General features: G+C 40.3%; 13 protein-coding genes, 2 long non-coding RNA genes and 1 other non-coding gene across 36 annotated transcripts; 12 read left to right on the top strand and 4 right to left on the bottom strand.

Moving 5' to 3' along the window:
- Positions 1-15381: 15381 nt before the first annotated feature.
- On the bottom strand, positions 15382-68101 carry GRHL2 (grainyhead like transcription factor 2). Its single transcript, XM_050708785.1, has 16 exons — positions 67999-68101; positions 64775-64968; positions 61751-61818; positions 59834-60218; positions 55901-55953; positions 52879-53032; positions 50193-50304; positions 44706-44800; positions 36007-36165; positions 30336-30423; positions 30110-30249; positions 27862-27893; positions 26384-26478; positions 21694-21779; positions 16270-16334; positions 15382-15496 (listed from the first exon to the last, which is right to left on the bottom strand). The coding sequence occupies exons 1-16, from the start codon at positions 68099-68101 to the stop codon at positions 15382-15384; spliced, it is 1944 nt and encodes a 647-aa protein (XP_050564742.1).
- Positions 68102-115958: 47857 nt separating this feature from the next.
- TRNAM-CAU (transfer RNA methionine (anticodon CAU)) lies at positions 115959-116030 on the top strand. Its single transcript has one exon. It is a non-coding gene; the product is annotated as a tRNA-Met (tRNA).
- A 46702-nt stretch (positions 116031-162732) lies between these two features.
- On the top strand, positions 162733-167785 carry ZNF706 (zinc finger protein 706). 2 transcript variants are annotated; one of them, XM_035546405.2, is made up of 4 exons: positions 162733-162878; positions 165363-165499; positions 166683-166790; positions 167462-167785. In XM_035546405.2, exons 2-3 carry the CDS (start codon positions 165365-165367, stop codon positions 166776-166778), a joined length of 231 nt encoding a protein of 76 aa, XP_035402298.1. In that variant the 5' UTR covers positions 162733-162878; positions 165363-165364; the 3' UTR covers positions 166779-166790; positions 167462-167785. The 2 variants fall into 2 exon arrangements, with proteins under 2 accessions (XP_035402298.1, XP_035402299.1); XM_035546406.2 differs by lacking the exon at positions 162733-162878 and adding an exon at positions 164562-164988.
- Positions 167786-234574: 66789 nt separating this feature from the next.
- On the top strand, positions 234575-260303 carry YWHAZ (tyrosine 3-monooxygenase/tryptophan 5-monooxygenase activation protein zeta). Its single transcript, XM_035546402.2, has 6 exons — positions 234575-234702; positions 236388-236693; positions 251909-252032; positions 255709-255872; positions 255961-256056; positions 259260-260303. The coding sequence occupies exons 2-6, from the start codon at positions 236400-236402 to the stop codon at positions 259317-259319; spliced, it is 738 nt and encodes a 245-aa protein (XP_035402295.1). The 5' UTR covers positions 234575-234702; positions 236388-236399; the 3' UTR covers positions 259320-260303.
- LOC126913201 (uncharacterized) lies at positions 246614-249688 on the top strand. The gene is made up of 4 exons (XR_007707892.1): positions 246614-246823; positions 246951-247084; positions 248642-248727; positions 249546-249688. It is a non-coding gene; the product is annotated as an uncharacterized LOC126913201 (long non-coding RNA).
- Positions 260304-285906: 25603 nt separating the features above from the next.
- PABPC1 (poly(A) binding protein cytoplasmic 1) lies at positions 285907-301543 on the top strand. 2 transcript variants are annotated; one of them, XM_035546401.2, is made up of 15 exons: positions 285907-286655; positions 291425-291618; positions 291727-291842; positions 293642-293772; positions 295041-295135; positions 296096-296233; positions 296321-296416; positions 296881-297153; positions 297319-297412; positions 297588-297698; positions 298516-298670; positions 299123-299207; positions 299383-299513; positions 299799-299894; positions 301098-301543. In XM_035546401.2, exons 1-14 carry the CDS (start codon positions 286463-286465, stop codon positions 299889-299891), a joined length of 1905 nt encoding a protein of 634 aa, XP_035402294.1. In that variant the 5' UTR covers positions 285907-286462; the 3' UTR covers positions 299892-299894; positions 301098-301543. The 2 variants fall into 2 exon arrangements, with proteins under 2 accessions (XP_035402294.1, XP_035402292.1); XM_035546399.1 differs by having other exon boundaries at positions 293642-293781.
- Positions 301544-308271: 6728 nt separating this feature from the next.
- Positions 308272-339257, top strand: SNX31 (sorting nexin 31). The gene is made up of 14 exons (XM_050709097.1): positions 308272-308337; positions 308416-308490; positions 314105-314219; positions 315253-315317; positions 323442-323552; positions 328836-328926; positions 330509-330596; positions 332156-332225; positions 332763-332855; positions 333499-333702; positions 334212-334292; positions 335294-335371; positions 336366-336425; positions 339162-339257. The coding sequence occupies exons 1-14, from the start codon at positions 308272-308274 to the stop codon at positions 339255-339257; spliced, it is 1293 nt and encodes a 430-aa protein (XP_050565054.1).
- Positions 339258-340105: 848 nt separating this feature from the next.
- Positions 340106-359169, top strand: ANKRD46 (ankyrin repeat domain 46). Of its 3 annotated transcripts, none has more exons than XM_035546392.2 (5): positions 340117-340213; positions 340922-341032; positions 351235-351577; positions 352858-353016; positions 357117-359169. In XM_035546392.2, the coding sequence occupies exons 3-5, from the start codon at positions 351267-351269 to the stop codon at positions 357331-357333; spliced, it is 687 nt and encodes a 228-aa protein (XP_035402285.1). In that variant the 5' UTR covers positions 340117-340213; positions 340922-341032; positions 351235-351266; the 3' UTR covers positions 357334-359169. The 3 variants fall into 3 exon arrangements, with proteins under 3 accessions (XP_035402284.1, XP_035402285.1, XP_035402283.1); XM_035546390.2 differs by lacking the exon at positions 340922-341032 and adding an exon at positions 342495-342764 and having other exon boundaries at positions 340191-340213; XM_035546391.2 differs by lacking the exon at positions 340922-341032 and having other exon boundaries at positions 340106-340213.
- Positions 359170-419938: 60769 nt separating this feature from the next.
- RNF19A (ring finger protein 19A, RBR E3 ubiquitin protein ligase) lies at positions 419939-478583 on the top strand. Of its 13 annotated transcripts, XM_050709090.1 has the most exons (15): positions 419997-420145; positions 422797-422957; positions 438327-441060; positions 442687-443674; positions 444245-444895; positions 455830-455949; positions 458738-459499; positions 464851-465059; positions 467063-467207; positions 467761-467923; positions 472193-472307; positions 473412-473573; positions 474577-474790; positions 475797-475940; positions 476323-478583. In XM_050709090.1, exons 7-15 carry the CDS (start codon positions 458904-458906, stop codon positions 477011-477013), a joined length of 2439 nt encoding a protein of 812 aa, XP_050565047.1. In that variant the 5' UTR covers positions 419997-420145; positions 422797-422957; positions 438327-441060; positions 442687-443674; positions 444245-444895; positions 455830-455949; positions 458738-458903; the 3' UTR covers positions 477014-478583. The 13 variants fall into 13 exon arrangements, with proteins under 13 accessions (XP_035402276.1, XP_050565047.1, XP_035402274.1 ...); XM_035546381.2 differs by lacking the exons at positions 438327-441060; positions 455830-455949 and having other exon boundaries at positions 444245-444369; positions 444618-444895; XM_035546385.2 differs by lacking the exons at positions 419997-420145; positions 438327-441060; positions 455830-455949 and adding an exon at positions 420337-420473 and having other exon boundaries at positions 444245-444369; positions 444618-444895.
- A 6779-nt stretch (positions 478584-485362) lies between these two features.
- Positions 485363-528379, bottom strand: SPAG1 (sperm associated antigen 1). Of its 3 annotated transcripts, none has more exons than XM_035546376.2 (19): positions 528299-528379; positions 526684-526825; positions 525977-526136; positions 521989-522114; positions 517052-517119; positions 515775-515893; positions 515191-515296; positions 514287-514417; positions 513514-513620; positions 510366-510528; positions 505279-505641; positions 504802-504901; positions 501211-501363; positions 496568-496743; positions 493385-493526; positions 492345-492471; positions 489008-489172; positions 486707-487084; positions 485363-486585 (listed from the first exon to the last, which is right to left on the bottom strand). In XM_035546376.2, the coding sequence occupies exons 2-19, from the start codon at positions 526821-526823 to the stop codon at positions 486454-486456; spliced, it is 2856 nt and encodes a 951-aa protein (XP_035402269.1). In that variant the 5' UTR covers positions 526824-526825; positions 528299-528379; the 3' UTR covers positions 485363-486453. The 3 variants fall into 3 exon arrangements, with proteins under 3 accessions (XP_035402269.1, XP_035402268.1, XP_035402270.1); XM_035546375.2 differs by lacking the exon at positions 528299-528379 and adding an exon at positions 527924-528086; XM_035546377.2 differs by lacking the exons at positions 526684-526825; positions 528299-528379 and having other exon boundaries at positions 517052-517147; positions 525977-526122.
- Positions 528380-528974: 595 nt separating this feature from the next.
- Positions 528975-533261, bottom strand: POLR2K (RNA polymerase II, I and III subunit K). 2 transcript variants are annotated; one of them, XM_035546373.2, is made up of 5 exons: positions 533166-533261; positions 533000-533048; positions 531330-531393; positions 530492-530584; positions 528975-530040 (listed from the first exon to the last, which is right to left on the bottom strand). In XM_035546373.2, the coding sequence occupies exons 3-5, from the start codon at positions 531388-531390 to the stop codon at positions 530018-530020; spliced, it is 177 nt and encodes a 58-aa protein (XP_035402266.1). In that variant the 5' UTR covers positions 531391-531393; positions 533000-533048; positions 533166-533261; the 3' UTR covers positions 528975-530017. The 2 variants fall into 2 exon arrangements, with proteins under 2 accessions (XP_035402266.1, XP_035402267.1); XM_035546374.2 differs by having other exon boundaries at positions 531555-533048; positions 533166-533206.
- Positions 533262-540840: 7579 nt separating this feature from the next.
- FBXO43 (F-box protein 43) lies at positions 540841-544703 on the top strand. The gene is made up of 4 exons (XM_035546130.2): positions 540841-542306; positions 543214-543316; positions 544181-544363; positions 544455-544703. The coding sequence occupies exons 1-4, from the start codon at positions 540841-540843 to the stop codon at positions 544701-544703; spliced, it is 2001 nt and encodes a 666-aa protein (XP_035402023.2).
- Positions 544704-557014: 12311 nt separating this feature from the next.
- On the top strand, positions 557015-619395 carry RGS22 (regulator of G protein signaling 22). Its single transcript, XM_050708784.1, has 25 exons — positions 557015-557068; positions 560337-560399; positions 568610-568831; positions 573767-573852; positions 577185-577350; positions 577697-577868; positions 580818-581496; positions 582022-582183; positions 583167-583338; positions 584969-585108; positions 585647-585752; positions 587641-587766; positions 589338-589439; positions 595318-595512; positions 599183-599275; positions 599770-599936; positions 603034-603196; positions 603848-604006; positions 605844-605906; positions 607988-608149; positions 611091-611270; positions 612799-612957; positions 616686-616793; positions 618527-618629; positions 619199-619395. Exons 1-25 carry the CDS (start codon positions 557015-557017, stop codon positions 619393-619395), a joined length of 3999 nt encoding a protein of 1332 aa, XP_050564741.1.
- Positions 619396-624788: 5393 nt separating this feature from the next.
- LOC118247936 (uncharacterized) lies at positions 624789-630884 on the top strand. Its single transcript, XR_004778621.2, has 3 exons — positions 624789-625013; positions 629268-629451; positions 630701-630884. It is a non-coding gene; the product is annotated as an uncharacterized LOC118247936 (long non-coding RNA).
- Positions 630885-633678: 2794 nt separating this feature from the next.
- Positions 633679-639399, top strand: LOC118247935 (cytochrome c oxidase subunit 6C). 2 transcript variants are annotated; one of them, XM_035546371.1, is made up of 4 exons: positions 633679-633812; positions 634568-634695; positions 636348-636486; positions 639273-639399. In XM_035546371.1, exons 2-3 carry the CDS (start codon positions 634582-634584, stop codon positions 636465-636467), a joined length of 234 nt encoding a protein of 77 aa, XP_035402264.1. In that variant the 5' UTR covers positions 633679-633812; positions 634568-634581; the 3' UTR covers positions 636468-636486; positions 639273-639399. The 2 variants fall into 2 exon arrangements, with proteins under 2 accessions (XP_035402264.1, XP_035402265.1); XM_035546372.1 differs by lacking the exon at positions 633679-633812 and adding an exon at positions 633949-634068.
- A 135-nt stretch (positions 639400-639534) lies between these two features.
- On the bottom strand, positions 639535-1115991 carry VPS13B (vacuolar protein sorting 13 homolog B). The gene is made up of 62 exons (XM_035546369.2): positions 1115781-1115991; positions 1114627-1114804; positions 1109383-1109526; positions 1071674-1071797; positions 1065751-1065918; positions 1064533-1064714; positions 1061154-1061328; positions 1047216-1047484; positions 1044737-1044832; positions 1044266-1044388; positions 1040970-1041107; positions 1039516-1039603; positions 1035344-1035535; positions 1034497-1034666; positions 1030168-1030362; positions 1028570-1028694; positions 1011179-1011363; positions 967251-967385; positions 966188-966361; positions 910254-910363; positions 896832-896979; positions 885353-885480; positions 877675-877909; positions 868956-869176; positions 864292-864498; positions 849922-850093; positions 848772-848886; positions 847220-847286; positions 844397-844802; positions 839215-839326; positions 813173-813376; positions 802152-802278; positions 800988-801131; positions 764357-765059; positions 754970-755107; positions 743119-743526; positions 730800-730999; positions 728582-728789; positions 728064-728248; positions 709707-709903; positions 701754-701935; positions 699633-699982; positions 693214-693375; positions 683759-683914; positions 682156-682419; positions 681924-682007; positions 681581-681756; positions 680907-681077; positions 679120-679321; positions 678249-678437; positions 677700-677846; positions 676320-676603; positions 672683-672810; positions 671870-672069; positions 669139-669257; positions 667113-667936; positions 662361-662537; positions 661284-661454; positions 654361-654537; positions 651796-651898; positions 650899-651148; positions 639535-644407 (listed from the first exon to the last, which is right to left on the bottom strand). The coding sequence occupies exons 2-62, from the start codon at positions 1114771-1114773 to the stop codon at positions 644162-644164; spliced, it is 12027 nt and encodes a 4008-aa protein (XP_035402262.1). The 5' UTR covers positions 1114774-1114804; positions 1115781-1115991; the 3' UTR covers positions 639535-644161.
- Positions 1115992-1137150: the final 21159 nt, after the last annotated feature.

Here is a 1137150-nt window from a genome sequence, read left to right as displayed (position 1 = left end):
ACAGAAAGCCAACTGATGATTTATTCCTGTGAAATTAATTAAAATCCTGAGCCGAGGTGTGTGGGGGAAAGTGAGAAAGCAGGAGAGGCCCGAGCACAGACACGAACAGCGTGCAATACTTAGTGCTCTCAGCTGTTACAAGCATCACAGGCAAATTTTGCACAGATTCTTCCCGTCAGTGGAAATGTCGCTCAGCTATTTCTCCCTAACCTGCCCTGCTGCAGGAGAACCCTGTCCCCATCACCCTGCGTGAGTTCAAAGCCATGTTTCTCCTCCAGTGCTTGGGGTTGCTGTTGGCATGCTCGCACCTCCATCCAGATACAGGACGGAGCACTCGGTCCCCTGCCTGCCTGCTCCGCGTGCCCCACCACTGCCGCTGCCACCGCAGAGCTAAGTGGTGCTGGAGGAACCCCAAGGGACACAAAACACCTCAGCGCAGCCTCCAGGTCAGAAGCAGCCCTGTAAAAGCTGGCACTTACTTGGGATGAACGTGAAAACTTCCTGTGGTCCCATCTTCTTTTTGCTGCTGTGAAAGCAGTGGCGGGTGACTGAGACTTTTAAAGCGTTGCCTTTTATTTAAGCATCTGCATTCCACCTCTTTTTAGTTTTACAAGGCATTTCTGGCCCAGCACCTAACTTCAGCTTGTTTTTGCTCGGTAGATTCGGGGTTTCACGTGTTAATGCTGTCCAACATGTGTTTGAAAACACAACCTGCGACGTGACCCCAGGCCAGCAGAGATGTAATTCTTTCCACAGCTCATGAGATCTGGAAGAATAAGAGTTGTCCTCCAGCTGCAGAGGACATAGCTGCAGATAAAAGTATTGTATAAACATTTACAGAGTGAAGTAAGGTTACTCTTTTACCTGACTACCGCTGACGATTGGTGTTGTTTTAAATTATTAACTATCCTTTTCTTTCTCTGCCTCTGCGTGTACTTTGAAAGTGAGCCCTAGCTGAATTGGTTATGGGAGCATCTGCAGACCTCAGAGCAGCAAAAGTGAAGCACTGAATGCTGTATTGTGTTTTTCTGCTTTGCTACCATTAACATTTGCAGTCATTGCTGCCCTCATAAACCTTTTGAAAACAAAATGACTGACCTATCCGCTATAAAATTACGCAGCAAGTTAGATACTTTCAAGAGATCAATTAGAAATATTTCCGTACAGGAAGGCTGGCAGACAGTACATGCTATTGCAAGTCACCTCTCAATTTTGTAGATACATCCTCTAATAATACTTGCTGGTGGAAAAGGTAACCTTCACTCAAGTATTATCCAGATGAATTAATGAGCATATCCAGCATGCAGACTTGATCCACATAGCTTGTGAAATTCTGGGCCAGAAGATGCCAAGTGATGTCTGTGGCTTGTGCTCTTTGCAGTCTTTGTTTTACAATGCTTTGGGAAGGGAAACAGGAGCACAACCCTTGTAAAAGCAGCGTGTGAGCACTTACAGCTTGAGAGGGGCAAAAAAAGATCTATGTTTCGACGTTATTTGGAGCCCTGTGAGTTCGCAGCAGTGAATGTTCCTGAGATAATGGGGCTGTGCTGTTCCTCTTAGGAGCTTTTAGGATTTTTACCTTATTGCTGTGGCATTTTGTCCTTTGTTGTTCTCTGCTAGAAAGCATGACCTCTGCATTTTCAGGACACTGCTGCTTAAAACACTAAGCCAGAAGTGTGTAAATTCTGTGGCTGGAAGTGGTCTGTGTGCAGCAGCAGTACCTGGGGTCCCCAAGTTTAATAACCACCCCCGTGAGCTGAGCCCCAGGGATGTCCAGCGTGCACCTCCCCGCTGGTGGAAAACATGCAATAATGGAGCTTAGCTTACTTTTCTGGCACTGCAGGCTGCGCTAAGCCGCATTACCTTGCACCTGCTGGGGGCTGAAAGCACCCGCCCGGACAGAAACCCAGGCTCGGCTGACTCATGGAAACTGGGTGAGCTGTGGTAGCTGGTGCTGAGTTCTAATCCATGGCCTAAGACGAGACGAGAACATGGACGTGGCCGTGAGCGGGGGGACACGGTGACAAATGGCAGGTCCCCGGGGACACGCAGCTGTGGGAGGGAGCCCCCTGCACCGCAATGAGCGCAGCTGTCCCCGCTGTTATAAAACTCTGTCTTGTTTTTTTTAGCAACACCGGTGAAGATGCAGAATCATAGCAATACGGTCAGGATAGAGGAAGCAGCCTCCAAACGGGTTTGCTTTTGGAGCCTGGTGCAGGGACACAAAGCAAAACGAGCTGAGGAGGGCTGGGCGAGACCTGTCCCGAGCACCCAGCACACCAGCTCCTCCTTTTGTCTTTCTCATGGTGCTCCCTCGGTTTCATGTGGCCAGGGGGTCTCTGGGGTCCTTGGTGTGAGACCAGTGGAGAAGAACATCTTATCTGCCCCTTGCACAAATATTCGGATGCGTTCATTGCTGTCGTGCTGAGTGTGATCTCATGTAGGAGTTTGGAAGTGGGGGAAGTCGGTTTCCTTGGTACCACGGGCAGAGCCGACCGTGCTTTGAGACATGGAGGAACTTGGCAAGAAGCAGGTAGCTGAGCAGGACTCCTAGCAGAGTTTTTGATTTGTGCACCGGGCAGATAAGACACGAAGCAGTGACGTGCCAGACCCACAGAACGATGTAAGACTAGCACAGAAATGGCATCTCCTAACCGGGCAGCTCTGCTCTGCGCATCCAGGCAGAGGATTGCTGGCAAAGTGCTCTTTAAAATACCTTTAGCATGAACGTGTAGCTGCAGAAGCAGCTCTGCTCTTCCTTGCATAGCAGCAGCAGAGCTGTTCACCATGCCCCAGTTCAGAAATGCCATATGCTCCCCTGGGGAGCTGCTGGTTCGACTTCCAAGTGTAGCTGTGGGCAAAGCTTTGCCTGCAGAAGATTTCCTCCTGGTCTGCCACGAAGGCTCCACTTGACTCTCAGAGCCGAGTTGCCATTTGGCAGGCTGGTGAAGGTGAAAAGAACAGCTGTTTTAAGCACAAGGAGGAAAAAAGGGGCAGGGTTGGTAAATCAGCAGGGAAGGCAGTGACACTAGAAATGGGGACCATCATCGGAGAGGTTGTTAGACCCTTTTGGCATTGTAGAGCAATTGGTTGGATGTGAACATCCTTGTCCCTTGCAGAAACCATCTCTGGCTGCTCTGAGTGTCTCAGCAGCATTCCTTGTTCCAGTCTGGCTTTTGCTGCTGTTGGTTTCAAATGTCCATGTGAGCTGATCACTGTTTCAGGGATGGGGATTTTCACAGGATGAGAGAAAAAGGTTTTCAGATATATTCCCCATATCTTACCAGGAAACAGCCAGAAAGGCCAGATGTGAGAGGTTTCTGGGAATGCACAGACTTGGTTTCCTCATTGCTCCCACAGGTCATCTTATTTTATTAAGTATAGCTGGGATTAAGATATCACCTGTAAAATGCTGGCTAATGCACAACAAGCAAGGCAAAAAAGAGCTTGGGTTGTGGCGAATGGAGTGAAAGGACAAGAGGAATGAAAAACAGTGAGACACATTGCTGCCTTCAGACCAGGGTCTGAATCCCCGCGGCGAAGCTCCCCGCTAGCAATTACAGAACAGCTCCATTTCATCCTTCCAGCCTGTGGGACCTCTGGGGCTGTGTTGCCCTGGGTCACTACCTGCTAAAGCTGGGGACTTGGGGTTCGAAGATGGTCATCTGAAGCACACGGTGGCCATCCTCTCTGCTCTGTTCGCTTGCTCCACAGCTGAGAGATGTCTTAGATCTTCCCCTCTTGCCCTGACCTGATACCAAAGATGTTCTCACCCTCCCAGGGCTCAGGGTGCTGGGCTCTCCAAGGCTTTGCTCCCCTCCCATCCCTACCCTCTCCCTGTGAACAAATAAAAAACACAGGCCTGTGACATCTGGAGGAGCCAGGCTGGACGCACGTAGGTGGAACAGCTTCTGATTTGGTTCCCAGCCCTTGGCCCTCCTGCGTGTACCTTGCCAGCCCCCCCATTTATTTACTGTTATTAGGCAGTGGCAGTATTAAGCATTCCAGGAACATGCCAAATCCCTGGAAAAATGTGTTTTTCATTATTACGCGTGTGTTTGTTGACGCACTGCAGACTGAACCCAACCGGTGACTGCTCTCCGCTCCTGTGGCTTATCCCATGGAGACCTGATTTCTTCCAGGCAGGAACAGTGTCTTCCTATTCAGCATGATGCTGCCTGGAGCATCCTGGTGCTGTGGTCCAAGAGATAATTTTGGCAAAATGGAGTGATGTCGGGCGGAAACTCTTCCTGCTGCCCGTCAAAGGCACGTGTCAAGGGTGCGGCCTCTGGTTCTCTCCTCCCGGGGGACAGGGGTTTCAGCAGTATTCAGGGCTGGCCTCACGTTCCCTCCCCTGAACAGGGTGGTGGTGATTAGTAAACCCACCTGAGAAAATCCTCTTAAATTCTAATCGCAGGTTGTGCTGTTAATTGGCTGTACTCGAAGGGGAGATTAATGGATCCTACATGGCTGTTTGGGAGAGAACTCAGAGCTCCTTGCCACCAGCACCTTTTCATTTCCTGTCATTAGCTTATCCCCATTTCCAGGGCAACCAAATAGTTTTTTATTAGTATCTGAAAGAAAACAAAAGAAAACAAAACCACCACGACAACCAAAAAAACAGAGTTTCAATTTGATAAGGACCTGAGGAAGCTTACTGAAGACATTGTGCTGTGTTAGCCATTTGAATGTCCTACAGGATCATGTTTCTTTGGCATTTTCTGTTTGATTTCCTCATTCATGGTTTAGTTGTGTTCTTGATTTATTTGTTTTAGATCCTCTCAGATTCAGTCCTGCACGTCGTGTAGCTCATATGCTAGGAAAAGTCTCAATGAACCCAAGAGCAGATCTGCCAGAGCAATTATGAGTGAGGTGGGCTCGCTGTGCCTAGAAAAAATGAAGTGCTTAAGCAGGTTAGGGATTATTTCTGTCTGCATATTTCCTGTAAGGAGACAGAGTTGCATTTCAATATCCTTACTTCTTCCACTTGCTCACTTCAATTCCATCCACGCAGTCCTGTAGTTTATATTTGCGCATTCAGTGCTATTTTGCTCTTGAACCCAAGGTGACCTATAGGAGCATCTTCTGACAGAAGCATTTCATATCTCTGATTTATAAATATTGCCCAGTAGGTGACATAATACGTGCAAAACTATGTAGTTATAGACTTGTTTGTGTGAATTTGGGCAAAAACTTCTGATGCTGTGGAGGCTAACAAATTGAAATAACCCATGGCCAAAAGCTGAACGGATCCAGGGGTCCATTCCCTTTGAAGTCCATGACCATTCCACAGAGAGCTTTCTCATCATTGCTCCCCAGGCTGTCTCTACGTCGCAGCGTAAAGTAGAGGAACCAAATCTAATTTTAAATAAGCTACCATGGGCAGACTAAATGCAGCAGCATGGAGTTCAGCATATTCTGTGTCTTGGCAAAATGAGATACCTCTCTAGACGAATGCTTTGTAAGCAAACCTACATATTCTAAGAAAGACTTTTGCAACTCAGAAAGGAGAGGGACAACTACGAATTACATGAATTTGGTCTGCATAGTTTTCTTATGGCTGTCTCGAATTGTTAGTGTCCTTTCGTGTGGTTGCCTATAGCTATTGTGATGTGTTAATTTTTCTCCCCACTTCTGTTGTGATCTCCTATGGTGATTTTCTGAGTCTCCAGCCAGTTCTCACCAGGCAGAACCCGCCCGAGAGGACATCCGGAGGGGCTTTGCCTTCAGAAAGGCTGCGGGTAGCTCTCAGGATCTGTCTCTGTGCTGTTGCATGCTGTAGGAACACGTACCCGCAGTGACGTGCGAAACCCACCCTGCACAAGGAGAGCGGATGACCAAGTCACAAGAGGGGACAGAGCTCGGCGGAGGGCTGTGTATGTGTTTTGTGCCCCTCAGCACGCGCACCGTTCCCCTGCTATTAACTCCCAGCTAGGACCTTCCTCGAATTCTTAGTGTTGGAGTCAAGTTTTCTTATGCTGATAATGTATTTGTATTATGCAACTCAGAGAAAAAAAAAAGAAAAAAAAAAAAAAAGGTTATCTCTCTCTGACCGTCCTCTCCTCTTGAGAAGCTCTTCTCTTCTGTACATATGATATGCAGAATGTATGGAAGTCTTACCAGCGTCAGTTTGCATTTTTAAGACTGTACTAATTAATGTGTGATACTATTGTGTTTTCGTAGTGGCATCTTTGATGTACGATGTAAAAACTATTTAAAACGATTTTTTTTTGTTCTTGTTCGGCTTTTAGAGCTTGCACCGAGGACTGCATGTTCACTAGGATCAGCCTTTCCAAGGGCTGTCGTAGCTGCACACAGGCGCCGTTGTTTGACATGGAGTGTAGTGCCCGCCTTCTCATTTCAATAGGGGTCAGTTCTGAGAGGAAACTAATTCTTCCCCCAAAGTCTGTTCTTCTGTCGTGCTCTCTCTCTCAGACTCAAGCATCCAGATCACACGCTTTGGCCAGCCCTGCCACCATGGGCTGCAGCCGGGCCGACGTGAGACCCCCTGGTTTATTTGCCACTTCTGGCTGTATTGGGACAAATGTACTGGGTTCACGTTTTAAGACACTTTGCACAGGACAAAAGCGTTGGGCCCATGTTTTAAGACACTTTGCACAAGTGACTTGAAAAATATTTAACTAAAATTGAAACATAATGACACATTAGCCAAGAAGGAAATATTAGCCTGGGCTGCAAGTGTAGGGTCAGAATCCTATTGGGGTGTTTAATGTAGTAAGAATTTGGGGTCAGTCCCTAAGGGATGGGACCATCTTGGGGGGCTCAGATCTTCATTTCTGGTCAGGCATGGTGGGGGCAGAGGAGCTTTCACCCAGCCTTTCAGGCAGGGCTGCCTCAGCGGACTGACTCTGAGAGAGATGCTTCTCCCATCCTGGGCCAAAAGGCAAGACATGCTGCAGCTTACCAATTTTTTTTTCATACAAATATTTTTTTTCTTTTTAAAGGAGAAAGCAGTTCAGCCTGCACCTGACAAAATGACTGACTTCAAAAGCATGTTTTTCCTTGTTATATAGACACTCACAAAACAGCATTGTGTGGTTAAAAAGGCGCATTTGTGATAGTTTCTTTTTCAGTGCCAAAATATATAAGCAGTATTGTTTGAAGGGAAATAAGAATTTTTTTACTGTATTGTTATTACTGTTGAACAAATATTGTTTTTAAATGTTAGATTTTGAAGAATTTTGTATTGTAAACTGTTTTGTGACATGGTGCTTTTTCATACTGGAATTACTGATTGCACCTAAATATGAATTATTTTGTTTTCTTATATAAATATGTAACCTTGAACAATCTTGATGAAAACCAATGTATGGTGGATACCGAAGGTTCACACGAATTCCCCTACTGAAATCCCCTAAATGTTCTTTCCTACTAATAAATATCCTGCTGCAGCCAGTTTCGTAGCATGTGCTGTTACTCCTCACACCCCGAGCTTTCTGCAGCCCGCAGCCGCAGCCCCCAGCCCGCTCATGGCCGGGGTAAGGGGACAGCCACCGGGCTGTGCCCAGCTAAGCCAATTTCGAGGGCTTAGCAAGGATTTAAGCCGTGCATGGGCGCTGCGTTGGCACGTTGTAGCAGGCAGGACCGCAGGCTCCGGAGGGGGCTGTCTCCTGCTCCTATTGCAGCCCCGGGCATCTCCTTTAAGCTCTTCAAATTTTTACCTGGGTTAAATTTGGAGATGGGATTAGCACCAGGATGCTAAAAGTAGTTTAAATCCCGTTGGAAGGTAACTGAGACCAGAGCCTGATTCCTCCTGAGAGTCATAAAACCCAGCCTATTTGTGGCACATGTTGCACCCCAGGAATACCGTCTCACCATCTCAGGGAGGAAAGACGAGGGCCCCGAGACCCTGTGGCTTACCTGCTTATGAGCCCTGAATCTGGCCCTGTCTAGGAGGCTGAGAACTCACAGAGAGCTGACAACTTGGGAATGTGCTGAAAAACCCTGCTATGCCTGTTGAGTCCCACAAAGATTCAGTCAAAACCTCCAGGAGGGGTGTTTGGTTGCCCTCCCCTAGGAGAGGGTCAGCTTTTCCTAAAGATCTGGCAAGCCAAACTGCTGACCCTCATTCAGCTACACCAGAAATGTGCTGGCCTTTGGAAAGGCTGAAGGTGCAGCAGCTCCCATCCACTTAAAAACACTTCTTGCTTCTCCACAGCCTCCGCAGGCAGAGCACTTCTAAGCACTCGGCTTCTAAAGCATTCGCTTTCCGAGAGCCACTCAGTAAAATGACTTCCGATAAAACATCATTAAATGTCTATCGCAGACAGCACCCAGGAAATGTGATTACTGTGAAAAGCCCCACACGGTGTGTGTCATATCTAAAAAATACGGTCCTGTACACATTTTCATTTCTGACGGAGCTCAAGTACTGACTGCAGGGGGCTGGTGGGGAGCAGGGGCTGTGCTGGGGATCAGAGCAGCCATGGGAGGGGATGGGTTTCTGCACTTCCTGGTGCATCTGGAAAAAAAAAAAAAAAAAAAAAACTCTTTTGCTCTTGTTTAGTCAGGCAGGCTCTCCAAGCTGCAGAGCGACGAGTTCCTCACTGCCCTACTGTATGATCAACAAACAGATGACAAATGCTTTTCAAAATGCTCAAAAAACACCAAGCAGCCAGGGAAAGCTCTTATTTTAGATCTGTGGTGGCTGTGGAAAGGCTCTTTGAGCTGGATACAGGTGGACGTTTTGCTCTGGTGGGTTGGGGATGGGTGGGAGACCTTGGCTCTGGTTCCAACTCCCCACTGGCGAAGCCATTTCAGGTGAATTTACTTCTTCCACCATTGCCTGGACATTTTCTCTGCCTCAAGGAAGAGAGGAGATGTCAGGGGTTGGCTTTCACACAGCAGCTCATCCCACATGAGACTTGCCCTCGGCAGGAGGGTATCAGCTCTGAACTTCCCCACCCCACAGCACAAAGGGCAGCCCCATCACTGCTTTCCCTGCTCATGTGTTCTCACCTCCTGGGCTCTTGTTTGTCAAAAGACAAAATCAAATAGTGGGGAACAAAATGGTCAAAGTGTTTTACTGCAAGAGGCACGGCCTGGCATGCTTCAGAGCTTGGGGCTGATAGGGCCTGGTGGGAGCAGGTGGGGAGGCGAGGATCTCATCCATGGTGCCCTTGAGCTTGTGTTTCCATTGGGTTCCCAGGACACTGCAATGCATTAGGAGATCAGGACACTTGGGGAAGTGCTCCCCAGCCGCCTGACAATGGAAAAGAGCTCCACCAGGCCAGGCCCACCCAGGCTTGGGCCCCAGCTTCACACTGTTTACTGAGGTGATGACAGTGTCAGAGATGTGCAGGCTGAGGCCTGGCCTGCCTACGTGCTCCAACAGGAGAAAGGCAGCAGTTCTCCTTTGCCTCCAGTTAATTGTCCTCTGTTCCCCTCCCCTGACTGTAAGAGTCCAGTTTTCTAAGCAGGACTGGGCTTGTGATGAAGGTTTCTTCAACTTGGTGGCATGAATACAGGCCACAAAGACCGGCCATTAAAGGAAGCAGGTACCTGTATCTTCTGGTTGCACCTTGATGCCAACTATGGGTGCTCAAAACCCCTGCAGACATGGAGAAGCCTGTAAAGGAGAGGTGCCCTGAGGGCACCAGGCATGCTCAAGCCCAGCCTCTCCTTTTTCTAGACTTGCTGTAGCCTTCCAGGGAGGAAGGACCTACCCTAAATCCTCTCACTTCAGCTCTTCTCCCAGTTACTGTGACTGAAGAGACAGATCTGGTGGATCAAGACAAGAGAGAGAGATCCTCTCTCTCTCACCCACTTGCTCAGTAACATGTGAGATCAGCCTTAGTTTCCTCCTCCACTTGAGAGTTTTTGCATTTGAATAACTCAGATAAACATGACAATCTTCCTGCCCAAACATTCTTCCAGTTCTTCCCTCTAAGGCTGGACTGCTTCACAATGATAATTAAACATTTGGTGGAAAAGTGGTGAGGGAGAAAGGAACGTGTGAGCTTAGGGAATGGGAGACTGAAATGTTAGTGTAAAACAGATTAATTTTCTTCCCCCTTCCTATTCATCACAGACAGCCACTGAATTGTATTTCCTATGTTAGGATACCTCAGCCAAGTCTTTTTTGTTATGGATTGACAATCTGGGGTAAAGAAAGGGAGAGAGAGACAGGATGATTAATAAACTCACATCATTATTGCTAATGGAAAACCAACTTTAACCTGTCTGTTCCATATTCTGCTGGGACTAAAATCAGCCCAAATTTCTGCCCTTGCCAGACACTGCTCACTTCTGGGTCCTGAGAGCCTCTGGACCACCGCCACACCACTGCTCTTACACCACATACAGAGGCCACTTTTGTCACCAGCAGGCACTACCTAAAATGTAAAAGCTGTAAATGTAAATATATTTTTTTATATACATTTACCAAAAAAAAAAAAAAGTTTTTGTGATTATTTTTGTTCACTTACTGTCTTTGTTTTCTTGGTAGCATGAATTTCCATTTTCTTCTTTTTGGAAAGTTTCCTGGGCTCAGAAAAAGGAACTCAATCCCCATTTTGCAGCAACACACACCAGAGCAACAGAAATATTATCTCATACATAGGAATATTTATTTTTGTCCTTCTTAAAAATGTACAAAAAATAAAATAACTGTATTTACAGTTTATCAAACCCCTCTCCCAGTTGCAACACTATTAAGTTACATGAGCTATTTTCTTAATATAAAAGCACACTATTTATACATAAAGTTTCTTTTTTTTTTGCCAGAGAGGGCTTGTCACAATCTTTGGCACAAACACTCTTGTTTGTATCTTGTCTCAATTCATAGGAAATGGAAGAGCATATAAACATTTTGTAAGCTTTACATTTAAAAGCCATAAAATACTCCTTTCCAGTTCCACATCGATCAATATACAGCAACTCTGACAGCTGGAGAGTTTAGTTTTTACTAGTTGTTGAATTAATTTACATTTAAACCATCCATAGACTGAAAGAGGAAAATATACAAGAAAGATACTTGATCTCTGAATTCCATTGACCAAAGACTTCATGAGAGAAGACACACAGGGAAAAGAAAAGAAAAGAAAGGAAAAGAAAAGAGAAGAGAAGAGAAGAGAAGAGAAGAGAAGAGAAGAGAAGAGAAGAGAAGAGAAGAGAAGAGAAGAGAAGAGAAGAGAAGAGAAGGAAAAGGAAAGGAAAGAGAAGGAAAGGAAAGAGAAGGAAAGGAAAGAGAAGGAAAGGAAAGGAAAGAGAAGGAAAGGAAAGGAAAGGAAAGGAAAGGAAAGGAAAGGAAAGGAAAGGAAAGGAAAGGAAAGGAAAGGAAAGGAAAGGAAAGGAAAGGAAAGGAAAGGAAAGGAAAGGAAAGGAAAGGAAAGGAAAGGAAAGGAAAGGAAAGGAAAGGAAAGGAAAGGAAAGGAAAGGAAAGGAAAGGAAAAAAGAAAAGAGAAGCTATTTTCTTTGTAGTTAGCATTTGGTAAAATCCTCCAAAATATTCTGATGAGGGTATCACCATACACCAACAAAGCTTCACTGAAAGGATGCACTTTATTTTGGATATATAAGCACCTGACTGTGTAGAAGGCAACTAAAGGTTGAGGTTTGGGTTTGCATAATAAACCATCAAATGGACAGTCATAGTGCCAAATCTGTGGCAGGAACAGAAATTAAAGCTTAGAAGACTGCTCTGCCTTTTGCATCTCTCTGTGAGCATCTTTCAAAACTAACACGTGCAGACATGACATGGCTCTCACTCTTCATATGGAAAAAGAGCTGAGCAGCAAGCCACCCTTGAGGTTACACTAACTAAGGTTCAAGACTGCTGTCTTGAAGAAGGAAAGGAAATGAGAGTTTTGTTCCTTTGAAAAAAAAAAAAAAACAACCGTCGCAGAGCCACAAAGAGACAAAAGGAGGACACAGATACTTCTGTCCCCTGCTGAACCATAGCCAAATCTTACTTCCATTTAACTCATAATATTTAGAAGATACAGTGCTAATCAATCTTTTTCATGAAACAAAAGCAACATGTACATTTAAACAATATATATGTAAGAACTTTGTACTCCTCGTGACCTTTGAATCAAGCAGGGCATAAAGCAGGCCCCTGCTTCAGAAGTTTGCATTACTAATACTGCCCTTCCCCATCGCCTTGACATCCTGACTTTGACCAACCAGCCCTCAGAGGTGGTGAACCCCAAGAGCTTGTAGCTTGCTGTGACCAGCACCCCAAGAGCTTGTAGCTTGCTGTGACCAGCACCCAGGGTTCAGTGCTCCTCCAGCATGTAGCTACAAGCGAGCTGTAGCTCGCGATGCTGTAGCTACAAGCGAGCTGTACAAGCGATGCTCTAGCTACAAGCGAGCGGGTGCCAGGTGATGTGCTCTTTGTAATGTCTTTGGTGCTCGTGATGCATCTAGCAGTTGTTTTAAAATACTCTATCATGGTAAGTCTTACTCTTCTTCCTCAGCCCTGCTACCTTGAGTGAGACTGCAAGATGAAAATAAAGGCAGGAGGATCAGCTCTCTTGCTACTGACCAGCAATTTGTACAGTTACAGATATATTTAGACAAGCTTTCAGTTAATCTTGGAAATAACTTTCCTTCCCTGGTCCTGCCTGACCTAAAGCTCCTAAAATGGCATTGGAAAGGCAGCTCAGCTCCTTAAGCCCCAGTATTTCCTGGAACGTTGCAGCTCTTGCTGATCCTTTACTGTTCCTCAGTGCAAGATGCTGCAGCAACCAGCAGGTCCTAGCTCAGCTTACAAAAGAAGAAAGATCCACCTCTGTGTAAGACAAGAATGAAATACTAACCTGAGTGCTGGTGCTGCCAGGACAGCCCTGCCCTGCTCTGTGAACCCCAAACTCTCGTAACGCAGCACACCACAACCCACCCCAGTCCCAGGTGCCACAGGCATGCCTATAAGTGAGACTTTTTGGATGGCAGCTTCATTAGGGGCAGAGCCAGGGCTCAAATCCTACATACACTCACTCCTATGTTTAGCTTGCAGCTTCTGCTGGGACATCATGACCAGCTGAGAGATCTGAGTTAAACTCCTTAGGATCCCAACACCACCAGGTAACAGAGCAATACAAGAACCAACAGCACTGCTCACAAGCCCTGTGTGCCGGCCCCAGTTCACAATGCCACCTGCTAAAACTGTCCTAATTTTCTTTGGGAAAAAAAGCTATCTGGGCTAAGTCAGCATAGAGTTTTTATCTGAGCCTGAGGCAAGAAGAAACAAACCAAATCTCCCTAAAATCCCTTGTATTCCCAGGATGTCTGCTCTTAAGCAAGTAGCGAGAGCATCTTTGCTGGAGTATTTATTTGTAAAAAGACAATGGAATTACTACACAGCTTGGCACAATGAGGAAGAAAAGCACAAACCAAATGAACAGAGAAGGCAAGAGGAAGGCAGAGAGAACAGGCTTTGCTTTGCAGACGTACCTGGATTCTGGTTATGCTAACTCTGACACTAACAGCCTGGCGCTTCCACAGGTTCTGGTCCCACAGAACCTTTTACAGGTACCAGACATTTCCATTTGAAGAATGGATTTTAATGGGATGCTATTGCTAATGAAGTTAGGAAACTGTGCTAGAGCTTGCAGGACAATTCATGCAAAAATGTGACCAAAAGAGACTGGTCAGCTATTCCAACTCCTCTGCTTGGATGTAAATAGCTCCACACAACTCAAACCACCAGAGAATGAGCTCTGCTAAACTAGGCAGTGTTTCTTTACATCATTAACCAGCCAATGAAAAAAAAAAAACTGCGACTAAATGAAAAACAGACTTTAAAAGGAAAAAAGTAAGGAAACAAAGACTACATATAGGAAAGGCCCCACATTTCTGTCGGTCTCATGGGATCCTTGTACAGTGCATGGGGAAAGAAATGCTTGCAACTGAAACCCCCAGGACTGTATGCTGTGTGAGGAGCTCTCTGAGACAGTCAAAGGAGCTGGAAAGGAGAGAGACAGGTGCCAGGTTTGGATGCACTGGGGACATTCAAGCCTTGGATCCCTTTTCTGATATGATCAGCCTGCAGCCTTTCTCTCTCACACAATTCCTGAGGCAGAGGTGGAATTTGATGGCATGACCTTGTAGCTCAGCCTGGGCTCAGATCCAGCCTTTATGAGAGAGATCTATCTCCACACCTCAGCTGTGGGCCACTCTCGGTCTCCACCACCAAAATTGTTCCAGTTTCCATAAAAAGCCCAGGTTTCTACCTCATCCAGCTGTCCTAGGAATCAAAACAGAATTATTCAATGGAGATACAAGAGCAAGTTCCTTTAAGAAGATTTTGAAGTCCTGTTTCTGACAGTCTAGAGGAATGCTTTAAGGAGCAGGCTGTTGGGGAAAGCACCTTTCCCTCCACAGGTTTGAGATGGGCCCATTCTGAGAGCCCCCACTTCACCAGCAGAACAAGCAGAAGTCCCTTCTGTACCTCTAGGCACACCAGGCAGCAGACACATGGGTACCTCTAGGATTTTGTGGCAGCTGGATGGGGCCCTCAGTTACCTACAACCTGGGCACCTAAATTGGGCCCCACTGTGACAGAGCACTCCAAACACTGCAGCGCCGTTTGCTCCAATATTTCAGTATAAAACTGGGTGGGCAGGGGTGGAGTGCTTGAATGCAGACACAGTCATCAACTTCTCAGCACACACTCCTTAACAGATCGCAGAAATCTAATCTTCTAGGAAAGATTCTGTTAAACCCTAAACCCGATACATACAAAAACAGAGTGGCAGTAAATGCCCACATACGGTAGTTAAAATATATTATTGCATATTATAAACATTATATACAAGGTTAAAATGGTTTCTTTACCATTTACTTACAAGTGACATTTGTAGCTGAATGCCTTACTTACAAGTCCTCATTGCTACGTGCTGAGAACTACCAGAGGTATTTGGCAAGACTATACACTAGAGAGAGATATGGATCAGTCTGAGCAAGTGAACTCTTGTCAGCCACTTTCCCCATCTTTAGCACTTAACCTTTTTTTTTAGCAATGGTGGAGTGAACTCTGTTAAAGTGATTTATCCCAGTTTTCTGAAACTGGACCAGCATGGTTCCTTAACGTGTTTTAGAATGAGTTTATCCACATTAAAGCGTGGATTAAAATGCTGCATTTCACATTTGCAGTGGATCACCTGGTTACAAATCTGGGGGCTGGTAACTGCTTGTGCACTGGAGAATGGGGAACAATAAATAAGGGACCAGGTTAACGAGTGGCCTTGTGCTTGACAAACCCAAGTCTATATGCAGTGGGTGTGCAGAATGGACAATGTTTGCAAACCAGTCTTGTAACAGTTTCTCTGATCAATGTCTGTCAAGTTCCTGGGGAATCTTCTGCTTTCCAAGGAGAATGAAATGCTGTGGTTCCTTACAAAAGGGCTCTGCCTGAGGCTAGATCTCAGTCAGCGTGATCTTGAAGCCTTCAACCATGCTCTCCATGTGCAGGATGAACGTGTCCTCATTGGAGTAGTGCTCAATAATGTTGTCATCCATGTTTACCAGGATACTGGTGACAAAGGCAAAAATCAGTATTTTTACACACCAGAAGAGCAAAAGGGAAAGCCATGCCCTCCACCCCATGCACACGCTTCGCTAACCTCACAGTGATGCAGGAAGAGCCTCCAGAACATGCCAGTACAGGGACAAGAGGGAGAATCAGCTCTGAGACCCGCCCCACAGCCCCTTATAGCCTTTGGATTAGAGGCTGCTACTTGTGGAAGTAGTTACGAGGTACGAGACGTAAGAAAGTTAAAATGGAGAGATTCAGATTTATGATAAGGAGCAGCAGCCTAGCTATTCTAAAACCATAGCTGTGATGCTCATGACTAAATTTACTCATCTGAAACCCCTGCAGCAAGCGCAGCTCTCCCTTGTGCTTGCCTGCCTGTCAGACTGGGGCAGTGCCTCACTTCGTCCCAGTGCTGCAAAGAAATTCCACGCTGCAATCACAGCAAAGGTTGTGCCTCTCCCACACTACTCCCCACAATGTTATTAAGTGTATTGCCTACAAAACAGATCCAACATGTATTCAACTACATTTTCCAAACATAAATTCTGCTCCTTCATGGTAAGCCTATGAATTCTGGTCAGACACAGGCTGGATGTTTCCTCCACTGACACCCCTTGCTGTCTCCATAAACAGTAAGATTTTAGGGTTGTAGGCATGTATCCTAAAAGTGTTCATACTGTCCAGCATAATGATACCCCATGCATGGCTGGGATCCCTGAATACTTCTAAAGAATCCTGCCACAGTTCCTAGTTAGTGTTAGTTTACTTACCCCTTTTTGCTCTTCTTATAAAGTTTTGCAATCTTTTCAACTGGCAGCCCGTATTTCTCAGAGATCTGAAATCAGAACAAAAGAAATATCATTAAAGACTAATGAGGAATAGGATGTCATCACCTCTCTCTTTACATAAGGCATTAAAACACTATCTCTGCAAACTTCAACAGGATAGCTATACGGAAAGGTCTCTCACAACCACACTATAGCTTAATTTAAGGACGATTTGGAGAGGAATAATCCTAAAAATCTTGATTAAAAAAATACTACCTTTCCATCCAGAAACTTGGAGACTGTAATTTCCATAGGTGTGAGTCATCAAAACTGCTTCAGCATCTCCTACTGCTCCACTTGAGGAGTCAACACTCTTCCCAGGTTTGGATTCTACCCAGGAATTTCAATCTGATCAGCATCCTTTCTGCCTCTTCTTGTTCTGATTTTTTAGACTCATGAAAGCAAAGGATCCTTACCCCAGGTAGAAGACAGATGAGTACCAACACAACAGGACCTGATGGATTGATGGTTCAACAGAAAAACTGCACAATTCTATTTCTCAATGGCATTTCAATATCTGTTAAGCTAACAAGATCCTTCATCTGCTAAACTAACAGGATCCTTCATGGTACTTCTTTTGTCTGAAAAGTATCTTCAAGTTACCTTTTCCTATGAGAGGGCTACAGCCATGCTACACACAGGATTAGGAAGCTTCTGTATTCGTGGGGAGATCAGCTTAGTCACCGGGGTAGTAAAATGAAGACAATACTTGGCTCACGTCTGAATATATAGATAACAAGACGAGATGCCTCAGACAAGTCTGTTAACAAGGTAAAGGACTTCTAAAATCAATCCCTTGACATCCACTCAAATGATAAAGCAGAAAATAGAGGAAAACGTTTGAAGGGAGAACTTAGCTGACAAACTACCAGCACCAACAAGCACTTCACTGGAATGCTTTGGTATTGACTTCTTTGGTATTTGGTATTGACTTATTTGTATGTCCATTCTGCAATAAACCCGTGGTGTGTTCATGGAGCTCATGCCCCTTAGCCCTCAGTCTGAGACAAGTTTCTTTTCCAAATTATGACTCTTCTTTGAAGGAACGGGTCTCACCACTCATACTTTAGAAGAGGATTTTCCCAAGAAGCAAAATAATTATGGAAAGAAAGATTATTTCTTTTTGTCAGTGATTGATGTGCTGTGGTAATCTACTGCTAAACAAAGTAAACTTCCCGCTCTTCCCAAGTGAAATGAGGTTGCAGCTAAATAGCTGACTCTTATCTTCTGCATTAGAGAAATGAAATACACAATTAAAAATCCTTAAAGACTGCCAAACATCAGTCACTGTAAAATCCTTTCTTTGTGTTTGTGCTCAAAGTGCTCAGACTTCTGTTGAGAAAAAGTCATATTTTTGAAAAGTAAATTAAAGCAGTCATGATGAAACAGAAAATGAAAAGCAAGTGATGGATAAAACTCAGCACCAAGGACAGATTCAAATAGCCACAGGTTGAACCTCAAGCATGGCTTCCATCCAGAGAGCTGAGGAGCTCTATGCACGGGGTGGAAGTGCATCCTACAAGGAAGTTCCAATGACATACTCCAGAGTTCAAGGTTTTGCTCCAAACAAGGCAGAACAAGGGTGACTGGACCCCAGGATTTGCCTTGTAGGTGTAGGACACCCTAAATTATTCCAGCTATTCTTTTGCACAGATGGGACCGGCTGCCCCCCAGCCTTCATGAACAACTAACACAGTCTATGCACCGAAATCCAAGGGTGGATCTATGGGAAGGATCCCCATTAGAAGAAACCACCTACCTCTGGCCAGAAGCACCGTGTGGGTACCCACACCTTGCCCCTCAGCCTGCACTTCTCTCCTAGATGCTACCACGTCCCCAAGTCTCCTTTCCTTCAGTGCCTCATCCTGTGCTGCCCACAGAGGGCAGCTGCCCAACCTGAGGCCAGTGACTCCTCTGGGGCAGGCAGGTGCTAGAGTATTCAGCAAATCTTTTCCGTCTTAGAGAAGTTTCCGCAGAAACTGCCATGTTTTCCTCTTCTTTCTTACCTTCTAGCTTTGCTTACCAAAGTCTGAGTAGAACGATATCAGGTATGCAAACTGGTACTGGATTTTTGTATCTGTGGCTTTGTTGTACACCTAATTTTAAGCTTTCATGTAAAGCAGTAATAAAAATGGCTCCATCATGCTGTTGAAGAAAATCCTTTGTAATAGTATCAGGAAAACTGCAACCTGAAACTGCTGAAAACATCACAACTACTGTGTGAACATGAGGAAATGCTGGAGCTCCTTCTCTGGGGTGTTACCTCTGAAGCCTAGTGATCCTGTAAAGATGAGTGCTGAAGACACTTTTCGCTGACTCCACACAAATAAACAAGCACGGAGAAACAGTCCTGTGCCAAGGAGGTTTAACAGCAGCTAATATACAGCGTTCTGCACATTCCAGCATAAAACTTTCCTAAGATATTTGGGATACCTAACACTCACACATAGCAAATGTTGCTCAAAGTGGTTTGGGACTCTGGGACACCACTTCCTACACAAGCTATGGGAGGTAGAGCTGAGAAAGTCCTGCTTGTCACACTGCCTATGACAGGTGTGGGGTTTATATAACATGTAGGGATTAGTGAGGTTTGGGAAAGACTTCCAGCTGACTGAATAAGCACATTTCTCAGGAACCCCTAAGGATTCAACCAATTATACTAAATGGCGAGCTGTGGAAGCAAGGCTCCAAGTGGGGGTATGGGCGAGCCTCCTACTCACAGGCTCAGAAAACGAGTCTCCAGTGCAAATGTGCTAAGTCCTGCTGCAGAATCTGAGAAAGCAGACAGCTGGCATCTGCTAGGGCATCTCACTTAACACCCTCCTCTGAAACAGCTTTGATGCCAACTCGGGGAAAAACGCTGCTGGCCAGCCTCCATATAAAACAGGATTTCTCACCTGATCCCAAGCATGATATAATACAGTAATGAAAGATATCTTTATTTAAAGTATTTTCCTTTTGTCATATCCATTTTCCAATTCCCTGAGTAGAGAATTCTCTTCTTCCCTTAGGATGCCTGAGCCCATGAGACAGCCTTCAGAGTGGCACTGCTCCCCCCTGGCATGACAAGCCTGTCTGTAGCACACATCTGATTGCACAAGCCACCAGAAACGCTTTCCCTGCTGGAGTCAGGAAGACAGAAAGGGCTGGTCGAAGCATGTATAAAAACATCTCTGCCAACTTACTTCTATGGAGTGGTCTGGTATATTGCCCTGCCTTGGTTGGAAGGACACATAGACATGTATAAACTTAACAAACTGGTCTAAGTAAGTTCTGTTGAACTCAAGTTTTTAATTACAGAAAGACATTGGGAGATGCTTGAGTTTCCCAGATTAGATCACAGTTTCAATAAATATTTGATTCTGCACAGTGTAAGACTGTGGCACCTTCTGAGATGCACAGAGTTAACCTCACTTCAGGTAAGTCTGAGAGCAGGATTTGGAGCTGGTCAGTCACCACTTATGTGTGATGTTTTGTGATGGGCACAGTTTTTACTTGATCGAAATGAACTACTGCAGGATGCAAATATCTTTTAAAAAAAAAAAAAGCACACACATTTGCATCACTTTTTGAACTCTAACAAACCTCTGCAACCTGGGCCTCCAGAGATATAGCAGAAGAAAGAAATCACAGACGGAATCTGATTGTTCTTATGGAAAGTGGGTATATGAGACAATAAAATAAACATAGTATCTGAGAAAACAGTGTCATTAACCATGGAAAACTAGGAGAAAGATATAGACCAGGAAAAGTGATAAACAAACAAACAAAAAATGTGTTTAATATGCAAATAGAGAAGGAGGGTATGATTCAGGATCATTGGTGTTGCCTTTCAGAACTGGGGATCTATAAAATTCAGAGCCTTGGTTTCTATGATCTTTGTACTGAGCTTAGAACTGAGCATTTAGGATGTGTGCAATTTCCAAATTATATTATTTGCTGTAAAGACTGTAGAGAGAGTATTTAAAATTATGCAGTTTGACAGCTTTTTGGCATTCACTTCTCCATTATATCCTACCAAAGAGAATTAAAATTTTCTGAATGTGTTCCTTTCAGCGATCTGGGACGTTTTACAACAGATCAGATTTCTCTGATGCTGAAAACAAGCCACTGAGTCAGCAGCTGTGCTGAGAGAGGTATGTAGAAACCTGTGCTGAAGGAGTTATGCAGAAAACTTCTGGACCAGCTTTATTTTTATGTTACGCAGTAGCTGGAGAACAGGCATGGAGAGGCACTGAACACTGAAAATAGAATATTAATGTTAGCTTGAAGGGTTATGGAAGAATTATAACTGACTTTTAACTCCACACAAAGCCAAGATAAAATTATGTTTATCATGAATCAGATTGCAGCCTCTTCAAGTGAAGCCTAGCTTTTATTGTACATAAGTGTTCTGCCTAACAACTGGCCTGCAGTCACAGCTAACTTTACTTTCTGCTTCTGGCCAAATAGCTCTGCTGCAATCTAAGTGTTTGATACATACAACAAGCCATTGATAACTTTATGAGAGCATGGCTACATATACTTCTAGCACTCAGATGAGCTCTCTGGAGACGCTTTGATCCTTTCCCATCTCCTCTCCTACATGTGGCCAAGGCTGGAAATCAGCTCAGTGTCCTACAGCTCAGGCTCACGCTAGTCCCCTCCACCTAAGTAATGAGACACACGTTCGCTTCTTCACTCTTCACTCACTAAATTTCACATATCTACTAGCCATCAGCTCATACGAATAGGATTAAATGTGAAAATATCTGCTTACAGTTACAGATAACAGGTAACAAGTGAAAACTCAAGTCAAAGAAGGAGCAAAGAGGCAGGCCTGAGTAGGTCACTCTGGAGTGAGGGCTGGAGAAAGCATTTGAGACAGGAGGTATGAATGAGCTGCCTGCATTGCCTCGTGAACTGCCCCACGTATGCTGAGAAAGCAATTGCACAAAAGCCGTATGAAATTCACATGGAAACTCTGCATCCTTGGGCCTCATGTTTAAAAGCTGGCTGTGAACACACCAATGAGCATTGCAGGAAGAGATTCAACAGGCTCTGAACCATCGGTTCAGAAAGAAGTGTTTCAGAAAGTGGGTCCTTTATCTCGCTGCTTCCTTGGCACTGGTTAATTACTGCCATTCCTCAAGGGTCAGGTCTCCAGTAAGTCAGCTCTGCAAGTCTATTTTATCTCAGCAACCTGCTGACAGCACTCAGTTCAGAACACGCCAACATTTCAGAGGTGTGCTCCAGAAAACCCTTATGAAATACTTTAAATATATTTGAGAGTAACTTCGTCTCTGTTTTATATCTCAGCAATACGTTTCAAGTCTCAAGATTTTCTTACCAAAGAAGATAAACAACGTGAGGACATTGGATACTTACCGCTTCCATTAGCCCCTTTACTGTGGGTGATTTCAGCATCAAAGCATCAAACACCTCATCCGTCTCCTTCCTCACATACAAAAGCACTGAAACAGAAAAAAAGTCAAGCTTGGAGCAGGTCCAGTCAATCGAACAGATGAAACACCCCATGCTGAGTAGAAAAACAAATATTAATCCATGACAGATAAAATGGAGCGCTGAAGCTGGTTTTCACTTTCAAAAAAAATCTCATATCAGCAGTGATGGAAGACACACCGTGGTTGCTTTGAAAGTACACAAAGAAAATCCAGTCTATTTAATTTAATGTGAGAAATCTATATCTTAAGGAATTTAAACCTCCATTTACTTAAATAAGAGAAGCTCCATGAAAAAAAAAATATATATATATAGCTGGGGTTCTATACCTGGGTCTTGGCTTGCACCTCTCCAGACTTCATCCCAAAGACTGGGAAAGACATTCAGAAAAGGCAAAATTACATGGCAAGAGCAAAGCAGGAAGGTACAAAAAGGGTTACTTGTAGCTAAGCCTCTGACACAAAAGGCAACGAAAAGGATAAGAAATGGTAATCTCTGACAGAGACTTACTGATTACACGGCAAAAGCAAAGCAGACACACTCAAAGTGAATAAACATGAATACTGGAGAAGTGGTTTAGGTGTAATTTCACATTACTCAGGTAAAGTAGCAGGTTAAATAAGCTGCTGTGAAATTGATTTTTCCTGAATAAACTGCCTTTTCAACTAGCAGTACTGTATGTTAGGTACACGTGCACTGTTAGGTATGTCTGTGTGACAAACTGCACTGGTATCATTTGATCGTGATCATTTTTGACGTGGCATCATTTGATGCCACGATGGAAAAAAAGTAAGTTTGAAACTGATCGTCCTTAGAGTCCAAAGGAGATCTTCATTGGGTGATTTAATTTCACAGTAGATGACTTGTGGATGGAATTTTTCATAAAGAAGCAATTGTTTGGAAGCTAATTCTCAGTTTAAGACTGCAGCAGGCCCACTGCACTGAATTGTAGCTTCTTTGCCCGTGTTTTCAAATGACTGAAAAAAGGTTTAAAACTTGGCTGGCCAGATCAGTCTCCTGTCTTGGTCTACAAAACCAGGCATTGGGGACAACGGTGGGGTTTTTGGGTCTTTAATTTAGAAGTATTGACCACAAAATTGGCTCTGCATGCCTGTGGTGACATCCTGTTTCCTACATTTTGGCAAATCTTTGGAAACTGCCTGGAAGCGTCCTTCTTAAGTTAACAACAGACTTAAAAGCTGAGATAACAGTCAGAATATACAGGAACAAAAAACCCACAGCAGTAGTTAAAACTTGATTGGTTTTGATATGCTTCCTTGCATCAGCAAGCACTCACTCAAGGTGCTAATTTTACCTGTACTGACATTTTTATTAATTCAATAATTCTTTTCTTGCAGCTAGAAGGCTGTCCTGTAACTCCCAGCTTTCCAAACACTGGAGCCATCTGCCAGCCTTAATAATTACAAACGTATCTGAAAGGAGAAGTCCCTCAGTCCGAGGTTAAAGCTGGGGACGTTACACAATCCGAGTGCGGAGCTTTAAATCTCTCTGTTGTGTTTGGCATGTCAGGCAATGTTATGTTGAATGAAGGATCCATTACAAGGATAACGGGCAACTTGAATCACTGGTACACGCACAGAGAGCCAGGATTAGTAAGCATATAAGGGTTGCTGTTTTTTTCTTTCCCCGTGACAGGTGTGAAAATCCCAGCTTTGATTCACTAGGGCGCTTCTCCAGAAATGCCTCCTGGTGACAGCGACGCCTTCAGAAGTCCCTGTCCCATCCCTGCCCTTGTGCTCTGTTATTCTGGCCTGGTGTGAATCCTCCCGCAGGCAAACTATCTCGAAGAGCAGATGCAAGTGAAAAAATAACCCTTGTTTTCTGAGTTCTTCAGACTAACCAGGTCCATGCTCCAGGTGCTAAGGCAGCCCACAGACCTTTGTGCTGGCACAAGAGCAGGGAGAAGGTGTGCAGTGAGGGCTCGACCTGGCTCAGCAGTGCTGCCACCGAACCTCAAGCCCAAGGGAAGCAGAGCTGGTAGCTGTGACCAAGCTTTCCTTTTCTACATTTGGACTTTTCACTGATGGCCCAGGCACAAATTCTTCAGCTAACAGAGCCACAGGGTGAATTCTGTGCTCCACGGGGATGGTTCACAAAACTCTAGTTCTTATGAATCCAAAATTCTTGAGAACAGTTTAACCTAACTCTCCGAAGAGACAAAAGCTAGAGCAAAACATTATTTTCTTCAGGCTGAGAACTACAGGACTGGAAATCTCCCTGATCTGTAACAGGGTTGCTGGATTTATAATTCATGGAAAACTCCCACTGAAGTCTGAGAGGTGAAGTGACTTGAAAAATGTTAGTGAGAACACAGAAAATGGCCACGAGCCCAGCCGAGTTACTAGCCACGCAGCACAGCTGGTGCAGATTAACATACTTCACATTTCTGTGTTCGGCACTTGTACCTCCCTTAGAGGCCAAGGAGATGAAAGAAATTCAGAAAGATGCAGCTACCTGTGTGAGAATATGAACCTCGTTTGACTGGTGATTTGCAAACCCTTTCAGATCCCTACTCTCGTGAAGGGAGATTATTCTTCCCGCAATACTTCTGTTTCCACTGGAGAGCATTACAATTAGCTCCAGCAGGCAGAGGTGAAACTACACGCTGTCACTTCAGCTCTTTGGCTGGGCTTGGACCCCTCACTGGGTGCTACCTACCTGCATTGCTCTGATAATGAGCCACCTTGGGATTACGTTGCCTTATATGCGTATTTCCTCATATAAAACCTGCTCTTTCCCAAATATTACAGCCCCATCTATACCTGCTCTCACGTTATTGATTCTGATGTACCAAATAAATCTGGGAGAAAGAAATCTAGTACAGATAAGCCTGGGAAAAACAGCAGAAGATTTTAATACCCAGTGACTCCTGTGGCAAAGACAGGCTTGTCAAGTGGGTAGGTTCAAATGGAGCTGTGCTCCATCAGCACAATCCCAGATGTACGGTTCCTGATGGCAGGAAGTTCACCAGAGCAAAGGCTACGCTGGAAGAGGCTTGGCCTCCAGCCAACACAGCCCAAGTTGCGAGAAACACTGAGCAGGAAGAGAGCATCCTCCAGTTTCTCCGACTCCGCGCCTCTCCTGGATTTAATTATTTAACATAGTTTTGTCACCAGTTGAAAAACATTTTTTTCTTTCAAACCTTCCCCTCAAAATGGTTGAAATTCCTGGATGATATTAAAACAACTAACCACAGTAAAGGACAGGAATAATCAAAGCAAATCAGTATCTCCCTGTGGGAAACTCTCCAGGCTTCCAGCTGGGAAACCCAGGTGAAACTGCAGCAAAAGACAGATCTTTATGTAGCCCCTGTGGCTATCCACTTCTGCGTGATGGATTGATAATGTGAATTTGGTCAAGGCCTTGAGTCAAACAGATACGATCCTGTGGTCAGTGCTGACCTCAACATTACTAACTGAAGACTTAATTAAAGGAAGAATACGTTTACATTTATTCTACAGAGATACCAATCTCCATCCCGTAGTCTTGTATGCTTCCCCTGGTTCAAGCACACCATCCTCACCCACAGAGAAAATTCAGGTTTATGGAAAGTGTTCCGAACAAGCCCAAATGAGTCTGACATAGTGGCATAGATAAGAACAGCTGAGCTCACTTCTACACATTGTTGCCTTGTTGTCTCACAAACTAATGGGTGAGCCTCAAAACATGTGTGAGTTTGAGTCCCATGGCTTGGTCCCACCCCTGGTTTCTCCAATAAGCTTACAGGACAGAACTCAGGAGACTGGAGGAACAGCAAATATTCTCCAGAGTGCCCAACTGTGGCAGTGTGGTGCGTTATCACATATGTAGCTCTGCATTGTGTCTGTACACAAAGCATATTTTGTGGACAAAACCACCATATGCTCATCCTTACCTTCATGCAAATTTGACAGCTCTGCCTAAACCACTGCTTGAATGTTACTCAAGTTAACCTGCACTGAACTGGAAAATAGGAGCTGGACTTCTGTTTCAGCGCATATGAAATGCGACTGTGGCAGTACTCTCTAAAGGCAGTAAAAAAACAATTAAAGGACATAAACAATTCAGCTGGGTCAGCTGGAGGATGTCTCTCCATGCGTTAATTTTCTAATTGGGTAGGTAAGTTCTGAGGTTTTATTCAGGCTAATCTCACTCTGCAGTGAGTACAAGCATGAGCTTGCCTGTGTAATGTCTCTGTATTTGACCCCGTGCATCTTGCATATTTGTTTGTGATCCCAGCCAGAACAGAAAAGAGGAGCAAAAGTTAAAAATAAACAACCACAGCTTCGCTACTAGAACATTTATGAACTATGCAGCTTGGCCAAGGACCAAGAAACTTTCTAGCTTTTTTGCATTTCATACACACTTGTGTCCTAATCCCTTCTTGAGACAGTACCCAGTTCTTCTTCATTTTTATTTTCTGCTTTTATTATTATTACTAGCATTTGCTAAAATGCCTCCTTGTATACCGGCAGGTGTGATGGTATCTTCTCCCACCTGCCCCATATTTGCACCAGCATCAAACAACTGACTTGGTCTGAGCCAAACAAGTTCTTCTCTGCTTGAGGGCAGAAGTCACAGAGCATTAGTAGTAACCAGCTACTAGAACTGTTACCTCTTTTCAGGCCTTCTTCTTTCATTTGTTTCAGAGGGGATGGACCAAACTCCTCCTCCACGGGCCGGAACATCCTCTTGACCAGCACACTGCTACTAGAAAACACACAACAGGGGCCACGTCACGGTAAAAAATGTGCTCCCAACAGAGAAAGGACAACAGCAGCACTTATGACTCACTTTGTACTCTGGCAAAAACTCCACTAGCCACTCAAGTAACGACCAGAAACTGCACAGATTTAGCTTTTGATGCTTATCTGAATTCTCCAAGCCTCTCAAGTTGCCTGGACTGACTGGCTGGGACAGGTGACAGGAAAATATACTCCGATGTTGCATACTATTTGGAAAACACCAAAGGCTCTTAACTGCTTAAATATTTAGGCAAGGGAAGTTGGGGGAAAGAAGCAAATAAGAAAGGAGGTGAAGCCGTATTTACACATTGGTTCACCTCCTCTTTTGGGTCAACGAGACAGCCTCAAAAAACACTGAACACATTTCTAAAATCCAAGGCCACACAACCCAGCGAGTTTCAAAAGGACTAACATGTGGGGCCAGATCCAGCCCAAAGCTCTACACAATGGCCCTGAGTAACCGAGTGTCTCCTTTTAGTCTTGGAGGAGAGAGCTGAGGCCAGCGTGGTTGGTGCAATTCCACCGTGAGCCTTATGAAGAACATCAGCTTCATAAAAGAAACAAAAAATGTCTCATGTTTTGAAGTCGATGTTAGCTGCTGGTGCTCAGCCACCGCCTACCACAGGCCACCTTTTGCAGGCGTACATGAGCTCAGTTTGTGGGTGGTCACTTGGGATTCAAACACCTTACAAACGTAAAGAGGTTTCACACATCACAATTAATATTGGCTGAACTTCAGCCAACCACTCTAAAGCCCTTATTTCGTGACCTCTCTTAACTATTCTAGGGACTTTCTGCAATTCTCCAGTGCCTCCAAAGCCAGACAGTGGGTGCTCCCATTTCCAGCCTTCCCCTCTTCCCAAGACCTCCCATTGTCTCCGTATCTCCTAAGGTACTGGGGCATTTTCTCTGCATTTCCTATATTTGTCACATGCACACGTTTGCTGTGAAACAGCCTCCAGGAACAAGGCAAATTTCAGTGCTTCACTAAAGAATTCATTTTTTTAAGATGATTTGAAAACTCTGATATAAAATACACTTTATTATCAAGTATATTGTCCTGACCCTGTGTTGAACCTTATGGCTCTTCAAACCATTTTACTTGAAAAAGAAATAAAAGAAATAAGTATAAAAAGAAGCCAGTTCACATGAAGGAAAAGAAAGATACCATAAAATAAAACCTTCCTGCTACCAGTTCCACGTATTATTCACCTACCATTAGTGATGGGAGAACATAAGGGAAAGGAGAGAAAGGGGACCAGTTTTATCTGATTTCAAGTCTTTATGCCTGCTTTCTATGAGTTCGAACTGCTAACCACAAAAAAATGTGAAACAATAAATGTCTTACCCTTCTCTCTCATCATCTGTATTATAGTAAACCTAAAATGAAAGAAAAACAGAATTATTCCCAAAACTCAGACACCTGCTTAACAGAATAACTTCAAATGGGAGAAAAAACAAGTGGTTTGCGGTTTTTAACCTGTTAAAAATCCTTCTCCTTCTATAAAAAACAAACATCTCTACTTCTAATTTTGATCTGGATAAAGTGCAGCTTGGAAAAACTGCTGTTGAATATCATCTAGTGGAAATATATCAAAGTATTTTGACAGACATTGTCCTCTCCTCTGTTTTGTATGATTTTCCAATTATTTTACAATTCTCTAAATCAGATCACTCCTACCTAAATTATCCTTAATACAATTTAAGCCACAACACTCGCAGGAGTTTTGTAGGTATTTAATACTGTCTGAAAATCTAATTAAACGATGAGGACCAATATTAAACCACAGGCCTAATGGAAAAGCAATTGCTAATGGTACAGATGATATTTCTTGCACAGGCTGCAGGCAGGAGCAGAAGCCCAGATCACTGCTTTGTGTAAATCAGTTTAGCTCACATTCACTGGGACCAGGCTCACAACAGCAGGAAATGTGGCTAACGGCAGCAGCAGAGGTATAAAATCACAGTCCATTGCCAAAGGCTTTACACAACAGGCAGCCAAATTCCTTTACGAGATGCCTGCACTGCGGTTCCAGAGCAACAAGCACACCAGGGCTTCAGCTGCTGAGCGTGCACGGCGTGAAGGCACGGCACTGGAGTCTGCTGGGGTAGAGGGAGGGACCCCAGACAGGTTCCCAGTGCTCGCTCTGGCAAGATGCAGCACACATCTGGCTGGCACTGGGAGCTTTGACTTCTGAGCGTTACAACTAATATAGCTCAGAGGTGTGTGTAAAGTTGAATTCTACAGTATCTGAAATTGATTTTTAGTCCAGGAGCTGAAAGTGGCTACAAAACACCATCATAATAAACCATTCTTACATCAATTGATACACACCACAATTTAAAAAGTTCCAGATAGCAAAAATGCTGATACTGCAACCTGGGCAGCAGTAAAAGAGAGGGCCGAACATTGCCTAAGAGCTAGAAAAACTGGGGTATCTTCAGCTAGTTTAGAAAATTACTTACAGGGTTACATGTACTGAGGAATGCTTCCACCTTCTCCTGTTTTGAGACAAATCCTCATTCTGATTTGAAAGCCATGAGGACAGAAGGTACCCAGCACTGATATGCAAGTGGGCGTCTTTCCAATTTTGGAGAGTAAGTCAGTGACAGCTGTGATTGCAATGTCTGCACTCTTTGTGCTTTGCTCTACCACAGTCCTCACGGCTTTAAAATAAATGACGATTCCAACTCAGTGTAATTTCATCTTCATTACTTTAATATTTTGCAGCAAGATGCATGTAAAATTTCATCGTCTACAATTCGTCTTTATAAACACACGCGGAAAGGTCTCATTCCAGTCCCTGAGAGCCTAATAAATAACAGGCTCATATTCAAAAAATTGTCAGAGCTGACCCTATAGTTCAGGTTTGCAATTTACCACCATGCAATAAGTAGGTCTTTAAAAAGTCAGCTCAGCAGAGACTTCCTCATACTTAGGGTGATAATGAGTCCATGACACAGACACAGACACAGACACTTCAGCACTAAGCCAATCCTGAACATTAGCATTAGTATGATAGATTTTTACTTCCTATACTATCCTGTAGAGTGCAAATATTTTCTTCTAAAGAATTACCAGGTCTCTAGGTAGTGCCTACAGAAAACGGGCAATGGTATTTGGTGAGCCTACTCTTGACTTCTTTATACGAGGAGCTTGGTCTTTGTTTTCAGCCATCACAGTGAGGGAGACCTCTTTTACCACAAGGTGGCACTTCACCTCATCAAGCCATATAGCACATTCAAAAAAAAAAATCAACAACCAAAGACTCAAGTCACAAAACAACCTATTTCAAAATTCCTGACTGCTTGTTCCACTCTTTCTTACTAGCTAAAGAATGACAAAACCACAACAAACACAAAATAGTCTGTTACTAATGAAGTATAAACTCCCCCTTTTTGCACCCAGAAATCAGAAAGGCATTTGTCTCTTGCAAGCTCTTTGCTAAGTGACTCACCAAGAACTGCATTTACCAAAAATGAGAGCTGAAACAAGCAGCCACCAGTAACAGTGCTTTGTTTTTGTGAAACCTGCCTCAGAGCACATGCAGCTGGACAGCAGGTGGGCACCTGCTCGTCTCATTATCATTTCCTACCTGTCCAGTTCTTTGTAGGTTTCCAAAATGAACATCTGGTATGAAGAGAACTGGCTGGGAATCCAGGTCAGTCATTGTTTTGAAGAAGGTGATATCACTCTTCTTTTGCAGAGGGAGTGCACTCAGCTTCCCTTCAGCTGCTAGGAGGATCACAAAGCAACGTGGTTATGAGAGGGGACACGTTAAGGGTGACTTAGTCCAAACCAGGGAGGCCCGTCTTACTCACAGTTATTACACGAGGTTTGGGATGCCTGGCCTTTGCCTTTCTTCCTGTTCTGCTTCCTCTCTTCATCTCGGATTTTCCTTTCTGCTCCCTGATGCAAAAAAAAGACAACCACAGATATTAGCCTAAGAGGAATCACTGCAAGCATCATCCCCTGCAATGTAGCTGAAACTACAGCTACAGGCACATCAGAAATGCCAAAACAGAGACCGGTTATCCCATCACAGCTGAATTCCACCAGGTTGTTGGGGAATGTGGAAGGCCAGCCAGCTCCGTATCAAGCATCTGTCTCCCAAACTTGTGCTGGCACACCCAGCAGCCCCCAGGGCTTGTGCCAGTAAGAGGAATAAACCCGTGTGCATCACTGCAGCTGGCTTGGAGATGGGACTGATGGCTTGGGCACCGTGTGGGTCTAGAGCTGGCCTGTCGCTGTCACAGCCAGCACGAAGGGCATCCTGAACCCAGCACCTCAGTGCACGATGGAGGGCTCAGTCCAAATACTTTGTGTGTGTACTGACGTAAAGCACCTGCAGGATTGCTGTCATCTTAGATCACGTCTATGTTAAGCTCTTCCCTGAACTCCCAACCACCCACCTTGTTTAGGGGCAGGATAGCTCCACTCCGGATAGCTTTGTAAAGGCCTTTGAGGTGTGCCAGTGGAAGAACTCTACTCCAACAGCTTGTTTGCAGTGCAAAGGCTCATACAGAAACATGCAGGCATTTCAAACAGGGAAAAAAGCCCTGGAGAAACTGGAAGGCAGTGCAGCACTACCCTATTAGGCCCTAGGAACTCCTGGGAAGTTGCAGGCTTCTGTTATGTAAATACACTCTCAATAAGTTTAGAAAATAAAAGTTGTTATTGACATAAAAAGCAGCAACACCTCCTTTGAAGTACTCCTAATTTACTTTATAAATATGAATACAGTCATCTTGTGAAGTGTATTAAAGATCCATATGCTCCCAGACAGTCAGCATGCAAAATTAGAGATCTTTTGCAAATTAAAATTAGAAGTTTCTGTAAAAGAAAGTGGAAGGAGGGGAAAGGCGGGAGCCAAAAATATTCACTCAGGAAGGAAAAATTCACACAAGAGCCAATGAACAAAGCTTGAAAAGAAGGCAAGAAAAGATTTGCTCATGGCTGTTATCTATCAATGGCTTTCCAGAGGCTGGAGGAGGTGGAGTAAGAAACATCTTTTAAAAAAATATGAGGATATCTACCAGAAACATTGCCTTCAGATCCAGGCTCCAGCCAGTGCTCACGGACCTCAGCCACAAGTGCTTCATCAACTCCAAGAGATTCAGAGCTGTGCCCTTAACAATATTGTTTTTAAGGGTTTCTGTTCTTTAACAAAGGGAAAACCATGCCCTGCTGCCCGTGTCCTGAGGAAGGCTGACCACAGGCCTACCTTTCGGTTTTGCAGCTCTGACTGCTCACAGGGGCTAGGATAGGTTTGAAAGCAGTTGTGCACATGGTAGCAAGTGGGAGTTTCCTCTCAGAAGAGCAGAAGCTGAGGAGGCTTTAGCTTTTAACACACAATAAGGAATATATGCTTTGTAGATTTTCTTTGATTGTCTCTGTAACTACGACCCCAAGAAAGCTTGACAGCTTTGTCACTAGTCCCCTGGGACATGGGCAGTGTGAGCGGGGCAGCTGTTCCCACCTGCCAGCACTCAGCTGTGCCACAGCCACTTCAGAAAGGCCAATAATTTGAAGCAGGTTGTAGATGAAGCCCATTAACACAAACGGAAAGGTTCTCATTAAAAATGACACAGTACAGGGGCCACCCAAGCCTGCGTGACGTATCTCATTGCTACAGGTGCAGAGACAAGGGACCACACCAGGATTTTTGCATACCAGCATTTCTCCTGGACCATTTTCACAGCTGAGTCATATCTAATAAACCAGAGCTTGCATATCAGGACAGAAGAAATAATCCTCTCTTAGGGGACTATAAATTAGGCTCTGACCAGTCAAATAACAAAATGAGTTTTTCATTTTTCACCGATATCTGGACTCTGTATGAATTCAGACAGTACCTCCGCTGCCAACCAATAGCAAAACCCCTCTTACGAATTTCATCTGATTCAAAAGATATTTTTTTCCTAGTCTTCAACTCATCTAAGACTATGTCTTGCAAGATGTTAAGCGCTCTGGCTCCAGCCCAGTGAAGTCCTTACCATCACAAGAACCACTCCCATCACCACTATGAAGCTCATGTGTGCACCTCCTTCTAGATTAAGGCCAAAGTGTTCCCCGTCGGGTAGGACAGGCCCACAGACTTCAGCTGTCTTCCCTCTCTAGCTGAAGACCTACAGGTAATTAGAATTGCACTGTGCCCTTTAACAATCCATTTACTCTACCGCTATCCAAACTGGAGACAAGATGGCAGGCACTGCATGTACTCAGAACAACATGTACTTTGGAGTAAGGAAAACAGGATTGATTTATTTTATTTTGGAACAATATTACGGTATTTGGCCAGACAAATGCTTCTGCTTCTTTTTAGCAAGGCTAATCACATAGAGAAAATCAGAATGTCTCTGAATTCCTAGTTCCTTCATACACGGTGGCTAAAGCATCTTGCAATATATAAATATAAATAGGCCTGCTGGCAAGTTTCCCTGACAACCTACTTAAAGAATAAAAATTATATTCCCTTATCATAATGTAGCATAAGAGATCTGCACATGACAAAAAGATAGCAAGAGCAGAGAGAATTGGCACTGAGAAAACAAGATGTGCACTCTAACAGCTGCTTTGAAGACTGTCTACTGGAAAATAAACATGGGCAAAAGATTGGAGAATGAATGGGGAGCAAACAAATGATTACAACCTTCGCAGCCCTTATCTCCATACATCTATGTTACATAAAGCACACATTGGATCCGAGTCTGTGTTGCTCCCTAGTTTATATGTAACAGAATACTAAACTTCAGTAAGTGCTCAAGTAAATACTAAGTTATACATAATATGTGCCACTTAGCTAAATGCAGCTTTATTTCTTCAGAGATACTCTTTCCACAATGTGTATGCTGTGTTTCAGCTGAAGGACATAATTTATTAGCAAATGTTTTTCTTAAAAACTAGACACGTTTACCTGTGAATTAACTAGGTTAATGTATAAACACATCTACTGGTCCTAAAGAGGCACCATGGCTGCAGACAGACCATTTATAAGGACACTATCAGGAACAGAAACATTTTCTCTTCCACGTTTCAAACTAAGATACATTTCAGCACTTAGGTGGGAGGAATTTACTGTGTAGCTCCCCTAATCCAGATAATTGTAATAAATTAGGCACTTTTCTCATCAGCTTCTGTTTATGGTTGTCAGATGGGGGCATAACGATGCAATTCATCCTTCTAAAATGTATAAAATGATTATATGTTTGCTGCTTTTTAAAATGGCCCCATAATACTTTTTTTTTTAATTAATCATGACAAAGAGTTGGGTAAAAATTGTCTTGGCTTCGTTGCCTTTAGCAAACAGGCAGTAAATCCTGCCATTGTCACTAGAGGGCGAGGAACAGTCTTGGAGGAGAAACAGAGCCAGGGACCCACCATTACCAGCACCGCATCAACCAGTGCCAGGACTTATTTTGGTGTCTTGGAAAAGATGACCATGTCCAGCCCCACCACCTACCTCCTGCCGAGTGCAATGTGGGGATGATTTCTGCACGGTTCCTGTGCAGAAAGAAACACAACTGCCATGCTGTGCTGGCAGTCAAGCTTTGATTCTCCAATCGTTTATTTACTTATAAAAGCACAGTGACTAACTGATGTCCGTACAGGTACACCAGCACCAAGTGAGGGCTGGATCAGGCCTCAGACTCTCTCCAAGTGCCAATGAGCACAAATTGTCAGTGAATTGACCTAGATACTTTTCATTCTTTTTCATTCGTTTAATTCATCTTCAGCCCTGCATTAAGTTAAAAAGCTGTGTGTGTGTATGCATGTATACATTTATATTATACAGATATATTTCCCATTATCAATACCCTGGAGCCCTCCAGTTCCCGCTTTCAATATAGTTTTGATATGCATAACGCTTTAACTACCCCTGTGATCTCTTCTTCTACTTTGAGACAGTTTTGATTAAAAGTCTTAGCATTCATTTCCTGCTTCCTCGTCTGGATGTTTGAAGTACCAATTAAGCCAACAGATGCAATGAACATGTATTATTCAAAATCTCCACCAGTTGTGGCTACAGGTCACCCTTGATGAGTTTGTGTTCTGAGTTTCCTTCCTTTTTTTTTCTTTTAATAATTCAAATTTTTCTAATTGCTTTTCAAAAACAGGTAGATGAAAATGACTTGTTACTTTGATATTTATGGAGCTTTTAACATCCACCTGTAGCCTCAAATCTCTAAATATTTGACATTCAAAGTTACAATTTGAAGCATAACACTTTGACTACAAGAAGACCTTGGTGCATACATTTACATTCATTACTTTCAGAGTTTTTGCTCCAGCAATACAACTGACTGATTAGCCCTCAAGATCTTGTTGTCAAGACAGCAACAAGGGAACTAACTGAAAAAGGGGAAGGAACAACAGCACAGAGACCAGGAACAGCTGAACTCTTGCCCTTTCCATTAAAAAGTTAATGCTACGTCTTGCCTGGGGCATGGCCTTTTGCCTTTCTGTTCCCATCTGTAAGATGGGAAGACTAATTTAGATAAATTTCCAAGTCACTTAAATAGATGCAGGCTCCTGAATCCCTGAACCTTGACTAGAATCCAGGCACCAACCCTCCCTGGAAGATCTTTCCCAGCAGGGATAAAGTCCATTGGCTGCCAGGTGTTAAACACAAATGAATCATGGTCATGCTACACATCTAAGAATCATCACAGAGATAACATTTCTGAGCAACTGTTTCTACCTGGTGATCCATACAGCTGACCATGACATTGTCGGACTCATTAAAGCAGGATCTACGCTCTGATGATGAAAATTACAGCCCACATTGATTTCCACAAAGGAGTGAGGAAAACCATTGCAAAGAATAAAATTATGCAGAAGAAGTGAGCAAAAATCAAAAGTTACTGAATCACAAAATGGGACTGGTTAACATATTTTTGCAGTTGCCTTTTAATAAGAAAGCCCCAGCAACAGGTTAAGTTTCACCGAAGCTCCGCAAATAACTGTAATCAAACAGAAAAGAAACCGTTAGCTGTATCATTGGGACTCATTTGTTTTTCTAGTGTATAGTAAAAGACAGATTAGCAGACTTTTAAGGAAAGGTGCCTTTGCCATCAGAGACCTCTCCACAAAGTTTGTGTGTTACCTATCCTGGCTGTTATAGACAGAAGGGATAAAACCATCAGACTGGCACTCGCAGGAACCTCTGGTCAGTACTTTCCAAGCAGAGATCTTTACCTTCGTGCATTCTGCGACTATTTTGATGTTCCTGTGCCGTGACCTACAACATGCTGTCTTTACACAGTCCATCTATATTGCTCGCAAGCCAAGGAATAAGGGCCAAAGAGGCTGCAAAGCAGTAAAATAATTGGGTGATAACCTGCCAGATTCACAACAGAGCTGGATCAGATTCTATCGTGAAACATATAAATTGTTTGGGAAAAAAAAGTAAGTAGGTCTAAATACAGCAATAATAATAAACTGTCAACCAAGGTGTCTCCTCTACCCAGGATAATTGTGCTTTCCACTTACCTTATCACAAAAAACCTTGATCTGGCAGTAGGCTCGGTGGATGGGTTTATTGCTGCGGTTGTTGTAGCTGTACGTATCTATCTGAATCATCAAAGGAAGCCCCTTTACTCCTTTTTGCGAGGAGAAGTCTGTGCTCAAGCAATTCACGGTGATGAAAATCTATGTGACAGAGAGATTACTTTAAAAATGTGGTGCAAACAACTATTAAACTTCTGGAAACTCATGACAACAAATGGGGAAATAAAAGCAGAGATCTCCCCAAAATATTTTAATTCAGTTAGTTATCTCCATTCTGACATTTCACACATTCCACACACTCCACTTCTCTCCTAAATCCAGCAAAGATGCTTCCATGTTGGGAAGGAGGACAGACTTTTAAGATGTGTATCAATGCATTACCTTGGATCAGGAGATCGCATTTGATGTGAATCACCTGATTATCCCAACTTACCATGCTTTGGTTCACAGCAGAGAGCCAGAATGCATAAACTGGATTCTTTCTGGAAGAGTCAGAGCAGATGTGTCCCAGGAGCACACCTCACATGCTCCAGCTGCTAACAGTTGCTCAGTCCGTGGGAACTGACTAAAGATAATCTCAGATAAAACCTCCAAAACATGTCTCACGTGGAAGTAAGGTCTTTAGCCCTGACTTGTTCCACCCTACAAACCTGCTCCGTATGTTTGTACTATTTGTTAATACAGACATAGCCAGATAACCCTGCGCTGTCCTTTCCAGCCATCTTTTGGTCTGGCTTGTTCTTCTGACATCTCATTACTCAAATTCAGTGTGGCCAAGCCGAAGTCCTTCCCCTTTTTTCACATATTCTCTCTGCACTGTCATCAGCAGCACTCCATCCCCCAACCTATCAACAGATATCCCTGACCTCACTCTAAGGGTCCTTCCCAGTCTCTCTTCATTTTCCAACTTGCATCTCACCCTGTCTGTCAAACAGGGAAGAAATTTCTCAAATATTTCTGAAGCTTCTGCCCACCTTTGCCATGCCCTCGGTTCCTGGCAACCCTTGCTCATCTTTTCTTCAGAAACCTGTCTCATGCTTTCCTTCTACACACACGAATGCCTGCAGAAAACCAGCAGTCACCTCCTGTTTTCTACCCACCATCCGTACTATGGGACAAGGACTTGTTCGTACAGCACCTGGCAGAAGGGTCTCCCACCACCAAGTCTATTTTGGTGCAAAGAAAGCTGTTACCATGATCTGAATTATCACTAGGACCTTTTCAGTCAGGACAGTGTGCATGGAACATGAGATGATGCTGTATTAAAAATGCAATTGTTTTTTGCAGCGAGGATTCGTGCTTCACATAGGAATTTTTGCCGGTTGTGTATTAACCTGGTTCTACTTTTCACTTTTTCTTGGTTTAAAAAAATGCACACAAAAATAAAACAAGCACTGTGAACTAAGAAAAAGGTCAGAAAAAACTACCAGTGAGTACTGTCTGAGCCCTGCCGACCTGCAGCCTGCTCCAGCAGGATGAGCACTGTAAGGCTGAGCTCTGCAGGGACTCCCAAATACCACTGATGCACACCTCACTGATGCACATCTCACAGGGCAGATCTGAGGCCATCAGGCCCCTGGGATCTGGGAAGATTCAGGAATGAAGAAAGCCCTCCCCCGCAATCCACAAACGGGGCTAAAACCCAATACAAATGAATAGAGCGCAAACACCCCTAAGAGAAAGGCGAGCTCAGAATAAAGGTCTCCGGTGCAGCTAGTAGGGGGATACTTTACCCTAATGGCAGAAGTTACATTGCAGTCAGTTTTTTTTACGATGGAGCCAGAGCAGCTTATTTGCCTGACCGAGCTAATGGCACCTCCGCATTTCTGCTCCTGATTGTATCGCAGAGCTGCATTTACAAATGAAATGGTTGAACTTTAACTGCGGGCAGAGGAGGAAGGCGGGGAAGGGCCCTAGGTGAAACTCTGATTTTGAAACTGATAGTGTTATTTCTGTTTCAAATTACAACTTGGTCTCCTTCAGATCCAAAGGTAAGTGTGGATACGGGTGCACATGCCTTTGAAATATGATGGCCTGAATTTTCGTTTGCCTTAAGACTCCTTTACGGTGTCAGCGCAGTGCTTTAAAGTATGTGTGGCAGTGCTTTAAAGTATGTGTGAACACAGAGCAGTGGAATGAAGTCTGGCACAAAACAACCCGGTCTCGCTGTGCTTTAGCTCATCCTTCTGCATAGGGATTTTCCAGCTGTATGTTAAAATGTGAGAGGGGATGTCTAGGCTCTGCATCGCCCCAGTGGTCTGTGCACCCACCACCCCTGCTGCACACTTGCACAAAAAGTTAAAAAAAAAAAGACTGTCCCGCCTTCATCGACCACATCCTCTCTCTATCATCTCTTCCACTGCCTCCAGACACACGGAGCACAGTAGGAGCGACTGGGGAAGACAGACTTTATGGTTTCAAGAGTCCCCATACAGTAATAACAGATTACTCAGCATGAATAATAGATTGATGCTGTGAGATTCAATATCCTAGTCCTGACACCGTAATACATCAGGATCCCTCTGAGGAGCAATGACTGTACATTCATGCGTATGAAGTGTACGATCCTTTCTGTCATATCATTTGTGCCTCACAGAGAGACAGATCGATTCAAATTAACACACGTCATTTTTTGGGGAAGAATTTTCTCCCTCCGCTGTCTTCTACTAGCTCTTCTTCGAAGCACAGCACTGACTGGATTTGGAGAAGGTGGGGGGGGGGGGGGGGGCAGGGTGCAGAGGGAAGGGGAGGAGGGCTTAAGTTGTGTTACTTGAGTTGACTTTCAGGTTTTTTACTGAAGATTTGCACCGGGGACCCGGGGGGACCATTGTCTCTGCCCCTGCCCTGCCCAGAAGCAGCCACCATGCCAGCTGCCCGCCCAGTGCGGCCTACGCTGCCCTCCCCTCCCCGTCCCCTGCAGCCCCTGCCTGCAGCACAGGCCCTCGGTGCCACAGGCAGCAAAGCAGCCTCACAGGCACCTGGGGAAACATAAATCCCACGCAGCCTCACTGGGAAGACACATGGGTTTAAGAGCCTTCTTCCTCTGGCCTCTTGTACAGCAGGGCTACGTGGCTAGTAAACATAGAGTTAAGTAAAACTGACAGCAGCAGAAGTAGATATCACCATTTTTTTTTTCCCCAGGGCCCCATCTACACTTGACTTAGAACTATTTTAATGGATGTGACTACGGCTGTACCTGAATTCATTTACACACTTTTTTTTTTCCTGCACAAACTGGATTTTAGCAATGTTTTGCTATCAGGAACAAGTTCGGGTTGTCGTTATAGTGATGCCTTTTTTTACAATGTCAGCATATCTCAGATTAGAGCAATTAATGATAGAGCTCCACCCATCTAGTCTCTAGCTCGGGCATGCCATTGGCAATGAAAAACTCATTTGGAGAAACATTTGGTGCCTGAGAAAGTTTCAGCGGTGGCCTAAGATAACGACAACGTCTCTGGTTGTTACAGAGCATGTCTAGAAGAAGCACCTTCTCTTTCGGGGAAGGCACTCCTCTGGTGTAGCTGTTATTATGTGAATTGCTGGCTGTTTGTTAAACACTGCAGCATAATTAGCGACGTACAAGACACCAGCACAGTAACCTGCCTAAAGAGAGAGCAAGGCTCCAAAATGCATTTCCCCTTTTATCATTTAATCCAGCCAACACGACTCCTGCTGTGGTCTCCCAGCTTATGCACTTTAAAGGTCTACAGTTATGAAACCTCTAATGTAAGCCTTTTATTACTATTTACATTTCTGGCTCCCATCGACTCAGAAAGAGCCATGGGCAGAAAGGAGGGAAGAGTGTGTTATAACACAGAATCAGAAACTTAAGGCCCTTAATTTTTCTACTCAATGCTGGCAATACACAGAAACTGTGCCTGGGTGACTGGTCTTTCCAAAGTCCTAATAGCCCTGTTTTAAAAGGGTTCATCCCTCCAGACTGTAACAACAAGGAGTTAAATGACTCGTCTCTTTAATAACTCACATCAATCCCATCATTCCTCCCATACACAAAAAGTGTGGTTTTATAGTTTCTCCTGCCAGCCGTTACCTTATAAATTCCATACAAAGGTAAGACCTTTGTTTTATTTCAATACAAATGTCTCTAGCAAATGTTTACACTACTCTTTTGAAGCTTCCTCAACCCACACCACACCCCGGCAACTACATAAAAATGCCATTTGCCTTGAATCCCAGATGCATACTTACTGAACCATTTGTATACACTGAAATTTCAACATTATTTGCAATCACAGCTTAACTCTTCTTTAATATATAGAGATGTTTGCATGTGTGCATATATATATATATAAAAGATACATATGCACGTATACACACAGATATGGCTTATTAAAGCAGCTGCCAAGTATAATACTACATAATTGCTGGCACTAATTCCCCAAAATAAAGTACTTTTCCTCCAACCTTTAAATTTTGAGAGTAGAGAAAATATTAATTTCCTCCCTAATGAAATGAAATTTGATGTAACTAAAGAAGGAAATGAATAATTAAGAACAAAATAAAGCTTATACTATTCAAAACTCATCCTACATATCCCTATCAATGTTAAAGAAATACGGATTATCACAATTAAAATCACTGCTAGAGACCGTGCTGTTTAATCAGCTTCATTTTACAACTGTGCCCACTGGAATCACAGCTCACTTTGGCCCACGATGTCTAAGAACCTAATCCTGCAAATCACTCACTCATTGAAAACACAGCTTATTACTGTATGCTCTATGCCAAAACTCATTAAATAACTGGAAAGGTTCCCAGGGGCTTCAGCATGCTTTGGATTAAAGATCTACATTTCAGTTAAATATAGTAGGACAATGATTGCACGCAAGTATACACAACAACTGCACAGCACACAACTACTGTACACACCAAAAAGCATGTGCCAGCACCCACATGAATAGCATATCTGCCAACATGCCTCTTTGCTGCATGTCCAAGTTGCATGGCTTTGCAGAAATCAGTAATTTCTTGCCATCACTGAAATGTATGTCTGCCCACTTCGAGGTGGCAGTTTTCTTCACTGAATGGTTCACTGAAGTCACAACTTAGAATTAAGGTTGAAAAGCGCTGCCCATAAAAATATACAAATAAGCCTTGTTTGCTTGTAACCTTGTTTCAAAGGTTACATCATCCTAGCCATTTTAAATTAGCAAAGTATTAATCATAGAGAAGGCATATCTCAAAGAGGTGGTATGATTTATTACAAAAATATCCTCATTTCACCAAGAGTTATTCTGCTTCTTAATTACCTTCCTTGCAAACTGAATTCTGCCAGCAATAAGACTGCAAGCAGGCAGAGGTATGTCTATCAAAAAAAAAAGAAGCTGATCTCTCTGTTCAAAAGCTTCCACTAAAACTTTGTCAGGCAGCCAGATACTGCAGCAAAATCTTCAGTAGGGCAGCAGCAAGGCAACCAACTTCCATTTAGCATATCATAAAAAGACTTTAAAAAGATGGTTAAAAAGTCAGCCAGTTCTTGTTAATTGTTATTTGTTTCCTCACCTTCCTTTAAAGCATTCTTTTAAAAATACCAAATGTGGTATTCAGGTTCAACCAAAGGGAACCAACAAATCACCGTGCCCATAAATGCTGCGTATTTATATATAGAAGTAAATACGGGAGTGAAATGAAGATGGACCATACAAAAAGTGTTCTGCACTTCCTACCACTGCTTCCTTATTGCTCAGTATTTTTGTCTCAAAGAAGAGTTTGACGTGGCTGTAGACCCTTCCCTTCCCTTCCCAGTACCCCAGATCTGAACCACAAGCCCCAGGGTAACCTCTAGGCCACGGCCCCAGCAGACAACCATGTCATCCTAGAAAAAGGTCTCTGCTCCCCCAAAAGGGCCCAAATCTCCTCTCCTGGAAGACAAAGGGAACTGTTGTCACTGACTTCTGGTACACTTGAGGAAACATTAATGGAGTGACTTGTGTGCTGTTTCCCCCAGTCCCCGAACAGCAATGGAGGTATTATTCCACAATTCAACAAGTGCCGTAAAAGATCTCCTCTTTCCTTCCAGCTCCTTTCAGAAGACAAGGGCACAAGGAGCTGGAAGCAACACCCTAGCTCCCTCCATGGTCCTGAGGTGACAGAGACACCTCTGTCTGTATACTTTGAACACTCATTTCTTTCACACAAGATCCAGCTGGGATGCTGCCTTACAAAACTTCAGCAGAATGACTGCTAACGGGCGGCTTCTGGGTGTCGCACTCGGGCTGTCATACCCAATCCTGCAGGGCTCCCAGGAGGAAGGTACGGCTCAGCTCGAGTGTGGGAGGAGAAAAAATCTGGATTTGAACCAAGTGCCCTCCAGGTGGAGTATGCAAGTGAGAAATCCGATGCTGGAGATAAGTCTTCCTGGATGCAGGATTTAGTCTCCCGAGGGAGACGGGGATATTTGGTTAGGTGAGGTCTGTTTCTCCTGTTTGATTTTTAAAGATCGCTCCCCTGTGCGGTTCCAAGGCCTGGTCTGTTGGTTTGTTTTTTTTTTTAATTTCTTCCCAGGCCAGTAGAGCGCTTCATCACATAACGTCTCAGAGGCCCTGGCAAGAACTGCTCTGTGCCGCTTTTGTCTGACTCAGAAGAGAAAGGTCTTTGTGCCTGTGAGGTTAGTTTTAATCTTGAAATTGTGGTGAAAAGGGAAAACAACACTGAGCAGAAACAATGGAGCCAGTTTAAAGATCGTCGCTCAAAATGCTTAAGAAAGGAGAGTCTGTAATTAGGGCTTGAAAATCTTCATCTCTCTCGGATGAGGTAATTGCTGGAGAAAAAACTGCCTTCAGTGACGTGACTCTGAGTCCACAGCTTTCAAACACCGCAGGGGGATCCTATGGGAATCCCCACACTGCGTGCAACTGGTTATTTTATTAAAGCCTCCAACAAGATCAAGCATGTGTGTACGTGTACATGTGGCGGGGGGGGGGGGGGGGGGGGGGGAGTCTTCAGCGCAGGGTGACAAGCTTACCAGTACAACCTGATTTATGCTTGATAGCCCAATACCAAATAACGTTATGAATCCTCTTACTTTTATCAATACATTTGCAGTCCACGGTCCTAAAAGATCAGATATCTGATAACAACCCCCCAAAATAAATAAAGATAAGCCAATACACATTTTAATCACTGCTTCCTGCAGAAATACAAGTGACTCTCTTAAGTTTCACTCCTGACAATTTTTTTTTACTCCAGCAACAATAAGTCATTGTTTAAAAATCTTCCTGTGCTATATTTCTGGTGGTCATAGTGAAAGCTATTTCCTTAGGGTTTCGGCAACCAAGGAGGGAGCAATGTGAATGGTGCAAGATTAGAATAAAATGGCTGACACTGTCCACCTGGATATGACTTTCTTGCTCCTAGATCAACATGCTCTGTTGTTAGATCTGGTGGCTGGAAATGCAAGTGGCATCCCACTGCCAGCCTGGCAATGGGATGGATAGTGGGAGGAAGATCACCAAGGGGAGGAAGAGATGGCACTACCATGCATGCCCTGGCCATCTTAGTGCTTCTGTGAAGGCCCTTGTGAAAGTCCATCATGTTGGAGATCCCAAATGAATTGCCACATATGGTTAATGTGCATAATGGCCACGTGCACACAACAGTCATCTGTTGTGACTGCAGGGGACAACATACTGCTGTATTTTGAAATGGAATCACATAGTAGGGGATATCCTATTTGAGATATCCTTAGCCTTCCTTGAATGTTGGGCATTTTGTATTCAACATGACAACAGTATCAGGAGTTTGTTCTGCTGGACAGTGTTGGCTGTTTGTTACTTCCAAGTCCCTGAAAGTCCCGTATTACCCCCACTCATTTTACACGGACTAATTTCCCTTGCTGTTTGCTTTCTGGTGGCAAACTTGTTCTTATAGTTACCTGCAGCTTTTCATTTCTCCTGCACGAGGTCCATGCAGCTAAAACACTCTGCTACTCTTTTGATGCCTCTATCTATAAGGCACTTCTTAAGGTGCTCTGATGTCCTGATTTATAGGTTCACTACAGCAGTCACAGCCCTGAATGTAAAACCTCATGTCTGAGGGTATTTGACCATTTAAAAGTAAAATTTAAACAAAACAAAACAAACAAACAAAAAACCACACACATCAGTCCTCAAAAATAGGCTTATTTCCCCTTGCAAGGACAGTCTGTGTAACACTATAAAAAAATGGCACAAACACAAGGAAAGACAGTCTGCCTTACAGAATATTGATTACTGGAGATGTTGAAAGTGTAGAAAGGAAGATGCTAATTTAGAGAATGGGAAAATGTACCTTGTGTTTGACACTGACTTAGCAAGTAGGAAAAATAACTTTTAATTTTTCTCAGGCTGGGAACATTTTAAATGGGCAATCACTGAGAAGCCACTAGTAAGAAACTATGCTCTGAGACCCCCACAGGTTTTCTCGGAACTAGATCTACGTTTATTTGACAGTGACACAGATGTGACCGCAACATCATCCTGACACCTCTAACATACCATCTTGGCTTTTCTGGATGGCCAGAATCCCTGGTGCCAGAGAAGGACCACAGATTTGAGGAGACAGAGCTCTCTCACCTCTACCTACCCTTCTTATTATTTGGTTAATAGGAGAGAAGTGGAACAGTGACTGAGGATGGATGGTACTTATAAAGTGACACCATCTGCATGGCTTTTCCTCACCTTTGCCTCCTCATTGACATCCCAAGTAAAGGACACAGCATTGAACGCGATTTCTTCGATATTCCCAATGGTGTTAAAACTCTCCTTGTAATCAGCTGTAAGAAACAACAAAGAATCTCATGAAAAAGTTTTGAACTTTCTCTTTTACATTTTGTAGTACAACTGCGGAATTGCCCGTTGCTTTTTCAGCTGGGCTTTCTAATGCATCAGAACTACCTATTGTATTGTAGATGCCAAGTTTTTAGTAAGCTTAATTGCAAAGAGGTAATATACTGCAACTTGAGTTCATGTCTAGTACATTCCTACCTAATGTTCTTGCAAAATACTGCTTGCTTTCAAAAAAGGAATCACTGTGACTGTACTGGAAAAGAGCTCATTAGCTTGGCCAAGGAATGGCCAAAATTGGAAAATTAACTAAAAGCCATTTAAACATTTAAAAAGAATGTTTAAAGCTTGACATAAGTAAATGACATTACGGTAAAGCTAAAGAAGCTCTCTAACAGGCTAGCAGTTATCATTGGAGGAAATAATCAGCAGGGTACATTTCTCGCCCAATGGTTTCAACTTTCCCAAGAACTACTGCACTGGGGTTGGACCTCTATTTTAAAAAATAAAAATAATTAAAACACAGAGATCCTTTCTCCAAAGTGTATACGATACTAAAATAGAAAACAAAAAATGTAAACAATTTTTAAATTGTCTGAATACAAAATCAGCACCCTCTTCTCACGTACTTCTCATGTACAGTTGATGTGGTATTACCAAATAATTAAAAATACAGAAGGAATCAAAAGCAAGAGGGAGGAAGTCTGAATTTCAAAGATGATGAAAGCATTAAAACAACAACAGCAACAAAAACATTAAGAGGAGAAAACCACGTAAGGAAGACAATTTGCGGCTCTTTATAATCGAAAAACAAGGCAGGCCCACTTGTGCACTGCCTTTGCCAGCCAGATTAACACTCTTTGTTCTCTTTGATGACAGATTAAGAGAAAGACCCTGTTTATAAGGAGGTAATATCTGCTTGATTAAAGGAACTTCCATATTCTTCAAGAAAATGCATCAGCTTTCTCTGGGCCCTACACATTTCCTTAGCATCCGTTGAGGACTGCAGTTGGACTCGGTGCCAAAGGACTGAAGATACTTAATGCTGCAATCTCTGTCATTTCAACTTTTGTCCTAATCTGTGCTTCAGAAACACTGTGATTCTTAGCTTTGTATTCAGTTTTAGTAGCTTTGTATTCAGTTATAGAAAGAGTATGTTTTTGTATTCTAAAAATGAGCGAATCAAATGGTTTTGATATGCACTTCCTTTGCCCTTCTAAAAATAAACTATTGGTCTCTAAAAATAATTTATAGGCAATAACTGCTTTAAAAGCACTTATAACAAAAACACTCTTGCAAGAATGATTTAGCATGAGAGATGTAAAGCTAGTACACTTTCTCTCATCTGAAGTGCAGGGACGGTGGCATTTCATCGAGCAAGTGAAGCCGTGTTCCCGGGATACCTGAGTGACTTGGGCTACGTTAGGAATCCACCGTTCTGACCGCAGGCACGGTACAAGACATTTGGTGATGCAGCAGGTGAACACGGTGTTTGGGAGGGCTGGTGGGCTTTTCATTCCCACCATGAACTCAGATCCCCTCTCTAACTGAAGTCATTGGCTTCACTATCTAAATTCAGTGTGGGAATGCAAATGAGAGGAATTAGAAGACACATAAGTAGTTTAATATGCATGTGCACACATCCACCCACCCCTTAAATTTATGATTCACCAGAAAGTGCCTCCTGTAACTGACTGCTGCATATGGGCGTGCTGTGTAGGTGCACTTTGGAAAGACATGAACAAGATGTCTTGTAAAGACACGTGTTTTCTTCTCATAAAAGGCTGTCAGAACCTAGCATCCCACCAACCCTTCCATTCCCTTCCCCCAAGACATGCCCCTGCTTCCTTAATTGCCGTACACAAATCTCCTGGATTGTGTATGTGACGTGCTGCTGGAAAGCAGGATTCCATTCCATTCCCTTCGATTTACACATTATTAAAGAGAGATGCTTTGTAGATTAAACAAGCATTTACATCCAAGGATATTTGAAAGTTGTTAGTGGGACTATTATTTTTCCTCTTCTGCTGCTGTGAGTTACCAGAAATAGAAAATTGGGGTTCTTTGGTATGCAAGAAAAACAGCTCTACAGGAAGTATTTCCTAGTTTGTTGGGTAAGCTCCATATTAAATAATGGCAAATTTGAACATTAGGTGCTAATCATTTTATTGCATTACATACCATTGTAGTAGGTTTTTTATTGAGCAGAAAATAATACAAACTTTCCTAGAAAATACATGAGTAAAACTTTGGAGCACAGATAACTCCAATCTAAAGCTTCCATACACACTCTTTATGTTCATGTTTGAAGCTGCTCCAGTATCTGTCAATTTATGGTACTGATTCTGAAAAATCAATATTTGCTGTAATCCAATATTGTATTCTTAATTCGATTTTATTTAAAAATAAAAAACTAGTGACCCAGTATCACAGCACAACAGTGTGGAGAAGTCAGCAATATTTCTCATTTCTGCTGGTATCAAAGTGCCTCCTTCACAAAAATCTATAGCTGCAAAAAGCCAAAATTCAATAGAACATCTTTCCTTCTTGCTTAATAAGCATCAAGTGTCCATGCACAAAGGACTTACGTACATTTAAGCATATGTTTACCTTATTGACATCAGTGCATCTTCAGATCCAGTACCAAATCTAACCCATTCAACCACCATTCCAACCAGAAAGTGCATCAGCCGGTACGCAAAACAAATTACAGCAGTGACCCCTGCACGTTCAGAGTGAGGGATTATGGCACTCTGTTTCCTCTGATCTCCAGAATATAGCTGCAGAAGGCAGACAGACAGACCTGTGCGACCGAGGAAGCAACACAAGCAGTGGGGTTATTCCTATCTGAGGACTGAATAGCTAGGACTCCAGAACTACCATACCTCAAATTCATTTGATCCTTTGTCTGCTAAGGACCAAGTCATGTCCTAGAATAAAAGCGTATCCATAAACAATTAAAAAGGATCCACAGATGTTAAACATGTGCTACAATCATTAACTTAAAATAATACTAATATTGCAAAGTTTGTGGAACAGGTTGTACATGCTTATGGCTATTCACAAATAGTTTTAAGGGAGCCTAACACATACTTAACCTTCTATATACTCTTCCTAGTGAGGGTGAGATCCCAAAGAACTACCAGAAGATATTGCCAGACCACCCCCTGAAGATGGGACAGGTCTGATACACACCCCCACACTTAGCAAGCCTCTCCCACTGCCTGCTTAAATGGTTCCCCTGGGAGTATCCTGGCATTTGCTATCTCACCCACGGACACCCAATTCTCCCTGCTAACTACAGGGGGTGTGGACATTCAGTCCTTCACAGGAGCTCTTCAAGCATCTTGCGCTGAATTCTTTACCTAGAGGGAAATAACGTTCATAGAATCACACGGTGATTTAGGTTGGGAGGGTCCCTGCTCAGAGCAGAGCCAAATTCCAATGTGGATGAAGTTGCTCAGTTAGATCATCCTATGAGAAAACCGGAAGATTTTGCTAAACGCAGCCTGATGCTTATATGGGAAATGCAGTCGGAGCCATTCTGCCCCAATAAACCCAATACCCACAATCCAAATGAAAGGCAATGTGCTTCAAAAAAAAAATGTACTTGGTAAGAGCTAAGGCCATATTTCAGCTGTTCTCAAAACACTACCACTGAGCAACATCCAGGCCTTTCATCTAAAAATTCAGTCCTCTTACAACTCTTAAGTCTGACTGGGAGTGCTCTATCAGTAACTCTTACTACTCTACACTGTGTTCATGTGTGCAGTCCAAATAAAGAATACAAGCCACAGTGCCTCAAAAGTGAGCACAGACTTGCTCCATCTCAAATTAATGGAAACAAAAAAGACAATCATGTTAACAAAGGTGAATACGCACAGCACAAAGGTGTTCACAAAGGTGAATGCACAGCATTTGGTTTGCAGAGCACTGCTTTACAGCACACGTTTTAAGCTGAGTTGTTGGGTAAGGGACTGACGTGTGCTGTACACCATGGGTGAGCCTCTGATGCAAGGAGAGTCGGAGGGTGTTGGCACAGCAATAGAAGGAGCTCCACAGCACATACCTTCGGAGGCATGAGTACTGCAAGCTTGCAGGGACTAGAACAAAAACAGGCAGCCTTCAAAAACAGCTGTGACACGACATACTTGCTCTTTTAATGTGTCATGATAGGAGTCATCTGGCCTGGGTTTTACTGCCTTAACTACCCCGTAGAACAAACATAAATAAATAAATAAATAAATAAACAGAAGTTGGGGAACAGACAGAACCATGATGCTAAAACAAGAGGTAGTGAGGAGATGCAGGAAGAGCTGACCCATGACTTTGACCTAACACACTGGATTTGTGCCAACTTCAGTGCAGACTACAGCATTCAAAAGCCAAAAGGCACAGTATGAGTAGGGCCACTTTGGGATTGCTTCCCAGTGCTATCGTTCAGTCACCCCTGAATTCTTGCAGTGCTCTCCTTGGTGCTATCTCCGAGTCACCCTGATCCCACCACCACCACCCCCGCCCCCTCTCATTCCTACCATTCAATGGTTTGGTTCCCTCAGGCGGTGAAAACAAGATAGACTTTGTCTGCTTTGGTCTAGCCGTCTCCTTTGACTGGGATCGGCTGCAGATGGCTGCTGTGTAAACTGCACGTGGGAGGGGAGAAGTGCTTGATGTCTAGACACTCCCACAGATTTCAACTGCAGGCTCCTTGGCAGCAGGTACGTGTTCTCTCCCTCTGCTCAAATCTCCCAAGCATGTGGATAGGGCAGTTGTGACTGAAATGGGCTTGTAAATACCTTAGGTGGGATGACAGTAAACAGGTCTCTCAGGATAGCACACCAGAGCTCAGGGTTTCTCCCTTGCTTCTCCCTGAAACCTACAAGACTCAAAAAATGAGAGGCGAAGGAGTCCTGGGAGCTCATTTGCTGTCACCATCATGATGGCACCTCAACTCTCAGGCTGAGCTTACACAATACTGGGGCTCTTGCAGCACCACAGCCCCAAAACACTCACATCTTCCTGGTCTGGAAGGTCTCTCTGACTAGCTAACGTAACTGTTACGTGGGCTCTGACTGGGTCAAAGAACAGATCCACCTTTGAGAAGCAAAAGGAAACAGACAGTCCCGAGGAGGCACAGACATAGATTTCCCAGCAGCAGAAGAGGCAACGCTAACAAATACATGTGCAAGTAGAAGATTTTCTCTGTGACTACTGAGGACCATTCCTTCTGCATGGTTTCCTTCCTGCTTCATAGACCGTATATGCAACACATACATGCAAGCCATGCACACATTGCCAATACATCCCACTGCATCCTTGTGCAAGGTGCCAGAACTTTCCACACACTCTGCCATCTTCTCCAAAACATCTTCTCATACTTACCAATGTCAAGGACTCTCTGCTTTGCTGTGTGTTGCCGAGAGTGCCAGTATTTCCAATATTTCAGCTGCTCATCTCTGTTCTTATCCTCACTAAAAACAACCATGACCACGCTCTAAGAAAATCAACAGCAGAAGGTGCATTAGTTAGTAGGTAGTTAATAGGCAAAAACACAAAAGTTAAACTCTCCCATATGCCTCTAATGCTGATCCAATCACTGCCCTCCCACAGCACTTGGATTGTAAAAGGTTGTTTTTTATTCCAACCCAATACTGCAATGCACTGGAAATTTCACAGGAGAAATGCAGTTTTAAAATAACGGTCATGTTGTTACGAAGCTCAGGCTTCCCAGGTAAAGGTAGGACATTTTCAAAGCGCAGTTCAGTCGTGCATGGGTTACTGGTGACAATGCTGTGGAGGAACAAGAACTTCAGAGGGAAGTCTCACTGGGTAGCTTCGTGCTTTAGGGAGTTAAGAGGAGAAGCCAATTTGTGTGGATAACTTAAATAAAAATGTGTCCTTACAAAAAATGTAGTAGGTAAGTTGCTGCAACTACCAAAAACTCACACATTTTTATTCCATAAAATATAAGTATTTGAGCACAATTAATGAGTGGTGGCAAAGTTGCTGCTTTTCTATATCTTCTTCCATGAATATATAGCTTTAGCATGTAGTCCAAATACCCTTCTTAGGAACGGGGCTCTTGCATGCATGCATTCAATGATAAATTCAGTATGAATATTTACTGAGTTTCACTGAGCTTTTCAGTTCAAGTTCTGGATTCCCCTCATTTAAACTGTGTGTTTCAAAGGAAACAGATTGAAATTTTATGCAAAACTTCACATGAGTAATGGAGGCTTTTTCACAGAATCCCCCTGCTGTAGTCAAGCAGAATGAAAAAAAATACAAAACAGTGAAAGAATGCTCATGCTAGGTGACCTGCACAGAAAAGAAATCATGGAGAATTAAAAAATTCACTTTTGAACATCCTCTTTTGCTTCCATTCTTCCTTTAGCCCCGAGTCACCAAGCTCATAAAAAACACTAACAATCTCTTTCATAAGCAAGGAACTAGATCACAACTGATTCAAGACCTATGTCCCTAAGCATAATCACCACTGTAAGCCTTCACGTGCTCTGTGACCTTCCCTTTTGCCTACCAAATGTCATCATTGCATCTTCTATGTCTAGCTACTGTGTTGGGCAAAAGGCAGTACATGTCATGGGGGAGCTGTGAGCTACGCACGTGCACACTGGCTGGCCAGCAGGTGTGTGCTAGCTGCTCAGCTCATACACTCAGCAGGACTGGCAGCTCAGATTGTAGCTTTTCCATCAAGGGCAGCATTCATTTGGGACTTTTTCCTCCAGGAAGTGTTTACATGGAACTTGTAGAGGTGTAATACCTTCAAAACCTCTTGCCCCTCTGTCAGGTCTGAATGAAATTGGCAGTAAATTCATCACTTGCTTGGGTGGGCGCCTGGCAAACACAACGCAATTGTGAAAAGTCATGTGGGATTTCATGATTTTCTTTAAACCATACATCCACTAGAAGAAATGGTCTCATCTCTGCTTTAAAATTTCCATCTCTTCAGCTGCCACGGCTTCAAAACTCACGTGGCTATGCAGTGAATCAGACTTATGAGGACTGATTTTCAGCCAGATCAGTGAGCTCCCGATTCCTTTTCAGCTGTACAAGTACTAGAGCTGGCACTACAAAGGGTGGTTGTCAGGTGCAGAGACTTTTCACCAGCAGGGAGGTCTTACATCAGCTTCAGCCAACAGTGAAACTCCGTCATCAACCTCATGTTCTTCGGAAACCACGGCATAAATTAACCCCTGTTCAGGTTTACAAATCCTTGCCTCTCTTTAGGAAGAGCATCTCTAAAGTTCATTTATGACAGAAGGTTTTCGTCTGCTTCACTGCTGACATTGATTTTCATTGGTTTGCGCGACTAGATTCACAACATTTTGAAGGTACTTCATTTATTCCGATGGAAACACTTTTGCAACCTCATACATATGCAGCCCTTTCAGCTTCAAGGTGAACTTGGCGGGGCAGCGACTCTGAGGCTCACTGTCCATTCCAAGGTTACGGGATTAGGATTCGCTTACTCCAAAACACTACCAGGGAAATCAGGAGGCCTGCTCGCCAGGCAGAAGTTGCTGAGCACCCAGCTCCAGTTCTACTTTCAGAATCTAAGATGCAAATCATCCATTTTGGTATACTAGGTGAATATCGAGTGAAATCTCACATTTACACAGTGTAACTGTTTTAAAATTGATGTCAGGATGGCGTTCAGTTCTTCACATTTTATCTGAAATTCTCTGGAGAGCACCTGCTGAAGTGCACAAGATGGACTTACATAGACGTAGCAGTTTTCCTATTTTATTTTTTTTTAATCAGGGCAATGATAAGTTCACCAATATCGAGAGCAGTATCTGTGCAATTATTATTCTGTCAAATCATAAACTAAGGCAGATACATATGTAATTAACTTGTAACTCATTGATTAACCCCAACATACTTGAAACCACCAGCAATATCACTCTCCCACCTCTATACTATGTATAAGAGTAAGCTTTTTCTGTCCTCTCCCACAAGAAAAAAAATAAATATAAAAAACCAACCAACCACAACTACATTTATCTGAAGCGCTCCATTCCCATCTAGGAAAGAAGTTGGACTATACCCTGACTTTGCTGATCGGATGCCGGAAACATTTGTTGTCACCCGTCTCGCTCAGGGTAATGGCGTAGAACTGTCCTTTGTTTAAATAGGTCATGGGCCCCTCCCCTTGCTTTTGACGCAGGGATTTGGTAGCTTCTAGTGTATACTGAAAAGTGCTGTTGAAAAGACAGGGAAAGAAACACCAAGAAAATCCACATCACTTTCTCCTTTTCTCTTTGTTTCCATGCATTGCATGTTTCATACGGTACATACACATGACATAAGGCATAGGAAGCAAATAATAAAATAAATAGAATTCCAGGAAAAGGACACACAGGTACTGAAAATGCAATTTTCTTTTTTCAAGTTCATCAGATCTGGCGATTGAGCATAAAACTATCTGTCCTGTGAGTCTCTTGGATCAAAGGCCACAGCTTTACTTTCTCTGAAAAGAACCACCAAAAGAACAAGGCTACATACCCCACAGTGAGTGTCAAGTGCTAGGAAGGAACACAGCACAATTTACAGTATTACAAGGAAATCATCTACCTCCACAGACATTTAAACTTAGTAGTGCCACAGAAAAAAGAACTCAGGAAGAACAGAACAAAACTTGCTGCAAAAGATGCACACGGAGCACAGAAAGTCCAGCTGCTACTCTCAGCACAGGGCAGAGAAGCAACACAAACAGGAGGGACGGGAAGTTCATTCCCTTGCAGACAACATGCAATCAAGGGTTTTACAAGTCTTCTCAAAATTATTTGGAAGAAAACAATTAGATTTAGTTGGGTTCTGCAATTAAGCAACCTCCCTTGGAAAAAGATAAGAATTCGAGAAAAGGGGAGGGCTTGCCCTTGTGCTGGAAGTGAGGTTTTAGAAAAGACCCTCCTTCACAGGAGATCTTTTTGCTTTTAGGAGCTGGTCGCAAGCTATGAAAAGTTTAAAGCCCGATTAGCAAGTGAACTGTTAGCTGAACACAATTCCCACAGAGCCTCTTCCAGCCGCCTCCTCCAATGATGAGCTTGAATGATAATCCAATAAAAACCATGCCCGCAGCTCCTCACATTCTCTTAAATGGAAAATAATGTTAACCTTGCAGAATAAATCTTGTCTTCAAACTGCATTTGGCCACATCAGGAACGTGGCCAATTCTTTTTTAATGCAACAAGGCACTTGCAGGATGTCCCCACAAACTGAGGACATGGGAGAAGCATTTTCATACAGGTCCTAATTCAGCACCGTATATAAATGGTGCTGGAGTTGAACCAAAAAGATGAATATGTTGGTCTAAAATAAGTGCAACCTTAACTTTCCAGTTCAAACAAATACTTTGGATCATCATAACACTGCCATAGCAATATGGAAAAAAGGGAAAGAGAAAACATTTTTAACTGTCCAATGGGGGGGGAAAAAGCATTAAAATGCATGAATAATAATAATATTTTTTAAATATGCACTAGAAGAGAGGGTGGAACTAAAAATGCCCTGGTCCACTCTTTCTGTCCAAAGGAAGAAGTTTCAGACAGTTTATCATTAACTTAAAATGAAGGCAATTTCTAAGAGCTTCTAAAAGCTTAACCTAGTTTATAAATGGAAATGTTGTGTGCTTTTCAGAAAGACTTCACAGAACGTAAAGCCCAGACATGCTGCACCTGGCCAGTTTTGCTGTCTCTGTGCAGTACCACTTGGGAAGTTTCTTCTTGTTCCCAGCTGGCAATTGGAGTACACACTGTAGCAGGAGGACTGCTATTACCCTTAAAACTTAGTTCAGTCACTCAGATGATTATAATGCTATTCTGAATCTCACCGTGGATACTAAAGCCCCGCGTAGTTAAGGGATCTTATATCAGCTCTTCAATTACTTTCACATTCACCACTTGTTCTTTTTCAATCCAAACCTTTCATTTCTGAGCACTTACCACTTCCACACTACTCCCAGGAAAGACATATTTTGCTTTCCTTAGTGTAGATTTGGAGGTTACCTTCTAAAGTGGACCTGGGTCACAGCACAAAAGACTTAATGTCTGAGAACTGTTTAATAAGGCCACTGCTTCAAAATCCAATTTTTTAAATATCCAGTGTAAGTGAGCGCTCTTTGTTAAAGACCCGCTTGATATGTACTGCCTGTATAACAACTCAGTTGTGAACTCAATGAAGTTAATGATTGTTTTAATATTGCTCAGAAAAAAAAGACCAGGCTGTAAGAAACCTCCAGTACAGAAGCAGTCATATGCCTACTCCAGGAAAAAAAAATGCAGGCATGTTCCTGTTTCTAAAATGAGAGTCATCTCTTGGATATAAACAACTATTCACAAGATTAAAACTAAGCATCAGCTTATAAATTTTACTGATAGCAATCTTCGGTAGTTAAATGACTATGCTTTGTTTGCCCATTCTGTGCATGCATTTTTCCGTGCTTAGCAGAGAGGGTAGTATTTCTTTCAAATTTCAGTTTTTAAATTATTTTCAAAAATCCTCAAAATCCTATTTTTTTTGCATGATTTGTAATGAATGTTTTACTTATATTGTTTTGTAGGTAAACATGAAGTATGACGAAAAGCAGTATAAAAAGACAGAGGGTTTCCCAGAAAGCCTACAAGGAGTATCTAGGAAAAGCAGAAGGAAAAAAATAAAGACAGAAATTTCATAAGGTGAGTCAGTTCAGCCATCCTGAACATCTGGGCTGTGCATCCTGCTGTCCTGAGAGATGGGAAAGATCTTCCATGACTCAGCTGTCAAAGCTCTGCCATGTTACCTGGGGGGGCTTCTCTTAACAGCTTTAATCTCACATAACTCCAGGGGGTCAAGAGGAGTTACAACCCAAAGCAGTGCTGAGGAAACGCAACAGATGAAGATACAAACCGATCAGATTTGAAAGCTAACACACAGAGGAGGATAAGGGGAGAGCAATGCTGGTCAGTGTCAAGTGAGGCCTGCAGGTGCCCTGGGGTGACAAGAGGGAGGGTGGGAAGCGGGCACAGGAGCCTCTCCTAGATCCATTCTTATGTGATGCCAGCCAAAACATTTCAAAGTTTATGCCATACCTTGTTTGTTCGTAAATATATTCCTCAGCCCCCACTGACACACTGCGATACTTCTGAAAAATAAAAACAATAATTATGTATAGTTTGATACAAACAAAATTAAAATACCAATAACAGCAAAATTGTGTTTAGTTAAGGACGCTTCAGAAGAAACCATCAGCCATTTAAAACTGAAATCCCTAAAAACCAAGGTGGAGTGTCTATGGTCTTTACACTGGAATTGATAGAGATAGTTCATTTATACCAAGCTTTTAGCTTTTCATAACCTAAGTGCTACAGAAACGTAGCTGAAAAACACCTCATGCCTTATTGTTCTCCCTGCCTGCACATTAACCTATTCTAAAGCAAGCCTGTGAATGCACACCCCATCTCAAAGACAAGCAGACTTTTAAAAGAAATCCCAGTTTTCCTACAGACTTCACAGTGGTTTGGTTTTGTTTTGCTTTTTTTTATTTAAAATTATGTGCGTGGACGGAGGTCCTTACAGCCTACAGTGAAATGTTGATAAAACTTACTATATGCCTACTTTGAATAGGTGTGGTGATGCTGGCTAAGGCTTTGATCAAGGGTCTGAAGCACCTCTCCTCTGAGGAGAGCTGGGACTGCTCAGCCTGGAGAAGAGGAGGCCCAGGGGGATCTCATCACTGTCTGTAAATCCCTGAGGGGAGAGTGCGGGGAGGACAGAGCCGGGCTGTGTGCAGTGGTGCCCAGTGCCAGGACAGGAGGCCCTGGGCACAAACTGGCCCCCAGGAGGCTCCCCCTGAGCACCAGGAGCACTTCTGTGCTGTGCGGGTGACGGAGCCCTGGCACAGGCTGCCCAGAGGCTGTGGGGTCTCCTCCTTGGAGCCCTTCAGAAGCCGCCTGGACGTGGTGCTGGGCACCCTGCTCTGGGTGTCCCTGCTTGGGCATGGGTGGCACCGGGTGGCTCCAGAGGGCCCTGCTGGCCTCAGGCACCCAGGGAGTCTATGATAGTATTCCACTTTCAATATACCATTCTGTTTGAGTGAAATGCACACTTTACTATATGCACACTTTACTAGATGAAATAAGACCTAGAGTCACTCTTCACAAAGTGAAAACACACCTATCAAAGCTATCAAAAATTATATCAAGAGGTGAAATTCTCAAAAATGAAGTCTTTTTGCAAGGATTTTTACTCTGCCTGCCTGAGCATACAAGCCCATTTGTACTTTATTATGTAAGCCTTGCATTTTCTTCTTTGCTTGTCTTTTGCCTGAAACACAATTTTAGTGATTCTCATTCACTAATGGATCATTACATTTAATCTCCAGTGTTTCTTTTGTGATCACCACTCATCAACAAAAAGCTGTTTCGTTTCCAGAAGCATCAAGTCAAGTCATTTTTAAACAGTTTTTAATTTTACCTTATGAGCAACTGTGCCACAATAAATACCCAGTAAGATACTAGTGAGGTGCAAAGGTAATGTGTACCAGTTAGGAGTATTTCCTGAAGATCAAAACTCAAGGATTAATGCGCATCAGAACAGGTAAGCTAAATACTGCAAGAGATCTATGGGGTCTCGTGGGAGGTATTCCTGTCCACAGCAGGGAGGTTGGAATTAGATTATCTTTAAGGTCCCTTCCAACCCAAACCATTCTGTGATTGTATGGTTACAGTGAAGATGGTCCCATGTTAGCATGCAGGTCCCATTTTACATGATGGCCACTGTTTTCAAAAACATTCCATTTACTTACCTATCCTTGAAAATTTTGTCCTATATTATAAAGGACTCATAAATTAATCACAGCTAAATAAGAAAACAGATGAGATGAGAAAGGTATGTTTACATTCCTAAAATTGTATCAAAAGAACACAACACAGATTGACTGAGGCATCCACTACCACAGGGATCTATAAAAACTCGGCGCTCCTTCAGTATAACAGAACTGAGTCACTCAATAAACATCTTAAAACTATTTCTAAATATTGCAGTATTTAGAAATTTATATTTACATTTAAATACTACAGTATTTAGAAATACTAAATTTCTAAATTTACTGTAGCCAAACCCAGCGATTGTAACTAAATGAACAGGAAAACTAGTAAGAACAACTATATTCTTACTTTAAATACTAATTTGACATAAGTTTCTCTCATGTTATGTCTGGACACTTTACTTTATGCTCTCCCCGTGCCTGCTTCATACCACTGCCCCTTCCAACAGCACGTGGCTGGAGAAGCCAACACACTATGGCTAGGTGAGAGCATATCCCAGGATTTAGGTGGTTGAGAGCAAGTGAAGGGACAGGCTAAGTGTTTCTGCAGCAAGGTGGTAAAACTTGCTGCTCCCCTGGGTCATATACATGAGAACATTTTGGGCTGGGAGGCTGCTAACAGCAGCGCTCAGCTCACCTACATTTCAAGCAGCTACAGATGAGGACCTAGTTAAAGCTCAGTCTGCCTGTACAGAGGTGAGGTGAAGACAGAGAGGAGAGAATGCCACCTGAAAATTCATTCAACACACTTTTGCGATTAAGTTTGAACTGCCTTTTTCTCCACAGGCTGCAGAGAAAGCCTAGATGGCAAGTATCGTACTGCTTTAAAAGATAATCAACAATTTTAAAAAACACTTGACAAAATATTACTGATACCATAACACAGAGTTTGGGATGCAAGGAAAGACAATAGATGTAAGTTCCCTTTTTACCCACCAGGTCAAACAACTTTGCACTTTAGACAGCACTTTGAGCAGCACAGACTGTCTGTGCAGGTAACTTCCAGCAGCAGGTCCCCTAACGAACCAGCATGGTGGAACCGCTCAGCTGCAGCTCCCCAGGGAAAGCCATGTGTACATTATTAGCAGACTTCCACAGAAAGTCATTGATGAGTGTCAGTGGTCAAACCACAACAATGAGCAACAATGAAAAATAGCTGAAATACTGTGATTTGATAATGCACAACTGTGTTTCTAATCCCAGATTTGATTTTCCTGATTTTGCAATGGCAAGCTAGAATTCCCTCATTAATTAGTCATTTAGTTGACCTAGAAACGTTTCTGTATCTTAAAATGGATTTCACCTTCAGACGTCTTGATCTACGATGCCTGCATGGAGACAATTTACTTTTCTACCATACACATACAAAAACACACAACAAATTTCTCATACATTCAATAAGAGCAACTTATCCTTAATGTGGCTTGTCTTGTGCTTTTGTTTGTTACTTGTACAATTTCACTGAAGAGGAGGAAAAGGAGGAGAAAATCCGAGGAGAGCTTTACCACCTAATATGTCTAATTGCCTGCAGAGGTACTGTCAGCCTTAAATAATTTTTACCTTTCTACAGTTCCCACTTGTTTGCATCATTTTGCTACAGGCAAAAGCAGCCAGAAGGTACTTCTTTCCCTGCCTGTTAACTTCTCCATTCCCCTCCAGTCAATTCATTGTACTAGTTTTGCTCACTTGCCTATGTTGCAGAGCAGAGCCTGGTGCAACAGACAGCTTCTGAATAAATTAGGCTTATCTAGCAGCACAGACTGACACTGCTCATTTGCATTTTCAGGAGAAACATCGAGAATTTCCCAGTTACAAATGGCTGCTGTTTCTTACTGCTATGAATAGGTCTGAAGGCAGATCTAGTTAATGGACAACAGATCTTTCAGAATGGCAGCTATCCTCTACTTGCTTCAATATCCCTGAAGACAAAAGATCACTATCTGTTACTGTCCGAGTTTGCAATAAACAAATTTTAAAATGCTTTCTGAAACACTTCATGATGTTCCCCTCTACGGAGAGCACAGACAGACAGGAACATGACAAGGAGATGAGTTTGTTGAAACTAGCGTTACTGTTTTTCTAATGGCTCTCATGGACAGCTCAAATCTCCTTATCTTGTTTACAAGCTCAAATCTCCTTATCTTGTTTACAGCTTTTTATTGAGTTCTTAGATGCTAATTTGAGATGAAAAACTTACTTCTGTTCCTCCGTCCTTGAAGGTGTCACTGTACGTACTGTCAGGAGTACTGCGCTGGTCATCTTTGAGATAATTTGTGTGGGGAGCAATGTTGGACACTTCGTATGGCTCAAAGATAACCCCTCGGTGCTCCTCATTTTCTCCTCTTGCATAGTGTGCTTGTGGGGTCATAAAAACAGGGGTGAACTCCTCTGCTTTTACCACAGTCACTCCAGTCCCTGTAATTGGCGTCGAGCTGCCAGACACATTTGTGTTGTATTCCCTTTTGGATGGCTCCAGCGGATCTTGGTTCAAGGAAAGGTTAACGGGCACCGTCTTCAGGACTTGCACGCGGTTCTCTCCCCCGCTCAAATTGCTCTGAGCTTCCGTGGTATTGAGACAATTTCTGTGAGACAAAACAAAAAAACGTTATGGACTGTCCTGATAAAGTAAATCTCCTTCTCAGATAGCTTAATGGTCTTAGATGGTAGGGAAGGAGATTTGTGCACTTTCAACCCCGATAAGCCATTGCCATAACAAGTAGTACATTAACAAATACTAGGCACACGACATTGCGAGGCAAGCAGAGAGGTCCCAAACTCTTTAACGGCTTGGGAAAGACAATTGGTAGGACTTGTTATGATAAAATTCTGCATATCTGGGGTTATTTTTGTCTCGGCTTATAATTTGGATGCAAAGTCAATCCACCGGTGCAACAACCTTTAGGCACAAAGTAAGCATAAAGAGTAACACAAGGTATGAATCACTAACAGTAAATAATTTGCATGTGAAATAGGAGGAACAGCAAAATTCGTGTGCTGACATATGCTCTTTCAGGCTGTTGACGGGCTGCTACTGCCCATGTAACTCTGGTACCAATGCTCCTCTGAAAGAACAAGCTCAGGAATCCCATTGTATCAGGGTAGATCAGTAACAAGATCGTGGCTGCAAGGTAACCCCCAGCAGCATTCCCACGTCTCTACCTGCGGTTGCTGTTGAAAACAATCAGATTGTTCATAGTAGCTGCACTGACATTAAATTGTTAACCTATAAACCTTTTAGTAGGTTTCTGCTTTGTCTTCAGCCCAGGAGATCTGTTCTGACATCAGGGTTCCTCTCGCTTGGCTTTCCACTGAAAGCCAGTTTTGTCGATCACACTCGACTTTGGAATTTCTTTGGAGTTAGCAGATGTAAAGCTGGCCCTCAAAACACTTTCATATTCTGTTCTGAAACAGTGACTTTCTACCTACTACCTATTTAAACTTTCACACAACACAGCTAGTAAACACCACAGAGGGCAGTCCTGAATTAGCTACATTGAAATAAACCTCAGGTAGCTTCTCTCCACTACAATTTTTCATGAAGATAGCTTCCTAAATGCAAAAACTTTGTTCTTTCTCCTTAACTACACACTTTCTCTGGTGCACGAGCCTTAATGAAGGCAGGAATCTGCTTCCTCTGACTCATCAAGTAACTTTTAGACTACTGAGGGGGGCTGAAATCTGAGATGAGTAACAAAAGCTTTCCAATGGAATAATTTTAACAGTTATTTGCATATGGGTAGACATAAAGTTATGTTAAATAAAACTATATAAATCAGGCTACTGAGTCCAAGTTACTCAGCCTTTGCCTTAAAAAAAAGAAAGAAAAGCAGTCAATAGCCAACTATCAATATAATCTGATTTTACTAATCTCAGCAGCAGCAAAAGAACAAAACAAAACACAAACCTTGAAACTTTCTGCTACTTTGCAAGTTGCACTTTTAATAATCCTATTTTTTAATAAATTAAAAGGGAGCAAACTTTGCTTCCTCAAACACTCTTCATTCTTTTATCTTTTGGAAGAAAACCATAAACCCTCAGGCTATCATAGCTTCTTCAGTTCCCAACCGATCAACACTGTTAGTATCTGGGTGTATGATTTTGAATAATACTGTACCTTTTATCTTGGTCTTCTTGATTATCATTCACTTTGTTAACAGACAACAGCCTTTTATCTCTGGGAACCTGAGAACAACATCAGGCATGGGGTCAGGTAAATGCAACTGTCAGGTATTTGCAACTTCAGATTGCTCTACTGTAAACAGCTAGAAAAATGTAAACGTATCAGTTTTGTCTAATTCACAGATGCCAGGAGCTCTGTTTCTATGGGAGACTGTGAACAGGGAGATAATTTTCAAAGGGAAAAAACGTAGAGATTGTGCTTTTTCTTAGTTCTTGGGCACACAAATCAGGAGCAAAGCTCTCTTCGACATGTCTTTATCTTTGGAATATCAAGCTAGGTCTAGGTTTGACAAAATCTAAGCTTATATTCCCAAACTCTCAGACACGGACACTTCTCACTGGATAACAAACGATGAAAATAAAGACATGATCCTTTGATGAGCTCTGCATGGAGACCCTTTTAGCTCAGAGGAAGCAGGGTTTTCAATTAAACCCCAAGAGCCAGCTGCACAGTCCTCCCACTACAGAGCAGTCAGGAGAATGCAGAACTCATACCAGGGGAAGTCTGCGGATCCTTCTCTTCACCAGCATGGGGAGAGGTCAGGGCACCCTTGTATGTCATCAGAGAACACTGACTTCTGCTTTGCTGAGTGCACTGGCAGCCACGAGATGTAAAAATGAAGTCAAATCTGACCCCAGTGGACTCAAAATTGACACCAAAAGTGACTTACAGATTTGCCTTCCCACATACTGGCTTCCTGACGCCAGCATAGAAATGAAATCACCAAGGGCAAAGTTGGTGCCGTGACTGTGTTTTTCTTTTGTTGCTGAACCAGTAATTTTGGATCTAACACTTCTACTCTGTTTTTTTACAAGAGAAGGTATACCCACTTCAACACAGCAGCTAACTCAGGATTAAAGAGCAAGAATAGACCTAAGGACAGGCTGAAGTCTTGCCTCTTATCTTTAAATACTTTATAAAAAGATCAGGAAAGCATACAAATTTAAAGAGAAAAACAATACTACGGTGCACTACAGTAGCCAAGGTTAACGTCAGTTATATCTGCAAGACAGCAGCAGAGTCCAAGAGTGCTAGCCAGAGCCTTTCCTGCTCTTAGGGACATCCTCTCTCCTTGTTAAGTGTCCTGCTGGTTAACAAAGCCCTTTCATGTATTTTAGAAGTGGGTTCCAAGCCACAGCTCACACACGTTGATTCCCATGTTAAGATCACATATTTATCCTTGAACGAAGGTCTGTGTTTAGGTAAATATAAAGGAGAAGGAAAAAAAAAGAGTTATATTCAACTAATTCCTATTGACTGGAAAAAGCCCTTCAAAAAATTACCAGGCACATCAGAACAAATGAGCCAGATGATAAATAAGGACAATTGTGTTGGGCAAAGTGTTGTGCACTGGAAGTCCTCCTCTGTACTTCCAGACTACAGCACAGAGCTAAAGTTAGGTTTTAACTTCCTCTTTGAGAGCATCAACAAGAATGATCCTTTTCTCCCACTTTAAGACAGAAGTAATTATTGAATGCTGGAAATGGCTTTGAGATTAACACAGTTTATTCCATCTGAACCCTTGAGTCCTTGCAACTGTCTGGAACGAGGAACAGATATGTTTACTGGAACACAGTTATGGGAAGGGAATAGGCTGTTCTCTGTTTTTATAAAAAAAATCCAGCAGATTAATGAACTGCTAGATACCAGGGTATTGCTAAGACAGAAGCCAACACTCCAGATGGTCATACACATCCCGAATTTTATGAAATTAACTTCAGACTCTGGCATTGTGGTAACTCTGCGAAGCAGAGAACAAGATCTCTCCTCATTCTCATTGGGGAAAGTCCTTCTCTACTGACAGCAACACACAAAAGAATGGGACATCTCTTGAAATATTATCAGTAGAGAAATAAAACAATATTTAATCATAAGGTTGGTATATGGCATCTTGCCTACAAACCCTTTTTCCTGAACACTCATTTAATGATTGTAGCAAAGACTAGGAAAAGAAGCCCATTCTCTAAAAGCATTTATACTAATAAATGCCAGCAGCAGAGGTTTTTCATTTTTAACTTCCATTTCCACCTCCTTATGAATTAAGAGGGGAGCTGGCATTGTTCTACCGGCTTTCAAAGATCATCTTTCCAATTCAAGCTGAGGTGGCTTCAGGAGCACTGAGGTAGTTTAAGGAAAAAGGAACAATTTCATATTTTAGTGTTTGGTAGGCAACACAGATTCTGTTTCCAGAGTACAAAGAGGTGAGCCTAGGTTTCAGAGTGAAATTTCTACGCCCTGTAGGGCTCTCCTCCAGTTTCAGCAGAAGCCCTGTTTCAACTATGAAATATATGAAAAAGAAATGCGGTATCAAAATGGTAGGTAAAGCCCTGGGCATAAAACTAGATACAAACTGAAATTGTATGTCAGTGCCTCCCCTGTAAATTGAATTAGATCTGTGTCCAGCTCCATTTCTGTCCTCCACCTCTTGATTATACTGCAAACTTCCAGTGCAAGGGCTAGACCTCACTGTGAGTTTGTACACAGCCTACCGCAATCTTTGTACAAATAAAAATAACATGGGAAACTGTCAGATGAGAGAGACTGCAGCCAAAGAACAAACTAAAACATATGGAATGAAGCAAAATGTAGACAAACCTACAGATGGACAAGGTCTCCCCTTTTCCACTTATTAAGGAATATTGCAAGTAGAGGAGCACAAATAAAAAGGGGGCTTATTCATCCAAAGTTTTCCCTAGGTAAGAGGAAGAATGCAATGCTGAAAAGGAAATAACGCTTGCACATTGATATGAGAATTTTGATTTTGTTTTTTGTTTTCCTTCCAGAACTAAATACATCAAAACAGACGCAGATAGGCTTCCTAAAACAGAAAGGATGCTTGATGCAAGTACCAGAGAGAAAACAAGACATAGTCACTCCTGTCTTTGAAAAATGGCTCTTTGGATGCCTGATTGGGCCCCGGCCAGTGCAGCAGGGCGGAATAATGATGCAGTTACCTACTTTATAATAGTCATACAACAGGCCAAGAGCAGCAGCACTGTCCTCATCACCATTTATGCTCATCATAGCCTTGGTAGCTGCTGTTAGGGGATTCTCCAAATACGACTTCCAGGCTTCATCCTCGCTGGTGTACGCTCGTCTGGTGTTGAATGAAGTGTCATTTGGCACTAAGGCCACAAGTCGCTTGTTACTGCATAGACAGGAAGAATAAAATTGTGATCCAGCAGGAATTATTTTATTTGTAATTCACAAGGCATGTTAAAGAACATCACATAGCTATATGAAAGTCATATGATTACATCAAGCATCTCTGTAATAAAGTCTGTGACATATTTATCAGTATTAGACATCTTCAGAACTTAACCAAAAAATTATGTGCGTAGATCTTATAATTCAAATGTATTTTTACTAATACAGTTAGATCTATTAAAATATTTTTAAAATATTTGTAAAAAAAAATGAAGCAACAATACAAGAACAACTTTGCACCAATATTTTTGCCAGATGTACACTTGATCGGGGAAAAATACATTTATCTAAGGTCAGTTACAATAAGAAGACATGAATGGAAAAAAAAATGCAATGCTAGTCTAGTGTTCACCTAAACTGAGTCTAGTTCTGTATTTAGTAACTGGGTACATCCTATAATTGAGCTATTCTCTGCTTTTGGAATGCAATTTGTCAGCAACTTCAGACAGGTTGTTAATAGCAAAGATATGAGCAATGGGTCCAGCGCATGGAGCACAAGAAGTTAACATATTTGGGCTCAGTTCCCACTTTATCACTGACCACATGTAGTTACAGAGCCATGGCAAATATACACAAGACCATTAGTAGGTGGGATTTGCAGTGGAGCGGTTTCCGCCAGCCCAGAAGTGGTACAAACTGACCATGCCAGTGGATATCACGAGAGGTTACTTGCCACAGATGTGGCTGAAATTTCCAGTATAATGGAAACATAGATCAAGATAGTAGCACCTGCTTTTGTAAAATGTTTAATAATCGCAAGGATAAAAGAGCTAGGGAAAGAAAAAAAAAAAAGAAGTAGCATTCCTATTACACAAGATAGCAGGAAAACAGAGTAGGCAGGGAAACAGTTGGAGAGAGGTGTTGTGCTTACTGCACGTTGCAAGAACACTGGCAAGATTTATGGCTCAGGTTACAAGGATCCTGATGAAACTTTTAACATGTTACGCTGTACAAATCCCAAAGCTGCAAAGACTACGGAATGACTGAACACACTGCCTTCACTGGCGAGACTAGCCACACTATTCGTCGTGACTTTTGTAAGACATTTCGTGCTATCTCCACATAGAAACTGTTTTTCAGTCTCCTCTTTATGCTCTCCCGTCCTACAGGGCGCCAGCACGACAAACTTGGGCTGTTGCAAGGAATTGTCATCCAAAAACCACACAGCCGAGGTGCCTGCTCAGTAAGGGCCCAGCTGAATCCACAGCCTGGACTGTGCATGTCCTCTCAGCCACGGGATGGGAATGTCTATAGGATTGAGCCCGCAGCATACGGACTTCACACTGAAGCCAAATGCTTTCTCTGGCCTTTGAGGAAGAGGAGGGGGTGGGGTTGAGATTATCATCTCTTTGGTACAAGAGCACTGTTTACAGGTTTCTTTATTTAATGAAAAACAAAATCATCTACGTGGAACATGGAGTACAAGTTTTGTGAACTCTGTGGGGGAAGAGAGCATTTCGTAGCTTCACAAAATACACCCAACAATTTCAGTTCAGGTTATGTCTTCCTTTCATCTAAAATACTTGGATTTTTGGAAGTTTCCCTTCTTTCCTGAGGGCCTTTCTTTCTGCCTGGCCTTTTGCTGCCTCTTCCAAAGATTTTTGCCACCTCTTCCAAGGATTTCTGCCCTCCTTGTATTCACATTTGTGTTGTTGCAGGTTTGTTAGAACAAACAAAAGCTGAAGCACGAATTAGGAACCCAGGGAAAGACAGAGAGAACTGCTAGGCCTGCTTTCCTTTTCAATACTTTATTGTTAGCGACTCAAATCAGATTTGCAGCGGCCCCATTGTTTGTGCCAGGGGTGGCTGAGGGCCTGCTCCCGTCCTGGAATAGCCAATCCTCTCTGCCTCGGAGCTCATTTTCCATGCAAGGATTCTCCTTTCCTCAACAAAGCTCCCCTTCAGCTACACCGCCGGCATTTCAGGGCGGGCAGCAGCCCGGTGTGGCGCACAAAACTCCTCGCCTTCCTGGAGCAATCTTAGCTTACTGTCGAGAGCTGTCCTTTGTTAGGCCGCGCTCTCACATCCATGTGAGAGTCATAACTGATTTATGAGGGCTACAGGCAGACAGCGAGATGCCCTTTAAAAACACCTCTCACTAGACGTGCTGTGCTCGTCTGCAGAAATGCTGGAGAGGAGGAGCCCGCCCGGCCTACCTTAACGGGGAAGGCAGTCCTAAAGTGATAAAAAGGTAGTGCTGGCCCTCAGAGGTGTCGTGTGTGATCGTGCTGGGAAGAGTTAAGGTAAAGGAGAAACGCTTCCAGCACAACCAGGCCGCAAGTGAACAGTGGGGATGGCTGGGAAGCCACAGGTGCACGGACCCAGAGCCTCCCCAACATCTCCTCAGAGCGTGTTTGCACTAAAACCCCAGTTTTCATGTTTAAAAATTAAATAATCTCCTCTGGCCAGAGACGGTCTGCAGCATAATCAACCGCCACACTCGTTGTGTTTACTCTGCAAACAGCCCGAAACAATAGCACTAAGAAAAATAAAAAACTTCCTCTTCCAACCCCCCCGCCCTCCCCCCCCCACACCCTGTAATCAGCTCTGTGGGAGGTTAATGGTCAGGCCTAATTATCATGATTTAACATAGTCAATCATTTCAAAGATTATACCCAAAGCAGTCAGCCAAAACAACTGTGCTGGCTTTAAGAAAACTCCTCTATTAATTAAGGTCGTTTGGGTGGGACAGAGGGTGTTCCTTGGGAACTGAGGCCGCTGTGGGCACACGCGTCCCCTCTCCTTGTCCTGAGCCTCAACGTCAGGGAAATGTGACAGAGGGGCAGTGGCTCCAGAAAGATCAAGCCCACCCTAAGCAAAGGAGACAAATGTTTTACATTTTTTAATATCTCCTTCAATGGGGATAGCAAGGCCAGCAATAGCAGCAGATACCCCATCTAGACCCAGGTGCATCTTCTAAAAGAGCCCAAAGCTTCAGCACAAGCCAGGTGATGGAGAACAGGCCCAACCCTTACTGTGCCCGCTGCTGATGGGGCTAGCCCACTGCTCATCCTCATCTTCCTCCTCCTCCTTGCCGCATTTGGGACGTGCGCTAACCTTCAAAGCCAGGAGAGGCATGCCTACACACGCCGAGATCACGCCACTACTGTACGGTGTAGATACAGCTTAACAAGTGGGGATACTCGGCAGGGAAAAGCTGCAGGTTTCCTTTCAAGCTATCCGATGAACTCCTAATGAATGCCAAATATTTTTCCTCTTGTTTTACGTTAAACAGTAGTAGGTGGTTATGTGTCTTAGTTTATAGGTATGTAAGGATGAAGGCACTTTCTGAGGCATGGTCTAGCTTAGGGGCTAGATTCCCTGACACCTGAATGTTTATATCAAGACCAGACTTTACATGGCCTTTATTTTACAAAATCTTTTTTCCCCGAACTATTTAGTAGAGATTTTCTTGTTTGTACCAGCCTTGCACAATTTGTGTGCTTTGCTCCTAAGAGGAGTATCTACGATTTCCAGATTGATACCGGTGATTTCTGCGTCTGGTAAACTGATGCTGTTGAATTTAAGAAAAAGTATTACTGAATTTTATAAAACCAGATACTACAAAGGTAGTGTATAAATAGAGATGTCCACAACTGTACTCACTGTTTCATTTTAGTTCCTGTAGTAAAGCATCACAGGTGGGACAGGACTCAACCATCTCAATGTCAATAAATGAAGTGAATGGAAAGGGCTGGCCTTTCGAGTCCTTCAGATCTGAGATAATGAACTTTCACCAGCCAGCACTTCGGGCTACAAAATCCTACTGTGGACAAATTCTCACGCAACTTGATGCAATTTGTGAACTAACTTGCACAGAACCATAAATGTCCATTAAGGCATTCACAAAAAGTGGTGAAAGAAGGAAGCTTTGGGATCAGAGTTTGCTTTTCATCGAGAAGAGATTTCCTGCCTTTGAGTCTCTCTGCCCATTGAGGTGTTCATGAGATTTCCACTGGATTTGAGAAGTTCATGCAGCCTCTTAAATTTGCGACCGAATTCAAAGTATGCAGATGCAGCTGTGCTGCAGAGGGTACAACCCGCTGATTCAACATGAACCATAAAATATCCTGAAACACCCAAAAATAGAAACCCCATTGATCCTGGCTGGAATAAGAACAGGTTTGATGTATCCCTCTCTCCCTTCCCACTACTAACTGCTGGTGCAAAAAGAGCCGGGGGTGTGGAGACAAAAATACCTTTAACTCGAGTGCATGGATGGACCCAGACACAATATGCCTGGAGGAACTGTGCAAGCAGTCACCCTGCTCTCCTCTACCATATGCTCAGCATTGCATGCTGTTCCAGCTGGTGTTTGTGGGGAACAAAGTCTATTCCTGCGTGCCCCCAACTTTTCCCTTGCCCAGGAAGTTCACCCCAGAAACACAGAGCAGACTTGCCAAGCTGGGCACCCAGCCCAGGCATTTCTGGGGATCTGACTGCCTGTTAGGACATTGCATTTGTTCTTTTAACAAATTTTGAAGGAAAAAAAATAATAAAGTAAGAATTGAAGTGCTCCATTGCATGTCCTTACAGGCTTCTTCATCCCCTCCCTGTGCAGGCGAGGTGCTGGACAGGAACTCACCAGGTATAACGTGCAGGGCAGTAAGGGAGTGGGAGGAAGCCCAGTTTGCAGGTTTTGGCCCAGGCCTGAGCCTGCCTGGTTCTTACGCCTGTGAGACCAGAGCAGCAGGCACATATGTGCAGCACCTCTTCAAATGGTTGCGAGACCAGAGCAGAAACACGAGGCTTTGGTCCACACAACTGTTATAAAGCACACACATTTTAGCACCAATCAAGTAACTGGAAAAGGCAAGACAGACTCACGTCGTGCTGGCTCCCTGCCCAGCACGTCAAGGCCATGGGATATTTATCACAAACTCACTTTTTGTTGGCTGATAAGAAAGCACACAGGGCAACTGTCTCCAATCCAGAAACCCTGGGAGAAACGCAAGTTCCACGAGACACTAGCCAAAGGGATTCTGCTTGCATCCTCGGTTTCCAATCCTTTCAATGTCCAGCTCAGAGACCTGGCTGCAGGATGCTGTGACCCAGGGTGCTACAGGAAGAAAACCTGTCTGCTTAGCTTTCCTCCTGTGCAAAGAAGTAGACAACTTCAACAGCACCTGTGTTTCGTTGGCTATGACAAAAGGGACAGGAACATGCTCCAGCCACAGCCAAGTGCTGGAAAAGGCTCCCACTTCAGTTGTGACACAGCTAAGGAGGGCAGTGTGATCAGTCACTGGTAAGTGTTTCAATAGCTCTAAAGCCCTTTGTAAGTTTAGTTTACACTTGCACAACTCTCGGGGCAGCTATGAGGCTGCTATAAAGCAGATTTACAACAGATGTTCATACAATCTGTCTTACAACTGATGTACGTACATATGAATCCACGGGCACGGATTTAAGTACCATTTAAAAATCAGCTAAAGGACAGATCCTATAGAAGTTGGATGAGTTAAACTTCAGATCACAGACCATAAATTTCTCTTTGTGCTCGTTATAGAAGGAAGTGTAAATCCTAGCCCTAATTCTTCTAGTGCTGGAAAGTGAGATCCAATGGTTAGCCCCAATTTACTACCCTCAGCGTACTGTTCTTCCTAGACATGAAGTTAAAAAAAGTACACTGTTGTCTCACTGCAAGTTTTATTTAGTTTTTAAAAAAAAAGCTTTGACTCCTCAGGATTTATTGCCAAAGTTATAATTAAAAAGTCAGCAACAATTTTTGTTTCAATTAAGACAGTTGTGTTCTGTTAAAACGCCAAAGGAACGTGAATGCTTAATGAACAGGAAAATTATGGCCCATGCATCTTGGTATTTTTATCTTTCACAGCCGACAATCACATCTTCCCCAGAAGCATGAACAGGTCTCCAAAATGCACTTAGCCCAATCCAGTGGGCATATAAATACACAAATGACTTGGGAGTGAAGGAAAAATTAAAGCATTTAGACCACCAGGAAAGCAGAAGATATGATGTCCTCTGGCCCAGCCAGCTGCCCATACCAAGGAAAAAATTCCCATTAAAGAGGCCGAGTAATTTTGCCTACTAATGAATGCAGGTTTGGGACTCTCGCAATTTTGGGGCAATTATGCTTTTTGAGTGCAAGACAAATCCAAACAAGATCAAACACGTTAAATGATTAAAAGAAATTATTCTACCTTTACAAAACACTCCGAGAGGAAGTAAAATACATTGAGAGCACAAACGGAATGGCAAAACAGACTAGTTCAACATTTACATGTGTACTAGAAGTTTTATTTGTTTTTACTCAGACCCAAAATAACTTAACCATGTAATAGTGATTAACAAGATTAAAATAAATCGGTGATTCATTAACATTGACAAAAATATTATTAAGCATGTCAAAGTGGAGGTACAAAAAAAGAGCTGCGCAACAAAGACTAGCAAGTGCCTACTGAGGACTCTCACAAGCAGGCAATTACTCATCTCCAGACAGACTTTATACCTGTGATTTCAGAGACTGTTTTGTTTGACTCTTACTTAAATATTATTTCTACCAGACAATCATTTTTATTACTGCACTAAGCCTGTTGCTTTTTTTTTTTTTAAAGCCAAGCAGAGAACACTCAAAAAAAAGGCAGGTTTCAGCATATTGGTAGAAGAAACAGTGACATCTCAAAAAACGAAGACTCTCTGGAGCTCACGACCTTACAGCTAACGGAGTTGCTCCAAACTAGCAGTTACTGAGCAGCTTCAGATCAGGCCATGCTCTGGTTTGCTCAAAAGTGTACTTTCCAGCATGCACAGCACCCAAAGTTGTTTTAGCTGCCTTGAAGCGGCAGCAGTAGGCTTTAAAATTAAAAACAGGTCATGACAAAGCTTCCTCGGCCTGCCGCAGGTTAACCTGCCCGCTGACCCCGCAGCCCTGGCTCATTCATTACTCCCGTGCGGGTTAATGGGAGTGGAATCGGTGCTGCACTAATAGCAGATTGCTGGGTTTTCAGAATACAAAATGTTTTACACAGGCAGAAGGAAAGCATGTATTCCAGGACTGAGCAATCCTGGGAGTCAAGATTACCCACAATATCAAAGAAAAAAAACATAAAACCAAAAGCATACTTTACAGATCAACTAAAATATAGAAATATGAAAGATGCCATTATCTCAAACTATTAGGAAAATTACCAAATCCATGGATATGTGTAATCTTCAAGGTTGAAGACGTTTTTAACTTACAGGTATGTTGCAATATTTGACTTCTTCACAGTTCATACGCACTTAATGTGGTTTCATTGGTTACATATTTCATAAGCAACAGCTCTCTTCTTTACAAAGTTAGTGCTATTAAAGAACAGGACAGTGTCCCCATATACTAGGGCATCTGAACTAATTAGTCCTTTTCTTTCAATTAGCTACTGCTGTCCCAATCACTGATTAGAAAGCTAATGAAGATTCATCCCATGATGAATTCCTAATCAGCATTTAAAAATGCTACTTTGTGTGCATGTGTGAAATTAAAAAAAAAAAAAAAAAAAAAGGCAACTTAATGGGCTGCTCCATAATCAAAGAAGAAAGTACTTATGGTAACTATCATGGTCTGCACTGGATTAATACCTGTGAAACTTTTTGACAAAAAAAATGTCAGTCAGTATAATAATATCGTTTCCCCTTCATGTGTCCCTGCAAAACAAGCGTGATGTCTTTACCGTTCCTTCACAAGGAGGAGTTTATGTGATCACTGCAAGCAGGTAAGTGACCTGGGAAAAAACCCTCCCTCCTGCTCTGCTTTGATCTTCGGTCTGGCCTCACCACTAGAGACACACCGGTGTTACAGCAAGACGTAACCATTTCATACCCTTACTCCACTCAGTTAAGCTTGCTGTTGCAAGTTCTGTGAGGTTCTGCATGCTGACTTTCCACCTTCCTTGTACAGAGATGGACATTTTCTGGAGAATATGGACATTTTTTCTGGAGAAAGTTTGACATCTGAGAAGTACAAGCACTAAACACCTCTAATTCCCGTTGCTCCATTCATTCCTGGATGAGTAACACTGGAAAACTCATCTCAATGGACTGTCTATCCAGACCCTCAGCAGTGGAAAAATAAATAAATAAATAGCACAGCAGTCTGCAACGTAATTGCCATTCCCTGTCAGTTGGTGGGAACAGGTTTGGCCCTCAAAGAAAGAATTAAGTATAATTCACAGAATCACACTGTAAACCATAAATGCCCTTTTGCTGTTGCTGTACTGGACGCTTAAGCTAAATCTTATGAAGGCAGCAACTACACGAAATACGAAACCAGGGCCAAATTACCCTGTGAAGAGTCCAAGATGGACTTCAGCCACAAGCAAGCTGGATGGGAACATGCCTCCGCTGACACACAGGAGCAGGTCTGAACCCATTCCCACATCCAGGCTTGCTCTCCCCTCAGTTATTTACCCACACGGACGTGCTGGGTGCCCTCCTTAATGTGGTCAGCCTGAGCATGCCCCAGCCCCGTCTGCCCGGTGTCCTCAGCCGCTCTCATGCGTACGGAGGTGGCTGGAGCCTGCCCGGCCGAGCTGGAGCTCCCCGTCACGCTGCTGGCCGGCCAGAGCCACGGGGATCAGCTCGGGCCTGCCACCGGGCCCATCCCTCACACAACTTCAGCCCCAGCCCGTGTGGGACTTGTGACTTACACACCAGCACGAGTGTGGGGACAGTTGTGTCACGTCCCAGGAGGCAGGCCGCGGTGGTGGTACAGTTGCTGCTCCTCCTTCATGGGGCTGGTGGCAATGTCTAACGCCTCGTTAAGACTCACAAGTATTGAGGTCACCAATTAGCTTTACTAGCCATGAATCTGGAGTTGTGTGGTGATAAGTTATTTCTATAGACTACAGTAAGAGCAGCTTTCCAGCCTACGTCTTTGGATGGCGTGATGAACCCAGGCTGAGGAAAAATGGATGCCAAAAATAACCTCCAAGGGGAGGCCAGGTTACGCTCAGCCCCACACTCCTCTTACCCAGTTCTCCAGAGGCACAAACAGTTCTATTGACACAACTGAGGGGGTGGAAGGGAGGCAGGAACAAGTGGCCACAGCCTGCTGAGGTTGGTACTACCTCTGAAAAATGCATGCGAAATCATGTCTTATCTCTTCTGGCTGATAGGAGCTCGGGGAAGAAAGCAGGCAAGACCCAACTTAAGCACAAAAACTAAAGGCAAAGACAGGGAGATATGCACAGTGTCTTAGGGATAATCTCCCCTTCCAAGCTCCTCACTTAGCATAAGAATCAAAGGACTTCATCTTTAGCGTTTTCACCTCACCGGCCACCTTCCTTCCTCGCTTAAAGGTGATGGCGCAGGTAGCACCCAAAGCAGCCCCTCCGTGCTTCCAACACCCCCCCTGCTGCTTACTTGTCTGCATCAGCACTTTGCTAGCACAAGTCCCTCAAAAACATGTCCAATGACACTGACAAATTAACTGACCTCGAAAATAATGAGCTTCCCTACCCAGTCCTGCCTGTAGGGAAGGTTTGTTTTTAAGTAAAAGGAAGACCACGTGGGGGAGAATAATTTTGTACTCCTCAGATTAGGTTTTCATTGGATATAATTAGAGCCTTAAAAAAAAAAAAAAAAGCCTTCCCATGCAACCCCCTAGTCTAATTTCTCATTCCATCTTTTCTGAAAAGAAATGTATTTGTCTTCTCACATTACACTTGTGTATACAGAGCCCAGGGGATTTACTTTTGACTTCCTTTTCAAACTCTTACCTACCCCCTCTGGATTTTCTAAACACCTCCGACCAGAAGCGGATCACAGGCGTACCTGCAGCAGGGGAATTACTACTACTTGAGGGTACTACGTGCTCTGCAGTGCTCTCTTCTCCCTCAGTGGTAACACCAGCAGCACCACACAGAGCAGGGACAAAGGGCATTAATTCCCCGGTCTCTGCAGCTTACCCCTATGCCATACGGTGAAAGGAAGGATGGTCCCATGGCTTAGTAGCATCCAAAACCCAGAGGAGAAGAACTTTTGCCCAAGTTCTTATAGTCTTACGTAGAATATAGGTTTCCAGCTGCACTATTTTTCTACTTCAAAGCTGGCCGTGGTACAAAGTTGCTCACTTCCCCCCCAAATTCCCCTCTCGCTCCCAGTAACTGTGCTTGGTGTGCCGTGGCCCTTATGAGCCATAGGGCAGGCATGCCTGGTCGGGGAGCACCTCGCGGGCCCCTTTCTCTTTCTGGTGTAGCTTTTGGATGCGCTCATTGAAGGCTGCTTGCCCCTCGGGTCTTTCAGAGTTAACCTGGTTCCCCTCCCAGCTCAATGACTGCTCTTTCGGCTGCTCCTCCCCGCCTCGCCAGCATCCCTCGGGGCTCTCTCCTCATTCCCTTCCTCGCACTTAAATCACGGGCCGATGGCGCTTATCGGGCCTCCTGAGGCACTGGTGCCCATTCCCACAGAGATGGGAACAAAGCGAGGGCTGGGAGCTCAGCTCCTGCCACAATCGCCTTCATTTCACAGACGGCACTTATCAGGCCTCCCGTGGCACTGGTTCCTGTTCCCATTGCCACAAAGATGGGAACAAAGTGAGGGTTGGGAGCTCAACTCCTACCACAATCACTTATTTCACATTAGTAGCTACCACTGTCGGATGAGGTTTGAGAAGGCCAGGAGTCATATTTATTTTTTTAAATCTTTCTCCTCCAAAAGATTCTCCTCCCTTCATGGAGAATCTTCATGGAGTGCCCCTACCAGGCCACTCAACCCTGGCATTTTCTCTTGCCAGATAACCTCCTTCTTGACAGGCGGGTTGTCACCAAGCCTCTCTGTCCTTCTCCCAGGTCACCATCCCAGGCGGCAGGGCAGGCTCCTCCTCTCCACCTCCTTCTCCACAAAGGCCCTTGGGGAGCACAAGGGTGCCGGCTCCCGGCCCAGCAGAGGGGCGACGCCACCTCCCCGGCTCGGGGGGCTGCACGAAGCGGCCAGCCCCGCCGTCCCCCCGCAGCCTGCCCTCCATCTTCCTCGCCCCGCTGCCGCCCCGCAGCCCGGGCACCCAAAATGGCCCTGGCGGCCCCGCTGGGCGGGCTGCGGCCGCATTCCTGCGCCTGCTGCCAGGCCGCCTCCCTGGACGCTGCCTTCCCCCACACACCCCAACGGGGCGTGAAAAAAAATATATATATATATATATATATGGGAAAAAAAGTGAATTTGGGCATTTTCCGCACCGAGCGCTGCACGAACGCGAGGGCGGCCGGGGGAAGGAGGCGGCTGCCCGTAGCTCCGTGTCGCCGTGTGCCGGGCTCGGCGCTTTTTGGTAGCCCCGACGGGAGGAAGGAGAAGAAGAGGAGGAAGAGGAGGAGGAGGACGACGAGGAGGAGGAAGGTCGCGGCGAAGCAGGGCCGCGGGGCCTTCCCCACGCCGTCGGGGCGGCCCGGGGGGGCGCTCGCAGCTCGAGGCGGGAGGTGGGGAAGCCCAAAAAGTGAAAAAAAAAAATACAAGAAGTAAAGGAATAAAGCCCGAAGGGCCGCCCCGGGGTGGGGGGGGTGGGGGGCAGCCGGCCGCGGCTCGCTGCCGGCCCGTGCCTGCGGCGGGGCAGGAGGGCACGGGGCGGCCGCGGCGAGCGGCGGGGCGCAGCGTGCCTGCTGCCATCACTTACTTGTCCGTCTCTTGTGACATGTTTGATCCAATGAACTCGCTCCCCTTTTCCTCGGTCTCCCCGGTGGAACTGGACTTTCAGGTCTGTGCAGGTAAAGGCGTGTGCGGCGTGTGAACGCACCGGGACGGCAGAACCAGAGCTACTGGTAATTCTGCTTTTTTTTTTTTTGCCTTTTTTTTTTTTTTTTTTTCAGGTTGCTTTGCTCCCCCCCTAGCCTGGCCCGGCTCGGCCCGGCTGGGCTGGGCTGGCAGCCGAGGCAGGACCGGCGGAGCGAGCGCGCCCCCCCCCCCTCCACCTCCGCCCCCCCCCCCCCGCCGCCGCCGCCTCCCCCGCGCAGGTGGCGAGCGGCCGGGCTGGGCGCGCGCAGGTAACTTGGCCGAGCGGCGCCGGGCTGCGGGGCTAAAGGCGCGGGGCCGGGGGGGCGAGCCGCGAGCTGATTGGGCGGGGCGGCCGGGCAGGTGCGCTGCCATTGGCGGAGGCGCGCACAGGTAAAGGTGCCGCCGCGCGCCAGGTAGCGCGCCTCGCGCCGCCGGGCAGCCGCTGAGGGGAGAGGGAGGGAGGGAGGGAAGATGGCGGCGCTGAGGCGGCGGGCGGGAGGGTGGCCGTTGGAGGGGCGAGGCGGCCGTCGGGGCTCCCTCACGAGGCTCCCTCACGAGGCAGCCGCCCCCGCCCCGCCGCCTCACGCGGCGCTGGGGCTCGCAGCGCCTCCCCGCCGCCGCCGTCGGGGGACGGCTCGGTGTTGGGTTGTCGTTTGTTTTGTTTTGTTTTTTTTTGGACGTGGAGCTTAGGTTGGGGCCGGGTGGGTTGGATGTTGGGGGGCGTGGGAGTGCGGAGGGCGTGTCGTGGAGGGGAGTGGTGCTGTGAGGATCTGAGAGCTGGGGGCTGCGGGACTTGAGGGGTCTGCTTTGTCAGCCTGCAGAGAAGAGGAAAGTCAGCCTGGAGAGAAGAGGAAAGCCAGAACGAGGTGTTCTGCACAGCGGTTGGAGAGGACCCGGCCGTCAAACTGACGGTCACCCACCCTCCTGTGCACCTTGCCTGGAGGGCTCGGTGCTGCCCTAGGACCAGGGTGTGCAGGCAGCAGCTTTCACCCGCTGGGGAAAGGAGAGGATGAGGGCCTTGAACCCAAGGGGTCATTTAGAGAAGAGGGAGTAGAAAGGTAGCAGAGAGACTTCCATCTGCTCTCACCTGCTCTCAGTCTCCATTCCTCCACTGGAGGAAGGTCAGGACCCTACTCATTCTTCCTGCTACCGCACTTAACCCCGTTTGTTCCTTGAGACACCTTCCTGTCCTAGGCATACCAACTTTATCTCTGCTGTGTATAGAGAAAGTAGACCAATATATTCACAACAAAGTTAACTTGCTGAATGATGCAAAGCCATGCGATTTATATTGTCCTAAGAGAAGGATTTTCTACCTTTGATTTCACCTGATGGGAATGTACTAGGAGGGATATTCACAGCAATAAGTACCTATATAACCAAACCTGTAGTTCTGCATGTGTGTCTCTAACCGTGCAGTATTGCATTCTAGGGCCCTGATCTTATTCTGTCACCTACTGCTGCGGCTGAAATCAAGCTTGACTTTCTGAAGTCTTTGATGTTACAGGATCACAATCAGGCACAAATAACTGTTACTGTGTCTCTGGCCTTATCTGTATTCACAGTAAATAACCAAATTAAGCCAGTTCAGAAGAGATCAGTTTAAGTCAGCTTAAGCGTAGCACCGTGAAGGTTTCCATCGTATTTTTAACTAAACAGAATTAGAAAAATACTTCAGCTAGATTAATGACACTTTGATTGAGCACAAGATATTAGTTAGCCTTTCTCTTCCTCCATTCATCAGTCACCGGAAAGAAACATTATCATGCAATCTGTGGATCCAATCAAAAGTTGCTAATGTGGCCTGAATTTTGAATAGCAAATACTGGTTTTAAACTTTTCAGTCTGTAGGCCGTTATTCATAACAATGTTTGCATAAATTGCTTTGTATAACACATTTTGGGGAAGCCGTGAGGCTTCATAAAACAAAGAAGAGAAACAGAGTAATTTATTCATTACAAATAAAGCAGTCGTTCTGAATACAGAATTACTATGTAGTCTTAAAACAAGTTGAGCCTCTGAGGCACATCAGTGTGAGATACTGAGAGTTGCTCTAGAGAAGTAGGGGGAATGCTATAACAGTTTAAGTTAATGAAACCTCCCTGCTAAATGCAGAAATGATAACATTTCTTTCACAAATATTTGTTATGCTGAAAGAAGCCTGAAAAGGTTACCTATTTGAGCACTGTCAATAGGATTAACCCCAACTCAGGTATCCGCTTTCTCTTTTTTAATGTTTTAACTATGAGAAGCATCTGGAAGTGGATTATTTTTATTTTTTTTTCTGTATGAAATGTATAGCAAAAATGGGGGGAAGATCAGTGATGAGCACTTTTGAAAATACCAACCTCCCCAGGTAGAAATGCTGCTGATGTGTGATTTTACAGGAAAGAAAACGGCATTTGATGCTATCTGCAGTCTTGGACCAAACCCAGACTGTAACTCAAACTGAAATGGAGTTTGTTGTTCTAGTACTGGGTCAACTACAAAACCGTCTTTAGCAGCCCTCCCTCAGGAGAAGTTCTCGTAGAACGAGGTAGTCAGGAGGCTGAGCTCTGCTGCTCACCACCTGCAGAAGTTTTCCAAGGTCAAAGGTAGGGACAGAGTGGAAAATGCAGCAAGCAACGCTTGGCTGAGGCTGTTGGAGATGACAACTGTTATTTAGCTGGGACTTGCTTAGATGGAAAAATAGACCCTGAAAATTATTTTAACCAGGTTGCAGGCATTGGGCTCATCATTTTCTGGGCGAGCCTTGTGCTTCAGGCTGCAGACTGGAATCAAATTGTGAGCGCCGGAGTCCACCTCTGGCCGAGCAGGTCAAACAAGTCCTGCCTAATCCAGCCTGATGCTCATTCTTCACGAGTTACAAGATTATTATAAACTAATCTGTTAGTCACTGAAAAATCATCTAATGTTATTTCTGGCCAGACCAGTCTTGCTTCCCGTAGAATAAAGGCTGCGTAGAGCAAAAATAAAACGGTTGTGCAATGCATTATTGAACATATAGGACCCATCTTTGGAGTGTTCAGCAACAACCTAAAATAGTAGATCGCTGTTTTTCGTGCTGTTTGCTTCTTTGCACAGCAACTGCTAGGTTTTTTGTGGCATTGTTCTAAGGATTCAGTGTAGAATTCAACTGTCTACAGCTTTACCTCATGTTTACATTATTTGCTCCGTAGCATCAACGTTGTTTGGACTTGCCAGCACCCGGCAAAGGAAATGGAGTGTACAAATAAGGCTTAACTAGGCTTACTAATTGCACAAAGCAACTGAAATATCTTTCAGAAAACTATTAGAAGTCTCTGTGATAGAAGACGTTAGGGAGGTATTTATGTCAAAACAGTGCTGTAAAGTAGTTCGGTGAGAGCTGAGATGTTTGAAAACAAGGGTTTTCAGTAGGCAACGATTACCACGTATTTTTATTTATATATTTCTGTGTCGCTGATGGCTGTTGATACAAAATGCACTCTGGCACAGTAAGTTCAAAGACAACCACCTACCTACGAATTCTGTGATACGTTTACTGTTAGTCCTTCCCATAGCCTTTCCTTTGTAGTCGTCTTCTGTGTGAAATTATATTTATTGGGATTTGCACAGACCTTGATCTTCAGCTGACTTCAATAAAGCCATCACATACATCAAAATAAATGGATTTTAGCCCTCCTGGACCCCAAATGGATTGCTACTATGCTCTAATAATGAATTATGTTACACTATTAACTTTTAAGAAAGCACTACTAAGTAACCAAGATCCTAATAACCGTTCGCTTTTAATGTTTCACAATAAAACTGTGAAAGTGCTATCAGGATACTGTGATTAGTGGCAAGTACGTGCTGCCAGGAAACTGCCAGTTGTGCTCCCCACACAGGTCAGCTGAGATCCCTGGAGCGACCTGGAGTTTCCAGATGCCTCCCTCCACATGGCGTGTGGCAGCAGCGCTTCAGCAGCACAGAGGACCGTGGAATATCAAGCATTTCCTGGCCACAAGGCAGGGCGTGGAGCTTTTTTTTTTTTTGTGGCATTTTCTATTTGAAATGCCGATTTGCATTTCTTTCAGAGCACTCAAAGCAACCTGGAAACCTGTAAGAAAAAAGGATGGGGGTTATTTATTTTTGGTTTGCTCATTATGAGTGTAGAGTTCGTGATTCTGAAAGATGTCAGAGTTGTAACGTTAATATCCATTATATCTGCAGCTCCGATCTTAGGTGATGTGGTTTCAACTTAAAAGAGGAAAAATCACTTTTAGTGATGCAAATAGCTCAGAGCCTGGCAATCCTTTCGGGATTGAGACACTGAGATAGCTAAGAAGGCAGCTAAGTCTGACACTAGATTGGAATATTAGGTTCATACTTGATTAATAGATGTTAAAGTACCAATCCATTTCATAAAGATTACTCACAGTTTTGGAACCGATTCAGTAGAATTTAATACACACGGATAACTTTTCTGCAGATGCTTTGATCTCTCTGATAGTATTTTTTTAGTGATTCACCCAAGCATTTTGAAACAAGGGGAAAATACAGTTAGGTCACCTAATGACTGTAATTTTGCTTTTAGTGAAAAACTGTAGTGTGAAAAAGAATAAGAAAGCATCCCTGAAAGACAACTTAATGTGCTGTGGGATCCGGGACTCTGGAAATACCTTAATTAAACTGAAATTAAAGTTGCGTGATGTCATTATGGGCCAGAGCTGGAGAACCCAAATAACCTGATCTCTCTATTAAGAGTGCATCTCTCTGAGGGTTTGTCCAGCATCCCCTGTTAAGCAACAACACCTTTGCAGCATCATAGAACAAATTAGCAAATCCATGGGCACATTTTGAGTAATCCTTAAATTCAGCTATTTTGGAGTAGAGGTGAGATAATGCTAGTTCACTTAGGTTGTGAATAGAATTTCAGAAGAAATTTGTTTTAATACCTATGTATCCTTTTGTTTAATTACTGGGACACTCATTTGTTGTGTTTTTTGTTGTTTTTGTTTTTAGTCCTCAGTAGTGCTAGTTTCTAAACCAACATTTTTTTTTTCCCAAAATTAAAGTGGTATGGTCTGCAGTGGGCGGTGGACTGGGACTGGAGGGCTCTCACTGGGGACTGGGAATGGCAGAGAATGCCTTGGCCACTGAGGCTCCCGCTCTCAGCTCTCATCAGTCAGTTCTTGAATCATTATGATTTACTGAGCATCACTCGAAAGGAATCTGAAATAGGTTTTCACATGTTGATCACTTCCCTGGGAGCTTCGTATGTCTCTGCATCAGCTGAGAGTTTTAAAAAAAATGCAGAAGCTCCACAGGTCTGACAGCGCACCGCAAGAAGAAGCATTCTAAAAGCGATGAAGTCTCTTTTTGCTCTGACACCATGTCTTAAAATAGGTGCAAGTGTTCCAGCAGGCACACGGTGAAGGATGGCATATAAACAACTGATTGTTTACTTTTCCCACACTCGAGTAAATTCACTCCAGAGAATCCACCGAAACACTTTTCAATCGGAGCAGTAGGAGTTGGGCAACAAAGCTTCGGATTCACGCAGAATCGATGCGTTTTCTTCCTCCAAATAAGTCAATGCTGTAATCAAATAGCACGGCACTTACGGAATCACAGCAAACGGAAAAAAGCTGCTTTCAGGGCTTGCTGAGGAGGAGGTGGGGCTGATAGCCCCCAGGCAGTTGCTCAGTTATCCTTGTGGCTGCCCTCAGGAGCAGGCAAATGTTATTCTACTTGAAGGGCAGAGGATAAAGGGAATTGTCTGGTGGCACAAAAGGAACCAGTGTCGGAGCCAAGAGATCTCTGCTGTGCCTTGTTCTGTGGAAAGGTCACGAGACCGTGTGTCTCTGCGCTTCTGTTTAAGCTTTGTCAGCCCTGTCTTGGTGCCTTTACAGGCAGGTGTAGCGGTGTCTCTTTCTAGTATTTGTTGTTGTTCCCTTTTGAAATGGAGGAGTACTTCAGAAAAAAGCACTCCAACCGACCTTGTTCATAAATATAAAGGCCGTATATAACATCACTCCGTCAGCCTTTTGGGGCAGTGTAGAATCAGAGCTTGCTGACATAACCCTTGGCCTTTCCTTTTGCCTGGGCTTGGCTCTTCAGTGCTCAGGAGCTTCAGGACCATTTAGTCCGGGGCTTGGGGAAGACCCCATTTCTAGCTCCCCTGCAACCGCGGACTCAGCCCGTCCTATCGGGCTCACCATCTCAGCGATACCGTGTTTATACAATGCACATGCCCTGCGTGCGCCTACAAGCCCGCTTTATCTCAGCTCACTCTCTGCTGTGAAAGTAGATTTTTGCTGTTCCTCTGCCGCTGGGAGGACGTCGCTGACAGCCCGGGACACGCGGTGACAGCCCTGCCTCGTCCTGCCACAGCCAGGCCCAGGAATCGGGCTCGCAGGGCGTCTCCGTGGCTGCTGGCTCCAAGTTCCTTTGCGCCTCGTTTTCCTTCTGCAGTATCGCTGTTACCCATGTGCATTATTGCACTGCCCAATCCAGTACTGATTTTTTCGTTGTTTATTTTTTTTAGCGCAGATTGGAGTTACGAGGTAGTCCCAGCTCCTTCAGCCGTGTCCCGTGGCTGTGGTGCGTGCTGCTTTATACCCTTACCTTTGTTTCTCTGAGCCCCTTGTTTGAGAGAAGGATCAGACAAAACATCCGTGTTTTCTCAGTTCATTCAGGATGCAGAAACTTCTTGCCGTGCCGTGCCCTAGGCACTGTGTGTAACCAGGAGTTGCGCTGCACATTTTGCTTCCTTTATTCCAGCACAATAAACTGATTTACAACATCTGTGGTTTTTCTTTGCATTTTCCTTTCTTTTCCCTTTTCCCAAGTCGGTGGAAATCTTAGCTCCTTCCTAAGCAAAGTGAAAGTATTCGGCAGTGAAGAAGTTTTATGTGGCTTCAGCCACAGGGATGCTGAGTATTTGCTTGCCTCTATTTGACTAGAAAACAGAGTGCCTGGTGATGGCTGTTTGTTTATACGGAGTGTTTGGGTGTGAGGGGGAAAGCAGGCACATTTACATTTCTTTACTGCTTTTTTTCTCCAGCTCCCACACATGAGCAATAGCCCTGCAGGGTAGGGTGGGGGTGAGATATGTGTGTTGTTCTTTATTTCACTGTAAACTTTGCTCTGAGTGCTAGGACTTCTCGGGGGAAGATAAACCCTCTTTTACCATCCGTGGGGGTATAAATCACTCCTAATTAACACCATGGTTAAGCTGCCTGGGGTGGGAGGCGAAATCGTATAGCTTGGCTGTGTCATTCCAGAGTGAACGAGGTGCAGGAGGACACAAAAGCTTAGGAAACCTGTACAAGAGGGAAGCCAAACTGACACCCTGCAGTCCCCTAGCCCCGAGCAAAGACTGTTTTGCTATCATGAAGTTGCTCAAGCTCTCACCGCCCAGGTACCCACTGCCAGAGTCAGTTCCTGACCCGTGGAGGTTTCAGAGGAGGTGCACAAGGCAGACACGCGGAGGTAGGTGCAGCACCTCTCCGTTTTATATGTGAGGTTTTTGAGCAACTGACTTGCCAAAGGTTATGTGGGGAATCTCTGCAGAGCCAGGAATTTATTACCCCTTGCCCAGATCTCCGGCTGCTGCCAGAAGCAGACAAGTAGTTTGCTGAATGCTTCAGCCCAACTCCTGGAAAGTACTCCTGCATTCCCACTGAAACCAGTGAGTTCCCCACTATGGAACACATTTATTTTTAAGCTCTACAGGCAGGGGTTGCATGTTTTGACAAACTAGCACTGGAGCATTGAGTGCCTTGTAGATTCTTAGCCCCTGAAACACCGTCATGACTAACTGCTCTTTAAAGCTGCCACCTCACCGCAGCCCTCCGTGGGCTCCGAGGCAGTGCCCGAGTGCAAGATGCCTTTCTTGGTCTAGCCTTGCCCTATTTTAGCTTAAATCACCTGCAGAGATGACAGTAGAGTTTAAGGGGGGAGAACAATTCCGAATGAATTGTGCTCACAAAATAGACAAGCCACGTTTGTAATGTAGGATTTTAGACCCAGATGCCTTCGTCTTGTCTTATCAGAGCCGATTGGTTTAGCTCCTGTGCAGCGTAGGTTGTAGTTAAATATTGCACCGATAACTCTAAACTGGCATCGGTATTTACGCAGGACAACTGATGATGCAGTGTCGTAGCTGGCTTCAAGGACAGCTCTCGCCTTGGAACTCCTCGAGTGGAGTCCATCCTCACCAGGGTTTTATAACTCGTGATAAAATCTTTCTCAGTATTATTTGTCTCCTGTATGAAGTGCAGGTGGTGAGCACTGAGCTTGGCACCACAACACGGTGGAGCAGGAAGTAATCCCCTAGCGGGGATTTCCCTGATAGCCCCAAGGTCACTGCAATGAGCAGGCAGCAACTTGGGGAAAAGCAGCCTTTTTCAGGACGTCCCATCACCCTGGCTCTCCTGGGACCTTGTCTGTAAGAGGTGAGGTGTGAGAATGGCTTGATAACAGCATACTTCAACCCTTCATCTTGCAATGAAGTTGAACAGAGCACATTTTTGTGAGGGTCCTGACAGATAAAAGCATTTGAGTCACCATGGGTTGGCTTAGCCCACTGGAAAAATACGTGGCTGCCCAGAAGAGTTTTCCCTCCTTACTCTAGGTCATGCATTTCTGCCCTCTTGTGTCACAGCAGCAGCCTTGCTCTTTCCTCTTCCAGAAAACTGTTTTGTTTCTGATTTTAGTAGAACTAGTTTTCAGGCAGGTGAACAGGCTGGTTTGACCCCATAAAACTCCACTGCCAAACTGTGGGAGTGCTGGACACAACACGAGGAAGGGGATGGGGGTTGTAGGGCAGGCCCACCTCTTTTGGCAGTAAGTCAGTTTTAGTTTTGAGTTAAAGCAATTGAGAAAGTGCATGAGAAGCAGTCTTTTCTATTTGAGATGAATAAAAGCCTTCCAGGTGTAAGCAAGGGGAATTAATTAGAGCATTTGCCAGGCCCAGTTCTTCTCCTGGAGTCTCACACGTGGCTGGCTCACGTGATATCTCTTGGCTTCACAGAGACGGCATCACCAGCAGCTCTGCAGCATCTGTTTCATGAGCCTCTCAGCCTCCTCCAGCAGCTGGAGTAGTGGTGGATGTCTGCAAGTGCAAGACAACCTCACAGCATCAGCATCACGGTAGTCACAGTGAAGCTACTGAGTTCATGGAAGTCCATGGGAGAGTGCAGCTATCTGGTCAAGAAGGTGTTTTCTAAGTCATGGGTGAAATGGCCAACTTTCCTTTGACAGGTGTGTGTATGGAAGGTGTTGTGCCTGGTTTTCAGACAGTACTATGAAAAATGTCAGTCATTCTAAGTTGTCCTTTGCACTGCATCACCCTTCTTTGCTTTGGAAGTGATTTCACATCTGGCTAGCGCTCAAATTCTGTTAGCTGCAGACAGTAGGTGCCTGGGGTTAAATTAGATGCTTTGGCCCTCTAAACCCAGCCTGGCAAGCTGTGGGGCAGGGAGGGGGGATTTCCCCTCTGTGCTGCTCCTTCTGGGTTCCAGAGCTTCCAGGGAGAGGGGAAGGGAGACGAAGGATATCTGAAAATCTTCAGTGTAAACAAGGCCAATTATACAGACATCAATTACCCCAGTGTAAACAACCAATCGCACTATAATGGAGAGAGCCTTTTGAGCCTGGGGAGAGAGCTTTGAAGTGCCTCTGCTCAGAGATTTCCTGTTAATGCAGGGAATTGCACCAGCAGCAGCCCTCGGCTGCGCTGAGTGCAGGTTGGTGGGCTGGGAGGTGGTGGATGTCCTCCATGCAACAAAACAGCAGTTAAAATTCCAGCAGCAATGGGGCAGTGGCAACCTGGCCATGTGCTTGCCCCCATCACCCAACACATATGAATGGTGGCGGTGTGAAGGAAAGGGATTTTGGGGTACATAAATGCGTAGTCCTTTGTGTCCAGGAACTGCTTGGCCTGCACTTCACTGACTGGTCATACACCCAGTAGGTCTGTAGCCTCCTCTGACTTTAGGTCTCTCTAAGTGCCTGGTGTGATTTTCTCCCTCAAAACATACTGCTTGTTCAGGCCTGACTGTGTGGCAGATGGAGTCCTCTTAAGCATCTCTATTTTTGGTGAGCTGTGGATCAGGCCCCACAGGCCTGCAGGTGAATCCTGCAGCCTGTGTAACGCCAAGGGCTGCAGCAGGCTCCCTGGCCCTGGTCTCCAGTTCTAGGAGAGGAGTCGAACACAAGGATTTCTTTGCAGGCTCTTCTCCCCATGCCACATGCCTGCTCCTCCCTTAAAATTCCCCTAAGATTTGCTGTGTACAGCCCCTGTCCAGCCTGAGATCGAGGTGCAGGCCTTGCCCCCCTATCCATGCAGTCTCCTCCTGCTAGACATCACATACCAGGACAGGAGTTTCCCACATGTTTCCCCTAGATGTGCAAAAGTGAATTCCAGTTTTGTAGCAGTGCCTGCCTGATTCTTGCGTTTTCCGTGGAAGAATACCAGTAAAGTCATACCCAGGTTAACATTAAATGCGTCTGACTCTCAGCTGGGAAGAGGATTATGGCAATTTAGGCTAATAGCTGCCAAATAATAGACAGGCAGATACTCTTAAATTGGTTTAATTTATGTTGGCTGGCCCTGACAATTGGAAGAAAACATAAATATACACAAAGCTCGGGGTGTTACGATGCTAATTGAAAAGTCACCAAAGGAAGCCTTCATGGTGTGTGAGAACCTTGGTGCACGGGATTAGTGGCTAATTAGTGGCTAGGAGCTGGCGTGCACGCCTCCCAGCTGTCTCACACCGAGCACCTTGGCCCATGCAGTCAATTCTTGCCCTTGATACAAGCATTAAAGCCAGGGCTGTGGGCAGCAGGCAGCGTGGAGATGGAAAGATATAAATCGTGTCAGCACCGTAGCAGGCTCTCCTAACAAACACACAAGCATTTGCTGCGTCCTGAGCCACAGCAAACGTACAGGCATTTGAGACCTGAGCTCGTTTTTTTTTTTTTTTTTTTTTCTCTTTTTATCAAGTGCACAAACCTTGTTATCTTACTTTCTGCCTCTTTCATGTCAGGTTTGCAGCAGACGACAGAACACGCTCCAGAGGCCCTAAGCCTCAAACCCTGCTCCAGACTCCAAAGTGAACGCACACAGGCAGCGGCAGCCCCTTCTTTGCATTGTGTTGTAGAACCATGACATTTAAAAAACATTTCATCTGCCTGTCAGTGCCTCAGTATTTCTTTCTCAAGCTTTTTGCTGGTATAAGAATCAGTGATTTTTTAATTAATACCCTCATGTTATATGAATCCAAGAGCTTGGCATCTAGAAAACGGAGACATACAAAATGGTAGGAACTGGTGTCATTGATGCATCACTGACACCACTGAACTAATCAGGTCTTGTTTAATTAGGAGCACATCTATTTTGCCCAATTGTTTTCCATTTATATGTGGGAATCCCTCATATATTTTTTCATTTTAGAAGGCCGTTTTGTAACTCTGAAGAGTTACATGTTTTCTTCGTGTCCCCACGTTTAGTTTTTCAAACCTGAAACAAGTGCAAACACAGCTTTAAACTGTTACACACCCTCTCAATTAAATTAACCAATATTAAACCTCACAAAGGCATCAAGTAGCAATACCAGCAAGTTTCACTTGCGATCATTAGAGAAGCTGGAAAGCTTTCTTTCCATGTTACCAGCTCTCTGAGTAATGCAGTTTTGCGCAAGCTGGAGCCAGAAGTGGGATAAAATAAGGAGCCTGTGCTCATGGGCAGTGTCCTGTGGTGGGTGAGCTGGTGGTTGTGGAGTCAGCTTTTTGGGCAATCAGCAGGTGGGCATTTGTCATCTGGTTTCCTCAACCCTCCAGAGAACCAACCCTCTTCTCCAGCTGCTGAGAAAAAGCTGAATCACCTGTGATATCCCCAGTAAGAGCTGATTACAAAGAGGATGTCCTTCTTATAGCAGCTATGTTGTTGTAAAAGTGATGATATGGGAAGAGGTAAGGTTTGCAGCCAGAGCTAGTATCTTATTTGATCACTTACATGGTTGGGAAAAGTTAACAGACTTTCAGGTGTAGTTCTTCAACAGACCTGAAAGAGAAACCTCGAACTTTGAGCTATTCTGGCCCCCCCTCAAAAATCCTGTTGGGAGAATAGACACGACAGCCCCAGACAGCCAGCTCTGCCGTGGATAAAACCAGCTGCCAGGGCAGCTCCAAGAACCCAGGTGCTCCAGGAATCTTAACAGCCTGTGTGGAGCAACAGATTCCTGGAACCTTCAGTAAATGTTTGTCAAAATGGGAATGAGAGAGACATGGAAAATCAACATTTTCTGGCCACGTTATTTCCAACTGGTTTTAAGAGGGTATTAGTAATACAGCTTTTCACACAATCGCTTTTAAACAGGCATGCTTTGTATCAGTCATCTTTTAAAATACCTTCCCTTTTAAGCAAAGTACCTATGGGTACCATTAGTGATGGTTTCAGGTGCTACTGGACAGTAGTACTGAGACACCGAGTGGAAGCTGGTCAGTGCGGTGACTGATGCAGAGTGGGAAGTCGGTGACAGCACAGCAGGCTGAAAGATACTCCAGGCTGGAGCCTGGCAAGGAGCTAGGAGCATGTAAGACCTCTGTTTAATCTCACTGTGAGTCGAAAAGACGGGGGAATCCCAAATCAATGAGCTGAACAGAGCTCGCAAAGGGACCTCCATTTGTTTGAGCAGCATTTGGGGGGAATCTTAAGAGGATTCTCCCCCAGGGCAGGGACTTCTCTTTTGTGTTTGTTCCTCCTATAAAGAAACTTAGTGAACTCTTCCACCACCTGCCACTCACGGTCCTCAACAGGCAGGTCTGGAAAGGCCTGGCAACCTCCTGGAGACCATTGCGTCTTTCATCACCTTGCAGGACATCCTATCTCTTACACTGTTTTCTTTACAACAGAGAGAAGAAAAAGAAGGAAGGAACTACAGAGAAGAAAGTGCAGAAGAGTTTCTAATTCCTGTAGGAATCTGTGCCTGACACATTGGGTCTGCAGGAGCCCAAAGCTCTGCTCAGCCCCATGAAACCTGGTTGCTTAAGTGCCAGGATCCCTTCTGAGTAAATCCCTCACCATTTAGAGAAGGTGCTGGACTGAGTTGTGCAAGTACATCTGTTCTCAGGTCAGTCAATAAAAAAATTATATATATATATGTAATATATATATAAGTTTAAAGCATTAGCCTGTTCCAAAAAAAGTATGCCAAACCTCAGTCTGAAGCTTCTGTTGAATTGAAAAATAGATATTTAAATGCTTTTTCAAATAAGATTTTTTTTATATAGCTTTATAAATGGGAGTTATGAATAAAGCCCAATTAATTTTCCAGTGGTCCAACAACTGGTTTCACTGGGTCACTTCCAAAATAAAATTCACCTGTAGTCTGAGGTGACACCTGGGAGATCCACAGAAGTCTGGTTTAACTGGGGTAAAGCTGAGGTGAGAGACGGGTCAAAATCAGGCTCACCATGTAGGCTATCCACAGCCCTTGTGGAGAGAGATTACCATCGTGCTGGGGAGATCATGTTTCTGTTATGACCAAAACCAACTGGTTTATGCCATTTACTCTCCCCTCTTTGTTTATTAGGGTGTCTCTGACAGCTGGGGGACTCATCGTGACACAGGGTGAGCTGTGGTGAGGCTGAATCGTGGTACTGAAGGAGAAGTGTCATCGGGTCGTGCCACACGCCATGAGGATGTGTGGGGACCATGGCCCAGGGCACAGAGAGCTTAAAGCCCAACCTTGTAGGATGGAGGGTCACAGAAAAGTTGGGACTTAATTTTTAATGTGATTTATAGCTGTATTTTTGGGGCAGAATTCACTTTTTATTTTTGCATTTAGATGTAGAAGCATACAAAATATTTCAGATGTTACCATAAGAGCAAGCAGCCTTTCTGTGAGTGCTTCTGCAGGGGAAAGTCTGTTCTGTGAAATTAGCCAGGGGGACCGAACTTTGTGGTGGTGGAGCAGCTTGGTCTGAGCCTTTTTTCCCCAGGAAAATTGATAAAGTTAAATCCTGCCATCTTTACAGGCTCTCTGGGCAACAGCAACAGGCTGCTGCCTCTGCCTGTGCGCAGAGAGCCTCCCGCTACGCGAGCTGATCCTGCCACGCTCGGCAGAGCAAGTCTGAACTGGGCGAAATGAGCAGGAAATGCCAGTTTCCAGCCCTCCCACGTGGCCCCGGGCTACTTTGCACACTAACTTTTCCAGCCTCTGGAGTTTTTACAGATTAATCCCTCACCGTCCCCACACCGATTTTGGATCGGTGCGGCGCTGCTGCTCGTGTGATTTTGGAGACGTTTGCTGCACCGTGTTTATTGGTCTGCCTGCTCCTCTCTCCCCTTTTTGGTAATCCTTCGCTCTCCTGCAGGTATCAACACGTACAGGAAAGCTTCGTCACAACAAATAATAGCCAAACACGCCACTTTTTTTTTTTTTTCCATCCATCTAAAATACCATCGTGCTTTCAGATCAGTCCCGGCGAAAACCGTCGGTGGGGCTGCAAAGAGGTGAAAGGTTTGCGAGTGTAGGATTTTGTGGAAATATATACTTGTTTGGACTTGGCCCAAGAGCTTCGTTTACCCGCTTGACAGGTAACAATTAGCGAGCAATAGCTCTGCTGGCTGGAATGCAGCTGCAAGGGCCAGCAGGCGCTGGGTTACCGGGTGGGCAGGTGTGGGTGCAGCGCCCAGATAGGTATGTGCATGCACAGCATTCCTGGGAATCAGCTTTCCCCTAAAGATGCAGCAATGACTGCAGGGCACAAAAGGGCTGGGCTTAGCCCGGGCTCAAAGACGGTGAGCTGTTTGCAAGGTAAAGGAGTAAAGTAAACAGCGGGAGAGAAGACAAGCTGAGGAAAAGGCTGAGAAGCAGCTGCCCCCTTTTTTTTTTTTTTTCCATCGAGAGGAGAGTTTTGATTCTTTCTCAAAAAATGAGAATGGGAGATAAAAAAGGAGGGAAAAGATGAGATAGGGTAGAGCTGATTTGAGGAAAAGTGCATGTCTGTCTAAAAGTTACACTACCAGGTGGCCAGCATGGCTCAGGTGCTGCCGAAGGATTGATCTGCAAGGGTTTCGTGCACTGCTCCCCAGCACTGGCACAATGGCTTATAGCAGACCTGAGAAGCTCACTTGGCATGGTATAAATGTGAAATGGGGAAACCATGCATCAGTTGGCTTAGAAACACTTAAACAGCTTATGTGCTCAGCCCTCAGCTCTGCCCTTAGCATGAATCCAGGCGCTGATGAGTTTATCGAATAAAAGCACTTTGTGAAAAACAGCCCCGTCTCCAGCTCCTGCCAGCACCCTGCATCAGCCCCTCCGATAGTCCAGTCCCCAGAGGGAACCCGTGGGATAACTTATGTGGACTGTCAGGGAATTTGCAGGTGTTTTTAAAATGGTTGATATTTCTTCCTCACGGCAAGTAACCTTCTGTTTTAGGAACAAAATCATTTGCTGATTCTTTTCATATTTTGTTTTCATATTTTTGTTCCCCTTTGTGAACAGGCTTTTGCATTTGTGCATTTTCACTTGCATGTTTCATGCTTGACAAGCAAGCTATTGTGTGACTGGAGAAGCCACATCCTCTTTCCTGCTCTCTATAGTTTCACCTGTAGACTTAGAATAGTGCGTCCCATCTTCTTAACCACGAGAGACAAATGATAAGTACTGCTAGTTATGTACACATACGTCATTATAAATCTCTATTTATTCATAAATCTCTGTTTATTCATATCATACCGTAATTCACTGTAACCTTATTTCACTAAAATGACAAAGTATTTTTTTATTAGTTTTAATAAAAATAATGTATTTTTTATTTATAAATGTCTTCCCTGGCTGAAAGGACTTGATTCTTGGTCTACTGATTGATGTCATTCGAGGAAGAAGAAGTCCAAGCACAATTAGAGGCGATTTTCCTTGATCTTAAAGGACTCAGCATTACTTTGAGCCATAAAACACTATTTGTACACTGTTATTTACTCTGATCTTCATTAAGAGGGAGTCTCTTTGCTCAACAGTGTATGGGCTAATATGTGGTCATTAACCCTGATGACTAGCTGACCCTATAGCGAGGTCTGTACTGCTCCTCACAAGCTCCAAGCAGGCTACAAGCAGCCACCATAGGAGCATGGAGACATCTGTGCTCTGTGGACCAACGCTCTGCCCTAAGGCCAATTCCCTCGCCCTTGCCACCACCCCGGTGGTGGGGCTGGATGGAGAAGCTGCAGGGACCTGCCAGTGGGCAGAGCTGGTGGCATCCCCACTCTGCTCCCAGCCCCTGAAATCCCCTCACTGGGCAGAGATGGGAAGGGGGCAATGTCAAAAGAGGAGTATGGAGTAAAGACCATCCAACCACGTAAGCACATAGCAATAACGTAAGTGAAGAGTTTGAACTCCACCATTTGAACTCCTGTACACTTTTGACCTCCATAATGTTATGGGTTTTTTTGTTTGTTTGTTTTTAGAATAGAACAGAAGTTGGGAGGGACCTACCAAAGATCATCAAGTCCAACTGCCTGACCACTTCAGGCCTAACCAAAAGTTAAAGCATGTTATTAAGGGCATCATCCAAATGCCTCTTGAACACTGGCAGGCACGGGGCATCAACCACTTCTCTAGGAGGCCTGTCCCAGTGTTTGACCACCCTCACGGTAAAGAAACTTCTCCTAATGTCCAGTCTCAGCCTCCCCTGCTCTCTCATCACTTCCCAGGGAGCAGAGGCCGGCACCTCGCTCTGTGCTTCCCCTCCTCAGGAGGCTGCAGAGAGCTGTGAGGTCGCCTCTCAGCCTCCTCATCTCCAGACCAGACAGCCCAGTGTCTGTTTCAGCCTCTTAAGGTTTCCCGTCACCTCCTCATCAGATAGGAGGACAGGATCTGCATGCTGTGTTGGAGCCCCGAGGCTCTCCAGACCAGTTACACCAGCGGTGTAACAGTGCTCTCTGCTTCTTACATTCCTGGCATTGCTTTTGCCCAGCCGCACGCAGGAGCAACACTTTCATCATGGTCTTCACGGTGGCGATCACGCTGCCTTGCCATGGCAGAAGATGAATGAAAAGCTCTACCAGCAGCAGCCTTCTGAGAGTTTTCCTTCACCCTCCACTTCCGTAAACGCTTTCTGTGAGCAGAAGGGATTTAATCTTTCCATTCGGTTGCTGCTGCTTTCTGCTATATCAGCACGGCCGCCAGAGCCGTTGTAAACATTTAGAGTGGCGTCAATGAAAGGTGACTCAGGAACAAACGTGATATGAGGAATTTGGAAAGGCTGGAAGAATAGCCAGTGTACCAAACGCTTTTCTAAATGGACACTGAAGGGATGAAGCTATGGAAGAGATGGTTTGGGAGGCACCTTCCCACTGCAGCTGTGCAGTCACAGTGAGTAAATGTCCCTTTGGGAGTGCACAGTGTTTTGAAGGGACATCGTGCCACCAGTGAACGAAGCTTACCGTGACTGACCACTGCTAATTAAAAAGCAGGATGACTCCACCTGCTATTTGGGTTCTGCACAGAAGGCTGGCACTACTTTGGGGTGAATACAGGGACTCCGGAGTAGATGACGAGGGCTCTGTTGCTCAGTGGTAACTACCAATAAAGAGTCCACCAGATAAAGCGAATCATAAATGGCATTTTAAATAGTCTCTCACCCCAGGAAAGCAAATTCTAGAAGAGCAGTGTGGAAAAAGGATCGACCCAAAGGAATTCACCGCCACAGGTCATTCGCCAGCAGCACCACACTGCGTCAGGAGGAACAGAAAACACATGACCCGGCTCCGTGAAGTGTTTGTGGAGCTTTTGTCACTATAGTACCGAGTCACCAAACACAGAGAGGTCCCTCCCATGGCTCGTAACCGAACACGCAGTGGCTGTTGCTGGTTTTTGCAGTCCTTCTCAGTCTGCCCGGTGTGTGAGAGCTGAACGGGGCAATGCCGGGCACGTACGGGCCTCTCCCTCCTCACAGCACGCTGCCAACAGTTCAGTGCTCCCAGCAGCTCTTTAGGAGCTTTCCTGGGCGGCTGAATAGAGCAGGTGGCTTCACACAACCCTAGGTCTGACTGCCACAGGTGTCACCCACTGCTGCCTGGGTAAGGACACACAAAACTCTCCACGCCGTACACCTTGGGTTGAGCTGTCCTTCTCCAGACTTCACCTGTTTAGAAGCTTTCTGAAATATTTATTGATCTGAGGCTTACGGATTAAGAAATTTTTAGCCAGAATGTTTCTGCTGCATGTGACAGTAAGAACAGATAAAAAATACAATACTTTGTCCAATTCTGTCCTCATGTTTACAGACATGAACTCTGTTTCCTACCTTCTCCTGGAGCCGGATTGCCCAGAGGTCTCAACATTACTGAAGGGAAATACGCCACCAGGAGCTGTGTCTCTGCAGGATGACACTTCCCAGATGTAAGCTAGACCATGAATGCTATTTCAGATGGTAGAACTAGACATTTTGGGTGGGACAACAAGAAGCTGGAGAAGTAGAATAACTGCTGTACTGCTGCAAAAAGGCTTCTCCAGCCAGAGGAGGTGCACTGAGAGGAGAGGCTGCAAGGAGCTATTCCTCGAGGAGGTAACCAGCAGGAAGAAAACAGAACAATTAAAACTGAAGGGCAGTGTTAGCGCAAGGACAATAGGGAGCAAAGTAACTTTAACATATTCTGGGTGGTACAGAAAGGATGGCATCCTAGCAGGGGAGAAGCAAGTTACAGGGAGGGGTCCCCAGGAGGAGCAGGGCAAGGAGCGTGTTGGGGGCTCGGGGGTGCAGCTCGGTGGGGAGCCCCCACGGGGCTCGTGAGCCCTTCCAGACCACTTGCTGGGGTAACTTCTGTGTTGGCATCTCCTAACTTTGGAGTTATCAAGACTTCAGGGCACTTGGGGAGTACCATACGGGGTCTTCTGCAGCATTTATTGTTCTATTTCATTGAATAGGGTGACGCTCACATAGGCTTAATTATGTACTTGCAGTTGTAGTAGAAAAAGAGAAACAGAAAAAAAAAAAAAAAAGCTATCTATATTTAACAAAACACCAGTGATTCAGTCCTGACATACAGAACTTGGCTCACCCAAGACTGGTTGGGACAAAGCAAACAGTGCATTGTTTGACTGCAGCCCAGCTATTGATGGCAAGGCTTTGTGGAAAATAAACCACAGCTCTGTGGATTCCTTCCCTGCCAGGGATAACAAAGGTTATGAAGGATGAGAAGCATCCCCTGGATAGTCACTGAAGCACAGTCTCTCCTTCAGGCTGGGGAAAGATCAGCATGAGGGAGTAATGCCTTCCTGAGCAATATGTTGTGATGGAGGAACTGAGATTGTAAAGGATTTGTTACTTCAAGTGACATGCATAATTTATTAAATCTTTTCAATTCTGAGGAATAAAGAGCAAACACGAGTCCCCACACCCATGCAAACACACAGATAGGTTCTTGTGCAACTCCACCCCCTGTGGCTGCTTTTTGCCAACTTCCGCGATGACTTAATTTAAACTAAATCCCAGGACAGACGCACTCAGGAACACTTCGGTGTAACCTCAGCCCGAGCTTCCTTTTAAAGCGGCAGGTCCCTGGGTCTTTCGAAGGCAGGTGTGCTCGTTAGCATCACACCTCGCCAATGAGACCCATCTCATTTTGAAACGTGCCTAAATCTTGATAACAGCTGTGCTACTTGGGACTGCTGTTGGTGCTACCTTGCAAGAGTAAAGTGAAGGTTTTGGGGATTAGCACTGTCCCCAGTACTCTATTTGGCAAACAGCGCTGGATGGGAGCTACGAGGAAAAAAACCTTCCTCCCATCAGGAGACTTTGTTGTTCTCATAAAACAATGGGCTAAGTCATTTTCCTCCTATTACTTCAGCTTCTGACTTTATAAAGAGAGGACAATTACCATCATTTGCTACATAAAAAGACGTACAGGGAAGTTTAATACAGAACTGTCTTTGAGAGCAAACACCAGATGCTACAGACTTTCAGAAGTACAGATTTGTTAATGAAAAGGCTCCCTTCATCCTTGTCACAAAGGAAAAAATAAATTGTGTGTGTATTTTTTAGACAATCTCACCACTCCACTCTTGGAATATCATACTGAAATACAGCCTAAGACTATGCTTCAAATATTAAGCTAAAAGACACAAATATATTAATGTAAAAGATGCAAAGGTGGACCTGACCCAAGAACTAGGGATATGGGCTTGGTCTATTCCTAGGCTACTGAAGCTGTGATTGCTGAAGAAACAGCACAGTTCAGCACAACTCAGCTTGAGCTGGCAGCCGGAGATCTACGTGACCCTGTCCAGAAGTCTGTTTGTCCCTGTCCCAGCCCATCCTTAGAGCTGGGAGAGGAGCAATAAGGCAGTGTGGTGTGAAGGAAGGCTCTCGGGACATTAAGGTGGATTGTAGTAAGCCACTAGCAGCATAGCGGTGTCCCTATCAGGAAGGAGGGGTGAACTTCTTGCTGCTTTGCTATTGGAGCCAGCAGGAAAAAAGAAATCACTAAGTGCTTTGGGTAATATTCAGTGCTTCTGTCAACACCACCCAAATTACCAGAGTACTTACCGGAGAGACAAACCTTGGGAAATCACGTCAAATGTGTAGCAACCAGTGATCTCATGGTTTTTCTTATTTGAGCAGCGCAGGATGAAAGCCTCCTACAAAGCCTGAGCAGACACCTGACATGTCCCAGCCTGTTTCCTTCAATGGCTAAACGAAATCGTGGCAGACATTGAAATAAAATCTCGCTCTGTGTGTGCAATTGCATCTGAAACTACAGCAGGGCATGGCCGGCCCTATGGGCAGCCTGCACAAGCAGAGGCGATATTTGAGGTCGCCTGCAGCTCTTTGGGGAGAAGTTTAATCTGGTCTCGGAGTGTCTCATTGCAATCACTTGAAGGAGGACACTTGCCCAGGACCTCTGGTATTTGAGGATGAGTGGTTTTGCACAGGTTAGCTTTCTCAGGAGATGGCAAATACTTTGAGGAGGAAAATCGGTGGTTCTTTACGGAACCTTGTTCTCAAAATCCTCCCGAGCCTCCTCTGTCACACACCAACTCCAATGCCTACAGCCAGACGGGCTGCAGAGGACAGTTATGTGAGCAGGAGCACTGGGAAGCACACCAGGAGCATCCGCTGTCACCAGGCACCCACACAACACGCGGTACAGGACTATCAGGTTTGCTTTCCACTCCGAAGCCGATGGTAACGTGATGCTGGTTAACATCTCCGTAGTACACTCCTCCCCTTCCTCTGGTGCTGCTGTGTAAATCAAGCCTCAGGACCTACAAACTAATGAACACGCTAACCTATCTCAACTGCATCTGTCCCTAATATCCCATTAAAAGTCTCGTGGTCTTCATAAATGCACTCTGCGAAAGGCAGAATGAAGCAGAGTCAAATGGAAATTTACCTTTCCCCTTTCCAATAAACGTCCCGCTGAGAGATAAAATAAGCTACAACGGACACTTCCAAATATTTTATCTTTCCCCGCACAATCACAGGCTGGATTTTTTTTAAGGAATGTTTTTATTTCAGTATGAAAAAAAAATCCCATTAGGTTTTAATTCACATTCTCATGATTCAAACGTCCTTAGTAAAATGTTGACTCTTTTCAGACAGGTTTTGTAAATAATTTGGAACTAAATCTTTCCAACCTGTCTTTCCTTTCCCCCAGGAGCCCAGCCTGAACACCAGGGCACCCCGGAGGAAAGGACTTCTATGTAGCAAGTTGCAATTTTATGATGGTGTAAAACAACAAAAAAAAAAGCCCTGAACAATTAATGTTATACCTGACACTTATTTACGAGTGCACAGAAGCAATCTGAAAGCTGTAAAATCTGTCACCAGCCTCGTTTAATCTCTCCCTGTGAAAGACATTGGTACTTGTCACTTTTATTACCGGCAGCGCAGCGACTGGGTATTTTAGAGCTTGTTAAGTAAGTTGGGTCGGATCCACAGGCAGTGTAAATCAAACTCCTGTCCTTGCTCCAACATATCTGTGGTCAGGGATTGCTCTGCGGAGCCATTGCACAACCGGTGCCGCCCCAGGGGGTCTTACATCAGGTGCAGCCTCAGTGAGCCGCAGAAAGGCCGGGATCCGGCCCCATGGGCCTTTTGGCTCTGCTTGGGGCTGGGTCCCAGCCCCACCTCGCTCTCCTGGAGCCTCTGCTGAAGCCCCTTGGTCCAGCCCTATCCCCTCACAGCCCCAGTGCCACGTTCAGGAGCGTGGAAATGGCAGCTCTGAACAGATTCATTTTTTGGGGAACGTCAGGGTGAGACCAAGGGCTGGAACGCTTTTCTCCCCACTGGGAAGGGGAGGAGGAGCCGGTTTTTGGCAGCGGGCTGCGTTAGCACAACACTTCGGGATGAGTAAATAGCTCAAGGTAAAAGGGTGGTGAAGATCTGAGTAGAGTTGCTGTCAACCGAGAAAAAGCACTCATTGCAGACTTCTCCCACAGCTGTGGAAGGTGCCTGCATCCCAGCTCCGTCCAGCTCCCGGCCCCGTGACGTGGGAGTGACGAGGACGTGACGCTCAGACGCCGGGCTCGAGCCTTATCTCCCACAGAGCAATAAAAGCCGCCTCGTGAGACGTTATAAAAAGCACCTCTCGGCTCTTTCCCAGGTTTTAGTCTCTCTGCCCGTATCATCCTTGCCCTCGAAAGGCTTTCTGCCGGTGGGGTCGCACCGCTCGGAGCTGCCTCTCAGCAGGTCCCAGCCTGGGCTGAGCTTGCTGGTGGTGCCGCAGGGAGAGCTTGGAGTTGAGGTGGGTCTCACCCACCCACACACCAACAGGGAACACCCAGAGCCTTAAATCTGCTGCCAGGTGATGCTGGGGTACCCTAGGAGATGCCCTGCACTACTGCCCGCACTGGCCATCACCCTTGAGATGCCCGTCCCTGGCTTGGCAGCAGCTACATTTACCCTTTGGCCTGGGCTGTGCCCATGGGCCCCCACTGTAAGCACGTTTCACAGAGTGGTTAAGGCTGGAAGGGACCTCTGGAGGTCACCTGGTCCCAAATGGTGTCCTCCATATATCCATCGCAGTTCTCCTGTGCAATGTGCCTCCCACCGAGCTTCTTGCTTCATCTGTCTCCACAAATCTGCAAATCCCCACTGAGGGAACCTCGGCTTGCAGCAGGCTGAGCAGGCTTGTTTTCAGCTTTCTCTTGAACAGCAACGTCACAGGTGGCAGCTCCTGCTGTGGCGGTGCCATCTCATCACGAAGTCGGAGCAGTATCTGACTCTGCATCTTCCCTCACGGCTTTTATCGTTCAGGTCTCACTTTCCCAGCAGCTGAGGGATGAGTGGCACCAGCAGCTACATGCCTGAGCTTCGGGTCATCGTTCTGCGGCTGCTTATCAGCCGTGATGCATCAAACAGCTGTGCCTGATTAATGCGGACGCTGTACACAAGGCCTCCTCTTCAGCTGCAGTGCTCTTCAGCCATGCTGAACGTGTGAATTCGTGAGTGATGCTTGTGTGAATAATCACCAAGATCAGCTAGATCTTTTTTCCAGCTGGCTCGCCCACATCTGCCTCTGCCTTCGCTCCAGGAGCCTCTATTCCCCTTGTTCCCAACCTGAGCTCCACCACTTGGCTTTCCTGTATTTTAAGTGTGTATTTCAAGTCACTGCCTTCTCCAGTGCTCCTGTACGAGGGTTGTGAGAAATGCCACTGGCATTTATCTCACGTTTTTCAGTCCTGAAGTTACTTTCACATGTCCTTTTTTTTACATACTTTTCCTCCCTTTCATACACTCCTACCTGGTCTTGATGGCCCAGAGCACGCTGACTTTCTGTGTTGGATTTGCTTGGAAATACACCAACGTAGTGCTGGCCTTTGCCGTCTGGAGGCTCCTTCCCCAGCCTCTTCCACGTCCTCTGTGCCCGAGGTTCAGACAAGGCGCTGGTTGTTAGCGGTGTGCAGGGAGGGCTGGCCTCTGTTTGCACAGCAGCTTTTGGCAAGGGGACAGGGAGCTTACAGCCGCTGCCAGATAGCGCAGGCCTCCAACAATAAAAGCACGCTGCTTTTGTCACCTCTGGACTCTGCACCGAAGAAGATGGCTTCGGCTGCAGCACACAACGTGGTGGCTACCGAACTTCTGCGGGATCCACCCAGGCCCCGGGCCGGAGCTGCAGCCCGTGGAGAGGAGCCCACGCAGGAGCAGGGGGTCTGGGGGGAGCTGCCGCCCATGGGGGACCCGTGCTGGAGCAGTTTGCTCCTGGGGGATGGACCCCGTGGTAGGGACCCGTGTGGGAGCAGTTCTTGAAGAGCTGCTGCCTGTGGGCAGCCCCCGCAGGCTCAGTTTGGGAAGGACGGCATCCCGTGGGAGGGACCCCACGGGAAGCAGGGGCAGAGAGCAGTGGAGACGAAGCATTAGGGACTGACCACAGCCCCCGTTTCCCGTTCCCCTGCACCCCTCGAGAGGGAGGAGGTGGAAGAGGGTGGATGGGGGGAAGGTGGTTTTGGTTTGCTTTTAGTTCTCACTGCTCTAGTCTCTTACTAGTAGGCAATAAATTTCATGAATCTCCCTATGCTGAGTCTGTTTTGCCCCTGACAGTAATTGCTGCGTGATCTCCCTGTCCTTATCTCAATCCATGACCTTTTATTTTTCCACCATTTTCTCCCGCTGTCCTTTTGAGGACAGAGAGCAGAAGAGTGACGTGATGGAGCAGAGATACCCACGGGTGTGAAATCACAACGTCCTGGTGTGCAGAGTGTGAGGCCTCCATGGGTGCCTGCAATGCCACAAGCGATGGAGCAGCCTCTGGTGAGTGCTGGAGGCAGGCACTGCTGCTCCCCTCTCCCCACAGCCCTGGCTTCTCAGCCTCTTTCTCGCCCTTGCTCTGCACCACAGGCCGTGCTTTCCCAGGAAGCAGCCCCACAGCACGGAGTGTGTCAGAGCTTCTCTGGAAATCCTTCTGCATTGCTCCATGCCCCTGTGATTGCTCAGGCCCCCTCCCTCCACTGCTCACAGGCGTTTTTGCTTCTGCCCCGTCCCGCTTGCCAATTTCCTTCCCTATTATGCAGAGTGGGATCTCACGTGCTGCAGCACGGCTCCCGCTCCCTCTCACCCCCCAGGAGATCTCTGCCGTTCCTCAGCTCCCCTGCAAGCAGCAGCAGACCCGCAGGAGCCACAGCTTCCCACACCTCTGCCCCACCGCTCCCTGCTGGGCATCTCCCCCCCTACCTGCTCTGCTATTGCCATGGCCGTGGCAGCCCCACTCTCGCTCCTGTTTGCCTCCATAGCACTCGGTCTTCTTGTTTCCCCCCCTGATATTTTGCGCCAAAGGACTTCAGTTTGGTACAAGACCCTGGTGCACCGACTCCTGCTCAGGCCCTCTCACACCCCCAGCTCTCACCCACGGCTGCTGATAATTTCTCCCAGGCTTCCACTGTTTTAAGCTGAAACTGGGAGTCTGCCTCAAATATTAATTCAAGACATTGCCAACGCTGATGGAGAGGTTCAGCCACATCCAAGAGGAGGCGAGGGATGGGTGCTGCCGTGCCTGAGTCTGCGAGGAGCACTGGGTTGTAGCACCTTCCCCTTGAGCACCTCTCATGTGGCTGCTGCAGGTGGTACCAGCCATGTCCCTTCCCTGGGAAAATCCACCAAAACCAAAACCCAGCCAGTTTACAAACCTTCTAAAAGCATCCCCCATCTGCACAGCAAACCTGATCTCCTATGGGGTTTGTGGTGTTGAGGACTGATTTGGCTTCCAGGAACAAATAAGTGCCAGCTGGAGGCTTTTTTTGTGTGTGTGTGGCAGGGACATTTGAAAACCACTGCCCCAGGTATGTCCCTCTGGTGAGTGATAAATTGCAAGCTCGTGTGGCCACTTTTCCCATAGTTTGGGAATTTATTGCATCTCTTTCCTCTCTCTGCTCCCTTATTTCTGTGAAATGAATAGGGAATTAATAAGTGTGGCATCTGAAGGAGGCAGCCAGTGGCTTCCAGACACACACACATCCTCATACATATGTGAACCCTTGTGCATGACTGCAGAAGCCTTTTCTCTTTTAGAAAACAAGACTTCTGAGGAGCAGCTGAGGAAACTGGTTGTTTAGTCTGGAGAAGACGAGGCTGAAGGTCGACCTCATCGCTCTCTACAACTACCTGAAAGGAGGATGCAGCAAAGTGTCAGACTCTTTTCTGTGGCAAGTGATAAGATGCAAGGAAACAGTCTCAAGTTGCATGGGGGAGGTTAATTGGATATTAGTAAGAATTTCTTCACAGAGAGGGTAGTCAAGCATTGGAACGGGCTGCCCAGGGAAGTGGTGGAGTCCCCGTTGCTGGAGATAGTTAAGAGACTAAAGGGGACCTACAAAAAAGCTGGGGAGGGGCTGTTTGCCAGGCAGCATAGTGATAGGGCAAGGGGGAATGGCTTTAAATTAAAAAAAAAAATAATGTAGACTGAAATTAGATATAAGGAAGAAATGCCATTGGACACGGCACTAAGGGACATGGGTGATGGGACTTGGTAGGTCAGGTTGATGGTTTGACTTGATGATCTCAAAGGTCTTCCCCAACCTAGATGATTCTACAATTCTTAGAAATCTGGATTCACAGCAAGGATAGCCTGTGGTTTTGGCCAGCATCAGATGTTTGTCTGAGAAGCCAAACCCTGAGATGCTTGGACAGGGTGGCAGGACATCACCCAAGGAAAACAGGGATGGTTTTAACATCTACCTTAAAAAATAAATAAAATAAAATAAAGTAAAATAAATAAATTATTCTTCAAAGACTACAAAGTACATACTCAGAAGTAAGGCCATGGGGAAGAGATCTGGCTCATTGTGGCAGGCTGTGATGGCAGAGGCATCTTCGCCGGGCCCCATCTCAGACCAAGTTCAGAGCAGGGCGTAAGTAGGGAGTTACAAATCAAGCATGGGGCTGCAGAAGGGGAACAGGGAGCTATCCGATGGCCGTGCGCAGGCATCCTCTGCTCTTCCACTGGCTGCAGCTAGGGGATATAGAGTCATCACTGAAAAGGGACCCTTCATGCCTGTGAGAGAAGCAGGGGAAGCTCACCTCCACTGCCACCTAAATTTGGGCAGCAGGTGAGATAATAATGAGGAAAATCCTTTTTCCTACCATGCTGATAGTCTCATGCATAGCAGAAAAGGGCCTTCTGCCTGCAGAGGCTGTGCTTCCCAATGAGCCTTCACCCAGCCCTGGTGCAAAGAAGACAGCTTTCATCTCTTTCAGAACAGCAATGCCGCAGAGGCCAACCAAAGCAGTCTTTGCAGCAGGAAGCTGCTGCTCAGCAGCAGTCAGATTCAGACGTATTTTGATCATTGAGCTCCTGCAGGACCCGTTACAAAGAATAATCATGGTTTGGCACGAAAGGGAGTGCACAGATGGGGGCACAAGCTGCAGTTTGCAGGTACAAAAGGAGATGGCTTTGTCCTCAGCTGTTGCCTGCTGCCTGTTCGGGGTTCATGGCTATGCCCTGTAGGCCCTGCTCCAGAATTCCAGGTTTCTTAGCCCAGAAAAACAAAATGTCTGGCAAAAGCAAGGAGAAAAGCAAAGGCTGACAAAGCATTTTCAAGGAGGTCTTGGTTACTTCAGTCTCACAAGTGCTATGCGGAAGAACCTCAGTGGGCTTTGTGCATGTCTAGCCACACCAACGTGCTGCTCTCACTGAGCCTCTGCGGCTGCCAGGGCTGGAGCAGGTGCCTGTGTCAACTGCTTTCCTGCTTAAAACAACAATAATTTTGGTCCAGAGGGGGAAAGGACCAGTCACTGTCAGCAGCTGGTAGGTCTCCAAGACCCGGAACCAAGATACGCCAGGAAATGATCATGCAAATCTCATTAAAATGTGTCCATCCTCTTTCTGCGTGAGTTAAAAAGCCCCGGTGCTCCCTACCAGAGCAACAAGTGTCAAAGCTGACTGCGTTGGGCTAAACCACGAGCTGATCTCAACACAGCCCGTTGAGAAACAGGGCCAAACACTTCGGGATTTTCTCTCGGCCAACCTCTAATTGCAGGGTCTAGCAATCGTCAGCAGCTGAGAGCTGAGGTGTGGATCAAGCAACAGCTTAAGCAAGTGAGCATGGCAAAACAAAACAAAACAAAACAAACAAAAAAACCAACAGCAACAGAATCACAAAGGGGCATTATTTTTCTGAAGAATGAATCCAAGCTTCTTACTGCGCAACAGGGCTAGGCGCTTGGAGAGGTGGCCTTGCAGGTGCTCACTCTCCACAGAGGGCGTTGCTCGGACGTAGCAAGACGCACAAGGCTTTCAGTCTGAGCCAAGATCACTTCTAGAGCCTGGCCTCTGCATCTGGTTTGTGTTTAGCCGTTGCTGCCTTCATTCAAGGGTGCAAGCACGGGGAACTTGGGCAAGCAGCGCCTGCTAATGTGCTTCACCTTTAGAAGGCAGCGGAGCAATAACGTGCTTGAGTCACAGCTGAACACACTCGATGGGGCAGACGCTGATGTACTCCACTAAATTTAGATCAGCCTGGATCATCTGAAAAAGAAAGCAGAAAAAAAAAAAAAAAGGAAGGAGGACAGAGGAGGCATTTTCTTTGAAGATGTTAAAGAGTAATCAGAGAGAAATGATAAGGGCAAAGAAAATATTAACACTTTGCATCTCTGGCTGCAAGAGAACAGATATTTTCTTAACCAATAATCTGATTGCTGAGAGCAGATGATGAAGAATTAAGAAACCAGGAGATAAGATCAGGAATAGTTAATATATAGCTTGGGATCCATAAAAGCAGTAAAAACGAAAGACCACATGCAGGCATGCTGAAGGAAATGGGAAAAGAAATTAGAGACGCTTTAGCAAACCTTTTCAGAAGTTCAAGAGAAACCTCTTAGGATGGAAAACATAACAAAAAGCAATTGCTGAGGGAAAGCAGCCTGAGGGCAAGTCAAGGCTATGTCTAGTCAGCTTGAAATCCATTGCTGGAAAGTCTAAAAGCTCTCCAAAAGATCAGTTTGGAGAAATGCATAGAAGAGCACGGCCTTCCCAGGCACCCTCCCTAATTTGCTTGAATTCACAGAGACTGCTGCTGGCAGAGCACAACAAAGTAGTGGCACACAGCAGGAATTTCTCAAACAATGCCTGCCTTGAAAATAATTTTTAAAAAGAGAAATTGGAAGAAGTATGTGACTAAAAACCAAATGACCTACACAGGAAGAGGAAAAACACACTGAGATGTATTTGTCATGATTGTCCTTGCTGTTTCAATCACAGAATCACAGCATCACAGAATGGTTTGGGTTGGAAGGGACCTTAAAGCCCACCGAGTTCCACCCCCCTGCCATGGGCAGGGACACCTCCCACCAGACCAGGTTGCCCAAACCTCCAGCCCCGAGGCTTCTCCAATCCCTGGACAAGTTACATGGCAAATCCAAGTGTCATCACGGGGGTTTTGTAAAGCAGTTTTAAGTTACGTTAAACATTATAACAATGCATATGATATTACAAAGACGCACATCCAGCCCTTTGTCATATGCAAAACCATTACGCTGGCTCTGCTTGTTGGATTTAGCTAAATGTGGAAACAAACTTGCATGGTCTTTGCCTGGATGACAGGAGGGTTGGCACAACGGGGATTGCAAGAGTCATGCAGCTGCAGTATCATTAAAGAAAATGAAGCAATAAGTTTGCATTGTTTGAATTAAGTAGATGTGATTTATTAACTAATGAAAATAAATTCAGAAGATTCTGGTCACATAAATATATACAAATAAAGATAAAGGTAACCTAGAAATCAAAGCCTAAGACACAAATTTTTAAAAACATTTTAATTTGGTAAAATATTTAGCTAGGTGATATTGTTTCGGCATTTTGGTCTCAGCTCCCCCACCAGGATCAGCACTCAAGAAATGACATAAAGTTGATATATCTTTAATTCCTACTGTTTTATTTCCTATGCTCTGTGTAATGGTTATTCTATTTAGCTTTAGCTCCCTTAAAATAAAGTGCTGCAACTCATATTCTTGGTATTCCTATAATGCTTTTTAACTTCTGCCTGTGCTAGCATTTCAAAAGTAGCTAACCATAGGGGAAGAAACTTCATGTAAATGTTGTAATTCCATCCATTTCATTAGACACCAGCATCTTATGAAACAGAGAGCACAATGACCTCATTTGCATGTCCTGCTAATGATGCTGTTGCACTGCAACGTCTAGAGAGCTGCTGTGCTTGCGGCTGGCCAGGCAGCTCTGCAGTTTGCTCAGGCAGGCTCCTGCTTTAAATATTAACTCTGACATGAAAGCTTTTGCTGGGACAGGTGAGAAAAGAAGACCATGAAGAGGAGGTATCAGCAGGTCCCACAAAATCACAGAGTCCTGGAGTGGCTGAGACTGGCAGGGCCCTCTGGAGCCACCCGGTGCCACCCGTGCCCGAGCAGGGACACCCAGAGCAGGGTGCCCAGCACCACGTCCAGGCGGCTTCTGAAGGGCTCCAAGGAGGAGACCCCACAGCCTCTGGGCAGCCTGTGCCAGGGCTCCGTCACCCGCACGGCACAGAAGTGCTCCGAAGAGTGCCGAGAACACCATCAGCCTTCTTAGCAGCCAGGGCACATCGCTGGCTCATGTTCAACTTGGTGCCCACCAGGACCCCCAGGTCCTTTTCTGCAGAGCTATTTCCCAGCTGGGTCGCAGCCTGGACATGAACCCAGTAACTCTGTGGGCACCTCACCGTTGTAGGAACACCAGGAGGAGCTGCAGTGGGAGACAGGACCCAAAGCTGCCATCTCAGGAGCCTCAGGGTGGCTGAGGAGTCTTCAAGGGATTTCACACTTCTGCTGCAACAGAGAGTGTTCAGAGTTCAGCACCGCATAAAATAGTGTAATGGCCTAGCAGCAGCATGTCACACAAGGCTTGGAGCAGTCCAAGCTTTGTAATTGTAGCACAGAGATACTGGGACATGGGGCAGGAAATGAGGGAACCCATAAAATGCTCCACCTCAAACCCTGAAGTCAGAGGTGAAAAACTGCAGACAGCCTCAGTCACGTAAGTGCAATGTTTACGAAGCTGGGTTGAACGATTTCCAGTATGAGGAACTACTGTGAGTTTTGCATGCAAGTAAGTTGGTGAGTAAAGGGAATCATGATGATGCCCATACTTACGCCTACATCTACATCATCTGTCATGTATTGACTATGCAGGAAGAAGGATTGACTTCTCAAGAGAAGCCAAAAAAAATAAAAAAGCAAACTCATCTAAATTATTCAGGGACACCATTGGAAAAGCCCTTTACAGTTTCATTACTTGCACAGCACACACAAGGACAAAACACAGCAAGCAAGCACTTCAGCATTGGCATCCTCTTATATTCCTCTTATATTCCTCTCTGCATGTATGGATCTAGGTAAGCTTTGGAGCTCACTGGGTACAGACTTGTGACCATCTCTTGCCATAGAGACCATGGAAACACCGAGGCTGTGGCTCTGGAGGCCCTTATGGGACAGAATCACAGAGTGAGCATTGCTGAGGCTGGTGGGCACCTCTGGGGATCATCCAGTCCCACCCCTGCTCAAGCAGGCTCAGCCAGCGCAGACTGCTGAGGACTGTGTCCAGCCAGGGCTTGAATATCTCCAAGGCTGGAGACTGCACAAACTATCTGGGCACACTGTGCTTGTGTTGAACCACCCATGCAGTAAAAAATGATTTTTCTCATTTGCAAACAAAATTTCCTTTATTTCAGTCTGTGCTCATTGTGTCTCATTTTTGTGCCACTCTAGCAGAAAACGCAAATATTTTGTAGAACATTTTGCCCATTTTGTTTGGCGTTTGTCACGAGCAGGGTACCAAGAGAAGACTTTATATCTAAGGCACACCTATGAAGAGACTGAAAATGCAGTGGGTCTTGCTGTCTTTCAGTCCTGCTGGTCTGAAGCCAAAGCAAGTCCAGCATCTCTGGGCAGGCACTGCAGAGGAACAGGTTTCTGAAATGCAGTTGGTTCCTGGCATAAACCAGCTTTCCCTGTAGGGCCATGCCACAAGTGGCCAGCACCGCTGCCAAGAGGCTCTGCAAAGCAGGATGCGTAGGGCAAGGGTTACTTTAGGTGCCAGCATCAGGCAGGAATGCTTCCCATGAAGAGGGAAGTGGTATGCCAACGTTTGTACTGCTGTTGTCAGAAACCACAGGAGCATTTTGTTGGTCCCAGCAGTGCATGGACTGGATTATCACAAAAAAAGTTCTTAAATCCTACTCATGGACTTGATGTCTGTGCAACAATCTCAGGTAAGCAGGTGATTTCCTTAGGTATAAACCCTAGGCAGATAAAGTGATTGCGGGAAAAGGATGTCTCATGCCAGTCTGGCTTATTTGTCCTCCAGTGTGTAAAAGGTTTGCAGCAGATAAGCAGAACTTCATACTGCTAATTACATCTGCAAGCTTTGCATTATTTTACCTGTATCACAGCATACAGCCAAGTGGGAGAACTTTGCTGTATAAATCCAGAATTACCTTCTATACACTGTGTAATTGAGAAAGCAGCTTCTTTGCATGGCTTTTTGCTTCATTGCAGCCAGGTTTCTTACCTAAACCTGAGGCATCCTGCAGAGAGAAGCCAGGTAGAGGATATCAGCGTCAAGCCAACAGACGACAATGAAGAGATGGTCTGTCAACTGCATTTGCGTGTGTCCAGTTTTTTCATGATTGGAAATCTCCTACATCTGGCAAAATATCAGAAGCCTCACAGGGTGCGTGTAGTTCCAGCCTGGCCTGTCTCTGTTAGAAGAACGTGTTGAAATAATGTCTAGAGGTCTGGCTGGGGGGCATTCTGAGGAGGTAGGTGTTATATCCTTATTGCTTTCTAGGTAAAAAGGGAGTGATCAAAGGCCTGGATTGGAACAGGCTCTTTTATAGAGAAATACAGATGCCAATCCCAATTTTGAAGTTTGCTGCCAAAGGGGATCTGGAAAGAGATTTCTGAAAGGAGCAAGTCAACGTTTTATGGACATCATCCACCTTCAAGACTGCTGAATCCTCCCTCCCACCTCTTAATCCAGAAGCAAGATGGCAAAGAAAGGAAAAGAGATTTATTCAGAAACGATGCGGAGACGTGGGGGTGCAGCACCTCCAGCATCACTCTCGGGACTGGGGCTACAACAACACCTCGGGGGAAAGGCCACACTCTGTGCCCACCTCAGCCCTCCTCCTTGGGCTATGGAAAACCACCAGTGATGGTGAGAGCTCTGCTCCATGCCAGAGCATCAGCACTTGCCCCCCATCCCTGCTTGCCAGCCTCTCAGGGAGGCTCAGCCCTGCCTGCGCTGCAGCCGCCCCGCATGGTCCCCAGGGCCATGGGGAGGCCCAGCTGCCAACGCAGGTCTCTGTGTGTGCTCCTCCCACAGTTCTGTTTTGCTGAAAGCACTCCTTAGTTTTCATTTTCAACTGTAAAGTAAGGGGTTCAAAGCCTCAGGGTTTCTCTCCCATGCTCTGTGCTTCTCCTCTCCTCCTCTCCCCTTTCCCTCCCCATCATGCCTCCCAGCTCCGTTCCCCCAGGGTGCAGCCTTTCCCCAAAACCCCTACATTCAAGCCCTGCAAATGATGCTGCCATCCCTGCATTTCTCCCCAAGCTGTCTCCAGTGCCCAGGCACCTAGGAAGGAAGACCTTTCTGCTAGATCCTCATCCAGCTGGGGCTTTACAGAGCGAAACTACAAACAGCAACTCTCAGACAGACCGTGGAGCCTGTAACTGCAGAAACAGTACAAGATATACGTGTTAATTTGTGGTTAAGGCCTATTTATCTGGAACGGCACTGGAGGGTGGCTTGGCCTTTCCTGTAGCGTAGCAGTTAGAACTGCCAGAAGTAAAAGGCATTAAAAGTTAATAAAAAAGTCTGAAACACACTCATTAAAATACTTGGAAAACTTCACAGTTTGGCTTCATACCACAGAGAGAGTATGCAACAACTTGACTGGGCTTGCCTGCCTCCCTAGCAGACTGTCTTGACTTAATACTTAAAAAAAAAATTACCTGGCGCCCAGTGCAGTGCTAAAAAGCCCCTGCCATGTCAGATGCTGTTGTAATTTGCCCTGGAAATGCATCTGAAGCAAAGGAATGTGTGAGCACAAGTCCAGAGCCCGAACAAGGGGAAATACTGATTGTTATACAGATCGGTGGATAAAGATGGTATTTTATTCACTTTAACTCCCAGCCCCAAGTTCCGTGGGCTGACAGCTCTCCCACCCTGCTCCTGCTCGCCTGGCCTCCGGACAGACTGGTGTTGTGGCTGCTCTCCCAGAGCAGCTCTTTGGGCACCACGGCATCGGGCGGCCTCTCTGGAGCCATTTCAAGGAAAATCCAGCCCTGTGTTTGACCTCATTCCTCTATTTACTCACCACACTAATTAGGCCAGGCGGAGGGAAGGCCAACAAGACAGGTAGGATGGACTATTTGCATAGCTGCGAGCGGTTTCTATCTGATGGAGTGGAGTGGATTGAACCCTGGGTGGATCGTGGGTCAAGAGGTTGTTTGAGTTTCACATTCGTGGACGTGCTCTCCACAGCCGGCGTGCTTGTTACACCGCCCCACAGTACTCGGTGTCGGCTGCAGGGTCACGAACTGAGGCCCGAACACCGAGCTGTCAGGGCAGCTCTGAAAATCGGGGGTCAGGATCGCCGTGGTTATGCATCCGTGCGGTGGTACCCCAAGGACAGGCCCTACGGTCGCGTAGTGAAGGCCGCCCACTGTCCGTCCCCGCAGTACGGGCTGCCTGAAAGCGTGAGCTTCGGTGGTGCCAGAGCCTCTGATTTATCAACAGCTGAAGCCCTCTTGGATCCTTTGTTTAGTTCTAGGGTGAAAATTAAGAGAGATATGAAGTGCCAGTTTAGGATTCTTGCCTAATCCCTGCTCCTCCTACCCCACCTACACTTACCCAGGACACAGAGCCTTTGGCTAATATTCCACTATTACTATCACATTTGGGATCATCCTGCAGAAAATCACATTCTCCTGCTTCGTTCAATACACAGTGGTTACCTGAGGACCAGGACATAGCAAATCATGAATTTTGCACTTATTACAGCTTCTGTTAGTGCAAGGTTGCCTTTGGCTTGGGGGACTGTTTCCTCATGTGATATCACTGAGATAAAGTCAGAGCCTCTCATTGCTCCTCCCCTTCTCTCATTGCTTATTCCTCCAGCAGTCCTGCAGCAGAACTAGCACATCTCCTCAGATTAAGGCAAATCCCAAACTCCAAGTACGTCTATTCATTTTCAACATATACGTTTCATACTTGCTCTAAATCCAGATAAATCACATCAATGAATCAAGTTACATTACTCTATCCGTGGCAGGCCCTCCTAAACTGAGACCTATTTTTAATTCCACAAATCTCTGTCAAAACTTATTTGCTGTTTTTGAAACAACACAGATGACAGAGCTTTCAGCTGAAGACAAAAGGTGAATGATCCTAGATTTGGATCATCTGTAGTTTATAGCCAGAACAGTGTGTGCTAAGCAGTTCTCTGAAATATGTAAAACTGAAATACTTAGTGAGTTTTGTACTAAAGCGTTTACTTATTATTTATTTCGAATACACCCTTGGAGTTGACTTTATGGACACATTTCCACAGTGCTCTTGCCCCCTCCAGTACTTGTCCTGCGAGGTGATGAGTTCTCTATCAGCTTCTCTTCCCTACATGAGCACTCAGACTAAGGTATAATATATGGAGCCTTATGGCTTTTTTTTTTTTTTTTTAATAAGGCTTACTTTACTGAGGAAGGCAACCAGATAGCATTTTTCCTTTTGTCTAGGCGATATTATGGGTCTATGTGCACATACCAGCTCTTTAGCAGTGGGTTGGTGTTCCCAGCCATTTTTCCTTCAGGATCCTGCTGCAGAAGATTTGAGCTCCATGTTCTACATGTTCCCCACCTTGGCAAATCCCAAAGCAGGGCTGTGAGGACACGCAGAGCAAGTTCAGAGCAGGCAGGCGGTGCAGGGATCACTGGGATCCACACAACACCACATGTAAGGAAGACAAGATTTCTAGCCTCCCCACCCATGTTTCCTCATCAGAATGCCTTCTGCTTGAACGGTGCTGAGCTGCCAGCACCTTGCTTAGTTTGGGTGACTGAACGAAACCAAAATCCCTGTGGAGGAAGCATCTCTCAGCATCCCTGGGTAGGAATGACTGCTTTTAGGGAGAAAAACTTTCTGGCAAAACCAAAAACAGCACGCAGCTCCTCCAGACCCCCTTGGCCTATCTCCTTTATTCACAGGAAGCTCCCTGAAAGACGTCTTGGTCGGTAAGGGCCACTGTTGAAGGGGTGGAAAGGAGCCCACACAGTGGAAGGTATGCACATGCCTTCCTTCTACAACTTCTCTATTATCAGTAAAGAACAAAGAAATCACAGATGTGTATCTGATGTGTTTACATGAAAGCTGCATTATTTACTGATGCTTTTAAGGTCATATTTTGCTTCAGTCAAGCAATGAAAAAAATGTGGAGAATATCTTGCAGCTAGTTAGCTAAACACATTTTTCTGCCTTTGGATTGGGCAAGACTGATACTCACAATAAACTTTATCTGGGGGACAGTTCAAGGAATCGTCAAGAGAGTCCAAAATCCAGTAACTCAAGGTCACCCATCCACTCAGGGGGTTCAGGCTGGCTGAACAGTGACCATAAATCATTACGTTTGACATTGACTCGGTGTCCTGTGTAAAGTGTGTGTGAGTCTGCACAGAGTTCCAGTGGGAGGAGATCGTATCACAGCAGCCATGCTCAGAAGCAATAACTGGTTGCTTCTATCAAGAGGCACAGACTCCACCGGGTATAGAAAAATAATTTTCCACTTAATCACTGGGAGTTTTAGTTGAAGCGTGCATATTCATAGGAGTGTATGTCGCCTAAGCCCATTTTGATGGATCTATAAATCCAAGAAATCGCTGTCTGCAGACACAATCAGCAAACAGCCCTGGTGCTCCTGCCCATCACACCACGTCCTAGGAGGGGGCATAACATGATGGCATTTCCTCTTGGCATCCTAATAACTTTCTGCAAGCTATGGGGGCACCATCATGATGGTATCCAAATACGCCCCAGTGACCTACCAAGACAAGGAATTTTACAATTGGGAAAGTGAAAGATGGGAAAATTGAATTGCCTAGGGCTTTTTGGCAATCTATGGTTCGGAAAAAAATATTGGGTCTCTTGAACAGAAGTTTAATGTCTTACACACTGAAGCACCCTTCCTACTAAACACACTCATAGGTGTAGTAGTTCAAGACCCCCACTTGCTTATTGAGGTGCCAAGAAATTACTTGTATGGTCAATTTTTTCCCACAATCAGCTCTGAAGTGTGTGGCCCTGGTGAGTGTGAGAGGCAGGGTACTACTTAAATGGATCTTTTTGATCCAGTGGTTGCCAAATACTGCTACTTGAGGCCCCTGGGGAAAAGTCAAGAGAAAAACCAGACAGTTCCTTTTAGTCCTTGAGAATGGGAAATTCAAAGTCATTTTGCATTGTCGTATCACCAGTTATGCTTCAAGACTGTCCATAACATTAAGCCTATGATGTAGCTTGAGCTAGAGCAAAGCCTATTGGCCACAACTTAAATAGCTCCCAAAATAGAAACCTCCTACAATAAATAAAACGAGAGCTGTTCATGCACCAAGACACGTGTGAGAGAGACTGCTTGTAAATATTCTCTGCAGTCTGCGTAGGAGTTGTGTGGAGGCAGCCCGAGGACCTCCAGCAGCAGAGAAAGGAGATACATGGACATTTATTCCACTGAGCTTCTGGGGAAAGGGGTTTTAATATGTGCTGGAAGAAACTGGGGATTTAAATTATCAACAGGACAAAGTTCACCAGGACAATATAAGTGCACATCTAAGGAAAAAGGCCTAAGATCTGCACTACTGCCTTGTACACTTCCTACCCCACCAGAAGAGTTTTAGTGATAAAGTGTCTCTCATCATACCTTTTCGCTCTTCACCTGGCATCTTTAAGCATTTCAGCTAAAATCTGGGAGGAAGGAGTCACAAATTTACTGTCTGTAGCAAATTTCCACTGGATGGAAATCTCCTTCCTAGTCGAGAGGCTCCATAAAGTACTGGAAAAATAATTAAGCCATGCAAACAACATCTTTGCCCAACCTGGGCAAATCCCAGCCTCGGCCAGGTAGCTGTTCTTACAGGGGCACAAGCGAGCTGTGCTGCACGCACACGCAGGTGGACACACGTGCACACCCAGATGCATGGGGGTGATAAGCGGTGCTGGTAGCACCTTCTGGTTACAGCCTGCTCCTCGTTTTCCTCAGCACAGCTCTCGCACAGCCCCGCACACATCTGCCTCTCGGGGCCGAAATGTTTCTGCGCTGCCTCAGGCTGTTTCACGTGCTTTTCTACATACCCGTGTTTTATACTGTTAGCCAAAAAAGTTCAAGCATTACCAATAAAGACAGTAGGAGCGGAAAAATGTTAGTTTACTCTATTTTTTCCAAAATTTGATAAAACGTGGGCGGATATTTTTTATGTGATTTATGGAAACACAACTTCTCCCCTTTCTTCTTTCTCCTTCCCACCAATACCCAACTCTGGAGTTTCCAATACTTTCCCAGAGACAGAAAACATGCACATTACTCTAGTTTTTTTTTTCTTTTTAATAGTTCAATAATTCCTTTTAACATTTTTTTTCCTTAAGTCATTCTAACGCCAATATCTAGGATAAAACATTTCAAATTAAAACCTGGATATTTGACAAGGGGTAGCTTAACCAAAAATAGCACTAGACTTTTCTCACAAAATGACTTAGTGACCAATACAAGGCCTATCTGTATTAGAAGCAGGATTGAAAATATGTAAGCAAACAGTTCAAATCTACTACACGAGTTTATTTTGTGTCCTTGTGTACTTGTGCCCACGACGCTAACTTCAAAGCAGACCTTCCAGGGTGGCAGCTCTGTTAGGAATGCAGAAAAGGGTACCCATCACGACCTTTCTCATCAGAAGTTTCCAACGATGACCCGGAAGGTCTGCGACTAACAAAAGCCTCCAGGGAAACACAGGAGTGGCTGCAATCTGATTGCAATTCTGGGGAAAGCCCGGGTCTGCCAGCGGTAGAATGACCCACCCTGTGAAGTTCCTTCTCATTTCCACCTCCCCCAGGTCAATCACTGCAGCTCTATTTTTCCAAGCTCCATATGAACTTCAAGAAGAAACCCCAGTCACGCTTAGTTTTGCAGCAGGCAGGATTTCCCCTGTCACAACAGCTCCTCCTACCCTAGTCTTATGATGCTGATTTCCATCACTTTCCTGCATCAACTGTACCCTGCTAGGAGCAAGCAGAGTGGCGCAGCGGAAGCGTGCTGGGCCCATAACCCAGAGGTCGATGGATCGAAACCATCCTCTGCTATAGGCTTTGGTTTTCCTGGCTCCTGCCGTGAGTTTTAGGGCTGAGAGAGCTGGGAAGGCTCCGGGGAGACCTTATCGCAGCCTTTCGATACTTAAAAGGGGCTTATAAAAAGGATGGAGAGGGATTCTTTACGCAGGCAGATAATGATAGGAAAAGGGGGGAATGGTCTTAAACTAAAAGAGAGGAGATTTAGATAAAACATTAGGAAGAAATTCTTCACTCAGAGGGCGGTGAGGCCCTGGCACAGGCTGCCCAGAGAAGCTGTGGATGCCCCATCCCTGGAGGTGCTCAAGGCCAGGCTGGATGGGGCTTTGGGCAACCTGGTCTGGTGGGAGGTGTCCCTGCCCATGGCAGGGGGGTGGAGCTGGGTGGGCTTTAAGGTCCCTTCCAACCCAAACCATTCAGTGATTCTATGATGCTATGATTTGTCTCTGGGGTGAACTGGAACTATGGGCCATTTTAGTAACACAAATTGCACTAATGTCCACAATTTAACTACAAAAATAACTTCACAGTGGTGTCTCCAGAAGATTATCCTTGAAACTGTAAAGTCCTGTAACACAGACATGTAAAATTAGTGTATCTATATTTGAAATCAGGCATCTTCTTCCCCACTCCCCGTTTTGGATATCTACACACACATATACATGTGTGTACACGTGTGTACACTGGTCAAAAGGTGACTTTATAAGCACCACTGTGAACATGTGTTAAGTATTGGTATGGCAAAATACATGGCACGTTCTTTCTATTTCTTCAATGCCCATTTTGCGGCTGGTATGGCACCCCAGTGAGTGCTGGGCCATTCTCGGTCTTGCATGTAGACACAGGTACACATGTGTATGTAACCAGGAAATAGCTCCGGCTGAAGACCGGGTAGGATTTATGAATCAGTGGCCACACAGCTCCCCCAGTGACTTTAAAGCGGGAGATGCATCATTTCTTCCTTGCCACTGTGACATTCCCAGTGACTTGGGTATCTCAGGAAGAGAGGAATATTTCTCAGATTTACTTGGGGTCAGCCATGAGATTTGTTTGTTTGAAGTCTCAAATGCTCAGTGACACATCTGATCGGAAATGCTAGCAACTTACAAAGAGACAGAGGGTGTATGGCAGGAAGAGACCTTTGTCTAAGCCCCGTCTTCAACTGCAAACACATAATACAAACTCACGCGAACAAATCAAGCTTCACTTGAAACATGTCAGGTTGCTTGCCCCCACACTTCTGTTAGAAAGCGATCTTATGGGGCTCCACACCTGATAACTTCCAGCCCTGATTTATCTGTGGCCAGCTCTGTCCTTTACTCTCAGTCTTACTTCACCTCCGTCCAGACTGCCAAATGCCCAGCCCCTTTGACGGGCAGCAATCCTATTCCCCTGCTAGCTGAAACAAGCCTGACACTTTTGACTCTCCTCTTACGGCACGGGCTTTTCCAGCCCCTGCTCATTCATGATTTCTTCTCTGCACCTTGAACAAACCCTTTGTGAATGCGGGTGATCACAGCCTTCCAGATGACACTTAGACGGGTGCTAACCCTGCCCTCTCCCTGTCGTTCGGTCTTTCTCGCTGTGCATGCTACAAACGCTTCCCGTGTGCTGGTGGCTCATAGTCATGCTGCGACTGACTAATGCAGCATGATGCAGCTCGCGCACCAGATCCGGAGCAGCACGCTCCCAGCCAGCCAGACGTCTTCTCCCCACGGGAAACAGACCTTTTGGTAGCAAACAGTGCCCAGGAACTGAACATCTCCCCCCTGGCACCAGCCAGCTCAGAGCCCATAGCCCCATTCGCATGCATTGAAGAAGGAACTGGCAGAAGGCAGTATCTTCTTGCTGTGCCTGGCTAGGGTTTCTGCCTCATTTCTTGGAGGGGAAGGAGCAAACAGCAGAAGCTGGGGATGTTCGTGTTCAGCTGTGGGGAAGAGGAGTGCTCTCAGGGCAACCTGTCCTCGTGCAAGGGGTGACATGGTGTGGTCAGCAAAGGCCCGAGCCACAGCTATTACTGTCACAACCTATTACTGTCACAACCTATTACTGTCACAACCTGTGATGAGAGGGGAGGGACAAAGGTGTCCCAAATCTTGGTTGCAGCTGAGTTTGAGCTGCCCTGGACAAGCAGGGCAAACCTTTCCCCTGGCAAACCTCTATTTCTAGCTGAGGAGCACCTAGCGCATGGCAGAACTTACTAGTTCTCAGGTCAAGTCCTGTTCTCTGCCCTACTGCATTTCACCTAATTTCTTTTACCTACCATTGCTCTTTGCTCAAGCCAACAAGCTTTCTGTGGGTAGCATCTCACGGGCCCCATTACTGACAATACCCAACACTGTGTCATCAGTTACTGCCACAGGCTCCTTCTGACGTCTTGTGCCACAGCTGGGAGCAAAACATTAAATAAGGTCCATTCCAAGTCCAGAGCCAGAGGAATTCCACCAGTAATTGCTCCTGGCATGTTTGTTCTCATTCCACCGTAATCCGTCACGATCTTCCTGTTTGTCAGTGCTTTCCTCACTTCAAAATTCCCATTTCTTATACATCTTCACTCTTCTGGTTTTATTTTAACCTCTTGGTGAAGAATGACTGCATTTGCCTTGTTGGCCAGGTTGGTTATCTTATAACGGAAAGGCACTTTGTTAATTTGGCATTATCTACCTTGAGCAAGTTCCTGTTGCATTTCATCCCGTTTCCAGTTATCTCCTGTCTCTTTCCTCCAGCATGGTTTTTATGTCCAGCTGATCCCCATGCCTAATGCATGAGCTGGAGGGGAAAAACGAGAAGAGCTGGTGCTCAGTTCCCCTCGGTACTTCACCGTGTGCCTGTGATGCTGCAGCCCCTGAAGTCGAAGCAGGCAGCCTACAGCAGAAGGCACAAAACAAGGAGTCAAATCCCGAGCTCCCCCATGGAGCTCTCCCATGGAGCAGGGACTGTGCATCCTTCCTGACAGAACCTGTTGCCTCTTGAAACTCAGAGCCCTTAGGGCTTAGTCAAATATCTTAGATAGAGATGAAACGCTAACAATTATTAAAAGACAATTTAAAGGATTATCTTTCCTCATGCTCCATAAGCCGTTCTCTATCTGGGCTCGGAGGACACGAACTCCTAGGCTGGAGAGCTCTTGATTAGGTGCACAACACAAAATTAACAACTTCCTCCGTACTGTTTGGCCGCCGTCCCAGAGAAGATATCGCTGCAGAAGAAGCGTTTATCTCCTCCACCAGAGCCCTCCTCCACAGCTGTGTCTCCGTTACAACCCTCGCAGCAGATCCCCGTTGCAGAGACGCCGTTCCTGGGGAGGGCAGGGCCGTGTGGATCCAGTTTGCTTTCCACACACGGCGTTTGGAAGAAGACAGCGTGGGAAAGTTCCTGTGCAAACCCCATGCCAAGCAAGAGCGTGCCTGCATGGCACGAGCGCTGGGTTTGCTGAGCGAGCAGGCTCTGCGTCGACTTGTTGGTGCTAAAAGCAAGGATGGTGCCTATTGATTAGGGCATGTAGGCAGACGAACAGCAGACAAGGAGCGGAGCTGAAGGACCCGCAACCTGCTGGGAGTGGCTCGCTTGTGAGAAAGCACCTGGTGGACGTACCAGCACGTAGCCAGCTCCGCACAGCAGCACAGCACCAGCGCAGCACATATCCCTGCTCTGCCCCTCAGGCCGGTGGGCACGTGTGATGCTCGAACTGCCAAGCCAGCAGGCGCCGGTGGTTAGCACACCGCCAGCTCCCCAGCGCTGCAGGAGCCCGGGGCTGGGCGCTTCCACCAGGGGTACAGCCCATTCCACCAAACCCAGCGTGCCCCACAACAGGGCAGTGGTGTGGGGGATATTCATCGTCATAAAATGTGCTGAACTGCTGCCCCCGTCTGCTCTGGCCTCTCCTCCCAGCCCCAGCCTGCCCACAAGGCTTGGCTGCCAGCCTGTTTCCATCTCCGGCAGCAGGAGAGGGAGCAGGAACTGCAGCAGGGAGGCTGTGGGGAGGTCCCAGGGCACAGTGTGAGATCTTTTATATCATGGACACATGAATGACTCTTTGGCTGTGTCTTCTTTACTTCAGGGAGCAGGCCTTGGTGTCCTGTATTAAGGATTTTGGTGAGCTGAAGATTCAGATCTTCACCCAAACCTTTGGGTCCTGTTACTCTGCACCCAGTTTGCCCCCTCTGAAAATGTGAGGGAGGCAGTAAAACCCTCAGTGTAAGGAGTCTTTTCTCACCTCTCCCCATCCTACTCCAAATCTCTACCAACATTAAAGAAGAGACAGCTATGCTACAAGAGGCAAAGAGGCTCATTCTGGAGAAAGAGGCTCTCAGAAAGAATTTAATAGACTGAAATGTGATATAAGAGAGCTAAGTGGGCATCACAGCTTCCCAGCAACTGGAACAGAAAAGCAGAGGACTGTGAAAGAGGAACAAGGGAGAAAAAAAATACTGTTTTGCCAAGGACATCCTACCCCAGCCTCCTTTGCACTGCACACCACCGCACGCAGGTGCCTGGGGAAGCACTGCTGGTGCAAAGCTTCCTGAGCAAACGGCCAAGGCGCTGAGCACTGCCTCAGGCATCTGCCCCTCGTGGCGTAACGTGGTCTGTGCCAGCTTCTCTGCCAGATTTTGTACGCACCTAGCTCTCCCACCAGCTGTTGACAAAGGAATTTGGAGACAAAAAATGACGAGCCTGCTTTCAAGCACCTCCTGGCTGCTGGTGGAGTCAGGTCCCCTCCACAAAACAGCCCCCCGGGAAGGGTGGTATCACGTCCTTTCACCCCTCATGTTGTATGTTTCTTAGTCTCAAGCCGCTGCACATTGTGTGGATTGCAATGACCTTCCCCAGGGGCACATGGTGGAACGGCATGGGTAAGTTAAGACCGGTTAGCCCTTCAAAACAACTCCACATGTATTTATCTGGCCGATGTTTCCTAAATTGACAGGACTTTCTATTAGTGCAAACCCTCTAACATTGGGTGAATTTCAACAATAACAAAAACAAATTAAAAGAACACATCTTTTTATGAGCTTGAATTTTACAAGTAGCGCAAAACAGAATAGAATCTTTGAGCACTTCTGATATTGGGTAATCTACAAACCTTTTATTTAGACAACCTAAAACATGTTGAGAAGAGAACATTTTCCTTCCTTGCTGTGAAATTAATGTACCGTCTCCCTCACAGCCAAGTGGTAAAGAAATATAAAAGTTATTTTGCCCAAATGCTGGTTTCTCTGTTGCACTTCGTTAAGTAAAGCCAATGCATCACTCATGGTGTTCTCTTCAGATAATGTCAAACAATAACGAGGCAGAACATGCAGACTTCAAAGAAGGCAGGACAATAATACTAGGAGAGCTCATAATAAACCAATTGTCTCTGGGTTTCTTTAACAACATTTATTTTTAAACAACGGCATTGAAATACATCTCAGTTTACCAGCTTTTAAATGAAACGGCTGAACAAACAGTCCCACAACTGTTGACATTTTGCCTATGACTTTTAGCAAAAGGACATAAAAATGCACTCATCTCCATGAAGATTCATCCCAAATATCTTGAAAGCTCCCTCAGTTCATTTCAATTTGTTCTAGTCCCTTGGCAATCAGGACTTAGTCATTCCATAAAACTGTGACTCCTAGATGCTAGATTGTTAAGATCTTGCCCCAGCAGACACCGCGTACAGTAGCAGGGGACAGTCCCGTTCTTCTCAACATTTTCACAGCTTGGCATTTCAGAGACAAAAAAGCTAGTTAAACAGCTAGTTAATATGCTGGGAATGACCTTGCAAAGAGAACAGAGCATGAGAATAAAGTTCTCATAAAACTCATATTTGTATGTCAGCTTGGGTAGACTGAAAAAGGACGGAAAAGAGCATAGAGCGTCCAAACTTCCAATTCAACTGCCTCTGGCTTTCTTGGCTCCCAGGCAGGCTGTCAAGCTGACTTCTAGTATAAGAAACCATTTTATGGCCAGATCTTACTTAGCTCTGTACTTTCCAAGAAGGCTGGTGTCTTGTGTTGGCCATACTGGATGCCAGACTCCAATCTATGGCCTTCGTCTCAGTGCTGATCCCCAGTCTCTGCTGACCACAAAAATAGGAATTTCTCCCAACACAGGATTTGGTGGCAAGGAAAAAAAAACATGTCTTAAGTTAAAAAGACAGAAAAATGGAATCTAGCATGTGGAAAACAAAGCCTCTGGAGAAGAAAATATGGCTGTGGACTGAGGCACATCACTGGACTCCTATCATTATTTGAGTACAGAACATGCCCTTCCCACAATATATCCCATCCCTGAGAACTTAATGCAGATGAAAACCTCAGAAACCAGATTCTCAGCTGGCATAAAATGGCAGAATTCATTAATTGAACCAGCTAGACCAGGAGCTGATTGAAAATCTCATCTGTGGTTCCTGCATATTGCACCTGCAATACTTCTTTTCCTACACCTTGCTGGATGAACTAGAATCCGTCTGACTGTCATTATGTAAAGAACATAACGGTGTTTTTTGTTTGTTTGTTTGTTTGTTTCCCTAGACATGTTTTTCTATCTGACCAAAGGGACATAGAAGAAAGAGGCAACAGGAGCCTCAGGAAATCAGCTAGTCCATCATCTTCGCCGCAGCAGGATTAGCTGTACTTATACTGTAGACCTATTCCATACCTTCAGAGCCCACAGACTGTGAATATTCCCAGGAGGCTTTTTTTTAATAACTGGGCAATTTTGTCCACAGAGCAAGACAAAAATCAGGGGAAATTTGAACCCCTGCAAGTGCACGACAGCTTTTGAAAGAGCTCCTTGCCAAGATCCTACCAGGACGCTAGAGTGAGATTGGGCTGGGGAATAGCAAGGAGACAAAACTGCAAAGACAGGGATGCACTAGCAGCACATTTGTACGTGTGTAAACAAGGGGAGTGCAGCCTCTGCCTGCTGGCATCAGTGATACTCTGGAAGCCTCAAAGAAGTGGAAGTTATCCTGTGTGATCAGGGCAAAGGATTACTTGGGTTCAGCTGATGACCATGGCCTGAAGACTGTACAGGGCTCTGAAGCTGCAGGCCCCTGTACCCTCTGCATGGGAGTTTAAAAATCTTTCTCTATTCCTGTGCATGCTGTAAGTTGTCTGTTACTCCAGCTATCACATACCCATCTCTTAGCTCTCTCCAGACCTTTTCTTTAAATGTGGCAATATGCTCCTGATGGATTCATTCAATGATTTATCAGGCATGAACTAGTCGGAAGAGTAAGACTGAGATTTGTGAAAGATCATTTCTCCAAGCAAAGCCCATGAAACTGAATGCAAAGAGTCCTCCAGGGAGAGTGTTTCTGTACAAAAGAAATTAATTGTCATTTTTCATGTGTTCCTCCGACTTTTTTCCCTTCGGCTCAGATACAGTTTGCATGCCTAAGCCAACACAAAGACACCAAACCAAGCGTTCTGACCATCCTACAGCACCCTCTCAGTAACACACCTACGGCTGAAAAACAGAATCCACTATGCCGACTGCACTGGTGACAGAGAAACAGTGACAAAAAAAAGTTCTTGCCATTAGAATCACCAGCCATATGCTCATTAATTTACTTTAAGTTCAGCAAATCGCCCTTCAATAACTTCTGGCTTAATCTAATCTTGTTTGCCTTTTAACACCCTATTAAAAGGATGCATACCACAATAACCATAATAAATCAACCAACTTGCAGCAGTACCAAACACATAAACACAACCACAGACCTGAATGGGAAATAACACCTGACAGGTTCTCAAGAAGATGATATTATCTGTCATTTCTGGTGGAGCCTCCTTATAACTTAAATTGGGGTAGAGCATGCATGGACTTGGGCATTGTCCCAACATATGCAAGGGAACAAGTCACAACCAAAATATTTCTTTTTTTTTTTTTGCTGGAGCAGCCACAGGGAGAAAGCATTGTTTGTCCATCACTGTTGTAAGGGCTTGGCAGATATTTCAGTGGGATTGTTGTCCTTCAGCATTTCCTCAGCCCAAAGCCTGACACAGCTGGTGAGGTGCAGCCTACTGAGGACCTGCATCTGGGTGTTTATGTGGGCATGTACACACTCCTGTGCGGAAGGGGAAGGCAAATAGTCAGAAAACAACATAATGTCCAAAGACATTCATTATTTTTTCCAGCAATTATGTGAAGTCTACACGTTTAATTACAATTAAATGAAACTAGCTCTACACCTTTGCCCCATGTCAGAAAAGAGAGTCAACAGCTGCCTTCATGGGATAGTGTCAGAGCAGACAAGGGCTTCCTGTTCTCCAAGGGCTCAGTTGGAAGCTGAAGATCTCAGCTGGGCCACCACTGTGTTCTACTTGGAAGGCAGCATATTCCTCTTTTGGTGCTACAGAAATATAATGAATATTACCATATCGGATCATAAAAAGCTTCAGGGCACAACTGGAGTGCTAGGCTCTTGCCCCTGCTGTGTGGCATTAATGCTCCTAGAGAGGCCCTGGCTCTGTACCACGGCCTTCATGGGAAGTCTGCGTGACAGGGTGGGGGCATGGGACCACCTTGAGAAGCCACCTTTGAACATCCACCACAGGAAAGTACATCCCCTAAAACGTGGGCACTGTAATGCTCGCAGCCATTACAGTGACTGACAGCATCAGAATTAGGTGGTCAGGCCCCTGGCAGGGTCAGCAGGTGGGTTGGGGTGTCTACAGAGGCGAGACAGTGCCCCTGTGCACTGAACAAGGACCACAAGGCACAGCCTGAGCTCCTAACCCTCTCTTTCCTGTACTTCTTCACCCTCCTGAAGTTCAAACAGCCTTCTAAGGGAGATGTTTTACTGAGCTGAGTACTACTTTCACCTGAACAGCTAAAGGAAAAGGCAGAGAGAACCATCCCCCTTTTACCTGATAATTTAGTGACTGGAGCACTCGCCCCCAAAATGGGAGACCACCTCTCAATTCCTCCTCCTCAGCGTGATCATAATCCAGGCTTTCCTCCACCCACCCACACATACCCTCAGGCTTTCTCTCTTCCTGCCTTCCTGTCTAAGCCCAGCTCTCCTCTTGACAGCCCTAGTCTTGGTGGTTAGAGAATATAAATGCTAATGAGAACTGTGGGTTTGAATGCCCTCGGGCTGAGCAGAGCGTTGGATCCAGGTGCTTCCCAATGCTAAACGAGAATGCCAACCATCCTGCTCATTTCCAGTGGCAAGCAGAAGTGTCACCCTTACGGGTCACATTCTCATGGCAGCAGCTGCAGTGCCTTGTGGAGAACTCAGAGCTAGTCATATGGGTAAAAACAGGGTGAAACCTGGTGGATTTTAGGGCTTTTTATGCTAGAAGTCTAGATTGTGAGGGAGTTTACATGTGCCTACTTTCTCAGTGCATTCCCTTCATTTCATAGGCAATATAGGTACTTTAGATTTTGGCTGTGCTGAAGAGAAGGTATTTTGGGTTGCTTTCTGGATCTAAGGCAGCTACATTTAACCAAAATCCAGTTTCAAGCACTCTGACTCTCACTGAAAGTTGCTTGTAAAACAGATACCCAAAAGCTTTATGTCACAATAGCAATAAAGTGTCTTGGTTTATTGGAATAGGAATTAGAAATGGAATTAAATGGAATTAAATGGAATTTTAAATGAACCCAAGCTAAACATGGGAAGACAAATATTGTAATTCTTCCACTGTGCTTCAAATTGTGTGTTTCATGCCCAGTTTTAAGCCTCGGAGCTTAGCTGTTATCCACTGCCCCAGGACAGTTCAACAAATCCCTTTTTCTAAAGGTGGTTCATATAACAAGGCAAATTTAGCCCTGGTATAATTCAGCTGCTTTCAATCCTAAGAGTTTATTTTGCTTGCTGTGTGTTCCCAGACTGGGAAAAGACTGATGAAACTATATTTAAAAAGTCTGTCTATGTGAAGGGAAGGGACAGCACCAGCACCTCTATGTTAAAGCCCAGGCATATCCACAAGCTCTGTGGGATATTTAGTGTATTGTGTCCTAAGGAACTGTGTCTCTCAAAGAATCTCCCAAGATTAAGGCTCAAAGCATACTGTGTGACCTTGGGAAAAGCACTTTCTCTGGCTATGTCTATAAGTATAAATGAAACCCTGCCAGGGGATGTTCCAGGGCATTGGAATTCAATCCTTTATAAACTGTTGACATAATCCTTGGTATTGGTTTTGCTGAAGCCAACTGGCAGCGTTGCTCAGGAGTTAGCACAACCCGAGGCCATTCCCAACAGACATGTAGACGGCAGCCACTCTGCTTTGGAGGGAAACACATGAACACAGGCTGCTCCATGCCAACAGAGGGCCTGGGCATGTTTTGTTGACTAGTATAAACCCATCCAATGCACCTAAAATGGGGATAATGCATCATTTCCCTTTTAAAGCGCTTTGTGACTTAAGGATGCAACTACCGTTATAAACCTTGTGGACACAATGACCACAGTGACTACAATACACGTATTGTAAAGTACGTGTAAGTATAGATGTCTTTCACATCTCAGAGTACAGAGTAACCAAATAGCTGCCAGAAAACACATCCTACAGGAAGCTCAAGCTCACACCTACAGGTAATGCTTGCCAACAAAAAAAAAAAAAATAGAAAAAGAAAAGGGAAAGGAGCAATGGGTCCCACAGGGGCAAGATTTATAATTTCCTGCTTTCTTCAAGTGCATGTGAAAAGATGTTCATGCATTGATGGGTTTGCAGTAGCAGAACTTACTCCATTCTCTCTTTCTCTTTTGATGGCAATATAGAAGTAAAAAACTACCTTACAAAAGGGCAGCTCTTGCACTAGCTATGTACAAAAAAAAAAAAAAAAAAAAAAGAGCAGATGCCTAGATGCATCATTGCTTTCAGTAATTATTAAATTAGATGGATTATTAGCTAGTAGGCTACATTTTTAAAGGTATTGTTTTGGCCAAGTTCCCCTGAAGACTCTTATGAATTGTCCAGCTCCAAACCTCTCTTCTGCTCGGTATTCCCAATGCTGCAACTGTTCTACAGCTTTTACAGACAGCTGTACTTTTCAGAAAAGCAGAAATACTCTGAAATTTAGCTACATGTTTGGTTACATCTGTCTCAGATGTTCACAGGACTCCAGACACACCTTCCTCACTTCTCAAATAGCATTGCTTTTTACTCACAGAGCTTGAATCTACACCCCGACTCAGCTCTTTTCATAGCTAAAGCTCTGCATCGGTTCATAAATGCATGGCCAGTTGGCACTAGCTCCTTCCTACAGTATATGATACTGGCCCTTCAGATTTCCCAAAGCAGAGTAACTCCTGCTTCATGCTATTCAAGGCCTGTTTTGTTCTGTTTTTAATCCTGCATCCAGCCACAGGCTTATTTCAGACCTGAAATAATGTGAGCAGGAATGATGCCACTTGGTACCATTCACGAGAGATTCAGCACCTGTAGGCTCAAGCTATGAGTCAAGAAAGGCAATTATGGAAAAGTAATTTATGCACAGAGCAAGAAGAGTAAGTGGTAGTACGTTGGAGTAGCATGATTATCTTATTCAGACAAAAGCCAGAAAGGTGAAGGTAGCAGCATTGTTCACTAGATACATGAGCAGGAGACAATGTAGGTATGCAAGCTAAGAACAACACAATTTTTATCCTTTTAAATATCATGGGGAAGAAAAACGTACCTTGTTTTTTCATGGAAGAAGGAGACAAGTGGTTCAAGTCACACTGCCTTCACAAACCATGAAGATTAAACTATATCACTTGCATTTAATAGTCGAAACTACTTCAACCAGCAGAAGGGGTGGTCTGGGGCGGCTGGACTTGAGGTGGCTGGCTCACTTCCATGCTGGGGAAGGCAGCCCAAGAGGAGCAGCTCCCACACACCTTCCTCCCTTCAGGACTGGCTTCAGCAACACACCACGGCCAGCTGGGCCTAGTGGCCTCGGTGGCTGCTGCTTCTAACTTGCTGAAGTAAGGACATAAGGCGTGAGGGGGAAGACTGACGAGGAGGAGGAGGAGGAAAGTGGCTTGCTGCAGGCAAGGGAGAAATATAAACAGGTGTCAAGGCTTCCAGCTCTGTGTAGGAGGCTTCCAGCTCTGTGTAGGAGGCTTCCAGCTCTGTGTAGGACACCATGGGCCGTGCTGCCCAGGGACATAAAGGACAACACCGGCCGCAAACGTGCTGCCCACCGCCATGAGGACAAAGCCAGCCGCCGGCGGGCAGCGCACGGCCGCCATCTCGCGGCTGCCAGCGCCGCACCGGCCCCGCCGCCGGCAAAATGGCCCCCGCGGCCTCCCGCCGGCACCCGCCGCGCGGGGGACCCTGAAGTAAATAACGAGCTGGTGAGGAGCTGAGGCTTAGGGTGCACAGGGGCTGAGCAAAGACAGGCAGAAAAGGCAGCTGGGGCAATGGAGTGAGAGAAAACGCAAAGATAAAGGGCGCAAAAGTGCTTCACGAGTATCTGTGCCACCCGCTTCCAGGGTGGGCTGAGAGCTGCATGGTGGGTTTCCTTCACTGGAGACAGACAAATGCTTTTTGCTTGCTTTTACAGCGATTGATATCTTCCTGGAAAGTTTAGCAAGGGGCTTGAACCAAATATATATATATATATATATATATATGAGGGAAAATTTCAAAAATATTCAGGAAACAATACATTTCATGAAGAAAGATGAAAAACTTTCTCCGTTGGTTTCATAAGAGGCAGGTATATTCTGATGTTACTTCAAAGCTTGTCAGGGTGTAGCGAAAGGGCTGCTCCACCCCATTTCCCTGTGTGTGCCAAACTTCGTTTCTTTGAAATTTCACATATCATTTGCCTGCCTCAGGTTGAATTTCATCTTGAAAAAAAAAAGAAATCCTAAAAATAGTTCAGTCAGGACCAGAAACAGTGATAAAACACTTGTTCTTGCCCACATGCAAATCATGTACAGTCATTTTGCACAAGCAAGAACACACAAATTTGTGCAACCTAGAGCGCCTCCACGCACTGAGGCATGAGTTTGGCATGGAGCCAGGGATGTAACTGTACCCCAAGCTATTAAAACATTAAAATCTGTAGCTAATGTTCTCAGCAGGGACTCTTTAGAACTTGGCAGCTAAACTCCTTGAAGATGCATTAAATTCCAGCATAGGACCACCATGGATTGAGGAGCTAATTTTGACTGCTACAGGCTGCTGTATTGTTGAACATCGGACCTGGTGTCAGAGCCACCTTGGCAGCCTACAATCAGTGCAGGGGACAGTGGGGTTGCTGGCAGCACTAACAAGGTGCAGGAAAAGCCACAGCAAAGATGGTTTGGAGACGCTGAGGGTGGAAGAGAAGGTCCAGCTTTGGCAACATAACCTATAGGATGCTCAGTCTGTCTGGAAAGGGAACAGCAGCTGCAAGATTCCCATAGATGAAACTTTGGAAGATCTGTACCCACTTTCCTCCTGAGCTTCGAGTGTGAGCCAAAGCCACTTGCATCTCTCCATGTGGTTTATGTGCTTAACTCCCTTCAATGATGGCTCTGAGAGCATGGCAACTCAGTGCCAACGTCTTAGAACTGTTACATGCTCTGCTAAAGCAAAGAACTGGGTATCATCAAGTAGATGATCCAGACCCATTCGTGACCCATACAGATGTAGATATGAGGCCATGTGGTAGGTTTCTTTCCCATTTGTTCTTTGAAAACCTGAACAGTTAATCAGCCACAGAAGTTAATGTTAAGGTCACAAAGCCAATAAACCACTCCAGAACACAGAAGATGACTGTGCAACTATCATTCCAACACCTCTTGTACATGTGCATTAAAATCCGTATATATCTGCAGCTTTCATTTGGGTGTGGAGGTTGGGTGGGGATTTTTGTAAAGGAGGAGGCTGCAGTACTCATAGCAGCATGCTGTGAAAGGCCAGGAGAGGCAGAAGGGCAGCATCTTGGGTCATGCTGGCTTGGACAACTGGCTTTTGTTCCTGGCTTTACAACACAGCTATGTCACCTACAGGAGAATGTTTTGCTGCCAGACTTCATTTTGGCAGTTTCTGATTTGGGGTGGACTTGGATTTTGCAGCCTGAACTGTATTCTGTTAATACTGCAACTCCCAGGGCAAAGGTCCAGCCCCAGGAGTGGGTCAGCAGAACTATTAGCAGTGTCATGACTTTAGTCACTGATAATAGCAGGAATGTTTAGGCTTTGTGCTGTGCTGTTCCAGAGTCCCTTCTGTTCCTCTGCCGTAAGCTTTCTGTGTCCTGCTGCATTACACTTACAAGCATGAACCCAGTGAAGCCAATACTCCAAATTACAAGTATGTTCACAGTCAGTCAGAAGAAAACAGTGCTTAACCCTGTGCAAAGGATCCAGTCCGTGTTGACAACTTTGTGAAGTGCCAGACTGTGCATCCTGTTAAAAGCTTCCATGGTTGGTGTCTCTGTGGTACATTCTGTATCGTGATGACAGAAGTCCTGGGCGTATGAAGGTCAGTGCTGTAGCAGTCAAAATGAAACCAGAGTGACAGAGCCAGGGAGTTTAGTATTGTTTGGTGATCGAGTATCAGGAACTCTGCATGCAGCCAGACCACAGTCCTGCCTTTCAATAGCTGGGCATGATGCTTTTTTTCACTGGCTTGGGAAGCTGGTATTCTCAGTGTACACGCACAGGGCAGATAGGTTTGCCATCTGAGATTTCAGATGTTTGCAGACCTAGGGTGTACATCAAGAATCCATCATTTTCTGCTGTTACATGCTTCTGCAAAATTAAAAACAAAAACCAAAAACAAACACACACAAAAACCCGCCACGGTAATCCACACAAAATTGGCTTTTATTTTGTTTGCAATGAGCTCTGCTACTGAGACATCTGTGTTTTGTCCTCGAGGACACTTGACTGCTATCAGGGAAGTCAACTTTCACCCACTGCAAGCACACAGCAATGTAAGTCTTAGAAATGGGGGGAAATCCATCCTGCTTCTTTTCCACCGAGAAATAAATCGGGCACCTGCAGGGATTTCCCTTTCTGGGTAGCAGAGCCTGCTTCTGCTGGAGCTGCAGCAGCTGAAGAACTTCCTCGCCTGCGCTGTCAGAGACCACCACCTGCTGGGGGGCTCGGCTCACTTCTGCCAGCGCTGCTGCTGCAGCCGCAGGCCCTCGCTTCCAGCCCTCCTCTTCTTAGGCTCAGTGCATTTGTATCCTAATCACACGATTTCTGTCTGTCTGCACAGCGAGCAATTCTCTGGGGCTAACAAGTATTCGGGTTGTAGTTGACAGCACACTGCTTTCCTGCGCCAAGTCGTGTTCTGCTGTCTCTAGCAAGAAGCAAGGAGACCGTAGCTGTTGCATCCATTTTTCCTTACTCCTCAAGCCATTAGCTTTGAGGACTTTTGACTAAACTTATATCAAAGGAATTCTTCCCTCACATTTATTTTTCCCTCTAGGTATTTCTGCTGCAGTTTTGGAGTTCCTTGGAGATGTCTGGGTATCTGACAGGATTACTGTATCTCTGGCAGGCAAACAGCTTATCTGGAAGGTCAGGAAAATGACTACTTCTAAATTCTGTGGTTTGTTTCAGTGTGTGCGGGGGGGAATACCAAGGCAACGAAAACGAGCTGCTTTTTGTCACTGGAAATCTTACAGGTTTGGGAAGTGAATAAGCTGTGTATTTCTGGGAGGCTGCCTTGTGCAGAGGGTTTTCAGTTAGTGTGAAGCTAGAGATGAGCAAACTGAAAACGACAGCAGAGCTCTGGAAAACCTCTGGAGTGGGTTCTCTGTGAGGGCCAGCAGGGTGGAGAGAAGACATAGCAGACAGTGGAAACATTCGCTTGTATAGGTTTGGCTTCTGGGAGTGATTTTCATTTGAACACAGCTCTGCTTCCAGCCTAGAGAGACAGCCCCCAAACCCAAGTTTTTAGTAAGCTGCAGGTTTTCCTTTATGTACAACCATGATGCACATGAAAGCACTACTCGGGGTTCAAGAACAGAGTGTTGGCCATGAGAAGGTAGTCCAAATACACTTCATGGGGCATGGAATTAAAAACTTACTAATCCTGTATCTAGAACAAACTAACGACTGAGAAAATGCTGTCAATTGACCAGTTTCCTTTCAAACAAGTCCATATGATCAAGTTACCATGGAGTTCTCACACCAAATCAGTAACGTGCTGTGAAGAGAACTCCCGAGAGTTCACATCTTCTCTATTCAATAGCAGAAGAAATCTCTCTGGGAGTGTCTGATGGGGAGACCATTTGCAATGTAGCCTGGGATTGGCTAGGAAATAGGGCTTGCAGGAGAAACTGCTGCTCCAGGAGGTCCCATAGGTCAGCTGTTCAAGCGGAGCGAGGCTTTCTCCTTTACTTGCTGTCTGCAATGAGATTCAGCAATGCTCATGTGTCAGCCAAAGCTTACAGAAAGGAAGGCCTGCAAGGATTTGACTGTCAGTTTGTGCTGATTTTGTGCTGATATTTTCTTGAACCCACAGGATTATAGTTTCTAATCAGCTGTAGCTTTTCCTGCATGCCAGCACATCTAGTGTTGGCTTTCTGCATCTCTGAGACCCACAGGTTATACGTTCTGGCAAAATAAACAACTTGTTACTCTTCTTTTTACAAAATGAATCAATAAATGACTGATGCTCCAGTGTCAGGCATTGCTGTGCAGTGCCTAGAAGACTGAATTGGTGGTATTGAGGAAATTTCACCTGTAGGACTCATTTCACCTTCTTCTGTTCCCACCTTTGGCTCTTCTGAGTGTAATATCTCCGGGGCAGGAGCTGACTTTTGCCTTGAATTCATCCTACATCCACAGCAAAGGGATCCCACTCCCCAGGCTTATACAAAAGGACTTCTGATTCCTGAACACACTTGAATAACTCCACAGGAACCTTCGAGCCTAGCTGGGGCAAGAGTGCCACATTACCAAACAGCTTCTGATTTGCTGGTGTGGCAAAATTCATCTTTTTTTGGTAAAATTTCAGCCTCAGCTGGCAGCCTAAACCAAAATAAGGCCAAAGCAGACCAGAAATTGTGACTGGAAATAAATGTTGGCAACTCCGAAATAAGTACTAATTCTGACCTCTGATTCTTAATAAAAGCGAAACGTTGAATTCTACTTCACTTCCCACCAGGACAGCTAGCAAGAATCAAAATGGTCCAAAACTCAGACTGGGGATGCGTGTGCGTAGATGGGAACCAGGTGATGAGCGATGTTCAGCTTATATCCCAGTGGGATGGAAGCGAGCCTTCAGACGGGGCTTCAGGGTACTGCTGCAATGTAAATCAGAACTAATTATATTCTGTCTTCACATCAAGTGATAAGCCATGGAAGCAACAAGTTTGAATTATGTCATTCTTGAGCACTGTGTGCTCCCTTTACTGCCCTGAAATTCACATTACTCCCTTTGGAAATTAGCATGCAGGTATTTCACAGTGCTCAGCTAACCATGCGTTTGTTAATTTCTCACATGTCATGTGAATGGCCTGCTCCCCATCTCCCTTTCTCCGCATTTGACAGCCACATGGGCTCTGCCAAAAAGACATCCAAGACAAACACTTCGCTCCAGGTGTAAGCTGCCCTGATTATAACTCCTGCATGCTGTTAACTGGCCTCAGTAAGTTTGGAAACCAGCATAAAACGCAGATTTCTCTGAACTGCCGAACTTTCCAGTTTCAACAGTGTGTTCTGTTTCTGGCAGGAAGTCTGGATGCGATGCCAAGTTGGTAGAAAATTCAATATCCCACTATAAAATGTTTATTGTTCAGCATATATCCAAGTGCACCTTTCTGTTGCTAAGTTAACATGATTAAAAAATCCTCCATCTGAACAAGAGCGGAGAATCAATCATCCAACTGCAGAGTTCAGTGAAATGACTTTCAATAAACAGTGCAAGCATGATGGAGTCGTTCCTGCAAGGGCTTCAGATCCAGAATGCTTCCCGCTACCTTCTGCAGGACTTCAGCATTTCCTGGTGTCTAGACCTGAACTTTTATTTAGTTCATCCTTTTAAATAATCACAGGGCCATTATGAAAACCTTGACGGGATTTGTTGTTTGTTTTTCAGTATAAACCAGTACAATACAGAGTTAGTTGGTCCTACCATAACACAGCAAGACCCTTACTAGTTCTTATATCACAACCATAGCAATAACTACGTGACAGATATCGGATTTCTTTTTATTCCCTCTCTGCAAATATACTCTTTAATAATTTGGAGAAATTATACAATTTGCATATGCATTTTTAAACCATGGGTATTGTATTTACATAATATTACTACAACTGTAGGGTTGCAAAAGATCAGCTTTACAAAAACACTATCTTCACTCATATTCCATAAAGACATGCTAAAACATCTCCATTAGGTAGTTTACAAACATGCAAAACTAGTGTACAATTATACTCCCTGATTAAATAATATTTTTATTCCATCAGCAAGAACCATGTGATCCTCCTTATATTAAAATAAACACATGCCTGTTTCTCTCCCACATGCAAAAATACTGTCTCTGGGGTAGAAACTAGAATAATTTTTAGCGAGACTTTACAAAAGCATCCTTGATTTCTGTTACCTATTAGTGCAAAAAGCCTTTATAGGAACTGTAAAGCAAGGAGACTTGGCGTTGCAAACTCCAGCAGGCTCACCCGGACTTTTCTACAAAGCTGCGATGCCTTGAAGGACAGGCTAGATCTCCATCAGCCACTGTGGCTCCCTCATGTCCTGGTATTTTATAATCTGGGGCCTTCAGGAGTTGCCACCTGCTGTTCTCAGGCCCTGCTGAAGAGCATTTGGTGGAGGAACAGATCCGTGCTGGCCGTAACCCGTGGCTGCATCTTGGTTATATCCCTGCCATCCCTCAGCCTCCACGCTGCTTGCGAGAGGTCACCAGTGACAGTGCATTTTGTCCCGCCACAGTCCTTTTTTATGCGTCTCAAACCTCCCATGGAGCACGGCACATTAAGCAGTCAGCTGAGCAAAGTAGGCCCAGGAGCGCAATAGAGCAGACTGCGGATGAAGGCAGCGAGCTGCCGGGAAAGCTGCGTGGGTGACCTTACACAGCACTTGTCCTTCCACGGCTGGCTGAGGCCAGCCTTGCTCTCGTGGGGACTGCTGCACTCCCTGCTGCACTCCCGCTCCTGGGGGCTGCTGCCAAGGTGCTGGAGTTCTGCCGCTGTAACTGATGAACTCGCTTAGGAACCTCGCCGTTAAGTTTAACATTTTGCAAAACAGCTAATTCCCAAATACATCGGTGAGGATGTCCAGCTGGCCTGGATGTACGAGACTTCACAGCGCACAGACTTTACGCAGCCAAAGGTTAATAAAGCTAGGGTACAAATTTAGAATCACATTAATCCTTAGAAAAGTTAGCCAGCTGATGTAATTTTCCACCAGATTAGCAACAGATGAATTACCAAGGGGCTGCTGCCTTGTCTGACATAAAACCTGCACCTGAGGAAAAGAAGAGGCCTTTACACATTGTAAGGATACCACAGAACATGCATTTTGGGAGCACCACTACCTCGTGGTTATCAGCCTAGACAACAAAGTAAAGTGCAGAATGCCCCTCGTGAGCACAAACTTAGAGCCAGCTAAAACACTTGCCCCAACAATCTTTGCTGAGTTCTCCAGAGCTGTAAGAATGATTGGTGAGTACAGAACATGGAAGTACACTGTGTGCATTTAGACTACCGCGTGCTTTTAGAAACCTCTTACAGTGTAATTGGTAGCTGGATACGGTCTTGTGTGACAATCCTTGGCACCGAGTCCATTTCCTTGGCACCAAACAGGCACTAATGCCTGTGCAAAAGCGCGTGTAGGTAGGTCGGTCCAGCTCCAAACAAGCAAAAAGCACTCTGCAAACAGGATGCTATTAAAACCAAAGGGGGCTTTGCTGCTGACTTTGACAGGCATAAAAGCAGATGCCACGTTTGAAAGAGTCACTCTGGTGAAAAGAAAGAGCTGTCCTAGCCTTCCTGCTGTCCACTCTGGGTAATTCATGTGTGTTTTTTAGCCTCTACCTAAGCCAAATGCTTTAATTGAACAGTTTTACCTTTATTCCCTGACATAAGTGCTTCTTCAGGTACTTTGCCAGGAGCTCCCCTGGAGTTTAATGTACCATCTTCAGCCTCAGATTGTCAGGACTCCTCAGTTCTCCTCCAAAGTCCATCAGTAAGAGAGGTCTATATATTTGTAAAATGTTATGGTGAAAGGTAAATGAAACAGTGGGCAGCGAAAGGTGGTCTTGCATGTAACGCTATCTCATTATCATGTTTCTCTTTTCAGAAGGAATCTGCAATAACTTGTAAATTCACACAGCCCTAAGGCAGAAAATACTTCTTTTCCCACTTCTGCTACACTAGAAAGGAAAGCTAGGGTGGCTGGCTGGAAATAAGATGGAGGCACAGGAGTGAACTGTAAGTGAAGTGGGAGAGAAACTCACAGCATTTGGTGTGCTCAGACTGAGAGAAGAAACAAAATCATCTCTATCAAGAGTTTTGAAGAACCGGCATGTAAAACTGCCATTCCAGGAACAGAGAGTTTAAAAATCTCTTAAGCTAGCAGTGCTCCTGTCTGACAGCAGAACAGTAGGCACCGTACCCATGCTTATTAAAAAGACAAAGATTATCTTGGCAGTCAAAGACTCATCAGTCTTTCTGCAATCATAGGCAATCTTTAGAACAAGTTCTGAAGAAAAGAATAATTAAGACCTGAAGGTAAGTAGAAAATGATGTAAGATAAAATGATTATGGCAAATTCACCTGGTATCTCTTGTTGGTTTTCCAGGCATAACTCATCTACCTGGACACTAAATTGGTGAGATAATTTCTTAAATCAGCTTGGTTTGATTGCTTTTGATCATACCGGCCTTGGAGTGTACAGGATAGCCTTAGGGCTGGATGTACAGGGTGGGTAAGGAGCCAGCACAAGTCAACGTTGACAAAGGATTGTTGAGTGGGAAGGAAATTAACATTGGAACTCCTCGAGATTTTGGGCCTGATCCTGTTAAAGATTTTCATTTCTTACTGTGGCACGTGCTAATGAAGTTTTGAAGTACTGGCAACATGGAAGAGGAGAGAAGTATGATGTTCTGCATGGCGCTGGTGACTAACGCAGTGAAGATAAGGTAGCGTTGTCTAGGGCAGAATGCAAGCTGTGTATGAGGGAAGAGCTGTTTTGATATCAAACATCAAAACCAAGCAGTTATCAAGGCATCTTAATCAGTAATGCAGAAAGAGAAGCACTTCTGGAAGGCTGTTCAATGTTACTATCTCAGACAATGCTCTGAAGTGGTTACCTGTGTGTGGTGTCTCTCTTCTGTAGCTTGAGGTAGCTCTGAAACATACTTGGTCAGCTAAAGTTATGTCAGAGCCATCCTAATCACAAGAAGAGTGCCTTCTCCAAAAAGGTCACCCACAGGTCCGAGAGGACTGCAGAAGGAAAGGACTGAGGGTAGTAGCTGATCATATCGTGACTATGATGAAAAAGGCCAATAGATAATGTATGTATCAGAAGAGATCTTGCTAGACAGAATATTGATGTACTCCCAGAGATCCTCAGTGTGCAGTTCGGGGGACCTGAACTCTAGAAAGAGGAACTTGGACTGCACCGTGTGCAGAAACAATTTTTTTTCACTGTTACTAAGACCCTTACAATGAGATGTTACTCTCTCCTCTGCATTTCTGGTTCAAGCTTCAGTCTCGTGCATACTCCAGCATGCTCTCAAAGTCAGCCTATCAAAGTAGTTTTCACTGTAAAGGTTATTTTCTATTAAGGGGTGTCTTGCTAAACTGCCAGTCTTGCCCAAGAAATGCTTACCAGTGGCTGATATCCAGGAACTCCTGTGCACAAGAGGCAGAATGTCAGGAAAATTCTGGCGCTTGGGCTAGATAAACAGCAAAGTGACAGACATTGGAAATACTCAGCAGGGAGTAAAGCGATATTTGTCTACGACAACATAAATGTAAGGGAGAGCTTCCTTTTCCACTTCAAGTCCATTTAGATTCTCCTATACCCTAACAGCCAGGAGATGCTTTACAAATAAGCCTGTGTTGGAGCTGAGTGAGTGAGTGATGCTTCTTGACTGGTTGCAAACATGCCAACTTGTGGCTGTCATTAGGAATCAGCCCCACATTGTTACAGGCTGGCTTCAGTGTGTGAGAGCTGCTTCATGCTGCACTGGCACTTTTACAGCATTCTCAGATGGAAATTTGCAAGTGCAAATTAAGTGTAGGGAAGAAAAGAAGCACATTAAAGATCTGCATTAAAGAACTGCAATTGGGCTCTTTACAGGAGCTTTTAAAGATCTTAATTTCAGTGGTACAGGTGGTGCCTGATGTTTGATAAAAATCAAATGCAAACAAATTAGTTGTGAATTCAAAGTGGTTGCCACAGACCGGGAAGTGAGGACTGTGCCCTTCCAGCAATACAATCCACTTGATCCTCTCTGCTGTTAGAGGGAATGTCATGGATTTGGAAAGATAAGGAAGATAAAGAAGATGGATCCAGACTCTTCTTGGTGACACCCAGTGAAAGGACAAGGCGTGAGCACAGACTGAAATAAAGGAAATTCCACTTAAGAAAAAGCATTTTAATGTGAGGGTGGCAGAGCACTGGCGCAGGTTGCCCAGCGAGGTTCTGGAGTCTCAGTCTTTGGAGAGGCTCAAAACCCAGCAGAGCAGGAACTAGAAATGATCTCCAGAGGTGCCTGCCAGCATTGGTTGTTCCGTGATTCTGTGAAAGACAATGAAATTCCTAAATGAGCCAGGTTTTTCTACAGGGTCAGGTGAGGCCATTGTACGCTTGACATGAAGTCCTTTTTGTTGGTTAAGGACAGTGTCTCAGGGTTTTGGGAAAAGGAAGCAGGTTTCTTTGTCTTATGCAGTGATTACCTCAGAATAAATCAGGTGGGTAGAAAATCTAGCAAGTCCAGTTTGGGGACTTTTCCTTCAGTAGAGTTTATTTTGTTTCAGCCCCTAAACTACAGATTAACTCGCCTTCAGATGAGTGAGACTACCTTCTGGGGTTGGAGTAGAGGCTCCTTCATCCTCAGTTCTGGTCTTCGTGATCCCTCCCTGCTCTGACTGTGTGGAGGAGCAGATGAATTAGATCTTCAGGGGAATACACAACAATTTTTTTATATTTTTTTTGTGAAAATCTCTTAGGGCATTGCTTTGCTATAGCTAGAACTGTTTGAGGACCAGGTTGCTCTGAAAGGGTGACTGGATAGGGTGCGTCAAAACAAGTCATTCAGTCTGCTGCTGTTTTCCCTTCACCCTGTCCCCCTGTTTCCATCACCATGGTGTCACTGGGCATGTGTGTCCTGCTACCTGTAGGATGAAAGTCAGGATGAGAAGGACACTTAAATGCTACTTACATCACATTTGAAGGTCTGACTATACAAAAACGAGAGGAAGCAACACAGCTCTGGACCGTGAGGCGATATAAAGTTTGGGGTCTTGAGTTTTCAAGTGTTGCCCTTGATGGGCTTGCTGTTGATGCCAGCAGTTTTCCTGGGTAAGTACTGGTGGCACAGTGACAGGGTGTGGGCTCTGAGTGCTAACAGAGGCCCAAAGTGGAGTTCCCAGAGTGCTTCTTTATCATCTCTGCTTCATCGTTTTCTGCACAGATACATAAAAGAATATTTTGCCTGTTACACTCTCGTGTGATTCACAGAAGCTCTCAGGTACACTCCCTCCCTGCCTCGCACAGCCCAGGCTCAGCTCTTACTCATGCAAGGAGGAGTGCCGGTGAAAAGCGTTGTCTGTCATCTTCAGATTCCCCTTTGTATAGCTGATGGCTTAATGAGTGCTGTGATAGTGCAGGTTGCTCAGAATTGCTGTTGGGGGCATTATGAGAATGCAGTGAACTTTGCAGTTTTCCTAGAAAGTAGGACAGGAGCGGAGAGGCAGCAGCGAGCAGTTCTGCAAGGCAGTAAGAGGTGTGAGACTCCTCTGCGGGGGCTCTTCCTTACTGACTCATCTGAGAGCTGTACTCCCACTTCCCACTTGAAAATGAACCTCTACCCCTCCCGTGACTGTAGCTGTCCCTAGCAGTGTTGGCGTCACCCCTGTGCTTCTTTCTCTCCCGAGCCTGTGTGGGTGGTGCCGGCTTTGCCCGTGAAAGCACTGGGGCATGCTCAGCCCTGCTCTTTTGTTCTGGTAGCGGTCACCATTCAATGCACGCTCTCATTTGGACCGTCAAAAATGTTTCCACCACAGCAAACAGAAGGATCGAGACTGCTGCCTAGGTGAGGTACTCCTCCTACCATACAGTAGCTAAAAAACAGCAGAGCCACTGGTTGAAAGTCTGCTTTGGAGAGCTAACAACTGCCTTGCTGTTTGTCGCCCTTTAAACCCCCAAGAGACAGCCTTTCATTACATGTGAAATAAATCAATCAAAAAATGGTGACAGGGGAACACGGATCAAACTGCCAGATGGAAGAAAAAAAAAAAAAAAAAACAACATTCAAGACTCCTTGACAATGATACCAAATGTGATTTAGACGGGAGCACGCTGACTCACAGGAAGGAGCTGTTTTTCTGCTGTCCTCCATGCAGGTGCACTGGTAGTGACAACATATGGCCACCCCAGGTGGGTGGCAGTTCTCTCAAACACTACGGGAAGGAATAAAAAGACGTGGAAATATGAATTCTTCTGCAATCAGTTACCTGGGTTAATTCAGTCCTTTACCCTTTTCTCAGGTGCATTCGTTCCATCGCCTTCCTCGGGAGTGGGACAAATGCAGTCTGGTTTTGTAGCTGTGAGGCAGGCCAAGCCCCCACGTGCCATGAAGTCTGGAGCTACCCAGGATTAATGCTTTGCGTCCTGAATGCTGCCTGCGGGCACATCACTTGCAGAAAATATCTTGGAGTACAGCTTCACCCCATGTAAGTCTGTCTTTGCTTGGAAAGTTCCTGAACGGTGCTTAGTCATGATGGATCGAACGCTGCGCGGAGATGAGAAGGTATCTCTGGAATTACAAATTCCTGCTTCTTAACCCAAGGGCTTTTGCTGGTAGACAGGATGGGCCTGCCAGGAGCTGGCAGTAGGACTCAACCCCCCGCTCCTGCACAAACAGGATGCGGCAGCAACACACCCAGCAAGAATGAACAACAGTTCACCTGAAAAAATGAGTCAACAGATCAGCATCTTGAGGACTGCAATTTCCTGTTCCCAGGACAACAGCGCTAAGCGAGGCTGAACACCGATGTTTTACTTTATTGTGGAAATGCAGCGTAGTCTGCAGCACCGAGGATGGAGTTGGGCTGAGTTCAACACCACAGATAGGGCTGATTTCATCAATGGCACCTTAATATCCATCTCAGCTGCTACTGCTGTCACTGCTGTTGCTTCACCCTGCCAGGGGTGTCACAGCCCTGTTCTTCACAGGCCGGTGTGGTGTCCTCAAAGGTGAGCCCCTTCCTGATATATCCACTGCAAGAGGCGGTGCTGCATGTGAAGAACAAGATCAGGGTTGAGATATCCAGCGTGAAAAATACCCAAGAACTCGTTGATAATTGGAGAGCTATTTCTGTCCCCAAATGCTCCATGGGTGTTTATTTTCTCTAAACTGTAAAAAAATCAAAGGCACGATGCTGAAGAAAACCTTGCTTGTTTTAGGCACTGGAGAAATTATGCTACAACAATTAGCCTTTATACAAAGCTTAATCCTTAAGCAGGGAGATTTGGATCTCTTTTTAACACTGCTTGACTTTTCCACAGGAGTTTTTTTTTATTTATAAGTGACTGTTCCTGCTCACACAGAAAACTTCTGTCTCTTCATCTGCTTCCCTGGAGACTTCTGAACTTGTCATCAACCTGCTCTCCCAGCCAGAGGAACACTTCCCCACTGCGCAATGAAAATTTATCAGCTTGTCCTTCAGCATGTCTCAACAACTCAGAGATTATTAACTCATCTTTCAAGTGATTAATACTCCTGGGTGTTTGAGAGGCATAACTCTAGTACTTGGGAGGTGCTTGGAGGCCCTGGAAAATAAGGCACGAGGGGAATGCAAAGTATGACACTTTGGGCTGAGACTCGCCCCGCTCTTGCCCAAGTCCCGTACCCACCACATTTGGTTCCCATTTTGGCTGGCATCTGCAGGCCCCACGGCACTAGAGCTGAACAGCCCTTTTAAATCTCCTTCCTTTCTAAGACAGTCCAGATCTGCAGATTCTCGAGGGAGTACATCTGAGCAGAAGCCATTTCGCTTAGCGCTGCCTAATTATAGCCATGTTGACAGCCAGAGTTGTAACTCCTCTGCTAAGAGATTTTTAGTATTCATCGGCAGGCTGCTCATTGGTGGCTGCAGAGTACCTGTCAGTCATGGTAATTACTAATTTGTTTTAACTTGCCTCGGAAGCATTCCTCGAATTTATGGCTGTGCTGTGAGTCGACACAGGCCTCGTTTTTCCATCTTTGCCTTGTACAGTGACAGGGGGATGGAGTAAATGCAGCACACACAGAAAGCCATCGTGGCTTGTCTCTGAGACAAGTGACGCGCTGAGAAAATGCCCACGTGGTTGTGCCACTGACAATGCCAGCAGCACCGTGCTATTACATCACCCCTGGGATTGCTCTTGTGGTGCTACCTGGGCTGTGAACACGCACACCGATAGGCACATGAATATATTTTGCCAGGAGAACTAGTCTGTCCTTGCACACATGGCTGAGGCAGCTAATGGGGCTGCAAGCATTCAAACGGGGCTAGGCCGAGCAGAAAAGAGAAGACAAAGGATAAAGACCACATTTCATGGCTAGCCAGGCATCTCTTGTTGTGTCCCTAAACTGACCCTGGCTGCCTGCAGGAAGCCAAGCTGATGCAGAGCGTTGTCGTGCCCTCAGTTCAGAGCCAGGATGTCCACGGCACTGCCTTGCTGGAATACCTTGGTGCCAGTGAAGAGCACCCAGCTCATTTACAACAGAGGGCAAGAGTAGCACCGACACAGCAGGTTGTGCTCTGAGAAAGGGCTAATCCCCTAATGTCCTAATCATAAAGCTGGCAATAAAACACACCCCCCTCCTCTCTGTCCCATAACACAAGGCAAGCGTAGATGATGCTTCACCCCAGGACTCCTCATGGCACATCCCTACGACGGAGTCCAACGGGACACCCCAACCAACCCTCTACCTGTGTGAAGCTTCCCAGCTTGGCCTGCAAAGCCCACGGTGTTTGCAGCCCTGAGCCGTGGCTGGCAGCCTGGCAAACACACCCAAACACATCCCAAATATGAGCGGCCCCAGTGCCGTGATCCTGCCCAGGTGAAGGGGCACCAGTCCTTTGCAGGACTACCTGAGCCGTAGAGACCAGTCCAAAAGCCCAAAGCAACTGAGCTGACAAAAAAATCTGAGTTTAGAAGAGGTTCAGTAACTGTGCCCTATTACAGATACGTGCACAACGATTTGGGGTAAGTATGGGAGCGGTAAGACGCTGGGTGTTCCCTGCAGGAGGCTGCTCCAGCAGCCCCGCTCTGGTTTCTGGTGCTGTTGTTTTAACTCACAGAGCTGTCACACAATCAGTTCTGCTGCTGGTCCTTGAATCCAGATAATCTCCCTTCCATCAAATAGAAATTTTAATTTGATGAACAGACTGATGTGGAAAATAAGACCTTTCCCAAGGTGAACCACTCAGTGGATATATTATTTATTGGTTTTCCTTTTTTTTTTTTTTCTTTTTCCAGGGGCAGACATGTCTATTCCATCAGGAAGGTTAAACAAGAAAATGTTTAAAAATTCATTTAAGTGCAAATGCAGTCCCTAGGACTGTGGCGATTCTTTCTCCTAACTACACATTAAAGAACAAGATGTGGCTGTATTGGAGGATAAATGATAGCTCGTCCGAGGCAGGACTGACAGCTTGTAGTTATCCACTGCTGGCTGAATGTGCAGTTAAATGGTCTCCAGTGCCTTCCTCAGGCTCCCTTGCCATCCATCTGCCCTCTTAAATCGGACTGTGCTTCCCTGTAAGCGTGGGGTGCCTCCGTCTGTCCCACCGGCAGCTAAGCTCATGCTCCTTGGAGGGACGTGATCTCACCTTGGTTTGCCCTTCCCTCTGCTCCAGTGTTTCAGAGGTGGCTTAAAACACAGCTGAGATCTCGTCCTGTCCGTGAAGAGGACACTCACAAGGGATGTGCTGGGTTACTTGAGGAGTCAGCGTTAGGCTGGGACCAGCGCCTGCAGCTGGCTTGAAGTGCTTCTGCCAGGGGCAAACACTGCCCACCTCATAGAATCACAGAATCACCTCCTCTTCTCTTCTCTTCTCTTCTCTTCTCTTCTCTTCTCTTCTCTTCTCTTCTCTTCTCTTCTCTTCTCTTCTCTTCTCTTCTCTTCTCTTCTCTTCTCTTCTCTTCTCTTCTCTTCTCTTCTCTTCTCTTCTCTTCTCTTCTCTTCTCTTCCCTTCCCTTCCCTTCTCTTCTCTTCTCTTCCCTTCCCTTCCCTTCCCTTCCCTTCCCTTCCCTTCCCTTCCCTTCCCTTCCCTTCCCTTCCCTTCCCTTCCCTTCCCTTCCCTTCCCTTCCCTTCCCTTCCCTTCCCTTCCCTTCCCTTCCCTTCCCTTCCCTTCCCTTCCCTTCCCTTCCCTTCCCTTCCCTTCCCTTCCCTTCCCTTCCCTTCCCTTCCCTTCCCGTCAATAGACCAATGCAGCTTAATTTTTTGCAGAGATTGATTAAGTAATAATTCCAACAAATGCAAGGGAAAAAAAAAACAACGATAGATTATGGCAAAGCAGAACAATTTAGTGAAAAATTAGCTCATCCGATTGGAAATAGTACATTATATGCACTAGTGAATCCTTCAGAGCTAGAAAAATGTGCGTGAATAATGTAAATAAGGACAGCGGTTTGTACTCATCTTTCCAGGAAAATCAGCCCTGACAGCTGGTTGGATTTGCCTCTTCTGGCTATTTGTGATGGTGACTTAAAAACTCTTCCTGACTGACTGTTCAGTCAAGTAAAAAGGAAGAATAAAGCCGTGTAGGCTCTTATATGTTCTGTTACAAGAACCGGCAGTGCCTGGTCCCAGCACAAGACACGGTTCCCTCGTACCAACCCAAGGCCATGCCCCTCTGCAGACTCCCATTCCTCAGCTCTGGCTGCCAACGCCGTTCTCTGATTTATGCTGTGCAGCACGCAGTCATTAACGCGCGTTGAGGAAGTTTAAATTCCACCATAATCAGGAGTAATCAGTAACACAGGATAAGATTAGTAAGTAAAAACTGCAGCCCCAGTGATAAAAATAGCCTGGCTGGAGCAGCGTGGAGCTGGAAGGCAGCAGAGCTCGGGGCTGCAGGAGCAGGACCTCGGAGCGCTCCCACACCTCCCCCCCACACATTTATAGCCTGCACAAGGAGCCAGCTGACACCCCATGCCGCACGAAACAGGGTTTCTGCACCAGAAGAAGGATTTTTCCGTAAGCTTTCTAGACCCCGCAAGGAAGGGCAGATCGGGGAGCGTTTGCACTGCGAGTGCAAGGAGGCTGGCGAGGCGGGGAAGATGCAGGGCCTCCAGTCCTTTCCCGTTGTTTCCAGTCCTTGCCTTGTTCCCCGTGTTTTTGACACTGCTTAACTTCTTAGTTAAGCAGCCTGGCCCGCTGTTTTTCCTCTCCCGCGACCCTGGCGACAGCGAGTAAGCGTAATGCCCACGATATACCCTTATTGCCATAGTAACTCAGCCGGGATTGCACGAGTAGATGCTGAAAGGGAAAGGCTGCCTGAGGAAGAAAGCAGCTCGCTGCTACCTGGGTGCATCGTCCCTGGCTGCACCAGGTGCTTCCTTTGAAGGCAGTGGGATTCCTCTGGCACGCAGTGAGAGCAAATTACAGCACGGGTCCAAGCCCGTGCTTGCAAGGCAGTTTTCCCAAAGGCTTCAACCATTTTGTGTCTAAATGAAAAATAACCTACCCCTTATTAGAAGGGGCTGGTTTTCAGCCAGGCTCTGCGCTCTCCCTCCACTTCCCCCATTTCCATCGAAGCGAGGATGTGGGGTGCTGCTCGAGCTGTCTCAAATCTCTGCATTGTATCCGAGGGGTGAGAGGGACACAGAGGAGCAGGACGAGGCTATTTTGAGAGTCACAGCCACCAGGTCACCGTGACAGCCCCGTTATGTAGCAGGCACAGGTGAATCCTTCCAGCTCCACCCTTCCCAGCAGCCTGGGACACCTGCCTTGATAAAGCAGGAAAAAAAACAGGACTAGCACTGACATCACCCTGTGGCTGGAGGTAGCAAAGTCCTGCCACGTGCCACACACCTGCCTTGATGCATAAAATCGTCTCAGGAGGCTTTTCATAACCTTCCCACCCAGTGGTTAACAGCTACAAGGGCCAGGCTCAGCTATGCAAAGTTACCTCTTAAAAATCGTGGGCTGACAAAGTCCCAGCGCCCAGAAAGTGCCCACAGTAGCAACCCCTTTGAGCAGAGATACTAAAATACTGCACCAGGAGGCCGGAAGCGGACACAAAATAATCCTGCTGCCTTCCTGCTGGGTCTTCCCGAGCTTTGCCAGCAGGGAGCAACGTCCGGCCCTGCTCCCATCACGCCTGGCTGCCTCGCTGCACGCGCCAGGACAGGCTGGGCGGGTGAAGCTGATGATGATGATGACGCTGGGGAGGAAGATCAGCTTGGCCAAAACCACCACCGTGGTGCTGCCTTTGTGATCAGATATTGCAGAGCAGGCAGTGAAAAGTAAGAGAAAGCTGAGAGAAATACGGCCTTTTTTTTTTTTTTTTTTTTTTTTGCCTTGAGCCTAAGCTGCAGGGAGGATATTTCTAATTGAAAGGGGAGTGAGTAAATTAACAAGCTGCTGCTTCTGTTATAGTAAAAAATTAATAGCAGTGTCATAAATGTCTCTGCATAGCCCAGGGGCAGCAGTGGGGAACTACTAGCATTTGACCTGCCCTGCCTTGTGCCTGTTTCTGGGTAGCAAGCGTGGGGCACCAAGCGGAGCATTGAAGCTCCAGGCTGACCCAACTCCATCCGACGAAGGAAGGCACAAAACTTTTAACTACAGGGAAGTCGCTGGGGGAAATTCCTTTATTCCCAAGGCTGACAGATAAATTGGAAAGATCTTGCTGCAAGCATTTGAGGTACCTGAGGTGGAGCTGGGCTCATGCCTCCATTCCCACTGGGGTCAGACACCAGCGGGTGCTGAGTGTGTCCAAACGCCTGTGCACCTGCCCTATTCTCTCAGCTGAATTCTTTTTGCAACTGGAAAAAAAATGAAAGGTGATACATGCCAGTCCCAAGCTTGCTTCTAAAGTACTAAAGGAAACAGAAAATGAGGTCAGAGACAATGCTACGGCTTTGTACGCGACAAACTGCACTTAAGAAAACAGACTGGAAATAGTCTAGGGCAGAGGAAAGATGAAAAGGAGAAGAAAGTGGAGATAAAGGTCAGTAGAGCGGCTAGAGCGTGTGCTAAGTGAGGGAGATGCTGCAGCTAATGGCGAGATGGCGGCAGGCAAAGAGATTAGAAAGTGAACGCCGAACTGGGAAGCCAGACGAAAAGCCAGAGAAGGCAGGTACCGAAGTGTGTGTGATCAGGGCAAAGAGGCCGGAGAGAGAAAGAAAGTGGGAACAGAAAGACTTTCTGAAAGGAGAAGACACGTCTGACGTGTACGCTGCCTGGGTCAAAGGAAAGCAAAAGGAGGCAGCAGCATTTCAGCCCTTCCTGCAGCAGGCGGCTTGCAGGCTCCGTCCCCAGCCAGCTCTGGGGAGCCACCATGAAATGCGGTGAAGTGGAGTGAGGCAGGCTGGAGCACGGCGGCACGGCACTGCCCTCCCAAGCACGGCACTCCCCAAGCCCGGATCAGCCCCTGGAGCCCAGGACACCCAGCGGTGGCTTCACCACCATCAGGGAGAGTGAAGGAGAGTGAAGGGAGCTTCAGCCTTGAAGGCCAAATATTTCGTAGTGGGCAAACCCCTGCAGAGCCCACCCTGCAGCCTTAGCTGGGTACTGGCACCGTGCACCGATGTGCCCAAACCTCCCAGCTACGTGCAGAAGCCCTCAGCCTTCGTCAGCTGAGTGATGAGCAGCCTGCTCGAGCACCCCTGAGAGCTAACCTCGCAGGAGCAGCAGCTCCTGATTACCCGGTAGCTAAGCTCCCAACATGAATATGCCGAATTAGTCGCATTTGCTTTTGTTTCCATTAGACAAATGTTTCTGTTTGTCTCATTACACCACAACACCCACAAAGCAGCCAAATAGCTTTTGCAAGCTGCTGTTTTGTTGCTTCACGCTGGTAAGGACTAGTTATACTAGTCTTAAGGAGTCAACCTGCATCCTTTCAGCTGTTATTATCTTGTCAAAGGGGAGCACTGGGGCCAGCCTCATGCTAGCTAGCTCTTGCCCTGTCTTGTTGCAGTCACTTGGCACCGTGGCTCTTTTTTTTTTTTTTTTTTTCCCAAGGATCCAGCTTGCATTTGCATAAGAACGTTAATGGAGCAATTTCAGAAATAAACGCCCAGCTTAACCCTGCTGTGCCCTTACGAAAACTCTCTGCTGTGAAGGCTTTTTGGCATTTCCCTTCTCTTCCCCTGGCTTACACAGATACACGAGGGAGAGCAAGCTCCTCCTTGTGCCTCAGCCTTTTGTGGCTTTGGCACGAGGAGGGACCCGCTCCCTCTGTCAGCTGCCACCCTGCAGCACGCATCTGACCCGTTTCCTCTTATCCCACCCTTCACACTCACTTGCTCTTCTGCTATGAGCAGTGGAGAAAGCTTGTGCTCTGTCAAGGTTAATGAGATATTTATGTTACGTTTGATCTCTCCATTTAAAGCTTAATTACTGCCCTAGAAAGCTCTGGTCCTCGGAAATCAGGAGCTTTGTGTGAGAGAAGGATGGAGCCCGCAGCTCTTTCACACTGCGCCATGTTAGGTCGTGTTATGAGGCAGCTCCCTCCTCCCTGAGTCAGTCAGCCGCGGGTATTCCTCCAGGCTTTCTGCTCCCTGCTCTCATCCTTCCCTGCTGCTCCCTGTCAAGCTTCTCTCCTCCCTCGCTCCTTGCCACCATGCGAGGACACCTGGCTGGGAGATCCTCCACCCCCTTGGGGACAGGTTTTCATCCAGTGAAGGCCCTTTCCCATTTGGCTGACCATCCCCCTACAGAGATGCTCTCCAGCTGCCTGCACGGCGTGCTGTCTGTCTGTCCGTCCCCCGGGCCGGGCGCCCACCTCCACGGGGTGTCCCCCCCGGCACAAAGCCGTGGGCTTAAAACAAAGGGAGAAGACCCAGAGAGAAGACCCGGAAACCCAAGAGGAGCAAAATTGGTCACTGAGTCCCACAGCTGCTCCTGCAGGGGCCAGCACCCCACTCTGCCACCCAGCAGTGACGTGGCCACATCATCTCTGTCCAAGCCAAGTGACGTGGCAGCGCCAAGCCCCGTGGTGCTGCACTGAGCTCATCTGAGCAAGCGGAACAAGCAGCACCACCAGGCAGCGTGCGCCGAACCTTCAGACCGCATCAGCAGAGCGCGTTACGCTGCGCTGCGCTAATTAGTCGCCTAAAGAGAAACAGCATCAGCATGGCTGAGCTCGCTCCGAATCAAGTCTCCCTGCGGGGACCCTGCTGCAGGCGCTGCACCAGCTCCCAGCTCTGCCCTCAGCTCCTCGCCTCGCTCTTCTGCCTTGCTGAGGCTGAGCACACCGGGCAGGCACCTTCTCGTGAGCCGAGGAGAGCAGTGGGGTGGCTCAGGCTGCCAGTGCCGAGATGCGTTGGGCAGGAAGCTGGATGCTCCTCTGGAAGCATTTCTCTCCTGGGCCACGCGATTTCTGGAGGAGGCAAGGGAAACGGGTCGCAGGGAGGTGTGAGCAGCGACTCCTCGGGTGTCAGCAGGGAATGTTTGCACTGGGACGTGTTTCTGGAGTCGGGATTGCATATGTTCTTCGAGCTTTATATAGTCATCGCTGTAAAGAGAGAAGTAGCCATATGTCTAATGCATTTTGAGATTTTAACAAATTCTTCACCCAGAAGTTGCTCTGAGTAATGAGGCCAGACCAATGTTTTTAGCATGACCCCTAAGTATATAAATATAAATGATCATATAATAATCAAAACACTAGGGCTCTGATTCAAGGCTCTTTCCAGCATACTCTGAAGTTAATGGAGCAGTTACAACCCATCAAATAGACATAAATATTACTGTGGGCAAGATAAAACATTCCTAAATGTAGCTGCACGCCTCATGCAGTCTCGCCACGTTTAAGAGGTGAGTGTCCTTCCTCAGCCAGTGCTACGTTGCAGTTATTCAAACGGGAAAAATACCCAACCCTCATACTTCAGTTTGGGATAACTTTGTGGAGGTAAATCCAAAGAAAATGCATAACGCGACTTGGTGAAACTTGATTTTTTAACATTTATTTTGACATAATGTATTGGTCGTTTAGCCCAAAATGTCGCAAAATTTACCTAAAGGTCAAGAAAAGAGCACGGCAGCCACTCTCTCCAGCATCACAGCAGGGGAAGAGAGCTCCCTGGCTCCCTGTACCTCTACCTGTTGCCCTCCCAGTGCAGGGCTCCTCTCTACTGCACGGCTGTGTTCAGTCTTACCAGAAGACCATCAGGTTATGACGCTCACATTTTCCTCCTGAAAACTGCTCCACTCTTGGAAAAAAGCCCTCAGTTTTTAATGCTTGTCTTAACTATATTTTGTCATGCTGTCCTGTTAGCAAGATTTCCTTGAGCCATATAGTTCTGAGCTTCTATCTGACAGCTGGTGCAAAACCCTACACCTTTAATGCAAAGAGAAACAAAAATCTTCCTTCTGAAGAAGGTGCTGGTGCTGAGGTCCAGTGGGGGTTTGGGGCTGAGCTTCCAGCCTGTGGGCACTGCGCAGAGGGAAGCTGGCGTCGTTTCCTCCAGCAGTGCTTGTGCTGTTCACTTTGCATTTCCGCTTTGGGCTGAGAGGTAAAATTATCTTTAAAAGAAGAAAGAGGGGGAGCTGGGATAACTCGTGAGCCCTTCACCTTGGAGTAAAGGGTCTGTGTCCACAAGCCTTTGGGTAGAAGCTTCTGCTTAGTTTCCCAGAATAAGATAGTCATGCTCTTCACATGTAACAAACTCATCCAAACAAAAAAAGAAATACACAACAAAAACAGCAACAAGAGAGGAGTCTCTAATCTTCCCTTACAAAAGGTTAAATCACTCCAGATGTCGTCACCGCCCAGAGAGGTGCCTCTGGTTACGACAGCCCTGACGCAGGGAGGGGAAACTCCTCTCGGAAGCGCCAGGACATGCCCAGCAGTGGCGATGCGTCATGTTTCCTGTTATCATGGGCTCTTTCCTTACGTGCGGTGGCAGAGCAGCGCATGCCATGCTGCGGGAGCATCCCTGCTGCTGGGGCTGCAGCCCGCGAGGCGGCGGGAGGAGGCGGGTGGCACTGGAGGCTCGGCTGCGCTGCTCCACGCTGCTCGCTGGGATTTCGATGAGGAAAGCAAAAGGAAAAGAGGCTGAAGAAGAGAAGCGTGCTTAGCTTCCTTGCAAAAACTTTCCTGAGGAGAAGAGGGCAAGCTATCAGGAAGGCTATTTATATTCATTAAAAATAATCAAGGGAATTGCAGAAAATAAAGTGCGTATGTTAGCTACTTTTTAGCACTACGTATTTCAAGAAGGTAAAGCAAATAATAGCATTGGCCAGGAATTATTTTAGGTCTCCTCGTGAAGTGATGTGTGCCAAGAAGATGCCCACGGGCAGCTCTTTTGCAATACAGATTGGCACTTCAACAAACCAGCTCCCTGCCATGCCCTCCCAACCTGTATGCTTTTTGAGCTGTTATAAATCTGGTGGGGCTCAGGTAAAAAAAAATGAGCTTGTTCAGCTCTTCTGTCTAATGCATATTAATATCCTGAAGGAAAGCAATACATTATTTATTCAGAAATCAGCAGTCATCCCTCGAGCTCCAGAGAACCTTCACTGGGTCCCAGTGAGGCTTCTGGAGAAATCCCACCATAAAATGTGGGCTTCCCTCTTCAGCATCCCCCACAACCTGGGGGGCAAAACCTGGGGGGTTGCTTCCTGGCAGAACTGTGCCTCAAGTCAAACAATCCTATATATATGCCAAGCTCCTGGGTGTCCCTTTGTTGGACTCCCAGCATGTCCTGCCTCTGCTGGCACTGTCTGCTGAAGGAAAGGAAGCTCATGCCAGCACCCAGTTTCATCCTATATCGCAAAGGACTTTCAAATTGCAGCTGCAAGATACTACTCTGCCCATTTTGACAGCTCTACAATATGACTTTGATATTAGTTCCTTGGAAAAAAAGGGTAAAAAACATAAAAACAGAAGAATAATCTTCATTCCCCCACTCGGCAGGGGAATAAAGGGTGACATGAGCTCAGCATTCCTCCAGCAGCAGAGAGACCCCCAACAAAAGACCCCATGTGCTGTGCAACCCAGCTGTGGCCCGAAGGAAGAGCTGTGGTTAGAGCTCACCCTGCTGCACCCGGCCACAACTTACAAAGTCTGAGGAAAATCAGTCTGTTTCTGTCTGCCCCTCATTCTGCACACCTGCTCTTCACGCCTTTCATCAGCTTAAATTTCCATATAGCTACCCCCTAACAAACTGATGCCACCTCCTCAGGGACTGGTGGTGCTTCTTGCAGATCCAGCGCAAGCATCGGGACCTCACCGCTGGGAAATGTTGCTGCTCTCATGCTCTCTGGGTAGAATCTTGGTTTGTTCTGCCTTTGGAAGCCGTTAAGTCTTTCCTAGTGGTGTTTTTTTATCACTACACAGCGCAGCACATTTATAGCACCACTGCATAATTAACAGTTGCTATCATTTGCTGATGACAGACATCTCCTCGTTTGTTTCTCTCATGCTGCAGTTTTGGGCTAATGCAGATATTGCCAGCAAAAGGATGACTGAAAGTTCATTGGCACCTGAGAGTTTCTTTGGATTTGGCACTCTTGGTTATAAAATAAGAAAAAGAAACCCTCTTACCACAAAATGTTAAAAAGAAGTTGAGCAGCAGAGATAGGAAAGCCATGTTTTTCCCATGGATTTATAGTTGGATTCTCTGGCACCCAGCAAGACACAAATTGCCACCAAAATGTGGGTGGGTGGGATGCAGTGCCTCTTCCATGCGGATTCTCTGGTGTCTGAGAGCAGCCTCAGCACAGCCTCCAGGCCAGGGGGACGTTGCTCTGTTCCTGGACAGCTGCCCCCGCTGGTTAACTGCTCCTGCAGATTTTGCCTGAAATCAGCCACTGAGCCCAAATTTCCTAGTGGGACAGACTGGCTGATTGTATAATCCTCATTTCCTTGGGAAAATGCTCTAGAAGAATACATGGTAGGACCGATTGTATGCACGCTGCTAACTACACCCTGAGTAAGCCAATTTACCTCGGCCAGTCTGGTCCTGCCAACAAAATATAACAGCTAATACAGAAGACATGCCAGTGAAGTAGCTCTGATAACATTGTGTGTGGAACAGAAAGGTTAAGATAAAGCTAATGGAAAGAATTTAAAGCCCAGCGAGATCTGAGGCCAAAGCGGAGCCCTGCACTCAGCCGAGCTCCTCCGTGTCTGCTGGCAGGGGCTCCCCCCCTGGGACAGACCGCCAGGGCCGATCGCAGGGTGCTACGCTCCTCCTGATGAGAAGGCCCTCGAAAATACAGTCATCATCTTAATTGCTGCCTCTGCCTGTTGGCAGCAGGAAAGAAATCAGAGCTACTTCTGAGCTAGTGAGATTGCACAGGCTGGGCCAAGGTACTGCAGAGGCAATGCCAGCGGATGTTGAGCTAGAAATAAATTGGACTTTATAGCTTGAATAGGTGCCAGTGAGCAAGCCTGATCTCCGAAACAACAGCTAACAGACCATGAAGAGAAGCTGGCAGGAAAATGCAGCGATCAGCTGTCGAGAGCTACGACACTTCCTGTGGATGAGGAGCTCGGGGCCAGGTACCGCATTCTTGTACCATGTGTGAGCTGCAAATGGACAACTGCACCTCTTTTAAGTTCACTTGTGGGCCCTCTGGAAAGAGTCAAACACAGGCAACAGCGTTCAGACCAGCAGAGGTGGGCTGGACTTCTCCCAGTATTTCTGTATAACACGTAAGACTTTGTTAAATGGAGAGCAGAGCCAGAGAGGAGCCGAGTACAGCTGTTGTCTGAGTGCTTGTCCCGCACCCGATGCTGGTGGAGCTGTGCACGTCAGTGCCCGTGAGGAATGCGGCCCACAGCATTACATGGGATTATCTCCTTTTCAGAAGCCTGGCGAGCAAATCAAAGTACAGAAATTCTTCGTCCCACCTTCCTTAGATGACAAGGAACAATGTTATTCATAGCTGACATTATCTTCCAGGATACTATGTCTGTCCTTATCCAGACTGGGGCTGGCTATGGCGTGTGTCCTTCAGTCACCGTTAGCCCCATCCAAAGCCGGTGCTTGAAAGGCAGAGGTGGAGACTTTATCAGAGAGCAGTGACCCCAAAGGGAGCTGGGTTTAACTTCTCCAGGTTCTGCCATGTCTCCAGTGAAGGCTTTTGTGACAGGCCGGAACTTGTTCGCTAACACCAGCCCTGCCCAGCCTGGTTTCAGCCCTTCCTTTGAAGAATATCAAATGTCTTTCATGGCTGTCGGATACTTTTCGAGGATTACGGGTGCCGTGCCGGATATCACTGCTGCGGCCTTTCTGTCACAGAGCAGTGGAACAGCTGTTTTCCCCCTTGGGGTCTGAGTAACGGGATCTTGAGGCCTTGTCTAGAAGCCACCTGATGCTTTTGGTCAGAACGGCCATTAGTGGGCTGTGCCAGGGCCAGCAACCTTAAATACAACATGCTGTCCCCTGAATCAGAAGCAGCACAAGAGCTGCTTTCTCCCTTGTGATCAAGCTGGTTCATTTCTGCCCCAGTAAATCCCACTTAAAACACTTCAGGATTCACTAACGCTAGGTGAGACACAACATGCAAGTATGCTTGTGGGTTTAATACCCTCTCGCCATCACACTTTGACCTAACCCCTAGAAATAATAAATATTTTGCACTGAGAAAGCTGTTGGTTGAAATGCTGACAGGTTTCCACAGCCACGACATGTCAGGGTCTCTGTGTGTCGTGCAGGCCGCAGCACATCTAACACTGCCGCCAAGATTTAGGAGTGCAGATGTCCCACCACAAGATGGCTGAGGGCAGGGGACCCAGCGTGCCTGGCAATGTGCCCTTCTCTGATTCCTCAGAGCTGTCATGTAATTCCCCCCAAATTCATGGAGAGTTGACCAAAGCCTTTTCTCTGCCCTGAGCTGAGCTAAGCACGAGGGTGGCTCCTTCCACCTCCTCCTGTTTCCCAAGACAAACATTTCCACCTTCTTTACAGCCGGGTGTGGTAGAAAGCCACCTCCAGTGCTGAGCCAGCACAGCCATGCGTTCTCTCCCTTATCATCCCTGTTTGCCCGAGCACCTTTCCTCCCCGAGCCAGGAGAGCTGCAGCCCCTCCAGCCACGCCAAGCACAAAGGTCATTTTCCAGGCCTAATTAACGGTGTTAAGAGCTGCAGTGCCTGTGAGGAGTGTGAGGCTCTATGCTGGTGCAGGGCTATGGGGTTGGAGCTGTGAGAAAGAAGGGATTTGAGCTTCAGAGCAGCTACTTCAGCTCGAGCCCTTCCACCAGCCTGCTTTCCACGCACAGCTGCTTCGAGGTACTGCTGGAGCAGTACTGGAAACAGCCTTTGGCTGTTTCTCTGTGGGAACTTTGCCTACGCGGGCATGTGGGAAGGGGCACCAAAAGGAGAAATTTGTGAAGATCTCCAGAACTTCTGGACACCCCATAAATCAGTCAGTGGCTCCAACAGGACTGCTGGACACCAGAGACATGGACCGACTGGCCACTATCTGGGGCAGGGCAAGTCTGCAGTGCCTGTCACCCAAGTCCCACATGTCCATGGCACAGTCAGAAAGCCAAGAGAAAAATGCAATTATCCTGTTTAAACCAACTAATGGGAACCATGGGAACAGCCTGGGATCTGACTACCTGGAATCGCAAAAAATAATTGTAAATGGGAGGCCATCCTTGGTGCCAGCCTTTGTACTAGAGTTGGTATCTGATCTTAGCAAAGCACTGCTCAATATTAGCTCAGGTTCTTTGGGTTATCAAACAGGGAGGTAAAAAAAATGATTTGATAATGATCTTATATATATGATGAAAAGATTTCTCACATGAAAAAACTCTTCATGGTATCAGAGAAGAACACAGTAGCAACAGGCCTGGGAGATTATTTCCCGTCTAAATTTATCTTGCTTAAAGGTGCACATTTTAAAATAGGGAGCAGCTGAAGTGTGCAAGGGCTTGGGCTGTGCTGGCAGCCCTTGGTGTGAGCTTTGTGCAGCTGGAGTTATTTGTTACTGTGGCTGCCAGACACAGGACAGTGTCAGCAAGAAGCTCGGACAGCTGGTTTGGAGAAGGGTACACCAGAGACGTGGGAGTAGGAAGACTTACGTGAAGGATGGCAGGGGCTGCAGTCTCGGTTTGGGGATGGGGAGAGTGCAGCAAGCAGGTGTTGAACTCGTATCTCTGTCTGAGCGCGGACAGGATCAGGCCCTTGTTTTCTAACCTGGTCCTTTTGCACATGGCAGCATTATAAAAAACACTTCCCTGCTGGGACTGACATGCAAGCCTCCAGCACCAGGTATTTCCACTTCAGTTCCTTATAATTATTTAGCCAAATTGCAAGAGCAAATTTTTGAATCAGCTTTAAAGACCAGCAGTCAGTTTAAGATGAGTCTTTATCATTATCATTTTTATTATTTTAATCACATACTTTAAATGAGAGCTTTAAATTGTTCTAGCCTTGTAAATACTAATATGCAAAGACTGTAGCTAATGCTACCTCATAACCAGCTCTTGCTTCTTTTCAGCTCTGGGACTGTCCTCTAAGTGTTATTCTGTCTTGCCTGACTGGAGATGTGCACGGAGGATTTTCACAGAAGCATAATTCATCCTCCTTGGATTTCTCATGCAGTTCCTAAGCAGAAGCCAGGCTAAAGTACAAAGTGAAATAGCAGCCCCTTGCCTGCATTGCTCAGACAGAAACCATATAGCAGGAAAAGGGATTTCCGTTCCTCCGTCCTGTGGCACTCTGAGTGTCTTAAGAGTAAACTTAAATCTACTGGGACACGACCGTGGGCTTCCTATATCCACGTGAGCTCAGCTGCAGTAACTGACAATCAGGAGGTATGTTCCACCTCACTGCCCTGCGAGCAATGTCTTCTGCCTCTATGTAGCTGCAGCCTTTTGGCATTGCTGGCTGCTTCTCATGTGTATTTTCTGTTCTGCTTCTGCATCCCGCACTGCTCTGCTGCCGCACTGTGTGCACTCGGGGATCTTTTGCAGAAAGCAGTGTGATCCAGTCAACTGGTGCAAACCACATCATTCCCCCGATTTCTCTTGCCAGGTCCCATTTATGCCCTAATGTTTGTGAGCTAGACCTTAGTATGTTCGGAGCCCTGTCAGCAGCTGGAAGGAAACACTGGCGATCAGAGCAACCCTCGCAGCCCCGTTTGTAGCAGGCTCTTTGGATTCCTGCCTTTAAGTCACACAGGGATTTCAGAGTGAGGGTAACGGGGCATCTGAAAAGGAAAAAGTTGAAATCCAGCAGATGTTTCTCACTGATCTCTTCCTGAAGCAGCGGACTGCTGAGGCTGAGCCAGCGCTGCAGACCTGGGAAAACCAGCAACGTGTGTGGTGCTTTTGGATGTCCCAGGCTGCTTTCTTTCCACAGGGCATGTTCAGCAGCTGTAGAGCCCATTCCTGTGCGCTGAGTCCTTGTGCTCATCCTAGGATGTGTCATTCTGGGATGTGTCCTTGGCATCTGCTTCCCTGCCAGCACCATTTCACATACTATTTGGCCAGCAGAAAGTGCTTCAAACGGCTTAGCAGTCCCAGAATGGCAACAAAATCTGCACGTGGATGACTGAAAGACAGATGGAGGGGCTGGCTGTGGATGAGAAGCACCGCTTCTGCAAGGTACAGTAAGCAGCTACCAAAATATTTGCTGGTACAAGGGTGGAGTCTTGCAGATGGGCTGCAGAAGGAAGCAAGCAGAACTGGCAGATGTTTTAAGCCTCAATGTAGAGGCCTCTCTGAGATGTGCAACCACTCAAGAGCACAGACAGAGGGACGTATTGCCCTCCTCGAGGCTAGAGACAAGTTGTGAACAAGGCTGGCATGTTTCTAAGAGGTTTTAATTACAATTGCTGCACATGTTTTAATATGCATGTGGCATAGTGCAAGGATTTTTCTCATTCTTCATACATATATTTAAATATATCCTCAGAGCAGGAGTGAAATCTTGGTATTTTTAATTTAAAATCTGCAGATAAATTGGTTTTCAAGATAAGGCGGGGACTTCAGCACATATGAGGCTCAAAAGCATGAATGGAGGGCACGTGCAAAAAGGAATGAATGCATGAGATTAATTTGTGTGCATTTAAAAATAGAAACTGTATGTAATGCTGTGCAAAGCTGAAATCTATTTTTAGCTGTTTACATAGAACGGAAGCATATGTTCTCAAGGTCTCCAGTTCGCCTATGTGGGTTGGTCAAAAAGTTGTGACACGCTGAGAAAGGCATTTGCGCCCTGTTTTTAGCAGAAGCCACATCCAAAAACATGAATTTAAAAGAGGAGAGACTGCAAAATACTTACAGGCCACAAGGCAATCTTTGCCCCACTCTCTCATATGCCTTGCCAACCTTTCAGCACCTGAATCTCCCAGCTTTTGACTGCCTCCCTCTCTGTCATTCTGCATGAGCCTTTTCCTCAAGCCCTCTCTTTTTTTGTCTCTCAGAGGATGTAGGCAGCTCCGTGTCACATCCTCCCGTGGACATTTTTTCCTCCTTCCAACAGAGAGGAGAGTTCACTGAAGAAACTTGTGGATCTGCATGCTGTGCACTACAAAATAGCTAGTTCTGCAGTGACATGCAGAAAGATGCATACCCTCACATGCCTTAAAACATTTCTTTCTACAGTGCGTATGTGTTGTGATTTGGTATCATCTCATGCAAGAGCAGAGCTAAATATTGAGTGAAACTGAAAGCCAAGTATGTAGTTTAAGAACTCACTCTTGTGTGTGTGTGCCACAACAGCAATATTGGGCAAGCCCATGAGATGCCAACATCCCAGCTGTGGAAAAGTAGCACATGACAGTAAGGGGCAACAGGGGGACAGGAGTCAATATTGTGACAGGCAGGCGTGAACAGGACGTATGAAAGCTGAAGCAGTGGTTGTGGAAAATGTTTTTACAGGGAAAAGAATGGTATACTAACACACAGAGGAGGGAGGAAGTAACAGTCCATAAGGCAGAGGAAGGGTAAATGAGCAGAATGCCACTGTCAGGCCCTTCAGCTACAGTAAGTACTGTTACATGATGGTTTATGTCAAACAATACTAACAGAGGAGGATTCCAGCCCGTCTGGAGCTCTGCCTACAACTGTCACCCTGCCCCTGAAATTCAGCAATATTGTCGCTGACCTATCACTGCACCAGCTTTGAATACCCTTCCAAAGGATATCGGCTTCAAAGTCTAAGCCTTACGACCTTTTGCTGCAGAGCTAATCTCTTCTTGTTTGTGTTCCTGTCAGCGTTGGTCTGCATCCACAAAATGCAGTGCGATCTCTATCACTTGCAGGCCCAGGGCATGTCCCCTTTCACTCATGAAGACGTGCAGACGTGCCATGGTGGGGCACCAAATAAAATCACTTGATAGCCACGCACACGATACTGGCATGTACACATCCCACACGTGAATAGCAAAGGGCAGCACTCAGCCGCCAGCCAGCGTTTGGCAGGTGAGGTGACGTTTGATCGATGCGACACCGGATCGATAGCAAGCACGCAAGAAAACAAGCAGGAAGAAGATGTGGTAAGGAATGCCGGTGGGAGGACCTGGCAGACGCTCGTGGGAGTTGATTCAGAAGGGAGATGCAGCCCCACCTGTTCTGCTGTGAGCAAACTTGCCCTGCACCGCAGCACTGCTGTACTCGACGTGGGTTTAATAACACATGTCGAAACGTCAGGTGGTTCGCAGCAGGGAATTGTGCTGGGGACGCCCGTCTCTCTGAAGGGAGATAGCCCACGCTGACTTACAACGAGAGCCAAGTGCCAGAGAGCTGCTGCTGAGCAGGATAGGGATTTTGGCCTCATGACAAAAATCACACCCCTGTGTGTGTGCCCAGGAAATGATGGGGGCCTAGAATTCAATGAGATGAGAAATAAGCCTGAGAGTAACTAACAGTCAAGACTGTTAAAAAATTATAATTAACAAATAATCTGCTGTACATCATTCCTCCCATTGTTCTTGGCCGTATCTGTAAATAAAATAAGACTGTACTAATAGATGTGGAATTTCTTATACTTCTACCCTATATAGCTCTTACCATCATCCTGTGAGCGACTACGGCCCTTCGCACTCAGTCCTTTTCAACCTGTTGTTCACCACATTGATGCTTGGCCTTGAATTAAAACCTTATTTCTGATAAATTGTGTCATCATCAAAAGATCCCTCTCTCTCTCTCTCTCTTTTTTTTTTTTTTTTAATATAGACTGTACTTAGGGGCTCCACAAGAGCTACAATGCCTTAACAATATCATTTGGAGCTATTTTCTATGTGTATGATGTCCCTACAGGTTGCAATGAATTCCAGCCTCTGAAACATTTTTGTATGGCTTGGCTTGGACATATTGGCAAGCTCCTTGCACTTGGTCTACCCTTAACTACTGAGAGGTATTATTGATTTTTACTCTATTTTAACACAGAATATTTGGTAACATCAGTAGTGCTCGAGAGTTGTTTATAATCAAATAAATAAACAAGAAGACAGAAAAAATACAATATATTTCTCGTAATTTGAAAATACAACATTTCCATTTAAAGCGTTATTGTATTTTTCATTTTAACGTCTATTTTTACTTTCATTCATATACTCTGGCTTGCTTTACCTCATATGGGAGCAACACAAAGCACAGGAAGTCCGTCAGCCAGATAAACTGCAATTACAACTGCCTCATTTTGACAGAGCTATGCAAAACATCCAGCACACAGGCCAGCTTCGCCTCCACCAGCTCACTGTATCCACCCTGCACCTTTCTGCTAGCCTGCATGTACATGTGCATGTAAATATCACCTTCAGTGTGATAAATCGCTTTCACGTAGTGAATAAAGTCTGAAAAATCATTTAGAGCAAAAGGGAAATTTTCTTTTTTATCTTCATAATAGAAATGTCAACTACGGGGACTCGTTTTCTTTTTTCACAATGGGTTCTGTTTCCTAATAGTCTCTTTGGAAGTGTCTAAGTTGCAAAATGATTTGGGCAATATAGGAACCGAAGCTGTGACCAGGGGCTACAGCAAAGGCAGCAGTAGACAAAGCAGCCAGAGGGATGACCGTGGTCCTCTGTCCTGCAAGATCTCTGTTCTACCGACAGCTGGAGAAGGTTGAGAGACAAGCCAGAGCTCAATGTGTGGTCAAGAAATCTGCTTTATTTGAAATTCTCATCCAGCCCAGTGCGTAGGAGTGACTCCGTATGGGGACACGACCCTTGAAAGCAGACTCCAGTAACACTGCTGAGGTCAGCAGCCTTCCCAGAACAGCATCAGCCAGGAGAGAAGCTATTTTTTCACTTCACAACCTTCTTTCTGATCAATGCAAAACCTCATTCTGAAAGCCACCTGCTTCCAAACACCAAACCCGAGCTGCCCATCTCCCCCCGCAGCCCCACAACCATGCACACGTGCACTTTCAAGGTTTTTTAGAGTTGCGCTTTCCAAAGGTTCAGAACCCACTGCCAAGACTATTCGAATGCAGTGTGGATTGTGGATATCATTGCTCAAGTACATGCAATTTCATTTTCAGCACTGTCACTTTAATGTGGAAGAAAATATTGAAAATGGGAATGTTGGGGAAAATATATTTATATATATATATATACTACATACATACATACATACATATATATATATATAAATCAGAGGCTTATAGTTTGACTGTGTTAGTTGTAGTCACATCCAGACCTACTTCCAGTGACTTAAGTGTCAGAATTTGCTATGCAGCTGCCCTGTAACTGCTGTCACGCTAGGGGCATGGCTCATAACAATGGCACCATTGTTGTTTTGAGGACTTTTTTGTAGCTTTTCTTCTCTCTCAGATGGGAAGGGAACGGTAAGAGTCATCTAGCCTGACCTGTAAAACGCCAACGCCTAGTAATTAGTTAAGGTAAGCGTGTTCCTGTTTGCTGTTTTGCCCCAGATGCAGGACTGTTTGGGGACCCCAGGTTTATTTCAAAGCCACAGCAGTGGCTCAAAGAGTGGCAGGATGTCACCCTGCTTCCCTTTCCCCTTTTCTGTGTGGGTGTGCGAGCTTGGAGGGCACACACATTCCTCTGGGATATGTGAGGACATCCGTCCCAAACCTCCGCTCCTTTACCAGGCCTGCTCCCCTCGCTGGGGGTCGGCCTCTTCTCACAGGTAACTAGTGACAGGACTAGAAGGAATGGCCTCAAGTTGTGCCTGGGGAGGTTCAGGTTGGAAATGAGGAGACATTTCTCCTCAGAAAGAGCAGTCAGGCACTGGGACGGGTTGCCCAGGGAGGTGGTGGAGTCACCGTCCCTGGGGGTGTTCGAGGAAAGGTTGGACGTGGTGCTTAGGGACACGGCTCAGTGGGTGACATTGGTGGCAGGGGGATGGTTGGGCCGCGTGATCTCGGAGGCCTTTTCCACCCCTAACGATGCCACGACCCTACGAAACCACCGCCCCCGCGCTCGCCGGGAGCTCCCCTGCGGCCCCCCCACCCCCCCCCCCCCTCGTTATGTAACGGCGGTGGCGCCGCCATTTGCCGCCGGGGCCGGGGCGGAGCCGTGCATGCGCTGTGCTCGCCCTCCTCCTTCCTCCTCCTTCCTCCTCCTCGCGGGCAGGCGGCGGCGGCGGCTGCAGCGGGGCCGCGCGGAGCCTTCTCCTGCCGCTCTGAGGCCGCGCTCCCAGGCCGGGTGAGGGGCGGCGGGCGGCGGGCGGGGGCCGGGCGCCGGGCGCCGGGCGGGCAGCGGGGGGCTCGGAGCGGCCACACGGACCCCGCCAGGCCCTGCCCGGGCCCGCGGCCTCCCCCTGCCGCCTCCGGGGAGCCGGGGGGGGAGCCGGGGCTGCCGGTACCGGGCTGAGGGTGCGGAGGGTGCCTCGCAGGGGGCTGAGCCCGCCGGGGGCGGCCCCGCCGTGTCCCCGCGTCCCCCGGTGTCCCCGCGGCCTGCTGGGCTTCCCCGCCTGGTGCCGGGGAGCGGCGCTTGTCTGCCCTGGGCCGCCGGAATGCGGGTTTGGGGCGTCGGTGGGCTCACTTGTGTCTCCTTTTACTCCCATAAACAAACTTTGGGGTGATTTTAGCACTCTCTTCACACGCTAATAACCCGACTGACCTTAATTTTCCACTAATCGAGTACTCGTTCTCTGCGTTTCAGCTGTATCAGTGTAATTCGCGGTGTCTAAACGCTCGATTTTTTTTTTTGCTCGCAGGCGCCGTGTGAAGGTTGATGTTTTTTAAGCAGATGTTCTCGGTTATGTTTTCTCGTTCGGGGCTTAACTAAGAACACTGCCCGCCCGCTGCACCCAAGGTCAGCGTGACTGAGCTGCTGCGGTGTGTTCGTTCAGCAGCCCTTTTCAAGGGCCGAAATACAAAGCAATATCAAAATGCTTCGTGAAAATTTGTGTCAGCAGCCTCTGACTCTTGAGAGATTGCTCTAATCCCAAGAAAATAGAACTGAACTGAAACCATGGCTCTTTATAACGTATGCGAAGCAATTGGCAATACCTCTTTTTTTTTTTTTTTTTTTTTTAATGGGGAGTCAGTGTTCTTGCCGAGCTGTGATGTACATAAACAGCGAGAGGCCCTGGCTGGGATGTTTCAGGGTAGCTGTAGGATCTGCTGGCTGTGAAACAGGCTGGTGGCTTCAGTTTAATGCCCTGTGCTGCAGCTCATGGGAGCTGTTGAATGTCACATGTATCTCTGCATTCTTGTTAGTACAATTGGTGTTTTCTTGTGTTCAGACAGATTTTGTTAGCCATACGAATAATCGCTGTGGAATTACTTGGGCTTTTACAGAAACGGCTGATGAAGGAGGAGGGAGCGCTGAAAATGTAGCCTAATGCTGCTGCCCAGGGCTGCGTGGTGGCGTGATACACCCTGAAAAAATGGGAGTGTGGCCTGAGAGGTGCCTGCCGGTGGCTGCGAGCTGGTTTGGGTCAGGGCTGTCCTTCTGCTCAGTGCTCGGCGCTGTGATGCTCCGTGTCTGGAAATCCACGCGGTGCTAGTGAATGCCCAGATGTAGGGAGTGTTTCAGAGAAACTTCACTTCTGTAATGGCAGTGAGGGCTTCTTGTGTGTGTTGACGGGAGCTCGGCCTCTGTTTGGACAGGCTGTTCTCCCTCCAGCCTGTGTCCTTGCTGGAAGGATTGCGTGACGGGCCGACTGTGTCCCCGCAGAGTGCTGCGTCGCTGGAAACGTGCAGCTTGTGTATGGGCAGTAACCAACCTGCCAGCCTGCGGGGAACACTAGACCTTAACTGGCTGTCCTCGAAACGGTGGACTCCAGTAGCTCTCCTGCGCTTGTGCAGTAAGCCTCGCGTCTCTGTGAGAGCCACGCAACTGGATTATGCGTGGGACGCGAGGGACTGTAAGAAAGATGATAGCTGGAAGTGGGCTGCTGGGTTATATAACCGCGTTCTGAATCCTGCCGTGTCGCTGCGCCCCAGTCCTGCCTGGGGTACAGGCTGAGTTGGGTGTCCTGGTGGGCTGCGCGCAGGTGGAGCCTTCCTGGTGTAGAACGTGCCGCTTTGCGGCTCCACCAAATGTGACTTCTCAACCTCATTTCTGTTTGTGGTGGACCTTCTCATGGCAGGTGGCAATAGCATTTGCTTCCTTTATGCTTGTGGGCTGTGTAGAATAGTGGCTTCCAGTGGACACAGCTTTACGCCTGTCTTTCCAAGAAATATGTATGCGTGCATATAAAATCAGCTGAAGATCGAAAAGGATGGCCACCTCTAAAAACAGCCTTGGATAAAGAGGGATGACACATCGTTCTTACCGCTCCTGATTCCAAAGCAGATCACAGCAGGTACACCAGAAGACAGTGATGCAGCTTGGGGAACATTTCTCATTTCCCTTTCTTGAAACCTGTTCCAAGTTCCAGAAATAAAGGTTGAGTCTCCATATATTGAAGATGTTTGTCAAAATTAAACCTGGAAGCTTTCCAGAGGAAGAAACTTTAGTATGGACTAAAAAACTGTTGCATCTTTTTAGATACAGAGACCATAGGATCTTCACAAAGTAAAGAGCCTAAACAGATGTCCGTTGTGTATGAATTATGGGAGTTGTAGGCCAGAGTGCATGGACAGCACGACTGCTTACATTCGTAGTCACAGCTTCTGAGTCGGCTAGCAGCGGTAGTTTCTCACACTTCTAGACTAAATGTCTTCTTTTTGTTTGTAGATATGGCTCGTGGACAGCAGAAGATTCAGTCGCAGCAGAAAAATGCCAAAAAGCAAGCTGAGCAAAAAAAGAAACAAGGACATGATCAGAAGGCTGCAGCCAAGGCTGCCTTGATATATACCTGCACTGTCTGTAGGGTAAGGGATACCGAAGGCAAAGTGTTATTGTGGGCAGGTCTGTCTCCGGGCCTAGAGCAGAACTTTTAGAAGATTATGCAGCGTAAACTGAAGCACTTTTAAGTGGCTCTCTAGTTTGTTACTGTAAGCATTTGTATCTGTTGTATTACTTGCTTACAGATCACTGAGCTGTATAGATAACTGAGATAGGAGAAATTGAGAGGTCACGTACTGATCTGGTTCAGGTAGTTAAGTTATCTCCCTGAATTGTGAGGGGCTGCGTGCACTTTCAGTATGCTGTAAATACTTCCTGATTAGCCTCCGGGTAGAAAGATCTTCTCTTTGTGATGAAATTGGCCTGCCCTAACATCACTGGTTATTGATGTTAATGTGCAGAGGGAAAGGTGGTATTGGATGCTGCCAAAAGCTTTAATGCAAGTTCAATATACAGTAACTTCTGTTAGAATAGAAGTCTTGATGAGAGAACAGAAATCTGAGCGCTGTTCAGATTATACTTTCCTTATGGGTGTTCTTCTGGAGCGTTCCAGTGTTGGAGCTGAAGCATAAACTTGCCATTTTCACTTAAACGGTGAATTTTAGAACAGATTTGTCACTGTTTGAGTCTTAATCAAGGTTCCAGATTAAGGGCTGCTCACTTAGGTATTTTTAGCCAGCTCCTCTTTTTGTGAAATGGGACTGTAGTAGCAATTACTTTGGGCAGTTGTTGCTTGCAAATATGTTGTAGCAATAGTCTGAGACTGCTTGTGCCAAGCAGAGGGTCAGACTGAGCAACGCAACTCCCTGGCCCCTTGATAAACAGTGAATAGCTTTCATAAAGATTTGATTTGGAGAAAGATCAGTGCTCACCTTTTAGCTGTTGGAAATAAGGAGGTGGGTTTTTTACCAAACTACCGTATGAAATGTAAGGTTTGCAGGCAGATTGCTAGTAAGAATAATAACTGCTGGTGAAGATGCCAAGACAGTATGATACTAGTACTTAAGTACCCCTCAGGAAACCTGAGGTTAAATATTCTCTCAATCTGCAGATAAATTAATGGTGCTCCTGTCTCTAGACAGTGTCACTGAAGAGATGTTTTGCTTCACATACACAAAAAAAAAAAAGAAAAACCTAGGGGGGAGCAGGTTTTGTAGTATCATCTAACTCTTGTACTGTGCATAAAGCTAAATGTCTCTCTTTAATCAGACACAAATGCCGGATCCCAAGACCTTCAAACAGCACTTTGAAAGCAAGCATCCTAAGACTCCACTTCCTCCAGAACTGGCTGATGTTCAGGCGTAAAGTTGTCTACAGGTCATTACCTTAATTTCTAAATCATTATCTGAGAAGGTATATTATGAACCATTTTTTTTGTTTGGTTGTCTTTTTTACCCCCACCAACTGGGACTTACAAGTTGCTTCATTTTCCTTGATATAAAAAGTCTATAACTGTAAGTTAAATTTAAACTCCTGAACTGTTGCATCAAGAAGAAAGCTAATACTTACATAGCTGAAGTGGTTGTGGCATTTCACTGTGTCCGGAGGGTGTTTTTGGAAGGTATTTACATTACTTGAAATGGTCATCCGTAGAGTCGTAGGAATACTTTGTTCATTAGTTACTGCTTTGAAATGTTAGCTTTTGCACTTTTTGCTTTGAACAAAGTATTTATAATAAATAGGATCTGTGGGTTACAAAACATGTAATGAAAGCAGAATTGTTTAGCATATTTCCAACAATTCAGCCGCCTTTGTTCCTGAAGCTATGCAAGTGAATGCAGATTTTTCTGCATTCAAATACAAAATGTAACCTCTGTGTTAACTCCAGAAGAGATTTCTCGACGGCCAGTTGTGAGGCTGTAACTGAAAGTGGTTATAATTAAAGGCTGAAATGAGGCAAAAAACAGTATTATGGCATTTCATTCACTCAAAGGTAAACAGCATTGTGTAATAGTTCAGCTTAACGGAGTTGTTCTTGTTTTTTGTAGGTGAAGTCATGGCACCTATTGACTCTTCTACTGTCAGACCTTACATAACAAACCTGCAGCTGCTTTTCTAAAACTGTTGATCAGCAAAAATGAAGGGGCTACAGAAACGTTCATATTTTTATGCTGTTCCCTCTTGGGCTTCACGCAAAGACAATTCTGTGTAAATGTACAGTTGTGCCCTCTTTGGAAATCCTGAAAAATCAGTCCATACTTGTTATAAAAAAAAAAAAATTTTTTACAATTGTAATTATATTGATGTTCATATTGTGTAAAATAACTCATTTAATAAAGTAGTACTTTGATTTTACAATATCACAGATTAAATGCCTGTAGAAGTTCTGTTTCAACTTTCTGCATTATCTGCCTTATAAAATAATAAAAGACAAAGTGGAATTTTCCCCATCCTGCCAAAACACGAGCAGTATCATTCCACTGAAAGTAATGTACATTACAGTAAACGAATCTTAAGTGAAGAGGGAAGCTGCTCAGATTCACTGTTTGATGTGCTGCCTGCTTGAGCTCAGTCACTAATGTTCAAGTTACAGACTCGAGAGGCACGGCGAGCTCCCTAGAAGCTGCAGGAGAATTGTGAGACTTCCTTCTACGCTTCTGTCCTGTGTATTGGAGTCTATACTACAAGCCATTTCAAAGGGGATTCTTGTACTGTGAGGGAGCTAGGTCCTTGGAATCTTGCACTGGAGAGACTCGTGGTAGGCTTGTGTTCCTTAATAGTCGGTAGGTGCCTGAGGAAGCTGAGAGGCGATAGAATTTAGTGTTTCTGGGGATGCTGGCTTGAAAAATGCTCACAGATATTAGTTAAAAGCAACTCTGCTCTGAGTTGAGAATTTGATTTGAGAAGCGTTTTGAAGATACTTGAGCAGTCAACTGCATGTGTTTCCCCCTCAAATGCATCTGGTTATTTCAGTAGCAGCTCTTCAGGAAATACATAAAATAGCCAGCCACTAATAACCCTTCTTCACAACCAGCTTAAAATAAGCCTGTTCGAAGAGAGCCAAAGTAACTGAAAGGTTATGGCTAGCTTAAGAAATTGCATGCGATTAAAGTTGCAGTGACAAGAAAAAGCTGGATAATAGCTCTGGCCAAAAACACTTGAGAAACTAACCGTGATTAGCCTTTAAATGTGCTGGGCTCAGTTCTAATCCCAGATGTATGGTGCAGAAGTAGTGAAAAAACATCTGAATTGTTCTAGAGGGTCTGCTGTACAAAATCCTGTCTTTGGTATTTGGAGGGGGCTTATTCAGAGCTTTTCTTGAGAGCTCCCAGTAAGAAGCAATGCTACAACTGCTGTGACTTTCTGTAGTTACAAGGGATGTAAAAATAAAAATTGTGGCGGTCCAAGTAACCCTTGCTGCGCAGCTGGACTGTACATTTGACCCTCAAATGGCTTCCTAAAGTCTAGGACCATAGTCTCAAAGACTCATTCACTTAAAAGAATGCACTTGGTATTTTATTATATAAAGTCAAAGCCTTCGTCCTCGTCCACTCTTTTGCTCTTTAATGAACTACTTCTGTGAGACTAGCTTCCTGTCCTCTTTGCTGTGACAGTATCTGTGTAAATACTTCCTTTGACATGAAGTTTCTCTGTATTATAGTCACTCCGGGATAACCTGTGTACCACTTAACTTTTATAGATGATGTTGTTCTCCTCTGCGAGTGATCCACTACTGCACTTGTACACCTGACATCAGAATGTAACCCTTCATTTATTTTTTCTTTGATGTTATCAATAACTATATCCTGACCAACTGGCTCCCACAAGGCAAGAAATCTGCTCTCAACCTTTGTGCTGTACGGGGGAGACGTACCTAACTGTTCTGATGCTGTAGTTTGTCTAAAATATGCTGAGTGCAAATGGATAAAGATGCTTCTGGCACTGACTGGTATTTGGTAATCTGGTTTTACTTTGGAAAATGTTCTGGGATGTATCCGTATGGCTTGGTCTTGAGGTGAAGTATCTGTTCTATTCCTTCAATTCAGATTGTGTAGCATTAAATAAAAATATTTTGTTTCTTAAACAATCTCTCTTTATGAGCGCTGAAGAGCTGGAAAGCTGCATCAGTAGTGGGATGGTGAAGTGAGAACTGTATTTTCAAACCTGTGACCTGTGTGATGCTCAATTGGAAAATACCCTATGAACTGCTGTTTGTAGGAGAAGGCAAGGGTGATCCTCAGTTCAGTAAGACCCCTAGGTGCAGTAGCTGCAGTCTCAAATACAGGAGCAAATGAAAGCTATCACTGAATTGTTACAAAGGCATCATGAGTGTAGTGGGAATGCTATACTAAACGGGGGCTTAGTTCTCATTTAGGATATCTGCGATATTCCTCGTACCTGGGAGGTCAGAGGAAGGACTAGCATCTCTCCTGATCTGAAGGATGTCACCCTGTTACCTGGCTAAAGACACAGTTGTGCATTGTGACGTGTCTGATTGAAGAGAATGAAAAAAACTAAAATGTAAAATGTCCTATTTCCGGTCTGCTTTTAAAAACAAGTATCGCTGCACTTAATGAAATTAATTTCCTAGCTGTGGACAGTCCTGGAGCTTGAAGCCATCCAGCTTTAAATGAAATAGAAAGTTTCCCATGTCCTGTTGAGAAAGATTCACCTTTGTGTAGGGACAGCATTTAGGTAAAGCATTCTTGTGTCATCAGTATGGGTATGGGTGCTTGTGGAACAACGTTAAAAAGGGATTTGGTGTTTTTAAAAGCCCATGTCTCTTCCGGGAGTATCTAAAATTGAATTTTAAGCGGGGCTCAGAATGTTTTGCAAAAAGTCTCACTTTATTCCCAGAAAGTAAGTCAGCGTGTGTTGTTAGATGAGGTCATCCCAGGGACTGCTGAGTAATCGATACGAACAGCCCTAGGATTTGTGTTGGCCGGATTTAGTAAAGCAGAGGTGCAGTAACTCGGTTATAGCCTCTTTCTAAGAGATTCTGGTTTCTTGCTATCAAAAAGCTGTGAAAAATCTGCAATGGATGTGGAAGGCGGTTGCAACGTAGCCTTAAGGAAACAGTTGGCTTTATGCAGTGCTCTCGAAATGTCCCTGGAGACCGTCCCTCTCGGTTATTTGTTCTAAAGCTGCAAACACTTCAGCTCAAGTAAAGCTAATGGCCAGGGGCTGTTTGCAAACCACATGGTAGTGAAGGAATTTGTAGCATTTCTGTAAACTGTATTGAACTGTTTTCCTATCTTGATAAAATGAGCTAACGGGTGGAATTTCTTTTGTCATCAGACACAAAATGGCTCGAGGTCTGTCTTGTTTCCCATTTCCACAGAAGCAAGTCGGGGAGTATCTGGCTTTGCTACAAGGGTGGTCTTCCCGAGGTCTGGCCGGTGAAGTCCATTAGTCCTACAGCACTCATAAACAGTGTAAAGGTCAGCTTGTATTTCTGCCTACTCATTCTACTGCATTTTGGGGCTTTTGATACATGTGTTTAGAACCTGACAGGTTTTGCAACGGATTTCAAATTCAGCCCCAAAACTCTGGTTTGGACATGCATACAGTACGTTATTTTCCATATCGTGCAGCACCATCAGAGCTGTTGCTGTAGTCCAGGCAGTGGAGAGGTGTGAAGTTGTCTGTGGAATTTTGCTATCAGTGTTTTGAAAACTATTTGGAAATTTTTAATGCATTGTTTACTGTCTTATGTTTTTTCATGTAGATAAGGTACGCTTGAGACTCCCTGAGGGAGCAGTGTTATCGTGGTAGCTTTCAAAGAAAGTTATTATAGGTTGGATATATATATTTTACAACTCTCTAATAACGCTCTTAACATGCTCTTAGCACTGGGGTTTCGGGGAATAGAGGTATTTGCCTTTGTCCCAACATTATTATCCAACACAAGTCCATTCAAGCAGTCTCAAGTTTTTCAGGAAATCCAGCACAGCTTTTCCTCTGAAAAATACTGTCCATGGCATGTGTAGAGCTAAGATCAATACAGCACTTGGATGGTACTGTAAAAATGTTTGTGTGTTCCCTGTTCTTAGCTGTTACTAAATTGCAAACTACACAAAACAATAGTAAATGCAGGAGAAGTAAGGGCTGAGGGAGGTCTCCAAAAGCTATCCAGGCCATCTCCTTGCTCGGAGATTGGGTGAGATCTGCCAAGACTATCACAATTCTTTCTCTTGTTCGTAATTACTTCCAACCAAAGGCATCCCCTGACCTTGTAAGCAGCGTGTTCCACTGCTGAACCTCTCAACTGGAGGGTTATCACAGCAACGGTTTATCCCAGCGAGTTAAGTCAATTACTTATTGTTCTTCCTGACAACAGATATGATGAATAGTGCCCTCAGCTGAACATTGCTATCATGTCCTCCTTGTGGTCTTCTCTTTTAAGTAAACCCAAGTAATTCAGTCACTCTTCATAGGTCACGACTTCTCAGCCTGGTGATTGCTTGTGCTCTCCTCTGTGTTGTCTCCAGTCTGGCTGTGTTCTTAACTCGTATTGTCCAAAATGTGACCCGAAGCGCTGGCAGAGGCTAACACAGAGTAGGTGGAACAGGCACATTCAGGGACTCGCATACAGTAGTTTTATCAGCACAAGCTGGAACTGTATTTGCCTCCTTCCACGAGCATCACATTGGGTCCAGCCTAATGATCTCTATTTTCTATTTAATTCATGCGTGCTTTCATTGGATCTCAGACCAATTTATCAAGATAGCAGTGTCCTAGTCCTGCCTCCTATACTGTTTGCAGCTCATCCAAGTATGGTTTCATGGGGAAATCTTGCAGCTGTTCTCTCTTGCTCGATAATCTGCATTGTTCATGGACGTGCTGGATGGGACAGATCCCACACAAAGCCCTGCAGTTCCCCCGTGAGTATCTTCCCAGGTTCCCAGGTGGTAATGACTGTTTGAGCGCGTTGTTTGCTGCTGTATTTCTCCTGGTGGGTGGTGTGGATGGGAGCTTGCTGTTTCACCTGGGAGGATTTCACACAAGGACAGTGTCACAGTCCTTTAGAGCCACACTGGGGCTTCGCATCCTGTGTGTCAGTGGTGCCAGGCCACTTTTCACACAGGGAGATGGATGTTATTGTAGTACAGCAGAGCTTTTTCCTGACAAATCCATGTTGCCTGGCGTTTGCTGAGTTATTTTCCCACATGCATTTACAAGCAGGATTTTATAAAAACTATTCTAGCGTTTTTCCAGGTTTAGCTGACTGACGGAGTCCCTTGTTTCTTTTTATACCCCTTGTGTTTATCCTGCAGCACTCCTGGACCCTCCTCTGTGCTCTGGGAGCTCTCAGAGAGGAACGCTAATGGTCCGCGCTCATGTGGGTGACTGCTGGAGTATCTTAGGTCAGATTAACCAGCTATTGCCAACTCGGATACCATCTAAATCCTCTAACTACTCTCAAGTTACTCTTTCCACTTTGTGTCGTGCTTTGTTTAGTCGTTAACTTCTTTGTGTGTGTGGACTTGAGTCAAAAGTGCTCTTTATTACTTATTGGTAAGCCTTATCTTTCATTTGATTTCCTTCCCTATCAAGTAATGTACCTAAGCTTAATTTTATCTTTTTATAGGTATTTACAGACTCTTTGTATCTCTCTCTTATAACCTTGGCTGTTTTCTTTTTTTCCACTCTGCCAGTGAAGCTGTTACCTTGCCCGCTTTAGAGCCACCTAAAAACCAGTCACCTGCCAGAATCCACGGAAACTAAAACACCCAGGTCTTTGAAAATACTTTTTTAGTGTCACGGGGACACTGATGTTCAGCCCTGCTTCCTGAGGGACAGCATGCAGACAAGGCCACGATTCGAGCTCAGCGCCCTGGGGTGGGCTCAGGCAATTCAAGCAGCAGGGCAATTTAGCCTTACTTTTTGGTGGTGGTGGCTTTTTGCACGTTTTCTCACTGCAAAGATATCAGAAGCTATTTATACTTCATTCTGATAAGTTCTGATAAGTCCCAAACGAGTCAGAGCTGTGAACTTTCTCATTAAAGTTTGAACTGTGCTCAGTGTTTGCTTAGCCTCACATCAGCTGTGGCTGCATGCCAGTAGGAGCACGGCAGCGGGGGAGAGATACAGCAGACCGGGCTGACCTCATAAATGTGCAATAGCTGCTAGGCTCTACCTAAAGCTGTACACTGCTAATTAGAGTAAATGATTGAACGACTTTTCACCAGACATCATTCTGATCTTTTCTTCCCCATTTTTCAAGATTGTTCCTAAGCTTTAATGGTTGCTACCTGTCCTTCCTTTTCACGTGGAGGCTTGTGCCATCCAGACCATCCTCAGTTCATCCTATTTATGTTCTTTACCTTCTGTTTAGTGGTAATGGGGCAATACCCAAGCCTTCTTTGCGTACAGTGTGGTGCTTTGCAAGATGAAAGTACACCTGAAAAACAAACGCGTACCAGTTACACTTCGTGCTCCCAGGCCAACAGGGTGGGCCTTCATTTTCAGCTTCTTCTTCCCGATGTGCCTTCAAGTTCCAGTAGCCATTACCTGATGATAACTTTAACTTTCTTTTGGTATATGTGTTTTCTTTAGCTGTAAATGGTTCCTGTGTATTTTGCAATAAAATCCTTGATTTATTTTGAAATACTGTGGGTCTTTTGAAGGGCAAGAAATGTTTGCTTCCAAACGAAAGAATAATTGAAGAAATATCATCTCAAAAAAAAAAAGTCTAAAATGTTTGTATGTGCTCTGCTGGTGTTAGGAATCTTCTAACAGTTGCTACCGACTTTCTGTTACAGCAACACTCAACACAATGGCACTTTCTGTTTTTGAGGAGGATGTGATTCAGATCTTGTGCCACAGGACTGTGTGCGCTACGAGAGCTGACCAGAATAATTGCCTGTGCAGTGAGTGGAACTCCTTCTTCTCTCCATGCAGGACCAGAGGGAAAAAATAATTTACATTTGTGACTAGATCCCAGTTGCTGATTTATTTTGTTTGTTTGTTTAGAACATAAGTTTAGATTGTGATTTACGAAAAATGCTCAACTCTTCCTAGATACGTTTCCTAAAGAACGTCTGCCGCTGCGGTTAGCTCTTACCAAATCAATGCTAAAAGACAACATTTCTCTTGAGATCTAAGAAATACTGTTTATTCAGGGCCATGTTAAGAAATAGCACACAGCTGCTTCTTGCTGCTGCAGTAAATCATTCAAATCATTGCTGTTATGCATCTGAAAGAAAGTGACACTGTTTGGGTCATAACTTTGCCACTAACTCATGAGGAAGACTTTTCAGCTTTTAGACTGCCTTCTAAATGGACGAAGCATGCCTCTATTTTTCTCAAGTAATAATTTCATTCTACATCACTGAAATTGATAGGAAGTTAGTTTTGTCCTTTGGTAAATATTCATGTGTTTGTGCAGAAATCTGCTAGTTTGAGCAGCTCTGTAAAATCTATAAATCAAGTTCAGTTCCTCTGACCTCTGTACCAAAAAGAAGCCACAATTACTGGGCATGTAGGAGATGCACTGCTCTAGCCTAGAAATCACGCACAGTACTGAATGCAAGGTAAGACAGGCTTCACAAACTGCAATTCATAAAGTCATCAGATGTTTTTGAGCTGCAGTCACTCAATCCTCAACATTTCTTCTGCCCTGCCCTGCTGTTTTATCGTAAGCCTTCTAATTGGAAAGGCTGTGTGGGCAACGTGACTCTGTGTGGACCTCACAGATGCTGGTGCCCCATAGACAGAGATTTGGAAACCGCTGTCCTGGACACTTGTGAAATTAATTGTCCCACTTGCTGTGAGGCTCCGGGCCTTTTCTCAGGACCCAGACATCTCCGTGTCACCCCCCTTTCCCCAGCTGGGGCGGTGAATGCGTAGGAGTGCAATCATGGAACAATGCAACTGTCCAGCATGAAGCTAATACTGGTTTGATTGCACCATCTATTTTTAGCTGGTAATGGCCTGACTTCACCTTTCATTGCTATGAAGGGGCAGGAGCAAGCTGGCATTTGTAGACGTGCTGTCCTCTGGAAGGGAGGCTCATGCAGTTACACTGGAGTCGTGCCTAGCTTCCCCTAGACCAGAACTTCTAAACCCCCTGGCTGAACACAGCCAAATTCAGCAGAAGGGGGGTATCTTAAGGGCAATTCTGTGCTGCGAGCTTTGTGAAAACTGGCAGATGGGTAGAGGGAATGCTCTCTATTTCATTACTAGGGAGGGTGGTCGGTTAGAGCTGCAAAATAACCTCCCACAATGCTGGGCACCAAACACTCGAGAAATGCCCAAACCACAAGACAAATTTCCATCAGTGCTTGCATCCAAGTCAGTGCCTGCACCAAACTTGCTCAGTGTCAGAGCTTTTGCCATGGTTCTGCGGGCAGCAGAGCTATATTACCTACCACTCACTGCCTGGGATGAGGCAGTCCTTCTGCTGCCTCCCTCATCTTCTGCTTCTGTCTTCTGCCTCCGTCTTCTGCCTCCCTCATCTTCTGCCTCCATCTCCTATTGCCTCCATCTTCTTCTGCCTCCCTCTTTCTTCTGCTCCTGGCTATGTTCCCTATCATCACCTGTGTCCCATGCTAGGTGTTTTTTGGGCACCGCCATGAGACGAGCCAAGTCAGCACTCCAACAGAAAATGATCCCACCAGCTTCTGCTGGCCAGGAGAGGTAAGTCAGCCCCAGGGACTCTGCCAAACCCCGGTGCAGGGGAAGCAGGATGAGCTTAGTGGGAGTGTGAGAGACAGGAGAGGAGGAGTCCTCCCTCTTCACCATGGCATGTGAACCACGGTCACAGGGGGCCAAATCCTATACTCAGTGTCCCTGTGCTGTATTTTGAGCTACTCAGGAGCATGTGTTAAGCTCAGAGAGCTTCCCAGGGAGCCTGTCTTTCTTTACAAGATCAGCAAAGAAAAAACAGCTTTTCCATGATAGTGCACTACACAAGGAAAGGAGGAGAGGAAGAGGTTAGATCCCAGCAAAAGGCTGCAAGAACAATTTACTCTGCATTTGCTTTCAGGAAGTGTTTGCTTTTGAACACTGGAAGCTGGCTCTGAATTGATTGATTGTTAATGATGGTCAAAGTCCATTTAAAGGCAATAAACTGACAATGTCTGGAGGAGATTGTGCTTTATATGGCACCTGTGGCAGATACTTTGCAATTACTGATGCACCATCTGTCTAACTAATGTGGGAATTAATGTGCTAACTCCTTGAGTGAGCTTTTTTCCCCTTCCATCCCTCCTTGCTGTGGGTCTGCCTATGCCAGGCCTCCACGTGCTGTGTTGATACTTACCCAGACACTCATCTCTCCACATACTCCTGAGCAGGCTTGTTTAGAGCTGGTGACTCAGGAAGGGAAAAAACTGGACGGAAATTTAAACAAAGCTGATGCTGAGACTTCATTGTCAGCAGGGATGTTTACGAGCTGATTTTGACCAGAATTTGACTCCAGCAGGCCATATGCTGTAGAGCTGGCAGGGAGAGAAAGGAAGTCCTTCCATTTCCAGTGAGCTCCAAGGGAGGAAGTGGACAGGAAAGCCCAACGAAGCAGTCACTGCTCAAGAGCAGACTAGAACAGAGGAATGGGAACATCGAAAAATACCACCAAAAAATAAAGGTCAGCTATGAACCCAAAGAGCGCCGCATCCCAGAATTTCTTTACAAATGGCTCTGGTTCTCAAGCAGTTACAAGCTCTACCAAGAGCTTGTTGCCTTGATTGCTAAATGTGATTACGACAAAATACTGAAATGTTATTCTAGCTGAAGGTTAGTCGTCCAGCTTCTTAAAACATGCAAAGCTGTTAATGTCCCCCTGGAGAGCAAACACAAGCAGACTAGCATTAGTGTGTAGAATTTAACTTAAAATCAAAATTCCTCATTACCGTGACTGGTCTGTCTCAAGGCACTCATCAAGCAATATGGTGGATTAGGACATATGCAAAGACATTAAACAAATAATCCCAATGGTTACCCGTGGTTAAATCTTTTAGTTACCAGATTTTGTGGTGTTAGACACGTCACATTTTTTTGAGGTAGGCATCTCTTGTTTTTGCTAATAAAATCCAACTATATTAAGAGTCTTTCCCAATCTGTGAATTCATATTGTTTAGAAACAATCCATCTTTTAATCCAGGAAGCTACATCCAAAACAATATTATTATTGGTATTAATTTTGTCTTCCACTGGCTACCATTTTCTAGTCTCCCCATTCTCCTGGTGGACTCTTCCTCATCCCCATCTCCAGCCAGCTTTCTAGGAGAGCCGTACAAGTCCTTCCTCTTCAAAACCATGATTCAGCTACCATTTTTGCTCCCAATAACTCCTCAATCTGCCTCTTTGCTGAGGAATAAATCTCAGGCCCTCTCTCTGCCATTTGCATGTGAATGTCTAGCCAAAAGCTGAAGCCCCATACAACTAAAAGAAGATGTACCTGCCTCTAGCATAAAGCATTCACGTGTACTGCCTGGCCCTGCTGATAGCTTAGAGCATGGCTATCCAGAGAGCTGCCCAGAAGATTGTTCTCCTAATCTGTTGCTTTCCTCTATTAGCCTCCTCTTTGTACTGCCCTAGACCTTGCTGCCTTCCTTCAGGCCCCTCCACAAAACTCTGCTTTGCTTCGGATGCATCCCACAAGTCATCAACGGCTGCCAGACTGCCGCTGCTGTCCTCCTGGTCACTATTCTCATGATTTTCTTGCACATCCCCATCTGGCTGTGCTCAGTCACCACCTTTTCAGCATCCACTGGTGTAGCTGGCTCCTCCTCCACACCCCTCCTTTGGCACTTCTCAAATACACACAGCCATAAAGTCCTTTTCCTTAGTTCACATTGGTAAGTTTTTCCCCTACAGGACAGCTATCTTGCTTTGCCAGAAGCTGTCACATCTGCTAGACGCAGCCCCGTGCCCTCTGCTGCTTGTTTGCTGTGCCATCTTCAGCACAGCTGTGGCCCAGGTTTTTTACTGCACCACGGATGTTCATCAGGCAAAGAATTGCCCCAGACAGGAGGGCTCAGAGCAGCCCCAACCCACTGTCCCCATGTTCAAACCACCACGGTACTGAGCACTGCTCCTTCCAAAATGAGAAGCCAAACAGCTCCTTAAAAAGCTTCAGTGTCTTCCACCGCTATCTATTTAACATAATTAGTGCTCAGGTCAAGGCTCACCACCTCACGCTTTACCCCAAGTGAACCTCGGGCTGCTAACCTCCTGAAGCTCTGCCTTACTGGATTTCCAGCATCTCCTGCCCAACCTGTTTGTTTCTGCTTCTTCCTTGGGCTTCAACTCATTTAGTTTTCAGTTAATGTCCTTCTGTCTGGAAAAAAAAAGCAAGTCTGGCGTGAAGGGAAATTAATCCCCAACCCGCCTTCCCTCCTCCTTGGCACAGTGCAAAATGAGGACAGGCGCTATCAAATCCCTACGAGGGAGGCCACATACCCAGCACAAGTGCCCAGCAAATCCAAGGAGCAGCACTGGCTGGGTCTGGCCCTTGGCTTCTGCCCATCAGGGTCACTCAGTTTTGAAACAGGGCCACGAGTAGTTGAAAATATAGCCTAGGTGCTGAGTCAGCTTCAGCTGGAGCAGGATTAGCCCCAAATGTCAAGCTTCCTTTGCAGGTGGCATCTCTTCCTGCACAGATACTTTCCCTTTAAAAAAAAAAAAAAAAAAAAAAAGAAAGACAAGCTGTTCATAATCACCATTTATAAAGCTTTATTTCCAATCTCAGTTTCTTGCCATTTCAGGCAGAAATACAGGAATACTCCTTCAGGAAGCTATGAGGGTATTCCCCTTCCATGCTGATTTAAATTAGCCCAACAATAACCGGTTCAGTAATTAAAACACCCACAAAAAATCGGAACAAAAAGCTTCCTATTTAAATCTGCGTTAAACCAATTCATCAGAGTGACACGATTAAAATCTTTGGGCCAAATCCTCCTTGTCCTCTTCATGTAAGCGGCGCTTTTGAGAGCAAAGGGATGAGTGAGAACAGCATTTAGGCTGTACATTAATAATGTATAGCCTTTGACTGGCAGGGAATGGGCAGGCAGAACAAATGAAAGCACCCTGGGGTAAGAGGAAGAAAGCTTCGGCTCTGCGCTGCAAACTGCACAGGCATAAAAGTACATTTTGTTCCCCTATGAAATAAGGAGATTTGGGATATAATGCTGTCTCCTTCTGCAGCCCTTCCATTTTCTCCTCGTGGCAAAGAGGATCAAACTGCCCACAGCCGTAATTGTTCCGTCCGGCTCTCACATGCCCGGGAGAATTAATCATGAGCTGCAAAATCTACTCCTCTTAGTTTCAAAGCAGCATCCTTTTCCTCTATAAACATCCACGAACCCTCAGTCCAAGCACACAGAAGACCCTGTCCTCGTGTCCCACCGCCGTGCCCCAAGAAGCTGCTGGTTTTACGGCTGCCGTGGCTCACTGCCGACATGGAGCCTCCATTTTCCACTTAGCTTCCTCTTGTTTGGAAGAGAACTTCTGTGTTTCTTTTAATTAACTCATTCAGGAACCAAACACCGACCGCTGCAGACAAGAGCTGTGATCACATATCCATGGTCCCAGCCTGCATGGCTGCAGGCTGTGTGAGCACATCCCGTGGTGGCACGGGGCTCCGCCATGGCCCCGGCCTTCGCAGCCTCCCCCGCAGCCTCCTGAGAGCTTCTTCTTGGTTTTGTGTCTGCCGGGGGCTGCTTTCATGTGGCTTGGATCTGCTGCTCCGCCTGCCCTGGGGGTTGTTTGTTACTTGTACACAAGGAGTTCTGGAAGGACCTTACCCAACGAATTCAGTAAGGTGAGGGAAACAAAGCAAATTCCAGGAAGAAATTACCTCAGATTTTGCACAGTGTAATAAGCCTGCACCCCTACCGTCCTTCCAGCCATTTGGTAGCGATTGCTGCAGTTAAAATGAATTCATAATGTTCTTGTCTAGCTTCTTCCAAGCAGCTCCTTCCTATTTGTTACTGGGCTGTTTCTCCAGACAATCTTTGTAATCTTATTGTACCTGGTGTTCTTTGTGTCTGTTTGTAATCTTATTGTACCTGGTGTTTTTGCTGTCTCCAGAGTCAAGCCAGAAACTCTTGTATTAGTGCTGAAGGTTGTCACAGGGAGCGTGAGCCATCTTTTTATTTCCAGATGTCAAATTAAGGCTTGGTAACAAACGAAGAGCTGCTAATCAGGGTCAGCACCTTGCCATTTCCTTGATCTCGAGCACCTAATTTCCACCGTGCTGCAATTCCTATGCTAAAATACAGATGGGGTTGGGGTTTCCACCACCACACAAGCATTGGGTGCTCCCTGAGAATTTGACTGATGTCCTTTGGCCTCCTCGAGGTGGCTTGGGGGGCTCTGGGGTCAAGGTGGGCTCAGGGGTGGGGGAAACATCTCCTCATGGGGCTCTGGCCCTGCATGGATTTTGGTAATTAGTTTAGAAAAGACTTGGCTTGTAGGAAGCTAATGTAAGTGAGAGCAGTCCCGCTCCTGCAGTCTGAATACTTCTAAGGCAGAACCCAACTCCCTGGTCTTCTTCTATAGGCAGATAAACTGTAGTTTAAAAACATGTTTAACTGATTAATTTTTAAATATCACATCTCTTCCTAAAGGTGTTTTTAAATGTCTTTTTAAGCCTCCTCAGCTTCCTGGCTGAGGCTTCTCCAAAGCTTCCGTGCCAGCAGAACTGCTGTTGAAGAGAAGTATGGGGATATTGCAGCTCTGTAACCCAAACCGTGGGCTGAAACCCAGAGCAGGTGACTCCAGCAAGCTCCCGGTGGCAGGCGTGTGCTTGAGCCACCCTCAGGACCACGCTGCCTGTAGCTTGGACCTCCAGGCTTGTCCTTGGGATACCTTGGACGGCCTCAGCCTCAGCTTGAGGACCCTGAGGCTGGTTTGGCTGAAGACCAGAAATGGCTGAGACAGGGTGAAGAAAGTGGAAAGGGGACAAAACAGTGGGGAGAATTGGGGCGGTAGAAGCCGCACCTCGATTACTGTGTTCAGCTTTGGGCCCTCACTACAAGAAGGACATCGAGGTGCTGGAGCATGTCCAGAGAAGGGCTACGAAGCTGGTGAAGGGCCTGGAGCCCAAGTCCTGTGAGGAGTGGCTGAGGGAGCTGGGGTTGTGCAGCATGGAGAAGAGGAGGCTCAGGAGAGACCTCATTGCTCTCTGCAGGTACCTGAAAGGAAGGTGTGGGGAGCTGGGGGTTGGCCTCTTCTCACAGGTAACTAGGGATAGGACTAGAGGGAATGGCCTCAAGTTGCACCAGGGGAGGTTTAGGTTGGAAATGAGGAGACATTTCTTCTCAGAAAGAGCAGCCAGGCATTGGGACGGGTTGCCCAGGGAGGTGGTGGAGTCACCGTCCCTGGGGGTGTTCAAGGAAAGGTTGGACGTGGTGCTTAGGGACATGGTTTAGTGGGTGATACTGGTGGTAGGGGGATGGTTGGACCAGATGATCTTGCAGGTCTCTTCCAACCTTAATGATCCTATGATTCCATGATTCTATGATATGAAACCCCATGGGGAGGTAGCGGTGCCAGATGCCCACAGTCAGGAAGTACTTACCACCCTAAATACAGCCTCTGGAAAATAGTTGTTGTGATACAGACCCTAATGACAGCCCCATGGCTGGCTGGTCCTCACCACGAAACTTATCAGTCAGGGTAGGTGCAGAGCCACCATTTGGGGACGGCGCTGGGCATCTTCCCTCGCTGGGGGGCTCGGCCACATAGCCATGGTGCGCCCACATGCAGCAGCACCTGCTGGCCCCCACCATGGTTAATGCCTGGTCCAGGCTTATGCCCACAGGGGATTTAAACCCAAAATGGAGAGCCTGATGGCTGTTACCCATTTTAACTGTTTTAGAGATCAGGACGATTGTGTCAGGGAAATTGGAAGCCTCTCTTTCTGCGGAGCCTTGGATAATGGATCACTAGCAATAATCCTCAGGCATAAAACAATTTTTCCAGCAAAAGGCTATTGCTGTTTTGTGATAGCTCCTTATGTATCACTCCACAGCAAAATAATCAGGTTTGGCCAACAGCTGTGAGACACTGTTTGCCCAAGTGCTTTAACAATCAAACAAGAAAGTCACAGAGGGTTGTGAGATGCTCAGAGGTGAGACTTCAGAAGTTCGCATTTGTGTGTTTGAAATTCTGAACTGCCCTGTACTTCCCAGACTGGCAGCCCCATAGTTGTGGGCCCACATGGCTGGTGTGCTCCAGCTAACAAGTAGTGAGGGCAACGAAGAGCGTGAGGCTTCCTCTGGCCGTGCAGATGGGACTTCTGTGTCCCTCATCTCTTTCCCAGCTCCTCAAGCAAAGCCTCGCATGGACACACGGCATTTTTAGAAAATGAGCTCCTGGGCACTACAGGGCCGTGGGGAGGCAGTGCCCGGTCCCATACAGTGACAGGGGCTGGGGACATCCTGCTGGCTGCGTGCAGAGGAGGTGGAGGCTGTCTGTGCTCCCCAGACACAGGGCAAGAGCAGGTGGATGCTGCACTCGCAGCTAATTCACCAGCTGGCTCCACTGAGATAGTTTGTTCCTGTTTTAATGTTTGCCTCCAGTGATGCTGGGTGTATCACGCTCTTGGAACATTCACTTTCAGGATGCTGAGATCTTTGTGCTCTTTACTACTAACCAAATCTAAATAAGTAGAGAGCTCCTCTTCTGGACCTCACAGTTCTAAGATTTGGCCAAATTCGCCTAATGTCCTGGCGCTGCAGTCAGCGGTGTTATGCTCGCTGGCATTTTGGCATCTTTTCCTGTGCTTCCTTCTTCCCCAGCTCCCTCCTCTGCTGAGGAAACCCTCATCACCCCATTCCCTCTGGGCAGGCTTTGCCTTTTCGCCCATAAGCTGTTCAAGCCCAGTTTTTCCTCTCTCCCTCACACAGATCCTGTGCCAGGGATGCTCCCCAAGCCACCCCCACCCCTCTCCTGCACAGTGCTGCCTATTTCCCTTTCTCTCTGTGCCTCAGGTGCACAGGAAATCCCCCTTAATTAGTGCGTGCCCAAATCCCTTCTCCTCTTCCTTCTGAAAATCATTGAGGACCTCACCTACCTTGCAAAGCACAGAGCCAAACCCTTGGGGCACAGCAAACATGGGATGCTGCCAGCAACCACGCGTTGATCCAGGCAGGGCTTTCCCACCCTGCCTTCCCTCCTCCCACCGCCCTCCCGTTTTGCAAGGCCCCATCACAGGATGTGGAAAAACGGCGTGTGAAGGAAACGGGCCTGGCACCCAGCAGCACGGCTCTGCAGACTGGTGACCTTGGTGCACGCCAACGTTTTGGAGACATGGACACCATTTGGGCTGGCATCCCAAAGTGTTCCCCACCTCAGTGGGGCTGGGGGTGTTGCACTGTGTGTTGTGAGATGCCTGCTGGAAGGCCATGGGATTTGGGGCATCGGCAGCAAATGTTCACATCCCATCAGTATTTCTGGGTCATGGCACTGGCGGAACAACCGGCCACATGTAATGCTGTGTGTTACTCAAAGACCAACAGAAATCCTCACTGGCTGGGTGGGTGTCCAGGTGAAATAGTTACGGGGAAGAAAAATCTTCACTTCAGAATAAATAGGGAAAAACTTGCACAAGTGCAAACAGAAGATAGGAAGCAGTCCTGTTGGCCAGCCATCATGGAGACGGGCTCCGCACAAGTCTGAGCTCTTGCCTGGTGCTGATGTGTATTATCTGCACGGGGATCCATCTGGGGCACAAATCCAGGCTGTGACGAACTTTCACATATTCCTGGGGGGCAGCAGCAGCTTAGCGCACGCTCCCTGCACAAGCAGAAGGAAACGCGGGTGCAGGCGAGAGGGCAGCAGCAGCTCGTCGCAGTCCCCATGGTTAGCTCTCAGCTGCAATGGCATGGGGCTGCTGTGGATACAGATGTTGGGACAGAGCATCCTTCACCTGCACAGCTGTGGGCACATCCACGCATGGGGATCGCTTGGAACACGATGTCCCTACCACAAAACCTCCCGGATCGCAGCAGGCAGGCAGAGCGGGGCGGCGTTGGCAGTGAACGGCTGCCAGAGGCGTGCTCCAGAAAAGCAGCTTCGTTCTCGTCGCGCCCTGCGCTCGGAGGAGCCCAGAACACCTCTTCACCATGTGTTCGGCAGCCTGGGTGTCGCTTCTGGAGGTTGCCAAGCTGGTAACCGCAGCAAAACCCAGATAACCCACGTCTGCCGGGCTGTGCTCCCAACCCAGGTGCTGCAGAGACGCTCGCTGTTCTCGTGCAGTTTATCGCAGGGGCTCTCCTCTATCCTCACATTTCTGCAGAGCAAACACCTGCTCTGTTCCCTCTCCCTTCTCCCTACCTACTGCATGTAATCCATGTTTTTTAAGGACTTCATTCTCATGCTGCCAAGGGTTGCAGTTGCTGTGGCGTGCTCCTGGTGACTCCTGGCTTGGGTTTTTGCACACATTAGAGGGGGGAAAATCGGGCTGAGGTTCTGTGGTGGCCCTCCCTGAAAGGGTTCCTTCCATCCTAATGGGATTTCTCTGGATGCTCTTCCCTAAGCAAGTGTGTTACCAAGGCAACAAGCTCTGCTGCCATCCCAAAATGTGGGGGACCCCAAAGGGCCACACTGACAGCTCCACCAGCACTAACGAGAACTCACTTATTAGCCTCAGATTCCCCCACAGGGGCATCCCTCTGTTTCACCACCTCCCTGATGTAAAGGTTAAACACCTGGGTGCACAAGTCCTGGGTTTTAGGTAGTGACTGGTGGGGAGAGCAGGGAGTAGTGCCCAAAACCTGCTGCTCCCCCCAAAACCCCAGCCCCCCCCCCCCCCGATAATGATAAAACATCACATTTTTTATAAGTCCTGGGGTCAGCCTGAGCCTGCGGTGCCATGCAGCACTTCCTGCAACAGGAGCAGCCTCGGAGCAGCCCGGAGCAATGCAACTGTGAAAGGGGAAGAAAGGAGAGGGCTCTGCGGAGCCGGAACAGCGAGAGAAGCCTCAACAGGAAAAATGATTCAGCTACACGCAGCTCCTTGTAATTACCCAAGTAACACTTGGCTGGGGTACCGGAGCTCACGTGCCTACCTCTGTGAAATGTGCCACAGGCATTTTATGGAAAGCTGCCAACATGAGGAGACTGAGCAAGCTCCACTGAGGTACAACAGGGCGTGCAAAAAATGACTTTAAAACCAGCAGAGCATCACCGAGCATCATCTCCTCATTTTCCTACTTGCTGAGCCATCCCAGGGAAGAAACGGTTCAAAACCTCGCAGAACGAGGCATGAAACCACTGCTGTGCTTCCACGTGGGGTTTTGTGGCTCTCCTTAGCTTTGGCTCTATGCACTACAGGTTTACATGGCTTTGTGTCACAGCTGCTGAGCAAGGAGGCTCCCACTGGAGCTGGGACTCCTTGAAATTCATCCCCTTGCTGGGACTCCTTGAAATTCATCCCCTTGCTGAAGCACCAGGACATCTTGCTCCTGGCTGCTCTTCCCCCCACTGCAAAGCCAGCACTGCTGGTGGGAGCACCTAGGGCCAGTGGAGACATGGTCTGGGGTCACCAGTGCCCTGAAAGGGCCATGAGGGCTGTGCATGGGGACATCACACCCCCCTGCCAAAAAATACAGTGGATCCCCAAGAGCTGCCAGGCTGCAGCATCCGCACCAGGGAAGCCACAGGCACGCTTGCTTGCTGCAAATGTCACCATAGAAACTCCTTCTCCAGGGCTGGAGATGCGCTCCCCGCGCTGTGCCGTGTGCCGCACACCTCCATGGGCTTCTCTGGCGTTGGTTGGGGCAGGGTTGTTTGGCAGGAAATACTCCAGGCTGATGCATCCCCTTGTGTATCTGAAATTGTGTGGAATCTGAAATGCTAAATCAACTAAATCATCTTAGAAGTGCAAGTGCTTGTGAAAGGAGGCAGAGGATAAGAGTCTGCCTGCTGCAGTGTTTCCAGGCTGTAATTATCAAAGAACCATGCAACGGTTTGAGGTGGAAAAGACCTTAAAGCCCACCCAGTTCCAGCCCCCCTGCCATGGGCAGGGACACCTCCCACCAGACCAGGCTGCCCAAAGCCCCATCCAGCCTGGCCTTGAGCACCTCCAGGGATGGGGCATCCACAGCTTCTCTGGGCAGCCTGTGCCAGGGCCTCACCGCCCTCTGAGTGAAGAATTTCTTCCAAATATCTAACCTAAATCTACTTTCTTTTAGCTTAAAACCATTCCCCCTTGCCCTATCCCTACCTACACCCCCTGACAGAGTCCCTCCCCAGCTTTCCTGTTCCCTTTAGGCACTGGAAGGCCGCTGCAAGGTCTGCCCGGGGCCTTCTCTTCTCCAGGCCGAACAACCCCAGCTCCCTCAGCCTGTCTGCATAGGAGAGGTGCTCCAGCCCTCTGGGCATCTCCATGGCCCTCCTCTGGACTCTCTCCAACAGGCCCATGTCCTTGTGCTGGGGGCCCCAGAGCAGAATGCAGGGCTCCAGGTGGGGTCTCACGAGAGCAGAGCAGAGGGGGACAATCACCTCCCTCGCCCTGCTGGCCATGCTGCTTTTGGTGCAGCCCAAGACACGGCTGGCTTTCTGGGCTGCAAGCACACACTTCTGGCTCATGTTGATCTTTTTGTCAGTCCCCCACCCCTCCCAGGTCCTTCTTCTCAGGGCTGCTCTCCATCCATTCTCCACCCAGCCTGTATTTGTGCTTGGGATTGCCCTGGCCCAGATGCAGGACCTTGCACTTGGCCTTGTTGAACCTCAGGAGGCTCACACAGGCCCACCTCTCAGGCCTGCCCAGGTCCCTCTGGCTGGCAGCCCTTCCCTCCTGCGTGTTGACCGCACCACACAGCTTGGTGTCATGGGCAATCTTGCTGAGGGTGCACTCGATCCCACTGAGGGATGAGAGGGGGAGTGCCCACCTCCTGCGTCTCAGCAATTTGCAGGGCCGAATTCCCATCCAGTCCTCGGGCAAATGCAGTGCCCTGCGCTTCCAAGATGGTCCCAGTTGCTGAAGTCAGTGTAATAAAAGTGCCTTGGCCTCTGAGTCACCAACCTACAGGCAAGAGACTGTGTAAAGTGAAGGAAAACAGGTGAAAATGAACACACTGGCTGCGTGGCGAAAGAAACCCAGGGAGCTTGCAGGGCAATAGCCCGTGTCAATTCCTCATTCTTATCCCCGGCTGCACTTACATGACAGCTTCAATGCAGCTACCACATGGCAGCCCTGACATGACCCTTTAATTCTGTCTCTCTCCATTTAATTACTTTTTTGATCTCTGGATCATTTCTGCTCTGAAGCCGTGGTTTCCATCCCTGCCCCTCCCACACCGCCTCTGCCTGCCCGCCGGTGCCATGTCTCCGCGCTGGAACCACACAGTGCAGCCACTGCCTCTGCCTCCCCATGGGAGACAGCATGGAAACACAAGTGTTCCGTTAAAAAATAAAGCAATAAGTAATAATAATAAGTTTGGGCCTCGCTCCAGTGCCCACTGTAGGTTTCAAGCATGGGGTCTAGCGTGGCCAGCATCCCTTGTGCTCGCCGTGTCCCCACATCCCTGCCAGCCTGGGGCAGGGGAGATGGATGGGGCTGGTTTCATTTCAATTCCTCGCAGTTCTGCTGCTTTCAGCTCTCCCCCCTTGGGCTGACAGAGCAGAAATTAAGCCGAGCTGGGCTTCATCCTCATCTGCCTTAGGCCACGGACCACGAGGCTTCCCAGGCTGTTCCCTGGGGATGTTTGGGAGCATCCACACCCCCAGAAGATACCACACCTGGCCCCCAATTTTCCCATGGGTTTCTGCCCCAGCAGAGCTGCCAAGGGAATGAGTTCCCTCTCTTCACGAGCCACACGGATGCTGAAGCATGGCACGTACCTCGTATTGCAAATACATGCATTTGTGGGCCCAGCCTCCCTCTCATCAGGTACTAATGAGGCTTTTGTATACAGCTACAGTGTCTCGCGTGGCAGATGGTGTTGGGTTAGATTTGGATCATTCCTCTTCTGCTGGTTTGTCTCTCAAATGTGCAAACTCGTGTGCTGCTTGCTTGGCTGTGCTTGTTGCAGGAACCCCACCAAGGACCCTTTCACAATAAACCTCCCTGGCTGTTGGCTGGGGGCTGCAGCTTTGTGTAAAATTCAGAGCGAGACCTTCTGATAGTCTTGAAAATAAATATTCAGCCCAACCGCTCCTTGACCGATGAGGTACTTGGACAATATTGATTTTCATTTCTGCCTAAATTAGACAGGCTTTTGTTGTACCTTGTAGCTCCTCGTCTGGAGATCGGTGCCAGGGGTAGGACACCAGCACCGTGCCCACCCAGGGACTGGGACATCCAGCGTGTGTCCTCTTCCCCTGCTGGCAAGCAGGGTATGGGTAAAGCACAAAAATGTAGGTCCTACAGAAACACACCATGATGAGGATGTGCACTAGGTGCAGGCTGGAAGATCTGGTTGCCTTCCAGACCAGCTTTGACTCTCAAAACTCTCTCTGGTTGCTACTGGTACTGACCTGGAGAAGGCATTAATCAGCCTCACAGACCTCATCCAGCAAAGTTGTCCCAGAGCTGCTGCACCTTGCAATTAATTAATTACTATTTGAGTAGTGGCAATACTCACAGGCATCAGTCTTGTAAACAGCACATATAAGTAGCATTTTCCCAATCAGGCAACTAATGAGGATATTTGAACTGTAAGCCCTGTTTCTTTGGGGCCTGTTGAAACCTTGCTGTGAACTGATGGGCACCCTTCAGGACCTGGGAGCCACTGCAGATGGGTCCTCCTCTGAAAGAGCTGGTTTTTTGGAAGCACATACTTATCCTTATATCTCTGATTCCTGGGAGAGCTAAGTGCCTCCAAAATGCTTTAAATGGGCTGTCCCTCGCCAGCCAGTTTCCCTGCCTGTGCCTCTGGTAATGATGTGCCTCGTACAAACACCAGCCTTGCCCCCAAGGCTCTCAGCACCCATCTCTGCTGAGCTGGCAGCGGTGGTGGCTGGTCTTCTGCAGGTCCTTGGGAAGCCGCAGCACCAGTCCATCAAAACCCGAGCCACCAAACTCCCTGCAGGTCATCATTACTCCGAGATGCTGGTGCCTGTGCTAGGTTTGAAGTGGGGACCCAAGTACTCCACACCAGAGGGTCACTTCTGATCTCCTGAGCTTTCCCTTCCCTTCCCTTCCCTTCCCTTCCCTTCCCTTCCCTTCCCTTCCCTTCCCTTCCCTTCCCTTCCCTTCCCTTCCCTTCCCTTCCCTTCCCTTCCCTTCCCTTCCCTTCCCTTCCCTTCCCTTCCCTTCCCTTCCCTTCCCTTCCCTTCCCTTCCCTTCCCTTCCCTTCCCTTCCCTTCCCCTCTCTCCATCCACATCTCTCTTAAAAGCCCCATTTCAGCTCCTGGCAGAGCAGCCCACAGGCATTTCAGCATCTTTTTGTTATCATTCATTCCAGGTTGCTCACTCCAAGAGGGAGGACGAACGTCTTCCGCATAAAAAGAGTCTGCTGCTTGGGTCATGTGCCTTGAAAGGCAACTCTTCTTCTGTGAAAAGGACTCAAAAATCATCTGAGACTGCTTGACTTTGATTGCCACTTTAAAAAAACAAGCAAATATGCCAATTTAAAATGAAAGTTTTCCTAAAGATGTTTAAAAAGCAGGCTGTAGCAAGGTACTGCACAAGGCAGCGCGCTCAGGTAGAGTCCTAACGCACAAAACCCTAAATTTCTTGGTATGAAGAACCTGCTGGCCCAAAACAGGCACTGGACCTTAATCCAAACTAGATCCGATTCACATGGCTGTGTTAGCCAGCCTGTGCGAGATCACAGATTAAATATATCTCATCTTGCTGCAAGCTCTACAGGAAAAAGTCAGGGGGCAATTTTCTCGACTCCTACACAGCTTAAGTCAGAAGGACTTGCACAGAATGCAGCTGACTTGCTCCAGCATAAGTAAAAACAACCTGGTATGGTCCCATGTCTTGAGCATCAGGCAATATTTTGATTTTTTTTTCTATCCACGGGGAAACTGAGGCACAGAGCTGGATACCTGGGGTATTTGCTCGGCAGCCCAGCTCCCCATCGGCACTGCCCCGAGGAAAAGGCTCCGTGCCCCAGCTCCCAGGGCACCTACAAACCACTGCCTGCTCTTCTCGTCCTTGCTGGTCCAGTGCAAGCTCTCCTGCTCCCCCAGTGCCATTCAGTGCCCTCCCCAGTGCATTTCCCTAAGGAAATCCCGTGACCCATGCGGCTCTGTTTCTCCCCATCAGCCTGCGTGCTCAGAGAAGCCTTTATTGCCTCACCTCTCACTGTACGACACGGGATTTAACTGCTGCCCATCCAAGCTGAACGAAGGTGCCCCGTACAACCACCGGCTTCAACCCCATGCAGGGTCGGCAACAGCGCGCTGCTGTGTGCAGGCGCAGACCAAAAGCAGAAGTCCTCACCCAGGCACTGTCAGGGCTTTCATCCCCGCAGGAATTTTGCCCAGGCATCTGCCAAAAGTCTCATTGATTGCACCCAGTAAATCTCCGCAAGTAATTCACATCGGGATGAACCTTAAATGGAAAGCAGGTAAAACTCGGGTGCTGAGACTGACGAGAAAATGGCATAGGGAAGGGAAATGCAAAAGAAGACAGAGAGTAATAAGTCTGGGCAGCTGTTTTCATGAGGAATCCCACATGCCTGTAACAAAGTGGTCTTCAGGTCATTGCCTGTTCATGTTTTAATAGAGCCTGAGGGGATCTGGAGGAGGTTTGTTTTCTCCCCCTGACCTACCTGGGGATGCAGACAAAATTTCTTCTCATTCAAACGATGATAAATAACTTCATCCCAGTGCAATTATGGAGAACTGTGCCTCTCCCTATGCCACAGCAAGGATAGCAGAATTTGTTACACAAGCCGTGGCTACTGAGCCAGACGCCCCAGGAATTAATCTTGCCAATGCCCTGGGAAGCCAGATTGTAGGAAGCTCACACCCAGTCTTGAGAGACCCACATAAGACTGCAAGCTGGAATTTTCTTATTTAGTTTCGCTGGTTTTAGGTCCATTGCTGCCAGTAGATTGCTTCTGCTTGCGACTGGCCACCATCCAGCTCGTCTGGGGCACTGTGCGTGAGGATGCAGGGCCATTAAAGGGAGATGGCTAATTACAGCTGGTCGTTAATGCCATGGCCTCCAAGCTATTTGTGTTAAACAGCTACTGAGTGCAAAAATTACCGCTCTGGGTATTAGAGGGCCATGAACGTCTCCAGCAGGAATCACCACGTAATTCAGAAGAGGTGGTTTTGAAGCAGCACAGCCAATCTAGGAGACTTAGAGCTTCTCGTCCTTCGAGGAGGAGCTTCTGAGTTACACCAGGCCTCTCTGAGGGAGCCTGTGCCCTTTTCAACACCTTCTCCTTTCTCTTGAGGCTCGTTTAAGGAAAATCAGTACGGGAAAACAACTTAACGGTTGCAAAAAATACCTTTAAGGTCAGTGTGAACAAACACAGGGGTGCCCATGGGGCAAATATTGGCTTGTATAAAAGCGACCTGCCCAGCATCCCTGCTGCTGATCAAGACTCTGTCCCTGGTTAATTATTTCTCCACCCTACCAGCACATAACGAGGACGTGTTTTGACCTAAGTGTCATTCTGTTTCTCTCCTACAGCTCGAAAGCAGTTGGGTCAATGGTCCAAGTGCTGCTGTCCATGTCTGACTGCGGAGCTGGGGGACAGGACGGGGCCCCTGAGGTGGCTGGGTGGCACGGAGTGGGAGCTAGTGCCCCAAAGCACAGCCTGGTGTCCACCCAGCACCACAGCTGGGGCTGCCCTGGGGCACAAGGAATAAAATCACTTCATTTTCCATTGGAAGCTAAGTTCCTACCTATCAGACACAGGGCTAGCAATGTTGCTACGCACACATATGCATAGATACATATATTTACCACCTTCTTTCCCTTTTTCCAGTGTGTGCAGCAAGGGAGAGCTGGACAGGACATGCATGGTTGACCTCCAGGCAAACTAACTTGAGCCCCTGAGGTGTTAACCACAGCTTGACAACTCTCTTGAGTTTAATTCCCTTTTTAATCCTATGTTGTCCCAATGGGTTTGCCAACGTGTCCTCTGACAGCTGCAAAACAGGAGGCTAAAGTTAGGGTTTATAAGGAAAAAAGGGTGGAGAAGCTTTTACAACTGGTGTGGCCATGCTGAATATTTCAACAATATTCAAACCGAGAAGTGGAGATTTCTTCTTTGTTTTATTTTAAAAAAGTAAAATGTTTTTCTTGCTAAACTACAGGCTGGACACAGTAACTCTATGCTCATTTTCTTTGAATATTCTTCTTTGCATGCAACAGTTCTGCAAAAGTAAATGCTTCCAATCTTCCTTCTCCCTCTCTGTGCCCCCATGACTCATCCAGGCAGGTATTTTCTAACCATCCTATGCAGCCTCCTAAGAGCTGATGTTCTTTCCAGGTACCAGCTGAAAAGTGTGACTGCTCAGAATAGAGCACAATTGCTACGGCAATACATCAGCATGGAATGAGTAATTCTGTGCTTTGCACAGCAGAGGTTGTTTTTCTAACAAGGGGAAAAAAAAAGTAGAAGAAGAAGAAGAAAAAAAGGAAAGGATCCTAAAGGCAGGATACCCTCACAGCAAGCTATAAATTCCTCCATTTAATCGACTCTTCAGATGGAGTCACAAGCAGTTCTTAGTTTTCAGTGCTCTGTGGTGGTAAAACAATAAATATCCCAAACTCCTGTGTTATTCTGCCTGCCCCTAACATCCCAGGAATATTATTGTAAGGAGATAGGTTCTTCCTGGGGAAAAATAAATAAATAAATAAATAAATAAATAAATAAATTTATATATATTATAAATCTTGAATTGCCATTTCCACATGGCAAAGACCTCATGTGAGGTCATCTCCTCCAGGGACCACACAGCTGAATGGCATAGAATAGGGAAGCCGTGACAGCCTGCAGCCCGGACTTGCTTGTCTTTGCTCAAATGGAAATAAAAATCACTACAAAGCCGTGAGGTTTCCTTGCATGGCAAATTCTGATGGTGAACAACCACCAGTGCCAAGGTCTCAGGCAAAGAGCTGGGCTTACACTTCTGATTTACGACAAGTGAGAGGAAAGCACGTGTACCATTTCCCTGCCCATGCTGTGCTGTCTTGCTCATTGTACTGCTTTAGTCAAATGGGGAAAGGGAAACTCTTCCTTTAGGGAATGGTTGTAAAGGCTCCACAAGTAGAGAAAATTACATCTCTTGTGTTCAGAATGAAGGAGATTTCCTCATAGCTTTTAAATTACAGTGTCTAAACCCTGCATTAGCGCTATCCCAGGATGTTCCCGATGCAGTAAAGGAAAGCTCTGCAGAAGGGCCAATCCTGCCCATTGAACCATCTCGGTGGAGCTCAGCACATTTGCCCTGGCGGTGCCTGGCAGCTGGATCCAGCCCATCCAGTTGGATCCCATCTAAAATGCTAGGCAACACTCCCCACCTCGCTCACCTCTCTGATGAACATCACTATTTTCTGGCAGGAATTATGGATCGTGCCCACATGCTCCAGGAGGGCTTGCTGCCCTGAGAGGATGCAGCAAAGTCCCTCCGGCCCCCTGGTGTGCCCCCTGGGGGAAAGGACAGCCAAGATCCTACAGAATCAATGTGGCCTCCAGGCTTGTTCCTGCCATGACCCAGCTGTGTGAGGATTTGGTCCCAAAAACCTTGCTGCTTTCCAGTTTAAAGAGCCAGAAGGGATTACGGCTGGCACTCACCAACTTTGTCATGTATCTCAGGAACCTCACGAGCAGAAAATCCAACTTCTGGCTCTGGATGAGCAGCCTGCAAGGCATCTTGACAAGGAAAGAGCTCCAGCCCTCTCATCATCTTCATGGCCCTCCTCTGGACTCACTCTACTAGGTCCATGTCCTTCTTGTGCTGGGGGCCTTTGTCTTCATCACTGAAGACAATCAGGTTGGCCAAGTATAGTAAATCCACACTGAGTGCTCCTGATTACCTTCTTCTCCTCTGTGTGTTTGGAAGTGGATCCCAAGAGGGTGAGCTCCATCACATTTCCAAGACTGACATAGAGTTCACTGTCCTATAGTTGCAAATCCTCTTTCTTGCCTCTCATGAAGAAGGGAGCAGTGTCAGCATTTCTTCCAATTGCAGGAGTACTACTGACCTCCCTACTGACCACCCTGATTTTCTGTGCAAAATACTCAACGGCCTCATGTATGGAGGTCTTGGAGCAGGCTTTGCCTGTGAAGGCCAGAACAACAACAAAAAAAAGGCATTGATGACTTGAGCCTTTTCTATATCATCCATCACTAGGTTATTCACCTCTTTCATCCAAAACAAAACAAACCAACCAACCAAACAAACAAAAACCCACTATTTTTTACCTGAACTTTTCTATGTTACTAGCATACTCCTTCTAATCCTTCAAGTCTCTTGCTAGTTTTACCTCCACGGAGGCTTTGGCCTTCCTGATTTTCTTCCCAAATCCCCAGGCAGTGCTTTTATACTCTTCATTTGCTCCCTGTCCTTGTTTCCTCTTGTTCTTTGCCTCCTTTTTGGCAGTTTGGTTCACTGAAAAGCTCCTTGCATAGGCATGCAGGCCTTCTCCTGACATTCCTGTTCTGGCTGCCTAACAGGACAGTTCACTCCTCAGCCCTCGGTTGTTTTTAGAAATTGGCTTCCTCTCCTGGGCATATTTTTCCCCTGTGGCATGTTCCAAGACAATTCTTTCCTGCGATTCCATAACCAAGCTGAAATCCTGGAGCACAGAGCCCTGACCCCGCTGCTTGCCTGCAGTCTCCACCCAGAGCCTGAGCACGGTCACCTCAGGATGAGGAGCATACCCCATGGTCTCAGCTGTGAGCTCCCACACCATTAACGAGATTTCTTTCCTATTACCACCACTCGTGGTGTTTAGATGCAGACCTGCATTAATGTTCTGCATCCCAGTGCTAAGAGAAGAGGCTCCTTTGTGGGCACTTCCCCTCACACACACACGTGGCTGTGTAACGCTTTACGTCACCAGCGTACCACATACAGCAGTCAGAGGCATAACTGCCACAAAATGGGAAAGGTCCTGGAGTGACTGGGCAAGAAAATGAACCATCATTACACAGGGTTTGAATAGAGGCAAGTAGTGCTTCAACAGTCCTCACCGTGGTCCCTGCAGGGAGTAGGGCCTGGGGACAGCAGCATTCCCGCTCACTCCACAGCCTGATGGGGAAATAAACCCCCAGCGTATTCTTTTTTCCACTTGATTTCTCTGCCCTAGGAGGCAGAAGCAGTTATGACACAATGCAGCCAGTTCTGCACCTTTTCTTTTGCTGCCTGCTCATCACATCCAGCCCTTGGGGACCTCATTCTGATGGTTTCTGCTATTGCAGGGCTCCTGCTGGCAGCTGCTGCTGAAGGCTGCTCTGGCTCAAAAGCCTGTGTGGCCTCCTCTGCCTGCTTTTTGAGTCATCCTGGCTCCCCTCACCCCAGCCTTCTCCTTGCAAAGCAGAGGGGAGCGGTGACTGTGGACAACCCATAGGGTTGCATCATCTTCCTTGTCTTCCCTTCCACCTGCCAGGGTAAATACGGGCAATTTTCTATTATGTAACCAGCTATACCAGGAACAAGAAATAAGCTGGATTTTACCTACACCAACTACATAACAGCTTGGCCACAGACTGCTCTCGCAGGTCTCCAGGAAGAGAGCTTTAGGTGATGCCCCGCTCCAAGAGGCAGCTCCTCTGCCTGGCCTGTGAGGTGCTGCTTCGGGAGACCCGGCCTGCCGTCAGACACCCAGCTCAGCAAGGCTGTGCAATCGATTGATCCAAACATCTACTGGCATCTTCTGAGGTAGGTGGCTAAACCTGAGGGGTTCAGCTGACAGCTGTGCACCCTGAAGACTAATAGCTGGGGACAGCACTTGTGGAAGCCCACAAGACTTCCCCACAGACTTCCACTGCAGCGTGAGTGGAAAGAGAGGCGAGGTGATGAGAGGTGTCAGGAAGACAGGCAGCCTTCTGCCTCCTGGGGAAAAGGTCTCCTCTGGGAGGATGGAATTGCTTAGGGCATGGGGAGGTGGCTTCTTGCTAGAAACCTTTCAAATGGCAGCAAGCAGGCTGACTCAAATGGCAGCAAGCAGGCTGAGTGCCTCAGGGCAGAAGAGTGCATGCTTGAGCACCAGGCACAGTCATGTCCACTTTTCTTCTCATGGCCATTAGACCAGTGAGTGCTTGATGTTGCATGTGAAATAGAAGAGTTTGGGCACTGAGCCTCCCTCTGCTAGAAGAGCCAATAGCCCAGTCAGGAAGGAATCTTTGTGGGGATTCAAATCTGCTCTGAAAGGGGCTTGCACCTTTATGGAAAGGGATTGGAGAGGTACTCCTTCCTTCTGAAAGTTGTGGGTGTCTTCTCTTTTCTAGGTTTTGGAAGAAAGGCACCCCCCAAAAAACTTCCTAGGCGTAGTTCAGGACCACCTACAGGCCAAAGACCTTTCCTAACAGGGTGTTGTGTTGTGGGGGTGGAGAGAGTCTAATGGACGGGAGGTGGGCTGGCCTCAGTGCCTGAGGCTGGTTCATCACGTGCCCCATGTACCTACATAAGTGTCACTCCAGATTCTGCAGAGCAGGAGAACCACAGAAAATAAAATGCATACTATAAGCCCTATTATTTGAGAGGCTGGCTTTTAAATTCATTTCACTGCTGGGTGAAGAAGCCATGTGGATTTACATGGCTTAATGCTGTACACGAGCAGGCACACATCGCACTTGGAATATGGAATAGTGCTCACTGAGTCAAAAACACAAGTTTAGACTTTGTTGGGTTGAATGCTACTCTCAGGCTTTCCTGGATGTAATTGTTGTTTGTGAGTGTTCTCAAACGCTTCAGAAAAAAAAAAAAGAAAAAAAAAGAAAAAAAAAATTTTATGCAGTGGGTTGTCTGCAAATGTTCATTTTGACAAGTTGCTGTCTGTTAGTGGTATTGGACTAGTCACACAGTGTATCTTATGTTCCCTAACTGGATGACAAGCTTGTAAAACAGAAGAATAGCAAATGACAGATACTAGCATGATTTCTGGTTATTTTTTATCGCTCCTGATTTGATGGGCACTGGAAGCTGCATGAATACCTTGAACAGGATATTAGGAATGAAGAGGTTATTGGAAAATATGCCAGCAGTGGCTAACCTTGTCAGAAAATGAAAGGCTTGGTGATCAATCAGGTAGCTTCCCTTCGTATAATTAGTATTCAATTGTTGGGCTGTACAAAGAAAGGGTTACAGGAAATAATGGATAGGACACAATAAGGTTTGATATGTGAAAGACTTGTCTAAAAACTCCTGGCACATTGTAGAAAAGGCTTCGCAGATGTTTCACACTTATTTTAAAACAGGAGAGAAAAGGGGGAAATATCCTCAAAGCTCACAACAACAGCCTAGCAGCCCAGAGGCCAATAATCTTCTCACCCTCTCAAATGTTCTCCATACCACTCTGTTTCCAATCTAATGAATTTAACACAGTTTCAGGCTAGAACAACAATCACACAGAAGCATCTTGTTCTCAGGAACTTCTACCTAACATGTACACAGCAAGCACCTGGTGGCCCAATTAATTCTTGCACAGAACTGCAGCAATTAACCATCTGATTACTGGATTACAGTTCAGTGCAAAACACCAGTCTAACAAACAAACGTATGCCATCCGTCAAGAAAACGAGTTATTTAAAATAACTACATGAGTACAAACAGCTCAGAATTTTAACTGCATTATTTTCTATTTCTAAATAAAAATGATTCTTAAAACTTTAATGTTTAGCTAAAAATGTCATAATTTGTTCCAAAGGGAAACTGTAACATGGGATATATGGCTTTGGTAGCATTCTTTAGCCACAAGAGAAGCCAAGAGATCAAGCACAGTGTTTTAGAAGATGGTAGGATATTTCTCTGCAGCATCATTCCTTGCAGTTGTTCCCCAGACTCGGTTCTTCTCTGCTCAGGAATTCATGTTGCAGCCCGCAGAATTCTGGACGGGGATTTTGAAGGTTAAACATGACCTTTAAGTCAATAGGAGAGCGTGTCCAGGTTGAGAAGAGCTACTTAAAAAGAAAATAAGCCTCCATAAGAGACTTCAGAGCATGGCATCAGCACAGAACCATGTGAGCCTCTGGTTGGTAACAGTTTGTCCAAAAGGTACAATGGTGTGCACAAGCCCTTATGAGCTATATGACAGTAATGAATTCAGCCTGCATTAGGGGATCAGAACAAGAAAACTACTACCATAGTTGAAAGGCAATATCCTGTTATCCACACAGAATAGGAAGCATTCTTCCTGTCATCCCTGCAAACAGGTTTCCAGGAATTTAGGCTTCATGCCTTTTGGTGGTTTGTGGGAGAAAAAGGCCGAGTCAGTACATCCACACATGTCAAAAAGGTATTCAGGTAAGTAAAGTTGTGACCATAGTAGCAAAGAGCTTTGAAGAACCTGAAGGTAGCTGAAGGGCAATACAAAGCATAGGAAATGCAATGTAGATAAATGAAAGAAAATGCTTGTTGAAAGGAAAAATCAGCACATGGCACGCACTGCAGAGACCTAAATGAACCCACTGAGTCCATAAAGACCAGTGGGAATGATGCTAGCTTTAGGCAGAGGCCAAGTAAGCAGCACATAGATGAAAAGAGTCTGCCTACAGGCAGAATGGGGTTCACATGTGTCTTCTGCCAGCCCCCAAACAAGCCTTGCTGAGTGTGGTGGGAGCCAAGATGAAGAAAGCACTGTGACCCCAGCATGAAGGCCACTGTCCCTCTGCTCAGTAGGTATCATCAGTTTAGAAGGGACTTATGAGGCCCCATTAAAGAGCAGGTGTCTCCTGTAAATGCTCTCAGTTTGACAAATGCTCCCATAGCCAGGTCTCAGAGAAGAACAGCAGCTTTCCAGCGCCAAACTCCAGTAGGCTAAGCAAAGCAAAGGGGTTCAAATTTGTACACAACTTGTGAACAGAAGTCCAACGCCGGGAAGAGGTTCCCCAAGGAACTATTTCAGCCTCAGTACTATCGAGAGACTCAAAACTCCTTAATCACTGTGCCAGCCACCCGGGTTTAAAGGCAGAATGACCCGTTTCTGATGGCAGGTAGCTGAGGCAGAATTCACCTAACCCCAGCCACCGAAAATCCGGGCAGCTGCCGTGTGCCAGCTGTCCCTGTCCCTGCCATCCGCGGGCAGATAGGCACTCTCACGGGTGACTCAGCACCTCCTCAGTGAGGTGTCTCGTGTGGGCGGGATGACTCAGCCTCGGGGTGGTCCTCCCCGCTGATGTTCACAGGATCCTGGATCATAGCATGAATTACATGCCTGCCTTTCAGACGGCTATGGGAAGCTAAGTGAATTCCTGTCTTACAAGACATGGCACTACTTTATCTGTTCTCTTCTCACTTATGACCTTGGACCTTCGGATAAATGTACAACCTTGCCTAGGGCTTAATGCGTTTGGCTAAGGCTTTTTGCGTGCAGGAAGCTAAAACTGTAAAATGGTTTTCACAATTTTAAACAATTTGTGTTTCAATTATATTACGTGACTTGCCCATTCTTTCATGTGGTGGGGGTACCATAAAGACCAGTATGAACATAAGGTTCGGATTTTGGCAGGTGACCACTTTGGCAGCACTACACTGACTACCATGTTCTAACCAGCAGTGCAGAACATTTTATCACTAACATGGTAAAATAAATGGGACATTAAACACAGAACATGTTGACATCCTGTTCCGTGCTTGCCATAGTCCTGTGAATCCACAGCATCGTCCACAGGTGTGTTGAGGAGGGGCTAATCAGAAAGTCTGTAGTCCTATATAAGACCTGATTATGTAAAGACCAACACTAAATAAATTAGAATAGCTTAATAAGTAGCCATAACTTAAGGATTTTTTTTTCTCCTGATATTAGAACAAAGGGAAAAGTCCTTGTCTTAGGTCAGGTGCAAAGAGAAAAATAGTAACTATCTGGAACATGCACCAGTTCCTCAGTGTGCCAGCGCTGCTGTCAGGCAGATGTCTCCTTTCTGCCTTTAGACTGACTGAGCTGCCTGCACAGGACACGGAGAACAAAAAGCAGGACTCAGAAAGAGCATTAGGATTTCCTTTTGGGGAAATCCAAGGATCTGCCAGTGGGCCATCTGGGATGCCACCTCCACTCTCTGATCTCTGTTAACACATTTCTGGATCAAAAGTGTAAAGTCCTCCTGAAGGCAAAAAAAAAAAAAAAAATTGCTTCGTCTTTTATGGAGCCAGGCCACAAGGACAGGATCCAAAAGCGTTGCTTTGCTTCCAGATGCACTTTTGTTGATCACTTCCCTAAGGGGATAAACATCTTCCTGTCTGTCAGACTGTGGTTATGTTAAATGCTTTAAAACCATGTCTCATAATGAACACCACCGAGAGCATCAGCTCTGTGCAGCAGATGGCTGCAGAAACGAGTGCCCTGAGAAATCCAGAGGAGTGTCCTGAGCTGTGCTTTTACATCATCTGCCTTCAGCTGAAGAGGAAAGCCCAATGCATCATTTTGACACCGAGGGTGCTACACCTTCGCCAGCACAATCCCCCAGCAGAGGTCTTGCTTTCTTGAGATTTAAAGTTCGGAATTGTGATTTCACTCCTTGCACATGGAGTAGCTATTTCACATCTGCAAGAATACCATTTGCACCTTTCATGACAAGCTTTTTTTGTTGGCACAGTTTGAAAGGACACCTTTCTGGGCATCTTGGAAATCTAAAGGAGTGGAGAAAACTGCCTGTCTTTCAGTGGAAGAACACAAAATGAGCACTGTACTTCAAACCTGGTTAATAATGCTCATGAAGGGCATGATTCCACCAATGTTAGTCATACTGAGTAGCTTCTTATTCTACAAGTAGCCTATTCATCTCACTTAGATTAGTCACAGCACAAGGAGAGCAGAATTGGACTCTGAATAATTTCAACTAATTTTCTGCTGAAAAAAAAATGTATTAATTAATATTTCCCATTTCACCAGCATTTGGCAAATATGTTTTAACTATGCATAAATATTACTCATTTTGTACATTTTCTTCCCATAAAACATATCTTGATGGTTTGTCAAGTTCCACTTAGCTTTTTAATACACTTTTTGTCTAGGCATAATTCACTGCATAAACTGAACAGAAGTGTCAGCCCCGAGCAGGCATAGCTTTACTCTGCCATTGGGGGTTGGAATTAGATGATTTTAAGGTCCCTTCCAACCCAAACCATTCTAAGATTTTATAATTCTACTATAGTTTAGAGTACTTGCAATTAGGGCCTCATTTCTCATGTACAGAATTAGGAGAATTACTTGACTGATCTAATGATACTACTAACATTTCTTTGTATGAGTTAGAATCACAGAATCACAGAATGGTTTGGGTTGGAAGGGACCTTAAAGACCACCCAGCTCCACCCCCCTGCCATGGGCAGGGACACCTCCCACCAGACCAGGTTGCCCAAAGCCCCATCCAGCCTGGCCTTGAGCACCTCCAGGGATGGGGCATCCACAGCTTCTCTGGGCAGCCTGTGCCAGGGCCTCACCGCCCTCTGAGTGAAGATTTTCTTCCTAATATCTAACCTAAATCTACTACTTTTAAGTTTAAAGCCATTCCCCCTTGCCCTATCACTCCACCCCCTGACCAAGAGTCCCTCCCCAGCTTTCCTGTAGCCCCCTTTAGGCACTGGAAGGCCGCTGTAAGGTCTGCCTGGGGCCTTCTCTTCTCCAGGCCGAACAACCCCAGCTCCCTCAGCCTGTCAAGGGGGAAGATGTCCCCTTCCAGTAAATATGGTGTTGGTAAATACATTGCAGAGCATCAATACATGTGTATTTCTACATATAGGTGAGGGGGATGTTGTGAAGAGTCTAAAGTGTATCTCATGTCACTAGGACCAGAGGTAATGACTTTGCTTCAACAGCTAACTGAAGGAAGAACGTGTACTTCTGGTAGAGGTGCTGCAGCTAGATGAAGTCCTTCGGTCAGGGGGTAGAAGGGCAGCAGACACTGGCCCCCAAAAGCGAGGGTGGAAGTTGTTCCTGAGTTCAGCCCTGGTGGTACCATGTGCAAGACAGGAGCTTCTAAGGGCTCAGTTTCTCTGTCAGTACTGATCATAACCAAGGGTGTAACCAGCTCAGTGAAAGGTTCAGCATAAGCTTCTAAAGGAAAATGGGGGGACATTCATCTACCAACAACAGCACCAGAGGGAACTGAAGAGGCCAGGGCATCCACGTGAGGTTTGGGATTGAGCTCCAGCCTGACAGAGACGTTCCTGAACTAGTTCTCAAGACAGTTGTTGTGGGACTTGATACCTCGGGGAAGGGGAAGGCACACTTTGCCTGATCTGCTGGGTGAATGCCAGTACTTGCTGGCAGTTAGACAGGTTTCTGTCACAAGTTATCTTTAGCTGATGAAAATTTCTGGCTAGCCTCTAAGGGAGGCTTCTGCAAGAGCCTCTGGAAACATCTGAACAACATGTTCCATCAGCTGACCCCTGTATCCACAGTGGTTTTAGGTGGCATTTGAAGAGGTCCAACTCTGTGCTCACGCCTAAGAGCTTGTCCTTAACATGCTACAAGCAAGCTATAAAGGTTAGGGGAAAATCTGAAAAAGGGAGCATCTGCATCTGGTTTCACTGGATGCTCAGACATTTCTCTGTTTTACTTCTCCTGTGGAAGTGATACCTGCCAGAAGTTTCACTCTGTTCACCCTTACACAATTTGCCAGTTCTATTCCCTGTGTAACTGCTCAGTCATTCCACATTCACACATACAGTCATTCCCTCCCATACAAGAAGCTGCTCCCTATGGGTCTGCATGAAAATTAAGGAAGAAGATCAAAAAGAACAAAGCAGACAGATGCCTCACTTCCATTAATTTCTCCGGGTATTAGAGACCAGGACCTTAGTCATTCTGAACAGAGTCAGCAAGAGGAAAAGTGTTACAAATGTAAAAGAGGTGCATTTGTTTCATGATGCTGCACTGCATTAAACAGATGACTTTACAAAAGCATGTCTTTTGGGAAAACAATGTTTGTCAGCATCCTTGAATACGGAAAATTTAAAATCTGTAAGCACGGAAGCTAAAGAGATGCTCAGACCTCTTCAGCCAGTCATCCAGGATGCAGTATTAATTTACTGGTCTACCAAAGCCTGAAATGCCATCCTTAATAGATAGGGAGTGATTTGCTAAAATTGGTGTTATTTGTCTCTGGGATTTATAGGGATAATGTCAAGATGAGATAGAATTAATACTTTATCCTATCATATCTCTTTTCTCTCTGAGCATTGGAAACACTTCACAAATAACTGTGATCCCTCACTGCATGGTACACTACCATCTCACAGGGATGGATGGAGGACCACTGTTGCTCTCCACGTTAGCAAATGCAATAGAGAAGAAACGAGAACAACCCTTCCTATGATTGCTTTGCTTCAGGAAAATTTATTTTAGAGCATTCCCTGTAAAATAATTAAAAATAAATGTTGCACAAAGACACTATTTTTCCTTATCGTAGAAACGATCTTCCCATGGGACCAATAATGGCACACTACAGCAGCAATACTGCCTTCTATAATCTCAAAAGCTGCATTTTCTAGTTGCTGACACTGAACAGCTGGTCTGATTTGTTTCTCGTAACAAAGACAGTATAAATTAAGTTGCCATGTGAATCAGGAATGAATCCCCCACACAAAAGATATGCAATACCTTTTATTTAGCTTTGAGCACTAGAAGTGTTCACAACACTGAAACCTACCAGTGAGGGAAAGACACATATTGTGCCACACCTTTGAAGAGCAAAGACATTCCTTTAGGCTTTGATTTTCAGAAGGGGTGAATCCATATAAAATATATACATAAAATATATTTCTATTTTTATAGCTTTAAAGAAAATATCTACAGTATAGCTGCATTTTTCTTCACCAGTTTAGGTCTTCTATCCTATTTGGTTTTCACACAAATGCAAGGATTAATGAATATCCAGTTAGCTGATGCATCCTAGGGAGCTGCATTTTATTTTAGTGACAGAACCTCAACAGATATCTCACTCACCTGTGAGCACACAGGTTCAAGACCGAAGATTTCTATATTTGCTCTTACAAGTACCACCTTGAAAAGACCTTGGTTTTGGCGGTGATTAGCTGGCATTTCTGAATGACCCAGTTCCCTCCTGAGGGATGATTCCTGAAATCACTTAATCCAAAAGCAGTGATCCTTACATCTTTAAAGCCACTTCGAAAAGAATACCACATTCAACATTGTGTTTATCTGGCCAGCTTTTCTGTGCCAGCTCAGAAATACCATACATTCAAGAGAAAGTTCATTTCTGGCATATCCAATCAAATAAGGGTTATGTGCCTGTTATGTGTGAAAAAACATCAAATAGCTTCAAAAAGTCCTGCCACCACTTTGTTCTTTGCCCATGTTTTGCTTTAGAAATATTGTCCTTTGCCCACCAGCAAGGGGAGGCAACAGGGGATCTCACAACGAGGACAAATCCAGCCTGGTTGGACCGCCTTCTCCTTTCTCTCCTTTGAGCAAAATCCTCTCTGAACCCATAGGAGGACAAGCCCTTTTCCTCAGATGCTTTGAGCATATCCCTGCATCGTTTCCTATTCTGGAACAGTGCCATCAAATTTCCCTTTCTGACTTCTTGGAAGAGCTTTCCCAGTGTGCAGCCCCCAGTGAGGGATGTGCTGGTGGGTGTATTTTGGGGGAAACCACACGAAAATGGTCTTTCCCACAGCCATAACCTTCTGCACCAGTGCCCCAGAACCCTGCAGGGTCCCAGGGAGCTTTCACAGTGGTGAAAATGCTCCCTAAATCCTGCTTATCTAGCAAGATTTGCAGAGAAGGAGCCCTCTGCCCCCTCATCTTGCACAGACGGTCTGACTCACTGGACTCAGGATTCCCATCTGGATGTCTCTGAGAGATGGGTCCAAGCCAAGGAGTTTGTCTATTCTTAGACCTATCTGTTATAAAGATAGTTTTCCCCATAAAGATCTACTTTCTTTCAGCCATCTCCGAGAACACCTGTCTCCAAGTGAAACACAGCAGCCGTAGCAGTGTGAATCCTGTTCCCTGCTCATTTTAATGAGGTGTTAATATCAGAGGCTGCTAGAGATTATATAAGTGCTAACATTGCTAAGCAAAACTGCGAAAGAAACAAAAATAAACGGAAGTCAAATAACGTGAACCCTGTCACCGTGCAGTGCCAGCTGCAGGGATGAGGACTGCACTTTGAGGCAGAAAAATGTTCCTGTGCCTCCCGTGCCCCAGAAGTGACACCACCTGCTTGCCAGATTTTCCAGCCAGCGCCTTTCCACTTTCTCCCATGTTGCCTGAGGACATGGCACGTCCTGGTTGACGTGATCCATAAAGCTATGCTGCTCTCCCCTTCCCTGCACCTCTCCTGCTTCTGCACTCCTAATTCCTGCAGGAGATGGGCACCTGGCAGCACAGAAGCAGCAAAGAGGGAAGCCAGAGGGGGCAGTGTATATTAAAAAACAACCACACCGCCTCTTAAGCGGTCTGGAAGAAGATTGTGCAATATCTGGCTTGTGCACCCATGTGATCTTATCACTGCGAGCCAGGGTTTTCAGAGGGAACTGAAAGGAGAGAAACACCCACTAGATTCTGCTTCAGATCATCTGAAAAGCTCAGCTGTTTTCCTTCAGCCTCTTCTCTTCATATTTTACATTTGCTCACCATGGTATTTCTCCCTGGGAGCTCATGGGAGGCCAGGCTCATCGCCAGGTCTGTTTGTACACAGTCCCAGGATAGGTTTGGGTTGCTAAGCCAGCTTCCCTGTGCCCTGGCCTATCCTGCATCTTGGAGCAGTGGTCTTTCAGCAAAAGGCTGGTGTGGCCGGGCAGGGTTAAGCAAGCACGGGGTGGGATGGCCAGCTGCCACCCTAACAGGGCTGGGGCTGCAGGAGGACCTTGAGAGGTGATGTTCTGCAGCTGCATGGGGTGCACAAGGTACGGAGATCGAAAGGCCTGGAGAGAAAGAGGAAGGAGAAATCTTCCTCACTAAATAGCTAAGACAAAGTAAAAATGAAAGTCTGTAAAAACGAGGGAAACCATAGCAAAAGATACCGGAGTGTTGGGTGGTTCCTGTGCTGCTCTTATGGCTAAGAACATTCAGGTTCGTTGAGTTTCTGGTCTCTTGGATCACCGTGACAAATACCTGAGCCTTTTCCTTTCCCACAGATATGCCTTGCAGCTTACTACACCTCCAGATGAGATCTCTGGTTGCAGCACTATGTGTCAGCCAGGATTATCCTATGGGGCTGATCACATCTGCCACCCACACACGCTTCCTGTGGAAACTATGGTCAGTCAAGGATGCAGAGACACAACAGTAACACAGGGAGCAGGAGGCTGGGGTGTTGGGACAGCAGCTCCAAAGCAACGTGCTGGATTCCTCTGTAGTCACTGGAGAAAAATCAGCACTTCTAGAACCTGATTCTTCTTGTCCTCGTGCAGATGTCTCCAGGAGATCAGGTAAAACTGCTTTTAAGTGCCTGCTTCTCTCTGACTACAGAGGGAGCCCAGCTGACTAACTGAGAGAAAAGAGACGTGGTAAGCACCAAAGCAGGGTGAAATTAATCCCATTGCATCTTAGAGATCAGGGCAATTTTACACAGGGGCTTTAGAGAGGGTAATTCTATATGGAGACAATTATATATGAGACACTTGTGGGTATAACTTTATACCAATGTGCATGAGAAAGTATCATCCTTAATATGATGTGAACAGTGCCCTTAATCCTACAATCAGATAGCTGTAACACCATATCCTTTTAGTACTCAAATCTGGGTGAAAACATCAGATTTCCCTTCAACAGTAACCAAGATAATGCCCAAGACTAGTCTGGGAGGAGGCTGACCCCAGCGCTGCAGCACCCCACATTGTCAGAGCATGTGACACTGGGCCCCATCTAGAAGTCACGCATGTGCCACAATTTCTTTCCTCCTTTCTAGCACAAACTGCCCTTGATTAGTCATCGACCTGGTTTAGAAGTTGCACTGCTACCACACAAGCTGCGGGTGAGTATTTAAATATAATAGGCTGCGATCATTTTAAAACTGGCCTAGATCTAAGCCCGCAGGGGGCTATAACTAATTTGATGGAAGCTGTAGCTTCTAAATAGAACTACCTGGGACCTCTCCAGAGTTCGGCTGTGGGCTTCGCTGTTCCAGCACCAAGCCTCAGCTGAGCTCCCCTGACCGCTCCGCAGCCCTTCATGACAAACCAAGGCCAACCTGGCTATAGCAGGGCTGAGTTTCCTGATGGGCATCCTTCCCCAAGGGAACTAGGAAGCTCATAATGGAAGGAGGGAATTATGGTTTTGACTCCAACACCATTGAAAGGCTGCCTTTTTGTACAGTTTTGAGTCAAAACCATATGCAGCTCCACGGTTTTGGCTGTGTTTTGCCTTGTTGTTTTTTTTCCAGCTAACTTCAATAGTCACTGATCCAAAAGGTAGGAGTAAGTAAAGTCACCGTATGTTTTAAACCTTCCATACTGGAATACCTTCTGCAATATGCAAGTCCTGTTTTTAATGTCATAAGTCCTTCCCACCTATCTTTTCAATTCTTTAGCTTTGACTAAGTACATCTGCAAACTCAGGACTAAATATCTGCCTTTTATCAGCAAGCACAACACTGACAAATAACTATGTATATCTGTAGTGAGTTTGTTTGCATTAGTAGATATTGCTTCCTTGCATTAGCTGGTATACCCGTAGCCTCTAGACCAGGAAATTACAGGTGCTGGCTCTGTATAAATATTGAACAAAATGTTGGCTGATGATGGATGGCACTTAGGTGCTACTTACCTGAAAGTGTCACCCTTCAGATGGTACCACAGCTGAGATTCCCTTGCCCATCCCTGATGTCTGCTGAAGTAGAAATCAGCCATTGCCCCAGGCTCTTTTTCAGATTCCATCTCCTTCAAAATTTCTCTCTTCCCTTTCCAAAAATGATTCTAATAGAAGCTTTGAGTGAGAGTGCTATGCTGATGTATTTGCCTTCAAAATCACTTTGCCGTTTCTGTATCATAGTGTAAATGCTATGAAACCATGATAAAAGGGACAGTACAGCGCGTGCTAGTAGTACTGATTTCTAGGATCATCTTTATTCACCGCAGACAATCATATGACATTCACTCTGAATCCAGTGCTATACAACTGAATAAATGTTCAAGTGTAGGTGAGGGTCACCTGTAAAAATGTAATAGATATCAGGTGCAACTTATTTGCTAACTATCTTTCTTGCATCAAATCAAAGCAAATGTTTCTAAAATCTTATTTTTTTATTTTATGCCGCCTCCACACCACCACAATCAGTATTGCTAAGTCTGCAATATTCGTCATGAACTCCACATTCCCCTAGATCCCAGTCATTAGAACTGTGTCATGCCCCTTCTTGTCTGGGGGGTAGGAGTAATGCTCAAATCTTGAACAAGCAGAGTCTTTCCCCCAGGATTGGAGAGCAGGAGGGACGTGGCTTGCTTTGCATGCAGACAGGGTTAATTTTTCCTTCTTCCTGCATTCTTTTGCACAGCCATCCCAAGGGAAGTGTCATATTACCTCACCTCTCATTCCTAGGTTTCTAAGTTGGACCTGGATTTGAATTTCCCTGGCATTAGAGGAGTTGCATTCAGTGTTCTGGTTTGGATCCATCTTAAAATGGTAGGTGGGACATTAACTTAAAGGGAGTTTGATTTGCTTATTCCAGATCCAGCCCATCTCACTTTTGACAAATCCTGGTGTCTAGTCTCCCCCTTTTTGTGCAGCTGTGGAAGATACTGGGACAAATCACTGCTTTAAAGAGGAAATAAAGTATTCCCTTCCCATGGGAGAATTTCTGAAGAGAGAAAGACAGGGTAGTTAGCACTGCAGCCTTGTCCTGGCTTGTCTACACATGAAAGTTATTCCAGAATAAGCTAGGGGTTGAATGTAAAGCAGGATAGGCATTCCACAACTGCTGCGTGTTGCTGAGATCTCAGCAGAAGCGAAGGGTCAAGGCATGCCGATTCATTGGGACTGCCCTGTGTCTTCTTTAGCTACGTTCAACAGAAAGAAACAGGCAAGGATTTTTGAGGACTTTTATGCAGGATAACAGACACAAAAGCAGAAGTAAACTATTTCAGACTACTCAGAATTAATTAAATACTTCTTATTTTCCTGAATTCATAAAACCAAAGCAATGAAATGTTTCCAGGACTTCTTTCCTTCCTGTCCTTGGTTCAGAATAGGATGAGACAAAAAAGGAGAAGAAAAGGCAACTTCCAACCATTTCATTCCTCCCTGGATCTCGCACCAAAAACATAGCTCCATTTTCCCTCCTCCACCCCACTCCTCTCTGCTGTCTGCTGCAGGGCATGGGTTGGGCAGCTGCGCTGATACAAACCCCACCTCACTGGCAATGGCTCCCTGCCTTTTTCCAGTGCCACATATGCCCTTTGCAGCAGTGGGCATTGGATCTGTTTGGAAAATACTGGTGGCAGTTAGACTGTCTGGACTGTGAGACCCTCACTAACATACCTAGTCTAATGATGATAAAACTCAAGTGTAGTGCTCTTTATCAGGCCCTTGGTTGCTTACTTTGGCTAAAACTCTTCTGTGTTAATGTCATTGTTCTGCATGGCATGGAAGCATCACGTGGAAGTGGCACGTGCTGGCATCATTAAACCAAAGCGGAAGGGGCAGAATGGGCCCTAGGTGCCGGGACCTTGAGGGGAAGAGCAGGTGGGTTCTTTACGGCCTCTGCATATTCCTGCTGTGCAGACATAAATCCAGCCTACCCACAGTAACGTGATGGATGTCGTATGGGTAGGTGGCTGCCATCATTTGGATTTGCCACTGCCTCTTGCTCGAGCGCTGCGGTTTTCCCCAGTTACCTCCTGCCCAGAACTTGCTAGGAAATTACGTGTACTTCCACAGGGAGAGGGCAACACTGGTAATACCTCACGGGACAGGTGAAAGGAGGAGGAACACGTCTCTCTGGTGCTTAAACTGATTTTCTTTGTGTGCCTGACGGCATTCTGAAAACAGCTGGTTTTACCCTAGGTAACTCCTATGGCGAGTTACAAAGGACAGGTCCTCCTACAGGCCAAGGCAGCTGCTTGGTGCCCTTCTCCTCCCAGAACCAGGACAGCCTGCAGTTCCCCCTTCTCCTCCTTCCCCTCCAGGTCACCACTCTGGTTGCTGGTCCAGCCCACCATGTCCTGGCACCCACCGGCCATGCCAGCCCCTCACGCTGCCCTAAGATGGCGGCGGGGCCCTGTCCTTCCCAAGGACTGGGGAAGCTTCTGGCAGCTGAGGAGATCACAACGGCAGCCAGAGCTGACAGCACCCCACCAGGCCTCACTCTTCCAGGCTGGCATTGTACTTCACAGCTCAGGTTGCCAATTAACCCAATTAATCAGCACCCTACTGAGGTGCTAATTAGGGCTCCCCAAGCCCTCCCCTGATAGCATGCTCTCCATTCCTGGGGGTGTCCCTGTGAGGGCAGTGATGTTTCCAGGCCGGTGTGGGTGAAAACCCTTGGTTTTGCCCAACTTCACAAATTACTGACTTTTGGCATTTACCTAATAAATAAAGATCCATGAGGTCTGTGGCTGCTCTGAACTGAGAGCTTTTTTTACTGCTCCTGCTGAAATGGAAAGTCAGTAAAGAAACAAAATGTGGGACCTGGGCATAATGGCAAAAGGCATTGTGCTTTACTTGGGGAGATAAAATGGTTTTTACTAAATTAAATGTAGGTAAAACTTGAAAGGTTTTTTTTTTTTGATGTGAAAAAAACTGAAGTTTCATTTTGAATGTGTTGGAATACAGTATTTTCAGAAAGGCAAAACTAATACAATCCAATGCATTCAGCATAGATTTAAATAGGTTTTTATCATCCTCACCCTGGCACCCACAACTTAGTGGACTCCAGACTCCCCAGTTGGCTCAAGTAGACAAATTCTATGCCCCCAGATTTAGGAAATAGGAAATTAGGAAATATTCCCCTGGATGTACTGCTTTGTCTTCCTTAGAATGTGATCAGAGGCTAATGAACAAATACTACTTTAGCAGTGGTTCTGACACTTTCTGTTTTTCTGAGAAGATGTAGTCCTAGGTTATGTCTTTATTGTGAAAATATATATATATATTTAATATAGACATAAAATTCAAGTTGAGACAGGCTTTCCTGCTGTTCTGCCACAAAGTGACTAATGAAGCAGGGCTTGGGTTCAATTTTTAGAGGGCCTTTGTAGAAAAGCACTTAAACATTATTCTGAGCTTCCGTGGTGAAATCTGGGAAATTGCATTGTATTACTTGGGCCTCACTGAGTGAAATATCTCCAATAATGAGCAATAAAGTAAAAAATGTATTCAAACAGGCACAACATCTTGGAGGGGGATGAAAGAAAAGCACAATAAATCACATCAATTTGGTAAATCTGAACAACAAACACTCCCCAACACCTTTCACTCAGTATGCTGGCAGTTGTCCTGATATGTTCTTCTTGCTGGGAGTGCTCTCTGCAGCTAGCAGCTCCTACTCTCTCCTCTCCCTGCTTTCCTAAGTACTTTCCCCCAGCTCACAGGAATGCAGCCATTGAATATGCTGATGTCTTACTCCTGTTTTCTGCAGGAAAAATATAGTTTTTTAGTCAAACGCATCAATTCAGTAGAGGTAAAGCTTCAAAAAAAGACATACGCACAGTGCTCCAGTAAAGAGTTACCATCTGCCTTCCCTTCTCCTCCTCCTCCTCACAGGAAGGAAGAAAGAAATTTCGCAGGGGTTTAGCTCTTCATTACCTGCTTGCTCTGACATTCATTCCCTGCAGGAATTTTCTTGCTACCCAGGCAGGATGAACACCCACAAAAATTGGCAAGGAGATGACTTTTAACTCATTTTCAAAAGCTGGCTCTATTTCAAGTAGACAGTGTCTCTCTTGTATCAAACCAGGAAGAATTTGGTTTTGCTTTTCTCTGAAAAATAGAAAAGGCAAATAGCTATCCTACTGGTTGCCTTGAATACTAACAGAGAAATATGATGTTTCAAGAATCAAAAGGAAGACAATTTTACCTGTCAAAACCTGAGGATGAAGCTCGATGTTCTCCTGATAACACCTTTTAGCTGAGCATCCTGGAAACCTAAGGCAGAGTTTGCTTTCTGCATAGTCTGCTCCCCTGCCACTTCTCTAGAGCCAGAGGCACTATTGCCTACAGCAGGGAACACTCAAATGTCAAATTCAGAGCTTGGCCATTGTGTCAGGAGAGAGCTGTTATTACTACACCAGTCATTAGCATGCAGTGTTACACATACGAATGATGTTTGTATGCTGGAAAAAGTTGAGTCTTGGTGCAGAAGCAAAAAAAGTAATTTTGCTGGGATAGTTTTCTAGATTGAGAAAAGTTAGACCAGCTGCCTCAGCCAAAATAAAATAAATAAATAAATAAATAAAAACAACAACGACACCTTCTTTAGCCAATGTACCTTGAGTAAAGGAATTCAATCTCTTGGCAGAACTGTAAAAAGCAATACAGGCAGGTTGACAAGGCTTGGGATAGACTTGACAGATGTCTGAGAGAAGAGAAACACTTCTTTCCGGAAAGAAAGAACTCTTGTAGAAGTGTGCCTACAGAGTTACTCAGCATAGGAAAATACATGTATTCTCCATATTAATCTCAACAAGTTTTAATTTATGTCAGTTTGGACACCAGCAAAAGTGTTATCCCTAACAGGCACAGGCTTGGAAAGGTGATTTCTGGACTTTGAGTTATAACTCAGCAGACGTGAATTTCTAAGGGCAGAGAGGTTCTGTGTTGGCATGTAGGAAGTGGTGTATTTTAGAGAAATCAACCCAGCTCTGCTTGAACCACATGGAAAAAGACGAGCTTGCTGTACAGTTCATATGTTGCAGATAGGGAATTTGTTTCTTTTGTATGGCCCCTGTTGCAAGCTCAGCAAGCAAAGCACTGTGAGGAACTAGCACCCAACAGAATTACATGACCGAGGCTTTTATTGCTTACTGGAAGTTTTCCACAGCCTGAAGAAACAGTTGCAGTCTATTGCATCAATAAGAGTGCAATTTACATTGGAAAGTAAGAATACAATGTTTATTCTGGGAAATTATTGACATAGCTTGATGCCACTTACTACCTTGAAGGTGAAGAGCAATATCACTACCTTGTAGTCATTAGCAATAATTAGGAACAGCTCATCAACCTTAATACCTCCTGTGGCAGACAGGGAAACTATGTCTGTAATCTCTGCTGTTTACAAGTGTAGAAAGCAAATAAAGTCCTGAATATTGGCAACAGTGGGATGGATGAAACTCTTATGTTGCCACAAATGTATGCTTTCCAATGCAGTACAGGAGTCAGTTACCTTCCACCACTTTGTCTTGATGAAGATTTCTTATAGGCCACACACGAGATTCTTACCTACCTTGGAAAATTATGTGCATCTTGCTAATCTTCACTTCAGGTTCAAGATGGATTCAAAAGTGGCTTCTCACTACTCCTGGTCTGGACATGGTCTAGCAGTGAGAAAAGACTTCTTTGCTTTCACTCACCTGTGAATGAAGGGTCTGACCCAAACTCCAGATCCAGACATTGTAAAAAATTGCATTTTGATGGCAGTTGAGAATCCATCTAAACCACAGAATTTGTGCTAATAGCTATACACACAAATTCCCTGCTGGCTGGAGAAACATTTTGTGCTAGCAAACGGAGACCTGTTGCTGATACAGTTAAACCATCTTTTTGAGAAATGGAAGCTATCTAACCAAAAGGCTCTTTTGCTCGTATATGTGGTGTCTGACTTGGCTGTGGGTTCCAGGAGGGGTGCCGGCAAATCCATGTCAGTGAGAATATTGATTGTTTTTCCTACTCCTGAGCCAGCGGGGCTCTGCCAGGAAAACGTGGTATTCAGGGCCTGCCTACCATGACTCCAGTCCACTTCCACTTCCCTCTGTGCATGCTTTACAATGAATGATGTGCGATACCTCACTTCAGGCAACTTACCAAGACTTCCCCACAGATCGCTGTAGCTGCTGAGAAAACCAGTATCCCTCAAATTAGACACCTACTTTAAAGAACAGTGTGCCTCGGTAACAGACATGATAAATGCTATGAGTAATGACAGATCCATGTGTTAGCAGTACCCTCTATCAGCCACCTACTGGCTCATTTCTTCTTTTGAAAGCGGCTTTTCTCCTCTGGTTATGTATGAAATGTATATTTCTTTTGTGAAGGTGGATGTCTCTGCAGAAGCAACGGGAGCAGAAGGCAGAAGCTCTTGAGCCCTGACTGCAGCTGTGAAACAGGCTTGGCGTTGATCATCAGGTTCCTTGCCTCAGTTTCCCCACTTGTCATTTGAATGATGTCTGTGTTGCAATCATGCTGCAAGGCGTAGCCAATATTTGCGCAGCGGTGCTTTGGAGGTGCCACGCATCAGATCATCCCAGGAGATACCACTATCATCAGTATATCAATTGTATCTACACAGGGAACAAAATCAGGCACAGATGCTAGCATAATGTTATGTATTTTGGTACAAAATGAAATAAAAATCTTGCCTTCTGTCCTCGGATTTCTTGTCAAACATTCATTGCTTCACATGCTGAAACAGTTAGGAATACAAAGCATATTTCTATCCTACTTTATTTTATTCTTTGAACAGAACTCCACATAAAAAAGTGAAGAACTGTGATTGAATCTTAATACAAAAAAAGGGCTTAAGTTACATTCTCCTGGGATCATCTGTAGCAAAGCATAATAAGTTTCTCAATATCTGACCTAATTATATCTGTCCTTCTAAGTTTTGTTTCCCATAAGAGCTAAATGTCTATGGTTAAAAATAGCATTTGAAACTCCTCCAAGTTCCAACAGAACTTTTTCAGCCTCTCTCAAATTTAATATCTATTTTTAATTTGTTTTAATTTTTCACCCAACTTTAAAAGTTACGATTTTGAGACTGGCATTCTGTTCTGTTATCCAGCTCCTAAAAATGTTTTGGTTAGATAAACTCAAGAGCTGGGAAAAAAAATAATTATATTACATGTGTTTATTTCATTGTGTTGGAGAAATACCGCCACTATTGGAGCACGTGACACAGAGACCTGGGGAAGGAAGGATGGCTCTGTGGTTGAAAAGAGATTGGCTCTGCTACGAGTGTGTCTTCTGGGTCACATTGAGGTCTCTGCCAGACAGTGCCGGGTGATTCTGCAATGGCTGTTGGCATTTTTTGCCCCCTCTGCTAGCAGTCACTGCCCCAGAGCGAGACTGACTGAAGGTAATAAAAGTTCAAGTTCCTGTGACCCACCTGTCCTGTGCAGAGCTCCCCATATCCATGCAAAAGCTGGCAAACTGTGCTAAAACTGGGATGGCAGGATCCTTCATACACTTCTCCTTCTGCTGGCCCTGTTATTAGGGGGTTGGCAGAGGGCTGGCACAGACCTGAGGCTGGGAACACCTGGTGTCTCGATCCACCCCGTGGGATTTTCAGAGATCCCAGTGGCCACTGAGAGCCTTTGTGCCTCAGTGTCCCAGCCGTAACCCACAGACAGCAGCACTTGCCCTGCTGACTAGGCGCTGCGAGGCTCAAGTCCTAACGTTAGCCAAGGGCGATGAAATGAGGTATAACGTGTTTAAGAAATTCAAGGGATTATTATAACCGGTCACGCTCCATTCCCAGCGAGGTTGACAATAAATAACATTTATACAGCGCACTTCATTGTGAAGAGGCCAGGAAGGAAGGGAGCCTGCAAGCAGAGATCCACGCACGATTTTGAAGTGGGAGATTCAAGCTCAGCCTTCCCTGTTAAAAGCCTTTTTTGGCTTGCAAGGATGTGGAAGGAAGGATCTGGAGATCAGACCGAGTGCTGGAGTCTCATCTGTAGGAGCCCTGCATCCATCTCTCTGGGCTGGCCATAAAGCCGCATCCCGGGGCTGTATAAATGGCACTGCGTGGCCACAGAAGCTGAGGGCTCGGCCCATGGGAGGTGGGTACAAGCTGAACCACAAATTCAGCTTATAATTGCCCAGACATTCTGCTTCGAGTGTCTGGGGGAACTTAAATGTCACAGCACACAAACGGGAATTGTTGGGAGAAATAGAGCAACGCGAGGCTCAAGGTGATTTCAAAGGCACGAGGGTCCGGTGTTTTCCCTAGTTTGTAATGCAGGTTCAAGGCCGGAGCAGCCTGCCAAAATTCCCCCGGAAAAAGGCGATTCCCTGAGCGAAGGACAGGGAGGACAAGGCAGCAGCTCCTCAGCAGCTCCTGTGGTGGGGAGGTCTGGTTTGGTGAGCTGGTGGCAGCACACTTTGGTGGTTGAACACTGGTTCACGGAGGACGCGTGCATTGAAATCCCTGTGTGCCGATCTGGGCCGAGTACTCCAGTTTCAGCGACCTTGCCTTAACCAAGAGGCTCTTCTGCATGTGCAAAACCTGATGGCAAGCTTGGCATCCTAATTTAGCAGAAACATCTGACTTTTCCCTAAAAACTCACAAGAGAGACTGTTCCATACCTTTGCCTTAGGACACCACGCTGCTGCAAGTCCCCACCGTCAGGTGTCACCTGTGGGGAATTCAGGGCAGAGCCACCTCGGGGCTCCTCGGGAGGCCTGGCAGCACTGAATATTGCTGTCTTGAGGACGAGGGGCCGGGGCTGGGTTGCTCCTGCCACAGGAAAGGGGAAGGAAGGGCAGCACTGCGACGGAAAACCAGGCTTGTTGCTGCTGCCTCTGCTGCAGAGATAGGAAGGGTGAAGACAGAAGTACTGGTGCGGGATGGGGCCCTCCCTTCACCCCACACAGCAACTGCTGCCGGGCTATCAGCACTCCTCCGCCAGCTCCTGCAGTGGCAAGACCCACGATGTTGCTGCAGCTGCTCGTTGGCCTGCCTGGCTTGGCTAAAAGAGACATCTTCCTCTTCCCGGTGGTGGGATCCCATGGCGTTCATCCCTGGAACAGGGGAACCACTGGGCAAAGGAGGGAAGAAAGCGAGACGGCAGAGAGGGGAGTTACTGACACGGGATGGCAGCTACTGTAGTTTGGGACTGGAGCATGGCAGTGGTACTCACTTGTAACACAAGGAGCATTGAACACGTGAATTAAACTCAATTAATTCACAGGTGAATTAAATGCAATGTGTTTCTGTTCCCTGTTTTCTAGCTGTTCTGCCCTGTGTAAGGCATTGAACTGTTGTGTTTTGTTTTTGTTTTTTTTGTCTACCCATCTCTTTTTTTGAAGAATAAGGTAGAAATTAAGGATCCCAGACACCTCTGAAAGTTTATATAGCCTCAATTTTGGAAAATGGCTCCTTTTCACTAAGAGGTTTTCTAATAAGAAGGTGGTTTGCGAGCACTAAGCACCTGACATTCTTTGATGATATACCACAGCTCTGCCACAACCACTTTGGGAAGCAATAGAAGGGAAAACTGCTGTTAGAGAAAAGCCAGTGTAGATCTGTCATGAAATAAAAGGCCTACAATTTCACCAACATTGGTCATCCCAGATTGGGAAACTGAGGAGAGGACGATTATTTTTTTCAGAAAATATTGGCATTTCCAAAAGCAGGACATTCTTGTGCGATAAGGCTGATTTGCAGCAATAGGTGCACACAAACATCCATTTGCTCCTTGCAGGAATGTCAGAGACTCATTTCTAAATTGGGCACTTGCACCTGCATGTGTAATATTCCAAACATAGTAAGCGCTTCTGACTGTTTTCCTACGTCTGATTTTAAAGATCTGTTCCTCGCAAGATTGAACTCATTACTTCCCAAATATCTTCTTAAATCCAGGTTTGCTTGTGATATTCATCCAGGACTTCTGCAGGATCAGTTCCGCTGTTATGTTTTCTGATGTTATTTGTTTTAATTGTTCCATAACAATTTTTCTGTCCTCCCTTTCATTTCTATCTGATCCTCCAGTAAACCTCTATAATCCTGATATGCTGTTTTCATAGTTTCTCCAACAATCTCTTTGAAGAGACCGGACGAGCTAGGCCATCCCTGAAGTGATGTAAAACATTTCCCCAATGTGGACATTATGTGTGCCAAGAAATTCCTGACTTAGTTTGAGCATTTCCATACTGCATTCATGTATGCCAGCAGCCGTCACAGGAGCAGCCTGTCCTCGCTAGAGACTGGTCGTTCCCAGAGAGGTTATTTTGCACCTATAGGTCACTGCATCTGCCTCTGCCAGTTCCAGTGAAGGGCTCTCCACCCCTCAAAAGAAAACATCCACCCCCAGCTATCACCTGCCGAAAGCCCATCATGACAGATCGTCTTCAGCATCCCACGAGACAATCAATTCAGATAGCTGCTCTTGGTTTATTTTTAAGGCTAAATACAGTCCAGATGCCTCTTTTCAAAGAATGTCATTCTTTTTTCTTTATTTTGGTATCTAGAGCAAGTTCTGATCACCAAGCAAGGCCAAAGCAAAGAAGCTTTAAGCAGAGAGGCACAGAAATAGGATCCTCTCCCATGACAATTTTTGGATTTCCAGCAGAGCTGCTCTTCGGTTGTTACAGCAGCCTTTACACAATCGCTGCTCCTCTGCTCCACCCTCTAGGGAGATCTCAACCACCTGAGCTCAGCACCCTGCCTCCCTCAAGCATAAAGGCTGTGCACAGAGCGAAGGGCTGGTGCTTTGCTGTGGGGACGGGGGAGAACCCAACAGAGCCCCCTCTCGGGTCAGCAGCCCTCCTCCTTTCCTCCTGAAGGGAGAGGAGAAGAGAGGGCATGCTGCAGTGGCATCTTGGTGTATAATCAAGGTGGAAAGCAGACCTGGAGGCCTTGCAGCTCGGCTGGGAGATGAGAGCCTGCCCACGGTGCCACTTGCAGCCTGCTGCCCCCTCTGCAGAAGAACAGGGGTCCTCTTGTTTCTAGCTGCTGCAGGCTTGCTGGTGGGAATGAGGATTTGTTCTCTTATCTCTGCGAGAGCGTTCAAGTACAGAAGTTAAAACCAGGCTTATCCTCTCTTTTCTTTACATAAAAGCTCCCACTCAAAGCAGACATGTTCTGAAATCTATTATCTTCTATATTGTTCATAGTGGGTCTAATTTTTCCCACATTGCTCAAAGCTCTATCCTCAGGTGACTGTTCTCTGAGCTTTTGCAGCTCCCCTTTACCTTTCAAATAAGATTTATCCATTAAAAAAATAATTCCAGTGCTTTTTGCAGCTATCATTTTGTCACATATGGATTTATTCAATAAATGCTTTTAATAGCAACATTTCTAGGCTTTGTTTGTCAAGAGCTGCCAGGCTTTTACAAGCCAGGGTTGGCACAGACGCTGAATTGCCTCTCTGTACCCAGGAGAGTTCCCTGCTGGTCATGACAGAGGTCCTGCACACACAACTAAATGAAAGGAAATTAAAAATATGAGTATCTACATAATTCACAGCCAGTAAATTGTGGCTAATATCAGGCTTCCAGCAACTTCTGGACCTCAGCAAAGCTTTTAATAAAAGCCGAGATGTGGGATTTTAATCAGCAATTTCAAGACCCACCCAAAGACCTAAAAGCCTAGCTTCCACACACGTACCAGGGGAGGGAACTACACAAAGGCCGTCAGCAAGAGCAAATTCAGTCCGTCCAAGGGCACTGGGAAACAACAGCTGACAGGACAGAAGAGAGAGGTCAAGACCAGTATGCCAAAAATTTTTCATTCCTGGGTCAGCCTGAAGTTAAGCAGCCTTGCTCCTGTCTATCTGCTGCCTGCTGTGGAGCAAGGAGGCTCCAGCATTTGTGTCTCGGTGTGTGTGGCACCCACCCGTGCAGGACTTCATGTGTGTCTCCCGAAGAACTGTAACAGAAGGTGGTTGTTGTAAAAGTCTTTTATTCTGTTTCCCCGATCCCTTGCTTTTTCTGCGTTCTTCAGATGTCTGCTGCTAAATCCTTGGCCCAAATTCTCCTCCTTGAAAGTGGCGCAGTGCTAAGTTTTGCTACAGCAAAATTGAAAGAGAAAAGAGAACGCATTGCCTAATACTCTTTTTTTGTTGTTTTCCAACAACCATAAACTCCTTTTGGTGCCTCTTTTGCTTTCCTTCAATGAAATGTTCAACACGTTCAGACATTAAGAGGACCTCTTTTTGCTCATTGTCTTCCATTCTCTCCATAGTCACCCACAGTCCCACAAGGATTTATTAATTAAATTCTCTCAGTACCCTGTTATCTCTCTCTGACTCTCTCTTCTGTGCTGCAGCTTGTGTACATTGTCGAGAGAAATCAGAGAGAGCAAAGAACCAAATAAAAAGATCCCTCCAGGAATACGGTGTTCGATTATACAAAGAAAACCCAGAGTTTAGATTGCTCATCCTTATTTCCCAGAGGATGCCTCGAATGTCTTTGTTCTTTGGCTTTTTTAAGAGAATTTCTTTTTTTCTGGTAAAGTCGTTCTACGTGTGAACTGCAGGACAGGCCTTTGGTCACATTTACCTGCCCTTCCATTACCAGTTGTTACATATCGCTCTTCCCCACGCTCTGCCTCCAACAAACAGCTTCAGGGCATTTTGCAGCACTCTCTCCCCGTGGCTTTGTGCCCGGCTCCAGGGTCTTCCACCAACTTAGGGTTTCGGGGCTGGGGGGGAGCCTGGCTTCACGCAAACAACACGGCAGGTTTTTCTCACAAGTGACAAAGCGTCATAAACGCATTGCTGCTGATAAAAAGTGGTGATGAGATCCCTGGAGAGGCCAGGAAAGGAATGAGCGTGGGGCCCAAGGTCCCCTCTCATCTCCCAAACCTGTTTTATGGACAAAGAACACCTTCTGCTCCCACAGTTGTCAGTCAAAGCCAGCTTCCTCAGGGCTAAAGTTACTATAAATAGCTAACCACATAACTCTTAAAAGCATAAATGAGAAGTACAGCAACATGTATAATTCACCAAGCATTTAAAGCTGTGAGTTCCCTGCCTCCTCGAAGCCCATAAATTTCCATCATTCACATGCATCGTGTTATGTGTGCACACGTATACATTTTTTGATATATACAGTATTTTGCTTTTGTCTAAACATATAGCTGGATAAAGGAGGGGGAAAATCCACCTACCCCCTCACGCTTTGTGCTGGGAACCTGATATTACCTCTAGTCTGCTGTCTTCCCAGCTGGCTGGATATTGTATTGTTTATGTTGGATCTTCTCCAAGATCAGCAGCATCATCTGTACAGTTTTAAACATCTAATCTTGCTAAATCTCTTTGTTTTGAGATCTGATTGTGCCTGATCTTCATTATTTTAATTGTTTAATGTATTATAATTAGGGCTTAATTAGATCTAACAGATCCCAATTCAGCCCTACGTATCCACATCCGTCTGCAAGCTGCAGGAAGCATGAGACAAAAAGGGTTGATCCCACGCTGGCTTTTCAGCCCAGAGATCAGTACTATTTTTTGCCACTGACTTATGTTTAACTGCAGGCAAGTCATCTATCTCTCTGCTTCTCCAAGGGACTCCAGCCTGCTGTGTTTATAGCCTAACTGGGTCCCGGTACAGGTTGACATCTCTCCACACAAGTGTTATGGCAATAACAATAACAACCCGCAGCCCATCCCGTATGCGGCTGCCGTCGAACTGGAGCAGGTTCCTGTTTATGCAGAGCACAGGAAGAAAAACTGCGAACATGGAGGCTTGTAAATATGCATGTTGTCTCGGCGTTAAACATGGAAACCTCCCTTTCCTCCCCACCCACCTCGTATCGAGTTCTGGCAAGATTTTGGTGCTTCCCCAGGACAGGCTCATGTAGACTGTTGCCTTCCACTTTCCGTGCGGGATGCAGCCCCGTCAGAGCCCTGCCAGAAGTCTCCTGAAGGCGCTGCTGCTGCCAGGGCCCCTGCACAATGTCCTCAGGTGTGGCCACAGCCAGCGGTGTATCCTCAGTCCTGCCTGCATCTGGGTGTCAGGGAAGGATCTCTCTTTGCCTGTTGTTACAAGCCAGATGTTTCTTCTGAAGATGAGCTGGGAGAAGAGCAAGCAATTGTCATGTTTTCCTTCCAAACTGTGAACCAAGTTTCCTATCTTCTCTTCCCCGTCACCTTAACTCAGCACTTCAGTGGAAAGAGCATTCACCCAGGACATGGAGACCCAAATTCGATTCAATTCATCTTAAAGAAGACAAACCCATTTCTTCAGGGGTTTCTTCATTTCTTGCTACCAGTTTCCACAAGGAAACCTTTAGCTCCTGCTAAAATGTCATATTTGTGCAAAAATGAACAGCAGAGCATTGATCCTGAGAGCAATCATGGCTGCTGGGCAGGGCTGCAACTGAGAGCCAGGAGACCTGGTTCTGCTCCGTGCCCCAAGGGCTGCTGCTGTGCCTTATCCAGTGATTGCTACTGGGTAAAATAAATAAGCTCAGTTACCTTTCTGAGGAGTATCAGGGCTCCCTAGCACCTTCCTTGCAGCAGTGAGCGGTATGGTGGAAAGCTGAGACCACCGTACAGATAATAAATCAAACCTTAATTCATCACAAAAACCAGATGGGAAGAAACAAAGAGATGCAGAAACCTGCTGTTTTCATTTCCACGGGAAAAACACACATTAATGCCCCCCACCCAACCTGCTAAGAGGCATTCCCTTCGGCATTGCAGCCAGCCAAATGCGCGAGGCTGCTCACTTGACATTAAGGAACATGTGCTCGAAGGAAGATGCAGCAGGTGTAGCGCTAGAGGAGCACAGGCACTCGGTCCAGGAAAAATGCCCCACGCACGTGTAAAACGGGTGGGCTGCAGGACGAGCACCCACCAGTTCTGCGCTTCTCCCGAGCACAGCTTCTGCAGTATCAGTGGTTCTGTGGACTCAGCAGCCAGCCTTCTCTGAAAATGTTTCAAAGAGATTAATTGAAGTCTCTCCCTTCAAAAAGCAAAGAAAAACAGCATCTTCCTTAGGAAGCTCAGTAAAAAACAAGCAGAAGCAAAAGCTTTCTAGCCAGCATGGAGATAGAATTTAAATTTTAAGGCTCTGGAAGGAAAAAAAAAAAAAAGTGCTTTCTTTATTTTTAAATCCCTTTGAACATTTACAGATCTGCAAACATATTCAGTTAGAACAACTGTAATCAAAAAAATACACAGCATCAGTTTGTAACCTAATTTGGGGATTCTTTTCGACTCCCCAGACATAACGCTAGCTCATTTTTTAGGTGGAGAAACGTTTTTATTTTGGTAATTTCTTCTCTGAAGAGAAGGTAGTTCGAAAATATGTGTGGGATGGATTCATAAATTCGAACTGCTTTGCAGGGCTGTTAGAACTGAAAAATAATAAGAAGAATAATTTGAGAATTTGCAGCGTTCGGGCCAGCAATCCTCACATCCAGCCTTTTCTGCCGAGCCGGTCCTGAGGGCTGAGCACAATTCCTCTGCTGGCTTGCTCTTTGTTACGCTGTCAGCAGAGCTGCTGAGCATTTCTGACTCAGGTGGGCAGAGCGCTTCACACCCCAGTAGCCATGACCACAGACTGGGAGGGACCCGGCAGCAGCTATTGTTGCCAAGGGAGAATTTGTCAGAGCAAGAAGCTCGCTGGGGAGTGCTGGGGAAGGGAGGAGCAGGCCAAAGTCACCAGCAAGGCTGCTCTGCGGGAGGAAGATCATGATGGGGGGGGGGGGGGGGGGGGATTTTTTGGTTGGTGCTAAAGCACCGAGGCATAGACAAAGGGTGCTTTAGTGCCGTCAATCTCCAAAGGAAAGCCTGGCAGAGCTCTCTGAACGTCCCCCTTGAGCTGCTGGGTCTTACGTACCTGTAGAGGTGATATGCTGGAGATGTAAAATGCTCTGTGAATGTAGGAGCGGTGCCAGGGACTGCAGAACATGCCTTGCAAACTCCCAAATCTCCCTGGGAGTGGCACACTGCACAAGTGCCAGTAGAGGCTTCTCAGTTGACAGCTGAGGTACAGGTATGACAGCCTAGCTTCTACCTGAGAATCAGAAGGGAAAGTCTTCCCTGAGTCATCCCTGCCTGTTTCAGGGGTAGGCCTGGTATTGCAGATCAAGTACACGTGCACAATAGCCTGAAACTTCCAGCAGAAAGCAAACTCTTAACCATGTTTGCTTCATCACCTGTATCTGTAGAGATACAGAGGGAGATGGAGAAAATAAGTGGTCTGGAGAGCTCCTTGTTTGGTGCTGAGTAGCTGTAGCGTACACAGCACTGACCTGTGGATTTAAGCGTGCTCCATGGAGCACAGGACATTTCAAGGACCTCTTGCCTGAACATCAGCCGTAGCTCTTCCAAATCTCCACCTTGTCTCATGATCTGCCTGTTAACCCCCCTGTGTGCCTCTGCTTTCCGGCAGTTGCAGGATGCAGTACAGATCTTTCCATTCTGTAAAACCACCTATGGATTTCACCTGTAGTTGTGATTTTTACTGCTTCTCTTTGTTCAGCCAAATTCTGAACATAGAAATGCTTCAGACTTCCCTTATTAACCTCCTTGATGTTTGTTTTCACAGCAGGTGGAACATTTTTTACACTAGGTTTTGGGGTTTAGATGTTTTCCATCAAATCTTGTCCCTCCACCTATCATTGCACGTTGGCAAAAAAATCCAGATTTTCCTTAGAAGAGCACCCAACCTCTCTGATTATGAGTTTTTATTTGGCATTGGTAAGGATCTCAATCCATGGCCTAGCAAGTCTTCCTTGTACACTGTTGTCTCTATGCAGCTTTTTGCATTTGCAGGCATGAGCTGTAACCAGCTACGGTGATATTTTTCTTGTGAGAGAAGAATGAGAGCTGATCAACTCACCTGTTGGTGAAGTTCGGAGGCATTCACAGCATTCAGAAATTCATGTACTGCTGTTACTGCTGCCTGCATGCTGCCTATCCTATCACAGAGATCATTTGGTTTCAGCTTAGTTGCACTCTTAATTAACCTAGCCAGAAGCCTAATAGAATGGCTGAAAACAAGTTTGAAAAAATAAATGTTTAACTGAGAAGTGAGACATTAACTATTTGGGAGATAATAGCATCCATAAACTTGTTAGTCTCCTTCAGCAATTTAACTTTCTTCTCATACAAAACTCGTTTTCAAGTTAAGTAATAAATAAATTTTAAAAAAGAGAGAGAGAGAATCCAGAAGTTAGGGGGAAAAAGAATAGCTGACCTGTGAGACCTCAGGCCTGGAGTTTTTTTCTTCAAAAATTTCTCCTCAAGGCTTAGGTTTCAAAGTCTGTGCTAGGTAAATGATGAGAAAGATTGGCTTGGTAACGCTGGCCATGGCCTGCATGTGACAGGGTGGGATCTCAGTCCCTTCTTCAGCCTGGGATTTTCTGTATGGCCGTGGGCAAATGATGCAGGTATTTGCCTGAGAGCTTTGTCCCTACAAAACCTTATCCTGCAGGACTGGGTGTAGATGTCGATTTGCTGCTGACCTTTAAACGACTGTAAAACTGTAACTTGGCCATACTGCAAGCACTCCCACTAATTTTATACTTCCTGAGGTTTATCTATTATGCAAAACCAGACGGGTTTCACAAGCTGGGACACTGTGCAGAAGAGCAGTTTCTATCACAGCACAGTGCTATGAGCGTATGTATTCTTTGTTTTGACACCAGCACAGTTGGGTCATCCTGTTCAGACAACTGACCAGAGAAGATCTACAAAAACTTTCTCTTCTAGATAAGGTACCCATCTTGAGGTAGAATCTGAGAGAAAAGACAAAAAGGAGGCAAGTAATTTGTTTCTCCAGTTAAGCTAATTTGTGAAATATACAACTCTCACACTGTTTTATAGAACATTAAAGACCCTGCAGCACATCCTTAAGCCTCCATACTGTACAGGAATATTCTAAAAACCTTGTGATGTAGGTTGGATATACTATTTGATTTGTGTGTACAGATATTTTTAAAAGCGTTTGCTTAGTTCTAGTTAGCTCCTTTTAAACTAGATTCACTAGTCCCACCACACAGGACTGGATCTTTAAAATGTTGGGTAGCTGGCAGGGGGCACAGTAAGAATCCACAAATATTTGGTGAGTGTACATACCAAAGCAGGAGATTCTCCAGTCAGGATGGAAAGGGGTCAGTACCAATTAGTTTCGTTACAGCTTTTGACATGAGCACATCCTAACAGCCTGGCTGAACTTTTTGGATGAAGAAAGAGCCATTAACTGGCTCCCGACAGGGTACACCTGAGACCTCATTACTAAATCAGACAAAATTTGTATGCCTGTTAAGTTACATGAATTGATACTGCGCCAGGAGAGCAAGGGGAATACAAAGATAGTAACACACTCCCATAATTCTGGGAGGAAAGCAGGTGTTCAGGGTGGAAAGAAGGAAGAAGAGGCAGGACAAGAGAGTCGAGTTGCTCTGCAAGAAATAAAACAAACGAAGTGGGGTTTGACTGATTGTTTTCACAGTCTTGTGTTGTCTCCTGAAATCTCCTTTGCCCTAATAACCTCAGGTTATCTTCTGAAACCCACCCTCTATGTAGGCCACATGCTATGCTCAATCAAAATCTTTGAGCATGCTCTGGCTGGCTGGCTGCTCTCAACTGCTATAAAAGGCTGGCTTCCACCTGCCTTTTCCATAGTGCAGGCGTTTAATTATGCTCCTTGTCCTCTGTACAGCTGCAGTTTTTCACAAACCTTATTTATCTTGAGATTTCATCTTTCAAATTCGGTTGAAATTGAGTCCCAAAGTTTTTAAGGGGAATTGCTGAATGTACAGAGAGATAAACAACACAATCCTATAAACTTTGTTTCAAAGGCAACCAGGCTAAAAAAATGCCAGTTTTTAATTTCTGATCCTGTTCGTGCCAAATGTTGTCTAACATTTCAGCAGCAATCTGTGGCCCTGAGAGCCTCTTTCAATATCCTATCAAGAATATAAAATAAATTGTGATAAATGTAGTCAGTATAAAACAAAATGAGTTGAAATTGGTTGCTGGGATGCAAAACTGAAGTTGACAAGCAGTTGAGAGGAAACTTGCAAGAAAATGCTTATTTTGTGTATTTCTTTGGGGCTTAGCAGCCTGGAGCTGTCAAGATGGTTTTGCACATGCTCAGCAGCAAAAACAAGGGAACTAAGAGATTTTACCAGTCGAAAATGCAAGTTCCTACAGCATTAAGCAAACCTTCAAGGTTAAAAATGCTATTAATGCCTATAACATGAATAAAGTTGCTTAAATACATATTTCGGGGCCCAAGTTTCCCTTGTAAAACTACATTCTGAATTTCCTTAGTAGCTTATTAGTTTCACCAAAGGTTTGTGAAAATCTAAATAAAATATATTAGTAAATTCTCCTTTATCCATACCTCTGTTGAACCACTCGGGTAACAGTAAGAGTTTATTGAGATGGACTTTTCTGCTCTAGAAATTGTGGTTGCTAAGACCACCTCATAAAATGATCTTTGAGGTACTGTATCGTTCCATTTTTAAGTATAATGACAAACAAATACAAAATTCAGTGTATTAGTAATTCCTTGGATTACCTTTTAAAAACCCAGGTTCAACAAATTACCCGTTGATCGTGGTTTCAGTGAGAGTTTGTATCTGTCATATACTAGCTATGCTACTTTGGTTTTGAGGTCCTTTGGAAATCCTCAGGCCATACCCTATGAAACTGGCAACTTACGTATTTACAAACTACGAGCACACCTTAGCATTTTTTCTGATGCCTTCAACTGTAGCAGCTGTTATATATTTCTAAAGAATGTAAATATAGTAAATAATTTATCGTTTTAAAAATATCAGACAAATTAGTTCAGAATAAACGCTTACAAGACAAGGAGGTCTGAAATTTAGTGACAGAACAGATATGAAACAAGACATTACAGAACCTTTTTCCTGACAATCAATGTTAAAATAACATTAGCTAGTAAGCTCAAATAAATAAAAAATAAGTCCAAAAATAAATCAAAGTAAGTATAATAGAATGATGTTAGTCTCAAGTCTGCTTCAAGACATCCTGTCTCTTCTGGTAACACTTTTTATGTATTATCTCGCTCACTCAAGAATGGTTACACATAAGGGAAATGAATACAAGTTAAGGAGAGTTCCAAGTTCCCAAATCCCCGTGGCTATTGTTTGCAAAAAGACAAGAACTGTTTTCACTTATAGACCAACCGAATTACTCAGGATTTAGTAATTCAGGGTGTAATTCAGGACTGTGTAGAGTACCAGGATAAGACGGATGCGCGGTGAATTTATCAGTGCTGTATTAACTTCACTTGAACTCATTGAACCTTCGGCCCTGGAGGACCCAGGTTCAGTCAGTGCTCTCAGCTGGTGGGGGGTGCTGACCACCTGAGCACATCTCAGGACAAAGCATGCCCATTTCAGCATCATCCATCTTGTCTCCTGTATGAAGAAAGGGAGAAGAAAACTTATCTGATACACTCATTCAATACGTCTTTGGAAGACACAAATACCTCAGCATTGGGCAATCGGTTAAGAATGAGAATATAATAAAATCACAAGACATAAACCATGTATATTCCACTTGCAGGCCTCTGTCTAGCCAAGTGTCTTTAAACACTCACGTTAAGTCTCCTTCTTGTGCTGATGGTTGGGGATATTTCATTTGATTTCTTCACAGTTCTGATAACTGCAGCAGCATCCCTAAAACACTCCTTAGCTGCTTCTCAAAATAGTCTGATTAATCAATCTTATTCGAGTGCTGAACTTTATTCTTCCGCATAGCTTTTTGGTTTGCATTTAATTTTGCAAAATGAAATCAGGTACAACACAGAAATAGGATGAATTTTCCATGGGAAAGTAATTATACCCAAAGCCATGCCAAGTTGCCTGTTCTGAAAATGAGCTTTCAGCAATTCAAGAATTTGCTCATTTTCTACTCAATACATAGGTGCTCAAATGTTGCAGACACATTCAAACACTAAAAGGAAAGAAATCAAATGAGATCCATCCATGGAGCTACATTTTATACACAACATCCAGACCTCTCAAGCTAACTCGCATCTAACTTGGTACTGAAATGTATCACAGACCTTTAAATACAGCCAGGTTCTGGTGTTCTCCGCCATGTCATACACTGAATGTCAGAAATAAAAGTTCTTTAGATTAAATTCAGCTTCTAATGACATCTGTGCAAACTTACAGTCTTTCATACCTTGCTGGAACTTTTCTAAACAAGGAAGAACAGCATTTAGCTTCCTTTCTCAGAAAGGTCAGTAGGAAGTAAAGAGCAGCGTCAATTTATCTTTGTCATTTGGCGACAAGTTCTGTGAAGGATGTTGCCATTTCACATCACTTTTTTTTTCAGAATCAAGGAATGTGCTAGCTTATAATTTACCTGCTCTATGTCATTTATTTGGTGGTATTCTGACATCCTTCTTGTATACACATCACTTATGTGACAAAATGTTTATAAATATATTTTGTAAATATTTTATTTTTGTGAGAATGACATTTGCCTTTTCCTGGCAGCAGAATCTCAGGATTCATCTTTCAGGACACTCGCAATCAGGCACTAACTCTCTCTAATATATGCATTTAAACCAGTCCATATCCAAAATCAGGATCCAGATATCAGGATATCCAGAATCAGGACTCGCTTTGATTCTTCAGTTAGATGTGTCATTTTTAATAAAAACGGACCATGGATGGAAAGGTGAGAAATTTAGAGAAGGTTCTCAGCACATCTTTGAGGAAGCAGAGAGAAAGAGCATTTAAGACCCAGCATCTCTAACTGCTTTCCATTCAGTGGCAGAAAATAGCAGCCTTATCCACAATTTATATTTTTTATCAGTGGCACCTGACACGGAGTCAGAATCTGACTCATTTTTGACCACTGTGAAAAAAAAAAAAAAGGAACAAAATGGAAAGTCTAAAATAAATCCTTCCTTCAGTAAAGTCTCTGTTTGGTCAATCTACAAGAATGTCCTGAGAACAAAGTGTGTCAGCTGATTCAAGACCCCAATCAGACTACACAAGAGAGGAAATATCTAGTCCACTAATGCTATCAGCAAAACTTGAAGTCTGACTTGTAAATCAGAGGTTGTGGCCAAGGAAAGACATGAAGGCAGCTAGGACAGAGTCCTTTAAATTTTAATGAAAGTTTTATTCCAGAAAGGTGGTAATACTCTGAAGATCTTGCTTTTGCTAAGTGGGGGGCAAGGAGCTCAAAGCCCTGCAGAAGCTCAAAAAGACTATGTAAGGATACTCGTACATACAACATAATAACCTGAGAATTGGTGCAGAAAAGTATGAAACAAATTCACAACAGCTAGGGTTTTGAGCAAGCATCATTCAGAAAATTGGCTCCTGACGGCAGGACACCACACGACAGAGCTGCCATCTCTTCTTTCTCCCCCCGTAGGCCATAGATTTGCCGAATCATCTCCTGGTCTCCAGAGAAATGCCCTTTGCTAGGCTGCCTTTCCTCATTTTCCTGTTCCCAGGAAAAAACAGGCAATCAGAACATGTCCATTTTCTAGCAGCAGCAGCAGCCGCCTCCTGGTTAGCACCAGGATCGAGCAACGCTCTGCCTCCCGGTTCCTCACAGCATTCACCGACCTTTAAGAGCTATTCCTACTGACTTCCTGGACTGCTTTCCCTGGCCTGTGTGAGGGTAACCTCCCCCAAAATTCCTGCTGTCCTCTTCCAGTGAGCGGATAACCCTCCCGTAACCACCCATCCACTTTCAGTCGGTTATGGTTAAGCGCAGGGGAGAATAACTAGCACTTAAAGGATAAACGATGAGAGGGAAGAAGAAAGAACTAAATGCTGTGCTCGAGGGAGAATAAAAGACATCTGGGGCCGTTTTCATTTTTTTCCCACTCCATTTCTTCCTCTCTCAAGAAGCAAGTGAAGTGAGAAGCACTGTAAATAAACACACATATATATACTTTTATATGCTAATGTGTCTAACTCTACAAATGAGTTTTTGCTCCTCGCTGTTGACAAGTATGCCTGACAGTCTGAGATAGTGAAAGTGCAAGTCATCGAACAAAAAGCCGTGGGGAAAGCAGCACAGAAAATGCATTTGAAGGAAAGGGAAACTGCTTAAAGCCTATCTTTTTAAGAGGCTGAGTTCCTTGGTCAAAGCTGCAGTAAGCAAGACAAAATATAACATTCCACACTGGGGGAAAAGTCCAGGAAATATAAGAATAGAAGACAGCAGGAGAGTATCTGTTCAGGAGACGGCATATGCAAAGGTGAGTAATGTCTAATTCCTTGGATCTGTTTCAAATGGCAGCGTTCATAAAATCCAGAGAAGTGGAAATGGTGTTTGGCAAAAATAGCTTACTTAAAGGAGAACGAGTGCAGAGTCTATTGACATATGGGGCTGTTAGCAAACAAAAACTATGGTTAGTGGCAATTAGGGTTGTTGCAGGAGACGTTCCATTCGCTCCAAAAACAGAAATAATGGAAAGAAGTGAATGGAAAGGCTGATGTTTTCCTTCCACAAACCTATTAACACTACCTACAATATTGCAGCCTACTTCACAAGTGGTTCCCCTGTGTTTCCTGGAGGTATCAAGAAGCGATGCATACCTGTGCTTCATCTAACACACACACTTCAGCGTGGATTTTTGTGCACTTGTAAGGATTATTCTATTTTCTCGTATCAGTTCATTTTTCACCACGTTACCACAAAACATTCAAGTACCTCTGAAAATGTATAGTCTATATTTGGGTAGCTGCCATTTCAATGAGACTTTTCTACAAAATAAAGGTTTAAAGCTTATGTTAAAAATGAACTCTGTAACATAACTTGAAGCAAGTTGCAGCAAATGCTGTGCCATCATACCATCTGTGTTCAAGTACAGCTCTCAAGCTCTCCTCCTATAGCTTCCTAAAGTGGAAAATAATGATAAAAAATAAAAACAGATAAGATGAAGAAGCATTGTGTATTGGAATACATTATGAACCTGAGCCTTACCGTGCTTGTTACAAAAATGAATTCCTCCGTATCTGCCTCCTGCAACAAAGTGTCACTGGGGAAATAAAAAAGGAAGGTTATGTTCTTCATCAGGTTTAAATTAAGCAACAGTGATCTTCTCACCTGACACAGCTAGCAAAGCCTGGTGAGCTTTGCTCTACCTGGTGTTGCCCGCCAGTCTCCATGCTCTGCTATTCTTAGCTCCTTTCTCAGGCATCCCAACAATATTCCACAGGCAAGTGAGTGAAACTCTTTAAATGTCGGAGTAAATGGAAGGCACTAGAAATGCTAAGAAAGAAAAAAAATGTAAAAAAAAAATCCCCAGTGTTAAATCAATGTCTAAGATATCAGTAGCTGCTGGACAAAACAAGGAGAAAAAGTCATGTTATGACAAACCTCAATATACATCTTAGGCCACGAGAAAGGGCAGTAACAGAGCCATAAGCCAGTACTATAGGTAAAATGTCACCGCTGAAAATGGAGCAGTTCTTTATATGATACAATTTTAAAGGTAAATGAAACAAAGCCCAGTTCTTAGGAAACCAATTTTGTCATGCAGAACTTGAAATAGAGTCTTTCTGATATTCAGTCAAAACACGGGATAATTGTTTGGAAGATTTAGAAATAAAATCCCCGTTCTGGCCACTTTATCATACTTCCAGTCTCCAGCCCCTTTGCCAATGCAGGGAGAAAGGAAGACGAGGAGCGTGCCAAGAAGCTCCCCCAGAAGTGCCTGGAAAAGACAGAGACGTGCGGGAAAGGCTGCGAGGCACAACACGGGAGGCGGTGAGCTCGCAGGAGAACCTGTTCACGCTGTTTTCCGTGGTACTGTCCCAGCCTAGCCCTGACCAGTTACTTGTCAAGAGCACAAACACACTCACAACTTCCTCTTGCTTTCCGAGAAGCGAGTACCTCGGTCCTCCTATGCTATTCCCACATGCTGCCCTACCAAGAGATTTTTACGGCTCTGTCCGCGTAAATACCCGTCCGTCCCGTGCTTTGGCTATTTCCACACGAGCTGTTTTTAATGATTCGTCGAGCAAGCGTTTGTGAGCCGAGCAGGAGTAGCTCGGAGAGCTGCTGCGGCTTGTTTTCCAGTCGCTGCTCCACAGCTGAGATACAGTAACCAGCCACGTGACGGCCGTGCAAGGTTTTTATGTTGGATCCCGCATTGCAAAGGAATAGGGTGGAGTGCTCGCTGGAATCTCCATAAATACGAGCGCCTGGAGCGAGTCCACGAGAGGGAATCTCCCTCTCCCAGCGGAGATGCTCCTGCTCCGTGACACTGCCAGCTTCGGTACAAATCCCGAGGAGAAAACCTCCCCGGCCCCTCTGTTGTCACCGACCATTTGCAGGGAACAGATCAGGTCGCTTTCTCCATCTTCCACTGACAGCGAGCAGATCACAGACCTCAGCATCCTGAAGCCGCTGCCTCGCTCAGGCCGGCGAGGCACCACGCTTGCGTCCAGGTGCCTCGGTGGCCTCCCGTCAGATGCCCCAGCCAGAAGTGAGGTCTTATTTCTGATGCTGCTCATCTCAAAGCCCAGAATCAAGCTCAGGAGAGCTCAGGACGCAGCGTGCTGAGACAGAGAACGAGGCAGCCAAGTGGATGCAGACCTGAACACCTTATTTTGTTTTGTTACACACACAAAAAGCGTTCCCAACATTTAGTGTTCCCATACTCCTCCCGCTCCTTCCCAGCACGTTCTCAGGACCCTCAGGCCCCTTCCCCAGGCAGAGCAGGGGCCGGACCCCGCCCGCCGAGGGTCTCTCTCGGGACCCCCTCAGCACTCCCGGGGCTCCCTGAGGGGGCCGGGGGTCCCGTGGAGCCCCTCAGCAGCTCCCCCCGGGGACCTGCCCCCGGCCATTTTGTGCCCCCACCGCCACCGTGAGGGAGCAGAAATGGGGGTGTTGTGCTTTGCGACAAATTTGGGGTTTTTACACTGATTTTCCACAGGGGGCAAAACACAAAAGGGCGGCGGAGATTGGGGCAGGGAGGGGGCGACACCCCGGCGGTGTCCCCGGGGCGGGCGGGCTTGGCGGAGTGACAGCGACCGGGGCTGAGGGGGCGGGACGCCGCCTCGCCTCCCCTCGCCTCGCCTCAGCCCGGCCCGGCCCTGAGGCGAGCACGGGGCCCCGCGGCGGGGCGAGGGGGGAAAGGGGACGGGGGCGTTATGGCGGTGTGTGAGGGGACGGGGCGGTAACGGCGGCGTGTGAGGGGCCGGAGGGGGGGGGGGCCGGGGGGGCCGGGGACGCGCGCCCCCGCCGCCGGGGCCTCCGCCCTGCGCGGCGCTGCCGGGGGAAGGGCGCGGGGCTCGTGCCCGCGCCTTGCCCGTTGCCATGGCGCCGCTTGACGTCACGGGCCGTGCGCCTGGCGGCGCGCTGATTGGCCGAGGCGCCCCGTGCGCGGCGCTGAGCTCGGGAGGGGAGGGGAGGGAGAGAGGCTGCAGCGCCGCGAGCCCCGCACAGTCCGCGCCGGCCGCCCGCCCCGACACACCGCTCCCGCCTCGCGCAGGTAACGGGGCCCCGCCCGCCCGCGCCCGCCCGAGCCCAGCGGGCACCGCCGAGCCCCCTCCGGGGCTGCGGGGGGTGGGAGGGGGTGGGGGGAGCCCGGCGGTCCCTTGGGGGGCGGGTGGGGCCGGCCCCGGGGGTGTCCTCACCCCCCCCCTCAACCCCCCCCCCCCCCGCCGTCCTCCCCCGGGCGGTAACGGCCGCTCCCCGCCTCACGGTGCCCCCCGGGCGGGGTGTGTGAGTGCGTGTCTGTGAGTGTGAGGGGGGGGCACCCCCTCCCCTTCTTCCTCCTCCTCCTCCTCCTCCTCCTCCTCCTGCGCGGCGCTGGGCTGGAGGCGCCCCGCAGTGGGCAGGGCTCCGGCGCCGAGCCGCCATGACAAAGGCGGCGGGGCGAGGCGCGGCGCTCGGTGCCCCCGCGGCCATCCTGAGGGGCCGCCCCCGGCCGCCATCTCGCGGAGCCCCTCTCCCTGTGCACCCCCCTTTTCTCTATATACCCCCCCCCCCCCCCCCCCCCCGGGGGGCAGCCTGAGGAGGGCGGGACCGCCCCCACCGCCACCCCCGGCCGGAGCCGCCTGTAAAATGGCTCCCGCAGCCGCCGCCGGGCTCCCCGCTAGGGGTTGTGCCCCCCCCCCCCCCCCCAGTGCCTGGGCTGAGCCCCGCGGGTTTTTTTTTTTTTTTTTCTGTCACGCGGGGTTATTGCGCGTGAGAAGCGAAATTGTTCGGATGGAGTGAGCTTTAAGCGGGGTACGTGCCGAAGCAGCCTGAATAAATGGGCTTTAAAGGGTGATGTAGACCAAAAACGGGCTGCCAGGGCTTCGGGAAGGACCCAGCCGAGGTATATGAAAGGTCGGGGGTGAGGAAGGATGGTTCTTCCCTCATGGACCGAAAAAAAAAAATAAAGGTAGCGGTTATCCCCGTGCAGCAGGGCTGGACTGGGGGAGTCCTCACGGGGTGCAGGTTGTGAAGCGTGTCCGCTACCTCCTGCCATCTAAAATACGGATGCTGAAGTAACTTATTAAACCCTAAAATTTCCTTTTGTCCCCAAAAAATGGGACCGCTCAGGCTGAGGGGTCAGGAGGTCTAGCATCTCGCCTTTCAGGAAAGGAGGTTAGCGTGGCTGAAATGAGCGCGGCTCCTCGAAATTTAGGTGTTTGGTGGGTTCTGACTTTGCAGCATCCAGTGTGGGATTGGATTTGCAGATCCATCTGCCAGTTCTTTCTGCACATAACCGTAAGATTTTGTTAAGGCACAGTTCATCTTAGCCTTTATTTTGTCTGTTCTCGTGGGGAAAAAAGCACTGTTGGCTGCTTTCTTTGTCAATTTTGTTGTATTCACAATTAGATGCAATTGATGCTGCAGCTTGAATGCACTCTTATGAGAGAGTGGCAAAGAACTGGGATCGTGTATTTGCATAAGATAGGAGGGATTTGCTTCCAGTTCACCTTTGGATGCTTTGTTTGCATTTTTTGAAGTAATCACTTCTACAAGTTAACAGCCTTTTAGGAGGAATCAATGACTGTAAGTTTTCAATCCCAGTGTGTGAGCACTTGCACGCCTTGCATTCTAGATTTCAGCCGGACCTCTTGCAATTCCAGGCTAATTAGAGAATGGCGGCTCTGCATGTGAAGCTAAAACGTCTTTTTCATGAAATCGGTGTCTGAATAATGCCTCACTATTTTTCCTCTTTAGAAACATATCAGCATGGATAAAAATGAGCTGGTGCAGAAGGCCAAACTGGCTGAGCAGGCTGAAAGATATGATGACATGGCAAGTTGCATGAAGTCTGTGACTGAGCAAGGAGCTGAGTTGTCCAACGAAGAGAGGAATCTTCTCTCTGTTGCCTATAAAAATGTTGTAGGAGCCCGTAGGTCATCTTGGAGAGTCGTCTCAAGTATTGAACAAAAGACGGAAGGCGCTGAGAAAAAACAGCAGATGGCTCGAGAATACAGAGAGAAAATTGAGACTGAGCTAAGAGACATCTGCAATGATGTGCTGGTGAGAAATAATGAAACTGTTGATCCATTTTTACTTACAGTTGCAGGGTAAATGGTGCTGGGTCTTGTAAGGCTGCTTCTATCTGTTCTTTCATTAAAGCTGTGGTGTCCTGTGCCATTTCTGAAGGACTGGTTTTAAAACTTGTCTTGCTCTTCTTTCCCTCTAATATATTGATTATTTATGTACAAATTAACATAGTTATCAATGCTAACGTGTCTGGAGACATGTTGAAACCTTACGGTAACTTTTCATAACTGTTACTTTATGTCTAATGTTTCTTGGAGGCTGAGGTAGATACGGGCTTGGTTTGGAGTCCTCTCTTCCAGCCCGCTCCCCTGCAGTACTCGTGTCCTGGATGGCTTTGATTCCTGTAACTTTAACGCGCTGCACTAGTTGTAAGAGGTAGTTCTTACTCGACGGAAATTGTGCCCCTCCCTGGGTAAGATGATGTAATGTTAGTTATGACTCAGCCATGCAGAAAACTGTCTGCAGGAAGAGGCAGTAGCAACCCTATGATACCTTCTTAAACTTCAGATTTTTAGAAGCAAACTGAAAGAGGGTTCAATTTAGGCATTTTCTGGGACTCGCAGTTGTGTTACAATGGGCACGTACCTACCAAGGAACGTTATGTTTGCCGTTACGAGGCTGGTTTATAAATCTGAACATCTTCCAAATGCTTATTCCACGTTGTCTCTTTTTTTTTTTTTTAACTGCATATGCCGGTAATGCTTCAGTGAGCACTTGAGCAATGGACGTCCACTTGGGGCTGATGTTGCTGTCGGCTGTAGAATTTCACCCTGGACTGTGGGCCCTGCTGGTGTGTCACCCCATATGTGACGGGGGATCACATACCTGGCAGTGACAGGATGACATGCGATCCGAGGGAAGCGGTCTGTAGCTGAGCATGTGCTCGAAGACCTGATGTCAAACTAAAATTAATGCCAGCGAGTAGCATAAACTTGGCTTGCCGTGTCGGATAGCGAAACGGCATGGGCGGTGATCGCTTCTAGAAGACTGGTTCTCCAAGGGTGTGTAAAAGTCGGCATGGAGAGCTCTGAGCCTTGGCTTCCAGCTTAGGCTGGCTTCCACGGTTATTGTAACACACCCAGTTTCATGCGCTTTGTTATTCTGTGCAGGGATAGCTCTTAAACTTCCACTGTGAAAATGGAAAAGCCAAGCTTGTGCATAGGAAAAAGCTGGTTTGCTGTTCCGTGTGTTAAGTGGCAGCTCATCAACTTAAGCCAGGAAAATAAGGATCTGAATCTGATCTAATTTTGTTATTTCTTTTTTATTATTATTATTAACTTACTTTATTAGCGGGGAAAGTCCTCGGGGGTGGATGCTTTCAGTTCAGAGCGATCTGAAGTTCTTTTTGTAAACTGCATGTGGGTTTAAGGATTAATTTTAATTAAGCCGTTGGGCTTAGAAACCCCTTTTTAGTAGAACTTACCAAAGTGTTTGCAATTAAGTTTCATTCTGATAATGGAAACCAGATTGAGGCAAAACTAGCCTGCTTTTATTGTGCATGCTAAATACGAGAAATAAAAAAAGTTTCTGAGGCTGCTGCAGCAACTAATGGATCAGGGAGGGGGAAACATGGGTGGGGAATCTTGTCTAAATCTTTTGATTCTCAAAATAGGCTTGAATTTCTCTTTGCTGTGCTTAATGAGAGATACGTAAATTATTCAAAAAATTATTATTCTCTGACATGTTACTACTTCTAGGCAGCTAATGTCTTGCTCGTTTTCAGTGTTGCCAATCTGGTTTTTCTTAATAGATTGAGGAAAAAGTATTGTCCAGATGGAACGATGCCTTAGACAGTGATTAACAGCAATAAAACTACTTCTTAGATTTCGGATTAAAAAGGAAAATGAAATCTTCTTGTATTCAAGTGACAGGACTTAAAAATGCTTTCAAATGGCACACACCGAATTTGACATTGATAATTATAGTGAAGGATTAGATTTATATCTTAAAATGTATTCTTGATTCTTTGTTCACATACGTTCTTACTCACCTAGTAACGCGACTGATTGCGTTGCTTTACTTGAAATCCACTTTGCTTTACCAGGGAAAAAGCTCTAATAACGTAATTATTTTTTATGAACAGGACTCTGCACAATGCCACGTGCAAAGGTAGAACTAGGATTTTTTTCTTAGATCCTCTGTAATTTTTGCACAGCCTGTAACTGTTCACAGAAATGAAAAATAATGCTTACCAAATCTCAATTGGTATGAAATGTGCAATTAACAGGGCCCGAAGTGTTAAATTTTCAGAGTTCTCAGTCACGAAGCTTATCCATTTTGGCTTAAAAAAAGAAGTTGGAAACTTGTTTGGATCTTTTATTAAGACTGTGAATCCATTTGAGCTGTTGTCTTCAATTGCCTACTGGGCTCTTAAGTAATATTTAATGCCCTGGAGTGTTATATCACAGCTGAGCGTGGAAGTGACCCGAGTCCTAACTTCTGTGTTGAAGGGAGGAAATTAAGAGAATGTTGAAGCAAAATGTAGCCAAAGCTGGCTCCTCTGAAGCTTCTTGCTCTGTTCCCTCGCTTGTTGGAATCAAATTAGTAGCGGGTTGGAAGGAACAGCCCTTCTAAGCCAGTAGGTGTGGAGTACGCCAAACTGTGACTGGGGTCTGTTGCCAGCTCTCCTATGAATTTATGGGCTGAATAAGAGTAATGCTGGGCTTTTCTTGGTTCGAAACTGCTAGTGATCGAGAGATAACAACATGAGCAGTGACGTGGGTCAGATCCAGACGTTTTTCTTCTTTGTACTGACCTCGCCACAGAAAAGCCAGCGTCTATGTCCTCGCCACTTCTGTATCTTCCCTTCCTTGATCTTTCCGCAGAGTGCTTTTACAGCTCTCTAAGCAGGTGAACTCATCCTTCTGCTTGCTGCAGCCTCGGCGTGCTGCTGCATGGAGAGAGACTTAAAATCTCTTCTTCCGGCACCAGTTCTGTCAGATATGTCCAGAGACATTCAGGCATGTTATAATCAACCCTAATTTTTAGTTCCTTTGGTGGCACCAATAAACTGCAAGTAGTTGTGACACATGATGCATGCTGCTAGTTATGTGCACTGTAACAATGAAGACTGATTTTCCAAACCCTTCAAGAATAATAATATAGTTGGGGGGGGGGGGGGGGGAAGACGTGGATGGGTAGTGTGTTGCCATACTCAAGCATCGTAAATGTACCTGAGTATTATAGAAAATTTCCAGCCTCAGAAATTTCATATTGATACAGGAAATTAAGCTGTTAAGTACTTTTCCTCATGTTAGCTAAGTGTGTGCTTCACATCCCGTTTCGCTTCCTGGGGTAGGAGGAGGGTCTGTCTGAAATAGCAGTATAATAATCTTTTATTTGTCGTTTCCATAATAAAAATAGATGTTACTCGAACAGGTGTGGATTTTCTTCAAAAAGCCCTTTTTTTAGGTAGAGGGAAACAGAACTGTAGCTGAAGTGGTTCCCATTAAATTCATAGTAAGATGAATTTTCCAGCTAATAAGGATTCTGAAATACAGAGAAGAATAGGTGGAGAGGTCTTTGCATAGCTAGCATCTGACATTTCTTACTGCTCGCGTGTTCTCTGGAGCGCTAAACTACTGCTAGCTTTCAGGCAGTCTCTGATGTGAGTTAAATGCAAACTGATAATTCAAAGCATGGGAATTGTTCTTCAGTTTACTGTGGAGGTAGCTCTAGACAGTTACTGTCTGATCTCTAGGCTGGCACGTATGGCAGCACAGCCCCTTGCATTTCCTCCGAAACATCTTGTGATTTTCTCACATCTGTCCCGTGCCCAGTCTTCTGGGTGACCTGTCTCCCCCTCCGGGTTCCCCCACAGTTACACCTTAAATGAATCTTTGCTCGCAGTGCACAAGCGCTCTGCTTTGCTGCTACTTTTCCCTTTGGGTTGTTCCTCTTGAGGTGTAGAGTGCTTCCTGAAGCCCTGGCTCCCATTCAGTGCTAGAGAGTTGCTGTTGCACATCGGTGCTACGCTGCATTCCCTTCCCTGCCAGAAAAAGGAAAGGTGCTGGCTTAAGGAAAAAGGTGCTGTTCAAGAATCAGATGAATTGCTTGCTTGCTTTTCCAGGTTTTATTTCTTCCTGACTTCGTGCTCAAAAGCATAAATGGGGCTCTTTGTGTACCTAGCTGGATTTCTTTGCATTCTGTAAAAAAGAAAAACATCCATAACAGTGGTTATTGTGAAAAGGGAAGGTGATGAAGTTAAATATCTCAGCCAAGTGACTTTAGGTTTGCAATTCTTCCGTATGTGTGTGGGGGGGGGAAGGTTTGAAATATCTGGAATCTTCCATAAGGGACTGGGGGAAGGTTTAGTAACCTGTCGTGGGCTGCAGTTCACTGGGGGCTGAGAGTGTAATTCCCTTCAGAATGCATCTAAATGGCTTCTTAACATACCACGGAATTAATGCCTGTTGCTGTCCTACTCACAAATTCCTCTGAGACTATTTTCTAGATGCCTGCAAACACCTAATAGGTTACTATTTCAACATCTATAAAACCTGTTTGTGTGCTAACTCCAAATGATAGGATCAGGAAACTTAGTCCTCCGTCCTATAAGAAGCTATGTGTACATATGGGGTGTTCTTAAAACCCAGCGCGTCTTCCTGACGGTCAGGACACAGCTAACCTATAAAGTGGTGGTAGGGAGCGGACAGCTGGATTGTTTGAGCCACAGTGACTGATTATCCTGTGCAGCCTTCAGATATTTTCATAGTGTAGATGCTAAAAAAAAAAAAAAAGTTCTGGCTGAAAATTTCCATGTTTAGTTCTCTGACTCCTCCAGACTTAAGTTTTTGGTTTTGACTCCACTTTTTTCTGCCTTTAAGATCTGTGCCCTTCATCAGATGTTTTTAGGAAGGAGAAAAAAAGGAAGAGGTAGTAGAAACTTCTGTCTGCAGAAAGCAGCTCTTTGAAGGAGGATGGCGAACTTCGAAATCTAGGAGTTGCATGCATCAAGTCTTTGTCTTGAAAAACTCGTTCCACGTCATTCTAAGCTGCCTTGGTTGAATAATTTAGGTTTGAAGGCAGGTCATTTAGTTCAACTTCACTCAAAACAGATACTGCGTGATCACATCATTTAGGGTCTTGTCCAATCAAATTTTGAATATCTCCAAGGATGGAGATTGAATGACTTCTCTGGACAGCCTGTTGTAAAATCTGTTACACTGTAAGTAACCATAAAATATATACATTTTTTTCTCCTTTTATACAGTCAGAACTTATGCTCCAGCTCGTTTGCTGTGTCTCTTTCTTTCGCCGTAGACCTTCGGGAATAGTCTGGTTCCATCTTCTCTAGTCAGCTGCACACAGCAGTAAGATCTGTTGCTTTTTTCCAGGCTGAGCAAACCCAGCTCTCAGCCTTTCCTCATATTTCATGTGCTCCTGCCCCGTAACTATGCTGGTGGCCTCCCCTGGGCTCGTTTCAGCATGTCCATGTGTTGGACTGTGGAGCCCAAACCTGGACGAGAAACTCTGGATATCATCTCCTGTTTTTAAACTTTGTGTTGAAAGATGGTAACTGGTAACATGCTAGGGGGTGTATGTGAAATAAGTCAGTACCTCTGGTTCAAAAATCATTTATTTGAATAAATTTTTGTATATTGCAGAGGAGAAAATAGCCAGGGTTTACGCCTTCCCAGGATGGTTATAATTAAAGCTTTTAATTATTCTCCAAGCCTAGCTTTTTCAGTGAAGTTTCAGCTGGTATAATTGTTCAAATATGTTGAAGGGAGGAGGCTGAGACTATTTGTATCAACCTCATGATTTCACTTTGCTAATCCTTTAATCACTTCCCTAGTTGTAGCTACACCCCTTCAGGTGTTTGTTTTTGTCCTTGTTTTCCTGCAGTGGCGAAAGCACTGCCTAAACTAGAGCAATTTCCTGTAAAAAAAAAAAAAAAAAAGTGTTAAAGCTTTTGAATCACAGAATTAAAACGTCATGGACAAGTTCAAATATTATTATTTTGATAATTTCAATTATTATCAGTTATACAAAACTAATGCTTTATTTATTCTACATTGTTCATGTAATTCTTTGTAAATGTGTGAAACTTCAGTTCATTTTTGAGGACTTTTTTGATTCCAGCATTTGTAAGTAATTTACTGATGGTTGGGCTGCGTGAACAAAGGTGAGACAGCACTTACTAATCTTAGCAAGAATTGCATCTATAATGTTGATAGATGTTTTTGGAGCACCCATTTATCATAAAGTTGGTCACGGTGCTCTGCATAAATGCAAGTGCGTATTTAAATATGCAGTTACCTGTGACACTTATATTAGTTATGCACACACGTGTCTATGTACATATATGCAGGTATCTGTATCCTCTTGAATTTGTTGGAAGTGCAGCAAGTCTTTACTATAACCAGTGGTCTGCTGTACTAATTTAAGGTCACATTAATGCTTAAGAATTGACTTTGATTTAAAAATAAAAATAAAATAACAACTGTACATAGGGTTTCTGCTGCTCAGGAGCATCCAGGTAACTTTCTTACTTGAAAGCAACCTTGAGTGTTTGCTTGCCTTATGTGCTTGGAAGTGGTACACAGTTTTAAGCAGCAAAATAAAAAACAAGTTGTTCGATTTTAGTCACTTAAGACAAATGCTCTCCTCCTTACTCCTTGCTGTTGAAGAAGCAAGAACTTGACACAAGCACTGCGACTCTGAAGCTGCTAGGTGTGCTCGTTTCACTGGTGCTCAGGAGGCTGCCAGTAGAAACACTGCCATGGTAAGATGCCTGCTGCTGCTGGGCCTGAGGAAGATGTAAGTAGTAGAAATACAACATCTAAAACATGAGCAGAGTTGGTGCATTATCTCTGCTCATCTGTAATAAGTAGATGCCAAGCTATCTCTGGTTTTATCTGGAAACTTCTGTCTTGTTACCATGCATCTGACAGAAATATGCTTTTCTGAAACCAGTTCTCAAACTCTTGTCTTTTTTTAGTTTGGTTTTCTTTTTTTTTCCTGTAGGCAGACAAAGCAGCTCCTGGATGTTAACCAGAGGTTGATCATCTCTTCAGGCAGTAGTTGACTACCATTTTGAAATAGTTTGTGAGAAAGCTTTGTGCTGTTAAATATGATGGAATAATGTTAAGATGATGATTACCTCTTGAACTTGTTTTTTAATGAATGTCAGTTCTTACATAGTTGCTTATTTTTTCTTGAAATCTGGCAGAAGATTGGCTGTGCCCCATCTAATGAAGAGTAATAGTAAGTCATGCAGCTGCTGAGATAAACAGTAAATTCTTTTTTGATCGGATTTAGTCCAGATCAAATAATTTAGCAGGCCTTTTTCCTGGTTGTTACTACCCTTTGTGGTTATGCAGGTAACAAAATATTTAGCAGCAGGGATCTAAGTTGCTCAGTCTCCAAACGATCAGCTCCTAGGGCAGAGTGGGCTTACATCTCTAAAATGACGTTTTTGCTAATATTAGCATCCTATGCTGTAATGAACTGCTAATAGACACGTTGTATAGTGCGGTACCCTTCACGTTGCAGATCTGCTCAGAGATCCCTAAATTGCTAGGGATAACTTGTTCTTTTGTTTCTTCTCAAGGATAAAAAGTGTTATGTCATGTTTCTGGGGGGTTTAATAGTATCTCTTCAGAAAGGAAAACTGGAAAAGCTCAAGACAGCTAGAATGTGTGCTCTGGTTTGGAGTACCGCCAGGACAGCTTGTCATGCAGACCTACCTGTCCAGCAGAAATTCTCATCCAACCCAATGGGTTTCAATTTTGTATTACCACAAGCTTTTCAGAAGGTATTCTGGTTTTGTTTGTTCTTTGTTTTCTAGGGAGTAATGATCTGTGCTCTTGGCACTGTGCTATTTTGTTGCAAGTCCACAACAGTCAAGAAATAAACTTGAGGTGGTGCCAAAAAAAGGCAGGGAGATGTTGCATATTGGCTTTGGTTCTCAGCAAAGACTGTTTTTGCGTATTAATGCTTATAGCAATGCCTCAACAAAAGAAAAATGAGAAAAATAATTAGGATTAAAGTGGCTTATTGGCTGCTGCCTTTTGTATGAATTTTCTCAAATTTGGTTACTAAACCGGAGAGGCATTTTTGCTTATGCATCACAATTCAGTTCCTTCACTGATGTGTTCTGTAGCATGCTTTGGTAGAAATCTGTAATGGTTGGCATGAACGAGTGAATAACTTCTGAATCCTCTCCGAGAGTATATCCTGATATTAAGCGTACCTGTTCCCTGCGCCACCAATACTAGCTGGGAGCAGAGAGGTAGAAGAAACGAGCTGGGGAGGGCAGGTCTGCAAGGAGAGCTACAGATCTGCCTGTGGAAGCGTGGTATGGAAGATGCTGCTCCCCGCTGCCTCAGTCCCCCTGCTTTTCTTTTCATACTGGGCGTTGTGTGGCTGTAAGAGCCAGATCTTCCCTCTGAACGCCCTCTAGGTGTGTTAGTGCATACACCTACTTCTTGCTTAGTGCCACGTCCCAGCGTATGCGTGAGCATGAGGGTCATTTTTTTTCTGGGTGTCCTACTTATTTCTCTCTTGTCTCCCTCTGGTTGCCCGTATGTGACACTGCTTTTGTTCTCTTTTCTACAGAAACATATTTAGACTGTTTTTAACAGCATCTTTTGCATAAGCTAAGAGTTCTTGCCAATCCTTGTCTGCTCTACAGGATTCCCTTTTCTCCAGTAGCCTTTTAGCTCTGTCAGTTATCCTCTTATTACTCAGGACTGTCTCCTTCATTTTCCCCCTTCTAGATCTTCACCAGATCAGCAGCTGCTTTGCTGTAACCAAGTGTACGTTTTTCCTGCTCTTACCAGTCCCGGGTGTCCCTGTGCTCGTTGCATCTCCCACTGTTGCACGAGCTCCAAGAGTCCTGCTCTTCCCTTTGTCCCAATGTCCCAAATCCTGCATTGCTCCCCTTCTCGGGCTCACTATTCTCACTCTGTCTTTCCTTGCCTCGCGTTTTTCAAACTGCTGCCTGTGTGGGCAGCCAGTTTGATGGGAAGAGGGGATAACTGGTAGTGAGGACAGGCAGCAGGCTTGTTTCCTTCTTCAGCAGCTGTTCTACCAGCCAGCTCCCCGGTGCAACAGCAGCCAGTGGTATTTGACAGGTCTTCTTGTATGCCTGTTCTGCTGAGCAAATGAGTAGGTGGAAATCTTGAGCTGACTTTAAGCAAGAGGCTTTGCTTTTGGCCAGAGTAAAAGGCTGACAGCAGAACTCGAAGCACCACTCTTGTGGCATTTTGTTGTTTTTCTTTTTCCCAAGAGAGTAGGAGGTCGCCAATGAGGCAGTAGTTGTAAATCCCCTTAAAAATCAAAATTCGTCATTTTCCTCCAACAATTCAGATTTCTGGAAATAAAACTTCCGCTGGCCACAGATGGCTTGTTTGAACCCTTTGTAGTGGGTACGCAGATCTGTGCAGGGTGGCTAACTGCACGTATCATTTCATAGCCTGTGCAACTTTCCTAGCTGGGGTGCTGACACAGACCACACATGCACAGAAAACCAAACGCTAGCCTTTTGTAGGAACAACAGGTATCGTGAACTTACCATACACGCGTGACTGACTTTAATTTTGGCATCAAAATAGAAGTATGTAGGGAGTAGGTTAGCCACGATGTTCTGCAGTTACTATTCTGGTTAGTTGGCTCTGCTCAGGACTAAGTTAGTGTAGTTCTTCCTTCCATGTGTGTACCTGATCAGAATGGATGTGTTAAGTGTTTGCCTGGATGCACCTGATACTTTACATCTGTAAAGTATTTCTACATCTGTAGAAATGAACAGTTGTTACCCTGGGAGTACTGGAACACAAGAGGAGCTTGGTACTCTCTGGGTTGCGCTTGGTAAGTGTATCAATACATCCCAAATACATCCCAAAGGCTAATTCGGGAGATTCAATGGGCTTCAGTCAATTGTAATTTTGTTGCTTGTTCAACCACAGTGCTTCAGCTCGAGGCTGCCCTCCTAACATCCTCCACATCTTTCCTCTTCCGCTACTCACCTTTCTTTGTAGACCACAAAGTAAAGAGCTGCCTGGATGGTGTGAAAGTGCAGCGTGGGCTTTTGATTCTACTTTGGAAACGGTGAACTCTTCAAATGATCCGAAGCTATCTGGTGGCCTTCTGAAAGAAAGGTAGACTTGAGCACCAATGCTTTTATAAGCTTTTTTTTTTTTAACTAAAGTAGATTAAGGCAAAAGTAACAATTCCTTATAGGCACGTATCTGCAGCTTCCTTGACGCAGAGTACTGTGCCTCTTAGGGTTATGTCGATTTAAAGGGAACTCGCACAAGTGCGTAGAATGTGGACAAGCAGCCTGCTGAAGGTTACCACACTTAGAAACCACATCTGGCTCAGGAAGTCCCTAGGCATCGGTGGAGGCCAACGGAAGCATGGTATTTTCATGGTTTTTTTTGTATGTTTTTCTAACGGAAGCCTCTTTAGGGCATTGTTGCGGGTGGGTTAGTGGACAGAATAGCCCTGTCTTCCAGGGCAATCACCCCTGTGTTCTTGTGGAAAACGCAGCACTCGTGTTGTGCTCCTGTAGAAAGATAATGGCACACTGCCTACATCAAGAAATGAGGCCGCTGTCCCTTAATAAGAAATGTCAAAGAAATAGGTTTTCAGGCTGAGCTTAAAGAAGACACGCTGTTTCTTTCATGCCTTCTGGGTGAATTTAAAAAAAGATAAAGTCCTTCCATATGTTCTTCAGCCCTGTGCCATATACCACAAATTGAGTGAATTAAAATTCAGCAAATTCTCCTGTGTAACTTATCTCCAAAAGTAGCAATAATGGCATAGCTATGTCAGATGGCTTTTGACACTGCTTGAAAACAAAAGACCTGCCATGTTAGTTCTGAGCAAAACCGATACCCTTTAAATTAGCTAATATTTTTCAATGTGTTCCTTTCAGGTTTTGCCTCTCTTAAGCTTGGTTCTTTTGTGCAGAAGCAATTTTTTTCCCTTTGATATTTCTAAAGGCTTTAACTCAACTATTTATCTTACTTGTAGTTAATTGCTGGTGTTTAAAATTTTTTATATATTACCTGCTCATTTACAATTATATTACTGTAGAATCAAGTGACTTTATTCTTATGACCTGTTTGTCAGGAGAGGAATATCTTGAGTAGAAAATTGAGCTGTTGTTGCAGTCCTCAAGTGCTTTAGGAATTATCTAAAGATTCCAGACAACACGTACTGAAACCGAGCCCTTATTAAAGGGAAATACATGCAGGGCTACAAGCAATGGAACAAAACTGAGGCATGGATTTTAACGCTCTTATGGTGGATTTGGGAATGGTCTTCTGGCCTGCACAAGTCATTTGCCAAAGATGTAAGCAAAGACTTTCAAAAGAAAGGTATTTTGAGGCTTCTTGTGAAAGGAAAAGACTACTCAAGTCGTCTTGGGTTGGCTTCCTGTCTTCAACTGAAGTTTTCACCACAACTTGACAAATTTAAGTCTGTATGCTTGCAGAAGGCAGACTTCTTGTAGAGAGCTTGCTTTTGTTTTTTGGTTGTTTTTTTTTCCAGACTGAATTACTACTGTGGTGCTTCCTTTGTACTCCTGAGTCTAACGCTTACCTTTAAGACTATCCTGCAAAACCACAGGAACAAGTCCATGGGGCCTTTCATCAAAATAGGCTCAAAATGCCTTGGGCTTGTGGTTAGCATTGCCATCTGTTGAATGTGGCCTGCTCTGGCTAAAGAACGTAATTAAAAAGGAACAGAATAAATCTTTCTCATTTAGTTTTCGATGCAAGCCAGAACTGAAGCTCGCTGGTAGAATAGTAAATTTGTGCTGATGCAGTCTGTTACATCCTTCGAGACAAAGACTTTCTCTGCTGCGTACTTACTGGGGGTGGGGGAATGTACCAAATTTGTGAGATTGCTTATCTGTGGTATGCGTGAGCATAGCTGGCATCTCTCGAGTCTGAATGCACTTTCTCTACCAGTCTGGAGGACCAACGTGTTATCTGCAACTGCGATTACTGCCAGCGGTGACGTGTTGGAGCCCGAGCTTTTCTTCACTAGCACATTTGTAAGACTCAATATTCAAATTTAATGCACGTATGTTTAAAAACAGACCGAAAAAAGTAAGTCTTCATTGAAAATCTCTTTGGAAAGACTGCTCGTGACTTTGCTATGAGAAGTATTTGAAGCACTTGTACAAGCTGTTACAGGTTTCTGCTGTACAGCACTCCGAGATGCTGCTGCATCTCTGTCCGCTTGACTACAATGCCATGGTTTGTTTCACAGCAGCTAAACGTTCCTGCTGTCAAATTAAAAGCTCTGGCAATTACAGCTTGGGGGGGGCAGAAGGGGGTGGATTTGGGAGAGAAATTGTCCCTACAAGATTCTCGTTCCAGCACTGTAATTAACTGCCCATGGAGGTGTAGTTAGTGCGTACTTCAATATACAAGTAATACTTTTTATATATAAAAAAAAAATCAAAAATGGGCAGAAATTTGACATGATAGCTAGAATACCTCGAATGAGCATGACAACTTAGCAACGTACTGTATAGCTGTAATGTACCCTTGCGGTATGGGCGTCCTTCCAACGTTTAGGTGTTGTGTGCATTGCAGTGATGTGGCTTACCTAACAAACTTCTTAATTAGGGATTAGCATACTGGTCCTGTCTTAGACTAACTTTTAGCACTTCGGTGCCCCATGTGGTGATCAGCACTACGCTGATAACCAACCATTGCCATGTACCTACCCTCTTCCTCCTTTACCGGTATATATTCAGAGTAGTTGAAGCATTGGTAGCACTGTTGAAACATTTCGTGAGAGGGGAGAGATCTCCTTCTTTCAGTAATCCTACAGACCGTCTCTTAGATGTCGATCCGCTTTCAGGTTTTGCTGTTACTGTTTATGAAGTACTCAGTAGAAATAAAATTCTCCCAAAGATGCGTGGCCTACCAGTCCTGTGTGGTGGTTGGAGAGAGAACTTTCACCCGGACCGGAGCGAGCTACCTGTGGAGTCAGAGACTCGTTGTGTAGGTTATGATGTATGAATAGCTATTCAAAGGGATTTTCTTAGCTCCTCTGACTTCCCAAGTCAGCTTGGGTTTAGAACCCTTTTCAGTGCACTCTTTACCCACCGTCCAAGCTTCTGTTGCCCTGCTAGGTTCTATCCAATTATGAAGACTTCATTAATTGGTAGTCTTCCCTCCTCGATGTCTGCTGGTGCAATCCACCCCTTCAGTTAGATGTTGGCAAACAACTTGACCTCATTTGGGGCCAAAGTGAAGTTCAGGTCTGGGACTTTAGCTGCTGCTGTGGGAGTGAGCAGAGCTGTACTTTAGTCAGCTTCCGATACGGGTGATGGATAACTTCTGTTTCTAGAATTGCTGCAAATATTTTGGTCTGGCTGCTTAATGGAGGGTACAGAAGGAGGGCAGCTCCCCGTGGTGCCAGGGGGTAGGTGCAGACTGACACACCTGGCTTAATTGCAGCCCTGCAGAGACAGCCTAATAAGCCTCGTTCTCAGCAGCTAGGAACCTTCACTTGTCATTGAAATCAGAGCTGCTTGGCACTGATGAACAATATCATAGCTGCGAATCCTGAAGTTCTGTGCTGGTGAGAGCAGAGCGTATAAGTAGCGACAGAGAGCCAAAGTGTGTGACCCACAAACCTGACAGCCTCCTGCTTCGTGCCAGCTGTGCTGGGGCAGCGGTGGCACCGAACCCTTCTCCTCACGTGGTGGTGGGACCTCCAGGTGGGTGCCTTGAGCAGGCAGCGCCTTGGCTCCCTGTTTGGCTCCAGAGAAATACTGCTGCTGCTGACTCGCTTGTCTTAGCTTGTTTTTTTTTTTTTGGCTTTTGGCTTGTTGCCAAAGGTTTCTCTCCTATCGTTCAGACAGGAAGCAAGGACACGCGGTATTTTTTGAGGTCTCCCTGCATGGTCTTGTTCTCTCTTGCTCTTTCTGTCAATGACAAAGTTTTCTGTAGCTTGGTGTCCGTGGATTTACTGACCACAGGTGCCTGTGTTGGGTTGCAGCACACTGGTTCCAGCTTACTGTAGTCCGGTTGACCCTGTCCCAAGAGCTCATCACGTAAGATACTCAGTAAACGTGCAGGTCTAGAGGAAAGTATTGTAAGGCAGCCATGGCTCTGGAAAGATGAGCTAAAAACAGTGAAGCGAAACTGAAATGTCATTCTTCTAATTTAAAGTGAAAAGCGACGCCCAAAAATTCTTACTGAGACCTCTTGTAAAAAAATTGTTTGCTATGTAGCCATAGCAAAGTTTATGTAACAGCTTCTGATTTCATTTTCAGTATTCAAGAGCACTTCTGCACTTTTTTTTTCTGGCTTTTAAATAACTGGCTTTTCTTTCAAAGTCTGACTTCAAGCACTCACTATCAAGAAGTTTGACAGGCTTGTACCTTAGTTTGACTAAATGTTTTGGAGCTAGTGATTTTTTTTTTTTCTTTTCATCATAATAGAACTCTTGCTAAATTACATGACTGCCTCAGCTGGGAACTTGCTATGTTAATTTAATAAGCAGCTAGAATAATCTAGAAAAACCTGGTCCTAACTGGCAGCCTACAGGGAGGATTTGGTGGGGTGACTTCAGAGAGCTACCCTTTGCTTTGGAAGGGATGGGAATACCTGTTAGGGCAGCACGTAGTCAAATAGCTGATCCCCCTCAGTGCTGCTCAGCTATAGACTTTCAGCTATTGAGAAATGCAGGGATCCAGGTTCACCTTGCAGTTTCTTTTGGGTTATTCCGGTGTACAGTTCTAGTTAATCGGAACTTTAAAAAAGCCTCATTAGCCTGCTGTAGTTCCTGTTGCCTGTTTATGTAAGATATTTGGGTCTCTGATTTAGCAGCTGATATTTTGAATCCTTTCATCACCTGTGGATGCAGACTTTCTTCCGTTGTGTATGCTCTGCCCATACTCTTTGGATTACCTTATTTTTGCCAAGGCCTACAGGAACCCTTCCTTTGCTTCTTCAAGATTCATCTGCTAAGCTACCACAGCCTTCTTTCGTGTTCTCCCCATGGAGCCACAGCATGGAGCGTTCCTTTTTGGTACCTAGAATTGTGATCCAGGACACATTCCCCTTAACTGACTATGCTATAGGACGGGAAGAAAACAGGCAAAAGTAAAGCTGTCTTGACTATGAGATAGATGGTGATGTAATTGAACTGTTGTTCAACGAGCTGTACGAGTATGCATGTTCACAACACTATGTTCTTTGTTTCTGTTTTAGTCTCTGTTGGAAAAGTTCTTGATCCCTAATGCTTCGCAAGCAGAAAGTAAAGTTTTCTATTTGAAAATGAAAGGCGACTACTACCGTTACTTGGCCGAGGTTGCTGCTGGAGATGACAAGAAAGGTATTGTACGGCAGCTTGTCACCACGTTTTGTCAGATTGGGTTGCTTTTGGGGAACAGTGACACCACTGTAGTTGTGGAATACTTGTGTTTGGGCTGTAAATTTCTTTAGTAATAAGCTTCCTGTTTTCTAAAGAAAAATCGTAGGTCTCTGGCTTTCAAATGAGTTATGAAGCTTTCTGTGTGCCTCCGCAGCTTGAAGCGGGGAACAGATGTTCAGTCACAAAGTCTGGAAATCAACTCCACTTACAGGCATCTACCTTATCATTGTCATATGGGTTTGTGCATCTTTTTCCTGGGTGTCTGAGTGTTGTTTTAACATCTTCACAGGGAGTCGGTCGGTCTGTAGCTTTTTGAAGTCTTTTTCATGCTAGCTCTGCATTTGCAAAAAAAATCTGCGTAGGTTCAGTGATCAAAGGCTGCAATAGACCTGAGAAGAACAGGATTAATGAACTAAATGGTACTGGTAGGTGAACTTGTTCTATAGCCATGATAGTTTAATCTCCAAATGGTTTTTAATTTCCTAAACTTGCTTATATCTTCACTTAAGCAGCTTGTGCTAATTGCAGGTAAGTTGCCTTCACCTAAGTGTGGTTAGTAAAGTTAAAATAAGGTACTTAACTACAGCAGTTAAGCCACCTAATATATTGTAGCATTATAACGTGTTAGCTCTGTGCAGCCGCCTTCAGTTCAAGAGGATACATTACGTTAGATGGAGCTTGTGAGCAGTGCTAAATGATTTCCTGGAGCCAGCTTAAGACTGGGACCAGGGACCAGAGCGCCCTTAAGAGCAGTGCTCTTCAGCACAGAGCCCGGTCTACAAGTTCTGCCAGGCTTGAGCTGTTTCCTTGCAGACTCAGTTTAATCTGTTACTCAGTCTGCGGAAGTATGGGTGCCTGCAGACGATCCGAATGCATGGACTTGGATCCCTTGGGGATTATTGGAGAGCCCTTGAGCTGTGCAATTGCTGGTCAGTAGAACCTCACCCTTGTGAAGGATTTACTAAATTCAGTGCAATTCAGATGTGTGAAGTCCTGGTTGCCTTACGCTGCTCTCAGCCCAGGAAGCCCTCTCAGGATGAGATGGGAAACTGTAGACATCTTTTTACATAGGTGCACAGAAACTAGGCTGAGCATGGTATAGAGGTGAAATGGAATAATTTTAAGGCAGTAGATGTCTGCTGTCGCCTTGCCTCATATCGGTTATATCCACATTACTTATGGTAGCCCAGTTTCCCCAGTATGCTGGATAATGGGGAGTTGAATAAAGCTACTGAGACTTAGTTAAGTAGGGCTTGATTTGACTTCTGATGCGTACTGCATGCAAACTGACCCAGCCTTGGTGACTGCAGAAGAATTGTACGTGTAACCAGTGGTCTGTACTGTCACAGCCCTGAAGTAACCATGTTCCGTTTAGTAATCTCTCATTTACAGACCTGGAAGGTATGATATTCTTCTCCGGTGAGGATTAAGTTGCAGGCTATAAAATTAGACTGTTAAAATCTCTGCTTAATGTGGTTTTAAAGTTCATTTTTAATCAACCCAGTCGCCTGGCTGAGCAGTTTTTAGTGGGTTTTGACTTACTAGATAAAGAAAACATATTGAAAACACACTGGCTCCTAGTTGCTATGGTTCCTAAACTTAAGATTTTTTTTTGTAGGTGTTTCATCTTGCAGGCTTTTCCTGTGTGCTGTCTGATGGGTAACATTGAAGAAGAGCAGCTGATAATTGTTTTTTTAAGAAATAATGGCTGTTCAGTTGAACAGTATTCTTTCAGCCTTTTGCAGAATAATGCAATATCAGTATAAAGCTCCAAATTCTAGGAACTGGTTTTTTGTTTTCATAAGTTATTGTATTGACCGGGGTTTCTTTTAGCTGTTTAGTGGACAGGAATGTCAAGCAGGTAACCTTACCCAACTGTTTTAGCCTTGAACTTTGGAGTTGTACAATGCTATCTGTCTGAGCAGAACAAGATTGAAAATCTTGCAGCCCTTTTATGCTGGATGACTGATATTAAAATAAATAGAATATATCTAATTCTGCTCTTAATTCCATGAATCAGTGCTCAAAAGGTAACCCTTATCAAATAAGGAAAAAAAAATACTTTTTTGAAGTAATTTATGATAAAGAAACAATGTTTAAAATAAGGCACCTTCATTTATTGAAGGTGTTTATTTTTCAAGGTACTTGTTCTGGCTTTCATAAACAGCACCATTTTCTAACTCTTTTTCCATTACGGAAGGAGTAAAACACATCCCACTATTTCTAAATTTAACTTCTTGTAAAACCAGTTCTTCTCAACTGTAGTGACTTGGTGATTTTTCCTGGTGATTTTCAAGGTGGTGTGGTGGTTGTCTGACTTTCCTGAAGCACTCCATTACTCCATTATTAGTAGTAAGTGAAGAGGGGACAGAGCCCTGAATATTTGTGCAGTGAGTGTCCTTCCTCTCCCACGCTGAAGAGGAACAATGCGATGCTTTAGTTTTGGGGAATTGATAAAGTTGAACCAATTGAGATTGCATAGGCATCCTGGATATTGGTGTTGAGTTATTTTCAGATTTTGAGTGCTACTGAGATGAATACTGATATTTTTGAGTCCTTAACCTCAAGATTGCTTTCTTCATTTTTGGATAGGTGACTGGCACTCTTGCAGAGATCGTGCTGGATGCATGAATCTAGGATGTGAATCCTTTCGCATCTGAATTGAATTCCTTCCTGCACACCTCTTTCTCAGCTGCTATTAACAATCTTTGAGAGTGTGGGGAACAACGGTGACTCTGTTCTCAGTGTCTCGCACTTTACCTCATGCAGTCATCAAGGGCATAGTCCAACTTGTAAACTGTGTTGGACCATGATCTCTGACTTGTGCAGGCATGGTCTGCTCGTAAGTTCAAGTGTATTCAGTGGGAATGGTGTCTGGAACTGTTCCATTTTAGCATACACTGTATAGTTCCATTTTTTCTTGCCTTTTTCCTGTAACTTACACAATTGAATAAAAAAAAAGTCTCTAAAAATTAATCTGTAAATTAATCTCTAAAAAAAGAAACAAGTAACTTTTGGCTGTTAGTTCAAAATATATAGGTATTAGAAGTTGTAAGTTAGGTTTTAAAAAAAAAAAAACCACTTACCTTATCCGCACTGGAGAGAGAGCTATGCTGTAAGCTATTGAAAATACCTATTTGACTCAGGCTTAGGTATGCCACTTTACCTTTGTCAAGCAGTTTGACTGTAAGAGAAAAGATGCAGCAAGATAGGCAAAGGTAATCAGGGCTTTTTGTGACTAAAATGTGGATCTCTTTGCAGTACTTATTGGAACTGTGGTATTACATCAAACCTGTGTGTAACTTTGTACCTTTTTCATTTAGGCGGCGGGTTTTATGTTTGTTAAGCACTGTAAAAGTGCTGTAAGCATTTGATTGTATTTGCGGGTAGTCACAGTGTGACAGGGAGATGTTCTAACCTATGATTTAGTGGCAACTTTTTTCTTTTACCCATTTAAAAATTTGATATAGTAGAATCTTTATAAAATAACTTGTTAAGTAAAGTGCTTATTCACAAGCATTGGCTCTTAACATACTTTGTTCATGCAACCATGAACACAGTTCTTATTGTATTTCTGAATACAGTATTTGAATTATTTACTTGTGTTTTCTTGTGTGTGTGGTTTTTTTCCCTAAAGGGATAGTGGAGCAATCACAACAGGCGTATCAAGAGGCTTTTGAAATCAGTAAAAAGGAGATGCAGCCAACACATCCCATCAGATTAGGTCTGGCTCTAAACTTCTCCGTGTTTTATTATGAGATTCTCAATTCCCCGGAGAAAGCCTGTTCCCTTGCAAAAACGGTAGGTCTGTGGGGGTGGAAAATCCCACTTCTATTATTTATGTAACCTTTTGTCACATGTCTAATGAAGCTTGTTTGTTTAACTGTAGGCTTTTGATGAAGCAATTGCTGAACTTGATACATTAAGTGAAGAGTCATACAAAGACAGCACACTAATAATGCAGTTACTGAGAGACAACTTGACAGTGAGTATCGTTACATTTTACATATTATTGGTAGTGGGGTTGGTCTTTACAACACTTAGAGTTGTCCTGTTCGTTCTTAACTGTGGAGCTGTTATTTACTTGCAGGCAAGCTTACATGATGTTTCTCAGCTACATCTTTTTCTCCTGCCTAATCTCTTGTGTCTACGGGTTAATTAACATAACACATTTTTCTAGCAGAAGACAGATTCACCAGGGTTTTGTTTTGTTAATTCAAGTAACTTCACATGTTTAAGTGATGTGGTATGGGGACTGTGACCAGTGACAATGCTTTCTTTTATTGTAACAGCATTAGAGAATAGTCACATTTGCTACCTCAAAACTTCCATCAAATTTCACATAGCTTGCTCTGTGTATTTGCATGCGTAAGGAGTAGACCCTTTGTGAAAACTGCAAACAAAGTTAGCAAGTCCATTTAAGGGCGGGTTGGGGGGGGTGTTTTTAATTTTGGTAAAGCTGAAATTGGAATCAATGCTAGCCAGGCTATTTCTGGGGAAGTCATAAAACAACCATATTAATTCCTTTTGACTTGGACTCTGCTGTAACCAAAATCTTCATGTGTGTGTGTGGTTTTTAACCTATTTTGAACTTTAAAACTGGCAAAGATAAACATCTAAATGAAACAGCAAATGTAAGCAAGCATACAATACTGTAATTAATGAGACAGTTCACAGTTTTCTTGTGAGGGAAAGGGAGAACTGCAAGCAAGAGCAGAAAAATAAGAAGCACCTTATGTTGCCAGATGTAACCCCTTGTTCACATGTTCAGTGCATCTGGAATTGGAGGCAGCAAAATAGCTGGACTTCTTTTAACATAACTACAAGCAAAGTTGTACAGTTGCATAAAATTGGAGCTGCCATACCTTCTATTTCTGTTTCTAGCACGTTATTTGCCTATTTCTTGGAACCTTTTCCATGAGAATGGCAATTTAATACTACTGGAAAATTACATGTGGTAGTTCCAGCTGTTGCTTACAAAACAAATGGCAGAGATGTCTCAACTTCTGTAATGGAGACAGATACAGGATTGGCCTCGCTTTCAGTGCGTGTGTGCGCTTGCTGTCCCTTGGGTGAGATTGCTCAAGAGCTGTCCTCTGAATGAGAGAGCTATTGAAACAGAAAATAGAAGCTGACTTTAATTGCTAGCTTTCCAGTGAAAATAATGTAAAGCTTGTCACAGCAGTTGGAAAGCATCTTGCTTCATACAAGAGCAAAAGTTGGACTCAGATACCGTAGTGAATGTATTATGAGAGTAGGGCCCTGATAGTTGATGTAAGGTTTCCATTATAAGGGAAAAAATTGTAGATTGCTGCAAGATTCCATGTCCCTGAATGGATGGATGTGTCTTGCCTTAAATGTTTAGTGTGACCCGTGTGAGTATTGCGCTCACAATGATTCCGTGTTTTTCCACAACTTCTTGAGGTAGAAAGTTAACTTCTGATATATGTGTGACTGATAAAGACTGCAATTAAAATCATAAATGTGAAAAGTTCTACTAGTTATGCAAGTCTCTTACACTCTTTTGGATGTAGGCTTTTAACAGGTTTAACAGGGATTCAGCATGCTGATCAATTTTATGCAGTAGCAGTTTCCTCAGCTGATGATTCTTTGTCTCGTCTGGCTGAAGAAGAGACTGTGTTCATTCTCAGGGGGGATTGAAGGTAGAGAAGTGTTCAGAGGACTGTTTAATATATCAGGTCAAAACTTGTTTTACTGGGCTGGGAGGTGGGGGGGGTGGAATCTTTCCCTATTTCCCTTCCCCTAAAGGTCCCCCAACAGATTATTTAAACTCTGCTTTCAATTGGTAGTCCTTCTTTTTATACCATCTAGGCTCTCTTTATTTAGTGAATAAAGGTATGTACATAACTCTAGATATTCTGGGGGTGAGGATTTAGGATAGAAGCACCCGATAAAGTTCTGATTAAAAGCCCTTTTTTTACTGACTGTTCCTTATAAATGTATGGAGTAGCACTGAAATGGAGAATAATGGCTTTGAATGTAGTGCAGGGGCTAGAAACAGTCTGGTATGTTGTTGTCTCCAGAATATTAACTTGTTGCTTAATGTCTTCAGCAAGGAATGTTTAGTGCAGATATGTCTTGAGAGTAAGAACGTATAGTCTTGCTTAAGTCTCTGTATTGTCCTGTACTTCTGGAAAGGGTAAAATGTTTCTGGTGTTGGATTTTTTTTTAGCATCACGTAGGACCTACAATTATTGGTAGATCCCAAAGCAATGCTAAAATGTGGGTGGACAAAGAATTAAGTTGTTCTCAGGTTTTACTACCTAATGCCGTAGAGCATGAAGGATTCAGTTAAGGCTGCTCTAAGTCCATGGAGAGAGATTACAAATCATATTGGGCTGGGAATAGTTCAGAAGCAGTCAGTGTGGAGAAGACCGTGCTTCACAAGATAATTTCTTTGCCCTGGGTGTTACCCTGGAACTGGTGCTTAGTTTCTTTAGTGGTACTTAATCTTGATATATGGCTCCTTAATGTGATTTTATGAAGCTGAAAATAGGTTTTGGTACATACAGCATGTTTAGCCTGATTTTTCTTCCCTCCTTCCACTGCCCTCCAAGTTTAGAAGCTCTGTGCCTACCCTTAAGCAAAATTTGGATCCATTAACCGAATAGAGCCAAGGGATAGCAATTTTAGTGAAATATCTTGGTTTAAAAAAATCTTTAGATGCCTGTTGTGAAGAAAAGGTAGCATTCACTCTGCCACTGGATGTGGAAAGACACCTTTACTGAAGCATTTTCCTTCAGAAATATGCATAAAGCTCACTTGAGGAGAAGGTACAAATCCATGCGAAACCAAGTGTTGTTAGTTCCTTATTCTCAAGCATCTGGTCTGTAGGTCTGACTCTGGCCTGCTTGTAGTCATGTTCTGGTGAGCCTTGTGAATACAAGATCTTGGTTTTGGCTGTTCATGAACTTCCTCATTAAAAGCAGCTTAGGGTTGGGTCACCTAGCACTAGATTTATATTTTGTTTTGTGTAGAAGCAATAGCCATTTACTTCTGCTTTCCTGCAAAGAGAAATATATTAAATGTGCTTTTTATCCCCCCGTGGTGCTTAGTATGACCTCCTACAATATTATTAGAAAGCGGGCTTCTCAAATAATGATTGATTGTTAGTTGTAAATATTAATAATCTTACCTTTTAGTTACTCCATTTTCTTTCCCAAACAGTTGTGGACATCGGATACCCAAGGAGATGAAGCTGAAGCAGGAGAAGGAGGGGAGAATTAACCAGCCTTCCAACTTCCGTCTGCCTCATTCTGAAATTTACACAGTAGACCATTTGTCATCCATGCTGTCCCACGAATAGTTTTTGTTTACGATTTGACAGGTTTATGTTACTTCTATTTGGATTTCTATATTTCCCATGTGGTTTTGTTTAATATTAGGGGAATAGAGCCAGTTAACATTTGGGGAACTTATCTGTTTTCATCTGAGGTGGCCAATATAGGGTTGTGAAATTTTTATACAAGTTTTACATGTTTGGCATAGTACTTTTGGTACATTGTGGCTTCCCACAAGGCCAGTGTTGAAACAGCTTTCTATGTCAAGCAAAGAAGACTGCTTGCATATTGGTCTGTCGCGGTGGAAAAAAGGGATAATTGGTTGCAGCCACAGGTGTAGTTAGCATGAGTACTCGAGCTGGAGCACACATGGCTGTGAACAAACTGATGTCCCACAGATCTTGCATGTCAAGTAAACATGTGAAATCTGTGGAATATACCAATCAAGTGTACATCTCTGATTGCAGCTGAAGTGTTCCTTAAGACAGTTTGATAACCCAGTCAGCTTTCTCTAGAGAAGGACAGAGAAACGGTTCACATTCCATTATTTGTAAAGTTACCTGCTGTTGCTTTCATTATTTTTGCTACACATTTTATTTGTATTTAAATGGTTTAAGCAACCTAAGAACAAATGTACAAGTAAAGATGCAGTAAAAATGAATTGCTTGATATCCATAATGACACTGTATATCGAGCACAGCAGTAAAACAAAAACCCATGTATTTAACTTTTTTAGGTTTTTTGCTTTTGTGATTTTTTTTGATACTTGCCTAACATGCATGTGCTGTAAAAATAGTTAACAGGGAAATAACTTGAGATGATGGCTAGCTTTGTTTAATGTCTTATGAAATTTTCATGAACAATCCAAGCATAACTGTTCAGAACATGTGTATTAAGTTGATGTAAGTGGAATAAAAGTTTTATGAATGGACTTTTCAACTACCTTTGTAGATTTCATGTGATCTCTTTCCACACTTAGAATAACAGGAGTATTATACATGAAGTCAATTTGGGAGCCTTTTATTAAGGAGAATATTAATACACACTTAAGGATATAGTTAATTTCATGGAAGCCAAGATTGGATGTTTCACATCTAATTTTTAGATTGCCCTAATTAATTTACAGCTTTTAGGTGGCTAGAGCTTTCTGACTCTTTCGCTGGTACTCTGGAGATGCTTTAATAAAACATATGGTCCCCAGATTTATGGCAAAATGCATGTGAAGCTGTTGAAGAGCTGACCTTTGGAACAAGTCTAGTCTATGAAAGCCCACAGCTTCCTTTCTGAGCTCTTCAAAGGAGAGCAGAGCAGGAGCCTCCATGGAATTCAGGCGTTTCAGATATTATGTTTCAGATATTATAACTCAGTTTATAGAAAGATTCCGTGGAACAATGATGCTCTTCCTTTCTTTGTTCCTGCTGAGGTCTAAACTGACAGTATTCACAGAACAGCTATGGCATTTGGGGATATTTAGCTTGAAACTGAAAAAACAGGGAAGTAGTCTGCTTTTCAAACCATGTCACATCTCTGCCAGGAGCTGAGATTATTGGAAAATAATTGACCTTTATGTTGATTACAGAAATACTTTACAATGGGAAGATTTTAATAAAGGGAACTTGATTGGTCTTTTTCTTGGTCAAGCTACATGTGTAAGCACAGTTATAAGTATTTTCTAGTTTTAGATACCTTTTATTTGGGTGGAAAGTTATCTCAGTGTCACCAGGTTAATCTTTTTACCTGGAAGAATAAGATGAACCAAGACACTGAAAGTGATCTCCATTGTCTTATCCTTCTGCACCTGTGGTTGGACTTGAGCAAGATAACAGGTCTGACTTTTTAGAAATTCTGTACAGGCTTTTTCTTTTGGGGGAGCAGGATTTAAAACATGAAGATCGTATTTAGAATACGGTACTCTCTTTCTAGAAAGAGCTAAGCCTCTTGTCCCAGAATTTAAATATATTGGTAGAAAAGGTGAGTAGAATAATTTCAAGCTTTTAAAAAGGTAGTTAGGGACACTAATAACCATTCCCAGAATGGTAAGTTGATAATCTGTTATAATAGGTAATAAAAATTAGAATTTCATGAAGAGCAGGAAGGAGGGAAGAATACAGAGGGTGAAGGTTAATGAGGCTTTATAGGGGTGAAATTAGTATATTCCCCAATTACCGCTGAAAAAAGTAACAATGGCTTCTTTAATATGTGAAAGCACTTGTCAAAAGGAAAAAGCAGTAATCAAGTACGTTGACAAAACAAAGGGCTGCATTCCAGTCTGGAAGCAAGGCAAGTTGGCAGACCACAACTAAAAATTCCTTTGGGGATGTTGGATCCACTTTTAGAAAGGAAGAACGATAGCTCGCTCTATAGCAAATGTGGGTTATGTTTCTTGGGAAGTCTTTAATGAAGATGTTGCTTGCTTCTTCTTACTAAAACCACTTACTGAGTTGCATGGTAAACTAATTATACTCTAAATGTTTAACTTTAAGCTATAAAAAAAAAATACTTGAAATTGCTGGTTTTTTTTTTTCTTAAACCTTTATCCAACTCTGAGTTAATAGGGTTCTGTAAAGTTACTCCATTTATCTGGAGAAATCAAGCTACTACTGAAAATTAAAAACCACACAAATAGGGACCAATGGAATATAGCATAAAAAATATTTTACTCCTGTGCCTTTAATCACTAAATAAGAAGGTGTCTTTGCATGGGAGGTCATTGGGATTTTATTTGTTTTTGGAAAGCCTTTTCTTACTATAGTATCTGAGCTCATCTTGGATATCACAAAAGTCTCACCCTGAACGTTCATTTTCTCCATTACCCCATTAGAGAGTGATCCACAGTCTTTGATCATGAAAATAATTTCCTGTGTGAATGAGGAGCCTCCTCTTATGACAAGTATATTTTCACATACTTTTCATCTTTGTTTGGACACTGAATATCTTCCTATAGTGGGGTGTTGCCTCAAACCCAGTGTGTATCTTGTTCCGAAATAGTCTGCTTTGGCGGAAAAGGCTGAGTGTGAATTCTTCAAGCCTTTGGTGCAGTACTAGCGCTGCACACATTTAAAACATAGCAAGCTATTTATACAGGAGCTGCATAGTGGTGCTTACAAACTATAGACCAGTTGGTGCAGGCTGAACAGGTAAAAGAACGCAGGAGGTTGGAGGTGTTCATACAGAACCGCCTGTTGCACAAAGGACAGCCAAGCATCCACCTGCTGTAGCGTGTTTCTGAAGGGAAGGACTTCTAGGATGATAACGTGGACATGCAGAAACTTTACCTGAGGAGAAAAGATGGAACTTCAAGATACTGCAGAAGCAATCTCTGATAGTCCGGTTAGCGCACCTACCTGTTACTCGTTGTGCCTCTTGCTCCCAGTCCTTTTGGATGGCAGGTAGCTAAATTAGCTACATCTTCTGTTGGTAAGAGCTCTGTGTGGCTGGCAGCGTGTGATTGGGTGTGCTTCCTTATTTCCAGTAATTTACACGTGAGCAAGACCCGGGCAGGCTGATATTTCCAGATTCTGAACAGAGGAGGCAAGGATGGCGCTATGGATAAGAAAATATTGGAAATCGAGATTTAGCTTCTATTCTCAACTCTTAAGATTTTTTTTTGGTAAGTTACTTTGCTTTCTTTAACAATGCAGTAAAAGTTGTTGGAAGATCTGAAGTCCCAGATTTCTGAAAACATTTACTCGAGATACCCTTTCAAAGAGAGAAAGTAGCAGCTGGTGACGTGATGTTGAAGTGCCTCAAAATTCACGTCAGGAGCCTGTTGAAAGCGAGAACTTTTCTAAACAGCTGTAGCCTTTGAGCCGTATTCAAAGGCCGTGCATTAATCTTGTGCATATCGTTGTGCATAATTTCTGCCCGCCCTACCCTTAGAATAATTAGTATTACCTGTCCGCTGGAGGAGCTGTTAGTTGTGGTGAGTAATACCCAATTATTGTACAGTAAAGGTTTGATTAGGTTTTTATTCTGCTTTAACGTAACCAACTTATTTGCCTTAAGGATTCTTTTCCTGTCCTCTCATAGCCTAGCCTGAAATAACAAAACAAAACACAAAAAAAAAGAATAATTTTAAGCCTGCCAAGTGCTAATTGCTATAAAAGCTATCTGCTTTTTAAGAAATTCAGAAACATTCATGGCAAAAGACAACTACAATGGGAAGCCAGAAAATGAAGCTCAGTTCTGTGGTCTTTACACGGTGCCCCACCATCCCCAAGCTCTGCTTTTGACAGATGAATGACAGAAAAGTCATTCTGGCTGGTGCAGGAGGGCTCGTGGATTGCAGGGTAAGGCTGTTGCTGGAGACGTTCACTCAGGAGTGGCTCTAGCAGCTACATTTTCCAGTGGGCTAACAGTTACCATCAGTGAAATTTGTACAGGGTAGAGTCATGTCAATCGTCCTGGTAACAAATGGCTTTTTTTTAAAAAACAGAAAGAAAATGGCAATTTCAGATTCTGTTCCTAGGCAAAGCATAGCAACAGCTGTGGCTTGGAAATAGAAGTTTCTGAGGGCTTCGGAAGTTCACTGTGTAAGTTGTGCGTTTCTGCTTGGCCTCTCTGGCACCCTTATTTTTGGAGCATCCGAGGTGACTGCAATGTGGAGGGCGGTTTTAGATGTGTCTGGAGAACCTCCTGGTAGAAGGATTCTGTAGACAAACAATTTTTAGGGAAACTTTCTACACCCGCCGCTCAGATAGTTAAGCTCTACTGGCAAATCCTCCAGACGTTGCCAGATTGCAGAGATGGAAGGTGGCCTCTCAAGGAAGCTGAAACACGCTGGGCCCCAAACTGAGCTACTAGCTGTAGATCTGGCATGCTGCATTGCAGACCCATTACTTTGTCATTCTTGACTTGGAGGAAGAGGACAAAAAAGAAACAAAAAACAGTTTCCAAGGACATGACTTCAAATATGTCATGCCCTGGAGTACGTGCCTGGGGCAAGAGGCTCTCCCAGGCATGTCTTCAAAACAGCTTGGAAAACATTCAAAGAAAACGTGTATTTTTTAACCATAGTCTACTTTTTTCCCTTCTTTGTCTTGTTTCTTTCTTACGGTAGGTGTTTCGTATGTTTTCTTTCTTACTAGAGATGTGGTTCCCCGAAGCAACTTAGTAAGTGATCTGTGTTGACCAACCATTTCTTGCCTGGCAGGAAACACTGGTTGTGGTGGGAGGAATTTTCTGTCTTACCGCCTGTTTCCTCCATGATCTTCCGCTTGCTTTTAATCCTGCTCCCTGGTGTAAGCTGTAAGGCAGTGCTTTAAAAGCTGGAGCATTTCATCAGGAATCTGCATAGCTGCGGTGACTAAAGCCATGTCTGTGTATTGGAAGCACTTGTTTTCAATGCAACTATTGCTGTAGATTGGAGGGCCACCTACGTAAAATCTAAGTGTCGTAGACCTGAACTCCCGTCACAGACCATTCCAGGCAGACTGGCCAGCGTGCACTGACCCCAGGGGACTTGTAACAGTTTGTCAATGTGTGTAAAAGTGCAAAGCCGAGTCACAAGCTGATGGGGACTGCAAGATGCTTAAAGAGGAAAGAATTATTTAAATATAAATTCTTATCATGGTAAAATATCCTCATTCATAGATGAAAGTCAAATTTAATTTCATTGGGTTATTTCTTTACATTCGATTGTAATGTTTAGAAAAGGTCTGATCCGGACTGAGGCTTTTCTCCTGAGCCACACACAGCAGGGAGGAGGACTGATCCCCAACCTAGTGCCACGGAATACTCTGCTTGTCCATTGCTCTGAGCAATTTTTAAGAGGCTCATTATAGTTTAACCTTCTGGGACAGGTTAGCTAAGCTGTTTTGCTGTTAATGCTAAGCTATTTAGCATCAGCACATTTAATTTCAACTCCCACTGCCAGAAGGAGCTGGAGAACCCTTCCAGGTCAGTAAGATTGTCTCTGGTGTGTCCACAAGTGGCATTTCATCAGTTACAATTTCTCTGACCGAAGACACTGATGTGCCATTGCCTCTGTTGGTTGCTTAATGTGTCCTGGGCTTCACAGAGAAAACACCAAACTTCAGCAAAACATCTGTATGCATGCTCTGAGACCAGCAGCGTTCCTGTACTTGGTTTCACAGTTCTGTTCAAAGTGGAGAGAAGTTCACTCCTTAGTGCTTGTAGCTGAGATTTCGCCCAGACTAGAAGATGTAAGGCATTGCAGTGCGAATCCAGACCGTTCACCTCCGATGTTCTCATCCTCCCGTGTGCCCATGAGCACATTTTTAAAGTACAGTGGTAGAAAGATTGATTTACTGTATTAAAGAACAGTTTCATGAAAAAGTACTATGTGTTTCTAGCTTCTCCAGTTTCAGCCATGAAGGGTGACGGGTTCTTATACCGAGAGTGAAAAACTACTTGGTTCCTGAGGCAAAGTGGTTATCTTTTAATAGCAGGAAAACAGAAGTGCAAGTCCATTACCTACAGCAGCGAACACGAGCAGTGAATGACTTCCTCCAAGGCAAAGCAGGCTGATGGTCAGTCTGCAGAGCTGGCGTAGCTTGAACTTGAGCCCTGACCTGCAGAGGCATAAGGATGTGTGATTAAAGAAGCCTAATTTTTGCATAGCAAATTTTGTGTGCTATTCGTCTCTTTCCAGTCTCTTTTATCAGGCTCAACATTAATTGTGTGCAAAATCCCCGACAAAATGGAAGGTGGCACAGCTGGGGCTAGAGAAATAGCTTACTTCTAAATATTAGATAAGCCTGTAGTGTTATATTTCTGGGATATAAAGAATAATTTTACAAGGAATGCAAACATACATTGGTGAGGTGACCAAAGAAAATTCTAATAACAAGACTGCAACAAAAGGAAGTAAGAAGATGCACTGAGATAGGGAAGTGAGGCAGCAAGAAGCTAACCTCAGAGCACGTAGAGGATTACACCACCCAACTTCCGAGCCAGCCAGCCCAGCACTTTGGAGAGGACGATGAGAGTAGTGCATTCAGGGAGACCCTTCCATTCTGTAGGACTATGGAGTGTTCACAAACTGTTCACATGTGGACTTCTTAAATGAGAATTTTTGGAAAGAATGCAACCTAGAATAATGGTCTGGACTTGTTCAAAAGGGCATCGTGTTCATTAAATGATTAAATGTGACCTTCAGAGAGAAGCAGCTAGACTTGTATCTTCGGGGAAGGGGGGATAAATTAAGAATTGCTACGTTAAACATACGTCAGGCCTATGTTACCTACAAAACTGTGGTGAGATTTTGGTTAAAATTTGGTTTTGGTTTTACTGCTAGCCCCACTGAAAACTCAGGCCCTAATGAAGGTCGTAAGGGAACCCGTGAAAGGACATCATCATCCGAGCGAAGATACAGAAGGCTGCACAGACAAGGGTTTTAAAGGAAGTGCCTAATTGATTTTGATTTTTCTTGAATGAAAAAAACCTGCCTGTGCCTGATGAGTGCTGGGGCATGTCAGCATAGGTTCAAGAGTCTCTCCTTTTCCTTTACTGCGGAACTCAAACTGATTATCCTGAGGGGTCGGTCGGCAAAGGAGGGTTCTGCTTCGGTGATTGCAACAATGATATAATACACACAAGAAATAATTCTTCCCTGCTCTTGAATCTGCAACATAAACAAGGCCCGAGATCTTGAGCATGCTTGGAAAGTAAAATTGAAATCAGACTTGGCATTTCCAATCGCAGTGCGTGTGAGCCCAGAGAGCATCCTGCATGCCAGCCACCCACCCACCCACACCCCAGCTGGAGGCGAGGGGCGAGTCGCTGCCTCCCAGGGCCACTGCCGGACCGACTGCCAGACAGACAGACTGCCTACGGGGGTCCTCGGGGTTCCCAAATGCACTGGGGAGAGAGGTGTGGAATTGGCCAGGAGAAAGTGAAAGGATTGATGAATTTTCAAGGAGGGAAAGGAAATAGCTCTGACAGTCGGGATGCAGTGGAGAGTCATTTTGTGGTGTGATAAACGTAAGTAACGATGGAAAAAAATGTCCAAAGAAGTTCTTTGTTAATATTTTGGTAGTACTTCATGTTCCAAACCCAAGGAAACGTGAAGGATGCCTTGCAGTCAAAACGGGCTTAATGCAAAATGAAAGTAAAGTGAAAGGCTAGAATTTATGTCTGTGTGAGCACTTGATGGTGGCAGAAAACACAAAATATATGCATGGAGGGACGGTGTTTTTTAATGGTCATAGTTAGGAAGTCTATAATGCGTTTGCAGCCTCGTCAGGCTGTGCCTTGTACTTCAGAAGATCCACAGTGATTTTTGAGTCAGCTCCTTCTTTATCCTGGTAATACCTTGAGATTGAAAAACAAGAGAAATTAAAAAGAAGTTGCTGTGCTGATTTCAGCCAAGAAGTTTTCTAAAGAAGAAACTTTATTCAGACAAAAAATAAATAAATCTGGGTTTTCTGTCTCTGAATATCAAGATTTTTTACCTTTTCCTTTTTCTTATCAAACAGATGAATCAGGATAGCCAATTACCAAATTGTCTGTTCACTTTTTTTTTTGGTACTACTGTACATAGGGTGTTTTGTTGCAAAATAAAGAGGGATCTCTTTCCCCAGAGAAGTTGAAGAGCTCAGTGTCTGTGCTGTACCTGATCTCCAAGCCGTGCTGGTTTCCTGTCTCCGTAAGCACGTGGACGGGGCAATATGGATGCCGAGCAACTCGTGCTGAACGTAGCCGTGCTCTAAGGGATGCATCCCCATCTGCGATTTGCTTCCCTGGAACACTGAACGAACAGGGTCAAAGCCACGAAATCTCCTCCAAAGCCATGAAATCTCCTCCCTGCAGTCTGATACAGCGGATGTCCCGTCATTTTCACAGCTCAACACAGTCATTGAAGCTTTGGAACATGAAAACCCTCCAAGGAGCAAGGCGGGTTCATTGCAGCCAAGCCAGTGCAGGCTGGTGATGGCAAAGTTCACCCATAAAAAAGAGAGTGAACGGGCTAGCTGCAACTGCACCATCTGTCATTGGTGCTCTCTAGGTTTTGTGGCATGATACTAGGAAATTTCCTTTTCTTGGAAGGATGGTCAGGAAGCCTAAACTCTTCTCCATCCCTAAAAGCTGCCCCCTGAAGATGAAAGCTGACACAGACTGGCAGAGAAATTCAGGGCGGCTGCGTACCGTGCTCCTGGTCCCGTTCCCGGGCTGAAGAACTTCAATCTGCAGGGCTGCCAGGGTGACTTCAATTCACGTAAGAGATCTTTCAATTGAAGTATTTGATTAAAACATTATTCAAACAAGGAACTTCACGATGTAATTTAGACCTTAGAGAAAATATTTTTGAGGCGATGCGGGCTGAATTGGAGCAGACTTCTTGCTACATACAATGTACTGAGCAAAAACTCCATCACACTCCCTAACAAGGTTCCTGGGACAAATTAAAGAATCAATTAAATATCTTTCAAGAGGAAATAAGATATCCAGGAGGAAAAAGCCAGATGACCTTTTCTTGATTAAAATGTCTGTTACAATCTAATGATACATTTTTCTTTTAGCCGTTAGCCCTACAGAACGGACTGTAATATTGGCTTTTGTGATATTAAATTCTCGTTAATTATGTCCTTTCTTTCACGTGGAATGTGCTGAGATTTCCAGCTGAGTCAGACTTAAACTCCTTATGCTAAAACTGTACGCAGCTGAGGATAAAACTCGATTTAAAAACAACAAAAAAAAAGAAAAAACAGATCAAGAAGCTGTCAGATACTATAAGGCAATTTCAGTGGCGTATTGCAGCAAGAAGTAAAATCTGCCTTTTAAAGGATGAAAATGTGGCTCATGTTGGTGGTGGAGAGCCGAGCGTTTCTCTAGTCAGTGAGTTGCTCCTGGGGAAGGTGCCTGACCCCACCAGGGATGCAGCTGAGGGAGCACCAAGCGAAGGGTTTCTGGCTTCAGAATTGCCAGAAGATGCAGAATTATCCAAGTGAAGAGGGAAATCCCTTAGGATTTGGTTGTGCTACTGATAATGGCAGCAAACGCTGGGCTGGGCTCTACAGAGGCGCACAAAGCACATGCCCTGGAGGGGCTTGAGCTCACAGCAGTTGCTCAGTCAATCTGCAGCATTCCCCCAAAGACCGTGTGTGGTTTTGGGGTTTGCATCTCTGCCCATCGCTGCCTGGCAGCTCCACCTGATGTACAGCCTCAGAGCTCGGTACCAGCGCCTCGTATAGCAGCTAGCCGCTGCTAAACCCTCCTGCAAAACCCTCCAGGTTTCTCTCGCTTCTGCACTTGTCTTTTGGGTAGGTAAACCCGTACCCCGCTTTGAACAAGCTCCTCTGGCAAAGAACCAACAAAAGCTAATTCCTTCCAAAGCCGCAATCTCTGCATAAACAGGGGAGCTGCGCAGGTAATAAACCCTTGATGTCTCGACCTGTCATAGGCGTGAAGCAGAGCACTAAAGCAAAATGGCGTGCAGAGCTGCTGGGAATGAGCATTCAAGCAGAATAAGTGTTCAGGAACCCTGCAAATGGGACCTGGGCACATTTTGGCCATCGTTGATTCCAAGCTGCCTGCAGCACCTTGATGTTATCTGCACGGAGTGGCGCACACCAGGACACTGACCTCGTCTTCACTGCCTGGCCAAGGAAAAGAGCCACAGTGCCCAAAGATGCCTGCCTCTCCGAGGACACCTCCTGCTCTGGGGAGATCAGCAGGGGCTTTCTGTTGCCTTTCAGAGAAAATGATCTGAGGCTCAACGAGGCAAAAGGCACGTGCGTCGTGGTGTGGTTTGCGCCAGAAGGAAAGATTCCCGGTTCCTTTGCAGGGAGCACTGGGCTATCCTAGGAGTCCTTTCGTGTGGTTTCACAGTCAGAAAACCGGTGCAGCCCCAAACCAAGCTGTATTCGCAGCTGGGTCGAGCCCCTGCTCATGGGGCCACCCAAACGCCAGTGCCAGCCCCAGGGACCAGCCTCTCCCGTGGCATCACAGGGGGCAGCGGGGTGCTGCAGAGGACCTGAGCCCACCGAGCCACCACCGAGCCACTCCTGCATGCAGCTAAAGTGATGCCGGGCTGAGGCCTGCCCTGGCTGCTTCGGTGCCAGATATAAATAGTCACCAAGCCTAAAAACGCTCATGAGTTTTTCAACATCTGAAAAGAAACTGGGTTAGGCAGTAATGCATCACTTCGTCTTCTTTTCCCTAAGGAGAGGGAAGGGGGAACTCTCTGTTTATAGCCGGTACGTGAAAGGTGCTTTCATCGAAGAATTTATCTCATCCTCATGCTGCGTTGTTATTTGACGGTAAACAACGTGCTGATGGGATCTCTTACCATTTGCCACACGGTTATGGGTTCAGCGGAGTGCTGCTGTAGCCATGGTGAGCTGAAGATACAAGCCAAGAGAGTTTCCTAGGGAGGTCCCGATAGGTTTTATCAGACCACGTTCAGATCATAAACACTGAGCACAGCACTTTTCAGTGTCTTTTCACTCCGGCATCCTGCCGTCTCGCTTCAAGGAGAGGGGCTGGGGACAGGGAGAGCAGGGAGTTAATTCCCTTTCCATTGCCCTGAGGTGTTTTCTCTTAGGACACCCCAAACCTTGTGGCACTGCCAGCGCCTGCCTGCAAGTGGAGGTGTTGCTGCTCGGCAGGATCACCCATGGCAACTAGAGGGAGGAAAGCTGTCTCTGGGGGTTCCTTAGGTTTCAGACTTTCTGATGTACATGTGCAGTAAGATTTAAAAAAATAAAAAATAAATCATTTTGCATCTGAATAAATCCTTTTGCGAAGAGCCCTGGTATCGCCAGCAGGTGGAGGGAGGTGATCCTTCCCTCTGCTCAGCAGTGGTGGGGACACATCTCCAGTCCTGTGTCCTATTCTGGGCTCCCCAGTACAAGAGGGACACGGACATACTGGAGAGAGTCCACCAAAGGGCCGTGAGGATGATGGAGGGCCTGGAGCACCCCTCCTGTGAGGGGAGGCTGAGAGCTGGGACTGCTCAGCCTGGAGAAGAGGAGGCCCAGGGGGATCTCATCACTGTCTGTAAATCCCTGAGGGGAGGGTGCAGGGAGGACGGAGCCGGGCTGTGTGCAGTGGTGCCCAGTGCCAGGACAGGAGGCCCTGGGCACAAACTGGCCCCCAGGAGGCTCCCCCTGAGCACCAGGAGCACTTCTGTGCTGTGCGGGTGACGGAGCCCTGGCACAGGCTGCCCAGAGGCTGTGGGGTCTCCTCCTTGGAGCCCTTCAGAAGCCGCCTGGACGTGGTGCTGGGCACCCTGCTCTGGGTGTCCCTGCTTGGGCACGGGTGGCACCGGGTGGCTCCAGAGGGCCCTGCCAGCAATGTGCCACTGCTAGCACAGGGCCTCGTGGTGCCAGCAGCGTCCACGCTGCCCTCTGCAGCTTCCCTGCAGCCAGCCAGCTCTCACGTCCTGCAAAATGCATTTTCATTCCTTGTTTCCCTGAGATCAGCCAAAAGGCTGCCACTGCCTCCGACGGCCTTCAGAGCAGCCCTGGAAATACGAGACTGGTGGACGGCTTGTTCCCTCCCAGCCTTCTGCCTTGCTTGGCTTTGGATGGCCTCCTTGTTTTGGATGGCCTCTTTATTGCACCCCAGTTAGCTCAAAACAAATGACGCAGATAAACAAATCAGACTCAGGTAAATCTCATTATTTCAGAGAAGCTGCTTAGAAAGTTCTCAGCCAGTATTTATCTGCAATAATTTACCGGACCTTGGTGCCTTGAAGCAGTGGCAGATCTGCAGCAAAGCAGACCCGCTCTGAACTCCCCCACATTTTCCTACTGGAAATTAAATCCAGAGTGCCTTTTGGGTGCTAGCGATAACCTAAACCACTGAAAAAGAGATTTTGGGATCACCTGAATTTGTCTGGTAGTGGCTTAAAACCGCACGGTTTGGGATGCGATGAGCGGTTTTCACAAAGACTCAGGCATGCATGGAGGTGGGGAAAGCCCTCCTGAACCCGGTGCAGCTCAGCAGGAAGCACCCTGAGCCCCAGCAGGGAGCTCAGGACCAGCTCAGCGCTGCTCCCAGCCTCCTGCTGGGACCTTCTCGGCCTGTGCCAGGGGCCCCGTGCAGGCCGGGTACCCTGGGGCAGCCTGCTGAGGGCTGCACGGGTGCCTGTGGCATCACGAGCCAGCTAATAACCGAGTAGTCTTACAAGGTAATTACGGGGTTATTTTTGCCCTCTGAAATCAAGTGCTACCTCGTAATTAAAAATAAAGAGAAGAGCAATCCTAATTATCAGGCCTTAATCACGGGTGCGCAAGGACAGTCCTCGCTCTCTGCTCCCTCCCACGCCTCCCCGTGAAGCCAGCGCAGCACCAGGGCTGCCCCCGTCCTCTGGCCGCCCCTGGGCCCCAGGGCAGGCTGGAGACGGTGTCACCGGCACGGCCACATGTGAGACCTCGGGGTGGACAAGATCCGAGGAACAAGAGGAACCTGCCTTTGAGCAGCCCTCAAACGCCAGTGCCTCCTGCAGCCTGACCTGCAGGCCGCTGCTGACACCCCATCCGCAGCCGCCTCAGCAGCTCACGCATTGCCACTTTAACATCAGAGACATAAATCACCCCACTTTTCACCTGCTCACGTCCTAATGGAAGACAGTTGTAGCCAGGGATCAATTTGTGCTTAAAACACGGCAGCAAATGCACTGTGCTCATCTTCCCGGCTCACTCGAGCCCGCTGTGCCGGGCAGGGCCAAGCAGGGCCAGGCAGGCTCCACCGGGGTCCAGGTGGCTTCTGCTGGGGACAGGAGGTCTTCAAAGTTCCTCAGAGCTCAAGGGTGCCCCTGAGTCCTGCTCCCAGCCCACTGAAAGCAGCGAGAGCCCCAGAGCCAGACCAGGCCGCTCAGGGCCTCGCTCGACTGAGTCTCACATCTCTGCTGGGATGGAGGTGTCCCCACACCCCTGTGCAGCCTTTTCCAGTGCTTGGACACCCACTCTGAGGGATTTCTCCTTGTGTCAGATCAGAACCCGTCTTCCCACAACATGTGCCCATTGCCTCTTCTCTTTTCTCCACGTACCTCTGAGGGCCACCTTCCGCCTGCCCTTCCAGGAGCCAGCAGGAAGATCCCATTTGGCCAGATTGAGCTCTCGTGGTCTGAGGAGCACCCACAGGGAATTTGGAGCCCATCCTTGGTTGGTTAGAGTTTGGGGAGAGTCAGACCTGTGATTTTATCTCATTCCAGGAGGTCTGGGGTGGGCAGAAGTCACTCAGTGCCTTCAAGCAAGGGGAGGATCCTGCAAGGAGCAAAGGACGTGCCCGGCCCACAGTGCCTGTCATGGAAGGACGAGGGACAGGGGTAAAGCACAAGAGATGTTCAGGACTGCCTCAGGAAAAGCTTCCCCAGGGCGAGGAGATGGGGACAGGTGTGGGGCTTGGAGCCAGGCAGGACATCCTGATGCGTTTCAGCACAGAACCCCCAGCAGCAGCCTGCGGACTGAGCGCTTGTCTTTAGGAGTACGACTGGGGGTCCTGCAGGGCTGCCTCTGCCACCACGCAGGCCGGATTGCTGAAAAACAGGAAACGAGGAATTAAAACTATGAGGTTTGGTGGTAAACCAGCTGAGAACGGGGCAGCAGCGAGGTAAGGCACATCCCAAAGGCAGCCCCGCGTGCCTGCTCACCCCGGCACCTCTCCCCAGAGCGGGACCAACACCCACAGAGCACTTGGGCTTCACCATCAGGAGCCTCAAAACCCTCTTCCCAGACCTCGTCCCACTCCGAGGCCTCTCGATGCTGTCCCCAGGGTATGGGGACAGGGGGACAGTGTCATGGGGAGGTGGCCGGAGGCTCCCGCGCGCGCTGTGGGGGAAGGAAGCGGTGGTTTCTGTCAGCGGCAGGGGGGGAAATCCAGCAAGGCGGCTGCTTCGTCAGGGCCTCAGCCCGCAGAGCCCACGTCACCTCGCTGAAACGGGAGCTCGTGTGCTGGGGAAGTTAACGTTTGATTTGGAGGGTTGTACAAGGTGCACTGGCATCCTCCTTTGTGCCAGGAGGGCCACAGGACGGTACCTTTAGCTTGAATCCAGCCCCTCACGTGAACATGGGTTAGGCTCGGGCCAAAGCAGTAGTTTTGAAGACGAAGGAAGAGAGGACTCCGGATCCACACAGCTTAAACGCCAGGGAAAACTGAGCCCATCCTGACACCTGCAGCCCTGGGATGTAGAGAAGCACAGACCAGCAGCAAATTTTGGACACAAACCAGATGCTTCCAGAAACATGTGTGATTTGTGAGACCCTGGCTTCTGGTCCAAGCCCACCTGTAATTTATAGCTCTGCTTTTCAGAAAAGAAGGTCAGTGTTTCCAGGCAGAGCTGGAACAACTTCAGGCTCCGCAACAGACTTCGTGCAACCACGGGCACACTTCCAGTGACCCTGTTTTTCAGAAGGGCTGCCCTCTCTCCTTGTCCTTCGTGGATGGTCTTCTGAGTATCTTTTAGCTCCTTGGTAGCATCTCTATAGCATCTCTATTCCTAAGACTTTGAATCCTAAGTTAGGACATAGAGCTCCTGCAAGAGCGTACTGCTGTGGTAAAGCCCCTGGGACTGCAGGGAGTGTTAATTAACTATAAAGCTCTTGGGCTAACCTTCTGTAAACGGCATCATACGGCTGTAATTCTCTGTTCAGCTCTCCAGGAATGCTGCTGATGAGAGAAGCTCATTCCCTTTCACTGGATTTTAGAGAAATGTTTCAATCCTTGCTGCTTCTAGAGAAACTAACGGCCAGACAGGAGTACCTGAGGGGGTGTCTGGGCTCTGCTGTGCAGTGCTCCGAGTACCCCAGTCCAGCACAATGATGCTGTGCCCCATATCAAGCACGTGAAGATTCATGCAGAAGTCAGCTCAAGTGACCAGCACCTTCTGGATCAGGCCACTGGGGGTGGCTCTTCAGAGTGACAAAGGGGTGAGCCATGGTCCGAGAGGTCAGTTCCCAGCCCACACGCTTCCTGCCTATACACTGGCTGTCACCGCCAGCATTTTAGGTTGTTTCAGTATGCGTCTCACTCTTATTTATAATAAAAAAATAAATGGGCTTCCTATTAGAGCACGGAAAGATGACAAAGCAAGAAAGATTTATGGTTTAAAAAAAAAACACAGCTTGCCCAGGAAAACAGCTCCCCTATTATCTCATCAACATGGCACAGAGAGCAGAGATTATAAATAGCAGCCGTGGTAATGCCTGGGAGTCGCACCGCGGCACCGCTGCCCCCGGCCACCTTTCCCTGGCTCCGTCCCCAAGTGACGCAGGCGGCAGGGAGGCAGCGGGGCGGAAAGTCCCCGCCAGCGCCCTGACCCCACGCTCGCAGGGGAGCAGCAGGCAGGCGTAGCTCCGACACTCGATCCCCGCTCAAAGCAGCTGGAGAACAAGGCTGTTTTGTTGGGAAATTCGGGGTTTTCTCGGTGCAAGTAGCTGAAAGGCACGGGGGGAAGAGCTGGGAGATGGGGACGGTAATTGGTTTTAATTGGGTACCCTGATATTTGAGATGACAGGGTATAATGCAGCCTTGGCTACGGCGATCCCTGTTCACAGGGGGGAGAAAGGCTTTGTGCCACTATGATGATATTGGACTAAAGAAAAGTGGGAGGAGAGCCAGGAGAGTGGGATGGTCCAACCCCCACGCTGGGAACCGGGGGCATCACTTATTCATTCCTAACGGGAGGGCTTCATTCGCTGTGCAACGGTGTTTGTGGAGAAGAGTGAAGGAAACAGCCTGTGCAGAATCCTGTTGCTTGTATATTTTATTAAAGATATTGGAGACGGATGTGTGTGAGCATTTCAGTGCATGCCCATCACAATACGAGGCAGACACGGGCTCCCAGCCTGTTTTTTGCTGAGCTGTTGCAAAGGTCTCCCACTTTTTTCTGAGTTTCAGACCAGCACACATCACGAGGGGTATGTGTGGCAGATCAGTCCCACCCGATGGCTCAGCTGATGGCAGTAATGTGGGAGCCTTGGCAATCTGCGACACCTCACCTTGTTCAGAGTCAGGCCAAGCTCAGCAGAAGACTAGGAACTTCCTAATTTAACCTGACTGATTGCTTCAGATTCTGCATCCCAGCCTAAGAGCTGCTGTAGCCCAGATGCTCGCTCCCTGCTCCCATAACCAAGGCAAATTTCCCCCGCCACCTGTCTGCGGGCTGCCTGCACAGGGCACGAGGACCTCATCTCGCTGGCTGAGTGAGAAGCACTTCCCCGGTGGTTTCTTTCCCCCGTGGCACCGCGGGGCACCGCGGCAGGGCATCCAGGCAGGGTTTGCTGGGCACAGAGTAACGAAAAGTCTTTGCTTCAGGGAAGGGAGCTGCACAACCGGTTGTGTGTTCCTGCCTTCTGTGGTTTCTCACCACAGAACCCCGCTTCCTGATTAACCACGCGATACGTGGAGGGGCCCCTGCTCCTTCCCTAGCAGCTGGAGTTAGGGTGCAAATCCTGGAGGTGAAACCGCTGCCTTTGTGGGGGCTCTGCAATAAGAACAAAGGTGGGGATGAAGTGCAAGGGGGGTGACAGGCTAGGATGACTAGAATGGGTACAGCATGAAGATAAATCCCTTTCCAAGATAACAAAAGACTGAAGACAAAGCCTTTCACCATGATGCTCCAGCCCCTAATAGCCACTGCTTGCCTTCAGTGGCAGAAGGCTGTATCTGTCACACAGAAGTGAAGGTGGGGCAAGCACATAGAATTAGGCAGAAAATAAGGACAGCAGACGGTCCCGTGGGTCAGTCTGTGTTGGGACGCTCGTGCCTTGAGATACTGATCTGTGCTCAGTCTGAGCAGCCAAGCTAGATATATATATATATATATAAAGATGAGGAGTGAGTTGCATTTATGCCAAACAGTTAAACCTGGTTTTGAAGGCGAGCGATGTGGCTGCAGTGGCAATGTTTGCAGGGACAGAGGTTGTTGTTATCCTCCCTTTCACTCCTGAGCTGAGCTGGTGCAGGAGCACGGGGTATGGGGACGGCTGCGTAACACCGCTGTGAGCCCCACGGGGCAATGCTGTTGGAAAAGACACGGAGAAGTTAAAGCTCACCCAGTCCTCCCCGTTCAGCCACAGCCCTCAGGCTTTGTGCTTTGCTAACATGATACGGGAGATGGTTTTGGATCTCTGTGCTCACTGTTTATTGCAGATCCCTTGGGAATCTGCCAGCGTGCCATACTCGTACCTGCTCATTCACGCCCATGTAGCGTGCACCACAGGCAAAAAGCACAGAAACATCAGCTACAGAGCTGGAAGGTGCAGCTGGATGAAACAGGCTTGTTCTTATGGAGAAAAAATACCTCACACACACACACAGAAACTAGTAGAAACCAGTCTATACCCATGTGCAAGCCAGATGCACGTGGCCATCAAAGCTCTGTTGGTTGTCTTTGTGTTTCTGCCTATCCAAATGGAAGTGCGTGTCTCCAAAGACTCACACTCATGTCCTCTGGAGTACCTGAGCACCTGAACTTTGCATTGTACAGAGGCACAGCCCAGGCGGGGTTGGGTTTGGTGGCAGATGCTCAGCACACACACCGGCCACCCCTCTGCACATGGACACCGCTGGCATGACAATGCCAACCTGTGCCTCTGGCAGTAGGGACTGTGATGGAAGGGTTTGCCTCAGAGAGGCTCCACATGCTCCCCAGGCTCTGCAAGCAAAGGGAGCATCACCACTTTTTTTAAAGCCCTTGCTAAGCCTGCAGTGCTGGGCTAGACGTAGTCCTCTCCTTGCTCCCCTTCTCTCTGTCCTCCTCCCACAAGAGGAGGTGTCTTACCCTATGCATTGGGACCTGCCCTTTGGGGCTGCAGGTGGCCACACTAGTTTGAGGATGTCCTAGGGGAGCAGGGGCCCTCTCAGCAGGGGGGAGAAGCTGTTGAGGGGCCAAGGACACATAAGGGTAAGTGCCCAGCATAGAGCATAGGCCCTCAGCCCAGACAGTGTGGTTATCTGGGTGGACAGGAGAGGTCCTGCTCCACCGCAGCCTAGCTTGCCCCTTCCTGCTCTATTTCTGAGCAGACTTGCACAAAACACATGGAGAAGGAAGCTGACCCAGCAAGAGGCAGCTCTGGGGGTCTTCAACAGACAAAACTGATGCCCTTACAAGACACACAAGTGTTTTGTGCAGTGCTGACAATGGGGCAGCAGTGGGAGCTGGATTCAGGTCTTCAGGAAGGCCACGGTGCTCACCCAGAGACCTGCCATGAAGTTTCAACAGCAGCTAGGCCCTGCCCTTTTGTCAGGACGTGTTAGATGCCAAATCCTGCCTCGGGCACCTCTTGGGGCTCTCACAGAAACTCCCCGTGCTCTGGAGGAGGATCTGCTCCCCATCTTTGACATCCTCTTCCCATCAGACCTCCTCTCAGTCCCAGGGCCCCATGTTTCCCTTGACACATCACAGAATCACAGAATCGTCTAGGTTGGAAGAGACCTCCAAGATCATCTAGTCCAACCTCTGTCCTAACACTAACAAGACCTCCACTAAACCATATCACTAAGGGCTACATCTAAACGTCTTTTAAAGACCTCCAGGGATGGCGACTCAACCACTTCCCTGGGCAGTCCATTCCAATGCCTAACAACCCTTTCAGTAAAGAAGTTCTTCCTAATATCCAACCTAAACCTCCCCTGGCACAACTTGAGCCCATTCCCCCTCGTCCTGTCACCAGGCATGTGGGAGAACAGACCAACCCCCACCTCTCTACAGCCTCCTTTAAGGTACCTATAGAGCATCTCTCTCTTCATCTCTCATCATCTCTCTCTTCAGCCCTTTCGCCAATACTTGGCTCTTTCACTTCTCTCCTTCTCTTCAACTCTGTCCCTTTCGGGTGAAACAGTGTGACCGAAGGATTAGTGCTAACGATTCCTGCAGAACTGCGCTGCAAAGGATGGACCTTCACAGGAGGCCATACAGCCAATTAACATGTTATCAAGGCTGGAGCAGTCTCCTTTTGTCCCTGGGCTGTGCACCCTGCTGCTTATCTTGTGTCAGCTCTGGCTCTGTGAGCAGATTTAGGTCACTAAAACATCCAAATTAACTCACTGCAAAAACAAAACCAAAACTCTAAAAAGGGAAGTAGTCAGGACTGCATGGTCTAACAAAGGGGAGAAAGCAGCAAGGACAAGAGAAAGCAGGAAAGAGGAATGGTCCTTCTCTTGGTGGCAGCAAGCCACCTGGGTACATTCAAGTGCTGGTGGCACCACAAATGGTCACTCAGTGCCCTCTAAAGGATGGCCGGGCAGGGCCACTTGTCTCCAAAAACACCACGTTTGGCCATGCTGCGTTCCCAACTGTAACGCAAATTGCATTGGAAGTTACAGACACCACAAAATGCACCTGAAGTTATGACACGTAACAACAGCAGTGGCCTACTGCCCACCTCTGACAGGGGAGAGCTTTATTATAAGGCAGTCATTAATTGCCAGTGTGATCCCTCTGAACTGAGAAAAAAGTCTGCTGTGGTAACATTGATGTAGGAAGGGAACAGGGTCAGCTTTGGCCGGAAAGCCCACGGCTTGCTATGGGCAAGCTGGCTAGCACCTTTCACGATGAGGGCCAGGGCCTGATGATACAATGAACTGAGCTATAGTGTCCTAAAACAGCATTAAAAGCGGTCTGTGGCATGAAGCATTCATTGTAAACACCTGGTGGTGGGTTGAATTGTGATGGTTTTACCTCATACTAGAAGGTTTTATGCAGGTTCTGTTATCATGTATCACGGGCAGGTTTTCATGGCACCTAGTCCAGCTACCTCAGAGACTTTGTCTTGTGTTCCTTCTTGCTCTCCACCTGCCTCTTTGTACCCAGTACCACCAGCTTCCCTCAAACTGAGAGACTTTTGATCCGGGAGACTTTGGGGACTACATGCTTGCCTCTGGGCACTTGCTGTACGCAGGCCTTCTGCCTCAGACCTCAGGTCCTGTGCCCAAGTCCTACCATAGATGTTTCTCTGGAGTGTCCTGTAACCGAAGCAATGGTTTCCAGTCACCCTGCAAAGGCAGGCCCAGCACAGAAGGTGCCGTGGCACTGGGAGAGGAGAGCCCAGCAGGCCGACCTTCATGATCCTGAGGTGCAGCAGCCCTGGGCTGCAGGAGGCACCACGCAGCCATGAACAGGGAGAGGCCAGTCCAGCATGGCCACCTTGTCCCTGCCCTGTGCTTCTCTGCCCTCTCCCTGGCTCAGTGTCACACAGATCTGTGAATCCAGGTCCAGTTTCACTCTGCCTTTTATTTTTCTTCTTTGTACTTCATCTTCAGTCCAGCCTTGCACTTCTCTTTGGCTCACCAACCGAACTGAGATCATTAGTTAGGGGCTGTGCTGGAGATCTGCAGGCTGACATTTCAGAGCCAGCAGGGTTTTGGCACCGGGTTGGAAGGTGCCAGGCTGGTGATTCAAAGCTGCAGGACTACATTAAAATGGTCGATGGGCCATGGACTGAGACCTGTGAGAAAAGTTTAGGGGGAAGCAGCATCCATGGAATAAGAAACACAAAATCATGTCCTGCACGTGGGCAATCTCATGTCACAGTGAACAGTTAAACGATTTTAACTGCAACTGGTCCTGTGAAGGCCCGTGTTTTCTCTTAGGCACCACACTCTCATGCAACAACCATAAACCTTTTGCAAAGAGAATATACACGCAAAATCCCCACAGCACAAAAGGGCCAGGATCCCATCATCCACACGATGCGCACATGGCCAAGCTATTGCAGCTTGCCCTGGAATAGGGAGAGACAGACTGGCACACGCTGGCACAAAGTCACTATCATGTATACATGCTAATTCAGCAATGCCCATCTGAAAAAAAGTTATCTGCTCACACCAGAACTCGTTCCAGCCTGACCCACTTCCTGATCTAGCTCTGCAAGACCATTATGAACAACTTCCACCACAGGCCCTGCAAGAGAGGCACAGCTTTGTCAGGAGAAAAGTAGTTGAAAGAAAAAAAATGACAGCATTACCACTGGGAATAGAATGAGAAGGAACTGCAAGAATGGGAATTTAAGTCAGACAGGAAAATCATTTTCGAGTTAAGGAGAGTAAAGCCCCTGAACTGACTCTCTTGGATATCACTGAATTGTCATCCTTTGAGGGTATCTATGAAAATGCCTATAAAACCTTGGTCAGGGGTGACACAGTGTCCTCACACTGGAGAGAACAGACTAGGACACTAACCAAACTTTCTTCCTGTCTATTTTTTTCCCCTACAATTCCATACTTTTAACAATCTGTCAGAATCTAGGTGTTTGTTTCTAGGTGAAGAGATGCCGTAGCAACTGATGAAGGGAACATGCCCAACAGTTAAGCAATTCTGATTCTAACTAGAAAAGGGCAGAAGGAGAAAGAAACACTAATCTCTTTTTTCCCAATACCTTAATTTGGTGGTTTCTAAGTGAGGGAGGTGGGTTGCATCCAGCAGAGGAGGACAGGGAAACAGAACAGAGGAGGTGGCTGTGAGGAGCTGGCTGTCAGGGATGGAGCAGCACAAAGCTGGCTGCCAGCAAAGGAAGGGCTGAGGGACAAAAAACATCAGGAGATGGTTCAACAGAGCAGCTGAGCCTGTCCCACAGGGCAGCCGGTGACAGCTGGGCATGGACACCCCCTGCTCCTGCTTCACACGGTGCCTCTCCTCCACAGAGCCTTCCCAGCACAGCTCTGTGTCCAGGCCCCTGTGTCTGTCAGTCCCTCCTTCCAACCCCAGTGATGTCTCCCAAGGCTCCTTCTGCAGGTGAGGCGTGAGAGACAGAGCACACTCCTAATGAGACACGAGGGGAAACATGCAGCGCTATTCCTGACCATACCCAGCTCAGAACCTTCCCATGCTCTCAGCTGCACTTTGCACTGGAGAAAACAATCCCAGTACACAAACCTGCTGTTTTGTTTGCTTCAGGTACATTATAAAGTAATTAACTGTTGCCTTTCCCCCATCATGACTGCCTGAGAATGACACTTCTTTCCCTCCTGCTCATTGCGAAAATGACTTCCCCTACACAAGTTCAGTAAAGGAAATGGACATACATTTCTTCATGAGTGGAGAACGCTTATTAAATAGCCCCTAAAATAAAAATGCAAAACTGGTTTTGCTCATGCCCAAGAAGATCCAAAATGTCCAGCTATGAGGTCTTTTATTATTTTTATTTTTTTTATTAAAGAAAATACTCAGAATTTGGGATAGGCTCTGCTCAAAAGATTACCCAGCACCGAAAAGCATATCTGGTCTAAGTAGGCTACAAAAAGCAAACAGCATTATCAGTGAGGCATTCAGTTTAAAGAAGCCGGCACTCCCCTTCAAAAGGTACATGTTCCTCCTTATCTTTTTGACACAGATCATCAAGGTTTTAGCTTTCACAATGCAGTTTTAGCATACGGCGTTGTACTGCAGCTAAACTGAGAAGGAAAACACGGAGATGTGAAAGAGATCCTGCAGTTCCTGAACTCGGCAACACAGCATGCTTATTCTGAACAATAAAATTTTCTTTTCTAAATCAAACATCAGCTGTGTTAATTTTAAAAAGTATCGATCTTCAATATTAGCACTTTTCAGATACGATTTAAAAATGCTTCCTGTGGCTACCTACAAAGCTGGATTTGCATCATTTCCAACAGTTTAGCCAATCCATCATATTTCAAAAAGTCATAATTCCTCGGCAACAGAGAGGAAATTTGCTGAAGTCTGAACACATTTCAGTAACTTCCCCACTTCCATGATAGTCTAGAATCAAAATAATCGCATTCACAAATCACAGTACCGTTGGCACAAAAATTAAAATCTTGTATCTGCCTAGAGCTTTAAGTTACAAAGGATCTCTATGCAACTTTGGTAGAACACTTTTGTTTAGAAAACACGTGTCCTGCTAATTTAAAATATTAATCAATTGCCCTTAGTGAAAAATACCGTGTAAACATTGCTCATTTTTCTATTTTCTAGTAATACTTCGCTAAAAGGAGGCAACGTGCCCATCAAGTAAGTATTTTTATCTGGATTGTGAAATAGTTCAAAGATGTATAATTAAATTATTACTCCTCATTCAATTCCTGTTTGGCTTAGATTCTCCGAAGCTGACAAAGGAAACGCTGAATTATGTCTTCCAGCTACATCCCAAGCCTGTGGTTTCAAAAAAAAAGCTGTTTCTGACAAGGAGGCCAACTCTAGGCTCAGCCATGCATGTTTAACACCTGCGATGGCAGGGCATACGCTGGGGCTGGGCAGTAAGCCCAGCTGATGAGACAAACGTGCTGCAGCAACTTCCACCCGCCATCACACGGAACTTGAGAGCAGCAGAGCTAAAATGGATCTTGGAGAGAGCCAGATGAGTACATCGCGTGGCGCCATCCAGGGCTCTCCTGCCAGGGTCCCCTTCTGACCCCGGCTCTCACCTGTGGCTCTGGGCTGCACTTTTGGGGGGCCATCAGCAGAACAGGGCATGCAAGCTCCCAAGTTTTCTATGAGACTGAATCCTAAGTGACTAGGAGAATTTACCAGCAAATTCTGCCAACAGGATCTAGGGCTTAATTTGAATCTTGTGCCTTGGCCACAAAACCATCCTTTCTTCTTGCCTAAAAGCACTTAGGCCACATCTTGAAAAGTAAGTTTAATGTATTTGTTGTAGGTGGAGGACAGGAAAATTTGTTTGGGCACCACCAGCTAACTATACCTACCTCCTACTGTGAATTTTTTTCCTCGTCTAAAGAACACCCAAACTGCCAGTTTAACACTTTATGACAGTATGGGGAAATGGAGGGGGAAGACAGCAAATTTTTCATTAGTGGTTACATCCTTGCTCCAAGCCAAAGCAAAAGGAGCGTAACCCATGAGGACAAGACCCAAAAAATGCATTATTTTGCTGAAAGAAGAAATGCTAGAAATGTTTAACGAGAAAGCTCCAGAGGTTTTAAATTATAATTTGAACTTTGCTGGATATCCACCTAAGGTCAAGAACACGTTTTTACTTCCCTGGTAGCATTACTATCAGAAAACTCTGAAGTTGTATGTTGTTAAAAGTCTAAGAGCAAAATCAGAGCCCACCTAAGAGCCCACCTCTGCTGAACAAAACTCATCCTGCTGTGTTTTTTTTAAGTGGGGCCAGGGAGAAGAAATGCCCTGCTGTGCTCTGGGCACTTTCTTGCTATCATCCAGGAGCACAAAGGACAGAAGCAGAGTGACCTAACTTACATGATGGAGCAAGAATACGCCTAGGAGAGAAGAAATGTATAAGAAAATGCTCAACTGCCAATGACAGGGAAGTGGGAAAGAAACAGTGGCATGCAAAGGGTTGATCTGTGGAAAGGAGATGTGCTGAAGAGCAAATCAGGGTAAGGAAGGAAGAGCAGAAATGAAACAGTGCATAGCACATCCTAGGGAGGGCATTATAAACTAGTACTTAAACTAGGTACCTTGATTATTTTGCCTAGAAGAAAAACAGAGTTTAAATTTGCAAAAGCACATCAAACTTTACTATAAGCCACTGCTGCCTCTGGCTGTTTGCTTTACACATCTGCCAACCCTTGCCATAACAGGGCCACCAGAAGAGGACACATTAGTTTGTCAGCTGCTTCGATGCAGTGCCAGTGCCTGAGTTCAAGACACCAGTGCGGGGCAGGGCGGGGGTGAAGCGAGACGTCCCGCTTTGCTGGGGAGCAGATAGGGAACTGCAGGTTCTGCTGTGGGCTCGGTGGCCTCCAAGGCAGCCGCTGGCACGGAGGGATCCCTCACACACGGCAGTGGTGAAATTCCTCACGTTCCTCCTCCTACGGCCCTGCCGACACCCGAGATGGCAAAAGTGGGTGATTGGAAAATAGATATGAAAGCGCAGACCTCCTTCTACTGAGACTATATTGAAAAAAAAAGCATAGAAGGGCAGTTATATTAAATATGGAACAGGTGTCATCTCCAAGACTTGTGCAGATGTGGTGTGTTTGTGTGCCCTGTGTTTGTACTTGTGTGTTCAGCAGCAACGAGGCACGCTTGACAACATCGTTTTGTGACGCTCAGAAACCACGTTTTATTAGCGAATAACCCAAATTCACACAGTTATAACTTTATTTCGGCAGGCGGCTCGGGAGCGGGGCTCCCCACACGCCCCAGCACCGCCGCCCCCCTCAGGCACCCGGCGCCCCCCCCAACAGCGCCCTGAGGCGCCGCCCCTCCCCCCCCCGCTCCCTGAGGCGCCTCCGCGGCCGTTACCAGGCCCCGCCCCCTAACTACGTCACACCGCCTCCAACGCCCCCCCCCGCAGGGCGGCGGAAGCAGCCCCCTCCGCGCATGCGCGGGGCCGCTTCCCTTTTTCCGGCCGGCGCGCCGCCTCTAAGCCCCGCCCCTCCCTCCCCCGCGCATGCTCCCGCCGCCCTGCCGGCCCCCACCCCCCAGCCGCGCACATGTGCTCCCCAGCCGGGCGCATGGCGCGCTGCCGCCGCGCTGCCCCCCTCCCACCGCCCCCGCTGACGTCACGCGGCGCACGCGCCCTCCCCCGCCGGCCCCTCCCCAACACGGGCGGCGGGCGCGTGAGCAGCACCCGCCTCCCCCCCTCTCCCGCCCGCCTCTCCCCCGCCCCCAACGCGGCGGCGCATGCGCGCTGCGCGCCGTCGGTGCGTGGCGCTTGCGGCGTTCGGTGGGGGCGGGTGGGGCGGGGCGGGTATATATAGAGCGCGGCCGGGGCGGCGGCCTCCCCCTTGTCCCCCGGCCGCCGTCGGTGCTGCGTGCGCAGTGCGTGTGCTCCGGACACCGGGACACGCCGGCCCCGCCGCCGCACCCCCTTTATTACTTAAAAAAAAAAAAAAAAAAAAAAAAAAATTAAAAAATTTTAAAAAAATCCTAAAAAAAAAAAATCCTAAAAAAAAAAATCCTTAAAAAAAAAAATCCTTTAAAAAAATTGCTTAAAAAACAATACTTAAAAATAACCCGTCCTTCCTTCTGCAACCGGCCGGTTTTTGATATAAATAAGCCCGGTGAAGCGAAGAACCTCCCCCCCCCTCCCCCGGACCCGCACCCGGACCCGGCGCAGCCGAGAGGAGACACGGAGCGAGCCCGAGCCCGCACCGCCGAGCCCCGCACCGCAGCCGTTAAGTTCCGAAGCCGCCGCCGCCTCCCCGGGCCCTGACGGAGCGCCGGGCCGCCGCGGCCTCCTCGCGTCGCCAGCGCCTTCCCCCCTTCTCCCCGCGCCGGGAGACGGCGGCAGGATGAACCCCAGCGCCCCCAGCTACCCCATGGCGTCCCTCTACGTGGGGGACCTGCACCCCGATGTGACCGAGGCCATGCTCTACGAGAAGTTCAGCCCCGCCGGGCCCATCCTCTCCATCCGCGTCTGCAGGGACATGATCACCCGCCGGTCGCTCGGCTACGCCTATGTCAACTTCCAGCAGCCCGCCGACGGTAAGCCAGGATTTTTATTATTATTTTAATTTTTTATATATATATTTATTTATTATTTATTTTAAGGGGGGACGGGGGTGGGGGGGGGGGTGCGGGGAGCCATTTTGCCCCCTCCCGCCGGTCCCGGTCGCCGCATCCATTTTCCGGCGGCGCGGGGTGGGGCCGGAGGCCGGTTTTAATGGGGGGGGGGGGAGACCCTAAAAATGTTTTGGGGACGCACACAGGGACACACACACGCAGACAGGGCTGGAGTTGGCGGCTGACATGCGGCCTGCCTCGTGGCGGCAAAGGCGGGGGGGGGGGGGGGAGGCGCTTCCGCGAAGCGGGGTGGAGGGGAGGAATTCGTCAAAAAAAGCACAAAAAAGGGCAAAAAGAGCCCTGGGGAGGCCCCCCGGAGGCTGCCCCGGCTCGGCGGCTCCTGGGGTGGAGGCGTGGGGGTGGCCGTGGCCCGGGTTGTTGGGGCCGAAAGAGGGGGGGGGGGGGAGGCTGGCTGGGAGGAAGCGCGGTGGTCATTAGCAGCTTGTAATAAGTCCGCAGGAGCTGGGTGTGTGTGTGTGTGAGCGTGATTCACAGGCACAAGGAGGAAGTAGGACGGCCCAGGATCATCGGGAGTCCATGGAAGGTCCACTCCAGGAGCAGGCCGAAGCACTGGGGCAGATTTGTCACGTGTAGGGAAGCGGGGGGAATTATTTGGGCCTCCTCTGGCTGCTCTTTGCCATATCCTGGCCCGGTTGTCTTCGCGCTACACCCTGACGTCTTGTTTGTGAAGTTGCTTTTTTTTTTTCTCTGAAACTTGTCTTACGCGTAATGCTCCCATTTCTCTAAAGTTACATCAGCAGAGAAACTTCCTGTGTAGTTCTCACTAAGTCTCTGCGAAGTTCGGCCAACCAGCTCGCTCCTCCGGAGGGTATTGCTGTAAAAGAACCAAATCTGACCGATTTTAAGTTTTGTGGAGACCAATTAAAAAAAAAAAAAATTGGTCAGCTAGATCATATTTGATTTCAAGTACAGTTAAGTAAACAGCTTTCCATTATAATGGGTTTATTTTCAAGCATATGAAAGAGATTTGAATTACAAACTTTTCAGGCAATTAGATTAACTGGCTTTCAGAGTTGGCTTTAGTATGTAACCATTATCAGATCGGACTTCTGGTGCACCAACGTTATCTGTGTGTGAGTAGTAAAAGTTACTGTCTCATCTCTTTAATAAGGCATTTCATTTGCTATCAGCTCTCTCACTTCAGAGAGCTTTTAATTTATTCAGACAGCATTTAGGACAAGAGAATTTAAATGCTTGCCTTAACATTCTTTCCTTTCAGTTGATAAAAAAAACAAACTACAGTACGGTTTACTCTCAAAAAGCAAAATAAGTGGTCAGCACAGTTCAGCACCGTGATATGATAATGTCAGGGCAGAAGCTGAAGGTGATTCAAATGCTTTTCCTCCTTAGTAATGACAACTCCGCGAGGGTTGGCCTTGCCTTTGTGGTTACCTAAACAACCTCTTCAACCCTATGCTTTGTGACTTAGTTTTGTAATTTGCCAAATGGGGGGGGGGGGGGGGGGATAAATAGAGCTTTTTCACCTGAGCAGCATTTGCATTCAGAGTTTGAGAATGTGCCTCTTAGGAAAATGCTATTACTCCAAACCTGTAAGTATTTTTCTGACTTGAGGGATGGAGGTGTCCATGTTTGACACCCAGTCCGGTTCAGCTACGAGTATTTCTCGTCTGTATCAAACAGGCATGGGGCACCTCACTGGAAGCACTTGTTTAAAATGCGTGTCGATGATACCGTGTGATCGTACTTTTGCAAGAATTCAATGTTCTTGGCAAATACCTAGAAAGTGTTCGCTGATCTTTTTTGACAGATCGCACTTTCCTGAAACCTTGAAACATTTTCTGGAACCTTGAAATAGCAGCTTTGAGGATAAATGGTTATTCCTGTAGTCGTGTTGGTTTCTTTTTAATTCCAAGCTAGCTGCCTTTTCTTGGTTTAGCCTAATTCTTACCTACATCTCAGACTATGCTCATTAAACAGCCAGTAACAACTAGCTGGGCTTTTGAAAAGGCCTTTGAAGGTGTGCTTCATGTTACCAGCTGCCTGTAAACCAGGGATCTCAAAGCTCTTCCGAAAAGTAATTAGGCCGGATGACACACGTGTGAGGTATGCTCACATTTCATAGCTGTGACTTCTTCTCGCAATTTGAGTCATTGTCCGGAGTAAAGCCCGAGCAATCTTGTTTAATCACTAAACTAGCCTTACCCTTGAGTAATCGGAAACTGCAGTTTTCCCTTCAGATTTTTTTCAGTGGCTGCATTTCCAGAGGTTTATTATCTCGTGGCTATTCCAGCGTAGGTTTAGCACCGAGTGTGTATTTTGTGCGAATTTGAAGTTGCTGCGAAAGTTGACCGGCCAGTTGCTCGTGACTAAAACGGGAACCAGTGACTCATTCAATAAAAGCTCCAGCAGAATCAGCAAAAGTATAGCCTGGGTAGGTGTGTCCTCTTGGTAACAAGGTAACTACTGAATTGAATTGTCCCCCTGCAAACCAGTCCAAGGGTTCCTATGGCAAGCAGCTGCAGTGTGATGAAAGTAAGCCAATTTTACTGCTTACAAAAATCTTCCTGAGTAGCAGCTTATACCTAGTATAAAGTATGTAAAGTATTCCGGTAATCTGTTAAAGTATATTGTGGTATGACTGTGGCGCCGGTTAAGCTGAAGTCTTCCTATTTCTTGTACTTCCACTCCACGGAAAAGATGAGGAGACTTTCCCTGCTGTCCTTGTCCTCATGGAGAAATTGTATCAGCCTAAGATACCTGCTCACTGCTCCTTCAGTTTGCAAAGGCTGGTGTGGAATCAGCCACTGGCACTGGCTTCAGATCAGACATTTGGGAAGCATGGCCATGAGCACATTCCTGAGGAGTTTCAGGATTATTCTAGAAGCAATTAGCATGAATTAGAAAAGCCTCTTTTTCTAGTAAAAGCAGGCCCTGTTGCTACTTCTGGAAATAATGAACTGTTTATTACTGGCACTTTTGCTGGTGCTGGCAGTAATAATTTTAATGACTTCCAGGGCAATCCCAAAGTGTTAGATGTTTCTACTGCAGCAAGCCTGATATCCACAACTCGTTGTTCTGTTTGGCCAGCAGGTTTTTTAGTAATTTGGTGTTCTAGTACTCTTTGTTTCTAATTACCAGTAACCAAAGCTGGCTCCTTCTCTCCTGCTTGATTTATACAGAAGTTTGTGAAAGCTTTGTTAACTTACACAAAAGATTGGCAGTGCTTCTATTTTTGTGGCTTCAGCTCTGAATCAGTTGTTGACTGTCGTGTGACTGTAGTAGTAGTTTCTGCAGATGATTTTTAACAAGAAAATGACTTTTACCTGTCTGTCTAGTTAACCTCTACAGATGTCTGTCTTCAAATTCATTTGTGATCTGAAAACACGGCAGTAAAGGAGATGACATGGTGTATTAGCTGAACGGAGGCCAACTGCACGTTTTCTTTGGCCATAATATCCAGCAGCATAGCCAAATACATAAGCAGCACTAAAAGGAGAATCAAAAAAAAAGAAGATTTTGGTTGGGTTCGGCAACGTGGTTGGCCTTTGGTCCTTCTGAGAAAGACAAATAAGTGACATGGTTACTGGCTTTAATACTAAATGGTTTCGCTCTTGTTAACGTCGTGTTGCCCTGCTGTATGCAGAGAGCAGTGAAATGAATTGGTACCGATGGCTGTGACCTCAGGTATTTACTGGGGCTTTTTTCAGTGTTCTTCCAGACAGACAGGAACAAAACTGGGAAGGAGCTAGTGTAGGGAGATCATGTCTGCTGTAATTTAGAGCTGTCTCTCTTTCTTGCTTAAGTATATTGTTGACTTAAAACATCATAGACACGTCTTGTTGCTTTGAAGAGACATGAAAACTGAGGACGTCTTGACACTTCCCTGTCTAAATATACTGAGGTCTTAAATTCAGGCTTTGAAAAGTTAGTTATGGAGTTCTACTGGAAAAACTGCTCCTCTGGAGTCACAAAACCTTACATTAGCTCGTTTTGCTGTTTTAATGCTTGTTCCTTCTTTTGTTCCTCCCTCATATGTATTTCATCATGAGCTTTTAATATACATTATTTGAGATTTTTAAAGTAAAGTACTATTTTTACTTCTCTTTGAACTGTCCCCGGCCTGGAAGTCCATTGCAGATCTTTATTTTTTTGTCCCTAAAGTGTTGCGTTGGAAAGCTGCTTGAACTGCACCTGGCTCAGTTGCAAAGCAGTTCTGTCAGTTCAGGGCTACTGCTGTCTTAGGAGTTGGTATGTAAATGTTTGCAGAAGTACTAGTATGGGCACAAGTTGTACCCCTAAAGCATTTTTTGATACAATATGGTCAGCTGCTCTTGTACAAATGTAAAAACCTTTCCTCCTGGGGAGTAGGTCATAATTGCCATCAGTTGATAGACTTTCTCCTGTCCGGGTACCATTTTTTCATGGTGGGGTACAATCACTTGGGCTACTGGGATTTCTACTGCTTATTCAGCTAACCCGTGCTCCTTCCTGTTTCTTCGGCACAGCTTTTGCTGAGGAGTTTTTGCTGGTTTTTACTTGCAGAAAAGAGGGGGGGTTATCTGCATTGGAAGTTTGGATTTGCGTCTTGGTGGTTATGATGCTAGACTTAAAATAGCTAAACATTTTTGAAGAAGGGTACTCAAAATGCTGGTTATGCACTTGCTAAAGCAACTTTAGTGTTTCCTAGTAACTCCATGATGTCTTTCCAGCTGAACGAGCTTTGGATACCATGAACTTTGATGTCATTAAAGGCAAACCAGTGCGCATCATGTGGTCTCAGCGCGATCCATCTCTACGCAAAAGCGGTGTAGGAAACATCTTCATCAAAAACTTGGACAAATCAATTGATAACAAAGCTTTGTATGACACATTTTCTGCTTTTGGAAACATCCTTTCTTGTAAGGTTAGTGCAAAGTTATGGGTACATTTAATGGTTTGGCATTTCGGGGCGGGGGGGAAATACATGCTGGAAACATTCCATGGCTATTACAGCAAAGTTTTTCTTTAATAGGTGGTATGTGATGAAAATGGATCCAAGGGTTATGGATTCGTACATTTTGAGACACAAGAAGCTGCAGAAAGAGCTATTGAAAAAATGAATGGTATGCTGCTTAATGACCGCAAAGTGTAAGTACATAAATACGGAGCTGTAGATCAACAGACTGAAACTCTAAAGTAGACATGGACTTAAAGCTTACCTAGAAAAGACAGGTTGTTCTAAATATTTCTAATTTAAAATGATTTAGAATTTCTGTGCCAGGAATACTACAGACTGTATTACCTACCTATTCTAAAGCCAGAATATGTTCAGAAAACTCTGCTAATGCACTTCAGGAAAGAAAAAAGTTGTGTTGTCTTAGAAGTCAGTGCTGTAATGAGGGTTTGGGAACTTCTCTCTTCTGATTTTACTGTTCTGAGATAAAGTACAACACTTACCAAAGTTGTGTGTTGGGTATGTCACTGTTTTTAAGTGAATCTTAGGGTGCTGAAGCTACTAAATCTTGAATAGTGGTCTGATTATACTGAATGTTCTTAATGTCTGTTAAGAGACATACCTGGGGAACAGGAGTAGAAAATAAAACTGATGAAAACAATGGTTTAAAAAGTAACTGTTCTGTACTATAGGGAAAAAACGATCTTTTGGCAATTGGTTAGTGATACCTAGGCTGGGCTGGGGGGGGTGAGTGTGCCTCACAGCTGTGCTTAAGGGATCATTATGGTATTTGGTATAGTTGCAAAAGAATAGCTCTGTAAATACTTCGGTGGCTTTGGAAAAAAGGATAACAGAAATCAGCATCAGCTTACCCTTGTGGATTATTTTTACATGGGTGGATCAAGCCATGCACAGGGAGAGCAAATCTTTTGAAACTTTTCCCTCTTGCTCTGTGCTTGGCTGGCATACTGTGGATGTTTTTACTTGGTTTGCTCTTTATATAACCTTTTTGAATCGGTAAAAATGTCAGCATATAGTCATAAACCACAGTATTTACATAAACTTTGTTTAATAAAATGCATCATAAAAGCTAGTTTTGCTTTGAATTTCTATTCAAGGTAGGTTTTTAAAAGTGAATTAAAATATTCTGCTCACTGTCAAAAACTGCTGAACACGTTGCTGAACAATATTGTTCTTATCCTTGGTTACTACGGATCTGGTAAAGTTGTCAGTACTGAAGAAAATGTTGAGCTACTGTGTGCTGCATTATTGAATTGGTTAGGTTTGGAACTATGAAAGTTCAGATGGTGATTAGGGAATAAAAGTCTGTAACCAGAAATCGGTGTATCTTGCACTCTTGTAACTTCTGTACTAGAGGAGTTCCTTGGATTGTAGGGTGTTCTGTTCAGCCTCTGTTCCTTCTCTGCCAGTGAGCTGACCTTTAGTGTTCCCAGCCAACTTGCAATGATATTTGACTACAGAGCAAGTTGCACTATTTATTTCTCCGTGCCTATTGAGAGAGGTGGGGGAAAACAAGGGTTTGCTTTGATGCAGGCTGGAAAGGTGTATAAGGGCATGCAGAAGGTTAGTTAAATAGCCCTTGCTTAAAAGCTAGGTTGGAGAATGGTAACTGTTTTAAGGCTGCCAAGCTTTTAGTATGACAGATTATGCTGGTATCTGGAATTTCAGTTTACTTAGTACTCTTTCCCATTGTCCGTGTGTCTCCTGATGTCAAAGGCTGCACAAGAGCAAACAATATTGCCAATAGTTCGAAAGTGTTTTTGTGCTAGTAATTGTGATAAGCACACTAATATAGAAAAGGATAGTAAAATTGTTTTTGATGGTTTTATTTTGAATATTTTACTTAAAGAATTTCATGCCTATAATGAATAATGAGACTGATTAAGAATAAAGCATGCCAGATGATTAAAGCAAGTCTGTCAAGGTGTTAAAATTTACTTTGATCTATCCTATTCTGTTCTTCTGCAACTAGATTTGTTGGAAGGTTTAAATCTCGTAAGGAACGCGAGGCAGAGCTTGGAGCCAGAGCAAAGGAATTCACCAATGTTTACATCAAGAATTTTGGAGAAGACATGGATGATGAGAGACTTAAGGAACTCTTTGGCAAGTTTGGTAATGTCTTATGCTTTGAGTTTATATAAACACCAGTGAACTTCAGCTCTTATAGCTGTATGGTGCTTTATAATAGGAGGAATCAAATGGCTGTCTGAAGTTTTTATTTTAAAAGTATGGAAAACTTAGTACTTCATTTTGAATTTGAAATTGTAATTATATCCACTAAAGAATTTTAAATGGCCATAATAGAATATATAATCCTCCTATCAGAACCGTTTGATAATTTAAAAATGTCTGGTCTTTTTAATGGGTTTTGCAAACTCTTTAAGCTGTAACTAGAAGTGTTTTCTGTTCTAGTACAGATTGATGTTGCAAGTTCTGTACAGGAAGCATGAGAAATGAGTTTCCTGTAGCTTTTTCACTTTGCAGACTTAGCTTTATTCAAGGTATCTCTGTTTTCATTACTTGGTTACATTGTGATGGTTTCCTTACTCTGAAATTATAAGGAGCTTTGCCATTGGCAAGCTGTTCGGTTCTGTCTTGACCCTCATTTATGCTCAGGGCAGAGTTATGGTAGGCATATGATGTATATGATGTGTCACCATTGAGTTAGGAAGTTAGTTCCTTTATCCAGTTAGATTCTTACATTGCTTTATAGGCTGTATCTGTTATCTTCAGCCTCATGGCTTTTTGTTGGATTTTCTCCTGTGCTTTGCTGTTCTCCAGTGGATATCGTGCAAACCAAGGCAGAGCCTTGTATGTGAGATATTGTATTGCAACAGTATAGCAGCATTCACAGGAAATTCCTTTCCACTGTTATGTTTGTGGATGAAATGGTAGCAAATTTTGCTCATGTCTCCCTCAATTGAGTCTGAACTACAACTTTCGAAGGTTCGAAAGAGCTGAGCTCTCACCAGGATGAAGAGGTGTGAAGCACAGGGCTAATAGAAGGCCCTCCTCTCCAGGTTTCAATACCTGTTTGAAAGGACAGAAGTACTAACACTTCTTAAACATCATGGGTTTTCTCCATTAAAATTACTTCACTTTGAAGTTAAATTCCTACCTCATTTTGGCTGAAAATGCAGTAGTTAAGAAATTCAGCATGGCAGACATCAGCCATAAAGGCTGTAGTTCAGCATAAGGGCAAATCAGCAATTTTGTATTAATGGATGGTGTTTACTAGATACTATCATTGGTGTAGGAGTCTTTTGTAGTATAAATGCAGAAACTAAATATTAAAACTTCTAAACAGTGTTCAAGACATGAGGAGAATATGCTCTGTATACACCACGTAAAGTATTTCATTCTCTTCTTAGGTCCTGCCTTAAGTGTGAAAGTTATGACTGATGAGAGTGGAAAATCCAAAGGCTTCGGCTTCGTTAGTTTTGAAAGACATGAAGATGCCCAAAAAGTAAGCTTTTGTACTTCATGTTAGGAATTCTGTAACCTGAGACTCAAATAATAAGTTTCATTGAGTGCTTTGGAATCTTGTGAATTCATTAAGGGCTTTTAATTGGTCAAGAACACTGCAAAAGCAGGTATCTTCCTAAATGACTGAACATAGCTGATATCACTTAAAATGCTTTCTTTTGAGGAAACGTCAGTTGATTTGAAGAGCCTATTAAGTTAAGGTACTCCAAGAAAGGCCCTGTTGTAGTTGGGCTTGAAGGTTTTGATGAGGTTTGGATTCCTTCATGCTGGGCAACATGCAAGCATAGTAAATTATTACATCCCTGCAAAACCCAGATGAATCATAGGATCCAATTTGGTTGCACAAAGCATTTGTGCAACTGCAAAGCAGAAAGGATGGAGGTTTTGAACTTCAGGACTGCAAAGTCAGCAGGAAAGCTATTAGTTTTATAGAGTACGTTTGGCATAGCTGTAAGAAAATAGCCTTGTGATTTCACTTTTACCTTGAAAAGTAACTATGGAACAAGAGTCCTATTAATTTGTGTGTATGTCTATAACATGCCAGTGTGCTGTATAATTTAATTCGTTGGCAGCTGTTGCTTTGATGCGTCAGTTTGCTGTGGCAGGAAGGACATAGCATTAGGAGAAAAAAGCAGCGCAGAGCAGATCAGGGCCAACAAATGAAGTTTGCTTTTCAAAAGGCATTTCTGTGATTTCTCAGTAGTGCGAGTGCACAAGCAAAAAGCTGGAACAAATCCTGTCTTAAATGTGCATTTTTCTCAGTCTTGCATACATTCATCAATGAATTGCTTCTCTCACAGCAGTCAGGATCACACATGGTGTGTTTCAAATAACTTAGAATACCAATGCCTCAGTAAATGTGATTTTTATATTTGAATTACTTTTTTATATGCGTGGAGAACACTGAAATATAAACCTAACCTCTCGTTTATTAATGAAGGCTGTAGATGAGATGAATGGGAAGGAGCTCAACGGGAAACAAATCTATGTTGGCCGGGCTCAGAAAAAAGTCGAAAGACAGACGGAGCTGAAGCGTAAATTTGAGCAAATGAAGCAGGACAGGATCACCAGATACCAGGTTTGCTTTTAATTCAAGAAGACTACCTTTATTTTTAGATTTATGCAAGTCATTTGCTTTTAAAAATAACTTTACTTTTTTTTTTAGGGTGTAAACCTTTACGTGAAAAATCTTGATGATGGCATTGATGATGAACGCCTTCGAAAAGAATTCTCCCCATTTGGTACAATCACTAGTGCAAAGGTAAAGTTTGTAGATTGCACTCCTTTTGTTGGTGAATGATGATCCTTCACTAAGGAAGAGCAATTTATTGCCTTGACTGACAGAAATGTGACCCAATCGCCTATCATTGCTACTGTTTTATATACAGGGGCTTCTGTTTTCTTGATTTTTGTACATCTCAGATTAAATACATCATGCTATTGTCCTTTCTTAAACTGCATATTGCTGCACATGAGTTCGAGAAAAATTACATCTGTCCATTGCAATGGTATGCTCAGGGTTACTTCAGTGAGATTTTCATCTGTATTCACTAAAGAAATAGCTTGTTCAGCAGTGGTACTCCTTTTTTTTTTTTTATAAATCCATTCAGTAAAACAAGCCTGTGGTGTCACTTGTATAGTAAGCTGAAAAAGGAAACCTGTGTAAGTTGAATAGGGATAGACGTAACATTCTCTTGTTTAAAAACTGTGCTTTGTACTTGGCAGGTCATGATGGAAGGTGGGCGCAGCAAAGGATTTGGGTTTGTATGCTTTTCATCACCAGAAGAAGCCACCAAAGCTGTCACAGAGATGAATGGTAGAATCGTGGCTACTAAACCATTATATGTAGCTCTAGCGCAGCGTAAAGAAGAGCGCCAAGCTCATCTCACCAACCAGTATATGCAGAGAATGGCAAGTGTAAGAGCAGTACCTAATCCTGTAATCAACCCCTACCAGCCAGCACCTCCTTCAGGTTACTTCATGGCAGCTATCCCACAGGTATGTATAGAGATAAGTAACTGAATGTTTTGTACCCTGTATAAAACTTGTTTAGATTTAAGAGTAAATAAGACAATTAGAATGTATTCATAGCAGAAAGGTGATGGACTGTTCAGTATGCCCTCAGAAGATAACAAAAGTACATGATGTTTTCACATTTGACAGACTCAGAACCGTGCTGCATACTATCCTACTAATCAACTTGCTCAACTTGCTAGACCTAGTCCTCGCTGGACTGCTCAGGGTGCCAGACCTCATCGTAAGTCACTTCTTTACTCTTCCAGCGGTTGTAGTAAACGCGATAGCCTTTACCTTCGAAATTTTACATGCATTTTCATGGTATTAGTGTCTTTGCCATGTTATGATATTCCTTCTATACTCTCCTCACCATGCAGTGTTTCAGTGTGTAATGTGAGATACCTTTCCTAAAACAGCATTCCAAAACATGCCTGGTGCTATCCGCCCAGCAGCGCCCAGACCACCATTTAGTACCATGAGACCGGCTTCTTCACAAGTTCCACGAGTCATGTCAACACAGCGTGTTGGTGAGTTTCACGTACAAAAACTTACACTTAAAACATAAAACCTTTTTTTAAATTTTGCTGGTTCAGAATCTCAAACATAAGATCAGTGTCATACGTGGTACTGCTGCTCTCCTTTTCCAGCTCTGACTAGATTGGTAAGCCAGTATCACCTTTTACTAGCTTCTTAAATTGTCCCAGCAAAGAGTGAAAATCAGACTCCAGATGTGGTCCTGTCTCTAGCAGTGAACAGTTCTTGCTTTATTGTCCATTTCAGTAGTATTGTATGAGAGTTTTTACCATTTCTAAATATCAGTGTGGCAATTTAATAAGTTGCATGTAAAAACGCTGAGATGATCCAATTTCAGCTCTTAACTATTTGTAATAGAATATTGTGAGCTGCTATCGTGCAGAATCTGCACATCACTGAATGAACCAGAACTGATTGTAATGGAGTCTTAACTGAGAACATATTAGGTGGTGTTTTTAGCTGTCTACTTCATGAGAGTATCCTTTTTTTAGGATGACTGTTGACAGTGTGTACGCTCAGGAAATCATGTCCTTTGAGGTTGGGATGAAACTACATCAGTACTCAACCAAAAGTGAATTGTTCCCTCACACATCTTCCTAGAGCATTAAAAAAAAAGTGACTGGAGAGTAACAACCAGTAGATTTCTAGATTTGAACCTTCAGATGGGACCAGTGATGTGACAATATGACTGAGATGAATCTGTAATGCAATACCTAAATTATGTATTTGGTTTTGGTTGTTTCAACTTTTGTACAGTGTATGCTAAATTAAATGTGGAACGGTTCATAAACAGAATTGTTATCTTTTCAGCTAATACATCAACACAAACAATGGGTCCACGTCCTGCAGCAGCAGCTACTGCAGCTACTCCTGCTGTACGCACAGTACCACAATACAAATATGCTGCAGGTGTTCGCAATCCTCAGCAGCATCTTAATACACAGCCACAGGTTGCTATGCAGCAGGTATGTAATTTTAGGAACTGGTCATGCTTTTGCTGGTTTTTTTGCAGATGAAAGGCAGGGGTGTTTATGATTAAGAGGTTCCTTTGTAAGAGTTTCCTTTGTTATTGTAGAATTGAGGCTCTGCATTATGGCACCAGCTTACAGCCTTGGGGCTTTGTGTATTTCAAGGTCACCTGGGATGGGATGGGACCTATGTTACTTCATATTTTCCAGTTGCTTGATACTTTAGCCTGAATTTTCCGTGTTTGCTCCACAGTGGAGTGGTTGACGCTAATCTCCAGCATCACTGAGCTCTAACCAACACTACTTGATTAAATTGACTTGATAGTCATTTTTTTTCCAGGTTTCTGACAGTGTAGGCATTGTTTGTGCTGAGTTATATAACAGCAGATACTTGAAGCTGCATATAATTATAACGTAGAATTTAATTTTGAAATGGTGTAATTTTGCAGCCTGCTGTCCATGTGCAAGGTCAGGAACCATTGACTGCTTCCATGTTGGCTTCTGCCCCACCGCAAGAACAAAAGCAGATGTTAGGTATGTACATGGTCTCTCTCCTGATGCCTTGTAGTGGAAGAACACTCTGAGTACTCCAAAATGCAGAATAAATGGTTTTAGGAGTAGAACAAAGAGGAAGTTGTTGCCCTTTTCCCTTGAATCTAAGCTGTGTTCATCAGATGAGATCTGTGACTCCTGGTAACTGTTTTTCTAGGTGAACGTCTATTTCCTCTTATTCAAAGCATGCACCCTACTCTGGCGGGTAAGATCACTGGTATGCTGTTGGAGATTGACAACTCTGAACTCCTTCACATGCTTGAGTCTCCTGAATCTCTTCGTTCGAAGGTGGGTGGGCCTTTGCCTCCTGCTAATTTCATAAGCAATTAAATCTACTGTGATTGAGCAGGCGTTTATGCTGGCATGGTGGAGTAGTGGCAGTGCAACATTGGCCCCAGGGTGACAAGTTAGAATATTCTGTTTTGGTGGGTGGCAGTGACGTATGTTAGCATGAACTGGAACTAATGTTATCCTTGTTAATGATACAGGTATTGTTTGTATGTATAATTTAAACCACTTCATAAACTTAGAAATAATTAAGCTTCCCTCTGTTAATTTTTTTTTACTTCCCAGGTTGATGAAGCTGTAGCCGTACTACAAGCCCACCAAGCTAAAGAGGCTGCTCAAAAGGCAGTTAATAACCCCACTGGGGTTCCAAGTGTTTAATAAGTAAGTTTTCTGAGGAATGCAGAATGCTTTATAGGGTGAGTAGGGCAATAGTCCCTAGTCCATGGCCTTACAAGCAATGTGATTCCAAGCTCGGTATCATTTGCAGCCACGGAAAGTAGAAGCCGCAGCCATGGTGGTAGGATAGTTTTGTGCTCTATGCTGTTGTCCAGTTCAACTCTTGGTTAGCAAATGCTACCAACACTTCATCGTGCGTATTTAACTGGAATTAGAGCATTGTTCCTACCAGCATATTTAGCTGGTACTACTTTTGGGCACGCCTGCAAAAGCGAGAAGTTCTGTCAAATGTTGCTGTTCATATTGTTAAACAGGAACTTAAACAAATTGTGGAGGAAGTAAGCGTAAATGATAGTAAGTCCTACTGTTCCTTACATGTTCCTTAATGGCAGTTAAAATATTGATTACTTTTTCTGAGTGGTTAATATCTTAATTTTGCATGACAAGAAGAGCCAAAAGGTGTTACCGTTACAGTTTCAAAAGTGGAAAAATGTTGTGGAGTTAGGGATAATGTAGGCGTCTATTCTCCATTCAGTCCCATTAGGTTTTGCCTGTATGTGAACTTTTCACATTCATAACTATCAGCTGAAAAGGCCTGCTTTTAAATTTGATCACTCAAAGTCTTCATTTTTCTTGGTCTCCTTCCTGCAGGCATGAAATGGTCTTTTGGAGGCAGGATGAGTCATGCTTTTTCCATGCTTTTTTCCTTTCTTTTTTGTTTGTGACACTTTCACACTGGAGATTAAAAAGTGTTGAATAGTTGTCTGGCCTAAACTAAGCTGCCCAAACTTTGAAAACATTACTCCTTGTGTTCTGTGATGTTTTAGTAATAGGAATTTGAAAATACTGTAATTGTTTGAGCTGTGGTATGCTGACCTTAGAGTAGAGGTCTCTGCTCTGCAATCAGGTTAGTTGCAGTAACAAAGTCTTGTGCCTAGCCCTTGTCCAAGGCTGGGCTGTGCAGAGTACTGTTTAGTTTTAGACTTCGTTCTATCTTGCAAATTATTACAGACTTGAGGTACTTAAATATCTCTAAAAAGTGCGGTATCTGTCTCTGTGATATCCTGCTCGTAAAGAACTTTGGTATGATCAATATTGTGAAAGTACAAAGTATTATCAGGCTTAGAGTTGCAGAAAGCAAGGTGCTGCTTTGATTTTAATACCTAACAGCATTGTTTTTGTTTACAGAAAGATCCGGGAACTACAATCTAGAACTTCGCTTCACCGAAGAAAAAAAAATCTAAACATGGAAAAACTATTAAATATTGAGAAAAACATTGCAAAATATAAAATAAATAAAAAAAGGAAAGGAAACTTCGAAGCTTATGTACAGAGCAATGCCGGGGCTAGTAAAACAAATGCTAGTCCTAGATTACTTATTGATTTAAAATTAAAAAAAAATAGTAAAATAAAAAATACAAATTAATGTTTTATAAACCCGGGGGAAAAAGAATTTTCAGCACAGTAAAAAAAAAAATTTAAAGCATTCCTTTCTTTAATTTTGTAATTCTTTACTGTGGAAAAGCTCAGAGTATCACCACTGTTTTAGTTGACAGTGAGAATTGATAGCTGAGCAAAGAAACGTAATTTGGATTATAAAATTCTTGGTTTAATAAAAATTCCTTAAACACTGATTTACTTGTCATGGTTTTTGTACAGTGTCTTCCTGATAAGGTAGTGTTTCAGAATATAGAGTTAGAATCCAACTTGAGTATGTTTTAGCAGTTTGGCAGATTAGCCTGTGTTTAGCCACCTGTTACTGGTAATATAAATTCAGGCTTTAAACAAAAAGAGCAGGTAGATCCACATCTGGGTTTAAAATCCTTCATAGCATGATGTCTGGGCTCTTGTCAGTGTCTAATTAGAAGTAGCCCTTGAAATATTGTACCTTGGTGGAAGGAAGAACCTCCATATAGGTCGCCTGCTGTTTCTTTGGAGTTAACACTGAACGTGGCAATAACTTCACTGTGGCTGAGATGGAGGCAGAGTAGTGCGGATACAGGTGAACGAACAAGGATTGTCTGCAGCAGTGTTGTAAGATTGTTATTGTGAAGGTACAAACACAAGGCTTCCTAGAACAATAAGGGTCAAGTGGCAATGTATTAAAGTGCATATTAACCAAAAGATAAACACAGCAAACGTCCTGTGGACAGGACTGCGTAATCCTGCCTTGAAATAGCTAATGTTGTATTCCTTAACACAAGTGAAAGGCTACTGGATAATTTTAGCTTTGCTATATTTTGATTTTTTCAAATATGGTGAACAAATCCATTGTCAAAGGCAACTTCAACAGCTAGCAAAAGATCTTTTCATTAACTTTCAGTACATTGAGCTTACCCAAAATTTGCTATTCTAGATGAAATTTGTGAATGGTGAAATAGTACTAGCAGCTCTACTGGCTCAGGGAATCTACTGTTTCTTGTAAAAGGTTATCAGCTTGTTTCATCCTTACAATTTTAAAAATAGAATGGAAGGGGGGGAGGTAGATTGGTCTCAATCTGATCTGTTGTATAATAGTGAAGAAAGAAATGTGTCTCCAGTTGGAGGCCAGTTGCTGATGGTGTCCCCCAGGGCTCAGCATTGGAGCCAGTTCTCTTCAATATCCTTACCATCATCTGGAGGGGATCGAGTGCACCCTCAGTAAGTTTGCAGATGACACCAAGTTGGGCATGAGTGTTGATCTGCCCGATGGTAGGAGGGCTCTGGATAGGCTGGATCAGTGGGCTGAGGCCAACTGTATGAGGTTCAGCAAGGCAGAGTGCCAGGTCCTGCACCTGGGGCACAACAACCCCATACGATGCTACAGGCTGGGGGGAAGAGTTGTTGGAAAGCTGCCTGGTAGAAAGGGACCTGGGGGTCGATATCCAGCTGAATATGAGCCAGCAGTGTGCTCAGATGGCCAAGAAGGCCAACAGCATCCTGGCTTGGATCAGAAATGGTGTGGCCAGCAGGACCTGCCTGGGAGGTGATCGTCCCCATGTAGTCTGCTTGGGTGAGACCACACCTCAAATACTGTGTTCAGTTTTGGGCCCCTCACTACAAGACGGACATCGAGGTCTTGGAGCGTGTCCAAAGAAGGACAAGAAAGCTGGTGAAGGGTCTAGAAAGCGAGTCCTACGAGGAGCGGCTGAGGTAATTGAGGTCCTTTAGCTTGGAGAAAAGGAGGCTCAGGGGAGACATTATACTCAAGGGAGACACTCTACAGTTCCCTTAAAGGAGGTTGTAGTGAGGTGGGGATTGGTCTCTTCTCCCAAGCACCAAGTGATAAGACCAGAGGAAATGGCCTCAAGTTGAACCAGGGGAGGTTTGGTTTCAATATTAGGAGAAATTTCTACACTGAGAGGGTTGTGAAGTATTGGAACAGGCTGCCCGGGGAAGTAGTCGTCACCATCCCTGGAGGCCGTCAGAAAACTTGTAGGGCTTAGTGACATGGTTTAATGGTGGACTTGCAGTGATAGGTTAAAGGTCGGACCAGATCTTCAAGATTTTTTCCAACCTAAGTGATTTGGTTATTCCATGATTCTCCACTCTGGCCTGATAGGAGCTACAGTTCAGCCTGTGTGCACCAAAAATGTCCAACTAAATAACCAAACATGGCAAAACTGAATAAAAATACTAGTTTGTGAGCTGCCTTTAACCTGATACAGGACCTTACTGAGGTCAAGAGTTTTGCAAGAAGTTAATTTTGTGATCAGCTACCTAGGGAGAAAGTAACGAAAGTCTTTGATAAACTTCTTTCACTGTGTATGTTAACAGATACGTTGAAGTTGTCCATCTACAGATGGGTTACCCTACAGCTGCTGCATTGCTTCCTTTCCCCTACCTTTAAGGCTATAGTTTCTGCAAACTTGCAGAATGAGAGGCATTTTCTACCCAGTTTTGGTGTTTACTAGTTCTGCAGAACTGATGAAGTGGGGGGGAGAAAGGAAGTAGCAAAGTTAGCATCTTTGCTTTAAAAAGATCTACCCAGGGAGGAGAGCATGATCCTTAAACACTGCAACCCACTGGGTTCCAGTGGTTGTATTTACAGGATATGATTTCTGCAGAGTCACAGAAGGAGTTAGTGAGTTATTTGCAGAATGCTATCTGAAGTCTGTTTTATGGGGGAGGAGGCCAGTGTTTTCTGAACCTATTGCTGTAATCTTAAAGCCCTACAGCATGCTTTCTGATGTCATTGTGTGCATCCCGTCCCCACACCCCAAAAAAATAAATTGAAAAATTAGACTTTATTTTTCCCCTAGTTCAGAGATCTTCAGAATTTGTGGGTTTTTTTTTTTCTGTTAAGTGAATTTGAGAAATAAACATAGCATAGAGAGGTGGTCTGGCATAAATGAATCCTTTACTTCCCACTTCACTAAAGGAGTGTTAAGGTAAGCTTGCACAATTGTTATGTTCACTCCTGTCCTGATGGAGGCAGATGGGGTTGCCCTTTAGTTTCCAGTCTTGCTGCAGTGTGGGACTGCAATTAAGAATTTTGAAATTGGTTGGTAAGTCCTACAAAGGAGGCAGTTCAAACAAGAAATGTGTATGATAAGAGGCTGAATGCACAACTTTGTGATGTCAATTATAAAAGCCATTAAAGCTTTGGAAATGGTTTTAAAAGTTAAAAATCCTTAGCACCATAATGTGTTGAAGAATTGCATGATGTCAAAAGGTAGACCTAGAAACCAAATTATTTGCAGGTGTTTAAGGGCCCTAGCAGGAAACTTAAGAGCCTGCCTCAGTTCTTGTTTCCCCAGATAAGAGATAATGTGACTTCAGTGAGCCTGCAGGAGTTAAACCAAGTTTTTTTTTTATTCTGTAAGAATGTGCAAATTATTTAACCTTTTGCATGTGGGGAAACAGAAAAAGGAGGAAAAAATGAATTCTTCCAGCTTTGCACCAGTCTTCTGTGGGTGTGTCAAGCATTAGTATCTGTACCAGCCTGAAATACTAGGTAGTTTCTGTAACAGAAGGAAATAGTGAGGCAATTCTGCTGAGGTTATGAAGACTTAAGGAAATGAAACCCTGTGTCTGTTAGGTTTTTCATCCCACTCTTGATTACATGGCAATTCCTCACTGTATATCACAGACATTTAATCGATGTCTTCTATTTGATCTACATTTTTTTTTTGGTCTTAGAGATAGCGAACTATGTTTTGTTAGCGTCTCTATCAATGTTTCATTAGAGTACTACTGTTAAATTTAAACAATTCACCACACAGAAAAGTCAATTTACTCGGCAGAGGTAGAATATTGTTGTTCCCTTGGGTTAAAGGCAGTCTAATTGGCAGTCACTTCCTTCTGCTATGCATTCCCTCATAGCATGTGTCAGAGGCTTATGCTGATCCTCTGCAGCCCTGCAACTGCTCAGCACTAAGCTGATTTTGCTGAATCCTCTGGTATTTCGTTCCTTCATTCCTTCTCCCTCTTCCATTCTCTAACCACAGCAAACACTTCAGAATTTAGCAGCGGCCAAAAGCCTGCTCTTGAAATGAATGGTGATTTGAATGAATGAATGCTGTATTCACCCTCAGCTCTCCCAAGTAGGCTATGTCTTTATGTGCAGCTAAATCCAAGGTTTGGTACAGAGGCAATTTGGATTGCACACATTGTCTTTGCTGCTCTAGAGAAGGCCAAGAAATTTGGATTTCATTGGGTGCTGGGGTACATGTCCTCCTAAGAGGACAAAGTGGTGGAAATCAAGATGTTCCTGTGTCAGGCAGTGTTAAAAGTGCCTGTTTGTATTGGTTATATGCTTGCTTTTGAAAAACTAAACAAGTGAGATCTTCAGTCCTTCTACTTACATGCACGTCCTTCTCAGGAGCATCGTTAATAATTTCTGCGGACAACAAACACAATGTGGAAAGAAGGTCACTTACTGTTTTGGACTAGGATTCCTAGCAAAAGGGCTTTCTGAATTCTTAGACGTGTTTCTGCTTCGAGTAACTTGGATAATTTGTGGGGTGAAGGGGGATGGTTTATTGCAGAGTTGTTGTCCAAACTGATGTGTTAAAGGGAGCCTGCAGAGAGTTCTGTCCTTAGGACCACAATTCACTGAGCTGTTGGAGGCATGGCACAAAGCTCTCCATCACCAGCAGTTCCGACCATGTTACTTGGGATTAAGCAGGAAGCTCCGTTTCTGTGAGTGATTTTTCCATTGGAGTTGCTGAAAATGCTTCAGGTCTTTGATGGAGTCTCAAAGGCAGCATGCTGACTTAAAAAGGATCTGCAACTCCAGAGCTAGCAAAGGGAGTCTGTCTAGACACAGGACCTCTCTGTTTTCATGTCAAGACTGAAGAAATCCTTCTACACATTACTCCCACTGGCTGGCAATTTTCATTTGGGATCCTGTCTCTTCTGAGCCCTGTATCTCACTGCCTCCCTTCTTCACAGTTTTTTCTTCATTTGATATGACAGAAGGAGGAACACACCAAAAAAAAAAAAATCAACAAAAAACCACAGATACAACTCCTCAACAAGGCAGGCAGAGGCCTCAGCATGCCAGCAGCATAACCACCATCACTTGGGAACGGGTCCATGCGCTACAAGTATGTGAAGAAAAGCTTTTAGTCCATCTTACCTTCTGTAGGATGTAGTTGATAATGACAGATGTTAGTTGTACCCAAATGAAAATGCAGCTGGCAGGGTTACAAGTCCTTAGGATGCAGCAGTGCATGCAATTTTGAAACAAATATTCTTGGCTACACAAAGACTACAAGGTACATGTATAGTCGAAGCACCCTTTCAAGGAGTAGGGCAACAAGAACAAAAGAAAGAATATTTTTCAAAAATAAAATAATTTGAAACATTTCTTAGATTTCTCACTTATTGAATTGGGATTGAATGTAATCATTAAGGAAAAAAAAGGAAGTGATAAGCTTGGCCAACATAATGGGCCTGTTGCACATTATGTACTAAGAGCAGCAGCCAAATAGTCTCCTGCTCCCCAGGTAACCTGCTAAAGAAACATCCCTAATCAAGTCACAGTCCAGCTGGCTCTAGCTGCCCAGAGATACACACTTTTTTGATAGCTCTGAGCATAGTTTAAAGTGTTCCATGTAATGTCTGAGCACTCAAAAAACAAAAGTGATGCCCTGGGAAGGTTAGCTGTTTGTGTCACACTGCATTGACAAGGACTGTGGGTTACACACAGTCTACGTTAAACCTGAAGCCAGTATCAAAAGTGGGCCCTAAACATATTGCATTGTCACACCTGTAAGGAGAAGCTTGTTTCATCCTCTCTCTTGCCTCTGTTAGAGAGATCTGCCACCAAAGGTATCTTGGTTTCCTCTCCTGTGGTTTTCCAGAGAGGAACCAGAGTCATGCAGATGAGAAAAAACCACCAACCTAGAATGACAGCAGAAGGGGAAAACTCCAGCCTATGGCCTGGTACATAAATCTTTCCTCTGTCTGCCTATACCTTACATTTTGCCATCCAACTCCTTACACAGCTACCTTACCTCCCAGGTGGAGATGTGGATTTCCAAAGTGACTTGGGATGTGAATGAGGATGCATGCAGGGAGAGGAAGGAAGACTCTGCCAGAGCTCCCCAGGGTGCAGGTGCCTCACCTCCAGGTCCAACGGGGCAGCTGTGACACTGGGATCTGCAAAGCCGGCTCTGTAAGAGGGCGGTTGCGTGGGTGCTCCAGAAGTTGTCAGACTGGTTATATTCGGCTGCACAGATGAAGGAGAAAAACAAATCGAGTTATCAAACATGTTACACAATGTTATTTGCCTTACTCTTCTCCATTTTCTCTAGAATTTCCACAGTTTGTTTTACTTTCTGAAAAATATGTACAAAACCTTGTTCCACTGGGAAGGGGTTTTCCTCAGGTCATCAAATGAATCATAGCCTTTCCAAAACTTTTTTTTTCCTCTTACAAAGAGCTTTTTGGTGAAACCAAAGTACTGTGTGCCAATTAGCAGGAGCAGGGTTTCAGCTGTGTTACCACCATGTTGATTAGCTCGTTTTGTGTCTCCAGGAGCACTGCTTGCGTAAGGCTACGAGTGCTTCCACTCACGCACAAAGTCCTGGCTGTGACAGTGTCTTTTCCTCAGTAGTAGCAGAAATTCGCAGAAGAGAAGTTAGGAAATAGGGCGAGTGAAACTTGCCTTTATCCTTAACGTAATTAGCGATAGACAAAACGTCCCAGGGCAGAGTTGAACCTGCTTCTAACCCTGTTACGCCTTTGGCCTCAGGTTTCCCGGCCCCATGATGGGCGTGGGCACAGCCCTCCCCATGAGCACTGCCCCACGCTCATTAACCTTTAATTTCACCCCAGCTTCACCCCTGGCCCTCCTGAGGCCCTGCTGGGTGGCACCAGCCCTGCTCCTCAGCTCATGCTCCCTCCCAAAGCCAAGCCAGGGCCTGCCCCAGCCATGAAGCTGCACTTCAGCATCCCCGCCACTGAGGAGCTGCGGGAGGGGCGAGGGGGCCGCTATGTGGTGGGCTTGGGGCCAGGGTGGGTGTGTAGGTGGATGGTGGGGGGCTTGGTCACGGCTCTGACAGCTCTGTGCTTGCAGCTCTACTCCCTGTTCCTGGAGGGCTTCCTGCTCGGCAAGGCTCGGTACCGCCAGCTGCACCACTGGGATGAGCAGGTGAGGGCTGGGATTCAGCCTCTTCCCCTCAGCCTCCTTCCCCTGACACCACTCCTCTGGAGAAAATGGCTGGGGAAATCCCAAGGGTGGGATCCTCTGGCTTGAAGTGCACCCGCACACCCCTTGGGGGTGGCCCTGTCCTGTGTAAGGGGGCCTGGGGCAGCCCTAGGAGCAGTGGGGGATGCTGTGTGGTCCCAGTGATTATTCCTGGGTGAGTCCGCATGACGATGTCTCTCTTTGCTGTTGTTTTGTTTCTTATCCCTTTGGCCTCAGTCCCTTTCCCCTCCATTTTCCCCCTGGTGTTGTTAGGAGGAGCAAAGAGCACGTGACGTTGAGCTCTTCAGTGGAAGCAGGCTGGCCAGCCAGCAGTCACTGTGCTAACCTGATCCCTCTAGCCTTTGCCAGCCCTTGGCAAAATCCTCCAAGTGCGATCCCTCCCACTCCTTCCACCAGCCTGGGTCCCCGCTGACATCCCCTCTGCGCAGCCTGAACTTAACCTCCACAGCCCTGCTTCTCTTAGCCCTGCTCCTGGCGCTGGGCTAAGTGGGTGCTCTTCTTTTTACCAGCCTCCAGTTTCAGTGACGGGACCTCCTGGGAGCAGCTCTGCCAGCCAGGGGGACCCGTCCACCTCTCCTAAATCTGTGTGCTGGCACACGCAGTTGTAGTGGCACCGCTGAAGTGTAGTCAAGAAGGGGTCAGGAGCAGGGCTACCCCTGGAAGCGATGTTTGCTGAAGCGTGCTCTCGTGTCCCAGCTCTGCAATTCTTTTCCCTATGGGAGCTCTGACAGTAATATTTTGCTTTGGTTAATGGAGCATTTCGGATAACATATCTCAAGTAATCAGCCAGCTTTTTGTTTGCTTTTTCTTTAAGACTTACTTACCATTTCTTGCTCGAGGTTTGAGCTTCATTAGTACTCTCAGCAAAATCTTTCCCTTCTCTTTGTCCCCTGTAACTGACAGTTTACCTTCATGATGGACTTTACAACTCATTAGCAAGTTTGTGTTTTTAATTTGTTCAGGCCTGCTGTTGGTAGCTGCCACACTTGGTCTTGGGGCTTAGCAGTACACTTCTGTCCCTTAATTGTCCTCCCTGTAGTTATGTGAGGCTGCTTGTTTACAGTTATTATGTCATTTTCTCCTTATTTTAATTGGAATATTCTCTTAAGGTAGAACAATAAGGACAAAGAGGACACCTTAAACTCCAGGACAGGGTAATTCAGCTTCCTGACCAGATCACACGTAGTGGCCACAAAGTCTCATGGAAGCAACAATTCTGTGGTGGATGCAGGGCACAAATTACAAATCAGCTTTCCTTGTGGACAGATTTTTTGTATGATTATACCTGACAGTATTGCTTGAACGTTTCTCTGGAAGGTTTGTCTCTGGCCTTTGTTGGATGTGCTGCTCTATTTGTTGCACCTCTGATCGCCTTCAGTGCAGTGATTTCTAAAGCTCTGCCATTTTACCTCTAGAAGCTCCTCTTCTAAACTGTGATGCAAAACCAGAAATAAATATATTTCTTTTTTCCTGATGCTGTGCCTTACCTGTCCCTTTTCTCTTGCTATGCCTTTGCCTCCCCTCTATCCCTTTATATATTGCGAGTGCTTGTTTGGCATTCCCATAACCCGTTCCTTGCTGCCTCCCAGGGCAGTTGCTCTCTACAAAAGGACTGCCTGAAGGGAGCAACTGTTCAGGAATCAGTAGTAGATGGCATAGCATAACAGCATGTACGAGGCCCTGCAAGCACTGCTGAACGGGGAGGTGCAGCCATGCAGAGTCTGGGCCACGTTTCCTTACCCTGAGGTGTCTTATTACCAAAGGGGATTCACAGCCCTAAGCAGAGTGCCCAAGGCGAGTGGTACACAGGAAGGTGCGAACAACCAGAAATGATATCCTAAAAGAGATCTTGCTTAGGAGTTGCTCAGGGTGGGCAGTCAGAACTGCTGAGGAGAGCAGTGCATTGCACTCAACTGAGGGTTGCCAGAAAACATCTGTCATGTGAGGATTTACTCCCTTGCCCATCCCATGGGAGCTGGGGCTTTGCGTTGGCTGTAAGTCATGGCTCTGCCTTCTCCCCTTCCTCCTCTTGTTTTAGGAGCTAGGGCTTTCAGTTGTGGGAAACCCAGGTGTCCCAAACTCCTCTGTCTGAACATTTAGGTGTTAAATGCTAGCAGTAGGAAGGAAAACAGGAGGGCCAGGCTCCCTTTGCCAGGACAAATGCCATACCTGTTAGGCAGCCTTCCCTATTGTTTGCTCTTGCTAAGCCAAGACCTGTGCAGCCGCTCTCTGCAAGTGACTGGGGGCAGCTTCAGCAGGAGTGGCAGCGTCAGGCACACCTGACATTAAGTACCTTTGAGAGCTTGACAGCTTCTGCATATATCCATGTATGTCTTTGGTTGTAACATGTTTTAATCATTTTTAATCTTAGAACGGTGTCTCCTTATTTTTCTTTTCTTTTTTTTTTTTTTTTTCTTCTATTTAATCAGGTAACTGAAAAGGCAATGCCCAGAGCCCTGCTCACTCTATATAATCCATCTGCGACAGTTTTACAGTTACAGTGTTGCTCTGTTTTCCTGGGTTAGCAGTTTCGTTTCTGGTGCTCTGTCTGACTTTGGCATCAGCACACCGATGATGGAGTGTGGTCCTGGGTGAAAGGACTCGTCTGTACAGCATAGGCAGAACCTGTCCCAAAAGCAAACTGATGGGATTTGACCAAGTAAGAGGTGATTAATTCAATTACACTTTCAAACTGATGATGCCTCCTGCTGAGGAGGAAATAATTTATTGCAGAAAGATGAAAAAGAAACAGCACCAACTGTAGCACGTGTCTTTACTCCCCTTTTTGGAGAGATTAGCTTTTAAAGTTGTCATACTTAGGGAAGCTGCTCTATCTGTGGCTCTTTGAGGTGGAAGTTGTGGAGGAAGAATAAATACTCCTCTACAAGGCTGGAGCATCCTACCTGGGCTCCCAGCACAGCAAAAACCAAGCTGCTTGTTGTAGTCCTGTGGGCATTCCTGCTCCTGGCTCTTGCCCTGTGGTGGGGAGCTGGCAGTGGGGCTGTGCCCAGCGCTGGGCAGCGAGGCAGGACTGCCTCAGCCTGCTGCTGTGCAGTGGTGGCAGGAGATGCACACAGTGCCTGCAAAGGAGCCACTTTGCCAGAGATACAGGGAGGCTGAAGAATGAGAGATCTCCCCCTGGACAGCCTGTGGGCAGGAGGACTTGGAAGTATGTGGCTGGTCGACTAGGTCCAGCTAAGAGACAGCTGCAGTGTGCAGGGCAACCTGGCACACGGGGCTGAGACGCGCGTCTTGTGTTGGGTGGCTTTAGGTTGGAGAAACAAACACAGAGACTTAAGGAAGAACGGTGTGAAGCAGATTTGGGGGAGGAGGACCTGACTCTGGCAGTGGCATTGGCCTGGCAGGGCAGCAATGCGCAGGCTGTTGGTGCCTGGCACCACCAGGTGTGGTGTTCTGTGCCTCAAGTTGTGCCAGGGGAGGTTCAGGTTGGAAATGAGGAGACATTTCTTCTCAGAAAGAGCAGTCAGGCACTGGGACGGGTTGCCCAGGGAGGTGGTGGAGTCACCGTCCCTGGGGGTGTTCAAGGAAAGGTTGGACGTGGTGCTTAGGGACACGGTTTAGTGGGTGACATTGGTGGTAGGGGGATGGTTGGACCAGGTGATCTTGGAGGTCTTTTCCAACCTTAATGATTCTGTGATTCTATGTTGGTGCTGGCTTGCATGTGAAATGTAGCCTGGGCTGTTGGGTCTGTGAAAACTTCAGAATTTAGGGTCGTGTTTCTGTAACTCCTTGACATATGAAAAAGTCTAATTGGCAGGGAGAAGCTTCTCTTCTCTGTAGCCCTGATCCTGAGGACACACAACTGTATTTCAAGAAATTTGCCAAGCAGCCAGCACGGAGATGATTTTTTTTTCTTTATTAAAAAAAAATATATAGGCCAGAGTCTCGGTTTGTGCAGACGGGTGATAACAGATAGTGCAGCTTTGCAGGGGAGGCATGGCCTGAACAGAGAGGGAGGAGAGAGGACGTCCTGGTAGTGATTGTGGCTCCAGCTCCTGGCAAATTTGCTCTAGCTCCTCACTTTGCCAGCCTGTAGAACAGAGATAATATTTTTCACTCCTGGGGGAAGATCACATACGTGAAGGACTTTGAAGATAAAAAGCACTCTATAGCAGCTATTACTGTTAGCTTTCCATAAAACCAAAGCATGTAGTGCTATCTAACTCTTTTGTGCTGTGTATCTTGGAGCAATTCACACGTATCTAGTAATCAAGAACTCAGAAACAGCAACGTGTTGCCAATGTAGGGAAAGTGGAGCTGTGAGGGTATGCCTGACTTCTCTTTCTATCTGACAAGTGGGAGAAGGTATTGCTAATTTTTGCACAAGTAAACATTTTTGTCTTCTCCAAGCTTCAGCTGCTGGAATCATGCAAAAGACTTGGGCAGCTGGGCCCGGAGGAAGAAGTCAGCTCACAGGATTTAGTGACACTGACTGCTGAGTTGAATACTGGTGCTGAAAATTTAATTAGTAGTAATGTCTCCACATGCTATAGGAGTGTCAGTTTACTGATCGGATGCCAGATGGTTTTGATTTAGGTGAAAGAAGGTTTCCAGACAGGCTAACTGATTTTTGTTGTGTTTAGTAATGTGTATATTGGGAAAGTAAGCAGAGCTTATTCTTGTCTTGAGATAATTTGCCTAAACAAAGTATTAGAAGTTTGAAGTAGCCTGCTCACCTATGGTACTGTCAGAGTGAAACTCAACATCCAGCAGAGTTTAGCATCACTTAACTTGAAGATGCAATAAACAGAAGTATGCTTGATGCAAACTTGCTGTCCCCTTTAAGACCACAGGTTGGAAAATGTCAGAGCAGAGACTTTATACTTTCAAGTGACCAACTACTTCCCAAACCTACGTTGGAAATGTCTTATGTTTTAGTACAATACTGTAATTGTGGTTTTGCAGTCCTTTCAGGTCTGTTTATAAATGAGGTAGGTTTGTACAGACATTATACTCTTATTAGCCAGCTAATGTAGCTGGAGGAAGAGTCCATCTTTCAAATAGTTTGTGTTTCTGAAAGATTCTCTGTTTCATTGACAATATTATGTGATCTCATGAAAGACAGCAAAATAATAAAAGCCCCTGAGGTGGCAGAAGTCACCAACTTTTTTTTTTTAATGAAGTTTTTAATCTGTAGTTCTGTGATAGGTTAAAGAGATCCTATATGGACTTATTGGAAAGAGAAGACCTCTGTAACCTTATTGTGTTTGCCAATGAGGTGTAGTAGACCTAGCTGATAAGGTTAATACAATGCTACTTTTCTGACTTGAAGCAGGAGCTCCAAAGGAAGTGGTAGGGCTAAAACCGAGACACCCATCAAAAGAGGCTGCTCTCTTGGGCTTGTCTTCTGTTGGCTGTTCGGGCAAAGGTTCCCATTTAGCCCTTGCAATGGGCCCTGAGGGCCACCAGGGAGGTGCTGAGCAGGTATCTGCACTAGCTCAGCATCACCTCCTGTCAAAACAACAGAGCATCAAAAGCTTCTTGGAAACTATGACCACCTTCACTGATGGAGAGTTTTCCTTTGGCTGTTTTGCAGCTGAGGCAGGTTTTTGGGAGCACTGTGCCTGCTTTCCCTCCAAAGTTTTACCTGGCGATGACCAAGTCGATGGCAGATGAGAGACGGTCTCAGCTGGAGCAGTACCTTCAGAACGGTAAGTCTGCCTGTAACAACCTGATCAGCTGCCACACAGGGCTGAAACCTCTGAGGATGCGTCCACAAACGTGACCGTAGGGTGCTTTACCTTCTACACTGAGCTGAGCAGGGACGTGCCTAAAAGGCAGGGGCTGAGTGTTGCAGCCTTGTCCTGTCCATTGATTCACCAGCATATCATATTTTTCCTCTTAATTTCTTCTTCAGCTTTCTCAAAATACAAAGGTGCAGCTTCACACACAGCTGGCACAGGGTCAGGTGTGATAACTCGTGCCTGGGAGGAAAAAGGGGAAGGCAAAAAAGAAGACAGGCCCTTGGACTGGTGGGAGTGTAACGTGGAACTGGGCTCTGAGTAAACCTCTTCCCTTCAAGGGCTGCCAGGCAGACATGATAATTATAACAAGATAAAAGAGTTTGTAGATAAATTCAATCTCAGGTGTAGCGAGCAGAGTTATAAACCAGGCCTGCAGGGTCACTGGAATGTAGCTTGTGAGTTTCATAGAGGCCAAGAGATTTAAAAAAAAAAATAAATAAATAAATAAATAAAACATACATTTTGACTACTCCCCCCCAAAAGGGTGTGTGGCAGGGGATGAGTTTAAAGTGGTTTTATAGCCTCTGGCATCAAATACTTTGTGTCAAGACTTCCAAAGCAAACTCAAGATTAGTCTGGAAAATCTTACTACCTGAAGAAGTGATTCTCTCTCTCAATCTCTCTCTCTGTCTTGTTTTCAATGGTTCCTTTTAGAGTTACTGACCATAAGTGAGAATGGAGTTGAGGCCAAGAACTTTAGTGTAGTCCCTCTTCAGGAGAACAGCACCATGTATATCTTGCACTGTTCATGACTTCACGTGATTTAACAACAGGCTCGTAAAGACAGCTGTGCAGAAACCAAAGAATGGATAAAGTAGCACTGACAGTTTAACCAGCAGTCATATTGTATACATCTAATTTTTTTCAGACAATGGCCATGTTTATTCTCTTTTGGCTAAGTTTGTTGTCCTCTTTTTCTCCTTTAACTCTTGTTTTTCAGTTACTTTGGATGCAAACATTACCAAGAGTGATGTCTTCATAAACTTTTTCCGAAAGCTACAGCTGGTAAGTTTTGAGTTCTTCAGCCAAAAAATTTGTTACATGAAAGAGTTGAAATGTTATCCTACCTCCTGAGTTAAAGGCTTCCTTTGCTATCTTCCTTTCCTTGCATTCTTAGCATATCAGTCTTGTAAAGCCACGAGTTCTGGTGACAGTGTGCTCTCTGTGAAGCCTAGGTGGCAATAATAGTAGCATTGCTATTGTTTTGTTCATGTACAAACTTGCTTCTCACATGGAAAGAGCTGTTTGCTTTGTTGTTACGTCCTGTGGCATATCTGATGAATCTTTTTTGCCTCTAAACAGTTCCCAGAAGAGTCTTTGTGAGAGCTCAATAGAGGGATTACATCCTCTCTTGGATTTTGCAACTGTAAATGCTTTTTGGTTGTGTCAGTACTTTGTGCTGATAAGTATATTGATGACTGCTGTGGAAATGTCAGGTTCTCTTATCTTGTAACTGTAGTGATGGGCATAGTCTGGTGTGTATTTGGGTTGCTGCAGCCCGGATGGCTTTTGAAATCTGCTTTAATTTGGCCCATGACATGTATGATTCTTTGGCAGGGATGGAGAGCTGGAGGAAAAGCATAGAAGGAGGGGAGAAGAGAGAATAATCATCAAGTTTTATGAGCATATGTACTCTCTGCTGTAGTGCTAGCTCTGTTGTAAATGTGTAATCAGAAATCAGTCGTGATTCCTTAGGGACTTTTAGGTGTGTTCACCTGGCTTTGCAAGTGGCCAGAAGCTCTGCCTGTGCTACCCAGACACAGCCAGACAGCTGATGAGTTCAGCTAGCACGGCGTGGAGCTGCAAGTAATGAGCATACTAAGAGAGAGGATATTTATCCTCTGCTCCATCCTGGCCTAGTGTGTTCTGCAAGGGATGGGCACACTGCAACTCCAGCAGCACTTGGAGGAAGAGGATGCTGCTTCAGTTTTCTAGGAAGTGTGTGGCACGCTGCTAGTGTCTCTGTACCCTTTCTTCCAGTGAGTTTTTGTGGAGGGGAAATTCTGAAGGACCAAATAATAGTTCTGTGTCTGAAGGCCTCTTGACTTCTATATGCAATTAAGGTGTGGAAGGAGAGTTCAGGAAAGCTGTAGAAAATGTTGTGGAGAAACATTCCTAACAAATTCTAGAAAGATTTTCCCTATGTACTTTGTAAATAAAAAGAAATAGTTTATTTACAGTCTCTTAAATTCAGATGTACCAAAGTGTTCAAGCCAGTGGATGAGAAGCCCCTTTCCCATTAAGAATTTCTTTCATGAGAAGCACTCTTCTTCAGTTCTGATCCAGTGCCTGTTATAGCCCGAAAGATAACTCCAAGCCATTACTGTTGAGTCTTAATTAGTCTTGATTAGACTGATAACAGGTCTGCTACAGAAAGTTAAATCTGTCAGGAATGCCTGCAATTTTCCCTCAAACAATGCCAATTGACTTTTTCTAACAAAGTTCTGGCAAGAATTAAGTTTTGAAAGTGCACATTTGCAGTGTCTAAAGATGGTTTTTGTCATGGCAGCATTGTGGATTTCTTTTAACATACCTTCATAAATAATGCTGTACATCCAGGTTTCTTTCTTTAATGCAGGCACTTCTGGTGAGGGGAGGCGACCCTTGATCAGGACGTGTGCAGGACTTATTTGACTTACAGTTATGTGCATGCTTATTAAGGCAAGTGATGATTGTGCTGCCAAAAGCCGTCAGTTATTTAGCAGATTTCAAGGTAGGCACTGAATTATACCTTAAATGTTAGTGCCAGGTCAGTACATTCTCGAGACATAAAATTAACCCAAATTTCTGTTCCGCAGTACAATGGGTTTTCATACAACGTCTCATACAACTCTCATACAACGTCTAAGCTTCCTGCTTGGCAAAGACAGTAGTTCTCCAGCTTTTTCAGTTTACAATTTCAGCTTATAATTGTCGTGCTTACACAAATTACTGCTTCATAATACAAATAGCAGCAGCGCTTTGTGTTCTTTCATTATGGCAAAGAACAAACTGCTAAGAGAGATCAAAAGATCAAATAACTTTGCGAAAGACGTGAGCGCATCCACTGTCATTAGCTGTGCACAGTGCCTTTAATTGGTGCAGCAGACGTTTGAATAAGTATTCATTTTGGCTATTAAGGAATCTCATTCAACAGGCTGGCTTCGTTGTGTGTGTGTTCCCGTAGCTACTAGTATATTAAGGGACTTGTGAAACATTTTATGGCAGAGTGACAAAGTTTCGGTAACAGTTTTGAAAGACGTGGAGTGATGTTTGTCTTTAAAGTACCTCTGCATTGTGCTTTCCTTCTCTGATGTTGAAGACGTGTAGGCAGCGCTTAGGAGTGAACGCAGTGAGAGTTTGTGTTGCTGCTACAGAGTGCTAAAACCAGGCAATCCCCTCAAACTTGCTCTTTTTGTTATATGACAAGAGGGATGATTAATCAATGATTCAATGAAACATCATGAACGTGATGAAACAGCAGGCTCCCTTTCCATCAGTGATGTGGGCTGGCTCTGGCTCTACCTGGAGCAAGTTAATGCACACTTGTACAAGCAGCCTGCCAGCTGATGTGGGAGAAGTGGCAGAGAGACCCCACTGCAGGTGATGAGGAGTGGGACTTGGTCCATGACTTCTCTGCCCCCGCAGCTATTTATTGAGCACAGGTCTGTCTGCAAGTAAAAACACTGCTGCTTTTATAATGCGAGGCTTCGGTTTAAATAGAATAAGAAGACTGATTTTTTTAGGCAAGATCTAGTCTAGCATACTGCTGACTTTTTTTCACCTTCACTTCTCTATTTCATTAGAGCTGTCCTCTCAGTCTGTTAGTGCTTGCAGAAGCTTCATTTTCTTGGCTTGTCTTAGCAGCATTTAGCTTCTAGGTGAAGCTGTTTGTATGCATATTTAGTCACTGACTAAAATACAAGATGCAAAGGGAAAAAAAAAAAAAAAAGCTGAACTTGAGGCCTTTTTGGTTTTTGCCCTGTGTTTTACTTCAGAATGGGGTTGTGAAGGGTGTGCCAAGACCCACAGAGTGGGAGTGCTGTGTGGGGACCACAGCTGACACAGTGCTGGAGGTGACATATCTGCATTGAGTATCATGCCAGCCTGCTGCATTCCCCTGACCACGTCTAGCAGGGCGAACTTTTCAAGCGGAGACAAGCCCATGCAGTTTAACCCTGCCTCCTAGGCCCTCGTTTTTGCTCAGCACCAGTTGTGTAGGTTGTCACAGTTTGCTCCTGATAGCACGCATGTTGTGGCTGTCTCACCAGCAGCCTCATCTCCTCGGGGGACCCTCATGGGACCGCGGGGCTCCTGGTGCTCGTGGAAGCAGCTTTGCATAATGGATGCTTTGCTCAAAACAAGCATCACCGAAAGATTAACCAGCACCACTGAGTAGTCCAGCTGAATAACCAGACTCATAATGTGCCACCCTTACCCCCTCCTCGTCTTGGCTCTGAAAACTTGGCCAGTGAGCAAGCCGGAGAGACAGATTCAGCATATATCCTGCTGCCTCCAGCCCCTAATGACAAAAGGCACAGTTCTTGCAGGAAGTCATTAACGTTAACAAGATGAGACCTTTGTGGCTGTGTCGCTTCCTGCTCTTTTTCATCAGGAGAAAGTATGAGCAGGTGTGTACATCACTATCAGCCTCGTTTTAATGCAGACCATCTCTATCCCTGAATGTAAACCGAGAGCACGATCTGTCTCTGTGTTGGACATCCGTGGATTAATGCGATATATTCGGGGTGCGGCTGGGAGTGCAGCCAGTCATTATGCATTTCTGAAAAACACTGAGACCTCTTTACCTGGTTTGATCACCTCTTCCAGTCTGTGCTGCTGGTAAGCAGCAGCCTTTAGCATGAACAAAAGTATTCAGGTGCTGCCAAAAACACAGATGGAAAGTTTCTGAGTACCTGAGCAAATACAGCCAAACAGTGTCTGATAACAGGCAAAGCAGTGTTCCTATGTGGTCCTTTATCAAAGGACTCCAACATAAGGCAGTTCTCCTTCCTGGGAGCAAGCATGAGGCCAGGGATTAAATACTTGAGGGAGATGTGGTGTGCATGCTGTTGGGAGTGTATGTAAAATGTAACCCAGAAATCTGCAGTTGTTACCAGGAGTCAAAGCTGTTCTGATCACGGGCTACATTTTCTTAGGTAGAGCCCCTGTCTCTGACCAGGCAGCCGCTGTTTCCTTGAGGGATTGTAATGCACTCACTGTTTGTGCACGCGGTGGGGGAATGCACACGTGTAACATATTCCTCTGTACTCACCCTCAGTAAGTCACAAATATATTTGGATTTGTGTGCGCACAAATAGAAGTCAGGCTGAGTATCTCCAATCTCAGTACTGCTCTAAAAATGTTATTCCTTATCAAATCATGCTGGGCTTCTTATTTATGAACTTCCATTTCAAAAGTGCAGCTGGCCAGAAATCTGAATTTCGTGTGGGAAGTCCCTGTACTTTCCAGTTTTTGCTGCATGCTGTGGTGAGGATGTCTCTAGCACAGAAAGTTCTGAAGAACTTTAATTCAAAGACGTCTGTTTTATTTTCGTTTCGATATTAAGATTCAATTCAGTCTCCTAACCTGCTGTTCTTTACAAAGATATTGTGCTTAAGAGCCTTCATTCATGCCCTTTCTCCTCCTATGGACCATGCTTCTTAGCTGAGCAGCAAAGCCCTTGAGACATTGAAGAGGGTTTGGCTTAGTGCTGACTTCTGTTAAAAGAGAATCATTTAACTTTGTTTTCTGGGGAGAAAACTAGGAGGAAAGTGTTGGTTTTTGGTTTTGTTTCCTGTGGGGAAACTATACAATAGGCATTTTTTTGCAAAACTTTTCTTTCCATCAAAACCAAACCCCAGAGAAAATCCCAAATCCCTGAGCAGCTCTGTATGATTTTGTATTACATTAATGATGGAGCTGTGCTTCAGCCTCCTGGGGTAGGCAAGTGGGGAGCAGGCAGCAGTTCAGGTGTCTCAGGAGATTTTACCACCGGTAACAGTGGCAGCAATAGGGGAAGATTTGAATAAGCAGTATTAAGGAATGCAAGAAAGTGTGCAATTCTCGTTACATGGCAAGTTTCCCGAATTTCAGGACCAAAAGTGTAGGAAATGTGGAGTACTACTGGACATGTACAGCTGCCAAAATACAAGAATTTTTCTTAGATGTTGGAGCCTGATGCAAGCAGATGGAAGTGAGAGCTGATGCTTTTTCTAAAACTAAAACAGCAGTTTGGGAGAAGATCTGAACCTTTCTGATTCACTGCTGCAAACTTCTTTCAAAAGTATTTTTCTGATCATTTTGGAAGTGGTTGTAACTGCCATGTGCCCTCCCTAAATGGATTGTCACTAATGCTGATAAGCACTCTTCCCTTCATATGTGCTTTAGACTTATTCTGGATTCTTTTATGTTGTTTTAGGGACATGTCTGTATTTGTCTTTCTTGATTTAATACTGTCTTCTGCCTTACAGATTGCACTGTTTCCTCCTTTTGTTTTTATGTAAGTTTTTGGTCTTAACAATACTTTGCTGATAAGGGGCTAAACACAAATATTTATAACACTGAACAATGTGCAGTGTTTCTGGCATGGGCAATTTTGCTTTCTGGGGTAAAACATATGATAAAGGAGGGAAAAATGCCCAAACTCAACAGTTTAAGATAATTCTTCTGATTTTCTGTGCTATAGACATGGTAAGAGAATATTATCAAAAGTTAAGAGATAAGGAAGTAGGGAATTTGTCCCTAGGACCATGAGATGAAGCTGTGCCTGTAGTTCAGTGTGCAGTCATACATGAGAAATTAAATCAGATGCAAAAGAAGACTGTGGAAACCACTAGCCTAAGTATTAAGCAGAAATCCTTAATGAGACTATTCTGGATGGAATTGAGATTTTCTTTTCTCTAATGAGTCGTTTATTGTAGATCCTCAAATTAATCTGCTTACCAATACGCTGCATGGTGTTCTTGGAGAATTCAAGCTGTTTGGAAGCAACTCAAAGTTTGGATCGTGCTTTTCTCCTGTCCCTTATCACTGCGGAGTAGTGAGGTGGCAAACAGGGTGGTGCAAGGTGTGACTCCCTCTCCGAGTGGCAGAAGGGTAAAGTGATGTTAGCCACTCTGACCATGGGCTGCCACAGTGGCCGAAGTGGCTTGTACCCAGGCTGTGAGAGCAGCAGTGGTGAGGATCTGGTAGAAGTAGATGCTTTAAGTCCGCTGTGTCCTCTGGGTTCCAACGTTAGCAGCCAGACCCACACCCAGAAGCGCATACTGCAGTGTATGGTGAGCCTTTGCTTTTGCCTTCATTTGTTTCTTCCAGTTTGAGGAAAATAGTTAATTCCTCAGGTAAGCAGAGGAGGTGACCACTGATGTGTGAGACTATTATATCTCCACAAAAGCAAAGTACTGCTTCTTTTAATTAAGAGGAATGACCAGTCCTGTTTCCTGGTAAGAAGGAAATTAGTTTGGGAATAAAGAGTAAATCTGAGTGGATCTTCAGAAGGACTTCCGATAGGGCATTGGCTAATGCCCTCAGAAGAAGTTCTCCTGTTTTTTAATGCATGCGAACAGATGCATATGCATCTGAAATACTGGGTGAGATACTGGGTGTTAGGAAAATCTGTGGAAAGTCTGTTTAAATAAGAATGTTTTGTTGTGTTTTTTTTTCAAGACTTTTTTTCTTCTTGACATATATCTTTTTACAAACTTTTGTTAACATATTCTTAACAGATGTTTGGAAGACAATACATTTTATTTGCATTTGATCTTATTTAAGAGTTATTTCAAGGTAACTTCTGTTTGCATTTGGCTTATTTAAGTTATTTCAAGGTAACTGAAGAATATGGTATTTCTGACCCAAAATAGTGATGAATCTGTGAAGTGAGTTGACTGGACGTTCTCCAGGGTACCCAAAGCGGGATGGATAACGGAGCACACAGCATAAATGCCAGTCCTGCCACCAGCTCCTGCTGACATGTCAGGGGTCAGGAGAGGCTGCTATGTACAGGCACCATGAAGCCTGCAGCAAGATACCAAGAGTATTTGACACCTAATAGCTCTCAGGGAGTTTTCTGTATCCTCCATCAGCTAGCAGAGGTGGATATGAGAAATTAAAATTTAATGTTGCGTGCAGTATGTGCAATTACAGTATTTTCCTCCACTTTGAATCTCAAGGGAAGTATTTCTCCTTGCTTAATAAAAATGCTCGAAGGGCCATTGTTGTCCTCTGATACAGGGCAGTCAACAGGAAAAGGAGCTGCAGCAATGAGTTTCTGCCACCTCATCCAGACACATCCCCAAGGGAATTCTCAAACTAGTGTCTCTCCTCTTGCAACAAGTAAGTCTGAGTTCTCATGCATAGCATGGCACGGGGCTTTCCGAGTTTGAGCTATGGAAAATCATCTAGAGAGCGGAGAACACACCATTCCCATGTGCTACCTCACCGTTAGAAATGTGTCTTACTTCTAATCCCACTGTGTCTACCGTTTGCTGACAGCCAATGGATCTGACTTGTTTTCCAGATTGAAAATCACGTTTTTCTTATGTCTAGACATAAGAAAGAACTCTGAGGTCGCTTATTTAGGTTGTGAGAAAACAGGCCTCATAGTGCTTTTAGGTTTCTTCTTTGCATCCTCTCCCCGTTTGTGGTGTTCTTGAACCCTGGGCTCTGGTACTGCAGAGTATTCCAGTGGCAGTGGTTCTGTTGTATTAGGATATCATAACCTCGTTAATCTCACTTGAGGTTTTCCTGTTTGCAGGTACAGGGCTGCATTTTTCCTTTTGGCAAGATTGAGGCTTTGAATATTCACATATAGCTGTTTATCCACCTCCCCTTCTTAGTCTCTCTGCTTCCTAGGATAGTGACTATATTGTTCCTACAGACACAGGCATGAAGTAACCCATGCTCAGCTTAACATCAAAATGAACCCTCCCTTGATTCTGCAATATCTTCCCACTGGCTATTCTTCATGATTGTTTTTTTTGTTTGTCATCTGCAAGCTCTAGCAGTAATTTCAGTCACTTATTGTTTAGTAAACAGTGATTTTAATTGCTAATTTTGCTGGAGTAAATAGAGAAATGGAGCATCAGCATCTTCAGAAGCACGCCAGCAATATGGGAAGCAATAAAACAATGTTCTGTTTCTACCTAACAGGCTACATTTAAGATCCAAACCCAGAGAGCATTTCTGGATGTTTACCTTGCTGATGGCAGCAATATTACTCTTGATATCCAGACATCAGACACTGCAGAAAGAATATTACAGGTAATGGGTTTCTAGAATCGTGTGGAAATTTTCCATTTGTGAGAAGTGGGCAAAAATGGAGATCATTTCAGTCAAGAAAGAGTAAAACTCCGTATCTGAGGAAATACAATAATACATTCTGTGGATTTTGAGGGTTCTGTTGTGCTGGGGGTGTTCCTGATTTTGCAGATGAGCACTGGTTCTTATGCTTGTTCATAAATATATCTCCCTAATGTTATGTTCCCTCTCTTTCTGTGGCATTTTGCTGTCAATTTAAAGTTTCCTTCATTTATGATAGAATCAGAAAATAATTTTTATTTTTCCTTTTGGGGGACACGGGGTGTTCAAGGAAAGGTTGGACCTGTTGCTTAGGGACATGGTTTAGTGGGTGATATTGGTAGTAGGGTGATGGTTGGACCAGATGATCTTGGAGGTCTCTTTCAACCTTAATGAAGGTTGAAAAAGAAAAAAGGGGCCCTCAGCCCACCCAACCCTCCCCCTTCCATGTGAGGGCATCTTCCAGGCCGCTCCCAACAGAGCTGCCTTTGGCCACGTGTGGGCCACTCCATCACAGAGCCTTGCTGAGGTCACAGTGGCCACCACTGCCCCGCCTTTGCTCTGGGCCCTATAAAACAGGACCCCTGCAGCTGGCCCACCATTTGCTGAGCTTCTAGGCCCTCTGACAGCCATCTTGTGTGGCAGGAAGAGGACTAGAAACAGCAAGGCGAGCGGCAGGCCTCCTCGGTCTGAGGACAGCTATGCAGTCCAAGGAAGCACCGAGAAGGAACACACCTAACGAGAAGAAGTGTCGTGGGCAGAGGGAAAGTGCCTGCAGCACAACTGACACCAGTGCTCGAAGGACCTCTGGTGCGCAGCCCACAGACACTTACAGGCGGTAACATTGGCAACGCAACGACGCAGGGAACAGGCCGGCCCCTCACACATGCAGCGACAGGGGGCCTGGGCCTAACCACTGGAACAACGGTGGCTTGGGGCAAAGGCAGGAGCGCCAGGCAGACAGCCACATGGAGCGGAGGCATGCCAATTGTCCAGAACACAGTGTGGGACCCAGCCATGGCCGTGAAACAGATGGCAACGTTGAACCCATGCATGGAAATCAACTGGACAGTGGCATGGGACCTCGGCGTGGAACTGGACGACCCCCTGGTTCTGCACCCTGGCCTGAAAACATCCCTGATGGAAGGCATCCCATTTGGGCAGTCCTGGGCAAGGACTGGCTTGTCCTTCTGCCAAACACTGTGGAGCCCATGGAGATGGATCCACCAGATGTGGAAGAACCAATGGAAGTGGATCCACCTCGGCCAGAGCAGACCTGGAACTACCGCGGCATGTCTTTGCTACCTGCCATCCGAGCGCTGAAACAGCGTCGCAGCAGTGCCCAGCGAGCTTCCTACTCATCGCTCAGGTTCCATCCCAAGCATTAGCTTGGAGCCACCAAACACCACGGACATTCTGCAGCCTCACCTGCAAGATGTCCCGGCAATAAAGAACTCCTGTTGCCGATTCTCAGGGGTTGTGTGAGTGCTTCTTTCCCATCCCCCAGCCCCTGTGCGAGAGGTGGCATCTCGTGCACAGAGCCTGGAGGAAGAGCACAAGAGAGGACCCAGCTTCCTTCGGGCTGCTGCGCTGGGGTGACAGGAGGAGTCCCCGAGGGTCACCACGCGCCTTTAACATTTGTGAAAATAGACTGAGGGGTGAAAATAGTAGTGTGTAAGCGATTATGGCTGGCTAATTTCTTATATTAGGAGCGAGTTCCTGTATCTGAGTAATTGGTAACGACTGACATGGAGAAGGCTGAGGTACTCAGCAACTTCTTTGCCTCTGTCTGCACTGCTACTTGGGCTTCCCAAGACTTTCGTTTCCCTAAACCCGTAGATAGAGGCTGGGGGAGCAAAGTCCCAGAATAATAATGACAGTAGTACTGCTACTAATAATGTGTACAAAACAAGTGATGCACAATGCAATTGCTCACCCCCCGCTGACTGATGCCCAACCTATCCCCGAGCAGCTGGTCCCGTCCCCACCCTCCCTGGCCAGCCCCCCCCATATTAATTGTTCCGCATGACACCATGTGGTATGGAATACCCCTTTGGCCAGATGGGGTCAGCTGTCCTGGGTCTGTCCCCTCCCATCTCCTCCTGCACCCCCAGCCTCCTTGCTGGCAGGGCAGTGTCAGAAGCTGAAAGGTCCTTGACTCAATGTAAGCACTACTCTTCAACAATTAAAACAATCAGGAGACATTTCTTCTCAGAAAGAGCAGTCAGGCATTGGGACAGGTTGTCCAGGGAAGTGGTGGAGTCACCGTCCCTGGGGGTGTTCAAGGAAAGGTTGGACGTGGTGCTTAGGGACATGGGTTAGTGGGTGACATTGGCGGTATGGTGATGGTTGGACCAGGTGATCTTGGAGGTCTTTTCCAACCTTAATGATTCTGTGATTTTGGCAGAGTTTAGGTGAGAGAGCTTGAACTCTGTAGTAAAAAGTGATGGCCTAGTCTTGGCTTAAGTCTTAAGTAGTACGCTGTTGTGAAAAGTTACCATGCAATTAGAAAGTCTTGGCTTTTCTGCATGCTTCTCCTTTACTTGTTCTGTGTCCCCTGACATTTACTTGTGAAACTGCGACTTCCTTTGCAATATTGGCACTATTCTAGCACTGTGGCTCTGGGATGTCTGTAACAGCTGTTGTGACCCATATAGTAAACAATTGCTAGTTAAATTGTGAAGCTAGTAGCAACCAAATGTTGTCGACACAACTGGCTGGCTTGTGCTTGAAAATTTCTGCTGGGTTTTCTGCCACATACCTGGAGAAGAGGAGCAACAGTGGTTCTGCACACTGTAAGTACGTGTGTATGTGTGCACGGGCAAGGTTGAAGCCTCATCCTTGGTTCCTCCCATTCCCTAATTGTAGCAGCAATAATCGCTGCCCTCCTCCTAGCTGCTACGTATTAGCCTGTCTGCAGAGCACACATCATCCGTGCATGGTTATCATGAGCTGGATAACGCAGGGTAACCTGTTGCTGTGTGAAGGCAGCTGGCTTTGTTCTGCCATGGGGTTTGCATCTCCCGGGGCAATGCTGGGACCGGTTCTTCCAGGGGAAGGGAAGTGTCAGAGCCGGCCTTAGACCCTGCAAGAGGAGACTTGCGGAGGCTGAGAGTCGGGTGGGAGATGCTGAAGGCAAAAAAGTGTTGGAGGCAGCAAGGAGATAGGAATTTTGATTTGGGAAAGAGGGAAGTTGGTGCTAATAGGGTGGAAGAAGTAAGGAGACATTTCAGGTAGGAAATTTGCATAAGGACCTTGAGTAAGGAAAGGATTTGCCAATACGCTTTAAAAACGCTAATAATTTGGGCTTGATAACCTTGTTAATTTTACAGTGGATCAAGGGAATTTCAAAGCCAGACAGCAACATTGTACATTGCTTTGTATATTGCATTTATAGAGGCTTAATGTTTTTGTAGTATTTTAAAGAAACAAATACGTTTGATACACTGCAGACACCATTTCTTCTCTGGTGGTCTTAAAGACAAGACAGGACTTTTAGGAAGTATTTAGGTTTCCTCACTGTAGATGTGCTTCTACATTCACTGTCCTTTTGCAGTGGAAGTAGATTTTGCAGCTGTCATTCCGCAGCATCGTTGGTCGTGCTCGGACCAACAAATACCAGACTATGCCTCGATCCAAGAAATGAAATAATTCAAAATCCTGCTGAATATAATATGCCTGACTTTCCTGGGAAATGCCATCTGGTTCAGTTAGAATTATGCAACTAAGGGGTCATATGTTGAAGTTTTGTGGCCAATTTCAAGTAATTTGTGGGGACTTCTTAGCACAGAGGCAGACAGAATAAAAGATGGTGCTGCTGATTGTTCACTTCTTTGTTTTTGTGTTTGAACTTCTGAAAGCTTCTTCCCATCCTGGTGATGAGTGTGAGGCAAACACGTTGTACGCTCTGCTGCCCTCTCCGGTAACAGCCCTGATATTAACAAGGATAAGGAAAACCTCAAATATGTTTCTTAATTTTAACTTGGAGCGATTCTTGTCAACCTATATTTAGTTTGTCTGCTTTTTCTGTGGACAAAAACATGTCTGCTTTCCAAACCAGCTGGTACAGCTGGGGGAAAACCCTTCTGAACTGCGGAGATAAGTGAATTTACAATGCTTTCAGTGTGACATGGAGCTGGAAATGTTTCAGGATTGGCACCTTATGGAAGAAGTCTGAAAACCAGTACCTCCACCTCATGTTCAGACAAAAGGAAGTCCAGCTTCTCTGAACAATGTATGACTCCCCTATCAAGTTGCACAATCTGCCAGATGAGCTACGACAGGAGTGTTCTCCGGGGTGGAGAGTTTTCTTGCTGTTCTCACACTCACTTTCCTGAGTGAGCTCAAAAGATTACAGATACTGCAGAACCTGGGAACGCTGTAATAGCACTGTGCTCTTTGAGGTTATGGCTGCTTTAACTAATGCTTTGGTGTTTTTTCAGGACCTAAAGCAAAACAAGATGATTGTCTGCCCCAGTCTGAACCAGCTTTTACGGTGCTCACCTCTGCCTGACTTTTCTGTCCCCATTATCCCATTGTGCAGCTGGTTCTGCAGATCGCTTCTAGGCTTTTTCATAGGTGCCACTTCTGTCCTTTTTCAAAACAAGATGTGGAGGGGACACATCAAGTTATGTAGCTATTACATGTCCAAATGTCAGGTTGGGTAAGATTTTTCCATCTTATGCGCTGTCAATAATGAAAGGTCAACAGAGCCCAAGTCTACTCTTGACAGAAGCCTTTGCACAGAAGTGCAGAAACCTGCAAGCATGCCTGTTGCTTTCAGAGAAGGGTTAGGTATTTCCTAGAAGTGCAATACTACAATTATAGTGCAACTCTACAGCTTGGAAAATATACAAATTGTTTAGAAATATTTATTTGTGATGCTCTTGAATATTGTTATTTGCACAGAGAATCCAATGATTACTGTACAAGAAGATTTGAGGATTTGATAGTAAAGATCTGGAGTAACAGGGCAGATGCCTTGCATTAGAGTACACTTAAATGTATGTCAGAGTACAAAATATTTTCAGTTTTACTACACTTTTACATTCCTTTGAAACTTATGAAACTCCTCAGAAACTCAAATACTGCAACGTGGGAAAGGTTCTACTTGCTTTCAAATGAGCAGTTAAATAGAACATAAGGGAAATTTTAAAAATTAAGTTACTTTAATAGGTACTGAACTGAACATCTCTTCGTTATTCATGCTAGTGGATAGCTAACATTCTGTCTTTTTTGTTTTTAAAGGTTATGTCATGCAAGATGGGGTTAGCAAGAGAATTAATAAAATACTTCACCTTCTTTTTCATTCAAGATCGTGATGATGGAGCCCTGTCTGGTAAGCTGCTGAGAGTACTTAACTTGGCCCTCCCTCCGATTTTTTGTTGGAGTGACTGATCCTGGAACCTCTGAACAGTCTACATGAGCCTCCTTAGGCTGAAAGACCCATCCTGTCTGACAAACCCCCTCAGGCTCGTTCCCTGGATGGCTCAGCTGCTACTTTCTGGGAAGAAGTGTGGAACAAAGTATGGCAGCAGAGAGGTGTGGTGCAGGGGAGAGACTCTCACATATGACTATCGTGCCCCTTGCTGTTTACAAGACATGTAGCAACTTTACCACATGGGAACTATTAGGTGTATCTTCTGGGTAGGCATTTAATCAGATGCTATACCTACATAAACCACTTTGTAATTCACAGATCACATGCTGAGTTTAACAATGGGACCGGAAACTCTTTTGTTATATTTATAAACAATGTCTGTGGCTTGCTTTCCTTTATACCATGACATGCTTCATTTCTTAACTAAGTTTAAATGCGATAGTAATGAGCAAGCTGTAAATCTGAATTGTGAGTCTCTTTATAGTCATAAAATGTGAGGGGTCTTTTATGTTCTCATTGGTCTGCTGATGTCCTTTTTCCCAAGTGGATGAGGCTGGATTCAGACCTGGGATTTGGATAGGCTGGGGCCAAACCAGGGATGTGAATCCTGTCTATGCTGTTGACTGGAGTGAAGCTGGGCATTGCAGCCACTCTGTGTGACCTTGACAAGTCACTTAGATTTTTCAGACTTCTCGTTGGCATAAATATGTTGATGCTCTTGTAAACCTTTTCAAGGCAAAGGTCCAGTAGTAAACTCAGGCTTACTCAGCGGGGTAGGCAGCTTACTGTCTGTGTCTATTTTATTTATCATTCCCACGTCCCCCTGTTCTCTCTGCCTGTGAAAGGACTTGCTGAGTGCAGAGAATCCCTGACTGTCACAGTCTCAAATGTGTCCAGATATAACACATTTTACATGCTGTTCTAGTGCAGCCACAGATGGATTTCTTTTTTCCTTGTATTGTGATATAATTAGATACACATGAGAACAGAAAAGATTTTTAATTGATTACATTTTTATGCATCTTTGATATTCTTCACAGTCGCATTAAGTCCAAAAGTAACCCACAGTCCACTGCCAAGAAATACCAAAACTCACGCTAAAAATCATGTTGAGATGTTCTGCTGAATTGTGGTATTTACAGGAAAGCAGTGACCCCTGAAAAGCTGCATTCTTTTCTTCCTTTACATTAGTTAAAGTGCTCTTCTCTGGTCTTCCATTCAAGAAAGATACCAGTCTTGGAAGCTTGCATCTACACATCTTTAAGTGCAGAAATATCTATCCTTCTTAGCTTTGTATAGAGAGAAGGATATTCTGTAAGAGAATTATCTGAGGGAGTATAGATACTCTGCAAGTAACAGAGCTACGTGAGTTTAGACTCAGCTAACTAACCTCTCACCTTATTTTAACACAGAATTTGTGCTTGTGAAGTGCTTCTCCAAAAGCACACTGCTAATCAGCACTAACTGAAATATGAGAATAGCTGGGATATTTCACTAGATTTCACAAAATATTTTTTCTTTTTGTTTTTCCTTTTCCCAGTGGTGAAAAAAGTGGCAGAATTTGAACTTCCTTATGTAAGTCTTCAGAGCATGAAAGAGTTGGACTGTAAGCTTGGGATCAGAAAGTGGTGAGCAAGAAGCTTAAGAGAAACTAGCAAGATGCATGGCAACTGCTATAAACAGAGTCAAAGGAAGAAATCCTTTGAATAACTTATTTACAAAGTCTTTACGTCTCAGCAACTTGTTGTATTCTGAGGCCGGTTTGGTATTGGGATTGACTGCTTTCTATGTCTCTGCATGTTTTTAATTTTATCACTACAGTATTCCTGAAGCATCTTTTGCTGCAGCAAGATATTTATTCTCCCACTTCCAGAATATAGATGAGAGGTGTTTTGTGGCTGCTCCACTCCTAATTCTTCTACCTGCATAATGCAGTGACCACAAATGGGTATATACACACAAAACAATATAAAAGAACTCTGAGTTCAGAGTTGCAAGCTGCAGCTCAGTTTGGGCAGAGATAGATTGCTGATTATCTAACACGTTCACTTCTACATGCTAATACACAAAACACCTGGAGCAATAGCTTTGAGCATTTATTTTGGTAAGCAGCCTGTGAGCAACAGAGCACTCTTCCCCCTTTGTTTGCTCACACCTCAGCTCAGTTGTGCTGACAGAATTGTGTGGGGAGGCATGCTGAACTAGACTGGGGAACTCACTGAAGATAAAAACAAGTTGCTGGACACTTATTTTTGTTTGTTTGTTTTCTTGTTGTTTGTTTTTTGCTGGCTTATATTTCAGCCTGGGTCAGACCTACAGCCTCACTAGCTGTGCAGCAAACAGCTGTGCTGGGTTGTGGGTGAGGATAAACCCTGGGGACAGGGAGTCTGGTGCCAAAGTCCTGCTTGTCAAAGGGTGCCCTGAAGGTGCAGCTAAGCAATTTAGCTGAACCAGTCTAATGGCTCATTGGTGTGGTTGTGGTCTGGTCTACTTCTCCATACAATGAAAAAGAAGAAAGCTAATAGCAGGCTTAGTGAGTTGAATTGTCTGCATCAGATGAATGCTTACAGCAAGGAGTGTGGTTGGGAGCAGGGGTGGAAGAAAGGGGTGTCTTTTGGTGGCAGTGAGCAAAGTTGCTTGGCTTGAAGCTATGTAGAAATCTGTTTTTTAATGCTTATAACTTGTCTGGTTTAAATCTACTGGGCTAGAGCTTGGCCTCTACAAAGCTTTCTCTGTTTCCTTATATGTGACCTTATAAATCACAGTTATACTACAGTTGGTACCAGAGCTAGTTGGCTCAAGGCTAGCTCTTGTACGTCAGCCCTACAGCAATGGTGGTAGATGCTCTGAGAACCTTGTCAATTTTTATGTAGGTAAGGCATGGGTTGTTCGAGCAAAAGGAGAAAAGGAGGAAGAAAGTTTTAGTTTAAAGTTGTAATTGTTAGGTTTGGTACCACTAAAATCAAAGTGGAAAGGTTGGATATCCAAACTAAAGGTCATTTCCATTTTACGACAACGTATAAATAATTAATAGAGTAACACTTCAAAACCAGGATTGTTTTCTATAACTTGGTAGGTAATGGTTGCTCTCTGGGCTGTGATCCCATCATATTTAGTTGAAAAATCTAAGGGTTATATTAAGAAACTTCATATTTTATTACCTTTTTTCCCCCTTGGCATGGAATAGGTATATGGATCCTTCTCTTGATGCGCTGCTGACAGATTGTAAAGCTTCAATGAATTTGCTATATATGCAGGTAAAACTGAAACCTCTTCAGAATTTTAAAAACTAACTTCTCCACGTTATTTTCTTCCTTTATACAACTTCCTGAAATGTTTGGTATAATTACATTAATATCAGATATGTTTATAAATGGTTTCTGGTCTACATTACCTTGTTACACTTCTCTAAGTGATAGGTATAGCTATTGATCTTTGTTATCAGACTCATGTACTAGAGGCACTATCTCATCTCTGTTTTTTGCATGGGAAAAGTATTGCACAAAAAGACACATAGGGATCTGTCCACTTTAGAGCCTCCGTGTATAGGCAGTCTTCCATTATATGACTTTTGAATTCTCAGATGTAGGTGTGTTGGGTTGTACTAGCTTTGGGAGTTATTTGTTCAGGAGGAAAGAACAGCGTAGTGTAAACTTGTCGCTTCTCTTTTTTTTTTTTAAGAGGGGGGGAAAAAGGTGGTTTTGATGTGTTTTTTCTTGTGTGTGTGAAAGGAAATACATTTTTGAATACATTTTTGCTGACTATTTTTGCTATTTAAAAAAATATATTTTAAGGCAATCCAGGAAGTTAAGAGGAATTGGGTTAAACCAACAGAAGGGCAGATGCAAGAGCTTGAATTTCTACGAAAAAATGCAAACAAAGCAAAGGTAAAATTTTATGTTTTTTAAAAGGTAATATGGTATTTTATGAACAATATAAACAGATCAAAGGGGTGGATTTCAAAGCGGTGATGTCAGAGGCTATGACTCTGAAAATACAGCAAGGTTTTGTGGACTGATTTGAGCTAGAGATCCAGGTCTCCTGGTCAGATACTGAGCTACCAAATAGAAAAGGAGGTTCCTATCTCTGGTAGCATTTTAAAATATCCCAAAAGAATGACTTGGATCCCAAGGGCTAGCAAGAATCTTGACCGTGAATCCTGTCTTCCTATGGCCAAAATAAGTCGCTAAGGTTGGGCGTAAGTTTAGGAAATGAAATGGAAATTCAGACTGCTGGGATAGCTGTTCACAGTATTTCCTACTGGTTAGTTTTACTTCTTCCCCTCAGCATGGTGGAGAAGCACTCCAAAGACCTGGCTAATCATACTGCATGGAGTAGGGGGAGTTGCTAAGGTCTACGAACTCTATTCTCTGAATCAAGCATGGACACTTTATGGTAAATCCGTGTCCACCCAGGAGAAAGAGAGGATTAGGAATCTGAAAGATAGGCTTCACAGCCCGCTTCTTTTCAAATCACTAGATTTCACATGCCTCTACAGCAAATAATTTTAGTTCTGTCTTTCTGCTGCAGTTCCTGGAGAAGATCCGAGACGTGCAGTTCTATGGATATGTACGGCTTGATCCTTGCATTTGTGACTATCCAGAAGTAGGCTGCTCAGCTGAAATCTATGCAGGAAATAATGAGATAAACTGTTGCATAAAATTGCCCACTAACCAAACCAAAGAGGTCAGCTTTAAAATCAACAGGTTGAGAAGTTGGCAGGTTACTTTTCTTGTAAGTACTTAAACTGAGTTTGTATCTAAATTCACTTTTGCTGTGTGAAAACTAAGGCTATCAGGCAATGGCAAGTCTGGGGAGGGAGATTGTTTTAAATCACCCCCATCTGCTAATATTCCTCTCCAAACCTATCCTAGAACAAACTCCCTTGTCAATCTTTACAGCAGTAAATGTATATAAATAATAATTTAAAACCATCTAGCCTTACTCTGTTTTCTTCCTTCCCTGGCATGCCTTATCGTAATTTTCCTACCCTTCTCCATTCTTATTGAAGGGGGAGCTGGCAGAGCATTTTGTGTGGGAGCAAAAGAACTGTTCTAACCAACTTTACGCTTGCAAAGGCTTCCCCTTCCTTCCTCCCACTTGCTTCCCCCCACGAGGAGAATTGTTCTGGTACAGATCTTCAGCCATTTTATTTATATACTGTATGAAATGAACCTGATTGACTAATTCTGATTTAAGGCTGAACACCTTTATGCTGTTTCTTGTGTTCAATGTTTTTCCAGGGTGAAGAAGACACTCTGGAGTTCAGATTTGAGTACAATGATTCAGGCACATGGGAGTGGATAATTTTGTACACAAAGCAGGTGAGTTCTCTTTCCTTTTAGGAAAGGATCAGAGTAAAACGTAATCTTACAGCCAAGGGGATCTTCAGAAGTGATTAGTCCATTTCTACCCAAGTGCAGCAGCTATGTTTTCAAGCAGGTTAGCCTTGGTACAGTTATCTGAGGCAAAGCATTTGATTTTCTAATATACGGGGAAGAGATTTATATAAATATTTTCCATGGTGAGAGAAATGTTGTCTAGCACTCAGCAGCAAGGCTGGGATGGAACACGGAGGTGCCATTTACTTACTGGACTCAATAAGTATCCAAAATCATTAGCTGGTCAGACCCACCTAAGGTCAAAGGCTCTCAACTTCCACAATAAATCCTGTTGTTCAAATATGCCTTAATAATACCGGTTAATAGAGGGTGTGAATATGTGACATCATAGTGCTTTCCTTACATATAAATAATCCTTAATTAGGTTTTTATAGCGTGCCACTCCTCCCTAATGTTATGTGGGATGAGCACATAGAGCTCAGGTCATGTTAGCTGTGCAAGATGCAACCCTGATCTAGTCTACAAACCACTGGTAAAGCCATCTGGTATAATCACCAAAGCTTTGATTTCTAAGCAGGGCTGAGTGCCTGTAAACTCCAGCTTGCCTCATTTGTTGAAGTGTTCTTGATGCTGATGGTCTACATTTGATTAAACTTCCTTAGGCTTTGGTGCAACTTGGCAGCCTTTAAGGTAGGAACCACAGACAGCTAGAGAGAATAACCTGCTTCACCAGTCACAGAAACTCTTATTGTGCTCTCTGAACAGTGCCTTGAAAGTCAGTCGTGCTGAGGCTGGACTTTAACCAACTGCGGCTAGTATCGTGCACGGAAAGGATGTTGAGCACAGAGTAAAACTAACTGAATTAGGAAAGTAATCGTTCTCCAGTTAGGGATGATAATTTCCAGGTGGAAGAGGAGTGAGTGGAAGTCAAGTACATCTTTTAACAGAAGAAATTGGAATGTTCTCTTGTATATCCTCTTCAGGCCTTCCTGCTCAGCAGCTGCTTGAAGAAAATGATATTGGAACAGATGATGAAAGAAACCAACAAAGTCCCAGAAATGGTGAGCGTGTGTGTGTAGGTGCCTGAATTTGTATTTAAAGTAAACAAAACTGCTACTGCTATCATTCTTTTAAATGTGCTAAGAAAAGTCCCATCGATGAAAAGGGTCTTGTATGTTCCAGCATTTCAGTACAGAATTACTTGACTGTACATCTCTGTTCTGTTTTACTGAAAATAGTATTTGTGCTGAATGTTAAAGGTGGTTTGTCACTGCAGTTTTAATAGTCTGTTTTGCATTCTTTGACTTTCATTCTTACTGCACACAATAAAGGACATTTCTGGCATAATTTCTTATGTTCTGCTGTACCCTGTTCTATCCATATCTGGGTTTCACTTCTTCACCACTTCATTTGCTTGCTCCATCTGTTGAAATGTTAGACCAATTTGAGATCTGACATTCACACAGAGATACTTTTTGGTTTAAAATAAAGTGTTAATAAAATAGGAGCGCAATCTCTAGCTAAAATACTTCTTCTGTCTTTTGTGTAGGCCTTATGGGTGAAAATATGTTTAGATATTTTATTAAATCTCTAGCATTAATAATGCCTTTTTTAACCTTGTGACATCTAAAGACTTTTAATGTTTGCTTTCTGAAAACTTGTGAGAAAACAAAGGAAAGAGAACTGACCTTCTAGAACCATGCTGATTAGTGAGCAGTGAGGTAATGAACATGTTTTTTCATAGCTTTAAACTATAGGTGAAGTAGAAGAAAAGACCAATCAATTTTGGAAAAGTTTTGATCTATTGCATTGTAAGTTTATTTGTAATGGAGGCTCAGTAAATAATGAATGTTCATCTTCATAATTAAAATCTTCAGCTGCTGATTATACTTGGGTAGCCTTGATTATGAACAGAATTATGAGAAAAGGGTAAATACGCCAGTTCATTTCCTACATTGTTTATACTGGGTTAAACTGCTGATTTATTCAACATACTTTGAGTACTTGGGGAGCATTTAAACTTATTGTAAAAGTTAAACTTTTTAATCTATTTAGGAGTCTGAAATGCTTGAATCCATGAAAAATAGTAAGAAATCCAGCATCCAACAGAAACAGGTTAGTGAGAAATTGTTTCCAAAATGTAAATACAGTGTGTCTTGCTTGCTAATGGTATTTAGCCCAATCTGTTTTTAATGGACAAGGAGACTCATAATGAATTTAATGGTAATGTCTTTGGGTAGGAAAAGGAGCTAAGCCTGAATTCTGGAGGAAACATCTGAATAAAAATTTTATTTTAGTTTGATGGATTTAGTGACAAATTGGTTCTTTTTTTTGCAAATGTTTCTGAATGAGGCATTTAAAGTTTACAGAAAGACAGAATGTACGACAGATCAGGTGTGTATACCCACATGCAGCTGTTGTAGTTTACAGACCTGTGCTTGGATTCAGCATTGGGATTGCCTACGCACTCATTTTTTTTCCATTAATTTGGGAGTTGTATTTGTTTGCAAAATTTGTTACATACCTGTATGTGTACATTCCTGTCACACAGAAGATGTAATTCCAAGTTGCATTGGCTGTAATCAATATTCATAGCTAATAGTTTCTGAAGAGCTAAATGGCCTTAACAAAAAAAGTTGAATTTTCTAAGTTATTTGTTAAGTATTAAACAATAAATAAATGGAAAGGGAATAATGTAAAGTAAATGAAAATATATACTTCTCTTACAGTGTATAATTAGCCAAGGAGGAAATAATTCTAAAAGAAAAAAAACAATCTAATCTGCATTCAGGAAAAAAAATTGTTGATATATATTTAGAAAAAGTATATTAAACTGCACAAAGCAAATCACCAACAAGTCTTTCATAAGCAAATCAACTAACTTGTGTGGTGGGTTTTCTTGCCCTTTTCTCTGAAGTGCTCTGTACTCACTGCTGGATTCTAGGTTAGGTGCGGCCCTCTGTATTCACAAATAAGTTGCAAATGATAATAAGGGAGACAATGTCTTCTGAGTAGACTTGCTGTACCTCTGAGGAAGACTGAAGGCTGTGCTTTAGTGGCCTCACTGGTACAATTTCAGATGCCGCAGGTGAAGCAAGGACTAAGTTGCACAGCACTCTGGGTTTGAGGCAATTGTTCTGACTTGGGCATACTTTAAAATAGCTCCTTGATTGCTAGCTTTTGGAGCAAGATGGACTGTGGTTGCACCTACTGATTTTTTTTTTTTTTTGTGAGAGCAGCCTTGGAAAGGGCAACATAAAGCAACTGAGCTAATCAGCCATCTTGCCTGTGCAGTGTCTAGCTATTGACATGATACTTGGCAAATTAAGAAAATTACAGCTAATAATTAATTAATAAATTGTTTGTTAAAGTCGAGGTATGGTGAGGAATAGCATGCCATACTATCACTGTTCAACGCAGTGTTTTATACAGTAAGCTTAAACGGGTTAAGTCTAAACAAACTAAGTTGTGTTATTAGACAATTAATATAAAATCTTAAACCATAGCTAGTTAACTTCACTGTGATCACAATATTAAGGTTCTTAGGGCTTCCCTTTCCTATTCCTCTCTGTCTGTGCAGTGTTCTTGGAAAATGTATTAAAATTGTATCTATGCACATTCTCATTTGGGAAAAAAATAACATCATTTCAGTTGGGTCTTTAAAATTTTCCTATTACTATTCCCAAGAGCCTTACAAATCTTTCTTCTGAGGTGACTGAAAGTTTAACTGACTGCTCTCCAAAGACTGTGAAAACACGCCAAATATTTTCTGCTGACTCATGGGAAGAAAAATTTAACTTTGGTTTTCTTTGTGATCCTGTAGCAGTATACTGTTGCTACTAGATCAGTGTAAGAGCCTGTAAATTCTTGTTCAAATAGATAATCTAGTGCAGCTGTAAGATTTAATAGGAAAATTAAGAACAATCTATTGAATCGAGATCAAAATGATTCAACTAGCATGCAACAGGAAGACTTTGCAGATAGTGAGGATGTGCTATGGAATGTCCCTGCATCTAGGCAAGCTTGCTGTTACATATTTTGAAAGTCTTGAAAAAGAGAGGTATGAAGTAATTAACTTTAAGGTATTAAGAAACTGAACCCAAATTTTCATAAATTCTCTGAACTCATTACAACATGGTTTGTGATAGATGCAGGGTGCTTCAGGGACATTTATTTTACATATATATCAAGGTACCTTGTTGCAAGAGGCAGAAGAAAAAAATCTGTGTCATAAATTCTCCTAGTAAAACAGTAAACTGCATCTACCTTCAGTGTAAGGATATAGATAGCCTGGTTGCACCTTACAAAAGCTGAGTGATGTGGTGTTAGGAAGCTTCAGACAGTTCACGGTAGGAAATGTAGAGAATTCTTAATAGATAATTTATTTCAGTGACAGCTTTGAGGAGGATGGAATATGATGCATCTATTCAGACTGCCTGTCTAAACTTTTAATTTGTGTAGGTGTCACTTATGCAGGTATTATGGTTAAAGTTAAGAATGTGTTATAACAGTAGTCTATCTAATTTACAAGGCCCAGTAGACAGTGAAAGTACCTGCACAAATGTCCCTACGGACAATTTAATGCCAAATAACACTGATATTTAACACTGATATTAGAACATTTGGACCTGCCATTCAATTTGCACCACGTTGCAATAAACCTTAAGAGCAGAAACAACTGTTCTTGTGCCCTGTTCCAGCAGAAAAATTCTGTTCACTCCAAAATACCAACATAGAGATCATTCATTGTACCTAGATATTATCATATCAGCTTTTCTAGCTTATGTTCATAGTTATCTCTAATTATTGAAATGTATACATTCTTTTAACTGTTTATTTGTTTTGCTGCAGGTAGTCCATTCGAGTTTTATATCAAGGAAAAGATTTTTGGTTAGGCCAAATGAAGAGGACTGTGTATTTGAGAAAATAAGAGAAGAGGACCTGTGACAACTTATTCTAAATACTGTCTATCAAAATGAAATATCTGGGAATAATAAACCCATTGCTGAAAGCTTGAAAAATATGGAAAAAAAAGTCTTCAGTGTCATTCTTTGCCTTTGCAGGGGTCTTTTCTATAGAATTTATAACTCTAGTGAAACATTCTTTACAGTTAGATGGGTGTTGTTACTCTACAAACATCTTGCATACATGCCTTTTTTTTTTTGTGGTTTATCTTTTTTTTCCAGACTGAAATTGCGGGGAAGAAAGGGAAGGAGTTGTTAGAAAATAATTCGAAAATGTTAAGATATTAGAGGAGAAAAAAAAGTATTAACCATATCGGTTTGTTTCTGTGAGCAGTGGTGTAATTAACGTGTGAAGGCTGAGCAGCCTGTTGCTGGAACAGGCCCGTGGTTCCTGCGATCATTCCTCAAGTATTTGTATATTCAACAGTGCCTCAGAAACTGAGTGTTGTGTACGGATGGGGCTGGTGTGAGCAGGCACATGAGGCAGCAGGATGAAGGCAGACACGGCGTTAGCCCCATCAGGCTGTTGGCTGCTGTGAGAAGGATGAAGTGCCCGAGCTGTGGTACTCAGTTCTTCTTACTGCCCTTGCTTTGAAAGGCAGCATCGGCTGAGAGAACAGGGACATGAAAATTAAAAATAAGTCCAGTTTTAATGTTCTTAGGAAAGTTGAATAACTTAAGCCCGTTCTTGACAGGAGCTCAGTGAAGAGCTCACTGAGGAGAAGACCCCCGGCACCGTCCCTCCTCCCTCCTGCCCCTCTCAGCCTCGTTTCAGGGTAGTCCCCGTCCCCCTGGCGGCACCCTCCGGCGGGGCAGAGCCCGGCCACCCCGTCACGGCCGCCATTTCCCGCTGCACCCCGGCGGCGGCCTCCGCCCGGCAGGGGCCGCCCGCGTCCCCTCCGCCGCCCCCGCTGCGTGCCGAGGAGCGGCCGGCGGCAGGTAGGTGGTGAGGCGGCTGCGGCGGGGCCTTGGGGGGGAGGGGGGCCGCGTCCGTCGGTCGGGCTGGCGGGGGACGAGCGGTGTCCGTCGGTCTGTCCGGGGCGGGATCCGCCGAGGTGGGCACCGGGCGGTGAGGAGGGGACCCTCGGTGGGAGGCGGGTGCCAAGGGAATGGAGGGGCTGGAGCACAGGGGCTGTGAGGGGCGGCTGAGGGAGCTGGGGTTGTGCAGTCTGGGGAAGAGGAGGCTCAGGGGAGACCTCATTGCTCTCTGCAGGTACCTGAAAGGAAGGTGTGGGGAGCTGGGGGTCGGCCTCTTCTCACAGATAACTAGTGATAGGACTAGAGGGAATGGCCTCAAGGTGCGCCAGGGGAGGTTCAGGTTGGAAATGAGGAGACATTTCTTCTCAGAAAGAGCAGTCAGGCACTGGGACGGGTTGCCCAGGGAGGTGGTGGAGTCACCGTCCCTGGGGGTGTTCAAGGAAAGGTTGGACGTGGTGCTTAGGGACACGGTTTAGTGGGTGACATTGGTGGTAGGGGGATGGTTGGGCCAGGTGATCTTTTCCAACCTTAAATGATCCTATGATAAATGAAATCAAAAGGTAACATATATCTGCCAGAAGTGTTTTTTGTTAGCTAGCCTCAGGTTGTCTTCGATGAATTATTGTTTTTAAGGGAAATTAAGTAGTTCTCTTTTTTTTTTTTTTCTAGACAGTAAAGTTTTTGATCAGCTGCTGCACAGGAAATTGTTATTGCCCTGAAAAGATAGGGATAACACCAGAATTAAAAAGTGGATGGGGAAGTAACTAGAGACAGATTGTGGTGAGTAACATTGAGAAGAAAACCATTGAGTCTGGGTATAAAAGGAGATTATAAAAGTAGTTATTTGAAGATCCATCTTGAGACCAGTCTTATTAAATACTTAATAAAGATGTTGATGTAACAATTAAAACTTACTGTTTAAATTTGGTAGTGATTAATGAGTTGGGAGGCACTGGCAATATAGAAGAGGGTAACAGTAGTACGTAGGAAAACTTGGATGATCCTAGGAACTACAGAATGAAAGAAGTCTAATACTAAAATAAAATGCAGTAATTTAAAGGACAAGGTTTTGCAGTTGCAAACTCATAAGCACACAATTTACAGAAAAATTATTATTTTAAAGCAACGCAAATCCAAAATATGTATTGGGTAGTTTCAAAATATGTGATTGCAGGAAAAAAAACGAATGCAGACCTGTGTTGAACTGGAAAAAGAAGTTACTATTATCTGTGAACAAAATGCTAGGAATGCTTCATACAACATTAAATGTTTTCATATGAACAGGTGAAGTGGAACAGGTGAAGATAAGCCTAGGACAGGTAGGAAAATGAAGAGTTTATAATGAAAGAAATATTTGGCCTCTTTATCTTTGCAGAACAGAGGCCTTTTTTGCTTTCTATTGAAACATCAAGGTAAACACGGTAAAGGGAATAGATTGAGCTTAAGAATGGTGTTGATACATGAATAATTTAATTAGATTTTAAGATGAATAACGTGAACATTTCTAGCCATTGGAGCACTGATGTTCAGGAGCATCCTTCCCAAAGATCAAGGAGGAGCAAGAACCCAACAAATATTTTAGCTGGAAAGTGACTGGTTTGTAAAAGTAATTGGTTTTGCTTGCTGTAGGAGGGGACTAAGCTTAGTATTCTCTGTAGACATTAGGTCTGTTTTTCATCTTTGTTTTGTTTGTAAAATAGTTTATTAACAAGAACTTGTTAAGTGTGGTTTTTAGAAGAAATATTTCTACTAATGTTTACACTCTGTCTAGTAGAATTGGTGACAGTCAGAAAGTGACACAGGCTAATTGCTCTCTTTTTGAGTTCTGAAGATGGTATTGGAGAGTAAGCTGAGATGAGTCAAAGCCTGAAGCATGGTATCTGCATCTACTTTCTTCCTTCCCGAGGAGCACTAGTTTGCCTCTGCAAGAGGGGACTCCAAAAATCAGTTTTGATCTGCACTTAGTAATAGATTTTCTCTCAGCAGGTTTTGGTATCCTACATTTAGAGTTGCCTCATCAGCAAGAGAGAGGGATTCCAAGTGATGCCTTAAGTTCCATATCCACCTGCTCCAGTGTCTAATCTGGTGCGGTTAATTGCTGAATACATGTGTCCCTGAAGTCCTCATCTGCAGCCAAGGAGCTGTGGTACCTAGTTATTCACAGAGTGAAATACTAGCGTCTGTTCCAAGGATTTGGGTATGTTGGAATTTTGAGGGCTGTTTTCTCTTTTCTTCCCATCAGCCTGTTGGTCATCTCCCCCGTGGTCTCACTTGTGCTCCGCTTCCAGATGTCAGTTAACGTGGACATAAAGCATTTCAGAGGGTGTTTGTCTATACACGTTTTGTGAAATACAGGATCCCTGATGCAGTCAGCTTTGTGTGGAGACCGTCCATAGCGTGCCATCAGTGTAGATGACCAGCTGACAAGCTTGCCGTGGGTGCACGTGCCTGTTACACCAAACTGCAGTTGTTGGTGCACCTATGTCAGATGTCACAAATACTGAATGCTCAGGTTTGCTTTACTGTTTAACAACGATACTAAGTATGTGGAATACTGAAAAGTTCAGGTTGGTTTTCATTTGCTTTACCATTTAAAGGTAATGTTTTCTAAGTAGGTGGGGAACAAGTTTTACTCTGATCTCATGCAGCACCTCATAGAAGCCATGTGTGTACTGTAGGGCTTAGTCATTTGAAATATTATCAACGGAGTAAAAGACAGAAATGCCACTTGGGAAAGTAGTGTAGCTGTATAATTAAAACCAGAATCTTAAGTGGAACAGAGCTGTAGAAACACCAGCTTTGCCACTCGACAAATTTCTCACATCTGGTTAACACAGCTACATCACTAGAATTTTATAAAGGAGTAAATCTTTTAATGTGCATTGATGGTATATTCCCCAGTGTGCTCAAGACCTTACAGCATCAGATCGGCGTAATGGGTGGGGATAGAGAAAGGGCAGCTGCAGGTTTCAGGAAAGACTTCTGGTTTATTGTTTTCCCAGGGATGGTCTAGAATGCTTGCCTTTCTTCTTCACCAGAGAAGTGCAGAGAGAGGTGTATACCTGTCCTTGCTGTGTCTTCATTTGTTAGGGGATGGTTTTGCCTGAGTGTGGACACGTTTTTAGAAGTTTGATCTGTTTATGGCTAGTCAGCTTCCGCCAAGGAGTACTCAGTAGCATTGTAGATGCAGGTGATAGGCTTTATATGTTACTGGGATTTTCAGGAAGCATTCAAAAAATTTTATCAGAAACTTTTAAGGATAGTAGTCACTTAGAGCACAAAAAGGGTCTCTTATATGCAGAAATAGTTGGGTTGAAAAATTAAAGAGAGGCAAAAATAAATCCCCAAACCAAGGAAGGGGGCAGAAGGGGGACACGTGAGCTTCAGTGTGCATAAAGGTAAGGTGATGTCTTGAGTAGAGTAATCTGAACTGTGTTTACATGGTGCTGAACTCATGACCGAAGTGGCAGCTGCCACTCAAGAAAAAGCTTCTTGGAGAAGCCTCTCCCCAAGAGGCTTCTCTGGTTGCCGCTGTTGAAAGCAGAGTGCTGGGTGGGCTGGATTTGGGTGGGCATTTTTATGAACTTAGGACCAGTCTTTTCAGTGGAAGAGTTTTAGTTCTACAGGATTACATTCTGGGTTCTGAACGGTTAGTATATACCCGAACAGCCTAGAAAAGGCAGTGAGCAACAAGGTGGTAGTGTTTGCTGATAACAGGAGCAGTAAAGATAAGGTCGACTGTGAAAAACTGTAGATGGACGCTGTAAAACCGACTAAGTAGACAATATCATAGCATAGGAAATTCAGTGCAGGTATGTAAAGCGATTCAAATAGGGTAAAAAGATTCCTGAGCCCTCTATGAATGAAATCGTGGGCTTTCAGTAATGAGCAATATTTTGTAGTTATGATAAATGGTTCCATAAAAATGTACCCATAGATAATGCAGTCAGAAAGGGAAATCAAATAGTAACTATTATTGGAAAACACGTAAAGAACAAAACCGAAAATCTTTTCATGTGATTGTGATAATCTGTGGTTCACCTCAAAACTGTGTGCAGTTCCCCCACCTCTGTCCCCCATCTCAGAAAGTACATAGTAAAAAATCATACTGTATTGATGGAGATCTAGAATAATTGGAACAAGTAAATATATCAGTTAACAATTTAGCTTTGATAAACTGGTTTCTTGGTTTACTGTGTGAACATGAAAATTTGGAGCAGAAATAACTGTATCCAGTAGCAGCAAGAGTTGCGTATCTGACAGCAACTTGGCTTGTCACCGGCATTAGTTGTTGATACAAAATTATAAGCTGTAATGAACAAGCAGCACAATATAGTACTTGAAAAGTAATGTCAAATAATCTGTTATATATAAATAACGTACAAAGTTAGGAGACTTCTGGTCTTTAAAATGACCCACCTCTGTTCACCATCCATTAAGATGGATTTGATGATGCATGCGTTACAACGGTCACGTCTGTCAAGGTCATATATTGCTAATATACACATTATAAGAAAAAAAATAAGAGAATACAGACTATATAATAATAAGTGGTTTAGTGGCAGCTTCTCGATTGTTAGTTTGCTTTGTTGCTGGAATAAAGCTGATTAAGCCGTGGCTTCTGGCAATTCCTGCTGGAGGAGGGAGGTTTCCCATTTTAGTGAACCTGTCAAACCTGCCATTATCAGAGTTACTGTTTGTCTGTGTAAGGACTAGACTTTTTTTTTTCCTTGTCATTAAACAGGCATAAATGCAGGAAAAAAACTTTATCTTCAGAACTCAAAGACATATCCTGAAGTCCTCATTTTACTAATACAGGATCAGTGCTTAAACAAAGATTGCTGTCTGTGTGACACAGGAACCACAGCTTTGGATTTCAGAATTCTTTTTTTATCAAGTTTTCAGGCCTTCCATCGTTTCTCTTCCATCTCTGTCTTCAGAAGCCACCTGGACGTGGTCCTGGGCAAGCAGCTCTGGGTGTTCCAGCCTGCGCAGGGGGGCTGACCAGATGGACTCCAGAGGTCCCTGCCAGCCTCAACTTTTCTGTGATTCTTTTGTTCCTTCTCAGGAAATTAGAAAACGCCATAAAATCTAGAAAAACTAGTCTGCGTGGGTCTAGGATTATCTTATCGTACCTTTTACTTCAGTTGAAGAGGAGTCTGCCAGTCCACATGGTGGCAGTATTCTCCTAGATAAAAATGGTGTACGTACATCTGCAGTTTGCAGCTAGCCCCTTGTTAACGGTGTCTTGTTGCTCGGTCAGAGCTGCCTTCTTTTCCAGAAGACTCTTTCAAGATCTGCAACAAATTTAAACTTCGGTCTGAGTGGAACAAATTCTCTCTAGTTTGCTTAAAAGAATTAAGAAAAGAAAAAATGCGATGAACTTAAGATATTCTTGATTGACATATGTTAGCACCCTACATGTTCCCAGCAAAACCAAAGAAGGGATTTGAATAACGGTTTTTGGAGAAGTTGGTAATTATGACCAATGTGAGGGATTCGGTAACTTCCTGTAAAAGCAGGTGTATCCACACTGACCACAACGATCAAGGAAATACTGAAGTTACTTTATTGATTCACCTGAGGTGGTTGTGGGGTATTAAAGTTATAGAACGTCTGTTTCTAACTACTGTGAGCTTCCTTTCTGCCTGAGTAGTTCTTTCACAGAAGATAAAAAATGAGCAAGGTTCAGAAATACTTAACTGTGCATTTGATAGAAGTGCACTGAAACATGTAATGCGATTGAATTGCCAGTGGAGTCCAGAAAGGAAAAGACATTTGTGAATCTGCTTGTCAATAAAGGTATTTGAAAAGAATGATCTCTTCCCCATCGCTCCCTTATTCCGTGTACATCGATACACAATGAATGTTCTGTGTTATCGAGGGAGACATTTTACAGCCCTGAATTGGCATTTGAGCTCCTGTTTATTCTTTAGCTTTTAGTGTTGACATAATGTACAATGATGAGCAAAGTTCTCGGGTTTTAATGCCATAATGTACTGATCTGTACAAAAGCAATAATTCTTTTATTTTTTTTCCATTGTTCTCTCGCATTACCACGTACCCTGGCTAGAAAGATAAAAAGGAGAGGTAGGTCTTAAGAGCCTGCTGTGATACCTTAAGTGTAGGAACTATTGAAAAAATAACTAAAGAAGGGAAAATGCTACAGAATACAGCTGCGTGTAAGGCAGGCATAACGCTGTACCGAACCTGCTCTCTGCTTTTTGCAGCAGATCCCTATTAGTGGAGAAATAAAACTCTAACCCACTTGGACTGAATAGCTGAAGATTTTTAGGAGAAGATACAGAGCTGTTGGTGGAGCTTGTTTAGGAAAGGCCACCGTTATCCACATCAAAAATGGTAATCAATCGGATGATTTTTTACTAAATACAATATTTATTCAGTTAAGTGACTTCTCTCTTAACTTGCGTATAAAAACAAGTGTGCAAGAAAGCTTACCAAGGATTTTCTCCCTCAGCCTACCCAGAAAAGAGAATAAGATTGTTGGGCTTACAGTTCATTAGGATACACAAGCTGTTCAGAGGATACTCGAGCAGGGTAGTGGGTTTTGTTGTTGTTAAATTACATCTTTTAAAAAATGTTACCGAGTATCCCCAAAGACAGTTAATGTTTGTGTAATTCTTAAGGTTGCTGTTCTGTTTGAGCGGAAACTTTGCCTTCAGAGAGTATGGGCTTACAGCTGAAGCAAAGCACTCAAGCTGGGCCCTTTCTCATTCATGCAAAAACGAGAGGAAGGTCCCAGCGAGCCACTGCCACTGGAGTACTCTAAAAATCTATTACAAAAAGAGGAAGCTGTCTGCCATCGGGGAGCTGGCAATGCAGGTTGCGTGCTGTGTTTAGCTGAGGCGGGGGGGGGGGGGGAGGTGGGTTTGGTCCCTGATTTTGTTTTAAGTTTCCATTTATTGTTAGTGGCAGTCCCTCTGGAGGTAACCTTACTGACGTTTGGGTTCTGGATGTGAACGTGTCTCTCAATATTGGGAAGTCTCGACTGTTGGGTGATCTGATGGCGTGCCATCGATCCGAAAACTGGATCAGTCAGTTTTGCTGAATGTTCTTGGAAATTCTGGCATTTTGCAGAGCTGGTAAATCATGGAGCAGTGACTGCGTGATGAGCTGCAGCTCATCAAGGCCATTAATATTTTTGTGGTGGAGAGACTCTGGTCCCGTTAGTGAATCTGTCTCATCAGCAATCTGGCTCCTTTTTCAGGAGCTCTCTGGTAACTGTTGAACTTAGTGAGAAGGCAGAGACAAAACCGTGCATTCACTGTAAAATAAAACCATCCACGGTTAGTGCAAATTTAGGGGCAGTTTAAGCAGTAACAAAACTTGCATCTAGCTCTAGGTTTGGAATTCTTCAAGATGACTCCTGGCTTTGGCTTCCACAGGTTTGAGCATGTTAGACAATGTGTGTATTACAGCTCTACATGGTAGACAGCTGACTTTTAATAGATAAAAGTGGATTATTATCACATAATCACTTAATACAAGCATTCCTTTTGAGAACAGGACAGTTTGATTTTCTCAGCCTGTACTGAACTGCACGTATCATTGAAGAAGAGGCTTACTGCAAAATGTCTAAAATTATTAACAAAATTATACTGTGCTCAATATCCATGTTGGGTAAATTAAGGGAAGATGTATTCTTATATTACGCTTTCGTAGCAGGAATTCGTCTTGCTTGGGAGAACATACTTGAATTTACTTTTTTCTCAAAGCTAATTTGCTGTCACAGTGACAAGTTATTAACAGTGAAACTTTTTTCTTTCTCTAAGAGCGCAATGTAAAAGATACGTGTTCAGAAGATAGCGCTGCGTTTTTAGGAGCAGTCCTTTATTGAACCAAATTAATTTAACTCCAGCAGTAGTAATTTGTAGGGCTATTCAGGACGCTCATTTTGCAATGCTTTAGTGTCTCGTTACCGAGTAATGTGAGGCCCTTTGTGACATTAGTGCTTAATGGGAGGTGTACCAGCTTCTGGGGCGATACAGACTTGTTTCTGCCTCACCTTCAGAAGCAATGAAAAGAGAATGGATGGGATGCCTTGGATTATTTTTTTCTAAATACACTTAATTGGATATTCATTGCAATAATAACGTTTTTATACGTATTGGGAATTTAAATGTAATCAGTTTGCTTATTCAGAAATTTCTAATTAGGTCGACTGTTGTAAATGTTTTTCTGAGTCTTGTTAGGAAATTTTGCAAAATCGGATTACATTTGAGGCAGGAATACGTTATTTGGGGACTGGCGTTTTAAAGATGGTTCATCTTCGTGTGCAGCTCATATCTGGCATATATTAGGTAGCCATGTGTAAAATAGAATCGTGTTTGTACAAAAACCTTTTTTAATCACAAAGCTAAATCAACCCAGATGGTACCGATTTCTTGTGAATGCGTTTTAGTCCGCAGTCTTCAAGCATTAAGAAGGAGGGATTTGTTGTTGTTGTTGTTTTATAATTCTTTCTTACAGTAAATTACTGAGGTTTTCCTTTAGGCTCCTGCACTTCGGTGATGAATTCTAGAACATTTCAGTGATGATAAATTCTGAATCGGAAATGTTTGCAGTTATACTTCATGATACCTGTTAGTCTTCGTGCTTCCTCTCCCGAGAAGACAACGTGGTGGAGGTTTGTTCTGCTGCTATTAGCTGATGTTTCGTCAGCGTTGTATGAGAAGTGACAGGAAATTCTGCCAGGCTTTACCAGGCCCACACATCTGGTACGAAAACATAAACATAAGTTTACATTTAACAGAGCATGCCATCAAGTTTCTCAAATAGCATGCTTTTTTTCCAGGATAATATTCTGCTGTTGATTTATGCTAGGCCTTTTTTTTTATTAAGCAGGATTAAGCACTCAAATACCACTTCATAAGCAAGCCGTGATCTTTTTATCAAGTACAAGGAAGGTTTTATGCTGTTACTGTGCTCGAGCGTTGGAGGTTTCTAAGTTATTTATGGTTTTGCTGCTTTAGGGAAGATTAAGTGCAGAATGTCAAGGTGTCAATCACATCATACAAAAGTGGGGCCTGATATTTTTCTCAGCAAGGAGTGGACTATCCGAGTTGAAGAAGCATTCTCATGTCATTTATGATTTGGGTAGAAAGTGGGTGAGAAAATTGAAACTGCTGTCAACTGGGAATCCTAGCTTTGCAACAGCCAAGGTTTTATAATATACTCGTTGAAAATACAGGTATGTTGTCCCATCTTTCTGTGTAGGATTGTAAGAAATCTGTGTGTCCGAAATAACACTAGGCTTGCATGAAATGTTTTGTGCCGTGTCAGTGAACTTTTGCTATTGGAGATGATCGTGGGAAAGGGTGCTTGGGCCAGTGATATACCATCACATGCTCAAAAACTTACAGCACAGGGGAATGGACTCTGTCTAAAATCATTCCTTATACAGATACCAGGACATGGAAGTTAATTCCCATCTCTTCTGTGTCCAAGATAGAAAAAAAAAAGTTGTGCATTCCTGCACAGGGAAGCTAAGCAGTGTTGATACATGTAGCAGAGTTTGTCCAGATAGGAAATACAAGCTATTAAAGTTTAAATATAAATTATTAACCCTGCCAGCCCCAAAACTGTTAATCAGACCAGTTGTATAAACGTGAAATGACTCCTGTAGGTGCTCTGATCTTGAATTTGATCTAAAACAAGGGGGAAGAGCTGTAAAATACAGACTTTATAAACTTTAAAAGAAAATAAAAGAGAGGTTTTAAATCGAATTCTTTGGCTACTGGCCATGTTTCCGTTCTCGTAGCTGAATGAGTGCGCTGGTGTGGAAGGAGACCTTATATAGATGAGAAAATGTAAATCTTCATATAGCGGCCTTAGAAGAGGCTCATATAGTTAGTCAGCACACTGCTGCACCCTTAACCCAAAATGCCAGCCTTGGTCAAGTGGGAGATCGTATTTCATGTGAAATTTCATTTTCAATTCAAAGGTTATCTAGTAAAATTGCTTTTCCTTCCTGTCTCTTGAACTGTGTGGTGGCTGTATGGAGATTTCTTCCAAGGATTTTCACTAGTTTATATTATTTTTTCCCCTCTCCTTAGAGGCAATGTGAAGCTTTGCTGTCCAGCCTCCTAGATGTTTTCATTTCTCTTACTGTTGCCTCGTGCACAATGTTACCATCCTCTTGCACAGTCATTCCTTTTTCTTTTCCTTATTGTTTTCAAGTCATCTTTTCTGTGTCCCATAAATCCACAGTGTCATCATACCCTCATTATTTGAATCATCCTTAAAATACTCTTCTGCAAAACGTAAGTCATGTTTCATAAAATGTCAATAAATCCATTCTGAAATGACATTCATCTTCCTGATACAGAAAAGGAATTAATCTTTTATGTAATATTAATCCAGAGAAACTGCATCTGTGCTTCTCCATGGTGGGGTTCCAGCTGAGCGCACGATAGCTCCGCTTGGCTTTGTCATTGTCCTCCTTGTACTCATTTTCAGTTTCCATTTTCTGGTGGACAGTTTCACATATTGTAGTCAGTTGTCCTTGGTCCCTGTTACCTACAAAACCTACTGACCAAACAAGAGTATCTATGGCTCTATAAAAATAATGCTCTGCAAAGAGTTGACAAATATTCTTGCAGAATAAAGGAATTAGTATTCATTTTGCCAAGCGTTTCCAGCAGCTGGTTGTACTGTGTATCAAAGCTCAGGTTCAGATGGTGGAAGTTCCACTGGAGGAGCTTTGTTTATAGCTAGTAACAATTGCAATTAGTGTCGCTATATCTGCTAATTGAATTGTTTGTAGTCTCCCAGTCTATGAAAGGTGGTTCGTCTGCCTTCTCTCAGTTCTGATCTACGGTGTTTTATATTTCAATATCGATTCTACTACTTGTGATCTCTTCCTAGGTGAAAGTTACTCACTTACCTGAGAAATCTTCCAAATGTGTGCTTTGTATTTATTTGCCTGGCTTCACCGACACTTTTCCCGCCTGTTCTTGCAGGTTTGTCATCTGCTCCAGAGAGAATCAGAACAATGTCCTACGTTTTCGTCAACGACTCTTCCCAGACAAACGTGCCACTGCTGCAGGCTTGCATTGATGGAGATTTTAACTATTCCAAACGCCTGCTGGAGAGTGGGTTTGACCCAAATATTCGTGACAGCCGGGGCCGAACTGGCCTGCACCTTGCTGCAGCCAGAGGAAATGTAGACATCTGTCAACTCTTGCACAAATTCGGTGCTGACCTACTAGCCACTGATTACCAAGGTAACACAGCCCTTCACCTGTGTGGGCATGTGGATACCATCCAGTTCCTAGTTTCTAACGGACTTAAAATTGATATTTGGTAAGTTGCTTTTCTCTTTTTTTTTTTTTTAACAGCATATATATTATATGTGTTCAGTTTCCAAAGCATTGTGTACAAAACTGCTGTTGCTGCGATACTATATGTAGTGCAATTCAATTTTTTAAGATATCTCTTAATAAAAACACAAAAAGGCAGGAAAACAATGAGAGGCCACTTCTGCTGGCCAAGTGCAGCAAGCAAAGCAAATAAAAATAGCAGCTGCTGGTGTGGGCTGCTGCGTCTAATTCTGACTCAGTGATGACATTGCTATCCTGGTTTGGCCAGACAGCCAGGTGTGGGTGGTTGGCACCAAAGAAGAAAATCACATTGACTGCTTGAAAAGAATTTTCTCCACCGCAGTTCTATTGTTTAAACTGTTGCACTGTATAAGACAAAGAAAATACAGTAGATGTGTACCAGTTCATTCCCATACCCCTTCGGTGACAATGCTTCCTTTCAGTGGTTTCCCCCTCCCTCAAAATGTGTGACTCAACCTTTCTTTCAAATATTGTTCTTTTAAATATTGTATTTTCTTTCCTTCTGGCTTCCAGCAGCTGTCAGATGCCTGTGCTCAGATGCAAGCTCTCAAGCTACAAAACAGCTAGCTGTTTCACTGCTCTAACTGAATTATTTTGTTTGTGGAACTTTCTGCATATTTACAGTGCATGCAAAAAAGTTTTTGAAACTTCAGAACTTTTGAGGTTTTTTTATCTGTTCCCTTCTCACTTGTCCCTCGTTAATGCTTTCAAGTCAGCAAAACTAGTCATTGGCAGACCAGATTCTTCATGGGCTGTGTTTTTTTTTTCTTGCTTCGAGCAACTCTGGTGAAAATCCGTAGTCTGAATGCAGCTCTGGTCCCAGTCAGTATTTAAAAGTAGCAGAGGGACCATCTGTATTTTATTTCATTTTTGCCTCGTGTCCTCATACCCACATGGAAAAAGGAGCTATGAAGAAACAGATTGCACAATTCCTTCTTGAAATCAAGCTTAATCTCCAACATTGCCATAAATCTACGCTTTTTGTTACAATACCCAGAGATTCCAATCAAATTAGAGTACTAGGAATTTTGATTTTATTTGGAGGAAAAGGAGTTGTGCTATTTCAAACCTAAATATACTGATATTCTTCTACAGTCAATTATGGTATAACTTTTATAGACGGGAATGACGGAAAATAGTTCTGGGTAGTAAATTTTACACTGTGTGTTATGTTGTCTTGTTACAAAATTCCTGTTTTAAGATTTTCTTTTCTTCTCGTGCCCATTTGTGGCATTACTTTAGCAATCACCAAGGTGCAACACCGCTTGTTCTTGCAAAACGAAGGGGTGTAAATAAAGATGTGATTAGGCTGCTGGAATCTTTAGAGGAGCAAGAGGTGAAGGGATTCAACAGAGGAGCTCACTCAAAGCTGGAAACGATGCAGACTGCTGAAAGTGAAAGGTATTTACAAAACAAAAAGCATTATTGGGGGAAATGATGTATGTGTATGATATATCTTTACTAATGTGCTTATTGCTCTTAGATTTTTATGATTCGGCTTGCTCGTTTGTTCCTCAGAGCAGGTAATACCAAATTTGACCTGGTATTATCAGACCAAATCGAAATTAGATCTTAGAAAGTGGAAAAATCTCTTTAGATAGGTCAAATGTAAGGGGAAGTAAAGGACTTTTTCTAATTGAAATTCTCATTTTATGGTGATTTTTTTTAAAAAATAACTCATTTTCTGTTACAGACACAAAAAATATATATATTCTACCATTTATCATGAACCCAAAGGGAAAATGGGATGAAGTGAGAAATGTTAACTGTTAAACTGTTAACAGTTTCAGGGAAAGTTTTTTTTTTAAGGGAAGTTACTAATGGATTAAGGGATTTAAGGGAAGGGATTTAAGGGAAGTTACTAATGGATTCCTAAAGGTCTGTTTGTGGAACTGGGCTAATTTAAAATTTTGACAAATGATACTGGCACAGAACGTAACATCTTAGTGATACTAAGAAGTGAGAGGAGGCTCCAGGGAGACCTCCGTGTGGCCTTTCAGTACTTAAAAGGGGGCTTTTTTAAAAGATGGAGAAAGACTTTTTACTCAAGTAGATAGTGATAGGACAAGGGGGAAGGGTTTTAAACTAAAAGAGGGGAGATTTAGATTAGATGTTAGGAGGAATTCCTCACTCAGCAGACGGTGAGGCCCTGGCACAGGCTGCCCAGAGAAGCTGTGGATGCCCCATCCCTGGAGGTGCTCAAGGCCAGGCTGGATGGGGCTTTGGGCAACCTGGTCTGGTGGGAGGTGTCCCTGCCCATGGCAGGGGGGTGGAACTGGGTGGGCTTTAAGGTCCCTTCCGACCCAAACCTTCCTGTGATTTGGATGAGACAGGGTGCCTTGCAAGTTTCAAAGGAGACTGATTCTCTCACAGAAACCCTTGAATTGCCGGTGAACATGACAGAACATGGGACTGAGATTAAACATGCAGCAGTACTTTCCAGTACTGCTTTTTTTTTCATATATTTGAAACAGGATAGCAACATTGCTTTGAATACTTGCTCTCGTACTGAATTTATTTAAATTTATGGTTTTTAATATTGTCTAGTAATGGTGATGAATTACAACTGCTGGGATTTTATATCAGAAAAGACAGGGAGTTCTGTCCTGTCAGTTTTGTTCCATTTGCGTCAAAACGTGCGTAGCCTTCACTGTAGGGGAAAATAAAGCTATCTGGACGGAGTTGTTATCTGAGTGGAGCAAACAGAAAAGATGAAACCAACAAAATTACGGAAGTCATGCAGAATACTCGCTGAGAGCAGAGTGGAAGTTCTTTCCCACTCATCAGGTCGCCCCACTCGTCAGAGAGACTGCTTTAAGCCCTGAAATACAAAATTTAATAATGTCAAAATGACGTTGGTGCAAAGTATTGGATGTTCTGCAGATTCTTCCTAACTTCCTAAATGTTACTGAAAGCCGTTTGTCACACGGAGTGCCACACAAATACGCATGGACCAAGGCTCAGCCACATTAAAATTACACTTTTTGATTCGATGGTGTCCCTTTAATGAACGTAGCTTCCTTTCTGTTATTTGACCTTCATAAATGTTACATTGTTTAGCTTGGCAAGGAAGTCAGCAATTCTCCTTGGGGAGAGGCACAGACATATAAACAGTGCACTACCCAGCTTGTTTGTGAACATGTTTAAAATGTCTGAAATATAATATATTTAGAATAACAAATAACAGATGCCTACAGCAGCAAAAGCAAGTGAGTTTGTGTGCTGTTTGCTCTGTAAATAAATAATGCCTTTGTAGCAGTTGCCTTTTCAGACCTCCACAGTTTCACTCCTCCCTCTTTGTATTTTTTTTTCCACGTTTTAGCTAAATTTTGTTAAGATGAATGACTTTTGTCCTCCCTCCCCAAGCTTTGCATTATATATGAACCCATGGAAAATAACAGTTACTCTTTCTGAAAACCATGAGCTTCACTTTTGAAGAACAGTGTCTGATTTAAGGTGTCTGCTTCTTATCTCATACGGTTGCTGCAGATCTGGAAGCAGAGCCCCAAGGTAGGTTCTCAAATGAAATTTCTTTTCTCTGCCAGGAGGCAGAGCTCTCCCCCTGTGGCCCAGCACAGGTGACCTGTCCCTCTGCACAACCCAGCGTGCCCGTGGCTGTGCCCACAGGTGCAGCCAAAGGTGAACTTCCACGTTATGTTGGGAACAGGAACATCCACCTGCACTGCGTGGCACAAACTCTTCTGTAGGATGCATTGCTGCGTTACCGTTTCTAAAGGAGATGTAATTCGTCATAAGGAAAAATGTCTTGAATACCATTGCCTTTAATTGGGTTGCTATATAAAATACCAAAGTGTTTTCTCTCTACTCTTTTCTATTTAATGAGCAAGCATGTGACCTTTTCACTTAAATCACATTTGCACCTTTATTTAACCTTTCTGTGGTTACGTATTAACTAGTTAGTACTTAATGAGTGAGTAGTGCTGTTTTCACCAGTGGCTGTCTTCTGTTGAAGCCTTTGTTTTGCTTGGGAAATCATAATGTGCAAGGAAGATGACTAAATCCTGCAGCTATGGACAAGCTAAAATAGCTTTACAGCAAAGTAAATATTTTAAAAGCAAAAAAGGCAAGCTGTTTAATAGGCAATTTCTGAAATTTTCTGCCCATGATGCTGCAATACTTCACTAAGCTATGGGAGTTCAGGCTAATTATTCATCTATGGCTGTACTTCCTAAGAAAAAAGACATAGCATGAAATTTTTCTGCAGTGTAAGCTTAGAAGAGAGATTCATAACTGAGACCTTTTTCTAACACTCATTTGTCAATTATTGTCACCAAAACCAACAGCATTTATGCAATTAGTTTTGTTTTGCAAAACTAATTTTGTTCTCCCTGTAATGTTTTCTTTTAATATTGCTGTAGGAGATAGCTAGGAATATGGTAACTGAAATCAGTTAAAAGGGGGGGAAAATGTTTTTCTTTTCTGCTTACCTTCTGCTTTGACATCAGCGGGTACGCAGGCAGTTTCACCATTTCCTTTGTGTGCTTGTCAGAGCATGGTCCTGTAAACACTTGTGTGTGCAGTCTCGCTCAAGCGAGAAGTAGTAGGGCTGTGCAGATGGCTAAAAATCTACATAACTGAAATCAAGTGATGAGAACATTTTCCTGTTCATACTGAGGTTTCTCATACACCAACAGAGAAATAGTTTCCTATTATAAACCCGTCGTGAAACCGGCAAAATGGAGAGGAGGATACAAGGAGCCAAGCGGTATTTGAGGCAACTTGCATTTTTTTCTAATGATGATTCATGGTCAATCTATCATTCTGATTTTTCTCACTTGAAAGTGAGAGTTTCAGTCCCTAATTTATAGTCTGATGATTTAAGGGGCCTGAAGGATTGAGAGTGGAATGTTAAGGCAGCAGAGCAGCTGCTGAGTGCCATGTGGCAAAAAAACTACAGCAACACTAGTTTAGCTCAACAATCAGAAAGTTTCTGATTTTTTATGTAACTGGATTGTTTTCTGTATTTTTAAGCTAGAGAAGAGGCCTCTAACAGAGAAATGCAGGAGAGTAATAAAGATCTCCACGTAGTTCAGAATCTAAATTATACCAGTCGTAGTTTCCATTTTGTTCAGCAGACTTTACTTTTAAATTGTAATTTGTTTTTATTAACGAGAGCTGTGCCCCTTGAGGTTTTGCCTTATGCCCCATTAAATTTCACAAAGCCGTGCTGAGCAGGTGTTATGCTGACTGACTTCTGAAGGCTCCTAGGTGGCAAGCCTGTGCGCTCAGAGCAGTCGTACAGATACAAGTACCTCTCTCCTAACACCAGTTAATAAAACATCCTTTCAATTAACTTCAGTTTAGAGATAGGAGTCTTTTCCTGATCTGCTTTGTCTTGATTTAGCCGAGGCAATGCTGTAAATCTGCAGGTGGGTTTAGTTTTTAATTTAGAGTGTTTCAGTTGCTCTGAGTAGGATTACTGTCATACTTAAAGGTGAATTCTTTTGCTCTGATGTATTTTTAACTTTAATCCTTTGTAGTGCAATGGAAAGCCATTCCCTCCTTAATCCAAACCTACAGCAAGGGGAAGGAGTTCTTTCCAGTTTCCGCACGACATGGCAAGAGTTTGTGGAAGACCTGGGCTTCTGGAGAGTGCTGCTCCTGATCATTGTCATTGCTCTGCTGTCTCTTGGAATAGCATACTACGTTAGTGGGGTGCTTCCTTTTGTAGAAAATCAGCCTGAACTGGTGCACTGAAGCAAATGAAAAGAAGCGCACTGCTCTTTTCCCTGTTGTCGTCTTATTTTGAACATCTTGGAATTTTTCTCTTGGTGCAGGCAGTGGCAGCTGTGCATACTGTTTTCCTTTTATACTTAGCATTAACCCCGTTGAAAGAGGAATTAATTCATTTCAAGTAAAACACTAAATTCTAAAGCATTCCTAACCTACCTCTGACTTATCTCAACTTGCAAGCAAGATGTAAAGGTAATCCTCTCTGTTGATAAAATACTATGATTAGAAAGGTCTTTCATAAGGCACATTAAATTCTTGAGCATGAAAAATGTAACCTAGCACAGAACCAAGTTTGATTTGTAATCCATATGAAGAGAGGTAAATCTCTTCTTGCATAATTTTGTGTGCTTCAGTTGAAAGAAAAATACTCTCTTAAAGGTCCCCTAGAAATTGGAATAAAATAACAATGCATTCTGATACATAGACAGTAATAAGCTCTATGTTCGTAGTTGTTTTAGTGCCTCCCCCTAGTTTCATATCTGCTCGTTTATAAAAAGAATGAGGAATAGTTCAAATCTTACTACATCTTTAATGTATAGATCACTCCTTTATTTATTAGGTTAGCCTAGTGTTTCTTCCCCAGATTAAATTGATGTTGTTAATATCTGTCTGGAGTAATTTTTGTAGAACAAAGCTGGTTGTAGTGCTTTGGAAGTAAAATTGTTTCAGCCTCTAGGGTGAAAATTTTGCCTTTTTGCTGGAATATTACTAAGCAAACCTTTATTTGTAAGGGTGGATAAAAAGTGATGTAGGTGTTCTGCTCTGTATATACCAATTCTGTAAGACCGTTGTCTTTGTGAAATATGTCATGAAGGATAACTCTTTTTCCTCCACAAGGACCACATTGAACCGTGCGATTCTATCATTTTCACATTTGTGGAAAGGGCTTGATTGACTAGAATTCCTTTCTAGAATTACTTTCTATTTCAATTGTTTTCAGACATCACTTACACATTTACAAAGTATTTTCTGAGTATGCAGAATAAAAATATTTAAAACGTTAATATTTAGGAATATTGTATGAAATGAGATCCTATCCCATTCTGTACTTAAGCTGTGAAATCCTTTATTTAACTTAGGGACATGTATCAGTTAAACACTCTTTTATGAAGGCTAGGATGGATGATAATACACAGTAGTTGTAGGTTTTTCAAAGAAAGCAGATTCTCTCCTTCCAGGCTGATCAGATATCTAACTCCCTTAGTTGCCATTGCTTTGAAAATCCTCCAAAATTTGAATTCTGCAAAACTAATGATTTTTTTTTTTTTTTTTTACCTAACAACTCCAAAGTTGTTGCTAAATAGTATCGAACATTTACAAAATTATAAATTGCAACAAGTTTTGCTAGAATTAATTACATCTCTCTGTTCTGCTACCATGTACATTTTTCTTTCTTGTGTATGGGTTTGACTGAAGAGGATTGTCGTCTTTGCGTTGGTGTGTGACAGGGGCTTCACTAACGTGGGCCCCATTCTAAATTGCATCTGAATAATTCTGCATCTCATTTCTTAAGCTAGACGTTAATGAAAAATACTTCCCTAGCAGCTGGAAAGCCTCTTAAAATAACAACAAAACAGAGCATACTCTTCTTCTGAATATTTCAATTACTGTACATATGCTTGTGAACAGAGAAATATAAACTCATGCCTAAAATACATTTACTTTTCTGGATAAGTACATTTCTGTTTATGATACTCTGTATCCTGAATAATTGCTGTCTTTCAATATGTATTGTCTGCATAATTTGTAATTGTATTCTCAGTATGGGTGAATGCCAGAAATAAATATATGTAGTAAATATGTTTGGGTTTATCATTACATTACATTGTAATCCTATTTTACTGAGGATTATATGATGGTTTGCATTGATAATAAGCATTTCAAAAGGAGGGAGGTTCTGCCCCAGAGAAATGGAAGCACACTATTGACCTAAATGAGGTTTTAGAGCACAGTTTCTTTAGATTTGCCTGCTTTATTTTCACTGTTGTTTTCGCACTGCTCTGTCTCTCTCTTATCTCAGATTTCAGGTATTGAACGTATCATCTAAAGGCCCCTTGAGATTTAAGACTACCTATGAGGGAGGGTGCAAAATAAAACCAAGAAAAGCAATCTTGATTGTAATGACTGCTACTCTCTGAAATACCAATGTGATAAACATCTGACTAAAAAAGAATATACCTCTGTATATACCTCTGTTATGGAAAAAAGGACAGCCATACCTTTTAATATGTCTATAACATTAACAACTTCCTTTTCAAAGGTTGATTCTAAAGAATGAATTTGCCTCCTGTACACTAGTTTTCAAAGAATACATTCTGTCTTTCTCACAGGAACAGAAAGAGGACCTTAACTTACTTCCTCTCAAAGTCGTCATAGGGAGTTTCACAGTTTCTGCATAACGACATGAATCAGTTTAGATTGTCTGCAGGTCAGTAAGATTTCCTTTATTATTGATTATTATATCTAGATACCTTGATCAAGGAACTCCATTTTGGTGGGCGCTTTCCAGATCCAAGACAGTTTCTTCGCTCAAGGTGTTCTCACGCTAAAACAGAAGAAGGAAGTGAGAGAGAAAACAATCATGGAGTGATTAAGTGATTTTTTTTACAGTGTCGTAAAGACAACTTGGTGAGCAAGATAAAGTAAACTGGAGTGCAGAAGGGAGGCAGTATGACTACACTGCAGTATTTCATACTAGACATGCTCTGGCACTATGAGGTATATCATCACGAAAAGCTCATATGAGAGGAGGAACATGGTTTCATTTTGAAGTATTGAAGCAGAAGACCTAAGAAGTTCCTGGGTCTGCAGCTGATCTGGAGTTTGAGTTTTGCATTGGTCAACTAATCTCTCAGCCCGTTTATCATTTCCTGAGTAAGGAGAAATGATCAACTCACCAGTGTATTGTAGAGGAGCTAGTTAGCTAGGTAGCTCTTTTTCTAACCAAAACATTTGTCAGAGAAATGCAAATTAAGTAATTTGGTCAGAAATTCAGTAACATCATTGTGTAATACTGTATATCTACAGAATTTCCAGGTCTAGCAGATATTTAAAATTAACATACATTTTAACATTAACCTTGAAATAAAGTCCAGTCAAGCATCTTAAAGGCTGTGATTGGATCTGCTTAGGTGCAATTGCCTCATGATACCCAAAGTTGACTTTTAACAGAACTGATTTCTTCCTCAGTTGACACACAAGGTAATTTCTGAGGCCAGTTGTTTCGGACATCATTCCTGTTTCTGAAGCCAGTTGTTTGCTAAATTGTCACTTGATTCGTATTTGTATTGGTGATTAAAATACGTTTTAAATGATCTGAGAATTCTTACGTTAGAATCCTTTTCCTTTGTTCTTTCTTTTCTTCCATTTCAACATTAGTCTTTGCTAATTGGTTACTTGGGAAACACTTTGTGAAATTCAGTAAGTGATCCATAATGTTGCAGAAATTTTCGCCAGTTGTTACTACATCTCTCATTCCTTATGTTGGGGCTTTCTAGAAGAATTCAAGCACTGCAGAGTTTAATAACCCCGAGTTCTCTGTAAACACGGTAAGTGCTGAAATACTCTTGAATCATAAATCTCAAAACTCTTAATATTATAAAAATTGTTTATGGTGACTGTAGAGATAATTCTGTACAAACACTTGCAGGTGGTATGATACATGTATTGTCTTAAATGTATTCAAGTATTTGAGCTGAATTAGTGTTTCCTGGCATCTTTTGTGCAGCTCTTACAAATGCTTCAAAGGACAGACACTTAAAATATACATTAGTGGGAAACAAATGCAACTTATTGGTAGTTCTTTACTGTTTGTTGCTGAGTGAAGTGTTCCCAGGGTCATGCTGCCAGTGAAATCCGAGATGAAAACTCAAAGTCTCAGATTGACAGTGAGATTAACTGGTGTGGTCTGTGCTCTTACGCAAAGCAGAACTGGTGCTCTGATGTTGCAGCTGAAGCAGTTTGTGTGCAGAACCCTGAAAAATCTCTCTACCGTCGGTATTCATAGTTTGTAAACCATTAAGCTAAGCATTAAACAACCATTATTTCCTAATGGCTGTGATGAGACAAATTTACTGTTCTTCGTTAGTGCCAAGGGTATTGGAAATCTATTGGAAATTGCCATAACTGAAAAGAAAAAAACAATTTCTGCTGAAGTCAAGGTATGAGCAAGTCACTCCTGTGTCTTCCAGTGATGTGTTCTTTCAGTTTGCAATTTTAAGCTGCCTTCTGGGTAAGGAAAAATGAATAGACGTTTAGAGCAGAATTTGCTGTGTGGCATGATTTGCAGAAAATAGGAGGGAAACGAATGCAATGAGCCAGGACAGCAGCAGGGGAGGCAGAGCAGGGTGATACCGTTATGAATCGCTGCTTAGAAGCCAATTCCAGCGCCTGTAAGAAGCGCGAGGAGGGAGCAGTAACAGCCTCTTAACAGGGAGAAGAATTTCACTGGCTTGGGATAGCACCGTTTTGTAGTCCTGCAACCCGAGCTGGCCTTTCTTGACTTTCAGTGTCTGTAACACTGCTATTTCAGACAACTGCATGTTTGAATGTGTGCCTGCATTAACAGCTGCTCGTGGGGAAGCCATGCTGGTTCCTCTTATAGAAGAATCCTTCTGCACATAGGTTATCAGAAGTTTAACCAACTGTGAACAGAAGCTCCTTGTAAAACACTATTTCTGCTCTATTAAATTATGATTATCTAAATATCAGAAGGCAAGAATGCAGATGAAGGATCGAGTATATGCAAAAATATCTCATTTTCTGTTGCCAAAGAAAAAAGAATAGGTAACATTCTCTTAACACAAAGCAAGAAGAAAATCATGGTTAATTTGTTATGACCTGTAGAAGGTGAAATTCTCATTAAGCCACCTTTCCTAGTAAGAGGAGTTTTTCAGGTAACATTATAACCTCTGGCAGGTAAGTTTTCTAGTCGAAAGGGTGACAGCCTTGCAGTGGTGTGAAGGTAGTGATGTTTAAAGACTGCTAAAAACGCTTAAATGTTAAACAGGCATGAAGTCAGTTGTACAGGCTTAATGAAGCATACACATTGAAACAAAACTAAATAATAAAGATAGCTGAATTCTGGGAGGATGTGTGAAATGCTGTGTGCTCTTCCCCATATCGTTGTCTCCTTGCAGGCTGAATGCTGGCCTTGTTTGTTTTGGTAGAGATACTGAAGTATGTAGACACCCATAGGTTTAAACTGGCAAGAACAGCTTCTGTAGTGGGCACAAATAATAATGAAGTATCTTACTAAAAATCACGTCAGCTTGTATGAGGACTACTCAATCCTGCCAGACGTGTTTTGTTACAGAACTGGAGGTTTTCCCATTTATGGTACTGGTTTGAGTCCTCGTGGCAGTTGATGAACACCAGTGGCTAACATGGGGCTTGAACTGAAGGCTGTTTTCAAAATCTTTAATTACAGTAGAAGTCCAGGCTTTTTTCTTTGTTTCAAAGTTCAAGGAACTTTTATTTAATCTAATGTTTACTAGAATTATAGCCTCAAATGTACTCAGATAATGAACATGTGTGTGTCCATACTCTGCACTCCTGTGCCAAAATGAGGTTTCAGAGTAGCAAGCGAGGCCTCCAGTGAGATCAGTTTGGAATAAGTCTAATTTAAGGAACTCTGGTTTTTGTCATTTCTCATCAGATTGCTGTTTAATCTACCATCAGCTCACTTTTTATTCATTGCACTGACTTACTAACCTATTTTCTTGGTCTCCACGTACAGTTTTGGGAAGTGTAGATCCTGTTACCTGCCTCACAAAGCGGTGCTTCACTGACCAAGCTCCATTAGTTTGACACTAAGTGAATCCTTCAGTTTTACAACGTTAGCTAATTCTCCTTGGTTTTTAGAGTTATGCTATCTGATTTACAGGGTGATCAATTCTTGCTGGTATGGTACGATTTGTTTAGTTAAGGACTCGGTTTGCTTGTCCAGATATTGTGTGAAATGCAATAATGGTTGAGGAACTGTTGGCGTTGGTTTTAACTGGTCCTCCAGAATGCCTCTGCGGATGGAGCAGACAGCCTGAGGTTTAAAAGGAGATCTGGCAATAAAGCTAGAGAGGTGTCTATTCCTTACATTTTCAGGCTTTCCAGGATCCTGAGAATAGCATTTGGAGTCACTCTGCCAGAAGGACGGTATCTTCATAGAAGATCTTGGGCTTTATATATGTTCTGAAATTCAAAGGTAGGAAGTTTAGAAAGCTCTTTTCTTCCTCCAGGCAACAAGCTGTGCTTCAGTAGAGCAGTCAGGAATAAGTTATGCCCATCCTTTACATGCATTTTTAAGCCAGAAAAACAATCTAACAACTAGTCAGTTTTAAGGCTTAGCTCAAGTCAAGGTACTAGGCCACAGACTTAGTTTCTCGCCTACACCCAGCTATCTCCAGCTTTGTTCCTGATGTGCTTTCCTGCCCCGTGCACTAGTGCTAGCATGCATCTGACCCCAGGGACCTGGCTCAGGAGCTGTGCCAGCCAGCCCTACCAGAAAGTTACTCCCACTCCCCCAGCATTCTTCCCAATTCTGCTCCTCCCCGTTGTTTCATCTCCTGCCCTCCACTCCATGCTTCTATTGTGTTTCACCTAGGCTTGAGATCACCCCATTTCTAATTTGCCAGGAATTTTGTTCATAAAACACATTTCCTCCCCATAACGTCTTGCCATCTCCGTTGCTTACAGTACTCTCTTCCATCTTATTTGAACCACGGTCCTCTACCAGGTGTCTCCATTTGTCTGTGCTGAACATTCTGTGGCGGGGAAGATTTCATATTTTGAAGAGTGGGTTATCGGTCGGCTCCAGTTCACCAGTTCACAGCTGGCAGTAGCACTCATGTTTTTCATTTACACTTTCCTGTAATAACGATGCAAGAAGCTAACCTTGCTGTATGAGCCTCGGTTTCAGTTTTACTTCCTTTCTCTGATGATATACTTGATTCTTTTGGTACCTTCACTAAATCAAACTAAGTCCTGTGGGCACTGGAACAAGCTCCCTGGGGTAGTGGTCACAGCACCAAGCCCACAAGAGTTAGAAGCATTTGGACAATGCTCTTAGACATTTAATTTTTAGGTATTCTTGTGTGGAGCCAGGAGTTGGACTCAATGATCCTTGTACCTTTCAACTCAAGATGTTCTGTTCTATTTAAGAAGCATTCTCCAAAAGTTTACTAACTTGCTCATGAGTTAATAATGGTATTGTAAACAAGAGAGAGAGATCTAGATGACGATATGCATACACCTTTCTCCTATGAGTACAGGTACCAAGAATAGAAACAAAACACCATTCAAGTTCTTGGTCAGGTTGATGGTTGGACGTGATGATCCTGAATGTCTTTTCCACCCTAAATGATTCTGTGCTTAGTTTTCAGCAGAAAATGTCTGAATTGTGACCTGTGGACAAGCTGAGCTTGCTTTAGGTCAGTGGATATGAGGGTTTAGTGTACCACCTACAAGGCTCTTTGGATAGTGGCACTGGATGGAGACTAGATCCTGCTCCATGGAAAAGAGTGTAGTAGCCTCTGAACTCTTCAGTCTACAGCAGCAGCACAGGTCACAAGAACAGCACACAGCCGTGCCCCAGGTTTACCACCTTTCCTCTGGCTGTGGCTCCACGTAGTTTTATGCTGGCCATGTAGAGGACTCTGCAATAGCCTTCTGGGGTGGACATACACCACTGGAGATACTCCCCTGCCGTTGCAAGACTTGTGACATAGCACAGAGTTGGTCTCCCAAGACCAAACCAGATGTTAAGAGATGGGATCCACGTGGTTCCCAGTTACTGGCAAGTGTCAGCTGGTAGAACCAATTGTTTTTTTACCATGGGTTATGAACACGCCTCAGCCTTTTCAGCAGTGCCCTGGCACTCTGCAGAGGAGACAAGGATGCAACCTGGTGAAGCAGCGGGGAGGGGAGGAGGTGGAGTCAGTGCTGTGCAGTCTGTTATCTCTGTATGGCAAGTCTGGGGTCACAAACCATATGTGAGAGCCAGTGGTGCACAAAACAGAGCGTATTTTCTTCATGAAGAAGTTGAATGTGAGTTTCTTCGCCTATTTGTTTTTTTTGGCTGGTTGGTTGGTCTTGTTTTTTTGTAGGCAAGCAAAAGTAGGATCTGAGGTTCAGTGCAACTTTGTGGCACGTGAAGGAAGAATGCTGAAAGTAATGGATCAGAAAGAGTAAGGGAAAAGAATCAGACAGATTAGCAACTTCCTTAGAAACTGCAGATATTTCTGAGCAAAACTGGGCAGACATGGACGTACTCCGGGCAAGAAGAACGGTTTTGGGGAAAATGTTGTCATTTTCATTCTTCCAGACACAGATATCTAAGTGTCGTTTTACCAGAGCTCTTGAAATGAGAAAAACATTCCCAGTTTTGTAACAAGAAGCATATGCAGAACTGGAGCTTTTCCTCTTGACTAAAACTGATAAGATTTTTATTGGGAAAGTTATTTGTAACATCATTTAAGATGTTTATTTGTACTGGGGCTTGGAAGTCTGTGTTTCTGAAATGCTGCTGTGTAGCACAAGTAGTGTCTGGTTCTGACTTGACGCACACAGTAAGTTTAGAATGTCAGGTTCTAAATTAAGTATCAGAATATGTGATTTCTGCATCTATTTTTTATATTTGGGTATTGGATCAGGCGCTTTTTCAGCTGCTTGACTTTACCCAAAGCCAAGTTCAAATAAGGCCATTCAGTTCTTTATTCTCTGCTTTCTGTTTTTTGCTTGCTGATAATTTTTTTGTCGCTTGAATCTCAGTCTCTCTCGATGCACAAGAAGGATTGTTGTCAGTACTTAAATTAGAATCTGCCAGCAATCCCAGGTTGGGATTTATTCCACAACTTAAGTTATGCAAGCATGAATTGGATACAGCCAGAGGAGGGTATGTGGAGCAGGCTGTTCGCAGCTTGAACTTCTCCGTGTGTTAGGGCCTCTGCAATCCCATCCTGGTTGTGCAGAGCATTGTGTCAGGTGGGACATCTCTCTTCTCTTCACCTAGAAAAGGAAATGGACTTTTTATGGCTGGAAACCCCTTACAGAATGGAAATGAACTCTTTATTCCCACTACAAAGCCGGATGCCAGGCAGTCTGGTTATAGTATTGTCATGTAATCAGCACTTTATTTCACACTCATCTTGGTTACTGTCTGACTCAAAAGGTCTTTGAAACTGGAGGGTCAGTTGTTCCATTTAATTTCCTCAGGTTTCTGAAAATATTTCACCTTTAATAGAAGTTAACATTTAAACTGATAATTTGTACATACAAATTGCTCCAAAACTGAGGAGCAGCCATATGTAACATAGAGGAGTAGCATAGAAATAGTCTCCCAGAAGGTGGAATAGCAGTATCACTGCTGATTTCTTACAGTCTTGTGTTTGCCAGGATCTGTATGAAAGAGAACAGCTCTGGATTCTATAAATTTTAAAGCTATCTTGCGATAAATCTCAATAAACTTCATTTGAAATCTCAGATATATTCAATTTTCTTTGTTCTGGCAATCTCACAACATAAAGCTGTTATGTCTGACTTGCAGTTTTGCTAAAAGCACTGTCAGCAATCCCCCTTGTGTTATTCTTGCACTCCTATTCTGGCTAACGTGCTGGTGAGTGTGACAGCTTAAATAGGTGATGGCTCGTGGTTTTTGAATGGCAGAAAACATTTGTTTCTTAGAATTAGTGCTTTATCTGTACCTTTTGTTCTTTAGATTCCTCTTGTCCCTTAAGAGTTTGCTGGAAATATGCATTCCACAGTGAGTCAGCATGGCCTGCTGGATGGAGCAGAAGGCAAATTTGGGAGTTATAAATCCAAGCAATTGCTTGCTGTGTGGCCTTAGAAAACTTACTTAACCTCTGCTTCCCCACCAATAAAATCAGCATAACTTATAAATCTTTGGGTGATGTTGTCATTAATATGTGTAAAGCTACGAAACTGGTAGCTTGCAGGCTTTTTTACGTGAATTGTGTTAATTGCACCCAATATGTGCTATGCATAATCTAATGACAAAGGAATGTATATTCTTTGATATGTCATTTATTAACCTAATTGTTGCTTCCTGTTCTTTCCTTGGCACCCTTAGGTGTGCATGAATTGCAGACATAAGCTTTAATCTGTCATCACTCACCAGCTGAGACTCCTGCACCAGTGCATGAAGTCCCGTTGGGTTTGGTGGCTGTGGGCAAGAGCAGCTGGTGCCCAGAGATGGTTGAGATTCAGTACCATGGTGAAGTACAGAAGACCTCCCTGTTTTCATTAAGATGTAATGGAAATGGAAGAAGACAAAAATACAGAAGCTGAGCTCCAGGTGTCTGGAGTTTCCTGACGTTTTTAAGAAACACATTCTTGAGGTCAGCGTCTCTGGCTTGGCTTCAGAGTAGGCAGAGTAGGAAGGATTATGACCAAGGCACTTCCCTTTCTTCTTTCTGGTGGATGTAGGGGCTCTCACATTTCCCTGCTGAGCAGGGAATCAGTTTTCATTCTGGAAACGAGTCTGGCAGCAACAGGATGTAAGAGCTACAGACTCAGAGCTTTGGAAAGTCTTCAGTGTCATTTCACCATTCCTAGCACATCATTTAACGACGGCACTTGATGGCCAGGTCCTAAATCCAGCACCCAGTCGCAGAAGTCAGGCCAGATGTTGCATATGTGTGTGCACGAAGCTAGGGGAGTGCTCTCCAGCCATGTCTTGGACGAGCTGTGGAGTTACTTTGCTTAGAGTGCTCCGATCCCACGGTTACTCAGACTTCCCCAGGGTGGTGATTAACTTTTAAAAGGGGGCTCCTTTCTTTACAGCAGCATTTCCAAGTCTTATTCTGCTCCCTGGATTGCCAGTCCAGGCACTCACCCAGGATCATGTCTCAAAGGTCTCATTCACCTCTCACATGGCCCTTGCCTGCACCTGGTCCTGTGCGATAGACGTTGGTGTCAAACATCCTCACAGCCATGGAGGAGGCAAGTAGTTTGTGGTTACCCAGAAAGAAGAGATCAGGAAACTTTGGGGAGGAGGGGAAGCAAAAGCAATTAAGAAACAACTCCCAAGACAGGAGGGAGGAAGAGTAAAGGGAACACAAAAGAGAAAAGGGAACACAAGGTCCCGATGGCAGGTAGTACTTGATGAGGCTTTATTTTGGCTGGACAAGTCCTCATTGTGTGGTGGTAAAATTATTAACATTTATGATTCGGGATGTCTGACTAAGAAATTTATCCTAACTGAAAGAACATTCCTTCCCACTAAAAGCAAACGTTCTGTGATTGTTAGGGAGATTGCCTTGATTTTGGTGGAGCTTTCCATGCAACATCAGAGACAAGTCTCACATGGAAACAGCCTAAAGAGTGTTCTCAGAGCTACAAGAGGTATAAGTAGCCAGTCTTTGAGCTCCTGCATAAGTTTTGTTGTTCCTGTTTTCTTTTGTGTTGTGCTTTATAAAATGTCCTTTTCCACAGATTTTATTGCACTGGCTTGGGGAAAGGTCAAGCGTGAACAACCGGGACATATCTCATCGAGTGTTTATGTCTTAGCCTCCACTGGCCCCATGGACCACTAAGTGATCTGTCACTTCTTGATTGTTAAATTTAAAAATAATAATTCTGATTTTAAAAAAAAAAATCTCTCTCTACAATCAAAGGCTCATCTTCATTTAGAGCAGTTGCGTCCTTTGCATTCCCTTACTTGGCTGCTTGCTCGTTTTTCATGAGGATAAACATAGAGTTTGAGGGAATTTCCCAGGTGGAAACTCCCTGTTCTTTATGAGAACGCTGTGTGCGATGGTAACTGTCTGCAACAGCCACTTCACTTTGCTTTCAGGCCAGTATCCTTTTTATTAGCTTCACTGTCTTTCTCGGGAGGAGGAAAAGGCAGAGAAGAGGATTACTGGCCCCTTACTAGTTGTCCAGATTCCAACCTCACTTTCCCCGCTGTAAATCCAGAGTAACTCCACTGAAGCAGTGCCATGACTCCAGCTTTTGGCTATGGAATTGCCACTCCTCATCGTCATGAGGCCCATCGTGCACCCAGACATCCGGCACAGATTGACGGTCTTGTCCAATAAACAAAACCGTTCCTTTCCAGCTGTATGAATTGTGGGCAATTCTCCAGCGATCCACAGTCCAGAAAAATATTTTTGGATATGAGCTGCTCATTAGTTCATCAGAGATATTTCCATGCTTTAGCTGGGCAGCTAGCTTAGAACAAGTAACTTATTCAGGGGGTTTTGTCTTTGCTGTTCCATGAATTTAAATATCTGGATATAATTAATGATAGGAACACAAAAGGCCAGGAATCCTGAATGACAGTTACTCTGAATGGGGAAGAGATTGGTAAACTTACATTGCTTAAATGCTGTCCCTGTCAGACTATAGCTTCTTAAAATCCCATTAAAAATGTAGATTCCTCCTCTAAAGACGAGATTAACTTTTTTTTTTTTATCACCAAATACTCTTCTAGGACTTTGTACAAGCTGTAAACCAACAAATTTCTGTGCAGTCGGAGATCACAAGCTCCAGCAGATTTTTATCAGAGCCACCCAGCTGCACAGTCCATGTTGAAGACAGACTCCTGTAATCTGCCAAAGCAAGGTTGTTGGGTTTGATTTTTTTATTTTTTTAATGAACCAGTTCTAAAATGAGGTATTTGCCTGCTTTTGCAAGCCTAGATGATGGAGATACTGCTTTGGTTGAACTACATTAATGAACAGACTGAGCCATTCCAAAAGCTCTTTCAGTTTAGGTCCGCTCAGCTCTCTGCAACTTCAAAATAAATTCAGGTTTTAGAAGGGGTGATTCTACAGTCTAATGATCGTGATCCTTTCCTAAGCAATTTTAAGAAAAATTGCCATAACAAGTGCAAGTCTACAGCCTGTTCCCTCAGCCCTTGCAGGTACAGGTACTGATGTGCTGGAATTCAGCAGCAGTGCTTGTGTTCGTAAAAATTGCCTGCAAAAGATGTGCAAGATCATTCTTAATGCACAGAACTTGGCTGCTTGGTGAGTCTGGCTAAATTAAATATTGATTAAAATGCTCTGCATGCAACACCTTTAGCTTTAAACACTGCATGTGTTTTCTTTATATTGCAAAAATTAAGGTGTCCCGGAGTTTTAATAAGGGGCTGCTTTAAGGACCAAGTCCTGGAAGCAGGAAAATTCTTCTGAGTAGCATGTTGGAAAGCAAATGAAGGTAAAGCCAGCTCTCCATAGGGCTGGGAGAGCAGGTTAGCCATCTCCGCAGAGTAGAAACCAGAAAGTCTTAAATGAACTAGACTAGATGCGTCTTTCCGTATTTACACAAAGTAGAAGGCCATATGACTCAGGGAAGGATTAATACTGCCTCACTGGGAACAATGAATTCAGATTCTTTGAAAAATAAAATAGAAATTCAATTCTGTAGTTCCCTCACCCCATTCTAACGGCACCCTGCCTCATGAGTTTGCAGTGACTGTCTCTGCTTTCTGTGCTTATCGATCATCTATATTACGCTGAAGGCCCTTCTGTGAGAAAATGATCTTATCCTGCAAAGTATACTTCATGGGTATTAAAAAGGGAAGTGATAAATTCTGTGGTGTTTGCTTAATTTACCTACCAGGTATCTTTTCTCCACCAAGCTAACAAGGAAGGACAAAGGCCAGCACAGGCTCTGTAAATCACAGAGTAGTTTCAGAAAGGCTGATGTGCATGAGATTATCATCACAAAAGTCTTCCAGAGACCTTGCAAGTACTGGGTTCTTGAGAGAAAATGGCTCCCATTCTAGCTAGTGGCAATAGGGTTTGAGGTTTGACCTTTTTTTTAAGAACTTCTCCTCCCATCTCCCTTTTTTAGGGATCTTTATAGTTACTGTGAAAACAAAGATGTAACAGGTATGAAGGGAGCTTTGTAACACTGAGACAGCAGGGTGTGTGAAAACAAGATTTTATGAGTAGACGGTATTCACGTGCGTGACTGTATGTTCAAGAGAAATACAAGTCAAAGAAAGGATGTAAACATGGATGTGAATAGACTAAACCTGGCTGGCATGTGCTGAGAAAGGAAGCAAGGAAAAAGGAAGTATAGCATGGAAAATCAGGGGCCAATTCTATCAAAGTCAGATTAGGCAAACAGGAAGCGAACAGACTCAGAGTTGATGGGGTTACTCCGGATTTAAATACCTGTTTAACTGACAGCAGTGCCCGGCCTTAAGCAGTGACTCCACACTTCTCTATGTTCTCCTAGTTCTTTCCTTCGTACAATGTCTCTCCAGCATTGTAACGTGTCTGATTCACCATTTCACAAAGGTACATCACCTGTAGCTTAGTGTTCCCCAGCTACGAGCCGGACCAGTTTGTGTCGGGCACAGCACAAGCGTCCTGTTCCTCCACAGCACGCAAACCTCGTTCAGACATCCCCGAGTGTTAATCACCACCGTACACTAGAGATGAGACTGGTGATGGCAAGGCTCAGTAATAATAACAGCTGTTGTGTATCTTTGATAGGAGGTGCACCAGGAAGTGAATTGTTTCCGGAGAGATACCAGCTGCCACTACAGGTGCCCGAGCCACAGTCTGCAGAAGGCAGCAAGGTATTTTCTGTAGAGAGCACTGGGACTAACAAGACATGACACTTTTCATGCTACACAGAATGAAAAGCACAGACCACAAAGCTGACCTTAGTGTCCCTCATTCTTTTAAAAGCATGCATATACAGCACTATGCTGTATGGACAATTTTCATTTTCTGCCCAAAAAGTTACTTTGATCCGTTTGTAGCATTAAATTTACAATCAACTTTGGGATTTCTTCTGATGTACGCCCTTCATTTTTGGTTTATATTTTTAAAGCATCACAAAAATGTTTGCAATAGTGTTAAATAATAGCCATCACTCACGCTATCCAGCCCTCAAGTACATGGCTTGCTATGAGGATTGTCATGACACAGTATGCCATGACTCTCTCAGGTCTTTCTGTCTCAATGGCAAAAGCAAGAAACTATTTTCCACCCCAAGATACACCCATTGGTACGTACTGCATAGCCATATTTTACAAAGCTTTCATTCTATGTGGCCTTTTATGATTAGCCACAAACCCATCATCCTTGAGTGCATTCTAGTAATGCCTCGGGCGCTGTGTCTAGTGTCTGTCCAGTAGGGTTTGTTCTCCCACTGTTGCCATGCAGCCACGCTTTACAATTGAGCTATTCAAAAAAAAAAAGGCTTTCTAGACAGTGTTTCCTGCTATTTTTTCCTCAAACTTCCCTTCCTCAGATAACGCCTGTCTTCATTCAGATAGCCAAAGCAACTTAGCAGGCTACTCAGTAGCTTCGACACTTGCAGTTGCTGTGTGGGAAGATACAGACTTTTTTGGCTCAAAATAGCTCTTCTGTGAACTTGTTTGCTGTTGCCTTTTCCTGCCTCCTAAGACCTCAAGTAGTTCCCTGAGTTGGGTTGTTGGAAAGCTGTCACTAAGCTCAGCAGAGCCTTCTCAATAAGTTTTCTTCAGTTTCTTTGCAAAAAGCATTCTCTTCAATTGCAATTTTTCCATCGCCCTCCCTCTGTCCAATTCAGTGTTAGGAATGAATCAGTCGTGAAATAAATTGATCATCTGTTCAAATCAAGTCTGGGGTTCCCCAGTTCAAGAAATTCATTGATAAACTAGAGCAAGTCCAGCAGAGGCTCACCAGGATGATGAGAGAGGCAGGCAGAGCTGGGTTTGTCTGGCTTTATTAAGAGCAGGCCAAGGTGAGATCTTTCTGCTCCCTACAACTTGCTAATGGGTGCCAGACTCTTCTGTCTGGTGCATGGTAGCATGAAAGGAATGGGCACAAACTGCAGCAAGGGGAATTCTGCTGAGGTGTTAAGAAGATAATTTTCAGTGTGAGCATAGTCATACCGCAGAACAGGCTGCCCAGAGAAGCTGTGTCCTTTCCATCCTACCAGGCATTCCCAACTTGAGAGGACTAGGTCCTGAGGCACCTGATCTCAGCTGGACACTCTAGGTGGAAGGAGGGACAAGACTACTTCCCAAGGTCTCTTCCAACCTAAAAGACCCTGATTCTAAGGGGAAGGGCTGCTACGGGGAGGGTCAGCCCCACTGGAAGCTATTGCTTCTCATATGAAACCCACTGGTTAAGGGGACGTAAAATGCTTCTCATGCCATCCCATGAAAACAGTTGAGATTTTAGAATTTTTGCATTCTTTTAGTAGGTCAACACCGAGGCCTTTCTAGGTTTTGTCTAGTTTTTTTCTAAAAGGACATGAGAAAAGATGAGCTGTTTGTCTGGTGATCAAGTATTAATTGAACCTGAGCTTGGAATTCTTTCATCTAAGAGTGGCCTGATCTTCAGACCAGAAAATGCTGGCCTCCCCCCACTTTCCCTGGCACAGTATATATTATCAGGAAACAAATAGCTCCAAAAAAAGGGAAAATAAGACATTTTTGTGGGGAAAATAATGTAGTTGGAATTGTCTGACCAGGTCTATGTGGTCCCCACGGTGCGGAACCACACAGCACATTTAGAACAAAAAGTAAAGAAAAAACTCACTCAAACTGCAACTGCTGTATTTGGGAAACAGAAGGAAGTTGTGAAGACAGACAGCTAGTTACTGGGGCTGGAAGCTGACTGGTATCTTGAGATTAACACCTCTGAAATGTGAAATACATCCCTAGGGAGATTATGATCGTAGATGCTAGAGCTTTGCTTTTGTGTCTCATGCAGTACTGATTGCATTTGATCTGACCAGTGACTTCCCACATTAAAAAGCAAGAAGACTTCAGGCTTTCAGCTCATGTGGTCTATCTTGTGACTGTGGTGCTTTAGTGTGTGGCAAGAGACACAGTGGTAACTACAATTCTGGAGCAGATTGTGAGCAACTAACAGGAACAAAATTATTTCAGTGATAAAAAAAACGTGGCTCTTATCTTCTTTGTATCATTCAAAGAGTGGAAAGGGGTGTAAATCTGTTATAAGTATCCCATGAAATCCTTGTTGGCTGGTTCTTCACCACCCCTTTTGCCAGTTACAGCTAAAAAATGCTCTCAGCTGCATAATGGTGCCTAGGACATCACCCTGTCAGCCAAGTCTGAAGAGGTGAACGTGGGTTAAAAAAAACTGGCCCTTGTCATTCTTACTGCCTCTCCTTCACTTGAATCCAGGCGGCATTCAGCTGAAAATTTAACATTTTATCTTTCCATTTTAATCTTTCATCGCAGTTGTGAGCTCACTGGGGCAGGTGTTGCCTCTGCCTGGGCGACCAGTGCCTGCCCCAGCAGGTTTTGGCCACTGCTGCCATCGAGTAACCCGGGCCACCAGACATCCAGGTGTGGGCACAGCTGTGCTGCGAATAATGGTGACAGCAAAATGGGAACAAAGAGGAAAAGGTATTTTTATGCTGCGAGTAATTACGGAGTATTTAGGGAGAACATGTGAAACAGCAAGAGCCACGCTACCTTGCTGTGTGTTAGCTTTCATTGTTAAGCTACGTTGTCTTGAACATTGCTAAGACTTTTTATCTAGTTCCCAAATTGCTTGGTGAATGCCAGAAAGGTTATGCTAAGTGGATTGGATGGTTGGAACCATTGCTTTCTCTAGTGACCAGCTGCAGAAAGAACTAGCACAGAACTGACAAAGTGCCTTCTACAAAATCTCCGGTGTTAAAATGTCACTGGAAGGAGAAATGGACTGACTTTATCTGGTTGGCATTTGGGTGAGGCCCAAGAAGGCTTGAAGCTGCCCCTTGCCATCACAGGGACATTTGGGAGTTTCCAAAGAGCCTCAGAGCACTTGGCTTCCCACAACCACCTTGATTTCCCAGGAAAAGATTTCCCAGGAAATCTTTAGCTGCGACGTATGTGTTGTCTTCATTCTGGTCCTGTTCAAGCACAGGTTAGAGACTGCAGGGCTGAAGCACAGAAGACACTGAAGCTGTGGCTCTGGATGTGGTGGCACGGCTCCTTACAGGCCTTCCTTGGGACTCCATCACATTTCTTCACTGCTCTTTGTTACTCTCCATGGCAGTGCAGCCATGTAACCCCACCAAACCCTCAGAGAAAGGGTTACTCTTAACACAGGGTTAAAAACACACCCTGCTGCACAGCCACCTTCAACCAAGGGAGAAAAAGCCTTCCTGGAGGTCCTCAGTAATGATCCCACTGCTCGAGACCCCTGCCTGGATCCCTGCTGTGACCTCAGGATCCCACTGCCCTCTCTGGTTTCTCATGTCCTGTCCCCAGCCATCAGTGCCGACACTTCGCCGTCCCCAGGGCATCCTTTCTTGGTGCTGAGAGGGGAGGACGTCCGTGCCAGGCTGCTAAAAACATCTTTCCTCAGAAAGCGCTTCACCACCTCCAAAGGCAGAACATATCTCCAGAAAAAAAAAACAACACTGCTTTCCTGAACAGGGCCACTGTATTCAAACCAGGCAAGGGAAGTGTTTAAATAGCTCTAGCAAAGCCTGTTTACTAAGCCTGTGAGCTCTCAGACCATGAGAGGGAGCCTTTAAAATGCTGTCCGTGTACAGGAAAGCCTTTTGCCTCCTGGAGTTCACCACTGGCCCCGTCCTGGCCATTTGGTGCTGGCAACCAGCAGGCTCCCATCCTTCACCCCTCAGCCCCTGCTGCCAGCTTAAAGCGACCGATGCTGGTGGCCGGCAGGGACGCAGCCGTCGGGTTTTGGAGCTGCTCTCACCTGTGTTTGCATTCCAAGTGCACAGCCTGCGGTCTCTGAAGGAGCCTGCTCCAGACCTGCCTGCCTCTGCCTACAACAGGTCACGTACCACCACAGGGGACTCAGACAAAGGGGTCTCCTTGGCTCTCTTACAGCTTTCCGTCCCCCCAGTCTCTGTGTTTCCTCTTAATAAACCATTAGGCTTCAAAAGAAATCGCATGTGAGAGGTTATACGCAGTTTAGGAGGTGCTAGTTGTTACACTGTAAGCCTTAATAAGTAGTTTTATCTCACTGTGATAAGACCGGTATTTCTGATAAACCCGTGGCGATGACACGGGAAGTCCCACAACAACAGTTATACAAGACCTGCCTGCAGCTCCAGCCAGGGTGACAAAGTGCCCGACGTTTGAGCAGCCAGCTCTGCCGCTGCGATGTCTGTCATCGGGGCTTGTTTTAGATGCAGTTATTCTCTCCCGTGGCCTAATTTCATGTCTCTAACACTGGGGTCTTCACCTGAGAAGAAGTCAACGCCTTGCAGTGAGGCAGAGCTGAAGACATTTGAATTTCTTAACTATACATCTAGATTACTGAGCGTTCAGCCTTGGAGGAGATGGTCTTACTAAAAGTGCTAAATTTTCAAACTTCCAGTCTTCTGCAAAACAACCTCATCGTGTTATTTTGTGTTTTGTACCTGTGGGTAGTTACGCATATAGGACAACTTGAGGGCTGTTGCGTGGAAGTCTTCTTGAGCTTTTAAAAATATTTTTTAATGAATAGCATGTAACATTTTGATATGCAGCCCTGCTTTTGGAAGGCGGGTTGGAACGTTTTTATCTTTAAGTTTGCAATTTTTCTTACTGTGCAAATACCCCTAGACAAGGAGACAGATCTAATCTTTGCAAGGGGCCCTTTCAGGCTTATAACCACAGCAGGCTCTAACCTATATGGACACCCTTTGAAGGTGCCTTGAAGCATTTATCTGCAAACTCACCGAAACTCGACCATCTGATCAGTTCCAATATTGACAGCCTCTGCTCAAATGCTCCAGCATCCACCCAGTACAACTTGCTTCTCCTTCCCTTGGATCGATACTGGCTAAGGAGGGTGCATGTAACACATCAGGCTCGTTCACAGGACTATTACTGCTTTCTGTCAAACCCTTGGCCAAAGGGAGGGACCCTGCAGGCAGTTTCTGCTAAGAAAAAAATAACAATAAACAGGTTTTTAATGCAATCCCTTTCATTTGCAAAGTATGTGAAAAGTCTGTTTCTTTTAGAGCAGAAGAAATGAAATAGGAGTGACAGCATCTTGGAGCTGGGAACAAAGGCATTATCTTTCAGCCAAAAGTCTGTACTAGGGCGGGGGGATTTTTCCTGCTGTGAAGAGCTGTTTGTCTGTGCTTACTTGCTATCTTCTCTCTCTGCTGTGTCTGCGTGTCTTTTCGATTCGCACAAACCACCAGAGATAGCACTGGGATCGCTCTGCCTTTGTTATGAGTTGCTTGGTTCCAGAAGGGAGCCTGAGCCTTTCTGTAATGATGGGAAGCGGATATGTCCAACCGCTCATTTATTGTTGTAATAGCTCTAAGGACACAGGCAAGGAAAGGACTGTGGCTCTCATTTTTCATTAGACCAGCCTTTGCACTCAAAAGCTGTATGTAGATCTTTGGCCAAACAAGTTCTTTTTTACAGGTCTGAGACAGAAGCAGCAAATGTAGAAGCAACAAACTGGGAGCAATTTCTTTGGATTCACTTTACTTTTAATAAAAATCACTTTAAAAGAATAAGCCTGTGGACCACAGAGGGTGGTGCAAGGGGAGAGGTGATGTCCTCGGGGGGGACAGCACCAGGTAGGGAGCACCTGAGGTCAGAGAGGGATTAGAAAGTGAATGAAATGTGAAACGTTGCAGGATGACACGAGGCAAACATCTCCGCTGAGCTGCTGAACTTCAGTAGCCAGCAGAGGTGAATACTATCCCCTGGGCTTATTTCCTGTACGTCTTCCTTGAGAACTGACAGGTAGAGATGGGGTGGTTGCTTTGTGAGCACTGTCCTCTCGAAGGCTTGTCTTGGAGAGGTCATCCCGGCGGGCAGTGGTCCTGGGCTCTCTTCCTCAGGGACCGCAGCCCATCTCAGCTAGGGTCGTCCACACCAGGTCCGCAGTGGGAAAAGTAATAAATCCAAACCACAGCCATGTGGATTTTCTAGTGATCTTTTTTTTTTTTTTTTTTCCTTGCCTTGTCTTGTTTTGTCTTGTCTGACAAACTTGTCTGGCTATCCCCAAGCCTTTCTGGGTATCTTTTCTGACACAGAGAAGCACACCACCGACTCCCTCCAGGTTAGCTGAGCTCTGACAGGGCGTGAATGTGGTTATATGTGGGTGTGGTGTTATGCGTGTGTTTATCAAAATCAGATAACACCAGAAAAGCTAATTACGACTTTTAACTGCTGTTGCAATCTCCTCTGTGGAAGAGAAGTTTTCACATGAATATTTCTTGCATTAGAGGTGAAACTAGATCCCTGTCCCGCACTTGCTGTGTTTGGAGCGTGTCCAAAGGCTCTTAAAACAGGCATTCCGACTGGAATATGTCATGGACTATTCTCGCTCCCAGCTCTGACGGGTTTCCAACGGGGAGCTGGAATGCAGACCTCCCAGTCACACGCAGGAGTGGCTGCGTTTGGGGGGGCTCACATTACAGTCGAGAGAAAATAAGCACCAAGGCAGGGCCAACACCTCACGAAGATGACAGAAGGAAACAAGCAAATGCCATGTGCTGCGTGCAGGGAGCTCAGCAAATCTGCGCCTCTGCAAATCTGCGTTTAATGCTGGCCAGAGCTGAAGTCAGTGCAATGATTAGCTGGGATTTACACATGTATGCTTCACTAAAAAGTTCTTTTTAGTTCTTTAAAAGGCAAAACCCCACAGTAGAACGGCCTGCCTGAAGAGTACAGTGAAAAGCAAGGAGAGGAAGAAGCAGCTGAGCTAAGATGAGCACTGGAGCACAGAAAACTCCTCCAGGCAGAGTATTACCTGCAAAGTCCCCTTCATTCATCCTCTGGTCAGCCCACCTCCCTTACAGGGGACAGCCCTGCTATAAGAAGAAAGAAGTGTAAATCTATATTTTCTGAGCTTGGGATAATTTCATTTCATTCCTTTGTTTCCCAGGATTGTTTTAAACAAACAGACCCACCCCCTCCCAGCAAATATTTCCTACTCCCTTCGGGATTGTGTCAGATTAAACCTGGAATATCTTTGAGAGCTCATGTTAAAATGATTCTATTTTCACCTGTTGGCTGTCCTGAATATTAACATATTAACCAGAACAGGCTGTGATGATAAAAATGTTGATCTCTCTGGCTGTGGAAAGAGTGACATTATGTAAAGCTCGCTGATATTTAATTTGCAAACTGAATTGCACCTATTTAGGGAGGGAAAAAAAAAAACAGCAACGCTCATATTGATGAGAAATTCTGCATTTAAAAACATTCCTTATTAATGATTCAAAACATACAGTTCTGAGGCGTTGTAAACAAGTTCAGCATTCTGTACACTAATCCATAACCATTATCATATGTAGGGAACAAGAAGTTACTCACAAACAGATGTTCCTTCTGCCAAACCCATTCATTTAATGCACATTTTACTTTCCAAGTCCTTGTTAGCAACTTTCTGTGGTGGGCGGATTACATGAAAGGATGGAAAAGCAGGGATTAGCTTGCCTGCAAAGGAGCAATGTCTTGGTGTTTGTTCTGGAGTCTTTTCCATCTTGCCTTGCAGTGGAGGAGTTATTCATCCTGGACTTATTCTTGCTGCCCTGAAGGGCACTCCGCTTTGTTTCCAGATGCTGCGAGGCACCAGGAGATACCAAACTTGTTCAGTTAGCAGAGAGCTGCATCATTAAAGGTGTTGTGTGCGCTGGCCAGTCATGAAACTGTTCGCAAATGCTTATGCCCAGAGAAGGCAATTACCTTGCCATGAGTTACGGGTGAGCTTTCAGGGAAAGGTATGCCAGAAGCTAAGGGTGGAGGAAGAACTACTGCTCAAAGCATGACTAATTTCAAAGTTACTTCATGTTCTCAGGGCCTAGTTCAGTTGGGTTTTTGGTATCTCCAAGTATGGAGATCCCACCGATTTATGGGCAACCTGATCCACTAGTTAAATGCTCTGGTGAAATCTTTTACTTATGTCCATACGGAGTTTCTCTTGCAACTTGTAACCACATCTACTGTCCTTTTGCAACAACCATGTAAATCCCTATTAGGTAGATGTAGATGGAGAAGAGATGCTCCCTCAGCCTTCTCCAGGTTTAAACAAATCCAGTTCTCTCATCCCTTCCTCGTGCCTCACATGCTGCAGCACTTTGACCGTCTCAGTGACCCTCTTCTGGTCTCTCTCCAATTTGTCAATGTCGTTCTTTTACTAGGAGCCCCAGACTGGGCACACTAGTTCAAATGCAGTCTCATGTATGCTAAATAGAGGGGTTTCTTACAAGGAAAGGGACTGTCGTGAATTAAAAACCTGACCAGGCTGTGCTGAGCTCTCTGAAAACTCCATCACCGCAATTAGTATCTATAAAACTATCCCTTACCTGAATGCCTACTGAGCAAGCCAAGGAAAAGAAGACAGAGCCAAATTCTTCTCAGTGATATTTAGTGAAAGGACGAGAGGCAATGGGCACAATGTGAAATACAGGAAATTCCATTTAAACATTAGAAAAAAAGTCTTACTGCGAGGGTGATCCAACGCTGGTACAGTTTGCCAGAGAGGCTGTGAAGTCTCCATCACTGGGGATACTCAGAACGCAAGTGGAAATGGCCCGGGGCAAGCTGCGGTGGGCGACCGTTCTTTAAGCAGGGGTGGGTTGATGAAAAGTCATCAGAGGTGACTTCCTACCTCAGCTATTCTGTGGTTCTGTGAGCTGCTAGGTGAGATTAACGCAGTAGCTACACATTTAGGACATTTAGTCACAGGAGGAGGGGATTTCAGTTACCCACATTTGGACCAACACCTCAACACCCCATCAAGATGAGATGCAGAGACAGGATAAACGATGGAGAGAGATTCTTTATCAGGGAGTGTAGTGTCAGGGCAAGAGGTAATGGTGATAAATTTAAAAAGGGGAGATCTAGATTAGATGTAGGGAAGAAATTCTTTACTATGTGGGTGGTGAGGCACTGGCACAGGCTGCCCAGAGAAGCTGTGGATGCCCCATCCCTGGAGGTGCTCAAGGCCAGGCTGGATGGGGCTTTGGGCAGCCTGGTCTGGTGGGAGGTGTCCCTGCCCATGGCAGGGGGGTGGAACTGGGTGGGCTTTAGGGTCCCTTCCAACCCAAACCATTCTGTGATTCTATGATTTTATGGTTGCTTCCCCAAAAACAAAACAAAACAACAACAACAACAAAAAAACTACCCACAGAACCCACAAAAAGATGTCGTTCTGCGTTTGGTCTGGAGAGGTGCATGGAACCTACTTCAGGAGGTGTTAATGGGAGAGCAGATCTGTGATAACAACCACAGTACAGTTAGGTCAGTGTTGCAATGGGAGGGAACACCCCAGGTGAATCCAGCATGTGGATGTGCAGTTTCACAAGTGGTGTATCAAATGAGATTTTTTTAAATAAATAAATAGGTAACTTAAAAGGAGCAGTCCACAAAGCAGGAGGGAAAAGGCAACCTAGATGTTTAAAAAAAAAAATGTATTAAAATCTTGGGTAAAGGTTGTGCCACAATGTGAAAAGAAAACAATGCAATCCAAAAAGGCCACTTCACCATTCAGTAGGAACGCTAAGGATGCTATCAGAGGGTAAGAAGTCGATGTTTAAAAAAATGGGAAGCTTACCCAAATGGGGAGAACAGTAAAACCCATACAATATGGCAAGTCAACCATACACCAGCAATTAAAAGGGATAAAAAAAGATAAAAAAGTGTGTTGAGCCTTGCAAAGACTGGTAGCAAATAGTTCTTTACATAGCAAACAGGGGAAGCAGGACCAGGCACCAGACCGATGAGTCTGATTTCCATCCCCCCTATGACAGCAGAGCCGTAAGGTCACTGTACACATGGACAAACGTGATGTCAAGGGAGACAGTCACCTCCATGTCCGCAAGGGGCAATCCTGTGTCATCAGTCTACCACAACTCCTTGAGGGCGGTAACAAGGATGTAGATAAGTTGAACATGCTGGATTTGAATTTTCAGAAAGCTTCCTCAACAAAGGCAGTGAGGATCCTAAGCCACCACAGACTGCAGAAAGTGTCTTTTGTAATTTGAAAGCAAAAAGGGAAGCATGGGGCTTGTCAAGATGGGGAAAAAGCAGCATCAGGACCTCTGTGAATCAGTTCTGAGTTTGGGCTTCCCCCAAGAGGCTTCTCCGTTTGCCGCTGTTAAAAGCAGAGTGCTGGGTGGGCTAGATCAGCGGTCAGATCCAGGAGGGCATTTTTAGTGAAATTATCTTCCAAAGAATAGAGGTGGGTGGTAAATCTCGCCACCTGGCAGCAAGGGGGCAAGTTGGTAAAAGAAAAAGCAACAGTCCCCAGGAAGCCAAAGGCTTTGCGTGCGGTGCTGGTAGTCCCCCGGAGGGACTTGTTGCCACAGGGAGCGTTTCCTGGATCGTTCCTATGGTCTCATCACATCCTTACGCCCAGCGGGCTCTGCAGATGGCTGAGCAACCTGAGTTCTGCAGGAAGTCAAGGTTGTGCTCTGTCGCTCCTGAGCCAAGGCATGATCCAGTCCGTGGGTGTGCTGTAGAGCTGGAGCTTTCCTTGAGAAGAAACAGAGGTCCTGGGATCAACAGGGCTGAGGCATTTCCATTAGAGCCAGGCATTTGCTCCAGCCTCCTGGCCAACTTCTTTTGAGTGTCTTTCGCCATTATGCGGTTTGCAGTTGTGTTCCAAAGGAAAAGAAATTATACGTGTGCCCTTTATGCTCTTCACAGTGTATTAAGGAGAAAAAAAAACAAGGCGGTGGGGGGAAACCTTTGTTTTGAGTTTCCTTCCAAACGGGGCTTTTTTGGTCATCTTTGGATATTTTTGCCTTTTGTTTTGTTTTACTGGTTAATGTCATCATTCATCTTTCCTGTTTTCACTGTAGGACTTCTGAGATGGTTCACAGATGTGCACTGGAAAGCCTCTCACTGGAAATTAAAAGGTAGCCTGCTGAATCTTGAACACAAACAGTCTTCATTTGTAACTTGAGTTAGGTTATTGCTAACAAAGGCAGACAGAAAAGAGATTTCACTGGATCTTGCTGCTTTGGTTTCCCTTTTCCCTGGAATTTTTAAAACTGCCTCCTGATACTTGCGCAAGCCCCCGAACAGGGTTTTTACCATAACATCACAGCTCAGTTGGCAGTCTTCCCCAAAACAAGTCTTTCCTCATCCCATATTTTCTTCAACCTTTTGGTAAACCCAGTGGAACTTTCTAATCAACAGAACCTGGTGGTGGCGTTGTGTTTGTTTTTTTTCTTTTCCTTCATGTCTTCCCATTTACAGCAGCTTATTGCCTTGTTCAAGTTTCTGGTTTTGTTGTTTACTGCAAAGAACCAGGCCTTTTCTGCCAGCTGATCTGTACAGACATTTCCCTGGTCATTCCCTGGTCAGTTGCTCTTCTCAGGATCCCCTTTATATCTATTTCTCCACTCAAACTTGTACTCGAGCTCCTAGACATGACCTTCTCTCAATTTTCCAGGTCTAAGCAGAGGAGTTTCTGCCACACCTGCTCCACATACTGAGCATCTTTGGAAATTTATTTTGGAATATCTTTCCTAATTTTGTATCTTCCTGCTTCAGATAGGGCATCCTGTTTTGGTGGAAAGCCATGATTCTTTGGGCCAACAGTGACAGCCCCATGTCATCTGTCCTCTAAAATCACACTCCCAACTATTTCTGCAAGTATGTACCATGTCATATATTTTCATAGAATCATAGAACCATGGAATGGTTTGGGTTGGAAGGGACCTTTAGGACCATCTAGTTCCAACCCCACTGTCTTTCACCAGACCAGGCTTCCCAAAGCCCCATCCAGCCTGGCCTTGAGCACCTCCAGGGATGGGGCATCCACAGCTTCTCTGGGCAGCCTGTGCCACGGCCTCACCACCCCCCGAGTGAAGAATTTCTTCCGAATATCTAATCTAAACCTACCCTCTTTAAGTTTAAAGCCATTCCCCCTTGTCCTATCCCTACACCCCCTGACAAAGAGTCCCCCCCCCAGCTTTCCTGTAGCCCCCTTTAGGCACTGGAAGGCTGCTGCAAGGTCTGCCCGGGGCCTTCTCTTCTCCAGGCCGAACAACCCCAGCTCCCTCAGCCTGTCTGCATAGGAGAGGTGCTCCAGCCCTCTGGGCATCTCCATGGCCCTCCTCTGGACTCTCTCCAACAGGCCCATGTCCTTGTGCTGGGGGCCCCAGAGCTGAACGCAGGCTCCAGGTGGGGTCTCACGAGAGCAGAGCAGAGGGGGACAATCACCTCCCTTGCCCTGCTGGCCACGCTGCTTTTGGTGCAGCCCATGGTACAGTTGGCTTTCTGGGCTGTAAGCACACATTTTGAGGTCATATTCAGGTTTTTGTCCCCCATTTCATCACAGCATGTGGTAAAGCACACGCGGCTGGACTGTGAACTATTCACTGGAGACAGCAGCAGACAACCGCACGCGTGCTGTCCCACCAAGTGTTAAGAGTTAATCATGTTCCTGCAGGGAAGCTGCACGACGATTCAGAGGAGAAAGGTGGCTGAGGATCAAGCGTATCAAGCATCTCTGGAAACTGTGTTGTGTTATTTTCATTGGTTTCCGACCTCGGTAAGCTGGGATTGACTGAATGCTCCGAGGGAGTTCAAAACGAGAACGGCTGAATCATGGCAGACTCACTGCAGGGATCGAAGGCAACTGCAAGCAGAAATCTGCGTGAGTCATCCCAAAGAGAGAGGCCAGAGAAAAGGGTGGGTGTGCTTTGCGCTGAAGTACAGAGCTCTTGTGGGAACACGAACTTCACGGGAGCTTTTGCTTTACTGTTCTGGTGTAAACCTGAAGGAAACCTGATTTGTACGAAATTGCTGTAGATACAGGTGGACTCTGCTGGGAGCAACAAGTACAGCCCGAGCTCATACACCTGCTCTGTCCTTAGACCTGTCTGTTTTCCACCTGCTGCAAGTCCACATACCCAGGAAGGAACCACTCCACAATAAAGACCATGGGTTGGGCAGGGACAGAACTGTACCCAAAGAGACCTTATGGGACCCTGGCCTCGGCTTCTTCCACTCTGATATCCCAAATGTGTGGAGAAAAATCACTGCTCCCCTTGGGCCGGGGCTGGGAGCATGGTGCCTCGTGCCGTGGGGCCATGCCTTGCACAACCTCCCTTGCACACCTTGGGTGACCAGCCGTGCCCCACACGCTTCTACACTTGCCAGCACTGGCAGGGAAGAGGACCAACAAGAGCTAGTTGACTTGACAGGGGATACATGGCTGGTCTCGGTATTTTTGGTGTGTGCTGAGGGTCTGCCAATGCCAATTTTTGGTGTGCACGGAGGGTCTGCCAACACCACTGGATGTTTGTCTGAATCCCACGCATCAGCGTCCCACACCCCTCGTGCTTTGATGGTAGCTGTGACTGGCTTCACCTAGTTCATAGTGAGCAGCTGCCTGGCAAACAGCCACCACCAAACCTTTGCCTGAAATCCCAGAAGGAAGCTGGCTGTCCCATCCCCTACACAGCACATGGTTGTTTCTAGCAGGGTGTGTGGTATCCCTGCCATCCTCAAACCAACAGATGGTTCCAGGCCTGTCCTGTGCAGAGCTGCTTGTCACCTTCATTAACTGCCTCTGGGTTAATCACCTAGCAGTCTGCCAGCACATGGGGGTGAACATCTGAGTCCTTGTTCACACGCTCCCTGCTGCGGGGCACTGGGCAGAATGTTTGAGGGACTCCATCACTGGGACACTGAAAGCTTCCTCCGGCCAGGCTCCTGCTGAATTCTCCCTTCAGGGCCTTGCCAAGGTGATGTGACTCCACGGTGTGGTCCAAGCACTGATCTCAACACTCATTGCCTGAAGAAATGAAAACCATCATGAAAAAAGAAACAAAATGAACACCAGCAGTGAACTTCCAAAAGGGGGAAGTATCAAAAGTCTCAGCTTGAAGCCATAGCAATGGAGCCATTTATTTCAGGGGGGTTCCAAGGATGCTCTGTACCTCACATAAATGACGGGACACCCTCAGCTACAGACAATGGTAGGAAGAGCTGAAGGCACTCAGCACATGAGCAGAATGAGCTCCCAGCCCGGCAGGGAGAAAACGAAGGGCAGAAAAAGCAGTCAACCTGCCAAAAGCATCCCACAGGTTATCGGTTGTATTCCTGCAGAGGAGCCCCCAGACAGACCTCAGTGGCTGCAGACACCTGTCAGTCCCCTTAACCACCATCTAGCAGGGGCTCAGGTGGTGGGAACAGGCTCTGTCCCATTCACCCGGCTGCTCTCATAGCGTACCCCCTCTCTGACTGGCTTTATTTTCCCAGAGCAGGTAGGTCCCTTGCTGCTTTTTCTGTTTGTCACAGGAAGAGAGCCAGTTTGACCATGAGCCCTGCATTCCTCCATGGCAAGGCTCCTCCACATGCAAAGGAACAAAGTCAGTCTAATGTTTACAAGGAATACTCTCATTCCAGCGTGTGAAACCATTGTTTTGACAACTTCTTTATGCGGTTAAGCATTAAAATGTTTATGCAGACTGGACCGAGGTCTATTTCAAGTAAAACCCCACAGTCAGACAGTCCTGTGTCCTACAAACGCTTTCCCTCAAGCCAACTGTGGCAGGACAAAGCTGGCTGTAGCTGTCCCAGGGACAGAAAGGTCTGCTCCTGCTCATGCACTGTCCCCTTGCTTCTGAAAAGGAAAACCTCCATACCTAAGAAGCACTGCTGCTGTGGACGCCCACCATACATTAGGGAGATGGGCAGCTGCTCAGTTTAGTGCTCTCTGATGTCCAATGAAAATATGTATGACAATATACATGCACCAACTGCTTCCAGCTAAGCACTGGATTAACCTAGATGTTCCCATCAATCTTTAATAGCGGAAAAATATCTCCTGGAAGCTCTCTTCATTTCTAGTTTTTCTGTATCTTGATATGAAAACATAGTGTCTGACAAGATATATTTTTTGTTGTTATTGTTTTGGTTTGGTTTTAGTTTCTTTTAGCTTTTTAAAAAACATTATTAGATGTCTCTTATAAAGCTTTTCTTCGTAATCTTATGGTATGAATGCTCTTTGGGGTATCATGGCCCATATTTTCCCAGGCCAGTCTGGAATTGTAACCAGATGAACAAACAAAAGTACACTTACATATCCCTATACCTTGTATATAAGTAATGGTCCAACAGCTATGTACAAAATTCAAGGATTGCACACACTAATACAACAAATGCAAAACCAAGTGATATTCTTTGCAGAAAGAAACTTGTGACAAATGAAGTGACAGGTATGTATGTGTCCATGTATATTGTACCTTCCTGTTTCAGAGTGTGGTATTATTAACTCGGAAAACAGAAACAAGAAATGATCACACTTTCTTAAAAATATGAGATTTTAAAAAGCCAATATATAGGTCTTCCAATATATATGGTCTTCCACTTTTTCAACCTTCAGGTTCTGCTCTGGTATGTACTTTCAAACTTAGGGAGAAAAAAAAAAAAAGCATTGTTGAGATTCCTATATAATCAAATCAGGGCTTGAAAAGACACCATTTGTCAAGAGACAAAAGAGACACACACTGAAGCTGTGAGAGCTGGCAGCAGTGACAGTATTACAATTAAGAATAATATTTTTTCCGGATAGGATAAACACCATTTGTCACTTCATAAGCTTTAGGATTTTAAAATGGAACTACAACCATTTCCTTTTCTCCTCCAGATGTAGATGATGTTGCTTCATCTTCTGACATTGCAAGTATTTGTAGACCTCATTAAATGAAATTAAAAGCCTCCTCCCTTTGTCCTCTTCTTTATTCCCAAAGTTTCCCATCCAAATGCTTTGCTACTGATTAGTTCTATTGCTTTGGACTCAAAAAACGCTCTAACAGAAAAGGAAGATCCATAAAAAATGACAAAGGAATACTTGAAGTTCTTAGTATCTGTACTGGAGAAATTTGGTATTTGTTATGGCAGTACATTTCATAATTGCAGGTCAAGGTCTGTGTGACGGAGATAAATTTGCAGCTAAATTGGATGTCTGGACATCTTTTTGTTATGAGTTGCACCCTGTAGAAAAATGTCAGTAAAACTCATAGCTATTCGTTCTGTACATCAGTAAACATGGAATGGATGTGACCACGTCTGTGGGTGTGGATGGGAAGGATTATGGCACAGTATAACTCCACAGCATAGCACAGCAGAGGAAATCTGGAAAGAATCCCAGCTGGCATTTCCAAATACTCTCAATGCAATAATCAGGTGCGCATCACTCTGGAAAGCTGTCTGAGTGTTGGATATTTAATGCTTTTAAACACCTTTAAAAATCCTTCTGTCAAAAGAAGTATTCCACTAAATGAGACCTAACTGCAGGAGGCTGGATAGGCCTTTGTTTTTCTCAGCAAAGTTAAAAAGGGATTTTCACAGGTAAATAGGATCTAGGTAATGACTCTTGCTGCTGGGGTGGCGTAACAGAGGGGTCCCCTCAGGTATGCAGAGGAAAATCTGCCAAACAAACAGCTGGTAGCACTCCTCGTAGTTCTCACATCTTTCCAAAATCTCCTTTTCTCTCCTGATGTTGTGTTCTGGCCTCCAAGGCATTGAGTGGGCTCCAGGCTGCCCGTGCTGCAGCTTCTTTTCCCACCTCCCTGAGTGACTGCTGGGGTTCTGCTCCTGCCTGGGCTTCGGGCACTGACAAGTCACGATCTTTCCAACTCCTTTTCTTTTACTGATCTCGAATTTCAATTTCTTTATCTCAGACAGCGCCCTCCAACGTGATGAGGAGTGGTGTCCCAAGGCAAGGAGGCCTGCTTGGTCCCCCATACACCATCCAACTTTGGAGGAGAATGGGGGCCAGACAGAAGTACAGGCCTTTCAGCATCTTCTATTCCCAAAATAATGTATTTTTAACCTTAAAACAGTCTGTATAATCTCTAAAGAGTCTGGGAACTTGGCGTCTCCATGGTCTCTGATCCTTTGGCATTCTGTCCGACTACCTGCAGTTTCCAGCCTGGGAAGGATGGAAATTTCCTGACAGCGCCCTCCACTTAAGCACATGCCTGCCTTCAGGTTGAGCCAGCCCTGCTGAGTTGATTTGCAAAGCAAAGCAAAGCAAAGCAAAGCCTTCCCAGCCCGAGCTCAGTGTTTTCCAGCCACTCCTGGGCATAGAGTTTTGTTCATGATGCCCAGTCTCAGAAGCTGGAGAAGTCTTTGACCTGTGTGTGCCAACTGTGCTGGAGACGGATCGGTGTGTGGAGCAAGAGGAGGAAGGCACGTCGCCAGCCTTTTGGTGTGTCTCAACCAGCGACACCAACAAAGACAGGAAAGGATTTTTAAAAGCCTCCCTGTGATAGCTGAACACAAAAGTGCACTAAAGTGACAATTTGGATAGAGCTTCGGAGGCGATTTGCTTCGTATTGAGCCCGGTGTGCCCGCCATTTGACATAATTTGACAACTTGCACATAAAGCACAGCCCAAGTGTTCTGGAAGAGAAAATGGCGGCTTCGTCCCCTGAGCGCCGCCATCCCGCCTCCGAGGAACTTTCTCCTCTCCGCAGTTAAAAGAGGGAGGATAACCGTAGGCCTCAAGGTGGGGATGTTTTAGGCCGTGTTATGCAGGTATTTCCGAGCGAGGGGAGAGACAAAAGAGAAGGGAAAAATCCTTCCCTTTTACCTGAAGCCTTTTTGCTAGCTCTCCCGCAGTGAGAAATCTCCACGGCCATTATCACCCACCTCCCGCTGGCTTTGCTCTGCCCCTGGCCCAGGAAGCCCTCAGCTGTTTAACCAACAAAGGCCAGCAAAGCAGAAACTGCAATGAAGGACTGTGACTAATTAAGATGTTATCTTGTGAGCAGATTCAAATGAAGGTTCCTGGGAAGAGAATACAAAAATCCTAAGTAGCTGTAAAGTGGCTCTTTTCACCAACCTGAAAGCACTGGCACCACATAATAACTCACAGCTGTGCATATTTGATCCTCATCTAGCACCAGCTCATGCATTATTTACGTCCTTATTACTGGCAGAGGAGGTGGGCAGAAATGACAGCAATATCTGCTGTACCTGATGGGACATCAAGTCTTTGGCATAGCTCGCACCTGTGGTGGAGCTCAGCCCCTTGGCTGGGAGAGGCAGGCAGTGAGGAGGTGGGAAAGCAACTGAGCTTGGAGACACTGGAAACCTGAAACATCAGGAGAAAAAAAAAAAAAAAAAAGAGAGAAGGGGTGAGAGGCTTTGGACTGTGAGCAGGCACCCAGCGGATGAGAGAAGGAAAACTCAACTTTTGTTGCGTCTACATTGTGCCGAAACAAAGGGAGAGAGCAGGTGAAGAGTGGAGAAGCACAGGTGGAAAATCCTGCGGGATTAGCAACGCATGAGGCAACATCATGCTCTGCTCAAGTCCTTGTTAGTAGTGTCCTTTGACTGACACACGATGGCCTATGCTAAAGGTCTGGCAGGTTTCTTGGCCACTGACCAAGGCAGGGAGCTGGCACAGAGACCTCTAATAAGCACAGAGGACTCTGGTGTGCCCACAAAGGAGGTGCTGATGCACACCACACCCTGTGGCAGCCTCCTGCCACCAGGAGACCCAGGGCTGCTGTCACGTAGGCTGCTTGGTGTTGGCTGGTGGCTTTTGCATGGGTGCTGGCTCATGGGGAAATGGATGGACACCACCAATTATGCTCCCACAAAGCACCAGGCAGCCGGGGGCAGCTGGGCACTTTCTCTCCTTCCCAGCAAGGTCAAGGACAAAACCATTAAAAGCTCTGCTTTCTGTGCCTGAAATCCATTTTGCCTCCTGCTATGATGTCCCACAGGCAGCCTGGAACAGGTTATTTGTGCTGTCTTTACTCAGCTGCTCCAAAGTCCTTGCTGGACAGCTGGGATGGCCTTCCCAGGCAGACGCTCAGGCAGGGTGGTATGGGCTCTCTGTTGCTCCTGATTATCATCAAAACAATATTCCAGGACCACATCCAGTCGTCAGCAGGAAGCTAACACACAACCGCGGCTACAAAAACTGCAATCAAAACCCAAAGCAGCAGCCCTTCAGTCAGCAGTATGACTAACCCCAGGTCAGCTGAAGCCAAATTCTCCTTTTAAGTAAACAGACCTCCAAGTACTGCTGTCTAACACATGCAGGATCATCACATACAAGATGAAACTAGCCTTTCTTCTGTCGTGAACCTGAAGTCAGAGGCAACCTTTGAATGAATCATAGATTGGTCTGTCCACATGCGTCTGATCCACATGGGTCATGAAACAGAACTGCCACGCTGCAAAAGCTCCATGTGCCAGCCTAGCTGCAGAGGAAGACTGTGAGGAGGCAGTCAGTGGTGCAAGCCTCATGGCAGGCAATTCTGCATACATGGAAATCTTAGAGTCAAATACGCTACCAGCTGCAGCAGTCCAAGGCAGCCAGGCCTCAAGGACAAGAAAAACTTCTGTGGATGAAGGTCACAGGAAGAAAGAGGGTCCAGAGCAGTAAGAAAGCATCAGGCCCACTTGGAGGACCTCTGAGCAGTGGCCACCAGGGAGGCATAGCTGCCTGTGTGCATAGTCACCGGGGGTTTTAAAGAGAAAACCCACAGGACAGCATGACTGTTGACGTTGTCCAGATCAAAGCAGCTTTGTGGTTTAGAAAATGTGTCATCAAAGGAAGGGGGGAAAAAAAAAAGGGAACCTCCTTCAGGAAAGCCTAACCGAAGGTAAAGGGATAACCAGCTTGGGGTAGGCACTACGCGTGAGATCTGTATAACCAAAACTGTGAGCCTGGCAAATTGCCCATAGGCTTGAGAAAGAGAGGTACAGCGTGCCCCATACCAAAGAGAAGATCCTTTGTGCATTTTTAAGCAACATCCCATCATGGATAGTTTAGCCTGCTTCCCCCTGCTAGGGCACCTGGACAATTCTGCCAGGTCACACATCTTCTCTAGTGTCTTCATGGTGATTTAGATGAGCTTTCCAGGAGTCTCCCTTGCACTGAAGCCTTCCAAAGAATGGTTGTAGGAAAGATTCTTCTATATCACCCTTCCTCTCCCAAGTTCTCCTATGCAGGCGTGAGGTATAGGCATGCCTTCATGTTCACTACTTCAAGACAGTCCCACAGTTGAGACCTTTATCTGACTCACCTGATTTGCCCTAGCACCTTGATGTGACTGATGTAAGCAGTAGGACAAGCCTGGTGCAGGGAACATGTTCGTTAGCACATTCCATCCATCCAATTGTCCACAAATGCTTAACAAGACCCAAAAAGACAGCCATGAGGCCAGGCAGCTCAGGCCTCATCCATAATTGCTTCCTGTGCAGCAAGTAGCAATCATACAGCAGCTATAAACAGTACAGTCTTAATGTCTATAGCTCCAACAGGAACACAAGCAGGAGGAGAGACCTTACTGACAGGATTTTAGTTTGAATTATCTCAAGATCCATCTGTGCTGTGAGAATTACAATTCATGGGCTAAGTCTTGAGGGTCTTTCTCAGTATTTTTTCCTGAAATTGAAAAACACTTGTAAAAGCTGTATAGAAGCCTTACCTGACTAAATGCTTTGAGACCAGCTTTCCTGTTTTCCCTAAGCAGGCATCTATCACCAAAAAATGTGCCTTGTTTTACAAAACATGGAACAGAGGGGGATTTTCTGTCCTGAGGAATTTACAGTCTAGGAAGTATGAATATGAGGATGGGCAGTCTCATAGTAGTGGGTTACTCTCCATTAATTGTTAGACCTTTCACATTTTGTTTCCATTTTTTTGAAACAAAAAATGTCCAATGTTGTTGTGAATCCCTTTAGAAACCTAAGGTACCAGACCACTCTATAACATCTACAAACTTGCTTTTCTCTGTCACTTCTTCTGGACCCCTTGAAGGTCTGGACCCTGCTCAGTATTCTCTACACTGTGGTCTTATTCATGCTGTTTTAAGCAAAATTCTCTCTCCAGTAGACTTCAGCATTCCTGCTGCCCACACTGCTTGTGAGGAGCTCTGAAAGTGCCATAATTGCGTGTCGGAGTTCCTGAAGTGATGGCTGGTATTGACTGCAGGTACATTTCTAGACCCTACCAGCAGGCTGGAGATACAGCAGGGAAAGAACAGGAATGTGATTCCTTGCATTAAACCAGGCACGTAGCTATTAGACAGTGCTCTGTGTGTGTTCAGGCAGTGCCTGGTGCGCCCAGTGAAAGCAGGGAGTCCCATGGCACCCAGCGCTAGTCAGACACCTTATAACAGGCTCCCCCATAATTTTGTACAGAGCATGGCAAGAGGTCATAAAGATGTCTCTTCTGTTCAGTATTTATCAGTAGGGCTGGGGCTTGTTCAAGGACTCCCTCTTCTCCCCTCCCTTACAGGCTAAGGTCAAATGAGAACACAAATCTCGCTGATAAGGTTGTCAAAACATGCCAATTGAATGTCAGATTTGATTAATAAGCAAGATAACAGTGATGTGATAGGTCACAGGGAGGAGACTGCTAAACCAGTTGGATAAATGGAGAATATATTAAAAGGAGGCAATAGAGCCAAGCCAGAATGAAGACATTTGTACTGCACAGAAGTCTGTGTCAAGACTGTGTGCTGGTGCGGAAAACTTTGCTATCAGCACTCCAGGGAAGATTGGAATACCTTCAGGAAAGTCGTCCTTTTATAACATGCAAATGGGTTTAGGATGGCTTCCAGACACTCCTGTGATTTCACTGAATTAATGTGTTGCATCACTTTCCCTGGGATACTGATTTTCAGCCTGGACATCTATCCAGCTGAATTGTCTCCGAGCAGTGGTGGGAGGCATTGTTGAAGAGTTTAGCTCTTTACCATTGTGCAGCAGACCAGGGATAGCACGGAGAGGAGATCCTCACACACAGACCACTTGCAGGATTACAAGGACAACCATGAGGTCCACAGCTTCCCCATTGCTTGTTAGCATCAGCTGCTGTGGCGTACATGCTCCGGGTCACCCAGGATCGGCCATACGGCTCCTGTCACTCAGATTACAGTTTCCAGCTCTGCACGTTTGCACAAGAAAAGGCTGGAGGCTGAGGTGGAGGAGGAAGGGAAAGGCTGGGCACAGAGCACTGCACTTCTCTATCAAAGAGACAAGATGAAGGGCAGGACAGGTTTTGCAGTGCTCCTCCAGCCACCCCAAAGCACTCGTCAGCAGAGCTGTGGGGTGATGTAGTAGTGGTAAGGAGCAGATTGCTAGAAGAAAGTGAGGCACGTAGAGGAGCTCTTGCTTTCCTGACCCACCATGCTTTCTTGCTTTAGCTTCTGAGAAAGTGGCCCCACATGATGCTTCAGGCCACTTCACCTCAATCTCAGCCTTATTTATCGCCCCTTCCCAGCTGCACCAACGCTCTCCTCCTCCCCAGCACTCCTGCGGCCTGGGACCTTTGCCAGCGCCACCACCTTGGCTGAGCTGAGGAATAAGCAAAGGTGAAAGCAAGTGCTTTGCAGCCATGAGTGCTTCTACTTAAACTGTCGGCAGAGTCGTACTGCCACACAACCCTGGCACAAATGCATGTAGCTGCAATTTGCTCACAACTTTGCCCCAAAGAAGTATAGCTGATGCTGACTTGCTGGTCAGTCAGGGAAGCAGGTTACTGGCCCTCAACAGCAGATATTTAGGTTAATCTCTCATACCAACAAAGCCTCCATTTTAATTCAAACTGCTCTTTTATCTTTCTGCCTTTCTTCTCTAGAACAAACATGCTTTCACCTAGTGCAAGTGAATCGGATGAAAAAAACATTTTTTTTCTTGCCCTGACACAAAGCCGCATTCTGAAGCAACTGCATATGTGGAATTTTCCACGTGTTTGCGATAAGCAGCCCATGTGCATAGAAGAATAAACAGTGTGGCTTTTAGATGGTGCTAGAATTGCCCCTGATTACTTCCACAACACCTGTATAGGTCCTTAACCAAATCTCTGGCTGCCTCCAAGTGAAACAGAGCGTTGGACGCTAACAAGACAACCAAATGCCAAGCAGGGCGCTCAGAACGTGTCAGCAAACAATGCTGTCGTTGTTGGGATATTTAAGTGTCTCGAACAGCTGTAGCCAGCTAGAGTACATAAAAGGGCATAGCCATTAATTCACAGTGGTCCACGCCACTGATTCAACGCACACAAATTGGAGAACCAGGTGGCTAAATGTCATGCTGCTGGCTTGTTTTTGAAGCCCGGATAACAGATTTCCAATTCCTTTCCAGACTTGGTAGAAAAAAATGTGTGCAATGACTTACTGCAGTAGCTATGGAGTTAGATAATTCTAGTATCAGGGGTTATTTACTCTGATTCAGAGAAAAATCAAGTGAAGCCCTCTGCCTCTATGTAAGTATAGAAGAAGTCCAGTATCAAGACACTTGCTTACCTTCTATTGTTTTCTTGATTATATTTTAATTTTCAGGTTTAGGTGAATTATTTCTAATTGGTGGTAAGCTATAGAAGTTCACTGTACCTGGAATTAGAATTTCACAGATTCCTTGGCACACTCCCACTCTTAAAACAACAGGAGTTTTGTTGCTGGTTGGTAGGAAAACTACCCCTAGTGCAGATGCTGCTGATGATGATTCAGCGTATGAGTATCAGCAAGGTGAAACTACGTGCATAGGAAAACTGTACCTCCCTCAAACACACCTCTGCTTTAGCAAAGAGAGCCCTGTTTCTGGGCTCAGCAGGGTGCTCTGTTTGCTGTATGAACCTGGTGCACCCAGATGAGGTGCTGGGCGGCAATATGAATCCTGAAGCCAGAGGAAAAGGGCTAGAAGGAGCTCCCAGGATCTGCAGGCCCAGCCCCTGACTGCCAGGAGCACTGTATCAGAATTCCTGGTGTGATTTTTTGGACAGGATAAGGGAGGTAAACCCAACAGCCTGATGATGGCATGTCCCTTGGTGGCCCATGTGCCCGGCCTCTCCATGTGCATGGAAGAGGGGCTCTCACCGTGCACCCACTCACCAGAGCCCACCGCCTGCCTGGGGTTTCCGTGTGTCCCCGAGAACCCTTCGAATGCCCCGGCAGCCTTGTTCCGGATTCAGGAAAAGCTCACGGGGTGGTGGTGGTGGGTAGTTATTGAATCAAAGAATGCTTTGGGTTGGAAGGGGCCTTTAAAGATCATTTAGCCCAACCCTCCAAAGCCAGCTTCAGTCTTCTTCACAGAGACAGATTACAGAGCCAAAAAGCCTGTGGGAATAAATAAATAAATAAAAATCAGCCTAAAGGCTCAAAAGGAGACAAATTTCTTACAAGCCACACTTCCTGCAGTGCTAAAAAATTGTGTTCGAGAAATCCACCTCTTCTTTTAGAAAAATTCAGCCAGCTTGTTCCATTTTTTGAGAAAAGTTTTCGAGCCCAAAGTGAGTGGAAATGGACGCGAGCCTGTAAGAGCCTGGGCAAGGCCCAAGAATCTCTACAGGAAGAGACAGCCCCACAGAAATACACCCGAGACTGACTTTGAAATGTAATGACAGTAACTCCAACCTGCACACCAGTGTCGGTGTCCAGGTGGATGACCCTCACGAGGCAGCCAGGCCACTCACGGGTCCCTCAGCCCATGACACCCTTGCTCCCTTCCCAAGGGCCATCAGAGCCCAAACCTTGAGGCCTCCACCACAGCTCCCGTGACATAACCCGGCGTTTTTGGTCTAAAAACCTACACTGCAATGAAAATTAAACGTTTACGAGGGGCATGAAATTAAATGTGGTTTCCAGCTAGGTCACCCCAGGAGTGATGCACGAAGTACATTATTCATTTTCATATTTAATTTATTCCCAAACTCCATTTGTGGATCCTGTGATGTGCACTGGGCCCAGAGCAGTGCAGGATCAAGGTTTCTTACCAAAGGACCTATGGGACCCATGCCACAGGATGGAGAGAGCTCAGAGAGCCCTCTTCTGCCTCTTGGGTGTCTTAGATGTAACGTAACAACAGACACACACCTGGGTCCCCACTACTCAGCATCCCAGGGCTGTGGTCTGGGGCTTAAGGTCTGTCTTGGTTCTCCCTGGCCTCCTTTATCAGGAGGGCTGAGCACCAGACTGAAGTCCTTGAGTTTTGAAAGTATAATACTGTTTGGTAGCGGATGTTGTGAGAAATGAGGTATATCTCAAACTGCAAACCCCCAGTTCTTGAATTTTTCCCCTTAATCTATCTCTGTTTTACCAGATTAAATCTGCTTTACCTTAATCTAGCTCGGTCTGCCATCAGTGATGGGCATCCCTCTCACCAAAGAGAGGATGTTATGAACAGAAACTCATGAGGCTCTCCCAGGTGACAGAGATGAGCACCACTGATAATAAAGCAGTGAGAAAAAAACTGTTTCTGCTCTATAGTGGGGTTTCAATAGCACGCATTAAATAGGATGTAAACTCACATGTGGGACTGTCAGGGGAAAACCAATCCAGCCTCGTTGCTCTATAGGTTAGTATTACACATTTCATACAGCGGGCGAGGCAATGACTAGGGAAAAAGCAAAATATATGATCAGGCAATTATCATTATGCAGAGGAGACTGAATTAAAATGGTACAGGACTTCCTAATCCTGGTGTTGCCTATCCTTGTCTGCTTGACCTTGCAGCCTTCCTGTTCTTTGAACAGAGATTTGGGGCTATAAACTAGTATTTATAGTACAGGAATACCCTCATTTTCCCCTCAAGACAAGATGTACCGAGGCAGTGCAGCACAGGCACAGCATCTGATCCAGCAAGCCTACAATCCAAGGAGACTAACAGAGAAGGAAAAGGATGAAGGAGGAATAAAACAAGCTGAAATGCGTATGGTTGTATATGTGTGTATGTGCACACATACACAAATGCATTCACATGTACCTGTATGTTACACGTGTACTGATGTAAAAACTCAGGATCTAAACTATATACATCCATAGATATATACAGAATTACATATATATATGTCTGAGTATTTACTGAAGCACTGCCTTTCCCCAGCTGCCTTGTAGCCTAGCTAACATACGGTGGCTGGTTTTCCTGCTGGCGTCATAGCACCAGCGAGCTGTGAGAGGCATATCAAAGCCAAGGCCCTCCAGATTTCTTCGGGGAGATGCTCCACACATAAGGTGGAATGCAGAGATATTGCAAAAATATAAGTGAAAGGAATGGGCAAATTTTCTGAAAGCTTCTAGGAAATTACCCTTCCAATTAGATTTGACTGAAAATGTTTTGAAGAAGTGTTTTGATGGGAAATGGTTTTAAAATTTCTTTTTTTTTAAATTCATTTTTATTTTTTTTTATTTTTTTAGAAATTTCCATTTTACCTACATTTTGAAGAAGGGAAAGCAAAACCATTTTTTTGTTTGTTTGTTTCAAAAATTAATTCTGTGTTTATCATTTGAAAATTAAGACTCAGTGCATAAGTTTTAACATCAGGAAACACTTTTTACCATGAGGGTGACGGAGCCCTGGCACAGGCTGCCCAGAGGCTGTGGGGTCTCCTCCTTGGAGCCCTTCAGAAGCCGCCTGGACGTGGTGCTGGGCACCCTGCTCTGGGTGTCCCTGCTTGGGCACGGGTGGCACCGGGTGGCTCCAGAGGGCCCTGCCGGCCTCAGCCACCCTGGGATTCTGCTTATTTAGGCTAAATATCTAACCCTGATTACTTAGATTTCTCATTTATATGAAGTCATTTGCTCTCATCTGCAAATGGCAAAAGCCATAGTCAGTAGTTTTCAGTTATTTTTGACTCATTGAACCCTAAATGTTTTCCAGTAGAATTGCAGATTCCTCTCCAGTGAAGTGAAACCTATCTGCAGGAAGTTTAGTTTTCTTGCTTGTAGTTTACTGAATCCCCTGGTCCTGGGTCAGAGGACCCCAGCCAGGGTTTCAGAGACCCCAGATATGTAATTGTTGTTACAAATAACTTTTATTTTCTTAGAAGGACTTTGAGATCTTTCAGGCACGATCAAATCGCTATCAGTGAGTAACATTTATTACACGTACATATTGAGACACATGGCATTACTTCCGTCCTTCAGGTCCTAATAGAGATGCCCTGTAAACAGCTGTGGGCTATTCGTGGGACACATGTATTTCCTTGTCAGTCTTGCACACAGCAACCCTTGCTTCTAACCTCCAGTGTGATTTGTTTCTGGGAGTTTATTGATTCATTTTTGAAGCAGACGATTACCTATTTTAAAACCAGCCTCCTCACCAAAACCCAGCTTTGCAATCGAGCCAAACGACCCAGGAAACCCACACAAACATTCTTTTGCTTTCTCTGATTGTGCTGTGTACAGACTAACAAATCAACGTGCCTTCAGTGGTGACTAATGCTGTAACCTCCCTTGAAGAAAAAGACTGGTTTTGTGTGATCTGCTGTACTTAGCAAACCTGCCTTTCTTCATACTCACCAGCGTAAATAAAGACTAATTTAACTGAAATCAGTGGTTATACCAGTGACAAACTGGGGTGTAGTAAGATCTGATTCAAGCCCACAGGGGTGAATATACAGTTGTTGACAAGTGTGCATACCACAAGCCGATGTCTAGGCTTTCAAAGAGACTGGGAAGCCCTGAAGCTGTGTCTTGTATCATTAGGAGATGAAATCTGCCCTCTGGAATACCCCTTCTGATACTGATCTGACAGAGAAAGGAAGATAAAAAAATCCCCTGTTCTCTTTGACCTAGCTGGTATTAGTTAGCATTTCTCTACATATTAATAGCACTCAAAGTGCCCGCCCTTCCTTCAGGACCTGCAGTGAAGGGATGTGTGGAAGAGGAATGACTTTTCAGTAGAGGAAACTGATGGAGCGATGAATCGAGGAGACAGCTCCTTCCACAAGGCCGGGGAAAACAGGGACGGAATGGCCGAGGGGAAGCAATCACTCAAATGCCACAGCTTCTGAGAGACTTCATCAGATCCTTTTTTTTTAAACATTCAACGTTATTTCAGAACTGCATTCAGCTGCTGCAGCCTACACAGGGGCTCACCTGAGCACACTTGTCAATCAGTGTTACGACACAGGGAAATGGTGTCTCTCTCAGGCTGCAGTTCTGTTTTTGTATTAAGCCTGGCTGCGTGGACCATGTGGATCAGAGTCACACCGTAAGAGCACACTGCCTTAAGTCTGAAGCTAAACACACATATATATTTTTTTCTTATTTCTGATATGATCTACTTGTAACATGTGTACTCAGCTCAGGAAGTCTCTAGTATTTTATATCCCTCCATAAAGGCACTTCCAAAAAAGCACCTGTGTGTATTGCAGTGTTTGCTAGAGGCACACTGGTAAATGGGTACTCTGTGTCCTTTCAGTTGGCATTAAGATTGTAATGAATCATTGATAAAGCTAATAATGTACTCAGTTTAATCTAATATTGCAGCACAATAGCTGCACCCAGTGCTTACAGCACAGGAATATACAAAAGTAATTAGTTTTACACCACTGAAGCTAACTGCAGTTGAACCTCTCCAGGTTATGAAAGTTTGCTAAAGCAAGCGGTGCAAGCAATCACCGTAGACTGCACAAGGGCTGACTTTTAAACAGATGGGCCGGTCTCAGTGTCACTTTTACAAAAGAAAAAAATATATATACATTTCATGCAACCCAAGCAAAAAGAGCCATCAACACCTCCACGTGAAACTGAGCAACACGGGAGCATCTCTCTGGCAGGCATTGTTGCTTCCCAAGTCTTTCACGGGGCATGCCGTGTGCTTACCTTATGAGCTGACGCACTTCATTTGCAAAGTAAGTATAGGTGGGCCAAAAGCAATCACAGTGCCGAAGCCAGCCCCTTTGCTGCTATGTGCCATAATAGCTCTTTGATGGAGTAACACGGTCATGGGCCAGCTGAGGCTCTGATCCACTCGCTCCCTGAAATGGCAAATTAAGCACTGTCTTTTAAATTGACTTTTTTTTTTTTTTGAACTTAAATCAGAATGTTATATTCCAGTGTACTACACCTTTAGGTAATATCAGTTGACAGACAGCCCTCATCAGGTATCATATCCTGCCCAAGTGAAAAAAATTTAGTTGAACTCATTCCTCTGACAGCAGAAGCCAAAACCAGATTTAGCCCAAATTTATGCTGGTCTGTGGATCATCCCAGTCCAAGACGTTCACAGGGGCATTTACTGCTACTTCGCTAGCAACAGTGCTGCATTTTCTGCCTCTTCAGAAACTGTAGTGTTAACTACAGCAAAAGAAGCAGGATAGGGTAGGAAAGGACAGAACAGGACAGTGTTGTCCGTGGGAGGAAGGCTTGCTAAATAGTCTCTCTTTCTCCTTGCCCACAATTTCTTTACCCCAAGATGAGAAGCTACAACAGCAGATAGCATTACTACTCACCTGAATCACATGGGGTTGGTTTGTCCTGTGCTATCACGACAGAAGGATGTATTTCATGTTTGGTTATGACATGGCTACTCTTCTTCCTTAGGCGGCCAGACGTGTTGGGATGGAGCTGGGCTTCAGGTCCCAGCGAAGCCGGAAGGAATGTCTACCATATTTCTGTGTCAGTTGTAGTAACAATGCTAAGGAAGCAAGAGAGCTCAGTGGAAAAAGTAGTCAAAAGAGATATGAAATGATAACACAGATGGAACAACACCAGGAAACTAGGGTACTGTAGCCAACTGAAATAACACTGAATATTGGAAAATTGATATTAATCTGGGAAATAGCCTGTCAGAGCTGAACAACAGGGCTTCAGCACAGTCCCCCTGCTTTTACCACCTCTTGGTTAGAACTTTAAAGCTGGTCTACTTTGTTGTATTTATTTTCAGAACCATGTCCAGCTGGGCTATGGATGAATTTTACAGAGGAAGTTCACTGCGTCTATCAACACAAGGGTGAGTTTTGCCAAAAACACAACTCTGCTGGTGGTTTGTTGAGTTTTCTAGTGATAGTCACTTCAAACTGTTATTTTGAGCATTTTGCTGGGAAGCCTTTATCACCAGGACCACTTGTTTAAACAAAGAAGATGCTTACAACCACCAAATGTGGCTTTTAAATAGGGAAAGTTTCTGTAGGGTCACCATTTTGTCTCTAAAGTTACCATAAACTCCCATCAGCTACTTTCCTCTCTCTTTAGAGATCTATAATGATAACAATTATAATAGATCATAAAAAAATATGACAGGTCCTAGCTGACTCGTTCCTACCCAGAAAAATAGGACCGACTTTGATTATTGTCCTTGCTATCCACAATTCCCATCATCAGCTGACTGCAGTTAAAGTCTCTTCTGTTCCTGTGCTCATTTTCTTGCCATTCGGCCTGGTTTCCTTCAGTTTCTCTTTAGCTTTGCATAGAAAAGATTAAAAGAGACAAAAGAAAAGTGAAGAAAAAAGACCCAATTGCTTGAGCTGATTTTTCCTGGTGGCGAGAATGGCTGTCTCTTCAGAGAGCCCAATTAACATTCTCATCATCTCTCTGGACCTAATCTAAATATGAATAAAATATCAAACCCTTCCTAAAATTGTTCTTTGTTCTTCTTACCGTATTGAAATTAACTTTTTGACACGACGCCAGGCAGAACTTCAATACAAAATGCATAATTCCTCCCCCTCTACATTGGCATACTGAAATGCCGCTCCCTGCGCCACCGGCCACTGCTACTGTAACAATGGATGTCCAGTCTTCCCCAAAAGATCTTGAAGGTCATGCGTAACAATTCAGAACTGTCTCAAAAGTTTTTTGTTTTTTTTTTTTAAGGGATCTGGATTCTTACACATCATTTATGAGCATAGTGCAAATTCTTTGATCTGCACCTTTTCATTGGCTCAAAGAAAGGAGCTCGTAGTAAGCATTGAACAGGTCATAGAAAGATGGAGAAAATCTTGTCCGTGTGAACATTTGTAGGGTTCTTGCTCATTTCTGGCTAATTATGGTCATTTCCACGTGTAATTACCCAAATTACTCTTGCAATCAATGTAATTGTGCTATGTTTTTTAAAAATCAGCCTCATTAGATTTTGCCTGGTAAAAATATACTGTTTTAAAAATATATATGTATACATTTTGATCTTATGTTAGCTACCAACAGGGCTTTAAAAGTAAATAGGTTTTCTTTGTCCCTTTTTTTGTGTGCCTGTGCATGTTGTATGACTTTCATTACGGTAGTCTGAACATTTTCTATTACCTCCTGTAAAAACCTATTATGTGTGTCTGCAAGTTATTGCACGGCACGCTTCCATTTTCAAACCTGTAAAACCTCCAGTGTTGATGAATGCGGAATTAAAAGAGCATTTCAAAACATGACCTGAATATTGAGCATTTAGGTACTGCTCCCCTGAAATAACCACGTTCGGAGATCCGAATGGTGGCACAAGACACAGAGCTGTGCGCTGGCTACTGCCACCACACCAAGATGTTTTGGAGGAAGAGTGCAGTATGCCAGAAGTCAATCCCAACAGTTTTGACTGTGTTCTTCCCAGAACATAGCATGCTGCCTCTCGCTGTCTGATCCCAGCATCTCTGCCTGGCCACCCACCTTGCTGCTCTCGTCTCCTTTCCAAAAAATTCCCTGCCTTTACGCAGTCCTTCACATGGAGAAACTATAACTGCAGCAGGGTGCCCCAAGTGTCCTTGACTGTGGCTAGCATCCTTTCGTATGACCTTCCCGTGCTGTAAGTGAGCATTCAGGCTGGCATCACAATCATCTGGTGCCCAAAATCAGAGAGAACTGGGGCTTGTGCTTTGGGGTGAGAGGGATGAGTAGAGCTCATCCGTGACAAGGCTTGGGCTGGCCGCAGCTCTGCTCCAAGGGCGCATCAGAGGGATGCTGCCCATTCTGCTGTGCACATATCCCACTGCCACGGGAGATCCAGCTCCGTACCAGCACTGCAGCTACACCAGAAGGTGATAATTGTCGAAAGGGTAGCAGTAAGTGCCGTGCTGAGTGTGAACATTCAGTGATATGTTGCTGCAATCCTCTGTCTGAAGGATACTTTTTCACACTGTGTTTGCTTTTGGAATAAAAAGCTATTTGCTCATCAGCAGTAGGTACTTGATTCTCTCTTCTCTGTTTAGCTAAAATAAATCTCTTGTGGTCCTAGGGACATGCCAGGATTAGGATTTAGAGAGGAAAGCACAAAACAGGAGAGGAAGATAGGTGCAGAATTTCGTTAAACAGGACCTTGAATTTGGTCCCGAGCACTGACTGAGCAGCTCTGACAGGGGCTGCAGAAGTTGTCCACGTGAGCTGAGGCCAGCATCTCCACCTGGCCAGCTGATTTCCCCAGCAGCGGCCACAGCAGATGGTGCGTGGGGGTCAGGGATAGCAGTGGGCTGAACCCGAGGTCAGCTCCTCGATGGGCTGCACGCGGAGCCAAGCTGAGTGCCTCGACTCTGCAGCCCGCAGTGTGGTCCCATGGGAGCGAGGGCAGGATTTGACCCATGTGTTCTGCTGGAAAAAAAAAGCAAGTGACAAGCCTAAGCGCAGCTACAACTGCTTTTTCTCTTATCTGAAGATCTGTTGCTTTCCATGCCTCCCTTTGATTGTAAGGGAGGTTATTCTGAAGTCGTCTGCAACAGCTGCATTGTAAAATACCTCAGTCATGTGGTTTTAAGCAACCCAGAGCAAAAAACATAAAAATAAAAATCACAGTTCTTTAAATAAAGATGCATGTATTCTTGTGACATTTCCATACAACTGCAATTTCCAGGGGAGCCAAACACTCATTACTACACAGACTGTTCTTTAGAGGCCAAACCTGGTCTTTAGGCAGAAAAAAAATTCCCATTTGGCCAGGCTTATTCATACAGCCTACAGTTTTATTTGAATTCTGTATTGACTGGGAAAATTTTAAACTAGACTGGACAAGTAATTAGATTAAGAATACAACTGTATTAAAAAGCCCTGCGTTGGCAGAGAAATGGCCTTGCCACGGGACCTGAGGATCTTAGATTGCATGTAGTTTCCAGGAACCTAGGCTTAGAAGAAACGTGTCGTGTAACAGTGTATTGCAACCATGGGGAGGAAGATGAGGGTAAAGAATGGCCCTCAAGTGGTTAATCAAACTAGGACTTAAAAGGCCACTCAGATGTCCAACTTTTTTTTTTCTTCTTTTTTTTTCATATGGTATATCACAGTTTAACGAACAGGGAGTATTGCAGACTCTGTCTCCCCCCATTCAGGATGGTGGAGATCATCTTTTCTCCAGCACACATTCACACAATACTCCTGGGGCAGCCACGCTCATTATTTCTGTGGAACACCGTTTTCCCCTGCTTTTATTAGAAGCTAGCAGCTGGAAAAGCTGAGGAGCCAGCAACATGTGATCAGGCAAGTCTATGGGGACCACCAGGCAGCTCTCCATAGATCACAGTTGGAAATTTTGAGACAGATGGAAAAGAGTTGGTCTCGTTCTCTGCGCACTGACACTGAGACACTATGTTTAAGCGTGCCAGGAAGGATATTTAGTAGAGTATTATATGGGTTAAGTCATGTTTTTTTTGAATTGTTCTATTAATGACCTAAAGGCAGGAGAAAAAAAAAATAGACAAATGAAATATTGCATGCTGTGCATGCAGTATTTCCAAAGCTGTACCAAAGTCTTGGCCTTTTGGCTAAAATGTTAGTAAGCATGATCATTCATGTGAAAAACAAGAAGGGACAGGAAGAACCTGCAGAACACCAAGGGAAAATAACCTCATTGAAGTTCTTGTCAGGCTCGTCAAGACTGGAGGAGACACCAGAGCTGGGGAATGACCAAGCTGCAGAGAACTGGGGGGCACAGCAGTGCTGTGCTCCGGCAAACTCTGGCCGAGCCCCTTGGAATAGCTCCGTGTGTTTCCCGAAGGAAATGCCATCAACCCTCTCCTCCGTACCTGCTCGTGGATATGAAAGCAGGGAAAGTGTCTTCTTCCCGTGCCTGTATTTTCAAATTGTCTTTCATTTACCTGGCTCTAGAGAATGGCACTTGGATTAGATATAGACCAAACGGCCAGCTTATTTACTGATCAAAAAAAAATTGCTTATTGGTGCATTCCAATGTGAAGAGATCCTTGGGCGACTGTGATGAAGGAACCTTGAAATTGAAAAAGCTCAGCATGTACATTTAGGTGCTTTTCTCTAGCAACGGGAACAGTAGCCAGGGACTTGACTAAGTCCTATTCAAAACGCCACCTGTGGCTTTTCTTGTTGCCCTGCTACTTCATTCCATACATGAATTATTGTGAATATTTCTCTGGTAGTCAGTAGAGGAGTCCCTGATATCCTGTTAGTGCCAATTTCAGCTTCTAGAAACATAATATTAAATATTATGGATTATTCTTCTTACAGTTACGCTAGCCCAACAAGTTAAATTGCTCAACTGGTTTCAGCTCAACTACATTTGTGGCTTTAGGACTTCTGGTTTCTCCAAAACAGTGCATACATTAGTGAAGTGCCACTTGCCCTCAATTTCCCCTTTTCTAGAGATAAAAATCTGTTCTCTCCAAGCATTTTGCTTGAATTAATTTCTCAGCCGAATGCAGTGTTTTGTCACCTTCAGACCCCTGCAATACTTCTGAGATGGCCAGCACCGACAGTCTCACTGCTCCTGTTATGTACGTGTGTGTGCACGTGTAAAACAGAACACCAGGCCTCACAACAAAAATATATATTCAAATTACAGGTTTACTGGCATCACGTCTTCATGCTGTGCTAAAATAATCTCCTGCAGTCTATATTCAGCGCTGCTATTTATGCATCCTGCATTTTGCTTCGCAGTAAGACGAAAAGCAAGCAGGCCACCATGGGCCTGGTGTTGTGAGGCTGTGAACACCCTCCCCTCAGGGCACTTCCCAACCCATTAGTACTGAGGGTGAGCGTTGTTTTTAGCAATGTACTTAGAATTATTCTTTTCTGGCTTCTGTGCAGGGAACATGGGCCTGGACTCAGAAACGCGAAGAGGCTCAAGAGCAGATGATCCAGAGTAGTTTGCCATCTCCTATTTTTATATCATTCACTCCCTCAAAGCCTCAGCGATAAGAAAAGGAAATTGTGGAAAACCTCTTACTGTTGGTTTATTCACAGCTGGACAGTCCTAGCATTTCGCTCAGAGGCTGGCTTCAAGCCCCTCCACAGCCACACAGGCCCATGAGTCAATGGCCACGAGCTGTGGGGTTTGGGTGCCCACACCACTGGCATCCCACACAAATCCCAGACCCTCCCTGCCTCCGAGCAGGAGGCACAAGTGGCCTTTTGGGGAGCCCTCGCTCACTTGGTAAGCCTTATAGCTCCTGTGATCCTATATTTTCTCGTTCTCCTCGCTCTTTAGTCCTGATATGCTTTAATCCCACCTGGGGCACTCTCAACGCCTTTTACTTGGCTGGAGCATCCCTTGCATAGCTCTGGTACCGCACAAACACTTAATCAAGGTTTCATGTGCAATAAAGAGGAATAAAGCTAACAAGCTGGCTACGTCACATCTCTGCACAGAAAAAAAAATAAAAAAATCCTTGCAAAGAGCCATCAGTGTGTCCCTCCAGTTGGCTGTTGTGATCTGGCTGACAAAATCCTCCAGCTGCGGAAAATTTGGCTTAAGGATCTTAGAAATAGGAAAAGAGTTTATTTGCAAATTAAACTATGATGTAAGCTATCATCACTGACTAATTATAGCACTTCGCTTTTAAGTATGAGCATTTATTATACCAAATAATTCTGCAGGAATCACTATCTAGGTTTTAGTAACGCTGTGGAGGAAGAAAGGAAGGAGCAGTTGATATATTTTGTGATATTTGACTAATTCTGATATTTGACTAATCTGCTCACGTTACCTAACCTTAGGTGTTCAAATGGTATGCATGAGTCTAAGCCCATAATCTGTGCTTTCTCTACACTGAAAGACAGACACAGGCAGAAAGTGACTCGTACAACTTCTTCGGTGACAACCAGTTGACATGGGGCTACAGTATGCCATGGGAAAATGGCACACACTGGCTATATGATCAAATATTTACATTAACCTATGACTTCAGTGTCAGAATATGAAGTGTTTTCACTATATCCATTCTTCCGAACAGTATGGGATTTCTTTCATATCCTAACTCCAGGTGCTCAGGCCCCAGGTGTTTTTGCTCACTGTGGTATGTAAAAAAAAATAAAAATAAATTAAAAAAATAACTCTTCATGCATTCCTATTACTAGATGGTAGGAACTCAGTTTGTGAGCTGGAAATTTCCTAGGCTTTTTCCTTTTTTGTCAACTAAATGAAAAAAAAAACAAACATCCCTCCATACCTTTGACAACTACTTTAAACTTACCCTGGGGGCTGGGAGGCATTTCACCCGTGTAAGTGGTAACCTAGTAAAATGCCAGTGGTGACACCACATCCTAACATCTAGCTGCATGCACAAAGAAATTGCGAACTGCAAAGTGATCGCGTCAGAGCAGTGGGGAAGTGCAGGGAATGCAAAGATTCAGTCCTCATAAATGTAAAATCCTGCAAAAGGGAGAAACAAAAAATATAGAAAGCAAATGACAGATGGGAAAGAGTTCAAAGAATTTGTAAAAATAAGTTTATTGTCATTTTGTCTTCCTGTTAGGCAGTGATGTTGTTTTGTTCATGTAACCAAGCAATATAGTTGTCACGAGGCAGGTGGGAAATCAGAAGCAGGAGTGTGTCATGAGATCTCTGCTGTCAAGCCATGAAAAGGATTTCAGCTGATGGCACTGGAGTATCTGTCATGTCTAAGGTAATTACCCCACTGAGCCCTGTCTCTAGCAATGGGCAATGTCAGGGGCTGCAGAGGAATTGCTCTACTATGAAGCCTGAACTTACTTGTGGAAGTGTAAACTCTTCCCTGGGCTGTGGTTAGCAAATTGCATCATTTGCCTATTCTTGTCCTCATCTTCGTAGTTATGTGAATGTCTTACTGATCATAAACTCATCCTGCCTCTTTATTGATCATAACCTCTTATCCAGCCTGATACCCTCAGTATCTGGGTGTAATTATGAAGTCAGTCACCAAGAACACCAGACCCAGTACTTCAGGTCCCAGATCTGACAGCTAAATAGGGGCGACCTGAAGCTTACAACGTACGCTCCTTGCCGTTGCAGAGAGACATCCGCAGGAGCAGAGACCTGTGTGGCCAGATACCGTTCCACGGAATAATGTTGTACCAAACCTCTTAATCTTTGCTTTGTGCTAACTCAGCACTCCCTACTGAAGTGAAGGGCAGAACAATTAAGCAGCAAAGGCCAGACCAGGATCTCGGAAGAGTGTTGCCAGCAGGTCAAGGGAGGTTATTCTCCCCCTCTGCTCAGCCCTGGTGAGGCCTCACCTGGAGTGCTGTGTCCAGTTCTGGGCTCCCCAGTACAAAAGGGAAATGGAGCTGCTGGAGCAAGTCCAGAGGAGGGCTATGAAGATGATGAGAGGACTGAAGCATCTGTCATACAAGGAGAGGCTGAGAGAACTGGGCCTGTTTAGCCTGGAAAAGACTGAGGGGAGACCTCTTAATGTGTATAAATATCTGAGGGGAGGGTGTCGAGAGGATGGAGCTGGTCTCTTTGCAGTTGCCCCCAGCGACAGGATGAGAGGCAACGGGCACAAATTGAGGCACAGGAGGTTCCGGCTCAATATGAGGGGGCACTTCTTTACTGTGAGGGTGACAGAGCACTGGGACAGGTTGCCCAGAGAGGCTGTGGAGTCTCCTTACCTGGAGATATCCAAAACCCACCTGGATGCCATCCTGCTCAATGTGCTCTAGGTGACCCTGCTTGGCAGGGGGGGTTGGACCAGATGATCTCCAGAGGTCCCTTCCTACCTCGGTCATTCTGTGATTCTGTGATCTCAAGATCACAACCAATTGTGTTCCTGTGCACATTAACGCTGCAACAGCACAGAGTATTTCTCAGCCTGGAAGGATGGCAAGCTGTTGTTCTTCACTGTGCTCTGTGGTTGCACAGCCAGCTGAACCCATTTAGAGCTAGCGCAGATGTATCTACATACTCTGCATTATAGATAAACCTCACAACAGTGTCAGAGAGCCTGCTTGCTGAGCAGTGTGACTGCCCTTTTGGTGCCTCAAATAGAAACCTGGACTATTTCTGTGGTCAAACTTTATCAAAACTTGAAAAAACAAAACAAAACAAACAAACAAAAAACATTGAACAGGTTTCAGTGTTAAGTGTCATTTACAACCCTTTAGGGGGATAAATGTGGTGCAGAAACAGTTTCCAGAAAGCGATGAGTAGCACTGCAGTCTCCAGAGAGGACTCACTTCTGCAGGTCTCGTGGTAGACTGCATCTGCAGTGAGCACAGGATTAGGAATGGTATCTGAGGGAGAAAATGATCTCCCAAAAAGCAGGTGAAACCCTAACCCTTCCTTCTAATCACCCAGACTTTGTGAGTCATTACCCTTGGGTGAGAGGAAATCTCTGTCCGTATATCTTGGCCAGAATTGAGTGCGGGGGGGCGGAGGGGAGGGCGTAGAGTGAGTGAAGTCTTAGGTGTCATGTGTCTGGCTGATCTAACGCAAAAATAGAAAGGAATCAGGGGAAAAGAAACCCTGTGAAGACAAGCCAAGAGGGAAAAAAAAAGGAAGCAACACCACCACATGCTGCACCTTCTGCAGGCACAGTTCTCGGAGGAGCCAAATCCACCCATTCCTGCCTTGATGACTTTGGGACAGTCGGCAAATTCCGGCGTGAAAGAAAGTAAGAAGCTAACTCAAGACACCTGGCTGTAGAAATTAACAACTGTGGCCTAAAGCATATGTGAAATATATTTCACATCAAATCAATTCAGTTTTCCTTCTGAGGCCAGGCAAAGCAGGCACACCACCCAAGAGCTGCATCGCCCCATCTGTAGCACGGCAGAGGGGAAGCCAGATGGAGCTTCCTGGGGACCTTGTTGGACAGCAGAGAGACGAAGACACATAACAGCACTTTCCTCACTTTGTCATCAATGCAAGCGCACGTAAACTCCCCCATGAATAAACTGTGCAATATGTTTTCTAGTCCTGTGGTTTTGAGCACGATACTGGACAAGACTCTGCTAGATGTGCTCCAGAGGATTATCCCGTAGCTGGCCCTGTTACGGAAAGCTTTATGGACAGACCCACTGCCCATTCTCAACCACGCGCAGCTGATCCTCTGCCAGATACCCTGGTCTGCAGCCAATCTGAGGTATTCACAGGAATGTTTGGCCAACAATGTAGTTAAAGAGCTAATGGACAGCATTATATAAAACATCCAGACCTTCCCAGTGAACCCATTGGGATCCACTTCTTGCCTTTCATGGGCCCACAACCTATGTGTTGTTTCACTGAGTAAAGGCAGACGGGACTGTTCATCCCCATGCAGGCAAGAAACTGAGCTGTCAAAGGCTTCAGGAGTGCAGGGAGGAGCTAGCAAGCAGGCAGAAGTACTTCAAATTCCCAAACAAATATTAATAGGTTGAAAAAGCTATTTAAAATGCCCGTTTATGCTTGAAGTTGCTCTTTAAGCAAACTGAAAGAAAGGACTCCACAACGCTCCTGGGCGGTTCTCACCCCTCACAAGCCCTCTCGTTGCACAGACTAGAAGGAAGAAGCTTGAGGGACATCCTCCCTTCATCTCTCTCCAGGCCTGGAGCTCACAGGGACCACCTTTGAAGTCTCATGGACTATCTGCCAGCTCAGCTTCCTTTCTTGCACATTCCCACCAGGAAAGCATATTCCCGCCAGGGCTGGATCTGCAGCTGGTGGTAATACTGCTGGAGGTAGCTGTATTGCCACTCCTCTGCCGCAGTGTCTTAGAGGGCCCTACTGCAGCACGGATCCTGAAGATACCTGTAACTTGATTGATCTTCATTGATATTTCTCCTTCCCTGTAGCCTGGTCAGAGTGTTGAGTAGCCTGAAAACCTTTGGCTGCTTCAGATACTTCCCTTGGACATGGAAGGGACATTTGAGACATGTCATGCTCCCAGTCATGCTCCATCATGGCCAAACTAGGCATGTCCTGGTATGATGCCCACCATGAATCAAAACTATTTAGAGCTCTCTGTCAAAGATTTAGCTATGTACCGTTCCTGGGTAATCTCACAGCACTGAAGCCGTTGCCATCCCTCTGTGCAATGACTGTCCCAAAAGTGACCTGAAGTCATGGGAACTACTGGAGAGACCGGTGGATCTGGACCCTCTTTTCCACAGGACCTTGCTCTGTTACTGCCTTGTGTCTGTAGCCAGCTTCATACGAGGGAGCAAGAGGTTCAGACCTCACCCTGGAGGCAGTCTGGAAGGCCCACTTCTGGCTAGGCTGAGGAAGGAGAGACAACAGAGGAGACTTTGGGGCAAAAGGTAAAGGCTGCAATTGATGCTTAACGAGGGTCATGCTGAGAGCAATCGCAGTAAACAGCAAACTTGCCAGAGACCTTGGCAAGGAGGCAAGCACAGTCACAAGTGCAACGCTTGTGGTGAAACTACCACCCTGGGGGTGGCCTGAGCACACAGAGGAGAGCAGCTCTGCCTCGCAAGCAGAACTCACCCCTGGACACTGGGAAGGCCCAGACTCCCTCAGAGTGCCCTACTCATGTCCCCTGCCCTCAGGCAGTAGCTGGGCCTGCAGGATGTTTTATTGCAAGTGGGAATTGCTGGACAACCTGGTGTAGCTGTCTGCACCTCCCCACGCCGAGCAAGCATGAGTCTGCCCCGGTGAGGCCAGGAAGGATGACGCAGTTCTGGAAAGCTCTCCCTGTACAGAGGTCCTGTGTCCTGCTGCTGCTTGCCTCTCGGCTCTCAGAGCCACAGTTGTCATATCAGACACCATCAGCCCTCTAAGCGAGGACTAAAGGCAACCACTCCTCAACAACCCCTGTCTCTGTCCCTTTCCACATGACAGCACACACTGAGCTCTGATATCCTGATATCAGGGATGATGAAAGCCATCCTGACATCAGGGATGGTGAAAGCCATGTGGAGTCTCTCCATGACGATGTGTCAGGACACTGAGAGCACCCACAGCCCTGACCTTCCCAGGCTTCCCCTCCTACCCATGGCCTAAGACCCCATTTCAGCCCCCCTGGGACACAGGAGAGTCAGGTTGTGACACCTCCCTTGCTGTCTTTGTCGGACATGGGCTTGTGCTGGCCATGTAATGCCTGGCAAAAACACAGGTAAGTGTGCGGAAATTGGGTGGCGTGGTGTCATGCCTACCCAGAATCTCCTCTCCACGTCATCCAGGCTGGCAGCTGGCATCCTGGGTGCAAACATATGCTGCCTTCAGGTCCACTGATCTCCTTGCAGTTGGCTTGAGGCAGCTCATTGTGGGGTGCTTCTGCAGAGCTCTGATCAGCGGCATGAGGACGTGCAAAGGGACAAGACTACAAGGCCCACTGTGACACTTCTGAAGATCTCTGTACCATCAATAGCAGACCTTGGCCATAGCACACATCAAGGTGGGACCTCCAAGGGCACCGAGTACCTCCCCACTGGCCTCCCTCATCTAAATCCGTATCTAACCTGTAGATACACTGCAGATGAGCCACCCTATTATGGGATCTGCAGCAATAGGGCAACTACTGGACTGGGACTTCGGGGTGCAATTAAAGTGTCACCATGAAAATAGGGGTGCTCTGTTTGTGACTCTGAGGACAGCTAACTCTGAGCAGACATTAACTCCTCACAGAAGGGCAAACCTAAATATTCTCTGGCTCTGTTGAAGATGGACTGTATATGCTGCTTGAAGGGCCCTCTAGCTGATTTGAGACCAACTTAAAAAAAAAAAAAAAGCTTTCCTAAGCAGGGTTATTTCTGCCATGACTTTAATCTTTTCACATCTAGTGTTGCTGATGAAAAAGCTATTTAAAAAAACCTCAAGCACTTTTCCCTTTATACAATTCTTTCCCCCTATCCCACTGTCCTCATACTTAAAGCAGCAAAAACAGTCTTGCTCAAGCTTTCCAGAAACAATTTCACCTTTGGGCAGAGACTAAGCACATAACTTCTCAACCCAGAAAAACAGAAGTTTCAGTCTGTTCTGAGTAACAGAGGAGGAAAGCCCAGGGGACTAGAATGGAAACAGCATTGTGCAACAGAAACGATAGTCTGCTGCTTTTCACAATATTACTCTTGCTGGATTTTCTTTTCTTTTTTTTTTTCTTTTTTTTTCCTAACAAATTAGAGCTACCCAAGGATACAGGGAATGATAGCAGCTGACCTTTAAAAAGGATTAGCTCCAAGAAAGTACATAGTTATCACATGAGACCCTTGCAACTCCTCACCCATAGGTACCTGACTTCCAGAAGTCACCAGAGCTTAAGCATAATGTGCAGAGGTGGAGTTTTGGGTGTTCACAAAATTTTAAGCTCATTAATGATGCTTTTGCAGACTTTCGGAGCCTTGCAAGTTGAGCGATATCTGATCTGTGTCTAGGAACAACTTTTTGGCACACTGATTTCTCTAAATTGTTCTATTCCAGGTCTTTTTAGGGGGAGGCATGGCTCTAAATAACAAGGAGAATCAGTGCATTATAAAAAGACATCTTTAAAAAAAAAAAAGGGAATTTTGAAACAGAAAAGGAACAAAGAAAGCTCAAGTACATAACTTAACCTACATTGAAAAATGTTAATGATGGCTTTGTTATGCTGCAACAAATGTGCTTTTCTAAAAATGCCTACCAGATTGCAGAGGAACTGGGATGATATAAGGATTTCTAAGATTTTAGACTTAGAAAATATGATATTTTTAGAATTTCAGGATTTATTTTTTTGGCAGGGTAACAAAGAGTAATTCCCACTTTCCACCTTACATGCTGCTTATGATCATAATTTACCAGCTGGCACTAACACACAGAAGAATATGGCTTCCTGCTATATGGCATACCTTACATAATGTTGTTTGTTTCCAGTATTTCATGTCAAGCAAACACTGCATATTTCATACACCATGGGATTTCAGTACTGGAAAGAAAAAAAAAAAGAAAAGAAAAGAAAAAAAAGAAATAATGAATGGGAACTTTCTCTAAATATCATAGAAGGTGCCTTGTAGAGACATCTGGTATGTGCAGAGAGATGGACTGGATGATTTGCTACTCTTTCCCCATGTACACCGTGAGACTAAGAGTTTCCAGAAGTTGGCATAAAACACAACCTGTCACCCGAATTCAGTTGCCACATGGCTAGCACAATTATCTGTTTGCTAACTAGTTGTCTAGTCTCTTCAGCGTCGATTAAATCAAATCTATTGTGCCACAAAAAAAATGTTCGTATGACCAGTTGTCACTGTTACTATATCGGATAAGCATAAAGTGCGCCAAAAATGTAACAATAATCAGATTTACTGATGGGAAACTTTAAAAATCAAGGGCTCCCTCCTTCAATCGAGTTCGCCATTTACAAGGCTCCAGCTTGTGCCCGTTACTCAGACAGAGCTTGCTGAAGAGAACTAACCATAGCAGACAATGCGGTACCAAGCCCTGGGAAAATATAGTCTTCTTTTTCAATTTCATAAAAGCTGGAAATTAACTTACTTAATTATTTTAAAGAGATTTTCTTTCTTGGGGCAGGCATGTTCTGGGGCCTGTAGTTCTAGGTATCTTAAATTTTCTATCCTTTTTTTATCTTTATTGACTACTACAGTAACTGGTTTGAGCAGATGATGTAACTGCACGATATATGAGATGTTTGGAATGGCTATGGAAGCCTTCATCTTTAATGTTTTATGACATGCTGAGAATTTGGAAATTCTCTGCCTGCACATTATTTACTGGTATCTTGCCACTTTGTAGCTTGGATCAGTGAGAGCATCTACCTCATCTTGCTCTATCTGATACTAATCCATTCTCCTAGGCATTTTAAATGTGCTTCTTATTATAGCACTCCTGTATTTAAATATCCTTTCATTTTATCTTCAGGTTAATTATACCTTTTGAGAAAATCTTAATTTGGATTTCTCCTGTTGTATATATTTTTTAATCTGCTCCACTCAATACAATTGATGACAATCAGCACATGGCAAAAGATTTTTCACAGACTCAACAGAAAATTGACAGAATTCAACACTTATTCCAGTTCCTGTGCACTTTGTATCTTGGCCATAATAATATATGATATATTTATCAGTTATATATTAACATTTATTAGTATTGCATAGTTTTTCATGCCTTGTCTAAAGATATATTTTGCTATCAATGGATTTGGCAGATATTTTACTTTTTCAAAGGCTTTTGTCCTTTCTTCTTCAGGTACAAGTCAGAGTACATTTCTACACTAAATTTTCTCCAATGGCAAAATTGATATAAATTCTCTGTGTTTCCCATGACGCTTGCTGCTGCTGCCACATCAATCTTCTGCCATGCTTTTTGTGCAAATACAGCCATTTGTGGGGTAACACTGCAAGACAGATTGGTAAAATGAGGGGTGCTAAAAATAAACTCACCAGAAAGAACACTTTTGGCAAGAGAGATTAGCTGGTAAATGTAGGAAAGTAGTGGGTCCTCAAACAGGGGGGGTTCTTCAGAACACGATGAAAGATCAGAGACACAAATGTGTTTGTCAGAAGAGGAAAGGCTGAGGATGTCTCTTTCTCCCTAAAAACAATGAACTGGAGACCAGATGATGGCAGAGGCTGTAGGAAATACAAAATTATCTACAGGAAAAAAAAAAAAGAAAAAAAAAAAGAGATATTGGCTTTGGAGATTTTATGTTTAAGATGTTGGAATATTCACTAAAAGATTTCAGAGAGAGTCAGATGTGGGATCAGACGGATGGAAACATTTAGCCACCATGTTTGACACTCTTCCAATATAAGTTAAAAGAACTGAACATAAACACTTGAAGTTCTGGCCCAGGATACAGTACCCTTTCATATGAGATATGAACCTATGCTGAGACCAGCAGTCCATACTAGCATAGATTATGAGAATATACTATATTAACAGGTTATCCACGTCACATCCATTCTCCATTCCCTACCACCGAGGGAAAAAGCACTTTTCTTTCTCAGTTCTGTCCACTCACCTCCTCTGTGCATGCTGATATGATTTCTGCCCTTCCACATTTGACAGTATGCTGTGTGTGCTTATATCTTTTTAGGATGTACCAGCTGCTTCGTTTGGAGGGCAGTATTTTTGTATTCTGATATACTACTTTGTACTTTTCTGCCAGCAGCTGTATTAAATACCCAGCTATCTAGACAGAATGTTTCAATCCTAGATGTTCTCCAGAAAGTGATTTGGAAAGACAGTCTTGTTTGTTTTCATAAATTTTGTATACTTCAAAAAATGCACTGTGTATGAGGTATTTCCTCTTTGTTAAAAGGTCTGGGCAGCCCCTTCTTTTCCTTAGTACCTCTTTGTCATCCTGTTCTACAACAAGAAGAAGAAAGCAAGCAAACACATAAATATATCCTCCCTATAAATCAAAACAAACCTCTGTCGTCTTTTGGGTGTATTGCTTGTGCAGAAAAGATTCTCTTTCCTCCCTGTGCTTTCTGTATTTTGCTAACTGACTATTTTGGATGCTTCTGTCAAAAAGCACCTACTTAGCTGCAGGCTCTCTGCTGCAACACTCTCAGGAGGGCAGCTGGCTGGAGGTTTCTGGTTTTTCCCTCATCGGCTTCAAGGAGAAACCATCTGACCGCCACAATGACCACTCTATCTCCCAGTGCAGAATTTTAAAATGCCTGGACTCTGCTCCCCTCCTGTTTTCCAGCATTAGCCAAGAGACCTCAGAATATTTTTACTGAATTGCTGAATCCCTCTGGACATTTAGAAACCAAGACATTACTGCATTACTTTGCTTTTGTCGTTGCTGTTTTTCCTTTTAGTGCAATTGACAATGGCACGTTTGAGTTGGTAAAATGGTTTGCTGTTCCTGTCTCAGTCAAAATTTGCCTTATACTATTCTGTATGCTGTCTATTCCCCTCATTTTCTACCCCTCATTCATCTTGTCTTTCCTTTTTTCCCCTCATTTTATGGATGTCACTTCTCTACTTCATTTCTCTGTACCAAATGTAATACAAAAAAAGTGTGCAAGACTTTACCCAGCAAAGTTATATATAACATTTTTCTGTTTATGTTGTTGCGATGATACAGTGGCACTACTGACAAGCCTTTAAAGACACGTACATGTTTGCAATAGCAGAGCCCAAGTAACTCACCTTTCTACTAGCTTTCACAAGCAAAGAAGAAACTGCCATTTTTTGTACATAACAGCAAAACTCCAGCATAATTTTATTGCTGTTACCCTCATTTCCCACTTGCCCTCCCCGTTTGTTTTAAGTGCCTATTCTGTTATTTCAGATTAAGTATCTCACCGTGGAATAACTTGGATCCACCCTTAATTTTAATCCACAATGGAAGCTGTCCTACTGACTTATATAGATCTATGCACATAAATGAAGCTAAGTATACGTGCAATCCTTTAGCAGACCATACATTGCAAATTCCATAGGAAAAGCATGGCACATTTTATTCATTTTACAACATTTGCACATTAAATGCAGGTTGGATAATTGATAATTATTTCCAGAGTTAAGCTTTTAGGTTTCAAACCAGCTTAATGGAAGCACCACTGTTCATCTATAAACAGGGGATAAACTCTGGTTCTGGAGAATTCAGAGTTGCCACTAGAAAGTATGAATGATTAACTGAAGAAAGCAAAAGGCACAGGATTTAAGACCAATGTAATAACTACGTATGCAAATAATTCTTGCAGCACGCCAGAGGAGAGTGATTTGGAGTTGGCCTTGAAGTGGAGGTCAACAAAACGGAGGTCTACAAAAAAGACAGCTACGGTATTATTGCAGATAAGGAGTCCTGTGAGAAAAGTTGGGGAGGTCAGCAGCAAAAGGAGAAAGGAACCCAAGAGAGGGGCAACCGAGCACAGCAAGCACCCTTATAATAATAATCTATGATTATTCTCACCCCGGCACCCAGAAGCCAGAGGCTGACTGCAGTTATGCAAAGGGAGAACAGGGCTGCGCAATCAAAGCTGGGGGGCTCCTGGACAAAATTCTGGGGAGGGTTATCTTTCCAGTCGCCTGAATGTGAACTGGCAGTGTGCCCAGGTGGCCAAGAAGGCAGCGGTATCCTGGCTTGTATCAGGAATAATGTAGCCAGCAGGACCAGGGAGGTCATCGTCCACCTGTACTCAGCTCTGGTGAGGCCACACCTCGAGTACTGTGTTCAGTTTTGGGCCCCTCACTACAAGAAGGACATTGAGGCCCTGGAACGTGTCCAGAGAAGGGCTACAAAGCTGATGAAGGGCCTGGAACACAAGTCCTGTGAGGAGCAGCTGAGGGAGCTGGGGTTGTGCAGTCTGGGGAAGAGGAGGCTCAGGGGAGACCTCATTGCTCTCTGCAGGTACCTGAAAGGAAGGTGTGGGGAGCTGGGGGTCGGCTTCTTCTCACAGATAACTAGTGATAGGACTAGAGGGAGTGGCCTCAAGTTGCGCCAGGGAAGGTTTAGGTTGGAAATGAGGAGACATTTCTTCTCAGAAAGAGCAGTCAGGCATTGGGACGGGTTGCCCAGGGAGGTGGGTGACACTCTGTCCCTGGGGGTGTTCAAGGAAAGGTTGGACGTCGTGCTTAGGGATATGGGTTAGTGGGTGACATTGGTGGTAGCATGATGGTTGTTGGACCAGGTGATCTTGAAGGTCTTTTCCAACCTTAATGATGCCACGATTCAGTGCCATACCATGGCATGAAAGCTCTGCTTGCTTATTTCCACAACCGCATCAGCCCTCAGCCGCCCGACCCCACCGAAACGCCTCAGCAGCTCGCTCTCCCCCGGCCACCTTTACCCGTTACCGGGTACCAAGCGCACACAGTGTTAAATAATTATTTATTAAATAAAGGACGGCGGGAAGGCCCGGTGGGTGGGCACCCCCCGCACCCCACCGAGCCGGGGGCGGCGGGCGGCGACTGTGGCGACGGGGACCCGCCCCGAGGCGGCGCCGCCGCCATACGCGTGAGCTCAGCGCGTCGCGGAAACCGACGGCCCCGGCGCCGCCTCCCCTCGGCGGGCAGGGCCGGCCCCGGCAGCGCCGCCCCGTTCTCTCTCTCTCTCCCTCACACACAGAGACACGGACACGGGGAGACGCTTCCTGCGCCGGGCCGGCTTCCTCTGCCGCCGCCCCGCAGGTACTCGGCGGCGGGGAGACGCCCCCCGCCCCCGGTCCCCCGCCGGGGGCTGGCAGCCGCCGCCCTGAGCGTGGCGGAGGGGGGCGAAGGGGTGGGGGGTGGGGAGGTGGAGCGGAGCCGCCTCTGGGCGGGGGAGAGGGGCCCGGGGGGGGTCCGGGGAGGGATGGAAGGGGGGGCCGCTGCCCCTCGCATTGCTGGAGAGTGAAGTCATCGCGCCCATTGTCTCCCCCCCGGGCGGGGCGAGGGGCTTGTCCCGCCCCGAGGAGGAGGAGGAGGAAGATGGGGGGGTCCGGCCCGTGCCGCCCCCCAGCCCGAGGGGAGCCGCCGGGTGGGTTCCTCCTGGGGGGTGGTGGCGGTGCAAGGGGGGAGCTCCCCCGGGGAACTCCTGCGCTGGAACTTGCACGGCAAAGCCCAGCCGGCCCTTCCGCGGCCCTGCCGAGGAGAGGTGGCGGTGCCCGGGGGTGTTGGGACACTGGTTCACCTCCTCGGAGGTGCGGGGGGGGGGGGACAGGAGGTGGCACCGGGCCGGGTTTCCTTGCCCCCGTCCCCCTGCAGCAATGGGGGGTTGCACCTGGCAGCACGGCGTGCTGCGGGCGCGCCGGGGGAGGATGGGGAAAAAACGGGGAAAAATGGGGAAAAATGGGGAACGACCCATGGGAAGGGCAGCAGGAGGGTGTGGGGGGAGTGTGGGGGGGCTCGTGGTGCCCCACGGTGACCAGGAAAGCTGGGGGGGGGGGGGGAGGCTAAGGGGCAGTGGGGAGAGGGCAGCCCCTGAGCAGAGAAATGGGCCGCCCGAGCCTCCCTGCCCCCGGGGTCGCTCGCTGGAAACGTGCCTGGGTTTCCCTGCGAGGAGCACAGCAAATCCTGGTTCTGGTAAAATACCGGAGCTGGCGTTGGAAGCGATTAGGGTTTTATCTCGGTTGTCATCGAGGACAGCAGTATTTTTTTTTTTTTTTTTTTTTGAAAGGCAAAGGGCAGGTTGGGAAATGGAGCTTGCAGGATTTACTTCTGCAGAGGAGCCTCCTCATAAACTCATTTAAAAAAAATGCTTTCATAATTTTTACTTCAAAGCTGTTTTTCTTTCAAATTTTTTTAGAAAAAAAGTTTCATTTTTTTTGTCAGATAAAGGGCTGTATTTCCCTATCTGATAAAATGCTGTGGCGTTGTTGTTGCTCAGTGGAAAAGAAGGCTTTCGGTTCAACGTTCAGAGCACACCGAGGTACAGACGCTGAGCTGCCCACTTCACGGAATTCGCTTGCATACGTAGAAATGATGGTTGTGTAACAGCACTTACTGCTTTCTGAAGTTTTACCATTATTTCACTTGTGAACATTTATATGCTTGCACTTGAAACTTTCAGAAAGCTGCGAAACCGCTTTGTTTTAATTGCATGTGAGCTAGACCCATTTGGACCAGAAAATGAAAATGAAAGTTTTTTGCATAATGGCAATAATGCTGCTCTTCAAGTCAGCTCACTGAAAGGTTTACAGGAAACCTCTCTTCTATATGCGTGTTTCTTGAACCGTGCCAGACTTTTAGCGGTGCTTTATAAAATTCAGCATCTGTAAAATGCTGAATTCTGACTCTTGTCTTTACCTCGTCAGCTAGTTTACAGTTTGAGGACATCAGATCATAATTTCTACAAGGGGGAATTGAAATGTGTATATGCGGTTTTCTTCCATCCACTTCCCCTTAAATCCACCAGACAAACGATGCTTTTCTTATATAGAGCAGTCATCAGATTGTATTTAATTACGCTTGTTGAGGCTCAGGAGGAAGGAAGGCACTTGATAGATGTATTTGTTTACCTTCATAGTGTGTACAAATCCTTGTCTCTGCCTTAGTAAATGAATCATTAAAGCTCCCTTAGCCATGGGATTCCTAGTTAGCGTTAAGATATGCATTAGGACAACTCGTTTTGTGTGAATATTTTCAACTTGTGAAAGAGCACAAGTCCTTGAATTCTTTTGTCGGTTGGGTAGAGTCTTCTGATGGAAAATGGGCAAACTTTTTAAAATTATTCATTAACAGTGTTTTACTATTTAACATGGCAAAAACTTTAGACTTTGAATTTGTCAGGTGGGTAGGTAATTCTTCCTAACCTTTCCTTTTTTATTTTTTCCCTGTTTACGTGGGCTTTTTTGATCTTCACGTAGTCTTATTAAAAAGATTCTTCACAAGGATACCTTTTCTTTCTTTCTGGTAGGATGCCTGAATCTTTTCAAAGGACTTCTGAATCCTGGTTTGGAAATGCTAAGAAAGGTCTTTGAACTGCAGCTACGCTGTTCTGTGCCACAGTCTGATGGCTTTTAGCCAAGCTTGTGGTCTCTATTATGGGGTCAGTTTACTCTGGCCCATGGTCAGACATCCGTAATTAGCTTTGTGATTTGTTTTCTGAATTGTACCTAAACACTGCATACCAGCTTAGTAGGAGAAATTTTAATACCTGACTGGAACAAATTGATGGATACGTGTTTTAGGTTTTCCATTTCTTAGTGTGATTTCTGGCATGTAGCTGAGTTGTGAGTCCGTCGGATTCGTAGGGTCAGCAAATGCTCTATGAAGGGCTAATAAAAATAGTCATTTTAACACTGGCTTATCCACAAGGAAGTTAATGTCACTTTTTCTTTTCTCTTTTTGCATTTTTTTAGACCTGAGTTTCCGTTGTCACTTCTGTATTAACTGATGGAAGATGTGTAGCTGAATGAATTGGTGCACGTAACACGGCTTCAAGATACTGTGAGAATGGTGTTGGATCTAAAGTTGCTAGATGCATCTGAATTGCACCTGGAGGTAGACTTCTACCAAGAAGGTAAAATGTTACATTGAGCCTTAGAGAAATGGTTGTTTTTAACAGTGTTGGCCTTTGATTTCAGCAACGTACTTTTTTTTTCCCTTTTCCCGTATGAAGAATATGAAGGAGGCTGTCAGTTCCTAGGAAATTTTTTTTTAAATGTTCCTGAGATTTCACAAGAGGGGACTTCCTTTTATTTTTGATTCTTTGAAGTGGAAGTTTTATCCATGATCTAACCTAATGCCAGTTAATTTCTAGTAGCTTATCTTTCAAATCTTTGGTGAAGTAATCTTTAAGGAAAACTGAAACTTTTTTAGGTTAGATTTCAGATATTCTGTGCTCTACTTTAACTCAAAAAGAAAGAAAACTCCAAATAAATGACTTTGGCTTGAACTAAGGAATCCAGCCCCAACCAGACTTCCATGTGTTTTCTTCCTGTTCAGAGCAGGATTTCAGTCTTTTCCTCTTAAGTTTTCATTAAAAGGTTATTTCAGAAGATTCCTTCAGTCACTCTTATTTATTTTCAGTGTTTTCTAACTTATTTGGTCTCTGGTCTACTGCTGATATTTATCGATTGACAGATTTATTCCAAACTTCTGAGAAGTTGACGCTCACCTTGTTATCCCAGGCTTCTTTGTAAGGATATTTTCTTTAGTTGATAAGATCAGTGAAAGAGACTTTCATCATCTGAGTGGTAAGAAGGCTTAGTCATCTTTCTTCAGTGATCTCTGGTTGTTTCATGTGTGTTTCTGGCAGTTTTCAACCACTGCAGAACTGTGTTTCACCTTGGTTTTGATTGCTGGTCCTTCCCTGACATGTGTGGCTCACTTCTCTTAATGCAGTGGGCTCAAGTGTACTGATTCAAGGGTCCAGAACATGGCAATGATATCCAAAAAGAACCGTAAATGTTACGTGGGACTAGAATATTACAGGCCTTAACGACGAGTTTTTTATTGTATGTATGACTTACACTAGTTTGAGCTCTTGGAAGACAGAGTTGAGAGAAGAAAAAGGCCCCACAGCTGAGCAGTAAGATGTCATTTGTGGTATCGCTCTGTTTCCTCATTAAGACAGACGAGGAAGGCTTTGACTCTGTTCTGCTTGACTTTTGTGGAAGTTCTATGACAAGATTTAACCCTACCTTGAGGTTTATCCATAGAATGAAAAAAAAAGTAGGAGTGCTTACATTACTCTTTTGCAGTGGAAGAATTACAGTAGGCTTTTCCACTCTTAACCTGTGGATTGAAGTCAGCCATCTGCTGGATGACTCTTAGCATCTCACTGAGCAGGGAGTCTAAACACTGCAACCGCAATTGCCTTTTACAAGGTGAGCATAGCTATAGAAGAATTTTTTTTTCCTGAAGGACGAGTTTCTAGCAGGTTTCCTGCATTTCTAGATATATTATACCAGACTGGAAAGCTGACCTACGAGTTGCTTTAACCTAAAGCAACCAAGCAAAGAGGTCTAATGAATGAGCTTAAAAAAAAAAAAGTTACATATACACAGGTGTTTCCTCAGGCATTAAAACTTCCTTTCTTTAGAGGTCAGCATATCCTCTAATGATGTCTTCAGCAAGGTGGTGGAGCACCACTGGAGCCCCTCTCCTATGCAGACAGGCTGAGAGAGTTGGGGTTGTTCAGCCTGGAGAAGAGAAGGCCCCGGGCAGACCTTGCAGCGGCCTTCCAGTGCCTAAAGGGGGCTACAGGAAGGCTGGGGAGGGACTCTTGGTCAGGGGGTGTAGGGATAGGGCAAGGGGGGATGGCTTTAAACTAAAAGAGGGTAGATTTAAATTAGGTGTTCAGAAGAAAATCTTTACTCGGAGGGCGGTGAGGCCCTGGCACAGGCTGCCCAGAGAAGCTGTGGATGCCCCATCCCTGGAGGTGCTCAAGGCCAGGCTGGATGGGGCTTTGGGCAGCCTGGGCTGGTGGGAGGTGTCCCTGCCCATGGCAGGGGGGCTGGAATCAGATGTTCTTTAGAGTCCCTTCCAACCCAAACCATTCTTTGAAGACGTTTGAAAGGTATCTTGCTGAAATAAATGTTTGTACCAATTTAATTTGGTATAGTCGCTTGTTTTTGGTGTGGTGTTTTTTTCTTTTTTTTTTTTTTTTTTTGCTTCCTAAGTGAAGCACCGCTCTGCTAATGCAAGTATCCTGTTATTGTTCAGCACAAACTGTCGTTGTGGAACTGTGTCAGTTCTGTTTCCATTTATAGTTGAGATAAATTACTGTTAAACAAACATTTTTCCATAGGTCCTTTAGCTGCTCCCATAAGGCAGATTAGAGCTCTTATTCTAAATTGGAGCCCCTGGCTGTCCCCTTCAGTTTTTCCATTTAGTGAATAAAGAGCTGCTTCAGCAAGAGGAATAGCTCTGGACACACAGTCTGCCATACGAATTACATTGCTTTGTTCTCATTGAGATTCATCGATGCTGCGTATTCTCAGTAAACAAAAATATCAATTTTAAGTTTGTCGCTTAACGTTCAGGTTTTTCACAGAAAATCAAACTGCAAGCCACATCAAGTTAATCAAGCTCTATTTTTATCTGAACATGCTTAATCTGTAGGAGTTCCAGTTATACTGTTGAGAGGGATGCTTCTGCTGAGACAGATTTACCTCGTATGTTTTCAAGAAACGGTTTGTAGGGAGAGTGATGCGGTCCTGCCCCTCAGGGGGATCTGCTGAACGGTGGAGGCTGAGGTAACACTGAAGATCCTGCTTGAGCCGTGGGGGTTTTCGGTTGCTACCTGGCTAGCATTTTTGGTATGATGGCATCACAGCATTAATGCTGCTGCACCTCATTTTTATTTTATACGTATTTATACATGCATGTATATACATATATAAATGTGTTCATATATATAAATTCACTTTGTTAGCTGTCTGCTCTTAGGCAAGTAGGAGTCTTGGCACCATAGTGGCTGCGTTCCAGAGGAAAAGACTTGGTGCTGATATGCCCAAATGTGTCATCTGTCCATTTCCTTTGCTGGAAGCACTTGGTGCGCAAAACTTACTGTATATTTCAGTGAAACTGGTCAAGGAGAGGGATATTCTGGCAGATCTGCAGTATCATCGTTCAGAGGTCAGTCTCAGGAAGAAATATTTATACCTTTCTTCTTAGGAAGTAAAAGACTTTTATTCTTGTCTAGATTAGATAGTTAATGACTGCTTTTCTGCCATTGCTTTGGGCTTCTCGTGACCTGGAAATTGGCGCCATATGCTCAGTCCAGATTCCATGCTGCAGCTTTTTCTCATCTTGAGATTTAATTGTACCTTGACAGTAAATGTTTTATTGAAGTATTAAGTGAAAATCTGTAAGGGGGCTGTGTGTTAAGTGAAGATGCTGACAGAGGGTGGTTGATGCAACATACCTATTGTGTTTCCCCCTTCATATCAAAATACTTTATGTTGTGAGCTTCCAGCTGTCCCTCAAACATCAAATAGTGGAGGAACATTCAGATGGGAATAAGTAATGGCTGTAGTGAGACCACCCAACTAGTAAGGGAGTTGGAGTAAAGCCTACTGAGAAACTTTTCCATCTGGTCAGCGGTTGGGAAGTATCTGAAGTTGGGCCTACCGTTCATGTTTCCATAGTGGGCAATCTAATAAGGTGATTAATGCAAAGAAGTGTCTTCCAAATGAAGCATAGTCAAGGTTAAAGGCTTCTTCTTAGACTGTGTTACTACAAAAATAATTTTTCTCACAAAGATTTCTGTTGTACATCCTGATGAAGGTGTTCTTACTTTACATTCTTCTATTTTAAGTCAAAAAATAAACAGAATAAAGTCTTTAAAGTTACTCGTTTTGCTGAATTGAAGACCTTGCTGCAGTTTCACGAGAAGAGCAGTTTCCTTCTCTGTTTTATTTTACCTGTAAAGCTGTATCTAATACTTCGGTTTCGTTTCATTCTGTATCTTCAAAGAAAGGTGTCAAGCTTTGCTTTTATGTGACGCTGCTAAAAATACATCTTGGGAGACCAGGAGCCCTTTTACTCAGGGTCAGAGATGGAGGTATCAAACTTCTAGGTCCTTTTTAAGCAAAGAGATCTTCAGTGGTTGTAGCCCGTGAAGCCAGACTATTGCTTTCCTGCTATGTAAGATTCTGCAGTCTGTGTGGGACAGCACAGAGAAGAAATCTGCAAAGCTATTGTGCTTGCTTTATTCTCTAAATTTCACAACACTGTAGTTTTAAACTGCCTCCATTTGGACTGAGGGGTTTTTGTGTCTAGTAACCAGAAGTATTTTCCTCCTTGAGTTCCTACCTGAATAATTACTTTTCCTCTTTCATTCTTCCCATTCTTGTTCCTGTTTGCTGTGTTCTTTTTTCCCTTTAAGTGGCAGTACACTTTTGTTTGGACTTTGTCTGTGGTGGGTAGTTGCAGAAAAATAGGCTTTGCCTTCTGTGACCTGACACCAGGCAGAAATTCAGCTAGGGTAAGAATAGAAGAGAGCCTTGTAAGCTCAGCAGAGGAGTCCCACGTCTTTCCATTATTAACAATTAAAGATGATTCCACGATAAATTAGGTAATGGATTAACTAACTTAAAAAAGGAGAGCAAGGATAAACAAAGAGAAGGATCCTGCCTTGCAAGAATTCAGATTATTGGGATTACATGCTGCCTGCATGTCTGGAAAAGGAAGAACAAGCTCCCCTGTTTTCAATGTTAATGTAGTTAGTAGCTAAGTTTATCTGGCACATCATATACCTTATCTCTTGATGTTGAATTGAAGCTTCACAAGGAGGTGTTACTTACTGGGGGCATGGCTTAAGAAATAAAAGCACCCTGTTAAGTCCTGCCCAGCAGTATTGCAACTCCAAAACAGAGTAAGCAGTGAAAACGGTTTCTTCCCACCTCCTACACTCTGCCCTAATCAACATAATCTTGTGGCTAGATCTAGACTAAGAAGTGTTGTTTGGGTGAAGTATGAGCAGTGACATAGTTTTCTTTTCGTTATAGCTTTTTCCTCTGTTTTGTTTCTAAGGAGTGATCTATTTTTTTAGGGCAGTGTAATTAAATCCATATCCTTTTTGGTATCTCAATGTTATCTCAATATTACCGTTCTTTTTTAAGGGTAATAAATAATTTAGATTGAAACTGCGACTTAGAAATTATCCCCCACAAACTGGGAATATTTGTACAGTATGCTTTTCAAAGCCATAATAAGGAAAATGATATGTGCGCAATTAATGTGAAGCCACAATATGCTTCATTTGTGGAGCAGCTCCTCTTTAATCAAATGTACGTGTGCTTTTGTTCACCTCTGGTGGTTGAAAGTAAATAATAGAGAACATGTATTTTGATATGATTGGTGTTCTCCTGAAGTCCAGGAAAACACACTGCAGTAAGAGCAGGCAGAGAATGAATGGTTTTATTGTGCTAAAAATCAAGAGAGACAAATCAGAACTTGAAAAGGAGGGAGCTTCCAGTTGGAAATATAGCAAACAAAAATGCAACAGCTTATGGAAAGTATATTGATGCTTCATCTCTCTCTTTTTTTTAAAGTGATGAAAGTTCCAAGCACTCTTAAAAAAAAAAAAAAAAAGTCCTTTAGAAGTTAGAACTACGCACCTTTAAAGTTGAACTCACAGAAGTGTGTGCCTTGGTCCTACAGTATTATTGCAGTCAAGGTGGTAACCAGAATGAGTGGTTTTGGAATATTTGGTGATGAAGTAAAACCTTAAGTATTGTCTAAATGTATATTCTTAGTGTAGCTTTAACTCCCCTAATGGGCATTCTGCAAAACAGTGTATTTTGTGGGTGCAGGACGGCTCAGTTTTTAATAGCGTAGTATGCAAAAACTCAGTATTTCATGGGTGAAGACAGGGAAAATGCCTCTAGGATGAGGTAGTTTAACTTCATTGCTCAGAAACCATGATTATGAGTGCACTAGAAATATAGAAACAGGTGGGTATGGTTTCTGTAGTGATTAGATTACTTCTCTTTGCCCTCTTTTAGTAATGGTGAAGGATTGCACATGTCAACAAAGTGAAATCGATTCTTCCCATTGCATGTAGCTTGTCATATTAAGGTTTCAGGTAAAATTCTCCGAAGTTGAGAAATACCAGAACTAAGGTTGAAGAAGCAACCATAGCTTGATCAACTTTTGTGCCTACCCTTATTAAATTGTAGTTCTCAGTTATGCTGTGGCTTTTTTGTTTCTTCTTCCCCCAGAGAAGTGTTTCTCAGAACACTTTTTGCCCTGTCTACTGGATAGTCAGTCTAGGTTGGGCAGCAGTAAACCTTGCCTCTAGGGCAGTTGTTTTCCTTGAGTGAATTTGGAGGTGTAATGCAAATAAACTAGAAGACTGAAATTATTTTCTTCTTCCCTGGTTAAGGCATGCAAATAATGGCTATGCAGATATATATCCCATCCTATTCCTACTTTGCAGTTGATATGATATGTTTTCCCTAGGTTGACATTTAGTGATATTTCTTGTGGATTTTCTTTTTGCATGTGTACCTCCTTGATACTTCAGATATCTCTGGACATACAATTTGGTGTATAACAGTCTGAAAGAAATTCTGTATCTCAGATCAGGCACCTGAGGTTGGCCAACAGTTCCATCCTTAATCATCTGCTTTAGTACCATATCTGTTAACAGGGATAACCGTGCTGCTTCAGTGGGATGAATATGATATTTTACTGGTTTAGCTATATTAATCTAACATATTGGTGATCTGCAGTGGCCTATCAGGAAATCAGTTCCTTTTTGCAGCGTAGCATTATACTCAGTATTTTCTTTTTTTAAGATAAGAGACATGATCAGTAAGGACAAACAAAATACTGAATAGTAACCTGGTAATAACGAATCTGGCAAAGATTCTACAGGGACGAAAGAGGTAAAAGCCATGCATTTAAGCCCTCATAATTCATTTCCAAACTGCATCGAGCAAGCAGATTTAATCCCTGAAATTATTTCTAATGCAGTTTGTGTGCTGTTTCCTATCTGTTAAAAATAATAATTGCAATCCTACCAGCAGGTTTGGAACCTACTCGCTAGGCAGACCTCTGCTATTTGAGCTTGTGGTATCTAATAATACTCTGTCATGCTTTATAGGGATCAGCCCTAGACAGTTTGATCCATGTGCTTATGCAGAGGGTTTTATGGATCTCTTCAGACTCTGGAGGACAAGCTGTAGAGGAAGGCGTGCTTTGACAGCACAAGCCTCTTCTGCTGCTGATTTTTTTTCTTGTCACCAGCAATGTACCTTTTGCTTTCTGCCTGCTTAAGGGTTCTATCCAAATCCTGTTCTTACTTAGTCAGTTATGATCTTTGTTAAGAAGATTCTTAGCCAATTTAAATTCATACCCTTTCAATACCTAATTTGATGTCTTTCTTTCCTGCCGTTTGGCAGCACTCCCTCTGTCAGCTCTCCCAGTTCTGCTGCGCTTTGTAGGGTCTCTGTGTTATCTGGGCCCTGTCCTTGTTAGCTCATTTTCCTCTAGTGTTTGTGATCAGTCAGTTCCCCAGCCTTGTTGTTTTTTTCAGGAGATATATTGTCTCAATTACTTGCGCTGCGAGTTCCCAGATTACTTTCCTGAACAACTCCTTACTCTGTGATTCCCATTTTTCTTTTATTTTTCTGCAGCAGGCTCTGATGACATCTGTATTCTGTCACCCAAGCCCTGTGTGCAAGTCCAAGCTTGATTTGGGTTGAAAGGGAGCTTTGGGGCACAGCTAGTCCAGCCCTTGCTCAAAGTAGGGCTAATCTTAAGTCAGGTTCTCAGCCCTCGGGACCGACGAGGCAAGCTTGGACTATATCCACGCTTGCTTTCATCTACTCTTTTTCTTCCCTTCTCCACAAATTTCATCCTGTCCCCCCCACGTTTGGTTAGAGGGTCTTCAGCAATGCCATTACTTCGTAGTGTGATCTTGGAAAGGGTAAGGCAACCTCTTAGCTTTATTTTGGGGTACTTTGGCTTAGCATATTGGGCACCTGGAAATGAAAGGAAGATCCTGTCCAGTTCCAGGCTGGATCAAGTTCAGGACAGATCATTAGCAGCCAAAACACATGCTGTTTGTTGGAAACTGTGCATTCCTCTCTCATTCCCCAAAACTTGTAAGAATGACAATATTGACATTGCCACAGGGCTGATAAAATGTACGTCCTAGATACACAGGTCAGAATTCACATCCCAGTCTCAAAGCATGCTGGTGCTAAACCTTTCTGGAGGAAATACTTCAAATTTTGGATTTATTTTCTTTGCTAGGATGATTTTGTTCGTTAAAAGTGTTGGATTTTCTGAGTTGGCATAAGCAGCTTGGTGAAGTAAGTGCACTGAAGATGTTAGTATATAACTTTTCAGCCCATTTTGCTTGAGAAGACTCCAAGCACATTTGGAAATCTGATCTTACAATGGGAAATGTCAGGCAGTTGTAATAATAGACTAACTGTCCTTTATTTTAACAAGAAATCATCATTTTTTGAGATAAATGACATACTAAACTGTAAAAACGAGGTGAGGCACGATGCGTTTAACTTCTTATTACTTCGCTTTCTGTTTTCAATAGCATAGTTATATTTTTCCATTTTGACTTAATCTGACTGTCTGCTTACATTCTCCTCCCCCATAACATCTGCTGTTTAACCAGGAGGTGCTATATCCATCCTTGCTTTAAGCCTGCTGCTGTGTACGTAGGACTGCTCTACTCTTTTTTTTGTGCTGCTCGCGTCTGGCCTGCCGAGTAAGGTCTGAGAAACCGTCGATTTGGGAGAGTTAGTCCCACAAAATAGAGTAGCGTGATAATGTAGAAGCTTAGGTGCTGTTGTAAGGACACTTAATTTAGCAAATAGCCTCGGTTTAAAATGTTAAACCTGTTGCCACCTCCTATTTATTGCTGTCCTCCTCTTGGAATTTCCTAACCTATGGCCATCAATATTATGAAATGCATACCCCTGCTTCAACTGAGATCTGGGAATTTAGTTTAAAGCCGTCTTTTAGGCAGTTTAAACAGAACATCTAGCTTTGCTCTGAAGGGGGTGAGGTGTCTCTGTTCTGGGTATCTGCTGTGGGGTGGGTTAACACACAGCAGAGACAGAGCAGACAACTACCTGTGCTAATTCACAGTTCTAAGCTACTTCAGTAGGGGCTTCATCTGTGGGAGTCACAAATGATATTGTGAAGCTTTGTGAGGGCACAGCCCCTCTATGCCAGAGCCTCTTGCTAGGGACCTAGGAGGAGGTGTAGTAGCCCTTTAGTACACGATATATTAAAGCGCAAGGAAGAAACTTCCCATCTGTAGTCCTGTAGCAGTTGTCAGCCTCGTGTCTGTACGCACTGAGTAGCTTAGTGCATTTTTGGAGGAAATTCTATTAAAATATCAAAAAATCTGCACGCTGCCTGACTCTGCACATTAGTAGAGTTTTGTCCAAGTATTTTTTCTGCTGCAGAAATACCTTTCTTAAAGTTATACATGGCTTAATTAGTCTTAAATAACTCCAGATATTACCGTAACTTGAAGTAACTGACTTACAAGAAAACAAGTAAATCTGAAACAAAACTGAGGGAACAACGAAAACAAATGGTGTGATATCGTACACAATTCTGTTGAATTACTGCAGCCTTGTGTAAAGTTTTTTTTTTAACTGTCGTGTCTCTAGGTATTTTACCATTTAATTGTGATACTCAGAATTGTCTTCCTGTATCCGCAACCTCAAGTGACGCTGGTGTTTTCCTGGCACTATGGCCATTTTAGTTTTCATTTTGGGTCATAGAGCAGCACTTGCTGGTTCTGTGGAATACTCTATGGCTACTTTCCTTTTGTAAAAAAGTAAGGCAAGTATTCAATTATACATCCTAGCAAGTAACTTAAGGAAATGTTTGAAAGATCTCCTGTGCTGAAATAAGGTTCCTTTGTAACAGACTTAAATAGCTTTTAAATGAGATTATACACCTGCTTCCTCTGATGTATTTGCGTAACTATTTTCTTTGGAACTGCAGGAGGAAATAAATGGTTTCAAATAAACAGTGAAGCTCCTGACTTCAAAGAACTTCCTTCAAAAACGAAATAACTTCACTTTCCTTTCTCAAATGAATAAAAAGCAAACATACCCTACCTTGGTATTTTTTTCTACCCATGTCTACAGGGATTTTCATCTTGGGTCTTTTATAGGAGAAGAAGTAGTGTAGGATGTCTAAATGAGTGCTGGAAAAGATTTATTGGATTTGTTCTCATCTGCTGCATATCTTTATTAGGGTGATGTAAAAAGATAAGTTCTCTTTGAAGATGGGCTCTCTTACTGAGAAGAGTCTACAGCTAAGTATTTCTGCAGTAATGCTGTAGGACAGTGTCTTTTCTTCTTCAATGACTGCTTACCTGGAGTATCCCAAAAATAGACTAGATAGCGTCTGTTCTCATGCTGTTCTTAACCAGGATGTTACTTAAGGAATATAATTAAAACAGATCTTACTGGTGGAGGCTGCTTAATCAGGATGTGTGCAGATAGCAGATCTTCAAATAAACTTCTGTATACACACAGATCAAAAGTTTAAGTATTGGACACCCATTTATTTTCATTGTTCTTATCGCTAAAATACTCAATGCTCCTCAATCTGTTTTAGGATTTCATTAGTTCATTTCTTCAGTAAATCTGACCTGTAAGGACTACTTCTCACCTGGAGTATGTATACTTTTGCAGTGTTTATAAGTGTATGTTTAACATTTTTAAAAGCTTGATTTTTATTTATTTATTTTTTGCTTTGGTCTGTTACCAGATTTATAAGAGTGTGCTCTTCTTATGCGATATAAGGCTTACACCAATCTGCTGGAAATAACACAATTTCTAAGGTTTCTACCAGTTCAGCGGTGCTTCACAGCAGTTTTTTGTTCGCTTCAGAGAAACGTTTTCCAAGTTCACGATTAGCAACATATTTTATTCTTCTTGGCAAGCCAGACCTGGTATGAATTACATATGAATAGAAGGACTATGTTTTACGTACAAAATGCTCTCTCTAGCTCTGTATATGATCTGGCTTCCTCTTGCTTTAATCAGGGCGCAGCACAACTTCAGTAAAGTCACTTTAATTCCTTTTTCTGAAGGGAGCTTTTCTTCATGAGCTTGTTTACAAATAGGTTAGTGTGTTTTCATCGTAGTAAAGTATTGCTTTGCATCCTGTATTATAAATTTGGTATTTGGGGCAGGATTTTTTTAAAGAAAAAAATTCTGTTAGAAAACTGAAATAATGTGTCTATATGGCATAAAGCTGTAACTGCAAGGTTATATATTTCTTTGAACTTTGTTAACAACCTTGTGCTAGGTTTGAGTGAGCTTGCATTCCTCGCAGAAACATTTGTGTGTTCAAATACTTCTCTTTAAAAAAGGCCTGGACTTTAAATTGTTGGAGCATCTGGCATCCAAAGCAGCAGTTTAAAAACTTTACTGCTTGCCAGTTACGGTATCGAACTGTAGTTTATAGCTAACTGAGATGTTTCTGGGGCATTTAAAATAATGATGAAATATAAGATTTAGGCTAAAACCAATTCTTTAGAATAATTGGTTTGTTATTACAATATTAGTTATTTTTCTTTAATTCAATTACTTTGATTTTAAAAAAAAGTTTGGGCTATTCTAGATGTTGCGTGTAATCAGAGGGGAGTATGGAAATAGCAGGGAGTTGCTTCACCCCGTGGTGTGAAGAAAAAGGGAATTCACCTCTGAGCCCAAGTGTGGCAGCTGGTATGCCTGTGCTTACTGGGCAATGTGTGTTGGTCATGTAAATCTTAATAATATGGAGAGTACCAGGATACTTCTGCTGTATTCCCAGCTTCTTTGTGTAGCCGGTCTCTGGTGCTTGACAAGAAGGTGGTTTTCCCCCTCCACCTTTAAAACAAACCCAAAGGAATCAGCTCCATCCACTCACCCAGAGAGAAGTTCTGCATTGGGCTTGGAAGACACGTTCATCTCTGACCGCTGCACGTGGCCAGCAGAGACTTTGCAGCCTGAGATTGCATTGCTAAACTAAGTATTAATTTCAGCTGAAACGTATCCAGTGTGCTCTGAGGGGATATTACCACAGGCTTAATAATGCTTCACAAAAGAAGAAAAAAATACAATGTCAGATTGCTGTAAAACTTATAAATAAGACAAAAGCCATACCTGGTCAGGACAGTTTCGTTCACTTTTCCTTGACAACTAGTTATGAATACTGGGGGAGAAAAGTACTTTAGTCCAAAGTTGAAATTCAAGTGGTTGCTCTGGTATCTAGTTGGGCTTCTAGCCTGGCTCTGTTCTTCCTCTGTATATACAGTTAGCTGTCAAAATGTCCTCTGACATCCTGATTTGAAATACCCTAGCTTTTGACTGTTTTAATTTTTTTATTTTTGTGGAAGGGCATTTTAAGAAAATGTTTAACGTCTCTCTTTTTTATCTCCGTGATTTTTGCTGCTCTTGTTCAAGAGATGGGGAAATGGGAAGAAATGGTCCTCAAGGCATTTTGCACTTGCAGGGAAAAACGATTTCAGAACTTGAAGTTAATTTTTGTTGCTGTTGTCGTTGTAATTTACCACTTAAAGTTCATTGAAGGAACTTACATTGATTCCTGAATATTCTGTTTAGTGGTTTTCAAAACTCCTCTATTCAGGTTAGTGGTTTGGGAACATAAATGAGTAGCTGGATTAGATACAGGCGTTACCTAAGAAAAATAAATTGTGAAATGAAGTTACTGGGGACAATCATTACAGCATGGAAGAAAAGCAACCATAGGAATGAGGCTTGCACTTGTAAGAGAGAGCACCCAGGAGATGCTTGGGAAATGCTGACCCCCTTTTAGGCTTGGGGGGGTGAGAAAAAAAATTGCCAGAAGAAATCTTGCATAAATTGAAATAGTGATAGCAGCAAGGGTAAAAATTCCTCATTTTGCCTGTGCAAAAGTGAAAAGCCAAGTTTTCCTTGGAACTAATTACAGGAGATAGTAATATTAGGATTAATATTCAAATATTAATTCTCTAATTACAGAAGGAGTAATATTTATCTCGTCAATTATGCAGTCTGTCCCCTTTTTAATTGAAGCTCCTGAGAACGCAGCTGATGTCTGAGAGTTCAGCTGTTGATTTCCTTCAGGTGCATTGCCAGTAATAAAAAGTTATCCAGGCAAAATTATCTCCTACTTTTTCTGCTTTTGCAACACTTGCTGTCTTGATTCTGTTTTATACGGTACAGATGCAGCTTTATAATTTAAACAGAACAGTTTACCTTGGGAGGATCAAAATCTGCTTGCATCCCTTGATGGTGCTGTCTTTACAGCATTTGTAGCAATAAGTAAAATGTTCTTTGACTAAAATAAAACAACTTGATAACTAGATTTGATTCTAGATACTGCTGTATCATCAGATTAATCAAGTTTAGTCTCCGTGTGATGCGGGGAGGAACACCTTGAACATCTTTTCGTTACGATAATTCATTTAAATACGATACATTAAAAGAATATGAAAGCTTTAAGAGCAGTAACTCCCTAAATAGCTGGTTCTTAACATTTTAATCTGTTATGCAATGGTGAGATTTTAACCAAAGGAAAGCTGATTGCATATATAATAAATGGAGGAAGTTCTAGTGGAATGTAAATGCAGTATCAACGGCATATCTATAAAACAGAGGCCTAGAGTTATTCCAAGTGAAGCCAGAAATCAGCCTACTGTGTGGCTAAGCTGGAAGGAAAACGAGGGTTCACTGTACTTTGGCACTGATGTTTATTTGGCAACACACCATTTTTTCATATCTTGGCTAATGTTTTATCAGGCCGTGCTCTTTGATGTGGATCACTTGAATTCCATTTATTCACTAGCCACCTGAAAATGTGAAGCACCAGAAACTGTGGAAGATACCTGTCATGTGCCATAGTAAAGGAAAAGACCCTAATTTATTTTCCTTTACTGAATAATGCATAGCTATGATATTAGCTATTGAAATTGTGATGTGATACAGATCAATGTCTAAGCTTCTGTCACTTTAAAAAGAAAAAAAAGATGCAAGACTGAAAAATTTCATGGTGTTTCTTCTCAAGGTTTATTATTTCAGTCTGATTCATTTCCTGTTTTTCTGCTAATGTACTGACAAAAGCAGAAACAAGTATCCTTCAACTGTTTGTTTGTAAATCAAGAAAATATGTAATTTACTGTATCACAAGTGGCTCTGTGTAGCTGTAAATGGTGGAAAGGTTGATGCAGTTCTTCCTCAGTCCCTCGTCATGCGTTTCCTTCCACGGCTGCCCCAAGGATCCGGATGTGATGGAGGTGGTGATTCCCCTCAGGTAGGGGAAAGATGAAGGTAGGGTAGAACTCCTCCTCTTCTCTCACACGAGAGCAAGGAGATGCTCAGTAGAATCAGAAGCAAAATAAGGCCTGATTTTAGAGGAGCAATCTCTTTTCACGCCAGGTTTCACGAGACTGAGCTCGTTACCATAGAACTTGCTGAGGATTCACAGCAATGAGAGAGTTCTGATATTTAAACAGATAACAATATGCAAAGCTAATGATAGAAAATGCTCGAACATACTGGCAAGGAGATAAGCCTGATTTTTGGATTTGAAAGTAGTCTGACGAAAGGTGCAAGAGATCTCCCACTGGGCCCATGCCCTAAACACGAACTCTCATCTCCACCATGGAGCCCTTCCTGTATGCTCTGGAGGCAGGATCCTGTCCATGTGAACTCAGTGTAACTGCTTATGTTCCTGGGAGGTTTGAAGGCAGGCAGGAATGCAGGTGGATGTTCAAATGACAGTGTACTTTTTTTCATGGTTACTGATACCCTGAAATGTATTAAAATTGTAACACGTTAGCACATTTTCATAAGATTTATAATGCTTGAATAAAAGATGGATTCTTTTAAATGCAATTTTTATGTTAAAGGTGTAGCGAAAGAGTATGTCTGGCATAAAAGCTAAATCCCATTTCTCTCAAGTAAATGCCTGGAAAAGATAAACACTTCCAGCAGGGTATTTCTCATGATGCTGGAGCTCATACTGTAATTCACAAATTTATGAATTAGGAGGCAGATGGAAGTTTGCAGCTTCTTTTAGAAAACGTAATCAAATAAAGTAATTGTTTAAATGGCCTTTTAAATTAAATTTGGGATTACAGTAGTCTAGTATTTAAATCCTTTTCAAACCTGTATTTCAGAATTAGTTTGATAGCATAGCAGGCGTGGTCTTCTTGTACATGTTCTTATTTCTCGGTTGAAGAATGCTTCTCTTTGGTGAAGCAAAAGCAAGGCCTTCAATCTTGTAAAATTTTCCAGTTGAGCATTTCTGTGTTGGTAAGGTTTTATTAGGTTCTTAACTATAGATAATTTCATCTAAAAGTATCCACCTTTTTCCGTTACGGTGTATGATGTTAGTACTGGAAATTTTGTTAAGTGCTTTGCCTTTTTTCATCGAGTATTTGCCTTTCTAGATGTGCGGCTCCTTGAAGGATGAGGAAGGCATGCTCCTGAATGGCACAAAATGCCTCCAGGCCACCAGTATGGACCACATCATCTGCTGGGCAGAGAAAAACTTCAGGGCTTTCTCTTCAGTGATGTCAGTCATATGGAAGAGGTTATACTGTAAAATTAGCAGTTGATTAAAAAGGAGAAACAATCTTTTTCTACTGTGGATAATTGAGAGAGACGATGTGGCTAAGTATGAGGAAGGAAAAAACACGCCTTATTTGTGCTCCAAGCGGCAGTGGATTTATAAATGTTGTTGAAGATAGCCATGGTGATGAGAGACCAGACTGCTGTGCTACATATCCAGAGTACGGGCAGTCGAGTGCACGTCGTGAAGTTATTGTGGCTTAATGCTCAGCGCTTGGTAGCTGACAGGAGGCTGACAGTTCATGTGATCCCCCAGCTAGCTGCGAGATAAGTCACGTCCTCCCCTGCCCATAGTCAGCCTTGTGCGTTGTCAGCGTGAGAGTTTGGCAAGTCCCAGTATCTGTCTGCCTCAACCCCCTATCTGTGAAATGAGAGCGAGGCTTCCTTTCTCTTCGTGCTTCATTTTTAGAATTTAAACTGCCCGGGGAAAGCCACAGTCACACATACGTGATGTTCGTAGTGGTCTTAGTAGGCCTTCCAGTTTGATAGCAGGAAGGAGTATCATGAAGCCCGGAGCAAGGAATCATGAAGTAAGGAACAAGGAATACATCTTTCTAGGAGTGTATGTCTTTGTGTCTACAGTATTTAAGACTATCAGTATCTCCTATGATTAAGATTATTTAATACTTCACATCGTAAAGGCAGGCTTTCAGGTTTTTGATTCAGTTTCATTCAAAATGTAAACTATCTGAAACACTTATATCTAGGTTGAGCCACAAAACATTAAAACAAACAAAAAACTCCACCCAACCATTGTTTCTGAGAACACAGAGGGAAGGTTTCTTAATGATTAAGAATATAATCCCTTGCAGCTGCTCTGATGGAGCTATGATGTCTGTGTTCTGGAGCAGAGGTGGCTGGCTCTTTCTTAACAAGAAGCCTTGCTCCATCTCTGTTCTGTGCCTCTGAGAGCTTGCAAATGATGGCAGCTTTCTGGAAAACTGTTTTGAGCATTTGCTTTAAAGACTGGTTGGTGTGGCACCTATTTCTGCGTATTTCACATCTAACCCCCTGCTAAGAACTGGCCAACGTGTGGGCCAGCGCGATGTCGTGGGGGTTTGGTTCCTGGGGAGGGAGGGATGGGAAGGCTAAACGAAGCTTAGCCCTGGGTAGCCCTCTAAACCACCACTCTGTGTCTGCTGTTGATAGAGCACAGATTTATGTCATGGTTCCTTGTGTTCTCCTCTCTGTGGCCCCTACTTCGAGCAGCGCCGCAGCAGGCGGCAGTCTGTCTGAGGGGAAGGCGTTCTTGCAGGTTTGTTTTCCTCTTTAGAAACCCATCGGCCAACATTAATCAAACGTGATGTGGGGATAGAAGTCTCAAAGAGAAACTAATTCTAGCTAATGCTAGCTGTCTTCTCTCTTGGTGTCTGCACGTTGCTAAACTGCATAAAATTCATATAAGAGAACGTATTTATGCCCTAACCAGAGAAAAGAGAATCGTTGATGCTTAAATCATGATAGAAAATGGCTACGTATTTTGGAGAGTGCTGCGGTGTAAGCTTAGGTTAGGAAATGCTAGAGTGAAAAGTCTGTGGTAGCCTCATTCGTAGAGTTGTGTACGTGGTGTTGGGCAAGGCCCTTAGGGACTTGTTGGGTGTTTCTTCTCCTTTCTGCCCTTCTCCAGATGTTAAGGGATTGATTTAGAAGTAGCTACCCCTGTCAGTGCTTAACAGAAGCTTCGAACCTATACAATCCTATAAAGACACAAAACAGCCTCACAACTTGGGCAGCCTGCATTATCTTACTTCAGGTGGCACTTTTGGCCTTAGTGTCTGTTTCCCATTCTGTAAATTAGGAGAAGTAATTTTCCATCGCAGAATTACTATGACAACTTCACAGGAGTTCTCCAAAGATTGACCTGTTAATGGTTTTGAAGCCATTAGTCTGGTTTAAAAAATAAAAGATCTTAGGCTTGTATGGTGTTCATGAATTCAGTGTTGTGTAATGTTGTTGTAAACCAAAAAATGTACAATAAATAAGGCATGGGACCTCCTCTAGTAAGGAATTGAGAATAGCCACCCATGGAACGAGGCCAGCTCCGTAAAGATCAGCATGGGTGTGATCCTCCACACAGCTCAGAAGCCAGATCCAGTCTTTAGGATCCTTTTGCCTCGCTTGGTGCCCTTGTCCTCAGCATCTGGGAAATGGCTGATGGAGCACTGAACCGCATCCGAACAGTGGTGCTCTTCTTCCATCCTCTCTTACTAGAGATCATCTCCCCGGTGCTGCGCTTGCACCTTGTCCTCCCAGCAAGCGGCCAGCAGCTGGGTAATGGATGCACCTGCAGGTGGTGGCAAGGGTCAGATCCTCTTTACCAGCCGTCGTGTGAGCAGAGATTGGGCCAGCATTTGCAGCATGCTACGGTGCATCCACCGCACAGTCCAGCGGATGGGCGGGGGATGCTGGATGTCCTCTTTTATGGACGGCTTGCATTCTGGCGTCCTTAATTTCTGAGCACTGAGATGTGCGGTGTTCAGCGTCTCCCTGACAGTTCTTCGTGTAGCTGCTCTGTGAGCTGCGGAGTATTTGATGGTGCTGCGTCAGAAGCAGGTAATACGAGTGAGGGCTTTCTGGGGGAGGGCAGAAGAACAGTAAGATCCTCTCTTACATCATTTGTGGTGTGGTTATGGTAGCCTTGCTGTGCTGCCCTGTATGGCGTGGCTGCATAGGGCTCTTATACGTGGTTAAACACCTTATGGGAAAGAATCGATTCCAAATGGAAAAAATCTCCCTTATTTAATATAAAAGTTCTGCTGCTCTAGTTGCTAGCAAAAGACATGGTAGCTCTGCTTTCTTCGTGCATCTTGCTCTTCTAATCCTGATGTTATAGGCAAATAGGTTAGAAAAGTTGTTCTTCAGCTGGGAAGTTACGGTAGGAAGCCTAGGTGTCGGCAGGGCTGGAAAACAGACTCGATCCAGACTTGTATGTTAATTTCCTTCTTCATGATCAAGCCAAACTTAAGGAGGAAGTAGAAGATGTCACTTACACAATTATTTCAGACCAGGCAGAGAGAGCACCTAATGAAAAAAGGCATCTCCTAAAAACTTTTACACTTTCTTCTTGCTGACCTGAGAACAACTTGCGAGGTTTCTTCCCCGCCCTGTCATTTGTGTGCTGCAGTATCGTTGGTGAGCTGAAATGAGCGAACAAACAGTATTGCATCGATGTGCCAGTTATGCAGACTTATGACTTCTCTGTTAGCTTATCTTTCACTCCACCCATTTCACATTTCTTCAGTCTGTCTTCTTTTCCTCTCCCTTCCATGTCTCAGCAGCAGAGCTCTCTAGGGTTGTGGTTCCGGTGGTGAGTATGTGAGTGGACGTTCGGGCGTTAAACGGAAATGAGAGGGATTGTACCCGGGCAGTGAAAGCTCTAATTAAATTCTAATAACTTGCTAGTTTTTAGTGGCACAAACACTTTTCTGTTCTATTGAAAAGCCACAAATGCAGCCGGAGCGGCTGCGAACTCTAATGGGGAAGTGTGGGCAGATACAAACTACTCCAGTTATGTGAAAATTTAAATTTAAGCAAAGTGCTATCTTTTTGAATGTAGGCTCTTATCTCCCTCGTACGGAACAATGTCAGCCTGACCAGTTATGTAAAAAGGCTTCGCTCTGTGTACGTTTCGCTTTGAGTTAAAGCTTGCCCGGTATAAGTAAATAATGAAAGTCTTGTGATGCGAGGCAGAACAATTCCTCCTCAGACGGCGTCGTGCCTGATATCCGAGTTGAGTTGGCAGATCATTACTCTAGTTTATTTGTGTTTATTATTCATATTCTCCACCGGCTTTGGTGTAGAATCCTTTTGAATGTGTCTTGGCCTTTCTGCACGCTTAAATTCCATTGCTCAGCTCACTCAGTAATGCAACAGCGATAGCTACGAGGTGGTCTTCTGCTGGGTAATGACAGCTTTCCTCTTCTAAGGAGGGTTCATCTGGAATAATGGTTAAAAGTTTGCAGCAGAGTACTTCTATAGCTGTGTGCAGTTGTAAAGAGGGAGGAGCCATTTGTCTCTCCGGTATTGGAATGCTTTCAGTCAGCAGATGTGGAGCTTCTAAATAAGTATTAAATCATAAAAATTAGTATTTTAACAGCTTGTGTTAAGATGGTCTGATTAAAATGCCTCACTTGTAGAGCATTAGAACTTTTTAATGTTTTATATGCCTATTTTTTCCAGGTGAAGTTGCTGAATTTCACAGTCGGTGCAAAAAAAGTTATTCCTTTCTTTGTACAATGGAACCAGATGTGCAACTGGAGTTTTTACAGGGAACTTTAATTCTTCAATAACAGTGATTGGGACTTTTATTCTCAGTATTGGCACTGTTAGAGCACATGATTCATTTTTGTCTCATGCTAGCTTTAGCAAGGAAACCACATGCATATTGCAGCCTACCAAGGCTGTAGAGAAGTACATTTCCAATTGCAGGCAGACCAGCCGTCGAGGATACTTACTTATTCCATGGAAGCTGCGTCCTGTGTTACAAAGTAGACTTGGGAAAAAATGAATCTCTTGCACAGATGTGTTTTGCCTTCGCTGTAGGCAGCAGTTCTGCACTGTATGAAGAATTGAGCTGACGATAATGCTCCATTCTTGAAATCTGAGTTAGTTTTTGTAGGTTGTTTATGCTGGCTGCTTCCCCATCCTCCACCACAACCCCACGCTGCATTTGTTGAATTTGTTTCAACAGCCCCCGGAAAGGGCTGAGTTGAGATTAGAGCCTGGGTTTTATACCTGTGCAGTAATCCTTAGAGCTGAGGGGAAGGGCTCTTGTTGTGATAGCTGCTGGAGTTTGCTAAGAGCTTCTGGCATCGTGTCTGAGTGCATTGCATTGATCCGGGCTTGCTGGGAGATGGCAAACGCAAACACAGGTTTGTCCACTGAGCTGGAACTCTAGGTGAACTCCAGATAACTGGGTAATGTTTGATAAAGTCGATGGGTTATCTGGAAGGAGACGTGGCCATTTGTGAATCCGAAACTCGAAGCTCTTCAGCTTTGGTTTTCATTTGAATGCCTGCATCCTCTCTGGTTTGTCTGGTTTCTTTGTTAGACACTTGTTTTTCTCCCAGGGGCTGCTTTTTTTTTTTTTTTCCTTTTCCAAGAACCAAGTCATGTTGGCAGGAGCTGTGGAAGCTGAATGTCGTTCTCCTTGAGTGTTTGCTTGCAGGTTTGTAAAATTCCTATCTTAAATCTGTTTCAGCTATTGCAGGCTTTTGTTAGGGTCCTTCTACCTGACGTATGGTGCCACGTGAACCAGAAGCAGTGACAGAAGTGGAAGGGGCTGTTTATTATATACACGCGTGTCTAGCTGGGAGTAATGTGAGGATGGCTCGCGGCATCCTTACAGAGCGAGCTGACTGAGGGCACTTCCACGTGCAGCTCAGCTCTGGGGGTCTGGCACAGCCGCTGTCAGGTTTGCGAACGTGCCTTCGTGCCTGCGCACGGCTTGTTCGGAGCGAACGCCTGCCTTTGGAGTGGAAATGCAAGGTGTTAGTGCTGTGGCACTGCAGCAGAGGGGACCCCCTGCAAGCTGTAAAATGCTGAGTGGATAGAGGGGGCTTTGGGGTTAGTTTTTGAGGACTTTTTAGTATTGCTGTCTGTTCCCCAACCAGCCGGTGAGACGTATTCTGCCACTGTCACGGGGTCAGTATCTGCTGGCTGTTTCAGAAATCCTTTAGTCTTAAGTGATCCACAGCGCCTTCAAACTGTTAGCTTTGGCTCTGTTTCCTGCTTTTAGAATAATTCAAATGACACTTTCCTCCTCGAGGCATCTGCTTTGTTTTTGAAGATGGGAAAGAAGACAGATGCCCTGCTGTCTGCCCTCCTTCCGTCTGGGTCAGGCTGCGTGGCTGAAGGGACGAGGTAGGCGGCTGGGGGGCTCGCGCCGCTTCCCTGCTGAGCCGCTGGGAGCATGGGGACATGGCAGGAAGCTTCGCTCTGCCAGCCTCTCTAGCTCTTGCTGCCACTGCTTTGTTCTCCTCCTGGCTCTGGCTGGTGCAGAGAATTCACCTGAAGCCTGGAGCTGGCTGCGTGGGGAGCGTGCCTGATAGAGCCGTAGTCTCCAGCTGCAAAACTGAATCTGTCCTCCCCCTCTTCCTGCTGCTCTGCAGTCAGCTTCTGAGTCGGGAATGCAGCCTCCGAGTTGGGTGAAGTCCCCGTTGTGCTCTGCAACTGCTTCCAAAGCATCTGTCGGCAAGGAAATCTGACGTCAGCAGTGCCAGGGCGAGGGCTGCCTTGCGCACGTTCGGTCCCCTCGTTCGTCGTGGGTGATGCCTTGTTGGGATCGAAGCAGAGTTAGCAGGGGAAAGAAGCCATCACGAATGCTGTCTGCAGCCTGGTACTCGCTGTGTGTCTTCTCTGGGTGGAAAATGTACCCGACAAACTACGTGTACGTATTACAGACATTTCAGATTATTTTCTAAACATTTGTGCTTGACGCGCTTGGCTTGCAGGGTATTGCTTTTCGTTCTGCAGTAGCAGTTCTTTGCTGGTGCTCAGAGTGAAGATATTTTTGAGAAACAAGAATCACTCGAGGGTTTTTTTTTCCGGTGTTAATACAAGGTTTATTTAAGCAAGGAAAAATAGAAAGTCATATTCTGCAATTTGAAATTCGCAAATGAATACCTTGCAGTAGAAAGGAAGCAGAGAGCTAAAGGTGCTGTGTGAACTTAGCATCTGCCAGAGAAAGTGGTACTGTGTTTTTAAAGATGAACAGAGGATCGACTTTTGCTGATCAAACGAGTATATTTTACTTGGAAATAAATATGAAAGCCTGTGTGTTAGAGTGAATTTAAGATGCTTGTTTCATCTGAGATTTATATGGATGCGAACAGTTCAGGAGAGCTCTATTTAAGGCGGTCAGAGCAGAACCGTGGGTGTCACTGACAGAACTCAAAGTCAAGCCGGAGGATTGCAGCTGATTTAAAAAAAAAAAAAAAAAAAAAAAGCTTTTGTAGCTTATACAAATTGTTTACTCTGCTTTTTAAAGAAAAATCCATGCTGACACTTGAGGACTTTATCTCAAGTTCAGGTTAACAAGTAGTCTTGGCATGAGGCAGCGTCTTCTGTACTAATTCAGTTTACCAGATCTAATGTTTCTGTGATCTTAGGAAGCTTTTAAATTTGACTTTTTTTTTCTTTGTTTTTTAAGGTTTACTAAAAAGGATATAGTTGAAGGCATGTACCAATGTTACTGCTTAAAAACCACAAAGTACGGTTTTACCTCAGAACCTGAAATAACCCCCCTTTGGTTGGAAGTCATAATTAGAAAGCGTCGAAGCTGATTTCAGTAATGGAGAAAATAAGCACAGTAGCTTTTCTAGGAATTGTGTTATGCTCACTTCGTTTCTTTCCCCTCTTGTAACTGCTTGAAATGGATAATGTGTCAGTGTTGCACAGTGCTCTAACTGATGGATGTTGCCATAAACGTGTAGAAAAAGCTCTTTGAGATGATGCTGGGCGAAGAAAAATGTAATGTCCAAGAAAGCGTACTTAAAGAGCTGCTAGAAGGAATACGTGGGCTTGCGTGTGGATATGTGAGTTTGTGTTGTGAGGGGGGAAGAGTTAGGGAAAATGCTTTGTAAGCCCCCTTAAAGGCATGAAGGCAGGGAAGCTGCATTTCAGAAATAATCCCTGTGTGATGGGGCCTGACGATGGAGATGCAACTTGCTCATTAAAAAATCATGGAGTGAACGTAACGGTGTGCAAACACACCTTGCCCCACAGTTGCTATTCTCCTTCCCAGCAGTTGCTCACTGAGCATTGCTGTAGCATTCCTCAACCGTTGGAGGAAAATATTATCTGTCCCCTGTGCTTTCTCCGACTTCATATTTTAATATTAAATATATTAAGCACAGCAGTGAACCTTTAAGTATTTATTTATCTTTTAAGCTTAGTTTTAAGTGGCGTGATAGGATTTTCTGACAGTGTCACAGCATAAAGAAACTCTGCTCAGCCCCAGGTCTGTATTACAGTTATTCTGCATTGCTGTTGGTGAAAAATGTTTGGAAAAACTCGCATCAACCCTGCTGCATGCTGACACAGCGTATTTTTTGGCATAGTGGATGATGTTGTAGGTGGTAAAACAGTGCTGGCAGAGTAACTTCCCCTGTTGGCATATACTCTATTTCCAGCATAGGTACAGCATCGGATGTACTTTTAATGGCATACATTCAGCATTTTCTTGTTTTGTGCTTTTTAAACTAGCATTTACACTATTTATACTGCTTGTGGAATCTGTCTGTAAAGGCTGCTAGATCATTCCCCTTCTCTTGCCCTGTCTCTGCTGACTGGGCTCTATCTTTTCAGCCCAGCCTTTTCTAATTTATTGAATTTCAGTGGGACTGGAAGAATCCTTTCCACTTGCTCTTTTCCCCAAAGAAGCATCTGTAAGATCGAACTTTTCACCTCGTGTATCGGTAAGCAAAGATTTAGTGCTTTATGGCTAGCTGATTTGTCTTTGCTGCCCTTTTCTGCTGTTCCCGTTTCTTTCTGCAGCAGGTTAGGCTGTGAGATAAGTTCCGTGGTACTTCTGCCATTTCCTGACGCCAATGGTTTTTCTGGAGGCAGCGAGTGTTTCCTGTCTGGAAGCTAGAGGCAGTGTTCCTGGCAGGAGGGCTTATTTTTGTTTCCCTGGCTAGACCTTTCCCTGTCTTTGTTTTTGTCTCTTTCTTTCAGTTGTTCGTTCTGTTTTGATCTTGGTCGGTCCTTAAAATTGCACCAGTTTAACGAGGGCTATCATCGAATAAAAATTCATCCATGCAGGACTTTGTAGCTAACGTTTGTATGTTGACAGAACACATTCATAGGCCAGGCGGCAGTGGGATTGGGCATGTTACGGTAGGTTTTGCATTAATTTCTCTTCTGGAGTGAACAGAAGTGGTAAGTTCTGCTGGTACCTGGATGCTGTATGATAACTGTTTCAGTGTTTATGGCATTAGCCATGACAACGTTCAGGAATCCCTGCTGTGGGCTTGCTACTGCTAGCATGGGCTGCCTTGGATTGTTCATTCAGGTACCTGACTTTTTCTGAAAGTCTTACACTGAGTTAGGTTTATCAAAATGGTCAGTTAATCTGTAAAGAGACTTCTGTCAAAGGAGACCCGTGCACAGAAGCTGTTCAGCTGCCAGGCCTGAGATGCACTTTCAGGTTACGGCATCTGTAAGGAGGTTGCTGCGGGTTGTCAAATGGTGGCTTCCAGAAACCGTGACCAAGCTTGTGTCCCGTGCCCTGCTAAGGCAACACAGCCTGACTTGGTCTCACTGAGAGAAGTCAAAACCTGCCTTGACTTGTTCCCTTTTTGATTTAGTTTGGAGTGCTTTACAAATTTTATTCGAAGTATATGTATCCATTTTAGTAAAATTGATAAAATAGCACCAGAGAATTAGAAAGTAATACACGAATAATTTCCAGCACTCTTTGAGACATATTTCAAGAACAGTGTGCTTTTTTCTTTTTCTTCCCCACCCTGAAAATAGAGGTTAGTTGTGCCAGAGGAAAAACTGGAAGAGAGCTGGAAGATGCTGTCAGTCAGCTGGTCAGTAATGTCTTGCCTCAGTGCAAGACAACAACTGGCTCTTAACAAATTTAAAGCTTACTAGGAGCCAGGACCCGAGATCTGTTAGCTCCTATGTATTCTTCCTCCCCCAAGCTGCTGCCTCTAAGGCATGGTGTGCTGCTATACAGAATCTCTGTGCTGTCTCTGGCACTCCTGCTGTTGATTTCGTATCCCACTGCTGCAATATTTGTCCCATCTTACATTGTGGTACGTTTTATTTGGTTTGTTTTAATAGTAGGGCAAATTAGGAAGCTTGTTTGAAAACAAAAGCTGCTCAGAATTCATTGTGTAGCCATTACTGTTTGATCAGGCGTGATTACAAGCCTGAAATTACATCTGCATATTCTGGAATTTTATGAAAGTCTTGGTTATTTTCATTTTGGAGCAGCTTTTCTTGAAGGAATGATCTAAGTGTTCAGAAGTGTTGCAATGTTTTCCCCCTGCAGTATTGGTGACACTTACAGGAAACAAAAGCTTCTGGCATTATTTCACCTTTGTATGCATTTATTCCAATTATTTTGCAGTGTATAGTTCAGATTAAATTGCAGCTGAAGTAAATGCCAAGGCATCATCCAGTAGTAGGCTTAAAGAGCAAAATAAAAGTAGGGAATACTTGACTAAAGTAAACGCAGAGCTGAAAAATTCCTGCTTTGAGTTTTTGCCTTAAGCAAAGAAAACGTGCTTTGGGATTACTTTGATATTGCTATCGTTTTTGTTACACGTATATTTTTCTTAAGACTGCATGGATGAAGTACCTTTATCTGTTAACACCTTACGAGACTTCTGAGAAGACTGAATTTTAAATTATTTATATATATATCTCTCTCCACAGCATTCACAAGTAAAAATATGTGCCCATCGTTGCACAAGAAGAAAACATTGCCATCACTTATGCAAGAAAGAACTCTGGCAGTGTGAAGCTTTTAATGGTTAAAGGAAAAAATAGTTCTGGTGTTTTGTTTTTCTTCCTTTTTTTTTTTCTTCCCAGGGTTTCCAAGACTGGTTTGTGTTGGCAGAGTTTGGTGTACATTTGCTTGCGCAGTGCCTAGAATAAGCATTTTTTTTCTTGTACGGCGAGAGAATGCATGATTAAACTAAGATGCTCTGCTCAGTTAGATAAGGGAAAATTGATCCTGTTAGTCTTGTTTGCACCAGATGTAGGCTTGGAGATTTATGAATAGCAACAAGTCTGTCTCCCCTGAGTTGTTAGTTTTGGTCAACCATTGCGCGCAGTGTATCCAGACTTAATGCTGCTGGTTTGGAAAATTAATGTTTTTAGAATTTCAGGAATTGCTGCCCATTTGCCATTTGTCAGCAAAATGCAGGCATACAACATGGGCCCTTACAAGTATATCAGTCAACCTCCATTTTTACCGTGGCTGACCTCGCTTGTAATCTACGTCTGTACAGAAGAAAGCTTTTACTGGACATGTAAATTGTAGAGGAAAAGATGTTTCTCTCCTAAGCTGCTTTTGTTTGATTATGGAGTGTTCCGTTGGGATTTGAAAGGACTGTGTGTGTCCCTGAAAAAAAAAAAAACAACACCAGCCAAGCTGAGCTGGGAGGTACATGAGAATGCTTGTAAATAAGAGCATGCAGCTCTGCAAGAGCAAGGGGAACAGTTTTGCTGGAGCTGGCAGTCAGTCACTCAGAGACTTTCAGAATGAGTTGAGCAGCTTGCAGGACTTCCTTTCTTAATAGTAGCTGTCATGGACACATGATACAGGATGTATTGCGCATAAATTTCTAAGGAAGAAGCATAACTGTTTTGAAAGCTGTTGAAGATTTTTCTAGCTGTCAGGATTGGTTAGTCGTGCTAAATACCATTGTGAATTTTAAAGTAGAGCACTGTATATCAGTTAACTTTTAGCATTTCTGCGTTGTTTACTCTGCAGGGTTCTGTATATTTTAAATACTGTCAATCTTTTGATTTTAATGGCCGGTCAGTCTGACTGTCTTAGGCTCTGAGCCCAAGCGGGTCCATAGTCTGTCTGCTTGCTTCATTGTCTTACAAACAATTATGGTTTTGTTCGGTAAGTGAAAATAACATTTCCAGATAATTGACAGAGGACTGCAAGGAAAAATACAGTTCAATAGAATAAACTGGGACATAACCTTGCAGCCCTTAGACTTTTAAGGGATTAAAATATCTCTGCCTTACAAATGTTTTTCTTCTTAAATCCTTGTATGTAATCGAAGCTGTGAAAACCAAATTTTTTTATAACGTGATTTGGAATACGTAATAATAATGTAGGCATAAAGTCTATTAGAGAAAACATAGTATTTCTCTTTAATGTCTGTTGATGGATGTGTTACAGATGAATTGCAGTTGTCTTCTTGCTTTAGTGAACATCCCAGTTGAAGTGTAGATTAACAGCTGAGAAGAGAGGCAGCACATGATCAGGGACCTTTGCTAACTTTTTTTCAGCTTTTGGTATCTCAAATATTCTTTTGTTTAATTCTAACAAGGTATTATTTATTTCTAAACCAATCCTAATTATTAAAAGACTTTGAAAGTAAACTGACCCGGTGTTACAGAAATTCCCGTATGTTAAAACAAGTCCTTTTGCTCCTGGGAGATCCCTTGTTTTTCACTTGACACTGATCTAATGGACTACTCATGTCAAGTTGGCTCTTCCTAGACGCTGTGACTCCCTTTCAGTGTTGGGATAAGGCCCCTACTATGTTCTGCTTATCAGTTTTGTGCCGATACGGGCATGTTTGTGATCATGTCAGCAGCTCTATTGAGTCTACTGCGAACTCCAGTGTGAAATTAGTGAATATTCGGTGCAGTACCTGCGGGCAGCTCAATTCCCAATCTATTGAACGCACAGAAGTTAAAAGTGAAATTATTTCACTAGAACTGTTTTTCTGTTTCTTTAAAGTTGATATGTAAAGTTTAAGACCTGTCATGACATTTCTAAAGGTTTTGGCGAATTTGTCATTGAAATGTGGATTTGGGAGTCCTATTTCTGAAATAATGGCTTCTGTGCATCTACTAGTAAGTCCATCATAGATACAGAGAAGTGAGAGCCCAATTAACTAAGTGAAGAACTAATTTGCACTTTGGAAAAGATCTGCTAGTAATAGGACACGCTGGTAACTTGAGTACAACTGGTCTTTTGTGCTTAAAGTGACGCGTTCGTGTATGTGGCGGCTGTTAGAATGACCTAGGACGCAAACGGAAAGGTATCTTGCACAAGTGTCTGAAAGATAAGAATTGCTTTTTGCTTAGATCAGTTTTGGAAGATGTAAAGTACCATACTGGTGCCCTCTTTTTGAAAAAGAGAAAGCTATAGTGAAGTAAAATTGACCTTAGTATATACTTAAAGTAGTTTTACACAGCTCAGTTTGAGGCGAATCAATTATTTAGGTCACTTTGACTTCACATTTTTGCATCCTGGCACACTGTAATAAATTACTGTGAATGGTGAATGTAAGTTTGTCAAGGTCTGCGTACTTTTTAAAGCTTGAAAAAGCTTCTGATGTTCAATAGAAGTTAACAATTTTAAAATTTTTTAGTGTAAAGAGTTTATATTATTTGGATTACATTCACATTTTATTAGAAGTTAAAGTTAGAAGGCATGACAAAAATTCACAAACTACATTTCGTAGAATCACAGAATATCCTGAGTTGAAAGATCCATAAGGATCGCTGTGTCCATCTCCCGGCTCCATGCAGCACAACCCCAAAATCAGACCATGTGTGTGAGAGTGTTGTCCAAAGGCTTTTTTAAACTCCATCAGGCTCAGTGCTGTGATCACTGCCCTGGGGAGCCTGTCCCAGTGCCCGACCACCCTCTGGGTGCAGAACCTTTCCCTAACCCCCAGCCTGACCCTCCCCTGTCCCAGCTCCATGCCGTTCCCTCGGGTCCTGTCGCTGTCCCCAGAGAGCAGAGCTCAGCGCCTGCCCCTCTGCTCCCCTCGTGAGGGAGCTGCAGGCCGCCATGAGGCCTCCCCTCAGCCTGCTCTGCTCTGGGTTGAGCAAACCAAGGGACCTCAGCTGTTCCTCATGTGTCTTTGCGTCTAGACCCATCACCATCTGTCCTTTTCTCCTTTGGACACTCTCTAATAGTCTGATGTCCTTATACTGTGGCACCCAAACTGCACACAGTGCCCGAGGTGAGGCTGCAGAGCGGGACAATCCCTTCCTTCTCCCGGCTGGCAGTGCTCGGCCTGAGGCACCCCAGGGCAGGGTTGGCCCTTTGGGCTGCCAGGACACGCTGCTGGCTCATGTGCAGCTTGTCATGGACCAGAACCCCCAGATCCCTTTCTGTGGGTCTGCTATCCAGCCTCTTATCCCCAAGTCTGTTCATATAACCAGGGTTTCCCTGTCCCAGGTGCGGCATCTGGCACTTGCTCTTATTAAATTTCATATTGCTGGTAATTGCCCAGCTCTCCAGTTTAAGATATCTCTGCAAGGTCTCCCTCTCTTCAAGAGAGTCAGCAGCTCCTCCCGGTTTAGTGTTATCTGCAAACTTAGTGTACCTTCAAGTCCTGCATCCAAGTCATTCATGAAAACATTAAAGAGAACTGGTTGTGAAAAGGAGCCTGGTAGAACAGTGACTGGGTGCCAGGACGATGTAACCCTGTTTACTATAACCCTTTGAGCCCAACCCATCAGCCAGTTGTTCACCCATCATATTACGTATTTATGTAGCTGTGTGCTGGACATCTTGTCCAGAAGAATACTGTGGGAAGCAGTATTGAAAGTTTTGCTGAAATCCTAAAAGACTGCATCAGCTGGCTTCCCTCGGTCAGCTGAGAGGGTGACCTGGTCGTAAAAAGAAATTTAGTTAGTTAAACGGGACTTTCCCCTTGTGAACCCATGTTAGCTGTGACCAATGACTGCATTGTCCTTAGGTGTTTCTCATTAACTCCCAGAATAAACTTCTCCATAATTTTACTAGGCACTGAAGTGAGACTGACAGGCCTGTAATTACCAGGGTCTTCCTTCTTGCCCTTCTTGAAAATTGGAACAGTATTTGTCAGCTTCCAGTCAGATGGGACCTCTCCAGATTCCCAAGACCATTGAAAAATAATTTAGAGAGGTCTCGTGATGACATCAGCCAGCTCCTTCAGTACCCTGGGTTGAGTCCCATCAGTCCCATAAATTATCAGCCACTTGGAGCAGCAAATCCTGCACAAACTTGAGGTTGGCTGGGAGTTTATCGTTACTGCAATCATAGTCTTCCAAATTGCCATGCAAATTTTCTCCCTACAATGGTGAACAGCATCTCTGTAGTCCTCCAGTGTCACCCAACCTTGCTTCCAGTGGCCATATACTTTTTTTTTTCCACCTAATCTCTAGAAGAAAATCCCTGCTCAGCCAAGTTGGTCTTCTGCCCTGCTTGCTTGACTTTGACATTTTGGAATTGCCTTCTCCTGTGCTCTTAAGAAGTGGTACTTCAGAAGTGACCAGCACTGATGGACCCTAGTGTCTTTAAAAGCAGCTTTGCAGGGGGCTCTACTATTTCCCCTAGCAGCCTGAAGTCTGCTCTCTTCATATCCAGGGTTGAAATTTTGGTGGCAGTTTTCTTCCTATCACCAAAGACTTTAAACTCAACTACTTTGTGGTCACTATGGCCAAGATGGCCACCAATTGCCATTTCACCCATGAGATCCTCTCTGTTGAGAAGGAGCAAAGGTACCAGGAGGGTCCCTTTCCTAGTTGGCTCCCTTAGTACCTGTACCAAGAAGTTATCATCAGGGTGTTTTAGGAATCCCCTGGATCTGTTTGTGTCAGCTATGTGGAAGTCACTCATAAGGACGAGGTTGGCTGGTCTCTTAAATATGTCTTTAGTCTTGTAAACATTAAATGGCAAATATGTTGCTATTTTTAACTGTAGTTTTTGAGGGGAAACACATTGAACTGTTCTTTGAAGATTATTCTTCACTGTTTTAACTCTTCATGATACCAGACTTCTGCCTTTAAACTGGTTCACCCAATAGAGGTATATTCTTTAGAAATACTCAGGCAAAAGTGGTTTTTTTCCCCCCCAATTTAAAGACTGTTATGGAATGAAGTGGCACTTAAAGAATGCCTATTGGAGCCATAAACTTGATTGCTGTTTAAAAATCCTGTCCATTGGCATTTAATGTAGTATCTTAAGCTTTTGCATGTTTTATATCATCCCATTTTATTTTTACAGTTCTTACATAACGCAGTAAACAAAACAACAGCATGTTTTTGTGATGCCTTCTATAGATCTTTATCTGTGCATAAAGAACATCACGAATTAGAAATTCCAGGCTACTGTATGATCACAACAGGAAATCCTCATTGGAAGAGGGAGGCAGAAGTGGGTTTCAGATCTGTAGATGCATTGTCAGTGGATGAACTTCAATCTCTGGGCTTTTTTGCTACAGCTAAGTTGAAGCAGTGCATCTCACAAAACAACTACAGAGCATGGGTGTTTGGAATTACAGATGTCAAAGGGAGCTGTTATTAATCAGTTTTATTCAAGAAATTGCTTTCAGTATACCAACACAAAGTTGACGCTTGGCTAAATCGCCTGGAGGAACAAATGCCTGAGATGAAAGGGTGTTCATTTGCAACAGGAAAAGTCAAAATTTGCAATTTAAGCATCAATGACACAAGGGACTATTAAGGGTTTTAGTGAGGATGAAGCTGCATCTACCTTTATGCTGTATTTCTCCTTTCATATGTGAATACTTAAGCCTGCCCTCATTTTGCAAAGGTGTGTGAAACTACTTGTACTAGTAGCCGAGAATCCCTCATTTGTTGCTCCTGTGAGTGCATGTGTGGTGCAAGAGCAGGCAATGTGTTAAATTTGTGCCTCTGTGTTTGAAGGACAGTTTGGAACATGAGCACATTAGTCTTCTGTAGAAAGTAGCTTATGGGAGTAGTACTTTATTGCTCCTTTCTTGCAAAACCAGTAGGGTTGTACTTGGCTGTCCTAGAGCATTTCTTAAATTTTGAAATTGGTGAGATCTTAATGTTATGTTATAAAAAGCCATACCAGAAGATATTTTCCTGTTATCGTGAGGTTGAGAACTTCTCCCTTTCCAAGATTTCCAAAGCCTTATTTACTTTCCCTGCCACGGCGTTATGTGGTCAGCAATAGCATTTCCGTAAGGCAGCATGATCAAAAAGAGTTACAGAAGGGAATGAACTAGATGTAAGTGATGTTAGATTTCTCCATCAAACTGTTTAGGAGACGTTAATGAAGGAATAGGGAGCAGTTATGTGCTGAGCTTTGTGAGTTAACGTCTATAAATGACATTTGTGCTTTTGGAAAAGTTCAAATTATAAGGTGTTTTGTGCTGTGGTAAGTTGTGTCTTGTGGTAGTCTGTGGCATGAGGAGAATGTGAGGAACTGCTGGAATCTTGATTTGTGGTAGGGTTTTAGGCATGGCAGGAAGCCAAAACCATGTTTTTTCTGTCATCTGTAAGTGCTTTTGAGGAAATGTTGAGGACAGTGGTGAACTTATATTTTTAGGAATTATGCTGTGTGTGGCTTTTTTTTAATCCCTTCACTGCTGCCTGTATTAGTCGCTTCTGTATGTTGATAGAGCTTATACTGGGCTGTATGAGTGGTGCAGAGCTTGGAATAAATGCTGCTCAAACTCAGACTATTGATGTTCATAACTGTGTACCGCAGCTCCTTTCAAGTCCTTTGATTTCACAACTTCACTTTTCACGCAGCGTATCTCCTTTGTATGGGCTCATTGTTACTGGAATAATACAGGCATTGTGTTCTCCCGCTGTACAGAATGAAATATCTTTTCCTTCTCCTGTCAGCACAAGCATGCAGATGCTGCGTTGGGTTGGGCAACGGGAGGAGAATCGGCCAGGGCTCCACACGGCGCTCGTAAGGCTTTTGTGGTTCCGTACGGCTCTGCTCATAATCAGCGTTATAAGGTTTGTCTTCATTTCTTTCTGTCATAAATCATCTGCCAAGTCTTCTCAGCAAAGTCATCTTTGAACGTCACTAAAACGGCAATCCAGAATCACTATATAAGGAAGAGAATGGCTTTTAAAACTAGCTTCGTGCACTTAAATCTAGGGAGAGTAATTGATTGCTCTTCTAAAGAAAACGGCGGAAATTCAGTCAGGACTTAGCGAAGTTGCCAGTTATTTCAGGACAGTCTGCTATTTCTGAGAGGCTGCTTATGAGATTGCGTTACGCAAAGAGAGCTATAGGACCTAGCCATCTGCTTCTGGAGAGCATGGGAGAACCTTTGTTTATTAAAAAAAAAAAAAAAAAAGACCGGTTCATCATCACCAGAGCTTCCATTACTTGATTTCATACATCTGTTGGAGCTGGCAGAAATGTTGTGTAATACACATTCTTTCCTCTCCAGAGAGAGGGAGGAGGAGGCTTATAGTCATAGATTTGGCTGTGTTACTGTGTTTACTTCCTATTTTTTTACACGTATTTAGTTTTATTTAAAACAAAACAGAAAACCACCTTTACGCTTGAAATAAATGTTTTGATTTCAGTTCCTTCATGGATTCTCCTGGCGGAAGAAGACTGGTGCTTTCCACTAGTCTGGTAGTATCTGTGTGAATATGCAAATGTTATAGTTATAATAATGCTTTTAAGGTTATTCTTGCACTTCTAGACCTACAAACTGAATTTATAATCAGCTGTAGGCTTATAGGATTTGTGTTTTTGTAGTACATTTCAGACACTATCTATGAACTGCAAACAGTATCTATGATTCTGTGTCAAGATCCTAGACAGAAGACCATTCACTTCTGTCATCGTTGAGCAATTTTTTTTTCACTTTTTCTTTTTTTAAAGATAAGGGGATATTTTAGTTTACTGAAAGAGACACAGTGGCAGTAAAACCACTGAATTGTGTTGTGGGGGAACAGAAGCAGGTGAAGCATCCGAGATGTTCCCTCTGGGATGGAGACTCCCAGGGAAGCTGTGGGGTCTCCTCCTTGGAGCCCTTCAGAAGCCGCCTGGGTGTGGTGCTGGGCACCCTGCTCTGGGTGTCCCTGCTTGGGCGCGGGTGGCACCGGGCACAGGTGGCACCGGGTGGCTCCAGAGGGCCCTGCTGGCCTCAGCCACTCTGGGATTCTTCTTGGCTAGGTTTTAGGCTGAGAGTGTTCCCTCAGGAGGGAAGAATGTGTTCCTGAAATTGGCTTTATTTTAGACAGACCCTGGGAATAAAACTAAGACTTTTTGCATGGTGTTCCACAGAGGTAAGATTTTCCATTATTTAAAAGAAAAAAAGAGTAATAATTCAACACTTGGAAAAAACAGAATATAGTATCTCTAATTTTTCCTTAAAAAAAATCTTTTGACCTGAAACATGAGACATCTTTTAAACAAAACCAGGAGATGGTAGTGGTTGTGGTGGTGGTTTTTCTTTTAAATTCTTACACTTGATGTAGGTAATGCATCCGTGGGGTACCGCTGTACCAGGCGGTAGCGTAAATGCCGTCGTGCTGACTTGTCTGCCTGCTGGCTCCTAGTCTTGACCCAGTCATGACAGAGGTGAGGCCTCAGATGTGCAGCACACGATATTCAGTTTCTGACTTTATCGCACCATGGTAAAATTGTGGAAATCCAGTGTATTCCATGCAGGGGGGGAGGTAAGCTGGGAAATGCTGAGGAGAAAAATGGTGCCAGCATTTGTTGCATCCAGCCATGCGCCACTGATGTCTCGTGAGAAATGTCTTCTCTTTCTTCTGTTACAAGTGGTTGACTAAGAATTCTTCTTGTACAATTAAGCTGGCAAAAAATGGGAATATTTACATGTTTGGGGCAACCTGGTGTTTTTGGTTGGAGATGGTGTGCTGCACCATCTGTGTGTGTGGAGATGGTTGTATCAGTCTCCTCTATCAGAGGAAAATGGGAGAACACCTTTCTTTCTTCTTTGAGCCAGTCATTTAAACAATAGGCACCCCTCTGTCTTAAAGAGAATAATTGGACCCTACTATGTGATAGGAATCTCTTTTTTTGTTGATGTTTTTGCTCTTTACTTTTTTAAATGTCATGAAAAATTCAAATGTCATCATCTTAACTCTAGTCTTTGCTTGAATTGCAGTATGGAATTGGAATGGCAAAGCAGTGTTGCCTGTCACTCAATCTCCAGCTCTGCTTTCTGAAATATTCAAGTGCTTTACATATAAAAATATGTATCTGCTTACTGCTCTGCAAACCCTTAGGATATGAGAATACCCTGAGTTGTTTAGCCACAGTGACTTGATTTCTGCTGGTTGTCTAAATGCATTCAAAACATACAGAGAACTCCTTAGTTTCTTTTAACTAACCATATAGGCTCGGTACGTTATCTGATCACGTGTGGAAACTGTAAAGTAGAGGAAACAAAAGTTTCCAATGCTCTCAGCTTGTTAGGGTGTTGTATGTAAGAACTGGTTATACATTTACTTGTCACCTTGGATTATGGTGGTCCTTGTGCACACATCCTCAGGGAGCGGCGGGATGAGGTTGCCGTTCTCAGCACCACTTAAGAACAACAAAGATGTTCCTTGCCCCTGGGGAAATTTCGGACTTGTTAAGATGAGAAGGATGTAATGGATAGAAAAAAGAAGACAGAAGGAAATACCGGGTCAAAAGTATGAGAAGAAGATGGTAGTAATAGGAATAACAGGTCATTAGAGTGCTGTGATGTTTCAGAACCAGAAGTGATGGATGTGATTCTAATCTATTTTTTCTTTTCTCTTAATAAAGGGAATTCCTGTGAAGAATTTGCTGCAAGCAAAGATGTGTGAATTTTCTGCGTGAAGACTCTCAAACTGGATTACATAATAATATGACTTAAGCATGTATCCTCTGGCTCTCTTATTTTGATCCTTAAAAATGAGTAGGGTTGTATGTGAAATTTAACCCATTTTTGATGAGTGATCTAGACATGAGTTTACATCGGCAAATGGGCTCTGATCGGGACCTCCAGTCTTCTGCTTCTTCTGTGAGTTTGCCTTCGGTTAAAAAGGCACCAAAGAAAAGAAGAATTTCCTTGGGCTCTCTTTTTCGGAGAAAAAAGGACACAAAACGCAAGTCTAGGGATTTAAATGGAGGTGTTGATGGAATTGCGAGTATTGAAAGCATTCATTCAGAAATGTGTACAGACAAGAACTCTATTTTCTCCACGTGTACCTCTTCTGATAATGGAACAACCTCTAGTGGCAAACCAAGCGGAGACTTCATGGAATGCCCCTTGTGCCTTTTGCGGCACTCCAAGGACAGGTTCCCAGAGATAATGACTTGTCACCATAGATCTTGTGTGGATTGCTTGCGTCAGTATCTCCGGATAGAAATCTCTGAGAGTAGAGTTAATATTAGCTGTCCAGAATGCTCAGAACGATTTAATCCTCATGATATCCGTTTGATACTAAACGACGACATCTTGATGGAAAAATATGAAGAGTTCATGCTTAGGCGATGGCTAGTTGCGGATCCTGATTGTAGGTGGTGCCCAGCTCCAGATTGCGGGTAGGTTTTTTTTTTTTCCTTCCATATCTGCAAAAGTGAGAGCATAAATAGATAACATGCCTAGCACCATGCTTTTTGAAAAGTTAATTACTTTACCTTAGTATTTTGTTACGTGTTGTATGAGTGGGTAGCAAAGAGAATTCTCATTAAAAACAAACAAAAAAACCTTTCCCCGTAGTTTTTCCTCAGGGAGGATTTTCTTATTCTGCACAGAGAGAATGTCAGTAAATTAATGAAATTTATTGGTAGGTGGTTGCTATGTATCTACTGCAGGGAAAAGCTTCAAATGTTGCCCTGGTAAAGCAAGAAATAAAAAAAAAAGTTGAAAATTAGTTTACTGTACTTTTAGCTTAGTCCATTTATTTGGACTTCTCATGGAAGAGAAAGCAGATATCTATCTTTTTTTTTTTTTAACAATGAAATATGATTGAAGATTTTCTTCTTATAAAAAGCCCTCTCCGGCTTCAGATATCTTCTGTCTTCTGGCTGGCTGACACACCACTTGTTGCCTGTCAACAGAGTTCTGATGTAAGATAATAATCAGTTTGTTCCTGCTTATTATCTGAAGAATGTAGTGTTTTAACATTGCTTTAATATTTAAACAGCTCTGAAATCATTCTGAATTCTGACATGAGTAGGCTGAACACGACACCGCGGCTCATCACGATTTTCTACCGTTGGTGTCTCATAATGCCATTTTTTCAGCAAGTTGTTTTTTTAGAGGTTTTATTTTGCATTACTATAATGCCTAAAGGTTATAGCCATGACTGCAGTCCAGATGTGCAGCGCACGGTAAAGACTCCTAGAGAATATCTCTATTTTTGGGTATCACAGATGAACAATAAGTAGAGAGAAAGGGAGGAATGCTGGAAGAGTACAAGCTAAATAGGACAGGCAATTATGTAGAGTAAGCAACCTGAACATTAATATCAGAATATTTAATGTTTCGGAGGTTTTTCAAATTTGAACAGTGTATTAAGAAACGTTTTAGATGAAATACAATTTTGCTTTCATAATTTAAATGAAGTAGAACTTGCTAATGTGGATCAAAAGCAGGGACTGGAAATATGACAGCTTCTTGGGTCCTCTGGTCTGACATGGATGGCACTGCTGTGGTCAGTTTGAGCAGAGGAGGAAGAATGACTTGGGAGGTTTGGTTGCATGAGTTTGTTACAAAGTCACGTGGATGAAATCAGCAGAGCTTTACTACTAATGAAAGCAAACCATGGAAAGCATTATTTGATAAGCCTTTGGTTGCTTTGCTCGGGATTCCCTGAGTTTTGGTGTTCTTGAACAAACCAATGTTCCTCAGGGTGTGTAGAAGCATATAAGAACGTGGCCACGTCTTCTGTTAAACCATGTTTCAGTGATTCAGATAGTCTTAGTGAAGTGCTGGAAAAGAAAGGCACGGATATGTTTAGTGGAGGATTTTTACTTTGCTTTTTTTTTTTGGTGCACTTCATTTTTCTCATCCGTTTAAAGGAAATCTTAAGCATCTGTAAATGGTCAGAAAATGTAATGGTAATTCCTGTTGATAATATCATTACAAAATTACGGATTGGGTCTTCAAAGTGAAGCTAAAGCTCTGTGCAATCATGTGGGACCATAGCCATGTATTAGTATGTAGCAAAATATTTAAATCTTTGCTCCAGAGCTGCCTCCTGCCTGCTCCTTTCGCTGACCAAGGGTGGAGTCCCACAGCAAACACAGTGTATTGGCCATGATGTCAAACTCTGACAGTTTTTTGAGAGGAACAAATCGATGTGTTATATGGGTGTCCTTAACTGTACCTTTGGAAACACACGTGGTAGGGAAATGCTTTACGTGGGATTGAGGTTTTAGTGCATAGATCCTCACCGAGTTCTCATTGCTAGTTAAAACCCAGGTGAAGTTGGTTAATTCGATACTGCTTGGGATCATTTATTGTTGTCATCCTAAAGAAACCACCAGGTGTGACCATGTTTTGCCTTGCTCCCTTCCTCCTCCTGGTTGCTTTTGAAACCTTTAGCACTTGGAAATACGCTTGGCAGAGGGAGGTGGAGCTTTCAGCGTAATTTAATTTACTAAGTTTTGTGGAAAAAACACACAATACTTGAGCAGAGGAGAGAGAGGTCCCCAATAACACCTCCAGCGAGGGAAAGGACCGCGTGTGAATCCTACGGGTACCTTCTCCAGCCTGGCCCTGGGCAGCAGCACAGCAAATGAATGGTTCGCAGACGTGCTCCCGCCCGGCAGGGCAGCTGCCAGAAGGCACCCGGCGGAGATGGGAAGGAGAAGCAGCGTCGGAAGTAACGGGGATTTTTATGGTGTAGAGGGTGGAGGGAGGAGCTGGACAGGCATGAGATTTAGGGAAGCGAACATGATCCAGCTTTTCACTGAGTAGCTTAGTTAGCAAAGGTGGTTTAAAGACCCCATACCATGTACAGCAGGCACAGACTTCAGCAGACAACTGCTTTACCAGCGATGTGGTGCAACAGCAGTCACACTTTTCTAATTGCTTTGGCAACTGTACTCAGCTCGCCAGTTAAAATTGGGGGCTTCTTTCTTTTCTGATCAGTTCTTGATGTGTATTACTGGTGGGTTGTGTTAAGGTTGTAGCTGACCTGATTTTAGGACGTATCAAAATTTTCCTGAAGAAGCTGGATGGCTCACATTTACTAAACTTGCGATTAATCCCAAGGCAGGAGAGGTGCAAGAGCTTCAGGTGCAGGGAGCGGGGTAGCATCCTTTGCTAAAGTCGAGCATTTCAGTAGGGATGATTTACTGCGCAAGTAGGTAAGAGAACGAACCGCGTGGATGCTGCGTGACAGTGCTTCTGCGCAGCATTGACAAAACATCTGGCATGGTACTGGCTGTGGGGAGGGAAAGGAGGGAAGCTAGAGGGTAAGATTAGGTAAATTAGGCTAGATTAGGTAAAAGTGTCTGGACCAGCAGCAGCCTACCTGCAATAGCTTGCCAGGGGACATCAGCAAATAGTTGATGTGTCCAATGGGTAAGGAAACCTCTTGGGCTTTCTTCCAGCCAAATTTTTTGAGGGTTCTGTTTCAACATTGAATTGTCAAATGTCGTTTTTATAAGCCTTGGTGAATCAGTATTCCAAAAGTGGTCCGTCACTTATTCTGCCTGAATTATTTAGGGGTTTTTGCGCTGAGATTTTATTGCTGACATTATTAGAAGAGAGCTGCAGTTCTTAGATTTTTATCTTTGTCAAGCAAAACGTAGATTGGGCAAAAGAGTGCGCATTTTTTGTTCCTGTTCTGCTCCCACCATATATCATTTCTGCAATTAGTTGTCCTTTTCCTGTGTTTTTTTTTTAAACTTGCTGTTACCCTGAGTTCAGTTATTTGTCCCTTCTCTCCTCTCAGCCTAACCAGAACTTCGAGAATTCACACGCCCTGTAAAATGAACGCAGATTAAACCCGTAATCTTGTACAGTTTGACCAAACACTTGTCCTGGTCTAAAAGGTTACTTCCAGAGGTCTGCCAATACATCGGTCCCCAACAGGGAGTGCTTTCAGGGATGTGCCCAGCCCCTGTTAGCCGTGGGAGGCGGGAGATGAATTGGTACTTCACTCAGCAGCCTGAGCTTGAGATGCTTCGATATAACATGAATGAATCGTGGATGTGTCCCTTTGTGCTGAAGAAGCGTTTGGACCAGAGTCGCTTTGTGTACACGCAGAGTAATTAGCTCTTCAGTCGCTCCAAGTGAGGCAAATTGAGCTGATTAACTTGGCAACCGTATAGAAGATTCCAGCAATTACTGAAACAAGTTTTTGCTTGGAAAGTAAATTGTTTGAAAACAGGCGAGCATATGTAATTTTGTGTAGCTACATCATCTGTAAGTGAAAGGTTGAAAACTCCCGTTTGTTTTGCATAGCTTTGAAAGAGGAGCAACCTCCAACGTGCTGGTTTAAAACATTAATAAAATGATATCACATTAACTTTATGGAGCTTCAGATCTATCAACTCTGAAATTAAAATAGCTAAGTTTCAGCTAAACATCTGTGTGGAAATATTTTTTTAGTATCATTACTGAATATTTTACGTGAATTTCGTGCAACTACTATAAATGGGGTGAGGTGTGTTGAAAATTAACGATTCACGCTTAAAATAAAGCTATTTTCATTTGAACAGCCACAAACTTTGGCTCTGCTGTACTTACAGATCTGAAATCTGTGCAGGGCAGCTGTTTGTATGAATAAAACTACACATCTGTTCTAGGTGTTCATAGCAGTGGGCATAGTATTTCTTTTTCTGTTTAAAATAAAGCTATTGCATAAAATCATTGAAAACATTACAGTGGGTAGGAATTAAAGGTGCGTGTATATGTATATGAGTATACATGTATGTATATGCATATATGTATATTCAGCATCAATATTCATTGTAATACACGTGTTTTTTATCATATGAACTTCAGAATTTAAAGCTGATGGAGGAATTAGTTTCAGCTGTGATTTGTGGCAACAACAGCAACAACAGTATCATTGGATAGAATTGGTTATGTGGTGTTTGATCACAAAATAGCACAACAGTTTTGTAAGCCTCAACGTTTGGGGAGCTTTTTGGACTACGATATTGTCAGAGTAAAGGTGGTAGTGATAGCCCAAACTCCTGTCTACTTCTGCATATATAGTTTGAAATTTCAATTTTAAAAATCGGGGTGTTTTAAAAAAAAAAAAAATTGTGCTAACAATTTAGCCAAATCCTTACGTTATAATTCCTCTGTTTTGATATTTTAACATGCAAAGAGTAAGCAAACATCTATTTAATGTAGACAGCAGCGTTCATGGTAGAAGACAACCAGTAAAGTACCAGACTTTCAGGCGATATCAAGTCAGGTGCCTTTTGAGGAGCAGATCACACTATAGATCATAGAAATCATAGAATCATGGATTGTGCAGCAGGGATCATCCTTGAGTAAAGAGATGGTCAAATTTAGCCTGTAGTGACTGGGACACTTCTAAAAGCAGTAACTTTTTCCAAGGTACTTAGACACTTTTTTTTTCTTCCTGCTCTTGTAAACTGTTGTTGTTTTGTGACTTTAAACTTCTCAGCCTTAAATACAATGTGTTTCAGTCCTGCTTGAAGCCATTAAGGCTGGGGAGAGCAAATTGTTGCCTTGATTATAGTATTCCTGTGTAATAGACTCAGTATTCCTGAGTCTAACACCATAGCCATAGACCCGTGGAAGAAAAAGGTGGTAAGGAATTTGTGCTGGCCACATAATGTCACCTCCTGATCTCTACTGCCTTCGTACCTCTTCTGTAGCTCTTCTTAGCTTTAGTCTATAACTAAAACTGATTTTATTAACAAAATTTTCTCTTGTACCCCCCCCTTGATAATTCAAGATACGCTGTGATCGCGTTTGGATGCGCCAGCTGTCCCAAACTTACATGTGGACGAGAAGGCTGCGGGACTGAGTTTTGCTATCACTGTAAGCAGATTTGGCACCCAAACCAGACCTGCGATGCGGCTCGCCAGGAGAGAGCTCAAAGTCTGCGCCTGAGAACAATTCGTTCTTCGTCTATCAGTTACAGCCAGGAATCTGGAGCAGCAGGTATTTATGATCAGGATACTGGGCTTGTAAAATATCTTTCTGCTGCGTTTGCACAATTAACTTTGAAAAGGAAAGAACTGAATGGTAGCTTGGTAGATGCTAACTCCTTTGTGTTTCAGAAACACAAAATATGCAATTTTAGGATTCATGTCAAATTTTTGATGTTAATATTTCAAGTACTCTGTGACCAGAGCACCTGACTTCGACCCTAGAGGCATGTCAGCATTTTAAATTCTTACTTTATAGCTGAGAAATGGAAACTCTTAGGAGCTTGGTGCAAAGCATTCTCTGTGTTTGACAGGCTGACTTTATTAGCTCTATCCCTTACACTCTGGGAACATGCATTTTCTACACTGTAGGTGAAATTTCACAAGGATACTACTACTAATAAATGCTTTTAAAATAAAACCCCACAACACTAATTTTCTGCTTCCAGAAGAGACTGTTAGGCTGAGGCCAGCTCTGATGTTTGACACCTATGTTTGTTATTTTTTTCCTTATGAGTAGGCTACTCCCTGTTCACAGGGAGTTACCTAGTTTGTTTTTCAATAAAATGCTCATTTTTCTTGGCTATCAGAAACAAAGCAATTCCAGCTTCTGAAAATCGTGACTTCTTCATAACTTAGAAAAAAAAAAAGGGGGGGGGTGGGGGGGGTAGATAAACTCTTCAGAGCAATATGTTGCAGCGTGAGAGTCCAGTTTGCTATGGATGAGATTTGGCCTCACGTTTCACCACACTCTGATTTATTTGGCAGCTTTTGTCTGGCTGAGCAAACAAAGTACATGTTTTGGGGAAAGAGCTTCTTGCAACTTGAATGTAGTTAGAGCTGTCATTCTACAATCCAGCCTTAGCCTTGGGAGTCTTTAATTTGTTGTTTGTGCTGCCTTGTTTTAAATGAGGCGCACCGTCTTGCCTTAAATTGGCATATTGCTCTGGTGTTCAAATGAATTTTAAAATAAACTTTAAATAAATTAGTATGCTGTCTCCTTTCCTTTCCCTTTCAGTCCCTGCTAGCTTGAACACCAGTAGCTCTGCCACATCCATGCTCAGTTTAGTTGTGTCTCTTCCCATCTGGGAATAGCTAGTGCATCCTTTCAGCTGCTCACTGTCCAGCTGCACTGGAGTTGCTAGAGTTGATTTCTGCCAGTTCCTCACCTCTTGGGATATTCCTTACACCAGGTATAAGCTGCATCCCTCTTCTCCTTTTATCCCCACTAGTAGCACAAAGGTAGGAAACCGGAACTTCTGCATGAGGAGCTGCAAGTTAGCTTCAGCTGCTGTGTATAAATAGCTTGGCTCAGAGTGGACATGCTAACCAGTGATGTAAAGGAACGAAGATCACAACTGTGATTGTGTCAGCATACAAGTATTTCACTGTTGCGCAATGTCCCCTTGTTTGCTAGTGATAGGGCTAGCTGCTTGACTACAATTTTTAAATATTTGTCTTAGGAACAAGGAGAGCCTCTGGAATTTTCTTATTTCTACAACAGTTTTTTTTTCTAGGCAATAAGTATTTCTCTTCTGTGAAGAGAAATCAAGAAGAGAGTGGTGATGCCAAAGAAATGCAGAAGGGGAGATGGAAGTATGATAAGAAATAACATAGTGGAGTCAAGCAAAATATTCATAACAGCATGAAATGTAAAAAAAGGATTATATTTAAAGAGTGTGCTGTCAGTCCTGTATTAACATAAAAGTTTAATGTCTGACTCTAATGTGTATATATTGCATTAAGCTTAGAAAATCCTTGAACAGTGTGTGCATTAACTATTCAGTTACTCAAATGTGATCTAATACACCTTGTTTTGATTAGTATCACTTGGTCCATGGTTTACAAATAGTTATCAAAGAAGTCACTGCAAAACCACGATTTGTAAAGAAAACTTACAATAAACTTTTTCCGTTTTTCAGATGATGGTTCGATCAGCTTTCCCAAATATCTGTATTTTGATTAAATCTGTCTGCCTAAAGAACTGATGCAATCTTAATATTCATTTTTAAACAGCTGATGACATAAAGCCATGCCCACGCTGTGCTGCTTATATAATAAAAATGAATGATGGAAGCTGCAATCATATGACTTGTGCTGTCTGTGGCTGTGAGTTCTGCTGGCTGTGTATGAAAGAGATCTCAGATTTACACTATTTAAGGTACATCCAAAAAAAAAAAAAAGATCTGTATGGTTGGTAACTTATTTTTTTAAAGTACATAGAAGTAGATTCCTAAGTGTTATAAGTCTGGCTTTCTTCCTGTTGGAGTACAGAATCAAAGTTGAAGTATCTGTCTGAGGATTAAGTTAGTTTCAATGCAAGTACTTAAATTAGTACATTGTTGTTTTATTATAAAATATTTTTCGTGCATGCAATGTGTACAACAAATGAAGTGTTTTAGATGGACATAACCACTGTTTTTACTGACATCTTAATACTGCTGAATTGTGTTTACATAAAGTAGCACAAGAACTCTGATTATGTTGTGTTACGTGTGAACCACAGATTAGCACGTGGTAATCTGCAATATGCTTCTCTACGTTTCAAAATATACTCCAAAGCCACTCCTAGAAATCTGAAGAAATAACTAATAATTCGGTGTCTGTTAGTTGAACCTAAGAACAATAATTTTGTAATTAGAGAAAAATTTAGTACCGTATAGTTATGTCAGTTTACTTGCAATTTCTTTACAGTTTTCCTACTTTTCTCTTAGCCCATCAGGTTGCACATTTTGGGGAAAGAAACCATGGAGCCGTAAGAAGAAAATACTGTGGCAACTCGGGACGCTTGTTGGAGCTCCTGTAGGAATTGCATTAATAGCTGGCATTGCTATTCCTGCTATGATTATTGGAATTCCTGTGTATGTGGGACGGAAGGTAAAATACTACGTTCAGTTGGTTGTCTTCACCAGCCTTTTTGAAAAAAGAGAAACAATAAAAGACAAATTATTTAAGAAAAGGTTGATGTCAGTTGCACAGGAGAAAGTGTTTTTAAGAAAGTAGTTGATCTTATAAACAGGTAGAACAAAATACTGAAAAAGGATTTCTGTATTTTGCCATGGGAGTTCTTGTATGCTTTTTCAAAATTGCTGTCTTTAATCTCTGGTTTCCATTGTGTTCATTCAAACTAAACAATATTTAGAGAGAAGGAAGGCAAAACTAGAAAAACTTTTTTTGTAGAAACAGGTAATTACCAGTATTTTAACATACAGTTCTACTAGTACAGGTTTGTGCATGCATACACACGTTTCAGCATTTATATTTGGCACCTTGTAAATTGCCCCAGGCCAATCCACCCTGTGCAACATGGGCAGGGACATCAGCCACTAGAACCCATTCAAAAGGGCCCAAAGCCCCATCCAGCCTGGCCTTGAGCACCTCCAGGGATGGGGCATCCACAGCTTCTCTGGGCAGCCTGTGCCACTGCCTCACCACCCTCTGAGAGAATTTCCTCCTTATATCTAATCTAAATCTTTCTTTTAGTTTAAAGTATTTCCCCCTTGTCCTATCCCTACACCCCCTGACAAAGAGTTGCTCTCCAGCTTTCCTGCAGGCCCCCTTTAGGCACTGGAAGGCTGCTGTAAGGTCTGCCCAGAGCCTTCTCTTCTCCAGGTTGAAGATACCCAACTGTCTTCATAGGAGAGGTGCTCCAGCCTTTTGATCATACTCATGGACCCAGTGATCTCTTGAGGTCCCTTCAGACCCCTCCGATTCTGTGATTCCCTTCGATTCCCTTCCTTACCCACCAGCTCTGTCTTAGAAGGCCACCAGATTTGTCAGGCGTGATCTGCCCTTAGTGAAGCCATGTTGGCTGTCAGCAGTCATTTCCTTGTCCTCCATGTGCCTTAGCATAGTTTCCAGGAGGATCTGCTCCATGATCTGGCCAGGCACAGAAGTGAGACTGACTGGCCTGTAGTTCCCCAGGTTTTCCTTTTCCCCTTTTTAAAAATGGGTTATGTTTCCTATCTTCCAGTCAGTGGGAACTTCACCGGACTGCCATGACTTCTCAAATATGATGGATAGTGGCTTAGCAGCTACATCTGCCAGTTCCCTTAGGACCTACAGATGCATCTCATCAGGTCCTGTGGACTTGTATGCCTTCAAATTCCTTCGATGGTCTTGAACCTGATCTTCTACAGTGGGCAGTTCATTTTCCCAGTCCCTTCCTTTGCCTTCTGCAGCTTGTGCTGTGTGACTAGAGCACTTTCTGGTAAATACTTGAGGCGAAAAAAGTAGTTCAGTACCTTAGTCATCATACCTACTTTGGTGTTTTCCACTCGGAGTACAGCAGTGAAGCTGAGCTTTACTTCTGCTCGGTTAAACGAAAGGGTGATCCTCTTCATATAAATACCTGTTGACTCTTTCTCAACAAGGTGCTATTTTGATGTTGTGTATTCCAAAACCTGTACCCTTTTTCGCAGTACTGGTACTTCAAGCAATTGGTCTCCTCCTAAGCGACATAGTGTGCCTATTCCCATTGTGCTGTATCCAACTGTTCCAGGGCATTTTTTCAGTTTAAGACTAGTCTGAGTTCTGGCAGTCTCATAGCCCTGATAGGTTGGTATTGTCCTGAAAGAGGACAATAGAAATGCTTTCCTCCTTCCGTCTTCCAAGTTAATGAAAATGGTGAAAATACTCTTGGATTCAGAGCACATCTCTTGGAAGGAAGAACAGGAGAAAGAGTTTCAATTTGGTGAGATAACAACAACAACAACAAAAAAAACACAGCCTAATGAGAAATCTGATGTTTTTCTGTCAGCTTTACACGAAGTTAATAGTTCTTTTCTCCAGACTGGTTTTTTTTTTTTTTCCAGTCTGGACCATTATAAAAAGCATCATGTAAGAAAACTTCAAAATTTGCAAGTCTGTGTGTGGCATCTGCTTCGCCCTGTCCTCAAGGCCAGTCATCCTCTCACTGAAGAAAACAAAACTGATCTGCTACTGATTTTTTTTTCTCAAACCTTTCTGAATAATAAATTTGTAAAATTATTAGTGACTTTGAAATTGGGCCTGATAAGATATTTTTCAGATCTGCTCATGCAAGTATGCTCTAATGTGCTGTTTTCCTACAGATCTTACTCCTTTGTCACCAATCACCTGTCTCACAGGTAATCTTTAGTGACATCTGAAGGGGGGGAAAAAAGGCCTCCAATTTAGTCTGCTAGCTCTTCGTTTTTGTTAAATAGCAAACTGATCTATTTTGGTCTTCCTTTTACTAGTGGTGTACTTTTAGAATAATTTCTTGTTAGCTTTGGCCCTTGCTCTTTTATTTCCTCTATCTTAACCTTTCTGACTTTGTCTTGACACCCTCATGCTGTTCCTTTGTACTTGTTGAAAGTAATCTGACCTACTTTCCTTTTTTTAATGCTGCTGCTTCTTCAGTGAAGGAGGCTACTTTGTTCTTTTGCAACATTTTCTTCTGCACTGGGAGAGTTCGTGCTTATATTTCTATAGTTTCCTTAAGGAAGCACTTGTTATTCTCACTCATTTTCATAGATACATATCTGGTAACCTACCAGTTTTCTGCTGTGATTGAAATCCCTCTTCTTTTGGCCCAGTGTTCTTTCTTAGGTATTCTTTCTTTCCTCAGAATTCTCTTATCTCATTGTTATTATTACCAATGTAACCCTCTGTCTTCATGTTTTTAATGAGTTTCCCCTCTGTAACCATCCCTTCCATTCCTTTTTGTTGCTTCGCGTTTAAGGACTCCAGAACCCTTGCAGACTGGTGTTTTTTTTTTTTTTTGCATATTCCTTTTGTTTTGGGTAGTTAAAATTGCCCATACCAATAAAATTCAGTGCCCGAGATGGTCCTGCTTAACGTCTGACGGAGACCCGTAAAACCTGATATTTCTGAATTTGTAATTCCTACACACGTATGCTGTGAGAGTATTCATGTTCAATTTTTCCTTTTAATCTGTACCTGCAGGCCTTACAGGTATGTTCCACACTCAAGTTCCCCCTCGTTCCATGCTGTTCTCTCAGAGCAAGTACATGCATTCTCATTGTATAGAAACGCAGTGTCGTCTCCTTTTCCTTGCCTGCCTTCCCTGAACAAGTTCTTACTTTATTCCAGAATGAGAACTACCCTATTAAATCTCAAATTGAAACTATAGAGAGCATAACATGTAATAAAGTTTCCAGTTCAACTTACATTGTCATTCTTCTTTCAGTAGCATATCAGTACAAAAATATTGTGATTGTCCTCTTGTTGTTCTAATGTGTTCTTCCTTAGATGTACTGAGGATTAACATAGCCTCATGACAACCATTGAGATACTGACCTGTTGTTCATTTGTAATAATATCTTAACCGAGAATGCTGACAAATGAAGCACATATGGCTAAAAAGCCATGTTTCCTGAGAGCTGAATAAAACAAAAAAGTAGGAAATCTCTGTAAAAGTGATCTTTGAAGGCCTTTGATACTTGTGTGGCTGCAGATAAATTTGCTGCAGATAAATTTGAGATGGTCACACTTCATGATTAGGGCAGACTTGAACCATCAGTAAGGGTTTTGGATAGCAGATCCTACAGTAGATAACAGTACTGCTAAGACTCAGGTTTGCTAAAATATTCCCTACCTCGACAGCTTGTCATGAGAAGGTGCCAGAGCAATGTAGTCCTTGCTGTTCTTCCCTCCAGGTTATGTTTGGTGAAGGCTACCTTACCACAAGATTTTCATGATGTTATTTCAAGCTGTTTCCACAGAGCTAATCTGTGAAAATTTCACACTGTATTGTTCAAGGGAAAGATGACAGAATCAGAAGGGTCAGTTTGCTCAAGGGTGGTAGTTCTTTGATCCAGAAAATTGTTGACTTTTCCCAACCATGTAAGGTAGAGTAATGATTCAACAAATAAACCGAAAAAAGCTGTTCAGTGTTTTAGCTCTCTTTGCTTGAGGCTGAAAGTAAATGTTTAGTTGCTGAATTGGGGGGATTTCTAACTTTTAAGACAGTTGTGTAAAATTGAGTATGAATTCTCTTGTTCTTTGAGAAAGGCTAAGAAATAAATCACGACATAGAACATTGTCTATATGGAAGAGAGCAGGATATAGGTTCCAAACCATGTTAGCTCTTCTATCGTTGCAACAATGTATTATTGATTATTATTATAATACTCTAAAAACCCTTTCTTTTCTTCTCTCAAGATTCACAATCGATACGAAGGCAAAGACATTTCAAAGCACAAGCGAAATTTGGCCATAGCAGGTGGTGTAACCCTATCTGTAATTGTTTCTCCAGTTGTAGCTGCAGTAACTGTAGGTAAGCAAATACTTCTGTTTTGTATATTGGTAGCACCTTGCAACCAGAGTTGTATAAACACTTGTGAATAAAACCCAGATAAGCCTGATAGCTTTCTTTTGCAGGTGAAGAAACCAAGACGTAAAAAACACATGAAGTGTCTGAGGTTATACATACATATTCATAAAACTGACATATTTAAAGCTTTTTCTTAAATGATTGACCAAAAAAAACCTGCTGCAGAGTGTGTTCATATTTGAAAAATTTCATATCAAGCTTTTCTCAACACAGAAGAAAAATAGTCTGTTACTTTTAACATTACAGTAGTTGATAAACCTCTTGTTATGCACTGGGAGTCAATTTGAATTTTACCATTTTTTTTCGTAAGGACGTGGAGGATGGCATTTGAGGAAGATCTGGCTCTGTATTATGACATATTCATCTTCTTACCACATAGCTCCAAGATCACTGTAAACAAACCCTGATTTTGAGACCCCAGTTTGATTCATTGTGCCATTTTTCAGTCAGACATCTTTCTGTACCTTCTGTGTGCTTCCATCCGCAAAGTCTTAGAATGGCTTAATTCATATGCCCGAGGAATAACTTTCATAGGCCACTCGAAGTGATGGGATAAATGTGCACATATATGTGTGCTTCTTAGCCCACGGTTCTTTCCACTGTGTTCCCTCTGCTCCCTGCCCCCAGAATTTAAGGAAAATTTATATAGTTCTTAAATGGAATTAGTATGATTCAGAAAATATAAAAGATCCTATGGTAATAATGAGGTTAAGTCCTATTAAATCAATAGCAAAGCCCTGTCTGACTCCAGTGAATGCAAAATCCAATAGAACTTGCATGAACTTTAAATATGAAATATTTTAATTTTGTTTATAAAAGATGTTCCAGGCCTACTGGAAGTATTAGTTCACCCAGTGTTATGCTTCTCTACCTACTGATACTTCACTGTCATTTCAGCTAGTGATTTATTGGTGCTTCTTAATTTTGGCCCCTCCTGGTTTCTTTCAGGTGTGAATTACTTAAGTAATCACAGAGTATGAGATCACTGTTATGAAAGAGTGCAAAATATAAGTTACGTTTCATAAAAGACTGTACTTCCCTCTGCAGGTATTGGTGTTCCTATTATGCTGGCGTACGTGTATGGAGTCGTTCCAATTTCCCTCTGCCGAAGTGGAGGTTGTGGCGTTTCAGCAGGCAACGGGAAAGGTGTCAGGATAGAATTTGACGATGAAAATGATATAAATGTTGGTGGAACAAATGCAGCTGTAGGTAAGAAAAATGTTCAATTTTCTGTAAACTGGGGCTTTGTGACTTGTATTTGATGGCCTCAGATACCCAGAGTACCTATTTGCAGAAGAGGTACTGCACAGTCAGGACCACCTCCATACTTCGCTGAAAGATCAGCTCTCAGATGATGGTAGCTGCTCTGCGTTCATGTTCTGCTGTGCTGTAATTGCAGCACCGGCTCACTTGGACGTAGAGCGAGACAATCACAGTCTTCTTGTGTTTTTGTCCAGCTTCTGACACAGAACTAAGTGAAAGGTAAGAGCAGGAACATTTTAATTTTCTAGAATCCAGTTTTGCACTTTGATCAGTATGACTGAAAGGTACCTGAGCTTCCCACTTCTATTTTACTTCCTCTCTAATGGCCAGCAAGATCTTGAAAGTGCAGAACTGGAGGACAGCGCATCCACTGCTTTATCTTCTGTTAAAAACGATTAAATGATCTTTTTTTAAAAAAAGCAAAAACATATTTTCTTTTTTAAAGTCAGTTTTCGGAATCCAAATTCAAAGTAGCCATGCATTAAAGCTTTACTTGCCCATTTTAACCAAAACCAGACTCATGTAATGTCCATTCCATAGGTAAAATTTTTAAGATAAAATCAAAGCTGCTTTTTTCAGAATACTGGTTTGTGGAAGCTTGCTGGGTTTCATCTGTTTATCTATAATACTAACTAAATACTTGCAGCTGCTGATCTGGTGCTTTTTTTAAAAATTGTGTAGCAATATCCTTTGACGTTGGGTCTCTCCATGTTCCTTGACTCCATATTGCATGTCCTACCCATGGTTAACTTTTCAGTGTCTTTAGTACGTCATACCAGGCATAACCATTATAGCAACTCCAAGAAAGGTCCAATTTTCTTTGACAAAGTTATTTTATTTTATAAATCCTTTTTCTCAGCGTAACTCCAGGGACAATTTCCATGGTTATGTTCTAGAAAGTATTAAGTTCTGCTTCCAGGAGTAACAAGCCTTCATTCTTTCTGTCTAGACACCACTTCAGTAGCAGAGGCACGCCACAACCCCAGCATAGGTGAAGGGAGTGTCGGAGGACTGACCGGCAGCTTGAGTGCAAGTGGTAGCCACATGGATAGAATAGGAGCCATCCGAGACAACCTCAGTGAAACTGCTAGCACCATGGCCCTGGCTGGAGCCAGTATAACAGGGAGCCTCTCAGGAAGTGCAATGGTTAACTGCTTTAACAGGTAAGTGACATTCTTCTGACATGTAGTATCCACCTCTTAATGTAAGCAGAGAAAGTTGTGTTACTAGGTTTCTTGATGTGTTTTTTTTTTTTTAATTTAAGTGGTTCCTATTAAAAAGCACGGTCTCTGAGATAGAATTTGTCCATGACAAGCTTATTGATATCCAAAAGATGCTTCTAGACCATGGTCTTCAAAGAGTTTGCATTTTTTCCTTCTTCCCAGGAGGGCAGCCCCTACCCAGGAGGCACCTCACATTTAACACAACCGTGGCCTCTAACAGGAGAGCTGTCTCGGTGCATCTCATGGCAGTCAGAACTTCTGGCTTGTTCAGTAATCTGCAAATAGCAAATTGTCCCTTCTGAGCACCTCAGCCTTGCCCAAGTGACATCTTTTTGTCACCTAGGTGCTCAGTGCCTTCTGTGAATCGGGGTCTTACTGTACGTTTTGGCTGTCCTGTATGCTGAAGAGACAGAGTATCTGGAAAGGATACTCCTTTTTAGGGATCAGGATGGAATTAGCTCCTTAAGAAAATGAGTAGTGTTTGGCACCTGGTTTAAGTAACTCAGAAGTCCAGGCTACGTAGAAAAAGGAAATTGTTGCAATAAATAAAATGCAATATAAAGCAGAGTAGAGAACACAGTTCTCTGACAGTTATTTCATCAGTAATAATTTGCAGCTGTGGAAACATGGGAACTGTCTTGAACTTATGTATCCTTCTGATTGCTTTGTCCATTTTTTTTTTTTTTAGACGACCATACGTTATCTGCAAAAGAACTGTAGATTAGTCTGAAAGTTGTTCTTGTAAATCTCGGGGAGGAAAGCATCCAGAAACTGTTTTTACATGCAACATTTTGCTCTGTTGGGAATTTCATCTATTTTGGGTTTTAACTAATAAACTGTGCTTACTACTGAATGGGGGAGAAATTTTACAAGGTGACAGTAATTTTCAACTAGGGTGCTTTAACTGTGGTAGCAGTATATATAACTTTTTTTCTTTCTCTCCAAGACTGGAAGTACAAGCAGATGTGCAGAAAGAACGATACAGTCTGAGCGGAGAATCTGGCACGGTGAGCTTGGGAACAGTTAGTGATAACGCCAGTACCAAAGCGATGGCAGGATCCATTCTGAACTCCTATATCCCTTTGGACAGGTAAGAGAAATGTGCTAAAAACAGAAGATTAATAAACCTTGCTTATTAAAGGATCTTCTAAGCATGCCTCATCTGATCTACTTAAAACTTTGAAGCTACAATTTTTTTGTTAGAAATTGAATTATGTATGATTGCTTGTATTTGCCAAGGTTATTTCCAAAGAGGAACACACAGTCATCGTAGCTCAGTAAAGCATTTGATCTTTCAGACTGCGTGCTTCTGTTTGGGCTGTTTATTTGGTTAAACGCTTTTCCTAAAATAAGTTACATCTCTGTAACTTTCTTCTGCTCTATGTATTTTGGAAAGCAGCAGGAGTTTGTTTGGCGACGTTGGCTGGCTTGTCTTAGATGACCAGATATACTCACAGGTTTTCTTGTTCTAGGGAAGGCAACAGTATGGAAGTACAAGTGGATATTGAATCAAAGCCAGCCAAATTCAGACACAACAGTGGAAGCAGCAGTGTTGACGATGGCAGTGCTGCAGGTCGTAGTAATGCTGGCTGTTCCACGGCCTGCGTGCCAGAAAGTAAATCTAGTGCCACCAAGTGGTCCAAAGAAACAACAGCAGGAAAAAAATGTAAAGGTAAGCTGCGAAAGAAGAGTAGCATGAAGATAAACGAGACAAGAGAGGACATGGACGCTCAGCTGTTGGAACAACAAAGCACAAACTCCAGTGAATTTGACTCTCCCTCTCTTAGCGATAGTATTCCATCTGTAGCAGATTCTCACTCGAGTCATTTTTCTGAGTTCAGTTGCTCAGATATGGAAAGTATGAAAACTTCCTGTAGCCACGGTTCCAGCGACTATCACACTCGCTTTACCACGGTCAGTGTTCTCCCAGAGGTGGAAAACGACCGCTTGGAAAACTCTCCCCAGGCAAGTGGAATCCCCGCGCCTGTTCCAGCAGCCCCAAGCACTGATGTTCCACAGCTGAGTTACATCGCTGAGGAAAGCGTTAATAATGCATCTGCGACAGATGGAGAGTTAGTTGTTGGTGAAACGCTGAAAGAAACAAACAACAACCATTCACAACATGCTGCGGAATTAAGCACTGCTATCCAGACTGAAATTTAAGCCAAAAAGTGCTGCAAAAACGTATTTACCACTAACAAACCCTGCCTGAAAGCTGGTTGAATTACATGTGATGACTTGCGTAAGTTTCAGGTGACCAGCAGAAGCAAGGTTTTGATACAACTGTATTTTATATATACCTGTCTAATAAAGAAGAGTACTTCATATGGATCCTAGACCTGTGTGAAGGGGCACGAAGGCTTTAACAAGTGCATTACAGCAGTACAAATACATCCATGTTTTTTTATTTTTTTGCCACGACTTTGCTTGAAAGCATATGCTTGGTGTACTTAGATAAAAAATAAATAAAAAAATTGGGTAATCGTTAATATGTTAAATGCTAAAATGAATACTGTGTCCTGCACTGTTCACTTGAAAAATAGGGGGTTTGGGATAAATGGGTGTTAGCTGAGCATTAGTGACTTAAAACCATTCTAGTGTGAACTCTAAGGGAAGCAAAAGTTTTGCAGAGACCTGTCCAAACATCTTCCAGCAGTGAATATTCATAAGGATCGTTTTGTTTCATAACTGGACACACTATTTAGAATGCATGTAGAATGAATTGCGTGTCTTCGGGTGGATGTAGCCTGTGTCAGAAGCGTTTGCGTGTACACTTTGAGCAAGGTTACGGCATTTTACATAGTTTTGAAACAGAAGAAATTGGTACTTAATGCGTGGTGGAATGGAGACATCACCAGTGAAGAGCAGTGGGGTCACTTATTTATTCATGCAACCAACCATGCAGCAGATAAGGCTACTATATATCGTGTAAAACCTGTAGAATAACAATCCATTGATTTATAAGCATTGTAGAAAAGCAGATGCAGTCACCTTTCATGAGGGGGGGAAAATGGTGCCCCATCCATTCTTGGTGCCTTCGGAAAAGACTAGGTTTGAAGTGCCTGGTCGTTTGAGGATTTTACTGTAATGTTTTCCAGAACGTCCTCTTTGGCCACCTTCAATCACAAAATAAAATTCTAGTGAATAAAATGACTGTGGTAGATAAATGTATAATAATAATGAAGTATTAGCCTACCAAAGACTCACTCAGGCTTTCGTGAATGACGTTCACGTGACATCTCGTTGCAAGACGTGCATACCTGCAGTCCCAGAATCAGAGTGCAGTGCAATGACTGCCCACGTGCAAAGATGGGTTCCAAATATGCTGGCTTTTTTTTGTTTCTTTTGCATACGGAAGATGTACAGCTGAACACAAGCTGAAGTTGGCCAAAGCGCCTGCACTGTTAATGTTTTTTTTTTTTTTGCTATGTAAATCACTAAAAATGGGAAAAGAAATTGTGAATATCAGAATAACAGTTAACAATGTTCTGTCTTGTGTTTCATGTATTGCCATTATGGTGCTACTGGAAGTTTGGTTGGATAAAAAGAAAATGCCATGTGCTGCAGTCCTCTTCCATGACTTACCCTCACCGGTTTCATTAATATGCTTATAACACTAGTGCCAGTTATGTTATTTGATAATGCTTGTTACAGTATTTGTATATTTGCAATTCAGTTTTGCTCAATAATATGCGTGTAAACTGCATATCTGAAATAAATGTCTAAATGCTGACTTCTAGTGCTCCTTGGTTTAGCGTGCCGAGAGCCTTGTAAAAATGCCTGTGTTCCCAGAGGGCACTTCTTTCTGTAAGGTGCTGACTGCTGTCATCTTTTGCCTTTAATTTAAATTTTGTTTGGCGTGCTTTGAAAGTGGAGTGCTCTGATATTTGGAAATACAAGATCTGAAGACGGTTATGTTTTTGTGCAAGACTTCAGCCTCATTTCTTTTCATCACACAGAAGGGCAGTCTGAGCTGCCTGCAGGGCAGGACAGTGATTTTCAGAGAGGATGTGGCTCTTGCAAGCAAATCATTCTGGTTAAAAATGCACCATCTGGTACAAGTGGACAGGCTGTGGTTGTATTGCTGAGCTAGACTGAACCCTAATTTCTCCTGTATCTAAATGGACACTCATCAATTCACACTGCCTATAAGATGTTTGTTCTGAAACACTGCAGATTGCCCAGTATTTATGGTTAAAAAATGGTATTTTTTGGCTGAGCTCGAGTGTTCATTAGGTTTGTTTTCTCACCTGCATTTTGACAGGCTCAGGAAGTAAAAAACCAAAACTGATTGGGGTGCTGTGACGCACGGATCCCAAACCCATGCGTAAGCTCTGTTGATAACAGATTGAATAACGAGATAACTTGGCTGGGTCAACCCTAAATCATTAAAAAGCATCAAGTTTTTTATATTGTTTCCAATAGTGGATGCTCCAGGAGAGAATAAAAAATGGGATGAGTGAAACCTAGCGTACTCTAGAAATGGTAGCAAGGCATAAAGGCAATTTTTGCCATAGCGTCAGACACTTTTTCTAGGGTGGATAGTGTTAAGACTTCTTTAGTGCTTTATTCTGGACTGATATTTTTCCTCCCAGTCTGAATGCTTTTAAAAATACGTTGCTACTGAAGAGTAAGGTGTTGAATTAGGTTCAGCATTTACTGAAGCATTTGCTGTTAATCTTGTAATACCGGTTTGTGAATTCTGATATAATTTTTCATACCTGTATAGAATCTCTCAGTTATGATCATGAATTAAAGTATTCACTGATTCCTGTAGGTAGAGGCTGGAGAGTGAAGTCAGGGTAAAACACCACTGACTTGGTGAGCTGCCCGTGCTTCTGTCGTTGTACGTGCCACAAGTTCAGTTTTTGTGGGATCTCCTCTGACAACCTGCAGGCAGTCACCTTAAGCCAGAAGTTACTTGCTCCTTCCCGCAAAGCAGGAGGTGAAACTCCCCTTTTGGATTCTATTTTCACTTTAGTTTTGAATCTGATGCCTTATGCAGTAGCGATATAGTTCTTGTTGGTGTCTCCAGCTCTGAAAATGTCTGGCTTGGCTTTGTCCAGTGTATTTATGAAATGACAAGAGCATGTCAATTTACAGTAATGCAATCTAGAGCTTGCAGCAGGGAACTGGCGTTGGAGGACGTATTTTGTTCTGTTCTTAAACCTAACGTAATCTCTCAGTACCTCTGTTTTGCTGTGCAGGAAATTGAAAACATGGCTTGATCCTGTAAATAAGCTTTATCAAATGGTAGTATTATTTTCAGTCACTCTGAAACCATCTTTGATAATTTATATTCACATTAAAATGTAGTTAATAGAGTTAGGTTTTTTTTTTTTTAGCAGAACAGTTGTGCAGATTCATCTTGTCTCATTCTTTATTCAGCGGTAGTATTTCATATGTGAGGCAATCCAAACAGCACTAATAAATTTAATGCAGCAGTGAATTGTTTAGAATCTATTAAAAAAAAAAAAAAAGAAGATATATCAGCGTATTGATGGAATGTTCTAAGTGTATTGAGGAGAAGATGCCTCTCATGTAGAGAATTACCGAAATAGAAATTCACTTAAGCAATGGGTTTGTTCTTGCACTGAAATAAACTACAGAAGTCAATTCCCTTGAAATAGCCATCTGCTCTCCCAGTGGGCTGGTAGTTTTTCGGGTATTTTTTTGCAATCAGGGCGGTGAGGCCCTGGCACAGGCTGCCCAGAGAAGCTGTGGATGCCCCATCCCTGGAGGTGCTCAAGGCCAGGCTGGATGGGGCTTTGGGCAACCTGGTCTGGTGGGAGGTGTCCCTGCCCATGGCAGGGGGCTGGAACTGGGTGGGCTTTAAGGTTTTTCCCAACCCAAACCGTTCTGATTCATGGTTCCTGGACAGTTTGACTAATTTATGACAGATTATGAACCTCGAGGAAATTGTTTCTAACCTCTGCCATATCAGAGAGTACTTGAGATAGTGCTGCAATTTTAAATAGATAAAAACTGCTGCGTAAGCTTTCTGACCAGTCCGCAGATTTTTTTTCTGGATTGAAGCATCTGGCCTTGTACATCGCTTCCTTTCATTGAATCAGTGTCACTAAACTGTGTGTGTGAAAGTACGAGCTTTTTTTTTTTTTTTTTTAAACTGATCGGTGAACATTTTGACTATGACGTATGTCTCTTCCCTCCCAGTAACTTCTCATTATGCAAATCCAAAGTAATTTTTAAATAGTTGCCTACTGAGTAATGCCATCAGTTTCATGGGTAATGATGCTTTATGAGGATAACCATGGAGATGGTTGAAAATTAAGTAGAGTTAATGAACTTAAAAATAATTTCCAGATTAAAAAGTCTATTGTTCTAGGTGTTTAGGAGATTGATTTTAGCTGCCTCATGAGAAAAAGCTGCATGTTACAAAATTGTCTACTTAAATTTACACATAATATTTAAGCCAAATCATATTGGGAAGTGGGAAAAAGGGTACTGAGGAGAAAATAAATACAGAAGAGGTGAAAATAAGGAACGCTCCTGAGGATGTGTTTGGAAAGGAAAGTTGTATCTCAACTGGGTTTTCGGTCCAGGTGCGCAGGCATGCTCTGATGACAGGTTGGTAGTGTTTGGAGCGGGCATCCTTGCCTCCATCACCCTGGTCTCAAGAAATGAGAAGGTGTCAAAGAGCGGAGACAGCCGGGACGCGAATGTGCGCGGGGAGGTGGAGGAGAGCAGCTGCTCAGCTGGTTTTGTACTTGTTTCCTTCCAGATGAGCAGCGATGGCACACCGCTAGAAAAGGCAGCGGCGTTTCGTGATACCTCTGCCTTGGCTGGGGGCTGGTCAAGCTGCAATTACAGCTGTCAAGTTGCCATTTTAAAGATTTCCAGAACGGTAGAAGTTCTTAGTGGAGCTGATGCTTCATGCACGTGGTCTTCTGAGGCACAATGAGCTGATGTTGCCGTAGGCACAAAAAGGTGCTGAGACGAGTCCTGACCAGGACACGTTAGTCCCTTTTTTTTTACATGAGCTAGAGTTTTGCACACAGAAGCATCCCTGCTTCGGGCTGTAGCTGTATGAAGGGTCCCCTGCTAAGAGAATGAGAGCAGATGGCACCAGGAAACCCTGGGGCTGTGCTGCAGGAAGCCTCTCTGAGTCGCTGCTTTTAGACCTCCTCGTCATTGAATTCAGATGGACTTATTGCTAAAATAGCTTACTTAACATGGCAATTGATCTTCCATACTTGATTAGATTGAAACAGAGGTATTTAAGGTGCCCTTGACTACTAGATAGGAACAGCAATAGAGTTGTATTTGAGGCTGTTGAAAATTTTAGAGTCAAGACCCAAACTGCTGAGTTGTCAGGGATTTCATGGTTTAAGAACTATATATAGATGTATATATATAAAATATATATATATAGTTTTTCCAGAGGAGGCAGAATTTATGTATGTATTATGCATTTTTAAATGATTTAATTCTATTTCTCTGCGGTTCAGGGCCGAGCAGTGGCTAGGTGACCAGTGCTGCACAGGCAGAGACCTGGTAACTCAGGGAGGGGTTTTGGATAAGCATTTAACACTTCTCCAGCCAGGCATCAGGGTCTGATAGCCTGCTCCGAGCTGTTTCTCACCCCAGCACCTGCCCATAGCCCTTGGGTGGCTGCAGCGCATGGTCTGTGAGCACGAAGACAGCACCAGAGCAGCCTGTAGGGCCCTTGGCCGGAAAGGACACTCAAAGAAAAAGCAGGAGCCTGGATGGGTGAACAGCCAACTCTTTTCGGAGGCTGACAATTACAAAATCCATTCACATCAGCTAATTTTTCTTCTGTTGGTTTTGTATTATTATGCTTTCTTGCATCAAGCATTTTAAAGGACATTGGTGTCTCTAAAACCCTGCACATCGTGTCCCATGCTGCCACAGCATTCTATTTTGGTTCCTCTGAGTTCTGTTGACTCAAGTCATAAATCTTGACTTACAAGTGGGGAAGGAGTTTTGTTCCTGCTGCTCAAAATATGTATTTTGTTTATTTTAAGAAACAAGTCTAAATAGTTCAGCTTGCACCCTTCAGCAAGGCCTAGTGGACACAAAGAGTAAGTAACCCTTTTTGTTACGTGTGCACATGGGTTACGGGATGCAGAGCAGGTTCTGATTAGCGGGAAAAAAACCTTCCTACCTAAGAGTAAGAAGCATGGTTTACCAGTACTGGGCCCATGCCAGCTTCTGTTGCCTGTGCCACTTTGAAAGAAGAGTAAAAAAGGTGTGGTGGTGATGGCCTTGTAGTGAATCAGCTTTTGGGCAGAGAAGCAACCAGGCCCTGACAACACCTGTCCCTCAAAGAACTTCTTGCCCTCGCCCTGTGTGTGACAGCACCCATTATACCTGGGTATACTGGACACATACTGGACCGGGTATATGGACACTTCATTAAAAATTTCAGGCTGTCTACTAACCAGCCTTTTGGGCGGGTTGGTGGTGTGGCTAAATGCGCAACTGGGCAAACCTTAGAGCCTGCCTTAAGCTGCAAAGGGAAAGTAAAACCCCCTTTGTTGTAGAGTATCTAGTTAGTGCTGGGTTTAAGTTTTCTACTGAGGCCTGTCCTATTGCTGTCTAATGAACCAATGACCAGCTCTGTACTTTAGAGGATGGGTAACTTCAGAGCAAAGCGCTGATTATTCAGATCAGGATGTTTGTTATTTGATCTTTTGCTGACTGCATCTGAAACAAATCACCAGCTGCAGTCAGAGCTGGCTCCCTCCTGCCAGCTGGGGAACAGGTTTGCTTGCTGTGGTTCTTCGTTTAGCACTTCTTATCAAGAGGTAATTTTAGCTTTCTGCTCTGCTATCTCTGGCAGTTCTGCCTCAGGCTGAGCAGACCTCTGTTTCATCTGGCATTCAAGCTAGAATGTATTATGAGAAAAGGTATCTTCCTGGACTACCTCTAGGCTTCTAGTAAAATGACTTTTTTTCTAATCCATGTATTACTAATATATCTCCTCAACTTAGCAGACCTTTACTATGTTCAAAACCAGTTTTCCTCAGATAACCACACTTCCCCTTTCCACCACTAAAGACACTAGAAACATTGTTAGAGAAAAATGGTATTTTAAAATCTTATATCTTTTTGAACTCCTGACTTCATACAACAGTGGCCCTTTGATGCTTCTCCTGTTCCAAGAAGATGGCTGAAGCAAATTGTTTTGGTGGCTATACCCCACCTAGAGTAGAGGTATAGTTTATAGTATAGAATTTGGGTTGGTCCTTTCCAACCCAAACCATTCTGTGGTTCTGAAATTGGGACGAGTCATGAGTAATAGGCTTTAAGGCTGGAAAATATGTAGAATTCAGGAGAATGGTGCAAACACAAATCAGTAATTAATCGTTTATGTCAGTATGTGATAAAATAGGAAATGTCATAACGGTACTTCAAATAATTTTCCACGTGTCCAACTTTGTTACATGCACGCATCTGACAGAGTGTGCTAAAACCTTGGTCACTGTCCCCTGTGAAACCTACAGAGGCAAGAGTCCAGCATTGCTCCTGATGGGTCACAGTGACAATAACCTCTTTGCATAGAGAGGCTGGGTTCTTCCTCCCTTCCTCTAACAACAGGGTTTCTCTGATGCATTCTGATAATTTTCCTCAATATTATAGGAACCTTAAAACTAGCAATGGAAATAATCTTGCTAAGTAAAACACCCGACCTTAAAATAAATGTTGAAATACACCTTTTAAAAGTCAGTAATTTTAATAATTTAAGCTGTTTCTAGTGAGGGGGAAAAAAGTGTTCTGTAAACATTGGAGAAAACTTCAGCAGGATTTTATGAGAAAAAAATATTCTGACAGCCAAGTAGGAACTACAAGGAACCTACTGCGCTGATCAACAAAATATTCTTAAAATCTGTAATTTACAACCACCTTCAGCTCTGTTCATTCAAAGCTGCAAGCCCCAAAGCCAAATCACCTGAAACAAAGCTGCAGAAACAAAAGTTACCCATGGGGAAATATGGATAATCTACGTAGTAAAGCTGTACTTCTGTTGCAGAAGGCAATACCATCCCATTTGATTAAAGAATTCAGTCTCCACGTCAATCCCTCCAAACCTGATAGTTTAAATTGTATTGCATTTCTACAAATGGAATGCAAACAAAATGCTCTCAACCCCAAACCATGTCAGTAAGCTGCATACATACAAACTTTTCTCAGACATACTAAACTACAGTGGGAATGACTGAAATCACTATCAGAAATTAGTGAACATGAATACTTTTGTCACTACAACTGAAGAATAAACTGCCTGGCACTTCCTTGGATAAGTACAATTGGTTATGCACAGATTAGATCACCTACAGAGCTCTCTTGGACACATGACAGTCTCAGAAAAAGAGGACATCTAAGGACAAGAAGCATAGGTTGTGCTGACAGTGTTTTAGGAATTAAAAGCCACATTCTTAGTATTCTACTTCAAGACAAAACTCATAAACCACGTCAGAACTGAAAGTCTGAAGAGTGTAGAACCAGAAACGAAGAATCCATAACCTGAACTTTTCAAGAAAAAAACTTTAATTTTTAATTAATATACACCTGAGAAAAATATTATTTGAACAACATCCCTAGTGATACTGCTGCAGTGCTTGTGAGTTCGACATAGATTTATATCACATGTGCAAAAGAACGCATATGTGAAAAACTTTTAAGCTTAGTCTTGAGAAAATGCAGCTTTGTCTAAATCATGCATAAAACATAAGTACTGCCCGAAATAAAACAAGAATCACATTGGTCCACAAAGCGGTTTTAGTTTTAGCTTTATGAATATGTCTGCAAACAGAAATACCTGGTGTTTTAAATAATCTGATTACAAAACTCGGAGTTAAATATTTTTAATGTTAAGTGCAGCCACTTGTTCTCTTTTTTACCACTATTACTCTAAAAGCTGTGCAAACCAGCAATCCTTCTACACACAGAGAAAATAAATAATTCTCTGCGCACTAAAAATTACTCACTTGTTCATCATTTAAAAAAACATATCCATTCATTTAATAATTAATTATTTTGATTCAAAGTGTTCCATGACAAGCTAATGTATTATTCATTCACCTTTGCTGCTAAGCAGTACTGCACCAAAATATTTAAATCTGTTTTGTGTAGATCAGATGGTGAAGAAACAGATGGTCTGTAGTAGTTTATCTGAAAAATGTTTATACTTTTTGTAAACTCATTTTAGCAAAGCTATTGCTAACTGACCCGTTTACCTTGAAGACACTTCTTTATCACAAGAACATACAACCCACAAAATGACGACTAAAAGTATATTATCTATCGTACCATCATGATATTTCACATTATATAAATGTAAAATATATATTTTATGTAAGTCTAAATAAAATCAGTATGCCAAACTTGAACTTTGTTACTGAACATAAAGACATGCATTAAACTGTAGAGATTAAAAATGTGTACAACTACAAAAGAGCAGCAAGTTTTAAATGTGCATATACTATCAAAACAAAATAGAATCTAAACAGTCCACATAAAGACCCACTTCAACCCGTGCAAGCCTGCAGTGTTTATACAGCTATCTCATAAACATCAACTATATCCATGCAACAAATAAGTTTTAACTTAAGTTCTTCTTAAAGTTCATAAACTTTTTTAAGGCTCTCAAGATCTTCCGAAGAGTATTGATGATTCTGGTTTTCTGCAAGCAAGTCAAACAGTTGCTGAACCTGTTCTTTTTCGTTTTTGCTAAGAAGGCCCAGCACCACCTGAGAAAAGACATTATTTTATAATTAGCACAAGCAATTACTGTATTGTTTCCTACTGAAATATGAAAATTTCCTCTAAGTTTCTGTTCAACTTAAGTACCCATTCAACCTAGGTTCTTACCTTAAATCTTTCTGCTTTGCTCAAGTAGAAAAGATGCTGATATACAAGACTGGGATCTTTTCCAAGTACGTAATATTCCAATGACTGGATAAAAATCAAAAAGGTCTCTACTTCAAGTTTGTTACTTAACAGCACTGGAAGTTTTTTGGGATCAGTAACTGTTAAAAGATCTGCACAAGCAACTTTATCCTTATTGGCATTCACTACATTTATAATCTGACCAAAGTCGTAAGCATTAGACGGTTCGGAAATTGTCAGTTTTTCAGAGGTCTTCAACGGCGTGCTCTTTTGAACCGCTTCTTTAGAAGTATCATCATCAGTCACAACATCTTCTGATGTAGCAAACTGCCTCTCTTCCTGTTCATCAGATTCAGTCACCTTCACAGAAGAAATAGCATCAACTCATTAATTTCATAAGCTGCACGCATATATTCAATAATAATGTCACTTCATTATAGTTAACGTTTTATTCTTCATAAAAGGAAGGCTCCTACTTTTCTCTATATCCTACTTCCCCTCCCAGAACGATACCTTTCTAATTTAGCTTTACAGGCTTTTAGTCAAAAGTGTGTATTTTATATTTCCTTTCACTGCAGAAAGACATCTGAAGCACCCCAGGAGATTGCTAAGGAGGACTGTATGCACGTAACTAAACGTGAAGTTGCAGAACACAGGCAGAACTGAAGTTTAGCCCCCAGATAGCAGTGTTTCATTTTATTGCCATGACTTCAGAATAGTACAGGCATACAGCAGTGGCATCAGGCTGCTGTTCAGACTTGTGGAAGCAGAAAGCTCATCATGGTGTAAACTGCATGAATATCCACTTATTGTCTTCAGAGCTTGCAGCCTGTACTGAATTTCATGAAGCGGTTGCAATAAAATTAGCCTTGGGATCAACTACATTTGCTAAAATCCATTTCAAACCATCAGGAGTCGTGGGATTAGTACAAACTGACCAAAACAAATCACTGAAGGGGATCTCTCCAGCTGATGCCAAGCTTTTGGAAAAGTCTCAAGATATTGCCTTGTACAGTATCAGTGCTGTGCCGGGAGCCAGCTTAGTCATTTCCGCAGAGCACTGCACTGGGCTTATAGAGCTTTTGCTCTGTTCGTCAATAATCATTACTATCCACAGAGATATCTGTCTTATATACAATTATAGCTTGATTAAAATGCAATAATGATGATAAATCAATTTCTAATTAAATTTTCCTTAGTTATCTTTGCAGTCTGTTTTCACGGAATTCCCATGTATTACAGTAGATAAGACACGGAATGCTCTTGAAGGGGACAGCTATAATTACGATAGCAAATATAAAAGCTTCCTGCCCCACCCCTGGAAAAATTACCACTGCCAGTAATGCAGTTAGCTGGTCTCTGAACAATGCCTTCACTTCCCAGACCTCCTCTGAACACTCTAAGTCCCTTTGTTTGTCACAACTCACAGCTTAACTAACACTATTCCCAGCTTACACCAGTTACGTAAAGTCCCATGAACTTGTGACAATGTGAAGTGTATCAATAAAACAAGTTGTTTCTATATTAAAAATTCTGTTACACCACCATTTTGAAATTACACAATCAAATTACAGTCTCAGTTTCATACTGTATAGACTAGAACTTGCATCTTTTAAACAGAAAAGGGAAAAAAAAACACATTTGTAAAGGACTAGCAAAGTTACAATCCAAAAACATCAGATGACTGAGAAAATCCCTTCATCGCCTAATCCAACACACAACTCCACAAAGCTAATATTTTGATCCTGAATGTAACATTACATCATGCATTTCTTTTGTAAGATTCCACAGATGTTTCACCCATACCATTGTTCTTTAAGGCAGGATTTTATTCTTTGGACCAGTAATTTTACTACTAAGGCAAGAACAGCCAGCACGTCTGCTAACAATGAACCTCTGCCAGAGGTTTCCTGAATAGCACAGACTTTAAAAGAAAAATGGCTATTTGTCAGCCACATTCTGTAAAATAGGTATTTCAAAGTAAGCAGTTTTTGTTTACAAGGAGCATATGCTCAGACTTAATGCCATCTAAATGTACTTTTTTTCATTTCTGCTGTGGTTATGAATGTACCTCAAAGCATGCCAAGCTTTACTAAAGAACACAGTGGATGCCAAACACATCTTATGTAAGAATCTTCCAATTTGCCCTCAGAATAACATTAAATATATAGAACCCCACCCCCAAAAAATATATAGCTAAGGACTGCAAAACAAAACCTTGAACAGTTTTTTTTCAAATGTGTGGCTTCTGTACTGCTTGCTTTTAAAAATGAACTGATATACCTCTTGTATGGTTATTTTCTTCCTTTGCTTTTGTAGACTGCCAGTTACAGCGCTGCTGCCAAGGTTAAGCAGTTGGGTTACCTGCTCTAGTTCATTTTTTGCCTCAAGAACATTTGGATCTATTAGAAGGACTTTGTTGAGATCATCAACGCTGGCTTGATAGTTCTGTAAGTAAAAGGGAAAATATTTTTTTCAATAAACACACCACAAGAAATATAAATTGTAATTACCATACTGTCCTTTCCAATTAAGAGAAATAGAAGTGCTAGAATCTTGACATTAAGGAGGCAAAAATCACCTAAATACAGTGCAACTTCATTAAAGGAAGAAAAAAGTGAAACCACAGATGAACTTGAATATTGTGTGACAAAAGACTTCCTTATTAAGTATGTACTATGAAATAATTTATGCTCTGAAAACCCTTTCCTCGTACCAGTGTATGGCTTACTGAAGATTGCTGCTTTTAAACATAATTGCTTAACGCTGGAACACCTCCTGAAGATTAATATAATGCTAGACCATCGACAGTTTGCATATTTGCTTTGCCAATAAAAGAGAGTCAAGTTGAGACAGAAATATGCCTAATCTTCCTGGGCATCACTTCAGTAGATAATCTCTTACAGGTTGACATGGGAAATTTCTGCTAATACTTGAGAAGACTGAGATTACTTTACAAATTCTGGGATAACCAAGATAAGGACAAATAAAGAGACAGAATGACATTAGGACATAATTCCTCAAGGATCAGTCCTGCGATTTATTTAATGTTTTAACTTCTAATTTTGGCGTTAAATATGAATTTTCATATTAAGTTTTCTGGACAGATAAAGTTAATAGCAGCATCAGTTCTGAGGAAGACTGAAACACCACATGAAAAAAAAAATAATCAAGATACCTTGAAGGCTGGAGTATCAAAAATAAGGATGACACGTAACTGCAGATAGTGAAAGACTATGCAGAAACATAATTTCTTCAAGTGAGAGACCCAGTATTTCTTCTGTTCCCAAGCAGTATCACAAAGTTATCATAAGTCATTCATATTACTACAGAAAAAAAATAGTCCTCTGATGTACCAGTTGAGGTATTTCCTCTGCAGCTTAACTGTAATTAAAGCACCAGTCTACAAGACACTCATTATCTTTTCTATCCAGAATATTTTGTTCAATACCAATTAACTGTATTCAACGTGCAGAGACACTGCAGTAAGTCTGTAAATTAACCAAAGTTTGCTGTATTACGAACAAAGAGTTAAGAAAACCAGAATTTCTCAGCCTCTGCAAATGAATGCATGAAGGAGACGGATTGCTTTCATCAAAAACCAGCTACCATTTAAGCTAAAGCATTGGAACTACGAACGCAAAGATTCACAACTACAGAGAAATGAGGTTCCAGAACAAGGGTCAGAAAATAACCAGTCCTGGGTTTCAAACTGCAGCCTGCCAGATTTCGTGACAAACGCATTTGATACGGTTGTACCCAAAGCAAGGAATTGACTATCAGCTGTAGGAGATACAGGCCAGTCCCACGTCCCATGTTATAGCCCTAATTCACCAGTTGAGCATGATTTCCATTCTGATCTTCCTTTACATCTCAGTGAATCTATAAAAATAATTTACTACATTAAATTCCACTGCAGCTTTTTGCCAAACAAATACCCAGATATTTATAAACAACACTTTCCAGCTTAGCTACATCTTTAGTTACATCTTTGCCCAAACAGATGCATCTAGTCAGTAATATCTTTTGTTACACAGTCATTTGTCAACCCCAGATCACTTTTGTTGCTTCCTCTGGTATTACCACTAACTCACAACCCTAGAACTTGAAATAACGAAGGTATTAAATCCAACCAAAATGTGTTTTTTTTAAATATTCTACAAAAAACCTGCTAAACTGTTTCTCCAATTCTTGACATTCTTCACTAGTGTGTAATTCTTTTTTTTTGACCAGTAGATTCACTATTTGTTTTTGCTTCTATTTATACTATTTATTTATTTTTGTTATTAACTCCAACAACATACAGTTACAGATGATTAATACCTGGGAGCTTGGTACAGCTACAAAAAATTATTTTACACAAAATGAAGACTTTTCATCTTCTCTGAAAATTAATCAAAGGAAACCTTCAAAATTTTGTAGCTACTGTAACAAAGGAACACATTTATCATCAAAAGATTCTCATGGTTACTAAGACCTAAATTTGGTGTTGTAACACAGAATGTGAATAGTCAGGTATCCTGATAAGCACAAACAAACTGTTCTCAAGTGATTTGTAGGCTGAGAGACAATGAATTTTTGTTAAGGCATCAAACATAAGGGAGCTTTGATGTAAGTATTCGTTTGAAGAACGCTTTTAGAACTTGGTGGATATTTGGAGTGATCACCTCCAGTTACAAAGAACACAGGAGAAAGCAGTTAAGATCTTTGTTTAAAGACACCTGTAAAATTTAATACAAAGTAGATGATGAAAGCTGACATCATGAGACAACAGAAATGAGAAGCTGATCGTTCAATACAAGAGTTGACAGGTAGAGTAAGGATTACTATGAAACAATTATGAAGTATAGAAAAGCAGTTAACTCACCCAGTGAAGAAGGGGGAACCAACAGAGTGATGGACAAAACGACGGTTCAAGTGATGTGACATTTGCAGTCACACTCAGGATGGATACGAGCAATATAAGACCGTGTTTTATCAAGGTCAGATAAAATGATACTCAAGAAACTGTGACATAAGACAGGGATGGTACAGACAACTTCAATGTGCAGATGGAAAAGAAAAGGTTCAGTCCCCATACTGCCCACAGAGTGAGAAAGGAACTCTCTGACAAAGGTTTGTAATGTGTTTAGAGGAGGAAGAGGGAAGAAAATGAAGATAATTAAAGGCCTGGTACAATACTGACAAGCAGTTACACATGCGCAGATGCCAAAAGACAGCTTGAGATTTTAGTTTGGACAGATGAAGACAGACTTGAAAAGAATCTGTGTGTCGTTACCAAAGATATAGTGAACACCCTGACAGAAAAAAAAAAAAAAAGATTGTGACACCCAGAAGTATATTAGAACATTAGAACAGAGTCGAAACTTGCTTAGCTAATCTCCAGTCAAAGCTCATTTGTTCCAATATTCTTGTCTATTCTCAAGTTACTGCAAGTCAACATGAAGATTTTTACGTTCCAAAAATATGTATATTTTATGTATGCCTAATGCTTTGCAAAGTAATAAATCATCAGCACTGCATGCTTTGTGTTCGCTGACTGCAACTACCTGATTGCCTTTGAAGAGGATAAGCAAGTTTAGAAGTGCTTAAGAATACCTGTCATGTTCTTTTTCCTCACCTGTAATCCTTTGTACGCTAGTGCTCTTCTATAAAAAGCTTTAATATTAGAATCTTCTATTTGAAGAACATGATCACAATCTTGCTTAGCCTCTTCATATTTATACAGTTTCAAGTAACAGAGAGCTCTAACACAGAAAAACAGAATACACTGCAATATAAGTAAATTCTAGCGTACTGTAGTGCCAACAGTATCTGACTCATAAACGTTAATTACAATTATTTCACACAATCTTAATGTGTCTTATTTTTTTTTTTTAGAGTACATCAAAATCACTAAGTATTAATGACATCACTGGATGGATTTAGAGAATTCCTGTAATAAAAAGTCAAAATTCAACTATGAATAATGCTTGAAGTTAAGCAGGTACGTACACATTTTAAAAGCTGAATCTATCTTAGGTTAATATGATAGTATACTAATGGATACAATATGGATCCTATACAGCCATTCTGGGTAAAAAAGTGCTCTAGATTAAATAACCACTACTACCTTCTGTACCTAGTTATTACCTGGAAGTCTCCTATTCAACTATTGGCCTAATCAAATCCTTCTTAGCTCATGGAAGCTGATAGGATTAAAGTATAAAGAATTATGTTGCAGAATTAGGTCAACCTTTAAAATAATGCTGCTGTGTGACCAGGTTCCTACTTTTATTTTTGCACTATGTCCATTCTCTGAACTATTATTCTTCATGGTTGAGATACTGCTACTGCACATTAGTTTTTAATTAAAATCATACCAGTATTCTCAAAAACAACCTGCAAAACACTATGTTAATTATAACTTTTACTGTAGCTTATTTTACATATACCTTAAAATCTTTATATAACTATCAGTGACATTAATACTTGCTCCCCTTGGGAAGTAATGCTGTTTAACCAAAAATCATTTTTTTTTCTTAGAAACACTCATCAAGCAGAAAAAAAAAAAAATCCTTTCTTTACAACAGCGATTGAAGTGATGAGAAATCTCTATTTGCAGTAAGAAAATTTAAGTACTGTTATCCCACAAAGGGGGGTTAAATTTTAAATCTTTACCTGTTAGTGTAGATTGTACATTCTTTGTCATTTAACTTCATGCATTCGCTGTATTTATTTACAGCTTCTTCGTATTTACCGTTCTTTACGAAATCATTCCCTTCGTTTTTTAATGTCTTGAACTCTTCCTCTGCTTTCTCACCTATGTAACAAAAGGATCACAGTGTTACCTAAGAAGGTCAGTGCATTAAGGGTAACTGAGCAGTCCACCCAGACTTAAGAATAAATGCCTGGCACCTGGAGGATCTTTATCAGTTTGCACATTGCAATTTGTGTTCCCGATCTCCCTGCTGCTCTAAGAAAGGCATGAACTAACATACACACATTTGGCACAACATATACCTTCCAATGCACCAGGTTAACAGTTTTGCTGAAAATAATGTGAATGCAAATGGACAGCTCTACACTTTTACCTCTTCCTGTCAACCTGTTCTGTGCAGTACAGAGGGATTATGCATCTCCACTGACATACTGACTTTATTTACAGTGGTGGAGATTTGACAAACAGGATTAAAGGCCTTCTAGATCTTCACCATCACACCAAAAACCGTAATTTCACCGAATATTCTTTCTGCAAGCAACTGATCCATCATAATTTTGATGTTAAACTGACAATGACAAACAAATCATCACATCAGTTGGGGTTAGTGATACATCAATAATAGTCTGTTAATGATTTCTATAAAAAAGATGCTTTCAGAGTAACCTGAAAACATATATATATATATTTTACGTTGTGTTGCTCTTCAATAATTTTCTTTCCTTCTAAACTCCACATCCTTTGTTACATGTGCTTCTGGGTTAGTCTGCATTTTTTCATTATGTTTGTAGTGGAAAACCAATCCTGACTGCAGTTTCATGTCTAAGTGTGAGCAAACAAAAATTAGTAACATAGTTCCGAGTAAATAACATTTGAAAAATCTGTTTTCTGTACCTTGCTAAAAGAATATGAGTCCCCTGCCAAGCTTCAGGTTTTACACACTGCATATAAAAAAGACCATTTTAACCAATAATTAGGCTCAGTGAGCTCTTAAAAAAATATGGCAGTCTCCGATGCCAGAAAACTACATGCGGACTTGGGGAAAAACATAAATAACAATTTGAAAGCAAAGCAGATTTAAGCAGGAAACATAACTAAATTATAGCTCAAGTTGTTAGGACACAAAAAACAACACACAATCGTTGCAAAAAAAAAAAATGTCAGCCACGCATAATGTTTAAATAATTACTGAATGTTATTGCTGGCACACTTCCAGTGCCAGCTATTACCGGGGGGTCTCGCCGATTTAATACAAGTCCTAGAAGGCAACCACGATCTTTGAGTTGGCCTTCAGTGAAGAAAATGGTTACACAGCTTTCATTTAGTATTTCTAAAAACAAAACCCACTCTATTTGAAATACATTTATGTAAGTTTTTTGTATCAAAATCCTGCGGACCACACTCCATGAAGATATTGATGGCTGATTTCACTGTGTTTCAGAACAGGTTAACGTGATCACTAGTGTTCTGAGGAACTGCTTATCTTCACGCTTTTCACTATGATGATCTTCAAATTCTCTCTCTTCACAGTGTTACGCAAGGTTATATAGATGTAAATTTAATCCTTACTAGTTAAAAGGTTTAGATTAAATAGGTTGGTTATACAATGAAATAAATTAAAAACAACAAATTGCATCCCTTAATAACAGGGAAAGCCTGGAGTACAATCACTACAACAAAAACAATTTTCAACCTAAGAATTTATGTTTAATAGCAACCCATTTGTGCAAAACATCAGTTTTCTACTGTATTTCAAAAATAAATGCTAAATCCAATTACTGCCCAATCCTGAAGAGTGATAAATCAGTAATGATATGCGCTAACAACAACTGTAATGGAAATACTTAAGTCACTGGAAATTTTAAAAAGTAACATTGTTATGAATTTAATTGAACTTAAATTATACATTGATATTCTTCACGTTCCGTAAGTGAAAAACAACTTTCTGTAGTAAGCTGTTTACCATACTTCAGTTTGCACTGTTATTTAGATCATACATACATAATGTTATTCTAAGTTTCTAGAACTATGCTTTATTCTTGAGAAGAACATCCAATTCTCAAAAATGCGTGCATCTGTAAGTTGTCTGTTGTTCTACATCAGGTACAAATAAATTTAAAGATGATCTTTAAGATAGTATTTAAGTCTTTAAACTTGTAGGGCCCGAGAACGCAAAATATTTGTGGGCATGCATTATTTCAGTAATGGATTATTAACAGACAACCACATTACGTATTTGGCGAACAATGCAGCTATGCATTGCAGTCTCCCCTCTCTTAATCAAGGGGAGATTATCTTCAGTGCTAATTTTCTTTATATTGAAATAAACTTAAAAGGGAACCAATTAACAGTCAAGTAAGAATCAAAAATGATACAGCTGAAGACTTTGCAAGAAGAATCTTTAACATCAATAAAATAGAATCAGAAGGGTTCCTTTGCTTGAATTACTGGAGTAGAAAAAATAAAAACTCCAACAAAGGGGAAAAATCAGGAGGAACAAAGTCTCCTAAAGGAATAAAGCACTTGGTGCTTATGTGTAAAGTCTTAAACTAACGGTTTTGAAAGGTGACTACTGAATAGTCACTGTCAAAGTTGAAATCTGTACTTAAAAACATCAAAAGTGTTATTCTGTAGCCTGTTCACTCTACCTGAAAAGCTGAACAATACTTCCATGAACAATTAAACAATGGCTACAGATTATGCAGTGGATTATGTTACTGAGGATGGGTTTCTGGTGTTGGTCTGGGGTTGTTTGATTGTTTGTTTGTTTTGGAGGGGTGAGCCGGGGGGGGGAAGGGGGGGTGGAACTACATTATAACTGTAGCATGAGGTCAGAGAAACCACTGATACTTGTGGTAGGACTCAACACACTGCTGGTGAGTATTTCTGCTCTATTTTATGTAGCTTTAGAAATGACTTGCTACATACTAAATCATCTGGACTAAAAAAATTATCATTACTGTGGTTCCTTAAAGCACATTAACCCTAATCGTACCAAAAGACCACCATCTTATTTGCCTTTTCAAAAAGGTCTCTGATAAATATTTTCTAAAGATGTTCCTTTGACATTATTAAATTGTATTCAATTTTTCAATTAACATTATTTTCTTGTATGTACATATACTTGCATTAGCTATACGTACGATTCATCTGCAACTGTTCTTCTCTGTTGGTATCTGTAGTATTGCTTGGCTTAACCTCTGAAGTAAAATTTCCTCCATCCCACCTGTGTCGCTGAGCAGCGACTGGGACAACTGGAATCGGTGGCAGTTTCTCCCTCCAACTAGAGCCATCCTGGTCAATTAAAGTCTTTGTTATTCTGAAAAAGAAAACTCCTATCAGCATGACTTTTCATATATTTATTTAATGCTTTAATAAACTACAGCCAAATAAAATAATGCAATGTTCCAATTTTCCCAACCGAACAGTTATCCTTAAGACTAATGAAAAAAAAGTCACAGCAGTCAACACCACTGAATTAATTTATTTGATTCAGACTTTTTTTTCCATTTTAAATTAAAATACTTATGTTAGTATGTAGGAGACAAGAAACTGACATCAGCTACATCTATAAATATTTAAGCAAATGACTTATTTTGCAACTAAGCTCTAACTGCTGCCTGAAACACGCAGTAAAGAAACAGAGGAAAGACATTTAATTTTGCTTAGTTTTCTTAGGTGTTCATTGGTGTTATTTGAAGCATAAGTAAAATACAATACACTCAGATATACAAGCGGTACCTAAATTTGCCAGTGTCAAGCAAAACCTCTTACATAACAATTTTGTAGATAACCAGTGTAGGTCATAAAGTATATATTAAATTACATTTTATACAACAGTCAAATTTTTCAAATGATCATTCCTCATCCCCATTTAAAAAGGCAAAGAAAAATATATGTGATCTTTTCAGTCTCTCTTTAACCAATGCATTTATTTCGACACGTGAGAGGTTCAAGTCAAAATGCACTTAAGTGGGAGTTTCCCATTGCTGTGATATATTTTGGAGCAAGACCTAAATACATATGAGTAAAGCCATATAAGACAATGTTTCTGTTACATTTTTTGCAGTGTTTTAAAAGACAACAATCAAACAAAAAAAACCACACAAATTAATCTATGATGAGAATAACATTGATGTAAGTCTTCTGATATCAAAATAAACAGCTCTTAAGTTCAACCGGTGATAAGTCTAACATATGCTTTAACAAAGAAAAATCCTCAGTTCAGTAGTAAAGCAAGTCACATTGATATTATGGAAGTCATTAAACTGAAATTTGCATAATAGGTGTGTTTCCATTTAACACAAGTTTGAAAACATACTACATGAATACTCTTCAAAAAAAATTGTTACCTTGAACGTGACATGAATGAGATAAAATGAGTATAAATAACCCAAATAAAGCTTACTTCCTTGACTTTATTCTCTTTAAGTACTTGAAAAATGGCTATAAAATAATAATAATAATAAATCCCCAGTGTAAGATTATGGCAATAGAGTCAAAGCAATTGGGACCAAATTCTTTCCCAATTTGGGTCTGAGAGAAGAACCAATACAAGAAGCAACATCTGTTCTCATATTATTTCAGACTCACGGAATGGTTAAAGTTGACAGGGACCTCTGGAGGTCATCTGGTCCAACCCCCTGCTCAGTTAGAGACAACTACAACAGGTTGCCCAGGACCATGTCCAAGTGGACGTTTATTGTAAAACAGAAATTACCAGCGTATTTCAATGATGTAGATTAAAAACACTGTTTGTGGAGCAATATAACGTGATTTTATGTATTACATAAAATGAAACATACCATTTTGAACTGAAAATAAGTTCTTCATATGCAGAATATCACATTTTGTAGTATTATATATCTGTTCCAACTCTTTCTAAGTGAACAAGACTATTTTTCTATGTATTAGCTGCACATGCCCTTTCAGGGCATTCCTCTATCTGGATGATTAGTAAGCAGTATTTTACAGGACAACAGAGAAGCTTGTCCAAGTTCTGTTTTGCTCTTATTTTTCTAAAACGCTAGGTTTTTAAAGCATTGTACAAATGCAATTGTTAAGAAAAATGTGGCATACCATCATAAATTAAATAGCCCTATGATTTACTCTTTTTTTTATTATTAGAGAAGAAAATTGTATACTTTATAGTAAAAAGGCAATTATTTCTGTTCTGCTGCTTCTCATAGAAAGTAAGAGTTTCAACTGTAAACCAGCATCCCACTTCCTTCCTGTCAGTTCTTCTCTACTTATCATAATGGCTTTAAAAAGTTGGACAAAAAGCCTGATCTAATTCACCAAAATCAACAGAAAGATTTTTTTTTTTTTTTTAACAATTGATTGATTTCTTGTAATAGGGCAGTCTCTTCTTAGAACGGCCTTCTGCAAAAATGCATACCTGTGTACCATGGCTAATTTAACAGAGCACAGGTATCTCACAAAAAAGGTTGCGACAGATACTCTTTCCCCAACACTACCACTCTAACTTGACCTAACAATCTCCTTGCAGTTTTGGAATTTATCACGAAGACATAGTCGGTACACTACAATACTCATACAGGGCTTTTATTAAAAGTTCTCAAGTTGTCTATTGCAATTTACTAACTGGCATTACAGGGGTTGAGAGAATTTTGGAATGAAATTTCAATTTAGTAAATGGAAATGCATGAACATACTGCCCCCCATTAGAGCTTGTGTATTTCTAACAACGAAAAGCAAATAATAAAACAATCACTCAAGAGGAAATTAAAATACAAAGAAAGTCACTGATGTTCACAAAGCTAGTAAAACTACACTAATTAAAAAGTATACTTGAAAGGCATTTTCCTGTGACTTGGCATAGACCATTAAAAGAAACAGTCCTTCCGATTTAACTAAAAGTCACCTCAAAATAACCAATAAAAGACTACTCATTATCATCTAACCATGAGAAACACTCAAATAATTGTTTATATTTGTTCTCAGTTACCTTTTCATAAAAATATGTACTTAAGTTCCTTTCTTTGTTATTTTCTTTTGGTTGTAAAATGGTCAGGTAAAGGCTTGATCTTAAAAAATTCTACTCATCTTTTACATGAGAATTATCTGAAATATCAAACCCCTTGGATTCTAAGATTTCTGGAAAGCCTGCTTAGCTAGGTAAGGGCAGAAAGACAAGCCTTAACAAGATTCAGTAAACCTGCCTTCAGACAGAAGTAGGAAGATGAGTTTATCTGTCAGCTTCCTACAGCATCACCATCCAATTTCCTCCAGGAATTTAAAACCAAGTAAATCCTCCAGTAAAAGCATGCTGTTATGACCTGACGTTCCTAATAAATTCATAGAGCTATTTTGGGGTTGTCCCATTAAGTTAAAAGGCAGTAGAGTAACTACAATTTTTTGGTTAAAATTCATCTTAAGAAGGTGTGTTACTTTGGAAATTAAAATCGATACTTTAGTCAACAATTTAATTTATGAACGATAAATAATTCAAAAGTAAGTCATACTAAAAGTTCAATTATGCAGGAGGTCTAGGCTCTAGAAACTAAGAATTTGCAAGCAAAAATGAATTACCAGCAGAAGAGAAGAGAAGAAGGAAGAAGCAGCTGAAATAAGGTGATGGGTTGCCAGGGAGGAAAGAGTAATGAGCAGTGAAGCTAAAAACATAAGGAAGGCCTAGAGGGGAGAAAAGGAAGAATGTTAAGGGAAAAGAAGGAAATATGCTTATTACTAAGCAAGTTACAAGTCATTGTCAGGCGAAACATGAAAAGAATATCTGCAGATAAAATAAGCAAAGAAAAAAAAAGTACAGTAATTCACTCAGATACCAGGTCAGTAAGTTATTTCAACAAACCAAATGGTCTACTATCAATGCAGACACAGGAGATCAGTAACTATTTGATGTGTAATCAAATGATGTGTAAATCAATTGATGTGTAAAAACGTAAGACTTCTAAGAGGAGAAGTTAAAGCAGAACTTAAAAGATATCATGGCCTCTTTAATGAAGCACAGGGAATAATGTAATCACTCATGGTGTTGCCTTGAAAAGTACTAGATTCCATTGTAAAAAAGTTACATGAATGCAGGTTTTTGCTCAACTATTAACGTCTGTTCTACTTTCATAAATACTTTTGTTCAATAAAAGAAAAAAAGGAAAGAAAAGGGAATGGAAATCCTTTCATTTGTGTATGGAAGTGCTTTCTATATGTTAATGAGAATAAATTTGTATAAACACTACCATAATTGTGAACTATTGAAATATAGTTACAGAAATTGAGACATCTCTTGGCAGCAAGAGTTAATGTTGGAAGCATCAGAAATCAAGTCAAAAATAAGATTCAATTCTATTTTTTACACCTCTAAGCCTTGCAGTCAATCACTGTATCAAGCTGCTTCTGTGTCTGCATAACTGCAGCATAATGGAGGATTAACACTTAACATAAATCTTCAACTGCTACAGGAAGAGTGCTAATATGCACAGGAACGTTAGAGAGAAGCTACGGACTTAAAATGTTACTTTACATTGCGTCAAATACAAATTCGGAAAGAAAATAATTTGAAGAACAAGTGCAAAAGAAAGCCTTTTAAATAATACATTTTTGAAATAAAAAATGACCTACTGCTGACGACAATGGTGAAGCAATGGGAAAACAACTAAATGAAATAACCGGTCCACTGGTTAGAACACAGTAGTTGTGATGACGCTGTCTCAGGCATGCAGAACAGAGGGAGGGTAGGCCCCAAACAAAACTGAATTCTATTTTTCTATTTGGACTGATGAGTAGAAAACGTACAAAGTGCACTTACCTATTAACGCTATCATTTGCTGCTTGTATGCTGCTGTCTATTTGCAGAACTGTTTTATAATCAACGTATGCCTGTCGATACCGCTCCATGGACTCGTATGCCATTGCTCGTCGTAGCAGAGGCTTAAGGGAAAATGCCTGAAGCTCCAGAGCTCTGGAGAAAACAGAAGGATATGGTGTTGAAACAGAGTAACGTAAATAACAACAGCAAGAATATTTTATCAGACAGACATCTATATGGAACAATTCTGTGATTTCAGACGGGTCATACAGTAACATAACCCTGGAAAACACACTTGGGTGGTTTATTATTAATACTATTAATAATAATAAATGAGATGCAGTTATGTAATTGTTAGTGTTTTTACTACAGCTTACTCTGCTTACATCCACATCTTCCTTCTGCAGAACTAATGTTTTCCTGGTAATGTAAGTAATATAATGACAGCTGTTAGGAAAAGTTTTTTTCCTTAAGTCATGTCTAGATCATAGAATGGCTCGGATTGGAAGGGATCTTAAATACCGGTGGGTATTTCAAGTATACAGTGCCTACACAATTTTCAATTCTTCTTCCTTACATGGAAGTATGCATGTAAAAAAACTGATTTAATAAAACATGAATGTACCCCTATTTTCAGCTATTAGGTTTGTGCCTGTCTTTTGTCGATTAGTGCCTGTTCAACAGTGAACTCAATCCCCAATACTGTGCAATCAGAACTCAGAACTTCCGAACACCGTGTGCTTTTCCAGGAAAGTGACGAAGCAGCCCACAAAGGCTTTATAGATTAAAGATTACCTTTTATTAATCAATGATTCTTGCTAATGAGACAAAAAGATAAACTGGAATACTGAAATTAGGATGAGTCTAGGCGATTAGATTTCAAAGACTCACGAGGTAATTCAGGTTCAGAGGTCCCCAGCCCAACCTTCTGCTAAAGGTCACCTCTAAGATCAGAAAGTTGCTCACAGCTTTATCCCGTGAGGCCTTGAAAACCTCCATGAAAATTTCTGCACAGCTTCTCTGGGCAGCCTGTCGCAACACCCCCCTGTTCCCATGGGGAAAAGTTGTTTGTTTGTTTTTCCCTCTAACATGCAGTCAGAACCTCTTGGGTTCGTTTTCACCTGTTGCCACTTGTCCACCCACAATGTACTGCCAGAAAGAGCCAGGCTCCATCTTCTGGACAATCTCCTCACAGGTTCTGGCAGACTGCTGCTAGGACCTCTTGAAGCCATTCTTTAAGCTGAACAAACCCAGTTTCCTTAGTTTTTCCAGGGAAGTGTTCCGGAGCCCACAACCTCCTCAGCAACACTTCACTGAACTCACTCCAGTTGATCAGTATCTTTCTTGTACTGGGAAAGCCAAAAACCAACACAGTATCATAGATGTTATCTATCATATGCAGAGTACAGGGGGATAATCACTTTCCCTCAATCCACTGGCTATGCTCCTCTTTATACGGCCCAAGATGCTGTTGGCCTTCTTTGCTGTAACTTAGTTTTTCTCCATCACTCTTCCATTAACAATAAAGAAACAACGATTTCCAGAACAAACATTTCCATTTCATAAGCATTTCCAGCACTCCACTTCTCCTTATCTTGCCGAATGCATTTGCAAAATACAACAGCATGACATCACAGCCGTTAAAAAACCTCTACAAAAACGCTTCACATTGTGTAACTCAGACAAAAAATAACACAATTTCCAGGTTCCTAAAACTGAGAAAGAAGAAAAAACCCACAATACACTCAGGGACTGAAGACACTGTTTGAAGAATAGTATCAGTGGGAATGGAAAACTCCCTTTCCATGGCAGGATATAAAGATAAAACTTAGATACTCTCTACAATTACCTTAAAGGAGGCTATAGTGAGGTGGGACTCGTCTCTCCTCCCAAGCACTAAGCAATAGGACAATAGGAAATAGCCTTAAGTTGTGCCAGGGGAGGTTTAGGTAGGGTATTAGGGAAAATATCTTCATTGAAAGGATTGTGAGGCATTGGAACAGGCTGCCCAGGGAAGTGGTTGAGTCACCATCCCTGGAGGTCTTCAAAAAACTTGGAGACCTTAGTGACATGGTTTAATGGTGGACTTGGCAGTGCTAGGTTAAAGGTTGGACCAGATGATCTTAGAGGTCTCTTCCAACCTAAATGATTCTACTCTATGATAATACATCCATGAACCAAGCAACACCAGTATATTAAATAAGATAAAATAATATTAGCACACAGGAGCCCTGTTTCACTCTCTGTAGAAAGAAATACAGGCACTCCAAATTACAGTCTTGAGACAGACATCCAACAAAGTTTTTTTTGACAAACTTCTAAGCCCTAAGTAGCTAAAACTTAATAAACATTCAATAATTTTATATACTTTCTGTATCACAAATGTAAGCACTAAGCCATTTTTTACTTTGATGATATCAAGTAACCTCTTCATAGATTATCCCTTCTGTTGTGTTGCCTAGAGTAGATTTAAATGACATTGCCTAATTTCTATGTTTGAAGTTTTGCGGTTCTGCCTCCCAGTTTCTACATTCTTTCTACCTCTGCTGCGCTCACTAAGCATTATGGGTCATCGTGGATCCAGAAAATATGCATGAGTTTAAGAATACTATGTAAGTAATAAGAAAACCAAGCTTCCAATCACTAAGAATAAAAAAACCCAAACTTTTGTATTACTGACTTTGGCTGAAGTCTTACATACTAGAAACCTCCTGAACTGAAGAATGTCATGGCACTTAAGTATGCCATCTTGTCTCATTAGCGAGCTATGATCCTGCATCTACTTTAACAAAATGCTGATAGCAAGTCAATTTTTTCAGATGACATTTTCAAAAATCTTTTTCATCAGGCAGAATTTATACAAGTCAAATATTCAGTTAATATAAAGTTACATACATACTTTAGATTTAGGTTTTTTTTAGTAGTTGGGTTCAACTATATTAATAAAAAAAAAAAATTCTGACCATCTTGGGCTCCTCTTTGGCCCTTTAAGCCCCAGTCTTACTAGTGCTATTTAAGAAATTATAGCAAAAGACATCTGGAAATACACCAATAATTTAGTTGACAGCAGTGTTAGGAAGTTACTGAAGGTGTCTGACCTTTCACACCTGTGTCCTTAAAAGCCACCATAGACCGACGGATTTTAGCTCAGTTCCTTAACAACTGTAATCACTGTTCCTAATTATGCTGAGTTTATATTAAAAAACAAACAAGCAAACAAACATAGAACACACACATTCACCACACAGATGCTTGAAAGTCATTTCCAACACTATGATAAGCAGTTGGTTTAACAAAATTTTTACATATAGGTTACCATAGAGCATTACTGAAGTAAGCCTGCTTTTATAATAAAGATTTTAAGCTTTCTATGCATATTTCTGAATATGATATGTCTAACAACTGCCTTCACACAGTAAGAAAGCAAACTAAAACTTACTCTCTCCCTAGGTTTCATGTGATTGTTTTCATAAATGAAAAATAAACATCTGTCATTCAGGCAGGGCTTCAAAGTGCAATAACAAGATATCACTTAAAGTGTTTAATCATCATCAGGAATGTTGTTGCTCTACATAGGAGGTTGCAATTTACCTGTTACAATCCTGAATGCAGTCACTGCAGTTGCCTTCTTTGAGGTAACACGCTGCTCTGTTCGAGTACAAGATACTTAAATCATCTGGAATTTGTTCCCCTAAAAGAAGTCACAATTAAAATCAAAGACCACCCTAAAACGACACTGTAGAATTAATGTAGCTGCACACAGCAAGTTGTACTGCAGTGTTGCAGTTTGCTGATGCAAAGCTGTAAGGAGCTTTCCTTTATCATGTCACTGAGAATTTGGAGTTATTCAAACATAAAGAAATGCAAACATCTCTATCCCAAGGAAGTTAGAAGATTACTTCACTCATCTTCCTACATTTTGTATTACATGAATTGGCTTCTATTGCCAATGACGAAGTAATACGGCACAGTAACTCCTGCCAAAAATCCAGGGATAGGCTCGGTGACTTCACCTCTAGTTCCCTTAAACCACCTACATAAGGTTTAAGCAGAAGGTATCACACTCACCTAGACCGACGACGTGTTCAATGGCTTCGGAGTATCTGAGCACAGCTTCTCCGAACTGTCCTCCCTTAAACAGCTCGTTTCCTTCCCTTTTCAGTTCCGCTGCAGCCGGCGGGAGCGAGGTGGACCCGTCCCCGTGCGCCCCGGGGGGCTGCTGCTCTGCGGGGCTCCCCCTCGCCCCCTCGCCGTTCGAGTAGCCATCGGCTTCACCTTGCTGCTCCGGCCTCTGCGCGCCTTCCTCGGCCGTGCCCTTGGGGTCGGCGGTGCCGGCGGGGTCCCTGCGCTGCTCCCTGCCCTCGGCCTTGGCGCCGTGCGCCTTCCTCTGCGCGCTGCCCATGGCGGCCGGGCCGGCTGCGTGCCGGCGCCCTGCGGGGAGCCAAGGGGCGGCTGAGGAGCGAAGCCCCGCCCGCCGCGGGGGGGCCGCCCCGCCCGCACCACGCCGCGCCTCACGGAGGGGGGTACCCGGGGAAAGGCGGGGGGGGGGGGGGGGGTAGTTAAGGAGTTTGGACAAAATGACCAAATACACACTCTAAAGAATTTTAGTTCACGTTAGTAACGAGGGAACCGATTTATAATGGAAGGGCTGTCAAAAATCAAAAGCTCTTGGATACCCTGAAAGGAATATTTGAAGCGTATTTATGTAACGGGTGACATCTTTCACTGAGAATGAATTCTCAGCTATTTGAGGTATTTCTCCTTCAGAAGCATGGCACAAAAATAACGGTGGCACAAGGAAAAGCAAAATATCTCAGCTCACAGAATCACAGGTGTTGGAAGGAATATCTGGGGATCACTGAGTCCAACTCCCTGCTGAAAGCAGGTTCCCTACAGCAGGTTGAGCAGGAAAGTGTCCAGGGGGTCTTGAATATCTCCAGAGCAGGAGCCTCCACAACCTCTCAGGACAGCCTGTTCCAGTGCTCTGTCACCCTCACTGTACAGAAGTTCTCACATTTGTGTGGAACCTCCTGTGTTCCAATTTCTGGCCGGTGCCTCTTGTCCTACCACTGCACATCACTGAGAAGAGCCTGGCCCCAAAGTTCAGTTCACAACGAATTCATCTATGATGAAGTCAGGTTCCAATGCTTTAACTGCTCTGGAATAGCTATATTTGAAGGCAACTGGAATGGTCCAAATCTCCAGAGATTAATGTTTAATATTTTTTTTTTTTGTGCCACACACTGTCAGTAAATCTGTTTTGGATTACATCTTCTTGGTTTGTACCTGGATTTTTCTAAACCAGAATATATAATGAAGAGATTTCTTAAATAATTCTGATCTCTGACTGCTGCAGTGCAGTAGTAAAGAATGAAAAAAGACTTACTGATCAACATTTATGCTGACACGGTAACTGAGGGGTTTTCTTAACTTCAAGAAATTCATTACAAATTAAATTCTAGAGTTAATTTTCAATGCTGTTTATTTTAACATGATCTGATTTGTCATATTGCAAGCTTTCAATAGAGCCTAAAAGCTACAGTGGGTTGGGCCCTGTTGTGCTAGACATTATACCAATCAATTATAAATGAGAGTTCCTTCTTCATAGAATTTACAATTCTAAAAATTAAAAATGGAAAATGAAAAAGCACACTGGAAGGAGGATCAGGGAATACAGAATAACTATGGTAACGGATAACAAGGTGGCCAAATGTCCCGGTACAAGACCCCACCAATAAGGCTTGTAACCATAAGGAGAACAGACACAGTGACTTATTCAAGGCCACAGTGTCAAAGAAACTTTCTATTACAGTAAAAGTCTGGTCACAGATTACTACAAATTAAGATTTGGGTAGATGCATATTCATATATGGCATAAAGGCCAAGTGAGAGAGTATACAGAGCTGCTGCCACTAAGTATCAAGAAACAGATAACATCTCAATTATATTAGAGGCTCAGTGGTAGAGGAGAGCATAAAGCAATACCAAAAATACATCAGCAAGCACAACTGATCACTTGAGTAGGAAAAAGCTCTAATTGTCTCCTACTCAATATGTATTGTTCCTAAACAAATCAGAAACTTCAAAATGCAAATCTAAGACCTCACTCACTGTTCCCTGTGAAAAACCATGACATTAACACCTATGTTGAAGAACTATCTGTAGCATCAAATAAATCTTCCGTTATTCCACGTGGAATAATTCAAGAAGAAGTGAAAATAAGAACCCAGTCCATTACATAAAAAAATTTGTCCAGGTCCTTCTGGATGGCATCCTTAGACCTGCACAGGCTGGAGAGTTGGGCAGAGAGGAACCTCATGAAACTCCACAAAGACAAGCGCAGGGTCCTTCACCTAGAGAGGAATAACCCTTTGGCCATTACAGGCTGCTGGAAAGCAGCTCTGTGGAAAAAGACCTGGGGGTCCTGGTGGACAGTAGGTTGTCCATGAGCCAGCCATGTGCCCCTGAGGCCAAGAAGGCCAATGAGATCCTGGGTTGCATTAGGAAGAGCATTACCAGCAGGTCAAGGGAGGTGATCCTGCTCCTCTGCTCAGCCCTGGTGAGGCCATACCTGAAGTCTTGTGTCCGGCTCTGGGCTCTCCAGTACAAGAAGGAAATGGAGCTACTAGAGCAAGTCCAGAGAAGGGGTACTAAGATGATTAGGGGACTGGAGCATCTGTCATATGAAGAGAGACTGAGAGCAGGGAGGGTGTCAAGAAGATGCGGCCAGAATCTTTTCAGTGGTGCCCAGTGACAGGATGAGAGGTAACGGGCACAAACTGAAACACAGAAGTTCTAGCTGATTATGAGAAAACACTTCTGTACTGTGAGGGTGACGGAGCACTGGAACAAGTTGCCCAGAGAGGCCGGGGAGTCTCTCCTTTGGAGACATTCAAAACCTGCCTCAGTGTGATCCCGTGCAACGTGCTCTAGGTGACCTTGCTTGACGGGTGAGGTGGACTAGATGATCTCCAGAGGTAATTAATTTGGTACTATGAAGTAGAAAATAGACTGATAAAAAAATAATCACAAATTAATTCTCTGTAAACAACTTTTGTGGCATCAAGTAAATTTAATACCACACAGGAAGTGAAACTAGAAGACTAAGACGCTTAGTTTGCTTATTGCTGTTCACAGAGCATATCAAATTTATTCAACAGCTGAATTTACTTTGTTTCCAGATATACTTTAAAACCCACAGTAATCTATGAAGATGCTTGCCTCCTAAATCTTAAAAATACTTATGTATATCACATGAACACCTTACACTGATGGCAGTTGACAATCTTCTCTACATTCAAAAGCCTAACCTTTCATCAGATGAATGGGAGTCTTCCTGTGGACCTAAAAGGCACTTAGTCATCTGAATGCTCCCAATGGCAAGCAACCCCTACATTACCTATATATAATGTTAGGGACACGATCCATCCTTTCCTCCAGGGTACTAGCTGAGAAGACTTTTAGCTTAGAAGACTTAGTGGAAACCTACTGGTTTTGAAAAATATATTTTGCCTAAACTCTTGTGCAAACAATGCATTACTAAATCACACATTTAGAGACTAATATTCAATATTAAGTGGAACATCTTGACTACTGGAAAACTAACAGACTGATTTTAATTTCAAGACAAAGAACTACGTAAGCCATAGAAAACACAAAAGCCACAGCTGTCTGTGGCCAAATTCCCTTAAAGAACCAACAGAAAGGAGAAAAGGGTGGAAATCAACAAAGGGATGTTATTCTGTGGCAGGCTGGAGTCTAGACATGCAGCTGAACCCAAAAGCAAGCCTCAGAAATTTCTGCTACCCCACTTCCTCCTGAAGTCATGCATTCTGATTAAGCCAGCAGTTTCACCTCAGCAGTCTTGCAGTTAATCACACACTAACACAGGAACAGGAGCTGCACTTCAACTGCTTGTGAGCTACAAACAGTACAAGAATTACAGGTTGTTTACCTCTAATATATACTTTCAGTGCATGCAGATGACCTCATATTAAAAAACAAAACAAAAACAAACTTGAAACTGTTTTCAAAAACAACAACAAAAAATCAAGTGGCACTTGATCACTTTTAGGCCCTTTGATCCAATTAAGAGAGGAAAAATGCAGAAGAAAAAAATGATGGTAGGAAGGCAGGAGAGTTGTACAAGATAAAGATCTAAGGAACACAAGATGTTCTCTAATCTCAGAATACTCACAGGGTACACATCAAAGGAAAGGTATAAAATTATACAGGACACAGGGAGGAAGGTGACTTTTAGTAACATTTTTCCATTTGCATTTGTTATACCTTTCTTAGAAATATTTCAAAAAATGTCTAACAAAACTGGATTCTAGACTTCCTGTTCAGATCTACTTTAAGTAGTGAATGTAGAGAGATCTGGACAGATTAGAGAGCTGGGCAATCGCCAGGAGGGCCAACCGTATCCTGGGGTGCATCAAGCATGGCATTGATGGTCAGTCGAGGGAAGTGACTGCCCTGCTCTGCGCTGGTGTGGCCTCACCTCGAGTACTGTGTGCAGTTCTGGGCACCACAGTACAAAAAGAATGTGAAACTATTGGAGAGTGTTCAGAGAAGGGCTACTAAGATGGTGAAGGGCCTAGAGGGGAAGATGTATGAGGAGCGGCTGAAGTCACTTGGCCTGTTCAGCCTGGAAAAGAGGAGGCTGAGGCGGGACCTCATCACAGCCTACAGCTTCCTCATGAGTGGGAGTGGAGGAGCAGGTGCCAATCTATTCTCTTCAGTGACCAGTGATAGGACCCGAGGGAATGGTGTCAAGCTGCAACAGGGGAGGTGCAGGCTGGATATCAGGAAGAGGTTCTTCACCAAGAGGGATGTCGTGCACTGGAACAAGCTCCCCAGGGACACAGTCACAGCATCAAGCCTGTCAGAGTTTAAGAAGCATTTGGACTGTGCTCTTAGTCATATGGTCTGAATTTTTGGGTAGACTTGTGTGGTGCCAGGAGTTGGACTTGATGATCCTTATGGTTCCCTTCCAACTCAGAGTATTCTATGATTCTATGTATTTTTAGTCTTCAAACAGAGGAAATTATTTGCAAGCAAGTGTGGATGAATTTTGTGAATGAAGATTATAATATCAAAGGCAACAATTTTTTCTTCAGCTTAAAATTAAACAGGAAATGACATGACATTACCTTTATCTCCACTGCTTCTTCCACATTCCTCTGCATTTTCTCCTCTTTCTTCACTACCTTCAGAATCCTCTATCTCTTCAATAAGTATTCTTCTTCCTTTGCCTTCAGTCTTAGAGACAGGCTTTAAACCTTTCAGTTTCTTTTCAGTCTCTAGCAGATTTTTCTGCAACAGAGAAATAAACAGTAATAGAAGAAGCCTTTTTTTTTATAGGTATATAAATTGTAATTTATACCCAGAAAGTACACTCTGTTAAATAATACATATAAGGTCCTGAATATATAATTATCCTGATAAATGTTACCAATACAAAAAAGAGAAAATAAATGTGACTTTTCCAAGAGTGAGTATCAAAACCAAGATTAACATTCAATTTGTCTCTTAGAAACTTAATTAGAAGATACCACACAAATGCATACATTCCTTTCTTTGCTTAAGCATAGATAAATAAATAGATGTAGATTGTATTATTGTGATATCTGGCATGGTCTACTCAGAAGAGACCCATGGAAAACAGGCTCTTTCCAGAATCCCTGAAAAAGCCCAAAAGCAGTTTATCAAAACTTATGCTATCAGGAACTCAGCATCTGATAGATATTTGATGGACTAATGTGACTGATGGAACTAGAACCAAAAGAGACAACAATTTCTTAGCAGTGTAGCAGAAGGACACTGTTGAATAATGAAAAGCTTTGCTCCTCATGTAAGAACTGCAAATTAGATAATCAGACAGCCTCTCATTTCCATAAACATTTTTGGATGAATCAAAAAAATGCTCCAACTGCACTTCATTTTCAGAACAGAGTAAGACACACCCAATATTATGCTCTATTCTGTTTTGTATTCAGTGCTCTATGAGGAAGTGCCATTTCAGTACTCACTTCAACAAGAAAAAGATAAAGGATGGGAAAAAGCAAAGATTCATGTGGAAAAGTGCATTGAAAAACTCCAGTTACTGACAAGCAAAAAAATCAGTGACTCAGCATATAAACATTCGCTCTGCATGTGTTCCGTATATTTTTAATTAGCTCAAGAGGCTTTTGAGGATCCTTCAAGCAGAGTAACTCAAAAAAAAACAACACACTGTGTCACCTATAGATGTCTCAGCCAAGGCAAAAAAGCTGGCACGGATAAGGACAGACATTTGCTTTCAGCAACAGCAGCATTATACTCAGCAAAGGTACTAATGTATTTGGATCCCTGGAAGAGTGTACTCACGAGTACCATATGTCTGGTATTATAATAAGTCTCAGCACAGCCTTTGCACAAAGACTTTTGTGGAGTTTGTCAGCACAGACTCAGAAGCTATTTAGTGGTTCAGTCTTGTAAAGATGAAAACAAACAAAAGTGCTCTTTCCGAAGTCAAATCTAGAGAGATGTGTTCGAAAAGAGAAAAAGAGAAAAAAGCAGGCAGGTCGATTCCTTGGTTGATGTGAACTCTGGAACTATTCTGGACAGGAATTTAGCTGCAAGAACACCCCAATGGGCATGAACACAGTAGGTGGTGAACTTGATGTACAGGCTTGGACCTCCCTAACTTTTCTGGTGCAAGCAATAGCAGTATTGGATCGAGTAACTCCACAGAAAGAAGTACTAATCAGTAAGCTGCTAGCAGCTTAAAGTGTGCAACAGTAAGAACTAAATGGAATTCATGTGATGAGGCAACTGCACAGCATCCAGGAGTCATGTTATAAAATTGGGGGGTAGCAGTATGATGGACTCCTAATTAACAGGTGAAGAACAGTTTAGTATCAAAACTGCCTAGTATGGAAGATTCTCAGGACAGATAGCATCCAAATTTAAGGACTGGGTTCTCAGCCACAAGACACCCTTAAGAAAATACCAATGGAATGATACAAACCAATCTTTTTCTACAAGGACCACATCCTGACCTTGAGTTTTCAAAGAAAGCATCCTGCTTTCTTAGGCCCAGAACTGACCTAGAAGGGTCTATATTTTTAAGAAGGTATGCAAGGCTTTTCAAAGAATCACAGAATCATAGAACGGTTTGGCTTGGAGGGACCTTAAAGATTATCTAGTTCAAACCCCAGCCATGGGTGAGGACACCTCTCACTAGATCATGTTGCTCAAAGCCCCATCCAGCTTGACTCTGAACACTTCCAAGGACGGGGCATCCACAGCTTCTCTGGGCAACCTGTGCCACCCTCAGAGTAAATAACTTCTTCTGAATATCTGATCTAAGTCTACCTTTTTTTAGTTTAAAACCAATACCCCTTGCCCTCCCACTACACCCCCTGACAAAGAGTCCCTTCCCCAGCTTTCCAGTAAGCCCTTTAGGTACTGGAAGGCTGCAATGAAGTCTCCCCAGTGTGTTTTCTTCTCTGGGCTGTACAACCCCAATTTTCTCAGCCTGTCTTCATAGGACATGTTCCAATATATCCATATTCTTCTTGTGCTGGGGAACCCAGAGCTGAACACAGTATTCTAGGTGGGGTCTCAAGGGAGCAGAGTAGACAGGGAGAATCACCTCCTGCTGGTCGTTCTTCTTTTGGTGCAGCCCAGAATACGGTTGGCTTTCTGGGCTGCAAGTGCATGTTGCCGGCTCACACTGAGCTTCTCATCAACCAACACCCCAGGTCCTGCTCCTCAGGGCTGCTCTCAATCCATTAATTTTCATTCTAGCATGGAGATGAGAGATGAGTATTTATAACATCACACTGAAGTGAGACCAGAACCCAGGTCTTCCCCTTTCAGGTTAACTTGACCAACACAATAGAAGTCTGGCATCTCCTTTGATTTTTTTTCTTGTGAATTACGTGTCAAACTTCAAATGCTCCTACCCCGGTGGATCTTTTTGACAGAAATTTCCAAGTAACTTTGATCAGCCAATGAACTAATACTGTGAGCATGTTCAGCAGCTAAATTTTAGGCACCTAAATTACTTTAATACAGAAGACTTCAGTGCTTATATGTTCTAACAATTAAGTAGCAAATAGAATATTTGATCACATTCAGGTACCGAATTTCCATCACAGGCTGCTAAGTGGTGTTTGGAAACTGATCACTGGCACAGTAGATCAATCATGTCCTCAGAACTCATATTCAAATCAAACGATACAAATGGTATGCACTTTATCCTACAACTGCTTACAACCTTTTTCTAGTCATCTGTGGGTCATGTATCTTTACCTTAGCTACAGTGTTTTCTGGTTCAATGCACAATACTTTGTTCAGATCCTCTACAGCAGTCTCGTAATTCTTCAGCTGATTGTTAACACTGGCACGGCGCATCAGAGCTACAAAGGAACAGAGTATTGTATATACTTTAAAAGCATAAAGTGGATAACTAGGCTGTTTTTCTAGACATATGAAGTATAAGTGTATGAACTATAAGTGTAAAACAATTTTTAAGATTCTGAGTTTACTTCATAATGACTCTATATTACTAATTACTGTTCTCTTGATTGTTTTTAATGATGTAATTTCACTTGCTGAGATAGCAATCATGACTTGTAAAACACCTTCTCATATTTTTCCAATTTGTTTGCTCCTCAAATGCAAATACTGTATTCAGGCTGCATTCAAGCCTTTGTCTTCAGAAAGGATTAAATCAGCAACTTTCATTGTTTACAGGTTGCTTGTAAGGTGATTAATACTTCAGTGTTGTCATTATGTAAACAACATATTGCACAAATACAAGAGCACTTATTGTCATCATATAAAAAATGAGTTGCTCCATGCTTCTGCTTAAGTATAGGCATTACAGGTCAACAGGATGGACTGTAAAAAACCTCCCTGACCACCCAAATACTGTTAAAATTATTTTGGGGAGCTAATTTTCTCCTTCTTCATACTTGGAACTGATCTAAAGCTCAGTGAAAACAAGAACATGAATAGATATGAACTATTTTATTTGCTAGAAATAAACTAATACATAAAGGCACATTTATGTTAAACTTTACCTTTTACGTTGTCAGGTTCCATGTCTAACACCTTCTCACAATCCTGCAAAGCACTGTCCCAGTCCTGAAGTTTTATTTCTGCTTGAGCTTTGTTATTGTATGCAGCTGCAGTGGGTAGTACTGATATACTCCTGAAAAAGATGACCATGATGTGCTCATCGTTAGAAAGCCTGAATGTAGTATCATAGAATCATTAAGGTTGGAAAAGACCTCTAAGATCATCTAGTCCAACCATCCACCTACCACCAATAATGCCTACTAAACCATGTCCCTAAGCACCACATCTACTCTTTCCTTAAAGACCTCCAGGGATGACAACTACACCATTTCCCTGGGCAACCTGTTCCAATGCCTAATCACTCTCAGTGAAGAAACTTTTCCTAATATCCAACCTGAACCTCCCCTGGAGCAACCTGAGGCCATTCCCTCTCGTCCTATTGCTTGGTACCTGGGAGAAGCTCCAGGGCCTTGATGTCTTTCTTATATTGAGGGACCCATGATTAAGCTGCACACAATGATTTTTAGTTCTCCTAAACAGAGGTTATTAAATCAATTTTCATTAAAAACACCTGAGATAATACTACCAATATGATTACTTCAAAGAAATTTCTAATTAATTTATTTTCTCCACCCACTGTTTATCATTTTATTTTTGTCAACCTGCCCTTGAATCTCAATGGTTTTGAAAAATCTGAGTAACTCTGTGACACCTGCAAATTGTCCTATCACTACTCATCCACTTCTTTCTGATAAATAAAAAAATCAGTATCAGGATGCAACAGCACTTTAAGTATTCCTCTGTAAGACCTTTTTGCAATGTTGAAAATAATCTAATTGTCCTATTGCTCTAAAAATAATGTTCACAAGTAACAATAATTAAAATAATACAATAGTATATACTCACCGAGTGTAATATGTCACTGCTTCCATGTAATCTCCACTGGCAAAAGCTTCGTTGCCCTTTTCTTTTTCACGAGTAGCAATAAAGATCTTCTCTTTCTTTGTCATGCCTAGAAAAAAATTTATACATCACAACAATTAATGACTTGCACAGATGCAATCACAACATTGTTAGCTAAAATACTTTGAATGTCATATTCTTTAAATTACGTTTAAAACAACCGGTATTATTAAAAGACAATTTTTATTACGTTTTCTATAATAAAACTAAATTCTTTTGATATGCATACAATTCAGAATACAAGATGAAAGAGGTTACCCCACCATTGAATTATAATAGCAGAAGTGTGCTTTATATTTTTACCTGTCTCTCTCAACCTAAATGCAACAAATATTTTAACTGATTTATTAACTGATTTATTTTTTTAAATATGGCTTCACTCTCAGTTGCCCTCCTAAGAACTTTTATAATCTCTAGGTGCCAAAAAATATAGACAATTTTACCTCTATAATTTACTTCTTCAATTTAGATTCATACTCTATAACACAGCATTACAGTTAAAGAAAAAAATATTTCTAAGGCATTACCAGTTGTGTCTATTTTCTTTTCAATTAGAGGGAGACTTGGCCTATTAAAGAATCTTGATTTTGAGTTATTTTCTTCACCTCCTTCATCAATTTTAGAACACTCCTTTTCCACGTCAAACCTTAAATTAATAAAAATGACAAATACAATAATGTTGCACAGTAAGAGTCCTCTACTAATAGAAAGCCATACTTTATATTTCCATTTTAAACCAGAGGTAAGCAGGCATAAAGGCAGCGTTCAATTATCCGTGACTAGTTAGGAAAAATAAAAAAAGTTTAGTGTTATCTCCTTTCCTCATGTTATTTTTTCCATTTCTCCTGCATATATATTACCACTCCTTTTCCCATCCCTTCTGCTCAAAACCAAAAAAACAAATAAAAAAGTCTACCAACCCCCCTTCTCACCATCTCCAACAAAAGACAGGTGAAGTTTATGAAACTGTATCTTCAGGTTTGATTCCCCTTCTATCAAACACTGGTATTAACCTTTGTTAAAAACACTGAAGAAATGTCTTTGAAGTGATTAATAGTGTAATTTGAGAGAAATTTCAAAATATTCTCAGACGCTTCCAAGATTACAATGAAACAGCTTTTGAAAACAGTGTATAGGAATTTATATTGAATAAATATTTGCAGCTATAATCCTACAAAAATATACAGTAATAACCAATTCCTACACTAAACTTTTCTGTTTATGACAATGGAAGATAGCCTTTGCTTTTCACAATAGTATTCTCACTCTGATTCTACAACATCTTTTAAGGAGTTAGAGGGAAGCCACTAGTGCAAAAAACAGAAGTATGCGCTTTGCGCCTTCCACAGTCAATAATATGGGGGCATCAATCTGTCATCCAACTGGGGAGGGTAATATGCCACCATTACATTCTTTCAAAAAAATGATAAATTAAGCTATTTTTAATTCCCTTTTCTTAATGTACCTCCACAGACTTGTATCTTAGATGCTGAAAGAAAAAAAGAAAACTGAAACAAAAACATATTTTATTCATATTTTCTGTTGACTTGTTATACTTCACAACACTTGAACAAAAAATACAAGACAACCTGTTTTCAGTTAGCAGCACCACAATGCATCATTTGCTATTTAACAGAACATTTATTATGAAAAGCATAAGTTTCACTGAATTGTTACAATTCCCTGAAAAGTTAATATTATGATTCTGGAAAATATTTAAACAACAATCCCCACTCCCCCAACTGTGTTCCATTATAAAATAAATAAGTTAATTAAAAAAATAAATATAAAGGGCTTAACATACTTGTCCCATTCACTGTAATCCCGTGGTATGTTTTTCTTGTATCTTTGTTTGTTTTGTAATTTTTCATTCTGAAAGAGAAACAACCAGCCTGTAAGCCTGTAAGACAATTTTCAAAATAGGAAATTCAGCTTTTTTTTTTTTTTTTTTTAAATTTCTGCAATACATATCCGTGCTAATTAACACTGTTCATGACTAATTTCAGCATAGTCTTGAAAATTTCATTCATCTTGCTTTAAGGAACATCTTTATGTATTTGATGGATCATTGTAATCTGTCTCACACTTCCTCTCCACTGCCCTGTTATGTGTCACAGAGGTGCTGGATAAAACTTTCAGGTAGAAGAGATTTCTCTTCCTAATTAGTATCTTGTGTTGCCATCTTCTAAACCATCCTTCCAATACAACAATGAACTCTACTTACTCTTGGAAAACCCCAGCCTTGTAATGCGATGTTTATCACTGAGATTGAATCAGTAACCACATTTTAGCCTTGTCATTCCCAAGAGAATGCAATACACAGATTCTGACAGCCCCTGGAGCCCTCTGAACAAACTTAAAATAAAAATCTGGTTTGACTCGTAGATAGTGTTTCTACTTATTTGACAGACTCCAATCAAGCTAAATCCCAAGATGATTTACTCTCATTCTAGGTTTCAGACAACGTCCATCATTGATATTTGCCTTAACTAAAATTTATCCTTAGGACAATTTATCCTGTAGCAATCAGTCCCAATAACCGACTCGACTGACTTGTATCGCAACCCAGCTCCTGTCCTAATGGAATGTGTTTCCATAGCCACCACCTTTGGCATCTCTTCCACCTCTGCCATCAGACTTATGTTTCTGATAATGTCCCTCCCTGTTTGTTGACTTCAACAATATTCAACAGCAAGGTGTGGTTCCAAACAGGTATTCCATAGTCGTACAGCCAGTTCAAAATATTCCCGTCTACTCTTCGCTTGCTGTTCAGCCCTCCTCTTACCTTGCAATCCATCTCTCACCAAGTTAGACCAGCGTAATTTCTTGTAGGATTGCAGACTTACAATTATCTGGGTTCAAACAAACAATTTAATAGATACCACAGTGCAACCCCTAAATATCTGTACCAGTGCAAGTGAGCATGTGTAAACTGAACCAAAGAAACAAACAGAAACCTCTTAAACCAGCTTTACCAGTGGTGACACTGTTACAAGGAAACACTTCTGAAGTTGAATATAAACACCTCAATTTACATAAGGCAAATGTGACCCTTCCTATAAACACCCATAGCTATCTATAATGTTAGGTTACATAAGCTTTTGTAGTATTCGACTTCAGAATTACACTTAATGTTCTCAGTCATTCAAGAAGCTAGACAAAATGACATACATTTAGTGATTAATGCATGTTTGGAGGAGGTAACTCCTAAATATGGCTTCCTGGAATATTACATCATTACGTATGTATCCTGGGGTATATTACAAACTTTGTAATTTTTAAAATACCAAATCTCTTTTCAAACCAGAAGCCCTTAATTTAAATGAGCACAAAAAAAAAGATGAAACTCTCAGAAGAACATTTATAAAGTAATTACACAAACTTGAACACATCCTTTCATAAGGCAGAATAAGGCAGAAGCATTGACTCAAAATTTCAAAAATCCTTAATATTCTAGGTCTCATATTCTTGGGACCATTGTAACCAAATTGTGGCTCCAATGGAGTAAGGAATTTCTCAATCAGTAATATTTCAGAGCATCTCATCCAAGAGCCTTTCATGAAAAAGCTACATTTGCATGCTGTATTAACTTCTCATTGGTACTTGATATTACAGGCAGAGAACAACAAAAAAAAAACCAACCCTCTGCCCTTGTCATGTTTCTTGCCAAAACTCAAATCGCATGGATCCCAAAGGGTTTTGAAGCCCAGTGAGTTATGTCTGGATCAAAAAAAAACGAAGTAGAGACCGGATTTAGTTCAGATGACAAACAATTTGGCCTTGGTTCTCCTCTGGATCCCATACTAACACGTTATTATTCTGTGCCAACTAACCAGTATTCTTTTTCAATTCGGAGTATCCAAAATAATATGAGGGCTATATAGATAGCATTACAGTAGAGTTTCATAAAATAGAACTTGGAATATATGTTGCATGCCCTGGACTGTAGCCCATTGTGTTTGGCAAAGGAACCTACATCTACTGAAATCTCATCCGTACAATATTCTGGAATTGAGTATTTCTAAACCCATGCTTCCAGGACATGCTTTAGTTCTGTCCTGGAAAAAGGGAGGCAGCAAAATTGATTAAGTAATATGGACAGTTAGAAACAGAAATATTCTAGCTGTCTCTCCAGTCCTCTTTTATTCTACAGTATAGTTGTAACCTCAAAATTCTAGGCAGTGTGAAATGAAAACCAGGGTATTAAGAAACTTCCATAGTGTAAAAAAGGGAAGTTTTACATGAAGTATTTATCTATTCAGCTGTGGAAAATCTTTCCTATGACTTCACACCAGTAAAAAGAAAACACTATATAGAGATATAAGCTATGTAGCGAATTAAAACTGTACTTTCATATATAACTATATAATTATGTACTTATATAACTGTAATTATATTTAGTATCAGCTCAAAAAGCTGTATAGGCACAAGATGCTTCCATTTACCAAACTTGTACCCACTGGTGTAATCCATGGTTTTAGGGTCAATAAGGATTTCCAGAATTGGCTTCACTGAAGTTCCTGGAGTTTTTATGCACCACATCAGATAAATATACACAGTCTCCAATCAAATGGAAGGGTTTGTGGATTTCTTTCTAGCAGAGAGGATTAATTTATCATACCAACTTTATACTTGATATCACATTACAAAATTATGTGATTATAGTGTAAAAGATAGTTACAGACCTAATTGATTAACAAAATATGTTTAAAAAATTACTACCTTGCCCATAGCTTTATCAAGTAGAAAGAAAACAAATAACAACTGATTCAAAATATTAATTTTTTTTGAGATTTTGTTATACAGGTATCTTAGTGTTCACTATAGAAGAAGCCTTCTTTTATTCAGTATTGATCTATTAGTGGTGTAACTGCACTGCTACATAAAAAAATTGAATTCTAAAACACAATGTCAGGCCTCTCTTTTCTCTTCCAGGAAAGGTTACAATTATTTCAGAGGTAGTCTTCATTGACAAAAGGAATGAAAATCATATACCACAAATAACACATAAAGCTGTATCTGGGTTTCCTTGGTAATAACACTAATACCTAAACCTTGCATGGAGAATAAAAGTAATAAAAACTTAGAATCATTGAATCATTTAGGTTGGAAGAGACCTCTAAGATCATCTGGTCCAACCTTTAACCTAGCACTGCCAAGTCCACCATTAAACCATGTCACTAAGGTCTCCACGTTTTTTGAAGACCTCCAGGGATGGTGACTCAACCTTTTCCAATACTTCACAACCCTTTCAATGAAGAAATTTTTCCTAATATCCAACCTAAACCTCCCCTGGCGCACCTTGAGGTCATTCGCTCTTGTCTTATCACTCGGTGCTTGGGAGAAGAGCCTGATGCCCACCTCACCACAACCTCCTTTAAGGTAACTGTAGAGTGTGATAAGGTCTCCCTGAGCCTCCTTTTCTCCAAACTAAACAACTCCAGCTCCCTCAGTAGCTCCTCATAAGACTTGCTTTCTAGACCCTTCACCAGCTTTCTTGTCCTTTGGACATGCTCGAGCTCCTCGATGTCGTTCCTGTAGTGAAGGGCCCAAAACTGAACACAGTACTCGAGGTGCAGCCTCACCAGAGCTGAGTACAGAGGGACAATCACTTCCCTAGACCTGCTGGCCACACTATTTCTGATACAAGCCAGGATGCTGTTGGCTTTCTTGGCCACCTGAGCACACTACTGGCTCATATTCAACCGACTATTGACCAATACGCCCAGGTCCCTTTCCACTGGGCAGCTTTCCAGTTACTCTTCCCCCAGCCTGTAGCATTGCAGTAAGTCTGCAGACTTACTGAGGATGCACTCAGTTCCCTCATCCAAATCATCAATAAAGATATTAAACAGGATGGGTCCCAATACCAACCCCTGGGGACACCATCCAGCATTTAACCCAACAAAGCATACACCTGTCCAAGCAGCCAGTTTCTCTTTGTACAGCACATATGGCAATACCTTTGCATTCTCCATTATCTTGGTATGGTGTTTAAATACTGGCTGACAGTAAGTAGTAGTTTCTGACAATATAGGAACACAAATCAGGCACTTACTAAAACACAGTAATTCAAATCAGTAATTTGAATGTGTTACGTTAACAATTAAGAAATACCACATACTCCATAAGGGTCTGTTCTAATTTAAATTTCTAACTTCCAGAAAGAAAAATGCTTCAGTGAATTTGTTATGACAGTGTCTCAGAATTACAAACAGAACATTAGGAATCAGACTGAAGCCATCCATAGTAACATCTGACAATTCAAAAAAAATCCCATTCCCACGCCTACTTTTCTGTCAATCCCACCAGTAGCACTGTATATAGTATTAGTAAGATATTATAAGATTATATATTGTATATATAATAGTAAGATACAGTAGAATGGCAGAATACAGCTCCTGGCATAGCTTCCTCCAAAAGGAACCTAGTTCACCTGCTTTAATACCACTCTGAAATGTGAAACAAACACATACAAGGGTGTTTAAGGAGATTTTCTTCAAAAATGAGTTCTTGATCAGAATTATAACATTACTACAAGATGCATGCTAGTACTAAAGAAGCACTTTTGTTTAAGCATTGGTCTCCTGCAAGACAGCTTGAAGATTTTTGTTTTCTGGTTAACAAAATATTTAAGAGAGGCTCAACGAATAGAAGTTCTTACGGATGATATTTTCTGATTTTAGAAAGACATAATTAACATACGCTTGTAAAAATAAAGCCTTAGAAAACTGGAGATACCTGATTAGCAGGAAGACAGCTGCTGGAACAACGAATAGGTGGCAAGTTATCTTGTCCTTCAAGCAGCGTGTCTGTTCCCAAAAACTGGGGTTTATGATCATCTTCACGCATTTCTGTCACCCAGCTCTGAAAATAAGTAATACATCTGTACCTTAAAGCAGTAGAACAGATACACATAGTCTACAATGATCCAAACAATTATCCTTATGATGCATTGCTTTTAATGGAGAAAAGCAATTACGAGGAAGATGAAAAATAAAGTTTAAAATCAAGCTTAAAAAAATAATTATTAAACATAAGCTTAAGTTCCTTACTCTAGGTTAAAAGGGCTATTTTTGTAAATCACATTGCCAGTTCGATCAAAGATAATGATGAACACAGTAGGAGTTACATCCACACCTGCCTTTATTGTTTTTTCCAGTCAGGAAAGGGGAACCATTTTAAAGACAAATATGCAAAATAAAAGCAAAAGTGCTTTTAATCATTCAGAATCATAGAATGGCTCAGGCTGGAAGGGACCTTAAAGATCATCTAGTTCCAGCCCCACTGCCATGGGCAGGGATGCCACCCACTAGATGAGGTTGCTCAGGGCCTCATCCAAGCTGGTCTTGAACACTTCCAGGGATGGGGCATCCACAGCTTCTCTGGGCAACCTGCTCCAGCGCCTCACTGCTCTCTGAGTGAAGAATTCCCTCCTAACCTCTAATCTAAATTTCCCCTCTTTTAGTTTAAAACCATTCATCCTTGTCCTGTCATTATCTGAATGAGAAAAAGTTGTTCTCCATCTTTTTATGAGCCCTCTTTAATTATTGAAAAGCAGCAATAAGATCACCCTGGAGCCTTCTCTTCTTCAGGCTGAACAGCCCCAGATCTCTAAGTCTTTCTTCATATGAAAGGCCTCTGATCATCTTCGTGGCCCTCCTCTGAACCCGCTCCAACAGCCCCACATCCTTCTTGTGCTGGGGGCCCCAGACCTGGACGGAGCACTCCAAGTGGGACCTCACGAGGGCAGAGCAGAGGGTGACAATCTCCTCCCTCCACCTGCTGGCCACTCCTCTGTGGATGCAGCCCAGGATGCAGTTGGCCTTCTGGGCTGCAAGTGCACACTGCTGGCTCGTGTCAAGCTTTTTGTCCACCAGAACCTCCCAAGTCTTTCTCCGCAGGGCTGCTCCCACTGAGCTCTTCTCCCAGTCTGTTCTCATGTCTGGAATTACCCCAACAAGAGGTACACTTAGACTTGTTGAACCTCATTAGGTTCATGTGAGCCCAACTCTCAAGCTTGTCCAGGTCCCTTTGGATGGCATCCGTTCCTTCTGGTGTATCGACTGCACCACTCAGCTTGGTGTCATCTGCAAACTTGCTGAGGGGGCACTCGATCCCACTGTCTCTGTCGTTGATAAAGATATGAAACAGCACTGGTCCCAAGACAGACCCCTGAGGGACACCACTCATCACCGACCTCCGCCTGGACATAGAGCCATTGACCACCACTCTCTGGGTGCAGCCTTCAGGCTAATTCCTCATCCACTGAATGGTCCACCCAGCAAGTCCACATCTCTCCAATTTGGAGATCAGAATGTCATGTGGGACTGTGTCAAAGGCCTTACAGGAGTCCAGGTAGATGACGTTGGTCGGTCTTCCCCTGTCAACTGATGCAGTCACTCCATCAGAGAAGGCCACCAGATTGGTCAGGCACGATTTGCCCTTGGTGAAGCCATGCTGGCTGTCCCAGATCACCTCCTTGTCCTGCACGTGCCTTGACACTGCTTCCATAAGGATCTTTTCCATGATCTCCCCAGGCACAGAGGTGAGCCTCACCGGTCTGTAGTTTCCTGGGTCCTCCTTTCTACCCTTTCTAAAAATGGGAGGGATGTTTCCCCTTTTCCAGTCACCAGGGACTTCACCTGACTACCAGGACTTTTCAAATATGACGGAGAGAGGCTTGGCAGCTACATCAGCCAGTTCCCTCAGGACCCTGGGATGCATGGCATCAGGCCCCATAGAATTATTCTTGTTTAGTTTCATCAGGTGGTCTCTAACCTGCTCTTTGCTTACAGTGGGTGGGACTTTACTTCCCCAGCCCTCATCTACGGGTTCAGGGAAACGAGGGCCATGGTAAGCCCGACTGTCAGTGAAGACTGAGGCAAAGAGTTATTGAGTACCTAAGCCTACTCCATGTCTTTTGTTACCAGTTCACCCGTGTCATCCATCAGAGGGGGTACAATCTCATTGGCCTTTCTTCTTTGACCAACATACCCACAGAATCCCTTCTTGTTACTCTTTGCATCCCCTGCCAAGCTCAGTTCCGTTTGTACCTTGTCTTCCTGATGCCATCCCTGCACATTTGGACTGCATCCCTGTACTTTTCCCAGGCCAAGTGTCCCTGCTTTCACTGCCTGTGCATTCCTTTCTTGTGCCTTGGTCTAGTTTGACCTAGACTTGGTCTAGTTTGACCAACAGGTCCTTGCTTAGCCATCCCTGTTGTCTGCCCTCCCTGTCCACTTTCTTACACATGGGGATGGAGAGTTCTTGTACTCTAAGGAAATCATCCTTAAAGAGCTGCCAGCTCTGTTTAGCTCCTTTGTCCCTGAGGACAGTGTTCCAGGGGATCTCATCTACTAGCTCTTTAAATAGCTTGAAGTTCACTCTTCGGAAGTTCAGGGTCTTGACTTTGCTCTTTGACAGACCCATATTCCTCGAGATCACAAACTCAACAAGGGCGTGGTCACTGCAGCCCAGACTGCCTCCAATCTTGACCTCTTTAATGAACTCATCTGCATTGGTGAGCAGCACCAGGTCCAGTAATGCTTCTTGTCTGGTTGGTTTGTCTAGTACCTGGACCAGGAAGTTATCCTCAATGCACTCCAGGAATCTCCCGGATTGCTTACAGCCTGCTGGGTAGCTTTTCCCGCAGACATCCGGGTGGTTGAAGTCCCCCATCAGGATGAGAGTGTGCGAGCATGATGCTTATCGTACCTGAAGTAAGAATGCCTCATTCACTGGCTCCCCTTGATCAGGTGGCCTGTAGTAGACCCCAACCAAAAGGTGACTTTTATTGGTGTGGTCCTTAACTTTCACCCACAAGCTCTCAACCTGTTCATAGCTGTTTCTCAGAAGCATCTCTTCACAATCAAACCTTTCCCTAATATAGAGAACAACATCCACCTCCCCTCCTTCCCTGTCTGTCTCTTCTGAAGAGCTTATTAAGCACTAGCAGAATCTTCCTTAAAGGACTAGAAATAAATGATTTCAAACAGAAATAGCATAATATGATTAGAACATGTTGTAAACAAAATTGCCTCTAAGTTATCCAAAAGATTCAGAAAGCAACAAAAAGCATCTGCCTATCTTCTCATAGAATCTATTAAAAAAATAAACAACTATGCTTAATTTCTCATAAAATGAATGTTGCTGCTTTACTTTTTCCTGCACAATTCAATTCATAGCATGTTTGCTTCTGGGCCAGAAAAATAGTTGCTTCATATACACATCTTTTCTTCTTTTTTTTTTTTTTTTTAAATCACAGGTAAGGGGTGCTAGTGTCATTCTTCACTATAAGAGAATCTGTTTTTCATATAAAATACCATAATCTAAAATGCTTATGCTCATCTAGACTTCTTCAGTATTTTCAGCTGGATAAAGTACTCTTCAGTTCCTACAGTATAGAAACAGTACAGAATATTCTTCTGCTTTTACATACACAGATTGAGAAAAGTGGATTTCATAAATGTAGTTTGCAATTATTTTGTGCTTTTTTGAATGAAAAATAATACATAAAGAAGTTCTGTAGAATTATAACGGGCATTAAAAATTCAGTAGCGTTAATAAATTAAACAAACAAACAAAAAACAGAATTCTTCTATCACTTCCTGATTTAATCAAATAATCATGTTCTACTTAAGCACAAGATGAAGTTGAACAATCACTCCAGATTGATACATCAAAGTGATTACATTACTGACCACTATAAACTAGAGTAATACTGTACCATCAGTTCACCATTAATTGTTTCCCATTCTTCAGCTGTAAAATCAGAAGCTGTGGCTGCAGGCTTATCTTTCCTGAGAGCTCTGCTCCCTGGGTCTAAATGCTCAATGCGCTTTTCACAAAACAGTGTCAGGTCGGGATAACATCCCTCTTCACCAGACCTTTACAATGAAAGATATTAAAGTTACAAAAGAAAAATCTCCATACTTTTCTGCATACTACAGTGACTATAGAAGACTGTTTTCCTGTTACAACTGAATTCTATCATCTCCTAGTATCATTTTGATCAGAAAATTGCAGCGAGTTAACCTTCAACCACTTTCCAATGGATATACATACACAATTCACAGTGCTCATAAAAACGTTCTTGTCGTTTTCAGGAAAAGTTAAACAGGTATGGCATCTGAAGTTAACACAAATATGCAAGATAGCTTCATGACAAAACCAAAATCCAGTGGCAGCATTTGAGAAAAAGATGGAATTGAGTTACTCAAACTTCTTTAATGGGTTAAAACAGGACTTAGATTTTTAGTTTAATCATCTGGATATTTTTAACATGACTACTTTAACATCATATTTTAATTTCTAGTTTTTAAATTAGAAAGGCACAAAGAGGTTCAAAGACAAATAGGATATTTAGGTCCAAGTTCCTCTGAATTTTACAGAAGGGGAATAAAATTAATAATGAAGTTAAGAAAATATGTTTACCTTAATACCCTGAGAATCTTTTCCAGGTGTTTAACATCTGTGCATTTTTCAATGAACTTGTAGTCCAGATGACCAATAGGTATTTGATAAGTTTTTGTGGTTCCTTGGTCCAGCAAAGATGGTACTGATTCATCACCCATAACTAAATAGTAAAAGAAGAAAAAAAAATCTATGGACATCTAGTTATCTTTTAAAGCAACAGTAATTTAAGGAACAGGCCAGGTATTACTTTGTTATGCAAGCAAAACTATTGCCACAAAAGTAAAAACCTCCAATTTGAAGACCTGATCACACAAACGGTTGTTGACAGAGGTCTACTGACAAACGTATGGTTATATGTAAGATGTATTTTGGAAAAAGTATATGTAAGATGTATTTTGGTTCTGCATGGCAGAACATATCAGAAAATCTTAAAAAAACGTTACCATATTTACGCCTACCCCTTTACCTGCTTTTCTTTAAACATGGTATTGTATTACTTATTTTAAGCAAGGGCGGTCACGATAAAGAAGATGATGGTGCAGGGACTTCTCTTTTTTTTTTTTTTTTTCCAGAAGGAAGATGATTCACTGCATCTTATGGAATGATAGCCCCTGTCTTCTCTGTAGCCCAAACTAATCTGATTGTTTGCCTTCCCTCACTAACTGCGTTTTCTGGGTCTCTGATTATATTACCGTACTAATATAGATCTTTTACAGTATGTATGTAACAGATGAAGTGAGGTGTTCAAAGTAGACATTTCCTGTCTCTCTGTACCTTTGAACTGCTTTACTGCATTTTTTTTCTACTTCAATTCCAAGCTCTGCTCCACAGAGCACGCTACATTGTGCTTAAAATGCTGTTATTTTAACAGGTATTATGAGGGCAGCCAGCCAGGCAGCATGTGATGATAACCACGTGCAGATGCGAATCTAATAAAAATAATTTTGTTCTAATGTTGTGCATAATTACACATATTAATTTGTAATAGTATGAAATGTTTATAATACAGCATAATTTAAATAATAAGCGGTCGTAATTAGGTACTGCATAAAGACAGGATTTGGCCTCTAGAATCTACAGTTTTGGTATAGGAAAAAAAACACGCATGGAGAGACAGAGGAATATGCAAAATAGCTAGATAATAATAACACCCAACCCAGGCAGCAGTCACAAAAACGCAAGCGTTTACACAGCTGCAGTAGTTCCACAAGTCTCCGGAACAGGGAACAAACCAGCCCTCATCCCCAGGCTCGCTCACCCAGCTCTCGCGCAGTGCGGTGTGAAGGACACCGGGTTGAACGGGGGCTCTCCACCCCCCTCTCCGGCCCTGCAAACGGAGCCTTCGGCCAGGGGGCAGCGACCGACCCCCGGCATGACGGCCGGCCCCGGCAACGGTTGCTATATACAAGATGGCGACCGGCCCCGGCAACGGTTGCTATACACAAGATGGCGACCGGCCCCGGCAACGGTTGCTATACACAAGATGGCGGCGGTCGGCGCGCAGGGCAGGGGGAAGGACGGGGCGGGTTCCGCGCCGCCCTCCGCGGCCGCCCAACACGCGAGGCTCCCACAGGGCCCCGCTGGGTCTCGGCAGAGCCGCCACCGCCGCCGCCTGAGGGCCCCCGGCACCCACCTGCCCCGTGCCGCTCCGCCTCCAGGACGGCCGCTGCCCGGCCCGCGTGTACCCCGCGCGTACCCCGCGCAGGCGCAGCGGGGCTATGGCGCAGGGACACGGCACATTGCGGCTCGGGGACGTCGTTCTTTCCGCCAGGTGGCAGGGGTGGAGAACCACAGAGAAATCCCTCTATGGCTATTATAAATACATGCCCCGCGTTATGTTGTGTTAAATAAAACGTCCCTTGTTATAAATTAAAAAGCTCTTTATTTTTAGAAGTGATTTGACTCTGGAGAGTTTATTCACCTCAGAAATACAGCAGTTTGGGGGTTTGGCCTTCATAAAACATCACCAGTTTACCTTCGACATACAATTTTATCTAGCCTAAATGTACAATTTGATCTAGCTCCTCGCCAGTTTCTCCAAAGCTGTGTTATCTACAGCACCATCGCCTTCCTAGCCTTGTCCCAGACCCGGCCACATCTGCTTTCCTCAGCAGCCTGCACTCCCCGCTCTGAGCAGAGGCTCCTCTCCGTCACCTGTCAAAAGGGCCTGAACGCGGTCCCACCAGGCTTTTTGTAGCATGAGCACCTACCTCTCCCGTGGGCAGTTCCTGAGCAGACACTCAGGAAAAATAGCTCAGCTTTTGTTCCTGTCTTGCACACAGAATGTACACGCTTACGCACACCACTGCTAAAACTCAAACTGAAACTTTATTGCAAAAACATCACCCTGCTGAATGATTTTCCAAGGGAAATCCTAGACAAATTTATTAACAGGAACGATCTGTTAAGATAGCCAAGAAAATAAAATGGCTGTAAATTTTTTTAAAATCCCATTTCCTAGAACAACCGACTATAGTTCATTTATGAACCAGTCAGTATATGACCATATATTCCATAAGAAAGGTATCTTGCTATATTGATAGGAAGTTAAACCTGTTATGTCATTATTAAAAGCACCACTGGCACTATTATCAAAATAATAATTTACCCTACCATTTCAATAGGGTAAATTAGTATCAGACACAATCCGGCAGTATTTTATAATACTCTTCAGTAATAAGGGTATTTTAGTAACACGTAACACTTTCTGAACAAACAGATGCATAGTTCTGGCTAATAAATACAAAACAAGCACTTTTTATTACAGACTCACAAAAAGTCATCTGAAAAGCAAAGTGGTATTATTTTAGCTTTGGGACCCTTACCCAGGGTATCTTTCAACTACAATCCTCCTTCTTTTCTTGAGTACAACCAAGTCACACTGGTTGGAAATTTGTTTACACATGCTTTGTAATTTTTATACCAAATTGGATGCTCTCAAGTCCTTTGATACTTGCTCTTTTGAAATCCAAATCTGTGTTTCAGACCTACCTTTACATACCCTTCAATTTATTTCTATTGGAACTTATTCAAACCAAGATTTTATGCAGTTCATAGGAGTCCAGAGCATTTAATAAAGTTAAGATGCAAGTAAGGTTTAGATGAGAGCCATGAAAACAAGATTAACTCAAAACCAAATACAATACCAATGAATTTAACAGACTTCTACGTACTCTGACTAAAATTTAAGTCAGTTTTAGAAACCTGTAGTAGTACAGACAAAAAATACTAAGTGAAGTTTAATATTTTAATATCTCAAAACAAAACTATGCATTTGTACGTTAATAGATTTACAGAACAAAGTCAGAAATAATAAACTGCAGCATAATAATCAATATATCTTCAGCTCACATCACCGGGCATCAAAAACCACCACTGGAATGGTGCAGTTAAGGAAAAATGTGTTGTGGTTGGGAAGGGAAAAAAAGAGAGAAAGATCAGGGAGAGAAAAGGAGGCACTGAGGGAAGACTACCCAAATCTAAAGTCACAAGTAACCATATAAAAGCATTTAGAACTCATTTTTAATTAACCCCACAACACTTTCCTTTCTTAAAAGGCTGCATGATATCAACCATACATTATACATCACCCACAAGACTCTGGTGATTATAGTTTTCATAGAAAATGGAAAATGAGACAATGCACCAGGAAACAAGGTCCCCAATTGCACAGCAGAGATGCCTCTATAGTCTGCTCTACTGTATTGATTTTTGGCTTTGAAGGATTCTTGCACAATTACTCAAATTTTCCATGTTGTTTACCTTAGATGCCTTACCCCAACTCACACCTCCCCAAACGCATTCATGTGACTTTGTAAAAGGATACATCTCTTTGTCCTTTTCTTGTACATAATTCTGTACCCGCATTCGCGGCATCTGATGGGATCTCTTGCCTTTATTTCATTTTCTGTATGACATTCTGATGTGATGGAGGAAGAGAATTGGAGTGAGTAAATAAAAACAGCATTGTTAATGCATAGACAACTTTCAGAAGTCTTAACTCTTACTTGTGGCAAAAAAGCATAATACAGAAAATAACTTGTAGTGAATTTGTATAAAGAACTGAATGATATTAAGATTCTGTGCAGAAAAAAAAAATTGGCAAACTTCACTTTTTAATATCAAAGAGGACCTTGCTAGAAATCACCATATCATTAGTGGTATTGAGAATGGTATGTATCCTGTACAGTTGACTGTCTACTAATGAAAACTTCAGCTCAGCCCCGCCCCCCCAGCCTCCCAAGTTTATTAAGTCTCCAAAACACCTTGACTCTTAAGCACTCAAATTCTCTAATGTTTACATTATTAACTTATCTATAGGTGAAAGAAAATTTGACTATTACACTTCAGTAAAAGTTGAGTGACCATACTGTATTTCCAGAAAATCCTCCCCCAAAAATGCACTAAACAGAAGTTTGTCCTGTGGAGATGCAGGACTTCCACACAGCAACAGAAGCTCTAATGAATTACTTCCATATCGCTGTCTGTATGTATTATTAGTATGCTACCATATACGTGGTAGCATCAGTGAGTTAAATTTAAAAAATCATGAGGATTCACAATGCTATTTTCATTTATTCAGTACTATGATTATGCATTCTTCATTATAAGAACACCAGATCTCCAGTAACAAGGAAAAGAATTCACTAATGTCTTTTCTTTACCTCCACAAATGTAAATCATTGGCTGCTGCTTTGGAGGCTGAACATCCTTCTGTGAATCCATATTCTACATAAACAAAAAAACAAAATATACACAGGAGTTTTTTTTAAAAGGCATAGACAAATATTGAAACATCTCCATCAAAAGTCAGCAGAAGATGAAAAACTTCCTCAAAGTAAATACAAATTCCAACTCTATTTGACACACACCAACATAGGATGACTCACATTGGAAGAGACTTCAGAAACTTATTTAGTTCAACTGCCTTCTCAAAACAGTGTGATCAGGTTGCACTGAGCTTCACCGACTGGGTGTTGAAAAAAAACTCCAAAAATGTAGTCTGTACATCATTATGTATTAAAGATAATTTTAAACACAAAAGGCAAATAAATATTTTCTTTCCTCCCTTCAACCTTGATGGAAACAGAAAAATAAAACAATTCATGTACCATTCATGTAACAACCGTGCTATCATAAACAAGATAATCCTCGCCTTTTTTCTGCTCTCCAACAATACTAGCTAACCAAATTCTAATCTAATGGATTAGAAATCCTGGGAACAGACTGTAGGCAGGAAAGTAATATGTGTTTAAATAAATAAAATAAAGAGGGGCCATATAGAAGAAATTCCACCCTCAAAACCCCAAGATAGGTCTCTATACCTAACTCAAGATTAAAGTTAGATAGCCTAGTGGTACACTTCAAGCACCTCTTAGTGCTCTATTGTAATGGTTTAAGTTGTTCAAGCTTATTTGGAGGCAAGTATTCCTTCTCATTATCAGACAACAGTTAAGTCTACTCCACAAACATTTAATGAAGTTTTAAGTAATCCCAACCTATCACATAAATATGTTTGCAAGCATCAAGATTGTTACAGTAGAGAAATAGCAAACAGTTTTTCTCCCACCCATTCTATGACAGAAGATGAATATCTCCTTGCAGGTTTTTGGGGTTGTTGTTTCTGTGCCCACTGACAGAGAATAGGAATTCCAAACTATTAGGTTATTAAATGGCCTTCACAATGCTTCCTCATGAGCATGAGTCCTGGACACTTTCACTTAATTCCCTGGTATATTTCCCTGATCTTCACAGTTTGTTCCAGTATAAATGCACTTGGGACTTAAGGACAGAAGGACAGGCTTGACAGAAACAGTTCATCCTTTGTGTACAGGAGTCTGATCAGCAGATGCCAAGCCCCCTCACTTAAAAAAAAAAAAAAAACACACTATGCCATTCCATTCTAGATAACTCAAGATAATTCATTAAACTCTACAGCTTTTAAGTAAGTCTTTGCTCTACTGTTATCATAGTGGCACCTTAAAACACGCGTTATAGCCTTATTGTATCATGAGCTATAGTAAGGTATTGGCAGTCATCCCCTGGCACTTAAGAGCAGCATCTTCAAAGTGAACCAGACTAAGGAGGACCAACTAGCACAGTTACATCTGAAGGTTGAACTACCAGTTACAGCTTACTCGAGGCACTGCTGGCCATGCAGCACAACAACACAGCTGCAGAAGAGAGCATGAACTAGAGCTCTGTATTTTGCAGGGAGGCATCATCATTTCGCTAGCGTCTACACACCCAGCAGCTAAAGCACAAGCTGGCACAGCCAAAAGGCACACAGACACACCTGCGTGCTACAAGCATTAAGGGTCACACCACAACTCACCACGAGGACGCGGAGCTCCAGCCACGATCGCCAAGCCCTCCAGACGTACCTGCGGGAGAAACAAACGCATTCCTTAGCGTTTCGCTGGGGGCAGGCTGCCCTCCTCGCAGCCCCCTAGACACCCTCTAGAACCCCACAGGGATTTTAACGAAGCTTCCCTGCTCACCCCAGCCGCGAAGAGAACCGCGGCCCTTCTCGGCCTCTCGGCGCCGGCTGATGACGACGCGGCGCCGCCGCCCCTCCGAGCGGGCGGCCCGGGAGCGCCGCCGGGTGGCGGGAGCGAGCCCGGCGCCTGCCGAGGAAACCTGAGGGGGCTCCGCGCTCGTCCCGAGGCCTCCGTGCTTTGAGTCAAACTCTGTGGTTTTTAGTTGGCTGTACCTCTGTGCAGACTCAGCCAAAAATCCTGCTGCGGCTCGCATCGTGCGACTGCAGAATTTTAAGCCGCTGGACTGTCTCACCTCGAGGTCCTTGTTGTTTTCAGAAGCACGTTAAGGTCCTTGGATAAAGCTAAATTTGGTACCTTCCAGGCTGTGTGTATTCCTGCTTTAAATAAAATTCACAAGCTATGATACTATATATTTTAATTGCAAGATCGTATTATGGAAGAAGTTTAAATTTCAGTGTTTCCAGCATCCTGAGCGGCAATACTCCAGTATACCGAACCAAAATAGTACAGCCAAAATATGAAATGATGCTAAGTGCTTTCTTAGTCCCTGGTGGTGTAAATGGTGTAAATGACAAACGTTCAGTAGGCATTTTGTAGACTGTTTTCTTTACTCAATTTCACAAGAATTCCACCTCTGGAAAACTTTTAAAAAATATTGTTTTGTAAATATTCCGATTTAATGACTTCATCATTCAAGAGACTCCCTTGTTTAATGAAATGTTTCTCAATACCAAATAAAAGGCTCTTTCTCAATGCTGAAAAAAGTTAAGACTCTTTCTGAATACTGAATAAAAATTATTTTCTGAGGAGCCAAATGGGTTGTTACCACACAAGATTACCAGTTATAACTTACTGATGCTCTCATAGTAGCAAATCACCTTCATATGTTACCTATAACTTATCTAAAATTAACTTGCGGAACAATAAATATTCGCGGTTTTCCTAATTTTGTATTTAAGTTACACATAATAAAAATACATTCAAGATTTTAGACAGCTCGCCTGTTTTTCCATGTTGCTGTGTATAAATAAAGCTAAACATAACTTTTGAGTGCTAGAATAAAACACGTGCAAGAGAAACGACAGGTGAAAGGCAGCGCTATTCATACTGATTCGCACTCCCCCAAATTTACTGTCTGTGTCCTCTTCGCGACGGTTTTCTTAAGCGTGAGCTGGTGCAAAGAGTTTTAAGCAGAGGAGAAAATAAAGCATGAACCATAGCTTCACTTGATAATGCATATCAAGTAATTAACATTCCAGAAAGTAAACAAACAAAAATCAACCGATAATGTTTCTCCGGGCTCTTTTTTTTTTAAGACGGATTTGTGGAGCCGATACTGTAAAACTGGTCTACTAATTATACCGCCATGAAAAAGACAATTAAAGTTAATTATGTGAAAACAAGGTCTCAAAGAAATCACGCAATTGCTTGATTGTTGCCATCGTTTAACTGTTCTCTGGGAAAAAAATAGGTTTTATCAGGTGCCTCGGTTCCTTGCTCCGTTTCTGTCAAAGCCCTCCTTCAAGAGCAGCGCTATCGTGATAGAGCCCAGCTTTGAAGGGCTGATAAACGCCAGTCCGGGGGTGCTCCGAGGGTTGGGAACATGTGGGACTTGCCTGCTGTCCCCGTAGAGGAAAAAAATCCGGGGGAGTAGCACTGATCGGCAGCCAGAGTAAGGGTTCGTGGCTGCGGGATGAGGTGCGCAGGGTGCTCGGGGGAAGGCAAGGCGCTCGTAGCCTGCCCGTCAGGGCGTTACGGGCTCTCTCGCATTATTTCGTTTTAAAATTAAGGTCCTCAGGTTTTTTTCTGCCCGCTTGTGACGCGTTTTGTTAAATGGTGTTGTTTGGTGTGATGTTTCTGTATGTCTCGTTAAGCACCGTAACTATAATTTGTTAAATTCCCTGGATGTTGGTTTTTTTTTTCATTTTTTTTTTCACCCGGGTACCACAAGTTTCTGGGGGTTTGAGAGAGACAGACCTCACACCTTCTGTGTGCCGCTTCACGGAGCTAGCAAGCTGCCCTTTTAACAGAAAAAGCGTTTTTTTTTTCTGTAGATAAACACAACTATTTGAGGAAGGAATTCTCCTGATACACGTGAAATAGATACTACTACACAAAGCCCTTTGGGAAATCAATTTCTTTTCGATCAGTTTCTATTAATTTCTCCTTTTAAAATGGAAGTCTCTGGCATATTTCCCCCTTTCTCTTTTTATCCGTAACGGTTACCTTGTAGTCACGTAAAACAGTACTCTTTATATGCAAATATCCCCATTTCCCCCGCTTTGGATGAGCAGCTTTTAAATTCGCCTTTCCTCGGGCCCCCTTTGGCTGCGAGGCTTCGCCGCCTCCTCAGCGCGACGCCGCTCCCTGAACGGGTTCCGAGCGGCGGGGCAGAGCTCGCCCAGCCCACGAATTGGAAGTACGGCTGAATTTCGGCGTTAATTTAGAAAGCTTCTAGTTTTCTGCCTTGAATGTAGGCATTACTCTTAGTCACGCACAACAGTTTAAAATCTCTTTCTCATCTGATGTCGTTTCTGGTGGAGGAAATAAAACGTAAACGGGGGGAAAAAAAAAAAAAACAAACAAAAAACAAAAGAACAACAACAACAAAAAATAGAGGTAACCTGTGGTAAATCTCGTCTCAACGAGGTGAGGGAGAATGATACCCAGAAGGAGAAGGACACAATGACAATTTATTCGGCCTCTGTGTGACAAGCAGCGGCTTTCCCCGCTCCTTTTCCTCGCTGCTGCGAGGCCTGCGGCTCCCCCCGCCCGCTATGGAGCCCCCAGGTGTGTGGGTGTGTGCAGCCGCACCGAGCTCAGGAAATGTGGGCACCCAATTACTCATGTTTTAATGTACAGTTTAAGTAAAAATACGGCAAAACCTAGGCGTCATCACTGGCATCTTCCACCCGACTGACAGACGATTTAACCGAGGCAAACGCTCCGCGGTTATCTCGTTCCCGAGCCGTCTGATACAAACGCACTAATTAATTTGAATTAATTGGCACCCTTATAACTCAAGCTTAAAGGTGCGGGTGCAGATAACGTGCTGCATCTGTAAAAGCCTAGCCGTGATCGACCAGCGCCTGTGAAGGGCACCCCTCAGCCCTCGCCCCCCGCTCCTAGCGGCTCCTGAGGAGAAGCAGAAGGGCTCTGACAGAGGCGGGAAAGACTCGCCCCCAGCATCTTCCGAGGAGAGGCAGAAAGGGACGGGGAAGCTGAGGGAGAGAGGGACAACGTCGTGGGGATCTTATGGTGGGCTGAGTGCGGCAGGAGCCGCGGCGTTGAGGTGTAAACGTGAGGGGAAAGGCGAGCCTCGCCGGTGCCCCGCAGCAGAGCGGGTTCTCCTCAGGCCCCCGCCCCGCAGACGCCCGAGGGCGGCGGGGGCGGGGAGGCGGCGCGGAGCGGTTGGTAAAGGCGGGCGGTTCAAACCCAAGCGAGGGAAAGCAGCGGCGGTGGCTGCACGCGAGGAGCCGCTTGGCTTCCCTCCACCCACAGCGCCTCCTCACTAAGGGCAACGGGCTCCGGAGCCGGGCGGCGAGCCGCTGAGGCGGCAGGATCCCCGCCTTCTCCAGCCAGCCAGCCGGCGGCGAGTTGGGGCGTCGCCTTCGCCTCCCCTCAGGGAGCCCCGCCGGTCTCCTCGGGGGGCAGGGGGCCGCTGTCTCTGCCCGGCGGTTTGCCCCATGAGGAGGTGAAGCTGTGGCTTTGCTCGTGTCCGGCATTTCAGGTGACCGAGAGACCCCCAAGCGCTGCTCCCTAAGTAGCCGTCAGTTGTCTTCATCGCTGGGTAATTAGGCGTTACAGTGAAAGCATGTATGTAAACTCTCAGCTGTCACCAAGCTAATGGGTAACGTTGCTCTTGTAACTCTCTTTTCTACCCACGTCCTTCCCCACTTTAGGTTGTCGGTAGGGGTAAATTATACTTTGAATACGGTACCTTCGCTTTGGAAGATCTCAAATTGCTTCGCAAATTAGGGTAAGTTACTGCCGTCTCACACACAGGACTGAGCTATGCCATCTCAGTATTGACGGCTTCTCTGGTTTTAGATCTGGGAGCTCGAAGAGCAACCCTCAGATAAAAATCAGTTTTCTTGCAGGTAGGCTCTTTATTTAGAAAGCTGAGAAAGCAGTCTTGTACCACCAAAACTTTATTTTTTATCGGTTTTGTTAACGTGACGATCAGTGATGAATAAGGGCAGAAAACATCTTTTTAGAAACAAAAGTGTTCAGCGTCTGTTACTAAGGAATGTAAATTAGCATCTAGAACAGGTGTAATTCCCTCCTGGAACTCATAGCTATGTTACGGGTATTATTTACACTGTCTTCTAGTAACAAACGTTTTTTTTTTCCCCCCTTCTTAGGATGCTTTGTAAAGCCTAGGCTTGTAAGATATAATTCCAGGTCTGCATACCTGAATCCTGTCTGTAATTTAATTTGTGTTTCTGAGCATGAAGTACTTTATTCTGTAAACTGCTGTGAAGTTTGCTGGTGACTTCTGGATTTGAGGACTACGGAATTAATAATAGATACCAGAGAAATGGACGGAGCACAAGAAACTACGCTTAGCAGATGCGCATTTTATTTCTTTTTCTGTAGCAGACTTGAAATGTGACTAGTCTTTTTTTTCCCTAACGTGTCTATTTCCTGATGCCTAAAACAAGGGTGAGAATACTTTCATAAATTATTTCAAGATCCTCAAATGAAAAGGGCTTGATATTACGTATCAGAACAAGTAGCTCAAACGTTTCTCCCGATAAAAAGAGAAAGTGCTTATAAAGCACTAAACAAGCCTCTGAAAGTTTTACTAGGTACCTCTTATGAATGTAAATAGCATCTCACTGTGTTATGAGGGATGAGCAGCAGCTCTGAAAGGCTTTCCCTTTCACATTAGTTTTGTAAAATGAGACCTTGTGTTTAATTAAACCTTAACTTTCAAGAGTAACATGCTTGGAAAAAAAGTATTTATGCAAAACTGAGGTGTATACTGGGATCTGTCGTAAAGAATTAGATACTGTCCACTCAGGGTATCTATTGCGGTATCTTCCCTACAAATTTTCAGAGGTCTCACGCCTTCTACATAGGAAGCTCACAAGCGTCTCCTGCTGGACGTTGGCATACATATGTTGACATACAGCGTATTTTTGGCTTTTGCTTAAGGTCGCAGCGCGGCTTTTCCTTTAACTGTGCCATTCTGATCTCTCCTACAACTGTAAAAACTTTTTTTTTAATTATTTCTAGTGATTTCATGCTACTTGAAACACAAGCTAGCTTAAATAAATAACTTTAAATTGTAATATTTCAAATAAACTCTACTCTCAGTTGTTCATAAGATTAAATAATTTCTCCCCTGGAATGTCTGAGAACAAAACTACAAGTGCGTGTTTCCCTTCTGTTATTTCTTCAGCTTGCTGCCTGTGCAGTTTTCAAACCTGCAGGGCCGTACGTTTTTGTTAAATGCATGTATAGTTTGACTGTGACTAGGGAAAGTATTAATGTTTTTAAAGGTGTGGTGCTTTTTTTTTTTTTCTGGTGGCATTGAAAATTTGAGCATCTGTCTCTAAACAACACTCAAAACTTAAATCTATCTATCAGTATTTTTGGTAGGAATATCTCTTGGCCACATTTGTTAACTAACTGCAGTTCACCAAAATTCCTCAAGGAAAATGAGGCCTCTACACTTTTTGTGTTTTACACAAAGATCACGCCCTATTTTTAGTACTGGTGTCTTATAGCTCTTCCCTGTGAATAATCAGCTGAAGAGCAGCAGTGAACTAAAAGGAGATTTTTCTTATCTCTTTTCTACTTTTTTTAATATATTTGTCTTTTAGTTTGTTTTACAGAATTTTCAGCCTACTACCTACAATGTTGAAGAACTATGCAGGTGAAATGCTAGACACTGTGTGGAGTTGGTCCTGCGCTGTCACTACAGTTATCCCTAATCTATGTAATAACTAGCTTAAAGCTATGCCCCTCATGTGTCCTATATACATTGCCTATTATTTCACCAGGCTAAAAGAGTGAATGAGGAAAAAGGCAGGGAAAACAAATACAGACGTGAGTTACTATAATAATGTGAAAATAAGGTACTTGTAGAGGTAAATGGGAGAAGGAAAGGAAGCAGGCCAGGCTTCTGTCTTCATTTTGTAATTATTTTTACATATGTTTCTTTCCCTGAAGAGTTCTTCTCAATTACATGCTTTATTTTTTGTTCTGTTTTAAATCTGTTTGATTTCATACTGACAACAGCATGGTTCCATAGACCTTTAAGGCAAGTTCTCAGTCTGTTCTTGAATATCCTGTTCCTCTGAATTTGTATATATTGTAATTTGCTTGCTGTAGACAGCAAAAAACTTTGTATATCCCAAAGATCTTACAGAGTGCCTTCATCATAGGTCAAAAAATGTTAATTAAATGACCTGAGGTCATCAAAGGATAGTTTCCTCCCCATCAGTTCAGGTTCCCATTGCTTGTATTTGGTAGCCTAGGGCCTGACTAGGTCAGTACTGTTGGGTTATTGATGATGTCTTAATGTTTGGTGTTTAAGTCACCTATAAATGTTCCATTTTTTGTCTGGTCTGAATGTACCTCACTAAAAGCTGCTAATTCAGACTTTGAGGGTCCTTAGATGTTGGTGTGAACTGCTATGGTTTCTAAGAGAACAACCCTCATTCTGGCATTATTCACATCTTTTTGGTTACTTTTTCTGTGTATAAAGCAGTAACCTATTGCTGTTTGGGGTAGGGTGGAGAAACTGCGTGTTTGAATGGCAAAAATCGTTGTCTGTTTACTTATATGGGTGTATCAGCTCTTTGTAATTTTTGGGGGAAAACTTAAAGCTTTGGAGTGTACTAAGTTTATTGTAGGAAGTTTATGTACGTCGTGAGATGATGTATGGCCAATCCATCAGTTTCTTTAAATCTTCTGAACACTTAGTTTATCCACAGAACGGTGCACAAGCAGGTACCTTATTGACAATGTAACATTTGCACGTTAAGGCAGAAGAGAATGCACTATTTAATATGTAACTTGAGGAAAAAGTTTATTCCATCCAGGGACTGTAGGATCTAAATAATAGGGAGACCTGTAGACATGTCACTTCATGATCAATCTTCTCTTTCCTCTTTAAACAAAAGACATGTTTTCGTTAATTAATCTATTATCAGACCTTCCACTAGTTCTTCAGGACTAAACTGTTAGTGATTGCATGAACCAATAACACAACAATGATTTTTTTAAAGAAATTATTTAAAACAAATAAAAAAAAAAACACAAACACAAAAAAACAACAACATCCTGACCCTACTGTGGGTCAGTTCTGTCTCTGATTTCAGTGTAAATGGGACTCTCACTGCTGTGTTGCTTATTTGAAGGTTTTCATTGCATGAAGGTTATCAGATTAATCAGTTAACTGAAAAGAAATTTTAATTTCCCTTGCTTATGATATAGCATGCATTTTATTTGCTCATTCTAACAACCTATTTGGTTGTACTTTACCTTTGTGTTCATGTATAAGCACGGTTTCTATTAAGCCTAATGAAAATACTTCTAAAGTCTCTATCTTGGTAGATTTATTGAAGGCTTTTTAACTGTTCCAGGTGTCTTTTGGTTCTATTGTTTGTTTCAGAAATAATGCTGGTATCTTTACTTACAGAGCCAAAGTGCCAAGCAGAAGATGTCAGACAGTCATTCAATAACGTTCAATATTCTGAAAAGAAATAGACTAACATCTCCCAGCAGCAATTTCAGATACTCTAATTTTAAAGACACCTGTTCCCCTTCAGTATTTATGGACAGCAGATGCAATGATCCTGAAGCAGAACATAAAGAAGCACCGAGTGCAACAAGTTTATCTTCTCTACAAGAGCATTCTGACCATATTCATCCAAACAGCCTCTGGTCCGTGTCATCATCTATTGAAAAAGAAATGAATTCTATCTCCTTATCAGAAAGAAGAGAAGCAAATAGAAGTACAGATATTTTTGAAACTCCTAAAGTGAGTAGAAAAGGCTCCTCGCTACGCAGGAGACTGCTTTTATCCAAGGCTGCTCCAGCTGGCACACCTGTAGGATCCTGTGAAAGACAAGCTGGCTCTTCAGGAAGCGGCAGGAAAAAACTATTCTCTTGTGTTTTGAGCTCTGAAGAAAAACCTTCACAAATTGCCTCAGGTTCTTCAAAAGAAAACAGTTGCAAACGCCTGACAACTAGCACCTCAGAAACTGAGGACTCTAGTCCTAATTGCCCCAAACGGAGACTGTCCTTTTCTCAACAAAGGACTTCTACGCTAGATGAGTCCAAAAGTAAGGACCCCTTATCACTAGAAACAGAATGTTTATCACCAATTCAGTGTAAGGATGTTAGTGTTAGTAACGTTAGTGAATTTGGTGAAAGTGTCCTTATGAGTGTTAATGAGGGGTTGCTTCACACTCCTACTTACAGTGTGTTACCTGAGGCCAATGAGAATAAGTTCCTGACTTCTGTTGATAGGCTTGTAGAGAACTTTAACTTTGAGCTGCGTAATAGAAACACTCCTGCTGTTAAACTGGCCAGTTACCCAAATCTTTCAACGCCTGAGGACAGTGGATATAATTCACTTCATCTAGACAAATCAGGAGACTTATCATCTGATTATGAGGGTTCTTTCCAAGAGTTTTTTCAAAAACATAAAGAAGATTCCAAAATTCCAGACAGTAAAAGAAAAGCAAGAAAGCTTGAGCGAGTTAGAAGGTTATCCACTCTTCGGGAACAAGGCTCGCAGTCGGAGACAGAAGATCATCATGGCAGTCCTTCTAATTTGGAATATATGCTAACAGAAGAAAGAAATGTCAATAAAGACTATGGAGTAGTTTTAAAAGAACAGACTAGTAAAGACTTAGCTGTAAATTATACAGATCTCTCCAGAACTCCAGCTCTGCAAATAGTCCATGAAATTTGCTTGCAGAGGCAAAGATCAGACCAAAATCAAGGATCAAAGAATATTGATGGAACAGAAATATTTGCATTAGAACATGTTCTTTCTGGACTTATTGGCAAGAAAATGGGCCTTGAAAAATTAGATATTTTAACTGAATTAAAATACAGAAATTTAAAACATGTTCTTGCTATAGTTTTAGATGCTTTGACAGTGGAAAGTCTCTGCAGGTAGGTACTGCTGCTGTTCCCATTCCCCGTGCCCACTTCTCAAAATGTTGAAAATGTTTCTGATAATAAATTAGAATAATTTTTGGAATAATTGGGATTGTCAATAGAATTTATTTTTCCTTAAATTAAGGAAATTAGAAGGGATTTGTCACTGGCAATCAAGTGGTTCTTTCTATGTTGTTCTAAAAATGCGTCTTATAGAAGAGTTAGGGGGGAAAAAAGGAGGGGATTGATAAACTTAAAACTATTACAGTACTTGTAAATTTAAAACATTACTTTAAAAAAAAATCTGGGAAGTCAGTTCTTCTCACTACAGGTTCCCTAATAATGCATAGAACTCAGAACACATTTTCTAGATTTTTCTTGCATATTTAACTTCCTAAGTCACTTCTAAGCACAAAGACAAAAATGCTCAAAGAATATTGCTTCATGGGTAATGTTCTGGATTCATTTGAAATCAACAGAAATTGTCAAAGAAACCAAGTGTGCCATGTGTTACTAGTTACAAAGGGAATGTGTAGAAGTATAATGGCACAGATATTTTCAGAGGACTTAATACATAAAAATGTGACTTAAGAAACAAAATTAAGTGTCTTATGTGGAGAGAAGAAACATCTGATTTTGTAAGCCAAAGATATGTTGTGTTATTTATATTGCAGTCATTCACTAGACCTGTTTATGTATTTCTGAACAATGGTGTGGAATACATGGAATACATTAAATTTGTTTCATGACAGTACAGTGTACAGTGAACTCTTGTAGTATATAGCAATAGTCTGTAAAATGACCAAAATAGTATGTGAAATCACGCAAAAAAAGTCTTAAAAACGTAATTTTACTGTTATGGCTTCTGTGCTACTCTGCAAAACTGTGAAAGTGGATAACTTTTTAAATTCATTTGTTCCAGCATTTGGAAAGTAAGCAAAAACTGGCGTGAAATCATTGTACAAGATAAAAGTGCAGATAGGAGGAGAAAGTCGTACATAAAACAGCTGAAGGAAGAAGCTGGGGTAAGGTTTGTCTGAAAGGTAGTATTTTACATGTGTGACCAAATGCAGGCCAGGGGAAAGAGTAAACATCTTGCAAAACTATAGAATTGTAGTTGATAGCAACAGTTCTAAGTAGGGTATGTAAAAGATTCTGACATGAGATTGTAATTGCTTTTATTTTGTTCTTTTTCATCTGGCCCTGGTTTCAGTAGCAGTCTTTCAATCACGATTCCCCTTCTCCCACACCCTGAGGATCTCTTCCTCAACTGATTCTGGCTTTGGATCTTAAACTCTGTTTATACCTTTGTCATGTTATTCCTCATTTCCCATTTCACTGTAGTCCATTAGAACCCACTCTGGGCTACTCCCCAATTATTTTCAGTACCGCTTGTTGCTGAGCTTCTTTGTGGTGTACTTCTGAGCATCAGAAGGGCATATAGATCATTCGTTTTGAGGGGTTTCTCAACAAATAGCATATTAATAGGAGTGTATTTTTTAAGAGATCCTCCACGTGTGCTCACAACGCTTCAGGGTAACCTTGCTTTAACTGTGACAAAACTTAACGTTTGATCACTTCATGCTTGGTATTGAGATGTATCCTACTTCAGAAATATGAGGATCAGTAGAAAGTAATCAAGTGCTAAAGGCTGTTGGCTTGTTTACCTGCTCACGGGGCTTTGTTTTTAATGGTCCCTATCTTGTCCCCTTACTAAATACAAACTTTTAATGGGAAACACATGCACTATACATCACTTTCATTTTTAATGTGTTGTTGCAGGGGAAAAACTTAAAATATGAAGCAAAACACAGCTGCAAATTCTAAATTAAATAAATCCCTGATATGCTTTCTTTTTCTTTCTTTTTTGTAATTATCAACTATAACAGGAATATCTCTTGAAAGCTGAAGATGCTGCCACAAGACTTAATGTTCTCAACAGATCTGCTCTGAGGCCTGTTCAGGCTCAAGCCAGAACTCCTGTACAAACACCACCTTCTCACATTGAACTTACTCCCAGGAGATGCAATTCTGTCCCCCAATTAACTAGTAGACAGGAAGAATACGTAAAAGTAGGTCTCTAACAAACTCTTAATTTTGGGGCTTTGGAAAACTCTAAGTTACAAGAACTAAGTATCTCTTGTCTCCCTCCTTTTGCTATAGGCTGCTAGAACTCTGTTCACCGACGAAGCTCTGAAACCTTGTCCAAGATGTCAATATCCTGCTAAGTATCAATTGGTAAAGAAACGGGGGCTATGTAGCAGAGAGGCCTGTGCATTTGAGTTCTGTATTTTATGTCTGCATTCTTTCCATGGGTCAAAAGAATGTAATAGTTTATCTGCAAAACGGAAGAACAAAGAAGATGCTCCTCCAGGAAGTGCCCAAAGCAAAAGAAATTTAAAAAGACTTTAAATTTGTAAGGCATGCAAGTCCTTACATTTGATTCCTTTCTACCTTCTCCTAACCTCCCAGTCTTGTTCATGTTCTTAAGTATGTACATTTTGAAAGTCTAATTTGATGTGTTTTTGCTGACTTATCAAGATAACTTGTCATACATGTATGTATCTTAATCAGTTCACTATATTTTATGTTTATGAAAAAAGTGAGTATTTTAAAACATTTTGTCTTGTTTTACCTGTTATGTAGTAGTTAGGCACTTACTAACATCTTAATTATTCAATAAAGTATCTTAAATGTAGTCTTCAATATCTAGCTTACAGCATCTCACAGGTGTTTAAAAATGTGATTCTTGTCTTAATGACAAATTAAAGAAAAAATATTTTTAAAAAATTTGGGATTTATTTATTGTTCACTTTAACAGATTTTTTAAAGATTTACTGCAAATTAAAGTTGGGCCTTAAGTACACATGCAAGGGATACTTCCACCTGTATAAATGGTGATACCTCACAAGCAAATTATTCATTGTCTGAATTTTATATCTGAGTAATTAGAATAATGATTCTGTTGTTCTTAACCTCCATAGTGCAAGTCAATAGAAGAGGAATCTAAATCAAGGTGATGCTCTGTTCTATTATACTGGTTTTCATGGCATTTTTCCCTCTCTTGAAAACTTCAGGTGACATAATATGCATCTAAATAAGCTGTTGCATTACTCTTTTGATGTGAACTTGTGCTGTATACTTAGACTTAAATTCAGCTCCCAGATACTTGACAATTTTCATACTTTTTACTTGAGTTAAAGGACAGAAATAATTCTTCCTCCATCTGTAGACTTAATAAAGGAAACTTACTGATTTAGCGCTTGAACAAAATATACTGACCATTTGCAGAAAAATAACTCAATCTTTCAGATTAAGTGAATTTTATGTTTAAGTCCTAGCAATTTTAAACAACTTGAAATACAGACAACTCGGTACTTACTGCATGAAGATATGTCAATTTACATCTCCAATTGTCATTTTCTACTTGTCATTTCAAGGAGGTTTTTTGTCGCAAACATATTGCAGAGTGTTTATAGTCAGGTCTTCCCTGCCCGCCCGACCCCCCCCCCCCTTTTTTTCTCATGCATTATGTTTGTGACTTTGTAATTTTATTATGTGTATTTGTAGGTAAGCCTTAGCTCTGGGCTGTATTTAAAAAGCATCCCTTTAAAACAGGCTTTCAACGAAGTTATAATCTGTATGTTTGCTTGTCTTCATATTTATTTATTCACATATCTGTTATTTTTATAGTCTAAAAATTATGAATTGGAACTTCAGGTGTTTTTTTCCCTTTCCACACCACTTGTGGATATTTAAGAGAAATGAACTGAGATAATTCAGTTCAAGATGTTCTAGAAACCTATTTCCTATTTCTCATTTCTAACTGTTGTAATTCGGTTAGTCCTTGTAGCATATTTGATTTCTGGGATAGTGCTAGTAGTTCCACACAGCATTTGGAAGGAGGAGGAAAAATATGGTAAGTAAAATGTCATAGTTTTAGTACTAACCTTATTAACCAAGCATAACAGTATTAAAGAAGGGATCAACTCGAGCATCTGGCAGAAAATCATGTTTATTGTGTTAATTTAATTAACAATTTAATTCCATGCTCATTTGCATTCTGTTAAGCCTTTGTGTCATTCTTGTCTAGGGTTAGATTGGTGGCTTGAACTGGAAGACTGAAAGAGGAGTTTACATAAACTCTGTTCTGAGGGGGATAACTCTGGAAGGATTCTGGGGCAAGCCAGGAAATTTAAAGATATCTTTATACATAGTTTTGATTTAGGAAGAATTTAAAATCATTACAAAAAAGATGATGGCAAATGGGGAAAATAGGTAAGTTATTTGATTTAATACTTGCATTTTCTTTGTTTTGAAATTTGTGTTCAAGGTCTACTTGAAAGTTAATTTGAAAGTTAATTGGATTGGTTCTTTTTTAATTTTTAGGTATGAAATAAACATTTCTAAAATAGACAGTTAATTACTAGTTTCAATGAAAGGTTAAATGGACAGGATGAGGAGGAACTTCCTGTGTAGAAAGTTGTATTATGCAAGATTCTGATTACATGTAATTTGTAACTTTGCAATAACTTCATTTGGCTTAGCATTTTTTGATAGTTGTCATCAAACTATCAAATAAAATAGGGGAAGTAGTAGCTGCAACGCAGAATAAGTACAGCATATCGAACCATGCCAGAGTGCTATACCCATTGCTGCATTTCGTCTTTGCTAAATATCAATTTACCCTATCTCTAACGTTATAAAAAAAAAAAAAAAGAGAGAAGAATGGAGCCTTAAATGCATCCTTGAAATTAGTGGGAAAGTTATCACAGATGCTGAGATGATTTAGCTCACCATTCTGATATGCAGTATTGTAGCCTAATCCAGAAATACATGAGGAGAGCAAGTCTCATGTTAAAAACTTTAGCAATATTCCTCAAAGTATTTCTGAAATAGGTGCACCTGTTTCAAGCAACCACCTTTAGATGGAAAGCCATGTGAGCTTAGTTTAAGAACCAGTTGTTAAGTATGTTTTAACTTAGTGGATAAGTTCTGCTAAGAGATGTGAATTTATACAAAAGGTTTGGTTTTCCTAAATCTGAATAATTCAGTAAGAACAGGGCTAGCAAATTGGTTCTGGTATGGCTATTATTCGAACTTTGTAAAATAAAATGGTCCATGAGTGTTAGGGTGTCCAGGGATTCATGCCCAACATCTTTTTTCCTACTGGACTGAATTCATTTTCAGAGACCTGGACCTGGTACTTGTTCAGTACTGCTGTAGCTTTAATCACTAAAGTTTGTCAGGTAGCACCACTTTCTAGCATAGAGCAAAAGGATGCAAAATTCTTCCTTGAGTAGAAGCAGTAGGATGAGTATGGTTGAGAATTTCCTAAAGTATTCTGCCTATGATTATTCTCCAGTTGCAGAATTTTTGTTATAGTAGTAAGAATGTGGGAAAGGGAGGAGTGAATTGTCTTTCACTCTGAAAGACATGGATAATGAGGTTAAAATTAATGCGTAATAAAATATAGATATAATATTGCTTTATGTATTTGCTGAATTTTTTTGTCATTTACATTTCCCTTCAGACAGGCATGTTCTCTAGTGGGAGTAGCAATACTGCCTACAAAAAGATGTCCAAGGAATGCGTTTAGATTTCTGAAGGTGATGGCTTGAGCCAAAACTGTGGGTTTGAATTCTAAACAAGATTTCTTAGAAATAGCCTTAGTCTGCTGACAGACCTTGCCTTAAGTCATACTTCATAAATCTTTTTTTAAAGTAGCAGCTATAAAATTCAAGTGGTCTCTGAGAGGGAAATTGAAATGACTTAAGTCTCTGATCATTCTTTCTTTGGTGACAAGGAACTTGGGAAAAATTGTTATAAATTTTTCTAATTGTTTGTAGCATAGAGAGCGTTAGTATGTTTTACCACTAACTCTAGCTAAAAATAGTAAGAAAAGTTGTTCACTAAATTAAGGAGTTCACCAACATCTGTCAGATTTTCCTTTTCTATATATTGGTTATTCATTAGTACCCTTTGGCAATTTAGACTATTTAGGTTAATTTTAATACAAGACCTAATTCCCTTTCTTTGTTTTCATAGGCACATGAAGAAATGCAGGAAAGACAGATTAGAAAGGGACTCCTAGTTTCTGGAGTCTAGAGCTGAGATCTTGTGTCAACTCGTGAAACTGTCTTAAAACTGGATAAAATCCCATCTAATTACCTTTATATTGGAGGTCTATTCCAGATTGCTCTACTAGTCACTTAGCCAGTTCCCTTTTTTCAACATTGCCATTAAAATAGCTGTTTGATGCATCTGTTACTCACTTTCCCCAATGTTTTGACTGTGTAGTATAAATATCTTCTCACCCTTTATATCATTGACAAAAGCAACCTGAACTTAATATAATCTTATAGATACATCTTCTGTTCCTTGGATTGTTTTAATGACTCTTCAATGTTTCTATTTGAATCTATTCTTTGTGTGTTCAGCCAGTATTCCAGGTAAAAGCTTCTCATAACCTTGAATATTATCAGTGCTTTCCATGATCTACCAGAAATACTTGGAAATATTAACACATACTAAGAGTAGAATTTCTTTTATATGGCTTCTGCACATTTGCAGTTTAGTCACTAGGTGTAGTACTCCAACATTCTTCTCTCTCAAATTTTGAAAAGATAAGATCCCAATTTCTTCCATAAATTCTTACTGAACCTTAAGTATATAACCTTGCACTTTGTACTACTAAGCTTCAGGCTTTTTCTCTGCTTCAGTCTTGTCGTGATTTAATGTTTTCTGTGTTTATAATACATGTTTAAGTGCAAATTCTTTGTCTGTAGTGAATCTTATAGGATTTTTTGATGTAAAACTTATAGCAGATTGTTATTACTTCTCACATGCCCCAACAAAATCTAACCGCTTTTTGGGAATGTGTTTATTTTTAGTTAAGCAAAAACAAAGCTTGCTTTTACTGTCTGTGACTTCCTGAGCTCTGACTTTGAAATGCTCATTACAAAAAAAATAACACTTTTTTTATACTCGTATTTTTTACAAGCCTCTATACAGTGTTGGAATCTGTACAAACTTGTTGGAAGCCTAAATGTTTAAGACCTTTTTGAGCTGAGTGCTACTGGATGATCAGTAAAGATACCAACTATTCAGCTGACGATATGAATGGCATGGAGTTCTGAATGAATCCATAAGCATCGGTGTTGAATACTGGATGCTTCATATAAAAATAGTTCTTTACTTTGGAGACTGGAGTTCATATGTTAAAAGCGACTCCACTTTTTTTGTGCATTCAAAAACTAAATCTGAAAACAACTGTGTGAGGGTTGCTGAGTAGTGTCTTAATTCTGTGGGTACCTTCAATTTCTGGCTAATGGGATGTGGAATCTGTGCGTTTCAGCTGCTCTCCTTCAGTCCTGAACCATGGTGAAAATCTGCTTCTGAGGTGTTTAAGCTTAAACAGTGCGTCATGACTAGAACCAGCTAAAGTGGTAGAGGGATAGTAACTTCTGGCAAAAGGTGGGTAGTTAACTGAGAAGTATTAATAGACTAGATAAAAACATTTGCTAGAAGCTATGTTTATCACTTGGAACTGCAGAATTAGACCGCAGTGGTCTTTCTACTTCAGCAAAAACATTGATTATTACCCTAAAGTGTTTCTCACCCATAAACAGAAGACTCCAATCTGATGTTCACGGAGCAGGCACTAATGTTCTCTGAGTCTTGAGAGTGTGTAGGAAATTATTCAGGGCCTGAAGAACGTGCCTCCTAGAAATGTTTCATTGAGACAGGACTCAAGTAGCTCAATGACTTGTCTATACATTAGTCACTGAGATCCAAAATTATTTTTTTCTCCATTTTGAATCCAGTATATTTTCCCCGTGCGTGGTCTGATAGATTAGATGCTACACAAATGCAGCAATAGCAACATCTTTTTTGTATTTTTAAATACAAAGACTGGTTGTGTTGAGAATGTTCTCCTATCTTTCAAAAAAATTCTACAAGAGAAACACTTCCACAAAGTGTTGGAGTTTCACGTTCTTTCATCCTTCCTGATTCTTTTCAACCTTTCCTCACTGTGTACTCTGGAGTTCAAAAGCTATTGTTGGGATACAGTTATTCTCTAGCCTTGCTGTTGAATGTGTTTCTGTCAAGAAACGGTTCAAGACTCTGAATTCTAAAAGGGCAAAGTAAGAAGCTTATTTTTTTTGTTTAAATCTTGTGAAAGGCAAGATAAGGATACAGTTTTCTGTTCCAAACATAAATGCTTGCTGATGCATTCGTTTAGGTCTTGTTATGGATTTTTTCTTTAGTTTAAATAATTGTCATCACCTAGAGAGAATGTCACACAACAAGGAATGGATAACAAGAAAAGCTAATTCCAGGAAATGCTTCGCTCAATTAACTAACTGAAATGTGAATGTATCTCAAGGGCCAAGGTACTTTCCTCACTGTAAGTAGACCCGGATTTCAAATGCACACATTCTGCTGATGAAAATTTTATCACAAGGGGGCACCAAAGGTTTTTCTTACAGAACAGAACTTTAATTTTTTTTTTTCCTGCTTTAACCTTTGCACACTAGCTCAACATTACAAATGCAAAATGTCTTGAATAGCTGGAAGCAAGGGTGGCTGTAATTCCTGTCCCCAGGAGCTGCATAACAAAATCTTCAAATCTCCATGAGAAGAGTGGCATCCTGGGAAGCAATCGAGATGGTATTATTTCTCCAGAGCCTCCTTTGCAGGGTGGGCACACAGCCAGGTCCTACAGCAACCAGGGAAGATTAGTCTGAACAAGCTCCATTCCTTTCTCTCAGCCACAGGCTTGATCATCCAGCAGTCTCTATGCCAGCCTGGTGCTGGCTGCAAAATGTAACTGTCCATCACACTTTAAAATGATAGTGGGAAAAATTGTTTTGTATGTTTTTCATATTTAATTGATGCTCTGGCTTCAATGAACAAGAAAGGGAAAATAATTAAAAAAAAATAAATATCAAATTTGTGATAGAGCTAAGTATTCCCATGTCACTTTCTAACCAGTATCAGAATCACAGCATTTCTTCTTAGTTGAAGCTTGTCAGATGAAGTCTGGAGTGCGAACTTGGGAATTTTTTATTCTTTAACTAGATACTTCTGGAGTCCAGAAGAGCAATAGGCAGGAAAGAAGAATAAAGGGGGGGAGGAAAGGGGGTTGAAAAGCTGTAACTTTGTCTACATTTCTGAAGCCTTGAAATCTTTGAGTTCCTATTAGTTATTGACTCTTACACTGTTCTTACGACCCGCATGTTGGCGCTACTCTTTTCTGGAAAATAACGTATATGAAATCTTTTTCTTCTGATATTTTCTTAGGTGGGTCGGTCTCCCTGTCTGCTTCCTTATAGTGCTGGACAAGCAGCCGTGGCAGTGTAACACAAAGTCTGGATCAGCGGTCAGCAGGAGGTGCCTGAAACAGCACTGGTGCTATTATGAATTCATAGGCTGGATGCATCAGCAATATCCCATGTGGATAACTTAGCTGTCAGCTGGGGAATCCTGGGCTTGGGGACTGTTGTTGACACCTGCTTGCTTGTAACAGCAAGACTCAAATGGCATGCATGCATTTACTGTTTCTTCTTAGGTATATGCTACCTGCTGCCAGGCAATGATTTTGTCAAAGGATATGTTCAGCATTATTGGCATATATTATTCCTATCTACTGAAGCTACTGCTTATGTCTCTTGCGTGAGCTCTACACTTGGATAAAACACCTGTTAAGGCAAGATCAAGGAACTGATCCAAGAAACCAAGCTACAAGTAACACCAGGAAAAAAAAAGTCAGGAAACTTGTTCATACAACTAAAACTAAGTGGTGGTAAACTTGTAAAGCTTGAACTAGCGTTGCCAAAATGCATTACAAACCATGACTTGTTTTATCTATGTGAGAAATAGAGAAGAGACAGTGACAGTGCAATCTCTCATACACAGTGCCAAAATTTCTAATACATCCCCTGACACTGAAACCTCTGCAAGAAATATCTGCAATAGGTTATTCTGATCTGTGTATCTTATGTTTCATTTGAAAGCTATGTTATGTTAACTGTAGTAGGGCTGCTAGCAATAAACTGTCTGCCTTGCTGTAAATTTATTCACGTGCCAATTTTTTTAAAATCTGAGGCTTAATGCTTAATAACTGTGGGTCTAGTAGTTCTTTCCTGATTTTTGTCGTCTTCAGAAAATGATTATTTCTAAGACACTTCTTCAAACTGCCACAATTCTGCTGAATAGTTTTTTTTCCAATCAAGTATTAATGCTCCTTTCCAAAATTAGAAAAGATGCTGCAATATTCTCCTAAAGTTCTAGCACTTCTCTTCTCTGAAGATGATAATGGGAATTTCTGAAGAGATCAGGTATTGCAGGTATGAAGAAGGTAGCTGACATGTACAAGGTAGCAAGAGGACAAATATGCATCATAAATTGCTATTTGGTTCTATCAAATTCCAATTCAATTTCCAGGTATGCCTCTGTATTTTCTTTATTTTTTTTTCTAAGGTTTGTAGTAAGGAAAGAGAAATCAAACTTGAAATGAACTCTTTAAATGTGATAAGACACCTCTGCCTTGTCCTGGTAGAATAAGATTTGTTATAGGAATCCACAAGCCCATTGGTGACATGGACAAGGAAGGCAGAGAATATTCTCCACTGACCATCCGAATATTTACCTTTGTACAGGTCGAGCTCCCTTGCATCTCCTCCTTTGCTATTTAACCCTTTCTATCTTAAGCACTTTTTTTCTTTTCACCTAGACTATCTTCAGGAATATATTTTTCTCTTTTCAGAAATGAGTGCTTGTTTTCCTAATAAGTATTTCTTCTCGTGTCTGTGTTAACATTTTCCACCAGCCACAGGATCATGTTAAGCTGTGCTGTAAACCTGTATTATCAGACTCCACACATGGAGGCCATTCCACTGCAACAGCTGCCTTCTGCCATTTTGCTACTATAATCATTCCAGGCGTGGAAGGGCCAGCTATCTGGTGATGAATTCATGCTTTCCCCTCAAGGTCTGACTCCCATTTTGGCAGCCCTGTAGTCAATATTTAAACAGGTTTCCTAGCACCTGTTTTCTGATTATGAGATCGCTGCTTTCACACATGCAAAAACTAAAACGTATATGGCGATCATCCAAAAGAGAAAGAATGGCTATGTGGATTTTTATAAGGGTAGTTAAGCATTGAGGATAACATATGATGAAGTGCCCATGTATATTTGAGATGGGAAGTTTCTGTTGAAATCAATGGAAATTCATTCCTAGCTGCCCTTGATGGGCATTTAAAAAAATGTTATTTACTAGCTTTGAATGTCATTGCTATGGGGGTGTTCATGATTTCACCGTGACCATTGACAGGAATCAAACACAGGTTAGCATCAAAAAAGCACAAGTGGACATTTGGATTTAATGAAGCAATCCAGTATATGTCTTCTCTTCACTAGAGGAAGTCACAAGGAGACTTGTTCACCCAGCAGGCTGGCATAGCCTATAGGCTTGTTTCTTCAGGTGCAAAGTTGTCTCAGCGGTTTTGATCTGATTTGCATAGGTGGTACTTCAAAACACTGCTCCTGGTAAATGTTTGAGAGCCTAGGAACACTTAAAGTTTTGGAGAAACAGGGTGAAGGAGACAATAACAAGTTAGTCTTGACTGGAGGTTTACCTCTCCAAATGACTCTTCGGTAATGAGCAGTAGAGGGAGATGCTAGTGGGGATGGAGAGGACCCATTTATGTTATCCTCTAATTTATCTTCCTTTGCAAAGCTGTTCCTGTGTGGGCCTTCTGCTTGACTACCATTTTGTCAAAATACTAATAACTTGAGACCTACTTCTATTTTTTTTTTTAATTTCTCCTGTTTAGAATTTTACTGGTATAACCTTCTTTGTAATTTGTTCTCTGTCCTGTCCAGCCATTCATCATTTCTACATGATCAGATGCTCCTTGGGGTAGATCATAGCTTTGACTACATTTATGAAATGTTTTTTAGGTCTGCACTTCTGTTAAGGGAAATATTAATCAAAATTAAAAGAAGAGGAGAAGAGTATAGAAAGAAAAATGTGGAAGAGGAGAGAAATGAGCTGAATATTTATATCCCAATTTTATCAGATGGTGAACTTTATCTTGCAATATGAAATGAGGAGTGAAAGGTTCTGTTTCTCCAAACGCACATACACACACTGGTCAATTTAAATGTGTGCTGGTAACTAAGAGAATGAGAAAGCAATAATGACTGCAAACAGATTCTTCATGAGAGTACAGTGTGCATTTCCTGATGAGCTCCCTCCAAAATGCAGTCTTTGAAGCATACTACAAAGAGACCAAAGACCTAAGAGTTTTATACCAAAATACACCAGATGACGGGAGAGAAAAAGGACTATTGTTTTTTTTATTGACTTGTTTCCAGACTTCATTTCTATCTAAGCTGACTTGTGGCTTCTACTTTGTATTTTAAAAAAGATTCATTCATCATGTTTCTATTGTTGTTTGTTCTTGTAAAATTACGAACAAGTATGGAAGTTTAAGAGAATGTTATACGCCAAAGATTATATCTAAACCTACATCAGAAAGAAAAAGAGAAGGGGGCGAAAGGGGCAAAATCCTCCCTTGAATCTTATAGATTTAAAATCATATTAAGTAGTTTGGTTATAAGACCATGCAGTCTCATAAAATATCGTGCAATTCTGCTACCTGTTATGAAGATTTCACTTTACATTTTATGGATTATCTTGTTACATATATTTCTCTTACATATATGTTAGGTATACCCATTTGAAATATTTCATAATCACAATAGAATGTGTCCTGATCCATGGCACTAAGAAATCACGTGTTTAAACGTGTCATTTGGTGTTAATCCGTCACCTCTTACTGAAGAGAAGATACATAGAGAGCTTTGCTTATGAGTGGTTAATAATTTGTCAGAATACTCACCACAAAAATTAAATTGTCTGTAGCTTACTTAGGTTGGGAGACTGAAACTTTATATTTTGTTCTTTGCTTCCGTTGAGTATACTTTTCAGACATATCAAACTTTTGGCCAAAATGTGTATCTTGGCTATGATATTATTCAGACTTATTTCTTAGGTTTTTGGAAATACTGTTATTCCCTTATGTGAAAAACAAGACATAACAAAACACGCTAAAAAGCTAAACTGAGAGCAAACAGCACTCCACCAAGACAACTAGAGGCATTATTCTGGTATTTAGTAATTAGAGCAATGATCAGGGTATTTGGGCAGGCACCCCGTGAGTGGCAATGCACATCTGAAGTAACGGCTGCAAAATCCCACGTCTTTCCAGGAAATTAAGCAATTTTTCCCTGCCTCTGAGATATTAGATTTGCTGCTTGTTTGTTTTTGACGGTTGTCAGTTCCTGGACCGTAAATTGTAGTCCCTGAGCATGTGTGCTTCTCCTGTTTTACTTCATCATGAACTCCACCCAAGTCATGTATCGATTACAATTATCCTTTTCTCACACCTGGAGAGTATGTCTGGAGATACTGTATAGTTCTGTGTTCTGTGAAAGCGGGCACAAAGATAAGAGTTTGCTGGGAATGGGAAGCTCTTTGTCTATTTTGGGTCCTTCTTGCACATAGGTGTTGGATTAGGCTTCTTAAAAGAGACCTTTATGTAACTTGTACATGTGACCTATTGTACTGCTTCTGATCCCAATGGGATTTATGCCAAGCTACTGGAATCAGTGCTGTTCTGGAAATACGCAGCAGTAAAACCTCTGAGGGAGATTTTATGAAAAAAAAAACAAACACCCAAAACCAAAAAGCACCCGTAGGTGACTGAAGAATTTAAGCAGTTCTAGGTAGTCTTACCCACTAAGTAGGAAGTTTTCATATCCCAACTGTAGCATACCTAAAACCCACTGAAATCCTCATGTTGGAGCCTGAATTCCTCCCTCATATACAGCTTCAGCTAAACATGTCAGAAATACGGTTTTCTCTTATATCCTGTATCTCCTTGAGCCCACTAACATTCTGGGAGTCGGCTCTCTTCCGCTTCTCATTGTCTTTTCTCCTTCCCCCTAGGCTGTTTATAATCTCCCTAAGCGAGGGAAAACGTAGCTGCCTTTGGATTTCTGAGAAGTCAGGGCCTGGAAGCAGTGGGAGTGGGGCAGGCTGTTACCACGGCTGCAGCCCGGGTATCCTGTACATCACAATGGAGCCGTTGGCACCTGCTAGGAACAGCCCAGGTTTCAGCTCAGCCTGAGGAACACCAAGCTCCTCTCCTTTTCTTACTTGGCTCTACTACAGATGGGACTTGCTTTGTTACTTAGGATCAAGCCTCACTTAAGGATACAGATTTGTGATGTAAATCCATTGGTCATTAATCGTATGGTTTGAGATTTTTTTTTTTTAAAGGGTAATATCCCAACTGGCTGAAGAGATTTGCTAATGTAGGAGAAAAGCTGAATACCATTTTGGACTAAGAACTGCCCAAGTTGGTTGAGAAGAGAGTGTTTTTTTCTTTTTCCTTCAAATATCCTCAAATTCCTGTTTCTCAGGCATCTCTTTTGGGACCGTATCCTCAGTGTGCCTGATATGTGAGTCCCATGCATTGTTTGCAGTGCCATAGCAACCCGGGCTTGCCGTGAGCCGCACAGCAGAGCCAGGCTGCCTTGGTGCAGACCAGGAGTTCAGAGCCAGGCCCGGCAGCTCTGCAGCTTCTATTTCTGACCCGCAGGGAAGGATTTCACCTTTGCAAATGAGGTTGTCAGCTTGCAGGGGTGGATGCCGGTCCTTTTACGTGTAGCTCCAGCATGCAGTCGAAGAGGCTTACCACTGGTATGTAGCGCTTTCTAAACAGGGTAACGGACTGACTCCGTGTCAGACACAAGTCTGACCCCTGGCGTGATTGTCTCAAGTTCAGAGACAGTGATAAAAAAGGAGAACGATTTGGAACTGTTAGGTTTAAACTTGTTTAGCAAAATTAATTAATCTGAAGAGAGAGCTGTACTGTCTTAAGTGGTATCACAGAAGATGAAGACTTTTCCTGGAATGCCTGAGATTTGGCTATTTGAGAACACCCCAAACTCATTTGTTTTTAAATTTTAATCTTATGATTCACAATACTTGCTGTTCAAGGCTCCCAGAGCCTCATGCAAATCTGTATTTTCATTAAAACAAGCAAACTTCTTGTCATCAATTTTGCAGAGGAAAGATGACAAGAAGTTAGCTGATATATATCAGAAAAAATCTAGTTAAATGATACTTTCATTATATTTAAATCATTCCTGTGATATTTGACCTTTTCATGTATGGGTTAACATTTCTGCATTTTCTTAGAGTTTATTTTATTTCCTCAGGTTATATTGTTTTATTTCTGAATATCCAAGGTTGTCGTGCCTCACTACTTCTTGTTTCTGTTCAGTACTCATAGTTGAACAAACTTGATTGTATTGCTTGTACAATGTATAACAGTTTATTTTTCTATTTCAGAGCCTCCATGTATAACAGAAGACGTGTTTGTAAGTATGCTTTATAAGGCTTGATCATACGTTTCATCATGTAACAGTAGAGCAAAAAAAAACAACAACAAAAACGTTACTGGAAACTGTTTTGTGGTTTCTTATTTCTTCCCTATTCTAAGTATGGAGTGGCAGAACAATGTCTTACAATTTTCTCAGACAGACGAAAATACTTAGTTTGAAAAATAATTAGCAAAAAAAAAGAAAAAGGAGAAATGAAACTGTGGAGAATAAAGATGAAAACGAAAAGAAAAGTGAAATAGGTTGAAGGAAGGAAACAATCAACATGTTTTGTTCAACATGACAGATTTAACAATCTTTTCCACAAAATATCTAAGAAACAGTTGCATTCCTTTGCAGAAATAAGTTTTAAATTCCTTTCAATGTTAAAAGACTGATAGAATTTGTACAGGCTGTATTTTACACAAAAGTTGCATGAAGGCAAAACTGTCATCTATTTCATTAAAATCATACCTTTTGACCAATTTTTAGCACACTGACTTCCAGCTGCAATTGGAAAACAGCTTTTTCTAGGTATAATTTTGACTGTGTAGGAGGAAAGCTAGCATGGGAAGAAATTAAAATTTTTCCTGGCACAAAAAAATCTAAGTTATAATATTGAATATGCAACTCTATAACCTATAATGTGCAAATATGAAAGCACAACTATGCTTTCAAATGAAAATAAGACTGACCACAAAAAAAAATAAATAAAAAAAGAACCTGAGGAAAGCATGTTGTGTATATCAATAGATGTGGTAAGTAGCAAAGCTTGCATTAATAAGATCATAAACATTTTATTGATTAGTGATCCAGTGTGTTTATATTTCTTGCTGTTATATGGGACTACAGAGAATTATATTCCTTGCAAATTAAAAACACATGTTACCTGCGTATTCTTCAGCAGCTTATACTTCAGCCACTAATAAATGAATTGTTTTGAATAAGTCCTTTGAAACAGTGAAATGTGAATGGTGTATTACATATAGCAATCTTCAGATTCCTCTTTATCAGTTTGAAATCTAATTGTGCATTACCCAAACCAAATGTGAGGCAAACTGCAGTTTGTTTCTAATGATTTTCTTTGTTAATTGTGTTAATACTTGCTGAATTGAGATTTATGGATCTGATTGTCTGCCTAGTGACATTAGTGGGAGAATTTTCTCTTCAAAATGCTTTAGTTTAGACAATTTGGTAAATACGATCAGTACCTTAACATCTCCAGGTCCATGGTACTACAACTGCACTGGATCATGGGCCTGTGATCCAAATGATCAAAAAGCATGATCTCTGTAAAGCAAAAAGCCTTGCTTTCAGTGTTGTTAGCTCTTTCCAGGAATGAGTGAGAGCTAACTTGCCTTTCCTGTATCAGTCAAAGCAGTCACTATGAGTGCTTAGGAAGAGATGTTGGCAGACGAAGAGTGGACAAACACCACCAGGGGTGGTTGTGGCTTGTTATGCAGCACATAACTCAGGACCTTCCTGAGTTCATATTAAGTAGAGATTAGTAGAGATTTCTTCCTTACTGAGTATAAGCTATCCTTAATAAGTTCAGACTCTGTGGAGTTTGGATCAAGATGTTGCCTGTCTACGCATGATACCAGTGGCACTGTGTGTAACCTCTCTTTAACACTATTCCTCACTAATATATTTGAATGCCATGAACTTGTGAAAGAGAGCAAGATTTGTGTCAGAAAACCTTTGCTGATATTGGTAAACAGATTTGACTTGGGTGCGTTCTCCTTGTGTTGCAAGGCAGAAATAATATTCAAGAAACTGTTAAAACTTTTCAGAAGTCTTCATGATACTAAAGACAGATTTCTGAAGACAAATATAATAATGTTCTTCTACCTTTTGTTGAATTGAAATCAGGGGTGGTGGTATTGGTAAGGTTGGGATTCATATTTATTGATTCGAAAACAGCAAAGAAGACAACTGTATTCTACTGAGAGTTTATGAGTCTCATTTGCAGTATTTAAATAACAGGGGTCAGAAAGGTACAAAAACCTGTGTATGCAGCCTTGACTTCTGATGAAGTCAACAGGAAGCTCCCCAGTTCTATCAGATTCCAGGTGTGGCATACACTGCTTGCTTGGCGAGCCGAATTATAGATCAGTAAATTCAGTTTTGTTTCCTAAACATTCCCTAAACCATCTCCAAACAGCACTGTGGGAGTAGAAGCAGGCTCTGCTGAACATTTATACTCTTCTCATTCCTCAGTGGGAGAGAGACAGGTATAACGTGGGGAATTTCTAGACTATTAGCTTATGCATTTTTTCAAAAGCAAACATGCAGATGTCCAGCATTTAGAATCTGCTGGGTTTATGAAGGCTTTATCTGTAAACTTCTTGGCAAAGGATTTAACTTCACGTGTGTTTTTTAAATTGCTAAGGACCTCAGTGGTGTGCAACGGCCAGAATATAACAATGATGCAATAACTATATTCTCAAAAGTGAGAAATAACATTTTACAAAAGTTTGCATGTCATATCTCATGGAAAAAACATTGCTTGAGGCAACAGTGCATTCAAAACTTGTTAGCATAGATTAGTATAAGCCTTGCTTTCTGGTTTTGTGTCTCCACAGGAAGACTGCTTAGCCACAGATGATATGCTTGTGGACTACTTCAACGAATTTTTGAGTCTTCCAGTAAGTACCTTACAGAAATCCCTTTCAAAATACAAGGAACACCTTACTAAGATTAGTAATAAGGTAATCCATCTTAGAACATTTTGCATTTTGCCACAAGGAAGCTAAACTGCTTTTACAATTTGTTGTATTTTAATGGTAGTAACTCTTACTATTCAATGTAATTATCAGTGTCATGAAAATAACACTTCTGGGGATGGATTTTCTCTTCCAAATTTACTTATTTAACTCACAGTGCACCAAATTACTATGAACAGTAAATGAAAAAGATACATAAATGCTTACATAAAAAGTATAAGGAGTCCACTTTTATTCCAGTATCACGACATGCTGATAAAACCAATGATTGTCCTTTTAAGTTCTTCTGGCAATGCACTCAGCAATTAATAAAAATTTTAGCCCAGGAGCCAACACTGTGTTTCTTCATGTCTGTGAAGGCTTCAAAATTGGTGCTCCCCTCTTTTTCTCCTCCCATCTGTAGCTAGAAGGATGCAGCCTTACCTTTATTCTGTGTGCCGATCCAGCACTTAGACCAGCAAATTCAGTGCCCTGTATATAACCACTTGCCCTATACTTTGCTCCTTTTCCCCACCAACTACCCTGCCTCCCCACAATCTCATACGAGTCACATATACTGTCCTGCTCCCTCAATGTTGCAACTTCACTTAATTTCATCGTAATGCTCCTTACTTAGTAGATCCCAATTTTCTCCATTGGCACACATCACATACGTATTCCCCTGCGTGGTGGCACAGACCTTTCTACAGCATCACTCGAAGTTCCCATGGGACCTCCCAACCAATCTACCCCAGAGCTGCCCCACAGCCTTTCACCCTCCTAATCCACTGCAGCCAAAGATGTTGCATATACTCATTTCTGCAACTTGCTTGGTAGGAATCACTGCTAGCATTAGGAAGGGGCAGAATATTTCTTGGATGCTCCTTGGCCAGTATTGGAATAAATTCAGTTAGGATTCAGGCTTACCAAGTTGATCTACACTTACATGTACTTTCCAAACCATATCACATGTTTGTATAAAATACGCATAATAGGAGTTGCGCATGGGATGCCTATATCAATTTTTGATATGAAAATAGAATCTTGAAGCTTAAAACAACCATATCAGAGTGTGGGTTTTGTGCACAGCAGTGATACTAACTTCTAACAGTATCTCAGGCTTTATACACTTTCACCTCATTGCAAGATTCCTAAGAAAAATTTTTACAAAGCTATGGAGACACAGCCAGAAGAAAATGTATGTTGAGAGTGTTGGGTTTCTCTCTCTTTTTCTGCAGCTGCTTTAGGGTAATTGCCTAAATCCAAGCCTAACTACCTAGCCTTTAAAGCCAGGCCTCCTTTTGAGGCCTCCATCCATATGCCAGATTTTTCTTAGCACAGAAATACCATCCTCCACGCCTCCCCTGCTTATTTGGAAACTATGCTTTAGGTTTTCCCAAAATCACAGAGGATGGAGTGGGAAAAAACTTCAGCCTGCTTAGTATCTGGGTCCCCTTGGATATGCACAGATTTCAGGACATCTTTTAGAGGCCAAAATTCTCTTTGGCCTCACAGGGCTCCTCAGCCCAGAGTCCTGGCTCAGTTCAGCAGCTCTGAAATGTAGCAATTGTCCAGGCACTTCTGACTGCTCTTGAAGCCCACAGAAAAGAGTTCACAGACAGTCCTGAGTAAACACTGTTTTATGCTGGTAATCTTGGTAGGTTTCTAAAACCACACATGGTCTCTCTTTATTTATTTATGTACTTTCATGAAAACAGAAGATGTATTAGCTATGTTTATTTGTCATGTTCTCATAATTGGTTTTATTTTCTCTTTGATCTTTTCTTGGGGATTTACCCTCTGCAGGGTTAAGTTCTATTAATGCCTTGGGTTCTGCGGTTTGAATATTTTATATTCCCAACTTCCCTCTCCTTCTCAGAACACTTCTACTAAAACAGCGCCTTGAAAATTCCATTGCTTTATTCTTGTTGTGCTTATATGCTGTTGCCTAGAAACTGTATTACCCAGGTGTGTTAGTAGTTAGGCAACAAGTTAAAATGAAAATATTGTGTGACTTGATACAAGAAATCAGTGGTAATACGTGCTTATTTTAAGAGCCTGTCTCTGTATTGATTTATAATGCACCTCTGGTGTATGGAAAATTATATCACTGGGAACTTGCTATAGCAGCACATTTTTTTTTCTTTGATTTACAAAATATCCTTTAAGCAATAATATAGATATAATTATCATCAGTACAATCTGAATATCTATGAATATCTATGTACTCCAAAGAGCTACATATTGTAATGGAAGACAGTTTGTAAGGAAAACACTTTTGAAAGATAAAATAATAGAAAAAATCCCATGAGGGCACTTACTGCCAGTAGTACTGTGATTTCACAGCAGCAGAAATCAATCACATGGCATACAAACAAGTTGCACTTTCCATAGTAAATAATTAAAAATGAAAGATTTAAGAGAAACATTGGTATGGATGCATTTCCATTTTGAGCTGGTCAGGAATCCATAGCATTGGAATCTTTTATCCAATTAAAACATCCAAGATTATGCTTACCCAGGAATGAAAATTCAGAAGTGTGAAATCTCCATCCAGCTCTGTGTTGTAGGCCTCAGTAAGAAAGTGCAGTAATGTCAACTTGTTTCTCGTGCTCCTAGCTGCTATTCGTTCCACTCCCAAGTCCATGCTGGGGCCTTGCCACTCATCTTCCAGTTACCAGTTCCAATTACCAATTCCTGATGAAGACACACTCCTCTGTTCAGCCTGCTTAAAGAATTTCACTACAGACCACTGAGCTACCTGTACCCCATTTGAATCATATTCGGGAGATGGTACCCTTGGTGGCAAGACCCTGGCTGTGGGTTTCCTTTGCATGAGAAAGCTACGAAGTGACCACAATTTTATCAACTTCAGATTTGAAGGCCTACTTCTTTTAGAACTCATTCCCACTGTAAAAGCTCTCCACTCATAAAAAAAGAAAAAGAACCTTACAGAGATGTATTAATAGGGCCACAAGGATAGAAGACACAATATACTGCAGGTAGATTGCTTGATATCATTGTCATGATAGTAGGAACTATTGTGGTGGAATTTAAAAAAAAAACATGCTGAATGGTCTAAGAAGTATATGAACCAGTATGCAGCTAACACTTTTAACTGTAGTATGATAATCTTCAGAGGTCCCTTCCAACCTTGGCCATTCTGTGATTCTGATTCTGTGATTTGGTGACTCTCTTGAGTAGTCTGGGCTCCAGGATTTGACCCAGGTGATGATTCTGAAAACAATTAAACCATAAATCAGGGCCTGATAAAATCATAAAATCAGGCCTGATCTATGAGCAGCAGATGATGGAAAGGGCAGCAAGAAACCCATCTTCCTGCACATTTCAGGCCCTTTCTGTTTTGAAGATGTCTGTGAATCATTCTGTGAGGCATCAATATTTCCTCTTGTCTTTTCCAGGTATATGGAAGGAGGCTGCAGGAGCCATTACAACCCCCTTTAAAAAAAACACATTTGCATCAGTGAGACCTTACATACATTTTATGTTGAGTCTTATCAAGGCCTAAAACTTGCCTCTGATATTCAAGGAGGCAAAAAAACATATCCTAAGTTCTCTTCTTATTGACAGTAGGTTTACCTAAAATGTTCCTCTCTTTGTGCTGTGTGACTGTGACTTGCATCTTACTCATCAATGGAAGGGGAGTCCTGGACTCACTGAAGTCAATGGGAGATTTGGCTTTGACCATGTGCAGCCTGAATTTTTCAGGCACTTCCTAGAGCTGCTCAAATTCTTTTCTGGTCTGGATTCTCACTGACTTTTATTTATGATATACACATACCCTTCTTAAAGAAGTTTTGGCAAAGTTCCTGGATGAGGTCTCTATTCATTCCCACCCTTTCAGGGCCTTAACCTAAGAGGCAGCCAAGCTGTGGTCGTCTTGTTTCTCTTGGGATCAAACTATATTACTTGGGGTGGGATGTGGTGAGCATATTTACGCATTTGTTAACTATATCTGAAGTTAAGTATATCTGAAAACTGTTAAGGCAGAGAACAGTAAGATTTATATGTCTGATATCCTGGCAACATGGTGATGGATGCTGTTTTGGTTTCTGTTTTGGGAAGACTGAGAGAAATTTGCCTTCCTTTCAGTTAAGTGTATAACTTCAGATTTCAGAATTATGTATTTTATTTATTCTTAAGCTGAAACCATATTCAATGTGCATTTGACAGCCACAAAATTTCTTTGCTGTCAAAAATGTACATGCAATTGTTTATTTATTCAATAGTATTGCTGTACCACAGTGTGAAAACATCTTTTTGTTGTTTGCTTGGAGATTTTTTCTGAAGCTAACTACGCTGAGTTATATTGGTCATACTGGGGCCAAGGGGGGAATTGCCTGTGGATTATAGAGTTAGTAAGCTTATTTGTTAGTATTCTCGAATCCTTGTTGATCCTTTCTATTGTGCTACGTTGATAATATATGAATCCCAAGTTTCAAGCCTCCTGCAAAAACTGGTTTTTTTTTTTTTAATTTTATTTTTATTTTTTAACATCTTGAAGTATAATTTGGCTCTGGAGTTTTTCCTCTTTATCTTCAAAGGATCAAAACCTGGCCCAAACTAGAGAAAGAATGCAGGGAAGAATGCATTGATACTTTTAGTCTTTGTTTATTGTATTTTACTTGTCCATAAAAAGCTAAAGCACTTGCCAAATTTGGGGTAAGAAAGGCATTTCTTAGTATATTAGATTGGCATGGATGATTTTTTTCCCTTCTTTTATAGTGTAGGCTATCATCCACTCCTTAACACAACATAGTCATCTTCACTGAAGAGATTCCTTATTATTGCAATGACCCAGAATATTGGTGGTGCCATAAACCTCTCCCATTATTGTCCTGTGAAACATAGGATTTTATGGCACTTGGCTTCTGTGGGAAAAGCTTTAGTTTTGCTACAGGGTATTGAGCTTTTTTTTTTTCTTTTTTTTTCTTTTTTTTGTGGTTGTAATGTGTGGGAATGGTTAGATTATGTGTTTTGTTCCAAAGTTTTTGTTTTTCATATGCTGAGAGAACTGAGTGACTCTCTCTGTCCTGTCCTGTAACTTGGAAAATGCTTCCTACAAAGAAATCAGCTTTTTTTTTTTTTTTTTGGTGTTCCTATTTGATTTCATCATAACATTATCATTTTTATTTTTTTGGTGGGGATGATTTAAGAAGGTCATGACCTCTTCTTTCATTATGCCTATAAAAGTATTCTGATTTATCATTCTAGTTTTCTTAAGCAAGGTAGTGAAATACACTTCCCCAGGAAGGCTTAAACTGTTCTAAATTGTTTTTATATGTTGCTTTGATGAGATGTTCTATCTGGTAGAATTTGGGACTTGCACTTCATGCTGGAAAGGGCTTTGGGGAGGACTGTGGTCTGGCCTCCTGCTCAAAGCACGGTCAATGCTTTAATGCTGAGACCAGGTTGCTTGCAAATCTCCAACAACATATTCCATAGTCTCTTTGGACAGTTTCTCCCAATTCCAATTATCCTACTATCAGTTTTTTTTTTCTTATATCCAGTTGGAGCCTCTTCTATTTCAGTGTATGAACATCATCTCTTGTCCTTTCACCATGTACCTCTCTGAAAAGCCTGTCTTCTCAGTAATCTCCTTGTAAGTACTGTCAGACTGCTGCTAGGTCTCACACCAGAGCTGTCTCTTCAAGCTAAACAAGCTCTGTTCCCTCAGCTTTTCCTCACAGGGCAAGTGCTTCAGCCTTTGACAATCTCAGAAGTCTTCTGCTGGGCCTACTCAAGTTTATGAATATTCTGCTTGTACTGGAGACACAAAACTGGATACAGTACTTCAGATGCAATCTTGCTGGTGCCACGTAATGGGGAATAATTATACCTGGGGACAAGTAAACTACGCCTTGGTCCATACCTCAAAACTCTGGACCAGAACCACCTGTTTCAGTCAAGTAGAGGTTGGACTAAGTGATCTTGGAGGTCCCTTCCAACCTAAATGAATCTGTGATTCTGTATGTACTGTGTGAAGTCTTAATCCTCTTATCCGTGTATGTCCTTTTGTTCCATTAGTGTATGTCTTATAAATGATTCATAGTTGGACACCCAAAATAGCAATACACTCTACATTTTGAAACTTGCCATTGCCATCTGTTTCACTATATTAGAGTTGCCATATGTTTTCCATTCAGTGAATGAGAATGTGCATTGAAAACCTAGATCTAGGGTAAGTTACACAGGATTTAGTAAAAGCAGGTATGTGTGACAAACTTTGCCATCTTTGCTTAGTTTTCAACTTGAATAACATGGTACTAAAATAATCTGGTCATATCTAGTCATGTAACCCTAGATTATGGAATTTGCATTTTGATTGCTTTTTTTTTTCCGCAAGCAAGTGCATTTCAAATTCTGAGAGACTGAAGCATCTTGTTTCTTAGCGTATTTTCTTCTGTTTCCATTTTAAAAACACACAAAAAATAAGAAAGAATACATTTGGAGATTATTAGGGTTGCACAGTTAGTCTCTTAAAAGTTAGTAGCTGCCCAAATTAGGTTTGAAACTAAGTGAAACGTATGCACAACAAATGGGGAGCAGGTCGGAATGAAGTATAGAGAACACATGAAACAACACATAAAAGCCTCTTTTAAATGCTGCTCAGTACATCTGGAGAAAAAGCACTAAAACCTGCAGAGTACCCTGGAGAAAATTAATGCCGAAAGAGGCACGAGGTGTCAGAGAACAAAAAACAAGCCTTGATTTTCAACTGAAGTTAGGTAACTCAACAGACTAGTGCAATTCAATGCATGGCTCTGACCAGTGACTGTCTGATGTCATAGGCCCTAATCATATACTTAAAGCTCTCACGTGCTACGTGCTTTGCCAGGCTTAGCCTCCACAGTGAGACATTATGGGACAAGCTGGGAATGTTGTAACCACACGTTGCAGCCACATGGGCTGATTTGGGGCATTCCTCTATAAGACATTTATCAACAAAGGTGCTTCAAACAGAAGCAACAAAATAGCCAACATTGACATGGTTGCTTTGGACTTACATAGGTATAAAGAAGAATAAAATTGGTTTGTAATATACTTCTATATTATATGTAGCATGTATTCAACATATGTAGTATGTGTATGAATTATGTCTGTGTGTGTGTATATATATGCTTCTATATGCATACTGTTATACATGAAGAAGTTCAAGGAAATGAAAAATACAGTGCTTGAAAAAATATAATAATCTTATTAAGTGCAGGGGAACGACAACTGTACAAACACCAGGTGGGATCCTGGTTGGAAGAATGCCAAAAAAAAGTCTTGGCACTGGATCTGGATATGGCCAGGATTTTTCACTCCTGCTTTCTTCAGTTATTAAATACTACATGTCCTCTAGTCCTCCAACTCAGTATGGAGATACTCATATGCTCTGGTTGTATATAGCCTCAGTTTCATAAATGTCTTGGTTATCTCCCAAGATTTCTGTAAAATCCATCAATATTTTCCCCTCTTCACTTGAAAGATAAAAGTATGTAGAAGAAAAGGAAATATTTAATATGAGAGCTCAAAAGATGAAAGATGTCTGTGCTCTGTTTTAAAATGTACAATGCAGTGCTTTGTTTGTTTGTTTTTTATGTGTGTGCTGACAAAATTACGTAGCTGAAGCTTAAGTTTGGTCTGCCTCATGTATACTGCTGTATCTGACTGATGTAGTGCTGTATATTCACTATAGGCCGTAGGTTTTGGTAGGTGCTTGACCTACAAGTAATAATATGGGGAAAAGCCATTCCTATATTTGGGAATCTTCAGATTCATCTTCCTCAAATGCTTTCACGTTTAAAAAGTCAGCTTCGTTGCTAATCTTTTCAAGTCTTGCCTGTTTGTGGTAGTAAATGGGAAAACAATACTGGAGATCCGATCCCGTATCTAAAGCAGTTTCTTGTAGAACAGTTACTGAAGTCGCTATGAACTATATGTTCTAGGCATTTGTGCAGTGGATCTATAATTTGCATCTGAAAAAGAATGGTCTGTGATCTAGAGTGAATTAGAATCAGGAGAAAGAAGCCTCATAATACCAGCTTGCATTCTGTAGGATGCAACTATACTATAAAAAGTAACTTTCTTAAATGAGATATTTCCCTTATTACAGTGCTAAAAACTTTCCAAACTTCTTTTTGTAGACTTTTGCCCAGCCAGTTAAATTTAACCCTGACTTTGGGGTTTTTGAAGTAGTTAATGATGCCCCACAACGCCTGGAAAACCAGCTGAAAAAAGTTCTACATGATCAGAAACCTCCAAACCCCATTTATGATGTTATAAGGAAAGCAAAGAATGATGGGCAGCATTCCAAAAAGATCAGCGCTTCTCCAGTCTTCAATATTGATCCAAATTACAACACTATGGTAAGCATCTTATAGCCACTGAGTTTATATTTAGACCTTGCTGTAGAGATACTGGCAGTAGTTATTGTTGTGTTTGGCTTAGTAGCTTGGGAAAAATGTTAATTTATGTTAGGAAAACATAATGATGGGCCAAATTATGCCCTGCAATGCACATGTGTCTACCAGACAACTGAATGGAATTACACATGTACATCCTGCAGCACAGAATTTTGAAGATTCTGTAGGGCAGGATTCAGTTGTGTGGTCTGAATACTTTTTAATATTAAAAGAAAAAATATTATGACAACAGTTACTTTACTAGTGATCCCTGGAATGTGCAAATTGACTGAAACTAATGCATCTCAGTCTTTCCCTATTAATTAATTTCCTTATGTGGCTATGAGCTCATCTGTGGTCTGGCAACACATAAGTCTCTCCCCCATCAATTCCCAAAGTATTTACATGGTTAGCATCAATTGAAATGGCCAGAAAAAATAACCTTTGGCAACAAGAATGGTAAATTAATGGAAAAATAGGTTGGATTTTAGAAAAGAAAAAGTTTCAGATTTGTTCGGACACCATCAATTTTGGTATTGTTACCTGTTTACTTTCAGGACTTTATACAGCACCAGATTAGGCATGTTAAAATCAAGAATTGAAGCACCATGTGCATCTGTGAGAATGCAAGACATTAGTTGTGGGAGTTTACCTTTAAGCAATATCTTTGGAGGACAAAAAAATATATTTCACTGGGATACTTGGTTTATTCCTTTCTTGCTTACTTTGCATTGGTGTGACTGATGTGACTTCAGTTCATTTCATTCAAGGCCAGTTTAAGGTCTTGCTACATTTTTAGAGGCGGCTGCTCTAAATTATGTCATAGCTGGAAAGCTGAGAGAAAATCAGGGAGTTAAAACAGACTGCTGCTTTGCTCAGTATAAGTTTAATGATTTTCAGAAAAGAAAACACAATGTTGAGAGAGGTCAAAAGGCAATGACATTTAACAAAGTGATAGCAATGTGAGATTGCAACTATCTGCAATATAAACTGGGAAAATGCTAAAACGGGACAAAGCTCACAGACATGCCCACCATGTTAAATGATTATTTTCATGAATATTTTGCTTGGGACAAAAGCTCAAAAGCAGAAGAACTGTTCTCGATTTCTTATTTGGGGTCAGGACTCAACTGAGGAAATGTTTTGTGCTTGTGCAAGAGTGGCTAACATTGCTCTCTCGGATAACCTCACATTATTGTGACAGTGGATGACTTTTTCGACAAATTCAAAGACATCACCTTGTCTTCACTATTACTTACATCTTTCATGGATTAGAGCAACAGGGCTCCTATATTATCTAAGGATATCTTTCCTTCTGCATGGAATTTTCCAAAGATGGGAAGCATTATGGCTTTTTCAGGAACAATATGACTCAGTGGGCAGCTAAACCCTACACAGCCACTTGCTCACTTTCCCCCAGTAGAATTGGGGAGAGAATTGGAAAGGTAAAAAAGAGAAAACTCATGGGTCAAGATGAAGGCATTTTAATACATAAAAATAAATAAATAAATAAAGCTGCATGTGTGAGGAAAGCAAAATGAGGAATTCATTCACTACTTTCCATTGGTAGGCAGATGTTCAGCTATTTCCAGGAAAGCCAGGCTCACCATGTGTAATGGTTACTTGGGAAGACAAATGCCATCACTCTGAACATCACTCCCCTCAGCTTTTATTGCTGAGCAGGACACCATATGATTTGGAATATCACTTTGGTCCGCTGGGGTCAGCTGTCCTGGCTGTGTCCCCTCCAATCTTCTGGTTCAACTCCAGCCTCCTCGCTGGCAGGCTGTGAAAAGAAGAGGCCTTGGCGCTGAGTAAGCCCTGTCCAGCAATAGCTAAAACTGTATGTTTTAGTCACAGGTTCAAAACATAGCACCATATGTGCTAATATGAAGAAAATTATCCCAGCCCAAACCAGATAATTTAGGCCCTCATCCACTTCAACTTGGCATTTTAAGGCTGAGCTGGAATTAAGCAGCCTGCAAAATAGTATGCCAAAAATCAGTACTGCAACTGTGTAAGGTGAAAGATGTCAACTTCATTCATTGTACCACACTGTGACGGAACCAGAAGTCATCCCAGACCAACTGCATCAAGTAGTTCAGTTCAAATCAAATAGAATTTGATTTTTCAAGTATAGAGCAATGCTGCCTCTGTTGCTTTGACTGCTTCTATTTTTGCTTCTGTCATTGATTGACAGTTGAGCAGCCATCACTCGCACATTACTGATGAAAATGAGTTGTGACCTTTCAGGCTACAGCCTGAATTCAAGTGCACCTAGTCTGAGAAATAAATAGAGAGAAAAATACTACCAATATTACTTTCCTTTCACACTGCCACAAATTTATGGATAAGCAAAAGATCCTTCTGCATGTGTACATGCACACTTGCTAGTTATTGATTTGAAGGTAGCTTGATTTGGAGGTAACTTCTTATCAATAGTCAAAATCAACTTGGTGTGAAATATATTGAGAAAAAAACCTGCAGAGTTGGGTAGACCCAGTCACCACTATGGAAAGAAACTGGCTGGCATCCCACATACCTTAATTCAGAGAAACCCCAGTTCAGCAAAGCACTTAAGTATGTGTTTAACTTTAATCAAGTGAAGTTAAACACATGCTTAAACTTAAACACGTGCTAAAAGCTTTACTGGATTGGGTCCCAGCTTGGCCTAAGGCTGACTGGGTAAGGAAGCTAACCAAGGTAACAAAACCCACCAGATTAAATGTTGCATCTGTCTTTGGGGAAGGGGAAAGAGTAGAGATTCTTTCCTTCTGATAGTATATATAATTTTTGTACCAGCCATGTACAGACGTGAACATGTTATGAATCATTCAGATAAAAAACTGGGCTGTGAGTCAGTAAATACATAAATATTAAATGCAGACTGACTGGCCAAAATAAAGAGACAATCTTCTGTATTTCCAAAAGGCTTGTTAGTTACCAAAAGGAGGTATATACGGTATGGTTGGGAGTAATTAGTCTCCATCTCCACAAATTACATTGTGTGAGCCACTGCCAACATAAGCTTTCCATATTTTGAAATATTTTCTTCTCTCTAAATGAAACCACCCACTTTCTGAGTAATTTAGATTTTTTTAATCCCCTACAGATATGTATGAAGGAGAAATAAACCTGGTCCCTAATGAAATATTAGCTCATGGAAAGAAAATTTGAAATGTAATTTACATGAACTGGTTATTTGATATAGCAAGTAGCAAAAACATTGATACTTCCATCCTTGCCCCAAATTCACCTGTTTCTCTGGACAAGAGGAGTTATTGCATTTTTACTAATCATCAGTTAGTAAAAATCTTCACTAAAAAGAAAAGTGCATCTCAGATAAATAAAACCAGTCGTCCCCTAAGAGTGTAAAAAACACACACTTTTAAATATTTTTTTTTTAATAAAAGTTAAAAGGTGTGTCGTGTCATTTAAACAGTTATGGTTCACGGTGGCCCACACTCAGAGAACTTGCTGTCTTTGTAATACCCTTAGGCAAGTTTTTCAGTTAGCTGTTTCTGTGTAGCTCACCGCTTAACACCTCCTTTTCACCCTCCAAATCACTCTTTGGCGGCACCTAGCTTTCTGCTTTGACTAGGCACTGAGATTTAGACCACCTGAGCGGAAATATATTAAGGGTCTGATTCTATTCACACTTAGATTTCCATTTAAAGTGTTACTGTGTGCAATGCAGTTATGCAACATAAAAGTGGGAAAGGTGATAACTGATCTTTGATTTATTTTTTTAATATCCAGAATTCTACCATTTGGGAATTATAATTTATGCTAAAGCTTCCCTATTCCTCAAATTATTGAGGAAAAAATATAATAATGTCTGTTTATAAAAGATGAATAAATCAGAAAAATTATCAGTTTCCTACTGCAGAAAATTTGTATTGGAATTGTGTGGTAAAAGCATAACTCATGCGTATATTCCAGGGCCTCAACGTCCTTCCCATACTGAGGAACCCAAAACTGAACACAGTACTCGAGGTGCAGCCTCACCAGAGCAGAGTACAAGGGGACGATCACCTCCCTGGTCCTGCTGGCTACACTATTCCTGATACAAGCCAGGATGCCGTTGGCCTTCTTGGCCCCCTGGGCACACTGCTGGCTCATGTGCAGGCGAGCATCAATCAGCACCCCCAAATCCTTTTCCTCTGCACAGTTTTTGAGCCATTCTCCCCCAAGCCTGTAGAGCTACATGGGGTTGTTGTGGCCAAAGTGCAAGACCCGGCACTTAGCCGTGTTGAACCTCATCCCATCAACCCTTCTTGTCCAGGTCCCTCTGCAGGGCCTTCCGACCCTGAGGCAGATCGACACTTCCCCCCAACTTGGTGTTGTCTGCAAACTTACTGAGGGTGCACTCAATTCCCTCATCCAAATCATCAATAAAGATATTAAAGAGGATGGGCCCCAACACTGACCCCTGGGGAACACCACTGGTGGCTGTTTGCCAGCTGGATTACACTCCATTCACCACTACTTTCTGGGCCTGGACGTCTAGCCAGTTTTTAACCCAGCAAATAGTGTACCTGTCCAAGCCATGGGCTGCCATCTTCTCCAGGAGAATACTATGGGTGACCGTGTCAAAGGCCTTGCTGAAGTCTAGGTAGACATTATTTTTGAAGAAAAAACAGCCATGATTTGTTAAAAAAGTTGTACTCTCATAGGCAAAATCGTATTTAGGCCTTATTACCTGTTAATAACAAAGTAAAGAAATTCAATTGTCCTGGTACAATTAAGGCTAAACTGGATAACAAAGGTGATGTACATTGTATACTAGTTTTTGTAAGACAATGCTTCTTTAGAAGGGGGATGGAGAGAATCCATTACATGTCAAGCAAAATAATAAAGTCAAGAATACTGCAAATCTTTGGCTTTTTTTTTTAATAGCGTCTTGATCGAGAACAAGCGGTTCAGTGGGTTAAGAAAGAAAGACTTCCAGCTTTTCTAGAAAGTGACTGCTACTTTGAATACAGGTATTACAGTCTTTTATGCTCTTAGTTTTAAATCTACATTTATCTTTTAACTAATCTTGACAGTACTCAATATATTTTCTCTCACCTCTCGTCTTTTAGCATTTTAACAACCTGGATAAATTAAAATCAGTGACTTTTTTCAGTTGTTTTTCTGTAATTATCCTTGACCACAATTACATACTATATTACAACACTACAGAAAGAGTAGGAGTGGTATTTGGTGATTCTTGGATCTCTCTTTCACAGAGATATCATGGTAGCAATACATTTCTCTCTAATCAATATATAAGCCATATGGGTAAAAGAGATGAATCCATAAAATCTATTAAAAAAAGACAGATAGTCCTTTTTATCTCAATTATCTGTTTTGTATCTTCGAGCCTACCTCAGATTTCCTTTTGCAAGGTTGTCTGTGGGATGCCATGGCGAAGTTTGGAGGATTTCCAGTTATACACTTGCTGTATTTTTCCAGATGTCCTTTCAGCCTCTTTTCTAATATTCGAGAGGTTTGGTCTGTGTTTTGGAAGGATCTGTCTCTACAACTTTTAAGGTCGTTTCTAGATGCTGATAATTGTAGTGTGTAGGGTTCCTAAAATGAGAAGCAGCTTGGCAGTATGGTTCACAAAACACGTTTGTTAATTGTTATGACAGAATAGTTACTGGGGTACTGACTTCTACATGAAAAGATTCAAAATTATTTTTAACTTCCAACATCCTGAAGACTGCACTTGGGAATATTTCATGAGGGAAACTGCAAAGAATAAGAAAACCATCAGAGTGTTCCATTTTACCTTTAGTAGAAGCCTGCTTTATGATACAGGTATCTGGGCATTGTGAAACACTAAAAGTTTGATCTTCTGCTATACCAAAGGTGTTTTTATCTATCTATCTATCTATCTATCTATCTATCTATCTATTTTTATGAAGCAGGGTTACATAAGAGAATTATATAAAACTATCTTAGAATCACAGAATCATACAATATCCTGAGTTGGAAGGAACCCACACAGATCATTGAGTCCATCTCCTGGCTCCACACAGGACTATGCAAAAATCAAACCATATATCTGACAGCATTGTCCAAATGTTCTTGAACTCCAGCAGGCTCGGTGCCGTGATGGCTGCCCTGGGGAGCCTGTCCCAGTGCCCGACCACCCTCTGGGTGCAGAACCTTTTCCTAACACCCAGCCTGACCCTCCCTCTCCCAGCTCCATGCTGTTCCCTCGGGTCCTGTCGCTGTCCCCAGAGGGCAGAGCTTAGCGCCTGCCCCTCCGCTCCCCTCGTGAGGGAGCTGCAGGCCGCCATGAGGCCTCCCCTCAGCCTGCTCTGCTCTGGGCTGAACAAACCAAGGGACCTCAGCCACTCCTCATGTGTCTTCCCCTCTAGACCTCTCCATCCTCTAGTCCCCCAGTCTATAAGTACATGTGCCTAATTTCTGTAGATATCAGTGCTTTAAATTACATTCCTGAATCAGGAGCAAGATAAGCTGAGGTGTTAAACTGGAAGCTTGTGTTTAAAGATGAAGATAAGATGAAAGTATGTATTAGGTTTATGTGGCAAGGTTTTGGTAGTGGGGCAGCTGCAGGGGTGGCCTATGTGAGAAGAGCCCAGAGGCCACCCCATGTCAGATCAGAGCCAGCTCCAGCCAGCTCCATAAAGGACCCGCTGCTGGCTAGAGCTGAGCCAGTGGGCCATGCTGGTTGCACCTCTGCGAGAGCAGATTTAATAAAGGAAAAAAACTGTTGTGTCACAGCAGCTGGGAGAGAGAAGGGAGTCAACCCTTTAGATACCAAGGTCAGTGAAGAAGGAGGGCAGCAGGTGCTCCAGCTGCCAGAGCAGAAGTTCCTCTACAGCCCATGGGTCCCACGTGGAGCAGATCTCCACGCTGCAGCCCGTGGAGGAGCCCCTGGTGGAGCAGGTGGATGTGGCCTGGAGGAGGCTGCGGCCCATGGAGAGCCCCCGCAGGAGCAGGGCCCGGACCGGAGCTGCAGCCTGTGGAGAGGAGCCCATGCAGGAGCGGGAGGGCTGGTTGTGGGGGACCCACACTTGAGAAGTCTGTTCCTGAAGGATGGACAGCATGATACGGACCCATACTGGAGCAGTTCTTGAAGAGCTGCTGCCTGTGGGCAGCCCCCGCAGGCTCAGTTCGGGAAGGATGGCATCCCGTGGGAGGGACCCCACGTGGAGCAGGGGCAGAGAGTGATTGTGAAGGAGTGGTGGAGATGAATAGTTAGGGACTGACCTCGACCCCCATTCCCATTCCCTTGCGCCTCTCGGGAGGAGGAGGTAGAAGAAGGTAGTTGGGGGAGAAGGTGATTTTGGTTTGCTTTTAGTTCTCACCACTCTAGTCTGTTATCAATATGCAATAAATTATATTAATCTCCCTATGCTGAGTCTGTTTTGCCTATGGTGGTAGGTGGTGAGTGATCTCCCTGTCCTTATCTCAACCCATGTGCCTTTTTTCGTCATTTTCTCCTCCTGTTCTTTTGTGGAAGGGGAATGATGGTGGAACTTACTTGCCCTCCAGTATGAAACCACCACAAGGTACTCCCATCCTAGAATGAAATCCTTTTTACCTTCAAGTAATGGGGACAAACAAAAATGGGCATTCAGTTCATGGTCATATGCTAAGGCATAGGCTACTTCCCATGCATCTTGGTTTTATACTGCTATGTGACTTAACCAAGTAAGCTCTGCCACAGTTCTTGAGGCCAAAGCATCCTCAAGATCCTCCCGGTCATGTGGTTCTAATACTGCCTTTTTCTGGACATCGCAAGGTTCACAATATCACAAGGTAGCACTGGAGTGCTCTTCAGCACTATGTCTACATAGAGCAGCCAACTGAACATAGTAGCACCTGCTGTCTTGTTATCATCTGAAAGCTCAATTAGTATGAGCACTGCTGTGGCATTGCTGCTTGCAGATTGCTTGTGTCAGGGACAGGAAATGCAATGCCTGGTACTGATACAGGGCTTCTGCAATCTGAGAAAATAGTTCCATTTTAGCAAACAATTCAAGTGTTTCTTGGCAGGGTTTGGAGCTGTATGGTATATGCAAGATCATCCTGACAGAAATCAATTTTGCTGGTAAAGATTTATAATGTAAAGCAGGCCACCATCTGTAAAGCTGGTGGACTATGGAATGGCAGTACTGGTGTTTACATATGTGACAGCAGGCGAGTGGTGAAATAATAAAGTAGAACATGAAGTTCCCTGTGGCAATTTATTTTCAGAGTGATCATGTTTTTTATTGCCTATTCTAGGGAAAAATCAATTGTTTCTCTGACTAAAAGCTAAGATTAACTATTTTCTTGTCTGAACATTTAATTTCAGGCTGGCTAAATTGATATCACAAGTAGAATGGAGCCAGACTGGCATTAATTTCATTATAGACAGTAACTATTATCCCTGGATAAGGAAGGAAGTCCCTAGTCCTCCCTCTCCTGAAGAAGATGACACTTCATTCACTATGAAGAAGTTCTATGTGTCACTTGGCCAGGTAAAATGAACGTTTAGTGGGTTTAACATTGAGCTAGATTGAATGCATTGGGTTAAATTATTGTAATTGAGGTCCCAACTTAATTGAACAACTGATTCTCTGAATATTCCTTCTTTTTAAAGCTCTTTGTGCTATAGAAGAAGTTTGATGGGTCATACAACTTAAACAGAACTGCTGCTGTGTTATGAGTATGCTCAGCTACTGTCATACAGCTCTTTTCACTGGGAACTATTGGCGTAGAAATGTATACAAATAGACTGCACAAAATGACTACAGACAGTAAGCCTTCTGTCAGAAACACTGCAATAAATAAAGCTGAATTATTCTATGACGTATCTTTTCATAGGCTACGGTTTCTCAGACAAGGGATTGGTTTACGTTAGCAAAAGAAAGTGAATCCACAAAAACTACAGATTCATTTACGTGTCCTGTAGCTTCTAGTCAAATTCAAGATATTCAGCATTTGCCTGAGATGCATGAAAGAGATGATTCATTAAGTGACAAAACTGGCCTCCTAGGTAAGTAACAGAGGCACAAATATTGTATATATAACTGACTAGGTCAAAATAGAAGGCATTCTAAGGAATTGCTACTAACTCCACTTACTACTTTCTGAAAGTATCACATGGTATCTCAGGCTTCAGATGGGGGAAAAATGGGTTTGTTTCTTTCTCTAGCCACAACATTAAATGTAAATATGACCTAGTAGTCAAGTAATTTTGTGATAGTAGAAGCCTCTTTCCTTACACATTTATGTCTCACATATGTCTTTAAGTTTCAGCTGAGTTTTTTTGTTTGCTTGTTTAGTTGGTTGGTTGGTTTTCTTTTGAGATGATTTGAAAGACTTTATTGTCTAGATCCTTTGGGTATTTGATAATATATGATTTGCACTGCAGCCGTCCCAGGGTATTTATGTTGGGCACTTACAGGCCTTCTGGCTGCCAGCTTTTATGAATCTTAGAGAATGTAATTGTTTGTGACATTCTTGTCTATCTGTCAAACTTAACTGAAATTGTTCAGCAGGTTCAAAGGTACTGGGAGAAAACACACAGACACACATGTTAACATACATGATTGCATAGCTTTGCTTCTGTTCTGTAGGCAATAGCAAGATGAACAGAGTTGCTAGGAGTTCTCTCTCTCCCCATTCTCAGAGGAAAAACAGCCATACCTTGAGACTTGTACTGCTGGGACCTTGGAGTTGAAAGGCTGAATGGAAAATTGGAAGACGTGGTAATTCCAGAAATCTGTCTTCTTTCCCAAACCCATGTGGATTATCTCAGGAAACATATTGCTGATTCATGGATTATTGATGAAGTTATTCAAGTTGCACTTGTTTGCAGCTCATGACTCTACCAGTAATTTTTGCAGTGCTTTGAGCAGAAAGGTCACAAGTGCACCATTCTTGCAGAGTGCCAGAATGTAGCATGGCTCTGTATTGCAGTGGACTGAGCATAGAACTATAGAAAACCTCTCTGTCCTCTGAGCATTTTGTCTCAATGAATATCTTTTATCTTCTCACTGAAAGCTGTGTTTTATAACATAGACATTGATTTTATGTGTACTTACTGCTTTGTATTCTTCTTTCACAGGAAAGCTAGCATTTATTTTCCAGTCAGAAAACTATTTTTAGGCACAATATTCATTTATTGTAGGGATCAAGAACTAAAAGCAATAAAGGGCATCAGCTAAGTTTCTCAGAACCAGCCTACAATTAAAAAGAGTGCAATAGCTGAAGGTATTTGCTTTGACAATACAGTTTGAATTCCTTGCTCTCTGCTTCAGTTGGATCAGGGTGATGAACAGATGTCTTGGGCAAAAACATTTACCACTTGGCTTTTGATTACTCAAAAGCTGTGCGTCTCTCTCCCTGATTCTTCTAGGTCTTGTGAAATCATTGTTCATGTTTTAGGTTCATAGAACTGTGTTGAGAAATTATACTTTGACAAATGACAGTATTAGTAATAGTTTAGTAATAAGAAAAGATACTTTAAATAACACTGACTTTTAAATTAATGTCAACATATTGTGTTGTAGGTACTTACACATGAAAGTATGTAAGTGCAGAGCAGAGAATTTCTATGCCACAATGCTAATCCAAGGTTCTGTCTGTGACAGTGGCCTGCACTTGACTTCTTTGTAGATTGACACAAGGAATGTCTAACTGCCATTGCCATTTATTGACTAGCCTACTGTAGAGAGTTACGTAGGCTAATAACAATGCAAATGTGAAGTTAGCGGATCAGAGGGCTTTAGCACTTTTCTGTCACAGTCCGATGTAGTACATGTGCTCAGAGTTTGTAACATCTGTCTCATTGACAATGTGACTGAATGTACCCAGGTGTTTACCTTACCGATACAATAGAATACGAATGCTTACGTCTTAGCTTTAGGAAAATATTGAAGATTAAGCTTATCCAGTACTTTAACTACTGGATTGATATGAAGATATTGTAAAGCCACAGTTGAATTATGACTGTTTTTTTTTTTTTCACTTTCATTTTCACTTAGATTCTGTTGATGTTCAAAATATCTGTAGTCATTCTGCTCAATTTTACAGGGCTGACCTGTGAAATGATAGCAGCATTAACCTAGGTAAACAGTATGTATACTCAAATCATCTCCACTAACATGCTCCAGAAGTACTTGTTTTGTTGAAAATCTGTCAGAAGTAGAAAAGGTGCTTGAGTAAGTTAAAGCATCAAGTTTCTTTCTCAGCAGACCAGGATGGCAGGGCATGCCTCATAGCATGGGCACAAAGAGGAGTGGGGTAGTGTAGACAGCAAGAAACCACCAACCAACCAACCAACAAACAAACATGGCTGGTCGTTGTTATGAACTTATCAGTTATAAAACATCTCTAAACAGAAAGGAGCTGTTTCTGGGTGGCAGACTGGACTGCAGGGTTGTTAAATGTTTCCAGAGTCCTTGACATAATCAAGGGCTTTGTTGTTCTCCTGTGTATGCCAAGAGTTTACGCAGCTGACAGAGGCACATTTGATGTTTTAGACACTTTGCAATAATTAAACAAAGACTTATCACTTACTAGCTTCCTTATGCCTAAAGAGAAAACAATCCTGCTACGAACTGTGATTTTGATCAAACCATGAGCAAATGCTCAGGGAAGAAGCCAGGCCCTGCAGCACAATAAGGTGGTTTACCAAATGCTGAGGATCTGTAATATTCAGCTGAGTAAACAGGACAGTTGACTCCAGAGGGAGTTGTTCCTGAATTCTGCTGTTCTGCTGGAATGCAATAGGGAATGAGTTTCTGAGTCATAGGGCTGAGTTTCTAGCCAGATAGCAAGAGCAGAAGCACCTCCACTGATACCTGCGCTGCAGTGCAACACGGTCTCATTGTTCTGCTGCTGCAGCACAGTATGAATAAGTTGCATTGGAAATGTTGATATGCAAGAGAACAGTCCTGAACCAAAAGTGTGTTCAATGATCTTTTCTGATTTAATGCAGAAGCAGGTTCCCTGTCTAAGGAATATCACCAATGGAGTTTCCTTTCCCCTTCAAGGACTGTGTCAGCAAAAGCTGGTGATATTAGGGAGAAATCCAGAGAGGCTGAGGAGCATTCTTCTGTGGCCATTGCTGAAACTCCTTCTCACACTCAGCTAATTTATGTAGACCAGAAACTGGAAAGTGCATCAAAAGAAGAAAGTGGACAGGAAAATGCAACTCTTCAGACACCAGAAGAAATCATCCCATCTTATACTCAATTTGTAATGGAGGAATCCATTTCAGAACTGGGCCACCAGCCAGCTGCCGAGATTGAGAGTGATGTGGATTTCCATAAACAGCCTAAAGTGTTTGCACACGAGTTAGCAAATAATGAAGTTGCATGTGGTACTGCAGAGCCACTCTTTTCCCAAAGTTTTTCTCCATTTACTGACTTAGACTCCATGAGAGATGTAAGAGAACAGGATACTGAAGAAGTGAGCTTAAGATCAAGTTCTGAAAGTGATGGGGCCGACAGTAGGGCTGCCTGGTGTATTAGCCACAAAACGTATGATGCTGGCAACAGAAATGAGTTTGAAAGATTCAATAAATTCATTAAAGGAACACTTGGGGAGAGGTATTGGTGTCTCTGGATGGATATTGAGAGACTAAAGGTTCTTAAGGACGCTACAAGGCAACAAAGGTATTTTCCATTATTTAACATTTATTCCTATTATTTTTTATACTTGTAACACAGATCAATGGAGGTTTTGAGATTTCAGAATAAATAATGTTTGAGTGGAATGGACACAATTAATCATGAGTATCCTGACAGGTAAGTCAGAAATGAGTCTGGTGAAGCTCATAAAGCAAAACTTACATGTGCTCAGAATCACCTTAGCATTGAGGCTTTGTTAGAAAGAAATTTGGAAAACAGAAAGCAACAGAGAGGCAAAAAGAATAAAAGAACTTAAAATCACAAGTGGGGCATTCTGTATGACAAACTGCTTTAGTGAAAGGCTCTACCAGATTCAGGTTGTCTATCCTAAGGCACTGTACATTTTTTCTTATACACAACCTGTCTTTAATTTGTGGAAAAATTGTTTTGGCTTCTGCCACTTGCAATTAGATACATTGCATGACAGCAGGTTAACCAGTAGAATGTACTGTACTTAGTTCTATACAGCATATGATACATGCTTATGTGACTATTTTTGTTTGACTCAAGGCAACTTGATAGGATGAAAAAATTCTATCTGCTGAGCAGTGGAGACTATTTCCTCACTTCTGAAGTGTTACTCAGACTTGATCTACTACGTGGAGATCAGTGGAATATAAAGCATTTAAGGCGGATTCAGCCTGAAGTAGTGAAACCTCTTCTTCTTTACTGGTATGAAAAAACGAACATGAACTAAGATCCTACTTTTTAACAAATCTCCCTTTTCTTTGATAAGCCTCCTAGGTTTATTTCTTCTCACTTATCCCATTGCAATTATAGGAAGTAATGTCACATAAATACTAGCAGATGTTGCCTCTCAGTTTTTAGTTGAGACTAAACTACACTGCAGTCTGTTGAGAAGACAGGTAGATCTGCCTTGCTGAACCTTTGTTATTTTACTGCCAGAGCATCTGAGCTACCTTGTGTATAGCTACCTTGGACACCATTCTAATAAACTTTGGCTGCAGGGTAGAGAAATCCCTGCAGGCGTAGAAGGTTAATTCTGTCCTAACCTATTCCCCATACTGCCCTTCTCAAGTTTCTGAGGATGCTCTGTGTATACATCTACGTGGAATTTGACCTTGAGACTTTACTGTTCAATGTCTGTTATACAAAATGCCTTTACATATTGACAGCTTAAGCAAGGATACAAATTCTAGCCTGCTTCCAAAACATTAGCTAGATTTTTGAAGGTCTTCTCTCCTCCCCAAGGAGTATCAACACATTGCAGGCAGAAACAAATACCTGCAGTTGTGTACTTTGCTGTGAAGCCTCATGAGAGCTGTGGTCTATGTCCTGTGACCTAAAATTCTTTCCTATTCTTTGCTGTAGGATGAATGTGGCATATACAGACTTATACAAAGGCAACTGTGTAATGAATGGTGCAGTATTTGGAACCTAAGTTAATGTATGTGTAGGTTGTTTTTAAATTTGTAAGAGTGCAATGTCTAAACATATCTTTAACTGATTTTCAGTTCTAGGTGCTTATAGTACCATATCTTGATACAGTAAACACCATCATGAAGAAAAAAGAAAGAAAGAAAAAACGAAAAAAAAAAGGAAAAAAAGCCAAATAGCCTAGTATTTCATGCTTTGGAAAAAATCTATTTATTAGTTTTTGTTTGTTTTTGTTTTTTCCTTTTCTTTTTCTTTAGGGGTCCCAGATTCTGTGTCACTCATTCAACAGCAATAGATACTGCCAGTGCAAAACTGAAGTTCTGGCACGCATGCCAGGAGAGACCAAGGGTAGACATTGATCCTTTCCCACAAATGGTATCATTGCTGCCATTGACACCTAAATCTTGCATTCCCAGGATGCTTCCTCAGGTAGGTAGTATCATGACATTTAGACCTTGTCCCATCAAAAAATAACAATAAAACTCCTTGAATTCAATGTAACAAGGATATCATACTTGCTTGTTAGGAAGTCAAGATTTAGCAAGCTTGTCTCTTCCAGATGGTTATATAGCAAAATACAGTATCATTTTACTACATTTTATGCAACAGGTCACTGTAAATTGAGCCAAACTTTCTTCTCAGTTATATCCTGGCTATTTTGTAAGTCTTTTGAATACACATTTTATTTTCATTCTTAGAATTAAAATACTAAAGTTCTAGCAGCATAGATTCTGCCCCTCAACCAGCCTTATCTTAATCAAGAGTAATTCCTACAAATTCACTGCAGTTACCCTCAATCTACTTTCATGTTTTTAAAAAGGGCAGAATTTCGCCCAGTTTCTATCACCACAGTCCTTCAATAATCTAGCTACACAGGACTTTTGTTTTCTACAGAGGGTCACGAACCATAGGACAGTGACCTGTCTTTTTCACAGCATGTAGCTTGCAGATGGCCAGTTCAGTTTTGACTCTGCTCTTCCCTGAAAGCCTCAGTTTGAGGGGTGATTGCAGTGAAAGCAGCAGGTTTTCAGCAATGTTGTGTTAAGACTCTGGACAGAAGGTAGTTGGAGAATGTGACTCTAGAGTGTGTTTCCAGTATCAGGAACTGGATGGTCTATGCCACAGATCTGTTCACACATACCTCTGTTACTTTCAAGTGGATAGTTTTAGACTACAATTATAATGCATGTTTTCAAAAAGCTAATTCATAGGGATAATGGAGGAAAAACAGCGGGACAGATTTCCTTTTCAGAAGCAGCTGAGCTCAGGATGAGATTCCCACTGAGCACAGCAGGAATGGGCCAGAAGCAACTGCTTCTTACAGAGACCAGCTCTGGCTTCACAAGGTGTGCTAATGACCCAGGACTAGCTGTAGGTCATGGAGACAGGATCCTAACTCTGCAGGCTTTCCAGCCCCTGTTGAGTTCAATGCTTGAAGAAAACTATGACCTGGCACCCATGACTCTTACAGAATCAGCTGACTTCTTGCTGCTGTTTTTGCTGTGAGAAAACTGGATTTCTGAATCTTCTATATCCACTGTGCTTGCCAGAGCTTAGAAAAAGCAGTAACTCAGGCTGAATTTCTGAGAGCACTCTGAGTACAACTGGCATCTCCAAAAAGTCATAGCATGATTTTGTTCAGAATAAGTAAGTGAAGGTGTGGCAGAATGCACCCTTTCTCTCTTAGTCTGAGTGACTATATCTGTCTTACAGCCCTGATTTACAGAGAGCTACTCAAGGTGTCCTTGAGATTCTCAAGATTCACAAAGCATGCTTTTCACCTGACATCCTCTGTAATTCTATGCAGAGTGTGTGTAACATATTTCTACCTGTTAAAAATGTAATTTCTAAGCTATCATAGTTATTAAAGTGTCCTGAAAAATCTTGAAAGATATACAGAGAAGTTTTTTTGCTATTTCCAGTTTTACATATTGTGATTAATAAGGAACAATGGTCCTGAAAACCTTTTAATGCTTTTGAGTAGTTAATGAGAACATGTTAAGAAAATGCAAAGGTGGAAAATAACCTAATTGCCCTATTTTTCTGCTGTGTCTTTTAGAGAAGTAGAACCAGCACACCAACAACATTTTTGAAACTAGCCACACCAAATTTCTCTTTGAAGAGTTCATCAAGGTTATCACCTATTTTGTCATCACGTCAAAGCCCCCAAAGGGATGACTTTTCTAGCAGTAGAAAGTGGTAAGCACAAAAGGACTTCAAAAAGTACACAAAAGTACATCTTTCTCCACACCAATATACCTCAAACATTTATGAAAGGCTTTTAGATCCTACTCTTTTCATGAATACTTATCTTAATACAGTATTCTGCTTAGTGAAGCACATTTATGCTATAGATTGCTTGCATGGAGAACTTCTTCCTGGTTGATTAGTTATTCATTTGTTTGTGCCACAACACAAAAGGGGTTATTTCTCCAAATACAAGTTTTTTACTCTTTCATGTAACCATTAATATTCTCTACATACATTTACGTTCTTTAAACCCACCTCAAGCATTTGGCCTCAAAGATATATTGTGTCAGTTATTTCCACAGGGTCACATGTATTTCTTTACATTTTTTACATTCGCTGTAAGTTTGAACTACATTTACTTTTTCTCTACTGCTTGCTATGTTGTTTTACCAGTCTGATGTCCTTTCTTAGTTGTTTATTTCATTGACAGTCTTAGTTTTTTTCTTAGATAGGTATTAAATTTTTTTTTGTGTGTGTGTGGATTCAGGTCAAAGTCAGTGAGCAGGGACATGATACCTTCCATAACTTTGGATGACTCTACAGAAATGCAATACCAGGCTCGTAGAAAGTATACCTATGCTGAGTTGCTCCCAGTAAGTAGTACCTGAAAATTTTAGTTGTCTTGAATCATGGGTTAAAATATTTTATTCTGTAGTATTAAAGGGGAAGTAGGCAATGATGGGGGAAATGGATTTGATTATGTGAATGTCAATGCCTTATGCAGAGGTATAATTAGAATGTCAGCATTTTGTGTGTGGTATCTGTCACCTATTTGATAGGAAATCATGGCACATACAGAGGTTTATTTTCACTAGAAAGTGTTGATCTTCTCCATGGTGACCATGTGTTCAGTAGGCTATTATGGAAAACTCACTGGATAAATGCTTCAGTGGAATCATTACCTAGGAAAGTGTATCAGACTTAAAGTGTAACTGAGAACTGAATCTGGCATAGGAAGTCATTAAAATAGTAAAATTCGTAAGGGGAAAATATTTCAGTTGTAAAAGTCATCTTTATTGCTTGCGTTCTTTGTTCTTCTGTTTGTTGAATTATTGCCTCCTAAGCAAGCCCTCAGTCCAGCAAGCCTCAGGAGGGACAGACTGCCCAGAAGAACCTTCTCTTAATGACTACTAAAATGCTGACAAATCAAGCAATTTGAGATGTCCAGATTTAGCAATTTAAAACATATCTAAAACTTTAATGTTTGTGGAATGTTCACAAAGCAGCTTGCTGTTTCACGGAGGTACCGATACCCATGGCCTCACAACTAAAAAACTTATGTTATGAAATCTGGGCCTGTTTACATATGCATGGAATTAGTTGATCAGTTGAGCACATGATTATTTGCTTTTCACACCAAAATCATACTTTGTTTATTACTTCACTGCATTCTTTTTATTTCTTTGTTAATTTTGACTGAAGAAAAGCTTTGTCTTTGCAATTAGGGACATTTACATTCAGAAACTCACATTCAGGAAATGTTTACATCATGAACTATTAGTTTTTACACACCTTCATCGTGCAGGGTTTCTCTCTGGCTGAGGGAAGGAAAATTCTATCTGTTTACACTTGTAAGGCTAGACTGGAACCTACAGTCAGGACCCCACAATTTGCTATCACAAATACAATGTAAAGGGGAATGCAGGGATCCACAATTTAACTTCATACTGGGGAGTGGGATCTTCCTACTCTGCTTCAGAAGCCTTGCTTCCTCCTGCCCTTTTCCGTCCCTGTTACTGCTTGGAAAGAAGCTGGCTGCCAGCCACAAGACTCATTTACTTTCACCTTTTCTATCAGAGGTGGCAGGCCAGCCAAAGTTTCTCTTTTGTGATCATCAGAAGCTAATGTACTAGTTTGTAACCTCCTCTGGCTTCTCTGTGAGCATTGGCAAAATGGATGTATTCCTCCTCAAATGCCCTGGGAGCTAGCAGCTGTAAAGGGTATGGATTTCCTCCCTTAAAATATTCATGATTTTGCTGCTGATGTTGGTGGCATACCTCCAACAGACATATTTTATTCCATGGAAATTAACCACTATGAGGTTTGACCAATAATATCACTTGGTAACTTCTGTTAGTACAAAACACAGTAGCCTGAGCTGAGACAGCTTTTGACAGCTAAGTGATATAGTTTAGTATCACTAGAATTCCCTGGATTCAGTGCTAAAGAGTCAATGACAGAATTAAGGCCAAGTTTCTTTTCCTATTTCAAGGAACCACCTATGGGATACTATGGTCATTTTGCTACTCTGCGCACCTTAAGTCATCAAATTTACTCCACAGGACATGAATATTTAGTAGGAAAATTGTAAAGAGAGCTATGATCAATTGCATATGTAATAGAAAATGGAGTCTGGTTTCTTGGGATGAATGTACTAATTGAACACACTGCATGGCCCTCCATTGCAAAGTACTGACATTTAAAAATAATGAAAGCCTGTTATTCCTTGTTGTATAACTATATATATTTTTTTTTGTCCAGGGGAAAAGTGCTGCTGGCAGTGCTGTCTTAGGGAGATCAATAATGGAAAGCATGCTGCAGTCTCTTTATTTGGAAAGCAGAGCAGGCTACTACTTCACACACTTCTGTGAGAAGTCAGGGAATAAGGTATGAGCATTTTCCTACCCTGTGATAATTTAGTCCATAATTGACTGAATGCCAAGTTATAGAGGGCAGCCAGACTGAAAAAAAAAAAAAAGAAAAATTGGAGAAAGAAAGATTGATGACTGGATGAATTATTACTTGTGAGACTACAATCCCTCAACAACAATAAACTGTTCATATGTATATTCAAACTAATGACAGGTCTTAACCAAGCTGACAGATCCTAACTGTCTCAAACCTATTGGAAATCTGAATGTACCATCAGGAATAAAAAAAAAAGACTAGTCATTTTTAAAAACCAGCCTTCAACTTGGCAGAAAAAATAAGATCTTAACCCACAAAAACATTTTTTATAAAGATGGAAAATCCGCTATGCTATTACTCATGATAATCTGTCTCATTCTTGCTTGTTGGGTTAGTGATGTCCAAACTCTCCAATGTTTTAAAAACGTTCTTCTACTTCCATGAAGCTTCTTGGATTTCTGAGAAACATAACACTGTTTCTTCCCTGCAGTCAGTAAAGTCATCATTCATTGCTGGGTGTAAATTGAAGATTGGTTGGAACAATTTATTGATCTGAGTCAGTGTTTAGTGGCATTTGAGGAACATTGAGTCTTTAGGGGAGACTTGAATACGGTCAAGATGGACATCTGTTTCACCGCTAGCACAACCCAGAATCGAGCAGCAGTAGCTAGAAATGCCTTTGGCTACTAGAAGGAAAAAGTCAACATTTTCAAAGCTAAATACCTTCAACTAAAAATGTTAAATGTGTATAGATAGAATCTAAGTAAAAGTAACTCATTTTTCACGGGAGATAGGCACCAACCCATATATCCTCTAGTATATGCAGGTGCCAAACGCCTTTGAAAATTATTTCCTTAAGGTCTTGTCTAAAACTGTGGAACCTATTTCATTTATATGCCAGGTTTGGCAGGCTAAAATTTGTGGAAAAAAGTTTCCTGCCCCTATCTGTTTGAAACACATCCATTATTGTCCAATGATGGCGGTTTCAGGGTATTTTTCAGATCCAAACACCATAATTAAAGCGAGGATTTGGGGAAAGATTTAGACTCCTTTTTCTAAAAGATAATTTGGCGTTTGTTTGAATTTATGAACTGGTTCCAAGACTCTACGCCTCAGAAATTCATGTAACAAAAATGCAATGATAGTCACAGTAACATATATCAAGCACACAATATTTAATTGTTTTGGTTATTGCTGCAAAATGCTATTTCACTGTGGCACAAATTCTGCATGTCCATTATCAGCGTTTCTTCTTAAGTGCTGGCTTTATGCCACTGAAATGTGGTTACTCTTCAAATGTTAACTACAATGTTAACAATTTTAATGGCCAATTATGCATAAAGGATACAATAAAAGATATAGTATCACAGTGACGATGCCATTAAATATGTTGTCCTTCTGCCAGTATGCAACAGAAGATTAAATCCATCTTAAATTGAGCTTGATTTATGATGACCCCAAGGAGCTAAATAATTACTTGCATTGGAAACTCAACCTTCTATAAATGCCTGATATTTGGGTAGTAATAACTTAGTTTTTTTCATCTCTAGTTGTGGAAGAACAGTGTGTACTTTTGGGCTGACCTACAGGCTTATCATCAGCTTTTCTACCAAGAAACTCTTCATCCCTTTAAAATATGCAAGCAAGCTCAAGTAAGTTGTAAATAATGTATTTTTTCTTCACAAATACATTTGTTCATCCCCTTCATAAATGCTTTTGTTCAGTGTAAAGACTGAAAAGAAGATAGAAAAGTTTCCAAATCTTGACAACTCACACCAAAGTATATCTGGTTTGTGGACAATAAAAGAAGCTCTTTGGCTTGCTTCCACAGAATTTCTTGATTTAAATGTTAAACATGCATAGTTTCATTTCTAGGCTCTGTTGTCTGTTCCCAGTTTTATCTATTATACTCACTTTACCAAATCTCCCCTTTGCTACTCTACATCGTATTTGGAAACCTCCTGTTTAGTATTAACGTCTGTGATAACATTTTTTTATAAATCATCTAATTGTGTTTTACCTTTCTTTCCATATCCTGTGTGGGTTAAAATTGCAGGTCTCACAGTCCAGGCCTCAGATAATGACCTTAAGTCATGAAAATGGATCTTTCAATTGTCAGTCCTGATTTTCCTTTTCTGGTTGTCAGGGCATTGTTATACTCTTTACATAAGCATCTCCTCCACTCCCAGATTTGATCTTTAGACCCTTATTTACTGTCAAGCAGAATGCATGTTTCCTATAAACAAGTATTCTTAACAGAATATGCACTTTAAGACAGGGAATAAAACAAAACTAAGCTGGTTCACCCCAGGCCATGGGTACTAATAGCTCTTACTGACTGCAAAATAGTCTGATACTGTCAGGGAAGGAGGCTACAGCAGTGAGATATTGTGAGAAGGATTCCAAACAACTTTTAACATCATTTTGTGAAACTTCAGTCTGTTTTCCCTCTGTAAACCTTGTGTAGGAGTATATTCTATCTGCATATTTGAATATACGCTGTAATAGAGCAAAACTACTTCAGAGGTTGTTGGAACAAATATCTCTGGGGAGCAGTGGAGAATAATCTCATTGTATGGCTTACGCTATTGAGCATCTTGAATTTGTCTTCTCTTCTAACTTGGGAGTTTTACTGGGGCAAATGACACAATGTTGCATATTTGTACAGATTTTTCACTAGAATCAGTGTTAATTGTGTGGAAACTCTAAGCAGAGGCTGAAACTTGGACTCCCTCTCCCTGTTGCATACTGGCTAACCTGAAGCACTACCTTGTTTATTTTTTTTTCCCCCTCTAGCTCTACTGATGGCATTCCTAAGGCTGACCATCTCCCATATCTGCATGGGTTTGTGGCTAGGGACCTAGTTCACAACAGGCGTGTTAGCTATCTGCCTCTCCTGGAGTCCTTCTCCAGAACTCTCACCTATCAAAGAAGCTGCACAAGCATGTTGGACAGCGTGGACGTTTTGTCCCTATCCTTTTAACTTTGTAGCTGAGTCTCTGAAGTTGCGGTATACTTAACTAGATAATCTTTTGGGAAACTTGATAGGGATTGTTACTCTGAGAAATGTCAAGATGTGGGAGATTCACAAGCAGATTGGATAAATCCCTTTTTCCATTAGGCAAAGATATACTGACCCAAATTTACTGTGTCAATTGTGGGCACAGTTAGCTTGTTTAATCAGAGAGTTAGGAGTATAGCAGTGGCACTCTGTGTAAAGTCAAAAACATGAGAAATTTCTTCTTCTTTTAAAAAAATATTTATTTAATTATTTAACCTACTGTATCTAGTCTGTGTCTTGATCTTCTTGTATATTTTTTGTAGGCCAATTTTAGGTTATGGTCTATGATGGTCTTAGGTTAAGATGATTCAGTTTTTAATTCAGTTTAATTTCACGCCAGTCTCCTCTCTTTTTGGTATGGTTGCATGGTTGAAAATTAAGGCTCAGGTCTTTTTTATTTTTCTTCTCTTATTTCCAGTGCCGGCCTGGTGGTGACAGCAGAACATCGCACAATTTGTGTTACTAGGCAATTGCAAAGAGCTACATTCACATAGCCATTAAAGTAAATACATCAAAACGAAATATGCGAAACTGTTCCATTAGCATAACTAACAGCTGAAATGTAACATAACAAATCAACACATGTGCTGCAACATTTGGTATCATTCTCAAGCTTGCCTTTTAAGGCTGCACAAAAATTATTCTTGTTTTCATTGGAACACTGTTAAGAGTCAAGCTGCATCCAATCTACAGGGTCTGCTTATGGAAAAGATGCTCTCCCAGATTCTGTGCTCACCTTTGGCACAATAAGATAGTCATACCAAATACTCCTAAGAGAATGTGGATCAGATTCTAACAGCACATCATCCTATGTATTTTACTATTTATTACAGAAAGAGACATCCAGAGTATTCTGCATGTGTTCTGCCTGCTTCCTGTTAGGAACAAGAGCAAACCTGGATTGCTGTGTGTCTGCTACTTATTGTTTCATTTGTTAGGTATTTTTATCTAGCTTTATGATAGAGAAGCACATTCATTCAGGGGGGTGTATATTCATTCATTCAGGGAAAACAAAACAAAACAAAACAAAACACCAACATAGAATGAGGATGAAATCTGATACATAAGAAAAATGATGGGTACTGGTAATCATCCAGGAACTTATGTGGTTATTCACTATAACCATGCACGCAGGAGTGTAAAATAAATTGGGAAAGAAAAACAATAAAGAACCAGATGTATCCTTTGAAAAAAAATTGTTACTTAGAGTTGGAAAGTTTAATTATTGGAAGTACAATATTTTAACACTAAAATCGGCTTAGATAGAGGAAGTTTTCATTACTGTAAAGTTCTAGGGTCAGATGCAAGATTTATGTTAATGGAAAGTGATGATGGGGGTTAAGGCAGTGCAGCCTTTCCATTTAAGGCCAGACAGCACATTGAATTCTTCCTGTCATGTAATTCTGTCAAGCAGCTGCACAAGCCCCTCATTTAGATCAGCGCAATATCCACACCAAAGAGCAGCACTATGAAGCACTTGGACTTAAATTTTTGGTGTGTTTCTTGCTTCACTCTAGTCATTCTGAGATTACTTACCAAAGCTGCCTCATCTGAGGTGAATTCACAAAAAAAAAACAAGGCCTGAACAATCCCTGATTTGAAAATTAATAAATGAGGCCAAAATCTTAATCTGAATTTCCTGAACATTTCATATTTTCAGATTTGTGCCATCATAATTAATGTCAAGATGCAAACTCTGATCAAAATTCCAGATCAGGGTTTTGGGTTGGATCCATCACTTCTTCTAATGCACTTATAGGAAAATGTATAGCTGGCAGGTAGGAAAGTTCTCTGTGTTTTACAAAAGAAACAAAACAGCGAGTAAATGAAGCATGATGTGCACTTGATGTACCATGCCTAAGATTTTTGTTTGAGTTTTATATCAACTTCAAATTCATATGTCATTTTTTTTCTGTTGATCCTTTAGGACATTGGCCAATACCACAGTTTCACTGTTCCACTGAGACTGAGAAAACCACACAATTTCCATGACATAGGAATCTAAAAAGGCTATGACTATTCCATTTAAAAGGACAAAAACCTTTTTTTTTTTTCCTTTATGTCTTGTTAATTTCATTGCCCAGTGTTGAAGGCTGTGTACACAGAATTTTTTTTCTCTTTTCTGACATGTCTAGAACTCCTAGCAGTTGGTCTTCCCGCAGTCCTTGCACTGAAATCAGCACAGACCTACAGATGTGCCTGAACCCTCAGCAAGGGGCAGAGGAATGAAAGCTCCTTCTTTCTCTCGCCATTTGCAAGTGCATGCAGTCAATTTGTTGCTTTGTGATGTTATGTTTTTACTTGCTGGGTCAAATCCCATAGCAATGGATTCTTACAAGGATTAAAGCAAAAAGATGGCATCACACCAAATTGTCAGACAGTGTGAATCTGCATCCTTCAAAGGTAAAGAGGCTGTACTGATTACAGCACTGAGGGTCTGGTTCTTCAAGTTCAGAAACGTGCACACCTATTGCTGGCTTAACCACCTCTAAATTTCTGCTTCACATGTATTACCAGCCCTAACAATTGTTTATAGGAAAAAAAAAAAAGTCTTTCTTTATTATACACTAATTTTGCAGATGAAATTAAACATGGTTAGAGTTCTGCAGGTAGAGTAGTCTGCAAAGGCAGTCCCTAATACAGCAAAACATTACAACAGTGTTTATGTGAGCAGATTGCCAATAGGTTTTGGCCTATTTAAAATTTTAGAAATCTGGGCAATTTCTGACCCTGTAGGTAGATATTTTTTGTCATCTCGAAAGAATAATGGTAAAAATATTTAAGTTAACATTTCATACAAAATCATGAGGGAATGAAGAACAGCACCCAGTAAGTTTTTTGTTGTTGTTTTTATTTTTATTTTTATTTTTATTTTATTCTTAAAACTTTACTAAAAATGACCAGCCATTTAAGGAATGAGGCTAAATGTGTGTGAAAATATTGAGGACCTATTTTGGCCCCTTTCACCTGTTTGCAGGTTCCTTGTGTGGTTTTATGAGTCATGACAGGTGGACCAATGTAGCCCTAATGATGAATAAAATAGTTAACCTCTCTTTGAAAAATCTACTTCTAAAGATATCACATCTTTCTATCATTGGGCTGTTCCTTTCTAATTTGTTTATTTTACATGTTACATGGTTTGGATCAGACTAGAATATGATATAACTGGAACTTTAATAGTTTTCAGGTTCTTCAAAGTAACGTCTAAGACTTGAAGTCACTGTGAATCTAATTAATGCTGTCCCTGTTAAATTTCAATTTATTTGGGGATTTGCTGAGAAGGGTATAAGTTAGGATAAATGTGATCTTGTTCTTTAGCTAGGACTCTACTTGTGAACGTACTAGTTCCTTGGCCATACCCTTACACCTGTGGCCCTATACTGCACTGATAAGGTGGTCCATAATAGCTACAAACAAGGTGGCCCAAAAAGGTGGTGATAAGGTGGTCCAAAATAGCTACAGTCTTTGTTTTCAGTGATTCCATCTACATAGAAAGGGGGCGAAATCCTGCAGAAACAGTAAATATACTAATCACAAGTTCTAACTGGAGGATGTCAGCTATCGTAGCTCTGTATTCCTCAATAACCTGATATCATGAAAGTCTAGAGGGTATGTTTCAAATTGTTAAGGTCCAAAAGAATAGAGATGTAGTCTGGTACTATTGCTGTTTGAAAGAAAGAGTCCAATAAGTCAGAATTTGATCTAAGTCAAACAGAAATATAATTATTTAATGTACTCAAACATACTCTCACTGTGCTAGAAATCTAATCACAACAGTGTTCTATTATAGCTTGAAAACAGAGTAGATGTACTATTTTCCTCTTTCTACTGCTTTGCTCACCTACTAGTTACAGCTGGATTTTAGCAGCATAAAGAAAAATGAGATTTATCAGAAACCTGCATTCTTCATTGTCAAAACTGTGTGAGAATAAACACCGAAGATGGACTCTTCAGTGCCGTCCTACAGAGAAGTTCTGTTTTTTTCTACTAATCTGATCCCCAACCATATGTTTAAAAATAGTTGGACTTTGACAATGTGAATAAGAGAAAGCATTTATATGAATTTTATTATGGCAGTATCTCTTTTCACTTGATTTCGTAGCTGCAGTCAGCATTGTGATGTATTAGAGAGAGATTCTTGAATACATGCTTTCAAGATATTCCTGGAAGAAAGTGCTTTTCTCCGACTCTTCAGTATTGTCTTTCATAGCAATTTGTGAAACATTTAAAATAAAGAAGAATTTGATCTAGGTGTCTGTTTGTAAAGAAGCCTTTGGGAAAAAAAAAAAAAAGATTCTATGATTCAAGAATGTGCTGCTAGTGAAAAGAAAACATTCTCCAGGCTCTGCTTTTCTCTATTTTTACATGTTGAATGGCAAATTCTGTGTGTTTCATAAAAAAAAAAAAAAAAAAAAAAAAAGCATATTATAAACTTTGCTTTGGTAAGGATTTCTTCTGTTTTATTGCAGTTCCTTTATGCAACTTACATTGCCCCATCGGCCAGTATGGACATTGGACTTCATCAGAGCAAGAAAAACACGATTTATCAGAAAATTGACCCAGCTTTTGAGGATCTTTTTGACTTAGCAGAAGAATATATCCTCATTCTTCTGCTAGAACCATGGATGAAAATGGTGGAAGCAGACAGGTACACTTATGGAAAGGTAATTGACTTGGATGACACTGTGAAAAATTTCTATGTCGTTGAAGAAAATCACAAGAACCTTCATATACAGCCTTTTCCCACTCCCGCACTTAATTCTGCTTCATTTATAGTCAAGAAGGGTGCAGTATTATGGGATATCTCAATCACCCACTCCTACAAAGATGCAAGGAGTAGGCTGAGCTTCCTGTGAAGAGCAGACTTCCCCTTCTAAAGGGTGCTGCAGGCTTAATAGACCCCACGCTCAGTGAAATGGGAAGGAATGGCTTTTGCTACAGCAAAATTTCTCTTTGTGCTCAAGAAAGCGTCGTGCTTCTTTAATCTTGTTGCTGATCAAAAGTAATTTTGTAGTAAAGTGTATTTTTTTTACTACTTTCCTGCATGTATGTATGGACAAGTAGCAGAACTTATATCTAAATTCAAATTTGAGAATGGTCTTCTAGGCCTATTAGGAAGTCCTAGAAGGCCATTTCTACGTGGTGAGTAGTACTACATGTTTAAGAATAGAGTATAAGGACAGAGAAAAAACGTACAGCAGCATTACCAGCTTCAGCACTTTGCAATTGAGGTTCATAAAGCAGATGTCTTGTTCACATTTTTGTGTTTAATAGTCTTTGATGACCCTTTTCCCCATGACTTTATGTAAACGTGTCTTGGGTCATTGTATATCTTCATCCTCACTGTAGCAGTTAGCATCCATGGTTATGAAAATGAACCCAAATACTTATTTTGTTATGTCGTCAAAGAAAATCACAAGAACTTTCATATGCATATAAAATATAAATACTTATTTTGGTTCATTTTCAAACCCCTCCCTGGTAATTTCACCTGATGCCCTACTTCTGTAGGCATGAGGAACAGTGAACAATTGTTATCTTGTCATATTCTCAGTGTTAATGCTTTTACATGTCTCTGTCATAACCCACTTCAATTACATCTCTTTGAAACTCAAGAATCCGTGACTATTTAACTTCCCCTTTTACAGCAGTCTATTCATACCTTTCTTAAATTTGTCAGTCCCATCTGTATTTGCTATTTTATATTCTTTTCAAGAAAGATGCAAGCAATACTTAAGATTTGTATGCACTAAGGATTATCTAGTGGCAGAATGGTGTTTTCTGTTTTGTTCTTCTTTTCCTTTCCTAATTGTTCCTATTATTCTAACCGCCTTTGGATTTCTGGTGAACTTTGAGTGGATGTGCAAAATGTAAGCTAATAGCCATCTGCAATGATTCCAAGATCTCTTTATTAAGTAATAGCAGCTAATGTAAAGCCCTAATTTGGAGCTCATTTGAATGACTTAACATTTATTGTTGTTGAATTCAGCTGTCCTTGTATCACACAGGCATTAAAGTATCCTGAAATCCTGCAGCTCTTCACAGTCAATTTATTTTTTTGCTCTGTGGAATCATTTTGCAAACTTTGTTGTCTCCTCACTCACCTCCTTTTCCAGATAATTTCTGAATACGTTTGAAAAAACAACCTCAGCACAGATCCCTAGGAGACTCCAACAGGAACCACACCCCGTTATGAAAACTCTATATTTCTTTATTTTTGATTTTCTACCTTTTAATTAATTCACAAGGGGACCTTTATCTCATCCTGTGATAACTTTATTTCCTTAAGAAACTTTGAAAGTTTGAACATTGTTGAAACTTTCTAAAATGAAATATGGGAATCCAAACACATCTGCAAAATATTCTATTTAATTTTCAACCTTTTCCGTGTTATTTTTTCCAAGTTATTCATCTAAAATTGTTTGTGACCTACAGAATAACGTGTAATTGATTTGTGCTTTCATTAATCTGAAATTTAATTTACTTTCTATCAGACTACTATTAAACTGTATATCATTTGTAAATGTATATTTTACATGTGTATGATTATTACTAGTTGTCTAGTATCTAGTGCTAATGCCGCGCTGAAACAAATGATCGGCTAAGCAGAGTATTAGGATACACCATTTGCATATAAAAAGGACTCTGCTTTTGAGGACTCTGAATACAGCATTTTCACTGCTTCTAGTGATAGCAGAACTCCTCCAAAGTAAGAATCAAAACCAAACCCTTACTTTATGTTAATTAAATGCATATGTCAGGTAATACTTCCTTGAATTAACTGAGGAGTAATCTATTCCCCTTTCAGTTCAGATGATGCTTTGCTTTGCAAGTGGTCAGTTACAGGCAGACTTCTACATAAGTAAGTGCCCTAATAATGCAAGCATCCTAATCAAAGATTGAAAAAAAAATAGAATTAAATCCTTTTGAGTGCACAATATATGTGTTTGTGAAGAGTTATTATAAACAGACATAAACCAACCTGTTCTAGGAGGCACTAGAGTCTCTTTGTACTGGGCGCAGGCTGTTGCATTAGGCACACTCCTTCTGAGCACAAAGAAAAGGTCTGCTTTGTATTTTCTTCAGTCCCTGGCTCTACTCTCCCCCTTTGTTCTCCCATACATCAGGATGTATTTGGCCCATAATGAAACAAGATATTTTATCAAGAATTAGGTGAGTTCAAAATTGTTTATTTGGGACATAGTCAGTATGTATCTACATTTTTATCTTTAAACAAAACATGAAAACAGGAGAGTTCCTTTTTATTGTTGACTCTCATCCTGCCTCTATCTGTTCTCTGTTTGAAGTTTGTGAAAAATGTTCTGAATTATTTTCCTATTTGCTTTTAAACTACATTTTCCTTTAAAGAAAAGAATACCCCAAAGCACTTTATAACAGTGGAATAGAGTTACACTGAGCCTAAAGGCATTCAGATAAAATGGTGATTAGTGTGATATTCATGTTTACATAAAAGTGTAATGAATATTAATCTAAAAATTCTTTTCTTTCTCTTGCATGTAAATTCTTGTATAATTAGACCACAGCTTTCTAATCTTTGTAAAAGGAGTCCTAACCAATTTAATTAATTGACTCAGTTTTGCTAAATATCCTAAACCTACATTTGAATGGTTTAGTCAGCTGAGAGGGACACCAAACTATTCTTTACTCAGTTACGGGTTGTTTGCACATAACATGGAGAATTACTCTAATGATACATGTAATGCTTCTAGTTAAGTTAAAAAATACCAACAATTAATGAGTTCCAATCATGTACAATTTACTGTTTTAAGGCAATAACTGTTATCAGACTGAAGAAAGGGACAGGACTGAGAGTCTGAAAGCTTTCGACTTAATTGTTTAGATATTATAGTAAGATGTCATCCTTGTCTCGAATTTCCTTTTCTGGAAACGTGTCACTTTATCTTTTCATTATTTCCCACTGAGAGTGATAGTTTTAAGACCTGGCTTTCTGCTTCTCAGTGACACTTGGAAATGCAATTTGCTTGTAGAGGCTATCAGGTAAGTCTGGCGTGCTTTACACAATATAATTCAACAATTTTTTAAATACGGTGTTCTTCCCTTAAAGAGGTTATTTAGTGGTGTTTTGTAGAAATCTACATGTGAACCTACATAGACCTGAAAATTTTGTTCCACCAGAGCTTTTAATTGAATTGTTTGTCACAAGGATGTGACTTCTAGTGTCTCCTAAACATCTGTCTCATTATTGGCAGACGTATTCTTTTCTATCCACTGTCACTGGCAAGTTGCCTGTCCAGTTCTCCATCTTTCTATAATGTGTACTGTAGGGATGACATAAGATATTATTTTTATTAGGTGGAGTTGGTGGAAGAAACTCGACAGCTGGACTCCGTGTACTTTAGAAAGCTCCAGGCTTTGCATCAAGAGAGTGTTTCCAAGAAGGATGAGGTAAGACAAGTACCTACTAACAAAAACAAACTCTTTTTCTATCAGAGAGGGTTAACGCTTTGAGTATCAGCAATGAAAGACTGACTAAATGCCAGTTTGGAGAAGCAAGTAATCTGATTTCTACCATCCAGTTTTTGTGTAATGATTGATAGCCATTGTGTTAATTACAAATTCAGTTTTCTGTCCGTTACATCAATATTACACCATTGTATGATTGGACGTAACGGGACAATTTCCACTATTTGAACACGTACCCCAATTTCAAGTAAATTACAGGTATGTATTGGTTTATTTGATTAGAGAACCTGCACACGATATGTTTAAAGCAAACATAAAAATAAAGCTGTAAAAGAGTTAGGGCCTTAACTCAATCTGTTTTCTTAGTGATCACAAAGCTGTTCTATGGAGACAGAAGTTTAATGCAGGATTATTAGACTGAGCAAATATAGAGGCAAGCAAAGTAGTTATGCAAGTGAAATCATTTCTTCCCTCAGAGTACTCTTGCTGACACTGGTCTGCCATCCTGCCCTGGTGTTCTCAAAGAAGCTCAGAACTTGTGTCAAGTTCCCAGAGAATCAATAGGTTCTAATCTGTATGACCTGATCCATGACAAACAGAAGTTAGAACAGTTCTGGGTTTTTCTGAATGAGCACTCTGCCGGGTATGTTTCTTGTTTATTATTAATTTATCCATTTTAAAGTTCAGAAGAAATCTTTGCTGAGAATCTTGGCTATGTAAATGTTCATGGATTTTAATCTTCTTTTTTTTAAGCGTTTGCATATTTATGAGTAGACATGCATATTGTCCAGACAGCTGAATTGTCTTAACTTTTTTTGAGGGTAAAAATTCTTCTTCATAACATGTTTGTAGTCCAGTTTTACTTTCAGTTTATGCTTTTATTAGTGGCAAATTCCTGAGTGAAGCAATTAGACAATAATGAGTAAAAAATATCTTTTTTAGTACAGTTTAAATTGAGTACATTTTAAGAATCAAGACAGGATATTACAAAAATGTAAAAAATAGAACAGCCATGTTTAATAGAACAGTTTAATAGAACATGTTTAATAGAACAGCCATAAGCCAGAACAGCTTATCGTGTGAAGGCAACCGTAGTTTTGTTTGCACTGATCTGAACAGAATTAACTACCAGCCCCTAACAGATACAGTTTATGCAAGGTTCTTGAAAACAACCCACGTATTTAAAAATGAAGATTTAAACAGAAGTTCTAGCAGAAGTAAATGTGAGTTTGCCACTGTTTTTTTTTTTTTTCTTTTTTCTTTTTTTCCAAGCCCCTCACTTATTTCTATTCTGTTTCAGGAAAAGGCAATTGTAATTTTTAAATAAGTGCTAGTAAATCCCTTAATTGTCACTTCCTTGAACCTGGGTTCCCATGAGCTGATGCTTATAGATAAACACCGCTATGGTTTTAAATTGGATGTTGGTCACCTTCTTTTAAAGTGCCCAGAGATGGTCATCTAGCACAGGATTCCTCTGGCCAAGACCAAATGTCACCACTTCTGCTTATCATCATAGGTTCCCTTTGTAGTCAGAGAGATAAATACTTCTGGACACAATTCTTGTAATTCTGAAGGGAACATCTAGGAACAGTTGGATGAATTATTTCTAAATATGGCTATTTTTCTTCACTGACTACAAAAACACTGTGAGTAACAAGCTTAGACTGAAAATTTCATGGAGTAGGTGTTCATGTTCAAGCAAGCATGGTGCCACATTTCTTCTTAGTTATCTAGATCAGTGGTCTTCAGACTTTTTTGATTGTGCACACCTGTCAGTAAAAGTTTTTTGAGCATGCATACCCAATATATACATATCTATTTTTAAAATAAATTATAAGCATGTACTACTGAAGTTCTAATACTTTTTTTCTCCCTCCCAGTGGATTGTTTCATGAACCCTTGCATGCTCACACTCCACTTTGGAGACCACCAGTCTAGACTTCCTCTCTAACTGGGGTGATGGTAGCAATCACCAGTGAACTGGCTAGAATGGGGGCTCAGATGGGTATGCTAAATCACCTCGGTGAGTTCCTGTCTCTCTGTTAATCACAGGCAAGTCCTGTGTTAAGTGATAGAGCCAGACAGAGAAATGTTTAATCTATGAACATTTTGCCTTTTAAAAAAATTCCTAATGAAGAAAAACATTTGAAAAAGTCTCAGAAAACAGTGTTTTAGAGATAGGTCCAGACCTAGTAAGCCAAGTCTGTTGTGGCCCAATTGTAAGTGATTCAAGTTTCATGAAGTCAGGTTGCTAAGCACCTGCACACAAATTCTGGTAAGAAACAAAATCAATTTCCATTAATTAATACTCTGTTAAATATACAGGATACAATCACACAGTTGCAGGACAATTTGTGTTACTTAGGTTTAATGGGTTATTTATAACTAACTTGTTAGTTTTGCCAGAGCAACTGACCCTGCACATGCTCGTGATCTGTTGGAAGTAAAAAGTAGAGCGTGCTTGGATAAGCCATCGCTGTAGACAGCTTAAGCTAATACACTTTAAGATGGTATATTTTGCTTTTTAAGTAAGATGGACATATTTGGTCAGTTGGCATGGGTAGATGACAAGGAATAACTCCATAAACCACAGCAACTTGGATTGCTTTCCTGTGGGTGAACTTATTTCCCTTTTGACAAACTAGCAAATGAAAGAATTTCAGTCTCAATAGAACTTAGGCCTGTACGGGTCTCAAAAGGCTTTTGAAAGGGAGACATCTGTTCTTAAATCAGTTGGATGCTTTTGAAAGTTTTACTCAAAGATTAATGCTTCAAAAAAGCCAGTTATTAAACAAATGGAAAAGTGAAACAGATTTGTCTGAATTTAATGCTTCATATTTCCTGCTGCAGATACAATGAATGTCCTCATTAAAGTGCTCACAAAAGTCCAGATAGTAAGATACTATCAGAAAACAGTTATGTGAATTATTACTGAAATTGTGGGTATGTCAACTAATATGTCCTCTGGTTTAAAGAATAAAACCAATATATGTTCCATTTAAACAAACTCAAATAGATAGTATACACTCAAATGATTATGAACAATATATAGGCTATGTATTGCATATAGATACTATTAGTCATTTATTATAAATAATGAAATAAGTAGTGGACTCAGTAATTTATGAAAAGGCAGCCCATGAAAAGCCATAGAAATAAGATTTGCCATAAATTCTTTTTGTCTGCTTGACTTGTGGATTAACGCAAAAGCTCTAGCACCTCACATGGGGTAGGAAGGGGGTTGATTCCCAGGGCTGCTGTTCCTAGCTGTCAACCTGTCATCCCTGTTCCTCTGTCAGAAGGCAGGACCAGGAGGCAGAACGGCAATGTTGACTTATTTCCCAGTGGCTCACAGCCTGTAGTATCAATTCAAATTCTAATAGTATCAATTCAAACTCATCTGTTTCTTTTTGCATTCACTCTGTGAGCTCTGCTCTGTGTCTCTAGTTTGCAGTCCTTGCTAGATTTAGCAGCAGCAACCTGAGGAGGTTGCTCCATTCAGGGTCCTCCATAAGGAACCCTGAATGAGCTCCCCAAGATGCTTTTTGATCTGTCCAGCATATGCCACAGTCTCACCAGATAGTACAAACAAAGAAAAACAGACATAAAATTTCAGTCCAATCTGACCTGGTATTTAGGACTTAACACTTTGGTGGTTTGTGGTTAAACTAATAACTCTCTAGAATGTTATGAAATTAACTCAATATTGAAAAAAACATTCTGTTTAAATTTGTCTGTAGGATGGATCTCATGTGTTGGCTAGATATTGAACAGTTCAGAAGGATGCTCCACAAGGATAAAGAAGGAAGAGAGGAAAAATCCAAGGACATTAAAAACAAGTACCTGAACAAAAAATACTTTTTTGGACCCAACAGTCCAGCTACCAGAGAGCAACAAGAACAGGTACCAGTTACAAAAGCATTCGTTAAGAAACTAGTTGCTGTGACTGAGATGAGTCCGTCATCAGCTTTACTCTTACTTTTCCCAAAGCAACTGTATCTGTAATCTGCAACTGTAAACTGCAACTGTAATCTACTTTTTTTTGGCCAGTATTTTTGGAACAGAACCAGTCTGGTTCTGCTTTGGTTGTGGGGGTCTCTTACTTCCTGTTCAGGCTCACCCTTCCGGGTCCTCACAGAACATTTCTCTTAAATCCTGATCTGAGGCCACAGCCAGGGCATGCACAGCACAGCTCAGAAAAAGTGTAAAAATGTTTTTCAGGCAGAGTGGCTTGTTTCAGCTTTCTATTTTTGGTATGTCAGTAAAGTCACAGACGGCAAGTCTGAGCTGTGGTACTCAAATATATCTTGATACTTATGAAATTTACTTGGTCAAGTTGGAGTATTATTTGCCAGAGTCTGTATTCTATTATAGGTAAGGACAAATGTAATCTGTTCCCTTTTATGAAAAGTACATGTGAGCCTTGGGTAAGCATGCATTAAATACTTTGCTTACAGTTAAGCTCTTGCTTTGCTAAATCAAGGATGTAGAGAGATAAAGGACTTCTGGTATACACAAAAGTTTATGTCGTGTTATTGTGTTTGGATTGCTTAGCTAATGCATTCAGGTGGAGGATGGGGACAAATCCTTCATGATCGGCTTCCTCCAGCGGTTTTGATAGAAATTCAGCAGTGCATCCAGAAGAGATTAGAAGAACAATGGCTGCCATTGTTCCAGGCAGATGAACAACGTGGGGCGGAGGGACAAGCAAAGGTAATTTTTTAACAATAGCAACACATATGGGCATTGTTTTTTGTTTGGTTCATAATTTGCCATTGGGATAAAAAGGTTTGGGGGAAAAACAGCCTATAACTCACATTCAGTTTACATTGAAAAAGACACTCTAGCACATACAGGTTGAAGCATTTAGCTTGATAATTGTGAAGGCAGTTCCTCTGAAGGCAGAGTCTGGCTGACAGTATTATTGTTAGATCCTAAATCTGAAGAAGTTGGTGTTGGCTCTGCTGCCAGCTAGGCTGCCAGGGGAGAAAGATAATCTTTGCCATGATGTTGCACTCTCCATGTGCCATTCTGCCTGAGCCATACACTTGTGCACAGAAGAAATTCTGCTTTGTAAAGGATTTGCCCAAGGGGACAAGAACACAAGCGAGTGGGCTTCCCATGCTGTATTCACTCTCTCATACGGTGTCCATATTTTCCCTTCTGGAGCTACAGTGCCTGTAGAAATGACTGCCGGATTTCTGAAATTCTGCTTGGTGGGGATGTTAACTTCTACAAGCCTCGCTTCCAATTGGTTACTCTAAAAAGTTGCCAGAGAACTTGGAATGAGGAGTCTTTCACTCTGCTGGCTCATTAGAAAGACTGGGGAAAGGGCAGAGCCAACACCTGCCTTTTACGGGAGCGCCTCTGTGGCTGGGATCTATGTGGGGAGATCATCCTGCTCACGACAGTTGCAAAAAAACTTGTTTTATGCACTTCCACAAGAGCTCTGAAATGTGAATGTCACAGCAGAAGGAAACTTGATGGTTCCACCATGCGGACAGACATGCACACCACAGCGATTCATAAAACTTATTTTCTATGATTTGTTTTTAACATCAAGAGGGTTAGCGGAAGCGTTGCCAGAAATGCACACGAACTGGATCCTTTTAATTGATTCAGAGCATTAAGCAGTCAGAAAAGTGTAGATTCTGGTAAGACAAATTGTAATCCTAGTAATGATAAGATTAAAGCAAAATTTCCTAGTCCTCTGCCCTTTTTAGCTGAACTCTGCTTCCCTTATGAGCCCTGGCACAAGACCATGGGATAAGGCTAAGCTGCTTCCAGTTCTGGAAGCTAGCTTTTGCATGCCTCTTCTTGCACCTGCTGCACTGTACTGGCAGGGAGAGTAGCCCCTGCAGTTTGGAAAATGCTGTATTAAACTCTAATAAACAGTTTACAGGAAATACATAGTTTTAATCAGCTTTTAGTCTTTCCCTAGTCTTTCCCTTCATTTTTGTCTCGCTGCTCTTTTCTCTTTCTTACTGCAAATTCAGAGGATGAAAAGGTCCTTTGAAGAACGCATTTTAGAAGAAATGAAACCAGATGACATTCTCCACTTGGCTTCATATTTCACAGTGACCAAACACTGTGGGCATGCTATGTAGTCCTTATTCAGAAAATCTGCCCTTGATTTGAGGTGTATTTTTTGCTACAAAGAAGCTGAAGGATCAAGTCTGTATTTCTGATACAGCTGTCCAAAGGAACAAACCCAATTCATATTAAAAAAAAACAACAACAACGTTAGACTCAAAATCTATTCCCAATGTAAGTGGTACCTCAACATTATGGGTAGGATAAATCAGGCAAAGAGCGCCGTTTGACTGCCATTGCCTCTTGACTTAACTCCTCAGTGTTAATGAGCATGGGCTCATTTATAGCTTAACTGCGGATGGTGTTCAGTGTGGGTCCACAAGTTTCATGTATCAAGAGCCAAATAAAGATAGTTGAAGTGTCAACTATTCTCCCACTGTGGTCTCAATCATTAGAGGGCTGAATATTAAACAAAAAGATTAAAAAAATACAATGATAATCTTTTGTTCAACTGTAGGTAAGGGACAGAACTGAAGATCTCCTAAGCCAAAACCAGGAGAAGACAACTAGGATGTGGAAGGCAAGTGAAGTTTATTATGTCTCTTGTGTCTGCAGTTTCTCTGTCTTCTCTGTTCGGACCTTGCACATCTTTCACCATTTCCCTGCTGACAGCGTGAGGCCCAAATGCAATGCTGTCAAAAGCAGGCATGATTGTATTGGCGACAGTGGGATGATTACTCACATTACTGGTGAATCTAGCTCCCTGCTGGATGTTCACGGTAAATTTCTCTCCCTTCCTGGCTAAAGAGGTCATACTTGAAAAAAACATGTCTCTTGTCCTTCTCTGTAGAGCACTGTTAACCCTCCTTAAACTGGTATTGTACCTTTAATTCACATTTATCTGTATTTTGCATGCAGTGGACTTATTGGGACAAGCTGTTCATTCCAGCATCTGGTAGTTTATTTATTATTGCGAGTGGATTACGTGCAGACACAAAAGGGAATGTGAAGTATGCAGTGGAGTGGGCAGGTTTAATCATATCTCACAGTATCTGTTTCATTTAGAATTGTATTTTAATCTTACAGCACTGAGATAATATCAATTTTAAACATCTTAAACCTTTGTAATAATACATTTCATCAGATGTTTGCCAGTTTTTTCTCTTGAAGAGCAGTGAACTCTTGGTGATTGCCAACATACAAGTTGTGTACATTTATTCAGTTGAACTTTTATTGTCTGTTGAAATCAAACTGGAGACCCGGTCACCAATTATCCATGCAAACCATTAGCTCGGAAGGGATCCAAAGTGCATGTGGGTTCTGTTAACTGAGTTTTCTTTTGTCTGTTTGTCAGGAAGATGGTTATTTTCCATATTCTGCTTTAAGGTTATTAAACCATAAGCTAAACAGTATTCGTACATTAGGATAGGGGCAGGAGCAGTGTTTTGTTCTTCCTTTTATGAATATGCCCCAGAAAGAATTTTTCCCAATAGCTTCTTAAATCCTGGTCACAGCGGAGGGAACATGTTTGGAAATTTGGAGGAGGGCCGAGAAGATGCCATTTTAATGTCTAAGTTACACTGACTTCATTTTAACCAGAGGACTCTTTGGACAACCACCACACACCCGCCTGCAAGGGTAGGGGCCCAACCCTGCCAGGCTCCACAGCAGAATCTGCAGCGTAACCTCCGTCTTTAAGCAAAGTTGCAGGAAGTCTTTCAGCTTACCATCAGGTTATATTGCCAGGACTGTCTGCAACAACTACAAATGCTTCTGTCCCATGCAGACCATTGAACAGCACTCCATCCCTCCAGGACTTCAGGAGTTTTCTACCACTGTTACAAGACAGTTTTCATTCATCCATCTGATAACAAAGGGGGATTGTTTGGCTTGCTGCTCAGTGACAGCACAAGAACTGTTTGTTCAGGAAGGCAGGCCAGCCTGAACTTCATTTCAAACAAACTGTCCCTGCATAAGCCATCTTTCTTTCTCCACCCTTTCCTGGCTGCCTACTGCTCCCTGCTTTGCAGCAGGAGGATTTCCAAAATGTCTCGATGACTTTAAATTCTATTTTACTATTGGTAGTTTTATTCCACAGAGAGCAAACTCTCCAGCTTCTGTTGGTGATCATGGCAACACATTTCAAAGCTCATTTTGTTAGTGAGATCCCTGTCAGAAGCATTTTACAACTTTTAGCTATGTGGTTTGTCTGTTCCTTTTTCTTTGTTGTTTGTTTGCACAAAACTCAAACTGTTCTCTAGAAAAGTAGCCTGTTGCCATAATCAATAACAATAGCTGTTTCCATACTTTATAGTATGTACTCATATGGTCTAAATCATTGTCAGTCATTTCCTCTCCCATCACGTTTTCCAAAATATGTTGCCCAAACCAAACTGGAAAAAGAAAAGAAAAGAAAAGAAAAGAAAAGAAAAGAAAAGAAAAGAAAAGAAAAGAAAAGAAAAGAAAAGAAAAGAAAAGAAAAGAAGGAAAGAAAGAAATGAAACCTTGCCAAATTCTATTGTATCCATGTCATAAACTCATAAACTACTGAAAGTTAGGGTCAGTGCAAAGATAAGAATCAGACAGTTTACGCTAACTAATGCCTTTGTTATTGCTTTTTGAAACAAAGTTTATTTGGTGCATTTATTTCTTCTTTGACAGCATGTGGACAATAAGTGGGTTTCTTCATCTAGTGAAATAATTGCTTTCCGCAAAGCGCTGTTGAATCCAGTGACAGCAAATCAGTTTCAACACTTTGTGTCCCTGAAAGGAGACCTCCTGGAGAATGGAGTGCTCTTTTGGCAAGAGGTACAGAAGTATAAGGTACGGTAGTAAAACGGTACAAGGGGAGCATCATTCAACTTGTAAGCAAATGCATCCATTACTGCAAATTAGGAAAATTTTAACAAGAATATCTCTAAGCATTTTCTTGTTCACAGTAAAACTTCCTTCACTATTTATTTGTCTTTGATGAAAATCCTGATTTCTTAAGGGTAGTTGTTTTTTAATGACTTGAATGTATTACGCCTGTGTTTCTTTGTGCTTCTTCAAACTCTACCATTCTTTTGAATCTCTGAAGGGATACTACTAACTAATGAATGCCCAGATTTTGGTATACATCTGTTGAGCAGTAGAAAATATGCAAGCAGTAAATGTTCATTCTGTCTTTATAGCTAAACACTGTTAAACAGAGGGATTATTGCTGAGTTGGGTAGTTACTCAAAAATCAAAAAGAACTTTGAAATTCAATCAAATGTACAAATGTTAAGACGGTCTCTACCCAAAAAAACTGGTATGTAAAATGCAGACATCATCTCCCTTACACTCTGCACAGTTGCATCTGACTGCCACTGAGGAGGTGGCCAAGGTTAGCAGGGGTTTTCTGTCTTCCACATGCATTCCTCTTTCTGCAGCTGCTGTAGTGTGAAGCAACACACAATCAGAAACCTCTGGAGTGAGACTCTAAATCGCACAGCAGCCTTCAAGTAGCACCCTGGACTGAAGGCAGGGGCACCACAGATCTTTCACTTGTTCCTTACTCCTTTTGCCTCTGGGATATTGCTGGTGCAAACAAAGCCTCTCCCGGGCTCCTGAACATAGTCTGCATGCACATGGAGAGCAGGCAGCATGAGGTTAGCTAACATACTCAGAAATTAGGAGCTGAACACAGGTGATGCTGCAGTAGCACTTGGAGATCCTGCTGCAGGCATGTGGGTGCATTTTCACTGGCTAGTTTTGGCATTTGAATTTGGGGTCTACTTTAGAAGCTGAAGCTTCTCTGCTTCCAGAGGGCAATCCTCCTGTCCTCACAGTGGCTCTGACCCCAACGTGAGGAGTCACAGAGTTGGAGGCTGATATGCTCTCTGGAGGTGCTGCTGTCTCTCTTGGTTACAGAGTGACCATCTTATACTAGAAAGTTCACATTAAGGCACCTGAAGTTACATGATATAAATGCTTCTCACAATATCTGACTTTTTTTTTTTCAGATTTGTGACTCTTCGTTGCTACATTTTGGAGGACATGGAAACTTTCTACAAATGTGGAATGTAGTTTAGACTGTTTTCTTTGTGTGTCTGCTTTCTGAAGAAAGGCTTCATTGTTTTATGTCCCACCCCCTCTCCTTCATTTATGTTAATTTTATTTGTCTTCTTATCAAGAAAAAGCACAATCTGACCATATTTCTACATGCATGCGATTTGTCATGGTTGGCAGTTGATGCTCTTTATAGAAGCAAAGGGCTGGAGCAGTAGGAGTGTTGTGGGTCAGGCTGAACTGGAGGAACATTGCCAAAGATGTGGGCAGTACTTTGCATAGTGCATGCTTGTGTTGTCTGAGCCCTATCACACCATCAGTTTAGACAGAACTCCCTTTGGGAGTCAGTGTCTGCATTGCTCCTCATAACCCATTTGGGCTGGCGGCACATATAGGGACAAACAAAAAATACAAAAATTTTTTTGAAAACAAATATGAAGAAATATAACTCTGTGCATCATTTCCATCTGTTTCTGTATGTTCACGTCTCATTCCTCTTCATATCTTATGGCTTGTTTTTCTTCCCTCTTACTACAGCTCTCTGCATTTTCTTCTGTGCTAGATGAGCAAAGAAAACCATAATATATTCTTAGGATATATTGAATATGTTTTTGTATTGCCTTACTTTCTTCATTGTAGCTGTTATCATTCTTTTTTTCCTTCACCAAACTAAAAAGTATTCATAATAAAACAAAAATGTTCTTCCACATACCACATTTCTGGTTAAAAGCCCTGTTTTTAATTTCTTTGCAAAGTAAATATCCAGCCTCCTCTACCAAAACTAAATGCCTATTCTTCATTTAGAGAGCTCACTTCCTGAAAATTCTCTGGAGTGCTCATTGTGCCTATAGAAGATACATGCGATAATCTCCTGTTGTTATAGAAATGTCTTGATGTTTATAGGTAGATGGAAAGTACGTGTTTCAGAGGATTTCAAGGAAGCTCTTTGAATGGTTTTTCTCTCCTGTCACAGCCAAATAGTAGCATCATCAGAGTGTGAAAACACAGTAATAATAGGTTTTAACAGAATGATAGGGTCACATTAACAAGAGTAGAAAACCTCAATGCTCCTTTAAGATCTTACCCTTGTAAGTTCAGGTTTGTTTTGTATTCTGTCTATCCTGCATGAATTATTTCAGACATTGAGGTTTTGGGAAACTACAAAATCTTAATGACTGGAGAAACTAGAAATGAATGGAAGACTGTACTTGTAGCTGAAATTGTCTCCTCTTTTGCCAACATTCTTGGTTATAATACCTTGTACCACTCAAAATATTCCCCTCTGTTCTTGGAGTTTGTAAAGCATTTCTTTGTCTTTTTTTTTTTTTTTTTAAAGTTACTTTACTAGTCATAGCAAGCTCATTGTGAAAATTAGTGCATTTCACACCTGCAAATGTGTTTGTCTTTTCAGAAATGCCTCCTATTTACCAGTAATGTACTCAGATCAAGTGCAGGACAAAAACTACACTGCTCCATCAGAATGTGCAGGCAGAGACTATGACCTAAAATCAATGACTGCTGTATATCTGCATTTGCAAACCAGAAGTCCCACTCATGTTTTAACTATTGCTGTGACCATGCACATTTGCTATAAGAATTTCATCCTACATACTGAAGGAATCTCTTTGTATAATTATTTTTGTATGACTGTTACTCTTTGATCACTGGGCCCCTGGAAAGGGTCTTGCATCTCTCTTTACACTGACTGAAAGTGCTATTTTTCATCTTTCAGGACTTGTGCCATTCTCACTGTGATGATGCCACAGTCCAGAATAAGATCATGGCTATCATCGACTGCTTTATTAATTCCACCGTACCCCCAGCTTTGCAGATTGACATCCCAACTGAACAAGCACAGAAGATTTTGGAGCACAGGAAAGAACTAGGACCTTACATTTTTAGAGAGGCACAGGTAAGAAGCTGGGAGAATCTCTGTAACAGATTTGGATAGAGTTTGTGTGGCTGATTTTAAGGACATTCCTTATTGCTTACGTGACAATATTGACTCCATACATAAACCTAACCATGAAGCAGAACACTAGAGTCATCGATTTCAATTAAGATTGTATGGTGGAGATGACAGAGAAGTTTCAGATATTTGCTGCCAAATAAACTGACAATTTGAGTCAGCCAGCTGATATGGGAAAGGTGGTATCCAGGTCTGTGTTAGGAGTGCTGTCAGTTGAAATGAATTTTGTTTATTTTTTGAATTGCTTGTTCTTTATCATTTGGTTAATGCCAGAGAAGCAATTTACAGTTACAGGATTCATTGATGTAAATATGAAAAAAAAAAAGCAGATGTGAGTGAAGCACAAAGCTTAACTTACTGAATCTTTCCCTTTTTTATTACAGAAAGTCTGCAGAAAATTTTCTCTCTGATCTTTTTACTAATCAGACCGAACAGTAATCTATAAACCTTTACTACAGACTTACTATTTTCTTATTCCTCATTACTATCTTCTACGACTTATCTTCTAAACCCAAGAAAGCTAATTCGTTTTCTTTTCCTATCTAATTTCCATCAATACCTTTAAAAATCAAATGCAAGTGTGCAAAATATTTGGATTACAAAAGATGAATGGTTTGTCAGACAAAAGGGTACGTATGGATCCTAAGAGAAATAAGTTTCATTTCAGCCTGTGTAAAAGACAGTGAACTCCAGAAAAGTGGCACAAAACCAAGGGAAGAACTTGGCCAAAAAGTTGTCACTCAAATATGACAGTGACTCAAATGTCACTTTCAAGTACTTTAAACCAGAAGCAGTGAGGTGCTGAGCATACTTGACTACTTAGAAGCCAAGTTTCTGAATGAGAATTAAACATCTAAATAAACTGAAAAATGTGAGCCTTAGTACATGCAGCAACAGAATTCACTGAGCCCTTCTGTTTGCTTTTTAAAAATTGTTTTTCTTATTCTAGTTCAAAAAAGACCCTGTGAGAGATTATATCATTTAAAAATTATCCAAGATTTGCTCATAGATCTGTAATGTGGTTTAAGAGGCTTTCCAGAGGCAAAAAAGTATTTCCTTTCTCTTAAGGAGGAAAAAAACCCTTTCTCCCTAATGAACTGAATATTTGAAATACTTGAACAGAACAGTGGTGCAAAAGCAATTCTACTGGTGTATATTTTATCAAGAATACTTGTAAAAAATGATGGATGTTTTCATTAATGCAAACAATTGTTTAGGGAAATATAAAAAAAGAAAGTGCCTTTTAACTATGTTTTAGGAAGATTTCTCACCAGTAATAAACACACTGATGAAAAAAGCATGTGCCGAGCAAAGCTGGGTTGAAATGTCAGGACACAGTACGTAGGAGGAACAAGGCTGTGTATTCAAAAAGAAATAGTTATTACATTCTCATGGTAAACTATACTTTATTTTACAGCACACTCTGTCTTCCTAATACAGTCAAGACTGACTTTCTTTTCTTTCTGCACAGATGACTATTTTTGCTCTTCTGTTTAAATTTTGGCCAAAATTTTGTAAGTTTCAAAGCCGTTTGGCTAGTGATGAAATTTTGCTTGCCTTGGAGAGAAAAAAAGGAAAAAAGATGCAAAAGGAAGGCAAAACATTAGAGGAAAGGCTCACAAAGCTTCAGGTGAGAGCTGATGGACTGAATAAAAACTGTTTCATGAGCAAACGGATAGGAATCCAAATATCCTTTTCTCAGCCTGATCCAAAGCTACCGAAATCTTTTTGTTAGAATTCAAGCTTTACATACAATGTAGTCCTAGGGCGATTAGTTCCCAATCCTGCCAATGCATATACATATGTTTAACTTGAAGCAGATGAGTTAGTGGAATACTCCTTTCATTAAGCAGAGAGGAAAATGTATTTTAGCGATCTTTTGTGCCAAGAGAATAGCGGAAAAGAGGGATGATTTTTTTTTTTTTTTAAAACATGTATACTCCATGTGTAAAATGGGTAACTGCAAACCTGTTTACACTTCCCATGTGTACTGTCCTTTTAAAAGAATTTACAGTCCTGCTGGGTCACAATTGACAAAACAAACAAACAAACAAACAACAACAAGATTTCATATTTCTTTTTCAGAAGGAGCATTTGAAACGGCTGCACATTATTATTTAAAATACTTATGTGCTAAATGCTTTGTATACTCTTTGTCTTTACTTGAGTATTTCTCAGCTTTGACAGTGAAATTGTGAGACTGTTCACAATAAGTTTCCAGCCAGTGTCAGTGCATTAACACAACTGTGACCTCTGCAGTGGAATGCTCACTTGTAAAACCGTTTTTCTTGGAATTTTATTAATTAAAAAAATATATTTTTTTTGCTATTGATTATAGGCTTTGCAAAATATTATTTTTTATGAAATGTAATTGTTCAGCAAGCTTTGAGGAGAGAACATTCCTTTAAGGGCAGAGAAATTATTGGACTTGCAAACTATCATAAGTAGCGTTAAAAGACCTTTGCATATTTTAAATGCCATGTACACATGTGTTGAGACATTGCTTATGATGAGAACCACATGAGTATCTGAACAGATAAAGACATATGCCTGTACATTGCTATCCTCCTTTTAGACATGTGAAAACTGAGGACCAGCGAAGTGTTACTCAAGGCCACACAGCAATGTCAAGTGAAGTCTAAAATTCAAAAACTCATGTTGCTTTCTCCAAAGCATGTTGCCTCCATACAGATATGTCTGGCAAGGCCATTGGCAACACTTACAGTGCAAGAATGCAATATTTCAAAGTAATGCACTTTTGTGTTTTTGCAGACTTATTTTTTCCATCTGTTTGTTGCCTGTCTATAAGATTTCTGATTAAGATCAAGGAAGTAAAGAGCAAATCTTGGCCAGGAGGGCAAAAGCCTAGTTTTTATGGGGAACAAATGGGAAAGGTGAATTACCCATCTGAGCTGGGAAAAAGGGTAAGAAATTTTAGAAAGTGACAGGCAGGGAATGCAGTTCAGTAAACAGTTTAGACTATTCACAAAAAAAAAAAAATCAGTAAACCAGTTATTTCCTCTTGAAAGAATAGGTGGAACAGATAAATCTTTGAAACCCTTTCCTCTTCAATTATTTTTAAGAGTTTGCCATTGTTTGTTCTCTTACCTGAGATTTCTGTCCCCTTAGTGACAACATAACCATTCAAACTATTGATCCAGTATCCCTGGCAGAGCAGTGAAGGAAGCTCCTAAAGCCAATCAGCCTGGTTCAGGACAAAAGCCTTTCCCACCTCCTGCAAATTTCTGTTCCTGTTCCCCTGCCCCTCCATGCTGAGGGAGAAGAATAATCTGGCAAGCATTACAAATGATATTTTTTCTTACAGCTGCTTCCCCCCTACATATCATTTTTGTTTTATGTCAAACGAACAACCATCCTCCTGTGGGAGGAATTTTGCTTTCTCCCTTCTCCCAGATTTGTCCCTAGGGTGGCTGATCTGTGTGGGCTTGCCTCACTGTCAGAACTGACTAGATAAGACAGCCAGGCCTTGATGCAGCATAGAGGAAAAACAGGCAGACAAGGTAGTTTTCACTGGACAGTGATGTGTGACTTGGTATCATCTGACTATCTCATTATTTTTTGTGGGTGCCTTTTGGTTATTTATGGGGCAAATGTTGTTGAAGGCTTCCTGGCCCTGGTCTCAGTGCAGGGGATGAGTGGCTGACAGTGAGGGAAGTCATGCATATACTGTGCAGACCTCTTCCAAGCTCTGTGTCTGAAAGGCAGGAATTAATAGGTATGGTGTGAAGTAAGCTGGAATATTCAACACCATGTGATTGCTTCAGTATATAGCTGAAATCATTGTTTTAAAAGATATTGCCTTGGGAGAGTATGCTTTGCTTGTCCCTTTTCGTCCTTAGTGTAGCACAGCTATATGGGTTCTTCTTTGCCCTTCTGTGGATTTGTTCCTCTGGTAACTGCACATGCCACATACTTTTAAAAATATCATTAGTCACTTTTTGCAGACTGCCTTGATGCCATTATTTGTAATTTATCGCCTACACAATTGCCCTTTACCCCCAAAACACATTTTGAAATGTTAGATTTCAAGTGTACAAAATAATACTTAACACTGTAAATCTGTCCTTGCTCTTTCTGTGCCCTTTAACAAAGAAAGGTTAAAAACATATATATTAATTTTACTTTTCCATGTTTCCCACCATCTCTTTTTCAGCTTCTAAGCAGTAAGCTTATTTGTTAGTAAGTGGTGTAACATCATGAGATATGACATTGCCATAACGTGGCTAATTTATTATGAGAAGACATTATTAAAGAACTCAGTTCACCATTCTCATTTAGAAACATAGCAAACATAAATGCTAGTATATTAGTATATACACCCTATTTCTGTATTGGCTTTGGCCTCCTTGCTCCAACAATTGCATGTCCCGCAGATGGTACTGAGCCTGCTTGTGGAGAGAATATAAACACCATGCTGCCTGGGCAGTTCTATGCCCCAAAGTCACCATTACAGACAATGGGTCCATTGGACAGTGGGGATGATGAGGAAGGAAAAGGCTCTATGGGAGCAATGAAGTAGGATATTCTGGTCCTTTTCCAGATATTTCAGGGAGTTTCTGAGCAACTTTGCAAACATTTGACCTCTTTTTTTTTTCCTCACTTTCTCATTTGCATGCGGGAAAGTTATATTACTTGCCTCACGGGGATTTTGTGGGTTAATTATGTGAGGTTAAATATGAACATTGATTAATGTCCATAAAAGTTTTGGGATCATCAGGCAGAATGTGCAAAGGTGCAGCCTTAATAAAACACTAAAACAACATGAAAATGACAAATACTTAATCACTAGAGCAGTTTACCAAGGGTTACAATGCCTTATCCTTCATTGTAAATGTTTTAAACAAGATTGCCCATCTTCCTAGCATGTATGCTGTAGTTCATTCACAGCTTCTGGACCAGGCTGGAATTAATCGTGGGAAGTCCTATGTACTACATTAATACCCAAGGCTAAATCAGGGTACCACAATGGCCTCTCTGTCCTTAAAATAAATTCTCTTGCAGGTGTTCCCTCTCACTTAGTGATAGCTTACTCTTGAAGAAGTTATTAAATCTGAAATGAAGATAGTCAGTAGGAATGTAGGGGTGGGGAAATTTTGATTAAGACAAAGAAAAGTATTAAAAAATCTGTACATCCTGATATCTTTTAGTATGCCCAAAGCAATGAATTATAAAACTGGGCATTATAAAACTCTGTCCACAGTATGTCCATCATATAAAATGACACTGCTTACAACACTGTTGCGTTTCCAATGATAATTTTTGCTTCCTCAGATTTGCTTTGTACGTTAGCTCAGCAGCTCCTGTTTAGAGCTAATTATGAGTTCTTATTATTGTCAGGGTAAAGAAGTGGATACAAACCTCATCAATCTGGCAAGTAGTGCTCTGGGACGAGATGTTGGCATGGAGAGAAGACCAACATCATTTTCAGATGGATATGGGTGGCAGGTGAATAATAAACATTTTGCTACAGATACCATCATTCAAGAGAGATAAAATGATCTTGGCAGAATGGGAAGGTGGGGTTTGGTCTTGAATACTACTTCCATGTGGTTCTTCAATAACTGTTCATTCTTGTACCATAGCTTTGCTGTTACAAGGTTACCTTTTCATTCCTTCCTTCCTTTCTCCCATCCTTCCTTCCTTCCAGATTTAGGTTCTGAGTAGTATTAAGGCCTAAAAACATATTACGATCTTTAGATTTGGAGATGTAAAAATAATCTGTATTTAAAGATAAGTTGAAGGAAAGGAAGTTCAAATCTGGAATAAGAAATTATTCATTACTTCAGAAATTCATATCTTGAAAAAAGTTGGTTTAGGCTTGAGTCCTGTTCTGCTCATTCATCAAAAACTGAAGCTGAACTCATTTTGGAAATCTAGTTACTTGGACAGAAATTCAGACAGAAAATAGCCATTTAGTACTTCTTGAAAACAACTCACATGATGCACCAAATCTGTAGTGAAAAGGTAGCAGTTATTTTACTGGAGAAAATGGAATAATAGACACACCACCTTGGGCATATGAAGTGATTGTTCATAGCTGCCCTGACACTGACATAATATAATGGGAAATCTGTGCAACCACATAATCACAGCTATGTCACGTGATAGAGGAGTAAATTGCACTCTGGCCACTGCTTAAATTCCACAGAACTCTTCCTGTGGCATTACATTAGCGAGAGCAGAATATAGAAACAAGCAGTCTGAAATACTCTCAAAATCTGAAGCCACACTACATGCTGTATGAAGCTCACAGTCTTAGCCCTTAAATGAGCCTTTTAACCTTCACTCATACCTGTTCCAAACAACAAAACCAACCAAAACAAACAAACAAACAAAAAGGCACAACCTGAGTTGGGTGAGCCAGGATATCAATATTATATTCCTAAGCCCTCAAGAAGAGGCTGGGTAATTGCAGAAAGGGCAATAACCCTTTTTTAAATTTATTTTTATTTATTTATTTTTCTCCAAGCCCCTTTCTGCTATGGGAAGATGCTGGAAGTTCTTAAGAAGTCACAAAATGTCAGATGGGTCTCAAACTTCTGATGTTGTAAGGAAAAAAAGTCCAAATAACTGCACAGTTCCCATACTGATTTGGGAGAGTGACCTGAAGTTTACATGGAACCTGAACTGTGGTTCTTGCAATGTAAAAAGCAACATTTGTTCCTTAGAAAAGGAAAGAATGACCATCTCTGGACTGTCTGCTTCTACTGGTAGCAGCGTTCTCCTGGAGTGGGCCAGCAAAAAGAACTTTGAGCCTAATGAGACTTTCTATGATTTGAGATGTGGTACATGAAAGGATGTGTCAGGGAGATAAAATAAAGTCCTTAAAAACACTAAATATTGCAGTTTTGGAAGGGGAAAGGACTGTTGTGTTTAGTTTTTGAAGAAGAAATGAGAGAATAGTACTCAGAACTAGGGATAGAGAATAAATGAAGACATTTTATCTGTCAGAGTTGCTTACATTACATCTCATGGTGTTTTGAGATTTGCTCATTTGTAGCAATATATTATTTTTCATGGGATTCTAGTATTGTCATGACAAAAGTTCTCTTTTCAATAATGGAGATTATTCAATAACTGGTATATAACATAAACAAATTCTTTATCTCACGGTTGAAACGGACCATGAACAACCAGTGGTGTGGTCAGGAGGCTGATTTTTTTAATGATTCTTGCAGGCTTCCTGGTCCTATTCCAAGTACATAGAAGCCTTGGAGCAGGAGAGAGTACTCCTTAAAATGCAAGAAGATCTGGAGAAAAATTCATCATCATTCTTTACAGGTTGTTATCCAAGTTCTGTAGTTTATGAGGACAAGCTTAGCTAAAATTCTCTCAGTATAAGGACTTTGTTTGCTCTTCTTTGGAGTTGCATTCATAAACATCTGCCTCTCTTATGCTATCTGCAGGAGAGTTGCTTTCTGCACCACACTGATGAATAATTTTTCTACAAAAGGGAAAGTGAAAGTTGCAAGGTACCAGTATTGCCTTTACTGTACAGGCCCTGTTGCAGAGGTGAAGATTGGCCATTTCTTTATTCTGCACAGTAACACAGCAGTACTGTTTGAGTCACACACAAATTTCACATTCATGGCTTCTTGTACTTCAGCAACTTATATACAACCCAAAAGATTAAACTTTTTTTCACCAGTTTGTCAGTATGCAGCGTGCTTTCAGGACTTGTACGAGGCATTACCTTGTGCTTCTGTGAATAGCCTCTTACCATCTTCCTCAAAGATATTATGACCTGTTTGTTCCTTAAATAGCTCCACTTACCAGTAGGGCTAGCAACAGCACTATGTGATATTAAACCATTCAGATTCACATCATTTCAATTTTCTTTTTATATACAGGTACCTCATCTAAATCCTTCATGAAGGCTAGAAACTCTGAAAAATCCACTATTTCTCCGAAGAGTAGCGTGACTTTGGAGAAACGCTCAGATCTTCCCAAAGAAACAGAAAGTGAGTACCAGACTGCCAACAAGTGTGCTTTGAAATTTGGATTCTTAAAAGCTAGTTTTCCTGCTGTCAGTGCTGATGCTCATTAGTAGTGAGCTGTCCCATTCCAAATCACGTTTAACTGAAGCTGTACAGCCTCAACATGAAGGCAAGATTATTTTTTACTCCAACCACGGTAAGTGGACCTAATGTTGGCCAGATGGATTTTTGTTGCAAAATGGCAGTCTCTGAAATGTGGTTATCTGGGCTTTCCAGTTAAAATATTTTAAATCAGAGCATGGGATGACTGGAGTAAACTCAGACCCCATGGAGTCTGGCAAAGACCTGACACAGATCTAGCAATAGATCAACTCTGCCGAAGCAGATTAAACATTAGAATGGGAGAAAGAAGTAGGACAGCAAAGAGATCTGTTAAAAACAGAAAAACAGATTTTGCTTCAAAGCTTGGATTTCTAGATGAAAGAATCCCCTGGAGAGTTTTTTAAGCCTGTGCTGAAATTAGATAGACTTAAAAAATAATAGAACTTGGATTATTGCTCCCCTTTCTTCTCTGTTTCTCCTTCATCTTCTATTTCTGTACTTCAACACTTCTATTTTAGGCAAATAGGTGTCCAGCCCTCCCTCATCCTCCTAAACTTGCCAATGCCTGAATACAGTCTTCTTGTGGCAGCGTTTTTTGTATGTGGCTTCAGGAAGAAAACCACAGCATTCCTCATTCTTTTCTTTCCTCATGTTCTCTTTCTGCCCTCTCATCACCTCTAGCTGCAGGTAAAATTCATTCAGTTGTGTTGGACCTTATGCCTCTCTGCAGATATTACTATACTTCATGCATTTATGCCTTTTTGCACTGCAGTTCTGCTTCACGTGCAATTATGTCAGCATGGGGAGTTCTTGTGCAGGGTCTTTGGTTCTTCCCTGTAGCTGAGAAACCTCCAGCTGGGCCCAGTGCTCAAAGGGGCCTGCAGTCTTTTCTGCAGACCAAACCAGCAGTCCCTGGCCCACCTTGATTTTCTAAACCTGAAAAAGGCATTCCTGACAGGCACCAGGCTAACGAAATGAGAAATGAGAGGTCTTGAGAGGTTTGATAGGTCTCTCCCACTAGTTTCAGCTACAACCCATTCTCCAAGCCCACTGGAAATTTGCCTGCTCTGTCTCTTCCCAATAGCTCGTGTTCCTGCTGTCTCTGGGTGGTTTCCTCTTTTTCCCTCATGACTCTCTGGTGGCTCTCCTCACCCGCTGGTGACTCTCTCTGGTGGCTCTCCTCACACATCATAGTGATCTGGTCACTCTGCTGATGGGGCAAAACACCTGTGAAAGACCACTGCTGCTTTTGATGGGACAGCGTCTCTCCACTTCATTACAGAGAAAGTCATGCCTTGTGAATTGGGTATAAATGGCAAAGTTTTGGTAGTGGTGGGCTGCAGGGGTGACCTCTGTGAGGAGAGAGCAGGGGCTACTGGGCACAGCTGATACCACCAAGGTCAGAGGAGGAGGAGAAAAAGGAGGTATTCCATGGCGGAGCAGATACTCCCTGCAGCCCAAGTAGAATCACACTGGAGCAGAGGGAGAGTGAGAAGGATGAAGTGGCAGAGAGAAACTGCTGTGTACAGACTGCAGCCTCCCCCCTTGCACTGCCCATTGCCTCACCGAAGAGGCTGTGTGTGACCCACGGTGATAACAAATAGGGGAGGAGAGGAGCTTTGGAGTGAACTTGAGCCTGGGAAAGGAGGAGGAAAAGTGTTTTCCCTAAGTGCATCCACGTTTCTTTCTCCCGTTTTGTTTGTTTTTGTTTCCCACTACCCAAATCAGTAGTTATTTATTCTAAATGGCAACAAATTAAGTTAATTTTCCCACTTTCAGTCTGTTTTGCCTGCAACAGTAACTGATAACCAATCTCCCTATCATTATCTTCATACACAAGCGTTCTCTCTCCTGCTCTTCCTGTTTTCTCCCCTCATCCTGCTGGGGGCAGAGTGAGCAGCTGTGGGTGGGAGACGTGATAGCCAGGACCAACCCATCACACCTTGTTTCTCAGGTGCTTTGTTACACTTTTTGATGCACTTGTTGAAGACTTGTTCTGACTATTTCAAGTGGCTGCCGCACAGCAATGATATTCTGATACCTTTTGCAGGCAGATTAAAATCTCTCTGAGGAAGGAAATGCAGAGACATTCACCACAGGTGGGCAGAAGACACACAACTAATGTGCGTGCAAGGTTTGTACTTAATTTCCAGAGCAAAGACAACGACTTCAAATATTATTAAGAACCATGAGGCATTAGTCAAGGGTAGAAAAGAAACATCTTCCAATACATTCCCTATCAACATGATTGTGAAACTGACTCTTGTGTCATTTATTAGTTTAACGGTACGCCTTGGAGGCTCAGCTTAGAGCAAGATTCCACTGAAGTATGCACAGCACAAACAATTACGTAGTCTTGGTCCTAATGATCTTATAACCAAGCCTAGTTCTTCAGCGCCTAATCTAATGAAAAAGTAAAACACTGCATTAACTGATAGCTCTGAAGCAGAGTGTCTCAGCATGCTATGGTCTCAGTACTGCAATTCACACAACTTCTGGTCATCAAGAATAACCCATGAAGTGTCTGAGCTATTCTAAAAACAAACCCTGTTGTGGTTTGTTCCCAGTCCAGTCTGATTCATGGTCCAAAGTACACCTTCTGCCTCATTTCTCAGTTTTGATCCACATGAAAGACTCAACATATATCAGGACACCGATCTGACTGATAATTTTTGCAAAATGTCATTCTTCCCAAGGTGTAATTCACTGGAAGGCTGCAGGAATTCATAGCTCTTGGGTAGCTCTCCCTTCTTTCTTAATTCCTTTTAAAACTGTAAGAGTTGTAAAAAGAGCTGGAACAGAGTTGATACTGGGGAGTGAAGTAAGGGCAGGGGCAGAATTAACTGCTGGGCAGGGGACAGGATGATGATACAGACACAGACACAGACACAGACACAGATTTCTAGGTTGGAAGAGACCTCAAGATCATCGAGTCCAACCTCCGACCTAACACTAAGTACTCCACTAAACCATATCGCTAAGATATGATAGACCTCTCCACATTTTCCAGACCACTTTAAACACCAGTCCCTAGCCACAGCATTGTCGGCTCTGTTCTCCTCTGCATGTGGGTAATGCATGTAAGAGAAAGGCAGATCAGGGAGCTCCAGCTTGCTGAGTTCCTGACGACTTATCCCAGAGTTAGGGATGGGATTGTCTTCTGCGCCCCTTCCCAACATCCTGGACAAGAAGAAGGAGCTACGCAGCCCTCCGTGAGTTATCAGAAGTCAAGGACCTTCACGTGGAGCTCTTAGATCATCTGGCTAAGGACAATTCATGAGTGTTTTCCTCTTCAGTGTGGAGTGACAGCTAAAGACAACTGATAGTCCTTTTCTTTTTCACTCTCCAAACAGAATTGTACGGGATTTCCATCAGAAGTTCCTTTAGAGAGCCTGGCAGGGAAGGAACACATGCATGTTTATGGCTATAGCTCTTCTGCCATATAACCTCACAGAAAGAACATGGGAGATCACTGTTTTGGTTCCTACTTTCCCTACAGTTCACATACAGAATTTGCTTCATGCTTATCTCTGTTCCTTCTGTGTTTGGGTTGTTTGCTCACAAGGTACTACCTGAGAAAGACATCTTGAGTAGAAGCCCCAGCAGGGGAGTAAAACTTAAAGTTCCTGTTCCTGTTTTTCATGTTATCCCAAACTTCACAGATGCACTGAACTGTAATGCTCAGTACATCTGAGGAGGGCGGAATGCAGCATCTTGCAGTGAGCACAGCACATGTGCTGTCTTGTGGCCTACCACTCATTAATGTGAAAGGCAAAGAATCATCATGAAATGCCACAAATGCAGTGCTGTATGTCAGTCTGAAAAACATATGAAAGGCCACCTTCTACTGCTATGGTCAGTACACTGCATGCAACCAAACTCTGGAGCACAGCAGTCAGTTTCTGTTTTCTTGTATTCTTGCCTTCGTGGCATTTTGAGACAGATAAATAACGTGTAGACAATGCTTATCTTATGCTGGTAGCTTTTACTTGAATCATACTTGGATTACTTATAAAATGAAAAAGATTATCCAGATACTTGTCACAGATGATGCATTTCCTTGCATGTTTCCTTGCCTTATAAAATTGTTTGCGAAAATTTACCAGCCCTCCTCCTGCTGAAACCGCTGCCCTGGACAGTAACTGTGATTAATACCGTACACATCTATCACTTAAAAACAAACAAAACCAAAAAACAGACCATGTACTTCATGTACTTCCATGAGTGGGTAAAATTCTGCAAACTGGAGTGAATAGATTCACTCGAAGTTCTGCAAACAAATGATAGCCCTCAGTCCAGTCTGCAGTTCTGTCTCCATGTTAACTGAAATATATATGTGTGTGTGTGTGCGCATTTATAGCCCATTTCTTTGGGCTAAATGGTCACTCTGTGTCACTTCAGGAATGTACAGTACTACTGCCTTTTTGTCTTGTTCTTGAGATACATTCTCTCTAAGGTTGCTGAGCCACCACCTAAGTGAGCCCAGCAGTTTTAAGGGACTAGAAAAGTTTCAGTCAAAAACTCTAGCACCTCTCCGTTTAGATAAATAAAATTTTATTCCTTCTTTAGCTTAACTATGTATACTTTGGGAGTTTCAGAATTATATAGCACTGTAGTAGAACAACAGTTCTGTGTGGAACAGAAATAAAAAAGCTCTATTTTTAGAAACCTGGAAATGTAGATTTTTTTTCTGGATGGATCCGTGCTTTGGTGGAGTTCAAAATATAGAATCTAATAAAATACAGAGTGTAATCAGACTTTTGTTGTTTACTACCAAGTAATGCAACATATTGGAACTATTCTGAAATTTTTTAAACCATCATTTGGATTCATAAATATTTAGACTTAGAAGCTATTACTGTGTATTTCACTTCTCTCTCATCAGACTTGGCATTTTTATTAAAATATTTTACAATCTTTGCATGCCAGACACAGCCTAGCTTAAAGTACGCAGTCCTGAAATCGATCACTCAGATACTCCTGATAGCAACACAAACTGTGACTTACTCGCCTATGAGCCTCAATGCAGTTTGCTTTGAATTCTTCCTGCTACCGCACGACACAAAGCATCAGACTATGGCATGAATTCCTGAAGTTATGTAGGGCTGGATTATGTTCTTAACACGCATTCTTAACATAGCTTACAAGTGCAGTGGTAGTGGTGGTCACCAGGCCAGTTAAAAAGGAGTAAAATGCTTTCTTAGTTGTATCTGTACAATGATGCTGTGCCATTCCCTCTGTACTCCTTGAAATCTTTTTTTTTTTAGTGACTGTTTTTTTTAATGACTAATAATGGGAATGGTTTTAGACAGTGAGCTGTAGATTTATTTATTGCTTTCAAGGTGTGGAAATCTAGATTTAATCATCAGGCACTGAGATCAGCAATGAAGAGAGGTGCTATGCAGGCAGCAGCAGACCAGATTTGCCAGACCCAGCTTCTACTGTCGTTTCTCTTATTAAATAGCACAGGGTAGCCCAGGGCAGGTTGTTTCTGCCACGCTTTCTACATCTTTTACATGAGAATGATTACTGTGAATCACTTTGCAAACGTTTGACTTCAAATGAACAAACAAACAAAAAGCAGCATGCATTAGTGAAGACTACAGATGAAGCATCTATGAATCAGGTAATTTTATATACGTGGGACCCTCCGTTTCTGGCTGAAAATTTCCGGAGCACTGAAAAATGACAGGTGTCCCGTCATTGCTCTGTCTGTGCCTTTAGCCTCATACAGTATTGCAGACCTGGAGAAATTTTCTATCTTCTGTCACTTGTACGTTTGTGAAATGGCAGCCTCAATCCTGCCCAACCCTACTGCTCTAGTCAAAACTACTGACTTGAGCTTATTTTTTAATAATTTTTAATTAGTGTGTGTGAGCCTGTGTGCATGCGTAAAAATGACTGAAAATGAACCAGGTGCTTCAAAGTTCTGTTCCAAACTCAGAAAAGACAAACCTTATGTTATTTATGTTTCTAATGTTAAATCTCATCACCATGTAGCTGCCAATGCCAATGCAGTTGCAGTAATCCAGCTTCAATTTGACCTGTTTAAACTGTCCCATTACATTCAAATGATATTTTTTGTTTCTGCTTTCTTATAGAAATGCTTTTAGTCAGTCACTGTGAATCATGCCTGAACAGAGCTAAGATGTGGTTAATTTTTTTATATTTTTTAAGCTTATGGAACGTTGGTTTTAATACATTCAGTAGTTGCTGTAAAAATGTAGGGAAAGACAGGTTTCAACAAAAATTTTAGATCTGGATCTGTACTCACAGTTCAAGGCTACCTCTAATGGCCTGATTTGGAGCTTTCCCAGGATTTTGGAGAGTTATAATTCACATCTGTGTTTCTAACTCCTTCATGCATGGTTGTTTGAATGTGCACTTTTGGAACAGGTCCATGTCTAATAGGCTAAATTGTAGTTCCCAAATCAGAAGCCACATGGTACTGCTATATAGTTTTTTATTTTTCCTTTTATTATGTAGCCTTCAAACAAGGTTCTGTCAGTCTGGCACACTGCATTAATACAAAACACCAAAACCTACACTTTCTACCTACCTGCTAATGAACTCATACATTTTGAATTCTACCAGTGATTTAATAAAGCATTTACACAGTGGCCACAATGGATACTTCTCTGCCAAGTAATAATTTCTCAGAGTGTTAGAGCAGATTGGAATTACGCAGGACCCATTAAGCTGACACAATACGTTATGGGCAGTCAAGATATAGATTAGATTCTCTCATTTTTAATATTCATTGAGCCAAACTAATTTATATCTCAAGCGCAGGCTGCATTTACTTGGATTTTCTCCACTAATTAAAAATATTCAAGTTTCATGGTAACATATGTGAAAGTGTTGACAACAACGTTGCTTATTCCACATGTTAATTATGTATTTGTTCAGAGTGTGCCGATGAACTATGTGCACTTCTCATGTTAACTTTTCATTTCATGTCAAAAGCAAATGTAGTAAGTGGATTTGTGCTTTTAATTTGAGAGACTTCTTCTTCCTCTAAAACAATCTTGTACATGATTCCTCTGTACCACGTGCGTTTGAAAATCTTCTGTTGGCAATAAGTTTAAGAAGAAAGTACTGCTCTCTTCTCAGAAAAGGACTTTTCAACAAAGCAAAGCAATTGTGCCATTAATGAAAAAGTTAAATGAAACAAATGACACGACAAGAAAAAAACAGCATCACACTCAAGGAATGCACAGGCACACAATAGCTTATGCAATATTCCCCATCTGTCAAAGCCAGTAAATACAGAGATTTCATTGGAAATATTCATTAAAATTGTCTGCGGTGGCTGTGGCTCAGTAAATGCGATCAACCAGCTTTTAGCATTCTTAGTAGTTTTCACCTGTAGGCAAGCAAATGAATTTCATCCCAGCTGTAGACCCAACTGAGCAGTATTGGTTTTGGAAGCCCCAACCCCTGATTTTAAATACCACTCATTCCTGAAAAAGGTATTTTGGGAATCAAACCTGTTATATCTCTAGAGTAATTTACATCTTTACAGTTTTGTATAGCTGTGTATACGTGTCCGAATTCTATACTTCATAGGTTTGTATGTGTTTGTATGCATAAATATACACTATATGCATATATGCATAAAATTAACTTGCTCAGTAAACTACTTGACTGTTATAATGACATAGGATTTAATCTCGATGTACATCACCATTTTCCTAATACAATTTTCCAATGAGTTGCTTCCGTATAATTTTTTGAGAATGAATGTCTTTTGTTTCATTAAAATGATTCATTCCGTACTCGCATTTCAGAGAATGAAGCCCTCATGCTTTCTTTGTTGAGGAATATGGCTCTTCCCAGAGGTATGCGTGGCTGCTGGGAAGAGAAAATTAGTACACTTTTCAGGAGTTCATTTTGCTCTAGAAAGCATATACGAGAAAAAATTAACTTTCCCTCTGTTTTTTCTCCCGAATGAGAAAGTAATTAGCAGCACATGTTGGGCCACTCACTAAAGATTACAATAAATGATTTAGTATTTTCAAGCTAATGAACCCAATACTTGATCTAAAAATGTCGAGTATATATGATTGTGTTCATCTTCCAGTTACGACCTTCCAGTTCAAAGATCATCCTAACTCCTGGCTGCTGGATCCTAAAATTTGCAGAATTTATTGAAACTCACTCTCTTAAGTTGTGTCTCCAGAGGTGCTCAGCACCTGGCAGCAGTAGGTCTTCAGAAAGTTATCCAAAGGACTGAAACAGATTTTTTTTTCTCTCTGAAAAAACAAACAAACAAACAAACAGGGAAATAGCACTGCCTTGTCATGCAGCTCCACAACAAAGAATATTAAAAAACAAGGCAAAACACAATCAAAACACAAAAATACATAGACTCAGTTGGGCTTGCCAAGGCAACGTAGTACTAATCACAGATTGTATGCTGAGACACTAGCTAAGCATTGGAACAAACCGCCCAGAGAGTTTTTGGTATCCTTATTGTCATCAGAGGGGTTCTAAAAACAGATAAGGTATGTACATCTGCCAGGAACAACTAAGTATTTTCAGACCCATACTGGGGCAGGGGAGTGAGTAGATGAATTCTTGAGGGACTTATTTTCTCCGAATCCGTACTCAGGTTGTTCTGAACGCAAAAACTTAGCCTCTGCTAAGGAATATTACGACAGTCAAGGGCCGTGACACTTCATTTGCTCTGCACCCGAAACTCCCACTGAAGCCAATTATTCAATCTAATTTAACAAAGACCACAGCTTCTCTGGCTGTGCAATTGTTGGTAACCATCAACAAACTGATTCATCTACAATTGGGCCAAATGTTACAAAATCTGTTTCTGAGTTCTTGTTTGTACCCCCTTCATAAGATTACACCAAAATTAAAGCATGCAGTACTTGAACTAACTTCAAAGGCTGAGCTTGCACTTCTAGCTAGTTCAGCCTTTTTATTGGTTCATGTTTTCCATTTGGCTTCAACATCCTGTTCTTTACTGATGCCCTTCTAGAGTTTCATTTACAAATATTACGTCCCTGGTTAGTGAGCCATGCTAATTAATACTGTGGTGGAGGCTATGGATTATAGTAATCTTATGCCTCCTGCTTGGAAAAATGCTGCAATTTTTCCACCCATTTACATGTAATGCCGTATTGAACATGGCCAAATTTGTCTTAGGAAAATGTATCCTGAACTCATTTAATCATAATATATTTAACTAAGGTTGTTTATGCTGTTATCTATTGCCAGTTTTGCTAATCATGAAGCTCAGAAATTTCAATGCAGTAGAAACGTGAGACCTACAATATCCTAATTAGATTATTTCAAACAAAACAGTAAAGTTGAAACAGGCTGGTTTCAGTATACATATTTTTAAAAGTTTATGCCAATAGCAAGTTTGTTAAAAAAACACCAACAGATGATTCGACCGCTTTCTGGAAGCCTCACACTTCTCACTGTGCCTTACCTTTCAAACCAGGGACCACAACCTGACCTGGATGGAGCTCCACCAGGGATTTTGTAGCCAGAGACTTCCTGACTGCTAGCACTTCGTGGATTGCCAAAGTTATGCCTGTAAAAAAAATAAATAAATCTGTTTTATATACAGTACCAACCAATATCAAATAAAAGTTATGAAACCTTTACACAACATAGCAATCCTAAGTTTACAGGTTCTTCCAACACCAGAATAAACAAAAGCAATGTCATTTTTTAAGAAGAGGCGGTATCTTTTATTAGACCAGGTGACGTAAGTGGAAACAACGGACAAGCTTGCAGGCTCTCAATTTGTTCATCAGGTCATAAATAGGTCAACTAATACATCATCTTCGGGGTACTTGTTATTTTATTTCTGTTTTTAATTGCGTTCATAAACTCTCTTTTCACAAATGGACAGAATTTGGTTGACATGACTCCCGTGTGATGATACAAGGCACACCACGAGGCACACAACAAACCTGCAAGAGATGTCCCAGCCCCAACCAGATTGTCATTGCAGACCCAGAAAGGAAAATTTGCCAACATCCTGTAACACTTACCATGTCATCACCTCGACATGAATTAAAAGACTGAAATGAGAGGTTTGTAAGCCTATGAGAAAAATGTTTAAACACTTGCTATAGAAAATGACTGCAAAAGTGCCACTTGAAACATGCCCTTGGTCAGTCTTTTTTGACAGAATGAGCAAAATTTCAGGTGTCCCTCTCCCAGGACTCAGTCCCTAAACTGAGCAGGTTTCTGTGCTCTCCGTGCAGCACCCTGTGGGAGCTCGGTCCTCTGCTGGTACACGGAGCCACCGGCTGCCTAGGGCAAGCAAGCTGAGTCTAACCAAGGAAGAGAGGCAAAGGTAGCACCTTGAGAAGAGCACAGATCTGCTATTTGAAGGAAGCTTTCCCACTTCACAGACACTGCTTTACGCCCGCAGATATGTTGGTCTGTAGTTTTCTGTCAGAAAACAAAATGATAGCTGGATGAACGGCAGCAGCTAGCAACTTTCTGTTTCCTAGAAGTCAGATGATCACTGGTTGGGTCTAGGAAAAACAAAAGCCAGCAAAAGGTCTGGTCTAAGCCCTGTTAAGGTATGAAGGACACTGCTTATTTCAATGTCTTTGGACTACTGAAATGTATCCATGCATCTTCCGCTCAGACTTACCGTAAAGCATTTATAATCAAGGAGGAGAGTACTGGCAAATGTACTAAGTGCTTGCGTGCATGGACTCACTGGGATTTCTGGGCAGGCCAATGCAGATGCTGTCTTCAGTATGATAAAGTTTGCGTGTATGGACTCACCGGGATTTCTGGGCAGGCCATGCAGACACTGTCTTCAATATGATAAAGCTTCCATATGGTAGATGATGTCTAGAGCTAGAGAATTTTGCCTCCTGTGAAACAAAACCACGTTACAGCACATCAGCCAAACTGTGCTTTGAAAAGGAGCGTGACAAGCTAAGCTTGGCCTTTTTGTGTTGTGGGCCTTGCTTTCATTTTCAAAAGGAGGAACTCTGTTCCCAGGCTGCTCTTACCCGGGATGCTTCCTGGAGCTGAACCCAGGCTCAGGATGCTCGTGGCCTCCTTTTGATGGGCTGCCATTTGCTGAGGTGGGCCGTAGAGACTGCAACGATTGCATGTCACGATTTTATGTGTTCACTGATTAAAATTAAGATTGGAGTATTTGTCTGTGTGGGTGGTTTAACTCCACAGGCTCCTGTCTGGAAAAACAAGGACGAGGAATGAAAAAACTTACTCAGAGTAAGGCATCTCTCAGCAAATACCGAGGAGTGGAGGAACAGCACAAAAACATTGTTTTTGATGACTTTGTTTCCATTGCAGACAAACTACATAACGTTTAAAACCCCAAAGGAAAACAGAATCCTGGCGTCATTCAAAGGGATTTGAGCAAGGAACAGGGACTGGAAGGAGGTGTCTCTGTGGGTGTGTTTTTGTTTTTTGTTTTTGTATTTTTCTTTTTCCTAAGAAATCAGATTATAATGTAGAACTTTTTGGCAAGTTAGACTTGTCTAAGCTAAACTTTTAGGTAAGAACATGTGCATAGAGTACTACTGGTTTTAAAACTCCAGTTAATCTTAGCAATGTTTGCCTGTTGCTAAAAAAAAACAATGTATTTGTTTCAGATAGGCCTTCTGAACCCTGAAGACTTCAGAGTAAGAACAATTAATACAGAACCATATGCCAATTAAAAAAAGTAAATAAACATCACACGAATATTAATGTCTAAGCTGTGGGACCTGGTGTGTTTTCTAGTTTTCGTGCCTGAATGCAGACATTAGCCATGCCTTGACTGCTGGTTGGGAACTGGGAAACAGCTGAGTCTCTTTGTTTAACAATATAACTCATGACGGTACCAAGCACAGAATCCTTCGTGTAATTATATCACCATTTGAAGTGTATAAATTTACCAAAATCTGTCTCTTTACAAGTTGAACAAAGCTTAAGAAATTACTTTTTTGAGATTTTTTTCTATCTTCAGAAGCATGCATAATATCAACAAAGGCTTGTGAAATCCTTGTCTGCTCCATTTATTCTGATTTGAACTTTTGCCTTTTTTCTCCTTTGTTTATAATGCCCTTTTGGAAGCCTGAAAATACTATTTTCCCTACTAATTTTGAATTTTTCCATTTAGGAATAATTGATTCACCCTTAATTTTTGTATAGCTGCCATTCCAATTTTGTTAAATAACTTCTTGTGCCACAATATCTTTGTTTGTTCCACACCACCCTTGACTGATGTCAACACAGCTGTAGCAAAAGAGTATTTAACTTGTTAATTTCTGGCACAGAAATGGGATGAAGACCACAAATGTATTCATTCTCATATGTGGCACATAGCTACCAGTTAGCATTTTTTTTCTTTTGTGACAGAGAGGTAGATATTATAATAAACTATTTAGGAATGCAGCTGGCTCAGGGGATTGCTGATGTCCCATGTGATATTTTTTTCCAGTGGAGTTTTGGTTCTAATTTGATCCAGACTATGAGTATCTAAAGACTCTTTGTGGCATATGCAAAATCACTTGACTGTCACAGCCCTGTTCCGAGTCGGCTCCAGTCCACACCGCAGAAAGTACAATCCCAAGTATCACAGCTGGCACTCTTTGTGGAAAAGACAAGGATTCACTGCCTAATCTTTCTCTCACTAAATTCAGAGGTAAACTTTATTTATAAGTTCGATGCAGCATGAGCAAGAAATGGTATCACATTAATGCCTGCTTTCCTTAAAAAATGATCCCTTTCAAGGAAACCATGAAGAAGTGTCAATTGTTGCTGATGCTCCAGTAGTATGCAGAGGAAAGAGGACTTATTTTGGAACCTGTGGCACCTTTTGGTCAAACAGTCCTGATATTCAGGTACAAAACCCAACGGGAACAGGTGTCGGAAGCCCCACGGACTGCGTGGACTGGGAAGGAGACAACTGCTGTTGCCTGTGTGTTGTACGCCTCAGTGTTTTCAGAAGATTTATTTCCTTTGATGCATTTTGGATGTTTGGATGTCTGGAAACACATTCAGCCTTATAAACCATTCAGAAACCAGCAACTCTGTGCACTGACTTAACAAAGCTGGTTACCTCTGCCTGCCTTCCATGGCTCTTCCTCTGCTGTATCCTGTACCCCTTTTTATCCTTTATTTGCACAGTCCTGAACTGCCCTTCATGCAGAACAATAAGAAGCTGGCTGTATATTCCACAGTAATGATGCCAAAGCATAAAAACAAGTAGCTTTTCAATTAGCATCTTAACTATAACACAAAGATGCCTGGCCAGCAGTATCTCAGGCACATGGGGAAACATGTCACATAGAAAAGAATTTAATGACCTGGCCAGCCATGAAGTAAGCTATTGAAAAAAGTCATCAGATCTTCTTATACGCAGACCTAGGTCCATCTACCAAAACACTGTCTCATAAACACTGTCATTTATAGGAAAATTCCTCACGTGTAATTTACAATCATAGTAGCCATGAAGCCTGCTGTGCTTTTATTCCAGTTAAACTCTCTTTTTCTGACATCGTGTAATATGAGGGTGGGTTTATCAGAGCTTTACAGACCTCCTAGACAACTTTGTGGCCATTGCTCTCCTGGTCACATTGAATGCAGTCAGCAGTGCCCTTCTGGTGTTTCCTTAGGCCCTCACAATCCGGTTGTGCCTATATCTTGTCATTCGTTCTGCATGCTGTCACTAACATTTGCCTTTTTGTATTAATCCATACAAGAAAACACTCTTGGACAGCCATTCTTCAGTTTGGTATCAGTTACTGTAGCAGACTTCTCTTTGGTTTGAGAAACGCTGTTCAAATCAGATCTATTCAGAAATGCTGTTGCAAAGACTGTTCCCCCAGCTTGCTGCTGGGGCTGTGTGATTTCTCTCCACATTTTCTACTGACACCTTACTCTGTTTCATCTCGCCAAACGAAAATCCCTTCTCCTCAGTTTTAGGGGCCTGTCTCCTCTGCCATTTGAAGTCAGGGTCCCCTGGCTTTGGCAAGGGTGCATAAGGCTTGAATGAATGCTTCACTGCACGGGAGGCTTTCACGGCAGGAATTTACAGGATTGAGTGTAAAACCCATGGGGTTTTGCTAGGAATAAAGTGAGTGAAAACGGACAACATCACCACAGGCAGGTGGTGATGAGGTGGAAACCCGCGGCACCACACCATTTCCAAGAAAGGTCCAAAGAGAGGATGCCTAGAAGGGATTACAGTTTATTGTGAAGCTTGCCCTTGGCAAACTCTATAAATATTATTCCACGTTTTCCAGACGGCAACGCTTTGTGGAGCATTCCCCCCCCCAGGCCGCCCGCCTCAGCCCAACGCGCGCGCGGCGGGGCTTGAGCCGAGCCGCTCCCCGTAGCCGCGCGGCCCCGCCTCGCGCATGCGGGGTGGCGGCGCCGCAGAGGGCGGGCGCGAGGACGGCGGGGGGCTCGCGCTGAGGTGAGGCCGCGCTCGCGACACCCCTCTTCCCGCCCCCCCCCCACCTTCCCCACAGCCGCCCCCTCCCTAACGGTCGCCAACGGTCACCAACCGTCACCAACGGCCGCCAAGGGCCGCGGCGGCAGCGCGTGACCTCTGCGCGTCCCTGAGGGCGGCGGTGGCGGCGGTTTCCCCTCAGAGGGGTGGCGGGCACCCTCTGCCAGCTGGCAGGGCCGAGGGGTGTTTTTATTTTGTGTTTTTAGCGAAGTCTTTGCAGGTATCTTTATTTATGTATTTATCGGCTTCTGATGCATGCAGCAGGCCTGAAAGGGTAGGCCCGGAAGGGAAGGAAGGGTTTAGTACGAACTGTCTTTATGCTTGCCTTGTTACCGTGAGCCCTGGGCATAAATAATATAGGCAGGCACCTATATTCCTGTCATAATTAGCTTGCTCTTGAATGCTGTCTATTGAATACTCTAATCACAGAACGGTTGAGGTTGGAAAGGATTAAATATCCTAGTCACAGAATGGCCGGGGTTGGAAAGGGCCTCTGAAGATCATCTGGTCCAACGCCCCTGCCCAGCAGGATCACCTAGAGCACATAACCAAAAAGTCAAATAGAGCGGGGCTCTGTTGCTTATGTCAAGGTGACTTTTACATGACACAAAAACGTATGATCTTTCTAGAATAAAATTAAATAAAAATATTCAAGTAGAGGTTCTTGTCCCACAGTCCTCTTCCTTTCTAATACATATATGTTTTTTTTGTTCTTTTAGGGAATACAATCACCATGTCGTCTGCACTATTGCCTAAGCCCCAAATGCGGCGTCTCCTGGCCAGGCGGATGAAGTTTCACCTCTTAGGGGCATTTTTTGTTTCTTTCGGATGCGCAGCGTTGTACAAGGTGAGATCACTGCTCATTCAGTCATAAACTGGACGCACTAGTGTTTTAAAATTTATAATATCACTTTGTTGAGGTTTGGGTAAGCTCTTCATCAGAAGGCTTTAGTAATGTATTTTTATAAGGGTATTTTCAGAACATAAATAAATCCTCATAATCTCGAAGAAACAATGTGAACAAACCGATGCCTTACACTGTAATTAAGGTCACGCAATTTGTGATGACTTAACCTTGAGTCTTCTAGGCCTAGGCTGCTCTTGATTGTTCACACAGCTGATGCTCCTCCCGGTATCAGTAGATAGCTTGTGTCTCTGTCACGGTGTCGGAGGCTCTGGAGAGCTGTCTTATCTTTTGATTGACTTCTGAGATCTTGATAATAAACAGGATGCAAGCGCTGCCCGTTACACAGAAGCTTTCAGTATGAGAAGGGCTAGTACGGTCATTTTATCCTTTTTTCTGAGGTAGCAGGTAGGAATGGAGCTTTACATTTCCAAAAAAATCCCACTCACAGATCGCAGTTTGTTTTTCGTGGTCCTTAAAAAGCCTTCTGACAAAGATAAGAGGGGTGGTTGTTTTCAGTGCCTTTACTAAACCCTTCTTGGATCTTACAAGTTACATTTTATCACAGGCAATTAGAACATACATTCCATGAATTTCATGGAAGAACTGGGTCTTGCTTCACCCACTGAACTCATTCATTTGCAGCATTTAAATACTCAGAAAACTGTTGATAAAATATACTAAGAATTAAGTTAACATCAGGTTAACGGTGCCGATTTTGTGGTAAGCAAAGTCCATGAAGGGCAATAAATGTCTGTCAGAAACAATAAACCTGCACAGTTAAGGCTCAGCATCCACTTCTCACACCTGCTGAGAGGTGGGCAAGCTTGCTTGTGATGAGATCTGCAGTGTCTTTTTTTTTAATAGTCTGTGGTTTTATGCTGTATTTGGCAGCCCCCCATTAATACATCAGTAAGGCAGTGGGCCATGTTTAGAACAACTCTGATCTCAGAAGGAATTTACTATGTTATATGTTGGACAAACCCACCTTAGCCTTTCCTTCACGTTTTTTTGGCTTTTGGGCGTATCCTCGTGCCTCAGAGGAGCGAGTACCTGAGGTATCAGGACCACATCTCTTGATGTCAGTGAGCTGGAGGATTGGTTTGGGAGCCTTGTAAAATTTTACCAGACTTTTGCAGTTGACCTACAACGTAGCTCAAATGTGGTCAATTATTTTGGGATGCCATTTTATCTGCAGTTACAGTTCTGCAGCTGCCCACGGACATATTCAAAGCTTGCCGTAGCAATTTTTATTACATGTAAAACAATCACCAGGCTGGGCAGAGGACATTTGAGTATCAATATAGGCAACGTGTATCTGGATTTTAAAAATGCAGTCTGCTTAAAAATGTAATGCACTGTCTTTTAACTGGCTTTTTAAGGTTTCACTTTAGATGTTATTTTCCAGACCAGCAGTCAGGTAGCCTGAACTGTGGATTTGAACAGGAACAAAGCAATTTTTTACTAACTTCTGTCATTGAAGTAAGGCTTTTTAGACTGCTATCCACCGCTAAATTTATTAGCGTTAATAGCAAATAAATAAATACTGCTTGTAAAGGTTTGCAAGCTTTAATCTTGTGTGTGTTACTTTCCAGTTTGGAGTTGCTGAACCCAGAAAAAAAGCTTATGCAGAGTTCTATAAGAACTATGATCCTATGAAGGACTTTGAAGCCATGAGAGCAGCTGGTGTGTTTGAGTCTGCGCCGCCCAAATAATGGCAGCCTGCATTTCCAGGTAATAAGCTCCTCTGCATTAGAAGGGTTGGTCGAGTTGTTTCAGTAAAATAAGGTGCTTCTGTTCGGACTTCTTCCTTTTCTATCAATCAGAAAGTCTCTCCCAAAGAAAAGGGTTACAAATTGCACTACTCAAGAGACCCATGGGCAATAAAAACTTGAAGAAATGTGGGAACTGGGAAAGGGGAGTAAGGGCAGAATGGGAATCTCCTGAAAACCTTTTGGGTAATTTGTTTAACTCGTGTGATGTAGCAGACCTCTGCAGAGCGATGCTGGGCCTTTCCCTCTGCAGGCAGCGGCCTTCAGAACAATTCTGCCTTTGCATAGAGAGGAGACCAAGCTTTTGTATGAGACTTGCCTGATACCAGTACATTGATGCGGTGACATCTTGAATCGCTTAGCTTTGGGCTATCAAAGTCAGCTTATGTGCTGGTGGTGGCACAGCGGCTGAGAAATGGGAAGGCTGTCTGCCATAGCATGGATCTCTGTATAAGAAACAGAGACAGCTTCCACACATCCTTTTGTCTTCTGACGCTCGTGAGGGGAAAGATGACAACCCATGAGGGAAATACGTATTTAGTACATATATGTACATATTTCAGTATATAAATACATGCTTTTAAAAAAAAACACAACATGATGGCATGCAGCTTCTTTTGTACTAAATTCAGAGTTTTGCCTTACCGAATCCAGCTTGAATAGAGCTTTGATCACGATACTATTCTCCTAGTGCTTTTTTTGTTAGAGCACTGCCAAACTTTTTTCTTCTTTACTTCTTATCATAACACCAGGGAAAAAAAGTCTTTATTTCAACCTTGTTACGGTTATTAATAAGCACACTCAGTAAACTGCACAGGCTCGTGATGTGACAACTCAACAAAGAATTCCTCCCCCCTTCTAGATCAAGATTTCTTACATTGAGTTCTCTGCTTCTCTTAAAATGACTTCAAACTAATCTAGAATGATAGCTTTTTCATTCTTTTGGAATGTTTTCATATTGTGATCATTATGTGATAATCTGTGGCTCTAATTATCCTGGCCAGCTGGGTTTTCTCAGCCTGTTTGCTTAAAGCAGCAAGATTGAATAAAATAAAACATTTGTACTTAACACTATTAATACAAAATTCTGTTGTGTGACAATCTGCAACTATCTGGTTACCGTGTAATGCAATTGTATGAAAGAAGCAGAGCTCCAGCTACTCTAAGAGATTAAAAAAAAAAAAAAAAAAAAAAAAAGCGGCAGTCCTTTTTTTTCCTTGAGGAAAAAGTGTCTCTTCTTGAGTGATGACTCCAGCCAAGGTAAATAATGAAATGATAAATTTACCTGGTTTTATTCTCAGTAATTCAGCCTCTCGTTTGGCCCTTTGTAATATGTAGGGACTTTCTAACTTTCTTAGACACTGGAATTGCATTCTTTAGTCAGGTGGCCTTCATCAGCGTGTTCTGAAAGGCCATCTGGTGGTAAAATCATTTGAAACAAACACTGTCAACAATGATCCATGTTAAATATTTAATTGGAATCACGAACGGGATTTTTCAGTGCAAATAGAGCTCCGCTCTGTAAGCTTATGTTCCCATTTGGAACTTAAAAAAAAATCAAGTTGCACATTGTGTGCACCTGTTAAAATTAAACGTTTCCTAAACATTTCTTCCATTCCTTAATTACACCAGCTCAAAAGAAAATATGAAGGCTAAATCTTGATATGTCATTTTGTTTGAACTGCTGATGCTTTTTATTCCTTATCCTATTTATGTAAGAACTTGTATTTTTCTATAGAATAGCAGGAGAAAAGGGAAAACAATGCCACTGTTTCAAATGCTCTAAAAAGGCTGTGAAAAAGACAAGTACCCAAAACAGATGGAAGACATTTTCGTTTTCCTCAGCAATTTAAATCTTAGCTATGGAAGTTGGATGGAGGTTGAATCTGATGCTTTTTTTGGTATAGTTACCTAAAGGGTACGGTGGTCATGCATATTCTACATCTGCTCCCATTTTATTGGAATCTATTTTGTATGTGGCAGCAAATACAGTGGTTTAGCTTCATTTAATACTCACTCTGGAATCAGCACTTGCCCCCGAAATGAAGGAAACGCTAAGCAGGGAGGAGAATTCATTAGTTAAGGTGTTAGTTTGGAAGTCTGTCTGGAGTTTGTTCTTGCTGGGCACGTAGAGAACTTGGTATCGACGTGTCAATTTGCAGTTTCAGCTACCTGGTTTCAGCTACCTGGCACGGACTTTGGGGGTACTGGTGATGGAAAAGAAGCACAAGTATAAATCTGGGGAGTGTCTTACCTCTGGAGCATGCTCAGCAGTACAATAAAGGGGCAAGTCATGGTGCTAACCACTTGCATGACTCTTGTCATGGAGCACAGCTGGTCTTGGATTGCATTCAGTATAATAGGGAGAAGCAATTTGAATTTGGTTTTCTTCCTTCCTTGGTAGGTTGCCTACACCACTTGTTTCCTCTCTGGCTCCTATCTGAAAGTTGCATTCCTTTCTCTTTCAGACCCTTAGCAAGATTGATTCAGTTATCAGTGCTGCATGTATAGTGAATCTGACGTGCTGTGCAGGATTGTTCCAGCTCTTGATTTGTTCCATGTTTCACTTCTGTCTGCCACATGAAGGGTGTGTGAATCTTAAACTGTCAGGAAATAACAGGGGGAATTCCTCTAGACTAAACCACCACATAAACATTTCTCTCTCTTGCTTTGCATTCATACATACTAATGTCTTTACTGAGGGTATGAAGTTTGTCCAACATAACTTAATTTCTTTTTATCTTGCAGATCCTGTTCAGTCTGAGGAGACTTGATGACCGAACCTTACTTGTTCACTGAATTATCAAGTGTAATGCACTTCAGTGCATGACACACTCTAATGTATCTCAGTAAATAAAAAATGTACATCAGTGAGGCTTAATTGTCTTCATTAATGTCGAAATGCTTAAATACTGGAAAGAGCGGTGGAAAGTCTTCATAAACCGCTTTAGACAACCGAGTCTGTTTTTCTTTCTCCCAAGAATTATTTGCATCTTTGTTTTGGCCAAGTTCCGTATTTGATAACAAAGTATATTCTTAAGCAATTATGGCTGGGTTGTCTTTGCTGCTGATGGGAATGTTCAAGAGGATAGTTGTTACTGGAAGGGAGAGGCTGCATTTCTGGAAGGGTCTCGGTTACCTCTGGCTTCGGAAGTGAACAGACCTCGAGATCAAAGAAACTGTAGAGGAATTCTGGAAACGCACCAGCCAACCTTTGTGTCTTTTTCTGGTGCCATCGTTGTGTTGCCTTCCTTACGGCAGCAAAGTGTTACATCAAGACTTAGAATCTACGCCACTGCCCACTCCTATACGTGGTATATAACTGTAATTGGAAAATGACCCCAGACTGCAAGTATATTCACATGTATTTGATGTACAAAGGGAAAGAAGATAAAAGGAGACAAAATAGAAGAGGAAATGCTTACTTTAGGACATTACGGTAATGAAAATGTTTCCATGCTGCTTCTAGACACACACATCTCTTCATATCTGGAAGCAGTCAGCTGAGCACACTTAATTTTGGATACGTCCTGTAGTCCAAGACCTGGTGCTCTACCTTCTGCCTCGTTACTGGCCACTTGGAGCGTGCTTTGTGCGTTGCCTACAGCTGAGGTTGAAAATACACAAGTGATACATAGGGCTGGAACTCCTGATTGCTGAATGGGGGCACTATGAGAGGAGTCAAAGCTGATCATGTGAAAGAAGGGGAGGCTTTGTATGAAGAAGCATGACAAATTAAGCCATCTGTGTTGTATTTGAAGGTCTTCAGTTCAAATCCTGTTTGGAGTAACTCTTACTATTCTAAATGGATCATTATCTACTTAACTTAATAGGTAACTGTGAGCAGCATTTGGACTAATGAAAGCACATAAGTAGCATATTTGATCCAGAACATTAATATGGAGCAACATGGCATTTTCTTTAAAGTTTCTGTAAGTGTGGGGCTGCCTTTGAGCAAAGAAAGAATGACATTAGTGGTGCAGGGGAAACCGTCTAGTAATCAAAATACCCCTGTTCCTATAAATGTAAACCCAAGCTTAACAATAGCAAATGATTAACAATTTATCTTCCAAATGTACAGTATAAACATTGTGTGCCATTAAATACTGACTAGCATTTTCTCAGCCATGTCTGCAGGTTTAAATAGCCAGGGGTCTTTAGTCATACTGACAGCTTCGCAGGCAAGGAATTGTGCTGCTGCCAGGTGTGCAGGCTGGAGGAACTGACTCCCTCTCAGCTCTAGCCCATGTAGTCTTCCCAGTTGCTACCTGTGAATTTACTTTTAAATTCCAAGTTTCTTCTAAACTGTTAAAGCCAACCACAGTTGTGCGTTCATTCTGTTACCAGTGTTGTGTGATTTAAAGAAATGAGAACGTTGTGGCCCACGTTGGCTTTTTGGTTGGACAGCAGAGCTCAACGCTGTCCCTGGCTAAATGTATTCAGCAACAACGAAGAAACGCAGCTCTGCTGGGTGTTTGCAGTTTGTGTGTCAGCAATATGAAAGTGTTGCTTTCTTTATAATGCTATCATGTTTTCACATGGGGTGCAAAACAAGCACCTCCTTTCAGCGGGCACTGCCAAACAACTGGTAGCTTTCCTCTGAGTGCGAAGGGAGGGCAAAACTGGGGGGCCCTCCTCAGGAGCTAGGCACAAGGGCTAAGCTAGTCTGAAACCAGTACCAAGCCATCGATTTTCTTTTTGGCTGTTGCTAGAAAGAGTTCAGCTAATCCTACTGGGTCTCATCTATTGTTGTATCTTAGAACCAATTGGGAGTGAGCCCTCGTGTGGCACAGGAAAGGCGTGTGTGAGCAAGACCCTAATCAGCTTCTTGTTATAGCAGCTGGCATGCTGTTTATAGGAGCTGCAGAGCTGAACAACATGCCTGTCTGCCCTGAGACCATCTCCAACCATCTGTAAAGGTTTTTGCTATATTTATATATATGAAATAATATATAAAAAGGGATTGTTTGATCTAAACTACTTTGGGAAGGGCTTGCCATCCATAAGCCTGAGTATGCCTCCAAATTTTTGGCTGGCTTGCTTTATTCTTGAGTGTTTGAGGAATGATTGATTGTTCTGGAAGCAAACTAAAAAGATAGATTTGAAGTTGTGAGCTCTCCAGGTCTAAAGAGCACTATGAAAGTAGGTATGCTTTAAGGGTACACATTGGAGTGCTTTAGCAGCTAAGTATAGGCAGCTGCTCTTTGGACAACTTTGTTTTCATAGTTCACACAGCTCATATGTAGGAGAGGCTGATTTATATGCCATCTCCACACATGTTTCCATACATGTGGTCAGAAGGGGGAGAAAGAACCTGCCTAATGCAGTAAAGATGCTAGCTTAATTCATTGAAGAAGAGTGTAATTTAAGCAAGTGTTTATTCCAAGGGAATATAATTCAGGAAAAACACAAATATAGCTTCAACAATGGCTGCAATCTACAAACTTTTAGGAATTAAACCGCTGCCTTCTCTCATCTTTTACAGGTGTGTTTGCAGCCTCTTGGCTGGTTCGTGTACTACCTCCATAATGAACAGATTAGGCTAATTCAAATGGTGACTATAGCGCTGTTTTGATTCAGTCAGTCACAAAACCATAAAACTTTTCAGCACATGTTTTGGCAAGCTAATCATCAGGTTTTTTACTTCCAGCGTATTGTCATGATCTATTGCATTTTCTGGTATATGACAAAGTCCAGTCACCAACAGGAATCTAGTGGGGTCGGTCTACATGAAGCTTGCATCTTTGTGGTCATTGTTCTACACGATGACTGTTCATTCACTCGTAACTGAACGACCAAATAGCTCACAAAAACAACTATTATAGTAATAGCTTTATTATCTTTAAACAAACTCTATATTACAATTTATGCATCAATATGCAAAATTAGAATTATTAAACCATTTCCATAAAATACCGGGAATGAATTGTATGCATATGTACATTTTTTCTTAAAATAGTGTTATTTAAACAATGACTAAATTATTAAATCACTATGAAATGTTGATAATTAATAGGCTTATTTCACATTCAGAAAGAACAACTCAGATCCCAGGCTACTGTATTTCAGTACACAAGAGACACGGCTTTTAGAAATATCTTTTAACAAAGCTGAACTCACGAGAAAAACATTACCAATACTACATTCTTATGTACTGTGCTTTTGGTCATATCATGTATGCATAGAAGGTATTAACTAACTAAAGCAGATGTATTTGCTCAAAATGATGATCAGACTTTATTCCAGTTCTTGTCTCTAATTCTGGCCATGTTCAGGAATCCCCAGACAAAATGAATGTCCATATACATGTAACAGGGGAGAGAAGTTAGAAGTATAGTTGAAAACCAAGCAGGATTTTTTTTTTTTTTTTTTACTAAAGTTGCTCTAGACAGATTTGGTTTATAAAGTAACCTAACTGTGCCTGGAGAGAATGATTTCTTGTCTACTACAAACTGTAAAACCTCTGAAAATAAGACACTTAGAAAGCTCATTTGTCTTGATGTGTTTAACATAGTATTCTTAAGTGTACTGTGATGGCATCGTAACTATTAATGTAATCGGACCCCGTGGGTCTTTACTTTTGTATCAACCTGAAAAAGAACCCAACTCATTTTGCTTTGCAGAAATATATTTGAAAGGGCGTATTTCTAAATATCCCTGTTTTTATCACTTCAAAGATGATAAGCATTGAATGAATTAGGGCTTAATTGAACATTTACTATATGTAGTGGGTGGCAGATCAGAAGGGAGAGAGACCCAACACGGCTATATTTAGCACCCGCACATCTACGGTACAGTGAGCTTTAGATTCTTGGTAGATTTTAAGGAGGCTAAGATCTGGTTCTTAAGTTTTTGAATTGCATTTACTGGCTTCCAGCTAATGACCAGACAATGCACAATGTCATATATACATTGAAAGTCCTGAAAATTTGATGGTGGATGAAATAAAGTTTCTGTATACAGACAGTTTTAAAAATAAATTCATGTTGTAGTTCATGTTTTGTTCTCCAAACCAGACAAAGGCACTAGTTTACATTAAGGACTAATGTCCTGCAAAACTTCAGTCAAATAAAGGAAGCTATTTTAAGGTTAAAGTGGTGCTAAAACCCAGCTGTCACTAGTAACTTAAAACAGCCACACTGGGTTTTTCAGATTTAGTGGGGGAAAATGTTTTGCCTCAGGATGTACATGTTGGGGGGAGTGCATGTGTGGGGGGCAGGCTCAGCCTTGAGCAAGTTTTTACAGCTGAGTTATAAACCTGGTTTATAACAGAAACTGGCAGACCCTAAAATATGATATAGTATGTATTGATATATATTTTTTGTGTGTGGCAAAAATGACTCTGTGCACTCAGTTCTTCCTTATTCCCTGATTTTTGGTAATTGAAAGAAAAAGGATTTTGATTGACCTATAGTCCAAGGCTTTTCCCTTTCACTTCATTTGTTTGCTAGAACACTTTCCTTCCAGCACTAGTATCTTGGCTAGGGAGCAGGAACGTTGTCAAGGTTAGAAAAGCTTAACTTCATTATAATCTCCTACTTCAAAAATTACATGCATCTCTACTTGACGTAGGTTACTGCATAGAAAGCATTATGCTCAAAATGGTAAGATATTACTACATTCACCACAAATATTTATTAAAAAAATCCTTTCCTCAAGGCTTTATTTTTTACCATGGTGAATTTGCTAATGAATACTTGGGCAAAATTTGGATCAACTACATACTGATACGTTTTCATTACAGTTGGAAGGTGTTCAGTAGCCACTGCTTGCAGTGTTGGCATTACAGCAGCACTGGGGGCGAGGTGGTAAGATGTCTTTGTGACGTACTCCACAAGGCGGTTGTATTGTTGTTCTGATAGTCTCTCTCTAGCTCCATCTGCCTGAAATAAGACAACATAAAATGATTACTGAGTAATTGACAGTAACTGAACTCAACAGTGAAGACAATAACTTGCATATCACTTTGTAGAGTTAAAAATCATCCTCCCTGGGATCTTTCTTACAGTAGTTTCGTGGATGTTTTAACCAGCAGAGTTCTCCTGTAGTTTAGCGGTAGGTGGATTACTCCTTTCCTTTGCATGTTTTGGACAGTTCTATCCTGAGATGCTGTAACTCCTACAATTACCATAAAGGAGGCTATATCAAGGTGAGGATCAGTCTCTTCTCCCAGGCACCAAGTGATAAGACAAGAGGAAATGGCCTCAAGTTGCACTGGGGAGGTTTAGTTTGGATATTAGGAAAAATTTCCTCACTGAAAGGGTTTTAAAGTATTGGAACAGGCTGCCCAGGGAAGTATTTGGGTCACCATCCCTGGAGGTCTTCAAAAAACTTGTAGAGCTTGGTGACATGGTTTAATGGTGGACTTGGCAGTGCTACGTTAAAGGTTGGACCAGATAATCTTAGAGGTCTTCTCCAACCTAAATTATTCTAACTCCACCATATAAAAGTCTAAGCAGTATCTTCAAAGAATTTCAGGGATGGACTCCACCCACCTTGCTCAAGAGTAGATCTTTACAACAAATCAGCTCTTTGTAGACAGGAAAAGCATCTAAAGCCCTCTTAGAAAAATGTCAGTAGCTCCCAGCAGTGTTTATCAGATAGACAGCATTTATAACTAGCAAACCTTTCTCTCGCAAAATACAATTTATGACAACCCACAGCCATTTCTGGGAAGTTAAGTAAGTCTTTCAGTTACTTGATTCAGAATAAGGACTAGAAGCTACCTTCCAGGTGACTGGTCTATCTGTGACTGGATATATCCATTTGCCTCTGCTAACCAAAGAAGCACTCATATAATTATTTTTTTTTAAAACAAAAGATTTTTACTACAGATAGTTTGGGAATGTTATTAATGGAGAAGAAATTAAGGTATACATGCAAACTGCATTTTCCATCATAAGCTGTAGGGACTCTTCTGAAGAAATCCCTTTTTGTAGGATGAAATACGCTGAGGTTCAAGGCTCTAGTAAGAAGGATACAATTAACCCACTTCTAGCTAAAACTGATGCTGCCAACAGAAAGGTGGCATCTACCATATGATTTCAACCCAATAAAGTATTAGACGAAAAGCCATGGGCAAACCTGGAAAATCAGTCTGCTGTGCCCCTTTTTATTTTGAAGAAGAAACTGAAGATGACTATGACTAACTTGGGAAGGGCAAGCATGCAAGCAGACACCAAGCTAGCTGACTTCAAAATGACTTCCAAAAAAAGATACTCAGAAATATCGCCATTGATACTACAGGGGTATCACTATCAAAGTCATTCAGAATATAACTTATTTCCAAAATGTGAAAATGACAGAAAGGCAGACACTATCCTGGGGATAGGGTCTGATGCTTCCTTATTTATAGTGGGAGAACTGCTGACCAATTTCATTTTTGCATGGTTTAAAACATCTTTCTTTGTAGCATGTCACACTGAGGATTCAAAGACTGCTGTCTTCTGACCGTCTTTCAGGGGGTTTTACACATGCCTCAGTAGATGTGATGATATTTCCAAGCAGTGCCATTGGATTCAATTTAACAGCCAGGATCAATATCCTGTCACATCTCTGGACATGTGAGGCTCATTTTATACAAACCATTGCTTATTTGAAGAAATAATTAATATGATTCATAAATTGTGACAGATGTCACGTTCAAATCAAAACAGTCCCCTCTTTTTTTCTTTTTTCTTTTTTCTTTAAAAAAAAAACTATGCCTTTGGAGAGGAATTTGCTGCTCAACAAGTAGGAACACTCCTGTTTTCAATCATCACCACAAAAATGCTAAAGGAAGTAGGCTCATGCACAAACTCAGAAGCTCAAAGTTGGAGCCTATGCTTAGAAACAGTGGAAATGACGAAATGGACAGAGGAAAGCTTGGTTTCCTCCATATACTTAAAGGGAGGGGAAAAAAATTACAAGGCAGACTGCTGCAGCAGATACATAGTTAACAAGGGAGAATGATGTCTGAATGATGGCTTCAGTCTGCTGTCACAGAAAAGGTAACACCTCACTAGTCAATCTGTTTTAGCAGTTGAAAGGAGAGAAATATGCTAAAGTAGCACCCATGTAAACTAGATTACACTTCTGACTCCACTCTGACCAAAAGATCAAAGTTATAATAGGAGATGGAAATGGTGCTGGCATCCCACTCCCCTACTTGTGTGAACCCATTCTTCATAGGAGCTCTCCCCATGAAGACAGGCTGAGGGAGCTGGGGTTGTTCAGCCTGGAGAAGAGAAGGCCCCGGGCAGACCTTGCAGCGGCCTTCCAGTGCCTAAAGGGGGCTACAGGAAAGCTGGGGAGGGACTCTTGGTCAGGGGGTGGAGTGATAGGGCAAGGGGGAATGGCTTTAAACTAAAAGAGGTAAGATTTAGATTAGATATTAGGAAGAAATTCTTCACTCAGAGGGCGGTGAGGCCCTGGCACAGGCTGCCCAGAGAAGCTGTGGATGCCCCATCCCTGGAGGTGCTCAAGGCCAGGCTGGATGGGGCTTTGGGCAACCTGGTCTGGTGGGAGGTGTCCCTGCCCATGGCAGGGGGCTGGAACTGGATAGGCTTTAGGGTCCCTTCCAACCCAAACCATTCTGTGATTCTATGATTCATTCAGCTCCAGGCTATATCCCGTAGATATAGCACAATTATTCAGGAGGAAATATTAACTGTTCTTGGACAGTCTTCCAAAGTAACTAGGACCCTACTTGCTTCCAGATGACTTCATCTATAACTGTCTACTTCTCCAGCCAGTTTCAGTTTTGCTTATATTGTCAAGACAACAACAGAAACTTGGAGTTGCTGTTATTCTACATTTTTTTTCCTAAATGGGACGTAGTATTGTCATTAACCAACTATTTTAAAAAACTGTAATATTTATAGCCAAACCATTCAATCAGTCACAACTTGGTTAATGGTTGCTTAATGCACCTGTTAGATGAATCTTAGAGATTGTATGGCCTTTAATGTTAGAAGGTCACATTCTGGGGGTTAAGAACTCTATTTTTTTTCTAAAATTATGACTTATAAAGAATAATACTTCAGCAATTCTAACAAAATCAGCGGTGGCTATAGCATATTTGTTGTGCAGTCCAGATTGTGTGTAGCACTAACAGTCTGCTTAGTGCACACTCAGTAAGTAAAAAGGTTCTTTATTTTTTATTTCCACTACTTCCTTGAAAATTCAGAGTGGCTTTCAGCTCCAGGTATGATACCTGTAGCACTATCATGAAAACCCTGTTGCAGATCATCACAAAGAAATTCAGGAATATTTGGGATTCCAGGGCCCGTCGGTATTTTACTCTCTCCATGATATTATAAGCTACACCAAAAGCAGCTGGAAGAAGAGGCCTTTTAGAGTTTGATGTCTGTCTGGAACCAAGCAGTGTCTCAATTACTTTGGAAGATAATCCAAGTACAATTAATGCTTCCCTTTCAATAACAACATTGTCAGTGCCAGAGTTTTCAAGAATCCATCCAGGCTATTCCTAGCCAGATGGATTAAGTTATATATTGTGGAGGCAAACAAGCCATCAGGCAAACCTATTGCTGAAGGAGTCAAAATATGTTCTATAACATCTCTGGTGATTACAGCTGTAGAATAACTCATGTTTTGTTTCCTAATAGTTCCAAGAAGCTGAGGAGAGGCAAGGGGAGAAACTGTTTTGGGTAGAGCTGAAACAAAACTTTTGGCAACTATTTTGGGTGGACAATAAGACACAAAAGTGCATTTTTATAATGTTGAAATGAATCGCTTCAATTTGTTGTATTATTTCTAGGATCTTTGATTAAATTAATCAGCAAATTAGATATAGTTTACATTTGGCAACATTACCTCTGTTTTTTGGATGACATGACTAGGCATTTTTTTAAGCAAAAAATTTTGGTCATCTTGACCAATGTCATCATGTACAGAAGTGTCAGCACTTCATGTAGCAGGACATCTTCAGTGCAACAAGAGAGCCCACCATTAATATTTAGGAGTCATGTCTATTTAGGTGTGGGTTCTGCAGCTCTGAGGCTGCTTACCTGCAATTCATAGCTTGCTACTCCTAAGGATGCTTTTCCCTATCAAAATCGAAGTGTTTTTTTTTTTTTTTTTTTTTAATAAATGCTCTTGCTGGGGAGCTGAAAGGGAGGCCATGGCAGAACAGCCCCAAGCACCACAGAAGTGAAATGCGCAGCTGCAGAAAGAAAACTTCCAAGTATGAAATGTCCCAATCCACTAAGGCAAAAAATAAGGCAGCTTTAATTACAAAATCATATTACGTAACTCCAGGTAATTAGTAATACTTTATGAAGCTTTTGGAATCTGTTTTTGCATAGCTGCCTTAGCATAAAAAAAAACAAAAATATTTTCTTATTCTTGCCTGCCTTATTTTTAACTGCTCCTCTTTATAGCACATTTCTTTAAATATTCACACAAATTCCACTGTGAATTCTGCATTCTGAAGGCATACTTATGCCAAGTCAGTTTTGTACAGCATCGCTCAGCTTTTGATGTCTTGCCATCACTGACATTGCTCCACCCCTGGGGGCATAGGCACTGTTCACTGCTTTTATCATGCCATACATTTTCCCTGCGTTCTCAAGGGCCTGTGTCAGCAGAAGACATTGTGTACTGCAGCTGGCTGGCTCAAGGTTTATAGCTCCTGGCATTGCTATGCCACTGGAATAAGGGTCCCATATTTTTATCCAGAACTACACAAAGAAACATATGTATTTCATCCAGTATCTCCAAGGCAGCTCACTTACTATGTGTATTTGCATATGTATGTGGGACTACTGGACTCTTTACCCAAGCCATGTAGGGTTGTGCATGTACAGGATCCACTTGGCCCAGCAGTCTCATATATTTCCATCTGCAGCAGCTATGGGGACTAGAATTAGGCTCTCTGTCCCATGTCTTTCCTCCTCCCAGGCAGGCATCACCCTCCTGCAACAACCTTTGGGCAAGCAGTGTTCCTGCAGAGTAGCAGCCTACTCCTCACCCCTTGGATAACCAGATATAAAGACAAGAGCCACCACAGGTGCTACAGCCCAACAAAAAAATCAGGGCTGGTGCTAAGTTAGGGTTAGGATAGGTTGAGTGCATCAATAGTCTCAGGGAGAACAAATTATCTTCCTCTTTCCTTCAGGACGGTAGCTCTGGACTGAACAGGATGGTCTGGTTTCAGCACGATGGCTGCCTCCAGCAACCACATAGTGTTCAGGGACAGAAAAACCGAGCTTTGCCCACTTGCACCAAATTTAAGTAATGCCTTGTGTAGTTTTGTGGTGCAGGAAGGCAACTTCAGCCAACAGTTGGGCAAATGTCAGACTCTGTGAGACTGAGGTTACTGGAAAGACATTAAATATAAGTAGAGAATTCAGCACTTAAAAAAGGAGCTTTCACAGAAATTCCAAGTGCTGTCATGACTCAGATGAAGTCCTTGTTCTGCTGGAATCAACAGCAAAATTCTTTGGTGACTGCAGCAAAGTTAGGATTTTACTGAAGGTGCTGAAGCCTCGCCTACTTTTTGGCACAGCTCATACTTCCTGTTGTTTTACATATGCTCTTTTTGCATATCTGAAACGGAAATTTCTGGTATAGCAGTCTATGAACTACCTGACACACACATATTTGTTTTTGAAATGAACTCTCATGACTCCACTTGAGAATTTAATACAATAAACATTGTTTCCCAAAAGTGTAAAAATATACCATTCTTCTACCAATAAAAAAAAAAGATAATTCATCCAAAACCTCAGTATTCAAATGGCCTAGAAATCTTTCAATAAGAAGATGAAAGATTTATGCTTTTACTGGCAAACACATGGTACATCCAACCTCAGCAAAAGAACTGGTCCATTTTAAAGTCAGTATTTGCAAAAGGAGGAAGATTTAAGGAACTAAATACAGCTGGCAGCCAAGAAGGAGCTCTGCATTGAAACTGGGGAGATAAGAAACATGCTGAAAAGAGGAAGCATCAGCATTACTGAACTGTTAAAACAGAATAATAAAAGGAACTGTTCTCACTGTGACTCTGTAGGCATAGGCAGCAACTCTAACTTGCAAATAATAAACACCTGACACACAGGAAGCTAGTCCTGAGATCCTCTTCAGAAACGACGAGGTGATTACCAAAAACCTCACTTCTGCTTTTTCCCTCGGAAAATTGCTGTCACAGATGTTCGATTTCTTGGTCAATAAGAGGACAGAAGAGAGGAGACATGTCCCTTTCATCCAAAGGGCAACCCAGTCAACAATGAGGCGTGTGAAATCAACAGGTCCCCTGGTTTGGCACTTAAATCTCTGGCCTCCCAAACCCAAGGTGAGTGTGTGTGCCCATTGCTAAATGCATCACCCCCCACTGTAACTTTATCTTTGGATGAAAATCTTACTCAGTCTTTACCTCCACATCACAAGGCACCCTCTGTTGTTTTAGCTGCACCTTCAGCAGGTCTTTTTGCTGATCATCTTCCAGACAATCAATTTCAGTCACAGGGAACGCCTGCTGCTGTGTGTCTTCACTGATACTGACCACAAAGAGCACCTCTGAGGTGAGCAGCAAGCAGCCTTCATGCTGCTGGCCTGATCCACTCACAATCATGACATCTAGGGCCATATGGACTTCTGGCCTCCCTAGAGATTGCAGCATTTTCCTGTGTTACCAAAGGAAAAAAAAAATTAAAAAAAGAGGTAGTCAGTGTTGTTAGGCACTGGATCCTTGAGGACTTCTTTTGATCACTAATGTTCTTACTTAAGCCTGTAGCTATTGCCTACAATACAAAATAACCCATGGAGTATATTCCAAATCTCCATTACTGAAAGATGTAAGACTTAAGATTTAGAGGATAAATGCGAAAATGTTATTTATCAGAACTCCTTAATCATTCAATGCAAAATTGGCTAATAACCATGCTAGGTCAGCCTATTTCCCATCCTAATAGAAAAATTACCCTGAGAAGCGGCTTACAAATTCAGCACAGAAAATAAAGCTATCTTCACTAACAGCTGTTTCTGGAGATGTGCAGTATTTTTCTTGGGCTCAGTGCAATGATAAATAAGTAAGAGCTCACTGAATGCCATTAAATAAAGATCAGCTCTGTAGTTCCAAAGCTGGAAGCAGATCAGCAGCCCATCATTTGCAGATTGGGTTTCTATGCACTACCTTTGTGTTTAATGTTCCTAAACAAACTGCCATAACTCAGCCTTTCCTAGGGAAGCAGCCTGTTAACTTGACCACAGGCCAGAACCTATTAATAAACAATGTGGATGTAAAAATGAGCAAGTGTCTAAATAATTTTACCAGACATATTTGACGTGGCTATTTGGAGCCTGCTCAACATGTTGATCATTTGGATGAGAGCGCTGCTTGGGAAGCTGAGAAAGTCCAGCTCCATGCAAAATACCTGTGGTAAGAGAATTTAAGTTTTTTAGTAGTTGTTTTCTACAAAACAGTTACATGTTGTAGTGATGTCATCTGTTTAGAGCAGTTCATAAAACAGTGCAGATCCAAAATGATGTCACATCTTTGGAAGCTGTAGTCAAGATAATTCATTAAATATTACAATGCAAGAGTTGTGCACTTAACCCCAGTGATCTTACATTAGCAAGAAACAAAAAAAACCAACAACCTACCACTGCATGTTCTAAAAATCAGCCATACACTTGCAATTAGGAGAAACATAATGCTCCTGAGAGCCATCATTTCATAGTAGGATCGGACACATCACTTACTATTTATGTATAAAAAATCAAGACCGTTGTTAACTTTCTTGCTTAATATTAAAATACTTCCACATACATGTCACGATCGGTACAAATTAGAAGGAAAGTTTGCCTAGATACTGTATTTAAATGTTCAGTTACTTAATCCAGCTGTTAAACACAGATCCATACACATTTATGAGATCTCCCGGGGCATCTGGTTTATTGTGAATTCTTCTTAGTGCCAACACAGAATGGAGACTACAAGAAGCAGTTAAACAGGTTTCTAAATAGACTATCCAAAGCTGAAGATGATACAGTACGTATGCTTTCAGATGGCTTGTAAACTTTTAAAAATGAGGTATGGTCACCAGAAAGAGAAAGAGTGATTGCAAAACATTCACAAATTAAGTAGTTTTAAAAATTTTTACAAGAAAGTCAGGAAGTAGGTTAAGCAGTAAGCACGAGTGTTATAAGGTTTAGTGCAAAGTTACTCTTTAATAAACAGAAGATTTTTTTTTTTTGGTCTAATTAAGCATTCCATTGAAGGAAAAGGCATTTTTTTTGCATAAGGGTGTCAATAACTTAGATTCCTTTTTACACAATGGATAATAATTTAAACAAAACATCAGCACTGAAAAAACCCTTTAATTTTTAACACACATGTTGATGGTAATACTTAAAAGCAGCATCCCAGTTATAACAGTTGGCTTACCGAGGTTCTCAGCATTATGTGAGTGAAAATGTTATTTACAGATGGAGAAAGAGAGAACATGTGTTTATTTCTGTGTGGTCCCCCACCCCTTGGTCCCCCCCAAGAGGCACGGTCCCACTTCCAATCCAGTTGTGGGTAAGAGTTACTTGAACTCTTGTGTTTTCCTCTCACGCACTGTCAGCTATTATTGATACAGTTTTTATGTTTTTTCCTGGCTAACTCTTTTTGTCACATGCTCATGGAAAACATGATGTGTTGTATATCATATCTGCAATGAAAAGTGTCCTTCTACTGTTACAAGCTTCTTGATAAAGACTGCACCGAATAATTCCCCAGTCAACAAAAAGAACACACTGCCAGCTGACAACAGACAGAAGCTTCTGATTTTACCAATACAGGTTTTGCACCAATGTTATGCACAATTCAGGAGAACAGATATTAGCACTCATACAAACTAGATAAAGTCAAGACAATTATTTTAAGGAAATATAATAATTAAATATTTACTTATTTCTTTCAATAGATTACTTCAATGAATGAGTTTTCAATGTAGTAGAAAGTGAGGAAACAAGACCCTAAACTTAAACTCTAGGAGAACTACTCGTATTCTAAATAACACATCACAAACATAAATGTGGCTAGAGATTAAAGGCTTAAATCTTCAAGATTTGTCCAGTGCAATGAGTGAAGTAAAATCGGTGACATTGTCCTTGTATCAACAGGTGTCCCCTGACCACTGCTTCTTAAATATCCAGACCGACAGCTTCCATTTTGTGATATTGGAAGCAAAGAAATCGGTGTATTTTGATATTTTGTTCTTGTCTTTTATGGTTCTTGCTGGTTCAGAAACATCTACTTCAGTCTGAAAGGATTCATCACTACCGCCACTGAGTGCTTAGTCTAGCATGAAAACCCACCTCTGGTCGTTACGAGGTTACCCGTGCAAACCAGGGCTGTCCTCGCACAACTCTGCAAATTAAAGGGGATGTTCCCACTACACGACTCACTTCTTTCTCCCAGGAACACAGCTCCCTCTTTGTGCAGAGATAACCCAACTCCTTCCTTGCTGTAACAAAGCAACCTCAAAATAATGCTGTAATTGGACATAGTGTTGCTCTACTACATTTATGTCAAAAACTCTTTTGTAAGCACATATGTTTCTGTAACTAATTCTTCTGTATTCCAAGGATTACTTCATGCTCTCTGCATTCCGTGTTTCTGTGGCTGTACAAGACTGATCGGTAACACAAGAGAGAAGCACAACATGATGATTTTTAAAGAAAATTAATACAACATTTATAACTGTTCAGATGTGGCACTTCTAACTCTTTCTCAAAGTCACACAGCTACCAAGCCAAGTAAGTAGACATAGCAGGTTGTGTCTGAAGAGCATTTTAAAGTTCTGGTCATGAAAATTTAAACAGAGATGTTGGGAACAGAGAAACTCACCATAACCTGTCTGGGAGACAAGTTCAGCTGCACCTCCAATTGGCTTTGTAAAGACTCCCATGATTCCTTTGCCCACACCAGAGATAACGCCCTTGGCTTTATGTCCTGCTGAAGCCTGGCCCTCGGACACTCTCTGAAAGTTCTGCATCGGCTGATCTACTATACCAGCAATTGCACCTGAAAAAAAATAATCCCCAGTAATTAGTGAAGATTAACATTCCAGAATAAGAACAAATCTTACTACTACAACTGAGTGCTGTTTGAATTTCAGATGGTAAGCCACCCATCTTATACAGCTATTTAGCAAGCAACCCAGTAGCTAAACAATCCCTTAGCTTCAGTTTAAGTTAAAACCCTACTTCATTTTTTTTAAAATGTATTTTATTTTTTTAAACATTCAGATCACCTGACAGTATGCTTTCATCCTCCAGCTACTTTCTATAAATGCTTCTGCTGAGTTGGTATAATGTAGCTCATTCTGGGTAGCACTTCTGAAAATGCTGGGCTTGGAATGAAGTCCACCAGTCTTAGTTATGGAAATGAGATTTTCACATAAGCCTGAGATAGAATTCATGAGAATAAAAACTGCCTGTATTCAATAGATCATTTTTATATCCTCTTCCACTGCCAGAAACGTTCATAAGCTAATGCAACTTTTGATATATTACCGAGATTAGCAGAATTAGACTTTGAGACTTTTTGTTACTTTTTTGTGAAAACGATCATATTTTACTTTAATGTGCACGGGTCAAACTTTTACAAGTGACACAGTGACCTTCCCAGCTTTTAGTATCAACAGAGAACTCCAACTTAAATCTTCCTAAATGTAAACAGGTATGTGAGGTGGTACGTTTCTTTGATCTTGAGTTTACTGGAGCCACTTAACCACAGACATGTCTCTACTTATTGTAATTTTGATAGATAAACTATTTGGAAATTGCTAAGAACACAACGATTGGACAAAGTGACATCAGTTAGAAAATGGTTTGCCTTATCCAAAGTTCTTTGCTCAGTGGAAAGCAAGGCTTTGTAGGCTCCTTGGATAGCTCTTAGTATGCAGCTTCTGCTGCAAATATCAAAACAATTATTTAATGACAGGACTGAGTGTCACCTTGGTAACCAAGCATTTTTACTGCAGCACAGACATCTTTGAAGATACTGTTTTGTATGTGGAAGCAAATCCAGGCATGCTTCCACAGCTTCTGACAATCACGGCAGAGGTATTTGGCCCCACATGTTTACCAGCGTGACATACGCTAGTCAGCTCGCCGCTAACCGGTTTTCAGATGGTTTTAGTTACTGTTACTGGATAAACGGAGAAGTTGCTGCCTTCGAACAACAAGAACCAACACTATACTCGTACACTGGTGTTCTGTCCAAATGAAAGACGAGGATAGTATCCCTGGGATACTATCTATTAGCAATTAATGTAACTTGCATCCCCTCTAAATGCGTCCCCCATAAATGCCTCCCTCTCCTCTTAGATACTGCTTCCAACTTCTGTACATATATAATTTGCTGATAAATGTATAGCATTTCTTCAGAAAATACCGGTCTACTTTAATGTCATACTCAGTTTTTATTGAGATCACTTGCTGAAGCCAAGCGTTCGGCTGAACATTTACTCTTTGTAAGGCAAAGCTTCCTTAACTTTATGTCATGGAAGTGATACAATTTTCTATTCGATTCTGTTTCATTGGTACTTACAGCTGCTCCTGCTGCTTGACTAAAATAATACCCAACACCACATTACACAATTGGGATTGTTTGTTCAGTCTTTTCTTTTGTACAATTGGGATGCATTTGAAGGCATAAAACAATACTTGGTGTTCTGCTAAGTTACAGTATTACATTACCCTGTGACCTCCTTCACCCTATCTATCGAGGTCATCCACAGCAACTGCGCTTTCAGAACAGAAGTTATTGCCTTATTAAATGTAATCCACCTAAGTCCTTGCACTAGTAAATTATTTACTGCAATACACTTGAGCAATGTTATAAGGTAATAATAAATAAGAGCCTACTCCAAGGACCTGTGGTATGCTCCAGGCACTTCTCAGCTGGAATTAGGCCCAGAGGACAAGGAAACAGAATGGAAACTGCTGTGACTGTGTTATATAAGATTATTTATAAAGTACCCCAAATAATATATAGCTTAATTAGCTGGTTGTTTAGTACTTCCACACTTTCTGTTATTCTGCCATTTTCTGCATGCTCTGCATTTCTTTGTTAGGCCACTGCCCTTTCACATGTCAAATCCTTTTGCACGTTGTGTCTTCCTACCTGCAAAAAGTATAACCAATGATCTCTTCCTGCTCTGCACACCCTTTGTAGTCTCTTATCTCCAACTGCAACTCACTGACGTAACTCACTCATTGTGGTGTGGTCACTCCCACAAATCACATAATAAACTATAACCGTACTCCTTCAATTTAAGGAGTGGCTGGTCCTAACACACTTGCATGAGGAAGCCAGATCTGTGCAGCTGCTTCCCTGTACACATCATGTATGAGCAGAGGGAAAAAAAAAAAAAAAAAAAAAAAAAGGTCAAAGACTGAGCAACCTCAAAACCCAACAGCAGTGAGATAATGGTGACACATGTGAGGTTCACTGCATCTCCTTGCGCCACAAACTGTGCGAAGCAGATATCCCATGGTATTCATGTAGCTTCTTTCTTTCTAATGTAAAGTTAGTGGAAGAAGCACCATGCTGGATGGACTTACCACAGAAAGTCTCTCCCCTCAGTCTTCTGTTGCGCATGAGGTATATGTAGTGGTTCCTCCATTCCCAGTCTTACCCTCATAGTCTAGAGATAGCTGTGGCATCCTACCATTGTCCCCATCTCTTTCTTTTTCTTTTTCTTTTTCTTTTTCTTTTTCTTTTTCTTTTTCTTTTTCTTTCTTTTTCTTTTCCTTTCCTTTTCTCCTTTCCTCTCCTATATTCTTCTATTTTCTTCTCTTTCCTTTTCCTTTTTCTCTTTTTTTTCTATTCTTTTGTTTTCTCTTCTTTTCAAGAAACGGTTCCCCATTTTTCTTTCCTTCCTTACCCTAGGCATTCAATTTTATATGCATGTCCACATATGTACACACACATTATGCATGTATAAAGAAAACCTCAATAAAATTAAACACCAAAGCAACAAAACAAAAACATATTCTTCTATTACTGGACCAAAGAAGTTCCAGCAACACCGTAACATCTGCTAAACATCAGCTAAACTCTAGTTAATACATGTTGCTCAGTAAGCATAAAAAAGATACTTTGATAACTACAAAATTCAGATAGTCCAGAAGTATATCACTGTATTACTTCAAGAAGAATTTGATTACTGGCAGCAACTCTGGTTCCTGCTCAGATTGACAATATTTGGTGATCGTAGCAAAAGCATGGCTTACAGAATTCAGCAAAGCGTGGTTTGCTTGCAACAAACTCTTTTGGACCAAGAAATAATTGGAAAATATTCCCAATCCCCCACCAGGAGAAACTGGCCATGCTTTGTCATGAGGCTGGAAGCTAGCAAAACTGAAACTGTTTCTGTTCCTTTTCTCTTCGCTGTTGTCCTTCCGAGTTGCCGCAAGTGTTTTATACTGAAAATACAGCTGGAGCGTAGTCTCCTTACAGCAAACACCACATGAAAATACAGCTAAAATAAAAGAGCACCTGTTGGCTTGCATTAATATATTTGTACAATTAGTGCGTGGCATAGCAAGACCTTCAGGATTGTAGGCAGGCAAACTTAAAGCAGCCCTGACACAGTGATCGTTGCACAGTCAGAACAACAATAACAATCCTTAGTAATAGAAATCTGAACTTCTGCAATCCAGGCTTCTCTACCAGGACAATTACATTGTCACTCAGTATTGCTATTAATTCATTTCCCTAAAAAGCAAGTAGCTTTTAGTAGCACTTTTGACATTGTGAAAGATGTTTTTTCTAATATTTGTCTGCTTTTCAGTTATTCAGAAATGACTGACTTCCTAACGGGAGCTACTTCAATATGGTACTTTTCACAAGGATCAGCAGTTGAAAACGAAGCCCATAGTTTCAATACTCTTTTATACTTACTATTTTACACTCGACCCTGTCAAGCAAAATACAAAAGATAGTCCCTTGGTGGGGGGTGCCTGTCATCTAAACATTTTAAGTACAATTTCACTCCATTTTTGTCTGATCGTATTAAAAAAAAACAAAACAAAACAAAAATAACTATCATAAGCTTTTGCTTTTTCACGTACAAATGTGACTAAAATGACCCAGGAGTCTCCCCCAAACTCGAAAAGAAGAAGATAGCCTGCCAAAGATAACAATCAAATCAAACAACACCCTGACAGTGCTTGAGTCATTTAAAACGAGACAGGACAAAGCACTTAAGAATGTACCATGGGGAACAACTTGCACTGAGGAGGAGACAAGAGTACATAATTTTGGACCTGATTCAGCAAAGCTCTTAAGCGCACGCTTAAGAGCTTTCCTGAATTGGGGTCACCATGAGCCAGATTTTCAGAAAAATCAGAAATGCAGCGCTTCTTTCTATGTAGATACCAGAATGTATTGGTGAACTGAGTACTCTTACATGCCTGTGCCTAGGCATGAAATCTGCATTTGGAATTCTTTAAGCTGCTTGCACGAGTCAGATGGCTTTTTACAAACACGATAGTGCTTTGACTATCCTATAAATCTTTCTTACACTTCTCAATTTTACAATTACAATGTCATAGAAATTATGTCTTCAAAGGGTCTTGCTCTCTGCATTCCTGTACTCATCTGAACTCTTCATGCTTGTGAAGGAAAATAACACAGCAGCTTCTTTTTGTTTCGTTATGTAGGAAGAACCTGGAGGTATTTTTTCAGTAAGCATTTTCATGTTTACTCTGAACATGCTGGTGAAAAAGAGCAGCACAGCAGTAGCTCCCTTCAGTGACTGTTTTTGGGGGAAGGCACAGTATTCATTAGGCTAAATGGTCAGGACAGAAACAGCTTTGTAATGCATTTGTAAAAACTGAAATGTAGGTCTATTCATAATTTAGGTCTCGATGCAATTTATGTGAGTGCTGCTGTGTACACATAGAAAATATTCTTTTAAAAATCAAGTTTAAATTAGAAATTATGCCTAATACAAATTCATTGAAATATTTCTGATTCTTCCCTTAGTGACAGGTACCATAATTGCCAGTTCCAGTTACATGTAACCTTGGTTATTATCTGAATACTTAGCTGTCTGCCATGCTGAGAGTAGAGGCATTTTGAAGTGAGAACTCTCTAAATAATAACAGCAGGAGTAAGGAGAGGATTACAACTTGCAAAGGAGCTCTCTTTAAATGCTAATGTGAAATTCAACATTTCTACTATGAAGTTTAATTTCTTAGGAAAATCAGTGATATTGAAATTCTAAATCTTGTTTTTCTAAACTCAGGCATTTTCCTGCAGACAACCAAAGCATTGTGTACTGGGATGTATTATACTAGCACAGCATATTTGTGAACGCATCTTACAAGTTCCTGGCTTCCCTGAACAGCAGAAACTTTACATTGCAACAGCCAAAGCCACAAAGTTTTGCTCTGTAGTTCTGGTTGATGCTTTCAGCTCTGAAGGGCTCCGGTGTCGGTGAAGGGGACAGCAACGACACTATCTTCCTTATTAATAACTGAGCCAAGATCACCAAACCATTTCACCAGCTCACATACACCAGGCTGACACAGTGCTTCTAAAAGTATAATCTTTCATCCAGTTACTCAACCTGACTGCCCTTAGCCCAATAAAACAAGAAGGAAAAATAAAACCTTCTCTGAGCTGCCTTTGATTTGCAACACCAGTAACAGCTTACTATTGGGGTAGTAGCTACTAATATATGAAATTTCTCCTTTATGCACATTTCTCCCAGGACACTCACTTTCCAGTTTACAGGCATTATCAAATGACAGTACTTCACATCATCTAATGTTATTGCTTAAAATAATTTCCAGTAACTTAACCCAAACTTGTAACATTTTTACCACTTCCTCTTTGGGGCTTTCAGGGCTGCGGTTGCAAATTTAGGAGTTGTGTACACTACTGAAGATTAGGAAAGAGGACGAATCCTTTCAAGCTTCAGCTCTTCTAACCTTTTGCACTGGACTGCATTTGGTCACTTTGATCTCTAAGGGATTCATACTCTTTAATATGCACTAAGGAACTGTGCCAAACAATACAATTCTGCATTCTTTTGCTGTGTGACAAACAGAAGTAACCTTGAAAATCCACACCCTTATGGCAAAACTTCTTTCAGAGATTTTTCCAGTATGGGTTAATTTTCAATTTTTTAGGTACTATTTTGAAATAGTGAGGGTAATCTTCACTTCTAACAAAACCACTTGGATGCTTGATGAATATAATTACACCGAATCAGGATGATCTGGGTCTCTTTGGAAAAGCAGAATTCCTCATCAAAGATTACTTAACATCTGCACTAAGTTCAACTGGTTTTCAAACAAAACCAAGAATCCCCGATATCTACAGTGCATCAAAAACAATCAGTTTTGGAAGGCATTCCTATAACTCGTTGGAAGTAAACACCAGTGTGATGACGTCTTTGTGCTGACTTAGTTACAAGTCACCCTGTCCAATGCAGAATATTCTTTTCTTCTGAGATTTATACCATGTACCAATGAAAATATTTCACAAAGAAAGAGAGTGCAAACTTGTTCCATATCTGCAATTATTTTATCAGCAAAAAACACACACAGAAGTCACTAAACCTTGCTAAAAACAAATGGTATTTCATATACATACTATGCGACTATTTCACAAAAAAAAACAACAAAAAACAATCAACAAAAACAAAACAAAAGAACAGACTCTGCAATTATAACTCACACGTAGAAAAGGCTGATGAGCAGATTAGAAAACAGAATTATCGCTCAAGTTGATATTTAATAGTACGTTACCTAGAAGGCTAATGCCTAAACGAGAGAGCCCTTGTCTCAGTCCTTCTCCCAGGCTCTCTGGAAGCTGCCTTCTCCATTCTTCCTGTCTGTTGTAATGTTCCTCATCCAGCGACAGCCTATCCATATTCCGAGCAAGACTTGTTGCCAGATTGGTAATTGACGTCAGTGTACCTAAATACATGGAGATATACATTTGGGTCCGGATCAAAATGCTTTAATTTAAAACATGGAGTTGTTCTATGCCTCACTGAAATACTGTGCTTACGAGCAGAACAGCAAGTCAATTGAAAAGTTGCCCATGTGTAACATTCTTTACTATTTGTTAAGCATCACCACACTGCTTTCTACGGTCCACATCATGCCTTTTACATTAGCCTTCATCAGGTTTGCCCAGCCAGTGGGAAAAGCAACTCATCCGAACATCCTTCCCTAGGTCCCAAACTTCTGTAAATCTAACCTAAACAGCGAGCAGGCGATGGAAAGGTAAACAAATATTTACAGAATGAGCCCGCAAGGATGTCTCCTGAGTCTGAATCACCAGCAAGCAGCTGTAGCTGCTGAGCTGCTGTCTCTGCCGGCTGGCTGAAGCCACGCGATGGCACTGTTTATACAGACTTCACAAAACAAAAGCTGCTTGTGTTTTAAATCCAGATCTGCCCTTCTGTCAAAACCTATCCGCATACTTACAGTTAAGACAACTGTATCTACTTTTTTTTCAAAAGAAATAATAAATATGATGAGGCAACACAGTGTAGGATTTCTGATGGTTAGCAGAAGTACAGAACACCTTTAATATTTCTGAAGTTATCACATGAAATACTGGCTGAGCCAAGCTGGATTTCCCACTGGGAGGTTTAAAATTCTGAAGTTTCTGAAACATTCTTACACACTGTAGCTAAGCAGTGATCTGTTTAATACATAAGATGTTATATATGAGCTTTGTTACCCTCCCAGCATTTCGCTGCAGCCTAGCAAGCCAAACAAAGCTGCTAGCAATATTGTTTAAAACTTTTAACACATCCTTTAACAATGCACGACAACAAAGCAGCAGTAGGAGCGACAAAGCGAAAGATCTACCTTTGGAAATGTGTTTTACAAATGATGTTGTTCCTCTGGAAACTCCACTGACAAATGCTCCTGGGCCTCTGGTCAGCCCTTCATAGGGGAGCCTAAAGAAATCAGCTATGCCGTTTCCTATGCTTCTCACCAGGCTAGCTGGGCTTCCGAGGATTTCCAAAGATCCAACAACCCAGCCTGTATGGAGAAACGAGACAAATGTTACGGCTGCAAAAACTGCAGAAGCAGCAGTTGTGAAAAGGTTATTCCTTAATTCTCCTTTTCACACTAGAATTCATCACATTATGAACTTCCTTTGAGCAAAACACGGGAAATAACTCATCCACTATGAATTCAGAAATGGCAATCTTTCATACTTCGTAAATCAAAGAAATCCTTTTGGCAAACTCACAAATAGCTTTAGAATGACTTCCTTCCAGGAGCTTCCCGTATTTCTGCTAAAAGTGTGTTAGGGAGGTGGATGCTGGATTCTCACAGCTACGGAGGAACAGTACTGAAAGTTCAGATCGCTTGGTCGGTTTTATATGCTATAAGGCAACGTTGTGATTTCACATCCTTATGTGATAGAATTGTGACAGCAAGTTTATACTGATACAATGTACTGCTTTACAGGAGTGTGGAGGTCAATTGCTTGATGGAGTGTTAGGAAAGGGGATGCAGATTTTTGACAAGTGCTTAAGAAGTTATTTTAAATCCACCCCAACCCTTCTAAGATGATCATTTTCTTTCAGAGTGTAGTGAAAGCCAGACAAATGTCTTTTTCTCAGTACAGTTGTGTAAACACCAATGACATCTACATGCTGATTAGGTTACTCATAGGGGAGTATTCCCTATGCATATCCCATGAGAGGTATCTGCGGATCTAGTTTCCTATATAAATGCAGGGTTGCCAGCAGCTTGCAGGATGGCCAAGTGCACAGCAATTTCTGCGAGCCTTGCTGGAAAGCTGTTTGCAGGTCTTGTCTTTCTCAGGGTGGTTGGCAGCAGATTTATTAGGGAAATAGTGCTGCATGACTTTTTTTTCGGCGGTCCAGAGAGAGTGATTCAGAAATGGCAATAAACATTAAACGGGAACTGCCTGGTCTTTGAGCCTTGGTATCGTGAATTTCAGCTAGCACTGTCAGATCACCACAAGGCACGACAGGGACAGAAGACTGAAAGATGGACTGATTTGCCTCCTGCTCTCCCGCCGAGGGCCCTTGATCTGTGTTGCCCTCCTCATTCCCATCTCGTCACCGCAAACTCCTGCTATCCAGATGCTGTTCTTGTTTTCTAGTAACCCCTCCCAGTCACTCCTGTGGAAGGCTGAATCATGAAACTGAACAGAAGAGAAAATGTTACTCATATGAAATGAATTAATCTCATACTATCATTCTAAGCTCCCGGAAAATCTATTATTCTTGTTGAATCTGTCCCACATTTCAGCCCTGGCAGGTTGAGAGCTCCGGTACATGCAGTGTAAAAAGAGGGAATCGCACTGGACATAAGGGAGAGGGTGGGATGGAGTAGGAAAACAAACAAAAAAAGCACTACTGGCAGCTCAACGAGCAGAGCGGCCACGAGCGCTTCAGCCCCGCCGTGGCGGCCCGGGAGAGGAGTGTCCCACTGGCAGCCCGCTCCTGCTGGGGACCCAGAGGAAGCCAGCGCTCCAGGCTGGGCCTGCTACTCCCTCAGTGTCATATTTGTAACAAATTATACTTGCCACTGTGTGAAGTGATGAAAAGCTGGAGGGGTGGGGAGGCATGTGCAGATGGAAAAGATGCTCTTCCTGCTTTTTCTGATCAATAATATTGCAATAATCCCTTACAAACAGCCATATTTTATTTTTTTTTTAAATCTTCTTGGCATTCCTGAAGCAGTTGCTTCGTTCCCCGAGGTGTCACTGTCACAGCGCTGTCCCTCTGGCTGAGGCAGGCCGGATGGCGGTGCCTGAAAACTGACCCGCTTGCGAGAGGCGGTGACAGGACAGTGTGAGGTGACAGCCCCGGGCTGTGGGACACAGCGGGGCAATGCCCCGCTGCCTTACAACACCTCGAGCAGGCACCGACAGGCCAGGACACGATAGGCTCCAGCTCCACACACCTGCTTGGCCAGCCAGCGCTTTCAGGCAAGAAAACCAGAATAAAACCAGGAGTGAAGCTGAGAGGGGCTGCCTGGTATCCTGGGGATGGGCTGTTACAGCCCAGCCCCAGCCAGGGACGCTCTGGAAGCGGTGCACAGCGAGGATGTGCGACCTGCAGTGTGGGTGACCCTCCTTGGTCAACACTGAGAGCAAAACTTATGGCTTCCTGCTGCCAGCATGGACAAGCAGACCCGAGGAAGGTGTGGGACCAAGTTGGAATAGAAAAATGAGACATCAGGAGCAATCCCTCAATTCACAAACTCTCTGCTACTTCTCAGAAATACAGTACCATGTTAGACTACCATATCCCAAAGTATGCTTCGTAATTATATCTGCTAATATGAAATAGTTATGACTATATTAGCTAAAAGTCACTGCATTTCCTTCGTAGACAGCTATAGGGCTAGATCTGTATGATACTAATAATATTTTTAAATGGATTTTTGCTAACTTTTAAATAGAAGCCAACATAATTAGAAAAGGATGGGAGATTTCCATTGCAAATTTTGCTAATTTGAGACAAGCAATGCTATTCAGCATATTTGAGAAGAGCTCTCCAGCCTCATTCATTGCTTACCAGACACGGAGTCTGACTGCTCCTCTGCAGCACATGGGGCAGGCAGCCTGATACAACCCCATGAGGAGGTTTTGGGGCAAATCCTGTGCCCTCCGCAGGGTGGCAATGGTCTTGCACACAGCTAGGGGTAAAACAGGAGTGTATCCCACAGGGAGCACAGGCACAGCTGTATGGGAATACTGTGTGCAGATGCTGCGATGATTTATGCATGGGGCAGAGGTGACGAGAATGTGGTCAAACACCCCCTCATCTTGGAGAAGACTAACATGGTTTAAACGTAGCAGAGTGACCCCTCTTCCACGAGAGTCCAGTCTAAGAACTGTAACTCACCTGACAGTGAGGAAAGGATTCAGGGCTTGCAAACCATATAAAGCTTTCTACACTAATTTTTCCTCCTTTTTAACTTTGTTGAAACAGTCAGACTCTTGACAAGTGTCACGAACTTCGAAATAAAGCAGTTGCTTTGTCTGCCCGGGCAAACACTTATATACAAAATTCACCATTTTAATAATGGTAACCCCTTTCAAAAATACACATTAGTTTTAATGTTCTGAGAATGATATAATTAATAACTAAATATAAGGTTATGTGCTTTTCTGAAGAGAAGTTCCACTGAAGCAAACCTTATTTCTTACTATTTAAATGTGCTTGATTTCAGCTATGTTATGCGCCCAAAGTAAGGGGTGGCCTCTGCACTGCTGCACTCTGCAAGAGTAGCACAGGAGGAAAGACCAATATCAGACTCAGGAATCTGTAACTAGCATATGTGCTTCACCTGGGATGTTGCAGATGAAAAGCCAATATAACCCCAATTTCCTGCTGCAGCCTATCACCACTTGTAGCACCACTCCCACCCAGTTGTGGGGAGGCAAATTCACACTGGGGACCACAACTGGCCACAGTTTCACTCTTAATTAGCAAGAAAACATATCTCCCCTTTTCTACTATGGGATTTGACTGTAAAATAAATCCAAACAAGTAGCAAAAAGCAAAACCTGCAAATTTTGCAAGCAACTATATATGAAAATAATGAAACCATGTACAATGTTATGGTGCCCAACTGTACACACAGTACTCTGCATAATCAGCTATGCAAGTCAGATACATGCACAGTGAAATACCAGATCAGGAACTCACTATTTCTATTTATAAATACCTGAAATGCATGTGTACAATTTGGGCAATCATGCACAGAAAACTGGTCACAGCTATGCTTGCAGCACAAATGGAAGAATCAGGTTTTCGGAAAATCAATATGCAGGAAAATAAAACCTATGTTTCAGTGTGGGGTATGTTACTTGTGTGCGATCGTGGAGGGGCTTCCTCCTTTTTCAGGTAAAAATTATGTTGTATGCTAAGATAATTTGCATGCTAAATAATCTCATTATTTATAAATTTATATTTATAAATATAAATTAACATTTACAGGAAACAGAATGTACCTGCTAAACCTACAGACTAATTGCTCACTATTGATTCTATCTGGGAAAAAGTTAGTAACAGCAAACTTCATAGTTCTTGGATCAAAGGACAGCAAACATCTGTGTGCCAGTTTAGCATGAAGGCTCTATGAAGAAAGACAGATTCCTAATCATAAACTGCAGCCAAAAGGAGTTTTAACAACAAAACAACATTCAGGGCTATAATTTACTTCTGAATGCAGAGCAACATGCTGAATAATTTGATTAAATGTAGTTTTGGGGAGTTTATGTGAGGAATGTGGGTTGATTCAGTCTAGCACTATAATATAAAATGACAAAACCTAAGCCAGCTAGAATACATTTTTATGCTGTGTTCAGGGTTTAGTAAAGCCTTCAGGCGGCTGGCTAATGTTTAGCACAGCTTTACAAATCTTCACTGGTGTCTGCTCGGCCATTTTATTTCCCTTCTGTCGTATGGCAGGACCTGAAACATGTCTCAAAATATTGTATCATTATTAAACAGTGTCTGAGGAAAGCAATAATTGTATGGCTAACATCTAGATTACTCAGCCTGAGAAACAATTACAGAATCCTGGTACCTAATAAAAATATTACAGGTTAAAAGAACTGACCTGCTCTGAAAAGTGCTCCAGCAGCATAATGCATGGCCAAGGCATGGACGAGCTGCCTGGCAGTGGTGAAGATGGGTCCTCGCTCAAACACAGAGAAGGACAGCGGAGTGTGATCTGAGGCTATATACAGTTTTAACGAAGCGTGAATACTGACGAGCAGATTAACAGGTTGTATTGTTAATTTTCTTAACTTCACTGGCTTGACTAAAGCTCTTGCATGCTCTCTTACTTGTTCAGGCAGTATCTGGGTAGTATCTGAAATATTAATGGACTGCCAAGCAGCTTTGTTTTCTGGAAGGTATGTATCAAATAAAGTCTTAATGTAATAAACAAAGGTGTCTTCCACATAAAGCCTAGCTGGTTTGAGCTCAAAGCTGAGGTCATTCACATGAAACATGAAATTCTCTTCCTCAGAAAAAGCAATGCAGAGTTTTATAAAGCAGTTTTCCTTATAGTTTTCCAAATCTTTGTTAGAAATAATGAGGTTGTTCACTCTGGACCACTGCATGGTCTCATTTTTCTCTCCTTGGCACAGCAGGACTGCAAAATGGAAATTGGATTTGCTGTACAACTGATTGTCCAGTTGCAAGTCTTCACAATACACTTGGAGACTATAAAACGGTGGGAGGCCTTCCCCAGTGTCTCGCTGGAACTCCTGCGACAGGGGTGTCAGGTAGCTGGTTGCTGGGGCCATGTGGAGGAAAACGTTATCTGCTGTGAGACGCAGAAGTTCAGATGACACTTTGTGATTTGTAATATCATCAAACACAGCGAGACTTAACTGACTGATAAACATTTTCAAGGACAGGCTCTGTTCTTGACTTCTAGACAGAAGGGAAAAAAAAGTTTGTTACTTTACATACTTTGAGTTCAGCTAGCATCTTGCTTTCTCAAAAAGCTATCAGGAGAGATGTTCTCTTTAATATATGGGTAACTCATTGTGCAAGTCCTATTAATGGGATCTGGCAGCCTTGATCACTGCAGTGGGTACCACCCAGGAGATTTTCTAAGAAGTGGAATATTACAGATCTATGCCAGGTTTCTTTTTCTTTCTTATCAATGGGATAGTTTTGACAGGAATTCCCTATATACACAGTAATCCCCTATCAGATTTGCAATATAGCCAAATATTAAAGTGGACAACAAATAACATTTTCTAATAACTCAACTACAGCCTCAGCTGTACAGTATTTTCTTGGAGCCACTACTAAAGGCTACTATTATGGATAATCCGTTTCACTTTATCGAAGCAAAGTGCGCTCCAACTAAACCACCACAGCATTTTTATAACAATGGCATTGAGGGCTTCCCCCCCTCCAGTGTTAACTGCTCTTTGCCAAGTTTAACTAGCAAGTGGGCTATTAAGTACTGCTGATGACCAATTTCTGAGGGATTAATACTTAATTATAGCTCAAATAAAAACAGTACAAGACATTCCACTCTAATTGTAACACCATTGCTGGAGGCCAGGCGTTCTGCATGTTAGAAATAGGTAGTGCTATAATCACAATTGAATGGAGTTGAGCACCAGGCTGTGTGTGGTGTGTGGTGGAAGTAGGGGAAGTCTTCTAAGGAAGAATGTTATAATCAGGTCCAGTTAATTACTGGGTGTAAGACTTTTTCTACAGTCCTCACACATCAAGCTTCCCATCAATTTTAGTGGGAGCTCATATGATGAAGGATGGCAGGATATGGGTAAATACATTTTAAACTTATGAACACACTCAAAATTAATTATGATTGAAAATGCTTTTTTTAATGAACAACTCAGGACTTCTTTTTGTATCAGACATATAGTGTTTACCCTAAAGCAACAAGACTTTTGATGTTAGATTGTCTTTTTTTTTTAAACTGTGATATACAAAACATAACATGTGGTCTAAATATATGCTACGGAACATGCAGCAGTATTAAACAAAACAAACAGTTAAGACAAAATCCATAAGTCAGTTAACACTTGGTAAGCAGCCTGACTTCTTGGGACTACTCAGATATGCCTTTACCATATTTTATATTCTTTATGTACCTGTTGAGGTTGATCTCAATGGGTCCCGCTCTTCCCTCTGGGGCCAAGGTTATAATTATTGTTCCACACTGATGGGCAATGTCCACATAAACATAGCCAAAGCCAGTTAAGAACACAATCTAGTGGAGAGAGGTAAACACATACAGAATGCTACTGAAACTCTTATTTTTCATGTCAAAATTTGAATTAATACTATTAATGCCTTCTGGTTGAGATCTTTTACTCATATCATAATACTGCTCAGGAAAAAAAGAAACAGATTTCAATAGTTCAGAAAATAATAGCTCTGATATTTAAAATATTTTACCTGTACAGCTAGATGAAATTTGCACCTCATCCTTTAACTGAATACATTTTAATGAGAAACTTCTCTTCCAGGAATAAGCAAGATATGCTGTGGGGGTAAGTTATGTTAGTAAAGAAAAAATTTTAATTTGTGATTTTGGACTAAAGAGAAAGGCGTATTCCTGGAGCTCTGCAAAATCCCACCTCTCCTCTAGAAAACAAACCCTAAGTTAACATTATGCTGCTATGCTGTAGCTCAGAGCTGGTTAGATGAATGGCTGATAGCATGATGCAAAACACATGACAGCAAAATTATAAAAACTAAGGCTAAAAAATAAGTAATGTTGTGGATTCATGACAACTTGCTTAACAGCTCAACACTGAGCAAATTTTTAAGCCATCTATCTACACTGATTTTGTGTGAACACCTTCACAAGCAAGATACTGTCACAAAGAAATGGCAATAGTCCACTGGAAAGTTTAAAAGGTTTAAAAAGTCAGGAAAATGGGAACTTGACAACAGGCTTGTGTCTTGCTTGTACAGATGTGCAAATGTTCATTCTGAACAAGTTGCCTTTAGGATTAAACAGTCTCGTTTAAAACATAACATTGTTTTTGGAGCTTAATTGTGTGGTATTTCCATGTAAGTTTTGTGTTTTCCCGAATATAAAAATTTAAGGTCTTTTTAGGTCTAGAAGACTCACAGCAGTCCTTGTTAGTACAAGCTGGATTCTCTTTTCTTGTAGTCCTACTATCAACACAATTATTTACTAGACTGTAATGACAGAAACTATCATTTAAAGGAATGTAAACTCAGGGAATATCACAAAGATAACGGGCTAGCACAGGTGAAATAAATAGTGTTTGTCTTGAACAGTCTTTACTGCTGTTAACAAGTCACCAGAAGGAAAAGCACTTGGAAATTCAGTAGGATCAGCACTTAAACTGATTCTAACTTAAACTGTTATCTGTACATAGTAACGTTGTACAGATAATTAAGTTTCATTCACCAAATTACATCTTCTGAGAATTTTGAGAATTAATCTGAGAATTACATGTAAAATAATTTAATTTAGCTATGTCAACTTTAATCCTTTGCTTATCTGAAAGTTATTTTCAATCCTGCATTATGGAATTGGTGAAAAAAGGACACTTACTGACTTTTCAGTGCAATCTCATTATTCTGTAAAATGTCATGGATCTTAAAGATTGGTCATTTTAATTCTAATCTCAGATAATTCTGATGATGAACAGCAGAGATAAATACCTTAAGTTTTAGTAAATTAGTAACAGTTTCTCCTACATATTAGTAACATATTCTAAGGGAACAGTGAATAAGAAGTATCTATCTGAGACTAGACAGAAAGAGCACGAATTACTTAAGATCATCTAAAGTTCCAGTTATTTCACAATCTCAACCAAGTTGTATGTGAAGTCAAATCTAAAGCTATTTGCATCTTCATTATTTATTTGTATTTATAGTTTTCTAAGAGAAAGACTGACTGAGAAATCCTGGGGAAACTCTCTACATGTAAACCCTAAAACTTCAATAACAGAAGGCTACAATTTTTATTTGGAGAGTTCTTCAAGTAGACAATGATCCCCAAATGTTGTCTTAGCATCTAATTCCTTCTAGGAGCCAGATACTTATAAAGAACCCTGGTCTGGCATAACATTAATGACTGAAATTTGAAACCTCGCATTGCTTGACTGGCTTGCTGAATGAAACTGAACTACTTGCTATATAACATAACACTCAATAATCAAGAGCATTTTGTGATTGGTCCCCAGGGAAAACATCTGAAACTAGTATTTCTTTCAAAGAGCCAAGCAGTTTATGTTGATTCCATGTAAACTAATGACTTCAAAGATGGAAAAAATTCCCATCAAAATGAATTACTCCAGTCAAGGAAGTTTTCATTTACCTCAAAACAGGAGAAAAATAACAGAAGGAAAAAAAGGTTGTTTTTTTTTTTTTTTTTATGAAGACACGCTTAGCTTCTGTGAAGACACAGAGGGAGAATGACAGTGATGATTCCTACAAGATGTAAAGATAAAAAACCTGGGATAATGAAGTTACCAAATGGAAGGATTTTCCTGGATCTTGTGTGATTCTTTGCTTCCAGGGACCAGAAATTTTCAGGACTGATTTTTCCAGGGAATGCCTCAGCCTTGCCACATTGGCCAAAATTAAGTGAAAAACTTCAGCTCTAGAAAGTGTGTATTTTCGATCTATGTTTAAAATCAGCCACTGATATGGCTAAGCCATATTCTACAAATTCCACAGGAAGGGCCTTTGGAAGGAGAGCTCCCAAGACTTAAATAAAAAAAAACAAACAAACAAGGCCAACAGAAGGAATATGCACTTTGCAGAGGAACAATATCCTATGCAGGTCAAAAAGACAGAGATTTATGCTGTGAACTAGGAAATAGTTTATAGATTTACTTGAGTTCCTTGATTGTTGATGTCCACAACATCACTCCATTCATTTACTAATTTGTCAGAAGACATCACTTTCAGAAGAATGCTGGGTAACAAATCTCTTGTTTTGCAATCTGGATAGCTGGAGACTTGATGGTAAAGTTCATGATGAACTGAACATTCAGCTGGAATCTTTCTACAATAAACTTCAAACTTTGGTGTATCTGCAATTTTATAAAATATATAAGATTAGGTCTCTCTAAAACCTGTATTAAATGAAAACCCACCTGTGCTTCCACAACTAAGTTTCTAAAATACACTGCCTGAAATATTACTAATAAATAAAGACATTACCTTTCTATTGGTTTGACTTGTATGTGTTTTTTTTCTTCTTCTCTTTATATTATTAAGATTTACATAAATTCTTTTCCACTTATCTTTACATTAACATACTGTAGCCGGAATTTTGAAAATATGTTTTGTTTTAGTTACATTTGCCAATCTGAGTAGATTTACATGTTCAATGGGATTGAACTGATGTCAACAGAATTTCACCATCTACTAGTTTCCTACTACCAAGTCACCTTGACAGATGGAACCATGGAGACCCCAAAACCTGTAGCCTTGTAAGTTCATACTCCTGACCTCATGGTTAGTTTCAATAGCTTCCAGGCTTTAGTATGTTCCAGAGTCTCTCTCTTTGAGATAGACCTTCATGTAAGCATCAACTTCTTTTTTTAATGAGAACACATAGTGAATTCATCTTTGTATTGGAAATACAGTAAAACTATTCATACTACAACAACACATTGTTTCTGATTACTGCATACTACATACCTTTGAAGTTCTCCTGTACAAGCAATGAAATGGAGCACCTGTTGTGGATAATTATACGAGGACTTGGATCTTCTGTAAGTGTTAGGTATGTCACACCAAGGTGCTCTTGGTAAGTCAGCGTTATAGCTCTAGAACAGAAGATGATTTGGATATATAAGTTTTTTTTTTTTTTTGATTAACTTTGTATGTATTGTTACTCTGGACAAAGAAACACATTCAGAACTGCCATCTATAAGATTCTTTATGATCGAGTTCCAATGTGACCAATACTTACGCATTTAGGCAAGTACCTGTCTTCACTAGGCATTGCATTTAAATGGAAGACCACATGGAAATACCATTAAACATAACAGTAGAGAAAAAATCATTTCATAGAGACTACTCATGACTTAAATGGAGCATGTGTGTTTGCAAGATGAGAGCCCTCGCCAGCACAGATTTATATTAAATTAAAACTATGAGATTGTAAGCCCAAATTTTTAACATAAATCTTTGAAATTTTCCAGAAGAATTTGCACGCATACTTCTGTGATACTCATGAAAGATATTTTTAACAAATACATAAATCTGTAACTGACTACTCCCCTGGAATGATCCACAATGTTATTGCCCTTTCAAACATTGATGTTATAGATCATCACTACATAAATTTTCAAAATGAAAATGAATTAACTGTATACTACTCATTAGCTACTTGAATATAAAGTAGTATAAACACAAATTCTTTTTTTGCACGTGCAAATTTATTGGCTATTTCTAAAAAAACTTCACCTCTTGGTGATTTTAAAATCCAAACACTCTCAAAATTTTATTAAGAAAATTTTATTAAGATCCTCTATAACTGTCTCATAATTACAAGGAATTCTTTCCTTGTTCTTCAAAATTGGTGTTTTTTTGTTTTGTTTTGTTTTGTTTGTTTTTAAATTGAAGTCTGTGTGGGAATCTTTAGCATCCACAATATCTCTTAGATTCTGCAGAGGAATCGTATGAGGGATTGAATGATATCAAATACTTCAGGCAAGAGAAAGATTAGATGGATGATAATTTATACTGATGTAGCTTCTCTAATTTGAGCAGATTGTTTCTTATTTATACCAATACAAGCGTGTATAGATTTATATATCAAACCTGAGAATGAAAACTGGGCACTGAGATGTAAGAAGCAAATGCACAGGCAGTGAAAGCCATGTGGCCTGGGAAGAGCAAAGATGTGTAGGGATGGGATCAGGAAAGCCAAAGCACAGATGGAACTGAACTTGGCAAGGGCTGCAGAGAATAACAAGAAGGAATTCTATAGGTACATTGGTCAGAGAAGAAAGGCCAATGAGAGTGTACCCCCTCTGATGAGGGGGGTGAACCATAACAACAGACATGGAGAAGGCTTAGGTACTCAACAACTTCTTTGCCTCAGCCTTCACTGACAATCAGGCTTCCTACGTCTCTCAAGTCCCTGAACCTCTAGGCAGGGACTGAGGGAGCGAAGTCCTTCCCACTGTAAGCAAATACCAGGTTTGAGACCACCTGATGAAACTAAACAAGTACAAGTCTATGGGGCCTGATGCCATGCATCCTAGGGTCCTGAGGGCACTGGCTGATATAGTTGCCAAGCCACTTTCCATCACATTTGAAAAGTCCTGGCAGTCAGGTGAAGTCCCTGGTGAGTAGAACAAGGGAAACATTACTCCCATTTTAAAAAAGGATGAAAAGGAAGACCTGGAGAACTACACAGTGGGGAGCCTCACTTCTGTGCCTGGGAAGATCATGGAACAGATCCTCCTGGAAGTAATGTCAAGGTAAGACAAGCATGTGATCAAGGTTCACCAAGGGCAAATTGTGGCTGACCAATCTGGTGCATCAGTCAACAAGGGAAGACCAACCGATATCATCCACCTGGACTTCTGTATGGCCTTTGACACAGTCCCACGCAACATCCTTATCTCTAAATTGGAGAGACATGGATTTGAAGGGTAGATAAGGAATTAACTGGATGGCTGCAGCCAGACAGTTTTTGCCAATGGCTTTTTGTCCAGGTGGAGGCTGGTGACAAATGACATCCCTCAGGGGTCCATTTTGGGACTAGTGCTGTTTCATATCTTCATCAATGACAGAGACAGTGGGATCGAGTGCACCCTCAGCAAGTTTGCAGACAATACCAAGCTGAGTGGTGCAGTCGATACAACAGAAGGAAGGGATGCCATCCAAAGGGACCTGAACAAACTTGAGAAGTGGGTCCACATGAACCTAATGAGGTTCAACAAGGCCAAGTGCAAGGAGTTGCATCTGGGTCAGGGCAAACCCAGACACGAATACAGGCTGGGAGAAGAACTCAATGAGAGCAGCCCTGTGGAGAAGGATTCTGTGTTACAGTGGACAAAAAGCTTGACATGAATCAGAAGTGAATGCTTGCAGCCCAGAAGGCCCACTGTACCCAGGGCTGCATGAACAGAGGAGTGGCCAGCAGGTCGAGGAGGAGATTGTCCCCCTCTACTCTGCCCTCGTGAAGCCCCATTTGGAGTGCTGCATGCAGGTCTGGGACCCCCAGTACAAGAAAGATGTTGGTCTGTTAGAGTGGATCCAGAGGAGGGCCACAAAGATGCTCTGAGGCTGGAGCACCTCTCCTGTGAAGACATGCTGAGAGAGCTTGGGATATTCAGCCTGGAGAACAGAAGGCTCTGGGGAAATCTCACTGCAGCCCTTCAGTACTTAAAGGGGGCTTATAAAAAAGATGCAGAGTGACTTTTTACATGGCCAGATACTGATAGGACAAGGGTGAATAGTTTAAACTAAAAGAGGGGAGATTTAGATGAGATGTTAGGAGGAAATTCTTCACTCAGAGGGTGGTGAGGCACTGGAACAGGTTGCCCATAGAAGCAACCTGTTCCATCCAACCAGGGATGGATGCCCCATCCCTGGAAGTGTTCAAGGACAAGTTGAAGGGGGCCCTGGGCAACCTGATCTAGTGGGTGGCATCCCTGCCCACGGCAGCAGGGTAGGAGTTAGATGGGCGTTAAGGTCCCTTCCAACCCAATCCATTCTATGCTATGATTCTATGGTCTGATACGTAATAGGACTTTTATTTTTAACTAACTGGATGCATTTGTTTGGAAGCAGAATGCATATTTAAATATTTCAAGCTTTAAAACTTGGAAATCTCTCCCTGTTATAGTCTTAAAATAGTTTCTCTCCTGTATCACTTTTCCTGTTTTTCTCTTATTATGCTTACTAAAATGTATTTTTACCTTCTATAATCAAAAACTACATTTTTGTATTGTATTACTTACTACACATTGTCCCTCACGTTTTAAATTGTTACAAAAAAATAGAAAAGACCATAATCTTGAACATAAACTTTCCATTCTCTTACTTTGTATGCATAGATAAATAGCAGCCCATACATCATAAAAATCATACAACTTGTACATGACCAAAACATTAAACCATTTATAATAAAAACAGCAAAACCATCAAAAGATAACAATTCTTAAATTAAAGTAAGACTTGCCTTTACATATGGGAGGCATGTGTTAATCTGACTTTTGAGTTAATCTCTTATGATTTGTTATTAGCTGAGGCTTTATAACAACAAGGAAAGTTCACTATTCATGACTGTTCAGTGTCTATGTTCAGCAAACTGTACCTGGTACAAAATCCACTTTCACTACGAACCCCTATGGGCACTGCCACGCTCTGTCTTGGAAACTCCTGTTTAATCACAGCTGGTAGGCTCCAGAACTCAGAACTGCCAGTACAGCCACCTGGACTGAAACTCAGAAGCATGCGTTTTTGAGTAGGAGGCGTCCCTGAAGTTAACGGACTGGCGTCCGACATCAGGTCCCAGCACGGCACAGAAGTCAGTGCTTCAGTGGGTGGTGCCCCAGCCGGACTGACACTGAACACAGTGCTGTCTGGTGAGTGGAATTCCTGGAAAGAAAAAAGATGGTAGTAGGGGGACGTGCTGGCTCGTAACGGGACTTTTATACATGCTGATATTGCACAGAACAGTTTTAGGTAGCCAATTGGCCACAACTAACTATAAGTTGCACTGAGTCTAATGCATTAAAAGATATTTGGCCAAAATCTGTCTTCAGTTATACTTCAGCAGTTAACTGAGCACAGTTATCTACAGCCCACTCTCAGTTGCACAAAATAACTCTACCAAAAGCAACAGTTACATCACTGTAAAATAACCGTGAGAAGAAAATCCATTGATAGATATAAAACTAGTAATGGATTTTAGCCTCAGCATTCTTTCAATTCCCCTTAAATTCCCCATAAGACTACCACAAAATGCACAATGCACAAATTTAGATACTGATGTAAAGAAAACTAATGCAGAAGTAAAACAATACAGAAATAGGGAGCTTTAAAAATATGTATATCTGCCAAATCCTTTAGCAACTTTGAGATTTTTTTTCCACATATTTTACAATAAATGTAATCTTCAATAAATATGTATAAATGGTTGATTAAAATATATTGACCATGCATACATTTTGGTTCCTGTAAGCTAGTTCTTAAATATACTGTGAGATTATTAGAAAACTGATATTCACAATTTGATGCAGTTCACTGAAATACATAAACTTTGGGCACGTCTCTAGTTCTGCAGCTTTGTTCAGATAACTGGAATCTTCCCAAAAGGATAACAAAAACTTTTCAGCCTGCCAGGCCAATATACCTCTTTTACACGCAAACTCAGTAAAAATTCTCAGAAAAATTTCAACAGCTACTACGGATTATGCTGCCTATTTTACAGAAATGGCCATTAGTGTTTGAACAGATGTAGAACAGGCAGAACTAATTCTGCAACGTGCAAGAATCTCCTGCTTTGCACAGATTTTGATCACAGTTAATTATTGCACTTGAATTTGCCTAGGATTCTGTATTTTAAACTGAAACGATATACCATAAACTACCACTATTATGTCTAATGATTTCTGTTCAAGTTCTGATATATGCAGTTAAATATAAATGCCCCTGTAAAGCACATGACAAACAAAAACAGTATTTACTTTACCTCTTCTCCTGAGTATGGTTTGGAAATACAAAGCTGTGGCCTATAATAGATTTGATATGATGTATCATTGATTATTGTTGTCTTATCTTCTATCTGTAGAATTTGTATACCTTGTTGAACCATAGAAGAAATGCAGAATTGACACAACTGTAAGGTAACAATAATGAAGATGATGAGATCACACATTAAAGCATGAAACATTGAAATACACTGACAGAACTGCCATTTTTAACTCTGGAAGTCCTTTCTACATTCATGTACGTTTTAACTGAAGCCATATCACATACTTCTGAAATTGCATCTATCAATGTTTTTCAAACAAGATTGAGAAATCATTAATTCTTTTTCCAGGAAGTCTTGTATCTTGATGAGCTGGACAGAATGTTTCTGACTATCTAATGCTTTAAATTATACTTCATACACTGTTTATATTCTTGTTATGTTTTACATGTATTAACATAAACAGGGAAGAGTTTTTACGCTACATACATTTGATTGTTTTCATCTGCTGTATGATTTTTTATTAAAGTTATATGATTTTCTCCTAACCTTTTGATGACCTGGAAAAGCACCAAGTTTTATTTCAGCTTCAACAAAACCTTCTTCATCCAGTGTTACCACTTCCCCATTCTCAGCATCCTTCCATTTCGGGGAGGTCACATTATGGACCAGTTTGATTGCGACTGATTTGTGCACAGTATTAGTATTTGCCCAGTATATTCCAAGCTGGAAAGCTTCCTGTAAGTGAAAAATGACCAGTTATCACTTGTTGATAATTCAATACATTTCTACTACAGTTAAATATAGTTTCCAGTATGTGGCCAGTCTCATTTCCTGCCTTTCTCCCTCTGATTCTTTCTACACTGTACAAGGATAGATGAAACCACAATGTGATCCAGACAGTGGAATTAAGACTTTAGGCTACACTGAGATGTGTTAATAGGCAGACCTTTTGTTTATTAACACACATTCATGGGGAAAAAGAAGGACAGCAAAATAAACAGGAAGTATCAAATTGTCCAACTTGGAATTGACAAATTGTTCTGTTAAATTATTTTAATCCCTTCAAAAATAAACAATACTAGGGTTGTAATAAAAAAAACACATGCATGATGAAGCTAAGGTATGTGAGAAGATCCATTAGACAAAACTCTAATTTCAAGATGTCAGGCATCCTAAAGAACCGTCCCCATTCGTAATTCACCCTATCTTGCTATCAAGACTCACCCACTGCTATCAAGTATGCCATTGTGACACACTCTTACTTAGTCAGCATGGCAAATTTCTATTGTTATTTCTACTTCTGATCATACAAGAAACAGACATAGTGACTGGAAGGTGGGAATCATCTGGATTAATAAGCATGTTCAGAACCAGAATATTAAGCAGAACTATGCCTCTTAACTTGAATGGGAGTTACCTCAAAGTTGGGGGGTATAATTACTTTCCCAGTAGGTACTTGAAGCACTATCTTTTCTCCTTCAAACAGCCAGAGGTCCCACTTGGACTGATTGATTAGCAAAGCCCAGGGTAGGAGTTCTATCAGCAGAGTTTTAACACATGGTTTCCACACTGACAGCTTTACCCGCATTGGACTGTCCCATTGGGAGAGTTGTTCGTTGCTGTTCAAAAACAAATAAATGAAATGATAAAGTCAAGGAATAAAGTACAAATTCAAGATTACAAATGACATGCAATCATTTTCATAATTTGCGAGGCTTTACCTTTTTTGAAACAGAAAAACAGTCTCCTCTTATCGTTCTGGAACATACTGAGATGATTTCAGACAGAGCTAACTGCTTGTAGGCTATAAAGACATATTTTAAACTGCACAAGCTCAGCCTAAATTTGATCAGTTAAAGAAATGCCTTAGAAATAGAATTATTGCTGTCCTCCAGAATGAAACCTGTGACTTCTGTAGTCATAAAATCAAATTTCAGTTTTATTTTCCTTTGTGAAACTCCTCCTCCCCCGTTTCCATGCTGAAACACAGCTGCCGAATACACAGCCTCTACAGCTGCAGTAAAAAAAAGTTGTATTCACAAAAATATAGTTTCATTTCTTTAATCCTTGGACTGATGCAATCTTCTCAGCGTAATCAAGGGTAGCCCCTAGGCTAACCTAAAGTTTTTCCTGCCTGCAACCAATTCTGCAGCTTACATACTGGAATCATATAATTACTGAAAACATATTCAATGTTGATCCCATATAGTCTTCTTGAACTTCATTTCACAAAGTTGACTACGCAAACATGCACCATGAAAAGCTCTTGGTAACAAAGAAAATGTTATAAATAGTATTTCTGGGTTGCTTTTTTGGGGGTGGTGGGGTGGCTACACAAGCCTGGAAGCATGACAAATAATTTTCCAAATTTATGATCAAAACTATAGCTAGTTCAGAAAATACTGTTGCTTAAAAATACATTTGGAATAATCTGATGGAAAATAAAATGCATTAAGCTTGAGCTTTTACGAAACTTACAGTATAGAGTGAAAAACAAAACGTACATGGTGTCAACAACTCTCATTAGTATATATAGCTTTACCAGACCATACACAACAAATCTGAGATAACTGAGATAAATTTTAATTAACAAGGAATCCAATTCAAGCTATAACATATTCACAGTTGACCTAACTCTGCAAAGGACATAGGTTGACCTATTTATGTGAGTGCATGCAAGGTTCATTAAGGGTCTTGACAATCCTTACCTTAAGTAAGGAAAGTTGTTCAGATGCATAGAGTTTATCCTTGCTCAAGACTCAAAACACTAGCTATTGAGTTGCACTATTAGGTTGTTTGCTTGAAATTTCATTAACAAAGTTTTATAGTAAAAACAGGTATCAATCAGTTTCATGAAGATGAAGAGAGTAACCTAGATAGAAATGGGTCAGACCAAAGATCCATCCAGCCTACTATCCCTACAGCAATGACTCTGACATTGGTCAGTAACAGATGTCTACAGAACTCTGTGAAAAGACAGCTGGCATATATGCTCTGCCAGTACATTCTCCCAGCCTCCAACAATCTGTGATTGAGAGAGTTATTTAGCAGTAAGCGATACCTTTGTGCTTAATGATATGGATGGCAAAGTGTTAGTCAGCTTTCTAGATGCTTTATTTCAACTAACGATTGTATCTTTTAAAAGACCATTTTTATGTGAAAAAGCAATGCAACAACAATGAAGAAGGTTTAGCAAAGAATTACCTGTCTGAATCCTTCCTGTTATATGGCCATACAGGCTGGCGAGGATTAGCAGTGCCATAAAACTCGGAGAAGATCTGGTTGACATTGCCACCTGGATAGGATTTAGTTGCTATCTGTTTAATAAGTGTGGTTGAGATAGGGACTGCACACTCTGATGGATCATCTTCCTCCCTGTCATTGAAAACAGCTTCAATCACTTACAGAACAAGATCAAGTACTGGTAGCACAAACGTTTTCTTTAATGAAGCTTTCCAAGCATATTCTGCAACAGAAACATTCTCAAGGTAACTGTGGATGAATCAAGCTATGATGTTTAATAAGTTACTGAGCATCTACTGACATGCATGAATTTGTTATGATACTGTAATGACCTTTTGTGTCTGAGACCCTAGGAACTGAAAAATATTCTCAAAGAACAGTTCAAGAGAAATTAGGAATTTACTTTTCAAAACACAAAAACATGCATGGTTTAAGCAAACAAATGCCAACATACTTAGGATAGTGATATTAAATTTAATTTTCCTATCATACAATTTCAGACCACATTTGGTAGTTCTGTTACACCTCCTCTGCATATACTGTACTCTTTGAAATATTGCACCAGAAGTTAAAGTGTAATTGATTTCTTATTTTCTATACAAATGAACCATTTTAAAAGAAAGTGAATATTATACCTGGCTTGAAATGTCAGGTGGTGAGTAAGATCAGGTTCTATATTTTGCAGTGCTTTCTCTTGTCCTTTCCCTGGAACCACCTGTGTTTCATTCAATCCCAGACTTCTTTTTTCTAAATGTATGATAATAGGGTCTGGAAGATGGCTCCTTACAATGAAAAGAGGGCTGAAAACAATCTACAAAAAGAAAAATATATACCAATTTCATGGTAATTTTATTTCAGGATTACAACTGTTGAAACAAGCTATTAAGAAATCTTTACAGTGGGTCATTCTGCCCTTAATTTATTATATGGCATGTAAGGTGTAAACGTTTAGATTTCAGAGGCATTAAATGTACTTACTATTCGTTGTTGCACATGAGAGTTGGGCTCTAAAGTCAAAATTGTGCACCACACATATGTAATTGAACTCTTTGAGGATGGTACCTGTATGCAGATAGATCAGCATTATGCCAAAATTATTTCAAGCTGGTTAATACTGAACATTTCATCATTTCAAACAGAACTTTGTAAAGTTCCCAGTTCTCACAGACATTTTTAATATTATATTCTAAATATCTATTTCTAGACATACCTGAATGACAGTGCTGTGTTCTGTATGTTTAGAGCTTAGACATACATCTCGGGACCAGTCTTCATCTCCTGTAGCCTTCACACTCAGCTCAGTGAGCTCATTGTCTTCTAGGACATATGAAGGCAACTTCTGCTTGGCTGCAAGGCAGTTGGTGTGTTCTTTTACGACTGCCTGTCCATCCTGACTAATGTAATGCTGAACCACCTTCAGTTCAATACTTTCTGAAAGGTAACTACAGACTGTCTGTCTTCCGCAGATTAGGATCTAAAACACACAAAAATATGCAGGTCATATATAAACAACTGCAAAAAGGAAAGGTCAAAATTGAATTATAGAGTGAAAACCTGTACAAGAATAATCTATTTTAGCATTTTGATTTTGGTAGATTTTCCCAAGCACTGCTGAAGGCAGTGAATGGTAAAATGTTATTTTTATTGGCCAAATGTACATGCAATTTCACAGAAACCTAGGCATTAAGAATCTCGAAGCACTGCTAAAGCAATATCTGGGTTTGAATGACACTTGCAACATATCCACTTTCATTCCCACTGAATGCTGCCCATGGCTGACATAATTCTGGTTTTGATTTTAAGAATACTCTGATGGTCTCTGAATACTACACCCTTTTTGAGTAGACACAATGATGTACTTCAGAAGTAAGGTTTCCACTGACACCTCATGTTCTCATCACAATCCACAGATCCAGACCTTTCAATATGTTTGCTGTTTCAAAGCTTATAATTCCACTAAATGGCTGTGCTATATTTCTGTATTTAAGTGCATCCACCTAGAAAATGACCATATAGACTCACGAGATGTTGTTGTCTATAGTACATGAATTATTTCTCATAAAACATATATCTGACTTTTTCTAATGTGTACCAAGAAACAGTATTCTATGTATATCCCTATTACAACCACCTTCATTTGCTTTTCACTAATGAGGCTATGCACCATAGCTACAACCTAACAAGGAAAGTCTCAGCAGGGCTTTCAGCAAAGCCAGGAACTGTCCTTGCCTGATCAGCTATATTTCTTTGCACAACATGAGGCACTCCGCCATATCCACGAGCTGAACATGTTATGTCCACCCCATGTTTTGGCTCCTGCCAATGCAGGCAGAATGACTGCTGTGTTATTACAGATCTCTATACAAAGATTTTATGTGAAAAGTTAAATTTTCAAATGTTAACTTGGTCCTTACTCCTTTCTCTTTTAACAATAAAAAGACCAGAATTACACCCCAGAATAAAACAAGAACAGTTTCTTAACTAACTAAAGATCTTCTGCCCAAGAGCTTAACACATCCAAGAAATTGTGGAAGTTACCACTGTCAGAATTTAGTAACCATGCCAAGGCAGGTTTATGGAAACATGCATGTAAAATATGTGGTGATAACAGCTTTTATATGTTAAGATCCACACCATAGTGAATTCTTACAGAAGAGTTGTAAAAACTCCTTTAATGAGACCAGAATACTGTTATACTTACTTTTTTGCAGGTCCCACTAGAAAAGGAATAATAAGGCGACTTATTCATGAATAAACAATGGTTTAAGTCACTCAGATTAAGTTATTTTTTCCAAGCAGGATCAAATACTTACTTGTTTTTGTACTCCACTGAGCTGCTGAACCTTGATAATAAGTGATGCTGTTCGGCCCTTGTACTGAATAGTACGAATAAAGGTCCCTGTATTGTCCACACTGAATGGCTCAGACCACCGCCAGTTTCCCCAGCCTTCGATACAGATGTGTAACAGCTGGAAAGAAAACAATTACTACTTCAATACATAAGCACCCTTGCAGTAGGATAGAAATTCCCATGATAGGGAAATATTCTTGTTTTTAAAACTCAGCAATGCTAAGCACACCAATTCTCTGAATGATTCACTTACTCTGTGATTTCAGATACAAACAGAAGAATGAACAATACCGTAAGATGGCTCTGCATTATGCATTCCTATAAATTACCTGTTTAAATTCTGTTTATGGATGGAAAAAATCCAGTACACAACTGTTCAGAAATGTTACGTAGACTAGAGAGCAACAGGAAATAAGATACTTTCTTTACTGCCCTTGAAATTATTCTAGAAATCTACCCTCTTTATTACCAGCAAGGTGATTTGGAGAGCAGGTCATATTTTTGGCCTTCAGGATAACAGAGAAAATTGTGAGTACCCTTCACTTCAGAAGAAGGATGCAAATCTATTTGTATGTATATATGTAGAGCTCATCCATGTGTTAAATGTATAAGAATGTCGTATATTGCTGAGAGATGGGAAACATTTCATTTCTTATACAAATGTGGTGGCACGTTTAAGCTTGACTGCATGAGAAGAAATTTAACTGCATAATTATACTCCCTGTGTGATTTATTCCGGAAAAGGAGTGGCTTTTTTTCCAGTTTAACTTAAATCACTTCCAGAGCAATATAGTCTTTCATCATTTGAAGAGCCTTTCATCCACTTACCCACCATACGCACTTACCTCTATCCCATGGAGATTCTTTAAGCCAGAGTAGTGAAAATTGGTACTGTTCCATGTAGGTCAATGAAGTTACATAAATTTACGCCAGCTGAAGATCTGGCTATTTAGCTCTGTATAGATCTTTTGTGGCTGTGCTAGCTTAAGAATGTAAGTTATATATAAGGGATCAAAGCAATATGCATTCTGGGTAAAATTTATTCTTTGCAGAGGGCCAGCACAGAGTCTAAGCATCACTTAAGTCCTTTAAAACAGTTATATAAAGGCCTTGTGGGAATTCTTTCTTGAGGGTTGAATTTCAGTCTGATTTTGGACATATGTCATTAATTAATCTAAGTAATTGGGAACAGGATCAGGCCCAAAGTTTGGTTATTTACACTAGCAAAAAATGAAACTTGTAAATATTATGTTCTCCCATGATTTGTTTCCAAAGAGAGATATCACTGGCCATAGATCTGGCCAGTTGGACTTCATGAACATCTGCAAGTTGGTTTCTTTTCATTGTTTTAAGAAACAACGACAGCAACAACTTTCAAAGATATTACAACTCAGTAGCCTGTTTGCAATTTGTGGTATCCTCAGCACAAGTTACTCGCAGAACAAAAACATCCATTCAGTGGGTGGCTTTTGAATTTGCTAGAGTGATGACTGTCGCATTCAGATTCAAATTAATTTTATGCTGGAAGCACAAAGGCTAGTATGTGCCAGTGGGTGCATGGGCATTTGTTTGGGTATGTACATGCGTGGGCACTTTATATTCAAGAATATGTTGAGGGAACTATGCACTAGGACACTCAAACTCATAAACAAACACATCGCTTTGATACTTCAGTATTAGTTACAGAAAAGGAAAAACAAAGCAAAAAAAAATTCAACTGCAGTGGCTGGAATCAGTTCAGTTTCTTACAGAGGCAGCTGGGAATAAATCTCATCACATATGAAAACTAAGAGAAACAAGAAAACTGTTTGCTTTGGAGAGACTGGTAGCTGGAAATGACAGCCAAGTAATGAGAAAAGGTACTAAGAAGGCACAAAAAATGTGGTGTGCTCCAAAGATAGATGTCACATGAATGCCATAACTGATGATTAGTAATTGCATGTAGCTCCAAGATTAGGATGTCTCCCACCCTGTATAAACAGCTTTCCTCATGAGCTGAACATTCCCAAGAAACATGCTGTCAGCTTTCACTGTGTAGTTATTAGCTTACAAATGCTGCCTTACTAATTTTCTTTGCAGCACAATAATTATTGTGCATTTAACTTCATAGTTCAGAAACAAAAATAAAACTGAGATATTACCATATATTGGCAATTCTTATTTCCTAAACATACTATTTGTATACTGATAACTGCTACATCCAACAGGGAACAACCTTCATAAATTATTTTAAATATATCTAATATATTTGTATTAATGACATCATAGTAATATAAAAATTGGGTATTGCAAGTTTCCTTGTGAGCCAAGAAACTGCATTACATGAAAACACAAAGGGATCTCCTGGTGAACCAGTTACTTGAATGTGAGATTCCTGCACAGCGTGGCTAGAAGTGATTAGCAAATGACACTAAGTGATATAGAGATATATGGCAGGAAACAAAAATTGAAGTAATTTTAGAAAATTAAGTAATCAGGTGTGAACATTATGTTAGCAGATGTCATATTAGATGGTATTAGATACTCAACAAGACAGACCTCTAATGTTATAAAGCTGACCTAATACTATAGATTCAAGGCAATTGCCATATAACCCCTTTCATTTATCAAGTTTTAAGTAAACGCTGAGTATTTCTCAGGAACTACTTAAAAGTTTAACAAATAAAGCTGAGTATGGTATAGATTAGGAGAAAAAAGAAGTCATAGCAAAAAGGTACAAAATATTAAATGAACTTCAAAAACATTCTAACAACTATAATCCAGGGACAAATGGCACTTTATAGTTTTGAGAGAATTTAACACAGTTTGTTATGCATAATGATATGTATTCACTTGTGTAACCATTTGATTTCTGCATTTTCTGTTGGGGAAACATAACAGATAATGCAGAGCTTTTTGTTTGGACTCAATGTTTGTGGGATTTTTAACTGAGCCATTATAGATCTCTGTTTTGAAAGGGAAAGAAATTGCCTTCAGGGAGGTAGACTAAGATGAAGTTGTTCCTACTGGAGGGAACGCTTAGAAAAGCTGCATTTTTATCACAGTTCCTTGCAGAATGTTTCCATGCACTCCTCAAAATTTGCTTAGATTTTCAGCTAGATGTGTGGGTGAAGGATATGATCTGAGTAAATAAAGCAAAGTGTCATATGACAAGGCATGGAGACTAAAATGGGGGATTAAAAATGAGACTAAGAATGGAGTCTGTCCAGAAAAGGCAGCATTTCCCAGCTGTATAAGTAATTCTACGCTTGTGCCCTCAAAATGCTTAGTGATACAAATTTGATTTCTATTTTGCTTGTAGAGCCACTGAAGTTAACTTAGGTTCACTTTAGTTAAATTTTATCTGTTTTCCAGGTGAAAGTAGTAAATGCCTTTTGGGAAGAATATGAGAGATTGCTGTAAACTCTGAGGGACTTGAAGGAATCAGGTGAGGAGCTGGTTAGTGCATGGAAGCAGATGATTATTTTCAGAGATATGCGACAGTAAAATAAAAGCTGGGATGATGCAGCAGCACGGAGGAAAATGGAGACCTGGAGATGGGAACTGAATTGTAAGACTTGAAGCTAAAGCAGTTTTTAATTGAAAAATTAAAAGAGAAGGATGATCTTTATTTTTGGTTGTGTTTTTAGCAATTAGCATTTGGGAAAGCAGTGAATGAAATGTTCATTCTGCATATTGTCAACTGTAGCAATCACCAAAGGCTGAATTTCATTTTGGCTTGATTTTCTCATGGGACCTGGGAGATCTGATCATTTCTATGCCATCACCCCTTGTAAGACAAAAGGATTGAACAGAGGATGGGAGAAAGCAATGTTCATCATCCCTGTCTTGGCCAGTAGAAGCACGTCACACTCAGCAGATAAATTATGACCTTTGGGGGCTTCTGTGAGTCTTAACAACCTGCACAGCAGGCCTGAACCTCGCAGGTACAAACTAACTCTAAATACCATGGAACAGACTTTTGGTTAAAGTATGGCAACCAAATTTTGAAGATTCATGTGTCTCATGGACAATATGAATCTTTACCTTCCCCAGATATCATTTAGAAAGTAATACAGTCTAACCATTGATTTTGAATGTAGATCCTCTGAGGAAAGCAACAACACATTTTTCACTACTGGAATAGTGCAAAATAAAATAAAAACTTCCAACCTCCCCACGCCCAATGTCACGCCCAATGTTCTGCAAATAACCTGGGGAGGATTATACAAAGTACAAAAGGTTGTGCAGAGCATCTGTAACATCCCTAAACAATAAAACAGGAAAAAACCCCAATAATAACTGATGTATAAGTCACAGCTTCTAAGTCTGAACTCATAGAGTACTGTATATCACCTTAAACTTAACAGGATATAACCCAATACCTGGAAGAATAGCCATTTGGAAATAAATAACAATGAATTATTATCCTCGTGGATATGCAACATAAATTAAAATTTGGCTTCATTTTTTTTTTTCATAGGAGAAAGAGGAGAAGGTTCTTAAAGCTATTTCCGAATCTACAACTGCTGTTAACAATGTTTATAAAATTCTAGCAGAAGTCGAGCTTTGCAGGCATGCTATTTGAAACAAGAGGAGAATAACTTTAAATGGATTATACTGTTCTAATGAACATATTATTAATGTAATGACTACTCCTAATAACTTTTCAAGAATGTATAAGCGTACATTCAGAAGAATAGCAAAACAAACAACAGAGCTTTTCTCTCAAATTCTACATAACTAGCAAGTCAAGTGACACAGAGTTGTTTCAGGAATACATACCTACTTTGTGTATGTGGTTTATAAACAATAACTTGGTCACATTCTCACTGAAGTCATTACTCAAATCAAAATACAAACTGATTTTTACCCACTGCACCTGCAGTGGGTAGAATAGTGCAAAGTGAAGATGGGCTGCTGCCAGTAGACTCTGAAGAAAGGTTTGGGAGCTGCTACTTTAAATGCAGACTTCCCCCATGCAACATTATGGTTTGCATTAAAAGAAAAATCACAGATTTAGATCCTGTCTGAGTGTGGGGAAAACTGAACTAGTGTGCTACAGAAGATTTTTGCTGTTTATTTGCAAGCAAGCAATCTCTGCAGAATTCATTTGGAGGACTCTCATATGAATAGCTGGTTTTCATGTTTGCTGTGATCCCTGGTGGGACCCTCGGACTGCCTACTGTCTTGCAAGACAGAATTCCTTAACCCTGAGTATATTGCTAGGAAGATCTGATCTCTTCTAACTTCAGAATTTCACCCTATGTATCATATGCTCCAGTTCTCCTAAAAAACGCAGCTGTCTTGGAGACAAACATGACTTTTGACATAACTGGGGCCCATCCCACAAAGCAACTGGAAGATCAAGATAAGGAGCACAGACTGGATCCAATAATAATGTAGGAGCCAGTGTTGTCTGTACAACACAGGAGTGATGTAGCTTCTCTTCCTTTTTAATGATATCTAACAGACCTCTAACTTTCATTAAAATCTGCAAAGAGAACTCACGAGGTCTGGCAACTTTTGCTGGAATTGCTTAAAGCTTCAAATATCATCAGTTTTGGACTTACCCCAACTCTGAAAAGGAGTATATACTGGGGGTGTCTTATCCCTAAGGAAGGTCAAAAACTCATGAAATCTGAGGAAAACATGGGGGATGGAACAGAGCAGAAGAAATAGCACTGGACCTCAGACTTATTACTGAAATATTGGCCAAACTAGTGAGACTTGCAGGAATCAGAGTGAAAGTTAAAAGGGAAATGTTAGATTCCCTGAAATGTAGAAGATCCAGGCTGGAAAAAAAACAAAGGAAGGAAGGAGTTTCAACCTAAGCCAAACAATTGGAGGGACACCACCAATAACTGATATATCCAAATCCTCGCTGTGCTGTATCTGTTTTCTTAACTTTAAAAAGTTTAATAATTTTTAATTATAGCCTATTGTAACTTCACTAATATTAAAAGAAATCTAAATACAAATAAATCATTACAAAACTACCTGCTATTACAAAAATAATGGATTTTAGGTAATATATTTAGTTTTGTTAAATTATTCAAATAGCCAGTTACTGCATCTCTCACTCTGCTTAATTAGCAAAAGAAAAATGGAGAATTTTATTGATGTGAATGTAAAAGAAATACAATCCTTTAAAAACTATTTATTTTCATTTAACTGAACTGCCTTGCCATACTAAAAAAACATTTTGCAGAGGTTAAATAAAGTATTTCGTGGCAACCGCTGCTTCTTAGTGCCTGTGTAACAAGAAACATGAGCCAGCCGAAGTTGTGCAAGTTGGTTTTCTTTCCCAGTAAGAGAATGTGGTATCTAAGACCTTGTCCTAACTCATTTTATCCCCAAGTGTAAGTCAAGTAAGTCAAGTATGAACTAATGCCTGGAGGGAAGTCCCTGACTCCAGAAGTATGGATTATTTCACATTTATCTTACAATCTGCTCTCAGAGTTCTTAAAATTCACTAACTTGGCAAGTCGGGAATTATCATGAGAAATGAAATAATTTCATAACTATGAAGTCATCTAGCATTCCATGAATATGACACTTGTAGGGTTTGTCCATGCTTGGGCATTATTCTGACCTTTGGATAATAAACTGCTAGATAGTTTTGTATGGAAACAATTAGAAAAGTGCCACAGCATAATAGGTACAACCTGATGTCTTAATTGAGTAGTTGTTTTTGTTTCAAGGATTTGTATTAATCATTAAAAAATCTGCGCATGACAACATTTGTAATAACCTTTAAACAAACTCGTTTCATATGATCAAAAATGACAAAGGATTGCGCTGTTTAGATGAACTGCCTTTCTGAAGCATGCTATATTTACAGCAATTCATATTTAACATTAACCAAATGAACAAAGCTTATAGATGCATGCCAAGATCCTGTGACCTTTGTAAAGAAAATTTGCTTCTATCTCACAGTGTGAGGAAAGCTTACGCTTCCATATATTTTCAGGGAAATTATCTCAGAGCTGTTTTTTAGTCTCTAAGTTTCCCAGCAAGAAATGGTTGTTGAAAAATATTAAAGGAGCAGAATACTCTTGAAATTATTCCAAGGGCTGGGATAAGTGAGGCATAGCCCCCCTACAAGAAGAGACTGCTGGCCAGCAGTGTGGTTAAGTCAGGAGGAGTAGGCTGTTAGCTTTGCCATCTCCTGGGATATGGGAATCCAACATGACACTCGTGACTGTTTATCAGCCCAGTTCTTCAGTGAATCTGAATCTGATCAGAGCAAAACAGACCGGGGAAACCCTTTGACATCACCAAGTTTCAGCTGAAGAATGAATATCTGAAAAATGAATCTGAACTTCTTACTGTCACTTCATCCACTCCCTAATCTGTGATTTGGTTTTCTTCTGGACTTTTTCACCTTCCATCCTGCATTTCAAATTTTTCATTTAATCTGAAACTTATATAGGAGCCATGAAACTGAATATTTTGCACAGCTCAAGTCTGTGCCAGAAAGGACAAGTTAAAGATCAATGTTTTAAGTTCTGCAGGTGTTAGATGGCTAATGCAATATGCTGTGCTGGTGGTCTTCAGCAGCTTGGCTGCAAGTGACAGAAAGTATCAGGAAAATGCTATAATTCAACTCTTCCACTTTTCACTTTCCTAGAGATAATCCTCATTTTCAAAGCTTTCCAATTACTGGAAGTACATTACTACTAGAAATCCACCATAATAAGAACTATGCTACCAGCAGAATGATCGAGAATGATGGTCAAAAAGAGGATTCTCCCAGCCTGGGTAATCTTATACAGAACACCAGAAAATGGATGTGGAAAGCCTTACTTAGTTCTGTTTTGAGCATTTCTTTCTTTTTCCATGTATTTATTAAAAGCTTTAAATGAGTTTTTTTGGGCGACTGCTACAAGTGATAATTGGTTATGAAAGATGGGTCACATTTTGCTGACTTTCTAATACAAGTCCTGTTGTTCTTTCTCCTTCACATGACTGGATGAAGTGATGCCATTTGTAACCCAAATGCAAGTGAGTACTGTCAGCTGATGAGTGAGGATCCTGTCTCACCATTTGACACATGCCCGCTACACTGCACATGGTTACCCATTTGGTTTGCTTGGCCATGGGCTGGGGGGTCACAAGCACTTTGCTTGCATGAGAAAACACGCCCTTTTTGAAAATGTGACAAGGGACGTATTGTAACTCCAGTGTCTCTGCAAGTCTCCAAAGGCCTCCCTCTGTGCACTACTACACCAGCACACAAAGTTTATAACAACTCCTCTGTTGGTGGCGTTGAGATGGTCCTTTATTAACCTTCCTTCCTCTCAATTTATGCTTTGACTTCAGTGTCAACTGCAAGTGTTTACTCTGGCTGAATTTGCTCTGCAGAGATTACAGCATTCATGTAAAATTCATTAGTTTTGCATAACCACTGACATATGAACAAGAACCACAGTAAGTTTGTCATCTCTGTTTCCCAGTGAAACTTGGTGGTAGGGGAAGTGGGCACAATTCCTGTTGAGAGTGACCATCCAAACTTCACCTTCTTTTTGATGTCCTAGCGCTGGTATTTTCCAAGGCTCTACAGGAGCTAGGAAACCAGAGCCACTACACTTCTCCCAGGTTCTGTAAAAATGTCAGTAACTCTCCAGCACAGGACTGCTGCTCAGCAAGGAGGGTAGCATAGGTCTCCAGTGTATCACTCAGCAGAAGCTGGGTGTATACTAAAAAGAGAGAAGAAATGTTTTTGCTGTCCCATAAATACCTTCTATTAAATTTTAAATCCTGCCTTATCCTGAATCAGAAAGAAAAGCCCACTTTTCAACACTGCTCAAGAAAACCAAGAACCTGGTTTCATTGAAATGTTGACAATTTTAAATTATTTTATTTTGGTTTCAGTGTTTATCCCTAAAAGAACAAAAAAAAAAAGAAAAAAGAAAAAAGAAAACCACAGAAACTGCATTACTTGAACTATATAAATGGGATGTTTCTGACGATTTCCGTTCTTTTCCAATGCAAGCACATGGTGAGTTGGGAGATTTGTCCAGTTTGACCCTATTCTGCAAACAATTTCAGTGAACAGATGCTTCTGGTAAAAACAATTCATTAAAAAAATTCCCCAAATCTCTAATGTACATCACAGAAAACAGACACTGATCACTTAGTTATAAAAACCTGGCAAGCAATCTTCTTTTGCTTTTTTTCAGAAGCTTCAGTTTCTACAAACGCTCAGTTTTACAGAAAGCGGTTGTGCACATGCAGATCCACCCTTGAGTAACTTCTAAACACTTCTGGCTTTCCTCACTCTTTGTTTACCTTTTCTTTCTGATGTAGCCACAGCATGTGGCTCCTGAAGGAACTGGAGCATTGCAGATAGTTGACACCGTAGAGAAAATCAATGCATAAAGCCACCGGTCAGTTCTAGCAGTTGCTGCATTTGAAGGGCTGTTTCTGACATACCTGTGGGGACTTGTGAGAGCGCCAGCTGTACTGGTGACTGTGGAGACTAGCCAGCAAAATATTTTCATCAGTATCCACCTGGCCAAACCGCAGTGTCTCCTGTGTGTCATTACAGATCACAAAATGGCTGAAGACCAACTCCTCTGCCTCAGGGCATTGGTTCTGAAAGGAAAAGAATATGAAAGCCAATAAGCATCAGATTAATTGCAAGACGTTTGGCAGCTGTCTGCCCAGTGGCGACTGTTACAACACAGAAATGCTTTAAGATCTCTTGCCATTAGCCTTGGTCTCACAGTATTCTACTCTCAGCAAAAACTAGTGTTTGGTTTGACAAAATGTAACTAAGAACGTATATTCCTTTATTTTTCTGCAATGCAAACCTTAAACATTTAAAACTAAAATAAAAAATAGATTTCCTAACTGATGAAAAAGACTTCAAAAAAATTAACCTCAATGGGAAATGACATGGCACATAGGGCAGGAGAGACACTACAGGCTGATCAGAGAAACATGGAGAGGATTCTCCAAGCTTGACAACTGATTTCTCAGGCCAACAGGCTGCAGTGCCCCTTCCCCAGCTACAGCCTTTAGTTTGAAATGTTGCTGTGGGTCAGGAGAAGACTCTCTCTCCAGATACTGCAACACTTAAAAATAAATAAATAAATAAATGGACATGTGGGGAGAGTATTTTCACAGATCCACAAGGCTAGTTTGAAGATACATCTTGTAATTTGATCGTCCAATATGAAAGCATCAAAGAGTATCACAGGTTTTGAAATTATTTTAGATTTCACAATACTCTTTATCCTGTCTAGAGCATTCTTACGTCTCTCTCTCCACTTTTCATTTGGATACTTTTCATTCTGTTGACACAGTAAGACTGTATGATAGTCAAAAATTACCAGAGCTACAGGTCTTCCATCCCTGAAAGCCCAAATTATAATCCCCTATAGAGGAGAGGTCGAAGTGTGACTGACAATTTGATTTGAAGATTGTCCCTCATCTAGTATCACAGACTCACCAAGGTTGGAAAAGCCCTCCAAGATCACCTGGTCCAACCATCCCCCTACCACCAATGTCACCCACTAAACCATGTCCCTAAGCACCACGTCCAACATTTCCTTAAACACTCCCAGTGACGGTGACTCCACCACCTCCCTGGGCAACCCGTCCCAGTGCCTGACTGCTCTTTCTGAGAAGAAGTTTCTCCTAGTTTCTAACCTGAGAAGAAATTTCTCCTAATTTCCAACCTGGGAATTTCTGTCCTTGTCACTAATGGTCTGGCACTGTCCACTTACAAGCAACTACAAGAAAACACTATTTGGACAGCATTCGTGCAATTTAATGGGTGTAACATAAAAAAAAATAAAATCATCTTCTTGTGTTTTTCGTTACCTGTTTTTGACCTATCACATACTTTTGACAATGCTTAATTATTGGTCGGTTCCCTTCTTCCCACAATATAGCCCAGCTGCTCTTTTCTCATCCTTCATTCCCATGACGTTTTCTCTAACTTAAGGGACCTCCACGGTCTTTGAGAGCAGATTCTATTTCCCCTCCTTGCTCTCTCGGTGGACCTTTTAAAAAGACATAATGAAGGTAGCACCTCCTCTGTCTGTGATCATATGGGTCTCTAGTTCTTTGATAACCATGTGGGTTGAAGCCTGCAGATATTCAGAGATCAAAAAAGAGAGAAAAAAATACTTCCTGATAGTTCCCTATGGATCCATAGTTATCCATGAAAAACAGTTTGGTACATTGCTCATAGCACATTGCTGGGTGATACACGTTGAACAGATTTTCTGAAAAGGGAATTGTGCTAAGTATGACCAATTTAACATCCTTGAATGCACACTCACTGCTGTTACTAACTTCAGAAGAACCTAAGGTGCACGTCTATGGACAGGTTGTGATTCCCTTTGAGACCATATGTCAAAATGGTTCACTGTGAGCATTTGTGCAAAAAAAAAAAAACAAACTTTGAAAGTATCGAAGCATGGGAATATTTAGATTAAAACTTCTCTCCAAATCTCATGAATTCTTATGTGTAAGACCAGGCATCTTTTGTGAAACAACAGTTAGCCTGGCATAATCAAAATCTCACTTTTTCAAAGCAGTAGAACTCATTACAGAGCACGTCTGTATCCCATGTAGTAGCAGATCTGGGTATGCTAAAGGCTGACATTTACAGTGCCACTTCAGAGTGCACAGTTTATTTTGGCATTTTCTAGTGGTGGATCTATGACTTTTTACTGTCAAGCTGCCATACCCACATACCCATAAGTCTACCACAAATATATATATTTCCCTGTTACAGCTTTGCAAAATGTTCTTTTTAAAAGGGAGGATTTGGTATCCATAGAGCTCAACATGTTGTTATAGTCAAACCTAGATACAACCCAGGGGAATTTAAGAAAATTGTTTTACTCCAATAGGTTTGTCTTGCTGATTACGCACAGAAAGTCTGAGAAAGAAAAACAAAATAAGAGGATGAACTTCCTTCTTTTACTTGACTATTGGTTCTTGCATTTTCTGAATTGAAAAGGGAATCTAGCAAGCTTCAGTTTTCTGTCTTGACTTTTTGGCATGTACAGAACTCCTAAATTGTACTGGGGGAATATGGTCACACAAGGGATTATTAATAGATTTGCATCCATTTTGGTGCTGAGGAACAACTGCCATCATTAGTCTTAAATGTTATGCTACTAGAATCCATTGCTTTTAACAGCAACACTTCTCAAACTTAAGCCAGAGAGATATTTTAATTACATTATTATTTGATTTTGTAACAGTCCCAAAGTTTTAACCAAGAAACCACCAAGATTTGCGTAATAGGAAGTTGTTCTGTGCTGCTAGGCTTAACAGATAGCTACTGATGCCTCAAGTATTGATAATAACAGATGACTAAAGGATTATCAAGGAAATTGGGCATTCTTTAGCTCAGTACAACAGCAATGGACTGTGCAGGTAGGGTTCTAGGGAAAACTCTCATTCTCCTTGCAGTAAATGAGGGAGATTTTCCTCTGGCGGAATAGCACCCATGCTTTTCAGTCCCTGATGCACGCATCACAGGGAAACGCATCCCAAAGGTACTGCTGAAGTTTGACAGCAGAAGCTTCTACAATACACAGAAAGGGACAAAACAAACCAAAAAATAACAGACAAAAAAATACAATCAGAAAGAGGACTGATTGATAAAAGTGAGTGTAAAGAAACCATACATAATAAAAACAAGCAGAACTGAGCCATTTGTGTGGCAGTGATGCTGAAGGGCTGAATGATGACTCCAGCAGTTGAAAACACCTAAGTCTGGATTAGGAAAAAAATCCTTCTCTGAATTAAAACTGCAAATCAAAAGAATCAGCACAAGATCAACAGCCTGAATCAGATACAGATTAGGGTCAGTTCCTGGGGGACAATTTCCTGCCCCTCTTTAGATCATTTTTCAGCTGTTCTTTTCTCTCTGAGAGGCCTGGAAAGTGTCTCTCATTTATTGGGCTTTCAAATATTTTGTGAATTCTATTCAGAGAGGGGAAAAACACCCCACATGATACTAGTCACCAGGCTTTGCCTGTCTCAGGACTTTCTGCTCACATCTCAGCTCACAGCTATTTCAAAGCGTTTCTGGATCTGGAAACAAACCATAAAAGCATAGGCCCCTTTATGTGTACAAAGTTATTTTCTGCATGCTTCACAAGCTACCGAAGACCTGTGCAAGCACACGCACACACACACACTCTTTCTCTCTCCAGTACTTATTAATGTTTTTCAGACAAAGTCTTCAGCAATTTCTTATCTCCCTCCAAGTTCCTCCAAGAGAAAAGAACATTTTTCTTCTGATTAAGCTTTGTTGTAACTTCATTCTCATGGGAGCACACAGACGTTATCAGCTAGAAACTTAAACCGAAGCAACACGAAAGCTTTCTGTACCGTTTTCCTTTGTTCTTTGTGCTTGGGGTAGAAAGACAGGGAAACTGCTGTGATCATTGATGTCATTTTGACTGATCCCGGCTCATTAAGAAAACTTATGCAACTGCTAACAGAAAGGTTAAGGACCACGCAGACCTCGAGGAAAAGAAGCTCTAATGGTTTAAAGCAGGTTTAAAACAGGAGCTTTTATAACTTCTGAGGGGTTTAGGAAAACATTTACAGTGGGACACCACAGAGGAATAGTCTCTCCTCAGGAATACTCACTTCATGCCATACCTGGGGAGCTGTTTTCTCAGCTGACCCTGTGTCTCTACATATCACAAAGCACTAATGCTATGAAACAATTTGTGAAGGATTAAGTACCCAAATAAAGGGAGTGAACAAAAACCAAACAAACAAACCCCACGTTGTATATTCACAGGATACACACATTTTATATCTTGCTTGATACTCCGTATGTTATTAAATACTAGAATCAATTAATAACGATCTCTATTTTCCCTGCCTAGCTACTTGATTATTAAAACTGTTACTTTAGCTTTGTTTTTAGACATTCATTAGCCTGTTATTGCTTGTATTTAAGCAGGGATTTCAGACTAGACAGTGAAATATGCCAAAAGGGCAAACAGTTTTTAAAAAGTGCTAATCCTCTCAGATTTTCAGCATGTGACTTAGAAGTAAAAGCAAGTCGTATGCCTGCTGTTTTTTAGGCTTAATCTACTTTCAAAATGGTAAGCATTACCTAACAGAAAAATGAGTACATATCTAGGAAACTAAGACACTGACAGAGGCTTGTGTCAATCTTGAACTCCTGACCTAAAGGTGCAAGGCCAAATTGTTTTATGCTTCATCTGTCCGTCCACTGACTACAGCATCACTTGTTTCAGATATTAATCCACTAAAAAATATGTGGAGAATTCAAATAACCTTTCCTGCTTATTAAATTCATGTTTCTAGTTGGCAGCATCTATATTGTTTTTTTTTTGTGTGGACAGCAAACATCAAACTATGCTTATCATTGCGAAATTCATTCCTTCCCTGTGCAGTGCTCCCTTCTCCACCAATCTGGAGGTAAAGCCACATACAAAACATCTTTGTAACAATTAATTTAATAAGCCATTTTGAACATACTTGTGTGTTAACTGTTCCCTAATTTCAAAGCGGTGCAAGTTTTTAATCTCAAATACTCAGGGCTAGGTACCCACCACATCAGAACATGGTGGCAAGTACCCTTGACATGAGAGGAAACGAGAAAATTACAGCAACAATTACAGAAGTATATCCTCCTGTGGCTCATGTTAACATTGCCAAATCCATGTATAAATCAGTACCAACTATTCATAGAATGTACCTGTCAGCAATATACTAGGCGACATATGGCTCTACTTAATCAAATATACAATTCCATTTTTTCAACTCTGAATATTCCTTCAAGGCACAGAGTAGTCAGTCAGTCATTCACACTGTGATATGGTTTAAAACATTTAAATATTTATGCACCATATTTTATTTATATGTATAACTACGTCTGAGAGACTTTTTTCCCATCCTAAGAGGAAACTGACCTTTCTGAAGGCCATTTTGCAGTAGTTGCCACACATGTCTTAGATGAGAGACTAGTTCTAAGTCAGAAATATTTGGGGTTTAAATAGCCTACCAGGGACTCTCTTATACTTTCTATGTTTGTTTTTTATTAAAAGCATTGTTCAAAATATGACAAAAAACAGAAATTGGAGCTACAAAGATTTTTGTTCACATTGATATTTGAGCCAGCTGTAAAGATTTAAATCACACTAGATCTTGTTTTATGAATGTCCTTTTGCAACAAGAAAACCATGGAATGCCCTTAAAAAAGATTTTTTTTTGATATAAAACAGATGTTTTATCCTTTTTTGGGGGCTTTGTTATTGTAGTGCCATGATAGGTAATTAATTCCCAGGCTCCACATAGGTCTTCAGGCAGATGAAGAGAATGATTTGATTTCAAGGCTATACTGGAATAAGGGAATTACAGGCCTTCAAGGGGTCATTGCAGAAGCAAGGTTCTTTATGCTGGGACCGGCTTCAGCCATTAATGCTGCTTGTACAGCATGTAATGTGAAACTAGTGTTGAACTTCAAATAAGGATAGAAACAGTAACTGGAAACAATACGCTCTACCGCTTAGAGTGAGCTGTGCTTACATATCATGCATCATTCACCTTTTCATAAATTAACAGAATATTGTGCATTTCAAGACCAAGATTCTGATTAGTCTGATACAAATCCATGTAATTTCCCTGAAACTCAAGCTGTTCAGCCTACATTTACCTTTATATATAAAAGGAGTCATTGTCTCCTAATTTTCACTGCTATCATGGAACACTTTTAGTATAAATTTTTATATCTTGGAATTCTTTAAATGAATTCAGTTCAGAATCATCCTAATTTGCTACTAAATTAATCAAAATAGCTACAAAATTTATTTTTTCTCACTATTAGATCAGCATACCTGCTGCCAAGCTTGAATTGCTGTATTTAGAGAATGAATTGCATATTGGCCAAAGTTGATCAAAATGGGGTCCACCATTATTGTGCAGTCAAATAGCCTTCCTACTGTGCTGCTGGAAATGGCTGTCTGCCCCCAGATTTTGAAAGGCTTCACAACACTCTGCATTGTCACGTTTCGGCACTCCAGAAGTTTACAGTCGGCTTGAGATGAAAACTGGATCTCCTGGAACATTGACTCATCTCTCCACTGACGAAGATAAACATGAGGCTCATCAAAGGAAATTATCATGTATTCTAGTTCAGATGGCATGCTCTTATCAGATAAAAATGGCTGAAGAAACTTTGGTGGTGCTGAAAAGTAAAAGAACAAACAAGGTTAGACTAGAACATCACTATTGCCACATCATGCATGTTTTTGCAAATTATTTTTAACTGCTCGTACATGTGATTTAAACAAATAAAATTCATAAGAGTGTAGACATTTCTGAAATCTGAAATTAAAAATGTAACTGCAAACTAAATTCATTTCATGGTAAAGAGACCAACAACAGAGACAACCAAACTGTTTTACCTACAAACCACACAATACTTCAGATTGTCAACCATTTGGAGCAGAGACCATATTTTTGTGGGAGCTTTTGCTACAGTAGATGTATATGAAGTTCCACACATAGCTCATTATAAATGCAATAGAAATCAGCAATATAACATTTGCTGAAATTGTGATTGATCAGGTTAATAAGCTCCACAAAGAAAAATGTCTTTGCTGCATCTACAGAGTACCCAAGACCACAAACATGTGGAGATATGACATATCACCCTGTAATACTAAGAATTAAACAAAACAGTATCCTGAGACTAAAGCATGAGAAATATATCATCAAAAAGATTTTGTCGTATTCACTGAAGTCTCAGCCCTGCAAGTGCAGCACCGTGGCAGCAGACAGTGCAAAGCATGTATGCTGCTTGTTTAACATTAGGCATGCAAGTATTTCCACTGATGCTATTATTTATATTGCTGGAACAGCTCACATGCTTAAAATTAGCATATGCTCAAGTGCTCTACAAATTTGGAACCAAAAAACTGACCACTTTCCAGGATCAAGGCCTATTATTCTATAAAAGTATAATGGATGCAATAAGCTTTGTGCTCCCTTTGTGTATAACATAGTAGAGCAGAACCCCAAATCTTAAGATTTTTAGGTGCTATATCAAGAACAGTAGCAGCATCAGCATAAACTCAGTCGTTGTTGAAAAAAAAAACCACCTGTGTTTGACTTTAATCTGTTTTTTTGCTTTTTCCAGTGTATGTGATTTTCAAGATCATGCATCTGGAATTTGAATGCACTAGTGAAGAAGATTATGTGCAGATAGAGGTAGATGACAGGCAAATAATTGCTTGCTAGATGTTGAGTGTCAGACTTGGAATGATTTGATGATGAATATATTATAATATTTGCAAAAAACCCCCACCAAAATTACTCTTGAAAAAGAGTAAAAAAGCTGGTCCTGTCAAATTTATCTAAGATATTTGCTCATCTTCCAAGGAAAGCATCCCTGGCATTTGAAAATCAGACAATAATCTAAAGATCTCTTGGAATGTATTTGTCATTAATGCAGTGACAGAGAGTGCTGAACAAAACCAGATGTAGCTCCAAAAGTGATCATAATTGAAATAACAGTTAAATCTGCAGTTCTCAGAGCTCTTCCAAGGAACTCTTACTAAGCGGGTTGCAAAATCTTCAAATATTTTAATAGCACTGATAATATGCTGGAAAATTTAGAAGATCAAATTCATCCACTAAGATGGCTCGGAAATGAAGTGGCACCTGCTGCCACTAATCAGACTAGGAAAACTGGACTGCTTCTACAGTTACCCACGCCTGAGGGAGGAAGGGGGCTGATCAGCTAGCTGCACTGCTTACAGCATTTACTTTTTCCGTGCACAGAATGGAAGTCATGAGTTTTACCCTTAAGACTGTACCACTGGTGGCTGTTGGTGATAATTTATTGCAAGAACGGCTGTTTGAAAGAGGAAATGGGGAACACAGAGAGCAAAATGATGATGAAGCAGTACATATGAACAACTTGCTTTTATTATTCTACATGAAGGAATACATACCTGTGCCTAGCTGATCAAGGTGATGGCAGAGGTGGACTTCCAAATAAGTAAATTGGACCAACACACTGAGTGACGGCACAAACCAAGGAGTAAAGCAGGAGTCAACCCTGGTACAAGCTGCTAATGCTGTAGGAGTTACAAGCTGATCGCATGCACTTTGTGAGCCAGATTCACTTTCTGAGCTGTGGAAGGCAGAGAACAAAGCGGTGGTTCAGCAGTTGCAGGATTTTATCACTTTACAGTAGGAATTGAGCATGTGCTGTGTTGGTTTTCAGACACAGCCAATGTCACCACATTGTTTCACATTTAACTACTAATGTCAATGTATATATTTTTCCTTAAGCAGAACATCTCAGACAAGATTGCAATCCAACAATTTTTGTATCAGAGCGAATGTTCAATTTACTGACTGAAACACCTGAATCACAGAAAAAAAGCATATTTACATAAAATAAAAATTAAAGATATCAATTATATTTAATAATTGAAATAGCTAAACAAAGTACATATGAAAATGATCTGAAAGTTAGTGTGGCCAAGACAACAATTTTTCATTCAATTTTAAGGAAACCAACTCACAACCATCTTAACTATTTTTATGTTCAAACCTTGTCCCCGTAAGCTTTCTTTCCATTATCCTTCTCATTCTACAGTCATCACTTAAAAAGAATCTCTGACTGTTACAAGGTCAGCCCACAGTCTTTTACTAACACCTATTACAACATATTTACTATACATTTAAAATGCCACCCCACTGATTTTTTTTTCCTAGCAGTGTTCCTGACCCCATGAATATTTCCAAGCATTATCTTTCAGTCTCTTGAGAGGAACAAAAACTATATCACAATTCTATAGGTTGCTAAGACACCACTGAAGTACAAATAAACTTTCTAATTTAAGCCAAATCTATCCTTAATGTTCCTCATTCTCACTCCCTTTGCAGTTTGGCACTAAGAGTTTTCATTTGAAAGCATAATCTTGATTTAAGACCTGAAAATTAAGTCTGTATTCTCAGTCAAACACTACCTCTATTTTAAAATAGTTTAAATTTGAATATTGGGTTTCAAATAAACATGTTTTGTGATTTTTGTGAAAATGTGATTTTCCTTATTCCCCGTGTGCCTCTACAAAATCAGGCACAAATATGTAGGCACTCAAAACATTCATCTATAATGCGTGAAAGTCCACTGATGGGTAAATTTATCAATACTATTTTGTGTTACAATAATTAGCTAGTATGGTATTTATTTATGAGATTAAATCCAGCATTAGATTTGTGGATGTAAATTTAAATGCTTGTGTAGCAGTAAAACTCAAATAAAGATAAGCTAGTTGTCAAAGCATCGAGGCAGGATATAAAGAATGGACTAGGTTGCTGAAAGATGAAAGACACCTCCCTTAATCAGGTTTTCAGATGCTTTTCGTTGCTTCTCTATGTCTTCAATGGCCTGTTTGTGTTTCAAAAATAGTGTTTTAGGTCTTTCATGAACTGGCACCTTTGGAAATAATTTCTTTCTTTGGGTTCACATGATAAAACATCTATGACACTGCACTAGAGTCAGAGAAATGGGATGTTTTTCTTTGCTCTTCCATGGGTATTCCTTAGATTGCTGCAACAGAACTTGAAAACAATCCCCAACCCACCAAAATTCACATTTTGATTTAGACCATTAAATACTTTTGAATCTGTGAAACTGGTTAGTTCTCTCAGAATAACTCTCAATATTGTAAGAATTCTTGCCCGTTGCATTTTGATTAGAAACAGAACTGCAGGGGTGTATGGAATGAAAGCAGAATAATGGTAGAGGGGTGCAAACAAATGTTAACCAAACTGAGGAACTTAAAAAAAAAAAAGACTGATACTGTGAATTAAGTCTTACTTTGCACAAAACAGCTATAACTCTTACTGCAGTAAAATAGAAGGGAATTTATTTCTGAAATTAAAAAAATATTTTCCTTGGAAACAAACCTATCAGTGGCTCAGCAATTTTTCCCCTTTGATATGGATATTTTTATAAAATATTAATAATAAAAAAAACAACCCCCAAATTCTTATTTAGTCAAATTTTATATACCTGCTTATTCCTTATTAAGTATTTTACTGTGATGGAACCTCTGTTACTTCCCACTCATAACCCCAATCCACAGAATGGTTTGGGTTGAAAATGACCTGAAAGCCTACCCAGTTCCAACCCCCTGCCATGGGCAGGGACACCTCCCACCAGACCAGGTTGCACAAAGCCCCATCCAGCCTGGCCTTGAGCACCTCCAGGGATGGGGTGTCCACAGCTTCCCTGTGCAGCCTGTGCCACTGCCTCACCGCCTGTGCCACTGCCTCACCGCCCTCTGAGTGAGGAATTTCTTCCTTGTGTCTAATCTACCCTCTTTTAGTTTAAAAATGTTCCCGCTTGTCCTATCACTACACTCCCTGACAGTGTTTTCTCCAGCTTTCTTGTAGGCCCCCCTTTAGGTACCGGAAGGATGCACTAAGGTCTCCCCAGAGCCTTCTCTTCTCTGAGCTGAACAACCCCAACTGCCTCAGCCTGTCCTCATAGGAGAGGTGCTCCAACCCTCTGAGCATCTTTGTGGCCCTTCTCTGAACCTGCAGCCGTCTTTGTGGCCCTCCTCTGGACCTCTGGACATAGGTCCATGTCCTTCTTGTGCTGGGGCCCCAGAGCTGAACGCCAGGTGGGATCTCACGAGAGCAGAGCAGAGGGGGACAGTCTCCTCCCTCGCCCTGCTGACCATGCTGCTTTTGATGCAGCTCAGGATACAGTTGGCTTTCTGGGCTGCAAGCACACATTGCTGGCTCATGTTGAGCTTCTCATCCACCAACACCCCCGGGTCGTTCTCCTCAGGGCTGTGCTCAATCCATTCTCCACCCAGCCTGTATTTGTGCTTGGGATTGCCCCAGTGATTAGAGGACAAAACGGCATGCTTGATGCTGGAGGAAATACTTTGCTCGGATTTTTCTGCCCTACAAGCAACAGACCAAGTGGAGGTAATATTCTGAAACTCATGATGTTGGGAACAAGAAGATTCAAATCTGCTTTTTGTTTCTTCATGGAGAATCACATTAGAAACCAAAAGGTCCCACTATTGACATGACTCGCTAACAAACTTCAGAGTCCTTAAAAAATAGCCAGAGAGAAAAAGCAAATGAGAGGAGAACAATGCTGCTCCCTGAGATGCAACTGGCTTTGCATCACCTCCTGTGCTAGGGAAGGGACAAGTGCTGGCAGTGAAGGACTGGGAAGAGCAGGACAATGTAGGTTAAACATTTTGGAAGGAAAAGTGATGCTACAGAGAGAAAATCACTTCCTGGAAATTATCTGTAAAGAGATACAACGAAGATTCTTTCATCAGTGTTTTCCTAGCTGCCCAAAGCACAGAAGTAGATCTGACTGTGAAATCGAAATTTGTGCATCCAATGATACAATAACAAAATAATCCTGCATTCTCTTGGCTGTTCTAGAGGTACCAAATGCACTGTGGCCTGTCCACCATTTTTCAGCTGGGAAGAAAAGGAGGAGCTAGCTTCTGCTGTGTCGTGTTAAGCGCAACATGCTGTGGGATGCAGAACCAGAGGAAATTCTAAATAAAAAATATTTGACTTCAGAAGACCAGAATTTTCTTTTCATTATCCTTACGTATCAGAATTTTTAAAATGGAAAATAGTTACAGCTGAAGTCATTATATATTATAAAGTATGATAATTTCACATCATGCGAAGCAGTTCAAGCTAGCTATATGGCAACTGGGAACAATGACTTAACAGTGACCTGCATTATTCTTGTTATTTTAAGAGTGGAATATTTAAACCAAAACTGCCATTTGTGATGAAACCACAACATGGGAAAATATCCACTGGGAAGTAGAAAGGGACCACTTAACGCATTTAATTTATGACTCAAATGCTGGTCTGAACTCAAAGTGTAGGAGGTCAAAATCCAGTACATCATCTACTTTGAATAAAAGCTAAAACAATTAGCAGGAAACATGATCATGATTTCTCACTTTAATTTTATAAAAAGAGGCAATTTAAGGCTTATTTAAAAGTTTTTGTACTTGTTTCACGGTTTGTATTTTAAGGTGTTTTCTATTACTATTTCACATTAGTATGTCATTAATTATAAAAATACTGTTTACATTACACAGGAGATACACAAATGTATAAAACATCTTGGAATGTAACCCATTTAAACAAAGAATGATAAACTCTTCCCTACCAAACTGGGGAGCAGCTTTAGTGTCTCACCACCCAAACTGAGCCCTAAATAAAAGCCATTATGATTATAACTTGCTAGCTCTGCAAAATGCAAATGTAACCTATAAAAATAATGTATTCTAAGATAATTTCCATTTAATCCCCTATTTTAAGGTTGTCCATGAATTGTCACTTATGCCAGATATGATTCTTTCCATAGACACGACACTAAAACCCCGAGGAGATGGTAAATTATTGCACTTAAGATTTCAAGTTTGTTCATTCATTGAATAAACTTTTGTGAATATTCATTCAAACCTTACTCATTCTTCAATGAATGACCTACAATACTCTTAAAAATAAACAATGTACACATATGTATTATGTCTACAGCCAGATAGCTCCTCGATTTTTCTACTTCTAATTACTTCCTGATCAATCTCAGAAAGAGCTTGCATACCACAGCATTTGGATCATGACATTGTTGCATGTTCCCATATTCACTGTGCTTGATACTACTTCAGCCTGCCAGCTACTACTCAACATATCAGCTGGATCCACATCTTCTCACAAACCTTGTTGTTTTCCTGTCACACGAGCCATATACGTTTCATACTTTATTACTGATGTTAGGAATCACTAATAAAGTACTTAAAACACAAGGGATCTGCTCTCTAGTATTAATAATTAGCATATCATAAAGGTTTTAACAAAAAAAAACCCACAACCCTGTAGAATTTGAAGCAAAAAAAATATTATCACTGAGCAGCAGCTGTGTGCATATGGCAGCTGTTAGGGTCTGATCCAAAATAGAAGATCAAACTAAGAAAATAAACTTCAACAAGACTAAGCATTTTTATCCTCTCCCATTAGTAGTGAATAAAATTTTCTAATCAGTCGTATGGTTTCATCATGTTATTAATGTCAAATTGTCAGGTGTCCACAGGCAAACTGAGATTCAACTTTTATACAATCATTGCATCTCGGTCTCAGTTGCAGACCTCTCAGCCCTGGTCTAACAGTTGGCACTGACCCTTGTGGCTCTTCTCACAAGTATGTAAGATCTCACGTTAAATACTTGCTTGCTTTAGAAAGAAGCCTAACATTGGACACTTACTGAGACACGGGGCAGTCTCTCTCAAAAATAAAAAAGTTGGGGATTTTTTGGTCAGGTAGAATATCGAGTACATTTGAGTGTGCTTGGTCACAAGAAAACATCCACACTGGTTGCAGTATGTTCATTTGATGAAGACAAGAGCTACAGCTTCCGGAAAGCTACTGCTAACATGGACTTCCTACCCTACGAGGGGTCTAGAAAGGCTGCCCTTCCTTGCCAAGTCCACAATATCTGTCACCATCTCCTAAACAAGATTTCTCTTTAAATAAACTTCATCCTTTGGGGCTTAACTCTTACCTTAATTTTACCTTAAATTTATTCCACTCCTTAGCTGTAATTGCATGTATTTCAGTAGTTGTAAATGGTCTCAAAACATCCAGGTCAATGATATGCCATTGACACTATTTGCTCTAGTTCCAAGAAAGAGATCCTGTGCCTTGAACACCATGGGTCAAAGACTCATCTCTGAGAAGCAGCTACTCTTTTCCTGATCCATTAAGTTTCTTTGAGAAGGCTCACTCCAGACTAATCAGGACTACTACTTCCACATCAGTCTGTGCTTAAGAAAGTTTGCAGTGTAGCCTTGTTTGAAGTTCATATAAGGAGAGATCAGTTTGAACTTCTATCCAAAACGGCAGGGAATACAGCCTTGTCTTTTCTCTGACTGAAACTGAAGGCTTGCCTCATGCACCCCTCAGGTTCCTGGCTTCTCAGTGGAGTTCACCGTGACCCACATGAATTCTTAAATTTCCAGTCTACTGTTAGCATATTTAGGTTTAAATTCATAAAATAATTATACATTCATCAGACCACCAAAAGCATCCAGGCTAGCGACTCTGCAGTCTCTGTGTTGGTGCCTAAAGGAGCTGGCAGTTCAAGGCACCTTCCCTCAACTTCCCTCTTTCTCTCTCTTTTTTTTTTTTTTTTTCTCTTCTGTTCAAATGCTTAAGTGGTGTAGTGCATGCTTTTTACTGCCTTCTTTCCTTCCTGCCTTCCCTATTCAGTGAACTGGTTCAGTTTAAATCCTTTTATTTCAGATGTAGTTTCTGGTTTAGTTCTTTGTATATACACACAACCTGGAGAACAGTGTCATTGCTGTGGACAGAGAAATTGTCCTCCTAGGAGTCTTCTGATACCTCAAGGCCATTCAGTATTTTTACCTCATTTTTATCTTGAAAAACCAGTGAGGATGTTCACTATTCTGCAGAAGGCTTGTAGCCTTCTAGCTGAAAACTCATGAGTTTAGGCCTTCTGGGCAGGTGAATGCATGTTGTGCTCTAAAATATTTCTGATGTTAGACACAGTCCAAACTGGTGTTATGATTTTTTTTGTTATTATTTCTATTTCATTTAAACCATAGATTCCTTCTTAAGAATTACTACTCATTAGCTTATCAGAGCTCCCTGAATGAAACACTGCATATAGTGATGAACCCTATTTGAGCAAAAAACAATATGCATGATTACAGTGTAAAATGCCTTGATAAAAAAAAATCTACTAAATTTCACTACTTCATTTTCAGTTCCCACCGAGTTCACATTTCTGTGGTGTTAAGCTGACCAGGAAGGCAATTTTGCCAAGGTCCCACATTCAGAGGAATTAACCTTGTCTGAAACACTTAACTTCTCAATGATGAAAATGCATTCTTTCACAATTAACATCAAGAAATCATTTCCAACCTGATACTATTAATGGAAACCAGATGTTTAATTTTCTTCATTGATTTTGTTAGCCATGTTCATATTTCCTGATTTCTCTGATTCTGTAGCATCATGTACATATATGTGAATACTACACATGCACTCAAGCATGTGTTCATACACAGCCATCGACAATCAGCAAATACCAATGATTCAAAAAGGTCATTCTGGGTTCTCTGCTCTAACTACAGATGTTAAGAAGGTCTTTGACAGCAATTCCACTGCTGTTTATGAAGCCACCTTGCACTCATTTCTTCTGACTCTACATATTAACTATAACTGAATGAATACAGAGTGAATTCAGAGCGTACAATGACAGAACTTCAATGTACAACATTTGAAGGTGGAAGCTGTAGACATAATGAAAAATTGATCCCCAAACAATTTTTACTGGTAGCATAGTAAGCAAGCAGTGTAAATAAAAATGTATTATTCTTGAAAAACTAGATTTTTAAAAATAAATATATTTAATAGACATATGGCTTGTTTTAGTCATTGGCTTGCACCGAGGTCAGTTAAAAGGTGATGTATGGGGGGGATACATGAAAGAAGAATGATCACTACTACATTATACAATGTAGTATAGTACATAACGTAGTACGTTATATGTGTCTCAGTCTCCTTTTGTTAATCACCCAATTTTAATACCTTGTGCAGTTTCAGGACCTGGCCTAACCGATTCTCTTCACTTTTCAGTAATTCTCGTATTCAGAAAATTATAATGCTTCCAGGCTGTCTGTAAATCTGAGAGCTCTTTTTGCACACACTCCATGACCTTGTGTGAAGGTGAATGACAGTCCAAAGCTTGTTTAAGATCCATTCCTCTTACCATATATGAAAATAGCATTTTTTTTTCCTAAGTCTCTTGAGAAAGATCTCTCAAGAGTGTAGCATTAGATTTCTGTTTTCCCCTCCTGCTTTAAGATTACCTTTGGTCATCAGCCGCATTCTGACTGCTGTTCAGGACAATCCTCCAAAGATCGGAGGCTATGAGCTCCTTCTGATCACGCACAAGGTTGATGCTGGGCAGCTGTAGTTCACAGACTTTGCTTTCTGATAGACTGAATTCCCGGAATGCAACAAATGATTTCTGAAGCTCGTCCCAGTACTCCAAGCTGCAAGGAATCTGTGATAAAATGGATAAGTTGTAATTACTTTATTCTTCATCATTAATATAATGGCATTTATTGTACACACTAAAAATGGAAAACTAACTAAACTAAACAAAAGCTGTAGTGTGGAAAATCAGAATTGTAACTATTACTCAGATTCTGTGCTGTCTTTACTTAAATTAAAACATTTTTTTGAATTTTAATGCAGCATAACATTTCAGGCTTTCTCTTACTAGGTACAGAAATAACTATTTGTTCCATAGTACCCAAGAATAACAAAGACAATGCAACAAACCATGATTTGTATTATGCAGTCAAAAAAACCCCAAACCATCAGATGTCATTACAGTGTACTATGGAATAAATTTTAATCATCATTGCCGGGTCCTGCACCTGGGGCACAACAACCCCAAGCAGAGCTACAGGCTGGGAGATGAGTGGTTAGAAAACTGCCTGGCAGAGAAGGACCTGGGAGTACTGGTTGATAGTTGGCTGAATATAAGCCAGCAGTGTGCTCAGGTGGCCAAGAAGGCCAACAGCACCCTGGCTTGTATAAGAAGCAGTGTGGCCAGCAGGTCTAGGGAAGCGATTGTGCCCCTGTACTCGGCTCTGGTGAGGCCGCACCTCGAGTACTGTGTTCAGTTTTGGGCCCCTCACTACAAGAAGGACATGGAGGTGCTCGAGAGAGTCCAGAGAAGGGCAACGAAGCTGGTGAGGGGTCTGGAGAACAAGTTTTACAAGGAGCTACTGAGGGAGCTGGGATTGTTCAGCCTGGAGAAGAGGAGGCTCAGGGGCGACCTTATCGCTCTCTACAGGTACCTTAAAGGAGGCTGTAGCGAGGTGGAGGTTGGTCTATTCTCCCACGTGCCTGGTGACAGGACAAGGGGGAATGGGCTAAAGTTGTGCCAGGGGAGGTTTAGGTTGGATATTAGGAAAAACTTCTTTACCTAAAGGATTGTTACGCATTGGAATGGGCTGCCCAGGGAAGTGGTTGAGTCACCGTCCCTGGAGGTCTTTAAAAGACGTTTAGATGTAGAGCTTAGTGATATGGTTTAGTGAAGGACTTGTTAGTGTTAGGTCAGAGGTTGGACTAGGTGATCTTGGAGGTCTCTTCCAACCTAGACGATTCTGTGATCATTAAAACTAACTTTTTATTTAAACGTGCTCTTTTAGTGTTAATGCATACCAAAACATCAACTTGTTAATTACTAATTTACTAATTGCCATATTAAAATCATCAAAGATACAGAGGAAAAATATTGATGGGCAACATAATGCCATGTGGAAGGTCAACACATGAATAAAAATCCTGGGACAAATCATAACGTACTCATAATCACATCATCTTTTCTTTCATGGAATATGCAATTTAGACAACTGCGTGCTTTGGGAAACCAAGCCTAATAAATACATAACTTCAGTTTAATCATGTCCCTAATTTTAAGTCTGCAAATAAACCACTTCGATTATTCCTGGCTGCACCACTCATCTGGAAAGAAAGTTATTAGAAACATTTCTAAATAAATCATAAAACAAATTTTAATAAAAAAATAAAATTAAAGGAGTGCGTCTTAGACTTTTTTTTTTTTAAATATTATGAACGTGAATGAAAATGTGAATTTAAAATAAATGCTAGCTCAGTAAGACAGGAAGATTTTACAATTAAGATACAAAAATCCACAGTTACGACACTTTTACATACCCAAGAAATACTAAAAGTGAAGTTGCTGGAAAGTAAATATTAAAAACAACAACAAAAAAAACACATATGTATTCACATATGTGCTACTCCTTTTTTTTTTTTTTTTTAAATCTGTGTATGTGTGTATACACACAAATATAAATAACCAGGAAAGAATTGGGAACATGGTAGAAATTTAAATAAATCTAGACACAACCGAAAAAAAAAAAAGCTGCATGAGTATTTTTTCTTGTTACTCAGTAAGGACTACAGTGCACATGGAGGTGACAGCAGGTTAATTAATTAATGGGAATGAAGGTTAAGAAGGAAAATTCAGGGAGCTCAGTGGTTCAAGCTGGGGAGAGCAAAGGAACATAAATAATCTGCACCAAAGAATTCTGCAAGAATTAACATGTGGAACCACAAAGCCAGAAAAAAAGATTTTTTACTACATCAGTCAAGTCACAGTGATACCTGAAGACAGCAACCACAACCACTAACTTTTTTTAGGTCAGGATGGAAAAAAAATATAAATATAAAATATATATCTTTATATAAAATATAAATCTGATAACTGCTAGCAAAACTCTGATGATATTAACATATGTAACATAGAGTAGCATAAGACTATCAATCAGGAATGCCAATACAATTTCAAAGACTTGAGTCTGAGAAAAAGGGATTGATTTAACAACAAAGAGTGCATATCAGATGCGTAAGATAGCAATATATCCTTTATATGCTGCATATCCAATCGAAAATGGTGCAAACCTCTAAGTGTCAACTGGAAAATTACGAGGCAGTAGGATGATGCCTGGAAAAAGCAAATGCCATCCTGAGAAACATCAGGTGAGATATTTGCAAAAGAGAGGGACAAATATTAACTGACTTGTATAAGACACCAGTGGGCCACATCTGGACTGTGGCACGCATTTCTAATTATTCATGTTAGAAGTGCTTCAACTTGCTCACAGTGGAATCCGTGCAGTGTCGAGGACCAATTCAAGCAAAACAAAAGGCGTTTCTCCAGACACCTCGGGAGATGAACAGTTAAAAGAGGAAAAGGTCCAGAGAAACTCCAGGTTAAAACTGAGTTGCTCTCAAAAGAAGAAAACTTGGAGTTGCTCTTCTATTGAGTTTCTGCCAGAAACCAGAAGAAAAAAAAAGAAAGAGGAGGAGGTTTGAGCACAGCCTTTGTGCCCATCATAGCTGCCCTTAAAAGCTTGATTTGTTAATAAGATGGAAACAGCAACCAACATTGCCCCTGATGGGAGGAGACTGGGCTTGGTGACCCAGAAAACATCCTTCTTGGTTCTGTTTTGCCAGCTCTGCAATGGGACTGTGCACAATAACAGTAATACGAAACATTACATTATTATGCTTGTAGCTATGTTTCAAAGTCAAGTTGTACTTATTCTTTTTGCTCTTAGTGTCACTATAGAGTTGAATTAAGATCATTTTCATGATATAGCATATATATTATTTTCATAATATAGTTCTTCAAAACTTCTTAGTGTTGGCTATTTTTTAGGCTTTAATGCCTGTGGACAAACACTCAAAATTACAATGCCACAATAATGTTCCTTTCATTCAAATACTGATATATCCGGGGAAATTTCCCTGTGCTAACTAAACATATAAATAGTAACTTCCACCATGTGATATCTTCTATACTACATTGTGGAGCCATTCACACTCACATACATATTTTCTAAGCCTTCACAGCCTCCACTGGTGATAAAACATCTTTTTTTTTTTTTTTTTTTAAAAAAAGTAATATTTGCTATATTTCCACAAGGTCTTGGAATTATATGATTCTAACAAACGATTGCAGCCTTTCATGGTTGCACAGGTATTTCTGAAAATATGACACAGATTTAAACTGCAGTCTTTATTTCCATTTATTTTTAAATCTTAGTCTTGAAATGACATTGACATTTTTAGGAGTCTGATTCAATATATTGGAATACTTGGTTTCAACTTGGCCCAACACCTAAGTTATCTTTTCTTGTCAATGCTGTTGTGTACCACGTACAACAAAAGTCTTGAAAAGCTATCCTATTATTGTAGGGTATTTATTTCTTTCAGATCACATCTCACAACATAGCATTTTTTCCAATATGCAAGGAAAATAATCTCTAACAAGAATCTCACAAAACTAGAACACAATGGCAAGTAGCAGACATTTTAGAAGAGATTAAGCAAGATGATAAATTCTATTCCTGCTAAGATTAATGAGCTGAAAGAAGTTGTTGAAGAGCACAATAAAGGAATTTCACAAGTGGCACTGCAGTATGAAAAACATAAAACAATTAGTAAGGCTAGAGGAAACTAACATAGAGATTGAAAATAAACACTGAAGATAAAGGAAGAGGGAAAGCTTGAAAAAACCACAACCAGATTTCACACATATTATTAAAAAAAATAATAAAAAATACAGTTACTCAGTAGGTGGTAGGGAAACTGATCTTGAGGAAAAGATGGCAAAACAAAATGATCAAAACAATTATTATGGCAAAAAGACATTAACTACTCCTCTTAAGGCTCTTGTATAGTCTAACACAGCGCGCTTACTTTTTAGGAACTTCACGGTAACCTCCTAAGTGAATTCTAAAGAATTTGGAAAGGCAGATTAGCAACCACTGGACTCAGCTGTATGAGCAGCCAGAAGGAACATACCAGCTACCAATTAAAGCAGGCTGGTAGGCACGCTGAAAAGATTATTCCTATTTACTTTTACTCAGGAAATTTTTCCTAACTTCACTGCAGGATGTCAAGAAATCTACCAGAGCAAGATAGAGTATATTTCAAGATGTCATCTACATGTTAGAAGTAAAAATTCAAAATACTGTATGTGATAGCCTCATGTTTTATATATACAATATATATACATATTACATATATCCATATACATATATATACATATATATATATACATATATATACATACACAGTACAGCTCATGCTTTGGGACTGTCCGAACCGTAAGCTTTCTAGTTTGAAGCTTTCAAAAGACTTAGTTGACTTAGAACCTTTGATTCCTACATACCTAGCTTTATTTGTTCTAGGGGGTTTATTACTAATGCCTGATCTGGGCAAATTTGAGGAAAGATGGTAGCTCTGGGCAATATTAGCTGCCAAAAATAATAGTTGTGAAAGCCTGGAAATGGGCTATAACCCCAAAACTGAGTCATAGGCAGTGGGAATAAATGAATTAGCTGCAACAAAAAATCCCTGTATGTGGAAATAAATATGGTATTTTTGCTTTAACATATTTGAATAAAACCTAAGCTATAATTCAGATAATTGTTACTGCTAGTGCTGCCTCTATAAAACTAAACACCGAAGAAGCATATCTAACCACAAGCTTCATATCTAACCACAAGCTAAACAACAAACACACTTTAACAGACACTTCTCCATATTTTTATATCTTCCTTCCTAACTCTCAAGAAGTCTGAATTACAATGATTTTATTTACCTGTAACATGCAAAAAGAGACATTAATGTACAGCCCATGTCACCTATAGGTGTATAAAACTATTATTTAACTCTGGGCTCAAATTTAACTAAGAATCTCCAAGCTGAGTTTTGCAAGAAAAGCACATACTACTGCACACTTATTTAGAAGGATGACTATGGCAGTAGAGAGAAAAACATCAGTCAGATGTTTTTTGAACCACATTAACAACAGAGATCAGAAGCAGAAGTGAAAAGGTACATGAAATTAGCCTAAATTATTAGTGCTTGTAAAAAAAAATGTTGCTAAGATAAATTTGAAACAAAACAGTAAGAAAATTTGAAGGTTCCTCCTTTTTCTCTTTACCACTGTGGACTATAGATATAGGAGATCTGAAAATTGTGTGTGTCTGACAAACTGTCCTTCTTAAGAATGAATACGGTGTATTAATAATTCTGTCAGGAAGGAAAGCAGTTTCACTGGAATGACAGTTTCAGTTCTGTTCCCTGCAAGGACAGGACACAAAGAAACAATTCTCCTGAAATAGTTGCCTTGGAGCACAATTTTTTTGAGTTAGGAGAGTAAGAGAGAGTGGTTTCCTATCCACTGTGAAATCTCTCATTTTACTCTATTTTGAGAAAAAATCCTGATACATATTACACTAACGTAAACATTATAAGAATCACCTCTGTGAACATAAATCAGTTCTGTACAAATAGAACCTCTTTTGCTTTGAAACTTTTATCATAAATATTTTGCAAAACAAACAAACAACAACAACAAAAAAGAAACTTGAAACCCCCTTTTAAACGCTGCATCCTTCAAGTCATTTCCTGAAAGGTTATTAATCTATCAGCAAGACAGTATTAATAACCAACAAAAATATTCCCTCCAGTGCACTACAATGTGATAGATCCATGTTTTTAATTTTTTGTCATGTATTATGCCTCACTTTATCTGTACCAGAATAATTAATTCCTATTTGGAAACTGAAGGTCAGGCTTTGCTACGTAATCTGTTAACACTATGCTACTTATTAACATTTTCATCCATGTGTTGTACATCCTATTGACCACATGGATATTCTCTATTTCTACTTGAAGTTAGGCATAATAAGAAGATAGAATGGGAGAGAAAGGATTGTTGATCCATATGTGCTTTTTAAAGGCTTTTATGATGACAACATGCTTCTAGATTTTCCTGTGACCTGATGTTATCCTCCCAGCTTCAGACTACTTGGTTAATCTGGACTTTAAAAGCCTTTGGTGCCTACCACATATTGCTAGGTATGTTTCTACAGCTGAGCTCTGCAGCTAAATATTAAACAATGCCAGACTTCTACAAGCTACCAGGTTGCCATAAATGATAATTAAATATATATTATATACATTATATATATACATAACTACATATACACAGGTGTATTATATCTATATTATTCACTATACATATTGTCCTCATGCTGACAGGTCTCAAACAGGAAGGTTTCAAACATCAAACAGGTCTCAAACATTATTGCCACTTAAGACAGAAATAATTAAAATATCTCAATTTCTTAGCTAATCATATCACTTTCACAGATATCTTTTTTTGTGTCTAGGAAAACACTATAGCCATCCTCCTAGCTCTTTGAGGCTGCTGAATTAAAATTATATTAAAATATTGTGGTCTTATTACTTAAAAACTAGAACAGTTAATTTTAAAATCAGTATTAAAAATGGACCTTTAAATATATACATACAGACCTCTAAAGAGAAAGATATTAATAGTTGGGTTACAGAAGAATGTGCTTAATGCTGCTTTCAGTGGTGCATCCTTTTAATTTATGTTTTGTTTTAGTTTTTGCTGGAAAATAAGCTTCTGCAGAATAAATGCTCATTTCTTGAGTCTCAGTCCCTCAGATGGTGGGTGTTTCCTCTTGGAAATGAAGTTACTCTTGTTCCAGAAACAACTACTGCACAAGAAAACGCACACAGAAGACAGGAAGCATGTGTGTGTTTTATCTTCTCTGAGAAAGGCCACCTAAGTGAATGAGAGGCAGAACACAATACAAACTAGCACTTTGTGTAAGACGCCAACCCATGCCGAGATTTTAACTCGAGCTTCCTGAGCATGAATAAACTGATTGCTCTGTAATAACGCTATTCCGTTTTTAGGATATTTTCCTGTTTCAGGGCCAACTGCCTTAAAAATACAATTCTGCCTTCAGGTGAACAGAAGTAGCAGCAGTAGAAAACAAAGAGCTCTATCCAGATTTTATACAGGGAACATTCTTGGCAGTAACTACCAAGAACTTTAATTTTAAATTTGGTTTTGAACTACGATTTATATAAAAATAGAAAAAAAATACAGAAAAATTAATTACGTAAAAAACATGCTGAAAAGAAAATATTTAATAAAACCTCCTTACTATGCCAGTTTACATCACACACACAATCTGATCTGACCACTGGAACATTTTGGACAACTGTAGGATAGTAGGATACTTCAATATACACACGCACGTTTATCTTCTCATGTAATTGACAGTGAAAAATCATGCTACAAATCAAGCTGCTAGTTGCATAACATTTTTTTTTGCCTTTCTCAGGGCTAACATTGTATCATACCAGTGTGGAAAACCTCTCTGAGCAGAGCCAGACCACCAGTTTTCCCTTCTCATGAAAAATCCAAATTAAAAAAAATAAAAATAAAACTAGTTTATTAGTATTAGTATTAGCATTAGTACTAGTATTAAATACATTTTAGGTGTTCAAAGTATTTGCTGTCTTCCCACTGCAATCCCTTCTGTATTTTTATTATGATTTTCTGTTACTCTGACACTATTTTAATGCTTTAAATACCCGTATGTTTTGGAAGTAAAAGTTATTCCACAGTGGCATGCTCTTAATTTTCAACAGCCAGTAATAATCAGATACCACAACTGGAGAAATTAAAAAATTAAAGAAAAGTATCATTTCTTTACAGTTTGCTTTTTTTCTCTTTGAAGTGTTCTAGCTTTAAGACAAATTTGGTTAAACCACATTCAAATTAAAATATTCACTTCCAAATGTTTATCTACCTAATTTTTTTGTTTTCCTATGCACATTGAAGCCTTTGACTGAATAAAGGAAATAGCTACTATTTTGTTTACTGAGGAATAACAAATACCTTGTCTCTTTCAACTCCATTTAACAAATATATTTGTGGTACTATTAGCATATTTATTTAATCTTGCTTACATTTACATCTGTACTGCAGTTTATAAAGTAAATATTAAAAACTCAATTATAAAAAAGAGATGTGAAAGAAAACTCATGTCTTCTGAGAGAAATTGCTCTTAAAAAACACATAACTGCCTTTTAGCTGACTTTGGAAAAAAAAAAAAACACGCTTCTATACATCTTCAACTAATAGAAGCTATAAAAAACCCTTTGTAATATTGGAACCAGTTGAGAAACCACAAGTATTCAAATGCAGGAAATCATGATTTTATAACATTTTAATGTGATCTACTCTTGGGAAACAAAGTTAACCAAGCCCTATTTCTGTACAGGAAATATTCCACTGTACAGTTGTAATACATTGTGGTGAGGGGTACAGCTGCAAATTTTTCACCTGTAATGCCCCACTGGTATTGTGGCTTACTGAATTGCATCAAGATTGCCTTCCTGTCCGGAAAGCCCTCTAAGTACAAACAAGACTCTAAGCCCAGGTTTTATTTTCCCTTGGTATCACAATATGGTAATTTAAGAGCCCTGAGAAATGCTTTTTAACCTTTTAGAAGAAATATGTAGAATTCTTTTATTAGGAACTCTGTTCTTTGCCTTTTAAAAACAACATGTGACCAACTTATCTTATCAATTTATCAGGCTAGCAGGTTCAGAACGAATGCAGGTGTGTATAGTAATGTAATCTGTCATTGATACTGACTTTTTTCATTACAGAAAAATTACTCTAAACACACTAACAGCTTTTGTTAAGAGAGCAGAGAGTTGTGCTATGCTATAATCGAGAAGATTTCTGCAGCATTTTTTTAAACAAGAAAATGTATGTACTACTAAGTGTCAAACCCATTTTTTCTACTGTCATTCATCTTGACACTGAGTTTATGTGAAGACCACTCATTTCTCCAATAGCAAAATCAACAGCAGTTCATTTAATTTACTAAGACCTTGCTTATTTTCTTAATTTATTTTTAAGTATTGACAAACAGATTTATATAAACAGGACATCTTACATTAGAGACCTAGTTACATACACTATTTTTAATTCTCTTTTTCTGAGATAGGAAAAATCTTCCACATTTTATTTCAGACTTTCATTTTCTAGGTTTCCATATTTGTTAACAATGTAAGCAGTATACTGTTGAAATGCAGTCACCTCTGGGACTGCAGGTAATAGTCTATTAATACATGAAGTATGGCATAATTTTCAGTACATGGGATATTTTGACCACATATTCTCACCACAGTAAAGCTTGACTCCTACAAAAAGTGCCACAAGATCAGTGAACGGCAGAAAGAACTTTGGTTTACAGTTTCATAAATCAGAATTACAAAATCTGAAAAATACAGAACACAATAAGAGTGTAAATCTGTCATTAAGATAATCTGATGGTTTCGTCAGTCTTCTGGCACCCGGTAGAATTTTCACTAGCTCAGTAACCCCAAAGGGTAAATTTCAGTGAGATGCACAGGCAAATTATGCACAACTTCCATTAACATTCCCAACGAGTTACGCTTAACTCCCTGCAGACTGCACCGAAACTGTAGTCCAAACGATACAGCCTCATCTTGATGCAGCGAACACTAAGATCACACAGCAAAATAATTAAGATACACACACAAAATACATTAACAAAATAGTGAATTCTGAGATAATCCTACTCTCAGGCAAGGAAGTTCACAAATAATGCTTAAAGCTGGAATTTCTAAAGAGAACGGGCTCTGTTTCAACATCTGCTTAGGACTCAATGTGTAACACCGAAACTTCTTTAGCCCCTACTCCTTCCTTGAAAGAAAATGAAGACAACACTGATCATTAATAGTCAGAGCCTTAATGTTCAAAAACATGCAAAATTTTGCCTAGCATCACAGTGCTTACATCCAGATCAACTGAAGTGTTATTTGTTTAGGCTAAAAGCAAGTCTTCAACCCTCTTAAACACAGTAGTTGTTTACATAATGACCTGCATTCTTTTTTGTACACATGCATGTATGCAAGCATCAGTTCTAGTGACAGGAAAGAAATTTCCTCCATTACATTAAAATGTGTTTGTTAAATTTCTAATTTACAGTCAGATATGCTCAATAATGATAACATAGTGCTTTGTTTCAAGCTTGTTGCAACTCTTCACATAGTAGAGAGATCATAAAAACACTATATTCTACTGCAGTCATTTGAAATAACATCAAAAGGCAGAACTATCAAAATATGTTTTAAAAAGGAGAATCCCATATGAAGCACTGAATTGCCTTCTGAGCTGCTCACAACAATTAGACAAATTATTTCACCATTCATTTAAAAAGTCTGATTATTTAAAGATGATACAACTGCATGAGAGTAGTTTTAAAAATTTGCAAACCATCAAGTATATTGATGAGAATAGCTGAACTTTACAACTTATTATCGAATAACACTATGAACTTCAATCACTAACCTGTCACACACAAATTATCTGGATTTCCAAAATAGTTGTTGCTTGGAAATGTAAGAAATGAATCAAAGATGAATAAAAGTTGTGGTTTCCCAAAATGCTCTTTTCCCAGACTCTCGAATGCCCAGCTGAATATTGTAGCCCCAACAGGGAGTTAAAAGTAAAAAGGAAGCAGAGCCAGCCAAAAATGAGGTATTCTCTGTCAAAAGGGAAAATGAATGTTTTTGACATTGATCATAATTCTTTTCCTGTTGACTGTCATGTCAAATCTTTCCTGGAATAATGACTTACAGCAGGTCTAATGTCAGTCCTTCTTAAGCTCATGCTTCCTTAAGCCACTGTTTAAACAACGACAAGGTGTTAGAAAATGACTGTTTATTGGCTGACAGTGTTGAAAAAATCAGATTCCAGAATGTACAGTTTGCAAATGTGTTAGTTAAATACTGTAAGCATGTAATGCAGTGCAACAGACAATTTTTTGAATCCTCACCTTTTGAAGTTGGAAATATTTTATGTTCTCTTCAAGGAGACTTCACCATCTCAGCAAATACTCTGGATGAAATTTACCAGAGAGGGATTATTTACCTAGTCTTTCCTTATTAAATCTCACTTAAGCCCTTGCAACCTCAGAACTATACTTACCTTCCCTAGTTTCCTACCATAGACCTTGAGGTCTGGTTAATTTAATCACCTCTTTTCTAAACCAGGAATAAGTGCTCTGTTTATTAGGATACTATATGAAGAAGAAAGGCCAAAAAAAAAGAAACTTGAGGACACATTCATCTTTTCATCAGCTCTTACAATGCTGACTACACTTGCATGCAATAGGAATCCTGGCAGGTACACAAGGGAAACATCATCAAATACAAAAAACCTGTCAGGATTATATAGCTCAGTAGATATTTCAACTTCACATGGAGAAATGAACAAATGCCATAGATTATCTTCCTTTTGTCTTGTAAGCATTAACAGCTTGTATCTATCACTGGCTAACAATCCAGGAGAAAGAATTTTAAGTCGGTGTTGGTGATGCAGCTTAAATAAATCACAGAGCTCAGAAGTCAGAGTATTACACACGATGTGATCACTTTGATTAGACAAATCTGTTCTTCTCCACCATTTAAACCCAGGGCCACTTGTGTAAACGCTATCGTGACAATACAGAGCTTTTTGTTTGAGGTATGGGGCAGCGCCAGCAATATCCTTTATTGCAAAAATTACTCTGCCACAGAATAGAAAACACTTTGTATCTCTGTGAACATTTCACTAGCTAAAACAGGCCTCCAGCTGTACAGGAAATCATTTGCATGTACTATTCACCTGCTGGCACAGAAAAGCCAAATACTTCCTTGATAGCATACAAATTGCTTTCCTGTCTTGGTGTACCCAACCACCCTCAATCTTTGCTCCCTTCCCTGCCAACCCAAACTTGTTGAACTTGTTCCTGGTAAAGATAAATAATATAAAAATGTGGCCCAGGTGAAATCAGACAAATAGATTCTTCTTAGAAGTATTGTACATCAAGAACTCCTCTTCATGCTTCTGACTGAACAAAGGCTATTCTGAGGAAAAGACAAAAGTAAATCTGAGAGTATCAAGGCTGCAGAAAGACATGGGAAGATTTTGGAAAACCAGAAGCATTGTGGAAATCTAGCTTCAAGCCTCACAGAATAAATATCCACTACCACTTTCTTTGAGCTTAAATCCCTAAATGTAGCTAACTCATTATTCTACCTGTACAATCTAAAAATCAGTACTGAATCACTAGGAGAATTTTATTCCTGCCACTCTCCTCTTTCAAATTGTAAATATGACAAAGAAATGAAGAACGCTTATCCTTCCTCAGCTGCTGCAACCTGACAGACGCAAGGAACTGTACAAGCACGGTTGAATTCAGTATTACACCACACCTCTGAAATGCCCATTAGAGTTCCTTGTTATGGTGTGGAATATATTCCTCTTGCATTATCCTTTATGGTCTGGACTGTGATATTACCTGTATAACCACAAGCTATTGTCTGGAACCAGAAATGGTTGCCCTTACTCCTTTCTTGGTTAGTTGCCAGAATAACGGCACATTTCCAAAGTACGCAGTAAAATCAGGACTGAGGAAACAGCCTCAAATTCTCCTTCAGTTGTCCTTGCCACCAGATCAAGCCAATGATCTCATCAGTTGGGTGATGAGGAAAGAAACTACCAAAGCCCCTTCTCTACAGTTTAGACTGACTGGCACACTTGTGCTCCTGAGGTGCTCATGTCTTCTGCAACTCTGAGATTTTCCCTGGAGACATTTTTGTATAACTTATAAATTATATTCTGCTTGACGGCTACTACTGTGCTTCTGTGCTTCTAAGTCCTCAGTAGAAGACATTTTATGGACAGAATCACAAGACTGAGAATAATCTCCACCAGCAGATTACAACTTTAACTGCTACAGAAGAAGAATGTCATGGAGCAAAGAAAAGACCTGTTACCCTGCAACAACGAGCTGTTTGCCTTATAGAATATAGTTTACAGTTAGAATGGGAAACTGAAGCACACCTTAATTAAGTCTCCATATGTGAATACTTGCTGAGACAAATCTATAAACATGTGCACAATTCCAAAGTTCCAACACCAATTTTTACTATAGAAATTATCTGCAAAAGCTGATGTCCTAAATATAACTATGCTTTTAAAATTACTCATCCTTTTATCTTCAACCATCAGACTTCCTCTTACCATCAATCTACTTGAGTGATTTAAAAGTTTCTCCTGTTGCAAATGAGAAAATCTCAGAGGACATCCCTTTTGACATAGTAATGGTATTGCTACTTCTTTTCTTCATCTTGCTTATTATCTTCTAATTCATCTTAGCAATAGTCAAGATCAAAAGAGTGTGCCTTTACCAATATTTGAGTCTCCTGCTGCCTGAAGGCCTTTTCTGTAGACCTCTATTATACGAAAGGTACAGTAGTGGTGTCTTATAGGCAGTATTTATCACATTACTTGCACAAGCCTAATTGCTTTCTTTTCATGAGAAAATTAAACTGTTGCTCTTGTGCATATTCCTTTACCCCATATCAACCTTTACTAAAATATTTAGTTGTATCTAAAGCTTTCTAAATACCAATAAAAAAATTCTCACAACTTGGATAACAGGCAACTATTAGTGGAATTAAAACAGAAGCTGATGTAACAGTCAAGAGTTGACGGTTTTAATCAAGGATATTCAGAATAAAAGACTAAAGAAAGTTCTGTGTTAATAGCACATCTCTTTCCTGATATAGAACCCAACACTAACTTTTTTTCTGTTAGCTATACAAGGTTGCACCCAAACACTTGTAAGCACAGCAGCAAATTGATTTTTGCTTCATTTCACTGATTTTGTGTTCCTAAAATAATATGATTGCATGTACTTTCTTCATTAGTAAGAACTTACAAATACATGCACTGTATAATTTGAATCTTAATTGATTTATAAACTTAAAAACGGTCTTGAATAGGTATATTGAGAAAGTATCTTGGCAGTGATACAGACATAAAGGGGAGTGGTAGGAAATACAACAAAGGTATCCCAAACCAAATCTCTGCTCCTCTCACAGTTACAAAATTCATATTGAAAGAAACAAGTTTCCCATAAAAACAGCACGTGACATTGCTTTATATTAATTTAAATACTTCTACATGTCTTTATTTTTAATCACTAACCATACAACAATATTTTCAGTCATAATGTTTTACAAGACACAAAAGGACCATGGTTCCTGGATGCCTTCTCCTGGCATAGACCAACTACATCTTCAACCTGAAATCATCATAATCTCGTTACCACTGTATTTAGATATCTGTCTGTTTGTAGGATGCTTAAAGATTTTCTTCTGTTCTCAGTGTGAGAGACTAAGAACATTAAGTTTTGGAATTGTGTTGATAGGTTAGGACCCACTCTATCAAAGAACAACCAGGTACAAGAGAAGGCAGGTCTCCTTCTCTGCAGATCAAAAGGGTTAGAAGTGATGCCAGATAATGGTTTTAGTACTTGAGAATTAGAAATATCTCTGAAATGTCAGTTTAACAGGAACTCCTTAAAAAATTAAGAAGAGGTACTAGGGAAATCTAAAGGTGTTTCACCAAGTAGTTATCTAATAGAATGGTATGTCACACAGAGACAAAGAACATTTTAGCATGTGAAAATGGGACAGTGAGAGATTAATAATTAAATAGAAAGGATCTGCAATGTCTGGTAAACAGGAAGAAGAACAAATTTAAATTCTCTCAATCTCACAGAAGAAATACAATCCGGGTGCAGTTTCTTGTAAGTGCAACTGGGATTCTCTCTCACTGCCTTCAAACGAAAAGACTGAATTTCTATTTGAAATCACTAAAGAAAATGCAACATGCTATACACCATAGCAGAAACACCCGTTCTTCCTTTTCCCTATACAAATAAAAGCAACAGTGTTGGGATTGTAAACAAGTAAAATATTAGAAATTTGACAAGTGAAATTGCTTATCCTTGCAACAACACAGTAAAAGCACAAGAAAATAAGCTCCTGGGACAAACTACAAATAGCAGCAAGGTAAGGTTTTAGAGAAAATTACTGTTCATTTCAACTCTTATAAGCTGTAGCTGTTAGCTTATCCTTTGGCCACAGCAGATGACGTACAGCTTTGGTATCTAAAAAAATTCTCTTTATGGTGAAGCTTTTGCAAGTTCCAAGAATTCAAAGAACAGTTACAGAAACAAAGAGACTTCTAAATTCTATTCATGATTAAAAAGATATGCCAGAAGAAGTTTAGCAAAGATAGAAAGCTGGATGAAATGTCACAGCAAGTAACTTGGAAAGAAAGATTGTGCAACTAGCAAACTTTTAAATCTGTTAAGCTCAAGAGAACTTACAGAAGTGCACCTTTGCCTGGATTTATGTGAAGGATTAAGGGAGACTGGTAACATACGTGGTGATATTATGGATCCTCCTAGCATTTGAACATATATGCAATCTTGGGAAAGTTTTTAAAATATATTTTTAATGTACTTTGATATCATTATTGTCTTGAAATTTAGTTCCTTTTTCAAAAAAGCTTAAGTCTTTGGCTTGCAGATGTTCCTTTATCGTTTCATGTCAAGAAGTGAAGGAAAGTGTTGTTTTATCTTTTTCCTCTTTATATTTTGTGAATTTTTCATACACAGTAAATACACTGTGCTTAAGAAACAGAGATATATCCATACAGGGAAAAAGTAGAGCTGATGAAAGATCTCCTTATTCATTTAAATCAGCACCAAAAGTTCGAGATCTGTATTTTGTGAATTTGAAAATTGACTCTACTATTTCTTCCACCCACCTATTTGTTAGATTAATTAATCATTTTTTAAATGGCTGCTTATCGACTTTGTGCAGACCTGTTCTGTCTATGCATATTTGCCATTTCTGGAAAATGTGATAAATTACCACCTATAGTCAGGCAACAGTTACTGCCATAATTAATGGCAACTACCAAAATGTGGATATTTTTGTAGGCATTTCTGCACTCCATCTGCCCAAAAAGCATAGCTGTTGAGTAGATGTGTTAGTCAAGATCACACGTGATGTTGTGCTCTTATTTGGTTGATATCTTTAATTTATTTCTGTGTAAATGAAAGCTCAAAGTATTAACTACTAAGAAATAATTCATCACAAAATTGAAAGCATCATGGAGGGAAGCTATACAGAGATGCTTGATTACAAACTTAAAACAAGATGGAAACAGCTTGTGGTGGTCAATGTATAAGATAAAATACTATGCTGAAGAATTACGAGAAAACCAGTAGAAGTTTAGGGAACATCAGAACTGGCAGCAGAGCACATGCTGGTTTCTGTCTTACTGAGTAAGGTAATCCCAGAGGAGATGACGGAAGATTGCAACTAACAGCTTTTCTCTTCACTGTAGTATGGAAGCACAAAGGGGCAAAACGTGCTTGCTACAAGAAGTCCAGCTGCATATGCAGTCGAATCCCTGTCGATACCCACTTGAAGAACCGATGCTTCTCTTTTCAAGGGACAGATTATTACAAAACACATACATTATGCTCATGATGTCTGTTATCTATAAGGGGAGCTTAATGCACTTCATACCAAAACCTTGGTGTGCTATCTTCTGAAAATACCACCCTGAAAGAAAGCAAATTGCTGGCTTTCATAGCAACCTAATAGGTCATCAAGAAAGCATACAATAACATAATTTTCATCTTTGATTCAAACCTCATGCCAAATGGAGCTGTTTTTTTCCATTTAATTTTAATTTTCATATAACTGAAAGGAGCTGACATTTGGCTGTCTAGAGGGCAAAGAAATTGGCAGGACACTTACATGATCTCACTAGCAGTATGTGCAGGGTAATAACATTATACCATTTATCTGAGGAAGATTATACTTCTCATCCAAAACTCAACACATATTGCTGCATAATTCAATTTTAAAAGCAATTTTTTAAAGTTATAAGAACAATAAAATATAATTAAACATTTCTGAACAAATAGGAAGAATTGGGACTTAATTGGAACTTAATTCCCTTGACTCACAACACTATAACGCTATTCGCACCAATGAGCAGATTAGATTAAAAAAAAAAAAAAGAGAGATATCCAATTTGCAATACAAAAAGAAAACCAATAGTATTAATATTGAAAATCAGCAAAAATCAAAATAGGCATGCAAGGAGTAAGTAACCTTTATAAACATGAATTACACTACACAGGAGACAGTGTAACTACCTAACTATAAATTTTGGAAAGCAAAAATTCTCAGAGTTAAGGATCAGTGCAATGGTGAGGTATGGCCCTATTTTTGAAGCACTGAATCACAGATTTGCAGCACTCAGCCCCTCTTTGAAGGGCAGTTCCATGATCTCACACAGTCAAACTGCCCACTTCAACCCTGTCAAAGAAAAATGAGAGAAACTAGATCCTTTCTGTGAACCCTGTGGAACTTACTAGAAGAGGTACAGCCATCTACCATCACAGACGCAGGAGAGAACATCAGGATTGGAGATTTTTGTTCAATGATTCCACTGCATCTCAGCTATTTCAGACCAGGTTTTTCTTTATATGTCTCTCTTTCAAATCAAATGAAATCTTTAAATAAAGACTGATGGGTGAAAACATATGAAGCCAGAATAAAAACTTGGTATGCCTGGCAAACCAGAACAGATAAAGCTTGCTACAGCTGAAAAACTTTGCAGATAAGTGGTTAAAATGTTTGGACAAGTAGTTTTAAAACTAAAGATATGTATAAACTGTGGAATCTACCTCCTATTGATTTTACAGAGCTCCTGACATTTGTTTTGCACTCATTTTTAATAAATGCAAGTTTGAAAACATTCACTTTACTGCTGTAATATTTTCTTTTGTTAGGGAAAGCAGAAAACTCTCATTACCTACCTGAAGAACATCTCCGAGGTCAGCAGTGCTGATATCAGGATCTTCAGTGGTATTAAAAGGAACAGGATTAATTCTTACAAGAGTGAGCACTCTGGGTTCTGGATATCTCCATAACATCATTCCTGGACTATCCTCAGTTTCATTGTAAAACACAACTTCATAGGCACCAGGCAGTTTTTGTGCTTCTGTCAAATGAAAGAAAGCTATAATCTGTTATATAATTTCTAAAAAGAAACATGCTGGTTTATGAGACCAAAGTAGTTAAAAATAAACCCCTCAGGATCAAAAGCAGAGAAAGTAAAAAAAGCAATTTCCCTGACTTTTAAAAGATTACAGCTTAATGGAAAGAAATCAAAAAACTATTTTTTTTTCATTCTAGCAGATGTCATTTCAATTGCCTTTCAAAAAAAAAGAAAAAAGTAAAGAATTCATTGTGAGAAGCAAGTAATCTTTAATAGGTTACTACTGTACTTACTTTGTAATTATTAAAATAAAGAGAATAATAATATTCTTCTTACCTGCATCTTGTATATACTGGAACAGGCCTGTTCTCAGATCATCTGAGGTATGCTCAGTTTTTGAGGCCTGATTCCTTTCCGTAGAAAAACAAGTGGGGTATCTACATTCAGACATGAATGTCTCCACACTGCTGTTTTTAGTAAGATACTCCCACAGAAGCTCCTGGAGAAGAACTAAACAGTTCAAATGCTCTTGACCCCAGAAAACCTTTAAAAAAAAAAAAAAGACAAAATGATTACCTACAATATTCAGTCGCATTTTAAGGGAAAAAAAAGGAACTTTATATTGCTTTCAGTCTGCTCTACTAATATCTTAATTTCTTCTAAGTATTCTTAACATGAAAATAATGAACAGGAACAACAAGAAACCTCTCCAAAAGAATTATGGTAAATTTGTTCTTTTCATCACTCTAAAGAATACATTCATTCATAGCACTAGCAATTGAGACAGATGCTGCCTGGAAGAGCACAGAACTAAAACGTGATATGCAAAAACATACAGCTGAGTGCAGTACATACTGCTAGGACTAGTCACAGGTCTTGCAATTTAAAATAGGATATAGCTCGCTAAAGTTTCAAAGTTTAAATTGTTCAAAGAGGATGTTGGAATTCTGGAACTCATTAAAAACTGAACATGCGACAAAGCAAAGCCGATGACTAGAAAGACATACTCTAGGTCACCTCAAGCAAATACTGAGTACAATCAGAATATAAATTGGATGTGCTGTAAGTTCTGAGAGCATGGCTTGAATTTGGAAAAAAAAAAAAAAAAAGCACAGAAATTTATAAAAATATGGAAAGTCAGAATTCAGTGTCACCTAAGGTGATCCCTGAGGCCTCAGTTCTCCACTGGTGGAGGAAAGAAGGATGCTTTTTTCCACCCATTCTCATTTATTTTATTTTTTGGCAGCTGGAACTCCAGAGCAAGGAGCTCCTAATAGAGATATTCACAGATAAGGCACCACCAGTTTTACATAAGCTCTCTAGGCTCTGCTGTAATACAAATTAACAGTGGTAGAAAATTTGGTCATATTTAGATCTGGTAAAATTAGCCCCAAATAAATTCATTTGAAAATATTCTAAAACCTATTCTGTTGAACTTTTTTTTTTCTTTTCTTTTTTTTTTCCCTGAAGAGCTAATTACTGCAGGATATATTCTAATAATTAATTGTTTCTCAGATTTATAGATGGTCCTTGTCAGAAAATAAAATAAAATTGAAAAACAAACACCAAAACACCTTTTTAGTAATAATATGCAGAGGTTGTCAGCCAAGTATTTGTGAAAAACAAATCAAAAAGAAGCAGAGAAACAAACTGACTTTATTGATTAATATATGTATATATTTAGTTCATATTATTCGCTTAGCCCTATTCCAAGTGCTATGGTATTAAGAACTTTTGATGTCGATTCTGGGAAAAGGTCTAATTACACAACTAAATGTCAAAATTTCCTTTTTTTGTTTTATATACTTGATTTATATATTTATTTTAAAACATTTGGTGTGTATAGATACTACAATAAAAATAATTAAAACAAGACATATCTTAAAGCCTACTTGTTTAAGTCCCACAGAATCTATTTTTCATTTCAAGAACTCCCATGTTTCTTGGACTGGTTTCAAGCTATGGGCTTCCATACTTCCAAAAAGGAGAAGACAGCATGGAAAACTGAGTATTAATTACTACAAAAAACAGTTTATAATTACTCCCCTGAGAAATTTGTGTAAGTTTAAAAAGAAAGGATATGCATTTCTTAAGACTACCCGTAGGCATTACAGAAACATAGCTCATGGACAGACAAACACACAGAGATCAGAACAGGGTCCTAAATATTAAGTGTTAGTAATTTGATCCAGTACTTTTAAGGGAACACACACATACAGCTACAATACATAGCTTAAGTAGCATTAAAAAAACAAGAACACAACAACACAAAAAATCTTACACAATTTCTCAATCAATGATTTTACATAAAAGAATACTTGTTTTAAAAGGTAAAAATAAAATAAAATAAAATAAAATAAAATAAAACAAAACAAAACAAAACAAAACAAAACAAAGCCAACCAAGCAAACAATCAAACAATAACAAAAACACACCCAAATGAGCTCTTGTTATCTGCAAAGCTTTACAGGCTCCCATGCAATTTGCTTGTAAAATCTCAATCATCCAAAGCCAGGCGAGTTCGATACCAGAACCATAAGCATCTCATACAGACCTGCAGCAGTCCTCCTCTCAAATCAATGTATATTTTTGGAATGGATTGCTCTGGGCCAGGATCACCGCTGTGCTTACACCACTTGGCTTCCACACTAACAGAACAGCAAAAAGGGCCGATCAGAGACCTGGTTCTTTCTTTGAGACTTGTTTTAAGTAGGAAATCTTTTATGTCCAGGACAAAAGATGATCCATGGATTCCTAAAAAGACAGACGGAGAATTTATTCTACCGGTAGTTATTCTCCCAGCATTTTTATGCCTGTTGTTCAAATTCACTTTAGGATGACATTGTGAATCTGTACCAGCACGCAGTTTCCCATAGAAGCAGTCCCACTGACTTCCATGGAAATATTTCTGTGGATCACAGCTCTCCTGTCCAAGCAGGAGGATCACAGACCACAAGACTTTTTTTTCCTTCAGCTTGCTCTTCCAACATTATTGAGTACACTTAATGCAGTGTCGCAGTTATGGAGCAGGTATGTTTCATGCACATTCCTTACAAAGAGCTATTTGCCAAAGCATTATGACTTTTTACATGTGTGAGTATTTTAAGGTTTATGAGAAGAGACATTTTTCATTAAACTATGAAATTTTTTCAGAAGAGTATATTAAGAACAAGAACAGCTGCTTCACTTGATTATATTTTAAAGTGATAGGAAATAGCTATTTTGAATTATTCTCTCTGCTTTTGTTCACGTTACCTATAAAATATTGCTTTGCTCGACTTTGGAGTGCTTAGCAGGAGAATAAGAGTAATGTTTGAATTCAAATAATTCAAAGCAATTACTGTAACTCAAAATATATAACATGTGTTTACCTAAAAAACAATTTAATCTAAACTTTTCACATCATAACCATTTGCAGTTTACATAGCTTTATAAAACATAAAAAAAGACAATGGCATGTTAGATTTATGATAGGCCTTGTATACTCTCATTAAAGTCAAACATTGTTAGGAAAAAAACCACCATCTAGAAATTTCACATCTCCTGTGAATTTAACTTCTGCAATCACGATTTAATAAAACAAACCGTACTTAATATCTCTTTAATTCTTTTGTATATTTACATGAAAAGTACTACATCTGATGTAGTGTTAACTTTACTCTTCTGGTGCTCACAGTTGGAAAAATCACACCGAATATTGAATGTCACCATGCTTTACAATGCCCATGGCTTATTTTTCTAATGAAACAATATTTACAAACAGTGAATGATTCAAAACCACTTAAGGCTTACACATACAGATATTTCATGGCATAGTTCCACTTAACAATTTCATACCCTCGCTGGTAGAAAAGTCCCCCCAAAATACAACTTTCTATTTTGAATACATGCTGTAAAACTTCTCCTATGAATCTTTGAGAATCCAGAAAAAAAGTTTGTCTGCCTCTTGGGATGTTATGATTTCATAATACCAAGAAATATTTTATACAATGGAAGGAAATATATTGGATTTTTTTTATATTTATCCAGCATCCACTAGGAAGGTGGTCCAACAGTCCCAATAGTTCTAATGGCATTGAATTGTATTCAGCTTGAGTAGGAATCACAAACAAGAATAATCATTCCCTTGAGCTGTTTGGAGTTTAGTAAGAATGATCAAGGGCTCGAGTGGATTTTTGTTCCATGCCAATCAAACAGGACTCTTGCCACTGATTGTGAAAGGGATTTTAGCTCAGGGTTATTTAGGCTGGCTTCTGAGTCCCCAGGCTTGGTGTTACGTGTAAAAGGCTTACACGTCAGAAACTGTTCAGTGTTTTTCTGACACTACAGTGATAACCAAGAATACAAACAACGTGATGCCTCTCCTTTGGTCTGAGTTCAGACTTGGTTCTGCAAAACTGTGGAATGAATCAGCTTTACATACAGTCTTAACCCAAGAAAAAGAGGCGTTTTAGGGCAAGAGATCACCCTCACCCTGCTATGCTCAGTTTGGTTATTTTCAGAGGCATTACAATCTTTGGAAATTCTTTTTTTTTAATACTCTACACGGAACTTTGTTTTTAAAGAGGAGAAATTCCTGTTAACTATTGCACAATTCCGCAACATACAGAAATGTTCTATAGTTTTATTGGAGTATGTGCCAAGTTGCAGAAATAACAAAAGGGAAAAAGGAATGCCAGAATACAAGTGGTTTTATTTATGTTTTCTTTCACTGGGATTACACTTGGAAGGATTATGTTTTGCAGTCTTTTTCTGTTGTCATTTCATCTCCACGAAGTACAAAGAAAACACAATATTCAACTGCTTAAAAACAGAACTGAGCATTCAGCACATAATCCTGCTGGTTCAGAATCAGCAGTGCCTTTTTTCAATCACTATGTAAACAACTGAGAAATGAAGACACAATTAACAGAAAAGGATGTGTTGGTAAACTCTAAACAAATAAATATTACGAAACACCTCCACAGATTGTTTCCTACAAATACCAGGTAAAGCTCACAGACCCAATGAGAGATTTTTCTTCTCACTGGGACACAGATTGCTCTTCCATGGGCAAACATGACACCTTTGTCCTTCCCAGCAGTTCTATGTACATGCTCCCCAGGGGATGAAGTGAATCTTAGCATAAAAGCTACTGTGCTCTTAATAAAAAAAATGCAAAGAACATTCAGATAAGTTTGGGTAAAGGGATGTCCTGAGGAAGCTTAAAGAAAACAGATGAAGATTGACACGGATGCACAAACCCTAAAAAGTAATAGCAAACAAAGAGGGCACGACGGAAGCTTCAATAGGGTACCATCAGGACAGAAATCCGAAAACAATGACATTAGAAAAGAAATAATCTCAAATCCTAAGGGAAGGGAGTGAAGAAATATCAGTTTGTGTTAGAAAGGAGCTTATTTTAGCATTGCTAAATGCCATCCTAAAATTCAAAGTATAAGCTCGCTCAGTGAAGTTGCTTTCCTAAGAATGAAGCAACCATCTCAGAAAGGTAAAGATGCAAAATATTTCTCCTCTGTTTTTTTCCTCCCACACACAATTTTCTGACAGTCCTTTCATGCATCTCTCACAAACTTCTATTGTAGAATTCTAACTTCAGTTTAAACAGATTAAATCAAAGTCTCCATTTGAAGTGAACTTGAGATGGCACCACACAGAAGCAATATATCTTCATAAACGATTGTTGTGATATGTAGAAGTTAACTTGTTCTGTTTGGATTATTGCTCATGAACACCAACACACTTTTCAGTATGTGCAATAATTTACTTCTAGAAACAAATAGTTTCATGACTTTTAAAATACTCCTCCAAGAGACTAATAAATATGAAGCACTTGCTTTAGACAGTGTTTAAAAAATGCTGCCAACCCTCCATTGTCAGACCCCACCCCGACTCACAATAGCACCTCAAGATGCTGCCAGGCTAAGTGAGCAGAGGTTTCTCTATGTCACTGCAAGGATTACCTTATGATGACATATATTCAAAAGGAATATCTAGATATATTTATACAGTTGGAAATAATGTAGGAGGGATTGAAAAACAGCTCACACTTACTTGGTAATATCTAGCAATTAACTTGCACAGAAATTAAAGATGGAGATCATTACAAGAGAATAATGAATAAAATTTACTAAAAGACATTTGCTTTGATTTGTAACATCTCCTTTCTTTTTTCCCAGTCAGTAAGGACTTGATTTATACTAATATAAACATTAAAAAGACATTTCATAGAATGTGAGTACCCCAATATAACTATCTTGGGGCTTACCAATAATAGAAGGCTCCACATTAATTAAACTGCCCTGTGTGCATGAATCTCTGTGTATGCATGCATAGAAAAACAGAGCTGGCCCATTTAAATAGCTGCAGCAAATACACTGAAATAATCCTTGCCTTACAGTAACAATCATGTATGTTTAGGCAAAACAGGTGTTAAGAAAGAGTTCTGTTATTTTTCCTGGTTCACAGACAAAGGGAGAGACAATGTTTTGACATAGCTACATACATCTTGTTTTCAAAAACATTTAAAAATACTTATACTTGAATCTACTCCAAATGAAACAAGTAGAAATGCAGCAGGAGTTTTTTTCCTTCTATAATGCACTATACTGCTCTTCCTTAGGTAGCTGCAAATCCTGTTCGGTGCACTGCACTGTCACCTAATACGACAGAAAGCACTATTTTCGTTGGTAAATTTCTACATGAGGAAACTGTTTTAAGAAAATGGAAGCATACATAATAAATACAACAAATTGCACCGGACTACACACAAGCTATATTTTGAAAAGCCTGTTGGAAGCGAGTCGCAGCTTTACTATAAATCTTATCTCTAGGAAGAAAATTGCTTTTCCGAGTTTGGGGCAGCTCAGGAACAAGACCAGCAGAGCCAGAGCCTGCTCCCCAGTTCAGACTGGGCAAGAGGCAAGTGAGTGATGGGGCCTGCACCCCGCAGCAGGCTGCGCTCCCACCCTTAGCGTCCTCCACTGCTGGACAGCGGAGACAGAACCTCTTATTAGCAATAAGAGGTTAATTAGCAAGTAGTTTTTCTTATCACCTTCTACTTTATGTCACACATTCCACAAGTGATAAACTGTGATACTTGCTTCTGAGCATTTGTTCCTCGTATTTGCACCTTTAGTACCTATTTTATAGCTGCCAAAGACAGGACAGCGATGAATATGTAAATATATTATAATTACCTACATGAACTATTTTCCTCGAAAACTCTAAGATACATCACCTAATGAGTACTATAAAACTATACTATGGTATAGTTTTTCCAGAAAACTTGAGATACATAACCTAATGAGTACTTATACTATGGCTACACTGCTTTGTTGATAGGTATCCTCTAAGAAATAGCTTCTGACAAAAAAGGGTCACAAAGCTATGAAAATAACTACAGGGAGAATACTGCAGTTAATTTAAGAGGCAGCCAATTTATCCAAGTGTGGAAACAGCAGTAGCAAACAAACGGTGAGACACATAGTAAGGGACAATTTTCCAGGAGAGATTTAGTTAACAATCCACTGACTGCACTGGATTTCTCATTAGTCTCGAGCTGAATCTTATGATAGTTCATTCTCCCCATGAGAACAATATTTACACATTACCAATTAACTATTCTTTAGTAAAAGAGCGTTTTTCAGCGTTACATATGGACACATGTGGGCTCTGTAAAAACATGAGATGTGTAACACACGGTAAACAGAAAGTAATGATCTTAAACAGGCCAAACCCTTGAATTCGTCACTAATAAATGTCCCCATGCATTCAGCAGTCCTGGCTGCTGGGAGCCTGTTTTCTTCAAATACTTCAAACACTAAAATCCAGGAACATTTATTATTTTAATCCATTACAGGCAGTGCTTGATTTAACTTTATTGGTTGTGGTGGTGGTGGTGGTTATAGTGGGGGTAAAGCTATGTTCTTTTACACATCATTTCAAAAGGGCTTAATTATATTTTATAGCTCAGGCCAGGAATCCTGCTTGTTTTGTGTCTAACAAGGTTCAAATGGAGTTCAGGTCAGTGATGAATCAGAAGAGAAGTCAAAGATGGTTATCTATTTGAAATGAGCTCATCTCCCTTAAAGAATAACTGGGCAGGTACATCATGTTCATTACACTACTGAATACTAAAGAGCTGAAAAATTTCAATTCACGTGTTGATTTGGTATTTTTGGATTCTGCCTAATTGGAGAGGGTGTATTAAAATTTAGATCTAAAGGGACTTTCAGTTTTGTTCAAGACTGTCTTTCGTATACAATAATTCTTAAGCTATTCGTAAATTACTATACTGACCTGTCTTATTCTAATTAAATGGAGAAAAATGTATAATGGAAAACAATGAAAATACTGCCTATTTCACATTTGTGAGGCCAGCTTTCAGAATGGACTGAGAGCTATACTGACATCAGTAATACTTAACTCTTGTATCATAAATATTTTATCTTTAGTAATAAGTAGCTCTCGGAAAGGTGACTAAATTTTCTTATTCCTGCTTTACAGATGGGCATGAAGAGGTTCTTCAATTAAAAAATTGTATCTACACATTTTTGTATCTTAATTTTAGGCATTTGGTTGCAAACACTGGTTTAGTTTCCAGGTATACCTGATACCTGTGACTCTCTTATAGACTTGTAGATATTTAGTGCCTATTAAAAAAAACCACAACAAACAGATGTTGAATGGTTGTACAGTAAACAAAGCATCACAAAAGTGGAAGCTGCTCAAAATGTAGCCCTACATAATTGCCACATGGTTGAACTAGAATTACAGCGTTGCTGTCTTCTCTTTTGCTCTATGCTTGATTCATCAGATTTCAACAGCTTTAATGAACTAAATAGTCTGTGAACTAGATGGTATCCTCTTGTAGGTGGGCCATCCTGCAGATAGTGCCTGGCAGCACCTTAACTGCTTGAGCCTCTGAAACGCAGTGAATGAATCATGCTTGTGCAAGTCCAAGGCTTGACAGATACACCCAGGCTATACAAGCTGACTGCAGAGGTTGAGACAGAAAATACATCTCCCTGCTCTCCTGGTTCTCCAGCATTAAAGACAGTCCAGGTCCAGGCTCCTGTATTCCAACTTTCTCCTCTCTTTCACCCTTCCTCCCTCTGCCCTCCTTTGTACACTTTTCTGAATTCTCTTTTGTGCCAGTGTGGCCATTAAGGTGTCCCCATCCAGTGAGCCAGATGAAGGAGATGATCTCGCTGGAAACTCTTCTTTCCTGTTGGATTAGTTTTCAGACAGATCAGTGCCCTGACTCAACTCACTGAACAGCTGCATGAGTAACAGAGCTAGTACAAGGCAAAGTGTGGAAACGCATGGCCAAGATAACCTAAAGTTCCTATGGAAATGCACCCTTCCTCTGGGTAGGAAGCTGGTGAAATCATCCCATTAAAAATATGCCTGTCATAGAAAAAGCAGAAACATGTCACCAGCATGTCAGCAATTTAAACAACCTGGGGAACTGGCCCTTAAGACGGAACAATAATGACTGATCGCTGCTTTCTGTACTTCAAGCTATGAAATATAGATTGAACTGGAGGAATTGCACAGAAAGTATCAAACGTAAAAACAAAGAACTCAGCTTTCACTATTATCTATATTTCTTTGTGAATTTAAACATTCTGTAGAATCGACTACTGTGAAAATGCTGTACCTGCTACATACAGCACTGGGGTCCACGTAACAAAAGAAATTCCAGACTCAAAAAATATGCAAACACTTTCACAATAAAAGCATACAAGATTACAGAAACAACTGTATTTGTTCTGAATTGAATTTCATTTGAAGTCTACTGTTTGAAGTTATTTTAACAGTAAATGCAATTCCACAACATTGGCGTGCGCTGTCTTGAATCAACAACCTACAACCGATTTTCTTCTTTTTTTTTTTTTCTTCCAAGTTAACATGCTAGCTCCTCAGTAGCAATTCTGAACCCTGTTACAAAGCACCAGTAGGGAATCTGACCAGGATTAATAATGGTACTCAGTCCTGGGATTAGGTGGTGTCTTGTTTCATGGATTTTAGGCCATCTGTTCTTCCCTCCTACATTATACTCCTGCAGAACTATAAACGCACCTCCACCTCGGGGACTATAGAAAGGAATTAGAATTCTTCTGCTTTTCATTATCACAAGATTCAGTAACTCATTTCATTGTCAAGATAATCCCCTTTTACTCTTTCTTTTGCGCTTGCAGGGTATGCCAAAATGACAAATAAAATCCCAGATGTTAGAGACCTGATGAGGTCTCCACCTTTTCTTGAGTGTTGGGTTTAAGCTACTTGGGACATGGTGTCAAATCTGACAGGACCCTGATGCCCACACCCAATATTCATTAAGGTTTGTTAGTGATTTGTATAGCTGTCTACAAGCTGCACTTCCACCTCAATCCTCGGTGGCCATTTAAATATTTAGTTTGTCCTCTGGCTTTTACTGACAAAGAATTAATTTCCTATTGTTCAAGTGTTGGAAAGAGTTTATATTTCGTTCTAAAAGTAACAAAGGTCTTCTGGGTGTTGTAAATGGCTTGTTACTGCTGCATATTATTTTAGGTAGTCATATCTAATTTAATGTTTTATTTCCCCGTGGGCTAACTTGCATATCTGCAGCATCAAAAGGCTATGACAACGCCTTAGCAGAGCGTTCTCAAGAGAGCCGGTTAACTCCGAAATGAAGTTTGGTCTTTGCTCTACATCAATTAATAGCAGCATTTAATTTCTAATATTTCAGTAAAATATCTTGAGTATGTAAATTCTCTCAGGTTTAATAAAACTACTTGCGATTATCATAGACTCAACTAGTGTTTACTTTTTTCCCCTTCTTTATATGCTAAAGTAATTATATCTGCATTCAGGACAAAGGGCTGGGAACTCTGTCTGTGATCTTTGGAATATTTTATGTCCTTAACTCCCTGACTTCAGACACTGCACAGCAAGACTTCCCTCCCATGTCCAGCCAGAGCAAAAAAAGGCTCCACTGAGAGGCTACGAGCTTCTTGCTGTCTTGCACTCTGGGGAGAGTACAGTCCTCCACTTCTCTCATTTATCTGCTATTCTGGCAGGTAGGTAGTGCTAATTTCAACACCAAACCTAAATTAACTGGAAGTCTTATGCTGAGAATTGCATTCTGTTCCCTAGTATTTATTACTAAAAACAATTTGAACTTGAATGGCATGTGACTGTTCCAGAGTTAGCTACATAGCTCAAGTGTGATACCAAGCAGTCGCAGGCTGAGACACTTGAGAGGTCTAGCCACTTTCTAGAAAATGCCACATACCTCAGAGGACAAAAATCACTGAACCAGGACTAATGATAATTCTTGAACTCAGGTTTTTCGTCAACAGTACAAAAAAGCTGCCAAAAATGAGCTAAATGTTGCTTGCTTGCTAGTATGAAACTGGTACAAGTTTTACCTTGTAACTCTGAGCCACAAAACCTAAAATGACTACAATTAATTATCTTATTTAACAATGACGTGACTTAAGTTCTTGTCCTTTAAGAGTACCAGAAAAACATATACATTTAGGCTTTTCTACAGTAAAATTAATAACAGTTTTGGAGGAATGTTTTTTTCCTTCCTTTTTTTCCCCCAATACACTGCATCACATTCTACAACAATATTACTTTACTAAAACCAAAATACTCAGGATTTCACCGTAAGTACAGAGAAGAACATAAGTATTCTAGCAGAAATACTAACCACATTGTTATAAGTAACTGTTGTATTAAAACATGAAAAATGTCCAAAAAATGAAGTCCCTTGAAACACTAAAGGTTTGGGGTTGTATAACAGTGCAGCAGAACATGTAGAAATGAAGGTGTTTTAATTTGATCCAACTGAAATGTGAGCATTCAATACCTATAATTAATTTTTTTAAAGTGAAACAAATAATTCAACTAATTAGCCATTCTGTTTTTCAGAAGCTACAACTTTCTTACTTTCACAGAAAAAATTAAGAAAAAAAAATAAAACAGAAGGCCTTTATCTTCCATTATTAAGCCACAAAAGTCTAGAGGGAAAACTGATAATTAAGAAAAAACTCTATGGCAAGCTTTTTTCTTAATTTCAACTAAAAAAAAAATCAAACCATTACACAAGGTCATGCACTTTTGTTTTCCCCCTATAAGGGAGTAAAAATGCCGACAATACATTCTTATGAGTTTTTTTCTAAATAATTCCTAGCAAATAGGATTCCTTACAAACCAACTTCATCTCCTGCATTAAAACTCATCTGGAAAAGGGGTCGTTTACACTGTTTATAAAACACTGCCACATAAAATGTGTAAAAAAACATATTTCACTAAAAATAGCTTGCGTAAGTAAGGGATTAGAGTAGTTTCTACTGCTGTAATTGTTCCTTTGTAGTTTTTTCCATGATGTTTTTGAACAGTGTTTTTAACTATGTTTATTAAATTCAGCACATCAAAAAGGATCAAAGAGAAAGCTAGTGAGAACCAAAGAAACCCCAAGCGTATTGTGTTGTCTCACTGGGGAGTTATGCAGATTCAAGTAAACAAGTGCAAATTGTTGAGGTTTTAATGAAAATTTTCTACAATTATTGTATCTGAAGTCATTCTATATAATAACATCTGTACAGCAGATGGCCATACTGTACAAAGGCAAGCAATGCTCCTTTTTCTTTCTCTGTTTTAACAGTACATCTGAGATGACTACTTTTGTCATTGTGCTTAGTTTGGTTCAGCAAATAATTCGTAAAATGCAGCTGCTGCAGATGGTCACAATAGTTATTTGACTGTAAAATCAAAGACACGGTGAAGTATTTGTGTATTAGTTTCATCCTGTAAAAAAAATCTGACATTAACCCTGTTCAGCTCAAAAGGTGTATCTATAAAACGTTCTGTAAAAGGAAAAGTAGTGAAGAATTGATGTATTTAAATGCTCCTTGCTCCCAAGACACAGCTACTACACTTTTTTTTTTAAAATTGAGTTAACTTGCATAATTTCTTTGTAATAATAAAACAAATCTAGTTAGTAACTGTGGTATTCTTTTAAGTAATTCAACACAAGATTTTAACACCATTTCCTTCACACAGAGTAATTAATTTTGTTTCCTGAATTTATATTTTTCAATTTGGTTTCTATCAGCACCTTAATTTCAAATTGATAATTTTAAATAAAAACAGAATTTATTAAATGGTTATTTTTTACAGTTTCAGTCAGCTTTGTGGAAGTGTGCCTTTTGTACTTGAAATAGGAAAATGTCTTGTACAGTCACACTTGCACGCAAAATGTCATGCACATGTATTTATCTTTTTATAAAGCAAAGATAAAGCAACTTTAACTGCAGAAAATGTGAAAAGAGTCTGTTGATATCTATTTATTGTCTTGTTATGGCCGTTCTTCATACAGAAGAACTACTGTTTTCATTAGATTCAGCATCACTATTTATTATTTATTATCATTATTTATTTAACGCTGCTTGCCAGACTACAAACATGCTGAAGATTCACGCATGGCTTGTGACACGAAAAATAAAGATCCTTTTCCTCAGACTGCCAGAAGAATTAAGAATTAGAGCTTCGTAGCAGAGTGTTTCTGAGGCTTTAATGCACACGGCAAGGTAAGTCCTCCTTCTGGGAGGATGAAAAATTCCAGGGTAAGTGATACACTCTGCTGAGTTTGCCAAATTGCTTTATAGTGCAGTGACGGAACAGGCTCGGCTTTGATATATTGAAGCTTGCTGTGGACACCATAATGTACCATGGGACGGATAATGTATAAATGATAGAGGGGAAGTGATGGAAGGAAAGAGGATTATAACACGCAAAGAAATCTAGAACTATTTAAAGGATATTAAAAAGACCCCTTACTCCGTTGCAGTGCTTTCTATGCCAGGATTGCGATATGATTGGAAAAGCGTGGGAATGCAGTCACTGTTCCTGCCTGCACTGCTGTTTATTTATGGGTAAATCAGGAGTTTTAGGCTCCAGCACTTTCACAGGCTTTCATGTCCTATGAACCTTAAATTTTTCATTTTTAACTTTTAAAACAATAAAGAAGTACTGAAACTTGCTGGCCTGAGGAGAAATACTTCTGATGAAAAAGAAATAAATCACCACCTAGCTTGGCCTGGGACTCGCTCCTCTCAGCTACAGACCATTTTATCTCTCAAACGACTCTGCCAAATACCTACATCTGGCTCAACTCCAGATCATGCAAATGTACCATCTTATTAATTACATTAAAAAACTAATAAAGCAATTTATGAAGATATTCAAAATGTCTTGATTTTAAACCAGTCTCTGGCATTCTGCTAATTCCACCCAAGGTGTAAAATTTCCTCATATTTTTGCAGCAATGAAAGCAATTTTTGGGACAGGCACCCTCATTTTCTCTGCGAGACTCTCAGCTGGGCAGAGGAAGCATGTAACAATTTAAAACTTCACCAGCCTGGAGCAGAATAATGTTAGGACCCAATATTTACATAGCAGCATATGTCAGGACTGAACACTTTTTTCTTCTTTCTTTTAAAACATAAATATAGGGTCCTAGCAAGCAAATGTAGTTACTGAGTGAAAACTGTCAAAATGTTGTCCTTTGAATTATGTGCTGCATAGCCAGAATCCCAGAATCACAGTTCTTGTAGCCATCATTCCATCCAGAATTCTGTCAATAAATTAATAATCACAGTCCAGGGGATATTAACTACAAAATTATGCACTCTTGGGTGCTACTGAAAGGAAAACTCAGGTGATGGAGTCTATTGTGGTTTTGCTATTTTCTGCTGTGGGTTTACTATGTCAGCTGGAGGAGTTCCCCTTGATGGATGTCCCATGCTTTAAAATGGTTACTAGACCACCACTTGAACAAATCAGCAGCAATTCTAATTTTCAGAAACTCTTACCTGTAGTTTTATGGCCACTTTTAACATTCAGGCTTCCACTGAGGTTTGATAAAGAGGCTAACAAACACGGTTTACTCGGATGTGGGATGGTTTCCATAGAAACAACCATTTGGACAGTGTGAATGGAAATTTTCTGGAAGCAGGACAGAGCTTGCCATAGGTTTTCTTGTACCGAAACCTTCTGCGCAGCATTGGTGTGTGCTGCAGGTAGCAAGTCCTTTCTACTGGAGTGTTTGGCTACTGAAGCGCCGGCCCCATCTGGATGAATGCCAGCTGATGGAGCAGCCTCCTTCCTGGGCTCATAATCATTCGTGGTCATGATTTTTGTCAAAAACTGGTTTATTTGATCAAGTCTGACAAAACTCAGATTTGCTTTCAAAGGTTTTGATATATCCACATTGATGTCAGCTGTAGGAGAGAAGTGGAGAAAAGTATTAGAAGTTACAGTGCAATTATTCAAGAAATGGAAAAATGTTAGGCTTTTAGTGAAGAAAACATTATTTCTACTATGTTTCATTAATGGGACTTAATGATAAATATGATAAAGCAATATTTTTATGAATAAATCTGAATTAATGCACCATGAAATGTACAATTTTCATCATTTAGAATTCTAAAGGAAGAAACATGTCTCAACCTAAATCTTATTTTCTTGTTTCTTGCCAGGGACCACCACAGCTATCTGAAAGGTATACACTTCATTTCAGTGTGTAGGAGGGTAAATACATAGTCCTTTTGTGTCAAAATGAAAATATACTTCACATTCTCTTGAGTTTTCCATACAGTAGAACTATTTGACTAAACTCCAAAGCCAACAGTGAACATTTTCAACACATTTAAATGAGTGAATAACATGTATATTCTTTTGCTTCTTACACAACTTATAAGCAGTATTCTTCAATGTATTACCATGTTGGAGTGTAAAATAAAATCAAATATAAATGCTGAGGTATGTTTAGATTTCTTTTTTTTTTTTTTAGGGAGATATATCTAATATGTAATATATTAGAAATAATCTAATATTAAATAAAAAATTAGAAATAATCTATTATTAAAAAAAAACATAGAATCATGCGTTCTTTGTCTCCTTAGAAAAGGATTTTGTTACTTCCGAGACTGCTAAAAACCTCAGAGAAATTTTAAAAGTATTATGAACAACATTGGTAACAGTGGTATTTCTTGTAGCTCAGATGTTGCAATTACCAAGATTATTTTGCAGATGGGAAGCAGGATTTTATGAAGCTGAAACTTACTTCTGTGCTACCTGCCTCTTTATCAGTAAATTACACTTCATTACAGGCATTGAGCTTTTTCTTAGTTAAAATTTTTCATTTCAAATTAAACTTTCACCTAGTAATGAGATAGCAGGGGGAAAAGCTTGCTTTTCACTTAGCTCTTTCATTCTTGCCTCCCTTCCCTCCAGAAACAAAACAGGATGAATATTCTGCACATATACCTAAACTATATTAAATTGTTCTGAGAAAACATTGCTACTTAGTTCCAAGTTACACTAGAAACATATAATGGAAACAGTGTTTGTTGAAGGTTTCACACAGATTAAGGGATATTTCACCAAAATTAGGACGTAGTTTCAAGTTGTCCAGAATCACACTCTACACAGATGCAAACTGATAAACTGGATTCTCCCATCTTTTGGTAAATCAGAAAATTTTACCACAATACAGGAGCAGAGATTTGGATCTGTTCTTAAGCATAACCTCATAGTGACATCCTAGAGTCCCAGGCACATGGTGAAGCTCTCCTCTGACTCCCCAAAGTATCTGGAGGGTGGGATGTGTATATGTGTGTGAAAATTGCAGTTAGATACTTTGGTATCTGAACAGATAAGTGCAAATTTTAAACTAGCCCTTTTTCTACAAAGATAAGAGAAATTTGCCCTGTAAGATTTGTTACACCTGAATAGAAACACAAAAATAATGTTCTCAGAAAAGTCTCAGTAGTACTTCCCAAGCCAAAGATAACTGAGATTTAAGACTGAAATCTAGTTTAATTGTAACTTTCAATTTTAACTATTAGTTTTCTGAAAATACTTTCTCTTATGTTAAAGACTTTCATGCTGAACTAGAAACTGTGGCAAACACTACCGAACACATGGGCCTAATAGGCAAGTATCAAAGCCAAACATTAGAAAATGGCAAGATTTTTAAGCATCCAAAGCCATACATGATAGACTTGAAGATTTTTTCAAAACATGTATGTACCACTTTTAAAAGCATTTAAAAGCAAGGGAAGAAATATGTTATAACACTTTTGAAAATATCCCTACCCTTCTTGGCACTAAAAAATACCCCAAGGCATGCCTGCCTTTGCACATAATCATTGGTCCTCTCTTCCTTTTGAATGGAGGAAAGGAGAGCTATTAAAGAAGTATGGATAGACCCAAGGGACATTACAATATTCACTTATACCCAGATGGAGAGTTATTCTAATGAATTGTTAAAAAAAAAAAAAAAAAAGGAAAAAAAAAGCAGCATTTTTAAAAATGACCCAAGTTTGAAATCCAAATCACACTAGGATTTGGGTCCCTGAAGCACTAAGGCACTTTCAAAAAATGTCCCTCATCAACTTAATTGTCTTCGTTAGTTAAGTAGTAATAAAGGACTAAAATAGAATCAATTTTTTTTGGCTTTGCTACATAATTAAGTAATGAATATGAGGAAAGGACCTTTCTTGCTTGGTGTGACAGCAGTCATATCTAGCTTTTTTGCCCACGGTGCATTTTATTGCTAATGCTTTCCTATAGTAGTGCAGCCCAGAAAAGAAAAAAAAAACACCCCAAAACCCCCTAAAACCTGAAAACCACTTTGACGTAAGTTTGTTAGGACAGGTGTAAAGCCAAAGCCAGAGAATAAAGTGATTGAGCAAGACCTGAAAAGGAGCTGAATATGAGAGCTTTAGCTCTCTCTGGGGTTTTGTCAGGCCAGGGCAGAGAAGAAACGGGGTGCTGGTGATGCTCCGTGCTGGATCGTGCATGGCACTGGTGGTGCTGGGCTGGTGTGTAATTGGTGCTGTTAATCACTCGTTTTCGCAAATGCAGAACCCCTCCAAGAGGGCAGTAAAAAAACAAACAAACAAACAAAACCAAAAAGATACTAGAACACCAGAGAAATGCAAATGGCTTCCCTGTTTCGTGCTTGGAAACCGCACGTCACACAGCAAAAATGCTGTCATGACTGATACCTTGACAAAGGTTTGTATTAAGTTGTTATTATCCAGTGAATCAGCCCCGACAGAAACTGGTGGCAGCCAGAAGCATAATTGCAGAAAATGTAACTTTGGAACCTTCACTGCAAATATTTTAACTATCTCATAATGACATAGGTTATTTTTACAACTGGGGAAAGATTATGTAAGGAGATTCTTTGGCATTTTAAGTAAAACGTTAGAAAAATAAAAATCCAATTGAGCAATCAACATGTTTTTAGTCTTTGTCCTGTTTTATACTTTATACTTAGCCCTGTAAAAGAAACTTTAACATTCCCTCTAAGAAAAACACATTTAAGTGATGGACAGCAACAGTGAAAACTGATGAAATATGAAGAGCTATTTATAGCAGTTGATGAAGATGGATGTTCAGCAGCTTCTCCAGCTATTCAAAATGGGCTGAAAAGAGATGTTACAATGTAAAGGGTCACCTAGATGCAGCTGGAAAAAAATTCCCAAGGTGCAAACTCCAACAATAACAGTATTTTTAGATGATGTTAAACACCTTGGGAAGCACGCCACACAATGCTGCACATTCCTTACTAGTAGGAAAGCACAGGTTCCCACAATTCAAGCAACTCTTTAAATTGTCCAAAATTGCACCAGAATCCAGACAGGGCAAAAAGTAGCTCAAAGTCTCCTTTAACTCCTCAATTACATTGCAACAATTCTCTCCTTTCCCTACCAGTGACTGGCTACCACAATTATACTCTGAGGCTTTAGATTTAAGGCAAAATAGCAATACTCGATTTTGCCAGATGTTACCTATTTCCAGCAAACAAATAATAATGGAATTACTGTGATTGCAAATACACTGTGTTCAAGTGACTTTTTCATGTTTAAATCAAGCTGAACTAGATGATATCAAAACAATATATTTTTTTTATTACAGATTACCAGTTGAGTGTAGAATTCGTATTTTTCTTTCTCGCTCTCAATTTCTTCACTACATCTCTTTAGATTACCAAGTAAATCCATGCCTGTCAATTATTAGTTTCTAATTACCCTTCACAACTTTCTGAACAGCTACTAGGAAACAGAATGATGAAATAACTATTGAGTTAAAAGGAGATTAGATAAATATAAATAAATTACACTTATTATATGCTCCCACCACACCAGGAGATGACTTAACAGTGAAAGGAAAAGAATCACATTGCAATAATGAAATCAGAGAGGGAATTCAGGTCCCAGAGGCGATTCTACGGAGTTTATGTTAATGTACACCTTGTGGGGGACCAAAAATCAACTGGAATAGTTTCCTGAAAACTGTTTCCAGCTATTTTCTCATTTAAAAAGTTCCAACTTCACTTGACCCATTAGTCATCATATTACTTACATTTATTATGTATTTTGAAATCTATTACAAAAAACCCAATGGATTCAATATGGCCTGTTTGAACAAAATCATAACATCTATAAAAGAAAACCTATAAGCAGCACTCTGAAATTTCTGTCTGAAACAATTTCTTTCTTTGTCATTTTATTACTTATAGCTTCAGATAAAAAAAAATCAGGGTTATGAGTATTTTACCCTTGTTCTCTGTAACATTCAGATTTGTTCCGTGAAGATAAAATTTTATTCTGTGAACTTGGGATAATGATATTACTCCAAAGGACTTTTTATTTGCTGAGCTAAGGATGAATAAGCAACACAAAAATAACAGAGCTCCCAGCAAGTAACTTTAGGTCAGTTAACAGCTCTTACTGAAGTCAGTGAGCTTATTCTAATATATGCCATAACCTAATGTGCACCAGGTTACTATTTCTGTGACTAATAAACTACCATAGGACACTCGTAATCTGAAAAATCAGAAAGTAAACTTCATGAAAATTATTTATAGGTTCTATTTATAAGACTGGGGTCTTTTCACAGACTTTGAGAAATGCTGAACTATGAGAGAGTAAAATAAGGCATTTTCCAAGAATTTGTTAACTTCTCATACACCTCATTCTGCAATGGATCTTTCATTTCTCATAGCTAATATGGAAAAGGCCAGATCTTTCTCCCTTTGCTGGACACAGGTCTCTCTCTCCTTTACCCCAAGAAGGCTGTAAAATACAGAACATAAAAAATAGAACAAAATAGTATTTGCTGTAATCTCAGGACGATTGAATTTCCTAGTTCTAAACAGGAGAGGAGCAGACAACAGGCATGAAACATTTTACCACCAGTAATATCCTTTCTCTGGAAGCCACCCATTCTGGTGTAAGAAGTCTAACAGAGGAAATCTGAGGAAGGTAAAGGTAGTATTGAGCCCTAATTCTGATTTGTAGTCAGGGTGGCCCTTCAGTAATAGGGAAATGGCTGAATTGCAAGAATTAAGTTTATAAAAATAAGGAAAGAGAGAGACATGTAAAAAAAAGACTAGTTGTACTGTTCTCAATTGTCCCTGGTTAGGCATCAAAAGAGAAACAAATTAAAAGAAATTGAAAAGCAAGAAGAATCCAAAAGAATTGTTTTTATCTTCTAATTCATCATTCCCAATTTGGATCAAGGAAAAAGAAAGAAGAAACTTGAGACAAGGCTTCAGAGGCCATCTGCAGTCCATCTTGTATTCTGCTTCTGTGAGACAGATGCCAATTAGTCTGGAAGAAACTGGTAGTCACCGCTCAGTATTTCCACCTACTGTAATTTTTATGCTGCAGCCCTGCAGAAGAAGCCCTCTAAGGCCAATACGGCTATATGGAAAAAGGCCAATATGGAAACCTTGAGGGAGCTCAATAAACTTGAGCCATCTGGGGTGCTCCCCTGCGGTAACTACTACCACAACCTAGTATATCAATGATATTATGTGAAGGTGACGTTAACGGCTCTAACCATTGCCTGGGTTGGAGATCTCACACAAGGCTCAGTGTGATATAATTGTATTTTTTTTTAATTGTCACAACTGAACTGAAATAAATTGTTGTCGGACTAGAAGACCAAAGTTACCAGTGATAAAGGATGGAGGATTACTGCTATTTATAGGTTGTTGACTGAAATGAAGCAACTGTGCAAGTACCAAATAGATTACAGACATGTGTCAAGGACTGTGGTGAGGCCAAAAGTTATACCATGGGCATTTGAAGGCACTACCATGGTAAGAAAACCCTAACTAAGAGAAATATTAACTCTCTCAGGTAAGAGTCAGTCAAGTTGAAGCACAGTGAGAAGAAATAAATTGTTCCAGGTGACTGAGCATGTTTGCGGAAAAGAACCCATAAATGCTCGCTATTATCTGCTTTAGCTGCTGAATAATAGTTATAGTAAGACATACATGAAGAAAAAAATCAGAGTTTAGAAGTTTGAGCAAACGTTTGAAATAAGTTTTAAAGGAATGCCAATATACTGTAAAAGTTACCAAGAAAGTATTTTCAAACTTATCCACATAGCTAAGATGTTCAGTTTTCGTTTCAGTATTTGGGAACTTAAGAAACTAAATTTCATTTAAAATAAATATTGCAGACACTGCTGTTAGGAAGGTGCTTTGCTAATTTTACACATTATTACACTGATATTACAGAGAATAGATGTGTTAAAAACAAAGCAGTACCTACACGCTGGTACACCTGTTTGGAATATTTCTGCTTGCCCTCTTAATCAATAAATATCATTTCATGGCTATAGTGTCAGTGCTTTAAAAACTTGTTTGTAAAAGAGTAAAGGGAAAAAAAAAACTACTAGAAAGCTCAAAAGTTTTGCAAATGACCCAGAGTTAATTAGAAAAGTCTGCACCCTGGCTAGTTCCCCTTCTCACGTGTCAGCTCTCATTAAATCAAAAAATTCTCATTTCAAAGTTAACAAACACCATGGTTAACAAAACTGTTAAACTGGGATCAAGTGGGCACATTCCTAGGTTTATATATGATGTCATGCTAAGCAGCCCACAGCTGAACTTGCAAGTAGTATGAATGATTTTTCAATATATTAAGTATCTGATCTAATGCTAATTTTCTCTCTATAGGCTAACTGTGCTGGGAACAGGTGGCCCTGCTTTCAATTACGGAGGGCTAACATGCCAGTGTGAGGCCTGGATTAGTTCACCTTCTCACAGGGAATTTGCCTCGGTTGGGAATGGATTTATTATGGCTTCACACATGGAACGGGGCTCATGTCAGCTGAGGGCAGTGATACATCATATGATTCAAATTAACCTGCTGTGGACTGCTCCGCAGGGCTGATATTGTGTATTAAAATGACGACATTTTTAGAACAGCTTGAAAGAAACCAGGATTGCTGAAGTGCAATGGTTCCAATTTGTTCCAACTAATCTATCACCTGCTGGAGATATTATTCTAGTGGGTTTCTGGTAGCTGCTATTTTCCAGGTTTCTCCAAACCACTGACCTTGCTAATGGAGACAATTGTTGCCTTTGGAAACAGGGAAAAAAGCCAGGGAGAGCGCGAGGTGCAGCATTGTTTGTTGCTCTCCCTGTCTATGGTGAGGCCCAGTGCTGTGCTCCTCCTCACAGCATCCCACCGCTGCCAGGGGTGTCTGGCAAGAGCAGCCCCCAACCCCACCACCGTTATTTTATTGTTCAGTGGGAAATGTCTTCATTTGCCCACATAGTCTGCTCCGTAGAAATTATTTCCAAAGGCAAACATCAAGGATCTTAGTTATTTCACATCAAGCCTAACTTCTTCCCAAGAAAATGCTTGGGGAAGAGGACTTTGGCATGAACGTTTATATTTTGTGTGTATATGTATTTTGTATGAAGTTGTACTTCACAAATTAATGAAATGTTTTACATTATTTATACACAGAAAGAATACGTCAAAAAGACAGCTTTTGCAGTTAAAGCATAGTTTGATAAATTTAAAAAAGACTATTAAAACAAGATGGTCATAATTTTTCCCCACCTAATAGTGAATGAATAATGAATGAATAATACCTGATGCTGAAGCAATAAATAGTTCACTTACGTGTATTAGACAAGAATTAAATGTACAGTCAGTAACAGACTGAATATAAAAGAGAGAAGGTCATGTAAACTGATGTAAATGGAATTTAAAAAATTTTAAATAATTAGTTACTGTAGAAAGAGAAAGAATAGTACTTTAATACATCGTGGGGTTAGGGTTAAGGTCTGTTCCCACAGGCCTGATGATGAATGCTTATTTCTCCTAGGATCCTATTACCTTAAATCTGGAAGAAATATCATTTTTCTTTAGTTGCCAAAAATGTACAAAATAATCAACTCATGTGGCAAGAAGCACATTAATGTATCCTGTTATTCTCATTTAATTAGTGGTTTCCAAGTTTAGCTACTTGCTGTAGTTTTTTGATCTCCAAGTTAATACAGACTGACAACCTGGTTTCCTGTGTGGTGAAAGTATACAATTTTTCTGTGGAACACTATCTACTTATCTACTTCAGCTGACAAACTATTTACAAGGAGTACAGTTTTCACCTAAGACAGCAAACACTGGGAACCATCTGCAGATTTTTCCTTTTAACTGCTTGTATAGTAGTTTGCATCATAAACCACAGCCATGTTTGACTGCTCTATCTGAAATTTAACTTCAGCACGCCAACAAAATTCTTCTTAAGAATTATGGCATTGCAATTGAACAGCTGAACTCTGAACACTTAAAATCTATAGAGAAAACTGTGCATTTATCACAACTGCTGCATCCAGATTTTTGTCTGTATATGCACAGCTTTTAAGAGTCTTCTGAAAAGCAGATCACCTGTGCCCAAACACTAGCATCTACTAGCACACATTGCCTTCAAGTACATTAAAAAAATGAACTTACTGGATTTATGAAATGCACATATATAAATGAACATGAAAATACACAACATGTCCTTAGAAAACACTCATTAGTGGCTCCATTATTTGCAAATTTTCACTAAAAAATCCCTAGGCCTTTGAGGCATGCAACATAAGCATATTTCATCGGTGTATTTATTTAATCAATTTAGGTATTTGTGATGGGAGACATCATAATTAAGGTTGTCTGCTGATCTTACAAACATTTTCCTGAGGTTCCTGTCCTTAATGAACACCTGCAGGCTTAGTTAGGACCTGGTGATGTAGATACCTTCTCCAGATCCATGCTCTGTAGGCCAAGCTACGTTACCCAAGAAGTTGTGGTTAGAGAACTTTTTCCCCCCCAAGTAGAGTTAGTAACTTGTTTTCCAGTAGTCTGCTCAGGAGTTGTCAAACTTTCATAACCCCTTTGAATGTGCTATTCTGATGCAATCGCATGTGGAAAGTGTCTTTCACTACTAATTCAACAAAACACCCATGGAATACTTCTTGGTAAAGATTAGCCTAGTTGAAGAGTATCTCATACTGGCCACAACTGAGATGAGAAAAATCTGCAGAGGAATGCAGAGCTGTTTTATTATATTACCCTGGTAAAATACTTTATTAAAATTCAGAGTAATTACTGTTGAGTCATGTTTAACGATAGTTCCAATTAGCAGCAAATAGATGATAAAAAGAATGCCTTTTGGCTAAGAAGAGATCCTGGATGAAAGTTGTGAGGTTTTATGTGCCTTGCAAGAATAAATAGACTGGATTTTATGATGAGTTAATTTAGGTTTTTTTTTTTTCAGTTCCCTATTTAGCCAAATACCACGGAGGGGAGAGATTTAACACTGATTCAGGATCTGACTGAATTGTTGAGAATGGGGTAGAAACTGAGACCACTTGTGAACATGTATTTTGCAAGCTTGTACCAACTTCCTTGTTTGCTAGTTTAGTCAGAAAGCTGTCCTACTAACAGGACTGTGTCAGGGAAACACCTTCAGGCATTTAAAAAATTAAATATAAATGCCAGGCCAGGAAACTGCAATAAGAACCTTAAGAAACAGGGGAATGGAAAGACAAGGGATCTGGGAATGTGGGAACCTGCCAGAGATGTGGGGAGAGAGGACTAGTAAATCAAAAAATTGGAAAAATGAGGATAAAAGAAAACAAAACTGGCAGCAGTGACCAAAATATTGTAGTGTCAAGAGAGAATACATTTTCCTTTTGGCTTTCCAATGGAACTCAAAAATCTTGACTCCCCACATTCCTCTGCTCTTATCAGGTATCTATAAAGCCCACTGATAGTAAGTGTCTCTTCCCCTCTTATGCTGATCATGCTTAGACTGAAAATCAAATATTACTATTCTTAATCCTTTAGCTCAAATGGCAGTAAAACATGCAGTAGGTCTGAAGGTTCAAAATCCTATTAATGAAGCCAAACAGGGATCAATATAAGAAAAACTGCATTATCAGGTGGTTTTAAAATCTTGTCTTAAAGGAATGCCTTTAAGGCAGCATAGAAAATGAAAAAAAGTAGTAATGATGAGGTTGTGAACTTTATTCTTTCTTCAAGACTCTTGCCTGCCTGCATGTGAAGGAATGGATTTTCAAGTTACCTAACGAAATATTCGTAATCAGCTGGTAAATACATATCACCTCTCATTCTCTGGTTGTTCAGTTTGGTAACCTGCGGGCTGATATGCAGAAATGGTAACTGTTTCACCCAAAGACAATAGGAACTGTGGTTCCAACACCTAAATACCTGTATTTTTAAGTAACTTGGACACAAAATTCTCAGTTTTAAATTGGCAACGTTAATGTAATGAAAAATACCTTCACCTCCATTACCTCCTGTGAAATGGCAAGGGCATACTACCCCATCACCCACAGGAAGGTTGTGCAAGTAAATGAATTTGTTTGTAGTGCTCAGATCCTAAAGCAGTAAGCAACACAAAGGAAATATGTAATTATTTTGTAGAGCTAGATCCACATAATGTGTTAGACTGTATAAACGTGTGTACCAGGATTAATAGAAAAACCCAACACTGAAGAGTTGCTCACTAAATGACTGATAACAGCTCATTCTGTGTGCTGAGTAAAGAAAATATATTTATGAAAAAAGTTACACAATTCAACAAACTATAGACAGTAAGTATACACAAGAGAGATGAATTATGATGGCATAGGAAAATGTAGGTCTATTTTCTAACTTTCAATACAACCCTAATTATATTCTACATAGTACTGTAGTTATAAATACATAATTCACAACATAGATAATACATAACATAGTTTAATTTGCAGGAGTCTGTGATTCTTCAGGAGTCAGACTACAAGTCACTTAAATCTTTTTAACTAAATTCTAATGAACTGTCATACTACACCACTGATATTCTGAATTAAAGAAACGCAATATAAATATTATTTTCATGTTTGCAGTGTTAGCATTTTAGATTGTATGAATTTGTAGTGCCAGGTATCCAGATTCCAAAGAACCCAAGAGAAGGCAGATCATTAAATTCTCCAAAAACAATTTAAAAGTCAGCTTTTATAAACATACTTCAATAAATTTTAAAATCTCAGTTGTTCAAGAGCTAGAAGCAGGTTGTTTACATTTTATTGGAAATTTGCCAAACTCAGGCTTCTAGAGGGGTAAAACTTCTATAATGACCTTGAAAAGAAAATAAATAATCAGGCCTTAAACCTATGACTGACCTAGGACTGACCATTCCTCAACTGTGGTCTCAATTCAGGGTAACGATGGGAGGAAAATTTCACGTTCATCAGCAAGGAATACATTTTTCTGATGATCTAATTGTGTGTATACATGTGCATATCTATAAATAGATTACGTTATGAAAATAGAGCTTAAAGTCAATGCTTACCTGGTCCATTAAGGAAGTCTTTAATTTGTACTGTGATAAGAGGAGGTGGAATACCACTTTTAGCATCTACTTCTCCTGCTACTGTTTGCAGCCAAATCTTGCAATAATCCAGAGCTTCTGGTAGAGTCTTTCCAGGATCTACAGGTGATAATGATCATATTCATTAACGATATTCCAGGAATATGATACATAATGGAATACTAAATACGAAATTCATTAAGTAAAACTGAGAAGTTTAAAATGTATACACAATAGATAAAATTCTTAATACTTTTACACACATCATTTGTGCAGACAGATAGTGCATGTTTTTAACAATGCATGCATACATACGCAAGAGAGCAAATCCAGTATCACACAAAATGAAGAAAAATTGCAAAAATATGAGTAAAAGATATTACCCATCACAAGACAACTTTTAATGGCACTTAAATTGATCTTTTGTTAGCAGTACTACTTAGAAGAGAAACAGTGATCAAAAATCACTTTCTAGACCGTATTTTCATTACCATGTAAGAAAATGGTAACAGCAAGATAAAGTTTAAGAGATCAGAATGCTAACAGATCTTGAGGACAAAGCACGATGATATTGCAGTTATATCATTCTCTTCAGAGTTTCACTCACACAGCATGTTTAGCTTCTAAAAACAGTAGCTATTCTTGGATAGCATCTTGAATGGTATTCCTTTGGTCGGTCCGTAATATCACACAAGTACATGAAAATTAATTTCCTCCAAGCAGTATTCCTTTCTTTATTTTCTGCATATCACAGATGGCTGTAGATAGGCTTTTTATTTTTAGCAACTTGTGACTTTTGTTACAATAGTCCTGAATTCTGGTACTACACATCTTAAATTCTAAATACTCCATTATTCTTTAGTATCAAGAATGCTACTTAAATTATCAAATATCTGCCTCACCCTTAAAGATTTAAGATTTTCTTGATTAAAGTTCATCTCTCCCATTTTCAGTCAATTAAAATTTGTTAGAATTGTTTTATTTAACTGAGTGTTACTGAATGGATTCCTTTCAAGAGCGGTATTTACATACCCACTATTATACTCAACATATGGTATCGTGGTATCACAGTCATATGTGGACTGGGTATATAAAGTCAGCTTTGGAATTTGTATTTCTTGACCTTATCATGTGATTCATATAAAACTTGGCACATATGAACCCTTATGTGATTTCAAAGAACCTACTGAAACCAATTGATCATGACTTTAGATCTATATGGAAAAGATCAAAAGTTAGCACATTCTTCTGTTTTTATTTGATCAATTTTCAGGCAATGACTTTACAGCAGTATTTGTACTGCATGGCATATACATTACAGCCTTTCCTTCCCTTTATTCCCACTATACATTTATAAAGTCAGCTCTCAACAGTTGTTTAAGAGCTGTCACTGCATACAACAGATTTGTATATTTTCCATGTGAATTTCTACATTTTTATGGTTTTCAGCCCTTTTCTCTAATTACACTAACCAGAATTGTATGGCATACTCTCTTTTCTGTAGTAACTGCTTTAGGGAATTTCTTTTTCCTGTGTCTGGATTTTGCCTAGCATACTGAAAATAATAATACAAATTTTTTACCACTGAGGTACACATTTTTTTCAAAATGTAGTTTTGTAGTTGTTCTGAGGAAGGATCTCAGACTTGGATCTATACTTGGATCTATTTAGTTTTGCACTGGTAGCCCATCATAAACAATATACTCATGTTTTTCAGAACATATAGCATTGTAAAAATTACATTGTGCAATGCACATCGCTAAATCACTTAAATTGATCTTTTTATTTTATTTATTGTTCCTTCAGAAATACTAATGTAAACATTGAGGTTTGCTAATATGGAGTAAAATATTACAATATGCTATTACTTTGTCTCATTTCTGAACGATATTGTGCCATACTTTATATAACAACCTAGATCAACCACTAGAAATTAAGAAATTCCAGTAAATTTAGTCAAACATTGCTTTTTCAGAATATACTTACAGGTATTCCTACTATCCTAAGACATGTTTACGTTATAAAACAGCTAATAATCGTTTCACAGTTGTAGTTGTTCAAAGATGAAAATTTCTTTAATGAAAGGAACTTACATAGCAGAAAATCCGTGCATGACATAATACATTAGCTATACAAATACCAGCCTCAGGGCACTGTATTGCAGGGTTGCATGTATGGCAGCATGTAAGCACAGAATCAAAAAAAAAAAATAAAAAAATAAAGGAGCCATTGGGCTCTTGGAAGATTATTTTGCTCTGTCATGTCTCCAAGGTGTGCAGCACCATCATCAACCCTTCAGTACCTGGGATGTATCAGGACTGGGACACATGAATAGTGAGAAAGACCTCAGAAGTTACACATTAGGGACACAATGCAAAGACACCTCAACACACAAAACTAGCCCAAGCCCAACAAAATATATTACTTTTAACCCAGCACTAGCCTTACAGAGTTCAAGTTTTTTTTTCTTTTTTTAATTTTTATTTATTTATTTATTTTTATTTCAGGTGGAACCATGCTATGATGAAACTGAGATAATTCTGGAGGCAGGACAGCTGCATTGTCACAGTTCAGCATCTGAGGTAATAATTCTGAAGGGCCATGCAAAGAATGAGTTTGAGTGTTTCCAAGTACATGGCATGGTTTATTTGGACCTGCATGACAGACTTGACTTTACATCCAAGTATATCAGGCATGGATCAATAAATAATTTTTTATACAATGAGAAGAAAGCTAAATTCCAGAGGTTTCAAAACTGTCTGTACAAGTGCTTATATTAAAAACTTGAAGAAAGCTCCATAGAGGAGCTGCTAAATGTATCTGGGTAGGACAATTTCATTTACATTGAAGGTCAAAAGAGTAAAATATGTGTATCCTGATTAAAAAAATAAAAATCTTCTATGGTAGACAACAGCATACATGTTTTCATAGGATTAAGGATCAGGAAAAGAATAGAACAATACAAACAAATAAATAAATTCCTATGCCACTGGGCAGAGGAATCACCAGAGAAGCAATAGAATGAAAAAAAAAGAGAAAATTTAGGCTGAAAAGTAAGAAATTCCTGATGGGAAGAGCTGTTAGGAAAAGGATTCTTCTCCCTCAAAGAAATGATGGAAATGTTCAAAATGTTTAAAAATACACTTGACAAAACACTATAAAATATACAATAGGGAACAATTATGCATCAGCAGGGAACTGGTCTGAATAATGTATTATAATAGGTCATTTCCATTTCCATTTTCTATGATTCTCCCAAAAATCAACACTTAAATTTGCAGTTATTTGTATAAAGAAAATGCTGGAGAAAACCCAAGGGATGCATATATAAGCAAAAGGAGAGGCTAGAATTACTCCGGAGGAAGCCAAGAGAGAGAAAAGAAAGGCATGAAAAGTTGAGAGTGGTGAAGACGGCCAGAAATTCTATCCTCCGCATGATATGAAAAATTTGTCTGGGGCAGCAAAAGAGAAATGGTAGGACAACTATCACAGATCGACAACCAAGAGTGTGATTTAAAATCTGTAAGACTGAAAAGCTGCGAGACCTTGAATACTTCCACATTGTTTTCCTTTATTATTATTATTATTCAAATGAAAAAGATATATCTCTGGCTATTTTTGAATCCTCTGAACATTCAAAGCCACTTTTAGTCCTGGTAAGTTTCAGACCTCGTCTCCAAAATTCACAGTTTATGAAGTAACTTCCTAAACTCGATTTGGATTTGCAAGTTTTGATTGCAGTTACCTCCCCCTCATTCTCATGTTAATAGGAGACGACAAACCCAAACTTTTGAGGGGGAAAAGGAAAGGACGGAGGCAGGACAAATTTCACATCTCGAAGATTTTCATTTTTCAAGACATGTTTTTTGACCCTGTTTGTACCTGACAGCCAGGGCACCCTGGGGGAACAGCCCAAGACAGGCGTTAGCAGGGCGACCGGACTACCGAGCAACTTGGCCCCTCCAGCTGGAACCTCACCCAGGCCGAATGAGATCTCCAACAGGCTTTTATTTCAATGGATGAATCATGGCTTGGTTTGCAGTCAATTTTGCAAGCCAGTACGATGCTGCAATCTTCTCTGCACTTCCAACTCTGAAGTGGGACGTTTGGTGTTATTTTAGAAATGGTTTCCATTGGAATTTAGTGAAGTTAAATGGGAAAACATTTCTGTGAGTGTACTCACAAGTGCTGTGTCAGGAAGTTCCCAAATGAGCATTTACAGTAACCCAAGGCATGCACACCCCTAGGCCAGCTCATCTTTACTGGTGGGGGCTGCACACCCTTACATCCCTGGATGCGGATGCACTGGACGATAAATATACTCAGAGGGGAGCAGGTGATACTCCAGCACAACTCCCTCAATGCTGTACTAAGTAACAGCTTTAAATCCTCTTTCTGCTTCGGAGGAAGCCCAAGCTGACAGAGAGGCAGTGAATGAGACTTCCTGCCAGATCCAGCCTGTGTTTCTCTCCATTCAGCCTGGGCTTTTTCATTAGATCAGAGGTTACATGTGGTCTTAGCTACTGCATCTGCTCTTCATGGACCCCCTGCCATCAAAGGCGTGGGTGTAAAAAAAAAATAAAATTGAAGGAAAAAAAAAAAAAGAGAATAATTTTGGACGGCCTCACAATGGCTATTTTTTTGCAAATGCTTCATTGGAGGAAGTTGAAGAAATTCCATGCATAACACATTTATTTGGAAATTTCTCTCCTTTATAATGGCCAAGCAGCACAACCTCCTCTTTGAAAATAAACAAACAAACAAATAGAAAAAAGATTTTTCAAGAATGCCCAGAGCACAATGTTCAGGAAATGAGGCAATTTTGTATCTGGATTACATTACCTGAAACAAAGCAAATAAAAGTTTAAAAAAATATTTATAAAAGCAGCTTATGAGATTACATTAAAAACAATTGCACCCACTTTTATTTAAGTGGAAATGGCCAACGCTCTGTTAGCAAAAACTAACGGCTAACAGATGCCATTTTTTTAAAACGTAGGATGAGCAATGAATAAAAAGGGTTGTTTTATAGTATCTTTTAGGCTACCTACAAAGGATCTTACAAGTCAACTCAGGGAACAACTAGTCTTTTTAATGACATTTATTGAGGGTTTAATATTTATCCCATTAATTTATTTACTTTGATTTGAAGTTCCTATACCTGGCACTAAGTACCATAACCATAATCAAGCTGTGCGAGTACAAAAATAATTTAAAACACAAATGAAGCAGCTTAGCACAACCATAATAAAACAGAGCTAACATTGTAACAACCTAGTAACTTTCCTCCTCCTCCAGACTGACTTGCCAGTGGACATGCTTTGAGAGAAAGACTGAGGAAATTGAAAGCACAGCCACTAGTCTTTAGCTCCAAGGCAGGCAAATGCTCCCAGATACAGACACAGGCCTGCTGGAAATGTGTTACTGCTAACTGATAATTGACATGCTAATAGTACTTAACTTTTAAATATTCTATTTCCTCCAATTTTCTTCTTATGCACTTATTTCTTTCATCTTTCAGAGTAAGTAAAAAACAGCCCCAAACACAGCTTGTGAACAGAGGAACCAAGTTCTTTGGAAGAAGCTCAGTGTTTTAGCCACTGGGCAATACTCTCTCACACATAAAAGAGTGATAGCTTACTGTAAAAATCCTGAATTTTAAGCTCCATTAACTTGAAATCTTAAAAAAAAAAATTCCTTATCCCAAATAAAATGTATGTGGCTTCATAAGAGTATTAGAATCTTCACATGTTCAAAGTAGTAAATTATCACAAATTTCATTTTGTCAGTTACCTATTATTTTCTTCAGACTTCATGCTGGTGCAGTTTTACAGGATAATTTCCCTATTTTATTCAAAGCTTTATAAAACAGACTCTCATCAAATACCTGTTAGAAATAGCTATAAGGTCCAGAATATTCTTTGTTGATTTACAGCTGAACAACGTAATACACTCATGGAAAAGGTAAGGGATAAAAGCCATAACTAGGTCTAAACTATGATCAGCTTTTCTTTACTCCCAAACTGTCTTGGGAGCTACCTTCCATGAAAAAGTAAGACCTTCGTTGTTTCATAATAGAATCTTGTATTGCTTCTGCCTTGAAAGATTTGAGAGAATTGGTTTAAAAATGTAGACTTTTTGCTGAAAAGCAATAAGGAATTATAGCACTGCATTTCATAAGACCTGAAGCCATTGCAGTTGAACTAATAGCAGTTGTCTTCAGAATTACACAACAAAACTGATTCAAAACAATTTTCCAAATGTTTTAGAATATTCCTAAAATGTTCTTATGTGACATATATGGTATATACACATGCACAGGATGATTTGAAATGTCACAGTTTTTATTAGCATATTTTGGATCTAATCTACATAGTTCATATACAGTTAGCTACGTAAGCTTAACCGCATTAGTATAAGTAATGAGAAACCACCCCCACAGGAGTACCAATAAAACTTCATAACAAATGACATATATTTTTTCTTCTGCCCGGAGGAGTCTTAATTTCATCAGGTTGTGATGAAATTTGCCATGTTATATCTGTTGCTGTGCTGTTGCCCATCTCCATCCTGTGGTGTCATGCACACAATGTTTTCATCAGGCTTAGTCCCACTGTTAAAATGTTTTTCAAGGGGGAATATGCTCCATTGGTAACCTAGTTTAAATATATCTTTCATATTTAGCTTGTGTCCTTCTCCCCATTGTACCTTAGATAATGGAGAATTAGTTGGCATGCTGACACACAGACACAAGAAGGGAAGTCTTTTAGAGTTTAACTGGAAATATTCTTTAGCAACTTTCCCTGTAAATTAAACATCATTTATGCCCTCTTCCCACCTTCCAGTCCTTAACATACAGAGAAAAAAAAAACAAAAAACCAGTACATAGCTATTGTACAGACGGAGAGAATCCAACTTATTTCTTTCAAATGAACTTTATATCATTCTTCATTTGGATGATACATCTCTTTCAGATAAAGCTGTCAGCAAATAATCACAATGTCATGAAAACTGGAGTGATTGATGAAATTGACTGCAGCAACATAGAAAATGCAGTGCAACATTCCTGATGTTGTATTATATGCTATGTAATATATATAGTGTGTGTATATAGATATATACACATACACACACACATATATATAAATAGTTAATTGCAGTTTTGCCTCAAATATGAGTGCTAGAAATTAAAAATACAAGTTTCCAAAGCTACATGTTACCACAATGGTATGACAACATTAATCTTGAATGGTGCAATCACAAGCACAGCAGGTCTTCCTAAACAAGAGGCAATAAAAACTTTATACTGCCTATTTTGTTGTGCAAATTAGCATATGACTTAAAGTGTTTAAGTGTGGATTAGTTTTATTAACTTACTAATACATTTAGGGTGGTGTTTTCAGGCACTAGAACTTTGGCACCCACCTCTCAAACTCTATTAAAAAAAGGCATAATGCTTTGGCAGAAAGCACAGGATTCTGCCTGATACACGAGTTAAGTATTTATTACTGCCCACAAAAGCAGCAGGATGAGACCAGAACTTCTGCGTTCACATCATGTCTGACTCCCACCTCCACACTGTTTCACCTTTGCCCGACACAACGACAAAAAGGCAAAGAAAAGGATGAGTCCCATGTAGGACTAATCTTTGGTTCTCCAAGACCTTTCCAGCTCTCTAGATGGTGAGCTAGGAGCTCTCAGACCATATGTTCCTGTAATCTTTTCTACTTACACTTCTTGCCATGCTTCTGTGCTCTCTGATCCACCTTTATTTTGTAGGAAGACTTTATTGCTTTATAGCTCCCATAGGTACAAAGGTAGCAAAAGGCTTTGGAAGTTAACAGTAGCTGCAGAATGGAGAGAACTTTGCCCAGTTTATTTGTAATGCAATAGCAGCTTGTACAAGGACACATCTGAATGTCTCAGACATGAAAATGAAGTCGTAACTTCATGAAGTTGTGATCTTAAACTTACAACTACTCCCACTGCCCTTCAAGCTTTGCTTTGTTAATGGATTTGTTAATTCTTTTCATATTAATTATTACAATGATAATCTTTTATATGGTATTTAACAAATAAAGATGGGAATCTGAAGTAAATCAAACTCATGACACATCTAGGTTTCTCTCAAGACAGGATAGCAAAAACAAAGGAAGATGAAAATGGAGGACTGATTAAAGATGCATCCTCTGCCATGTTTTCTTATCTCTATTTTACGTGTTTTCTCTCCAGCTGTCTATTCTTCCTCACTGTTTAATCCCTTTATAAGTTCCACTATCACTCAGATTTCTGGAAGAAGTTAAGATTTATCAAAAATAGCATTTATTAGTCTTTAATGGCATCTATTAGTCCAAACACATGGCTTTAATCCCAATTTTCAGAAGATACAATCTATACAATCTCATTCAGTAGAGATTCAGTATAGCTGCATAAAAAAGATATACTTTTTGTAACTAGTGTGCTGTATGAAATCTGGCATGAAAAAACTAGCAATGTTTTTTATCTACAACTCTCATTCAGTGAATAAGTTAAAAAAGAACAACAACAAACAAACAAACAAACCCATCTCTAGCTATTTTTTCATCAAATTCCTGCATCCTCAGGTATACTTCTTGTTTTTTTTTTTTTTTTTTTTTCATAACAGTCTGTAGAGTAATGATGCATCTCACTAAATTCTTATACTAAGTACTGGCTGTCAGACAAATGAATTGCAATCATTTGATTTCTCTCTTCATCAGTACACATAAGACAAAGAATTTTTCTGAATTTTTCCACTAAGCAGTTATTCTGTTCTTTCTTATTATAAACTTTGCATATGAAATGAAAAAAGAAGTAAATTCATTAAAAACCTATATCTCAGCTGAATGAAAACTTAAAATAAATGACATCATTAGATGCCTTGGAAGATCACTATAATTTTCTTATAGATTATGATCAAAACACCACGTGCTTCTAAAATGTTTTTCTTTAAATTTTATCAGTATTTTAATTTGGGGAAATATTGTGATACTCAGCCTTATGAAATGCTTTTTTGTATGAAATCTGCTTGACTTACAACTATTCTGTAGAAAACACTGAGAAGTTGAAGTAATGGAACAGTCCCTATGACAATCTGGTGCTGAGAAAGTAGTATTGAGGAACAGGATGAAATGGTTGCTGAAAGGTTCAATCTTAATTAATTTCAAATGTTTTTCACAGTCGACTGATTTAGCTGTGGTGTATAATCCTTAAAAAATGAATATTTACCGATTGATTTCTAAAGATGTCCTAGAAGTCCACCAGTTGTTTTCTCTTCCACCACCCCAGTAGCTTTAAGAAGTGTAATTATTTTGACATTTATACCCAGGAATGAATATTGAATGATCTTACCTGTACACTTGTAGTCTGAGGCTACTCCCTTAAGACCAGCATCAAACACTGATATTTCTACCTTCTGCTTTCTGTGGTGGCAGCTGAGGAGCACAGAGGGCTGTGATACAACAAGGTAGAGAAATGGTTGCAGCTCTATGTCACCAGTTCCCCTGCGACCAGGCTGCCGAACAATAGTTATACCCAGGGCTTGTCGAGCAGATGACCTTGTGGAAGCATGCAGACTTTCCAGTGACAAAAGACCAGTTTTTCTTCCAGTAGACGGGGGAACGTTGCTACTCAAAAGATCATCTGCTGTGACGGAGGAAATGCATGGCTGACTGGGCTTCTTGGTATCATGGCTGCTACCTGAGCCTGCTTCTGGAAGGTTCAAGGAGCTTTTGCTTCTTTTCTCACCATCTTTCTGCTCTTGTGGTGATTTTGGTTTAGGTAAGGCAGTGCATGAGTAAGTCATCAGGGAGATCCGACTTGCTGTAACAAAAATGTCAAAAGGGATGAAATTGAGATTCTTCACAATGGAAGACTGGCGGGAGGGACGGGCAATGCGGTGCTGGCTGGTGCCACTGTGCTGCTCGATCTGAACAATTCTGATCTTAATGCTGTCACTGCCAATTCCACTGTCCTGTGCTCCACTGTAACGTGAAGAAGTCTCAACTGTTCCCCCATCACACACGTCCATTTTCTTCTGCTCTTGTTTGGAAACCTGCATAGGAAAATATTATATTAGCTTATTATATCCATATCCCAACTGTTTCCATTTCAGTGGCAGCAAACAATCACTATATAAACATGATGTCAAAAAAGAGAATTATAAAAAATATCTGCCAAGTTAACTTTAACAGAGTAATCACTCATGAAAACACAGCAGGTGTCTGTTCCAATGAAATGATGACTCACAACAGATGAAGTGCCAAAAGAACATGTGAAGGAAAAAAATAAAGATTTCTAGGCTTACAATTCATTTTTTAAATGGTTCCTTATATGGTAAAGATTCTACAAGAAATATATAGATTAATATGAAACCATATCTCTATAAAAGAATACATCGCAAATAAAAAGCCTAGTCATAACTATTCTCTAGTTTTGAGCACTGATGCTCAAGAAGTTCTCTTTGGCACTAAAATATTTTACTGTGATAACACGAAGGAGATAGCAATATTAATCTACTGCAAAATCACAAAAAGATTAAATAGAAATTGTAAGCTGAAAAGTGTAAATATTATGTTGTAGAACTAATATTTTTCTTAGAGTAATGGAAATGACAGCTAACTTACATAAAACACCAAAGCTGAAGGAAACATCACACAATATCTACACACTGCCCCTGTGATGGGGTTTGAGTTCTTAAGCTTACCAAGGCTCACCGAGCATAATCTTGGCTGTGACATCCACAGAGTTTCAGGTGAGAAATCATTGTATATAGAAATATTTCAAAAATAAAACATACACCACTGAATAAACACTTAAAATAATTTCTATTGTAGAAAATAAAACAATGAAACAAAATTTATTTGCAAGGCTTACTGCCCAGGAACAGGATACATTTGTAAATACTGCCACTGAAACAAGTAGAAATCCTACAAAGAACTTGAGGACAAGCTGGGGAGCATATATGCAAAAATATTTGGAAAGAAAAAAAATTGCATAAATTCAATAATAATAATAATAACAGTAATGATGATGGAAGACCAACTCCTGTGATTCACACGACTTTAGTCATGCATTACCATGGGTCACTTCCACAGAATTACTAGCACTTCTATCTGTGCTGCCCAGAAGAAGTGTTTCTGCTCCGCTTATTAGAAGCGTTACCATAAGAAATGCCCTACTCAATCAGATGCATGACCCATCCAGGACAGTACACCGTTGATGGGATGCTGGCCACTTACTGCAATTTGTTCCCCTTCTACGCCCTAAGCATCCATAGCTGCTGCATTTGGGATGCCGGTGGGTACACATGCCTGTGTAGTCCTTTTAGTGACACTTCCTAGACTTCTTGTCATGATTCCTCCACTTCGTTTTTGCATATGCTGACACCGTCTGGCCTCCACAAGCAAATTTCAAAATCTGTATTCAGTTTAAACTAATCTCCCACTAGTTCTACTGCATGTCCCCGATTTTTTGTAGTGTAGGATTTGAACAACTGTTTCACAGTCAGCTTTGTCAGCACTGTTATGACTTTGTAAACCTTGATCATATTCCTCCCTCAACCTTCTCCTCTCAGGACAGTAGGGCCCCAGCTTTTTGGGTATCTCTTCACAAAGCAACTGCTCCAGCACATTTAGTTTTAGTTTCCGCTCTCTGACTTATCTAACTCCACTATGCACTTCTTGAGTACTCTACACAGCATTCAAGAAATAGGATTACTACAGTTTTATATAGCAGAAAAATGATGCTTTGTGTCTTGCTCTCAATCTCCAAACTGATTACGTCCAGTATTTTTTTTTTTGGCTGCCACTGCACACTGACTCAATGATATCATCTATTTTTTTTCCAGGACCTACTTCAACAGTTTCTTTTTGTCTTTTCCACTCTAACGAATCTTTGAAAAGGGGGATATAAAATAGGGCAAAACATACCTTAACTTCCATTTGAAAAATGTAAGCGTGAATTAAAAGAACTTACAAAATTTATCAGCAACTACAGAAATGAAGGGCAGTGATTACCAAATTTCTTCAAACTTCAGTCTTTATACAGCAATATATGTAGATTCTACATTTACTTTAGAAATTAGGTGGTAGTGGGAGTTAAAGAAAAGCTACTTTTCTAAAGGTTCCTTTACATTGTGCTTTCTGAAACAAAGAGAGTAAACCCTCCCCCTCTTTCTTTAAAGGCATGGCCATACTAAAGAAAAGTATTACAAAGGAAATCCTAAAACAGAACCATTAACTAGCTGAGATTTTCTTTGAAAAGTTTTTTGCCAGCTCTGGTTACAATCTTTTCAGATTCACTCATGTACATATTTTTCAAATAACCAATAAACTTCCTTGTGGCTGATTTCTAGGACAGACTCATATCACTGACTTGTAAAAGTGATACCAGTTTTAATGCAGCCTCTGTAAAAATAACTGGAAACCATTCTAATGAATTACCACATTATAAGCCAAGAAACTGTGACCTCTCCTGATATCCTAGCAAGGTTAGACTATTTACACCTCAGCCTCTCTGTTTGGTAAACTATGAAGTGCTTTGCCCGTATCTTGTACTGATGGTACTTTCAAAATGGCATAGATGGTTTTATTGTTCATGCATTCAGGGCAAGCAAAAGGCAGAAGGGATGGAGCTGTGGAATGCTCTTGCCATATCATTTCATGGAAATACTGCCTGAAATGAAGTAGACAGCATATGCTGTTAAACCCAGTTCTTAATTACTCCAAAGCCTTCCATTCAGCACTATGAAAAAAATCTTTTTAGAGAGTACAGTTCTGCAGAGAAATACACTCTTATGGCATCACATGGTATTCTCTTGTTTTCCTCTATGCAGGAGTAATTTCTACAGATACCTGACATTTACGTTATACCTGACTTTGCCACAGGGATTGCAAATAGAATGTCAGCCACCAAGTGGTAATTTTCCACAGAGAAAAACATTGCGTGTGTATGACTGAGTGAAGGGAGAAAGCATCCTACTTCTGTTTTCTGAATGGATCATCTATTCTCACACCTAAGTATATTTGACTTAAACCCTAGTTCTTTTCTTCTGCCTTGTTTTATAACTAAGCATCTATTAAATGTGCTCCTCTGTGTGAAGCACCTCAAGGAAGGTAGAAAAGCAGCTCTACCCCCAACCCCATTCAGACCTTGGTTTCTCTGACTACTCTCAGTCTACTGCAAGGGTGCTAATTGGTCCCAACTGCTGAGTTTCCTGTTCTGTGGACATTCAACTAAAACAATTATTGAGACCCCCAAATCAATTCACACAGGTCACTGAACAGCAGTCAGATGGTAACTTCTGCTTAGTACTAAGTAGCATGCAATAAGAACCAGTGCCCAAAAGGTAAAAAGCACCATATCCTATTGCAATTTTCCATGCCATCCAGCCCAACAATTAAACTTTGACTTATGTATTCTCTTACCATACATATTATAAAGGTTGGAACAAGTGAGGAATGATTTGCTAGACAGCTTTTTAATAATATTACCGGGTACAAAACAAAGGTGCAGAAGTACCACTGGAACTGTTTGCATCAATTTCTGCTCAGTAAGCATTAAGCCTTCTCCCAAGTTTCACAGTTAACCTGAAAGTATGCCTAATAATAAACCTGGGCATCATTTAGGTATTCCTCTAATGGGATAGGAGACGAGAGCGAATGACTCTCAGGGTAACTCCTCCAAAAAGATTTTTTGCTTTATTATGGAATAAATGGGCCAATACTTTAAAGACGTCAAGAAAGCAATATCAGCTTGCTGTTAGCAAATATAATGGTAACATTTATCATTGGGCTGTATTATATCAATTCTCTTACTCTTTACATAACCCATTTAAAATGAACAATAAAAGTTTTCTTTAATTAGCTACTGGTGTGCATTAACATGATCATGATTAAACCATAAAAACCAACTGTACATTACTCTGGTCCCCTATCCCATGTGTTTTAAATTATTTTAGTTGAAAATGTACTTTGAGTCCCTTTTAAAAGTTCGACCTTCTGCTTTCAGAGAATTAAATGCATATTACTGTAGTGGAGAAGATAATGTTTCAGACCTCCAGGCATATATTAAACACACTGGCAGCACATTAGACAAAATGCTTTACTTATTAGATACTTCCTATTCTAAACAGTGTCATCAAAGGCTAAAAACAAAATCCATATAAAAGCTGCACAATGCTTCCACACAGAACCTGTGCCAAAATCCCTGTACTTTCCAACTAATGAGGAAAGGATGTGTACTCTTAACATATGAATGTAAGATTTTCCAAGCATTCACTTTAGGAAACAGAACTATTGATTCCACATGGCTTATGTTAAATGAAACTGTATTGGTAAAATAACCTTTAAGATATTTGGCATGATAACTGTAATTAAACAGTATTCAAAGGAGTAAAACAAAAGGGAATTTGGTTCCACAATGGCTAATTAAAATAAAATGAAAAAACACAGCATGTCATCTATCAAGATAAATTGTTATTGTTTAAGAACTATTTAAATACTGTTAAAATATACTTTTAGATAAAATCTGAAAGGACTGGAAAAATATTTGTGGCTTAAAAATGGATAGTTTGGCGAAGAAAAAAGTATAGGACGCTGAAATTTTATGCTGAGATAATAGCTTTAAAGCTTTGAGCATAACCAGATGGTACTTAAATCAGAGGAATTCTACAGTTTCACTGTCAGAATGAGTTGCAATATGGAAAGGTTTTCAATAGCTAGAAAAAACATGTCAAGATGATAGTTTACTTAGATCACTTCAGTGCATTTTCTCGTCTTTTCACAGTTATATATCCTATCAATACTAGACACCGTAGGAAAGGTGTTGAAAGCTACACTAGTAGCTAGGGAACTGCGGCTAATTCTTCCTTTTCATGTGTTGAGATAGGTAACTTTACTAGCTTAACCCCTTGAGTTCAATAGGGCATATGACATATATATCTATCTAGTGAGAGAGTGTGGAAATAGCATGTCCTGTAGAACACACACTGAGAAGCACATCTTAAAATCTATGGTAAATAAACAGATTTGCTTAACAAAATTGGCGAGCAGTCCCATCTGAGGTCAGTGCAACCTTAGCCAGGTAATCCTTATTTATTTTCTATTTCTGATGAAAGTCTTCAGATAGTAGAGACATGTTTTGAAAGTTTCAATCCATGAAGAGAGAGAACAAAATTATCAAGGTAAACACACTAACATTTTAGACCAATAATTGACACATTTTCCAAATCAGAAAACGGTGTTTTACAATTGACATTTTTCATTATATTTTCAATTTCTTAATCTCTCTGGAGTTTTCAACAATAACAAACGTAAACACATGCAGTTTCACTGTAAACCTTTCTACCAGTTTTATTTTCTTTTACTGGTACTTTACTGCACTTTACAAACTAATTCTCTAATTAATGGATCAAACGTAAGCAATATAATCTTTGGAAGTGCAACTGCTCTAGATCAAAACCATCTACATCTGCATAATTTTTCCAGCTTCTCATATTAATTATGGTTATATAATGGTACTATTGAAGTAAAATTTCCAGCCTTCAGCATAGCCATTCCTTAACTCTGATCAAAAGCCTTCAGCCAATCATGAGATCATTCTTCACATTACATAAATTATGGAAAGAGTCACAAGTGTGAAACCACAGAATCGAAGTGCCAATCACATCTGGTACATCACCGTGACATGTGACCTAGTTTTATTTCTCTTGCTAAAAAGTAGCAGTATTTTCATCGAAATAAAAATCCTGCCTACCACACAAACTGAGCAACAGAAAAATGAACACGTTCCTTTTTTTTTTTTTTTTTTCTGTTGTGCTTAAACTGGAATTATGAAGAAAACACTGTGTATTTTCCTTCTGGATTTATTCTACATTCTTCATCTACTTCATCAAAGATTCTCCAACAGCATGTGAATTTATTTGATGTACCATTGTTTTCTATAGATTTCTTTTCATTTTCTTTGCTAACTTGTTTACCACTTTGTTCTACTGAACAATTTTGTTTTGATTTGAATATGAATTGTATGGATGACTATAATTCTGACCACTATCAAAGTTAGTTTTTAAACTGACATATTAATCTCACATGGAAAATATAATGAAACACACACATAAAAACCTTTTGGACTACTAAATTACTTTTTCTGGTCTAATAAAGTTGCTCTTAAGTTTTAAATTAAAACTTCAGTCCTGCAGTTTAATATAGACAACTTGCTTGTACTTGTATCAATGTAACGATGCAGAAAGAGTTCTGTATCCCAAACTTTCCTACAAAAAGGCAACTAATAAATGAAGTCAAAATGACGCAACTAAAACATCAGAAATTTTTAAAATGGCTTATTTCATATAAAAGTCAAATTGTTTTTTCACTAAATAATTTTCTTTTTAATCAGAATTTGCTGTAAAATAAATAATGTGAATTTTAAGTGTAATGCTGTTTATGGTCTCACAGGCCTAAAGAACTCCTCCTGACAGGAATTTTCAATTTTAGTTTTCATAATACTGCATGAATTATGTGAAAGATGTGACGGCTAGGAACAATGCAACACAGCTTCTTTGTGTAATGTTTTTCCAGCTCTTCAAAACTAGAGTAAGAGGCTACATTCTGTTAAACACTAATCCAAATATTCATAAATCAAAGCTGTGCTGAATGTTCCAATTGTAACATGGTTATATGCAAATGCTAAATCCTTTCTAACTCCAACAGAATTACTTTTTAAAATCTTAATACAAACAGTATGCTTATTATGCTATACTATTAAAGGCCAGTAAGAAATTTTTTGTTCATTTTTTTTTTTTTTTGCAGGCACACTTTCAAATTGAAAAGACCAGGCTGAAATCTGCCAGAATTTTTTGTCAAACAGTAATTTTTCCTTAATATTTTTAATAAAAGTATTGTTTTTGTGTTATTTTTGAAAATTTAATTTCATAATTTTTAAGTTCATATCTTTGCCTTTACATGAAAAACATCTGGAATAAAATGAATATACATATTTACTTTATACACGATCAGTGCTTGTTCATTTTTGCACATTCTTTTTTTGGTTAAGGCCGAGAAACAATATTTTTCATGGGAGTCTGCTTGCATGCCTCTTGTACAAGTTTAAAAAAAAAAGTAGTTGAAATTTGAGCTTGAGTTTGTATGACATTCTCTAGCATTTCAGTATTAAATTTTCAATATAACGATGTAATTGTACCAGTCACAGCTTTAGATCACATTTTCACGCAGAAAGATCACTGAACTAAATTGTGCTTTAGGATTGATCTGATCTTATAGAAAGAACTTTGTCTCACCAAGCTAATTGAAAATGTCATGAAGCTGAATTAACTCACATTCACTGGTGTGCCAAAGTACATTATAATAACAACAACATAACAAACAACCACTAACAAACACCCAAAGATGTGCAATTTTAAGTAACTAAGGCTGTACCTTCACAACAGAGAAAGACTGCTCTCAAACACTAGAAAAAGACCAGTTACTCAAATCAGAGGCCAATACGGCTGCATAAACAGGTTTTCCATCAGAATTGGCACATCACAGCCTGTGGTGCGATTGTTTTAAGTGGTGTTGTCACTGACCAGTCCTGGGAAATCGCAATGCAACTGGGTGGGATTAGGTGCAAAAAATTCAGGGTCCTACACACTGATGTTTTCTTGACCAGGTGTTCTATTATGGGTTAAAAACTCTCACGTGATGAGGATGTTTAAAATAAGAATTCAATGAACAATTTTTAAATTCAAGAATTTAAATCATTTTAGAATTCTAAATATGGAAATATCTGATGATTCAGTGCTAGGACATCCAGAGATAAGAAGTTTAACAAAGTTATTTACTCCCATTGGAGTAAATTGGAATATTCTGCCATTAACTACGATTCCATGTTCGAATGAAAAGATGCAGGACTAGATGCCAAATACCATAGCAGTGATTCAAAGCAGGATTCAACAAAACCTCGGGATGCTAATTTAAGCATTGTTTTCTAGGATAGAATGAATGAGTGTATGAACAATGAAATTAGTCATTGCTGCAACACAGTAAAGTAACTTATTAGTTGGCTACCATAACAGATTCTACCTGCAGACCCTTAATCAAATAAGCATACAGCTAAACAAACTATCCCCCAAATCATATGCTACAATTTTTTCTTTCAGATATATTAGAGCCTTTATATGTTTTGAACATCCTAAAGACAATTAAAATAACTAAAATCACGGCAGATTAGAAGACATTATGTACAAACGTTGCCCAGGTCAACAAACTTCCTTCCACATTATTTCCAGTAATGTCAGACTGAGTCAGACTACATGCCACAAGCTGAAAAATCCACAGTACAGCAATCTCCAGTGAGAAATATCCAACTGCTGGCACACGATTGCTCACTGAAACGTATGCTGGGATGTTGACTGCCTAAGGTTTTAAAGCTTCCAGATGTCTGGAAAATTATCTTTATTCCCTTAATGTTTTTTTTAAGGTTGTTACATCTTACATGTATCAAGCCAGATATACTTGTACCTTGCCCAATGTTTGACTAAATCATGTTTCAATTTGTGTAGAGTACCTTACCAAAAGACTTCATGGGGGAAGTAAAGCACATGAAGTGCCGTATGAACTGAAGACCAGGAAATTAAGAGTTCCAGAATACAGTTAATTTGATCTAGGCCATCAAAAAATATCCTCATTTTTAGCAAGCTGTTTGTCAGGGCCTTGGTGTGCAATTCCATGATAGACTGATTTTGTGTCTCCTAAATTGTGCTTAGCATGACTGTATAAAACAGCCAGTTCAGGGTCCTGAAGCACACAAAATAATCCACCCTCCCCCCCTCCCGAAAGAAAAAAAATCGGGGGAAAAAAAAGGTATTTGTTTTTGGCATGTTCTATTTTGGGCACTGGTTCATTGTGCTATGTCTCAAGAGGAGAAGGACCGATTGTGGCAGTCCAGTTTGTAATCACTCAATTAGCCTCAAAATTACACCCTAAGTTGTGCTCTCTGAACTTCCTTAAAAATAATTAAAGAAAACAATTGTAGTGTTGGAGCAGGAATGAGAGGTGAGAAACACAACCCTTGTAAGCCCGCTTCAGGAGAAGAAAATACACGGAACTACACCTTCAGGTTTTTCTGACTGATCGACTCTGGCAGTCTTCCAAGTGCCCTCATCTCCTCGGTGCTAGGAAACTGGCTTCAAAGTGCCCAGAGCTCAAATCATGCTGAGATATGACTATATACCTTACTGGAAAATCAACTGAGAATTATTACGAAAGACATCCTGCAGTAGTCTGCCATTTTCAAAGCTTCTAACTGCAGTGCTAAGATTTCATTAGAACCATCTAACAGTGGGCTGGTGATGACGTTAAAGAAAAGAAATGGGCCATAACATACACATAAGTTTTGTTCTCTCACTGAAAAACATTTTTGGCCTTTACCTGCTTCTATATGGTATTATTACGGCATATTATAATATATATTTAGATGTAAAAAGACTTTAGATTATTACTCAAAATTATTTATATACTTTTTTTCATGAAAAGAATTTTTCTAATTTTGGTTTATAAAGTTTATTTTCCTTCACTAAGAACTTCTGTTTTCTTCTGTTTTCCTGGTTGTGGAAACTTATTAAAATACTTTCTTAAATACTATTCCAAGTACTATTGCTCAATTATGAAACTGCTGCAGTGGCCATGTAGAAAATATGCACTGCTGTAAATGTAAATGCACACAACATAAAACCAATATGACCATGATCCATACTTTCGAAGTATATGTGAGGTGCTGCCTTAAAGCTAGTGTTCCAAATAGCCTCGAACTCTTCCACTATATCTCCCGTCATACAAGGTACTCCTTTCCAAAGACAATTTTTAAGCTGTTGGTTCTCATTTCTAGTACTGAACGAATAACCTTTGAAAAGCAAGCTCTGGATGGTTCATCTTCAGGAATCTCCAAACAGCTTGTACAAAAGATGGACAGAACTGCATTATTTATTCAACACATGGTAAAAAACAACTTTTACGAATGTAATTTAAAATGTTCATCCTTTATTGTACTGCTATAGAATAGTTTATCAAAAGCAATCTTGGAGGAGGTATCTTAACATTTACTGTTTGTCTCTAAAGCCTTTTTAAGATACCAAACCTACAGTATATGCAGTGGTATGACACAGCTATGAACTCCTTTTATTCAAATCTTTCATCTACAGCAAAATAAAAGTTAAGGAGAAGCATAAAAATGAATGGAACAAAAAAAAATCCCAATGCATAAGAGATCAATGTTCTGCTTGAGTTACTACATAAATACTAACAAGCTTTAAATGCTTACAGAGATAAGCATTATTATGTACTCATATTTAAATTATATATACAAATATATATTACAAAATGTATAGCTTTTATTCTAAAATTAGTTTTCAATTTTATAGTACCTACTGGAAAATTCTCTATTAGACTGCAGCCCATAAGAACCTGGGGAACCTGCTACTGAAGCTGAGAAACACATGGAGAATACAGTGAGAATGTGCAATTCATAAGAGCTAAATTTCTGACATATATTATTTTGTTAGCTGGGCCAAACTGATTCTTGGCACAAATCCACATGCTATGAGGGGCTTTATCATGGACAAACCTGGACAAATAGCAAGGCACTCAGCTCAAACCAGTCTATTGAGAAATTACTTTGTACGAACACCAAAGATCCAATACACATAACGGGCAAAAATCACGTGTTCAATGTGTAATAAACATTTACCTGGGGAAAACGCCTTATTGCCAGATGGAATCAATTTTATGAAACAACGAGAGATTTTCAAAAGCATGTAGATCAGTTAGGTGACCATATCCCAGTAAAAGACAACAACAGATGGGCAAAAAAGTTATTTGTGATTCCAAATCTTTCTTACTCTCTTCTTGCCATGTTTTGGAAGCCTAAGAATCACCAAAATTGATTGACCTTTATCAGCAGAATTTTGGAGACCAGATTATTTATTCCAGTGGGAAACCAAAGAAGAGATAGAAATTACTCCAAGATCACTGGTGAACTAGTCCAAACAAACACTTAATTACCCCTATAGCTACGTGAAAAGAAGATGCCTGACTTTCTAAAATACTACATTAATTCACTGCTCTTCAGATGAGTTTGATGAAATCTGTAGGCAGGATCCCTACTCAGTAAAGCCACTAGATTTTTAGAATCATAGAATCACCTAGGTTGAAAAAGACCTTCAAGATCACCAAGAAAAACCATCAACCTGACCTCATCACTAAGCCATGTCCCTCAGTGCCATGTCCACACATCTCTTTAATACCTCCAGGGATGGGGACTCCACCAGTTCCCTGTGCAGCCCATTCCAATGCTTCACCACCTTCTCTGTGAAGAAATTCTTCCTAATATCCTATCTAAAACGCCCCTAGCGCAACTTTAGACATTCCCCTCACATCCTATCACTTGTCACCTGAGAAAAGAGACTGACACCCTCCTCACTGTATCCTCCTTTCAGGCAGTTATACGGAGTGATGAGGTCTCCCCTCAGCCTCCTTTTCTCCAGACTCAAGAATCCCAGTTCCCTCAGCTGCTCCTCATGAGTCTTGTTTGCTAGTCCCTTCACCAGCTTCATTGCTTTTCTCTACACATGCTCAAGCAACTTCATATCCTTCTTGTAGAGAGAGGCCCAAAACTGAACACAATATTCGAGGTGTGGTCTGACCAGTGCTATGTACAAGGGGTCAATCACTTCTCAAGTTCTGCTGACCACACTATTTCTCATACAAGCCAAGATGCCATTGGCCTTCTTGGCCACCTGGGCACACTGCTGGCTCATGTTTAGCTGGCTGTCAACCAGTACTCCCACGTCCTTCTTTGCTAATCAAATTTAGTTTTCCACATTTTCTATTTTACCCACTTTCCCAATAATTTAAAATAGCTGTCACTGTTCATTTCTGAGAATACCCTACCAAGTCATTATTACTCCTATACTTTGATGGAGAGAGCTAAAATTAATGGAGATCTTAGGAGAAGTTCAGAATGAAGCTTTCAGTCCTGATTCATGCAATGAGTCACGGGTAGTTTGGGGAGAAGGTATAGTGTCAATTAAACAACGTGAGTTAGAAATACTGGCTAGAAACATGTACTGAAGAAAAAATTCTAACATTGAAGGTTATTAAGCAAAAATATTAATTAGCATATCAGAAACACCAGAGCTACATACTATGGCTTTACACTGTTCCCTCTGAATAGGTACTAGTGGCCACTTACCTGCAGAAATAAGTTCAGGGCTATTTGAAGTGGTTGCAAACCTGAATTTGATTCAGTAGATGTTATTAGTATCACATGCATGACTCATATCAGTCTATCACAATTATAATCTATGATTTCACTGTTTGATACAGCAACTGGTGACTTGATCAGCTGCAAAAAAGTACAAATGGAAATATTTTCCTGCTTTTTAATCTTCTCCATACTCACCAAAGCCACTCTGCAATGCAAGTCAGTGAGACAACTACCTCTACTATCTAAATGGGAAAACAAATAATACTGGATTTCATCATACTAATCAAAGCCATGGGACCTATACATGTGGGCGTCGTCACATTTTTCATTGTGCATGTGTGCTTTCCATCGTGCATGTGTGCGCATGTGCACATCTACAAGCATGCATACATTCTTTTGAATATTCCTTACGTGTTTTGTCTTCCTATCTGCAAAATGGACCCTTTCTTTTAAGATTTTTTATTTTAGGGTGAGTTTACTTTAGTCTCTTGCCCCTTATTTACTTTGTTGAAAAAAAATATTTCTGCATTGAAGAGTCTTAGTAACAAAGTAAATTTAAAGACATTTTCCCAGTACATGAATTGCACCTAGGTTTCTAATGGAATGAAAACATTTGCTTATAGGAAGTATCAAAAAAGTATTGCACAGCCCTTCAAAAAGATTTCTCTCTGCTGTTTTTGGCAACAAAATCAAATGATGAGACAAAGCTTCCTAACAATGGAAACAGGGTATGGCGATGACTCAAGATACTGGCAAGGATTTTATTTTGATAGTGTCCTTGACCTAACCAAAGACCAGTTTATTTTCAGGAAAACATCCGACAAGTGGCTATGTGGGATTCCTGGTAAAGCTACCAGGAAAATGATGCAAGAATTATTCAGCTATTCCAGCTAAGGGTTTTTATTGGCAATCTCACAAAGTTACACTTCTAGCACTCTCTCTGAAACTATCAAGCTACAAGCTTACTTTTAAAACTTTATGAACAGAACAGCCCAATGACAAAAAATGATCAGAAGATGACCCTCTACTGTCATTTATATTTCAAAAAAAATGGCCATTCCACAAATTTTACTGCATTAAAAGCAAGATGACACAGAAACCAAATTAAAGTCCAAGTATACGTGGACCAGCAAAAAGTCTATTTGTCTTCATATGAACTCCTTATAAATCACCCTAGCAAAGAAAACAACTTGGTTCAACAGAAATTGTAGATCAGGAATCTAATGCAAAAACCTTACATCTACTTTTAACAGAGATGGGGTAAATCTTTTTTGCCTTCCCAAGGGAGAAGTCCTCACTAAATTTTTCTCAGTTGAAATGAGAACCTATTTCAGATTTACCAGTCAATATGCAGCAGGACCATTTACAGATTTTCAAAATTACTTTCTCTTTAGTCTGTGCCTTTCATTCAGTGTGAATAACTTATAATAGCTACAATTCCAGCATTTCTAGAATAGTGTCCCATCTTTAATATGAAGTAAGGATCCTACTGTATTGCACACTATTAGACTTTTCATATCTTCTCAACTGTGGGCAAACTGTGAACACAACAAGCTCAAGTGTTTGTAAGCAAAGGGAAGAAGTATCTCTGCAGGGTTTGGAAAAGATACAAAGCAATAGGCTAGGACTTGCAAGATGAAGTACTTCATCCAGCTCCTGTGATTTTCATTTGTGACCTTGCTATTTACGTTCAAATCCCTCACTTGTCAGAGCAAAATAGTACTATTGCCAAACAAGAAAGGGGATCCTGTGATGATCTGTTAATCCATGGGTGCTGTGCTCAAACTGTAAAAAAAAACACAACACAGCAACTTTCCTGCTTTGAAAGTACAGGGGGGGGAAGAAGACAACTTGAAATGTCCTCATCTCTGCTCCTTCCCCACAGCTTACTTGCTTCTCAGTTACATGTACAAAGATCAAGAAAAGCAAAGGCTGTGACATTCAGGGTTTCTGCACATATACTAAAGCTACTGCTTGTGTAGAGGAGCTATACACGAAGACATTAGGCTTTTCTTTGTTCTGATTAACAGACAAATGCAAAGTGATATTTTTATATCAGAGAAAAATGTCTTCCTTCAGCAAATAAAGATTAATTTTAAATTTATCATACAACACAGCAAACTATGGGCAACTGCAAGGAAAAAAAAAACAACGAGGACAACAGTTACTCTATCTCAAAGGAAAGTAAGACTTTGTTAGATGTCAAGGTATATGGATTTTAAGTTTATTAAAATCTTTTTTGACATAAGAGAACTCTCATGCAATTAAAAAAATTAAATCTAATTACTGTCCGAGTGGATAAGATTAATCTCTGGAACAACTGAAACTAAGAAAATGAAGTTATATGTAGTGCAAATTTTGTCCATGAATTCTATGCACATGTATATTACACACATCTTTGTGTTATTATGTATTTGGAAAAAAACACGCAGGCACCCATTTATCTCATACAGCTTCCTTCTACAATTCAAGGTTTCAGATCTTCAACATGAGTAGAAATAGGAAACAAAGCTCACCTTATAATTAAATTAAACCTATCTTACAAAGTCCTACTGAATACAGATTCTCAGATTTAGATGAGATTGATTCATTGGCAATTCCCTGAATTGAAGGAATATGGATTTTTTATTTTTTTTAGTTTAAAACATTATAGAAATTATTAAACTGTAATACGATAGCTAATCCTGCTCAGCATAAAACTGGTTGTAAATGGTCCAAGGATACTGCTGCAGCTCAAACTCTGGCAAATTCACATGAGAGGAACCAGTAAACAACACTTAATTCTATCCAATGTAATAATTTGGACTTGTTGAACATCTTTGCATCTTTTTGATCTTAAATAAATAGAAGGCTATTCTCTTTTATGTTTAAACCCACTACTGATAAAAAAGAAACTATATTCATACAAGTAGTCTTGTCACTCTTAAAACTGTATGAAAAGTTCTTGAATTTCTACTAGAACAGGCACATGAGTTTTTGAGAAAATAACCACATTTGTTTCCTGCCAAAATCTCCGGGATGAGTTACAGGATGTAACATTCCATTAGGCTGTCTCAGATGATGCAGCGTTACCTGAATATGAAAACAGACTACAGCTGGCCAGAAAAATTGAAAAAGCGGGAAGGCAGCTAATATGACTAAAAGCAATATACGCTGAAAGATTATGCCTATTAGAAGGCATTCATAATTACAAAAGATTATTGCTTAAGATACAGGGCAGTACTAAAGTGAAATCCTGGCCTTATGAAAATCAGTATGAGATTAAGCAGCATATTTATCCCAAGCTGACCATGCTGATTACACAAGGCACACAAGTGGCCAAGCAGTGTCTCCTGCCAGCTACTGAGTAAGGGCTTTTGCTCAGTGGCAATACCTGGTATGATTTCTCACCATCCCTTTCCTGATTTTCACAAAGCAGATAAAAAATGAACATGGAAACTTCTAGTCCGCTTTTCAAATTTGGTTAAGAGCACAAAACAATACATATTATTTGCGGAAGCCTGATACACAGAGGGATCATGTTAGCTTCATATAGTTCTAAAAATAGGTTCAAACGCAAATAGATGAAGAAAACTGTTTCTCATGAAGGAATGTCAGGGAAAAGTGAGGATCCTTCTCTCAAAGGAAAGTTCGAAGTTCTCAAAGAAGTTCAAAACTTGAGACTGCTCACTGTCCACTGAGAATTACTTTAATTAGCTCTCTACTGGCTTCCACTATCCTTTCTCTTTTTATCCCTCAGCTTTCCCTTTAAGAAAAAACAAAAACAAACAAACAAACAAACAAAAAACCACAACCACCATTATTTCACTTTAAAATCAAGAGAATTAAGAGAGTCCATGTGTTTATAATTAATGTCAAGAATCAAGTTTTCCACACTAACAAGCAGGTGATGTTCCATACAGGGAAAAAACTGTAACTGGCGGTGTCTAAAGGGGTAATGTTGTCACAGAGTCAAATCCTCCTGTATACCAGCATTAGATGACTCAAAGGAGAAGGTTAGTAAGGATCAAAGAATGCAGAGCCCTCAGTCATACTTCGTATGACCTAACACTCAAATTTTCGTTTCTTCATCAGACGATTAAGCAAATCATCACCATGACACATTCACTGGCCATAGTGTGAGAAAGTCCAAGCACATGCTCTCTCACATTCTGCTTGTGGTGATTTTGAGCCCATGTTGTCCACTCTTTTTTGACATTTTGAGATTTACCTCCCTTGACCTGCTATTGTCAACTGTATTTGTGATTTATGGCAGAACTATCATAATACACATTTTTTTTTTTTAAACAACAAAGCAACAAAGTTAACCAATGAGGGTTTTTCCACATGTTCTGTAATTTAAGGAACAGTTTGAATTTTGGACCTATTTCATAGCAATATTTTTATCAACTCTGTAAGGAATACTACAGATTTTTTGGTTAATACATTAAATGATCTGGAACAGCAAAGTTTTAAGTTAACTTCACATACCATTTAGTTATTAAAAACATTTTTATTTTGATAAGAAAGTACAATAATATTTCAGTTACTGATAATAAAAATAATATCCACAAGTTATGTTCAAAATATTGCTAGGCAGGCTATCTAATAAAGAGACTGGACAGAACATTTCTCTTTTTTAAACTACCCTGTTAAGGGTAGAATGAGACAAAAGAAATATAATCCGTAGAGCAGAGACAATAGGGTATGGTTCACGTAGTCAAGTAACATAGACTAAGGCAAAAAAAAAAAAGTAGGAAGTCTTTAAATGCTATTGATAAGAAGCTTCTTAGTGTTCTGAAGAAATACTTGTATTTTTCATTTCATTAATACTATGAAATCCCTTTTGATTTTGAAGCATTTTTGATGCTTTGGAGTGCTTTTGATGCTTCCTTGGATACAAGGAAGATCTGGAAGCATGCCTATTATTCATAAACTTATTTGCAGATTTTTGTTTTGGGTAAATCTCACCACCAGCTATATTTTATGTGAGATCTTGGTATGCATGAACATCTTAGCACCTTACGCAGTCACACAAAACATTAAGAAAATTGTTTGAGAAACTGGTCCTGAATCATTCAGTGTTTAAAATGTTATGGGTTACAACACACCATTTTTTTCCATGAATTTGTATGTTTGTGGACTTCAAAAACAGTCAGAAAAAAACAGTTTTTTTCCTAGCAGAAAATAAATAAATTTTGAATCCACAATTTCAAGTTTGGTTTTACTATACTAACAATTCTTGACTTTGTAAATTTAATTTCTATCTTTTTCCATGTATTTATTTATCTTTCTGAATTACACCTGTTAGAATGCTTGTTAAACAGATACTTCATTGTAAAATAAAAATTTTCTTAGTTTCAGATTTCAAAGAGAGAACACAAAACATGTTTTTCTCTTAAATTTTATTTTTTGCAGAATCTGAGCATAAGTGAAGATCTCTTCAATACAGCCATTTTGGTTGCAAGAATTATTTTGGAACAATTCAACATTGCTTTTTTTTCTAGTAATTTTAGGATGCAAGCTAAAGATAAGATATATTTACAGTAAAATGGATTTTCGTGTCTCCTAGTTCTCCTTTTTCACATTCTAAGAACAATGCTCTGTTTGAGTTTGATATGAAATGCCATTCCTCCTTATCAAAACTTTGTGGCCCTTTAGGTTATGGAAGTGATTCTCTTTCCCAAATTCTTGTGGGGTGTACATGGCACAATCTGGATTTATAACCATGTGGAAGTGACCTCACTACACATGAAAGGAAGTGTTAACACATCTCTTAGCTCCAATTTATGTCACTGGTGTTAATTTGGATATCTCCCTGTGGTACATGCTTAGGATCTACAACCTTCTGCAATCCTTCTTATCTGAGAAAATGATTTTCTGGGAATATTGCATTATTTCCAAACCCACAAAATAAACATAGGGAGAATCATCAAGCTTAAATTTTAAGCTAACTCATGGCAAACTGTTTGAGAACCTCCATCAAACCGCTTCAAATCTAAATAATCCAAATTTTGTAACTTTCTCTTTACCTTGTTTCCTACAGCTGTTATCTTAAACTTCACACTTTGTAACCGAACTATAACTTTTATAGTGAAAACGAAAAAAAAAAAAAAGCTACATTAAATAAGTATCACCATTTTGAAATTATTCATGCAAAAATGCAGTCCCACATCCCAAGTAATGAGATCATCGCCAACAACTTTATTATCAATTAAACATATTAACCAGCTGCAATAAACTTGTGATTCTCCAGTTACCGTAACCAACCAAAAAAGCATCTCATAGAAGCATAGAATCATTGAAAAGATCATTCCACTAGATCAGGTTGGTCACAACCATGTCCAACCTAACTTTGAACACTTCCAGGGATGGGGCATCCACGACTTCTCTGGGAAACCTGTTTCAGTGCCTCACCACCCTCACCATAAAAAATTTCTTCTGTACATCCAATCTACGCCTACCTTTTTTCAGTTTAGAACCGCTGCCCCCTGGTCCTGTCACTACAGGCCCTGGTAGATAGTCTTTCTCCACCTTACTTATAAGCCCACTTAATATATTGAAAGGCCTCTATAAGGTCTCCCGAGAGCCTTCTCTTCTCCAGGTTGATCGCCCTCAACTCTCAATCTTTCTTCATAGGAGAGTTGCTCCAGCCCTCTGATCATTTTTGTGGCTCTCCTCTAGACCTGCTCTAATAGGCCCATGTCTCTCGTGTGCTGGGGACCCCAGAACTGGATGCAGTGCTCCAGGTTGGGTCCCATGAAGGCAGAGTAGAGGAGGAAAATCACCTTGCTCACCCTGCTGGCCACACTGCTTTTGATGCAGCCCAGGATATGACTAGCTTTCAGGGCTGCACATACACATTGCTGGCTCACATCCAGTTTTTCATCCATTGGTATCCGCAGGTCCTTCTCTGCAAGTCTCCTCTAAATCAGTTCACCACCCAGTCTGTATTGATACTGGGGACTGCCTCAGCATATCAAAGATATAGGGTTACATGCTGCATGATCTCCCTTTCCCTGAAATGAGCACTGAAAGCTTAACACATGGAGCAAAACTGAGCGGGTATACGAGATCTGATAAATAATGTGCAAACTATGAAAAAGACAAAACTATCTGAGAAGTTTTTTATGGCTTCACGTTTCAATACCTACTGTTTCTGGGATGTTACTGTTACCATACACAAAGTTTGCTCTGGTTCTAGTCATTGCAACAATTTTCAAACGTATAACGAAAAAAGACTATAAACCCCTCAGGAAGCTATCTTCACTCAACATTACCTTTTTTATGTGCCAACACACTTGTGACTATCAAGACATACCTAAATTCGTCTGATCTATACAATATACAGAAACTAAGGCTGTTTTGGCTCTCTAACACTGATTACCTTAGACTTCAGGAATCAAAAGGCAAAAGATAAACAGATTCTTCAAAAGAAGCTTGTAAACGAGGATGCCAACTTCTCAAAGTTTCAACATACTAAAAATACTTTCAATTACACAAGCTTTCCATAAGGACACTAACCAGTCAACACATCTGTGCAACATGTGCATCTGCCATTTCACACTTTGGCTGTCTGGCTTCTTAAGTAGTATTATCTGGAACTTGTTTTACCAGTTTTCTGATTGTTATTATTTTTAAACAAAATACAAATGGAAAACAAAATTATGTTTGTTTTCAACACCAACAAAAAAGATACTATTTGATTTTTTTTTATTCTTCACATCAGTAACGCATTGATAACCTCAAGTAAAGTTTCATTAAATTGATCTTTACTCAAGAGAACTTGCTCTGTTAAAGTACAATAGGCAAGAAAGACTGCTATAAACTCCATTAGCTACCATTCCTTCAATTTTTATGTGAGATGCAATTGTCAATTGCAATTTTGTACAAACCTCCTGCTGATCATGTGCTTTATGGTACAGTGAAGTTACAGCAACAACAGAAAGTTGATGAGAGAGCCATAAACAGAAATTAACTACAAGGGAACATAGGAATGGCCCCACTGGGGCCAAAGGTCCTTCTAGGCTCCTGTTCTCCCTGACAGCAGCCATATGTGGATGCATAGGGAAAAGAAGTATAAGAAAAGCAAGTGTCGAGAAATACTTCTTCAGGATACTCTCCCAGACTTCCTGACCCAGCATATTACAGCATATCATAATTTATCAGAAATGCTTTCTTAAGCCTAATCTGCAATGACAGCGGATGATTTATATCTTCTGCAGATATTACTGCATTGTCTCTAACGATCAATCAGTACAGAGTTTGATTCAACTAGGAGAGAAAGAAACTGGCTGCTCCAGGTGATTTTTCTGTGCCTTCCCCTTCTTGGAGACCTCAGTTAATTAGTTTGCTGTAATTAGTACGTTGCCTATCACTCACTGAAGCATCTGGTGATTTTGATTCGGTATCTGAGCCATGTAAGAGCCATACTTCTCCCCCTTTCCCTCCCCCCTCATATTAATATCATTTATTCAGGAAGCTGGTGGGTTGTCTTTGCAATTTATCGGAGTGTGGGGGTGAGCCTTATGGAACATGTCACATCTGCTGGTGGGGTTTGCTCAGAGTGATTGGCCAAGAGCCAGGTCTAGAGGCAAAATATCATCTGGCAGGCTGATGAACGCTGCTGAGGCCAGTGCTTGGGTACCTCAGACAGAGTGCTCAAAAGTTAAACACTCAGAAGCAGGTATCATAAAAGCAGAAAACATCAGCAGGTCATGCCTTGAATTTCTGAAAGAAAACAACGATCTGTCCACACCAGCTTCCCACCCTTTTTGCTCAGCACTGCCCCCACATCAATGACAACTTGTGTCCATGGCGTATTGGTTTTGAATGCAAATTATGCCTGGGATACGATCTGTTATGAATAAAAAATCCAAGCAGACATTTCAGTCCCAGGTCATTCTTTGTATGACCACTTCACCCGTACACTAGAGTCTATCCTTCACCATCTCAATAGTTAAATATGGTTTCTCCTCAAGTTGAACAAGAAGTTTTCTTCTTGTTTTTTAAACAAGTTTGTGTGGGATCTACGATATTCTAATTGCTAACAAGACATAGCTACACTAACAGCAAATATGTTGAAGAATTTTGGAAGCTTTTTTCATTGCTAAGGCTTTAATGGCAGAAATAGTGGAACACAAGAGGTCTGTCTGAGAGGGCTCCAAAACAGACAATTTTTTGGACTCTACTTCTTCTGTGTGCAAGTATTTCCATATTTGCAACAGTTGATTGTTGAGTGCTACATTCACCACTGCAATTAAAAACTTGTGAATACGAAAAGAAAGATGGATGGAAAAGATGACGAATCTGGCTATGGTTCTTTCAAGAAATAGCTTATGCTGGTTTTTATTATTATATCAACTACCTGTTTGATTTTCAGATACTGTGGGATAGGTATAGGCTTGTAGCCTACTGAAGCAGGCAAGCAGAAAATAAACAAACAAGACTATGCAACCTGGCAAACAGGGAGAGAGGGAACAGGGAGAATATGCTGGTAGAAGACAAAGACTGGGTGAAAAATTTAGATGACATCCTCTGCAAAAGACTTTAGATTCTTAATTTCCCTTATAGTTAATATGTAAGCATCTTGTGTTCAATAGTATAATTGTTTTCTCTCCTAGAGCCATAACCCTCATAAAAATATCGTGAAGACAAAGTAAGCATTTGAAGATACCTTTTATGTTCTTCAGGGAAGGTACAAAATTTTGTATTCATAATTACCTCCAATGTAGATAGTTAATTAGGAACACTCTTTAAGGTAAGTTTAAGCAAAATCATTATTTGTGGAGAAATTAATATTTTTCCAGAAATCTAGCCTTACTTTGAAGCTTACCGAGGAGTAATTTGTGTAAAAAATAGTTTGTAATGACCTCAATGACCATGTTTAATTCAGGAATATAAGATATACTGACTTGCTGTAAGATATGCTATCCATGCATGCCTATACAGAAGCAGACCAAGATGAGTGTTGGTTTGTATTTAATTTCTTTTTCAAAGAGAAGTCCTTGTATTTTCTACTTCTAAATGCTAGCACGACAATAAGATGCTCTCTTGCCAAAAATCTCCAGGTGGTAAGTGATGGACAGCAGGAAATGGATTTGCCAGACTAAGAAATAAACTCCTTGAGAACTCACCTGTTCTATTACTCAGCAGTAAAAGCAGTTACCATTTATATTAAGAGACATTAACCAGAATATTAAACTATTAAGAATATATAAGAAACTGTTAATAATTCCCTCATGATGAAATACAGTCCTTTTATTAATATTGCACCTATTACCTTAGGTGCATCACTGTACAAATATTACATTAACTACAAGTCACTGTTATATTTGTATTTCTTTTCCTAGCACTTCTGTTTCTGTTCTCCATGTGGAGGTATTATATCTTCTTCTTGTAAGAATTTGGCATATATTAATTCTAAAAAAGTGAATAATTATGTAAAGGCAGCAACGTTCTTTACTCCTCAGGTAATTTATCATACACCACATATGTGTCCATACTTTAAAACTGTCAAGGAGATCAAAGCAATATTCTTTGCAATAATACACTATACTCTATGAATAAGTCAGTACAATAGGTCTACTGTACATCAAAGATGAATTTATAAAAGAGTATAAAGCTAGGGCTTACAAATAAGTAAAAACACAACACTGGAGACCAGGCATGAAATTCTTTACAGAATATTAAAATACTTAAAAAAAAAAAAAAAAGATTTACACATAAATCATCACTACTTTATTATTTTTGTCTACAGTGCTCTTTACAACGTTGCACTATAAACCACCAAATACAGTCCGTTTGGAAATCACACCTTTAAAGTTTAAACTCAGAGTCGCTATTTGACGACTGCCTATATTTACGTAAACAAAGCATAAAACAGAGCACCACAATGCATTTTATTTTTGAGGCATGCTTAATCCTTCTATTTACCAAGAACTTCCAGTGAAATCAAGTTTCCTAACTAAGCTTAATGATGTTTTTAGTTGCTCAACAATCTTCAGGATTTGATCTAGTCAAATATTTGGAAAAGAGTAAGTTTTTTTTCACAGCTTAAATGCCGTTTTTCCCCTGCATTTTTCCCTCATTCTTCGATACAGATGAAAAACATTTTTCCAATGATAATCAAAGCCAGTATATATTCAGCGTATTTTCTCTTTATTCTTCCAGCTTTAAATATAGTTAGCTATTTCAAATGTGGTTTCCAGACAAAAGGGAAAAGAGATAACACAGACTGTCACCTATTTTCTGATACTTGGGCATTAACAGCAATTATTCATCTTATAGAGTAATAGATTATCATATTTAAACAAGAAATAAGATGCACATTTTAAAGAGGTGAATAATTAATTATTGGAAAAGATTAAGAATGATGACAATGGATTCTCTATCAGTGATTTATTACTTTTAGAAAATAACTTTTTAGAACATTTTAGAACATTTAGAACATTTTAAAATCCCTCAAAGATGAGTTAATTGAAGGAGGTCTTATAGTCTGAGTTAATTCTAGTTATGGTGATTTCCATTGTCACCTCAGTCAAGGATTCTATACAACTGTGTATCAGGAAAAAAAAAAAAGGTAGAAAAGCTAGTACACCTGCCAGGCTGCTTCCATTGTTAATACAGCTTTCCAAAGGACATCCTCTTCATTTGTCCAAATCAGTTTTAATTCAGTTTCTTTCAGCTTTAATGCTGATTACATGTCTCTTTCACAGGGCTTACTTGCCTGAAATTGCACCCCTATCTATTTTCCAATTAATACTGTAAACTTGATTTTGGCAATCTACCAGTTTTCATTAGAGTTTGTTAAATTCATAAATCAGTAAAAGTTCCAGTGGTTATTTCTACCTTAATTAGTGATTAAAATGGAACAAATCCAGTATCGATATTAATCCATCAAAGTACACCCAAGGCCTCCAACAAAACCCATGTATACTGATGAATAGGTTAATCCCTTAACGAAATCAAATGCATTATGATTGATAAAACAGTATTAAACTACATTTTCATGCTTGGGAAAAAATAACAGCAAGTGGATTGGCTTAAGTTATTTAATTTATTGATAATTTATTGATGAGGCACCTGCAATGATTTAATATAATTCTAACCTGCAATGTTAAACTGTTGAAAGGAGACAGTTAAGAACAGCCCTTGACACTTAAGAAGATCATAGTAGGCTGATCAGTACACTAAACAGGATTCTAAAAATCCTTATTATTTAAAACAATGCTGCTTATGTAGTAATAATAAAATATTCCAGAATTACAGCAACGTCAACTCTTCTGTTTCACTAGTAGAGCTAATCAATTACAACTACATTTTGATCATACCGTGTTCAAAACACAGTTTCAGAACTCTCTTTTTAATTGTAATGCTTTGATAAAAACTAACAAACATCAGTATAATGTCTCTAGCCCTACTAAACAATTTTTTTTCATGTCAGTAGAATCAGGGAGTCAAATTCACATTTAGTAGTAGTAGTTACGGTATGCTGAGTAACTGCAGTTTACCAGATTGAAGTACATCCGTAGGTTTTGAGATCCATATTCTGATCGTTTGAATTATTTAAAGGAAAATTCAGGCATAATATAAAAGATATTATCATTAAGGTATATTTTATTGAGAGAAGCTGGCAGCAAAGAACCTACTCTCTTCTAAATACTTTCTCAGATGACCGTGACAGAGTTAGTTTCCAGCATATTAACAGTATTAAATGTTCTTTGCAATCTTTCATCAATTATACTAACTATTCAGATGTCTTTGCAAAAAGCAAATATTAAACTTCTGAATACTGTCAAATCAAAATGTATTAAACTGTTGTCTAGCTTTGTTAGATAAACCAGTGATAAGAAGCAACTAGGAGAGATCTTCTGTTTTAAGCCTGAAGAGCAAAATTACAAATTCAGCTTTCAAGACTACCTTGAAAAACTTATTAGAACAGATTTTTAAGAATAACAAAAGTAAATAAAAGTAAAAACTTTGAAATATTTTAATACTGGCCTAATTTCAAGGTCAATATTCCCATTTTATAAACTGTAAAAACAGAGAGAGAAGAAATCCGAGAGATCCTCTCTAGCAGATGTGAAGTAGTACCCATGTTTTTGCAGAGAAGAAAAAACAGTATGGTGGTCATCTATGTTAGGAAAGATTTGCTGGTTGTAATCAAAAATAATTTCAGGATGTGACTTCTGCTCTACTTCCAGAGAAAGAAAGCTTTTATAAATCAAGGCCTAATTTTTTCAGGTTTCCGAAGTTATTGGTATGAACATAAAGTTATTACACACAGGAAGACTTGTAATTTTCTGTTTGCATGTTTTTTAAGGGGAGAAACTGAATATATAGGTCTTTTTTTGCGCCAGAAGACCTGGATTAGAAAGATTAATATAACAATATACATTACTAGAGTATAATTGTCCTAATTAGAATGGTAATGCAGTATTTTCTCATTTATTCACAGTATGGGTGCATTTTATCAAGAGTAAAATAATCCTCAAATAATCTACCAGTAGCTTCCAGTTGCCTTTTCAAACACTGAGAGTATATTATAAAAATACCTGTTAATAAGTAAAGGCATACTCTAAATAAATACTCTAAATTATAGATACATACCGATTCTCACAGAAGATTGTAAAGTACTTAAAACATGTACAAGGCACACGTTGTATGTTAGTTAGCATATATCACCAAAGATTAACGCATAGTCACTTCATATCTAGAGTGAAATCCAGAATGAAACTATGCTGAAAATGTATCTGTTGTAATACTGCTGATTCCTACAGTAATAGGAATGATTTGGTACGAGTCAACAGCAAAACAGGAAAAAGGCAATCGTTGCACTCATTCCCTTCCCTTCAGAAAATGAACAACAATGTTCACAGCCAGACACGTAATGACATTGCTGTAAGTTTTTTATTTTGATAAAAAATGAGCTGCTTACATGAGTTTTTTGTGTTGGACTGAATGCTAAGTGGATTACTGCTTTTCCATGTCTTGAACCTAATATTCTTAATTTTATTTAAAACTCAGATTTAGACCATTGTGCTGCCACAGCTGGCTGGGGGAGGAAATGCACAAAATGAAATTTCCCATTTGTCTAAAAACCTGAAAAATAACCGCTGCACTCTAAAGGTCAGATGTCTATGAACACATCAGAACAGGCAACTGTGTCCAGTTCTGGACTCTATAGTATGAGAGGGACATGGAGTTACTGGAGCGAGTCCAGCAGAAGACTACTAAGATGATCAGGGGACTGGAGCATCTGTCATATGGGAAGAGGCTGAGAGAGCTGGGCCTGATTAGCCTTGAGAAGAGAAGACTGAGAGGGGATTTTATCAATGTGTATAGCATTCTGAAGGGAGGGTGTCCAGAAGATGGGGCCAGACTCTTTACAGTGGTGCCCAGCAACACAAGAGGCAATGGGCTCAAAGGGAAACACAGGAAGTTCCAGCTGATTATGAGAAAACACTTTACTGTGAGGGCAACAGAGCACTGGAATAGGTTGTCCAGAGAGGTTGTGGAGTCTTTTTTTCTGGAGATATTCAAAACCTGTCTGGATGGGCATCCTGGGCAATGTGTTCTAGGTGACATCGATTGACAGGGAGATTGGACCAAATGATCTCCAGAGGTCCCTTCCAACTCCAACTAATCTGGGATTCTGTAACTGTAAGCTCACTGTATTTCTGGTCTTCATTACCTGATGGTTTAATAACTTATCCATTAGTTTATCATAATCAAGTATAGATTATGATAATAGATTATAACTTATTGTGTGAAATTTTACACTTAATGTTCATACATGTGCATATAGTCATGGGCTAAAGGCAGGGATCCAAAAAAATGTTTACTATAACCGTGATATTTTAAAAAGATAAATTAGTAGCATTTCATTAGATTATTGCTGGATTTTGATTACTGGAAAATTTAGACAAAATTTTATTATATAGCTTAAGATTTTTCAAATCGACTTAGAAACAGAAATGTATTTGGTTTTGAATGCAACATCCACTGCCACATGAACCCACACACTCTTGGAGACCCCTGCGTTTCCCTATAAAACATTAACAATGTTGACTAAGCAGCAGGAATGAATGTGCATTTACGTAAAATTTATGTAAGAAAATCAGTCCTATTTTCAGCATGTGAGACACGTGTAATATGTACCTAATGCAAAACATCAAGAGAAAAATGTTTTCCTTCCAGTAACTGGTGTCAAGCAGGTCATATCCCTTTATGGTACAAACATCTGTTGGGTGTGAATTAATTTCAGTGGCATAGGTTTTCTTAATGAGCGATGTGCCAAAATTGTAATACAATGTGGATAGCCACCTGCTTTCAATCTGCTTAAATCCAGTTCCTTGAAAAGCTACATTCCATCTCTTTCCTAGGTATGTCCTCATTTACACGCACAAAAAAGGCAACTGAAACATTACTTATATAATAGTGACAATTCAGCTGAAACTCCAAAGTCATCAGGAATGTCACTGTTCTGACACTGAGTTACCAAATTTGTAAATGCTAAACTTGCTTGCCTAATGGATACTCCCCTTTTTTTTTTCCTTTAAAAAGGAAGAACAAACAAGCTCTTCAACTCCTTCTGCATCAGCCATTAAAAGATTGCTTTCTTTCCAATCATACAGGTTAAATATTCAAGAGAAAGCTCTCTGGACGTGAGCCCCAGTTAGGTGCAATTGAGAGAAGGGGCTTTGAGAAACCTGCTGGTTCTCTGAAGTTCTTTCACAGCTGAGACCTGAGGGACCAAGGAGTAACATACCAGCAGTAGATTCCCTTTTCAAAAGTAATTCTGTGCTCTTTGATTTCTACCAAGACAGAGGTCGTTATCAATTGGTACTTTGTTTGTTTTCCTAAGATAAAAACTTGATGCGTGATAATCGGAAAGGAAAAAAAAGGGGGTTGGGGGGAGCTCTTTGCTACAGTTTATTACAGGTGATTAATTTTTTCAAGAGTTTCAAAGGTAACTGGGCAAATCCATGAGTAAAAAAAAAACCACAACTCTGAAGACTATCAATTACAAAGACATCACCAGTACCTCTGCAAGTGCCTGAGCTGCAAATTACTCAGAAAATATTATAGGATGCATAATTAATGCAACTGTTCTTCTATTCTTTCCAAGGCATTAGCTAACATAGGGCTCAATGAGCCTCAGTTTAACCCACAACAGCCATTACTATATCAGTTCTATATGATGTACCTTATATCAATTATATTTACATAGTCATTTCAATCATATTCATCTGTTAATGGGCCTGAAATTTTTCTATTAGCTTGTTTCTAAATTCTGTGCAGGAAGTTCAAACAGTATTGATGAACATGATAAAGGAAGTACTTGTAAAATTTTAGGGTACTTACAAAAACAGGAAGACAGAGTTAGAAAACTGTAATGGTGCTTTCTAGAATTAACAAAATAAAACAACCAAAAAAACAGTGACTAATACGGTGCAAAAGGAATAAGTATGTTATCCCTTCCAAAGGATGATACAGGAAAGCAAGCAAGCAAGCAAACAAACAAAAAACACTCTTTGAATAAGAACAAATCTGCAAATGAAACCAGTAAGGACCAAAGAAAATGTTCAGACGTGTTTTTTCACTGTAGCCTAAGCTCAGAAGTAAATCTACAGAAGGTATTACCATATTCGGAAGAATTTTTCTTCCTGTGTGAGAAACAACACAAGTCAAATATTGTCAGAAAACACAAAACTGTATTTATCCTTGCTTTCGTCACTTAATTTCTAAACCAGAAGAAATATACGTAATGAAAGACTGGTGATCTGCAAATGAATATCAAAAGTGGGTCAAGACTACTGGAAGTCAAGACACTTGTGTATGGATTTCTGAAAGAGAGCAGACCGTAGGAGACCAAGAAGAAAGAAAGAAGAAAGAAGAAAAGAATGTTACATTAGAGCTTTATGACTTAAAGGATTTTTTTGTTTGTTTGTTTTTGTTTTTGTTTTCCTGTGGGATACTGGGCAGAATACATACATAGATCAAAGATCACCCCCATTTCTGGTTTGCTTAATGATGTGGTTCATCCCTGCCCCCTTAAAATATGTTTTTTATTTTGTTAAAAAGTATAAATATTTAATTTGCTTGAAAACACTGGTTTCAAAAAATAGACATGTGTTATTCTTTATATATGGTTGTTTTTAAAGGAGATTTAATATGATGATTGCTTGATATTAATGAATAACAAAACTAATTACTGTTGGTAAATCCACATGCCCCAGGCATTCTTAATATGCTGACGTTCCTCTTTATCTAATAAAAAAGGATTTAGCTGCTTAATGATTTTTAGTCTTCAGAGAACGCAATTCACTAATTTTTCCCATTTGAACTAAGTGTGGCATAGTTTTTGAAACCCAGGGCAGACGAATGAAATTCATTAAACCCAAACCCACAAAACTAGAAATTTATTGGGGCTGAATGAATGAATATATGAAAAATCACTGAAATGACCTGAGCTGAAAATCTTGTCACATCCTGTGGCAGTGTTCTTTCTACACCAAAGGAGATTTTTTCCAACATTCAAACTTCAGTGTTTCATTTCAAACTATATAACTCCTTCCATATCTCTATAATTCTTTTTAAAGCTCCAGATGATTCTATTTCAGCCTTGATGTTTGCACTTCTCAAATATTTGTGGATTCACAGCTCCAAAACTTTCACTTTGTCATCTTAGAGCCAAGGTATATGCATTTGACTCTTAAGTTCCACCCTCTGCCTCCCAATAAATCAGTGCCCCAGAATTCCCAAATACTTTTGTTGTCTTTCTTGCAATATTGGTTAGTTGCAAATGGCTGCTTGCTGGAAGAGCTGTCAACAGCCCACATAGCTGGCATCCTTGGGTGCTCACCTTGCTGGAGAAAGAATCAGTAAGGGAGGCCTACAGGTGAAAGAAGCAGCACAAGAGACAATCCTTATATATCCATAGCTTTTACTTGGACATTTACCTCCATTTGGAGAAACTACTGGCTCTGGGAAAATGCAAAGCATTGCTAAGAATCAAAAAAGATAAATAAAGCTAAGTTTAATGAGCTTTTGTCTGACATGCTTAGCCCTGCCTCAGAATCCACAAAGCAGGTATCTAACAGATCACCCAATTGCCTTCTGTGATTAAACAGACGGATATGTGGACAAGGGTAGACCAGGACATTTCATGTACCTCAACTCTGACAAGGCCTTTAACACTTTTAACACAATGTATCTTGCATCCAAGTTAGGACATTATGGTCTGGATGGGTGAACAACCAGACTGATAAAAAAACTTGTTGAATGACTGAGCTCAGAGGGTATTCATTCATGGAAGATGGTGATATGTCCATCATATTTATCTGAGAAGGCATGGCAGTCCAGTGAAGTTCCCACTGACTGGAAGAGGAAAAACATAACCTCCAATTTTACAAAAGGAAAATAGGAAGACTCGGGGAACTACAGACCTTGACTGTATATATCAACTCCAGAGGTCCTGCCCAGCCTAATTTATTCCATGATTCTATCCTACCTTAAGATTAAAAGCAACTCAACCATAACTATCCATATACGCATAACTGTGTTTAAACAGATAGTATCAGGATACAAATAAAATTAGACATATCTAATAATACAACGCTATCTCTTCTTCTGACTTTTGCTTTAAAGAAGACCTCATACTCTAAAAATGGCTTCCTGAAAACATGCTAAACACAGCATCTTTAAATGGGGTTGAACAGCTTCCCTGAAGGAAAAATGCACAATCTAGATTATTATTTTAATTAGTAATAATGGGTGTGCCTAAAGGAAAGCCAAGCAGACAGTCATTGCCTTAAGTCAGTGTCATACAAAATCTCATTCCTAATGTGAGTTCCAATCTAACTTCGGTTTGTCTCCCCAGCCTGGTGCTCAAAAGTCCATTCAGACCTCAAAGTTCTCTAAACCTTGTCACTAGATACTGTGTATTCTATACGCTGGATTGTTTTTTCTTAAAAACAAAAATAAATTAAAGCAAAATCCTTACTAGCAATGCAGAATTTTCAGTCTGCTGGACACCTTAGGGTACAAGAATTTTTGCAACATTCATTGGCCACGGTCAGATCGGTATAAATTCAAAAGTATTTCTAGGAGGTCTTTCACTATTTTCCCTGCAGTGTTTTTAAAGTGGTATCAGTGAATTAAAAAAAGTGAAGAATTTACCATTCTTGTTCTATTCACAGTTTTAGGCATCTCTTGAATCCTACAGTTCCTGTTACAGTTCACTTTTCAGTACTGAAGTTCAGTTTTTGACAGATACTCAACGAAATTTTTGACAGGTATGTATCTCAGTCTTTTCATTATTTTAGCAGATAGAAGTACATTCAGTAAAACTCTGATTTCTTTTACAGTCAGCTATCTCAAGAAATTCAAGGCACTGCTTTTTCCCCTTTCCTTTTCAGAAATTCCGGTGGGCAATGTTCACATACTTTTGTATGTGCGGTTGCTCATTTATTCATGAGTCCCCAAAGAGATGCACTGAATGGGCATAGGTTCTTAATACCCTTGAAAACAACTGAACAAATGCTTAATGCAAATAGTTCAGTAATGTAAATTCATGTACAAATACCAAACCTGCATTATTAAAAAAAAACATAATAACATATTCTCTAGAATTAAAATATTCTATACATTTCAACTATAAAATAATCACTGCCATGTTACCTTGTGGCAGGTTTGGAAGACAGCTTTCATACAATACTATTTGGAACTGCAAGCTTTCTTGCTTTCTCCATTTCATTTTTTACCTTCCTATGGAAAATTAAAAAAACGAGAGGGTGGTCAAATACTGGAACAGGATCCCCAGGCAGTGGTCATGGCACTGAGCCTGCCAGAGTTCAAGAAGCATTTGGACAATACTCTCAGACACATGGTCAGAATTTTTGGGTGGTCCTTTGGGGACCCAGGAGTTAGACTTGATGATCCTTGTGGGTCTCTTCCAACTCGGGATATTCTATGATTCTATTATTCTAAATACAATTTCTTTTGCTGATTTCTACTATTCTATTAACCTTGTTTATGCATTTAATAAAAATAGTGGTGAGAATCCTCACATGCTACAAACCAGAAGCTCTAAATCTGGAAAGCTAATAGGCACTTTTGGGAAAAAACAAATAAAAAAACCAAACACACCTTAAAGCTATTTCTATTAATCACCTTGCTGAATAAGGATGCGTTAAATGCAAATGCAAGAACAACACTGCAGCAGGAGAAGCAGAGCCCAGGTTCTGTGTATCACTCTGACCTGCATAACAATCTAGGTAATTTGTAGTACTGTAGGAAAACCTTTAGAGGTTGGATAACTTCAGCTCAATTTTTCTCTTAAAAAAATGAGACAGGACACAAGAGGTGTTTGAGGAACTGGCCAGTGCCACTGCTGAGATTCTCTTTATCTCTTTTGAAAGTTTGTGCTGTTTGGGAGAGTCTTTGACAGCTGGAAACAGTAATTCTCATGTCTAACTTCAAAAAAGAGCAAGGAGAAGGATCCAGGAAACTACCAGATAGTCAGCTACATAATAGTGTCTGGGAAGGTGACAGAAAAACAAACAAACAAACAAACAAACCTTTTACAGAAACCAGTTCCAGGTACTAGAAGGGAAAGCAAGTGTTTAGGAACAAACAACACAAATATACCAGATGCAAATCATGCCTGACCACAACCTGATTGCCTTCTATCACGAGATGATTGGTTCTGTGGATAGAGTACTGACTGTCATCTGCTTTGACCTTAGCAAGTTTGGACAGTCTTCCACAGCATGCTCTTACCCAAACTGGTAAGTGTTAACTGAATGGGTGGACTACAAGGTGGGTAAAAACCAAACAGGACCACTAAAATCAGAGAGTAATGGTAAGTGTTCCAAAGTCTAGCTGAAGTCTGGTTACAGATTGACTTGTCCTCAAGGTTTTATGATGTTTGATGTTTTTATTATTGACCCTAGCAGTGATACAGACAACATACCCAGGGAAAGTCCACAGATGACAGCAAATTGAGGGGAGTGGTTGATACATTGAAAGGTGGGCTGTTAATCAGAGGGACATTGACAAAATGGAGGAACGGTTTGACAGAAACCTCATAAAGTTCAAAGGTAAATGTAAGGTCCTGTACCTGAGATGGAACAACCCCAAACAACAAATACAGTTTTGAGGCCAACTGTTACAGAGCAGCAGAGAAAAGAACTCAAGGGTCCTACTAGACAACAAACTGAACATGGGACAGTGGCATGACCCTGTAGTGATGAAGGATAATCACTTATTGGGCAGCAGAGCCAGAAGATCAGAGGTGAGATTACTTCTCTTTTGTTAGTTACTTGTTGAGTTCACATCTAGAGTACTGTCTCTAGCTTTGAGCTCAATAGCAGAAGAAACAGATTGACAAACTTGAGCAGGCAGAGAATCATCAAGAAGGTTAGCAGGTGGTTAGCATGTATCAAAGGATATATAAGGACAAGGTGAGAGGGCTGGGTGTGTTTAGACAGAAGAAGAGAAGGCTGAGTATGGTGAAGAGAAATCAAATTGCTGTTTCCAGTTACCTAAAGTAGCGTTATGAAGAAGATGAAGTCACACTTGTTCTTTAGTCTGAAATGAAACACTGAAAGGCAGTGATTAATAGCTGCATCAAGCAAAGTGGATATAAACACAGAACTTCGCCAGAATGAGGGTAGTTGAGCACAGGGAATTTACCAGACACATAATTCAACCTCCATTTCTGGAGATATAGAAAGATTTAACTGGACAATGCATTGAAAAGCCTGACTTTAGTCTTGTTTCGAGAAAAAGAATGGCATCCAGAGATGTCTCCCAACCAAAGCTAAGTTTTGATTCTTGCAATGAAATAATTAGCAGGTGTGAAGTATAAATAGTTACGTGTGGGCTCCACACTTGGTTCACTGAGATGAAAACAGCAGCATACAGTGTATTATGTTTCTCTCTGCTGACTAAAGAAACATTATGAAGATAATAATATATATGCATATATTAGAGGATGGGGTAGCTTCATATAGGCACATGTGACCGCAGAACAGTGAAGAAACAAATGGACAGAAGAGTAAACAAGTAAAATACTGGATTTAAGATTTTCACTACAGTGAATCAAGGTACAGTTTTAAAACTTATTAATGAGAAGGGAACCACCACCTTGAGCCAGAAATATTCTCATTACTCACTACAGGAGACCTCAATAATGCCAGGGAGATAATAATGAAGGATAAATATGTATCTTAGGATGTAGTCAACAAAAAGCTTAATGAAATAATTTAGTAAATTACATTTAAGCTTGCATGGTCCACATCAGTAGTGCAGCAGTTCTGCACAGTGTCAACTCAAAATTAAAGTTTTTGGCAGCCATTGAAATCTTTTGATTCTATCCATTCCGCTGACAGTGGGAAAACAGTGCTTCATGAAGTATTGAAGATATTCCCGTACATACTTATAATATTCATATCCAAAAGAGACCCTGCGTCTGCAAAGTATCCAAGGAAGAGAAAGATACATTGCATTTCCTTACTACATCACTCCTGTTTCAACATGGTAATGGAATACCCTTTATTTACCGTATACTTGGGAAGGAATAAAGGAGGGAGCATGATGTGATACCTACATTAGCAGGATATAAACAACTTCTGGGGTTTTGACAGGGTGAGGAGAGAGGAACATAAGCAATTTGGCTTCTCTAAATCATTTCCCATTTCCACCCAGACTCACATGCATGCTGAATCTGTGTGGGCAGGAAAAAGGAATAGTTTCTCCAGCTATTCCCTTAGGTAGACTTTTGGAAAGGACAAGTTGATTGTGTCTTGCCTCTTTAACTCTCTCCTTAACTCTTCTTATTTGTGAAGATTTCTCAGTGGGTCCCAACAGCCATTCCAGTGGAGTTGGTGCCTTGTCACATATTGACGTCTACTGTCTTTAAAAGATGCTGTCAACCTGACTACACTTTGGTATGAAGATAAGCAATAGATAGTTTTTCTTAGGGCAAAGTTCTCACTTTCTTTTCTCTTGTATTTTTTTTTTTTTTTGGACCGACCCAAAAGTTTAATTATTTAAACTCACAATTCTGTCACTGTTAATGACTAGTCTTCTACACAAGCTGAAGTATTGACTTCCAGAAATAAACAAGAACGTCAAATTCAAGAGATGGCTGCTGAACACTACAGGATTCCATTAAAAAATATAATAATTTTAATTATTTTTTTAAATTAATTATTCAGAAGATGATCCCTCGTGTTCCATCATCTCTCTCACTGAATAAGTACAAGAAGATTCAGAGATGGATTGAATCCTATGATCTTGAGTGAAGATACTTATGTGAGTAGTGGGTACCAGGCACAGAGAATATTTTACAATTTATTGGTTTTAATGAAGAACATAACTAGTGCATACAAATACGAATTCATGAGAAGATGCCAAAGCTTCAATAAAAATTAAACAACTCTAAAAAACTACTTTAAAATTTATTTTTTCATCATTTATATCAGATAATTCTCCTTCTACATAAGGTGTTGCAAAATAACCTCGGTCTAATTTACTGAATAATATTCTTATTAAAATAAGACCCTTCCTACTGTTAGAATATTAGAATGAGTTATAAGACTGATCAAACAAACAATAATAAAACATGCATTTCACTTACCTCTCTAATTTTGTCGCTGTAGATGATGTAAACACCTGCTCAGAGCTATGGTATTATAAAAAGAAATCAGCTGCAAACCAGGAAAAAACCTACCTCAGTGGCGGTACTGGAAGATTCCAGTCCAATCACATTGGCTTGTACCAACTGCTGAAGAAGTTGTACTTGAGCCACACTGAGGAAGAAATCCAGATTTGTTGTCATATTCACCTCCAAAGAATGACCACACACCAAAATTTCCTATGGAGAAAAGGGAAAATATTAGATAGCAGGTACTGGGCAAATAATTCTCAGCTTCTATGTAACTATGTATTGAAAATAAGGATTAGTAAAGCTCAGATATTTCTTCACTGAATAAATTCTAAGCATCCTAGCCACCTCCTAAGCTATTTCTTTTTTTTTTTTAAACGTTATTTTACATCTGCACTTCATCTGTGATGACCTTTTACGCAAAACATGAAGTTTTCAATTTTTACTTTCTATATGCATTATTTGTTACTTTCCAACTGTGCACATCTATTGCATTGTTGTAGTACACACATAATACCCTTTATGTTCCTGCATCAGTTTTGCTCTACCCAGGAGGTAGCTATTATGAAAAATATGCTTTGTGAGCTGACGGAAACTTACTGGCATCTTCCTTATATAAAATGTTTTAAATTCTTGAGATATAAACTATACCAAAAAGAGAGTCAATACCTTTTGTGTGTAACACGCTTCACAGACTAAGCATGAACAAGCTGACCCACAGACTGGTAAAAGTGATTGTTAAACCTGGAATAACTTTGAAGTACCCACAGTAATGACTGGGGAGTGGATGCTTTGTGGAAATTTGTGAGCTTGAAAACTTGGCTAAAAGAACACAGCTCAACTAGCTTCTTACAGACAGCATATACATTGCATTTTCAGACTTCTTTATGAGAAGCTTGTGAATACAACATTTTGTAATGTTGTACTATAGCACCTATTTTCAAAATCTTTCCATCACAATTTTTTTAAGGATTCAAATTTTCTGAACTGCAAACAAGCTTATCTACCTCTGGACAGGCTGCCTTTAATATTAAATGCCATACACAAATTCTTTCTCCAGCAGAGAGAAGACACTTCAGTTAACAATTAAGATTTTTTTTTTCTTTGCAGTTGGTGATGTCTGTATTTGAAAATTTACCACACCTGTGATTTAAAACAGTGAAACAGTAAAATATTAAGATTGTCCACATATTAAGAGTTCTGCTATTTCTGTTCACATTTTATACTAACCTCTGGGTGTAAATTTTCTGGACCATCAATTTTTGTAAAAATAATTGCAGGAGCTGCAGTTATTCGAACAGTGAAATCTGTTAAAATTGGAGTTAAAATGGCTCTCCTTTCCTGATGCCGCTTTATGCTAAAAGGAAAAAAAAAAAAAAAAGGATTAAATCACATTATAAATTGTTGAGAGTCAAAAACTTCTAATGTTTTCCTTTACATCCATTATGTAGCATAAAACTGCTTCAACAGTAGTTTGGCTTTCTGGTAGTTACTTCAATAAGCATTAAATATCATAAATCACACCTATTCCAATCTTGAAGGCAGGCTTCTTCCTTCATTTCATGGAAAAGATACGTCTAAATATTTGACTCTTCAATCTATCTCCAGTTAGACAACTGGCGCATTTGGCATTGCTTTTCTTTTGTTTAACCAAACTATACAAAATCATTTGAACAAAGATAAAAATGTTATTAGAAGTATTTTTCAAACATGCCTGTGGATGCCCTTCATTTTACAAATAACTGTCCTGAATCCTCCATAATACTTGAATTCATGCATTAAAACCCTGAGGTGAAAAAATTACAGTTGCTGCACACAACAACATAACTGACAGAAAATCAGAGATATGAAAAATGAAACTACCAAACATCATAAAAGTCTAGGATTTGCACATTTCATTTATAACAAATAAAGTCCAAAATATTTAAAATGCCTTAAAAATTGAGGGGTGACAGTCCTTCTGAACTGCTTCTTTCACTGCTTGTTCCTAGTTGGTACCTTTTCATCTAGATATTAACATTTGCTTGCCAAGAATATTTGTGCCATTAAACTTGATAATGACGTTTGTTTTCCAGCTGGGTATTTATTTTTTTCCTTTAACCAAATACAAAGCCTAGAGGTACAAGCTCATTATGGATGGACCGCTAATAGCTTATGACAACACATTCCAAATAGCCAGAATCTTCTGTGTCGGGTCAAATAAACTATTGCCACAAAATGCCATCTGAGAGCCTCTGATCGGGAAAAAAATAATGTAATGAGATCAAGATGGTGCTCAGCCCTTAAAAGAGGATACAGCTCGAATTCCTGGGACAGCCCTTCCATCACGATTGATTTTGGTAATTCTTTCTACCTATCATAACTTACAGAAATGCTAAATGTCTGCATTTCCCCAAGGAGAAATCTAGAAATTATTGAAAAGGTTATTGGTCTTAGGTAAATTTTCCAATGCCCATAGAATAAGAAATTATCAACTGTGAAACAATGCAAGTTAAACTACACACTAAATTATGCAAACTTATATTGCAATATAAAAGACCAAACCACACTGCCACGTAAAAAAAACCACAGAGAATATATCTATACAGAACTCTTCAGATACATCTACTTGTCAGATTGGTATACCTGTGTTAGACTTAATCTCATTCTATCTAGTAATGGAAATGTGGTGGTTCAGACATCATCACAAATTGCCCAAGTGAACCAGACACATGAACTATGTAATTATACAATCAGTTCTTACCATCAACTAGAATTACCTATATTAATGTCATTAAATGATATGGTTACATATCTGTCTATGTAGGAATCTCTTGACACATGTGGAACAGGTGATTAAAGTTCTTGATTAAGAACAGGTATCGATATAGATATTCTAGAATAAAGATAATAGTTCTGAAAAGGATTCTGTTGAAAAGCACATGATCGCAAATGTTGCTGGTTTGTTGGCCAACAGTTAGGCAGAAATGAAATGAAATAGATATCATAACATGACTAGAAGTCAGGCTTAGATATATTTCTAGCAAGACACGAAACCACAGATCGCAGTTTACTGCTTAGACTATTTTGATGCTTCAAATTTCACTAACAGTCTGAGAGTCCTCAGAACTTGTAGGAGGCATGGCAAACAATAAGGGAATGTAAACTGTCATATGGAGGTAGGCCTTAAGTCTTTTAAATTTATTTAGGACAACAATATACAGAAGTTAGCTAGCAGATGCTACAGATCATAGACCTATTATTTACTGAGCACAAGTGTAACAAACGTTTGTTTCAAATGACCGTCACAATCACTGCCAAGTTGGCTACACACTAGTTATAGCAATATGCTTAAAAGCAAGTTGATTTGTGACTGTGAGAAATTTACCATCTTACAGTAAAAACTTTAATATTTTGGTAAGCTGTTGCTCTGCTGGTCTACAATGATGGTTTCTGAAGCAAGATTAGTCTAATTAAATCCCCAAATTAAATGCAGACCAGTTTTTGGTTAGTGTACATCTTCAACTGAGAAAAGTGTCTTAGATTTTTCCAGGTCTACAAATGCTTCTCTCCCTGCCATCACCTTCATTTTAAATTTAAACCAGATGGCCTTCTTCCCAATTCCTACTTCCCCTTCACAATAGGATGAGAAAGAAATGCCTTCGTTTCCGAGGAAAATGGAACAGCTAAGTAGTAGAACAATTCTATGAGAGAGCACACATCTATATGTTAAAAAACTTCAATGGGAAGGGACATAACACTGCTAGTATGTATGATTTTGACAAATGAAACAGAGCTATAGAAACAAGCTATTTGTTAAACCCCAAATCTACAACTGGCTCTTTTCACCATTGTTCAAATTATTTCTCAGCTTATAAATATTCCAATTTCTTAATTTTCAAATGTTATTCTAGTAGGTACCCGGTACACTGCAACTTAGAGGACTTTTTTGGTAATATAGATTGGTTGCTGATTTATTTTTTATTTATTTTTTTAAATCATCCTTATGTGGTATTCCTGTCCTGCTCTACTTACTAGTTTCCACATTTCTAGTTGGTGAATTTGAAGCTCAGCCAAATCAAGTATTAGCAAAATAATTGTAAGTACAAACAGAAGGCAAACAGAGCACAGTAAATAATGAGGGGAGAGGATATGAGAAAGTGCACAAAAGGAACAAAGAAACAAATTCCACTTTGAATTATTAAGTCTTCCACACTGCACCTAAGTGCACCGTTAACTTAACACAGGTGTACGCCACATGAGCTTATGAAAAAACTTGATTGTGAAGAGCGTAATGATGGCTCTGTGTCTGCAGCACATTCATTCCATGGTTCATTTGTGCATCTGTTATATATTTGTCTCGGAAAAAAAAATAAAAAGGAAAAGCTAGTACTTTTAGAGATGTTAAAGCAGTTGATCATCTACACTTAAAAGTACTGCACATAGTACTTGAAAGTCCATATGTTAGCACAGAGCAACAAGGAAGCAAAACAGTTATGATAAGGTCTGGAGGTGCCTTTTACTCAGTGCTGAATTAGGACTATATCTGAATGATTATATGAACTCTGGTTATTGACTACAGATCCACATTGTAAAATCACAGGACAAAAATGGTCTCTGTCCTCAAAGGTTTACAATTTAAATCTAAGAAAAAACAGACCTGAAGACTGGGAAATAAAAGTAACAACTAACAGCATTGTAGGTAATGACATCAGTACAGTGGCAACGTTATAGCTGTTTTACGAGTTTTTCTATTACACTGTAATATAAATGATTTTTTTTGAGAAAAGATGACATTGCAATAATTTTGTGAATGTTCACAGGAGATGCCTTTAAACCTGTAGGATAACCTAGGAGTGAGCAAGAAAGTACTTTTTTGGAAATTAAATGCAGCAGCTCTGTTAACTGGAATGGTGAGGTTTGATGAGCACTGAGTGTACTTGAGTCAAAGCAAATGAAAGAAGACATACAAGGAGAAATGGATAGTTTAGAAGTACCTTGAAAGTAAAGACATATCTAATGATTAATGTAACAAAAAATGTTGTGGAGACAAGATAAAGAAATATGAAGAACAGAATTTTGTATTCAAAGCAACATTTGATTACATCAAATCATAGAATCATAGAATGGCTTGGGTTGGAAGGGACCTCAAAGATCATTTAGTTCCAACCCCCCTGCCATAGGCATGGATGCCACCCACTAGATCAGGGTGCTCAGGGCCTCATCTAACCTGGTCTTGAACACCTCCAGGGATGGAGCATCCACAACCCCTCTAGGCAACCTGTGCCAGTGCCTCAATGCTCTCTGAGTGAAAAATTTCCTCCTAACCTCTAATCTAAATTTCCCCTCTTTCAGTTTAAAACCATTCCCCCTCATCAGCATTTGATTACATCCACTCAGAAGTGCTTTGAATTTACATGAGGAGAAGGACTGCCAAAAAGATGATGTTGCACTAACAGAAGAGGTGTGATGATGTGAGACTGGAAAAGCTATGGAAGTGTACAATAAGGAATATAACTTGGCAATTTTATATGGAAACAAAATCCAAACAAACAACAAATACTGGCCAGTAAGAGATAAAACATGACCTAGATGTGAAACTTGGAAATGTCTGCCTTATTCCTAATTATCATTTTTTTCTTAATGATACCTTACTTAATCCAGAGTTTGAGTCCTTATATAATTAAAAAATACATAGCTCAGGAAGTAACTCATATATATTGAGTTCATGAATGACAACTAAGAGCTCCCTTATGCCATGTAAGTTTACTATCTACGGAGAGAAGAATCCTCACATAAAATTCCATAATGTGAAAAACAAAATTCAAATATTAGCATGGAATATCCCACATAATCAGTCTTTTCTAGAAGTGTAAGGCATGCAACCTGAAGATGTTTTATTAGTTAGCATGCTACCTTTGGACTTAAAAAGACTTTTACCTTGCAGGCTTCCCTTAAGAGTCGTATAAATAATTTAATTCCTGATCTACAAATGCACTGGAATACCTAACTACTGATGAAATCTGTGGAAACCTGCATCATCCTGCCTCTGATCTCCATCTTCCAAAGGGTAGAACAGTTCACATTCTTTTAGCTCTCTGAGGTGTTACAAAGAATCATCACAAGACAGTGAAATAGTGTAACTCTACTTCGCGGACTATCTAATGACCAGAACTAGATAATGAACAAACGTACACCATCTGGCTGTACAGAATGACTATTGTTATGTAATTATGCCTCGGTAAAACTAATTTTCATCTTATTAAGTATGATGTGCAACATTTCACTGCTGTGGATTAATAAAGGAAATAGCATACCCCTTGTTATTGAGTACGGCTTTGTACAGTGCAAATAAAAATATGACTTCAGGTACAATAAATACAACAAACTGAAGTACAAAACTGAATGCAAACATACTGTATTTTATTCCAAGATTCACAAGGAATGCCCGTACTTCCCCACACAGGGATCTACTGATCATTTCTTGTTGGTCTTCCCTACTAGAATCTGGCAAGCTGCACTTCAACTTTCCAAAAAAACATGAAAATGAAAACTATTCAAGGAAAAATCTGCAAGAAACATTTCTGAGGATCCTTGCAAAGCAAGAGTGGTATTTTGTTCAGTTTCATACAACAGATCATTGGCTCCCTGACATACTCAATGAGAGTTGCAAAGAGCTGTTCCAGATGGTCGTATGCCAAGGACAGAACTGTAATGCAGTATATTGCCACACTCAATTCATTACCACACAGAGAAGTAATGCTTTTAAGCTCAATTATTATTATTTTTTTTTAAAACAGAGTTTATTCAGGCGGCAGGAAGCAGAAGTTGCTGCTGGGAGCTGTAGAAGGATTGCACAGGGATGGGGGCGAGGCCTCAAGAGAGGATATATTTCTTTATTTCCTTCAGGGCTGTTGTTTTTTCCATTGAGAGGAGGGAGAGGGAGGAGGAGATCCGCAAGCTGAAAAAGCAGTTTTCAATCAAGAAAACTTCTTTTGGCTAAGTACTCCCAGTTCCCCACATGCTGTTTGGTAAAGGGAATAAATGTGGACAGGTTTCATTTGTACATAACCTTATTAGAACTGTCTGACTGTTTCCAGTACTCTTTTTATATATTACACCATTAGGGAGCTTTTTATAACATCTACAGTGAAGGATAAACATTTCATAATGGGAAGAGTTATGACCCCCAATCCCCAGTACAGCATGGTATTTGGACAGGTTTTTCTGAGAGCGGGCACCCACCCTGCCAGAGAGTTCTAGTTCCCCCATTCTTCCTGCAGTGACCTCCAGAGGCATGGGAGGCAGCACATAGACGCTTCAGGATAACACTTTGAAGAATTTTAGACTAATCTCCTTGAAACATTTAACACCTAGTCTCAAAGTAAGATTACTTTCTTTCCAAATCACGCTGTAAGAGATAAAAAAAAAAAAAAATTCAAAAGCATGAGATATTCAGTACTACAAATATTGAACTCCAGAAGAAGTGGTAGGAACATTTGAATGATTTACTTTCTATATAAATGTTGCTAAAGCATTCATATTATAAATTATGTCAAAAGCTTTCAAATATTTATTTATATTACATACAAAAAAAAATTATATTTAGAATGATTTGGTTTTCATTCAAGTTTTTAAAACAAGACCAGATTTCAACTCAGAAGACTAAATTACAATATAATAAATTCTAGAATTTTTACAGCTCTTTAATTAAACAAAAACAAAACCAAAAACAAACAGTAATACATTTGGAAGTGGGAATGCAAAATAAAAGGCGGCATCTCTAATGAAGTTTTCTGTATGTGAAATACTCGGATATAGATTAGATTCTATACTGTACATTATACTGTACATGTCTATACATTAAAAATGAGTCAAGTAAGAGAGAAATGGATCTCGAAAAAGAATTTTAAAATCCAGTTAACCAAATAAACCATAGCACTGTGTCTAAATGATAAGTAAAACCAAGGAGAAGTACATGTAAACCAAATAATGAAACTAACCCTAAAATAATTCAGTAAATATCATTATGTTCCAGGTTAAACATGTCAATGAAACTTAAAGAATTAAAAAGAAAACAGTATCACAAGTAGGTCAAAGTATAAAGCTTCCATGATAGTTGCAGTAAATCTTAAGATGAAAATCACCCTGAAAACACTAAGCACCATGTAAAACACCATCCAGCCACCCTTTTGGTACATGCTGGAAATATCTCAATGGATGGCAAAGTTCAATATGGGTTCTTATAGTTCTCAGCACACCACTTCCACAGATCATAAAATCGACCCAGATGCAGCAAAGCTGACTGCCAATTAAAAAGCAAAAATGTGAATATCCTGAAAAAGAATTGTAGTAAATGTGTAAAAACGTAAGCCAAAAGGACAAGAAAACACTCATTCCAGCTTTCTCTTTAAACATATTCAAGCTGGAATTAAAATACAGCATTGCATACCACAAAGGAGAAGCTAATGTATTTAATTAAAACTGATCTAGAATAAAAAATGAAGTAGAAGACTCATGTAAAAACAATTTCAAAAGAAACTTACTTATATGCCAAATACATTGTAATAAAATTTTATTTTGGAAGTCTGCTGGGAAAAAGAATAATATCCAAGCACTTATACCAAAAAAAGAGAATTCTGATTATTTTCAACTGTTTCTCTTATTCTTATCTCTATAGCTTTCTAGTTATCCCACCAATTTTCCTATCAAAATCTATAACCATAAAGCTCAGACTGAAGTTTGCTAGCAACATGACTTCAGCCACCAACGGGAAGGAAAAGGAAAGGCAATTCCCCAGTGGCTGGTTTTGTAACGTTAGCTTTACTCACAGATTGGCCATAAGTCCTTTGGAGATTAATGTCATCTTTAAAGAAATGCCGGTGGCCCCACAACATTTTGTGAGAAAGAACTTGATGGGCAACTTGCCCAAAATCAAGGTCTAAATAGAAGGGGTCACGTATATATTTTCAAGACCAAGAATTTAAAAGCAAAGTTGTCTATGAAATTGTGTTAGTAATAAATAAATAAATAAATCATTATACGGCAGGAGAGAACCAGGTGATCTTATAATTGAAGAACCAATACTATCACTGTGTTTAACTGATACAAATAAATAAATAAATAAAAAATACAAATATACAAAAAAAAAGAAAAAAAAGAAAAACAAAACAAAACAAAAAATGTGTTTTCATCTGCATTCCAGTCCCTCCTTGTGATTTTATCATTGCTTTGGTTAGATCTGCTGTTACTGACCTCTGTTTTTCAGTGACAAACTAGAGTTTATTCTTGGTCATACTGTTTTCCTGCACGTATCCCTCCAGAATGGCCTTCTATGCTCTTTTGATCTTTCATCAATTCATCATGTACAAATCTTAGGCTTCATGCCATCCTCATGTAGCTTCTTTTACTACAGCTTGCCCTACTTTCAGGAAAATCTCACAGATTCCTGTCATCTTCCCTACTCTTGAAAATTAAATGAACAATAGTTCAATTTTTGTCTTCCCTCATGATTCGTCCTGTTTTTCTATTTAAATTTCAGGAACACATCGCTTAATTCAGACAGGAATCTGTATCTTGGGAGACATAAAATTGTGCATATATTTCATAAAGATTGGACCCACGGCCAAAGAGCCAAGCACACACAGCACCACAGAATGGGGGGCCAATAATGCAGAAGAATGGAAGCTTGACATGGCAAGGACCAGCAGGAGGAAGAGATTTCACCCGAAGCCTGACGTGCTCTTGCTGAACCTCTTCACCACTCTCTAGACTGAAGAAGAAAGATCCATCACATCAGGGGAGACTCTGGAGTTGAGTAAGGCAGCCTGATCTGCTCCTCATATATCAACCAGGGCAACTAAGAATAGGCAATGGCTGAGAGTGAGACTGTAGGGAAGCAACTGGGCCAACAGACCCTGCGCCATACGGGAACACCTAGAAGAGGCATTGATTGTTGTGGGTGACTCCACGCTGCAGGGGACAGAGGAACCTGTCAACCTGATCTCCTGTCTAGAGAGGTTTGTTGTCTGCCAGGGGCTTGAATACGAGATATCATGGAAAGACTGCCAAGGCCTGTCCACGTGTTGGACTATTACCCTCTCCTGCTCTTCCATGTGGACATTAATGATACCAAGGGCAAATTGTAAACCATCAGACAAAATTTCAGAGCTCTAGGGATGGTGGTCAAGGGTCTGGGAGCCCAGGTCATTTTGTCCTCAATCCTGCCAGTGACGCTGGAGGATGGGAGGAGTAGCAGACAGATTTTCCAAGTTAACAACTGGCTGCACTGCTAGTGTTGGCAACACGTTTTCAGTTTCTATGATCACAGGACCCTGTCTGAAGACTGACAACTGACAGGGAGAGGCGATATCCACCTTATTAAGTGAGGCACACGTGTCTTTGCCAACAGGTTGGTCAGCCTGGTAAAGGAGGGCTTCAAACTCTGAAAGAAGGGGAACGGGGAACATCACAGAGACAGAGTAGTCAGCAAAACACGGCTTAAGTTGGGATGCCTCCAGGGGGTGCATGCAGCCAAGGAAGTGTGTACAGCACATGGCTGTGGAGGATCCTCTTACAATCCTGCTGGGAAACCTGCATGCTCGATTACCTCTCTGAAATGCCTGTACACCAGTGCATGAAGCATTGGGAATATACAGAAGAATTAGAGATCTGCATGTGGTCACAGGGCCATGATCTCACTGCAATTACAGAGATATGGTGAGATAGCTCACATGACTGGGATGCTATCAGAGATGGCTATGTGCTTTTTAAGGAAGACAGGCCAGGAAGGCAAGGTGGTGGAATTGCTCTTTATGTGAGAGAGCAATTGGAATGTATCAAGCTCTGCCTCGGTGTGGATAAAGGGTGAGTCAAGAGCTTATGGGTAAGGATTAAAGGGCAGGCTAACATGGGTGACTGTTGTGGGTGTTTACTACAGGCCACCTGATCAGGAAGTCAATGAGGCCTTCTACAGATAGCTGGAAGTAGCCTTACGATCACAGGCCCTGGTTCTCATGGGGGATTTCAATGACCCTGATATTTGCTGGAAAGACAACACACCTAGGCACAAACAGTCCAGGAGGTTCCTACAGAGCACTGATGATAACTTTTTGATACAGTTGTTGGAAAAGCCAATGAGGAGAGGTGTGATGCTGGACCTTGTACTAGCAAACAAGGACTGGCTGGAGATGTAAAAGTTGACAGCAGCCTTGGCTGCAGTGACCATGAGATGGTGGATTTCAGCATCCTGCATGGAAGAAGCAGGGCAATAAGTAGGATTGCAACTCTGGACCTCAGGAGAGCAAACTTTTGCTTCAGGAATCCACTTGGAGGAATCCCATGGATTTGGGCCCCTGAAAGCAGAGGAGTCCAAGAGATCTGGTCAGTATTCAAGCATCACTCCCTCCAAACACAAGATCAGTGTACCCCTATGAGAAAGAAGGTATGCAAAGGGGGCAGGAGATCTACATGGATGAGCAAGGAGCTCCCAGCAAAACTCAATCAGAAGGAGGTATACAGGAAGTATTTTTTGACTGTTATATAACCTGTAAAACCTGTATGCACTTTTATAGCATATGTATGAATTTGTAGAGTAAAACAAAAAAGCATATTAAAACTAGAAATTAAATTTCAAAAACTCCAAAATCAGAAAAAAAATTAAAACTAGTATTTTATAATTTTAAAACTTAAAATACCAAGCAAGTGTATGCAGGCTTTACCTTTCAGTTTTGTTTATATAGAGGGCAGGGCTTTGCATGTGTATCACACAGTATACAAGGAAGACTCAGTTTAAATATCTCATTCTAAAAATTTGTCTGGTTTTAGTTACAGAAGCACAAAAAACAGTTCAGAACCAATAGGAAATGTTCTACTTTATCCTCCTCTAACTTAAAAATGACTAAGCTGGTTTTACTCAAGCTTTGTAATAATACAAACAAAAGAAGTTAAAAACAAAAACAAAACCTCCTGTTGCTTGTAGACTGAGAAGCTGAATGTCATGTCTCAGCCCTGGAGTTATTTTTATGGACATAACAATAAGCCACTCAGAAAAGAGCTTATAATGGAAAAAAAGACACAATAACTAGACAATAACTGCAGTGCAGCAATTAGTAGTGATATTCCCTTCAAATGCATAATCCAAAACTCCGTGCAAATGTGCTTGCCATGCAAAAAAACAATTCAGAGTTAGTTGATTCAGATATACTGCAAATAATATCTGTAATGTTTGTGCTATGTAACTTTAGAAGAGAGTGAAAAAAAAAAGTTCCTACCTACTGGCCATGTTCCATTCAAGTGCTGGATTTTGAGAATTTCTTTCACTCTCTGGCAAAACCCCTCCTTTTCCATTTTCCTTCTCTGGTTTCAACTGATTCCAATGAGCAGTACCAATGTTTATAGATTGAAGATCTATTTGATATTGTCTGTCTTCAACTTCTGATCCAGGGTCTCGAAGAATTCCTAGATTCAGTGCTCTTCTGTAATACCAAAAAAAAAGCACTTCAGAACAAATTGCAATGAAGAGAGCAATCGTGAACAAAGCTCAAAATCAGACTAAAATTTGCAATGAACAAGTTTTGCTTAGTAAGACAATTAAGATACAAAAATAAGAAAACTCAGGTACGTGTTTTGCTACTCTTGATTATATCCAAGCATTAATTTAGGTCCAGATCTTCAAAAGTATCCAGCTGCCTCTCTCTTATGGATTTGAATGAGGGATACGTAAATAAATATATTTCAAAGTTTAGCCAGATCCACCAAAGTCAATATGAGATCAATCCATTGACTTCAGTGGACTTTGAATCAGGTCCATACGAGCAGCCTTATGGGAAATGCAGGAAAGCATCTACTGAAGAGATAAAGGATGTGTTATTCAGGTCTTCAAAAAGAACAGCTACATGTCAGTATGGTGAACAACTATACTGTGCGATAATTGTTCAAACTTACCCGAAAGAATAAAAATTAAAAAGAACATTCTAAGATGAAGAAAATCTTTTTAACACATAATTTCAGTACAGAGTTGTGTTATTAAAATTCTTCTGACAAGGGAGAAAAAAAGCATTTTTGAGTGAACCACACTACTTGTGGACTCTGCCAAATTCTGCTGCATTGGAAGAATATTTGTATTTGCAGCTGAGCTTGGAGAACAGTCGTATCAAGCTTCAACAAAACATCAAGAGATTTAAGATGAGTGGGTGCTGTGAAGACCATTTGTTCTTACTAGTAACCAGTACGAGAGGAGTCATCTACTATAATTTGCCTTTTGCTAATGAGAGCTAGGAAATCTTCCAAGAAATGAACTTGCCCTTTCTATATAGTGAACAACATAACTTTATCCACAATGCTCATTTAGTAATACAATAAAAAAGCACAATTGAACTTACCACTTTTTTTTTTTTTTAACAAGCTAGGAAAAGGCACAAGGATATGATCTTGTTCATTTTGCTTTGAATCTACGCTCACATCAAATTATAATCTATTTTTAATGATTTCATACATTACTGAGTTGAAGTTTGAAGGGTTAAAAGCAGCACACTGCAATCTGTGATACATGCACTAATGCAATCTATAGGTATTGGTATGCACCATATTTCAAAGTGCAGTCCCTATGCTGCCCAAACCCAAACACAGTTGAAACTGCTGATACCATTGCCATTGTCACTGATGGAGTATGCTAGCAATTAAGATAATGAATTAATTATCTACCCACAGGGGCATGCAAATGGCAGGAAAGCCAACAGTTCTGACCAGAGTCACACCTGCTGAGGCAGTGTGATGGCACCATTCAGTAGCCCTATAACCTTCTGAAATGCTTATCTGAGATGCACTGAAAATCTGTTATGTCAGCAGTGATATTTCAAAATTAAATGTGGTTTCTTAAAACTTAGGAATGTGTTTGTCAACTTTTCACATAGAGAGATCTAACCACAACAACTGTGTCTTTTATTATTCTTTCTAGGCATTATTTCCTCAACATGTATGTAGTCTTATTTATTTATTTATAAACTACAGATTACTGTTTGGCCCAGTGTCTATTTACTTACCTTGTTCAATGGAAGTAAATATTGGAATATATGTTTTGTGAAATATTACTGAAATTAAAGCACCAACTTACATATTTTATGAAACCTGTTTAAGTATACAAAATACAGAATATGATCATTTTACCTGCATAATGAATCATTCTCTCCACTACTTAACAGTAAAGAAATTTTTTCATTCATTCTTTTATGAGCAGCTCGAGAGCTTGCATTAAACTGTACCCAGCACTATATTCCTTAGGCTTGTTCAGCACAACCATGATGTGGTGAACGGAATTCCTAGAGCAAAATTTGTCTGTGTGTGGCAATATGAAACTCCACATTGTGACAATGGCGTTCTTCCCCTCAAAAATAACTTATTTAATTACAAAAACAATGAAATCACTCTTTGACACACACACACACTTCCATGCAGCAAAATACACAGAGCTACTATTTGGACATAGGGTACTAGTGTATTTCATGGCTAGTATAATATTAATGTAAAGGATTTTTTATTTTATTTTTTTTTTACATTTTGACTAGACTGATTATTACTTTCAGAAGTACAACTTGCCAGCTTTATACAAGGATCAAAATATAGCTTTTTTTCCAAATATGTACATAGACACATTTACATGACCACTTATTTGTGGTTTTCTTTACGAACCATTTTTATAAGTAAGGCCCCTGTTTTATTAGGTATATACCTTCAAGAAGGATGAGAATAGGTTAAAATGAAGGAATTGGCCTAATCTTAAACACATACACTATGCATAAGGTCTGTAGTCTTTTTCATTCTGTAGCTTTCAAAACCCTTACAGAAAATAAAATCAGGGAAAAAGAGTAAGCTGAGATTCAAGACTTTTCTAGCCCTAGCATAAAAGTTATTTTACCATCTGAAATGTACTGTAGGAGTAATGATTTTAATTGCTTCACCCTTCTGAAAACAACCTCACTATCCCATCTGAACCTTTCGGCAGGTGGTATAGACTACAACAGTTGGTCAATAATACAGTAAGATCATAAGCAAACAAAGAAGACCATCAGCATATAACAGGAAACACAGCTTTAATGTTTTTCTTTTCAAATTGATTTAGTCTGGGTCAGGCTTTTTGTATGTTTATATAAGAAACAGCTCATGTTGAACCAGTTACTTCATGCTGCTGAATAGGCATAATTCTGAGACCCACTATAAAGAAGTTAAATCTATCCACTTATAACTCATCTGAGACCTACAAAAAGCTAAACAAGGCAGGAAAAAAAGCATTGTAAGTCTATACATTATGTAACAATCAAGAAATATACATAGACTTCACACATAACAGTTAATTTCTTTCAGCACTTACTAGATCTCTGTGTGTACTCATTTCCCCTCCCAGGTATAGAGATGAGAAAGCTATCCATTCAAATTAAAGGTTTTGCCCTGATGGTAAAAGATGCTTCCTATTCTAATTCCAAAGGAAACAGACAATAAGCTTGGATCAAAAAACACCCTCTATTTTATAGAGATAAAAGTTGGACCTGGATACAGATGCTATGCAAAAGGACTACTTTCTCTTCTGCTTATACAGTTTGAGTCTAAATGAGTAGGAAATCCCATGATCTACGAACAAGGAGTTGCTGAACTAGTGTTGAAATCACAGCAATATTTATAGCTGACCTCGTACTCCATAATTGCATTTTTCCCATTCTGTTCAACATAATTTCTTAACTTATTCTCCCTGACAAGGCCACTGAAAGTGTTATACCAAATTTGGGGGAACTTGAAACAACTGTTTCTTGGGGAAGCAATGGGCAACAGCCCCATTTAGAGTGAGATGCTACAGGGCATGATGTTAAGGGCAGAAAGAAAAAGTGTGGTAAACCTAGGGCATCTATGATGACAATACTGGCCTTCCAAAATGCTGAGCTTTTATTAGTAAAACTCAAGGCAGGAACCAGCTTTCTGAAAAAAAAGACAACTTTTTTTTTTTGCTCTCTCTCCTTTTCTTATAGCAAGTGGATGCCATTGCCACAAAGAAGCTAAAGCTTGAGTCACTGGGAGAAAAAAATAACTTTCCTATCATTGCAGAACATGTGCTACATGGACATGATCTTGGAGCATGAATGAAAGAAACACTGTATCACGGCAGTTGGTAATGGAAGACTTGGATTTGATTAAATTTGGAGAGATTAGAAGACATATTTGTCAGAAAGACCCAAAGAAGAAAGAGAAAGAAAATACAGGACACATAAGACACAGGAGAGGACAGGAGAGAGAAGAAAGATGGGATCGGGCTCTAATGCTAAAATTAGATAAAAGCTGGAGCTAAGAAAATTCTCTTATTACAAGAAAGGAGGAGGAGACATCCTTACGCAAGAAGCATCAGTCCTGACAAAATTCTAAAATTTTGTTCATAATCCTGGGTATGCTTTCTGCCATGTAGCCTGAGCTCCATATCTTTCCTAATGGGTAACCTCAGCGTTTCTTCCCCACTCTGCTATCTGTCCCTACAGAGACTCATTTGTGGCTTAACAGACATAATGTTTTATGATGGGAACAGTTTAATCCATGTCAGTAGAGCAGACTCAAATGCTGCCAGCAGTATACCCCACTTCTCACCATTTCTGCTATTTTTCTCAGAGCTATGCCACATATGGCTGGCTTTGCTGGCAGCCACTACTTCTCCCCTCTCCAGCTCAGCCCCAGAACTCAACTACTGCCCCATCTCCACACTTGCTGGCAGCACACTCTGGATTGGATACCATCAAATTCTTTATCCAGATCACCATTTTAGCAAATGAATAGTAAACTCTAACTTTTATATAATTCTTATCTCAGCACTGTAATGATTAAATACAAACTCAGTACAGTAAGACTCCTCTGTTTAATGCTTTACTGATTACCAAGTGATGCTGTCTTGTTCACTTTCCATTGTAACATTAATTAATCTTCGCAGGCATCTGCTTCATAACAACAAAAATTACATTTCCCTTATTAGCTCATTAGTCTTGTGTTCTGTACAGCCAGATACACCATCATCCCCTACAGAAGTACACTACATGGTGTGAGTGTCCTGTAAGTCAAAGTGGTTAAAGTACCTGGATTTAGTTTCAGCTTTGGAGGACCTTGTAAAAGAAAACAGCAATGCCAGCTGCATGAGCAAAGTAAAAATGATTAACCGCTTCTAAACATTTACATAGTAGACAAATAACATCACATTACTAAATCTGAGGAATAAGTTATTAACTGAATTCCAACTGAATACTTTTTGTAGTCATCAATGGTCATACTTATAACTATACAATGGTTTGCAGTGTTTATAGCTTTTTTGCATAGACATAAATCAATTTAAGAGGTAGATTACTTGTGCAATTAGCATGCTGAAAAAGGAAGACCAGCAGTAACTGAAATATGTACAAAAACTTCTTGTGATCGTGCTAGGCAGTTTCAAACAATTGATACAGTCAAGCAATAGTCAAAAGTACAACCTGGATAATTTTCCTTTGTTTTTATATAATGCTGCTTAAATGTTTGACTTGTGTCTCTTACGCAGCTTAGTTCCTTTTGCTTTCTGTATACCTCCAGATGAATACCATGGCCAAGAGAGAAATTGGTACAAGTGTAAAAAAGCTAAAGAGGAAGATGAGACACCAAGTAGTTATAGAGAACTTTAGGTAACTCAAGAATATGCAAATTACAGCAATTATGGAACTCTGTGCTTTCAAATCATCATAACAATAAATAATAATAATAAAAAGATTCTGCTGTGCACTAGTGTGTACTAAGGCATCATTCAAAACATGAACGTCAGAGCACCTGGGGAAAAAAACAAAGGACAACTGGATCTACAGGACAGCTCATCCAGACCCACAACCATCCAACAGACCAACTAACAGAAGAGTACTAAGGTTTTGCCGAGTGTCACTGTGTGTCTGTTAGTCTCCTCAGAGTCTGGAATACATATGGATGTGGTGTTAGATACACGTATAGAAAATAAACCTTTGAAAAGGAGTTTGATTTATTGCTGTTTCAAGACAGCTGAGCTTCAAGACACTTCAAGCACAGTGCAGAATCTACTACTAAGAATGTCCAAGTTCCCTGCAAATGAATGACATCAAGGGAAGATGGTCATCTCTTCCGCAATGCCATCACACTATCTACAATTGTTTCTCTTAAATATTTCCAACTGTTATTAAACAGTCACGTTTGAAACAAATGTAAATAGGATACATACAAACACAGACTTATCCCCTTTCACAGCTTCTAGACCTTTCCAGTTGTTCAGCAAAAACTGTCTTCTACAGAAGATAGTAGTAATAAAGCTATTTTTTTCCAGGAATCTTACCAAAATATGCCATTTACTTTTTACTAAAAGTTTTCAGCACAGCTTTTTTCTTGCCAAGCTGGAGCAGACAGGTCTTCCCTTACAATTAATTTGTAAACTTTGTAAGTATAAATATAGACAACGGTACAGGTAAAAATCTCAGTTCTTAATCCTGCTCAGAGATACTTTTGAAATAGCAGACAATCACTTTTCTTCTGGCTAACTTTGTGTCCTTAACTTAACCAGTTTCATCAACTACTACAATTGAATTGTGCACATATTTACTTTCACCCTAAACCATTTTTAAAAGGACTTATTTTCACTGAGCTACCATAATGCAAAAGGAAAGAAATATGGGTTTTGAACACATAAAAGAAGAAATATGAAGAACTGAATTGAATGCTTTGAGAGTATTTTGCACATGTGGCTGATACCCTCCCCCAAAAGACTAGAAGATGCTCTTTTGGCTACAGCGGAGGTGACAAACCTAACTGGGTACATGGATGTGCAGAAGAACTAAGTCTGCCAGGTGCCCAGACATTGTGCACAAGGAGGCTGGGAACAAGGGAGGCTGCTGGGACAGGCCTCTGGGCTGGCCATGTTTTCCTCTCTTCAAGGCTAGAACATGCCAAAGGAAAATAGGAGAGGCAAGTTTCATTTCTACCCCACCCCACCCCAAGCTTATTATGTGACTCTCAGCAACAAAATTAACATCTTCAGCCACCAATTTACTCATACATATTGTGAGCATAATGTCAAAATCACATTGTGAATATGATTAATTGCATATAAATCATTTCGAGATACAGCGTTATATGAACACAAATGTATAAAAACATTTTAAAATTAAGTACTGTTAATTTTTAACAGGATGTTATTTATGTAACTTAAATATTTTTACTTAAATATTTTCCCTTTGAAAACCAGCGGGTACATATTCAGAGGAAAAAATAACAGCATCCCTCCACCCCACTAATTACAGTGTTGGTGCCAGGTGAGTGGTACAATAATTCTGTTTGCTGTCCATTTAGGAAGGTCAGAATTCAGTGAACTGGACTACACCAAGGACAGGACTGGTAGCTGTGCACTGATCATATAAAAGCCACTGAACACATGAAAGGAATTACAGTAGATCACACATCAAACATTTCGGCCTGGTGCTTCCTTCCACTAGTCCTACAGGCAGGAAATGCTCTACATATCCTGTGAGGTGACCAGACATTTAGAAGCAGTCCCTTGCTCCAAGGTCGCTGGTATAGTCATTTCCTGCAAATAAGCTGATGAACTTTTGCAGTGCAGTTGTCTTCTAGACTTGTATCTGGAACACAGAATGAATGATCCCATGATGATAAGGTATGGTATGGTAAACTACAAAGTAATTTCAGCCTGTCAGGAAAAAAAAAGCATGAAACGAAACAAAGCTAAAGTTTGCAGCTGTGCATTTAGATGTCATCTGGTTTAATGACTTTTGTAACTTTATTGTTTAAATTCCTCAGCAAAAATAACAGCCTGAGCAAGTCTGAACTTTTAAAGATCAGTTTTTTCATTTTTATACTGTTTAATGTTTAGACAGTTTGAGGAATCTCATTATATTTCTTAAGCATTCACCCAAATTCAGGGAGCATAGTATAAATATACAGTTGACAGACTGTATAAATGATAAGTATGCACAATTCCAAAGGAAGATCTGTATGATATTTTTGGATGCCAAATGTTTCTACAAAAAACAAGTGGAATAGAGTTTCTCTGAACAGAGTCAGTGAGGACTGAGCTTGAAGAGTTTAAGTGGAAGCCTGGGGTAGGGAGGTTAGCAAAAAGAAGTCAAAATACAATGTAACCCAAACGCTTTTATGCTTTTAGATTCACGGTAGAAATAATTTTATCTCAAAACTTAATGCTGTTTGGCTGTAAGAGGACCTTTAGTTTTGATTTCTCAAATATTTCATGCATGATTGGTTTACCATATAGCTAAGGTAAACATTCTTGTTATTCTGTCACTGCTTTCATCCTGTATTTTACTTTAGTTTAGTTGACCATTTCACCTAGTTTACTGATACAATACCTCAGTCTTTTCAGTTGTTCTATAAATTGACCTGGAAATGTTGAGTTTCACCAAACACAGTCTTCATATTTTATGCATGGTATATCTTTAAGTGGTGCAGTATGGTCAGGTACGATGGTACAATCTCGAAGACATACTGTCCACAGTTTGCTTGATAAACTGACATGGGACAGGATTTCTTTTTGAAATATTGTATATCGAACTCATACCTAAACATAAGTCAAATTCTGTACAAGTATTACTGAACATTAGAAATAAATACCAATTTTTTCCTTTATTCTAAACAGTATCTACCTATCCGTATTTTCAGCATGTATATATTGTAGTAGATGTTTGCAGCATACATAGTACAACGCAAAACCACTCTAAATGGCAAATATTTAACTGTTTAACTTTCCAAGGCGTAATTCACATTTACCTTTGACAAAGATTAACCTCCCAAATGCCACATATATATTTTTTTCTTTTTGCAGAATTGTTGCATTCATAATGGCAAATTGTAAATACTTAAAAAATATTGAATATTATATTGTAAAATACCCCAATAATAGTGTGATACCAGTAATAGCCCAACCTACTGTTTTAAAGTCACTTTGTGCTGAAAAAGATGAAACACTCATCTTTCTTAAAAATTATATTTAAAAAAAATACTTCTTTCCTGTAGTCCTTGCAGTGCGTTTCTCATTTAAATGTCATTGAGAAACTGTCCCGGTAGAAGACCCATTCCATACTCAATATGAAATATATTACCTTTCACGTTAAAAACAGTATTGTGTCTTCCTTTATACCCCATTAAACTATTGTTATTAGCATTTCCATATTTAGTACAAATTCAAGATAGATTGAAGGGTAGTTTACTACTAAAAATGCTCTGAGGAAAAAAAAGAGAAGAGGTACAAATTTTCTGAATTCATTGTCAGTGGTTCTTAGACTGTAAAAGGAATTATTCATAATACTATGGAAATAAAAGATACATTGCATGATGTGTATTTTACATTTCAAAAGATTTATCATATTAATACTGAAAGAAAACAAAAGATTATGAGTAGAGAGTCAACACAGTTTCAAACTTCTGCTAATCAGTTAGATTGTAGAAGAAACTCTTAAAGCCATCTATACAAATCTGATCTTCCCACATGAATCATTCTCTGATAAAATGAAGAATGGCATATTTTGTACACATTATGAGCTGTATGGGAGTAGTTTTATCTTCATATTTTGTATCTTTTAAGACTATAATGACATGACTAAGGCATGCTACTTTTTATTGAATATTCTCATTTATCAACTTATCTACAGGATGCATTTGGATCTCATTAGAAAATTTGGAATTCAAAGGAAATGTGGGGATTCACTTTATTTAAAATAATTTTAGAAAAAACCTACTTGAAGATAGTAAAATACTTAGGTTCAGCCAGACCTCCCCCAGCTCACAGGTTATGAAACTGCAGCCAGCTAACCACTGCTAGTCTGTCGAAACTAGACGCTCAGCTCACATGATTCTGAATTGTTCTTGCTTTTACATTCTGCAATTCTATAAATACTGTGAAATTTAATAAATATATAATATGATCTTAGTATTTACTCCATTATTTCAGTCCATTACCAATGGATAAAAATGTATTTTTTTATTTTTATTTTTTTGTTGTTGGAAGGGACTTTATTTAAAGTCCACCCAGTTCCAACCCCCTGCCATGGGCAGGGACACCTTCCACCAGAACAGGTTGCTCAAAGCCCCCTCCAGCCTGACCTTGAGCACCTCCAGGGATGGGGCATCCACAGCTTCTGTGGGCAACCTGGTCCAGTGCCCAGAACGAGGGAGGACAATCACCTCCCTCGCCCTGCTGGCCACGCTGCTTTTGATGCAGCCCAGGATATGGTTGGCTTTTTGGGCTGCAAGCGCACGTTGCCAGCTCATTTTAAGCTTCTCATCCACCAACACCCCCAGGTCCTTCTCCTTAGGGCTGCTTTCAATCCATTCTCTGCCTAGCCTGTATTTGTGCTTGACTTTAGATACTGAGATTTATCTAGATTTACTGACAGAATATGTAAGATTTGAGCTGTCTCAGGAATGTACCAAGACTGGGACTGGATGGAAACATGACCAAGGGCAAGCTCAGACCACTGACATGTTTTTGTAGTGGAACGTGGAAAATTAAGAGATGTTGAGACAGCTTTAGAAGAGGAAGTAAAAATCACCTAAGCAGCAAAACAGGGGCAAGTGACTGACTGATAACCCAATTAGGAAGCTTATACATTTCCTGTTGAAAACACAATTACCTGACTTGAGAAAATCAGATTTGCTTTAATGTTGATTTTTTTTCATAGCAATCCACTTTTTTTTTTTTTTTTTAAGCAGACATTCACTCTCTTCCTGCTTCTAATTTAGGTTGCAAATTTACTCGTTTCTCATGATATTGATAAACCTGTGAATGCCAATTTCCTTTCATAATTACCACGGTCTCCTCTTTAGACATGATGAATCTCTGCATATTAATTGCATCTACTGTACCGTGTTTTCAGGCAAGGAATTTGGTGTACTCCCACTCTTCCTAGTCCTTCCTCTTTCTCAAAGATGTTTTACCCCCTGAAATTGATTTTCCTAAGTTTACATCCTGAATATTTGTACCTGTAAGTCTGACCTTCTCCCTTTGTGATTTAAATTCAATTTTACTTCTTTTCTTCAGTTATGTCCTATGTAATGAATAAATCCTCAGTTCAGGGAAGTCAATGCAAAATCATCAGTGCCTGTAAAATTTTACCACTGTAAGTTTTGTGAGAATTACAGCTTTGAGTTCACATGCCTGTGGGCAGAAACGCTTGCTACACAGACAGAAGCTAACCTATACGCAAGACCTCAGCTATAAAAGAAATTATTCTTTTAGTTCCATGTCTAGTTCTTTCTAGAGCAAATTTAGTATCGATGAATTACTAACTAGCATTCCAGCTTGCTTAAATGCAAGCATGCTCATTTTAATTCTTACAGGAATTCAGAGTCTGAAAGGTAATTTTCCAAACTGCTGTTTCTCCTATCTTTTTTTCATAGAACGCTGGGACTTGAACAATCAGGATGTTGTTATCAAAACACAGGATAAAACACAAAATACCCGTTAAGTTTTCTCTTTTCTCTGTTCAGAGAATTCTTCTTGAACATCAAGTACTGAGTGCCCTTGAACTCCCTGCTCTTGTATTATTCTGTATTGGATATTTATAGGTTTATTGTCAAATGCTTGAGAACCAGAAAAATGTAGTCCCCAAAACTTCCAGATTCCCCATGCCATTACGGTGGATTCTTTTTCCTTCTCAGAAAAAGCTTTTGAACAGCATCTCCATTGTGAAACCACTTCCCCACCATTATTTTCCGATTTTTCTCTGGCTTTGAGGGAAGACTGAAGGAGAGGAAAAGAGTGCTCCACTATAGTATATTTTGGCTTTGGAGATTACAACATACCTATTGAAGGTATTTCATCAGTTCTTTTAGGGACTTAAGGTAAAGCTTTTAATTATGTTACTACTAGTGAACTCGTTTCCTCTTTACAAGATCATTTCTAATCTTTCTCACAGCATGACTATCTGAATCACACCTAAAAGTCAAGCATATTCTCCTTGACATACTACCACCAAATAAAGTTTTCAAGTATTAACAATTTTTGACAAGAGGTATCAAATTCCATATAGAGATCTAGGAAGGCTTTCTTAAAAAGCCCAACCAAACAAGAGACTAAAGCCATGAAGAGGTATTGTGCACATCACTGAAAGGGACTCTCCCTCTCTCTCTCCCTCTCTCTCTTTTTCCAAACATTTTTAATTAATTTAGTGAAACATTCAAAAGATGTGGAAGGATGCAGCAGAGCTCCAAGGGAGATCTCCCTGAAAAGTCAGTTTACAAATGAAATTCTGATACACAGATTCTTGCCTTAAAACCTGTAAAAAAGCTATGAATATAAACAACACATTTTGAGTCCCATTCCTTTGGTCAATTGTAAAACCGCTAAATCTTTCATATTATTAAACGTAATTACTGCAACTTAAATTTACAAGCAGTTATCTGAGATTGAAGCGATTAGATTTTTGTTACTTCTGTGACAAAATAAATTGATAGCTTTTGTTTTGATAGCATACTATTGCTAAATCTTTAACTGTGATACCAACAAACTGAAATTCCTAAAAATAAACTTTTAGGAACTCGAAGACCACACTATCTTAAAAGGGGTATTTATGTAAAAGTTTTTAAACATATTTGGAGTTTAATATATTAATTTGGAGTTTAATGTATTAATATATGTTAAATATATTTAACAATATATTTAATAAATATATTAAAACATTTATGTTTTAAACATATTTTTAAACATATTTAAACATGTTTTTAAACATATTTCACCTTTAAAAGGTGAAAAACAGAACAAGTGGAATCTGGTAGGAAACTGACCTCAAAACTCATCGTTAGTACGAAAGTATAAAATACACAAAAATCATAAAGAATCATAGAGAACAGGTAAAGGACATGACAAAAACAGCCAAAGCCTAAACTCAACAGTATTCTTATTAATGATAAACTGTTGCTGAGGCAGCTTTTGGTAGCAGGACACAATACATTCTTAGAAGTCTACATCCCACCATAGGAAGCCACAGAATACACCATTGCTTTTTTAAACACTAAATAGAAAACCTTCACGGTAAATCAGTTAAAGCCTATTAAAGCCTACAGCATATACACAAAGCTGTCAAAGATGTTTTTGAACAGAGGTTTTACATAAGCTCCACTTACAGTGCAATGTGAGGCAAGACTAATCCTCATCTACTAGAAAAATCCCTGTATATTTACACTATCGACCACGAAGACTATGATTCCATTGTCAGGTAGTTCAAGAAACTTCATGAGGCACCCAAAACATACAAATGATGGTGGCTATGAAGAAAATTCAGTGTTTTACTTTCTGCCTGGAGCTAAAAAAAAATAAAATACTGCAAGGACAGTACACAGATGCAGACATACATACACACAAATACCCTGCCCACTTGAGTGCCCATTTGGGAAACAGCAAATTCTGTCATCTGCATGTTGTTTGAGTCCAGTTTAGTAAATACTCTTTAATTATTTATTTTTATAAGCTGCAATGCATGAGGAGCGCAATAGATTTGTTAAAATTATTTTTAGAAAGCAACTTCGCAACTCTTGCAGTTGCATAATATAGTGGGCATTTCTGGGGGGGCAAGAACCAAGAAAACCATTGCAAGCTGTCTGAAGAATAAGGCATATATGATGATGGTCTGAAACAGCACATAACAGAGAACTGCCCTCCTCTCAATTTTTGTTGAATATATGTATGTATCCTGCCTTAAATGAGGAAACTGAGAACTTTCAGATCTGCTTTGCAGCCAGATTTGCTAATCTGCAAGTTTCTTCTTGTTCTTTGAAAAACTGTCACATACAAAGATCAAATAATACTATTTGATAGTTAAACACCTTTGGTTATCAGTAAAAGTTCACATCCGTTCTGTTCGTATCTTGCAAAAACAGGATATTTCTATGTATGTGTATTCCTATGTCCTACTCATATCACTTCTGAACCTGTTTCTAGTTTACTGCTGGAGAAAAACTATCAGACTATCATGTCAGAAGAATGGAGTATCTGTGATTTATATCAATCATTGACATCGAACTCAGTGGAGATGCCTGACACTATCCCTGTATTTTATTACTCTCAACCTACACTTGTGTTAGCCATTAACATACCAGCGTTAGCCATTGCCTTCTCACAGGGACAAGAAACAAACAAAAAAACCAACAACTACCAAAAGCACCAGAGGGCATGAAAAATGTTTTGAGAGGCTGAAGAATGACAGATTTATCTTTGTGTCCTACAACTAACAGACCCCATAAGTATGTATGAACCAGTCCTCAAAAACAAACAAACAAACAAAAAAACAAAAATGAACAAAAAACGCAACTAATGGATTTACGTCTTTAAGGAAACACACAAAGAATAGCCTCTGAAATGCAACAAGAACACTGTATATTACTTTTAAATCTGTATTTAACTGCATCATAATCAGGTTTAATAGCAACTAAGCATGACTTTTGTCTGTACTTAAGGTGGTTGAGCACTCAGCTTTCTTGGAAAATCAGTAAGGGCCAGGAACCGTACTCACTTAAATAATACAATTTGAGTTCTTTACGATAACTGCAATTAGGTTTTAATTTTGCCATGGCAGCTTTGAATCGTGTCCCATGTTCAAATATCTTTCCTGAACTAACTTAATATATAATTAGTCTGTATATTTCTGATAATCTTTTTTGTTTAATAATCAAAACCCGAAGTACTTAAAAAACGTTTAATGGAAAAGATTGAGCAAACTGTTTTTCAAAAGAAAAGATCTCCTATCCAAAAAAGTAGTTAAAGAACTGTGGTATGAATTTGTCATAGATAAAAACCCTGTGAGGGACATCAGAGAACCCACAAATATCTATGGAATGAACCGCAATCTGTATACAGAAGTTAACAAATGTCTCATTACAAATGGGATATGGTTTTCCCAGTAACAGAAGCACAGAACTTGCATTATATTTAACTTGAGATCCTGTCATAATTAAAAATACTACAAAGAAAAAAGTCTGTTTTATATATTACTGGAAAATACTTTTCAACAAACAAAACAGTTGTTGAACCAAATGTGATGGAAATTATAATTGCTCACAAACAATTGAGAAGAAAATTGTAATATAATAATAAGTTTTTAAAAGTTTTCCTGAATTATTTTAGAATAAATTATTTACCACAGCCGTGACCTTTGGACGTTAATTTTCACTATATAAGACAGAAAAAGTAAACTAGAAGTGGTCACACAATTATTTTATTTTATTTTAAGAATCAGCAAAGGAAACCCAGGGAAGAAACTAAGGAGTTTGCATAAAGTAAATGAACTTTACTGAACTTAAGTAACCTGTATAGGTGGACCACTCCATATCTTAAAATGGCATTAATTCCTAAGGATCAACTAATTATTTTTTCCCACACTAATAGAAAACCAGACACCTCTTTCTCGTACTTCCCAGTACTTTACAGTAACAAGCAAAATACTAAAACTAGAGGTTAGAGAAACAGAAAGATTAAAGGGAGGTAACTTGAAAGAAGGAAAGAAATGTAAAAACTGCAGTAATGTTGCTTTATGACATAAAACATACAACGCAACTCACATAAATAACTCTACTTTTCAGATTTCCTTTTATTTTTCAGTTTTACAGCTTATCTGCAAAATTTTTCATTGCATTCAAGTTGCTGACTATCTAAACTGTGAAAGGCATCCTGGGATTTTTAAATGCTATTTCATGTCCTTTTTCTTTGTCTCTGTGCCTTTTTTGTTTACCTTTTAAAACTGTTACAGTATGTTTAATAATGCCAATGCTCAATCTGAGAATTTTATTAAAATTCCTAGTTCATGGTGTCAGAATCTGTTCTGTGTTTCAAAAGTCATGAGCATGATGGTGGATTAAGCTGCTGCAAGCCCAGGCTGCTGCAATCCTAGCCTTTTGCCAGGGCTAATCCTTGTGTGATTATGCAATAACTGGGTTCAGGGGAATGACCTGACTGAAAGAAAAATAAATGCCTGATGCCTCCAAAGCATTTTGAGCTCATTTAGCTCCCTCAGCCAGCTCTCTACACACAAGTACAACCAGTAACGCCACAGAGCTGCAAAGAGGAGTATGTCTTAGACGAGCTTGAATTTAGATCTGCAGCCTAGGTGGGCACAAAACTCATTGTCCAAAGAAGACTTTGTCCAAAGTTGTGCTTTGAGTCTCTGCCCATGGCAGTGGGGTTGGAACTAGGTGATCTTTAATGTCCCTTCCAACCTGAACCATTCTATGATTCCAAGACCATGGCTAAAATAATATTAAAAGTCAACGTTGCATCCACTTTACTCTGGGCTTCTCCAAAGAAACTCAGACATTATCCAGTCTTCTATCCACTGTGTTGAATCAAGAATTCATATTTTTCGAACTTTTAGTTCTTCTCATATTTTGAAATGGGAGGGAAGTAAATAGTTACGCAACCAGATTTCAGCAAAGGAGGTGTGTTTTAGTGCTTTTTGAGGAGAAACAAAGACATAAGACTTCTAAGGGATTCATTTAAAATGTGCAAAAACATTATGAAAGAAGAAGGAGAAGAAATGACTCTTCCTTGGTAGCAGAACACAAGAACTGCAAGAAACCTAAGGTCTCAGTTAAAAAATAAATAAATCAAAAAACTATGCATAGAAATATACATAACAATCATTTAAAGATTAGGAAACAGCAAGGCAAGTAGTTCAAAATAATGAGCAATTCAGTTTGTAAAATGGTAACAGAATATAATGAGAAGTTTAAATGGTTTAAAACTAACCATAATTCAAACAATTCTTTGATTTTATTTTGATTGGCTTTGCTATAATAGGCTTCATCACAGCAGAATTGCAGCTTTTTCGTCAGGAAATGGAAAAAAACATGACTTTATACAGCACCTCAAAGCAGTACATACAAAGGAAATCATAACCTCTCCCCCATTCAAACACCATATATATATTACAGATTTCTAAACTGAAGTTATAGCAATTTCACGTGGAAAGCTCCATACGTGCTACAGCAAATGCTATATAACTGTGTTAAAACAGTATTTGAGACAGTGAGAAATATCAGAAGACCAAGGAACTGAGTTCAGGTTGCTGTGTATCTCGAATTTAGTGTCAACTTTGCAATAGTTAAGATCACCCACAGCTGAGAAACTTTGTTACAGAACAAAGTGTTGTGCACTGGCACAACAGAGAAATAGATGTCTTGTGGAAGTTCTGCTTTGCAACTGCTATTTATGTCTGATCTTCAACTGTCCAGTGATGGCAGTTTTCTTAATAGTCATGGGAAGGGAGTAGACACTATGAAAATTACATAAAATATGATATTGAACACTTTGCAGACTTTTTCTCTCATGCCTGTCTCCCAAATTCACAGCCCAACTGGCTAACCTAAGAACTTCACAATCTGAACTCGCAGTCCGAAAGCCTTTCCCAGTTAGCTCAAAATTATACACAGTTATTAGTGAGAATGAGCTATACCTGAATAATGAAACAATCATAATAACCACACTGTAAACTCAAAAGCTTTACCAGAAAAACTAAATGCAGTTGGCCTGGGCACTGAGATTTTCACTCTACTGCTGCAACTCCTTCACCAATTAGCGAAGGGAGTGAGGCAAACAGCCAAAACAAGGCTTGTACATGGAACACGAGATAGTTATAATCATATTTGCCTGCTGAAATGTGTGTGCAGTCACAGCTGGTCAGTCATTGACCTGGAAGTGGCACACGAGGCCATGGGTTACCCCTGTATTGCGCTGCACTGCTAACCAACAAGCACCTCCACGAGGTGCCCAAGCTCACGGTGATTCTCCTCACCATACCCTCCACGTTGGAGTCCCTCCCAAACACATGGGGAAGTTCCCGTGATCTTCTACGTCAAACCTGAAGGAATTTGAGAGATCTTTGAGGAAATTGCTGCCAGCCTCTGGATCTGCACTTTCTGTCACAGACAAGCTGTGAACCTCCATGAAATTAACTTCATTCCTCCTCCCCACTCCCCATGAAGGGCTGGGATGCTGCTAGGGTGAAGAAGACATTTGTGCAAATATTTCAGCCAAATCAGGAGCAGTGTACTCAACTGAAAAAAGGGGACAATTTTGCAGATAAAACTGATACATGAAGTTAGTAAAGCAGAAATGAAAGTAACAATAAATAATGGGGGGAGTGCTATTTTTAATCTTAAAACCTTTCCTTTTTTTAATGTACACATTGCATGAGAGTTATTGGAGACTTCAAAAAATAACTTCAGCAGTTTAATGGATTTCACCTTTGCTGTGTTTGAATGAATTGGTTAGTTGTGTGAATAGATTCTTTATTGACATTTACTTGACAGTTTATTTTCCTGACATATTTAATAAGGTTTACGAAACAGCTGCCCTGATTAACAACAAATGGATGTTTAAATGAGATAATAATGGCCATGCTCTTTGATAGCAGTGTTTCTATAAAGCTTGTTTCAATTTGTTTTCCATGAGGAACCGCACAAAGAAATTCAAAATCATTGTAAGAATCAGAGGAAAAAATTCAGTGCTACTAAGTGAAAGAGAAAATATAAAGTGGGTCTGTGTATTGCACACACAGTGATTAACCTGATGAAATTCAGGAGAAAAGTAAAGTTGTAGGAATGCTTTACTTATTTTGACATGTATTTTATTTTGAACCATCACAGTATAAGGGAAAGAAATGATTTTTAAAATATGTATTTAGCCAAATTAGTTATGTATTACTGCAGTTCCAGTAAAATGCTCAACTGAAGAAATCTCAAATAAAAATAAGATTGATGGTTAAAGCTGAACATTTTAAAAGTTGAATTCCAAATATAAATGAAGCTTTGAATAGCTCTTGGTATTAGATAATTAACAAGCTACATTTTTGAAATTAAACGGGCAGTTCCAGCTGTTATTTTACAATTAGTTTCCACTGAGGGTTTTAAATTAATAACTGCTGCAACAGCCTCAAACATGCCAATGTTAATTAGCAGTGATGTTTCCATGTAATGCTATCCATATATATGAATATTTTACTGGGGGGAAAGGTCTAGGTAGAGTTTTTTTGCCCTCCACTAAAGACAGAAGAAGAAAGAAATATAAAGCAGGAAAATGTTACTTCCAAACCCAATTCCAGACAGAAGTTCAAGAAATTTATGCAAAGGAGAGATGACTTTCCTAAGCTCTTTATGCAAAACAAAACAAAATAAAACAAAAAACCAAGCAGCTAAGGTTCAACTACAGCAGCAAAAAGCAGCATTTAGAACCTAAGAGCTAATGGGAATAATTTGACTTAAAACCCAATTTGATAATTAATAAAGCTAAGATCATTAAACACAAAATAAAAAAGTATTTTAAAAGTTTTTTTTTTTTTAAGAAGTAATACTGTAAATGTAGAGACAAGCCTCTTAAAAAACCAACCAAACAAGTATGTTGATCAATAAAAACATACTCGTCTAAATTTCAAAAACTTATCTTCTAAGTTAGAGGAGCAAATTTAAAACATTCACTGTTACAGTATTTTTTATTGCCTTAGTACAGGAAGAAAAGAACTGAACTTGATGCTAGTGTAACTCTGCTTCACAGTTTCTATGTGATACATGAAATACCTCTCCTTGAAATACTGAGATTTTTTTTCTGTTATTTTTATATATTACCTCTGCTGTTTGAAAAATTCTGAAATTGAAGAAAAACTGCAATAGAGAGTTCATGATGCACTGTACTTTTCCTAATTCCTTATGACACAAATGCACATTTTAATAAGCTGCTCACATTTCCATCAAAATCTATGCATGCACTTTTTTTTAAAAAACTGATTATCTTTGTTGTCCTTATGCAAAGAAAAAGAAAGAAGCTCAGGTTGGCATTAGCTACTGCCCTGTTTGCCTACCAAATAAACTTCAATAAAGTATTAAAAAAATGAAGTAAAATGGAAAATAAGTTTTATTTAGAGCCTTTATAAAATAATCAACTCTTAAATGGAAATGATTAGACATGTATTCCTGGAATCATTTAGTTATCTGAATACTAAACATCTATGCAAAAACAGATTTTTTTAAGTGTTAATTGGTTTGAAAAGGAAAACAAAGAATTAGCCTTATTGCTCATACTATAGTTGTAGAAATTATAAGCTTTTTATAACAATAATTTAAAGGTATGCTTTTACAAATGTAAATATGGTCCCACAGTAATTTAATACTGAACAAAAAATGTTTCTGAAGAAAAGATGCTTATAGATGTGGGTGCTGCTGAAAAGTTTTGAAAAGCATTTGATTTTCCAAACCACATTTGAAAGAAAAAACAGATTTCTACGCAGATTGCTGGCTGTGTCTGCACTTCTTGCATAAACTCCTTCCATCATTCTTTCCTTCCTCTCACTCCAGCACTATCAGCACAGACACACAAAATTGTTTACTACTGCTTTTTTCACCAAAGGACTTTTGTTAACCAATTATGGGCATTCAATGATAGTATAGGTATGCTCTAGATAAAGTTCCTTGAAATAAAGATAGATAGCAGATATAAGAGAAATAAGATTGTTTTTTTTTGCAAATGCTTGAGTTATCAAACAGTGGAAAACAGTAAAGTACAAAAATGAAAAGCAGTAGATGAGATACATTTACAATAGAAAGACTTGTATTGATGAAAGGTTTTAAGAAAAATGCTAAGTAATTTACAGCTATTTTTTCATGATTATACTCTTCACATGTAATTTTTTTGGGGGAAAGTGGGGGAGTAAAGAATTTCCATTTTACATTCACAAATTGAAAACAGTCCAAGTACTGCTTTATGCTTTGATCTATGAAAGATCTACACATGAAAATGACCATGGAACATTCAGACCTGGACTATTAAGCTTTGATGTATGACATGAATGAAATCCTTGGATCTCAAAAATGATGAATCTGGAGTGTGGACAACAATTAGATTCTTTATTGGCCAAACTGAGGAAAGCTTATGATTCTACTCACCTAAATCTCCCAAACTTGATAGTTTAGTAACACTTATGCAGCAATTCATAAACCAGGCCTCCAACACCTCCAGTCTGTATTCTCTGTGCTTTTTGTCAGTCATTTCTTTCTTTGTCTCAACAAACTCCGTTAATGTGACAATACAATATTTTACCTTAAATTTATTTCACTCTCCCTGTTCATGGATATTCCCTAAAACTCTATTAATTAATCTTTCATGTCAGAGTTTGAAAAAAAATGACCATTTTGGGGATGACTGGCAATTATCCATATAACTGAGTAGGTAATTTGCACAGTCTTTGTTATAATGGGGCCCTTATCCTGAACTAGAACTAAATGCTATCTCAATTTCAACTTTGTGCTCCTTCATATTTAAGCATGGGTTTATTTCCTCTTATTTCAGTTGGAGAAACAGAATTGCTGGGTCCTGTGATGGAGTTTTCTTACTAATACTGTCTAATCCTGATGGTAGCTTAGCACAACTAGTGTTATTCCCCATCATAAACCCTCAACACGCATAGATTTTTTAAAAATCCAGTCCCTTTTATGTTAGCTTTCCACTGATTGCACTAAGCACTGTTTGTATATACAGAAAAATATTATTGTAATCTAAAAAGGTGACAAAAGACAATGTGAGATAATTGAGCAGAAAACTGCTTAAGATGACTACAGACACATTTGATTAGTTCCACTTCTTTAGAGCATTATAATTTATTCACGCTGATATTCCACATTAGTCACTTTTATTAAAAGAGAAAGAACTGAGGAAACGACAAAGGGAAAACACATGAAGACACACAAAGAAGGAAATGTGGCCTTCTGGAGCTACCCCAGGAGATGATGCTCTGTTTGCCGCAGCCATCTCCATGCATGGAAAAGGATCTTCTGGTCTGGTGCCCTCAGAATTGCTTTATATACATCAATAAAAAGCCTTTGTTTGTTTGTTTTTGGCAAGTGATTATCATTTGTTGTCTGGAGAAAGACATGAGCCACTCAGTCTAAATTGCATTGAGGAAGGGGTTGGACTAGATGAACTAGAGAAGTCCCTTTCAACCTTTCATTAATTCTATGCTTCCCTTTGGTTTTTCTTCAACAGAATCAGCAACACAGCTCCTTTTAGTACTTTTCCACAAATGTGCACATATATATATAAGTTTTTAGAGAAATGCTCACTGCTAAAGAAATTTTAAACGATGTCCTCCAAAGCAAACAAGCCGTTGCTACTAACACCACAATGGTTTGTGAACGAGCTTTCTCTATCTCAGCACTCTTCCTCCCCCAAACTGCTAGAACTTCCTCTGTTCTGTAAAATGTACTTGAAATTGGCCATTTCAAAAGTTACTGCAAAACAAACACAGAATGATCACACGAGGTAAGAAACGACCACGCCATCTTTTCTTTCTGTGACCTGCTGAATCATCTCCATGTAGCAGCCCCCTAGTCTTAAGTTTATTATGATCAGATAGTTAAAACCACAAAAATACAGTTGTCTCCTTCACTGGTGCAGCAGAAATTTCATTTACTCTGACTATATGACTCCTCCACAGTTCTAATTCACTGCTCTGCTCTCTCTTTTGCCAAGCTAGGCAGCTGCCTCATCTGCATGCTCATCCAAAATCTCCTTTATTCTGCTCACGTGTCCCCATCACAAGAACTTCGGGTTCTGCTGCACAGAACAGTCAGTCCTTGACAAAAACACCTGATTCTGGTTGTGCTTGTTGAAGACAAACACACCTTAGCTGGGGATTAAGAATCATAAAGTCACGATGAATCATTAAAAAAACACAAACTCCTAGGACTTAAGAGGAAAAAAAAGGAGAAATTGTTTCTCACTGTGACCCATACGGTGTAGCTGTACTTCTTTCAGGAATCCTATATTTACTGTTATGGCATACAACATCTTTGTCTACTATAGTTATTAATAGGTCTAAAAAATTAGATCATTTTCAATTGGAGGAAATAGTTATTTTTAGACTAATTTTTATATGGTAAAAGAAAACTGAAGTTACTATGTCAATAAATTTCTTTCTAACTCGCAATAATCACCTGAAAAAATATTTGTGTCCAAACTTTTGGGGCACATTATGTTTCCAACATTCCATTTTCTATTTAATTCCCTCTCCAAGTCAAGCAAGTAAACTATTTTTCCTAAGACACAGATGGAGACATTCAGCTCACAAGGCCCGGTTTCATTTAATATGACCCGCAGCCATACCAGATTTACCTTTCATGCACTGATATTCTGTTAATGCTAAACGAGCACGTTCAGTTTTTCATGTATGAATTTATGGGACAAATTCAAAAGATATTTGGAAATTCTATTCAGCCACTAGCCATGAAAAAGTTTCTCAGCCTTTCCTAAAAGAACAGTTTCTAAATGAGACACAAACATTCTTCTTTCTCATGAAACACTACTAGTGACATTAATTGCATGTGGTTGTAGTTCAGACCTAAACAGAAGACTGTTTAAACCAAAGTGACACCGCAAATTAAGTTTGAATCCCCACTCCAGAAACACTGTAAAGACAGTGGTTCAGACAATGATTTATTTTCTTTTATTCTATTAAAAGCAGCAGTAGTAAATTAGAGGAGAAGAGAGGTTGGAAAAAGAGGGAAGATGACATGTTGGGATTATTAGAATGCTGTAGCAGCTAATTCTTCAGTAATCAACAGGCTGCTGTAAGGGTTTTTTTTTAAGCATCTCTTAAACTGGATATTGTACTACTTGTACCTCTGTTGATATTTACTAAGAAATCTTTCACCAAAAGTCACGAGTTATACATTGTGTGTGAGCTTCTTCATTTAACTATCTAACTTTTAAGCATTCTGTATCAGCACTACAATTCTCCCGTTACACATTTTTGCTATCCAGTATCTTGTACCATGGGCAGGTTAAAAAGGGCAAATACTGCATAACATATGAAATTTGGTATTTGGAGAACAGAATACTAACACTAGGCCTAAGTGTTAAAAATATCCCAATATCCCCACACTTTTTTTTTTCCCCCTTTGAATATAGACTGTGTGGCCCACCCTAACAATCCAAAAATGTTTGCATTTTGTTACCTAATTTTCCAAAGAAAAACTGGCAAATGATGAAGCGAACACCACTCAATGCCACTGGTCAAACACCAGTGATTGTCACGTAAGAAAATGCACATGTATCTTCAACCATGCGTCTGTAACTACAGTATGTTCTGAATCAAAGCATATGTAATTAGAAAATGCATTTATTTCAACACCAAACTGGAATCTTACTGTATTGTGATAAAAAATATTCATTGATATTGCTAGAAAGTGTTGAGTCTTGCTTAAACACACCGAAATAGTAATGCCCTTCCCAAAAACAAAAGACCACCCGCTACCAACTTCAATATTGTCTCATAAAATTCTGCAAGTAACTTGACACTCTGCCCCAATGTACTTTAAAAACACTAAAGCTAGGATAATTGGATGATTAAAGGAACAAAGATAAGACTGAGTCATTTGACAGCTGCTGAGAAATGAGAATGCTCAATGAAGTTAGAGGAAATTTCTGAAAATGGCAGACATTTCCCAAAAAAAGACATCAGAAGCATACGTTGTGAGGCTGGTCACAAAGAAATCAGTAACATTCAGATGAGAGATGTCTGTGGCCCAGTGCTTATTTCTATCTTACCCCTTTAGTGCCTTGGTTTCTAAAGGAAGACTGGAGCATATCATAAAACTATGAAAACCAAACATACACTGCACAAACCTAATCCAGGATATTTCTGTATATATGACCCTGAGACCCATAATGCAAAAGAGTAGCAGAACCTTTAAGCAGTTGAATGACTTCTGGTTTGAACAGCACAGAATGTCTGCAATTCAGGTAAAGCCACGGCTGCAAAGGTATCAGCCTCAAGAATGTAAACTGGCATAGCTTCACCGACCTTGAGGTAAATGGCATCCCTCCCATTGCTTATGCACTGACTTGTGATGTGCACACAAGAACATTACACAGTTCCCCTAAGTGACAGAAACTACCTTACTCTAGCTGAAACTCACAGATTCCATTTTTTGACAGGGAATTTTGCTGACAAACTTTCAGTTGCAGAGAGAAGAGCGGAACCTACTTTGATTTTTGCAACTCTCAAAGCAGAAATCAGATGGGAGTTTATTCTTAGAGAGGAGCAGGGTAGAAGCTGGGAGAGCCTGTACAAATATCAGGAAGATCTCTTTTGTCTGTGGGCACACTGAGGGTTGGATCACGCCTTGCCACCCAGAACAGTTGTTGGTGCCAGGCTTGAGATTTCTTCCACAACAGTTCCGTAATAAAATAGATACAGGACTCATTTAAAAGAAACAAAACAAAACAAAAAAACACATCCTACTATAAACTACTATAAGTAAACATACAAGCAAATACAGTATTTTAAGCATCTCCAAATGGAAATATGAAGAAAAAGACTCTTACAGCTTCTAAGTGTTCTGAAGAGAAACTGGAAATATTTCATTGGTCTCCTAAAAATCCTAGTCTTGACAAAAAGTAAAACTTGCTGTCATTTTCTAGGCAGTAAATGTTTTACTGCTGGGAAAAGATTTTGATGTTTGTAATTTCTATTGAAGAGCACTATGAAGTAGTTAAAAATATTGCCACATCTGAAAAACAGACCAGCGGGAAGTATAAGACACTTGTTCATCTGTATTTCTGTGACTTTTCTCACTTGGTATTATTTGCAACCATACTTTCATGTCTGGCAACAGTGCCAACTCTACTAAGGATCATATATTACTTTTATCATGTTGATTACATATGTTCCCCAGTTTTGCTGCCTATATATGATTAGTGTGGTTTGCACATACTTAGTGACACAATCCAGAGCATGACATTTTCACAGAAAGTATGTTTACTGGGAAAGAGTTCCTTAGAAGTTTGCTTTCCTTTACAGCTTTGATCTACATGACATCAAGAATCCTACAGTTTGACTATGTGTTTACCATTTATATTATTAAGATCTATCTCCTTCACACTATATGGCTACTGAGCATTTTGGTAGTCACAAAAAATTCCTTTTCTCTTAGGTGAATTTAGCAGCTGAATAAAAGAAAGCCTCTGAAAATGTTCTCATCTGTGAGCTTAAGCTGTGTAATGACTTGACATTTAAATTCTGTTATTCATCAGCACTTCACAGAAGAACTTGATTTGTCTAAATGGATTTGAAAGCCCACAAGTGAAGAAAATCAGAAAAACCTGGTTTTGAATATCAAAAGATTGTATGTGAAAAGTATTTTTACAGGCTGCACGTACCCATTTTATTGATCAATTAACTTCTCCCAAAATGAATTTTTCTGAGACTATGAAAAACCAAACCCTTCCCCCAACACTTACTGATAAATGTCTTTTCTGAGTACAGCTCTGCTTAGAGGGTTGTCAGCCTGGGGAGCCATAGAGACAGATCCAATCTTGAGAACCAAAGTGTCTTCTTTAATTGCTGGATTAGCTGTAGTTAAGAGAAGAGAAACGTGTGTTTGATTAAAAGTCAAATGCACATAGCATCTAAAAATTATTTCTTTAAAAAAAAAAAAAAGAACCACCTATAAGAATGTCTGTTAAGGATTTGGTTCTGCTTAGGAGCAACAAGTTTGCAAAAGTAATTAAAAAAACCCAACACCTACAAAAACAGTATTGTTGTTGTGATATATAAAAGACAAAACTACTGTCATTTAACTTCCCCACGGTTTTATCATGCAACTAAATCCTGACCTGTGACTTTCTATTTTCTCTAACAGTTTTTTTATTTCATTTTTTTTTCCAAAATGAGTTCAATTCCACAGACTTCTGTGTGATCTGTTCTCATAATTATCTGCCCACATATCTGCATGATAGGCACTTTGGAACACTCACCCTTTTTAATACGGGCTTAGGTCCTTTAGAGGTTAAATAACCTGCAGGATATTACAACGCAACCATCCCAGTAGCATTTGGTTTGGGTTGCAACACACATGCAAAGTTCAAACACAAGGGCTGAAACAACAGAATCTGAAATCTGCCCCAAAAGGAACGAACGAGATGTAGCACCAGACAGTAAATTCCACATCAGTAACAAAATTACTCAAAGAAAGATCTTTGCTTTCCACTTTCTCTCCATCATATTCAAATTTCAGCCACGTGTACGAATTCTTAGTTTTCAAAGCGCTGGTAACATTAGTCAGAAAACCCAAGTTCTGCCCAGAGTAAAACAGTATGACATGTCTTCTAGTAAACAAACTCTGTAAAGTTTGCTTCTGCTTAGAAGACTACCAGACAGTTGGGAAGCTCCTGAGAACATGTAATGAAGGCTCAAAGAGTTCATCATCTGAAGTGCAATGGTTCACTTCAACACCAGTGTGATACATGACAAAGATGGAATAAAATCACACTTGCTCCCATGTTCAAGAAAATTCAGCAAGACTCTTATAGAATGAGCTTGTTAAGCAGATATAAAAAATAAATAAGTCACAGGGTTCACAGAAATTCCAATACAATATTTTGAAAACATTGTAGGGAATACCACAGTAAATATGCAGTAGAGTAGTAATACAAGCTACAACACATAATTTAGACATGAACATAAGGGACTTGCTTAAAAGAACCTCATCTACTTAAAAAGCAAAAGTCACATCCTTTTGTCCCCAAAGCATATCAAAAATCATATACAGATGCTTTGGTTGCCAGAACAAAGGTAGAAAAAGTTAAGTTGAAAACAAAATCCTGTTTGTTATTAATTTGAAATCGATTTTCAATTTGATATTAAATATACTTCAGATTCTAACTGTAACTTTATGGCAAATGCCTGATTCTGAGATTTGGTTTTTAATGAAACATATTTTAGGGTAAGAATTGTCATTTGGCTCCAACACTTAGCAAAGCAAAATAAACACAGGACTATTCATTATGGCCTCTATTATGTAAGCTTTTCAGGATTATTATTATTATTTTTAAAGGCTGTCATGGTTCTTTTGTGTACAGTTTCCTTCAGGTTAAGAAATTAAGTCTTAAGATTAAACCAGAAAGAATTACAAGCATTAATATTTTCAGCTGGTTTGTAATGAGTGGTGATCTGAGTTGTGACTTAAGGTGACGAACTCCTATCTCCATTCACTAACCTATGAATTCTCCTATCAGCTTTTCGAAACATGGAAATAATGTGGTAAATGTAATCACAGTCATTATGAATATTAAAAATTTGGAGGGGAAAGTAAGTCTACACTGTACAAATACAATCTAGGAAAAACTTACAGACCCAAGTATAACAATGTTCCTCACACTCTCAGATGGTTTTACACATTCATCTCAGGCTTATTTTTGCTAAGCTGAAAACATTATGCTCCTTTAACCCTTCCCTGTAAGGCAACTTCTCCAGCACTTGCTTAACATTTCTGGTGCTTTCCAGAACACTCTCCAACTTCATCAATACCCATTTTTATAACAGGAAGCAAAGTGGACATGATAATCCGTCATCTGCCCTATGCAGAAGTACAGCTATCTCCCTTCTTTCTTTTCAGTAAGTCCACTGTGACTCTTGGGCTCTTTTCAGCCTCTGCTTTCCAGGAAAGAGTCTCCAGTCCTGAAGATGTAGTCTGCATAACCTTTTACTCGATATATAACTTCAGCATTTGAATAATTAGTATATTTTCTACAAGCAGTGCTTTAAGTGCACTGATCCACATGCATACCCTGTAGAGTCCTTAACATTATTTTTCCTGGGAAATTCTTACAGCAATGATTTAATATTTACTTTCATATTATTATATAGCAATTTCACTTACGACTCCCAACTGATAATAATTTTTCAGACCTTTAGTTAGCTATCTCTAATTCTTTTAATATTTCCACAGACATTAAACTGGGATAGATTTAAATTAGAATACCATGAGACACCGTGTTAAACTCTTTAGGAAAGTCTAAGCATATCAAATCTTTGCAAACATTTTATCAACTGGAATAGCAACCATCATAAAGAATGGAAAGCAGATGTATTTAAGAAGACTGTTTTTCTATAAAATCATATTTATTATCATGTAATAAATATCATATAAATCTTTATTAACCGAATCCTGTAATAGATTTTTCCTTTATGTTTTCCAAGGGAGAAATAAAGTTACCTCTCTTAATTTTATTTGCACATAACACTTTTCGTTTTAACAGGTACACCTTCAGCTGTCTAAAACCTGCTATTCCAAGGCATGTTAAAAATTAACCTCAGAAGACCAAGATCCTTGAGCACAAGTTATTTGGTCTGACCAATTTGAAACTGTTTAATAGTAAGCAAGGAGGATGTTACAGACCATATGTTATGACAGACTTCAAAGTAGAGAGTCATGCTCATGTGACAAGAATATATCACTCCTACAAATGCAGGACATACGTTTATTCGGTATGCTGCCTTTTCTTTTTCACTATCAACAAATGTATCATGTCCATTCTTGTGACTCCTGATATTTTGCTCCCAGTATATATTACAAATATTTCTTGTTGTCTTCAAACCAGCCAGATGCAGATTTTTGTTGTCTTTACCACTTATCAGTTTTAAGCAATTTACATGTTTTTATTTGATTTTTAGTGGCTGTCATACAGTATTTCTTTTTTCTATTTGTTATATATAGTTATATAGTGTGTAAACTCCTGAGGAAAAAACCCTACAATTTTGATTATTTTTTAATGTTTGGGTACTACACTTTAGAAGTTCAGTTCTGGACTGCAAAAGTGAAGAACAATTTGCCTTTTTTTTTCTTTTCTTTTTTTTTTTTCAAAAAAAACAAACAACACTACACCTCTGTATATGAATCACAGTTATATGTGTTTGATGGGAAAATAGTTTAGGTAACTATCTCTAATTATAAGGTTAGAGTTGCAGACAATGGACTAAAAGACAAACCAAGGTCATTACTTCTCTACTTATATTGCAGCAATCACACAACTCTTTTTGGACTAAACTGTCTTAATCAACAGATGATGAATGAGGTCTTATTGTTGTATATATCCATGATATATAACAGTTTTCTGATCTAGCACATCCGTAACATGGGTTATATTCAACTCTTACACTGCATTATTGTTTCTAAATTCTATAGGGCTTGAAGACAATAAGCAGTAGAAGATAGAAATGATTTATTTCACATTCAGAAACAGATGAAAGTTTGGAAGAATGTGGATTGAAAATGAAATGAAGGAGAATGGAACTGATTTTCATATTGATGACATTTCAGAATTTTCCACTGGAAGAGATTAATTGACTGTGTTATTAGTTTAGTAAAGATAATCTTCATCATTATTCTTTAAAAGTATATACATTTTTTCTACCTACATTCATGTTTAACTACAGGCATTGTATATTTTGCAAGTGTTTTGAAACAAGGGATGGCAACTAAACAAGGGATAGCAAACAGACAAAGGATTTTTTAAAATTTCTTTTTAATGAAGCGTGCAGCTACAGAGCCACAAAAACATACTTCCAAAAAAGATTTCCTTGACAGCATGCCCCAGAACTCCCTTCCAACCAGAATCATAATTCTTTCTTGCCAACACAGCCAGTCTAATTTCATCTTCCTGTGTTTGCACCATTCCCCCCTGGAAAATTGTAGAAGATGCTGGCAAACAAATGATTCAAGTAAATTCTCACTGTCTGCACTTTTTGCAATTAGGTTACGAAAAAAACAACCCACACACAAAAAACCTATATTCTTAGGATTATATCGTGTGCTATAATCTAAAATGGTTAATAAAAACAAAAAAAACCATCACATACCTATAAGACTTCAGCAAACATATCATGATACCAGTAAAATATATATTTTTTAATTTCTAGAACAATTGTTGCTAATGGAAGTGATCACATTCCTGCTGTTACTAGGTGTACTTTTAGCCTCAGCATCTATTTCTGTACAAAGACTGTAATAGTGATGTAAATATATTTTATGTAGGATGGAAAAATACTTTTTTAAATAAAAATGCATTGTTCATGGATCAAATGGCTAACTGCTGTTGTTTGAAAGAACAGTTTACGCTATCCACAATTTTGTAAATAACTGGAAGCTTCTTACATAAGGAAGTTTGAATAACTTCAGCTAAGAGTTACTAAATAAATGATAAACTGTATCAGCTGTTGGGCAACAATCACAAAGTACAGTTTGCAGAAAATAATTAAAATGAAACAGGACCTGCTTCACTACTGAATGGTTTCCTATGTGCCTATTTCCACAAAAGCTAAGGCTTCCTGCTTAGACTCCTCTTCCAACAATGGAGAGTATGGAAGACGTTACTGGTATCAGCATAGTAAGAAATGACAAAAGAATCACCACTGCAGAACTGCATTTCTCTTTTCGCAACCTGCAACTCTCTTTTCAACAACTGCAACCTCTTTTCACAGTTCTTGGATGAATGACAGATGCTTTCTACCTCTGCCCCTTAAAATTCTGAAGACCCAAGCAATCATTCTAAATGTAAAGACAGTAAGGTCAGCAAAATAACGAAGTTAGAGCATTTGGTTGCAATACTGAACAGCAAATTTCTCTAACATAACATACTGTACCTTCAGCATTATGGTGGTTTTCCTCTTTGGGAAAGAAGACTCTTATTACACCAGTGTTGATATAAATCAGAGGCAAGTTGCGGGAGGTCAGAGTATGACTCCTCATAGGTTGGCCGGGTGATTTCCTTTTCTCCTTTTGACTCCTTGGCAACCTGGCTTGAAAAATGCTTGCGATTGCATTAAGCAAAGGAAAACAGAGGACCACATCAAAAGCCTGAGCAGAGAGAAGGATCTCGTGAAGAAAGTGAGGAGAACCATCAGTGTGGCCTTCGGACAGCTTATGGAATGTTCTTCGTTCATTTCGTGATATCAGTTTGTGCCGGACATTTTTTGTCACAGCTTTTGTATAAGTTAGAGAAAGAAATCCATGTTGTTGGTGTGAGCCATCTAAAAGTTTTGCAGTTGTCTGTTTCAAGAAGAAAAAAAAGGATGAAAAAATGTACACATACATCATCAGTCAATTCTCTGTTAGTTAAGATGTTTAAGGTTCTGTATTTCCTAATAGCCTCCCACCCTCTCTGAATCCCAGAAGAAATTTTTTCCTTTTTTTTTCTGATGGACAATTCACCCCATAGTGCGTCCATACTTCACAATATTGTCACCTACAACTATAAATAATTTCCTAATAATTATTCACACAATTACATATATTGATGTCTATTTCATTTTAGAAGTAAATCTTACTTGCTTTCACTGTCCTTTATGTAACTGCAAACACCATGGGTGCTAAAGCAACCCTCTGATGTTGAGATAACTTCACTCCCTCTAAACATGAATAGTCAACTAAATACTCTAAGAATTCAGTTGGTTTTGCCCTGATCAATTTTGAGTATTTTAAGAGAATAGCTGTAACATGCCTTAAAGCACATCATTTAAATAAGGATATATTACACTGTAGTTCAGAAATACCAGATTCCTTCACTTAGAAAGATTTCCTTGATAAATATGACAATTAGATATTTAACTCCCAGAAGACATATATTGAATTTTTGATATCATCTTTGAAAGTCTTTGAGATTTCGGTTATACATTGTTAGTGACTGAAAATTGCAAAAAAAGCAGCAACTAGGAAAAATATTATTTTAAGTGTAATTGTTATTTTAACAGTGTAATTGTAACATTTTTGATAGAACTCTCTGTGATTGTTCAAACATTACCTTCAATCATTTGAGCACAAATAAAAGCAACTACATTGTGCAAGCAGTTGCTTTTTTCAGCATCTTCAAATTTGATTAAAAAAATTTAAAGTAAATTAAACCACATTAATAGAGCAAACACCTCTTTCTTAAATAAAGAGGATACACAGATTAAATGTAGCTTAAATGTTGAAAAATTTGAAGCTTTTATGATTAAGTGAATTAAAACAAATTAGAAAGTTATATTTTCCATAAGATATGAAACAAATAGAATAAGATAAAGTATTACCAATCAATATTCATGAAGAAAAAAAAATCAGACCACACAGAACTTCCACTAACATATAAAGATTCTATACAGTCAATCATTTGTGAAGACAAAGGGCCCAATGCCATTATATATAAAGTCTTTCAAGGACAAACCAGTAAGAAGAAAAAGTTTTTTAATATCTCACACTGATATATTCTGACTCAACAAGTAATGATCTAAGCAGGCAAAAGAAAGACACAAACATGAAATTGTTAATTGTTGCATTATCATTATTATATAAAGTAATTCTAAAAGGTTGCACAATGGCATACTGCAGTAATACAAACCAATTAAATCCCCAAGTACATATCAGAACTACCTGAACAAAACGCAGTGTTCAGTACTGGCTCTTACGTTAGTCTCTGAACATTACTGTATGTGCTTACTTTTAATATAAATGAATCGTACTGACTTCAGTGGACTGCTGTTATGCACTGGATTGTGAACCACAAACCCTTATACCCATATCTAGTCAAAAATGACTAACAATTATTTCTAAAAGGTAAGTGGGAAAAAGCACAACTTACATAATCAACATATACAATAAATATATCCGGTACAAAAAGTATTTAGGTGAAATTGAGATTTTTAAAAAACTTTGTCTCATTTTTTAACCCAACCCAACTGGCATTTGTTAGTGGAAGTCCTGTTTAAAAAAAAAAAAAAAAAGGATTCTTACAGAGGGAAAGAAGCCAGAGAAATTACTGAAAGGGTCCTGCTTGCTGATGGGTCGAACCAACAAGGTACGTCTGTTCAGCTTGTCAGTACAGGAAAGGAATACACCTCCACATTGCCCCAGAGACCAAGAATCTTCCCCAAGGCTTGAGATAATGAACAAGGCATGGAAGAAAGGAAGACAAAAAAAGAAAAAAGAAAAAAAAAAGAAAATCACCATAAGCAAAAAAAAAAGTTTATGTTAAACTTGCCCAGTTCTACATAACTGCAACACAAAGCCTATGCCATACTCTCTACTAAAATGTCAAAATTCAATTAGATAAAGCAAAAAACTGGTATTAAAAAAGAAACCTTGTAAAATTTTATATGAATGGACAACCTATTGCAGGAGGACATAACGTAAGAAAATAAAAGTATAATAGACTCCTATTTACAGAAAATCGACTTACCCGTGGATTTTCAGAAGACAGAATGAGGAGGAGAATGATGACAAGAATCAAGAAATTGTGAATGAAAAGCTATACTCAAATACATTATAAAATCATAGTATTGTTTAGAAATATTAGTTATTAAGAATTAAAATGTTGCTTTGTATTGTAATTCTTGTAATCATTCTTTTCAACATACAAAAGAACAAAGAAAACGATGTTGCTTAGGAAGAGTTATTCAAGTAAGCACCTTAGGTTACTAAAGAAATCTCACCAAAAACTTTTGTCTGCATTGTAGAAACATTCCTTCAGAATGTCCTGACTGCCAGCCTTCCCCTGGTCTGGAAGACAGAATGTTCACCTTATCTATTCTCTGCTTTTGGCTTTAGTTCATAGAAATTTAATGACAGAGAAGGTTATTCTGAAGAGATTATGAAATGTAAATTAAAACAGTAACAATTTGGTCATGTGAAATGACTTTAAAAAAATAAAGAAACCTCATTATAGCTTTAGGAAACAAGAACACTCTGAAATTGAATTTTTTTTTCCAATGGAAGCATTATACTCCTGGAAGTGAGGTATCCTCTCTCAAGCACTGCACAAACTCTGTGGACAATGCAGCTTGTTAAGAGCTTCTGGCTACTGGGATTCCAAAGCATTTTAAAGCAGCATGACTTGCTTTAAAAATAAATAAATAAATAAAGTACAAACTTTGATTATCAAATATTACCATATGTTCAAACAATAATATTTATAACTCAGGCAAAAGAACAGGAATCAGATTTTTTTTTGTTTGTTTTAGACTGTTGATTAGAAAAAAAGTCTCAGAAATGTGAGTAACTTATCTAAGTTGATATTAAACCTCCTTCCTACACAGGCAAGGATAAGGAATGTCCAATAAAACCATGCATTCATAGGCTCTTAAGTCAACATGATTTGTGCTTCTAAATAGTTTAGTAATTTTCAATGCCAAAGAATTGTTCTAAAGCTTTCAGTTATTTTTTTTCTCCCAGGAAATAACACAACAGCTATCCTATTTCCTCTCAATTTCCGTCTCTTAGAATCTGTTGAGCTGTAACAGCAAACAATAATCCACATGATCAAACACTACATAATTATTTTTCATTTGTGTGCTCATGGCCTATACGTGCTATAAGAGATACGCAATATCTCTATAGAACTGTGCATTTGGGTGCCAAACGAATACAGTTACATCTCTGCAGCAAAGTAAACAAGATTTGCTAAGTGGCAAGATATATAGTAGCTCTAACTTTCTAGCCTAAATGTACATAATATTGATGACATACTGGCTGACATTAATGTCTGAAATGTTGCTTAGGCATCTCTGCAAAACACTATGCCAAAGAAACAGAGATGATCAGCTTAGTTCCCTCCATTACTGTGTTGCTGAAACACAGCAAAAGAAATAACTTGATTTGTTAGAAAATTCTTTTTAATATGTAAAAGTATGGCACCACAAAACACTAATTTGATAGAGGTAATGTGTCATGAAATGGTATTTAAGAAATTTCCCATTCAAAAGTTCAGCTAAAATAAATGATTTTTGTCAATGGACCAACAGAGAAGCAAATGTGAAAAAATGCTCTCCTAATTTGTAATGATTTCCAAGTGTTGTTTTTTTTTTGGAATTGGATACAGTTCTGAGAAAAAGAAATTCTGATTTTGCTTACTTTACAAGATAACATCTATCTCATTTAAAAGAAATTCAACAACAATCTTAAATTCAAGCTAAGAAATAATAATAAGAAAGAAAAATCTGCCTCCCTTCACACTGACATTGTAAAAGTGTAACTCCCAGGAATTACCTGTTTCTGTAATGGTCAATATTGAAGCTTTCTATTTTACATTTGATTTTGGTATACACATCCTGCATGTCCACTGAGGCGCTGAGATCTTCTAATTCACTGACAACACAAACTTCTGCAATAGTCCAAGGAGATAAAAAACAATTAATCTGAAGCCTGTAACTTTGAAAGCATAGAAATAAACCTGGGATGCTATGTTTCATAAATAGGATGATGCTAACTGGACTCAGAGGTTTTTCGTATGGCACACTTTTATTCAACTGTCATAATGACAGGAACCAGAAGAAATCCTATAATCCAAACCGTTTTATACAAAAGCATAGAGAGACTTATCTATGGGTGTTTTAGTTCAGGTTTTCATAGTATAATTCCTGTAAAAATACAAAGATATTTAACAAGATATTTACTCCAACAACATCTGAGATTTCTTTCTTTCAGGTAATTTTTATCAAAGGTTCAAGTATATCTCTTTGAAAATTAATTTAATCACTAGTCTCCTTATATTTTCACAGTTCTATGATTAATGATGTTAAACTGTTAATCATCAGTTTCCTAACAAAAAAATATCTGAAGTCTTTCAGTACATTTACAGAATGAGTTCCTTTCAAACAACTACTGTCCAGATGATAATCACTGTAATCTCAAATTTAAAAAAAGCTAATTGTGTTCCACACATATTTCTATTTTTAATATGAAGTTCAATCTTCCAATGACTTTAACGATCATGTGTGATCTGTGATGAAAAATAATCTGTGGTGAAAATAATCTGTGATGATTATTTTGAATTTATCAATGCAAAACTACATGCTTATAGATGGACACACCCAAAACACACTACTAAATCATATAGAAATGGAACACGATTGCTATTAAGGCAAAAATGCAGTATTCTATTAAGTAAAATAACTGACTTATTTCCAATTTAATATAATCATCTTTCCACATGGAAAGGGAAGTTTAAGCCAAAGAACAATGCTGAATTATTTTTACATGCACTAACCTAACTCCAGCTTGTTGCTCTGATCCAACCATTTATTTCTGTATTAAACAATGTCTAATATTACCAATAAACACTCTGTAGCTAATACTGTGTTGTAAAATAATGTATGGAACTTAAAATTGTACATTACGGGAAAAAAATGTTGAATACCTGTGCCATTATTTCTAGGATCAGGAGCAAACAATTTTATAGTAATTTTTGGCAACATCCACTGCATCCACAGGCTGACACGTCCACTTGAGACTCCAATATTACTTGTTGTTTGTTCCAATGTAATGGAGTCGGAGAATGGAGAGTCATCACCACCCTGAAGAGAATCACCCTATAAAACAGAAGTAACAGCTGAGAAAAGAATATTTGCTTTTCACCGCTGCCCGTTTTTCTTCTGTCTAAAGTGATGTTGACCCACCAAATTATATACATATGTATACAAGCAGACTCACTGACAGTGCATTTGAATTAAGCCATTTTTTTAATGTCAGGAAAAAAATAGAAGAAAATATATTATCCTTTTTTTGTTGTTGTTGTTTTGTTTTGTTGTTGTTTTTAGGTAGAAATAACGATTATATAGTAAAATGGTGATGTTCCATGACTTGGTATAGGGAGCTTTCCTCAATAGCTTACACCAATCTTGCAGGAATTGATAGGAATATTCTGACGTGCAATGGGAAAAGAGAAGTAGATATGTGTATATCTGAAGGGCAAAAGAAGAAAGAGTTGTTGAAGGTGCTAAATGGAGAAGATCACAGTATGTCAATAACATTTCCATACTGCATATATGGCATTAAACTTTTTTTTTCTTTTAACTGCTTGGGAAAATGATTTCACAAAATAATAGCTATGTGTAAGAACTGAAAACATTTTAGTTCCAATGTTTAAAGCTTTTCTGTTGTTTAAAAAGTTGATTGTCACTTGCAGTATTCTTCAATAAATGAACTGTTGATAAATGGGCTTGTAGAAGCTTCTGTGCCACCATTAATCCTTGCTCATTCCCTAAAATATTAAGGACTCAGCAAACAAAACATAGAAGTCTATGTTTTCTTAAAGAGAGCATGACATATGAAAGACATACTGAAAATCTTATTAGGAGAGCTTATCAGAGACCTGCAGCCAAGTTCTGATAATTATTCATAGGACAACTGAAAAATTCACCAGGACTTTCCTTTGCCGGAACTTACTGGGTCCAGAGAGGAAAGAAAAGATGCTCCTCAGTTCTTAGTATTTACTGCCTATTAAACTCAATGTAATTGACACACAAGTCACTAGTGTGAACCAGAAGCCACTAACAATCCCCAGCACCTTCACTTGTAACCCCACCAAATGCTGCAAGTTTCCTTCAATATTCAAGCATAAATGGAAAAGAAAAAGATATTGCCACTTTGATTCATTAAGACCAAGTTGTTTTTAACATTATCAGACCAATAAACATCCAAACTTTTAATGAATGCTTTGAGGATTACAAAATATAAATTAAGATGAACATTCTTAGGAATTTTGAGATTTACCTAAAGATTAACCATGATGATTTATATGGAAAACAGCCTAAAATTAGACACACATAGAAGGTATTGCACAGTTTGACTGAATCCACTTTAATCTGTCAGGCAGGATATGCTAATACACTCACTTCAGTTCTGGAAAAAACTTACTTTCAGTAGCAAAATCTAAAACCTGACATTACTTGACTCATTTTGCAGTCCAAGACTGCGAATATGGAAATTCTGTTAGCAATCTGTTTTCTGGATGGGTAGAACTTATCCCAGACCAAGCAAAATAGCTCATATGGAAGCATTTATGTTGATAAATCACATTTTCAATCAACTCAGGCCTAAAGTTTAATTACAGGATTTCTATCATGTATACATGTTCTCTTATCACCATCCCAACCATAAGACAAGACAAAAAGGTAGGTCAAAATCTTTCACAAATTTTGTATGCAGCATATTATGACTTTGGGCTATTTGATAGACACCAAATGGAGCAGCTGACATCTTGCTGTTATAATTTATTACATAATGAAGAAAACAATTACTTCTTCCATCTTCTTCACAGAAACACTGAATGACAGCTTCTACTTCAAGCTTTCAGCTTTAAGTCACTCAAATTAACATTTACTGTTGTTTTTTTTTTTTTTTTTTTTTTCCTGCAAAACTTTTAGAGGGGACAAATAGAACGAAAAACAAAGGTATTTTATCAGTGTGCAGCTACCTCTATCCTTTAAAAACCTACTGATACCTGTAAAGATGGATAAGAAAACTTAGCTTGTGCACCTACGACATGTTACTGGAAAGGAATACCTAAATGTGAGACTACAGTATCTGGAGCAGTTCAACAGATACAGTATGATGTGCTGATACGAAAACTATGATTAATTTCACCTTTAATTTTCCCAGTGATGGTGGTATTGCATTAAAGAAATGCATGAAACCAAGTATTAGCACGACTGCTTACAGCTCTGAATAGACTACTTATAGAGTCACTGGTGACTGTCTTTTGAAAAAATGGTTACGCTACAGAGAACTACAGAAAAATAGCTGCTAATTGAGGCTTATTAGCTCTCCTCCCTTTCTTGCTTCCCTCCCTGTTCTTTCTTGTTTGAGCACTACACCGTATTCTCATTGAACAAACTTCCTTACACAAAACCACCCAAAATGCCTCTCCAAGACATGGACTTAGCAAGACCCTTTTGCTTTTATCATTTGTTTATTCCTCCTCCTTCTGCTTTTCTCTTACATTGACTCTAAATTTAGATTATTAATGAATAAAAATTGGGAAACAACCATGAAAAGTGGCAGGCCTGGCACTCTCCAAACATGTGAAAGGATACAAGGAGAGCAGCCACTTCTCCAGTACTATCCAGCATTAGTCCTTACTGCTTCTCCTGAAATGGCAGCCTCCATTATTAGGAAAGCGACACATGCAATGAAGCAAGGTCCCATTTTGCCATCCTCTGATTATCTCTGTCACCCACAGAATCATAGAATAGCTTAGGTTGAAAGGGACCTTAAAAATCATCTAATTCCGATTCCAACCCCTCTGCCATGGGCAGGGACACCTTCCACTATACCAGGTTGCCCAAAGCCCCATCCAGCCTGGCCTTGAGCACCCCCAGGGGTGGGGTGCCAGTGCCTCACTACGCTCTGAGTGAAGAATTTCTACTTAACGTCTAATTTAAATCTACCCTCTTCTAGTTTAAGACGACTCTCCCTTGTCCCTTCATTATCTACCCAAGTAAAGAGTCCTTTATCCATCCTTTTTATAAGACCCCTTTAAGTATTGAAAGGCCACAATGAGGTCTCCCTGGAGCCTTCTCTTCTCAAGGCTGAACAGCCCCAGCTTTCTCAGCCTGTCTTCATAGGAGAGGTGCTCCAGCCCTCTGAGCATCTTCATGGCCCTCCTGTGGACCCGCTCTAACAGCCCCACGTCCTTCTTGTGCTGGGGGCCCCACACCTGGACGCAGCATTCCAGGTGGGGCCTCACAAGGGCAGAGCAGAGGGGGACAATCACCTCCCTCCCCTGCTGGTCACTCTGCTGTTGCAGCCCAGGATGCAGTAGGCCTTCTGGGCTGCAAGTGCACACTGCTGGCTCGTGTCAAGCTTTTTGTCCACCAGAACCCCCAGGTCCTTCTCTTCAGGGCTGTTTTCAATAGGTTCTTCGCTCAGTCTGTCCTCATGTCTTGGGATTGCCCCAACCCAGGTGCAGCACCTTGCACTTGGCCTTGTTGAAGCCTGTTAGGTTCATGTGGGCCCACTTCTCAAGTTTGTTCAGGTCCCTTTGGATGGCATCCCTTCCTTCTGGTGTATCGACTGCACCACTCAGCTTGGTGTCATCTGCAAACTTGCTGAGGGTGCACTCAATTCCACTGTCTCTGTCATGGATAAAGATCTTAAGTGGCACCAGTCTCAGGACGGACCCCAGAGGAACACCACTCATCACTGGCCTCCACCCGGACACAGAGCCATTGACCACAACTTTCTGGCTGCAGCCATCCAATTAATTCCTTATCCACCCTTCATCTCTCCAATTTAGAGATAAGGATGTTGTATGAGACATGTCAAAGCCCTTAGAGGAGTCCAGGTAGATGACATCGGTCAGTCTTCCCTTGTCAACTGATGCAGTCACTCCATCGTAGAGGGCCACCAGATTGTTCAGGTATGATTTGCCCTTGGTGAAGCCACACTGGCTGTCCCGGATCACCTCCTTGTCCTGCATGTGCCTTGACACTGCTTCCAGGAGGATCTGTTCCACGATCTCCCCAGGCACAGTGGTAATGCTCACCAGTCTGTAGTTCCCCAGGTCCTCCTTTCTATCCTTTTTAAAAATGGGAGTGATATTTCCCTTTTTTTCAGTCACCAGGGGCTTCACCTGACTGCCAGGACTTTTCAAATATGATGGAGAGTGGCTTGCCAACTACACCAGCCCGTTCCTTCTGGACCCTGGGATGCATGGCATCAGGCCCCATAGACTTGTACCTGTTCCGTTTCATCAGGTGGTCTCGAACCTGCTCTTTGCTTACAGTGGGAGGGACTTTGCTCCCCCAGCCCTCGCCTATGGGTTCGGGGAAACAAGAGATGTCGGGAGCCTGACTGGCACTGAAGACTGAGGCAAAGAAGTTGTTGAGGACCTCAGCCTTCTCCATGTCTGTTGTTACCAGTTCTTCCTTCTCATTTATCAGAGTGGGTACACTTCCTTGGACTTTTTTCTCTGATCAATGTGCCTACAGAATTCCTTCTTGTTATTCGTTGCACCCCTTGCCAAGTTCAGTTCCACCTGTGCCTTGGCTTTCATGATCCCATCCCTACACATCCAGACGGCATCCCCCTACTCTTCTCAGATGCGTCTGCTTCCACTGCCTGTGCATTTCCTTCTTACACCTCAGTTTGCCTCCAGTCTGCCTCCCCTCAGCTGTCTACTATGCTTACATGCAAAGGTATAAAAAGCAGGAGCAGAAATGTATTCTTCCAGGGCCTGAATGAACACAACAATTTGAGAATCCCTTTTTAATCAGTCCTTATTTGCAAGATCCTCTCTCATCAGATGTCATGACTACATCTCTTCATCCTATCTTATCCATCTACATGTCTTTATCCTATGTCATGACTACAGTTTCATGTCGTTCAGCATGGCATCTGTTCTGAGAATTTCAGTTTCTGCCAATACATTCCTTTCTCATTTGTCTTTGTATAACTCATCTGAACAGTTCTTTGATACACTGCCTTCCAATAACTTCCTACAGCTTTGTAACTTAACTAGCCTTTGAATGATATTCCTACAAGATGATGCTTCTGTTGTTGGTGTTCCCTTTGTCTGGCTACAAGAGTACTTTAGAAAAGGGGGGATCCTGCAAGCCAGGCGGCTGTGGAGGGATCAGCCAGCCAAGGACAACCTGCCATAGCTGATATCCTCAGATGAATTTCACAGGATATCAAGAAATGCAGGCCAGTTAAAGGTCAAGGAAATGGAGGAACAATACTTGTTTAAACCTGAGACTGTTTATTTTCAGTTCAAGTCAAAGTTGAAACCAATATCGATGTGTTGTGGACTGATCTGCTGCTCTGTATTCTTTTTCATTTTATAAAAAGTATTTTCCTTTTATTTTTTTGAGCTGGAGCATTTTTGAAGTTCTTTTCGTACTGCTGGCACATTTCATTTGCTAGACTGCAACTTACAAACTGTGATGGAGGGGGTAGGAGTGAGAGACAGTCCCCTCTCTCCCCATTCACTCTCACATTAGACATGTTCCAAAATGCTTTTTGTATGAAAATCAACTCTGTTCTAAAATGTTGGCAGATCTCTACATTTCTGGTAATTAAAAAAAGTAGAAGACAACAATAGTAAATTAAACATTAAGTGGTGCACTTAACAGCACATACGTACTGTCACCATGGCAATTTTTTAATTTTACACTTTGGTTCTTCTTTTTTCATAATGTAATGTGTTCAGATGTTTCATGCATTTTTTAAACTTTTTTTTTCTCTCTACAGAGAGCTGTTTTTGTTTAGTGGTTTGAGGATATAGATAACTTTGTTCTGCAGAAAACTGAGGCAGTTGTGTTCCCACACTTTTCTTTAAGCTTATTTTTCTGTAGCTATTAAATTATGTACTTCATAAAAGTATCAGCCAGTTGATAATTTTGGCACAAGGTTAATTGTAACTGTAGTTCTTCAAGAGTCTCACAAATACTGTTATATAGCATAAACCCAGACATATATAAAAAGCAAATTAACTCAGGAACGTGCAATCAAATTTAAAAGCAGCAAACCCTGAATTTTAGGGAATGTGTCCCCTACCAACTTCCAAGCCCATTAAATCTATGAATTTTTATCAAAAAACAGTTACAGGGACAGGCCTCAATGTATCATTAGAAACTGCTTCTTCCTTTTCTACATACCTAAGGTTTTGGAACAGGCTGTATATCTGATACGCTATAATCAAAAAATATACAGGTGAGGAAAAGAGGCCAAGATGCTTGCAGTTTCCATTGATGTTGCTGGAGCGAAGCTTATACTGGTACAATTCCAGTTAAGTTTGTGCTTATGCTTGTCTGATTTGCAGATGTTTCTGACGTGAATTTCTGTAGCGTGTGAGGTGGATTTATCAAAATAAATTCAAATGCTGTAGCACATAACTGTATAGATGTAGAAAGGAAAACAGTCCTTGAATATCTAGGAATTAAGTGGAGGCTGTTGATATAAAACACCAGCGCAGAAAAAATAAGTATCTTGATCTGCGAAGCAAGCAATGCTATCAGAAATAAAAGAACTATGAACCTCTGGCCAGAGCTATAACACCAAGGGGGTGTTTTCATGGCAGAATAAGTTGGGGGTCTGACACCTGGACCTGCCTGCACTTGCTAGGATTTTAGGGCTTATTTGGTCACAGGGACTGCAAAACCTAACCAGGGCCTCAACTCAGTCGTGCTTAGCTTTGCTCCCCAATTCTGTACTCAGGCTAGCGACTGCTCACCTGGTATTCCAAGTCACTTATGTGTTTTACCACTTGCACTTGCTAGCTCGACAACAGAGTTAGCTAAAACTGCATTAATCTGAGGCTTACGGAGAAAACCTTTTCTGCTTGCAGCTATGCCAGCTGAAGAGCTTATCAACAGACATCCCCAGCTGCTCATCACTATGTCCCAGTCAAAGGTTACAGGCTCCTCCTATCTTCTACTTCAACAGTTCAATATGAACATACTATCCACATTTTTTTTCTACCATTCAAACATACACAAAGTTGAATTGGCCCATTCTCTCTCAGTAGCAGGAGCAATACAGATGGATCCTTTGAAGGCAGAAGCTGCTATGTGGCTATCCTTTGCAGTGAAAAATGGAGATTACATTTCTTCTAAACTTTATATTAATGGTATTGTATCCTAAACCATTGGGCAGAGTCACAGGGATTGAAAAACTGATGAACTGCAGTAGCTGAAGTCTTTTTTTGTTGTTTTAATAAGCTCAAATTCTTAGAATTTTTTTCACTGAAAAACTAAGAAAATGAAGTGAAAAGACAGACTGTGCTCTTGTTTCTCATGCAGTTTCAATTTTCGTTTTGCATTTTCAGCATCCAGCGTGGTATTGTTAAATATGTTTATGCATTAATTTTCCGCTCTGTTTCCAGATCTACAGAAAAATCAAGCCAGAGTCAGAAACACTGAGCTATTTTCCCACAACTTCTCATGCCAAGTCCTAAAATACACAATTTAATTCTTTCACCAATTGTTGCAAATTGACCAATATACTGAGTTTATTTTCTTAGCAGAATTTATCTTTGTTCATCAGGAAGAACCAAACATATGAGGCCTTCATCCTTGGCCTGCCTAAAGCTCAGGGATGATCACAGTTTGGCCACACTACTGCTATGCCTTATCAAAATAACTTCTGCGTTCTTGCTCAATCACTGAATTTCCCCAAGGACTAAACACTTCTACCACTGTTTGTAGTTAAGTAAACAGTAACAAGTGGCCTGTTGTAGTCTGTACTACCTTTGCTATTGCTGTTCCAAAGGAGGGATGGTAAAAATGATTAACTGTTTCCATTCCTCCAGCAGTTATAAGCCTCTCACGGTTCCCTGTCTTACCACCACCCAGACTAAAATTCAGTAAGCTAGGTAGCTTTATCTGCATTGGACTGTGGTATTCCCTATCAACCTGTCAGCATGGGAAGAATTATATACAGCTTAAAATATAAATCATCCAGGGACCGTATAAACAAATTACTTCTTTTACTGTTTAATACAAACAGTTGTGAGAGTTTGCTTTCTTCTTACTCTTTTACAGCAAGTCCACTGCAGCTGAAAGAAGCTTTTAAAAAAATCATGTCTCCCACAGAACAAAATAACACATTAAATGTAAAACCTCTGAAGTTAAAAAAATGTACCTATTGTAGTGAATTATTCTTGTTTGACAGATTGCAAAATTTCAGTATTAAAAACTGTAGGAATATATAAACAAAATAAGAACTCTGATGAACAAAACACAAACAAGATTTCCCAAATTCTTGGAAAACATCCCTAAGCCAAACCTGTAGATGAATATGTTACTGTTTAATTACTCCATATGCTTTGTCACTGTTAGTCTGCAATAACAGCTATAAAAATAGCTGCAAGCTTCAACTGTGGCTGATGCACTCCACTTCTTTCATGAAAAATCCTAGTGTTATAGCAGTCTGAATACAAGTTACAACTGACAAACATAGGATGGTATCTTCCAATTCAAACAAAAAGGACCTAGCTTCCTTCCCACATTGCTTGTAACTTTAAGCTGATATAAAGTACCTTCAAATTTCTGAAGGTCACAATATGCCTCTATCAGTAATCAATAACGGCATTTTAGAGAATGTAAAGAAGTACATGGTATTTAAACGGAGATGAAAATAAAAGTATTTTTCTATTTCTCAGAGTATTTGCAAGTTGTCTTCAGACCTGCCAGTATCAAGGCAGTGATCAAGCAACATTTTGTTGGTGTTAGGTCTCCTGGCCAGTGAGTGCCAGTATTTTAACCGCTTTGTGTGCATTTATTGATCCCTTGACGGAATTCATTCATCCTCTGCTTCCATGCAGTATGACTTATTCTCAGTTGGTTAACTTTCCTGACATCCCAGTTAATAGAATTACTATTTCTGTGACGTATTAAAGATAACTTCTGCCTTCTCCTCTTCAAACAGCAATCCCTCTCCATGGCTCAGATTTTCTGTACCATTTTGAAGAGTACTTGAAGACACTTGGAAGTACTGAAGAGTACTCCATGCTATATGAAGCTGATAAGTACTGGGTTACACCCCCCACACTTCTTTTACACTTTTCTGAAATTAAAATTATTTTTTTCAGAAGGCACTCTGAAAAATACCCAGCTCTCAACTGAGGGATCTCTCAACAAGATAATGCAATCGAGTTTTAAAATACTTGATTGGATTTCACAAATTACGCTCTTATGAACAAATGGGGTCTCCAGATAAAATCTTATTTCTAAAATAGCTGTCATATGCAATGATACATACGTAGACAGACTGTGAAGGACTATGCTTTTACACCAGACCCACAAGAAAACCTTGGCCTAACCAGAAATAGTATGGCATAGCAGACTGACATCTGTAGCCCATTAGGCAAGTTGACAGGTAGAACTAGCTGCTGTACTTCACAGGAGACAAAACAATCAAAAAAATCTGTCTCCATTTCTTGCCTGCAAGGCCTGTTGACTTACTTTGACTACTTCTGGGGAAGCGGAATAGCTGGACAGCACTTCCTCTCTGTACAGATGCCTCTCAGATGCACCTTTACTTCTATAATAGGAAACCATGCATATTTGAACATACTAAGAAAGTTACCTTTTTTTCAAATAAAGTCTATACAGAATATGCCTAAGGCTTTCAGTAGAATAAAATAGTCCAAAGTAGCAGTTGGAGACAGCAGAAGAGACCAGGTTCTCTCTCTCTCATCTTCTTATCCTACCCTCCTCAAATAAGGAATTAGAATTTCATGATCACACTATGTACAGCAAGGTATGGTGATTGTAATTAAATTAGCAAAAGGGAACAAAGAGACTAAGTAATTAATTACTCTCAAAGGACAAATGGCTCTTGCTGATTAAAAAGAATGAGGGAGAACATTCCCTAGCTTATTTTTCAATACATATTTTTTTTAATTCTCAACATGCCTTACCTCAAAGAACTGGACAGCAACCATGTCACTAATGAATATCTAGCTTGTACTTTGATACTAGGAAATATGTTGAATAAGTTCAGAGACAGCCACTAACTGCAGAAGAAAATGTGTTGTGGAAATACTGCCAACCATTATGTTACCCATTATTTAATTTATATTGTCTAAAATAGTCCATTAGAACTCTGAGAAGACAGTATGGTTCCTTTTATTATTTCTCACTGGTTGGCCAAGTGTGTTTCTCCTCCCTCTTTCCCTTTCACACTCCCAGCAGTAATAATACACAACTCACAGACATCAGGACTGTGCACAGTCTCAGGAACAGTGTTTGCTACTTTTCACAAGATGATCCACGAACGCTCATTTCATACCTTCAAAATGCTTTGAGATTTATTTTTGTTTCACCGTGCAAAACTAACTTTCACCACTAACTTCCTTCAAGTGATCACAAGACCCATATCAAGGGAGAACTGCAAGTATAAACATAGACTCTCAGAGTCATAAATGCTAATAGCATCCCACAAATTCAAATACAGCATTTTTGTAGCTACCAGTGTCGCAGGAATCTAAACTCTTACTTGACTTTCCATACCAAAGATTCTCTCCAAATCTTTTTTTTTTCAATCACAGTATTTCTAAACCTTCTCCTTTCTCTTTTTTATTGTAAATTTACACCTTTGCATGCTCTATATATTGTTTTCAACTTAATCACAATACACTTAATATTCCCACCCAGTTAACCAGAAATGGATTAAGATTCTCCTCAACTGCTGGGCCAAAAACATTACCCTCCTATACTTAAATAACTTTGTGAATCCTTTCCTGACAATATCAAATTTAGCCTTCTAATTTTCATTTTGCATTTCTGTAAAAGAACTTCCAACAACCTCACGTATCTAGCTACTTATCATTGATTTGATGATTCTAAGAATGGTTTGGGTTGGAAGGAACCTTAAAGATCATCTAATTCCAATTCCAACCTCCCTGCCATGGGCAGGGACATCTCCCACTGGACCAGGTTGCCCAAAGCCCCATCCAGCCTGGCCTTGAGCACCTCCAGGGATGGGGCATCCACAGCTTCTCTGGGCAACCCGTGCCAGTGCCTCACCACCCTCTGAGTAAAGATTTTCTTCCTAATACCTAATCTAAATCTACCCCCTTTTAGTTTAAAGACATTCCCCCTTGTCCTATCACTATACTCCCTGACAAAGAGTCCCTCTCCAACTTTCCAGTAGGCCCTGTTTAGGTACTGTAAGGCTGCAATGAGGTCTGTCTGAAGCCTTCTCTTCTCCAGGATGAACAACCCCAACTCCCTCAACCTGTTTTCATAGAGGTGCTTCAGCCCTTCGATCATCTTTGTGGCCCTCCTCTGGACTCTTTCTAGTACTTTCATGCCCTTCTCTTGCTGGGGGCCCCAGAGCTAAATGCAGTGCTCCAAGGAGAGGTCCCATGAGAGCAGAGCTGATGGGGACAATCACCTCCCTTGCCCTGCTAGCCACGCTGCTTTTAATGGAACCCAGGATATGGCTGGCTTTCTGGGCTGCAAGCACACATTGCTGGCTCATGTTGAGCTTATCAACCACCACCCTCAGGTCTTCCTCCTTGGGGGTACTCTCAATCCACTCTCTGCCCAGCCTGTATTTGTGCTTGGGATTGCCCTGGCCCAGATGCAGGACCTTGCACCTGGCCTTGTTGAACCTCATGAGGTTCGCACAGGCCCACCTCTCAGGCCTGTCCAGGTCCCTCTGAATGGCATCCTTTGCCTCCAGCGTGTTGACCGCACCACACAGCACGGTGTCATTGGCAGACTTGCTGAGGGAGCACTCAGTTTCACTGTTAATGTCGCCAACAAAGATTTTAAATAGTGCTGGTCCTAATAGTGAGGAACATCACTCACTACTGATCTCCACCTGGACATTGAGCAGTTGACCGCAACTCTTTGAACGTGTATGATCTCCCACCTCACTGTCTCCATTAAGCAAATGACACCTGCCTCAGTATGTTTTTCTGCCAGTGTATTTGCATCTCTCTTGTGCCTGCTCTTTCTTCTGGACTGCCTTCCTACTCTGGCCACAGATGGAACACCTTGGGCTGAGAGCTTTGAATGGAGATGATGGACGGGAGCGTCATTCCTCTATCATTCTTTCAGACATGTGGTCTATATGGTTTCACACAAAGATTTTCTCCTGTTTGCATCTTTTTTCTTCTTTCATATCTTAAATAATAATATCCTCCAAGCACAATCAATCTTTTAAATTTATTTATATTGTCTAGCATAAAGATACGTTCCTTACAAAGCAATTTTCAAATCTTGTTTGTAAAGTGCTGTCAACTCTAAGTCCCCTATTGTGAAAAAAATCCAATATTAATGCCATGTGTTTTAATATGACTTTCTATTCTAACAAGATTGAGATGCTGATCCCAGCTTCAGAGTGGAAAAGGCTGAACACAAATTTTACTATCGCTCTGTTAGCTACTTCACCAAACTTCACTTAGATCAGGAGAAAATTTATTTAGCTAGAGCACAATATTTGTTGAGAATAGGAAGAAAATGAAATAAATGATGAACAATATTTTGCAAGTAGTAGGATGTGAATGCTGAACTTGGACCCACATTGCCAAAATAATCTTGGTAACATATGGATTAAAACAATTACTGAATCAGTTTCAAGTAATTCTTTAAGTACAGCATGTACTCTAAATACTGCTGTCTATATAGAGGGTCAAAAACAAATTGTTATTTATAAAGCTGGTGGTTTCTGGTTTTAATGTAAAAGGAAGTTGATGTTAGTAGGTAAAAAAATTCTACTTCTGTGGACATACTGTTTTCTTACTGTTATTGCTTACATTCAATTTTGCATCCATGGGAAGATTTTTTGCAACAGAGATCACATGCACACAGAAAGACACCAAAACACAGGCTAGTCAAAAAATTTAGAAATTAATATTTTAGTGAAATTACTAAAGAACTAAAGCTTCATCTCTAACACCCTTTAATGAATTACTTGCGTGTATGTATGTGCATGCATGTTATGCATATGTTATAGTAAGCACTATAAATCACCGTTTTACTCTCTCCAAAACCTGGAATTAATACAAGCCACACATAGGGTTAAAGCAGTCCTGGTCCAATGTTGTTGAACTATGGAATTGCAATTAGTATTCAAACTGCCAAGTATTTGACTGTGTCTCAGAACTTCCAGGTACCCCTAAATCGCTGTGGTTATCCTGAGAATGGAAAGAATTGAGCATTGCGTACATATTATAAAATATCGGTGTACCTTCATCTCATCTTACGCATTTACAGGTCCCTGCTGGAGCACAAAGAAGGCCAACTAATTAATGTAACTAGTAAGCCTGTGAGGGGCACTAAGAAAATCACAAATACTTGGTCTATTCAGTTGCATAGGCTCCTGTGACCAACCACTCTAATGCATCAGCTAGCTGGTGAGCTAATGATAGCCATGGATGACATTTAACAATGTACTTATGCTGACAGAAGAATTAGCCTTCTTTCCTTCGCATGGGAAAGAAGCAGAACTCCTTCCCATGCCTCAAAATAACATTTTACAGTTTTAGGCACACACAGAGATTAAGATCAGGTACCAGTTAGCTCCAGGCAGTTATGCAGTGCTGCAAATTAAGGAAGCAGAAATAGATAAAAACAAGCAGCCAGTCTTTCTCCTATTTGAAGCTGCATACCAAAATCCTCATGTGACAAAGTTATGAAAACACCCCTGAGACAAGGGACAGCTGGGGCAGTGGAAGAAGCAGAGCTCCTGAAGTAGCTCACAGATGGAGGATAACAGTGCCTGGATGGATCTGGCATGAGCGCACAACTGGGTAACCTGCAATGCCAGCATTGGGAGTCTCCACATCCCCAGTACCTCTTCTTGCTCGTCAACAGAGACTACATGCAGCAGCTCTGCAATGTCTCAGTCTTCATTTTGACTGGCTTCAATGCAACAGGCTGACCGCCTGAAGCTACTTGGAATGACTCACATGCAGCACAGGTACCACAGGTACTTCAAAAATACCAGTTACTATTCTAGTAATTCTGGACCTGAAAAATACCTTATGCTTCTTGACCTGAAAACACTAACCATAATTTTCTTACAAGAGTTAATATTCACTCAATTCAAAGAGAAACAATCCAGACACATAAAAGACATAGGAGAAATACTGCAACCATTTTTTTTTTCTACACCAAAGAGTAATGATGTATCCTTCATTAGTTGATCTGGAGCAAAGCTACTTTCCATAGGGACACCACTACTCTTTATTGATCCTTTTCATTTGTACTTGACTGAACTCTGTATCTTGTAAATCAATATTCATGACTTTTTTTTTTAAAGGAAAACTTACCTCTGTAGTGGTCCCAATGTCAGCTGATGGGCTGTATGTGCTGGTATCTGGTGGAGCGGTACCAACACTACTTTTAACTGGAGAGCTAGGAGGAGCAGGTCCTGTCATGGTTTCAGGATAAACAGAAGACTGATACAGAATTCCTTTCCTCTGAATTTTATTCCAAACTTTACTTGTAATCTCAGCCAGTTCATACAAAAGCTGCACCTGAAAGAAAAGAAAAAAATAAAGGAAGCATTTCTTAATGAGGTGGAGGAAGATCATCAAAATCAAAGTCCTCCAGTGAGACTTAAAACGTAGAACTGAAATGCTCAGAATTTATAACGTTCTGATAAGCAACTACATTGCATAAATAATTAGCAGCAGTCACAGTATAGTGATTTTGATAAAAATAATCTGCTCTTTGTCTGTCTAATAATCCAGTATGTAGTTCATAAAAGTACAGCCAATGATCTGAGCTTGTAAAACTTTTACTAACATAAATTTTAACAATTAAACAAAGGTAATTTGTGGCATACTTCATATGTATAGATACTGCCTCTAGAAAAACGCAAACATATAAACTTTACGAAATAATAGCAACACAAAATTTATTCATTTAAATGGTATTAAAATAATGATCCCATGCAGCACATGAAACTGTTCTATGTTTATCTGTGTTATCATTATTAAACTCAACAGTCTCCTGGCATATGTCATTCCAATATTCAGAAAACACACTGTTTAACTTGCACATTGTTTGACTCAGTTCTAAGATATTTACATAAGTTTTTGTAAATAAGCATTAATCACGGAATTTGTATGACAACATACTGCAATATACTGTATAAAACAAGCTCAGGGAAAACTGCAAACAATATATAAGCAGATCCACAGCTGGATACCATACCCAACTTGCCATTATAAAAAATGGAAATTCTCATATTTATAAGAACTTTAAGCCTCAGGACACATCTACTCTATGAAGCTGGCTTCTTATGTGGGCAGAACAGATGCAGAAAAACACTGCTGTCAATCTACATTTGATATAAAACAGTACTTGATTTTGTGCGTGAGAGTGTGTGATGAAGTCTCAAAGAACATGCTACAGTCCCTTCTTAAGAGGTGAAGTGCTGGAATTTTATAAAAACCTTCTTAGTTCATCTTGGATTTTCTTTTGAAGTTTCAAGGCTTACACTGAGCAGGTCATACACACTTTTGACAGAATTTTTCCTTACAGGAGATAAACTTCTCAGTACTTTTTTTTTTTTTATTTTTTTTTTAAATCTTCATACATGGTGCAATCTATAGACAAACAATAATGGTGGCTGTTTTCACTTATAAAAAAACCTTCTTTTAGCTTCACTTTAAAAGGTTTAATGTCTGTTGCACTTTGATATGCAGTGGTAGCCTTTAAATTGCTATTCACAGATTTCCAAGTTTTCCTGAGTTTCTTCCATGTAACTCAGGAAGATCAACTAATAATGTCCATCTGATTGATTGAGTAATATAATATTAACTGGTGTTGACACTTCACTGGCAAAACAATCTCTAGAAAATTAATGGGATACAGGCACGCATCCAAATCATACATGCTTGCAGCCTCCCCTCCCTCAAAATATTTATTGGTCAAGAGACGAAAGGATAATTTAAGCTATGCTTCTCCTGAGGAAGCAGGGCTTCCAGAAATTTAATTACGCTACTGTTCATAAAGGCCCAAAATGACACAAAGGAAGAACTGATGCAACTTCTCTATTTACATGCACGCTATTGTACAGCCTGACGAGGTTTGTCATAAAATAATCCAGAGTTTAGACCTTATTGGGATTACAACAGTCATAATCGTTAAATCTAGTAATTATTTATATTCTCAGAGTGATTTTTAAAAATTTCTGAGGCTGCAATTCTTGCATCTACTCTGAAATAGTGGCTATTTCAGACAGCTATGGTCACCTTTCAGACTGTTGCCAGCAACCCATAAGCCAGTAAGTGTGAACCTAATGAACTTTATTATCTGAAATCAGAGACAAAGCAACAAGTTCACTAAGAAAAAAGGCACACTTTGATTACAAATAGATAGAGATATTTAAAAAAATAGAAACTACAAAAAAGCCACACTACGAAACCTCTTTAAAGAAAAAAGGCACGTCTATATGTTAAAAACAAAACAAAACAAAACAAAAAAACACCTCTCACATAAAGAGCTGAAGCTGTCTTTGATTATTTTTTAATACTCTTAATTTTACCCCAGCGGTTGTTACTCATTAAAATTGAAGGATTTCTGCTAATCTTGTTGGTTAAATTTCTTCAAGTTTTGAAAACCATTCCTCACAATATCAGAAGAGCTAATGTAAGCGTAAGGTCTCTTTGTTTTAGAAGTATTTTGGAGCACAACAGTAAACATATAATTATGTTTAGTATTCCATATTCAAGAAAAGAAAAATTGTATGACAAAAATAGGAATAACTCTGCCAGTATTCGTTAAGAAATGTTTCCCTCTCTCACTGCTTCCAATCCCTTCGCAGCAAAACCACACATAACTCAGTAAGACCCCACTGGCTACTTGGCAAGATCTGTGAATTTCAATATGTTACAGTATTTTATACTTAAAACACATTACTACAAAATTGAGAACAATACAACAAAAGGCAATATCCTGACAACTTTGCACACAGAGAGTATCTATTGACTTTACAGTGACACAACTATCAGAACATGGTTTCACATTAAATCATAATAGTCAAACAGTAAAATACTTCACCTTTGCTACCATTTAACAAATTCACCAAGTATCACCTAATTTAAGGCTGTCATCTGCAGACAAAATATAGCCTGTCATTCTAAAGAATCAAATTTCATAGTTACTCTAGGGTGAGTTTATAAATATCAAATGGTGTTTATGTAATTGTATTTTACATCTTCTGTTCTTGAACATCTGATTAAAGAGGACTCATTTTCTTTCACCTTTTGCATAAATAAATCAGGAAGAAAGAATAGCTCAAAAACCTTCACTAAATTCATACAATTTGTCCACGTCTTTTTGGTCATTATAAAACTTCAGTAAATGTCCTAATGTGTAAGAACATAATTTAAGACAACAACATTTAGTCTATTCAGTCTATTCCATTTCACTGAGCACATAAAGTCAAACAGAGTAAACTATTTTGATACATAAACATCTGAAAATATTTACAAATTCTCTGAATAGCTGCAATATTACAGTGAAATCTGTACAGTTTTATTAATATGGAATAAGGCAGGTTTCCATAGTCTGTGAAATTATTGAATATCAATGTATTAAACATTATGGAAATACCGTGAAGTTGCAACGTAAAGACTTCAGGAAGTCTTGAAATGTAAAAAGTATAGTTTTCAGCAAAATCATAATTCTGTCCCTTTCTCATTTACACATTCATAACACAGTGACAACCTTTTATATGTGCAAACACACTTGTCATACAGATTTAAAAGCCTAAGAAGACATTGTTTAGGTTGCTCCGTTTCAAATTTGACACGTCTGGTGTGCATTCGCATTTTAACCAAACCTCTTACTAGTGAATTTGAGCCCAACTAGTGGAGAAGACAACGGCATATAGCAAGTGAGTCAGAAATAAGTTGGATGGAACTCAGTGAATGGGGCAGGAGAAGAAACATTGACGATAAAATAAATATATAGTTTAAAACACTTTTTTCACTCATAGAACACAGAATGAGGCAAGGGAAAAATAGCACGTGACTGAGAAGCACATTGTAATGAATATACACAAAGGACAACATTAAAATTACACCAGCCATCATAGCTTTAGCATTCTCAGTCTTAGGCCATAGATCTATACATCTTTATAAGCATTATGTGCTGCATTTCAGATAAAAATGATAATACTTTGTGTTCTTTTTCCTTCTACCTGTTAAATAAATCTCTAAACAGACCATTTTGTCCATGTTGTCCTTTGAAAAAATTTTACTTGCGTATAACACTTTAGAGCAGATAATAAATGATGCAGAGCCCTACTCAGACATAAGCATATTTGCAATTCCCATTAACATGAGTGTTACTGCCAACACCAGTGTTGTTCATACATTGCAACTGTCATGAAAGTGTTACTCAATTTACAGTAAAGATTACTCAAAATTTTGCAGAGAAAACCTACGCTATTTTGACTACAGTAAACTTGATGCAACTCAGTAAAATACAGGGTGCATTTTCTGAAAATCTAACAACCTCTTTGACTTTTAATAAACATACATGAGGTGGTAACTTATTTTCAGACATTCATATGTTTTTTCCTTACTAAAGGATACAATTGTTTGCCTAAAAACATTTTATGTTCAAAGAAATGCTAGTTCTATGAGAATATGGTTAAAAATTACATTAAACCATTTCAATATACGAACCCACAGTAACAGCAAAAAAGCACTATAGCATTTAATGGTACATCTGCAATTCATTTCATTCCATCAGCCAAAAGATGCATTTATATTGTAGCTATTACATTTTGAGAAGAGTTTAAATTACAAAACTTGAGAGAGCTTCAAAGCAAATCTTAATCTAAGCACCTTGATCTTGATGGCCCAGTTAAAAAAAAATTAAGACAGAAGAGAACTTCTTCAACCAAATGCAGAACAACTGTACTTAAATCGAGTTATTTTTAATTTCCTTTCATAAATCAATTAAATGTACCAACCTGGGGGTTCGAGCATTTTATTTCAAGGGACTCAAGGTCAACATGGAGGCAGACAACAAATGAGTGTCTGGATTCTGGCCCCGAAGCAAGTAGTTTCTGTGAAGTAACAGCTAAAGTAGAAGTACAGCCCATTGGTTCCACTAAATTAAGTGTCATCTGTTGTCCCAGAAGAGTATACATACTGAAATGATGCAGACTAATAGTCCATGGAAAGGCATCACCTAATGGTGGAAAAAAAAAAAAGAGAGAGAGAGAGAGAAAGAAAACAATTAAATATTAAGATGTCATCCATCATAAACACTGGGGTATGATTTTCTCAAAACTCAGTAAAGGCCTTAGAAATCACTTAGAATTCAGCAATTGCTGTCAATGAACATTAAATTAATCCCCAAACCTCAAAAACATAATTCAATGCTCTTGCCACTGCTTCCCCTTAATGCCCCAGTAACAGAATGATGTATTTTGTAAAAACAAATTACTATAGACATACACTGAACACTCGTTTCCTATATTTAGAACGGAGGCTACCCAGAGAAGTGCCTGACAGCCTATCATGAACCTTTATCGAGAATAATCAATTGGCAGAGTCCAACAACACAACAACACAGCTTTGATACAACCAGTTTGATTGTATCAGAGAATCAGTAGTTTTCTTTAGATTGTCAGTAGATGGGAAAAGAACAGACAGGAATATTCTCCAAAGCAGGATCAGAGAGAGAATTATTTGGGTCAGTCATCAAAGGCCTACAGGAACTCTTTTTAGTGAGAGAAAACCTCTGGCTCTACCAGCCAGAGGTGAAAGGAACTGCCTGAAGAACTGAGAAAACAGATGATGCAATGATGCAAACTGAAGGAGTATCCCACATATCTCTTTCCCAAAGAAAGAATTTGGGGTCTGCAAGAGACCGTGAACCAAAACCCAAAGAATGCTCAACAGAAGTGGGGAAAATAAGACAAGGAAAGATAAGTGGGTAATTCTCATTTCACATGCAATATACAAACGTGTTTTTTTTCTTCCTCTTTAGAAATGCAAGAGCATAACAATTATTTCAGATTATTATTTTTCCTCTAAAAAAAGTTTCATTATTCCATTTATCAGATTTTCCGCTGAGGAAGTTGGGCCTTTTCGTCCCCACTTGAATGACAGAGAGTCAGTGCCCAACACATGAGCCTTCAATCCACCAAGAGAAAGCATCAGCCCCAATTCAAAGTCATGTAAAGGTTGCTAGATGCAGTCTTGCATCCAAGCATAGCACGCTAGTGATCGTCCATAAATCTCACTCAGGGCAGAAAAATTCTTCATCTTTGTACAGAGCACACTCATTTGGAGGAAGCAAAGGACAAAGTTCTCATTTCTATATCAAAATTCAGAAGATTATTTGATATGATGTTTTATTTTTCACAATTCATGGCCTGGAATCACAGTGGTAAGCAGTGTCCAAATTCTTCTGATAACCCAGAAGCATGGGAGCCAGTCTTAAGAATCAGAACAGAAGATGGCAGAAAAATGCAGATGTACACTGGGATGGATCCTAAAGGTTTCATAAAGCAATAGATAACTTGAACTTGAGAATTTAAACAATATATGGAGAGTCGGCTTGCTGCCTTTTGTGTCGTATGGTCAACACTGTCCTGCTGAGAAATCACATTGCTGAGAAATACTACTAATTAAGTGTTAACTCTGATTAATTAAAAGACATTTTAGAAAAGTTTAGAAAAATAAAAATGGACCCAAACACCTTTTTATGATATTATTTTAGTAAGAGATCTATTGAGTCATCCACAAGTAGTGGGTATATATGGGTATATATGGTCAGGAATATATGTCAGGGAAGCCTGGGTATCTCATCCCAAGAAAGAACTGAAAAATTCAGTAGTTTACTTTGCAGCTATGACATACTGAAGATTTCAGCTCAGCCAAAGTAACTTGAAAATATTTTGGAAATGTTTCAGATTATAAATTTAAAAGTAGTTAGCAAACTGTATTTTTTCCAAGTTCAGTCAGCCAAGAAATACAAAATATTAATTGTAATAGATGGAAAAAATTCAAATGCAAAGTCAACTCTAATGACATGTTTCTAATTACTATGCATGATTTTTTTTTTCCTGTGACCATCACATTAAATTAACATTGCTTATATTTCAGGGATTAGGAAGAATCTCTGAAGAGAGATACTGTTTTACGCTGTATACAGTATCTACCTTAGAAGAAAATTACCAATCAAATTTTGTTACACGTATAGAAACCACAGTATGCTGCTGAACAAATACTACAGAACATATATGACAAATTTACAACTATAAAATCCCCCTTATTTTCATCAATTTCCTCTTTCTCAGCTCCATATACACTATGTGACATTCTAACAGTACAACAGAACTGTCCACCTAATAAAGACTTGTTTTGTGGTTGTACTTAAGTTTGCTTTATTTGTTAAAAAAACAATAATTGCTTACATGCATTCATTTGCAGATTGGTTTTATGAAAATGTTTCAGCACCTGAAAGTGCTAACCATTAAAAGCAACGGTGTTTATAGGTTTTATTCCAAAACTCATTTATTAGTAGGAATAAAGGATGGAAAAAAGCCAGTGCCACACTTTGCAGATGTTTTCTCTATATGTCTAACCTTACCGTCCACGTTTCATCATCTAATTGCTGAGATTCTTTTATACTAAAATATTATAAGTAAAACTTATATTGCCTTTAATGGAACCAGAGCTCACCTCTTCTCTCACTGGCAAGAATATAAAAGATACACATGAAATACCCCTAGTACAGTTGAAGATTCTGGTTAGTTCCTGACCTATAGCTGTCATAAATACTTATTTTTAATTTCTCTAAAGATCACTTGTGTTTGAAAAACCTGAAAATGTATTTATTAAGATCAACTGTTTTGATAACTTCTTAAAATTAGAAATACCACTTTCAGATCTTTGGCAGTTGACTGACCTGATCACCAGACAATTTTCTGGAATTCATAATTTATTTGCTACATTTTGGCAAGACTTCTTTTCTACAGAGTGAGTTACTTTTGTAATGTGTATAAGAGCAGAAGACATCACCTAGAATCATTAAAGTTGGAAAAGACCTCCAAGATCATTTGATCCAACCACCCCCCTACCACCAATATTACCCACTAAACCATGTCCACACACATGTCCATGCCCACATACAACCTTTCCTTAAACACCCTCTGGGGCAGTGACTCCATCACCTCCCTGGCCAGCCCATTCCAATGCCTGACTACTCGTTCTGAGAAGTTTCTCTAATTTCCAACCTGAACCTCTCCTGGCACAACTTGAGGCCATTGCCTCTTGTCCTAATCTACCTGGACTTGTGCAAAGCGCTTGACACTTGTCCCCCATCATATCCTTGTCTCTAAACTGGAGAGACATGGATGTGACAGATGGACCACCTGGTGGGTAAGGAATTGGCTGGATGGTCTCCTCAAAGTGTTGCTGTCAATGGCTTAATGTCTAAGTGGAGATCAGTAATGAGTGGTGTTTCTCAGTGGTCAGTATTGGAACTGGCACAATCTAACACCCTTGATGGTGAAATGAACAGTGAAACTGAGTGCACCCTCAGTAAGTCTGCCAATGACACCAAGCTGTGTGGTGCGGTCAACACGCTGGAGGGAAGGGATGATATCCAGAGGGACCTGGACAGGCCTGAGAGGTGGGCCGGGGCGAACCTCATGAGGTTCAACAAGGCCAAGTGCAAGGTCCTGCATCTGGGCCAGGGCGATCCCAAGCACAAATACAGGCTGGAGTGGATTGAAAGCAGCCCTGAGGAGAAGGACCTGGGGGTGTTGGTGGATGCGAAGCTCAACAGGAGTCAGCAATGTGCGCTTGCAGCCCAGAATGCCAACTGTATCCTGGGCTGCATCAAAAGCAGCATGGCCAGCAGGGCGAGGGAGGTGATTGTCCCCCTCAGCTCTGCTCTCATGAGACCTCACCTAGAGTACTGCACGACATTCAGCAGTAGAGCAAGTCCAGAGGAGGGCCATGAAAATGATCAGAGGGCTGGAGCAGCTCTCTTATGAGGACAGGCTGAGGGAGCTGGGTTTATCCAGCCTGAAGAAGAAAAGGCTCCAGGGAGACCTCACTACAGCCTTCCAGTACCTAAAAGGAGCCTACAGGAAAGCTGAAGAGGGGCTCTTTGTCAGGGAGTGTAGTGATAGGGCAATGGTCTTAAAGTAAAAGAGGATACGTTTAGATTATATATAAGGAGGAAATTTTTTATTCAGAGGGTGGTGAGGCACTGGCACAAGTCGCCGAGAGAAGCTGTGGATGCCCCATTCCTGGAGGTGCTCAAGGCCAGGCTGGATGGGGCTTTGAGCAACCTGGTCTGGTGGGAGGTGTCCCTGCCCATGGCAGGGGCGTTTGGAACTGGATGGACCTTAAGGTCCTTTCTAACCCAAACCATTCCGTGATTCTACGATTACTCTGTCTTTGTTCATGCAATGTTTAAATAAAGAGATATTGCAATAGTTACTATTAGGTCAGCATTGTACTTACTCCCAGTCATGCAACATGGTAGCAGTTATTATGACTGTATATATGCACCTAGTTGAAAGCACAGAGAGCTTTGTCCAAGTTCAGCACTCACTGCAGGTGAGATTTAGTTCTACAGACTTCAAACATAGGCACACACATGACTTGCTAACTTAAGCCTGGCTATTCAAGAGCTCACATGGATAAAAAGCTCTTTAAGTTGAACTTCATTGCCATTCAGATCCTGAAGAATGTCACTAAAATGTGAATGCTAATTTTATAAACTCATTACTCATAACAGATAAATTGAATACAATTATTACCATGTTGTGGAGATGGTGACATGGAGTATAAGCTGAACCAGATCACTATTTGAAGGCCAAATAGTTTTCCACAAAAAAATTGGCCAAATGACTTAAATACTCATCTCACAATTTATAGAAATTATTTTTATGTTTTTATATTGAAATACAGCATTATTTTAATCTAATGCAAGATAATTATTTCTAGGAATGGCCAAAATACTACTGCCAAAATTCAGCTGCCATTTTTGGGTGTTCAAGTCTATATGCTGCTATTGTATTGTAGTAGTTTATTATCAAAACACTTCATTACAATTAATTCAGACACCAGTATTAGATATCCTAATTTTCTACTTCCTTACAAGTCACATGACAACTTACTGAGTTTAAACATACGCTACAAAATATCTGTGAGGTTACATAATTTGTCATAGTTCACAAAAAAAGCGCCATCTCTCAGGGATTGTCCTCATATTTAAATGTATGGAATACAGTGATTTACATAATTGTCATTATACTGTGATCCATATGAGAATGTGAATGTGATACCTAGCAATTGCAGCAACAATTTGAAGCTATTTCGAACACTTTTTTCCCCTGTATTTTTACTATTTCTTACCTAAATACCTGCGTCTTACTTTATCTTACCTAAAAATAACATATTTACAAGACTGCATGATAGAAATTACCAGTATAACCCAGAGAAGAACATTTTACACGTGCCAGTTAAGGATTGTAAAAAAAATAAAATAAAAAAAAATAGAAATTGAAGCAGGGGGAACAAACTAACAATCAGCAATTAATTTCAAAATACGAATGGAAGCCAGGAAAATATTCGAAATAATTAAAATGCAAGCTTCTAAACACAGGAAGACTTCACAGATGCCAAAAATGTTCTCATTATTACTCTAAAATACAGTGCTACATCCAAAGCAACATTTTAATTCCCTTCATGTTTTCAATTTCTTTTCCTGTTATAACATTTCAAATGTGAATGCAAACATTTTCGGAAGAACACATAGCAGCCCAGAAGTCCCATCCAGAACAACTTTTGTCCGTACTGTTCTTGGGGGTGACTAGAACAATATATAGAAGATTTGTCAAGTAGCTGATGTCAGAAACACACAAACATTCACAGAAAATCACAACTCACTTTAAGCAGTTTCCTAAACATTTCAGTCCTGCTCTTAAATCGAGTTTCTTTCTACTTATTTTCTCCTTTCTAACTGTTTTAATTTCTTCAGTGAATACTACCCCATGGATAATAATTGGATCTAAAATTTTCCTCATCGGCTTGATTTGAACTATAAAGATAATACTTAATGTAATCTAAAACTTTTTTTTAAGGAACTTATTAAGTAGTACCTGTAATTCAACAGAAATTCAACAGAATACCTCATTCTTTACATAGTTAAATCTATTTCTGATCGTATCCTACTTAGTGTGACTGAGCTACGTTATGTTTCCAAATCAAAGTACTATACTTAAAAGTTCTTTTAAGTATAGTACTTAAAAACTTAAGAAGTTAAAGAACATAAAAAGTTCTTTTAAATATCCCTACAAACTACAATTACTTCAGAAAAGACATTTATACAAACTCTGAAAACAAATGGAAAGACATGATTGAGGAATTTTGTATAAGCAGTTTTTACAATATGTTGATATCTTAAGTCTTTGTGAGTAAGCTGTAATATCGCTAAATGCCAGTATGACTATGCTCCCTTTTTTGTGTCCTTTCTCAGTTTTTCATGTGATAAGAAACATGTATGACTGAGCACACAGCTTTCTTAAAAGTAACGATGCATCCTTGTAAATAAGCCTTTCACATCTTCTTCATGAAAGGATGAATGATTCAAAAAATAGTTTCCAGGACAAGCAAGGCTGAATAAATATCATTTCAGAGAGGTGGTAACATGTTTTATGAATGATGCTATGTCCCTGAAGTCTTGTTCAAAGACAGAATGCAAATTTGAAAGACTCCCAATGAAAGTCCATAAAAATTATTTACCTCTTCACGGGAAGAAACAAAGAAGTTAACTTAAAAGCTTTGAAAAAACTTTGTAATAGTCTGTTTAAGGGGGAGTTTTGGCATGGGAGAAGGCAACAACTCCATTAGAGAATCAAAAATATCAAGATTGTGAGAACTTCTGTTTGGCATTATTCCCAGAGCACAAAGCCACACACAAATAAATTCCTTACCATAGGCTTTATCCCAACCAGGGGGATTCTTTTCTCTCACTAGGATCTTTCCTTCAAATCTGGGTTTGACAAAATTCAAATGACTTCTTACTTTCATAAATGGTTTAAATTACATCATCAGCTTAAAGCAAACAAAAGACTTTCATTAAATTTATCTTTTATCTGTCACTATGATTAGCAAATCAGATCATTCCTACTGAAAGTAAGTAGGAAAAAAACACATTACCTTTCTCTCTCTTTTTTTCCCCCCAGTTGGCTGCATTTAGCACACCTCTGATATGACTTTCAGTATTAACAACTGTATTTTGTTTCTGTTGATGCAGGTTAAGTTAAAATATAGGAAGGAGAAGAAGAGTCCAACCAATATAAATGGTAAAACAAAAGAAGAGGGAAAACACTTAGAGATCCAAACAAATTTGAGATTGCAAAAGCAGAGTAGTTCTTGAATATGCTTCAACCTCAATTTTTCACAGCATACCCTTTATAACCGCTTGTTTCAGCAATATATATGCAGAAAATAGAGTATTTTTTTCCCAGAAAAGGCCGTCCCCAAAGCAGCATAACAACTACTGCATCTTCCTCTCGTCATTATAGAACAAATACACAAAATAGCAACAATACTGTCCAAATAATATATTTCAAGAATACAATAATGATCTAACCACTCACTGACATTTCCATGAACTTTTCAACTTGGTTATAGGGCTAGATCTCATGGATGCCATCAAAATAACCCAAAAACCAAGACTGAAGACTGTTAGGGATATTTGTCGCACCTATTTCCAAAATATGTTTTTTCACATGAATATGAGTAAACCAAGATTTTTACACTGGTATTCCTTCAAAAGACTGCTGCAAATCCCTATGCCATTTACTGCGGTCATTTCTAAGGACTTAATATGATTACAAAATCATATTAAATGTAAGTAGCTTGTTTTCACTTCCTAGTTCCTTTACAGCTTATCCCCTCCAATTCTCAATCAGTTGCATAATGTTACAACCTAATTCTTCCCCCAAATTGGTCCACAATTCAAATCTCTGTCAAATATTAGGTTTTCAAATAAACACTACCAAACTTTTTCCTCATCCTTACCTCAAGCACAAGAGCATAACATAACCCATAAACATTCATACAATTTTCTCAATTTCTCCTTATTTCTCTACAAAAAACCTTTCTACAATGCCCTACAGACACAACCCAGAACATGGCCGTTGCTTATTATGATGACCAATAAAGTCTCATTATTCTGATAGTCTGCTATATTTTTCTTCTCTCACTTCAAATATTAGATCCAAGACGCCTTTTTTTTTTCCCCCAGAAAAGGTGGCATAAGATATTTTTCCCCACCTGCCTCCATTCTGTCTTAGAATTCACAGCTCACTGCCCCCTCTGTTGCGTCAAACCAACCGCTTGTGGCTACACAATAACTTGAATGAAAAAAAACACTGAATGAAAAAAATCACTTTAAAAATCACCTTACTTTTTCTGGCTTCCCCAAACATTTAAAACATATTACAGAACTACTGCTAGCTCACTGATGATGAATTTCACTTTGATTTCCATGGGGCAAAGATTGTTCTGAGTATTCTTAGCCATCATTAATATACAACATACTGCTAAAAAACTGACACAGCATCACAAGTTTTCAAAATAAAATGAAGATAACTTTCATATAAGTTATAAAAGGAAATTAAAGAGTAATTTTTGAATTTATCACATTACCTTCTTCAAGGATGGGTCTCAGCACAACAAATGGGATTTCCTGCAGGGGTTCCATATGTTTGTGTCCAGCACTCATGATCTTTACCTGCGGCAAGCAGACAACTAGCGTGCCAGGCATACTGGCCTGGCCATGGTACCAGCTTCGGACAGTCCCAGGAATATCACCTGATACAATAGTACTCGGGGAAGGCAGGCTGTCATTTGGAAGGAATACACAACATGACTGTACTTCAAGCTGTAAAAACAAAGTCAGGAAAGATTTCTCAGAAACAGATTATCATTTCTCCCCTTCCCTCCCTCCCATGGCATATTCATTTTGGTACAAAATCTCATGTTACTTATCTATCACAGTTGATTTAAAATGGTTCTTAGTAGAATTAAGAGGAAAGATGGCACAAATGTTAGAAAATATAACAGTCTTGTAATATATGATTACGAAAGGTGATGAAAGAAAAAGCATCCTTTTGGTCTGTAAATTTCATCAGAACGGTGTTACCATGCAAACTGAATATGTATCTATCTACCTTTCAACAGCTTCTTACAGGAAGCATGATTCAGCTAGAAAATCTTCTCACAATAAAACTGAGGAAGTCCTCCTTTTTTGTCAGTGCATTAGTTTTTGTAAGCAACAGTTAAGTCTCTAGAACTAAGCACCATTTTATATGCTCTTAGTTTCTATAAAGACTTCAGCAAAGAGTTATTTCATGGTGAATTCTGTCTTTACTTTGTAGTCGATTGTGATGTGTATGTACAAAAAGGTTAATCATCGGACAAACTAGAAAAAAATACACCAGTGAAAATTTGACTTTAAAACAAATGGACAGGTACATACATAAATTTTTAAAAAAGGGAGAACAATTAATAAAGTTCAGCTTTTGCCCTGTTTTCAGATATAATACATGTAATTTCATATGAAACAGCACTTTTTATTCTTTATTTTCACACAATGGTGGTACTCTGAAACATTTATGACCATTCTGCCATCTTCTTATGAACTTCTAGCAAGGCTAAGTGAGTCCAAATAAAGGACTGAACTCATCATGACTTGTTAATTCAGAGGTGGTGTAAGCTGCAGACTGTTACCGTCTTCCTTGGCTCTTAAAAGCAATATTCTGCACCTGGATATCAAATAGTCCTAACAGCCTGCACACTTGAATGCTTTGTTAAGCAAGTACAAACTATGATTCAGTTCACTTCTTCATAATAGTTTGGAAAAGTCTAGTGTACAAAATATTGGATACAATATGTTATTTGTAGCTGTGATAAAAGAACATTTCTTTGCTGTAAACCTTTCTAACAGAGTCTTCCAATTTGCCATCATTAAAGAAATCATAGCTTAAAATTGATAACCAAGGTTTGTACATCACACCCCCTTTCCCTTAAGGCTAATAATCTCTTAAGATCACAACAGTGATTTGGAATAGAACTGGAATTCCTGAGCACCATAAGTACTTTGCCAGTCTAGTCAGGAGAACGCAGATATTCATCTTTATTTCAGCATTTTTGTGCCCTTTTGCTTAGACAAACTGACAAGAATTCACTGCAGAAAAATATAAGTAGAATTTTGCAAAAATAAATACATTGTTTCATGAAGTCTGTGTTTGTTTCTAGTTTTAGAACTGTTTGAGTTGTAAAATGAAGCTAATTACATCTTTGATAAGTAGTTTATTGATCCAAGGTTGCAGAGTGTACATTATTTATACTGGATGAAAAGCAACAGTGTATTGTTACAGATGTAATAGATTTAGATTTTTTTTTTCAAACTGGTAAATTAGTCATTGTGTCAATTTGCAAAGATTTTTACGGTGACACGTTAGATCATTTTCTGGTCTATTAGCAATAAGTTGCAGGTCAAACCATTGTGAGATAATGATAAATAGATGACAAAAGAAGTTACGATCAATGTAACTTTTGTTTTATCAGTACACTTACTGAGTAAACAGTTTATAACAGATCATCCACATATATATATATAAATATATATATATATTCATGATGACTAACATCAAATACTGCCTGGATATACAAACCATGTGGTGGTAATAACCCAAAAATTCCACCAGCTTGGAGAGATGCAATACTTTATCACATTACCAGCAGCCCGATCTACAGGAGATGTTTTACAGAGTACTCTTGAGAAGAGCTCTCAATACTCAGTAGAGTTGTTACACTTAATTTACAGTTCAGTACAGCTTTGTATTGAAGACAAGTTCTTCAGGTCATTTTTGTTTTACTTCAATGCATCAAGAATATTGAAGTAGAATCACAATAGTTTCACTCCTTCAAATGCTTGAGGGAAATTTCATCCATCCATAGATGGATATTTTAGTATTCATTTTCAAAAAATTGCATTGGACTTGGACAGTGAATTTTGATGGGGTGTACTTGATAGCATCAGGCCCTGAATATGTTAAATTAAAGATCTGCTTACAGCTATGGTTTGTATACTTGTGTTTCTTTTAAAGTTCTACAAGAATAAGTGAAATTTGCAAAACATTATTGCAGGATTTCAAAAGCCAATGCAGAGAAAACATGGCAAAATTCCACATTTTAGGGTAAAACATGCAATAATTGTAATAATATAAGAAATTGCCAACTTGGATGCACCAGGGCCTGGTAAGTGCAAATTCAAGCATTTGAATTGCACCTGTTGAACTTCTCAAAGGCAGATTCTACTAAGACACAACTACCAACTTCAATTGGATTTGTAAATATTTGTCTGACAGAATCTGAGAAATCTCTCTAAGAACAAGTTCCACCGAAGGAATGGAAGAGTGCACCTAAAAGGATGGAATTATATGTTGGACAAAAAGTGAGAATGTGTGCTACAGATTGCTCCACCAATCAGAAAGTGCTTTAAAATATATGTAGTCGAAATATCTTAAAATTAAACTACATCAATAGCGTATATTAAAGCTATCATATAAATCTTTTTACACTTTTTAAATAACTGTTAAACTGTGTGTCTAAAATTGTGAATTTAATGTAAAATGTGACTGATTTATGTAACTGAATATAAATCTGCAGCAGTAAATCTTGCATTAATGTAAGGATCTGACAATCCAAGGGAAAGAAAATGAAGTAATCTGCCAGTAAGAAGTCCTCAAGCTGGGGGTCAGATCCTGTTCATGGAAACCATCTGGTTGGGACCCTCCAAGCCACACCAAACACAAATGATCTTTTAAAAAAATATCCTATTCATTAATGCTTCGCAGCTGCACTGAGTGTTACTGCATTTTTCCATGGCAACATCCTTTCTGTTTCAAGGATCTTATTTCAGTTTTGGTAGCAACGTGTTCTTTTGCCAATACTGAACACATTCATGTGTTAAAGAGAAGGAATTATTACAAATTCTTGAAACAGTATCACCCTCTATTTTCATTTCTATTATGTCAAGGCCTACACATGCTAAGTAACGTATGCTAATGATAAACCTATGAAGTAAGCAGTATTTTCCCTTCTACTTTCAAAAAGGTACTCAAAGCATATTGCTCTAAGCTTTCATTAATATATAAACCTAAAAAAGCATAATGACTTTAAGATCTCGGTTGTATAAGAAGGAAAGTATTTAGTTACTGGAATAAACGGACTATTTTATTAATTCATATTTTAGAAAGAGGATGTTGCTCTATACAGAGAACTGTGAAATATATACACTACACAAGAATTAGGTCTTCAGAGCTGAGGAGAGTGGGTAGGGAGAGAGTGAGCAAAGCAAAACAAGTGACAGTCCATAGCTATTCTGTACAAGCACAACAAAGAGGGAAACGTTATACAAGAGCCTCTACAGCCTTTCAAGACAGCAATACAGTGAGATTCACTTCCCTAGCCCACATTTTACAGCCATGTAAACCAATTAGAGGTGTTGAAGATGACCTACTAGGTGACACTCACATAAAGCTGTCTCCTGGGGAATGGCCTCTCTCCACATTAATCATCATCTATCATATTATCTCCTCAGAAAGGCTGATGTGTTTTTCAGGGAGTTTCAGATATGGAATATAATCTCGTAATTACTCCCCAAACTGCAAAGATCCACCGTAACACATCCCATGTGGGCTTATGGTGTAGACATTATTGTAGGACTCAGCTTCTGACAATCACTCCAACCCAACTCTACCAGTTGCAGTTGAGCCAGACAGCACTGTTTGTTCAAATTTTAAAAGGCAGGCTGGAAATTCATGTTTTAAACAAAAAAAAATAAAAAAGATATAAAAGGAAAGCAGAGCACATGAGTATGAGGACTAAGAGAGCAGGCTACCTGTATATAAAAAGGAGTATAATAAGGATCAGCTGCATTTTTCTTTTACCACTTGAAACACTATGTCTTGGCACTACACAGTATTCCTATTTTTTTCTAAGTAAGCTTCATTTAAAAAAGCTTATTGTTAGTTACAGAAAGCTTCTTGTTTGACAGTTTGTGATAAGTAACCATCATAAGACATCATCCTAGCTCATAACTGCTGAATAACTGCTCATAGCTCAATTGTTAAAAGTCACAAAGTCTCTTCCTCACCCAAGAATACAAAAAATAGGAGCTTTACTCAATCTCATCCTCAACTTCTGTTCTTTCAGTCAATGTTTCACTTTGACTAAAATTTTGTGTAAGTTATATGCCTAAAAGAAAATATTATTTTCAATAATTTCAGGAAACAGATTCATTTTTTCAAATAATTTCAGGGATAGTTAAAAGCATGTGGAATAGCTGGCTAAGCTTTATACGAAATAATTACACTCTTAGTTGGCATTCATTGCAAGATTACTCATTAATTCATTTGCTTTTAATACAGATCCTTCATTATTCTCACTGGAATCCAGTATTAACAACCAATTAAAAAATAACTGTGTTTATACTGCTCCACAATTTTAGCAACTATTAGCATGAAGAACACGTGAAAAGTGAGTATTAACCTCCTACACCATGTAACTGCCAAAAAGACTTAAAGGCTGCATATAAAATCCTACAACAATTAAATAATAAAAGCCAACTTTTTACAGTTAAGTATGGAAGTCTTTTCACTAAAATACTAATAGCTTACCACAACTCCAATGCACAAAATCTTCATGCAATATTCTATCATTAGCAAGCCAGGGCTAGGGCTAAGCAAGTACCAGCTTTGGATCCAAAATAAACTTTCCAGTTACTTTCATTCCAAGCACATTTACTTGCTCAAACTTCCACTAAAAGAATAATCCTTTGATGATTTTAAGTTATGAAGTTCTGTTTTATCTGACGACAACCGTAGACTTTTCTGTTCTACAATCATGTTAATAAAAGATCCAGGAACATGAAAATAGCTTTAGAAAAAAAGGCTAGAGTCTAAGTGCTCCAGTATTTAACCAGAAAAAAAAACATTCCAGAAATTTGGCTTTTTCTTATCCACAGAAAATCTAAATGCACAGTCTATTTTATTAAAGGTATAAATATCTTATACTGTACTTGAACCAAAAAACAGGGTCATAACCCTCCTCTTGTAATAATCTACACATTGCTTTGCACAAATTCACCTTTCCTATTTAGGCTGGTATTGAAGGAAAAAAGCTGTATATGTATATGCATTTATGTCTTCAAAAATATATTTAAATAAAACAGACAAAGGAACTGCTAGGCAACAAGAAGAACAGCAAGCATACCTACCAATCCCTTATATTTCACTATGAAGGACTACTGTATATTTGTTTGGAAACACATTCTTGGATATTGGCTGTGTTTGTGCTATTTCTGTGGAGTCTGTTGCAACTTTCTTCCGGTACTTTCTACTTGCCCTTCTGGCAAGATATTGGATATACTTTAGCAAGTATGATCAAAGAATAATAATGAAACATATCAGAAGTGTGTAAACTATGACTTCATAAGGTCATTGAACTTCAACATAGATAAAAAATATAATTTCATATTCGTAATGATGAAATTTGAAAGTATCTGAGTTCCCTACCAAAAAATAACAACAAAAAAAAACAAAACACACAAAACAGCCCACCTTCAAAAACTAAATAAATCTAGAACTTCAGACGTGAGAAATAGTTCTTAAAATAAATAAATCCTCAGCCACCACTAGCTCTAATCCATAAGTGTTTTATGTCAAAGTAAGGCTGTATTTACCAATTAGTCTTTGAAAAAAAACTATGCCTATCACTGCTATCAATTTTCACCTCCATAAAAAATACTAGTTTGAACACATTTTTTTTCTCCTTTGTAACAGGAAAACTTAATTTTTAACTAGTTCTTACAAGTTAGAATCTTACACATTCTTCAAAAAAAAAATCAGTTGATTGCTTGCTTATGTAACAAAGCTTACCATGAAAAATGTGAGCAGAAGAAACAGACAGTATCTTAGTCCTTATTCAATTTTTATCATTTAGAAAGGATCCAGCTCTTCATCATCCTAATTATTTGATTATTATTTTCATTATGACTCAAACTGTAGGACTCATTTATATAAGGAGTTTCGCTGTGCTAGGTATCACCCAAACACATAAAAAAATATATAGCTTCCTTCAAACAGCTTAAAAATGACCTCTCAACTCCCCGTATTTAGTCATTCTCATCTCCATTGGTGACAACATTAGGAAAGAAGTGAAAACAAGCAAAATACCTATGAAACAATAATAAAAGAGCTGAATGAAACCTAGATCAAATTAATAGAAAGTGTCTCCTCAACTTCACTATGTTGTGCAATTAAGTCACTAATCTGAGGTTCTTGCTCAGGAAAAACTTAACTTTTCAACCTTTGAAATATTTTGAACCCAATCAAAGTATTTTCTGCCTCAAACAGGAGAAAAAACAGACAAATTCTGAGAGGAGGCTGTATATGTATTTTTCTTGGTAGGAAGGTATTATATTTCCTGACAATAAATTTTAATTTAATTAAGTTTTATTTTAATGTGAAAATAGTTCAGCTACTACATGCTGATGTACCATAAAATACCATTCTCATTGAATGTACTGTTCAAAAGTTACAGTTTACAATAACCCTAAATTAGGGTAATTTCCAAGCGGGCATTTGATATATACTTGGAAGCACAGAGTCCTAATGCATTTCTAAGCTATCTAGTATTTGGTCATGTAATCAAAACACAAGATTTCTAACATTGCCTTTTTGTTTGTGTGTGTGTGTGTGTATAGCATGCATATATTTTGATGCCTGAAAATTCTGATCACAATCTAAAGCAGTCTAGGATGAAAGAATTTAATCTGAGTGATCACGTAATTGTCCTTAATAAAAAGGTACATAGGTAAGCATTTGAGCCACTACTGTGTAACATTGTACTGTATCATATACCATCCCCCAAAATATATCATATGCAGTTTCCTCAAATATTTTTAAAAAGGAAGGTATTACGCAAATCTAATTATGGGAAAAAGGTAGCTAACTATGTTTATAATATAGAAGAGTGTGACGAGCATTTATTTCTTGACATAACTTTTTAAAGGATCTTCCCCTTAAATATAGAAAAGTATTTTGAAAACTAATAATCAAAAATGAAAGAATTCTTAGCCTAATTTAACCAAAAATCTGTATTTTATTTTTCAGCCTCTAAGACTTTGAAACTACTGAAATAAAACAGTAAAACCTGGGAGCTCCTTTAAAAACCCTCCATAAAAAGCACTAGGATGCATAAAAAATATCATAAAGTTTGGAAAGACATAGTTTTCCTCACTTCCTTTTCATCTTACCTGAAGTGTAAGGCGCTTAACTGCATTCCATACTCTTCCAATAAATTCCTTCATTCTTTCTTCAGGACTTCTGCAACTTTCAGATGAGTTCAGCATGGTTTTCACGGGAAGTGACAAAGGGCGAGATTCTAATGCAAACAACAAAAGAATATACTGAGTGTATGTATTGTTTTACAAAGATTATACTAAGTAACATATATACTGGTAGCAAAGAAAAAGATTACTCATTTTAAATTCTAAAACGGATTTTCTCTCACCACATATCTCGCTACCTATGTGATAATAGCATGTAGCAGAAGCTTCTATTACTAGCTTCAAACTTGGGCAATACAACTGTACCAGTTAAACCTGTTGAGAAATGCAATGTTTCAAAAGCATTTGGACAAATACTTGAACTTTTTAAACACAAACTGCTAAGAAAATATTATGGAGAATGCTTGACCTAAGCAAATTAAGCCAGATTTCAAAGTGCGATAACCTGTGGGTGATAAAATAGCAGTACACGAGTTCTTCACATACACTGCTGCCAGGATAACATAAAAAAGGTTTTAGTTTTTTTAACTTGTTAGAAATGAAGCCCATATTAAATTACAGCCTTTGATTTGTTTTCTTTTAAAAAAAAATCATTAGGCAAAAACTTTGAGTATGCATCCAAGAAAAGGTCTAAAAATTAAACCATTTTCTGACTTTGTCAAGCTTAAAAGGTACTAAAGTAAGCATGAAATATTTCAGCAACATTCAATGTTTTGTAGTAAAAAGATAAACTTCTTTAAATTTTTAGGTATTTTAATATATGCTCAAATATGAGCAAAATAGAACTACAAAAAAGGAGTGGGTCAAGTAGTAATTGCAAATGTATTAAAGAATATGTAAGTGGTACGTAGTTCCTCCTTTCATCTCTTCCAGAACATGTGCTCCTTTCTATGTTTTAGGATATGCACCAAATTATTGTCAGCTTCTTTAACACTTCCAGTATTGGCCTACATCTTATTGAGCTGACGAAACTGCAAGAATAAATTATGAATTCTTCATTACTTCATTTAAAACTAAATTGAAATCAGCACAAGTGTGACTATTTATGCTTCCAAATTATACTGCTAGGAGAAATCTGTAGCATACCAAGTACAGAAAAGATCTTAAAACAAAACAAAATTATGCTATCAACAGAACTCAGGTGAGCAAAATTATGTCCCTTTATATGCATTACTGGTCTTCAGTCAATTTTGAACATGCAAGGAAACATCCAGGGAATTGAAAATGAAACATCTGAGAGGTGAATTTCTGCCAAGTGTGCAATGTTCATGCCACTTGAGGAATTAATTTGCGATATTTTCCCAATCAAATCTAGAAAAGACCAGAGTTGATTAATATCCTGCACGAAATCCTTCAACAAACTACACTGCAATGATCTGAAAAGAAATTCAAACTTTAGTTTTATTAAAATGGCGAGGAATCAATAAATTCTAAGAGAGATGGTCAAAAGAGTGAGAGAGAATTTTTAACCTCTCAGATATTCCTGGCTCCAATTATGGATCTGTTAAGAGTTATAAACAGTTAAAACTGGATTATAAGAATGTAGAAAGCATGACACTTCAGGATTGTTTATTGTCAGTTGTGCTGGAGAGACAAACTTAAGTAAATTGTCCATATGGAGAAACAGCATGGAGTCACGGAGTAGCTATTTCATAATATTTTCTTGTAACTATTTCATAATATTTTCTTTCTTGACTTTTATTGCATGTAGTGAGTATTCAATCCACATTATGAATGGATTATGTTAAAATAAAGACATTTAGTGAGGAATAGCTGCTCTTCTTTAACTTCTTACCCTACCTCAGTTCACACTATCTTCTCTGCGTAGACAAGCCCTGTACTACACTTATCACAAGGTAAGAATTAGGAACAGCTTGACTATGAAGAAAGATTAAAAACAAAAGAGTTACTGGAATGCAGAACTCAAGAATAAAACTGTGGGTAAGGGGGAGAATGGTGTCTATAGTCACTGTGAGACTGGAAATATGAGAGGCAGGAATGCCTCAGCTTAGGATGAAAGGAAATATCCTATGCCACTGAACAAGTGTATTCGTCATGAGCAGGATCTAAAACTATGTTTTGCTCCAGTTTTTCATGGTTTGTTGGCTGGGAAACACACACTCCAGTAATTCCCTCTCAGTTAGGGGAATCAACCTTCTAGTGCCAGAAACAGCTACCTGTGATTTACAAATAAAATTAGATAGCTGAAACACCACTCATTTTTCTCCATATATGTACAATTCAAACCTGCAAAGCTGTTCAAAATTCCAAGAGTATCCATCATAGACAATAGCCTCACTCTAGTACTCCAGACTCAACAAAAGACCAAAAGAAGAGAAAGCTTCTGTAATCCAAACAGATAAAGACCCATTCAGCCAGAAATCATAGAGAACAGAGAAGCAATAAGAGGTGTTTCAGGGTGTAAAGAAACCAGCACAGAAATAATTCTTTGGAAAAAAAAAAAAAAAAGAAAAAAAAAAGTAGTCTTCTACTGTTATTTATTTTTTCTGTACTGGTAAGTCCTACAGCTTTGTCTGAAGGGTCTGAAAGCATGTGTCATTATCCCCTATCAGGCAAGGCCATCAGCAGATGATAGCTGCTAAGAGACTGTAGTAGTCTGGTGTGGCTATCCTGTGTGTTTGGCTAGTCCTCTATAGTAAATACATAGACTGGATCGGCTCCATCTGTCTCAGTATGAAGGTTAATCTCCTAAAATAATTATGCTACTCAGCTACTACTGAACTGAAAAATCTAGGAACATTTCCTGGCACCGTAATCAGCCCTGTGTTGAAGCCAGGAGCCAGTCAGCAATAGCTGGATAGAAAATAGGATTTGTCTGAAACATTTACAAACTGGTAAGAAAGTAAAAAAACGGAAAGGGAGGACTGCCTCAAGTTGTACAAAATCGAATTTTTAAGAAAAAACAATGTACAGACACAATGCTCCTACTCTCATCTTCTAGTCACATATTGTATAAGTGGTATTTTGATAAAAATATACACCACATCTTTTTCAAAAGTCACTCAGCGGCTGCCATGCTCACCAAACACAGATGACGCATTGGTAAGGAACTGATTTTTTGAAAAGGGCTGATCAGCTCAATCTGGGCTGAGCTACCAGAAGCTGCAATTTTCATAATTTATTTCACAACTTATGGTTAGAATATAAGGGAAGTTCCAAGCGGCAACCCTTCAAAATTAATTGTAAACATCCTCTCCTAGGAGATGCCCCTAAGCAAAACTTAAGGCATACTTTCAAGATATAGATGTTTTTCCTATAGAGACAGATACCTCTATCTTTGTGTTTTTTAGCCTTCTGGGAACTGGTTGCTTTGGAAATCGAATCCATAAAACATGAGTTTTAAAAATAAAAAGATCTTTGGAAAAAACAGTGCTACACTGTGCTATTAATATTCATTGACCTAAGGAATGCAAAGGGGAAAATAAATCCTTTGAAGTGAGATGATTTGGGGGCAAATGGACATTTCCTCTAATAAATAAAAGAAAAGATCACAGAACAGAGATTTTCCACTACTGGGTTGAGGACCACTGATAATCTGTACTCACCAGTGGCCTCATGCTTTCAGTTCTTCCTCCCTCTTTACAGCTGGTACATAAACTAACAGCAGGTAAAATAGAATACTAATACCTTACTCCTAATTTGTATGCAGTGCAGTTCTACCATGTCTTGTCCTTTTTGCTCGACTTCTCTCTCCCAACCCACTGTGTGCCTCAGGCATTCTATGCATGAAGAGGGTAGAGCAGCTTCTTCATGGTTGGAAAAGGTCATCCTGCTGCAGGCAAACCCATACTGTCGGTGATCCCCAAAAGCTCAGAGAGCTCCTACTGGAAGACAAGGTTCGCACAGAAACACCCACACAGCAGTCTGCAGCAGGACAGCCCCTCCACCATCCCATCGCGTGATCCTACTCAAAATGTGCATCGCATGACCTCAGCATGCTGGGCAAGCTTTCCTTCCCACATCACATCATCAGTCATACACTTCTCACACATCAGAAATGAGTTAAGCCGAGAAAAATGCTATTGCAAACTAATCATCGATGTTAAGAGGCTATGGCAGCAAAACACATGAACAGGAATAATATTTCAAAGAAGAAATCAAAGGAAATGATACTGTTATTACATGGATCTTTCTGGAAAGACTTTTCCTCTTCTAAAGTCCCCATAGCATCAAAAAACTCATTGGGGTTTCTTAATAACAATTCATATTTTATGCATTAGATGCGACTTTTTATCAGAAATAAAAATACCAAGGTGTTTGCAATAAATGCAAACCGTTGAGGAACTGACCAAGGAGTCTAAGGGATTAGAAATGAGATTAAAAAGCAGTGGAGGAGAAAATTCAAACTTCAAACAACTCTGAAAAAAGGTGAAAACCTAAATGGACTCTAGGTTTGTGTGTGTGCGCATGTGTCTCCCTGGAAGATTAATTGGTTTCTTCATATGTTAAAGGAAAAAAAAATACAGTACAAACAACACCTACTTAAAACTTCCTTCTTCTTTTCTGTAAATCAGCAGCTTTTAGTTTGTACATATATATAATATCAGGCAAAATCAAAAGCTCAGTGGAACTTGTTATTTAGAAGCTTGTTTGTCCTTTGGTTGGCATTTCAGTTTTCTTCATAAGATTATATATTTTATATTTGCAGCACAACATATATGTATGTAGAGATATATGAAAGCATTACAAATCATTCACCCTTTTCTATATATTACTGTCAAAGAAACAAGTTCTGTTCTCAATACAATGCATTTCCATGTAATAATTTTGTTCCATGATTTGATATTAAAACAGTATACATATTTTTAAAAATGCAAAAAGGGGAGTATCTTGCTGAAAATGCTGGCCATCTTAATGCATTAATTTTTCCTATAATACAATTTTAAAAGTTCATCTAAGTAGCAGGCTTATTAGGTGAGGCTGACAGCTCATAGTATTTACTAATATTTGCTGAACTACCAGTGTCCATCAGAAGTGTTTCAAAAATATTCACAGTTTATTTTTATGGTGGTATATCAGAAGCTATGCCCTATGCCTCCACTGATGGATGACTAATATTTGAATTATTTATGTAGCTGAGCGTTTTTTAAGGAAAGACTACGATGACCTGTATGTAAAAAAGTTTGCACTTTTCATCAGTTGCTTGAAAAGAAAAAACATAATAAATACTGTAAAAAAGGCATAACAACTTAAATAATCCAAATAATAGCACTAAGTCCTTTTAAACTCATAAAATAAAAGTGCAATATGTATGACCACATACTTAATAGTCTTTGCATAAAGTATTTGTCTACTGGGGATTGAGCATTTTTACACTCTACTCTACTAATGGTACAGATGATATGTTACTTTTATCAATCCAGTTAGTAGTTGAGCCACAGAATCCCTGATAACTAGCCAGAGGAAGTAGTTTATACCCAGGGAAACTGTAGCAGAGAGGTGTAGAGACTGAATTAGAAAAGTCCTTCAAATGAGTTAGCAGTAGAATAAATGTTAAAATCCAGAATCTTCAGACTTCTTACACAACATTCCTTTTTCTAGAGCAAATGTATGTCAGTAAATCAAGATAAATGTGATATGAATGTGGTTATGCAAGCAAAAAAGCTTTCAGTGTGAAAGCAGGGGTTGGCTAGAGAATGGCTATGGTTAGTGTTTTCTCCCATCAAATCCAATGATTACTGCACTATTTCTGGCAAACAATACCCATTTAGTTTTGGGAACATAAATAAAAAAGGACTGACACTTTTGTATAAATCACTAATGGCCTTTCACAGGCAACATTGAGCTACTATATTAGCAAATAACAAGATGTGTTGTATGTGTGTTTGTATCTAAAGTCCATGTCTGAATTTATCTTAATACTGCTTACCATTCCAAGCAACTTTTAATACCTTACAAACTAATAATTTCAGCCTTCAGGTTTGCAAGAACTTTTCTGGTAAATTCAGGAAGAGTTCTGCCTGATTGTCTGCCTCACTTTTTAAATACACACTGACAATTCCTTAGTCTTTTAAATAGTATATAAAAATAAACACCTGTTCTTTTTCTTTCAACTTTTCCATACAGAAAGTGTAGTTGATGTACTACACTGGCTTTGTGTTCCTAATGCTCTTTAAAGTCCACACAGAACTGAAGAAATCATGCCATCATTTAACCAAACATTTCACTAGCTAAGAAAACCCACAACAATTATTTCTCAATATAGGTATGCGACTGTCCAGCCATTTAGAAGTTACCATAAATCATCTGAGCCCAGAGACCTTCTATTTAAATAACCCTTCCAAGAACTACAACCCATTTATAAAAATATAAAAATCCTAGTACTTTCAGGCACCCTAAGTAAACGTGTCTGATTTAAATTCCTGTATTTTACTTAGCTTACTTAGCATCTATTTAATTTCATTCATCTTCCCAAATAAATCATAAGTGATACATTCCAAGACAGGCATGAATAAACAATAATCATTCAGTTCATTGAGCAGAAGTAGCGATGTACAAATTCTTCAGATAATCCATTGATTTCTCACCATCCAGACTTCTCTCACATTTGCCAGTTTTGGGGTTTTCTTTTGCATTCCAGCAGCTCAATTTAGCAGAAATCTAGTTCACCACTCTAGTTGTGCTTCATTAGAAAAAAAATCAATAACTGCACATGGGTTTGCTAGGTACAGGTCATATTATGCCACACTTCTTTTTTAAGTTGAGTTACCTTTCTGTTGACTAAAGATGAAGCTTCAAATAGAAACACTAACACAATCAGTTGATCTAAACAGTATGCAGTCCAACAAATTCAAGAAGTTACCACACTTGTCCTAAACACTTCTACCTACTATACACCAGTAGTAAGACAAAATAGGTAAATTATTTCTTCATTTTAGTAATAGCTATCAAATGCACCATGTACTCACTGTGTACTAATTTATGAAGAATGGAATATCTAAAATAAATACTCCTAGATCACTGCATTAACAATGTGGCTGCCACCTCTTTGGGCTGAGCATAGGTTCACTGACATTGGACAAGGCACTGGGAAAGCCCTCCTGAAGATATTTGGCTCCTCCTGGGTTGGTTTCTTAGTAATGAATTGTAGCTCCTTTTTGTCACACAGACCAACTATAGATCCACTCATTATTAGGTAAATGATACCTGACTTTTCTGATTTTTAGAGCAGTTCAGAAGTAATTTGTTTATAATCCTTTCCACTTCCGTAATGCTAGCCTAAACTGCATCAGCAAAACAAAGACATGTCTACATTTAAAGCTTCCTCTTCTCTCCACTTAGCTACCTTCAAAATAGTTCAGAAATATCACCTATGTATACTTGGAGGGAATTTTAACAATTACTTGATAAAAGCTTTCAAAATTGAATTACTAAAGCTTCCCATAATAACCAAGAAATTCCATTTCTAAGAAGAATTTAATGACCAGCTTATAAGCATGCAATTATATCTACATTATCAAATGTTAGGAAATGGTTGAAAGGAAAGCTGGGTGGTGGTCTTTGCCTCGTTTCCTATAAAAATAAGACTCATAGAATCCTATGGTCTATACACGCACTCATTTGCTTGTCTTTTCCCTTGGTGCTTACTGTTCAATATAAAATTTAACAAGATAAATCTCTCAAAGATTTTATGCTTCTACAAGCTCTGTGAAAATAAATAAGCAGGGGAAAGAAGGGAGAAATTGGCCACCTGAGTCCTGTCTTTACTAGAAACCAGACAATTTATATAGGACAGAGAATATAAAGCTCATCTTGGATTAAGCTTTAAACTTTTTTGTTATGACACCAACATCCATCCGCTTGAAATACAAATAATAGAAAACTAGGTTTAACTTAGCTTTAACTTCACGTGTATGCAACTTTGGAATTCTAATTACATCTCAAAAACAACAGCTCCACAGAACAAAATATTAACATTTCAGTAATGCAAAAGATTTTACCAAACCAGAATTATTCTGTGTTATTTTAAGTAATTATATTATGTTACATTATATTTTTCAAACAAAGTGAAAATAATTACTACCATTTATTAACATAATAAGAATGAAATCTGAAAGTTGTTTTAGTATTGAATGAGGACCCTTTTGAAAGAATGAAAATAGACAGTTTGGATTGATTAATCCTTAAACAGTAGTGCACAGGACAGCTTTCAAAGGCTGTCCTATCTACTCAATAACCCATATTATCTTCTTGCATAGGTATTCTACATATGCTATACATATATTACACATTCACACATTTTCCCACTATGCAGTCGTAAGAGCTACAATTCTACACCAGGCTACAAGTCTGTAAATTACTTTTTATTGAATTAACAAGGAGCTCGTGAATTGCTGAGAACAGGAAGAGAAATGGGTGGACAGTGCAATTCAGGTAATTTTTTTTTTAAAATATTCTTTATCATCTTGCTCGTTCATGACTGCATCATACAAAATTTAAACCATATATTCTGTTATCTTACTCTGTTTTTGAGGCCTCTGTGGTTAAGGAGATTTATAAATAACTACCATTTGAGACTTAAGAACAGAAACTTTGGATTTTCACAGGCAGTTACCATATAAATAGTAGTTTTGCTCTTTTCCCATGCTTCATTTTTGGCAAAGTCTCAGCAGCCATTAGCTAATAAACTGAACTCAAGATCAATGTTTTAAATCATTTTACAGCTGTGATTACAAACTGCTTTCATTTAATACATAGAGTTGGTTTCTAGCAGTTCTCAAGGGACAGACTGCTAAGATCATGTTAGACTCGAAAAGGGTAAATTCCAAATCATCACCTGAATAGTATGATTTTAAGATACAACCTCTTTCAGTCTGCAAGACTATGCATATGGGCTTGCTATCAATGCAGCAATCTCAGTTATCTGACAACTTAAGGCATCCATAGCTACAGCTACAAGGCTTACAAAGATTTTTGCCTTTTACCTAGAACGCTTTTGTAGCATAGGCAGCATTTTATGATCTAGACCTATAATTATGTGCTTTTTATTCCTGGTTTTAAAAAGGTGAGACAAACAAAGAAAACTCAGACAGAAATTAGGTGAAATGAAAAAGAAAGGAAACCAAGTGAAAATTACTGGTAGGAAGGCACCCAGAAAAATCAGAAAGGAAAACAATTACAGGCACTCTATTTTTCATTTGAGAAACCAGTCACTCATTCACCATATTCCAGCACATACCGCACCTGTAGAGAAACAAATTGTGAAACAAAGCATCCACTGAAACTTTTCTCAGAATCTCAGAATGAGATCTCACCGTTTACTCTTTCATTCATCCTACCTTTTCTAAGCATTTTAACCGGTAGCTTCATAACCAGAGACTTTTTTTGGGGGGGGGTGGGGGGGGGGGGGGGGGGTGACACAACATAAGTGTTAGTTTTTACTGTCCCCCAAATCTTCCAGGCCAAATCTAACTCTGTTAAACAGATGGAAAAGCTTTTAACACCACATGGTGCTTCAGGAGGCTATACAGAGAATGAGCCTGCACGGCACTGCAGTATGACCTGGCTCTCCTTTCATTTACTAAAGAAAATCTGAGTGGTCTACTGAAGTGGACAGAATATCCCTTTAAATTATTTCGTAGTAAATTATTTCCTTTTGCTCTTTGGCATTTATTTTATACTTTAATTCCGCTAAAGGAATTAAAGGTAAATCTCAAATACTTCAGGTATTTTGCACCCGGCATTTTATCTCCAGCATATAACAAATAGGTACAAAATAGGTTAAAAATACAGGCTGGTCTTCGAACAGGCAATTGTGTCATGCATGCTACATCTTAAAAACAAACAAAATTTAATGACATTTTAATCAGTTAAGGAGCCAACTTTAATGTAATGACTGAATGTACCACCCCTGTATGTTATCAGAATGTTTGGGTAACTCCAAAAAACAACTAAGTCCCCTCTTCTCTGAGTAAAACAACAGCTTTGGCAACTGAAATTTTCAAAGCTCCATGACTGGGCTTTGTTCAGACAAAAAGGGATGCAGAATGCATCATTCTTTCAAACTAAAGTTTCTTCAAACACTAAACAAAACAAATTAAATTCCCTGATCAGCTTCATTCCAGGGTTATATATGTCTCTGCAAAGAAAGGTGTTACAAAGGACATTTTTAATCCTATTTCTGACAGTCAAACATAAAAATCACACAAGTTTCTCTAGTGCATTACACCTCTGTGCTTTGTTGTTAGGCACTGGTAGAGCTAACCAGGAGAGGAGACGAATGGACGCAAAACACATATGATGTTGGTGTAGCAGGACTATACATGCTAAATATCGCAAACTGAAGAATATATTTAATACAGTCATTTCATTACAGGTAAAAACAAAGGATAGGATGAAAGAATGGTAAAAATGAAAGGATAAATTTCATAGAATCATAGAATATCCCGAGTTGGAAGGAACCCATAAGGATCATCGAGTCCAACTCCTGGAAAAGTAAAATTTTGAAAAGAAAAGTTTTGAAAGTAAAATTCTGAAAAGTAAATTATTAATAAATGAAATAGATTAATTTCCAAGATTTCCTTCTATTATTCTATCAATTTCAACATGGCAACCCATGTAATATTCAGATTTTCTGGCTATAGCCCTTTTTATCTCAAAATAACAATTAAACTACCACTAATGGATAAGATCATAATCTCAGTTTCAATAGACAACATCTTGAAGTACTTCATGATTAACTGGAAATAAACATCAATGCAAAGGAAAAGAGTATTTGTTCAGTGTATTTCAGAAGGATTACTGAAAGTCTCAGCTGGATAGTCACTTTTGTTGGATGATGTCCTATTTTACTGCTTGCAAACAGTACTTTATGATTAAATAGTCCAGAAAATCCCAGAATGCCATATCATCTTGATTAGTAATAATGAAGTGTAACTTTAGCACTCCCGATGTACCAGGGAAGATTCCTAAATTTAATAAATTCTTAAACTCCAGAAACAGAAGTGACAACAAATGTATTTTCTATGGGAGAAAAACTGTGAAATTTACTGTATTTATGCACAAAACTTAGATCTGCAGTGACTTGCATACATGCCAGGTTGGAAACAATGGGAACAGTTTGACTGAAATCAAAGAGATTAATCTAAGTGTATAAAGTCTGACAAAATTATGGGCTTAAATATTTAATATCAAGCAAAATAGCTATCTTCTATTGAAAGGACATCTCCTTTATCTTGTCTTAGAAAATATATTCCATGAAATTATCAGGAATTATCAGGACCCCTGAGGTAGTATCTATATTAAAAATAAGATGAAAATTAAACATTTTTATTAAAGAACTGGTAATTTTCTGGGACAATATTTCTTTAAATCTGAAAGATGTTCCCAAGTATTTGCACAGCTGATACTGTTCAATTACACACGGATGTTATTGAGTAAGGCTAAAAAGGCTGAGTAGCTAGTTTCAATTAAGATGTGATCATACCTGTTATTGTTTTTGTTTTGACAGGACTGCTGGCATACTCAGAAGCTTGATTCGATTGCTGCCTTGCCAAAGGCGCACTTCCAACTGATGCTTCATCCTCTTTTTTTCGAGTTACTGACACACCAAGTGGAACAGATCCTACAGACTGCTAGAAAAAGAAGTGCTTTGAGAACCACGCAAACCCAAAAAACATTAATATCGAATTATGATATTGTCATGAGAAACATGTCTTCAACTGCATTTTTTTTTATTTATAGAAGACAACTTAAAATGATGATTGAAGCACATACATTATGAAAACAAATTTTTACAACTTCATTAAACAGCTGAAATACTACATTCGGACTTGCACTTGCAATTCTTTTTTTCTCAGACTAACAGGACTAAAATAAGCTCTACAATAAAAAAAAAAGTTAAATAGAATTTATTAACTTAAAATACCATGCTCACTAGCCCATCAAAATGTATATGAATAAACCTGGATCATCCTCAAAGCAAAACCATTATCTAAACACTTAATGGAAACTGGACAAATTTAGCCAGATATGAAGATTCCAATGTTTTGCAAAGCAATTTATCAACCTTCATTAATTCAACTTCTAAAGAAAAGACACACAATTTAAAAGAAAAAGAAATGTGTAGCCTGACTCCGATCATTACTGATTTTGAATTACCTTTTGACTTTTAAGCAGACTGGTAAAATTACCAACTGCTCAAGATACAATACTGGTTAACAAAATTGAAGGCATTCAAACCTAGTTTGAAGGCCTGCACCTCTATTTCAAAGATTAGAAAACAGCAAAATACATTAACCCACATAAGGCAAAAATGATGAGTTCAGGAACTGAATGTTCAGAAATGAATATGATTGAAATGAATACGACTGAAGATTTTTCTTGGTGTTGTTGTGGTTGGTTTTTTGAGCTTTTTTTTTTTTTTTTAAATCAACATGAGTTAGAAGAGACAAAAACATTAATAAAAACTGATCTTCCATTTTGTGTACAAAAATGTTAACAATTCTCTGTAGTGCTAGCTGCTAGATAAATTGTAAAGACATGCCAGCTGAGAAGAGCAGAGTATTTCTACTGTTGATTTTGCAGAGGGTTATCATTTAAAGATGGCAAAAGTTTTTTCTAAAGATCAGACAGTAGGATTACATGCATCTTAATCAATTTTTGTGTAATTTAATTTTGTTGGTATTGGAGTGAAAATGTAATCCATATAGCTGGGTAATGAGAAACCTCACACGTTGCATTAGGAATCTCTGTGGGAAACAAATTCGTGTGAGGCGGGCAATATGCTTGTAAATTTTCTCCAATGGAAAACAGATCACTGAATCAAGCAGTGTGCAACACGTGCACACATACAAAACCCCAAAACAAACAGAAAAATCGTTTAATTGAAGGAGAATGACTTCCAAATGCCCTTACTATTTTCCACTATAAGAGTAAATTAAAATAAGACAGACAATCAACTATTTAATCCTATTCCAGTGAAAACAATCAACTTACATATACAAAGGTATGCAAAGTTAATAGGAAAATACTAATGCCAATGACAAACAGAACTCTCATCTCTCCTCCTCTCTCTGAATGTACAGTTATCAGCTTTGTCTCCAAAAGCACTAAAAAACAATTCTGGAAGACAGTAACATGTCACTTTGGTGTCCTCTAGCCATAACAACAACAAAAAAAAACAATCAGCTTTGAAAAAAAAAAGTTTTACACCGTAGAAATACTTCCCACATGTAGACAGAGAGAGAGATAGAGTCTCAAGTTTTATAAACTTTGGTCAGACATATTACATCACTTATTTTCAAAATTTATCTGATACAACCTTTCATATGGCAAAGCCACCTGCAGTTTTCCCATAACAGCAACCGTTGAGCCATGTTTTGGCATTTCTGGATTTAACACTAAGAACAACGACTTGCCAAAGTGAAGCAAGAGTTCTGAAGAACGAACGCAGATAATACAAGACAGTACAAAAGACAATAGGATGGAAAACAGTGTCTGAAGAAGCTGTATCTGTTTCTGAACCACTGAAGAAATGGATCAGCAACATACAATAATAAGTTACACCACTAGTCATATAGGGAAAAACATCAAGGCTATCACAGCCAGCCAAAGCTGGAAAAATTATGACCAAATATTGAGCGCTTGAGTGCTGATCTGGACAATGAAACAGCTGCTTCATCTTTGCTCACTGAAATCAAGCCTGATGTTGCTGTTGATGACGCCCAGTACAATCTTGTCAGATTTTTGGCAAAAGATTTCTGGTTAGAAGAATGCAGAAGATGAAAGATCAACGTTGAAATAGATGGAAAAGGATCATCAAGATTTGGGTTTTAGCCACAGACTGATGAGGAAATTGTGGCTTGGGAAATAGCAGATGACAAGAGCACCACAGCTGTACGAGAAGATGAATCTGATGGGAAAGGAGACATTGCAGTCAAGTGTTTTCATAAGCATTTCATCACAACAATCCCAAAAGCTGGCAATGAAGTAGCATGCAGTAAAGCTTAACACACCTACTTGGGATGGAAGCTTTATGATTATTAATTGGTAGTCTTATAAAGAAGATAAAGAACACAACAGAGTTATGGAACTACAGTAACATTTATATGAGGCTCCTTTACACAGAGGAATACTGTAAACAGAGGCTTCTCACAACAGTCAGGAAAATGCTTTCTACTAGAAAATATTAATCAATTTCTATACAAATCATTAACAATGTATGAATTACTATTGGCTCCGTCCTGAGTAATGGACAACTTTTCTGAATTCTGGAAACATAAAAAATCACCCAAAATGATGTAAGTTGAAGCTTCTGTTTAAATACAAATCTGTCTTCACATATTACATAAGATGACAAAGTTTACACTCAAAAAGTAAGCCCAATTTCATGACCTACAAGAGAACCCAGTTTGAGGTTACAGCCTTAAGGTATTTTGTTTTCACAGTCAAAACCAAAATCCTATTCTATTCTGGAATATTGACCACAGGTTTATCAACGCAATAATATTTTGTGGGTATTACACAATGAACACTGGATTAATAATAATTCATAGTATTCAAATTTTTTTATTTTTATTTTTATTTTTTTTTACTATTTCTCCAGTGAGCCTGAAGAACATGCAGGCAGATCAGGGAAGATGGGGAATGCTTTTGTCATGGTTTTGGCTGGTATAGATGTAGTTTTCTTTGTAGAGGCTTATATGGTGCTGTGTTTTGGATTTTTCATGAAAGTAGTGGTGGTAACAAACCAATGTTGTTGAAGAGCCAAAGACTTTTCTGCTCCTTGTGCTACCCTGCTAATGAGGGGGCTGGGAATGGGGAGACATGCAGAGTGATGATGTTTGTGTTCCCAAGAAACTGTTAAGCATGATGAGCCCTGCTTTCCTGGGAGTGGCTGAACACCTGCTTGTCAATGGGAAGCAGGGAATGAATTCCTGGAACTAAAACATAATAAATAAGGTTAAAAATGAAGCACTGGTCTGTGAAACATTGAACTCAATGCAGAAGCCCCAAAACAGACATGGATTGCCATCCTATTAGCGGCTGCTCCATGCACATAGACTGATCTGTACATGTGCAATAGCTTTCAACCAGCAAGCAGAAAGTGAAATTAATGAAGTCACTGGAATGGGCGCAGATGGCAGTTCTACTCAAGACATGATGTTTGTAAATATGTAAGATCACTGTCATGCAAACGTTTTATCTGTCTCTGAGAAGAACATTAATTTATCCTGCAGGACAGTCCAAGCTCTGACAGCTCCAAAAGCAAGGAGGATCTACCTTGTTCACCTTGAGCCAAGTTCTAATAGCACCTAATCACAATTGCTGTTTGGCCACAGTTACATTTCATTGTTCTGGTTTCTGACAGCAATAATACAAGAACACACCTAAATTGCTTCAGAAAGCATTAAACATTAGGCCCAGTTTCTAGTTAAAATTAACCAATTAAATTGTTTCTTAATTAAAAACATTAGGCAAGCTTCACCTCTGGGGTTCACAAAAGCAGCTTCAATCCCGGCAGATAAATTTGCTAATCCAAACGAAATTACGTGACTGCTTCAGCTAGAAATTTCAGGTATGCTCAGAAAAACGCTTCTGCCAGGACCAAAGATCAGCCACTGGTTGATGAGCTGTAATCTTTCCAAACTTACGTGATAGACTTATGCCAGCCAAGAACCCCTACATTTTCATCAACTGACGAAAGCACTCTAATGAGCAGTTTCAAGGTTCCTTTGAAGTAGCACATAAAAGGGTCTAGTCCCATGTAGCTCCAGCTCCTTAAGCAAGCATTAACTTAATTCCTACAGCCTTCAGAAACAAGGGTGCTCCTTGTATGTGGAGAAAGATCCAAATAGGCATAAGCATAATGCTTTTTGCCTATCAGAAATCAAAACTTACTATGGTCTTAGAACCCTTGATGCATCAAGAGGATAATTATGTCTACTTTAGAAACATGCTTGCTTTTATCAAAGCCTTTCCTGCTATTTATCAAGGTAGAAGAAAAAACACTAGAACTAAAGTAGGGCAACATAGTTCTACCCTCAATAGCTAACTTTGCTACAACAGGCAAAAATCTTAAGGTTAGGCGCTGAAACTCACCCTTACATTGTGTTATTTATTCACTGTCATTCATACATATATTAGAAGTGTTTGGCTCTTGAAGACACAAAGATCTGCAATATTCCAAAAGACACCCTGAGTAATTCCTCAAATTACAGGAATTACTTGTTCTACATGAGTCTACTGACCAACTCATCATAATGACCAAACTACTTAGGCAAAAATTTCAGAAAGACCTCTTGTGCAAACCACTTGATTGAAGAATTACCAAGCCATAGAAACAAACAGTTCAGCTGAAAGAGACTTACAAAGATCATCGAGTCCAAGATGGGATCAAGAGTTCATAATATCCTGAGCTCACAGTTAACTTTCCATACAGCAGTGGCAGAATTTTATAATACAGTATAATTCCAAAAATAATAGTAGAAAAAGGGCAAAAGGAGTAGAAAAAAAAGTTGAGGGGAAAAAATGGGATAAAATTGAATTGCTACAGACCAATTCTCTAATCTACCTACACAGCTAATGGAAAAGTCTTGTTTTTGAATTGGGATATAAAAACTTCCATGGCATAGACGTTGATGTAAAAGGAGAAATTTGGATTTGGGAATCGTATAGGTATACTAAATTCTAGTGCTTTAAAATGATGAATCTGGAAGAGGAACAATGTTGTTTCCTTCACTATTCCTGTACATGACTAAGGATGTTCTCTGTGCACTGCAGTTTTTAGACCTATTCTGTTTCTGAAACACTTATTAGACAATAACACTCGCAGATGCATACAGAACAGCCAAAGAAAATGGCAGAAATGTGCAGCCATACACATTCATATACAAACAGATATGTGTAGGTATACATTTTTGATAGTTTCAGTCTTCTCAGGGATAAGACAATTAATTTTAGTGAAATGATTAATGTAAGAAAAATACAGACAAACAGTAGAGGCTTTACAGTATTGTGCATTTGAGAAAAACAAGATCACATGCACTCATATTTTCACTGCAAAGAGCATCATATACCTGATGTCTCACCGAAGTATGTAAACATACAGTATGTATGTAAACATACAGTAAGCAACGTATGTACAAGAAGTCACTCTATATAGTTGCATCTTTCCTGAATTCTGTTCAAATTAATCTTTCATGAGGCATCAAAAAGCATATCTATTCAACAGGGCTTTCAAATCAAAGAAACACAAAGGTTTTAGGTAAGCATATGTTACATAAGCTGAGTTAAAGAACTGTTAAAAAGCAGCAAATAAGCAACTGGTGCACATAGTACATGAATACAGCTTCTGCTGCTACACATATAGCTCAGCTTTACCAGAAAAACCTATACAGAATAAAGTATTTAAAAACAAACGAGCACCAATTTTGGCTGACACATAAAAAAAAACATTTTAAAGTAAAATCAACTCTGAAATTTCTATGCCAGTTTAAACCCTGTTTAAAATCTAGCATAGGGTCATCAATCATCAAGCAGGGTATGGAAGATATCTATTGAATTTGCTGTTCCAACTTCACGGATTATTAACAGTTACTGAAAAAAATGTTGGTAACAAAAACGTATTTCAGAAAAGTCTAACAAATTCAGGGAACCAGAAATGTGATTATTTTTAACACCCAAATAATGTAAAATATGTGATTTTTATATGGAGCATATGGATGGAGTGCAACGCATCTGGCATATACTAATTTGCTTTTGAGCAGTTACACAGAGTATATATAAATCAAAATAATTACCTTTTTATCAGATTTCTTCTTAATGTATTACTTCTGAAAATGTAGATCTTAAGAGCACAACGTTATAAGAGTGTATTTCCAAAGCCAGTGGCTTTTCTGATTAATTTGAACTGAATCATGCAGTCAAAAGCTGATTTTTTTTGAAAAGTCACCCATGTTTCCAACATAATATTCTTCAGAAGTACTGATATGTTTAAATCTTTCTTAGTCCTTCCATTTCACACAAACTGTTAAGTAATATAATACAGCAGATATTAGTACATAAAATTTACCATTGAATAACTTTCTCCAGAATGTTATTTACCTCCTCTTCAGGTTTTGAACTGAAGTAGAGCAAAATCAAAAAGGATATTTTTAAAAAAATTATTCTTGCAATATTAATTTAAAAGTTTAAAAGAAATTATAAGTTTAAAACTTTTGAAGTTGAGAATCAATCCATTAAATGTTAGAACTGCTACACAGTTGATTACTATCAAGATGGTATGACAAATTCACTCTTTTTAAACTTACAAATAAATTATAAAGTTCTGGTTGTTGGGTTTTGACTTCTTTTTTTTAAACTAATAATTTGTTGTACATATTGTAAGTGACACAATGTTCAGAAGGTGATGAATTAAAATGCATCTCTCAGATGACTTTAGTTGACAAGTCCAAGATTAAGGATTTTAAAAATCAGTTTTGAACTTTAAGTTACAGTACTTTGATTTATAAACTTTATTCCTTGCTCTGCACCAGGTCTCAAGTTATTTCAGCTCAGTATTATTGAGGAATAAATTAATATAACTTAACTAAATCAATTCCAACAGCTGCCACCATTTCTAACAATATAGTATCTTGGGTGTCCTAGGGTTTTTGTTTAACACATTGGCCTGCAAAGCCTTCTGGTGTTGATTACTACACGCTTTATACACAGTACAGTGGTCCAAACAGGAAAGGTATTCTACTAGTACTGTCTTTTTCTAGACATAGCAGCATGTAATGCTTGCTACACTGCATATCTGGAAGACCATCAGCTGACACTGAAGTGAAAACACTCTCATGATAACAAGTACCTTTTCCTTACCTCATCCTGTTAACATTATTTTTTCTGACTCAAAATGACTACTTTCTTCTGTTTATATGTTATTTGGGGTATTAAGTTTGAAATCAATACAAAACAGTTTTGAAGAACGCATATAAATATTATACAATCTTACTAATATTAACTTCCCATGTTCACTTAAGTTTAGAAAAGAGGTAGAAAGTCCTAACTAAAAGCAAGCTACAATATTTCCTTGTCTCTTGGAATATACACTGATACAATGTCAGGAAACCCACAAGCAGAAAGGTTTAGTAATTGAATGCCTTCTTCACCTCAGTCTTTACTAGCAAAATGGGCCTTTAGAAATCCCAGATTCTAGAGGGAAAGACTGAAACAAAGAAGATGTGCCACCCTTCCTGAAAGAGGATCAGATCAGAGAATACTTGATCAAATTGGACATAAGAGTGTCAGTGGGCCCCGGTGGGAGGCACCCATGAGCACTGAGGAAGCTGGCAGATATTACCACAAGGCCACTCTCAACGTTCTTTAACTGATCATGGCAACTGGGAGAGCTGCTTGAGGACTGGAGAAAAGCAGATGTCACTATCTTCAAGAAGAACGTCAAGGAAGAACCAGGAATCTACAGGCTGGTCAGCCTCAACTTGATCCCTGGGAAGGTGATAGAACAGCTAATCCAGGCATATGGACAAGTCATCAGGAGTAATCAGCATTGATTCTCCAAGGGGAAGTCATGCTTGACCAACTTGATAAGCATCTGTGATGGAATGACCAGCCTGATGGATGAGGGGAGCGCAGTGGATATTGTCTTCATGGACTTCTGTAAGGCTTTTGCCACGGCCTCCCATAAGATCCTCACAGACAAGCTGATGAAGTATGGGCTGGATGAGCAGGCAGTGAGGTGGATTCAAAACTGATGTAACGACCAGGATCAAAGGTTAGTGATTAGCAGCACAAAGGTTAGTTGCAGGCCAGTAACTAGCCACATAATCCATGGAGTCAATCCCGGGCCCAATCCTATACAATGACTTTATTAATGTTCTGGATGATGAGGCAGAGTGTAACCTTCAGTAAGTTTTCAATTGACACAAAACTGTGAGGGCCTCACAGCCATTCAGAGGGACCTCAACAGGCTGGAGAAATGGGCTGACAGGAAACTCATTAAGTTCAATGAGGAGACCCGCAAAGTCCTGCTCCTGGGGAGGAACAACCCCAGGCACCAGCACAGGCAGGGGGCCACCCAGCTGGGAAGCAGCTCTGTAGAAAAGGACCTGGGGGTCCTAGTGGACACCAGCTGAACATGAGTCAGCAATGTGTCCATGCCACTAAGGCGGCTAATGATATTCTTGGCTGCATTAGGCAAAGTATCACAGCAGGCGGAGGGAGGTTGATCCTTCCCCTCTATTCAGCAACAGGGAGGCCACACCTGGAGCACTGTTTCAAGTTCTGGGCTCCCTGGTACAAAAGAGACATGGAAATAGTGGGAGGAGTCCAACGATGGGCCATGAAGATGATCAAAGTTCTGGAGCATCTCTTATGAGGACAGGCTGGGAGAGACAGGACATTTCAGTTTGGAGAAGGCTCAGGGGGAATCTTATCATTATATATAAATAACTGCAGGGAGATTGCAAAGATTATGGAGCCAGGCTCTTTTCAGTGGTGCCCACTACTGAGACAACAGGCAACAGGTACAAAGAAGAAGCACAGGAGCCTCCTGTTGAACATAAGGATGCACTTTTATTTGTTTATTTATTTTTTTTTACTGTGAAGGGGACTGAGCACCAAACAAGTTTTTTATTGAACAAGACCTTGTACAACTTGTTGTATTAAGTAACAGGCTTACAGACTTCACACATGAGAAAATTAAAGAGCTTGCCTCAAGTTCATTTCAAAGAGGTGCTAGAGATGTTAATTCTATTCCTGATTAAAATAAGACTCAGCAGCATTGATTTTCTGTATCACCTTCTAAAGAAAACATGCCTGCATGTTATACTATACAGTGTGCAAACAGGAAGTAGGACATCCTATTACAAAATGTTGAAGTAGATGCACTTTATTACTAAAAAAATGTACAAAATACACACTTGCAACAAACATTAAAATATGCCCATCAAAAGCACACAACAACTCTTTTGCATGTTTTGTATATATAAACTTATTTTGGTTCTGCCAAACTTAATTTTATAAGAAGCATTACTATTTTGAGATTAAAAATCCAGTTGTGTCCCTCCAAACAGTATTATATTGACCTATGTCCAGTATCACCAATTAGCTAAGAGGTGATAATGGACAAGTCTATAATGTAGAATAGACTTAGTTTACACAATGCTTTCACTTCAGCAAAGAAACTTAAGAACCATACCATATGTTACTAGTAGCCATGGGAGAAATTCAAAAGCAGTTCATTGAAGCATTAAGAGAGAGTCTCATGGATTTTTAGACTGCAATATTCTCATTGTTTCTGTTCTTCAAGTGGGACAATGGAAAACTTATAGAAGCATGTTGAAACTCAGAACGAATATAAAAAAAATGAGTTACATTTACATCTATTTACCCTAGAGCACTGACCATATAGTCACAACAGCAACCACACAGATTATTATTCAAATGTGTAACAGCATCCACATTTTGGCATGCATAGTCACTTTATAATAAAAGGTAATACACTAAAATGCCATTCATTGAAAGCATCTGGCTCCAAATATTCCATTGTATTTCAAAAATTATGCAGAAGCCTAAAAAAGGACCAGTTGTATTTCCACGTTTTCTTCTTTTTTTTTCCAAGTTTTAAATAAATGTGAACAAGAGTGATCTATGCAACTTGCACAACATACAGAGATAACTTATGTGGAATTGTTGTGCATCATTAAACGAACTTCCGAATTCTAACATTTTCTTTAGTTAAACACTAAATTCAGTCTTCTGCAAACAGCTGTTATATGTATTGCTCCTAAAGACAGAAAATTCTGTATTGGAACAAGATAGAAAATTTCCTTCTGACAAGACTAGAAGAAGCAGAAAACCTTACTGTACTCTTAACTAATGATTTAAAAATGTCTCACTTCTAGCCAAAACATATTAAGAACCTGTTTATATTCACTGCTTGTTGTGCCAAACTTAACTTTTTATTTAAATAGCTTCTCTGTCCTTCTGTTTTTTACTCTTATTCAGACTTAAAAAATTTTCATTTATAATTAATCACATTTTTCAGACACTATCTAAGAACATATCAGGACATCTGGCTTATTGTAGTAGATATTACATAGACAAGGCTAAAGAGTTCATAACCTATCTGTACGAAATAGACTCAGTAGAGGACAGGACAAAATGTAAAGTAACAACCATTTAAAACTGAGTAACATAATGGTTTCATATGTCACACTGGTTTGACAGTGGGTAAGCAAGGTGCAGAGGTAGGTTCAACAAGAAGCTAACAAAAATAAATGAAAAGGGGTAATCCTCATTGGGCTGAGTTTGCCCCACACTTCCCAACACCGTTTTTCCATTGCTCTGCACCAGCTGAATAAAATCTCAATAAGGCCAAAGTCAATTACATTTCTTCATGGCTGTATCACATTAATCTTAAAGGAGACACAGCACAGTTTCATGGAAAAATCATTGAAAATTTATGTGCTTTGTGAAAATGTTTTGATGTCATGCTTCTGTCCTACCTCATTTCAGCTTAACTAAGTTAAAAAGGTTCTGATATTTCTGTTTTCATGCTTTCAGAGAAACCTACACCAACACAGTTACACTGCAAATAGTGAGTATTTCAGTAAGCAAGCACCCTGACAAATTGGCATTATAAACCTAAGAGTCTCAAAGTAATAGTTAAAAGGCAAACAAATCTGAAGAAGTTCAGGTACTAAAAGGCATACTTGTCTCTGGGAACACAGATAAACCCAGCTGCACCCTGTGTGTGATAAGTTAGTATCTTACCGTGGGCAGTAGTTGTGGTCCCAAATTTTTAACTTGATTTACCTTATCACACTTAAAATGTTATGACATGATAGGATGCATACATGGCACTAAACATGACCAAAGACTTTCTATGTGTTCAGATAAAACCCACAGTTTTGACTTATGCAAAATGGGAGGAAAAAATGCATATAATAGACATTAAATTTTAAAATATCTTAACATTTAAAATCTTTCAATCACACACAGAACTTCTAAAATTATTTTTCTTTTTTCCTGTTGCAATTGTGTAAGACTGACAGTTAGAGGAAGAAAACAGTTTTATCAATCAATAACATTTTGATGATAACACGTGTTTGAAAGCATCATGTTTTAGAATTATTTCATTAAACGTTCAAAAATCATGATGGTTACACAAAGCATTTTTGTTACACCAGACTATGATAACTGAACTTTTTCCAATATACAACAATATACAAGGCTATAAGTTTGACTACAATCCCTCACCTAGAATAATTACAGTCTTATATGAAGAAGAAAAAAAGTATTCTGTTAATATTTTAATAAAGGTATAGTATCTTTTCAAATAAAGTTTCTTCATGGCTGCCACAGACACTCTTTTTAACTTATATGTGCAGCCTACTATTGTAGTTATATTAATGGTGAAACTACTGCCATGTTGACAGATTTCTAAATTCACATTTAAAACCATTTCAAATGACCAAGCAACTCAAGCTGGTAACACTAGAAGCATGAAACTAATTTTACTTAGAAATTGAATAGAACAACTTTTAAGAGGCTGTATAAGCTAAGGTCACAAATCACAAAAATAAATAAATAAATAAATAAGTACAAACTAACCAGTTTAATTAATTAATCACTGTTGATCAAAACCACAGATAAAGAAGTTTTCTAATGTAGTCGCTAAACTGTTCCTATCTCCCAGTACAAAAGGGCAATTGAAAGAGAAAACACTGTTTAACTGCTGATTACATATATTAATGTTAAAGAAAGTCTTTTATTTGAACATTTGTCTTTTATATGAACATTTGAACAGGCTCAATTAAATTTTGGAAAGATACATAACAGTATTGCAAAAATACATAAATGGTCTGATTTTTTTAAAAAGAGGTATATCTGGAAATATCTAGTCCAATTATGATGCAGGAATGAAGAAAAATTCAACACCATTTAAAAAATTGTAAAGGTATTAAAATGATAACAGCAATTCACACATTGAAGTTTTCAGGTGGTGTTGGTGCAGAACGAGCTTAATTGGACTTGAATGTTTGACAATTACTACGTAACAAGATCATTTCCACACAAGAAACAGAAATGTTTGCAGATCATGTTAATCCTCACATTTCAAGGACCAACTATGAAGCTTGGTTAATGTGCACACTGTTCTGTGTATTGGCAATGAGATCAGTCGTGAAAGATTCTTGTGCTGGCCACTTAATAGTTGACAACTTATAACTGAGAGAGCACATCAGGCTACACAGACCACTCATTTGATCAATTATGACAAATTTAAGGTTTAGAATACTCAATTGGTCTGCCAAAAAACAGTGAAAAATAAGTTTAAAACCAGGCAAAAACTTTCCAGATTCTTTCCAGGTCAGGAATCTGCAGGATGAAAGTTATGATCAAGAATACTTCAAAGCAAGCACTGTGCCACACAGACCTTAACTTCCTGTATCTCTTCCAAGCACTTTGCATACAAGTATGTGTTTTGACATTATAAACAGAATCCATTACAGCATTCAATTGTATCAAGTCATGACCTGCATGGTTCATCTCCTATTAAAATCGGTTTTAATAAGAGTAGTGATTTTTCTTTAACAAAATTATGTAATTATTTGATAGACCATCCAAAATGACTAAAACCTGACTGATCCTCAGCAAGGACTATCAGAAAACACACTCTCTTTTCTTTTACTTAAACACTGTAAATGAAAACATTGAGAAACAAAAATTTTAATACGCAAGGTTTGACATTTTAAATAAATCAAAATCAGATCAACACTATGTGCAGCAAACTAAAATGAACAGGGCAACAGAAAAACATGTGGAACAAAAATGCACTACTGGTACACATGTAAGAGAAAGTTTTCTCTCTCTCCACTCCTATAACTCCAAGAATACATACCTGCTGTATGTGTCTACTGGGTCGTTTCTGAGGCTGGTAGATAAGCCAAGTATAAAGCACTGGATCAACATTAATCGCTAATCCTTGTACACTGGACAAAAGTACTGCACCTACACAGCACAGAAAAGAGAATATATTTTCAGAATATATATATTCACAGAAAATAATAACTGTCATATAAAGAATCTCCATATATATTCATTTTTTTTCTTGCACATACATCTTCTTTGATGCAGACTTTTGTTTGGATTGTACTTCAGATATATTTACTCACATCAGATTTCTACTAAGAGTATTAATTACCACATAAATTTCAATAACTTTCTGAAAATGAGAAACTTGCCAGCACTGCTATTCCTAGAGACACACACACACACAAAATGCGGAGAACTGCATTTTGATCTTCCTTGTTACTATTTTTTGCCAAGAAAAATTGTTTTCACAAAAATCAAGCACATAACTGAATACACGTAACACCTTTACTCAGATTCTCGGCCAACAATAGAGTTATGCAAGAAATGAGTCAAATGACCCTTGACACAAAGAAAAGAATATAATACACAACTGCATGACTCCCCACCCCAAAGAAAAGCCTGGTTTAGGGCACTGGATTCTTTTTTTTTTTTTTTTTTTCCCCTATCTCTTTTAATAAAGACAGTTTTAGTCTAGGTTAGTGTTCTGCTCAAGACAAACATTTTCTGTGTAAATGCGGTCATAAACACTCTTTAGCAGACTTGCTGGGTAAAATAAGGCAAAATTTTCAACTCTGCTACTGTTGTTAGTGTTAGTATTGTGTACTTTTAGAACTTCAACCTAAGTTTTACAATACGTTTTGTTTTCTTTAAAATTGATTTTTGAAGTTGTAGGATTATAAGATAGGGCTACTGTAACTTCATTTCTTAAAAGTAAACTCACACTTTACATATGCTTGTGAAGAAACACCTACATGGGAAGCACTGAAGCATAAAACAGGAGAAAAACTGTTCTCGGTAACTAGAAATCTTAACATACTACAATCCAGGCACCCTAAAGCCCAATTTAAGAGGAACTATTTCATTTCTAATTACATTAAAAATCTAACCGTGCATTAATTTAGTGAGATTTTTCTGTAAATAGTACAGATAAAGTATTGCTATTCACTGAAGTTTGTTTATTGCAGCAGAAACTGACGGAGCTACAAGATTCAGAAGCAAATAGATTAATATAACACAAAGATAGTGATTGTATTGAAAAAGTACAGCAAGCATTCTTAAGTAGCTGTCCTTTCATGCAAGTTGTGCAACTTGATAATGAATAAATAAATGAAATTAAATATTCCAATAAATAATGAAACACATTCAAAAAAGAATTCCTAGCTACTGGAAGGTCCAGTACCAAGTTCTATAGAATGACAGTAGGTTTATAAATCAAAGAATCGTAAGTTAGTTCCAAAACAATATCTATTTACTCTATAGTATACAATTAAGCAGCAATCTGAATTTAATAATAAATTTAAATCCAAAAAGTTTATCACACAATTCAACATACTTTCCAAAAAATGAGACACCATATTGCTCAAAACATAATATATCACAAAAACAAACAAACAAAAAAGGAAGTAATCAATCAAGTTCTATACTTATTGTATAGAACAAAATCTTAAAACCTGCTGAATTCCAAATGGCAGAAGTCCAATCAAACTGGGGCTACGCAAGCAAAGACTGACAAGTACAATGGGAAAATGGCAGTCAAGAAATACACAAAGATAAATCACCAGCCTAGCACAGGCTTGGAGTTGGAACACACACTGTGAGGAACTCCTATACTTAGAATAGTCTTTGTGATCTGATGGTTTTAAATGTCAGCAATAAACCTTAGAAATAAATCTGCAATTTAAGGCAAAGCTGATGTTGAGCATAAAATAAAAGGGTAATGTGCAAGTAAGAACAGCAGTGAATGTGTCTTGCAGCAGGATCTGGAGGAAACTAGAAAATGGAAGCAGAAGGTAACAGATTGATAAAAGTATATGCTACAATCATTAGCTTTTATAAGATACTTAGATGCCAAAATGAGAGAATCCTGCATCTTTAAGAGATACTGCCTGTTGTCAGCAATACTTAATGAAAGGTTTAATGTATGTGATATGACAAGTGGGAGTCAGAGACCTCCCAAAGAGTGAGGAATAAAGTCAGCCTACAGGCAAAATCAACAAAAATCCCATATTTACAACAGACTCTTGAAAAAAAAAAATAGTGTTACTGTAGCACATGCTGCTAGTTACTCAATTTAGTTTCTTGTTTACTGCAAAAAATGAGCTAAAACTAAGATGTTCAAAACACTTAAGCCATGCTTTGAACTGAAATGTCTTTTAACTTCCATGAAGTCACTATCACAACCCCATAAAACTTTAATGTAAGGTAGAACGGAGAGCAACATAGTTTATTTTTCCAGTTGTCTTTTGTCATTGATAGCTTGCATCTGGGGAGAAGAAAAAAACCTAACATACAAGTAGTTAGATAAGCAATTGCACTATTTGACTTTCAATTTGACTGCAAGGTAATTCTGGCCTCCTACCAAGCCACTTCTGTCACTCTGAATTACCGAAATTTACTGCCATGTTTGCTGCTCAGCTGCTCTATTCACACAGCAACATAATCACCTATATAACGCTGTTTTCTGTGTAACGGCTCTCTTCAAAATAAGACACTAAATAATCAAAGAAAATATTCTCAGATTTATCCCCCCCCAAGCTTAAACTCGAGTTCTCATTCCAGGAAACAAGAAGTCCCCCCCCCATTTTTCACGGAAATCTCTGTGGGAGAACCAAGCTGCAAGTTGGCAGCAGGCTCCTTACATGGTTAAGAAAAAAGAATAAATTAATTGTTATTTTCTCTCTATCAAAATGCAACACTAGAGTTTCCTGGATTTCATTAAGATTGTGGTGAACTTTCTTTTCTCCCCTCCCCCTTTTCTCCTCCTAATTAAATTTACATTTTAAAAAAAAAAAAAAAGCAGACCTTAGATCCATACCATACTAGGTTTCGTTTTCAGATCCCAGCTCTTGCCAGAGTTATCTATTACATCTCTCTAGAAAACGGCTTAAAAACAAGATCGAACCCAACACCACGCAATCTTTGCATGTTTGAGAATTTCCTCAACATCGCATTGGTGTCATGTGCCAGGTGCAGCTAGGCAAATAATTTCTTTCCTGCCCAACTTAAGGCTGGCCCTGAAGGAACGAACCCAGGGAGGCGGCAGGCGGACGAGCAGGAGGCGGCTGAGCGCAGCTGCGCTTTCGCCCTGCAGACGAGCTTCTCCATGAGTTTCCTTGGAGGACGACAGCTGTGGCTACGGCACTCGCTTTCCTGAGGGCCTGGGGGCCCGCAAGGGATAATAACCCAGGGCCTCCTGCGGCTGGGCCTGCTCTGCCGCCACCTCCTCCTGCCATGAGTAGCCAGTAAAGGCTGCCTGGGAGGAGAGGGGCCCTTAGCATGGGGTCTCTAGCCCTCCCCTTCACAAGGAGAAATTCAAGCATGTAAGAAGTGTGCCTCGCTTCTTGTGAGGCAGGTGAGGCAGAAGAGGACACTTGGGGAATGAGACTGCAGAGAAAGGAGGCCAGAGGTAAAAGGAGGATTGGTGAAACAGGGCATAGTCAAAGAGCAGAGTGATGCTCAGTGGTGAGTGAGGAACAGAAAAGGGCTTCAAAAATCAGAGCCAGAAGAAAGGAATGACAGCAGCAGGACAGTGAAAGGAATGAGGAGGTGAAATAGTGTTTTGGGAATGAGAAAGGAGGTGGCAATGCCTGGAGCAAACAGCTGTTTGGAAGAATAAGAACCTCATGAAAGAATAAACTGCATTACTGAGTCATTCTCACCATTGTGGTGAAAAAGATTTACTATGAAAAGTAGACAATAATAGGTCAGTCAGAAATTTAGTTGTTGAAACTCAACATCTAACGCAGCAGCAGTAACATACACTGTAACTCCCTTGACATTTAGAAGCAGCCTTGCTATTTATGTGCAGAAAAACGTATTTTATCTCTGCAACAGTAAGAGATCATCCTGGCAGTGCTATTTCTAAATTCTGCTGTGTGTATGCAGTACCTAAACACATCTATATTGCTATTTACAGTAAAAACATCCAGTAAAACATTTCAGATAGTCTCCTATAAAATGAACTGAAAAACCTTTACAGGAAACTAAAGTTTAAGTTAATGCACAGTTTGTATTGAGGAGGGATCACAAATATGAACAAAGGGAATGATCTACAAGAACAACTAATTCTGACAAGTTTTGTTTATTTTTAGTAACTAAGTAACTAAAGAAAACATTACACCATCTTGCTATATAAATGGCACCATGAATTATTTCAGCATTGAGCTTATGACTCCTACGTCTTAGGACATGTGAATGATAAGCAGGTGCTGATACAGGTCAAGGTAGTACTGTGAGTTTAGTACCCAAATATTTTAAAGGATAACAGAAGAAATAATCTTTTTTACTTCTCTTATTGTTTTCAAGGGCATTTCCACTAAGGCATATTGTAAAAATGCAGACCTATGTATTACACAGAAATGAAAAGTTCTTTTTATAAGAAGTATATAGGTAATTAGTTCTCTCTGCTAGTTGACTCGGAACAGATGCACAGTAAATCACTAAATGTGGAAATATCTAACTCTGTTTAATTTTAGCCTGGGAGTCAACTAAGGGAAAAAGAGTGCTCTTTACTACTCTGCTCACTGCCAAAATGGCTCACTTATCCACATTCCAAACAGGCTTTACCAATTAGCTATCCCATGGCACCACAGCCATTTTCAGTTACATCCCAAACTGAAGAATGAGAGCTGAAGTAGGAGCTACAGATTGCAGTTACACAGCATAAAAATATAACATGCAAACTCTTTCTCAATGTTGTAATATCTATAACAAGCCAATGCGATTGTCTTGCAAAATCTAATCTAATATTACGTAAGAGATGGAGACCCACATTTCAACTTGAATTGCTGACTAAGGCAAGGAAAATAGACAAAGTTTGTTATTTTGAAAAATTGTTTTACATTTTACTAGCTACAGTAACTTGACAAATTTTGTCTAACCACTGAAATGTATGTCTGCATGTGTCTCAATTCAAGGTTGAGCCGAATGATTACAAATGGCCTTTTACATAAATATTACCCCAATTTTATCTCAGAGAAAAAATCTCCTAGTCTACACTAGTCTAGTACTTTTACAGAGTTTCACATTGGCCAAGTGCTTAAAATAACCCTAAGATCAATTAACTTAGTTGCCTGGACCAATATTAGAATATTTCATTAAAAGAGAACTACTAAAACTTTCCCATGCAATAAGCATTTTGTTCTACAATATCAAACACAGTTCCTTCACAGAACAGTTATACTTTGCTCAAACATATACACACCACAATATTTAAATACTATATATTTTTGAAATAATAGCTTTTGATCTTAGGAAACATTTAATGAGTATGTACTTCTACAACTACCTTGTAACTCTCCAACTGAGGTTTATAGTTGAAAAGCTCTAAGCGCTGACACAAGAGGTCAGCATCATTATTTTTACTTCAAAAATAGAGAAAGTGAGGCATAGAGGTGAAGTTATTAAACCACACAGCAGGACAGCAGGACCTGGGGATAGAATTCAGATGTTGAAGTTATGTGCCATACCTAGGTATCTACTGTAACTAGTAGCAAAAAAATAAATGTAGGGTTTCAACCTGTGTTTAAAATAAGTCTAAATCACAAATGCCTAATTTCAACTAAGTGTTCTGATAAGCCATTGTAAGGCTTAAAGAAACAAAACATCCTCTCTCTCTCTATTTATATAAATACCCAAATAGTCACAAATGCTGAATTAAGGAATTACAACCAAAGACATAACATAACGAGGCAAAATACAAAAACGCTCAATGCATTGGTTAATACAAAGCTCTGTATGTCAGACTTCATTTTTCTGAAGTACAAGGAGCCATATTTCTGTAAATCAGCCTAAAGCAAGGTATATCAAGTCAAGGTATGGAGAACAATCCTCAGATATTCCATACAATCCCTGTCCTTTGATGTTAAGAATGGAAATGAGTCCATTTAGCGTTTTGCCTTTCTTACTGAGGAAAAATGTTATGGCGTGCTGAGATACAAGTTTTCAGAAAACTGCTGTAAGATGTATATTTAACATGGTTGCTAGAAGAAAAAAATAATGAAAGGCTGCTTTGTTTTCCAAAATTCACTCGACCAAAACTTTAATTTCCTTTAGAGAATATGGTGATGTGGGTTCAGGGACACAGCTTAATAGGCAATAACAATCACGAAAAATGGGAAATGTGTAGGCAGCTACAGTATATAGAGATGTCAGCTTTATTTGGGTGATTACTGAATTGTCTCCATGAAAATGTAACAGCAATATTCCTATGCTGAGATGCATAGCCCATCTCCGTTAATTTCTATTCTTTAATATAAGAAAGCTCATTCAAGTATAATTTTGTCATGTCCATCTTTAGGTCCTGCTAATATATTTAACTATCACACTGACTGTCCTGTAAATATAAGGAGAATGAGGAGCTCTACATTCAACTGACAAAAAGGACTATACATACAAGGACTCTACAGCAAGGATATATTACAATGACTTCAAAAACATCATCAGTGAATGAATAAAAAAGGGGGAGAAATATGATGGCTCAAGTTGCCTAGACAGTTACGTTTCCACTCAGAAAACACAGGGTGGTCCAAACTGATGATTTCAACCAGTGCTACAGAAGCAGGTCTTCAAACACCCAGTAGTGCTTACAGCTAACCACCTCAGTTTACAAAGAGACCTACCAAAGTCACTTCTCTTTGTCTTTTTTTTTTTTTTTCCCCTCAAGGTCCCACTAGAAAGCCATCTCTTGATGTTAAAATTCAAATCATAAATCTGGCCCTAAGTCCTTAGAGAATTTATTATAAAACTTTATTGATAAGACCTGCACTGCTGGCATCATGATACTTTCACAAATAAGAGAGCTAGCTCTCAGACTCAATAGCTCTGCATCTGATGCCACCACAATTACACGTATAGCAAAGTTACTTAGATTTCTAATGCCAGAAGCTCCACTAACTTCACCATACCTGACCAGGTTTTCAAAATGGGCTGAGAATTTTAGCTTGTTTATCTCTGTGACAAAAGAACTTAAATATGTATTTTCATGTCAATGTTGTTCTGTTTCATTTCCTGTTTGGAATAAAGTACAGCTGGCAGTTGTTCACCATCTTAGGGATCAAGAGGACACCAAACATTCCATTAAAATAAAAAGTCCCAAAGATACCATGAGGCAGATCTTCTCAATCCCATTTGAAAGGCTGTTGCTACTTTTCAGCTTACAAGAACTTTCAGTCTTACTTGTAAAATTCAGCAATTCCAGAGAATGGATTTCTGATGAACCACTGAAAAAAGACATTATCTCAAAATAAATAAATAAATAAAATGTGTGTATTGATGTTTTTCTGTTAAAAATATAGGAATTTTGGTAATTCCTATATTTAGTGGACTGAGACTAGAAATGAGATGAATAGGGCAGAAAATCCCTTTTTTCATTTGATCTCAAGTGTCTTGCACTGCTTTTGTATTATGTCCTATATAGCAACAAAAGATAGGAACAAATGTAATTGCAAAATAAGATATACTATGGATCAAGCTTATTTTAGGCATAGTGATTCAGTACAGTGTTCAACACATCTTGTGTAAAGCAACACTACACCACAGAGACCCAGAGCTATCCTAGGGAATTGTCATGCATAAGGACAAAGTAGATTTAGTTCTCTAGTCTACTTAAATTTCCTACAGATATTCTACCAGGTGTTTCACCAAAGGCTTTTAAAGAAACTATGCCATTTATAAGGGATATGAGTGGAAGTTAAATGGATAAATAATATAAGATTGGATAAATTATTTAGAAGTGAAACAGCGATAAGAAAACATGGTAGTTTTCACTATGGAAGAAAGCAGTCATACACGATGATGTTTCAGGATGATGAAATGTCAAGATGTTTCAGGAGGTGAATGCGGTGCTACTACTAATGCAATCTACTAAGCTATCCAGAGCAACCATCAACTGGGCTGGATGAACTGCTGAAGCATCTGGCCTGATTCAATACAGATAATACGCTTTTCCTACTGTTATCACTGCAACATAACTTTACATATAAAGTGATGACTGAGCTGACTGCTTTGACTCAAAAAAAACAAGATTTACATTATCAAAATAGGTCTAGAAAAGTTTTAGCTCAATGTTCAGCTATAGGGAATGAACAGGCAATGAAACAGAGAATATCATCTATACCACTGTATAAGTCCATTGTGTACACAGATATTAAGAACACTGCATGCAGCTCTGGTCAGTTAAGAGGTCACTAGGTCAGTTTTAAGCATTCAAACCTGGAAACTTCTGTTTCACAATACCATTCATTCAGTATTTATGCTTGCTAATTCACACTATGCTCCGTGCCAAAAGCATTATACATCCTCCAAACCCCCGAGCAGAGAGCACAGAAATAAAAATGCATACACACGTCTTGAACTTCAGTTACTGTTTAAGTAATTTTCTTTTCTTCATTTTTAAATGATTGCCTATTTACTACAAAGCAAATGGGTTTTGAACTACTCTAGGTCCAAGCCACCTGGATGCGGACCTCAGAGCCTTAGGCAAACTACAACTGCAGAAGCTCTTTTCCAAATGCAATAATATTTACAGATTTTTATGATTTCATTGTTCTTGGAAAGCACGTATACAAATGTACAAGTAAAACCAGTAGCTGTACTTTACATATTATCTGCACGTGTATTATTTGATGAAGACACTGAAGTCTCCAGATATGTAATAAGGGAGGGCTAATCACTGTAGACACAGTTGCTTTAACAACCCTGCTAGTTTGATTTAAAAAAAAACAACAACAACAAAAAAAACACAACACAACAACAAAAACAGCCTCCAACTTCTACACAGAAACTGCTGCACGGTTTGAGCCTCAGCTGAAGGGACAAAGGGCCACAGAGAGGTAAGCCACTGAGAAAACATATGTCAATGGACAAAGACCTCATAAGTGAGTGAAGGAAATACTACTCAGACAGGGTGACTGCTGAGTAAAACTTTGGGAGTTGCCTACTCTGGAGCTTCATTCAAAAATTCCATCCATGCGTGGAAAATCTTAACCCTCCTTGAGGAAATGATGGCTGTCAGGAAAGCCTTCCTGGAAAGCCTTCCTTTCCTTTCCTGGAAAGGGAAGGCCTTAAACAGGTGATTTTACTCTATGAACTTGTTCCTTACAGAACTGAACATCTCTGCACCAGCCAGTTAGTGGACTGAAACTGAAGTTACAACATCCTGACCAACAAACGGCTCATCTTTGAGGTCTAAAAGGCAGTCTAAATGCTCCGGTTGAGGACTGTGGTTGGCTTGGATAAACAATCTCTTTTGTGATCTTTCCTGCTGTGAATAAGGATGTTTTCAATAAGGCTTAGACAAGGCTGAAAAGCTATCTTATCTGTTGTGAGATGGATTAGTGCAAGGCTAATCAAACTTCCAGGTCAATAGCTTGTACAGAAGCAAGAAAATATTGGAGAAACTGGCAGCAGAAGTCCTAAAGCTATCTTAAATCTAGAACCACTCCTAAGCTCACAGATCACCTATAAAGGCAGAGATATCACAGCAGAAAAGAAGCCCACATTTAACTTCCTCTTTAAAGCTCAGATGTCCTCTACGCACAACAAAGAGATGTGTACAGGGTAACGAGACATTACTATCACTTACACTGAGACATTGTTTAGTGGTGGGACTCAGTAGGTCAGGCTGACAGTTGTTAGTCTTCGTGATCTTAAAGGTCTTTTCCAAATGAGATGATTCTATGACTCTGTGATGTTCAGCCCAGAAAATGAGCCAGGAAGATGAAGTTAGATTTATCAATATCTCATTCGGCTTAGAAAAGTAGAAAACAGCCAAGGTCTGCTCCAAGTCTCTGAGATCATGGGAAACTGAAGATTGTTGCTGGAATACTTGATTTCACATTCGCCTCAGCAGGGAAGAGAGGACGATATGTCACCACCTCTCTTAATGTAGAAGATAGTATCAGTCATGATCCAAACACATAATCCCTAACTAAGCGAACAGAACGCCTAATAAGCTCTCTCAACTTGTCTATTATGAAAAGCATCAGAGTGAAGCTCTGCTAACTTCAGAGTTTGCAAATCCTGATTTCTATGAGCTGTAGGTCAGTTAACCATGCGACACAATATATATAAGCACACTGATATCAGGACTGCTTTCTTTATTTCTAGATTGGAAGAGTGCTACCATACCATTTCTTTTATAAAACACTATAGGAAGATTGTGAACTAATGATACAGTTAAAATGAACAATGCCTCAATATACTTCCTTCTATGTGTTTTTCAATACATTCTTCACTTCGTTACTTTCATAATATCGGTTTTAAAATGAAACCAGAAAATGCTATGAAAACTGCCAAGAAGTTTCTTAATACATTTCAGCTTCTGTATTTATAAACACCTCACTATCCTTTACAATTTCTTACAGCAGTATTCCTCTGTGAATTGCAACATGATTCTTCCCCTATGGCAACAGGGCATCAAGGGAGCTATTTTCATTCCTTTTTCAGCAGTTGAACATTTGTAGCACTGTGACTATGGATACCAACTAACTGGTTTTGCACTTGAACTTACAAAATTGAAACCTTTTTAGCAATAGATGATTCACGTACTCCTTCTTAGAAGTAATTTGAATAATATACAGCTGTGATTTTTTTTTTCATTTTTCTTTAAAAATTGTAGGTGCTCAACTGAATGCACACATGCTCAAAGGTTGATGAATAAGAAAATAACCTTAGGAAGGCAAACAAGCTTTACAGTAGAAATTACATGTAAGGTTATGCTTTTCTATAGCAGAAATGTAAGCAGAGGAAGAATGGAAACTAAATAGAATATCCCACTTAATTCACATATTCCTTTATATTATTCAAGAAGCTTTCATGCTCCACAACAGTGATTCAGGACTGCAATAAATAGCATATAAATGTGCTGCCAAACAATGAGCCAGAATAAAAATAGCCTCAGTACTTTACACTATCACAGTTGTGACGCTACAAGACACGTAAAATGACACGGGCAGTTCTACCATATTTTTCTAAATGTGCATTCCAACAGAAACTTGATACATAAGGGGTTAAGTTGAAAACAAATATTTCCTTTTTAATGAAAAACAACTTGGAAAAACATGATTTTTTAGTGCTTGGTAACTGAATGAGAAAGAAATACAAGTTTTATACCTTCAGATACTAAAAACATAAAATGAACAAGTTTTCTAATGGGCAGTCAATCCTGTTCCTTTTTGCAGATGATGTTTGCATAGGCAATAATTTCAAAAGGCACTTGTATTTGTGAATGACAGTACACAGATAATAAAACAAAAACAAAAACTTTCAATTGAATTTGTGTTCAGTTTACTCACACTAGGAAAATTACATTTTAGAGGTAAACTTAATGATAACATCAAATTAACTCCAAATTTGAATGAAATTCGACAAGCCCACTAAAGATAATTTGATTTTGAGCTTTCCAATGCCATTATTGACAGACTTACATCTGTCATACAAAACAAAAAGCCTTCCTCAATGTATGCAATGTATGTTTAAGAAAAGACAGATGAGAACAGAGAAGCAAAGTTAGCAGTCCTCTCATTTCCACTTGTTGTACCAAGACACAAAGAGGCATGGACTCTCAAATGGGGAAATGACTCTGTTCACACCTACAGGAGATGAATCAGCTTCCGAAAGTATAGGGAAGGTGCTATAGTTTCAAGAGATTCGAGAAAGAAGAATTAAAATTAGCTACATTATATACTGGAATAATTCTTCAAGATATACAGCATACTTCTAGCTGGAAAATTTCCACGCCATAAACACCAAGGAAAAATTGTTGCTGTGTATTGTGAAATGGCCTGATATTCTGATTAAATTTACATATCGTCATATTGAATGCATATAGTGCAATCTGCATTCCTTGCCTGCAGTTTTGTCTGTTATTTCTCTAACTTTCAATTGGGATACTAGTGAACTCAACAGAAAAAACAGCTTTTCTTTGTATATTGTTCTTGTAAATAAACACAAAACCTATAAATAAACAATTACTGTATTAATCACAGATTCAGTCAGCTCTAAGAAATGGAAAGTTGCACCTTGACTGGCAGCAATCTTATCCCCTTCAGAAACAGCTTCATATATACTGGTTACAAAGAATAACTGATATGGTGCATCCTCTTAATTACTTGGTAGCTTCCTACACCAGCATTTATGATACTAGAAATGAACAGTAACACAGATTCCGTAGACCATAGTGATGGTCTCTGTGTATGTTACAGATCAGATTAAAGAAGAACGTGAGATGGGCAGGGGAAAGCCCAGTTCTTTTACAGAGGTGAAGCAATCAACATTAAAAATGCCAGTAAAGAAATGGTCTAACACAAAGCTCCAACTTGAGTAATACTGGAGGAAACTGTTGATCGTTCTGCCTTCATTAAAAATACTCAAAATTGCCGGCAGTATTTTAAAAAGTGAGATAATCTTCAAAATTACTGAGATAAATGTTTCCAGATATATTCAACAGAAATTTGGAATTACTGAAATGACTTTTCTCACTAATATTATGAATGTTACCATGATCACTAATAGACAAAGAAAGAAAAATATAAACATATAAATATAAAATAAAATAAATATAAATATAAAAATATAAAATCAATGACAGATAGCCTACAAAATATCCTTAAAGATATTCAGATTGCTAAACTAGTTTACTATAAAAGTTGTTTTATTCTTCTGCCTGAAATTTAAAGGTGTGATCTTTCAATGCAGCAAGCAGAAAAAGTAATTGTTAGCATTTTCACATAATAAATGTGAAAGTTTGTGTCATTCATTTCTACCTGCAGTGGACAGGAAGATGATTTTTTACTAGTTGTTTCAAAATTACTACATCATTTAGTTGATGAAGAATTAAGATTTTCCTCACAATACTGGTATGTTTGTAAACTTCTAAAGTACAGTTAAGGTCAATCATTAAGATAAATGATTCAAAACCTTCAAAAGAGCTAGATATGATGCATCCAAAAAGCTGAAACACCCTATAAACTCATTTTCTTTTACATCCGTTCTTGAACGGTGTCAAGACTTCTGATCATTATCTTCTCACTCATGAGAACCAGGAATGTATCAGGTTACAGATGTGTGAAATCTCAAAATTAATACAGTAAAAATTAATATTTCTAAATTCTAGGAAATCTTTGGCATGAGATTAACTGTGCTTAATATAAATTAAAGCATGAATTATACTATTATATAAACATATACATTTTCAAATCAGGGTGGTTGTTTTTTTATTTTTAACCTCTTCCATGACTGCTAAACATTTAAAAAGCCTTTTGAAACAAGGTAAAACTGAATTGATTTATTTTGTTTATTAAATCAAAAATGTTTAGATCAGTCATTGTTTTAAATCCTTTCCTAGATAAAGTGACAGCAGGAATTTTACTTTCACTTTTGGGCTTGAGTGACTGCTTCTCTTCCTTAAAAATATTACCAATATTGTCTAGTTGGCTATTAGTTACACGAAAAAAAGCACAAACTTCTTAGATTTGGGTGCTGCAAAATCACAGGTAAGTTAAATTACAAAACTGCATCTCTTAACTGGTAGTGCAGAAAGCTGCTGTCATACATTTAGGCCACAGTGGGAGCTTTTATATAGATTGCCTTGAAAAACTGATTTTTAAGTGAAACCAGCTTTCACATTTTTACAGTGTATTCTGAGAGAAATGTTACAAATAAACAGAAACATGTAACCTTTAGTATTATTTTGGCAGCAAGCTGAACACTGCAGCTTTATGATTTTACAAACCTCATTAAGATTTTTAGCAGAAAAGTGTTAAGCAAACCGTATAGAACATCTGCGAGAGCATTAGAAGAACGCTGGGTTTATTTACAAAGCAAATATTCCTGCAGATGGCTGACAATATATCACGACGTCTTCCGAATACTAATTTTCTGAGGGGGATGTGATAATTTTCTTCTGGGGATGTGCTCCATGAGAGTGGTATGTGCTTTTGCGTCATATTTTACAGATCAGCAAAAAAAAAAAAAAAGAACGTGCTAGGAACTACTCAGATGAAGTTTGCCGAAGTGCTCATTTCAGACTGCAAAAATTATGACAATTTTTCAAAAAGAAACCCAACCATGTAAAAACACGAAGAAAATCCTCGGTGTTGTAAGCACCGACATGTCGAAAAGAATGTTTTCTTACAAGCGTGCTGTAGATACTCCACGGGATTTCGGATTTTCTGCCTGCCGAGCCATGCTGCGGGCCCTACCATGTAACCACAGCACTGCCTAAACAACTTGCTTTCTAATCCCACATACCTCAGAGCTGCATTTCTAAGCTGGGACTGGAGAGCTTCCAGTTTTCAAACCAAGAGGTGAACACAACATTCCTGTGAGAGGAAAAAAGCTGACGGTTTTCACCTCATCTTCCTTTTCTTGATATTAAGGGCAGTAATACTGGCTTCTTCCTCAGCTTGTCAACCTCACAGCCCCTTATTATGACTGCAACACTGTGTGGAGAAAACACATTTCTGGAATGAAATGCAGATGTTTATGAAGTTTTGATACTGTCTATAGCTTTGTGTTTTGTGACATGAAGTGGATAGTTGGCTTTTGTTTGTGTGTGTTTTGTTTTTGTTTTGTTTTTTACTGGTGAGAACGTTTTAAAGGTGTCTGAACAGTGACAGATATATAGCATTTGCAAGCCTACAGTTGTCATTCCAACAAAACTCCATCTTGGATCACAGACTGAGTCATTTCAAAGTTTCATTAAATCACAGGTTTAAGACAAAACTGGTTGATACATACTGTAGGCAAAAGGAGCAGTGTCACACATGCTGTGTTTCAGTGGCTTCCCTTTCCTTACCGCACCATTAATTCTACATGGAATAAGGGTTCATCTGCTCTGTTACTATACCTGCACATTTGTTTTCTCCTTTTGTATAAGTTTATATCAAGTCCAAAGGCAATTAAATCGCATAATTTCTCCGTAAATATTAATCCGCTCGGTTATCTCTACCCAAGACTGACAAGCTAGATGCTAAACAGCGTCCAAATGAAAAACATGACACAATATTTCATAACTGTTTACTTAGCTGTTTTCAGTCCGAGGCAAAAGCGGAGGAATAGTTAATATGACTATGAAATTGAAAACTTCCAAAGAATTCTTATTTTACAGATGCGTGTAAAGAAAACACTCTTTGTGTTTACTTTAAATCCAGATAATTCACCAGAAAACAATTTCACGTAGTCGATAGCTAGCAATATCCCAGTTGCTTTTGCACAGTAACTAATTTGAGCACACCCCAATTTAAGGAAAATAACTTCTCATCAACTCAAACTGGTTGTGTTTGTGATGTGCCTTGGTGAAAGAAACAGTAAGGCTTTCAAGAACAGCCTACTACAATTACGGACATGTTAGAAGAACATTATTTAATAGAATCTACTGTAATTTCTTGTACCCCCAGCAGGAAAGTTCCCACAGAGTTTGCTATAAAAATTGCAAGGTACACAAAGCAAGCACCTTATTGTGCTGCACGTTAGAGATCATGGTTATGTTTGTCTCTGCATCTGTCAAATCTCAGAAGACCTGACAGCGTTCTGAATTATTTCATTGAATGCAACTTTCCCCAGCATAACCCCTTACATATCCCTTGTAACTCAGACAATTATACGCTGAATTGTGCATTAAATTGATCATATTCTTACCTCATTGCTCCGTACGCCATAGCTCCATTTACAACCTTTTCACAAGACCACAGCATATCTTTATCACAAGATCACGATTTTCCTGTTTCAACTATTTTCGATGTCTTACAACCAATGCTTTTTAGCAGCCTGAAAGATTTATATTTTGTAGTATATGCTTGTCTAGTTTTCCTTGTTTGTCAGTACATTCAGCTACCCAAGAGCAGAATAGCAGATTTCAGTGGATGCTTAATGGATGTTTTTGATTAAAACAGGCTAAAAAAACCTGAATTTTACTAAAAATCCTAGCCACTATGAAAAAGACGTTCCCTATTTGAAATAATTCTAATAATGAAAATAATAATTCTAATAATTGGAAAGAAATGCTATGATACCTGAAATCTAACCACAGCAGTATAGTAAGAGTGAAAGAAAACATGAAAGAAGTATTTAAACATAAATGAAACTCAGTTGTGATAAATACAATAATCAAATGTATCCAACAGCAAAAGCTACTTGAGTTGAAAATTTAAGGTAAATGTGAATGGTAAAGTTAACCTTACTAAAACTTTTGACTTTTACATATCTGTCCTAAGTTGCATATTCATATGAAAAAATCAGATCACATATTCTTTAAATATATGATAAAATATCAAAGGTGTAAAGTCTCCTACATCAGAATTATGGTATAAAGATATAACAAAACCTGTTTTAAACATCTATTTTGCGTCAGACCACAATTTAAAGAATACTAATTGTGCTTAAAAACTAAAGCATTAAAAAAAAAAAAAGGGTTCTTAAACATGAAAGATGAGCATTTTTAACATCAAAGTACCTACTCAACACTTCTTTATTAGACATGACTTTTTCACTTAAGCAGAATAAAGCAAATTAATGAATAGATAATCTGTGAATCTAATCTCAGTTTTTGTAGTTCTACTCATATCTTATATCCTCCAGCTGTAGTGGCCAACTGAAGCAGTTACAGACATTGAAAAAAAGACCCAAGTTTTATAAATCACATAAGTGATGTGAAACGTAATGTTTCAGAGTATAAGGAGAATGCTATGGGGGTAATCAATACAATATATATAATTCAAATAAACCTTTTACTGATCTAAAAAATCACAAATTAGTTCAGTCTTATGCTATTCTATAGAAGAACAACCATAACAGTTTTGTCCTGATACCTGAAAAATACTTAACATCAATTCCTCTAATAAATTCTCTGGACAACAGTTCTAATTTAAGAAATACTGCTGTTCCTATAATATCTAAAAATGCTGAGATTTCAAAAATTTTTTACAACTGAAAACATTCTATTCAAAATGCTCCTTGAAAATTACACACTGTATTTAATCCCACTTGCAGACTGAATCCTCCAGCCCAAGCAAAGACTGCTGTCACAAGAGACTACTACATCCAGGAAAGGGATGTAAATCCTCCACGGGTCCCAGCTGAAGAGCAACTGCTCCCAGCACCTTCCAGCAGAACTAGCCCTCCCTCCCAGGCAGGCCAGCCATGCCTCCGACTCATGAGCCAGCAGCCCTGTTGGAGGTGCGTGGGCACCTTTAGACTCTACCATGACAAAAAAAAAAAAAAAAAAAAAAAAAAAAAAAAAAAAAAAGCAGTTACCACTTATGCTTTCACTCTCAAATATTGGCAGCAATAACAGGTAAACTGCTCGTGAAGTGCCTTGAAAGACAACAGCCCTAATAGCATTACCTCCATACAGCTGGTTCAAGTGAAGCAAAGTCTAATTGTCACAGAATATGATAAAAGGATTCTATCGTCTTAAACATCTCACTGGGAAAAAAAAGAAAAAGTAATTTATCCTAGCCACAAGCTTCACAGTACTCATGCTCGCATATAGCAAGTCAAAAAATAAAGCTCAACTCTAATGTAAATCATGATTACATTAAAGTTTATTTTCCTGCAACTATTGCCACAATCAGAAGCATTCTACAGTCCTGAATATCTTCTCTTCCATTAGCATTAAATGTTTATAATTCCTCTTGAAACTCAAGACTCAAACAGGTGTTTTGTGAAGAAACTTTTCTCATCGTTTCATTGTGAAGTGAATGTATACTATAAGATAATAAATTAAAAATATTATGAGAAGCCATAATCTTCCTGTAGGGAGATACTATTTATTCACAGAGAATGCAATTTTCATGTGGTCCCATGGGAGCATTGAATTGCCACACACAAGTGCATGTCTCTGCTGATTACCAGGAAACTGTGGATCCTTAATGTCAGTCCCGAATCATTCCTTAGATGCCTGATGTAGGAATTCATGAGTCAGGCTTCCATGGTTTGAGGAAGTGGAAGGGGCGGGGGGAGAAATGTGCCTCCTATCATTTTCTTTCTGTATCTTTTATTTGACCAAGAAGGAGAAAAAAAATTAAAAGTATTACCAGAGAATAAATTCTAGAAAAACAAACAAAAAACAACAACAACAAAAAAAAGAGCTAACTCTACAGTCATTGACTATCTCCCAGGCATAAATGAACAGTATGGCCCCGTAAAGAGACCCAGCAGTGCCCTCTGGTGATTCAGGCCAAATTTACCTGGTTTACATGGGAAGAAAAATGGACCAATGCCCCACAAAAGCTCCGGATAAAGAGGAATGCTGTTACCTTCATTGGGGAGTTACACATGGGCACATCCAATTTGCATATATTTGTACTGGTCTGTGAAATTTCTACTACAAAAAAAATTTGTTGGAAAGAATAAAAATCACACCTGTATTTGGGAAGAAAAAGGCACATTTATTTTGTCCACCATGCTTGTGAGTAGTCAATTCTCTAGTAATAGTGAAGATGGCAGTGGGAGGCCAAACACAGTTTTAGAAGACGGGACAAAAAAGAGGTATCTGTTTTCTAGTTTCTTTGTGTGGTGTTTTTTTTTTTTTTTTTTAAGTTATGTAAGAGATTCTGTCCAGGAATCTGCTTTGTGGTAAAGCTCCTGTGAGAGTCTTGTGTCCTAGAGATCCCTTACTACAAGAACGTGGCAGGTTAATATGAATAAAATCAAGTAAGCGCAGCAGACTGGCATTATCTTTTGGTCCTTTCACATCTTTGGGAGAAACAATGGAAAATGGCAGCATGAGAAATGCCAGTGCAGCATTACTGGGAAAATCTTACTGGTCTCAGTGAAAATCCAGTATTGAAATGCCACCCAAAATATTCAACTGTATGGCAAGATCTAAGAGGCTGGACTCCCAAAAGAAAAGATTGAAAAAAATTAAAGGAATAAGTAATTTAGGTTCTTAATATACCGACTTCATTATTCACGTCCCATACTTCAGTTACTTTCACTTAAAGCTCTAATCTTTCTTCTGTCTATTCTGAATGTCATCAGCTTTCCATCTGCCTCAACCTCTTCTGCAATTCTCATGTTACATTGTTCCTGACATACCAAATATTTTTATTCTCATTAGCCTCTTCCCTTACTTCTTCAAATGCAGCCCCTCAATCACATTTAGTTTTCACTTTCTACCCATCAGTATACCCCTTACTGGTACGTACTGATATGTTGTCTGACACCTACTCTTTCGGGTTTGTTTCTTAACTATGTTGAGCTTTATAAACTTGGAATAGAGGTATTCTTGGGGAACACAGAATTTACTTTTAGAGCACAACAAATAATTTACTGCCATTTCATTTGAAATTCAGTATTTTGGCAACTAAGGTGTTATGACAATCATTATATGTAGGTCTCACATAGCAAATAATTATCACTTATAAAGCTACAAGGTCTGTATTATTAGTATTTTAAATATAAAAAAAAAGTCAAGAAAGCAGGTTTGTTGCCTTGTATAAAGTTTGACACTGTAAGCCAAAGCTGAAAGTTACCTTTCAAATATGTTCTTCAGTTGAATAGATTTAACTGGAACATAAATTAAAAGGAACACAAATTCAGAAATAGGGAAAGTCAGAAAAAACATATTTTGTTCTGCTTTTTTCCCCCCCTTTAATATCTATGGTAATAGGACAAGAAGTTTCTACATATTTTGAAGTCTCACTTCACTGAGATTCCCTACAATGTTGTTGCAGAAGAATCAGTTAACTTAGACCATGTGGGTCTGTTTTTCCTCCTAAGGAGAGTAAGGCACTAGACAAGCAGCGTGTCACTCATCTCCTCTTCACCAGCTGTTCTTTCACTCCATTCTATGTCAGCTAATTTTTCTCTGAAGTTATTTTACTGCTATCTCCTCCGCAATTGGCTTTTGTTTCTGCCCTAAAATGGCACAGAAGAGCAGCAGACTCATTACCACTTAGCATTACTTTAACTCTTATCTGGTTATACATCAGGTTTAGAAGGAAACACTCTTAACACAACTTCTTTCCCGAAATACTATTACTCCTTCTCATACATATTATATCTCAGCTATCAATAGGTAATTAGGAAAATGAGTAATGTGTGGTGAAGCTACTGTTTCCTTTTCCATAGCTCAAAAATGATTCCACTCCTTTTCTGTTCATCACAGGAAAAAGCAGCACATACTGTTACGCACATGCTTTGATGATCTACGCCACTTAGCAGCACAGCCTGCTTGGAAGGCATGTTGCTGAAAGTCACAACAGAGCAAACACTTTTGTTGCTAGCAGATAATTACAATGCAAAGCTTTCTATCCCTATAATATGGGTACATTTGTAACTTCTTTTTTTCATTTTGTCTTTATGTGTTTTGTGTTTAATTCCATTATTGCATACGAAAGCCTCAATCATGAGATAAATCAGAAAAGTAAATGTATAAGTTACTAAAAAGATAACTTACTGGTATTTAGAAAGGCTTGCTGTAGATATAAAAGGTACTGTTGAAAATGTCACCATTCCTTCCCCTACAGACATTAAAGCACTATTGCCTACTGTCAAAAAGAAATTCACACTTTAGAGGCAAGAAAATACCTTTTCATCTGAAAAATGACTTCTATCAAATTTCACATTGAATGAGCATAAAATAAAGGATTCCATAGATATCCTAGATCGATTTCTTAGATATCAAACAGGGAAAAAAAATATTGCTGCCTGCAGCAAAAACTGCTGTATCCAAATGTGGAGGAAACAAAAAAAAAAGGGTACTTTCATTAAAAAAAAATTGTCTGAAACTTTTTCATCCTGCCCAAATTATTGGCTACACTTAATAGCTATAAATCAGAGAGATTCTATGCAGAACAAAGTTAATGTTGCAAATTGTAACATATATCAGTGTGTTTAAAACAAACTGGAGTTAAGCAAGCATATAGTGTAAGTATAACACTGACTTTGTACTTGTAAACATCCTTTCCACACAGAGCCCTTTGGGACATTCAAAGAATTTACTGAATGAGCTACTTGGAATAAATAAAGAACACTCAACTTGGCCTGCAAGAACATTCAACTTGGCCTGTAACACTTTAACTGATTTTAAAAAAGTTTTAACTGTTCCCCTAGTTGCCTGGAAATGGCCATTTAAAAAATGCTGCTGTGGCAATAGTAAATCTTTATTAATTCCTCATTTTTGGATTTTCCTCCATGGGGCCTGTTAAAAATAATCTTTCAATCCAACCAGTTCTGGACTTCAAATTTAGTACAATATAGTGAACCACACAAATGTATTGAAAAAATAGTTGTGCTTTTTTTTTCTTTTTTCTTTTTTTAACTTATTCACAGAAAGCAGTTAATTTTGGCAGTAAAGTTAGCTTAAGTGATAGTTCCATAATCTAAACGGAGAAGATGCAATTGTGCCAGCTCACTACCATGCTTTGCTTTAATACGAAATCTCCTTTAATTCAGATCTATGTACCAGCCACATGACTGTACAAAAGTTGTTACAGATGACCTGTCAAGTTTTATTTTTTAAATCTTCAAACAGACTTTAAAAGTTTATGTCTACAATTATGTAAAATTCATTTGCAAAGTTTAAGGGCTTCAATCTCTATTTATTAGCAAAGCAATTTTATTTAAAAATAAATAAATAAATCTGGGGCTACAGGTGCATTGGCAAATACCACTAAATTACCAGTGTAAAAATTATTTTTAAAGCACATTTCTGTTCAAGTTATCTCTTTGAGAACACCAGCACCTAGTTTACCATATATTTTGTTTAATTCCCAAGCAAATACAAGCAAGTTGAAATCTTGGGAGCTTCAAGTTGACAGAAAAATGATTTTTAAAACTGCTTTATATACAAAATGCCTTCCCTACAGCCAATGTATTATCTGAATATATCCATATGGGGGCAGTAATGTTAAAGAAAATAATACCCAACAGCAGCCACCTTAATTAATTTGTTCACAGACCCTTTTCTTCTACACCAGGCACTCAATACAATACTCAAATTTAAAAAACAACAAAATTGGAAGGCTACTGCTTGTCAAGCCTCTGTTTGAAGTGCTGCCACAGAATAATCGCTGTATTCAGAGTCTAGATCTAATTCTCAGTGTACTTAATTGTCCCTACGAAGAATCTCTTATTATTTTTACATTGCACTTAGCAAGCTTCAAGCAGTATCTGCGATGCAGGCACTGTCCTAGGGGGACGTTCCCAAGGGACAGGAAAGAACTGGCTCATCCCTAATACCCTCTGAAGAAACAAGGTGCTGAAACACAGCTGTTATGGATTGTCCCCAGAGTAACACTTCCTTGATTAGAAGGAACTAATCTCAATTTAAGTGATTCTATCAGGCCTGCTTTTTATTTTTATCCCCCCTCTCCATGGAGTAGCTGGAATCTCGGTGGGATGACCTCTGGACATTCAGAGCTCTAGCTTCTCCCTTGAACTGAAGCTGCCCTGAATCAACAGACCTGTCAGACTCATTAATGACTTTTTTTTCAACCTTCCTACTGTACATCTCACGCACACTTTCCCAATTTAGCTGCAAAACCACCATCACATCCTCAGTTGTACTTCTGTGAAAAAAACACCAGATCTTCCACAACCTTTCTACAAAACTAGATTAAATCGCCATCCCGCTATTCAATGACTTCCTGAATTTAGTGGTTATCTACAGGGAAAAAGTCATTTATTACTAGGTGAAAGGCTGTAGGAACACAGCAACCAGCACTACAATTTATCATCTGAGGCAGACCAAGAATATGAGCAATGGAAGCATAGATGTTTGTCATGTTTCACAGAAAATCCCCTAACAAAAATCAAAACCAAGCAAGCATGCACAACAGTGATCGCTACCCTGACCCCTTCACTAAAACTCACCATTGCGTTCCCCAAAACTGTCTTCCAAGTCTCCTAGCACAATGCTTCCCAACCATTTTTGGCAAAAGGGTTGGGGTCAGAGGGTGTCTGTGTGAAAACAGACCCTCTAAGATGCAGGCTTCATACCATTCAATGATTTCAAAACCCATTAGTTTAATATAAATTGCAAATTACTGCAATGTAACAAGCAAATAAACAATTAGAAAAGCTTTTTTTTTTTTTGTGCCTACTTAATAAATTATGGGGGAAAAAAAATCACTCAAAGTAGAGTTGATTATATCAACAAACCTCCAGACCACTATTACAGCTGTGCTACTTAGAGATGGAAATCATGTAACAAAATTATCTTCTAAAAACAATATAAAGCTTAACTTTCTCTGAATACCATCAGCTTAGGTGGTAAAAGACCTTGAGTCTGCTCAATATCAACCACATGATTTTGCTTAAAACACATCTTACAACCTACATCATTTAACGTGCAAAGGGTATAGCATTTGCAACCAGTTTTGAAAAGCTGAGTGGAAGCCTCCTTTCCTCCACCTGTGTATATACATTTCAGGATGAAAACACAGCCATTGCCATTATCCTTTAATGAAGGTAAACTTATTGCTCCCTCACTCTGTGTTTCCCAACTCTCCTCTCTTCACCTTGCAATCTCCATCTTCTCCTGCAGCTCATCTAGCTGGTATTCATAAACATCATCCAACCATTCATCCAATTATTCACAGATTTTTCTTTTGTTTATTCTCTCCTAATCATAGAACAGAGTGAAATGGGAAAGTAACTGGTCTACTCTGAACTGAAAAAAATATATTTTAAACTCCAGGAATGATACTTTAAACAAAATCATAGTTATTAGTAAATACTCATTTCATCTCAGGACTCAAAATCCCAAATACCACTGAAGTCCCCACTACACCGGGAAATATGCAGACACATCCTACAAAGCAGTATAGTAGTTGATACAAATCTCGAACAATTTCACCAAACCTTTTGATATCAACAAGATGTGCTGAGCTCCCAGCCGTTTTGAAAGAAAGAAAAATAACTCAGTTCTCTACCTAAGAATATAGAGGTCGAAGTTCAAGACCCAGATTTGAAAAGTTCTAATGAGGTCTCCAAAATGACATGAAGTACCACAATTTATCACAGGTAATTTGATCCCCATATGAAGGGAATTCATATTTGATGATAATAGCTTGTATTTCTTTACAGAATCACAGAATCGTCTAGGTTGGAAGAGACCTCCAAGATCATCTAGTCCAACCTCTGTCCTAACACTAACAAGTCCTCCACTAAACCATAGCACTAAGGGCTACATCTAAACGTCTTTTAAAGACCTCCAGGGATGGCGACTCAACCACTTCCCTGGGCAGTCCATTCCAATGCCTAACAACCCTTTCAGGAAAGAAGTTCTTCCTAAGATCCAACCTAAACCTCCCCTGGCGCAACTTGAGCCCATTCCCCCTTGTCCTGTCACCAGGCACGTGGGAGAACAGACCAACCCCCACCTCTCTACAGACTCCTTTAAGGTACCTATAGAGAGCGATGAGGTCTCCCCTGAGCCTCCTCTTCTCCAGGCTAAACAACCCCAGCTCCCTCAGCCGCTCCTCGTAAGACTTGTTCTCCAGACCCCACACCAGCCTTGTCGCCCTTCTCTTTACTTCTTTTTTGTTTTGCTAACAAGCTATCAGAACATCTGTGACCTCTGTAAAAAATTAAAAGGAAAATGAGTAGAGAACTTCCTAATTTCTTCCTGTACTACACAAATAACTATGATTGGCAAACATTATTCAACCATTGTGATGCATAATAGTTTTGAGTATTAGAAGAAATTAAAACGGATAATAAGATGGGAAAGACTTTCAATGTAATTTTAAATAATGGGAACTATCTTGTCTTTTTGAAGATGCAATAGCCTGATGTCACTTCTGAAGTAACTCATCAATCCCAAATCTTGACTTGCAGTTTTCAAAGAAGCAGTGGTGAGCTCTCTTATTTTTGAGGCAAGCAGGGAATGTATTATGACTGAACAGCAACCTTACTTAGAAGAGAATGACAAGCTTGAAGTAGATTTCCGGGGCAAGGAAAGGAAAGCCTTATTATCTGTGTCTGATCATTAGCTCACAAACAGACACTTTCCTATATAAAGGGCAGAAAAGGGTCAAAGCTACAGAGCATGTCTAGTGATTATGTCGATAGCTATCATGCCAGCCGACAGCTGGGGGAATTGTGGGGTGCATTACACATGAAGTTGACTTTATGGCTGCAAAGATATCAGCTTTCTTCATAATTTGGAACTAACAGGGAGTTTCCTCTTAAGGCAGATGGATTTTCTCTGGCCATTTGAGAAGGATCTTGGTTGTTAATGCTAAGAACCTGTACAAAGAGAGAGAATGCTAACAACTGTCTTAATTGCACTTCTGACCAGAATACCCACAGAGATCTACACCAGCAGAGCTACTGTATCAGATAAAAGTCTTTCCCAAGACATTTGTTTGTCCTATTCAATCAGGATATCTCAGATAAACATTTTGGATTTGGCACTGGCAGATTCTAATTTCACTCATGAAAAGATGTGCTGAAAGGTTTTGGTTTTGAAAAGCAAACATGAGACATCCCTGGTAGACAAGCTCATATTGAATGAAAAAAAACTTGTCATATATTAATCATTATGTATATACGGGGTTCCTGGTAAAAACTCAAAGGGGCACTAACTCGTCCACTTTCAGATGTCTAGATCAAGAAGGGATTGTGTTCTCCCTGAGTAACAGAGCAATGTGGCAACAGGTTCCAGTACTGATGAGTTTCTGTTAGTAACTACTGACTGAGTTAAAACAAACAAACAAAAAAAAAAAAACACATATCAGCATATGTGCTTTTTAAGTCATTGACTCTAGTTCCCTTATCAGAAGAATCCAAAACACATCACCTGGTTTTACCTACTGGGTTGAAAGGCTTGCTGTTCAATTGCTAAGAGCATATTCACAGTTTAAAAAGGATTGTAAGCACACTGCAATAAATAAACAAACCCTGAAATACAGTAGCTCTAAGTCAGACTTTTATAAAATCTACTGCCCAAATTGAGCAGAATGTGGAGGGATTTTTTTGCCTCTGATCTTCATCAAACATTCCCATCTATTTCAAAAGACATGAAGGGTCTCTCTCAAAGGGACAGGCTCAAAGTATCAGGTATCTTTAATTTCACTTAATTATCCAATCAGATCACATACACATTTAAGCCAAACTAGGACTGCTCAGACACTGATAGCGGGTTGTAGCCAACCTGTGCTCTCCTAACCGCAGGACCTGCAATATTCAAAGAGCAATTAATGCATCACTCTTTCACTGACAACTAATAACTGTATCAGCCCAAACAACAAAACCTGTTTTTACATACTAACTGACCTGCCTATTCTGTTAGAATGAGACGTTGAATAAAGTTAGGGACAGAGAGGTGTAGACATACATATATCTCTATATGTACACACATATATACATGCATAGACATATATATGTGTATGTGGTAAATTTTTTTGTCCCCCTTAATAAAGACAGTATTATTATAAACTACTTTCTCATCATTCCCCTTCACATCAATTTAGTATCCACGTTTTTTATTACAGTAGTTAAAATGATTATATACATTTTAAAAAACAAGAAAATATTTCACTTGCATTGAACTACCGTTCAGATTTTATTACCTTTCATCTGTAGTGCAGTGCGTTTACAGGATGACAGAACAATGAAATTCATTCCTGTGAAATAGCTATATACTGTACCATTTACATATTTTAAGTTTGATCTTCTTTCTGGGCACTTCATATCACATTTTTGTAGTCAGGGTAGCTAACATATTAAGTCTCAAGCAGGTGAAAGACACTGTTCCAGCCTCTCCAGATACCACGTATGGACAGCAAGTTTTCCCTGCTCATAAATAGGAGTGTGTGTATACACAGTACATATATATCTACATGCTCCACACACAAACACTTGCTTCTTAGTACCAGCATTTAGTTTCTCTTACACATCTCAGATTCTCTATTAAAAAACAAAGCTTAATCCATAATATATATTCCAGGCATCATATTATGGTTACTTCTACCAGGCCCATTAGTACTCAGCAGAAAACACAGATAACTGCTGGGCTTTACTCTGGATGTGCCAGTACTTACTTGAAAACACAGAGGAAGCTTGAAAACCTTCCTTCCCTCTTGCTGACCTGTCCTTGCTCCAGTGACAGTAAGGACGATGAGATGACCTAATAAGCCTTTTCCATCTCTTACTGCTGAAACACTCACAAAAGTAGAGTTTTTCAGGAGGAATTTCAAGGCAAATGGGGAAGTGCAACGCACAGTGTAAGAGTAAAGAAACAAATGGAAACAAAAGACACTTGGGAGACTGGCCAATTTTTACCACTTCAAAGAAAACTGACTCTTTTGTCATTTGAGCATCTCATCAGCAACTGAAGTGTTTTTGCCTTATGTATCTTCCATACTACAAAAGGCAACCTTTATATAAACAATAATTATTGTTTTTAAAAATATTCACTGCTTGCAATCTTAAAAAATGTTTAATAGCTGAAAGGCACGTGTGGGTTTACACATATGTACTGAGTTAATAATTGTTGAGTTTTCTATCATCACAATAAAGCATCTTTTAGAGCAATAAAATATAGCCAAGGATCTATTAATAATTCAACAAAATTATAGATGGCAAGTGAGAAATCACTTTACAGGTTGTAATAGTGCTTTCCACCAATACTACTGTAATTAAGAATCTGTCAACATTGCTACTTAAGAAAAAGTAGTGTGTGGGTTTATACTTTCAGTCATAAAAATCAAAGTTATTTTCCAGGAAATAAATTGTGTTCAGCATCCCCATTCTTTTTCAATAAAAGTTGTTGTCAAGAAAAGTAGCCTCTTGAATTCATGTAATGAGTTTTTGTATCTTTTCTTGTAAACAGAAGCATATAAATAATCATGCTAGTATTGTCATTTCCTGGTATTGCAGAAACATCTGAAGTAGCATATGCCTTGCAGTATGCAATTATAGTACATACAGTAATTTTACTAGGAGATTCACAAGTGGATACATTTTTTCAAAAAATTAAAATTCCAATTAAATAGAACATTTCTCTTTATCACGGGCAAACAACTACAAGAAAACCTCTCTTGTTTTCAGACCATTCGCCTTTTTGATGTCTCTTTTTCTTCTTTACCATTTGTGCTTAGACTCTCACCAGCAGAGTCCTGTAAGAGCATGAGCATTTTAAACAATTATGCAAACCAATACATTCAAAACTCTTGAACAGACATACCAAGGTGATAGTATCTACTGTTTGGCCTGAGAGGGTACAATTGCTTTCTATTTTTTGCAAAGAATGGCAAACTTCTCACTCTGTCCTGATAAAAACCACACACTTGCATGACACTAATTTAAAGCACTGCCCTAACCCTCCTAATGCTATCACTGCAGCTACTGGTTACGCTTCTTGCCACAACAGAAGAAAGTCGACTACTTTCTCCTTAGCAGACCTGACAGAAGAAGAAACAAATAAATAGGCAGCAAAGGAAAAACACAAGCTTGATAAGAAAGGTGTTAACAATGGAATTTGCTGTCACCAAAGAGCTGTTTTACAGACAAATCTATAAATTAGCAGCATAATCCAATGAGACTATAGTGACAGCTCTAAAGCCCTCATGCCTGTTCTTTATCAGGCGAAGACAGATCGAGCTCTTTGACATTTTAATGAAGTAGAGTTATTACTGATTTGAGCTATCAAACCAATAAGCCAGAAAGAAAGAGCCAACCATCAGCGAGCTGATCTTTTTAGCATCAGTCATTTACTGGTAAGAGATAAAGGCTTTAAAGAATCCAACAATTTCTACTTAAAACTTGAATTATGGGATCGTGGTAGAAAAGACGTTTAGGCTCTTTCCAATAAAGACAAGAAAAGAAAGACCCTACAAATTGGTACCTTAGGTCTATGCTATAACTTGAATTCTCTGTCATATCTGAAGTATAAAGTGTCCCTGAGCTCTGACAATCTAGAAAAAAAAAAACAAAAAAAAGAATTGTTATAGCTCAATTTCCTACATTTTTCTACATTTTTTCCTTTTGCAGTGCATGGAAAAAGGAAAGCAAAAAAATAGTAAGTTTTATGGACTCTCAGCTTCCACTAAAAGGATAAAAAAGTAGCTAACTGAGCGATTTTATTCCACCTTCTAAGGTTAAGTACTTCTGGTAGAATGATAATTTTACTCCTATCATATGATCATAAGATCGTATGATTAAACATCAAATGACTTCTAGAAATTCATGTTCTCTTAAATAAACCATTGGTAAAGATCTGTGTAAATAACCTAATTACATTAATTAAGTACTTTTTAAATGTTAGCTACAAAAAAAACACAACATTTGTAACGACTTTAACTCCCCAAGCCTGATGAATCAGATGAGTGATTTTAAATGTTTGCTTCGTGTATTTGAGAAGCAATACAACTTCACGGTTCCTGCAAGTTTCTTACTAGCCCCTGAGTTCTCTTTTTAAGACCTTCTAATGAGTTTATTTTCATTTTAAGAGGTATATGTGATACTCATGAGGTAAAAATACTGTGATAACTGGGCTTAAAGGAGCAGAAGGGGACGGCACAGTAGAAAGAGGTAAAAGGAAAATACTGGAAACTTTCCTTTTATGAGGTTTCTTTGCATTACATGCAAACTAATCTGGCTTTTGTTGGGCTGGCTTTCCAACCCCTACTATCATTAGGAGACTTCCTATGTTCTCTTCTGGCCTCAAATCTTACTAGGTTCATGACCTTTTCAGCAAACAAATACAAGCTTTACTAGTATTGGCATAAAACAAGCCTGTTGAAAAGTTAAAAAGGATTAAAGAAAGACTCTTGGTATGAACAGCTGAAGAACCATCTTTAGTTTCTCAGGAAATAACTCATTTCTAAGCCTTCAGAGTGCATACGTAGGGACCCTCTGCTTATTCCCGAAATTTGCTAGCGCTCAGAAGAGTGATGAGCTGTGAGACTTCCAAAAGCTCCCTAAGATTTTGGTGTGGGCCAAACACATGCAGTGATGCCAATGGGGATTACGAACTGAAGAACCCTAAACTTGCTGGATGGAGTGGGAACATTAAGAATTAAATTGTATGAATACTTTTTTTTTCCCCCAATGGAACAGAACTATACATTTTTTTTTCTTTCTTTCCTTTTTTTCTTTTTAAATGATGCAATACTACTCAAACCACCTACCAATTCCATGTGTGGGAAAAGTTTTCCTCAATTCATTGAAGATTTGCCAACATTGTGTTTTTATTAGTAAATACCACACACTCTCAAGTGATTTAAATGTGGCTGATTGATCATAAATCAAATTTTGGTTGACTTCTGTTTTCAGGCCTCTACCCTGACAATAAACTCCACCACCCAGTTTTAAACCAGACTACACAAACACCAATCCTGGACAATCCTTAAAATGTCATATTAGCTGAAGCTTTATATGTTTTACCAGCCAAAAACAATGCTGCTTCTTTCATTCTAGTGAAATGGGAGTAAATATTGTTCATTTGTGTCTTATTAATGTGTTATCGTATTTTCTAACACAGATTCTGTTTTGAAGTAACAAGTTTATAAGCTGAAATATTGCTTATACTTTGGTAAAAGATTTAAGGTATTCAACTTAAGTTTTTATTGTTTTCTCATCATTGAAGCAATAGATAAACCTTTTCTAAAAGAATTTTGTAGCACTCCTGCTAAGATTTTCAGCTGTAAGCATTATTCCATTATTCTTTGCTTCTCCTAAAGCAGCATATGAAATAATTTTACAAAAAGCTAACAAGATAAATTATTGAAATCTTCCTAATGTGTTCTTAGCTGTCGTTTAAGAACAACTAGGTAACATTTTACTTCAAAATGACTCTAAAAGCAAGCTGTACAGATAAACTGTGCTTTAGTAATAAAAGGATTCTAATCAGGAAGATCTTTCAAATTAAGACGTTCAAGAAAAGCTTGATTGGAAGTTAAAAAAAAAAGTTCATAGTGCCCCACACTTCATAACCACAAAGTTAAAGTGAACACTTGACTAAAGACCCATTCTCAAATTTAAATATTTTATATTTAAGACATATTTATATACATAAGTAGGATATAAACTAAAAAAGATTTGAAAAAAAGAACCCACTCTCTATATGATTTTTTTCTTACAATCCTAAGACCTCGTTGTACAGTACTTGGAGTTGCCATTACACACATTTTAGTTTCTGAGACTATAATGCTCTGTTATCTCACCAAGTTCCCCTGTTGAGCTCACTGACCTTCTTTTGGTGGAGGAAAACTAAAAATAACCCAATTTGACTTCATGAGCACCTAGTCAGTACACTTTATGTGCTTCAAGAACTCATACTGGTTATACTCCTTCAAAGAATAACATGACCTCCAAGGGTTCCTCCAGCTGCTTCTCACAAGCCACTGCCATCACCACATCTGGCTTTCAGCCAGCTTGCTCTCATCCAAATTTTGTGTCTTCATTAGATACCAACAAAGGCACTATCCAAAACAGACTTGTGCATCAGTGCTATGCAATCACTGTTCCACTACACAGTGTATGTTAAAGGTTGTTAAAATTGAAATATTTCAAGCCTGCTTTTCAAACCCAACTTCTAAATTTTGCTATCAAATAGAAAGAAAAAAATGGCAGTTTTTGGCGCAATCTGATCAGAAACAAGCATGAATTAACTGAAACACCTGACTACATCTTACTGAGGGCACATCTGAATGCCTACTAGACTGCCAGCTGAAATCTTAGTTTTCAGCACATATCTTCCTCTTATTAAATATGTCAAACATCACGTCCAATATAATTATTGGCATTAAGGGGCACATTGAGCTTTTTCTTCACGTATTTTTTTATTTCTAAAATTCAAGAGGAGGAACAAACACTACAGAACATGTTAATAATTTCCAAAAAAAAAAAAAAAAAGCTTCAGGGAATATTGGTAATGGCTCTGTATTGGCGAACTTACCAGATTTTCTTTATTACAGAAATCCTATCAGTAACATGTATTAAGTACAAGACAGTGGTAAGCCAAGATCCATCCATCCACCTAGTTACTTAATTGTACTGAAAAGGAAGCAGTAGAACTTTCTGAATTGGTCTCAATGAATTAGCCTTCAATCAGACAGCTGCACTTGAACAAATCTTCTGAAAAAGTCCACACTTGATTTTAACATTTCTAGTAATAGAGAACACATTGATTGCTCTTCATAAATTGTTCTTACCGTTATCTTAAGAAAATATACCTCTGAGTTCAAATTATTATACAATCACTATTCAAACTTTGCTTCTGAAAATCTTCAAAATTCTGTTTCCTTATCAATATTTACAGATTATGAAGCTATCTCTCAGCTGCCTTTTAAATAATGAACTGAGACACTTCGTGATTTAAAACAGGAAAGTTACACAAGCCTATGTATATTATGTCAATATTACAACAAGACTTTTCTAGTGCTACTGTTCATTATAACAACATCTGGCTGGTTGAAATAAGCATCATAGATTTCACTTTCTCTTATGACCATCCCTGGCATTAATTGTACTCCATAAGATAAAAAAATCCATATACATATTCCATAACTTATCCAGAACTGGTATCAGCCAACAATGCTAGTTATCCTGTTTCTTTTTAAACCTCTCCTCCTCTATCCTTCCAAAACCCTTAAAAAAAAAACAGCTTTTGCACCTTTGCAGTGCGACAAATGAGTTTTCCCAAAACTTAGTGAAAATCAGTCATAGTGCTCTAGACTGATACTCACCCCATTCTTTCATTTACCTTAGATGAAAATGTGTAGTTAAAGATAAATGCCACCATGCAGGCAAATTTAAGTTTGTCCAAATTTAAGTTTGTCTGCCCCCTGCCTTTTTTTAGTATCAGGCAACTAAGTCTATCTACTTTTTAAAATTACCTAGCAAGCAATTTTCCCAACTTTTGGTTTCCTTCAGTCCCACTGTTCAGCGTAATCTCTTTTTCTTTGAATCTGAATCAGTAATTTTTCCCAAAATAAGCTGTATCCTTTCCCTTTAGTATTAGTACTTGTCACGGTATATAAGGAAACCTTACTCTAATGCAATTCCCTGGTTGCACCTCTGAAAGAAAAACAAAAATCTTCTGTCCTGTGGAAAAAAAAAGACACACTCCCCCCTTCAAAAGAAGGATTACCATTTTCAAATGACAATTATTGATCCCTTCACATCATCTCATATCAAATAATGTCACAAGAAGAGCTTAAAGCTCTTCAAGTGAGCAATACTGAACGCTGAACAGTGAGCAGCTGAAGACGCTGAGTCGTTAAAGAGGGGATCTGATCAAAATCCTCTGAGTGACAGTTACGGATGGGTTTTACTGGGATACAAATTCATACACCTGCTTCCCCAGGCCTGACCTGGGCCCCCAGCTGACAAACATCACTTTCACAGAACAAGAAACAGCTCATCCATACATTTCTTCATTCCCTTCACACCAAATTCAAGATCAGGTCATGCCTGAACAATGTAATTAGTGCTAGACTTGCGTAAGTAGCTCTCTGCTTGGTTCCTTGGGAGCTACAAAGGAAAGTATTGAACATATTTTCCCCAGAAAAGCAGTTACAGATTCCAGGGATTAAAATTAGTTTAGTCAAATGTTTCCTTGAAGTAGTACTTTTGAGAAGAAGGTAAAGGTCTGGCACAAACAACCTTTTTCCTCTTTAAAAAAATGTCATTATAATGTATTACTATGCAACTAAAAGGGAGAACAATTATAAGAACTTTTTGAAATAGGAACAGTTTTTAAAATTTTCTTAAAATTGGGAGGGATGGAATGACCATCAACTTTGTCCTTTCAACAAGACCAAATTGGAAGAAGAAATGTATATAGCTTAATTTTTCATTAATTTATTACATCCAAACCACCACTACACTTCAAAGCCCATTTGCCAGCAAAGAGATCCAACTGTTAGCTTTAAAAGAAATTCCCATTGCTTTTATCTCTTAGCTACTGTCTGCAAGGATCTCCCCCAAAAGCCCCAAGTAAGGACTTTATGCGTGCTCAAATCTTCCATCCCATCCTGCATTCATTACTTCACCCCATTAACATTCCACGCAGAGAGCCCTTTGCTAGTTTTATGAGGCGAAACCACAGAATGTCAGGTTAACAAAGCCCTGTCGAGAAATTTCCCCTTAGTAAAACCGTTCATCAGGAGTCTGTTTACATAGATTTGAAATGAATTATTAGCATTATGGAACTGGAGGAAAATTAGAAACGTTGGTAATAAAATACACAATACATCTCCTATACCTACAAACAAGGCTGACCACTTCCATCGTTGATAATATTTCATCATATCACTGTTTATTACAAGAAATTAAAAACATAATTAGAATATCTCTAACACTGTATGTCAGAAACTTTTTTGAGCATCTTTTTACTCAGTTTGTTATAGGGTGGTAAAATGGAAAGGCTTTGTGCCATTTAGGACAGGTGGACTGGATGTAAAAACAGTAAAAATAGTAGTTGTGAAAATTATGTATAAGATTAATATCATAACTAAACTACTATTAATGTGCAGACCAAAATTTGTGTGCACCTATATCCACAACAGTACGCAGGCACAATATTCAGACATTTACCCTGTGCCCCATCAGGACTCCCTTCACACCATCCACATCTTCTGCCCAGCCATGCTTCTATCTTGCTGCTCTAGATTTAATTAAAGTCCTCTTCTCTCAACACTTCTTATTTTGCAGAGAAACAGAAGTTCTTTGTATCCTTCAATAGGGCCATCAGAATGCTTGCATACATTTCAGATCAAATAAAACTGACCAGATAAATATCTACAAAGTAAATTTCACTCCCCTAGTGAAGACTGAAATTTGTTAGTTAGTGCTTGACTCAGCTTGCAAAAAAAAAAAAAAAAAAAAAAAAAAAAAAAAAAAGGAAAATTAGATGTTATGTTCATGTTTTTTAAAGTAGGATTGGAAGGAAATCAGAAAACAAGATGTTAAATAAAAGCTGTAGGGAAAAGAAGGCTAAAGAAATAAAGTAACATGCTTTCATAAAGTTTTACATAATGTGCCACTGCTTACTTATAAATATTTTTTCTAGCTACCTAAATAAGAAGGTTATAGACAAGATTTTACTGAGACGTGATGGGAGGGATTCTGAACCCAAACAACAGCTAATATAATAGGAGGTATTTTCTCACAGCAAAGATGGTTTATATGTTTGAAGTTATCAACTGTTACAATAACACAATTGCCACAAAAGCATGTGTATAAAAATGTTGCTTTAAGTGTTAAATTAAAAGACTTATACTTTATCTAACAAATTAATAAAGACCTGAATGGGAAAACATTTTGGAATGACAGTTGCCAGAGGAAACACTTTAATGCAAGGGGATTTCCCAGCATTATCTATTTTTAATTACGGAAAATATTTCCATTCTTCATACCCATCACTTCACTGTGATTTTAAGGACAAAGCCTGCTACTTTCAATAATTTCCAGAGGAAGGATTTTCTACATTTTCCAATGGCAAGTTAAGCCTGGGGACCCAGCAATTGTCGTGTTGAATCAGCTGGTTTCATATTACACCATTTCTTACAAACAGAAGCACAGTTAGGGCAGTTCAAGTAAGAATTATTTATTTATGAGTACTTCCAATTTGATTCTCATTGCAAATCCTAAACGTGGCCTTGTTCCATTATCCCCCATTCAAAATTTCATTTACACGTGGCACTAAACAAACTCGGTAATACTTTGATATCTCTGCTCAACAGAAGCTCATCGCTAACCTACTAATTTTACTTTTGCCCTAAAGGGAGAAGAAAAAAAATTGTAAGGGGAAGGTCACAAGTAAATAAGGAGCGCAAGTTTCACAGGGACACTGCTAATACAGTGGGAACTTACAGTAAGGACCACCTCCAGTAGGCAGCCAACTTCTTTAAGAAATCATTACTGAGTCTTTCCAAGATCTGTGATACAACTTGTTCGACCTCTAGCAAAAGGCCACCTCTTTCAGGCAATTGCCTGTTGTTGGTCCCTTGGGTGGTCCAAGACCTGGGTGGTCTACTGATTCTAGCTTGGACAGCTTATTTCAGTTTTTACTGTATTCAACTGTCTCGCATCACATTTTAGTCTTCTGGATAAAGGATTCAAGCAACTGAAACAAGACAGCCTCTTCTTTAAATCTCACTTCCTGAATATTACTGAGTCTTATGAGAAAACTGTAGCACAAAACCAAACCAAACAAATGAAAAGCTGCATCATGCCAAAAAGAGATGAAGGACCCTATATATCCAAAACAATCCTGAACATATAATACATCTGCACAGTAGTTTAGAAGATTTAACGTTGAGGGTACTATTAAAGTCCCCGTACCACAGTTTCCAGCAGATCACCTGAGAGACATGCTGTGAGAATTAGATTCTTATTAGTGTGGGATGTATGTAAGAAGGGAGAGAGCCCATCAATTCCACAGCTGGTTACAGGGCTTCTGTCACCTGGCTGATACCTGCTTCCTTTTCCAGCAAACACCCTCAACATACAATCTGTTGTGATGTTAAAGTGTTTAAACAATGATGACATGACGAAGTACTTCTTGTAAATGTGATTTTTAAGACACATTACTAACTCAAAAAAGAGCAGCAATGACAGAACTCCACAAACGACTGAGTCCTAGCATTTGAGTAAGAAATGGAGAATGGTAACACTGTGTCTCGATGCAGACCATCACACTATGGAATTTCAGTGCTTCTTAAGTACTGCCCAAGAGTTTTTCCTTAGCACTACTCCAAGTTCAGGTTTACCCTTTATTTTTGCTGTCAGACTGATGTTACACTTCTTCCCCATGTTCTTATTCATTATACTTATATATTAAGTATATATATATAAAAAACTAAAGATAATTAAATTGTCTTAGTTATCAATACTCATAAAAGTTGGCAGCAGACAGCTTGGCTGTTCATTGCAGTGATAAAAATTCATTAAAAAAAGGTCTAGGCAGATTCAAATTCAAACAATAGTCCAGTTAGGTTAATTTATTTGCAGCCTCAAGGCAGACACTGAAAACAATATATGGTACCAGTAAATGGAAATGATGAAGAATGGTAAGTGACCACGAAAAAAAAAAGCCACCAAAGAGCAGGACCTTATAAAAACAGAATTTTGGTCTAATCAAACCAGAAAATTTTTAACATTAAAAAAAAGCATTTTTATATATTTCTAAAAACAAAAATGTGTACCGATTTTTTTAATGTAATTCCCTCCTTTCTTTTCTTCTGAAGATAGATGATTACATCAACGCAATGCAGAAAATTTATTAACTAAGGTCACAGAAGTTATGAAAAAATCAACAAGCACACTGGCAAACAGGAACCCGGACACTCTAAGATGTGAACTATTATTATTAGCTCCCAAGCAGTCTTTAGGAAGACTTAACGTTGCTAAACAAGCCTGAAATTCTTCCTCAGTTTCAAATTAAGAGTGTATTTAACAACACAGGGATTATCAAAATCTAGTTTTGTGATTTGTTTATTCTCAATGCATTAAATGCTCCACCTTGCCTCGCGTGTATGTTGTCATTACATCTTCTGGGAACTATTACTGTTACATAGATGTTTCTCAAGGACAATATTGGACTGAGGAGTTAAAAATAACCATTATCCATTTCCTCAGAGAATAGAGTCCTGCTCTTTTTGAAGAAAAAAAGCTTAAAACTTGTATGTATGATTTTTTTTTAAACATACATTCATTAGAAACATTTAATATTCAAATGCATTTAAATCCTTATTAAAATATTTAAGATTAATCAATACACTTATTTAATAAAATTAGGATTTAATAAACTTCTGAATTCTTCCCTATCAGCATTAATGCTGGTAAATTAGGTATTATTTCAAATTAATCAATACCCTTATGAAATAAAATTAGGATTTAATAAACTTTTGAATTCCTCCCTATCAGCATTAATGCTGGTAAATTAGGTATTATTTCAAATTAATCAATACCCTTATTAAATAAAATTAGGATTTAATAAACTTTTGAATTCCTCCCTATCAGCATTAATGCTGGTAAATTAGGCACTTCCCAAATGTTAACACCCCATCAGCCAGATATGGACAGCCGGCGTTCCCCAGTCTTTGGGGAAGGTTTTGGCTCTTTTTCACAGAGGATCAGGTATTTTGTGGCATCTGGGGGAGAAATAGCCCTAGAAACAAAGCCTGCATTTCTTTTGTTTAAATGCATTTTAATAGCTTGATTAGGCAAAAGTAAGCTTTATTGTGAAAAGCGAAGCAGCAGCAGCAGACAAAAATCCCTCTCTGACTGAAGGACAAGCTCTAAATAACCCAGGTGTGAAATCTCACCGTGGGACAGAAGAAGCATATGAAACACCACGAAAAAATATCTTTACATGCACCTATGTACTAGGCAATCCACGCGTTTAAAAACCCGCACAAGAGAATTCTGCGATGTTCCCAATTTTCATATGGAAACTGTCTGAGCAGCATATGTAAAACTGCTCGAATCACTTTGCTGTTAAGCAAACAAGCAAATGCCTAGAGGGGACAGAATAAAGTAACCGGTCTCATTATGATGAATAGCATTAACTTGTTCTGTCTTGCCAAGTCAGTAAGCGGTGTGAATTTAATGGCAATTAGCTGAGATCAAAGTTGAAATGCCATGAACAAAGTAGGTAAAACTGACGATATCAAAGAAGGTAAGTGTATCATGGGTGACTGAAAAAAAATTACTTAGATTTATTTCGAATGTTTGGAGCTGTTAATAGAAAAGGACAGATCCTTGTACAATGTTTATTTTCAAAACAGTATTACTGATTAAGCAGATTTCTAGGAGACTGCTTTCATGGGTAAATTGACCAAAAAACCTGATAGTGAAGTAAACTATTCTGTAACAGCTCCTGTTGTGGACACACTGCTCTGAATGATATTTTCTCAAGAAATTCAATTCTGAGTCAAAGTCAGGCATCCTGCCTCCAACCTGGCAAACAAATGGGAATGGTAATTTAGCAGCCATTCAAAGCAAAAGTCCAAAGGCATCAGAAAAAGGCAGAAGGGGAGAAAGTTCATGTGTTTTACACCAGTAGGCTTAAGGACTATAATAGGAAAAATATTCGTCTCATATTAAATCTATATGTCTTAATCAAGACTGACATGAAAAAACTATAAATTTAAATTATACATGATTAATCTGGGAAAACCAGCTTGGGTGGTTTTTTTGGTTGGTTGGTTAGGTTTTTTTTAGGGACGAAGACAATCTCCACTTCCATGTAATATCATGTAATATTAGCAGGAATGAAATACTTATCTCAGATATTAGGTGTTTTAAAAAAACTACAGCATGCTCTCTAATAGTTAATATATTCTCACCTACTATCAATATAAAATTTCATGCCTCACGTAATACCTTCTGAGTGAGATTCTGAAAATATTCTACAATAATCCCTCTAGCATTTTGCATGGATAAAAATATATATTTTACTGATGAGCTGAAACACAGAGAAGTTAAATAATTAGCCAAGACCAGTAAGACAATGGAAGAAGGAATTAACACAAGATAGTTTCTTTTCGGCTGTAATGACTAGCCCATTCATTCAGTATAGGTAGAGTAAGAAACAAGTTGCAATGCTGTTTGAATTAAAACCATTAAACCTGGACACAAAGAAATGGTCCAGTATAATAAGCAGCAGTATATTTTTGACCTTAACCTGAAGGGTAAAGACCCAGAAGTTCTTAGGCAATTAGTCAGTGAGGTCAATGAGAGATTCGCTTGAGCAAGAACCAAGTTTCTCAGAAGATCAAAGATAACTAGTGTTACACTCTGCCCTAACCAGACCCAGATTCACACTTTCCATTACTTATTTACATTGATCTTATGACTGTTTTTACAGATCCATCAGAATAAGTGTGCTTTTACTCTTTTACTAATATTTAATTAAGTTAATTAATTACAGCTTAACTGAAATATCGTACAAAAGACCTCACGCAGCTTTCAAAGTGTAGGCTGAATCCTAATCCTCTTTTTTTTTTTCGTTTTAACTAGCAGTGAGGATGAAGTCAATAAATTGTCAATTAATAACATACTTGCTTTGATGGCTCTTCAGTAATTTACTTTCATACCACTTCATAAATTTCGTAGGAAAACTTCTGGGATCTCTGATACAGTACCTCTGCCATGGGAAAATTTGGTTTAAATCTGCTCGACTGCCAATAAACCAATAAGACTAACTGGCTGATAATCCTCCCACACTACACTGTTTAGGTATATGCACTCAACCAGCGAAAGTTTAATTTGTTCCGCTAATGGCACAGAAAACTACTCAAACTTATTCACCATATAAATTTGAACTCCAGTCTGCTACTTTTTGTTATTCCTTCGGCAGAAAATTCAAGCTATTGAATGCTCTGCAATTCAAACAATTTTATCTTTTCTTTGATCTAAAGCACAACAATAATAGTGGACAGTATCAGTAATTAAATATTAAACCGCACTTCACGGACGAGGCATATTAAGAAGCCTTAGAGAAGTCTGAATATTATTTGCATTGGCACACTGACATGCAAGGCACATTCTACTGCTCTAAGCAAGTGTAACATGAGTCTTAAAGTAATGCACTAACACCAGTGATGCCAGCTACTTTTTATACATTACGAGCTTCCATACTTGAAAGCTTTCGCTTAGGATTTCTAGTGGGATGACACACATCTCAACTAGATACGGCCCATTTGTTTGAAAGAGAATTTAATTTATAACTGAATGTTAAAAATTTAGTAAAGAAACCACATGAAGCTCAAAATACCAATTTTTGCTAAAGTTATGTTGACAGCACTGATGCACTGACACAAGTTTATATATTCTAAAACATTTATGTATAAGATAACATGGCGTACCAGCTTCTAAAAGTGTTGCAGGAGTCATACACTGATGACAGGCCAAATACATTCATGACAGGCCAGGTGGAGTTGCGTAAAAACTTCCGAAAGAACTATGAAGAAACATTAATGTTCTAATATATTTAATTATTATCCCACCTGATAAAAAAAATAAACTGGAGAATATTAAAAAAAAACTCAACTACTACTGTATTTTATATCCCATCACACATAAGGAGAGTTTGTCTATGCTTCCCTAGAAGATATCAACAACACTGCACTGGTACCGACAGAAACTAGCTAGAATTTGTCAAAAAACTTCCAAGTGTTCTGCTGGCATCTTTCCTGGGGTATGAAGAACCAGCTGGGGATTTTACAAGGGGGCTGAGTTAGGGATAAAGGAATTAAAGAAATCGTCCTCCTGTTCCACTTCCAATCCTCTGGAAAACAAGAGCATCTAGAGATAAAAAGATTTATGTTTTCTCTCAATTTGTAGCTGATACATTCATAGATCGAACATTGTACTGTGGATTAGAACATCGTTTTTTTCCAACTTTCTTTCCAAATATCAAAAATATTCAGAATATCCTATTCACTGATATAATGCAAATAAATGTATTGTTCTCTCCTTACACACTTATACACATACATGTGTATACACACAGGTCCAGTGAAATATGAAAATATTCAGGAAAATTATGACAGCTGTTTTCTAAAACGTAATTAGGGATTCCCACTTTTTTCAGCTCTTATTAAGAAATCAACTCTTGTCATTCTGAATTTGTATTTCACTGTTCCAGTTTCAGAAAAGGCTGGTAAGGAGGAAGACTAACTCTTCTAGGAAAATATTAAAAAAATTATCAGGTAAAAAAAAAAAAGCAGAGAAGGACTGCAAGCTGAGATAGATTCACATTTTTATTAGTTAAACACTTTTTTTTTTTTTTGTTAAACTAGTTTTACTTCTGTGCAGATGAAACAAGAGGAAGGCTTCTATGTTTCAGAGATGCAGGGAATCATGGCCCTGTGTGGTGCGAATCCCAAAAGACTACCCACAACGGCTAGGTCAAAGGCTTCTGAGCACACAAACAGCAGTCCTACAGGCTGTGTGCTATGCAATAAGGCAGTGGCTTCCCTTAGAAAGAGCAGGAAGGTCAAAGAACAGAAAGAGAGATCTGTATTAGACACGAGTGGCAGAACTTCGCTTGCTCCATGCTTGAAAGCGCGTGGTGAGAACTCAGTTGTTGCTCTATTTTCTCAAAGCCAGGACCGAAATGCGGCTGTTACTGCTCTTGAGTTATAGTGGCTCCCAATATAACAGCACTCACTGGCAAGTGTTTCACTGTGGGACCTCGCGGAGAAGGATGGAAGAACATTTTGTTCCCTCAGCATTACCTCATGCTGCTTTTATACAAGTATGCCTCAATTTCTAATTCCTATGCTCTTAAAATGTTCTGGAGTCACTTGCTGGAGTACATTCACACCTCAAGACACAGCGATCATGTCAGAACTAAGCTGAGCGGCTGCCATTTGAGGAGAGGTGACAAATTGTTGTAGCTAAAACCAGTGCCAAGCTGCAGTCAGGGCTACAAGGGTTAGTACACCCTTCTTGCAAATATCCCTCCATCATCCCCTTGGAGCTGCACATTCGAGTACCTGAGCGGAGAGCAATGAAACCATTCCAAAATGCTCCACTTTGTGCAGTAGCATAGGAATACTGCCCTCCTTGGCTGGACCTCCAGTACCTCTAACAGTACTTGTCAAGATTTTAACCATCGTATTTCTACCCTTAAGGTGGATTATTTTTGCCTCTCAGTTTTTCCATTAACAGGAAGGAAGGCACAATCTCCTAGCCCGGGGCTTAATTTGCTGCCATCATGTAGCAAACACCTGCTCCTTCCATCACGATTTTGAGAGAGTGATTTTCCAGAGCAAAAAACAAGTTTGCACAATGTCTGTTAGACACACCCTGTTCCAGGAAAAACACTGAAATGAAGTATAAAGAATCTTAATTCTACTTGTAACAGAAACAAGAAGAAAAAATGAGTTGACGGTTTCCTGAATGGTCCTTAAGTAAGCACTCTGCAGTCTTACCAACTGCTGTAAGATCACTGTTGTAAGTACCCTTGGATATATACAACACTGATATTGTTGTCTGTCTGCAATGTGCCCCACAAAGACCAAGTTCCCGGTGCCCTTGCAGAGATCCCAAGAAGCAGAAGTGGGCATTCCTGCTCTCCCTCACCTCATGCCGTAGGAGCGTGCATATCTCCAGCACTGAAAGAAAGTCGTGGTCGCTCCTGTGCTGTTTACTTGGGAAGCATGAGGATACTTGAGACACGACATCTGGCACTTCTGATCAAAAATCTCTCATTCAAGTGTAATGGGATGCACACTCTTTGGTACTGTGCAAGCATTTGAAGAAAAATTACAGTTGAACAGTTAATTTCCTACATGTCTATCTTTTCAAAGGAAACATGGGATCAAGCTGTGAAGACAAGGAACCTGGCAATGGAAATTTGGTGCAGTCATCTGCAAAAGATTGTGCAAGCTGCAACATCTCAACAGTGCAAAGAGACAGACCTGCTTTTAATGCACGGACTTTACCAGCTATTATACATACTCTTATGTCCTTAGTGAGCAAACAGGCAGAGTTTTTTGAAATTGCTGCAGATACATATGGCTTATTTTGATATTTTACAAACCTATAGTATTACCTCTCCCTCGTCACAAGCATAATAAAAGTTAGAGCAAAGGCTATGTATCATAAAAAATGTTTTAAAGGCTGGAAATTGGAAAAACCTGTGCATTAAAAATGTGCAAAAAGAAGATAAATATTCTGAATCTTAGCTCCTAAACATTCAAGCAACTCTTGAAAGTCTTGAACGGAGGATATAGTGATTAAAATAATGCTAACCTTGGTTAGCAATTAAATAATCACATCACCCTTCAGTCTCAAAACGCAGACACCAGTAAGTAGCTGACATCTCACTTCAACATTTTACAGCTGCTCTACGGCAAAGACTTTAGACATTTGAATGCATGCATGCATCTTATTTTCCCAGGATTTCAAAGTCCACATCCAGGCTGCTGCTCAGCCATTATAAATGAGTAATTCAAGTAGGGCATGACTGCTTCTTGTATTAACTTGATAAAGATGTTTCACTTGAAGTGCATCAACAGTTGTGTTAAGTCATCCCTTTCACAGGATTATACTTATTTTGTGCTATGTTACCAGGGAAAAAAGCAAAACTATTTTGTTGCCTTCAAAAGTCCTTATACTAAAAACAATCGCTGTTATTAAGATTATTATGTTGCTATTATTACACTTGCTTCGAAACTCCAAAATGCAATCAAATATTCCTTAATTATTTTTAACTATAGTTTTATCAAATAACTGCACTCTGCACTGAATTTTTATTTCATTAAACACGTAAATTTCCACTGATATGGGCATTTTAAACTACATCCATCTGTCTTCAGAAAATTCAGTTATACCGAAGACCATTCCTTATCTGGCAAGTTTTCCAAAAGTTGGTTTAAAAGCACTGATACAATAGGTTATATCTTTTTAAATATAAATAAATTTTAATACAGTAGACTAACTTTATTTTACCACAATAATTAATTAAAACACAAATTTAATAAAATAGATTAATTTTAAGCTCATCCTTTAATAATGAGTCTATTATCAAACACATACAAAACCCATTTTGCTAGAATTTTAATGTCTGAATAGTTTTAATCCAGAGCTCGGGCTAAAATATATTTTGAATACTATACTGACATATTAAACATCTTTTGTTTTCTTCTGTGAATTTTCAGCACACAACCTAGAGAGATTTACTAAATACTGAATTCCCTTTCTTATCTCAGCAGGGACATTGTAATAAAGCTCAAAATTAAAGGGAGAAGAGAATTCACATTCTCTTCTATGAATTTATTTCGACTGAATAGATAACCAAACATGAACAAAGTTACACTGAATATCAAAAATATTGTGCATATAAAATTGCAAAGCCCAGTGAGTACAAAATGTCCAGTTTATTTGAAAGATGATTAATTATGTCTGATTAGAATTACCCTCTATGCTATGGACATATACAGAACTGAAAAGAATACTATCCAGAGGTGATGATCTATCACATGCACTCTATAACCCTACTCACTGATAGAATCATTAGGGTTGGAAAAGACCTCCAAGATCACCTGGTCCAACCATTCCCCTACCACCAATGTCACCCACTGAGCCGTGTCCCTAAGCACCACGTCCAACCTTTCCTTGAACACCCCCAGGGACGGTGACTCCATCACCTCCCTGGGCAACACGTTCCAATGCCTGACCAGACACTTTATTTAATGCTTCATCTGATTTGATTATATCTCCTCCTCTATTTTTCCAATGAGAATTGTTTCTTCTGACAAAACTTTCACTATTTTCTCCCTTTTGAGAAACAAACAAAACCAAAGCTATGGTAGGCAATACCAATGCTATACTCTTCACTGTATTTAAACAACATTTCTGTATGATTTAAGTGGTTTTGCCACAGAAATAAAACAAACACAAGCACTTGTGGGAGAAAGGGTGGGGGGTAGGGTGGGAAGAGATAGTCAGCCTCTGATTTATTCAGATTATTACTCTAAAATTAATTTTCAGGATTAGACTTTATTTTCATCTAGGGTTTGAATCGCACTGTTAGAACATGGTCACTTTCCCCCCTCTGGTGTGACAGATCTCAACACTGAAATTCAGAAAGCTGTGGCTCGAACTGCGATGGGTCTGACCCCTTTCATGTCCATCTTCCCACGTGCAGCGGGCTGTTATTCCAAGATTTCTGGACATAAGGCAGCCGAGTCAAAGCTACTTCTGCAGCTTGGCACCAATCCCAGGCAAATGGCCCACGAAGCTGTACAGTGACAGATGATGCACAGAGGCTAAAAGTGGAAGAGCTGACAGATGCAGGCAGGCTCTTACTGGGACAATTAAGAGCTGACACAGTTGTTTGGGACTCCCCATCCTTTCGGTTCCCATTGTTAGGGCACCCGTTCCTCTGCCCACGCGTGCATAACCAGGCGATGTTCTCATTAAGACAGTACAGCCCCCTGATGATTTGCTCTTCTGTTTGTAGATGCAATGAAGCAATTTTATAAAACTCATGGGGAAAATCAGTGGTGTTTTTTTCAGATCTATTTACTTCATCTTGAAAAGACATCAGCAATTACAAAAACATTTAGGAAAAGCAGACTTAGCATTGATTTGCTGTGCTGTAAGCGGAGCTCAGTATCAACAATTAGCAGCAGAAGAATGAATGGGAAATCCGGACTCAGCAAATTACTTTTCTCTTGCAAATGTTTCTACACCTTAACTGAACCAGCTGCAAGATTAGGGCAACCCCTAGAATTTTCTCATTCAGATAAATCCATAAAACAAATCGTTTCCATTTTTCACCGTGTCTTTTCCTCTAATTAAAAATGTATATTAGATTATAAACAAGAATTAAAAATACTTAATTTTAATTGAACTATATCCAGTATAATGTTATCACTGCATTTCTCAAATACGTTTAGATCTCCATGTAGTACAGAGATTGTCAAGATAACTCAGAGGGGGATTTTTAATAAAAATGTACTGTAAACTTAGTAGTTACTAGATACACAGTATTTGTGGTGAAGTTGTACTACGAAATCTGTTATACAGAAGTATTCATAGTTAAATGCTCTCATTACATGGATGTAGGATAAACCGAGGTATTAAATAGAAATGAAAAGTTGCATGATGAACTATTTTCCTTGTATTAATTTAAAGTATTTCTGACACCATAGACAACAAGTACATACACAGGTAGCTTGCACATATTAGTTCTGTTTCAGTGCTTCCAGAGGTAACAGGAAAATGAAGTCAGCTCATACAGCACAGAAGTGATTAAAGGTTGGAAGTTGCTAATGGTTTCTGCAGTACTCATTTCTACATGGTTTGCAGACTTTTGATAAAAATAAATGTTGATTTTCAGAAGCTTCATAGCACATGAAGGAAATTAAGCTTATTTAATGCAACCTGGAGACCTTAAAACTAATCTGTTCAAAATAATTTTCAATTCGGTAAACTGCAGCAATGTGGCTTAGCTCATCACTGGGGTTATCTAGTTGAATTAAAAAATCAATTTACTCCTAAGACTTTAACTTGTTTTGCCTAATCCTGGCTGTGAACTGCTTCTTTCTACATAAAACTAACTATTCAGCCAAGTGGTAACAGCACAACTTTAAACTGTGACTGCAAATGGCTACTTGCAGCATCATGAAAATGAATTTCTATGGGAACTGCAGGACAGTAATGTTTGGGTGGGAGAGGAAAATGTTGTTGAATAGTCACTCTGCATATTTAAGACTGCATCGCAAAACGTGTAAGTGAGAATGTTGGTACGTTTATGTGTATTATAATTGGAACATGAGACTTTGGAATGGAATGGGTCATCTGTAGTTTTGTTTTTGTTGATGCTGGGTTTTGTTTTGTTTTTGTTTGGCATTTGTTTTTTAACCTATTACAGGGTTGAAAATAGCTAGAGAAAAAATTATTTAGAAACAAGTATGTATTGAGATTATACTTCAAATGTGATTACTCCTTGGGCTCAACTACTTCATAATTTCTGCATTTAAAATAATGGAAATACTTACTGCTGTTTTTCATCAAATATTTCTGTTCAGTAACATGTTATTTAATCAATTGTTATTAAAATTTGGAAAAACAGAAACTGACTTGTTCAAATTGCATTTATATTTTATTACCATAGTCTACTGTTTTTCAGTTATACCTATTTCTCATTTTGTTACAAAAATTAGCCATGTTATATGAGCCATTTACATCACAAAAGTGGTAGTGAGAGCAATATAATTCAATTATAAAAGCTGGAAACGGTTTAAACACCATTTGAAAGTAAACAGTTACAGTCCCTTATGCCCATGTCTGGGAAGCATCCAAATGGAAGTTAAAGATCCCATGGCATTTTTTTCAAAATGAGTAGGAGCTATCCCAATATGTTGGCCAACATATATTTTCTCAATTAAAAACAGATTTCAGTGTCCAAAGCTATGTGTCAGCAATTGCTGAGAGCATATGCCTGTCACATTTCCAGAAATCTCTGCACCATCAGTAAGTATCTAGTCGCCTTGCTGAATAATGCTTTTCCAGATGCCACAAGTGGAAAAGGTGAATGTATTTTCATAAGCATATGGAGGTCAGAAACATTATCCTACACTTTTTTGGAAATAGAAGTTATCATTTGAACCCACTTTTTTTTTTTTCCATACCCAAAGTGTTAAATATGACTTTGGTGGCCATATGAAACACTCGGATAGCCTGCATACTTTGATTCTGCTAGATTGTGGAAAGAAATCCTGTGGCACACACACGCATACACACAAAGGTTGCAGGGATAACCTCCTATCTGCCACTCTCTAACTTTTACACATTTAATGAGTTACAGGGTTAAAAAAATATTAACAGTTTTTGATTTCGTTTTACAGTATTTTCTAGGTTATTTTCTGGTTAAAGAGAAGGTAGGAACATTTCCCTTATGCACTTTTAATCATGCATACTCCATATAAGCCACAACTCAGGAGTTATTTCAGCAGTTGTCAATACTGAAGCACAAGCTCCTATCCCAGGAACTATAAAATCAACTCCATTACCTACAGGCAGAAGGCTGTTATCCAGAGTCAAAAGCAAAGAGAAAGTCAAGCAAGGTGTTTCTAAAGAAAAAGGTGTAAACACAGCAGAGGATCACACCTTCCGATTCCCTTGCTCACCAGACCTTGTAGTGCAACATCTCAGACTCCTGCTATTTGGAGTTGAGTCCACATCTTCTTTGTCCAAGTTCTGTTATCATTCTGCCAGGTTACCAAACACTTAACTGATACTATTAAGAAAAGGAAATTGGACAAAGGCAAAAGCACTTCTTTGGATAACGCTTTTACTCTGTTGACTTTCACAACACAGCTGAACAGCACGACTTGAAGTCAGCCATGCTTTGAAATAAAATAGAAGTTAACCATGCGGGCTGACTTCCTAACAACTGAGAGGACAGAGTGTAGCTTTTTTTTTTTTTTTTTAAAGATTGTTTTTCCAGTATCATTTTACAAATTTCAGAATCCTACTCAGTCACAATTTCAGAAGTCAAGGGGGCATATATTGCTGAAGGATTTATGGCACGTTCAGAGAAGCAGAATGCAAACAGAACACAGGGAGATGAAAACAGCCCTGCCACGAAGAAGACGTGCAGAATTCCTTGATGGAAAGTTGAACAAGCTGCCTTATTCCATTCCTGCAGCGCGCAATTGCATTTCTATAACCAAAACTTACTACCAGTTGCTGGAGTTATGCAATCCCCTGGAAATAATGTTAATCTAGTTAGTTGTGAATAGTATGTCCCTCCCTGATGCTCCTCTCATGGCCAAGAAATTTTTAACTGGAGCCAGCAGAGTAACAGCCTGTGCTTCTTACTCCCCCCTTAGAAACAGTAGTAAGTTTGGGGTCTTTATAAGACAGTAGCTAAAGGGGGATTTAGGTCTGGAAAATACTTGATACTTAACCTGTGCACAACATATTGGGCTGTGGGGGTAATGGGGAAGGACAGAGAACACACAAACTGGTAAATGCACTTAAAAACAGGATTTTACTTTTACTGATAAGTTTTAACTAAAACTTACATTTTCAGCTGTTATTATCCTGCTCTTTCCCACATGCTCCTCCTCCTAAACCACCCAGTACAACCATCTGCTGCCTCCACTTGAACTTATGTTATTTGGTATGTTATAACAAGTTTCCAGGGCTAAAAACCTTTACATTTTTGTTGTACATTTTTTTGTTTTGTTGTACCTTCAATGAGGAAGCTGAGAAAAGAGAAATTGATTCACATGACAGAAACCAGCCTCTTTGCCACAATTACCCATCAACATCAAACAGAAGCTTTTAACATGAACAAAACCTTGTCTAGAGGTGAACATCTTCTTTAATTCCAGCCCTATACAATTTCTAAAACACTACCTTTAAATCACATTAATTTAGAAAATAAAACCCATCCTTCCTCATTAGGAAAAAAAATATCTTGTTCTTTGTCAACAAAGTGTCAGACATTTTGTTTAGGATGATCAACTTATCTCAAAATTGAGAGAGCGGTTGCACTACCACAAAATACTTCTGCCCACAAGTTTTGTAACTCAGAAATCTTCTAAATTTACCCTCTCAGGCTGAGGCAGTTGAATATGCAATTTTTTAATCTGACCTTGAAAACTACACACCACCACCACCAAAGTTCTTCTAAAACTGTGCACTTATCTGAATTTAAATTCTCCTTACTCCAAAATAAGTATGACATTAAAATTGTGTTTTCAGTAGCTTACGCTATTAGCATTCATATTTTCCAAGGCCAAATATGTGAATAACCCAGATTTTTGGAGTAATTAAGACAATATAAATGCTGTTTGCTGTAAGAGCACAGATCTCAAAAGACTGGAGTCCTGGCAACTATCATAACCCTTTTGAAATCGTTCATATTAAGATTAAAGATCACTTTGTTCCTCTATTCCCACAACTAGTTGGTATGGTAAAAAGATCAGTCCCCTAGTTTTATATGTAACATCTTTAACATTTGCTCTCCTTTCTGTGCATGTGATTAAATGTAACATTTTGAAATCCCAAAGTTCTGAGAAAAACATAAATCCTTGTCCACAGCTGCTGTTTGACTCTGGAAACACATGCATTTTCTTTTCAAGACTCTACCATCAAAAAATCCCAAGGGATTTGAACTGGGGAACACCTGCATCTCTTCATTTAGTTCCAATAACAGAGTCTAAACTTCAAAATTACAAAAATAGATGCTATGTTCAGCTGCAGTTACATTCTGCCCCTAATTCCCGTGAACAAAAATGCTAAGAGCATGAAATCATTCAGGCAAGCTCTGTCATCGAGAGGATAAGATTTTTTGCACCAGAAGCCCAGTGGGAACTTGATAGAAAACTGGCAACAATTACAGATAAAGTACATAGTGAAATCCTCAGGGAGAGAAAAGGAAATGTAATAAGATAGATGGGTATAATTTTTACACATTTATGCCCAAACCACAAATGTGAATTGTCTTTAATTACTACAATATATTCAGCATTCTTACTCATTCATTGTGTCAACTTGCTCCAAAATACTTCAAAATTAGTTTAGAAATACTCTTTTACAAGTTTTCTTTATTTACTAGCACAAGCATTCCTTTAAATTGGAACAGGAAACTTAAAAAAAAAAATTCATTGTTCTAGTTTTAAAATCCAGATTCTGCAGTATCCCCAGTCTAAGCAGTCAAAATTTAACAAATCAAAAGATGTTAATGATGTTAATGACAGATTTTGTTCTGTTTTCTTTTTAACTGTAAGAAATGGGAAGTTGGAGGCATAGATAGCTGTTTATACATTTTTTAAAAGTATGTAAAAACTGTTACCTCCTTTCAAATAAGCTCTAGCGTATAAAATCATATGGTTTGTGATAGGAAAAAAAATATAATGTTCCTGCTGGTACAACATTTGCAACACTTTTTTTCATGTTTGTGGCTGTGATATCTTTAATTGTTTAAAAATATTTTCACTGCACAAAAATATTTTTCCTTTTTTTTTTTTTTGGGGGGGGGCGAAGTGGAGGGAATGAAGCAATCTTATCTAAACTCACAAAAAATTTACAGAGGAGAAAATAATCCAAAAATCTTTGGAAGCTTAAGAAAAATAGCACTTAAATGAGGAATAAACTTCTCCTGGGCTGACTATTTGCTCTTCACTCTTAATAGAGCTTTTACACAAACTCGATAAGCTTTCTTTCCCTTTTACATTCATCCACGGGGTTCATCAATTTACCTACCATACATGAGCATGACATTAATACTGGTACTTTTATTTACTTCCTTATTTCACTGCTGCATTGCTGAATGTTTAAATAGATCTCAAAGAAAACTTTATTAATTTTATTTTTAATTTCATTTCCTCTTGATATATGTAATAAAGCACTGGCTATGCATGCACTCACAATTATTCAATATGGCAAACCAAATAGAGCTTAATCAGCTCACCTCATCTATTCAACAGCTGCCCATAATTAAATACTAACACCCACATTCATTTTGAAATCTCTCTATTTCTCTTAAAGGCCAGGTGAAATAAACAAGGTCTGCAGCTTGCTCTGAGGGTCAATAAATCCAAGGTTATTCTAGAAGCAGTAAGACAACTTTCCCAAAACTGGGGCTAGTGTAATCATCTCCTCTCTCACACATATTGCATATGCTGCAGTTCAGATAAAGACTGGGGATCACATCCACTCATTTTTACAACTATGCACACAGATTCCTGGAGTGTTTTTTTTCATATAACAAATATAACCAAAATTACAAGCATCAGCACGCAGACTTATAATTAAGGACTGAACAGAATTATATTTATTTCCTGTGTTCCTAAATACTTCCTCTAACATAGGTTTATCAGTTCTCGGTTGTGCTAATGCTACTTGGTGCAGCAAACAATAAAATATTGTTACTAAATAATCACCTGTATATGCGTTTTTGTTATACATAATTCCTACTTTGCCTGTAGGTGCTATATATAGTGCACTTTAATGTTGCCCTTTTTGGATAACATTTTATAAAGACACTTTTCCTCTTTGCTGCTTATACTCTATGCAGCACGCTACTACTAGAATCATAACATTTTTCTCTCCCTCTCAGTAGCCAACAAGAAATAAAATACTCGTGTAAAATGCTTTATCACTCCAATTCTAAATACACGCTGCTGTATACGCATCTTTGCAGGGCCACCTGCAGAAGAGGTAAAAGGAAGCTGCACAGCAGTCTGGGTCATTCTGGATTATACGATAAAAGTGGTACAATGCAGTAGCTGATTGCAACAAGAGGAAATAAGATCCCCTACCTGTTCTCCAGGTAAACTCCCCCTGAATTATTCAGGGAATGCATGCCATTTGCACAACATCCTCCCTGGTACTTTATACCCAAACAACTGCTTTGATTTTAATCCCAGTTGTTTTCCATTCAATTTTACAGATGCATAAGGAATTCATTAGTTACTCTTCCTTCACTTAATTTTTATATAAGCAAATTTAAAAAAAAAACAAAACAAAAAACACTTGAATAGACATGGTGTTGTATTCCAAGATTCTTCCATAAACTCTTTATGTTGTGGTCCTATTGTTTGCTAGAGTACCCAGAAGTTCCTCTGCAATTTCTTCTCTTGGTTTTATCCAGAAAAGCACATTATATTATTCTTTTCTTAATGGTGGTGGCTAATTTGCAGCTCTAAAGCTTTGTATAGTTCCAATATATCCCCTTCTCCCTACTGCACAGTGTGACCAGCAGCTTCACTGACATCATGTTTGCCAGGTTTTCTGAATCCCTGTATATGGTACTGAGTTTACCTGAGTGCTAGGTGACATCTGAGTCAATCCCACCAAACTGGAGCTGCTGTCCTCCTTAGCTCTTTCAGAAGCCATGTGTCTTGAGTGTAGCAGCTGAACGGCTCTTTCTGTGTGGCCAGCCCTGACCCTATCTCTAGCAATCTGATAATACAGAACAACACTAAGTAATTATTCTCATCTTGCATGGACAGCTTTTTTTTTTTTCATTCTTTCTATAAGCAGGTTGCACTATTCTCTTTGCTCACCTTTGCAGTCTAAATTCCTATTCCAGACCATCATATCTAACATTATTAGGATAAATGGCTCAAATAGCACAACTTCAGTACTGCCACATCATCTCCTGTAATACAGCTTTATTCCCCTGTGGCATAAGTTGAATTTGCTGTCAAATTATCCAGTATAACTTTAGTTCCCAGAAGTGACTGCAACTGACAGCAAAAGCATTTTTATGCTCTCAAATCATTTTATGTTTTCCTCTCCATGTAGTTTCATAGTCTTCATGAAAAGGATATCCACATCTCCTGTGTTAAATGGCCTCAGTTCCTTCAGCAAGTATTTGAAAGCAAAGGCTTTAATCAACTCCCTAATCCTTTGTATTGAACCTGAGATAATTTAAACACAATTCCTTTACTGAATTTAAAACAACCAACCATCATTTGTAGTACACCATTCTCCACATTTACTGGGACCAAAGCTTGAACAAATCCATCAGTTTTCACCTCTTTGTAATCAGTCCTACCTGCCACCTTACAAACCTAGAGCTATAGAGCTAGGCTGTGCAGGGTATCAAACTATCACGGAGTACACAGAAGCAATACTATGAGGCACCAGGGAGGTGGTGCAGTAAATTTTAAAATCTCAGCATTTAAAAATATATCTCCATTCATCTGCAGAATAGGTACCACAGACGTTTGTCTATTAGGAACCAATTTTCTGCTGTGTTATTAGCTGGCCTCTAGAAGTCCCTGCATACGACTCCGAACCGCACTTCATTTGTTGCTGTCTTAATTCTCTTAGGCATCGTCTGTCACAAACTATCAAATATGCTCTACAAGCTAACTAGACTGTCCATTATACTGATGAGCTAAAATATATGCAATCACTGAGAGCAGAAACAATTACAATTATTCTATAATATAGGTGTGTGGGTGTTTTTTAACATATTCTAAGAACATATTCTCAAAAATAGTAGAAAATGCAATAATCAGTAACAGTAATAAGTATTATTATTATGAACATTTATAAGTTATTTAAGTGACACAGCAGGTCCAACAGATTTTCATCACTTTTTTCCTGCCCCCTCCCTCCCCCCAAAAAAAGAATCTGAATAATTTGGAAACTGTTGAATCATGAATTGCTTTTAGGCAATGTTTTAGTGGCAAGAACTTAAGGTAATTGTTATAAGAACAGTGTCATAAATATTTCCAATATGATACTTTCCAAGAAACATACAAGAACTGTTACTGAGAAAATAACCTAAAAACTGCTAGAGTGCACAGTGCTTACAAATATTTACTTTGCATAAGAAAAGAAGATTTTGCTTATATGTGCACATAAAAGTTACGAAGATGGTAATAAATTCACCCTGGCTTCCCAGGGTAATGACCTGGCTTCCCAGGGTAATGACATTCAACAACCATTAAAAATAAAATAAAAAAATAGAGAAAAGCATACTTTTAAACTCTTTCTGTGTTTGATAATACTGGGGTCAACTGATTCTTTTGATTTCCTTTACCTATAATATTTCTCTATTTTTTTTTCATTCGATCCTTAGCACGGCAACAGGACAATTCTTTTAATGTGATTTGCCAAATGCAACATACTGACAGCAGAACTTATATCCATGTGTATTTCACAAGCTATATTATAGTTATTTTAAACTAGACAGATTTCAAATTGTCAGTGTTGCTTGAAACAGAACAATGTTATGTTTAAAGCCTAGAGAAATCATAAGAATGTTTGATAAGATTATTTATGTCCACAAAGTCAACATCTTTAAATTTATCCAACCAGATCTCTGGAAAATATTAACTTGTTTCTCATTTATATATCCACTACAACACCAAATTTAACAGTCAAATGTATACCCACAAGCATCTTAAAAATTACTTTTTCATTAATTTTTATGATAAATTAATTCTTAATTAAATTCTAAATTATCCTGTAAATTTATGTGCATCAATTTCAATGTATTATATCAACTTCAGTATGAGAAGCTCAAATTATTAGATGGAGGAAAGAAAGAATAAAGTATTTTCAGTATCAATCCTGCCCAAAAAATAAAAATGATTACAAAAGGTCCTGCATAATTCATTTAAAAGGCAACCAAAGTCAATGAAGCTTTTCTTACTGAAGAGGACATAGATCAAAATGCTGTTTTAAGTTTTTGTCTCATAGTGAGCTAAAGTTATTATGTGTGCAGTATGTGAAAAAGATACTTTGGCATTTGGCACACTTTATATCAAGCCCCTCTTTTGAAAATTACATTGGATAGGTAAATGTAATGCGATACCAACTTAACAAGAGTTTTGCACTTACCAGAATTATGGCAGTAGTCCATATACTGTGGAATTTGGATTGTAAAGGCTACCAAATCTGGAGCTAGGAGAGATTCTGGCTTTCTACTCTCATTCAGCCATTTACTGCTGTGTAAGTCTCTGGTGTCAGAAGGCCCTTGAATTAAAGGAATCAGCTTCTCTTTTCCACCATCACCTAAGATAAAGGTTAGACTTCTTCAGCTTTTATTGTAACAAGATAATTTTCCAACTTATAAAAATTCACTAGTCCAAAGAGGGTATCTATTAACGTTGTAAGTACAGAATTAAAAAAGGAAATAGAAAGATCAACCACTTATAAACTATTAAAAAACTTCCTTAACGTTATCTTGTAAATGTCTTCACATCCAGGAGGATTTCATATAAAGTAATCAATTCTCTTTAAGATAGTAATTTCCATCCCAACTTTATAAAAAAGTATCTTAAAATATCATCATAAGCTCAATTCAGAGTTAAATATACTCCATTTTTAGTGCTCTTAACACTAGCTGCCTGATATATATATATATATATATATAAAGATCATAGACACTGATTTCAAAAGTAGCTGTATACTTTTAAAAAAATGTTAGAGAAAATAAATTTATCACAGAACCCTCAAAAACTTCTCAAGTGAAATACTTGTACCATTTATGGGAAATGAGACATTAAAAAAATTAACAGAACACAACATTAGACTACTAAATAAAGCAAAATGCAAATATCCGGTGTAATATGAAAATGCAGTTCTACTCCAGTTTCTTCAGTGCTTTAGGATTCATTTTTATCTCAGAAGAAAAAAGTAAAATCTTTATTTTTTTCATTCAGTGTCAACATTGGATATACTAAGTCCAGGCTGGATCACCCTCTGGCACACTTAATAATAATAATAATAATAATAATAATAATAATAATAATAATAATTTTTTAAAAAAAATAATACAAAAACCCCTCTCTGGTTCATAGGAACAATGAGTAAATTCTTGTTTCAGTAACTCTCCTTGTAAAAAGCAAGGCCAATTCTCCTATACAGGCAATAAAGTTTTACATGGTCCAGCTGCACATACCTGGGGCTTTGGCACAAATTTTTATTGATCCCACGGTCCCAGAGGCACATTTGACCAATGATGTGCTGCAGTACTTCAATTCAACATTCTGGATTGAGCCCTCAAGAGTTGGCAGGGGATTCTTAGATTTCACACCTAATAAAAGAAAACTGCAAATGTACTAGCCTGTTGAATTTAAATATTTTTATATTCCTTCACCAAGGCATTTAAACTTAATTATACTTTAATTATCTACCTTAGATGTTCTTATAGCATTTTTGTTGTGATTCGCAGTTTTTAACTGGAAGTGAGAGAACACTGTATACAGATTTTTTAATACAAACAAGTCATACATAAACTATATGTAGATACAGAGAGAAAAACACACAAGGCCACTTAGACACTGGAATAATAAATATGTATATATACACATACATACACTTTTGTTTTCAGTTTAAAAGTGCCACCTCAACTATTCACTTTCATGTTTTTATTATGACCCTTTCATTTCGGGACTTTAAAATGACTAAGTGTTTTCAGCTTACATTTAGACAATAACATTTGACTCAGTAGCAACGTGAAAGCATTAAATCCATGCAGCTGAAGAGCACAGAAGGCCAACACGCTTGCCGTTTTCTGTCGGAAACTAGAGTTCAAACCTCGCCTTAGGTCACAAGTGGAAATAAGTTCTGGTGGTCTTTGCTCAGCCCCTATTTGTGCACACCAGAAAACCACCACACGCTTTGGAACAAACCACTGCATTGGCAGGCACTTCTGAAGAGCTGCCTAGAACTGCAGCAGCAGGGGATGTTACAAGTCAGGACTGAGATATGTTGGCAGCAATCTAGAGGGCAGCTTACAAAACAGCCCTGTGCCATGTAGAAAGTAAGCCAGCCCTCCTATTCTGCACAGAGCTACCTATCGGAAAAAAAGAAAATACATAAATTTACTCACAAATGAGAAAGAAATAGTTTCAACACCTGTAAGTAGCATGAAAGGAAAAACTAACAGAAGTTACCACTTTTACTATTTTTTCCCCCATGCAAAAGTAAGTGGGAATTTGGAATCAGTAAAAATTGGCAAGACCTTCTTAATTATGCAAGTATTCGTGTAATTACAGAACCATCCCCTTACATATGTAACATGGATTTTGGAACAAATTCTATGATTATGCAAGGAAAGTATTACAGAATATCAGATAAAAAATTAAAAAGCATTTTGATATGTATGTCAAGACAGTTGAACACATTAAATAATACATGCTCTAAAGAATGAATTCATTAGTTTTTTACAATCTCTCAAAGATGTCACCAAAATAACAACCTCAACCTTTCCCTAGTAAAGAAAAATTCCTAAAATTGGTAGGAAACAAACCAAAAAAAAATCAGGATTAAATCTGATAATTGGGCCTAGTTCACTGTGCCTATTCCAGTTCCTAAACATCAAAATGTATTTGGTAGTACACATAAAATCATTCAGTAACCAGACTTCTTGCTGGATATCTGTGCCATATATTTACGTTCTGGATGTAAATTTTTTTTACGTATATTTTTTGTTCTGGAGAGACATTAAAATAAATTTTGAATAAAAAAAATAATTTCCAAGGTAGGAAGAGAAACAGCATACAAAGGGACACGCATAACAGACTGACACAGGGAAGTTGGTTCTACACATAATTTCTTATCAAAATTTAACCTGTTTTCTGTGGTCAAGGTGTGTCCAGCCTTCTCCTAACGTGTGATGCAGGAAGTTTTCAGGCTCAAAGAATGCTCGCTGCAACCCATTTGTATGTCTGGCACTGTAACACCCCATCAGCTTTCAGTCTAAAAGATGAGCCACCAGTTTTAGTCTCCTGAAAACACCCTCGTACACAATCTTGCCTGGGGCAAGCCTTTTTTAAAGCTGAAAATCCCCTTTCATCCAAGGTTTTATATCAGAAACGATGCATGAATTTGTCAAAAGCAGGTAGTTGTCTTTAGGCATTTCCTAGCCTTGGCTCTACCTCCTCGTACTTCCTACACACCTGCAAACACAGTCCATTGTGTTGAAAAAAACAAATATTTCTTTTTCCTGTCTTCTGCCTATCCCAAAGCAAAGATAATAAAATACTGTCAGTAGCAGCCAAGAGTACACTCGAAGCAGAACAATTTGGAGTTCACGATTTGACCCTAATTTTTCATGTCTTCTCTGAACTGGTAGCTTCATGCTATATCCATGTCTCATCAGCTCTTCTTTGCCTCAAAATACAAGCTGAGATGTCTGATACATTCCTCTCAATTCACCATGGAAGATTAAGTACTTTTAAACCTAAGTATTTTCCATCATGAAGTCTGCTTCTAGATGAATTACCAGGGACAACCTGTAGGTACTAAGGCTAAAACTTTCCATGTTAGTTACATGCATAACTAGAACTCTGCTTTAGTATCACATCCGAGAACAAGAAAAAGGGTTTCATGTGACTGTGCTACCTATTTGTCTCTGATCACTCCTATTCCTTTACCAACTAACTTCTGGACTTGTTGGATTTTAGCAAGATACAGAAGAATAATTAGAGACGTTCTATAATCTTCATGAGAATCTGGGTGTATATTTGCCCTGTCACCTAAACCATCAGCATATTCCCAACAACCACAAAGCACAGCTTAAAGTAGCCAGGGCATTTTCACCCAGCCAGAAGTTAGGGATAACAACGGGAAGCTAGGAATGCTGAATGGCTTGGCCTTGAAGAAACCCACAAACCCTTAATACGTGCTCATATAATTAACTATTATGTGACTAACGACTACACTTTAATGCACATGATGAAGAAGTAACTGAGTAATGAGATATTTATTTTCAGAACACCTGTTAGAGGGATAGGATGAATACTTTCCCAGCAAATTTCAACTCTGAAAAGAACATAGGCAACTATTGTGACATAGCACATTCACATCTCCCCTTTTCTACATCGTTTTGACATCAAATGGCATCATCATCCTGCTCTGTTTTTACACCTGATAACCAAGGCACACCACAGTAATCCAAGTGAAGTTACAAGAAAAATTAATTCTGCTCAGCTTTCACAGCTCTAGGCTGAAGGATACTCAGAAAACCCATCTACTGAATGTTAAAATCCTATGCAGAGCATGCAGTAAAGAATACAAAACTTTGGATGGCTACCTAGACTTTCATCACAAAGACAAAAATCCACCTGACCCTAAGGTGATTCCCCTTGCCAAGTTTCCAATCTCATTTTCAAAGCACAAAAAAACAAGGTATTTTTGGTGAACCATTTATAAAGAATAGGTTTAAAATAGGGAAACAGTACATTTTCTTCAACTGCAGAAAATCTGGGGTAAACGATGAACCACCCTTCACAGAACTTGTCAAATTGGCAAGCCATCCCACAGAGAAGTAAGAAGACTTTTTTCCTACCTATCTGGCCTCTGGCCATCTGTAGTTTCCAACCCTCCACCTTCAATTCTTCCCAAATATCCTCCTCATTATCTCTTCCATAATGACAATATCATTATACTCAAAGTCTCAACAATTGTATACACAGCTAAAATGTTCCTTAAATACTTTTTTCAGAAAATAAACGTTTAAATGAGTGAAGAGTAGGGCTCCCCTCCCCTGTAGCACTTATAAACTTTCTGGAAGTCTTCTCAAGAAATTGTTTCAGCAGGAATATGTTAATATTCCTAGATAAGAAATGCACCAAGTATCTACCTTCAAACTCGAATTTAGTATGGAGATAAACATTCCACATTTATTTTATTTATTTTTTTAACTATGACATTGAGCATGAATTCAAAGAGGAAGCAGGTAAACCAAATCTCTTATTGCAAACAGTAACATTATCTAAATTCAGTTTCATGGAAGATCCTGAAAATTAAGCATGAGAAAGGCTTATTTTTGAGGTCCACGACAACGGTGTAGTATTTATGCTGTAGTTGCTCTTCTGGAATCACACTTTAAAAAAACAGCACCATGATTTACTTAAGTTTTCTGTTCAGTGTAGTCAAAAAATGGGGAACACAGCAACCATGTCTATTTTTCAGTGCATTTCATGTTTTCCTTAGTTCATTTATTATTTTCATCAGGAACATGATAAACAAAGACTTTATGGAGACAGGGAGATATGCATACCTGCCTCTACCAAATACAACCCAAGGCTACTTCCAAACAACAATGAAAATTTTCTACCTGTGTGACTTCTGTACTAGAAATATCTTGCCCACTGTAAAACTGCTTGCAATAAAAGCCACCTTACCTTCCCAATATCTAACCACGTTGGTACTTGGTGATCAAACATCATCTGCTTTAGCCATATCAGAATATCTCACACAGAAACACACCACCAAAGGCCTAAAAAGCTCTTCTTTCCATGCTGCAGAACTCAAAAATCCACAGAAAGGTTTTCTAACTTAAAATCTAAAGGGTCCTTTTGTTCTAGAAACATGCACAGAAGCATCATGTCACTGGGGAATGTTCTCACACACTTTAAAAGCAGGTATTCACATATTTTTGATAAGAGCTCTTTTGATAAGAGCTTTGGTCCTCACTTACCCAAACCCCTACCCCAAGTCCCTGCATTGGGTGACATTCTATGTGCAAGCCGGACGGAACAAAATACCTGAAGACTGAACACAATCGTGTCTTTATAGATCAGCCCAGACTTCTGCTGACAAAGATGACAATTCTGAGCAATAATTTAAGATCTGTTTAAAAAATTATCTAATTAGTGATTTTCACTAATAGCCTATGTGTCTTTTACCAATCCATTTGTAATAAAAGGAATTTGCAACGATTGGAGGAAAACCAAGAGAAAATCTGAAGCGATCAATAGAAAAGACAAGAAACCAGCAAAAGAGGTATGTTACTGATTCTTAGGACAAGAGTCAGGACCATGTGCCCCCAAATCCCTGAAATATAATAAATAATTCTTTAGAAAGATCATAAAAGAGAGAACTGCAAAATATGAAATAGGAAATGAATAAGGCATGACTAAAACTTCTAGAGGCAGCTCCACATGAGTTCTCCCCATATTTAGGTTATGGCCTCAGAAGGAAAAATTGCAATATTTAAAGCATTAAGTACCAATAAACTATGGTTTGGCAACATGATATAGTAAAAGACTGTCACATACATGTCAAAATGATTTCAAACTGAGTAAAAAGATCAATACATGAATAAAAGCAAATAACTATTAACCAAATGAAATAACATTTAGGCCTAGGTCTTACTGGAATCAAAAAGAAGTTCCAACTATTTTCACAGAAACTTTTATTTAAGTTCACATGACTAATACAAAACAGCTAATAAATACATTAAATCATCACAGAAACCCCACTTTTTCATGGAAGACACTCATTTGTGTTAAGTTCAGCCCCTGCTTAAGCAGGGCCCTCAATGAGGACTTCAGAAAGTCTGTACTGAACTAGGTTAGAGATGGCTTTTGTGAGGAACTCGATGTTAAAAACAAACTTTGTTCCTTCCTACCTGCAGTACAAACATAGCTAAAGCCATGAAGACCAGCTCTAGCTGGTGTCAGTGCTGCTTGTCACGTTCAAAGCGTTAGGGGAACATGGGCTTCCATGTTCTTCATCGCAGCAAGACAGCAGCAGCATGGGAATTTAAACATTTTTTGTTGTTTCCTTGAACAGAACACCAGACAAGAAAACACTGGGTGTGTTTTCTTGTTGTGTTTTTGGTGTATGTTCTTTTTAGTTGGAATAAACAGAAAAAGAAATTTTCTAAAATGCAGAAGTCAGGTTACAAAAACTTTGTCTTTTTTTTTTTTATTTTCTGTGGGAAAACTATATATTTGTGATTAAAACTCCTCAAACATCTTTACTGTGTTCACAATTCCACTTTTTAATTTGTCATCATAATCTGCAGACCACATTTTGCAGTCTTAATGTACACACTCAAAACTATTTTCTCTCTTCTTCGAAACACAGCAATTCAGACATCTTATTTTAAGCCAGTGTCACTGGACAGATCTATTTTTTTCTTAACTGAACTTTAATTGGCAATATTAGTGCTATTCTGATTAATATAATTATTTATTTTCTCATAATAGTGCCAATCAGTAGACGTACCGATATTCTAAGAATTTATTTTATCCCTACATCTCCCTAGAGTTAACAGGGAACAAGAGGAGTCTGATAGACTTGTTTCTAATGTCTGGTGATTTGGACAGCTTTTCTACTGCCTGTGCTTCTGCCACAGTACCATATCTGAAAGAAACCTGTCCTAAAAAATACAGGTATTAGACATTTTGAAGTGTCTCCCTCATAAGGTAACCTAGGAACAGGCCCAAGCAGGATATCACACTTAAGCTCACACTAAACAGCACAGGTCTTTCCCAGCGATGGCACAGGCCTTAGGAAGCTCCCAGGGATGCACAGGACCAATAAATGACAGGACACAATTTAGTAATGGAGATTAATATATTGCAAAAAATTGCTAAAGAACAACAGCATTTCACCTACAAGAAGAGTCACTGAAATCTGGCAAAACCCTGCTGCTATATTTCAGTTTCGAGACTCTACACAATGGCCTTCATATAGCTCCCCATCTGCTCTAATGCAGATACTTTCCTATTTTCCTAAAATCCTGCTTCAAAATTGCGAGAGAAATAACAAACCTGTGATTCAAAGACTGAACTTCAACATTAGGGAGATGACAGAATATTAGGAATAACATATTGAGTGAGGCACTCTAGGTCAGAAGCACCTCTGTATCACTGATAATCTGCCTTAAGTCACATAAAGTAATTCCTTAATTTTGCTCATAGAAGAACTTAACAGCAAATAAAAGGAATAAAAAATAAGTAAAAAATAATTAAAAAAACAACAAACTTTTCTGACAACATATCGCAGGGCTGCAAAACCTTCCAGAACTCCCTTTACCCACTGTGCATGCACCAGCCAGCAAACATTTGCAGACTTACCACGACCTATCAAGAGGACAACGACCATCCTGAAACATCCTCAGTTTAGGGTATAGAAATACAATTCATGCATAGCCTGACTGCTGTTCTTGTTAATTGAAATTGAGAAGGAAATCTCCCTTTCAACTTTAAATATATAGCATGGCAAACAGCTCTAGAACCCTGCTGTGAGAAGTTTAATTTCAGGCTAATGCCTCCTTAACCTTTTTATTCCTAACGTTCAAGTAATTCAGGCATTGCCAACTATAAGCTAACTGAAGCAAGTATTTTAGGATGTGGTAACATGACAATGGGCAGGACACAAGACTAAAGTGGCTTTAGTGGCACTGTTCCTGTGATTCTAACTAAAGGTTCAAAAAGAAGAAAAGGATTGATTTTCCTTTCTACGGATTCAACAGCTGCATTTCAGATACTACTGTATCATTTGACACAAATGGTAAGAACCCAAGTTAATGCATTAAAATAACTTTTTTCTTCCAAGAAAACACAAAAATATGGTCAGTCTGAATCCTTAACTCTCAGAAAGTGTGTTCTATCAACACTCATATCTATACACAGTCAGTAGACAAACGCTAAAATGACATTGACTCAAATGCTTCCAGGATGCAACAAGAACTTGAGAAACTTTCACCACAAAATACTTGAAGATCCCCAAAAAGACAAAGACAGGCTGGTGGACAGAGGTAAAAGCTTACAGTTCCCATCCCCAGAAACACGTCCTTTGGTTGGAAGCATGCACTCACAATCAGTTGCTTTCATCTCGGTCACCTGTGCCTTCTATCCCTTTCAAATATAGTAGTTTGGCTGTATGTGACGTCAAGTCCAACACGTCATGTGAAATTTCAACTGATTTGCAAGAAATGCATATTCTCATGGGTGTATGCTAACCTGACCACACATAACCTGAACTGCATTTTCTATTCTGATTTTCCATTAAGACTAGTTCAAGTTCAATGCAGTATCAGTTCAAATGCCTTATCTTCAAACACACTAACCCCAAGTTGCCATGTATTATAGGCTCTAGAACAAAATCCGCATTTCTGCATTTTACAACCCTATTCTCTAGTTACTAAAAAAAAAAAAAAAAAGTACAGCCTTCTAGGACAGCAAAGCATAGGGTGAAAGAACAAATTTCTTTAACATGCATCTATTTAAATAAGCTAGTTGGTAACGACAAAACTAATAAAGCCTGGTTTCCTATGGGCTTGTATTCCTTTGTCCTTTAAAAGCCTCATTCACCAGAGCAGGTCCAACCCTTAAAGTGCTATGTAACATTCCTACTATGCAAGAGAGGAAGTGCTAAATCTCACCTACGTATGGTTGTAAGCTTACCAGTAACCCAACATGACACCTGGTCCGTCGCTTGATGTCAAACAGAATATCTCATGACTAAAATTTGTCATAAACTCAATCTGAGATAATTGCATACTGGACAGAACAGTTATGGACCACTAGAAAGGCCAACAAATTGAGGAAGAAGATGGACACTAATTCTACAAGTGAGGAAACAGCAAAGGTTTATAAAAACTCAAATGAACATAGGTGTTCGGTAATGGTATTAACAAAAGATAATCAACGGCTGACATCTAAGGTATAATCATTAACTGTTTGATTTCTTGAGCTGCTTGGCATGGAAATGAAAGAGAATGTTAACATCTTTCAGTTAGGTGAAGAAAGCCAATAGTGATGTGGTTAAAATATGGACATCATCTCCTGTGGACACTGACTGCAAAAAGTAGGAAAGCCTAGAAGACTAACTCAGGCAGGATGGGAAAGTAAAACATGATACAGATTACATACAAAAGTATTGAAATACTTGGTATTACTGAATACTTGGTAATATTGAAATAATTGGTATTATCTAGAGCAGTTTAGATATTCCATTCTCTTCATTCTCAGATAATATATGTTGCTTTGAACAACAAAAAGACCTGGGGCTACTCCCTCATATGTAGCTTTCCACGTGCCTGGATGACAAGATTTCACTTTCTTTAAAGACGATTTTTGTTTCTAAGTAGAATATTGTTCTTATTTAATGACAGCTTGCTTTCTGTATTTCACTGCATTTCTTTATGGTATCACCATGCTCCTCCCAGCAATTTAAATATACATGGTTTAGGATACAAACTTAAAAAACACAATGCTCTAAATTTAGCCAAAATGTTTGTTTTCTTTTAAATATTCTTTGCCACTACTGAGGGCTTAAAAAGAAACAGTACATTTAGTGTCTGGAATGGCAGTTTCTTACACCAGGAGGATATTAACCTTTAATCCTTGAAATCATTAAAGAAATGTTTGTAGAAATATTTTTAGCCTCTTTATCTGGTCAAAGTACTGGAAGTTAAGTCGTGTCTGTACAAACCAATCATTTCACCAGCAGTTTTATATTTCTTTAAAGCCTCATATAAAAAGCACCTGCTTAAAGTGAGTAATGGAGTTTTATATTCATTGCACTTAGGAACAGCGTATGTAACCTATTCCGTTTTCCTCCCTTGTGGAATATATTTCAGCTTATATTGCACAGCACATTACCGATGTGTATAAAGACTCTCTGATCAGCAATTTGGACTGCAGACAGCAACCTGCATGAGTACACTTTTTTCCCTTCCTTAAATACAGTATCCACTTGATTCAGCAACACAAATTAAAACCATCCTTTAAAGATGATGATCTCACCTTCACAGTGAATGCATGAAGCACTTACATGCTAACACCCTAACAATGTCAGGCTACAAACCGTGGCATACACCCCACATAACCAATTGACGTGCTGTCACCATGAAAAGTTAATTATATTATAATCTTCCCTGGCCAAAGAATAGAAAATCTCCACTAGTGTGATTAATTTATGCTACATTAAAAATTTTACTGCCAATTTAGATATGTACTTTAAAAAACTCAAATGCAAGGCAAGTCCTGTAACAAAATATATGTTAAGGATGCAATTTAATCCTGGAGTTAGCATTTTGTCATCAAAAAGCATTTTAAGAAGATATTTCCATAATACAGAATATTAAAGCACATGCTTGTGTCTTATCTAAGTTGAGAAATTTAAGGAATTCTTCACCATAACCTCAGCATAAGGTATCCCTGCAGAATTATTCAGTACTGTTTTTTTGAAAAAAAGTATAAACTTTCGATAGCCTAACAACAGTGGTCTTCAATTACAAGAAAATTAATACTAAACTCAAGAATGTAAAGTAGGTATGACCACAAAATAAAAAGAACATACTATTTTTTCAGTCAGCTGCTCTTTCATTTGAAAAGCAACGGTGAACTCCGAGAGAACAATTTAAATAATTTATGTGTAAACAATTTTGTATAATTAACTGGAATCATGCAATTGTACTCATGAATTCATTGTAATCAAAATTGCTATATTATACATAGAAACATACTGATTTCAATGCATTTCAAATAGCATGCATAGCAGACTGATTTATCCTCTGTGCACAGAATCAGATACTACCTAAAAGTATATGGTTAGTCTTTGCATCTTCTTCTACCCATGTACCTCTAGGTTGATAAGTTTTAAATAATGTAGAAAATAAATTTGCCAGAACAACTTAAACCAAGCATAGAATTACCCGTCAGTATTATTGCACGCAAGTACTTACTCACTGATCTAAACAGGAAGAAGGGCTATATTACATTAGCTTGATTAGTACCTCATGGAACACTGCTGAAGAAGTTTTGAGGTCAAAGCAAGTTTACATAGCCCATGAGAAGTGGAAGGATTAGATATTCTATATGCATGCATATGAAGAAGTAATATCTGTGACTAGGGACGTATATGTTTTCTAACTTACTATTATTAGGTTAGCACTACAGTTTGTTTGTAACATGTTTTAATTCTGAAATACTTATTACACTAAAACTTGATACATCTACCCAGCATTACAATATCTGAGGAAATAGGTTAAAATGAAATCCTGACAAATCTTCACAGTACCTTAGAGCGAAATCCAAATTTAGGTAGAATTTTTGACACACAAAAAAGTAAGTACTAACAAAGTACAGGCAACTGACAAGCTTACAATATTTTCTTCTACCAATGAAAAAAATAAGTCAACTTTTTAATACAGAGGAACGTGACTATGAGCATGCATTTTTAACTGCTCTGTTTCTTTTGCCAATTAGATGTCCTTACCGTAATTTGCAATCTATACTGAATATCCATATAGGTATTGCAGCTCAACTTAGTTTATAAAAAAGAAGCCTATATGAATACCAGTTGTATACTTTTCAACAGAAGGATGTAAACTTATTTAGTGATCTGTTTTTCTCTTTCATCTTATCTCTAGTTTCTGTTTAGATTTATAATGCTCATTGTTTCCAATTTTAACAAATCACCTAATGGCAGAAAGGAAAATATGTTAACCTTGGAATTATTTGCAGTTGTAGAAATCCCTTTTGTCTGGCTCATGCAAGGCCTGCAATCTGTTTTAAACACAGATTGTCTGTCTTTTGTCTGACAGCCACCAAGCTGCACAAATTACTTTCTGCCTGTTCACCTGTTTGCAGCTGTGTCTGTAAGCTAAGGATTCTGTAGTTTGACTTGAGCAACCACACCAGGATTGATGACATGTGCTGCTGATAAACTGAGCAATTTGAAGAAATTACTGGCTAAACTTATTGAAAGACATCTGTGCATGAGCTGAGAACTAGAAGCCTTCAATTGTGTGTTTGCAACCTGCAGTGGCGGCAGTCTGTTTGAAGTGATATCCTATAAGAGAGCTGGCCCTGACACAAAATAACTAGACCATCTTTGCAACATATTTCCTCACAACCAGCAGAATTCTGTGTGGTTTTTTTTTTGGTCTTAAATACGCTTCTTAAATAGAGGATGTAACAACAATTAAGACTTCCTATACTCATTTAGCAGAAGTAACTTCTTTTGAAGTGTTTCTGTTTTTCACTCAGCTTTGGCATTCTGTGTTATTTCTCAACCTTCTCTGCTACATAGATGAGTTTTCAGCAGTCACAACTTTAGCAGAAGCATCTCACAGGCACACTAAGTCTTTTCTGTTAGCCAACAAGACATGCAGCTGCAATACTGCAGGGTACATCTCAGCTCTTCCTTCCACTTAAGTCTACTTCATTACCTCTTCATACTAACACCTGAAGTGTCTCTCTGATATTTAGCAGTCAGGACGTTTTATTTCTGAACTTTGTGAATCTGGAGTGTTTGAACTTCTGGGGGATATTTATAAACCTTCACTTTAAGCTCCGGAAGCCAAAGACTGCTGTCTTAGGGGGAAAGTGTAAATGCACATGCATGTATGCATTAAGATTTTGGTTTAAAAAAACCTCCACCAGTCTGGTGAGCTGCGTATGATGGCGAGTCATTTCCAAGCCGTACACAGCATTTAGCAAAACTAAATCCTGAAGTCCTTGGGGACACGTTCTGTAGTGATATACCTCAAGGCTGCTCCCCTTATGTTTGTTCTTAAGCATTTAGCATAAATATGTTTCAAGTATGCACTACTATAGAGTAGGCCTGAGCAAAATTCTGTGCGTTTTCACGTGCTTTAGTAGCCCAGAACAAACAAATCAAAAAAAGCACTAAAATACTTTCAACAATCAAGACACGTCTGTGCTATTTGTCAGCTTCAACAAAGGAAATCAGTGTTATTTGCATTTCTTAAGTATTTGAAGAAAAATACTACTTTTAAAGTCATATTCTTCACAATGTCTAATAACAATGATAATTTTCAAAATCCATATTGTATTTGATGAAAAATTATCACTGTGCTATAAATTAGACACATTTGAAAACAGGAAAGCAACGCTTTCAAGTTAAGTAGCTATATAAATTGGGCTTTCACATTTCAGAACCCATAAACTGGATTCAACACAGAGATGAAGTGACCTCCTGAAAAAACGGATATATAGTGTAGTGTATATGCATACAATAAATCAAGTCCTGATTATGTTCAGCTAATAAGTATACATCACTAATAATAAAACCCTGAAGACTCCCCGGTACAGCAGATATTTATTTAAATACAGTACATTTTTATCTGTAACCTCTATGCATATTGCAAGTTCAAGCATTTTTAACGTCAGCTTTTATTTTAAAAGAACTAAGTCGTGAGAACATTCTTATGTACCACTTCATAACTCTGACACCAAGTATGTATAAAAAGATTAGCCTTTATTTGGTATAAAATCAGTTGGCAGTTTTACATCTGTGCAATGCAACATAAATACCCCAGCTGGCATCTCAAGCTCACACACATATGGACTTCAAAACAGAAACTTCCTTATTTGCAGCACTGCCAGGGTAATTTTGTATACTCTGCATACTACAGCTATTTGTCAGGCCTCTGCAGGTGTGCAGTGCACATAAACACACAGCTGTAGTCTAGCAAGCCAAGTGTTCCATCAAACACATAAAGGGAGACCTCAGCAGCTGGATTAGTCATCCCTGCAACAGGTCCAGAGAGAACAATATGGGTTAGTATTTTTGGAAAAGCATGGATGGTAAATTTATGATTATGCTGGCCTTACCAAATAACTGCTGGATTGTGTCATTTTTATGCAATGTCTACTTATTAAAGTTTTTGTTAGAATGGCTGGAACAGACTGAATATTTTTTAGTTTTTAATATAAACAATAAGGTAGTTTATGTATAAAATAGTTTATTAAGTGCAAAATGTTAAAAGGTTTTCATGCTAGTGGTTGGTTTTTGACAGATGTTACAATTATTTGCATTGGCTTTAACAGACAAATCACTGGAATCAATTATAGTTAGCATATCATAAAACTTCTTACTAGTTATATATTATACTTTGTCACATTTACTATAACTACATGGCATTTTTCTATCTCTCTATGTATTTCACTCTTAACTGCTTAGTTCACAGGTGAATATCTAAAAGCACTTGATAAAATGTGCAGAATAAACAGTTTTCTGTAATTCGCTTGCTCGTTAATTTAAAGCATGATTTTAATATAATAAATATATAAATAAATAAAAAATAAAATGACTCTCAGAAATGTTTGGAAGATAGCAGCATCCGTAGAAATTCAAGGTGGTCATACAGATGCTAAAGATATTTTAATGAAACAGTAAAAGCAGTAAACCTAATTTTATGCAACTTTCCTATAAGAAGTTGCTTCCTATAAGAAGTTGCATATGTCAAAAGCAAGAATAAAATAAATTAATTAGGAAAAGGAACAAGACCTTTAAAACAACTTGCCACATATTTATCCAGAATGCTCAATGTACGGTGTATATTTTAGCATTTAAAAATGGCCTCAAAAACATGAAAAACCATGAACACAACCAAGACAGACCTGTGACAGATTTCATCCATTAAACATTGAATTTAAATACTATGCATGCGCACGTGCTTGCTTCTCTTTGGTGTTTATCAATCCCAAATCATAAATCATAACATTTTGAACAAATCACAAAATTTGACCAATTCTTGCCTATATGCTCTCTTTTCTGAAGATGATATTTCCACATTCATGCTAATAACAGCTCTCCTAGATTTCACGCGCTTGGACGATGATACCAATTCAAAACATCAGTAGAGTGAACATTCACCTGCACTGAGAAAGTTACCCCATTTTTCGTTAGGTACAGCAGTATTTGACAGAACCTGGGAACAACGAGAGCGGGAATTCATTCCCAACCGCCACTTCTCATTAAGGTAATTGCATGATTTAAAAAAAAGGAAGAGAAGACATTTCAAGACCATCCACCAGAACTATCACCACTGTTGGCTCAGTAACATACTCTAATTACTCTTTTCTGGTAAACTGAAGACAGGGTCCTTACCATAGATGCAAGAAGCAATGAAATAGGGCAGAACAGACTGATGGTTTGATGGCAACATAATCAAAATTTAATGGCATAATATACCATTGAGGAACAAACTACATTTAAAAGAAAAAAAAAAAGAATTATCTTATTCATCTCCCATCATATAAGAGCTCGGGAGAAATCAGTAGGCCCTACTTCAGAAGAAAACTAAAGCACCTTTCTTGAAAAAAAAAAAAAAAAAGATAATGAAATTATAGAGCAAATTAATAAGGTGTCCATAAAATAAACCTGTGCTTTTCTAAACAAGTAGTCCTCGTGACAAAAACCTTAATTTTCTGGAAATCTTTAGAAAAGTATAACAAAAGTTTCTAAAAGATTTATTAAAGGTCAAAAGTGTTAATAAAATGCAATGGACCATACAACGACAGACATTTGAAGGAGGAGGGGAGTGAGAGGTAGACAGGATGAGCGGGATTGCTTTTTCCTAGGCATTACAATAATACGACATTATACAACAGATCTATCAGTCAGAAACTTTATTCAGCTACATTTCTTGTTTTGATTTATTCCAGAAGGCATTCATACACTCTTGGGTAGGACCGGATTAAGATATACACACTACAACTGTGCCTAAAATCCCAGCCAGCTAAGGTGGACAAATAGTTGAATTTGAGTTTTCAAATAAAAGAAAACAAATGTGTAGATTACTGGATTTGGAAAAAAAATCCTGGTTTTGGTAGGTATTTCCTGTTTGACCTAAAGAAAAGCATTCAACTTCTTTACATTAACTTCCCTGGAGAAATACAAGGTCTTAAAGGAACATTTAGTCATTAGCTAAGGGAAGAGTCATGTTTTGTAATAATTTTATTAATAATATACAAATTAATCACTACACAATAGCATAGAACTACTATACCACTGATGTTATATATGCAGATCTAGAAGAAATTTTCTACTTGAACACAGCGAAAAATCTTAACCTTTCTGCTACAGGACAATGTTCTGAATTAACGAAATTTCACAATGACTGCCGTGATACGCAGCAGATTTAATATTGTCAAGTCACTTGGATTGAGCCTTTTGAAAAGCAAGCCTTCCACATCACCTGGCAAAACAAAGGACTCAGACACTCCTGGAGGCTCTGTATATTCTACTGAGAGTATTGTAATTTTATACTACAAGTGCATGGTGCTTGGACAGGGGGGATGTTCCTAGTAAGAGACAAAAGACCAGGAAGTAAAGTCGTGAATACTGTTGTAGTAGTAGGGCCCCATAAAAAGTCCTAATGAAGCCAGCAAAACATCAGGCTGTATTTTCCTGAACAGCCAAAATGTAGAACTCGGCTAGTCCTTGTTGTAAGTATAGATCTTGGTCTGACCTGAGCTGAGACAACCCTTCGCAATTTAGAAAATAATCTATGCACACCATGACAACAGCTTCCCTTAGCCCCTTCCCATATCCTGTGGAACTGCTCTCCAGGACAAATAAATCAAGTGGTAGATCCTTCTCCTCTATCTAGAGAGCTCAGGGAAGTGAAGCACTTTAAACGAAAGGTCCTCTCCAGGCAGTAAAGTGAACTTATTTGAGCTAGCTGATAGCAAAATGCAAATCTTATTCTAACTATGTAGTTATCTATATAGCTAGATGGCAGGAATGAGTGGGGTTTTTTTGTGTATGCTTTTTTTTTTTTGCATACTCATTAGTCAAGTAGTACACAGAATTTCTTCCAAATTTAATAATCTACACATTTGTTTTATCTGAAATTTAGTTTATTGAAGTATATGTATAAATTTTAATTTGAAATTTAATTTAATGAAATATATGTATCTTGCCTAGCACAGGAAAACTACAAGTTATTGCTGAAACAATAAAAACAGCTTGCACTTAAGTTAATCCATTGACACAACATATCTAAGGGAATCCACACACAACTACTGGAAGGATGCAAGGGTTTTCTAAATTAAAGTTGGAGTTTCAGCACTGACTTCTAAATTTCAGAACACACTACTGCTAACATATTTAATGTTGTGTAAGAAAAGAATTTATTGTCCCTGTTGAAAGAACTTATTAACTGAGAAAGGGACAAAAGCAAGATGGCAGATGAAGGGATACATTCCTTGTATACAAATGCAAAAATAGTAAAAATAAGATTTTGTAGTACAGAGAAGTGGAGGGAAGAACTGCAAAATATTCTGTGATTTTAGTCTTTGTTCGAGCTAAATCTTTTTCTGATAGATGTTACAATTAAAACCCAACATCTTCAAATAATTGAGAAATGCATATTGACAGCATTTCCAGAACATTTTAAAACCCTGAAAAAGCTAAATTGATAAGGAACTCCCTCCATTGAGAACTACACTGCTACCAAAACAGCTGAAGCAACATTACCAAACTGTAACCCATTCCAGACCCCTTCGGGCATCACATAGACCAACGCTTACTTCTCTCTCCATTCCTATGCCCACTTTTTCCCATTTTTCTTAAAATACAAGCTATTTTATAGGGTGATTGTAATATGATACAATGATCATTGCTGATTGCAGTTAGAAACAGACCCTTCTAATCCAGCTGCTCTCCACTTCAACAAATGCCATTTAAAAGCTACTTCATAAAAACATTATTGCTTCATACTTAAAAGACATTAAGTCAAGATTTTGGAAATTCCATTCACTTGATTATATCAGCAAGTGCACTATATGTTAGATTTATCATTAAAGCAAAATCCATGAGAACTGTTTTCCAGACTTTAGTTAATGCTCTTATGACACATTTGGCCAATGAAAATGGATGAAAAACAGTAGTGCTTTGAAGCAATAGCCAGTAAATGCCGCTGTGGTTTACCAAGAGTGGGATGCACAACATATTAGACCACAGTTAATGAAATTAAACCATTTCTTATGTTTCTGAAATGTGTCCTGTATTACTTGCTTGGAAACTAAACAACTGCTTCATCTTTGAGATTTTACTTCTTTCTGTAGTAAATAGTATCTCTTACATCTACTGGTAATTAAATCAGTAAGCGACTACCACTGTTTTGTATTTTATAATACTATTTAAGGCAAAATAACTCAATAAATAAATGCATGTTCTTTTTTGTTTCCACATAAAAATGAAATTGTAACTTTATGTTACTTATTCAAAGATCTGGGGAAAAGATTACTGTGAGGAAAATAGGATAAAGTATTTGCATACTACCTACTTGTAGGAGATGTGCATTGATAAGTAGTTTCCTTTCATAATATGCCCATGAAATGTGGATTTAATGTAATGCTTTCTTTACACTATTTTACAGGGGAAAAAAATTCTTCTGGCAAATATTTTGGTGCAGTAGATTCTAAAGCTTTAACTACAGCCTTCCTGCACAACTTACCCAACAAAGCAATGAGGTGGGTTATTTACCAAAATAAAATACTATTTTCCTCTAGTCGTCTGAAGCCCTGAAGAACCAAACAGGTAATTCAATTTCCAAATCCATTTACTTCTCTAGTATTTTTAATTATTTACACAGTAATTATAAATCTATGGTTAAAAGCCTAGCTAAATTAAATCCTTAAGAAGACTACGTCTCCTTATTTACATCAAAGAAGGTATGAAAACGTATTTTTTCTCTGAATTTAAAGCAGAGAGCTCAAAGGTTAAAATGAATTGCTTTCTGGCAGCCCAACCAGCTGTGGTCTCAAGCTAAGAACTCAATTCTTTTAAGTCCTTCAAGCTGTCCAACTGAAGTCCCTCATACACTGTATTTTAACAAGTTAATTTATAACTCAGCAATGTTAACTAGTAAACTTCTCCAATTATCATAATTAGTTAACAGTAAAACTCAGGGATGGTCAATAGTTCAGGTCATATTTACACAACGTCACTGTAAGAAGCCACCACTACTCTTCTCCAGGGACTACCAAGCCACAGTTTGGACCAGTGATAACCATTAGCAGCGAAAAGGTTTATATGTGAGAGACTAGTCATGAAGCAGCATCAACAAAGAGAGAGATGGCAAACAGCAACAGTACTTCTACTACCTAAACCAGAAAAGATGACAGTTTATTCCCATTTTGTCAGCTACTTTCCTGTTTGCTACTTAAAAACATTTTAGTAAGTGTTTGGAAAAACAGTCATATCAGAATTAGAACTCTACTGATAAGGGGAATGAAGATAGGGATCTTCCCAATTAACAGAACAAAATGCTTTCAAATAAATCACACTTTTTCCAGATTTAAAAAAAAAATAAAAAGATGTAAAGGTAACATAAAAATTCAACTGTGGAGCTCTCAGTGCAACTTTCACTATTGAAATGTAATTTCTATATGTATTACAACAGAAGTCTCCTAAAAAACATTAAAATGAGATAATTATTGTGCTTAACAGAAAATGTCCTTATTAGCAGAAGTGTTGAATAACATGGTCTTTAACACAAGTTACACTGCACACCAAAGTGGCAGTGAAGCTCAAATCACATAGCCTCATTTCCATAATCACTTTCAGATGTGTACAATGCATTAAGTACAGTACCATCTTAAAAATGAAAAGCAGACATTCCTTTGGAAATTAATTCAATATTTAGCATGTCACACTCAAAAAAAAGATCTTTCATAATGCAGAAGAAGTGGAATCTAATAAATAACTATAGGTTGTCTATTATTTCGTTTGCATTAATTTTGTCCTATAGGCACAATCATGCTCTACAGTTGTAGAAAGATGGCATGCATGTCTAGAACAACATATTCTAAAGATGTAACGAGGTCTTTCTCTGGAAATAAACATATAAACAGAACCTACAAAATAATACGGAACCTTCTTTACCATGTGTTTCCACATATTTCACATGAACTACTCCTGCTGATAGCCCGATCCCAATAGTCTCCATCCACTTCCCACCAAGAAACAAACACGCATCACAGAACATTACCTCCTATCAGACTGTTTTTACCACAGACAAAAATGTACGCCTACACTTAACATATATACGCATCTTGAATGCAAGTACGCTAGTATTGCAGAGGTCAGAGCTAAGGGTCCATGAAGGCATGCTAATGAGGAATTACTGTGAATATTGCTTCTCTACACACTGATTTTCAAGAGGATCATATTTTTCACTACTGTCAGTATTTGGGCTATCCGTACTCAATTCTCATGTTAAGCTTAGTTCAGAGAGCAATTGTTTACGAACAAAACTAAAATCCCTGCATCTGTACCATGGCACTGTTGCTCATTTGTATATATTATTTCTACATGCAGCCTGTGGTTCTTCTCACACCACAGCAAACTAAGCAAAAGTATTAAACCCTTCAGTGTGAAGAACCTGATTCCCTCTTCTGGATAAATGGCATAAGTTGTGAGACATCACTGAAGAATTAGTAATATGCAAGTAGAGCTAAGTGACTTTCTCCCTGAAGATCACAAGATGAGATACATTAAATGAATCTTTACCTTGCATCTTCTTTCTGGACTTCTCATTACACTACCACAAAAAAATCAGAAGTTTTGTGTATGCGAATGGGAATTAATTTTGCAGAGAGAGAAGACGGCCTTACTCAGCAAACGGGTAATAAACCAACAATAACAGAACTTCTGAAATTGAAGAGTGTGAAAATAAACAACGGAGCAAGGGAGAACTCCTCCTAATGTTCAATCATATGATAAAATCAATAAAATGTTAATGTATTCTTACATCAAACTTCTTCGTTTACATCACAATACAGTAGCTACTTGTAGCAGTTGCACAATACACTATAGTGTAGCTCTCAAGTCTTCAGGCAATACTATTAAATGCAGGGAAAAAAATGTCAACACCCCAAACAGAATGCATAATTAATAATCAGACATATGTTTCAAATGAATTCCCCGAGGAAATAGTTAACTAATAACCTTTTCACAGAGTACACAGAAGCAATGTGTGGAACAGCTTTGTGAAATGGTAACCGATGTTTAAATTCAATAGCTCTCAATTGGCTTCATCCTACCATGAGAAAATGTATCTGCCAATACATTCAGCCAATACATTCACAGGTGAAAAGATTTTGGTTGTTATCTTGCCAACCCGAAGTATTTTATTGCAAGAAGAGACAATACACAAAGGAAATATCATTAAAAGGCATAGACTTGTTGGAAAATCAAGGAAACAGAAGATGATGTTAATATGATTTGTGAAAGTCAATTGACCCTATAACAGTGACTTTTTTTTTTAAAGTAGATGAAGGTTGTTTTGTTTTGGTTTGTTTGTTTGTTTTTAAACTCTGGTGGCAAAGTTAAAATAGAAATGCTTCCCCTGTACTTAAGATTCAAATGCCTTTTAGAAAATATGTCCATACTGTTATGGATATACATAAATGCAATGTGTAAAATAAAACAAGCCAGAGATATCCTTTCTTGTACAAAAAATGCACATTTTTTATTTCCTCTGCTAAATATGTCATCACTGTAGGATAGGGCCAAAAATATCCAGATGTTTTAATAAGAAAGATCAAGAATAATCTTGTTGATGATTAGATTTTATTTTTCTCTCGAAGACAGTTGTTAGTGTTAAAGATGGAGGCTGCTGGCAGTTTTAGAAGCCTGTTCATTTAAAATTATTCTAACAGCTTCCGCACAAATAATGTATTTGTTTTATAAAAAAGGGAACACAGAAGCTTTACAGTTCATTAAGCTGCTTCTCAACTGCACGTAAGCTGACAATTCTCAGTTACACTCCCCAAAATTTCGCAAAAGTCTAAAATATTGCTGCTGCTATTGCATAAAGTGAGTAGTTTGAAAACCAAAACAGTACTGACAAGTATCTTAGAAGAATACCACCTAAAGAAATCACATTTGTGTTGCAGATCAGTTACCAGTATAAAAAAACCAGCACACCTATACAAACACATAATATACTAAAGGGAAATATAAAAGCGTGGAGATCGAAACAAAGGAACACACTCCTCCTTGCTCCCATTGCACCCAATGATCACGCCATCGGTAGATCATTCAAACACCAAAGCCATCGAAGGAAAGGTTAACCCTCCATAGGAAACAGAAGTCCCAAAGGAAATGAAAGTGGAAATGAAACCAAGGGAAAAAGGTATTTGGCTCTCCACCCTAAGAACTGCCTACAGCAATGCATTACAGAGGCGTCCCTGGAGTCTGGCTGAGCTTCCACAGCAGCAGCATTACACCGTGAGTACTGGGTCATCGGTGGCATAGTTGGCTGATTATGAGATGAGGTCATGTATTGACTTATTTGAGTAAGAAACCACATAAAATACAGCCTGATGTACAGAGAGGTTTTGTGCAGATAAAAAACACTCCAAAACAGTGAAATCATTTATTTGGAATTAGAAGGAATTAGAAGAGACTGAGGGACTTCAAGGAGAGAATATCTCACCTATTTACACAGAACACAGAGCAAAACAAACACCACCCCCCTTCCTGCCCTCCCAAAAAAATAAAAATAAAAAATTACAAACTGAATAAATCCATTTTTGGTCTAATAATACCAGATTAGAAAGATTTTTTTAATAGATAATTATCTACAGGCCAGGCGTGGTAGCTCTTAAAAAAAACATTCTGATTTTATACTCATATTAATGCCAGGAATAGTTCTGCATACAAATAGTTTTCTTTGCACAGTATACCGATGCAGGTTTCCTAACCCTTGCTTCACAAACCTTTACAACTGCAGGACCCCTTTGCAAGCACAAGCTTCATATGTGCTTTCCTAAAATCAAGAATTTCTACTCTAATGACTCCTACTTTAAATTTTTCCTCTTACATCTCCAAGCCAGGCAAGATGACAAACTCTTCCTTTTTTTTTTCCTTTAATGGTAAGCCCAGAAGAAAAGAGTTGAATTTTTCAGAGCAGTATATCTACAGAAATCCCAACATAGGAGACTGGCTAAGCAGTGACAACTTCAGAAATGACCACCCAACAGTAGCAGCATATGCAGGAAACTGAAGCTTTGTTTTACAGAAAGTTATTTCCACTTCAAAATTGAGGGACTAAATGCTACCTCCACACGAATTACAGACATCCACTCCTTAAATCTTCAGTGTAGGGATGTTACCTAAACACATTTCAGCTATTTTACCTTTCGGGAGAAATGCACAAAGCATTTTTTGCACAGTGCTACAATTATGTTAGCACATAGCAGAGTGCAAAATTTAATTGATTTTGACATCCTTTCATCTGAGGTAGTATGGACTCCAGCGTTAATGCAGGAGGCACAGATAATCCTGTCCAGTTTACATATACCTAGCGAAAACAATAAGTGATTATTAATAATTATTTTAAACACACGAAGAATGTAAACAATCTGAACCTGAAAAATTGTGCATCTTTCATGAAAGCAAGAGAAAAGAAGCTGGTGCATTAAAATAAGAGCTTGAGATTGTTGCAGAGTGTGGCATCAAGACCAGCTTATAAATTCATTTAAACTCTGTGTTGCTATACTTTGGGGCAATGCCTCAAGCTGCCTCTAGTGCTTATGTGGGCACGTTATAAACTGAATAAATGGGTAAGTTGACTGAAAAATAACCCTGAGGAGGAGCAATTTCCAGCTGGTCCCACAAGCTGAACTAACTGCTCACATATCTGCCTGATCATTAGAAGGTGTGGGAAAGCTGCTGTCAGGAGTGGAAGGAAGGTAGGACCACCCCTTTGCACAGTAGTATGATCCTACATCAGCTAAAATAAAAGGAAATCACATGTTTTGTAAGACAGTGCAAATGAGGCTTTAAAATCCTCTTATCCTTATGGAAGTGCTCACAACCAAAAATCTGGCACCAAAACTCTTTAATAGCATATGCAGGAATAAACAGGTGCCAAAGTTTAAAAAAGGCCATCTATGCATTTGAAAGAACTAGATCCAAGTTTTATGTGTTTATTCCTTGAACTCTTAAAGCCTTCCATTAGGGATACAGAGATAAGACCAAAACACAGCTGAAAAATAAGTCTGGCTCAAACACACTTTAGTCATGGGACTGAGGGGGAAAAAGCAAAACTATAAATCCATTATAAGTGAGATATAATTACAGAGAAAGAAAATAAAACACTTCTTTGTTTCTGTGTAGTGTACTTAATATCCTGCCTTGCAAAGATAAATATTATTTGTTTTGAGCTACTGCCTACAGACCTCAGGCATCAGGGCCCAGTTTAAGTGATTCTGAAGAGCAGCTATGAATGCCACCATCACAATAACTTAATAGTTTTAAGTGTTAAAGTCCATTATAGATTTGCCATCAAAATAAAAAAATAAAAAATTAGATCCATGGTCTAAGATACTATAAACATATTACTAAAGGATGTTCTGAATTTAAAGCACTTTGATCCTAACTAAGGATCTGGAATCAGGAAATATGGAGGCACACGTGTACAGGACAAACTCAGGATTTGAAGTTTCCACCTCATATTCTTACAAATAAATTAATTGGGGAAAAAAATATCCAATTGTGTGCCAAAAATTTGGGATATTATTTGATTTTCTATTTTTTCCCCCATAAAAGGAACAATGTGTATTTCTTCCAAAGGGTCCTGGAAGAGTAATTACAAATGACATACGCTCAGAAGCAGCTCAGATGCTTTGGATTCTCAATGGTAGAAACAAAAGAGAAAAGAATGGACTGTCTAACAGAAGAGGAAGAAAAGATGGAAGCTTAAAACAACTTAAGACAAGCTCCTATGGCCTGAGAAAAGACAAGACAGCAAAGATAAAGGAACAGTACAGAAAGTCCCTCTACACAATCAGAAAGAAAGAAAAAAAAAAGAAAACGAGCTAATAGGCTCAGTAACAGAGCTTTGAGTAAAATTATATAAAGAACATTTGAATATATCCTTCATTTTCTCAGAACAAGTCCAAGTATCTCAACCACTGCTGGTAATGTAAATCACTTCATACATACATATATATATGTATATATATATATATATGTTATGAAGATTGTGTTTAAAAACATATTAAATATACTTTTCTGTTTGTTTTTTTATTCCAGAACTTTTCACCATTTCAAAGGTATATACACCTATGTATATATAGCATGTGTGCAAGAGAGACAGCAAGAGGTCATTTCTTCCTATAACATGATCCAGCAGGACTATCTTCAGCACTGAGTAACCAAGCCAGGCACCTGTCCTTATGGTGAATATTACATGAGATAACAAAAAGTGCAATACTTATCACCTACTGTAAATACTGATTTCCTATTAAGAGCCACTACATTGTCAAAAGTTATTACTAATTTTCTTAGAGATTCATTGGGTACTAAGAAGGAAAATCCCAATAAGAAATAAGGGAGAGCAGTTCTTTGTACAAGGTAATCTGAGTTTGCATAAAAATGGTAACTATACAACATACATTCACTGTATATCATTTTAGACTATAAGACACTAAGACAAAAATATTTCCTTCACATAAACAGTTCTTACACAACCTATTATTTAAGAACTAGAAGTTAAACCAAAAGTCTACCCAGACCCACCAGACTCACCTGGAGCCAGTGCTGGATTCCTAGGGAACGGAACACAATGGGGAAAGTCTGCATGACATTTCCTAGACTATGCTCCAACTGTCAAGAACATGACTCCTGAACCAGAAGGGGTGTCTTCGGTTTAAAAATTTTTCCATCATTTTCTTTTTCTTTTCCATACTTATCCAGTTGTTATTTTTTAAATGTAAATTTACAGCAACCACGGTATCTTGTAAAAGGAAGTTTTACCGTGTGACTACTTCCCATGTGGAAATGACTCCTTTCGCTTGGCATCTTTTGGAACCTGGTATCTACTACGTTTGTCTGATGATACCTAACTCAAGAAGTAACTGCTTCCTCCAGTATAAGTCACAACATTTTCGAAGCTTCTACACTTCTAAGGGTTGACTGGCCTAAACGCTACCATTCTTACTATTGGAAATGTGTCCTTTCTTTTAAATATATCAACTTCCAAAGATTTACTTGGAGGTTTTTAATCAAAGAATAAGGATATCAATATGAACAAATTCTTTGCTACCAAATTATTATTCCTTTCAAAGTTCATAGGTGACAAAATCAGAATGATTTTTCAAATCTCAGAGGACAAAGAGATATAATCTTTCCTTATCTCAAAGGCCCCTTTCTCCAATTCTCATATGAGCTTTACACATCTTTTCTGTGTCCTCTCTACTTTTCAGTTTTCTTTTTAAGCTACAGTAAAAAAAAGATACATCATCTTCAGCCTCATAGAGAGCATATATAAAACTTATGTTTGCATATTCGTATTTTTACTCACCGGTCTGTTATATCACACAATTGTCATTAGCACCTATTGACATATCATCATATAGGAAGTTCCTGTTGCATTGTGGGCCCCTATGATCCCTGCACGTGTTCAGTATCCGTGCATTTGAAGAGTGAAATACTCTTAGGATAAGTTTGGTCTACATTTCTTTTTCAAACGTACGTAACCCTGGATTTTATTTCAATGAACCCCAATAACCATGTAAGTCAATCATGTTGTGCAACTGCCATATTACTATCATTTGACATTCCTCCTAGATCTTAAATTATATATTTTGCAATGCATAATGGTGAGTTTTTTTCCACCAGTTCTGAGAAAATATTTTACCTCTGAAATGATGAAAAGTTCCAGAATAACAAAAACAGAAAAGTACATTTAATATGTTTTTAAATACAATCTTCATAACATTATACAAATGTCACTAAGCCGTACAGATGCATAGGCAATCTTGATTCAGGTAAATTACATATTAGCATGAACAATCATTAAAAGTGCATAAGGAGTAAGAAGCCTATTTAATGAAAAAACATAGAAATGTTTCCATATGTTTTATGAAGTATTCTTTACCCTTTAAATGAGCACATTCAGATTTAGTCGCTGGCTTTGTTTCAGAGAAACCCCATCTGTACGCTACATCGCTTACAGGCACATCTCAGTCATGCAATAGCTATGTCACAGCTCATATATCAAATAAAAATCACATTCAAGGCCACACAACCTTATATACCCAAAGTCTTCCATTCTATTTAAAGTAATCCTAAGAGAGCTCTTATTGCACCTCACTGCTGATGTCACATGACTTTTGTTGGGAAACAGAGTCCTACAACTTAAATATCAAACAGCTCTTAACACAGATGAGAATGATCTAAAGGACAACTCTATTGTACTTATATATTATGGAAGTTGCCTTTTTTTCTTTAAAACAAAGAAACAGGTGTGGAGCTAAGTATAAAAATAGTAGCATTGCACGCTACATTGCACTGTGGAAAGCAGGATGAAACACAGGCAACTCACAGTAGGCTTAAGGAATTCATCCAATGAATTTAGATTCCAAGGCTAACCAAGAGGATTGCTCACAGTAAGGACAGAAAGCAAGAAAGAAGTTACTTACCTTTCTGACATCAAAGAGTTCAGTGCCAGCACAATCTCAAGTTCAAACCCAACAGCTAGGATAACTGATGAATCCAAAGGCTTTATTACGTGTCAGTACACAAACCCATTAACGTTTATAATAAGGAAACAGTATGAACAGCCATGTTATAAATCTTTGAAATCATATAAATCCAAGCTGCGTCCTTCACAGAACACCTTGAGCACAGAGAATGCTGCTGAAACATTTCTCTCTTCCCTTATTTCCCCCTTTATTATCAGCAAGTTTCCTTTGTCAAAAGAGAAATTATACAAAACAAAACAAAAAAATATAGGGTAATCAGCTAAATGCAAACACCTAACAATGAAAAATGGCCATCTCCAATTACAAAGGGACAGTCACTCTTGCCAATGTCTAAAATTAAAAAATATTCCTCATGTACTTTCAATACAGATGATTATTAAATAGTTGTTGCTTCCTAACAAGGTAAAGAATGTTTCCAGAAGTATATGAAATAGCTGAGTGACTACAAAGCAGACTGTTTGTTGCTTTAGCTCTTTTTTATTAAAAATACAAATAAAAATTACCCTGATGAATGAAATGACAATCATCAGGAAATTATATTACACTTACCCAACTTAAAACAGTCAGTTTCATGGGATTTATTCTAACAAAATTTAATTGTTTGTATTTAAAACAATTAGTAAAGCAAAAGGAAGATGAGCCACCTTTTGTAACGCGTTACAGTAAACATGCTTTGTAAACTTTTCTTACGATGTGATATTGTAAACCCAGATTATTGTAATACTGAAGAACCATTTCATTTTCCAAAAACCTCTACAAGGTAATTAACGAATAAAATTTATTAGGTTAATATGCAACAGAAGCCTCATATTAAGAGAGCACATACACAGTAAGATACCAATCAAATACAAAACAATAGCAAAATATACAACTTCAACTAGCACCAAAAGCTAACATGAGTCAACTGTGTTAAATAGACTCAGCCTGACCAAGAGGACAGCTCAGAAATCAGCTGGCTCCAGTTAGAGATGTGGGTGAAATAACATTTCAAACAGAAAATAAGTCGCGAGGCATCAAGTAACACAAAATGAAAAAGAAAAGAAGGAAGCCCTGTGATCATTCAGCCTCAATTCTTATAAAATACAGGCCATGGAATCACCCTTCTGTATTTAACCAGCAGCATGCATCTATCAGAACCACTGCTACTGGCACCACCAACAAAAATGCAGTCTCAGTAAGTTGTTTCAGTCATTAACAGTTGCATAAAAAAGCATCTTTTAACTGGAATTTGTTTTGGCTACTGGCACTTGTTACACCTTAATTTTCTAGACATGTTTCATTTCTGTATACATGGTGCAGTTGCCTCAAATACCACTAGATCTGCCTCCCACAAAACATCTCTTCCAGTCTTGCAAACAATTCTGTTAAGAGTTTCATTCTCCGCTCCAAATTCCACGAGCCTTAAGATCAGTGGCTTTCTGAAATTCAAAATAACGACTGGAATTGCATTTGGAAGTCAAGCTGTTCTTTGAGGCTTTTGGGGGCACAAGGCAATGTACAGCGTTAATGTGACACAGGACAATCATGGAGCCTGTTCTCTCTATTAAGCTATTTTGGTTTACATGCCTAAACTGAGTGAAAGCAAAGACAAAAAAGACAAAGAATGAAAAGATACTCCCCACCTGAATGCAAAGATTTAGCCAAAAGGGTACATATATATTTAATAAAGAGAAAAGAAAAAGTGAATGACTGAAATAAGGTATTATCTTTTGTTTAAATAATAGTTTTAATGATCTGTGAAAAAATGAAAGCATTATGATGCTAGCAACTTTCTGAGTTACCCCCGTAAGCTCTCTCCTAACAGCAGTCTTGGAAGCTTCCCTAAGGGTATGTCGGCTCTTAACTGTGATTTAAGTGCAACTGCGTTAAGAAGTTTTCTAATGAACTAAAATAAAAAGCTCTCTATTGCCTCAATGAAATAGAACACGATTCCAAAGCACAGAAGAAAATGTAAATGTTTTTTGATAGGAAAAAAATGGAATATCTTTTTCCTTTAGACTACAAAATGCTAAAAAGATTTCTACAGATCATGATGATTAACAATGTATTAATGATGAAAAAGTTTCAAAGCAACTGTAAAACAAAATTAGAGCTGGTTAACAGAAATTTAGACTGTAGTTTGTGTCCCTATTTTACTTACTGTATCTACTCATCATTTTTCACTACCATTTTGAGCAGCAATTTCAATTCACACTGCAGGAAAGAAAAGGATTCTTAGCTCTAAGTGGCACAGGAGTCCACCACAGACTGTAGTTCTGCTCACTGATACAGAGAACATCCACATATCAGAGCTCCCCTCCTTTTTTATTCTCCGTATTTCATGCTATTAGACCATAACATTGGATCTTCTCTTTGCATCATCAGGCTCTTTTCAATATCCTACCACCTAAAACAATTATTTTTTTGCCATTCTTTATAAAGTTTTCAAACTGACTTCTGCAATATTTCTGTGACCTGTCGTAAGCTTATACTTTCAAAAATGAAATATGGACTGGAATTCGGAAGAGATAATACTCAGGCATATACTCAGGCTGGCATATTAAAGCTTCATGCTTCCCAGGCCTTGAGCATAGAAAACTTTTAAAGTACTATAAATGCATAGGAACCGAACATGATCAGGATAAGTTCAGTTATATTCAAACAAGTAAGAGCAAAACACTGAAATACCAGACTGTAAAGGAAATTAGAGTGTGACACATGCATATAGAGAAATTCTTATTCTAAACACAGAAAAGTCTTATTTTGTTACTGCAGCTAAGAATTCCAAGGGAAAATTAAAGACAATCCCTCAAAAAATACTAATTAAGATGCAGATAACACACGCTACTTTGAAAGACTGAGAACAAAGCCACCTGGTGCAATAAAACATAGTCTCATGTTCACCCTGGCAGTAATTGTATAGTTAGATGGGTTCCAGGAAAGCTTGGGCAGTATCATACAAACCTAAATGACAATCTTTATAACTCAGATCAGCTTCTGAATGTAACAGGAAGGGAAACACACTAATCCAGGTCTCTAGAAATGTGTCTGGTTTATTTGTATATGTGCTTCAAGGTATTCTGTTATAGAACTTGCAGCTTCTTTTTCTGCAGCCCAGTTTCCTCATCAAATGCTACCATAGAAAATGCAGCATGTGACTGAATGCTTGATAAGAGAATATTAGAAAAGATGCTTTTCACTGAATGCTTAGAACTGTATTTCTTTATTTAATCTCACAACCATGGCTGTGGACTTTTAGTGCTTACTACGACACCCTAAAAACTGATCACTCGCTCTTTTCTGTTAATCGTTTTCCCCTCGAGTTTTTAAGTCAGAACAGCTCTCTGCTGACATCATTAGAAATTCTGAAAGTTTATAGTCAAACTCAGACAAATCATAAAAATGAAGGTGGCAAAAGAATTGGGAGGGCATAAGATGGGAAGCACTACTCCCTTTTTCAGCTAGGTTTTACTGTTTTTGAAGTCTTTGTGCAAATTTACACAAAGCAAATTTTATGAATTAAAGAGGTAGTTGTTCTTAATGCTGAATATGGTAGAGGTACTGTCTTGGTGATAAGCACAAATCTGCTGGCAAGCTGTGTTTCATTGATAACATATGGGATACTGCAACATATGAATGGATAGCAGCACAAAAGTGATCCCACTGGGAAAGTAGCCTTGACAAGAAATACACATCAAAGCAAGTTTTATAAAAAGCTCTCTTGAAAGACAGAAGATCAAGTGCTTAGCACTTTGGTGATCACAGCCACCTAATCTAAGCCCAATGGACGGAATACAGAGTTAACTGATGAAACCAGGAGCTGTGAGAGCTATAGCAAGATGCAATCATACGAGCTTTCAACAGCACTGCAAATGCTGTTATGTCAGTGCCTCAAAGCTGGACTTTAAAGCTTAGTCAGTCTAAAACGAGTAGACATAAATATCTATGGATTCGTAATGTCTCTGAAGTGACCTGGTTTGCTGGCCTTACACAGTATATTTTTAGATGCAATTTCCTAAGACTACACCCAGAATAGTACAGTTCACCCTTTCTGAACTATATCTTAGTTACAACACAATTTCACAGTGTTTGTAAAGCTGTTGAATACATGCAGAAATGATGTTCTTTAGAAACTAAGTGGGACCCTAAAACAATCTGAAAAAAAGAAGTACAATAGATACAGAACAGGTGTTTTACCTGGTATACCCCCCCACACCCCTCGCTCTAAACTTGCCAGACATTTACTGCCAACAATTTACTACGCACACAGGAATGACAATAGGACAAAACTACTTACAACAGCAAACACTCACTGTCAAGTACTCACACAAAAATTTAAGCATGTTTAAGCACAAAAGAGTACAACTGGTTCCTGATTCCTTGGTTTGTAACAAAGCGTAACAAAGACCTCCTTTCACTTTGGCAGAAGATTTTCTTCCTCTTTCTGGTGAGCAGGACTGCCACTTATTTCCACTCAACTGGGAGAAAATGGGCTCATTACTGATAGCATATCACAAGAGACTCATGTGATGTCCAAAGGTGCCTGAAAAACACCTATTTTATTCCTAACTCCAGTCATCCTTTTGAATTTTGAAATCTGCTCTCCTGCCAAGCCAAGACCTGAATCAGGCTCTTCTAACTTGACTCCTCCTTTCTTTAACACCTGTTGCAGACGGATGGATAACCAACTCTTGTAATGGTGGTAACAGACCTAAAGGTACTCAGAAAAGAGTGTAATTCTGTATCACACAATTTAATCGGGGTCTGAATTTGAGATGATTGAGATATATGTAAGGCGAGCAATAGAACATACTATATTCCTTCAATAGTGAAGATACCAGAAAATAGAAATTCAGAAAGCTAAGTGGACACAGCTATCAAAGAGTGGGGAGCATGTTTTCTGCTATCTAAACTGAAACTAAAAGACAACAGATTGCTTCTGAGTACAATCCACTGACCTCATATTAAATAGGCTGATACAGAGAGAGCAGAGAAGATACTTTTCAGAAAAATTTTCTTTGAGAAGACAGTAAAAGATGGATGAAAATGGAAAACTCAAAGATTCCTTGACTTCCAAAAATAGTAAGTTGGCAGAGCTCTTTAACTCAGCAGAGAAACTCTTCTTCATCAGCCTGTAGTAAAGCATGTGATTAGTTTAACTATTATTACTTTTCTTAAGAATTTTTTCTCCAATAATTCAGGGTTGACCTGTGTGGTGCCAGGAGTTGGACTCAATGATCCTTGTGGGTCCCTTCCAACTCGGGATATTCTATGATTCTATCATTACTAATAAGCATATGTAGTTTAAGGTAGCTTGACTACATCACAAACCTGAGATTATATCCAGGAGAATGAAAAATGCTAAATAAAGCAGTTGGCATAAAAAAAATCGCTGTATCTAGCTGTGGTACGTCATGAAAGCCAGGTAAAAGTCAGAGATTTAACATAAGAAGGAAACTCAAAGCATCTGCCGAGGTGCAAGGTTATATCACTAGCTTCTGTAATATTGAAATTCTTGCATCTTCCTCAGAAAACAGGCAGAGGAAGACTATAAATGTACCTCTAAAGGTGAGCATTCATATGAAAAAAGAACTAAAAGCAGTTTCTTAATATGAAGAAATGAAGCTTTTCATCCTGCAATAACAGGTTAACAAAAACATGTCAATGTCTTAAATTAAAGAATTCAAAATTTGCATCAGTCTAGAGTTAAAGCATTTCTACAAGGCAACCTGACAGTTGCATTTCTTAATTTCTGTATTTTGTTCATACTTAATTCCCTATGCTCTGCAATAGCTGAGAATTAAAAAAAAAAAAAGTTACAAAACCTCCTAGTTCAGGAAGCAGCATCTTTAAGAAGGAAAACATCTGAAGCTCACATGCAGGAGAGTTTTTATCCACACACACCCCCCACCCCCCACATAACCAAGTGATCAGATCCTCTACCAAAATGGCTCAATTTTCAAACTGACCCTCTCACATAAAAACACAAGTCAAACTTGCTCTAGTATAACACTTTATGCTGGTAACTGCTCTATTTTTCAGGGTGGCTCTTTGAGCTTGACTCCTCTCATCACACCTACTGTCACTAGTGCTAGAGCACCAACTTGTTTACTTCTTGCTTGGAGTACTACTTGGACATGGTCTTGGACTAGATGATCTCTGAAGGTCCCTTCCAACTGAACTATTCTAAGAGTCTTACATAAGCCCTTTTCTAGGACCAGAATTGGAAATAGGTGTGAAAAGAGTATAAGGGGCAGAAGAAGAATCTATTAATTAATTTGCTTCCCTTTTTAATATAGATCCTTAATTCTGCCTGTTCCATCGCTGTATACAGTTCTGCACCATTTCATCCCACCTTCCTCTTTCCCAGACAGAACTAGGGATTTTAAAAGACCACTGTTTAAAATAGGACTGTCATAGACACAACATTGTCTTTAGGTCAATTAAAATACATTTACAATGGACTGAACTTTTCAATACAATTTATATTATTTTTGGACATAAGACGGTGTTTTTCAATTTAACTTTTCAACAGTAAATAATAAATTAAATTTGCTAGGACACAATTAAAGATCAAATGCAACTATAAACAAGCTTGCTGTTATTAATCAGACAAGAAGTAACCAAAAGGAGAAAGGAAAAAGATCAGACCAGAGATGTCCAATAAAGAAGAAAAGGCTAGAATATTCCTGGGATCAGGCATAAAAACAGTAGAAGAAGGAAAACATCAAAAATGAGATGCAGCAACAAAGTGAGGGTGTAAAGACAGGAGAAAGAAGTACAAGAAGGTGTAATATCTGGATTTACTTATCATGTTACCTCCAAAACAAAGAAAACAAAGCCAAAAGATGTCGTTTGAAAAAAATATGAAAAAAATAAAACACACATTTGTTTGATCTGTATCCATACCAGCCTTATGAAGCAATCTCAACAGAAAAACTATGGCCAGGCTGGGGACCGTACTTATTTAGATGATCTCCAACTAAAACAAAGGTGTTTCTGGAAACAGCTCTGATTACCTTCTTTGAGTCAACTTCAGCCTTGGTTCCAAAGTATGTTTTGGAGGATGGTAAGCAGATGTAGGGGCTCTTATTTTGCATAAGACAAAGCTCCAAAAACTCAGGAGCTGTGCTCATACATAGAACTCTCATACTTCCTCAGAATCCGTGCTTTTAATTATAATATCACGTACACTGTCATATGTATCTTTATTAACGAAGCATAGCAACACTGTAAAGCAAGGAATATTTTCCAACAATAGTAGAACACTTCAAAGTGTGATCAAAGCAGTTACATCTGCTGTGCCATATTCAATGATGCTATCATGCTTCACTTCAGATTTTCATTTCACGAAAAAGAAGGGACATTCACTTGATGCTGTTAAATAACACTGTAATAGAACACCTCCCTTTCTTTATTCTTCAGTACTTCTCCTCCAAATACAAAATTAAAACTAAAAAATGTTAAATTTAAGATTTCTTGCTTACGATAATTTTCTGAGAATCTAATGTTTCCCTAACTTTATCTGCCTTACTATTTTTTTCATAGAACGGCTCGGGTTGGAAGGGACCTTAAGGATCATCTAGTTCCAGCCCCCTGCCATGGGCAGGGACACCTCCCCCCCGACAAGGTTGCCCAAGGCCCCATCCAGCCTGGCCTTGAGCACCTCCAGGGATGGGGCATCCACAGCTTCTCTGGGCAGCCTGTGCCAGTGCCTCACCGCCCTCTGAGTGAAGAATTTCCTCAGAATGTCTAGTCTAAACCTATCCTCTTTTCATTTAAGACCACTGTCCTTTTTAAAAGAACCTGATTTAATATAATAATAGATCATCTGAGGCTTCAGACGAGCCGTTGGTATTGCAGCATGTCATAGGGTGGTATCTTAATATGGTGAGATGAGTGCCACTGGTATCTTTGTCTGCCACAAGAGAAAAAATGCCCCCACAAACATGGAAGCCACATAACATTAAGAGTTATTTTCAATGTTAATCCGCTAGAGTGCATTAAATAAAAGTAATTTTAGAGCATATTAATATTTTAGAAATTATTAACATTGTAGGCACTGTTACAGCAAGTTTTAAGTCCAATATTTGGAATCTGTCACATGATTTCAACTGCGTGTGACTTTTATTTGATAAAGATACACGTTATACACAGCTTTAGCTTAGCTTTCAGTATTACATGGTTGCAAACAGCAAGCATGCTTCTACCATATTTATACGTTCAAAGATGCCTACTCTTAAACCTATGTATTTTGGATTATTGTTTGTTTGGTTTTATTTTTTCTAAGGAAATGATTACTTCTACAGCAAACATTTTTGTTACAAGCCTCACAGGAACTTTTTCAGTTCTGTACTTACTTTATTTTCATTCACCTTCCATAATAATCTATTCCATTCATTATCCTTGCTCATATTTTTCCATCAACAAAATCAAAACTCCAATTAGATGATACTTTCCTACTATGAAATTTCCCATTATGAATAACAAGGAGGAATATATACTATTACAAGCTGTTCTAAGTTCTTGTAAAGCTATACAAGGATCACAAAGCGTTTCTATTAAATTTAATTCCATAACAGCAAAACAAGAAACAAAAAACCAACATGTTGTTACTCAAACAAAAGTACTGTCTTGCTCAACATTACAACCTGAATAAACCATTTCACTTGGACTGAAATGCCTAACAGAAGAAGTGACCAAACTACCTTTTTTCTCATTACTTTTCTTCATAAACCTTAAGATGTCGGCTTTTACTCTTCAAGAAAAGATCTTCAGCCAGAACGTAACTTCTGCAAGTGACAATCTACATGGAAAAACACAACGGGAACATCTTCTCCTGGATTTACAGTGATTTGGAGAAGCGAGAAAGGCTTAGATACCTAATTTAGTCACATATTTTTGTGCTCTTTTTTAACACGTACACCATTGGCTCCTGCAGCTGACAAAAGCACAGAAGATACACACTCATTTTCAACTATGTCCACATAGGAATTTTTTCAATAGTGACTACTGAAGCCCCGGAAGTGATACTTACGATCAAAACCTCATACCAGGCAGTTTTAGCAGCCCACAACAGCTTCGTTTAGTGTTTAAGCTGAAAGGAGATCACATGAAACCATAAAGTGAAAAGATGAGACTATTAGTAGACATAAATTATTAATTCTTTGTGTTGCATCACCTGTACACATCTTCATTTCCCTCTCAGAACATTTCACTATATAAACTGACCTGAAATCCTGCAAAGTAGGATTCTTTAATCGAAAGTGGAAAAGGGAAGATGACGACTTCTGAAATTTCCAGAACTGTCAAATTACCACAGAGTGATGGCTTGAGATGGAAGTATTCAATATTGTACACTAAAAGACTTACTAATCAAGATGAGAGTGTGACTTGACTTTGTGTGTATTGATAGCACTGAAGCTCAGGTTAAATCTAATCAGTGTGAGAACTAGAACAGGAAACAATAGAAAGGAATGACAGCACTTTAGATATATGCACGTGAAGATCCACTAAAGCTGTAAACACTTGTATTTTTTGGTTTGCTTACTTGAACAACTTTGCCTTCCTCCAGAAAGAAAAGAAAAAAACAACAAGGTTTGCTACCAAGCCATAAACAAAATGGTGTACGTTCCATTCTCAGATTACACTGGGATTTTGTACCACTTCAACAAAGAACTCCCATTTAGCATCACTATAATTGTTGAAATGGCAGTAATAAATAGAGACAAGAAAAGCCCATTTATTTTTTCTACATGAGTAAGATACTAGGAGCACCACCACTGCATTTTAGCAGTGGCTTAGGACATCAGTTACGGTTTTCCTTCAACATTGAAAAGGTGAAAAGCAACAATAATACATTTGACAGACAAAGTGGGAGATTTTAGTCATTGCTGCTCCAAGTTACTTTCCAATAGTCCCATGGACATGTTTAATATCAACTGAAGAAAAGAATTAGGTATTTGTTACAAAATACTAGTTCTGTAGAAAAATTTGTCTCTCCATCCCAAGTGACCCTTTATCAACATTTCTTCACCTGCAGGATGAAATGTTTTTTATTTTCTGGTTATGAACAATCACTGATCATTCACTGAAGTAACTGACACTGCTACCAATATAGCCAGATCTGAAGATTCAACTAAAAATTAGCCAATATGCTATCGCTGTGTTACTAAAAAGTATATTACTATAATTTCTTCATCAGTCCACTTAGAAAACAACTTCCTGAGGTCCCTTCTAATCTGAATTTTCTGATGACTGTATTTTTTTTATTTTTTTTTTCCAGGGACAAAGAAGTTTCCTTTTGCTCTTCAGAGAAGCAGTGTTCATCATTACAACTTGCCGCACGAGTAGGGACAATTCTTCTGTTACAGAACCTCTACATGCACCTTCTTCATAAAACACAGGCAGCAAAAAATACCACCATGGCATTCTTATTCGTGCTTCATACTTATAGTAGCAGTCACTGGTGGCTTCCTGGCTGACACTAAATTTGACACCAACTTCTCTGGATACTCCCCCCCTAAAAAACAATCTTTCCTCCTGTCAACTCTGAAGCTTTTGTGTGTCTGCTTCGAGCTCTTCTCACGAATTTTCCACTTCCTACTATGCAGCAGATTCAGGAGCTGTTACATTATTCCCATCCTTCTTGTAATGCTTTGTATTCCAGTATCTTAGCCTCAGCACGCTCAATTGCTCTTAGAACAGAAGCCACCTCACCCTCCCTGTAGTTTTTCACCTGACGTAGTACATGGCAGCTAGAACAAGGCAAAAAGGCAGCCTACCTCCCTGCTGTCCAAACACACCTTTCTTAATAGAACATGAAATAACATAAAACTAACAGCTGAGCAAACAAAACAGGTGCCCTCTGTTACTGCTTCAATTGCTATTTGTGCAAATAAACTACAGACTCCAGAGGAAGGGCACTATTTATAGCTCTAGGCTTAGGTGTCTTGTTTTTGGTAGCCCACCAACATACCCAACAAGAGTTTGCTGTTAATTTCAACAAACGTACATGCTGAACAGAGTTCTGCAATTTTGAAACATAATTCAACCAAAAAACCTTATATATGCTTATGTATATGTATAGATTTCATGTATGTATGTGTGTATTCTTTTCACACTCTATTGATTTTTGTTTCCTTGGCTGTGCTATCGACACTATATGTTCACTTTCACCAAAATAGACATTTTAAAAGTCTCTAATGGATTTTTACATACATCCGATTCTTTAGTACGACATTACAGATTTGAGTTAAGCTTTTATGAATGTCTTGACTAAGCATATCACCATTCTTTCATCAGAATACCATGATTTTTCCATTTCAAAGCTTATTTGTGTACATAAATCACAGCAGAAAAGATCAAAAGGTAATTATAATTAGAGGTTTACATGTTTACTTCATACGTTGGTTCCTCATTTCAGGCCACTACAGAATCATTGCTTCAAGGAGGGAATTTATTAAGAAGATACTTAACAAGCTAAACACCACTGATTACACCTAAAAGTGATAGAATGTCCCACCTACTCCAGTGTAGTTGTACTACAGTTCAGTGTAAGTCACTTCAGACTTAGGAATATCACCGAAAATGTCTGTAATAAGATGAGAGAAAAGATTACAGAAAACTACATCACATTCAACTATTAAAGATAAAGAATTGTGCTGAAATTGGTTACCCACACCCTACACAGATCTGAAATTAGAGCTGATAATCTACCACGCTTTCACAGAAATGTACAGTGTATGAAACTACTTCTATTTACACGCTGCAGGTAGATGACTGAGTGAAGAATAAGGACACATGTGGGTACAATCACCATGCAAGACAGTAAACTGTTTATACCGTGCACATTTCGTACAGCTGTGTCCTGCCGCTCCCAAGTAATTACTTAAGAGAATGCACCCTTACACTTTGATTTTAACCAGAAAGGTTAAGTCATAGTCCTCAAAATGAATGCCAAAACTGGCCACATTGTTTGGAACAAACACAGATTAAATGCCAATATTTTGCAAGGAAGCAATTAGAGCTTAACAACTTACATTACCACTAAACGTAGAAATTCTAGGCTTTTGCTGGGTTTTGTGTTTTGGGGTTTGGTGGCAGGGGAGAGGGGTAAGAGGAAAAAAGTAGTTTTAAAACCAGGGGTATTAGAAAAGCAAGTCACTTATTTCAGTCTTTTTCCTAAGTGGTTAAAAGAACTATGCAGCAGCTCCACAACCCTTTTTTATATGTACACCTGGGAAGAATACTGAATCCTGTTACTTTCCTCAGTGTTACCCTGATGTGGTTTAGACCAGATGTTTAAATGTTACAGTATGTACATTTTCTTCTCTTCTTCCAAGGCAAAAGCAAAATAAGAGGAATATTTGACTTCACTCCACAAGAGACCTATTTAATAGTTTGGCGGTTATGTAAGTAAAGGTAGCTTGGCTAAGTCAATGTTGACGACATACAGAACGACATGATCCTAATGAGTTGGAAAATATTGGCTCTCATGAGATTCAACCAGATGCTACCGCGCTGAGAAAGCTACTGTATTATTGAATTTCATTTTTATGAGGTAAAATTTATTATTCAACCATTAAGGTATCCCACATGAAATCTTGCATAAAATAGTTTTACAGTTACTTTCTGGAAAGTAGATTTTATTTTAACTTTAAGACATCATTTACATGAGGGATTCAAATACCTATTTGATCACCTTCAATAGAGAAATGTAAGGTCTGCAAGCAATTTTCCTAAAAATACCAGATTAATGGAACCGAACTGTCAACAAAATAATGAACTACCTGAACAGGACAAGGAAAAAGTGGTAGCAAGTTCCAGTTTTCCAGAGTAAACTAAAGCCATGTGTGACTGTGTATATGTTTTCTTGGCAGGCTGAAATGCTTAGAAACTGAGTGCTTCAGGTACCTACTAAGAAATAATGAGAAAATACACAATAAAATTACTCCATAGGATTATTTATGCTCAACTTCTAAAAGATATTGTAAAAGTATTTTTCCAAAATTTCAGTATATTGTATAATTGTTTTTGTTAAAAATAATAACAATTGCAAAAGAATGTTATTAGGATCATCAATACATCTACTCATAAAAATGTAGAAAGCACGATGTTATTTCTGCTTCATGTTTCTTTCCACATGTACATGTACAGGAGTTGAAATGCAAAAGTGGAATGTTTCTCAAGTATGTGCAAGCATAAGACCTAACATACTATTTAACTAACATATCAATACACTATTGTGCTTATATACATCAAGGGTTATCAAAATAACTTAGGGAAACAAAAAATAAATACATCTCTAAAGAGCTATGTCTGGGCTGAAGACAAAAATCCATTAAATAGTTACCAATACCTACAGATTTCAAGTCATTTGTAATCAAAAATCTGTTTTTTGCCGAATTAGTTGCAAGGTAAGTAAGGCACAACATTTAAACAAAGAGCAGCATTACAATATTTTTTAATGTAAAAACCACATCCCCTTCTTGAAATACTCCTATTTATCTGTTCTCCACACATTCTGAGCTCAGTCAGGCAATGACAGTACAGCGTGCATCTTTTTATTGGTAGTTTTAACATAACATACGTTACTAACGTGTGGTCAATACAAATTTTTAGTAGCACAGACACCTCATTCTTAAATTCTGTAAGAAGCCAAAACACAATTTGCTTTTGAGATTTCAAAACTTATTTTTTCAGCCACCTTTCCTTTGGATGAGAAAAAAAACCTCTCAGACTATCTGATGGAGGCAGCAAGTCTGCTAACCAACAACTGCAAAATACTTCAGGAAAATGTCTTTCTAGCCAAAAGGTTTTGGAGAACAGAGGGAGATTGAAAGGTGGGGGAGATAAGACTGTTAATCTTCGAGATGTTTTCTCCTCCTAGCATTTCTTGAATCTACTCATAATAAGAATTTGTACAAGAAACACCTTGAGAGTTTGTTCTGAACCACTACATCACCTTTGGCCTAAACTAGTTTGAAGGAAGTTTTGGAGTAGAAAATATTTCTGAAGTAACCTCGGACTGAATCCCAGACACTAGCTATAACTTCTGCTCCTATGTTTCTGGGAATACACAGTGCAGAGCTCCCTTTTGAAACCAGCTCTGGGGCCCCAAGCACAACAAGGACATGGCCCTACTAGAATAAATCCAGAGGAGGGCCACAAAGATGATCAGAGGGCTGGAACACCTCTCCTATAGACAGAATCACAGAATCACAGAATCGTCTAGGTTGGAAGAGACCTCCAAGATCATCTAGTCCAACCTCTAGACTGAGGGAGTTGGGGTTGTTAGGCCTGGAGAAGACAGGGCTCTGGGGAGACCTCACTACAGCCTTCTGGTACCTAAATGGGGCCTACAGGAAAGCTAAGGAGGGACTCTTTGTCAGGGAGTGGAGTGAGAGGACAAGGGGGAATGGCTTTAAAATAAAAAAGGGTAGGAATTAGGTGATCTTTAAGGTCCCTTCCAATCCAAATCATTCTATGATATGGTGATAATACTGGTTGAGCCAGGGGACATGGAGGTGGTAGCAGCAACCTCACTTCACTTGGACTGCTGGATCTGGCATCATCCATTTCCCTTTATCAGATCTCTAATTTTTTTTTTCCTGAAAGACAAGCGCTGCAAAAATTCTAAATGTTTTCATACTGGTGTGTATGAAAGTATTAAATCTAGACCATCTTGGTAATAAGCCTAATAAATGTTTGAAACCACTAGTGGTTATACAGCAAACGACAAAGTTGTCAGTTGGATGGGACTTCTATAGGTCACCTAGTCCAAGCAATCAACAACACGAGATCATCACTAACACCTAATTAGGTATGCTATGTCTTTGTCTAGCTAAGCCTTGAAAACTTGCCAAGGTAGGGATTCCTTAACCCTGCTGCGCAATCTTTTCAATGCTATTCAGATCTTGCAAGTCATAATTTGTGGTCTTTGTTACATGATCCAGCACTGCCAAAAAGAACGCGGTTCCATTATCTTTGAAACCATCCTCCAAACATTTGTATGCTGCTGTTAAATTGTGCCTTTGTCTCCTTTCCAGCAGGCTAACCAGACCTAGTTCTCTCAACTACCTCCAATAGAAACATGCTTTATGTCCCTGACCCCTTATGTATCACCAGCCATCCACTAGACCCCCTCCAATTTCTGTACAACCCAGCTCGAACTGGAAGGTGCCACACTAGGTGTTGCATTGCAGGTGCAGCCCCATCACAAAAGGAGACCTAAGTAATCCTTGAGATGGATTTCACATGACTGTAAATTAAGCAAACATAAAACTCACCTCAGAAAGGAGGATGCAGGGAAATAAAAATCAGACAGCTTATTTAACCTCAATTTCAGATCAGAAAAGTGGGAAAATACCAAATCACAAAAGGTTACAGAAGTTAGTATGCATATAAAAATGAGAAGAGGAACCGTGATGAGTAACTGGATACTGCAGAAAGACTGAGCGCCCAGCCAAAGGCAGTAACTACAATACGAATAGGGAATAGGAAAAATGTTCAGAATTCATCAACTGTTGTCATATATTGGAGAAACTAATTCTTATCTGGGAATTTCCTCACAATTCTGAGAGTCTCCATTCTATTCAGCCCCGAATAAACATTGAATTCAATGCCAATTAATGCCTACCTGCAGCTTCTAAATGAGCCACTGTCCTGGAAGGTCAGACAGACAAATTCAGAAAGATTTGTCTAGAATGAAAGGCTTGGCATGTTTTTACTGCTTTCACTGGTTTACACCCTTTCCCGCCCCCCCAACAGAGATTCATAATATCATACTGATAGTGATATCTAAATACAAGAGCCTTGCCCAGTTTCAAAAGACGAAAACCTTTATTAGCATTTTCCTGGTTCTTTTCTTAAATCCTTTACTGATAGTGCTAGTAAATCTTGGATTAAATCCTGAAAATAATTTAAATTAATACTCCATGCTAATGAAATAGCTTTGTATACTGAACACGGAAACCAAGAAAAGCAAATTGGGTTTGTTTCCTAACTTTAGGCAAAATAAACACATTCATTCGGGGAAACAAGTGAGAAGAAGGAAGATGAATATGCCAGCACTCAATACACTGAGCAAGTACTCATCCATACTACAGTGACCACAGTCATAAAAATATTGGACGTAGTCAATTGAAGAAGTCTTAACTTATTTATGAGCTAGCTAATCAACATCAAGATTCAGAAAAGTAAAGCATTCAGATCATGTACGTTGGTGACAACCTCTGCATTTTATCAATATTCTGGCTAAATTCATCCTTAATTTCTTCCTAAAATTCCTGGATGTTTTGCTAAAGCATGACAGGTAGCCAACTTCATTATTTACATCATCACATCTGAGACCTGCTATCTTCAGCAGTTTCACAACAGAAACACTTATTTATGAAACTAGATGAGAAACATATGCAGCCCTTTAAAAAAAAAACAACCTCTGTATGCCACTGATTAATAAAGCCCTTAATAATCCGGTATTTTTTATTTCATCCAACAGCTTCACCTCTGAATGATCTTAAGTTACAACATGACACCATATAAGGTAGCAAGGGTGGATGTTTCAGATGAGCGAAGTATGGAAAAATTATCCTGTATGGGAAAATTAAATGCATCCAGAATTGGTGCCAAGGAGTGAAGCTTGGTGGCTTAGCTTACATCCTGGTTTCTAAGCATAAGCTATAAATACCCATATACACACAAAAAACATTTTGTCTGTTAACTACTCTAAGTAAAAACCTGGATTTAAAGGATATAGCTGTATGCGCATTCACTAGCAGCACACTGTAGCATAATAAGGGTATTAATCTAACATACTTAACCAAAAACATCACAAATTTACCTGAATACTGGAAAACCTCATTCAGTAAAACTTCGTTTATCGCCACAGAACTGCCACTTCCAATAGGATGACACCAGCTCTGGTAAATAGTTTGGAGCAGAAGGGTTTGAGCTCTAGTTGCTTGAACTGTCAAATTCGGAAGCTCAAATATGCATTCTGTTAGTGGGACGTGAGCGCGCTTGTTCCTGTTTAAAAATATTGAGATAAAAAGAAAAATCATTACTTTGGTGCATAAGAATAATAATTCAAAAACTGAGTCACAGAATAGCAGACTGCAAGCATTTAGCCTGTAAGGACAGAGCTGTGTGCAGTTAAAATTTCTTCTCATAAGAGCTGATTCTACTTATATTGAAATTCACCGTATATAGGAATTGTTACATTCTTTAACTTTACATCTTCCTGTAAGACAAGAAGGAGTATCAGATATTTTTAACTAATTTTCTCTTGGTTTTAACGTATATAAACAAAAGCAAGTCACTCAAATAAAAGTGACACATAAAACTGTGCAACTACTAAAATCAGAGAATAGGTTAATTTTTTTTCCTGAAAACATTTTAAAGCTTACTGTGAATCAGTAAACAAAATGAAATGTATCTAGTGATCCAAACACCCAAATAGGCAATATCCATACAACTAAATACAACTCACAAAAAAAAAAAAAAAAGAGTTCTGTACTTATCCTCGTATTCCATATTTGGCTGACAGATTTGGCTCAATAAGAGATTCCAAATAGGTACTAATATTTTTCAATGCTTTATAATCTGGTGAACAGTTGGGGATATTGGGATGACAGGGCAAGATAAAGGGCATTCTGTTTGGACAAATTCTTCTGCATATAGCCCAGTACCAACAAGAGGGCTCTACAACAATTATCAAAAAGTCACTAAATTGCTTTCTCTTCCTAATATATATACTATATATTATACTAGCAGTGTACTATTACCTAAAATTAAGCAATAGATTGACTTGCTACATTCAACAGAAACCACAACAGCTTTTCATTTCCACTCTGGAGCCTTTTCCTGCAGCATAGTTACAACATTATCATCTTTGACCTAATCACCTCCTGCTCCATCACTGAGATGTACTCTTTGTGTTTCAGCACAATTTTCTCCAATGACCCCAGAATATAATCCCCTGCACACAGATTAGCTTGTCTATATAGCTGCATTATAGGACAGTCCCTTTAAATACTCTGGGTGTACTTTTCAGAACCCTTCATAGTGTATTAGATTTAATTTAAGGTACTGGAGCATCTCTTATATGAGGAAAGGCTGAGAGAGCTGGGATTGCTCAGCCTGGAGAAGAGGAGACCCAGGGGGATCTCATCACTCTCTGTAAATCCCTGAGGGGAGGGTGCAGGGAGGACAGAGCCAGGCTGTGTGCAGTGGGGCCCAGTGCCAGGACAGGAGGCCCTGGGCACAAACTGGCCCCCAGGAGGCTCCCCCTGAGCACCAGGAGCACTTCTGTGCTGTGCGGGTGACGGAGCCCTGGCACAGGCTGCCCAGAGGCTGTGGGGTCTCCTCCTTGGAGCCCTTCAGAAGCCGCCTGGACGTGGTGCTGGGCACCCTGCTCTGGGTGTCCCTGCTTGGGCACGGGTGGCACCAGGTGGCTCCAGAGGGCCCTGCCAGCCTCAGCCATCTTGTGATTCTGTGTATATCTCCACCTTCAATAAAGTCATTTAGACACTAAATGTTGGAAGCTGGAAAGATCTGCTAGGAGAATAATGATGTTGTGACTGTTCTCTCTTTATATTTTTTCCAATTAGCTTTAATATTTCTTATGAATTCACATTTGCTATCCGATTCTTTTTAACCCTCCAAGATGTTCTCAATGCATCACATGAATATGTATTTTAAGTATTTAAAAGGACCACACATATAAATCACCCGGATGTTAACTTGCAAGCCAAGGGCATTCACATAAAATACTACAGTTCATAAGAAATTGAGGAGTGGCAGGGAGAATAGGGAGACTGAATTCTGGAGAATCTCCTCTGTTACAAGATTTTAGTTACAAGACTAATGCCACATGAAAATTAACAATATTAGGTTAATGGTCCATTAAGAATCAGAATCTTAAAGCTGCTGAAATTACTCACACAAGCCTTTAGCTCAGGAAAAAAAAGGAAGAAATCTTTTACCAAAATCATCAAGGGAGGAGCTGAAAATGTAAAGACATTCCCTTGCAGACCTTGGATGCTTGGAAGTTGTTTTTTTTTTTTAATATCAGCAGAATCAAAGCCTTCCCTGGAACTGTCACAGAAGTCACAATACATTGCATCTGCTACCTGGCTCCATGGGAAAATTATTCCAACCATGTGGCCTAACACAGATAAGTGAGATCATACTATTAAGTGGAGACTCTGTATGAAGCTCCATGAATACAGAGGCAGACCAGGGGAAATGTGGTTCTTGATGTTCAAGCTCTAAAATCTCTAGCAGAATGAAGTGCCAAAAAGTTTAGTCAATAAAGAGATTTCCTTGCACATTCTGCCTCTGATCAGGAGAGTAACCCTTCTCCAAGAAGGCTGTGAAGGAAAAAACACACCACCACTTCTCCGGTTCATCACCATCATCATCTAGATGAAGAAGCAGAATAGCAGAGTATCTTCCTTGCTAACACTTCTAGCCCATAAGCTAGAGATAACTGCATGATGAATGAAAAATGGCTTGGAAACAACCATTCTGAACATCAGAAGGCTTGTATCAACTACCCTGTTGACACAGTGGTAGAGTCACAGGTAATGTCATCACTCTAAATCTGGACTTGCACAAACAAGCATTCACCTTAAGTCACAGGCAGATCTCCTCCCTTGATTCCTTTTGAACACCAGCAAACAGCCAACTGAAAATCTTTTTATCTCAAACAAGAGGAATTAATCTCAAACTTGACACACCTACAGTATAAATAAACATCCATCTAAGATGGCTGTCTAGACTTAAGGTAAAAGGAAAGAAAACCCAAGAAAGCATTTACAGGCAATACAGATCTAATTATTCTAGACCTGAGGATTATATGAACTGCTCTCTACTGGTCACTAGATCCCCCTTTGAAGGGAGTGGGAAGAAAATGATAATTATCTCAGCTGTGTATGTCTACAGCACAGATCAAAGTTTGATAGATGAAGCCCATCTGCAACAGCTAATTCCATTGTGCCATGCTAAAAATAAAGGAATAAATGAAAAGCTGATTCGTATGACAGAAGACACCCATGAAAGATTGTCAGAGAATGGATGTAACTACAGAAAGAAGACAAAAAAATTGCATTTTGTAGCCTTCTGTAAAAGTAATCGCTATTTGTTAGACCAAGGTTATTCAGCCGTATAAAGTTTGGAATCAGGATAGCTGGTCTCAAAAACATGGAGAGGAAGGGGAAGAAAAAAAAAAGCAGCAGCAGAACTGCCTCTGAGGTGTGACTCATTTGAAGCTAATGACAATTGTACTATCAGCTTTTCAATTTAAGCGGAAAAGGTGTGCACAGGTAATGGAGTGCATGCAGAAAGGAGTACATAAGGTGACTGTGTACTTCAGAAAATCCTTTCCTGCAGAACAAAATGCTACATACCCAGTAAATAAAAAGTGATTTTAAAACTCGAGGTTAAACCAATAAAGTCATTTACTCTGGTGTAATCCTACTCTTATGTAGTATTCTTATGTAGAAATCCTGAAAATGAGATATGGCTGTTAGCAAAGATTTTGGAGATATATCAAAAGAAATGTAATGCGTGGTGACATCAATCTGAATGTTTCCTAACATTGCTTTTATCAAGCCATTTACTGTGATTTTCTGCTACTTAGCTCATTGCAGAAGTACACTGTAACTTCTTTTCTCCTTTATGTCATTAATAAGTGATATTTTCTACTTTTTCTTCTCATTTCTCATCACCATATAGGATTAAAATTAAGTATCTCAGAAAAAGATTTCAAAAGACAGGTTCCCTAATGTAAAATTTAGAATGAAGGAAAAAAAAGAAAGAAAAACTTTTTCAACAATATTCAGGACAAACACAACTACACCGTTATTCCATCTAAAATAACACATTTGTATTAACAAACTCATGCACTATAGAGAGTTCCGTGAAGACCTGTCACAACAGTAGCATACAATGCAGCAGTGGAAAAGATTTTGCTTCAAAATTTTGGCTATTCATTTAATACATATTACAGCTACTGTACTGAACTATGTGAAACTTAGAAGTTTCACATAAAATATCCTCTCATGGGTAATATCAGCGTATGAAATATTTTCTTTGAAATAATATGCAAATTCTAAGCCTATTGTATTTTAACAATCCCATAGGAATACTGGACTGTTCTTTTTCAGATGACTTTATAGGATAGGAAGTTGAAGAAAATAAATCCTTTTTTACAGAAAAAAAATCAAGTCCATAAAGGTGTGGGGAGGGGGAAGGTATTGGACCATGTGTGCAGCAAATGTTGCTTAAGGAAATTTTAACTAGGCCTGGCTAGTGATGAAAGTGCATTTATAATTCAGGATTTATTATGATATTTTTGAAACACAAATAATGCATTTAAAAGAACTTAAAATACAAGCTTGCTACCAAACTGCACCTGTTAATACAGAAAATCTCTCATTAATAAGGTACTGAGCTATATTTAACCGTATTTTATGACCCAAGAGATACATTCAAGCAATAAATGAAAATACAATTATTTATATTTTTCAATAAACCAAGTCAGATCTATGTTTCAGTACTGTATCATTAAATTTGCATTAAGCAACTGAATGTGACTTCATATCAAAACTCATCACCACATTAAAACAGTTACGAAAGTTGGATTCGAAAACCACTACTTCAACTGCACTGTAAAACTGTAACAATACAAATAATTATTTCTTGAATCTTTACACTCAAGAGTTAAGATGCAGCTCTGAACATATGTTCATTTAACTGAACAGGTTAAGAAACTACCAATTCAAACACTCTTCTCTAGGGGAAAATAAATCCTAATGTAACTAGCGGGATAGACTACTCATTAAAGCTCAACTTGGACAAATTCCAGAATAAATTTAAGGAAATATGAACAAGCAAGTCTTGCTGTGTAGTGGCATGGAGTGAAAATGAATCTGTCCTAATTAAATGATTTCTAAATACACTTCGGTTGTACCCAGTTTGCTGACAAACTGTAATACAGACTTGCTGAAATATTTGGATAAATCTGGCGTACCATTAAAGAAAATAGTTTTCTTCGCGATTTTTGAATGAAAACACGAATTGGTCCTTACTATACACCACGCACAGGCACCAATATAACCAATCCATGTTAAGTTCACAGGCCTGCTATGAAATATTTTCAGTTTGTAGACTTCAGGAACAGCAACTCATTCTTTTAAAATCAACACCTCAGAATGATTGAAAGAATATAGTGGTGAACAGCTGGCTCCAGAGGTTTATACAGAGTCCCTAACTGCAAAGCTGGAACCTGCAAAATGTTTCCAAAAATTTAATTTTTGTTATTACTCATATCCTGTACAGTAAAAAACTATTAGTTCATTTTTTCCAAAATAACAAAACCAGTAACCTGCTACTAGAACCCAGCAACTGTGTCTTAGAAGAACCTGAATGCAATTTAAATGCCTAAATAACTTCACTCTGCATTTGTACACCTTTCCTCCTATGCAAACAGAATATGTATGCTGGCTTTATACTTGACAGGAACAAAGGTTTCACCTACACACATACACCAAATACGTATTCCTACTTAATCTGATCCTTTATATCAAGTTAAAAAAAATGACCATTTTGATCCTTTCACTTAACATCATTTAAGTAGCTGCTATTGGGTAAGACAAACAAATATCAAAACTCTGAAGGCAGCCTGCAGGTAGAAGAAGAAAGGGAAAGGAATTTAACTACTACAGTTTTGAATTTATTTAGTTTTTTTATGCACAACTTATGTCACTGTTCCTCACAATAAAGAACAGTCATATCACACAGCCACATACACTGCCACCGGTTTTAGTCTTAAGAAAGTAACAGTTATTTGTGCTAGAGAACCAAGTCTTAATTCCACAAAATAATTAAACCTATTTTGGAACACTTAATTCCAGAAACATCTCCAAGACTCATGCCTTCGAAACCTCTTCTGCTCTTCTGTAGATTTCCCTGAAGGATTCATGACCTCTTAAATCATCTCTTATGCAGGTGAGACAGCTGTAGCTATCTTCTTTCTCTTATTTGTACGAAATACTGCTAATCATACAATTTATTGCAAGGGAGAATACAATTAACTTTGAGATTTAACAACTTTTTTTTTTTTTAAGAATAAAAAACTCTGTAAATAATTTCAGATATGGGATTAGAAGAGAACAATACGATCATTTCTAAGCTGACTATTGTGTAGCTTTTCATTTGTTTAGCATCAGTTCTGGAATTGAAATTGTCAGTGATGAAAAAGTCTTTGTGAAGTGTTAATTCATACAAGAACTTCAGAAAAAAGATTTCCCTCAAACAACCGTGAAAATAAAACAAAGCAGGCAAAGTCCAAACTTAAGTATATCTTAGGAAGAGACTGGAAAAGTTTCATTCTCAGTTCTCAATGAAGTGGGAGTTTTAATAGAACAATAGAGCTGTTCAGCAAAGAAAAAATAAACGCATTATTACAAGAACAAAAATGATTACTAAAATCAAATAGCATCTAAAAAGGAAGAAATCTTACCAAGACAAATGCAAAGAAAAAAAAATGCAAGAATATGGACATGCATGTTAGGAACTGTAACCTTGGTTCACTTTTACATTATTTAGGTTGCTTTGTTACAACCAGACATTAAAAACGATGATCGATACATGAGAATAATATTACTGGTTTGTGAAGCAACCAGGAAGAGAGAAGCAGTGACCTCAGTGGGATGGTTACTGTCACTTTATCTGCTGTGCGAAAACACTAAAGGGAGCAAGAAAAAACAAACACCTGGAACGTGAGGACAGGAAATTCTTATTTTTTGTAGGTTTGAATCCAGCCACACCAAACGTCAGATGAGTCTTTCTATCCACTGGAATAAAAGTTTGAGAAGGCAAGAAAGCAGTCTACCTCCACTATGAGTTCACTCATAGGCAACATGCCCCCAAATGCAACACATTTGAACTAAAACCCTTGTTGACAAGGGAAACTTGTTGAACAAAGGAAAACCTAAAAAAGGGTTGGGTTTTCAGTCTTATTTATGGACACGTTATAAACAAAGGTGGCAGCTGAACCTGTAATGCAGGAACTCATTAAACCCGCAGCTGCATTAGAAAAACCATGTTTAGGAAGTTTAGATCAAATTTGGCTTCCTGGCTTGCTTTGCTCATGAGTGGAACAGATACCAAGGATCTGCACTCTCAAATTGCAAGTGGAAGTCAGTCACTAAGTACTACTTCCTCCTTCCAAAAAAACTCCTTTTCTAATCACTAGTTAATACTTGTCTCCAGAAAGAACCATTGAATTGATATACGAAAACTATGAAATAATACAATTCCAAATTCTCTGCTCTAAGTAGATTACAATATGAGCACTCAGCCTTGTCTAGTCCTTAATATATGTGGTTAGCTTTACACATATCAACCACCAACTGAATCTTGTGCATGAAATTATATCTTTGAAGAGTTGTATCTTGACAATTCAGGTGTTTGGGGGAAATCAGAAAACAAGGGATAAGAAACTTATCTCACAGAATGTGATTAATGACAATTTTTTCTTTACTCACACATTAGATATCTATTCTTTATTTCTGCAAGATGGTCTGCCATATTTTTTTTTTGAGTCTAGAAATCTTATTGTCATTTATTGTGGTTATTAATGGAGAAAAGGGAAGGGATATGACATTTAGCTGCATTATGTCCAAAAGGATGCAAATATAAGGACCAGGAGAAATTTGACATTTGTAACTATGACAAAAGATCAAACCATACTAAAAAAGATGAAGAAACCTGAAAAGAATTATTTCCTATACAGAACCACTGGCTTTATGAAGGTGGTACAGAAGGAATCAGACACTGAGCGCTTTCACAGCTACTATTTGAGGTGTGCCTGGTCTCTTTTGAGGAGAGCTAGTCTGCTGGTAAATGATTTCCTGGGGAGGTGCGGGGGATGCAAATCCATGGCAACTTGGAGATGCTGCAGCTGAACAACTGCAAATGACCAAGACCACCAAACAGCTAGAGGTAACAAGGTAAAAGTAAAAATTACTACTATCCATAAACCTCCAAAGAGCAAAAGATTTGTGTTTATAAAGAGAAAGAAAGCAGAAAGCATTACTTTTTTGTAGCTTTCCTAAATCAAGTATCACTGCTTTAGATACTGTAGTGTAATCCAATCTCAGCAGCCACAGGGGTGGAACAGAGCTCGGGGAGCTGCCGTCCCATAAAGTAGCCTACTTTACTGTCCAGACACACAGCCTCTCCCCCTCCCTCTCCCTTTTCCTCTCCTCCTTCCCCCTCCACACACTCCCAGAAGCAGCAGCAACAGCCTTTAAATCAATCCTCTAAACCTGCCACACGGAGCCATTTGGTTGCCATTAGCAGGTAAAACAGGGAGCCAGGAGGGCTCAGAAACATGTTGGTGCTCACTGAGGAAAACTGCATTGACAGAGTCATCTGCAGGACGCAATGGCATGGAACAAGAGTTAGACACGAAAGCTGCTGCCATCGGACAAGGAGATTCGTGCTGAAATTGGCGTTATCAGGAGAGGAAGAGTTGTGACTGCGGCTGCCCTGAGAAGAGCCGTGACTTCCATTTTCCTTTCATGCTGTCTGAAGTAAAAGCATCAACTCTTACAGAAACCACCCCCTCCAACCTGGGGGAAAATCACACAGTCAATTCAGCAGCTAATAGCACAGTCATTTACAGGATATTTTTATAATGCTGAATTACTATCAGCACAAATAAGGATTTTTTTTAATACAGATTTCTATCCAATATGGTCTTTTAAAATTGCACTCCCCATTTTGTTTTTAAGTCAAGTTACCTTTCCTATTTCTAGGGAAGCTGCAAAATTTGGCAGATCAAATACAGATTAGTTACCTCCTAATAAATTTATTTCAAAAGGTAGAGATATTTAATTTCTTAGCCCACTCCAGTCTATTAATGATTTCAAATTTCAGACTCTTTCTACCCCAAAGTTGCATACAACTTCCATCTTTGCTATTTCTTACAATTCTTTGGAAATTATCATACATGTTTGAAGATTACATATATATTATTTAAGACAAATAACCTGAAATCCTCCCCAGTTCATGGGCTCTATCTATGGGGAAGACATTCCCATTTGCTAGAGCACAGCTGACCAGATATGACCCTACCCTGTAGACTGGAAACGTCAGAAAAACTGTAGTCCAGAGCCCTACTTTATGGGGACGAAAAGTGGCTACCCCATAAATCCGATCCTTCTCCAAAGGATGCAGCTGTGAGGATTTCTCAGGAATGCAGATATGGGGAACAGAGGCTTTGTTTTCTTCTCACCTGAAGACATCTCCTGAAGTAAGGATATTAGCGAGTCTTGCAAGCTAGGAACAGTGGCTCCTTCCTCTGAGATGGAGGAATGTGAGGAGAAAGGATTGAAAAGTAGCCTCTTCCTGGGGAGCAAGGCTGAGGAAATGCTTTGAGCAGGAGCAGTCACAAGGACAGATCCACAGACTTCACTGTCTCACAAAAAGCTGTCTAGGTAATTTAGCATCCTCCTAATCCTTGTGGAAGTGGTAAGACGGAAAATGATAGAAGAGCATACTGTCATACAAGAAGGAAAGAGACACAAAAAGGGCCACAGTTTTATCTTCTCCTCTCAGGTTTCACAGGACAGGAAGAAAAGAAAAAAAAATCATGGGAGTTTAACAGATTTTGGATGAAGGAACAAGAATGAAGAAAAGACACCAAAAAAAGAAAAGATTTTAAAAAGACAGAAAATACAAAGGAAGAGAAACATTGTTTGAGTATTTCTAACAAAATGTCCACAAGATGGGAAGAAGAACATAAGGAAAATGCTCAAGTGTAACCTCCCACAAATGCTAACACACACACACATCTCTCCCCTCCTTTGCAAATTTCTCACATACACCACTTCAGACTGTTTTAATTCATCTCTAAGTAGTCACATGAAAATTGGTAGAAACTGGAAAAAATGTGACCAAATCTAGGTAACTTTGCCTGGTTAGACATTTTCTTGAAGATTATTAACAGTTGCAAAGTTGTTAAAAGCTGGTCCACAGCTCTCCAAGAGAAGCACAAAACTACCTTTTTGTTTGAACTCTGAAAAGTTCAAAGATCTTTGAAATTAACACAGTTTTCAATTCCCTGCCGAAGATTCAAGAGTAGAACAGAACCCTGACTTCAAGTAAACACTAAGAACTGACCTAAATAAGAAACTCTGTCCAAAGACATAAGCTGGATTTTCTGTGAATTTTTTCTGTTAAACACTTTTGTACATTGCTTATTTTGTTTCATAAACTGATAAAATCTTTTGTTGGTAAAAGATGCATTTAGAGTGAGAGACTTAAGGCTGCTTGAAATTCTGGCAAATTTTTTATAGTTTTGTTTTTATAGTTTTTATAGTTATAGTATAGGGACCAACCATGCCAAAAGCTCTCCACAGTCCGAAGCCTGGTTCTCTCTTTCTTAGTTTTATTTATGTTTTTCCCCTTTTGGGGAGGGGAAGTGAAGGAAGGAACAGCAATAGGTAGGTGTGTGGACTCGAACTGAGCCACGACAGGCCACTGTTTTCTGGAATATTTTATTTAGTAGTTTACACATAGTCGCAGAGATTAAATTTCTCTTCATGATTCAGTGATACAATGAAAGGAGCAAAAAAAAAAAATGAAGCAGCAAATTGCAGGCAAAATTCTGGGGAAAGAAAGGCCAAACTCTGTGTGTAACGAATTGCTACCGATGGACCTACAGAGGCTCGAGTTGACCCAGGTAAAGACTCAAAGCAAGAATCACTGAAAATCCTAACCATTTTTCTACAGATGGTGGTAACACTATGTATTCACCATATGCAATCACTTTCCTTGGACAGATATTAGTTAATAGGCTTAATTTATTTTCAATGAAGAGCCTTGACAATTAATTAGTCTAAATAATTACACTAGGAACACTACAGATGACCAACCTTTGCAGTCAGCTTGGCTGATTTTCCTCCTCACAGACAATACTGAAAAATACAACTGCTTCCAATTTACATTGATTAAAAGTTCACTTTTAACAGATTTGCTGAATGCTGTCTGCCACATCTGCTGAGAAGCAGTAACTTTAGATCTGGACTTGATTTAAAAAAAAAGTTAAACTTGAGGTTTCTAACTGAAGTTAATTTGTAGTCACAGTAATCAAGCTGCAAGTCATGTGGCAGAACGCAAAACCCCTCCTGGATAGAGAGTCCTTCTTGGTAACTGACTACAAGTCTTTCCAGAAGAGCACAGCTGAAAAGTGCCACAAAATGTTTCTGTTGAACCTTGATATATTAATATCAGTGCAGATTAAAAAAGATTCCACAGCATTAGCAAAGATTCCTTAAGCACCTTCATCCTTATACACGAGCACATCGTACTTAAGCTTTTACAATGAAAGAGATGTTATCAATGAAAGATCATCCTCTTGTCAAAACTATTAAGCACCCTAGAGTGCTGTTCCCAATTAACTATGATATATTCATACACCTACTCCTCCAACAAAGATGCAGAGCCGCAGTGAAAGCACACACCTACCAAAAAAACAGTCGGATTCAGTGTTATGGTTTTTTATGCATTTCCTAGGTGATGGCATAGAAGTGCATAAAGCTGAAGTAATTCAGCATACTACCTAGGCTGATTGTTCACATCTGAAGCAATTTGACACAACCACCTCTTCAGAACCCAAGAGAATGCCTGTTTCTGTCAGTTCTTGCACAGCCCATATCACTGGCATATCTCAGCAGTTCAAGCAGGTTTTCACACGTGCTAAGTAACTCACATGACTCTGTCTCCGCTGTCCCATACGCCGATGGCATCTGTTCAGGCATGCAATCTCAGATATTTTCCGTTTCGAAGGATACCCTGAATTTTCATCTGGCAGTTAGATCCAATTACTGACATAACTAATAGTCACAACTGAATGCTACGAAATGAGTTTCATGTGTTTTCAACCTGTTTCTGCTTCTGACCCAGGAACTGAGCATGCCCCTCAACTGCCCATGTGAAACATAATCCACGTTCAATCTAAATTGACATTGCTCTTGATTTACTGTGACTAGTCAATAAAACAGGCTGCCAAATTCAAGACCCAAGTGTCAATTTATTGGAAAACTTCCTAGATTTATGATCTAATGTTCACAGTCTTTGGATATCTGCCTCTGTGTTTCTTGCCAGCAAGGTCCACTTGCCTCTTACTAGCACACAATTGCACTGAACTGCACAATGACTGCATCTCACAACCCTCAAGCTCACAAACCTACTGCAATTTCTAGTTCAAAGCTACATTACTCCACTGAACTTGCCCTGCCAAAAGGCTTCAGTCAATTCTTATAAACTTGTACACTTTTAATCCTCTCTTTTTTAATCCGCCTTATATATTTTTAATCCTCTCTTTAGCATGCAGCGAATCCTAAGAGGTCCTATTGTCATCACAGTAGTACCTTGCTGGCAAAGGCCACAACAGCAGGAGCTAATTTCCTTGCCAAACAACCCTCTTACTGTTCAAGCCACATCTTCATCCACCACATTACCTGTGGATCAACATTAATTGCTCTTGCTCTGGTCAATTCATTGTGAGAGTACACAGGATCTTCAAGATGACCAAGAAGGCACACATGTGCAGATGCACATCTTAACTTACACTGAAGCTTATAATGCCCTTACTGGATACTGTAAAGAGTCTACTGATGATGAATTCTGCTAATCAGAGTTATGTGGCACACCAATACATGGCTCTGATTAAACTAGGGATGTTTGCCTTTCTGGGGATACATAACGGAGGAAAACAGAAGCAAAGCTTTATAAAGATTAAAACGCCTTTATAGCAAGAAAGCAGTACACTAAGCAGTAGTAACACGAGGTCTTTAGAATCCTCCCGTATTTTGTAATGTCAAGTTATAAATATTAAAAGTTAAGATAAAATGATGTGTACAAAACATCCATTTGACATCTACGTGGCAACAGAATCAAAACAAAAGCTAGAAATTAAGAGGTAAAAAAACTCAAAATGCAACAGGCTGCTGGCAAAGCATGTTAATCAATGTCCTGGTATAATCGTTAGCCAAAAGGAGGTTATAACCTAGCATGTCAATCTAATGCAGATGTAACAGAATCTGGAGTCATAGTAAATATTTACCTTTACAGGTAAATCTGTGTTGAAATATTAAGAGCTGCTACATTAACATCAATATTCTTAAGGCTTCACAAAAACAAAGTGTACACAAACACACATATATATCCTGCATGAGGATCACTGTATCTAGATTTCTGCTGCAATCTTTCAGTATTTTCAGGACACACATTAATAAAATAACTCAACACTAATCCTTAGCTTTAACAAGCGAAACAAGCGTCATCATATCTCTGGGCAGCTGAGATGCCCAGCATTTGATGCATACAACTTTTAATAAGAAAGCAAATCTTGCAGCTTTTGTCAATAATGGACAGATCTTCAATAAAAGCATTGAAGGAAATAGAAGAAATATGAAGACAGTAAAATCTTCAAACCGGGTACAGTGGGTCATATTGAGCTCTATCTCATTACTAGCCTAGACAAATCTAAACTTGTTCTCAAGGTTCAAGAAAGCTGCTAAGTCCTACATTCATGTACTGAGTTTGTTCAAGATGTAATTAACTCCTAACTTGAGTACTTTATCCAGGGGTAATAGTGTTCGCTGCACGCAAATATTTCAGCACTCCTAATATTAGTTTTTAAAAAAAATTAAGCAAATCTCCAAAACTAGCTCTGGTCTCAAAATAAGAAAGAAGAGACTCACTCTTAACCCTTCAAAATGGACTACTGGACTAAATAACTGAATGGAAAGGATGCAGAGAGCGATCACGTCACCCCAATTTATATCCATACTCCACCAGGTTTCAGAGTCTCAAAGGCTGTCACAGATGAAGACAGTGACAACCTCCCCAGAACTGACAAAGGATGACGAGAGGCTAGAATGCTTGTCACAGGAAGGGATTATAGAGCATACCAACCAAAAAAAAAAGAAGAAAAAATCAATAAAATGACACACACAACTGGACCAATTTCTAGCTCACAGAACATATGGATGACACAGTTCAGATTTACCCCGATATCAGAAAAACAAAGGCTATTCAAAATCGACATTCTTTAATGCATTTAAAATTCTTTAAATACACAATGAAGTAGTACTTTATAAGTGACAGAGGGTTATAACACTGAACTGTCCTACCCTGAGTTGTCTCATCTGTTACTACCGAAATTGTAGCCAAAAAGAAAAAAAAATCAGCTAATTCCTCTCAAGATTTCTGTTTGGCCATAAACATTCTTGTCATTCATTCTGGGCTTTTAACCATATTCTGCTAATTCTCAGTTGTTTTTAGACATCCTCCTGAAAGCTTTGAAAGCTGCTTTACAATCTGGCATGCAACACTATATAAAGTAGTTGTAAAATATTGACATTAACATAGTATTTTGCATCTTGTTATGCTTGACAAAAACAAAAGACCAGATGTTTTTATTTAAACATAAAAATAGATTAGGTATACAAAAATTTAAAAGATGTCAAAGACGTAATTAACTAGTGAGCTTGAGCAAATTTCTTTTACAAGAAGAAAGTGTATTAACTGAAATTAAAACAGACATCAATCTAGCAAATAAAATGAAACAGCACTTTTGCTACATTAATGGTTGTTTCCTGACATTTACTGGGTTGATGTTGCTCAAATTTTATCTATTCAAAAGTTAGCAATGGTTATCAGCTAAAGTTTTTAAAAATAAATACCACTACAATATTTAATATACAATATACATTTTGAGATTATTATATTGAAACTAGAAAAGAAAGCTATTCTACTGATTTATGTCAGAAATAAAGTTGAGATTTTCACTGCTAACTCAAAACATACTACCTGAGGGATTCCATAACAGTTCATAAAATGTCTTTGTTTTTAAAAGGTATGGTCTGTGGTATATATTTTCTACCAAGAAATAGAAGAACATATGTAGCATCAGATGTGTGTACTTTAAGAAACTCTGGAATGTGAAATCTAAAAATCCAAATAAAGCAGGTGGTATAATTTGGGGGGGAAAAATGAATTTAAGTTTAATGACATTACCAGGTTATCCTACCAGACTAATTCTCACTCACTGCATGACTTCAATGAAGCTCTCAGTCTTCATGCTGATTTCGATTTAGTTCAAGTGCTATTTGATGTATTTCATCTGGAGTTTTATTCACTTCAAACTACACTTCATTTAACCTGGCTGCTGCTGTACTCATTTGTTTTTCTACTTTATTACCCGCAAATTGGTGTTGCTTAGTTTAGATAAATTGTTGGAATAAATTAACTTTATATAATTATTTCACACTGTTAATAAATAAACAGCCTTTAGAAAGATCTCATGTCACAGAAAAAAGTGAGAAAGCTGCTATGATTTTTTTTAAAATACTCTAGTATTGGTCTCACAAGATCTACTAATAAATGCTGATAGACGATTTGCTATTTTAAGACAGCAGCATTGCCCCCACCCCTTCAACTACTGCTTGTTTTTATTTTTCCATGTTATGAGTCTACCTGGTTTTAGTCTACCATACTCCATTTTCCAGCTGGGCACACATCATAATATGATGGGGGGAGTGGGGAGAGAGAGAAAGCATGAGACAAAATGTGATGGCAAGCATACAACAGCGCGTGTGTGACAGAGCACAGGAAACCAAGCATGAGCAAGACACTGAGTGCAGTAAGTGCAAGCACATGTAAAAGACAGCACACGTGCACTCACAAGAAAGCACCAGGACTTGGATACCATGAACTTGTCAGACAAAGTATTTTTCAACCATTTTTCATCTCTAAAATAATAACTTTCCACAACTACCAAGGGGTCTTACAGCATACTACATAAACCTAAGTTTGTGTAACACAAATTTATTTCTATGGTATACTAATAAGGATCACAAACCAGAATTAAATGTTAAATGCCAGTTAATTGTCAGCTGTCAATCCTACCGGAGTCCGAAAGTGCTCTGATTACCAAGTGCTGAATATTGCTTACCCTGGTTTATTTATTTATTCATTTATTTTAGCAAAACACCACAACAATACAGCAATTCATTTGAAGTGGTTAGTACTCTTATGATTTATTGATGGAAAATATGAGAAAGTCAATTAGGCTGCTACCACCTGGTGGTGTTCTGATTATGCTAAAAACCTCTTATATTTAGCATGGTATTAAGGCTTGTAAGAGAAAACCTAGTATATTCTGAATATAGAACTAAGAACAAACTCAGTAGTAGTCTTTTTTTTTTTTTTAAGTAATCCATTAAGCTTTCACAAACAAATCACTGTGACAAATCAGCAATGCAATGCAGAACGTTTGAAGCCAAAATATTTAACAGATTACCCTGCTTGCCTGTTATTTTATGTAAAGTTCCTCATAAGGATTTAGTCATAAAGAAGTATTAGAGGCAGCTACTGCTCAAAATGAGGGATAAAGATAGTAATGACTTGTCCAACACATTGGCAAAATGCGTTTTCTTGAAAATATTTTTTATAAATACAATTCATAAGCGATAATAAAACAAAAAGAACTATTATACACTGACATGTATGATCACAAGATTTAATTTTTAGAGATAAATTTAAACACTGAATTTCCATGTTATTACAGTACACAATAAGGTATTTTATATAGCTCATTTCATAGTAAAGCACAGAATTGTTTTCAGAATGAAAATATTTGCTTTTAAAATCTGAACTACTACTAGGAACTTAATACATGATCACAATGTTAAAAATACTTTAAACCATAACAAACATCAGAAATAACCATCTAGTAGAGACTGTTCTTGGGGAGGGAATTTTTTTTTTTTTTTTTTTAAACTTTGTTGAGTTTAAAACAGACCTGACCTGTTCAGTTCAACCCACGAAACTTTCCATCATTATGTAACTTTAGCTTTTGTATCCACCCAATGAAAACTGGAAATTGGTTCACAGGAATTCTATGAGGCCTAAAAGAAATCCATTTACTACAGAGTTTGCATGGCCTGTTCTCTCAACAGTCTGAAATTCTGATTAACAGGCATCCTTACAGAGAAAATTATTAACGGCAACACACTTAATAGTAGAATATGATAGAAAAGACAAAGAGACGTTTAGGGAGCTATATAGCTTGGAATTTTTAAACCATTCATTATAAACACAGAAGTAGTTGAGTACATTACTTAAATCACTATACATTGTTCATACTCACCAATATTTAGGAAACTTGATCAGCTTGCCATAAAGAGCAGTACTGAAAGAAGGAATAACTGGCACGGGGAAGCAGTACAAGCCTTTACTGTCCAAAGAGGTCAGTGCTGCCTGAAAACCAAATACCTGAAAAAAAGGCAGTTGGTCAGTGTATACTATCACAATTAGAACATTTCAAAGTATTTGTATAACTTAATATATAAATTGATCTTTTGAAAATATAAGCAATAAATATGAAAAATAAATATGAAATAAATTTTGTATTTTTAGGTTATTCCTTTTTGCCCAAATAACCGAGAAGTTCTGACTAACTAACTAACTAATAATATCCCAGTAGGAATAAATAACAAATATTTTCTTTGATCAAAAAATCATGTTAAGTATGCTCTGCTGAATTGTTTAAAGACAATCAGTTAAAATACATTATTCTATATCAATCAAATATGGAGATTGCACATTGTCTTTCATTTAAAGAACATTTTTTGTGATTACAGCAACAATAGCCTAAAAAAATGATATTTAAGGAAATAAGAAAAAAAGCTTTGCAAATTATCTTCTCAATAAGACAATCTAAAGAAAGGTTCATCACAATTGTTCTCCATTAATTTTCCCTGTTCAGTACAGAAAATGGACAGTTGTAACTCTCAAAATTATACTCCACATTTTGCAAATGCTGATCAAACAGCTGCTAAAAACTTCTTGAACAGAAAATCCCCACAAACTGAAAAACAAATAGATGAATTGCAATCTAGTTATCCCAATCGCTTTCAATGTGATGGGAGTAAACGTCACCCAGAAAACTGAAAGCTTGCCACATTATTTTGGGATCGTGTTTGTGATTTATATACACTGTAAGATTTGTTTATTTTTTTATTAAGATATCAGCACACAAGTGAACAGCTAACTGAAAATTTTAGCAAAATTAACAGTAGTACATATTTACATCTAAGTAGCACTCAAAAGCCTTTCAAACTGCCTAAGCACAAAGCCCATCCTAAAAGTCTCGGAAGTCAATTTTAAAACTCCTCTTTAGTTTTCACTTTTTCATTCTACTATAATCTCAGCAGATGGCAACTTAATAATTTCAAAGCTTCTTAAAATTCACTCAGCCTAGCAATAAGAACTGTTCTCATAATGGATCTTTAACTGAGAACATTTTGGCAATAGTCTGCATACTCCATTATGATGGTTTTGGTCAATCAGTACAACTAAAAAACAACGGTTTTTCCTTATAACCTATCAAGTTGCTAAGTGTAAATCACTGTAATTTACATATTCTATGACCATTATCCTAAAATAACATAAAGGTTTCCTTCCAAATTATTTTAACTCAATCTTGCCACAAAGACCTTGGGGCTTCCATCTGTATTGTTGACTTGTGAAGTTCACTGTTCATGTTACAAAACATTTAGCTTAGCTCAGAAGTAGCAATCCCAAATGATGATATTCTGCAAGATGTATTTACTCTTCATGTCCTTTTAGATAGGTTGAAAACATTCTTCCAAGAAACCTAACTGTTAACGTTTAGGATTATCTATACTTGCTTTAACATTTTCTCAGCATACTGAAGTAAGAAATAGATCTCAAGACTTCTTTTACCTTCAGATAGCAGTGCGAATAACAGTAATGAAGAAGGTTATCAGACAGCTGGCTGAGGCTGCTGACCATGTGCACGAGTTGCTCAGCATACATTGGTACAGAGTGCTCCAGGTTAATTTTATCCACCAATATTCTCACAGAAGGTAAAGGCCGCAGGGGCTGGAAGCTTGTAGTATTTAGCAATCCGCTTAAGTTCTATGGAAGGGGGAAAAGCATGCAACTATTATATTTATATTCTATTATTTATACATTTTTACATTTCTTGCATCTCTTTTTCTCTCAAAATACACACACACAAAAATGAATCTACATGTAATAAATTATTTACTGCTTACTGCAGCATTATGATCAAAATAACAGGAAACCTTAAATATTTTCAAAATAACTTCTTCCTCTGTGTTAGAAACTTAACTTTTATGTCTAAAATTTTCATCTGTCATTCCACTGAGTGTCAGTGCGCAGGTGTTGGCAGCAGGGCAGCTGCAGGGGTGGCCTCTGTGAGGAGAGGCCAGGGCCACCCCATGCCGGACACAGGCAGTTCCAGCCAGCACCACCACAGAGCACAGCTGAGGCCAGCAGCCAAGCTGGTGGTGTCTCTGTGTAAATGTATTTAAGAAAGGGCGAAAAACACCACAAAAGCTCAGAGAAGTGAGGAGAAAAAAAAAAAAAAGTGAGACAGCAGCAAAAACAGCAACGTCAGAGAAGAAGGAAGGGGAGGAGGTGCTGCAGGCACAAGAGCAGATCATAGAATCACAGAATGGTTTGGGCTGGAAGGGACCTTAAAAGATCATCTAATTCCAACCCCCTGCCATGGGCAGGGACACCTCCCACCAGACCAGGTTGCCCAAAGCCCCATCCAGCCTGGCCTTGAGCACCTCCAGGGATGGGGCATCCACAGCTTCTCTGGGCAGCCTGTGCCAGTGCCTCACCGCCCTCTGAGTGAAGAATTTCTTCCTAATATCTAACCTAAATCTCCCCTCTTTCAGTCTAAAGCCATTACTCCTTCTCCTATCACTATACTCCCTGACGAAGTGTCTCTCCCCAGCTTTCCTGAAGGCTCCCTTTAGGCTCTGGAAGGTTGCAATAAGGTCTCCCCGGAGCCTTCTCTTCTCCACTCTGGAGTAGGTGTCCCCACTGCAGCCCACACAGGACCCTATGCCGGAGCAGATGTTTCCTGAAGAACTGCAGCCCATGGGATGGACCTACAATGGAGCAGGGGAAAAGTGCGAGGAAACAGGAGTGGCAGAAACAAACTGTTATGGACTGAGCACAACCCCCGTTCCCCATGGGCAAGGGGGAAGAGGCAGAAGCATCAGGAATGAAGGAGTGAAGGTGAGCCAGGGAGAAAAAGGGGTGGGCGCTGGGGGGATGTGTTATTTTGATTTTTGTCTGTCTTTCTCACTACCCAAATCTATTTTAATTGGCAATAAATTAAATTAATTTTCCCCAAGTCAAGCCTCATTTTGCTCATAATGGCAATTGGTAAGTGATCTCCCCCTCTTTATCTTGATCTGCCTTCCCTGCCCTGTTGAGGAGGGAGAGTGAGAGAGCAGCTGGGTGGGCAGCTGGCAGGTGGCCAAGGTCAACCCAAGAATATGCTAAGTCAAAATATTTTATTCTATAAAATGTTTACTTTTCGTCACTCCAAAGCACTATCACCATACTAAACTCATGCTGATCTAACCTTTACGTGGTCCTATACTACACATTCACAATCACGCCAGCTGTCTCAGAAAAAAAAGCTACTCCAAAATATAAATATTGCAATTTTACACATCTAACTCTATTTTTCATAGTATCCATTAAAACGGAGTACTGCGTCTAGTACAAGAAAGACGTGGACGGAACAAAACAAACGCATTGAAAGGCTACCAGGGGCCCTGGAGCACATGAGCTCTGTCTCGGGAGAGACTGAAATAACTGGGGTTGTTCGGCCTGGAGAAGGACAAGGGAGATCCCACTGCTTTATACAGCTGCCTACTGGGAGGGTACAGAGAAGACTGAGCCAGATTCTTGTCAAAGGTGTACTGTGAGAGAAATGACAACAGACACAAGATGAAACACAGGCAGTTTCAATCCAAGCAGGTACACGGGAAAGCTTGTTGTGGAATCTTCATCCTTGGAGATATCTGGCACTTGGCTGGACAAGCCCTGGAGCATCCTGCTCTAATAGGACTTGCTTTAAGCAGAACACTGGTCTCCTAGAGATACTTTCCAGACAGCTCTTCCAGTTCAAATTACTTTATGAATTCATTTCTTTAAACTTCAAAATTGGACATTGAGTTAATCAGTTTCAACATAAAAGTTGAAATTATTATTTTCAACAGGCTTGCCTTCACACAGGAAATATAAATTGAAACTTCAAATAAAAAAAAATTAATAACCAAAAAATTCACTTGAGTTGAACTTGTTTTCCCCAAACCTACAATAGAAATGGGGCTATTTTCCCACTGTAAGAAGGCCATCTTTCCATATACATTAAGCTAGAAGCGCCACAATCCCAAGCTGAAAGGAAATAGGACTATCCCAAGCTGAAAGGAAAAAATGCTTCCCATTAGAGACCTGGTAAGGTCCCATTTTCTAAAATTAGAAGCTTATGTATGTATCCTAATGCATCAAGAGGTAACAGTTTTGTCACCAGTTCACTCACTGCAGCCAGCACAGATAAGCATGTCTAAATTGAAGAAAAATATACACATTCCTGAAGTATACTCACTGAAGAAATGACAACACTTTTAGAATACAAATGTTATCTCGATTTCAGACAAGAAATTACCAGTTAAAGAAAGGCTGATACAAAAATTATTCACTAATTCTGGAACGCAATTTGAATGCCAATTGTTGAATATTTAGCATAGAAAAGGACTTCATAAATAAATGCCTAACTCTCACTGCTTTAATTGTAACAACTTCTGAGAACTTCTACAAGATACATCCCACTAAAATAAACAAAACACCTCATCTGCAAGTACAGAGAACATGCAGTTAGTAGCCCCTTGTAAAAAACACATTGGAAGTGCTTAATATCAGACAAGAATTCATAGAAATTTAACTCAATCGATTCATTTTTCTTCTTCCAGTCTCTTTTCTTATCCTTTCTGCTTCTGCAGCCAGAGGTAAAACAGTAAGTATTCATTAAAAAACACTGATTCATCCCTATAGTATGTTGATTTCATGCACAAAGGAAGAAGGAGTCCTGTAGGAATAAAAACCGTACAGGATTCTTTAGCTGAAATTATACTACATATATCCAAAAGATGAAACAAACTTGGGCTGTTAGGAAACTTAATTTCTGTCTCTTTCCAAGATAGTCACTTTACAAAAATCTTAATCGTGGGCTTTTTGTTTTTTGTGAGTGGGCTTTTTGCTGTTGTTTTAAACATATTTATGTGATTTAGAGTAGAATAGAACAGTTTAGTTAGAACAGACCCTTAAAGATCATGTTGTCCAACTGCCTGACCACTTCAGGGTCATTTCTTATATTTTATAAGCATGCTTTCCCTGTACCTAGTTCATACCCAGCATTTTCCAGTCCCACAGACCCCCCTCTGATCAACTCTGCATCCAGATCAGAACTTCTCCTCATATTCACACTGTCTTGAACATTCAGAGGGATCATTAACAATCAAAACAAAAACTGATTCCCTGCACAGTTTAAGTGACCAGATCAAACATGGTACAATCTACCATTAGTAGCCAAAGTCTTGAAGGTATCCCAGCTGGGACTTGAACACACAGAGCTACATGTTACGTCTGTGAAGTCTTTATAAAGCATATGTAATCAAAGATTTCTGATTTGACCAAGTATGGGAAGACCTGAATGGCAAAATGACAACGGATACCCTTCTGATTCAAAAGTTTTCCTAAAAAAACTTTGAAGTCATAGCTACTTCTTTTTAAGTCTGATGACCAAAAGCAATACAAAAACATTCTACGATTAAAATTTTTTTTCCTCCAAATGTTATTTTCCTACTAGTACATACCTTCAGTTTTAACAAGTCTATCTAGGTACCACACACACCATTCATCTTACCGATCTGAAGAGAAGGCTGGCAGGCAAACTTATTAGGAACTCAGTAATACACCTCGCACATCGAATAATAGTTCAGTGAGAAAATTATACAGTTCCACCCCAGGATAGGCATAGTTTCAATTTTCAGTATTTCTCATGAAGACAACAGTCAAAGATGAAAAAGTAGAGATGCACCTAGGCCTATTATTAAGGCAGTATGTGTTTGATGCTACAACTTCATATATCTTAGCCTTAATAATTCTATGAAATAGCACATGCCGATATAAACAGCTGAGTAAGCATTGGCAAGTACATACCTTCCCACCCATTATTACGGGCATCAAGTGGTCTAGTAAATTGAATTCTGCCACAGGGATTATAATTGTACACTTAAGAATGGTGAATGTTGTGAGTCGAGTGGGAATGTATTCCTCCAATGATGCTACTTCTTCTGAGCTTGGCATAGTTCTATTTCCATCCATGAGATCTAAAATAAACCAAGATTACATAAGTCTGACTAAAATACCTATCTCCAACAGTGGCTTTTTCAGAAACAGTTAGGAACTAGCAAAAAGTAGAAAGCACGTTTTTTTTTGCCCCTTCATATTTAATACATGTAATAATCAGCGTTTTATTATAAACTGGTTCTACCGAAGGTTAAATGCAATGGTAACAGCATTGTCCTCACTTTGAAATCCAAGGTTTGGATGTGAGAAAACTGTACAGCTTTTTCTCAGTTTCATGCAAGAAACTCATCCTAACAGTTTTAGCATAGTTTGCTTCAATTCATTTTCTTCCCTGTATAAGTATTATTCGAAACAAATAAATGCATTTTTTCCTCTCTTAAGACTCCAAAAATAAGCTCAAGTTGTCAATGAAATAAGCCCTCCACACAAGAGATTTGAATCAAATGGCTTCAGATTGTCTGAAACTGTGTTAGAGGTATCACAAGCATTGATGGGGATACCACAGTGTTTCATTTTTATTTAAAATTTTGCTCTTTGGACTGGCAAATTTAAAGTTTAACTATTTGGAATTTGCAATTTCAGAAGCATTGAAGTTAGTCTGCTTTAATTCTGTGTATTTGTGTATATGCAACATGCATAGAGGCAACATATGTATATGTGTATATACAACATGCATATAGGCAGGCAACATGCAAACCTGGCTTAGTTCTGCTATATGGCTCGTATTCGTGTTCCAGAGCGCACACTATCATTTTCATTATCCGGTGTACAGCACTGCTATCCAATCGGAGATTGAGTGGACCCACAATGAGGCTTTTCGTAGACATCTCCTGAACATTTCCAAAATCTTCATTCTTGACTGAAGAAAGGTCTTGCTGATTCCCAGAAACTACAAGAAGTTGTATAAATAATAACAAATTACACCAAACAACCAGACATAACAAAATTATAGCTTTGTCAGCTACTTTTGTTTCAAATCCTGTGATCACAGACTTAGCATACAGAAAATACAACAATGCAAACTGAACACATTAATATATTATGACTGTCTTAACATATTATTTAAACAAAGACTATACCTGTCCGATGTTGAACAAACAAGACAAGATTTTGCCTCAACAGCACACACAGTATAACCTAGTCAATGAGGGACCTTTTTATTATGTTTGTATCTTTCAAGCTTGGGATTCTTTAACAATATCCAAACTTTTTGTGGAAACTTAACCCCAGGTGCCAGTGACAGCTGTGCTGTTCAACACTTTTTAAACCAGACTGACAATTGAAGATAAACCCTTCCTTCCATTCAGTGACGAGGTAAAGCATGGGCAGGGAGAATGAAAACTTCTTTAATCATCGTGTCTCAGACAATTTTTTAGAAGGACCACCGCAGGGATAAAAGGGTTGTTAAGTCTCTGCATCAAAAGATCTATAACCTTTGTGTTCAAAATAGCTACTAGTATACCAATTGAAGAAGAACTATCATTTTTCTGATATAAATGTAGGATAATGAAGTAGAGCAAATTTACACACTCAGTGTATACAGGCCATCTGTCAACTATAAAACAGTATGCTTACATTTCTCTTAACATATTTTATTTGAAATTCTTCAGTTAAATTAAGCAAATATCAGACACTTAAGTTTTCCTGTTGCATATGGCTTGTAAAAAAAATAAAAAATACCTTCACCCCTCAAACAATTATTTTGCAAAATTTCACTTTTTTTCTCTTATAACTCATCAATTTGGAAGTGTCTTCACTGTTCTGGTACAAGCACTAAATATTGAATGTCTTGCAAACCATGACAAATCAACAGTCTGACAAAATAAGCATCAAGATTAAATGGATTTTCAAACCATTTAACAAATAAGAAAAAAAATCTTTTTGAAAAAAATATTTTTTGTCAGCATTCCTTCTGATTCTATCTTGAACACTATCAGGAAGTTCAAAAAATCTAAACGTAACACAAAAAACAATGCCAAAAGCCTTGAAAAGTAATAATAGCCTAGTTTTTCAATTAAAAAACTCACTTACATGTACCTGTGTGTATGGATAATATGCTGAAGTGACGGAATTTATACAAACCAATTTATGGAAAAGTTACACTTAATTATAACTAAGTGCAAAAAGAATGAGAGTAGAAATTCCATCAGTTCTATAGAAGTCAGTGCTTACAGGTTACTTTTTAAACTTCACAGATGCATAAAGGAAAATCAGGTTACCAATCACTGGGTATTCAGCCCCTCCATAAACCTTTTGACTAATTCTAGTTGACAAAAAGCTTAAAATCAGAGCGCTGCAAAATAAACACGCCACCAAAATGGATAGATACGCATTATAAACAAAGCAACTTCAAAATTACACTCCGTTAGGTCTGTAGGTCATGCAAATCAGTAATCAATGAAACTGATATACTACGCAACATTTCAGCAAAATATTGAAATGCAAAGCAAAAAATAGAAACATGCAGTTAGAGGGGAAAGACAGGAAGAAACTCAAAATAAAACTACTGTACATGACTCACTATCTTGTTTTTATTCAAAATACTAAAAGTCATTAATACATTTCTATAAGTGACAGATGAAACTCCTGAGGTTAATGTTATCCAGGAGGTACTTGTGGTTTAATCAGTAATTGTATGCTTCAGAAAAGGTTAAAGGGGCAAAGAAGGTGTCAAACCAAAAATGCCTAGATAGATAAAAATCTTACAATCACAGTAACTGCCTCCCTATAATGTAAGCTGTGTTGTTTTTTTTAGGGGAAAAATGGCATGCACTGATTGTAACTAAAAACATACTTAATGTCAAATAGAAATATTAAAGTATATAAAAAAGTATTTGTTTAAAAGTTTAAACACCATATATTAGAAATGTAAGATTTATATTGCTATCAGAATTCTGAAATATCTATATATTCATTTTAAATGAGATAATTTACACCTACTTGTTCATGTTCTATTTATTAATTACCTACTTGATGTTCTATGTGGAAAATTAGCTAGAAAATAACTAACACAAAATTTCATCTACTTTTCTGAGAAACAAATGTATTTGAAAATTTAGGGTTTAAAATTCTTAATTCTATACATACAGCCACTATTTAAACTATTAATATAAAATTAACTATCCTATTCCTTTATGTGGTCATATAGCTGAAATTATAGGAATAACAATGAAATAAAAGCACCCAGGAAGGCTTGATAGGAAGCCAAACTACATGTTGTGAGGTGTTTTCCTAGTGACTGATGAAGAAAATACACGTCAAGCCCCTGAGAAAGGAAACTGAAAGAAACAGAAAAGAAACTGAGGAGAAGAAAGTAGTCTGGCCTTGAGCTAAAAATAAGTGCTTTTGAGTTGAGCAATTTCTGAAAAGAGTTAGTTACAGTCAGGAATAGTTATGTTGTAAGATTCCTTGAGTGTTCAGAAAAACAAGGCAAAATATTACACATAATCAAATTTTCCTCATAATCAAATATCTACGCATATACAAATTTCAATACCAAAAGTCAAAAAAGAGATGAGGTTTATCCTGGTCTTCAACTTCTCTACATAAAAGTATTGCGTGCATGTAAGTGGTTATTTCTTTATTAAAAACAGAAATACACTGCAGTAGAAGCTTGACTTCATGTATATTTTCTCAGCTTTAAATCACACGCATGGTAACCAGACAGGAAAGCCTCAGGGCTGGGAAAGAACTGTTAAATTACCTAGTCTATCCCTCAACTATTGAAAGCAATGCCATCACTTATTTCTGTTTGCAAGCTTCGCATGATCCATCCTCTAACCAAATTGGAAATTTCTTTCCTACTCCTTTTATATTTAATGTCTAATAAACCCCAAAATCAAAAGCATTAAGACCTCAGACTTCTCTCGGAAGATAAATACAGACAAAAATGAGCAAAAAACATTCTGATGAATTGGGCTAGGTAGCAAGAACAAATAAAAGTTTAGTCACGAAACAGCCAGAAGTTCCCAGACATCCATAGAGATGGTGTTCATGGTAATAAGTACACAGGTGGGGAAGAACACATTAGTCAGTAGGACTGCACAACACCAGCTGTAGATGACAATTTCCCCAAGGGTGAGGGAATCACACTGCAATTCATTTTAAGAATATCTATATACACAGATATATGTGTGTATATATATATATATACATACACATATATTACTTATTGACATATAAACTCCTTTATTCTGTTTTTTTTTTTTTGTGACACAAAAGTAGACACACTGCATCGAACCCACTGTATTGCCTCAGATTTAGAGGGTAATTGATAGAAATCTCAAAAATGACTTAAAATTAGCAAATACCTGGGTTTGCATCGTTTAGACTAGTATTTGCTTACAAAAATACTTGGGATATTTATATTTAAAGATTATTTCTCCCCAACATCTTCTCTGCAACCATAAATGCCACCTTCCCCTATATTTTCAGATGAGTAATTCTAAAGGTATAGTTCTCTCTTCCTTGCATTTTCTTCACAGGAGAAAATGAGAGTACTCTTCATCTTCTGTATCATGTGGATGATCAACATAATTCCAGAATTTCTCAAAACATTTATTTTCCAAAGTCAGTAATAATAGTAACTTTTTAAAAAGACATCATACTTCATGAACTTTACCACTGCTACATGAAAATTATTTTCAGTTTAGCCACTATGAAAAATATCATCTCAATTACTTAGGCAGAAAAAAAGAAGAACGTCAATAAATAAACAACAAACAAAACAGCTAAACACATTGATGAAGATGAAACTATGAACCTGATGGCAAATCTAAGGTAAGTTAGAGGACAGCTGGTCAAGGACCAGCTCAGTCTGAAGAGTCTTTGTTTCTATTATTTAACAGGGTAAACAAAGAAAAAAGGTACCTTTGCCACCAGTGCTTTCCATTGTGTACAAGTAATCCATGTAGAAAGCCCCAAACCTCTGCATTCCAGCTATCTCTGTGTACGTCTCCTACCAACAAAGCAAAGCAAACAAAGAAAATGTTGTATAAGGAAAGAATCTTGAGATTACCAACTGATAGGCTGGTATGAGAGAGATATATTCGTGTTTGGATTTGTGCATCAACACACGGAAAGGCTTATCAAAACAAAGGACAGAGGTTATCCCAAAGAATTCACCTTTCCGATAGGTAATGTAACTTCTATTTGAGGCCACACAAAGGCACATCCATAATTCCAGCAGACACGCTGACCAATTCATCAATAACATCTAGTTAATTAGTACCTTTAATGGAGTAAATATTCTTCACTTGACCTCTTACATCCAACATATCTGCCTAATTAACTACATCCAAAACTGAAGCTCATTTATTCTCATTTTTTACGGAATATGGTGTTTTTATCTTCAAACAGTAGTAATCTGAGCACTGGGATTTATATGTAAGCTATTCCATTACTACACATCAAATTTGCTTCCCTACTTGCCAAACAATAGGCAAATCATAAAAGCATAGAAGGCAGCTCAAGTAAATCTTAGAACTATGGATAAAGTTTGAATATGAGTGCTTGTCATTTTACTAATTAATTTCACTTTTTTAAGGGAGTCTTCATGGTTAGACTTCGTCAGTAGTACTAAAAAGGTGAAAATAATAAAATTTAAAAGAAAATAGATATATTTGAAATTGTAAATGGCTTTGCCAGTACAATTACAGAGAGCACTTAACAGCACCTATGAACACACCTGGAAAGGACCACCTTGGTCACTGCATACAGTCTTTAAAAATCGCAGTCAGGGAATAAAGTTTTACTGCACAAGTTACAACACAGACTATTTGTGACTGAAAAGTCTCTATCAAAGGCAGAATTAGCAAGACTCCTTCTAAGTAGAAAAATATAAGAATAATACATAAGAATACAGTATCTACGAATATGGCACTCACTGACAATAAAATTAACGAGTTGCCAGATCTGTTTTCCAGGAAAGACTTTCTCAGTTTGAAGACCACAAACTAATTATTTGTTTGGTTCAAACAAGTACACGTCAGTAAGCTTGACCTTTTGCTAGCATTTCTGTCATATCTTTGTGTTTTTTTTCCTCTGTGGATGTTTTGTAGTTAGCATTTTTGAAAACAATGGCATTAGATTTAGCTTTCAGGATAGGAGGGGTTTTGAGGTTTCTTTCGGACATGTTTTTGTTGCCTTTTTTTTTTTTGAACACAAATAGGTTTATCATTTTTTGGCCATCTGCAAAGTAAGATTCAGTCAAACATGACTAAGTAAGTAAATCAGTCTTCTAAGAGTACGCATCCAAAAATCATTAGAAATTCATTAGAGAGCATTAGAAAATATTTTTAAAAGAAAAAAAGTAATTCTCTGACCTTATGATGAGCTGCATCCAATATAAATTCTGCACGAATACTATTATTTTCTGGACTTCTGTAATCAAATAGTGAATTGGTAAGGTATGTCATCCCTTTTGCACTCAGATTTTCTCCACAATTAAAGAAGTAGGCCTCCTTCATCAAGTAGTCAAACATAATAATAAGGCAAGGGAGGGAAAAAAAAGTCAAGTTAACAGAGCAGTTTCAATTCTGTTGTAACACAATAATGACATGATGTCAATCCCTCAAGAGAATATTAAAGAGGGCACCTCTGCTCCAGTCACATATTTCATCATGAAAGAAGGTAAGATAATTAAAATCATTTTAAGTAATGCTGATGTTCCTGTCCACTCCCACCCCATTTTCAAGTTAATAAAAACAGCCTGGGCTAATAGTATACAACTAATAATACAAAACACATACTAGTTTTGTTTTAACAAAAAATTAAATTTAGATCATTGTTGCTCTGAAATGCGCTCCATCCTTTCAGCTATATGCAATCTTGTCACTCCACAGTCCATTTCTCTGACTGACCAATGCCTTTCAGACACTTCATCTATTCTATTCACAATAAGTAGTTATTTCAATGTATGACCCACTTACTACTTGAACATTCCTCTTCCTTCACCTGGGGTTTTACATGCCTTATTCTCCACATCCTAAATCCTCTGCCCTTCTAAAATCAACACAACCTTACTACCAAGAGTTATTCCTTCCAACAGGGAATACATGTGAGATCAATTTTTGCCAACCATCTATTCTTGACCACACGAAACAAAGCTGGAACATGTATGAAAAGCAAGATGTCCCAGCTGTACCAGTACAGAGAGAGAACAGGTGAAGCAGTGTCAACATCATTGCTTCTACAAAAGCAGAGATTTTCTTGAATTCCCACCCTAAAGGGTAGCAGGAAATGGAAAAAAGGGCAATGCCCCAAAGTCCTTTATCAATGAATCTTCAAGAAATTCATTCACTCACCCACCAACCACAATTCAAAATTTAAGCAATTACCCTTAAACAAGAGTATTGAACCAGGGACGCAGTGGTTCGGCTATCTAGCAACACTAGTTCATAAGGACACATCTGCCCTCCCAGCCACACTCCTTCGATTAAACCAACACAACAGGCTAACAGAGAAAGGAGATGAGGGGGTCAACTGAAGGAGCCACCAGACTTGACAGGAATGAAAAGAAAAAGGGAGAGAGGGTCCTGGGCACTCACAACAAGGGGAGGGCCAGGGGGAGAGTTGTAAAAACACAACTGAGGAAACTAATTTCCAGTACAAGCACCAGTACACAGCAACACAGCCAATATCCAGAGCTTCCCAAAGGACCAGTGGGGAAAATCCTCCCAGAAATCAGGACATACATCGCAGCATGTGGCAAAAGAGAAGAGGAGAAACAACTCCCCTCCTGACAACCAGAAAAATTCTGAAGAAGAATAGTAACACAAAATATAACTGGAAGAACAACTCAGACAGACTGCAAAATCACACAAAGTGTACAAACGGAGGCCCATAGAAACATTGTACAATTTAAGTTGGAAGGAACCTCTTCCAGTCTTTAGAAAGGATGTTAAACAGTATAGGCTTAGTACAGATCCCTGAAGGATGCCACAAGTAAGCAGGCAGACACCAGTCGGACTTCATACCTCTTTTGAGCACTGTGGTCCAGACACTTTTTCACCCAACCTACCCAATCAGTATCTCACTGATTTAGGAGTAAGAACTGTGTGGGAGATTGTTTCAAAGGCCTTGCTAAAGTCAACACACGTCCTGAATATGGTTATTAGTTTTTCTTCAGGCAGCTAGCTACTCGGCCATGTAAGCACAGCCCACCACCAGGAAATGGGTTCCTCTTCTGCAGTTTTTGCATGCTGCAGTTTAAGATATGCTTCATATTTTATTCATATTTTAGTACTGTCAGGAGTTTTTTTGTTCATCCATGCTGGACTTCTGCCATACTTTCTTATTTTTTTTGCACATCAGAATGAGCTTCTTGTGCTTAAAGAACGCTGTCCTTGAAACTCAACCAGGTTTCTTAAGTCTCTTTGCCCATTAGAGCACTATTCCACAGGATCCTGCCAAAACCTGCTCTTCTAAATCCAAAGGACACCAATCTACTATTCATCTTGCTCACTTCACTCACAATTTTAAACTTCACAGTCTCATAGTTCCTGCAGGCAAGGCTGCCATTCACCGTCAAATCCCTTACCAGGTCTTCCTTGTCTGTAACAAGGCCAGCAGAGCATCTCCTACAGATGGCTTATCCTTGTCTCCCCAGACTGTTCTTCTGGCAAACCCTTTAACTACTGGTTGCAGCATACCAGTTGTATATTGCATCCCACCACACTTCTGTATTCCCAACAATATCATGTTCTACAGCTACGTAAGGACACCTACTTCTTCATTTTTTCTGCTTCGTGTATTTGTGTACAAACACTTGAGAATGGATGACAAGCCATACTGCTCTCACAGGGACAGTACAAGAACGTGACCCAACAAACCATATCACAGTATTTGACCATTTTCCAAATAACAGTATCTTTTACCTTCATCTACGTTTGCTTTATACTGTTTTTGATGTTCTTGATTTTTCTTCTTAAAATACTTTCTAAGAATTTACAGGGAACTAATATCATGCTAAAAGGTCTGCAGCTAGCTGATTTTGCTTAAATGTAGTTCTCCACTACAATATGGCACTGCTTTATCTATAGCTCAACTAAAAATCCCTACTATTAAATTTACAATTTCATCCATCAGTTCACTGTTTTTTTTTAACAGTAGTTCATATGAATACCTGGGTTTGTCTCACTAAGCAATTTAAGTTTGCTTCTACCTAAAATACAGTAATTAATACTCTTTTTCACTTCACACCATCAATGCTATTGAAAAATGATGAAACATACTTGTTCACTATTTGAGTTACACCTCTATTACCCTTAGTGTATCACATTCCTATTTCTTCCCCTCTGAACTTCTGCTGATTTAAGTACTTTCAAAAAATTTTAACTGTGTTTTAATTTCCTATACAGAATCAAAGTATGAAAACATATATAATAACAGGGGGTAAGAGCGGTTGTCAAAAAAAAAGTCTTATTTTTCACAGCTTCTCACTCTTAGATGTTTGTCTTCTTCTCAACCCTAAGGATAAGGCATTGAGTTCTATATTCCAGTGATACATCTGAAAAACTTATTCAACAGTTGATAACAACAGCTTTTCCAATTCTTGCACATAAATATTTTAATAAAGCATAGCAGCACTGCTGTATTCAACAAGTCAACTAATACTCACTTCATCATTCCTGTTCATGTTTTCTTCGAAGTCTTTAATTCCCATAATTCCTTTAAGGCACATGGCTTGGCAGCCAACAAAACCTATTTGGCAATCAAAGAAACGTTCACCTTTCATAAGGACCTAGTGGGGAAAAAAATGTGGTATTTTGAAGAATTCCAGTCCATGAGAAACAGAAAAGATGAAAAAAGTGAACTAGAATATGTTCACATTTATATCTTTAGAGTTTAAATGAACAGCAAGTTAATCAAACAGGATGTATACAAAATCTCTAAATTTCTAGTGCTATGGTGGTCAGACACCAAAGTAACCCCTTCCTCCTACCTGTGTGATTATTAAATATAAACACATCTAATATAGCAGAACATGAAAATCACTAATGAAGTAATTCAAAATATTTTGTCTTAGAAATTATTTACTGCAGTATTTACAATGAATAATAATAATAAAAAAATGTCAACAAAAAATTACCTCAACTGTGGTTCCTTCTTGTTCCCAGCATATAACTTCTTTGGATTTTACTTTCTGAGGGCTATAATAACTACTTTCAGCTTGCGTTTCAGTAAGCTACAAAACAATAGGATAAACACTTTATAAAAGTCAGTATTAGTATTAAGCAGCAGTAATGTCATTAATATACAGAAATGATGAGGACAAATTAAACTATGGCCAAAATTTATTAACAAGCAGGAAACAGGTGCAGTTCAACAGCTGTAACACATTATCCATATTAGAACTTCTTATATTCAACTTCTGGTTGAAGTATGCCATAACAAAAAGTTTTAAATCCACTACAGAACTTTTAGTTTGCTTATCTAAGGAGAAACTATGTGAAAAGATGAAACAGATATGCAGCTACGTTATTAACGTGGTATCAAATTAGTTTGTAAATTGCTGTAAAAATCCATAAATATATTATTTATTCTTCCCAGCAAAAAAATTAAACACCATGACAATATTAAGGAAATGTTTTGAATTGCAATCATACTTATTTTTGTTTCTTGTCATGGCAATTCAGAGAAACATGCATTCATATTTCTTGCATGATTACAATATAAAAATTTAAAGTGCTAATACACATACTCTGTGCTTAAAAAGCATATAACCTGGAGCTAAAAGAAAGGGAGAAGACAGAGAGGGACAAAATATTCAAGACTCTTTTGCATTAAAAAAAACTTTTATTTTTATGTTGAACAGCTTAAATAGTTCTAATTTTTATATAAAATATCCACAAGCTCTCATTATTATTTTTGATACTTGATACACATGGTTGTTGTTTCAAAGTAAAATTTTGTAATCCAAATGTCCATGAAAATTGGATTTAAAAAAATCACTGATCACCCTTCAGCTGTATGCAATTATTGCAGAGGAAAAGCAATTAATTGATTAAAAGAACTCAGACATTACAAGAATCATTTTCACCATTATTAGAAAATGCAACATTTAATTTGGCATGATTTTTAGCTGGAATGATATCAACTGTTCAGAATGCTAATGCAGAAACTTGACCTTATTTTTTAACCAAAATATGAACCACAAATTAATTCCATACATTCTTTACATGCAAGTAGAACAATGAATTCTGTTTTCCTCCTAACTGTCACCATATTCGTGTCATACTTCACATTTAAAATTTATAGAATTAAAGATGTTATATTTTAAGCAGTTTTTATCATTTCCTAATATAAAATGCACAAGCTTGCCAAAGAAACATTAGGAAAGCCCAATCCAGCAACTTCTGTTCAAAAAACATGTTCCTATTGTTTTAACAAGTTTTCTCACGTGCGGAAAGAGTACATAAAACTAATACTTTATGACAAAGCACAAAAGAAAGTCCAATCTGAACCATGATAATGAGAATTTTGAGGGTTTTTTTTTTAGTGGTGTCCCAGAGGTTTAATTAAAGGCAGAAGAAATATTCTACATCATTTATTTTTAGCCTTTTTTTTCAATGAAGGCTGAAGCAGGTTGACAAAAGAACATTACTGAATGTTTGCTGATGCTTCATATCCTCAAATTTTGCAACCAAGTTTGCCAGGAGACTAAAGACTTCAAACATGAACAGAATACTTGCAACTGTCAAAGTCACTTGCTTCATCCTTTCTGCCAGCTGCTGAGCAGCTAAATGCTCTGCTATGCCACCAAACAAAAATAGCTAAGAGAAAGTAGCCATGGAGCCGCTCAAAGCAATAACTTTTGCACAGTTGGCAAGCCAAACAGGCAAAATGACAGGAGGTTCTGATGATACTGAGTGTATAAAGCAGGCACAAACATTATCTAAGGGTTATGAAATCATTGCACTTCATCCAAATGCCTCAAGGGCATGTATTAAAAGTATTTTACAAAATCAGAACCTGGATTTCTGATTTCTGTCAGTGTATTTCAGTATCTTGTTCTAACTCTATATTCCCTTCTGCAAACACAAAGTATCAGAAAAACCCAACAACTACTTAGAAATTTGATTAGAGCAAATAAGAATAATAATTTCAAAATAAATTTCAATTGAATTCACATTTGCACATATTGTAAGGAAAAAAGGAAAACAAAGGAAATAAATTGCTCCAGCATTCATGAACAAGCTCTACCAAGCTAAAACTCTTTTATTATAAAATACATTTATACAAGCGATAGATGGATAGAGCACTGCAATAAGCTTTCACAAAAATCCTCTTAAGCTTCCCTCCCTCAAAAATATTCATCCAAGTATATTAACTGGTTTCCCTTCTCCCCTTTAAGATTAAATGTTTGCAGTTAAATTCTACCTCAAATAGCAAACCAAACCACCTAATTATGATGTGATGTGAACTTTCGATATTCACCGCCCCCCATTTTTTTTGTTATTCCATCCATGTAATGTCCCTTGTCTCAAATCAAACAGTAAATACATTCATACAGTCTTCACGCACTTTCACAACAAACCAATGAACTCAAATATGACACAAATACTTGCCTTAAATGTCACTGTTGCCTTTGTACAGTAGAATCCGACTGAAATAATAGGATCCTTGAGGGACTGAGATTTCTGCTGATGGAGCATTGTTCCATCATCGATTCCACCAGAACTGTTCTCTTCATCATCATAACTCACAATGGCAGGAACAAAAGACCAGGCCCAAGAAACCCATCCTTGTTGCTGATCATCATCTTGATGCAGATAAGGATCTTGATTAATATACTGCGTAGGATATTGCATCACTGAGCCTGTTTCATCTTCCGTACCTTTTAAAACAAGAGCTAAGTGAAATTTCAAATCAACCATCCTTTAAAGTTCATTTCTTATACTCAAAAGTATAGCATGCAAAATTTATCTAGGACAAGATTCCATGTACCATTCACTGATATTTGGTGTATAGTGGTAGAACATACGATTAGAAATTAAAAATTTCTACTTAACTTCCAAATGCTTATTTACATCACTAACATTTTCCTCTTTGCAATAATTTTATCGTTTGCAGTGACACCAGAATTTGTCTTCTATACCACATGCTTTCAAGAGTTCATCCATTAAGGTCCTTCTGAAGTTGCAAATTAAATCCTACTAAATAATGATATATTACTGTCCTTCAGTTTTCAATTTTAAAATGCAATAGTAAAGGACTTCAATTGAAAAAGCCATAGCAAAGAAAATGTAGACACAACACAGCTCCAAAAATAAGGTTGAAAACCTCCTTTAAGTCAGCTTTTCAAGTAGTGGAAGATACAGGTTTATCTGCATTCTGCAAAAAGCACAAGTATGGCACCTATAAATCAATAAGCCAAACATGGGTTTTCTGTGAAAAAACATTAAAGGTAGCATACAGAACAATACAGCGATTTCTCCCATGATTCATGATCCAAGTGGGTAACACTGCGCAGCACAGTTTACTTAGCCTATTTGGTTTCATCATCACTCTTATGGGACTCCAGAGAGGTATTAACTACTTCAGAGTGACCATGCGGAGTGCATGATGCAGCACTGTTCCCTCAAGAAAATAATACTGAACAGAGTATTAAACAGAACAGAGATAGGCATATCCCATTTTTACTTGCTCATTTTAAACTCAGAGGACCCACTCTTACAAGCTTCAAAGCTTTAGTCTTCACATTAGAATAAGGATCAACAGGTACCCAAATTATTTGGACACTGGCAGGACAGGAGAAAGAAAAAAACCTCATGAGAATGCTCTGCACATTCTTGGAGGCATCTCAGAAGGGCGAAGCAAACCTCCTTACCACTTTCCTTAAAAATATTTTCAGAGATCAGTTCTGAATCTAAACATAAATCTTGAAATATAGGAAACACAGAAAGGGTGCACAAAGTCTTGGAAATGGCCAAGAGGCAGAACAGTCGGAAGCAGAAGCAAAAAGAACCGATATGGAGCAGACTTGAATAGCTTAGCCTAGACTGTGCAGAGGAAGAAACACAGAAGAAATGGTGGAAGAGAAAAACTTTGGAAGTGTCGTAGGTGGGCTATATATAATATTTGGCCTATGTAATCATATTATATAATACATATAACATATACTATATATCATATAATTACGTATTATATAATTATCTATTTTAGAATATATAATATTTGGTCTATGTAGTCATATCACGTCATATAGTCCTATTAAGTCATCATTTAGATTATCTCTTGCTGCAGTATGTGTACAACAGTAAAAAGACGCCAAATACAAGTTTGTTTTATAACATATCTTAGTATTTTAGAAGCCATTAAAATAAGACAGAACAGCAAACAGACTAAAATGGTTATATCTATATAGCATGAGACAGAAGATGTAAGAGGAAGACACACCTATCTTCTATCACTAACTTAAAATTACCACAACCGTTATGTAATCAGTCAAAATGCAGACAAACACACCAAGAAAGCAACCCACAACATCCTCTAAACACCTCAAAGAACAATCATAATCTATATTCCTTTATAATACATAATACATGAAGGAGTATGTACTTTGGAATCATAAAGCCTCTGTGGTTTTAATTAACTACGCTAATTACTACATCAACTGCAACTATATATGACTGAAATATAATGACAAAAACCCTATGCTAATGTGAAGTTAAGGGTGCACAGTAGTATCTTTGTCTTATTCAATAATAATAATAAATTGCTAAAACTGAAATGTCGGGAAGCTTTGAGCTAAAGAGTTGAGCTACATCCCTAAAACACCAGTTTTGCCTTTCTCGAGCAGGCTTTGAACACATAAACCCTCACGCTACCTTACGCTGTGATGCTGCATCACCACCGCCTTCAAGTAAGAGAGCCTCCAGAAAGGGCATCAAAGCAAAAACACCACAAGACATATGGAGAGGAAGGAGGAATAAATCAAACCAGCACAAAATATTTGTTAGTAAAATGAAGAATAAAGTGAAAAACAAATAAATAAAGTCAAGGCTTGTAATAGAGAGAGATGAGATGACAAAATGAGTGCTATATTCAGATAATTCAAGCTCTCCTTGAGTTCCATCAGTTCCTTGCAGATTTTTTTTATAACTCTGTAAGAAACAGTAAATTGTGTAAAGCCTAACAACAAAAGGAATAGAACATAAATCAGAAAAAAATCCTATTCTTGCAGAATTTATACTAGTCTTATAACTCTATTATACAGTATTAGCAGAATAAAACATTTTGCCAACTTTTGTCTAATGCTTCTCAGTCAGCACTGCAATTCATAGGCCACCTATGCATTCTTAATTCTTCCACAATATACAAATTATTTGAGCCAAACACCTCAAGTACCTCAAGTATACTTTGAAGGCCTGCAGTACTAAACAAAGTGTCCTGGTTTTGGATGGGATGTAATTAATTGACTTCACAGAGGCTTGTATAATGCTAGGTTTTGGATTTCTGATGAAAATAGTGGCGAGAACACTCCCAGTTGTTGCAAAGTCTTTTCTGCTTCTCACACTGCCCTGCCAGCAGGGAGGCTGGGACAGCTGACCCAAACGGACTGAGGAGATAACCCATATCACGCTCAGCAATAAAAGCTGGGGTACAGGAGGAGGAAGGGGGGGATGTTCTGAGTGATGGTGTTTGTCTTCCCAAGAAACCATCACACGGGATGAGCCCTGCTTTCCTGGGCTTGGCTTAACATCTGCCTGCCGATGGGAAGTAGCAAATGAATTCCTGGTTTTGCTTTGCCTGTAAGCGTGGCTTTTGCTTTATCTACTGAACTCTCTTCATCTCAAGCCACAAGTTCTTGCACTTTTACCGTTTCTGTTTCTCTCCCCCATCCCACCTGGGGAGAGTGAGCGAGCAGCTGCATGGTGCTGAGCTGCTGCCTGCCAGGGTTAAGCCACAACAGAAGGCAAAGTTCTGGAAGTTCAGAAGACTCCATTCTCTTAATGGCTACCTTTTAGGAAAACCTATCATGCTGAAAAACAAGAAAATTGGGATAAAAATCATTACTCAGTGGTGCTTATACTTCTACATGCTACATTTTCAAACCTTGACACTACACAATAATCAAATCTCAGTCTTGTGCTCTTCCTTCAGCTTCTTCTCCCCAGTATTTTATTCATTCATTATGTGACTACGCTAATCACAGCAAACACTAAAATTGTGACCGGGCATGTGTATATGTTCCTTCAAAAGCAGAAGGTAGATGAACCTCTAATACATATGCAAGACACAAGAAATAAAAGAAACTGTCTCGTACTGCATCCTTTATATCTAAGCCATAAATCCAAGAAATTTCAAAACCTGGCACAACACAACTGATTTTTACCAGTGTGAAATTTACCCACACGATATTAACAGTAATTCTCTAAACATCTAAAAGGCACAGAAACTCTTAAGGAGCAAAAATTCTTTGGGTAAGGACACATTTTATCAGCTGTCCCTTTTTTGCCAGTGGTATCAAATAATGTTCATCTGTGAGGGTACTGCAGGGAAGCTGACTAACAATTTACCTTAAACCATCACAAGTACTCATACAGACCTAAGCTAGCTATAACCCAAGAACAGCTGTGATACAGAGCCTCTATGGAAATTCTGCTGCACTACTGAAACAGGATGATTATTCTGCATCTTCTTACAACACTGAAGGAACTTGTGCAATCTCAATTTTGACTATTTATCTCAGCATTAAGAAATTTCTTTGTCTTAATGTATACTGCAAGGGAATAAAGAATAGTGCAAAAAATTATTCAGTCATCAAGAGAGAAAACCCACAGGAACTCTTCCACCACCACAAGGCCAGAAGCACATTGGAACATTATGCTATGCACCACTTGTCAAGTTTCTGTCTCTACCCTTTCTAGCTACCATAGCTAAGATCACAGTGGAAGAACTTTGCTTCATAGTTTAGGGCAGTGATTCCAGTTAAGAAATAAATTTTATATAAATTAAATGACCGTATGGCACGGCTGCATCTGTTTCCATGTTCAGATTGAGTTTGATCTTTGGAAATTCACTTTTAAACGGTTGGAGATACTTAAGGTATCTCTGACTAAGAGTCTGGAAACCAGCATCTCCCATCCAAAATCTGGAATTAACTGACCAGAAAATTACTCTTTGTACTTACTTGTTTTTCTGCCTGTATTAGTTTTCAGCCAGGTAAGGTCCCTGATCCAGCTCTGCCCGTGGCTACAAAAATACAGGTGCTGGCACAGGGGGAAGCGGGAGGGAATGCATCACCATCCCTTCTGGCAATAACATGAATTTTCATCTGGCTGAATCAACCATGAAATGCACAAATTAAAGTTAATAAGTACTTCAAGAACACAGCTGTAGATGTTCATTCTTTTATCATTAAATAATGTAGATATTAAAATTAATTTCCTCGTCCATGTTCTAACTGCTATAAGCTAAAGAAGCCACTACGAACTCACTGCTAGGACGACAATATCATTAGTTGTGTAATCATAACTTCTGGAACTAATCATGTTAAGAATAGAAAAAGAGAGGTTTGCAGTGGAGTTATCTTGTGACAACAGTATTGGTGCTGACTTAGAGAACGCAACAAACCTTCAATTTGTCCCTGCAGCATGAACTGTCCTTGGGGAATCTCGAATATAGTAGCATATATGCTTTCAGAGTAACAAACATTTTCTGTACCATTTTCCTTTGCATATGTTTATTATCTAAAGAACACATAGAAATGACTGATGTACAGAACAAAAACAAGTTCAATGTTTGTAGAAGTTGCCCCTAATATGTTTATACAGCTATTCAGTGGCTGTGTTGCCAAAGTGAATTTTATTCAAAAGAAGATACACATTATGAATCTACACCACAGAAAGACAATAAATTGACTCCCACAAGATAACCTGTAATATTCACTATGCTAATAGGTTAACGTGTTGATGTTTAAATAGTTTCACTTCATAGTACATATTTAAAAATAATGTCTTGTGTCCTATTGCACATGCAGTACACTAGCACAGCAGTATGGACTAAGGAGCTGACGTGTAACTAGAAGTGGCATTAACACCAGCAGAAATTAAAATCCTACGTACCAAATTCTAGTCTGAAAGGTATTCCGCATCTCCATTTAAAAGCAAACTGCACCTAGCCCCAACACTTTCTAGTTGAAAATCTGATGCCATCATAGCTGTACCATGGATATTACAACAGCACACGTTCAAGGGACAGTACTTTTACACATTTAAGAGATACCACTTTCATTTTGTAGAAGACAACCTGCTGCAGTGATTCAGGTAGTCAGGATGGCAAAACAGTAAGCCAAAGGTTTCTTCTTATTCCTGCAGCCAGAATATCATCTTCCTTAAACAGCAACCTCCAACTCCTACTAGACCAGAATAAGCTCCCACCTTAGAAACAACCATAAATCAAGGGGAAAAAAGTGTAATTCCCTTTTACCGCTGAGTTATACAGTCCATTGGGTATGGACTGTTACTGCAACATCTGAAAGCTTCAGGTTCAACTCCAGGGAACCCGCTTTTTCAAGTTATGTACCTTCATCTCTTAAACAAACTTCCCCAAGCTTCTCCATGTCCAGCTGTCTTGTCTTGCTGTAAATTGAAACTACATTACAGTAGAACTAATGGACAAGGGAAGGTGGAAGGAGGGGAAGAACGAATCACCTTAATTGGAATTTTCCTAACAAATTTGGAAAGAATAATGCCACAATTCTGAAGTGCTGAAACACCACCACGAATCACCCTACAGTGCTCCCCATGATTTTACTTGGGGTTGTTAATCAAATATTTAAAAATAGCCATCATTTAAACAATATCCTAACCTCAATAAAATTATGAGCAGATGCGCAAGAGTTAGTTAAGGGTGAGCTACAAAACAAGCGATAGTAATTCCAAAACACCAGCAGCAGGGCAAGAGGTAGGAGGTTGTTCTATTTTAATGACAAAGGAGATCAAACAACTTGAAATGCCACAATAAAAGGGCAAGAGCCTCTGGGTTGAAGTACAAATTACAAAACAACTAAGCTCAAAGTGGTATGTTCAGTGCAGATCTCCAACAGAGAGAAGAAGGTGCTAGTTGTCTTGCCTTGCCAAACTGAATGACAAACTGGAAAGTGTTTTTGTTTCATACCCTGCACACAAGTTCAAAGAGAACAATTGGAAGTACACTTTACTCACTGGAAACATTAAGAAAATGCTTATATTCAGCCTTTATATTAAACCACTTTTAAAATCAGCAGCAAAAAAAGAAATCTGCTACTTAAGCTTTTATGCAATAAGTAAAAACTAAAGGTCTACGAGTGACTGATGCCAGTGCCCTTTAAAAATGTAATTAGATTTGTGGGTTTCTACTCAAAAAGGAGTATTAACATTTTTCAAGAAAAAATAAAATTGCAAGACAATATAAAATAGATTTTAAAAATGCATTCAGAGAAATCTAATTCTCCACAAAAAAAGTTATAGTTCCTAAACAATTAAAACTTTTAATATAAACAAATTTTATCTCCCTAATTTAGGCATTTTATAATTTTGGAATTTTAACTTTTTTTTCTTTGCTACTCATTTTAACTGCTGTTCATTTAACTGATGTTGGAAGATGCAAGCAATTCTATGTGTCTAAACGTATATTCCAAACTAATGAAATCTGGCCATCTCCATACAACGAACTTGATACCCATCCTCAGCATATGGAATCTCAGCAGCCACTTACAATGCACTATCACAGAAGCCTACAACAAAGTTATTCACTGTCACACTGGCTGTTAGACAGCTGCACAATGCACTGATCCCACAAACTGCTATCTATCTACATTGCATCTTTACAGCCTGTTGAAATATGAATTTCAAGTACACCTCGTTTCCTTGGGAGGTTATCAAAGCGTATCGGCAAGGAAGACACTCCAATAGCAGAGCTAGACTGGAGGAAAAAAAATGACTGTTGGCTTTCCTGCATGGACTGCTCACTCCAGAGCACACGGAAAGATGAGGAGCCCAAAGAGCATAGCGTATCCCAGCTTTTTGCAAGAATAATACATGCATCTCCATGTCTCAGATTCTCAAGAGAAAACACACAAAAAGTGCAGCAACAAGAGAAATACCAGGTAAGTGTAAGTTGGCACACACACAACCTTTTATCTTGATATCAACTCTGCCAAACTGGCAACCATTTTCTCCACTGTTTACTGATAACTCTCATCTACCCAAACTCTTCAATATAGTGCCCAACTGTATTTCCTCAGTCAAACATGGATAAGTAAATCTAATTCCATTCTCTCATTTTTATCCTAGTACTTTATCGCAGAATCAACCCCTTCTCCAACAAGTAATACTCACCTCTAATTTCTTGCTATCGCAAATTATTTGCAGCTGGTTTTCTCAGTCAACCCAAATATAATTCAACCCAAAGTTGACAATATATTAAACTCATTCTCTTGATCTGCTTTTTGCTCCATTGGTATCCTAAACACTCCCCATGCTACTGTTCTTACCACTGAGTTTTCAGAAAGGAGTACTTCAGTACATTAAAAATCTGAGTTGCGTAGGATCTGTGCAACATTTTATTCTGTTTAGTGTTGTAAGATTGTTAACTACTCACATTCACAGAGGACTTCTTGATTTTTCCTTTTTTTTTTGAGAAAGAGTAAAGATCACGGCAGGGCCAGTGTGCTTTACAAATAATAGAAAGTTTCACAATATTCCTTTGGAATGGAACTATATTATTGCCATTTTACACCTGAGAAGCATGCTCCATATGTTACAATCAGATCTGCATGGATCTCAAGGCAATCATTCAGAGGCAGCACCCAGAACTGTTAAAACCACCCTCAGAAGCTCAGCAGCTCATACTGAGCTCACACTCTTGATCCCAGCCTCTAATATCTGTCCCAAGCTTCTTGCTCAGCAACTCATTGTGCAGACACATCTCAGCTACGCTACCACCCACCTGCTCTGCACTTCTTCATTTTCATTTTTAGCCCACTGTTTGTATTGTCCACTGTTTGGACATTTGGAAGCCCACAGAATCACAGAATTGTAGGTGTTGGAAGGGACCTCAAAGAGATCATCGGGTCCAAGCCCCCTGCCAAAGCAGGTTCCCTACAGCATAGGCCTTGACAGGATGCACCCACGAGTGTTGAGGGAGCCGGCAGATAAGATTGTGAAGCCACTCTATAATCTTTGGTCAATCATAGCAAATGGGAGAAGTGCCTGATGACTGGAGGAAAGCAAATGTCACTCCTATCTTGAAGAAGGGCAAGAAGCAGGACTCACCTAAGTACAAACTGGTCAGCCTCACTTTGGTCCTTGGGAAGATGATGGAACAACTAACCCTGGAAACCATTTCCAGGTACAAAAAAAGGACATGAAAATCATCAGGAGCAGTCAGCATACATTCACCAAGGAGTAGTCCTGTTCGACCAAACTGATATGCTTTGATAATGAAATCACCAGCCTGGTAGATGATGGGAAAGCATTGGATATTGTCTTCCTGGACTTCGGTAAGGCCTTTGACACTGTTCCCCATAATAACCTATAGAATCATAGATTATCACAAGTTGACAGGGACCCACACTGATCAGAGTCCAACTCCTGGCGACACAGGACCACCCAAAAATCAAACAATATGTCTGAGAGCATTGTCCAAATGCTTCCTGAACTCCAGCAGGCTCAGTGCTGTGGCCTCTTCCCTGGGGAGCCCGTTTCAGTGCCTGATCACCCTGTCAGTGTAAAACCTTTCCCAACACCCAATCTCAAAGTAGCTGTTGAAGTATGGGCTGCATGAGCAGACAATGAGGTGAATCGAAAACAGGCTGAACAGCCAGGCCTGTAGGGTGGTGAATCAGTGGCACAAAGTCTATTTTCAGGTCAGTAATGAGCAGAGTTAGCCAAGGGCCAATACTGGGTCCAGTCCTACTTAACATTTTCATTAATGTTCTGGGTGATGGGGTAGAATACACCCTTGGTAAACTCACAAATGACAAAACTGTGAGGAGCAGCTGATTCACGTGAACACCATTCATCCAGAGGGACTGCAACAGGCTGGAGGAGTGGTCTGACAGGAACCTCATGCAGTTCAACAAGGAGAACTGCAAAGTCCTTCACCCCAGGCAGGAACAACCCCAGGCACCAGCACAGGCTGGGGGCTACCCAGCTGGGAAGCAATTTTGCAGAAAAGGACCTGGGGGTCCTGGTGGGCACCAAGCTGAACATGAGTCAGTGATGTGCCCTTGTCACTAAAGAAGGATGATGGTGTTCTCGGCTGCATCAGGCGAAGTATCACCAGGAGGTCAAGCGAGGTAATCCTTCCCCTCCGCTCAGCACTGGTGAGGCTGTACCTGGAGCACCATGCTCATTTCTGGACTCTCCAGTGCAAGAGAGATGTGGACATACTGGAAGGAGTCCAAGAGCCTGAAGCACCTCTCCTGTGAGGAGCATCTGAGAGAGCTGGGAGAGTTCAACCTGGAGAAGATGAGGCTTGGGGCAGGGGATCTGATCAAAGCCTATAAATGCAGGAAGAGAGGGTGCAGAGAGGACAGAGCCATGCTCTTTTCAGTGGTGACCAGTGCCAGGACAAGAGGCAATGGGTATGAACTGGAACACAGAAGGCTCCTTCCAACCACCAAGAGCACTTCTGTGCTGTGCAGGCGACAGCACTGAATCGCCCTGCTTGGAGTCTTCAGAAGCTGCCTGGACACGGTTCTGGACAACCTGCTCTGGGTGTTCCTGCTTGAGCAGGAATTGGACAAGATGACCTCCAGAGTCATCCAGCCTCAGCCATTCTGTGATTTCTTTGTTCAAGAAGTGCCAAACCTCCTCTTCCTGTGCTTTTCCTATTGCTCAAACCTCTCAGTATCATACTTTATTAAAAAAGTTACAGTATTTCAGCCTTAGATCATCAACCTCAGCAATTCCATCCAACTAAATTCCATTTTTCTGATGTATCCTGGCTTCCTGTCCTCTTTCATGCTAAAGTCATTTTCATTTCTATTTACATTAGTCCTTTTACCTGACAAACCAAAAGCCTATTTTCAAGCCCCAGCCCCCCACAGCTACCACTGCCATACTCTTGTCCAAACCCTTCTAACTTTTGTATCTTTTTACACTGAAACACATCAATTTCCTTCTTTGTACTACCAAGACATCCAAGATCACAATGCAGACAAGTCTCAAATCCTCAGAAGCGAAGACCCTGTTCAGCCCTGAGCTGGAACATGGTTCATCATGCATGCAGTATTAACTGAATTCACCTATAGTACTGAAGCCAGTTTCCACATGTATTTCTGACCCATAATTTTTACCTCTGTATTTTGAATGCTTTCCAAATAACAGAATTTAAGTAGATTTTCTTCAGAGGCAGCAAAACATATGTTCATGACACAAGCTAACCCTGCTGCCAAATTTCAGGATCCTATTCTTACATGTGGGTGTACAACACTTCAAATTGCTGCTGGAATACCCGTAAATATGCATAGTTGATGAATTCAGTTGACAACAATACAAGAAGTTCTATTCAAAAGACGAAGATATAGATAAATTCTTTAAACTGAAATGGTTAGGACTGCTTCCTAATAATTACTGGGCTGAACTACTTAATGAATCTTCAGAACACTTTCAAAGAGTTATAAAAACATAACCTATGAAGTAGGTTAAGTACATTGTTAAACTGTAAAGAATTCAGGCACAATTCCAGTGTAATTAGTCTTGGATTTCATAACATGGTACTTTTGAAAAAAAGTGTGGCTAATATAGCTCAGTAGATAAATTGCAAGTCATTTATTATTTTTCTTAATTCCTTTTTTTTTTTGTTCTGAAAATAGTAGCATATTTGAAGTTTCCTCAGAAAAGTTCAAATCTGTGGTTGGAAACTGTGATGACAAATGCATCATGAAGTGTTCAAGAAGAGGAAAGTGGTTTTTTTCCTTACCAGTCACAGATATAATATGAAGTCAGAAAAAGAAAAAAAGTTAACTCACAAATTGATGGTATGGATAACACGGTAATGTTTGCATTCGTATACTGGCACTGAATGTGAGTAAAAAAATCATTAGGTATCAAAAAGTTTTGTTTGTGCGTGTGTACACGGTACGCGTGCATGCACGTGCACATGTATGCCTACAAATGTATATTGAATTCTAACGCAGAAAACAAGCATAAATGGCATAAAGAAAAACAGTTGGTAACAGTTTTAGGCTACATGCAACAGACTACTTTGTAGTAAAGATAGAAATGGACTTCCAGAACAGTTTCTACAGCTCTGGCTTGGCAACACAACAATTGCCATCTGTTTTGTGTTCTGAAGGGATAATTCTGTCAAAAATACATGATCACATAATTAAGTGGAATATTAGTGGAATAGTGTTTGAGTACAGCATAGTTGAACAAAGATTGCATAGGAAATTACAGATTTCCTACTTGGTAGTTCTTGTCATTGCAACCATAGTTTAATTTCTGACCCTTCTGACAACAACTGCATACATCAGTACGAAATTACACATTATTCCTTTTTTAGATAGCTATTTTATGAAAAACTAAAAAAATCACATTCACAGTTGTTCAGAAAAACCACATAAGATTTACAGACAGCAATTGCAATTTAACCTTCTTGAGGACATACATTAGAAAGGAGGATGACAAGAGACACTTTGTCAAAGAATTTACTCATATTTGGACATAAGAATCTTGAGTTCCATTCCAGATGCAGAAAACACAAAGTGTTTGTAGGCAGATGCCTTTTGTTTTAACTTCAGTCTTCTCTTAAGCTGTATTTCTGTTTTACCACCCATCTCACACACTAACCAAAAGAAGCCAAACAAACAAAACCTCCGTCTCTCTCCTATCCACTTGCATCCTCTTCCGTACACACATGTTCTGTCCAATCTTCTCATTACCCAGCTAATCTCCCTCTCCAGTCCTTGGACCTTTTCATCTGAAACCCACTGCCTACCAATCCCAGCTGTTCATTGATTCACAGGATTTCCCTATCCTCTATCACCCTCCTATATTCAAATGGTCCTACTCACCTTAGTAGCTCCAGGAATACAGCTACAAAATTCAAGCAACCCTAAACACATCACAATTAGCTATAGCATGAAGGGTTAAAGGTGGCTGAACTTCGATGGGAATGAAAGAAAGACACCCACGGTACAGATACAACCCTCTGTCTGAAAGCAAGGGTAATGCAACACCACAGAGAACAGCTCCTCGCCCTTTCTCTGCCAACATTACAATCAAAGCATTGGTTAGATGCAAAGAGTTCTTGAAATGCACACTAAGGATTCTTCTAGAAACCATGCTTTTTAAAGTCTCAGGAGAAAATTAATTCAATATTTTCAGAATGTTAATAATTAAGTACTTCTAATCACATGGTGTAACAAACTCCACATTTCTTGTAAGGCAAATAGTTTCGAGTACAGAAAAGTATTTGATCTTTAAAGAAAATACGGGAGAACTATTTACAGACATCTTATTTATTTGCTGTGTTCCACATAGTGGCAGCATGACAGAGAATTCTACATCTGGCATGAGAGTGAAATGGTTATCTGTGCCAACCAACACTAAATGCTATTTTTCTGTGAAAAACAAATTCCACTGCTGTAATCTTTCCAATTAGATATTATTTTTCTGAAGTCAGAGAAGACAGCAATACAGGATCAAAAAAAATGGAAATTGAAATTATATATTTCTTAAACAGAACAAAATCTATTAATGTTTTACACTGAAGGTCTCTAACTACTCTAATACTATAAACATAGCTTAATGCTGACGCATCACCTTCACATACAATTCCAAGAATTTTCCAGAAGTCATCATGCAGTACTCTTGCCTCTGTGGTAAATACTGCATCCAACTCCCCCAGACACAAATTCAACCTTGGATTGATATGCAAAATGTCTCCTCAAGACACTAGCCACATGCAAAGAAAATTCACCCCTCCTTTTTCAGAAGATCACATCACAGTAAATGATCATAAAGTATCACCAAAAGGGAACACACGTTATATAAAAATAAAAAGCAGGAGACTAGACGATTTTTAAATATATTGGAACTACTGAAAACAGTGCAAAGTAATGTTTTGCTCTTTAGAACAAATGATGATATATCAGTTCTCAATAAAAAGTTTCGAAGAAAGGTAAAAAGCACATCACTTTAAAACTGGCAGCAGCCACACCTGAACTACACAGACAAAATAAAAGAAAATCAAAGTTACCTAAGGACAAGTATCTTGTTGTTCTGTACAGTGATAGATAAATTCACACTACTCTACCATGTCACAACTACAGAGATGTCTTTATCTAAGTTTAGCCTCAGTTATGTGAGGTCCATACGAAGATGTTTCAGAATATAACAAGAAAAAGATATTCATTATATATGTAACCAGCACAATGAACTAACTGTATCAAATTACAGACTGCCAAATTACTTCGTAATGGCTAGGTCTTGGTTATTCATATTTGCAAAAAGCAAAAGAAAATACTGTTTTTAACACTTTTTTCAACAAATAAAAATTATATTTACCTGTGATGTTTCCCAACATATCCTTAGTGTGGCATACCAAATCTTCACCTTCCCCATCTTTGAAGTTGCCTATTTCTCCATAATAAAGAGCAATCCCAAGCTGCATTATACGTATAAACATAGGAAGCTGCTGATCAGAGATGGAAAGTTTCAAACTTTCAACTAATGTGTGAATCTATAATATGAAAGAAAACAAAAAAAAATAAAAACAAAGTAGTGTCCACATTAAATCCTCTTTTAAAATATATGACTCATTCATTTTCTATGTGCACTGTAATTTCTAAAAATCAAAACCTGTAATACAATACAAGGCAAAGGGCTGCAAATGATGACTGTCAAAAACTCTTCAGGTTGCCACTCAAGAAATTTTTATGTTAAAAAAAACAAATGTAAAATGTTTCACATGGTTGTGTTTTTTGTTTTTCAGTTGTTGCTAAAGAATTTTCTAAAGCAGTCATGTAAGTGGTTCTGATTAAACTTCTATTTTCATGAAGAATTCTTAAAAACCTCTGCATTCTAAAGAAAACCTAAATATACTGGTTTTCATATACAAATTCCTTCATTTTGATTCTTTCCCTCTCCCGACATTGCTGCAGGTGGACAAGTAATGTCAGGGGAGCGGTGGAAGCATTCATTCCAACTGAAATGTGGCAAACCAGCTTCTCTGGATATTCCAGTTCTAAACATGCCATTAAGCAGATCTCTCTAAATAAAAGAGTTTAAAAAAGATTGGAATTACTAGGATGAAAATTTATCCTTCTCTCAATACTCTTTTAGCTATTTTATTTAATACTTCAAAATAGCGTTATGACTATGTGTTCATGCTACAAAAATAAAAACTTAGACTTGATAAGAAAGTTACCTTTATTTCACATAGGAGCTCCATGTAATAAAATTATGTTAATAATGCTATTTTCTGTAACATTAGGCACATTTGCTATCTCCAGGTCCAGTAGCTACCTATCAGCTCTGCCCTTAATGTAGGACCTCCTCATCTGCCTCTAAGTTCACTCATCTCAACAAAATTCATAAAACCAGCAGAAAACTACTTTAGAACTGTCCCCAGGAGCTGGACTCGATGATCCTTGTGAGTCCCTTCCAACTTGGGATATTCTATGATTAAACTAAAGTCACTAAGATGAGTTTGGCCAAAATGTTACAGTATTACAAAGGTTGTAACAATACTCCCTACAACAAAACCAAAAGAATATAAGCTATTATGAACATGGAAGCCTTGGAAACTTTCACTGAACGCTGAAAAAAAGATTTGCTTTTACCAAGTGAACAACACAGAATACGGAAGTTTTCATTACAAAGATCTCCACAGATCTGGAGAAAATGATTGCGTTCTGCTGACTTTTGTCCTTAGCTGGGTAACATCAATAATACAAGCTGCTGATGTTCCAGGAACGTCACCTTCAGGTGCGCTGAAGCCATGGTCATGTCACATGCAGCACAAACTTCAAAAGCTTTAAACGCCCTGGAATTAATCTCATTAATTAAGTAGCTAAACTTACTGACAGCGGCTTCTTTTACTTAACTTGTGTAGGAAATACAGCTATGTCTATTCAATATTCAAATATTTCAAAGACAAACTTTTTAAATTCACAGAATACAACCTCCACGCATACAACAAATCATTCAGTTACCAAATGTGAAATTTGTTAGGGTCAACAGGTTTATAGAGCTAACTGTGGCATAATTTTATAGCAGTGAAATACTGTAAAATATTTAAGTTAAAGCATCCTTACCCTTGGACCGTTATACTTTGAAACATAATTATTCATTCACTTAAATATTGATCTAGCGTCATTAAATAAGATTTAATTGAGTACATTTCTGAACACCATCATTAAAGAATATTTTATGTTTAAACATTCAAGAAAAAAGAGAAAGAATAAAAACGGAAAAAAATAGATGAAAAAAGAAAAAGGTAACTAAATTATGTGTAACATCACCAAAAAAATCAAAGAGTGTGTATAGGAAAAAAAGGCATAAAATTTTTGAAAAAAATGAAATGTGCCTAAAGAAAGGGCAGAGGCAATAAACAATCACCAAGTTAAGCAGAAGAGTTTAATATAAATTTAATTGATTCACTGCTACCTCAGTGCACCCTAGTATGTTTTATTTTAGTCCAGTATCCAATAAAATCATACTATAATAATCATCATTTTTATAACAGTACCATTTTAAATTATATGGAAGGCTGTGTCACCGTTTCCACTATATGGTCTGCTGTTGGAAACTCGTAATTTGGCTATAAATTTTTGCTCTGCATTAAAATTTGGCATATAGGACTTGAGCTAGGTATAACTTCTCCAAAATTTACAGAACTATTTCACTAATTTTTTTTTTAATTGGGCTTTTTAACATTAAGATTTACTGTCTATATACAGTAATCATACTGTCACCACAGAGCATAACGACTGTAAGTGGTAAACTCTAGGCAGTGATACAATTCCTCATTGTCACTGGCGTTCATATAGATTCTGAAATCACAAGGCATGTGGTTAAGAGTCTTAATATCACTGAATATACACGTTTTTAATTACAAAACTAAAAAAAGGGATAGATCCAGAATTGTTACTAATTACTGAATCAAAAAAAGAAAAATTCCTAAATATGTAGAATCAGTCTTTGCACACTTTATTAATTTAAGATCAGCATATAGAAAAAAAATCTGCCAACATACATACTACCAGACTAACAGTGTGCAAATATCCATTTTGTTAGAATTCTTATCTGGGTAAATACTCATATGACTTTTGCCATATCTGACTGGGAAGAGAGGGGAAAAGAACATTTCACATCTTTAACTTAGTCACAGCAGAAATCCAAATGTACAAGTGAAAGGTAGTTTAGTCTATCTACCAACTCAGCATTTGGCTTTTGCAGTTCAAAATGTAAACATGTCACAGGGTCAGACACCCACAGGTGATACTGCACCCCTGCCCAATAAGAATTATCAATTCTTAGTAATAATAAGTATCAATACATTCACACTTCTTGCTATGTATGAGACTTTGGGCTCCATTTGAAACAGTAACATAAGCAAAAAATCATTTCCACCATATTGCAGACACCTTATACCATACAGTATTTTTTCTTCAACAGATTGTTGGGGACATATATTTCTTCCTTACAATTATGATGATTTCATTTTTAAAGCTTTAGGAAAAATACAAAAGATTAAATAGCTTTACTTCCTTACATGCTGTAAGAGACTAATTGCATCACATGAATAAAACACAATCAAAAAAATCCTTTTAACAGGAAGACAGCATTGGTTTTTCATCTTACTTGAAATTTCAAAGTATATTTTGAAAAAGCTCAAAATCATTCACACGTGAACACAAATGAAAGACTTGGGGATACCTACTTTAATAATAGATGGCATTTTGGAGTTGAGGTTATCATAAGTAAAGTGCAGACGAGTCCTGAAGGAACATTTGTACAGCAGAGGTTCCTGGTAAAATTCAATTTTACCACTAGCATTTCTTTTATCAAGACATACTGTGCAGTCAGAAAAGTTGATCATCTTTCTCAATACCAGATCAGTGGCTTTAAAAAGAAGAAAGTACATATATATAGGTTAAAAAGTATATTGGATAAGAAAAATAACATACATACATGTTCTTACCTAGAAGAAAACCATACAAGATAGTTACACGGTCATTACTTAGACCATCAGCAAAACACTTGCTTATGTGATTAAGGAGCACAATTTAATACGCATCACAAAGAATGTTTTTCAGCTGCATACTTTAAAAGTGAGGACAAATTAGTTACAGCTAATCAAAAAAAATTTTGAAATTTTCATCCATTCCCTATACAATAGTTATGTATATAAAATAGGAGTAGTGCATTATGTGCAAACATAATACCAATTAATATTATTCTCATTATTTTCCCCAAAAAAATCTTGTATATTTTGCCCCTCAGGAAACCATTACTGAAATTCCCTGGTCTAGCAGGGATATTTTGTGTGATCCTGAAATACTCCATGCTCAAATTTCACCTCTATCAGACATCAGTAAGAACAACTAGACTTGGAGAACTACTGTGAATACTGGTAATTTAAAGACTGAGACATCAGGCCACTGAAAACCAAGATGAATCTTTTTTTTCCTGAAAATATGAAATGAAACATGTCTTACAACTGTTATGCCATGGTCACTACAGTGCAGCGCAGTTTACTACACCTCTACCTAGCCTATTTAGAGAATTTTAATATAACATGAACAATTGCAACACGTTAAGATGGTACTGTTTATTCATAGAAATAGAAACAGATTGCATAAGCACTCACCGCTAGTGGCAAGTACAAAATATAATGCAATCACAGAAGGATAGCAAGTATGAGCAAGGAGGGCTTCAGAACGTGTTGTATAATTATCTGTAATCATATAAGTATGCCTTAAGAATCAATCTATATCATTACAATTCCTCCATCCTTTATTTAAAAAAATACTAATAAGGTAACTTCTGCCTATTTTCACATCTTATTTCTGACATAAAAAGACATTTGTATTAGACTTAAAATTTTAATATAAATTTGACTATCACCAATACACAAAGCCAAAAAATATCTACCCACCAGAGATGTCCATAAATGCTCGATCCCAAAACTCATCCACTGTATAGCATTCTGCAGAAGTTATATTGACTGAGAGAACAATATCATCCTCCACATATTTTAATATGAGATTGTTGATCACAATGTTGACATTGTTTACAACACGCCTAATCAAACTCTGAACATAACCTATAAAACAAAACAAATATTAAGCAGTTATAAGGAAGACATGATATCAAATCTATTTATTTCTGAAGCGATTATTTCCAAATTGTATTCCTTTATAATTGAAGACTAAAATATCAAATCAAGTATCATTGACCTTTATTTATCCAAAATTAGCACGGCTCAAAACTCTTTGGGCATTCAGGGCAGTCAGGTCAATGAGACCCTTGGAAATAGAGCAGAGAAACTAAAAAGGGAAAATTGTAAATACTAAAAATCTATTACACCATAAGAGACTATTTTTTGGTGTCAAGAATTAGCTTTCAAATTACATCAAAGATAATAAAAAACTCTGGATTACTGTAGACCAAGAATTCTAATGGCAATTTTTAATTGAAAGTTATTTAGAGATAGGATTGAAAAGATGAACACCACAGTCGCTATGGAACTTTCCAAATATGCATACATTATAACTATTTTCACTCTCAACTAGTTTTTTTTAAAAGTTAACTAAATATTAATATTCCTAGCATTTTTTCATTCCATGAGCTAATATATCCACATCATGCTCAATAAGACCCCTGTGAGATACAAGAAAATCAGTTTCTGTCAACAACCAAAATAGTAAGCACCTGCACTGAAGCCTACTGGGATGAAATCCATTTAGATTTTTTCAGATATAATGTGACTGGAAAAATAATCTCTTCTGTGAATTCCCAATATGCAGTAAACACTCATATTTTAACAATATGGTAAAGAAATTAAATGCTGCCCATATTCATGTCTTTTCTGTATAATGAATTTAACTATGGAACTAACTACCTTGCACTGGAAAAGAAATAAGTCTTAAAATTTCTACATTTAAAAAATTATAACATTACTCACATACTCTATCTAAAAATAGATTTAATATATGTTAAAAAAATCAGTTAAAATCTGTACAGGTATAAATCCACAGGTTTAAAGGAGAGCTTTCTGAAACTTGCATTAAATAAGACTCATTTCTGTCTAGAATTTTAATTCACATAAACTTAAAATGAACAACAAAACATCACATGATCAGTAGGAGCAGACTCAGGCTGCTAATTCCATTCTACTCTGCTTTTTTCCAGCTATTCATAGTTTCACATTTAAATATTAGTTTTCATCTTAGAGTACATTTTACCACAGTGATTTTCATCAGTCCCGCAACTGCAAGTTTACACACTTGACATTAGTAGTTTTTCTTTTACAGCATTCAAAGCCTCCAACCACCTCCTTTATTAAGTGCAAGACATGCTTTCAGATATCACCAGTAGAATATTTGGATTCTGATTAAGCACAGTTGTACGTTTAGAAAGTGTTTCAATGTTATAATCTTAATTGTAAAACATGTATCACATTTCTTATCATAACTCAGATTGCTTCATTTTATGCTATTCTTGAGCATGTGTTACCCTTTGAGTAAGGTTAGCTTTAACAGCGCAGAAATAACATTAACTTCTCCTGTCATCTTAATAGCATTGTAATTGTATTGAAACAAAATGTGGAAAATGTTTTAGAGCATTGTCTACACAAACAGGAAAACCAGAAACCCAGCAAAAGTCAAAAATTCCAACAGATTATGTTAGAAATGTGACTGCATTAAGCTTTTTGGTGCATCAATCTAAAAAACTACTGGAAAAGAATACATAGAGTAACTTGTTTTTCAGAATTTTCTCGCTGACAAGATGGTAATGCATACTTTCAGATTATAGGAATTCAATAAACCTGCTGTATTATTTTAATACTTAAGTGTATGATTTTAATTTCCATTCATATATGAATAAAGTACATAAGAGACCTATTTTCCTCACCAGAGTGGTGTGAACTGGCTTGTTTATTAATAGATGCTGGCACAAATTATTTAGTTGTTGTTTTTTTTTTAAGTGCAGGGTGGAGATATTATGCAGACTTTATAATTGGAAACTACAAAATCATAAACAGTAACAATTATTTTGGAACAAGCTACTAATTCCACTGAAGAAACTGAAGCTGTCTTTCCACAGAACCAAACTTTTGTTGCTGTTGTTTTTTCAGTATTTTGCTTTCAAGAAACTTTCAAAGTCATCCTAATTTACAATTTGCTGCTCTGAACTACAGAAACATTACAAAGTCAGTATCACAGCAGCAAAAAACAAAAAATAGAGCGTTCTATAAGTAGATTCTATGGGTAGATTCCAACATTTTTCAGGACAGAACAGAGCAGCAACAAGGACTAACCTAACATCCAAACCATGAGCTTTCATCAACATGTCTTTTTGCCTGGATGCACAAAAAGAGGGAGCAGAATTCTATCTCCCAAATGAAATAGGGGTCAGGAATTTGATAAAACCATCATTACATTCTTCTGCAAAGACGTTTCCAAACTAGTGGTGCAGCACACTGTCAAAAGTATGATGCAGGTACCATCTTTCTAATTAATTTTAAGCTTCAAACATACTACAAGCAGATTCTTATGAACGAGGATCGGTCTTTTAAGAAAATCAATTTAAACTGTATTTTTTAGCATTCAAAACAAAGTCAAAAAATACTGGCAACTTTATGTGTAAAATAAAAAGAAAAGGTTATTGTTTGAAAACCTAAGTGGGAGAAAACAGGTGGGGGTTGATTCTTATTTCTGTAATTTTTAAATCTAACACTATGACTATCCTTGCCACTAAAGTTCAGATATTCCACAATGAAGTGACCAAAAATACCAGACAGTCCATAGGGGTAAGTCCTCTCCTGAGGTTCACCACAAAATCCACAGATGCTTCTTCCATATTCTCCAGAACACAGTAGATTGCATTGTGCAGTAAGAACTCTGACTGCAGGTTCGGCTCCAGCACCAAAGAATATCATAGCACTACAGCTCAGAGTAGCCTATTGATTCAACAGAATTGGTATCATCAGACTTCTCCCCTATGTCTAGCAGTGCTCTGTTGTTACCAAAGCTAGATTTTTTGATGAGTTCTGCCTAGCTCCATCCTGGAAAGACACAGCAGAACTAAAGGACACACAAATTTTTGACAAAAGTAATGACAACAAATTACAGCAGTAGTTTGATACCTCTATCTTCCAAAGACTAAAGCAAATCTTACTAAAATACAAGATGTACAAATTAAAGCTGTAGCACAGAGAATTAAATCTTCCTGTAAGGAAGTCTCTACACCTAATCTAGGCCACTTACCACACAGGATTTATGATTAAATAAATTGTTATTTATACATTAAAAAAAAATGTATTTAGGGAATGTAGCTGCATGGAAAGTAACTTCAAGCCCAACCAATACGGTAAGCTTTTCCCTAATGCTCTCTGCTTCATTAGGATTCACTACCTACACACTGTATGCAGTTGATAATGCAATGTGATCCCAATGAAGGAGGTGATAGTGCCCTACAGGTTCAAAGAAACACAAAGCACACCTACAGAGCCTATCAAATAGTAACATAAGAAGTTGTCACCAGACCTTGTAATCTGCTACAGTATTGCAAATACCTTATATATCACAGAATCACAGAATCATCTAGGTTGGAAGAGACCTCCAAGATCACCTAGTCCAACCTCTGACCTAACACTAACAAGTCCTCCACTAAACCATAGCACTAAGCTCTACATCTAAACGTCTTTTAAAGACCTCCAGGGATGGTGACTCAACCACTTCCCTGGGCAGCCCATTCCAATGCCTAACAACCCTTTCAGTAAACCAGTTCTTCCTAAGATCCAACCTAGCTAGACCTCCCCTGGTGCAACTTGAGCCCATTCCCCCTCGTCCTGTCACCAGGCATGTGGGAGAACAGACCAACCCCCACCTCGCTACAGCCTCCTTTAAGGTACCTATAGAGAGCGATAAGGTCGCCCCTGAGCCTCCTCTTCTCCAGGCTGAACAAGCCCAGCTCCCTCAGCCGCTCCTCGTAAGACTTGTTCTCCAGACCCCTCACCAGCTTCATTGCCCTTCTCTGGACTCGCTCGAGCACGTCCATGTCCTTCTTGTAGTGAGGAGCCCAAAACTGAACACAGTACTCAAGGTGCGGCCTCACCAGAGCCGAGTACAGGGGCACAATCACTTCCCTAGACCTGCTGGCCACACTGCTTCTTATGCAAGCCAGGGTGCTGTTGGCCTTCTTGGCCACCTGAGCACACTGCTGGCTCATATTCAGCCGACTATCAACCAATACTCCCAGGTCCTTCTCTGCCAGGCAGCTTTCTAACCACTCATCTCCCAGCCTGTAGCTGTGCTTGGGGTTGTTGTGCCCCAGGTGCAGGACCCAGCACTTGGCCTTGTTGAACTTCATACAGTTGACCTCAGCCCATCGCTCCAGCCTATCCAGATCCTCCTGCAGAGCCTTCCTACCCTCGAGCAGATCGACACACGCACCTAACTTGGTGTCGTCTGCAAATTTACTGAGGGTGCACTCGATCCCCTCATCCAGATCATCAATGAAGATATTATGTCACAGTATGAGCACAGTAATCATTGAGAAGCACAACATATTTATAAAAGATGACATGCAAACCAATTTTCAACGTCCATGTTGAATTTGGACACGTAGAAACACATCTTTTGGAATATTCAACTATATCAGATGTCAACATCACAATACGCAGGCCTCCAGCCTTTCACTCCCTAAGACTAGACCTTTCTGGGAAGCCCACAGATGACACTCATGGAAAGAAACTAAAACCAAATCCTAAAGCCATCCTAAAAGGCCTCCGATACTTTGGCAAGCCTTTGCCTCCTGTTGTTCACAGGTGAGACCCCCAAGATCCAAACTCCAACATGCTGCAAGAGCCAAAGCGCTGTCCATGGTAGAACATGGTAGCTGCTACAAGTCACTGGAGGTTATTGGATCTTGGAGCTCCAAGAGCCTCCAGCTCTGGCTCTACAAGGACCCATTCCAAAGGAAGACGATATGAGTACATAATATTCCACATACTGAACTTTAATGTTCTTTTTTGATTCAAGCTAAGGCACGTATAAACTTGAACAGTCAAAAAGAAAGAAAAAAAAAATAACACAAAACTGTCATGTCTTTAACCCATCTAAAATTACATGCCCTCAGAAGGCAAACTGCAATTCATTCCAGTGCTCTCAAGTTTCATTTTTCTGCACAAAACTAAACCTCATACATGAAATTTCTGTGCAAACTGAGACAAAAATAATCAGATAACATAGTTCTTCAGGCATTTTTGTATCATACAAATATTTCCAAGTTCATCTGAGACAAATTCCATGTCAGAAAAATCAACATCTCTACAAGTAGACAGAGGACTAAATAAGCAACATCTGTCAGAATTACTACTCTCAAAGAGAAAACCTTACCTTTAAAAGCATTTTAAGGATCTGAAAACATGTGGGAAAAGAATTTAATGTGAAACACTGAGCAGTTAATGAGCAATAGAAAACAGAGTGATCTGAAACAGAAGAACCAGAGCAGCAGAGGATAAAATCTAACACACTACCTCTACAGGATGGTTCTCACACTAACCTAACCCTGGTTACTTACAAACAGGTTATGTAAATTTAAGGATACAACAAAATGGAAGGGAAAGATGCAAGGATTAACCAAGTTTTATTGCACTTCAGTTCTACTATTGTATAATATTCAAGCATTCTATTCTTCACTGCTGTATGATTTTCAGACAGACAGAACTACTAAAAGGTAAAATCATTCAACAGAGGTATGAAAATAACTTACATGTTCTGGCCACCAGAATAAAATTTAGATGTTCTATCATCACTCAAGCAAAATCAAGCTTCTGAAATATTATGGCCTACCTGGAGGTAAATCAGGGTCAGGAGAAGCAGACTGCTGAACTCGTCGTGGTTTTACTGCTGATTTCATGCTTTCCGTAGTACTGCGGTTTGTTGAACTAGAACCACAACTTTCATGGTCTTCCTGCTAGAGGAGAAGAAAGCAATTGAGTCAATCAAACAAAGAAGAAAAATAAATAAAATAAATGTGGGAAAACCAACCCAGTAAATATTTGGTATATTAAACTTCTGGTCGTACTTTTCCCTCAGTACATCCTGTACATCCATCTAACTACAGAAATGATTACAGAACATTTATGTTTATTAAAAACATAAAAAATATTTTATAATTAATACTTCTATTAACTTTAATAATAATAATAATACTCTGTTATTTAACTATTAATTTCACTTGAACAAAGTACATCTAGCTGCATTTCTGCTGAAACACTCCTTCAAACAAAGCCAGAGCCCTGAAATGAGAAACACTACCTCGTTTTACGAGCTTATGTGCCTGCTCATGAAACAACCTCACACAAGATGTCAGAGTCATGCCTTTCCTAATACAACTAATTGAAGCTGTTTCACAATGCACAATATTTTTGCAGACTTCTAAAATAGTAAGCGTGGCCCCAGAAAAGATAAATGCAGCAACTGCTCATCTTGAGCTTTCATATAGCTTATTTAGCTTATTTACTTTCTGGAGTTCAGCAGCAGGAAATATTGCTTGTAATCAGAGAATAAGAAATATGCCTTACACAATGAATTTTGCAGACAAGAAAATCCTAATGAGCTGACCTTAGGTTTGAAATACCCCACTAGTATTGCCACTGCATTCCAGAATGACAGTTTAATTATAAAACTCAAATGCAGGAAACCCAAGAAAAGTAATGTGAATATTCCTGTAAGCATATTAGGAGAGCAGCTCAGGAAAGAAGCAATTCCTTACTTTTGATGCAACCTGAATTCTCTCTTCAACAGATGCAGCCTCCTACAGGAAATTAGTGGGGTACTCTCTGGGTACTACTATTATCTTAGAGGGTCTTCACAAAAGAAAGGGTTCAGGCAACAAATATAAAGCACCACAGTATGAAACTGTAATATTCCTAAATCCTCTAACCACTAAAAAGCATACAGCTATAGTGGTTTTTTATTCCGTACAGAGCAGATGACACACTTCCTTACATGCTCCCTGGCATTTTTAATAATCTCAGAGAAATTATGAAACAAATTTCCCATTACTTGTTTTCTTAATGCTTAAATGAAATTAAAAGAAAAAAGTTACATGCAATGATACATTTTAAATAGAAGTCTACAGCTTCAAAAACAATTGAACAAAGTTTATTTCCTTCCACTCTGTGTTTACATAAACAGAATACAGGGGAAATGATCCAGTAAAGTAGAAATAACTTTTCAGAAAGAAAAGCAGAGATGATGAGCAATATAAGCTTATGTTGAAAAAATAAACAGAAGACTAAGCTTACTTGGAGAAAATGGAAAAACAGACCCATTCATACTTTGGAATGGGTAGAAGATAACTTCTAAAAGAAGGGTGAGTACCATAAAGGATTTGAAGTTTTCTAGTCATGAATATAGAATTAAATCAATTTATACGTCTTAAAGAGAAGTTTGGTCATGATCAGATCCTAGCAACTTCACTTTAGTCATATGGGACTCTCACACAGTGATCCATGAAAAATGAAGTGGGTGTTTAGTTATGCAGGACTTTCCACTCCAATGCATGAAAAAAATAAAATGGGTGTTCAATATCAATTCTGTTTGGAAGAAGCCACTTCATCAAAATAAATGTTTGGTAATCAGAAAAGCTCATCTCTCCTTCACATCTCCAGCTTCCTGAGAAAAAAATAAAGTACAGACTCTAAGCTAAAATTTTTAAGTAACTTTTAACTGAACCCTTTTTCTTGGAAAGTAGTTCATACATACTATGAAAACATATTTTCAGATGAGTCACCATACTGCTATTTAGTTGCAAGAAAATGAAATGTCAGGGTTACCAACCAGCTCAATTAGCACATTTCCTTCTTCCCTGAGCTCAGACTGTACAGAGCCCTGTGGTAGGACCACTTAATGAATTGACCTGATAGCACCACATTATGCTCACCTTGCAGTATTTATGTTGGCTACATGAAAAAGAAAATTGAGGAGAGAAAAAAGGCATTCTATTTTAGAAGTGTTAAGTGTACCAAGCCTGTCGACATTCAGGACTAATTCTTCTGTCCCTGTACCGCCACAAGCACGCCCAATGAACTTTTTCATAACTTCAAGCAAAATCTGTGCAACACATTCATCATACATATTAGTATCACTTAAAGATGAAACACAACTGATTTTTCTTTCTACTACTTTCAGAGAGGAATACAAACGAGCACACTGGTTGGGAGGTGGGGGTTATTTTTTTTAATTTTTATATTTTTTTACGGGAGCAGGGGAGAAACCATGGGTTGCATATATTTTAGAAGAAAGTCTCAAATATTAACATAAATTTAATAAAGTTTTTGTATTCCCCTGAGCTACAAGTCTGTTGTGATGGAAAACGGTTGCAATCGTTTAGAGTAAATTGGATCAAGAAGCAATCAAAACAAAAAACTTACATGTCCTAAGTTAGTACCAAAACACAACACGCATAAGTTATCTTAGAAATAAGTATGACTTAATCCACATGAAGTAACAGAGTCTACCTACATTTAAGAAGAATTGAACCTGACCAAACATTTGAAAAAAGCTCTTTTAATCATGGACAACACCTGCTCGTTTCCTTACATTACACGATTATGGAAAACGTTTTAAGAGCTGTATGGTTTGTTTTATTTTAACACGAACATATAGCATTTTCACAACAGCTACTGATACTTTCTAAAATAAGTGTTGCATTCTTTAATTACAGAAGACAATAACAGTGGCTGTGACCTTAGAGGAACTGTTCCTACTTAACTCCAAAAGCTTTCTGTATCTGCACATTTCTGCTCAACGTTAACTTTAAGAGCACACTATTAATTTCTCAAACATGTGGCTGTCTCATAAGCCCACAAGTAAAACATGTTCATTAAAGAGATGTAAAAAAGTTCCAAGTGAACTGCCAAAACTAGCATAATTATGAAAATATTTAACACTGGAAACAACTGAAATCACATACTGTATATAGATTACAGTGATGTCATCATAAACACGCAGCCAAAACGTACTAAAACTACTACACTCTAATAAATCTAGCTCACACCAGATGACAAACATTTTAAAGCTAAAGTAAAAATTATATTGGGGATGGGAAGGGAATAATATTCTGAAAGTGCTAATAACTTTAGTTAGAGTATGACATTTGATAGAGTGCCCATTCATTTTAGCATTAATGGAAGAGATTCCAAGTAAAAATCACAACAGTACAAAACTAAAAATATGCATGATGCATCTAGAGTGCTGATTTTTAAGAAAGTAACTCATTTACTAGAATCTGCTTTCCCCTCTAGCTTATGTCATAAATAGAGCTGAGAAAATTTCAAAAATGTTCATGTATGGTTCTGCGTATGGGTGTTACTACACTAATGTATCATGGTAACTTTTAACCTCACAGGAGAAATAAAAGTTTGTACAGTCAGGCTCCATTCTTTTTCCCTTTTGGCAAATACTTCAGACCAGGTACTGTGCTGAAACATTTTTATAGAGCACTATGGTTACATCTAAAACTATGCAAGTCATAAGTAACATGCTACTCGCACCTAGGCTAGTAAATTTACATGTGAGCTCCTCAGTCACTTTTCTATTGCAATGTACCATATACAAAAATTATTGCAAGGCTTAAAGTGAGCTAAAATTGACAGAACCTGAAAATATACTAAAAGAGGTTTATTATGATCTTTCCTAACAGGCAGAATTTATCTTTGCTCATTATTCTGTTTTCCACACTTAAAATACGTACTTCTTTTTCTCGGAAAAAAGACACTTTCTCACTTTAAAATACATAAAACTTATTTCATGTCTCCAAACTGTCTCATGAGCATGCTTTATGGGAAAGAATGTTTTCTCTTGGGGATCACTTAGCTATTTATGCAAATATTGTCCCTTTGACTTCATGAAACCAAGTAAAAAAAATTTAACTAAGTTCTGTTTAGAAGAAAACAGGGGAATGTGTAAAAGCAATTACCATTATGAATTAAAAACTAAAAAACCCAACCAATTCTAAGAAACTACTACACACACTTGCTTTTTCCCTGTCACTGTTTTGTCTCTTACTCTACAAAAACCTTGCTCTTTTTTTCCTTCGTCATTTCTAAGACAATGAGCTTTAATACCCTTCACTGGCCAGTAACAGATATATATTCCCACCTACGTGAAGCGTATCTTCAATTACAACATGCAAAAACCACAGAAGAGGAACTTCTTCCCTGCTGGTGGACTATCCTTACACAGCTGATACTGACTGGACACGAAGGGTAAGTTGAGTGGAAAAGCACCTGGACCACCAGGCTGCAATTTCAGGTTCAAAGCCAACTGGTGGCTGGTTACTTGTGCTATTCTTCAATCACCAGCCCATGCAATTTAATATCCTTATTAAAGGCCCAGCAGATAGGACTGTACCATAGCAAGGCTGTGGGTGGTATCAACCCGTGAAGAGGAGCTTATGTGCTGGTGAGCACGACTGCTGTTGACAGAGACCTTGAGTGGCTGAGGAAATGGGCTGTCAGGATCTCCACAAAGTCCACCAGAGGCAAATGCTAAGCCCTGCACCTGCGACAGAACCACTCTGTGCAATAGTATAGACTAGGAGCCAAAGGGCTTAAAATCAGCTTTATAGAAAAAGATATGTGTGTCCCAGTGGGTAACAAGTTGCACGAGAGCCAGCAGTGTGCCCTTGCCACAAAGAAGGCCAACGGCATGCTGGGTTGTATTAGTAAGGGTAAAGCCGACAGGCTGTGGGACGTGATCCTTCCCCTCTCTTTGGCCCTCTTTGGTGGGGAATACTGTGTCCACTCTGGGGCTCTCCAGCACACACACAGTTGTCCAGAATGAGAAGGACGTGGGTGTACCACAATTCCAGTGGATGACTGTCAAGGTGGTTAGGGGACCCGGAGCACTCTCTCAGGAAAGACTGAGATAACAGGGACTGCTCAGCCTGGAGATTAACAAAGGGAGATCCCACTGCTTTACACAGCTGCCTACTGGGAGGGTACTGAGAAGACTGAGCCAAATTCTTGTCAAAGGTGTACTGTGAGAGAAGTGGCAATGGACACAAGTTGAAAAACAGGCACTTCCAAGCAGGTCCAGGGAAAAGCTTTTCCACCAGATGGGTGGTCACATATTGGAACAGCCTGCCTAAAAAGGTTGTGAAATCACCTTGGAGCTATTCAACATTTGGCTGGCCAAGCCACAGAGCAACCTGCTCTAACTGGGCTTGCTTCAAACAGGTGGTTGAACTCTATCATCTCCAAAGACCATCCCAAACTGCTCAGGATGGCTCTACATCGAAAAAAATATAAAAGTAATACAAGTTTTATACAAGTTTTTAAAAAGATTGTCTTTAAAATATGTTTAATTAAAATGGTAAGCACTATCAAGATCTTGCTTTCAAAAAGATGTGATTGCATTTCACTGCCATATAGTTGTCAAAACATATTATATACATACAGATTCATACAGATTCGTTATATTCATACAAATTCATTAATATTACACTTCTGTGTAATCTTGCAACACTTCTGATAGCTAGCACAGGTCAAGCATTGCTACTTACAAATGAATCAGCAACTTTAATACAGCCCCAATAATTGTGTTGCACAATTACCCTGATGGGAATATTTCATTAAGAGTCATCAGCAAAGTATGTCAATAAGAAAATAATTTTATGATTGTTCTAATGAATAGCAATTTAGGAATGTCACAACACTGAATAGAAAAAAAAACAGTGATTTAACCATGACATCTGTAAATCTTTTGGAAGGTATAGGTTAACAGTCTTAATGCACATTAACTTTAAAAAGAAATAGTTCATTATATGACAGGACATACATATGTACATTTTAAAATCATGACACTATAAAATATCAAAAAGGAATATTTAACCAAATCAGACTGGGTTGCTATTTTGTACAATAATTAAGGAGTTCAATACTACATATCGAAATTTGTATATATATATGTACACACACTTGTCCTGATGAGAATCTTTCACTATTACAAAACTCAATTTTAAGACTTTTCAAACAGGCAAATCACACATCTCAGAGTGAGTACTCAGGGATTCATCTCTATCTTTCCCTAAGACAGACAAGATGATGGAAGGTCTTGGTTTTTCCTACTTATTTTTTTTCAGTATTACTTCATGGAGAAATATGGCAAAAACAACTCTTCAAATTATCTACTGGATTATTAAGGAGAAATACCAAGGAACTGGGGAAGAAGTGCAGACTGTAGCCAGCTGCCAAAGCACCTCGATGAGTGGAAGAATAAACAAGGGTAACCTGGTTAAGAATAACGAACAACCTGAAGCAATCAAGAACTGATTTAACAAGGTGTTAACCTGTATTTGCTCTTCTTGTTGCATCTGGTTTCAGCTGATGTTAGATTGAGATAATCAAGTAGTAGCAGTGACCAACAAAGCACACCGAACAGTTACCTGTACTAGGTCAGGAACATAATCCATGTTTAGTTATTCTATATTAGCACAGCACAGTGTGCTCTGAAATACGGGTCTGAGTTAAACTTCTATGTAAAAACTGAGGATACACTAATACGCTGCACCAGCAGCCCCACCTGAAAGCCAAGAAGCTTGTGGTAAGCTGCCTGTTACACAGATACTGCAGAATCTGGCTATTGATTTCTGGGAAATAACATCTCCCCGTGCCATTGCTACTGGTTTGATTAGCTGATTATCAGAGGTATTTGAAAGGAGCATTCTTTTGTTTACAAGAAAGGGAGCTGTCAGAGTCTGAAAGACTGTGGTGATAAGGCCACAGAGGCAAAGATAAATAAAACAGACTGTTCTCACTAAGTGCTCCTCGGCCTGCTCAGAAATACACCCCAGTTTCTCAACACCCAAGACAGAGCAACTAATAAAATGATTTTGCAAGACTTTTTGAGGGAAGTGAGTTGTACAAATATCTTCTTTCTGTTTTGGGAAGAAACTTATATTATAAACTGTTAACTGATCATCTAGTAAAGTTTCTGATATGTTTATTGTGCTTTAAAAAAATGAGACCACCTACCATGATGTAAGTGCTTTTTAATAGAAATAAACATCTCAAAACAGCTTTTTCCACAATTTCTCCCAGGTTAAGCTTTTCAAAGATTTCACTCTTCCTCATATTACAGGAAGTTTGCCCAGTGTTTTGGTTTGGGGAGATAGGGGTGGGAGAGCATCTTGATTCTGTAACATTATTCTGTGTTTCATACCTAGCACCATGGAGTCCTGATCCTCGACTACAGCCCTTTAAGCTACAAAGAAGAAAACAACAAACAGTTTTAAAAAATAAATAAGTAATACAGTAGTAACTGGCAGCTATACTCAAGATTTGACATTGCTATAGTATGAAGTACGGAAATAATAAAAAAAGGCAAATCCAACGTGTTTGTTCCAGAAAGCTCACAGGGCACAGAATTCTGTAACTTGATAATTCTGAAACCCAGGTGGCCTGGCAGAAGAGGAGTCAGAGGAGAGAAGTACCAGAGAGACTGGTGCTAGCTGAACTCTTTCAGCAAAACTGATGGATGTGGGACACCCTTGGTGTAGGTTGGATATGGGTTAAAAACAGCTTCCTGCCCCACTTACGTTCTCCATGCCTGGAAGAAAGAGAAAAGATTGGCAGAAAGAGCTGACCAGGAAGAACCAGGAGGAAAGACTGACAGGAAACATGCTCAGGAGAATGGACTGCAAACATGAGAAGAAGAGAGACCAGAAGCGACCAACAGCATTTTTATTCTCTTTTTGACTCATGTTCAGAAAAAAAAGAAAAAATCAAATCTTACAAAATTAAGAGTTATAAAAGAACTGACATCTAAAAAGTACTCTCTTGAACATTACATCTGAACAAAACAGAACTTATTTTTATTTCAAGCTCAACAGCTCCATTCATGGAAACTCTACAACATACAGCTGTCACTCAGCTTCATGCACAGGTCAGGGGTGGCGATGGGTTCACATCACAACACAGACAGTTCCAGCCACTAAACTGGTCAGCACCTTAACAGGCACGTTTCTTCTTACATCACTGCATTTCTTCTGTCCAGAAGCAACAGTATTTAAACCAGTTCAAACATTTTGCATGGTATTTTAGAAGATGCTGCATCAAACACTGGGCATATTCTCATCCTTGTTACAAGTCCCTTGAAATAGCTGAGCTGAGTTAAGAATAGCTGAGCTCTGTATTTCTACAGCATTCATCAATATGGTCTCCTGAAACACTGCAGGAAGAAAAACTGTTGTGAGCATGGTTTGATCACATTGCTGATTTATTAAACAACATCTGGGAACCATTAGCAAAGTGTTGGCCCATTCAGCTTACTCTTCCTATTGTAATCTGTTCCACCTGCTAGAGGGCTAGCACCAGTCCTCAACCCTATTTAAACTGGCCCCAGACCCTTAGCCAAGATGTCACTTGCCTTCACAGTGGAAGATCATTAAGGGTGCTTGTTTCTCCCGTGTACTGGCGGATTGCAGTTGCAGCTCCATTTCACGCTTTCTTTAGGGGCTACTTTTCCCTAACACACTTCCAATTCAGTTTATTAGAAAGCCAGACCCCTGTGCAAGAATTCCCTCCACCAAGCACCTGCCAAGGATGTAGTAATAATTTTTATTACAACATAACCTTGCCACCCACTTCCCTCAGAGGAGGGTATAATACTGTCCAGACCGAGTTTTCTCCTAATCCCTAATGGTATCGAGCAGGATACCTACAGCAGGCCCCCATCAATAACGTGGCCAGTTGAGCTATCCCCAGGTCTCAAATAAACCTCTGCCACATGACAGAGGAAGGCACAAAGGCACAAAGCTTTACCTGGAGAACTTCCTATCCATGAGAGCTCTTCTTATTGCTGAGCATTATTTGGGCAGTGTTTGGCTTTTAGCTGCTGCTGGGGGTGGATAGAGAAGAAAGGGGGCAACCAAATGGAAACAGATACTACATGACAATAAGGAAAGGAGTATACCCACTAAAATCTCCCCACCTGCTACTGATTTTTCAGAAATTCATAGGTTATCATCCTTTAAATCCTATTTCTCCATCAAAAGTGTTTGAAATTAGTCAATAGACTCAATTTTTAATGGTTTAGCACGGCAGAAGAGGAAGAGAAGAATGAACAACAGACATCTAACACAACCGTGCACATCTGGTTTCCTTAAGGTACCAATCTTGAAATCAACACAACTAAAACATGTTTGGGGCCACAGACTTTTAGCCTCACAGTCCTTTCTTCCTGAGCTACTGCCTCAGATGGGTCTAAGCCAAATCTGAGCTTGTAGCCACTCCAGCACCAGGGGAATTCTTCTCTAGATGGAAATGTTACTTTGGCGATCTTTTTGCCAGTGCAGGGAGCTTCATGCAGGAATGAAATCTGTCAGCCATGGGCACAGCAATACTGAATTTCTTTATAGTCTTCACTGCCTTCTGCAAATTCAAAAGTGTGGGGAATTTCATTATAGAAAAAGTAGGGTCTCAGCATACAATACAGTCTACAAATGGAAATTGGAATTTTTAACATAACATGACTAAAAAAATATTTCTAAGAAAAAACTTTACAAAAAGAATGCTATGGACTTTTTAGTGCTATGTTAAGACAAAACGTAATTCTAACTTATTTATGATAGTTACTCTCATGCAGCATACTCTTCGTACATGCTATGCACATAATATAAAGTAGTATTAATTATATGTATTAATGATATTAAAATATCTTTAATATAAGTAAAATCTGCTGCATGATTATAATTGTATGGTAAGTTTCAGAGAGTTCCATACACTTGGCAAAAATGCTCTTTGTCCTAACTTAAGTAGTTTTCTTACTTTTCAACTGTTCAATTTCTAATCACAGAAGCCAAGTTAGTGGTGGGTTCCAGTTATCTCCTATTATTTAGTATTTCTAGACAAAACTTCAATAAAAAGACTATAGGTTTCATCAAAGTGGTTGTATTTAAACTTGCAGTCACAAATTAATAATAGCATTACTGAATTTCTAACAACTCAATTTCAATTCTGTATTCTACTTCTTAATTCTTTATTTTTAAGTTAACTTCACATACCACTATTGGGAAGAACAGTTTTTCACCAAATGTAATTCATCACCCACATCTTACCTAAATAACATTAGTTAACAAAACTAATGGACTAAACCACCAAACCACAAAGCTAGCTGAGTGGCTGCACAAACGTCTTGGTTAATAAATGGAAAAGAGTACACATAGGTGCAACTTATTCAAAATGTACATTAAGGAGTTCTTACTTATAATCCATCATTTCTTTTGCGATTGTCAGTCTGTGATGTGTACACCATTTCAAGGAATTTATTGCTATTTATAACACACCGCTTTTAAATCAAAAAGCTTTTGAAATTCTACTTTAAACCTAAACAAACAGTAATTTGTCTTCTAAACCAATCAGCAATCTGTCACACAAAACCTCCATATGTTAAAAGAAGTGTAACTGTCAACGCTGCATTATAACTGTTGCAAAGTTTCACAGAAGACTTCTCTAATTATAAGATCACAACATGTAAATATTTATCATATTGGATAGTTTAAAATACAATGTGCCTTCTCTAAGGTAGTTGGGACTTTTTATCAGGATGTGACATTTATTACTCTTTCAAGTAATCACCCCATGTATGCCACTGCCTTCCTTATTATATTACAAATTCTTCAAATGAATATACTTTCCTTGGTACAAATTATTCAGAGAAGTGTTTTGTTTTGTTGGTTTTTTTTAAGCTAAATTTAATAGTAAAACCCATTCTCCCAAATCTGTGCCACTCAATTTGAATATAAATTAATTTTTCTTCCATAACTAAAGAAAGAGGACAGTTTTAAAATGAGGGAGGAAAATGAGTGTCAGCAAAAACTGGAGCTGAATGCCCAAGGGAACAAAAAGACACAGGACTATTAGGTGTTCAGCTGGGTACTCCAGCTACGTGCGAAAGTGAGAGATGGAAAACTGGACAACATGATGGAGAAATAAGTGTAAAAAGTAACCTGGGGGAAAAAAAGTGTGGGGAGGAAGGGGATCAAAAGCCTGAAAAAAAGCCTCTAATCTTATATAATGCCAAGCAGGAATGCTCAGGGAGCATTCAGTGTGGCAGAAGAAAAGAACATATCTTGTTTCAAACTGAACGCAGAACAATATCTGTAACAAAACTACCGAATAACATAAGCCAAGGAATATATTTAAACACAAATATTCTCTTATATCTGTAATTCATCAGGTTTTGATCTATTAATTTACATTAAGAAATCTTTTATAAATTTAAGTGACAGACTAATCACAGGTAACACCATTAGGTCATCAACTCATGCAGGTTCCTCTAACATTTATCATTTTCCATGGTATATATTTGCAATGAGGGTGGATAGTTTGGGCTTCTTCAGAAGCTAACTTAAAACACACCACCCACAAATACTACTATACATTTGTCTAATACACCTGTATTCATACCAATGGAAAGAGTGCTTTCCTTGACTGATGCTATTTTAATCTGTAGCCCTCGAGCAGTTCGTACAATCACAGAAAATCTTGAGTTGGAAGGGACCCACAAGGATCACTAAATCTCTCTCTCGATTCCACACAGGACCACCCAAAAAACTCCGGCAGGCTCGGTGCTGTGACCACAGCCCTGGGGAGCCTGTCCCAGTGCCCGACCACCCTCTGGGTGCAGAACCTTTCCCTAACCCCCAGCCTGACCCTCCCCTGTCCCAGCTCCATGCCGTTCCCTCGGGTCCTGTCGCTGTCCCCAGAGAGCAGAGCTCAGCGCCTGCCCCTCCGCTCCCCTCGTGAGGGAGCTGCAGGCCGCCATGAGGCCTCCCCTCAGCCTGCTCTGCTCTGGAGATGAAGAAACCATGGCCGCTCCTCATATATCTTTCCCTCTAGACCCTTCATCATCTTTATAGCCCTCATTTGGGCACTCTCTAATAGTTTTATATCCTTCTTATACTGTGGCACCCAAACTGCACACTCTGCCTGAGGTGAGGCCGCACAGCGCAGAGCAGAGCAGGACAATCCCCTCCCTCGCCCAGCTGGCGGTGCTGGGCCTGAGGCACCCCAGGGCAGGGTCTGCCCTTTGGGCTCCCAGGGCACGCTGCTGGCTCACGTTCAACTTGCTGTCGGCCAGAACCCCCAGATCCCTTTCTGTGGGGCTGTTCTCCAGCCTCTTGACCCCCAACCTGTACATATATGCAAGGCTGCTCCATTCAAGGTGCAGAATCAGGCACTTGCTCTTGTTAAATTTTCTACAGCTGGTGATTGCCCAGCTCTCTAACTTGTTAAGGCCTCCCTGCCCCCATGGAGTCAACAGCTCCTAACTTAGTATCATCTGCAAATTTAGTAAGTTGTTGCAACAGGCAATTCCACTACTCAGAAACTAAATCCTTAACTTTACAGAAGTCTTAATATGAATTTTAGGTAATGCCTCTAACTTAAGGACTAAGATGATCCAGGATTGTCTATCCACAACAATCACCCATGGATCAGGTTCATGCTTCAACAACCTCCTGTGGCACTGCCCACAGTACATCCACTCCTGAATTCACCATGCACAAACATCCTCCACTTACCCATCTTTCCCCTCATTCCCCACCAAGCAGCTTGAGGATCAAATATTTGTTCCACATTTCATAGACTAGGGCTGAGTCATACCGTACTTGTGCATACAAAGTTGGATACTAACTACTACCTTTGTTGTACAAAGAGATAAAGTATTTGTTTTATATTTGATAAGAAAAAAAAGTTATTTAGCTTCATGCTTCATACAACTAATGGGCTACGTCACTACTTCTCACTACTTCTAAATCCTGGTGGCCAGAAAGTTACGATGCAACGAACCACAAATCCCCAATGCATACACAATATTTAAGTGCTTAAAAAGTCCTTATATGTCTATGTGATCCTCAAAAATCAGCTTCTGAGACACTAGCTTTTCACTTTCAGAGAATTTTAACTACACTTTGATTAATGTAAATCCCCGATGAAATCATACTTGCTACCTGTCATTGCTGTTTAAATAAGGTGCACAGCACTAGTTTTCAAGGCCTCATAAGACAGGGTTTTCATCAAGGCCTTTATGGCCAGTGACCACTTCATTTACATATTCCTAAAATATTGTCAAATTATAGTGTTCTTCTAACCTCTGTAGCAAGTCTGAACAAGAAATTCTCTTTCTCTTCCTGATGCGAGGATGGGAACTGAAGGAAGTACTCTCTATTTCTGCCTCCCAAGAATCTCACAATGCTCACCTGCTGCATATGCCATTAGCCCACAGCGTACATTTGTGACAGCACCAGCCACATGCCAATACTGACATCAGAGAGAGAAGCACTGAATCATTAAAGTTGGAGTTCTCTCTTGGGCTTTGTGTAGCAAGATACTCAATTTCCTAGGGCCACTAGCCCTGCAAACATCCTGATCAAATTTAAAAAATCTGTCATAAATCTGCCAAAGAAAATCTTTCAGCCATTTTTTCAGGTGCTCAAAGGAAAACATGATTTCTGGTTGACCGAAAAATCAGGGAAAACTAGTTCAATTTTTAGATACCTTTGTATAATAAAACTGGATTAGATGACCAAAAAGCTCCTTTTGGTCTTAAAGGCATAATTAATCCATGATGGTAGAAAGCATCTTCAATAATTACTTACTCTCCAAGACTTACTACTGAATGGTGACTAAAAAGACAGATGAGTAGATGATCAGAAATGGAGATGTGATAGTATGACAAAGATGACAAAAGAAAGAAATCAAAAAGTGGTATCAAAAACAAATCAAAAAAAAAATCAAAAAACAAAAGTGCTCCTTTAAAAATGGAGGATAGAGTAAGAGGTTTCTTAGGCTCCACTCACATTCCATCTTTACATCCTTTTCTTCTCCCACCATAACATTATTGGGTTTGATTCTTTTCTTTCTCTTATTTTTCCTACATTGTTTTTTGCATAGTATTTAACCATTGTCATGCCTCGGATACTTGCAGAAGGTCTCTGCGATCTAGCCTTTCATTTCCTAGCAACTTCTGCTTCACGTTCTAGAACAGCAGGAGATGCAGCTCCTTCCACTGGTACCACTCTCAAGGTGTATTGTGACAATTCCTAGCTTATGAAGGATCTGACAAGGGAGAAGATCTCATCTCCCAGTGTCTCCTGACAGAATCCTTGGAGTTTTCTCATTGACATTTGACTGTCTCTATCCATGGCCTCGTTCTGGAGCCCATAAAATCTTAGTGATCCAGTACTGTGTTTTTTCACTTTACTTCCCAATGAGTGAAGAAATCACCCCAGGTGATACTGAATGATATTTGACTATTTGCCAGGTTAGATGGGCTTTGGGCAACCTGATCCAGTGGAAGGTATCCCTAGCAGGAGGGTTGGAACTAGATGATCTTTAAAGTCCCTTCCAACCCAACACTTCTATTTCATATGATTCTATGAAATACAACATTCATTAAAGAGTGAGTGTCATGGCATGGCCAGTCACCTGGCATACTCCAAGATTAACAAAAAAAGTAGCAGATGTTTCCCCTATTCTCTTCTGCTACATGAAACTCAAATGCATTGACTGTCTCTCAAAGGTTTTTAAGGGACTAGACTTCACTAAATGGCTTACTATATATAAGATCTGTAAGTCATAAACACCAAGCTCACCTTTGATGGTAAATTTTAATTTGGTATCTGAATGTAAAAGTATGTCCAGTAATTGATTTTGATCATGTATAGACAATTACATACACAAATATTATTAGACATAAATTAAATACTGCAATATCTATACAAGTTATTGGAAACAGGTTTTTCCCATACTTCCCAAATTTGTTAAGATGAATGCCTTTTAAAATCTGAGTTCCCCATGACACAGTGTTCAGAAGCTAGGTGCCAGTATGCACCTCAAATACATCCAGCTGTTCTTGACATTAAACAGGGCCATACAAGACAATGGAGTTAGAGTAAAGCCACAGATACTGTGTTAAAGCATTTCAGATAAGCAATGAAAGGCACATTTGTCAACTTTATATACACCTAGCAAGGTTGGATTTCTTCTTTTTCTTTCTGGAAGAAGACAAGTTTTCCAGGAAGGAGAAGCCTGAGTTTCAGAGTTACTCTGCCCCAGTGTTACCTTTCAAGCATCCAGGGACATCCTTTATCACATGGAGAGGCCAGCAGCAGGGGAAGACAACTCATACATTAAACCTTCTGCTGGATTACTGTAGGTATACTGCTTATCATGATCAAAAGCAATTACTAGACATACTTTTACATTCAGATGGCAAATTAAAATTTGCCATCAAATGTGAGTTTGGTGTTTATGTGCTTCCCACACCACCAATTTAATAATGCTAGAGCTAATACCTACTACTCTATGTGTACCTCAATGTGGTATGTTTATTGCTGTGAGATGGTTTTTTGTTTGTTTTTCATGACAGATGGTTTGTCTGCTGTTCAGAGAACTGTTTATTTTCATAGTTTCTTCCAACCTACTTCGGTAAACTTACAGATCTTGTATATAATAAGACATTTAGTAAAGTCTAGTCCCTTTACAGCCTTTAAGAGAGAATTAACTGCTTTCGTCAGGTAATGTTTAAGACTCCCTAATCTTTAAGAAATAAATATTTCCAAGTACTGTAAACAATTAATGAAAACTATCTTTTTCCTCCAATTAGTTGCTACTCTAATTTTCAACTTAGTTTAGATCAGGATTCTGGAAAAAAAAACACAAGTATTTCTGGAAGCTGATACGGGACTACAAGATAAAATTCTCAGAAACTAGCTCAAGTGGAAAACAGCATCTTAGACAGTAGCAAGTAACAAAGCAAGTGGTAATCTGAACTACATAATGAGTTCAAAGCTGAAAAATGAGATCTCCCGGGCAGTAAGCTCAAGAATTATTCTGAAAATGTTCAAGATTAATACATGGACTATCTTTACATCAATACGCATTCCTGTGCTCCCTTCCCCATCTTCATGCCTGCCCTACAACCATTACTAAAAGAGCATTGGAACTGTAGCAGACACAAGCAAAAAAAACACACATGCAAGACTCATGTTGTCCATTTAGAGTCATTATCAATTAGCGTATATTTGATTGCGAGAAGCACTATGCTTTAGTATTTGCTTTTACATGCTTATGGTACCTTTCAGAAGCAAGAGAAGGTAACAGATGAATTCCATGTTTCTTCTTCAAAAGGCCACACATTACACAGAACCAAAGCTACTGCATAGGCAGAATGTATATTTAGGAATACATTTTCATTCTGTCTCTTAAGTTGCAAAAATAAGAGGATAACTTTGCATACATACACAAAAAAAATCTTATTCAATCATAAGAAGGAACATAACAGAACATATGAATTTATATGCAAGAAGAAAGTACCAAAAAGACTTCAATTTGTACAAGAAGTTGTTACATGTTAAAGATGCAAATATCACTATTACAATTTTGAATCAGTTGAAGGTATCAAAGAACATTACATACACAGAAAATACATGTTCTATACCAGGCATTTTAGACTCACAGGAGGCATCAAAAATAAGCAGACGTCAAGAAGACTAGAGTAAACAGAAGAAAGAGAACCTAAAAAAAGAAAACCATTTTGAGATGTGACTCAAGCAAGTGGGGGGGAAAGGAACATGTATGCATATGGTGCTGCTTTTGGACTGCTTTCAAGTAGAGCAAGATAGGTCATAAAAAGCTCAGTGCTCTCAATGCACTTCCTCCATATTCCTATTACAGGACCATCTCATGAGCAGGATCATTCTTCAAAGATGACAGCAGCAGCCCCCATAGCCTTCTCTCTTTGTGCCACTACCTATCATTTGTTCTGGGACTGGCAAACTGCTTCCCAGTTCTTTTCCACAAAAACTGAGAATTGCTCTCTGTTCAGGAGAGCTCAGGTTCCCTAAATCACAAGTCATGAAATACCAGTGTCTGCAGACCATCAAAAATTCTTCAACAGCTGGGATCCACCTTTTACAAGCAAAGCACACAGGTCTTCTGACAGTCAGTCCCACTGGTGCTGGTGTCTGCACAGGATCTTGGCATTAGTAATACTGATCACATTGGTTTAACATTGGATAAAGACATGAGTATTAGTTTCAAATTTGCTGTATTTTACCCTTACATAGAGTCACAATCCTACAACTGCACCCCAAACTAATATCTGGCAGGCCAGAATCATCCATCTATAATCCATCCCTACAGAAGAAAGGGATGCCATCCAAAGGGACCTGGACAAGCTTGAGGAATGGACCCACATGAATCTCATGAGGTTCAACAAGGCTGAGCATGAGGTGTTGCACCTGGGGCAATCCCAGACATAAGGACAGACTTGGAGAACAACACATTGAGAGCACCCCTGCAGAGAAGGACATGGGGGCTCTGGTGGACAAAAAGCTTGACATGAGCCAGCAGTGTGTGCTTGCAACCCAGAAGGCCAACTGTGTCCTGGGCTGGATCAACAGAGGAGTGGCCAGCAGGTAGAGGGAGGTGATTGTGCCCATTTGCTCTGCCCTTGTGAGGCCCCACCTGGAGTGCTGCGTCCAGGTCTGGGGCCCCCAGCACAAGAAGATCCATGGTGTGGATCCATTAGAACAGGTCCAGAGAAGGGCCATAAAGATGATCAGGGTGCTGGAGCACCTCTCCTGTGAAGAAAGGCTGACAGAGCTGGGGATGTTCGGCCTGGAGAAGGCTCCACGGTAACCTTATTGATGCTTTTCAGTACTTAAAGAGGGCTTATAAAAAAAATGGGAAGCAACTTTTTGCCTGGGCAGATAATGACAGGACAAGGGGGAATGGCTTTAAATGAAAAGAGGGGAGATTTAGATTAGACACAAGGAAGAAATTCTTCGCTCAGAGGGTGGTGAGGCACTGGCACAGGCTGCCCAGAGAAGCTGTGGATGCCCCATCCCTGGAGGTGCTCAAGGCCAGGCTGGATGGGGCTTTGGGCAGCCTGGTCTGGTGGGAGGTGTCCCTGCCCATGGCAGGGGGCTGGAACTGGGTGGGCTTTTAAGGTCCCTTCCGACCTGAGCCATTCTGTGATTCTGTGATCGCTAGCCAGATCCCACATGTCTGGATAGAAGATGCATGCTTGTCAGCCAGTTCACCTGAAGCAAGTCTGTTCCTCACAGAATGCTAAAAACACTGGCCAAATCACTGCCGTTAGGCTCCATTACCCTAATACTTGCCTTTGGTAATAGATCAAGACCAAAACTGGTGGAAAAAAAACATTTAATTAGGAGCACCAGGAAAGTTTACTTCAGAAATATGAAAAATGCATTTTGATATTTCCATTTAAAATGAAGTGTTCCAACATTCCTGAAAGCAACAAAACTTATTTTGTCAAATCAAAATATTTTGCTGTTTTCACACACACCTCCCTTGTGGTGCCTGGTAGTCACAGGGCTCCTGAACCTTACTGGGCACTTATATGAGAAAGAGGACAGAAACGTTTCCAAGGAAACTTAGCCAGAAACACAGTTCAGAAAAGAGAACCAGACATCCATGCTGCAGCTCACACACACCAAAGAAGCAGGTTAATTAGATACAACTCAGTAGTGAATGGTCCCAAAAACATGTCACTTGACAGCCAGGGAAACACTGCTTTACCTTGTTCCAAATTCAGTATCTTGTTTCAGTGTCTTGCTTTTTTCAAGACAAAAGAAAAGTCTAAAAATAACCAAAGTGGAATTTCATTACCAGGTAAGGATTATTTTGCAGAAATTATGTTTTCATTAAAAAAAAAACTGATCAGCTGTGTATAGCACACTTCTTTTCCAAGTCAATTTGGACTATACACACACCAATAGAAAGGAGTCTCAAGTTTTCCAGCAACTATATGCACAGTGTGCTTGTTTTTGCTTTACTGAGGACACAACAGAAGTACTTAAACAATCAGTATATGCTAATAAACCACAGTTTTATAAGCCACATTTATGAGTGGAATACTTTTAGATATGTAATAAATGAAGAAAAGATGAGAGTATCCTGACCTTTAAGTAACAGTCTGAGGAATGAAAGTTAACTGCAGAAGATACAGCATTATCAAAAACTGGAGTATTTCAGATGAAAAGAACTGCTTATACATTTAAGTAGATAAAAAAAGATGTCCATTGTTAACTCTGTGCCACCCAATTTCTTTCAACTTTTATATGGATACAACCATAGTTCATTTCTGTACAAATCAAGCAAAGTAGAACATCCTTAACAGAGCAGGAAATGAAGTTTTATTCATTGCACAAAATAAATCAACAAAAATGTAATGTCTGTTGATGACAATGAAACCACTAGCATATGCACTTGGGACTCTGATCTATTCTGTCCACCAGATGCTCCCTCCTTGTGGAAGGCTGGTAAAAAGAATTAGAGAGTTCATTGTGGCTTAAACAGATTTTTCTCATGCTGTTAAGTATTTTTTCTGAAGTTTTACTGCAAAATCTTAATGTTCATTATGATTGTAAGCAAATACCAAGAATGAACAACCTACACCCCACAGGCCACATGCAATACGGCAGGACAATCCGTCTAGCTTGTTCCCTTTGGCCTCCTCTCCTGCGAATCTCAGCTGCACGCCAGATGACTGCACTGGTGCAGGCAGCCTGCTCCCCAGGACCATTTTATTTCGGAGGCTTGTAGCCTCTCTCCCATCATATAACGAGCCATATTTAAATGCATGCTGGGAAAAGGGGTTGAATAGCTTCCAGGAAAGATGGCCACTTCCCACTGACAGAACAATGCACTTAACCCACAACCCTGTCACCGTCCACATCTGAGGAGCACATGGGAAAGAGTGTCCGGAACAGGCTGAACGAATTGTTTGGGATCAGCAGCACGCTCGTCTGCCCTCTTTTCTCAGGTCTTCACCAGACCTTGCTGGGGGAAAACTCCAGGGCAGAAAACTTAAACACTTGATATCTACTACAGATGCAGGAAGGCAGAGGCTTCCAGAAAGCATCAGCACATACACAATGCAGTCCAGGTGTTAGTCACATACACAACGTGTCTGTCCTAGAGGCCATGAAATATGACACTCTCCTGCCACTGGGAATAATAGTAATAATTAAAAAAAAGAGCAGCCCACCCATCCAAAGCACTTGAGCATACTGCTTTCCCCAATACACTGTACAGCAACGTTGACTGCACTGCATTGATCAAGAGATCACTCAGCTCACAGAACTGTGTTGAAAATTGCTGTGCTTTTTGTTACTAATTATCACCACAATTTTAAGATACCAACACCAACAAGCTTTGGGCCTAATTCTAAGTAATTACATATTACCAACAGCAGCAGCTGTTAGCTTAGTCCAGGGACTCCTACACTAACCTAAAATGTTGAGTAATGCTGACAGGCTAACAAACAACAAAAAAAAACACACTAGGACCTTGGCTATCTGATGAAAACATAATACATGGAGGACATATGAGGAGCAGCTGAGGTCACTTGGCCTGTTCAGCCTGGAAAAGAGGAGGCTGAGGGCGGACCTCATCACAGCCTACAGCTTCCTCACAAGGGGGAGTGGAGGGGCAGGTGCCAATCTATTCTCTTCAGTGACCAGCGATAGGACCCGAGGGAATGGTGTCAAGCTGCGACAGGGGAGGTTCAGGCTGGATATCAGGAAGAAGTTCTTCACCGAGAGGGTTGTCGTGCACTGGAACAGGCTCCCCAGGGACATAGTCATGGCACCATTCCTGTTGGAGTTTAAGAAGCATTTGAACTGCGCTCTTACCCACATGGTCTGAATTTTTGTGTAGACCTGTGTGGTGCCAGCAGATGATCCTTATGGGTCCTTTCCAACTCGGGATATTCTATGATTCCATGATACATTTTCAGCTTTAATTGAAAATATTTGTGAATGAAGTATCTCCAATCAATAGAGGCATTTACATGACAAAGTTTCCCAGATGAACGATTCATACACGTACAATACAAAATTGTAAAGCTGCTTTGTGTTATTCATCCCCCAGTTAGGGGCAATGCAATGAGAAGGTATACCAAAAATGAAGGAGTACAGGTTCAAGTACTCTGGGCTCTTTAGATCTTTGCTTTTTGACAGACGGCCTGGCTAGACACCAACTGGTGCAGAGCAGATCAGTGCCTGGGTAAATGAAACCAAGTGAAGATCCTCAATAAGCCAACATGATGGCCTCAGAGCACGGTTTCTTATCAGCTCAGGGGCAGACGCAATAAAAAACATGTAAATGGAGGTGGGGGGGAGTGTCAGGAGGAAGACTTTCATATTTCTCAGTGGAGCAATCAAATTTGTTCTCCAAAGAAATAAATATTTACAGTTGAAGTCTAACTCCAACTGTTAAATAAACAAACATAAACTAAGATGAGTGAGACAACTGGATGGTTCAGGATACTGCCAGCAGCATAACACAATTTCCCTGACGTTCTGTGGACTGTTAAAAGGTAAGATGGTGATTTTTGTTTACAAGAGAAAGTGCACAATTAAAACTGAACATTTACCCACTCTACTGGCAAAAAGCACAGTTCACTGGAGTAAAGTTTATTATTGTTTCTAAGCGCTGAAAATAAAACACAACCTGCATCACTTGTGCATTAAATTTACTTAGCAGAAGCCACTGCTTAAGTGCAGGTATTCTGAGGTAAGTCACAAGTCATAAATGAATGAAGTGAACTTTTTCTGCTTAAATTCAGTAACTGTATCTAATAAGTAATATTTGAGTCGCCCCCTTTCAGAGCAAACACCACTCTTTCCAAAGAGAACAAGCTATAATTTCAGAGTACACTCTGTACTTTAAAGAATTGAGAGTATTTCTTGTCTTTCAGAATTTAAAGAAGCCTTTACCAAAGGTGGATAAATTACAGGTTTTTTCCACTACAAAGTCTGTAATCACGCCTATTCTGAAATAGGTTTTGCTATAATGAGGAGCTAAAATACATTCCAACAAATTTAACTGCGCTTTAATCTATCAACATATGAGGAAAAACTACTTCCTCTCTAAGGAAATATTTTTAAATGCATTACCTCACCTCATTCCCTGTTAAGCCGTACCAATCCAAACTCTTCACCCAACTACAAGAAACAAAGCTGGATTGTAGGGTCCTGATTTTGATGTCAGCTGGACTGGGACAAACCTGGAATTACTCCAAAGTAAATCAGTTGAGGTATTCCAGATCTATGCCAGGGAAAGGGGAATCAGAATCTAACCCTAGATTTCTAGGAATTACACCAAAGATGATACATAAATCCCTTCACCCTGTACCTTGAAACAAAGACACTGACTATTGGCATTGTATTTCCTTGCTGTAGTAGGTCAAGGGAAAAAAGATAACTAAAACCAGTAAAAGTACGAGGATTACTCTTAATCTTTCTACTTGATACTCCTCTATCTACATAGCAGAACAGTTTCTCTGTACTTCATAAACAGAAATACATGTTAGTATTGACATTTGCCTCAATAAACCTATTTTCTGGAATATAAATATGTGAGGTTTTGGTATCCAAGTTTCAACTCTGATAAGTGCTTGTCCACTTGCAGAATTAAAATCAAAACATTTTTTAAAGAATAAACTTTTGTTGATAAACTTGCCTGCTGAAAGTAGAAAGCAAAGTCTAATATCATGTTCTTTATTCTATAAACTTGAAGAAGTGGTCTGCTCTGAAATGTGATTCTATGGTGATGGCATCGCAGCAATCACTATCTCTGTCCCTGTGCAAATGGGTTCCTTTCCAAAACTCAAAAGCACCTACCATGGCATCAACAATTACTGATTCCCCAAATGAACAACAGCAATAAAAGAAAACCAAACAACCTTTTCCAGCTCTGGCATTACCTCCAACAGTACACCTAACAACTTTGTTCTGAAAGCAGTTGGTGTGAAGTCTGTAACTTGTCTTTGAATTTGAAATTCAGCTACATCAGTGATGTACCAGCCAGCTTCCACTCTCAGACTTTATTAGTCCCCACTGGGGGCAGAAAACGGACCATGGCAGGGAGGAACCACAGTGCTGGCTGGCTAACACATGCCAGTTTGGGCAGTTACCTGCCCGGGACAATCCCACAAGGCAGTTTCTCAAATATACAACAATTCTGCATCATGCTTTTAGCTGTCTCAGTATACAGTCCCCCAACACACAAAAACACTGAAATGGCATTTGCATTATGTTTCCAAGTGTAGACAGTCAGGATACTTATAGATTTACAAAATTATTATGTATCAATGCATATATTTTGGGCAAGACACTTTTATTACCTACTAATTTTGATATACTTGTATATGACAAGCAGTATCGGGGGATATTAAAATACTCAGATGCATGTGTCATTTTATTCCAACTAGTCACTCTGAAGCAATTCCTAAGTTGTGCAACTACAAGTTTCCTTAAGTTTATGCAAAATGCAAGTTTGTTAAACTCTCTACTGTACCTGACCTGCTAAGGCAGGCGTTCTTTTGAAGGTTAATAGTCTTTGCAATAAAGATATGAAGCATGAAATACAGAGCCAAAGATTTATCTTCAAGGGGTTGTATTTCAGGAGTGAATTTCCAGAAGCTCAGAAAGAACAACCAGCAGCCTCATCACCTTCTGGAGGTACAGATAGGTTTGATGAAGCGTTCTCCAACATGAGCACTCAAAGTTTTATTTCAGAAAACTTGTATACACATACACACATCCCCATTTGTACTCATACATATCCCAGAGACAGTAAATCATTTAACGCAAGTAATCTCATCTGAAATATATTAGCATATGCAAATCACTATTGTTAGTGGGAGGTATTAATAGTTTCAATTACTAATCTGTTGACAATTTTTTATTTTAATTTTTAGAAGCAGATGGTATTAATCTGTGAATTTACTGAAAGCGATTTTCCTGAACTTACGCTCTTTCTACCACAACACTGAGATCCAGACTCTGAAGTTCTAGAAGCCAAGTTGCAATAATCATCCCTGCATTAGCTCTGATGCTGAATTTACTGGACCATCCCTCACCTTACTAAGATCATCGCTTGATACGTGTAATTCTCTCAATTCCCTAGCATCACAGTGACTTCAAGAAAAAAAAAAAAGTTCTGGATGTTACCCTAGCTGGTACACAACACAGCTATTCTTTACATCTCAACAAGCCACCTTCTAACTCGTGCTTTGCCAGGAGTTCATCCTGACATTGCAACAAAACACTCGGCCTGGGGTCTGCAGTTTTCTAGTGATTACAGAATATGTGAAAATGGTCCATGAAACAATGCCAGAAAAAGAAAAGGGGGGGGGGGGGGGGTGAGGTGGTTTGTTTGAGGGGAAGAAGGAAGGAAGTTAAATATACATTGACGACTATTCAGGTGGACATACATGACAGTGCCTGCCCACAGAACAGTCAGAAACTGGTCCTTCGTTGCTATCATCGCCTTAAAATGTGGAATAACAGCGGGATTATGAATTTATAAAGCAACCGTTTACCTATGTAGTATGTTCTATTTACATTTCTTGTCCCAATGTTCCTCCTAAACATCATGCAATAATGAAAACTAGTGAGGTGGGAAGCTACCATAAATATACATAGATAAATATATACGTACACACAAATGTATGTATAAAGGACTAGCTTTCTACATCAACGCATTACAACAGATAAGCAGGTCTGCTGCTTCCTTACTTCTCAAGTAACATGAACAAGCAAGGAAATCTAAAGCAACCAAGTAGGAAATAGAGAACTGCAGTTTCAAATGAGTAAAAGAAGCAATATCAACTTCCTCTGAAATCAAAACGATACCATTCTCACCCTCCATATGGGCAACACCATTGGACTGTCTACTTGTGAACTACTTCCCAGGTGAAGTGGGAATAACTACAACAAAAATGGGATATGTACAGATGTTGTGTGTCAAAGAAATCTAAGAGAAGGAGCAGTAAAGTGAGATTGTATTACAGGAGAATTTACATACAGAGATGAGCACAAAAACATGATCACACATAGAGAAAAGGGAAGCACCTGCTTCTGGTTAAAACAAACAATACTGTTGTTAACATTGGCATTTGATGTCGGTTTGTAAGTTTTCATATGCATGACTAATGAGAAATGTGTGTGTTTGGGGTCAAGCACTTTTACTGGCTGTTGGTGTCCTGTATTTATTTATTTAAATGGAAAAGAACTTGCCACTGGCAAGTTACAGCCAAATGCTAGGATCAATTTTAAAGAATGTTGTGGAAGCAAAAATAAAAGAGGAGGAAGTGGAGACAGATACAGAAAGACCTGTGTAAAAATGACTATTACTTATGACCCACTTGCAAACAACACAATAGTATCAACAATATACAAGTTTCCACAACCCTGAAATGGTTAAATGCTTCAGCCACGACATACTCACAGTATGGTTTGAGGCTTCCACACCAGCAAAACTCTACTCCTAATACACTCCTGTTCCAAGGAAGAGTCTTACAGATTGATTTCTAGCTACAGAGATTTCATTTTCTTGGTAGCCCATGTGCAAGAAGCTCCTGACATTCCAATTTTCAGCAAGTGAAAATAATCATTTTCCATCAACAGTGATAGTTAACCTTCCTAACCAGGGCTCCCAGCTAACTTATCATATTTAATAAAAAATAAAAAACAAAAACCTCAGCCACCAAACATGGGAAAGTTGATCTGGGAGTTAAAATGAAGTTCATATGTTCAAATGCACTTACATTTATTAAAGCATTAAAACATTAAATGTGTACAATCCATATCTATACATAAGTAAATACATTTCTGTCCTTCTGGAATTTAAAGGATAATTGAACTGCTGTTGGTTTTTTTTTTTTTGGAGAGCAATGGCAAAACACTTAAAAAAAAAAAAAAAAAAAAAAAAAGCAGGCTTGCCAAAGAGGAAGCAATACATTTGCCACTACAAAACATACAACAGACATCTTAAAAGTCAATTAATCAGTCTAAGCCAATCTATCCGAATAATAACGTAAACCAAATCTTAAATTCTAAATATCTATTTTAAAAATAAATAAATAAAAAGACCACAAGAAGCCCAGTTCTTATCCTTAACACAAATCAACTATGAGTATAGTAAAAGGTATGAAGTACACAAATCATGCCAAGGTGACTAGGGAACCTGAGGTCTTAAACCTCATCAAAACCCTGACGGTTGCCTGGAAGAAAGTTGTTTTTAAACTGCAGTCCTCCATCAGTATAGCAGCTATGAGACAATACATCCATGCCCAATCAGCTTTACAGTTACCAGTACCGCGTTACGAAGACTGCCTCTCAAATCATTTTTGCAAACTGAAGCAAACCATACGTTTAGAAAGAGGTAGCCCAGGGAGGCACAAGGAACGAGACACCAGGAATTTTAGGACTGAATTTAGAACTGAGTTTAGAAGAAGTAAAAAGCAGAAAACTCTTGCTTTCTACCAGTATTGATTTGGGTTCCTACAGTACACAGCAGCAGAAAACAAACAGCAGCAGCAACAGCATAAGATATTTATTCATGATAATGAGACCATGCCTTGAGCTTTATCTGCATAAAGGACATAATATGGACTTCATTTACTCATGCCTACAAAAGAAAATTAACTATGAAAATCTGAAGTGCAACTGAACCACTTAGTTGTGTCCATTACCTTCCTTCTAAGTCACTGCAATCTTCATACATCAACAGGTCTTCAATTTTACCCTGAAGTCTTCTTCACAGATACTTTCATAGCAGAATGATCTGCTGTTTATACAGAGCTTGAGACACTGCTCTAAATAGGACAGCAGTAGTAATTTGCTGTCTCTTGTCCAGGCCAAATATATAGATAAGAAGTACAGGTATTTGTAGTATTACTGGACCTGCCTGACTACCAGACAGATGGCCTTTTTCTTATAGCCTGGGAAATACTGCATTATGAGAGAGCAATTTCAGACTGTTTGCAGAATGTTTGCTACTTCAGCTATTTTAAAATTGAATGGAGTGATAAAAAGCTGTCATTCTGAAAGCTTATGTTCTGCTTCCCTAGCATATAAGAGTTTTTCCTGAACCCTTAGGTAAGAAGCAAAGCAAAATTTACCAGTCTCACAAAACAGTAGAGGAAGGTGCTTTTACAATGGAGGGCAAAAAAGGAAAAAAAAAAGTGCTTGTGCCACGTTTGTAATTAGATATTTCATGAAATGACTGTCATGGACATGCTAACCGTGAAAAGCAGCAAGGTAGGCATAAAATGTGGGCAAGACATAAACTTTCCAAACCTAGACAGCCAAAGCGACTTCAGAGAGCTGACTCTATTAGCAACCCAACAGTTCTCCATCATTTCAGTTAGCAGATGAAGCGCATTACAGATGTTCCTAGAGTCAATTTTCCTTTTGGTTGCAACCCAAGCGGACCCAGCTCATTAATTCTGAGATCATCGCATAATGTGGGTCAAAGCACACTAAGTCTGGACAGCCAGATTTCTTCAAGTACAAACTTGATCTGAACTACAACACAAGAAGATAAAAAGAAGTTCTTGTTCAGAAGACAATAGGCAAGCTAAACAAAAAGCAACATTTACTTACTAAATACTATTACCTCAGCTACTATAGTCACTAAAAGGAAAATTAACTACATGCAAAGCTCCTGGCAGCTTCCTTATCTTCAATACATACACTAAAACAGAGCCACGTCTTTGTCTTGTCTTTGTTACACTGAAAATTCACAAAGTGCATCCATTAAATATAATATATACATATGTATATATATAAAATCATTGGTGTTAGACAATCTCAATACATTTTGTAATAATGACCAGGATGATTTTGACAACATTCCTCTTGAAATTAACTGTATTCAAAGCCTGAGCTCTTTCATAAGAATACAGCCCAAAATATGTTTCTAACTGCTTTCTGACGTATCTTGTTTACGTCTCCCACGTCCATCTGTACTGTCACGATAACACTGGAAAAATATTACCACAAGCACAAGGGTTGGTTTCGCTGAGCACTCATATACTCCCTGTCTTGTTCTGTTGTCCAGTGTTGGGCTGCTCAGAAAAACATCCTCCTAGTTAGATCTTTCTTACATAAACATGATACATGTGTATTCTCAAAATACACATTTATTATGCCTTGTCCCTAAGGGTATTCTCAGGAGCTAGTTACAGCACTGCTGCTGAAGGTGTCACCCAGATGGGCTCAGGAAAGCCAGCAGGAGTGCTTACTATCAGAAGTCTTGCTGCTTAGCAGGAACACCTAAAAGCAAAGCTCGCTCATCCAGACTAAGCTGAGTATTAAGAAACGTGCCCACAGGCATCTTCAAACAAATTCAAAGCAGAGGCAATTTCTTCAGTTGTAAACAGAATTACTGCAACTTAAAACGATACCTTATTTTTAAAGTGTTTTCATATGAAAGCAATTAGTAGGAAAAAAAACTAGATAATTTACATGGTCACTCTTGCTTGCTCAGCTAAAACATATGAATATTAATCCTGGTTTAAGCAAAGCTGTTCAGTATTCCCTCTTCAGCCACTCGTTTGAAAACTCGCTTTTGATTAATTTACTCTGACATAATCAAAAGAAGGCAGATACATATCTTTAGATCTATATTAATCTCCTTAATAGCACCCATGTGCTCAGTTTCACATGTTGCATAAGACAGTAAAAATTAAAATAACCTGATTAAAAATCAAAAAGGCCAAGGGGAAGTGAGAAGTTTATGTTGGTGCCATTTTACACGGCTAGGAAAAGCAACATTCTCCATGTTGGTTTTTTTTTTGCCCCTTTCCCAGGTGACTGGTTGGGTGCCAGGTGGGCCTAATGGTATATAAGCCGCAGGTGTCCCATCAAAGAGCTCCTTCTACCTGAGCTTTTCTTTGGGGTAAGTGCTTTGTTCTTCCTTCAGCCACTTGCAGGGTTCTTTAGGTGGGTCAGAGCATATGGGCTGATGCGTTTCCACGTTGAGAGAGGTAAACACGTCTTTTTGAGGTAACAACTAGTAGGACCTTTTAGAGTAAAACAAGCTATATAGTAGTAGGTGCTGCTACTGCGTGCAGCTCTTCTTCAGGTGAGTAACTTTTAGAGCATGCTTATGGATAGGAAGATGACGTTACTTCACGTGTTTGTTTTGTGGTTCTAGGTCTCTTATGATTTTTGCAGAATTATGGGGCTTACTATGAACGTGACCTTATGCCTTCACCTGCATGTCAAATATTATCAAAGTTACAACCTTGGTGTTCAAGTGATGGAGCGGGGTTTAGGGGAAATGTATCATCCAAGTTCCCTGTGCTAGTGAGTATCTGAAAACAGCAGAAGCAAGCATGTAAGGTGTAGTCTTTTTCAGGGTTAGGGACAGTCTCTTCATTTCTGGAGCTTTTTTCTGCTGTTTTGCTGGCTGTAGAGTCTCTATATCTTGTAGCCTTCTAGATTTTAAGTGCTTAGAATTCCCTTAGTAGAGGGATGTTTAGCAGAGGTTGCCAGCTAACTTGTTTTTGGGATGTGGTGAGGTACACTTCTGGTTTTGGGTTATATTTTAATCTCTAGATATATCAAGCCATTTGTGTAAAAGCCATTTGTGTAACTTTCCAGAGGATTCACAAAGAGCTTCAGTATGCACTGCAAGGGGCTTGACCATGTAGGTACAGTATTACCAAGGGACTGAGCAGGGTCACCTTTTTCATCTCTGAACGATAAGTCTGTGATTACCCCTGCTGGGGTTGCTGTGCATTCATGTCCTGTTGGCATTTGTGGACCTGAGTGTTTTTTTTTTCTGGCTCGGGTCTCTGTGCTTGAGTCCTCTGCAAGGAGCTGTACTGTTTGTGCTTCCATCTCAGATGTGACCTTCTCTTTTTGTTTCTTGCAGAAAGAAAAATTTATTTTACCCCAAGCACAGCTACAGGCTAGGAAATGAATGGTTGGAAAGCTGCCTTGCAGAGAAGGACCTGGGAGTACTGGTTGATAGCTGAATATGAGCCAGCAGTGTGCTCAGGTGGCCAAGAAGGCCAACAGCACCCTGGCTTGTACAAGAAACAGTGTGGCCAGCAGGGTGAGGGAAGTGATTGCCCCCCCTGTACTCAGCTCTGGTGAGGCTGCACCTCGAGTACTGTGTTCAGTTTTGGGCCCCTCACTACAGGAAGGACATGGACGTGCTCGAGAGAGTCCAGAGAAGGGCGACCAAGCTGGTGAGGGGTCTGGAGAACAAGTCTTACGAGGAGCGGCTGAGGGAGCTGGGCTTGTTCAGCCTGGAGAAGAGGAGGCTCAGGGGCGACCTTATCGCTCTCTACAGGTACCTTAAAGGAGGCTGTAGCAAGGTGGGGGTTGGTCTATTCTCCCACATGCCTGGTGACAGGATGAGGGGGAATGGGCTAAAGTTGGGCCAGGGAAGGTTTAGGTTGGATCTTAGGAAGAACTTCTTTACCAAAAGGGTTGTGAGGCATTGGAATGGGCTGCCCAGGGAAGTGGTTGAGTCACCATCCCTGGAGGTCTTTAAAAGACGTTTAGATGTAGAGCTTAGTGATATGGTTTAGTGAAGGACTTGTTAGTGTTAGGTCAGAGGTTGGACTAGGTGATCTTGGAGGTCTCTTTTTTTTTTTTTTAGTTTTTCTAGGTTGGAAAAGTGAGAAGAGAGTCTCTTAACCAACTGCTGCAAGGACTTTTCTAGCAGCTATTGCAGCCTGCCTTTCTGCTACTGCTTCTTCTATGGAAAGAATACATTTAATAAATATTTTTGCAAGAGATTGATGGGGTCTGGTATTTCTCGCTTAGGAAGACAATATCCTTGAAAGGGGATATCCTACCTAAAACTTTCCATTTCACATCAAACAATTCATATGAAAGCTCAGTTCCTTCAGGTTAGAATTCTTAACAGAAATGGCATAAAATCCAACCAAAGATTTTGACAAGCCTTCCTGAACCCTTGGAAAACATTTCTTGAAAACTCTTCTTAGCTGACCACAGCTTGCCTTACAGATTACAAGTTACTGTCTATGAGATAGATACATCAGAGTGGAATGCGAGTCATCATTTCACCTGCCCCATCTCTCAGACTACCATTTCACAGGTTCATGTCTGTCTTTGAATAGAATGTTATGGGAGACAGTGTCAAGAGCCCTAATGAAGTTAAGATAAACAACATCCACTGCTCTTCCCTCATCCACTTAGCTAATCATCTTGTTGTCTAATCATCTTGTTGTAGGAAACAATCCACTTGGTTAAGCACCATTTTGCCTTTGTAAATCCATGGTAATGACTCCCAATCACCTTCTGGTCCTTCACATCCTCAGAAATGGTTTCCAAGTTTAGTTGCTCCGTTGCCTTCTGAGGAACTGAGGTGAAGTTGACTGGCCTGTATTGTCCCAGGTTCTCCTTCTTGTCCTTCAGGAACCACTCAGTCACCATGATCACTGTGATCTTTCAAAGAGAAACAAGAGCAGCCTCGCAATGGCATCAACCAGTGTCCCCAGCACTAGTGGGTACATTCCATGAGGTCCCATTATGTCCAGTTTTAGATGTTCCCTAACCTGATCCTCCTCCACTAAAGAGTACTTTTCTCTCTGGTGTCAATGGCCTTGGGTTACTGAAGGCCAGTCTTACTAGTAAATATTGACGTGACAAAGACGTTGAGTATTTCAGCCTCTCGTGTCCTTTGTCACCAAGGCCCCTGTGCCATTCACCAGGGTGCCCACATTTTCCCTAGCTTTCTTTTTGCAGTTTATGGACTTGTAGAATCCTTTTCTGTTGCACTTCACATCCCCTGCCAGAATCAACCCCAAGCTGGCCTTACCTTTCCTAACCTCATCCCTGCATGATGAGACAACATCTGTACAGTCCTCCCAAGTCACCTGTCCCTGCTTGTACACTTCCTTTTTCACACATCTGAGCCTAGTCAGGAGCTCCTTGTTCATCCATACAGGCCTCCTGCTGCCTTTTCCTGCCTATTGAGATAGATCATTCTTGATATATGTTGGAGGAGGTATCCTTGAATACCAACCACTCTTTTCTGCAGATCTATAACCCAGGGCATTCTTCCATGCAAGTCGCAACAGGTGCTCCCTGTAAGTTCAGGGTTGCAGTTGTGCTTTTTGCCCTGCTCTCTTCTCTCAGGTGCACAAAATCCACCACTTCATGGTCACTGCAGCCAAGACTGCCCCCAGTCTTCACATCCTTGACTAATTTTTCCTTTCTTGTAAAAGGTCCATCAGAACACTTCTGTGTTAGAGGCTCTATTACCTCTCTCTGGAAGTGATTGTCTCTTCAGAAACGTCCTAGATTGCTTGTGCCCTGCTGTACTGCCCATCCAGCACAAATAGCAAGGTGTTTAAAAGCCCCACTGAAGATCAGGGCTAGTAAACATGAGCTTCTCCAGTTGTTTGGAAGAAGCTTAAGCTCAGCGAAGAGACTATTCCTTCCAACACATTACGTAACGGTTATAAGGGTTACCTTTATGCTTACCAAGACCTACAAGGCCCTCATTCCTAAACAATTTAAGTTTGGACTCTCCATGCTAGAAAGAATCTCAAAACCATTAGCCTGAACAAGAAGAGATGATAAGATGTAGGAAGCACAATTAGAATGCTGAGAGGATACTGAGAAAGGTGAGAAAAATTAAAGTAATGCACATTTCGGAGGAAAAAAAAACCGAACAGCTCTCCCCCCACCTTTTTAACCAGTAGATCTAAGATGGCATCTTTTCTCATTTGTACCAGAAAAAAGCAGACTTGCATTCAAATTTATAACAGTCCTTCCTAAATTTTTCACAGGGGTATTTTAGAGTCCATAAGGACAGTGAAAAACAGAGGAAAAAACTCCTTATAGAGTCTATCAACAACAAGTCAACGGAAGCCAAGAACTGCTCTTTGAGGCAATGATTTCACCCTTACCTTATTTTGTCCACCTGGCATCGCAAACTGCTGTTTGCATCTCAGGTAATGTTTCTGAGGCCTTAAGTAGTACATAAAATATCAGCATTGAAGACTCTCTCCAGAAATTGAAACTACGAAGTCTAAGTCAATTTTAACAGTGTACATACAAATACCTTTCACGAATAGGTTAGCATGTCACAGATATTCTGAATCAGTAAGAAAATGTTAAAGTTTAGTCCCTATTTCAAAGGGAATGAATAATCAGAAAAGACAGAAGTTAAATGGAAATCAAAATTTCTTTTTGGTTTAAGTGGGTCTCAATTCCTGCCTTGAACAACAAAAGCAAAAAAAAAAAATCTGACAATTTTCTTAAGTCTGATCTACACAAAGGAATCTTTTGTTAATTAAAAGCAATATAGAAAATCACTCTTTTTACTTAGATATACTTATTTGTATGTGCACACAGAAACAGACAAAATCCTCCTTGTTATATTAAGCTATTAAAACACAAAAGCAGCATGAATTGACACTGAATTTCACACGTTATTAACGTGAAATCATGATTCAAGCAACACTAGCTGACAAGTTTGCATCCTGTAGGGCAGCCTTGATGTGCTCTTGACCTTACACTTTGCATACAAATGTAAAACTTCACTATCAGATTTACTGATCTAAAAAGACCACTATGAAAATATTTCAAAAATAAAGACTTGGCTTGAGCTTGCACACAAGCAAAAGAAAAGCAGAAAGGTGGACCACTAAAGACTCTCAGTCCTCTGATTTCAAGTCTTACCATATTTTTGCTGTCATTGAACAGCATACACATACACTCAAACAGAAAAAAACAACACTAATTGTCCGTACAATCACATTCAATTGAACTACTACAAGTGAAGTGAGAAGGGAGAAAAAATAAACCACTATTAAGGACCTGGAGCTAGCTTTACCACCTAAGCAAACACATTATATAACTATAACCTCATCATCAAATACAAGCCTTCTGTCTTCCCTTTCAAAGTCCTTCACAACCTTTTTGCACACCCTATCTACCATCTCGATCATCTCCTAGTCAAGATCAATTTCTGCTTTCAGCATTCTTCGATGACAGTCTCTGCTGATTTTCAGATAAGAATGTGTCTGCTCTTCTGACAACCACGCTTGTGAGCTGTTTCTCCACTGTTTTCACAAAGTTATTATATTCCTTCAAAACCTTCTTTGTAATGCTTTATGAAAGGAACAAGTGGTTAATTGTCTGATCCAAACAACTACTTAGTTTCCTTGTGCCCCTGTATCCAATTGTCTTCCCCAACCTGGTAATTTGTTACAGAAACATACAAGATCCTGAGTTGAAGGCACCCAAAAGTATGATTAAGTCCAACTCTGAGCTCTACACAAGACCTTGGGGTAGAGACATTTTTCATCATGTACACTGGCTACTCCTGATGCACTGTGTCCTGATTAAAGACAAGAATTCAAAAGCAAAGCAGTAACACATAATACATTTCTCCTTGAATCTCCTTTCCATCTGCATCATTTCCAAGACTAAAAACCACAAAATTCAAGGTTGAACAGAAAGATTAGTCTTGTGGTTAGCTACAATGCCATTAAGGTGAAGGAGACAGACAGACTTAGCCTTCCCAATTAGCGCAGACTGAATTTAAAGCCTCTGGTTTGGGCACACAGTTATTGTGGCACAGGAGAGGAATGAGCAAAGAATTTCAACCAGCTTTCAGAAAAAATAAAATTGGGTAGGAAAAGTAAAACGTTAAGAAGGGTCTAACAGGACAAAAAAGGCAACTGAAACTCTACTGTAGGGAACTGCCCCAACTGAGGTTTAGCAAGGGGATTTCAATTCTAGATAAAGTTCTGACATACAAATAATTACAAGAATATAATACAGGAACTTCAACTACTCTCTGAAACAATACCTAATATTCATGAGGAACAATCTCATAGAAGTAATTACCATAACTAAATGAATAGAAGTCAGCGTACAAGGTCAGAACCACATTTAAGTCTGTAAGAACACACCTCAATCATACTTAACCAACATTTTTCATGGATTTGATAATTTAAGTGGTCATGTTTAAAGCTCAGTGCTCCAGCAGACTACACTCAGCAGTAAAACAAGCACAGCTGCACAAAGCTGACAGACATGAAAACAATGCAAAATGCTGCACACCAAAGTTTGACTTCACTATCTAACATCAACCAAATTTATAACAAATTGTTTACATACAAAGCATGTTTTACCAAACACCACCTTATTCACTGCAAAGTTCTGTCCCTGATGCATTTAAGTTTTATCTTCTTATAAAGCAGCCGTATTTATTCAACACTTCCACCAGTTACAGAAGTGGTACTGTCACCTGCAAAGAAGGCAAGGAAGGGAGGAAGGAAAGCACGGTAAAGACAGGAAAAGCAGTGACCTTCAAGATGCTCCAATTTCCAAATTTGCTAAAAGCATCACTAATTCCACGCTGTGGGCTTTATATACCACTTGCACAACAGCTCTGCTTAGAATGTTATCATGAAACTAGAAGTTGAGCCATTAGTGTCCATCTTACTGTCTACTCCAAATTTTTATCTAAATAAAGGAGACACTGCAATAGCATAAAAAAGAAACAGAAAAGAAAACTAACAATGAAACTGAGCAATGACATGGCATCAGTGAAACTAAAGCACAGACATACAGAAGCATTTCCAAGGGACTAGCACTCCTCAGAAAGACATATAAAGGGAAAGAGGTTTTTTTTTGTCCACCAAAATCTATAAGGTTCAAGGGACAGTAATGTCAAATGATGCTGTGAACTATAGTCCCCATACTTCTTCTAAATAAACACTCTTTGAAACAGCCCCTTTCCAATGGAGCAATTTACTCCATGTTGAGGATTTTTTGCTCAGGTGAATTTATACTTGTGCTCATTAAAGGTTTTGCCTGAGGAAGGAAATGCAGAACTAAGCCAATAAACTTTTGAGAACTAAACTGAACTTTCTTGCTAATTATGCTATTTTCTGACATGAAGTCCTGGGCAGAACAGTTCGTTTCAGCTAAATTCTCCAAAAGTTATTTTACTTCCATCTTCCACAGAAATACTCTATTTCATCCTTTTTTTTTTTTATGTACTAATTACAAACATTTTTATGACAACTGGTCTTAGCCAACTGCACAGTCACACTGGAATTTACAACACAAGAATTTGTCAAAATATTTTCTTTTTAGAACAGTAATTTAAGAAATAAAATTCAAGCTGTCAACTTCTTAAACCATATCCTCAGAAAACAGCATAAAAGTATTTTCATTTACATTCTTATTAGTCAAAGATAATCCTACTATGGCACAGATCCAAATTTTACTCTCCTGAGTGTACATAGCACTGAATAATTTGTCCAAATGTCAGTTGCAATTTTGAAAAATCCTTTCTTGCCCCTGAATCTTAAATATCTGTAACAAATACTTGTTTTGAGAGCGCCTTACATTCATGACATTTGACCTTTTGCTGTATGCACCACAAAATTTAAGTTTCAAATACCATGCAAACAGGAAATCTGATCATTCCAGCAGTAGCCATCTGCATGGTTCAATATCAAATATTAGTTCTGGATTGCACAAAGTCATGGGCTACAAATCTTTTTCTGCAGCTTCTATAATTAATTTTAATTTGCTGCTTCTAAAACACATTTCTCAAGGAACATCTGGCCTCAAAATCTTACCTTAACATTGGAAAAGTACTTAGCATTTAGCTGTTGGTGTGCGTACTTGTGTATGTGCATGCATTCAACACAGATTAAGTATAACTACAGAACACAAGTATATGCTTTGCTGGTGGCCTACCTAGGGCTAGAGACTTCTACTCCAGCAACAAGAGCATTTTAGCTCTGGAACTGTAGAAAAAAATACAAGAAATATCAAACATAATAGAAAAGTGCACTCTAATGTTCTTGCTGGCTAATAGCTATTTATTGATGTTAAATGTTAATAGCTCATTAAGCTTCCTACCGAACAACTGAGAGCTTTGCACAAATTGCAAGTTTCTTTTGCAGGATACTTAATACAAGCAGAGGACTGCTGAAATTAAAACGTGAACAAGACTTCCAAACAAACAAAAAAAACATAAAGCTTCCCTAGAGTTAAAGCACCACACTGACTAAAAAGACAAGTTCCAACACTAACATACTCAATTACCTTTTGTTGACCAAGTCAGAAATACAACAAGATTGAGCCACTGCATGTTTGAGCTTTGCCGTGTCAGAAGAAAATCTTTTCTAAGCCTGTGAAAGTCTAATGGACAAATTATTACAAGCAACTAAACAAAAAGCCCTTTAACACCCTTACATGTAATTATTCCAAGTACATTCAATTAAGTAAGTATGATAATGTAAGAAGGGAGAAGAGTTACACTCCCAAATCTTTAAAGCACTCCTTCAACACTAACAACTCATCTTTTGAGAAGTGCCTCATGTCCTGTGGTGCCACACACAGCTTTTTCAAGCAGCCAGCACTGCATCCTGGGAGGGATGTTATATTGCTCTCACAACCCATTTGTTGTCAAGCAAAATGAAAATTGTGGCAGAGCACTATTAACAGGGATTTACACCTGAAAGAACACTGTTACAGCTAACACAGCATTAAAAATACATATAAAGGAAGAGACTAGTCATGATGGGAAGGACTACAGCTTCACTCGCCTGATTCCTCAGATGGCTTGAAATAAAGTGACCTATAGAAACTACTATTCTCATCAACCTCTAAATGAGAGAAAAACATTCATCACATTACTTACCTGAGCCCCATCCTTTAATTTCAAGATACATTCCATTGTATTGATAGTGATGACAACTGGTTCTGATCCTAATTTTGTCCATGGCACATGAATCCGAAGTTCATGAATATGCCCACTTAGAAAAGTGAATGGTAGTTTCAGCTCCTAACAACAACAAAAGAAAAAGGGTGATCAATTAACTACTGAAATATATCAAAATTCAAGACACACTTGTAATTTATTATTTGTAACTTGAACCTTATTATTTTAAGGTTCTGGCAAAAGACCTAAGTCAAAGGTTCTTCTCCCTCCCCAAATTAGCAGTGTGACTCTGAATTTGGCAACTAGCCCACTAATTGCTCACACATTACAATTAGTCTGTTTTAAAGACTGATCTGGATTCCTATGTCCTTGATAATAAAAGGTTTAAAACCACCTCTTCCATGGAGCTACCACAAAATGCGTCACTATTCCAGAGATAAGTAGAAATGAACCAGGTGAAAGTAAATACTTAAATTGATACCCAAACTGAATTATTCTGAAAACAAATCTGGAATTAAACAAACATTGACAAAGCCACAGCAAGGCAACTTCTTCCAAAATATTTTAGTATTTTTGAGTTGTAAGAGCTCAGGGCTCTAAAGATTGGACACAAACAAAAATGAAGCCTATACAAAAGCTATGAGGCACTAACAACTTAAAATAGAAAATACTAATGAGTTTTTGCTAGATACATGCTTATTTGGTCCCTTTATTTTATGTAAATACAGTTTGTACTCTCGTTCTAGTGTTAAAATAAATTTAAAGGTTAAGGAAACAGAAAACATATCCTGTCACAGGCTCCTGGCTGCCACCTTGACTATACCTACACAAGATCACAATTTCAAGTCCTCATTCCAAAACCTGAGTTACAGACCTTCTCTTGAAAATAGTTTGAGAACTGTTAATCTGATTTTACAAAGTGTTTCTTCATCTCTTTCACAAATACACTGGAAGACTTTAGCTAAAAGCCTCTCTCCTTAGGCATAAAATCAACACAAAGTAAAATGTTAATCCAGACAGCTGCAGTTAAGCCACTGAAAACCAAGTACAGGACAGTTTAATTACAGACATTGCTACACAGATAATACCAAAAATGAAAAGGTATCTTATGTCCTGCAGCTTTGTGGGAGCCCACAGAAATAAATGATCAGAAAAATATGCAATCTAAAAAACACGCTACAACTTAAGGGACGATGCTTTCATGACTCAAACAGCAAGTTATTACTATTTACGATAATAGAAATAAACTCCCTTTTCTCACTCACAAATATGTAATTTTTTTTTTTATGTACCTCAGTACTACAATGTCTTTTTAGATCCTGACTTGTTTTCACACATGGAAGTTATGAATTTACTTCAAAGACCATTTTACAACACATCTTTTTCTACCATTTGCTGGACGGATTTAACATATTCCCATGTTTTTTCTAGCTAACTGCATGGTATTGAAAAAATGAATGGAAGTCGGAATTCTTTCAAACTGAAGCAATACAGCCAAATGCATAGCGACACAGAACTTCGGCGTATTTAGAAAACATAGTTCCTTTGTTTCAAAGGAATTTTGATACAAACAGTGTCTGACATTATCCTAATTGCACAAGCAAGTTTCGTTACAGCAATGCAGAGAAATCTTTGTTGTGTTACTTCGATAGACAATACAAAACAAATGTGTGCCAAATTTAGTAACTTGTTTATAATCCAACATAACAAAGACCAGTTTTATTTCTCTTCCTTTCCTGTGCAATCTTTCCCCTTTCATTAAGTATAGCATGAAATTCTGAATGTATTTTTGTACTTACGACAGATTAGGCCTTACCTTTTAAATTTTACATTTACATCATATAAATCTTTCAAAAGTTATGACATGGCTGAAAACAAACTCATGGGCTTGACATGTAAATAACTGGCTGACATCACACAAGACTGCAGACCAGATGATCTTAATTCCCCTTGCTCTAAAATACAAGACTCCTCTTAACTTTGGGGTGTAAGTACTGTTCCTCAATGTCAGTGTTCAAATACCTCTTCTTCACATTCAAGGCGGTGCTTCGCAAGTAACACGGTGGCACATCGCTCAGACACTTAGATATTTTTACACCCTCATTTCCTTAAAATTATTTTAAGTACATTGTCATTTTTCGTATTTGTCTTTGCTATTTTCTGAATGCTTTCAGATTAAAACCTTCAGTCATTATAAAAGTGTAACACTATAGTAAGGTTTCCTGGATTTTCTACTGTGCACGTGTTTAATCACACACACTATCCCTGCAACACAATTTGCGTTTCAGGTGTCAATGCAGATTCAATCTTTATGAAGTCTTAACACAAACCATATTTTGCTCTTCTCCCTATTAATCTATCTTTACAAAAGCAAAAGACAACATAGTGAAACAACATACATGACCCAAAAGGTACTGGCAGTTACCACTGTAACCAGTGGTTTAGAGACCCTACAGTCATACGCTGATTACATTTTTAATTAACTTACAAAAACACTTTGACCGAGATACCAGACAGAATGTGTTAGCTAGCTAAAATGTTTAAAGAACCTTTCCATCACTAAAGAATTATCAAGCTATTAACATGTATGAATAGATCTGGCAATTACAGTAACTTTTTACTTTGTACTGTTAATCTCAAAAATATCTTCAGAGATCTTAATTTTATTAGCTCTAATCTTCAACTGAAGATAATTATTATGAAATTAACTGAGGATTCAAAGAATGCCATAATTATGTCTGAAAGCCACCTTGTAGCTAGAAGGTTGAGCCTGAGTGCAAACAAGCACCCAGCTTTCACTACAGAACTGGTATTGTCAAAAACACTGCCTAATGGCAAATCAGGCAGGGGAAGAGACAGACCCTAAAAGTTACTGCAAAGTTACTCCAAAAAGTCATATTTAGTTTAGTTTAATGACTGCATATAAAATATACATTATTTTTATATTTATATATATATATATGAAATATATGTGTTTTTTTTCCAGGTACAGAAATGTTCTCTCTTTGGGTTTGATAAATTTAAGTCAACAGCTATATTACAAAAGATTTCATGAAAAGCTGGAATCCTCTAACAACGTTCAATGTTCCCAAATAAATTAACATGTACAGGTAACTTCTAGAGAGTTCAGCTTTTTAAGGGAATTTCCTGCCAGCTGCAAAGGCTTAGGGATGTTGCATTATTACATACTCAAAAAAAAAAAAAGTTTTGTTGAGCAGGAATAAAGCATTATCCCTTCAAAAAAAAAAAAAAAAGGAAAAAAATGACAAAGAAGAAAAAAAAGAGATAAAGGACATCCTAAGTATGCTCTGTGGGTCCAGGCAAGGTTCAAAGCATAAGAGCCAAATGAAGATCACCACATTTCACATAAACACACAGCTAAATGAATTGTTAAAAAAAAAAAAAAAATAAAGTGAGCCACATTTTGTATTTACTATACATCCACATCCCCATCAAAGCCAATGAGACCTGTGCAAGGGTTCGTGAAGCAGCACTTGCCAGTACAACAGCCAAGACAGCAACAGATCGCACTGGGTATTTATGGACCGAGATGAAACACGTACATGCAAGGATGAGGCCAAGGATCGTCTCTGAGAAACTCCTTGAAAGTAGGCGATAGCAAACTCCTATAGGGCCAGGTACCATGCATGGTTTGATATATCCATCCCAAGTCACTGTTTGTTGTGAGAACAAACTTTATCCCTATAGGAGCAGTACAGCACTGTGACAGTTTACCCAAAGAGGAGGTTTTCACAACCCAGGCTGGAGATTCCAAGACTCAACAGAACAAAGCTGATCTCATATAATGCTGGTAACAGCTCTGAGTGCTCCAAGCAGGAGGTTGGATCAGACAACATCCAGAATTCCCATCTGGTCAATCCTCCTTTGATTCCATAGCATGTAAAATTAAAAAGACTTTAAATATACACAGGAGGAACACATCCTACCAACTACAATCTAGTACCCACACTAATTGTATGGGCGTCCCGTACCAAGAAAATGAGGAACTGAAAGGCATCTGCCTTGAGAGAAAATACAAAGGCCACCGAATACTTGGAAGGAAAATTAATCAGGCTCTTTACAGAAAGACTGACGATATCTCTTGAAAGGCTTGATCCTATTCTGAAAGTGGATCAGAGATACTTTATTGGCCATAAACACTTCTTTCATATTTCTAAAGGTTCCCCTGATAAAGACCACACAGTCTCTACAGTCTACTCCAATGCCTCATAATCTGATTAAAATACGAGAAGAAATTTCCTTAACGTCCAGTCTAAGTCTCCTGAGTGCAATTTATTCCATTCTTTCTTATCTCACACACAAACGACATGCAAAATAGACTCTTGCCTCATCTTACTTTATTTAAAATTAAGACACAATCCTTGTCTTTTACATTTCTCTTCCATAAGCCGTATTATCTATATCTTCCATTAGTTTTTGCTTCCACTATTTTATTTATCTCTCAGCCCCTTCATTTGGGATACAATTGGACACGGGACTCTAGCCCAGACTTGCTACTCTAAAGTACAACAGCTTTATCTGTCTGACACACTTACACTGTCAACACGGATAAGCACAGAAGGAAGCAGTTCCTCAGCAAAGACTTACCCGGTTCATTTTAACTACAGGCTCCAAATTCTTCATCAATTGTTTTACTTGGTGAAACTTTTCTTTTTAACATTAAGTTACAGGGCCTCAGATCTAATCCACGTAAACTAGCTGACAAAATTCACCCCTCAATTACTCAGGCTTAGATACAACTGGAATGATTAAAACCATAGCCATAAAACAATACAGAGAACACAAATCTGTGTTTAGTTTGCATAATTAAGAAGAGGTCTTCCTTGACTCTGTGACATTCTGAACTAGTTACTATATGCAATTGGTAAATATGACCAGAAAAGTGATTTAGTTAGATGTTTCTGTTGTTAAACAATGAAAGAATATTCTTTCACTGAAAGAATAAACATACACACAAAAGAGCCTCTCTCTTCACGCCCCCTTAGCTTGTAGGGAATGAAAAAAATTACCATTCATCACTAAACAAATAGCATGGAATTAATGCAAGAGTAACTAAATGCAGGAAAAAACTATTTGCATAAGAAGAAAAACAAGTAGTAAGCGAACATTTATCTGTGCAGACCCATGTAAACTATTTGGTAAACTCTTTTGATTTTCCCAAAATCAAAGACACGTAATACAGCTACTGTAAACAGAACATACCTGTTCAAGTACATCCAGCTTCAATTCAAGTTTACTAAGCACAACATCTCCTCCCCAGAGTGACAACTGTAGATCTGAAGGCTTCAAGTTCTTGATGTAGCGATTCACATAACTCATCAAAATGGGAGTTACATAGGACTCCAACATTCTGGAAGATTTCTGTATTACGGGTCAGGCACTAGGAACAAAGAGAAGACAATGAGATATTATTTACAAATCTGTCAGCATAACTTCCAGTAAAGTGACAACCACGTTGCTTGGACATACGAAAAAAAACCACCTCAAATTCTAAACAAAGGATACGTATACAGACATAGAACCACAGAATGGTTTGGGTTGGAAGGGACCTTAAAAGCCCACCCAGTTGCAGCCCCCTGCCATGGGCAGGGACACCTCCCACCTCCCAGGTTGCCCAAAGCCCCATCCAGCCTGGCCTTGAGCACCTCCAGGGATGGGGCATCCACAGCTTCTCTGGGCAGCCTGTGCCAGGGCCTCACCGCCCGCTGAGTGAAGAATTTCTCCCTTATATCTAATCCAAATCTACCCTCTTTCAGTCTCAAGCCATTCCCCCTTGTCCTATCCCTACACCCGCTAACAAAGAGTCCCTCCGCAGCTTTCCTGTAGCCCTGTTTAGGTACTGGAAGGCTGCAATAAGGTCTGCCTGGGAGCCTTCTCCAGGCTGAGCAACCCCAACCATCTGTATACTTACACTTAAGGATGAAATTGATATCAAGATGAAAGCAAGTCTATTTGGATTTCTGAATACCCAGCTTTTATATATATATACACACACACACACATACATATATATATAGGAGCTAATAACTAGGATGTTCACTACCCAAAAAATACAGAGGGAGGGAGATGGAGAGGATATCAAGCACCCTCCCATACTTTCACCTAAAACTTACACAAGTAACTTACACTACAGCTAAACCCATACAAATCCTACCGCTCTTAACTAACAAACACCCCCAAGAAACACCTCGCCGCTCTCACACCCCAACCAACGCGCACAGAGCCAGAACACCTGCTTGAAACCCCCCTCACCCCAACGCCCCCCACCTGCACCTGGGCTACCCTAGTGCCACCCCCCCCACACACCCACACTCCCCTCCCTCCCCGCACCCCCGCGCTTCCCCAGGGACACGCACCCCTCCCCAGCGAGCCGGGGCACCCTCAGCAGCTCCCGTGCCGGCCGTGCCCGCCCGCCCGAGGCTGTGCGGGGCCGGGTGCCCGCCCCACAGCGGCTCAGTGCCCCCCTCCCGGGCCGGCCGGGCAGCGGGAGCCCGGCGCCCTCCGCGGCCGCCTCACGGCCGCTTCCTGGTTCCTCGCTCCGTGCGCTCCCCTCTATCGTCCGGGCGCGTCTGCGCTGGCCGGCCCGGCCGGAAGGGTTTAAGGGGAGCACCGCGGTGAGGGCGGAAGGTGGGCGTGAAGGCGGAGGAGAGGTGTATGCCAGGAGTTCCGCCCCGGCGTTGTGGGGCGGGGAGGGGGCGAGCGCATGCGCGGTGCCGGCCGCCCTGTGAGGGAGGCCGTTTTGGGGTGCGGTGGCTCCCGGTCGGTGTCCCCGGCTGAGGAGGAGCCTCCTCCCTCGGTACATTGCTGCCGTGCGGGGCGCCGAAGGAGGCCTCTCGGGCTGAGAGCACGGGCTCCAGCCTGTCCTACATTAATCCCGGGATGTGTTTCTGGAGGCTGCAGGGCTTCAGCCCGCTCCGCCCGCTGATTCCCGCAGCGCTGACGGGTGGCCGTTGGGCAGATGTCGGTGGCAGCAAGCGTGTAGCTGGTTCTCAACCTGTCTAATAAAGATGTGTGTTTCTCGTGTTGCTTTCGTGTGGTGTTCTAACTAGGCTCTGAATTTCAGTATTGAACGTGAGGAGAAAGTTACTCAGAAATATCTTGGGCTTTCGGCATGCCCAGAGCAATGCTCACAGAGAAAAACCCTCTGGGACAGTGCCAATGCCCTGGGCATGCACTGGGGAGAGTGGATTAACGGGAGCCTCGTGGGCTCGATGTGGGAAAGAGCAGGGGTTGATTTCTTTTAGGGTGAATGACTAACCAGTTACAAAGGCCTCCTACTTTGGTTTTTAAAGAAGAGTCTGATATGCCCATTGAGTTTTACATTCCTTGTAGAAACTCCAAATCCTATGCATTTAACCTGTACGGTGTAGTTCCATGTCTGGAAAGAAAAGACGGCATACACATGCTGACTTAATCATGAATCTATTCTTTTTTTTTAATAAACAGTCACCTCACTTGCTGTGCCATCTTCGCTCAAGCGTCACAGCCCACAAGGCAGTTTTCCCTCCACAAACCTGAAGCAGTTTGGACTGCTTTTACCCTTATGACGAAGGTCACCACTTCCAGAGCTCATGGTAGAGACGTGTTTGGCCATTTTCAGCAGCTGTGGCATGTCAACCTGTGAGAGATGGTAGCAGGCAGCTGAAGGTCAGAAATACATTAGCAGCATCAGTGATGTTTCAATAAGAATATGGTTTCAGCTTGCAATTTCTCTAGTGCTAACGTTCTTGAAGCGTTCTTTTACATAACCGCTACACATTTCTGTCCCTGTGCTAGAGTTGTGGGAGTGGTGAATTTTACTGATAAAACTTTTTGGGAGTGTGTGCTGTGAGCCATCTCAGTGAAATGATGTGTGTTAATGGAAGCAACCTCATTCATAGCACGGCCTCCCTGTAGACTTGCATTGACACAACAGAGGGATATGCCAACAGATAAGTGTAATGCTGAAGCACACCCTAAGCATGCATCAAAAGCCTTCATATTCAACAGAAAAACATTCCTCTGTTCCTTTGTCCATTATGTGATTACTTTTGAATGACACATCAAATCAACACTGGAATGTTTTCTGAAAGTTTGGAATTGAAGAACAACGCCCTGTTTTGGTGAAAATCAGTAAACTAGAAGAAGAGTAGGGGAGACACGTGGTGTTCCTGGCAGCTGCTTGGCAGACCTAGCAGCTCTGAACAACTCTGTAATTTTCCTGGCAGTTATTAGCATTTCATTATAACTACCTCCATCTCAGTTCCAGTTCCAGTATGTTGACGCCCTGAATAATTTATTTCCTACAGAAGAGAAAAGTACAAAAAAGTGGGATCATGCAGGAATTGGTCTTTGACACAAAGGAAACGGGTGACACAAAACAAAAGTAGCCAGAGGTCCCCGAAGAACAAAGACATGAAAGCTCAGGATGCAGGGAATTTGCAGGTAATAGGCAGAGAAATTAACTTGGGCCCACTGAAGCAACAAAGGCATATCTGCTGGAAATGTCAGTGTAGTGCAGCTGCCTGAACTAGCCTGATTTATTTAGTATTTCAGCAATCCGGTGAGACACGCAGGTCAGGTACAACCTAAAAATGCACGTTTAGTGACATACACATCTTCATTCATATAGTAGCTGACTTGAGTAATTCTGAATCCATTAAAAATTAGTATATTTAAAACTAGAGAGAGGGGAAGTGTGCACAAGGTTGTGTAACATTTGGCCAGACATGTGAAGATGACAGGACTTCAGGAAAGTCCTCTGGAAACGTATCCACCTGCACAGGATTACATCTTGATAAAAGAGACTGTAGGAGTATTTCTAGTTTCAGTGTTGCTGCTGATATGTATGATTTGCCATTTTCTGCAACAGAAGCAGAGTAAATGAAACACGGAAGGGAAAAACAGAGTTCATGAAAAATGAGGAAAGATGAGGAAACAGGAAGTATAAATAAGTGACTATCCCACTACCAGAGGCTGCAGTCAAGGGGAAAACAAGGAAATTAGACTTTTAAATAGATTTAAAACAATAAAATAAAACAAGAAACAGCCACACAGTCAAATTAGTCCAATTCTACCTCTCTTGTTCACAAACTTAAACCAGCCCTTTCTTCTGAGCACAGTTTTGCAAAGCCTCCTGCTATGACACTGGTGTTTGACAGCTGTTATGCTTCTAATAGCACAAGAGGTAGACGAGGTAGTCTCCTACCTCTGGTACATCAGGAAGGCAGGAGCAGTAGTGTTAGTGTAGGTTTTTTAAAATAGATTTGCTCAGGCTGTCTGTAGTAATCTGAGGTTGCTGACAAGGAGGGCTGGGAGACAACCTGTGAGGAACTACATTTTTTCATAGGAAAAAGGATTTCCAGTCCTCCAAACTTCCTCTCCAAACTTTCCAGCTAACATTGGATACTTTAATGGGGTTAACTTGATGGGCTGTCTGTGTCTGTCCTGGTGGGCAATCCTGCCTGTCCTGCTTCAGTGCCTTCAAGACAGCAGCATGGATGCAAGTGGTTGGTCTCAGAAGCCCTTAGGCTACCTATGTGCAAGAAGAGTCTACTGTTTTGTGATTATATGCCCCATAGACAATAAGAGATTGACAGAATGAACGAGTTGTTGACTGTAACCTGTGAAAGAAATAAAAATGATTTGGGCTTCTTCCTCCTCTCCTGTTTATAGGTGCTAACACATGGACTAGTTAATTTGTAGTGTTTCCTGGTGGTTTCTTTTTAGGTTTCTACTGCAATGATATTGCATTTTGTCCTGTTTTACTGGGAATTTGCTGAGCTCATGGCTATACTGACTAAAAATACAGACCTTCTAATATTTTTCAGGCTTTTAAAAATTACATCAACAAAAGCAAGCATTATAAATCAAATCTGTTTCTCTGTTAGAATTATACTGCTTATTAGTAATGCTACACATCTAATTATTAAATCATATGTGGTCATCAAAAAGTGGGAAACAAATCGTTGCCACACTGTATATATTACTCTGAAATTATTTTCAAATTCACCAAAATGCACATAGATTTGATATTTGGGAAAAAAAATAACTTTTATTAAATTTGCACATACACTTTCATCATGATGTGAATGTTAGGTATATTCCAGATTTAAAGGTACAGACAGTTGTCTATTGTAGGCTTCATTTGTTCTTCTGTTCCCTAAATTTTGCCTGAAAATTAGACTGAAGAAGACATTCAGATATGGGCTTAAGGTAGTAATTTTTTTTTCAAGTGTTAAGGAAGATTGACTGAATTATGGGACTTTTAAAATGGAAAATCAAAGTTCAAAGAGAAAAAAGCTGTTTTTAAAATAAATTTAGAGTTTGTAACTAATATTATGAGCATGACTCTGTCAAAATGGTGAAGTCCAGACTAAGTAAAACTAGAAAGTATTAATTTAGTGTACTAAATTCACAAGGTTCTGGAAACGAGTAGCTTCTGGTATATAATCCCAGCTCACTGCTGCCTCATCTGGCTTTTTAGAAAATCACTTTTCCCAACACACTATATCTTTTAAACTTAAATTCCTGTAACAGATGATGAGCAGAAGGCTGAGCACGCTGGGGATTGAGGCACATTTACAGACGTTTGGGTGCTAACCTGTCTTGAGGTTTTTGCTGGCTTCCCCAGTCCTCCCTGTTAGTGAGTGCACACTCTGTATTTAAGGGGGAAACATCTTACAAATTAGGAGACATTCTGTCAGGAGACACTGCATTTGACAGTGCAGTCAGGCACTGGAACGGGTTGCCCAAGGAGGTGGTGCCGTCATCGTCCCTGGGGGTGTTCAAGGAAAGGTTGGATGTGGTGCTTAGGGACATGGTTTAGTGGGTGACATTGGTGGTAGAGGGATGGCTGGACCAGGTGATCTAGGGGGTCTTTTCCAACCTTAATGATTCTGTGGTTCTATGGTTCTAAAGTCCCTCTTCAGAAGAGTGTGCAATGGTCTAACAACCAACTTAACCAGCACAAGCATTGCTGGTGTGCAAAGGGTCTGGTGCAGACAGCTGGGCTACACTCAGGTGTAAGGATTTAACTACAGAAACTGGGGTTTTAAAATGTAGACTGCATGCGTAAATTCTTTTTACATACATTCAGGTTGCTTTTGGAATTATTAGCCCTCCGATATAGAGGTTATATTGTTTCTGCAGAGTACCTGTGGTACTGAACTTCTATTCACATACCAGAGTGAATGAAAGATATGATAGGGAACCTGAACTGAAGACAGCGGGAGCATACAAGCAATGCAGTTTTGGTCTTCTGGGAGTATAATTTCCAGATAAATCCTAGGAGACATGCATGCACATCCAGATCAGGAAGGTTAAATCTTTAAAGTCTTTTGAAAGGTTTTGTTGGATCGGTAATGAAGGAGAACAATTACCTGTGTTTCAGTAGTGCAGTTTTAGGGTATATAAAGCTATTTGACCTGTTTAGAAATGCTTCAAGAGTTTATGTATCGTTTGGGTCTAAAGAGATGTCTTTGAATTTTATACCTAATTATGGAACACATCAAAAAAAGTCAACCAAGAAGAGATTATTCTTGGTTCCAATACATGAAATGTATATTTGACAATGGTAGAATCTATCTGTGAAGAAACATGTGATTTATTACTGCCTCCAGGCACGAGGAGATTTATGCACTAAATGTTTCACACAGGGTTTTGCTTGACTATTGCTGTACTGTTCATGCAAAACATATGTACTTGTAATGACAACTTCTAGCATGCATTCTCTCAGAATAGTCCTGCTTTTCAAAAGTTAAATGGGCACTGTTCTCTGACATTAATGTATTTATATTTAAATCTCTACAGACAAAGAACTATAAATAGTACAAATATAGAAATTTGTATTTGTTTATTTACATGTACAAATAATTATAAATAAATACAAAATGCATAAGTATAAATACCATCCTACTATTGCATTTTTCCTTTAAAAACATTATGTATTATCAAAAGATAAAAAGTAAATGGCAGCTTTATTTTGTGTCACCAGGTGGTTCTTTAGAGGATGAAGGTAGAAATGGCAAAGCTCAGGAATGTGTTTGGTTTGAATTATGCTAAAATCCAGTTGCTTTCATTATTTATTGGCAAAATGAGTTTCTCAGTGAAGCTGTGACACTCTGTGATGCCGTTTGCCCTGCAACTGAAGCCAGATGCATTTCTACAGGAGCTGATGTCTGTTCCGAAGTTTCTTCTTAATGTGAATGAAGACATGTTTAGACTTGATTTGCATATTGTAGAGCTGATATTAATGAATATCAGACAGGTTGAACAGCTACGAGAACTGCAAAACCATGAAAATGTGTGTCAGCTCCAAAAATCCAGCCTTGGCATCTTATTGGCTGCCTCAGCTCTGTGTGAAGAAAATGTTTGTTGTTTCAGCAGTGATCTCCTGGGCTTCCAGGACTTTATAGGTGAGTAAACATGGGTTCTAACACTGAAATCTGGCTATATACATTGAAATCGGGCTACAAAAGAGACCAAGGACTAAAGAGAACATATAAAGGATATGATCAGTATATTTGGATCTTTGATATGAAGGAAGCTCTTTGTTATTTCCAGAATATTTGGTATTTTTTTAGTTGTTTACACTAGCTTATAACTTAAGGGTCTTAGGCTTACTTTTTTCCCTGCAAAAATTTACAAATGTTAGTATTAAATGATTTTCTGATGCATTTTGCTGTAAAGCTAAGTAGCTATTTCACACCTCTCCAAAAATCAATGGCTATAAAAGAGCTGCAAGGGTCCCACTTCCAATGGGATGACTGCTCAGCATTCCCTCTACCCCTGAAAAGTGACATGCAGAGTCTGGGGAAAATACCTGCACACAGTGGGAGATTAGGATGAAGTGTATGACAACCTGAAAAGATGGACAAGTGACCACCCTGACACAAGAAAGGAGACTGCACCAATGCTTAAGGCAGGAAGCCTAATGATTTGACTGAATTTTAAACTGAGGTGAAGACTGAGCAGGTGAATACAGCAAAGAAAAAGCAGAGGAGACCTGGAAAACATGATTAGGAGTTGTATTCATCACCTATTGATCATTTTGCAGTTTTGACACATTTGTTTTGATAAGTTTTGAGACACTGTGGAGTTGTTACTGCTTTAAACCAAGTGCTTCTCACTATCCAGGCAGCTGTTATCAATTATTTGCTTTCCTGATTTATTTCTTTTAATCCATGCTATTTTCTTTTCACGTTTTGGGTTCAACATTACTAACATTAATTTGTTATGAAATGGAAGTTGGAGAAAGTGGAAACCTTACCATTTAGTGTTAAGTACACTGAGTAGGCAGCATTGCACATAGTGTGTTCTACTCCAAGGACCTGCTATTTTTGGCCCTTACTTTTACTTAACCCATTCTCTGGCAACTGGTACTGACTTCCAGTGTGTCATATCCAACATGCATTTATGTGATGCACAAGAAATTCTGAGTATGCTTTTTATATCACCCTGTCACAATGCATTGAACAGTTCATTATGTACAGATAAACTTCATTCAGTAGCCCAAAGAGGAATAATTATACCATACAATTTACACTTTTCTGAGTTCTAGTTCAAATCAGTGTTCCTAGTTCCATTTGAATTACATGCTATCCACCGAGTATTTTTCCGTGTAATCTAAAACATGGAGGGATGGGAAGAAGGATGGGAAGACCGTTGACTTATCTCAGCCTATTACTAGTAGCTAGAGTTTGAGAGACTGCTTTAGAGAACATGCAAATATTTGTAGCATGATTTAAGTGAGAGATGATCGCAATGTTTTATGAGTTATTGCAGAGAATCTTATTAGATAATTTATTACCACTCTTTTCTGAATCTTGCTCCATAATGGAAATTCTTAATATCTATGTGAGAAGTATGTAAGAAAATATGACTAGCACACTCCATTAGTAATTTGCATTTGTGACACAGACTGCAGAAATGTTTGCTGATATCAGGACACTGGGTTTCTGATAGCTTGGTCAAGCTTTACATAGATATTTCTTGGCTGTGAATAAATATGAGTCTATGAGATGGAAAGAACTGACTCTCAAAAATGAATTCTTAACTTTTGTTTCAAAGACTGACACCACACAAATTATAAGGATTACAGTAATGGATCTCATACCCTTACATCTACATGTCTCTTCATCACCTTTATTGTGTTTTCAGACAAACACCTGCCATTTCTAGAAATGTGGAGTCCTGAAATGGTGTGCTCCTCCCAGCAGAACACAGCTGCTGATGCAACCCATCCTGATTTTAATTCTGGTCACAAATTACCTGGAAAAATTAAGTAATCTTAGGCTATTTTCTCTTCATACCCATGCTTTCTCTTATGTTTAACACAGTTTCTTCTCCAACAAGAACAAATCTCTGTGAAAAGGGGAAAAATAATTGTATTTTATAGGAGAGTACATTTGCTTCTTTCAAACATACAAATATGGTACTGGAAAAGGATGAATGTTTGTTTTAGAGAAGATGAACAAAATCATTACCAAGGTAATCTAAACTTTACTCATTTACTCCTCACTATACTTTGCCATCTCGCTCTATCAGCAGGATGTCTACCAAAATGACAACAGCTAGGAGCAAGTGAACTGATACTCCCCCTGTCTGGTGGATCACTGTCACAGGATTATGTCCTTGGGCTCCCCATCCATCCATCCATCCATCACATCTCCATGTTATCTGTTACCTTAGGATGTAATTAGGTGCAACATTTCTTCCCATGGCAAGGCTGATGTACAAAACACATGCCAACTGTTACATCTGGGGAAAATGTAAAGACAGATGACACCTTTATTTTGTATGTTTTTCAGGCAGGGACCATCTTTTTGTGCTGTACATTGTCATATAAAACGTTAGCTCAGTTTGTGACTGCAGCTGTTAGCTGCTGCAGCAATGCAAATAATTTTTGTAGCAAAATCCTTTCAATGAGATCCAGTCCATCGGACTGAAGTAATGCAAATCCAGTTTACATTACTTGGATGACCTTTAAAACCGTTGGAGTTAAAAGCAATGGGTATTGGCTCATGAAGAATTATGGGGCTTCTAAAGCTGTCTATGAGTCTCTTCCAGCTCAGGAGCTTCCCAGCAGTAGCCGATGTGAACTGGCAGGAGGACCAAAGGCCTTCCTGTGTACTGCACTTCTCAGAATTTTTGCACTAGATAGAGAGGGATATAGTGGCCACAGAGAAATGCAGCCAAAGAAAGGCAGTGTGTAAATATGACTGGAAAAGTAGATGAACACAAGTCTGAGTAGAGCAGGAGTTTAAACCAAAACATCCTCCAAACTTCAGGGAGTTGGGAGCACCTCCAGTTGGTCTGTCTTTGTCCAGATGCAACAAGAAATGAAGCGCTTCTTTCCAGACACCGAGACAAAAAAAAGAATGAACAGCAGATGTGTCATTTTCCCCAGCTAAACAAACTTCTGATGGACTGTTTCACTCTCACTTTACAAAGAGGAAAGAACCAAACAGGATGCTCTTAACTGGGTTGTAGCAGACAGACCGACCCTGCCTGTCCTGCTCTCCAAGGGCGTGCTGCCTTTGTGCTCTTTCATAGATGGTTAGCACTAAAACCACTAAAACATTGCCATCTCCAACCAAGTGAGAAGCCAGGGCCATATCACAGTAGTTCCTTGCTTCTGAATCGGTGCTCGATCCATTACAAGAAGACAAAAATACAGAATAAATATTTTTACTAGAATACATATCCTGGTCATATTGTTTCAGGCTGTTTGGCCGTACAGTCTGCGAGACAGTGCACTGGTTAACATTGTAAAGGCTCCTTTCAGAACCTGGAAAGTTAGAACATATATTATTTTAATGAAAGCATAGATTGTGGAGGCTACAACAAAATCCACAGGAAGATCCTAAATCCTCCAACACTTTGGATTTTTCAACAGCCTGGATTTGGATTGACCCTAATAATGTGTATACTTAGCGCTTAGAATCACATGTGTAAGGTCCATAGAAAATACAATTTACCAGCTGTGCAAGTATTTTTCTAATGACTCAGACTCTCTGCTTTTTTGTTATTGTATAAAAATGTGATGCTTTTAAACTGAGCAGCATAAATTACATTGTTGCTTCTCTGCAGTAATATAAGGTAACCTTTTCCCTTGGTTATAGGTTTTTAAAGGGTGGTATGGATTGTTCCATGTATCCACTGCACCTCCTGGAGTTTGGTTATTCTCTCTCCTCAGATAGAGTGTCTTTCAGGTACTTTTGATATAATGTGCTTTTTAATTATGAAAGATATTAAATCTTCCTCTTAGGTATTTCTACCATGGGAAGCATTTGGATGTCTTGCTCTAGTTGAGGAGATTAAGTATTTAATTGCTTATGGCAAAAACACCATTACTGTCACAAAACATACTTTTTATTGACTGATGCTGGTAATTTATGTAAGTCTCATATGAGAGAAAAGTGGCCAAAAAAAACCTTACATCTGTGGCAGTTTCTTTATAGGGAAGAAAGCAGGTGAATACATAAATTGTTTCCAAGCATGGAAGATAACAATTCTGTTTTCTCATCATTAAGAGCCTCACTGAGATAAATAGGATCAGGACATGACTGAGCCCTGCACTTATAATTCTGGACAAAACTGAGTCAAAAGTATTGCATTACGAAATCATCTTTTTTTTTTTTTTTTTTTTAATTCATTTTTTTAAGGTTTGGCATAAAGATTGTACCATGCCATCAGTCATTAAAAGGTATGTGCAAAATATAGCAAATGTCTCAATTAAAATCAGAGGAAAATATTCCTCTGCATTACATTTTCTTTAAAGAGGCAAAGTTAAGATGATGATGCAATAAAGCAAAACATGAATCTGGAAGATGCATGGCATTGCTTTCTGTGTAGGACACATTTTGACTCATGACTTAGTGAGTATCCTACTGGTTATAAAACAAGTACCCCTGTAGTGGGACCTCCACGTGAGGGAATCAGTTTCCAGAAGGACAATAGTATCTTATTTTCTGCTCACCTAGATTTATGGCTGAACTACCACCAGTAGTTTGGCTGCCGTGTAACAAGTATCTGACACCTGGAACACAATCCTAAGGGCTAATGACCACCAAGCTGATGCAATGTATATTTCAAGAGGCAACTTAATATAAACTTTGGGCTACAAAGTACCACATTGTGCTGTAAGTGCCCATTCGTGTGTAATTTAAGTTTTCCTCAAGTTCAGCTTCCTATTGTATACCCACATTTCTGGATGTTAAAAGAAGCTATCAATTATTTTTCCTTACAAAATAATTGCAACAGTTTCAAATGAAACATAAATAAATGAATACAGTTTCTTATATTAATGAAATAAATACATAGGTTGTGTTTTTCAAGGAAGTGTTACAAAAAGATTGATAACTAGTGCAAAAAAGTAAGTGTATGAACACTATTATGAAACTGGGAACAACGATCATTTATGTTCTCTGTTTGTTTATTGATAAAAGATTTCCTATTAATCCAGAGAATTATATTTGTAAAATGTTATTTCCCTAGATATGGTGATGCAAGGCCATTTATATTCTTTTAATTTCTTGCACCTCTATTTAACTTAAGTACCATATACATGCTCGGAAACCTAGCTTTCAATAGCAGCAAAGTATGTACATAATTAGTAATGGGGCCTTCAATCATTCTCCCTCTCATGTTCCACTGTTTTCCCATATTCCAGCACAGTTATGTGCCCTTTAAGCTATTTTTATCAAGTGTGACAACTTTGAACTTGTTCCAAGACCATATTGCCTTAGATGTGACCTTCTGGTGTGGAAGTTAAATGTTCTCTGAAAATCTTGCATTTAACATGTACTTCTCTATATTTACTCTTAATGTAATATCTTCAAAGAATACCAAAAAGTCAGTGAAACATGAACTTTTTCTATAACAGCCTTAGAGCCTGATCCTTTATACATGACTTCAGTAGGATTTACACATGTGTAAGGGCTGTGGACCATGTGTGCAAATATGGACACATGTTGTATCATATTAAGGTTCAATAATAGGGCTGGCCAGGAAACAAGGATTCTGTTTCGTGAAAAATTCTGAGGTTTTGGCATTTGGTTACATTCTGATGCAGAATGAGATGAAGGCTTTTCAGGATGTTTTGAAAGCAAGACAGTCCAAGAAAGAGACAGACAGACCGACTGACCACGGGGGCTAAGTAGTTACCTGTTGCAGCGAATCCCCGTTTCAGACAGCTTCAGATCTGACAGCAATGATTTAAATCTGGACAAGATGAATTTCCTCACTACCACATCATTTGGTGTCCACAAGCAAATGAAGCAAGCGTCCTTGTTTTGAATGAAATTCCGCTCTCATTTTGGGGTGGGCAGCTCTTGTCCATCTCTAAATGACAGATCCCACATCACTGTGAATCAGTGGTTCTCTGTGCTTTGACCTGTGGAGCATCACTTAGCCATGAGATGTGTTGCATGCCAGGGGATGCAGGGGTGTATTTTGTCACAAGGCAGGTGACAGGCCACAGTGCTGTGCTCTGCTACCCAACAGCACTCTTTAAACCCATGTGGTATTCCCTGTGCAGCCACAATGTACTCAGCATGCACTCACGAAGCAGGGTTTGGGGGCAACGATGTAAGGAAAAGGGCTGGGTGTGATGGTTTTATACCTCAGTTTTTTATAACGTGCCACAAAAATTCCCGTCACTCGAGTTGTTTGTGTGTTTTATCTGCAAAATATTTGTCCAGGATATACACCTCTTAAGTGTCAGCTTTTCTCCAGGTTTACAAGGAACAGGGTATCCAAGGGAGCAAATTTTCTGTTTGATGAATGACGTCTAGTTAGAAAAGAAATACTGAATGAATACGAACTCCATCAGGTCTGGTTTACTTCCTCACAAAGTGAAAGTTAACGTTATTTGATTTATTCCTTCAGAAGAGTGTTGATAAAAAGATTTTGAGATATTTGTATGCATTTGAGAGAGATATATGTACCACTGCAATAGCAAAATCAGGATAATTTTAAGTGTACCTGCAGCATTTTGTGCCCCAAAAATAACACCAAAACATTGTGCTGAGTTTTCCTGCAGTGATGTAGATAATTACATTAAAGAAATTCTTGCAAAAATTACATTTCTGTTTGGATTATGTTAATTAAAAAATGACTTTTTCAGGTTAGGTATAAGCTCTAGCAAACATTTGATGATAATTTAACTGAATATATATTTGAATAAAGAAGAAAAATAAAAAGGAAGAAAGAAAGAAAGAAAGAAAGAAAGAAAGAAAGAAAGAAAGAAAGAAAGAGAAAGGGAGAGAAAGAGAGAGAGAAAGAAAAAGAGAAAGAAAAAGAAAGAAAGAATGAAAGAGAAAGAGAAAGAAAGAGAGAGAAAGAAAGAAAAAGAAAAAGAAAAAGAAAAAAGAAAGAAAGAAAGAAAGAAAGAAAGAAAGAAAGAAAGAAAGAAAGAAAAAGAAAGAAAGAAAGAAAGAAAGAAAGAAAGAAAGAAAGAAAGAAAGAAAGAAAGAGAAATATCTACAACCTTGAGTGAAATTCTTACAGACAAATGGAATATAGCTTTGCCTGTGGGTTGAAAAAGACTTGGAAATATTAGCGGATGCCTATTTTGTTCAGCTGCTTTACTGTCTGCAAGCACTCAACTGTGATAATGATAGGAAACAGTTAAAACAAGTATAGAAAACTTTCTAGAAGGGGAAATAGCAATTGACTGATACTGCTTATTTTAAATTTGAACAGTTAGAAAATTAATGAGCAGAAACAAAATCCAAATTTCCTGAGTTTTTTTCCAAGACAATTGTCTAAATTTAGTCTCTATGTTTTAAAAAGTTCACAAACTAAAATAAAAATAATTTTAAAAAGTGTTTGCTTTCTTCATCATTTGTTGCTAGCATGACCCAAGACAAGTTTCTGGAACATTTTGCCTAAGGGCCAGAGTAATAATTTCAGTCTGAATGTAAAGTACTATCCAGCAATCTGTCCTAGATCTTGACATAAGAATTGGCCAAGTAGACTTTTTTTCTGTTCTCTTTATTAAAACAGTATTTCAAAGGGTAGTTTTCCAAAAAAGGCAGGGAATTGGATCTGCCCTTTTCAAAGATCAGATGATGGTAAGTTTTAGCATTTATGTGGTAGCACCAAAGAGGCATGACCTAGTCAAGCAGAGGCAGCTTAACAGATGATATGAAGTGTAAATGCTGAAGATCTGCTTCAGTGTGCCTGGTAAGTATTATAAGTATGGATTATTCCCACTTTGTAGATGTGGAAGCAAATCAGGAAGATCATGACTAGATTTAGACCAGAACTCGGTGTTAGAGACAGGGTTAGCATTTGAAAGCCGATTGCTCTCAGTTTTGCTCATGAACTCCAGCTGCTGGCTGTGCTGTGAGGTACCTGGCACTCCTGTGGCTGGCAGTCACACCACAGGTGGCCCAGCCCTGATGTCCATGGCTCTGAAGGCATCGCTTTTCGGCTCTGAGATCTGACCCGCAGCGTCACCAGCTGCGAGTCCTTGCTCACGTGGCTCTGCTGGAGCAGGCTGCAGCCAGAGCTAAGAATGCGTCTTTTCACAGAAATTCTTAGTTTCACTGTTAGCATGGCATTCCACCCCTGACTGTGCATTCAGATATAGCGAACCATCAAGGCTACCTTCAGTTAATGCCTGTCTGACCATGTCTCAGATCTCCACAGAACCAGGAGACCAGTAGCCAGGCTGTCCTGCGCCCCAGAGCTCAGCTGGGAATGGCCATGTGAGGGACTACAAACAGTGTCATTGTGGGGAGGAAAACAGTGGCACTGATGCACAGTAAAATACCAGAAAAAACATTTTATCAAACAAAGCCTTGAGTGGACTCCATGGACTGTGAAAGCTTTTGTCTGAAAGACAGAGGTGTCAGTCTTTATGTTCCATTGACCGACCAAAGGTGATGTGAGCAGCCCTGATCTCATAAATTTATAGAATATAATAAGCAGAGTGTTTTAAAACTCTTTTAAAAACCTGGAGGAACCAAATTTGACTTATTTTGATCTTGGTGCGTAGAGGCAAATGCCAGCCAGAAGAGGGAGCACATGTCAACTGGAAGACTATTCCCAGAGCTCCCCTGACCCAACTCATCATTCTGCTGACGAATACAGCCATGTTGGCAAAATAAATAAAGGAGATAAATCATGGCTTGCCTTCCGCAAAAGGGCAAAGCTGATAAGAATCAGATACTTGCCTACCCTGCTGAACTGCCTTAGCAGAAGGATTTCCACGTTTAAGAGTAGCTGGATTTGAGACAGAAATGTATGTCATTGTGCTTTCCTGTACATCTCTCAGCTCATGAGAGCAACGGTAGGCTCCTTGCTGGGCTCTCCTACTTTCAGCTCACAGGGATCACGTATGTGTAGCATGAGTCACTCCTTTCTCCAAAGAGGCCACGACCATAAATTACTTTTCCCAACTCTCTCTCAACTCTCTTCCCTTTTTCGCCCTCTTTCTGTGACCCTTTTCTCACGACGGCTTTCGCTTAGCCTTATTTCTCCTGCTGCTCTCTTCCCCAGCTTTTTGCCCAGCCTCACCTCGTTAGGCTCCTGCACCCAACGAAGACAGGAGGCTGCAGGGGTCTGGCTACTGGTGACAGCTGTGCCGCGGTGGGGTGGCTCACCCCATGCCCAGGGCAGCCCCGCTGCCTCCAGCTGCTGCTGGCTGCCGCTGCCCCTGGGGCAGCTCCACTCAGCGCTGGCAGAGGTGCCGCTTCCCCGCCACGTGGGACTTTCTGACATCTTTTCCCACTGGACAATGGCTCTGAATAGTTATCTTGGCATCGAGACTGAGCAGCTACAGCCGTAGGGTGCCTCGGAGGAGTTACATGTGTGTAATTGGGAAGCACTGATTCATCCAAGAGGGACTTATCACTCTTCCTTCAGTTTAGCACTCAACTGTGGTTGTGTGTGTTTTTTTTTTTCTTTTCCTCCCTTTTTAACTTTTTCACCCTGCCCATATTTCATGTATTTCTCTTTTATTTTCCTTCCTCTTCACTACTTATGCTCTCTGTCTCCACCAGCCCCCACTTTTTGCTCTTCTTTGTCACGTTCTTTACTCTCCACTGTTTCCTATTGTTCCTCTTGTTTTCTTTAGCTGCCCCCCTTCCACATTTTCTTTCTTTCACTTTCTTGCTCTTTACTCTTGTTCCCATCTCTTTGCCCCTAATCCCATCTCCAAAGTGACAGCTCACATCTTCATTCTGCCAGAAAATAGTCCCGCTTTTAAAACTAACGTCTATTTTTCTTTCTCCTACTCTTCATGCCACTTAGTACACCTTTCCCCGTTTGAAAGGAATAGTCTCTGAGCAGGGTTGCAAACATGTTTTTAATGTTCAGAATTAAACAAGGGTTTCAGGAATATTAATTTGATAAATTATATTCTCATTAATGTTTAATATGCTTACTTCTCAAATAGTCATTGTATTATGTTACAGCATATTTCACTTCTAACAGCAATCAATGAACATATAAATAACAAACTTTAAATAATAAAAATTCACTTGTTACCAAACTGGAGATATTTTGAAAGGATAGAGCTTTTAGATATATTTGCAAATCTCGTTTTCATTTCAATTTTTCTGATCATATATGTCAATCATGTTTCTGCACATATAAATCAAGAAGCTAGTAATAAGTATTCATTTTTATTTTTTTTTAATTTGTCCTATAATGTGATTTTTTTCCAGATATTTTTCAAGCTGAACCAAAACCAGAAAACTTTCTTCCTCGTTATATTATTAAGACCAACAGAAGAGATATAACTGTCAGTTTTATTTACATACTATAGTGGGGCAAGAGACCATTAGGCTTTACATAGTGTAGAGTAACTAATATTATTCTTTTCCATCTTTTTTTCTTTATGAGCCATTGAGCCCTTGATCTTTTTAAACAACGCTAGGTCAAGTCACCTATCTAAGGAATAGTTTGCTAGAGAAAACAAAAAAGCAATGCAGTCTGATAGTCTTCAGATGCACTTTGTACCTTGTTATTTTAGTGTCAGCTATTGACAGATCTATCTGGGGAATTTTCTGGTCCTCTTAGCAGCAACAGTTCAATCTTATATGGCACTTTTCACATCGGAGCACGTTACAAATAGCATTATCATCCCTTCTTTGCTAGCACAGGAGATTGGGTAGTGTAGGGATAACTGACAGGTTGTTGGTAAAGGAAAACTGGCTGGAAGAAATAAAATTCCGGTAAACGACAAACACGAAATTATGTCTTGCAATGACACTTTTCCCCAAAATATGATAAAAGAAGAACATTTCAAACCCTGCTGAAATTCACTATTCCTTGATCTGACTTTAGATAGAGTTGCAAAAATAGTGAAATTAAAGTAACTTTTACTTGTACCATTTTGGATTAGTCCAGGTTTTAGTCCATTTTTTTTCCTTTTTTTTTTTTCCTCTTTGCTATTTTTTTTTTTTTCTAAAGTACAAGTTCAGTCTCTGAGGAAACATTCCGTCTCTACCACACAAGTGGTAAATAAAATCTACAAATAAATTCTACTATTTCCCCAAATGCATAGGATACAAAAAAATGTATTCATTAGTGTGAGATATAAAAATGTACACTCACACTTCTGAAATCTCGGGCTGTTCATTTCACACTTGTGCCAAAGGCAAACAAACATAATTCTAACTGGCAGCTGGACGACATTCCAGGCAGCCACCACATTAATTCACTCACCTCCATCAGGCTCCGCTTGCAACCTGCACAGCTTGCTGCCAGGAAGCCTGGCAATAAATTCGAAGTCTAAATACCAAACAAGGTAGAAAATACCATGCAATGCGTTATTCCAAAGAACAAAATGGGCTTGCTCGATAGGAATACCAAAGAAGGGGCTTTTCTACCGGCTTTTGGTGTTTGTATTATTGCACCTGTGGAAGCTGGGAGCTGCTCACATAAAGCATAGATTTCTGTTGGTGGCTGAAGTCTTCATTTTTAACTCAAAATCAGAGACATTTTGTCAGTGCAGTCTATAGCTGGTTTGATTAAAATTAAGAGTGTGTATTGATGGTTTGCCAACCTTTGATAACACCTGATGTGGTTATAAGGACTTGCAACAACTGTGTATTTTGCTGCTTCTGGAGACAAGTGTCGCATACACTACATAGCAGCTCTGCAACATCTGTCATTCCAGGGCTGCTTATTTTCTATTCAAAAAAATGTATGTGAGAATGGAAGGCAAGAACCAAATAATAGCACCATTTATGGTTATATTTATTTACTTGTATGTATGCATATGTACACAAAACCATTCCATTCTTCTGTCAAACTGTAAGTCATCAAGATGAAAAACAAGAATTAAAAAGCAATCCTGTTCTTGGAGAAAACAGCATGTACCTCTCTTGCTTAACAGCAACTGCACAAAAAAATGGCCACTGTCTCAAAAGACAGATACATTCTCATCAAGTCACAGCTAAGTTCCACAACAGAGGCATCACAAATCCAAAGTTTTGCAATATTGGCTATTTTGCTACTTTGTCAAGTTCACCTTTTGGGGGGAAGTTGTGTATTCTGAAAGAAAATGAACGCAATATGTTAATTTTTATTTCCCTGCAATGATTTTCAGGAGTCCAGTCTGGAAGAACACCCAGCAATTGAAAAGCCTTCCAAGTTCTCAGGTGCTTGTGAGCACGAAGATGTGGGCTGGAAAACTCAAGGGAACAACTGTCAGAAAAGGTTATGACAGTTTTGGCTTAAGGTTGCACTCAGCACACAGAAAAGTCAGCCATTCTTTACATTCGGGCCCCAGCCAAAAGTAAGTGGAACAAATGGGATAGTAAAGGAAGAAAATCATTCTCAGAGCTGCAGCAGGCACTTCAAGTTTTACTTTGCGTTTCGGGCAAAGTTGCTGACAATAATTTCATGCAAGCTGCTTCCGCCCATGTTAGTTTTACTGGCTTTGGTTTCGTTCACCGCCTTTAGGGATGGCAAAAAAAACCTCGCTCTGTTTGATTAGCCTTCTATCTCAACTTTATCTTTTTAGAGTTTTGCAAAGCTGATAAAAATACAGAAGTTCACACAGAACAATTTATTTGGATTTCAGCCAAGCCTTTGATAAATTTGTGTGTCATGAGCTTCTGTATCAGCAAAAGTTGCTCATTTTTGAACAGGAGGATAAGAAGTCGTTTAAAACATATTTTACACCTTGGAGAAGTGCTGTAGTAAGTTAAACCTTACACACCGTGATCTATAAATTCCTCAGACTTTCTTTGAATTAACACCTACTCCACGTTACGCCAATGACTTATTTTCAGAGCTTGTGGTGTATGTGTGGGGGTGTCCAACACACGATATCCACTTTTTTTATTTTCCTGAAGTTGTACTAGGACCTCCACCTGTAGGCTGTTTATTATATTGAGTGGTTGTAGTTTCTGTAGAATTAGAGCTAAAATGAGCTTGCTAACATAAATTGAATTCAATCCCTGTTTATTCCTCTTTCCAAATTCTAATTGCACTACATTTCCTGTCATTGGACCCTTGCCTTGGATGGATTTTTGTACTGCAGGGTATAAACTGTGCAAATGTCTCTTTTTTCTTTTTCTTTTTCTTTTTCTTTTTCTTTTTCTTTTTCTTTTTCTTTTTCTTTTTCTTTTTCTTTTTCTTTTTCTTTTTCTTTTTCTTTTTCTTTTTCTTTCTTTTTCTTTCTTTTTCTTCTTCTTCTTCTTCTTCTTCTTCTTCTTCTTCTTCTTCTTCTTCTTCTTCTTCTTCTTCTTCTTTTTCTTTTTTTTTGACAGCATAGTTGAAAACTTTCACTTCGTAACTTTGAGTTACTACACTCTCCACAAGGACGGATGCTTTCCAGTCCCATGCTTTTCTTTGTTATGATTTTCTGCATCTCTGAATAGTTTAAATTGTTTTGTGGACTTCCTAAAATACCAACATCGGCTAAGGAGACTATAGGGTCAACAGGTCCTGCTATAATGACTAACTAGACAAGGACTAAGTGCTGCATCCCTTTCACATTTAAAACTCCTGTTGACCTCAAGGAACCATAGGGAGATAGTCTGGTTTTAACTGTCTTCACCTCAGAAAGGGTATTCACTGCGTAAAGAGGACCGGAGACAAGATTACTGCACTTGAGGAACAACTAGGAGAAGTATATCTTCATTTGCATTTACAAGTCTTTCCCCGTTTGAGGTTTTTTTTTTTTTTTTTTTTTTTTCCTGCCATATGCCAAGCATTAAATGGCAACTTTTTGGCAATTTTAAACTGAATTTCTTTTTACACAAAATTACATTATTCTGCTGTATTTTCGTTCTATTTTCTTAGTGAAGATTTAAAATCTGAACTACAGAATAAGAGCTGCTTTTGGGCAGGGGGAGCGGGGGTGCAGTGTTCAGTTTTGAAAAGTCTCAAGATTTTATCTTGAGTTTCAATATTTGCTTCTTCCTTTATAACTGCCATTGTTGGACATGGATGAACCCGTGACCGTTTTAAGTTTTTTCCTTCTTTTTTTTTTTTTTCAACTGGGTTTCTACCTCTTACATTTGTAACATCTGAAAATATAAACACTAAATTGATAAAGGGTTAAAAGTTTAAATATTCCTTTTTCTTTTTTTTTTCTCCTGGAAGTTAAGATTTTTAAGCCAGTCTCATTATTTTTGAAGCCCGTAGAACACCAGTTTTAGGGTTAGTGAAACTATGTGGAAAGAAGGAAAGGAACGGAAAGAAAAAGAAAAGAAAAGAAAAGAAAAGAAAAGAAAAGAAAAGAAAAGAAAAGAAAAGAAAAGAAAAGAAAAGAAAAGAAAAGAAAAGAAAAGAGAAAAGAAAAGAGGAAAGGAAAGGAAAGGAAAGGAAAGGAAAGGAAAGGAAAGGAAAGGAAAGGAAAGGAAAGGAAAGGAAAGGAAAGGAAAGGAAAGGAAAGGAAAGGAAAGGAAAGGAAAGGAAAGGAAAGGAAAGGAAAGGAAAGGAAAGGAAAGGAAAGGAAAGGAAAGGAAAGGGAAAAAGAAAGGGCCATAACTAAGGTACTCAATTATCATTTTCAATGATGTCCATACTGTGTTTGCTAAGATTACAGGTCAAAAATCTGTTGTTTTGTTTGTTTGCTTGTTTGTTTGTTTTCCAGCTGCCAACCTGCATCTTCCACCTGAGATTTGAAAGTAAAAAATACTCACTCTGCCTCGTAGGCAATAAAGATTCTGCAATAGGAAATCAGCTGACAATTTTGTTGATGATGTGCAAGACAGAATAGGAGCCAGCTCACCTTCCCAGGGCTCCCTGGCTCCGCAGTGCTAACAACAGTAAAATCAGGCTTCGGGTCAGGAAAGCCAGCAGCTCTAATTGCAGGATCCACAGGAACGGCCCCGTTGAGTGCAGGTGGGTGCGTTAATGTACAGCTTTGCTGACCGTAGCCTGCCTTAAGCCCCCAGCGCTCAGCTCTGGGCTGCGCCCGGCAGCTGGCTCTGCCTGGCCGCTGGTGCTGGGCTCCCACCGCTCTGCCCCAGCATCACCAGGCTGCTGCCCTTCCCTGCTGGTGGAGAGGACAGAGGGGAGCTGCCCGGCTTGTGGGGACAAGGTGTTGTGAGTGGGAATGCCAGCACAGACGAGATGTTCCCTAGAATTAGGGACTGGAGCGAACAGTTCCTGGCTCTCCTATGTGGCTGAGTGGCAGCCACAATCTCCCTCATGAGCAAGGGTGGGTGTTTTTCTTTCTTCCTGTCCCTAACAAAGAATTGACGGTCACTTGAAGAAAGAGGTCTTCCTCTTGCTAAATGAACTCTGCACAAAACTTCACCGTGATCTCCA

The sequence above is a fragment of the Cygnus atratus genome, chromosome 2, assembly GCF_013377495.2.
Source record: "Cygnus atratus isolate AKBS03 ecotype Queensland, Australia chromosome 2, CAtr_DNAZoo_HiC_assembly, whole genome shotgun sequence".
Classification (NCBI taxonomy): domain Eukaryota; kingdom Metazoa; phylum Chordata; class Aves; order Anseriformes; family Anatidae; genus Cygnus; species Cygnus atratus.
This window is presented reverse-complemented; position numbering and strand designations above follow the sequence as displayed.

Excerpts from the sequence above, each read along its gene's own strand:
- VPS13B (XM_035546369.2), bottom strand. The coding sequence starts at position 1,114,773 with ATGTTGGAGTCCTATGTAACTCCCATTTTGATGAGTTATGTGAATCGC. Across the intron at positions 765,060-800,987 it reads CTTCCAGTACCGCCACTGAG|GTTTCCAAACAAGAGCAGAA; the intron begins GTAGGTTTTTTC and ends TTTCCTATGCAG. Across the intron at positions 693,376-699,632 it reads CAATTCAAGCTTGGCAGCAG|AACCAATGCCCTGAGGCAGA; the intron begins GTATGCTGATCT and ends TTTTCCTTTCAG.
- ZNF706 (XM_035546405.2), top strand. The coding sequence starts at position 165,365 with ATGGCTCGTGGACAGCAGAAGATTCAGTCGCAGCAGAAAAATGCCAAA. Across the intron at positions 165,500-166,682 it reads ATACCTGCACTGTCTGTAGG|ACACAAATGCCGGATCCCAA; the intron begins GTAAGGGATACC and ends CTCTTTAATCAG.
- FBXO43 (XM_035546130.2), top strand. The coding sequence starts at position 540,841 with ATGTCAGACAGTCATTCAATAACGTTCAATATTCTGAAAAGAAATAGA. Across the intron at positions 542,307-543,213 it reads ACAGTGGAAAGTCTCTGCAG|CATTTGGAAAGTAAGCAAAA; the intron begins GTAGGTACTGCT and ends CATTTGTTCCAG. Across the intron at positions 544,364-544,454 it reads GACAGGAAGAATACGTAAAA|GCTGCTAGAACTCTGTTCAC; the intron begins GTAGGTCTCTAA and ends CTTTTGCTATAG.
- POLR2K (XM_035546373.2), bottom strand. The coding sequence starts at position 531,390 with ATGGATTCACAGAAGGATGTTCAGCCTCCAAAGCAGCAGCCAATGATT. Across the intron at positions 530,585-531,329 it reads AATGATTTACATTTGTGGAG|AATGTCATACAGAAAATGAA; the intron begins GTAAAGAAAAGA and ends CCATCACATCAG. Across the intron at positions 530,041-530,491 it reads CAAGAAAAGGACAAAGAGAT|TGGTGGTTTTTGATGCCCGG; the intron begins GTATCCTTTTAC and ends GCACCATTCCAG.
- ANKRD46 (XM_035546390.2), top strand. The coding sequence starts at position 342,734 with ATGTCAGATGTCACAAATACTGAATGCTCAG. Across the intron at positions 351,578-352,857 it reads GGACTTAAAATTGATATTTG|CAATCACCAAGGTGCAACAC; the intron begins GTAAGTTGCTTT and ends GCATTACTTTAG. Across the intron at positions 353,017-357,116 it reads CAGACTGCTGAAAGTGAAAG|TGCAATGGAAAGCCATTCCC; the intron begins GTATTTACAAAA and ends AATCCTTTGTAG.
- PABPC1 (XM_035546399.1), top strand. The coding sequence starts at position 286,463 with ATGAACCCCAGCGCCCCCAGCTACCCCATGGCGTCCCTCTACGTGGGG. Across the intron at positions 291,843-293,641 it reads CTGCTTAATGACCGCAAAGT|ATTTGTTGGAAGGTTTAAAT; the intron begins GTAAGTACATAA and ends TTCTGCAACTAG. Across the intron at positions 295,136-296,095 it reads GACATGAAGATGCCCAAAAA|GCTGTAGATGAGATGAATGG; the intron begins GTAAGCTTTTGT and ends TTATTAATGAAG.
- SNX31 (XM_050709097.1), top strand. The coding sequence starts at position 308,272 with ATGAAGCTGCACTTCAGCATCCCCGCCACTGAGGAGCTGCGGGAGGGG. Across the intron at positions 333,703-334,211 it reads GTTGGCAGGTTACTTTTCTT|GGTGAAGAAGACACTCTGGA; the intron begins GTAAGTACTTAA and ends ATGTTTTTCCAG. Across the intron at positions 334,293-335,293 it reads TAATTTTGTACACAAAGCAG|GCCTTCCTGCTCAGCAGCTG; the intron begins GTGAGTTCTCTT and ends TATCCTCTTCAG.
- LOC118247935 (XM_035546371.1), top strand. The coding sequence starts at position 634,582 with ATGTCGTCTGCACTATTGCCTAAGCCCCAAATGCGGCGTCTCCTGGCC. Across the intron at positions 634,696-636,347 it reads GATGCGCAGCGTTGTACAAG|TTTGGAGTTGCTGAACCCAG; the intron begins GTGAGATCACTG and ends GTTACTTTCCAG.
- RGS22 (XM_050708784.1), top strand. The coding sequence starts at position 557,015 with ATGCCGGTCCTTTTACGTGTAGCTCCAGCATGCAGTCGAAGAGGCTTA. Across the intron at positions 585,109-585,646 it reads TTTTCTAGCAGTAGAAAGTG|GTCAAAGTCAGTGAGCAGGG; the intron begins GTAAGCACAAAA and ends GTGTGGATTCAG. Across the intron at positions 605,907-607,987 it reads AGACAACTAGGATGTGGAAG|CATGTGGACAATAAGTGGGT; the intron begins GCAAGTGAAGTT and ends CTTCTTTGACAG.
- RNF19A (XM_035546383.2), top strand. The coding sequence starts at position 458,904 with ATGAGTGATCTAGACATGAGTTTACATCGGCAAATGGGCTCTGATCGG. Across the intron at positions 459,500-464,850 it reads TGCCCAGCTCCAGATTGCGG|ATACGCTGTGATCGCGTTTG; the intron begins GTAGGTTTTTTT and ends TGATAATTCAAG. Across the intron at positions 467,924-472,192 it reads CTGTGTATGTGGGACGGAAG|ATTCACAATCGATACGAAGG; the intron begins GTAAAATACTAC and ends TCTTCTCTCAAG.
- YWHAZ (XM_035546402.2), top strand. The coding sequence starts at position 236,400 with ATGGATAAAAATGAGCTGGTGCAGAAGGCCAAACTGGCTGAGCAGGCT. Across the intron at positions 255,873-255,960 it reads CCTGTTCCCTTGCAAAAACG|GCTTTTGATGAAGCAATTGC; the intron begins GTAGGTCTGTGG and ends GTTTAACTGTAG. Across the intron at positions 256,057-259,259 it reads TACTGAGAGACAACTTGACA|TTGTGGACATCGGATACCCA; the intron begins GTGAGTATCGTT and ends TTTCCCAAACAG.
- SPAG1 (XM_035546376.2), bottom strand. The coding sequence starts at position 526,823 with ATGGGTGATGAATCAGTACCATCTTTGCTGGACCAAGGAACCACAAAA. Across the intron at positions 492,472-493,384 it reads TGTACAATCTACACTAACAG|AGCTCTCTGTTACTTGAAAC; the intron begins GTAAAGATTTAA and ends TTTCTGTGTTAG. Across the intron at positions 487,085-489,007 it reads AGAAAATAACCATACAAGAG|GTGACTGAATCTGATGAACA; the intron begins GTATATCAGTTC and ends TCTTCTGTGAAG.
- GRHL2 (XM_050708785.1), bottom strand. The coding sequence starts at position 68,101 with ATGCCTCTCCTGGCTTTGAAGGTTAGCGCACGTCCCAAATGCGGCAAG. Across the intron at positions 64,969-67,998 it reads CCCCATCAGCAGCGGGCACA|GCAGTAACAAGCGACTTGTG; the intron begins GTAAGGGTTGGG and ends CTTCCTGTCTAT. Across the intron at positions 55,954-59,833 it reads TCAAGGACGGAGGAACAGAA|AAGTATCGCAGTGTGTCAGT; the intron begins GTAAGTTTTTCA and ends TTTATTTTTCAG.